The sequence below is a fragment of the Amblyomma americanum genome, chromosome 3, assembly GCF_052857255.1.
Source record: "Amblyomma americanum isolate KBUSLIRL-KWMA chromosome 3, ASM5285725v1, whole genome shotgun sequence".
NCBI classification, from domain to species: Eukaryota; Metazoa; Arthropoda; class Arachnida; order Ixodida; family Ixodidae; genus Amblyomma; species Amblyomma americanum.
In genome coordinates, this window is record NC_135499.1 from 8472008 (window position 1) to 9625440 (window position 1153433).

The 1153433-nt window shown below is 47.9% G+C and overlaps 13 protein-coding genes, 4 long non-coding RNA genes, 2 other non-coding genes and 1 pseudogene across 37 annotated transcripts in view; 13 read left to right on the forward strand and 7 right to left on the reverse strand.

Annotated features, from left to right (window-relative positions):
* Positions 1-142901: 142901 nt before the first annotated feature.
* LOC144124442 (glycoprotein-N-acetylgalactosamine 3-beta-galactosyltransferase 1-like) lies at positions 142902-753941 on the reverse strand. 11 transcript variants are annotated; one of them, XM_077657091.1, is made up of 7 exons: positions 753621-753941; positions 538187-538289; positions 486573-486734; positions 414178-414303; positions 181319-181590; positions 163485-164152; positions 142902-145646 (listed from the first exon to the last, which is right to left on the reverse strand). In XM_077657091.1, exons 2-7 carry the CDS (start codon positions 538192-538194, stop codon positions 145476-145478), a joined length of 1407 nt encoding a protein of 468 aa, XP_077513217.1. In that variant the 5' UTR covers positions 538195-538289; positions 753621-753941; the 3' UTR covers positions 142902-145475. The 11 variants fall into 11 exon arrangements, with proteins under 11 accessions (XP_077513217.1, XP_077513216.1, XP_077513220.1 ...); XM_077657090.1 differs by having other exon boundaries at positions 486573-486740; XM_077657094.1 differs by lacking the exon at positions 538187-538289 and having other exon boundaries at positions 486573-486740.
* TRNAL-CAA (transfer RNA leucine (anticodon CAA)) lies at positions 187829-187902 on the reverse strand. Its single transcript has one exon. It is a non-coding gene; the product is annotated as a tRNA-Leu (tRNA).
* On the reverse strand, positions 189304-189377 carry TRNAL-CAA (transfer RNA leucine (anticodon CAA)). Its single transcript has one exon. It is a non-coding gene; the product is annotated as a tRNA-Leu (tRNA).
* On the reverse strand, positions 331750-332703 carry LOC144126310 (uncharacterized). Its single transcript, XM_077660397.1, has one exon. It carries the CDS (start codon positions 332674-332676, stop codon positions 331750-331752), a length of 927 nt encoding a protein of 308 aa, XP_077516523.1. The 5' UTR covers positions 332677-332703.
* LOC144124439 (uncharacterized) lies at positions 349114-351455 on the forward strand. The gene is made up of 4 exons (XM_077657086.1): positions 349114-349310; positions 350090-350151; positions 350503-350719; positions 350992-351455. The coding sequence occupies exons 1-4, from the start codon at positions 349120-349122 to the stop codon at positions 351005-351007; spliced, it is 486 nt and encodes a 161-aa protein (XP_077513212.1). The 5' UTR covers positions 349114-349119; the 3' UTR covers positions 351008-351455.
* On the forward strand, positions 424200-455009 carry LOC144126312 (uncharacterized). Its single transcript, XM_077660398.1, has 3 exons — positions 424200-424870; positions 426656-426878; positions 454864-455009. The coding sequence occupies exons 1-3, from the start codon at positions 424247-424249 to the stop codon at positions 455007-455009; spliced, it is 993 nt and encodes a 330-aa protein (XP_077516524.1). The 5' UTR covers positions 424200-424246.
* On the forward strand, positions 648250-654960 carry LOC144124440 (uncharacterized). Its single transcript, XM_077657087.1, has 6 exons — positions 648250-648325; positions 648515-648707; positions 654203-654441; positions 654522-654632; positions 654689-654760; positions 654822-654960. Exons 3-6 carry the CDS (start codon positions 654343-654345, stop codon positions 654951-654953), a joined length of 414 nt encoding a protein of 137 aa, XP_077513213.1. The 5' UTR covers positions 648250-648325; positions 648515-648707; positions 654203-654342; the 3' UTR covers positions 654954-654960.
* LOC144124441 (uncharacterized) lies at positions 656209-664692 on the forward strand. Its single transcript, XM_077657088.1, has 3 exons — positions 656209-656307; positions 656373-656618; positions 657636-664692. The coding sequence occupies exons 2-3, from the start codon at positions 656410-656412 to the stop codon at positions 658438-658440; spliced, it is 1014 nt and encodes a 337-aa protein (XP_077513214.1). The 5' UTR covers positions 656209-656307; positions 656373-656409; the 3' UTR covers positions 658441-664692.
* LOC144123253 (uncharacterized) lies at positions 667877-671863 on the forward strand. Its single transcript, XM_077656114.1, has 4 exons — positions 667877-667974; positions 668748-668945; positions 670323-670695; positions 671851-671863. The coding sequence occupies exons 1-4, from the start codon at positions 667905-667907 to the stop codon at positions 671861-671863; spliced, it is 654 nt and encodes a 217-aa protein (XP_077512240.1). The 5' UTR covers positions 667877-667904.
* Positions 753942-768687: 14746 nt separating the features above from the next.
* LOC144122852 (uncharacterized) lies at positions 768688-770703 on the reverse strand. The gene has a single exon (XM_077655837.1). The coding sequence runs from the start codon at positions 770684-770686 to the stop codon at positions 768869-768871; it is 1818 nt and encodes a 605-aa protein (XP_077511963.1). The 5' UTR covers positions 770687-770703; the 3' UTR covers positions 768688-768868.
* Positions 770704-878371: 107668 nt separating this feature from the next.
* Positions 878372-927022, reverse strand: LOC144124443 (uncharacterized). Of its 5 annotated transcripts, XM_077657100.1 has the most exons (6): positions 926885-927022; positions 916693-916804; positions 914413-914517; positions 906654-906739; positions 892633-892696; positions 878372-878436 (listed from the first exon to the last, which is right to left on the reverse strand). In XM_077657100.1, exons 1-6 carry the CDS (start codon positions 926939-926941, stop codon positions 878396-878398), a joined length of 465 nt encoding a protein of 154 aa, XP_077513226.1. In that variant the 5' UTR covers positions 926942-927022; the 3' UTR covers positions 878372-878395. The 5 variants fall into 5 exon arrangements, 2 of the variants coding, with proteins under 2 accessions (XP_077513226.1, XP_077513227.1); XR_013313170.1 differs by lacking the exon at positions 906654-906739 and having other exon boundaries at positions 878391-878436; positions 914187-914517; XM_077657101.1 differs by lacking the exons at positions 878372-878436; positions 892633-892696 and adding an exon at positions 903474-904076 and having other exon boundaries at positions 914371-914517.
* LOC144124444 (uncharacterized) lies at positions 878384-892834 on the forward strand. Its single transcript, XR_013313173.1, has 2 exons — positions 878384-878671; positions 892646-892834. It is a non-coding gene; the product is annotated as an uncharacterized LOC144124444 (long non-coding RNA).
* Positions 910201-914399, forward strand: LOC144124445 (uncharacterized). Its single transcript, XR_013313174.1, has 3 exons — positions 910201-910923; positions 911698-911838; positions 914263-914399. It is a non-coding gene; the product is annotated as an uncharacterized LOC144124445 (long non-coding RNA).
* A 15863-nt stretch (positions 927023-942885) lies between the features above and the next one.
* Positions 942886-1027978, forward strand: LOC144124448 (PAT complex subunit CCDC47). Of its 4 annotated transcripts, none has more exons than XM_077657105.1 (12): positions 942886-943096; positions 958448-958655; positions 964069-964179; positions 985206-985380; positions 993634-993851; positions 996790-996891; positions 997055-997180; positions 1009651-1009733; positions 1011375-1011433; positions 1015547-1015656; positions 1016179-1016346; positions 1027091-1027978. In XM_077657105.1, the coding sequence occupies exons 2-12, from the start codon at positions 958470-958472 to the stop codon at positions 1027160-1027162; spliced, it is 1410 nt and encodes a 469-aa protein (XP_077513231.1). In that variant the 5' UTR covers positions 942886-943096; positions 958448-958469; the 3' UTR covers positions 1027163-1027978. The 4 variants fall into 4 exon arrangements, with proteins under 4 accessions (XP_077513231.1, XP_077513232.1, XP_077513229.1 ...); XM_077657106.1 differs by having other exon boundaries at positions 997073-997180; XM_077657103.1 differs by lacking the exon at positions 942886-943096 and adding an exon at positions 949966-950198.
* On the forward strand, positions 952587-958393 carry LOC144124446 (uncharacterized). The gene has a single exon (XM_077657102.1). It carries the CDS (start codon positions 953416-953418, stop codon positions 955723-955725), a length of 2310 nt encoding a protein of 769 aa, XP_077513228.1. The 5' UTR covers positions 952587-953415; the 3' UTR covers positions 955726-958393.
* Positions 1027979-1084633: 56655 nt separating the features above from the next.
* On the reverse strand, positions 1084634-1085767 carry LOC144122854 (uncharacterized; annotated as a pseudogene).
* A 50-nt stretch (positions 1085768-1085817) lies between these two features.
* On the forward strand, positions 1085818-1086447 carry LOC144122855 (uncharacterized). Its single transcript, XM_077655838.1, has one exon. The coding sequence runs from the start codon at positions 1085825-1085827 to the stop codon at positions 1086368-1086370; it is 546 nt and encodes a 181-aa protein (XP_077511964.1). The 5' UTR covers positions 1085818-1085824; the 3' UTR covers positions 1086371-1086447.
* A 3772-nt stretch (positions 1086448-1090219) lies between these two features.
* Positions 1090220-1091608, forward strand: LOC144122856 (uncharacterized). Its single transcript, XR_013312916.1, has 3 exons — positions 1090220-1090586; positions 1090658-1090828; positions 1090912-1091608. It is a non-coding gene; the product is annotated as an uncharacterized LOC144122856 (long non-coding RNA).
* A 10654-nt stretch (positions 1091609-1102262) lies between these two features.
* Positions 1102263-1104006, forward strand: LOC144122858 (uncharacterized). 2 transcript variants are annotated; one of them, XR_013312918.1, is made up of 4 exons: positions 1102263-1102525; positions 1102597-1102767; positions 1102851-1103041; positions 1103668-1104002. It is a non-coding gene; the product is annotated as an uncharacterized LOC144122858 (long non-coding RNA). The 2 variants fall into 2 exon arrangements; XR_013312917.1 differs by having other exon boundaries at positions 1102263-1102767; positions 1103668-1104006.
* Positions 1104007-1117891: 13885 nt separating this feature from the next.
* mEFG1 (mitochondrial translation elongation factor G 1) overlaps positions 1117892-1153433 on the forward strand; it is a gene marked incomplete in the record, with an annotated part of 231007 nt that continues 195465 nt past the window's right edge. The window contains 3 exon segments of the mRNA XM_077657109.1: positions 1117892-1118116; positions 1131907-1131939; positions 1138681-1138803. Coding sequence (XP_077513235.1) covers positions 1118036-1118116; positions 1131907-1131939; positions 1138681-1138803 — 237 coding nt within the window.

The window sequence follows — 1153433 nt, forward strand, 5'->3', positions numbered from 1 at the left end:
TGTTCGATGGGGCGTGTCCGCTGCCGTTCGTGACGAGGTAGCGATGCTGTCTTCCGTAGCAAGCAGCGCACAAAAACGTCGATGTTCGATAGTGAAATGCCATATCGGGTCACAGCTTCATATCTGCAATAGGAGAAAACATTCCCTCGAACGGTCCTCTGCCGGTGCCGGTGCCGCTGACTGTGTGACAGCCGACGGAAGCTGGCCTTCATTTATAGCACTGTTCGATGGGACGTGTCCACTGCCGTTCGTGACGCGGTAGAGATGCTATCTTGCGCAGCAAGCAGCGCACAAAAACGTCGATGTTCTATAATGAAATGCCAGATCGGGTCACAGCTTCATATCTGCTATAGCAAAAAACATTTCTTAGAACGGTGCTCTGCCGGTGCCGGTGCCGCTGACAGTGTGGCAGCCGATGGAAGCCGGCCTTCATTTATAGCACTGTTCGACTGGGAGTGTCCGCTGCCGTTCGTGACGGTGTAGCAATGCTATCTTCCGCCGCAAGCAGGGCACAAAAACGTCGATGTTCTTTATGGAAATGCCAGATGTGGTCACAGCTTCATATCTGCAATAGCAGGCAACATTTCTTAGAACGGTGCTCTGCCGGTGCCGCTGACAGTGTGACAGCCGATGGAAGCTGGCCTTCATTTATAGCACTGTCCGAAGGGGCGTGTCCGCTGCCGTTAGTGACGAGGTAGAGATTCTATCTTCCACAGCAAGCAGCGCACAAAAACGTCGACATTCGATAGTGAAATGCCATATCGGGTCACAGCTTCATATCTGCAATAGCAGAAAACACTTCCACGAACGGTGGGTGCTCTTCCGGTGCCGGTGCCGCTGACTGTGTGACAGCCGACGGAAGCTGGCCTTCATTTATAGCACTGTTCGATGGGACGTGTCCACTGCCGTTCGTGATGCGGTAGAGATGCTATCTTGCGCAGCAAGCAGCGCACAAAAACGTCGATGTTCTATAATGAAATGCCAGATCGGGTCACAGCTTCATATCTGCTATAGCAAAAAACATTTCTTAGAACGGTGCTCTGCCGGTGCCGGTGCCGCTGACAGTGTGGCAGCCGATGGAAGCCGGCCTTCATTTATAGCACTGTTCGACTGGGAGTGTCCGCTGCCGTTCGTGACGGTGTAGCAATGCTATCTTCCGCCGCAAGCAGGGCACAAAAACGTCGATGTTCTTTATGGAAATGCCAGATCTGGTCACAGCTTCATATCTGCAATAGCAGGAAACATTTCTTAGAACGGTGCTCTGCCGGTGCCGCTGACAGTGTGACAGCCGATGGAAGCTGGCCTTCATTTATAGCACTGTCCGAAGGGGCGTGTCCGCTGCCGTTAGTGACGAGGTAGAGATTCTATCTTCCACAGCAAGCAGCGCACAAAAACGTCGACATTCGATAGTGAAATGCCATATCGGGTCACAGCTTCATATCTGCAATAGCAGAAAACACTTCCTCGAACGGTGGGTGCTCTTCCGGTGCCGGTGCCGCTGACAGTGTGACAGCCGACGGAAGCTGGCCTTCATTTATAGCACTGTTCGATGGGACGTGTCCACTGCCATTCGTGACGCGGTAGCGATGCTATCCTCCGCAGCAAGCAGCGCACAAAATCGTCGATGTTCGATACTGAAATGCCAGATCTGGTCACAGCTTCACATCTGCAATAGCAGAAAACACTTTTTAGAACGGTGCTCTGCCGGTGCCGCTGACAGGGTGACAGCCGATGGAAGCTGGCCTTCATTTATAGCACTGTCCGAAGGGGCGCGTCCGCTGCCGTTAGTGATGAGGTATCGATGCCATCTGCCGCAGCAAACAGCGCACAGAAACGTCGATATTCGATAGTGAAATGCCAGATCGGGTCACAGCTTCTTATCAGCTATAGCGGAAAACACTTCTTAGAACGGTGCTATGCCGGTGCCGGGGCCGCTGACAGTGTGACAGCCGATGGAAGCCGGCCTTCATTTATAGCACTGTTCGATGGGGCGTGTCCGCTGCCGTTCGTGACGATGTAGCAATGCTATCTTCCGCAGCAAGCAGCGCACAAAAACGCACATGTTCGGTATGGAAATGCCAAATCTGGTCACAGCTTCATATCTGCAATAGCAGGCAACATTTCTTAGAACGGTGCTCTTCCGGTGCCGCTGAAAGTGTGACAACCGATGGAATTTGGCCTTCATATATAGCGCTGTCCGAAGGGGCGTGTCCGCTTCCGTTAGTGACGACGTATCGACGCTATCTGCCGCAGCAAGCAGCGCACAAAAGCCTCGATATTCGATAGTGAAACGCCAGATCGGGTCACAGGTTCATATCTGCAATAGCAGAAAACATTTCTTAGAACGGTGCTCTGCCGGTGCCGGTTCCGCTGACAGTGTGACAGCCGATGGCAGCTGGCCTTCCTATATAGCACTCTCCGATGGGGCGTGTACGCTGCCGTTCGTGACAAGGTAGCGATGCTATCTTCCACAGCAAGCAGCGCACAAAAACGTCGATGTTCGGTAGGAAAATGCCAGATCTGGTCACAGCTTCATATCTGCAATGGCAGAAAACATTACTTAGAACGGTGCTCTGCCGGTGCCGCTGACAGATTGACAGCTGATGGAAGCTAGCCTTCATTTATAGCACTTTCCGAAGGGGCGTGTCCGCTGCCGTTAGTGACGAGGTAGCGATACTATCTTCCGCAACAAGCAGCGCACAAAAACGTCGATATTCGATAGTGAAATGCTAGATCGGGTCACAGCTTCATATCTGCAATAGCAGAAAGCACTTAGAACGGTGCTCGGCCGGTGCCGGTGCCGCTGACAGTGTGGCAGCCGATGGAAGCTGACCTTCATTTATAGCACTCTTCGATGGGGCGTGTCCGCTGCCGTTCGTGATGATGTAGCAATGCTAATCTTCCGTAGCAAGCAGCGCACAAAAACGTCGATGTTCGGTAGGGAAATGCCAGATCTGGTCACAGCTTCATATCTGCAATAGCAGAAAACAATTCTTAGAACGGTGCTCTGCCGGTGGCGGTGCCGCTGACAGTGTGGCAGCCAATGGAAGCTGGCCTTCATTTATAGCACTGTTCGATTGGGCGTGTCCGCTGCCGTTCGTGACGATGTAGCAATGCTATCTTCCGCAGCAAGCAGCGCACAAAAACGTCGATGTTCGGTAGAGAAATGCCAGATCTGGTCACAGCTTCATATCTGCAAGCAGAAAACACTTCTTAGAACGGTGCTCTGCCGGTGCCGGTGCCGTTGACAGATTGACAGCCGATGGAAGCTGGCCTTCATTTATAGCACTGTCCGAAGGGGCGTGTCCGCTGCCGTTAGTGACGAGGTAGCGATGCTATCTTCCGCACTAAGCAGAGCACAAAAACGTCGATATTCGATAGTGAAATGCCAGATCGGGTCACAGCTTCATATCTTCAATAGCAGAAAACACTTAGAACGGTGCTCGGCCGGTGCCGGTGCCGCTGACGGTTTGACAGCCGATGGAAGCTGGACTTCATTTATAGCACTGTTCGATGGGACGTGTCCGCTGCCGTTCGTGACGAGGTAGGGGTGCTATCTTCCGCAGCAAGCACGCACAAAAACGTCGATGTTCGATACTGAAATGCCATATCGGGTCACAGCTTCATATCTGCAATAGCAGAAAACACTTCCTCGAACGGTGCTCTGCCGGTGCCGGTGCCGCTGACATTGTGACAGCCGATAGAAGCTGGCCTTCATTTATAGCACTGTTCGACTGGGCGTGTCCGCTGCCGTTCGTGACGGTGTAGCAATGCTATCTTCCGCAGCAAGCAGCGCACAAAAACGTCGATGTTCGACTGTGAAATGCCAGATCGGGTCACAGCTTCATATCTGCAAAAGAAGAAAACACTTCTTAGAACGGTGCCCTGCCGGTGCCGGTGCCGCTGACAGTGTGACAGCCGATGGAAGCTGGCCTTCCTATATAACACAGTCCGATAGGGCGTGTCCTCTGCCGTTCGTGCTGAGGTAGCGATGCTATCTTCTGCAGCAAGCAGCGCACAAAAACGTTGATGTTCGGTAGGAAAATGCCAGATCTGGTCACAGCTTCATATCTGCAATAGCAGAAAACACTACTTAGAACGGTGCTCTGCCGGTGCCGCTGACAGATTGACAGCCGATGGAAGCTAGCCTTCATTTATAGCACTTTCCGAAGGGGCGTGTCCGCTGCCGTTCGTGACGGTGTAGCAATGCTATCTTCCGCAGCAAGCAGGGCACAAAAACGTCGTTGTTCGGTAGAGAAATGCCAGATCTGATCACAGCTTCATATCTACAATAGCAGAAAAGAATTCTTAGAACGGTGCTCTGCCGGTGCCGGTGCCGCTGACAGTGTTGCAGCCGATGGAAGCTGGCCTTCATTTATTGCACTGTTCGATGGGGCGTGTCTGCTGCCGTTCGTGACGATGTAGCAATGCTATCTTCCGCAGCAAGCAGCGCACAGAAACGTCAATGTTCTTTATGGAAATGCCAGATCTGGTCACAGCTTCATATCTGCAATAGCAGGCAACATTTCTTAGAACGGTGCTCTGCCGGTGCCGCTGACAGTGTGACAGTCGATGGAAGCTGGCCTTTATTTATAGCACTGTCCGAAGGGGCGTGTCCGCTGCCGTTAGTGACGAGGTAGCGATGCTATCTGCCGCAGCAAACCGCGCACAAAAACGTCGATGTTCGATAGTGAAATGCCAGATCGTGTCACAGCTTCATGTATGCAATAGCAGAAAACATTTCTTTGAACGGTGCTCTGCCGGTGCCGCTGACAGTGTGACAGCCGATGGAAGCTGGCCTTCATTTATAGCACTGTCAGAAGGGGCGTGTCCGCTTCCGTTAGTGACGACGTATCGAAGCTATCTGCCGCAGCAAGCAGCGCACAAAAGCCTCGATATTCGATAGTGAAACGCCAGATCGGGTCACAGCTTCATATCTGCAATAGGAGAAAACATTTCTTAGAACAGTGCTCTGCTGGTGCCGGTGCCGCTGACAGTGTGACAGCCGATGGGAGCTGGCCTTACTATATAGCACTCTCCGATGGGGCGTGTCCGCTGCCGTTCGTGACGAGGTAGCGATGCTATCTTCCGCAGCAAGCAGCGCACAAAAACGTGCGCAGAAGAACGGTGCTCTGCCGGTGCCGCTGACAGTGTGACAGCCGATGGAAGCTGGCCTTCATTTATAGCACTGTTCGACTGGGCGTGTCCGCTGCCGTTCATGACGGTGTAGCAATGCTATCTTCCGCAGCAAGCAGAGCACAAAAACATCGATGTTCGGGAGAGAAATGCCAGATCTGATCACAGCTTCATATCTGCAATAGCAGAAAACAATTCTTAGAACGGTGCTCTGCCGGTGCCGCTGACAGTGTTGCAGCCGATGGAAGCTGGCCTTCATTTATTGCACTGTTCGATGGGGCGTGTCTGCTGCCGTTCGTGACGATGTAGCAATGCTATCTTCCGCAGCAAGCAGCGCACAAAAACGTCGATGTTCTTTATGGAAATGCAAGATCGGGTCACAGCTTCATATCTGCAAAAGCAGAAAACACTTCTTAGAACGGTGCTCTGCCGGTGCCGCTGACAGTGTGACAGCCGATGGAAGCTGGCCTTCATTTATAGCGCTCTCCGAAGGGGCGTGTCCGCTTCCGTTAGTGACGACGTATCGAAGCTATTAGCCGCAGCAAGCAGCGCACAAAAGCCTCGATATTCGATAGTGAAACACCAGATCGGGTCACAGCTTCATATCTGCAATAGCAGAAAACATTTCTTAGAACGGTGCTCTGCTGGTGCCGGTGCCGCTGACAGTGTGACAGCCGATGGGAGCTGGCCTTACTATATAGCACTATCCGATGGGGCGTGTCCGTTGCCGTTCGTGACGAGTTAGCGATGCTATCTTCCGCAGCAAGCAGCGCACAAAAACGTCGATGTTCGGTAGTGAAATATCAGATCGGGTCACAGCTTCATATCTGGAATAGTAGAAGACCTTTCTTAGAACGGTGCTCTGCCGGTGCCGCTGCCGCGGACAGTGTGGCAGGCGATGGAAGCTGACCTTCATTTATAGCACTCTTCGATGGGACGAGTCCGCTGCCGTTCGTGATGATGTAGCAATGCTAATCTTCCGTAGCAAGCAGCGCACAAAAACGTCGATGTTCGGTAGGGAAATGCCAGATCTGGTCACAGCTTCATATCTGCAATAGCAGAAAACACTACTTAGAACGGTGCTCTGCCGGTGCCGCTGACAGTTTGACAGCGGATGGCAGCTGGCCTTCCTATATAGCACTCTCCGAAGGGGCGTGTCCGCTGCCGTTAGTGACGAGGTAGCGATGCTACCTTCCGCAGCAAGCAGCGCACAAAAACGTCGATATTCGATAGTGAAATGCCAGATCGGGTCACAGCTTCTTATCAGCTATAGCGGAAAACACTTCTTAGAATGGTGCTCTGCCGGTGCCGGGGCCGCTGACAGTGTGACAGCCGATGGAAGCTGGCCTTCATTTATAGAACTGTTCGATGGGGTGTGTCCGCTGCCATTCGTGACGAGGTAGCGATGCTATCTTCCGCAGCAAGCAGCGCACAAAAACGTCGATGTTCGATAGTGAAATGCCATATCGGGTCACAGCTTTATATCTGCAATAGCAGAAAACACTTCCTCGAACGGTTCTTTGCCGGTGCCGGTGCCGCTGACAGTGTGACAGCCGACGGAAGCTGGCCTTCATTTATAGCACTGTCCGAAGGGGAGTGTCCCCTGCCGTTAGTGACGAGGTAGCGATGCTATCTTCAGCAACATGCAGTGCACAAAAACGTCGATATTCGATAGTGAAATGCCAGATCGGGTCACAGCTTCATATCTGCAATAGCAGAAAACATTTCTTTGAACGGTGCTCTGCAGGTGCCGGAGCCGTTGACAGTGTGACAGCCGCTGGAAGCTGGCCTTCCTTTATAACACTGTCCGATAGGGCGTGTCCTCTGCCGTTCGTGACGAGGTAGAGATGCTATCTTCCGCAGCAAGCAGCGCACAAAAACGTCGATGTTCGGTAGTGAAATATCACATCGGGTCACAGCTTCATATCTGCAATAGTAGAAAACCCTTCTTAGAACGGTGCCCTGCCGGTGCCGGTGCCGCTGACAGTGTGACAGCCGATGGAAGCTGGCCTTCCTAAATAACACTGTCCGATAGGGCGTTTCCTCTGCCGTTCGTAACGAGGTAGCGATGCTATCTTCCGCAGCAAGCAGCGCACAAAAACGTCCATGTTCGGTCGTGAAATGCCAGATCGGGTCACAGCTTCGTATCTGCAATAGCAGAAAACCCTTTTTAGAACGGTGCTCTGCCGGTGCCGCTGCCGCTGACAGTGTGGCAGCCGATAGAAGCTGACCCTCATTTATAGCACTCTTCGATGGGGCGTGTCCGCTGCCGTTCGTGATGATGAAGCAATGATAATCTTCCGTAGCAAGCAGCGCACAAAAACGTCGATGTTCAGTAGGGAAATGCCAGATCTGGTCACAGCCTCATATCTGCAATAGCTGTAAACAATTCTTAGAACGGTGCTCTGCCGGTGGCGGTGCCGCTGACAGTTTGGCAGCCGATGGAAGCTGGCCTTCATTTATAGCACTGTTCGATTGGGCGTGTCCGCTGCCGTTCGTGACGATGTAGCAATGCTATCTTCCGCAGCAAGCAGCGCACAAAAACGTCGATGTTCGGTAGAGAAATGCCAGATCTGGTCACAGCTTCGTATCTGCAATAGCAGAAAACCATTTTTAGAACGGTGCTCTGCCGGTGCCGCTGCCGCTGACAGTGTGGCAGCCGATAGAAGCTGACCCTCATTTATAGCACTCTTCGATGGGGCGTGTCCGCTGCCGTTCGTGATGATGAAGCAATGATAATCTTCCGTAGCAAGCAGCGCACAAAAACGTCGATGTTCGGTAGGGAAATGCCAGATCTGGTCACAGCTTCATATCTGCAATAGCAGAAAACAATTCTTAGAACGGTGCTCTGCCGGTGGCGGTGCCGCTGACAGTTTGGCAGCCGATGGAAGCTGGCCTTCATTTATAGCACTGTTCGATTGGGCGTGTCCGCTGCCGTTCGTGACGATGTAGCAATGCTATCTTCCGCAGCAAGCAGCGCACAAAAACGTCGATGTTCGGTAGAGAAATGCCAGATCTGGTCACAGCTTCATATCTGCAAGCAGAAAACGCTTCTTAGAACGGTGCTCTGCCGGTGCCGGTGCCGTTGACAGTGTGGCAGCCGATGGAAGCTGGCCTTCCTATATAACACTGTCCGATGGGGCGTGTCCTCTGCCGTTCGTGACGAGGTAGCGATGCTATCTTCCGCAGCAAGCAGCGCACAAAAACGTCGATGTTCGGTAGTAAAATACCAGATCGGGTCACAGCTTCATATCTGAAATAGCAGAAAACCCCTCTTAGAACGGTGCTCTGCCGGTGCCGCTGACAGATTGACAGCCGATAGAAGCTGGATTTCATTTATAGCACTGTCCGAAGGGGCGTGTCCGCTGCCGTTAGTGACGAGGTAGCAATGCTATCTTCCGCACCAAGCAGCGCACAAAAACGTCGATATTCGATAGTGAAATGCCAGATCGGGTCACAGCTTCATATCTTCAATAGCAGAAAACACTTAGAACGGTGCTCGGCCGGTGCCGGTGCCGCTGACAGTTTGACAGCCGATGGAAGCTGGACTTCATTTATAGCACTGTTCGATGGGACGTGTCCGATGCCGTTCGTGACGAGGTAGGGGTGCTATCTTCCGCAGCAAGCACGAACAAAAACGTCGATGTTCGATAGTGAATTGCCATATCGGGTCACAGCTTCATATCTGAAATAGCAGAAAACACTTCCTCGAACAGTGCTCTGCCGGTGCCGGTGCCGCTGACAGTGTGACAGCCGACGGAAGCTGGCCTTCATTTATAGCACTGTTCAATGGGGCGTGTCCACTGCCGTTCGTGACGCGGTAGAGATGCTATCTTCCGCAGCAAGCAGCGCAAAAAAACGTGCGCACAAGAACGGTGCTCTTCCGGTGCCGCTGACAGTGTGACAGCAGATGTAAGCTGGCCTTCATTTATAGCACTGTTCGACTGGGCGTGTCCGTTGCCGTTCGTGACGGTGTAGCAATGCTATCTTCCGCAGCAAGCAGAGCACAAAAACGTCGATGTTCGGTAGAGAAATGCCAGATCTGATCACAGCTTCATATCTGCAATAGCAGAAAACAATTCTTAGAACGGTGCTCTTCTGGTGCCGGTGCCGCTGACAGTGTTGCAGCCGATGGAAGCTTACCTTCATTTATTGCACTGTTCGATGGGGCGTGTCTGCTGCCGTTCGTGACGATGTAGCAATGCTATCTTCGCAGCAAGCAGCGCACAAAAACGTCGATATTCGATAGTGAAATGCCAGATCGGGTCACAGCTTCATATCTGCAATAGCAGAAAACACTACTTAGAACGGTGCTCTGCCGGGGCCGCTGACAGATTGACAGCCGATGGAAGCTGGCCTTCATTTATAGCACTGTCCGAAGGGGCGTGTCCTCTGCCGTTCGTGACGAGGTAGCGATGCTATCTTCCGCAGCAAGCAGCGCACAAAAACGTCGATGTTCGGTAGTGAAATATCACATCGGGTCACAGCTTCATATCTGCAATAGTAGAAAACCCTTCTTAGAACGGTGCTCTGCTGGTGCCGCTGCCGCTGACAGTGTGGCAGCCGATGGAATCTGACCTTCATTTATAGCACTCTTCGATGGGGCGTGTCCGGTGCCGTTCGCGATGATGTAGCAATGCTAAACTTCCGTAGCAAGCAGCGCACAAAAACGTCGATGTTCGGTAGGGAAATGCCAGATCTGGTCACAGCTTCATATCTGCAATAGCAGGAAACACTACTTAGAACGGTGCTCTGCCGGTGCCGCTGACAGTTAGACAGCCGATGGAAGCTGGACTCATTTATAGCACTGTTCGCTGGGACGTGTCGGCTGCCGTTCGTGACGAGGTAGGGGTGCTATCTTCCGCAGGAATCACGCACAAAAACGTCGATGTTCGATAGTGAAATGCCTGATCGGGTCATAGCTTCATATCTGCAATAGCAGAAAACACTCCTTAGAACGGTGCGCTGCCGGTGCCGGTGCCGCTGACAGTGTGACAGCCGATGGAAGCTGGCCTTCATTTATAGCACTGTCCGAAGGGGCGTGTCCGCTGCCGTTCGTGACGAGGTAGGGGTGCTATCTTCGCAGCAAGCAGCGCACAAAAACGTCGATATTCTATAGTGAAATGCCAGATCGGGTCACAGCTTCATATCTGCAATAGCAGAAAACACTTCTTAGAACGGTGCTCTGCAGGTGCCGGAGCCGTTGACAGTGTGACAGCCGCTGGAAGCTGGCCTTCCTTTATAACACTGTCCGATAGGGCGTGTCCTCTGCCGTTCGTGACGAGGTAGAGATGCTATCTTCCGCAGCAAGCAGCGCACAAAAACGTCGATGTTCGGTAGTGAAATATCACATCGGGTCACAGCTTCATATCTGCAATAGTAGAAAACCCTTCTTAGAACGGTGCTCTGCTGGTGCCGCTGCCGCTGACAGTGTGGCAGCCGATGGAAGCTGACCTTCATTTATAGCACTCTTCGATGGGGCGTGTCCACTGCCGTTCGTGATGATGTAGCAATGCTAAACTTCCGTAGCAAGCAGCGCACAAAAACGTCGATGTTCGGTAGGGAAATGCCAGATCTGGTCACAGCTTCATATCTGCAATAGCAGGAAACACTACTTAGAACGGTGCTCTGCCGGTGCCGCTGACAGACAGCCGATGGAAGCTGGCATTCATTTATAGCACTGTCCGAAGGGGCGTGTCTTCTGCCGTTCGTGACGAGGTAGCGATGCTATCTTCCGCAGCAAGCAGCGCACAAAAACGTCGATGTTCGGTAGTGAAATATCACATCGGGTCACAGCTTCATATCTGCAATAGTAGAAAACCCTTCTTAGAACGGTGCTCTGCTGGTGCCGCTTCCGCTGACAGTGTGGCAGCCGATGGAATCTGACCTTCATTTATAGCACTCTTCGATGGGGCGTGTCCGGTGCCGTTCGCGATGATGTAGCAATGCTAAACTTCCGTAGCAAGCAGCGCACAAAAACGTCGATGTTCGGTAGGGAAATGCCAGATCTGGTCACAGCTTCATATCTGCAATAGCAGGAAACACTACTTAGAACGGTGCTCTGCCGGTGCCGCTGACAGTTAGACAGCCGATGGAAGCTGGACTCATTTATAGCACTGTTCGCTGGGACGTGTCGGCTGCCGTTCGTGACGAGGTAGGGGTGCTATCTTCCGCAGGAATCACGCACAAAAACGTCGATGTTCGATAGTGAAATGCCTGATCGGGTCATAGCTTCATATCTGCAATAGCAGAAAACACTCCTTAGAACGGTGCGCTGCCGGTGCCGGTGCCGCTGACAGTGTGACAGCCGATGGAAGCTGGCCTTCATTTATAGCACTGTCCGAAGGGGCGTGTCCGCTGCCGTTCGTGACGAGGTAGGGGTGCTATTTTCGCAGCAAGCAGCGCACAAAAACGTCGATATTCTATAGTGAAATGCCAGATCGGGTCACAGCTTCATATCTGCAATAGCAGAAAACACTTCTTAGAACGGTGCTCTGCCGGTGCCGCTGACAGATTGACAGCCGATGGAAGCTTGCCTTCATTTATAGCACTGTCCGAAGGGGCGTGTCCGCTGCCGTTAGTGACGAGGTAGCGATGCTATCTTCCGCAACAAGCAGTGCACAAAAACGTCGATATTCGATAGTGAAATGCCAGATCGGGTCACAGCTCCATATCTGCAATAGCAGAAAACATTTCTTTGAACGGTGCTCTGCAGGTGACGGAGCCGTTGACAGTGTGACAGCCGCTGGAAGCTGGCCTTCCTTTATAACACTGTCCGATAGGGCGTGTCCTCTGCCGTTCGTGACGAGGTAGAGATGCTATCTTCCGCAGCAAGCAGCGCACAAAAACGTCGATGTTCGGTAGTGAAATATCACATCGGGTCACAGCTTCATATCTGCAATAGTAGAAAACCCTTCTTAGAACGGTGCTCTGCTGGTGCCGCTGCCGCTGACAGTGTGGCAGCCGATGGAAGCTGACCTTAATTTATAGCACTCTTCGATGGGGCGTGTCCGCTGCCGTTCGTGATGATGTAGCAATGCTAAACTTCCGTAGCAAGCAGCGCACAAAAACGTCGATGTTCGGTAGGGAAATGCCAGATCTGGTCACAGCTGCATATCTGCAATAGCAGGAAACACTACTTAGAACGGTGCTCTGCCGGTGCCGCTGACAGACAGCCGATGGAAGCTGGCATTCATTTATAGCACTGTCCGAAGGGGCGTGTCCGCTGCCGTTAGTGAAGAGGTAGCGATGCTGCCTTCCGCAGCAAGCAGCGCACAAAAACGTCGATATTCGATAGTGAAATGCCAGATCGGGTCACAGCTTCATATCTGCAATAGCAGAAAACACTTCTTAGAGCGGTGCTCGGCCGGTGCCGGTGCCGCTGACAGTGTGACAGCCGATGGAAGCTGGACTCATTTATAGCACTGTTCGCTGGGACGTGTCCGCTGCCGTTCGTGACGAGGTAGGGGTGCTATCTTCCGCAGGAATCACGCACAAAAACGTCGATGTTCGATAGTGAAATGCCAGATCGGGTCATAGCTTCATATCTGCAATAGCAGAAAACACTCCTTAGAACGGTGCGCTGCCGGTGCCGGTGCCGCTGACTGTGTGACAGCCGATGGAAGCTGGCCTTCATTTATAGCACTGTTCGATGGGGCGTGTCCGCTGCCTTTCGTGACGAGGTAGCGATGCTAACTACCGCAGCAAGCAGCGCACAAAAACGTCGATGTTCGATAGTGAAATGCCATATCGGGCCACAGCTTCATATCTGCAATAGCAGAAAACATTCCCTCGAACGGTGCTCTCCCGGTGCCGGTGCCGCTGACTGTGTGACAGCCGACGAAAGCTGGCCTTTATTTTTGCACTGTTCGATGGGACGTGTCCACTGCCATTCGTGACGTGGTAGAGATGCTATCTTCGCAGCAAGCAGCGCACAAAAACGACGATGTTCGATAGTGAAATGCCAGATCTGGTCACAGCTTCATATCTGCAATAGCAGAATACACTTCTTAGAACGGTGCTCTGCCGGTGCCGCTGACAGTGTGACAGCCGATGCAAGCTGGCCTTCATTTATAGCACTGTCCGAAGGGGCGCATCCGCTGCCGTTAGTGACGAGGTATCGATGCCATCTGCCGCAGCAAGCAGCGCACAAAAACGTCGATATTCGATAGTGAAATGCCAGATCGGGTCACAGGTTCATATCAGAAATAGCAGGAAACACTTCTTAGAACGGTGCTCGGCCGGTGCCGGTGCCACTGACAGTGTGGCAGCCGATGGAAGCTGGCCTTCATTTATAGCACTCTTCGACTGGGCGTGTCCGCTGCCGTTCGTGACGGTGTAGCAATGCTATCTTCCTCAGCAAGCAGAGCACAAAAACGTCGATGTTCGGTAGAGAAAAACCAGATCTGATCACAGCTTCATATCTGCAACAGCAGAAAATAATTCTTGGAACGGTGCTCTGCCGGTGCCGGTGCCGCTGACAATGTTGCAGCCGATGGAAGCTGGCCTTCATTTATTCCACTGTTCGATGGGGCGTGTCCCCTGCCGTTCGTGACGATGTAGCAATGCTATCTTCCGTAGCAAGCATCGCACAAAAACGTCGATGTTCTTTATGGAAATGCCAGATCTGGTCACAGCTTCATATCTGCAATAGCAGGCAACATTTCTTAGAACGGTGCTCTGCCGGTGCCGCTGACAGTGTGACAGCCGATGGAAGCTGGCCTTTATTTATAGCACTGTCCGAAGGGGCGTGTCCGCTGCCGTTAGTGACGAGGTAGCGATGCTATCTGCCGCAGCAAAACGCGCACAAAAACGTCGATGTTCGATAGTGAAATGCCAGATTGGGTCACAGCTTCATATATGCAATAGCAGAAAACATTTCTTTGAACGGTGCTCTGCAGGTGCCGGTGCGACCGACAGTGTGACAGCCGCTGGAAGCTGGCCTTCATTTATAGAACTGTTCGATGAGGCCTGTGCGCTGCCGTTAGTGACGAGGTAGCGATGCTATCTTCCGCAGCAAGCAACGCACAAAAACGTCGATGTTCGATATTGAAATGCCAGATCGGGTCACAGCTTCATATCTGCAAAAGCAGAAAACACTTCTTAGAACGGTGCTCTGCCGGTGCCGCTGACAGTGTGACAGCCGATGGAAGCTGGCCTTCATTTATAGCACTATCCGAAGGGGCGTGTCCGCTTCCGTTAGTGACGACGTATCGAAGCTATCTGCCGCAGCAAGCAGTGCACAAAAAGTCTCGATATTCGATAGTGAAACGCCAGATCGGTTCACAGCTTCATATCCGCAATAGCAGAAAACATTTCTTAGAACGGTGCTCTGCCGGTGCCGGTGCCGCTGACAGTGTGACAGCCGATGGGAGCTGGCCTTCCTATATAACGCTCTCCGATGGGGCGTGTCCGCTGCCGTTCGTGGCGAGGTAGCGATGCTATCTTCTACAGCAAGCAACGCACAAAAACGTCGATGTTCGGTAGTGAAATGCCAGATCGGGTCACAGCTTCATATTTGCAAAAGAAGAAAACACTTCTTAGAACGGTGCGCTCCCGGTGCCGGTGCCGCTGACAGTGCGACAGCCGATGGAAGCTGGCCTTCATTTATAGCACTGTTCGATGGGGCGTGTCCGCTGCCATTCGTGACGAAGTAGCGATGCTATCTTCCGCAGCAAGCAGCTCACAAAAACGTCGATGTTCGATAGTGAAATGCCAGATCTAGTCACAGCTTCATATCTGCAATAGCAGAAAACATTTCTTAGAACGGTGCTCTGCCGGTGCCGCTGACAGTGTGACAACCGACGAAAGCTGGCCTTCATTTAGAGAACTGTTCGATGGGGCATGTCCGCTGCCGTTCGTGACGAGGTCGCGATGCTATCTTCCGCAGCAAGCAGCGAACAAAAACGTCGATGTTTTGGTAGGGAAATGCCAGGCCGGGTCACAGCTTCATATCTGCAATAGCAGAAAACACTCCTTAGAACGGTGCTCTGCCGGTGCCGCTGACAGTGTGACAGCCGGTGGAAGATGGCCTTTATTTATAGCACTGTCCGAAGGGGCGTGTCCGCTGCCGTTAGTGACGAGGTAGCGATGCTATCTTTCATAGCAAGCAGCGCATAAAAACGTCGACGTTCGATAGTGAAATGCCAGATCGGGTCACAGCTTCATATATGCAACAGCAGAAAACACCTCTTAGAACGGAGCTCTGCTGGTGCCGGTGCCACCGCCAGTGTGACAGCCGATGGAAGCTGGCCTTCATTTATAGCACTGTCCGAAGGGGCGTGTCCGCTGCCGTTACTGACGAGGTAGCGATGCTATCTTCCACAGCAAGCAGCGCACAAAAACGTCGATGTTCGAAAGTGAAATGCCAGATATGGTCACAGCTTCATATCTGCAATAGCAGAAAGCACGTCTTAGAGCGGTGCCCTGCTGGCGCCGGTGCCGCAGACAGTGTGACAACCGACGAAAGCTGGCCTTCATTTAGAGAACTGTTCGATGGGGCATGTCCGCTGCCGTTCGTGACGAGGTCGCGATGCTATCTTCCGCAGCAAGCAGCGAACAAAAACGTCGATGTTTGGTAGGGAAATGCCAGGCCGGGTCACAGCTTCATATCTGCAATAGCAGAAAACACTCCTTGGAACGGTGCTCTGCCGCTGCCGGTGCCGCTGTCAGTGTGAGAGCCGATGGAAGCTGGCCTTCCTTTACAGCACTGTCCGCAGGGGGTCTCCGCTGCCGTTAATGACGCGGTAGCGATGCAATCTTCTGCACCGAGCAGCTCACAAAAACGTCGATGTTCGGTAGTGAAATGCCTGGTCGGGTCACAGCTTCATATCTGCAATAGCAGAAAACAATTCATAGAACGGTGCTCTGTCGGTGCCGCTGCCGGTGCCAGTGTGAAAGCCGATGGGAGCTGGATTTCTTTTATAGCGCTGTCCGATGGGGCGTGCCCGCTGCAATTTGTGACGAGGTAGCGATGCTATCTTCCGTAGCAAGCAGCACTCAAATACGTCGATGTTCGGTAGTGAAATGCCAGATCTGGTCACAGCTCTATATCTGCAATAGCAGAAAACACTTCTTAGAACGGTGCTCTGCCGGTGCCGCTGGTAGTGTGGCAGCCGATGGAAGCTGGACTTCATTTATAGCACTGTCCGAAGTGGCGGGTCCGCTGCCGTTAGTGACGAGGCAGCGATGCTATATGAAGCAACAAGCAGCGCACAAAAACGTCGATGTTCGATAGTGAAATGCCAGATCGGGTATCAGCTTCATATCTGCAATAGCAGAAAACACTTCTTAGAACGGTGCTCTGCCGGTGCCGGTGCCGCTGACAGTGTGGCAGCCGATGGAAGCTGGCCTTCATTTATAGCACTGTCCGATGGGTCGTGTCCTCTGCCGTTCGTGACGAGGTAGCGATGCTATCTTCCACAGCAAGCAGCGCACAAAAACGTCGATGTTCGATAGTGAAATGCCAGATCGGGTCACAGCTTCATATCTGCAACAGCAGAAAACACCTTTTAGAACGGTGCTCTGCTGGTGCCGGTGCCACCGCCAGTGTGACAGCCGATGGAAGCTGGCCTTCATTGATGGCACTGTCCGAAGGGGCGCGTCCGCTGCCGTTAGTGTCGAAGTAGCGATGCTATCTTCCGCAGCAAGCAACGCACAAAAACGTCGATGTTCGATATTGAAATGCCAGATCGGGTCACAGCTTCATATCTGCAAAAGCAGAAAACACTTCTTAGAACGGTGCTCTGCCGGTGCCGCTGACAGTGTGACAGCCGATGGAAGCTGGCCTTCATTTATAGCACTATCCGAAGGGGCGTGTCCGCTTCCGTTAGTGACGACGTATCGAAGCTATCTGCCGCAGCAAGCAGTGCACAAAAAGTCTCGATATTCGATAGTGAAACGCCAGATCGGTTCACAGCTTCATATCCGCAATAGCAGAAATCATTTCTTAGAACGGTGCTCTGCCGGTGCCGGTGCCGCTGACAGTGTGACAGCCGATGGGAGCTGGCCTTCCTATATAACGCTCTCCGATGGGGCGTGTCCGCTGCCGTTCGTGGCGAGGTAGCGATGCTATCTTCTACAGCAAGCAACGCACAAAAACGTCGATGTTCGGTAGTGAAATGCCAGATCTGGTCACAGCTTCATATCTCAGGCAAAATTTCTTATAACGGTGCTCTGCCGGTGCCGCTGACAGTGCGACAGCCGATGGAAGCTGGCCTTCATTTATAGCACTGTTCGATGGGGCGTGTCCGCTGCCATTCGTGACGAAGTAGCGATGCTATCTTCCGCAGCAAGCAGCTCACAAAAACGTCGATGTTCGATGGTGAAATGCCAGATCTAGTCACAGCTTCATATCTGCAATAGCAGAAAACATTTCTTAGAACGGTGCTCTACCGGTGCCGCTGACAGTGTGACAACCGACGAAAGCTGGCCTTCATTTAGAGAACTGTTCGATGGGGCATGTCCGCTGCCGTTCGTGACGAGGTCGCGATGCTATCTTCCGCAGCAAGCAGCGAACAAAAACGTCGATGTTTTGGTAGGGAAATGCCAGGCCGGGTCACAGCTTCATATCTGCAATAGCAGAAAACACTCCTTAGAACGGTGCTCTGCCGGTGCCGCTGACAGTGTGACAGCCGGTGGAAGATGGCCTTTATTTATAGCACTGTCCGAAGGGGCGTGTCCGCTGCCGTTAGTGACGAGGTAGCGATGCTATCTTTCATAGCAAGCAGCGCATAAAAACGTCGACGTTCGATAGTGAAATGCCAGATCGGGTCACAGATTCATATATGCAACAGCAGAAAACACCTCTTAGAACGGAGCTCTGCTGGTGCCGGTGCCACCGCCAGTGTGACAGCCGATGGAAGCTGGCCTTCATTTATAGCACTGTCCGAAGGGGCGTGTCCGCTGCCGTTACTGACGAGGTAGCGATGCTATCTTCCACAGCAAGCAGCGCACAAAAACGTCGATGTTCGAAAGTGAAATGCCAGATATGGTCACAGCTTCATATCTGCAATAGCAGAAAGCACGTCTTAGAGCGGTGCCCTGCTGGCGCCGGTGCCGCAGACAGTGTGACAACCGACGAAAGCTGGCCTTCATTTAGAGAACTGTTCGATGGGGCATGTCCGCTGCCGTTCGTGACGAGGTCGCGATGCTATCTTCCGCAGCAAGCAGCGAACAAAAACGTCGATGTTTGGTAGGGAAATGCCAGGCCGGGTCACAGCTTCATATCTGCAATAGCAGAAAACACTCCTTGGAACGGTGCTCTGCCGCTGCCGGTGCCGCTGTCAGTGTGACAGCCGATGGAAGCTGGCCTTCCTTTACAGCACTGTCCGCAGGGGCGTCTCCGCTGCCGTTAATGACGCGGTAGCGATGCAATCTTCTGCACCGAGCAGCACACAAAAACGTCGATGTTCGGTAGTGAAATGCCTGGTCGGGTCACAGCTTCATATCTGCAATAGCAGAAAACAATTCATAGAACGGTGCTCTGTCGGTGCCGCTGCCGGTGCCAGTGTGAAAGCCGATGGGAGCTGGATTTCTTTTATAGCGCTGTCCGATGGGGCGTGCCCGCTGCAATTTGTGACGAGGTAGCGATGCTATCTTCCGTAGCAAGCAGCACTCAAATACGTCGATGTTCGGTAGTGAAATGCCAGATCTGGTCACAGCTCTATATCTGCAATAGCAGAAAACACTTCTTAGAACGGTGCTCTGCCGGTGCCGCTGGTAGTGTGGCAGCCGATGGAAGCTGGACTTCATTTATAGCACTGTCCGAAGTGGCGGGTCCACTGCCGTTAGTGACGAGGCAGCGATGCTATATGAAGCAACAAGCAGCGCACAAAAACGTCGATGTTCGATAGTGAAATGCCAGATCGGGTATCAGCTTCATATCTGCAATAGCAGAAAACACTTCTTAGAACGGTGCTCTGCCGGTGCCGGTGCCGCTGACAGTGTGGCAGCCGATGGAAGCTGGCCTTCATTTATAGCACTGTCCGATGGGTCGTGTCCTCTGCCGTTCGTGACGAGGTAGCGATGCTATCTTCCACAGCAAGCAGCGCACAAAAACGTCGATGTTCGATAGTGAAATGCCAGATCGGGTCACAGCTTCATATCTGCAACAGCAGAAAACACCTTTTAGAACGGTGCTCTGCTGGTGCCGGTGCCACCGCCAGTGTGACAGCCGATGGAAGCTTTCCTTCATTGATGGCACTGTCCGAAGGGGCGCGTCCGCTGCCGTTAGTGTCGAAGTAGCGATGCTATCTTCCGCAGCAAGCAGCACACAAAAACGTCGATGTTCGGTATGGAAATGCCAGATCTGGTCACAGCTTCATATCTGCAATAGCAGGCAACATTTCTTAGAACGGTGCTCTGCCGGTGCCGCTGACTGTGTGACAGCCGATGGAAGCTGGCCTTCATTTAAAGCACTGTCCGAAGGGGCGTGTCCGCTCCCGTTAGTGACGACGTATCGATGCTATCTTCCGCAGCAAGCAGCGCACAAAATCCTCGATATTCGATAGTGAAACGCCAGATCGGGTCACAGCTTCATATCTCCAATAGCAGAAAAGATTTCTTAGAACGGTGCTCTTCCGGTGCCGTTGCGCTTACAGTGTGACAGCCGATAGGAGCTGGCCTTCCTATATAGCACTGTTCGATGGGGCGTGTCCGCTGCCGTTCGTGACGAGGTAGCGATGCTATCTTGCAGAGCAAGCAGCGCAAAAAACGTCGATGTTCGATAGTGAAATGCCAGATCGGGTCAAAGCTTCATATCTGCTAAAGAAGAAAACACTTCTTAGAACGGAGCCCTGCTGGTGCCGGTGCCGCTGACAGTGTGACAGCCGATGGAAGCTGGCCTTCCTTTATAACACTGTCCGATAGGGCGTGTCCTCTGCCGTTCGTGACGAGGTAGCGATGCTATCTTCCGCAGTAAGCAGCGCACAAAAACGTCGATGTTCGGTAGTGAAATACCTGATCGGGTCAAAGCTTCATATCTGCAATAGCAGAAAACCCTTCTTAGAACGGTGCTCTGCCGGTGCCGCTGCTGCTGACAGTGTGGCAGCCGATGGAAGCTGACCTTCATTTATAGCACTCTTCGATGGGGCGTGTCAGCTGCCGTTCGTGATGATGTAGTAATGCTAATCTTCCGTAGCAGGCAGCGCACAAAAACGTCTATGTTCGGTAGGGAAATGCCAGATCTGGTCACAGCTTCATATCTGCAATAGCAGAAAACACTACTTAGAACGGTGCTCTGCCGGTGCCGCTGACAGTTAGACAGCCGATGGAAGCTGGTCTTCATTTATAGGACTGTCCGAAGGGGCGTGTCCGCTGCCGTTAGTGACGAGGTAGCGATGCTATCTTCCGCAGCAAGCAGCGCACAAAAACGTCGATATTCGATAGTGAAATGCCAGATTGGGTCACAGCTTCATATCTGCAATAGCAGAAAACACTTCTTAGAACGGGGCTAGGCCGGTGCCGGTGCCGCTGACAGTGTGACAGCCGATGGAAGCTGGACTTCATTTATAGCACTGTTCGCTGGGACTTCTCCGCTGCCGTTTGTGACGAGGCAGGGGTGCTATCTTCCGCAGCAAGCACGCACAAAAACGTCGATGTTCGATAGTGAAATGCCATATCGGGTCACAGCGTCATATCTGCAATAGCAGAAAACACTTCCTCGAACGGTGGGTGCTCTGCCGGTGCCGCTGACAGTGTCACAGCCGACGGAAGCTGGCTTTCATTTACAGCACTGTTCGATGGGGCTTGTCCACTGCCGTTCGTGACGCGGTAGCGATGCTATCTTCCGCAGCAAGCAGCGCACAAAAACGTCGATGTTCCATAGTGAAATGCCAGATCGGGTCACAGCTTCAGATCTGCAATAGCAGAAAACGCTTCTTAGAACGGTGCTCTACCGGTGCCGCTGACAGTGTGACAGCCGATAGAAGCTGGCCTTCATTTATAGCACTGTCCGAAGGGGCGCGTCCGCTGCCGTTAGTGACGAGGTATCGATGCCATCTGCCGCAGCAAGCTGCGCACAAAAACGTCGATACTCGATAGTGAAATGCCAGATCGGGTCACAGCTTCATATCATTAATAGCAGAAAACACTTCTTAGGACGGTGCTCTGCCGGTGCCGTTGCCGCTGACAGTGTGACAGCCGATGGAAGCTGGACATCATTTATAGCACTGTTCGATGGGGCGTGTCCGCTGCCATTCGTGACGAGGTAGCGATGCTATCTTACACAGCCAGCAGCGCACAAAAACGTCGATGTTCGATAGTGAAATGCCATATCGGGTCACAGCTTCATATCTGCAATAGCAGAAAACACTGGAGCGGTGCTTTGCCGGTGCCGGTGCCGCTGACAGTGTGACAGCCGACAGAAACTGGCCTTCATTTATAGCACTGTCGGAAGGGGCGTGTCCGCTTCCGTTAATGACGACGTATCGATGCTATCTGCTGCAGCAAGCAGCGCACAAAAGCCTCGATATTCGATAGCGAAACGCCAGATCGGGTCACAGCTTCATATCTGCAATAGCAGAAAAGATTTCTTAGAACGGTGCTCTGCCGGTGCCGGTGCCGCTTACAGTGTGACAGCCGGTGGGAGATGGCCTTCCTATATAGCACTCTTCGATGGGGTGTGTCCGCTGCCGTTCGTGATGAGGTAGCGATGCTATCTTCCACAGCAAGCAGCGCAAAAAACGTCGATGTTCGATAGTGAAATGCCAGATAGGGTCACAGCTTCATATCTGCTAAAGAAGGAAACACTTCTTAAAACGGTGCCCTGCCGGTGCCGGTGCCGCTGACAGTGTGACAGCCGATGGAAGCTGCCCTTCCTTTATAACACTGTCCGATAGGGCGTGTCCTCTGCCGTTCGTGACGATGCAGCAATGCTTATCTTCCGCAGCAAGCAGCGCACAAAAACGTCGATGTTCGGCAGGGAAATGCCAGATCTGCTCTAAACTTCATATCTGCAATAGCAGAAAACACTTCTTAGAACGGTGCTCTGCCGGTGCCGCTGACAGTTTGACAGCCGATGGAAGCTGGCCTTCATTTATAGCACTGTCCGAAAGGGCTTGTCCGCTGCCGTTAGTGATGAGGTAGCTATGCTATCTTCCGCAGCAAGCAGCGCACAAAAACGTCGATATTCGATGGTGAAATTCCAGATTGGGTCACAGCTTCATATCAGCAATAGCAGAAAAAACTTCTTAGAACGGTGCTCTGCCGGTGCCGGTGCAGCTGACAGTGTGACATCCGATTGAAGCTGGACCTCATTTATAGCACTGTTCGATGGGACGTGTCCGCTGCCGTTCGTGACGAGGTACGGGTGCTATCTTCCGCAGCAAGCACGCACAAAAACATCGATGTTCGATTGTGAAATGCCAGATCGGGTCATAGCTTCATATCTGCAATAGCAGAAAACACTTCTTAGAACGGTGCGCTGCCGGTGCCGGTGCCGCTGAGAGTGCGACAGCCGATGGAAGCTGGCCTTCATTTATAGCACTGTTCGATGGGGCGTGTCCGCTACCATTCGTGACGAGGTAGCGATGCTATCTTCCGCAGCAAGCAGCGCACAAAAACGTCGATGTTCGATAGTGAAATGTCATATCAAGTCACAGCTTCATATCTGCAATAGCAGAAAACACTTCCTCGAACGGTGCTCTGCCGGTGCCGGTGCCGCTGACAGTGTGACAGCCGTCGGAAGCTGGCCTTCATTTATAGCACTGTTCGATGGGGCGTGTCCACTGCCGTTCGTGACGCGGTAGCGATGCTATCTTCCGCAGCAAGCAGCGCACAAAAACGTCGATGTTCGATAGTGAAATTCCAGATCGGGACACTGCTTCATATCTGCAATAGCAGAGAACAATTTTTAGAACGGTGCTCTGCCGGTGCCGGTGCCGCTGACAGTGTGGCAGCCAATGGAAGCTGGCCTTCATTTATTGCACTGTTCGATGGGGCGTGTCCCCTGCCGTTCGTGACGATGTAGCAATGCTATCTTCTGCAGCAAGCAGCGCACAAAAACGTCGATGTTCGGTATGGAAATGCTAGATATGGTCACAGCTTCATGTCAGTAATAGCAGGCAACATTTCCTAGACCGGTGCTATGCCGGTGCCGCTGACAGTGTGACAGCCGATAGAAGCTGTCGTTCATTTATAGCACGGTCCGAAAGGGCGTGGACGCTGCCGTTAGTGACGAGGTAGCGATGCTATCTTCCGCAGCCAGCAGCGCACAAAAACGTCGATATTCGATAGTGAAATCCCAGATCGGGTCACAGCTTCATATCTGCAAAAGCAGAAAAAACTTCTTAGAACGGTGCTCTGCCGGTGCCGGTGCCGCTGACAGTGTGACAACCGACGAAAGCTGGCCTTCATTTAGAGAACTGTCCGATGGGGCGTGTCCGCTGCCGTTCGTGACGAGGTAGCGATGCTGTCTTCCGCAGCAAGCAACGCACAAAAACGTCGACGTTCGGTAGGGAAATGCCAGGTCGGGTCACAGCTTCATATATGCAACAGCAGAAAACACCTCTTAGAAGAGAGCTGTGCTGGTGGCGGTGCCACCGCCAGTGTGACAGCCGATGGAAGCTGGCCTTCATTTATAGCAGTTCGATGGGGCGTGTCCACTGCCGTTCGTGACGCGGTAGCGATGCTATCTTCCGCAGCAAGCAGCGCACAAAAACGTCGATGTTCGATAGTGAAATGCCAGATCTGGTCACAGCTTCATATCTGCAATAGCAGAAAACACTACTTAGAACGGTGCTCTGCCGGTGCCGCTGACAGTGTGAGAGCCGATGGAAGCTGGCCTTCATTTATAGCACTGTCCGAAGCGGCGCGTCCGCTGCCGTTCATGACGAGGTATCGATGCCATCTGCCGCAGCAAGCAGCGCACAAAAGCCTCGATGTTCGACAGTGAAATGCCAGATCGGGTCACAGCTTCATATCTGCAATAGCAGAAAACAACTCATAGAACGGTGCTCTGCCGGTGCCTGTGCCGCTGACAGTGTGACAACCGACGAAAGCTGGCCTTCATTTAGAGAACTGTTCGATGGGGCGTGTCCGCTGCCGTTCGTGACGAGGTTGCGAAGCTATCTTCCGCAGCAAGCAGCGAACAAAAACGTCGATGTTTGGTAGGGAAATGCCAGGCCGGGTCACAGCTTCATATCTGCAATAGCAGAAAACACTCCTTAGAACGGTGCTCTGCCGGTGCCGCAGACAGTGTGACAGCCGATGGAAGCTTGCCATGCTTTATAACTGTCCGATGGGGCGTGTCCGCTGCCGTTTGTGACGAGGTAGCGATGCTATCTTCCGCCGCCAGCAACGCACAAAAACGTCGATGTTCGGTAGTGAAATACCAGATCGTGTCACAGCTTCATATCTGCAATAGTAGAAAACACTTCTTAGAACGGTGCTCTGCCGGTGCCGGTGCCGCTGTCAGTGTGACAGCCGATGGAAGCTGGCCTTCCTTTATAACACTGTCCGCAGGGGCGACTCCGCTGCCGTTAATGTCGCGGTAGTGATGCTATCTTCTGCACCGAGCAGCACACAAAAACGTCGATGTTCGGTAGTGAAATGCCTGGTCGGGACACAGCTTCATATCTGCAATAGCAGGAAACAATTCTTAGAACTTTGCTCTGTCGGTGCCGCTGCCAGTGTGACAGCCGATGGGAGCTGGATTTCTTTTATAGCGCTGTCCGATGGGGCGTGTCCGCTGCCATTCGTGACGAGGTAGCGATGCTATCTTCCGTAGCAAGCAGCACTCAAAAACGTCGATGTTCGGTAGTGAAATGCCAGATCGGGTATCAGCTTCATATCTGCAATAGCAGAAAACACTTCTTAGAACGGTGCTCTGCCGGTGCCGGTGCCGCTGACAGTGTGGCAGCCGATGGAAGCTGGCCTTCATTGATGGCACTGTCCGAAGGGGCGTGTCCGCTGCCGTTAGTGACGAGGTAGCGATGCTATCTTCCGCAGCAAGCAGCACACAAAAACGTCGATGTTCGGTATGGAAATGCCAGATCTGGTCGCAGCTTCACATCTGCAATAGCAGGAAACATTTATTAGAACGGTGCTCTGCCGGTGCCGCTGACAGTGTGACAGCCGATGGAAGCTGGCCTTCCTTTATAGCACTGTCCGAAGGGGCGTGTCCGCTGCCGTTCGTGACGAGGTAGCGATGCTATCTTCCACAGCAAGCAGCGCAAAAAACGTCAGTGAAATGCCAGATCGGGTCAAAGCTTCATATCTGCTAAAGAAGAAAACACTTCTTAGAACGGTGCCCTGCCGGTGCCGGTGCGGTGCCGCTGACAGTGTGACAGCCGATGGAAGCTGGCCATCCTTTATAACACTGTCCGATAGGGCGTGTCCTCTGCCGTTCGTGACGAGGTAGCGATGCTATCTTCCGCTGCAAGCAGCGCACAAAAACTTCGATGTTCTGTAGAGAAATACCTGATCGGGTCACAGCTTCATATCTGCAATAGCAGAAAACCCTTTTTGAGAACGCTGCTCTGCCTGGTGCCGCTGCTGCTGACAGTGTGGCAGCCGATGGAAACTGACCTTCATTTATAGCACTCTTCGATGGGGCGTGTCCGTTGCCGTTCGTGATGATGTAGCAATGCTAATCTTCCGTAGCAGGCAGCGCACAAAAACGTCGATGTTCGGTTGGGAAATGCCAGATCTGGTAACAGCTTCATATCTTCAATAGCAGAAAACACTTAGAACGGTGCTCGGCCGGTGCCGGTGCCGCTGACAGTTTGACAGCCGATGGACGCTGGTCTTCATTTATAGCACTGTCCGAAGGGGCGCGTCCGCTGCCGTTAGTGACGAGGTAGCGATGCTATCTTCCGCAGCAAGCAGCGCACAAAAACGTCGATATTCGATAGTGAAATGCCAGATCGGGTCACAGCTTCATATCTGCAATAGCAGAAAACACTTCTTAGAACGGGGCTCGGCCGGTGCCGGTTCCGCTGACAGTGTGACAGGCGATGGAAGCTGGACTTCATTTATAGCACTGTTCGCTGGGACTTGTCCGCTGCCGTTCGTGACGGTGTAGCAATGCTATCTTCCGCAGCAAGCAGCGCACAAAAACGTCGATGTTCTTTATGGAAATGCCAGATCTGGTCACAGCTTGATATCTGCAATAGCAGGCAACATTTCTTAGAACGGTGCTGTGCCGGTGCCGCTGACAGTATGACAGCCGATGGAAGCTGGCCTTCATTTATAGCACTGTCCGAAGGGGCGTGTCCGCTGCCGTTAGTCACGAGGTAGAGATTCTATCTTCCACAGCAAGCAGCGCACAAAAACGTCGATATTCGATAGTGAAATGCCATATCGGGTCACAGCTTCATATATGCAATAGCAGAAAACATTCCCTAGAACAATGCTCTGCCGGTGCTGGTGCCGCTGAGTGTGACAGCCGACGGAAGCTGGCCTTCATTTATAGCACTGTTCGAGGAGGCGTGTCCACTGCCGTTCGTGACGCGGTAGCGATGCTATCTTCCGCAATAAGCAGCGCACAAAAACGTCGATGTTCGATAGTGAAATGCCAGATCTGGTCACAGCTTCATATCTGCAATAGCAGAAAACACTTCTTAGAACGGTGCTCTGCCGGTGCCGCTGACAGTGTGACAGCCGATGGAAGCTGGCCTTCATTTATAGCACTGTCCGAAGGGGCGCGTCCGCTGCCGTTCGTGACGAGGTATCGATGCCATCTGCCGCAGCAAGCAGCGCACAAAAGCCTGGATGTTCGATAGTGCAATGCCAGATCGGGTCACAGCTTCATATCTGCAATAGCAGAAAACACTTCTTAGAACGGTGCTCTGCCGGTGCCGGTGCCGCTTACAGTGTGACAGCCAGTGGGAGCTGGCCCTTCTATATAGCACTGTTTGATTGGGCGTGTCTGCTGCCGTTCGGGACGATGTAGCAATGCTATCTTCCGCAGCAAGCAGCGCACAAAAACATCAATGTTCGGTAGAGAAATGCCAGATCTGGTCACAGCTTCATATCTGCAATAACAATAAACACTTCTTAGAACGGTGCTCTGCCGGTGCCGGTGCCGCTGACAGTGTGACAACCGATGGAAGCTGGCCTTCATTTATAGCACTGTCCGAAGGGGCGTGTCCGCTTCCGTTAGTGACGACATATCAATGCTATCTGCCGCTGCAAGCAGCGCACAAAAGCCTCGATATTCGTTAGTGAAACGCCAGATCGGGTCATACCTTCATATCTGCAATAGCAGAAAAGATTTCTTGGAACGGTGCTCTGCCGGTGCCGGTGCCGCTTACAGTGTGACAGCCAGTGGGAGCTGGCCTTCCTATATAGCACTGTTCGATGCGGCGTGTCCGCTGCCGTTCGTGACGAGGTAGCGATGCTATCTTCCACAGCAAGCCGCGCAAAGAACGTCGATGTTCGATAGTGAAATGCCAGATCGGGTAACAGCTTCATATCTGCTAAAGAAGAAAACACTTCTTAGAACGGTGCCCAGCCGGTGCCGGTGCCGCTGACAGTGTGACAGCCGATGGAAGCTGGCCTTCCTTTATAACACTGTCCGATAGGGCGTGTCCTCTGCCGTTCGTGACGATGCAGCAATGCTAATCTTCCGAAGCAAGCAGCGCACAAGAACGTCGATGTTCGGTAGGGAAATGCCAGATCTGGTCACAACTTTATATCTGCAATAGCAGGCAACATTTCTTAGAACGGTGCTCTGCCAGTGCCGCTGACAGTGTGACGGCCGATAGAAGCTGGCCTTCATTTATAGCACTGTCCGAAGGGGCGTGTGCGCTGCCGTTAGTGACGAGGTAGCGATGCTATCTGCCGCAGCAAACAGCGCACAAAAACGTCGATGTTCGATAGTGAAATGCCAGGTCGGGTCACAGCTTCATATCTGCAATAGCAGAAAACAGTTCTTAGAACGGCGCTCTGCCGGCGCCGGTGCAGCTGCCAGTGTGGCAGCCGAAGGAAGCTGGCCTTCATGTATAGCACTGTCCGAAGGGGCGTGTCCGCTGCCGTTAGTGACGAGGTAGCGGTGCTATCTTCCACAGCAAGAAACGCACAAAAACGTCGATGTTCGATAGTGAAATGCCAGATCGGGTAACAGCTTCACATCTGCTAAAGAAGAAAACACTTCTTAGAACGGTGCCCTGCCGGTGCCGGTGCCGCTGACAGTGTGACAGCCGATGGATGCTGGCCTTCCTTTATAACACTGTCCGATAGGGCGTGTCCTCTGCCGTTCGTGACGATGCAGCAATGCTAATCTTCCGCAGCAAGCAGCGCACAAGAACGTCGATGTTCGGTAGGGAAATGACAGATCTGGTCACAACTGCAATAGCAGAAAACACTTCTTAGAACGGTGCTCTGCCGGTGCCGCTGACAGTTTGACAGCCGATGGAAGCTGGCCTTCATTTATAGCACTGTCCGAAAAGGCGTGTCCGCTGCCGTTAGGGACGAGGTAGCGATGGTATCTTCCGGAGCAAGCAGCGCACAAAAACGTCGATATTCGATAGTGAAATGCCAGATCGGGTCACAGCTTCATGTCAGCAATAGCATAAAACAATTTTTAGAACGGTGCTCTGCCGGTGCCGGTGCCGCTGACAGTGTGACAGCCGATGGAAGCTGGCCTTCATTATAACTTCATCACAGATTTACCAATATGCAGATGACACCCTCCTCATCTCATCTAATACAGATTTTTCTTGCGCACTCCGTCAACTTCAACAGGACGCTACTAATCTATATGATTGATTTCTATGTAACCTGATTGATATAAACCCCCAAAAAACTCATCTAGTGTGCTTTAGAAATGCACACAAGCCAGTCCCGAAAAACGCTGCGGTTTTTTTGCACAGCTCCAGTTGCACTGCATGTTCTTGCTACCCCATTACATGTGATCCGTCCGTGAAATACCTTGGAATTTACTTTGACAGTGATTTATCCTGGAACACGCACATGGCACACCTCAGTAAGAAGCTTAGAGGCGTCGCATGCTTGCTCTATGCTCTAAGGGCCTACCTGCCATTTGCCATAAGACGTTTAATTGCACAGTCTTTGGGGTATTCTCTGCTGAGATATGGCATGTCTGTTTCTTCAACTGTTCTGCAACATGGAAAAATAGGATAAACCGTATTCTCAAGAATATGGCTAAGAGTGTCATCTATTCAATACCCCATAAACAGCAAAGTGTATTCCTTTCTTCAGGTCTGCCTTCCTTTGACATTGTGTTCAAACAAATCACTGTACTCAGATATTTCTGGCACTCTGACTTTCGGTTCCACAACGTTAAACCAATCCCATTATAAAAAGTTTCTCGATATATTGTCCCTGCAGTGCGAACTCATTTTGGTATGTCTTTGAGGTCATATTATATTCCATGTATATTCAATGAGATGCCTGATAATGTTTTCAACTTGAACACTCGCAGACAGTTACGAGATGCTATTGCCGAGCTTGAACAGCTCTAGTGCATATGCTTTAATGTACACAAAACAAAGAATTGATTTGGTAACAGAGGTTGTTGCTACTGCCGGACGGCGCCCTACAAGCCCAATTGAGGCTTTGGCGCGTCCGCGTCTTGTATTGTTTCTTTGGAGTGAATAAAGTATTTATTATTAATATTATTATAGCACTGTCCGCAGGGGCGTCTCCGCTGCCGTTAATGACGCGGTAGCGATGCTATCCTCTGCACCGAGCAGTGCACAAAAACGTCGATATTCGATAGTGAAATGCCAGATCGGGTCAAAGCTTCATATCTGCTAAAGAAGAAAACACTTCTTAGAACGGTGCCCTGCCGGTGCCGGTGCCGCTTACAGTGTGACAGCCGATGGGAGCTGGCCTTCCTATATAGCACTGTTCGATGGGGCGTGTCCGCTGCCGTTCGTGACGAGGTAGCGATGCTATCTTCCACAGCAAGCAGCGCAAAAAACGTCGATGTTCGATAGTGAAATTCCAGATCGGGTCACAGCTTCATATCTGCAATAGCAGAAAACACTTCCTCGAACGGTGCTTTGCCGGTGCCGGTGCCGCTTACAGTGTGACCGCCGACGGAAGCTGGCCTTCATTTATAGCACTGTTCGTGGGGGCGTGTCCACTGCCGTTCGTGACGCGGTAGCGATGCTATCTTCCGCAATAAGCAGCGCACAAAAACGTCGATGTTCGATAGTGAAATGCCAGATCTGGTCACAGCTTCATATCTGCAATAGCAGAAAACACTTCTTAGAACGGTGCTCTGCCGGTGCCGCTGACAGTGTGACAGCCGATGGAAGCTGGCCTTCATTTATAGCACTGTCCGAAGGGGCGCGTCCGCTGCCGTTCATGACGAGGTATCGATGCCATCTGCCGCAGCAAGCAGCGCACAAAAGCCTCAATGTTCGATAGTGCAATGCCAGATCGGGTCACAGCTTCATATCTGCAATAGCAGAAAACAACTCTTAGAACGGTGCTCTGCCGGTGGCGGTGCCGCTGACAGTGTGGCAGCCGATGGAAGCTGGCCTTCATTTATGGCACTGTTCGATTGGGCGTGTCCGCTGCCGTTCGTGACGATGTAGCAATGCTATCTCCCGCAGCAAGCAGCGCACAAAAACGTCAATGTTCGGTAGAGAAATGCCAGATCTGGTCACAGCTTCATATCTGCAATAGCAGAAAACACTTCTTAGAACGGTGCTCTGCCGGTGCCGGTGCCGCTGACAGTGTGACAACCGAGGGAAGCTGGCCTTCATTTATAGCACTGTCCGAAGGGGCGTGTCCGCTTCCGTTAGTGACGACATATCGATGCTATCTGCCGCTGCAAGCAGCGTACAAAAGCCTCGATATTCGATAGTGAAACGCCAGATCGGGTCAGAGCTTCATATCTGCAATAGGAGAAAAGATTTCTTAGAACGGTGCTCTGCCGGTGCCGGTGCCGCTTACAGTGTGACAGCCAGTGGGAGCTGGCCTTCCTTTATAACACTGTCCCATAGGGCGTGTCCTCTGCCGTTCGTGACGATGCAGCAATGCTAATCTTCCGCAGCAAGCAGCGCACAAAAACGTCGATGTTCGGTAGGGAAATGCCAGATCTGGTCACAACTTCATATCTGCAATAGCAGAAAACACTTCTTAGAACGGTGCTCTGCCGGTGCCGCTGACAGTTTGACAGCCGATGGAAGCTGGCCTTCATTTATAGCACTGTCCGAAAGGGCGTGTCCGCTGCCATTAGTGACGAGGTAGCGATGCTATCTTCCGCAGCAAGCAGCGCACAAAAACGTCGATGTTCGATAGTGAAATGCCAGATCTGGTCACAGCTTCATATCTGCAATAGCAGAAAACACTTCTTAGAACGGTGCTCTGCCGGTGCCGCTGACAGTATGACAGCCGATGGAAGCTGGCCTTCATTTATAGCACTGTCCGAAGGGGCGCGTCCGCTGCCGTTCGTGACGAGGTATCGATGCCATCTGCCGCAGCAAGCAGCGCACAAAAGCCTGGATGTTCGATAGTGCAATGCCAGATCGGGTCACAGCTTCATATCTGCAATAGCAGAAAACACTTCTTAGAACGGTGCTCTGCCGGTGCCGGTGCCGCTTACAGTGTGACAGCCAGTGGGAGCTGGCCCTTCTATATAGCACTGTTTGATTGGGCGTGTCTGCTGCCGTTCGTGACGATGTAGCAATGCTATCTTCCGCAGCAAGCAGCGCACAAAAACATCAATGTTCGGTAGAGAAATGCCAGATCTGGTCACAGCTTCATATCTGCAATAACAATAAACACTTCTTAGAACGGTGCTCTGCCGGTGCCGGTGCCGCTGACAGTGTGACAACCGATGGAAGCTGGCCTTCATTTATAGCACTGTCCGAAGGGGCGTGTCCGCTTCCGTTAGTGACGACATATCAATGCTATCTGCCGCTGCAAGCAGCGCACAAAAGCCTCGATATTCGTTAGTGAAACGCCAGATCGGGTCATACCTTCATATCTGCAATAGCAGAAAAGATTTCTTGGAACGGTGCTCTGCCGGTGCCGGTGCCGCTTACAGTGTGACAGCCAGTGGGAGCTGGCCTTCCTATATAGCACTGTTCGATGGGGCGTGTCCGCTGCCGTTCGTGACGAGGTAGCGATGCTATCTTCCACAGCAAACCGCGCAAAGAACGTCGATGTTCGATAGTGAAATGCCAGATCGGGTAACAGCTTCATATCTGCTAAAGAAGAAAACACTTCTTAGAACGGTGCCCTGCCGGTGCCGGTGCCGCTGACAGTGTGACAGCCGATGGAAGCTGGCCTTCCTTTATAACACTGTCCGATAGGGCGTGTCCTCTGCCGTTCGTGACGATGCAGCAATGCTAATCTTCCGCAGCAAGCAGCGCACAAGAACGTCGATGTTCGGTAGGGAAATGCCAGATCTGGTCACAACTTCATATCTGCAATAGCAGAAAACACTTCTAAGTACGGTGCTCTGCCGGTGCCGCTGACAGTTTGACAGCAGATGGAAGCTGGCCTTCATTTATAGCACTGTCCGAAAGGGCGTGTCCGCTGCCGTTAGTGACGAGGTAGCGATGCTATCTTCCGCAGCAAGCAGCGCACAAAAACGTCGATATTCGATAGTGAAATGCCAGATCGGGTCACAGCTTCATATCAGCAATAGCAGAAAACACTTCTTAGAACGGTGCTCGGCCGGTGCCGGTGCAGCTGACAGTGTGACAGCCGATGGAAGCTGGCCTTCATTTATAGCACTGTTCGATGGGGCGTGTCCACTGCCGTTCGTGACGCCGTAGAGATGCTATCTTCCGCAGCAAGCAGCGCACAAAAACGTCGATGTTCGATAGTGAAATGCCAGATCTGGTCACAGCTTCATATCTGCAATAGAAACAAACACTTCTTAGAACGGTGCTCTGCCGGTGCCGGTGCCGCTGACAGTGTGGCAGCCGCTGGAAGCTGGCTTCATTTATTGCACTGTTCGATGGGGCGTGTCCGCTGCTTTTCGTGACGATGTAGCAATGCTATCTTCTGCAGCAAGCAGCGCACAAAAACGTCGATGTTCGGTATGGAAATGCCAGATCTGGTCACAACTTTATATCTGCAATAGCAGGCAACATTTCTTAGAACGGTGCTCTGCCAGTGCCGCTGACAGTGTGACGGCCGATAGAAGCTGGCCTTCACTTATAGCACTGTCCGATAGGGCGTGTCCTCTGCCGTTCGTGACGAGGTAGCGATGCTATCTTCCGCTGCAAGCAGCGCACAAAAACTTCGATGTTCTGTAGAGAAATACCTGATCGGGTCACAGCTTCATATCTGCAATAGCAGAAAACCCTTTTTGAGAACGCTGCTCTGCCTGGTGCCGCTGCTGCTGACAGTGTGGCAGCCGATGGAAACTGACCTTCATTTATAGCACTCTTCGATGGGGCGTGTCCGTTGCCGTTCGTGATGATGTAGCAATGCTAATCTTCCGTAGCAGGCAGCGCACAAAAACGTCGATGTTCGGTTGGGAAATGCCAGATCTGGTAACAGCTTCATATCTTCAATAGCAGAAAACACTTAGAACGGTGCTCGGCCGGTGCCGGTGCCGCTGACAGTTTGACAGCCGATGGACGCTGGTCTTCATTTATAGCACTGTCCGAAGGGGCGCGTCCGCTGCCGTTAGTGACGAGGTAGCGATGCTATCTTCCGCAGCAAGCAGCGCACAAAAACGTCGATATTCGATAGTGAAATGCCAGATCGGGTCACAGCTTCATATCTGCAATAGCAGAAAACACTTCTTAGAACGGGGCTCGGCCGGTGCCGGTTCCGCTGACAGTGTGACAGGCGATGGAAGCTGGACTTCATTTATAGCACTGTTCGCTGGGACTTGTCCGCTGCCGTTCGTGACGGTGTAGCAATGCTATCTTCCGCAGCAAGCAGCGCACAAAAACGTCGATGTTCTTTATGGAAATGCCAGATCTGGTCACAGCTTGATATCTGCAATAGCAGGCAACATTTCTTAGAACGGTGCTGTGCCGGTGCCGCTGACAGTATGACAGCCGATGGAAGCTGGCCTTCATTTATAGCACTGTCCGAAGGGGCGTGTCCGCTGCCGTTAGTCACGAGGTAGAGATTCTATCTTCCACAGCAAGCAGCGCACAAAAACGTCGATATTCGATAGTGAAATGCCATATCGGGTCACAGCTTCATATATGCAATAGCAGAAAACATTCCCTAGAACAATGCTCTGCCGGTGCTGGTGCCGCTGAGTGTGACAGCCGACGGAAGCTGGCCTTCATTTATAGCACTGTTCGAGGAGGCGTGTCCACTGCCGTTCGTGACGCGGTAGCGATGCTATCTTCCGCAATAAGCAGCGCACAAAAACGTCGATGTTCGATAGTGAAATGCCAGATCTGGTCACAGCTTCATATCTGCAATAGCAGAAAACACTTCTTAGAACGGTGCTCTGCCGGTGCCGCTGACAGTGTGACAGCCGATGGAAGCTGGCCTTCATTTATAGCACTGTCCGAAGGGGCGCGTCCGCTGCCGTTCGTGACGAGGTATCGATGCCATCTGCCGCAGCAAGCAGCGCACAAAAGCCTGGATGTTCGATAGTGCAATGCCAGATCGGGTCACAGCTTCATATCTGCAATAGCAGAAAACACTTCTTAGAACGGTGCTCTGCCGGTGCCGGTGCCGCTTACAGTGTGACAGCCAGTGGGAGCTGGCCCTTCTATATAGCACTGTTTGATTGGGCGTGTCTGCTGCCGTTCGGGACGATGTAGCAATGCTATCTTCCGCAGCAAGCAGCGCACAAAAACATCAATGTTCGGTAGAGAAATGCCAGATCTGGTCACAGCTTCATATCTGCAATAACAATAAACACTTCTTAGAACGGTGCTCTGCCGGTGCCGGTGCCGCTGACAGTGTGACAACCGATGGAAGCTGGCCTTCATTTATAGCACTGTCCGAAGGGGCGTGTCCGCTTCCGTTAGTGACGACATATCAATGCTATCTGCCGCTGCAAGCAGCGCACAAAAGCCTCGATATTCGTTAGTGAAACGCCAGATCGGGTCATACCTTCATATCTGCAATAGCAGAAAAGATTTCTTGGAACGGTGCTCTGCCGGTGCCGGTGCCGCTTACAGTGTGACAGCCAGTGGGAGCTGGCCTTCCTATATAGCACTGTTCGATGCGGCGTGTCCGCTGCCGTTCGTGACGAGGTAGCGATGCTATCTTCCACAGCAAGCCGCGCAAAGAACGTCGATGTTCGATAGTGAAATGCCAGATCGGGTAACAGCTTCATATCTGCTAAAGAAGAAAACACTTCTTAGAACGGTGCCCAGCCGGTGCCGGTGCCGCTGACAGTGTGACAGCCGATGGAAGCTGGCCTTCCTTTATAACACTGTCCGATAGGGCGTGTCCTCTGCCGTTCGTGACGATGCAGCAATGCTAATCTTCCGAAGCAAGCAGCGCACAAGAACGTCGATGTTCGGTAGGGAAATGCCAGATCTGGTCACAACTTTATATCTGCAATAGCAGGCAACATTTCTTAGAACGGTGCTCTGCCAGTGCCGCTGACAGTGTGACGGCCGATAGAAGCTGGCCTTCATTTATAGCACTGTCCGAAGGGGCGTGTGCGCTGCCGTTAGTGACGAGGTAGCGATGCTATCTGCCGCAGCAAACAGCGCACAAAAACGTCGATGTTCGATAGTGAAATGCCAGGTCGGGTCACAGCTTCATATCTGCAATAGCAGAAAACAGTTCTTAGAACGGCGCTCTGCCGGCGCCGGTGCAGCTGCCAGTGTGGCAGCCGAAGGAAGCTGGCCTTCATGTATAGCACTGTCCGAAGGGGCGTGTCCGCTGCCGTTAGTGACGAGGTAGCGGTGCTATCTTCCACAGCAAGAAACGCACAAAAACGTCGATGTTCGATAGTGAAATGCCAGATCGGGTAACAGCTTCACATCTGCTAAAGAAGAAAACACTTCTTAGAACGGTGCCCTGCCGGTGCCGGTGCCGCTGACAGTGTGACAGCCGATGGATGCTGGCCTTCCTTTATAACACTGTCCGATAGGGCGTGTCCTCTGCCGTTCGTGACGATGCAGCAATGCTAATCTTCCGCAGCAAGCAGCGCACAAGAACGTCGATGTTCGGTAGGGAAATGACAGATCTGGTCACAACTGCAATAGCAGAAAACACTTCTTAGAACGGTGCTCTGCCGGTGCCGCTGACAGTTTGACAGCCGATGGAAGCTGGCCTTCATTTATAGCACTGTCCGAAAAGGCGTGTCCGCTGCCGTTAGGGACGAGGTAGCGATGGTATCTTCCGGAGCAAGCAGCGCACAAAAACGTCGATATTCGATAGTGAAATGCCAGATCGGGTCACAGCTTCATGTCAGCAATAGCATAAAACAATTTTTAGAACGGTGCTCTGCCGGTGCCGGTGCCGCTGACAGTGTGACAGCCGATGGAAGCTGGCCTTCATTATAACTTCATCACAGATTTACCAATATGCAGATGACACCCTCCTCATCTCATCTAATACAGATTTTTCTTGCGCACTCCGTCAACTTCAACAGGACGCTACTAATCTATATGATTGATTTCTATGTAACCTGATTGATATAAACCCCCAAAAAACTCATCTAGTGTGCTTTAGAAATGCACACAAGCCAGTCCCGAAAAACGCTGCGGTTTTTTTGCACAGCTCCAGTTGCACTGCATGTTCTTGCTACCCCATTACATGTGATCCGTCCGTGAAATACCTTGGAATTTACTTTGACAGTGATTTATCCTGGAACACGCACATGGCACACCTCAGTAAGAAGCTTAGAGGCGTCGCATGCTTGCTCTATGCTCTAAGGGCCTACCTGCCATTTGCCATAAGACGTTTAATTGCACAGTCTTTGGGGTATTCTCTGCTGAGATATGGCATGTCTGTTTCTTCAACTGTTCTGCAACATGGAAAAATAGGATAAACCGTATTCTCAAGAATATGGCTAAGAGTGTCATCTATTCAATACCCCATAAACAGCAAAGTGTATTCCTTTCTTCAGGTCTGCCTTCCTTTGACATTGTGTTCAAACAAATCACTGTACTCAGATATTTCTGGCACTCTGACTTTCGGTTCCACAACGTTAAACCAATCCCATTAAGAAAAGTTTCTCGATATATTGTCCCTGCAGTGCGAACTCATTTTGGTATGTCTTTGAGGTCATATTATATTCCATGTATATTCAATGAGATGCCTGATAATGTTTTCAACTTGAACACTCGCAGACAGTTACGAGATGCTATTGCCGAGCTTGAACAGCTCTAGTGCATATGCTTTAATGTACACAAAACAAAGAATTGATTTGGTAACAGAGGTTGTTGCTACTGCCGGACGGCGCCCTACAAGCCCAATTGAGGCTTTGGCGCGTCCGCGTCTTGTATTGTTTCTTTGGAGTGAATAAAGTATTTATTATTAATATTATTATAGCACTGTCCGCAGGGGCGTCTCCGCTGCCGTTAATGACGCGGTAGCGATGCTATCCTCTGCACCGAGCAGTGCACAAAAACGTCGATATTCGATAGTGAAATGCCAGATCGGGTCAAAGCTTCATATCTGCTAAAGAAGAAAACACTTCTTAGAACGGTGCCCTGCCGGTGCCGGTGCCGCTTACAGTGTGACAGCCGATGGGAGCTGGCCTTCCTATATAGCACTGTTCGATGGGGCGTGTCCGCTGCCGTTCGTGACGAGGTAGCGATGCTATCTTCCACAGCAAGCAGCGCAAAAAACGTCGATGTTCGATAGTGAAATTCCAGATCGGGTCACAGCTTCATATCTGCAATAGCAGAAAACACTTCCTCGAACGGTGCTTTGCCGGTGCCGGTGCCGCTTACAGTGTGACCGCCGACGGAAGCTGGCCTTCATTTATAGCACTGTTCGTGGGGGCGTGTCCACTGCCGTTCGTGACGCGGTAGCGATGCTATCTTCCGCAATAAGCAGCGCACAAAAACGTCGATGTTCGATAGTGAAATGCCAGATCTGGTCACAGCTTCATATCTGCAATAGCAGAAAACACTTCTTAGAACGGTGCTCTGCCGGTGCCGCTGACAGTGTGACAGCCGATGGAAGCTGGCCTTCATTTATAGCACTGTCCGAAGGGGCGCGTCCGCTGCCGTTCATGACGAGGTATCGATGCCATCTGCCGCAGCAAGCAGCGCACAAAAGCCTCAATGTTCGATAGTGCAATGCCAGATCGGGTCACAGCTTCATATCTGCAATAGCAGAAAACAACTCTTAGAACGGTGCTCTGCCGGTGGCGGTGCCGCTGACAGTGTGGCAGCCGATGGAAGCTGGCCTTCATTTATGGCACTGTTCGATTGGGCGTGTCCGCTGCCGTTCGTGACGATGTAGCAATGCTATCTCCCGCAGCAAGCAGCGCACAAAAACGTCAATGTTCGGTAGAGAAATGCCAGATCTGGTCACAGCTTCATATCTGCAATAGCAGAAAACACTTCTTAGAACGGTGCTCTGCCGGTGCCGGTGCCGCTGACAGTGTGACAACCGAGGGAAGCTGGCCTTCATTTATAGCACTGTCCGAAGGGGCGTGTCCGCTTCCGTTAGTGACGACATATCGATGCTATCTGCCGCTGCAAGCAGCGTACAAAAGCCTCGATATTCGATAGTGAAACGCCAGATCGGGTCAGAGCTTCATATCTGCAATAGGAGAAAAGATTTCTTAGAACGGTGCTCTGCCGGTGCCGGTGCCGCTTACAGTGTGACAGCCAGTGGGAGCTGGCCTTCCTTTATAACACTGTCCCATAGGGCGTGTCCTCTGCCGTTCGTGACGATGCAGCAATGCTAATCTTCCGCAGCAAGCAGCGCACAAAAACGTCGATGTTCGGTAGGGAAATGCCAGATCTGGTCACAACTTCATATCTGCAATAGCAGAAAACACTTCTTAGAACGGTGCTCTGCCGGTGCCGCTGACAGTTTGACAGCCGATGGAAGCTGGCCTTCATTTATAGCACTGTCCGAAAGGGCGTGTCCGCTGCCATTAGTGACGAGGTAGCGATGCTATCTTCCGCAGCAAGCAGCGCACAAAAACGTCGATGTTCGATAGTGAAATGCCAGATCTGGTCACAGCTTCATATCTGCAATAGCAGAAAACACTTCTTAGAACGGTGCTCTGCCGGTGCCGCTGACAGTATGACAGCCGATGGAAGCTGGCCTTCATTTATAGCACTGTCCGAAGGGGCGCGTCCGCTGCCGTTCGTGACGAGGTATCGATGCCATCTGCCGCAGCAAGCAGCGCACAAAAGCCTGGATGTTCGATAGTGCAATGCCAGATCGGGTCACAGCTTCATATCTGCAATAGCAGAAAACACTTCTTAGAACGGTGCTCTGCCGGTGCCGGTGCCGCTTACAGTGTGACAGCCAGTGGGAGCTGGCCCTTCTATATAGCACTGTTTGATTGGGCGTGTCTGCTGCCGTTCGTGACGATGTAGCAATGCTATCTTCCGCAGCAAGCAGCGCACAAAAACATCAATGTTCGGTAGAGAAATGCCAGATCTGGTCACAGCTTCATATCTGCAATAACAATAAACACTTCTTAGAACGGTGCTCTGCCGGTGCCGGTGCCGCTGACAGTGTGACAACCGATGGAAGCTGGCCTTCATTTATAGCACTGTCCGAAGGGGCGTGTCCGCTTCCGTTAGTGACGACATATCAATGCTATCTGCCGCTGCAAGCAGCGCACAAAAGCCTCGATATTCGTTAGTGAAACGCCAGATCGGGTCATACCTTCATATCTGCAATAGCAGAAAAGATTTCTTGGAACGGTGCTCTGCCGGTGCCGGTGCCGCTTACAGTGTGACAGCCAGTGGGAGCTGGCCTTCCTATATAGCACTGTTCGATGGGGCGTGTCCGCTGCCGTTCGTGACGAGGTAGCGATGCTATCTTCCACAGCAAACCGCGCAAAGAACGTCGATGTTCGATAGTGAAATGCCAGATCGGGTAACAGCTTCATATCTGCTAAAGAAGAAAACACTTCTTAGAACGGTGCCCTGCCGGTGCCGGTGCCGCTGACAGTGTGACAGCCGATGGAAGCTGGCCTTCCTTTATAACACTGTCCGATAGGGCGTGTCCTCTGCCGTTCGTGACGATGCAGCAATGCTAATCTTCCGCAGCAAGCAGCGCACAAGAACGTCGATGTTCGGTAGGGAAATGCCAGATCTGGTCACAACTTCATATCTGCAATAGCAGAAAACACTTCTAAGTACGGTGCTCTGCCGGTGCCGCTGACAGTTTGACAGCAGATGGAAGCTGGCCTTCATTTATAGCACTGTCCGAAAGGGCGTGTCCGCTGCCGTTAGTGACGAGGTAGCGATGCTATCTTCCGCAGCAAGCAGCGCACAAAAACGTCGATATTCGATAGTGAAATGCCAGATCGGGTCACAGCTTCATATCAGCAATAGCAGAAAACACTTCTTAGAACGGTGCTCGGCCGGTGCCGGTGCAGCTGACAGTGTGACAGCCGATGGAAGCTGGCCTTCATTTATAGCACTGTTCGATGGGGCGTGTCCACTGCCGTTCGTGACGCCGTAGAGATGCTATCTTCCGCAGCAAGCAGCGCACAAAAACGTCGATGTTCGATAGTGAAATGCCAGATCTGGTCACAGCTTCATATCTGCAATAGAAACAAACACTTCTTAGAACGGTGCTCTGCCGGTGCCGGTGCCGCTGACAGTGTGGCAGCCGCTGGAAGCTGGCTTCATTTATTGCACTGTTCGATGGGGCGTGTCCGCTGCTTTTCGTGACGATGTAGCAATGCTATCTTCTGCAGCAAGCAGCGCACAAAAACGTCGATGTTCGGTATGGAAATGCCAGATCTGGTCACAACTTTATATCTGCAATAGCAGGCAACATTTCTTAGAACGGTGCTCTGCCAGTGCCGCTGACAGTGTGACGGCCGATAGAAGCTGGCCTTCACTTATAGCACTGTCCGAAGGGGCGTGTGCGCTGCCGTTAGTGACGAGGTAGCGATGCTATCTGCCGCAGCAAACAGCGCACAAAAACGTCGATGTTCGATAGTGAAATGCCAGGTCGGGTCACAGCTTCATATCTGCAATAGCAGAAAACAGTTCTTAGAACGGCGCTCTGCCGGCGCCGGTGCAGCTGCCAGTGTGGCAGCCGAAGGAAGCTGGCCTTCATGTATAGCACTGTCCGAAGGGGCGTGTCCGCTGCCGTTAGTGACGAGGTAGCGGTGCTATCTTCCACAGCAAGAAACGCACAAAAACGTCGATGTTCGATAGTGAAATGCCAGATCGGGTAACAGCTTCATATCTGCTAAAGAAGAAAACACTTCTTAGAACGGTGCCCTGCCGGTGCCGGTGCCGCTGACAGTGTGACAGCCGATGGATGCTGGCCTTCCTTTATAACACTGTCCGATAGGGCGTGTCCTCTGCCGTTCGTGACGATGCAGCAATGCTAATCTTCCGCAGCAAGCAGCGCACAAGAACGTCGATGTTCGGTAGGGAAATGCCAGATCTGGTCACAACTGCAATAGCAGAAAACACTTCTTAGAACGGTGCTCTGCCGGTGCCGCTGACAGTTTGACAGCCGATGGAAGCTGACCTTCATTTATAGCACTGTCCGAAAAGGCGTGTCCGCTGCCGTTAGGGACGAGGTAGCGATGGTATCTTCCGGAGCAAGCAGCGCACAAAAACGTCGATATTCGATAGTGAAATGCCAGATCGGGTCACAGCTTCATGTCAGCAATAGCAGAAAACAATTTTTAGAACGGTGCTCTGCCGGTGCCGGTGCCGCTGACAGTGTGACAGCCGATGGAAGCTGGCCTTCATTATAACTTCATCACAGATTTACCAATATGCAGATGACACCCTCCTCATCTCATCTAATACAGATTTTTCTTGCGCACTCCGTCAACTTCAACAGGACGCTACTAATCTATATGATTGATTTCTATGTAACCTGATTGATATAAACCCCCAAAAAACTCATCTAGTGTGCTTTAGAAATGCACACAAGCCAGTCCCGAAAAACGCTGCGGTTTTTTTGCACAGCTCTAGTTGCACTGCATGTTCTTGCTACCCCATTACATGTGATCCGTCCGTGAAATACCTTGGCATTTACTTTGACAGTGATTTATCCTGGAACACGCACATGGCACACCTCAGTAAGAAGCTTAGAGGCGTCGCATGCTTGCTCTATGCTCTAAGGGCCTACCTGCCATTTGCCATAAGGCGTTTAATTGCACAGTCTTTGGGGTATTCTCTGCTGAGATATTGCATGTGCTGTTTCTTCAACTGTTCTGCAACATGGAAAAATAGGATAAACCGTATTCTCAAGAATATGGCTAAGAGTGTCATCTATTTAATACCCCATAAACAGCAAAGTGTATTCCTTTCTTCAGGTCTGCCTTCCTTTGACATTGTGTTCAAACAAATCACTGTACTCAGATATTTCTGGCACTCTGACTTTCGGTTCCACAACGTTAAACCAATCCCATTAAGAAAAGTTTCTCGATATATTGTCCCTGCAGTGCGAACTCATTTTGGTATGTCTTTGAGGTCATAATATATCCCATGTATATTCAATGAGATGCCTGATAATGTTTTCAACTTGAACACTCGCAGACAGTTACGAGATGCTATTGCCGAGCTTGAACAGCTCTAGTGCATATGTTTTAATGTACACAAAACAAAGAATTGATTTGGTAACAGAGGTTGTTGCTGCTGCCGGACGGCGCCCTACAAGCCCAATTGAGGCTTTGGCGCGTCAGCGTCTTGTATTGTTTCTTTGGAGTGAATAAAGTATTTATTATTATTATTATTATAGCACTGTCCGCAGGGGCGTCTCCGCTGCCGTTAATGACGCGGTAGCGATGCTATCCTCTGCACCGAGCAGCGCACAAAAACGTCGATATTCGATAGCGAAATGCCAGATCGGGTCAAAGCTTCATATCTGCTAAAGAAGAAAACACTTCTTAGAACGGTGCCCTGCCGGTGCCGGTGCCGCCTACAGTGTGACAGCCGATGGGAGCTGCCTTCCTATATAGCACTGTTCGATGGGGCGTGTCCGCTGCCGTTCGTGACGAGGTAGCGATGCTATCTTCCACAGCAAGACGCGCAAAAAACGTCGATGTTCGATAGTGAAATTCCAGATCGGGTCACAGCTTCATATCTGCAATAGCAGAAAACACTTCCTCGAACGGTGCTTTGCCGGTGCCGGTGCCGCTTACAGTGTGACCGCCGACGGAAGCTGGCCTTCATTTATAGCACTGTTCGTGGGGGCGTGTCCACTGCCGTTCGTGACGCGGTAGCGATGCTATCTTCCGCAATAAGCAGCGCACAAAAACGTCGATGTTCGATAGTGAAATGCCAGATCTGGTCACAGCTTCATATCTGCAATAGCAGAAAACACTTCTTAGAACGGTGCTCTGCCGGTGCCGCTGACAGTTTGACAACCGATGGAAGCTGGCCTTCATTTATAGCACTGTCCGAAAGGGCGTGTCCACTGCCGTTCGTGACGCGGTAGCGATGCTACCTTCCGCAGCAAGCAGCGCACAAAAACGTCGATGTTCGATAGTGAAATGCCAGATCTGGTCACAGCTTCATATCTGCAATAGCAGAAAACACTTCTTAGAACGGTGGCCTGCCAGTGCCGGTGCCGCTGAAAGTGTGACAGGCGATGGGAGCTGGCCTTCCTTTATAGCACTGTCCGCAGGGTCGTCTCCGCTGCCGTTAATGACGCGGTAGCGATGCTATCTTCTGCACCGAGCAGCACACAAAAACGTCGATGTTCGGTAGTGAAATGCCTGAACGGGTCAGAGCTTCATATCTGCAATAGCAGAAAACACTTCTTAGAACGGTGCCCTGCCAGTGCCGGTGCCGCTGAAAGTGTGACAGCCGATGGGAGCTGGCCTTCCTTTGTAGCACTGTCCGATGGAGCGTGACCGCTGCCTCTTGTGACGAGGTAGAGATGCCATCTTCCCCAGCAAGCAGCGCATAAAAGCGTCGACGTTCGATAGTGAAATGCCAGATCGAGTCACAGCTTCATATATGCAACAGCAGAAAACACCTCTTAGAACAGTGCTCTGCTGGTGCCGGTGCCACCGCTAGTGTGACAGCCGATGGAAGCTGGCCTTCATTTATAGCACTGTCCGAAGGGGCGTGTCCGCTGCCGTTTGTGACGAGGTAGCGATGGTATCTTCCGCAGCAAGCCGCACACAAAACAGTCGATGTCCGGTAGTGAAATGCCAGATCGGGTCACAGCTTCATATTTGCAATAGCTGAAACCCCTTCTTAGAACGGTGCCCTGCCGGTGCCGGTGCTGCTGACAGTGTGACAGCCGATGGAAGCTGGCCTTCATTTTTAGCACTGTCCGAAGGGGCGTGTCCGCTGCCGTTAGTGACGAGGTTGCGATGCCATCTTCCGCATCAAGCAGCGCACAAAAAAGTCGATGTCCGGTAGGGAAATGAAACATCGGGTCACAGCTTCATATCTGCAATAGCAGAAAACACTTCTTAAAACGGTGCCCTGCCGGTGCCGCTGACAGTGTGACAGCCGATGGAAGCTGGCCTTCATTTATAGCCCTGTCCGAAGGGGAGTGTCCGCTGATGTTAGTGACCAGGTAGATATGCTATCTTCCACAGCAAGCAGCACAAAAAAACGTCGATGTTCAATAATGAAGTGCCAGATCCGGTCACAGCTTCATATCTGCAATAGAAGACAACACTTCTTAGAACGGTGCTCTGCCGGTGCCGCTGACAGTGTGACAGCCGATGGAAGCTGGCCTTCATTTAAAGCACTGTCCGAAGGGGAGTGTCCGCTGCTGTTAGTGACCAGGTAGCTATGTTATCTTCTACAGCAAGCAGCGCACAAAAACGTCCATGTCCGGTAGTGAAATGCCCGATTGGGTCACAGCTTCATATCTGCAATAGCAGAAAACACTTCTTAGAACGGTGCCCTGCCAGTGCCGGTGCCGCTGAAAGTGCGACAGCCGATGGGAGCTGGCCTTCCTTTGTAGCACTGTCCGATGGAGCGTGACCGCTGCCGCTCGTGACGAGGTGGCGATGCTATCTTCCCCAGCAAGCAGAGCATAAAAACGTCGACGTTCGATAGTGAAATGCCAGATCGGGTCACAGCTTTATATCTGCAATAGTAGAAAACACTTCTTAGAACGGTGCTCTGCCGGTGCCGCGGTCAGTGAGACAGCCGATGGAAGCGGTCCTTCCTTTATAGCACTGTCCGCAGGGGCGTCTCCGCTGCCGTTAATGACGCGGTAGCGATGCTATCTTCCGCCGCCAGCAACGCACAAAAACGTCGATGTTCGGTAGTGAAATACCAGATCGTGTCACAGCTTCATATCTGCAATAGTAGAAAACACTTCTTAGAACGGTGCTCTGCCGGTTCCGGTGCCGCTGTCAGTGTGACAGCCGATGGAAGCTGGCCTTACTTTATAGCACTGTCCGCAGGGGCGTCTCCGCTGCCGTTAATGACGCGGTAGCGATGCTATCTTCTGCACCAAGCAGCACACAAAAACGTCGATGTTCGGTAGTGAAATGCCTGATCGGTTCAGAGCTTCATATCTGCTAAAGAAGAAAACACTTCTTAGAACGGTGCCCTGCAGGTGCCGGTGCCGCTGACAGTGTGACAGCCGATGGAAGCTGGTCTTCCGTTATAACACTGTCCGATAGGGCGTGTCCTCTGCCGTTCGTGACGATGCAGCAATGCTAATCTTCCGCAGCAAGCAGCGCACAAAAACGTCGATGTTCGGTAGGGAAATGCCAGATCTGGTCACAACTTCATATCTGCAATAGCAGAAAACACTTCTTAGAACGGTGCTCTGCCGGTGCCGCTGAAAGTTTGACAGCCGATGGAAGCTGGCCTTCATTTATAGCACTGTCCGAAAGGGCGTGTCCGCTGCCATTAGTGACGAGGTAGCGATGCTATCTTCCGCAGCAAGCAGCGCACAAAAACGTCGATATTCGATAATGAAATGCCAGATCGGGTCACAGCTTCATGTCAGCAATACCAGAAAACACTTCTTAGAACGGTGCTCGGCCGGTGCCGGTGCAGCTGACAGTGTGACAGCCGATGGAAGCTGGCCTTCATTTATTGCACTGTTCGATGGGGCGTGTCCGCTGCCATTCGTGACGAGGTAGCGATGCTATCTTCCGCAGCAAGCAGCGCACAAAAACGTCGATATTCGATACTGAAATGCCATTTCGGGTCACAGCTTCATATCTGCAACAGCAGAAAACACTTCCTCGAACGGTGCTCTGCCGGTGCCGGTGCCGCTGACAGTGTGACAGCCGACGGAAGCTGGCCTTCATTTATAGCACTGTTCGATGGGGCGTGTGCACTGCCGTTCATGACGCGGTAGCGATGCTATCTTCCGCAGCAAGCAGCGCACAAAAACGTAGATGTTCGATAGTGAAATGCCAGATCGGGTGACAACTTCATATCTACAATAGCAGAAAACAATTCCTGAACGGTGCTATGCCGGTGGCGGTGCCGCTGACATTGTGGCAGCCGATAAAAGCTGGCCTTCATTTATAGCACTGTTCGATTGGGCGTGTCCGCTGCCGTTCGTGACGATGTAGCCATGCTATCTTCCACAGCAAGCAGCGCACAAAAACTTCAATGTTCGGTAGAAAATGCCAGATCTGGTCACAGCTTCATATCTGCAATAGCAGAAAACACTTCTTAGAACGGTGCTCTGCCGGTGCCGGTGCCGCTGACAGTGTGGCAGCCGATGGAAGCTGGCCTTCATATATTGCACTGTTTGATGGTTCGTGTCCGCTGCCGTTCGTGACGATGTAGCAATGCTATCTTCTGCAGCAAGCAGCGCAAAAAAACGTCGATGTTCGGTATGGAAATGCCAGATCTGGTCACAGCTTTATATCTGCAATAGCAGAAAACATTTCTTAGAACGGCGCTCTGCCGTTGCCCTGTTCCGCTGCCAGTGTGGCAGCCGACGGAAGCTGGCCTTCATTTATAGCACTGTCCGAAGGGGCGTGTCCGCTGCCGTTACTGACGAGGTAGCGATGCTATCTGCCGCAGCAAGCAGCGCACTAAAACGTCGATGTTCGATAGTTAAATGCCAGATCGGGACACAGGTTCATATCTGCAAAAGCAGAAAACACTTCTTAGAACGGTGCTCTGCCGGTGCCGGTGCCGCTGACAGTGTGACAGCCGATGGAAGCTCGCCTTCCTTTATAACACTGTCCGATAGGGCGTGTCCTCTGCCGTTCGTGACGATGCAGCAATGCTAATCTTCCGCAGCAAGCAGCGCACAAAAACGTCGATGTTCGGTAGGGAAATGCCAGATCTGGTCACAGCTTCATATCTGCAATAGCAGAAAACACTTCTTAGAACGGTGCTCTGCCGGTGCCGCTGACAGTTTGACAGCCGATGGAAGCTGGCCTTCATTTATAGCACTGTCCGAAAGGGCGTGTCCGCTGCCATTAGTGACGAGGTAGCGATGCTATCTTCCGCAGCAAGCAGCGCACAAAAACGTCGATATTTGATAGTGAAATGCCAGATCGGGTCACAGCTTCATATCTGCAATAGCAGAAAACAATCCTTAGAACGGTGCTCTGCCGGTGCCGCTGAGAGTGTGACAGCCGATGGAAGCTGGCCTTCATTTATAGCACTGTCCGAAAGGGCGTGTCCGCTGCCATTAGTGACGAGGTAGCGATGCTATCTTCCGCAGCAAGCAGCGCACAAAAACGTCGATGTTCGATAGTGAAATGCCAGATCGGGTGACAGCTTCATATCTGCAATAGCAGAAAACAATTCTTAGAACGGTGCTCTGCCGGTGGCGGTGCCGCTGACATTGTGGCAGCGGATGAAAGCTGGCCTTCATTTATAGCACTGTTCGACTGGGCGTGACCGCTGCCGTTCGTGACGATGTAGCAGTGCTATCTTCCGCAGCAAGCAGCGTACAAAAACGTCGATAATCGGTATCGAAATGCCAGATCTGGTCACAGCTTCATATCTGCAATAGCAGAAAACACTTCTTAGAACGGTGCTCTGCCGGTGCCGCTGACAGTTTGACAGCCGATGGAAGCTGGCCTTCATTTATAGCACTGTCCGAAAGGGCGTGTCCGGTGCCATTAGTGACGAGGTAGCGATGCTATCTTCCGCAGCAAGCAGCGCACAAAAACGTCGATATTCGATAGTGAAATGCCAGATCGGGTCACAGCTTCATATCTGCAATAGCAGAAAACACTCCTTAGAACGGTGCTCTGCCGGTGCCGCTGACAGTGTGACAGCCGGTGGAAGATGGCCTTTATTTATAGCACTGTCCGAAGGGGCGTGTCCGCTGCCGTTAGTGACGAGGTTGCGATGCTATCTTCCCCACCAAGCAGCGCATAGAAACGTCGACGTTCGATAGTGAAATGCCAGATCGGGTCACAGCTTCATATGTGCAATAGCAGCAAGCACTTCTTAGAACGGTGCCCTGCTGGTGCCGGTGGCGCAGACAGTGTGACAGCCGATGGAAGATGGCCTTCCTTTATAACTCTCCGATGGGGCGTGTCCGCTGCCGTTTGTGACGAGGTAGCGATGCTATCTTCCGCCGCCAGCAACGCACAAAAACGTCGATGTTCACTAGTGAAATACTAGATCGTGTCACAGCTTCATATCTGCAATAGTAGAAAACACTTCTTAGAACGGTGCTCTGCCGGTGCCGGTGCCGCTGACAGTGTGACAGCCGATTGAAGCTGGCCTTCCTTTATAGCACTGTCCGCAGGGGCGTCTCCGCTGCCGTTAATGACGCGGTAGCGATGCTATCTTCTGCACCGAGCAGCACACAAAAACGTCGATGTTCGGTAGTGAAATGCCTGATCGGGTCACAGCTTCATATCTGCAATAGCAGAAAACACTTCTTAGAACGGTGCTCTGCCGGTGCCGCTGACAGTATGACAGCCGATGGAAGCTGGCCTTCATTTATAGCACTGTCCGAAGGGGCGCGTCCGCTGCCGTTCGTGACGAGGTATCGATGCCATCTGCCGCAGCAAGCAGCGCACAAAAGCCTGGATGTTCGATAGTGCAATGCCAGATCGGGTCACAGCTTCATATCTGCAATAGCAGAAAACACTTCTTAGAACGGTGCTCTGCCGGTGCCGGTGCCGCTTACAGTGTGACAGCCAGTGGGAGCTGGCCCTTCTATATAGCACTGTTTGATTGGGCGTGTCTGCTGCCGTTCGTGACGATGTAGCAATGCTATCTTCCGCAGCAAGCAGCGCACAAAAACATCAATGTTCGGTAGAGAAATGCCAGATCTGGTCACAGCTTCATATCTGCAATAACAATAAACACTTCTTAGAACGGTGCTCTGCCGGTGCCGGTGCCGCTGACAGTGTGACAACCGATGGAAGCTGGCCTTCATTTATAGCACTGTCCGAAGGGGCGTGTCCGCTTCCGTTAGTGACGACATATCAATGCTATCTGCCGCTGCAAGCAGCGCACAAAAGCCTCGATATTCGTTAGTGAAACGCCAGATCGGGTCATACCTTCATATCTGCAATAGCAGAAAAGATTTCTTGGAACGGTGCTCTGCCGGTGCCGGTGCCGCTTACAGTGTGACAGCCAGTGGGAGCTGGCCTTCCTATATAGCACTGTTCGATGGGGCGTGTCCGCTGCCGTTCGTGACGAGGTAGCGATGCTATCTTCCACAGCAAGCCGCGCAAAGAACGTCGATGTTCGATAGTGAAATGCCAGATCGGGTAACAGCTTCATATCTGCTAAAGAAGAAAACACTTCTTAGAACGGTGCCCTGCCGGTGCCGGTGCCGCTGACAGTGTGACAGCCGATGGAAGCTGGCCTTCCTTTATAACACTGTCCGATAGGGCGTGTCCTCTGCCGTTCGTGACGATGCAGCAATGCTAATCTTCCGCAGCAAGCAGCGCACAAGAACGTCGATGTTCGGTAGGGAAATGCCAGATCTGGTCACAACTTCATATCTGCAAAAGCAGAAAACACTTATAAGTACGGTGCTCTGCCGGTGCCGCTGACAGTTTGACAGCAGATGGAAGCTGGCCTTCATTTATAGCACTGTCCGAAAGGGCGTGTCCGCTGCCGTTAGTGACGAGGTAGCGATGCTATCTTCCGCAGCAAGCAGCGCACAAAAACGTCGATATTCGATAGTGAAATGCCAGATCGGGTCACAGCTTCATATCAGCAATAGCAGAAAACACTTCTTAGAACGGTGCTCGGCCGGTGCCGGTGCAGCTGACAGTGTGACAGCCGATGGAAGCTGGCCTTCATTTATAGCACTGTTCGATGGGGCGTGTCCACTGCCGTTCGTGACGCCGTAGAGATGCTATCTTCCGCAGCAAGCAGCGCACAAAAACGTCGATGTTCGATAGTGAAATGCCAGATCTGGTCACAGCTTCATATCTGCAATAGAAACAAACACTTCTTAGAACGGTGCTCTGCCGGTGCCGGTGCCGCTGACAGTGTGGCAGCCGCTGGAAGCTGGCTTCATTTATTGCACGGTTCGATGGGGCGTGTCCGCTGCTTTTCGTGACGATGTAGCAATGCTATCTTCTGCAGCAAGCAGCGCACAAAAACGTCGATGTTCGGTATGGAAATGCCAGATCTGGTCACAACTTTATATCTGCAATAGCAGGCAACATTTCTTAGAACGGTGCTCTGCCAGTGCCGCTGACAGTGTGAAGGCCGATAGAAGCTGGCCTTCACTTATAGCACTGTCCGAAGGGGCGTGTGCGCTGCCGTTAGTGACGAGGTAGCGATGCTATCTGCCGCAGCAAACAGCGCACAAAAACGTCGATGTTCGATAGTGAAATGCCAGGTCGGGTCACAGCTTCATATCTGCAATAGCAGAAAACAGTTCTTAGAACGGCGCTCTGCCGGCGCCGGTGCAGCTGCCAGTGTGGCAGCCGAAGGAAGCTGGCCTTCATGTATAGCACTGTCCGAAGGGGCGTGTCCGCTGCCGTTAGTGACGAGGTAGCGGTGCTATCTTCCACAGCAAGAAACGCACAAAAACGTCGATGTTCGATAGTGAAATGCCAGATCGGGTAACAGCTTCATATCTGCTAAAGAAGAAAACACTTCTTAGAACGGTGCCCTGCCGGTGCCGGTGCCGCTGACAGTGTGACAGCCGATGGATGCTGGCCTTCCTTTATAACACTGTCCGATAGGGCGTGTCCTCTGCCGTTCGTGACGATGCAGCAATGCTAATCTTCCGCAGCAAGCAGCGCACAAGAACGTCGATGTTCGGTAGGGAAATGCCAGATCTGGTCACAACTGCAATAGCAGAAAACACTTCTTAGAACGGTGCTCTGCCGGTGCCGCTGACAGTTTGACAGCCGATGGAAGCTGACCTTCATTTATAGCACTGTCCGAAAAGGCGTGTCCGCTGCCGTTAGGGACGAGGTAGCGATGGTATCTTCCGGAGCAAGCAGCGCACAAAAACGTCGATATTCGATAGTGAAATGCCAGATCGGGTCACAGCTTCATGTCAGCAATAGCAGAAAACAATTTTTAGAACGGTGCTCTGCCGGTGCCGGTGCCGCTGACAGTGTGACAGCCGATGGAAGCTGGCCTTCATTATAACTTCATCACAGATTTACCAATATGCAGATGACACCCTCCTCATCTCATCTAATACAGATTTTTTTTGCGCACTCCGTCAACTTCAACAGGACGCTACTAATCTATATGATTGATTTCTATGTAACCTGATTGATATAAACCCCCAAAAAACTCATCTAGTGTGCTTTAGAAATGCACACAAGCCAGTCCCGAAAAACGCTGCGGTTTTTTTGCACAGCTCTAGTTGCACTGCATGTTCTTGCTACCCCATTACATGTGATCCGTCCGTGAAATACCTTGGCATTTACTTTGACAGTGATTTATCCTGGAACACGCACATGGCACACCTCAGTAAGAAGCTTAGAGGCGTCGCATGCTTGCTCTATGCTCTAAGGGCCTACCTGCCATTTGCCATAAGGCGTTTAATTGCACAGTCTTTGGGGTATTCTCTGCTGAGATATTGCATGTGCTGTTTCTTCAACTGTTCTGCAACATGGAAAAATAGGATAAACCGTATTCTCAAGAATATGGCTAAGAGTGTCATCTATTTAATACCCCATAAACAGCAAAGTGTATTCCTTTCTTCAGGTCTGCCTTCCTTTGACATTGTGTTCAAACAAATCACTGTACTCAGATATTTCTGGCACTCTGACTTTCGGTTCCACAACGTTAAACCAATCCCATTAAGAAAAGTTTCTCGATATATTGTCCCTGCAGTGCGAACTCATTTTGGTATGTCTTTGAGGTCATAATATATCCCATGTATATTCAATGAGATGCCTGATAATGTTTTCAACTTGAACACTCGCAGACAGTTACGAGATGCTATTGCCGAGCTTGAACAGCTCTAGTGCATATGTTTTAATGTACACAAAACAAAGAATTGATTTGGTAACAGAGGTTGTTGCTGCTGCCGGACGGCGCCCTACAAGCCCAATTGAGGCTTTGGCGCGTCAGCGTCTTGTATTGTTTCTTTGGAGTGAATAAAGTATTTATTATTATTATTATTATAGCACTGTCCGCAGGGGCGTCTCCGCTGCCGTTAATGACGCGGTAGCGATGCTATCCTCTGCACCGAGCAGCGCACAAAAACGTCGATATTCGATAGCGAAATGCCAGATCGGGTCAAAGCTTCATATCTGCTAAAGAAGAAAACACTTCTTAGAACGGTGCCCTGCCGGTGCCGGTGCCGCCTACAGTGTGACAGCCGATGGGAGCTGCCTTCCTATATAGCACTGTTCGATGGGGCGTGTCCGCTGCCGTTCGTGACGAGGTAGCGATGCTATCTTCCACAGCAAGACGCGCAAAAAACGTCGATGTTCGATAGTGAAATTCCAGATCAGGTCACAGCTTCATATCTGCAATAGCAGAAAACACTTCCTCGAACGGTGCTTTGCCGGTGCCGGTGCCGCTTACAGTGTGACCGCCGACGGAAGCTGGCCTTCATTTATAGCACTGTTCGTGGGGGCGTGTCCACTGCCGTTCGTGACGCGGTAGCGATGCTATCTTCCGCAATAAGCAGCGCACAAAAACGTCGATGTTCGATAGTGAAATGCCAGATCTGGTCACAGCTTCATATCTGCAATAGCAGAAAACACTTCTTAGAACGGTGCTCTGCCGGTGCCGCTGACAGTTTGACAACCGATGGAAGCTGGCCTTCATTTATAGCACTGTCCGAAAGGGCGTGTCCACTGCCGTTCGTGACGCGGTAGCGATGCTACCTTCCGCAGCAAGCAGCGCACAAAAACGTCGATGTTCGATAGTGAAATGCCAGATCTGGTCACAGCTTCATATCTGCAATAGCAGAAAACACTTCTTAGAACGGTGGCCTGCCAGTGCCGGTGCCGCTGAAAGTGTGACAGGCGATGGGAGCTGGCCTTCCTTTATAGCACTGTCCGCAGGGTCGTCTCCGCTGCCGTTAATGACGCGGTAGCGATGCTATCTTCTGCACCGAGCAGCACACAAAAACGTCGATGTTCGGTAGTGAAATGCCTGAACGGGTCAGAGCTTCATATCTGCAATAGCAGAAAACACTTCTTAGAACGGTGCCCTGCCAGTGCCGGTGCCGCTGAAAGTGTGACAGCCGATGGGAGCTGGCCTTCCTTTGTAGCACTGTCCGATGGAGCGTGACCGCTGCCTCTTGTGACGAGGTAGAGATGCCATCTTCCCCAGCAAGCAGCGCATAAAAGCGTCGACGTTCGATAGTGAAATGCCAGATCGAGTCACAGCTTCATATATGCAACAGCAGAAAACACCTCTTAGAACAGTGCTCTGCTGGTGCCGGTGCCACCGCTAGTGTGACAGCCGATGGAAGCTGGCCTTCATTTATAGCACTGTCCGAAGGGGCGTGTCCGCTGCCGTTTGTGACGAGGTAGCGATGGTATCTTCCGCAGCAAGCCGCACACAAAACAGTCGATGTCCGGTAGTGAAATGCCAGATCGGGTCACAGCTTCATATTTGCAATAGCTGAAACCCCTTCTTAGAACGGTGCCCTGCCGGTGCCGGTGCTGCTGACAGTGTGACAGCCGATGGAAGCTGGCCTTCATTTTTAGCACTGTCCGAAGGGGCGTGTCCGCTGCCGTTAGTGACGAGGTTGCGATGCCATCTTCCGCATCAAGCAGCGCACAAAAAAGTCGATGTCCGGTAGGGAAATGAAACATCGGGTCACAGCTTCATATCTGCAATAGCAGAAAACACTTCTTAAAACGGTGCCCTGCCGGTGCCGCTGACAGTGTGACAGCCGATGGAAGCTGGCCTTCATTTATAGCCCTGTCCGAAGGGGAGTGTCCGCTGATGTTAGTGACCAGGTAGATATGCTATCTTCCACAGCAAGCAGCACAAAAAAACGTCGATGTTCAATAATGAAGTGCCAGATCCGGTCACAGCTTCATATCTGCAATAGAAGACAACACTTCTTAGAACGGTGCTCTGCCGGTGCCGCTGACAGTGTGACAGCCGATGGAAGCTGGCCTTCATTTAAAGCACTGTCCGAAGGGGAGTGTCCGCTGCTGTTAGTGACCAGGTAGCTATGTTATCTTCTACAGCAAGCAGCGCACAAAAACGTCCATGTCCGGTAGTGAAATGCCCGATTGGGTCACAGCTTCATATCTGCAATAGCAGAAAACACTTCTTAGAACGGTGCCCTGCCAGTGCCGGTGCCGCTGAAAGTGTGACAGCCGATGGGAGCTGGCCTTCCTTTGTAGCACTGTCCGATGGAGCGTGACCGCTGCCGCTCGTGACGAGGTGGCGATGCTATCTTCCCCAGCAAGCAGAGCATAAAAACGTCGACGTTCGATAGTGAAATGCCAGATCGGGTCACAGCTTTATATCTGCAATAGTAGAAAACACTTCTTAGAACGGTGCTCTGCCGGTGCCGCGGTCAGTGAGACAGCCGATGGAAGCGGTCCTTCCTTTATAGCACTGTCCGCAGGGGCGTCTCCGCTGCCGTTAATGACGCGGTAGCGATGCTATCTTCCGCCGCCAGCAACGCACAAAAACGTCGATGTTCGGTAGTGAAATACCAGATCGTGTCACAGCTTCATATCTGCAATAGTAGAAAACACTTCTTAGAACGGTGCTCTGCCGGTTCCGGTGCCGCTGTCAGTGTGACAGCCGATGGAAGCTGGCCTTACTTTATAGCACTGTCCGCAGGGGCGTCTCCGCTGCCGTTAATGACGCGGTAGCGATGCTATCTTCTGCACCAAGCAGCACACAAAAACGTCGATGTTCGGTAGTGAAATGCCTGATCGGTTCAGAGCTTCATATCTGCTAAAGAAGAAAACACTTCTTAGAACGGTGCCCTGCAGGTGCCGGTGCCGCTGACAGTGTGACAGCCGATGGAAGCTGGTCTTCCGTTATAACACTGTCCGATAGGGCGTGTCCTCTGCCGTTCGTGACGATGCAGCAATGCTAATCTTCCGCAGCAAGCAGCGCACAAAAACGTCGATGTTCGGTAGGGAAATGCCAGATCTGGTCACAACTTCATATCTGCAATAGCAGAAAACACTTCTTAGAACGGTGCTCTGCCGGTGCCGCTGAAAGTTTGACAGCCGATGGAAGCTGGCCTTCATTTATAGCACTGTCCGAAAGGGCGTGTCCGCTGCCATTAGTGACGAGGTAGCGATGCTATCTTCCGCAGCAAGCAGCGCACAAAAACGTCGATATTCGATAGTGAAATGCCAGATCGGGTCACAGCTTCATGTCAGCAATACCAGAAAACACTTCTTAGAACGGTGCTCGGCCGGTGCCGGTGCAGCTGACAGTGTGACAGCCGATGGAAGCTGGCCTTCATTTATTGCACTGTTCGATGGGGCGTGTCCGCTGCCATTCGTGACGAGGTAGCGATGCTATCTTCCGCAGCAAGCAGCGCACAAAAACGTCGATATTCGATACTGAAATGCCATTTCGGGTCACAGCTTCATATCTGCAACAGCAGAAAACACTTCCTCGAACGGTGCTCTGCCGGTGCCGGTGCCGCTGACAGTGTGACAGCCGACGGAAGCTGGCCTTCATTTATAGCACTGTTCGATGGGGCGTGTGCACTGCCGTTCATGACGCGGTAGCGATGCTATCTTCCGCAGCAAGCAGCGCACAAAAACGTAGATGTTCGATAGTGAAATGCCAGATCGGGTGACAACTTCATATCTACAATAGCAGAAAACAATTCCTGAACGGTGCTATGCCGGTGGCGGTGCCGCTGACATTGTGGCAGCCGATAAAAGCTGGCCTTCATTTATAGCACTGTTCGATTGGGCGTGTCCGCTGCCGTTCGTGACGATGTAGCCATGCTATCTTCCACAGCAAGCAGCGCACAAAAACTTCAATGTTCGGTAGAAAATGCCAGATCTGGTCACAGCTTCATATCTGCAATAGCAGAAAACACTTCTTAGAACGGTGCTCTGCCGGTGCCGGTGCCGCTGACAGTGTGGCAGCCGATGGAAGCTGGCCTTCATATATTGCACTGTTTGATGGTTCGTGTCCGCTGCCGTTCGTGACGATGTAGCAATGCTATCTTCTGCAGCAAGCAGCGCAAAAAAACGTCGATGTTCGGTATGGAAATGCCAGATCTGGTCACAGCTTTATATCTGCAATAGCAGAAAACATTTCTTAGAACGGCGCTCTGCCGTTGCCCTGTTCCGCTGCCAGTGTGGCAGCCGACGGAAGCTGGCCTTCATTTATAGCACTGTCCGAAGGGGCGTGTCCGCTGCCGTTACTGACGAGGTAGCGATGCTATCTGCCGCAGCAAGCAGCGCACTAAAACGTCGATGTTCGATAGTTAAATGCCAGATCGGGACACAGGTTCATATCTGCAAAAGCAGAAAACACTTCTTAGAACGGTGCTCTGCCGGTGCCGGTGCCGCTGACAGTGTGACAGCCGATGGAAGCTGGCCTTCCTTTATAACACTGTCCGATAGGGCGTGTCCTCTGCCGTTCGTGACGATGCAGCAATGCTAATCTTCCGCAGCAAGCAGCGCACAAAAACGTCGATGTTCGGTAGGGAAATGCCAGATCTGGTCACAGCTTCATATCTGCAATAGCAGAAAACACTTCTTAGAACGGTGCTCTGCCGGTGCCGCTGACAGTTTGACAGCCGATGGAAGCTGGCCTTCATTTATAGCACTGTCCGAAAGGGCGTGTCCGCTGCCATTAGTGACGAGGTAGCGATGCTATCTTCCGCAGCAAGCAGCGCACAAAAACGTCGATATTTGATAGTGAAATGCCAGATCGGGTCACAGCTTCATATCTGCAATAGCAGAAAACAATCCTTAGAACGGTGCTCTGCCGGTGCCGCTGAGAGTGTGACAGCCGATGGAAGCTGGCCTTCATTTATAGCACTGTCCGAAAGGGCGTGTCCGCTGCCATTAGTGACGAGGTAGCGATGCTATCTTCCGCAGCAAGCAGCGCACAAAAACGTCGATGTTCGATAGTGAAATGCCAGATCGGGTGACAGCTTCATATCTGCAATAGCAGAAAACAATTCTTAGAACGGTGCTCTGCCGGTGGCGGTGCCGCTGACATTGTGGCAGCGGATGAAAGCTGGCCTTCATTTATAGCACTGTTCGACTGGGCGTGACCGCTGCCGTTCGTGACGATGTAGCAGTGCTATCTTCCGCAGCAAGCAGCGTACAAAAACGTCGATAATCGGTATCGAAATGCCAGATCTGGTCACAGCTTCATATCTGCAATAGCAGAAAACACTTCTTAGAACGGTGCTCTGCCGGTGCCGCTGACAGTTTGACAGCCGATGGAAGCTGGCCTTCATTTATAGCACTGTCCGAAAGGGCGTGTCCGGTGCCATTAGTGACGAGGTAGCGATGCTATCTTCCGCAGCAAGCAGCGCACAAAAACGTCGATATTCGATAGTGAAATGCCAGATCGGGTCACAGCTTCATATCTGCAATAGCAGAAAACACTCCTTAGAACGGTGCTCTGCCGGTGCCGCTGACAGTGTGACAGCCGGTGGAAGATGGCCTTTATTTATAGCACTGTCCGAAGGGGCGTGTCCGCTGCCGTTAGTGACGAGGTTGCGATGCTATCTTCCCCACCAAGCAGCGCATAGAAACGTCGACGTTCGATAGTGAAATGCCAGATCGGGTCACAGCTTCATATGTGCAATAGCAGCAAGCACTTCTTAGAACGGTGCCCTGCTGGTGCCGGTGGCGCAGACAGTGTGACAGCCGATGGAAGATGGCCTTCCTTTATAACTCTCCGATGGGGCGTGTCCGCTGCCGTTTGTGACGAGGTAGCGATGCTATCTTCCGCCGCCAGCAACGCACAAAAACGTCGATGTTCACTAGTGAAATACTAGATCGTGTCACAGCTTCATATCTGCAATAGTAGAAAACACTTCATAGAACGGTGCTCTGCCGGTGCCGGTGCCGCTGACAGTGTGACAGCCGATTGAAGCTGGCCTTCCTTTATAGCACTGTCCGCAGGGGCGTCTCCGCTGCCGTTAATGACGCGGTAGCGATGCTATCTTCTGCACCGAGCAGCACACAAAAACGTCGATGTTCGGTAGTGAAATTCCTGATCGGGTCACAGCTTCATATCTGCAACAGCAGAAAACACCTCTTAGAACGGTGTTCTGCTGGTGCCGGTGTCACCGCCAGTGTGACAGCCGATGGAAGCTGGCCTTCATTTATGGCACTGTCCTAAGGGGCGTGTCCGCTGGCGTTAGTGACGAGGTAGCGATGCTATCTTCCGCAGCAAGCAGCACACAAAAACGTCAATGTTCGATAGTGAAATGCCAGATCTGGTCACAACTTCATATCTGCAATAGCAGAAAACACCTCAAAAGAACGGTGCTCTGCCGGTGCCGGTGCCGCTGTCAGTGTGACAGCCGATGGAAGCTGGCCTTCCTTTAAAGCACTGTCCGCAGGGGCGTCTCCGCTGCCGGTAATGATGCGGTAGCGATGCTATCTTCTGCACCGAGCAGCACAAAAAAACGTCGATGTTCGGTAGTGAAATGCCTGATCGGGTCAGAGCTTCATATCTGCAATAGCAGAAAAGATTTCTTAGAACGGTGCTTAGCCGGTGCCGGTGCCGCTTACAGTGTGACAGCCGGTGGGAGCTGGCCTTCCTATATAGCACTGTTCGATGGGGCGTGTCCGCTGCCGTTCGTGACGATGCAGCAATGCTAATCTTCCGCAGCAGCCAGCGCACAAAAACGTCGATGTTTGGTATGGAAATGCTAGATCTGGTCACAACTTCATATCTGCAATAGCAGAAAACACTTCTTAGAGCGGTGCTCTGCCGGTGCCGGTGCCGCTGACAGTGTGGCAGCCGATGGAAGCTGGCCTTCATTTATTGCACTGTCCGATGGGGCGTGTCCGCTGCCGTTCGTGACGAGGTAGCGATGCTATCATCCTCAGCAAGCAGCTCACAAATTCGTCGATGTTCGGTAGTGAAATGCCAGATCGTGACACAGCTACATATCTGCAATAGCAAGAAAGATTTCTTTGAACGGTGCTCTGCCGGTGCCGCTGACTGTGTGACAGCCGCTTGAAGCTGGCCGTCATTTATAGCACTGTTCGATGGGGCGTGTCCGCTGCCCTTCGTGATCAGGTAGCGATGCTATCTTCCGCAGCAAGCAGCGCATAAAAACGTCGACGTTCGATAGTGAAATGCCAGATCGGGTCACAGCTTCATATCTGCAATAGCAGAAAGCACTTCTTAGAACGGTGCCCTGCTGGTGCCGGTGCCGCAGACAGTGTGACAGCCGATGGAAGCTGGCCTTCCTTTATAACTCTCCGATGGGGCGTATCCGCTGCCGTTTGTGACGAGGTAGCGATGCTATCTTCCGCCGCCAGCAACGCACAAAAACGTCGATGTTCGGTAGTGAAATACCAGATCGTGTCACAGCTTCATATCTGCAATAGTAGAAAACACTTCTTAGAACGGTGCTCTGCCGGTGCCGCTGTCAGTGTGACAGCCGATGGAAGCTGTCCTTCCTTTATAGCACTGTCCGCAGGGGCGTATCCGCTGCCGTTAATGACGCTGTAGCGATGCTATCTTCTGCACCGAGCAGCACACAAAAACGTCGATGTTCGGTAGTGAAATGCCTGATCGGGTCAGAGCTTCATATCTGCAATAGCTGAAAACAATTCTTAGAACGGTGCTCTGCCGGTGCCGCTGCCACTGCCAGTGTGACAGCCGATGGGAGCTGGATTTCTTTTATAGCGCTGTCCGATGGGGCGCATCCGCTGCCATTCGTGACGAGGTAGCGATGCTATCTTCCGTAGCAAGCGGCACTCAAAAAAATCGATGTTCGGTAGTGAAATGCCAGATCTGGTCACAGCTCTATATCTGCAAGAGCAGAAAACACTTCTTAGAACGGTGCTCTGCCGGTGCCGCTGGCAGTGTGGCAGCTGATGGAAGCTGGACCTCATTTATAGCACTGTCCGAAGGGGCGTGTCCGCTGCCGTTAGTGACGAGGTAGCGATGCTATCTTCCGCAGCAAGCAGCGCACAAAAACGTCGATGTTCGATAGTGAAATGCCAGATCGGGTCACAGCTTCATATCTGCAACAGCAGAAAACACCTCTTAGAACGGTGTTCTGCTGGTGCCGGTGTCACCGCCAGTGTGACAGCCGATGGAAGCTGGCCTTCATTTATGGCACTGTCCAAAGGGGCGTGTCCGCTGGCGTTAGTGACGAGGTAGCGATGCTATCTTCCGCAGCAAGCAGCACACAAAAACGTCAATGTTCGATAGTGAAACGCCAGATCTGCTCACAACTTCATATCTGCAATAGCAGAAAACACCTCAAAAGAACGGTGCTCTGCCGGTGCCGGTGCCGCTTTCAGTGTGACAGCCGATGGAAGCTGGCCTTCCTTTAAAGCACTGTCCGCAGGGGCGTCTCCGCTGCCGGTAATGATGCGGTAGCGATGCTATCTTCTGCACCGAGCAGCACAAAAAAACGTCGATGTTCGGTAGTGAAATGCCTGATCGGGTCAGAGCTTCATATCTGCAATAGCAGAAAAGATTTCTTAGAACGGTGCTTAGCCGGTGCCGGTGCCGCTTACAGTGTGACAGCCGGTGGGAGCTGGCCTTCCTATATAGCACTGTTCGATGGGGCGTGTCCGCTGCCGTTCGTGACGATGCAGCAATGCTAATCTTCCGCAGCAACCAGCGCACAAAAACGTCGATGTTCGGTATGGAAATTCTAGATCTGGTCACAACTTCATATCTGCAATAGCAGAAAACACTTCTTAGAACGGTTCTCTGCCGGTGCCGCTGACAGTTTGACAGCCAATGGAAGCTGGCCTTCATTTATAGCACTGTCCGAAAGGGCGTGTCCGCTGCCGTTAGTGACGAGTTAGCGATGCTATCTTCCGCAGCAAGCAGCGCACAAAAACGTCGATATTCGATAGTGAAATGCCATATCGGGTCACAGCTTCATATCTGCAACAGCAGAAAACACTTCCTCGAACGGTGCTCTGCCGGTACCGGTGCCGCTGACAGTGTGACAGCCGACGGAAGCTGGCCTTCATTTATAGCACTGTTCGATGGGGCGTGTCCACTACCATTCGTGACGCGGTAGCGATGCTATCTTCCGCAGCAAGCCGCGCACAAAAACGTCGATGTTCGGTAGAGAAATGCCAGATCTGGTAACAGCTTCATATCTGCAATAGCAGAAAACACTTCTTAGAGCGGTGCTCTGCCGGTGCCGGTGCCGCTGACAGTGTGGCAGCCGATGGAAGCTGGCCTTCATTTATTGCACTGTCCGATGGGGCGTGTCCGCTGCCGTTCGTGACGAGGTAGCGATGCTATCATCCTCAGCAAGCAGCTCACAAATTCGTCGATGTTCGGTAGTGAAATGCCAGATCGTGACACAGCTACATATCTCCAATAGCAAGAAACACTTCTTTGAACGGTGCTCTGCCGGTGCCGCTGACTGTGTGACAGCCGCTTGAAGCTGGCCGTCATTTATTGCACTGTTCGATGGGGCGTGTCCGCTGCCATTCGTGACGAGGTAGCGATGCTATCTTCCGCAGCAAGCAGCGCACAAAAACGTCGATATTCGATAGTGAAATGCATTTCGGGTCACAGCTTCATATCTGCAACAGCAGAAAACACTTCCTCGAACGGTGCTCTGCCGGTGCCGGTGCCGCTGACAGTGTGACAGCCGACGGAAGCTGGCCTTCATTTATAGCACTGTTCGATGGGGCGTGTGCACTGCCGTTCATGACGCGGTAGCGATGCTATCTTCCGCAGCAAGCAGCGCACAAAAACGTAGATGTTCGATAGTGAAATGCCAGATCGGGTGACAACTTCATATCTACAATAGCAGAAAACAATTCCTGAACGGTGCTCTGCCGGTGGCGGTGCCGCTGACATTGTGGCAGCCGATAAAAGCTGGCCTTCATTTATAGCACTGTTCGATTGGGCGTGTCCGCTGCCGTTCGTGACGATGTAGCCATGCTATCTTCCGCAGCAAGCAGCGCACAAAAACTTCAATGTTCGGTAGAAAATGCCAGATCTGGTCACAGCTTCATATCTGCAATAGCAGAAAACACTTCTTAGAACGGTGCTCTGCCGGTGCCGGTGCCGCTGACAGTGTGGCAGCCGATGGAAGCTGGCCTTCATATATTGCACTGTTCGATGGTTCGTGTCCGCTGCCGTTCGTGACGATGTAGCAATGCTATCTTCTGCAGCAAGCAGCGCAAAAAAACGTCGATGTTCGGTATGGAAATGCCAGATCTGGTCACAGCTTCATATCTGCAATAGCAGAAAACATTTCTTAGAACGGCGCTCTGCCGTTGCCCTGTTCCGCTGCCAGTGTGGCAGGCGACGGAAGCTGGCCTTCATTTATAGCACTGTCCGAAGGGGCGTGTCCGCTGCCGTTACTGACGAGGTAGCGATGCTATCTGCCGCAGCAAGCAGCGCACTAAAACGTTGATGTTCGATAGTTAAATGCCAGATCGGGACACAGGTTCATATCTGCAAAAGCAGAAAACACTTCTTAGAACGGTGCTCTGCCGGTGCCGGTGCCGCTGACAGTGTGACAGCCGATGGAAGCTGGCCTTCCTTTATAACACTGTCCGATAGGGCGTGTCCTCTGCCGTTCGTGACGATGCAGCAATGCTAATCTTCCGCAGCAAGCAGCGCACAAAAACGTCGATGTTCGGTAGGGAAATGCCAGATCTGGTCACAGCTTCATATCTGCAATAGCAGAAAACACTTCTTAGAACGGTGCTCTGCCGGTGCCGCTGACAGTTTGACAGCCGATGGAAGCTGGCCTTCATTTATAGCACTGTCCGAAAGGGCGTGTTCGCTGCCATTAGTGACGAGGTAGCGATGCTATCTTCCGCAGCAAGCAGCGCACAAAAACGTCGATATTTGATAGTGAAATGCCAGATCGGGTCACAGCTTCATATCTGCAATAGCAGAAAACACTCCTTAGAACGGTGCTCTGCCGGTGCCGCTGAGAGTGTGACAGCCGATGGAAGCTGGCCTTCATTTATAGCACTGTCCGAAAGGGCGTGTCCGCTGCCATTAGTGACGAGGTAGCGATGCTATCTTCTGCAGCAAGCAGCGCACAAAAACGTTGATGTTCGGTAGGAAAATGCCAGATCTGGTCACAGCTTCATATCTGCAATAGCAGAAAACACCTCTTAGAACGGTGCTCTGCCGGTGCCGGTGCCGCTGTCAGTGTGACAGCCGATGGAAGCTGGCCTTCCTTTAAAGCACTGTCCGATAGGGCGTGTCTTCTGCCGTTCGTTATGATGCAGCAATGCTAATCTTCCGCAGCAAGCAGCGCACAAAAACGTCGATGTTCGGTAGGTAAATTCTAGATCTGGTCACAACTTCATATCTGCAAAAGCAGAAAACACTTCTTAGAACGGTTCTCTGCCGGTGCCGCTGACAGTTTGACAGCCAATGGAAGCTGGCCTTCCTTTATAACTCTCCGATGGGGCGTGTCCGCTGCCGTTAGTGACGAGGTAGCGATGCTATCTTCCGCAGCAAGCAGCGCACAAGAACGTCGATGTTCGATAGTGAAATGCCATTTCGGGTCACAGCTTCATATCTGCAACAGCAGAAAACACTTCCTCGAACGGTGCTCTGCCGGTGCCGGTGCCGCTGACAGTGTGACCGCCGACGGAAGCTGGCCTTCATTTATAGCACTGTTCGATGGGGCGTGTCCACTGCCGTTCGTGACGCGGTAGCGATGCTATCTTCCGCAGCAAGCAGCGCACAAAAACGTCGATGTTCGATAGTGAAATGCCAGATCGGGTGACAGCTTCATATCTGCAATAGCAGAAAACAATTCTTAGAACGGTGCTCTGCCGGTGGCGGTGCCGCTGACATTGTGGCAGCGGATGAAAGCTGGCCTTCATGTATAGCACTGTTCGAGTGGGCGTGTCCGCTGCCGTTCGTGACGATGTAGCAATGCTATCTTCCGCAGCAAGCAGCGTACAAAAACGTCGATGTTCGGTATCGAAATGCCAGATCTGGTCACAGCTTCATATCTGCAATAGCAGAAAACACTTCTTAGAACGGTGCTCTGCCGGTGCCGCTGACAGTTTGACAGCCGATGGAAGCTGGCCTTCATTTATAGCACTGTCCGAAAGGGCGTGTCCGGTGCCATTAGTGACGAGGTAGCGATGCTATCTTCCGCAGCAAGCAGCGCAAAAAACGTCGATGTTCGATAGTGAAATGCCAGATCGGGTCAAAGCTTCATATCTGCTAAAGAAGAAAACACTTCTTAGAACGTAGCCCTGCCGGTGCCGGTGCCGCTGACAGTGTGACAGCCGATGGAAGCTGGCCTTCCTTTATAACACTGTCCGATAGGGCGTGTCCTCTGCCGTTCGTGACGAGGTAGCGATGCTACCTTCCGCAGCAAGCAGCGCACAAAAACGTCGATATTCGATGGTGAAATTCCAGATCGGGTCACAGCTTCATATCAGCAATAGCAGAAAACACTTCTTAGAACGGTGCTCTGCCGGTGCCGGTGCAGCTGACAGTGTGACATCCGATTGAAGCTGGACCTCATTTATACACTGTTCGATGGGACGTGTCCCCTGCCGTTCGTGACGAGGTACGGTGCTATCTTCCGCAGCAAGCACGCACAAAAACATCCATGTTTGATTGTGAAATGCCAGATCGGGTCATAGCTTCATATCTGCAATAGCAGAAAACACTTCTTAGAACGGTGCGCTGCCGGTGCCGGTGCCGCTGAGAGTGCGACAGCCGATGGAAGCTGGCCTTCATTTATAGCACTGTTCGATGGGGCGTGTCCGCTACCATTCGTGACGAGGTAGCGATGCTATCTTCCGCAGCAAGCAGCGCACAAAAACGTCGATGTTCGGTAGTGAAATGCCTGATCGGGTCACAGCTTCATATCTGCAACAGCAGAAAACACCTCTTAGAACGGTGTTCTGCTGGTGCCGGTGTCACCGCCAGTGTGACAGCCGATGGAAGCTGGCCTTCATTTATGGCACTGTCCTAAGGGGCGTGTCCGCTGGCGTTAGTGACGAGGTAGCGATGCTATCTTCCGCCGCCAGCAACGCACAAAAACGTCGATGTTCGGTAGTGAAATACCAGATCGTGTCACAGCTTCATATCTGCAATAGTAGAAAACACTTCTTAGAACGGTGCTCTGCCGGTGCCGCTGTCAGTGTGACAGCCGATGGAAGCTGTCCTTTATAGCACTGTCCGCAGGGGCGTATCCGCTGCCGTTAATGACGCTGTAGCGATGCTATCTTCTGCACCGAGCAGCACACAAAAACGTCGATGTTCGGTAGTGAAATGCCTGATCGGGTCAGAGCTTCATATCTGCAATAGCAGAAAACAATTCTTAGAACGGTGCTCTGCCGGTGCCGCTGCCACTGCCAGTGTGACAGCCGATGGGAGCTGGATTTCTTTTATAGCGCTGTCCGATGGGGCGCATCCGCTGCCATTCGTGACGAGGTAGCGATGCTATCTTCCGTAGCAAGCGGCACTCAAAAAAATCGATGTTCGGTAGTGAAATGCCAGATCTGGTCACAGCTCCATATCTGCAAGAGCAGAAAACACTTCTTAGAACGGTGCTCTGCCGGTGCCGCTGGCAGTGTGGCAGCTGATGGAAGCTGGACCTCATTTATAGCACTGTCCGAAGGGGCGTGTCCGCTGCCGTTAGTGACGAGGTAGCGATGCTATCTTCCACAGCAAGCAGCGCAAAAAACGTCGATGTTCGATAGTGAAATGCCAGATCGGGTCACAGCTTCATATCTGCTAAAGAAGAAAACACTTCTTAGAACGGTGCCCTGCCGGTGCCGGTGCCGCTGACAGTGTGACAGCCGATGGAAGCTGGCCTTCCTTTATAACAAAGTCCGATAGGGCGTGTCCTCTGCCGTTCGTGACGATGCAGCAATGCTAATCTTCCGCAGCAAGCAGCGCACAAAAACGTCGATGTTCGGCAGGGAAATGCCAGATCTGGTCCAAACTTCATATCTGCAATAGCAGAAAACACTTCTTAGAACGGTGCTCTGCCGGTGCCGCTGACAGTTTGACAGCCGATGGAAGCTGGCCTTCATTTATAGCACTGTCCGAAAGGGCTTGTCCGCAGCCGTTAGTGATGAGGTAGCTATGCTATCTTCCGCAGCAAGCAGCGCACAAAAACGTCGATATTCGATGGTGAAATTCCAGATCGGGTCACAGCTTCATATCAGCAATAGCAGAAAACACTTCTTAGAACGGTGCTCTGCCGGTACAGCTGACAGTGTGACATCAGATTGAAGCTGGACCTCATTTATAGCACTGTTCGATGGGGCGTGTCCGCTGCCGTTCGTGACGAGGTACGGGTGCTATCTTCCGCAGCAAGCACGCACAAAAACATCCATGTTTGATTGTGAAATGCCAGATCGGGTCACAGCTTCATATCTGCAATAGCAGAAAACACTTCCTCGAACGGTGCTCTGCCGGTGCCGGTGCCGCTGACAGTGTGACAGCCGACGGAAGCTGGCCTTCATTTATAGCACTGTTCGATGGGGCGTGTCCACTGCCGTTCGTGACGCGGTAGCGATGCTATCTTCCGCAGCAAGCAGCGCACAAATACGTCGATGCTCGATAGTGAAATGCCAGATATATTCACAGCTTCATATCTGCAATAGCAGAAAACATTTCTTAGAACGGTGCTCTGCCGGTGCCGCTGACAGTGTGACAGCCGATGGAAGCTGGCCTTCATTTATAGCACTGTCCTAAAGGGCGCGTCCGCTGCCGTTAGTGACGAGGTATCGATGCCATCTGGCGCATTAAGCAGCGCACAAAAGCCTCGATGTTCGATAGTGAAATTCCAGATCGGGACACAGCTTCATATCTGCAATAGCAGAGAACAATTTTTAGAACGGTGCTCTGCCGGTGCCGTGCCGTTGACAGTGTGGCAGCCGCTTGAAGCTGGCCGTCATTTATAGCACTGTTCGATGGGGCGTGTCCGCTGCCCTTCGTGATCAGGTAGCGATGCTATCTTCCGCAGCAAGCAGCGCACAAAAACGTCGATGTTCGGTACGGAAATCCAGGTCGGGTCACAGCTTCATATCTGCAATAGCAGAAAAGATTTCTTAGAACGGTGCTCTGCCGGTGCCGGTGCCGCTTACAATGTGACAGCCGGTGGGAGATGGCCTTCCTATATAGCACTGTTCGATGGGGCGTGTCCGCTGCCCTTCGTGATCAGGTAGCGATGCTATCTTCTGCAGCAAGCAGCGCACAAAAACGTCGATGTTCGGTATGGAAATGCCAGATCTGGTCACAGGTTCATGCCTGCAATAGCAGGCAACATTTCTTAGAACGGTGCTCTGCCGGTGCCGCTGACAGTGTGACAACCGACGAAAGCTGGCCTTCATTTAGAGAACTGTTCGATGAGGCGTGTCCGCTGCCGTTCGTGATGATGTAGCAATGCTAATCTTCCGTAGCAGGCAGCGCACAAAAACGTCGATGTTCGGTAGGGAAATGCCAGATCTGGTCACAGCTTCATATCTGCAATAGCAGAAAACACTACTTAGAACGGTGCTCTGCCGGTGCCGCTGACAGTTAGACAGCCGATGGACGCTGGTCTTCATTTATAGCACTGTTCGCTGGGACTTGTCCGCTGCCGTTCGTGACGGTGTAGCAATGCTATCTTCCGCAGCAAGCAGCGCACAAAAACGTCGATGTTCTTTATGGAAATGCCAGATCTGGTCACAGCTTGATATCTGCAATAGCAGGCAACATTTCTTAGAACGGTGCTGTGCCGGTGCCGCTGACAGTATGACAGCCGATGGAACCTGGCCTTCATTTATAGCACTGTCCGAAGGGGCGTGTACGCTGCCGTTAGTCACGAGGTAGAGATTCTATCTTCGACAGCAAGCAGCGCACAAAAACGTCGATATTCGATAGTGAAATGCCATATCGGGTCACACCCTCATATATGCAATAGCAGAAAACACTTTCTCGAACGGTGCTCTGCCGGTGCCGATGCCTCTGACTGTGTGACAGCCGACGGAGCTGGCTTTCATTTATAGCACTGTTCGATGGGACGTGTCCACTGCCGTTCGTGACGCGGTAGATATGCTATCTTCCGCAGCAAGCAGCGCACAAAAACGTCGATGTTCTTTATGGAAATGCCAGATCTGGTCACAGCTTCATATCTGCAATAGCAGGCAACATTTCTTAGAACGGTGCCGTGCCGGTGCCGCTGACAGTATGACAGCCGATGGAAGTTCGCCTTCATTATAGCAATGTTTGATGGTGCGTGTCCGCTGCCGTTCGTGACGACGTAGTAATGCTATCTTCCACAGCAAGCAGCGCACAAAAACGTCGATGTTCGGTAGGAAAATGCCAGATATGGCCACAGTTTCATATCTGCAATAGCAGAAAACACTTCTTAGAACGGTGCTCTGCCGGTGCCGGTTCCGCTGACAGTGTGGCAGCCGATGGAAGTTGGCTTTCATTTATAGCACTGTTCGATGGAGCGTGTCCGCTGCCGTTCGTGACGATGTAGCAATGCTATCTTCCGCAGCAAGCAGCGCACAAAAACGTCGTTGTTGGGTAGGGAAATGCCAGATCGGGTCATAGCTTCATATCTGCAATTGCAGAAAACATTTCTTAGAACGGTTCTCTGCCGGTGCCGTTGCCGCTGACAGTGTGACCGCCGACGGAAGCTGGCCTTTATTTATAGCACTGTCCGATTGAGCGTGTCCACTGCCGTTAGTGACGAGGTAGCTATGCTATCTTGCGCAGCAAGCAGCGCACAAAAACGTCGATATTCGATAGTGAAATGCCAGATCGGGTCACAGCTTCATATCAGCAATAGCAGAAAACACTTCTTAGAACGGTGCTCTGCCGGTGGCGGTGCAGCTGACAGTGTGACATAAGATGGAAGCTGGCCTTCATTTATAGCACTGTTCGATGGGGCTTGTCCACTGCCGTTCGTGACGCGGTAGCGATGCTATCTTCCGCAGCAAGCAGAGCACAAAAACGTCGATGTTCGATAGTGAAATGCCAGATCTGGTCACAGCTTTACATCTGCAATAGCAGAAAACGCTTCTTAGAATGGTACTCTACCGGTGCCGCTGACAGTGTGACAGCCGATGGAAGCTGGCCTTCATTTATAGCACTGTCCGAAGGGGCGTGTGCCCTTCCATTAATGACGACGTATCGATGCTATCTGCTGCAGCAAGCAGCGCACAAAAGCCTCGATATTCGATAGCGAAACGCATGATCGGGTCACAGCTTCATATCTGCAATAGCAGAAAAGATTTCTTAGAACGGTGCTCTGCTGGTGCCGGTGCCGCTTACAGTATGACAGCATATGGAAGCTCGCCTTCCTTTATAACACTGTCCGATAGGGCGTGTCCTCTGCCGTTCGTGACGATGCAGCAATGCTAATCTTCCGCAGCAAGCAGCGCATAAAAACGTCGATGTTCGGTAGGGAAATGCCAGATCTGGTCACAACTTCATATCTGCAATAGCAGAAAACACTTCTTAGAACGGTGTTCTCCCGGTGCTGCTGACAGTTTGACAGCAGATGGAAGCTGGCCTTCATTTATAGCACAGTCCGAAAGGGCTTGTCCGCTGCCGTTAGTGACGAGGTAGCTATGCTATCTTGCGCAGCAAGCAGCGCACAAAAACGTCGATATTCGATAGTGAAATGCCAGATCGGGTCACAGCTTCATATCAGCAATAGCAGAAAACACTTCTTAGAACGGTGCTCTGCCGGTGGCGGTGCAGCTGACAGTGTGACATAAGATGGAAGCTGGACCTCATTTATAGCACTGTTCGATGGGACATGTCCGCTGCCGTTCGTGACGAGGTACGGGTGCTATCTTCCGCAGCAAGCACGCACAAAAACATCGATGTTCGATTGTGAAATGCCAGATCTAGTCACAGCTTCATATCTGCAATAGCAGAAAACATTTCTTAGAACGGTGCTCTGCCGGTGCCGCTGACAGTGTGACAGCCGATGGAAGCTGGCCTTCATATATATCACTGTCCGCAGGGGCGTCTCCGCTGCCGTTAATGACGCGGTAGCGATGCTATCTTCTGCACCGAGCAGCGCACAAAAACGTCGATATTCGATAGTGAAATGCCAAATCGGGTCACAGCTTCATATCAGCAATAGCAGAAAAGATTTCTTAGAACGGTGCTCTGCCGGTGCCGGTGCCGCTTAGAGTGTGACAGCCGGTGGGAGCTGGCCTTCCTATATAGCACTGTTCGATGGGGCGTGTCCGCTGCCGTTCGTGACGAGGTAGCGATGCTATCTTCCACAGCAAGCCGCGCAAAAAACGTCGATGTTCGATAGTGAAATGCCAGATCGGGTAACAGCTTCATATCTGCTAAAGAAGAAAACACTTCTTAGAACGGTGCCCTGCAGGTGCCGGTGCCGCTGACAGTGTGAGAGCCGATGGAAGCTGGCCGTCATTTATAGCACTGTTCGATGGGGCGTGTCCGCTGCCCTTCGTGATCAGGTAGCGATGCTATCTTCCGCAGCAAGCAGCGCACAAAAACGTCGATGTTCGGTAGGGAAATCCAGGTCGGGTCACAGCTTCATATCTGCAATAGCTGAAAACACTCCTTAGAACGGTGCTCTGCCGGTGCCGCTGACAGTGTGACAGCCGGTGGAAGATGGCCTTTATTTATAGCACTGTCCGAAGGGGCGTGTCCGCTGCCGTTAGTGACGAGGTTGCGATGCTATCTTCCCCAGCAAGCAGCACATAAAAACGTCGACGTTCGATAGTGAAATGAAACATCGGGTCACAGCTTCATATCTGCAATAGCAGAAAACACTTCTTAAAACGGTGCCCTGCCGGTGCCGCTGCCACTGCCAGTGTGACAGCCGATGGGAGCTGGATTTCTTTTATAGCGCTGTCCGATGGGGCGTCTCCGCTGCCGTTAATGACGCTAAAGCGATGCTATCTTCTGCACCGAGCAGCACACAAAAACGTCGATGTTCGGTAGTGAAATGCCTGATCGGGTCACAGCTTCATATCTGCAATAGCAGAAAACAATTCTTAGAACGGTGCTCTGCCGGTGCCGCTGCCACTGCCAGTGTGACAGCCGATGGGAGCTGGATTTCTTTTATAGCGCTGTCCGATGGGGCGTATCCGCTGCCATTCGTGACGAGGTAGCGATGCTATCTTCCGTAGCAAGCGGCACTCAAAAAAATCGATGTTCGGTAGTGAAATGCCAGATCTGGTCACAGCTCTATATCTGCAAGAGCAGAAAACACTTCTTAGAACGGTGCTCTGCCGGTGCCGCTGGCAGTGTGGCAGCTGATGGAAGCTGGACTTCATTTATAGCACTGTCCGAAGGGGCGTGTCCACTGCCGTTAGTGACGAGGTAGCGATGCTATCTTCCGCAGCAAGCAGCGCACAAAAACGTCGATGTTCGATAGTGAAATGCCATATCGGGTCACAGCTTCATATCTGCGACAGCAGAAAACACTTCCTCGAACGGTGCTCTGCCGGTGCCGGTGCCGCTGACAGTGTGACCGCCGACGGAAGCTGGCCTTCATTTATAGCACTGTTCGATGGGGCGTGTCCACTGCCGTTCCTGACGCGGTAGCGATGCTATCTTCCGCAGCAAGCAGCGCACAAAAACGTCGATGTTCGATAGTGAAATGCAAGATCGGGTGACAGCTTCATATCTGCAATAGCAGAAAACAATTCTTAGAACGGTGCTCTGCGGTGGCGGTGCCGCTGACATTGTGGCAGCCGATGAAAGCTGCCCTTCATTTATAGCACTGTTCGACTGGGCGTGTCCGCTGCCGTTCGTGACGATGTAGCAATGCTATCTTCCGCAGCAAGCAGCGCACAAAAACGTCGATGTTCGGTAGAGAAATGCCAGATCTGGTAAGAGCTTCATATCTGCATTAGCAGAAAACACTTCTTAGAACTGTGCTCTGCCGGTGCCGGTGCCCCTGACAGTGTGGCAGCCGATGGAAACTGGCCTTCATTTATTGCACTGTTCGATGGGGCGTGTCCGCTGCCGTTCGTGACGATGTAGCAATGCTATCTTCTGCAGCAAGCAGCGCACAAAAACGTCGATGTTCGGTATGGAAATGCCAGATCTGGTCACAGCTTCATATCTGCAATAGCAGGCAACATTTCTTAGAAAGGTGCTCTGCCGGTGCCGCTGACAGTGTGACGGCCGATAGAAGCTGGCCTTCATTTATAGCACTGTCCGAAAGGGCGTGTCCGCTGCCGTTAGTGACGAGGTAGCGATGCTATCTGCCGCAGCAAACAGCGCACAAAAACGTCGATGTTCGGTAGTGGCATGCCAGAACAGGTCACAGCTTCATATCTGCACTAGGAGAAAGCAATTCTTAGAACTGTGCTCTGCCGGTAGTGCTGCCAGTGTGAGAGACCATGGGAGCTGGCCTTCTTTTATAGCAGTGTCGGATGGGGCGTGTCCGCTGCCGTTCGTGACGAGGTAGCGACGCTATCGTCCACAGCAAGCAGCACACAAAAACGTCGATGTTCGGTATTGAAATGCCAGATAGGGTCACAGCTTCATGTCTGCAATAGCAGAAAACACTTTAACTTAGAAGGGTGCTCTGCCGGTGCCGGTTCCGCTGAAAGTGTGGCAGCCGATGAAAGTTGGCCTTCATTATAGCACTGTTCGATGGAGCGTGTCCGCTGCCGTTCGTGACGATGTAGCAATGCTATCTTCCGTAGCAAGCAGCGCACAAAAACGTCGATGTTCGGTAGGGAAACGCCAGATCTGGCCACAGTTTCATATCTGCAATGGCAGACAACACTTCTTAGAACGGTGTTCTGCCGGTGCCGCTGAGAGTGTGACAGCCGACGGAATGCAAAAAAGACGAACTGCGCAACAAGAACACGGACGAAAGGGAGGCAGACACACACTAACGCAGACTTACAACTTTACGAAAGGAAGAAATACAAGGCAAATATATATAGCGATCCCAACGCACTTCAAATCTGATCAATATGGCACGTGACAATCTGCCCAGGCGATAAACAGACCACACAAGAACCAACGCTTACAAGATAATCTTATACCGGGCCGGCCCTTTCTATGAAAACAAAAAGCAAAGGAACGCTTAGCGACAGTGCACTCTTGAGAATTACGCGTTCTCCAAAGTAAGAAAATTCAAAACAAAACCACACCACTGTAGCCTTCTGATACCACTGAAGCTCGAACCGCTTACAAGCGCAGGTGCTGACACCAAAACCAAGAGACGAAGCACACCCCCTTTTGAAAGCAAACAAAACGGGAAACAAGAACAACCACATCGGTTATCGTCAAAATAAAAAAAACAGTGAAAAAAGGCACCAGGTCAAAAGGGTAAAAACACCATGAATCAGCTCAAGAAGCTACGTCACAAAAACAGTGAAAATAGGCACCGAGTCATTTAAAAAACAAAAAGATGAAAGACGGGACAACAGTTTAAGACAACAACGGTTTTAAAAAAGGGGGAGGGGTGAATGAAATCCGAAGCGTAGGAAAACATCTCAAACCATGACAGAACCGAAACAAAACTGAGATCGCTAATCAAATGAACAACGAAAGCATTAAACGCAATCAGGAGGCACTGCTCAATCACCAGGGCACAAACAGGCCACTAGGCTACACATGCCCCCGCAAAAACGAATATTCTTTGGATGATAAGGAAATGGAAGCCTTGCTAACACAGTTGTCCGTGGTGCCGATGTAAAAAGTTTCGACGACGAGACGCTCCCATTTGTCATTCAATCTGGCCAGAAATTCCGTCTTTTCGAACCATGGTACACAGTCCCGTTGCTTCATTTTTGTGCAGTCCGCACAATGCTTAGCCAAAAACCCTCCATCGTTGTTTGCCACGCTCAACCGGTGCTCCCTTGCTCTTTCATTAAAGCATCTGCCGGTTTGGCCTATGTAGACTTTTCCGCAACTAAGGGGAATGCGGTAAACAACGCCGGAAACGCAATCTTTGAACTTCCTTAGATGTTTGATTTTGCAAGGGGTCTTCTTAGTGTTCTTCATCATCACGCACACCTTGGACAGTCTGCATGGAGCCGAGAAGACAACGTTGACGCCTCCTTTTTTCGCCACTTTCTTGATGTTGTGCGAGAATTTGTGGATGTATGGAATGACATGGGCCTTCTTTTGCTCGGCGTCTACTTTGTCTTTGCGTTCTCTCTTAATTTTTTGAAGCACATTTTCACACACACTCGAAATGACGTGCGGAGGGTATCCAGCTGCTTGCAAACGCTGAAGCTGGTACTGGAAGCTCTCTTGGACTTTGTGGTCACAGGACTTTTTTAGGGCCGACTCAACACATAGGGAAATGATGCCTCGCTTGACCAACTTCGAATGGGCACTAGTGTAGGGAAGCAAAGCCTTTTTTGACCTGGGTTTGAAGGACCAGCACACACGCTGTTTGTCAAAGTGCAGATCTAAATCCAGGAACTGAAGATGACCATCAAGCGGTAGCTCACTGGTAAACCGGAGCCCGAAAGATTCAGATGAAAATGCCGAGAGGATCTTTGAGGCCAAATCCTGAAGATTGCCGTCCCCCGGTGGGGTCAGGAAGATTAGGTGAAGACGTCGGTCAAAGGACGACAGAAAAATGTCGCTTAAGGCTGGAGCTATGCTCGAACCTATACAAATGCCTGCTTTTTGAATATGATAACTCTCATTGAAGTGGATGACGGAAGACTTTAGATAGAAATCTATAAGTTCCAAGAAGTTGCCAGTGTTGAGGCCAACTGAGTTCCGGAACTTCGTCTCTCCGTGAAGCTCCACGCATTCTCTGATGGCAGCGAACAGTCCTTCGTGCGGAATGGAATAATACATGTCCTCGATGTCGACGGAAAAAGCCGTCGTGGAAGTTGGTAGCCCTTTTCCCATCAGCTCAACGACTTCTTTGGAGCTTCTAACGAGGAACGGGTCATTGCCTAATAACACATTCAAATGTATCTGCAGGAAGTTCCCAAGCTTCCTCTGCCAGCAGTTCCTGTCCGACACGATTAGTCGAAAGGGGCAATCAATTTTATGCGTTTTTCCAGTGAAAAACACTTCAAGGGTTCCGGCATCCTCGTTTTTCACGGCCTTCATCAAATGCTCTAACTTCAAATCCTTTAAAAGTCTCACGGCTTCTCGCTTTCTTTTCTTCGGATCGTGCTTGACTGGCGTGAAGTTCTTTGTAACGGCATCCATCGCCTTGCTCTGGAACAAGCCTTGCGGTAAGACTACAAAACCCCCTTCCTTGTCCGACTGGATGACCGTTAAGCCATTTTCTTTAAGAAAATTGACGACCTTCTTGACAGGTGGCTTAGATGTCCTGTTACTCGCATGGCGGTAGGCGCACTCCACACCCTCTCCGATGATTCTCTCCTTTTCTTGTTCGGTCACTCTCTCGCCGATACCGTGGACTAACCCGAGAAGGCTTGGCCTGGAGCATGGTGGTTCGAAGCAGTACTTGGGGCCTTTGTCCAGGATGGTCTCGATATCCTTTGGGATGCTGGCTCCTCCTAAAACTGTGACCGAGCTTGACGTATCTGCCGGACGATGAGTGGCGGTCAGCTTCAACATAACCTGCCTCCACAGGAATTCTGTGGACCGTGCTGCCATTTTGAGGTGTTCAAAGTACCGCACGGACAGCGTCGGGGGATCGCTTTCTTCTTCAAGAAGAAACTTGGTATCAGTGGTATCACTGATCAGTGGTAACTTGGTATCAGTGGTATCAGATGGCTACAGTGGTGTGGTTTTGTTTTGAATTTTCTTACTTTGGAGAACGCGTAATTCTCAAGAGTGCACTGTCGCTAAGCGTTCCTTTGCTTTTTGTTTTCATAGAAAGGGCCGGCCCGGTATAAGATTATCTTGTAAGCGTTGGTTCTTGTGTGGTCTGTTTATCGCCTGGGCAGATTGTCACGTGCCATATTGATCAGATTTGAAGTGCGTTGGGATCGCTATATATATTTGCCTTGTATTCCTTCCTTTCGTAAAGTTGTAAGTCTGCGTTAGTGTGTGTCTGCCTCCCTTTCGTCCGTGTTCTTGTTGCGCAGTTCGTCTTTTTTGCATTATGATCAACCAACTAGCCCGACAAGTCCTGTTGAAACATCTTTCTAGTACCACGGGCTCTTTTCTATGTACCCAAACAAGGCAAAATGCAGCGATCTCATGCACTTGTCTCATCGCCGTGGCCACATGTCAGTCCAGGTTTTTGTCTTTTTGCCTGAAGAAGAAACTCGTTCCTCTGCAAGTCCTTCATCTTTTTGGTTACATCCGTCCGTCGTGGGCACATGCCAGGAGGATTTGCAAGCTCATGAAGTCTGAAGCTTGGCGACAAGTGCGGCTCTTGCGAGACTGGATGAAGTTTCTTCTTGAAGAAGAAAGCGATCCCCCGACGCTGTCCGTGCGGTACTTTGAACACCTCAAAATGGCAGCACGGTCCACAGAATTCCTGTGGAGGCAGGTTATGTTGAAGCTGACCGCCACTCATCGTCCGGCAGATACGTCAAGCTCGGTCACAGTTTTAGGAGGAGCCAGCATCCCAAAGGATATCGAGACCATCCTGGACAAAGGCCCCAAGTACTGCTTCGAACCACCATGCTCCAGGCCAAGCCTTCTCGGGTTAGTCCACGGTATCGGCGAGAGAGTGACCGAACAAGAAAAGGAGAGAATCATCGGAGAGGGTGTGGAGTGCGCCTACCGCCATGCGAGTAACAGGACATCTAAGCCACCTGTCAAGAAGGTCGTCAATTTTCTTAAAGAAAATGGCTTAACGGTCATCCAGTCGGACAAGGAAGGGGGTTTTGTAGTCTTACCGCAAGGCTTGTTCCAGAGCAAGGCGATGGATGCCGTTACAAAGAACTTCACGCCAGTCAAGCACGATCCGAAGAAAAGAAATCGAGAAGCCGTGAGACTTTTAAAGGATTTGAAGTTAGAGCATTTGATGAAGGCCGTGAAAAACGAGGATGCCGGAACCCTTGAAGTGTTTTTCACTGGAAAAACGCATAAAATTGATTGCCCCTTTCGACTAATCGTGTCGGACAGGAACTGCTGGCAGAGGAAGCTTGGGAACTTCCTGCAGATACATTTGAATGTGTTATTAGGCAATGACCCGTTCCTCGTTAGAAGCTCCAAAGAAGTCGTTGAGCTGATGGGAAAAGGGCTACCAACTTCCACGACGGCTTTTTCCGTCGACATCGAGGACATGTATTATTCCATTCCGCACGAAGGACTGTTCGCTGCCATCAGAGAATGCGTGGAGCTTCACGGAGAGACGAAGTTCCGGAACTCAGTTGGCCTCAACACTGGCAACTTCTTGGAACTTATAGATTTCTGTCTAAAGTCTTCCGTCATCCACTTCAATGAGAGTTATCATATTCAAAAAGCAGGCATTTGTATAGGTTCGAGCATAGCTCCAGCCTTAAGCGACATTTTTCTGTCGTCCTTTGACCGACGTCTTCAAGAAAAGCTGCGAGGGATGGCTGTCACCCGCGTGTGCAGGTACGTCGATGACTACCTAATCTTCCTGACCCCACCGGGGGACGGCAATCTTCAGGATTTGGCCTCAAAGATCCTCTCGGCATTTTCATCTGAATCTTTCGGGCTCCGGTTTACCAGTGAGCTACCGCTTGATGGTCATCTTCAGTTCCTGGATTTAGATCTGCACTTTGACAAACAGCGTGTGTGCTGGTCCTTCAAACCCAGGTCAAAAAAGGCTTTGCTTCCCTACACTAGTGCCCATTCGAAGTTGGTCAAGCGAGGCATCATTTCCCTATGTGTTGAGTCGGCCCTAAAAAAGTCCTGTGACCACAAAGTCCAAGAGAGCTTCCAGTACCAGCTTCAGCGTTTGCAAGCAGCTGGATACCCTCCGCACGTCATTTCGAGTGTGTGTGAAAATGTGCTTCAAAAAATTAAGAGAGAACGCAAAGACAAAGTAGACGCCGAGCAAAAGAAGGCCCATGTCATTCCATACATCCACAAATTCTCGCACAACATCAAGAAAGTGGCGAAAAAAGGAGGCGTCAACGTTGTCTTCTCGGCTCCATGCAGACTGTCCAAGGTGTGCGTGATGATGAAGAACACTAAGAAGACCCCTTGCAAAATCAAACATCTAAGGAAGTTCAAAGATTGCGTTTCCGGCGTTGTTTACCGCATTCCCCTTAGTTGCGGAAAAGTCTACATAGGCCAAACCGGCAGATGCTTTAATGAAAGAGCAAGGGAGCACCGGTTGAGCGTGGCAAACAACGATGGAGGGTTTTTGGCTAAGCATTGTGCGGACTGCACAAAAATGAAGCAACGGGACTGTGTACCATGGTTCGAAAAGACGGAATTTCTGGCCAGATTGAATGACAAATGGGAGCGTCTCGTCGTCGAAACTTTTTACATCGGCACCACGGACAACTGTGTTAGCAAGGCTTCCATTTCCTTATCATCCAAAGAATATTCGTTTTTGCGGGGGCATGTGTAGCCTAGTGGCCTGTTTGTGCCCTGGTGATTGAGCAGTGCCTCCTGATTGCGTTTGATGCTTTCGTTGTTCATTTGATTAGCGATCTCAGTTTTGTTTCGGTTCTGTCATGGTTTGAGATGTTTTCCTACGCTTCGGATTTCATTCACCCCTCCCCCTTTTTTAAAACCGTTGTTGTCTTAAACTGTTGTCCCGTCTTTCATCTTTTTGTTTTTTAAATGACTCGGTGCCTATTTTCACTGTTTTTGTGACGTAGCTTCTTGAGCTGATTCATGGTGTTTTTACCCTTTTGACCTGGTGCCTTTTTTCACTGTTTTTTTTATTTTGACAATAACCGATGTGGTTGTTCTTGTTTCCCGTTTTGTTTGCTTTCAAAAGGGGGTGTGCTTCGTCTCTTGGTTTTGGTGTCAGCACCTGCGCTTGTAAGCGGTTCGAGCTTCAGTGGTATCAGATGGCTACAGTGGTGTGGTTTTGTTTTGAATTTTCTTACTTTGGAGAACGCGTAATTCTCAAGAGTGCACTGTCGCTAAGCGTTCCTTTGCTTTTTGTTTTCATAGAAAGGGCCGGCCCGGTATAAGATTATCTTGTAAGCGTTGGTTCTTGTGTGGTCTGTTTATCGCCTGGGCAGATTGTCACGTGCCATATTGATCAGATTTGAAGTGCGTTGGGATCGCTATATATATTTGCCTTGTATTCCTTCCTTTCGTAAAGTTGGTAAGTCTGCGTTAGTGTGTGTCTGCCTCCCTTTCGTCCGTGTTCTTGTTGCGCAGTTCGTCTTTTTTGCATTATGATCAACCAACTAGCCCGACAAGTCCTGTTGAGCCGACGGAAGCTGGCCTTCATTTATAGCCCTGTCCGAAGGAAGTGTCCGCTGCCGTTAGTGACGAGGTAGCGATGTTATCTTCCCCAGCAAGCAGCGCACAAAAACGTCGATGTTCGATAGTGAAATGCCAGGTCGGGTCACAGCTTCATATCATCAACAGCAGAAAACACCTCTTACAACAGTGCTCATCTGGTGCCGGTGCCACCGCCAGGGTGACAGCCGCTGGAAGCTGGCATTCATTTACAGCACTGTCCGAAGGGGCGTGTCCGCTGCAGTTAGTGACGAGGTAGCGATGCTATCTTCCGCAGCAAGCAGCAAACAATAACGTCGATGTTCGATACTGAAATGCCAGATCTGTTCACAGCTTCATATCTGCAATAGCAGAAAACACTTCTTAGAACTGTGCCCTGCTGGTGCCGGTGCCAGACACAGTGTGACAGCCGATGGAAGCAGCCCTTCCTTTATAGCACTGTCCGAAGGGGTGTCTCCGCTGCCGTTCATGACGCGGTAGCGATGCTATCTTCTGCACCGAGCAGCACACAAAAACGTCGATGTTCACTAGTAAAATGCCTGATCGGGTCACAGCTTCATATCTTCAACAGCAGAAAACAATTATTAGAACTGTGCTCTGCCGGTGCCGCTGCCAGTGTGACAGACCATGGGAGCTGGCCTTCTTTTATAGCAGTGTCCGATGGGGCGCGTCCGCTGCCGTTCGTGACGAGGTAGCGACGCTATCTTCCAGCAAGCAGCACACAAAAATGTCGATGTTCGGTATTGAAATGCCAGATCGGGGCACAGCTTCAGATCTGCAATAGCAGAAAACTCTACTTAGAACGTTCTCTGCCGGTACCGCTGCCGCTGCCAGTTTTACAGTCGATGGGAGCTGGCCTTCCTCCATAGAACTTTTGAATGTGGCGTGTCCGCTGCCGCTCGTGACGAGGTAGCGATGCCAGCTTCCTTAGCAAGCAGCCCTCATAAACATCAATGTTCGGTAGTGAAATGCCAGATCGGGTCACAGCTTCATATCTGCAATAGCAGAAAACACTTCTTAGAACGGTGCCCTGCCGGTGCCACTGCCAGTGTGACAGGCGATGGGAGCTGGCCTTCCTTTATAGCACTGTCCGATGGGGCGTGTCCGCTGCAGTTCGTGACGCGGTAGCGATGCTATCTTCTGCACCGAGCAGCACATAAAAACGTCGATGTTCGGTAGTGGCATGCCAGAACAGGTCACAGCTTCATATCTGCACTAGGAGAAAACAATTCTTAGAACTGTGCTCTGCCGGTTGTGCTGCCAGTGTGAGGGACCATGGGAGCTGGCCTTCTTTTATAGCAGTGTCCGATGGGGCGTGTCCTCTGCCGTTCGTGGCGAGGTAGCGACGCTATCTTCCAAAGCAAGCAGCGCACAAAAACGTCGATGTTTGATAGTGAAATGCCAGATCGGGTCACAGCTTCATATCTGCAATAGCAGAAATCACTTCTTAGAATGGTGCTCTGCCAGTGCCGCTGGCAGTGTGGCAGCCGACGGAAGTTGGCCTTCATTTATAGCACTGTCCGAAGGGGCGTGTCCGCTGCCGTTATTGACGAGGTAGCGATGCTATCTGCCGCAACAAGCAGCGCACAAAAACCTCGATGTTCGATAGTGAAATGACAGATCGGGTCAAAGCTTCATATCTGCAATAGCAGAAAACACTTCTTAGAACGGTGCTTTGCCGGTGCCGGTTCCGCTGACAGTGTGGCAGCCGATGGAAGTTGGCCTTCATTATAGCACTTTTCGATGGGGCGTGTCCGCTGCCGTTCGTGACGATGTAGCAATGCTAACTTCCGCAGCAAGCAGCGCACAAAAACGTCGATGTTCGGTAGGGAAATGCCAGATCTGGCCACAGTTTCATATCTGCAATAGCAGACAACACTTCTTAGAACGGTGCTCTGCTGGTGCCGCTGAGAGTGTGACACCCGATGGAAGCTGGCCTTCATTTATAGCACTGTCCGAAGGGGCGTGTCCGCTGCCGTTAGTGACGAGGAAGCGATGCTATCTTCCGCAGCAAGCAGCGCACAAAAATGTCGATGTTTGGTAGGGAAATGCGAGATCGGGTCGTAGCTTCATATCTGCAATAGCAGAAAACACTTCTTAGAACGGTTCTCTGCCGGTGCCGTTGCCGCTGACAGTGTGACAGCCGACGGAAGCTGGCCTTCATTTATAGCACTGTTCGATAGAGCGTGTCCGCTGCCGTTCGTGACGATGTAGCGATGCTATCTTCCGCAGCAAGCAGCGCACAAAAACGTCAATGTTCGATAGTGAAATGCCATATCGGGTCACAGCTTCATATCTGCAATAGCAGAAAACACTTCTTAGAACGGTGCTCTGCCGGTGCCGGTTCCGCTGACAGTGTGGCAGCCGGTGGAAGTTCGCCTTCATTATAGCAATGTTTGATGGAGCGTGTCCGCTGCCGTTCGTGACGACGTAGTAATGCTATCTTCCGCAGCAAGCAGCGCACAAAAACGCCGATGTTCGGTAGGAAAATGCCAGATATGGCCACAGTTTCATATCTGCAATAGCAGACAACACTTCTTAGAACGGTGCTCTGCTGGTGCCGCTGAGAGTGTGACAGCCGATGGAAGCTGGCTTCATTTATAGCACTGTCCGAAGGGGCGTGTCCGCTGCCGTTAGTGACGAGGTAGCGATGCTATCTGCCGCAGCAAGCAGCGCACCAAAAAGTCGATGTTCGATAGTGAAATGCCAGATCGGGTCACAGCTTCTTATCTGCAATAGCAGAAAACACTTCTTAGAACGGTGCTCTGCCGGTGCCGGTTCCGCTGACAGTGTGGCAGCCGATGGAAGTTGGCTTTCATTTATAGCACTGTTCGATGGAGCGTGTCCGCTGCCGTTCGTGACGATGTAGCAATGCTACCTTCCGCAGCAAGCAGCGCACAAAAACGTCGATGTTCGGTAGGGAAATGCCAGATCGGGTCATAGCTTCATATCTGCAATTGCAGAAAACATTTCTTAGAACGGTTCTCTGCCGGTGCCGTTGCCGCTGACAGTGTGACAGCCGACGGAAGCTGGCCTTCATTTATAGCACTGTCCGATGGGGCGTGTCCGCTGCCGTTCGTGACGATGTAGCGATGCTATCTTCCGCAGCAAGCAGCGCACAAAAACGTCGATGTTCGATAGTGAAATGCCATATCGGGTCACAGCTCCATATCTGCAATAGCAGAAAACACTTCTTAGAACGGTGCTCTGCCGGTGCCGGTGCCGCTGACAGTGTGACAGCCGGTTGAAACTGGCCTTCCTTTATAGCACTGTCCGATGGGGCGTGTCCGCTGCCGCTCGTGACGAGGTAGCGATGATATCCGCCGCAGCAAGCAGAGCACAAAAACGTCGATGTTCGATAGTGAAATGCCATATCGGGTCACAGCTTCATATCTGCAATAGCAGAAAACACTTCTTAGAACTGTGCTCTGGCGGTGCCGCTTTCAGTCTGACAGCCGATAGAAGCTGGCCTTCATTTAGAGCACTGTCCGATTGAGCGTGTCCGCTGCCGTTCGTGACGTTGTAGCGATGCTCACTTCCCCAGCAAGCATCGCACAAAAACGTCGATGTTCGATAGTGAAATGCCATATCGGTTCACAGCTTCATATCTGCAACAGCAGAAAACACTTCTTAGAACGGTGCTCTGGCGGTGCCGGTGCCGCTGACAGTGTGACAGCCGATGGAAGGTGGCCTTCATTTAGAGAACTGTCCGAAGGGGCGTTCCGCTGCCATTCGTGACGAGGTAGCGATGCTATCTTCCGCAGCAAGCAGCGCACAAGAACGTCGATGTTCGGAAGAGAAATGCCAGATCGGGTCACAGCTTCATATCTGCAATAGCAGAAAACACTTCTTAGAACTGTACTCTGCCATAGCCGCTGACAGTCTGTCAGCTGATGGAAGCTGGCCTTCATTTATAGCACTGTCCGATTGAGCGTGTCCGCTGCCGTTCGTGACGAGGTAGCGATGCTATCTTCCCCAGCTAGCAGCGCACAAAAACGTCGATGTTCGACAGTGAAATGCCAGATCGGGTCACAGGTTCTTATCTGCAACAGCAGAAAACACCTCTTAGAACAGTGCTCTGCTGGTGCCGGCGCCACAGACAGTGTGACAGCCGATGGAAGCTGGCCTTCCTTTATAACACTGTCCGATGGGGCGTGTCCGCTGCCGTTCGTGACGAGGTAGCGATGCTATCTTCCGCCGCCAGCAACGCACAAAAATGTCGATGTTCCGTAGTGAATTACCAGATCGTGTCACAGCTTCATATCTGCAATAGTAGAAAACACTTCTTAGAACGGTGCTCTGCCGGTGCCGGTGCCGCTGACAGTGTGACAGCCGATTGAAGCTGGCCTTCCTTTATAGCACTGTCCGATGGGGTGTCTCCGCACCCGTTCATGACGCGGTAGCGATGCTATCTTCTTCACCGAGCAGCACACAAAATCGTCGATGTTCAGTAGTGAAATGCCTGATCGGGTCACAGCTTCATATCTTCAACAGCAGAAAGCACTTCTTAGAACGGTTCTCTGCCGGTGCCGTTACGCTGACAGTGTGACAGCCGACGGAAGCTGGCCTTCATTTATAGCACTGTCTGATGGGGCGTGTCCGCTGCCGTTTGTGACGATGAAGCGATGCTATCTTCCGCAGCAAGCATCGCACAAAAACGTCGATGTTCGATAGTGAAATGCCATATCGGGTCACAGCTTCATATTTGCAATAGCAGAAAACACTCTTAGAACTGTGCTCTGGCGGTGCCGCTTTCAGTCTGACAGCCGATGGAAGCTGGCCTTCATTTATAGCACTGTCCGATTGAGCGTGTCCGCTACCGTTCGTGACGAGGTTGCGATGCTCACTTCCCCAGCAAGCATCGCACAAAAACGTCGATGTCCGATAGTGAAATGCCAGAACGGGTCACAGCTTCATATCTGCAACAGCAGAAAACACCTCTTAGAACAGTGCTCTGCTGGTGCCGGTGCCACCGCCAGGGTGACAGCCGATGGAAGCTGGGCTTCATTTATAGCACTGTCCGAAGGGGCGTGTCCGCTGCCGTTAGTGACGAGGTACCGATGATATCTTCCGCAGCAAGCAGCACAAAAACGTCGATGTTCGATACTGAAATGCCAGATCTGCTCACAGCTTCATATCTGCAATAGCAGAAAACACTCCTTAGAACTGTGCCCTGCCGGTGCCGGTGCCGCTGACAGTGTGACAGCCGACGGAAGCTGGCCTTCATTTATAGCACTGTTCGATGGAGCGTGTCCGCTGCCGTTCGTGACGATGTAGCGATGCTATCTTCCGCAGCAAGCAGCGCACAAAAACGTCGATGTTCGGTAGGAAAATGCCAGATATGGCCAGAGTTTCATATCTGCAATAGCAGACAACACTTCTTAGAACGGTGCTCTGCTGTTGCCGCTGAGAGTGTGACAGCCGATGGAAGCTGGCCTTCATTTATAGCACTGTCCGAAGGTGCGTGTCCGCTGCCGTTAGTGACGAGGTAGCGATGCTATCCGCCGCAGCAAGCAGCGCACAAAAACGTCGATGTTCGATAGTGAAATGCCAGATCGGGTCACAGCTTCTTATCTGTAATAGCAGAAAACACTTAGAACGGTGCTCTGCCGGTGCCGGTTCCGCTGACAGTGTGGCAGCCGATGGAAGTTGGCTTTCATTTATAGCACAGTTCGATGGAGCGTGTCCGCTGCCGTTCGTGACGATGTAGCAATGCTATCTTCCGCAGCAAGCAGCGCACAAAAACGTCGATGTTCGGTAGGGAAATGCCAGATCGGGTCATAGCTTCATATCTGCAATTGCAGAAAACATTTCTTAGAACGGTTCTCTGGCGGTGCCGTTGCCGCTGACAGTGTGACAGCCGACGGAAGCTGGCCTTCATTTATAGCACTGTCCGATGGGGCGTGTCCGCTGCCGCTCGTGACGAGGTAGCGATGATATCCGCCGCAGCAAGCAGCGCACAAAAACGTCGATGTTCGATAGTGAAATGCCAGATCTGGTCACAGCTTCATATCTGCAATAGCAGAAAACACTTCTTAGAACTGTGCCCTCCTGGTGGCGGTGCCGCAGACAGTGTGACAGCCGATGGAAGCTGGCCTTCCTTTATGACACTGTCCGATGGGGCGTGCCCGCTGCCGTTCGTGACGAGGTAGCGATGCTATCTTCCGCCGCCAGCAACGCACAAAAACGTCGATGTTTGGTAGTGAAATACCAGATCGTGTCACAGCTTCATATCTGCAATAGTAGAAAACACTTCTTAGAACGGTGCTCTGCCGGTGCCGGTGCCGCTGCCAGTGTGACAGCCGATGGGAGCTGGCCTTCCTTTATAGCAGTGTCCGATGGGGCGTGTCCGCTGCACTTCGTGACGAGGTAGCGATGCTATCTTCCACAGCAAGCAGCACACAAAAACGTCGATGTTCGGTATTGAAATGCCAGATCGGGTCACAGCTTCGGATCTGCAACAGCAGAAAACTCTTCTTAGAACGGTTCTCTGCCACTGCCAGTTTGACAGCCGATAGGAGCTGGCCTTCCTTCATAGCACTCTTGGATGGGGCGTGTCCGCTGCCGCTCGTGACGAGGTAGCGATGCTATCTCCGCAGCAAGCAGCGCACAAGAACGTCGATGTTCGGAAGAGAAATGCCAGATCGGGTCACAGCTTCATATCTGCAATACCAGAAAACACTTCTTAGAACTGCGCTCTGCCGGCGCCGCTGACAGTCTGACAGCCGATGGAAGCTGGCCTTCATTTATAGCACTGTCCGATTGAGCGTGTCCGCTGCCGTTCGTGGCGAGGTAGCGACGCTATCTTCCAAAGCAAGCAGCGCACAAAAACGTCGATGTTTGATAGTGAAATGCCAGATCGGGTCACAGCTTCATATCTGCAATAGCAGAAATCACTTCTTAGAATGGTGCTCTGCCAGTGCCGCTGGCAGTGTGGCAGCCGACGGAAGTTGGCCTTCATTTATAGCACTGTCCGAAGGGGCGTGTCCGCTGCCGTTATTGACGAGGTAGCGATGCTATCTGCCGCAACAAGCAGCGCACAAAAACCTCGGTGTTCGATAGTGAAATGACAGATCGGGTCAAAGCTTCATATCTGCAATAGCAGAAAACACTTCTTAGAACGGTGCTTTGCCGGTGCCGGTTCCGCTGACAGTGTGGCAGCCGATGGAAGTTGGCCTTCATTATAGCACTTTTCGATGGGGCGTGTCCGCTGCCGTTCGTGACGATGTAGCAATGCTAACTTCCGCAGCAAGCAGCGCACAAAAACGTCGATGTTCGGTAGGGAAATGCCAGATCTGGCCACAGTTTCATATCTGCAATAGCAGACAACACTTCTTAGAACGGTGCTCTGCTGGTGCCGCTGAGAGTGTGACACCCGATGGAAGCTGGCCTTCATTTATAGCACTGTTCGATAGAGCGTGGCCGCTGCCGTTCGTGACGATGTAGCGATGCTATCTTCCGCAGCAAGCAGCGCACAAAAACGTCGATGTTCGATAGTGAAATGCCATATCGGGTCACAGCTTCATATCTGCAATAGCAGAAAACACTTCTTAGAACGGTGCTCTGCCGGTGCCGGTTCCGCTGACAGTGTGGCAGCCGGTGGAAGTTCGCCTTCATTATAGCAATGTTTGATGGAGCGTGTCCGCTGCCGTTCGTGACGACGTAGTAATGCTATCTTCCGCAGCAAGCAGCGCACAAAAACGCCGATGTTCGGTAGGAAAATGCCAGATATGGCCACAGTTTCATATCTGCAATAGCAGACAACACTTCTTAGAACGGTGCTCTGCTGGTGCCGCTGAGAGTGTGACAGCCGATGGAAGCTGGCTTCATTTATAGCACTGTCCGAAGGGGCGTGTCCGCTGCCGTTAGTGACGAGGTAGCGATGCTATCTGCCGCAGCAAGCAGCGCACCAAAAAGTCGATGTTCGATAGTGAAATGCCAGATCGGGTCACAGCTTCTTATCTGCAATAGCAGAAAACACTTCTTAGAACGGTGCTCTGCCGGTGCCGGTTCCGCTGACAGTGTGGCAGCCGATGGAAGTTGGCTTTCATTTATAGCACTGTTCGATGGAGCGTGTCCGCTGCCGTTCGTGACGATGTAGCAATGCTACCTTCCGCAGCAAGCAGCGCACAAAAACGTCGATGTTCGGTAGGGAAATGCCAGATCGGGTCATAGCTTCATATCTGCAATTGCAGAAAACATTTCTTAGAACGGTTCTCTGCCGGTGCCGTTGCCGCTTTCAGTCTGACAGCCGATAGAAGCTGGCCTTCATTTAGAGCACTGTCCGATTGAGCGTGTCCGCTGCCGTTCGTGACGTTGTAGCGATGCTCACTTCCCCAGCAAGCATCGCACAAAAACGTCGATGTTCGATAGTGAAATGCCATATCGGGTCACAGCTTCATATCTGCAACAGCAGAAAACACTTCTTAGAACGGTGCTCTGGCGGTGCCGGTGCCGCTGACAGTGTGACAGCCGATGGAAGGTGGCCTTCATTTAGAGAACTGTCCGAAGGGGCGTGTCCGCTGCCATTCGTGACGAGGTAGCGATGCTATCTTCCGCAGCAAGCAGCGCACAAGAACGTCGATGTTCGGAAGAGAAATGCCAGATCGGGTCACAGCTTCATATCTGCAGTAGCAGAAAACACTTCTTAGAACTGTACTCTGCCGTAGCCGCTGACAGTCTGACAGCTGATGGAAGCTGGCCTTCATTTATAGCACTGTCCGATTGAGCGTGTCCGTTGCCGTTCGTGACGAGGTAGCGATGCTATCTTCCCCAGCTAGCAGCGCACAAAAACGTCGATGTTCGACAGTGAAATGCCAGATCGGGTCACAGGTTCTTATCTGCAACAGCAGAAAACACCTCTTAGAACAGTGCTCTGCTGGTGCCGGCGCCACAGACAGTGTGACAGCCGATGGAAGCTGGCCTTCCTTTATAACACTGTCCGATGGGGCGTGTCCGCTGCCGTTCGTGACGAGGTAGCGATGCTATCTTCCGCCGCCAGCAACGCACAAAAATGTCGATGTTCCGTAGTGAATTACCAGATCGTGTCACAGCTTCATATCTGCAATAGTAGAAAACACTTCTTAGAACGGTGCTCTGCCGGTGCCGGTGCCGCTGACAGTGTGACAGCCGATTGAAGCTGGCCTTCCTTTATAGGACTGTCCAATGGGGTGTCTCCGCACCCGTTCATGACGCGGTAGCGATGCTATTTTCTTCACCGAGCAGCACACAAAATCGTCGATGTTCAGTAGTGAAATGCCTGATCGGGTCACAGCTTCATATCTTCAACAGCAGAAAACAATTATTAGAACTGTGCTCTGCCGGTGAGCTGCCAGTGTGACAGACCATGGGAGCTGGCCTTCTTTTATAGCAGTGTCCGATGGGGCGTGTCCGCTGCCGTTCGTGACGAGGTAGCGACGCTATCATCCAGCAAGCAGCACATAAAAATGTCGATGTTCGGTATTGAAATGCCAGATCGGGTCACAGCTTCAGATCTGCAATAGCAGAAAACTCTACTTTGAACGGTCCTCCGCCGGTACCGCTGCCACTGCCAGTTTGACAGCCGATGGGAGCTGGCCTTCCTTCATAGCACTTTTGAATGGGGCGTGTACGCTGCCGCTCGTGACGAGGTAGCGATGCCATCTTCCTTAGCAAGCAGCCCTCATACACGTCAATGTTCGGTGGTGAAATACCAGATCGGGTCACAGCTAACAGAACAATAACAATAACAGAAAACACTTCTTAGAACGGTGCTCTGCCGGTGTCGGTGCCGCTGACAGTGTGACAGCCGATGGAAGCTGGCCTTCCTTTATAGCACTGTCCGATGGGGTGTCTCCGCTGCCGTTTATGACGCGGTAGCGATGCTATCTTCTGCACCGAGCAGCACACAAAAACGTTGACGTTCAGTAGTGAAATGCCTGATCGGGTCACAGCTTCATATCTTCAACAGCAGAAAACAATTATTAGAGCTGTGCTCTGCCGGTGCCGCTGCCAGTGTGACAGACCATGGGAGCTGGCCTTCTTTTATAGCAGTGTCCGATGGCGCGTGTCCGCTGCCGCTCGTGACGAGGTAGCGATGCCATCTTCCTTAGCAAGCAGATCTCATAAACGTCAATGTTGGGTAGTGAAATGCCAGATCGGGTCACAGCTTCATATCTGCAATAACAGAAAACACTTCATAGAACGGTGCTCTGCCGGTGCCGCTGACAGTGTCACAGCCGACGGAAGCTGGCCTTCATTTATAGCACTGTTCGATGGGGCGTGTCCGCTGCCGTTCGTGTTGATGTAGCAATGCTATCTTCCGCAGCAAGCAGCGCACAAGAACGACGTTGTTCGGTAGGGAAATGCCAGATCGGGTCACAGCTTCATATCTGCAATAGCAGAAAACACTTCTGAGAACGGTTCTCTGCCGGTGCCGTTACGCTGACAGTGTGACAGCCGACGGAAGCTGGCCTTCATTTATAGCACTGTCTGATGGGGCGTGTCCGCTGCCGTTCGTGACGATGAAGCGATGCTATCTTCCGCAGCAAGCAGCGCACAAAAATGTCGATGTTTGGTAGGGAAATGCGAGATCGGGTCGTAGCTTCATATCTGCAATAGCAGAAAACACTTCTTAGAACGGTTCTCTGCCGGTGCCGTTGCCGCTGACAGTGTGACAGCCGACGGAAGCTGGCCTTCATTTATAGCACTGTTCGATAGAGCGTGTCCGCTGCCGTTCGTGACGATGTAGCGATGCTATCTTCCGCAGCAAGCAGCGCACAAAAACGTCGATGTTCGATAGTGAAATGCCATATCGGGTCACAGCTTCATATCTGCAATAGCAGAAAACACTTCTTAGAACGGTGCTCTGCCGGTGCCGGTTCCGCTGACAGTGTGGCAGCCGGTGGAAGTTCGCCTTCATTATAGCAATGTTTGATGGAGCGTGTCCGCTGCCGTTCGTGACGACGTAGTAATGCTATCTTCCGCAGCAAGCAGCGCACAAAAACGCCGATGTTCGGTAGGAAAATGCCAGATATGGCCACAGTTTCATATCTGCAATAGCAGACAACACTTCTTAGAACGGTGCTCTGCTGGTGCCGCTGAGAGTGTGACAGCCGATGGAAGCTGGCTTCATTTATAGCACTGTCCGAAGGGGCGTGTCCGCTGCCGTTAGTGACGAGGTAGCGATGCTATCTGCCGCAGCAAGCAGCGCACCAAAAAGTCGATGTTCGATAGTGAAATGCCAGATCGGGTCACAGCTTCTTATCTGCAATAGCAGAAAACACTTCTTAGAACGGTGCTCTGCCGGTGCCGGTTCCGCTGACAGTGTGGCAGCCGATGGAAGTTGGCTTTCATTTATAGCACTGTTCGATGGAGCGTGTCCGCTGCCGTTCGTGACGATGTAGCAATGCTACCTTCCGCAGCAAGCAGCGCACAAAAACGTCGATGTTCGGTAGGGAAATGCCAGATCGGGTCATAGCTTCATATCTGCAATTGCAGAAAACATTTCTTAGAACGGTTCTCTGCCGGTGCCGTTGCCGCTGACAGTGTGACAGCCGACGGAAGCTGGCCTTCATTTATAGCACTGTCCGATGGGGCGTGTCCGCTGCCGTTCGTGACGATGTAGCGATGCTATCTTCCGCAGCAAGCAGCGCACAAAAACGTCGATGTTCGATAGTGAAATGCCATATCGGGTCACAGCTCCATATCTGCAATAGCAGAAAACACTTCTTAGAACGGTGCTCTGCCGGTGCCGGTGCCGCTGACAGTGTGACAGCCGGTTGAAGCTGGCCTTCCCTTATAGCACTGTCCGATGGGGCGTGTCCGTTGCCGCTCGTGACGAGGTAGCGATGATATCCGCCGCAGCAAGCAGAGCACAAAAACGTCGATGTTCGATAGTGAAATGCCATATCGGGTCACAGCTTCAAATCTGCAATAGCAGAAAACACTTCTTAGAACTGTGCTCTGGCGGTGCCGCTTTCAGTCTGACAGCCGATAGAAGCTGGCCTTCATTTAGAGCACTGTCCGATTGAGCGTGTCCGCTGCCGTTCGTGACGTTGTAGCGATGCTCACTTCCCCAGCAAGCATCGCACAAAAACGTCGATGTTCGATAGTGAAATTCCATATCGGGTCACAGCTTCATATCTGCAACAGCAGAAAACACTTCTTAGAACGGTGCTCTGGCGGTGCCGGTGCCGCTGACAGTGTGACAGCCGATGGAAGGTGGCCTTCATTTAGAGAACTGTCCGAAGGGGCGTGTCCGCTGCCATTCGTGACGAGGTAGCGATGCTATCTTCCGCAGCAAGCAGCGCACAAGAACGTCGATGTTCGGAAGAGAAATGCCAGATCGGGTCACAGCTTCATATCTGCAATAGCAGAAAACACTTCTTAGAACTGTACTCTGCCATAGCCGCTGACAGTCTGACAGCTGATGGAAGCTGGCCTTCATTTATAGCACTGTCCGATTGAGCGTGTCCGTTGCCGTTCGTGACGAGGTAGCTATGCTATCTTCCCCAGCTAGCAGCGCACAAAAACGTCGATGTTCGACAGTGAAATGCCAGATCGGGTCACAGGTTCTTATCTGCAACAGCAGAAAACACCTCTTAGAACAGTGCTCTGCTGGTGCCGGCGCCACAGACAGTGTGACAGCCGATGGAAGCTGGCCTTCCTTTATAACACTGTCCGATGGGGCGTGTCCGCTGCCGTTCGTGACGAGGTAGCGATGCTATCTTCCGCCGCCAGCAACGCACAAAAATGTCGATGTTCCGTAGTGAATTACCAGATCGTGTCACAGCTTCATATCTGCAATAGTAGAAAACACTTCTTAGAACGGTGCTCTGCCGGTGCCGGTGCCGCTGACAGTGTGACAGCCGATTGAAGCTGGCCTTCCTTTATAGGACTGTCCGATGGGGTGTCTCCGCACCCGTTCATGACGCGGTAGCGATGCTATCTTCTTCACCGAGCAGCACACAAAATCGTCGATGTTCAGTAGTGAAATGCCTGATCGGGTCACAGCTTCATATCTTCAACAGCAGAAAACAATTATTAGAACTGTGCTCTGCCGGTGAGCTGCCAGTGTGACAGACCATGGGAGCTGGCCTTCTTTTATAGCAGTGTCCGATGGGGCGTGTCCGCTGCCGTTCGTGACGAGGTAGCGACGCTATCATCCAGCAAGCAGCACATAAAAATGTCGATGTTCGGTATTGAAATGCCAGATCGGGTCACAGCTTCAGATCTGCAATAGCAGAAAACTCTACTTTGAACGGTCCTCCGCCGGTACCGCTGCCACTGCCAGTTTGACAGCCGATGGGAGCTGGCCTTCCTTCATAGCACTTTTGAATGGGGCGTGTTCGCTGCCGCTCGTGACGAGGTAGCGATGCCATCTTCCTTAGCAAGCAGATCTCATAAACGTCAATGTTGGGTAGTGAAATGCCAGATCGGGTCACAGCTTCATATCTGCAATAACAGAAAACACTTCATAGAACGGTGCTCTGCCGGTGCCGCTGACAGTGTCACAGCCGACGGAAGCTGGCCTTCATTTATAGCACTGTTCGATGGGGCGTGTCCGCTGCCGTTCGTGTTGATGTAGCAATGCTATCTTCCGCAGCAAGCAGCGCACAAGAACGACGTTGTTCGGTAGGGAAATGCCAGATCGGGTCACAGCTTCATATCTGCAATAGCAGAAAACACTTCTGAGAACGGTTCTCTGCCGGTGCCGTTACGCTGACAGTGTGACAGCCGACGGAAGCTGGCCTTCATTTATAGCACTGTCTGATGGGGCGTGTCCGCTGCCGTTCGTGACGATGAAGCGATGCTATCTTCCGCAGCAAGCATCGCACAAAAACGTCGATGTTCGATAGTGAAATGCCATATCGGGTCACAGCTTCATATTTGCAATAGCAGAAAACACTCTTAGAACTGTGCTCTGGCGGTGCCGCTTTCAGTCTGACAGCCGATGGAAGCTGGCCTTCATTTATAGCACTGTCCGATTGAGCGTGTCCGCTACCGTTCGTACGAGGTTGCGATGCTCACTTCCCCAGCAAGCATCGCACAAAAACGTCGATGTCCGATAGTGAAATGCCAGAACGGGTCACAGCTTCATATCTGCAACAGCAGAAAACACCTCTTAGAACAGTGCTCTGCTGGTGCCGGTGCCACCGCCAGGGTGACAGCCGATGGAAGCTGGCCTTCATTTATAGCACTGTCCGAAGGGGCGTGTCCGCTGCCGTTAGTGACGAGGTACCGATGATATCTTCCGCAGCAAGCAGCACAAAAACGTCGATGTTCGATACTGAAATGCCAGATCTGGTCACAGCTTCATATCTGCAATAGCAGAAAACACTCCTTAGAACTGTGCCCTGCCGGTGCCGGTGCCGCTGACAGTGTGACAGCCGACGGAAGCTGGCCTTCATTTATAGCACTGTCCGATGGGGCGTGTCCGCTGCCGTTCGTGACGATGATGCGATGCTATCTTCCGCAGCAAGCAGCGCACAAAAACGTCGATGTTCGATAGTGAAATGCCATATCGGGTCACAGCTCCATATCTGCAATAGCAGAAAACACTTCTTAGAACGGTGCTCTGCCGGTGCCGGTGCCGCTGACAGTGTGACAGCCGGTTGAAGCTGGCCTTCCTTTATAGCACTGTCCGATGGGGCGTGTCCGTTGCCGCTCGTGACGAGGTAGCGATGATATCCGCCGCTGCAAGCAGAGCACAAAAACGTCGATGTTCGATAGTGAAATGCCATATCGGGTCACAGCTTCAAATCTGCAATAGCAGAAAACACTTCTTAGAACTGTGCTCTGGCGGTGCCGCTTTCAGTCTGACAGCCGATAGAAGCTGGCCTTCATTTAGAGCACTGTCCGATTGAGCGTGTCCGCTGCCGTTCGTGACGTTGTAGCGATGCTCACTTCCCCAGCAAGCATCGCACAAAAACGTCGATGTTCGATAGTGAAATGCCATATCGGGTCACAGCTTCATATCTGCAACAGCAGAAAACACTTCTTAGAACGGTGCTCTGGCGGTGCCGGTGCCGCTGACAGTGTGACAGCCGATGGAAGGTGGCCTTCATTTAGAGAACTGTCCGAAGGGGCGTGTCCGCTGCCATTCGTGACGAGGTAGCGATGCTATCTTCCGCAGCAAGCAGCGCACAAGAACGTCGATGTTCGGAAGAGAAATGCCAGATCGGGTCACAGCTTCATATCTGCAATAGCAGAAAACACTTCTTAGAACTGTACTCTGCCATAGCCGCTGACAGTCTGACAGCTGATGGAAGCTGGCCTTCATTTATAGCACTGTCCGATTGAGCGTGTCCGTTGCCGTTCGTGACGAGGTAGCGATGCTATCTTCCCCAGCTAGCAGCGCACAAAAACGTCGATGTTCGACAGTGAAATGCCAGATCGGGTCACAGGTTCTTATCTGCAACAGCAGAAAACACCTCTTAGAACAGTGCTCTGCTGGTGCCGGCGCCACAGACAGTGTGACAGCCGATGGAAGCTGGCCTTCCTTTATAACACTGTCCGATGGGGCGTGTCCGCTGCCGTTCGTGACGAGGTAGCGATGCTATCTTCCGCCGCCAGCAACGCACAAAAATGTCGATGTTCCGTAGTGAATTACCAGATCGTGTCACAGCTTCATATCTGCAATAGTAGAAAACACTTCTTAGAACGGTGCTCTGCCGGTGCCGGTGCCGCTGACAGTGTGACAGCCGATTGAAGCTGGCCTTCCTTTATAGGACTGTCCGATGGGGTGTCTCCGCACCCGTTCATGACGCGGTAGCGATGCTATCTTCTTCACCGAGCAGCACACAAAATCGTCGATGTTCAGTAGTGAAATGCCTGATCGGGTCACAGCTTCATATCTTCAACAGCAGAAAACAATTATTAGAACTGTGCTCTGCCGGTGAGCTGCCAGTGTGACAGACCATGGGAGCTGGCCTTCTTTTATAGCAGTGTCCGATGGGGCGTGTCCGCTGCCGTTCGTGACGAGGTAGCGACGCTATCATCCAGCAAGCAGCACATAAAAATGTCGATGTTCGGTATTGAAATGCCAGATCGGGTCACAGCTTCAGATCTGCAATAGCAGAAAACTCTACTTTGAACGGTCCTCCGCCGGTACCGCTGCCACTGCCAGTTTGACAGCCGATGGGAGCTGGCCTTCCTTCATAGCACTTTTGAATGGGGCGTGTTCGCTGCCGCTCGTGACGAGGTAGCGATGCCATCTTCCTTAGCAAGCAGATCTCATAAACGTCAATGTTGGGTAGTGAAATGCCAGATCGGGTCACAGCTTCATATCTGCAATAACAGAAAACACTTCATAGAACGGTGCTCTGCCGGTGCCGCTGACAGTGTCACAGCCGACGGAAGCTGGCCTTCATTTATAGCACTGTTCGATGGGGCGTGTCCGCTGCCGTTCGTGTTGATGTAGCAATGCTATCTTCCGCAGCAAGCAGCGCACAAGAACGACGTTGTTCGGTAGGGAAATGCCAGATCGGGTCACAGCTTCATATCTGCAATAGCAGAAAACACTTCTGAGAACGGTTCTCTGCCGGTGCCGTTACGCTGACAGTGTGACAGCCGACGGAAGCTGGCCTTCATTTATAGCACTGTCTGATGGGGCGTGTCCGCTGCCGTTCGTGACGATGAAGCGATGCTATCTTCCGCAGCAAGCATCGCACAAAAACGTCGATGTTCGATAGTGAAATGCCATATCGGGTCACAGCTTCATATTTGCAATAGCAGAAAACACTCTTAGAACTGTGCTCTGGCGGTGCCGCTTTCAGTCTGACAGCCGATGGAAGCTGGCCTTCATTTATAGCACTGTCCGATTGAGCGTGTCCGCTACCGTTCGTACGAGGTTGCGATGCTCACTTCCCCAGCAAGCATCGCACAAAAACGTCGATGTCCGATAGTGAAATGCCAGAACGGGTCACAGCTTCATATCTGCAACAGCAGAAAACACCTCTTAGAACAGTGCTCTGCTGGTGCCGGTGCCACCGCCAGGGTGACAGCCGATGGAAGCTGGCCTTCATTTATAGCACTGTCCGAAGGGGCGTGTCCGCTGCCGTTAGTGACGAGGTACCGATGATATCTTCCGCAGCAAGCAGCACAAAAACGTCGATGTTCGATACTGAAATGCCAGATCTGGTCACAGCTTCATATCTGCAATAGCAGAAAACACTCCTTAGAACTGTGCCCTGCCGGTGCCGGTGCCGCTGACAGTGTGACAGCCGACGGAAGCTGGCCTTCATTTATAGCACTGTCCGATGGGGCGTGTCCGCTGCCGTTCGTGACGATGATGCGATGCTATCTTCCGCAGCAAGCAGCGCACAAAAACGTCGATGTTCGATAGTGAAATGCCATATCGGGTCACAGCTCCATATCTGCAATAGCAGAAAACACTTCTTAGAACGGTGCTCTGCCGGTGCCGGTGCCGCTGACAGTGTGACAGCCGGTTGAAGCTGGCCTTCCTTTATAGCACTGTCCGATGGGGCGTGTCCGTTGCCGCTCGTGACGAGGTAGCGATGATATCCGCCGCTGCAAGCAGAGCACAAAAACGTCGATGTTCGATAGTGAAATGCCATATCGGGTCACAGCTTCAAATCTGCAATAGCAGAAAACACTTCTTAGAACTGTGCTCTGGCGGTGCCGCTTTCAGTCTGACAGCCGATAGAAGCTGGCCTTCATTTAGAGCACTGTCCGATTGAGCGTGTCCGCTGCCGTTCGTGACGTTGTAGCGATGCTCACTTCCCCAGCAAGCATCGCACAAAAACGTCGATGTTCGATAGTGAAATGCCATATCGGGTCACAGCTTCATATCTGCAACAGCAGAAAACACTTCTTAGAACGGTGCTCTGGCGGTGCCGGTGCCGCTGACAGTGTGACAGCCGATGGAAGGTGGCCTTCATTTAGAGAACTGTCCGAAGGGGCGTGTCCGCTGCCATTCGTGACGAGGTAGCGATGCTATCTTCCGCAGCAAGCAGCGCACAAGAACGTCGATGTTCGGAAGAGAAATGCCAGATCGGGTCACAGCTTCATATCTGCAATAGCAGAAAACACTTCTTAGAACTGTACTCTGCCATAGCCGCTGACAGTCTGACAGCTGATGGAAGCTGGCCTTCATTTATAGCACTGTCCGATTGAGCGTGTCCGTTGCCGTTCGTGACGAGGTAGCGATGCTATCTTCCCCAGCTAGCAGCGCACAAAAACGTCGATGTTCGACAGTGAAATGCCAGATCGGGTCACAGGTTCTTATCTGCAACAGCAGAAAACACCTCTTAGAACAGTGCTCTGCTGGTGCCGGCGCCACAGACAGTGTGACAGCCGATGGAAGCTGGCCTTCCTTTATAACACTGTCCGATGGGGCGTGTCCGCTGCCGTTCGTGACGAGGTAGCGATGCTATCTTCCGCCGCCAGCAACGCACAAAAATGTCGATGTTCCGTAGTGAATTACCAGATCGTGTCACAGCTTCATATCTGCAATAGTAGAAAACACTTCTTAGAACGGTGCTCTGCCGGTGCCGGTGCCGCTGACAGTGTGACAGCCGATTGAAGCTGGCCTTCCTTTATAGGACTGTCCGATGGGGTGTCTCCGCACCCGTTCATGACGCGGTAGCGATGCTATCTTCTTCACCGAGCAGCACACAAAATCGTCGATGTTCAGTAGTGAAATGCCTGATCGGGTCACAGCTTCATATCTTCAACAGCAGAAAACAATTATTAGAACTGTGCTCTGCCGGTGAGCTGCCAGTGTGACAGACCATGGGAGCTGGCCTTCTTTTATAGCAGTGTCCGATGGGGCGTGTCCGCTGCCGTTCGTGACGAGGTAGCGACGCTATCATCCAGCAAGCAGCACATAAAAATGTCGATGTTCGGTATTGAAATGCCAGATCGGGTCACAGCTTCAGATCTGCAATAGCAGAAAACTCTACTTTGAACGGTCCTCCGCCGGTACCGCTGCCACTGCCAGTTTGACAGCCGATGGGAGCTGGCCTTCCTTCATAGCACTTTTGAATGGGGCGTGTACGCTGCCGCTCGTGACGAGGTAGCGATGCCATCTTCCTTAGCAAGCAGCCCTCATACACGTCAATGTTCGGTGGTGAAATACCAGATCGGGTCACAGCTAACAGAACAATAACAATAACAGAAAACACTTCTTAGAACGGTGCTCTGCCGGTGTCGGTGCCGCTGACAGTGTGACAGCCGATGGAAGCTGGCCTTCCTTTATAGCACTGTCCGATGGGGTGTCTCCGCTGCCGTTTATGACGCGGTAGCGATGCTATCTTCTGCACCGAGCAGCACACAAAAACGTTGACGTTCAGTAGTGTAATGCCTGATCGGGTCACAGCTTCATATCTTCAACAGCAGAAAACAATTATTAGAGCTGTGCTCTGCCGGTGCCGCTGCCAGTGTGACAGACCATGGGAGCTGGCCTTCTTTTATAGCAGTGTCCGATGGCGCGTGTCCGCTGCCGCTCGTGACGAGGTAGCGATGCCATCTTCCTTAGCAAGCAGATCTCATAAACGTCAATGTTGGGTAGTGAAATGCAAGATCGGGTCACAGCTTCATATCTGCAATAACAGAAAACACTTCATAGAACGGTGCTCTGCCGGTGCCGCTGACAGTGTCACAGCCGACGGAAGCTGGCCTTCATTTATAGCACTGTTCGATGGGGCGTGTCCGCTGCCGTTCGTGTTGATGTAGCAATGCTATCTTCCGCAGCAAGCAGCGCACAAGAACGACGTTGTTCGGTAGGGAAATGCCAGATCGGGTCACAGCTTCATATCTGCAATAGCAGAAAACACTTCTGAGAACGGTTCTCTGCCGGTGCCGTTACGCTGACAGTGTGACAGCCGACGGAAGCTGGCCTTCATTTATAGCACTGTCTGATGGGGCGTGTCCGCTGCCGTTCGTGACGATGAAGCGATGCTATCTTCCGCAGCAAGCAGCGCACAAAAATGTCGATGTTTGGTAGGGAAATGCGAGATCGGGTCGTAGCTTCATATCTGCAATAGCAGAAAACACTTCTTAGAACGGTTCTCTGCCGGTGCCGTTGCCGCTGACAGTGTGACAGCCGACGGAAGCTGGCCTTCATTTATAGCACTGTTCGATAGAGCGTGTCCGCTGCCGTTCGTGACGATGTAGCGATGCTATCTTCCGCAGCAAGCAGCGCACAAAAACGTCGATGTTCGATAGTGAAATGCCATATCGGGTCACAGCTTCATATCTGCAATAGCAGAAAACACTTCTCAGAACGGTGCTCTGCCGGTGCCGGTTCCGCTGACAGTGTGGCAGCCGGTGGAAGTTCGCCTTCATTATAGCAATGTTTGATGGAGCGTGTCCGCTGCCGTTCGTGACGACGTAGTAATGCTATCTTCCGCAGCAAGCAGCGCACAAAAACGCCGATGTTCGGTAGGAAAATGCCAGATATGGCCACAGTTTCATATCTGCAATAGCAGACAACACTTCTTAGAACGGTGCTCTGCTGGTGCCGCTGAGAGTGTGACAGCCGATGGAAGCTGGCTTCATTTATAGCACTGTCCGAAGGGGCGTGTCCGCTGCCGTTAGTGACGAGGTAGCGATGCTATCTGCCGCAGCAAGCAGCGCACCAAAAAGTCGATGTTCGATAGTGAAATGCCAGATCGGGTCACAGCTTCTTATCTGCAATAGCAGAAAACACTTCTTAGAACGGTGCTCTGCCGGTGCCGGTTCCGCTGACAGTGTGGCAGCCGATGGAAGTTGGCTTTCATTTATAGCACTGTTCGATGGAGCGTGTCCGCTGCCGTTCGTGACGATGTAGCAATGCTACCTTCCGCAGCAAGCAGCGCACAAAAACGTCGATGTTCGGTAGGGAAATGCCAGATCGGGTCATAGCTTCATATCTGCAATTGCAGAAAACATTTCTTAGAACGGTTCTCTGCCGGTGCCGTTGCCGCTGACAGTGTGACAGCCGACGGAAGCTGGCCTTCATTTATAGCACTGTCCGATGGGGCGTGTCCGCTGCCGTTCGTGACGATGTAGCGATGCTATCTTCCGCAGCAAGCAGCGCACAAAAACGTCGATGTTCGATAGTGAAATGCCATATCGGGTCACAGCTCCATATCTGCAATAGCAGAAAACACTTCTTAGAACGGTGCTCTGCCGGTGCCGGTGCCGCTGACAGTGTGACAGCCGGTTGAAGCTGGCCTTCCTTTATAGCACTGTCCGATGGGGCGTGCCCGTTGCCGCTCGTGACGAGGTAGCGATGATATCCGCCGCAGCAAGCAGAGCACAAAAACGTCGATGTTCGATAGTGAAATGCCATATCGGGTCACAGCTTCAAATCTGCAATAGCAGAAAACACTTCTTAGAACTGTGCTCTGGCGGTGCCGCTTTCAGTCTGACAGCCGATAGAAGCTGGCCTTCATTTAGAGCACTGTCCGATTGAGCGTGTCCGCTGCCGTTCGTGACGTTGTAGCGATGCTCACTTCCCCAGCAAGCATCGCACAAAAACGTCGATGTTCGATAGTGAAATGCCATATCGGGTCACAGCTTCATATCTGCAACAGCAGAAAACACTTCTTAGAACGGTGCTCTGGCGGTGCCGGTGCCGCTGACAGTGTGACAGCCGATGGAAGGTGGCCTTCATTTAGAGAACTGTCCGAAGGGGCGTGTCCGCTGCCATTCGTGACGAGGTAGCGATGCTATCTTCCGCAGCAAGCAGCGCACAAGAACGTCGATGTTCGGAAGAGAAATGCCAGATCGGGTCACAGCTTCATATCTGCAATAGCAGAAAACACTTCTTAGAACTGTACTCTGCCATAGCCGCTGACAGTCTGACAGCTGATGGAAGCTGGCCTTCATTTATAGCACTGTCCGATTGAGCGTGTCCGTTGCCGTTCGTGACGAGGTAGCGATGCTATCTTCCCCAGCTAGCAGCGCACAAAAACGTCGATGTTCGACAGTGAAATGCCAGATCGGGTCACAGGTTCTTATCTGCAACAGCAGAAAACACCTCTTAGAACAGTGCTCTGCTGGTGCCGGCGCCACAGACAGTGTGACAGCCGATGGAAGCTGGCCTTCCTTTATAACACTGTCCGATGGGGCGTGTCCGCTGCCGTTCGTGACGAGGTAGCGATGCTATCTTCCGCCGCCAGCAACGCACAAAAATGTCGATGTTCCGTAGTGAATTACCAGATCGTGTCACAGCTTCATATCTGCAATAGTAGAAAACACTTCTTAGAACGGTGCTCTGCCGGTGCCGGTGCCGCTGACAGTGTGACAGCCGATTGAAGCTGGCCTTCCTTTATAGGACTGTCCGATGGGGTGTCTCCGCACCCGTTCATGACGCGGTAGCGATGCTATCTTCTTCACCGAGCAGCACACAAAATCGTCGATGTTCAGTAGTGAAATGCCTGATCGGGTCACAGCTTCATATCTTCAACAGCAGAAAACAATTATTAGAACTGTGCTCTGCCGGTGAGCTGCCAGTGTGACAGACCATGGGAGCTGGCCTTCTTTTATAGCAGTGTCCGATGGGGCGTGTCCGCTGCCGTTCGTGACGAGGTAGCGACGCTATCATCCAGCAAGCAGCACATAAAAATGTCGATGTTCGGTATTGAAATGCCAGATCGGGTCACAGCTTCAGATCTGCAATAGCAGAAAACTCTACTTTGAACGGTCCTCCGCCGGTACCGCTGCCACTGCCAGTTTGACAGCCGATGGGAGCTGGCCTTCCTTCATAGCACTTTTGAATGGGGCGTGTTCGCTGCCGCTCGTGACGAGGTAGCGATGCCATCTTCCTTAGCAAGCAGCCCTCATACACGTCAATGTTCGGTGGTGAAATACCAGATCGGGTCACAGCTAACAGAACAATAACAATAACAGAAAACACTTCTTAGAACGGTGCTCTGCCGGTGTCGGTGCCGCTGACAGTGTGACAGCCGATGGAAGCTGGCCTTCCTTTATAGCACTGTCCGATGGGGTGTCTCCGCTGCCGTTTATGACGCGGTAGCGATGCTATCTTCTGCACCGAGCAGCACACAAAAACGTTGACGTTCAGTAGTGAAATGCCTGATCGGGTCACAGCTTCATATCTTCAACAGCAGAAAACAATTATTAGAGCTGTGCTCTGCCGGTGCCGCTGCCAGTGTGACAGACCATGGGAGCTGGCCTTCTTTTATAGCAGTGTCCGATGGCGCGTGTCCGCTGCCGCTCGTGACGAGGTAGCGATGCCATCTTCCTTAGCAAGCAGATCTCATAAACGTCAATGTTGGGTAGTGAAATGCCAGATCGGGTCACAGCTTCATATCTGCAATAACAGAAAACACTTCATAGAACGGTGCTCTGCCGGTGCCGCTGACAGTGTCACAGCCGACGGAAGCTGGCCTTCATTTATAGCACTGTTCGATGGGGCGTGTCCTCTGCCGTTCGTGTTGATGTAGCAATGCTATCTTCCGCAGCAAGCAGCGCACAAGAACGACGTTGTTCGGTAGGGAAATGCCAGATCGGGTCACAGCTTCATATCTGCAATAGCAGAAAACACTTCTGAGAACGGTTCTCTGCCGGTGCCGTTACGCTGACAGTGTGACAGCCGACGGAAGCTGGCCTTCATTTATAGCACTGTCTGATGGGGCGTGTCCGCTGCCGTTCGTGACGATGAAGCGATGCTATCTTCCGCAGCAAGCATCGCACAAAAACGTCGATGTTCGATAGTGAAATGCCATATCGGGTCACAGCTTCATATTTGCAATAGCAGAAAACACTCTTAGAACTGTGCTCTGGCGGTGCCGCTTTCAGTCTGACAGCCGATGGAAGCTGGCCTTCATTTATAGCACTGTCCGATTGAGCGTGTCCGCTACCGTTCGTGACGAGGTTGCGATGCTCACTTCCCCAGCAAGCATCGCACAAAAACGTCGATGTCCGATAGTGAAATGCCAGAACGGGTCACAGCTTCATATCTGCAACAGCAGAAAACACCTCTTAGAACAGTGCTCTGCTGGTGCCGGTGCCACCGCCAGGGTGACAGCCGATGGAAGCTGGCCTTCATTTATAGCACTGTCCGAAGGGGCGTGTCCGCTGCCGTTAGTGACGAGGTACCGATGATATCTTCCGCAGCAAGCAGCACAAAAACGTCGATGTTCGATACTGAAATGCCAGATCTGGTCACAGCTTCATATCTGCAATAGCAGAAAACACTCCTTAGAACTGTGCCCTGCCGGTGCCGGTGCCGCTGACAGTGTGACAGCCGACGGAAGCTGGCCTTCATTTATAGCACTGTTCGATGGAGCGTGTCCGCTGCCGTTCGTGACGATGTAGCGATGCTATCTTCCGCAGCAAGCAGCGCAGAAAAACGTCGATATTCGATAGTGAAATGCCATATCGGGTCACAGCTTCATATCTGCAATAGCAGAAAACACTTCTTAGAACGGTGCTCTGCCGGTGCCGGTTCCGCTGACAGTGTGGCAGCCGATAGAAGTTCGCCTTCATTATAGCAATGTTTGATGGAGCGTGTCCGCTGCCGTTCGTGACGACGTAGTAATGCTATCTTCCGCAGCAAGCAGCGCACAAAAACGTCGATGTTCGGTAGGAAAATGCCAGATATGGCCAGAGTTTCATATCTGCAATAGCAGACAACACTTCTTAGAACGGTGCTCTGCTGTTGCCGCTGAGAGTGTGACAGCCGATGGAAGCTGGCCTTCATTTATAGCACTGTCCGAAGGTGCGTGTCCGCTGCCGTTAGTGACGAGGTAGCGATGCTATCCGCCGCAGCAAGCAGCGCACAAAAACGTCGATGTTCGATAGTGAAATGCCAGATCGGGTCACAGCTTCTTATCTGCAATAGCAGAAAACACTTAGAACGGTGCTCTGCCGGTGCCGGTTCCGCTGACAGTGTGGCAGCCGATGGAAGTTGGCTTTCATTTATAGCACAGTTCGATGGAGCGTGTCCGGTGCCGTTCGTGACGATGTAGCAATGCTATCTTCCGCAGCAAGCAGCGCACAAAAACGTCGATGTTCGGTAGGGAAATGCCAGATCGGGTCATAGCTTCATATCTGCAATTGCAGAAAACATTTCTTAGAACGGTTCTCTGGCGGTGCCGTTGCCGCTGACAGTGTGACAGCCGACGGAAGCTGGCCTTCATTTATAGCACTGTCCGATGGGGCGTGTCCGTGCCGCTCGTGACGAGGTAGCGATGATATCCGCCGCAGCAAGCAGCGCACAAAAACGTCGATGTTCGATAGTGAAATGCCATATCGGGTCACAGCTTCATATCTGCAACAGCAGAAAACACTTCTTAGAACGGTGCTCTGCTGGTGCCGCTGACAGTCTGACAGCCGATGGAAGCTGGGCTTCATTTATAGCAATGTCCGATGGAGCGTGTCCGCAGCCGTTCGTGACGACGTATCGATGCTATTTTTCCCAGCAAGCAGCGCACAAAAACACTTCTTAGAACGGTGCTCTGCCGGTGCCGGTGCCACCGCCAGGGGGACAGCCGATGGAAGCTGGCCTTCATTTATAGCACTGTCCGAAGGATCGTGTCCGCTGCCGCTAGTGACGAGGTAGCGATGCTATCTTCCGCAGCAAGCAGCACACAAAAATGTCGATGTTCGATAGTGAAATGCCAGATCTGGTCACAGCTTCATATCTGCAATAGCAGAAAACACTTCTTAGAACTGTGCCCTCCTGGTGGCGGTGCCGCAGACAGTGTGACAGCCGATGGAAGCTGGCCTTCCTTTATGACACTGTCCGATGGGGCGTGTCCGCTGCCGTTCGTGACAAGGTAGCGATGCTATCTTCCGCCGCCAGCAACGCACAAAAACGTCGATGTTTGGTAGTGAAATACCAGATCGTGTCACAGCTTCATATCTGCAATAGTAGAAAACACTTCTTAGAACGGTGCTCTGCCGGTGCCGGTGCCGCTGCCAGTGTGACAGCCGATGGGAGCTGGCCTTCCTTTATAGCAGTGTCCGATGGGGCGTGTCCGCTGCACTTCGTGACGAGGTAGCGATGCTATCTTCCACAGCAAGCAGCACACAAAAACGTCGATGATCGGTATTGAAATGCCAGATTGGGTCACAGCTTCGGATCTGCAATAGCAGAAAACTCTTCTTAGAACGGTTCTCTGCCGGTACCGCTGCCACTGCCAGTTTGACAGCCGATAGGAGCTGGCCTTCCTTCATAGCACTCTTGGATGGGGCGTGTCCGCTGCCGCTCGTGACGAGGTAGCGATGCTATCTCCGCAGCAAGCAGCGCACAAGAACGTCGATGTTCGGAAGAGAAATGCCAGATCGGGTCACAGCTTCATATCTGCAATAGCAGAAAACACTTCTTAGAACTGTGCTCTGCCGGCGCCGCTGACAGTCTGACAGCCGATGGAAGCTGGCCTTCATTTATAGCACTGTCCGATTGAGCGTGTCCGCTGCCGTTCGTGACGAGGTAGCGATGCTATCTTCCCCAGGAAGCAGCGCACAAAAACCTCGATGTTCGATAGTGAAATGCCAGATCGGGTCACAGGTTCTTATCTGCAACAGCAGAAAACACCTCTTAGAACAGTGCTCTGCTGGTGCCGGCGCCACAGACAGTGTGACAGCCGATGGAAGCTGGCCTTCCTTTATAACACTGTCCGATGGGGCGTGTCCGCTGCCGTTCGTGACGAGGTAGCGATGCTATCTTCCGCCGCCAGCAACGCACAAAAGTGTCGATGTTCCGTAGTGAATTACCAGATCGTGTCACAGCTTCATATCTGCAATAGTAGAAAACACTTCTTAGAACGGTGTCTGCCGGTGCCGGTGCCGCTGACAGTGTGACAGCCGATTGAAGCTGGCCTTCCTTTATAACACTTTCCGATGGGGTGTCTCCGCTGCCGTTCATGACGCGGTAGCGATGCTATCTTCTGCACCGAGCAGCACACAAAAACGTCGATGTTCAATAGTTAAATGCCTGATCGGGTCACAGCTTCATATCTTCAACAGCAGAAAACAATTATTAGAACTGTGCTCTGCCGGTGCCGCTGCCAGTGTGACAGACCATGGGAGCTGGCCTTCATTTATAGCAGTGTCCGATGGGGCGTGTCCGCTGCCGTTCGTGACGAGGTAGCGAGCAAGCAGCAAACAAAAATGTCGATGTTCGGTATTGAAATGCCAGATCTGGTCACAGCTTCAGATCTGCAATAGCAGATAACCCTACTTAGGACGGTTCTCTGCCGGTACCGCTGCCACTGTCAGTTTGACAGCCGATGGGAGCTGGCCTTCCTTCATAGCACTTTTGGATGGGGCGTGTCAGCTGCCGCTCGTGACGAGGTAGCGATGCCATCTTCCTTAGCAAGCAGCCCTCATAAACGTCAATGTTCGGTAGTGAAATGCCAGATCGGGTCACAGCTACATATCTGCAATAACAGAAAACACTTCTTAGAACGGTGCTCTGCCGGTGCCGCTGACAGTGTGACAGCCGACGGAAGCTGGCCTTCATTTATAGCACTGTTCGATGGGGCGTGTCCGCTGCCGTTCGTGACGATGTAGCAATGCTATCTTCCGCAGCAAGCAGCGCACAAAAACGTCGATGTTCGGTAGGGAAATGCCAGATCGCGTCACAGCTTCATATCTGCAATAGCAGAAAACACTTCTTAGAACGGTGCTCTCCCGGTGCCGGTGCCGCTGACAGTGTGACAGCCGATGGTAGCTGGCCATCGTTTAGAGAACTGTCCGAAGGGGCGTATGCGCTGCCATTCGTGACGAGGTAGCGATGCTATCTTCCGCAGCAAGCAGCGCACAAAAACGTCGATGTTCGGTAGGGAAATGCCAGATCTAGTCACAGCATTATATCTGCAATACCAGAAAACACTTCTTAGAACGGTGCTCTGCTGGTGCCGCTGTCAGTCTGACAGCCGATGGAAGCTGGGCTTCATTTATAGCACTGTCCGATGGAGCGTGTCCGCAGCCGTTCGTGACGAGGTATCGATGCTATTTTTCCCAGCAAGCAGCGCACAAAAACACTTCTTAGAACGGTGCTCTGCCGGTGCCGGTGCCACCGCCAGGGTGCCAGCCGATGGAAGCTGGCCTTCATTTATAGCACTGTCCGAAGGGGCGTGTCCGCTGCCGCTAGTGACGAGGTAGCGATGCTATCTTCCGCAGCAAGCAGCACACAAAAATGTCGATGTTCGATAGTGAAATGCCAGATCTGGTCACAGCTTCATATCTGCAATAGCAGAAAACACTTCTTAGAACTGTGCCCTGCTGGTGGCGGTGCCGCAGACAGTGTGACAGCCGATGGAAGCTGGCCTTCCTTTATGACACTGTCCGATGGGGCGTGTCCGCTGCCGTTCGTGACGAGGTAGCGATGCTATCTTCCGCCGCCAGCAACGCACAAAAACGTCGATGTTTGGTAGTGAAATACCAGATCGTGTCACAGCTTCATATCTGCAATAGTAGAAAACACTTCTTAGAACGGTGCTCTGCCGGTGCCGGTGCCGCTGCCAGTGTGACAGCCGATGGGAGCTGGCCTTCCTTTATAGCAGTGTCCGATGGGGCCTGTCCGCTGCACTTCGTGACGAGGTAGCGATGCTATCTTCCACAGCAAGCAGGACACAAAAACGTCGATGTTCGGTATTGAAACGCCAGATCGGGTCACAGCTTCGGATCTGCAATAGCAGAAAACTCTTCTTAGAACGGTTCTATGCCGGTACCGCTGCCACTGCCAGTTTGACAGCCGATGGGAGCTGGCCTTCCTTCATAGCACTTTTGGATGGGGCGTGTCCGCTGCCGCTCGTGACGAGGTAGCGATGCTATCTTCCGCAGCAAGCAGCACTCAAAAACGTCGATGTTCGGTAGTGAAATGCCAGATCTGGTCACAGCTCTATATCTGCAATAGCAGAAAACACTTAGAACGGTGCCCTGCCGGTGCCACTGCCAGTCTCACAGCCGATGGGAGCTGGCCTTCTTTTATAGCAGTGTCCGATGGGGCGTGTCCGCTGCCGTTCGTGACGAGGTAGCGACGCTATCTTCCACGGCAAGCAGCACACAAAAACGTCGATGTTCGATAGTGAAATGCCAGATCGGGTCACAGCTTCATATCTGCAATAGCAGAAAACACTTCTTAGAACGGTGCTCTGCCGGTGCCGGTGCCGCTGCCAGTGTGACAGCCGATGGAAGCTGGCCTTCATTTAAAGAACTGTCCGAAGGGGCGTATCCGCTGCCGTTCGTGACGAGGTATCGATGCTATCTTCCCTAGCAAGCAGCGCACAAAAACGTCGATGTTCGATTGTGAAATGCCAGATCGGGTCACAGCTTCATATCTGCAATAGCAGAAAACACTTCTTAGAACTGTGCCCAGCTGGTGCCGGTGCTGCTGACAGCGTGGCAGCCGACGGAAGCTGGCCTTCATTTATAGCACTGTTCGATGGAGCGTGTCAGCTGCCGTTAGTGACGAGGTAGCGATGCTATCTGCCGCAGCAAGCAGCGCACAAAAACGTCGATGTTTGACAGTGAAATGCCAGATCGGGTCACAGCTTCATATCTGCAATAGCAGATATCACTTCTTAGAACGGTGCTCTGCCAGTGCCGCTGGCGGTTTGGCAGCCGATGGAAGCTGGCCATCATTAATAGCACTGTCCGAAGGGGCGCGTCCGTGCCGTTATTGACGAGGTAGCGATGCTATCTGCCGCAGCAAGCAGCGCACAAAAACGTCGATGTTCGATAGTGAAATGCCATATTGTGTCACAGCTTCATATCTGCAATAGCAGAAAACACTTCTTAGAACGGTGCTCTGCCGGTGCCGGTGCCGCTGACAGTGTGACAGCCGATGGAAGCTGGCCATCATTTAGAGCACTGTCCGAAGGGGCGTATCCGCTGCCATTCGTGACGAGGTAGCGATGCTATCTTCCGCAGCAAGCAGCGCACAAAAACGTCGATGTTCGGTAGGGAAATGCCAGATCGGGTCACAGCTTCATATCAGCAACAGCAGAAAACACCTCTTAGAAAAGTGCTCTGCTGGTCCCGGTGCCACCGGCAGTGTTACAGCCGATGGAAGCTGGCCTTCCTTTATGACACTGTCCGATGGGGCGTGTCCGCTGCCGTTCGTGACGAGGTAGCGATGATATCTTCCTCCGCCAGCAACGCACGAAAACGTCGATGTTCGGTAGTGAAATGCCAGATCTGGTCACAGATCTATATCTGCAATAGCAGAAAACACTTAGAACGGTGCCCTGCCGGTGCCACTGCCAGTCTGACAGCCGATGGGAGCTGGCCTTCTTTTATAGCAGTGTCCGATGGGGCGTGTCCGCTGCCGTTCGTGACGAGGTAGCGACGCTATCTTTTACGGCAAGCAGCACACAAAAACGTCGATGTTCGATAGTGAAATGCCAGATCGGGTCACAGCTTCATATCTGCAATAGCAGAAAACACTTCTTAGAACGGTGCTCTGCCGGTGCCGGTGCCGCTGCCAGTGTGACAGCCGATGGAAGCTGGCCTTCATTTAGAGAACTGTCCGAAGGGGCGTATGCGCTGCCATTCGTGACGAGGTAGCGATGCTATCTTCCGCAGCAAGCAGCGCACAAAAACGTCGATGTTCGGTAGGGAAATGCCAGATCTAGTCACAGCATTATATCTGCAATACCAGAAAACACTTCTTAGAACGGTGCTCTGCTGGTGCCGCTGACAGTCTGACAGCCGATGGAAGCTGGGCTTCATTTAGAGCACTGTCCGATGGAGCGTGTCCGCAGCCGTTCGTGACGAGGTATCGATGCTATTTTTCCCAGCAAGCAGCGCACAAAAACACTTCTTAGAACGGTGCTCTGCCGGTTCCGGTGCCACCGCCAGGGTGACAGCCGATGGAAGCTGGCCTTCATTTATAGCACTGTCCGAAGGGGCGTGTCCGCTGCCGCTAGTGACGAGGTAGCGATGCTATCTTCCGCAGCAAGCAGCACACAAAAATGTTGATGTTCGATAGTGAAATGCCAGATCTGGTCACAGCTTCATATCTGCAATAGCAGAAAACACTTCTTAGAACTGTGCCCTGCTGGTGGCGGTGCCGCAGACAGTGTGACAGCCGATGGAAGCTGGCCTTCCTTTATGACCCTGTCCGATGGGGCGTGTCCGCTGCCGTTCGTGACGAGGTAGCGATGCTATCTTCCGCCGCCAGCAACGCACAAAAACGTCGATGTTTGGTAGTGAAATACCAGATCGTGTCACAGCTTCATATCTGCAATAGTAGAAAACACTTCTTAGAACGGTGCTCTGCCGGTGCCGGTGCCGCTGCCAGTGTGACAGCCGATGGGAGCTGGCCTTCCTTTATAGCAGTGTCCGATGGGGCGTGTCCGCTGCACTTCGTGACGAGGTAGCGATGCTATCTTCCACAGCAAGCAGCACACAAAAACGTCGATGTTCGGTATTGAAATGCCAGATCGGGTCACAGCTTCGGATCTGCAATAGCAGAAAACTCATCTTAGAACGGTTCTCTGCCGGTACCGCTGCCACTGCCAGTTTGACAGCCGATGGGAGCTGGCCTTCCTTCATAGCACTTTTGGATGGGGCGTGTCCGCTGCCGCTCGTGACGAGGTAGCGATGCTATCTTCCGCAGCAAGCAGCGCACAAAAACGTCGATGTTCGATAGTGAAATGCCAGATCGGGTCACAGCTTCATATCTGCAATAGCAGAAAACACTTCTTAGAACGGTTTCTCTGCCGCTGCCGCTGACAGTGTGAAAGCAGACGGAAGCTGGCATTCATTTATAGCACCGTCCGAAGGAGCGTATCCGCTGCCATTCGTGACGAGGTAGCGATGCTATCTTCCGCAGCAAGCAGCACTCAAAAACGTCGATGTTCGGTAGTGAAATGCCAGATCTGGTCACAGCTCTATATCTGCAATAGCAGAAAACACTTAGAACGGTGCCCTGCCGGTGCCACTGCCAGTCTGACAGCCGATGGGAGCTGGCCTTCTTTTATAGCAGTGTCCGATGGGGCGTGTCCGCTGCCGTTCGTGACGAGGTAGCGACGCTATCTTCCACGGCAAGCAGCACAGAAAAACGTCGATGTTCGATAGTGAAATGCCAGATCGGGTCACAGCTTCATATCTGCAGTAGCAGAAAACACTTCTTAGAACGGTGCTCTGCCGGTGCCGGTGCCGCTGCCAGTGTGACAGCCGATGGAAGCTGGCCTTCATTTAAAGAACTGTCCGAAGGGGCGTATCCGCTGCCGTTCGTGACGAGGTATCGATGCTATCTTCCCTAGCAAGCAGCGCACAAAAACGTCGATGTTCGATTGTGAAATGCCAGATCGGGTCACAGCTTCATATCTGCAATAGCAGAAAACACTTCTTAGAACTGTGCCCAGCTGGTGCCGGTGCTGCTGACAGCGTGGCAGCCGACGGAAGCTGGCCTTCATTTATAGCACTGTTCGATGGAGCGTGTCAGCTGCCGTTAGTGACGAGGTAGCGATGCTATCTGCCGCAGCAAGCAGCGCACAAAAACGTCGATGTTTGACAGTGAAATGCCAGATCGGGTCACAGCTTCATATCTGCAATAGCAGATATCACTTCTTAGAACGGTGCTCTGCCAGTGCCGCTGGCGGTTTGGCAGCCGATGGAAGCTGGCCATCATTAATAGCACTGTCCGAAGGGGCGCGTCCGCTGCCGTTATTGACGAGGTAGCGATGCTATCTGCCGCAGCAAGCAGCGCACAAAAACGTCGATGTTCGATAGTGAAATGCCATATTGTGTCACAGCTTCATATCTGCAATAGCAGAAAACACTTCTTAGAACGGTGCTCTGCCGGTGCCGGTGCCGCTGACAGTGTGACAGCCGATGGAAGCTGGCCATCATTTAGAGCACTGTCCGAAGGGGCGTATCCGCTGCCATTCGTGACGAGGTAGCGATGCTATCTTCCGCAGCAAGCAGCGCACAAAAACGTCGATGTTCCGTAGGGAAATGCCAGATCGGGTCACAGCTTCATATCAGCAACAGCAGAAAACACCTCTTAGAAAAGTGCTCTGCTGGTCCCGGTGCCACCGGCAGTGTTACAGCCGATGGAAGCTGGCCTTCCTTTATGACACTGTCCGATGGGGCGTGTCCGCTGCCGTTCGTGACGAGGTAGCGATGATATCTTCCGCCGCCAGCAACGCACGAAAACGTCGATGTTCGGTAGTGAAATGCCAGATCGGGTCACAGCTTCATATCTGCAATAGCAGAAAACACTTCTTAGAACGGTGCTCTGCCGGTGCCGGTGCCGCTGCCAGTGTGACAGCCGATGGAAGCTGGCCTTCATTTAGAGAACTGTCCGAAGGGGCGTATCCGCTGCCGTTCGTGACGAGGTATCGATGCTATCTTCCGCAGCAAGCAGCGCACAAAAACGTCGATGTTCGGTAGGGAAATGCCAGATCGGGTCATAGCTTCATATCTGCAATAGCAGAAAACACTTCTTCGAACGGTGCTCTGCCGGTGCCGGTGCCGCTGACAGTGTGACAGCCGAAGGAAGCTGGCCTTCATTTAGAGAACTGTCCGAAGGGGCGTATCCGCTGCCGTTCGTGACGAGGTATCGGTGCTATCTTCCGTAGCAAGCAGCGCACAAAAACGTCGATGTTCGGTAGGGAAATGCCAGTTCTGGCCACAGTTTCATATCTGCAATGGCAGACAACACTTCTTAGAACGGTGCTCTGCCGGTGCCGCTGGCAGTGTGGCAGCCGATGGAAGCTGGCCTTCATTAATAGCACTGTCCGAAGGGGCGCGTCCGCTGCCGTTATTGACGAGGTAGCGATGATATCTTCCGCCGCCAGCAACGCACAAAAACGTCGATGTTCGGTAGTGAAATGCCTGATCGGGTCACAGCTCCATAACATCAATAGCAGAAAACAATTCTTAGAACGGTTCTCTGCCGGTGTCGGTGCCGCTGCCAGTGTGACTGCCGATGGGAGCTGGCCTTCCTTTATAGCACTGTCCGATGGGGCGTGTCCGCTGCAGTTCGTGACGCGGTAGCGATGCTATATTCTGCACCGAGCAGCACACAAAAACGTCGATGTTCGGTAGTGGCATGCCAGAACAGGTCACAGCTTCATATCTGCACTAGGAGAAAACAATTCTTGGAACTGTGCTCTATCGGTGCAGATGCCAGTGTGACAGACCATGAGAGCTCTCCTTCTTTTATAGCAGGTCCGATGGGGCGTGTCCGCTGCCGCTCGTGACGAGGTAGCGATGCTATCTTCCGCAGCAAGCAGCGCACAAAAACGTCGATGTTTGATAGTGAAATGCCAGATCGGGTCACAGCTTCATATCTGCAATAGCAGAAAACACTTCTTAGAACGGCTCTCTGCCGGTGCCGCTGGCATTGTGGCAGCCGATGGAAGCTGGCCTTCATTTATAGCACTGTTCGATAGATCGTGTCCGCTGCCGTTCGTGTTGACGTAGCAATGCTATCTTCCGCAGCAAGCAGCGCACAAAAAAGACGATGTTCGGTATTAAAATGCCATATCGGGTCAGAGCTTCATAACTGCAATAGCAGAAAAAACTTCTTAGGAAGGTTCTCTGCCGGTGCCGTTGCCACTGACAGTGTGACAGCCGACAAAAGCTGGCATTCATTTATAGCACTGTCCGAAGGAGCGTATCCGCTGCCATTCGTGACGAGGTAGCGATGCTATCTTCCGCAGGAAGCAGCACTCAAAAACGTCGATGTTCGGTAGTGAAATGCCAGATCTGGTCACAGCTCTATATCTGCAACAGCAGAAAACACTTAGAACGGTGCCCTGCCGGTGCCACTACCAGTGTGAGAGACCATGGGAGCTGGCCTTCTTTTATAGCAGTGTCCGATGGGGCGTGTCCTCTGCCGTTCGTGACGAGGTAGCGACGCTATCATCCACAGCAAGCAGCACACAAAAACGTCGATGTTCGGTATTTAAATGCCAGATCGGGTCACAGCTTCATATCTGCAATAGTAGAAAACACTTCTTAGACCGGTGCTCTGCCGGTGCCGGTGCCGCTGACAGTGTGACAGCCGATTGAAGCTGGCCTTCCTTTATAGCACTGTTCGATGGAGCGTGGCCGCTGCCGTTAGTGACGAGGTAGCGATGCTATCTTCTGCACCGAGCAGCACACAAAAACGTCGATGTTCAGTAGTGAAATGCCTGATCGGGTCACAGCTTCATATCTTCAACAGCAGAAAACAATTATTAGAACTGTGCTCTGCCGGTGCCGCTGCCAGTGTGACAGACCATGGGAGCTGGCCTTCTTTTATAGCAGTGTCCGATGGGGCGTGTCCGCTGCCGTTCGTGACGAGGTAGCGACGCTATCTTCCAGCAAGCAGCACACAAAAACGTCGATGTTCGGTATTGAAATGCCAGATCGGGTTACAGTATCAGATCTGCAATAGCTGAAAACGCTTCTTAGAACGGTGCTCTGCCGGAGCCGCTGACAGTGTGACAGCCGACGGAAGCTGGCCTTCATTTATAGCACTGTTCGATGGGGCGTGTCCGCTGCCGTTCGTGACGATGTGCGATGCTATCTTCCGCAGCAAGCAGCGCACAAAAACGGCGATGTTCGGTAGTGAAAAGCCAGATCTGGTCACAGCTCTATATCTGCAACAGCAGAAAACACTTCTTAGAACGGTGCCCTGCCGGCGCCACTGCCAGTGTGACAGCCGATGGGAGCTGGCCTTCCTTTATAGCACTGTCCGATGGGGCGTGTCCGCTGCAGTTCGTGACGCAGTAGCGATGCTATCTTCTGAACCGAGCAGCACACAAAAACGTCTATGGTCGGTAGTGGCATGCCAGAACAGGTCACAGCTTCATATCTGCACTAGGAGAAAGCAATTCTTAGAACTGTGCTCTGCCGGTAGTGCTGCCAATGTGAGAGACCATGGGAGCTGGCCTTATTTTATAGCAGTGTCCGATGGGGCGTGTCCCCTGCCGTTCGTGACGAGGTAGCGACGCTATCGTCCACAGCAAGCAGCGCACAAAAACGTCGATGTTTGATAGTGAAATGCCAGATCGGGTCACAGCTTCATATCTGCAATAGCAGAAATCACTTCTTAGAATGGTGCTCTGCCAGTGCCGCCGGCAGTGTGGCAGCCGACGGAAGCTGGCCTTCATTTATAGCACTGTCCGAAGGGGCGTGTCCGCTGCCGTTATTGACGAGGTAGCGATGCTATCTGCCGCAACAAGCAGCGCACAAAAACGTCGATGTTCGATAGTGAAATGCCAGATCGGCTCAAAGCTTCATATCTGCAATAGCAGAAAACACTTCTTAGAACGGTGCTTTGCCGGTGCCGGTTCCGCTGACAGTGTGGCAGCCGATGGAAGTTGGCCTTCAGTGTAGCCCTTTTCGATGGGGCGTGTCCGCTGCCGTTCGTGACGATGTAGCAATGCTAACTTCCGCAGCAAGCAGCGCACAAAAACGTCGATGTTCGGTAGGGAAATGCCAGATCTGGCCACAGTTTCATATCTGCAATGGCAGACAACACTTAGAACGGTGCTCTGCCGGTGCCGCTGAGAGTGTGACAGCCGACGGAAGCTGGCCTTCATTTATAGCCCTGTCCGAAGGAAGTGTCCGCTGCCGTTAGTGACGAGGTAGCGATGTTATCTTCCCCAGCAAGCAGCGCACAAAAACGTCGATGTTCGATAGTGAAATGCCAGATCGGGACACAGCTTCATATCTCCAACAGCAGAAAACACCTGTTACAACAGCGCTCTGCTGGTGCCGGTGCCACCGCCAGGGTGACAGCCGCTGGAAGCTGGCCTTCATTTACAGCACTGTCCGAAGGGGCGTGTCCGCTGCAATTAGTGACGAGGTAGCGATGCTATCTTCCGCAGCAAGCAGCAAACAATAACGTCGATGTTCGATACTGAAATGCCAGATCTGTTCACAGCTTCATATCTGCAATAGCAGAAAACACTTCTTAGAACTGTGCCCTGCTGGTGCCGGTGCCAGACACAGTGTGACAGCCGAAGGAAGCAGCCCTTCCTTTATTGCACTGTCCGATGGGGTGTCTCCGCTGCCGTTCATGACGCGGTAGCGATGCTATCTTCTGCACCGAGCAGCACACAAAAACGTCGATGTTCACTAGTAAAATGCCTGATCGGGTCACAGCTTCATATCTTCAACAGCAGAAAACCATTATTAGAACTGTGCTCTGCCGGTGCCGCTGCCAGTGTGACAGACCATGGGAGCTGGCCTTCTTTCATAGAACTTTTGGATGGGGCGTGTCCGCTGCCGCTCGTGACGACGTAGCGATGCCAGCTTCCTTAGCAAGCAGCCCTCATAAACATCAATGTTCGGTAGTGAAATGCCAGATCGGGTCACAGCTTCATATCTGCAATAGCAGAAAACACTACTTAGAACGGTGCTCTGCCGGTGCCGCTGACAGTTAGACAGCCGATGGAAGCTGGCCTTCCTTTATAACACTGTCCGAAGGGGCGTGTCCGCTGCAGTTCGTGACGCGGTAGCGATGCTATCTTCTGCACCGAGCAGCACATAAAAACGTCGATGTTCGGTAGTGGCATGTCAGAACAGGTCACAGCTTCATATCTGCACTAGGAGAAAACAATTCTTAGAACTGTGCTCTGCCGTTTGTGCTGCCAGTGTGAGGGACCATGGGAGCTGGCCTTCTTTTATAGCAGTGTCCGATGGTGCGTGTCCGCTGCCGTTCGTGGCGAGGTAGCGACGCTATCTTCCACAGCAAGCTTCGCACAAAAACGTCGATGTTCGGTAGGGAAATGCCAGACCTGGCCACAATTTCATATCTGCAATAGCAGACAACACTTCTTAGAACGGTGCTCTGCTGGTGCCGCTGAGAGTGTGACAGCCGACGGAAGCTGGCCTTCATTTATAGCACTGTCCGATGGGGCGTGTCCGCTGCCGTTCGTGACGATGTAGCGATGCTATCTTCCGCAGCAAGCAGCGCACAAAAACGTCGATGTTCGATAGTGAAATGCCATATCGGGTCACAGCTCCATATCTGCAATAGCAGAAAACACTTCTTAGAACGGTGCTCTGCCGGTGCCAGTGCCGCTGACAGTGTGACAGCCGGTTGAAGCTGGCCTTCCTTTATAGCACTGTCCGATGGGGCGTGTCCGCTGCCGCTCGTGACGAGGTAGCGATGATATCCGCCGCAGGAAGTAGCGCACAAAAACGTCGATGTTCGATAGTGAAATGCCATATCGGGTCACAGCTTCATATCTGCAATAGCAGAAAACACTTCTTAGAACTGTGCTCTGGCGGTTCCGCTTTCAGTCTGACAGCCGATGGAAGCTGGCCTTCATTTATAGCACTGTCCGATTGAGCGTGTCCGCTGCCGTTCGTGACGAGGTAGCGATGCTCACTTCCCCAGCAAGCATCGCACAAAAACGTCGATGTTCGATAGTGAAATGTCATATCGGGTCACAGCTTCATATCTACAACAGCAGAAAACACTTCATAGAACGGTGCTCTGCCGGTGCCGGTGCCGCTGACAGTGTGACAGCCGATGGAAGCTGGCCTTCATTTAGAGAACTGTCCGAAGGGGCGTGTCCGCTGCCATTCGTGACGAGGTAGCGATGCTATCTTCCGCAGCAAGCAGCGCACAAGAACGTCGATGTTCGGAAGAGAAATGCCAGATCGGGTCACAGCTTCATATCTGCAATAGCAGAAAACACTTCTTAGAACTGTGCTCTGCCGGCGCCGCTGACAGTCTGACAGCCGATGGAAGCTGGCCTTCATTTATAGCACTGTCCGATTAAGCGTGTCCGCTGCCGTTCGTGACGAGGTAGCGATGCTATCTTCCCCAGCAAGCAGCGCACAAAAACGTCAATGTTCGATAGTGAAATGCCAGATCGGGTCACAGGTTCTTATCTGCAACAGCAGAAAACACCTCTTAGAACAGTGCTCTGCTGGTGCCGGCGCCACAGACAGTGTGACAGCCGATGGAAGCTGGCCTTCCTTTGTAACACTGTCCGATGGGGCGTGTCCGCTGCCGTTCGTGACGAGGTAGCGATGCTGTCTTCCGCCGCCAGCAACGCACAAAAATGTCGATGTTCCGTAGTGAATTACCAGATCGTGTCACAGCTTCATATCTGCAATAGTAGAAAACACTTCTTAGATCGGTGTCGGCCGGTGCCGGTGCCGCTGACAGTGTGACAGCCGATTGAACCTGGCCTTCCTTTATAGCACTGTCCGATGGGGTGTCTCCGCTGCCGTTCATGACGCGGTAGCGATGCTATCTTCTGCACCGAGCAGCACACAAAAACGTCGATGTTCAATAGTGAAATGCCTGATCGGGTCACAGCTTCATATCTTCAACAGCAGAAAACAATTATTAGAACTGTGCTCTGCCGGTGCCGCTGCCAGTGTGACAGACCATGGGAGCTGGCCTTTTTTTATAGCACTGTCCGAAGGGGCGTGTCCGCTGCCGTTCGTGACGAGGTAGCGACGCTATCTTCCAGCAAGCAGCACACAAAAATGTCGATGTTCGGTATTGAAATGCCAGATCTGGTCACAGCTTCAGATCTGCAATAGCAGATAACCCTACTTAGGACGGTTCTCTGCCGGTACCGCTGCCACTGTCAGTTTGACAGCCGATGGGAGCTGGCCTTCTTTCATAGCACTTTTGGATGGGGCGTGTCCTCTGCCGCTCGTGACGAGGTAGCGATGCCATCTTCCTTAGCAAGCAGACCTCATAAACGTCAATGTTCGGTAGTGAAATGCCAGATCGGGTCACAGCTACATATCTGCAATAACAGAAAACACTTCTTAGAACGGTGCTCTGCCGGTGCCGCTGACAGTGTGACAGCCGACGGAAGCTGGCCTTCATTTATAGCACTGTTCGATGGGGCGTGTCCGCTGCCGTTCGTGTTGATGTAGCAATGCTATCTTCCGCAGCAAGCAGCGCACAAGAACGACGATGTTCGGTAGGGAAATGCCAGATCGGGTCACAGCTTTATATCTGCAATAGCAGAAAACACTTCTTATAACGGTTCTCTGCCGGTGCCGTTACGCTGACAGTGTGACAGCCGACGGAAGCTGGCCTTCATTTATAGCACTGTCCGATGGGCCGTGTCCGCTGCCGTTCGTGACGATGTAGCGATGCTATCTTCCGCAGCAAGCAGCGGACAAAAACGTCGATGTTCGATAGTGAAATACCATATCAGGTCACAGCTTCATATCTGCAATAGCAGAAAACACTTCTTAGAACGGTGCTCTGCCGGTGTCGGTGCCGCTGACAGTGTGACAGCCGATGGAAGCTGGCCTTCATTTATAACACTGTCCGATGGGGCGTGTCCGCTGCCGTTCATGACGAGGTAGCGATGCTAACTTCCCCAGCAAGCATCGCACAAAAACGTCGATGTTCGATAGTGAAATGCCAGATCGGGTCACAGCTTCATATCTGCAACAGCAGAAAACACCTCTTAGAACAGTGCTCTGCTGGTGCCGGTGCCACCGCCAGGGTGACAGCCGATTGAAGCTGGCCTTCATTTATAGCACTGTCCGAAGGAGCGTGTCCGCTGCCGTTCGTGACGACGTAGCGATGCTATCTTCCGCCGCCAGCAACGCACAAAAATGTCGATGTTCGGTAGTGAAATACCAGATCGTGTCACAGCTTCATATCTGCAATAGTAGAAAACACTTCTTAGAACGGTGCTCTGCCGGTGCCGGTGCCGCTGACAGTGTAACAGCCGATTGAAGCTGGCCTTCCTTTATAGCACTGTCCGATGGGGTGTCTCCGCACCCGTTCATGACGCGGTAGCGATGCTATCTTCTTCACCGACCAGCACACAAAAACGTCGATGTTCAGTAGTGAAATGCCTTATCGGGTCACAGCTTCATATCTTCAACAGCAGAAAACAATTATTAGAACTGTGCTCTGCCGGTGAGCGGCCAGTGTGACAGACCATGGGAGCTGGCCTTCTTTTATAGCAGTGTCCGATGGGGCGTGTCCGCTGCCGTTCGTGACGAGGTAGCGACGCTATCTGCCAGCAAGCAGCACACAAAAATGTCGATGTTCGGTATTGAAATCCCATATCGGTTCACAGCTCCATATCTGCAATAGCAGAAAACACTTCTTAGAACGGTGCTCTGCCGGTGCCAGTGCCGCTGACAGTGTGACAGCCGGTTGAAGCTGGCCTTCCTTTATAGCACTGTCCGAAGGGGCGTGTCCGCTGCCGTTCATGACGCGGTAGCGATGCTATCTTCTTCACCGAGCTGCACACAAAAACGTCGATGTTTAGTAGTGAAATGCCTGATCGGGTCACAGCTTCATATCTTCAACAGCAGAAAACAATTATTAGAACTGTGCTCTGCCGGTGCCGGCGCCGCTGACAGTGTGACAGGCGATTGAAGCTGGCCTTCCTTTATAGCACTGTTCGATGGAGCATGGCCGCTGCCGTTAGTGACGAGGTAGCGATGCTATCTTCTGCGCCGAGCAGCCCTCATAAACGTCAATGTTCGGTAGCGAAATGCAAGATCGGGTCACAGCTTCATATCTGCAATAACAGAAAACGCTTCTTAGAACGGTGCTCTGCCGGAGCCGCTGACAATGTGACAGCCGACGGAAGCTGGCCTTCATTTATAGCACTGTTCGATGGGGCGTGTCCGCTGCCGTTCGTGACGATGTAGCGATGCTATCTTCCGCAGCAAGCAGCGCACAAAAACGGCGATGTTCGGTAGTGAAAAGCCAGATCTGGTCACAGCTCTATATCTGCAACAGCAGAAAACACTTCTTAGAACGGTGCCCTGCCGGTGCCACTGCCAGCGTGACAGCCGATGTGAGCTGGCCTTCCTTTATAGCACTGTCCGATGGGGCGTGTCCCCTGCAGTTCATGACGCGGTAGCGATGCTATCTTCTGCTCCGAGCAGCACACAAAAACGTCTATGTTCGGTAGTGGCATGCCAGAACAGGTCACAGCTTCATATCTGCACTAGGAGAAAGCAATTCTTAGAACTGTGCTCTGCCGGTAGTGCTGCCAGTGTGAGAGACCATGGGAGCTGGCCTTCTTTTATAGCAGTGTCTGATGGGGCGTGTCCGCTGCCGTTCGTGACGAGGTAGCGACGCTATCGTCCACAGCAAGCAGCACACCAAAACGTCGATGTTCGGTATTGAAATGCCAGATCGGGTCACTGCTTCACGTCTGCAATAGCAGAAAACACTTCTTAGAACGGTGCTCTGCCGGTGCCGGTTCCGCTGACAGTGTGGCAGCCGATGGAAGTTGGCCTTCATTATAGCACTGTTCGATGGAGCGTGTCCGCTGCCGTTCGTGACGAGGTAGCGACGCTATCTTCCAGCAACCAGCACACAAAAATGTCGATGTTCGGTATTGAAATGCCAGATCGGGGCACAGCTTCAGATCTGCAATAGCAGAAAACACTTCTTAGAACGGTGCTCTGCCAGTGCCGGTTCCGCTGACAGCGTGGCAGCCGATGGAAGTTGGCCTTCATTTATAGCACCGTTCGATGGAGCGTGTCCGCTGCCGTTCGTGACGATGTAGCAATCCTATCTTCCGCAGCAAGCAGCGCACAAAAACGTCGATGTTTGGTAGGGAAATGCCAGATCGGGTCGTAGCTTCATATCTGCAATAGCAGAAAACACTTCTTAGAACGGTGCTCTGCCGGTGCCTTTTCCGCTGACAGTGTGGCAGCCGATGGAAGTTCGCCTTCATTATAGCAATGTTTGATGGTGCGTGTCCGCTGCCGTTCGTGACGACGTAGTAATGCTATCTTCCACAGCAAGCAGCGCACAAAAACGTCGATGTTCGGTAGGAAAATGCCAGATATGGCCACAGTTTCATATCTGCAATAGCAGAAAACACTTCTTAGAACGGTGCTCTGCCGGTGCCGGTTCCGCTGACAGTGTGGCAGCCGATGGAAGTTGGCTTTCATTTATAGCACTGTTCGATGGAGCGTGTCCGCTGCCGTTCGTGACGATGTAGCAATGCTATCTTCCGCAGCAAGCAGCGCACAAAAACGTCGATGTTGGGTAGGGAAATGCCAGATCGGGTCATAGCTTCATATCTGCAATTGCAGAAAACATTTCTTAGAACGGTTCTCTGCCGGTGCCGTTGCCGCTGACAGTGTGACAGCCGACGGAAGCTGGCCTTTATTTTTAGCACTGTCCGATTGAGCGTGTCCGCTGCCGTTCGTGACGAGGTAGCGATGCTATCTTCCGCAGCAAGCAGCGCACAAAAACGTCGATGTTCGATAGTGAAATGCCATATCGGGTCACAGCTCCATATCTGCAATAGCAGAAAACACTTCTTAGAACGGTGCTCTGCCGGTGCCGGTGCCGCTGACAGTGTGACAGCCGGTTGAAGCTGGCCTTCCTTTATAGCACTGTACGATGGGGCGTGTCCGCTGCCGCTCGTGACGAGGTAGCGATGATATCCGCCGCAGCAAGCAGCGCACAAAAACGTCGATGTTTGATAGTGAAATGCCATATCGGGTCACCGCTTAATATCTGCAATAGCAGAAAACACTTCTTAGAACTGTGCTCTGGCGGTGCCGCTTTCAGTCTGACAGCCGATGGAAGCTGGCCTTCATTTATAGCACTGTCCGATTGAGCGTGTCCGCTGCCGTTCGTGACGAGGTAGCGATGCTCACTTCCCCAGCAAGCATCGCACAAAAACGTCGATGTTCGATAGTGAAATGCCATATCGGGTCACAGCTTCATATCTGCAACAGCAGAAAACACTTCTTAGAACCGTGCTCTGCCGGCGCCGCTGACAGTCTGACAGCCGATGGAAGCTGGCCTTCATTTATAGCACTGTCCGATTGAGCGTGTCCGCTGCCGTTCGTGACGAGGTAGCGATGCTATCTTCCCCAGCAAGCAGCGCACAAAAACGTCGATGTTCGATAGTGAAATGCCAGATCGGGTCACAGGTTCTTATCTGCAACAGCAGAGAACACCTCTTAGAACAGTGCTCTGCTGGTGCCGGCGCCAGAGACTGTGACAGCCGATGGAAGCTGGCCTTCCTTTATAACACTGTCCGATGGGGCGTGTCCGCTTCCGTTCGTGACGAGGTAGCGATGCTATCTTCCGCCGCCAGCAACGCACAAAAATGTCGATGTTCCGTAGTGAATTACCAGATAGTGTCAACGCTTCATATCTGCAATAGTAGAAAACACTTCTTAGAACGGCGTCTGCCGGTGCCGGTGCCGCTGACAGTGTGACAGCCGATTGAAGCTGGCCTTCCTTTATAGCACTGTCCGATGGGGTGTCTCCGCTGGCGTTCATGACGCGGTAGCGATGCTATCTGCTGCACCGAGCAGCACACAAAAACGTCGATTTTCAATAGTGAAATGCCTGATCGGGTCACAGCTTCATATCTTCAACAGCAGAAAACAATTATTAGAACTGTGCTCTGCCGGTGCCGCTGCCAGTGTGACAGACCATGGGAGCTGGCCTTCTTTTATAGCAGTGTCCGATAGGGCGTGTCCGCTGCCGCTCGTGACGAGGTAGCGATGCCATCTTCCTTAGCAAGCAGCCCTCATACACGTCAATGTTCGGTGGTGAAATACCAGATCGGGTCACAGCTAACAGAACAATAACAGTAACAGAAGACACTTCTTAGAACGGTGCTCTGCCGGTGCCGCTGGCAGTGTGGCAGCCGATGGAAGCTGGCCTTCATTTATAGCACTGTCCGAAGGGGCGTGTCCGCTGCCGTTAGTGACGAGGTAGTTATGCTATCTTCCGCAGCAAGCAGCGCACATAAACGTCAATGTTCGATTGTGAAATGTCATATCCTGTTACAGCTTCATATCTGCAATAGCAGAATACACTTCTTAGAGCGGTTCTCTGCCGCAGCCGCTGGCAGTGTGACAGCCGATGGATGCTGGCCTACATTTATAGCACTGTTCGATGGAGCGTGTCCGCTGCCGTTCGTGACGAAGTAGCAATGCTATCTTCCGCAGCAAGCAGCGCACATAAACGTCAATGTTCGATTGTGAAATGTCATATCGTGTCACAGCTTCATATCTGCAATAGCAAAAAACACTTCTTAGAACGGTGCTCTGCCGGTGCCGGTGCCACAGACAGTGTGACAGCCGATGGAAGCTGGCCTTCCTTTATAACACTGTCCGATGGGGCGTGTCCGCTGCCGTTCGTGACGAGGTAGCGATGCTATCTTCCGCCGCCAGCAACGCACAAAAATGTCGATGTTCGGTAGTGAAATACCAGATCCTGTCACAGCTTCATATCTGCAATAGTAGAAAACACTTCTTAGAATGGTGCTCTGCCGGTGACGGTGCCGTTGACAGTGTGACAGCCGATTGAAGCTGGCCGTCCTATATATCACTGTCCGATGGGGTGTCTACGCTGCCGTTTATGACGCGGTAGCGATGCTATCTTCTGCACCGAGCAGCACACAAAAACGTTGATGTTCAGTAGTGAAATGCCTGATCGGGTCACAGCTTCATATCTTCAACAGCAGAAAACAATTATTAGAGCTGTGCTCTGCCGGTGCCGCTGCCAGTGTGACAGACCATGGGAGCTGGCCTTCTTTTATAGCAGTGTCCGATGGGGCGTGTCCCCTGCCGTTCGTGACGAGGTAGCGACGCTATCTGCCAGCAAGCAGCACACAAAAATGTCGATGTTCGGTATTGAAATCCCATATCGGTTCACAGCTCCATATCTGCAATTCAGAAAACACTTCTTAGAACGGTGCTCTGCCGGTGCCAGTGCCGCTGACAGTGTGACAGCCGGTTGAAGCTGGCCTTCCTTTATAGCACTGTCCGAAGGGGCGTGTCCGCTGCCGTTCATGACGCGGTAGCGATGCTATCTTCTTCACCGAGCTGCACACAAAAACGTCGATGTTTAGTAGTGAAATGCCTGATCGGGTCACAGCTTCATATCTTCAACAGCAGAAAACAATTATTAGAACTGTGCTCTGCCGGTGCCGGCGCCGCTGACAGTGTGACAGGCGATTGAAGCTGGCCTTCCTTTATAGCACTGTTCGATGGAGCATGGCCGCTGCCGTTAGTGACGAGGTAGCGATGCTATCTTCTGCGCCGAGCAGCCCTCATAAACGTCAATGTTCGGTAGCGAAATGCAAGATCGGGTCACAGCTTCATATCTGCAATAACAGAAAACGCTTCTTAGAACGGTGCTCTGCCGGAGCCGCTGACAATGTGACAGCCGACGGAAGCTGGCCTTCATTTATAGCACTGTTCGATGGGGCGTGTCCGCTGCCGTTCGTGACGATGTAGCGATGCTATCTTCCGCAGCAAGCAGCGCACAAAAACGGCGATGTTCGGTAGTGAAAAGCCAGATCTGGTCACAGCTCTATATCTGCAACAGCAGAAAACACTTCTTAGAACGGTGCCCTGCCGGTGCCACTGCCAGCGTGACAGCCGATGTGAGCGGGCCTTCCTTTATAGCACTGTCCGATGGGGCGTGTCCGCTGCAGTTCATGACGCGGTAGCGATGCTATCTTCTGCTCCGAGCAGCACACAAAAACGTCTATGTTCGGTAGTGGCATGCCAGAACAGGTCACAGCTTCATATCTGCACTAGGAGAAAGCAATTCTTAGAACTGTGCTCTGCCGGTAGTGCTGCCAGTGTGAGAGACCATGGGAGCTGGCCTTCATTTATAGCACCGTTCGATGGAGCGTGTCCGCTGCCGTTCGTGACGATGTAGCAATGCTATCTTCCGCAGCAAGCAGCGCACAAAAACGTCGATGTTTGGTAGGGAAATGCCAGATCGGGTCGTAGCTTCATATCTGCAATAGCAGAAAACAATTCTTAGAACGGTGCTCTGCCGGTGCCGGTTCCGCTGACAGTGTGGCAGCCGATGGAAGTTCGCCTTCATTATAGCAATGTTTGATGGTGCGTGTCCGCTGCCGTTCGTGACGACGTAGTAATGCTATCTTCCACAGCAAGCAGCGCACAAAAACGTCGATGTTCGGTAGGAAAATGCCAGATATGGCCACAGTTTCATATCTGCAATAGCAGAAAACACTTCTTAGAACGGTGCTCTGCCGGTGCCGGTTCCGCTGACAGTGTGGCAGCCGATGGAAGTTGGCTTTCATTTATAGCACTGTTCGATGGAGCGTGTCCGCTGCCGTTCGTGACGATGTAGCAATGCTATCTTCCGCAGCAAGCAGCGCACAAAAACGTCGATGTTGGGTAGGGAAATGCCAGATCGGGTCATAGCTTCATATCTGCAATTGCAGAAAACATTTCTTAGAACGGTTCTCTGCCGGTGCCGTTGCCGCTGACAGTGTGACAGCCGACGGAAGCTGGCCTTTATTTATAGCACTGTCCGATTGAGCGTGTCCGCTGCCGTTCGTGACGAGGTAGCGATGCTATCTTCCGCAGCAAGCACCGCACAAAAACGTCGATGTTCGATAGTGAAATGCCATATCGGGTCACAGCTCCATATCTGCAATAGCAGAAAACACTTCTTAGAACGGTGCTCTGCCGGTGCCGGTGCCGCTGACAGTGTGACAGCCGGTTGAAGCTGGCCTTCCTTTATAGCACTGTACGATGGGGCGTGTCCGCTGCCGCTCGTGACGAGGTAGCGATGATATCCGCCGCAGCAAGCAGCGCACAAAAACGTCGATGTTTGATAGTGAAATGCCATATCGGGTCACCGCTTAATATCTGCAATAGCAGAAAACACTTCATAGAACTGTGCTCTGGCGGTGCCGCTTTCAGTCTGACAGCCGATGGAAGCTGGCCTTCATTTATAGCACTGTCCGATTGAGCGTGTCCGCTGCCGTTCGTGACGAGGTAGCGATGCTCACTTCCCCAGCAAGCATCGCACAAAAACGTCGATGTTCGATAGTGAAATGCCATATCGGGTCACAGCTTCATATCTGCAACAGCAGAAAACACTTCTTAGAACTGTGCTCTGCCGGCGCCGCTGACAGTCTGACAGCCGATGGAAGCTGGCCTTTATTTATAGCACTGTCCGATTGAGCGTGTCCGCTGCCGTTCGTGACGAGGTAGCGATGCTATCTTCCCCAGCAAGCAGCGCACAAAAACGTCGATGTTCGATAGTGAAATGCCAGATCGGGTCACAGGTTCTTATCTGCAACAGCAGAAAACACCTCTTAGAACAGTGCTCTGCTGGTGCCGGCGCCAGAGACAGTGTGACAGCCGATGGAAGCTGGCCTTCCTTTATAACACTGTCCGATGGGGCGTGTCCGCTTCCGTTCGTGACGAGGTAGCGATGCTATCTTCTGCACCGAGCAGCACACAAAAACGTCGATTTTCAATAGTGAAATGCCTGATCGGGTCACAGCTTCATATCTTCAACAGCAGAAAACAATTATTAGAACTGTGCTCTGCCGGTGCCGCTGCCAGTGTGACAGACCATGGGAGCTGGCCTTCTTTTATAGCAGTGTCCGATAGGGCGTGTCCGCTGCCGTTCGTGACGAGGTAGCGACGCTATCTTCCAGCAAGCAGCACACAAAAATGTCGATGTTCGGTTTTGAAATGCCAGATCTGGTCACAGCTTCAGATCTGCAACAGCATATAACCCTACTTAGGACGGTTCTCTGTCGGTACCGCTGCCACTGTCAGTTTGACAGCCGATGGGAGCTGGCCTTCCTTCATAGCACTTTTGGATGGGGCGTGTCCGCTGCCGCTTGTGACGAGGTAGCGATGCCATCTTCCTTAGCAAGCAGCCCTCATAAACGTCAATGTTCGGTAGTGAAATGCCAGATCGGGTCACAGCTACATATCTGCAATAACAGAAAACACTTCTTAGAACGGTGCTCTGCCGGTGCCGCTGACAGTGTGACAGCCGACGGAAGCTGGCCTTCATTTATAGCACTGTTCGATGGAGCGTGTCCGCTGCCGTTCGTGACGATGTAGCAATGCTATCTTCCGCAGCAAGCAGCGCACAATAACGTCGATGTTCGGTAGGGAAATGCCAGATCGGGTCATAGCTTCATATCTGCAATAGCAGAAAACACTTCTTAGAACGGTTCTCTGCCGGTGACGCTGACAGTGTGGCAGCCGACAAAAGGTGGCCTTCATTTACAGCACTGTCCGATGGGGCGTGTCCGCTGCCGTTCGTGACGATGTAGCGATGCTATCTTCGGCAGCAAGCAGCACACAAAAACGTCGATGTTTGATACTGAAATGCCAGATCTGGTTACAGCTTCATATCTGCAATAGCAGAAAACACTTCTTAGAACTGTGCCCTGCTGGTGCCGGTGCCGCAGACAGTGTGACAGCCGATGGAAGCTGGCCTTCCTTTAAAACACTGTCCGATGGGGCGTGTCCGCTGCCGTTCGTGACGATGTAGCGATACTATCTTCCGCCGCCAGCAACGCACAAAAATGTCGATGTTCGGTAGTGAAATACCAGATCGTGTCACAGCTTCATATCTGGAATAGTAGAAAACAATTATTAGAATTGTGCTCTGCCGGTGCCGCTGCCAGTGTGACAGACCATGGAAGCTGGCCTTCTTTTATAGCAGTGTCCGATGGGGCGTGTCCGCTGCCGTTCGTGACAAGGTAGCGACGCTATCTTCCAGCAACCAGCACACAAAAACGTCGATGTTCGGTATTGAAATGCCAGATCGGGTCACAGCTTCAGTTCTGCAATAGCAGAAACCTCTACTTAGAACGGTTCTCTGCCGGTACCGCTGCCACTGCGAGCTTGGCAGCCGATGGGAGCTGGCCTTCCTTCATAGCACTTTTGGATGGGGCGTGTTCGTTGCCGCTCGTGACGAGGTAGCGATCCCATCTTCCTTAGCAAGCAGCCCTCATAAACGTCAATGTTCGGTAGGGAAATGCCAGATCTGGTCACAGTTTCATAACTGCAATAGCAGAAAACACTTCTTAGAACGGTGCTCTGCCGTTGCCGGTGACGCTGACAGTGTGACCACCGACGGAAGCTGGCCTTCATTTATAGCACTGTTCGATGGGGCGTGTCCGCTGCCGTTCGTGACGAGGTAGCGAAGCTATCTTCCGCAGCAAGCAGCGCACAAAAACGTTGATGTTCGGTAGGGAAATGCCAGATCGGGTCACAGATTCATATCTGCATTAGCAGAAAACACTTCTTCGAACGGTGCTCTGCCGGTGCCGGTGCCGCTTACAGTGTGACAGCCAACGGAAGCTGGCCTTGACTTATAGCACTGCTCGATGGGGCGTGTCCGCTGCCGTTCGTGACGCGGTAGCGATGCTATCTTCCGCAGCAAGCAGCACACGAAAACGTCGATGTTCGATAGTGAAATGCCAGAACTAGTCACAGCTTCATATCTGCAATGTCACAAAAGACTTCTTAGAACGGTGCTCTGCCGGCGCCGCTGAGAGTGTGACAGCCGATGGAAGCTGGCCTTCACTTATAGCACTGTCCGAAGGGGCGTGTCCGCTGCCGTTAGTGACGAGGTATCGATGCTATCTGCCGCACCAAGCAGCGCACAAAAGCCTCGATGTTCGATAGTGAAATGCCAGATCGGGTCACAGCTTCATATCTGCAATAGCAGACAACACTTCTCAGAACGGTGCTCTGCCGGTGCCGGTGCCGCGGACAGTCTGACAGCCGATAGAAGCTGGCCTTCATTTATAGCACTGTCCGAAGGGGCGTGTCCGCTGCCGTTAGTGACGAGGTATCGATGCTATCTGCCGCAGCAAGCAGCGCACAAAAGCCTCGATGTTCGATAGTGATATGCCAGATCGGGTCACAGCTTCATATCTGCAATAGTAGACAACACTTCTCAGAACGGTGCTCTGCCGGTGCCTGTGCCGCGGACAGTCTGACAGCCGATGGAAGCTGGCCTTCATTTATAGCACTGTCTGAAGGGGCGTGTCCGCTGCAGTAAGTGACGAGGTAGCAATGCTATCTTCCGCAGCAAGCAGCGCACAAAAACGTCGATGTTTGATAGTGAAATGCCATATCGTGTCACAGCTTCATATCTGCAATAGCAGAAAACACTTATTAGAGCGGTGCACTGCCGGTGCCGGTGCCGCACAGTTTGACAGCCGATGGAAGCTGACCTTCATTTAGAGCACTGTCCGATGGGGCGTCTCCGCTGCCGTTCATGACACGGTCGCGATGCTATCTTCTGCACTGAACAGCACACAAAAACGTCGATGTTCAGTAGTGAAATGCCTGATCGGGTAACTGCTTCATATCTGCAATAGCAGAAAACAATTCTTAGAACGGTGCTCTGCCGGTGCCGCTGGCAGTGTAGCAGCCGATGGATGCTGGCCTATTTATAGCACTGTTCGATGGAGCGTGTCCTCTGCCGTTCGTGATGAAGTAGCAATGCTATCTTCCGCAGCAAGCAGCGCACATAAACGTCAATGTTCGATTGTGAAACACCAGATCGTGTCACAGCTTCATATCTTCAACAGCAGAAAACAATTATTAGAACTGTGCTCTGCCGGTGCCGCTGCCAGTGTGACAGACCATGGAAGCAGGCCTTCTTTTATAGCAGTGTCCGATGGGGCGTGCCCGCTGCCGTTCGTGACGAGGTAGCGATGCTAGCAAGCAGCGCACAAAAACGTCGATGTACGATAGTAAAATGCCTGATCGGGTCACAGCTTCATGCCTGCAATAGCAGAAAACACTTCGTCGAACGGTGCTCTGACGGTGTCGGTGCCGCTGACAGTGTGACAGCCGACGGAAGCTGGCCTTCATTTATAGCACTGTTCGATGGGGCGTGTCCGCTGCCGTTCGCGACGAGGTAGCGATGCTATCTTCCGCAGCAGGCAGCGCAAAAAAACGTCGATGTTCGATAGTGAAATGACAGATCTGGTCACAGCTTCATATCTGCAATAGCAAAAAACACTTCTTAGAACGGTGCTCTGCCGGTGCCGGTGCCACAGACAGTGTGACAGCCGATGGAAGCTGGCCTTCCTTTATAACACTGTCCGATGGGGCATGTCCGCTGCCGTTCGTGACGAGGTAGCGATGCTATCTTCCGCCGCCAGCAACGCACAAAAATGTCGATGTTCGGTAGTGAAATACCAGATCGTGTCACAGCTTCATATCTTCAACAGCAGAAAACAATTATTAGAACTGTGCTCTGCCGGTGCCGCTGCCAGTGTGACAGACCATGGGAGCTGGCCTTCTTTCATAGCAGTGTCCGATGGGGCGTGTTCGCTGCCGTTCGTGACGAGGTAGCGATGCTAGCAAGCAGCGCACAAAAACGTCGATGTACGATAGTGAAATGCCTGATCGGGTCACAGCTTCATGCCTGCAATAGCAGAAAACACTTCGTCGAACGGTGCTCTGACGGTGCCGGTGCCGCTGACAGTGTGACCGCCGACGGAAGCTGGCCTTCATTTATAGCACTGTTCGATGGGGCGTGTCCGCTGCCGTTCGCGACGAGGTAGCGATGCTATCTTCCGCAGCAGGCAGCGCAAAAAAACGTCGATGTTCGATAGTGAAATGACAGATCTGGTCACAGCTTCATATCTGCAATAGCAAAAAACACTTCTTAGAACGGTGCTCTGCCGGTGCCGGTGCCACAGAAAGTGTGACAGCCGATGGAAGCTGGCCTTCCTTTATAACACTGTCCGATGGGGCGTGTCCGCTGCCGTTCGTGACGAGGTAGCGATGCTATCTTCCGCCGCCAGCAACGCACAAAAATGTCGATGTTCGGTAGTGAAATACCAGATCGTGTCACAGCTTCATATCTTCAACAGCAGAAAACAATTATTAGAACTGTGCTCTGCCGGTGCCGCTGCCAGTGTGACAGACCATGGGAGCTGGCCTTCTTTCATAGCAGTGTCCGATGGGGCGTGTCCGCTGCCGTTCGTGACGAGGTAGCGATGCTAGCAAGCAGCGCACAAAAACGTCGATGTACGATAGTGAAATGCCTGATCGGGTCACAGCTTCATGCCTGCAATAGCAGAAAACACTTCGTCGAACGGTGCTCTGACGGTGCCGGTGCCGCTGACAGTGTGACAGCCGACGGAAGCTGGCCTTCATTTATAGCACTGTTCGATGGGGCGTGTCCGCTGCCGTTCGCGACGAGGTAGCGATGCTATCTTCCGCAGCAGGCAGAGCAAAAAAACGTCGATGTTCGATAGTGAAATGACAGATCTGGTCACAGCTTCATATCTGCAATAGCAGAAAACAATTCTTAGAACGGTGCTCTGCCGGTTCCGCTGGCAGTGTGGCAAACGATGGAAGCTGGCCATCATTTATAGCACTGTCCGAAGGGGCGTGTCTGCTGCCGTTCGTGACGAGGTAGCGATGCTATCTGCCGCAGCAAGCAGCGCACAAAAATGTCGATGTTCGATAGTGAAATGCCAGATCGGGTCACAGCTTCATATCTGGAATAGCAGAATACACTTCTTAGAACGGTTCTCTGCCGTTGCCGCTGGTAGTGTGGCACCCGATGGATGCTGGCCTTCATTTATAGCACTGTTCGATGGAGCGTGTCCGCTGCCGTTCGTGACGATGTAGCAATGCTATCTTCGGCAGCAAGCAGCGCACAAAAACGTAGATGTTCGGTAGTGAAATGCCAGATCGAGTCACAGCTTCATATCTGCAATAGCAGAAAACACTTCTTAGAACTGTGCTCTGGCGGTGCCGCTTACAGTCTGACAGCCGATGGAAGCTGGCCTTCATTTATAGCACTGTCCGATTGAGCGTGTCCGCTGCCGTTCGTGACGAGGTAGCGATGCTATCTTCCGCAGCAAGCAGCGCAAAAAAACGTCAATGTTCGATAGTGAAATGCCAGATCTGGTCACAGCTTCATATGTGCAATTGCACAAAACACTTCTTAGAACGGTTCTCTGCCGGTGCCGCTGACAGTGTGACAGCCGATGGAAGATGACCATTATTTATAGCACTGTCCGAAGGGGCGTGTCCGCTGCCGTTAGTGACGAGGTAGCGATGCTATCTTCCGCAGCAAGCAGCGCAAAAAAACTTCGATGTTCGGAAGGGAAATGCCAGATCGGGTCACAGCTTCATATCTGCAATAGCAGAAAACACTTCTTCGAACAGTGCTCTGCTGGTGCCGGTGCCACCGCCAGTGTGACAGCCGATGGAAGCTGGCCTTCATTTATAGCACTTTCCCAAGGGGCGTGTCCGCTGCCGTTAGTGACGAGGTAGCGATGCTATCTTCCGCCGGAAGCAGCACACAAAAACGTCGATTTTCGATAGTGAAATGCCAGATCTGGTCACAGCTTCATATCTGCAATAGCAGAAAACACTTCTTAGAACGGTGCTTTGCCCGTGCTGGTGCCGCAGACAGTTTCACAGCCGATGGAAGCTGGCCTTCTTTTATAACACTGTTAGATGGGGCGTGTCCGCTGCCGTTCGTGACGATTTAGCGATGCTATCTTCCGCCGCCAGCAACGCACAAAAACGTCGATGTTCGGTAGTGAAATACCAGATCGGGTCACAGCTTCATATTTGCAATAGCAGAAAACAATTCTTAGAACGGTGCTCTGCCGGTACCACTGCCAGTGTGACAGCTGATGGAAGCTCGCCTTGCTTTATAGCACTGTCCGATGGGGCGTGTCAGCTGCAGTTCGTGACGCGGTAGTGATGCTATCTTCTGCACCGAGCAGCACACAAAAACGTCGATGTTCGGTAGTGGCATGCCAGATCAGGTCACAGCTTCATATCTGCACTAGGATAAAACAATTCTTAGAACGGTGCTCTGCCGGTGCCGCTGCCAGTGTGACAGACCATGGGAGCTGGCCTTCCTTTATAGCAGTGTCCGATGGGGCGTGTCCGCTGCCGTTCGTGATGAGGTAGCGATGCTATCTTCCGCAGCAAGCAGCACACAAAAACGTCGATGTTCGGTAGTGAAATGCCAGATCGGGACACAGCTTCAGATCTGCAATAACAGAAAACACTTCTTAGAACGGTGCTCTGCCGGTGCCGCTGCCAGTGTGGCAGCCTATGGGAGCTGGCCTTCCTTTATAGCAGTGTCCGATGGGGTGTGACCGCTGCCATTCGTGATGAGGTAGCGATGCTATCTTCTGCACCGAGCAGCACACAAAAACGTCGATGTTCGGTTGTGGCATGCCAGATCAGGCCACAGCTTCATATCTGCACTAGGAGAAAACAATTCTTAGAACGGTGCTCTGCCGGTGCCGCTGCCAGTGTGACAGCCTATGGGAGCTGGCCTTCCTTTATAGCAGTGTCTGATGGGGTGTGACCGCTGCCATTCGTGATGAGGTAGCGATGCTATCTTCCGCAGCAAGCAGCACACAAAAACGTCGATGTTCGGTAGTGAAATCCCAGATCGGGTCACAGCTTCAGATCTGCAATACAGAAAACACTCTTAGAACGGTGCTCTGCCGGTGCCGCTGCCACTGGCATTGTGTCTCTTAGTGGTCTTTACGCGTCGCGTGCTTCTCTGTCTCATGTTTTGTCGATTTTAGGTGGTTGTTTCTACAATGGTATTGCACATGGCGCTACAAGTCTCAACGCGAGATGTGCTGCTTTCTAGTTTCTGCCACAGATCGCGCTGTGTTCTCAGGGTGGTAGCAGACCCCACAAAATCTCGAAACGTTATGAGTAAGAGCTAACGCTCTTAAAAGAATAACTCTTCCAGGGAACCTTACTGCTCCAGGAGTCCACGGGCATGAGCTTCACATAAAGCCCGATCCACCAGCCATTTCTGCCTGGCGGGCTGAGCGGTCCGTAAAGCAGCCTCCCAGGAAAAATGAGTGGGATTGGGGATGGGCGGTACTGTCTTTGGGGAAGGACATTCCTAAAGGCAGTGAAAAGATGCGGATTTTGGCACGCCACAAGTGTTACAATGAGGGGAGAACCTGGGGAGAAAGCACGAGAGATGTAAGGGCGAAATAAAGCAGCCCGTATTTAATTGTCGCCACAACTGCAAATACGTTGAATAATCCAGAGACTAAAATTTCTATTTCTGCTGAAAAACAGCAAACTCGCCATGATATCCGACCTTAACCTTGCACCCCTTGACACTCGTCCCCCAAGACATCATTATGTACATTCTTTAACTCCGTATCACACTAAAATTAATGCCTTTATATATTCTTTTTATCCACGCGCTACAGGGGAATGGAACAAGCTGCCTTTTGACGTCATCATGTCCATTGATATTATTGACAAATCGTTGTCTACCTCACAGTCGTGTTTCGTATTTATGCATGTTTTATTGTAAGATTTGAACATGTCTCAGTGTATTTTACTTATGTTTCGCGCGAAGAATTGATATTCACAATGCTGTATTCTTTTTTTCGCCACTCCTTCTAGGGCCCACATAGGGCCTGCAGTATTTGTTAAATAAATAAATAAAGTAAGGGCGACAAGGTACTGTGGGGTGCTGGCAATGTCATGCGGCTGAGTTTGTAGAATGTGGTGATTTGATTACATGTAGAAAATACCTATGTGACATCCTCTTGCGCGGGGTTGGGTGCCTCATCGTCCGTAGTCCGGGAGGAGAGTTCTCGGGCCAGCGCATGAACGCGCTCATTACCGGGGATCGAGGCATGCTCAAGGATCCACGACCGAGTAACTGCTCGGTCGAGAGAGGTGGCTGTGGCAACGGTATGATGTCTGGCCGGCGTCACCACGCCCTTTGCGTAGTGGTGGCATGCGGCCTGGGAATCTGTGGCTCAGGAAGTACCAGGGTGCGAACCCGACCGCGGTGGCCGCGCTTCGATGGAGGCGAAACGCAAAACGCGCCCGTGTGCTGTGCGATGTCAGTGCATGTTAAAGATGCCCAGATGGTCGAAATTAATTCCGGAGACCTCCACTACGGCACCTCTTTCTTCCTTTATTCTTTCACTCCCTCGTCTATCTTTTCCCTTACAGCACGGTTCGATTGTCCACGGAGATATGTCAGACAGTTGTGGCGTCATTTCCTTTCCTCAAAAGCAATTTTCAATTTCTTTTTTGCTAAGGTTCGACGGCGTCATGTGGTTATGGGAGAGAGAGCGAAACAACTTTATTGCCAATGATTTGTATATTGTGTGCGACTGTACCTTAGTGTGACTCCCATACAGAGGTGACCTCCAAGCCCCATTTGGCAAGCGCTTCCTATATTGTCTACAGCTGTTTCAGCAGCAGTTGATTCCAGCTCTCTTCAGACGGACCTAGCTGGCAGGAGCATACCAGGTGGAGGCTTCACCTCCCATCCCTATAATATATGATCTTGGGTAGCCAATTCCTCTCAATTAACTAGTGCGGGGTATACTCCCCGTTCGTAATAAATGATAACCTGCGGTGGCTTAGAATGGATCCGAGTCTGCATCCTTCTTAGCATTGTGGCCTGTGCTTTGTTCAGGTCCGCATGCAGAGGCGGATAAATCCGCCTTCTATTCTTATGATAGCTATGTCGCGGTACGTTGTCAGTGCTGCACCCCGGGGGTCCGAGTTTGAGGGGTGATCTCCCGGTTCGCAAGACGTCGCGCTACACGATCTACCTCCTCGTCCTCCGGATTTCCTGAATGAGCTGAAACACGTACCATTTGTATGAAATGTTGTGGAGTGCAACCCTGCAAGATGCTAGCTGCCGATTTGTCTACCGCGCCTTCACAGAAATGCGTAATGACCGGCTTGGAGTCACTTAACACAGTGTGCGTCGAAGGACCGTGGTGGCTAGCGCCCCGGCAGCCTCTTCGGCTTCTACAACTGAGGCTGCATTAACCACAGCAGTGTAATTATTCTTCCTTCCCCGGTCAGCGCACACACTGTGAATTTGTGGTAGGTTTGCTGACTGCATCTAGGCGTATTGCATGGCGCTTGCAGTAATACTCGACTTTCAACGCATCAGCTGTCACTGCTCGTCTCCCGTCGTGTCTGCCTAGAAGCATATTTTAGGTATTGTTTTAACGATTAATTAATGTCCGAAAATCGTCCGGAAGTGGCGTTCGGCCTTCCGATTCTATTGCAGGATTAATGTTGAGTTTGCTTAGTATGTGTCTCCCAGCCTAAGTACGAGAGAGCCTTTCAATCCGTGATGTATTGTTGGTCTCAATCAGTTCATCTAAGGTGTCGTATACTCCCAGCCTGAGAAGCTTTTCAGTACTAGCGAATTTGAGCAGTCCGAGAGGAGCTTTGTACGGACACTGTTTACTGATTCCTGATTGTTAATACGAATGTGATAGTATGAGAAGAAGTAAATGATTCGTCTAACAAGAAAAGCCTGAGCTAACATCCGTAAATTCGTCTCCTCCATCCCACAATGCATTGTGGCCCCTCTCTTAAGGAGTTCGGCAATTTCGTGCATGGTCATCTGTAATCTTTTGATGGATTCGCCATTGTACGTGTTACGCTGGATTAACATACCTAACACCCTGGTAACCTCGACTTTCTGCCCCGGATTCTTATCTACACTGATGTTTATGCTCTCTGTGCTATTCTTTTGTTCAGTTTTCTTTGTTGCGCCTTCAATAATCGGGAGCTCAGATTTCTTAGGCGAGCAGGTGAGGCCGTTTTGTTGCACAAAAGTCTGAACGACATCTGCTGCACTCTGCCGGGCCCCACATATTTCTCCGCCTGATTCGCTCGTTGTTCAAACCATGATACCTTCCGCATAGATATGCGGGATATACAAGAGCAGAAGCAGATTGCGCATAGTCAAATTGAAAAGAAAGGGAGATAGAACTGCTCCTTGTGGAGTGCCTCTGGTACCAAGACATACTCCCACTCTTGACTGCTCTCAGGTGGATCTCTGCAATACTATCTTTTAGGAAATTAGGAATGTGGTTATTGGGACGAGGCCCTACATTTAAGTCTGCCAGGTTAATGAGCACAGTTACATGCAAAAAAATTATCAAAAGCTTTACTCGCGTCCAGCCAAACAATAGTTAGAGCAGCCTTAACTGACTCCTGGTGCAAGACGTTATTTTGTATCTGCCACGTGATATCTTATGTTGACAGACCCGCGGTTTATAGCACATCATAGTATCAGGCATAAGGCCCACAGCTTCCACATATGTGTTTAGCCTACTTAGGTGGACGTGCTCCATTTCTTTACCAAGGCAAGAGGTGAGGGTGATGGAGCGGAGGCTTCGCAGTTCCAATTTCTTGTCGGGTTTTGGAATAAAGTTGGCCCGCGCATTCTTCCAGCTAGGAGGAAGAACATCCTCCTTCCAATATCCATAGAAAAAATCTGTGATCTCCGTTATGGACTGGTCGTTTGGCAGCAATTTGTTATTAACCCGGTCCTCGCTTGCCGCAGCGGTAGTTTAATGTTGTTGAAAACAGCCCTGACTTCGGATTCTGTGATATCCTTTTCAAGATCTAGGTCATCTTTCCCCTCATACAATTGTGGCAACGGAATGTCAGCCTCAGTATTCAAATATGTATCTAAGAGTAGGCATTAAGGAGTCCCCCTCGTACGGATGTATGATCGTTTGCACGTTCTTTTGAGATGCCGATATATATTGTCACGACTCGGTAGAACCCCGAGAAGGGCTTAAAGATAAAAACGAGTTACTGGTTAACCAGAAAACGTCCTGCACGTTTCAGCTTCTTTCTTTTTCTGCCTCGCGCTCGTAGACCCAGTCGTCATCTTCGGCGTCTTCATCTATGCGGCATTTGCGCCCCCCCCCCCCCCCCCTCAGGAAGCATCGTCCTGATGGCAACAAAAGGAAGTAGGAGGTCAAGATCGGTCCGAGTAGTACGGCTTCATACGTACATGGACGACGTCGACTCGTTGCTGGCGTCGCTTGGATGTCGACAACCTGTCGTGTGGCACCACATCATGCGTTACGTCGGTTTAACGTCTCAGCACAACACAGGGCCCGAAGAATCGTCACAATAGTTCGCGAGCTTCCTCTGCGCGCTGTGCGAATTCCTCGGCGTCCTGATCGACGTCGTCGCCGCTGGCGGCGTTATGTTGTCGCCGGCATCATGCGCCTCAGTGGAAAAGTTTTTTGTTTAATATTATATAAAAGTAAAAAAAATCATCCCTGCTGTAGAAGCTCTCAAAGGTTAATACTACCTAGTGAACACATACACAAATTTTAGAAATGGCTACCAGTAACAGCTTTCATGAGGGCTGGGTAAACTAACTAGCTATCCTTGGCTGGGCAACGATATCGATGCTCCCAAACAATCAAAATAAAAACCTCAGCCTTATTTTGAGGCGTTGGAAAGTGGCTGAGGTGCATTAGAATTCAAGCCGAGCAGTGGGTAAAAAATTTAGTCTCTTGAGAAATCTCGTTTTTTTAAGAAAGCTAGAAACACATAATATATCAGCAATTGCATCATCTCCTAAAGCAGTGTGGGATGAAAAGATATGTATTCGTTATAAAACTGAATAAAGTACTTTTCCCTTCGTGTTTCCAGTTGAGCACAAGAGAATAAAATGTGGTTAATCGTAACTTCAACTCCGCATTCTTCGCAAACATGTTGATCATGTTTTGTCAGTAGGAAATTGTGTGTGAGGTGCGTGTGTCCGATACGAAGACGGCAGATAATAACTTCCTTGAAACGTTCTTAGTGGGTGCAAGATTTCCATTCTCCTAAAACTGGTTTTATAAAGTGTAGTTTGTTGTTTGCTTCATTGTCCCAAGCGGACTGCCATTTTTTCCTTATTTCACAATGTACCAATTTTATGCAATCTTTAAAGGGAATATCTGCTTTATTTATTTGCTTGACACGATCCTGCGCAGCGCACAGGTCTGCTCTCTCGTTGCCTTCAATTTCGACATGACTCGCGCCCAACAAAATTTTGTTTTTTCCTTGGCTTTTGTTCCCTATCTGGCCCCTAGAGTCTCGATCTTTTGTTCCCGATCTGGCCCCTAAAGTCACAACACTCGCTTCCCCAAAAAGGGGAGTGAGCGTTAAAATCCCCAACTACTATATATGATTCTGGAAGTTCATTGACGAGTTCTTGTAGATCATGAACTGTTATTGTAAAATGCGGAGGAACATACACTGAACAGATATAAATTGTTTTGAAGTTGACGACGCTGACCGCAACGGCTTCAAGTTTTGTTTTGAGCTTGATTTCTCGAGCAGGGACGCCGCTTTGAACGACAATCTCGACGCCTCTCGACAGTCTATTTGCCTGCTCGCGATCGTGTTTATAAGTTTTATAGTGTTTCAGGATATTCATATCTTGTGTACCTAGGTTGGTTTCCTGAAGACATAAGGTTACAGGCAACGTTGACACTAAAGTCGTCTATGCCATGTAATTCCTCAAAAGTCCATTACAGTTCCATTGAAATAGGAAAGCCATGTTTATGTTTGGTGTGGAATACCTCGCCCGCGGATGTCTGATTTTCACACCTCCCCCGGCAGGGGGAAGACCTGCGGGGTGCCGATCCACGGACCGGCTCTCCCTGCTTTGGCAATGGCAGGGCAGCTTTCGCTGTCCCTGCCTGGGGCGTGGATGGCCCTGCCATATATGTTCGGTGGAAGTGGCCTCGGCAGGTGCCGGAGTGCTGTGTAGTGCATAGAAAAGGAACCAGCGAAAATAGACGCAAGACAAGAACAAAGGAGGCACACACCACAACGCTGGACAACTAGCCCAGCAGTTTGCACTCCTGCTGTGTAGTGCTACGCCCCTGCGCACCACATCAGCGAAGTTTGGTTTTGCTGTTGGCAGGCGCAAAACGCCTCCTCGCTTCATTAAATGAAATGTTTTCTTTGGTCTTTATGGTGATGATTTATTTCTCCTTTTTCCAGGACGGACACGCGCTGGAGTACGCAGCGTGGTCTCCTTCGGAGTTTGCGCAGCGTAGTGCTGCGTCACATTGCTCAGAATGGTGGTCCTTCGAAGCGCATTTCGCGCAGGTTTTGCGGCCTCGGCAAGTTTATGAGCCGTGGCCAAACTTCTGACAATTGAAACGTCGGCGGGGATTTGGTATGTAGTGTCTGACGTTGACTTTCCAGTATCCAACTTCGATCGCTTGGGTGAAGCTGCTGGCGTTAAATGTGAGGACCATGTGTTTAGTATCTAATTCTTTGTTACCCTTGCGAATTTTGATTCAGTGAAAATCAATTACATTTTGGTTACGAAATCCTTGAAGCATTTCGAATTCTGTTAGATCGATACAGTCAATTTCAGAGATAACGCCTCTGACTGTGTTCAGAGATCGGTGGGAAGTCAGAGAGTAGATAACCGCTGGCCATTTTTGATACCTTGAAGCCAGAGACTAAGGTGTCTGTTAAGCATTTGGAGACAAGAAATGGGGATATTATTCGGGCTTGCTTTTCTTCACAGTCACTGTGTAATAAATGAAACTTTGTGAATGTCGGTTTCTTTTCGCAAAAAAATCTGCTGCCTCGTACCACCCTCTTATGGAGACCCATCTGGTTTGGAAGAGGGGAGCCATACAAAATTTAGTTTTGCGTTCGTGGTACCAGCCACCCACCACGGAGTCCAACAAGGGGACGGGACAGGACGGGGCAGCCCTGCCCACGCCAGCTGTACACCTCAACTTTAACCAAATATGACGCAACTCGGGGTAGTTGGTCACACAAGATTAACCCTCGCCGCCAGGAAAAAAGAGAAATGTAAGAAGTGAAAAAGAGACAGGAGAGTTGTGAGAAAGAAGATAGGAAAGTGAAAGATGAAGGGGAGAATAGGAAAAGGCTACTGCCGATTTCTTCCGGTCGGGTCAGGCCGTATGTGCCGTCTACAGGAAACTGCGGCCAAAGTGGTGTGTTGCCTCCGCCGAGAGGCCTTAAAGGTCCTAACACTCTGCATCGACTCAACCACCAGGATCCCCTTTTCCCCGGACAAGACGATGCCACGCACGGCTAGGCGCAGGTGCTCAGTTCTGTGGTGATGCACTATTCACCGTCATCCCCCTGCGGGGATGTCCCTGCGGATGCTCGGGAACACAGCGGTGTCGCCACGCATCGTCTGCAAGCTGCAAGCTGCGGGGGCTCAAATTAATGCAAAACACTGTAGCGTTGACATGCCGGACAATGTGCCGGACAATGTACTAACAACATTCTTTTGCGGTAGTGGCTCACAAAGTCTCAACCGTTGAGCATCTCTTTGACTGCAACCTTCGCCACAGGTCTTCTACAGCCCATGTGACCATGTTTGGGTGTGTACCACAGTGGGCCACAAAAGCTTGCGTGAAAAGCTACTCAACCGTTATTTTGAAGCTTATAAAATCTTGCGGCTCAAAAGAGACGCCAATTATGGGGTGGGCTCGGGTGGTCTAGTGCAGCCACGCGACCGCCCTGCTCCGTCCACGTTTTAAGCATCAAGCCGTAGTTCAATGCGTGTCCACAGACAACTATGTCTTCGCGCCGTTTGCTCCTTATTGACACTGCTCCGTCCGTTATCCTCGTACTAAACCAACGCGTATCTTTTATGTATGCTTTATTCTTTAGGAGGGGAGGAATGTCACGTGCCGCCAGTTAAGAATAAGACGCTGACAATTCTCTGCCACAACACAACATATGCACTGCCACCGGCAACGTGACGATGTAATGCTCTCTGCGTTTAAGATTTACGGAGAATTTACAAACACATCAAAATAGAAACCATGCACGTTCGACGTTCAACATAAGTACTACGAACAACAAACAGTACAAGGACCTCAAAGACACCACACAAGTATTACAACACTCCTGTCAGAAGAAATCCACATACATGAAGAGCTCTGGAATGTACACACCATCCAAGCTACCCAAATGCTGATCACAAGTAATTGCCCTTCATGCTTTGAAACCATTTTTTCCATGGCACTCAAGGATAGCCTGAGCAGGCACACATTTCACTGCAAGGCAAATAACATCGCTTGCTCTGCCTGCACGTTGTAGATAATTATCAAGGAAATAAGACTACAGAATGCCTTTCTGAGCCTTAGAGAGAACTGGAAGCCCGAAGTCATGCATTTTCACATTGCTCACACACAGGATTCGAGCTCATGAATAGGTTTCATCAGATATGGCAACTGGCACATCTGGCATGACTAGAGCAGTTTCAGCCTTGCAAAACACTTAGTGACCTTGCTGTAATAATTCGTCACTGCTTGTAGGCTATGTGCACACAAGAACTCAGGTGATGCCTTAATCCCGCGAATCAGCGATTGTGCTCGGAGAATGCACGTGACGTATGTAACAGCCGCAAGCAAGCACAGACACTTGTGCAAAACTCCTGATTGGGAGCAGTAGGCATACTACATGCTACTTTGTGGAAGAAGGTTGCCCTGGGTCTATTCTGTCTTAAAAAGAGTCGAAAAAAATCTGCCCTTACTTGGCGCTCAGGGTGCATAAGATCCAGCTGAGAGCGGCAAACATAGAGTTCTGGTCTTTGCACCTTTTCGTTGATATGAGCAACATAAAGGAGTTCTACAGTTTTAACAATAGGGTGGCAGCTATCGTAAATAGACTCAATAAGAGGTACAAGAAGAAGTTGATGCAGGCTTACGCGCTTACATCCAGCCATGATGATGAGCAATAAGAAACAGCCTTGGCTATCACAATCAGCGCGGGTAACCTCATAACAGCTGCACACGAATCTTTGTGTACTAATACGATGTGAAGTGTGTAGTTTTCTTAGTCTTACAGTAATGGGCCAAAGTGGGTGAATTTGTCACTTAGATGCAGAAATTCACACAAAGACGTTTTTCATAGCAATATTTAACATGAGCTCTGAACATAAAATGATCCTGCATAGTCAGGTCTTCTGCGTGCCATCTAAAACACACTTCAATATACCATGCGGAGCAAAACCGCAAAACAGGACGGTACTGAGGCAGGCGACAACAAAGAGTGGTCTGTGTTATCGCCTACCTCAATGCTGTCCTGTTTTGCGGTTTTTCTCCTGACGATGTTCTACCAACTGGCCTACAGCCAAGTCCTTCTAAGTTACACTTCAATATAGCTATGCTCTTCCTCCTAGGTCAGGTCCCTAAATGTCACTCTTAAGAGTTAATAGTGAAGTTTGAAGAAAAGTTATCATAATGGAATTATTTCCAGCGTTCATGCTTACTATCCCTGAAAAAGTTTATGCATTGCAGAGTTCTTTCATGCCATGTGCCATACCATGCCATACCAGACGAATAAAACAAAGTATCAGGAGCAGGAGAAGTTGCTTGTAGTGATTGTATTAGTGTGAACATAGTTTTGAATGTAGCCATGACGGCTACAACGCTGCCCTATAAGCAAGTCTTCACATGCATTCATTCGTCACTCTAAAATAGTTACAATTATTTCCTTATCAAGGCTTCAATTTTAGACTAAGTCTGGTGCAGGGTAGCACACCGGTTATTCTTCCGATTGACCTCCCTGCCTTTCCTCCTCCTTCCTCCTGACCTTCCTGATTATTAATTCCTCCGTCCCAGAAATCTTTTATCGACAATCAAAACATAAACAGATAACCATTAAAAAGGCACGTGCATTCATAGTTATCACCAATAAAAGCACGCGAATATCTGGTAGCCCAAGCCCACCAGCCACCCGTGCATATGCACGGTGGTAGACAATTCCAAACTTGCTTGCACTTACAGCACAACTTACCATTGCAGTATAATGAAAAACATCTGGAAGAGGTGTGAGACAGAACTAACGCTATGAGTCTAGATCGCATAACACTATTTGGGGCTTGTCAGAATGCCCTGATTCCCCAAAACTTTTCTTCACTCACTCTATGTCATACCACACTCAAGATGCACCTGCCATGACTGAGGGCTTAACTAGACAATCAGCAGCACTAGAGAAGGCCACAGCTAAAATCCAGCAACCTGATAGCCATCTCAATGCAGCAAAATCATGGAGCAGCGTGTGAGTTAGCGCACATAACATATACAGCAACCACTGTATCACAGTGGCAGCAAAAGCCAATTTAGATACAGAGGACCACTTGCTGTATTCAGTACGCGAGGTTCGTTAGTGACTTTGGGCAGAAAATGCACAGCGCTCCGAAGGTCCTACACTTCACGGCACACTAGTCCTGTTGGTAGGGCTCTGGCTGGTTGATGTCTTCGGACGTAGACTGGTGTCTATTCCATATGGCCGCAGGTGGTAAACAAGATACTCCATGACATACATCATGTTGGGGCTGACATAGTGGAATGAGATGGCTGTGTCGCTGCAGCAATCCATGCCCTGCACATGAGAAAGCCAGGTGAGAACAAGTAGAGCTCTAGCATAGTGTTGTTTAACAAGGGTTCTGCAATTCAGTAAGCCCTTTGTCTTTCTTGCACCTTAATTGAAACACAATGCCACAGAGTGATCAATTGGAGTTTCTGGAAAAGGCATGAATCATTTTGCTCTATCAGGCCCCTTTTGAAACTTCATATGGTGCACATGGCCAAACTGAGAGAAAACCAAATCATGAGATGGAACGTGTAAACGAGCTAGAAAGATGAAGAGAGATGATTCTCACGCACAGAGTACAGTCGGCAGCAGGCAAGTTGTACTCTACCTAAACTAATTAACTACTTTGATCAACTAGGTATCGATGTACTGACACTAAATAATCGGCGCCTAACAGAATTGTTCGTGTAGGTAATATGCATCACATTTCACTAGAAAAATGAATGAAATACTCAATTACAAGTGCAATCGTGTTTTTCTGTGTCTCTTGTGTACTGCATGCATCTGCCTTCCAAGATTTACATATTTAATAACCATGTGCTATTTCGACACAGTTTTCTGTTCCAAAATATGTTATCATAAATGACAGATCTGAGTAGTATTTCTGTCTTTGTAACTCTTGATAAGCATCAATTACATGTTTTTTTTTCTTTTGTTATCAGTGCTTGTGCATGCGCGTTTTTTTTTACATGTACTATAGCCTGTCACTGCTCGAGGGGCGGAGGGGGCTTTTGTCAAGCTGCGAAAATTGCAGCTTTTTCTCCGCAGCCTTTTTTCACCACCTGTACACTTTGTTGGTGAAATAAATGTTCATTGATTGGTTTTATTGATTTGAACACAGGACTGAAACTAGACAGACTTTTGCTATGTCGTTTAGTGATTTATCATTTCATAGTGTTCACTCAAATTACTCCGTTAATGTGAATAGCACAGTCACTTCACACACATGTAAAAAATGAAAGATGTTTTCACCTATGCTGTCGACAAATGCGGGTGCCAACGTGTACATCATGAAACGACGATTCCTTGGTACCGCCCGGCCCGCCGCGGTGGCTCAGTAGTTATAGGCGCTCGACTACTGATCCGGAGTTCCCGGGTTCGAACCCGACCGCGGCGGCTGCGTTTTTAAGAAGGAAAAACGCTAAGGCTGCCGTGTGCTGTGCGATGTCAGTGCACGTTAAAGATCCCCAGGTGGTCGAAATTATTCCGGAGCCCTCCACTACGACACATCTCTCTTTTTCACTCCCTCCTTTACAACTTCCCTTACGCCGCGGTTCAGGTGTCCAACGATATATGAGACAGATACTGCGCCGTTTCCTTTTCCCCACCCCCCCCCCAGAAAAAAAAGAGATTATTATCATTATTATTACCACCTGCATCTCTCTGCGACCACTGCTTCGCCCACCACGGCCCTCCGAAGGTCGCCCTCTAACACACTTGGGTCCTCGGCACGAATCCCTCACATCACCAGGCTTCAACTCGATTACAACTTTGTGCGCCGAATAGTGCCCAATCGCTTGCCGCCACTTCGCTTGCCGCCAAATGGGTTGGCCACAATTTGGTGGCCAATTGCGCCGCCAGGTGGCACCAGTTTTGGCACCCGCTCAGATGATAGATATGTATACCGGAACGCCAGTGCAGGGGGTGAACCGGCCTCTGTGCCGGTCCAACGATTGCGCGAGCGCGGTCACGTGACAGGGGTCATATTTTGCTGACCTGAGAGTTGGTCATATGACCGGCTGCCACCTTGAAATCACGGATGGACAAGAAACATTCGAATGCGAGTGGTAAGAGCTAACGCTCTTGAAAGGTGGCAGTACCACTATCATCGCATGAACTGACCTGATCTGACCAGGTCTCCACGTTATAGATAAGCGGGGCACGCAGACTAGGTGATTACAATCATCTCTGCAGAAGAATCACGACCGCGAGAACCCCCAAGACTGTTAAATTGTACCAAAAGCCCTATCCAACTTTCCTTCGCAATCTTCATTGCGCTAATTACCTAACAGGCACTACCCAATTAAGTAAACGAAGCAGGGAGTTGCAGAGGTCGATAACCCTAGGTGACGGGTGCTGAGCTCTGTAGCAGCTGTGGACATGTGTGTGTGTGTGTGTGTGTGTGTGTGTGTGTGTGTGTGTGTGTGTGTGTGTGTGTGTGTGTGTGTGTGTGTGTGTGTGTGTGTGTGTGTGTGTGTGTGTGTGTGTGTGTGTGTGTGTGTGTGTGTGTGTGTGTGTGTGTGTGTGTGTGTGTGTGTGTGTGTTTCGTGAAAGTCACGTTAGGCAGTGTAAACGTCATTTTCAAAAAAAAATATTGCCCCTTTTCAGCGAGGACTCGATCCCTCGAAGAGTTTGCACTAATGTCGGATTTTTAATTGAAGTGCTCTGACTCTCATCATCAGCAGCCTGAAAACGCCCACAAGGACTGGCCTTTGCCAGCTGCGGCCACCGCATCCCCGCAAACTTCTTAATCTCGAAAGCGTGAACTGATGGACGAGTTGGTTATGCATAATATACGTGAAGCAGCGCAATGTCCAAGGCCTTGCGAAGAGAGCAGAGGAAAGGAGTAAACGGACACAACACAGTGATGATCGCTGTGCCATCTCATCCGCCCACCTAACTTTCTGCCGCCCCTGCTACGCTTGCCGTTTCTTCGAAAACACTCCGTCGCCCTTAACGACCAACGGCTGTCTTGCCTTCGCATTATGTGCCCTACGCAAGCCGATTTCTTTCTCTTGATTTCGTTCGGGAAGTCATTAAGCCACGTTTGTTTCCTCACCCTGTCTGCCCTCTTCCGGTCACTAAACGTTGCACCTATCATTTTTTTTTCCTAGCTCGTTCCGTTGTCCTGCACATATGTTGAAACCATTTTCTTAGCCTCCACGTTTCTTCTCAATGGGTGAGTACCGGTAAGATACAGGTGCTGTATACTTTTCTTTCGAGGGAGATTCATAAACTGCCATTCATGATGAGAACCTGCTATATGCGCTCCATTTCATTCTTATCCTGCTAGTTACTTCCCTCTCATGATCCTGATAAGCGATCACTACCAGCCCTAAGTAGACGTATTCCCTTACCACCTCCAGCAATTTGCAAATTGTGAACTGCTGTTTCCTTGAGAGACAGATGAACATTACACAGGTTTTCTGCATTGTCATTTTATACCCACCGTTCCACTCATTGATCATGCTTTGAAGTTTACTTCCTGAGTGACTTAGCAAGGCAATGTCATCAGCGAATCGCAGAGAGCTTAGGTATTGTCTATTAACCCTTATTCAGGCGTCGGAACACCTCCTGTAAACTGGCCTTGAATAGCATTGGCGATATCTTGTCTCCCTGCCTGACACCCTTCCTTATTGGAATTTTATTGCTGAACTTATGCAGGACTAAGGTAGCTGGGCACTTGGTAGAGATATCTTCCAGTATTTTCTCTTAAGGCTCTTCTACACCCTCACTCTCCAATGCCTGCATGACTGCTGAAGTTTCCACGGCGTCAAATGCTTTCTCGTATTTATTGAAGGCTATATATAGGAGTTGCTTATATTCTGCGCATTTCTCTATCAGATCGTTGATAGAGAACATGGTCTGTTCTCGAGTATCTTTTATGAACGCCTGTCTAATCGTTTGACTGTTTAACGTCTAAGGTTGTCCTGACTCTAATAGCGGTTTCTTTGTCGGCAATAAACAGTAAGCTGATCGGTCTGCAATTTGTAAAGTAATTCACGTCTCCTTTCTTTGAATTAATCATCTAAGCGCTCTTTCAAGCTACTGGTACACCCGATGTCATATAGAGTAGGGTATACAGGATGGCCAGTTGTTCAAGCACAATCTCCCCTCCGTCCTTCAATATATCTTTTTTTTAATGGCGGGATGTCTAATTGCTGTGCTCTACTGCCTCTCTCATTAACGCTCTGATTGCATTGGCTACTTCATAGATTTGTGCAGAACTCTTCGGCTACATTAACTATCTTATCCATATTGCTAATGACATTGCCCTCCTTGTCTTCTAGCGCATGCATCTGGTTTTTACCTATGCCTAGTTTCCTCTATACCGCTTTTAGGTTACCTCCGTTCTTTAGAGAATGCTCGATTCTCTTCATATTAAGCTTCCTTATGTCGGCTACCTTGCGCTTACTTACTAACATTGTTAGCTCTACCAGCTCTATTCTGTCTGTAGGGTTAGACGCTTTCATGCTTTGGCGCTTCCTGATCAAATTTTTCGCCTCATGAGATAGCATGCAGGTATCCTGTCGAACCATCCTTCCACAATTCCTACTGTGCACTCTGTAGTGATAGCTAAGAGATTAGCGTTCTTTGAACATTAAGATCTCGCCTCAGTTAAAGCTGAATATCTGTTTTGCGGCGATATCCTAAATTCTTCTACATTCCTCTTACAGCTAACTCGTTAATGGACATCCTCTTAACTAGCTTCTTCCGTTCCCTCTTCAAGTCAAAGGTGATTCGAGATCTCACAATTCTGGGATCGCTACAAAGCAAATATTCGAGGACGTCCACATGCTGCACGATTGCAGGTTGAGCGCATAGTACGAAGTCCATTACATTATTAATCTCACCATTCAACTCTTCCGCGTCCACTTGTTCTCTCTTTTCCGGAAGAAGATATTCATGATCCGTAAATTCTTTCTCTCTGAGAATTCTACTAATAACTCCCCTCTGCTTTCCCTGTCATAGTCGCCTACCGCCTAGTCTCCGCCCTGCTTCTTGCCTCATTTCATATGAAGACGCTCATCAGTGTAGTGTACTGTGATTTTACATTGTTCATTGCCTACTCCACGTGGTCATAGAAGCTTTCAACGATCTGGTCAGCATGGCTTGATGTAGGCGCGTAGGCCTGCACCACCTTCAGCTTGTAGCTCTTATTAGGCCTAATTATGGTAGCTGCCCCCCTTCAATTAATACTACAGAACTCCTCTATATTCCGGGCTGTATCCTGATTGACGAGGAATCCCACAGGTAGTTCTCGCCTGTCCGCTAATCCACCGCAACGCACGTGTCTACTCCTTATGATTGTATACACCTCGTCTGTCCTCCTATACTTCACTAAGCCTTAAGCCATCGCATTTAATACCTAATAGTTCCCGGAACAGCACTGCCAGGTTAGCCTCAGTGGATAAGGTTGCAGTGTTAAACATTGCCAAGTTCCGTTTAAAATAGCGGCCTGCCCGGTGCCAGATATTCTTAGCACCCTCCACAGCGTCGCAGGTATGACCGCCGCCTTGGTCAGTTGCTCCGCAGCCGCTGGCGTCTGAAGGCCGGGGGTTTGTTCATAGAAGGTTGTGGCGAAGTACTACACCAGGGTGGCCAGATCCTACTCTGGTGGGGGAGTCCGTTGTCGGTTCTGGTCACCGAGATCAGGCCGCACCCAAGGTCTGGTAATGCAATTCCATCGACACGTGGAGTTTTCTTTTTAATCCCGGTAGAGAATTGCGCGGCACCGGAATTCGAACTTCACTCTTCTTCCACTAGAGCCAGATGCTCTGCCTCTAAGCCTTCACTGCCTATAAAGCGTTTGATGGCTATGATGGTCCTACACGGCAAACTCTATTGACAACACCTATCCTGCAGTAAATCATTCCAATTTTAATGCCTTAGACGCAGCGCAAACTTCTGCAAATAAAAATATTTTACGGCGCACGACTCAGTGTCCGTAAACAGCATTACCAAATAAATGGGAACCGTTCATGTGGCTGTCCCCACAAAGAATGGACCAGCAGAAGACGTTAATTTAGTACAGAGATATTTCATTCCAAAATAGTAGTGCACGCCACCTAAGGATTGCCTCAGCTAGGTTCAACAATTCTACATCCGATGCATGTCGTGATCACGTTACATGGTTTACGCAAAAAGCGTACAGGCGCTAAGAGACGGAGAAAACACACACACAAGACAGGACTGGCGCCGAAAGATGTTGTGTGTGTGTTGTCTCCGTCTTTTAGCGCTTGTGCACTTTTTGCGTAAACCATGTCATACTACAAACAACTAGCTTAACATGAAAGTCTTGCTGCAACGTAATCACATACTTTCAAAGCTCTCTTCCATCCTGTCAAAGAAGTCAGTAACCTGACTACGCCGAAGGTCCTGAACACTAATGTCGTTCAGCTTTCCCTTGAGTACGCCTACGAAGCCACTGGCTCCTTCTAAGCTTTTGTTTCCAATCGAAATTTATTTATATATCTGTTTATTTATTTGTTTGTTTGTTTGTTTGTTTATTTATTTATACAAAATACCCCTCAAGCTCCTCACGGCTGAAAGTTTTACACGGGGTGAAGGGCGATTTACACGCAAATCATCAAAAATAAACAAAAACCACGTAAAGGAAAAACACCATATAACTTTGGAAAGAAAATATTAATTAGTTATAATTAACATCTGTGCATAAGGGGAAAACAAATCAAAATAAACAACATTTGAACACAGAGGGACTGAAAAAGTTAATACGAACTATACAGCCTCATGGAAACAAGAGCAAAAATAAAAGAACATGAATCCAAAGCAGTACAACGGAAAAACCAATCAACTGACAACAATGACAGCAAGGAAATTAAGAAGTAGTGGTGGCAGATTTATAAAATTTATGAGGGTCAAGGGCACTAGAAATATGTAATGGCAGAGCGTTCCAGTCGCTTATAGGACGTGGTATGAACGAATGTGGGTAGTAAAATGCGCGACATGACAAGAGCACAAATTTGACAGGATCGTCGCGTTGGTCAAAAATGGAATAAGGCAAAAGAGGAAAGTTGTTATGGAGTGCTGACTGATGATACACCTTGTGAAGAAGTGATAAGCGTGAAAATTTACGGCGGAGTTAAAATCACCGTTGCTTGTACTTAGTGTACGAAGTGTATATATATATATATATATATATATATATATATATATATATATATATATATATATATATATATATATATATATATATATATATATATATATATATATATATATATATATATATATATGTCGTGGGTTCCGATCCCGGCGGCATCGTTATTTTTTTCTGCTGCTTTATATATAGTTACTTCCCATTAAGTAACAGATTAATCGAAGCATTATTCTCTCTAAAAAACTTTCAACATTCCCCTGTGCACCTAAGTTTCGGTGACTGTTGGCTTCCTTCACAAGTATATATATATATATATATATACACTTATGAAGGGAGCCAACAGTCACCGAAACAAACAAAAGTGCATAGGGGAATGTTTAATTTTTCTTTAATGTGTAGTCTGATCAGTGGGGTAATAATACTTACAATAATTTATCGCTTAAAGAAAATTACTTATAAAGCAGCATAAATAACAACCATGCCGCCGGTGGGATTCGAACCCACGATCTCCGAATATCGCGTCTGGTGCTCTACCAACTGAGCTACGGCGACGGCTGTCCAATCTGCTGCTCTCTTGGGTATTTATGTTTATTGGGTGTAAGCGAACCTTGAGAGTGTTCACCAGCGCCGCCCTCGTCCATAGCGGCGGACGTAGCACATCCTGTAATAGCGCAAGTGTGACGTGGAACGTCGGAACGTCATCTAACGGAGAGGGCGCAAACTGTGCGGGAGCCCTCTTATGCTACCTATGACATCAAACGAGCCCCTCATTTTCCTTTACCTTGTCTGCTAATAGCTTAACGATGAGCTCGGTTCTGGCAATATATATATATATATATATATATATATATATATATATATATATATATATATATATATATATATATATATATATAGAAACCTGGTGTCCCAGCTAGCTTAAGCCAAGGGTTAAAAATAAATTATTATAGACAAGAGAGTGAAACCAGTTGCATATTTGTGGCAGCCGTCTTTCCCACCACAGTCAATTTTTTTTTGGCAGTTAAATAATTGCTTAATCAAGTTTGAGTATCTAAATTTTAAAAAATCTTGACTTGAGACAACAAATAACATTCGAAGAGTTGTCGAGCACCTTCAGAAACCCCATTCCATCATGTACGATACGAAAACCCTCACGCGTGTCTCTCTTTCCCAGCTCCAAAGAAAGCCCGCGAAACACAAAAATAACCCACGTGACTGACTCATTCGAGCGTCACGATCGCACCGTCATGTGTGCCAACTGGCTGACGCAGACGAGAAACCACCGCCAACCTATCGGCCTGCCGCTAGTGTGGGGCCGTCGAGCCAAGGCTGCAGGCAATTTCGTTTGCTGAAAATATGCTTGAGAGCAGCACGATCGTGCCACGCGAATGCGTTAGTCACGCGGTTTATTTTTGCATTTCGCGGGCTTTCTTTGGAGCTGCGAAAAAAACATACTTGAGTGTTTCCTTATCGTAAGTGATGGAATGAGGGTTTCTGAAGGTGCTCGGCAACTTTTCGAATGCAATTTGTTGTTTCAAGTCAATATTATTTTTATTTATATAATCAAAGTTAATTAAACAATTAATTAACTGCGAAACAAAAAATTCCCTGTGCTGTGCAAGATGCCTGTCGCCAATGTGCAACTGGTTTCCCTCGCCTCTCACTAATAATTTTTTTTAATCCTTGGCTCAAGTTAGCTGGGACACCCGGTATATATTCCAGAAATCCTCAAGCGAGGATTTGGAGCCGCCGCGGTGGCTGAGTGGTTATGGCGCTCGGCTGCCGGCCCGAGAGACGCGGGTTCGATCCCGGCCGCGGCGGTCGAATTTCGATGGAGGCGAAATTCTAGAGGCCCGTGTACTGTGCGATGTCAGTGCACGTTAAAGAACCCCAGGTGGTCGAAATTTCCGGAGCCCTTCACTATGGCGTCTCTCATAGCCTGAGTTGCTTTGGGACGTTAAACCCCTACAAACCAAAACATCAAGCGAGGATTTCTCGACGTGCCAAGTACCAACCGAATACGGACTTCTTTTTACTTCAAGTGTGCAGCATTGTGTACCTGGCGGTGACTTACGGCTACAAATTCATCGTAGCGGCACTTCGTCGACGCGGCGTGGAACCGGCGGCATGGCGGGAGCACTTACCAGTTTTCTGGTTACGCAGGTTGGTCTTGTCACTAATTGTTTAAAGTGGCAGTATCTAGTTTTTGCAGGTTCCACCTCAAACTTTGTTTACCGTACTACGTTCTCGTCAATCCGGAACTGCCCGGACAAAAGCACAAATCAAACGAAAATTTGTTCTTCTTCGGAGCCCCGCCTTCTACCTGCTGCTTTTATTAGAGTGTGGAGGGGACATAGAATTAAATCCAGGGCCTACTGAAGAACTGTTCGCGCAAAACTAACATCCAAGGAAGAAAAACAGAATAAGCTCAATCTTAACGTAACAGATTTGAAAGCTCGTTTCCTTTCTCTGGAGCATAAAGTTGCGAAAATTGATGGCATGAGTACTGCTTAAACAGCTATTGAAGTTCTGCAGCGCCAGAATCACGGAGCACTGGCGACAATTAGCAAAAAGATTGATGACTTTGAAAATAGGGAACAACGCCACAATTTGATATTTTATGGTTTTACGGATGCAGTTGCAGCCGAGACAGCTTTAAAATCTGAGGAACTTGTCGCAAATTTGTGTACCTCAAAGCTTGAACTTGCTGATGTCAGCATTGAACGCGCGCATCGAATAGGGCGGTATCGTGAAGACATGCAGCGTCCAATAATTGCTATATTTTCTTCTTTTAAGGCTCGTCAATCGGTGCTGTCCAAAGCACATCAGTTAAAGGGAACGGATTATAGCATATCCGAAGATTTTTCACGTTTCGTTCGTGATAAGAGAAAGAAATTGTGGGAGTTTGCATGGGAGCATAAGCAGCAAGGAAAGAAGGTTACTTTGAAATTCGATACGCTGCACTTCGAAGGCAAACGGTATCAAGTAGATAGCGCCACAGGGGGCGTGGTACAACAATGACCGCTAAAAGTAATATTGCATAAGCCATGGCGAGGAGATTTGAGCTACCGCCCGATTTAAAGTGTTCAGCCTTATCCATCCATCCATCCATGCTTTGTACGCCTAAAGTTGCGCAGCCGCTTATCAATCAATCAATCAATCAATTTTATTTCTGCCTCAAAAAAGTGACAGAGGAGCTGCAGAAAAAGCTGTCATAGACAGCTTGACTGAGCCGCAGCCCCCATTATACCGGGCAGCAGTGACAGGCAACGAGAAAAAATAACAAAACAAACAAAAGAAAACAATTCAGAGAAAAACACATTAACACCAAAAAAAAAAAATCTACCACTAGATTGTACATGTGGGCAATTTACATGTTCATCCAAACATCATTGCATAAGTATCTTTCAGCAGTACAACAAAAGCACAATGAATCAATCAATACAAATTAAACAAAACAAAAACACCTCTTAGTGCAGTTTAAAGAAAAAAAAATCATTTTGTAACACAGTCTATGTATAAGCAACGCAGCTCACGATTAGTACAGGTAGACAAGTTGAAATTGGCAGATTTGTATGTGTTTAGAAGAGAAGGAAGTCTATATTGCAGGCGCTGTTTACCAGTATTTATGCGTGGTGTAGGCACCAACCAGGTTTCAGGCTCTCTAAAAGGGTAACTCGCTTCTTTTTCTTTCAAATTTGCCAGACGTCGAATATAATTTATGTTATTTTTGGTTTCAAGTTTAAAACGCACACTCAGTCGATATTGATATAAATCAAAGATTTTGATTATGCCCGTTTCACGAAAGAACGCTTTGCTGGGTGCTCCATAGTCCGCATTAAAGACGTAGCGAAGAAACTTTTTTTGCAGAACATAAATTTTTTGTAATGAAGAATACGTTGCAGTGCCCCATACAAGCTGGCAGTAGTTAATGTGGGCACAGAACAGTGTGTTATAGAGAAGTAGTTTAATTGATTTAGGAAGAATGTATCTAATGCAGCCAATCGTGCCTGTTACCCTGGCTAACTGCCGGACAACATGATTTGTGTGATCTTCCCAAGACATGTGCGAAGAAAATACTGCACCTAGGCATTTGAAGTGATCAACTATTTCTATTTCTCTCGAGTTAAAGGTAATACTATCGTGTGGGGTGATCGGTTTGTTTCTTGGTCGAAATATTACAGCTTTAGTCTTTTTTTCATTCACGCGCATATAGTTTGATTGTGACCATCTTTCCAGTGTGATCATTGTTGTGTTGCACATTTGTATCAGGTCATGAATGTTGCTTCCGGAGAAAAAAATGCTAGTATCATCGGCATATATGATAAACCTGACATTTGGGTTAATGTTCACAATATCATTAAGGTAAATGTTGAAAAGTAGGGGCCCAAGTATGCTTCCCTGTGGGACACCAGAATAAATTTCTTTTATTTCTGAATATGTATTATCTATGTTGACAGTTTGTTTCCTTTTTGACAGGTAAGATTTTATTAGTTCTGCAGCCTGGCCCCGAATTCCGTAGTGCCATAGCTTCTCTAGAAGTAACTTATGATTAACCAAGTCAAATGCCTTTGAGAAGTCTATGACTATTCCTATTACGAGCTCTTTGTGTTCAAACTGTGTCAGAATATATTCTTTTTGCTCTAAGAGTGCTAGTTCAGTAGACTTGTTTTTCCGGAATCCGAACTGATATGGTGTGAGCAAGTTGTATTTATCTAAAAATTTATTCAGTCTAGAGTGTAGAATTTTCTCCAATGCTTTAGAGAAAACAGGCAATACAGAGATGGGTCTATAATTACCCAAGTCATTTCGGTCTCCTTTTTTAAATAAAACAGTTATTTTAGCAATCTGCATTTTTTCTGGGAATACTGATGTAGCTAAACAAACATTAAAAATATGTGCCACAGCTGGAGCTATAATATCGGCTACATATTTTATGGGCTTTATCTGGATGTCGTCAATATCTCGACTGCTGCTATTTTTTAGGCTGAGTATGACCGATGCTACTTCATCCGTCGTGACAGGTTCAAGAAATATTGTATTATCGTTATGAAAGTCTAAGTAATCGCATGCATTCCGTGCAGACCCATCCGTTTTCTTTTTCGTGAAAAAGTCGTTGAAAGCATTTGCCAGCTCTGTCCCTGAAAGTTCTTTATCATCGATCTTAAGATTCCGCACTTGGCCATGTGACTGGTTACGGTGCAGCAATGAGTTTAAACGGGTCCAAACCACATCATGACGACCCTTCTTGACGTCTAGAAATGCAGAGTAATATTCTGTTCGTGCTGATCGCAATTTCTTTGTTAATTTATTTCTAAATTCTTTAAATAACCTCAAATCTTCAACTGAACGTGTGGTTAGAAATGTTCTATACAGCTTGTTTTTCATTTTTATTTCTTTTCGTAACTCATGGTTGATCCATGGTTTCCGAGTTTTTCGTGAGGCTTTATATGTTGTAGAGGGAAAATACAATTGGTATAGTTGTTTGAAAATACCAAGGAACTTATTATAAACTTCATTAGCATCATTGAGGTGAGCTATGTGGGCCAGGTCAACTTGTTTAAGAGCATCGCGAAAAGCTTTCAGTGTAACACTGGTTATACGCTGGTATCTAATACCTTCTGGCTCTTTCAGTGTAGGGGTTGGCTCATTCATGCACAAGAACACTGGGAGGTGGTCACTGATAGAACATGATAAGGCACCGGTCTCAATTTTTGGATGGGCAAGATTGGTAATGAACAAGTCTAAAGTGGATTGACTTCCTGTTGTAACTCTGGTAGGGACTTCTATTACACTAATGAAACCATTTGAAGCCAAAACAGTCCTAAATTCTCTCGTAAAAAAATTGTTACTGCTCATGTCGATGTTGAAATCGCCTCCAGCAATAAGCGTATAACCTCCATCAGCTACAAAAGACAAAAAGTGTTCATAGAATTTAAGAAAAACGGATAAATCTCCACTGGGTGGGCGGTAACAGACAGAGTAAATACATTTCTTTGCGCATAATGATATTATCTCGTAGTCCGGCGTAACCACACTGTATGGGTTTAACATTTCGCCAGTTACATTTTCATTCAGAAGTAAAGCCACTCCCCCGCCACGCCCAACGGGTCTGTTGAGATAGTAGGTTTTGTAATTGGTCATTCTGAAAACATTGTGCGCGCTGGTGCTCCATGTTTCACTCAGCATTATCACTGAAAACATAAACCGAAATTCGCTAAAAAATTCATCTAGCAAGACCATTTTATTTTTTACTGAGCGTGCGTTAACATGTATAGCTTTAACGGATGCGGATGAGAAAGAGGAAGCGATGTGGTTCAAGTCATGCGGAAGGTGATACGGGCACTGTGCCATTTTTCTTTTCCATTTTCCTTTGGTACTGAGCTTGCGCAGTGCTACGTAAGCTGGTCCAGATCGCTTGCTCCTTTGATATGTATTGCAGTCATTCCTTGATCTTTACGAACGAGAATTTTCCCATTCGTATACCAGACAAAACGATAACCTGTATCTTTTGCCTTCTGCTTCGCATTTCGAAGCAAGTCTCTGTGATACCGTGTCAGGTTTTCCTGAATGACAATGCTCGGTTCATTATCTTTTACTTTGCTCCTAGCGTTCAGCCACGAATCTCTTGTCGTCTGTCTGGTGAAACGAGCGAGTATTCCTTGCGTCTTATCCCGTCGGGCAGGCAGTCTGTGTATTGTTTGAATGTCTGCTGTCGTCAGGGGTGGTACTTCAAGCTTCGGGGCGATGTCATTTAACAAAGTAAGCAGATTTTCATCGGGCAGAGCAGCAATACCGTGTATCTCTAGATTAAGTTTCCTGCTTCGGTATTCAAGATCATTAACATCTTGTTGAAGTTGCGTTTGCACAACTTGCGTCATGTCATCTTTTTCTTCTAGTTCTGCTACTCTTTTCTTCAGTACCTTGATCTCATTGTCCTGGCGGGAAACATGTCTTTCAAATTCATCAAATTTCTTAGACATATGTTGGACAGATTCTTCCATTTCTGCCACCTTTTTTGTTAGCTCTGGCAAGCTCTCAAGTTTCTCTAGTATAGAGGCAAGAGCTAGCTTAACATCTAGTTCTGATTCACTGTCTGCTCTACTACTCGTGTGCGACCCATTTTCCCGGCATGTGAGGCAGCGCCACGCTTTCTTTGAAGCATTGTTTTTTGCTTTAAAAGATTTCTCCGTCACCCCCGCACATTTACCGAAATGGTAAGCGCTTTGGCACTCCGTGCATGTCACACTCGGCACATTGACATGAATAGTTCCCTCGCAGGACGAACACACACTAGACATTTCTTTTCGTAGGCGGACACTTCACCAAACGACATAAAAGCACGCTTCACCAAAATACAATGGCAGCAGTGGCAGCAGCAGCGACAGACACAATGGCATGAACCACAAAAACTATGACAATTCAACGTAGTGCTGCACTAACCTGCAACAAGGGCGAAGCGCGTTACCGATGTAGCCGCGTCGCTGCCGCTGCTGCCAAGTGACCGCTGGTCCGATTGCTTGCGTTTATCTTGCAGGGCCTTCCGGTCGGCGTCTGCGCAGATTGTCCCCGAAGCGTGCCAAACGTCCGATGGTTGAGCTTGATGATGGAAAGGCGTAGCTTTGGCGTAGGCATAAGAAGGCGTACAGCAGAAGCGGTTGCCGGTTCCTAGCAGCAGGATCACTTGAGAACGGGGAGCTCGATCTGCAACAAGGGCGAAGCGCGTTACCGATGTAGCCGCGTCGCTGCCGCTGCTGCCAAGTGACCGCTGGTCCGATTGCTTGCGTTTATCTTGCAGGGCCTTCCGGTCGGCGTCTGCGCAGATTGTCCCCGAAGCGTGCCAAACGTCCGATGGTTGAGCTTGATGATGGAAAGGCGTAGCTTTGGCGTAGGCATAAGAAGGCGTACAGCAGAAGCGGTTGCCGGTTCCTAGCAGCAGGATCACTTGAGAACGGGGAGCTCGATCTGCAACAAGGGCGAAGCGCGTTACCGATGTAGCCGCGTCGCTGCCGCTGCTGCCATCGTTATGGTTATCAACTGTGAGAGCATAAAGAACAAAATCGACAATTTTTTCATGGTGGTTCGATCGATACGACCCTCAATCATTTTGGGCACAGAGTCTTGGCTTGATTCTGGAATTGTGGATTCTGAAGTTTTTTCTGCTGGATATCAATGCTTCCGTCGCGACCGAAGTGCAAGAGGAGAAGGGGTGTTTATACTTGTAAGTTCCGATATACCTAGTATATTGCTGGATTGTTCTGCTACTGACATTGAATGTGTTTTGTAGAATTCGGCTGCAGAATGGGAAAAGTGTCATAGTGGATTCATATTATAGGCCTCCTAGCACATCGTTCGAGCAGTTTTGCAAGTTGGCTGTGTATCTTGAAACGATCAAAGGGGATCATATTTTGATTGGGGGTGACTTTAACCTTCCTCATATTAACTGGTCATGCAGTGAACCAAGGTGTACTTCCGGAGGCCGACTATATGCGACTTTTTTTGATATTCTGGACGACTACACATTTACACTGTACGTCCATGAGGCATCTCGAAATTACGGTACAGGTCATGTTTTTGACTTCAATCTTTGTAATATGCCGAATATTGTGTCCAATGTCCATGTTTTACCCGGTGTTAGCGACAACAATATAGGTGTGGCTGATGTAAATGTTGAGAATGAATCTGTTCCCAAAAAAGTTGCCAGAAAGGTGTATGTATATATTAGAGCAAATTATGACGCAATAAATTCGGCATTTGAAACTTATTTCCCCACTTTTGGTACACTAGCAGACGAAGTGAATACTGAACAGTTATGAAACGCGTTTAAAGAAAAACTCTGCGTGAAACTTTCGTTCCCATTCGGGTCTTGTCATCTAAGAACACTAGGGATAAACCATGGTTTAACACTCAGCTGCGTACTCTACTGCGACGTATAACGCGAATGTACAGGAAATGTAAAAAATAATACTTTGAAAAAACAAGAATGAGCTAAAAATTAAACTTAATTTTCAAAGTATAGCTAAAGTAGCTAAAAATTCTTATTTCTCGAGCCTTGGTAAGAAGTTGGTAGAGGACTCGAAACAGTTTTGGAGATACGTCCGTCTTAATGGTAAGGAAAATACATCTATTCCTCCTCTAAAATATTCTCACACAATCGTTGACGATGATACGTCTAAGGCAACCATCTTTAGTAACTATTTTTCGTCCGTGTTTAGTCAAAGTTGTTCGCGCGTTGTTAGCACGGTTTCTTACACTGAGGCCGAAGTGATGCCTAGGGTCACTTTTAGTGTTCTTGGTTTTCGAAAATTATTAGAAAGCGTCAAACCAGCTAAAGCGTGTGGCCCAGATCATATTCCAGCAGCGATTTTAAGGAACTGTTCGGCAACGTTATCTTTGTATTTTCACTGTTTATTTCAGAAGTGCTTAGTTGAGAAAGCACTACCTCGTGATTGGAAATTGGCACCTGTTACACCTGTTCATAAGAACGGAACAAGAAATGACGTTGAGAACCACAGGTCGGTGTCTTTAACTAGTATAACATGTAAAATATTTGAACATGTCCTTTATAGCTGTACAATGACACATTTGGTTAAACATAATCTTGTGCATCCTAGTCAGCACGGAGTTCGGCAAGGTTTTTCTTGCTCAACGCAGCTTGTTGAGTTCAAGCATGATTTGGCTCTAGCAATAGATAAGCGTAAAGTAGTGGACTATTTTCTTGGACTTCTAAAAAGCATTCGATGTTTTTCCTCATGACCTTCTTGTTAGTAAATTACGGGGCTATAAACTGAATGGATCTGTTATTGCATGGATAGCCGAGTATCTCTCTCTAAGACAGCAGTCGGCCGTTCTCAACGGCTGTTCTTCCGGATGCGTTCCTGTGACCTCAGGAGTTCCTCAGTTCTGGGCTCTCTTTTGTTTCTGTTGTATATTAATTATGTTACTATTGGCCTCAAATATTCGTTCAGAATGTTCGCGGATGACTGTGTAGTGTACAGGACTATAGAAAATGAACCTGATTCCGAATACCTGCAGCACGATTTGAATGCAATAGCATCCTGGTGTGCCCATTCAGAAATGTCGTTGAATGTTAAGAAGTGCGTTCACGTCACCTTTACAAGGAAACACTCACACCAGTTGACTACGTCAACCGTAAATAACGCTGCTTTATGCAGGCCTAGGGAATATAAATATTTAGGAGTTTATTTAACGAGTTATTTGAAGTGGACCAGGCACGTTCATCACATAAAAGTTAAGGCTGCACGTGTTTTGGGCTTTCCAAGACAAAATTTAAGCGAACTTCCATCTAACTTAGAAGAACAACTGTATTTCACTCATGTGCTCTCATTGTTAGAATACGCATGTGTTTGCTGGGACCCGTATACCAAAGAGCTGGCCGATACGCTTGAAAAAATACAGAATAGGACAGTGCGATTCGTTTTAGGCAATTGGGATCGTCAACTTAGTATGAAAGAAAGCAAAAGTAAACTTAAATGGGATGACTTGAAAGATCGTAGACGAAACCTCAGGCTGAAATTTTTTCATAATATCTTCCATTCCAAAACTGGCATACAAAAAGAAAAGTACATCCAAGCGCCGTCCTACATATCCCAAAGAAGGGACCAGTCTCAAAGTAAATGAATTTTCCTTTAAAGGTGACGTCTTGCGATACTCAGTTTTTGTTAGATCTATACGTGAGTGGAATCATCTTCCGTCTATGATGGTATCCATTGCTTCTAATGATGATTTTTACCGCGCTTTGTGTAATTAGTTTCGTTATTTGTCCAAAATGTGATGCTTATTTTCATGTATCCCCCTGCTGTAATGCCTACAAAGGGGACGCAGGTATCAAATAAATAAATAAACTATATAAAACACGCACCTGGGCAAGTGAGCACCTGCCACAAATCAGGCTTGCGACAAACAGACACAAAACGGCTAAATGCGCGGAAAAGGCCCATAAGTGTCAGCGAATCCCTCAGCACAACGAGGACAGAGCGTACCTCCTTGATAGGGTAGTAGGCGTACGACCAGAGCCAGAAGTCCACAGGCATCTGTCCCGGTATGAGGTGGCTCTCGGGCACCAGGGGAAAGAAGCGGCCCCTGCCGGCCGCGTCGCGCGTGTCCCCGGCGGCCACTCCCAGCTTCTGGAGGCAGCGGCCCATCTCGACGTCTTCCGCGCCGCCGCCGTCGGCACGGCAGCCGTCTTGTGGGCGCCTCCGCGCCAGCCGGCCGAGGGCCTCGCGGCTCAGCACGTAGCCCGCGCCGCCGCTCATGTAGCCCTGCTTGACGTACGGCTTGAAGCGGCAGCCATAGTACACGGCCTCCGAGGCGTTCTTGTCACGCAGGAAGTAGCGCAGATTCTCGACCACCACGTACGTGTCGTCGTCCGCCTTGAGGAACCAGTCGTGGTCATGCAGGTGGCGCCGCGCTACGTAGTCGAAGGCCGCCTTGGTCTTGGCCCACAGGTGGTTCCGAGACTCGGTCACGTTGAGAGCCACAGCGGGCAGCTGGGCGTCCGACTGCGAGCTCATGAAGAGCAGCGTGTTGCAGCGGCGGCCCCACGTGGCCTTCACGTGACGCGCCTTCTTGGCGTGGTTCCGTGGCTGCGTCATCACCCAGCACAGCACGCGCACCTGCCGCTGCAGCTCCCGGGCCACACGGTCTTCCTCTGAAAGTGGAGACCACATGTGCTGCACACGTGCTACTTTCAACTAAAGTGGGTCAGCCGAAGAAGATGATTGTCTCATCGACATTAGCCGTGCCGCACATATGCCTCAATACATTACATCGCTTCAGTCATGTCCTTCTATTCCTAGCAGTGCACGTGTAAAGCTGCTTCATTTGTCTTGTATTAGCGAGTTACAAAAAACAGTTCCGTGCCACCAGGCATGCTCAGAAGCACCTGCAATTGAAGACTTACGATAAAGGCGCTGCAGAAGCCTACAACTCCACTATTTCATGTGAAGGAAATTTTCAGTTTCATTTCATCAGCATATAACCGACGATTCTGGCTAAATTACAAATGAGGAAAACTGCCCGAGACCTGAATAAGAAAATCGACTCAGTGCTGTATGCTTAACTCCGAGCACGCACTCGTTGTGCATCTCCGAGTAATAATAATCTTTGCTTACAGGTGCGAAGCACACACACGAGGAAAGTAGACGGTACTGGGCGCCAGTCAAAACTGCTTTATTCGGAGGCATAACGCACAAATATAGAGCCGTCGTACACGCAATGAACGCCGTCATGATTCAAGTTTGATATGACAGCGATCGGGTGAAATAGTTGTCCTCGGCGTTCTACACTGGTATGTATGTATAGCTGATGCACATGCTTCCTTTCTTTCTGACAAAAAAAGCTTGAATTAATTCTCTTCTCTTTGTATCTTTACTTTCTGACAGCATCCGCGCATCGATAAAGTATGGCTCACAAGAGCGTGACGGGCAGAGCCTTATGTGCTTTGAACAAAAACATCTTCGACGGAAGTCCGTCTGGTTGGGCTCTTGAGATAGTTGAGAGAAAACTGACGCCAACCAATATTTTTAACTTTACCCAACGTTTAGGGACCAACTCGGTCTCTTCTTCAGGGGTGACTAAAGTGTGTCAGCAGCAGCAGCGGGTTGCTGCCTTCGCTCTCCTTTTGTTAGCACGTGGCGCAGTCCACAAATGTACGCGGAGGGGAGCGTTCCTTTGCGAGCCGGATGTGCCATGACTCCACATGTCGCCTCTTGAACAGGTTTGGTTCCAGGGCCAAGACGCTCACCTCCTCGAAGCCAATCCGGTGGTCGCCGCGCTCGCAGTGTTCGGGGGGGGGGGGGGGGGGTGGGTGGATTCTGAAAGCCGGATGTCATTTTTGTGTTGCCTTATTCTTCGCTGGAGGTTTTTTTGTTTTGCCGATGTATGAAGCCAATGCAATTGTACGGTACGATGCGAGGTCAAGCGACGATTTTTCGGGTTTAAAGACTGGAGCCAGTCGACTGGACCTCCACGCGCCCGGAACTGCTCCCGCACACCATGATGAGTTAAAGTGGTCCAAAGGAGCACGTCGAGCCTCCTGACCAAGGAGTAGGAGGACTTTAATGGAACAGGAGAGGTCTGCCTGGTTGTCGGCCTGGCATACTACCAAGCTTTTCAAGTGCAGAATATGTTACTCCTTCGGACCCCGGCGATGATGAGCGTCTGCAACCAGCCATGGCGGCGTCTAGTTCTTGCATAGAGAAAAAAAAGGTCCATTCGCGAATCGCTAGATCTAGGCACTTCGTAGCAATTCAGAATTGTGGATGGCTTCTTGGGGCCTGCTATTCTTGCGCAAAATTCTTCACCAATATCCGCTTCGCTACGTCCTTGGTGAACTGCGAGAGGCTTGAATGGTTGCAGCTGTTCGTAGATCACGCACCACACTCCAAATGCGTGAGAGAGCTGTTCGAGAATCCAGCGATTCAAAGAATGCCTTCGAATTGTCAGCCGCAAGATATGAATTTTGCGCTAGATTTTCCTCTGCGTGCGCCTTGCATCCCTTAGGTCTGGTAGCGACTCTGCGCCTGTATCTTCGTTCTCTTTTTTGTCGACGTGATCGGAGGCGCTGCAGCTCCACATCGAAGCCCGTGAACTTTGGCATTGGAGTGAAGAAGCATCTCGCGTTTTCCATAATCTCCTTGATGCCCTCTTCAATACCTGTTGTAATGTCTTCTCTGCAGGCATCTTCCTTAAGTGTTTTAAATATATACCAGTCTAAGCGTTGCGAACGATTGGCGGATGTGCATCCCGTGGGACCAGGGACGATAATATATGCGGGGATATGGTCACTTCCATGCGTTTCTACATCGGCAGACCACCAGAGGCATCTCGCAAGGCACTGAGACACAAAACCAAAGTCCAGACAGCTGCTGTAAGGCAGCCCGCGAATGTACGTTGGAGGACCTACATTAAGGCATCGCAGGTCGCAGTCAGAGGCGAAACAAACAAGGCTTCTTCCCTTCGAATTCATCCGGATGCCTCTCCACATGGCGTGATGCGCATTAAAGTCTCCATTGGCGATCCAAGGACCGCGTTTTACAGCAAGCAAGTCTGTCAGTCTGTCGGCGTCAAACCGTGTTGTTGGAGATAAGTACGTGCCCACGAGCGTAAACGGCAGGGTGCGCCTTTTCGCCGCTAGACAGACGTACTAGTTCTCATTGTGAGAGAGAGCCGAATGGTGCATATAAGTAAGCTCCCTTCGAGAGTACACGATGGCCTTGCTGTTTCCCCTCTGCGTGGAAGATGCAAACGCTTCATAGACAGAAATTCGGATGGACTTTTGTAGATTGGGCTCACAAATCACAACGATTGGAAATCTGTATTTATAGACGTATTCTCGAATGTCGGAAATGCGGGAAATGAGTCCAAGGGCATTCCACTGAAAAATGAATGTCTCTCTGACTTGGCTTTGTAATGGTAATGCAAGCAGAGCCATTGTGCCAGCTACTATAGAGCTGCAAAGACTAGATTTAGCGCGTCCAGTAGCTGCAAGGCATTGCGTGCTGCTGGCGAGTGGCGAACATCACACACATGGCGTTCAGAAGGGACCGCAAGAGGGCGATCACATGCACCTAGCGCTGGATCTGAGGTTGTCGGTGGACATTTCAGGCGCAAACAGGACCGCATACGCCGATGCACTATGCGTCGTGATGACGGTAGACGTAGTTAATGAGGACGAGTCCTCACTACTGCGCACTCTCCACTTGGGTTTCTTGATAATCACTGGGACGAAGCCGTCGTCCGCTGAAGAGTCTTCGCTTGTAGATGAAGTAACACGGACAATTGAGCGAGTTGGTACATCATTTTAAAACTTTCGAAAGCGCTGCTACAGGGGACACAGATGAGTACAGCACGGTGGTTTGGCTGCTTGCCTCGCTCGATTGCTACAAGCGCTTCCTCTGGGCGGCTGCGGCCGACCCCAGGAGAGGCCTAACGTCCTCCACTTCTATCGCCGTCACGAAGAGGGAGCAGCGCCTCAATGATTGTGCGAAAAAGCGGAAAAACTTCAGAAGCAGAGAGGTGTCCGACACTCTCGTGTGAGCCATATTTTGCCGATTCACAGATTCTGTCAGCAAGTAAAGATGCCAAGGATAGGGAATTAATTGAATTTTTTTTATTGGAAAGGAAGCATGGGCGTCAGCGACATATTGCCACGCGTGAATGAGGGAGATTACAGATCAGAAGAAACAGCGGCGGGCTTTGACGAACGTTCTTGTTGTTGCTGATTGCCTCACACAATGGCACATGCCCACATAGGGGATTGGCCAAAAACTGGGGGGCACAAAGAGTTTTTCAGATAAATCTTTTCATGGGATAATCACCATCACCTAGGGCTCCCACACTGCCGCTGTCCTATGCCTACAGCTGAGCGAGCCCAAATCCGAGATCCGGCCCTAGGTGGTCACCATCACCTCGAGAAGGGACCATTACAGTTGTGAACCAAATTATTCAAATCTTCAGTGAGTGTGCCTTTGGGTTGAGCTTCACCTATGAGTTGCCGTCGCAGGGATGCTTGCAGTTTTGGACATCTGTATTGTTACGAGTACTAGTGGAACCCAGGTGTGCCGGAGGTACCAGCCTCGCTCAAAAACAGGTACCAAACCAGTCAGCTCATTCAAAGCTTATAAAAAGGGGAATAGCAAAAAACTGCCTGCGCGCCGCTCTTGATAAGTCTTGCCCACATGAAATGCAGAACAGCGTGTGATTTCAGTTACATAGACTGACTAGTGCGGGTTTCTCTTGTGAGCTGGTCACTTCGGTGATAGAAGCCCTTGCCAAGGAAGCTCGATGCCCACCGAAGCACTGCCTAAGTGAAGAACCGCACCGCCGGAGACCCGTGGCTATGCCGTACTTCCACCAGATTTCACATCGCCTCAAAAAAGTGGCCATGAAATGTGAGGTCCCTATGGTCTTCACGGCGCCCACGAAGCTTTCAGGCATGTGCAATATGGTGCAGGAAAATGGAAAAAAGAACGGGTGCCGCCCTAAGCACGTGGACAGGTTCGTTCCCTGCAAAACAGGGGTGATGTACCGAATACCCCTCACATGTGGCAATTGTTACATAAGGCAAACTGGACGTTGCCTGAATGTTAGACTTCTGGAGCACCGCGCAGCCATTGAATCATTGGCGGAGGGCGGTGAACTGGCGAAACATTGTCGCCATTGCCGCAACTGTACGCCCAGGTTCCGAGACACAATTTTCCTGAAAAAATTACCGACCCAGCTTAGCAGGGAAATTTTTGAAGCCTGCAGCATTAGAAAAGAAAATGACCGTTGCATAAGCACCACTTCCGTATCCTTATCCCAGAAGGAATTCAACTATCTTGATGCTAACCTGTGCGACGCGCGCCCGCATGCCAGTGCCCCGTGATGATGTCTGCTGTTTATCAGGTGTGATTACGAATCTTGTATATGTGTGCTTTTCCTTGTAGTAAACCTCAGTTGATGTTCCGCGTTGTGTCATGTGCATTCGTCTCTTCATCCTTCGTCGTTTTGCGAGGTTGCAATATGCACTCCCCCGATCACCATCATCATGGCACGTCTTGACCACCGCTCCAGATCGCTGTCACTTCCACTTCCTCTTTTTGAGGCGGCGCGTGTTTCAGATCAGCGCTAGATGAACATGCGGAATGTACTGTGTCACTAGCTCCCCGGGAAGAAAGAGCATCTTCCCGGTGCGTAGCCTGCCTGCGCGCCGCCTCTGAAAGAGGATGTGCAATGGAAGTGACAGCGATCTGGAGCTGTAGTCAATATACAGAGCTTTGTACTTCAATAACGCATGTTGCCGGGCTAGTGGGTTCTGCAGTTTCGAAAAAGACAGGGTGCTACAAGTAAGTGCACAAAAAGACTAGGACACGACGAAAGACAGGCGCCAACTTCCAACTGTTTATTCCGAAAGTGAAGTGCATGAATTATAGCATCCAGCTAAGTCCACTTTCACACATTCAGTGCCTTATCGTTTCTGACACTTATCGCACTGCATTCTCGTGTGAAAAACATAGTTTTGTATAAGGCCGAGAACAACCATTTCACCCATTCCTTATAATCAAACTTGAAGCATGGTGGTGTTCCTAGCGTGTTTCGCCTCTGAATAAACCAGTTGTGAGTGGCGCTCAGTCCCGTCCGCCCTCCTTGCGTCTGTGTGTGTTTCACACCTGTAACCAAAGGTGAACAAGTTACCAGCTGGCACAAGAGGACTTTCTTTTGAGTAATATTAAACTGGTATCAGAGTCCTAACACATATATAAGTATTAGAAAAGGAAGACTCCTCACACAAAACACAGCGAGCCGTGCCCAGTACCTAACTTCAAAAAATTCTGCCTTAAGGGTATGATGCGATAGCGTCAACTATTCCCATAAGCAGGATGGGGTACTCTTCGCAAGCTACTTCGCAGGCACGGACATTGTGCTTTATTTTATTTAGTTATTCATTTTTATTATATTCAACGCTAGACACACTCCCTCTAAACAAGTCGAACAAACATTCCTTAGTGGTCGACGGGTAGCGCGCCCGGCTGACGACCCAGCGGCTCGAGTCTCGGATTGATCATTCTTCGTTTCAGCGCAATAATTTTCTCAAAGGCACTATGTAATGTTGGTGGAATAACGACACAAACCTCTAGAGAAATGAAAAATTGCGCATTGATGTACTCATTGTTGTACTGTGTGATCGCTGTGATGTGTTTGAATTAAATACGTGCGGCCATGTGGTTTGACGTTAAGATCTACTCGACAACTACTAATTTTCTCGGCTGTCACAAAATTCGGCGCATTTTTGAAAAAAACCGACGCTGCGCGTAAGCAATCGCGCCCGCGCGCGGTAAAATAAAACAAAAACAGCGGGGAAGGACCCCCGGAGAGTGCGTAGCTTTGAGCGTGCGGCTGCCCTTTCCACTCAGCTCGCCGGTGCGGCGCCAAAGTAAACATACACGCGCACGGCGTCGATTTTTCTAGAATGTCGGAGAAGTTTCTGTTCATTGTCGACGGAAAAAAGGTAACCTTGTTGCGCTAAAGTGGTACCCACTCCCCTTCACTCTCGCGCCGGCGTCTTCGCATGCGAGATGGAACCAGAAATTTCTGGAAGGCGGATTCCGCCCTCGACCAATGAGGTCGTGCGCCCGGCGCGAGAAGGAGTTTGTGCTGTTGAAGCTGCGTGTATGTGCGCGCCTGCCTTGGCGCGAACAAAGAGACGCGGTCCGCGCCTATAAATGAGGGGTTTCAACCGCTCTCGGTTAGCCCGAGCCGCCGTTTAAGCTTCCGAGAAGCGCGCCCGCTCGACTCCTGGGAGAACACCACTCGCGCAACCCGGAACAGCGAGGCCACGTGTGCCAGCCTGCGGATCGGCCCCGTCGTGCTCCTCAGGTCGTCGGACTGTCGCAGTGCCCGGTGAACAAATCGTGTTTTCATTATTAGTCTCTTTCTATGTTAGTGCACTTTAGGTGCAAAGATTTTGTTGAATTGTATCTCTCTCTATTGTTACTTTGAACGAGTTGCATTATATTTGTAAATCACTATGTATCTGCTCGTACGAGTGATTGTGAAATACGCTGTATTGTCTCTTTGCTGTATAAACTTTGTTTTGTTTTGTGAACCTTTGGCTCAGACCCATTCTCTGGCTTGCGACCCGCGAAAGCTGGGCAGCAAACGACCAACCCCCTGGTCACTTGGTAGCTGGTATCCGGCTGAGCTTGCCACGCTGAGTCGAGGGCATCTCCGCTGTGACCGAGACAGCTACCTCACATGCTCTAAGGGTGTCTGGGAGCGCACGCAAAAGTGCGCGAAGTGATGACATATTCTGGCGTCCGCGACAGGACGTTTGGTTGTTTGTGAGATCAGAGAACGGAGAAAGAGTCGGAAGGAGTTTACGAAGAGGTCGTAAACGAGTATGCAGCAGCAGAGCGATATTGTGAGGTGCCGCGCTGAAGCGGTTATTGAGGTTCACCGTGTAGAGGTAGTCTTTGCCTTGAAAAGTTCAGTATCCGAAAATGAACTTGAAGGATGTCCGGTGCTGAACTATGGAAATGGGTGAACCAGGAGAGAGAGAAGATGAAAAATAAAGGCGGAAGGCTCGAGAAGGAGCCGAAAAGGAGAAACAGAAGGTTCTAGAAGAAGCTGAGAAAGAGAGATTTCGAACGCGAAAAACAACTGCTTGCCATGAAGCTTGAGCTCCAACGTGCTGCGAACCACTCAGCGGAAGTTCATAGCACTAGAGAAGAAGTCAGCGGCCTGCGGATAGATGCCGGCAGATTACTGCCCAGATTTGATGAAAAAAGGGACGATCTCGACGCGTTCCTCAGGCGATTCGAAAGGATCGCGGGAAGTCACAATTGGTCAGACGGTGAATGTGCTACCGTTCTTAGCACATGTCTCAGCGGCGAAGCTCTAAGCGTATTTGGGCGACTTTCTCCGGACCGTGCTGCAAGCTGCAGCAAGGTAAAGGCCGCCTTGCTTGAGCGATTCCGTCTCACCACCGAGGGATTTCGAGAAAAATTCAGAACAGGGAAATTCACAGATGGCGAAACGGCAACCCTGTATGCTGCAAGATTGTCACTACTTTGATCGGTGGATAGAACTTCAAAAATTGCACAGGAATACAGTACACTTCGTGAGCTACTCATCAAGGAACAACTCCTTAGTAGCTGTCACCCGAGCTTGTCGCTGTACCTCAAGAAAAGAAGAGCCAAGACTCTCTCCGAAATGCTAGATCTTGCCGACCAATTTCTTGAAGCTCAAGTAGGAACGAATCTGACCAAGATTAAGAATACGAATTCAGAGAGCGCGGGGAAAACCGACAGCCGTGATGCCCGATTTAACCCAAAGGCTCCACCATAGTGCTACCTGTGCAACAAGTCAGGCCACTAGGCGTCTAATTGCCGCAACAGCGCTACGAACAGTAGCCCAACAGCTTGTTTTAAGTGCGGCCAGAGGGGGCACAGAGACGCGGTTTGTCCGAACCCAAGCAAGCCCATCCCCCAGGTATCGTGCGTACGGGCCTCCTCAGATCACCACCTGGAGGAAGAATATGAAAATGGCTTTGTAGAACAAAAGAACGGCAAGAAGGTGCCAGTCGTGAGCGCCGTAGTGAACGCGCTACCGGGAGCCGAAATGAAGAGAATGCGTGTCCTGAAACGGAAAGGAGGAGAGAAAATAGTTACAGTGTTGCGAGACACGGGAAACAGCGCTGTAATCATAAAACGAAGATTAGTGAGAGATAAGGATCTCACTGAAACGAAGAGCCTTGTGCGGCTAGTGGACGGCTCGTTTCAGCGATTGCCGGAAGCTGAAGTACATGTGGGGACTCCCTACTACAACCAACGGGAAACTAAGTGCACTGTGCATGGAGCGCCCCATATACGACCTCATATTGGGCCACATAAAGGGGGAAAAATTTCCAAAGGGCCCAGAAAGTAGCCGCGAGATAGAGAAATCCGAATCCTGCTCTTCTGAACGGCGCAGTGATCGAAACGAAAAGGAAGTACCGAAGGAAGCGCGAGCGTGCTAGCTCAAGCAAAGGAGCAGTGAAGCAGACAGTCAAGCATGAAGAACGGAAGAGTGCCGCGGATGAACATTGCGAGGAATAAAAAACATCTTTGCTGGAAAGGACGGGAACTGCAGTAGGAAGCTGCGCGGAACTGTAAGAAAGGCCACGAAATGGTCACAAGGAAGCAGCGAAACGAGAAAGAAAGACAGCTCAAGAGGACAAGGTGTCTGAAACTCCGGCTAAGTTCAGCTTAGGGCAGGTTGTAGACATGTTCATCATGCTCTTGTGCACATTACTTTAGCTACATTTCGATTGCACAGGAAAATTCTGGAATGTGACCAAGCGTGCATTCACACCGGTCAATATTCTCAGCCTTGTGTTTTGACGTCGGTGCCCTGGAATCCATCGAGTGCCTTGTTTGTGTGTGCATACCTAAGCGCACAATTCTTTTCCGAGTCGGCAAATTTACCTGGAGGGTTCAGGTGGGGTGAAATAGAAGTCCATGTTGACCGAGAAAAAGGCCCGCGAGTCGAAGAGACTCCTGTTGCGACAAAAGGCAACTGTGAAGGACCTCACGCGCGCATTACGAAAGCGCAAGTAGGAAATGTATGTGGAAAGCATGCCTCGAGCTTGAATGCTCCCTACTTGTGTTCTATTAATGCATTCCCGAGTGCCGGCTTGTATTGAATTTTGCCAATTGTCAAGTCTCATGTGCGTGCAGACATCATTGTATTGATGTGTGTATTTTGGTATTTGCCATTGACTTTGTGAGCGCAAGCATGTGCGCGCGAATGTTGTGTTTTGTGAATATTGTTGCACAATATTCTTAAAGGAAAGGACAGTGCCACAAAATTCGGCGCATTTTCTAAAAAACCGGCACTGCACGTAAGCAGTCGCGCCCGCGCGCGGTAAAATAAAACAAAAGCAGCGGGGAAGGACCCCCGGAGAGTGCGTAGCTTTGCGCGTGCGGCTGCCCTTTCCACTCAGCTCGCCGGTGCGGCGCCAAAGTAAACATAGACACGCGCGGCATCAATTCTATAGAATGTCTGTTCGTTGTCGACTGAAAGGGGGTAACCTTGTACGCGCCAAAGTGGTACCCACTCCACTTCGCTCTCACGCCGGCGTCTTCGCATGCGAGATGGAACCAGAATTTTCTGGAATGCGGATTCCGCGCTCGACCATTGGGGTCGCGCGCCCGGCGCGAGAAGGAGAATGAGTTTGTGCAGTTGAAGCTGCCTGTATGTGCGCGCCTTGGCGCGAAGAACAAATAGCCGCGGTATGAGCCTATAAATGAGGGGCGCTTCAACCGCTCTCGGTTAGCCCGAGCCACCGTTCAAGCTTCCGAGAAGCGCGCCCGCTCGACTCCCGGGAGAAAACAACTCGCCCAGCCCGGACCAGCGAGGCAACGTGCGCCAGCCTGCGGATCTGCCCCGTCATGCTCCTCAGGTCATCGGAGTGTCGCAGTGCCAGGTGAACAAATTGTGTTTTCATCATTAGCCTCTCTGTTTTTTAGTGCACTTTAGGTGCAAAGATTTTGTTGAATTGTATCTCTCTAATGTTACTTTACACGAGTTGCATTGTATTTGTAAATCACTTCGTATCTGCTCGTAAGAGTGATTGTGAAGTACTCTATATCGTCTCTGCTGCATAATCTGTTTTCTTTTGTGAACCTTTGGCTCCGACCCATTCTCTGGCTTGCGACCGGCGAAAGCTGGGCACCAAACGACCAACCGCTTGTCACTTGGTAGCGGGTAACCGGCTGAGCTGCCACGCTGAGTCGAAGGCATCTCCACTGTGACCGAGACCGCTACCCCCACACGCTCTAAGGGTGTCTGGGAGCGCACGAAAAAGTGGGCGAAGTGGTGACACCGGCGCACCAACGCCAACTACGATGGTTTCTGCGCTGAACGCGACCTAATCGCTATCGCATTTACCTTTCCAGCTCGATAAAAACGCACTGCAGCAGCCTGCGCCTTTCATTGGGCGTGGGGACAGCATCGTCATGCGGCTTCATCACGGCATGCGTTTCTTCATGGGCAATCCTTCACCTCAGCTCGGTACCAATGGCACCGGCTGATGCCATTCCGGCTACGCCTGTGACTGTCGGCGTTCAAGTTGGCAGCGTGACAATTGGAGAACTCTGGCAACCCTGCTACACTATGGCTCCATCGTACAAGTCCTGCTCATCGTCCACGACATCACCTTTCCACCTGGATAAAAACGGACTGCAGCGGCCTGCGTCTTTCAGTGGGCGTGGGGACAGCTTCGTCATGGGGCTGCTTCACGGCATGCGTTGCAGATAAATCTTGCAGATAACGGCAATCCTTCAACTGAACTCGGTACCTGTGGCACCGGCTGATGCCATTCCTGCTACACCTGTGACTGTCGGCGTTCATGTTGGCAGCGTGGCAATTGGTGAACTCTGGCAACCCTGCTACACTATGGCTCCATCTTACAAGTCCTGCGCATCGTCCACGACGTCACCTTTCCACCTGGATAAAAATTGACTGCAGCGGCCTGCGCCTTTCAGTGCGCGTGGGGACAGCGTCGTCATGCGGCTGGTTCACGGCATGCGTTTCTTCATGCAGGTTGGTAGTAAGAATTCCATGTTTGCTAAGAAATCGATCATTATGTGCCTGCTCCTGTTCCCACACCCAGGAGTGCTGTTGATTTTGCTCGTCCAGTGCTTCGATGTTTATGTCAACTGCCTTTGGTGTCGGGGGATGTTGAGCTTAACCCTGGCCCTGGGGCTGGCTCTGGCGCTGACAGGCGGTTTAACGACAGCGCTGTTGATCATTCTCAGCAGAAACAGCTTAATGGCATGTTGACTCTGTTAGAAGGCGTTAATTCAAGGACCGCTTAAATGGAGTTAGAGCAATCACACTTCTTCATCTTCTGTTCCTTGGTGTGCCCGAAAGTTTGTCCGAAACGTGGGATGAAACGGAGGAAACATTATTGAACCTTGTTTCAGGCTGCTTTGATCCTGTTCTCACGAATGACATGTTTGAACGAGCACGCAGGATTCGGGTGTTCTCGGATGAAAAGTGTCGTCCGATTGTTGTGATGTTCCGGTATTTAAAAACAAAACAACAAATCCTAGTGCAGTCTGCCAAACTTATAGATTGAAAGGTCACTGAAAGTGAAGATTATTCTTTGCAGACACGTGTCGCTAGAAAGAAGCATGTGCAGGTCATAAAAGATGCTGATTTTAAGTATAAGCTGGGGTATAACAAACTGTATTGTAACAACACATGCTACGGCTACGAACCAATTCACAAATGCGTTTTCGAACTAGCTGGCCGACCATGGTCTTTAGTGGCCCCTTATCGCACTGCTTCTGGCTCGCCACACGCTTCGCCATAGAGATGTGCGAGGGGCAGTGGACGGGCGACTGGGGATAAGACAGCGCTTTCAATTCTTTTCACAAACATAAGCAGCATAATACCAAAGCGGGAAGATGTAAACTCTCATCGACTCATGTGATGCCGATGTTGTATTGCTGACTGAGACGTGGCTCTCCGCAAAGATATAGAGCAAGGAACTGTTTGATTGCAAGAAGCGCTACAATAATGTTTATCGTTCTGATAGAGGTCACAGAAGTGGAGGAGGTGTTTTAATAGCCATCGCCGATAATATTGTGCCTTCACCCATTAGTCTTTCTAACACCTTAGAGTTGGTTTAGGTTGAAATTCGTGTTCATTTCAGGAAACTGATTCTGGGCATATGCTACCGTTCCCCGTCTTTGTGTGCTACTTTCGTTGAAGATTTGCATGATGCTCTTCACTTGATCTCAGTACGTTATCCGGGTGCGGCAATCCTTCTTGCTGGTGACTTCAATTATCCCAGCATCGTGTGGACTAATGCATCGCCGTATCCTCGCCCCTTTTCTACCGAATGCAATAACTTATTGCGAACCTGTTTGGACTTCAACCTTTCGCAGCTAGTTACTAAGCCAACTCGAGTCACGCCATCATCTTCCAATGTATTAGACCTTGTGCTAACCAACGCGCCGGATCTTATCCCTTCAATCCCGTACTTACCTGGTCTTAGTGATCCCTCCTTGCTTTATTTCGATGTAAAAAATAATATTCCTAATCGCCGGGGCATCTTCAAGTCTATTAGAGATTACAAACGGGCGGACTATGATGCCATTAATCGTGAGTTCGCTCTTCTCTTAAACAATTATTTACCAGAATTTTCACAGCGTTCTGTCCACACTAACTTGGAAATATTTAGGGACACTGTGGAAATTCTCACTAATACACTTGTTCCACTAAGACTTTTGCGGTGTAATTGCCAATCACCGTGGTTTAATGACATTTTAAAAAGGCTGTCCATATAAGAAAAACCGTGTTTCGCTCGGCCAAATCATCGAATTTGCAACAACGATGGGACGGTTACCTTTCTGCGGCAGCTGAGTACAAATTAGCTCTGAAAAATGCTAAGGACTTCTTCTTTAACCGTACTTTGCCTGCTTTAATGATTAATAACTCTAGACAGTTTTAGAACACTGTGAACAAGAAAGATAGTTCGTCAGTCCTACTTACATCTGCTGACGGCGTTGCATTTTCATCTATTGAATGTGCTAGTGCTCTTAATAGTGTTTTTGTTGCTGCTTTTTCTGACAATGTTTGCCTTACCAATCAGGAGTGTTCCATCGTGGGTGATTTTTCCATGGATGCAAATCTTTTTAACACAACTGGTATCCTGAGAATTATTAAAAACCTTCAGATTTCTTCCTCCTGTGGCGTCGATAACATTAATTCGAAATTTCTCGTTAATACAAAGGTGTACTGTTCAATTATCCTTACAGAACTGTTTGACCAGTCACTGGAAACAGGCTGTATTCCCAATGACTGAAAGGTTGGGAGGGTGATTCCGCAGCACAAGTCTGGAGATAAACATTGCCCTCTTAACTTTCGCCCTGTGTCGCTGACCAGCATTCCATGTAAAATCATAGAACATGTCACCTACTCTCATCTTGCTACCTTTTTAGAATCCAAATGCTTTTTCAGTAATACCCAACACGGCTTCCGTAAATCGTTTTCATGCGAAACGCAACTCATATGCTTCACAAATCTAGAATTCAATGCAAGTGCATTGAATTCTAGATCGCGGGTCCCATGCTGATTGTATATTTATAGATTTTTATAAAGCATTTGACAAGGTTTCACATGAGCTTCTTTTTCTTAAACATCCTTAACATCGATTCCACATTACTTACATGGTTGCATTGTTTTCTTTCAAACCGAAGTCAGTTCCTAACAGCCAATAACGTCAATTCAGATTCCTCGCCTGTTTCCTCTGGCGTGCCTCAGGGGTTCGTTCTCGGGCCCCTCCTCATTCTCATTTATATAAACGACTTACCAACTACTATATCGTCTTCCATTTGTCTTTTTGCCGATGACTGTTTTATTTAACCGCGAAATTAATGATGATAATGATGTATCTGTTCTTCAGTCAGATGTTAACAAGGTACTGGATTGGTGCAACCTGTGGAATATGAAGCTAAACATTACTAAACGAAAGCATTTGCCCATTTCTCGTCTATCTACTACATACTCTACTTGCTGCATTAATGGCATCTCTCTTAAAACTGTGTCGTCTTATAAATATCTGGGTGTTCATGTCTCTTCTAACCTGTCTTGGAAACCTCAACGTTGACTATATTATAAGTAACGCTAACCGCATCCTTGGATACCTTCGCAGGAATTTTTCATGTGCACCGAGTTCAATAAAACTATTACTTTACAAAACATTGGTTCGCTCTAAATTGAGATATGCTTCATCGGTGTGGAACCCTGTGGTCGAATCTTTTATTTTTGACTTAGGATCAGTTCAAAACCACCGTTGTCGTTTCATACCTTCCAACTATCACCGTACTAGTAGTGTAACTGTCATTTATGCTAACCGTTCGCTACCGCTTCTTTCCCATCGCAGGTCAATAGCTTTATTATGTACTTTTCACAAAATTTATCACCGCCACAAAGTTCGGATGCCTTCAACACGATGGCAAGACGGGCGAGTTTGTGATACATACTTAAGGGAAAATAGCCCAAAAGACGGGGACAAGTGAAGAAAACAACAGGACCAGCGCTAACTCACAACTGAAGGTTTATTCACAGGGAACCAGGAATATAAACAGCGCAATTACACAAGATAACAAAGAAAAGAAACATGCAGCAATGTGGGATCGAGGAACGGAACTTCACTATCATGCAGGCGAACAGGTATAAAATAGGGGTTTTCCTTTCAGGTCCTAAAAGACTTCAAAGGTTATGTGCTAAGGTGGAAAGACAGGCTGAAAAACAAAACGAATCCCAAAGTGCCTGTGGAATTAAACATAAAACTAAGTATGTTCCATGCTCTGAAGGGGTTTTATATAAAATTCCTTTTTCTTGCGAACAAATATATATTGGCCACACGGGTCGTTGTATTAACACGCGCCTAACTGAGCATGCTAATAGATTCGAGGCTAACAAACCTACGAATCTAGTTGATCATGTCAGAGACTGCAAATCTTGCATCCCTTCTTTTCATCACTGTAATATTTTGTACAATCACCCAACGCAGTTTACCAGGGAGATTATGGAGGCATTCTATATGAAGAAAAAAACTAGATTGTGCGTTAGCAGCCCGTCGGTTTACCTGCATGACAGTGAAGTTCGGTTCCTCGACCACACATAGCTACACGTTTGTTTGCTTTGTTATCTTGTGTAACTGCGCTGTTTATATTCCTGGTTTCCTGTGAATAAACCTTCAGTTGCGAGTTAGCGCTGGTCCTGTTGTTTTCTTCACTTGTCCCAGTCTTTTGCGCTATTTTCCCTTAAGTTTGGATGCCTCTTTGGCGCACATGATGTTTTCACGATACATTCATACCCAGAACGTGTGTCAGCTGGAATCACCTTCCCCACAATATTGCTGAAAATACTGATACTGAAGGGTTTAAATGCGAGCCAGTTGGTTCATAGTTACTTTCTGCCCCTTGCAAGCTTTCGGGTCTGTACTCGCGCATTTCTCGAGGCAGGGAAAGGAACTACGTTTGCACAATGCAGCACGAGAACCGCTTCACGGCGTGTGTCGCTCAGGTCGTGTACAAGTTCCCCCTCACATGCGAAAGAGTATATATACATAGGCCAAACAGGTCGATGTACTAATGACCGGCTGCGTGAGACCCACTCCTCCCTGGGGTCTGATGACTGTGCCAACTTGCCTCGCCATTGCAATGAATGTGGGTGTTATCCCCTGTTCAGCAACGTAATGATTCTTGGCAGAGGCAAGGGAAAGCAAGAGCGAGAAATCTTGGAAGCATACCATACCAGTTTGTCAGGCCAGGATTGCATTAGCACAACCTCGGTGCTAAAGGAATTCGCTCTTTTAGGCCGGTCACTGTAGATGTGTATCTTGTGTGCCCCTATGCGCTGTGAGATGTGATGTGGCTGTTGTGCATGCTCTGCTGGCCTTGCTAGGACTATGTTTTGTCGAATAAACCTCAGTTGACAGTCCAGTTGTTGTGGTGTAAACACTCCTTTTCTTATCCCTTGTGTTTTGTGACTGGTTTTTTTAAGTTACTGATACTGCTGCCTTTCGTAACGCTGTTATTATTTTATATAAGTATCTGTCTATAAATATCTTTTAATTTATTAATGCTATTTTCTTTCGTGGTTTCTTTTGTGTAATGCTGCCATTTGTTAATGATGTTACTGATTTTATACCATTGTGTCCTGTAACGATATTCAAATTTTTTAACTGCTGTTTTGTTTTTTGAACTTGTATGTTATTCCCACTCCCCTCTGTATCGCCTAACGACCCTGAGGGGAAATAAAAAAATAAATAATGCTGGTTCGGGAGTCCACCGAGGTAAGTGAGACAATTACTGCGCCATTTCCTTTCCTGAAAAATCAATTTTCAATTTCCGCCCCATCTTGCTCTTTAAAGCACCCAATTAATGAGGGAAAGCCCCCATGTCACACGCAGGATCCAATCTTGGCGTAGTGGTTGCAGCTATTGCTAGCCTAATGGAATCATGTCTAGCTTTCGAATTCGCTTCATTTATGATAAAACTATTGTTGTGGTGCGAGTAACAGTTTTACAGCGGCACGCTGGCCGCAACATGAGCTACCTCAACACGTTATCACAGGAACGCTCGCCATGCGTATGTGTGGCGCCATCTGTAGCACAAGGCAGGAGTCACTAAGTCTGCCCCGAAGCTGAGATACGGAAACGCTTACAATGGAAATTTGTACTCGAGCAAAAGTGAAGCTGCCAAAGCACAAGAACATGTGCGGGCTTCTGTTGGGAGTGTGTTCGGCGGCGGCGGATGGGAGGAAGCCTTACCGCTGTGGTGGAACTCGTCGTCAGGCGCGTGTGCGCCCAGCGGCCTGTCGGGCGCCGGCGGGTCCTCGTCCTCCCAGTGGTCGGCGTGCGGGCTCGCCGGGAGCGACGGCCTCCGGGAGGCCAGCCAGGGAGCGAGGCCCTGGTCCATAGAGAGCACGCTCAGCAGCAGGTAGGCGCAGCCAAAGCCGAACGTGATGCCCGTGCCCAGCGGCAGCAGGAAGCCTCGCGCGGGCGGCAGCCACGAGCGGCTGGCGCTGTCCATCGGCCGCTGCCTGCGCACAATGACAGATATGCTTGATAGCAGCTTCACCGTGCTTTGGTAACAATCCACTCCATCCTTGCTTTTCTGACTGCACTGAGCGCGGAAGCCTGAGAGTGTACCTAACAAGTAATTGATTACTTGCAATAAATTAATTTTCCAACAGTTCTGTAATTAATCGATTAGCTTTTTAAACTAACGTTCCAGGCAATTGAATCACTTTTTTTCTGAAAATGTAGACTGGAAACAAGTTTGAGAACAACTTGACGGCAAGCAGTGGTTGTAGCGGGGATTTCTGCTGCGTCACCGAGCGAGAACAGACCTGTTGCGGAGAAGCTCGCGCGTGGTGATCATGTCCGAACCACAGCCGGGTCTTCAAGGTAGTTCTCGTCCTGAGGAGTATCACGCGACCGCTCTCTAGGCACTCAGCCGTCGTGTGGCAAGGAGCTTACCTCCCACTGCGCCCAACTTGGCGGCTTCGACGGAGCAGCAACAAAGTGCGGCGCTTCATCGGGCACTAGCATCGAATCATTGCGCAATTACGAACTGGCACTCAATATGTTCACACGTTCAAATATAGCCCTTACCTCCAGCGCATCCGTTCAGAGAGTATTCAGTGTAGCTGCTAATCTCTTCACGAGGAAACGTAGGAAAAGTAGCAAAGAAATTCATAGCGGGAAATTCAACCGCTACAAGAACAACGTCACAGAGGGGTACACAGCGCTACAAGCAACTGCAATGTTGTTATTTAGAGGCAACAATATTTATTTATTTATTCATTCATTCATTTATACACAAAACCTACAGCGCCTCACCTGGGGCATTGCTGTAGGGGGAAACATCATAAAACCAACAGATGAAATGCAGTAACTGAGTCAAATGATACAATATACTGAGAAAACCCATGGACAATGGGAGGAAAGGCAAAAATGAAAAGAACGTTGCAGAAAGACAAACACACCCGCGACAGACGCGGAGAAAATGACATTCTAAAGACAGCACTGTTTTAGCAACGCAAAACTAGAACGCAATGCACTAGGATAAGAAATATTGCTACACTGATATTAACCGCGATATAATAAGTCATTTTAACTTAATATAATCATATTAACAGGTCGTTTCGCAAAGTGTTGTAAAAATATGTGGGAGGGGAAGCAGCAATTTGTGCAGGCGGACTGTTCCAATCATGTATTGTTCGTGGGAAAACACTGTATTTGAATGTGTTAACTCGGGAACTGTACTCGGGCACTTCTAGTGCGGGCGGAAAGGCAACTTGGCTCATGTATTTCTCTTTTGGAATACCAGTTTTGTCATTAAGCACATTATAGAAGAAAGAGAGTCTCAAATATTTTCTTCTTTTTCCAATGTAACCGTCCAACCGACTTGTCGCGCAAACGAGAAGAGCTTTCTTCGAAATTAAAATCTCCAGAGACAAACCTAGCCGACCGTTTTCGAACATGCTCCAGTTCCCCAATAGTCTGTTCTGTATGCGGGTCCCAAGCGGTGCCAGTGCGCATTCAAGTGCAGGGCGTACGTTGGACATGAATAACGTCTCCTTGAGTGCAACTAGCGCATCCCTAATGTTCCGTCGGAGGAAATTTAATATGTGGCTGGCTTTAGCCGATACATAATTGACATGTGTATTCCATGGCAGGTCAGCCGAGAAAAAGACTCCCAAGTATTCTTTATAAGTTGGAACAGCAGATCTGTCTGCGCTGTCAAGAAAATAGACTGGAGAAATTTTCGTAAACCGGGCGAGATTACATTTGGAGAGCTTTAACGCCATATTCCATTTTTCGCACTAAGGGAACATGGAGTTGAGGTCATGTTGCAAAGTAGCTGCGTCTGCTTCCGAAGAAATGTTTCGGTAGATACAGCAGTCGTTAACAAAACAAGTTGTGTGTGCGTGCGTGTGCGTGCAGCGTGCGTGCGCGCGTGTATGTGTGGCGTATGTGTGTGTGTGCGCGTGTGTGCGTGTGCAGCGTGCGTGCGTGTGTATGTGATGTGTGTGTGTGTGCGCGCGTGTGCGTGTGTGCAGCGTGTGCGTGCGTGCGTGTGTGTGTGTGTGTGTGTGTGTGTGTGTGTGTGTGTGTGTGTGTGTGTGTGTGTGTGTGTGTGTGTGTGTGTGTGTGTGTGTGTGTGTGTGTGTGTGTGTGTGTGTGTGTGTGTGTGTGTGTGTGTGTGTGTGTGTGTGTGTGTGAAGGAAGCCAACAGTCACCGAAACCAGGGTGCAGAGGGCAATGTCCCTGGGGGCTTCCTTCATGTTTGTCATACGAGCCCCTCATTTGTTTTGCCTTGTTTGCTATATATATATATATATATATATATATATATATATATATATATATATATATATATATATATATATATATATAGTCATGAAGTGTTGACTGCAGTCCGGAGAGCAGAAAGGCTGCGAAAATGGTGTCTAAACAAAACTCTTTATTTGGGCTGACTTGCGCCCACAATGGATTGAATCACTCGGCGGTCGTCGAAGAGAATGCCCGCCGCTGTCGGCCGTGCTCAATTTGAAGCTGATAGCGAACATTCGAGATAAAGCGTGCAAAGTTACTACAACATTTGAAGAAATAGGAGACGCCGACCAGTCAGAAAAGGTCCGTTCTTGACGTTTCGGCTTCCCTGTGGAAGCCGAAACGTCAAGAACGAACCTTTTTTCACTAGTCGGCGTCTCTTATTTTTTCAAGCTATTTTTTCATCGCGTCCCTTATTTTTTCGGCTTCCACACGGAAGCCTTGTTCACAATTGTGAACAAGGCTTCCGTGTGGAAGCCGAAACGTCAAGAACGAAACTTTTTTCACTAATCGGCGTCTCTTATTTTTTCAAATGTACGCTCCCGGCAAGACGGGATTCCGTCACACGCTCAACTTCTTACTACAACATTCTGGAACAACGTAGAATCAGCTTCGCCTGGATGCGATTAATCGAGATAGATCTGGTCGTGTCTTTCATCGCAAACAAAGCGATAAAGCGGCGTGCCGGTAGCTTTGCAGAATGAACAAACACAGCAAAGATTCGCAGCAATATATATATATATATATATATATATATATATATATATATATATATATATATATATATATATATATAGTTCAGTTAAGTATAGTTAATTTAAGGGAAATGAGGGGCTCGTTTGACAAATACATGAAGGAAGCCAACCGTCACCGAAACCAAGGTGCATTGGGGAATGTCTTTTTTTAGTTTATATTGCGGATTAGTGGGAGAAAAATACTTCAATTAAGCTTTGATTTAAAGAAAACTACTTATAAAGCAGCAGAAAAAACAACCATGCCGCCGGTGGGATCCGAACCCACGACCTCCGAATATCGCGTCCGGTGCTCTTACCAACTGAACTATGGCGACGGCTGTCCAATCTGCTGCTCTCGTGGGTATTTATGTTTATTGCGTGTAAGCGAACCTTGAGAGTGTTCACCAGCGCCACCCTTGTCCATAGCGGCGGACGTAGCACGTCCTGTATTACCGCGAGTGTGACGTGGAACATCTAACGGCGAGCGCGGACACTGTGCTAGAGCCCTCTTATGCTACCTATGGCATCAAGACTGCCAGAACCGAGACCCTCGTTAAGCTATTAGCAGACAAGTTAAGGGAAATGAGGGGCTCGTTTGACAAATACATGAAGGAAGCCAAGAGTCACCGAAACCAAGGTGCATTGGGGAATGTCTTTTTTTAATTTATAGTGCGGATTAGTGGGAGAAAAATACTTCAATTAAGCTTTGATTTAAAGAAAACTACTTATAAAGCAGTAGAAAAAACAACCATGCCGCCGGTGGGATCCGAACCCACGACCTCCGAATATCGCGTCCGGAGCTCTTACCAACTGAGCTATGGCGACGGCTGTCCAATCTGCTGCTCTCGTGGGTATTAATGTTTATTGCGTGTAAGCGAACCTTGAGAGTGTTCACCAGCGCCACCGTCGTCCATAGCGGCGGACGTAGCACGTCCTGTATTACCGCGAGTTTGACGTGGAACGACATCTAACAGCGAGGGCGGACACTGTGCTAGAGCCCTCTTATGCTACCTATGGCATCAAGACTGCCAGAACCGAGACCCTTGTTAAGCTATTAGCAGACAGGTTAAGGGAAATGAGGGGCTCGTTTGACAAATACATGAAGGAAGCCAACAGTCACCGAAACCAAGGTGCATTGGGAATGTCTTTTTTTAATTTATAGTGCGGATTAGTGGGAGAAAAATACTTCAATTAAGCTTTGATTTAAAGAAAACTACTTATTAAGCAGCAGAAAAACAACCATGCCGCCGGTGGGATCCGAACCCACGACCTCCGAATATCGCGTCCGGTGCTCTTACCAACTGAACTATGGCGACGGCTGTCCAATCTGCTGCTCTCGTGGGTATTTATGTTTATTGCGTGTAAGCGAACCTTGAGAGTGTTCACCAGCGCCACCCTTGTCCATAGCGGCGGACGTAGCACGTCCTGTATTACCGCGAGTGTGACGTGGAACATCTAACGGCGAGCGCGGACACTGTGCTAGAGCCCTCTTATGCTACCTATGGCATCAAGACTGCCAGAACCGAGACCCTCGTTAAGCTATTAGCAGACAAGTTAAGGGAAATGAGGGGCTCGTTTGACAAATACATGAAGGAAGCCAAGAGTCACCGAAACCAAGGTGCATTGGGGAATGTCTTTTTTTAATTTATAGTGCGGATTAGTGGGAGAAAAATACTTCAATTAAGCTTTGATTTAAAGAAAACTACTTATAAAGCAGTAGAAAAAACAACCATGCCGCCGGTGGGATCCGAACCCACGACCTCCGAATATCGCGTCCGGAGCTCTTACCAACTGAGCTATGGCGACGGCTGTCCAATCTGCTGCTCTCGTGGGTATTAATGTTTATTGCGTGTAAGCGAACCTTGAGAGTGTTCACCAGCGCCACCGTCGTCCATAGCGGCGGACGTAGCACGTCCTGTATTACCGCGAGTTTGACGTGGAACGACATCTAACAGCGAGGGCGGACACTGTGCTAGAGCCCTCTTATGCTACCTATGGCATCAAGACTGCCAGAACCGAGACCCTTGTTAAGCTATTAGCAGACAAGTTAAGGGAAATGAGGGGCTCGTTTGACAAATACATGAAGGAAGCCAACAGTCACCGAAACCAAGGTGCATTGGGAATGTCTTTTTTTAATTTATAGTGCGGATTAGTGGGAGAAAAATACTTCAATTAAGCTTTGATTTAAAGAAAACTACTTATAAAGCAGCAGAAAAAACAACCATGCCGCGGGTGGGATCCGAACCCACGACCTCCGAATATCGCGTCCGGTGCTCTTACCAACTGAACTACGGCGACCGCTGTCCAATCTGCTGCTCTCGTGGGTATTTATGTTTATTGCGTGTAAGCGAACCTTGAGAGTGTTCACCAGCGCCACCCTTGTCCATAGCGGCGGACGTAGCACGTCCTGTATTACCGCGAGTGTGACGTGGAACATCTAACGGCGAGCGCGGACACTGTGCTAGAGCCCTCTTATGCTACCTATGGCATCAAGACTGCCAGAACCGAGACCCTCGTTAAGCTATTAGCAGACAAGTTAAGGGAAATGAGGGGCTCGTTTGACAAATACATGAAGGAAGCCAACAGTCACCGAAACCAAGGTGCATTGGGAATGTCTTTTTTTAATTTATAGTGCGGATTAGTGGGAGAAAAATACTTCAATTAAGCTTTGATTTAAAGAAAACTACTTATAAAGCAGCAGAAAAAACAACCATGCCGCCGGTGGGATCCGAACCCACGACCTCCGAATATCGCGTCCGGAGCTCTTACCAACTGAGCTATGGCGACGGCTGTCCAATCTGCTGCTCTCGTGGGTATTAATGTTTATTGCGTGTAAGCGAACCTTGAGAGTGTTCACCAGCGCCACCGTCGTCCATAGCGGCGGACGTAGCACGTCCTGTATTGCCGCGAGTTTGACGTGGAACGACATCTAACGGCGAGGGCGGACACTGTGCTAGAGCCCTCTTATGCTACCTATGGCATCAAGACTGCCAGAACCGAGACCCTTGTTAAGCTATTAGCAGACAAGTTAAGGGAAATGGGGGGCTCGTTTGACAAATACATGAAGGAAGCCAACAGTCACCGAAACCAAGGTGCATTGGGAATGTCTTTTTTTAATTTATAGTGCGGATTAGTGGGAGAAAAATACTTCAATTAAGCTTTGATTTAAAGAAAACTACTTATAAAGCAGCAGAAAAAACAACCATGCCGCCGGTGGGATCCGAACCCACGACCTCCGAATATTGCGTCCGGAGCTCTTACCAACTGAGCTATGGCGACGGATGTCCAATCTGCTGCTCTCGTGGGTATTAATGTTTATTGCGTGTAAGCGAACCTTGAGAGTGTTCACCAGCGCCACCGTCGTCCATAGCGGCGGACGTAGCACGTCCTGTATTACCGCGAGTTTGACGTGGAACGACATCTAACGGCGAGGGCGGACACTGTGCTAGAGCCCTCTTATGCTACCTATGGCATCAAGACTGCCAGAACCGAGACCCTCGTTAAGCTATTAGCAGACAAGTTAAGGGAAATGAGGGGCTCGTTTGACAAATACATGAAGGAAGCCAAGAGTCACCGAAACCAAGGTGCATTGGGGAATGTCTTTTTTTAATTTATAGTGCGGATTAGTGGGAGAAAAATACTTCAATTAAGCTTTGATTTAAATAAAACTACTTATAAAGCAGTAAAAAAAACAACCATGCCGCCGGTGGGATCCGAACCCACGACCTCCGAATATCGCGTCCGGAGCTCTTACCAACTGAGCTACGGCGACGGCTGTCCAATCTGCTGCTCTCGTCGGTATTTATGTTGATTGCGTGTAAGCGAACCTTGAGAGTGTTCACCAGCGCAACATCCCATAGCGGCGGACGTAGCACGTCCTGTATTACCGCGAGTGTGACGTGGAACGCCATCTAAAGGCGAGGGCGGACACTGTGCTAGAGCCCTCTTATGCTACCTATGGCATCAAGACTGCCAGAACCGAAACCCTCGTTAAGCTATTAGCAGACAAGTTAAGGGAAATGAGGGGCTCGTTTGACAAATACATGAAGGAAGCCAACAGCAACCGAAGCCAAGGTGCATTAGGGAATGTCTTTTTTTAATTTATAGTGCGGATTAGTGGGAGAAAAATACTTCAATTAAGCTTTGATTTAAAGAAAACTACTTATAAAGCAGCAGAAAAAACAACCATGCCGCCGGTGGGATCCCAACCCACGACCTCCGAATATCGCGTCCGGTGCTCTTACCAACTGAGCTACGGCGACATCTGTCCAATCTGCTGCTCTCGTGGGTATTTATGTTTATTGCGTGTAAGCGAACCTTGAGAGTGTTCACCAGCGCCACCCTCGTCCATAGCGGCGGACGTAGCACGTCCTGTATTACCGCGAGTGTGACGTGGAACGACATCTAACGGCGAGGGCGGACACTGTGCTAGAGCCCGCTTAAGCTACCTATGGCATCAAGACTGCCAGAACCGAGACCCTCGTTAAGCTATTAGCAGACAAGTTAAGGGAAATGAGGGGCTCGTTTGACAAATACATGAAGGAAGCCAACAGTCACCGAAACCAAGGTGCATTGGGGAATGTATTTTTTTAATTTATAGTGCGGATTAGTGGGAGAAAAATACTTCAATTAAGCTTTGATTTAAAGAAAACTACTTATAAAGCAGCAGAAAAACAACGATGCCGCCGGTGGGATCCGAACCCACGCCCTCCGAATATTGCGTCCGGTGCTCTTAGCAACTGAGCTACGGCGACCGCTGTCCAATCTGCTGCTCTCGTGGGTATTTATGTTTATTGCGTGTAAGCGAACCTTGAGAGTGTCACCAGCGCCACCCTCGTCCATCGCGGCGGACGTAGCACGTCCTGTATTACCGCGAGTGTGACGTGGAACGACATCTAACGGCGAGGGCGGACACTGTGCTAGAGCCCTCTTATGCTAACTGTGGCATCAAGACTGCCAGTACCGAGACCCTCGTTAAGCTAAAAGCAGACAAGTTAAGGGAAATGAGGGGCTCGTTTGACAAATACATGAAGGAAGCCAACAGTCACCGAAACCAAGATGCATTGGGAATGTCTTTTTTTTTTAATTTATAGTGCGGATTAGTGGGAGAAAAATACTTCAATTAAGCTTTGATTTAAAGAAAACTACTTATAAAGCAGCAGAAAAACAACCATGCCGCTGGTGGGATCCGAACCCATGACCTCCGAATATCGCGTCCGGTGCTCTTACCAACTGAGCTACGGCGACGGCTGCCCAATCTGCTGCTCTCGTGGGTATTTATGTTTATTGCGTGTAAGCGAACCTTGAGAGTGTTCACCAGCGCCACCCTCGTCCAGAGCGGCGGACGTACCACGTCCTGTATTGCCGCAATTGTGACGTGGAACGACTTCTAACGGCGAGGGCGGACAGTGTGCTAGACCCTCTTATGCTGCCTATGGCATCAAGGCTGCAAGAACCGAGACCCTCGTTAAGCTTTTAGCAGACAAGTTAAGGGAAATGAGGTGCTCGTTTGACAAATACATGAAGGAAGCCAACAGTCACCGAAACCAAGATGCATTGGGGAATGTCTTTTTTTAATTTATAGTGCGGATTAGTGGGAGAAAAATACTTCAATTAAGCTTTGATTTAAAGAAAACTACTTAAAAAGCAGCAGAAAAACAACCATGCCGCCCATGGGATCCGAACCCACGACCTCCGAATATCGCGTCCGGTGCTCTTACCAACTGAGCTACGGCGACGGCTGTCCAATCTGCTGCTCTCGTCGATATTTATGTTTATTGCGTGTAAGCGAACCTTGAGAGTGTTCACCAGCGCAACCCTCCATAGCGACGGACGTAGCACGTCCTGTATTACCGCGAGTGTGACGTGGAACGACATCTAACGGCGAGGGCGGACACTGTGGTAGAGCCCTCTTATGCTACATATGGCATCAATACTGCCAGAACCGAAACCCTCGTTAAGCTATTAGCAGACAAGTTAAGTGAAATGAGGGGCTCGTTTGACAAATACATGAAGGAAGCCAACAGTCACCGAAACCAAGGTGCATTGGGAATGTCTTTTTTTTAATTTATAGTGCGGATTAGTGGGAGAAAAATACTTCAATTAAGCTTTGATTTAAAGAAAACTACTTATAAAGCAGCAGAAAAAACAACCATGCCGCCGGTGGATTCCGAACCAACGACCTCCGAATATCGCGTCCGGTGCTCTTACCAACTGAGCTATGGTGACGGCTGTCCAATCTGCTGCTCTCGTGGGTATTAATGTTTATTGCGTGTAAGCGAACCTTGAGAGTGTTCACCAGCGCCGCCGTCGTCCATAGCGGCGGACGTAGCACGTCCTGTATTACCGCGAGGGTGACGTGGAACATCTAACGGCGAGCGCGGACACTGTGCTAGAGCCCTCTTATGCTACCTATGGCATAAAGACTGCCAGAACCGAGACCCTTGTTAAGCTATTAGCAGACAAGTTAAGGGAAATGAGGGGCTCGTTTGACAAATACATGAAGGAAGCCAACAGTCACCGAAACCAAGGTGCATTGGGAATGTCTTTTTTTAATTTATAGTGCGGATTAGTGGGAGAAAAATACTTCAATTAAGCTTTGATATAAAGAAAACTACTTATAAAGCAGCAGAAAAAACAACCATGCCGCCGGTGGGATCCGAACCCACGACCTCCGAATATCGCGTCCGGTGCTCTTACCAACTGAACTACGGCGACGGCTGTCCAATCTGCTGCTCTCGTGGGTATTTATGTTTATTGCGTGTAAGCGAACCTTGAGAGTGTTCACCAGCGCCACCCTTGTCCATAGCGGCGGACGTAGCACGTCCTGTATTACCGCGAGTGTGACGTGGAACATCTAACGGCGAGCGCGGACACTGTGCTAGACCCTCTTCTGCTACCTATGGCAACAAGACTGCAAGAACCGAGACCCCCGTTAAGCTATTAGCAGACAAGTTAAGGGAAATGAAGGGCTCGTTTGACAAATACATGAAGGAAGCCAACAGTCACCGAAAGCAAGGTGCATTGGGGAATGTCTTTTTTTAATTTAAAGTGCGGATTAGTGGGAGAAAAATACTTCAATTAAGCTTTGATTTAAAGAAAACTACTTATAAAGTAGCAGAAAAACAACCATGCCGCCAGTGGGATCCGAACCCACGACCTCCGATTATCGCGTCCGGTGCTCTTATCAACTGAACTACGGCGACAGCGGTCCAATCTGCTGCTATCGTGGGTATTTATGTTTATTGCGTGCAAGCGAACCTTGAGAGTGTTCACCAGCGCCACCGTCGTCCATAGCGGCGGACGTAGCACGTCCTGTATTACCGCGAGTGTGACGTGGAACGACATCTAACGGCGAGGGCGGACACTGTGCTAGAGCCCTCTTATGCTACCTATGGCATCAAGACTGCCAGAACCGAGACCCTCGTTAAGCTATTAGCAGACAAGTTAAGTGAAATGAGGGGCTCGTTTGACAAATACATGAAGGAAGCCAACAGTCACCGAAACCAAGGTGCATTGGGAATGTCTTTTTTTTAATTTATAGTGCGGATTAGTGGGAGAAAAATGCTTCAATTAAGCTTAGATTTAAAGAAAACTACTTAAAAAGCAGCAGAAAAACAACCATGCCGCCCATGGGATCCGAACCCACGACCTCCGAATATCGCGTCCGGTGCTCTTACCAATTGAGCTACGGCGACGGCTGTCCAATCTGCTGCTTTCGTCGGTATTTATGTTTATTGCGTGTAAGCGAACCTTGAGAGTGTTCACCAGCGCAACCTCCCATAGCGGCGGACGTAGCACGTCCTGTATTACCGCGAGTGTGACGTGGAACGACATCTAACGGCGAGGGCGGACACTGTGCTAGAGCCCTCTTATGCTACCTATGGCATCAAGACTGCCAGAACCGAAACCCTCGTTAAGCTATTAGCAGACAAGTTAAGGGAAATGAGGGGCTCGTTTGACAAATACATGAAGGAAGCCAACAGCAACCGAAGCCAAGGTGCATTGGGGAATGTCTTTTTTTAATTTATAGTGCGGATTAGTGGGAGAAAAATACTTCAATTAAGCTTTGATTTAAAGAAAACTACTTATAAAGCAGCAGAAAAAACAACCATGCCGCCGGTGGGATCCCAACCCACGACCTCCGAATATCGCGTCCGGTGCTCTTACCAACTGAGCTACGGCGACATCTGTCCAATCTGCTGCTCTCGTGGGTATTTATGTTTATTGCGTGTAAGCGAACCTTGAGAGTGTTCACCAGCGCCACCCTCGTCCATAGCGGCGGACGTAGCACGTCCTGTATTACCGCGAGTGTGACGTGGAACGACATCTAACGGCGAGGGCGGACACTGTGCTAGAGCCCGCTTAAGCTACCTATGGCATCAAGACTGCCAGAACCGAGATCCTCGTTAAGCTATTAGCAGACAAGTTAAGGGAAATGAGGGGCTCGTTTGACAAATACATGAAGGAAGCCAACAGTCACCGAAACCAGGGTGCATTGGGGAATGTATTTTTTTAATTTATAGTGCGGATTAGTAGGAGAAAAATACTTCAATTAAGCTTTGATTTAAAGAAAACTACTTATAAAGCAGCAGAAAAACAACCATGCCGCCGGTGGGATCCGAACCCACGCCCTCCGAATATCGCGTCCGGTGCTCTTAGCAACTGAGCTACGGCGACCGCTGTCCAATCTGCTGCTCTCGTGGGTATTTATGTTTATTGCGTGTAAGCGAACCTTGAGAGTGTCACCAGCGCCACCCTCGTCCATAGCGGCGGACGTAGCACGTCCTGTATTACCGCGAGTGGGACGTGGAACGACATCTAACGGCGAGGGCGGACACTGTGCTAGAGCCCTCTTATGCTAACTGTGGCATCAAGACTGCCAGTACCGGGACCCTCGTTAAGCTAATAGCAGACAAGTTAAGGGAAATGAGGGGCTCGTTTGACAAATACATGAAGGAAGCAAACAGTCACCGAAACCAAGATGCATTGGGAATGTCTTTTTTAATTTATAGTGCGGATTAGTGGGAGAAAAATACTTCAATTAAGCTTTGATTTAAAGAAAACTACTTATAAAGCAGCAGAAAAAACAACCATGCCGCGGGTGGGATCCGAACCCATGACCTCCGAATATCGCGTCCGGTGCTCTTACCAACTGAGCTACGGCGACGGCTGCCCAATCTGCTGCTCTCGTGGGTATTTATGTTTATTGCGTGTAAGCGAACCTTGAGAGTGTTCACCAGCGCCACCCTCGTCCAGAGCGGCGGACGTACCACGTCCTGTATTGCCGCGATTGTGACGTGGAACGACTTCTAACGGCGAGGGCGGACAGTGTGCTAGACCCTCTTATGCTGCCTATGGCATCAAGGCTGCAAGAACCGAGACCCTCGTTAAGCTAATAGCAGAAAAGTTAAGGGAAATGAGGGGCTCGTTTGACAAATACATGAAGGAAGCCAACAGTCACCGAAACCAAGATGCATTGGGAATGTCTTTTTTTTTAATTTATAGTGCGGATTAGTGGGAGAAAAATACTTCAATTAAGCTTTGATTTAAAGAAAACTACTTATAAAGCAGCAGAAAAAACAACCATGCCGCTGGTGGGATCCGAACCCATGACCTCCGAATATCGCGTCCGGTGCTCTTACCAACTGAGCTACGGCGACGGCTGCCCAATCTGCTGCTCTCGTGGGTATTTATGTTTATTGCGTGTAAGCGAACCTTGAGAGTGTTCACCAGCGCCACCCTCGTCCAGAGCGGCGGACGTACCACGTCCTGTATTGCCGCAATTGTGACGTGGAACGACTTCTAACGGCGAGGGCGGACAGTGTGCTAGACCCTCTTATGCTGCCTATGGCATCAAGGCTGCAAGAACCGAGACCCTCGTTAAGCTTTTAGCAGAGAAGTTAAGGGAAATGAGGTGCTCGTTTGACAAATACATGAAGGAAGCCAACAGTCACCGAAACCAAGATGCATTGGGGAATGTCTTTTTTTAATTTATAGTGCGGATTAGTGGGAGAAAAATACTTCAATTAAGCTTTGATTTAAAGAAAACTACTTAAAAAGCAGCAGAAAAACAACCATGCCGCCCATGGGATCCGAACCCACGACCTCCGAATATCGCGTCCGGTGCTCTTACCAACTGAGCTACGGCGACGGCTGTCCAATCTGCTGCTCTCGTCGGTATTTATGTTTATTGCGTGTAAGCGAACCTTGAGAGTGTTCACCAGCGCAACCCTCCATAGCGACGGACGTAGCACGTCCGGTATTACCGCGAGTGTGACGTGGAACGACATCTAACGGCGAGGGCGGACACTGTGGTAGAGCCCTCTTATGCTACATATGGCATCAATACTGCCAGAACCGAAACCCTCGTTAAGCTATTAGCAGACAAGTTAAGTGAAATGAGGGGCTCGTTTGACAAATACATGAAGGAAGCCAACAGTCACCGAAACCAAGGTGCATTGGGAATGTCTTTTTTTTAATTTATAGTGCGGATTAGTGGGAGAAAAATACTTCAATTAAGCTTTGATTTAAAGAAAACTACTTATAAAGCAGCAGAAAAAACAACCATGCCGCCGGTGGGATCCGAACCCACGACCTCCGAATATCGCGTCCGGTGCTCTTACCAACTGAGCTATGGTGACGGCTGTCCAATCTGCTGCTCTCGTGGGTATTAATATTTATTGCGTGTAAGCGAACCTTGAGAGTGTTCACCAGCGCCGCCGTCGTCCATAGCGGCGGACGTAGCACGTCCTGTATTACCGCGAGTGTGACGTGGAACATCTAACGGCGAGCGCGGACACTGTGCTAGAGCCCTCTTATGCTACCTATGGCATAAAGACTGCCAGAACCGAGACCCTTGTTAAGCTATTAGCAGACAAGTTAAGGGAAATGAGGGGCTCGTTTGACAAATACATGAAGGAAGCCAACAGTCACCGAAACCAAGGTGCATTGTGAATGTCTTTTTTTAATTTATAGTGCGGATTAGTGGGAGAAAAATACTTCAATTAAGCTTTGATATAAAGAAAACTACTTATAAAGCAGCAGAAAAAACAACCATGCCGCCGGTGGGATCCGAACCCACGACCTCCGAATATCGCGTCCGGTGCTCTTACCAACTGAACTACGGCGACGGCTGTCCAATCTGCTGCTCTCGTGGGTATTTATGTTTATTGCGTGTAAGCGAACCTTGAGAGTGTTCACCAGCGCCACCCTTGTCCATAGCGGCGGACGTAGCACGTCCTGTATTACCGCGAGTGTGACGTGGAACATCTAACGGCGAGCGCGGACACTGTGCTAGACCCTCTTCTGCTACCTATGGCAACAAGACTGCAAGAACCGAGACCCGCGTTAAGCTATTAGCAGTCAAGTTAAGGGAAATGAAGGGCTCGTTTGACAAATACATGAAGGAAGCCAACAGTCACCGAAAGCAAGGTGCATTGGGGAATGTCTTTTTTTAATTTAAAGTGCGGATTAGTGGGAGAAAAATACTTCAATTAAGCTTTGATTTAAAGAAAACTACTTATAAAGTAGCAGAAAAACAACCATGCCGCCAGTGGGATCCGAACCCACGACCTCCGATTATCGCGTCCGGTGCTCTTATCAACTGAACTACGGCGACAGCGGTCCAATCTGCTGCTATCGTGGGTATTTATGTTTATTGCGTGCAAGCGAACCTTGAGAGTGTTCACCAGCGCCACCGTCGTCCATAGCGGCGGATGTAGCACGTCCTGTATTACCGCGAGTGTGACGTGGAACGACATCTAACGGCGAGGTCGGACACTGTGCTAGAGCCCTCTTATGCTACCTATGGCATCAAGACTGCCAGAACCGAGACCCTCGTTAAGCTATTAGCAGACAAGTTAAGTGAAATGAGGGGCTCGTTTGACAAATACATGAAGGAAGCCAACAGTCACCGAAACCAAGGTGCATTGGGAATGTCTTTTTTTTAATTTATAGTGCGGATTAGTGGGAGAAAAATACTTCAATTAAGCTTAGATTTAAAGAAAACTACTTAAAAAGCAGTAGAAAAACAACCATGCCGCCCATGGGATCCGAACCCACGACCTCCGAATATCGCGTCCGGTGCTCTTACCAATTGAGCTACGGCGACGGCTGTCCAATCTGCTGCTCTCGTGGGTATTTATGTTTATTGCGTGTAAGCGAACCTTGAGAGTGTTCACCAGCGCCACCCTCGTCCATAGCGGCGGACGTAGCACGTCCTGTATTACGGCGAGTGTGACGTGGAACGACATCTAACGGCGAGGGCGGACACTGTGCTAGAGCCCGCTTAAGCTACCTATGGCATCAAGACTGCCAGAACCGAGATCCTCGTTAAGCTATTAGCAGACAAGTTAAGGGAAATGAGGGGCTCGTTTGACAAATACATGAAGGAAGCCAACAGTCACCGAAACCAAGGTGCATTGGGGAATGTATTTTTTTAATTTATAGTGCGGATTAGTGGGAGAAAAATACTTCAATTAAGCTTAGATTTAAAGAAAACTACTTAAAAAGCAGCAGAAAAACAACCATGCCGCCCATGGGATCCGAACCCACGACCTCCGAATATCGCGTCCGGTGCTCTTACCAATTGAGCTACGGCGACGGCTGTCCAATCTGCTGCTTTCGTCGGTATTTATGTTTATTGCGTGTAAGCGAACCTTGAGAGTGTTCACCAGCGCAACCTCCCATAGCGGCGGACGTAGCACGTCCTGTATTACCGCGAGTGTGACGTGGAACGACATCTAACGGCGAGGGCGGACACTGTGCTAGAGCCCTCTTATGCTACCTATGGCATCAAGACTGCCAGAACCGAAACCCTCGTTAAGCTATTAGCAGACAAGTTAAGGGAAATGAGGGGCTCGTTTGACAAATACATGAAGGAAGCCAACAGCAACCGAAGCCAAGGTGCATTGGGGAATGTCTTTTTTTAATTTATAGTGCGGATTAGTGGGAGAAAAATACTTCAATTAAGCTTTGATTTAAAGAAAACTACTTATAAAGCAGCAGAAAAAACAACCATGCCGCCGGTGGGATCCCAACCCACGACCTCCGAATATCGCGTCCGGTGCTCTTACCAACTGAGCTACGGCGACATCTGTCCAATCTGCTGCTCTCGTGGGTATTTATGTTTATTGCGTGTAAGCGAACCTTGAGAGTGTTCACCAGCGCCACCCTCGTCCATAGCGGCGGACGTAGCACGTCCTGTATTACCGCGAGTGTGACGTGGAACGACATCTAACGGCGAGGGCGGACACTGTGCTAGAGCCCGCTTAAGCTACCTATGGCATCAAGACTGCCAGAACCGAGATCCTCGTTAAGCTATTAGCAGACAAGTTAAGGGAAATGAGGGGCTCGTTTGACAAATACATGAAGGAAGCCAACAGTCACCGAAACCAGGGTGCATTGGGGAATGTATTTTTTTAATTTATAGTGCGGATTAGTAGGAGAAAAATACTTCAATTAAGCTTTGATTTAAAGAAAACTACTTATAAAGCAGCAGAAAAACAACCATGCCGCCGGTGGGATCCGAACCCACGCCCTCCGAATATCGCGTCCGGTGCTCTTAGCAACTGAGCTACGGCGACCGCTGTCCAATCTGCTGCTCTCGTGGGTATTTATGTTTATTGCGTGTAAGCGAACCTTGAGAGTGTCACCAGCGCCACCCTCGTCCATAGCGGCGGACGTAGCACGTCCTGTATTACCGCGAGTGGGACGTGGAACGACATCTAACGGCGAGGGCGGACACTGTGCTAGAGCCCTCTTATGCTAACTGTGGCATCAAGACTGCCAGTACCGGGACCCTCGTTAAGCTAATAGCAGACAAGTTAAGGGAAATGAGGGGCTCGTTTGACAAATACATGAAGGAAGCAAACAGTCACCGAAACCAAGATGCATTGGGAATGTCTTTTTTAATTTATAGTGCGGATTAGTGGGAGAAAAATACTTCAATTAAGCTTTGATTTAAAGAAAACTACTTATAAAGCAGCAGAAAAAACAACCATGCCGCGGGTGGGATCCGAACCCATGACCTCCGAATATCGCGTCCGGTGCTCTTACCAACTGAGCTACGGCGACGGCTGCCCAATCTGCTGCTCTCGTGGGTATTTATGTTTATTGCGTGTAAGCGAACCTTGAGAGTGTTCACCAGCGCCACCCTCGTCCAGAGCGGCGGACGTACCACGTCCTGTATTGCCGCGATTGTGACGTGGAACGACTTCTAACGGCGAGGGCGGACAGTGTGCTAGACCCTCTTATGCTGCCTATGGCATCAAGGCTGCAAGAACCGAGACCCTCGTTAAGCTAATAGCAGAAAAGTTAAGGGAAATGAGGGGCTCGTTTGACAAATACATGAAGGAAGCCAACAGTCACCGAAACCAAGATGCATTGGGAATGTCTTTTTTTTTAATTTATAGTGCGGATTAGTGGGAGAAAAATACTTCAATTAAGCTTTGATTTAAAGAAAACTACTTATAAAGCAGCAGAAAAAACAACCATGCCGCTGGTGGGATCCGAACCCATGACCTCCGAATATCGCGTCCGGTGCTCTTACCAACTGAGCTACGGCGACGGCTGCCCAATCTGCTGCTCTCGTGGGTATTTATGTTTATTGCGTGTAAGCGAACCTTGAGAGTGTTCACCAGCGCCACCCTCGTCCAGAGCGGCGGACGTACCACGTCCTGTATTGCCGCAATTGTGACGTGGAACGACTTCTAACGGCGAGGGCGGACAGTGTGCTAGACCCTCTTATGCTGCCTATGGCATCAAGGCTGCAAGAACCGAGACCCTCGTTAAGCTTTTAGCAGAGAAGTTAAGGGAAATGAGGTGCTCGTTTGACAAATACATGAAGGAAGCCAACAGTCACCGAAACCAAGATGCATTGGGGAATGTCTTTTTTTAATTTATAGTGCGGATTAGTGGGAGAAAAATACTTCAATTAAGCTTTGATTTAAAGAAAACTACTTAAAAAGCAGCAGAAAAACAACCATGCCGCCCATGGGATCCGAACCCACGACCTCCGAATATCGCGTCCGGTGCTCTTACCAACTGAGCTACGGCGACGGCTGTCCAATCTGCTGCTCTCGTCGGTATTTATGTTTATTGCGTGTAAGCGAACCTTGAGAGTGTTCACCAGCGCAACCCTCCATAGCGACGGACGTAGCACGTCCGGTATTACCGCGAGTGTGACGTGGAACGACATCTAACGGCGAGGGCGGACACTGTGGTAGAGCCCTCTTATGCTACATATGGCATCAATACTGCCAGAACCGAAACCCTCGTTAAGCTATTAGCAGACAAGTTAAGTGAAATGAGGGGCTCGTTTGACAAATACATGAAGGAAGCCAACAGTCACCGAAACCAAGGTGCATTGGGAATGTCTTTTTTTTAATTTATAGTGCGGATTAGTGGGAGAAAAATACTTCAATTAAGCTTTGATTTAAAGAAAACTACTTATAAAGCAGCAGAAAAAACAACCATGCCGCCGGTGGGATCCGAACCCACGACCTCCGAATATCGCGTCCGGTGCTCTTACCAACTGAGCTATGGTGACGGCTGTCCAATCTGCTGCTCTCGTGGGTATTAATATTTATTGCGTGTAAGCGAACCTTGAGAGTGTTCACCAGCGCCGCCGTCGTCCATAGCGGCGGACGTAGCACGTCCTGTATTACCGCGAGTGTGACGTGGAACATCTAACGGCGAGCGCGGACACTGTGCTAGAGCCCTCTTATGCTACCTATGGCATAAAGACTGCCAGAACCGAGACCCTTGTTAAGCTATTAGCAGACAAGTTAAGGGAAATGAGGGGCTCGTTTGACAAATACATGAAGGAAGCCAACAGTCACCGAAACCAAGGTGCATTGTGAATGTCTTTTTTTAATTTATAGTGCGGATTAGTGGGAGAAAAATACTTCAATTAAGCTTTGATATAAAGAAAACTACTTATAAAGCAGCAGAAAAAACAACCATGCCGCCGGTGGGATCCGAACCCACGACCTCCGAATATCGCGTCCGGTGCTCTTACCAACTGAACTACGGCGACGGCTGTCCAATCTGCTGCTCTCGTGGGTATTTATGTTTATTGCGTGTAAGCGAACCTTGAGAGTGTTCACCAGCGCCACCCTTGTCCATAGCGGCGGACGTAGCACGTCCTGTATTACCGCGAGTGTGACGTGGAACATCTAACGGCGAGCGCGGACACTGTGCTAGACCCTCTTCTGCTACCTATGGCAACAAGACTGCAAGAACCGAGACCCGCGTTAAGCTATTAGCAGTCAAGTTAAGGGAAATGAAGGGCTCGTTTGACAAATACATGAAGGAAGCCAACAGTCACCGAAAGCAAGGTGCATTGGGGAATGTCTTTTTTTAATTTAAAGTGCGGATTAGTGGGAGAAAAATACTTCAATTAAGCTTTGATTTAAAGAAAACTACTTATAAAGTAGCAGAAAAACAACCATGCCGCCAGTGGGATCCGAACCCACGACCTCCGATTATCGCGTCCGGTGCTCTTATCAACTGAACTACGGCGACAGCGGTCCAATCTGCTGCTATCGTGGGTATTTATGTTTATTGCGTGCAAGCGAACCTTGAGAGTGTTCACCAGCGCCACCGTCGTCCATAGCGGCGGATGTAGCACGTCCTGTATTACCGCGAGTGTGACGTGGAACGACATCTAACGGCGAGGGCGGACACTGTGCTAGAGCCCTCTTATGCTACCTATGGCATCAAGACTGCCAGAACCGAGACCCTCGTTAAGCTATTAGCAGACAAGTTAAGTGAAATGAGGGGCTCGTTTGACAAATACATGAAGGAAGCCAACAGTCACCGAAACCAAGGTGCATTGGGAATGTCTTTTTTTTAATTTATAGTGCGGATTAGTGGGAGAAAAATACTTCAATTAAGCTTAGATTTAAAGAAAACTACTTAAAAAGCAGTAGAAAAACAACCATGCCGCCCATGGGATCCGAACCCACGACCTCCGAATATCGCGTCCGGTGCTCTTACCAATTGAGCTACGGCGACGGCTGTCCAATCTGCTGCTCTCGTGGGTATTTATGTTTATTGCGTGTAAGCGAACCTTGAGAGTGTTCACCAGCGCCACCCTCGTCCATAGCGGCGGACGTAGCACGTCCTGTATTACGGCGAGTGTGACGTGGAACGACATCTAACGGCGAGGGCGGACACTGTGCTAGAGCCCGCTTAAGCTACCTATGGCATCAAGACTGCCAGAACCGAGATCCTCGTTAAGCTATTAGCAGACAAGTTAAGGGAAATGAGGGGCTCGTTTGACAAATACATGAAGGAAGCCAACAGTCACCGAAACCAAGGTGCATTGGGGAATGTATTTTTTTAATTTATAGTGCGGATTAGTGGGAGAAAAATACTTCAATTAAGCTTTGATTTAAAGAAAACTACTTATAAAGCAGCAGAAAAACAACCATGCCGCCGGTGGGATCCGAACCCACGCCCTCCGAATATCGCGTCCGGTGCTCTTAGCAACTGAGCTACGGCGACCGCTGTCCAATCTGCTGCTCTCGTGGGTATTTATGTTTATTGCGTGTAAGCGAACCTTGAGAGTGTCACCAGCGCCACCCTCGTCCATAGCGGCGGACGTAGCACGTCCTGTATTACCGCGAGTGTGACGTGGAACGACATCTAACGGCGAGGGCGGACACTGTGCTAGAGCCCTCTTATGCTAACTGTGGCATCAAGACTGCCAGTACCGAGACCCTCGTTAAGCTAATAGCAGACAAGTTAAGGGAAATGAGGGGCTCGTTTGACAAATACATGAAGGAAGCAAACAGTCACCGAAACCAAGATGCATTGGGAATGTCTTTTTTTAATTTATAGTGCGGATTAGTGGGAGAAAAATACTTCAATTAAGCTTTGATTTAAAGAAAACTACTTATAAAGCAGCAGAAAAAACAACCATGCCGCCGGTGGGATCCGAACCCACGACCTCCGAATATCGCGTCCGGTGCTCTTACCAACTGAACTACGGCGACGGCTGTCCAATCTGCTGCTCTCGTGGGTATTTATGTTTATTGCGTGTAAGCGAACCTTGAGAGTGTTCACCAGCGCCACCCTTGTCCATAGCGGCGGACGTAGCACGTCCTGTATTACCGCGAGTGTGACGTGGAACATTTAACGGCGAGCGCGGACACTGTGCTAGACCCTCTTCTGCTACCTATGGCAACAAGACTGCAAGAACCGAGACCCCCGTTAAGCTATTAGCAGACAAGTTAAGGGAATTGAAGGGCTCGTTTGACAAATACATGAAGGAAGCCAACAGTCACCGAAAGCAAGGTGCATTGGGGAATGTCTTTTTTTAATTTAAAGTGCGGATTAGTGGGAGAAAAATACTTCAATTAAGTTTTGATTTAAAGAAAACTACTTATAAAGTAGCAGAAAAACAACCATGCCGCCAGTGGGATCCGAACCCACGACCTCCGATTATCGCGTCCGGTGCTCTTATCAACTGAACTACGGCGACAGCGGTCCAATCTGCTGCTATCGTGGGTATTTATGTTTATTGCGTGCAAGCGAACCTTGAGAGTGTTCACCAGCGCCACCGTCGTCCATAGCGGCGGACGTAGCACGTCCTGTATTACCGCGAGTGTGACGTGGAACGACATCTAACGGCGAGGGCGGACACTGTGCTAGAGCCCTCTTATGCTACCTATGGCATCAAGACTGCCAGAACCGAGACCCTCGTTAAGCTATTAGCAGACAAGTTAAGTGAAATGAGGGGCTCGTTTGACAAATACATGAAGGAAGCCAACAGTCACCGAAACCAAGGTGCATTGGGAATGTCTTTTTTTTTATTTATAGTGCGGATTAGTGGGAGAAAAATACTTCAATTAAGCTTAGATTTAAAGAAAACTACTTAAAAAGCAGCAGAAAAACAACCATGCCGCCCATGGGATCCGAACCCACGACCTCCGAATATCGCGTCCGGTGCTCTTACCAATTGAGCTACGGCGACGGCTGTCCAATCTGCTGCTCTCGTGGGTATTTATGTTTATTGCGTGTAAGCGAACCTTGAGAGTGTTCACCAGCGCCACCCTCGTCCATAGCGGCGGACGTAGCACGTCCTGTATTACCGCGAGTGTGACGTGGAACGACATCTAACGGCGAGGGCGGACACTGTGCTAGAGCCCGCTTAAGCTACCTATGGCATCAAGACTGCCAGAACCGAGATCCTCGTTAAGCTATTAGCAGACAAGTTAAGGGAAATGAGGGGCTCGTTTGACAAATACATGAAGGAAGCCAACAGTCACCGAAACCAAGGTGCATTGGGGAATGTATTTTTTTAATTTATAGTGCGGATTAGTGGGAGAAAAATACTTCAATTAAGCTTTGATTTAAAGAAAACTACTTATAAAGCAGCAGAAAAACAACCATGCCGCCGGTGGGATCCGAACCCACGCCCTCCGAATATCGCGTCCGGTGCTCTTAGCAACTGAGCTACGGCGACCGCTGTCCAATCTGCTGCTCTCGTGGGTATTTATGTTTATTGCGTGTAAGCGAACCTTGAGAGTGTCACCAGCGCCACCCTCGTCCATAGCGGCGGACGTAGCACGTCCTGTATTACCGCGAGTGTGACGTGGAACGACATCTAACGGCGAGGGCGGACACTGTGCTAGAGCCCTCTTATGCTAACTGTGGCATCAAGACTGCCAGTACCGAGACCCTCGTTAAGCTAATAGCAGACAAGTTAAGGGAAATGAGGGGCTCGTTTGACAAATACATGAAGGAAGCAAACAGTCACCGAAACCAAGATGCATTGGGAATGTCTTTTTTTAATTTATAGTGCGGATTAGTGGGAGAAAAATACTTCAATTAAGCTTTGATTTAAAGAAAACTACTTATAAAGCAGCAGAAAAAACAACCATGCCGCGGGTGGGATCCGAACCCATGACCTCCGAATATCGCGTCCGGTGCTCTTACCAACTGAGCTACGGCGACGGCTGCCCAATCTGCTGCTCTCGTGGGTATTTATGTTTATTGCGTGTAAGCGAACCTTGAGAGTGTTCACCAGCGCCACCCTCGTCCAGAGCGGCGGACGTACCACGTCCTGTATTGCCGCGATTGTGACATGGAACGACTTCTAACGGCGAGGGCGGACAGTGTGCTAGACCCTCTTATGCTGCCTATGGCATCAAGGCTGCAAGAACCGAGACCCTCGTTAAGCTTTTAGCAGACAAGTTAAGGGAAATGAAGTGCTCGTTTGACAAATACATGAAGGAAGCCAACAGTCACCGAAACCAAGATGCATTGGGAATGTCTTTTTTTTAATTTATAGTGCGGATTAGTGGGAGAAAAATACTTCAATTAAGCTTTGATTTAAAGACAACTACTTATAAAGCAGCAGAAAAAACAACCATGCCGCGGGTGGGATCCGAACCCATGACCTCCGAATATCGCGTCCGGTGCTCTTACCAACTGAGCTACGGCGACGCCTGCCAAATCTGCTGCTCTCGTGGGTATTAATGTTTATTGCGTGTAAGCGAACCTTGAGAGTGTCACCAGCGCCACCCTCGTCCATAGCGGCGGACGTAGCACGTCCTGTATTACCGCGAGTGTGACGTGGAACGACATCTAACGGCGAGGGCGGACACTGTGCTAGAGCCCGCTTAAGCTACCTATGGCATCAAGACTGCCAGAACCGAGATCCTCGTTAAGCTATTAGCAGACAAGTTAAGGGAAATGAGGGGCTCGTTTGACAAATACATGAAGGAAGCCAACAGTCACCGAAACCAAGGTGCATTGGGGAATGTATTTTTTTAATTTATAGTGCGGATTAGTGGGAGAAAAATACTTCAATTAAGCTTTGATTTAAAGAAAACTACTTATAAAGCAGCAGAAAAACAACCATGCCGCCGGTGGGATCCGAACCCACGCCCTCCGAATATCGCGTCCGGTGCTCTTAGCAACTGAGCTACGGCGACCGCTGTCCAATCTGCTGCTCTCGTGGGTATTTATGTTTATTGCGTGTAAGCGAACCTTGAGAGTGTCACCAGCGCCACCCTCGTCCATAGCGGCGGACGTAGCACGTCCTGTATTACCGCGAGTGTGACGTGGAACGACATCTAACGGCGAGGGCGGACACTGTGCTAGAGCCCTCTTATGCTAACTGTGGCATCAAGACTGCCAGTACCGAGACCCTCGTTAAGCTAATAGCAGACAAGTTAAGGGAAATGAGGGGCTCGTTTGACAAATACATGAAGGAAGCAAACAGTCACCGAAACCAAGATGCATTGGGAATGTCTTTTTTTAATTTATAGTGCGGATTAGTGGGAGAAAAATACTTCAATTAAGCTTTGATTTAAAGAAAACTACTTATAAAGCAGCAGAAAAAACAACCATGCCGCCGGTGGGATCCGAACCCACGACCTCCGAATATCGCGTCCGGTGCTCTTACCAACTGAACTACGGCGACGGCTGTCCAATCTGCTGCTCTCGTGGGTATTTATGTTTATTGCGTGTAAGCGAACCTTGAGAGTGTTCACCAGCGCCACCCTTGTCCATAGCGGCGGACGTAGCACGTCCTGTATTACCGCGAGTGTGACGTGGAACATTTAACGGCGAGCGCGGACACTGTGCTAGACCCTCTTCTGCTACCTATGGCAACAAGACTGCAAGAACCGAGACCCCCGTTAAGCTATTAGCAGACAAGTTAAGGGAATTGAAGGGCTCGTTTGACAAATACATGAAGGAAGCCAACAGTCACCGAAAGCAAGGTGCATTGGGGAATGTCTTTTTTTAATTTAAAGTGCGGATTAGTGGGAGAAAAATACTTCAATTAAGTTTTGATTTAAAGAAAACTACTTATAAAGTAGCAGAAAAACAACCATGCCGCCAGTGGGATCCGAACCCACGACCTCCGATTATCGCGTCCGGTGCTCTTATCAACTGAACTACGGCGACAGCGGTCCAATCTGCTGCTATCGTGGGTATTTATGTTTATTGCGTGCAAGCGAACCTTGAGAGTGTTCACCAGCGCCACCGTCGTCCATAGCGGCGGACGTAGCACGTCCTGTATTACCGCGAGTGTGACGTGGAACGACATCTAACGGCGAGGGCGGACACTGTGCTAGAGCCCTCTTATGCTACCTATGGCATCAAGACTGCCAGAACCGAGACCCTCGTTAAGCTATTAGCAGACAAGTTAAGTGAAATGAGGGGCTCGTTTGACAAATACATGAAGGAAGCCAACAGTCACCGAAACCAAGGTGCATTGGGAATGTCTTTTTTTTTATTTATAGTGCGGATTAGTGGGAGAAAAATACTTCAATTAAGCTTAGATTTAAAGAAAACTACTTAAAAAGCAGCAGAAAAACAACCATGCCGCCCATGGGATCCGAACCCACGACCTCCGAATATCGCGTCCGGTGCTCTTACCAATTGAGCTACGGCGACGGCTGTCCAATCTGCTGCTCTCGTGGGTATTTATGTTTATTGCGTGTAAGCGAACCTTGAGAGTGTTCACCAGCGCCACCCTCGTCCATAGCGGCGGACGTAGCACGTCCTGTATTACCGCGAGTGTGACGTGGAACGACATCTAACGGCGAGGGCGGACACTGTGCTAGAGCCCGCTTAAGCTACCTATGGCATCAAGACTGCCAGAACCGAGATCCTCGTTAAGCTATTAGCAGACAAGTTAAGGGAAATGAGGGGCTCGTTTGACAAATACATGAAGGAAGCCAACAGTCACCGAAACCAAGGTGCATTGGGGAATGTATTTTTTTAATTTATAGTGCGGATTAGTGGGAGAAAAATACTTCAATTAAGCTTTGATTTAAAGAAAACTACTTATAAAGCAGCAGAAAAACAACCATGCCGCCGGTGGGATCCGAACCCACGCCCTCCGAATATCGCGTCCGGTGCTCTTAGCAACTGAGCTACGGCGACCGCTGTCCAATCTGCTGCTCTCGTGGGTATTTATGTTTATTGCGTGTAAGCGAACCTTGAGAGTGTCACCAGCGCCACCCTCGTCCATAGCGGCGGACGTAGCACGTCCTGTATTACCGCGAGTGTGACGTGGAACGACATCTAACGGCGAGGGCGGACACTGTGCTAGAGCCCTCTTATGCTAACTGTGGCATCAAGACTGCCAGTACCGAGACCCTCGTTAAGCTAATAGCAGACAAGTTAAGGGAAATGAGGGGCTCGTTTGACAAATACATGAAGGAAGCAAACAGTCACCGAAACCAAGATGCATTGGGAATGTCTTTTTTTAATTTATAGTGCGGATTAGTGGGAGAAAAATACTTCAATTAAGCTTTGATTTAAAGAAAACTACTTATAAAGCAGCAGAAAAAACAACCATGCCGCGGGTGGGATCCGAACCCATGACCTCCGAATATCGCGTCCGGTGCTCTTACCAACTGAGCTACGGCGACGGCTGCCCAATCTGCTGCTCTCGTGGGTATTTATGTTTATTGCGTGTAAGCGAACCTTGAGAGTGTTCACCAGCGCCACCCTCGTCCAGAGCGGCGGACGTACCACGTCCTGTATTGCCGCGATTGTGACATGGAACGACTTCTAACGGCGAGGGCGGACAGTGTGCTAGACCCTCTTATGCTGCCTATGGCATCAAGGCTGCAAGAACCGAGACCCTCGTTAAGCTTTTAGCAGACAAGTTAAGGGAAATGAAGTGCTCGTTTGACAAATACATGAAGGAAGCCAACAGTCACCGAAACCAAGATGCATTGGGAATGTCTTTTTTTTAATTTATAGTGCGGATTAGTGGGAGAAAAATACTTCAATTAAGCTTTGATTTAAAGACAACTACTTATAAAGCAGCAGAAAAAACAACCATGCCGCGGGTGGGATCCGAACCCATGACCTCCGAATATCGCGTCCGGTGCTCTTACCAACTGAGCTACGGCGACGCCTGCCAAATCTGCTGCTCTCGTGGGTATTAATGTTTATTGCGTGTAAGCGAACCTTGAGAGTGTCACCAGCGCCACCCTCGTCCATAGCGGCGAACGTAGCACGTCCTGTATTACCGCGAGTGTGACGTGGAACGACATCTAACGGCGAGGGCGGACACTGTGCTTGAGCCCTCTTATGCTAACTGTGGCATCAAGACTGCCAGTACCGAGAACCTCGTTAAGCTAATAGCAGACAAGTTAAGGGAAATGAGGGGCTCGTTTGACAAATACATGAAGGAAGCCAACAGTCACCAAAACCAAGATGCATTGGGAATGTCTTTTTTTTAATTTATAGTGCGGATTAGTGGGAGAAAAATACTTCAATTAAGCTTTGATTTTAAGAAAACTACTTATAAAGCAGCAGAAAAAACAACCATGCCGCGGGTGGTATACGAACCCATGACCTCCGAATATCGCGTCCGGTGCTCTTACCAACTGAGCTACGGCGACGGCAGCCCAATCTGCTGCTCTCGTGGGTATTTATGTTTATTGCGTGTAAGCGAACCTTGAGAGTGTTCACCAGCGCCACCCTCGTCCAGAGCGGCGGACGTACCACGTCCTGTATTGCCGCAATTGTGACGTGGAACGACTTCTAACGGCGAGGGCGGACAGTGTGCTAGACCCTCTTATGCTGCCTATGGCATCAAGGCTGCAAGAACCGAGACCCTCGTTAAGCTTTTAGCAGAGAAGTTAAGGGAAATGAGGTGCTCGTTTGACAAATACATGAAGGAAGCCAACAGTCACCGAAACCAAGATGCATTGGGGAATGTCTTTTTTTAATTTATAGTGCGGATTAGTGGGAGAAAAATACTTCAATTAAGCTTTGATTTGAAGAAAACTACTTAAAAAGCAGCAGAAAAACAACCATGCTGCCCATGGGATCCGAACCCACGACCTCCGAATATCGCGTCCGGTGCTCTTACCAACTGAGCTACGGCGACGGCTGTCCAATCTGCTGCTCTCGTCGGTATTTATGTTTATTGCGTGTAAGCGAACCTTGAGAGTGTTCACCAGCGCAACCCTCCATAGCGACGGACGTAGCACGTCCGGTATTACCGCGAGTGTGACGTGGAACGACATCTAACGGCGAGGGCGGACACTGTGCTAGAGCCCGCTTAAGCTACCTATGGCATCAAGACTGCCAGAACCGAGATCCTCGTTAAGCTATTAGCAGACAAGTTAAGGGAAATGAGGGGCTCGTTTGACAAATACATGAAGGAAGCCAACAGTCACCGAAACCAAGGTGCATTGGGGAATGTATTTTTTTAATTTATAGTGCGGATTAGTGGGAGAAAAATACTTCAATTAAGCTTTGATTTAAAGAAAACTACTTATAAAGCAGCAGAAAAACAACCATGCCGCCGGTGGGATCCGAACCCACGCCCTCCGAATATCGCGTCCGGTGCTCTTAGCAACTGAGCTACGGCGACCGCTGTCCAATCTGCTGCTCTCGTGGGTATTTATGTTTATTGCGTGTAAGCGAACCTTGAGAGTGTCACCAGCGCCACCCTCGTCCATAGCGGCGGACGTAGCACGTCCTGTATTACCGCGAGTGTGACGTGGAACGACATCTAACGGCGAGGGCGGACACTGTGCTAGAGCCCTCTTATGCTAACTGTGGCATCAAGACTGCCAGTACCGAGACCCTCGTTAAGCTAATAGCAGACAAGTTAAGGGAAATGAGGGGCTCGTTTGACAAATACATGAAGGAAGCAAACAGTCACCGAAACCAAGATGCATTGGGAATGTCTTTTTTTAATTTATAGTGCGGATTAGTGGGAGAAAAATACTTCAATTAAGCTTTGATTTAAAGAAAACTACTTATAAAGCAGCAGAAAAAACAACCATGCCGCGGGTGGGATCCGAACCCATGACCTCCGAATATCGCGTCCGGTGCTCTTACCAACTGAGCTACGGCGACGGCTGCCCAATCTGCTGCTCTCGTGGGTATTTATGTTTATTGCGTGTAAGCGAACCTTGAGAGTGTTCACCAGCGCCACCCTCGTCCAGAGCGGCGGACGTACCACGTCCTGTATTGCCGCGATTGTGACATGGAACGACTTCTAACGGCGAGGGCGGACAGTGTGCTAGACCCTCTTATGCTGCCTATGGCATCAAGGCTGCAAGAACCGAGACCCTCGTTAAGCTTTTAGCAGACAAGTTAAGGGAAATGAAGTGCTCGTTTGACAAATACATGAAGGAAGCCAACAGTCACCGAAACCAAGATGCATTGGGAATGTCTTTTTTTTAATTTATAGTGCGGATTAGTGGGAGAAAAATACTTCAATTAAGCTTTGATTTAAAGACAACTACTTATAAAGCAGCAGAAAAAACAACCATGCCGCGGGTGGGATCCGAACCCATGACCTCCGAATATCGCGTCCGGTGCTCTTACCAACTGAGCTACGGCGACGCCTGCCAAATCTGCTGCTCTCGTGGGTATTAATGTTTATTGCGTGTAAGCGAACCTTGAGAGTGTCACCAGCGCCACCCTCGTCCATAGCGGCGAACGTAGCACGTCCTGTATTACCGCGAGTGTGACGTGGAACGACATCTAACGGCGAGGGCGGACACTGTGCTTGAGCCCTCTTATGCTAACTGTGGCATCAAGACTGCCAGTACCGAGAACCTCGTTAAGCTAATAGCAGACAAGTTAAGGGAAATGAGGGGCTCGTTTGACAAATACATGAAGGAAGCCAACAGTCACCAAAACCAAGATGCATTGGGAATGTCTTTTTTTTAATTTATAGTGCGGATTAGTGGGAGAAAAATACTTCAATTAAGCTTTGATTTTAAGAAAACTACTTATAAAGCAGCAGAAAAAACAACCATGCCGCGGGTGGTATACGAACCCATGACCTCCGAATATCGCGTCCGGTGCTCTTACCAACTGAGCTACGGCGACGGCAGCCCAATCTGCTGCTCTCGTGGGTATTTATGTTTATTGCGTGTAAGCGAACCTTGAGAGTGTTCACCAGCGCCACCCTCGTCCAGAGCGGCGGACGTACCACGTCCTGTATTGCCGCAATTGTGACGTGGAACGACTTCTAACGGCGAGGGCGGACAGTGTGCTAGACCCTCTTATGCTGCCTATGGCATCAAGGCTGCAAGAACCGAGACCCTCGTTAAGCTTTTAGCAGAGAAGTTAAGGGAAATGAGGTGCTCGTTTGACAAATACATGAAGGAAGCCAACAGTCACCGAAACCAAGATGCATTGGGGAATGTCTTTTTTTAATTTATAGTGCGGATTAGTGGGAGAAAAATACTTCAATTAAGCTTTGATTTGAAGAAAACTACTTAAAAAGCAGCAGAAAAACAACCATGCTGCCCATGGGATCCGAACCCACGACCTCCGAATATCGCGTCCGGTGCTCTTACCAACTGAGCTACGGCGACGGCTGTCCAATCTGCTGCTCTCGTCGGTATTTATGTTTATTGCGTGTAAGCGAACCTTGAGAGTGTTCACCAGCGCAACCCTCCATAGCGACGGACGTAGCACGTCCGGTATTACCGCGAGTGTGACGTGGAACGACATCTAACGGCGAGGGCGGACACTGTGGTAGAGCCCTCTTATGCTACATATGGCATCAATACTGCCAGAACCGAAACCCTCGTTAAGCTATTAGCAGACAAGTTAAGTGAAATGAGGGGCTCGTTTGACAAATACATGAAGGAAGCCAACAGTCACCGAAACCAAGGTGCATTGGGAATGTCTTTTTTTTAATTTATAGTGCGGATTAGTGGGAGAAAAATACTTCAATTAAGCTTTGATTTAAAGAAAACTACTTATAAAGCAGCAGAAAAAACAACCATGCCGCCGGTGGGATCCGAACCCACGACCTCCGAATATCGCGTCCGGTGCTCTTACCAACTGAGCTATGGTGACGGCTGTACAATCTGCTGCTCTCGTGGGTATTAATGTTTATTGCGTGTAAGCGAACCTTGAGAGTGTTCACCAGCGCCGCCGTCGTCCATAGCGGCGGACGTAGCACGTCCTGTATTACCGCGAGTGTGACGTGGAACATCTAACGGCGAGCGCGGACACTGTGCTAGAGCCCTCTTATGCTACCTATGGCATAAAGACTGCCAGAACCGAGACCCTTGTTAAGCTATTAGCAGACAAGTTAAGGGAAATGAGGGGCTCGTTTGACAAATACATGAAGGAAGCCAACAGTCACCGAAACCAAGGTGCATTGGGAATGTCTTTTTTTAATTTATAGTGCGGATTAGTGGGAGAAAAATACTTCAATTAAGCTTTGATATAAAGAAAACTACTTATAAAGCAGCAGAAAAAACAACCATGCCGCCGGTGGGATCCGAACCCACGACCTCCGAATATCGCGTCCGGTGCTCTTACCAACTGAACTACGGCGACGGCTGTCCAATCTGCTGCTCTCGTGGGTATTTATGTTTATTGCGTGTAAGCGAACCTTGAGAGTGTTCACCAGCGCCACCCTTGTCCATAGCGGCGGACGTAGCACGTCCTGTATTACCGCGAGTGTGACGTGGAACATTTAACGGCGAGCGCGGACACTGTGCTAGACCCTCTTCTGCTACCTATGGCAACAAGACTGCAAGAACCGAGACCCCCGTTAAGCTATTAGCAGACAAGTTAAGGGAAATGAAGGGCTCGTTTGACAAATACATGAAGGAAGCCAACAGTCACCGAAAGCAAGGTGCATTGGGGAATGTCTTTTTTTAATTTAAAGTGCGGATTAGTGGGAGAAAAATACTTCAATTAAGTTTTGATTTAAAGAAAACTACTTATAAAGTAGCAGAAAAACAACCATGCCGCCAGTGGGATCCGAACCCACGACCTCCGATTATCGCGTCCGGTGCTCTTATCAACTGAACTACGGCGACAGCGGTCCAATCTGCTGCTATCGTGGGTATTTATGTTTATTGCGTGCAAGCGAACCTTGAGAGTGTTCACCAGCGCCACCGTCGTCCATAGCGGCGGAAGTAGCACGTCCTGTATTACCGCGAGTGTGACGTGGAACGACATCTAACGGCGAGGGCGGACACTGTGCTAGAGCCCTCTTATGCTACCTATGGCATCAAGACTGCCAGAACCGAGACCCTCGTTAAGCTATTAGCAGACAAGTTAAGTGAAATGAGGGGCTCGTTTCACAAATACATGAAGGAAGCCAACAGTCACCGAAACCAAGGTGCATTGGGAATGTCTTTTTTTTAATTTATAGTGCGGATTAGTGGGAGAAAAATACTTCAATTAAGCTTAGATTTAAAGAAAACTACTTAAAAAGCAGCAGAAAAACAACCATGCCGCCCATGGGATCCGAACCCACGACCTCCGAATATCGCGTCCGGTGCTCTTACCAATTGAGCTACGGCGACGGCTGTCCAATCTGCTGCTCTCGTGGGTATTTATGTTTATTGCGTGTAAGCGAACCTTGAGAGTGTTCACCAGCGCCACCCTCGTCCATAGCGGCGGAAGTAGCACGTCCTGTATTACCGCGAGTGTGACGTGGAACGACATCTAACGGCGAGGGCGGACACTGTGCTAGAGCCCGCTTAAGCTACCTATGGCATCAAGACTGCCAGAACCGAGATCCTCGTTAAGCTATTAGCAGACAAGTTAAGGGAAATGAGGGGCTCGTTTGACAAATACATGAAGGAAGCCAACAGTCACCGAAACCAAGGTGCATTGGGGAATGTATTTTTTTAATTTATAGTGCGGATTAGTGGGAGAAAAATACTTCAATTAAGCTTTGATTTAAAGAAAACTACTTATAAAGCAGCAGAAAAACAACCATGCCGCCGGTGGGATCCGAACCCACGCCCTCCGAATATCGCGCCCGGTGCTCTTAGCAACTGAGCTACGGCGACCGCTGTCCAATCTGCTGCTCTCGTGGGTATTTATGTTTATTGCGTGTAAGCGAACCTTGAGAGTGTCACCAGCGCCACCCTCGTCCATAGCGGCGGACGTAGCACGTCCTGTATTACCGCGAGTGTGACGTGGAACGACATCTAACGGCGAGGGCGGACACTGTGCTAGAGCCCTCTTATGCTAACTGTGGCATCAAGACTGCCAGTACCGAGACCCTCGTTAAGCTAATAGCAGACAAGTTAAGGGAAATGAGGGGCTCGTTTGACAAATACATGAAGGAAGCAAACAGTCACCGAAACCAAGATGCATTGGGTATGTCTTTTTTTAATTTATAGTGCGGATTAGTGGGAGAAAAATACTTCAATTAAGCTTTGATTTAAAGAAAACTACTTATAAAGCAGCAGAAAAAACAACCATGCCGCGGGTGGGATCCGAACCCATGACCTCCGAATATCGCGTCCGGTGCTCTTACCAACTGAGCTACGGCGACGGCTGCCCAATCTGCTGCTCTCGTGGGTATTTATGTTTATTGCGTGTAAGCGAACCTTGAGAGTGTTCACCAGCGCCACCCTCGTCCAGAGCGGCGGACGTACCACGTCCTGTATTGCCGCGATTGTGACATGGAACGACTTCTAACGGCGAGGGCGGACAGTGTGCTAGACCCTCTTATGCTGCCTATGGCATCAAGGCTGCAAGAACCGAGACCCTCGTTAAGCTTTTAGCAGACAAGTTAAGGGAAATGAAGTGCTCGTTTGACAAATACATGAAGGAAGCCAACAGTCACCGAAACCAAGATGCATTGGGAATGTCTTTTTTTTAATTTATAGTGCGGATTAGTGGGAGAAAAATACTTCAATTAAGCTTTGATTTAAAGACAACTACTTATAAAGCAGCAGAAAAAACAACCATGCCGCGGGTGGGATCCGAACCCATGACCTCCGAATATCGCGTCCGGTGCTCTTACCAACTGAGCTACGGCGACGCCTGCCAAATCTGCTGCTCTCGTGGGTATTAATGTTTATTGCGTGTAAGCGAACCTTGAGAGTGTCACCAGCGCCACCCTCGTCCATAGCGGCGAACGTAGCACGTCCTGTATTACCGCGAGTGTGACGTGGAACGACATCTAACGGCGAGGGCGGACACTGTGCTTGAGCCCTCTTATGCTAACTGTGGCATCAAGACTGCCAGTACCGAGAACCTCGTTAAGCTAATAGCAGACAAGTTAAGGGAAATGAGGGGCTCGTTTGACAAATACATGAAGGAAGCCAACAGTCACCAAAACCAAGATGCATTGGGAATGTCTTTTTTTTAATTTATAGTGCGGATTAGTGGGAGAAAAATACTTCAATTAAGCTTTGATTTTAAGAAAACTACTTATAAAGCAGCAGAAAAAACAACCATGCCGCGGGTGGTATACGAACCCATGACCTCCGAATATCGCGTCCGGTGCTCTTACCAACTGAGCTACGGCGACGGCTGCCCAATCTGCTGCTCTCGTGGGTATTTATGTTTATTGCGTGTAAGCGAACCTTGAGAGTGTTCACCAGCGCCACCCTCGTCCAGAGCGGCGGACGTACCACGTCCTGTATTGCCGCGATTGTGACGTAAAACGACTTCTAACGGCGAGGGCGGACACTGTGCTAGACCCTCTTATGCTGCCTATGGCATCAAGGCTGCAAAAACCGAGACCCTCGTTAAGCTATTAGCAGACAAGTTAAGGGAAATGAGGTGCTCGTTTGACAAATACATGAAGGAAGCCAACAGTCACCGAAACCAAGGTGCATTGGGGAATGTCTTTTTTTAATTTATAGTGCGGATTAGTGGGAGAAAAATACTTCAATTAAGCTTTGATTTAAAGAAAACTACTTATAAAGCAGTAGAAAAAACAACCATGCCGCCGGTGGGATCCGAACCCACGACCTCCGAATATCGCGTCCGGAGCTCTTACCAACTGAGCTATGGCGACGGCTGTCCAATCTGCTGCTCTCGTGGGTATTAATGTTTATTGCGTGTAAGCGAACCTTGAGAGTGTTCACCAGCGCCACCCTCGTCCAGAGCGGCGGACGTACCACGTCCTGTATTGCCGCAATTGTGACGTGGAACGACTTCTAACGGCGAGGGCGGACAGTGTGCTAGACCCTCTTATGCTGCCTATGGCATCAAGGCTGCAAGAACCGAGACCCTCGTTAAGCTTTTAGCAGACAAGTTAAGGGAAATGAGGTGCTCGTTTGACAAATACATGAAGGAAGCCAACAGTCACCGAAACCAAGATGCATTGGGGAATGTCTTTTTTTAATTTATAGTGCGGATTAGTGGGAGAAAAATACTTCAATTAAGCTTTGATTTAAAGAAAACTACTTAAAAAGCAGCAGAAAAACAACCATGCCGCCCATGGGATCCGAACCCACGACCTCCGAATATCGCGTCCGGTGCTCTTACCAACTGAGCTACGGCGACGGCTGTCCAATCTGCTGCTCTCGTCGGTATTTATGTTTATTGCGTGTAAGCGAACCTTGAGAGTGTTCACCAGCGCAACCCTCCATAGCGACGGACGTAGCACGTCCTGTATTACCGCGAGTGTGACGTGGAACGACATCTAACGGCGAGGGCGGACACTGTGGTAGAGCCCTCTTATGCTACATATGGCATCAATACTGCCAGAACCGAAACCCTCGTTAAGCTATTAGCGGACAAGTTGAGTGAAATGAGGGGCTCGTTTGACAAATACATGAAGGAAGCCAACAGTCACCGAAACCAAGGTGCATTGGGAATGTCTTCTTTTTAATTTATAGTGCGGATTAGTGGGAGAAAAATACTTCAATTAAGCTTTGATTTAAAGAAAACTACTTATAAAGCAGCAGAAAAAACAACCATGCCGCCGGTGGGATCCGAACCCACGACCTCCGAATATCGCGTCCGGTGCTCTTACCAACTGAGCTATGGTGACGGCTGTCCAATCTGCTGCTCTCGTGGGTATTAATGTTTATTGCGTGTAAGCGAACCTTGAGAGTGTTCACCAGCGCCACCGTCGTCCATAGCGGCGGACGTAGCACGTCCTGTATTACCGCGAGTGTGACGTGGAACATCTAACGGCGAGCGCGGACACTGTGCTAGAGCCCTCTTATGCTACCTATGGCAACAAGACTGCAAGAACCGAGACCCTCGTTAAGCTATTAGCAGACAAGTTAAGGGAAATCAAGGGCTCGTTTGAGAAATACATGAAGGAAGCCAACAGTCACCGAAAGCAAGGTGCATTGGGGAATGTCTTTTTTTAATTTAAAGTGCGGATTAGTGGGAGAAAAATACTTCAATTAAGCTTTGATTTAAAGAAAACTACTTATAAACTAGCAGAAAAAACAACCATGCCGCCAGTGGGATCCGAAACCACGACCTCCGAATATCGCGTCCGGTGCTCTTATCAACTGAACTACGGCGACAGCGGTCCAATCTGCTGCTATCGTGGGTATTTATGTTTATTGCGTGCAAGCGAACCTTGAGAGTGTTCACCAGCGCCACCGTCGTCCATAGCGGCGGACGTAGCACGTCCTGTATTACCGCGAGTGTGACGTGGAACGACATATAACGGCGAGGGCGGACACTGTGCTAGACCCTCTTATGCTACCTATGGCATCAAGACTGCCAGAACCGAGACCCTCGTTAAGCTATTAGCAGACAAGTTAAGTGAAATGAGGGGCTCGTTTGACAAATACATGAAGGAAGCCAACAGTCACCGAAACCAAGGTGCATTGGGGAATGTCTTTTTTTAATTTATAGTGCGGATTAGTGGGAGAAAAATACTTCAATTAAGCTTAGATTTAAAGAAAACTACTTAAAAAGCAGCAGAAAAACAACCATGCCGCCCATGGGATCCGAACCCACGACCTCCGAATATCGCGTCCGGTGCTCTTACCAATTGAGCTACGGCGACGGCTGTCCAATCTGCTGCTCTCGTCGGTATTTATGTTTATTGCGTGTAAGCGAACCTTGAGAGTGTTCACCAGCGCAACCTCCCATAGCGGCGGACGTAGCACGTCCTGTATTACCGCGAGTGTGACGTGGAACGACATCTAACGGCGAGGGCGGACACTGTGCTAGAGCCCTCTTATGCTACCTATGGCATCAAGACTGCCAGAACCGAAACCCTCGTTAAGCTATTAGCAGACAAGTTAAGGGAAATGAGGGGCTCGTTTGACAAATACATGAAGGAAGCCAACAGCAACCGAAGCCAAGGTGCATTGGGGAATGTCTTTTTTTAATTTATGGTGCGGATTAGTGGGAGAAAAATACTTCAATTAAGCTTTGATTTAAAGAAAACTACTTATAAAGCAGCAGAAAAAACAACCATGCCGCCGGTGGGATCCCAACCCACGACCTCCGAATATCGCGTCCGGTGCTCTTACCAACTGAGCTACGGCGACATCTGTCCAATCTGCTGCTCTCGTGGGTATTTATGTTTATTGCGTGTAAGCGAACCTTGAGAGTGTTCACCAGCGCCACCCTCGTCCATAGCGGCGGACGTAGCACGTCCTGTATTACCGCGAGTGTGACGTGGAACGACATCTAACGGCGAGGGCGGACTCTGTGCTAGAGCCCTCTTATGCTAACTGTGGCTTCAAGACTGCCAGTACCGAGACCCTCGTTAAGCTAATAGCAGACAAGTTAAGGGAAATGAGGGGCTCGTTTGACAAATACATGAAGGAAGCAAACAGTCACCGAAACCAAGATGCATTGGGAATGTCTTTTTTTTAATTTATAGTGCGGATTAGTGGGAGAAAAATACTTCAATTAAGCTTTGATTTAAAGAAAACTACTTATAAAGCAGCAGAAAAACAACCATGCCGCGGGTGGGATCCGAACCCATGACCTCCGAATATCGCGTCCGGTGCTCTTACCAACTGAGCTACGGCGACGGCTGCCCAATCTGCTGCTCTCGTGGGTATTTATGTTTATTGCGTGTAAGCGAACCTTGAGAGTGTTCACCAGCGCCACCCTCGTCCAGAGCGGCGGACGTACCACGTCCTGTATTGCCGCGATTGTGACGTGGAACGACTTCTAACGGCGAGGGCGGACAGTGTGCTAGACCCCTCTTATGCTACCTATGGCATCAAGAATGCAAGAACCGAGACCCTCGTTGAGCTATTAGCAGACAAGTTAAATGAAATGAGGGGCTCGTTTGACAAATACATGAAGGAAGCCAACAGTCACCGAAACCAAGGTGCCTTGGGGAATGTCTTTTTTTAATTTATAGTGCGGATTAGTGGGAGAAAAATACTTCCATTAAGCTTTGATTTAAAGAAAACTACTTATAAAGCAGTAGAAAAAACAACCATGCCGCCGGTGGGATCCGAACCCACGACCTCCGAATATCGCGTCCGGAGCTCTTACCAACTGAGCTATGGCGACGGCTGTCCAATCTGCTGCTCTCGTGGGTATTAATGTTTATTGCGTGTAAGCGAACCTTGAGAGTGTTCACCAGCGCCACCGTCGTCCATAGCGGCGGACGTAGCACGTCCTGTATTACCGCGAGTGTGACGTGGAACGACATCTAACGGCGAGGGCGGACACTGTGCTAGACCCTCTTCTGCTACCTATGGCATCAAGACTGCAAGAACCGAGACCCTCGTTAAGCTATTAGCAGACAAGTTGAGGGAAATGAAGGGCTCGTTTGACAAATACATGAAGGAAGCCAACAGTCACCGAAAGCAAGGTGCATTGGGGAATGTCTTTTTTAAATTTACAGTGCGGATTAGTGGGAGAAAAATACTTCAATTAAGCTTTGATTTAAAGAAAACTACTTATAAAGTAGCAGAAAAAACAACCATGCCGCCAGTGGGATCCGAACCCACGACCTCCGAATATCGCGTCCGGTGCTCTTATCACCTGAACTACGGCGACAGTGGTCCAATCTGCTGCTATCGTGGGTATTTATGTTTATTGCGTGTAAGCGAACCTTGAGAGTGTTCACCAGCGCCACCCTCGTCCAGAGCGGCGGACGTAGCACGTCCTGTATTACCGCGAGTGTGACGTGGAACGACATCTAACGGCGAGGGCGGACACTGTGCTAGACCCCTCTTATGCTACCTATGGCATCAAGACTGCAAGAACCGAGACCCTCGTTAAGCTATTAGCAGACAAGTTAAGGGAAATGAGGGGCTCGTTTGACCAATACATGAAGAAAGCCAACAGTCACCGAAACCAAGGTGCATTGGGGAATGTCTTTTCTTAATTTATAGTGCGGATTAGTGGGAGAAAAATACTTCAATTAAGCTTTGATTTAAAGAAAACTACTTAAAAAGCAGCAGAAAAACAACCATGCCGCCCATGGGATCCGAACCCACGACCTCCGAATATCGCGTCCGGTGCTCTTACCAACTGAGCTACGGCGACGGCTGTCCAATCTGCTGCTCTCGTCGGTATTTATGTTTATTGCGTGTAAGCGAACCTTGAGAGTGTTCACCAGCGCAACCCTCCATAGCGGCGGACGTAGCACGTCCTGTATTACCGCGAGTGTGACGTGGAACGACATCTAACGGCGAGGGCGGACACTGTGCTAGAGCCCTCTTATGCTACCTATGGCATCAAGACTGCCAGAACCGAAACCCTCGTTAAGCTATTAGCAGACAAGTTAAGGGAAATGAGGGGCTCGTTTGACAAATACATGAAGGCAGCCAACAGCCACCGCAGCCAAGGTGCATTGGGGAATGTCTTTTTTTAATTTATAGTGCGGATTAGTGGGAGAAAAATACTTCAATTAAGCTTTGATTTAAAGAAAACTACTTATAAAGCAGCAGAAAAAACAACCATGCCGCCGGTGGGATCCCAACCCACGACCTCCGAATATCGCGTCCGGTGCTCTTACCAACTGAGCTACGGCGACATCTGTCCAATCTGCTGCTCTCGTGGGTATTTATGTTTATTGCGTGTGAGCGAACCTTGAGAGTGTTCACCAGCGCCACCCTCGTCCATAGCGGCGGACGTAGCACGTCCTGTATTACCGCGAGTGTGACGTGGAACGACATCTAACGGCAAGGGCGGACACTGTGCTAGAGCCCGCTTAAGCTACCTATGGCATCAAGACTGCCAGAACCGAGACCCTCGTTAAGCTATTAGCAGAGAAGTTAAGAGAAATGAGGGGCTCGTTTGACAAATACATGAAGTAAGCCAACAGTCACCGAAACCAAGGTGCATTGGGGAATGTCTTTTTTTAATTTATAGTGCGGATTAGTGGGAGAAAAATACTTCAATTAAGCTTTGATTTAAAGAAAACTACTTATAAAGCAGCAGAAAAAACAACCATGCCACCGGTCTGATCCGAACCCACGACCTCCGAATATCGCGTCCGGTGCTCTTACCAACTGAGCTACGGCGACGGCTGTCCAATTTGCTGCTCTCGTGGGTATTTATGTTTATTGCGTGTAAGCGAACCTTGAGAGTGTTCACCAGCGCCACCCTCGTTCATAGCGGCGGACGTAGCACGTCCTGTATTACCGCGAGTGTGACGTGGAACGACATCTAACGGCGAGGGCGGACACTGTGCTAGAGCCCTCTTATGCTACCTATGGCATCAAGACTGCCAGAACCGAGACCCTCGTTAAGCTATTAGCAGACAAGGTAAGGGAAATGAGGGGCTCGTTTGACAAATACATAAAGGAAGCCAACAGTCACCGAAACCAAGGTGTATTGGGGAATGTCTTTTTTTTAATTTATAGTGCGGATTAGTGGGAGAAAAATACTTCAATTAAGCTTTGATTTAAAGAAAACTACTTATAAAGTAGCAGAAAAACGACCATGCCGCCGGTGGGATCCGAACCCACGCCCTCCGAATATCGCGTCCGGTGCTCCTACCAACTGAGCTACGGCGACCGCTGTCCAATCTGCTGCTCTCGTGGGTATTTATGTTTATTGCGTGTAAGCGAACCTTGAGAGTGTTCACCAGCGCCACCCTCGTCCAGAGCGGCGGACGTAGCACGTCCTGTATTACCGCGAGTGTGACGTGGAACGACATCTAACGGCGAGGGCGGACACTGTGCTAGACCCCTCTTATGCTACCTATGGCATCAAGACTGCAAGAACCGAGACCCTCGTTAAGCTATTAGCAGACAAGTTAAGGGAAATGAGGGGCTCGTTTGACCAATACATGAAGAAAGCCAACAGTCACCGAAACCAAGGTGCATTGGGGAATGTCTTTTCTTAATTTATAGTGCGGATTAGTGGGAGAAAAATACTTCAATTAAGCTTTGATTTAAAGAAAACTACTTAAAAAGCAGCAGAAAAACAACCATGCCGCCCATGGGATCCGAACCCACGACCTCCGAATATCGCGTCCGGTGCTCTTACCAACTGAGCTACGGCGACGGCTGTCCAATCTGCTGCTCTCGTCGGTATTTATGTTTATTGCGTGTAAGCGAACCTTGAGAGTGTTCACCAGCGCAACCCTCCATAGCGGCGGACCTAGCACGTCCTGTATTACCGCGAGTGTGACGTGGAACGACATCTAACGGCGAGGGCGGACACTGTGGTAGAGCCCTCTTATGCTACATATGGCATCAATACTGCCAGAACCGAAACCCTCGTTAAGCTATTAGCAGACAAGTTAAGTGAAATGAGGGGCTCGTTAGACAAATACATGAAGGAAGCCAACAGTCACCGAAACCAAGGTGCATTGGGAATGTCTTTTTTTAATTTATAGTGCGGAATAGTGGGAGAAAAATACTTCAATTAGGCTTTAATTTAAAGAAAACTACTTATAAAGCAGCAGAAAAAACAACCATGCCGCCGGTGGGATCCCAACCCACGACCTCCGAATATCGCGTCCGGTGCTCTTACCAACTGAACTACGGCGACGGCTGTCCAATCTGCTGCTCTCGTGGGTATTTATGTTTATTGCGTGTAAGCGAACCTTGAGAGTGTTCACCAGCGCCACCCTCGTCCATAGCGGCGGACGTAGCACGTCCTGTATTACCGCGAGTGTGACGTGGAACGACATCTAACGGCGAGGGCGGACACTGTGCTAGAGCCCGCTTAAGCTACCTATGGCATCAAGACTGCCAGAACCGAGATCCTCGTTAAGCTATTAGCAGAGAAGTTAAGGGAAATGAGGGGCTCGTTTGACAAATACATGAAGGAAGCCAACAGTCACCGAAAGCAAGGTGCATTGGGGAATGTCTTTTTTTAATTTAAAGTGCGGATTAGTGGGAGAAAAATACTTCAATTAAGTTTTGATTTAAAGAAAACTACTTAAAAAGCAGTAGAAAAACAACCATGCCGCCCATGGGATCCGAACCCACGACCTCCGAATATCGCGTCCGGTGCTCTTACCAATTGAGCTACGGCGACGGCTGTCCAATCTGCTGCTCTCGTGGGTATTTATGTTTATTGCGTGTAAGCGAACCTTGAGAGTGTTCACCAGCGCCACCCTCGTCCATAGCGGCGGACGTAGCACGTCCTGTATTACGGCGAGTGTGACGTGGAACGACATCTAACGGCGAGGGCGGACACTGTGCTAGAGCCTTCTTACGCTGCCTATGGCATCAAGACTGCCAGAAGCGAGACCCTCGTTAAGCTATTAGCAGACAAGTCAAGGGAAATGAGGGGCTCGTTTGACAAATACATGAAGGAAGCCAACAGTCACCGAAACAAAGGTGCATTGGGGAATGTCTTTTTTTAATTTATAGTGCGGATTATTGGGAGAAAGATACTTGAATTAAGCTTTGAGTTAAAGAAAACTACTTATAAAGCAGCAGAAAAAACAACCATGCCGCCGGTGGGATCCGAACCCAAGACCTCCGAATAACCCGTCCGGTGCTCTTGCCAAATGAGCTACGGCGATGGCTGTCCAATGTGCTGCTCTCGTGGGTATTTATGTTTATTGCGTGTAAGCGAACCTTGAGAGTGTTCACCAGCGCCACCTTCGTTCATAGCGGCGGACGTAGCACGTCCTGTATTACCGCGAGTGTGACGTGGAACGACATCTAACGGCGAGGGCGGACACTGTGCTAGAGCCCTCTTATGCTACCTGTGGCATCACGACTTCCAGTACCGAGACCCTCGTTAAGCTATTAGCAGACAAGTTAAGGGAAATGAGGCGCTCGTTTGACAAATACATGAAGGAAGCCAACAGTCACCGAAACCAAGATGCATTGGGAATCTCTTTTTTTTAATTTATAGTGCGTATTAGTGGGAGAAAAATACTTCAGTTAAGCTTTGATTTAAAGAAAACTACTTATAATGCAGCAGAAAAAACAACCATGCCACTGGTGGGATCCGAACCCACGACCTCCGAATATCGCGTCCGGTGCTCTTACCAACTGAGCTACGGCGACGGCTGTCCAATCTGCTGCTCTCGTGGGTATTTATGTTTATTGCGTGTAAGCGAACCTTGAGAGTGTTCACCAGCGCCACCCTCGTCCAGAGCGGCGGACGTAGCACGTCCTGTATTGCCGCGATTGTGACGTGGAACGACTTCTAACGGCGAGGGCGGACACTGTGCTAGACCCTCTTATGCTACCTATGGCATCAAGACTGCAAGAACCGAGACCCTCGTTAGGCTATTAGCAGACAAGTTAAGGGAAATGAGGTGCTCCTTTGACAAATACATGAAGGAAGCCAAAAGTCACCGAAACCAAGGTGCATTGGGGAATGTCTTTTTTTAATTTATAGTGCGGATTAGTGGGAGAAAAATACTTCAATTAAGCTTTGATTTAAAGAAAACTCCTTATAAAGCAGCAGAAAAAACAACCATGCCGCCGGTGGGATCCGAACCCACGACCTCCGAATATCGCGTCCGGTGCTCTTACCATCTGAGCCATGGCGACGGCTGTCCAATCTGCTGCTCTCGTGGGTATTTATGTTTATTGTGTGCAAGCGAACCTTGAGAGTGTTCACCAGCGCCACCGTCGTCCATAGCGGCGGACGTAGCACGTCCTGTATTACCGCGAGTGTGACGTGGAACGACATCTAACGGCGAGGGCGGACACTGTGCTAGACCCTCTTATGCTACCTATGGCATCAAGACTGCCAGAACCGAGACCCTCGTTAAGCTATTAGCAGACAAGTTAAGTGAAATGAGGGGCTCGTTAGACAAATACATTAAGGAAGCCAACAGTCACCGAAACCAAGGTGCATTGGGAATGTCTTTTTTTAATTTATAGTTCGGTTTAGTGCGAGAAAAATACTTCAATTAAGCTTTGATTTAAAGAAAACTACTTATAAAGCAGCAGAAAAAACAACCATGCCGCCGGTGGGATCCGAACCAACGACCTCCGAATATCGCGTCCGGTGCTCTTACCATCTGAGCTACGGCGACGGCTGTCCAATCTGCTGCTCTCGTGGGTATTTATGTTTATTGCGTGCAAGCGAACCTTGAGAGTGTTCACCAGCGCCACCCTCGTCCAGAGCGGCGGACGTAGCACGTCCTGTATTACCGCGAGTGTCACGTGGAACGACATCTAACGGCGAGAGCGGACACTGTGCTAGACCCCTCTTATGCTACCTATGGCATCAAGACTGCCAGAACCGAGACCCTCGTTAAGCTATTAGCAGACAAGTTAAGGGAAATGAGGGGCTCGTTTGACAAATACATGAAGGAAGCCAACAGTCACCGAAACCAAGGTGCATTGGGGAATGTCTTTTTTCAATTTATAGTGCGGATTAGTGGGAGAAAAATACTTCAATTAGGCTTTGATTTAAAGAAAACTACTTATAAAGTAGCAGAAAAACGACCATGCCGCCGGTGGGATCCGAACCCACGCCCTCCCAATATCGCGTCCGGTGCTCTTACCAACTGAGCTACGGCGACATCTGTCCAAACTGCTCCTCTCGTGGGTATTTATGTTTATTGCGTGTAAGCGAACCTTGAGAGTGTTCACCAGCGCCACCCTCGTCCATAGCGGCGGACGTAGCACGTCCTGTATTACCGCGAGTGTGACGTGGAACGACATCTAGCGGCGAGGGCGGACACTGTGCTAGAGCCCGCTTAAGCTACCTATGGCGTCAAGACTGCCAGAACCGAGACCGTCGTTAAGCTATTAGGAAAGAAGTTAAGGGAAATGAGGGGCTCGTTTGACAAATACATGAAGGAAGCCAACAGTCACCGAAACCAAGGTGCATTGGGGAATGTCTTTTTTTAATTTATAGTGCGGATTAGTGGGAGAAAAATACTTCAATTAAGCTTTGATTTAAAGAAAACTACTTATAAAGCAGCAGAAAAAACAACCATGCCGCCGGTGGGATCCGAACCCACGACCTCCGAATATCGCGTCCGGTGCTCTTACCATCTGAGCCATGGCGACGGCTGTCCAATCTGCTGCTCTCGTGGGTATTTATGTTTATTGCGTGCAAGCGAACCTTGAGAGTGTTCACCAGCGCCACCGTCGTCCATAGCGGCGGACGTAGCACGTCCTGTATTACCGCGAGTGTGACGTGGAACGACATCTAACGGCGAGGGCGGACACTGTGCTAGACCCTCTTATGCTACCTATGGCGTCAAGACTGCCAGAACCGAGACCCTCGTTAAGCTATTAGCAGAGAAGTTAAGGGAAATGAGGGGCTCGTTTGACAAATACATGAAGGAAGCCAACAGTCACCGAAACCAAGGTGCATTGGGGAAGGTCTTTTTTTAATTTATAGTGCGGATTAGTGGGAGAAAAATACTTCAATTAAGCTTTGATTTAAAGAAAACTACTTATAAAGCAGAAAAAAAAACAACCATGCCGCCGGTCTGATCCGAACCCACGACCTCCGAATATCGCGTCCGGTGCTCTTACCAACTGAGCTACGGCGACGGCTGTCCAATTTGCTGCTCTCGTGGGTATTTATGTTTATTGCGTGTAAGCGAACCTTGAGAGTGTTCACCAGTGCCACCCTCGTCCATAGCGGCGGACGTAGCACGTCCTGTATCACCGCGAGTGTGACGTGGAACGACATCTAACGGCCAGGGCGGACACTGTGCTAGAGCCTTCTTATGCTACCTATGGCATCAAGACTGCCAGAAGCGAGACCCTCGTTAAGCTATTAGCAGACAAGTTAAGGGAAATGAGTGGCTCGTTTCACAAATACATGAAGGAAGCCAACAGTCACCGAAACCAAGGTGCATTGGGGATTGTCTTTTATTAATTTATAGTGCGGATTAGTGGGAGAAAAATACTTCAATTAAGCTTTGATTTAAAGAAAACTACTTATAAAGCAGAAGAAAAAACAACCATGCCGCCGGTCTGATCCGAACCCACGACCTCCGAATATCGCGTCCGGTGCTCTTACCAACTGAGCTACGGCGACGGCTGTCCAATCTGCTGCTCTCGTGGGTATTTATGTTTATTGCGTGTAAGCGAACCTTGAGAGTGTTCACCAGTGCCACCCTCGTCCATAGCGGCGGACGTAGCACGTCCTGTATTACCGCGAGTGTGACGTGGAACGACATCTAACGGCCAGGGCGGACACTGTGCTAGAGCCTTCTTACGCTGCCTATGGCATCAAGACTGCCAGAAGCGAGACCCTCGTTAAGCTATTAGCAGACAAGTCAAGGGAAATGAGGGGCTCGTTTGACAAATACATGAAGGAAGCCAACAGTCACCGAAACCAAGGTGCATTGGGGAATGTCTTTTTTTAATTTATAGTGCGGATTATTGGGAGAAAGATACTTGAATTAAGCTTTGATTTAAAGAAAACTACTTATAAAGCAGCAGAAAAAACAACCATGCCGCCGGTGGGATCCGAACCCAAGACCTCCGAATAACCCGTCCGGTGCTCTTGCCAAATGAGCTACGGCGATGCCTGTCCAATGTGCTGCTCTCGTGGGTATTTATGTTTATTGCGTGTAAGCGAACCTTGAGAGTGTTCACCAGCGCCACCTTCGTTCATAGCGGCGGACGTAGCACGTCCTGTATTACCGCGAGTGTGACGTGGAACGACATCTAACGGCGAGTGCGGACACTGTGCTAGCGCCCTCTTATGCTACCTGTGGCATCACGACTTCCAGTACCGAGACCCTCGTTAAGCTATTAGCAGACAAGTTAAGGGAAATGAGGCGCTCGTTTGACAAATACATGAAGGAAGCCAACAGTCACCGAAACCAAGATGCATTGGGAATCTCTTTTTTTTAATTTATAGTGCGTATTAGTGGGAGAAAAATACTTCAGTTAAGCTTTGATTTAAAAAAAACTACTTATAATGCAGCAGAAAAAACAACCATGCCACTGGTGGGATCCGAACCCACGACCTCCGAATATCGCGTCCGGTGCTCTTACCAACTGAGCTACGGCGACGGCTGTCCAATCTGCTGCTCTCGTGGGTATTTATGTTTATTGCGTGTAAGCGAACCTTGAGAGTGTTCACCAGCACCACCCTCGTCCAGAGCGGCGGACGTAGCACGTCCTGTATTGCCGCGATTGTGACGTGGAACGACTTCTAACGGCGAGGGCGGACACTGTGCTAGACCCTCTTATGCTACCTATGGCATCAAGACTGCATGAACCGAGACCCTCGTTAGGCTATTAGCAGACAAGTTAAGGGAAATGAGGTACTCCTTTGACAAATACATGAAGGAAGCCAACAGTCACCGAAACCAAGGTGCATTGGGGAATGTCTTTTTTTAATTTATAGTGCGGATTAGTGGGAGAAAAATACTTCAATTAAGCTTTGATTTAAAGAAAACTCCTTATAAAGCAGCAGAAAAAACAACCATGCCGCCGGTGGGATCCGAACCCACGACCTCCGAATATCGCGTCCGGTGCTCTTACCATCTGAGCCATGGCGACGGCTGTCCAATCTGCTGCTCTCGTGGGTATTTATGTTTATTGCGTGCAAGCGAACCTTGAGAGTGTTCACCAGCGCCACCGTCGTCCATAGCGGCGGACGTAGCACGTCCTGTATTACCGCGAGTGTGACGTGGAACGACATCTAACGGCGAGGGCGGACACTGTGCTAGACCCTCTTATGCTACCTATGGCATCAAGACTGCCAGAACCGAGACCCTCGTTAAGCTATTAGCAGACAAGTTAAGTGAAATGAGGGGCTCGTTAGACAAATACATTAAGGAAGCCAACAGTCACCGAAACCAAGGTGCATTGGGAATGTCTTTTTTTAATTTATAGTTCGGTTTAGTGCGAGAAAAATACTTCAATTAAGCTTTGATTTAAAGAAAACTACTTATAAAGCAGCAGAAAAAACAACCATGCCGCCGGTGGGATCCGAACCAACGACCTCCGAATATCGCGTCCGGTGCTCTTACCATCTGAGCTACGGTGACGGCTGTCCAATCTGCTGCTCTCGTGGGTATTTATGTTTATTGCGTGCAAGCGAACCTTGAGAGTGTTCACCAGCGCCACCCTCGTCCAGAGCGGCGGACGTAGCACGTCCTGTATTACCGCGAGTGTCACGTGGAACGACATCTAACGGCGAGAGCGGACACTGTGCTAGACCCCTCTTATGCTACCTATGGCATCAAGACTGCCAGAACCGAGACCCTCGTTAAGCTATTAGGAGACGAGTTAAGGGAAATGAGGGGCTCGTTTGACAAATACATGAAGGAAGCCAACAGTCACCGAAATCAAGGTGCATTGGGGAATGTCTTTTTTTAATTTATAGTGCGGATTATTGGGAGAAAGATACTTGAATTAAGCTTTGATTTAAAGAAAACTACTTATAAAGCAGCAGAAAAAACAACCATGCCGCCGGTGGGATCCGAACCCAACACCTCCGAATAACCCGTCCGGTGCTCTTGCCAAATGAGCTACGGCGATGGCTGTCCAATGTGCTGTTCTCTAGGGTATTTATGTTTATTGCGTGTAAGCGAACCTTGAGAGTGTTCACCAGCGCCACCCTCGTTCATAGCGGCGGACGTAGCACGTCCTGTATTACCGCGAGTGTGACGTGGAACGACATCTAACGGCGAGGGCGGACACTGCTAGAGCCCTCTTATGCTACCTGTGGCATCACGACTTCCAGTACCGAGACCCTCGTTAAGCTATTAGGAGACGAGTTAAGGGAAATGAGGGGCTCGTTTGACAAATACATGAAGGAAGCCAACAGTCACCGAAATCAAGGTGCATTGGGGAATGTCTTTTTTTAATTTATAGTGCGGATTATTGGGAGAAAGATACTTGAATTAAGCTTTGATTTAAAGAAAACTACTTATAAAGCAGCAGAAAAAACAACCATGCCGCCGGTGGGATCCGAACCAACGACCTCCGAATATCGCGTCCGGTGCTCTTACCATCTGAGCTACGGCGACGGCTGTCCAATCTGCTGCTCTCGTGGGTATTTATGTTTATTGCGTGCAAGCGAACCTTGAGAGTGTTCACCAGCGCCACCCTCGTCCAGAGCGGCGGACGTAGCACGTCCTGTATTACCGCGAGTGTCACGTGGAACGACATCTAACGGCGAGAGCGGACACTGTGCTAGACCCCTCTTATGCTACCTATGGCATCAAGACTGCCAGAACCGAGACCCTCGTTAAGCTATTAGCAGACAAGTTAAGGGAAATGAGGGGCTCGTTTGACAAATACATGAAGGAAGCCAACAGTCACCGAAACCAAGGTGCATTGGGGAATGTCTTTTTTTAATTTATAGTGCGGATTAGTGGGAGAAAAATACTTCAATTAGGCTTTGATTTAAAGAAAACTACTTATAAAGTAGCAGAAAAACGACCATGCCGCCGGTGGGATCCGAACCCACGCCCTCCGAATATCGCGTCCGGTGCTCTTACCAACTGAGCTACGGCGACGGCTGTCCAATTTGCTGCTCTCGTGGGTATTTATGTTTATTGCGTGTAAGCGAACCTTGAGAGTGTTCACCAGTGCCACCCTCGTCCATAGCGGCGGACGTAGCACGTCCTGTATTACCGCGAGTGTGACGTGGAACGACATCTAGCGGCGAGGGCGGACACTGTGCTAGAGCCCGCTTAAGCTACCTATGGCGTCAAGACTGCCAGAACCGAGACCCTCGTTAAGCTATTAGCAAAGAAGTTAAGGGAAATGAGGGGCTCGTTTGACAAATACATGAAGGAAGCCAACAGTCACCGAAACCAAGGTGCATTGGTGAATGTCTTTTTTTAATTTATAGTGCGGATTAGTGGGAGAAAAATACTTCAATTAAGCTTTGATTTAAAGAAAACTACTTATAAAGCAGCAGAAAAAACAACCATGCCGCCGGTGGGATCCGAACCCACGACCTCCGAATATCGCGTCTGGTGCTCTTACCATCTGAGCCATGGCGACGGCTGTCCAATCTGCTGCTCTCGTGGGTATTTATGTTTATTGCGTGCAAGCGAACCTTGAGAGTGTTCACCAGCGCCACCGTCGTCCATAGCGGCGGACGTAGCACGTCCTGTATTACCGCGAGTGTGACGTGGAACGACATCTAACGGCGAGGGCGGACACTGTGCTAGACCCTCTTATGCTACCTATGGCGTCAAGACTGCCAGAACCGAGACCCTCGTTAAGCTATTAGCAGAGAAGTTAAGGGAAATGAGGGGCTCGTTTGACAAATACATGAAGGAAGCCAACAGTCACCGAAACCAAGGTGCATTGGGGAAGGTCTTTTTTAATTTGTAGTGCGGATTAGTGGGAGAAAAATACTTCAATTAAGCTTTGATTTAAAGAAAACTACTTATAAAGCAGAAGAAAAAACAACCATGCCGCCGGTCTGATCCGAACCCACGACCTCCGAATATCGCATCCGGTGCTCTTACCAACTGAGCTACGGCGACGGCTGTCCAATTTGCTGCTCTCGTGGGTATTTATGTTTATTGCGTGTAAGCGAACCTTGAGAGTGTTCACCAGTGCCACCCTCGTCCATAGCGGCGGACGTAGCACGTCCTGTATCACCGCGAGTGTGACGTGGAACGACATCTAACGGCCAGGGCGGACACTGTGCTAGAGCCTTCTTATGCTACCTATGGCATCAAGACTGCCAGAAGCGAGACCCTCGTTAAGCTATTAGCAGACAAGTTAAGGGAAATGAGTGGCTCGTTTGACAAATACATGAAGGAAGCCAACAGTCACCGAAACCAAGGTGCATTGGGGATTGTCTTTTATTAATTTATAGTGCGGATTAGTGGGAGAAAAATACTTCAATTAAGCTTTGATTTAAAGAAAACTACTTATAAAGCAGAAGAAAAAACAACCATGCCGCCGTTCTGATCCGAACCCACGACCTCCGAATATCGCGTCCGGTGCTCTTACCAACTGAGCTACGGCGACGGCTGTCCAATCTGCTGCTCTCGTGGGTATTTATGTTTATTGCGTATAAGCGAACCTTGAGAGTGTTCACCAGTGCCACCCTCGTCCATAGCGGCGGACGTAGCACGTCCTGTATTACCGCGAGTGTGACGTGGAACGACATCTAACGGCCAGGGCGGACACTGTGCTAGAGCCTTCTTACGCTGCCTATGGCATCAAGACTGCCAGAAGCGAGACCCTCGTTAAGCTATTAGCAGACAAGTCAAGGGAAATGAGGGGCTCGTTTGACAAATACATGAAGGAAGCCAACAGTCACCGAAACCAAGGTGCATTGGGGAATGTCTTTTTTTAATTTATAGTGCGGATTATTGGGAGAAAGATACTTGAATTAAGCTTTGAGTTAAAGAAAACTACTTATAAAGCAGCAGAAAAAACAACCATGCCGCCGGTGGGATCCGAACCCAAGACCTCCGAATAACCCGTCCGGTGCTCTTGCCAAATGAGCTACGGCGATGGCTGTCCAATGTGCTGCTCTCGTGGGTATTTATGTTTATTGCGTGTAAGCGAACCTTGAGAGTGTTCACCAGCGCCACCTTCGTTCATAGCGGCGGACGTAGCACGTCCTGTATTACCGCGAGTGTGACGTGGAACGACATCTAACGGCGAGGGCGGACACTGTGCTAGAGCCCTCTTATGCTACCTGTGGCGTCACGACTTCCAGTACCGAGACCCTCGTTAAGCTATTAGCAGACAAGTTAAGGGAAATGAGGCGCTCGTTTGACAAATACATGAAGGAAGCCAACAGTCACCGAAACCAAGATGCATTGGGAATCTCTTTTTTTTAATTTATAGTGCGTATTAGTGGGAGAAAAATACTTCAGTTAAGCTTTGATTTAAAGAAAACTACTTATAATGCAGCAGAAAAAACAACCATGCCACTGGTGGGATCCGAACCCACGACCTCCGAATATCGCGTCCGGTGCTCTTACCAACTGAGCTACGGCGACGGCTGTCCAATCTGCTGCTCTCGTGGGTATTTATGTTTATTGCGTGTAAGCGAACCTTGAGAGTGTTCACCAGCGCCACCCTCGTCCAGAGCGGCGGACGTAGCACGTCCTGTATTGCCGCGATTGTGACGTGGAACGACTTCTAACGGCGAGGGCGGACACTGTGCTAGACCCTCTTATGCTACCTATGGCATCAAGACTGCAAGAACCGAGACCCTCGTTAGGCTATTAGCAGACAAGTTAAGGGAAATGAGGTGCTCCTTTGACAAATACATGAAGGAAGCCAACAGTCACCGAAACCAAGGTGCATTGGGGAATGTCTTTTTTTAATTTATAGTGCGGATTAGTGGGAGAAAAATACTTCAATTAAGCTTTGATTTAAAGAAAACTCCTTATAAAGCAGCAGAAAAAACAACCATGCCGCCGGTGGGATCCGAACCCACGACCACCGAATATCGCGTCCGGTGCTCTTACCATCTGAGCCATGGCGACGGCTGTCCAATCTGCTGCTCTCGTGGGTATTTATGTTTATTGTGTGCAAGCGAACCTTGAGAGTGTTCACCAGCGCCACCGTCGTCCATAGCGGCGGACGTAGCACGTCCTGTATTACCGCGAGTGTGACGTGGAACGACATCTAACGGCGAGGGCGGACACTGTGCTAGACCCTCTTATGCTACCTATGGCATCAAGACTGCCAGAACCGAGACCCTCGTTAAGCTATTAGCAGACAAGTTAAGTGAAATGAGGGGCTCGTTAGACAAATACATTAAGGAAGCCAACAGTCACCGAAACCAAGGTGCATTGGGAATGTCTTTTTTTTAATTTATAGTTCGGTTTAGTGCGAGAAAAATACTTCAATTAAGCTTTGATTTAAAGAAAACTACTTATAAAGCAGCAGAAAAAACAACCATGCCGCCGGTGGGATCCGAACCAACGACCTCCGAATATCGCGTCCGGTGCTCTTACCATCTGAGCTACGGCGACGGCTGTCCAATCTGCTGCTCTCGCGGGTATTTATGTTTATTGCGTGCAAGCGAACCTTGAGAGTGTTCACCAGCGCCACCCTCGTCCAGAGCGGCGGACGTAGCACGTCCTGTATTACCGCGAGTGTCACGTGGAACGACATCTAACGGCGAGAGCGGACACTGTGCTAGACCCCTCTTATGCTACCTATGGCATCAAGACTGCCAGAACCGAGACCCTCGTTAAGCTATTAGCAGACAAGTTAAGGGAAATGAGGGGCTCGTTTGACAAATACATGAAGGAAGCCAACAGTCACCGAAACCAAGGTGCATTGGGGAATGTCTTTTTTTAATTTATAGTGCGGATTAGTGGGAGAAAAATACTTCAATTAGGCTTTGATTTAAAGAAAACTACTTATAAAGTAGCAGAAAAACGACCATGCCGCCGGTGGGATCCGAACCCACGCCCTCCCAATATCGCGTCCGGTGCTCTTACCAACTGAGCTACGGCGACATCTGTCCAAACTGCTCCTCTCGTGGGTATTTATGTTTATTGCGTGTAAGCGAACCTTGAGAGTGTTCACCAGCGCCACCCTCGTCCATAGCGGCGGACGTAGCACGTCCTGTATTACCGCGAGTGTGACGTGGAACGACATCTAGCGGCGAGGGCGGACACTGTGCTAGAGCCCGCTTAAGCTACCTATGGCGTCAAGACTGCCAGAACCGAGACCGTCGTTAAGCTATTAGGAAAGAAGTTAAGGGAAATGAGGGGCTCGTTTGACAAATACATGAAGGAAGCCAACAGTCACCGAAACCAAGGTGCATTGGGGAATGTCTTTTTTTAATTTATAGTGCGGATTAGTGGGAGAAAAATACTTCAATTAAGCTTTGATTTAAAGAAAACTACTTATAAAGCAGCAGAAAAAAACAACCATGCCGCCGGTGGGATCCGAACCCACGACCTCCGAATATCGCGTCCGGTGCTCTTACCATCTGAGCCATGGCGACGGCTGTCCAATCTGCTGCTCTCGTGGGTATTTATGTTTATTGCGTGCAAGCGAACCTTGAGAGTGTTCACCAGCGCCACCGTCGTCCATAGCGGCGGACGTAGCACGTCCTGTATTACCGCGAGTGTGACGTGGAACGACATCTAACGGCGAGGGCGGACACTGTGCTAGACCCTCTTATGCTACCTATGGCGTCAAGACTGCCAGAACCGAGACCCTCGTTAAGCTATTAGCAGAGAAGTTAAGGGAAATGAGGGGCTCGTTTGACAAATACATGAAGGAAGCCAACAGTCACCGAAACCAAGGTGCATTGGGGAAGGTCTTTTTTTAATTTATAGTGCGGATTAGTGGGAGAAAAATACTTCAATTAAGCTTTGATTTAAAGAAAACTACTTATAAAGCAGAAAAAAAAACAACCATGCCGCCGGTCTGATCCGAACCCACGACCTCCGAATATCGCGTCCGGTGCTCTTACCAACTGAGCTACGGCGACGGCTGTCCAATTTGCTGCTCTCGTGGGTATTTATGTTTATTGCGTGTAAGCGAACCTTGAGAGTGTTCACCAGTGCCACCCTCGTCCATAGCGGCGGACGTAGCACGTCCTGTATCACCGCGAGTGTGACGTGGAACGACATCTAACGGCCAGGGCGGACACTGTGCTAGAGCCTTCTTATGCTACCTATGGCATCAAGACTGCCAGAAGCGAGACCCTCGTTAAGCTATTAGCAGACAAGTTAAGGGAAATGAGTGGCTCGTTTCACAAATACATGAAGGAAGCCAACAATCACCGAAACCAAGGTGCATTGGGGATTGTCTTTTATTAATTTATAGTGCGGATTAGTGGGAGAAAAATACTTCAATTAAGCTTTGATTTAAAGAATACTTATAAAGCAGAAGAAAAAACAACCATGCCGCCGGTCTGATCCGAACCCACGACCTCCGAATATCGCGTCTGGTGCTCTTACCAACTGAGCTACGGCGACGGCTGTCCAATCTGCTGGTCTCGTGGGTATTTATGTTTATTGCGTGTAAGCGAACCTTGAGAGTGTTCACCAGTGCCACCCTCGTCCATAGCGGCGGACGTAGCACGTCCTGTATTACCGCGAGTGTGACGTGGAACGACATCTAACGGCCAGGGCGGACACTGTGCTAGAGCCTTCTTACGCTGCCTATGGCATCAAGACTGCCAGAAGCGAGACCCTCGTTAAGCTATTAGCAGACAAGTCAAGGGAAATGAGGGGCTCGTTTGACAAATACATGAAGGAAGCCAACAGTCACCGAAACCAAGGTGCATTGGGGAATGTCTTTTTTTAATTTATAGTGCGGATTATTGGGAGAAAGATACTTGAATTAAGCTTTGATTTAAAGAAAACTACTTATAAAGCAGCAGAAAAAACAACCATGCCGCCGGTGGGATCCGAACCCAAGACCTCCGAATAACCCGTCCGGTGCTCTTGCCAAATGAGCTACGGCGATGGCTGTCCAATGTGCTGCTCTCGTGGGTATTTATGTTTATTGCGTGTAAGCGAACCTTGAGAGTGTTCACCAGCGCCACCTTCGTTCATAGCGGCGGACGTAGCACGTCCTGTATTACCGCGAGTGTGACGTGGAACGACATCTAACGGCGAGGGCGGACACTGTGCTAGAGCCCTCTTATGCTACCTGTGGCATCACGACTTCCAGTACCGAGACCCTCGTTAAGCTATTAGCAGACAAGTTAAGGGAAATGAGGCGCTCGTTTGACAAATACATGAAGGAAGCCAACAGTCACCGAAACCAAGATGCATTGGGAATCTCTTTTTTTTAATTTATAGTGCGTATTAGTGGGAGAAAAATACTTCAGTTAAGCTTTGATTTAAAGAAAACTACTTATAATGCAGCAGAAAAAACAACCATGCCACTGGTGGGATCCGAACCCACGACCTCCGAATATCGCGTCCGGTGCTCTTACCAACTGAGCTACGGCGACGGCTGTCCAATCTGCTGCTCTCGTGGGTATTTATGTTTATTGCGTGTAAGCGAACCTTGAGAGTGTTCACCAGCGCCACCCTCGTCCAGAGCGGCGGACGTAGCACGTCCTGTATTGCCGCGATTGTGACGTGGAACGACTTCTAACGGCGAGGGCGGACACTGTGCTAGACCCTCTTATGCTACCTATGGCATCAAGACTGCAAGAACCGAGACCCTCGTTAGGCTATTAGCAGACAAGTTAAGGGAAATGAGGTGCTCCTTTGACAAATACATGAAGGAAGCCAACAGTCACCGAAACCAAGGTGCATTGGGGAATGTCTTTTTTTAATTTATAGTGCGGATTAGTGGGAGAAAAATACTTCAATTAAGCTTTGATTTAAAGAAAACTCCTTATAAAGCAGCAGGAAAAACAACCATGCCGCCGGTGGGATCCGAACCCACGACCTCCGAATATCGCGTCCGGTGCTCTTACCATCTGAGCCATGGCGACGGCTGTCCAATCTGCTGCTCTCGTGGGTATTTATGTTTATTGCGTGCAAGCGAACCTTGAGAGTGTTCACCAGCGCCACCCTCGTCCATAGCGGCGGACGTAGCACGTCCTGTATTACCGCGAGTGTGACGTGGAACGACATCTAACGGCGAGGGCGGACACTGTGCTAGACCCTCTTATGCTACCTATGGCGTCAAGACTGCCAGAACCGAGACCCTCGTTAAGCTATTAGCAGAGAAGTTAAGGGAAATGAGGGGCTCGTTTGACAAATACATGAAGGAAGCCAACAGTCACCGAAACCAAGGTGCATTGGGGAAGGTCTTTTTTTAATTTATAGTGCGGATTAGTGGGAGAAAAATACTTCAATTAAGCTTTGATTTAAAGAAAACTGCTTATAAAGCAGAAGAAAAAACAACCATGCCGCCGGTCTGATCCGAACCCACGACCTCCGAATATCGCGTCCGGTGCTCTTACCAACTGAGCTACGGCGACGGCTGTCCAATTTGCTGCTCTCGTGGGTATTTATGTTTATTGCGTGTAAGCGAACCTTGAGAGTGTTCACCAGTGCCACCCTCGTCCATAGCGGCGGACGTAGCACGTCCTGTATCACCGCGAGTGTGACGTGGAACGACATCTAACGGCCAGGGCGGACACTGTGCTAGAGCCTTCTTATGCTACCTATGGCATCAAGACTGCCAGAAGCGAGACCCTCGTTAAGCTATTAGCAGACAAGTTAAGGGAAATGAGTGGCTCGTTTGACAAATACATGAAGGAAGCCAACAGTCACCGAAACCAAGGTGCATTGGGGATTGTCTTTTATTAATTTATAGTGCGGATTAGTGGGAGAAAAATACTTCAATTAAGCTTTGATTTAAAGAAAACTACTTATAAAGCAGAAGAAAAAACAACCATGCCGCCGGTCTGATCCGAACCCACGACCTCCGAATATCGCGTCCGGTGCTCTTACCAACTGAGCTACGGCGACGGCTGTCCAATCTGCTGCTCTCGTGGGTATTTATGTTTATTGCGTGTAAGCGAACCTTGAGAGTGTTCACCAGTGCCACCCTCGTCCATAGCGGCGGACGTAGCACGTCCTGTATTACCGCGAGTGTGACGTGGAACGACATCTAACGGCCAGGGCGGACACTGTGCTAGAGCCTTCTTACGCTGCCTATGGCATCAAGACTGCCAGAAGCGAGACCCTCGTTAAGCTATTAGCAGACAAGTCAAGGGAAATGAGGGGCTCGTTTGACAAATACATGAAGGAAGCCAACAGTCACCGAAACCAAGGTGCATTGGGGAATGTCTTTTTTTAATTTATAGTGCGGATTATTGGGAGAAAGATACTTGAATTAAGCTTTGATTTAAAGAAAACTACTTATAAAGCAGCAGAAAAAACAACCATGCCGCCGGTGGGATCCGAACCCAAGACCTCCGAATAACCCGTCCGGTGCTCTTGCCAAATGAGCTACGGCGATGCCTGTCCAATGTGCTGCTCTCGTGGGTATTTATGTTTATTGCGTGTAAGCGAACCTTGAGAGTGTTCACCAGCGCCACCTTCGTTCATAGCGGCGGACGTAGCACGTCCTGTATTACCGCGAGTGTGACGTGGAACGACATCTAACGGCGAGGGCGGACACTGTGCTAGAGCCCTCTTATGCTACCTGTGGCATCACGACTTCCAGTACCGAGACCCTCGTTAAGCTATCAGCAGACAAGTTAAGGGAAATGAGGCGCTCGTTTGACAAATACATGAAGGAAGCCAACAGTCACCGAAACCAAGATGCATTGGGAATCTCTTTTTTTTATTTATAGTGCGTATTAGTGGGAGAAAAATACTTCAGTTAAGCTTTGATTTAAAGAAAACTACTTATAATGCAGCAGAAAAAACAACCATGCCACTGGTGGGATCCGAACCCACGACCTCCGAATATCGCGTCCGGTGCTCTTACCAACTGAGCTACGGCGACGGCTGTCCAATCTGCTGCTCTCGTTGGTATTTATGTTTATTGCGTGTAAGCGAACCTTGAGAGTGTTCACCAGCGCCACCCTCGTCCAGAGCGGCGGACGTAGCACGTCCTGTATTGCCGCGATTGTGACGTGGAACGACTTCTAACGGCGAGGGCGGACACTGTGCTAGACCCTCTTATGCTACCTATGGCATCAAGACTGCAAGAACCGAGACCCTCGTTAGGCTATTAGCAGACAAGTTAAGGGAAATGAGGTGCTCCTTTGACAAATACATGAAGGAAGCCAACAGTCACCGAAACCAAGGTGCATTGGGGAATGTCTTTTTTTAATTTATAGTGCGGATTAGTGGGAGAAAAATACTTCAATTAAGCTTTGATTTAAAGAAAACTCCTTATAAAGCAGCAGAAAAAACAACCATGCCGCCGGTGGGATCCGAACCCACGACCTCCGAATATCGCGTCCGGTGCTCTTACCATCTGAGCCATGGCGACGGCTGTCCAATCTGCTGCTCTCGTGGGTATTTATGTTTATTGCGTGCAAGCGAACCTTGAGAGTGTTCACCAGCGCCACCGTCGTCCATAGCGGCGGACGTAGCACGTCCTGTATTACCGCGAGTGTGACGTGGAACGACATCTAACGGCGAGGGCGGACACTGTGCTAGACCCTCTTATGCTACCTATGGCATCAAGACTGCCAGAACCGAGACCCTCGTTAAGCTATTAGCAGACAAGTTAAGTGAAATGAGGGGCTCGTTAGACAAATACATTAAGGAAGCCAACAGTCACCGAAACCAAGGTGCATTGGGAATGTCTTTTTTTAATTTATAGTTCGGTTTAGTGCGAGAAAAATACTTCAATTAAGCTTTGATTTAAAGAAAACTACTTATAAAGCAGCAGAAAAAACAACCATGCCGCCGGTGGGATCCGAACCAACGACCTCCGAATATCGCGTCCGGTGCTCTTACCATCTGAGCTACGGCGACGGCTGTCCAATCTGCTGCTCTCGTGGGTATTTATGTTTATTGCGTGCAAGCGAACCTTGAGAGTGTTCACCAGCGCCACCCTCGTCCAGAGCGGCGGACGTAGCACGTCCTGTATTACCGCGAGTGTCACGTGGAACGACATCTAACGGCGAGAGCGGACACTGTGCTAGACCCCTCTTATGCTACCTATGGCATCAAGACTGCCAGAACCGAGACCCTCGTTAAGCTATTAGCAGACAAGTTAAGGGAAATGAGGGGCTCGTTTGACAAATACATGAAGGAAGCCAACAGTCACCGAAACCAAGGTGCATTGGGGAATGTCTTTTTTTAATTTATAGTGCGGATTAGTGGGAGAAAAATACTTCAATTAGGCTTTGATTTAAAGAAAACTACTTATAAAGTAGCAGAAAAACGACCATGCCGCCGGTGGGATCCGAACCCACGCCCTCCGAATATCGCGTCCGGTGCTCTTACCAACTGAGCTACGGCGACATCTGTCCAAACTGCTCCTCTCGTGGGTATTTATGTTTATTGCGTGTAAGCGAACCTTGAGAGTGTTCACCAGCGCCACCCTCGTCCATAGCGGCGGACGTAGCACGTCCTGTATTACCGCGAGTGTGACGTGGAACGACATCTAGCGGCGAGGGCGGACACTGTGCTAGAGCCCGCTTAAGCTACCTATGGCGTCAAGACTGCCAGAACCGAGACCCTCGTTAAGCTATTAGGAAAGAAGTTAAGGGAAATGAGGGGCTCGTTTGACAAATACATGAAGGAAGCCAACAGTCACCGAAACCAAGGTGCATTGGGGAATGTCTTTTTTTAATTTATAGTGCGGATTAGTGGGAGAAAAATACTTCAATTAAGCTTTGATTTAAAGAAAACTACTTATAAAGCAGCAGAAAAAACAACCATGCCGCCGGTGGGATCCGAACCCACGACCTCCGAATATCGCGTCCGGTGCTCTTACCATCTGAGCCATGGCGACGGCTGTCCAATCTGCTGCTCTCGTGGGTATTTATGTTTATTGCGTGCAAGCGAACCTTGAGAGTGTTCACCAGCGCCACCGTCGTCCATAGCGGCGGACGTAGCACGTCCTGTATTACCGCGAGTGTGACGTGGAACGACATCTAACGGCGAGGGCGGACACTGTGCTAGACCCTCTTATGCTACCTATGGCGTCAAGACTGCCAGAACCGAGACCCTCGTTAAGCTATTAGCAGAGAAGTTAAGGGAAATGAGGGGCTCGTTTGACAAATACATGAAGGAATCTAACAGTCACCGAAACCAAGGTGCATTGGGGAAGGTCTTTTTTTAATTTATAGTGCGGATTAGTGGGAGAAAAATACTTCAATTAAGCTTTGATTTAAAGAAAACTACTTATAAAGCAGAAGAAAAAACAACCATGCCGCCGGTCTGATCCGAACCCACGACCTCCGAATATCGCGTCCGGTGCTCTTACCAACTGAGCTACGGCGACGGCTGTCCAATCTGCTGCTCTCGTGGGTATTTATGTTTATTGCGTGTAAGCGAACCTTGAGAGTGTTCACCAGCGCCACCCTCGTCCAGAGCGGCGGACGTAGCACGTCCTGTATTGCCGCGATTGTGACGTGGAACGACTTCTAACGGCGAGGGCGGACACTGTGCTAGACCCTCTTATGCTACCTATGGCATCAAGACTGCAAGAACCGAGACCCTCGTTAGGCTATTAGCAGACAAGTTAAGGGAAATGAGGTGCTCCTTTGACAAATACATGAAGGAAGCCAACAGTCACCGAAACCAAGGTGCATTGGGGAATGTCTTTTTTTAATTTATAGTGCGGATTAGTGGGAGAAAAATACTTCAATTAAGCTTTGATTTAAAGAAAACTCCTTATAAAGCAGCAGAAAAAACAACCATGCCGCCGGTGGGATCCGAACCCACGACCTCCGAATATCGCGTCCGGTGCTCTTACCATCTGAGCCATGGCGACGGCTGTCCAATCTGCTGCTCTCGTGGGTATTTATGTTTATTGCGTGCAAGCGAACCTTGAGAGTGTTCACCAGCGCCACCCTCGTCCATAGCGGCGGACGTAGCACGTCCTGTATTACCGCGAGTGTGACGTGGAACGACATCTAACGGCGAGGGCGGACACTGTGCTAGACCCTCTTATGCTACCTATGGCGTCAAGACTGCCAGAACCGAGACCCTCGTTAAGCTATTAGCAGAGAAGTTAAGGGAAATGAGGGGCTCGTTTGACAAATACATGAAGGAAGCCAACAGTCACCGAAACCAAGGTGCATTGGGGAAGGTCTTTTTTTAATTTATAGTGCGGATTAGTGGGAGAAAAATACTTCAATTAAGCTTTGATTTAAAGAAAACTACTTATAAAGCAGAAGAAAAAACAACCATGCCGCCGGTCTGATCCGAACCCACGACCTCCGAATATCGCGTCCGGTGCTCTTACCAACTGAGCTACGGCGACGGCTGTCCAATTTGCTGCTCTCGTGGGTATTTATGTTTATTGCGTGTAAGCGAACCTTGAGAGTGTTCACCAGTGCCACCCTCGTCCATAGCGGCGGACGTAGCACGTCCTGTATCACCGCGAGTGTGACGTGGAACGACATCTAACGGCCAGGGCGGACACTGTGCTAGAGCCTTCTTATGCTACCTATGGCATCAAGACTGCCAGAAGCGAGACCCTCGTTAAGCTATTAGCAGACAAGTTAAGGGAAATGAGTGGCTCGTTTGACAAATACATGAAGGAAGCCAACAGTCACCGAAACCAAGGTGCATTGGGGATTGTCTTTTATTAATTTATAGTGCGGATTAGTGGGAGAAAAATACTTCAATTAAGCTTTGATTTAAAGAAAACTACTTATAAAGCAGAAGAAAAAACAACCATGCCGCCGGTCTGATCCGAACCCACGACCTCCGAATATCGCGTCCGGTGCTCTTACCAACTGAGCTAAGGCGACATCTGTCCAAACTGCTCCTCTCGTGGGTATTTATGTTTATTGCGTGCAAGCGAACCTTGAGAGTGTTCACCAGCGCCACCGTCGTCCATAGCGGCGGACGTAGCACGTCCTGTATTACCGCGAGTGTGACGTGGAACGACATCTAACGGCGAGGGCGGACACTGTGCTAGACCCTCTTATGCTACCTATGGCATCAAGACTGCCAGAACCGAGACCCTCGTTAAGCTATTAGCAGACAAGTTAAGTGAAATGAGGGGCTCGTTAGACAAATACATTAAGGAAGCCAACAGTCACCGAAACCAAGGTGCATTGGGAATGTCTTTTTTTAATTTATAGTTCGGTTTAGTGCGAGAAAAATACTTCAATTAAGCTTTGATTTAAAGAAAACTACTTATAAAGCAGCAGAAAAAACAACCATGCCGCCGGTGGGATCCGAACCAACGACCTCCGAATATCGCGTCCGGTGCTCTTACCATCTGAGCTACGGCGACGGCTGTCCAATCTGCTGCTCTCGTGGGTATTTATGTTTATTGCGTGCAAGCGAACCTTGAGAGTGTTCACCAGCGCCACCCTCGTCCAGAGCGGCGGACGTAGCACGTCCTGTATTACCGCGAGTGTCACGTGGAACGACATCTAACGGCGAGAGCGGACACTGTGCTAGACCCCTCTTATGCTACCTATGGCATCAAGACTGCCAGAACCGAGACCCTCGTTAAGCTATTAGCAGACAAGTTAAGGGAAATGAGGGGCTCGTTTGACAAATACATGAAGGAAGCCAACAGTCACCGAAACCAAGGTGCATTGGGGAACGTCTTTTTTTAATTTATAGTGCGGATTAGTGGGAGAAAAATACTTCAATTAGGCTTTGATTTAAAGAAAACTACTTATAAAGTAGCAGAAAAACGACCATGCCGCCGGTGGGATCCGAACCCACGCCCTCCGAATATCGCGTCCGGTGCTCTTACCAACTGAGCTACGGCGACATCTCTCCAAACTGCTCCTCTCGTGGGTATTTATGTTTATTGCGTGTCAGCGAACCTTGAGAGTGTTCACCAGCGCCACCCTCGTCCATAGCGGCGGACGTAGCACGTCCTGTATTACCGCGAGTGTGACGTGGAACGACATCTAGCGGCGAGGGCGGACACTGTGCTAGAGCCCGCTTAAGCTACCTATGGCGTCAAGACTGCCAGAACCGAGACCCTCGTTAAGCTATTAGGAAAGAAGTTAAGGGAAATGAGGGGCTCGTTTGACAAATACATGAAGGAAGCCAACAGTCACCGAAACCAAGGTGCATTGGGGAATGTCTTTTTTTAATTTATAGTGCGGATTAGTGGGAGAAAAATACTTCAATTAAGCTTTGATTTAAAGAAAACTACTTATAAAGCAGCAGAAAAACAACCATGCCGCCGGTGGGATCCGAACCCACGACCTCCGAATATCGCGTCCGGTGCTCTTACCATCTGAGCCATGGCGACGGCTGTCCAATCTGCTGCTCTCGTGGGTATTTATGTTTATTGCGTGCAAGCGAACCTTGAGAGTGTTCACCAGCGCCACCGTCGTCCATAGCGGCGGACGTAGCACGTCCTGTATTACCGCGAGTGTGACGTGGAACGACATCTAACGGCGAGGGCGGACACTGTGCTAGACCCTCTTATGCTACCTTTGGCGTCAAGACTGCCAGAACCGAGACCCTCGTTAAGCTATTAGCAGAGAAGTTAAGGGAAATGAGGGGCTCGTTTGACAAATACATGAAGGAAGCCAACAGTCACCGAAACCAAGGTGCATTGGGGAAGGTCTTTTTTTAATTTATAGTGCGGATTAGTGGGAGAAAAATACTTCAATTAAGCTTTAATTTAAAGAAAACTACTTATAAAGCAGAAAAAAAAACAACCATGCCGCCGGTCTGATCCGAACCCACGACCTCCGAATATCGCGTCCGGTGCTCTTACCAACTGAGCTACGGCGACGGCTGTCCAATCTGCTGCTCTCGTGGGTATTTATGTTTATTGCGTGTAAGCGAACCTTGAGAGTGTTCACCAGCGCCACCCTCGTCCAGAGCGGCGGACGTAGCACGTCCTGTATTGCCGCGATTGTGACGTGGAACGACTTCTAACGGCGAGGGCGGACACTGTGCTAGACCCTCTTATGCTACCTATGGCATCAAGACTGCAAGAACCGAGACCCTCGTTAGGCTATTAGCAGACAAGTTAAGGGAAATGAGGTGCTCCTTTGACAAATACATGAAGGAAGCCAACAGTCACCGAAACCAAGGTGCATTGGGGAATGTCTTTTTTTAATTTATAGTGCGGATTAGTGGGAGAAAAATACTTCAATTAAGCTTTGATTTAAAGAAAACTCCTTATAAAGCAGCAGAAAAAACAACCATGCCGCCGGTGGGATCCGAACCCACGACCTCCGAATATCGCGTCCGGTGCTCTTACCATCTGAGCCATGGCGACGGCTGTCCAATCTGCTGCTCTCGTGGGTATTTATGTTTATTGCGTGCAAGCGAACCTTGAGAGTGTTCACCAGCGCCACCCTCGTCCATAGCGGCGGACGTAGCACGTCCTGTATTACCGCGAGTGTGACGTGGAACGACATCTAACGGCGAGGGCGGACACTGTGCTAGACCCTCTTATGCTACCTATGGCGTCAAGACTGCCAGAACCGAGACCCTCGTTAAGCTATTAGCAGAGAAGTTAAGGGAAATGAGGGGCTCGTTTGACAAATACATGAAGGAAGCCAACAGTCACCGAAACCAAGGTGCATTGGGGAAGGTCTTTTTTTAATTTATAGTGCGGATTAGTGGGAGAAAAATACTTCAATTAAGCTTTGATTTAAAGAAAACTACTTATAAAGCAGAAGAAAGAACAACCATGCCGCCGGTCTGATCCGAACCCACGACCTCCGAATATCGCGTCCGGTGCTCTTACCAACTGAGCTACGGCGACGGCTGTCCAATTTGCTGCTCTCGTGGGTATTTATGTTTATTGCGTGTAAGCGAACCTTGAGAGTGTTCACCAGTGCCACCCTCGTCCATAGCGGCGGACGTAGCACGTCCTGTATCACCGCGAGTGTGACGTGGAACGACATCTAACGGCCAGGGCGGACACTGTGCTAGAGCCTTCTTATGCTACCTATGGCATCAAGACTGCCAGAAGCGAGACCCTCGTTAAGCTATTAGCAGACAAGTTAAGGGAAATGAGTGGCTCGTTTGACAAATACATGAAGGAAGCCAACAGTCACCGAAACCAAGGTGCATTGGGGATTGTCTTTTATTAATTTATAGTGCGGATTAGTGGGAGAAAAATACTTCAATTAAGCTTTGATTTAAAGAAAACTACTTATAAAGCAGAAGAAAAAACAACCATGCCGCCGGTCTGATCCGAACCCACGACCTCCGAATATCGCGTCCGGTGCTCTTACCAACTGAGCTACGGCGACATCTGTCCAAACTGCTCCTCTCGTGGGTATTTATGTTTATTGCGTGCAAGCGAACCTTGAGAGTGTTCACCAGCGCCACCGTCGTCCATAGCGGCGGACGTAGCACGTCCTGTATTACCGCGAGTGTGACGTGGAACGACATCTAACGGCGAGGGCGGACACTGTGCTAGACCCTCTTATGCTACCTATGGCATCAAGACTGCCAGAACCGAGACCCTCGTTAAGCTATTAGCAGACAAGTTAAGTGAAATGAGGGGCTCGTTAGACAAATACATTAAGGAAGCCAACAGTCACCGAAACCAAGGTGCATTGGGAATGTCTTTTTTTAATTTATAGTTCGGTTTAGTGCGAGAAAAATACTTCAATTAAGCTTTGATTTAAAGAAAACTACTTATAAAGCAGCAGAAAAAACAACCATGCCGCCGGTGGGATCCGAACCAACGACCTCCGAATATCGCGTCCGGTGCTCTTACCATCTGAGCTACGGCGACGGCTGTCCAATCTGCTGCTCTCGTGGGTATTTATGTTTATTGCGTGCAAGCGAACCTTGAGAGTGTTCACCAGCGCCACCCTCGTCCAGAGCGGCGGACGTAGCACGTCCTGTATTACCGCGAGTGTCACGTGGAACGACATCTAACGGCGAGAGCGGACACTGTGCTAGACCCCTCTTATGCTACCTATGGCATCAAGACTGCCAGAACCGAGACCCTCGTTAAGCTATTAGCAGACAAGTTAAGGGAAATGAGGGGCTCGTTTGACAAATACATGAAGGAAGCCAACAGTCACCGAAACCAAGGTGCATTGGGGAATGTCTTTTTTTAATTTATAGTGCGGATTAGTGGGAGAAAAATACTTCAATTAGGCTTTGATTTAAAGAAAACTACTTATAAAGTAGCAGAAAAACGACCATGCCGCCGGTGGGATCCGAACCCACGCCCTCCGAATATCGCGTCCGGTGCTCTTACCAACTGAGCTACGGCGACATCTGTCCAAACTGCTCCTCTCGTGGGTATTTATGTTTATTGCGTGTAAGCGAACCTTGAGAGTGTTCACCAGCGCCACCCTCGTCCATAGCGGCGGACGTAGCACGTCCTGTATTACCGCGAGTGTGACGTGGAACGACATCTAGCGGCGAGGGCGGACACTGTGCTAGAGCCCGCTTAAGCTACCTATGGCGTCAAGACTGCCAGAACCGAGACCCTCGTTAAGCTATTAGGAAAGAAGTTAAGGGAAATGAGGGGCTCGTTTGACAAATACATGAAGGAAGCCAACAGTCACCGAAACCAAGGTGCATTGGGGAATGTCTTTTTTTAATTTATAGTGCGGATTAGTGGGAGAAAAATACTTCAATTAAGCTTTGATTTAAAGAAAACTACTTATAAAGCAGCAGAAAAAACAACCATGCCGCCGGTGGGATCCGAACCCACGACCTCCGAATATCGCGTCCGGTGCTCTTACCATCTGAGCCATGGCGACGGCTGTCCAATCTGCTGCTCTCGTGGGTATTTATGTTTATTGCGTGCAAGCGAACCTTGAGAGTGTTCACCAGCGCCACCGTCGTCCATAGCGGCGGACGTAGCACGTCCTGTATTACCGCGAGTGTGACGTGGAACGACATCTAACGGCGAGGGCGGACACTGTGCTAGACCCTCTTATGCTACCTTTGGCGTCAAGACTGCCAGAACCGAGACCCTCGTTAAGCTATTAGCAGAGAAGTTAAGGGAAATGAGGGGCTCGTTTGACAAATACATGAAGGAAGCCAACAGTCACCGAAACCAAGGTGCATTGGGGAAGGTCTTTTTTTAATTTATAGTGCGGATTAGTGGGAGAAAAATACTTCAATTAAGCTTTGATTTAAAGAAAACTACTTATAAAGCAGAAGAAAAAACAACCATGCCGCCGGTCTGATCCGAACCCACGACCTCCGAATATCGCGTCCGGTGCTCTTACCAACTGAGCTACGGCGACGGCTGTCCAATTTGCTGCTCTCGTGGGTATTTATGTTTATTGCGTGTAAGCGAACCTTGAGAGTGTTCACCAGTGCCACCCTCGTCCATAGCGGCGGACGTAGCACGTCCTGTATCACCGCGAGTGTGACGTGGAACGACATCTAACGGCCAGGGCGGACACTGTGCTAGAGCCTTCTTATGCTACCTATGGCATCAAGACTGCCAGAAGCGAGACCCTCGTTAAGCTATTAGCAGACAAGTTAAGGGAAATGAGTGGCTCGTTTGACAAATACATGAAGGAAGCCAACAGTCACCGAAACCAAGGTGCATTGGGGATTGTCTTTTATTAATTTATAGTGCGGATTATTGGGAGAAAAATACTTGAATTAAGCTTTGATTTAAAGAAAACTACTTATAAAGCAGCAGAAAAAACAACCATGCCGCCGGTGGTATCCGAACCCAAGACCTCCAAATAACCCGTCCGGTGCTCTTACCAACTGAGCTACGGCGATGGCTGTCCAATCTGCTGCTCTCGTGGGTATTTATGTTTATTGCGTGTAAGCGAACCTTGAGAGTGTTCACCAGCGCCACCCTCGTTCATAGCGGCGGACGTAGCACGTCCTGTATTACCGCGAGTGTGACGTGGAACGACATCTAACGGCGAGGGCGGACACTGTGCTAGAGCCCTCTTATGCTACCTATGGCATCAAGACTGCAAGAACCGAGACCCTCGTTAAGCTATTAGCAGACAAGTTAAGGGAAATGAGGTGCTCGTTTGACAAATACATGAAGGAAGCCAACAGTCACCGAAACCAAGGTGCATTGGGGAATGTCTTTTTTTAATTTATAGTGCGGATTAGTTGGAGAAAAATACTTCAATTAAGCTTTGATTTAAAGAAAACTCCTTATGAAGCAGCAGAAAAAACAACCATGCCGCCGGTGGGATCCGAACCCACGACCTCCGAATATCGCGTCTGGTGCTCTTACCATCTGAGCCATGGCGACGGCTGTCCAATCTGCTGCTCTCGTGGGTATTTATGTTTATTGCGTGCAAGCAAATCTTGAGAGTGTTCACCAGCGCCACCGTCGTCCATAGCGGCGGACGTAGCACGTCCTGTATAACCGCGAGTGTGACGTGGAACGACATCTAACGGCGAGGGCGGACAATGTGCTAGACCCTCTTACGCTACCTATGGCATCAAGACTGCCAGAACCGAGACCCTCGTTAAGCTATTAGCAGACAAGTTAAGTGAAATGAGGGGCTCGTTTGACAAATACATGAAGGAAGCCAACAGTCACCGAAACCAAGGTGCATTGGGAATGTCTTTTTTTAATTTATAGTTCGGTTTAGTGCGAGAAAAATACTTCAATTATGCTTTGATTTAAAGAAAACTACTTATAAAGCAGCAGAAAAAACAACCATGCCGCCGGTGGGATCCAAACCAACGACCTCCGAATATCGCGTCCGGTGCTCTTACCATCTGAGCTACGGCGACGGCTGTCCAATCTGCTGCTCTCGTGGGTATTTATGTTTATTGCGTGCAAGCGAACCTTGAGAGTGTTCACCAGCGCCACCCTCGTCCATAGCGGCGGACGTAGCACGTCCTGTATTACCGCGAGTGTGACGTGGAACGACATCTAACGGCGAGGGCGGACACTGTGCTAGACCCCTCTTATGCTACCTATGGCATCAAGACTGCCAGAACCGAGACCCTCGTTAAGCTATTAGCAGACAAGTTAAGTGAAATGAGGGGCTCGTTTGACAAATACATGAAGGAAGCCAACAGTCACCGAAACCAAGGTGCATTGGGAATGTCTTTTTTTAATTTATAGTGCGGATTAGTGGGAGAAAATACTTCAATTAAGCTTTGATTTAAAGAAAACTAGTTATAAAGCAGCAGAAAAAACAACCATGCCGCAGGTGGGATCCGAGCCAACGACCTCCGAATATCGCGTCCGGTGCTCTTACCATCTGAGCTACGGCGACGGCTGTCCAATCTGCTGCTCTCGTGGGTATTTATGTTTATTGCGTGTAAACGAACCTTGAGAGTGTTCACCAGCGCCACCCTCGTCTAGAGCGGCGGACGTATCACGTCCTGTATTACCGCGAGTGTGACGTGGAACGACATCTAACGGCGAGGGCGGACACTGTGGTAGAGCCCTCTTATGCGACGTATGGCATCAAGACTGCCAGAACCGAAACCCTCGTTAAGCTATTAGCAGACAAGTTAAGGGAAATGAGTGGCTCGTTTGACAAATACATGAAGGAAGCCAACAGTCACCGAAACCAAGGTGCATTGGGGATTGTCTTTTATTAATTTATAGTGCGGATTATTGGGAGAAAAATACTTGAATTAAGCTTTGATTTAAAGAAAACTACTTATAAAGCAGCAGAAAAAACAACCATGCCGCCGGTGGTATCCGAACCCAAGACCTCCAAATAACCCGTCCGGTGCTCTTACCAACTGAGCTACGGCGATGGCTGTCCAATCTGCTGCTCTCGTGGGTATTTATGTTTATTGCGTGTAAGCGAACCTTGAGAGTGTTCACCAGCGCCACCCTCGTTCATAGCGGCGGACGTAGCACGTCCTGTATTACCGCGAGTGTGACGTGGAACGACATCTAACGGCGAGGGCGGACACTGTGCTAGAGCCCTCTTATGCTACCTATGGCATCAAGACTGCAAGAACCGAGACCCTCGTTAAGCTATTAGCAGACAAGTTAAGGGAAATGAGGTGCTCGTTTGACAAATACATGAAGGAAGCCAACAGTCACCGAAACCAAGGTGCATTGGGGAATGTCTTTTTTTAATTTATAGTGCGGATTAGTTGGAGAAAAATACTTCAATTAAGCTTTGATTTAAAGAAAACTCCTTATGAAGCAGCAGAAAAAACAACCATGCCGCCGGTGGGATCCGAACCCACGACCTCCGAATATCGCGTCTGGTGCTCTTACCATCTGAGCCATGGCGACGGCTGTCCAATCTGCTGCTCTCGTGGGTATTTATGTTTATTGCGTGCAAGCGAACCTTGAGAGTGTTCACCAGCGCCACCGTCGTCCATAGCGGCGGACGTAGCACGTCCTGTATAACCGCGAGTGTGACGTGGAACGACATCTAACGGCGAGGGCGGACAATGTGCTAGACCCTCTTACGCTACCTATGGCATCAAGACTGCCAGAACCGAGACCCTCGTTAAGCTATTAGCAGACAAGTTAAGTGAAATGAGGGGCTCGTTTGACAAATACATGAAGGAAGCCAACAGTCACCGAAACCAAGGTGCATTGGGAATGTCTTTTTTTAATTTATAGTGCGGATTAGTGGGAGAAAAATACTTCAATTAAGCTTTGATTTAAAGAAAACTAGTTATAAAGCAGCAGAAAAAACAACCATGCCGCAGGTGGGATCCGAGCCAACGACCTCCGAATATCGCGTCCGGTGCTCTTACCATCTGAGCTACGGCGACGGCTGTCCAATCTGCTGCTCTCGTGGGTATTTATGTTTATTGCGTGTAAACGAACCTTGAGAGTGTTCACCAGCCCCACCCTCGTCCAGAGCGGCGGACGTATCACGTCCTGTATTACCGCGAGTGTGACGTGGAACGACATCTAACGGCGAGGGCGGACACTGTGGTAGAGCCCTCTTATGCGACGTATGGCATCAAGACTGCCAGAACCGAAACCCTCGTTAAGCTATTAGCAGACAAGTTAAGGGAAATGAGGGGCTCGTTTGACAAATACATGAAGGAAGCCAACAGCCACCGAAGCCAAGGAGCATTGGGGAATGTCTTTTTTTATTTATAGCGCGGATTAGTGGGAGAAAAATACTTCAATTAAGCTTTGATTTAAAGAAAACTACTTATAAAGCAGAAGAAAAAACAACCATGCCGCCGGTCTGATCCGAACCCACGACCTCCGAATATCGCGTCCGGTGCTCTTACCAACTGAGCTACGGCGACGGCTGTCCAATCTGCTGCTCTCGTGGGTATTTATGTTTATTGCGTGTAAGCGAACCTTGAGAGTGTTCACCAGTGCCACCCTCGTCCATAGCGGCGGACGTAGCACGTCCTGTATTACCGCGAGTGTGACGTGGAACGACATCTAACGGCCAGGGCGGACACTGTGCTAGAGCCTTCTTACGCTGCCTATGGCATCAAGACTGCCAGAAGCGAGACCCTCGTTAAGCTATTAGCACACAAGTTAAGGGAAATGAGGGGCTCGTTTGACAAATACACGAAGGAAGCCAACAGTCACCGAAACCAAGGTGCATTGGGGAATGTCTTTTTCTAATTTATAGTGCGGATTATTGGGAGAAAGATACTTGAATTAAGCTTTGATTTAAAGAAAACTACTTATAAAGCAGCAGAAAAAACAACCATGCCGCCGGTGGGATCCGAACCCAAGACCTCCGAATAACCCGTCCGGTGCTCTTGCCAAATGAGCTACGGCGATGGCTGTCCAATGTGCTGCTCTCGTGGGTATTTATGTTTATTGCGTGTAAGCGAACCTTGAGAGTGTTCACCAGCGCCACCTTCGTTCATAGCGGCGGACGTAGCACGTCCTGTATTACCGCGAGTGTGACGTGGAACGACATCTAACGGCGAGGGCGGACACTGTGCTAGAGCCCTCTTATGCTACCTGTGGCATCACGACTTCCAGTACCGAGACCCTCGTTAAGCTATTAGCAGACAAGTTAAGGGAAATGAGGGGCTCGTTTGACAAATACATGAAGGAAGCAAACAGTCACCGAAACCAAGATGCATTGGGAATGTCTTTTTTTTAATTTATAGTGCGTATTAGTGGGAGAAAAATACTTCAGTTAAGCTTTGATTTAAAGAAAACTACTTATAATGCAGCAGAAAAAACAACCATGCCACCGGTGGGATCCGAACCCACGACCTCCGAATATCGCGTCCGGTGCTCTTACCAACTGAGCTACGGCGACGGCTGTCCAATCTGCTGCTCTCGTGGGTATTTATGTTTATTGCGTGTAAGCGAACCTTGAGAGTGTTCACCAGCGCCACCCTCGTCCAGAGCGGCGGACGTAGCACGTCCTGTATTGCCGCGATTGTGACGTGGAACGACTTCTAACGGCGAGGGCGGACACTGTGCTAGACCCTCTTATGCTACCTATGGCATCAAGACTGCAAGAACCGAGACCCTCGTTAGGCTATTAGCAGACAAGTTAAGGGAAATGAGGTGCTCGTTTGACAAATACATGAAGGAAGCCAACAGTCACCGAAACCAAGGTGCATTGGGGAATGTCTTTTTTTAATTTATAGTGCGGATTAGTGGGAGAAAAATACTTCAATTAAGCTTTGATTTAAAGAAAACTCCTTATAAAGCAGCAGAAAAAACAACCATGCCGCCGGCGGGATCCGAACCCACGCCCTCCGAATATCGCGTCCGGTGCTCTTACCAACTGAGCTACGGCGACCGCTGTCCAATCTGCTGCTCTCGTGCGTATTTATGTTTATTGCGTGTAAGCGAACCTTGAGAGTGTTCACCAGCGCCACCCTCGTCCAGAGCGGCGGACGTAGCACGTCCTGTATTACCGCGAGTGTGACGTGGAACGACATCTAACGGCGAGGGCGGACACTGCGCTAGACCCTTCTTATGCTACCTATGGCATCAAGACTGCAAGAACCGAGACCCTCGTTAAGCTATTAGCAGACAAGTAAGGGAAATGAGGGGCTCGTTTGACAAATACATGAAGGAAGCCAACAGTCACCGAAACCAAGGTGCATTGGGAATGTCTTTTTTTTAATTTATAGTGCGGATTAGTGAGAGAAAAATACTTCAATTAAGTTTTGATTTAAAGAAAACTCCTTATAAAGCAGCAGAAAAAACAACCATGCCGCCGGTGGGATCCCAACCCACGACCTCCGAATATCGCGTCCGGTGCTCTTACCAACTGAGCTACGGCGACATCTGTCCAAACTGCTCCTCTCGTGGGTATTTATGTTTATTGCGTGTAAACGAACCTTGAGAGTGTTCACCAGCCCCACCCTCGTCCAGAGCGGCGGACGTATCACGTCCTGTATTACCGCGAGTGTGACGTGGAACGACATCTAACGGCGAGGGCGGACACTGTGGTAGAGCCCTCTTATGCGACGTATGGCATCAAGACTGCCAGAACCGAGACCCTCGTTAAGCTATTAGCAAAGAAGTTAAGGGAAATGAGGGGCTCGTTTGACAAATACATGAAGGAAGCCAACAGTCACCGAAACCAAGGTGCATTGGGGAATGTCTTTTTTTAATTTATAGTGCGGATTAGTGGGAGAAAAATACTTCAATTAAGCTTTGATTTAAAGAAAACTACTTATAAAGCAGAAGAAAAAACAACCATGCCGCCGGTCTGATCCGAACCCACGACCTCCGAATATCGCGTCCGGTGCTCTTACCAACTGAGCTACGGCGACGGCTGTCCAATCTGCTGCTCTCGTGGGTATTTATGTTTATTGCGTGTAAGCGAACCTTGAGAGTGTTCACCAGTGCCACCCTCGTCCATAGCGGCGGACGTAGCACGTCCTGTATTACCGCGAGTGTGACGTGGAACGACATCTAACGGCCAGGGCGGACACTGTGCTAGAGCCTTCTTACGCTGCCTATGGCATCAAGACTGCCAGAAGCGAGACCCTCGTTAAGCTATTAGCACACAAGTTAAGGGAAATGAGGGGCTCGTTTGACAAATACACGAAGGAAGCCAACAGTCACCGAAACCAAGGTGCATTGGGGAATGTCTTTTTCTAATTTATAGTGCGGATTATTGGGAGAAAGATACTTGAATTAAGCTTTGATTTAAAGAAAACTACTTATAAAGCAGCAGAAAAAACAACCATGCCGCCGGTGGGATCCGAACCCAAGACCTCCGAATAACCCGTCCGGTGCTCTTGCCAAATGAGCTACGGCGATGGCTGTCCAATGTGCTGCTCTCGTGGGTATTTATGTTTATTGCGTGTAAGCGAACCTTGAGAGTGTTCACCAGCGCCACCTTCGTTCATAGCGGCGGACGTAGCACGTCCTGTATTACCGCGAGTGTGACGTGGAACGACATCTAACGGCGAGGGCGGACACTGTGCTAGAGCCCTCTTATGCTACCTGTGGCATCACGACTTCCAGTACCGAGACCCTCGTTAAGCTATTAGCAGACAAGTTAAGGGAAATGAGGGGCTCGTTTGACAAATACATGAAGGAAGCAAACAGTCACCGAAACCAAGATGCATTGGGAATGTCTTTTTTTTAATTTATAGTGCGTATTAGTGGGAGAAAAATACTTCAGTTAAGCTTTGATTTAAAGAAAACTACTTATAATGCAGCAGAAAAAACAACCATGCCACCGGTGGGATCCGAACCCACGACCTCCGAATATCGCGTCCGGTGCTCTTACCAACTGAGCTACGGCGACGGCTGTCCAATCTGCTGCTCTCGTGGGTATTTATGTTTATTGCGTGTAAGCGAACCTTGAGAGTGTTCACCAGCGCCACCCTCGTCCAGAGCGGCGGACGTAGCACGTCCTGTATTGCCGCGATTGTGACGTGGAACGACTTCTAACGGCGAGGGCGGACACTGTGCTAGACCCTCTTATGCTACCTATGGCATCAAGACTGCAAGAACCGAGACCCTCGTTAGGCTATTAGCAGACAAGTTAAGGGAAATGAGGTGCTCGTTTGACAAATACATGAAGGAAGCCAACAGTCACCGAAACCAAGGTGCATTGGGGAATGTCTTTTTTTAATTTATAGTGCGGATTAGTGGGAGAAAAATACTTCAATTAAGCTTTGATTTAAAGAAAACTCCTTATAAAGCAGCAGAAAAAACAACCATGCCGCCGGCGGGATCCGAACCCACGCCCTCCGAATATCGCGTCCGGTGCTCTTACCAACTGAGCTACGGCGACCGCTGTCCAATCTGCTGCTCTCGTGCGTATTTATGTTTATTGCGTGTAAGCGAACCTTGAGAGTGTTCACCAGCGCCACCCTCGTCCAGAGCGGCGGACGTAGCACGTCCTGTATTACCGCGAGTGTGACGTGGAACGACATCTAACGGCGAGGGCGGACACTGCGCTAGACCCTTCTTATGCTACCTATGGCATCAAGACTGCAAGAACCGAGACCCTCGTTAAGCTATTAGCAGACAAGTAAGGGAAATGAGGGGCTCGTTTGACAAATACATGAAGGAAGCCAACAGTCACCGAAACCAAGGTGCATTGGGAATGTCTTTTTTTTAATTTATAGTGCGGATTAGTGAGAGAAAAATACTTCAATTAAGTTTTGATTTAAAGAAAACTCCTTATAAAGCAGCAGAAAAAACAACCATGCCGCCGGTGGGATCCCAACCCACGACCTCCGAATATCGCGTCCGGTGCTCTTACCAACTGAGCTACGGCGACATCTGTCCAAACTGCTCCTCTCGTGGGTATTTATGTTTATTGCGTGTAAGCGAACCTTGAGAGTGTTCACCAGCGCCACCCTCGTCCATAGCGGCGGACTTAGCACGTCCTGTATTACCGCGAGTGTGACGTGGAACGACATCTAGCGGCGAGGGCGGACACTGTGCTAGAGCCCGCTTAAGCAACCTATGGCGTCAAGACTGCCAGAACCGAGACCCTCGTTAAGCTATTAGCAAAGAAGTTAAGGGAAATGAGGGGCTCGTTTGACAAATACATGAAGGAAGCCAACAGTCACCGAAACCAAGGTGCATTGGGGAATGTCTTTTTTTAATTTATAGTGCGGATTAGTGGGAGAAAAATACTCCAATTAAGCTTTGATTTAAAGAAAACTACTTATAAAGCAGCAGAAAAACAACCATGCCGCCGGTGGGATCCGAACCAACGACCTCCGAATATCGCTTCCGGTGCTCTTACCATCTGAGCTACGGCGACGGCTGTCCAATCTGCTGCTCTCGTGGGTATTGATGTTTATTGCGTGTAAGCGAACCTTGAGAGTGTTCACCAGCGCCACCCTCGTCCAGAGCGGCGGACGTAGCATGTCCTGTATTACCGCGAGTGTGACGTGGAACGACATCTAACGGCGAGGGCGGACACTGTGCTAGAGCCCTCTTATGCTACCTATGGCATCAAGACTGCCAGAACCGAGACCCTCGTTAAGCTATTAGCAGAGAAGTTAAGGGAAATGAGGGGCTCGTTTGACAAATACGTGAAGGAAGCCAACAGTCACCGAAACCAAGGTGCATTGGGGAGTGTCTTTTTTTAATTTATAGTGCGCATTAGTGGGAGAAAAATACTTCAATTAAGCTTTGATTTAAAGAAAACTACTTATAAAGCAGAAGAAAAAACAACCATGCCGCCGGTCTGATCCGAACCCACGACCTCCGAATATCGCGTCCGGTGCTCTTACCAACTGAGCTACGGCGACGGCTGTCCAATTTGCTGCTCTCGTGGGTATTTATGTTTATTGCGTGTAAGCGAACCTTGAGAGTGTTCACCAGTGCCACCCTCGTCCATAGCGGCGGACGTATCACGTCCTGTATTACCGCGAGTGTGACGTGGAACGACATCTAACGGCGAGGGCGGACACTGTGGTAGAGCCCTCTTATGCTACCTATGGCATCAAGACTGCCAGAACCGAAACCCTCGTTAAGCTATTAGCAGACAAGTTAAGGGAAATGAGGGGCTCGTTTGACAAATACATGAAGGAAGCCAACAGCCACCGAAGCCAAGGTTCATTGGGGAATGTCTTTTTTATATTTATAGTGCGGATTAGTGGGAGAAAAATACTTCAATTAAGCTTTGATTTAAAGAAAACTACTTATAAAACAGCAGAAAAACAACCATGCCGCTGGTGGGATCCCAACCCACGACCTCCGAATATCGCGTCCGGTGCTCTTACCAACTGAGCTACGGCGACATCTGTCCAAACTGCTCCTATCGTGGGTATTTATGTTTATTGCGTGTAAGCGAACCTTGAGAGTGTTCACCAGCGCCACCCTCGTCCATAGCGGCGGACGTAGCACGTCCTGTATTACCGCGAGTGTGACGTGGAACAACATCTAGCGGCGAGGGCGGACACTGTGCTAGAGCCCGCTTAAGCTACCTATGGCGTCAAGACTGCCAGAACCGAGACCCTCGTTGAGCTATTAGCAGAGAAGTTAAGGGAAATGAGGGGCTCGTTTGACAAATACATGAAGGAAGCCAACAGTCACCGAAACCAAGGTGCATTGGGGAATGTCTTTTTTTAATTTATAGTGCGGATTAGTGGGAGAAAAATACTTCAATTAAGCTTTGATTTAAAGAAAAACTACTTATAAAGCAGAAGAAAAAACAACCATGCCGCCGGTCTGATCCGAACCCACGACCTCCGAATATCGCGTCCGGTGCTCTTACCAACTGAGCTACGGCGACGGCTGTCCAATTTGCTGCTCTCGTGGGTATTTATGTTTATTGCGTGTAAGCGAACCTTGAGAGTGTTCACCAGTGCCACCCTCGTCCATAGCGGCGGACGTAGCACGTCCTGTATTACCGCGAGTGTGACGTGGAACGACATCTAACGGCCAGTGCGGACACACTGCTAGATCCTTCTTTATGCTACCTATGGCATCAAGACTGCCAGAAGCGAGACCCTCGTTAAGCTATTAGCAGACAAGTTAAGGGAAATGAGGGGCTCGTTTGACAAATACATGAAGGAAGCCAACAGTCACCGAAACCAAGGAGCATTGGGGAATGTCTTTTTTTAATTTATAGTGCGGATTATTGGGAGAAAAATACTTGAATTAAGCTTTGATTTAAAGAAAAGTACTTATAAAGCAGCAGAAAAAAAAACCATGCCGCCGGTGGTATCCGAACCCAAGACCTCCAAATAACCCGTCCGGTGCTCTTACCAACTGAGCTACGGCGACCGCTGTCCAATCTGCTGCTCTCGTGGATATTTATGTTTATTGCGTGTAAGCGAACCTTGAGAGTGTCACCAGCGCCACCCTCGTCCATAGCGGCGGACGTAGCACGTCCTGTATTACCGCGAGTGTGACGTGGAACGACATCTAACGGCGAGGGCGGACACTGTGCTAGAGCCCTCTTATGCTACCTGTGGCATCAAGACTGCCAGTACCGAGACCCTCGTTAAGCTATTAGCAGACAAGTTAAGGGAAATGAGGGGCTCGTTTGACAAATACATGAAGGAAGCCAACAGTCACCGAAACCAAGATGCATTGGGAATGTCTTTTTTTTTAATTTATAGTGCGGATTAGTGGGAGAAAAATACTTCAGTTAAGCTTTGATTTAAAGAAAACTACTTATAAAGCAGCAGAAAAAACCACCATGCCACCGGTGGGATCCGAACCCATGACCTCCGAATATCGTGTCCGGTGCTCTTACCAACTGAGCTACGGCGACGGCTGCCCAATCTGCTGCTCTCGTGGGTATTTATGTTTATTGCGTGTAAGCGAACCTTGAGAGTGTTCACCAGCGCCACCCTCGTCCAGAGCGGCGGACGTAGCACGTCCTGTATTGCCGCGATTGTGACGTGGAACGACTTCTAACGGCGAGGGCGGACACTGTGCTAGACCCTCTTATGCTACCTATGGCATCAAGACTGCAAGAACCGAGACCCTCGTTAAGCTATTAGCAGACAAGTTAAGGGAAATGAGGTGCTCGTTTGACAAATACATGAAGGAAGCCAACAGTCACCGAAACCAAGGTGCATTGGGGAATGTCTTTTTTTAATTTATAGTGCGGATTAGTGGGAGAAAAATACTTCAATTAAGCTTTGATTTAAAGAAAACTCCTTATAAAGCAGCAGAAAAAACAACCATGCCGCCGGTGGAATCCGAACCCATGACCTCCGAATATCGCGTCCGGTGCTCTTACCATCTGAGCCATGGCGACGGCTGTCCAATCTGCTGCTCTCGTGGGTATTTATGTTTATTGCGTGCAAGCGAACCTTGAGAGTGTTCACCAGCGCCACCCTCGTCCAGAGCGGCGGACGTAGCACGTCCTGTATTACCGCGAGTGTGACGTGGAACGACATCTAACGGCGAGGGCGGACACTGTGCTAGACCCCTCTTATGCTACCTATGGCATCAAGACTGCCAGAACCGAGACCCTCGTTAAGCTATTAGCAGACAAGTTAAGGGAAATGAGGGGCTCGTTTGACAAATACATAAAGGAAGCCAACGGTCACCGCAACCAAGGTGCATTAGGGAATGTCTTTTTTTAATTTATAGTGCGGATTAGTGGGAGAAAAATACTTCAATTAAGCTTTGATTTAAAGAAAACTACTTAAAAAGCAGCAGAAAAACAACCATGCCGCCCATGGGATCCGAACCCACGACCTCCGAATATCGCGTCCGGTGCTCTTACCATCTGAGCTACGGCGACGGCTGTCCAATCTGCTGCTCTCGTGGGTATTTATGTTTATTGCGTGTAAGCGAACCTTGAGAGTGTTCACCAGTGCCACCCTCGTCCAGAGCGCCGGACGTAGCACGTCCTGTATTACCGCGAGTGCGACGTGGAACGACATCTAACGGCGAGGGCGGACACTGTGCTAGACACCTCTTATGCTACCTATGGCATCAAGACTGCAAGAACCGAGACCCTCGTTAAGCTATTAGCAGACAAGTTAAGGGAAATGAGGGGCTCGTTTGACAAATACATGAAGGAAGCCAACAGTCACCGAAACCAAGGTGCATTGGGGAATGTCTTTTTTTAATTTATAGTTCGGTTTAGTGCGAGAAAAATACTTCAGTTAAGCTATGATTTAAAGAAAACTACTAATAAAGCAGCAGAAAAACAATCATGCCGCCGGTGGGATCCGAACCAACGACCTCCGAATATCGCTTCCGGTGCTCTTACCATCTGAGCTACGGCGACGGCTGTCCAATCTGCTGCTCTCGTGGGTATTTATGTTTATTGCGTGCAAGCGAACCTTGAGAGTGTTCACCAGCACCACCCTCGTCCAGAGCGGCGGACGTAGCACGTCCTGTATTACCGCGAGTGTGACGTGGAACGACATCTAACGGCGAGGGCGGACACTGTGGTAGAGCCTTCTTATGCTACCTATGGCATCAAGACTGCCAGAACCGAAACCCTCGTTGAGCTATTAGCAGACAAGTTAAGTTAAATGAGGGGCTCGTTTGACAAATACATGAATGAAGCCAACAGCCACCGAAGCCAAGGTGCATTGGGGAAAAACTTTTTTGATTTATAGTGCGGATTAGTGGGAGAAAAATACTTCAATTAAGCTTTGATTTAAAGAAAACTACTTATAAAGCAGAAGAAAAAACAACCATGCCGCCGGTGGGATCCCAACCCACGACCTCCGAATATCGCGTCCGGTGCTCTTAGCAACTGAGCTACGGCGACCGCTGTCCAATCTGCTGCTCTCGTGGGTATTTATGTTTATTGCGTGTAAGCGAACCTTGAGAGTGTCACCAGCGCCACCCTCGTCCATAGCGGCGGACGTAGCACGTCCTGTATTACCGCGAGTGTGACGTGGAACGACATCTAACGGCGAGGGCGGACACTGTGCTAGAGCCCTCTTATGCTACCTGTGGCATCAAGACTGCCAGTACCGAGACCCTCGTTAAGCTATTAGCAGACAAGTTAAGGGAAATGAGGGGCTCGTTTGACAAATACATGAAGGAAGCCAACAGTCACCGAAACCAAGATGCATTGGGAATGTCTTTTTTTTTAATTTATAGTGCGTATTAGTGGGAGAAAAATACTTCAGTTAAGCTTTGAGTTAAAGAAAACTACTTATAAAGCAGCAGAAAAAACAACCATGCCGCCGGTGGGATCCGAACCCATGACCTCCGAATATCGCGTCCGGTGCTCTTACCAACTGAGCTACGGCGACGGCTGTCCAATCTGCTGCTCTCGTGGGTATTTATGTTTATTGCGTGTAAGCGAACCTTGAGAGTGTTCACCAGCGCCACCCTCGTCCAGAGCGGCGGACGTAGCACGTCCTGTATTGCCGCGATTGTGACGTGGAACGACTTCTAACGGCGAGGGCGGACACTGTGCTAGACCCTCCTATGCTACCTATGGCATCAAGACTGCAAGAACCGAGACCCTCGTTAAGCTATTAGCAGACAAGTTAAGGGAAATGAGGTGCTCGTTTGACAAATACATGAAGGAAGCCAACAGTCACCGAAACCAAGGTGCATTGGGGAATGTCTTTTTTTAATTTCTAGTGCGGAATAGTGGGAGAAAAATACTTCAATTAAGCTTTGATTTAAAGAAAACTCCTTATAAAGCAGCAGAAAAAACAACCATGCCGCCGGTGGGATCCGAACCCACGACCTCCGAATATCGCGTCCGGTGCTCTTACCATCTGAGCCATGGCGACGGCTGTCCAATCTGCTGCTCTCGTGGGTATTTATGTTTATTGCGTGCAAGCGAATCTTGAGAGTGTTCACCAGCGCCACCGTCGTCCATAGCGGCGGACGCAGCACGTCCTGTATTACCGCGAGTGTGACGTGGAACGACATCTAACGGCGAGGGCGGACACTGTGCTAGACCCTCTTATGCTACCTATGGCATCAAGACTGCCAGAACCGAGACCCTCGTTAAGCTATTAGCAGACAAGTTAAGTGAAATGAGGGGCTCGTTTGACAAATACATGAAGGAAGCCAACAGTCACCGAAACCAAGGTGCATTGGGAATGTCTTTTTTTAATTTATAGTTCGGTTTAGTGCGAGAAAAATACTTCAATTAAGCTTTGATTTAAAGAAAACTACTTATAAAGCAGAAGAAAAAACAACCATGCCGCCGGTGGGATCCGAACCAACGACCTCCGAATATCGCGTCCGGTGCTCTTACCATCTGAGCTACGGCGACGGCTGTCCAATCTGCTGCTCTCGTGGGTATTTATGTTTATTGCGTGCAAGCGAACCTTGAGAGTGTTCACCAGCGCCACCCTCGTCCAGAGCGGCGGACGTAGCACATCCTGTATTACCGCGAGTGTGACGTGGAACGACATCTAACGGCGAGGGCGGACACTGTGCTAGACCCCTCTTATGCTACCTATGGCATCAAGACTGCCAGAACCGAGACCCTCGTTAAGCTATTAGCAGACAAGTTAAGGGAAATGAGGGGCTCGTTTGACAAATACATAAAGGAAGCCAACAGTCACCGCAACCAAGGTGCATTGGGGAATGTCTTTTTTGAATTTATAGTGCGGATTAGTGGGAGAAAAATACTTCAATTAAGCTTTGATTTAAAGAAAACTACTTAAAAAGCAGCAGAAAAACAACCATGCCGCCCATGGGATCCGAACCCACGACCTCCGAATATCGCGTCCGGTGCTCTTACCATCTGACCTACGGCGACGGCTGTTCAATCTGCTGTTCTCGTGGGTATTTATGTTTATTGCGTGTAAGCAAACCTTGAGAGTGTTCACCAGCGCCACCCTCGTCCAGAGCGGCGGACGTAGCACGTCCTGTATTACCGCGAGTGTGACGTGGAACGACATCTAACGGCGAGGGCGGACACTGTGCTAGACACCTCTTATGCTACCTATGGCATCAAGACTGCAAGAACCGAGACCCTCGTTAAGCTATTAGCAGACAAGTTAAGGGAAATGATGGGCTCGTTTGACAAATACATGAAGGAAGCCAACAGTCACCAAAACCAAGGTGCATTGGGGAATGTCTTTTTTTAATTTATAGTGCGGTTTAGTGGGAGAAAAATACTTCAATTAAGCTTTGATTTAAAGAAAACTACTTAAAAAGCAGCAGAAAAAACACCATGCCGCCCATGGGATCCGAACCCACGACCTCCGAATATCGCGTCCGCTGCTCTTACCAACTGAGCTACGGCGACGGCTGTCCAATCTGCTGCTCTCGTCGGTATTTATGTTTATTGCGTGTAAGCGAACCTTGAGAGTGTTCACCAGCGCAACCCTCCATAGCGGCGGACGTAGCACGTCCTGTATTACCGCGAGTGTGACGTGGAACGACATCTAACGGCGAGGGCGGACACTGTGCTAGAGCCCTCTTATGCTACCTGTGGCATCAAGACTGCCAGTACCGAGACCCTCGTTAAGCTATTAGCAGACAAGTTAAGGGAAATGAGGGGCTCGTTTGACAAATACATGAAGGAAGCCAACAGTCACCGAGACCAAGATGCATTGGGAATGTCTTTTTTTTAAATTTATAGTGCGTATTAGTGGGAGAAAAATACTTCAGTTAAGCTTTGAGTTAAAGAAAACTACTTATAAAGCAGCAGAAAAAACAACCATGCCGCCGGTGGGATCCGAACCCATGACCTCCGAATATCGCGTCCGGTGCTCTTACCAACTGAGCTACGGCGACGGCTGTCCAATCTGCTGCTCTCGTGGCTATTTATGTTTATTGCGTGTAAGCGAACCTTGAGAGTGTTCACCAGCACCACCCTCGTCCAGAGCGGCGGACGTAGCACGTCCTGTATTGCCGCGATTGTGACGTGGAACGACTTCTAACGGCGAGGGCGGACACTGTGCTAGACCCTCTTATGCTACCTATGGCATCAAGACTGCAAGAACCGAGACCCTCGTTAAGCTATTAGCAGACAAGTTAAGGGAAATGAGGTGCTCGTTTGACAAATACATGAAGGAAGCCAACAGTCACCGAAACCAAGGTGCATTGGGGAATGTCTTTTTTTAATTTATAGTGCGGATTAGTGGGAGAAAAATACTTCAATTAAGCTTTGATTTAAAGAAAACTCCTTATTTTAGCAGCAGAAAAAACAACCATGCCGCCGGTGGGATCCGAACCCACGACCTCCGAATATCGCGTCCGGTGCTCTTACCGACTGAGCCATGGCGACGGCTGTCCAATCTGCTGCTCTCGTGGGTATTTATGTTTATTGCGTGTAAGCGAACCTTGAGAGTGTTCACCAGCGCCACCCTCGTCCAGAGCGGCGGACGTAGCACGTCCTGTATTACCGCGAGTGTGACGTGGAACGACATCTAACGGCGAGGGCGGACACTGTGCTAGACCCCTCTTATGCTAGCTATGGCATCAAGACTGCCAGAACCGAGACCCTCGTTGAGCTATTAGCAGAGAAGTTAAGGGAAATGAGGGGCTCGTTTGACAAATACATGAAGGAAGCCAACAGTCACCGAAACCAAGGTGCATTGGGGAATGTCTTTTTTTAATTTATAGTGCGGATTAGTGGGAGAAAAATACTTCAATTAAGCTTTGATTTAAAGAAAAACTACTTATAAAGCAGAAGAAAAAACAACCATGCCGCCGGTCTGATCCGAACCCACGACCTCCGAATATCGCGTCCGGTGCTCTTACCAACTGAGCTACGGCGACGGCTGTCCAATTTGCTGCTCTCGTGGGTATTTATGTTTATTGCGTGTAAGCGAACCTTGAGAGTGTTCACCAGTGCCACCCTCGTCCATAGCGGCGGACGTAGCACGTCCTGTATTACCGCGAGTGTGACGTGGAACGACATCTAACGGCCAGTGCGGACACACTGCTAGAGCCTTCTTTATGCTACCTATGGCATCAAGACTGCCAGAAGCGAGACCCTCGTTAAGCTATTAGCAGACAAGTTAAGGGAAATGAGGGGCTCGTTTGACAAATACATGAAGGAAGCCAACAGTCACCGAAACCAAGGAGCATTGGGGAATGTCTTTTTTTAATTTATAGTGCGGATTATTGGGAGAAAAATACTTGAATTAAGCTTTGATTTAAAGAAAAGTACTTATAAAGCAGCAGAAAAAAAAACCATGCCGCCGGTGGTATCCGAACCCAAGACCTCCAAATAACCCGTCCGGTGCTCTTACCAACTGAGCTACGGCGACCGCTGTCCAATCTGCTGCTCTCGTGGATATTTATGTTTATTGCGTGTAAGCGAACCTTGAGAGTGTCACCAGCGCCACCCTCGTCCATAGCGGCGGACGTAGCACGTCCTGTATTACCGCGAGTGTGACGTGGAACGACATCTAACGGCGAGGGCGGACACTGTGCTAGAGCCCTCTTATGCTACCTGTGGCATCAAGACTGCCAGTACCGAGACCCTCGTTAAGCTATTAGCAGACAAGTTAAGGGAAATGAGGGGCTCGTTTGACAAATACATGAAGGAAGCCAACAGTCACCGAAACCAAGATGCATTGGGAATGTCTTTTTTTTTAATTTATAGTGCGGATTAGTGGGAGAAAAATACTTCAGTTAAGCTTTGATTTAAAGAAAACTACTTATAAAGCAGCAGAAAAAACCACCATGCCACCGGTGGGATCCGAACCCATGACCTCCGAATATCGTGTCCGGTGCTCTTACCAACTGAGCTACGGCGACGGCTGCCCAATCTGCTGCTCTCGTGGGTATTTATGTTTATTGCGTGTAAGCGAACCTTGAGAGTGTTCACCAGCGCCACCCTCGTCCAGAGCGGCGGACGTAGCACGTCCTGTATTGCCGCGATTGTGACGTGGAACGACTTCTAACGGCGAGGGCGGACACTGTGCTAGACCCTCTTATGCTACCTATGGCATCAAGACTGCAAGAACCGAGACCCTCGTTAAGCTATTAGCAGACAAGTTAAGGGAAATGAGGTGCTCGTTTGACAAATACATGAAGGAAGCCAACAGTCACCGAAACCAAGGTGCATTGGGGAATGTCTTTTTTTAATTTATAGTGCGGATTAGTGGGAGAAAAATACTTCAATTAAGCTTTGATTTAAAGAAAACTCCTTATAAAGCAGCAGAAAAAACAACCATGCCGCCGGTGGAATCCGAACCCATGACCTCCGAATATCGCGTCCGGTGCTCTTACCATCTGAGCCATGGCGACGGCTGTCCAATCTGCTGCTCTCGTGGGTATTTATGTTTATTGCGTGCAAGCGAACCTTGAGAGTGTTCACCAGCGCCACCCTCGTCCAGAGCGGCGGACGTAGCACGTCCTGTATTACCGCGAGTGTGACGTGGAACGACATCTAACGGCGAGGGCGGACACTGTGCTAGACCCCTCTTATGCTACCTATGGCATCAAGACTGCCAGAACCGAGACCCTCGTTAAGCTATTAGCAGACAAGTTAAGGGAAATGAGGGGCTCGTTTGACAAATACATAAAGGAAGCCAACGGTCACCGCAACCAAGGTGCATTAGGGAATGTCTTTTTTTAATTTATAGTGCGGATTAGTGGGAGAAAAATACTTCAATTAAGCTTTGATTTAAAGAAAACTACTTAAAAAGCAGCAGAAAAACAACCATGCCGCCCATGGGATCCGAACCCACGACCTCCGAATATCGCGTCCGGTGCTCTTACCATCTGAGCTACGGCGACGGCTGTCCAATCTGCTGCTCTCGTGGGTATTTATGTTTATTGCGTGTAAGCGAACCTTGAGAGTGTTCACCAGTGCCACCCTCGTCCAGAGCGCCGGACGTAGCACGTCCTGTATTACCGCGAGTGCGACGTGGAACGACATCTAACGGCGAGGGCGGACACTGTGCTAGACACCTCTTATGCTACCTATGGCATCAAGACTGCAAGAACCGAGACCCTCGTTAAGCTATTAGCAGACAAGTTAAGGGAAATGAGGGGCTCGTTTGACAAATACATGAAGGAAGCCAACAGTCACCGAAACCAAGGTGCATTGGGGAATGTCTTTTTTTAATTTATAGTTCGGTTTAGTGCGAGAAAAATACTTCAGTTAAGCTATGATTTAAAGAAAACTACTAATAAAGCAGCAGAAAAACAATCATGCCGCCGGTGGGATCCGAACCAACGACCTCCGAATATCGCTTCCGGTGCTCTTACCATCTGAGCTACGGCGACGGCTGTCCAATCTGCTGCTCTCGTGGGTATTTATGTTTATTGCGTGCAAGCGAACCTTGAGAGTGTTCACCAGCACCACCCTCGTCCAGAGCGGCGGACGTAGCACGTCCTGTATTACCGCGAGTGTGACGTGGAACGACATCTAACGGCGAGGGCGGACACTGTGGTAGAGCCTTCTTATGCTACCTATGGCATCAAGACTGCCAGAACCGAAACCCTCGTTGAGCTATTAGCAGACAAGTTAAGTTAAATGAGGGGCTCGTTTGACAAATACATGAATGAAGCCAACAGCCACCGAAGCCAAGGTGCATTGGGGAAAAACTTTTTTGATTTATAGTGCGGATTAGTGGGAGAAAAATACTTCAATTAAGCTTTGATTTAAAGAAAACTACTTATAAAGCAGAAGAAAAAACAACCATGCCGCCGGTGGGATCCCAACCCACGACCTCCGAATATCGCGTCCGGTGCTCTTAGCAACTGAGCTACGGCGACCGCTGTCCAATCTGCTGCTCTCGTGGGTATTTATGTTTATTGCGTGTAAGCGAACCTTGAGAGTGTCACCAGCGCCACCCTCGTCCATAGCGGCGGACGTAGCACGTCCTGTATTACCGCGAGTGTGACGTGGAACGACATCTAACGGCGAGGGCGGACACTGTGCTAGAGCCCTCTTATGCTACCTGTGGCATCAAGACTGCCAGTACCGAGACCCTCGTTAAGCTATTAGCAGACAAGTTAAGGGAAATGAGGGGCTCGTTTGACAAATACATGAAGGAAGCCAACAGTCACCGAAACCAAGATGCATTGGGAATGTCTTTTTTTTTAATTTATAGTGCGTATTAGTGGGAGAAAAATACTTCAGTTAAGCTTTGAGTTAAAGAAAACTACTTATAAAGCAGCAGAAAAAACAACCATGCCGCCGGTGGGATCCGAACCCATGACCTCCGAATATCGCGTCCGGTGCTCTTACCAACTGAGCTACGGCGACGGCTGTCCAATCTGCTGCTCTCGTGGGTATTTATGTTTATTGCGTGTAAGCGAACCTTGAGAGTGTTCACCAGCGCCACCCTCGTCCAGAGCGGCGGACGTAGCACGTCCTGTATTGCCGCGATTGTGACGTGGAACGACTTCTAACGGCGAGGGCGGACACTGTGCTAGACCCTCCTATGCTACCTATGGCATCAAGACTGCAAGAACCGAGACCCTCGTTAAGCTATTAGCAGACAAGTTAAGGGAAATGAGGTGCTCGTTTGACAAATACATGAAGGAAGCCAACAGTCACCGAAACCAAGGTGCATTGGGGAATGTCTTTTTTTAATTTCTAGTGCGGAATAGTGGGAGAAAAATACTTCAATTAAGCTTTGATTTAAAGAAAACTCCTTATAAAGCAGCAGAAAAAACAACCATGCCGCCGGTGGGATCCGAACCCACGACCTCCGAATATCGCGTCCGGTGCTCTTACCATCTGAGCCATGGCGACGGCTGTCCAATCTGCTGCTCTCGTGGGTATTTATGTTTATTGCGTGCAAGCGAATCTTGAGAGTGTTCACCAGCGCCACCGTCGTCCATAGCGGCGGACGCAGCACGTCCTGTATTACCGCGAGTGTGACGTGGAACGACATCTAACGGCGAGGGCGGACACTGTGCTAGACCCTCTTATGCTACCTATGGCATCAAGACTGCCAGAACCGAGACCCTCGTTAAGCTATTAGCAGACAAGTTAAGTGAAATGAGGGGCTCGTTTGACAAATACATGAAGGAAGCCAACAGTCACCGAAACCAAGGTGCATTGGGAATGTCTTTTTTTAATTTATAGTTCGGTTTAGTGCGAGAAAAATACTTCAATTAAGCTTTGATTTAAAGAAAACTACTTATAAAGCAGAAGAAAAAACAACCATGCCGCCGGTGGGATCCGAACCAACGACCTCCGAATATCGCGTCCGGTGCTCTTACCATCTGAGCTACGGCGACGGCTGTCCAATCTGCTGCTCTCGTGGGTATTTATGTTTATTGCGTGCAAGCGAACCTTGAGAGTGTTCACCAGCGCCACCCTCGTCCAGAGCGGCGGACGTAGCACATCCTGTATTACCGCGAGTGTGACGTGGAACGACATCTAACGGCGAGGGCGGACACTGTGCTAGACCCCTCTTATGCTACCTATGGCATCAAGACTGCCAGAACCGAGACCCTCGTTAAGCTATTAGCAGACAAGTTAAGGGAAATGAGGGGCTCGTTTGACAAATACATAAAGGAAGCCAACAGTCACCGCAACCAAGGTGCATTGGGGAATGTCTTTTTTGAATTTATAGTGCGGATTAGTGGGAGAAAAATACTTCAATTAAGCTTTGATTTAAAGAAAACTACTTAAAAAGCAGCAGAAAAACAACCATGCCGCCCATGGGATCCGAACCCACGACCTCCGAATATCGCGTCCGGTGCTCTTACCATCTGACCTACGGCGACGGCTGTTCAATCTGCTGTTCTCGTGGGTATTTATGTTTATTGCGTGTAAGCAAACCTTGAGAGTGTTCACCAGCGCCACCCTCGTCCAGAGCGGCGGACGTAGCACGTCCTGTATTACCGCGAGTGTGACGTGGAACGACATCTAACGGCGAGGGCGGACACTGTGCTAGACACCTCTTATGCTACCTATGGCATCAAGACTGCAAGAACCGAGACCCTCGTTAAGCTATTAGCAGACAAGTTAAGGGAAATGAGGGGCTCGTTTGACAAATACATGAAGGAAGCCAACAGTCACCAAAACCAAGGTGCATTGGGGAATGTCTTTTTTTAATTTATAGTGCGGTTTAGTGGGAGAAAAATACTTCAATTAAGCTTTGATTTAAAGAAAACTACTTAAAAAGCAGCAGAAAAAACACCATGCCGCCCATGGGATCCGAACCCACGACCTCCGAATATCGCGTCCGCTGCTCTTACCAACTGAGCTACGGCGACGGCTGTCCAATCTGCTGCTCTCGTCGGTATTTATGTTTATTGCGTGTAAGCGAACCTTGAGAGTGTTCACCAGCGCAACCCTCCATAGCGGCGGACGTAGCACGTCCTGTATTACCGCGAGTGTGACGTGGAACGACATCTAACGGCGAGGGCGGACACTGTGCTAGAGCCCTCTTATGCTACCTGTGGCATCAAGACTGCCAGTACCGAGACCCTCGTTAAGCTATTAGCAGACAAGTTAAGGGAAATGAGGGGCTCGTTTGACAAATACATGAAGGAAGCCAACAGTCACCGAGACCAAGATGCATTGGGAATGTCTTTTTTTTAAATTTATAGTGCGTATTAGTGGGAGAAAAATACTTCAGTTAAGCTTTGAGTTAAAGAAAACTACTTATAAAGCAGCAGAAAAAACAACCATGCCGCCGGTGGGATCCGAACCCATGACCTCCGAATATCGCGTCCGGTGCTCTTACCAACTGAGCTACGGCGACGGCTGTCCAATCTGCTGCTCTCGTGGCTATTTATGTTTATTGCGTGTAAGCGAACCTTGAGAGTGTTCACCAGCACCACCCTCGTCCAGAGCGGCGGACGTAGCACGTCCTGTATTGCCGCGATTGTGACGTGGAACGACTTCTAACGGCGAGGGCGGACACTGTGCTAGACCCTCTTATGCTACCTATGGCATCAAGACTGCAAGAACCGAGACCCTCGTTAAGCTATTAGCAGACAAGTTAAGGGAAATGAGGTGCTCGTTTGACAAATACATGAAGGAAGCCAACAGTCACCGAAACCAAGGTGCATTGGGGAATGTCTTTTTTTAATTTATAGTGCGGATTAGTGGGAGAAAAATACTTCAATTAAGCTTTGATTTAAAGAAAACTCCTTATAAAGCAGCAGAAAAAACAACCATGCCGCCGGTGGGATCCGAACCCACGACCTCCGAATATCGCGTCCGGTGCTCTTACCGACTGAGCCATGGCGACGGCTGTCCAATCTGCTGCTCTCGTGGGTATTTATGTTTATTGCGTGTAAGCGAACCTTGAGAGTGTTCACCAGCGCCACCCTCGTCCAGAGCGGCGGACGTAGCACGTCCTGTATTACCGCGAGTGTGACGTGGAACGACATCTAACGGCGAGGGCGGACACTGTGCTAGACCCCTCTTATGCTAGCTATGGCATCAAGACTGCAAGAACCGAGACCCTCGTTAAGCTATTAGCAGACAAGTTAAGGGAAATGAGGGGCTCGTTTGACAAATACATGAAGGAAGCCAACAGTCACCGAAACCAAGGTGCATTGGGAATGTCTTTTTTTAATTTATAGTGCGGATTAGTGGGAGAAAAATACTTCAATTAAGCTTTGATTTAAAGAAAACTACTTAAAAAGCAGCAGAAAAACAACCATGCCGCCCATGGGATCCGAACCCACGACCTCCGAATATCGCGTCCGGTGCTCTTACCATCTGAGCTACGGCGACGGCTGTCCAATCTGCTGCTCTCGTGGGTATTTATGTTTATTGCGTGTAAGCGAACCTTGAGAGTGTTCACCAGCGCCACCCTCGTCCAGAGGGGCGGACGTAGCACGTCCTGTATTACCGCGAGTGTGACGTGGAACGACATCTAACGGCGAGGGCGGACACTGTGCTAGACACCTCTTATGCTACCTATGGCATCAAGACTGCAAGAACCGAGACCCTCGTTAAGCTATTAGCAGACAAGTTAAGGGAAATGAGGGGCTCGTTTGACAAATACATGAAGGAAGCCAACAGTCACCGAAACCAAGGTGCATTGGGGAATGTCTTTTTTTAATTTATAGTGCGGTTTAGTGGGAGAAAAATACTTCAATTAAGCTTTGATTTAAAGAAAACTACTTAAAAAGCAGCAGAAAAACAACCATGCCGCCCATGGGATCCGAACTCACGACCTCCGAATATCGCGTCCGCTGCTCTTACCAACTGAGCTACGGCGACGGCTGTCCAATCTGCTGGTCTCGTCGGTATTTATGTTTATTCCGTGTAAGCGAACCTTGAGAGTGTTCACCAGCGCAACCCTCCATAGCGGCGGACGTAGCACGTCCTGTATTACCGCGAGTGTGACGTGGAACGACATCTAACGGCGAGGGCGGACACTGTGGTAGAGCTCTCTTATGCTACCTATGGCATCAAGACTGCCAGAACCGAAACCCTCGTTAAGCTATTAGCAGACAAGTTAAGTTAAATGAGGGGCTCGTTTGACAAATACATGAAGGAAGCCAACAGCCACCGAAGCCAAGGTGCATTGGGGAATGACTTTTTTTTATTTATAGTGCGGATTAGTGGGAGAAAAATACTTCAATTAAGCTTTGATTTAAGGAAAACTACTTATAAAGCAGTAGAAAAAACAACCATGCCGCCGGTGGGATCCCAACCCACGACCTCCGAATATCGCGTCCGGTGCTCTTACCAACTGAGCTACGGCGACATCTGTCCAATCTGCTGCTCTCGTGGGTATTTATGTTTATTGCGTGTAAGCGAACCTTGAGAGTGTTCACCAGCGCCACCGTCGTCCATAGCGGCGGACGTAGCACGTCCTGTATTACCGCGAGTGTGACGTGGAACGACATCTAACGGCGAGGGCGGACACTGTGCTAGACACCTCTTATGCTACCTATGGCATCAAGACTGCAAGAACCGAGACCCTCGTTAAGCTATTAGCAGACAAGTTAAGGGAAATGAGGGGCTCGTTTGACAAATACATGAAGGAAGCCAACAGTCACCAAAACCAAGGTGCATTGGGGAATGTCTTTTTTTAATTTATAGTGCGGTTTAGTGGGAGAAAAATACTTCAATTAAGCTTTGATTTAAAGAAAACTACTTAAAAAGCAGCAGAAAAAACACCATGCCGCCCATGGGATCCGAACCCACGACCTCCGAATATCGCGTCCGCTGCTCTTACCAACTGAGCTACGGCGACGGCTGTCCAATCTGCTGCTCTCGTCGGTATTTATGTTTATTGCGTGTAAGCGAACCTTGAGAGTGTTCACCAGCGCAACCCTCCATAGCGGCGGACGTAGCACGTCCTGTATTACCGCGAGTGTGACGTGGAACGACATCTAACGGCGAGGGCGGACACTGTGCTAGAGCCCTCTTATGCTACCTGTGGCATCAAGACTGCCAGATCCGAAACCCTCGTTAAGCTATTAGCAGACAAGTTAAGTTAAATGAGGGGCTCATTTGACGAATACATGAAGGAAGCCAACAACCACCGAAGCCAAGGTGCATTGGGGAATGACTTTTTTTGATTTATAGTGCGGATTAGTGGGAGAAAAATACTTCAATTAAGCTTTGATTTAAAGAAAACTACTTATAAAGCAGTAGAAAAAACAACCATGCCGTGGTGGGATCCCAACCCACGACCTCCGAATATCGCGTCCGGTGCTCTTACCAACTGAGCTACGGCGACATCTGTCCAATCTGCTGCTCTCGTGGGTATTTATGTTTATTGCGTGTAAGCGAACCTTGAGAGTGTTCACCAGCGCCGCCCTCGTCCATAGCGGCGGACGTAGCACGTCCTGTATTACCGCGAGTGTGACGTGGAACGACATCTAACGGCGAGGGCGGACACTATGCTAGAGCCCGCTTAAGCTACCTATGGCATCAAGACTGCCAGAACCGAGACCCTCGTTAAGCTATTAGCAGAGAAGTTAAGGGAAATGAGGGGCTCGTTTGACAAATACATGAAGGAAGCCAACAGTCACCGAAACCAAGGTGCATTGGGGAATGTCTTTTTTAATTTATAGTGCGGATTAGTGGGAGAAAAATACTTCAATTAAACTTTGATTTACAGAAAACTACTTATAAAGCAGCAGAAAAACAACCATGCCGCCGGTGGGATCCGAACCCACGACCTCCACGACCCACGACCACGGCTGCTTTATAAGTAGTTTTCTTTAAATCAAAGCTTAATTGAAGAATTTTTCTCCCACTAATCCGCCCTATAAATTGAAAAAGGACATTCCCCAATGCACCTTGGTTTCGGTGACTGTTGGCTTCCTTCATGTATATATATATATACGGTGAACACTCCCAAGGTTCGCTTGCACGCAAAACATAAATACCCACGAAAGCAGCAGGTTGGACAGCCGTCGCCGTAGCTCAGTTCGTAGAGCACCGGACGCAATATTCGGAGGTCATGGGTTCGGATCCCACCGCCGGCAGGGTTGTTTTTCTGCTGCTTTATAAGTAATTTTCTTTAAAACCAACTCATTGGCGTTATAAAGTATATATATATATATATATATATATATATATATATATATATATATATATATATATATATATATATATATTGTTATGAAGACGAAGAAGAGTGCAGTGGCGCGGGACGGAGTGCTCGCGCTAGGCCCTTGAGCCATTAAATCATATCTTCATTCTGTCATCATGTCGTGCTTTCCTTGGCTTGCCACCACGTAACATTTGGTGGAGGTGCTGGGTCCTCATCGTCATCCTAGTCCCCGGAGCATCGCCGCCTTCCTCTCGCCTTCGTCGTCGGCCGAGGGGACCTGGACTCCGCCGCCCGGCCCAACACCAGCTCGAACTGTCCAGAGCCGACCAGCCGCTTTCCCCCGCCCCGTTCCCAGCCCCGAACACAAGACACGACGACCAGGACCTTACGTACGATGACCCGACTACGTCACGAACCAAGACGGCACCCCCACCCAGGCTGTGCGGCGATCCCTCAACCCTTGACCTTCGGCAGTGGGTGACCGACCGCTGGACCTGAAGCTCCGGGGGCAACCGTCCACCAGATCATCTCCTTCATCTTTGTGGCAAGCCTTTCATCTTTTTCTATCCTTCCTGATCATCCTCATCGTCACCTCACCATTCGTAATTCAAGCAGCGGGGTCATGTTATGAAGACGAAGAAGAGTGCAGTGGCGCGGGACCGAGTGCTCGCGCTAGTCCCTTGAGCCATTAAATCATACCTTCATTCTGTCATCATGTCGTGCTTTCCTTGCCACCACGTAACAATATATATATATATATATATATATATATATATATATATATATATATATATATATTCCCCTATGCACCTTGGTTTCGGTGACTGTTGGCTTCCTTAAAATACTTGTCAAACGAGCCCCTCATTTAATTTGCCTTGTCTCCTAATAGCTTGACGGGGGTCTCGGTTCTGGCAGTCTTGATGCCATAGATAGCACAAGAGGTTTCTCGCACAGTTTCCGCCCTCGTCGTTAGATGGCGTTCTACAGTACGTGCTACGTCCACCGCTATGGACGAGGGTGGCGCTGGTGAACACTCTCAAGGTTCGCTTGCACGCGAAACATAAATACCAACGAAAGAAGCAGATTGGACAGCCGTAGCCGTAGCTCAGTTGGTAGAGCACCGGACGCGATATTCGGAGGTCGTGGGTTCGGAACCCACCGGCGGCATGGTTGTTTTTCTGCTGCTTCTGCTGCTTTATAAGTAATTTTCTTTAAAGCCAACTGATTGGCGTTATAAACTGTATATATATATATATATATATATATATATATATATATATATATATATATATATATATATATATATATATATTGTTACGTGCTTTGCACGCACGGGGGTTTATTCAAAGAAGGGACCGGTCGAAGCAGGATGGAAGCAGGAAGCCTAGCAGCGTCCTTCAGCTCTCTCTTTTTCTTCCTCTTTCTCCGCGGGTCAGTCCTTCATCTTCTGCTTCTTCCGTCGAGGTTCTGTGGAAGCACGTTACATTTCCCTCCTCGCAGACGATGCCCGTCGGGCGAGTTAAACAGACCGTCTGGGATGGAATCGCTTGAGGCGGGCTACATGCACCACCTGAGATTGACGTGACCGTCGACCACTAGCAGTTAGTCGTGCTATAACGTAATTAACGTCACTTATGCACTCCAACACAACAAATGGTCCAGTGTAGTGGGATAGCAGTTTCTGACACAGACCACGCTTGCGTAGAGGGGTCCACAACCACACAATGTCACCAGGAACATAAGAAACTTCTTGGTGTTGGACGTCGTAGCGGTTCTTGGAACGCTCTTGCGAAGATAAAATTCGAACGCGGGCAAGCTGGCGAGCTTCTTCAGCTCTGCAGAGTGTGGTCGCAAGAGAAGGTTCATCGTGGATGAAAAATGGTAGCATGGTGTCAAGGCCGCAGCGAGGCGAGCGAGCATAGAGCAGGTAAAAGGGGCTGTAGCCAGTTGTCTCATGTTGCGCGGTGTTGTACGCATGAGTGATGAACGGGAGTACGCCATCCCAGTCCTTATGATCTGCAGCGACGTACATGGCAAGCATGGTGGTGAGCGTACGATTAGTGCGTTCTACCACACCGTTCGTTTGGGGATGATATGGCGTGGAGTGGCGAAAACTGCAGCTGCTGAGGCGGAGAAGTTCTTCAACAACGTCCGCTGTAAATTGACGTCCACGGTCGCTAATGAGAACTGCAGGAGGGCCGTGCCGAAGAATGACGAATCGAAGTAAGAAGTTAGATACTTCAGACGCAGTAGCAACTGGTATCGCGGCTGTCTCACAATAACGGGTTAAGTGGTCTACGCACACAAGAATCCATCGATTTCCTTTAGAGGATCGTGGGAAAGGTCCAAGGAGGTCAATGCCAACTTGCTCAAACGGGGCTGTTGGAGGTGTGATTGGCCGCAATTTGCCCGGTGGACTTGAAGTCGGCAGCTTAAAGCGCTGGCATTGCACACAGCTGGCTACATAGTGCTGGATGGTTGAACGCATGTTAGGCCAGTAAAATCGTTGTTGTGTGCGGTGGAGTGTGCGTGTCACTCCCAAGTGCCCAGACGTGGCGTCGTCGTGCATCATTTCAAGAACTGTGATGCGTAGGCTTTCGGGTACGACAAGAAGCATGCGTGCTCCTCCAGAAGCGAAATTCTTCTTATAAAGCAAACCGTCGCGAATGCAAAAAGTATTGTTTACAGAATCATGAGCGGCATCAAACAAAGAGGTTAATGTTTGGTCCTTGCGTTGATCAGTTCGAAAAACTTGAAGATCGGGGAAGGCTTGTGAAAGTGACGACAAGTATTCATCAAAGTTGTCTGCGTCGTCCTCAGTCGTTAGAAGCGGCAAACGGGAAAGACAATCGGCATCTGAGTGTTTACGGCCGCTTTTATGCAAACAGTGAAATTAAATTCTTGTAGGCGCAAAGCCCATCGAGCAAGCCGGCCACAGGGGTCACGAAGACTCACTAGCCAGCAAAGCGAGTGGTGGTCGGTCACGACGGTGAAAGCATTCCCGTACAGATAGGAGCGGAAGCGCTGTACAGCGAAAACAACGGCGAGACATTCTTGCTCAGTAACCGTGTAATTTCTTTCGCTCTTACTCAACGAACGGCTGGCATATGCTACCACGTGCTGATCGTGACCATGGCGTTGTATAAGTACAGCGCCGATACCGATACCACTTGCATCAGTGTGCACTTCAATTGGTGCAGATGGGCAGAAGTGGCGTAGGATGGGGCCCGAGGTCAAAAGAAATTTCAGATGCCGGAAAGCTGCGTCACATTCGCTGGTCCAATTGAACGGTGCATCTTTATGCAGCAAACACGTGAGTGGGTAAGCGATGTCCGCAAACCTAGCTATAAAGCGTCGAAAGTACGAGCAGAGCCCTAAAAAACTCTGCAGCTCTTTCACTGATTGAGGCACCGTAAAACTTTTGACAGCTTCAATTTTCTTTGGATCTGGTCGAACACCTTCTTTATCAACTAAATGACCAAGAACAATTGTTTCACGGTTCCCAAAATGACATTTCTTGGAATTGAGGATAAGGCCAGCTCGTTCCATGCAATCAAGCACAATATCCAGACGGCGGTTGTGCTCACTAAACGTTTTGCCAAAAATTACAACGTCGTCCAGATAACATAAACAAATTTGCCACTTGAGGCCACGCAGGATTGTATCCATGAACCGCTCGAATGTTGCAGGTGCATTACATAATCCGAAAGGCATAACGTTGAACTCGTAAAGTCCGTCTGGTGTAATGAATGCCGTTTTTTCCCTATCTGCAGCGTGCACGGGGATTTGCCAGTAGCCGGATCTCAAATCAATAGAAGAAAAGTATGAAGCGGAGTGCAGACAATCAATTGCGTCATCTATACGTGGAAGCGGGTAGACGTCCTTCTTCGTGGCCGTATTTAAGCGACGGTAGTCAACACAGAACCTCCATGTGCCATCTTTTTTCTTAACAAGGATAACTGGAGCCGCCCAAGGACTGGAGGATTCTCGAATTATGCCTCGCTTTAGCATCTCTTGAACTTGGTCATCTATTAACTTACGTTCAGTGGCTGAGACTCGATAGGGCTTCTGGCGTATAGGAGGTGCGGAGCCGGTGTTGATCGTGTGATGAATACGACTGGTAGGCGGTGGCGTTGAATCGTCTTTGGCAAAGTCGAACACGAACACGTGTTTCAGAAGGAGTTCCACTAGAGTGCGACGCTCGGTTGGGGAAAGAGCCTGATTAATCATAGCCTTAACTTGGGTCTCCATATCTCTTTTCACGTGCTGCTCACTGACAGAGTTGGTTAACGCCGCGACGAAACCTGACACACCTTCCTCGAAACGGGCGAGTTTGAGGCCCCGGGGCAACACAGCTGGCTCTTCAGAGCGGTTCACTGTCCACAGCTCGGTACGGCCTCTCACCACGGGAACGACGCAACGAGGCACGACGATACTCTTCTTAGAGCAGGCGAGTGTCGTAGGCTCTACCACAGCTTCAAAAGATTCGCACTGATTGTGAAAAGAGGAAACCCGCACGAATGCTGCAGAGAAAGCTGGTACAATAGTATCTTCTTCCACCGCAAATGCTCCAAAATCCGGTGTCGAGTTATCCACAAGAGCTGAAAGTAACGAAGAATTCAAAGCAACTTCTCCCGTACGACAGTCTAAAGTTGCACCACACTCTTGCAGAAAATCAATCCCAAGAATCACATCATGCGTTGACCGTGGTAGCACTGCGAATTCTGTTCTAAACGTTAGACCACCAATAACAACATCCGAAGCACACACACCAAGTGGAACCAAAGGTTCACCACCGACACCACGGAATAACGCTGCACGGTCACCACTAAACATCACTTTCCTACCTAAACGATTCTTAAACCTCAAACTCATAACGGATACGGTAGCACCAGTGTCCACAAGAGCCATTGTTTTCACACCATCAATAAACACTTCCAGTTTGTTCTTCAACATAAACACGGGCAGAGGTAGATTGGACGTCATCGACTCGCCGGCGGCCTCACCTCCATCGGCCGCGCCTCCTAGTTTCCCGGAGGCGAAGGGGATGCACGACGTCGAGGAGAAGGTGACCGCCGTTGGCGCTGAGGTGGCGGCGTCACACTGCGGTCAGATGCGGGTGATGAACTCCGCAAATTGCTCGGACGGTACGGGTCCCAAGCGGACGTTGGGGGTCTCTGCTGCGCGGTGTGCAGTTGCCCCTAAGTATTCGCCGGGGGTTGGCAGTCTTGAGAAGTTGGGAAACGACGGCGGCAATATCTAGCGATATGCCCTGCAATGCCACACCGGTAGCACAAAGGTTGAGAGCGCCAGCGACCGCCATAAGAGTCCTGGCGAACAAAGTCGCGACGTTGGCTGAAGCCAGGATCTCGCTGCTGACGAACCACGTCTTCTGGGTAGGTGGGCCTCCTTTCTGTCGGCTGGTGGCGATAACGTTGGGCAATGTTCCGATCGTCCGTGGGCAAAGTGCCGTTGGGTGGAGCCCACGGAGTCGACAGGGCGGCAACATCTTCCTCCGGTGCAGAACTGTGCCGCAGATATTGTGTGTGGCAGAAGGTATCCCGGGATCTGGACAATTCCTCGCGCACAATCTCTCGAATCATATCAGCCATAGAATTTGGAGGACTGGCTTCAACACTGGCTATAGAGGTGACATTGGCCAATCTTCCGAATTTAGGGGTGATTCGGCGCAGCTTAAGAGCTTCAAATGTTCTGCAATGTTCTATAACGTCAGCGGTGGTGCTCAGGCTCTCTTTGCTAATCAGGAAATTGTAAACATCTTCCGCAATTCCTTTTAGAAGGTGGCCGACTTTGTCTTCTTCAAGCATTCTGGAGTTAACTAGCTTGCATAACTTTAAGATGGCTTCGATGTATGCCGTGCAAGTTTCTCCGGGTACTTGCGCGCGGTGAAGCAATGTCTGTTCCGCACGCTTCTTCTTTGCCGATTCATCCCCAAAATTTTTCTTTATCTCGGTCGTAAAGGTAGCCCATGAACTCAGTGTATCCTCATGATTGTCGAACCAGTCAAGAGCAGTGGCGGCAAGGAAAAACACAACGTTAGCCAGTTTAGTAGCAGCGTTCCATCGATTGTATTTGCTCACCCGCTCGTAGTGTTTCAGCCACTCGTCAACGTCCTCTTCAGGTTTTCCAAAAAATGTGCGGGGCTCTCGATAATGTGGCCAGTTGTTCGCTGTGGATAGCCCGGGTTGCTCAGCATTGTCGTCTCCAGGCATGTCCGATGGCAGTGGTGGGAAGCCTGCGAGTCTACGGCTCCTTCGGTAGATGGAATGCTCCGTGGTCGATACCCGGCACCTCTCACCAACCTGTTACGTGCTTTGCACGCACGGGGGTTTATTCAAAGAAGGGACCGGTCGAAGCAGGATGGAAGCAGGAAGCCTAGCTGCGTCCTTCAGCTCTCTCTTTTTCTTCCTCTTTCTCCGCGGGTCAGTCCTTCATATTCTGCTTCTTCCGTCGAGGTTCTGTGGAAGCACGTTACAATATATATATATATATATATATATATATATATATATATATTCCCCTATGCACCTTGGTTTCGGTGACTGTTGGCTTCATTAATACATTTGTCAAACGAGCCCCTCATTGCATTTGCCTTGTCTCCTAATAGCTTGATGGGGGTCTCGGTTCTGGCAGTCTTGATGCCATAGATAGCATAAGAGGGCTCTCGCACAGTTTCCGCCCTCGTCGTTAAATGACGCTCTACGTCACACTCACGGTATTACAGCACGTGCTACGTTCACCGCTATGGACGAGGGTAGCGCTGGTGAACGCTCTCAAGGGTCGCTTGCACGCAAAACATAAATACCAACGCAAGAAGCAGATTGGACAGCCGTCGCCGTAGCTCAGTTGGTGGAGCACCGGACGCGATATTCGGAGGTCGTGGGTTCGGATCCCAGCGGCGGCATTGTTGTTTTTTCTGCTGCTTACAAGTAATTTTCTTTAAACCGATTGATTGACACTACAAATAAAAAAATACAAAAAATGAAAACATTCCCCTATGCCCATTGGCTTCCGTGACTGTTGGCTTCCTTAATATGTTTGTCAAACGAGCCACTCATTTCCTTTACCTTTTCTGCTAATATATATATATATATATATATATATATATATATATATATATATATATATATATATGTGTGTGTGTGTATATGTATGTGTATATGTGTATGTGTATGTGTATGTATGTATATATATATATATATATATATATATATATATATATATATATATATAGCTAATATATATATATATATATATATATATATATATATATATATATATATATATATATATATATATGTATGTGTGTGTGTGTGTGTGTGTGTGTGTGTGTGTGTGTGTGTGTGTGTGTGTGTGTGTGTGTGTGTGTGTGTGTGTGTGTGTGTGTGTGTGTGTGTGTGTGTGTGTGTGTGTGTGTGTGTGTGTGTGTGTGTGTGTGTGTGTGTGTGTGTGTGTGTGTGTGTGTGTGACAGGAGCCAACAGCCACAGAAAGCGGGAAACATAAGGGGATTATTATTGTTTTTATTTATTTATTTATTTTCTTTCCAAATACTGTTAGCCCTTGTGGGCTGTTACTGGATGGGAATGGTATAACCAGTCAATAGCAAACAGCTCCAGCTATTTTACAAAGGTTTCAAGTCAACATGTTTTGTCGAATACGCTTCCGTCGAGGTTATTCCATTCTATAATAGTTTTAGGCAGAAAAGAACGTCTTGCTGTGCAAGTTGGTACATCTTTGGATTACAGGCGCGAAAACAGACCGACCACAAGGTAGATAAACGGGACCTTGTGGTCTGTCTGTTTTCGCGCCTGTAATCCAAAGTTTTAGGCAGAAACGAAAACTTATAAACACCAACTCTCGGTATGTATGACAATACTGAAAAAGGATGGTTAGGACGCGATGACAGTCTTTTGGGTGGCCGCAAGTACAAGCTGGAATGCGGACTGAAAATACTGTGATAAAGCTGATAAAAAACTTTACCTAGCAATTTTTCTCCGAATAGCGAATAATGTTGGTAACTGTGCTCGTAAGAGAAGTTCTGATACGAAGTGTGTTCTTTGTAAGACGAAAATATAAACGTTACTGCCAATCTTTGAGCACGTTCAACTTTGCCTACAAGATATTGCCGATCCGGATCCCATATTATGCTTGCGTATTGCAGAGTTGATCTTACTATTGATTTACACGCTTGTAGTTTTACATCCGATGGTGCATCTACTAGCTTCCGCATTAGGAATCCAAGTTTTTGTTGAGCTGCTCCACAAATGTTTTGTACATTTATATATATATATATATATATATATATTAAGGAAGCCAACAGTCACCGAAACCAATGTGCATAGGGGAATGTTTCTATTTTTTTAATATCTAGTGCCAATCAATTAGTTTTTTTAAAGAAAATGACTTATCAAGCAGCAGAAAAAACAACCATGCCACCGTTGGGATCCGAACCCACGACCTCCGTTAGACGACGTTCTACGCCACACTTGCGGTAATACAGGACGTGCTACGTCCACCGCTATGGACGAGGGTGGCGTTGGTGAAAACTCTCAAGGTTCGCTTACACGCTAAACATAAATACCCACGAAAGCAGCATATTAAACAGCCGTCACCGTAGCTCAGTTGGTAAGCACCGGACGCGATATTCGGAGGTCGTGGGTTCGGATCCCACCGGCGGCATGGTTGTTTTTTCTGCTGCTTGATAAGTCATTTTCTTTAAAAGTTAATTGATTGGCACTAGATATTAAAAAAATAGAAACATTCCCCTATGCACATTGGTTTCGGTGACTGTTGGCTTCCTTAATATGTTTGTCGAACAAGCCCCTCACTTCATTTACCTATATATATATGCGGAAGGTAGTATTATTCCAAAGCGGAAGCTAGTATATTAGCAGATAAGGCAAACGAAATGAGGGGCTTCGTTTGACAAACATATGAAGGACCTGTTGGCTTCATATATATATATATATATATATATATATATATATATATATATATATATATATATATATATATATATATATATATATATATATATATATATATATATATATATATATATATATATATATATATTCTGCGCGGGCTGCCACGGTGGCTGAGTGGTTATGGCGCTCGGCTGGTGGCCCGAAATACGCGGGTTCGATCCCGGCCGGGGCGGTCGAATTTCGATGGAGGCTAAATTCTAGAGGCCCGTGTGCTGTGCGATGTCTGCACGTTAAAGAACCCCAGGTGGTCGAAATTTCCGGAGCCCTCCACTACGGCGTCCCTCATAGCCTCAGTCGCTTTGGTACATTATACTCCCATAAACTAAACCAAACCATATATTCTGCGCATACCTGTATCACTTTATCACTTGATCGACAGTGTGAATATGGTCTATGGTAGAGTATTCTTTACAAAAGCCTGCCTGATCATTTGGCTGATTGAAGTCTAAGTTCGTCCAGATTTTATTAGCGATTATTTGTAAATACCTTCTAAAAAACAGACTGGAATCTAATCGGTCTCTAATTTTTCACACGTTTCAGAAAATAGAGCACTTTCTTGAAAAAATAGCACTGCCAGCAACTGAAGGATATTATGGGGAACCGTTAAATTTGCCAACCTTTCCTCTGTCCAGAAAACATCATTTGCTAAAGCCTAAGCGGGTTTATAACTTTCGCTGCCTGCAGCATATTGATAAAAATCGAATATATGAAACACGGCCAAGGAAATACTGGTTCTGCAAAATGAAAGAAACCAATCCATAACAACAGTGGCGCCTGCGGTAAAGAGATCTTCAAGTATCAGGTGGCCGTCACTTGACAATCTGAACTTTGAATATGTTAGTTTTCATGCTGAATTTAGCCTCTGGCTGAGTCATTCTAAGAAAAAAATCAAGTGGTATTTTACAGGTACTGACTCTCATTTCTCATGAGCATTTTTAAGGTTTTCTTCTCCTTTTGCGTATTTTTTTATTCTTCGGTGTTTTGTTACCGCTTAAGTTACTACTCCGAACTCTAGTTGATTAATGTTTGTATGCTTTGTGCCTCAAATCCAATGCTTGTTCATTTTCTCTTGTACAGATGTCATCACATGGTGACATTCTTGCGCGTGTTTTGTAGCGCTGCCACTGCCATAGGTGCCCGGACTTCGTCAGGCCAACGCCATGGCTCCCTTTTCCTGTTTGGAGAATAAAAATCAACGCTGGGATTCACAACAGTTGCGTCGTAAAGCCACGCGGGCAAAAGTTTGCGGGGGAAAATTATTCATTTCTGCGCTGCTTTGTTGGAAAGTGAGGCCGTAACCGCGTTTGTCTTATGACTTTCATTTGTCTCCTTTGCAACGCATAAATAATTTGTTTGCCGTGAATCCCCATCCCGCTAAATTTTTGTCCACGACTGTACCTTCTTGAGGATGTTGTTGCGGGCTAGTTGGTTTAACAACGGTTAAAAAGGGGACAGCGCAAACACAGTACGAAGAGAGGGACAGGGCAACACAGGCGCCTGTGTTGCACTTTCATCTCCTCGCCCTGTGTTTGCGCTGTCCCCTTGTCAGCAGTGTACCCTCTTCACAATAACTTTTTTAAATACGCCTCCCAAATACGCTTCCCGAAGATCCCATAATCGTAAAATATCGAAAATATGGTCGAACATGTTTGAAGGGACAATGAGGACAAATTGAAGTTGGCTTGTATCGATAGAATACCAGCTCCGATAGAAGCCAGCAAATATATGCTGGCTTTGCAGTAAATAAAATCAGATGAAGTTAGCGCATGTCCTGTGTCAGTCTTTCTTGTGTACGTCTAATTGCAGCGCTATTACCATTTCTGTCTCAAATAATGCACCATCTAGCCCAAACTGACGTTCTTCTAAATCATTCAGCCGTCTTTCAAAGTTTCCGCTTTCACCTATGTAGGAGTGATCGCAGTCTGAGCAGGGGATTTTATAAATTACTCCGGGAAACTTTTCCTTTTTTAGCTTGTCCTTTACGGACACCAACTCGTGACGAAGCTTGCACGCAGGCACGTGAGCTATATGCACATCGTAGGTGCGAAAAATGCGGGCCAATGACTCGCTCACGCCTGGCACATAGGGTATTCAGCTCGGGCACGGCAAGGTAGGCGAACGGGCTGAGCTGGTCTCGTTGTCTGCTGTATTACAGCGTTCACGAAGTGCTGTGGGTAGCCACAATTGTTGAGCTCGCGTCGCACTTGGCGTATGTCAGAGGCGTATGTACCTTCATATCTGAAGGTACATGCAAGTGGGCGAGAGAGCCCGATCCAGTGGCCCCGTTGGATCTAGCGGAAGCCGTTGAAGCGTCGTGCGCCGGCTTTAGTTTCAAGTCGCCAACTTTAAACCCGACCGCCCTTGAGCACCCATCCGTTTTTTTTTTTTGGCAAAACATAAATAAATAACCTGGCCATTGCAACCGTGGGAGACCTCGACGCCGCCTGCTGCTCCGTGCAACCGCACCGTTCAAGGAATCACAATCCATTGGCCCCAAACCCCCGGCCAGCCTCCGATGGGCGCAAGGCGCCAACCTTGTCCTGGCCCCTCGCGACTCCCCGCACTAGGGTTATGATATTTATCAGCACCTTCAATCATAGCTGAGAAGACATAGTCTTCTCAGCTAAGACACACAAGCCTGGATCCCCCTGCGTGCGATTGTCACCGAAATATAATATTTAGTTTGCAACGGCTGCTCACTGAGGAAGGGGGAAACGACCCGCCGGCGCCTAACCTAACCGTGCTCCCTCAAAAGCATCGCACGCTCTGTGGGGCGGAGGTCGCTGAAATGTCTTTGCGAAACTACGTCGTCAGGTTCGGGAACGGGATCCATCGTAACGCTGGCAAGACGCCAGTGCAAACGTAAACGAAGCGACGGTAGCGACCCCCGATAGATGCATTCAACGTGCGGTGGCGGTAGCTTTCATTTCGGCAGCTGCTAGACCGCACCGCTAGCCGCCAGAAATCACGAAGTCTCTGTTTACGTCACGTTTCACGTCACTCCGTCCTGTCGCGTCATAAGAGTTCTCCGTGTCGTCATAAGAGTTCTCGAGTTTGAATCGGAGCGGCGGGAAAAACTTTTTCAACTTCGAATCCAAATTTCTTTGAAATAAATGCATCTTTCGCTCCCGGACAAGCGGCAACAAAGCCATGAAATGCCGAACTCTCAGATTTTGCTAAAAAAAATATTTGATAGGGTTCTCCTCAGTGTCCCTTTAAGTCGAAACAGTCTCCCATGTAAAAATATTCTGAGGACAGTTGTGACGATTCGTGCACATGCACCGGTGCCACGGCGAGCCGGTCAGTGACTTTCCTGGAGACGGTTGGCCGCGCCGTCCTGGCGTCGGGTCGCAGCGGAGAGACATGACCATATTTGGTTGTGGCGGAGAAACATGACCATATATGGTAGCCGTCGACGGCCCTGTCGAACGACGCTTGAGTGTCCCCGTCATTATGCACCCCTCGAGAGCCACGGGGGAGTGGACAAAGGCGCGGCCACGGCTGAAGAAAGAAGCAAAGGCTTTAAAAGCGGAAGCCGACGGGAGGAAGGGGGAGAGCGATCGGGGCGAGTGGACGAGAGGGCCGGAGACGGAGCGAGGCAGAAGACTGGGGCTGCGCATTGACCTGAGCCCGGGGTCTAGCCGTCGCTAACGTTCGACCTTCGCCAACGCGCCTCCACGCCTGGCAGCTCATCCAACGACCAGCCGAGAACGAGGGCAGCACAGCCACGAGGAACTCCCAGCCCGGCCGCTGCAGACAACCAGCCATTCATCGAGCCCGTGCCACACCACGCTGACTCAGCCTCGGCGACGACGAGCCCAGATTCTGTCCCGTAAGCGGCATCGAGCCAAATGCTTTAATTAAATCACTTCAAAATCATTTTGGAGTCTGTGCATCAATCTCCTCATGCCCAGTGTGGACCCAGGGCCATTTTAAGAAACTGGTGCATCACATTGGTGTCAGAAGTGGGGTCCACACTTAAATCATTGGGCAAAAGCTGGACTGCACCCCCGGCGAGAGGAGCTTGAGGCACTGACTATATTTGGTCTAATATGGAAGAAGCCCACTCGAGTGCACAGCCCTTTGGGGCAAGCGTACTTGCATTAGCAAACATGGTGGAGAGATTCACTGGCGACGGTCAGAGGCCGTCTATTGTTGAATTTTTTGACATGTTGGAGCAGGTGTGCAAAATGGGCGGGTTAACGGATGCACAACAGCTGGGAATGGCGAAATGTCGCATGTCAGGGGCAGCACATGATTTTGCCTGGAGAGATGAGGGAGTCAGGAAGGCGGGCACGTTGGCTGAATTTAAAAAGCTAGCGTTTAAATATTTTGACAGGGAACCTTCTAGCGTAAAGCTCAGGCGGTTCCTCGACGCTCGGCAGAAGCCGGGAAAAGACGCACGCGCGTTTGCCTCCCGCCTTCGCTTCCTTGGGAACGAAACCCTAGCACGAGAACCGGGGCCTGATAGTTCGAAGCAAAAGCACGCCAGAGAGCTGCTTCTGGAGCAGATGACGTCCCAGTTCATCACTGGCTTGAGGAATCCGGTGCGCAGGTTTGTTCTGTCTAAGGCGCCGTCTACTTTTGAAGGAGCGGTAGAGGCAGCTGTAGACGAGGAGCGTAATGAGTTGTCTCCAGTGAGGAGAAGGTGCGGCTTGTAACAGAGCCAAAAAGTGCAAGCGCCGACGCGAATGTTACTCAGTTGACCGATAGGCTAGACCGGCTGGAGGCGCTCCTCGCGGAAGGCCTACAGTTAAATAACAGGGGCAATTTCCGGAACCGTGAAAGGAGGCAGGTTCGCTGTTATGCTTGCAGAAGGTACGGACACGTTGCCAGATACTGTCCCGAGCTAAACCGTGAATCTGGTACGCCAAATGAGCAGCAGCGCGCGCCGACCAACACGGGGATGGAACAAAGATATATTGTGCCAAAAAACACGTAGAGTCCCCCGCAGCCGAGCCGGTTGGGGGGGAGAGCAGTAATAGCTGTGCTATTGTAAGCGTTTTTGGAGAATCCTGCCCGATTGCCAAATTCGTGGTAAACGGGGTCACTTGCAATCTGTTGGTTGACACTGGCTCCCGGATAACGCTCCTTAAGCAAAAGTTTTTTGATCTGCTGACAAGGAAGGGAGACAGGCAGGTGCATGAGGCCCGAGAATCTCCGAAAGTAAGATTCGTGGGCATCACAGGAGCTGACCTCGGCACGGGAGGACTGTACCTTTTGCGCTTCACAATCGGGAACGAAAGTTTTGACCATCCCAGCTACATTTGTTCCGATGCTGTGTCGTTGCCGGATGGTATATCGGGCCTCGTAGGTCAGGACCTGTTACGGCAGCATGGCATCGATCTCATATTAAGCCAGAACTGCCTTTCCTGTCGCGGGGCTTTGGTCCCATTAGCAAATCGAGAGGCCGAGTACGTTGCACGAGTGGACTATGGGGAACAGAGCGCGAAACAGGGCTCGCTAACACACGCGGGCGTTAGTGTTAGGACAACGAGGGAAACAGTGGTGCCGCCTCGGTCAGAGATAATCTGTGTGGGAGCGATGTCAGCTCAGATTGATGAGGGACACATAGGAGTCGTTGAACCTATAGAGGGGCTCGCAATAGGACTGAGTGTGGCGGGCTGTTTGGTCACGGTTGACTCAAAGAAAAGGGTTCCCGTCCGCTTATGTAACTACTCGCAACAAGAGCTTCACCTGCCGAAAAACAAAAACATAGCTACATTCTCCACGGCTGAGGTAGATGAGCAGGGTACCCCGATTTGCACTACGGGCCTCGTCAATGAAAGGAAAGGAAAAGAAGGGAACCTGCAGTTTGACCTCTCTCACATCGACTGCAAAGAGCGAGGAAGAGTTGAGGGTCTCCTACAGCGCTACTCGGATGTGTTCGCTGCATCGAAGCTAGACCTGGGAAAGTGCGGAGTGATTAAACACCGCATTACGACTGGCGACTCGCCACCCGTGTACCAACGGGCCTATAGAATTCCCTACTCACAAAGAGAGGAAATGGATAGGCAGGTCCAAGAGCTAATCGACAAAGGCATTGTTGAGCACTCCAAGTCGCCGTGGGGGGCACCGGCACTTCTAGTTGAGAAACCCGATGGTTCATTTCGACTGGTAATAGACTACCGGCGATTGAATTCCATTACAAGGATAGATCCCTACCCGCTGCCACAGGTGCAGGAAACCCTCGCGCAGCTTGGGTCAGCCAAGTATTTTACAGTTGTCGACCTCGCATCGGGGTTCTGGCAGATCGAAATGGATCCAAACGATGTCGACAAAACCGCATTTAACACCCCGTCTGGCCACTTTCAGTGGAGACGCATGCCGATGGGACTTGTTAACAGCCCTGCAGTCTGGCAGAGAACTGCGGACGTAATCTTGGCCGGTTTGCTGGGAAAGAGGGGCTTCGTCTACATGGACGATATAATAATTTACAGCAGCACCTTTGCCGAACACTTGGAGGTCATTGAGGAAGTGCTGGTCAGATTGCGAGCTGCTGGCTTAAAATTGAAACCTTCAAAGTGCCAACTTCTACAGCGGCAGGTCAAATACCTTGGACATATCGTTTCCGCAGACGGCGTAGAACCTGAAGCGGGAAAGTTAAGTAGCGTCCGCGACTTCCCTAGACCAACTGGAGTTCGAGGCGTTCGCGAGTTTCTTGGCTTAGTCGGATACTACCGAAGGCATGTGCGAGATTTCGCCCGAATCGCAAAGCCACTGACTGCACTAACAGCAAAAAACATAGAGTTCGTATGGTCGGAGGAGGCAGAGGTGGCGTTCGAAGAACTAAAGGAAAAATTAATAACCGCTCCCTTGCTACGATATCCAAACTTCAGCCAGCCTTTCATTGTAGCGACTGACGCCTCGAAGTTTGCAGCGGGTGCAGTGCTGTCTCAGAATTTTGACGGCAAGGAGCACCCTATCGCGTTCGCGAGCCTGCAATTCAGTCCAGTCGAGCAGCGGTACAGTGCCACTGAGCGGGAGTGTCTTGCAGTGGTTTGGGCCGTGCGGCACTTTCGGTGCTACCTCTATGGCCACAGATTCAGGCTAGTGACCGACTGCCAACCCCTTAAGTGGCTTCTAAACGTGAAGGATCCGAGCTCGCGCCTCGCGCGCTGGAATCTGCAACTTCAGGAATACGATTTCGAGATAGAACACAAGCCAGGCAAGGTGCACACTAACGCGGACGCATTAAGTAGAGCTAACCTGGTACGCACCGTGAATGAGTTTTGTCCGGCCATAGATACAAACGATCTCCGCACCGAGCAGCGAAAGGACAAAGGGCTAGAGAAAACATTTCATGCCATTTCTGGGGGGATCGCCCGGGATCCCGACAATTCTTACTTTGTTGACAACGAAGGAACCCTACGAAAGCGCACCCGGCCTACGCGGTCAGGAAGGAAGGCTAGCCAGGTGTGGGAAAGAGTGGTGGTACCAAAGTCAATGGTGCCGCACGTCTTGAGGGTTTTTCACGATGCCCCATACGCGGGCCATTTTGGAGTAATGAAGACGCAAAGGAGGTTGGAGCGCTACTACTATTGGCAGGGCATGCGTTCAGATGTTAAAGAGTACTGCGCTAACTGCCGTTCTTGCCTGGAAAGAAAAACTCCGAAAATCCGCAGGCCGGCCCCCCTTCAGGTATTCGAGGAAGTCTCGACGCCTTTTGAGAGGGTTGGCATGGATATCCTAGGCCCACTTCCGACTACAACAGGAAACAAATATGTACTGGTGTGCGTTGACCACCTAACGAAGTATGCTGAGATAACAGCACTGCCCGACCAAAAAGCAGAAACTGTGGCACGTGCCTTTGTAGAAACAGTGGTTCTGCGGCACGGCGTTCCGCGGCAGTTGTTAACGGATCAAGGGTCAAACTTTGTGTCGAGGTTGATGAAAGATGTGTATAACCTCCTGGGAATTGACAAAAGACAGACCACCCCTTACCACCCGGCTTGTAACGGTGCTGTGGAGAGGCTTAATCAAACAGCAAGCAAACTGTTAAACCATTATGTTTCGCGAGACCAACAGGATTGGGACCTCTGGATACCGTTTGCTGTTTTTTCTTACAACACGGCGGTGCACGAGAGCTCCGGTGACTCCCCTTTCTACCTCTTGTACGGTCGCGACCCAGACACACCGAATGCGGTGGTTGATGGACAGAGACGGGTGCCATACGGGTCACTAGATGATTATCGAGCCGAACTGACGTCTCGATTGCAAGTGGCCCATGACGTAACAGCCGAAGCATTACGGGAAGCAGCCGACAAAAGAAAAAGGCGGTTCGACACTAGGGCTAGGGCGGTTCCTTTCAGGGTGGGAGGCCGTGTATACCTTGAGTGTGTGCAGGTCAAGGCAGGGCTTGCCCGTAAGTTAACGCCCAAATGGAAAGGACCTTACCGCATAGTAGAGCAGCTATCGTCGGTTAATTTTCGGATTCGGGAGATCGCAGGGGCCTCAACCGCTGTGGCCCATGCTCACCGGTTAAAGCAAGCACCAACATGCTCGCCTCTTTCTGAAACGGCTGCCTCAAGGGAACAGGAGGGGGAGGATAACCTTCGCACGGAGCCCGCCATTGTAAATAACCCTGCATTGCAGAAAAGCGGTCAGAGCGGCCGGCACAAAAATTTCAGTCCATGTGATGAACTGGAACACTTCATGCAGTCGCAGCTCGGAGGCGCCCTTCTCGAGGAGGAGGCATTCCAATCTGGCAGACGTATTCCAGCCGCTAGGTACTACCTCCGTAACCGAGTAGTGGACAGGGAGGTACCTCGCTAAGACTACATTTCCTTGTTTTGTACATTACAAGTGCGCTTCGTTTAGTTTCATTTTTTGTTCGTTCTCTTGTTTGAGATGTTGTACATACTGTTAATTATGGTCTTATATTGTGCACTCGAGTGGTATCTACGGTGAAGAATTGTTCTGAAACTCCGCTCTGGCTCGGTGCTCGTGGGGAAGAAAGGATCGACTTGTGCGGGATACTGGCCCGAACAGCGCGGCGTGTGTGTGTGCGCGTGTGTGTGTATGACGAATTCCTAATGTTCAATGAACATTCCTTTTAAGGAGGAGCGGATGTGACGATTCGTGCACATGCACCGGTGCCACGGCGAGCCGGTCAGTGACTTTCCTGGAGACGGTTGGCCGCGCCGTCCAGGCGTCGGGTCGCAGCGGAGAGACATGACCATATTTGGTTGTGGCGGAGAAACATGACCATATATGGTAGCCGTCGACGGCCCTGTCGAACGACGCTTGAGTGTCCCCGTCATTATGCACCCCTCGAGAGCCACGGGGTAGTGGACAAAGGCGCGGCCACGGCTGAAGAAAGAAGCAAAGGCTTTAAAAGCGGAAGCCGACGGGAGGAAGGGGGAGAGCGATCGGGGCGAGTGGACGAGAGGGCCGGAGACGGAGCGAGGCAGAAGACTGGGGCTGCGCATTGACCTGAGCCCGGGGTCTAGCCGTCGCTAACGTTCGACCTTCGCCAACGCGCCTCCACGCCTGGCAGCTCATCCAACGACCAGCCGAGAACGAGGGCAGCACAGCCACGAGGAACTCCCAGCCCGGCCGCTGCAGACAACCAGCCATTCATCGAGCCCGTGCCACACCACGCTGACTCAGCCTCGGCGACGACGAGCCCAGCTTCTGTCCCGTAAGCGGCATCGAGCCAGATGCTTTAATTAAATCACTTCAAAATCATTTTGGAGTCTGTGCATCAATCTCCTCATGCCCAGTGTGGACCCAGGGCCATTTTAAGAAACTGGTTCATCACACAGTTAGGTCCGCTTACGTGGAGGAATGCGAAAGCATGTGTTTTGAGCAAATGAAAGGGCGCAATAGCTCTCAGATGTCGACATCTTGCAGGACAGCTCAAGCCAGTCTTTGTGACCCATTGCGTGACCCATGAATCGACCTTTTTGTGACCCTTTTGTTACTTATGTCTCCGCACATTTTTGTGACTCACTCTGTGACCATTGACTCAGCACTTTTTGTGACCATGACTCGGCACTTTCCGTGACCCATTTTGTGTCCATGACTTATGATCATGACTGATCACTTCGATGACTACGAATCAATTCCTTCCTCAGAAAATGACTCCGGTGGTCACCACACTGATTATGATTCCGGTCATGACTCATGACGCAATCACAATTGCTCACATGACCATGACAATGATCTGACACTCTATTTATATACCAATTTTCATACATGCATTCAATCATGACTGCTATACACATTTTTCGTTCACTTTTTGCGAACACACCACCTGCCGACATAGCCTTGTAATGCTTTCGCATTTAAAAAAACGAAGTGAATGAAACAGCCTGCTAAACGCGATAGTTACAGTAAAAGACGGTAGACATTCGGCCGGCCTTAAAATTTACTTATAAGGAAATAATGAACTATGGCCCGACTTCTTTCTTCAAGTTAAGCATTTTTACAAATAGTTTCTAATGTCACTAGTTCACATTAGACACGAAAAACTTTCGTGCATTGTGCATCCCTTCCGCAGAGTTTGCGGGTGTTTGTAGTTCTGCTGCCGATTGGTTTGTTGGACTGCGTTTAGATGTGGCCATAGTGCGGTTTCCATTCTTTTTGCTTACACCCCGTACACTAATGCACACCAGGGCAATTTGTACGCACTGTATTAAATAAGCACCCGTACAGATATTCAACCTCATCTCGGAAGAAATCAATCTGCCACTAATTTACAGCAGGGAGACGTGTAACTTCCGGAGATCTTGAATAAATTTAACGCTCCGTTAAGGTGCACATGGTCCGCCATATTTCTTCTCTTGGCTCCCTTTCCCAAAAGGTGACCGCTCCTCCTGGCGGTGTCTTCTCTCTCATGGATCCCCACCAACGCCCTGTTGGACGCCGTCCGATAAGAGTTGTCCAGAAAGCGCGTCATTGCGGGTGCGTGCTCCAGGACAGAGCCTCGCATGGGAATACGTACGTCCTCAGCGCTGCCGCCGTCTGCTGCCACGAGGCGCCTCGGCTGGGCCCATCCATCGCAGACGAGTGCGCCAGCGACAGTCGGCCGGACTCGGCGCAGCGCACGCCTTTAATCAGAGAGAGTGAAACACGGCGAAGACAGCGCCTGCCGGCCGACTGGACACAAGTGCCGTGCGCTGATTTACGCGGGCCCCTCGCCGCCGCATCATAATTGCGCTGCCCGGGAGGACGAGGGAGAGCTCACAATCGCCACCGGAAATTCGGGGCTCTTGCGCTGCCCTCTGCAAAATAGCCACATAATCGCGCGCCCAAAAAGCATTTTTCCGCATAGGAACTTGCTCTGACTGGCACGCTCCTCGATGCGATCTTGTCACGTGGACCCTGACAACTTATGGCTGCCAATGCGATCAGCTCGTCAGCAGAAGAATGCCGCTCTCTATTACAACAGGTATGTATTCACTTCAATGTACGCTCTCTTTCCAAGCGCTACGCCGAAATGATATTTCCTTTTCCAGATCATCGTTCTACTGCCACATGCCAGTAGGAAACCTGACAAACAGCTAATGATCTGAGCGTATGCCACATTCCACCCTATAACCGCCAATTTCAATTCCGTTGTCATAGCCGTTACTGTGGATCATGTTACATATTGTCTGTAAGGAAAAAATACCGAATTGCACTTACAATTGATACAGCGGAAATTCAAAAACCTTTCCCTTTCCTTTGTTTCTACCCTTCTTTTTCATTTTTATGATATGGGGAGTAAGCTTAAAGGGAAGCTGAAGCACTTTTCGGAAAAAAATGAGTTCTCTACGTCATTTTGTACCTTATAGTCCGCAGAAACAGAATATTTCATTCAAAAAGAGCGGAAATAAACGCAAAAAGCTGTTTTTAGAAGAAAAAGCGCCACATCGCCTCAGGGCGCCGAGCGAACGCCGCTCTTGCCCGCGATTGGTCGGGACCGTCGTGACGTCATCCACGGGGATCTCCGGCCGGCACCGATGGTGTTGCTGCGTAGCGCGTTGCTTCAGCGGGCTTTTAAGAACTACGTTTTAGAAATTATGGATAATTCAAGCATTGTTGAACAGTTCGGACTTTCACCATGCATGTTCGAGCCGTCAGCAGCTTCAGAAAACGGCGGAACCAACGATCGACGCCGCGGAGTGCGCCGGCAGCGAAATTCAATTCGCGACATTTTCACGTGTTGGAAATCTCGACTGGATGGATGGGTGGATGACTGCTTTTATTTCCGCCGGAAATGGAGACCCCTTACTGCTCACCGCACCCGGCACGCAGGCCTGAAGGGCGGGGGCCGGAGCCTCCGTGACTAAAGGCTAACAAATTGATTTTGTCTCTTCGCGGCATCAGCCACCAGGCGGATTGGCTTGTTTCTGCCGAGCGGGTTCTTCGCTGCGCAACAGGGGTTCCCTGCTTTCTCTGCTATCAATATCTTCGTCAACTCCGGGGTAGACAGCGCATTCCCATAATCTTTGTTTCCGGGTAACTGTGGAACCGCCGGACTGTCGGAATTTGGACGAGCGCGCGCAAACCTATTCCGAAATTGTTGAGAGGCTACAGACTAAGCAGAAAACTGGTGCCACCGCTTGATAAGAAGCTAAGCAAGCCGGAAATTTTGGAGCTCGCAGTGCTGCTCATCAAAACTAGTATGCTGCGAGATATAGTTGCTGCTGCTGTGTATCGAGATAACGAGCAGAATTACTTGTGGCAGATATATGCGTACCGCGGCTCGACCACTTTGCCGTTCTGACTCAAGGACAAATTTGTATGAATTCTGACGGCATTGTCGATCGTCAGTCATGACCAAGCGCTCATGAATGAAAATCTTTGCTTTGCTAAGGTATACTAAGCTTATATAATCGGTTTTTTGTTCAGTTAGGTGCAGCTGCATGTGCTGCGCGCTGATGAAAGATTGAGAGAATTGCTTGTGCTGCCATGAGGTGCAAGCAATAAGAAAAAAGCAAAAAGGGACACAGTGCGTAACGACCTCAAAAGAGTTCAAGACTGTGTGCCTTAAAGACAGTGCTGGAAGTGGCCTTAGCTCAGCATGGATGTGAACGAGCTGGAAAAGGCAAAGAGTTTACAAACAGGTACGAAAGTAATATAACGAAAATGGAAATTTTGATGCACATATTTTGTGCAGGCACTTTCGGCATGCTGCGTACCACCAGAATGTCTGGTTAACGTGGAAGAGGCTGGGGGAGAACAACCGACGGATTCTACCAAGCTGTGTGCTGAGCGCTGTTCGAAAGGAGTACCTTACCAAAACTGGTTTATATGCAGGCTTCTTACACGGAACGCTGGAACGAGAGAAAGCAAATGGCACTGGCAGGAGGTTGCGTTGATCTGTCGTTCCCCAAAGCGCGGGCCGCAGCGGAGCAACCGCAGCCGGACGGCCGGCCGACTCTCCGTGAATGGCGTCACTTCCGCCAGTTCACCCTCTCTGCCGTCCCCCCACCCGGCGCTTCCGGAAGCGACGAGGGCGTGCCGGCGGCGAGTTTTTAAGAAGCGATTGCAGCTCTGTTTGCGGATGGAATCGGGAAAAAAATTACACACATGATTTTCAAGGTCCTTTCTTCCCAACCACAGCGTTTCATGCGATTTTAAAACCGTTTCAGCTTCCCTTTAACTTTGTCGGTGTCCATGGTTATTGTTACTTCCGTTTCCGAGACGGGCAAACTATGTCCACGTTCATGGCTATCGTGGCGTCCGAACTACCTTCGCGGGACTCGAAACCACTACCTTCATCATCATCAACCTGGCTACGCCCACTGCAAGGGAAAGGCCTCTCCCATGTCTCTTCAATTAACCCCTTCTTTTGCCAGCGGCGGCCAACGTATCCCCGCAAACCAAATGCCACGACATTGACGTGACTACAATCCACTACTATTGCAGGACACGAACTCAGGACCTTCACGGGACTCGAACCCAAGACCTTTTTGCTATGGCTATTATCATAATTACTATCATTACCGCTAACATCATCATCACTGTCACCGACTTTCACTATCGTTATCACCATCATCATCGCTATCACAAACTATCACTATCCCTGTCATTATCACTATTTTTACTATTTACTATCACTACTACCATTACATCATCATCATCAACCAGGCTACACCCACTGCAAGGCAAAGTCCTCTCCCATGTATCTCCAATTAACTCTGTCCTTTGCCAGCTGCGCCCACCCTATGCCTGCAAACTTCTCAATCTCATGCGCCCACCTAACCTCCTGCCGCCCCCTGCTACGCTTGCCTTCTCTTGGAATCCACTCCGTTACCCTCAAGGACCAGCGGTTATCTTGCCTTCGCATTACATGCCCTGCCCAAGCCCATTTCTTCCACTTGATTTCGACTAGGGTGTCATTCACACGCGGTTGTTCCCTCGCCCACTCTGCCCGCTTCCGGTCTCTTAACGTTACAGCTATCATTTTTCTTTCCATGGCTCGCTGCGTTGTCCGTAACTTAAGCTGTGCCCTTTTCGTCAGCCTTCACGTTTCAGCCCAGCAGGTGAGTACCGGTAAGATACAGCCGTTGTACACTTTTCTCTTGAGGGATATTGGTTAACTGCCAATCATGATCTGAGGGAACCTGCCATATGCGCTTCACCCCATTCTTATCCTTCTAGTTATATATCATCTCATGATCCGGATCAGCTGTCACTACCTGTACTAAGTAGACGTATTCCCTTACTTTTGAAGAAACCATGTTGCGCATAAAAAGACAACCACAGGAAAGGCCAAATGTACAGAAAGAGCGCAAACTATCAACTGGGTTTATTTGTGCGAAAGTGCCTTATATATGCAAAGTCACATAAAAAAAGGAGGTTGAGAGAGGGGGTATATCCAAGCAACTCCTGATCAACAACAGGTGCGCAGAAAATACTTTTCCTTATTGTAAAGTTTGACGGAGGTGTCGCTAATACATTTATCACCTTTATCTTTTATGTGATAGGCCTCCAAAAGCTCACGCGCTGTTTTGTTGTTACTTTTGCCTAGTATTTTAATCTGCTTAAGCAAAGGCTCGCATCCACTGCAATCAAAGCAATGAGCAGGCAAGTTAGCTCCTTCCTTATTCCGAATGGATCGGCATGTTCCCCTGCGCGTTCATTCACGCAACGGCCTGTTTGGCCCACCTAGGCACATCCACACTTGAGTGGGATTTCATACACCACACCAGTGGCACATTTAACGAACGTCTCAGCATGTTTGATGCCGCATCCACTGCCTCTAGTTCCTTGGGTGCCGGTTCTCGGGCACAAGGCTGCGAGTTTCCGTGGGGCAGAAAAAACGACAGAGACGCCATGCCTCTTGGCCACTTTTTTTACATGCGCCACTTTGTGTATGTATGGCATCACCACGATCTTCTTTTTTGGCGGCGGCACATCCACACTACCTCGATTTCTTCTTTTTATCTTCCTAAGAAGATTCTCGGCCACAGCTGATATGACATCGCAGGGGAAGCCGGCTGAAAGCAACCTTTCAATTTGATTATTGAAACTAATATGCATTGCATGCGGGCATGACTTGGTGATGGCAGATTCCAAGCACGAGCTTGCAATTGCTCTTTTGACTACCTTAGAATGCGCTGAATCAAACGGCAGTAGCTCTTTCTTTGCTCGTGGGGCATAGTGCCAGCAGGCGTGTTGTGAGCCGAAGTTCAGGTTGATATCTAAAAACTGCAACGAACCACTAGAAGGAAGTTCATGCGTGAAGGTCAGACCTCGCCCATACTGTCTAAAGACAGTTAAAATTCTACTCACTGAATCAGTGTGGGTCAAGGTTATTTGTTTGGATAAAACAATCAAAAAATCGTCCACGTATCTAAAACACTTACATACCCCCAGATTAGTAAGCTCGTCCATTAGGGAGCGGTCAATGGCGGCTAAAAATATGTTACAAAGAACAGGGGCGACGCAAGAACCGATACAAATTCCTTGTTTTTGAATGTAGAAGTTGTCTTTAAAAGAAATGAAGGTGGCTTGCAGATAAAATTCGAGCAAAGACATGAAGCTATCTGCTGAAACACCAGCAGAGTTTTGGAAGCCTATTAAACCGTTTCTTTCAATACAATCTCGGACAGCAACAAACAAACCTTGATGCGGCACTGAATAAAACAAATCCTCAACATCTACTGAAAAGGCGTAGCCGATATGGTCATTGGAGTTAAAGAAGGTAGCAACATCAGTCGAGTTTTGTAAAAAAGGGGTCTTCAATTTGTAAAGTATTAAGGTGCTTCAGTAAATACTGGCTAATTAGAAACTGCCATGATCCCTTCTCACTGACGATTGTTCTAAACGGCATTGAGTCCTTGTGCGTTTTTGCAGTAAAGAACACAAACAGCGCTTGTGTCTTACATGCAGTTATTGAGTTTGCCAGCCTGGACAATTCAAGGTCTCTGCACAAAGTAGCAGCTCTGGTCTTGATCCTTGTGGCGCTGGGTTTCACCCGGACGAAGTTCTTTGCGATGGCTTGGAGCGCCTTCTCGTTGAAAACTTTATCACGTAATTTGACGAACCCTCCGTTCTTGTCTGCCTGAAGCAATCGCAACTCATTTTGCCTAAAAAACGAGACCACCCTTTTGGTTGGGTCTTTGGCACACCTGGTAGACGCCGTGTTGACTTTTTTGGTCAAGGCTTCTACACCTTCCAGCAGGCACCTTTCTTGATCTTCTTGGTCAGCCTGGCTTGAAATCCGTCGGTTGATTGCTAGCAGGTCGTGGGCTGGGACTAAAGGCTGAAGACTGTACTTGGGGCCTTTGCTAAGAACGCTTGCAACATCTTCAGGCAAAACCACGTCATTCGGGACCACAAGGCTGCTGGTGCCAGCAGTTTTGCTCATTGTTCTGCTGTGAACCAGAACCTGCTGAAGACACTGGGCCCACCAAAATTCAAACATCTGGGCGGCAACTTTTCTGGCAGAACGCAGCTTAATTTCTGCTATCCAGGTGGGGTCAATCGCAAAGCAAATCGAGCGCAAAAGGTCTTGGAACCTGCGCACTTGGTTCCAAAGCTCCGATCTTAAGTATCTGCAAATGCGTTTCAGAATGGCCGTTCGCGGTTTGATGATGCCGAACAGTGAACTTACTTCTTCGGGAATAAATCCCTTCCGGAGGCAGAAGGCGATGTACCTGGCTCGACATGTAGCACTGGCGATGAAGTTGACACAGGCGTTGACTTGTAAAGATGAAGGAGGAACATTTATAAAAGGGCCCACGGTGCTCATAAGGTAGTTTAGAAGAACTTCTTGTTGGGCAAGTTGGTACATTGCTTTTGAAGAAACCATGTTGCGCATAAAAAGACAACCACAGGAAAGGCCAAAGGTATAGAAAGAGCGCAAACTATCAACTGGGTTTATTTGTGCGAAAGTGCCTTATATATGCAAAGTCACATCAAAAAAAAAAAAAAACAAGGAGGTTGAGAGAGGGGGTATATCTAAGCAACTCCTGATCAACAACAGGTGCGCAGAAAATACTTTTCCTTTTTGTAAAGTTTGACAGAAGTGTCGCTAATACATTTATCACCTTTATCTTTTATGTGATAGGCCTCCAAAAGCTCACGCGCTGTTTTGTTGTTACTTTTCCCTAGTATTTTAATCTGCTTAAGCAAAGGCTCGCATCCACTGCAATCAAAGCAATGAGCAGGCAAGTTAGCTCCTTCCTTATTCCGAATGGATCGGGCATTGCCTTACCATTTACAGCACCTCGCTGCCAATTGTGAACCTTCCCTTCTAGACTTCCCTTGCTAGACTGCTGAAGATTACTTTTGTTTTCTACTTTGGTTATCATTACATATAGGTTGCTTATCAACTGTTCCTTAATCAACTTTTACTTTTATTTTAATTACCATACAACTTCTGACTGACATTTCGTGCGGACATTTTCGCGCACGCCTTCTGTCTAAACCGTCCACGCGATTCATGGGCCAAGAGGCCTTACAGCTTGATGAATCACAGCTCCCATGGACTCTCATTCTCGTGATCTAACACTGAATCTGCGTGGTTGGAATTCGACAGTTCTGGTCTGTATCCAGTTAGTAACCGGAATACAATAATCGGATCGTTCGCCATCATCCCCTTACAGTGGTTTCTGACCACCGCTTGGAGGCATTTTAAATCAACTCACTGCCGACAAGAACCTTCCCATATTCGATGACATATGAGAAAGCATCACGCGGCCCACCGGCCACGCAGTTCGGCGGCGTTGACCGCCTCCTGTGGACCCCCCCCCGTGAAGTCATCACTGGATCATAAAATAATGACGTCTACAGCAAAGAAAAAAAATTTCTGCCCAAGGTGCGGGGAACTAAACCAAGAACGCTCGGACTGCGAGGCTAGCACGCGACCCGGTTTCTCGCCAAGCATCACCGGCGAGCGCTTGGCCCGCTGCTTGGGCAGAGAACGAGGCAGAAAAGAGTGGTCTCGCTTGAACATGTGCTGCTTTAAATGTGAATATAATCTTCTAATCGTGCGCCTTTCCCTCTTTGTCACTGCAATGTTATTCCATCCACTCACATGACTGGCTGATTCCAGCCGCCCCTGGCGAGGGTACGGGGCCAAGTACAAACAAAGATCAAAAACTCGCAGGACGAGTTTGAGCGCTGTCTGCGGTGTGAGGAAGCGCAAACCAGTTTTGTATTATTCTGGACTTAACTACCAGCAACACGCGTCATCTTGTCGCTGTCTTATCACATCCGCCTCAGCAGCGCTGCCATGTTCACCCATCCTGCTAACCGAGGCAGGTGGCGCTCTGTATTCCGGCGACGGCACGAAGCTCAATAACGAGCAATAAAAACTAACGCTGGAAAAATTTCCGGACGCCTAATTATCATACTGCGATGACCACGCATGATGACAATAAGGCGCACTGGCCCTCCACCGCCTGCCGGCCTCGCCTCTTTATGCGCAGTGGCGCCTCGCGAAAGCAGATCACGGCAGAGGAGGATCGCATAAACTGTCCATTATTAAACGTACGCCTCTTTACGAAGTTGCCCTTTGTTCGATCAGTTTGTTACTCATTCTCTCAGCCCACTCCTTTCGTTGTTCTTTTTCTATGAAATGTATGGTATCGCTCAGAATTACTAGTAAAAGGTCCCGAAAAACGCCGTCGTGCTCCTTGGACCCCATTCAGTATAATAACTGATTTACCAATTTTTTACGACATAAATCAGCGTCTTCTTACAGCTTGACCTCCACCGGTTTAATAAGATTCCTTGCTCCGCCCAGCTGAGCATAACCTCCCTTACTAACTGCAGCCGAACAGTTTCCGCACGTAATTGTTACTCTTCTGTAGAACCGTGCACTGAGCGCTATCTCCTTGGGACAGTTCTTGAGCCATTATCCCTCTTCTTGCCTTTAGTCAATCCAGTGAGGTACAGATAGCTCGGGAGCAGAACCTTGAGAAAATGCACTCAACTGTTGTGGTTGGCCTCTTTCAGAACTACCATCACTTCTTTGCAGCACAGAATAGTTCCTTCCCATGCCGTGCAGTCCAGTCTGTATTGCAGCTTAACGTGCGTTCTGCTGTAAACAAACCCGAAAATCTGGACTGTTTTTAGTAGCTTTCTTTTATAGCCAGCCTAGTGATGATGATGATGATGAATTTTTATGGCGCAAGGGCATCTGCGGCCAAAGAGCGCCATAACACAAGGTTATTTTCTTCTACTCAAGGTGGGGCCAAAGACCCATTTCCCAAGCATTTCACCCTGTGTAAGCCGAGCACCAGACCAGGGGAAAGCTTGTACCCATTGTATCACCGATGGGTACCACTGGGGATCGAACCCCACACATCCCGCATGCGAGACGGATGCTCAAACGACTAGGCCACCGCTGCGCTGTTCTCAGCATACTATTCAACACATTTTTTAAACAGCATTCTATAGCTCACTGAGACTGCGATCTTCTCTGCCCACAAAGGTATTTTTTTTGTTAATTACGTGGTCCTCCGAGGTGGTGGCGTCGCTCGTTATGTCGAAACTGGCCAGGATTGCAAGCTGCTTCCCGAATTTGTATAACAATTCATGATTGTGAAATTTCGAGACTGAAATTTAGGCATAAGTTGTGTCTGTTGTGTACAGACCTCCGCAAATGTCGACTTCCCCTATTTTTCATGCGACTGCGGCTGATCGGCGACGAAACCAGCAGCAGTGGCGCCAAGATGACGTAACCGCGGTGAACTGAACCCCACAAAACCGCGCTGCTCTTTGGCGAACAAAGGCGAAGCTATTACATATACGCGTTGCCTCACGACTGTATGCGTAGGCGTGTCGTTAGAAAGGAAGATTTAAAAATAAACAGGAGAAAACAATGTTAACAATGCTTTCGCATTCGAAGCACGTACAGCGCATAAGTAATCGTAAGTGCCCTCCGTAATTTTTTTACCTGCCTGTAGAATGTGTTCCCACAAACTTTTGACTAATTTGCGGAGGTGATTTCAACATTAACAGTTACCAACAGTAGGGAAGGAAGAGAATTTCTATTGCCAGAACATATAAATTTTGCCCAGGTGGTGATATAACTGACTCGTGTAACAAGAAATTGCACAAACATCTTCGACGCCTAACAAATGAACAAGCTTATGTTCAGCCTATTTCATACCTTCTTGAGATTAGCGAGTACAAAGTCATTCATGCTAACAGCTCGCACCTATCCGTCTCCAAAAATATCCATAACTATCCGTTTTTGCGATAAAGGCCATTATGCAGTGATAAATATTGAACTTAATGCATTTTACAACGTTTTCATCCCAATTTTTCCTCTCAAATATTCACGAAAATTGGTCATTGTTCAAAGATCAAGAGAAAGGCTGATCAACAAATTCATTCCCCAATTCAATATTCGCGTAAATTCACAGATGCCATGTTGCAGTAAAGCACTCATACGTTTTTAAAAGAGAAAAAAAAACGCCTTTATGGCTCATCCAAGATTCAGTGAACAAGTGGCGCATGGGAAATACCGCGAGCCTGAAAAATCATATCTGGCTGCAATTCATGACGCCAAGCGCACTTTTTTCATTCTGGCCCACCTAATATGCTTATCAATAACCCGAAAAAAGTTTGGCAAATCATTAATCCGCACCATGCTCCCGAGATAACTCTCACAAATGAATCTGGTGCAGTTGTCACTGACGCTGAGCGCGCTACAATGTTCAATGCGGCTTTTTCATCCGTCTTTACTAACAAAACAGAAACATTTCCTACGCCACTTTCAAGCATCGATCATACAATGGTGCCGCCCTCATTCGCGTCATCGGATGTTTTGTCCTTAATTGATAACCTGAAACTTTCATCTGCATCTGGCGTTGACAATATTAACTCGAGAGTTCTAAAGAATACAGCGATATTTGTGCCGAATTTCTGTGCTTAATTTTCTCTAACACTTTCACCAGTTGAACTGCCAGACGATCGTAAAAGGGGAAAGGTTGTTCCAGTCTACGAATCAGGTGACAAAGATTCACAACTTAACTACCGTCCCATTTCTCTTACTAGTGTACCCTGCAAACTTGTGCAACACGTACAAGCATACCTTGAGCTTCCTCGATTCGCACAACTCTCACAACACGCACAACTCGATTCGCACAAACTCAGCTGGCCATCTTTGCTCATAATTTGCGACTAATCTCGACCCAAACCGACAGACCGACGCAATTTTCTTAGATTCTGCGAAAGCATTGACGAGGTTCCACACAAACGTTTGCTACTAAAACTTTCCTATTTGAATATGCCATCCGATATCTTAAAACAGATCGAAGAACTTCTGTCCAATCTTTCGCAGTTTGTAGTGGTTAATTATTGTAATTCCGTTATCCTATCACTATATTCAGGCGCCCAAGTGTCGGCAGTGTGTCCACGTCTATTTTTAATTCACGTTAACGACGTATGCCCACCAATGAGTCTTCTAATATTCGCATGTTCGCCGACGACAGCATTATTTAACGCATCTCACACCAAGTAACGCTTCAGGACAACCCTAACCGCATTCAGGAATAGTGTGACGACTAATGGAGCCTAATTCCCTCATAAATGTAAACACTTGTCCTTTCACCGTCGCCGTAATCCGCTTGATTTTCCCTAAATGATAGCTAATGCCCCGTTGCACTCCGTTCTCTCGTATATGTATTTAGGTGTTACCCTGCGTAGCGACTTGTCTGGACCTCGCACATTACTAACATTATTGCGTCTGCTAATAAAACGCTTTGATTTTTACGCCATATCCGCCATGCCCTTCAACACGTGAACTTATTAGCTCATACATCTCTTGTAAGGTGAAAGAATACGTATCGGCCCATTTGGAACCCGCATCACGCCTGCCTCATAAATGCACTGGAATCACTGCAAAACAGAGCAGCCAAATTTATTCACCCTTCATGCTCGCCCCACGTCAGCGTGTCATGACTAAAAGTGTAATCCGGTTTATAACAGCTTTCATTCCGTCGCCGTATTGCAAGCCTTTCCTTCTTTCACAGGTTTTTTCACAGTTCACTTGGCAGCGCCCCCTACATTGCAAGAGTGGCAGATCGGGCTAGTTGGTAATTTTCCATAATGCGATACAGCGCGAATAAAGACGGGGACGAAGCGAGACAAGACACCACAGCGCTGACTTCAACTGAATTTTTATTGCGGAAAGGGGATATTTATACAGGAAATGGAAGGGAACGCATGATGCCGCTACTGCTGGAATTGATACGCGGGATAAGATATTTAAAGGCGAAAAGAAGAGGCTGCAACAGCGCACAAGGATGACTGCTAATAACAAACAACAACGCAGTGCAAGTCAATGATGAACGATAAGACAAGGCACCGGCATTTTGCAACAAAAACACAAAAACAAGAGCCAAAGGGCCTTAAACCGCAGTACAAGGCGAGGAATGAAACTAGGGAGCAAAAAGCAGGGCACTAACAATTTGCTAGGGGAAAATAAAGCCAAAAAAAGGGTAAAAAGATCTAAAACCGTGCGAGAGAGAGTAAAATTGCAGGGCCAAAAGGGGCAAATAAGAGGCTGCTCATGACATGGCGGCAAACGCACCTGAAAACTACTAAGAGCCAAAAGGTTCTAAAATCGCTGAAAATCAAAACCGAATGAAGAAATCACCGAGATGACATCTGGCTCAAATAATCTACTTCTCGTTTCGTCAGGGCGATCGAGGGAGAGCTGACACAGTCCTCTCCTAGTTTCAAGATGTGCAATGCCTCCATGATTTCGCGAGTGCTTTGATGGGCATTTTTATCTAGAACAGTGCAATCTTGAAACAACGGCTTGCAAGGGCGAGACGGACACTTCAAGCAATGCACTCCCAGGTTCCTCTTTGCTGTGTTGCTGACGTCATTAGAGTGCTCCATCAGTCGCTCATTAAGGCACCGACCAGTTTGGCCTATGTAAGCCCTGCCACAACTCAAAGGAATTTTATACACGACACCGACTTTGCAGGATAATTTGCAATATCCCCTTTCCGCAATAAAAATTCAGTTGAAGTCAGCGCTGTGGTGTCTTGTCTTGCTTCGTCCCCGTCTTTATTCGCGCTGTATCGCCCCCTACATTGTTCCACCAGCCAGCATATCTCACTGCACACGTCATCCACTTGAAGCTTCCTGTCCACGTGCTTGCATTGTCACCTCTGCCGCTTCATTTTTTCCCTGCGCTGCTGAAGACTGGAACGACATCGCTGCCATCACGTCCTCATCCGCGTTCGCCGGAAATGTCGCAAACCACCTTTCGTTGTATTAACACTGGCGGTCATCCCAATGTCTGTTCCCACCCCTTATGTAAAATGAAATGAAATGACCTTAACGTGCTACATGACACGTCAACCGCATGCGACTTCCCCACCAGGTTTCATGACCGTAATCACTCCTCCCATTCGTGTCACATTATCAAGATCATCAGTTCTTATTACATACAGTGATCTCCGATGCCCAAGCGCTTTCTGTGCACTTTTAAAACCACACATTTGTTTAGGAGCAGCGTGCAATGAGAGACACGGAAGTGGACTTTTCAAACCTTTCCTTTACGTCACGTCTATGCTCCCGAAGCATGCTTTAAAAGTGCATAAAGACATCATTGATGCTGAACGGATTTCCTAGTTGGAAGACGACTGTTTCAGTAGCCTTTCCGTCACGCTGTTGCCAAGGGAGCTTGCATATCTGGCTAATACACTTTGCTAGCGCGCAGTTTGATGGTGCATGTGTGATACGTCCGAATATAAATCACCCTTCCTTTGGAAAATACATCCTTGTTGGAGGTTAGCGCTGTGTGTATCCGTCTTTCTGAGACCTTGTGTTTTTTTGCGCTACGCTTTTAAACTTGTAATATGAACCAACAAAACACCCAAATTCTACCTTTGTGTATTTCTTGCTCCGATAAACAAGCTAGAAGTATTTAGAACTTTCAAGGCGCTTAAACACAGCACATTTTTAGATATACGCAAACTCCATATCAAGCCAATAAAAGAGGACATTCAATTTATTGCTCCAGTACGTACGTAAATATTTAGCCTTGTCATGGACATCGGCGAATTTCCAAGTGCAATGAAGAGAGCTACACCGTAGTTTTTTTTTTAATGTGGTGACGTCAGTGCCCCAACAAATTATCGGCCAATATTTTGCCCGTTTACTCGAGAAGTTTCAAAAAGAACACTCGAGATTGAATAGTTCTTTTCTATTGGACATATCTTATTTCTGATGGATAGTATGGCTTCAAAAAAAAAAAAAGATGATCAACCGAATCAGCCCTTATAACACTCAAAGAAAAGAATATAGAATCTGTTGAAAACCCACTCATACCCCTTGAATTATTCATATATTTTATCAACGCTTTTGAAGCTGTTAACCATGGTGTTTCAGCTGAAAACTCTGATTAAATGGTGCTCGTGGTGAACCTCTTCAGATATTGAAATCATATCCAGAAAATAGCTTAAACAGCGTATAAATTAATAATGGAATGTCTTTCGCACTGCCAATACTGAAAGGTATGCCACAAGCAAGCGAGCTGGGGCCTCTTTCGTTTAATTTCACTTCATTTCTTAGCTTAAAGACCCGGTGAAGGGTATTACATAAGGGGTGAGTACAAATAGCATAGGGAGTAAGTATTTTACACAGCGAAAGATGACTCCAGTCTACTGTGCGATGCCAGTGCATGTTAAAGAACCCCAGGCGGTAGAAATTGCCAGAGCCCTTCAATACAGCGTCACTCATAGCCTGAGTCGCTTAAGGACGCTAAATCCCCATAATCTAAACAAAACCGAAACATGACTGGTGACATTTTCGGCGAAGCTTGATGACCACGTGATTGCTGCGATGTTGTCGGGTATGCCGTTCCAGTCTGCAGCAGCCCGGAAACAAAATGAAGCGGCAAAATTAAGAGTACAGGCACGTGGTAAGGAAATATGGAAAGCATGACGAGTGCGGTGAGATATGCGGGCTGACGCGCAAAGTAAGCTAAGTGAACTATGGAAAAACAAATGAAATCAGCAAAGGCTTGCAATACGGCGACGAATTTAGAGGGGCAACAAGCCGGATTCTGCTTTCAATGCTGACACCCTCATATCGTAAGAATATGAAGAATGGATGAATCTGGCCGCGCTGCTTTGAACCGATTCAAGTGTATTGATAAGGTAAGCAAGATGCCGGTTCCAAATCGGCGATGCATTTGACCTTACACGGAATTTATAAGCTAATAATTTTTCATTTTGATGGGCGTGACACCGATGACGTGATGAAAACCAAAGCGTTTTGTTAGGAGTAGAAATAATGTTAGTTACGTGTGTACTCCAGGACAAGTCGTTACAGAGGGTGATGCCTATCACTCAAGTATTTATACGATGAAACAAACTGCACAGGAACGTTGGCGATTACGTAAGGGTCATTAATGACCTTTCCACCGTTGACAGAAGAGAAAAATGCATAATATATGCAGATGACTGCCCCATACCTCCTTCAGGTCCTGATGCAAATAACTTATTGATTAGATGGAATGAAATGCTCAATAAAATTGGGCATTTGTCCCTATCAAATTAGCGTAGAATTAATTCCCCCACAAGAAAGGTCATGCTTTTCTGGGCTCGTAATGAAGTATTCACCATACAGCACCCACTCAAATGTGGCAGACAAGAAATCAAACATGTTGAGCACCACATTATTCTTGGCGTTTCATTGGCTTTATGTTTAGCGTGGGATAAACATGTTGATAAACTATTTAAGAAACTTCCATCTGCAACTGGAGCAATATCACGAACCAACCAGATTCTCCAATTGAAAACAAAACTTCAATTATATCATGCTTCTTTAGCCTCAAAAATGAATTATTACAGTTTGGCGCGGCTGACAACTAAACAGAATTTAAACAAAATTCTTGTTTTACAGAAACAAAAACGCTATTCGTCACATTTTCTGTCCTGACTACTTATCTCTCCGCCCTACATTTAATTTAGCTCTACAAAACTCTACACGTAAACCACACACACTGCATAAATACAGACTTACGCCGATATTACTTCTCCCTTGTCAGCTTTCATTCACTTATTGCAATCACTTGTCTAATACAGCACCACACTACCAACCTAACAATTCGAAAAAAGATGCATGGTTCATACCCAATCTCCGCGCCGATTTAAGGGTGGGATCTTTCCACCGCTGTCTTCTATTTAAACAAGTGCCAACATATCAATAAATAATGGCTGGCTAGTTGCTTGCGCATACTTAAGACAACAGCGCACTAGCAACGCGGGCAAGACAAAAAAAACGAGGCACAGAGGAGCTGAATAATAACTGCGCTATACCTGGCTTATATAGCCACCAGGTTTGTGATAACACAAGGGAAGAGAAAGCAGCTCTTGCATCCACGGCACGATTATTTCATCCTTTCCCCTATCCCTCCAATCAGTCGAGTTGTCATTGTGGTTCAGCTCTTTTTAGCCGAGACGTAGGGAAGCTCTTCTGACACATCTATCAGGGAATTTTGAAGCATGCAGACGTTGTGGCTGGTGGGCAAGCTGCTCCAACAGCTCCCAAACTGTGAAGTGTCTGAATACAAGAACGCAAAAGAAATCTTAAGAATGCAAACAACGCCGAACTAAGCAAACACTGTAACCAGTGCAAAGACTGCAAACCTGACTTCGGAAGAACAACTGTTCTGCGCAAGTGCCGGCACACTAACACAAGGGTGACAACCGAAACTAGCGCCCTTTAAAAATGCTCTGACAGATGTTTCAGCAAAGCTTCCGTACGTCTAAGCAAGAAACAGCTGCTGGTTCTGAAAGACATTGCGAACATGTCAACTGTCCAACACGTGGTCAGCTACTGCAGCTTTTTTTCCAATTCGTATTGCAAGCCTTGCTCCTGATTTTATTTGTTCTTTGTGTTTGCGTTTGCTCATGGAGATGTCTTTTCACTGCTGCAAGCAGTTTTTGTCGCTCCTAGAATTTTGCTGGGGTTATGTACGCAGAGTGGACATTAGCTCTAGTTGTAGAGCTAAAAAACACAGGGACGAAGGATAGAAGTAGACAACACATGTGCTACACATCGTCCCTGTGCTTTTTAGCGCTACTACTATTTCCTCTCAATCTAAACAGCAACTAGCCCAGCCTTCTGCCTTAAATGTAATGTAGACAATTTTGTTCGTTATATTGTGCTTTCGTATTTTTTATTCCTTTAAAGATACGCATTTTCACGTTTACTTTTTATTCATTGGTCACGTCTGCACTGCTTTGCAAGGATTGCCTGGGCCTTGTCAAGCTATTTGACTAGAGCTTCAAGCCTAGATGTCCCACGAGAATTTCTGGGAATAAAGTTCAATACTCACTAAACACTTTTTCGCAGACGATTGTGTGAATTACTGACAACTAGCTAATGATAACGACGCCGATTGGTTCTAACGTGACCTCTCAAGCATTTTAAACTGGTTCCTGTTGCGGTTGGTTACGAATCTAAATGCAAATTCATCCACGTGTCCACACTGCTTTCTTGACAGCACCAATCCGAAATCTCTTTCGTCGTTCCTTGTCGTGGCTCTACTTAGAGCCCTCATATTATGATCATAATATCTAAGTGAGCTGGGTACAGGCAAAGAAAGTTTTTTCGCAGCATTTTCACTGAAAAAAATGTTGTACACCACTCACGTTCGTCCTGAGCTGCAGTACACGTCATCGGTATGGGACCCTGGTAACATCCTTTTTCTTAACGAAACAGAAGCTTGACACAATCGTTCCTTTTGCTTCACCTCATCTGTCATCAATTATAGCTGCAATCTGGTACCGGGCCTACACAGCGCAGAGAGACAGTGCAAGACAATAAGGGTCCTGACCCGCAACTGGCCTCTTATTATTGCAAGAAAAGTGGCATTTAAAATGGTTAAAGCGCGAAGCAAAATGGAACTCATCGTGCACCTGAACCACGATAAAAAAACGAAGAAAAAGGGCAATAAAACCGTGCCACTCCGTCATGGACGCGAAAGAGAGTGGTTATACGGCTTCGCAAAAGCTCAATCACTTAATATGCGAAGCAACTTCTAACAATAAACGCGTTAGTTGATCTTTGCTTGCCAAAGTTAGCCGTGTTGGAAAACTAAGCAGCACAGCCACCCTTTTTGTGGTGAATAGGAACAGCTCAATTATCGCGCCCCGTTTTCCTTGGTCGGGATGCCTTGTTGTGTCATGTTTTATGGCGCATAAGCAAATGAGGCCATCATGCGTCAAACGCAGGCTTGTGTCGTTTGTTCTCGTGTTACGAACTAGTGCATTTTTATGAAGTCAGAGTTTGTTTAGTTGGTTTACTTGGAAAAACGAAAAACATGTGAAAGCCCAACAAGGGCATTTTCTCCTAGCAGTACGCTAGGATGGAACGGGATGTGTTCATTATGACTGTGTTATTATTATTGTGTGTTCGTGTAGACTGTTTTTTTTTCTGACCTTCTCAAATCTCTTGAATGACAGGGGTATGCGGTTGACTGTGGGCGCATCTGCAAATGCTTCGCATGCAGGCTGTTCTTATGGTATAAAATTAAATGTGGCATGCGCATGTACAGTACGAAGGTGACGTAAAATTACGTCAATAAAGAGCTCTTGATACATGACTTATACTCCTTGATGATAAGATTATGAACTTGTTATTTGTTGTTCATTTGATTATCTGATAAAGCTTTATATCCAGCTCTGAGAGAACTTCAAGCAATCCGGTATATTTCAATTAAGCATGACAAGTGCCAGCCCCATATGCATCCCGCCGATTGCCACGTAGCCGAACAGGACTCCATTATTTGCACTTCTGCTTCAGCTATTACATTATGGCTCCAATCCAGAGTTATGCTGTATTTCTAGTGCGCAGTGGCATAATTGCACTCGGGGAGCCAGTGCGCGCAGATAAAACCGTTTTCAATTTTCTCTTTACTATTTTTCTACACCTACACCAATTGCGTAACACTGTGCAGTAAAAACTGATGCACACTGAGGTAGCCTGACTAATCTTCCCACTTCCGTTTTATCATCACTATTCCAGCGTAAAGTGGTCTTTTACAACCATCTCTGTAAAAATGTCTGCAATTCATGCATTTTTCACAAGTGACACTTGTTAGGTGATTTGGGTGACTTACGATGGTAAAACAGCGCGTAACAAGACGGGACAAAGAAGGAACACAGGACGAGAATGTGTTGTATCAGCATGTATCAGATAATCTGATTGCTTCTCTCCATTTCTTTCTGGCGGTTTCTGTGTGTAAGTTGTACGCGGCAACGGCAAGAAATAATAGTTGACAGTCAACGCTCGTGTCGTCGCGTGCTCCTTCTTCGTGCTGCTGTTTTCGCCATCTCGTACCTTAAAATCACTGGGAAAAACACTGAGGGGATTGCTTTTACTGTGAAAGCAGTAATCTGAAGGCCTACCACAATCGTACCTTGCATGTGCACCTCGGTAGCATAGAAAAAAATCACATCAATCACTGGGAGCCGAACGCGCGGCGACACGAAGAGATCAGCTTTGAAGGCCGCTGCGTCGACCGCTAGGCTGTCACCGCAGCTTTTTTTTTTCGTTAGTGCATGTAAATAGTGCCGAAAAGGAATATATCAGTATGATTATGCCAGAAAAACACCAGGCAGTGTTATACGAGCCCACCATATCCCCCCCCCCCCCCCACGCACGTCTTAAAATTCCCAAGCATCTAAACTCTAGGAGGTACACGCATGCATTATGCAGATGAGCCAGCTAGGCGGCTCTTCCATGTTTAGTAGAGCAGGCGATTAGATTCATCATAAAAAAAGCAGCGCACACTTTGACATAACACAAAGAACAAGAAGGGAGACAACGCCAACACTGTCTTCCTTCTTGTCTTCATGTTCTTTGTGTTGTGTCAAAGTGTCATCATGAATCTTCCAAGGCAGCATATATTCCCCTCACCAAAGCACACTGCTCACGGAACAAAGTTTTCGATGAACGCGATGATTAGGCATGGCGGTCCTTCATACGGCTCTTCCAGACACTACATAGTCCCATCAACATAAATGGATCACTTGGCACAACAGAGTTTCTCTCGACAAGCAAAAACGGATACTGTGGGGGTGACTTCAGTGTCCTTAGGTTTTCACTATAATATGTCCCAGAAGCACATAGCATCATTGCACAGACTAAAACAATGGTCAGTGCTTTCTGGCGCATTGCACAGACGGCAACTCACCGTCCATGACACAAGCATATTAGCATAAAGCCATGCCTTGACAGGCAGCATCGATGTGTGCAGTTTAAAGAAGAGCATTTCTGCAGCAGATGAAATGCACATTAGCTTAACACGTTTGAAAGCACTGCTGTCAATAAACTCCAGGAAAAGTTGCCGATACAATGGTATAGGAAACAAGTACTCTGTAAGTACCTGAGGAATCTACCTTCTGGAGAGGCTATACAGGTAAGCTCAAGAAAAGCGCAGAGTGAGGAAAGTGAAGGAATGAGCAGTTTAAGGAATCCCCATAAAAGCCCTCACGAGTATGTCCAGTCGGTGAGAATAAGAAAAGCAAACGAGCACTAAAGTACACTATAAATTACAGCCACTAAAAAAGGGTAGTTTGCCGATTTGCAAAAAAAGACATGAAACAAGCTGATGCACCTATGAATGAATAGAGCCTAATCTACCAGAGTCTAGGCAAAGAAAAAGGTTGTCAAGACGAACGACCTCCCATTCGGAGTGCCATACGAACGTAGCGAATATTCTGTGTATCACCAGCACTTTCTTGCTCGCACAATGGGGAACCTGCTGTGGGAAAGGCAGTGAAAATATGGCATGACGAAGGGAGGTGTCCGGTCTACACACTGCACTTTCCTTACTGCATTCATAAGCCTCTGAAGAAGGCCTTCACATGAGCTGCGAATTAATTGCTGAGGGTAGCCCGTGGATTCGAGACGCATAACTTGATCCTGGAAACTCGATGAAAGATAGTGAACACATGACTTCTGAAGAGCAGACAAACAGGACATGATGATGCTACGCTTCACTAACTTAGAATGAGCACTTTGATGAAGTAAGAGACTTTTGTTAGACCTAGGACTGTAAGACCAGCAGACATGAACATCAGAAAAATGCAGTTTTAGATCTAAAAACTGGATGCAGTCGTCTTTTGTCACTTCATGAGTAAAACGAAGTCCTTGCCCCTCAGAGGAGAAGGTGGCGAGAATGCTAGAAACCGCGTTGTCAAGATTAAGTTTAGAACAGTTATCTAATATCACAAGATAGTCGTCAACATAACGAAACACATGTAACACCGGTTCCTTCGAAAGCTCTTGTTTCAGGCGCCTGTCAAAAGAAACCATAAAATTGTGGCACAAAAGAGGAGCAAAAGAAGTTCCGATACAAATGCCGGATTTCTGAACACAAAAATGCCCGTCATGAAGGCTGACGGTAAAAAATTCTAGAACTGATCAGTGCTAATGCCTGCGGTGTTCAGGAAGTCAACTTCACCATGTTCGTTAATTTTATCTCTGATTGCTTTGAACAAACCATCATGTGGCACGGAGTAAAACAAGTCCTCTACCTCAATAGAAAAGGCCGCAGATGCTGGCGGGATTCCTTCTACCAGAACTTTTACCAGGTCCTTCGAGCTGCGGATGAGGTAAGGATCACCGCCTGCGAGCTTGTCGAGGTGTCGTTATAGGAAGGATCCCACAAAATTTTCCCAGCTCCCTCTCTCCGAAATAATAGCGCGAAGTGCTCTTGCTGGCATTTAGATTACCGCGCTGCTCGATACCGGTGCTGATTATTCTGTTAAGAGCCGTGCCTTTGCTGGAGACCTTATAATGGCTCTGACACACGCGCACCGCTGGTGGCCACCCGTGCTCGCCTTGTCTGTATCTCGTCCCGTCCTTTGCGCTAAAAATATGCCTGTAAAATCCGTACACCAACTAGCCCAACAAGCGCCCGTGCTCGTCTTGTCTGTATCTCGTCCCGTCCTTTGCGCTAAAAATATGCCTGTCTAAATTCCCCTGTTGGCAAGTGCAAGGCTAGAGTTGGAATTCATGGTTTTACGTACGTTGTTGAATTTGTCGTGCTCTCTGAGTGTTCCAGAGACAGGATTCTGGCGATCGACTTCTTACAGGCGAACTGCGCTGTGATCGAGTTTAAGGACGCACGTGTCACGTTCTCGACCAAACAGGCCGTGGCCCGCTCTGGCTCCCGAGGTCCTTGCAGCAACGCTCTGCGCATTGTCCAGAATGACGTCACGGTACCGCCGCCGTGCAGTGTCCTGGTGCTCGTGCGCAACGACCTATTTCACGACTACGAGGGCCTGGCGGACGGCCATACTCCACTGCTGCTTGAGCGGGGCCTTGTCGTTGCCCGAGCTCTCGTCTGACTACGTGACGGCCGTGCCCACGCCCTCCTGACCAACTTTTCCAACGAATATCAGCACCCCGCCAAAGGCACGGCTATTGCGTTCCTCCACAACGTTGCTGAGGTCCCAGGTTTGTGCACCGTGGGAGGAGGACCCACACCAGACAATGCTGACCCACACCAGGTTCTTCAGTCAGTCAAAATAAATCCGGCCCTGATATCGGTTCAGTAAGATCTTCTGTTGGACCTCTTGGCAGACTTTGCGGACTGTTTCTCTACGTGTTCCAAAGTCGGCCGCACTCCACTCGCCAAGCACCGTATCGTCACTGATGAGACTACGCGACCCGTCTGCCAGCGCCCCTACCGTGTTTCCCCGATGGAGCGAGAAGGCATTCAGAATCAGGTTGCCGAAATGCTTGCGGACGATGTCATTCAGCCGTCCACCAGCCCATGGGCATTGCCAGTGGTTCTTGTCAAAAAAAGACAACACTGCGTTTCTGTGTTGACTATAGAAAACTTAATAACGTGACCAAAAAGGACCTCTACCCGTTGCCTAGGATAGACGACGTGCTCGACCGAGTGCGGGACGCCCGATATATACTTCTCGTCATTAGACCTTAAAATCGGTTGCTGCAAATCGAAGTGGACGAGAGAAACCGGGAGAAGGCGGCTTTCGTGACGCCTGACGGCCTCAATGAGTTTAAGGTGCTCCCATTTGGTCTTCTCATCACCGGCAGACCTGCCTGGTGTCGTTATATTTTTGACCACGTTTGACCAACACTTGGAGCGGTTCCGCATTGTGCTACAAGCACTCAAATCCGCACAACTCACCATCAAAGCCAAGAAATGCAATTTTGGCTGTGAGGAACTCCGCTTTCTTGGTCACGTTGTCAGCGCACAAGGTGTTCGCCCGGACCCTGACAAGACCGCTGCCGTCTCATGTTTTTCACGCCCAACTTACAAGAAGGCCGATCGCCGCTTTTTGGGTCTGTGTTCGTATTATCAGCGCTTCGTTGAAAATTTCTCGCGAATCGCCGAACTGTTAAACTCACTGACTCGGGACGACACGCCCTTCGTGTGGGGAAGAGTCCAAGAGGCTGCATTTGTCGAGCTTCGCAGCCGTCTACAACGCACTCCGACACTCGCCCATTTCGATGAACACGCTGCCACAAACTGATGCCAGCAATGTTGGCCTCGGTGCGGTACTGATCCAGTGGCATAAGCCGACATAAGAAAGCCTAATATGGATAGAATAGAGCATGCTCTAAAGAGCAGAGGTAGCCCAAAAACAGTGAAGGAGAAACTAGGCATAGGCAAAAATCAGATCTATTAAGAGAAAAAATAGGAGTGGGCACTTCAGCTACGCCTTAAGGGTACAATGAACAAGCGCAATGGGTCAATTGCCATATATGCAGAGTGTCACTCTATTTACATTCACAGATCCCGGGGAGCCCTCATACTCCTCCTGGCGCAGTGGTACGGCTGTTAAGCCATTCGCCGCCGCCCTGTGGTGGCGTGCTCCCAGCGGCGGCCCTTTTGCGGCCCAAGTTCATCTTCCCAAACAACCAATCATTCACTTAACTGTCACCAGCTGCCACGGTTGGCAGTTTTCTCTCTATCCGGTGGGCAGGTAGTGATGGCACCGCAAGGACATGTGACCTAGATTGCCAATCCTGCCTCGTAAGTTCCCCTTTGGGCACTGTCTGCCAGAGTCATGCTCGTCATTTTTCGCTCAGAACGCAGACGCCGGATTTTCTCTGTATAAGGACATATAACGATATCCCGTTTAAAGAGAGCAAAGCCATTCGAAATATGAATAAGATGGATAAACTACCAGAAGACTTCTACACAGGTCTATACAGTAGCCAGTGTAATCAGAACGTTATTGAGAGAGACAGCAGCGCAGAGCAATGGGACATCCCGCCAGTAACGAAAGAGGAAAAAACTAGCTACCCTGTGCACGCAGTGCCATTTGACCTCGAGCGCTCCATCGTCTGTTTTTAGGCCCTCTTCAGGTGCCTAGATTCGGAATAGTCGGGGATAAGATTTCATGCAGAATGCCTTAGTAACCTGCGATTAACTGATGACAATGCCTTGCTTAGTCACATAGGAGATGAACTGCAAAGTATGATCAATGAGTTTGACAGGCTGAGCAGAACGGCAGGTCTAAGACCACAAATCCAGGGTAATGTTCAGCAGTCTCGAAGGGAACAGCGGTTTACAAATGGTAGCAAGGTGCTGGAAGCGGTAAGGGAATACATCTACTTAGGGCAGGTAGTGACCACTGATCCGAATCATGAGAGGGAAATCATCAGCCTGAATACGCCCACTGCAGGGCAAGTGGCTCTCCCATGTCTCTCCAATTAACCATGTCCTTTGCAACTGCGCCCACCGTATGCCCGCAAACTATTTAATCTCATCCGCCCACCTAACTTTCTGCCGCCCCCTGCTACGTTTGCCTTCTCTTGAAATACACTCCGTTACCCATAAGCACCAGCGGTTATTTTGCCTTCGCATTACATACCCTGCCCAGGCCAATTTTTTCCTCTTCATTTCGACTATGATCTCAATAACTCACCCTCACCCACTCTGCCCGCTTCCGGTCTCTTAACGTTACACCTATCATTTTTCTTTCCATGGCTCGCTGCGTAGTTCTTAACTTGAACTGAACCCTTTTCATTAGCCTCCACGGTTCTGCCTCGTAGTTGGGTATTGGTAAGATACAGCTGTTGTACACTTTTCTCTTGAAGGATATTGGTAAACTGCTATTCATGATCTGAGAGATCCTGCCTTATGCGCTCCATCCCATTCTAATCTAGAGGCCCGTGTGCTGTGCGATGTCAGTGCACGTTAAAGAACCCCAGGTGGTAGATATTTCCGGAGCCCTTCACTACGGCGTCTCTCATAGCCTGAGTCGCTTTGGGACGTTAAACCCCCATAAACTAAACTAAACTAAACCATTCTTATCGTTCTAGTTATTTCCCTTTCAAGATCCGGATCAACTGTCACTACGTGCTCTAAGAAGACGTATTCCTTTACCACTTCCAGCATCTCGCTACCAATTGTCAACTGCTGCTCTCTTGCTAGACTGTTGAACATTATTCTGCATGTTAGGTTTTAGACCCAGCATTCCTCTCTGCCTGTCTAACTCATTGATCATGCTTTCCAATTCATCTAATGAGTGACTCATCAAGACAATGTCATCAGCGAATCGCAGATTATTTAGGTATTCTCAATAACCTCTTATCCCCAATTGTTCCCATCTCAGGCCTCGGAATACCTCCTGTAAACAGGCGGTGAATAGCATTGGCGAGATCGAGTCTCCTTGCCTGACGCACTTCCTTATTGGAATTTTATTGCTGACTTTACGGAAGACTATGGTAGCTGTGCAGTTTCTACAGAAATCTTCCAGTATTTTCACAACAGGCTCTTCTACACCCTGGTTCCGCAATGCCTGCATGACTGCCGAGGCTTCCACTGAGTCGAATGCTTTCTCGTAATCAATAAAGGCCATATGCACGGGTTGGTTCTATTCTGCTGTACCACCTGATTGATAGTTATGAATATGATCTGTAGTGGAATATCCTTTACGATACCTGCCTGATAATTTGGTTGATTGAAGTCTAAGGTTGCCCTGACTGAGAGCGAAATGACTAAATGTATACCAATGAGGTGAAACGCATTTGGCAGATTCTCTCAGATCATGAATGGCGGTTTACGAATATCCCTCAAGAGAAAAATATAGGGGTCATAGAGGTCGGTGTTTTAACTATCAACAACAATTAACTAATCAACTTTTTTACTTTTGCAAAAAAACAGCGCGAACAAACGGGGACTAGACGAAGAATACACAGGACCAAGCGCTGACTCTCAACTAAAGTTTAATCACAGGAAGCACACTTATAAAAGGAAACAGAAAACGAAAAAAACACAAAATCAGAACGCATGTGTTACTATGTGATGTCCAGATATGCAACTTCACAGTCACGCAGGAGCAGGGATGGTTGGCTGACACATAATCTTGGTTTCTTTGTCATGTTATACGCCTCGATAATTTCCCTGGTCAACTGGTCGGGGTGTTTGTACAAAATGTCAGTAAAATGCAAGGACGGAAAACATGATTGACACTCACGGCAATGATCAGCTAGATTAGTGGAGCGATTAGATTCTAATGAATTGAGATGTTCTCCGAGTCGTGTGTTGATACAACGTCCCGTTTGCCCAATGTATATCTGACCACAGGATAGGGGGATTTTATAAACTACCCCTTTGGAGCACGGCACAAAACTTTTAGCGTGCTTAACACCACAGGACGTTACAGATTTCTTGGGGTTGCGGGACTTATTTTCTACTGCTGAACAAATTTTACTGAGCTTATTCGGGGCCGAAAAAACCACATCAACTTTATACCTATGGGCCACATTTTTAGGACCATGAGACAGGCGATGCACATAGGGAAGGACTGCGAACTTTTTCCGTTTCTGTTCTTTCTGTGAAGACGGCAGCAATGTCGGCGCTTTAAGCTTTTTAATTATTTTATTGCAACCCAAAGTGATAAGCTCAGCTGGATATCCTGCTTCCTTTAGTCTCTTAGCCTGATTATCAAAGCTTTCTTGCATAGCATGGTGACAAGATTTTGACAACGCAGATGACAAGGATGAAACAACAATTCCACATTTCACTACCTTAGAATGATGTGACTTATAGTTCAGCAGCGGTTTGTTGGCACGTGGCGCGTAATTCCAACACATGTGTCCCTTCCCCTCAGTCAAACATAAATCTAAAAATTGTATCTGGTTATCGACCGGTACCTCAGTGGTGAGCTGTAAACCCCGTGCATTAGCTTTAAATGCTTCTAACACTGTAGACATGTGCTTGGCATAGTCCGTTTTTTCAATGAGGATTAAAAAATCATCGACGTATCTGAAAATTCGGTACGGCATTCCACACAAATCTTTCTGGATAGCTCTATCCACGAATGACAGAAAAATATCACTAAGCGCAGGCGCTACTTTAGACCCAATACAAACACCCGCTTTCTGGGTATAGAGTGTGCCTTCCCATTCAACAAAGGTAGATTTAACATAAAAAGACAACAGCTCAAGGAACCCAGACACAGCAATGCCACAAACACTTATAAACTGTTCTTCATCATTGTCCGAAGTGATGCAATCAGAAACAGCAGTCATCATTTCCTTGTGCGGCAGGGAGTAGTATAAATCTACCACATCAATGCTGAAAGCCGAGCATGAACCTGGGTTATGCGCCTGTAAAAAGTTGACGACACACTCAGAGTTTGGTACCTTAAAAGGATCATTAATAGATAAAGCTGCCAAATGTTTCTGCAAATATCCAGAAATTTCGTGTTGCCAGGTGCTCTTTTCCGTCACAATGGCCCTAAATGGTAATCCCGTTTTATGTGTCTTAGCAGAGAAGAAAATCTTTAAACAGCTGCTTTTTGCCTTAACTACACTCCCTTTAAGTCGCTCCAGATTCAATTGTTCAAGCAGTTGCACCGCTCTGCTTTTTACCTTCTGTAACTTCGCCGAGACCGGCTGAAAGTTCTTCTCGATGGCTACTAATGCTTTATCCGAAAATAATGATTCAGGTATGACTACAAAACACCCTTCTTTATCCGCAGTTACCAGTCGCAAGTTATTCGAGACAAGGAAGTTAATCAGTGATCCGAATCCCTTTAAGCTTAAAGCGCCGACATTGCTGCCGTCTTCACAGAAAGAACAGAAACGGAAAAAGTTCGCAGTCCTTCCCTATGTGCATCGCCTGTCTCATGGTCTTAAAAATGTGGCCCATAGGTATAAAGTTGATGTGGTTTTTTCGGCCCCGAATAAGCTCAGTAAAATTTGTTCAGCAGTAGAAAATAAGTCCCGCAACCCCAAGAAATCTGTAACGTCCTGTGGTGTTAAGCACGCTAAAAGTTTTGTGCCGTGCTCCAAAGGGGTAGTTTATAAAATCCCCCTATCCTGTGGTCAGATATACATTGGGCAAACGGGACGTTGTATCAACACACGACTCGGAGAACATCTCAATTCATTAGAATCTAATCGCTCCACTAATCTAGCTGATCATTGCCGTGAGTGTCAATCATGTTTTCCGTCCTTGCATTTTACTGACATTTTGTACAAACACCCCGACCAGTTGACCAGGGAAATTATCGAGGCGTATAACATGACAAAGAAACCAAGATTATGTGTCAGCCAACCATCCCTGCTCCTGCGTGACTGTGAAGTTGCATATCTGGACATCACATAGTAACACATGCGTTCTGATTTTGTGTTTTTTTCGTTTTCTGTTTCCTTTTATAAGTGTGCTTCCTGTGATTAAACTTTAGTTGAGAGTCAGCGCTTGGTCCTGTGTATTCTTCGTCTAGTCCCCGTTTGTTCGCGCTGTTTTTTTGCATTATGTATCACCAACTCGCCCGCTTATCTATCCTGTTGAATTTTTACTTTTGCTTCAGGGGCCTACATTATATGAGGAAATTGAAGGCCGTCAACACGAAATCTCAGCTCAACTTTTAAATATTCTTAATCGCAATGCAGTTCGACAGACTTGACGTAAAATATACGCATTTTTTAGCTCGTAAAGTTGGCTATTCGCAATCCACATTTAAAAAATTGCGTCGCTGGCATTTTTAATACTACCAATACTCAAGCCGTTTGGCTAACTTGGGCTATAGAAGCAGTTAACGAGATTCCCTCGAGAATACTAGGTCCAGCGATGCCATTTTCATAATGAGCATTGCGGGAAGCCAACTTTAAAAAATGAAAAGTGCTTATTTTAGATGTTAAATGTTCCAAAATGCATTGACGATAAAGAAAATTCAAAACATGGACTCAGCTTGTATTTTGGCAGCCTTCAATTTCTTAATATATTCTTGGCCCTTGAAATCAAAAGCAAAAAAAAATGTAGGGGCGATTACACTCTCGTGCAGAACTGATGACACAGCGATGCTGTTTGAGTTTGGTTCGACTCACCTAACCGTGATTATACTCGTCATTTCTGCCTGTTGTCATCTATAGTACACCCCCCCCCCCCTTCCCCCCCAAGATCAACGAACACTCAGTCATCAGTACGTACAGGTGTTTATTGCAGTACCACCATTCGAATCCTCTGTTGGAACGAGCTGACATCCTGAGGCATGCTCAGCAGCACGATATTTAGGATTGGACCGAAGTCGTCGCATCCGTTCTCGAGCACCGCACGTCGGCTTTCGCCCCGCGCTACCTCTTCTTCGGGAGAGAGATTCTTTCTCCGCGGCCCCATCTATCTCCGTTGGAGACACGGTTGCTCTGTCGTCGGGCGCCGGTAAGTGGATGAAAGGGGAAGAGGAAAGGAAAAATGCACGGGCCTGTGACTGGTGTTAAAGCACCACCACCACTGCCGGCGTGCAGAGCGCAGCGCCTTTTATTATACGACGTGGTTACGCAATGCCCACAAGGGCGTCTGTTTTTTTTTGTATTAGTTGTCGTCCGCTCTGACAGGGGGCGTCAGGCGTCCGTGGGTGACCTCATTACTGCGAACACAGCCACCGCTGCGCACGACTAACGGAACAACCTCCGGCTTAAACTGCATATCTGTTAAAAAAGTAGATTCGTTAATTTTAGTCGATTAATCGTTTCATAACTGAACGTTGTCACGTATGTGATGCCCGCCTTGCTATAACATCCACCTGCACAGACCGCACCGACGTATCTTTCTCACGGTTTAAAATAACTATCTGTAAAAGGTTAAAAAAACAACCTAAGCTCAATGGAACTATAACACGAAGTGCTATTTTCATCCGCACTGACAAGAGCAGTATCTTACCGGTTCTCACCTACGTGGCACAAACTTCGAGGCTAACGAAAAGGTTGAACTGAAATTAAGGGCAACGCATCGAGCAATGGAAAGAAAATTAATAGGTCTACTATTAAGATACAGGAAGCGGGCATAGTTGGTGAGGGAACAAACGCGGGTAATTATATTCTAGTCGAAATCTACAGGAAGAAGTGGGCTAGGGTAGGACATGTATAATGCGAAGGCAAAGATAACCGATGGTCCTAAATGGTGACAGACTGGATTCCATAGAAGAAAGCTTGGCAGGGGGCGGCAGAAAGTTAGATGGGCGGATTATATTAAGAAGGGATAGGGTGCCCGCAGCTAGCACAGGGCAGGGTTTATTGGAGAGATAATGGAGAGGCCTTTGTCCTGCAGTGGGCCAAGCCGGGCTGATAGCACAGATGTTATGGTAGTCAACGGTTTTTTAAGGCCTAAGTGCGCGTGAGCATGGTCTTCTATCTGCAAGAAATGGTTAGTTGTATTCTACAGCATTATGTGTTTTTATCGTCAAGAATTTCAAAAATTCCCCAGCCTCAACCGCTAGCTCGTTTGCGGTGAAACTGCACAGGGAGCTTGCCTATTATGGTAACTTTTGTATCGTAAGAAGTTTAGCAACGGTACTCACTTAGTTGAGGCGTGCATGATGCGAAAACGTAATGCCCTGCGTCAAGATCAGTGAACCAAAACCCGCAAACGCCGTTTTTTCGCTGAAGGGCGGTAGCGGCGCCATCTGTTCTTCGCCAGTGGAATGCATCACGATAATGCTCCGAGTCGAGCGTTGCAAGAAGCGCGGGCCCTTGAAATATGTCGTTCTGGTCGTTTAGTCTGCTTCAACTGAAGCGATTCCAACATTTTCGACTAACTGAATGCTGTTAGCAACGCTCGCCTGGGAGTCGTGACGCTTTTCACTTGCGAAAACAGATGGCGCCACTGCCCGCTTCAGCGAAAAAACGGCGTTGCAAAACTTGCTACGACACAAAAGTTACCATAATACGCAAGCTCTATGTGCCGTTTCACCGCGAACGAGCTAGCGGTTGAGGCGGGAAAATTTTGGCAACTCTTCACGATAAAAACGCACAATACTGTACATTGACACTGTACAGGGGTGATGTCCTGTATGCCCCACTTGAAAGGCGCAGTCCTCAGTTGTGCAAAAAGGCATGTCGGATCCCGTCGTTTTTCTTTGAAGAACCTTTAGGGGATTTAAGCGCTTGCTTCTTCAGACTGTTTCTGTATGTTTACGCTGCAGCTGTCGCTTGCAGAAAGTCATGCTTGGTACTGGTCTCGTCCGTGCTTGATCCTAGCCGCGGCACTTGGCGGGCGGCGAAAGGCCAAAACCCACGCACACTGAGATTTCGCTGGTTCAAAGGGACCCCTGGTGGCAGAAATTAATCCCTAGGCACCCATAGCGTAGTTAAAGCTGCATGTCGTTCACGGTCCCCGGCCAGCAAGGGAGCCTCCGGAGAATGAGAACGACAGGAGGCCAGGCGCAGAGCGCAGCGCAACAAGACATGGCGCTCGAAAAGCGCAGCTGCAGTGGTGAGGTCATTGTGCGGCGCCGACAATGCGGCCATCCATCAAGAGAGCGCCGAAGAAGCGATCGGCACAGCCCTTTCCTCCTTCCATGCCGCAAAGGTTAAAACGTCTCGAATAACCGGGAACGTACACCGCTGCCAGGCACCCGTCCTGCTTCGAGAAGCAATCCTGGCGCCGAGAAGGCCACGCCTGCAGAGGCACAGCTGCTTGAGTGCAGCTGCTTTCTGATTTCGTTCTCTGCAGTGCTCCGCAATCTGCCATCGCGTCGTCTTTTCCCTTGTGTCCGCGCATCCATTGCCTGTTCCCTGACCTGTTTCTGCCTCTTAACGTTGCACCATCATTTTTCAGTGCGAAAGCACGGCTGCTGCGCCCCCCACGGAAATCTTCTGTACAGCGCGCATACCTGGGCGATGAAGAGATTAAGGCGGAGTACCAAGATGGCCGGGGACTACACACGACCGGCAGCAGTCGTGCCTGCAGCGACATCGCTCGAGAGCCCGACGCAGCACTGATAGCGGGGGCGATAAGCGGGAAAGCAGTTGACGTTTGGCGACGCTCGTGCAAGCGGTAACGCTATGTGGGCTATGATGGTCAGCCTAGGATGATCACACCAGATGGAGGAAATTATAAAAAAGCAAAAAGAAACGCAGATGTCATGAAGACTCGCGCGCTCTGGGTATATAACAAATATGAAGTTATTCGGGGAATGCGGAAAGGCGCAATGGGCTTGACGTTTGCAAACACTGTGGTGTGCTTGGGATCTGCCACAAATTGGGCACTTTGTATAGAGAGGAGGATAATCAGTGGGCTTCCCTGGTAGACACATTTACTTATTTATTTCAGTACCCTCAGGGCCCGAGGGCATTACAGAGGGGAGTGGGGTACAATAGACAATAACAAAGGAACAGCAGTCACAAGTAACGCAAAAATGTGAACAAGAATATGGCTCGCGCAAATCAGTAGGTTACAGCAAATACAATCAAACGAATGAACAGTCATTTAACACGAAAGTATGAGCAAAGAACAAAAGTAAGCATAAAAGTAAGCATACCACGCAAACAAGCATACCACGCAGACCAGGTCTGTTTTAACAACCACATAAGCTGAAAAGAATAAACGGCAGGGCGCAAGAATTACATGTACTATGTTACCATCAAGTTAGTTACAGCCGATTTAAACACAGAATGGTCACTTATTTCGACGACCGATCGGGGAAGGTGATTCCATTGTGCCGATGTGCTGGGGATGAATGAGTAGTAAAAGTGGTTTGTTTGGCATGAAAGAATACCAACTTTATGACGATGATCGATCCGAGCTGAAACGTAGCAAGGTGGCGTTATAAATTTTCTCTTAAGGATGGAATTACCGCAGTAAATCTTATGGAATAAACAAAGGCGGGAAATATTTCTACGTTGCGACAGTAGTGGGAGTGATAAGCTTGATTTTATGGCACTGACACAAGAGTTACGGTGATAATTCGAGAGAATGAAACGGGCCGCACGGTTCTGTATAGATTCGAGTTGGTATATTAGTGTCTCTTGATAGGTGTCCCAGATAGATGCAGCATATTCTAGTTTACTACGAACCAACGACTTGTAGAGAAGCAGTTTTACGGAGCTAGAAGAAAGATTAAAGTTACGGCGTATGTAGTCCAGCATGCGGTTAGCGTTATTGCTTACATAGTCTATGTGTAGTTTCCAAGAAAGATTATGGGAAATGAAGACACCTAAATATTTGTAAAAAGGCACAGACTCAAGGCTGCAATTATTAAGACGATATGAAGGCAATGTGGTGTTACGACGAGAAACCCGCATGTACTTGCACTTTTTTATGTTTAGTTCCATGTTCCATTTGTTAGTCCATTCAAGAGCATGATCAATATCCGATTGAAGAAGAGCTATATCAGAGTCACTGTTAATTTCGCGGTATATGACGCAGTCATCAGCAAAAAGATTTATTGTTGAACACAGATTGTCAGGTAAGTCATTGATATATATAAGGAAAAGCAGAGGCCCTAGAACAGAGCCTTGTGGTACTCCAGATCCAACTGAAGAAGTGAAGGAAGAAACATTATTAGCGGTGACAAATTGTGAACGATTAGTGAGAAACGAATGCAGCCACCTAAGAACGTTAGGGTCGAGGTTAAGTTTACTAAGTTTAAAAAAAAGCAGTTGATGAGAGACCTTGTCAAACGCCTTTGAGAAATCGAGGAATATGCAGTCGACAACGGAACCCCTGTCGAGGAATGAGTTTAGATCATGTGTGAAGGTTAAAAGCTGTGTTTCGCAAGAAAACCGCTTCCGAAATCCATGTCGACTCTCCGTAAAAAAGGCATTAGAATCAAGGAACGATGCAAGGTGAGAGCAAATAACATGCTCCATGATTTTACACGGAATGCTGGTAAGTGAGATGGGTCGATAATTATGCGGGGAATGTTGATCACCAGATTTATGCAAGGGAATCACCTTCACAACCTTCCAGTCATCATGTATACATGCTGTTTCAAGAGATTGCTGAAATAGGTTAGAGAGTATTATTGTTCTGTATACTTTGGTTTTAATCAAGAACTTAGAACTAATGTTATCAACACCACATGATGAAGAAACCTTTTGTTTTTCGACTATTTTTTCCACTCCAGCAGGATCAAAGACAATAGAATCCATCGGTAAAAAGTCAGCACTGTTATATGCAGGGGTTACCGAACACTGATTTTTGGAAAAAGCTGAAACGAATACACTGTTTAGGACATTTTCACATTCATTAGGAGGACATTTTCACATTCATTAGGATGAATTGGAGCCGCCGCGGTGGCTGAGTGGTTATGGCGCTTGACTGCCGGCCCGAAAGACGCGGGTTCGATCCCGGCCGCGGCGGTCGAATTTCGATGGAGGCGAAATTCTACAGGCCCGTGTACTGTGCGATGTCAGTGCACGTTAAAGAACCCCAGGTGGTCGAAATTTCCGGAGCCCTTCACTACGGCGTCTCTCATAGCCTGAGTTGCTTTGGGACGTTAAACCCCTACAAACCAAACCATCATTAGGATGAATTAGTTGGTCACTGGAGTCTTTAAGGCTGATGGATGAATTGTCTTTTTTGTTAACTACGCTCCAAAATTGCCTAGGGTTATTAATCAAAAGGGAAGGTAATGTGTCATTGAAAAACAAATCTTTGGCATCCTTCAGTGCACTTTTATATTCAAGGGCCACGGCCTGATAAGCAGTCCAACGTTCTTGGGAACCGGTTAGTTTTGCAGAGCGGAACATGCGTTTTTTTCTTATTACAGAGCCGTTTTAACGATTTAGTGAACCATGGTGATTGACGGTTAGAGGTGATGACTAAGCGTGGAACATATTTTTCAGTGAGCGCAGCAACTTTTTTTTTAAACAGGCTCCAGTTAGCATTCACGCAGCGATCATGAAAGCTTAGCAAGTAATGGTCTAGAAAAACAGACAGTTCAAGGTTAATAGCATCAAAATCAGCATTTTTGTAATCATGGATATATTTACTGTGGTTACGTTGATGGGGAACTGCGCAGGTCAAAGCAAAATGAAGGAGTAGGTGATCACTTAACCCTGGCAAGTATGATATGGGCTGGAAAAAATCAGGCGATGTGGTGAGTACCAGATCGAGGATATTAGACGCAGTAGGTGAAATACGACTTGCCTGCGTTACAAGCTGGGATAAGTTAAAATCACTGCACAAATTCAAGAACATGTCACATTCACTTGAAAAAGGTTCACAATAAGAACTCACATTAGACCACACTATGTTGGGGAAATTAAAATCACCCAGTAAGATAAAGGGACTGCTCGGATAACGGACTGTAATCATATGAATGACATCATGAAGATCGTTTACAAAGGTGGGGGAGGCAGACGGCGGACGACAGCAAACGCCCACTATCAATTTCCTAGAGCATGTGCGAATTTCAACCAGTACAAGTTCCAACGCGCTTACAAAATGGATCGGAAAAGACATAACAGTATCAGCAACAGCTACAAGCACGCCTCCGCCACATATAGAACCCCTGTTGCACCGACAAATGTTATATCTCTTTTTACAGGTCAGAAGTTCACAGCTATCTATCTTCGCCGATAGCCAGGTTTCAGTAAGACATATAATGTCAGCATCGCAAGCATCAATTACAGAACAAAGATCATCTCGTTTAGGTATTATGCTGCGAATATTTGTGAACAAAAAAGAAAGTGGGGTAATGGCCGGGGACTTAGTTCCACTGTCCCTCGCGCAGTGCTAATTGGTAACAAGTTCGGTCGGTGGCGCGGAGGCGCTGTGGGTATCATTCGTAGGGTCCTCAGAACGGTTGGTTGGCAACAGGAAGGCGCTTGGGATTTCATGAACGGAGTCAGAGTGATTGTAGGTAGGAGTAGCATTTATTTTTTATGTAAAGCTTATTGAAGCGAAGCTTGAAAGTGAGCGGCTGGGATTTGCCAAATTCGACCAGTTTTTTTCTAGCGTGACGGGTGGCGAAAGAAAAATCCTCGCTAAGCGTAATTTTTTCATCCTTGAGCTTAGAAAAGTTAAGCAGTATTCTCTGCTTTATCTTGAAGGATGAAAATTTGGCAATAATTGGTCGACATTTTTCCGATGCGAAACTACCGAGCCTGTGCGCTCTATCGATCAAAATTTCAGAGGACGGAATTTCCAAGCAGCATGAAAGAAACTTGACTAGCTTTTCTTCTGACTGAGCCCAGGACTCTGATTGCGCGTCAGGTATGCCATAGAACAGAAGGTTATTGCGTCGCTGCCTGTCTTCAAGTTCAGACAGGCGCGCGCGCAGCTGAGAGTTTTCACTAGAAAGTTGGTCAACTAACTGCTGAAAAGGATGTACTTCCTTCTCGATTTCGTCAATGGTAACAGTTTTGCGCTCAACGTTAGTTAATCTTCTGTTCATTTCGCTCAAATCTTCTAACTTCAGCTGGGACTTCTTAAGATCATCAATAGACTTTATGAAAGCCTTTTGGTCCAGTTGCATTTTCGCAGTTCGCGTGTTCAAAGCCTCCAGTATTGCAAACATATCTTCCAACTGCTTAGACTGGACGTCAGGAAGAGAGTCCTGTACCTGATGCCTCGTGTTAGGCCCAGGGTTGAGCTCGACGTCCCCGGACAATTCAAGCAGTTGGTTTACAATATCAAAGCATTCACTGAACACACAAAGCAAAACTCCCGGTTGTGGGAACAGCAACAGGCACACGTCATTAGATTTCTTAGCGTACAGGGAAGTAACAGAACTAACCTGGATGAAGAAGCAGAGCGGATTAGGTGGCCGCATCCTGGTGCTGTTCTCACGCCCACTAAGGGCGCCGGGGGCCCGTCAGCTGTTCATATAGGCAGCAAATGATGTCGCTGTTGATCTGGATCTTTCATGCGATGGAGGGACGGCGATGAAAATGTGCCTGTCTTGCGGGCAAGCGGCATCACAAGTGTCGTTGAAGTGGCAGGGCAGCGTGCTGATCTCATGGGTAGGTGACGATAGCGGCGCATTGCTGAACAGAGCCCATGCCGTAACCTGGACGAAGAAGCAGAGCGGATTAGGTGGCCGCATCCTGGTGCTGTTCTCACGCCCACTAAGGGCGCCGGGGGCCCGTCAGCTGTTCATATAGGCAGCAAATGATGTCGCTGTTGATCTGGATCTTTCATGCGATGGAGGGACGGCGATGAAAATGTGCCTGTCTTGCGGGCAAGCGGCATCACAAGTGTCGTTGAAGTGGCAGGGCAGCGTGCTGATCTCATGGGTAGGTGACGATAGCGGCGCATTGCTGAACAGAGCCCATGCCGTAACCTGGACGAAGAAGCAGAGCGGATTAGGTGGCCGCATCCTGGTGCTGTTCTCACGCCCACTGAGGGCCCTTCTGAGGGCCCTTGTCTGAGGGCCCTTGTCTGCTTTCGTTCAGGAATGCGAAAACATGGAACTTTCTAGAACGCGAGCTTTTTTCCCACGGCGCCTGTAGGGACCGCATTTTTATTTTCATTTAAATTTTTGTTGACTTCATGTATTTTTGTGTTTTGTTTTTTTGGAGCTTTTTCGTTTTATTTATTTTCTTTTTATACTTTTCCTTTTATTTGTTTTCTTTGTTTTGTTTTTATTCTTTACTATTCAGTTCTTCGAAATTTTTGTTTTTATTTTATTTTTACTAATTAATAATAGCCGATTACTTACTAATTGCCAAGAGTATATGGGTTATCACAATTTTGCCATTGGTGACGTCATAGTGAGACAGATTTCGCGGACGGACAACGATGAGCCATTAAAGGCCTTAAAACACAACTACTGGAGCAGTCCACGGTGATATGGGATGGTCAACATTCGAAGTGCGTTAGGCAAAAATTAAGGTGCAGAATGAAGAACGGCTGACGCACACGAATGAGAAGCGATGGAAGGCAGAAATTTTCAGGTGCTTATACCCATGCAGTATTGAATCTACATGGAGGACAAGAACTAGATGGCTTGCTAATGATTACAAATGTCACAGGAAAGAACCGACAGTAATTAGAGAACCTTGAAACAGAAAGTACGATCCTCAGAAAATAATGACTTGCAAAACAAAATGATGGACAAGCCGACGTTGGAGCTCTATAGGACGGCTAAATTAAGATTAAAAGGAAAAACTTCTTTGACAGTTCTAAAGGCAGCGGCTCACTTTTCAAGGCCGGGGCTGGGCGCCTGAGGACGAAATGGTACCGCCAAAGATTTGACACCACGGATGACGTTTGCTGTTGTTGCATGCAAGACATGCATACGATAGAGCACATTTTTATCCACTATCCACTACAAGACCCGCGAAACACTAGGGTTTCGGAATAGTCAGGATTTACAAAACGTAGAAACAAGAGACGATTGGTGGAGGAGGTCAAGTGACCAGTTAAGTGGGCACAACACTAGACTGCAAATAAGCCACATAGCGATCTCCGCCTTTCTACGCGTATTTTCTGCCTTGCATTCCAACCGAGGACAAGTCAAACAGTTCTGTAAAAGCGGATCACTGCCCTGCAGTAACACGCCCGCTACAAGCATTGAGGCGGCGGAGAACGCCTCTCAGTAAGCTTTAGTCGCAAACCAAGCAACTAAGTTCATATCGCAAGAAACAGCGCACAAAAGACAAAGGAACAGAAGATAGGCAGAGGACGAGCGCTCGTTTTGTGTCTTGCTTCTGGTCCTCTGTCTTTTGCGTGCTGTTCTCTCCAGTATGAACTTATACCAACTCGCCCAACTGAACGCTCTCGCTCTTAGTGAACTAACCACACCTGTCAACTCACGAGGTCAACGCATAGCGCGAACATGGCGCAACTGTTGGTAATTTCTCCTGCGAACGCCCCTTGGACAAGCCAGGTGCTACGCCGCAAGGCAACAGCGCCCTAACGCTATCTTGGCAGGCGAAGATGCTGCGCCGCCAGACAGCGGCGTCCTATGAAGAAGCATCGGCGAGCGACATGGCCAAACGTGCTGCCAGTTGCTAGACAGCGAGGCGCCGGTTTCCCTTTTCCCTCGGAAGTCACCGCACGCGGCAAACTTGAAGCGGGTGGCCAGCGCCGTCACTGGTTGGACCTCTCGGACGACCGTGAAGTGCTGGCTTTGTATTGGGCCGTTTGAGTGACAACCGTTTCTCGGGGCTGTATAAGCCCCAACGCTGCCGCCTGGAGAGTCACCGATCTACCGACCCCCCGAGCTACAGAGAGACCGACTCACCACGAGCCGAGTGCCGCTCACGAGTGGAGTGAGATGTGTGACGCGTTGGAGTTCCGCCGGACGTCCCCGTGCGAGAACAGTCACGTTTGCTGTTAGCTCTCAGCCCCCATGCCGATATTGTCCTGTATAATGACTTGTACATAGTGTATAAAATCCCTTTTGTTATTCTCACCGACGCCTGACTCGGAGTCTTCGCTACTGACTAGTGTGCTGGCAGCGCTCAGTCAAGAAACGGGTGGGGAGCGCTACGGGATCACCTCAAAGTCACAACAAGCCATCGGCCTGCCGTCACTGAGACCACGTTTAATTTGAAGCAACATACTGCTCGGATTGTTTTTACAGGTTCCCCGCTTTGCACTGTGCTATGTTCTTTTTTCTTCTTGCCGCGTGCTCTTTTTAAAAACATTAACTTAGTAAGTAGGCATCGCTAAGGTTATAACGAAAAGGGCTTAATTCAATTTGTGCAGCGGACAATTAGCAGCAGGATATGAGTCGCCGAGCCTTTCAGTAATAATGATTTTCACACCAGAAAGGGAACTGCTTTATCAAGCAGAAACTGCGAGCGGAGAGAGTCGGCGTGCCTGGCAGTTCATGGTTTAAGAAACAAACTGCAATCTATGCTATAAGGGGTGCGTGATGGCAATTCCATGGTGCAGCAGCCATGTGATTCAGTCTGTGTTTGATTTCTCTACTCAAATTCAAACATTTCTAACAGTCCTTGCGCTGTGTAAAAATATGCAGGTCCCAAAGGGCTTTGTGCATTTTTACCCTGTACACTGCCCAAACAGCAAGTTTCCATGTTAACAAAATCCGCAGTCCCCGTCAAAAGTATACAGTCCAAGGGGATTTTTTCTAAGCTGTTTAGCGGAGCTCCAGAGCACATCTAGCGGTCCAAAGCTTGGACGGATTGAGGACGCAAAGCCATTCCTCTTTCGTGAGATCACGGTCGCTAAATATGTATAACTCCATAAGGAGGCATGCTGCAGGCCTTGCAAGCAAATCCCTTGGGCTGTATACCTTTGACGGGGGTGTACATACATCATGAATGGCAGTTTACCAGTACCCCTTATGAGAAAAGTATAAAACAGCTGTATCTTACTAGTACTCACCTACGGTGCAGAAACATGGAGGCTAACGAAAAGGGTTCAGCTTAAGTTAAGGACAACACAGCGAGCCATGGAAAGAAAAATGATAGGTGTAAAGTTTAGAGACCAGAAGCGGGCAGAGTGAGTGAAGGATTAAACGCGGATTAATGACATCCTAGTCGAAATCAAGAGGAAGAAATAGGCTTGGGCACGGCATGTGATGCAAAGGCAAGATAACCGCTTGTCCTTAAGGGTAACGGAGTGGATTCCAAGAGAAAGTAAGCGTAGCAGTGGGCGCAGCAGGTTAGGTGGGCGGATGAGATTAAGAAGTTTGCAGGCATAGGGTGGATGCAGCTGGCAAAGTACAGGGTTAATTGGAGAGACAGGGGAGAGGACATTGCCCTGCAGTGGGTGTAGTCAGGCTGATGATGATGATGATGACAATGATGTACGTGCTTTGAGTAAGTTTCGTCTCCAGAAAAACTGCCCATAATTGGAGTCGTCATATTACAGGGCGCACATTCACGAGGCATGGCTGTATACTGTAAAATGGGGTAATTTTCAAAATTCTGATGTCAGAACCACCAAATCGTTGTTGCTTAACTATCGGACACAAGTAGTAAATTTGTTCTGTGCAAAGTACGTAAGCTGATCAGAATAATGTGGTGTATGGGAGAGAAGTGTCGTGGTTGAAAAATAATAGTCGGCTTTACATAACATCACCACTTTAAAAGAGCAGATTGAAAAATGAGCTGGCAAAACAACGACAGCAAAGAACAAACACCGCCACTGCTTCGGGCAGCAAGTCTAGTAGCGTTGTCCTTGACCCTGAGTGCCCTTTCACCCTGTTGCTTTGGCACCAGTTAGCCCTACCGTACATACTATTCAAGTCCTGTGGAACTAAGCGGAGGCAACAGCTGGGCAAAGTGCACGAAGCAGCGTATATACAACCGGCGGCAAAATAAGTCGGGGCATGCGACAGGCTGTCAGAATCAGATAAAACCGCATCGCCGCGCCGTCTGACGTTGCACTTCTGGGGTACAGACATCGCAGTGCGCGTCCTCTCATGCTCGCAGCCGTATCTTTTTTGCCGCCTGCATTGTACTAGCAGATTACATGCAGCGTTGGGCGGTAGGGGTCACTTACTTTCCTTATTCACACCGTAACGCTCGCAGTTCGATGGGAGCTACGCTGTGAATAAGGAAAGTGACCCCTACTGCCGAGCGCTGCATGCAATCGGCTAGTCCATTGCAGGCGACAAAAAAAAAGATACGGCTGCGAGCATGAGAGGACGCGCACTGCGATGTCTCTACCCCAGAAGTGCAACGTCAGACGGCTCGGCGATGCGGTTTTGTCTGATTCTGACAGCCTGTCGCATGCCCCGACTTATTTCGCCGCCGGTCAAGCCACCGGAGTCCTGAACTGAGGAGTCCGCCTACCTGACTCGTAGAACACTTCAATGAAATAATAAATATTTTATCTCTCTCTCTCTCTCGCCGCCGGTTGCACATATGTATATATATTGTCAGGGAGACAGGTCGCTAACCAGCAGAATACAGCAAGCAGCCAGCCAGCCAGCGAGAGACACTTCAACGTCCTCGAAGACACTTCAGCGCCACCTGAGAACACCAGGTGGCATTACTCCCCCTCCAAAAAAAAAAGAAAAACAAAAGCGGGGTTGCAGTATGGGCAGTGGAAAGAGAAAAAAAAAACAGCACAAGCACACAAAAATGCACAAGGGAGGTGGGCGAAGGTGTCCCACGCGAAAACTAGCAGAACACTGAGCGTACTATCCATTACCGCGTGAAGTAGGGTTTCATGCGGACAACGTGCACAACCTCAGAGCGGGGTGGACGACGCTGAGGCTGCACAGTCCCGTCAGGAAGAACTTCGTAGGTCACTTCGGTGACGCGGCGCAAAACTCGGTACGGTCCAAAGTAACGGCACATCAGTTTCTCAGACAAGCCTGGGCGGCGTACCGGGGTCCACACCCAAACTTGGTCTCCCGGATGGTATTCGACGTGCCGATGACGGAGGTTGTAGCGGCGTGCATCCGTGCCCTGCTGCCGCTGAATGTGAAGACGGGCAAGTTGACGTGCTTCCTCGGCGCGCTGAGCGAACTGCTCGGCGTCTGGCGTGAGTGGGTGGTCATCAGTGCTGCATGGAAGCATTGCATCCAGCATCGTCTGAACGTCACGTCCGTAGACCAGACGAAATGGTGTAAATCGGGTCGTCTCCTGGGTGGCCGTGTTGTAAGCGTATGTGACGTACGGGAGAATCTCGTCCCAGGTTTTGTGCTGCGAGTCTATGTACATTGCGATCATGTCGGCGATCGTTCTGTTGAGTCTCTCTGTGAGCCCGTTCGTCTGTGGGTGATAGGCAGTAGTTTTGCGATGGTTCGTGTGACTGAGCTCGAACACGTCGCGCATGAGCTGTGCCGTAAACGCCGTACCTCGATCAGTGATTACGTGGGACGGTGCGCCATGACGCAGCACGATTTGTTGCATAAAAAACTGGGCGATCTCAGATGACGTACCGCGCTGCACCGCTTTAGTTTCCGCATACCTTGTTAAATAGTCGGTCGCGACTATGATCCATTTATGACCGGCCGATGACACAGGGAATGGGCCCAGAAGATCGATGCCGACTTGATCAAAAGGCGTCCGAGGGGGTTCAATAGGTTGGAGCAAGCCCGCTGGCTTGAGAGGAGGCGCCTTACGACGTTGGCAATCGCGGCAGCCTCTGACGTAACGCTGGACGGCGTGAGAAAGTTTGGGCCAATAATACGCCTGGCGCACGCGTGCAAGTGTGCGGGCAAAGCCCAAGTGGCCGGAGGTCGGCTCATCGTGACAAGCAAGAAGGATATCGGCGCGGAGATCTGCCGGAACGACGAGGAGGTGCGCTCGGTCAACAGTGCTGGAGTTTTTCTTAAACAAAATGCCGTTCCGGAGACAGAAGGCCGGCAGGTTTCTAGAAAATTGTCGGGGTACGACAGAAGCTCGGCCCTCCAGATAATCAAGGATAGGTCGCAGGTCTGGGTCAGCTCGCTGGCGGGTCATTAGGTCTAAGGCGCTGACAACTCCAATAAAACCACTCTCGTCCTCTATGCTATCATCCGCTAACCCGACGGGCGCGCGAGAGAGTGCGTCAGCGTCTTCGTGCGTCTGGCCAGATTTGTGCACAATGGTGTAATCGAATTCTTGGAGGCGGAGGCTCCATCGGGCTAGGCGCCCCGATGGGTCGCGAAGATTTGCAAGCCAGCACAACGAATGGTGGTCGGTAACTACTTTGAACGGGCGGCCGTAGAGGTACGGACGAAATTTCATGGTTGCCCAGATAACCGCAAGGCATTCTTTTTCTGTGGTCGAATAGTTTGTTTCAGTGCGAGAAAGCGTGCGGCTTGCATACGCGATGACCCTTTCCACGCCACCTTGGTGTTGGACGAGTACGGCGCCGAGGCCGACGTTGCTCGCGTCGGTGTGGACTTCGGTTTCAGCCTCTTCATCAAAGTGCGCAAGAACAGGGGATGTTAGCAGTCGTCTGCGCAGCTCGGCAAAAGCCTCCTGCTGCTCGGCAGCCCACACGAACTGTGTATCATTGCGCGTGAGGTGGTACAGGGGTGCGGCAATCTTTGAAAAGTCGGCGATGAAGCGGCGGTAATATGCGCACAGACCCAAAAAACGTTGCACACTTTTCTTTGTTGCAGGAACAGGAAAGTTGGCGACGGCAGCAGTTTTCTCGGGGTCGGGCTTAACGCCATCGGCACTCACGAGGTGACCGAGAAACTTCAACTCTTTGTACCCAAAGTGGCACTTCTCGGGCTTTAGCGTTAAGTCGGCCGATCGGAGGGCATCTAATACTGTCCTCAGGCGTTCAAGGTGTTCGGCAAAGGTTTCGGAAAATACGACGACATCATCGAGATAAACCAAACAAGTTTGCCATTTTAGTCCAGCGAGAACGGTATCCATCATCCGCTGGAAAGTTGCCGGCGCTGAACATAGCCCAAAAGGTAGCACTTTAAATTCGTACAGTCCGTCGGGTGTCACGAACGCCGTTTTTTCGCGGTCCCGCTCGTCGACCTCTATCTGCCAGTACCCACTCTTTAAATCAATGGAGGAGAAGTACTGGGCGCGACGAAGTCTGTCGAGCGAGTCGTCGATACGAGGCAGCGGGTAGACGTCTTTTTTGGTGATGTTGTTCAGTTTCCGATAATCCACGCAGAAGCGGAGTGTCCCATCCTTTTTCTTCACCAGCACGACAGGTGAAGACCAGGGGCTGCTGGAAGGTTGAATGATTCCATCTGAAAGCATCTCCTTCACCTGCGTTTGGATCGCCTCACGCTCCTTCGGTGAGATACGGTACGGCTGCTGATGGATGGGGCGGGCATCGTCGGGCGTAATGATGCGGTGCTTGAGAAGAGCCGTTTGCCGGACTTTCGACGAAGAAGCGAAACAGGAGGAGTATTCAAGTAGGAGGGCACGTAGTTCTCGCTGTTGAGTCACCGAAAGGTCCGGGCTGATGTCAAGGGATGGGCGCACAGGTCTAACAGCTTCGAACGCGAAACATTCAGAAACCTCCGCTAAGGGGTCGGCGAATGCGATGGCAGTAGCACGAAAAAGGTGCCGGGGCTCGTTAGAGAAGTTAGTCACCAGGAGCTCAGAGCAGCCGTCGCGGAGATGGATGAGACCTCGCGCTGAGCAGATGCCGTGGGTGAGCAAAAGGGACAGGTTGCCCTCTGCGACCGCTGTCCCTTCACGTAGTCCGTCGCAGTGAACACTCACAAAAACGCTGGCGCATGGCGGATTCCAAACGCTCTCGGCGGATATTCTAAAGGCGGCGCGGCGTGGACAGTCCTCGGAGTAAACATCAGCTTTCTCGGTAGAAAATGTGACAGTGCGCTTTCGGAGGTCAATAATAGCTCCATACTCTCGGAGAAAATCAACGCCAAGGATACAGTCACGGGAGCAGTTCGGTAGAACTAGGCAGCTGACAACAAATGTGGAGCTGCGAATTTGGACTCTTGCTGTGCATAGGCCAAGCGGAGTTACGACATGTCCGCCAGCCGTGCGAATCTGCGTGCCGGACCATGGTGTCATTACTTTTTTAAGAAGCGCCGCTAGCTTTCCGCTTAAAATCGAGAAATCAGCGCCAGTGTCCACCAAAGCACTAACCTTATAGCCATCGAGAAGCACGGGTATATCCAACGAGAATCGATCTCCGAGTTCAGGTACTGCAGTCGTTGCCTTTAAATCGCGGTCGGTCGCTGTTCGCGTTGTCGGGGGGTCTTGTTCGTATCGATTGCCAGCGGCCTCGCCCCCTGAGGTCGCTCTCTTTAGTTTTCCCGGCGGGGACTTGGCGACCGTCTCTGCGCCATCCAGGAGGAGCTTTGGGGCTGTGGCGAAGGTCGGCGTGGTGATGGAGACCGAGACTGCCGCTGGGGAATTGTCGCCATGCGCTGCTGGGCTACGTAGTCCTCGATCTCCCGGGGTCGTTGACCTCTTGGTGGACGGGGCATGTCGATAGGGAACCCCTGCAGCCCAAGCTGTCGATACGGGCACTGGCGATACAGATGACCGGGTTCCCCGCAGTGAAAGCAGAGACGCCGCCGATCCGGAGCACGCCACAGGTCCGTCTTCCGCTGGGGTGATCGTCGATTGTCGATGTAGTACGTGTCGGGGTGTGCGGAAAACAGCGAGCCTTGATTGGACGGAGGAAACTGCGCCGAAGAGGGCGCAGGACGTTGCAAGGCTTCAGCGTACGTTGGACGACGGCACTTCGTTGGTAAAGGCGGCGGGTCAACGGACGGGAACGAAGGTCTCAAGGCTTGAACCTCTTCGCGGACCAGGCTAGCGAGAGAGCCGGCCGTCGGCAGGGGAGCACCGAAAAGCGCCTGGAGCTCTTCGCGCACAACGGAGCGGATCAGGTCGCGGAGAAGACCAGGGTTAGCCCCGAAGGCAGGAAGCGGCTCTGTAAGTGAAGCGGCGAGTACCGGCCGGTCGTAGGTGGTAGACCGCCGCAAGAGCATCTTCTCCATCGTGACCGCCTCCGAGAGAAACTCAGCAACAGTCCCAGGTGGACTGCGCACGAGGCCAGCGAAAAGTTGCTCTTTAACGCCGCGCATGAGATGGCGCACCTTTTTATCTTCGGGCATGGCCGGGTCAGCTCGCCGGAAGAGCCGAGTCATATCCTCCACGTACATGCTTACAGTCTCATTCGGCATCTGAATGCGAGACTGCAAAGCCCGTTCAGCCCGTTCTCGACGATCCGTGCTGGTGTAGGTCTCCAGCAGGCGTCGGCGGAACTCGTGCCATGATGTTAGGGCGTCTTCTCGGTTTTCGTACCAGGTACGTGCACCATCCTCGAGACTAAAGAAGACGTTTCGAAGTTTAGCGGCGTCGTCCCACTGGTTGAATGAGGCCACGCGTTCAAACTCGAGAAGCCAGTCCTCTACGTCTTCGAGCTGACTGCCGTGGAATGGTTTGGGCAGTCGCGGATTCTGCAAGGTGTAGTAGGCAGCAGCTGGCATGACAGGTCGATGGGTGGGTGCTCTGGCAGACTCCAAAAGCCCGTGTTCGGGAGGTAGGCCTTGATTTCTCCGGCTAGCACGGTTCACGGGGGTGTCCACTAGCGAAGGACTGGAGCCCAGGGTATCCGGAGGAGTATGAGACATATACAGGGATCTTTACCCAGCGCCTACACCAAAATATGTAACGGAAAACAGGGAGACAGGTCGCTAACCAGCAGAATACAGCAAGCAGCCAGCCAGCCAGCGAGAGACACTTCAACGTCTTCGAAGACACTTCAGCGCCACCTGAGAACACCAGGTGGCAATATGTACTGTGTAGTTTCCCACCTGTCTCAAATGCGTCTTGGCAGTCATCATGCAGCAACTATTGCGCAATTTCTATACATATGGATCTTATGGATACATATGGATACATATGGATCGCAACCAACTAGCCCGGCAGATGGTGTTACTCTATGGTTAGCATGGGTTCCTAATCTTGAAAAACATGTACTCTAACACTAATAGATTTTTGCAGCCCAATAAATTGTTCCAAATCAGCACGCTTCGATAACCATACCTATGATAGCCAACTTGTCATTCTTCGAGTAATGCACTTGCACCTTGCCCTCTTCGAAAAATTGCGCGATGAAATCCATTATAGCATACCGCCGCAGTGCTCACGTTTCAACTTGCGTCCTATCTTTCTGAAGTGGATCCAAGCGATCCTAGCCCAGAAGAGCAAGGTTCCGGGCTAGTTGGTAATGCATTGTACTTAGAAACAGCGCGATGAGACGCGGACAACACGAAGAAACGACACACACGAGCGCTCAACAGCTCTCGTGTGTGTCGTTTCTTCGTGTTGTCCGCGTCTCATAGCGCTGTTTCTAAGAGCGAGCCCATTACAGGAGCCCATTGGCGACCGCCGCGACTCGAGCTCGGTGGACCAGGGCCTTCTGGCTTGCTAGGTCCGAGCAGCCGAGCAGGGCTGCCTCCCAGTCCTCCCGGGTGGGGTTAGGTTTGGGGGTGAGGTTCGAGGTTGACTGGAATGCCCACACCATGTGAAAGATGTCCGAAGACTTCTCCGCACAGTGTGGGCATTCTCCTGTACAGGCAGGATCAAAGTGTTTTAAAACTGCCGGGCACAGCAGCGTTTTGGTGTAAAGGCGGAGGAGTGTGCGTTCCTCCACCTTTGTGAGGCCCTTACAAGGCTTGTGATAAATTGCATGGCCGAATTGGAATAATTCAGTAATTTCTCGAAAAGCGAGGGCCGGATTGGGTTCGGGATCCGTATCCAAAGGGTCTGAAGGCGTTGCCCGGAGAGTGAGCGCGCGGGCGGCGGCGTCTGCCGTTTCATTGCCTTCGAGGCCCATATGAGCTGGAGCCCATACAATCGTTCGAGACGCGGGGGCCCCGAGGTAGTTACTGTTTTGAAGGATGCGATGCGCAAAGAGAGGAATGTACCCCTGTTTAATATTTCTGCAGGCCCCTCTCGAGTCGGTGACGATCACTCGCGACTCCTGGTCTGCGGCGGCTAACGCGATGGCAACTTCTTCCGCATGTGTTATGTCTTGAGCTCGGAACGTTAGACCATTCACCACGATTTTTCGGTGGACGACTGCGGCCGTGTACCACCCCCCATGGTGAGGGCCTGAGGCGTCCACGTAGAAGATGCCATGTTTGTTCCCATAGTGACGGGCCAGTGCCTCCGCCCGCGCAAGGCGCCTGCCACTGTGGTCGTCACGCGTCATGTTGGCCGGAAGAGGGCGTACGTGCAGGGCGTATCTCCAGATTTCAGGAATGCGTACGCGCTCTTCCGTAAGTGTTGGGTGGTGGATGTGTAGTCGGGCTAATAGGCGGCGACCCGACGGCGTTTTTGAAAGCCTTGTGTATTGATTTGTCAAGTGCGCCTCCCGGAGCTCCGCGAATGTGTAACCATCCCCAGGCCCATGAGACGCTGGTTGGATGTGGTGATCGGGAGGTCGAGGGCACGCTTGTACATCTTTCTGAGAATCACTTCGAGGGCGTTCTCATTGATGTTACCATCTAACATGGTCTGAGCATTCAATACAAGTGAAAGGAAAAGTGGTGCTCGTTATGGCATACACGACGGAAGCCAACAGCCACCGAAAACCTAAAACCGAGGATCAGAGGGGGAAATTGAAAATTGGTTTCTATAGGTAAAGGAAATGGCGCAGTATCTGCCTCCCATCTCGGTGGACACCTGAAGCGTGCCATACGCGAAGGAACTTCATTAATTAAAAAACTAGCGCGTATAACTAGGACACAAACAATGAAGAAGACAGGACGAGCGCACGTCCTGTCAACCGCCGAGCGCCATAACGACTGAGACACCGCCACAAGAGGAAGCCACAAGAGGAAACGTAAATTTAAATAATATATGCGATGTCCAGATGAACACCAATATAAATTGCAAAAGGACTTGGCTGATGAAATTACAATTCAAATCAATGCATGTAAGAGAAATTACTTTTGCAAACTTGGCTCTAAGGTGAAAAAAAAAAACCTAAAGAACTTTCGAAGTGGGTTAAGTGAAACCGTAAGGACGACGTCGGCATTCCGACAATTACCCTGAATCGTACCAAATAAATAGAGATACCAATAAGGCAAAGTGCTTTAATGAATATTTCGAATCAGTTTTTGCAAGAACCGTACCCAGCCAACTGCCGGTTTACTCAAGCTGTATTTGTGAACCTAAGCCTGACATCTTCATTGAAAAGTTTGGAATATACAAATTGCTTGAAAAAATACAGCCGAATTCAGCTTCAGGACCTGATGGTACTCCAAACTTCGTTCTCAAATCATGCGCAACAATTATTTCCGAATATATAGCCATAATTTTTAGCATGTCACTTAATAATTATGATTTACCAGCAGACTGGAAAATGGGTAACGTTGTGCCTGTTCACAAGGGTAGACTTTGGAACCAAGTGGTAAACTATAGGCCGATATCTTTAACTAGCGTTTGCTGCAAGACTTTGGAACGCGTTATCTACTCAAATTGAGTCAAACACCTTAATAATAATAACTTTCTTCTTGACTACCAGCATGGGTTTCGTTCTGGCCTGCCTTGTGTTATACGCAGTTAATCGAATTTTCGCATGACAGCTATACTTCCTCTGATCTCGGCCTACAGACGGATTGCTTATTACTTGATTTCCAAAAGGCGTTCGATACCGTCTCCCACATTCTTCTTCTGCACAAGTTATCCTTTCTCAGTTTGCCGCACAATATACTTTGCTGCATACAAAATTATTTGACGAGACGCCGTCAAAAAGTCTTGATTAATGGCTCCCAATCGACCGACGTTTCCATACTTTCAGGTGTGCCCCAGGAGTCAGTGCTCGGCCCACTACTGTTTCTGATATACGTCAATGACATGGGCTACGGTATAACCTCCAAAATTAGATCGTAGGCTGATGATTGCGTCTTGTACAGAGAAATAAAACATGATTCCGACAGGTTAGAACTTCAAAATGACCTCAAAGGTATTTCATCCTGGTGTCGCTCCAGGCTTATGAACCTAAGTGTGTCTAAATGGAAACATGTTCGTTTTACCCGAAAGCATAAACCGATCAATACACAATACTATATAAACACTGAAATGATCTCTCAAGTAAGCGATGCAAAATACCTAGGACTAACATTTAGCTCCGACTTGACATGGAACCGCCATCTAGACACTTTAACTCTGAGTTATGCCGCTCGGCTGCCGGCCCGAAAGACGCGGGTTCGATCCCGGCCTCGGCGGTCGTATTTCGATGGAGGCTAAATTCTAGAGGCCCGTGTGCTATGCGATGTCAGTGCACGTAATGGAACCCCTGGTGGTCGAAATTTCCGGAGCCCTCCACTACGGCGGCTCTCATAGCCTGAGCTGCTTTGGGACGTTAAACCCCCATAAACAAACAAACAAACTTTAACTCTGAAGGCTGTCCGCTCTTTAAATTTTATGAAACGAAACTTTAATATGCTCCACAAGATTAGAAAAAACTGCTCTACGTAACAAATGTCCGCCCAATCGTAGAATATGCTTGTGTCATATGGGACCCGTACACGAAGTTCTTAACAACAGAAGTAAACACCGCGCTAATTTTTACACAAACCACACAGAAAGACCAGACAGGACGGGCGCTGCCCTGTCTGGTCTTTCTCTGTGGTTTGAGTAAAAATTAGCGCCGTTTTTACTTTTGTTACACAATGTTACACCAACTAGTCCAGCAAGAGGTTCTTAACATATTGGAAAAAATTCAGAACCGATTCGCCCGTTTTGTATCCCATAACTATTCGCATCGTAGCAGTATCACTGACATCAAAAGTAGCTTAGAATGGCCTCTTCTATCCTCACGTCGAGAATTTTTTCGACTCGTGCTTATACGAGACATATTTCATTGTTGCACCGTACAGAACCAAGATGCTTATTTTTTACCACCTACGTACATTTCGCAGCGTCGAGATCACCCGTATAAGATTAAAGAAATATCAGCGCGTACCTCAGTTTTTGCACATTCATTTTTTCCACGCACAATCAGAGCATGGAATAATCTTCCTCGCGACATGGCTGTGACTACATCCGATTCAGCATTTTCTGTTGCGCTAAAGGCTGCTCTGGCTTAACACTGATTTCCGTGGTCTGGTTTGGTTTGGTTTAAAGGGGTTTAACGTCCCAAAGCGACTCAGGCTATAAGAGACGCCGTTGTGAAGGGCTCCGGAAATTTCGACCACCTGGGTTTCATGAACGTGCACTGACATCGCACAGTACGCGGGCCTCTAGAATTTCGCCTCCATCGAAATTCTACCGCCGCGGCCGGGATCGAACCCGCGTCGTCCGGGCCAGCAGCCGAGCGCCATAACCACTCAGCCACAGCGACGGCGAATCCCGTGGTCTGTATGTCGACGTTCTGTCTGTATGTATGTCGGGGTCTGTATGTCGACATGGTAGGGGGAACATTCGTTCTCTTTACCACGTTTTAAAGGGACACCGAGGAGAAATTGAAGTTGGCTTGTATCGATAGAAAACCAGCTCATGATCACAAAAACGCCGCTCTTACTGAAAACAAAGCTCTTAAATTGTAAGGTAGAAAATAGCAAGAACCAAAATACAGGTATCGCCGCCACAGGCCAATCTCCCAAGTACAAGTGAGGTGACGCCATAGGACAAGAGACGCCACCTTGGATCAATTTTCCTTCCTACATGGTTCGCGAATCTCTGAGACTGACAAAGGTAGGTTGCGCGGTTCAATATTGAAGTAAGTTTTGTTTTAAAACCAAAAGTGCACTTTTATCACACAAGGAAGGTAGGCAAAAGACAACCTGAATGTTGGAAGCAAAGAAAACCGATGCTTGGCGGCTCCTCAGGCGGCCAGGAGAGTTTCGATTTTTTCTGGCGCTTCGCGTCTATGAGCTTTGCGTGCCCCGTGGTTTTGTTTTTGACGCGCCTTTATTGACAAGCGCCGAACAGCAGAGGAACTCCAAGTGCCGCTTAAGTGCTAGTTAACCTTTGAAGGAGCCTGTTAAGGCTCAATGAAAAGCTATGATGGCACGATGGTCAGTGATCGTACAAGGCAGCACTTGTGTATTCGCACGCTGGCCCGGCGAAACATTCCCGGCTGTGCCAGTCAATTTCAAACTACTTAACGGAAATCGTTTATCAGGGACGGGAGACAAGGTACAAGGCAGTTCAGAAAAGTTCCTGATGGCCTAGCTCTGTTAGGCCAGAATATGCCTAGCGAAAGCGCGGAGATTTCTGCAGCAGAAGAGTGCATTCACTAGATGCGCCTTTATTGACGGCTGCAACCTGAGGCGTCGTGACGGAGTGGTAGCGTCTCCGCCTCGAACGCCGAAGGCCCTGGCTCGATTCCGAACCTCGGTACAGGAGTTCTTTTTTTATTCAGTGAGTGGGCGGGGGGTTTCAGTGGCTCCCATAGATGCCGCCGCCGAATACGTTGGTTAGCGTTTAACGCAGGCTCTTTAAGGCGCGTTTATGCTGCGGCGAGGCGCGCGCGCGCTGCACGGCGAAGTCACGTCGGTTAAAGCGAGACCCTCTATACTCCAAGGCCCGAATTACGGAACTCGCTCTAAAGTTGTAGAGCGTTACGTCAAAATGACGACATCATGACGACAAGGCAAGACGTCAACGCGTGACGGAACGCGGAATCAACCAATGGCTAGTAGGGTGCCGCCCCGGAAGCGCTTATTTGAACGACAAGAAGCCTATTTTCACGGCAAGGGGCCGTATGCTAACTTTTTTATAAAAACACGCAGCAAATAAAATAAATATTGTTTTATTCTTTCATAAAAGTGTATTTCACACTCACTACCATGAAGTAAAACAAGAAGGACATTCACTTTTGCAAATAACTGCTTTCGTGGGTAAGTTTTGTTGCCATGAGGGCGCGCTGGCAGATGTAAACACTGAACATGGCGGCCTTCAAGAAAACAGCTGATCCCACGGCTAGTTCCTGCTTTTTTACGCGTCGTCTGGAATCAAGGTTCTATTTGGTTGTCCAAAGTGAGCGGATAACAATTGTCGAAGCCAGTGAAGGTCACGGGCCTCCAGAAAGGAACCCGCACGAAACGTCGGGCCCGAAAATCGACCAAGACAACTTGAGGTAAGCCTGTTTATTGGTTTAAAGATGCCACATGCCAAGCATATGATTTGGGTTCTGTTTCTTTCACTTTAGCAAATACAAGGCGTCCACGAAGCACGGCTTGTTGGATAAAATCATTTTTTTTGGCTTCATAAACGTCTGGCACAAATGGTTCAGTTGGGAAGGAGCAAGAACCAAGCAAGGCGGTTGGGCGCACGCTAACAACCTTGCTCGTTTTCGGTCGTTCTTGGCTGTGCTATAAGTTGCTGCAGCGCAGCACACGCATATGTTTCTGTAAAAACATATTAGCCCTAACTCAGAGCAAAGGTTTTTCCCTGTTATTCCCTGCTTTCGAAAAGCGGAGCAGAAACTATTCCGTTTGTTTTCCCCGCTGTGTACGCTGCTGCAATTCTCTAAGCGGGAATTATAGTCTCGAAATGGCGCTAACACGAAGAATGCCAAGCGAGCAAGAGCTTATCATAATAGAGTTCATGGAGAGCCATCCGCTCTTGGCTCGGGCTTCTGCCGACCTAACAAACTCATACACAGCTGTTGAAAAGCGCGAGCTGTGGATCCAGCTTGCGTCAACAACAAGGGGTCGGCCGTTTAAAAACATGATGTCTGTGCCTTGCGCCTTGCTAGCACTGTTTATTCCATCTGTGGTGTATTTTAGTCTCGGAGGAGGTGCAGGAATGCATAGACAAGTGGTTGAGCATTATTGATTGCTTCTCTTTTGCTAGTGCTCTTTTAGTTTCATGGTTTGCCAGTACCAATCAGCCGCACCTTTTACCCTGTTACAGCAGAGGAGATGAACGGGGAGCCTCAGCAAGTTGTCGACAAGACACACGGAGCCCCACAGACCGTGAGTTGGCTTTCCATTATTCAAGCTCCATACTACCCTTTCTGGCAGCTGATTGAAAGTAATAGCACTATACTCTCTGGCAGCATTTGCAGCAGTAGCCAAAATACTGCAGTGATTCTACAGTACACACAAAACTATCTCTCTCTGGCTTTGCCACGCAGTGCAGAATGTTTATTTCTCTTGCAGTGAGGCTGTGACATCTCCTAGCAGTCTAGCAAATGTGCACATGAAATATGCTACTACAATGCTGCCCAAGATTGCTGTCCTGTATATTTATGTCAAGTCCTCTAACACATTGTACCAAATGTTTTGCGTATTCCACCACGTGATGAGCATTTTCTTTCCCGACAGCTACACCGGTGCCCTCGCCGCAGCCCTCACAGCAGCACACACCAGAGCCCCCACTGCAGCCCTCAACGCGTGCCACGCCTAGCCTTCTTGGGAAGCGACGGCGAGACGATGGGGCAATAAGGTGCTGCGCCAGACGCTGTATGAATCACATCGTTTGGATTCCCTTACTGACGCCCGGAGCAGCCAGGACGCTGCTTTTCAGCAAAGCATGCTGGAGGTGTGTACTCGCTGCGCACACTGCACTTTGAAGAGTCGAAGCCGTCACCTGAAGCATAAATATCAGTGCTCTCTTTTGAGCACCTCTACTTCTGTTTTGATGCCTCTTGGGGAGGTGGTTGGGACAGCTGAGTTTATGAAACTGACACGAGTCTTCTACAGCCATACTTTGTCCAAAATATCTCAGCACCTGAAATTTTACATAAAGCTTAAGCGAGGTCTCAAAATTGGTTGTCAGTAATAATTTGTAATTGGAAGTATTTTTACATGCAGGCCATATGGGAGGTGACAGATGCTGTGCAGGCGTCAAATGGTCAGCAAGAGCTGCTCATCCAGAATGTGAACCTACTGACGCTAATCTTACAAAAGCAGCTTGAGCCACCTGCACCACATTGAATTGTTCATATTTATGTGCATTATTTGCTTGTTTTTATTTTTATGAAAGAACATCTTCATATGTTTATATTTATTCAAGAACATTATTTACTTCTCTGCTAGGTGCAGACTCATTGAACTATTTTTAGTTTGCTTGTTAAAATTTCTGTTTTATGTGTTTGTTTATTTACATTGTCTGCTTCTCTGTCAGGTTTCTGTTTTTGTATTTATTCAACATCATCTCTGCCATGTGCCATAGCATCATTTTTTTATTTCTTGTAAGCTCTGCAGGCCCGGATGCTTCACACTGTTTATTTTCTTCCAGTTATGTAATTTAAGCTCTGCCAGGTGTGAAAGCCTCCTATACTTTTTTATTTTCCATTCAAATGTTTACCTGCAGCTGTGGCAGGTGCACAAGGTGCAATTTCTAGTGCTTGTTTTCTTACATTGCAATATGTGGGCAAGTGCAATATGTGGGGCAAAGTTGTTCTGAAGTGACTGTAGTTATGAAGGGCATCATAATATGGGGATTCTGGATAAATTTTGAACACTTCGATTTTGTGTCTGTTAAGGTTGTTTGCATGTTCCTGAGTCGTTTTTTTTCGCATTACTTTTCCTGCTTTTCCGTAAAGTGTCCATTGTGTGCATTGTAACATGTTCTATCCTCAGTAGACACGAGGAAAAATGAGGCTTGCCAGCATTCGTCCAAAGTCGCTTCTGAACTAGTGTTGAATGCAGGCAAAAAAAATATTTGGCGGATGCTTGAGCTCCGCCTTTAAAGGTATGATGCAACAATGTTAATGTCTCTCGTTTGTGGGTCCCTTTACAACTTCAAATGCAGCCATGTTGGCATCATCGTCTGTGATACTCGTGTGTCTTTTACACGTGACATGATTTTTTAGTCCAGTAAAATCTACGAAGAGCAATGTCTTGTGTAGCACTTGCTGTGCATTCCACCAGTTATGTAATGTGTTTCAGCAAAGTGCAAACCAGGGCTACATCGGGCCTACAAGTCTGCACAACATGCCAAACCTGTGATTACTAGCATTCAAGCTGGCAGTCAAGATGAAGCTTTTTTTTTTTAAGGGGCAAACAGCGTGTAAGAATTAGACGGAAAGCAAAGAAAACATAGGACGCGTGCTCATCCTGTGTTTCCTGTGCTTTCCGGCTATATCTTTCGCACTGTTCGCCTTAAAAATGTACAGCCAACTCGCCCGTTTGGCCACAGTGTAAGATACAACTGTTCTTGTGCAATCTCTGAGCAGCACTCGACAAGGCATATGCAAATCACTGTTGATGCTGCATGCTTTTGTTTCCCTGCTGTGTGTTACAGTTGGGAAACTAGTATGAACAGCTGTGGCGAAAAAAATTATTGTGACCAATGAATAAACGTGGTGCAAAAACAAACGCTTTACTGGTTCCTAGCAGTCTCCACACCACACTTTTCCCTCGTGCACATTCATCAAACACATAGTTACAGCAAGCAACTGTTTGCCTAAGTGGGCAGGTCGACGTAAGCAACGGCGAAAGACGGTGTACAAGGATGCATTTCACTTGTTGGACGAGCTGTTTCGGCGTGTATTTCGACTTGAGAAGGAGAAAGTGCAGTAGCTGTGCGGCAAGCTTGCTGATGCACTGAAAGGCGTACTGGTGACCACTGCCAGTGGAGCAGCAGTTGGTGTGTGCACTTCATATCTTGACACTGGAGGCTTTCAAGCACACGTAAGAAAAAGTAATTTACAAATGCTGGAATGTGGCTACCAGTGGCCAAGGGCATCATATCACACAGGGGCTCGCGCACTAACAGAGGGCAATGGCACTGCCCGTAGCAAGAGTGGCCACGACACCTCGCCACGCCAGCACGGCGAGTCATTGCAGCCACAGCTGCCAGATGGTCTAGGGCTTACTGCCGGTGGTGCTGCTGTTGCCGCTGCTGCTGCCGCTGCTGCTGTCGCCGCACCATCTGCAGGTGTGCTTGCCTCTGCGGACAGGTTGTGCCAAAGAGGCCAATTATACGGTCTCGCATGGCTCTACCACGCAGGTAGGTCATGCGGGATCCTGTCCCCGCCAAGTACCCGGCAAGCAGAGGTGGTCCATTGTTGTCAGGGTCATCAGTAGTGTCGTCTTCGTCTGCAGCCAGGGCTTCTTCAAGACAGATGTTGTGCAACGCAGCACACGCTGCAATGATGACCACCGCCCGCTCCGGCTCGTAGTGGAGTGTCCGGTACCTTTGAAGGCACCGGAAGCGGCTTTTGAGAACACCAATGCAGCGTTCCACAACACATCGCATTGAGGCGTGTGCTGCGTTGTACTGCCCTTCTGCAGTGTTTGCACCAGGATGCCCTGACACTGGTGTGAGCAGCCACGGCTCCAGTGGAAATCCACTGTCTCCTGCACGACCAAAATTTGAAGTGAAGTGTGTTGTTGCCTATGTAATAAATGATTCATATCAAGCAGCTCGAAGCCAGTATGCTGGACCAGAATTCATAGGCATGCAGAATATTCATGACTAAGGGGTACCTCTGTAAGCACAGCCTTCTAGGTTAATGATGTACTGTGATGTCTTACACGACAATAACGATGTGCACACCTCTTCTGCCTTGGTGTTTTACGCTTGAAATACGATTCACTTTATAACAATGTTTCTTGTGCCTCTGCACCAGCAGTAACAGTAAATACACAAAAATAAATACGATACATCATATTGTTGCATGTCATCCATGTTATATCCCGCCTCTTTTAGGTATGAGCCACTGCTGTAGCTTAATACGTGCTGTCGAAGTGCTGCTTACCCTCAGAAGAAACTCCATCCTCCAGCAGCCCGTGCTCCACCTTCCGACGCAGCCGTGAGTAGCGCCAAGAAAAGGCATCGTGACAAGACCCCGGGCAGCGAGGGTCGACCGCAAGGATCTTCATGTCTGCGTCGCAGATCTGCGAGAAACACAGGCAGACAATCTTGGACGTGAACTTCCACTGTCGAGGTCGCGGCTTTCGAACCCATGCGGTCAGAAAGCCAGTCTACTCACGATCATGGTGTTCATCGCGTAGTATCCTTTGCGGCTCCAGAATGCTGCCCGGTTTGCTGGGTCTCCCCGCGGCGCTTTTATGGCAATCAGCGTGCCGTCGACGCAGCCGACGACGCCGGGGATGGTGCCGCGGGAAAGGAAGGTCGCCTTCGCTGCCGCTTTTTCCTCGGGGTGCGCCGGGAAACGCACCCATCCCTTCTGTGCGCCGACTTTGCAGATGGCCTCAGCCACACGCCGCACGCACTTGCTCACCGTCGGTTGTGCGAGGCCGACGGTCTGCTCGTTGCCGACGCACACTTGAAAGCCCCCGGAGGCAAAAAAAACGGAGAGCGCACAGCACCTGCCGCCGCACCGACAAAACGCTCGTCCGTACGCCTCGCAGTTCGTCTGCAAGTTCGCCGCACAACCACTCCACTTTCTCCTTATCGAGTCGAAATAACCGACGGAACAGCTCGTCCGGCAAGTCATACGCGTCCTCGTACACCGTCCTTCGTCGTTGCTGGCGCCGACGTTGCCGCCTCCGCCACCAATAAACAGCAGACGACGCCGCCGCCATTTTCCCTCTAAAACTCTGTAGACCGACTCTTCGCGGTCGCAAAAAACAGTCTAAAACCGCGGGCATAATTAGGTGTTCAACGTCATGCGTTTTTTCTTGTCCGTGACGCCATTGCAGCTTCCCGTGACGCAACTTTTCAAAATGGCGCCGGCGACCAATAGGAGCGGGCATTTTAGAGCGCTCTCAATTGTAGAGCGGTCGGAGCGAGTTCCGTAATCCGGGCCCAACTGCGCTTGACCGCTGACGCGTTCGGCGGCTTCGGCGCACTCTGACCGCACTGGCGGGGAGACTTGGAGCATGTCTCTATTTCGCGCCGAGTGCGCCAGCCGCCGGCGGCCCGGCCAGACTGATTCGGCTCCGCGGCGAGGTGCACGTTTTGACGTAATTAAATAGCTTCGGCAGTTGGCCGGAGCTGTTCTGTTCGAGCTCGTCTAATTTAATCCATTCACAGTACATATCTGAAGGTACATGCAAGTGGGCGAGAGAGCCCGATCCAGTGGAACCGTTGGATCTAGTGGAAGCCGTTGAAGCGTCGTGCGCCGGCTTTAGTTTCAAGCCGCCAACTTTAAATCCGACCGCCCTTGAGCACCCGTCCATTTTTTTGTGGCAAATAAATAAATAAATAACTTGGCCCTTGCAACCGTGGGAGACCTCGACGCCGCCTGCTGCGCCGTGCAACCGCACCGTTCAAGGAATCACAATCCGTTGGCACCAAAGCCCCGGCCAGCCTCCGATGGGCGCAAGGCGCCAACCTCGACCTGGCCCCTCGCGACTCCCCGCACTAGGGTTATGATATTTAGTTTGCAACGGCTGCTCACTGAGGAAGGGGGAAACGACCCGCCGGCGCCTAACCTAACCGTGCTCCCTCAAAAGCATCGCACGCTCTGTGGGGCGGAGGTCGCTGAAATGCAGGCAGTAGTCTTTGCGAAACTACGTCGTAAGGTTCGGGAACGGGATCCATCGTAACGCTGGCAAGACGCCGGTGCAAACGTAAACGAAGCGACGGTAGCGACCCCCGATAGATGCATTCAACGTGCGGCGGCGGTAGCTTTCATTTCGGCAGCTGCTAGACCGCACCGCTAGCCGCCAGAAATCACGGAGTCTCTGTTTACGTCACGTTTCACGTCACTCCGTCCTGTGGCGTCATAAGAGTTCTCCGTGTCGTCATAAAAGTTCTCGAGTTTGAATCGGAGCGGCGGGAAAAACTTTTTCAACTTCGAATCCAAATTTCTTTGAAATAAATGCATCTTTCGCTCCCGGACAAGCGGCAACAAAGCCATGAAATGCCGAACTATCAGATTTTGCTAACAAAAAAAATTTGACAGGGTCCTCCTCAGTGTCCCTTTAAACTTAGCAAATATTTAGAATGCACGGCGACATTACTATGTATCTCCATTCAATTCACAGTGTTCCTTTACATTGATATTTTGTCGCGTGCTCTTGGTATGTCCTATCGGAGTGCTTGCATTATCCTCCATTATTGTTTTACTTGTTAATATATTTGTTTCCTCTGCACAATGTATGAAGAATACTGTGGTAGACCCACCCTACTGCAATGCGCCTGCGGGCGAATGTAGGTACATGTATAAATAAAAAAAATGTTTTTTTTTCTAATCTATTCGAGAAGACTGGAATAATGCTTATTGGCCTGTAGTTATTCCAGGTATTTCTTCCACATCATTCGTAGCGGCAGAAACTCGTAAAACTCCCCATATCGTCGGAAAAGACACCTTTTTCAAAAATTAAGTTCCAAATGTGCACAGGTACCGGAATAAGGAAATCTAAAACATGCATTATGGGCACGATTTGTAGGTTAATTGTCGCAGTCTAGTGCAGCACTGTTATTTAATTGATGTCATTTACACTTCCATTTCGTCAGATGGCTCCAGAAAAAAGCTGCCAACGCTGCTGAAGTCTATATCTTGTTCTTGTGAACAATGATGCCACCTTTTTTCTGGTCATAAGAAACTCTAAAAACATCACTGTAGAGCAGTACGAGAGGACTTATGCATGTACGCCCCCCCCATACGCACTTAAATGCTTATTTTTTACTTCTCCCTATTTTGGGACCATCCTAGCGTTAATCCTTCAAAAGATGGGGCACACGCGAAGACGACGCTCTCCGAATCGTCAAGGCCATTACTATCAGCCGCATTACGGAGAGCCTTCCCTGCCGCACCAAGACCAACCAATACAAAGCTCAAGTCCTCATCCGCACTCTATTCTAAATCGCTCTCAGACTCCCCGTCAACATCTCGACAGGTCACTCTGTACAACCACAACACCTTCGATGGAATCCGCGATGCGCTGTTCACATGCCCACGCACGCTCTTAATCACTACCTCCGCGGGACAGGCCATCCTCCAATGGGGTTCCGCAACCAACCCAACCACTCGCCCTCACAGGAATACTACCCCCCTCCCTCCCACCATCTGCATCCACCTCCAGACACATGCACCATGAACTGCAAAAGGCTAGGAGACAAGTCCGATTCCGGCGTCGGCGAGGATAGTGTTGCCGTAGACGCACCAACACTTCACTTCTGGCAGCCTTCGTCCGCGCCCCAGATCCATCCGCCGCTGAAGCGATCGTCATCGCCCTCGCCATAAAAATGAGCGATCACACCCACCTCACATAGTCACAGACCCTCAAGCCGCCTGTGAAGCGTATAGAAGCGGTCGTGTCCTTGGACGCGCTCTCCACCAAGACCCCGGCCACGAGGGCCTCGATGGCAACGTCATGGCTGACACCACAGCTCGAGGATACACCCACCGAGCGGGGCCATCCCCTCCTGCCCGATTTTCACGGTATCGACGCCACGGAAGCATTTCTTTGCTCCTTTGCGAGTGCTTCGTCGTCATAAAAAAACTGGCCTTGCGGCGATTCCGTTTGCGGGAAAAAGCTATTACTTATTAACCACGGCTAGCAGCCTGGAGGAAACTTTGGGGTCGATGGTCGTTGGTTTTCCGGGAAACTTGTTTCGGGTTAGGACTGGATTCCATTATGGCTATGGCTTTAATTAACGACTAGGGTGATAATTGCATCTGGTATGTTCAAAACTATGCGAACCGAATCGAACGTCTCCTAAACTTGTAGAATGCTTTATGAATAACTGTCATGATGTTCGATTAAGGTCCACCGTATTTCGGCTGTTCTAACAATGGGGCGCACGCCAACGCCGCGTGCTGCGATCAGTATGAGAGGGATGGTGGAATGAAGGGTTCAGCGCCGCGACGCGATCCATTCGTGTGGCGTCCTTTAACTGGTCACACATGATCTCCAGCACTGGACGACGCGGCTGGCTCAGGCAAGTTTAGCTAATCCTGCATTGATGCCCGATCGCGGAGGCCACATCCGTACGTAGCTGTTGTCCGCTCTAATTTCCCTTTTCTCAACAATATCAAAATGTGATTACCCCATATGTGTTAATTTGCGCCCATAGAGTTAATATACTTCCTCCGAGTTAAGACCCCTTAGTGCGCCTTTTAATTATAGCAACCTAGCGCATAACTTTCGCCTGAGCTTGAGTTTCCCACCATTCCTCGCTTTACACGACTATTCGCCATAGAGAATATCACTACAAATATTCGGTACGATTCTAGATTCTACCACTGTTCGATTCAGTTTCAATCCAACCATTCGTATTCGATTCGACAGCAAAGGTATTCTGCTCGTATTCGATTCGGTTTGAAAAAAGTATTATTCCCGCACCCCAGATTACAGCGCCTGCATTTCATTTTTTTTATTTTCCGAGTTCTACATTTTGCGTTTGCGTGTATTCCGTTAGCGGCAGCTAATATACTTCGGAATATTTATGAAGTATCATAAACATATTTTGTACACAGGAACGCACTAAAAATATGCCGGAAATAGGTTCCTGTATTCGAAATATATCCTTAAAATTTTCCATAAATACGTCCCTCAAAGCATGCTTCGAGGACGTTTCAAATACGTGAAAAAATATGAATGCGGTTTTAGCATCTTGTCAATGTATTAAAAGTGTACTTTCGTAAAAAAATTGGAGGGCGCTTAAGCTTCGTCTTTAAGAGTGAGACGCGACAGCGTGTCGCAGCGTTGCCGAGGGGTACACGGAACGCCATTGACTGTTCGGCGCGACACGTGGCCCTTGGCCAATTTAAGGAAAGGACGCCTGTCTAATATATCTCGGCGGATGCCCGAACCAGGCCGTAAGGGAAGGAAAATGAAATGAATAATAATTGGTTTTTGGGAAACGAAATGGCGCAGTATCTGTCTCATATATCGTTGGAGACCTGAACCGCGCAGTAAGGGAAGGTATAAAGGAGAGAGTGAAAGAAGAAAGGAAGGAAGAGGTGCCGTAGTGGAAGGCTCCGGAATAATTTTGACCACCTGGGGATCTTTAACGGGCATTGACATCGCAGAGTACACGGGCGCCTTAGCGTTTTGCCTCCATAAAGACGCAGCCGCCGCGGTCGGGTTCGAACCCGGGAACTCCGGATCAGTAGCCAAGCGCCCTAACCACTGAGCCACCGCGGGGGGAACAATTGCTTTTTTTGAAACAAAATGAACCCTGTCTCAGATTTCTCGCTTGACACCTGGATCGCGCCGTCGATCAATCAATCAATCAATCAATGATCAATCAAATGGTCGATCGATCGATCGATCAGTCATTCAATCCATCAATCAATTAATCCATCCATCAATCAATCCTTAACGCTTTCGCGTTAAAATCCCTTCCCTTACGGCGCGATTCAGGTGCCTAGGGAGATGCGCCATTTTTCGCTCACGGCTAAAGACGCCGACGCCGACGACACCGGCTTTTCTGCGACACGACCTCCTTAACGCTGTTGCGTTAATATGACATTATTTCGTCTGAAGTATACCTCACTTAAAGCATGTTTCGAGCACAATTCTCACATGTGAAAAAATATGAATGCTGTTTTAGCATCTTGTCAATATATTAAACGTGTACTTTCGTAAATATGAAATTCATTCGAAGTATACGTCACTTAAAGCATGCTTCGAGCACATTTCAAACACGTTAAAAATGTGTATACGGTTTTAGCATGTTGTCGTTGTATTAAAAGTGCACTTTTGTAAATATGAAATTAATTAGTCTGAAGTATACTTCAATTTTACAAACGGACAGTTCTTTTAAACATACTTGAAGCACACTTTTAGCTGCCGTAGAACCAAGTGCTCGAAATCGCGTTCCGGGAAATGGCCTTTGCAAGTTCGGCAATGTATTGAAAGTGAACTTTCGCAAATACGACAATAATTCGCCCAAAGGATATTTCAATTCTAACGAATAAGCTGTCCGCGTACACGTATTTGCAGCACACTTCAAGCTACGGTTGAACAGTTAGTGCTCGCAATCGCGTTTCGGGAAATGACATATGTTGAAAATGCATTTAAAGTGCACTTTAGTAGATACGAAATTAATTAGTGCATAGAATACTTCAATTCTAACAAATGGGTAGCCCGCGTCAGCATATTTGCAGCACACTTCAAGCTGCCATGGAACAACCTAGTGCTCGAAATCACGTTTCCAGGAACAGCGAAAACTCTCCCTTTTCTGTCGTCCATTCGTTTATGGTAACTTCTAGCAGACAGGCAACCACTGCTTATTTAAATTACGTGTGGACAGCGTGATAAAATTATACCGGCAATGGCGCCATGTGCGCCTCCGGGACCGAACATGCCAGCGAAAAGGACCCCCACTGGCAAGGCCGACCGGCTCCCATAGACGTCCATATATTTGTTGGTTGATTGACAGTTCGACTCCTGACCGATGCTGACGCAACTTACGACTAACAATTCGGTTCTAAATAGACCGCAGATTCGGACGCGACCACTCCGACGCTTGTGCGACAATTTCGGGGCCCACAATCATTACGCAAAAAGCGGCTCACCGGGAAAGATAATGCGTCTCCTCTCGGAGGGTATATATATATATATATATATATATATATATATATATATATATATATATATATATATATATATATATATATATATATATATATATATATATATATATATATATATATTGTAATAAGAACACAGCACACTACTATTACAGCACACACAGCACACCACAGCACATCACAGTAATAAGAGCACAGCACAGTAATAAGCACAGCGTCACGAACAACCAGCCGAACCGTCCAGGCACAAACAGAGACCGCGTTCAGTCCAAAGCACGCACGAGCGACCGAGCGTTCGGCGCTCGAGCTTCGCAATGTTCGGCGCTTCTCGTCGTCTTCTTCGTTGAGCGCCAGCCTCTGAAGATTCTAAAGTTCGTGTCCAGTCTTATGGTGTCTTCGGCTGGTCGCTCCCGCGATCAGGTTAGGATCTGGCAGAGTGGGAGCCGCTCTCGCTCCGAGCGCATACCGAGACTAGTCAAGCCGAATGGTCAGCGAGTTCTTAGAGCGGAAGCGCAGGAGGCAGAAGGGGGACGTAACTTCCGGAACCGCTACGCGGCACCGCTGCTGACGTCAACAGTAGCCGCACGTAAGGTCTCTTGATTAGTTTAGCCGCATACAGTTTGCATCGCGGTCGCCGCTTAGCCTGTATCGATCACTAGCCCGGCTTTCCGTCCCACGAACGCTCATTTTTCGAACATCGCCTTGTGGATAGCACTGTCGTCCTCGTCTGAGCTGCTGCTGGAATCGCTGTTGTCATGCGACAGAAACACAGACCGCGTTCCTAGCGTATACTTATCCGGCGTCTCTTGGACATTTTGCCTCACACAGCGCGGCACTCAAAAACACAACACAGCAAGGACGCTACTACTGCGTCAAAAGCGTACACTTGCTTCTGCCTACGCGCAGGGGACGCCGAGGCCTCGCACCGCTTTCGCGAAATAGCGGAAGTGGCCCTGTCACGTGAACTCATCTCGGAGCCGCTCCGACTTTTTTCTCGGAGCGCCTCAGAGCGCTCTGAGCTGGAGGCGAGCGCTCAGAAAGAACCAGCCGAATGTAGTCAGAGCGGCCGGTTTCGACCAGCCGAATGTGCGGTCGCCTCTCAGAGCGCTCTAGAGCGATCTAAAGCGACCAGTCGAAGACACCATTACAATATATATATATATATATATATATATATATATATATATATATATATATATATATATATATATATATATATATATATATATATATATATTTATATATATATATATATATATATATTTATATATATATATATAAGCCAAGCCAAGTATCTTGCTTGTGGGTGGTAGTTCATTTTTGCTCAGGTCACCTTCAGTCGCCATTTCCTGCGTGGCGACATATTTTCCATTCAGAACCCGTCACGCGACCTTGCATTGGCATAGACTTCTTGATGACAACGCGCTTTCTCGGGGCTTGTCTGTCACCTGATGCTTATAGCCAGTTCAGTCATTACTTCTGCTGTTGACAACATTGATCAGTACCATCCGGTGAATGCGACTGGTACACCTTTCTTAAGCCGAAGTGAATATATTTTAAAGTATTAATTGTATATTTTAACGCATTTTTAATGTAACGTATTTAATGTATTCATTATATAATTTAGCATAGTTTTTATGTATTAAGTGTATATTTCTTCTGTATATTTAATGTAATGTAATGCATTTAATGCAGATTTCTAGTATATTTTTTTAATGTGTAATAAATATACTAAGCAGACAAAAAGTGTATTTTTGACGCATTTGTAACGACGTTCAAAATATTACTCTTAGCATACTTAGAACGCTTTCGCATTGAGTTTAGGCATAGTGACAAAAAGAGGCAAAATTAATATCAAATTAATACATAGTGCTCGAAATGCAATTTTAGCCCAGGCTTTTACCGCTAAGCAGTCGTGTTTCACGGTCCTCAAAATAAGACCTCGAATCGAAGGAAAGTACGCCGTCGCACCTCCGAGGGCGCGCTCTATGGCATGCTCGATGGTAGCGAATTCACGCTGCAATGCACAGACGTCCTCTGCAGAGCAGCCAGAAGCGATAGCAGGTGCTGCTTTCCACGGCCAGTACTGGCGCTGAAGCGAAGCTGCGTAGAATACAAGAGCAGGGAGTGCCCTCGACACTGCTATGATTCGCTCCGCTCTGTGCACAAGAGATTGCGTGCTTGACGGAAGTGGCCACACATAAATGCTAGTGGGATGAAATCCAAGCACACGACAGTCGAAAGCGAAACCATCGCGAACCAGTCTAGCTGTCAGCGACAATTACGCAAAGGCCGGCTTGCCTTAACAGTGAAACCGTAAATCCCAGACTTTCTTAGACTTTCACTCCCTGTAGAGACACCCGCCGCTGGCAATCTTGGCATTGCTAAAAATGGTCTTTTGCGGTTCCGCTAGCATGGCGGATGTTTGCAGACACAAGTCGACGACCTCCAGTTTGCCATTGGGTCTGTATTTTACACCGACTTATACAAAGTGCTTAGCTAAATCTAGCCGCTCACCTTCAGTGAAAAACGTGATGGGTCAGGTTTTTCCACTGAGGGTGAGCACAACCAACGTAAATCTAATGCACCCAGGCCGACCACAGACGGAGTCCTCTTTGCGGCTGCCATCTGGGCTCGACTGCGGCGCCACCTGTGGTTTGTCAATCGCCAATACCTCCAATCCTCCAACCTCGTCAATGGGCTCGAAACCCGACGACGATTAATAGACGCCTCTACCCTCATCCCTGCCTCTCCTCTGAAGATTCTGCCTCCTACGGCGTCTTCAAACAGACACCTATCTTGGCCTACATCGCCTGCAGCCAACACTTTACGAAGAGAAACGTCCATGGTGCGGCGACACCCTAACACATCACATAGATATGTCCCCAAAATTCCCGCCATCCAAAGCTGCTTAATGCGACCCCGGAGCTACGAGAAGTGAAGCTGCCAGGCACCGCTCCTCCTTACGGCCAGAAGGTTATTCAACAGACTCCGGAGCCCGCCGAGGGCCCACCCACCGTCCTCGTCAGCAAATGGCCAATCAATCAGTAAATTTCAAGAATCTCGTCGAATTCGATACAACCATCTTTTGTTGGGTATTATGACACATAGGCTATCATGCGCCAAGCTCAAAGTAAGAAAAAGCTTTCTGCAAAATTTTATAGAAATGAGGATTGCATACAACCGGCATCAAAGGTCTAATAAAGAATTAAAAACGTAAAGCATCATTGAACTAAACAAAATCACTACTATGGATTCTTTAAAAGTCCTACGGAATACTGTTCGCCCATAATACAACACATTTTTCGCAATCATCTAGCTCTTGCGCCATGCCGTGCTGTTGGAAAACTAGCACAGTAATAAACTGGTTGAAAAACTGGTTTTTAAGCAAAGGAAATGGTGCAGTCACTGTCTCATGTATCTCAGTGCACACCCGAACGGCACCGTAAGGAAGGGATAAAGGAGGCAGTGAAAGAAGAAAGTTGAGCCGTAGCTCCGAAATAATTTAGTCCACCTACACTTTAATCCCCATTCACAAAACAGGACCAACACACATGCCTCTTTTCCTCACATCATCACCGTAGAAAATTATGGAACATGTAATGTACACGCATCTAGTCAATTTCAGTTAATAACAGGACGAGCCGTGTGGTGGTGTTAGAGAATCCAAATGTCCCTGACAGGTTCTTAGGTGTGCTTGAGAGAGGACCAAAGTACGGCATTCAGCCAGTTGTGCTCGCCACAAGCAGGAACATTGCTGCGAAAGTAAAACGAGAAAACCAAGAACGGTGTTTGTTGGAAGGAGAGGAGTGCCTCAAAAGCTGCGTTACGACTGATGAGACCAGTAGACTGGAACGTGATTTCAGTCATGTTACGTCCTTTTTTAACAGGAATGAGCTGTGTCTCCTTCAGTCAGACTAAGATGACAGGTTTGTGGTTACGAAAAAGGGCCTTTACAATGAAAAAGCATTTCAAGCGGCAGACAAGAATTTTATTGCCATTAAAAAGGCGGCTGTGATAGTTAAAACTACAGTGATTAACTTTTGTAGGGACCTGCAACTGCCGAAGCTGGCCAATGACATAGCGAAAAGTAAACGGAATTCTCTTTCAGTTTTCTTTGCTGCTAAAACCTACAAGCCTGACATACCGTTCCGGACTATAGTAAGTGGAAATGGATCCTGGCAGCATAATGTTAGCCCTTTCTTGCAAAGAAAGCTTAACTTTCTTAAAATGGACGACTCATTTCGGGCAAAGAACTCGCTGCAGGTCGTTCATTGTTTTAAAACACATGCAGAAATTAGATGCGCTGTTTCGGTAGACATAGAGGATTTGTTTTATTCCGTCCCGCAGGCTGAGCTACTGGCTGATGTGTCGTGTGTTGAAGGTACAGGTGAAATGGCCTTCCGGGATGCTGCCGGCATGTCTGCGGAAAATTTTATAAATTTATTGGAGCAATATCTTAAGGTCCCTTTTTATTGGATTTAATCAGCAACCCCACTTACAGAGGAAAGGTATATGTATTGGTTCCTGTGTCGCCCCTATAGTATGTAAAACTTTTTTAGCTGCTTCGGACAGGGAACTTGCACAGATGTTTTTAGCAGGACCTGTCTTTAAAATTTCTAGATATGTTGACGATTTTCTTATCCTTTTATCCACTGGTTTTGACAATTCTTTTGAAGCTAATGTGTTCAGGATTTTAAGTGTTTTTAACCCCAAAGGCCGTGGCCTAGTTTTTACACATGTTTTACACAGTTGGCGCCTGACCGTTGTCTCCTTGTTTCTTTTGTTTTGTCTATGTGAATTTACTTGCGCCAAGGTGGATTTTTTTCCAAGCTTCAAAAAATGCTAAACCAACTAGCCCAGCAACATGCCTTACTGTGTTTTATCCAGTTCTTCAAAAGTGTACCAACAAGCCCGTATATGCCCGCTTCTGGAACTCCTTATGCATTGTTTTTTTCTATTTCCGTTTTTGCCACCATGTGAAAGAGGAAAGTTATGTTTGAAAGTCCTATTTTCTATGTTCACTTTTGATCTTCCCTTAGAATTTTCTCGTTATTTCTGTTCTACATTATTATTTTTATTTGATTTTTTTACTAAGCCTTTCTTTTCACCCACTCCTTCTCTATGAAGCATCGATGTTTGGGCCAATTGGTGTTCATACATAACAGGAGAATTTCGCACCACAAACAATACTGGGACTAAGCTAGTCTTGTCGTGCCTGTTCAATGTCTTAATCCCCGTCTTGTTCATGCTGCGAAATTCTTCTTTTATGCTTCTCTAATGTTATAGACGTTGCGAATATATAAAAAAATTAGTGAAAATAAAATAACTTTTAATGGGTTCGGCTCCTGGAGCAGAAAGTTAGGTGGGCGAATGAAATTGAGAAGTTTGCTGGGTTAAGGGGAGCCGCAACTGGCATAGGACATGGTATTCTGTAATTAACTATGTTTAATTTCGGATATACAACCTTTGTGCGTAAAGTGCCGAGACTGAGTCCATTACAAAATGCGTTTAACATTGAAATCATTTGTGCAAGACCCCTTCGAAATAGTCTCCCTTGAAGTCTATACACAGCTTCCACCGCTTCTTGAGGTCTTGGAAACAGTTGGAATACGCTTCTTTTGGCAGGGCTGTCAGCTCCTTTGTCGTGGCGTCTTGAATGACCTCCACGCTCCCCATCCAACGATATTTTAGGGCACCCTTCACATAAAGAAACTGGAAAAAATGGCATGGGGAGAGGTCAGGCGAGTTTGGCGCAAGGAGAAGTACAGTAGTGCTGTGCTTGGTAAGAAATTTTGTCACGCTAAGAGCAGTGTGCGGCCTTACGTTATGGTGGAGAAAGCTCCATTGTCCAGATGCCCATAAGTCAGGGCGACGGCGTCGCAGTGCATCAAACATGTGTTGGAGCATGCGGATATATAAAACTCCTGATTCACCGTCTGCCCTTGTGGAACGAGCTCGTGGCGTATGACACCTCTGGCATCGAAAAAAACTATCAGCATCGTCTTTGTTTTGGTCTTCTGTCGCCGCACCTTTCTCGCCGAAGGAGAGCTTGTGGACCGCCATTCGGGGGTCTGCCTCTTCGTTTGAAGATCGTATTAAAAACATCATGTTTAGTCTTCAGGAATGACCCTGTCGTCAAATCCAGCATCCTTCTCTGCCTCGGAGAGCAAATCAGCGCTCACTGATTCCCGCGCGTCCTTCTGGTCTTGTGTGAGGGAGTGCGGCACAAGTCTGGCATTCAGCTTTCGTTTCCCCAAGTTCTCACGCAAAATTTGGAGGCATGTTGTCTTACTAATCAAGAGCATCTGAGAGTCGAGAGCATCTGAAAGCATGCGGACTGTAATGGTGCGGTCTTGCTGTACGATTTCCATGATCCGAGCCACGTTATTTTCATTCCGTGAGGTTGAAGAGCGTCCCTGCCTTGTGTCGTCTTCCACCGACGTTCTTCCCGCAACGAGCCTCTTGTACCACTCGAGAACTCGCGCCCGCGATGATGTCTCGTTGCCGTAAGCGTCACGAAGGAGCTCATACGTCTGTGTGGCTGTCTTACCAAGCTTCACACAGAATTTTCTGTTTATACGCTGTTCGAGGTGAACGTCCATCTCCACCCATTCACTCACGGTAGAATGCGCAGGCGACTAGTGAAAACGTATATTTCTACACGTAGTGCCATCTACCGGCTGCCACAGAAATTAACATAAATAGCTCAGGTTAGTCCGAAAAGATGGCGCTACACATACGCACCAACAATTGTTTTGGGGAATCCTTTCTAGAGAAGAAAATAAATCAGTCTCCAAACTTTACGGACAAAGATTGTATTTTGTCCCCTGGCATTGATTACTGTTGTTTGGTGACCTCGATGCGGCTTTCAAGTATCAGTAAGAAGCTACCAAATGATTGGCTATCTGGCAAACAAAATTCGCTACGATGTGGTGCGCCCCGCTCGCCAATGAGCCAGTACTCAGGTCGGTTCCCATGAAGTTTTTATAGATGTGACAACGTCACCTAATAGAAGTGACCAATGCAAGACGACCAAATATATTCGAAATGGAAGATGGATGCTTATAGAATCTGGCCTCAGGCTACCTGGAACGTTGTTCCAAACATTTATCATTAGAAGATAGCTGGAAAAGTGCTTCAGGTACGCGTAAGTGAAACTATTTCACATGCAAAAAGTTCCCAATTTAATTGAAACTTTGTTCCACATCCTTCGTTAATTATTGCGTCTCTGGAACGCGGCCAACGAAAAAATTCAACTTAAGGACTACGCAGCGAGTTATGGAAATGAAAATTATAGATGTAACGTTAAGTCACAGGAAGGGGGGGGGGGGGCGATTGGCTCAGAAAACAAACACGGTTATTGACTTCCTCGTCAAAATCAACAACAATAAATAGGCTTGGGCAGGGCATGTATTGCGAAAGCAAGATAACCGTTGGTCCTTTAAAGTAACGGGCACGATTCCAAGAGAAGGCAAACGTAGCAGAGGACGGCACAAAGTTAGGTGCGCGAATAAGAGCAGTTTCCGGGGTTAGGGGAGCCGCAGCTGGAACAGGACAGGATTAATTGGAAAGATATGGGAGAGGCCCTTGCCCTACGGTGGGCGTATTCAAGCTGTAAAGATGATGAATAGCCCTAGTCTAAAGCAGTGGAGCCTCCCGGACCGACTACGACTCAAGCACACAGCTCATGGTGGTGCCGAGGGCCAAGGTGGCGGCGGACTCCAACGGGATCATGGAATAATTGGAAGACCCCACCACTCAAGTTGTATATCCATCACCCACCCCCTGTGCCCTAATAGTTGCTTACTAAATTAAACGTCTTTGCTACTAAAACTACTGCTTGCATTCCGCCTCTATCCAAACGCGGCCGCTGGGTTTTAAACCAGGTATTAAGCCTTAATAACCTTAATTTTTTGGAGTAATATAAGGCGTCTCCCAGCAGGTGGGCGCCCCGAACAAGCGCCGTGGGATGAAGGAGAGAGTGAAGGAAGAAAAATACCAGCGGACCATTACAGATTAGGAAGACAGACATTACCTGGAGCATGCAAGGGCCTCAGCAAAAAGGAAGAGGTCATATGGAGAAAGTTACAGGCGGGAGTTTTTCCGAACCCACTCGCACTAAGCAGATGGCATCCGGCGATCCAATACCCCAGGTGTAAACAGTGTAATGAAATAGCAGACATGATCCACATGGTGTGGACATGCCCTAGCCACAACGAACCAGACAGGAATATAGAGTCCTGGGAGGCTTTAATGGCCAGCCAGAAAGAAGAAGAACAAAAAGAAGTCATCCGTCTGGCCCTGGACACCGCTGAATCCGAAGGGATCCCAGCCTGCTGAAAGGGGAGGAAGATGACGGCGGTCAAGACTCGTCTTTTTCGCCCTCTGATTCCTTGACGGGTGCAAATAAAGTTATTTCATCATCAGCGGACGGCGCAGCGAAACACCTGATGTTCTTCTAAGTGCCCTGATTTCGAACACGCGTGTCTGCATGAAAACTGGAGAGAGAGAGAGAGAGAGAGCGAGTAATCATTATTTTGTCCAACAGAATAGGCTGCGCCCAAGCCGGGCGGCAGGGCCTCAGGGTCCGGGCGGTCAGCTTAGACGCAGGCCGAGATCTCTTGGTTCCTGATAACCTCGAGAACTACTCGAGGATACGCTTTGATCCCAAGAAATGACTTTCTTGGCATTATGCGGGACTTTAAAGCCCAAGCCAAAACGTGGGATCGCTAAGCCTCGCAAGCACTTCGGTACAGGGCCCGGCGTCCGTTGCCGCGTCCGGCCTGACCAGCGAGCAGCTACTCCGCTACGGCTTCGACGATGGATGTGGACCACACCCACATGGCTACGACCCCGAGTCTGGAGGATTCGGAAGTGTTCCGAGCAGCAGCAAACAAGGCGAGGCGAACTTTGATAATTCACAGCCAGAACCTGGATGGAAGACGATATACCTCAGGGCAGGACAGCGTGCACAAGGGCACTCGGCTCCGAAGGCATACGAAGATAACCCGAAGTCACTAGCAGCGGATCCCACGAGCCGCAAAAGGCCCCCGAGACTGCCTGACCTCGACAAGTATGAATTTAAAGTGATTATCAAGCCGAAAGACCGTTTGGACCTCAAAAAATCTGGGGTGGGAGTGTACACGCACTTAACGCCGCGTTCGAAAACGCGTTACGTGGCAAGACGCTACGCGCCAAATCTTACATGAGAGTTACTGAAGAGCAAAACATCATCATCGCGGCAACTTCCCATGTCGAAGACGCCACAGTACTTGCGAAGATCGATCACATCAACCTAGACGGGAAAAAGTACCACCTCGATGCCTACGTGACAACACCGCAAGACTCATGCAAAGGGGTGGTGCACGAGATTGACCCCAACGCATCAGACAGAGACCTAGAGAAAGACTTTTCCTCGGAAACCCACCGAAGGCTCGGCAGATCCAACTCGGCGGTGATACTGTTCAGTGGATACAAAGTCCCTTTCTTTGTTACGTACGGGTGGATCGAGTGCAAATGTTTTCTTTATAGGAAAGCTAGACCGTTTTGCGTTTTGTGCGGCAGGGAAGGACATAGACCGGACGTCTACCCCAGCCCAGCTGAATCGAATTGTGACTCGTGCGGCAAGCTGAATCCCGGGGAAGCTCACGATTGCACCCTAACTTGTGCAGCATGCCAGGGGAATCACCACACCTACTCAAGGGAATGCAAAGCAAAGTTTCTGGATCCCATCAATAAGCCTAGGAAACATCAACATTTCGGTGATCAGGAAGAGAAACCGACAACCAGTGGCACCAGCAAGAGCTACGCGGTAGCTGTACGCAGCAGCCGAAAAGAGCAGTTCGAGAAGAAGGAATCCAGAAGAGCGGCGTCCAATTCTACGTCCAAGTCCAGGTCAAGATCTAAGTCTAGTCAACGTCGCAACTCGTCAGGCCGATCCGGAACGGAAGAGTCAAGACATCATAAAGAGCAGGGGACCACCAGGTCGGTCTCCTTTGCACCTAAGGCGGATCCACCGGCACAGGAGACGTCACGCACCCGAGAACGCGGACCGTCTTCTGAGAAGCAAGAAGACTCAAGACACATCGTAAAGGTGGGCTATGCTGGGTTGCCTCCATCCCTCCCCGGAAACACGATATCTAAGGAGTTTAATGACCTGAAAGCAGAAATTATTCAGCTAAAAAAACAGAACGAGGCGTTGCGAGCTGAACTTAAATTGGTCAGGCTGCAGTCACAAATAACTCCCAAAAAAACACCCGAAGCCCGGCCAAACTCACAGTTTATGAGCGCGTCATTGCAGAGCTGAGGGCTGACAGAAAGGAGCAGGATAAAAAGTTCCTACAAGTTATTCAGATGGTCAAAAACGAGTTCACAAACGAGTCCGCCAACACTAGGAAATACATAAACTCCGCCATTGCCACAGTCCGAGACGAATTCAAATCTAAAATCAACGAGTGCAACTTCCGAAATAGGAAATCCAAATATGCCGACAGGCACCCACTTCCAGAAGAGGATGAATAAGGACCATGGCACATAGGGGACAGGAAACAATAATTTGGCAATGGAATTGTCGGGCATTTAAAAAGAAAAAAGCAAGCCTTCAATTTTTCATCGACACGTCGGAGAAGCCACCTGCTGTAATAGTACTTCAAGAAGCAAATACGGTCATCAGCATGAAGGGGTACAAAACTTTCCAAGACGAGCATAACCTAGGAAAACTTGTTCACAAGGAGTTTACCGCAACGCTGCAAGAACCGCTAGCCGAAAATATCGAACATGCTTACATTGAAATTCTTCCCAAACACAGGGCAAAACGCAGTTTGCACATACTGAACGTGTACAGTCGCCCCAGGGACTCATGTCGTCAGATAGCCACGCTATTTTTTTTTTATTCGAGAAGTGTGCCATGAGGCATAAGTTGAAAAAGGAAAGGGGGGAAGGAATGCACGGGATTGAAAGTTAAAAGAAGGAGTGAAGAACCGTTGCGCTGAGGTAGTCGCAGAGGTTGTTAATGAAACGGTTGTCCATTGTCCACTTCACGAAGTCACTTTCGCGGTTCCACCGCAGGCCCACCTCCCTGAGGAGCCGTTTTCTGATAGCAGCCGTCGCTGGGCACGTCCACAACAAGTGCCGCACATCACATATGTCCGGTGCAGCGCCACAGTGAGGGCACCTTTCAGGTAGTGGCAGATCTTTGGCACGCCACCGATGACGGACAGATGGTGTCAGAGCCGCCCCTGCCCGAATCCGGCGCACGGATACCTCCTCCTGCCGAGTAAGACTACGGGGGAGAGGGTGCGAACACGGAGGAATTAGAGCGCGTGTTCGCTGGCGCAGAACTTCGGAATCGGAAACGTGGGACAGGAACGGATCTGGGGGAAGAGGGGAAGGTGGCGGATCGTCTAATGTATGAAGATGAGTCATAGCATCCGCTTGAATGTTATGTGGATCCTGGGCATGGCCGCGAATCCAGTGTATGCGCACAGGACATGGATACTTTGCGCAGAGCACATGAATAGATTGTGAAATCTGGAAGGTTCGTCGAACAGCCTTCAGCTGTTTAAGGGCGGCGCGGGAGTCGGTGTAAATGTGAACTGCATTGAATGTTATGCAAAAAAACAGCGCGAACAAACGGGGACTAGACGAAGAATACACAGGAACAAGCGCTGACTCTCAACTAAAGTTTAATCACAGGAAGCACACTTATAAAAGGAAACAGAAAACGAAAAAAACACAAAATCAGAACGCATGTGTTACTATGTGATGTCCAGATATGCAACCTCACAGTCACGCAGGAGCAGGGATGGTTGGCTGACACATAATCTTGGTTTCTTTGTCATGTTATACGCCTCGATAATTTCCCTGGTCAACTGGTCGGGGTGTTTGTACAAAATGTCAGTAAAATGCAAGGACGGAAAACATGATTGACACTCTCGGCAATGATCAACTAGATTAGTGGAGCGATTAGATTCTAATGAATTGAGATGTTCTCCGAGTCGTGTGTTAATACAACGTCCCGTTTGCCCAATGTATATCTGACCACAGGATAGGGGGATTTTATAAACTACCCCTTTGGAGCACGGCACAAAACTTTTAGCGTGCTTAACACCACAGGACGCTACAGATTTCTTGGGGTTGCGGGACTTATTTTCTACTGCTGAACAAATTTTACTGAGCTTATTCGGGGCCGAAAAAACCACATCTACTTTATACCTATGGGCCACATTTTTAAGACCATGAGACAGGCGATGTACATAGGGAAGGACTGCGAACCTTTTCCGTTTCTGTTCTTTCTGTGAAGACGGCAGCAATGTCGGCGCTTTAAGCTTTTTAATTATTTTATTGCAACCCAAAGTGATAAGCTCAGCTGGATATCCTGCTTCCTTTAGTCTCTTAGCCTGATTATCAAAGCTTTCTTGCATAGCATGGTGACAAGATTTTGACAACGCAGATGACAAGGATGAAACAACAATTCCACATTTCACTACCTTAGAATGATGTGACTTATAGTTCAGCAGCGGTTTGTTGGCACGTGGCGCGTAATTCCAACACATGTGTCCCTTCCCCTCAGTCAAACATAAATCTAAAAATTGTATCTGGTTATCGACCGGTACCTCAGTGGTGAACTGTAAACCCCGTGCATTAGCTTTAAATGCTTCTAACACTGTAGACATGTGATTAGCATAGTCCGTTTTTTCAATGAGGATTAAAAAATCATCGACGTATCTGAAAATTCGGTACGGCATTCCACACAAATCTTTCTGGATAGCTCTATCCACGAATCACAGAAAAATATCACTAAGCGCAGGCGCTACTTTAGACCCAATACAAACACCCGCTTTCTGGGTATAGAGTGTGCCTTCCCATTCAACAAAGGTAGATTTAACATAAAAAGACAACAGCTCAAGGAACCCAGATACAGCAATACCACAAACACTTATAAACTGTTCTTCATCATTGTCCGAAGTGATGCAATCAGAAACAGCAGTCGTCATTTCCTTGTGCGGCAGGGAGTAGTATAAATCTACCACATCAATGCTGAAAGCCGAGCATGAACCTGGGTTATGCGCCTGTAAAAACTTGACGACACACTCAGAGTTTGGTACCTTAAAAGGATCATTAATAGATAAAGCTGCCAAATGTTTCTGCAAATATCCAGAAATTTCGTGTTGCCAGGTGCTCTTTTCCGTCACTATGGCCCTAAATGGTAATCCCGTTTTATATGTCTTAGCAGAGAAGAAAATCTTTAAACAGCTGCTTTTTGCCTTAACTACACTCCCTTTAAGTCGCTCCAGATTCAATTGTTCAAGCAGTTGCACCGCTCTGCTTTTTACCTTCTGTAACTTCGCCGAGACCGGCTGAAAGTTCTTCTCGATGGCTACTAATGCTTTATCCGAAAATAATGATTCAGGTATGACTACAAAACACCCTTCTTTATCCGCAGTTACCAGTCGCAAGTTATTCGAGACAAGGAAGTTAATCAGTGATCCGAATCCCTTTCCATGCTTGACCGCCGTGGAGGTCCTGGCTAAAACCGCTGTACATTCCTCTACGCACCTGGGTCGAGACTCATCCGGTGCCAGGCGAGAAATCGATCGCGCCATGGTCACCTTTTCTTCCCCTCGCAGGTGTGGCTCAACACAGAATTTTGGGCCCATCTGAAGAAGGGCTTCATGCGGTTTTGGTAGTGGCGTATCACCAAGTACAATCACTTTTCCTGGTTTCTACGACGTCCCTTTTCTTGACGGGAGATTCGGTCGAACCCTGCTCCACAAGAACTCAGTGCACTCGTCAACGGTTTTGCACCATTCACGGTACATACGAGGATGGTGATGTAGACTTCCGCTGTGCTCACAGGCAACTCTCAGGCGGTCCTTGAAAAACCGGCCTTGGTGCCTCCATTCCGAAGACAGGATTTTACATACGCGGCGAGCATGTCCTTTGGACGGTTGCAGGAACCCGCAAATCACTTGAAGTTCTGGTGGACACCAACCTTTCCTTGCATGCCAGGAGGATACACGAGCTTTGCACACACACACAGCAACCAACGAGGCCAAGACAGCCGGGTCAACAGGGAGAGGGTTAGGGTACGTAACAGAGCCCGTAGTACTAGAAATGAAATTCAACAGGATAGATAAGCGGGCGAGTTGGTGATACATAATGCAAAAAAACAGCGCGAACAAACGGGGACTAGACGAAGAATACACAGGAACAAGCGCTGTTGGAACGAGCGGAAGGGAAGCAATGGCATTGTAAATGGCTTGAAGTTCCAATGCCAGGGGAGTGCACGTATCCGCAGTATACGTCGCGCGAGAGTTGAGATGCGGATGAGATGGACTATACACAGCAGTAACTCCCCTCTCTGCAGAATGAGATGCATCCGTGTATAATATGCACCCTTCAGGCAGATACGCTGCTGATACCGACGGGGAAACAGTGGGGCGATTGTCAGTGAGCTGGCAATAGGACCACGGTGGAAGTGTCTTTAAACGATGAAGTTTGAGAGACTGTTTTCGAGCTCTATTTGCCACCCGTTGGTCGATGATCTCACTGAGTGTATTAAGTTGGGCGAACTCCTGTAGCACAGGTATGGGTGTTAAACGAGGCAGATATGTTATGACGCGCATAGCCTCACGATTGATAGCTTCAAGGGAGTCCCACTGTCTGCGGGTGAGACGTTGAAATTGAGCCTGATATACTATCCGTGGCTGAAAGATAGAGCGCACAAGCTGGCGGGCCGTATGAGCACGTGCGCCACCAGAGCGCATAGCTATGCGACGAATCAGACCTAGAGTAGCGTGAGCCGATTTACGGGTGGCTGTCAGCCACGGGGTGCCAGTCCCAGATGTATGGAGGAGAAGACCAAGAATACGAACAGTTTCTACCTGAGGAATCAGAGAATTATGTACCGTAAAATTTAAAGGGGGAGCTTTCCGTAAGGCGGCTTTATTTCCAATTCGAATGAAACATGATTTAGTAGGAGAGAGTGTTAGACCCAAAGGTGGGAGGCGAGATGTCAATACATCCAGCGCGTGTTGAAGGACCGACTGATGAATAGACACATCTGGATGACAGCACCACAAGGTGATATCATCGGCATATGCAAGCACGCGGATAGAAGGGATGGTCTCTAGGGCTCGAACCAGAGGAATTAAAGCCACATTAAATAATGTGGGGGCGAGAACGGAGCCCTGCGGCACTCCTATATTGGAAGTGAAATTACCAAAGGGCTTTCCGTGGACACGCACGCTGAAGGTTCGATTTGCTAAAAAGGCGTGAATGGAGAGGAGGAACCGGTGAGGGAGACCAAGAGTTTGAAGGGAGGCAAGAATGGCAGAGTGAAGGATGTTATCATATGCCTTTGTTATGTCTGTAGCGATTACGGTTCGTACAAGGTGACTCTGTGGAGAGTGGTCAAGCACGTCAGCAGCCAAAGTAGCAAGGCCGTCCTCTGTTCCAATATGTGGGCGGAAACCAATTTGGGAATCTGGGTAACAATCATGGGATTCCAGCCACCATGATAAGCGTGCGGCTAGAATGTTTTCATAAAGCTTGCAGATGGTAGGGGTAAGGGAAATTGGACGAAGGGCCGAGAGAGATACTGGAGGCTGACCTGACTTGGGGATTGGAACCACAATAGAATGCTTCCAGTCTCCCGGCATGACGCCAGAAAGCCACACTTCGTTAAAAGTATCAAGTAGGGTTTCCAAAGCCCTCCCTTCCAAGTTACGGAATAAGGAGTTAGGTATGCCGTCGTGCCCGGGAGTAGTAGTAGTTTTTAAACGGTCAATGGAGGCCAGCAGCTCTGCCATGGTGAGGTCAGAAGTAATCCCATCGGGGGGCTCTGTTACCGATAAGTCAGGTGGAGACGTAGCGGTGCAGTCATGGTTTGGAAAAAATTGACGGGCCGCTTGTTGTGCAAATGTGTCCTCATCCACATTTAGCGCGAGGCGAATGCTCTCTGTGTAATCTGCAACCTGAGAAGGGCGCTCCATGGCGTGAAACACTCTCCAAAAATGTCGATTGCCCTGCGTAGAGGACAGGCGGGCACACCATGCAGCCCAGCGTTGCCTGCCTAGCCGCTTTGCATAGCGCCGCACCCGTGCGGTAGCGCGGTGAAGAGTAGGAAGAGCCGAAGGGTCATCGGGGTGACGAGTAGCGTAAAGATCCGCCTGGCGACGAAGAGCCCACAGATTCAAGAGATGTATGTCCGGGTTTGGGTCATCTTCATTTACAGTAGTGGTAATAGTGTGAGTAGCGAGAACATCAGATAGAGTAGACAATGCTGAAGAGGGGTTGAATGTAGATAAATGATTGTCTGCGCGTACAGAATCCCATGATGTTATTCGTACAGTGCGGCGTATTTTCCGTAGACGCGTAGGCGTGAGGGAGATAAAAATAGGGTTGTGATCGCTACCCCAAGTATCAGAATCAACAGCCCAACGAGGGTTACCGGGGCCTAACCACCAAGTCAAATCAGGTGAATACGGGCCACCTCGTGGGCGGGTAGAAGTATTCGGGTGGTTTAAAAGTTGAAAGGAATGATCTGAAAAGCTCCCTTGGATGTGTGAACCCCTTGAGGAATCCGATGGGTAACCCCACGCAGTGTGTGCGCCGTTGAAGTCACCGCCAACTAGAATAGGGATACCCGAGTTGGTAGAACGTAGAAAACGAACCCATCCCAGATTGGGAGATGCGGAGCCAGGACGACTATAAAAAGAAACTAGAATAAGGGGTGTGCGTGCAGGTTTTACGAGAAGGGCGACAACCTCTTGACGTGTGTTGCACCACCGTGAAAGGTCGAGCGGTGTGTGCGGAACTGAACTGTGAATATAAATTGCAGATTTACCTGGTCTGAGGGAGGAGGCGGTGCAACGGCGATCAGGGATAGATGGTGAATGGTATGCGCAGAAACCTGAAAGGCGTGGGAGTGCATTATGCTCTTGCAGTAGGAACGCCCATGCCCTCAGCTTTCCGTCGCGAAGGCGGATGTTCACTTCAGAGGCCTTATTAGCGAAACCGCGACAGTTCCACTGCACCACCACCGATGATGATGCGCTATCCATGACGAGGCCGAAGAGCTTCCACGATGAGGGATGTCACCTGCTTCATCAGCGCTAATATCTTGTCCACTGTCGGGGTAGTCACGGCTAACAGGTGGTCGGCACCTGATTGTGGGCCAGTGCTTACCCTAGGTGATTCCTCTGATGATTGCTCCCGAGTTATGAGAATTCTTCGAGAGGATTGAGAACGACGCTGTTCCCGGCGCTGGGTGAGTTCGTCTAGTCGGCGGCGAGCCTCCGCGATTGCATTGTCTAAAGCTGTGTCTTCATCTGTAGTATCCACATGTGATGGATGCACTGGACGTTTGGGCGTACCATTTGATCCGGGAAGGTGAGCCGCTTGTGCATATGCACGCTGGCGAGGAGACATATGGAGAGCAGCAGGCTCAGATAAAGGAAGTTCAGGGAAGTCGTTGTCATCACATGCGAGAGCTGCAAAGCGATTACTTGTAGGAACATCCAGTTTTGCAGGCGACTTGTGAAACTTCTTCGCTTGCTTCTTCTTTGGACAAGCGGGGGAGCGAATGTCATGGTCCGGCGATTTGCACAGGGCACAATGAGCTGTTGGTTCATTCATGTCGGCCACAGCTGCTGGATTAGGGCAGGTATTTTGCATATGTCCTTCTTTGTGGCAGTGATAGCAAAAAATACGACGAGGTCGGAAGGGCTGTGGTTTGACGATCGCACCGTAGTAGGTAAGGTACTTCGGGAGAGTCAACGGGCCTTGCAGGATGAGCAGGTATGAGCCCCGGCGACCCATAGGCCGTGCTTGCAGTACAACATGAGTTGAGCAGCGAATATTTGCGCGCACCTCCTCGGGAGGGCTCGTGCTGTCGACATGATAAACCATGCAGCGGAGTGTGTCAGGACCAGATGCAAAATATATTTGCACCGGGACATGCTTGCTGTAATCCAGGGGGATCCGCGTAACTGCGCAAAGTTTCTGGGCGTCCATCAAGGATGACAAGTTTACCGTGATGGTGTTCGATGGGCGATGGACGACAAACCCGCAGTAGTTCGAAGAGCCAAGGGCATGGTCAATTGTGGCTTGAACATTCCGGGCAGGGATGGCAGTCATATCAAAGCGCAATGTAGGCTTGATGGTAACGCGGAACGAGTTCGCAGCAGGCGGAAGAGAGCCTTGACTCACGGGAGGCAACTGTGGAGGAGGCTCAGACGCTGGTGACGGCCCTTGGTGGGAATACTGAACTGGCGCGACGGGCACAGTTTCTTGAGGGAGAGCCACGGGCACGGAGGCGGTAGAGCAGTCCATGTCACAGGCCAAAGTCGTAGCATCGGAAGACGGCGCAGGCTGGAGGCCTAGAGGCGCTGACGATTGCGTGGACGTGGAGGCTGCGTCAGGTGGCAACACAGCGGGCATCCGCGTAGCCGTCGTCGACAACGCAGAATCCATGCAGACGCGTAGCGCGGCCTCGCTCGGCAGCGCCGAGCTAAGCCTAGCTTGCCCCTGAGGGTTCCGGTTGGGTTTTCTCACTTGAGAATGCGCCCGCCGTGCCGGGAATTTCTCCGTAGGGGCGTCGTCAGCATTCGGTCGCACGGAGGGCACTGTCCGACCCACGCCACACACGAGAAGACAGCGAAAAGCGAAAACACAGACCTAGAAGCAGACACGTATCCACCCACTAGGTCTTCGTCTTCTTCTTTCTTCCACGCTATTTAATAATTTTATCAAGAGGGCAGGTAAGGACACCCTCGTCATAACCGGTGATTTCAATGCGCCCCATCAAGCATGGGGATATCACTTTAACAGCCCGAAAGGTAGGAGGATCCTTGAGATCGCTAACAGAGAAGGGCTCACAATCTTAATGGACCCCTGCAACCCACCAGAGCGGGTAATAGCGTCAGCAGGGACACCTGTCCAGATCTCACGCTTATGAAAAACTGCCTGCAGGCCACCTGGTCTAACACTGGCGAGTCCCTGGGCAGTGATCACTTCATCGTATCCTGCACTGTTCAGGGAGTTAAAAGTCGGAAAACATTTGGCAAGGCTAAGATTGTGAACTGGGACAAGCGGAGAGGGGAAATCGCACGTCTCCCGGACGGATATCACAGATATTGAGGCATGGACAGCGCTGCAGATGAAAACCGTCGCCAGGCACTCTACGACAACGAACACCACGGAGGAAACTCCGGCTGTTGACCCGCACCTGTTACATCTGTGGGAAGCCAGGAGATCTCTCACAAGGAGGTGGAAAAGGCAAAAGTTAAATCGCAAGCTGAAGACCAGGATTGCAGAACTCACCAAAGAAGCGGATGACTACGCACATAACCTCGCTAACCAAAACTGGCTCAAGCTGTGTGATGAGCTCAACGGTAGAATGGGCACGGTTAAAGCATGGGGACTCCTCAGATCACTTATCGAGCCGAACTCAAACCGGAAAGAGGAAACAGACACGCTCTGTAACGCCTTGCAAAGCTATGAAGGGGACAACGAAGCCCTCATTGCAGAACTTGCACGGAAATTCCTCGATCTGGATCCTCGTACCCTCTCCCTGCGTACACCGGTGCACCCAATGAAGAGATGGACCAAGACGTAACGGTTGAGGAACTGAGGGCGGAGCTTGACGTCATGCGTAAGAACACCGCTCCTGGACCGAACCAGATAAACACCAAGATGCTCTTTAATATGGATGACATCTCCTTAAGAAAATTAGTGAAATACTTCAACACGCAGTGCTGGAACAAGGGCCAGATCCCCGACTCCTGGAAATTAGCTTTAGTGCGATTTATTCGCAAGCCCAAAAAGCCATGCGATATTGATCATTTACGACCGATCTCCCTGACGTCGTGTCTAGGTAAACTGTTCGAGAGGATCGTGAACGCCCGACTGAAACAACTCCAGAGGAAGACTGATATCCTCCCTGACACGCTGTACGGGTTTAAAGAAAAGCTGTCTACACAGGAAATTCTCCTCCGTATCAGAGAGGATATTCTGGACAACCCCGGCAGATGTCAGGTCAAGGCCATCCTTGCGCTCGATTTAAAAGGGGCATTTGACAATGTCAACCACCAGGGAATACTGGATGAGCTTAACAGCATCAACTGTGGTTTGACATGGTTTACGCAAAAAGCTACAGGCGCTAAAAGATGAAGACAAGCACACTCAAGATAGGACAGGCGCCAACAGGCGCCAGGACAGGCGTACGCTTTTTGCGTAAACCATGTCAAGCTACAACCAACTAGCTCAAATGAAAGTCTTGCTCAACTGTGGTGACAGCACATATAATTACATGAGCAACTTTCTCTCCAATAGAAAAGCGTCAATAAGTATTGGTGATCGGACCTCCTCTCCGTTCAGTCTAGGTTCTAAGGGCACCCCGCAGGGAGCGGTCTTGTCTCCGCTTCTCTTCAACCTGGCCATGCGTGGGCTACCAGAGAAGCTAGACCGCATCAAAGGCATTGAGCACGCTATATACGCCGACGACATTACAATCTGGTGTTGCAGCGGTAATGAAGGGGAAATTCAAAACCGGCTTCAGGAAGCAGCGAATGTCGTGTGCCAGCATGCGGCGAGGCATGGGTTAACGTGCTCTCCGAGAAATCAGTTACTCCTGATCGACCGTGGCAAGAAGCAGAACACGGGCCTTTTGCCGTCCACTCCCTCTGTCGCGATTACGGTCCACGGTATGAGCATTCCGATCAAGAAAGAGATCAAGATCCTGGGAGCCATCATGCCCAGCGGCAACACTAACACTACTACAATCACACAGCTCCAAGCCTATTCCGAACAAGTCTAGAATGCTACGCCGGGTAATCAAGAAAAGAAATGGGCTAAGAGATAAGGAGGCCCTAAGATTAGTTCAGGCTTTCATTCTCTCTAAACTAACATACGCCACCCCGTACTTACGGCTTAGCAAAAAGGAGAAAGACCAACTAGATGTTATTATTCGAAAGGCAGTTAAGACGGCGCTGGGAATCCCTTTATGCACATCCACTAAGCGCTTATTAGAGCGGGGGATCCATAACACCATCGACGAACTAATAGAGGCCCACCGTGTAAATCAAACTGCCAGGCTCTCAACATCTAAGCCTGGCAGGAAAATATTACAGAAGCAGAGAATCAGCCCACCCCGGGAAGTCGCTGACAAGATCGACATGCCCATGCAGATGAGATCACACATCACGACTCATCCCATACCAAAACGCATGGATGAGGAATACAACAAAGGACGGAGACTAGCCAGAGCTGGACACCTCTCTAAGCGCTGGGATGAAAACAAGGACACGATCTACGTCGATGCGGCTGGACCCGTTAACAGAGTGGCGGCAATTGACGCAGTTTCACCCCGGGGCGATATCTATGCAAGCAGCCTTATCCAAGCGGTGGATACCACATCGGCTGAAGAAGCAGCTATCGCACTAGCGATATCAAAGAACAGCGAGGCAACGGTTAAGTCCGACTCACAAGCAGCGGTACGCAATTACCTCAGAGGCCGCGTTGGCGCTCCGTGTTGGAAAATTTTGGAAAGGTCTAATCCTTCCAAGATCCAGATCTTCTGGACGCCAGGGCACCTCTCAACAACGGGCAATGAGGCGGCCAACACAGCTGCTCGAGCTCTCCTCCTCCGAGCATCTGGCACGCAGCCTCTCTCTGACACAGTTGACAACCCCTCACTCTTACTAAGCTACGCAGAAATTACGGAGTGCTATAAGATCACAAGAAGGAAATATCCTCTTCCTCACAAAACCCTAAGTACATATGAAGACCACATAATCAGGCGACTACAAACTAATACTCTGCCCAATCCTTACCTAATGAGTAAATGGTACCCAGACACCTACGATTCGTCCTGCCTCTTCTGTGGAGCAGTTGGCACACTCTTTCAAACGGTTTGGGAATGTCAAGAAAACGCAGACTTGGACAGCAATCCCGATCCGACTTATGAGCGCTCGGAGACAACCCTTCATAGCCGCAGCCCCCTCGACCAGAAATCGCTGGTTGAGAGGGGCCGGATTGTGATGGCGACCAATGGGTTCTCGTACTGAACCCACCCATTGCAAGGAAAGGAACCAGCGAAAATAGACGCAAGACAAGAACAAAGGAGGCACACACCACAACGCTGGTGTGTGCACACACCACAACGCCAGCGTTGTGGTGTGTGCCTCCTTTGTTCTTGTCTTGCGTCTATTTTCGCTGGTTCCTTTTCTATGCAATATGAACCAACTAGCCCAGCAGTTTGCACTCCTGAACCCACCCAGTTTTTATGCTCTGAATAAATGTTTTTCCTCCTCCTTTTGGTTCCTGGCAAATTGGTTTTTTAGGAAAGAAAAGGGCGAAGTAATTGTCTCGCATATCTCGGTGGGAGCCACCACCGCGCCGTAAGGAAGGGACAAAGGAGGGACTGAGAGAAGAAAGGAAGAAAGAGGTGCCGTATTGGAGGTCTCCGGCATAATTTCGACCACCTGGGGATCTTCAACGCTCATGAGATCGCACATCACACGGGCGCCTTTGTTTCGCCTCCATCGAAACGCGGGGTTCGAACCCGGGAACTCCAGCTCAGTAGCAGAGGGCCAGGCACTGAGCTATCGCGGCGGGTCGTGTCCGCATGCCTGCGTCTAAACGCCGGGACCGGGGTTTCATCCCGCGTCTTCGGGCTGAGCTGCCTTAAGCACGACGTAAGCCTATTTGAGGACGTGGCCCCGCAAGCGCAAGGCGAGTTCAGAGGCAGGAGAAGCCAGGGTTACTTACGTCCGACGACAGCATGCTGTGCTGCGGCCTATGCCGCTACTAAAGCCCCAGCTGTGGGCTGACCGACGGCAGCTGCTTTGAGGTCGGCGACGACAAAGGTCGCCGGACTGCCGTTGTTCGTTGCAAATGTCGACACTTCTGGCGTCACAAACGACGAACGGTCGTGTTTTTTGCTCTCTTCGTCGAAAGGAAAGCGCGCAAAGAAAAGCATAGACGAAAGTGCGGCCGTACGCACCGTTCTCGAGGCGGGCGCACAGAGGAGCAGAAAAGGTCAACAACGTGGAATGTTGGGCCAGCTGGTACTGATTCATCGTGAAACCGTGCGCACAAAAGGATAGAAGAGGAGCGCACTAGCAAATGGCGCCAAATGGGAAAAAGACGCGCGCCTCCTTTATGCATGTGTCAGCCACCAAGACTATACACGACGAGGCTCCATTCTCGAGATAATGAAAAATAATAAGAAGAGCAGCGAAGGGGTTCTTTGTCCAACAGCAAAACCGATGCGTGAGACAATGCCCGTCGCGATTCTGTTGGAGGCCTCCCCGTAGACTTTTTTCTTCCCGCGGCCGATGATTCACTCAAGTCCGACCCACATCCTCCCTCGACGTCCTTGCATTGTGCAACAGAACCTTAGAGTAAATCTTGGTCCTGGCGCCCATTTACGCTCCTCCCCGTCTGGCTGACAGAAACGGCCGCACCCATGGTTGGATGGATGGATAAGGCTGAACCCTCTAAATCGGGCGGTGGTTCAAGCCACCTAGCCATGAATTGTGAAATTTTACAAGGGGAATCCTGTAGCGACACCTCCCGCACACTGAACCGACTTGTTCTGGTGGTTAATCTCACAGGAAGATTTTTTCAAGCGCGCTGGATCACCATTCCAGCCCTCGATCCTCTGTGAACGTGAGGCGAAGCCCTTTTCGGAGGGTGTTTGGTGCTCTTTCCGCTCTTCGGGTTCTTCTTGCGGTACATCTTCAGCAGCGACTCTGGTGTTCTGCCCACTCTTCGGGTTGTCCTTGCGGTACATCTTTAGCAGCGACTCTGGTGCTCTGCCCACTCTTCGGGTTATTCTTGCGGTAGATCTTCAGCAGCGATCTGGTGTTCTGCCCACCCTTCGGGTTGTCCTTGCGGTACATCTTCAGCAGCGACTCTGGTGCTCTGCCCACTCTTCGGGTCCTTCTTGCGGTACATCTTCAGCAGCGGCTCTGGTGCTCAGCCCACTCTTCGGGTTCTTCTTGTGGTACATCTTCAGCAGCGACTCTGGTGTTCTGCCCACTCTTCGGGTTCTTCTAGCGGTACATCTTCAGCAGCGACTCCGGTGCTCTGCCCACTCTTCGGGTTCTTCTTGCGGTACATCTTCAGCAGCGGCTCTGCTGGTCTGCCCACTCTTCGGGTTCTTCTTGCGGTACATCTTCAGCAGCGACTCTGGTGCTCTGCCCACTCTTCGGGTTCTTGCGGTACATCCTCAGCAGCGGCTCTGGTGGTCTGCCCACTCTTCGGGTTCTTCTTGCGGTACATCTTCAGCAGCGACTCTGGTGCTCTGCCCACTCTTCGGGTTCTTCTTGCGGTACATCTTCAGCAGCGACTCTGGTGTTCTGCCCACTCTTCGGGTTCTTCTTGCGGTACATCTTCAGCAGCGACTCTGGTGCTCTGCCCACTCTTCGGGTTCTTGCGGTACATCTCCAGCAGCGGCTCTGGTGGTCTGCCCACTCTTCGGGTTGTCCTTGCGGTACATCTTCAGCAGCGACTCTGGTGCTCTGCCCACTCTTCGGGTCCTTCTCGCGGTACATCTTCAGCAGCGGCTCTGGTGCTCTGCCCACTCTTCGGGTTCTTCTTGCGGTACATCTTCAGCAGCGACTCTGGTGCTCTGCCCACTCTTCGGGTTCTTCTTGCGGTACATCTTCAGCAGCGACTCTGGTGCTCTGCCCACTCTTCGGGTTCTTCTTGCGGTACATCTTCAGCAGCGACTCTGGTGCTCTGCCCACTCTTCGGGTTCTTCTTGCGGTACATCTTCAGCAGCGACTCTGGTGTTCTGCCCACTCTTCGGGTTCTTCTAGCGGTACATCTTCAGCAGCGACTCCGGTGCTCTGCCCACTCTTCGGGTTCTTCTTGCGGTACATCTTCAGCAGCGGCTCTGCTGGTCTGCCCACTCTTCGGGTTCTTCTTGCGGTACATCTTCAGCAGCGACTGTGGTGCTCTGCCCACTCTTCGGGTTCTTCTTGCGGTACATCTTCGGTGGTCTGCCCACTCTTCGGGTTCTTCTTGCGGTACATCTTCAGCAGCGACTCTGGTGCTCTGCCCACTCTTCGGGTTCTTCTTGCGGTACATCTTCAGCAGCGACTCTGGTGTTCTGCCCACTCTTCGGGTTCTTCTTGCGGTACATCTTCAGCAGCGACTCTGGTGCTCTGCCCACTCTTTGGGTTCTTCTTGCGGTACATCTTCAGCAGCGGCTCTGGTGGTCTGCCCACTCTTCGGGTTCTTCTTGCGGTACATCTTCAGCAGCGACTCTGGTGCTCTGCCCACTCTTCGGGTTCTTCTTGCGGTACATCTTCAGCAGCGGCTCTGGTGGTCTGCCCACTCTTCGGGTTCTTCTTGCGGTACATCTTCAGCAGCGACTCTGATGCTCTGCTCACTCTTCGGGTTCTTCTTGCGGTACATCCTCAGCAGCGGCTCTGGTGCTCTGCCCACTCTTCGGGTTCTTCTTGCGGCACATCTTCAGCAGCGACTCGGATGCGGCAGTGATGAGGTTAACTGAGAAACCTCCAATCTACCAACTTGTAGGGAAAACATTCTTGGACAAAGCTATCTTGAAAAGCAACATCAAACAGGGTATCGAACCGGAACCGAATCTGAACCCGAAACCGGAACAAAGCCCGGATGTTTGTCCGGAACCGAACCGAACCCATATTTTACCGGCATCTTGAAACTGAACCTGAACTGGAAAGATACCCTCCCTGGAGGGCTTTCCGGGTATTTGAATAAATAAAATAAATAAATTCAAAAGAAACCATTCTTAGCAGACACGGAACTCGGTTCAGCCCCCCCCCCCCTTTTTAACACGGAATACTTTTTTTTCAGACAAAACGAGATGTGCTGTTACGTAGAGAGAGAAAGGAATTTTAATGAGAGGAAAGGATGAGACGTAGATTCAGCCACCTAAAGCTGTCTGCGCTAGGCCGGGAGCGACAACAAAACTGTGGTCTAGTAAAGTGACCTAACTGGCAGTTCTCTTATGTGCTTTCGGCAAGAGCATTTTACCCCAGATTGATGCGTAATTTTATGTTTATTAAATCAACATGTTTGCAGATAGTTTCAAATTGTTAGCATTGCTCTAAACTCATGTACCACAAATATGTCAAAGATATAGACTGTTCCACCGCTAAACGCGCACTGTAAAATGCGTCTCGGTTAAACCGCTCGCTTATTCGCGCTAGAATTTGACGCAGAGGTAACATACGACAGTCTTAATTTCACAATAATAAGTTTGGATGATATACTTTTCTGATTTGACCCGCATTAATACAAATCCGAGTCGTCTGCAGCATTGGCTGCCCCGTAAAACAAGCAGCTTTGGCATAGAGCGCATTTAGCGTTGCAACAGTGCGTAGGTGCAACGACCCAACCATGTAGTCCGACATTCACTTTTGGAGGCCCTCGTTCTCTCATACAGCGGGCTACAAAATATGACCCGCATGATGGCTCAGTGACTGAAGCGCTCGGCTGCTGATCAGGAGGTCGCGGGTTCGACCCCTCCCCGTTTCTATTGAGGCGAAATCCAAAAACGCGCGTGTACTCTGCGAGGTCAGCGCACACTGAAGAACCCGAGCTGGCCTATGTTAATCTGGAGACCGTTCCTCATAACCTCCCTGTCTCTTCGACACGTTGAACCCATGACAATGTTGCTATTATTACAAAATAAGCGCAGCATAAATTGCTGCAGTTTCTTTTTTCTGTGTTACCATGCAGGCCTGAGTGATCACAGCATAGTTTTGGACGACGTATTGTGCATCACACGTGTAGTGAAAAAGCCTGAAAGGAAAGTGTACGTTTATAACAAGGGCGATTATGGTGCGATGAGTTTTGGCACTTGATTCGTATTTTACAACATTCGACACTTTGGCTGAGGAAGTCAAAGCTAGTCAATTATAGTACGAACTCAAGATAAAGCAGCCGCTGCGGTGGCAGAGTGGTTACGGCGCACGGCTTCTGGCCCAAAAGACGCGGGCTCGATCCCGGCCGCGGAGGTCGAATTTCGATGGAGGCGAAATTCTAGAGGCCCATGTACTGTGCGATGTCAGTGCACGTTAAAGAACCACAGGTGGTCGAAATTTCAGGAGCCCTTCACTACGGCGTCTCTCATAGCCCGAGTCGCTTTGGGACGTTAAACCCCCATAAACCAAACCATAAACCATTAAGATAAAGCTGCTGCAACGGCGTGATGTTTTCGTGCCGTCCCACGTATTATCGTAAAAACGCATGCGCGATAAGCCGTAATTCACTGCGGAGATACGGTCCCTGGTCCACCAGCAATGTCGCCTGTACAGAAAGATAACAGCTAACAATTCACCAACACACTGCACTCGACTGAATATTTTCATTCCTTCATTCATTTTTATTCGACATCTTTACAGAGGTCTGGAGCACAGACAAAAAGCTGACGAAGACAGCTTCACAGGGTCTGTGCCCCTTAACAATTCATGTTCGTACAGACATGTATAAATGATAGTTGGCAACGTCAGTTGAAAATTTATAATTCAGAACATAAAGAGTCACGACTGAAAACTAAATGAACAAGTCTGTTATTAATATCTGTGCACCAACAATTCACAATATACTAGTAAAACATTCTGGGTAATGATACAAGGTAGATACAAGGATAATGGCTGAGTAAAACAAAGGACGACAGCAAGGAAGCACAGGTGGATACAGGATAACAAAGCCAACAGTAGAACATTAGAAAAAACAGTAGAAAGTGTCACGTTAATGAAAGTTGTAAAAACTGTAGGTAAAGACGTAGTCTTTCTTTTACGTTTTCTTTTAGCTTACAGATTTTTTCATAGATTACGAATATTTATTAGGGACGGCGTAATGACTGAGTGCCGTAGTTGGTGCGCACTGATCGAATGTGCCATATTTCATGGTGACGTGTTCCATAAACATTATCATTTCTCATCAGGTTCGATAATGTTGCAATGATATTGTTTCCTTGGTTTCTTGTTTTAAAGTATCGCTTTAGTACTGTGTCCTTATACAGAAAACGGACTGGACGGATTTTCAGATCATAAAAGAGGGGTTCTGTATGAGCGTCATATGAGGAGCCGGAAATGATGCGCACTGCCTTTTTCTCAGTAGCAACAGCTTGTTCATGTTACAAGCAGTGGTAGTCCCCCAAATCAGATGACAATAGCTAATGTGCGAAAGAATGAGTGAGTTATAAATAACTATTTTTATTCTGGTCGGTAAAAACGAACGTAATTTGGTTATTACTACAACTACATTGGCAATTTTGTTAGCCACCATGTCGACATGTGAATTCTAAGACAAATGTTCCTCGAATATGACCCCAAGACTTTTGTAGGAATGGACGATGTCAATAACTGATGTTCCGATCATTAGATTGTCAGTAACGGACACGTCCTGATCTTTTGCCCTGAAGAGAATGGCTTTAGTTTTAGTAGTGTTGATTGTTAATGAGTTTACAGAGCTCCATTTGTACAATTTTGACACTGTAAGGTTTGTCCGGTCGAATAAGCCCACCGGTGTAGGTGAAGTAAAAAATATGGTAGTATCATCGGCGTAAATAACAAATGTAGCTGAATCATCAATATATGTTATATCATTAATATAAATATTAAACAGCAATGGGCCGAGGATACTCCCTTGAGGCACCCCGCTGTTAATTTGCCTAGTTTCAGATATGTGAGAATTAATGTGCACTCTCTGTTGGCGATACTGCAGATAAGTTTTCACTAAACTTAGGAATACCCCTCGAAATCCGTAGATTGCAAGTTTCTCTAGTAATGTAGTATGATTTATGCGGTCGAAGGCCATCGAAAAATAAATAAATACGCCTAGAGTTAGTAATTTGCTTTCTATTGCATACAAAATGAGTTCTTTTTGCGTTAGAAGTGCTCATTCAGTTGAAAGTCCCTCTCTAAATACGAACTGAGATTTAGCTAGTATGTTAAGCTTTTCACAAAATTCAGTCGTCCTGTTGTTAATTAACTTTTCTAATCCCTTTGAAAAAACTGGAATAGAAATCGGTCTGTAATTGGTATGTTTATCGCCGCCTTTGAAAAGAACACTCACTTTTGCTGTCTGCATAACTTTAGGAAATATGCCATGTGCAAAGGAGAGGTTAAACACATGCTCAAGGATGGGACCAATAATGTCTATGACGTGTTTTACGGGGCGCATCTGTAAGTCATCCGAGTCGTATGATTTGCTGTTGTTGAAGGTGAGAAACGTGTCGAAAATTTCTTCAGAGTTAATTGGTTTTAAAACTGCGCTGTCACGGGAGGAATACTAAATGTTTTTTAAGCTCCGTGAATTATGGGAATCCGTCACCAGGGTGGCGAAGAATTGGTTGAATGCGTTAACCAGTGATGATCCTGATTTTGGAGTCCCATTTAACGCCAAGCCTTCTAGGTTCTTTGAATTTCGGCCGTCGCGACCAAGAACCATATTAAGTCTTCGCCAAGCAACGTCACTACGTTTCATAACTTCAATGTTAAAAAGACTGTGAAGATAATTTCTTTTGCTTTGTCTTAAAAAGTTTGTCGCTTTGTTGAAACAAGATATTAAACTTCAGGTCAACCTGGCCAAAAAGCAATACTTTGATAATCTCAGTCATAAACTTCTATTATATTTGAAAGAATATTGGAAATGCGTTCGTCGTAATGGTGAGGAAAATAGCTCTAATGCAGCACTAAATAATACTGCCGAGATAGTGCACGAAGGCCATGAAAAAGCAGAACTATTTAGCAACTAGCTTTTCTGCATACTCACTTCACCCCATTCTTGTTGTTTTGATATCCCTCAGGCGAAATTGATGCTATGTCTGCAGACACATTTTCAGTGTCAGGTGTCAGAAATTGATAAGCAACGTTGATATATCTAAAGCCCGTGGAATAGGTTACATTTCTGCAGCAATAATTAAGAACTGTTCAGGCACTCTGGCAGCGTATTATTCACGGCTATTTCAAAAATCTCTGAATGAGACATCGCTTCAGAAGGATTGGAAGTTAGCACGTGTAGTGCCCATGCGCAAAAATGCTCCAATAAGTTCTGTTGCTAACCATAGACCTGTTTCACTGACCAGCATTACATGTAAAGTTATGGAGGACGTTCATTATAGTTGCATAATGACACATTTAAAGAAACATAGCCTACTTAATCCCTGTCCGCACGGTTTCCATAGCGGCTTTTCTTGCGTAACCCAGCTGGTTGAGTTCGATCATGATATAGCCTTGGCAATTGAGAAACAACTCATAACTGATTGTACATTTCTGGATTTTAACAAGGAATTCGGTACAGTTCCGCACGCTCTTCTTGTTTCAGAACTGTGCAGCTATAACCTGGACGAAATGGTTTGAAATAGATAGGCGAATACTTGCTACTGCGAAGGCAATGCGTAGTTGTGAATCGCGTTTCTTCTAGGTACGTCTCAGTAACTTCTGACGAACCGCAAGGTTGTTTTAGGTCCACTTTTGTTTTCATTACATATTAATGTTACAACGTCTGGCATATGTTCATCATTTTGCTTGTTTGCTGATGACTGTCTTTTGTATGAGTTATAAGAAATATCAATGACGTTGATGCAATACAGAGTGACTTGGACAATATAGCAGCATGATGTACGAAGTGGAAAATGTCCCTTAATACAAAAAAGTACCTACATGTCCGGTTTACTACAAAAAGAAATATTCAGCCACATGAATACACAGTAAACAAGACCCCACTGACCACCGCCTCGGAAATAAAATATTTAGGCGTATTTCTTAGCTCAGATTTGCAATGGAAAAGACAAGATAATCATGTAAATAAAGCCGCGTCCATTCTGGAATTTCTGCGCCGCAATTTCAGTCACCTGCCTAATAATCCCCGGCAGCAGTTATACTTCACACATGTCCGCTAAGTCCTCGAAAATGGTTGTGCAAGCTGGGATCCTTACAGTGCAACGCATATAGACAGACTTGAGAAAATGCAACATAAAGCAGTTCGATTTGTTACTGAGAATTGCGATAAAAATTGACCAAGACCAACAGCAAACGTAATCTTCCATAGAGTGAATTGAAAGACCGCCGGGAAAATCTTCGCCTTGGACTATTCCATAGCATCTATTACTCATACACAGGTATAGACCGTGAAAAATGTATGCAACCTCCTTCCATTGTATCTCGAAGAAGGGACCACGAACAAAAAATCGAAGAGTATTAATTTTACAGTAACCCATTTCGTTATTTCTTTTTGGTACGGTCGGCCTCCAGATAGAACACACTTCCGACCGAGACTATTGCTATCAACAACAGTGATATTTTTTCTACGCTTTGATCGCATTACAATCTTTTTGAAACTCGATGCCTTTGTTTATGTGTATTGTTTGGAATTTTTCATCATGCTTTGTAACACCCCCACCTTGCTGAAATGCCGTAAGCCGATTCAGGTATCTAATAATTGAATGAATCCTCACATTGCTGAACGCGATGGAAATAAGCAAGTAAAGACGAGCTTTTGGGTCCGGTAGAGATATTTAAGAGAAATCAATTAAATAGCGAACACACAAAAGAGCAATGTGGAAATGCATGCGCTCTATGGCGCCTGCCATTATGACCAAGAGCAGAAAGGAGCTTTTGCAATTAAAAGTAACTCGGATGAAATGAATTTCTGTTATCCGGAAGCACAGGCGAGGGCACGGCACTCGCCTGTGGGACAGCATGGCTAAACGCCTTCTGCTGGTTTTGCAGGTCGTGTCGTGGTTTTCGGATGCGACAACGAACACTTCACATGGGCTACCATTGAACCTGCCGGATCATCTAGAAAGCAGCGTGACACAAGATGCAACTGCCTGCGTACTACCAGTGCACGCATTCCCGCTTGCTCATCTGGAAAACGTGACGGTGGAACTACGTTTTGCCGAGAAGAAACACCACCGGACAATTACGTCATCTACAGCGGATCTACAAAAGCGGCAGTCCTGCGCGGGCCTCTTCAGAGGGCACGGCACTCGCCTGTGGGACAGCATGGCTAAACGCCTTCTGCTGGTTTTGCAGGTCGTGTCGTGGTTTTCGGATGCGACAACGAACACTTCACATGGGCTACCATTGAACCTGCCGGATCATCTAGAAAGCAGCGTGACACAAGATGCAACTGCCTGCGTACTACCCATGCACGCATTCCCGCTTGCTCATCTGGAAAACGTGACGGTGGAACTACGTTTTGCCGAGAAGAAACACCACCGGACAATTACGTCATCTACAGCGGATCTACAAAAGCGGCAGTCCTGCGCGGGCCTCTTCAGAGGGCACGGCACTCGCCTGTGGGACAGCATGGCTAAACGCCTTCTGCTGGTTTTGCAGGTTAGTTCCTGGCATAATGTTCATTCTAACAGAAATGACAATAGATTTGTAGTAGTCCTGCCGTGCCCTCGCAGGTGTCGCGCAATTTTGAGTGATTTCTGGACAGTGTTGCTGTTGACGTCGGGCGATATTGAGGAGAATCCGGGGCCTACAACAGAGGAATACTTGCAGATGATTGTAAAGAATCAGGCAGACACGGATCGCAAATTGAAAGCTATTCAAGACAAAATCGGTGAGCTGAATGCAAGGACGGAAGGGTTATCGGACTCTCTAGCGGCATTCAAGGAAATGAGCACAAGAATTGATAACCTTGAGTCTATCATCAAAGAGCAAGCTAAAAAGTTAGTGGAATTTGAAAGCCGCGGCCGGCGTAACAATCTTTTAGTTTTTGGGCTCCCTGAACAAGCCACTGAGTCAGAGTTAGACCTGAGAAAAGCGGTTGTAGACAATATTTTCCACAAGGATCTTGGTGTTCAGGTTACTTCAGTCGAAAGAATTCATCGTCTAGGAAGAAAGAAAACAGGAGCTACTAGACCAGTAATTATGAAATTCTATGATTCCAGGGAAAAAGACAGCGTTCTTAAAAACTGCCACAAACTTAAAGGCACCTCTGTTAGCGTCAGCAATGACTACCCAAAAGATATTGTACAAGTTCGGAAAAATTTGTGGCAGTCTGTTGCTGTCGAACGATCTAACGGACAAAAGGTATCGCTGGTTCACGATAAACTGAAGATAGATGACCGTCTGTACTCTTGGGACGACACTCGAAACGAGCGTTTGCTCTGCCGGACCCAACGTAAGGGTGCTCGAAACACCCACAACGAATCGGAGACAACAGATAACAGCCATAATGGATCACCTTCCAGAAGTGAAAGTAATTCATAGCTCAGGATAGTTCTGCTGAATGCTCGCAGCATTCTTAACAAGGTCACAGAATTGGAATTTTTATTGCTCTCAGAGGACCCGCATGTCGTTTGCATAACGGAAACATGGCTCAACAGTGATGTTTCTTCTGATTGCATTGTTCCTCCTGGCTACACAATGCTCAGATGGGATCGAGATTCCCGTGGGGGTGGTGTGGCCATTATTGTGAAGTCATCGCTCTCAGTTTCCACGATTACGAGCGAAATGCCGGAGTCAGTGTGGTGTAAAATTATGTTTTCTGGTGCTGCGTACGTCATAGGAGCAATTTACAGGCCACCGAATACTTCATCCGATTTTCTAGATAAGTTAAATGAGTTTCTTTTCAGTCATGTAACTAGGAGCACCCGCCTGGTAATGACTGGAGATTTCAACTTGCCACATATTGATTGGGGATTGACTACGCCTGGGCATACAGAAATTTCTAGCGCTGAAAAATTGCTGGATATTGCTTTCTTTTACAATTTGAGACAAGTAGTTGGACAACCTACACGGATATCGCCTCAGTCACAGTCATTACTAGACTTGGTGTTCCTCTCAAATAATGTAGGAGATATTGAAACAAATGTCACCGATGGAATATCTGATCACAAAATTATTTTCGTGACAGTGCTTACTTCTGCAAACGTTCCCGCGGAACCTGTGGTTCGAGTAGAAATCAAAGAGTACGGGAAGGCCGATGATACATCTATCCTGGATTACCTGGAAACTTGTTTTGATTAATTTGAAAGTGCCTCTGAAAATGCATAAGTTGAATGTTTATGGCAGCGTCTTAAAGTTATCATCAGTACTTGTGTCGACCGGTACGTTCCAACTAGAGTTAAGAAAACAAAGCAGCGCAACCCATGGGTCACCAGGGATATCATTCACGCGAAACGGAAGTTGAAAAGATTGCGTAGAAAGAAGGCCGACTTCAACGACATACAGGTTTTACGTCAAAAAATAAAAATGTTGCTATCGGCTGCAAAAGAAAGATTTTTCAATCACACTCTTAGTGGTTTTCTGCGAAATTCTCCAGAGAAATTTTGGCGCTATCTTGATAAAAGAAAGGAAAGAGTAAAGCAGGTGACAGTGGGAGCCGAACTTATTGCAGATAAAACGAATATGGCCGACCACTTCAATAAACATTTCCAATCTGTATTCGCAAGAAACACGAGCCAAAGCGACGCACACGACGAAGCACATTCTCGTGAAACGTCTATCGATGCTATCAGCTTTACTCAGAGCGGCGTGTTTCAGCAGCTGATACAATTGGACGAAAAAAAAAGCTATCGGCCCGGATGGAATACCTACATGCTTCTTGAGACGGTATGCTGAATGGATGTCCTTCTACTTGGTAATTATATTCCGAAAATCACTCGTAACTCATTATCTGCCACAAGACTGGCGCACTGCCATTGTTATACCCGTATTTAAAAGTGGCAATCGCACACTTATGAACAACTATCGGCCTGTGTCACTTACTTCAATCTGCTGTAAGGTAATGGAACATGTTATTGCGAAACATATCATTTTTTTGGAAACAAACGGACTACTTTCTGAATGTCAGCATGGCTTCCGTCGAGGGTTTTCAACGGTGACACAGTTAATTGAGACAATACATGACCTTTCTAAAGCTATAGATGACTGGGGACAGATTTATGTTATTTGTGTAGATTTTGAAAAAGCCTTTGATAAGGTTCCTCATGACAAATTACTCCTGAAAGTGCGAAGGGCTGGCATTAATGGAGACATCCTTAGATGGATAGAAGCGTACTTGGCGAAACGCAAACAGGCGGTACGTGTTGACAATTGTGAGTCTCGCTTTTTGGATGTGTATTCTGGTGTACCACAGGGTTCTGTGCTGGGGCCATTGCTATTTCTAGTTTATATCAATGACGTAGTATGTGCTGTTGGAAATTCTGTTAAACTGAAACTATTTGCGGATGATTGCCTCATTTATGCACCTGTCACATGTGAAGGAGATCAGATTAACATTAACCAAAACCTGCAGGCTTTTGCACTTTGGTGTGAGAAATGGGAAATGAAAATCAAATTCAATAAGACCACATTTACCCATATAACTAACAAACGAAATATAATTTCTTTTCAGTACAGTATTGCAGGTCCCGATTTGGTTAATGTTAGTACATTCAAGTATCTGGGGGTGTCAATTTCTCACAACCTAAGTTGGCACAATCATGTCGAAAATGTTTGTGCGGTGGCACACAGAAAACTGTGTTTTCTAAGAGGAAAGTTGGGGAGAGCAACGAAAGATTTCAAACTTTTAGCATACAAATCTCTCATACGGCCTTCCCTTGAATATGCATCTGTAGTATGGTCTCCTCGGCAGAAGATTCTTTCAATGGAAATAGAAAAGATTCAAAGACGTCCAGCGAGATTCATTTGTTCAAAATACAGGACAACAGATTCGGTAACGGAGATGTTAAACTCATGTAGTCTAGAAACATTAGAAAAAAGACGTAAAAAGCAGAGATTAAAAATACTTTACCAAATAATTCACGGAGAAATTAACATCAATAAAGAAAAATATCTGCAGCCTCCAGGTAGACTAAGCTCCCGCCTTAACCACCACAAAGCGATTCGGCCATACTTGACACGAACTAACGTCTTTCGCTGCTCATTCTTTCCGGATGCTATTGAGCACTGGAATAAACTGCCCGCTCACGTTGCTGAGTCTACAGGTGTAGCGGCATTCTTGAATGCACTTGGGGATTCCGTCTAGGCATGGGATTCTTGTAGATGGGCGCGTAACTGACTGTCCAATATTACTTTTTGTATAGCAAGTGGTTCTACAGTGGTGTGAACTGTGTTGCGTTTCAATGCTCTCTTGTATTGTATGCTCAAAGAAGCTTGTTCATTCATGGTTATATATGCTTTTTTTTTCTGTTCACTTTCCCTCCCTGTAATGACCCTCAAATGAGGGTTGACAGTATTCATAAATAAAATAAATAAATAAAAAATAAATAAAAATGGCTCTGCTTATAAGCAACATACACGCCATTCACGCGTGGGCGATTTCGTCACGCTGTTGTCGAACTGCTGAGCACTCAATTCTCAGTCGCGCGATTTATATCTCAAGAAGGCAAGAGCGGGGACTAGTTGGCGTTTCATACTGAGGAAATCACGCTAAAAATCGCACGTCGTTGTACACCACTTAGCGCGATTTCCTCAGCATCGGCTAATATCTGCATCTCGCATTTGCACTTCTGGTTCTCTGTGTCTGAGACGAACGGCTTATGCTTATTGGCGTTCTTTCCAACAAAGCTTGGGCGACGGTACACGCGCAGCATTCACAGTCCGCATCGGCTGGATTGGATCAAATCGCTTTAGCACCCATTCCAGAGGTTGGACGGTTATGGTCTGCGGTTGGTGGCTTGCTGCTTTAGAGGAGGTGGCTAGTTGGTAGTGCTTGAAGCTTCTGGAGGGTTCAGGTCGCTGAATGTGAGTGGATGGCGGTTGATGGCTCGTACTTGAGAGATGCATTCTTTACAGCCGGTGGACGTAGGGCACCAATCGGAGGCTGCTTCCGGAGCTTGGACGGTATCTTCAGCGGTTAATCGCTTGAGGCTTTAGAGGAGGCGACTAGCTGGTAGTGCTTGAAGCTTCTGGAGGGTTCAGGTTGGTGAATGTGAATGGATAGCGGTTGATGGCTCGAACTTGACAGATGCATTCTTCACAGCGAGTGGACGTAGGGCACCAATCGGAGGCTGCTTACGGAGCTTGGACGGTATCTTCAGCGGTTAATGCCTTGAGGCTTTAGAGGAGGCGGCTAGTTCGTAGTGCTTGAAGCATCTGGAGGGTTCAGACTGGTGAATGTGAATTAATAGCGGTTGATGGCTCGTACTTGACAGATGCATTCTTTACAGCGAAAGGACGTAGGGCACCAATCGGAGGCTGCTTCCGGCGCTTGGACGGTATTTTCAGCGGTTAATGGCTTGCGGCTTTAGATGAGGCGGCAGGTTGGTAGTCCTTGAAGCTTCTGGAGGATTCAGGTTGGTGAATGTGAGTGGTTGCCAGTTGATGGCTCGTACTTGACAGATGCATTCTTTAAAGCGGGTAAACGTAGGGCACCAATCGGAGGCCGCTTCCAGAGCTTGGACGGTTATGTTCAGTGGTTGGTGACTTGAGGCTTTAGAGGTGGTGGCGGGTTGATAGTACTTGAAACTTCAGAGGGTTGAGGTGGGTCAACGTGAGTGGATGGCGGTTGAAGGCTCACACTTGAAACATGCATTCTTTAGAGTGGGCGCCCGAAGGGGAGCAATCGGGGGCTGCTTCCGGAGCTTGGACGGTATCTTAAGCAGTTAATGGCTTGCGGCTTTTGAGAGGAGGCGGCTAATTGGCAGTGCTTGACGCTTCTGGGGGTTGAGGTTGGTGAATGCGAGTGGATGGCGGTTTATGGCTCGTACTTGACAGATGCATTCTTTACAGCGGATAGACGTAGGGAACCAATCGGAGGCTGCTTCCGAAGCTTGGACGGTATCTTCAGCGGTTAATGGCTTGCGGAGAAGAAAATGGAGTGGGAAAACCGAAGTTATCAACACAAAACTGTCTCTTGACCATGTCATAAAAGAGACCGGCACTTATCGCCTAATAAACGAAGTTTCCAGGAAGGGGTAGTTCGCAGTTTTTAAAAATAAAAACCCTGAAACAAGTTGCTGGATAAAAAGTGTACGACAAATTCACCACACTCTATAAGTGAGGAAAAAATTGTGTATACGTACCGATTTCCTTTGCGAGCACCCAAGAAAAGTCACAAAAATTTTATGTAGTGCAAGTACCATCTTCCTCGCGCAGTGCCGCCCTTGCAACAGCCCCGCAAGGCAACGTTGCAACGCAGGTGTTTCTAACTTGCGCCCGTGCAGATACTAAATAATCCCAATCCATTTAAGCAGGGTTTTTATCTACTCTTTTAATCAGAACAAAAGAGGGCGACGTCATCAGCATAGGCCTAAATCTTAGCTTTTATATGCACTAGCGTGAAGCCGTGGTTTAATGTGTTTTTCAACATACTAAGTTAAGGAAGGTCGAGATCTTTTTGGGTAGGGCTGTTCAGGGTGTTTTCGCACATTACCATACATGTGGTAAAAGGTCGCGGGGTCGGTTACTGCCGAGTTCGTTTTGCGGCGGCGGAAAGGTGCTTGTCTGCAATCGTCGATTCAGAACATCTACCTCTCTCAACAATCTTCCGACGGCGCCCGCGTAGGTACTTTTCGTAGTAGAATTACACGACTGACACAATCCCGGTGGCGACCTGTTACTCGCGCGACGTGCTCTTCGAAACTAATGAAGCTAGAAAGTTTTGTAGATAAAAAATCCACAAGCGTTAATATTTATCTACTTATTTATTGATACCTCAAACGTCCCAATACGACACATTTCATGAGGATTGGGCATGTGTACAGCCATAAAAAGTGACAGGCTTGTGGTACCCATGGCTATGCGGTAAACATGACTCCTTTGATGTTTTCGGCTTATGTACCTCATTACGTGGTGTGGTTCATGGGGGTTGAACGTCCCGAGGCGACTCAGGCTATATAGGGAAGCCGTAGTGAAGGACTCCGCCAATTTCGACCACCTGGGGTTCTTTAACGTGCACTGACGTCGCACAGCACATGGGCCTCTTGCCGACCCCGGAACTAAACCCGAAACTCGCAAAACCTAACCGATCACGAAACATTTTCTGTTCGACACCCTTAGATCGAAGCACGAGGGCGGAGAAAGCAACTAGCACAAGAGGCCGACGAGCAAACGTTTCACGGCGACGCTTCGGTAGTCCAAGATATTCTGTGTTGCCATTTCGCTCTGGTTAGCGATAGTGTTCGAGAAAACATCAGGCCTGTGACGTGATGCATCTTTACCGAGGGGTGCGGGAAAACACTTCTCAAGCCGGTGACTCGCTATTGCGCGTGCTGTCTGGTAGAAGGCCATTTGACTGCACATGTGGACTGCCCGCAGTACAGCATGGGCCGCAGCTGCGTGCCGAACTGTCGCGGAAATTACGACGGTGGCCCGAAGGTCCGTGTGTTCCAGCCATGACCGGAGGATGAAATGGCGTTCCGTCGTGATCGTGTTGATATTGCCGCCAATATTTGCAGTGTTTGTTCGTTTTTCAAATCTGCCGCGACACCACCTTATCGCTTTGTTTGCGACGCAAGACGCGACTAGATTTATCTCGATTGATCGCAGCCAGGCAAAGCCGATTCTACGTTGTTCCGGAATGTTCTAGTAACTTTGCGCCCTTTATCTCGAATGTTCGCTATCAGCTTTAAATTGAGCACGGCCGACAGCGGCGGGCATTCCGTTCGACGACCGCCGAGCACGCTTGTCACTTCGCCGCCGCCGAGTGATTCAGTCCATTTTGGGTGCAAGTCAGCCCAATAAACAGTTCTTTTAGAAGACCCTTTCGTCCGTCTTCATCGCTGCTTCGACTGCCGTCACCACTACGTGACATCTGGTGGAGGTGTGGGGTAACTTCCATGTTCCGGACGCCCCCTTCAAGTCGTGAACCCAGCCCTAAGCGCTTCACACCCGAGGACGAACAAGCAGCTCAGCGAGCCAGCCGACGTCTCCAGGGAGAGGAGCCTGAGTTCGGGAAACTGCCGGACCGCACCAGACAGCGAAAAGACGCTGCTACCAGCACTGCAACCTCGCCAAAGATGTCGACACCGATCATACTGCAGCAGCCGCGGGTGCCGCCAACTTTCAATGGATCCCTAGGCGAAGACCCTGAAGAATGGTTGGACCAATTTGAGCGCGTGGCGTCATTCAACAAGTGGGATGATGCGGCAAAGATTGGACACGTTTTTTTCTCATTGGATGGCTCCGCACGCACGTGGTACGAAAACTACGAGTCGTCCCTTACGACATGGGAGCTATTCAAGAGAGAACTATTGAAGGTATTCACCAGTGTCGTGAGCAAAGAAAGAGCCGAACGACTCCTCGAGTCCAGGATCCAGCTTCCGAATGAGCCCGTCCGCAGTTACGTCGAGGAGATGAAGCGCCTATTTCGCCGCGCCGATCCCGGGATGACCGAGGAAAAGAAAGTTCAGTTTTTACTGCGCGGCGTGAAAGAACAACTTTTTGCAAGCCTCGTCCGCCAGCCGCCAAAAACAGTCGAGGAGTTTATGCAAGAAGCCTGCACGATTGAGAAGACCCTCGACGTTCGAGCTCGGCAGTACAATCGACCTTCCTCTGCCTGTGCAATCCGTTCGGACACGCCGGCCACCACCAGCGACAGCTTGCGGGAAGTTATCCGCGAAATCGTCCGAGAGGAGCTACGCCGATTACTGCCATCTTCCCCACAGCCACAAGAAGCGACTCTGATGGATGTGGTACGGGAAGAAGTGCAACAGGCACTTGGCACCCCGACGGCCACAGAACCACAGGTCATGACCTACGCCCCTGCAGTAAGTACTGCTCAGCCCCAGCGACAACCCCCACGTCCTCCCCGAGATGAGCCAATCGTTCCACAACGCCGCCTCCCAGCCCCCGCCCGCCCAGCCTATGACCGACGCTCAAGCCCCAGGAAATGCGACGCCTGGAGGACTTCCGACAACCGGCCGTTGTGCTTCCATTGCGGTGAGGCCGGCCATATTCTTCGTCACTGCCCGTACCGACGTATCGGTCTTCGAGGATTTGCCGTTAACGCCCCACGACCACGCTTCGGACAACGCCCGCACGAAATCGACGAGTACCTGCGTCGCGAAGAGTACACGCCGAACCGCTTTTCGCGCTCACCATCGCCGTCAACCTCGCGATTTGCGTCGCCACGCCGCAGCTACGCAGCCGCGGTACGAGGAAGGTCTCCCAGCCCCCGTAGAAGAAACTAAAGGCAGCAACCTCTGGAGGTGAGATTGCTCACGAGCTAAACGCCGAAGATCCTCCAGCGACCACGCCCCATGAAGACGCTGCACTCGCGACGCCGCATGAAGAACCGACACTCGCTGCACCGACGCCGCACACAATGAGAACCTCGACCACGACGCAAGCTACCTTGAAATCGACGCCGCCACCAAGAGGAGCTTCGACCACACGCCCAACCCGTGACTCGCATACGCGACGAAGCCGTGACCCGACGCCGAGAGCGACATGCAATGCAAGAGCCAGGACCTCCGACCTAGAAGTGACTATCGACGGCCGGAAAGTTACCGCTCTAGTCGACACAGGAGCTGATTACTCGGTGATGAATGGAACATTCGCTGCGCAGCTCAGAAAAGTCACAACGGTTTGGGACGGCCCACAAATTCGCACCGCTGGGGGCCACCTCATTACGCCATCAGGACGATGCACAGCGCGAGTGACTGTCAAAGGACATACCTATCCTGCGACCTTTGTTGTGCTACCGCAATGCTCCCGCGAAGTGATCTTGGGTATGGATTTCCTTAATGAGCACCAGGCGATCATCGACCTGCGATCCAAGCTGATCACGCTTTCGACAGACGAAGCCATCGCTTCGATGAAAACTCGGGAAAATCACGTTGCCCTAAGTGTCCTGGAGGAAGAAGTGAGCGTCCCACCCAGTTCAAGCGTTATCGTGACCGTAGGCGCCACGAAAGCCATAAACACTGAAGCCATCATCGAGGGGAACATGCAGTTGCTACTAGACCGAGGAATTAGCATCGCAAGAGGCATCGCACATTTCCGCAATGGCCAGGCCGAAGTACTGCTGACTAACTTCAGCGAAGAATACCGGCATATTAACAGAGGAACGACGATTGCTTTCTACGACGAAATATCTGACGTACGAGATTCCTTCGCCCTCTCCGACCCCTCCGCAGAAGATCCGCCTGACCAAGAGAACTCGCCCACTTTCGACATCAACCCAGCCCTGCACCGGAACAGACAAGACCAGATCCGCAATCTGCTTCAAAACTACAGTGAGTGCTTTTCGACATCGCCGAAGGTGCGACAGACGCCAACTGCCAAGCATCGCATTATAACGGATCAACACGTCCGACCTCTCCGTCAAAGCCCCTACCGTGTGTCTCCGCGAGAACGACAAGCCATCCGGGACCAAGTCGAAGAAATGCTTCGCGACGACGTCATCCAGCCTTCAAACAGCCCATGGGCGGCACCGGTTGTTCTAGTGAGAAAGAAAGACGGCGCACTTCGATTCTGCGTGGATTACCGCCGCTTGAACAACATAACAAAGAAGGACGTCTACCCCCTCCCCCGCATCGACGACACACTGGACCGCCTCTGCAACGCCAAATATTTCTCATCGATGGACCTCAAGAGCGGCTACTGGCAAATTGAGGTCGACGAAAGAGATCGCGAGAAGACAGCATTCATAACTCCGGATGGGCTGTTTGAGTTCAAAGTGATGCCATTTGGTCTCTGTTCCGCACCAGCGACGTTTCAGCGAGTAATGGATACAGTGCTGGCAGGCCTGAAGTGGAAAATTTGTCTGGTATATTTAGATGACGTCGTTGTCTTCGCCTCGAACTTTGAAGAGCACCTCAAAAGACTTCGAACAGTACTAGACGCAATCAAGTCGTCTGGCCTAACCTTGAAAGCAGAGAAATGCCACTTTGCCTACGAAGAGCTGCTGTTTCTAGGCCACATCGTTAGCAAGGAAGGAGTACGCCCAGAACCGCAGAAAACAGCTGCTATTGAACAGTTTCAACCGCCGGCCGATAAGAAAGCAGTGCGCAGATTTCTCGGACTATGCGCATATTACCGACGATTTGTGAAAAACTTTTCGCGCATCGCCGAGCCCCTGACCCAACTGACGAAGGCAGACGTGCCGTTTAAATGGGAAGCGCCGCAAGCAGAAGCCTTCAAGGAACTTCAGCGTCGTTTACAGTCCCCACCGATCCTTGCGCATTTTGATGAAAACGCCGATACTGAAGTTCATACCGACGCAAGCAGCGTGGGACTAGGCGCCGTTCTCGTTCAAAAAAGTGACGGGCTGGAGAAGGTCATCGCATACGCTAGCCGTTCCCTTTCCAAGGCCGAGGCTAACTATTCGACCACTGAGAAGGAGTGCCTTGCCATCATCTGGGCTACGTCGAAATTCCGCCCCTACCTCTACGGACGGCCGTTCAAGGTGGTCAGCGACCACCACGCGCTCTGCTGGCTTGCCAATTTGAAGGATCCCTCTGGCCGACTCGCTCGATGGAGTCTGCGTGTCCAGGAGTTTGACGTCACCGTCGTTTACAAGTCCGGACGCAAGCACACTGACGCCGATTGCCTCTCACGAGCCCCTGTAGATGCACCGCCGCTGGACGACGATGAGGACGCCTTCCTGGGACCCATCAGCGCAAGCTCTTTTGCTCAGCAGCAACGCTCGGACCCCAACCTAAAAGGCCTCATCGAGTACCTGGAAGGCAAGGTTTCTTCACCCCCCGCTTCATTCAAGCGAGGACTGTCTTCTTTCTGTGTTCAGAATGAGGTCCTTGTGAAGAAGAACTTTACAGCGAACAAAACAGCCTACCTCCTTGTTGTACCTACTTGTCTCCGCGAAGAAGTTCTACAGGCTTCACACGACGAGCCGACAGCTGGACATCTCGGGTTTACTCGCACCCTCCGCCGCATTCAAGACAAGTATTACTGGCCCCGACTGTCTGCCGATGTCGCACACTATGTGAAAACATGCCGAGATTGTCAGCGACGAAAGACTCCTCCCACACGACCAGCAGGATTTCTGAACCCCATTGAACCTCCCTCAAGACCCTTTCAGCAGATTGACATGGACTTGCTTGGCCCTTTCCAACGTCAACATCTGGAAATAAGTGGATCATCATAGCGATCGACTACCTGACCCGCTACGCCGAGGCGAAAGCCCTACCGAACGGAACAGCAGCAGAAGTGGCCAGATTTTTCGTGGAGTGCATTCTTCTTCGACACGGCGCCCCCGATGTGCTCATCACGGACAGAGGAACAGCATTTACGGCGGAACTCACGCAAGCCATCCTGCGCTACAGCCAAACCAGCCACCGGAGGACAACTGCATACCATCCGCAGACCAACGGACTGACCGAGCGCCTGAACAAAACCATCGCCGATATGCTCGCTATGTATGTCGATGCCGAACATAAAACCTGGGATGTCATCCTGCCTTACGTCGTCTTCGCCTACAACACCGCAGTGCAGGAGACCACCCAGATGACGCCTTTTAGGCTCGTCCATGGCAGGGATGCCACGACCACGCTAGACGCCATGCTGCCCAACGTTACAGAAGAAGAGAACGTCGACGTTGCCGCCTACCTTCAACGCGCAGAAGCTCGAAGGCTTGCCCGATTACGGATCAAAGATCAGCAGCGGTCCGACGCCAGACGCTACAACCTACGAAGACGCAACGCGGAATACAAGCCAGGAGACCAAGTCTGGGTGTGGACACCCATTCGGCGCCGTGGATTGAGTGAAAAGCTTTTGCGCCGCTATTTCGGCCCGTACAAGGTTCTTCGTCGGCTGGGTGAACTGGATTATGAAGTCATCCCTGACGCAATGACTGCATCCCAGCGACGCCGCGTACGACCAGAAGTTGTCCATGTAGTCCGTCTGAAGCCGTATTATGCGCGCTAAAGGCCGCTGCATTTCCATGCTCTATTTTCGCAAGATCTGTTTTTTTCCCTTACTAGTCGCATTATTTGTTTTAATGCATCGGGTCGATGCTTCTTTGAGAGGGGAGTAATGCCGCCAATATTTGCAGTGTTTGTTCGTTTTTCAAATCTGCCGCGACACCACCTTATCGCTTTGTTTGCGACGCAAGACGCGACTAGATTTATCTCGATTGATCGCAGCCAGGCAAAGCTGATTCTACGTTGTTCCGGAATGTTCTAGTAACTTTGCGCCCTTTATCTCGAATGTTCGCTATCAGCTTTAAATTGAGCACGGCCGACAGCGGCGGGCATTCTGTTCGACGACCGCCGAGCACGCTTGTCGCCTCGCCGCCGCCGAGTGATTCAGTCCATTTTGGGTGCAAGTCAGCCCAATAAACAGTTCTTTTAGAAGACCCTTTCGTCCGTCTTCATCGCTGCTTCGACTGCCGTCACCACTACGTGACAATATCGACACTCTGCATGATCGGAAGTCGTATCTGTAATCACTCTGGCTGTCAAAGCAAGGAGACGTAGTTTTACTGAGTCATTTGATTGAATTGGGCCAATGCAACGTTAAATGACTTCACGTCGCATGTGGAATCTTGACAGTGTGAAATATGCCATTTTTCAGCTGTGTTGAGCAGCAGTGACAGCATATGTACACTTCTTGGTGCAGCGAGTGATGGAATTGCCAGAACACATTTCCTTCTATGAAGGTGTGCGACCTCTATTGAAATCCCAAGTATCTCTAAATGGAAAGGCAAGAGAATTTCCGATAAGTCTTACTCCTCACGTGGTGCCGACACTGTCTGCGAACTGTTCATGTTACTTGACAAACTGTGCACTGATTCACGAGGAGCCTGACGCGTCTATGAGAGGCTATCACACGTGAAGAAAGCGAGGGTGTTTTGTCACTCCATGAAGATTTTCAAGCGTGCAATTTGTGGACGATGAGAACCGACGCCGATGAGAACACAACGCGTCCAGAGGCTCCCGTTTTTTGGAGAAAAGTGGAGCTACGCGTAGGTGACGTGGCCGATTCAGAGACTCTGCGCAGCCTGCAATCTGCTCTAGAAAGAGCCCCAGAACCGTGCGAGAAAGACTCCAGTGGAACACTGCACAAATGGCGTTTCATGTGATTTGTTGCATGCACGTTCATTGGCAATACAAATGCACGGGCACAACTTTCCGAGTTGTTTGGGAGCAGAGAAAAGGAAGAGAAGAGTTCCATGACTGGAGTGGTATTCCGATGTCATGTGCAATGTTTTGTGTCACTGAACTGGCCGTTGCATCAGTGACCGTTTAGGAGAATTCTCTAAAATTAACGATCCCGCATGATACGTATATACGCACATTTAGTTGTGCCCGTAAGAACTTCCAAGGATGTGTGGCATGGTTGCAAGGGACAAAGATTCTTGGAAAAGTACAGGCAAGGCGGCACGGACAGAAGCCTATCGCATACGAAACCTTGGCAGTGAGTGCTTCTGCACTGTCTCCTATCTCTCTTTGCCGCTGAGTTTGACTTTCTAGAAGCGCCTAACTGCTGACTGATTGAAAAGAGAAAACTAAACAAACTTGATTTGGTGCACTGTGCTTCTGCTTGCCGGCGCATGCGTTCTATGTTCGCTGTGTCACCAACGCTCGTCATGTATCTTTCCCATCCTTTTTATGCATCTTTCCGCCACATATAAGGCGCAACCTTCCGGCAATAACATTAGTCGTCAGTTAGCCCTTCTGTATGTGTGCCCTCTCCATGTGGCTGTCTGTATTTGCGCTATAACATTTTACTAAATGCACAATAAGGCATTAATATCCGTATGTCTCATGCGCCACGTCAGTCGTCTAATGTATTCGTTTTTCCTGCGGTAAAGAATACGTTGTACTGACAGGTCGCTTTGTGAATAAAAGACTGCGGGAGCATAATTTGAACGTGAGACAAAAAATCTCTAAACTTCGCCATCCGCTGTCGTGGCTGCTCACCCTGCAAGCGCCGCCCTCCAAATCTCGCGGACACCAGTATCTTGGCAAAAAACATTAACCAGCTCACACGGGAAAATATTGAAGCATCGATCGTTGACAACTTAAAAGCAGGCTGCGTTAGCGTGCCATCAATATCCTTCCTGGAAAAAGAGATCGCATTCCTCTCTGTGTCAATATGATTGCATTGCATTCCAAGTCACCTTCAAGCCCTTCCTTACCCCTTTCAGCTCTCATCTTATCACTTTGTGCCCAGTTAACTGTTGCGCCACTTACGTCATCATTTAACCTGCTTTTATCGCCACTTTGATTTTTGGCTGTTTTTATTTTTTCCTACATTCCGGTTTCCTGTGTTCTCACCACCGTGAATTTTTGGCGTGGAAATTGTTGCCTCATCTATGCTACCCTGTCACCTGTATTTTTTCTTTACATTTAGCGTTGTTACCGCGTTTGCTGTGTTAGTCGTTGGCATTTATTGACCCAGCCTTGTCCAATTTTGTTGCGAGAGCTACACTACGCTAGCTCTTCGAGCTTTCAGCGTGGCACCCCTTGGCAGGCTACGGCGCCGTGGCCTTGAGAGGGTTGGTCACGTGGTGCGGAGCAGCTGCTGCTGCCAGCGGCGCGGCGCGCCGGCGCAACCGAGCTGCAACAGCTGTGTGGGGGTCACTGCAAACAGCCGTCTCGAACTGACGCACGTTCGCATCGCTCCGACTTTTCGAAGCTTTTTGGCCCAGACGTTTTTGGGCTAGGCTCCCAAAAATGGATGGGCCAGTGCCATCGTGTTCCTTGTCACCTGCGGACCGCAGTTTCAACGCTTCCATGTCGAAGACTACCACAGGAAACCATCCGGATACATCCGATATGCCCACCGCCGATGCCGCCAACATGGCTCCCGGGGAGCCGCAGCAAGCCGCCGAGGCAACATCGTTTCGTAGCGGCACAGATAACGCGGCGCAATCTGTCGCTGTGCTTGACGCCGACGCAAGCATGACGGACGACGAATCCAGCCAAGTGGTTGCGGCGATACCTGTCTCCAATCCCTTCTCTGTTCTTTCCACGGAAAACATGCCTGGAAATAACCATTCTCAGGTAGGATCTTGCACTTTTCCATTTTCGAAATTTGCCAAGCAGCCTAGGATGGGGTTAGGCACTTCTCAGATAACTCAAGAAAACGCTCGCTTGGTGAACAAACGACACGGCGTAAAATTTGGCCGCTCGCAGACAGCAATAAATGGTTGCTACGCGGATACGCATTTTCAATCGCGGGGCCCTTCCTCGGCCCCCATGGTCACCACATTCGGCAGAACCGATCACTCGGCTGATAATGACCACTCTGAAGAGGATGACTGGCAGCCTGTTAGGCGAAAGAACAAAGCTACAGCTGCCGATCCAACCTGTGTTAAACATACTGTGATAATGAAGCTAACTTCACCTGGACAACTAGGCTCACTCCCCGCACACTGGCTGCACAGAGCCATTGCCGATGAGCTTCAAAAAATCCATTTTCACTCAGGCTTTCAAGTACGGCCCCTTGAAAGAAGCAATCAGTTTGCGGTCGACGTATCGCATACGCATGCCAGGGACCATCTTCTCGGACTGCAGTCTGTCTTTAACTTCTGGAAAGCCTACATCTATACAAGCCTGTGAAACCATTCGCTCCGGCCAGATCCGCGGGGTCATATAGCGGGCCAACGGGCTAACAAGCGAACAGCTCATGGCCAACCTCACGTGCTACTCGTGCAAGGTAATCAGTGCCAGACCATTGGGCAAGAACGGAGCAGCTCTCATAACATTTGAGGGCTCCAGCCTTCCCCGCAAAACTCATCTATACAGCATACTCCTGCCGGTCATACCTTATCACCCGAAATCTGTCATATGTGAGACCTGTCATAAAATTGGACATAGGACAAATTCGTGTCCACTAGTCGACCAACGTCGATGCTCGTTCTGCGGTCGCCCCGCACATGGCAACCTCGAGGTATGCCCGACAGAACCACTATGCCGTAATTGCGGAGGTCAACACGTAGCTACAGACCCGAAGTGCCCTGTTCGGCGACAGGCTACCAAAACCCTGAGGAACGGCATTGTCCGCCGAATCCGAGTATCGCGACGAAAGGAGCGCAAGCAACAAGCCGAGCTTCTACATGGCAACGAAACGTTTTCGACGGCTGCGCACAAGAGCCCTGCCAGCGCACAGCGATCACCCTCGGAGCAAATTGTGCTTGTTAAGGAGGACTTCCCTCCAATACAAAGTCAGCCGTTACCAAAGGAACGAGGCAGTGAGCATAAATCTAGAGGGAAAAATGCGCACGGCCGCTCTACACAAACTGAGAGCACTAGTCTAAGGAATGCCACACCTCCATCCCTAACGAGATCTCTTGAGCATTCCGCGACGGAGCCAAAGCAAGCACACATACACCGTGCTTATGCTGAAACTCTCCGTGCTACACAGCGCGGTGCAGAAACGCATCTGGCGCAAGATCGCTCACGCACGCTGCACTTAGATGAAGACCAACTCAAGCACATTATCGAAATGGTCACTGCTGAGGTGATCAAGCGCATGCTTCTACTCTTAGGACTGTCGCAGGCTTCTCCGAATCAAGAGCCCGGAATTGGGCACACATCATCTTCTCTTCCGCGCACCTTCCAGTTTCAAAATGGCGGGCACTAGCGCGAAACCTCATGACATTTTTGCTTCGGACTCTCCTGTATCGTTCTTACAATGGAACTGCCGGGGAATCCGTCGCAAACAAGCAGAACTTCAAAGGAGACTGTCCATCACGCCGACGCTTCCTCTAGCTATCCTGCTTCAGGAGACTGGTACTAATAGGCCCAATCTAACAGGGTACAAACCTTACTGCACCCCTTCCATAGAGCACCGACGTCATGGGCCAGGATCGCGATCCGCGAATCCAGTAGCCTATGGGCAGGCATGCGTACTTGTTCTCTCTCGCACTGCCCACACCGAGCTTGATACGTCCGCGTGGTGCACGCAGACGCAAGAGGTAGCGGGAGTGCGCCTTATATTAGAAGGGGACCAACAAGCATTGGTTTTTTCGGTTTATGCCAGATCCTTCGGTACTACGACATATCGAGTAGATATATCTTTTATAGAACACTTCTTAAGGATATATCCTCAGGATCGCGTTATAGTTGGGGGTGATTTTAATGCCATGCACACCAGCTGAGGATATCATCGCTCAGATGCTAGGGGAAGGCATCTATGGCAGCACATTGTCAAAGACAAACTGACCATCGTTAACGACCTTACGCTGCCCAGTCGCTGTGGTCAGCACAAAGGTCAACAAGACACTTCTCCAGACCTGACACTTGTTTCCCATCCTAATGAGATCATATGGTCACGGGCTGATGATGTCATGGGCAGTGATCACTATCCCTTGGTGGTGTCATGGGCCCCTCGAGGGCGAAAGTCACTAAAGCGGCAACAACGCCATCGAATAGAGGAGCATGTCTCATGGGACGATTTTCGCAGAATGCTCGGTGAGGTGAACGTTCCCACAGAATTAGACGAACTCATTACTCAGATCAACGGTGCCAAGAAGAAAGCCACAACGAAGCTTTCAGTTAAATACGATTCCCCGAAGCCTGACTCCCACCTTTTCAGTCTGTGGAATCGTAGGCTTCGTGCTCTCAAGGCGTACCGCCGCTCTGGTCGGACATCCCACCGTAGGCGCGCCCTCACCCGCATTACTCAAGAGGTCGAGCAGTATACTATGCAGCTCGCTCTCCAAGATTGGCAGCTGCTGTGCCACTCGCTCAATGGAACAGTTAACTTGTCGAAGGCCTCGCACATATTTCGAGCTGTCCTTGGACGCAAAAGGCCGATTCCCCCTTCCCAAGGCATGGCCCTGAAATTGAACGTCTCCCCGGCTGATCTAGCTATACAAGCAGGGAAGGTCTTTTTTCCCCAACCTGAAAAGGTGGATGCCTTGCCTGCGGACCCCGTCTCAGGTACATCGAATGATTACGACGTTCCCTTCGCATTAGACGAACTGGAGGCAGCCTTGTATGACTCAAACCATAAAAGTGCCCCGGGACCGGATGGTGTACGCTATTCAACACTTCTTAACCTTCCCAAATCACATAAACTTGCCCTGTTGAAAGTATTCAACGAATGCTGGACCAACGGTGCTCTTCCCCCTGCCTGGAAGGAGTCAGTTGTCATACCAATTCCAAAACCCGGTAAGCCAAGTCGGACATTACAAGACCTCAGGCCGATATCGCAGACGTCCAACCTTTGTAAAGTCATGGAACGTATGGCTCTGAGAAGACTGGAATGGTACTTAGACAAGTTCAGCGTCCTGTCTCCTATGCAAGTAGGTTTTCGACGAGGACTCTGCGTGCAAGATATTCTCAGAAGACTTCATAACGACGTTCTCGCATACCCTAGCAGCGCACAGCTCCGGGTGGTTGTTGGGGTTGACGTCAAAAAGGCTTTTGATTCCGTGCCCCACTCTACCATACTTCAACGGCTCCAGGAAGTGGGGATACGCGGGAACCTCTACCGCTTCGTGAAAGCGTTTCTTGCGGACAGAGCTTTCTCGGTAATGGTTGGGGATACTCAAGGTGCACGGCAACCTAACCAAACCGGCGTACACCAAGGCGCCGTCATATCTCCGGCTCTTTTTAATATCGCGATGTCAGGTCTTCCGCCAATTCTAACGTCGATACCCGGTCTTAATTTTGCCGTGTATGCGGACGATATAACGCTCTGGACCAATTCTCTCCGGAAAAAAACCGAGTACGTGGCTGTCATAAACGGTCCGCGGCAGCGAGCCGAGGCCGAACGAAATCTTATCTCTCTTCATTTAGGGGACTCGGTTATTTGCCGGAAACAAACAATCCGTATACTCGGAATGCTTATTGACGAGGATGGAGGAGCCAAAAGCTGGATTCATAGCACGGTGCTTAGTTGCCATCAGGCTTTACATCTTATGCGCCGCGTCTCTGCTCGTGGGTGGGGAATCAAAGAGGTGGGACTCCGTCAGATAGCCCTGGCACTCATAACATCAAAAATACTGTACGCATATTCCTACATGCGGCTTAACGCGACCCAACGCCTTCAGCTTGAGCGAATCAATCGGAAGGCGATGCGCCTTGTTACTGGCTTACCACAGTTCTGCCCAGTAGAGGACCTACACGCATGCAGCAAAATCAATGCCCTACAGGATGTGGCAGAGCAGCACTTGCAAGCCCAGCATATCCGTCTCTCCACAACGGCGGCTGGCCGTCAGATCCTGCGGGCATTAGGCTACAACACTGACAAATTAGAGCTGCTGTCGTCTCCTGCCCCACCATGGGAACTAATCGATTTAGTAGAGGGTACGCCACTACCAAAGAACATGAGTTCAGCTAATCCCCAAAGGCGCAAAGCTGCCGCTAAACATCACGAAAAGATATCATACAAGCTAGCCCAGGAAGGGGGCTATCCAACTATATACAGACGCCGCTCAGTTTCAACTTGGCGCCGCAATAGCTTGTCACGACTCTGAGTCAGTTACCACAATAGTTGAACGGCTCTCCGAAGAACACACTGTCACTAATCTCGAACTCATTGCCATACGCCTTGCCATTACTCGAATAGTAGATCGACAGGATCCGGCTCCATGCACCTACCATGTTTACACTGATTCGCAAGCAGCGTACACCGCATGCCGCGCGGGGGGAGCAGACTATGCCGTTCTTAGCGCAATTCGAACGGAAGCCCACGCCTGCGAGAGGAGGGCTACACTATTGTTATTAGATGGATTCCTGCACACGAAGGAATCACTGGAAACGAAAAGGCACACCAGGCAGCGCGCGCTGCAGCTCTTTCCGCACCTTTGCCTGGATGCACACTCGTTTCCGCTTCTTGGGCCCGTGATGACGTTGCACATCCGTCGTCACCTCCTATGGACAGGGCCGAGACATGGCATCGCGCACAATGCTATCGCCGCCGCATCCTCCAGCACGTGGCGAACCCTGAGCAATTATACCGCCTCCCACATAGAACTTTCCGAAGGGTAGAGGCGGTACTCCTCCGCCGCGCCCAGACTGGCCAGCTTCTGTCGCCAGCAAAGCTCAACCTCATCAACCCGCACTCATACCCGACCCCTCAATGCCCGGCATGCCCGGCCAGAGGCACGGCCGAACACCTTTTGTGGCGCTGCCCTGCTTTTGACGTGGTGCGGGAGCGAGCACTTCAGTCCCTGGGCGGGCACCGACCTGGCACCTTGCAGGAATGGGTCGATCCACCATTACACATCGGATCATCGGACCCACTCCGGCTCTGGCGGGCTTTTCTCCTATACTTCAAGGAAGAAGGGCCTGGCCGTTTCTTCGCAGAGCCGACCACAGGACCACCCCACTTCGAAGAAGAAGTGGAGACCGGCCCTCCTCCCCCTCCCCCACCTCCACCCCCATGAAGCCCCTCATTTCTGCCGCAAGGCTAGGCCTATTTTATGCAGACATAAAGACGTATAAAAAAAAACAGCTGTGTGCATGCGCCGTGGCGATTGGGGGCGGGGAGTGGGAGGGGGAGAGTGTGAATCCCTGTCCAGGGAGGAAGATAAAGAAGGAACGCCCAGCGAAACGGAGCGGCGAAAGATTGACTTTGCAATTCGACTGAGCGATCGAGTTCCACTCGGCCAGATGTAGCTCTCGCGTCACTCCAGGTTTAACCAGAGCTAAACCACAGCCAATTTTTTTTTTGTTGGGGTTATTTCCGTGCTGGTTTTATTCTTTTTGCTAGGGTTGAGTACTCCGCAAATGCCTTTTCAAAAAGTTGCTGCTACAGACCGTCCTGTACATGTCTGTGTTGTAGATGCACTTGCACGTCCATGTCCTTCCGACCAACCAGCCCGACAGCTTGTCTTATACTCTGCCGAGGCAAACGGTGACATACAGACGACTTCACTGGGCCTTCTGCAACACAGCAGATAAGTGCAATATAAGTCAGCAGGCGGGGAGCAGCAAAAAATAGTCGGTTAAAGATCACGGAAGCGGCTCGCATCCCTTAGCGAAAACTAATACATTTTAAACTAATGTATTTTAAACATCTATCGTACTCATGCATGCACTAAAAATATGCCGGAAATAGGTTCTTGAAATTTTATGCTTAGCATTCGAAATATATTCTTCAAATCTGCCAAAAAGACGTCACTTAAAGCATTCTTCGAGCAGATTTCAAATATGAGAAAAAATATGAATACGGTTTTAGCATCTTGTCAATATATTAAAAGTGAACTTTCGTAAATATTAAATTATTGCATTCGAAGTATACCTCACTTAAAGCATGTTTCGGGCCCGTTTCAAATACGTGAAAAAATATGAATGCGGTTTTAGCATCTTGTCAATATATTAAATGTGTATTTGCGTAAATATGAAATTAATGCATTCGAAGTACACGTCGCTTAGAGCATGTTTAGAGCACGTTTCAAACACGTGAAAAAATATGTATGCGGTTTGAGCATCTTGTCACTGTATTAAAAGTGTACTTTCGTAAATATGAAATTAATTCGTCTCAAGTATACTCCAATTTTAACAAACGGGCAGTCCTTTTAAACATATTTGAAGCACACTTTTAGCTGCCGTAGAACAATCTAGTACTCCTAATCGTGTTGCGGGAAATGGCCTTTGCTTGTTGGCAATGTACTGAAAGTGTACTTTTGCAAATACAGCGTTAATTCCTCCAAAGTACACTTCAATTCTAAACAATGAGCTGTCCGCGTAAACACATTTGCAGCACACTTCAAGCTGCCGTTGAACAGTTAGCGCTCGAAATCGAATTTCGGGAAATGACATATTGGCAGTGCATTTGAAGTGTACTTTCGTAAATACGAAATTAATTCGTGCGTAGTATAATTCAACTCTAACAAATGGTAGTCCGCGTCAGCCTATCTGTAGCACACTTCAAGCAGCCATGGAATAACCTAGTGCTCGAAATCACGTTTCCAGGAACAGTGAAACTCTCCCTTTTATGTCGTCCATTCGTTTATGTTAACTTCTAGCAGACAGGCAATCACCACTTATTTAAATTACGTGTGGACAGCGTGATAACATTATACCGGCAATGGTGCCATGCGCGCCTCCGGGCCCGAACATGCCAGCAAAAAGGACCCCGACTGGCAAGGTCGACCGGCTCCCATAAAGAAGGCTGACCAGTGCTGGTTTTTCTGGGGAGTTAATCTCCTCTGTGCTAGAGGCCCTTGGCAGTGCGTACCTGAGCACCGCCGCACCAGATCTCGCATCGCTTGTAAAATGTGGCTCAGAAAGGCGACGTGCCGGTGGTCTTCACCGCACCCCAAAAACTGGCCGGCCTATGCAACAAGGTGCAGGGAAAGCACAAGGAAGAATGCGGTATCAAGCACGCAGAAGGATTTGTCCCGTGCAAAGTGGAGGTTGTTTACCGTATACCCCTGTCCTATGGAAAAAGCTACATCGGACAAACTGGACGTTGTATAAACGCGAGACTTCAGGAGCACCACGCAGGAGTAGGCGCATTGGCTGGGGGAGGGCATGTGGCCGACCATTGTCGCCACTGCCATGGTTGCACGCCTCGGTTCCGCGATACCACTATCCTGAGCAAGTTCGGGTCCAAACTAAGCAGAGAAGTGTACGAGGCCTACTGCATCAAGAAAGAATTCGGCTCGTGTCTCAGCCAAACCTCGGTAAACCTGTCTGATAAAGAGTATTCATATCTAGATTGCACGATGTCCCGTACACGCCTTCGCACAAGTGTTACGTAATGATACTTTGACATGCTACAATGTGATTACGATGACTGTATAAATGTAACGCACTGTTGTAATAAACCAGATGAAGTTCCGCGCTCTCTCTTGTTGGTTTCTTCCTCGTGCCTTGTCTTTTTTGCGCGGTTTCAAGATGCATTCTACTAATAGTCACCAACTGGCCCATCTCTCTCTATTATACGTGGAACAACCTAGTACTCTTAATCACGCTTCCGGGGACAGTGAAAACTCTTCCTTTTCGTCCATTCATTTGTGTTAACTTCCAGCAGACAGGCAATCACCGCTTATTTAAATTACGTGTGGACAGCATGATAACATTATGCCGGCAATGGCGCCATGCGCGCCTCCGGGCCCGAACATGCCAGCGAAAAGGACCCCGACTGGCAGGACCGACCAGCTCCCATAGACGCCCATGTATTTGTTGTTTGACAGTTCGACTCCTGACCAATGCCTGACGCAAGTTACGACAAACAATTCGGTTCTAAATAGACCGCAGATTCGAAAGCGACCACTCCGACGCTTGTGCGGCAATTTGGGGGCCCACAGTCTTTGTGCGAAAAGTGCCTCACCGGGCAAGATAATGTGTCCCCTCGTGATATAAGACAAGCCAAATATTGGGCAAGTCGGAGGAGTTCGTGTTTGCTGACGTCACTTTCCGCCGGCATTTCCTGCGTGGCGACGTCTTTCACGTTCAGGTCCCGTCACGTGACCTTGCATTGCCATAAATTTCTTGATGACAACGCGTTTTATCTGCGATTGTCTGTATCCTGATGCTTATAATGGAGCTTCCGGGAAAGGCAAGTCGCACGCTTGCATGCAATAGTGCCGTAATCTTACTGAAAGAAGCCACCTGTAGGGAAGAAACGTAAGCTATGCAACGGAAGGCCCAGCTACCAGCCTTCGTCGTCTTGTCACGAGCCGGCTATACGTGTGGCTCACCAAGAAAGTGCGCGAAACAAAGACCGGAGTCGACTGTTTACTTCGAAACGTAAGTGCGCCCCCCCCCCTTCCGGTCAGCCGAAGCCACCTCTCAAGAAAGTAATAAGATACAGCTGTATTACATTGATGCGGATAAAGAAGGAGGATATGCAAACATTCCTTAGGGAAGCTTCCGTGCCAAGGCCTGTGTCGCGCTAGAAAAGATTTCAAGCCCATGCCATTGGTGCCGAAGAGGAAAAAACAAGCAGCACTAAAAATGTTTGTCTGGAAAGCGGTGAACAAGGCTGAAGGGGATGGACCGAAAATATTTTTCACTTGTATGGCAAATACGCGTTATAGTGCCCTCTCAGAAACACTGTAAATGCGAAGCGGATGTAGCAGCGACATGTGGATGATTATTTTCAATATCACGAGCTGCCTGACACGAGACGATTAGTTTATGCTCCGATGAGATCCACAGTCGGTTTCATAATGGAATACTCAAGACAAGTACGGCCATCTCAATCGACGTGGAGGATTAATTTCATTCTGTACCACATAATGGTCTACTGAATTACATGAACGACAGGATAAACGAATGCATAAAAGCCACGTTTCAAAATTCTATCGGTGCCAGTTGCAATCAGTTTATTATACTGGAGTTGTGCCGCCGCTGTGGCTCAGTGGTTATGGCGCTGGGCTGTTCACCCGAAAGACGTGAGTTCGATCCCGGCCGCGGCGGTCGAATTTCGATACAGGCGAAATTACAGAGCCCCGCCTGCTGTACGATGTCAGTGCAGGTTAAAGAATCCCGGGTGGTCGAAATTTCTGCAGCTTTTCACTACGGCGTCCCTCATAGCCTGAGTCGCTTTGGGACGTTAAACCCCCATAAACAAATAAACGTGAGTTCTATCTCTAATTCAGAATGGTCAGCTTCAGTAATCACTTTTATGTACAAAAGTCCGGACGATGAATAGGTTCCCCAGTTGCTCCAGTGCTGAGCGAGATGTAGCTGTCAGCGATGAAGCGAAGAATTGAAGAGAAACCTTATTGGCCTACCAGTGGGGAATATGTATCGCTACGTATCGATTGTGCTGCCTTCTTACAGAAGGCGCAATCCGACAGCGTGACGACTAACACTAATGAAATCCGACACATCTACAGCACGCTCTCACGCATAGGTCGGCGGACTCACTCATGAGTCGACTGACTTGGGCTCACTCAGGCTCATTTCAGATCATGCTCTGAGTCATGAATGAGTCCGAACTGACATTTAAATCATGCTTCTTAAAACAGCGCAGGAGACACGGACGCAGGCAGAAGCGACACTCCTACACAGCGGTGACTTTCAACTACATATATTCTTGAAATTTGCATATATATATCCACATCACTTGATGCACAAGAGGTGCCAAGCAGATAAAATGCGCAAGAAAAAAGAAATGCTAATCGCTATTCCCGTGCGCTTTCCGAAGAACGCCCGTTCTTTTCCTGACAAGGCAGCAGAAAGGGTGCTGATACAGAGGTCACCCATAGATAAGGTCCTGTGCGCTTCAATTATTTCCCTCTTGGTTCGGTTCTTGCTTCTTCTGAAGGTTCGGCACTTATCAAACGGGTTTGCAGACTTTCTTACATTCATTTGTAGATTCAGAGCAGTGAATAAGCAGGTTGCGGTCCTTGGAGTTGGTCAACCTCTTTTTGTGTTTCCTTAATCTGTCAATCAGGCAGCGAGCTGTTTGGCCCACGAACATTTCGCCACAAGGCAGTACAAGATCGCAAACCAGCCCTTCAGTACAATCTAAAAACCCGCTTTGATGTTTTATCTTGCATGCATCCCTTGGCTTGGTCACGGGACTACTGATACGACTACGCATAGACAGCTTGCACGGAGCTGTAAAGGCTACGCAAACATCTAAACGTTGCGGTAACTTGTCTAGGTTGTGGGAGAATGTACGCATGTAGGGAAATACTGCCGTCTTTTTCCGCTTCCTCGATGGCTCTATCTCGGCCATGTTCGCGTTTTTGTTCGAGCTTGAGCAAACACTTAGCAACAGATACCTGTGTGTGCTTCAGGTAGCCTGCTGCCGATTGTCTGGACGGTTCCTGAGCGAAACAGTAGTGTAGTAGGTGCCCACGGGATTTCTTGAGGGCGTTCTTGAAACATGAAATGGCAATGGTTATCTTAACTATTCTGAAATACACCGAGTGAAATTGAAGTACTGGCTTGATATCAAAGGTAGAGTTGATGTGTTGAATGCTACAGGTGGGGTTGGCCTTGCTTATTCTGCCGGCAATAGCTCCACCGTAGCGTCCCTTCTATGTTAATAATGTCCGAAAACCTGTCGCATCTACCCCGCTATGCGCACAGTTTCTTATAATAGCACACATTCCTCTCCCGCAGTCACCATCTATGCACACAATCACTCTGCACAGTCCACATCACAGTCCACTCCAGAAGACACCATCTACGCACACTTTCAATCACAGCAGGCCATACTCCGTTCCTGCTGTCACCATTTAGAAAACAAGATCAGTGTCCTGCAGAAAGGTTAAAAGAAGGCGTGCAGCCTCCCTTCTGCATGGCTGGTTTCCACTCGGGTAGACAATGTCCTGAAATGTGCTGTGAAGGGTTCCTGTCTTCTTGAAGGAAGCGAACATCGCATGCCTTTCCGGGTTGTGCTCTGGGCAGTACATAATATAATGTTCGATATCCCCGCACACATCACATAAATAATATAGCGGAGACGATGCCAAGCCCGTCTTATGCATCCAGGTAGGAGTGCGAGCAGAGGCCGTGCGAATTCGATGTAGTAGAGTCGCCTGGGATCTTCTCAGTCCCTTGGTCACAAATGGATTGTGGGGCGCACACCACAGGGTACTGAAATGATCGAGCACCGTTTTCGTGTAGAGACTTTTTCCATCTTGAGGCACTTTTTGATGGATTCCTTGAAAGAGCTTTATGGACGAGATTGTCTGCAACCTCACTGCCGTTGACTCCTATGTGAGAGGGCACCCATTGGAAATATAGAGTAAACCCTCAGCTCTGCAGATTCGGCACCAAGCGCCGAGAGCTGACAGACAAGGCATCAGTAGAAAATCCGCGCTCTAGCCTCTGAAGGGCAGATTTTGAATCAGTTCGGATGACAACAGGTTGAGGCGGACAAGACCCTAACTTCCGTAAAGCCGCCTCAATAGCAACACTTTCGACCGTTGTGGAGGATACGACAGCGGTAAAGCGTACAGGCCACTTACAGTCCAAAGAAAGAATGCAAAAAGCCGCTGCGCTAGCTTGTTTGACCTTGTCCACACAACCATCCGTCAAAATTTGAAGATGACGGGCGTACTCTGTTTCCAAATGTTCAAGTACGAGTGTTCAAGGATAGTTGCGCTTTGCGCTCGTATGGGGAATTGTGACCTTACAGTCGAGGGTGGGAAAAGACCATGGGGGGTTTCAACCATTTCCTTTGCCTTCGGACATTAAAGCCTAAAGAACTAAGAGTATTAAGTGTCAAGTAGGCCTTCAACGCATATCTCTTGCAGAGCCGCTGGAGAAGGGACCGCCCAGCTACCGTCTCTCCTAGGCGGCCAAGATGCATTGGTAGTCTCTGAGAAGCGACAAAGCTAAGAGGTTTCCATAGACACTCATGAAGTACTGCCTTATTCGCAGCCGCCTGAGGAACTCCAATTGCTCTTCTTAGGCCCTTTCTGTGGACAACTTCGAGACGTTCAAGCTGTGGTGCCGAGGGAGAAATTAAAGCTAATTGATACATTATGCGACTGACCACCAGCGCTTCGTGAAGTTTGACCATTGAAAAAGGACGGTTTCCCCATTGCTCACGTGCAATTCTACGGATCACATTGAGACGCGAAGATATAGGTGAAACAATCGCGTCTACAGCTTTTCGCCACTGTAGATGGGAATCAACAATGACGCCGAGGAAACGCGTGTGGTTGAATTGACGGATGCAAGAGTGACCGCGGTCTATCTTCAACCGCGCTTGACGTCTTCCTTCACCTGGAAACAGAACAAAGCCGGATTTTTTCACCGATAGAGGCAATCCCACACCTTGAGGGTAAGCTTGTACCGAAAGTAGAGCCTGTCGAGCTATCAGGGCTAATCGCTTGTGTTGGTAGCCAGTAATCCAAATACAGATGTCGTCAGCATATAATTGAGATACGCACTTGCCTGCAATTTTTTTTGCAACGAATTGGGAAGGCCAGCCGTTACGACGTTAAAGAGCGTGGGGGAAAGAACACTTCCCTGAGACACACACCGTGATAGAACCCTTTCGGTGCTTAAGGTACTCCCTAACCGTACACGAACCACACGATCACTTATAAACCTGTAAATGAATCTTAACATATGGCCCTGTATGCCCATGCCTTGCAAACTGTTTAGAATTCAGCTCTGAAGCACGTTGTCGTAAACTTTCGCAACGTCATGAAAAATGGCTAAGGTGGAAGGGCCGAAAGCTCTCTGGTGTTCATTGTGGCTCACCAAGTCTAAGTCGCTATCTCGGGCACTAAGACCTTGGCGAAATCCTGTCATACATGTTGGCAGTGCCTTGCTGCCCTCAAGCCACCAAGATAAGCGTTCATTTGCCAGCTTTTCCATCAACTTAGCTACAGAGAAGGTCAATGGCACAGGGTGATACGAGGCAAGGTCCGTCATGTCTTTGCCAGGCTTCAGTACTGGAACTGCATGTGCCACCTTCCACGACGGAGGAACATCGCCAGTCTCCCAAATTCGATTGATGAAGTTGAGGAGCTCCTTCCTGAGTTCCCAAGGGCAGATTATTCAGCATTAGATAGGTGATGCCGTCGGGACCTGGTGCACGCCGGCGCCGCAGGCATGTGAGCGTAGTCAAGCTCACGAAGCGTGAAAGGGACGTCCATGATAGACCTGGAGGAAGCAGGTGGTGTATATATATCCATTCCAGAATTAGCACGTACGAGTGTGTCTGCAAATTCCTCTGCCAAGCACGCAATAGGTTTGTCCTTGCGTATTGCAAGACCTTCAAAAGGCTTCGAAGGACGAGATTCTCCAGCAAGGCTGCCAATAACTTGTCATATTCCCGTCATCGGTGAGAACACTAACGCAGATTGAGGCCCATTGCGACCTGTAGAGCTTGTTCGTGTGCCGTCTAATGGCAGAATACAGCCTATTGAAGGTCGTCTTCAGTTCTCGGTCGTCCTTCTTCCGCATGAGTTGGCACTCCGCCCTTCTTCTCGCTGCGCAAAGGTTCCGAAGTTTTAAATCTGGGGCCGCAAATTGATAAGGTAACTTGACCGCCGTAGTTGCTGCCAGGTTACTAGAAATCATTTTGTCAATAACATCACCAGAAACACGTTCTAGGTGCTCTCTGTGCTTGTCCCAGCTGACCACATTGCTAATTTTAGGACCACGCATAGGAAAGTAGGCAGCGAACACAAAAATCAGATAGTGATCTCTTCCCATGCGGTCAGACGCCGCTGAGCACCTCACGCGGACGTCAGATGAATGCAGTGTCAGGTCTATAGCTGTCGCTGAGGCTGGAGGCTGGATGAAAGTGGGGCTTCCGTCATTGACAACACACAGGTCCAAACTCTCAATAACGTCTACGAGTTTGCGTCCACGGGAATCCGTGTTCCTGTCACCTCAGACGGCATGATGGGCGTTGAAATCACCGAAGATGATTCGAGGCGCTGGGCAGCGCCGCAGAGCTGCTGTAGAAACAAATCCACTGCTACCTTCTTCCGCGGGGCACTTACACGGATGCAATAGAAAGGGTTCGAGAGCCGAGCTGTATTCTCAGAGCCGCTACCTGAACGTCATCCGTGCAAAGATCGGCAACGCTTAGAGAAACATGTGGAATTTCTCTTCTTATGTAAAGCGCGGCACTGCCTGCAGGAAATGACTTTACGCTGCAGTTTTTATGGGCGACATATCCAGTCAAACATCTCCCGCTTGGCAGGCTAGCTTCTGACAGGGCCAATACTGGAACACGTCTCTTTCAAGAATAGTTTTAGTTCAGCTATCCGACTTAAAATCCCAGCGCAGTTCCATTGCAATACAAACGGCACTTTTGCTGAGTATTAGATCCACGAGGTTTAACCCCGTCCATGTTGTAACTGAGGAACGGTTGGTGTAAGCAGGGCTGGTTTACTTGCTTTAATTAGAAGCGCAAGACGTTGGAACGCGCAAGGCAGCAGCCAGCACGAGAGATGAAGAAGACGAAGCGTCTAGCCCCGAGATGGCTCAAGGCTTGCCAACTGCCAGGAAATGCATTTTAGCCGCTGTATGGCGCCACTAGAGTAGTTAGGAGCGTAGCATTGCTCCCCCTCTCTTGAAGACACCGACTCGGTGTGGTAGCAATTGCAGGCAGGACCACAAGGGTAGTCGCACGTGACCGGCGTGTGGTGTAGACACGCGCGAGGGTCTAGCGGGCGTGGTACGGCTTCATCCGAGCGACGTGGACAACTTCGGAGGTCGGCCGTCTAGAAGAGCGAACTGTTCCTTAGGGGAGAACTTTGTAGGTAACTTGACTGAGCTGGCGAAGCACCTCGTAGGGGCCAAAGTATCTGCGTAGAAGCTTCTCAGACCGTCCCCTCATGCGGATTGGTCTCCACACCCAGACTTGTTCGCCGGGCAGGTAACGCACATTTCGGTGGCGGAGGTTGTATCACTGAGCGTCGTGAACTTGCTGGTGCCGGATGCGCTGTCGAGCGAGTTGGCGGGCGGCCTCAGCGTAACGAACAAATTGGGCAGCACCCATAACAGAGGGGGTAGCGCTAGCTGGAAGCAGCACTGCATCCAGCATGGTTGTGGCTTCGCGACCATGTACTAAACGAAATGGAGTGAAGCGTGTCGTTTCCTGGACCGCAGTATTATAAGCAATGGTGACGTAAGGGAGTATGACGTCTAGGTTCCGGTGGTCCGCGTCGACATACATAGAAATCATGTCGGCGATCGTCTTGTTGAGCCGTTCGGTGAGGCCGTTCGTTTGAGGGTGGTGTATCGGGCTTGCGTGATAACACGATAACAATGTGCCTGACATGCGCAGTGCGTAAACCGCGCTATCACGAAGGCTATATATATCAATGCCCTGCAATAAACTGCATTCTTCTTGTTCTGGCCTTCATGCTATCGAGTGCCGTCATTGCAGACTGATACATGGTGTCAGAAGTGGCCAGTTGGGCAGGGCGTAGCTCGGAGCGCCATGGACCTGCTGAAGCCCCCGGAACCTTTGCAGCTCTCCGGTAACCTGTCGCAGAATTGGAAGCGGTTTAAGCAAGAACTGGAACTCTTCATCAAGGCGACCACGCCAAAGGACGACCCAAGAAGCGGAGCAGCGAAAGCTGCACTCCTGTTGAGCGTTGCCGGAGACGAAGCACTTGACGTCTTCAACACGTTTACGTTTGGTGAGCAGGAAGACAAGGAAGATTACGACACCCTGGTCCGGAAGTTTGAAGCATACTGTGCCGAGGTAAGCAATGAAGTGCATGAGCGGTATGTTTTTCGCTCGAGAAAACAAGAAGACGGAGAGCCGTTCGAAAGATTTATTAGAGACCTCAAGAAGCAAGCAGCGCAATGCAACTTCGAAGGACTGCACGATTCAATGATCAGGGATCAGATCGTCTTTGGGACGAATAATTCCAAACTGCGCGAAAAAATGCTCCGGGAAAGGGGTTTAACGTTGTTAAAGGCTCAAGAAATGTGCAGGGTAGCGGAATCAGTGGCACAAAGAAATCAGGTCTGGGCCAGGCCCGGTGACAGCATTGACGCCGTCTCTCGCAGTAGGGCATCGTGCCACCGCTGCGTAGACCGGCAAGAGACCAGTGCAGTAAACGGTAGTTCGAACCGGTGCAAGAAATGCAACCGACGGCACAAGCCGAGGCAGTGTCCTGCTTACGGAAAAAGATGCAACACTTGTCGAAAGCTGCATCACTTTGCGATTTGTTGTCCGGCCAGAGCGGTCGTCAACGAAGTCGGCGCACAGTTCAATGATGAGTTTGATGTTCCTGACGTCTGCATCGCGAGCTGCATTACTGGTGATTGGACTGTCGAAGCCAAAGTTGGGGGTCGTAAAGCATTATTCAAGGTGGATACCGGAGCACAAGCAAGCCTCTTACCATTTTCGATATACCGCAAGTTGAAAACTGCCGAACTGAATCCTACGAGCTCTGTGCTGCGAGCATAGAATGGAGATGCTGCAACTACAGTGAAATTCTACGTGGTGAAAAATGGACGTCGTGCAATACTGGGGCTTCACGCATGCGAAGCTCTAGGCCTAGTGCAGCGCACAGTGGACACTGTCAGCACTTCTGCTGAGTACGAAGCGATCAAGCACTTCAGGCACGTCTTTGAGGGTTTAGGATGCCTAAAGCAACCATACAGCATGGTACTACAGCCAGATGCTACCCCAGTCGTCCAGCCAGCGCGGCGGGTGCCTCTGTCTTTGCGCCAACCGCTTCGCGACGAGCTTCAAAGAATGGAGAGAGCTGGTATCATCACAAAAGAAGATGGACCTACCGACTGGGTAAGCCCTTTGGTTTTGGTCAAAAAGAAAGACGGCAGTCTTAGGGTGTGCATGGACCCGAGAAGGATCAATGAGCATATAAAGAGGCAACACTACCAGCTTCCCAGGCGAGAAGATATTGAAGCAGAATTGCCCGGCGCTTGCTACTTTAGTTGCCTAGATGCAAACTCTGGATTTCACCAGATACCCCTCGACGACGCAACATCAAAAATTTGCACTTTTGCCACTCCTTTCGGTCGATACCGTTACTTGCGCCTGCCGTTTGGCATTTCATCGGCACCGGAAGTTTTTCACAAAATGCTGAGTCAGATGTTGGACGGGCTGCCAAAAGTTCACGTGTATATCGACGACATTTTGGTGAGGGGCACTACACGTCAAGAGCATGATGAACGGCTAGTAGGCAGTTCTGAAAGCTGCCGAAACAGCGGGATTGACCCTAAACGCCGAAAAATGCAAGTTCGGTTTAACAGAGGTGCATTTTCTGGGTGACGTTATCGGACAAAAAGGAATTTCCCCGAACCCGAAGCTGGTGCGCAATCTGTTGGAAATGCCAACACCAAAAAGCAAAACCGATCTACAGCGCATGTTAGGAGTGATCAACTACTTCGGAAAATACGTGCCAGTGTTGTCAGAACGAACAGCGATGCTGCGAGCGCTTATCAAACCGGAAGTCGAGTTCGAGTGGACCGAAAACCACGCGAAGGAATGGAAATGCATCACGCAGGCACTTGCGACATCACCCTTGCTAGCAATATTTGACCCCAAAAAGAAAACAAAAATAACTTGCGATGCGTCCAAAGACGGCGTCGGAGCGGCGCTTTTACAGTGTCACGGTGGTCACTGTCGACCGGTGGCATATGCTTCACGAGTCTTAACACCACCGGAGCAGCGTTACGCGCAAATTGAAAAGGAGACGCTGGGCATTCTGCTCGGTTGCGAGAAGTTTCATCAGTTTGTGTATGAACAGACGGTCTTTATCGAGACCGACCACAAGCCACTTCTGTCATTTGCTGCTAAAGGAATTTGTGACATGCCCCCACGATTGCAGAGATTTTTTTAAGACTTCTCAGATATGACTATGTTCTACAGTACGTTCCAGGGAAGCACCTGGTCTTGGCAGACATGCTCTCACGATCGACTACACCCGGGGGTGTCGACAATGCTAGTGCCACAGAAGACGTCGAAGTTCACGCACTACAGCTCCTGAACGGCATGGTCACGGTAACAACGCAGCAAAAACTGGCAAAGGAAACTGCTCGTGACTGCTACTTGCAGACTGTCGTCAGCAACTTAGCAGAAAAACCAATCCAAGGTGAGCTGAAGCCGTTTTCATCTGAACTGTCCGTAATCAACGGAATTCTGTTCAAAGGAACAAAAGCTGTCATACCGAGAAGCATGAGACAAGAAATGCTAACAAGAATTCATGCCGGCCACCTTGGCTTAAACAAATGCAAAGAAAGAGCAAGACTTCTCGTTTTTTTTGGCCAGGCTTGAACAACGACATCGCAGTGCTTCTCAAACTGTTCTACATGCAGAAAGTTCGCGTACCAGCAAGCCAAAGAACCGCTGATAATGCGCCCGGTGCCGCAGTGTGCGTGGTACAGGGTCGGAGCGGACATCTTTTGTTTTGGGGGAAATTCTGACGTTGTCGTATATGATGCTCTTTCCAACTTCCCAGATGTCGAGAGGCTTCCAGACACAAGTGCAAGAAGTGTTGTTGCGGCTCTCAGTGCTATGTTTGCTCGATACGGCATTCCTATCGAACTGTGCACTGATAATGGACCACAGTTTTCAAGCCAAGAGTTCGCAGCCTTCGCTAAAGAGTATGATTTTGCGCACGTCACGTCTAGCCCACACTAACCGCAGTCTAACTGCCTTGCCGAAAAATGTGTGCAAATTGTCAAGCGGATAATGAAGAAAACTCAAGACGCACGACACGACTTCTGGCTAGGCCTTCTGGCCTACCGATCAACGCCACTGATTGATGGTCAATCCCCTGGCGAGCTTCTTCAAGGCAGGCGCCTTCGATCTAATCTCCCCGATTTTTGCGGTATCAAGACTATCGAAGTCAAGAAGCACCGCCAGACGCCCAAAGGACAGCCGTTGCCTCAACTAGGTAAAGGTGACGTCGTCAGGCTGCGAGACACAACTTGGTCACAGAAAGGAAAGGTGGTTGGGGAAGCTGCCCCGAGGTCCTACCACGTTGTAACTGAAAGTCGTCGTGGTCTTCGGCGCAACAGGCGACACCTGCTTCATTCCAGCGAGCAGTATGCTGAAACAAGTGACGATGACACCGACGACGACTGCGCAGACGAAGCTGACCCAAATACAAGGAACAGTCCAGGGAGTGTGACACCGCAGCCTTCTGGCACTACAAGTGCAGCACCCCAGCAGCCTCCGGGGCTCTGTGACCAACATCTAGCCCACGGTGCCACGCCTTCGGCTTCGATTACCCATCCAGAGCAACCCACAAGTGTCATCAGTCTGAGGAGGTTGACTCGTACCGTGAAGTCTCCCCAACGTCTTCGTTATGACGCTGCTTTCAATCAGTTACCATGAACTTGAACCACTGTCTTATGCTAACCTTGGAAGGATGTATCGGGCTTGCGTGATAACACGATAACAATGTGCCTGACATGCGCAGTGCGTAAACCGCGCTATCATGAAGGCTATATATATCAATGCCCTGCAATAAACTGCATTCTTCTTGTTCTGGCCTTCATGCTGTCGAGTGCCGTCATTGCGAACTGATACAGGTGGTAAGCGGTTGTTTTGCGGTGACTGGTGCCGCTTAGGCGCATAATCTCCTGCGTAAGGGCCGAGGTGAACGCTGTTCCCCTGTCAGTTAAAACAGCGGTGGGTGCACCGTGACGAAACACAATGTTTTGAATGAAAAAGTTCGCAATTTCGTCAGCAGTACCACGGGTAAGAGCTTTAGTCTCACAGTATCGGCTGAGGTAGTCGGTGGCGACCACAATGTAGCGGTTACCCAGAGAGGACTCCGGAAATGGGCCGAGTATGTCCATGCCAACTTGGTGGAAGGGAACATGAGGCGGATCAATAGGCTGGAGTAGGCCGGCTGGTTTAGTCGGCGGCGTCTCGCGACGCTGGCACTCGCGGCAAGTTCTTACGTAACGTTTCACAACTGCAGCAACCCTTGGCCAGTAGTATTTTCGCCGTATTCGTGCCAAAGTTCGACAAAAACCCAGGTGACCAGAAGATGGGTCATCATGGCTCGCCTGCAGGACTTCATCGCGAAGGGCCGTAGGCACGACGAGTAGATAGACAGCTTCTGTTGGACTGTAGTTTTCTTATACAGGACGCCGTCACGTAAACAGAACGACGACAGCCCGCGCGAAAAGATTCGCGGGGGAGACTGAGCGCTTCCTGCTAGATACTCAATGAGGGGCCGTAGTTCGCTGTCGTCCCTTTGGTGTTGAATGAGGATGGACGTGGAGATGGCACCAAGAAGAACAGAATCGTCGTCGGGGTCAGCTCGGTTGTTCTCGATAGGAGCACGAGACAAACAGTCGGCATCACTGTGCTTCCTACCAGACTTATAGACGATGGTGACATCGAATTCCTGAAGTCGAAGGCTCCAGCGTGCAAGCCGTCCCGAGGGATCGTTGAGGTTCGCCAGCCAACACAACGAGTGGTGGTCGCTGACGACCCTGAAAGGGCGGCCGTATAGGTACGGGCGAAATTTTGTTACTGCCCACACAATGGCCAGGCATTCTTTTTTGGTGGTGGAATAGTTCACCTCAGATCGCGACAAGGTGCGGCTCGCGTATGCGATTACGCGTTCGAGACCATCCTGCCTCTGCACAAGGACCGCACCGAGGCCGATGTTGCTGGCGTCTGTGTGTAGCTCAGTGTCGGCTGACTCGTCGAAGTGTCCAAGGATGGGCGTACTTTGGAGACGAGTGCGGAGGTATTCATAGGCTTGCTGTTGCTCCAGGCCCCAGAAAAATGGTTCGGAATCGTTCGTGAGTCGCGTGAGGGGCTCAGCGATCTGGGAGAAGTTCTGCACAAAACGCCGATAATAGGCGCAGAGACCCAGAAAGCGGCGCACACTGCGCTTATCGGTGGGCACAGGAAAAGCAGCCGCGGCAGCAGTCTTATCGGGGTCTGGGCTAACCTCTTTAGCGCTCACGATGTGGCCCAGAAACTTCAACTCTTCGAAAGCGAAGTGACACTTTTTGGGCTTCAGGGAAAGACCGGCCGACCTAATTGCTTCGAACACAGCGCGCAGGCGTCTCAGGTGCTCTTCGAACGTGTCAGAAAAGATGACAACGTCATCCAAGTACACGAGACAGGACTGCCATTTGAGATCGGCAAGAACGGTGTCCATCATCCTCTGGAAGGTTGCAGGAGCCGAGCACAGGCCGAAAGGGAGCACCCGGAATTCGTACAGACCGTACGGTGTAATAAAGGCGGTCTTTTCCCTGTCGCGTTCGTCCACCTCATTTGCCAATAGCCGCTTCGTAAATCTAGCGATGAGAAGTACTTGGCGTGGCGCAGCCGGTCCAGGGAGTCATCAATACGCGGGAGAGGATAAACATCCTTTTTAGTGACTTTGTTTAAACGTCTGTAATCAACGCAGCATGCTCGATTCTCTCCATATCGAGCATGCTATAAAGAACGGAGGTAGCCTAAAAACAGTGAAGAGGAAACTAGGCATAGGTAAAAACCAGATGTATGCATTAAGAGACAAGCAGGGCAATGTCATTAGCAATATGGATAAGATAGTTAACGTAGCCGAAGAGTTCTATACAGACCTGTACAGTAGCCAATGTAATCAGAGCGCTAAAGAGAAAGACAGCAGTGCACAGCAATGCGTCATCCCGCCAGTAACGAAAGATGAAGTAAAGAAAGCCTTAGAAGCAATGAAAAGGGGTAAAGCAGCTGGGGAGGATCAGGTAACAGCAGATCTGTTGAAGGATGGAGGGGACATCGTGCTAGAAAAACTAGCCACCCTGTATACGCAATGCCTTATGACCTCGACTGTACCAGAAGCTTGGAAGAATGCAAACATTATCTTAATTCATAAGAAGGGAGACGCCAAGGACTTGAAAAATTACAGGCCGATCAGCTTACTATCCGTTGCCTACAAAGTACTTACTAAGGTAATCGCTAATAGAGTCAGGGCAACGTTAGACTTTAATCAACCAAATGATCAGGCAGGCTTTCGTAAAGGATATTCCACAATAGATCATATTCACGCTATCAATCAGGTGATAGAGAAATGCGCAGAATATAACCAACCTCTATATATAGCTTTCATTGATTACGAGAAAGCATTCGACTAAGTGGAAACCTCAGCAGTCATACAGGCATTGCGTAATCAGGGGGTAGAAGAGCCTTATGTCAAAATACTGGAAGATATATATAGCAACTGCACAGCTACTATAGTCCTCCATAAAGTCAGCAATAAAATTCCAATAAGGAAGGGCGTCAGGCAAGGAGACACGATATCGCCAATGCTGTTCACCGCATGTTTGCAGGAGGTATTTCGAGGCCTGAATTGGGAACAGTTGGGAATAAGAATAAATGGAGAATACCTAAATAATCTGAGATTTGCGGATGACATTGCCTTGCTGAGTCACTCAGGAGGTGAACTGCAAATCATGATCAACGAGTTAGACAGGCAGAGCAGATCGATGGGTCTAAAAATTAACATGCAGAAAACCAAGGTAATGTTCAACAGTCTAGCAAGGGAACAACAGTTCACAATTGGCAGCGAGAGCCTAGAAATTGTGCCGGAATACGTCTACTTAGGGCAGGTAGTGACAGCTGATCCGGATCATGAGAGGGAGATAACTAGAAGGATAAGAATGGGGTGGAGCGCATATGGCAAATTCTCGCAGATCATGAGTGGCAGTTTACCAATTTCCCTCAAGAGGAAAGTGTACAACAGCATAATCTTACCGGTACTCACCTACGGGGCAGAAACGTGGAGGCTAACGAAAAGAGTTCAGCTTAAGTTAAGGACAACGCAGCGAGCCATGGAAAGAAAAATGATAGGTGTAACGTTAAGAGATCGGAAGCGGGCAGAGTGGGTGAGGGAACAAACACGGGTTAATGACATCCTAGTCGAAATCAAGAGAAAGAAATGGGCTTGGGCAGGGCATGTAATGCGAAGGCAGGATAACCGCTGGTCTTTAAGGGTAACGGAGTGGGTTCCAAGAGAAAGTAAGCGTAGCAGGGGGCGGCAGAACGTTAGGTGGGCGGATGAGATTAAGAAGTTTGCAGGCAAAGGGTGGATGCAGCTGGCAAAGGATAGGGTTAATTGGAGAGACATGGGAGAGGCCTTTGCCCTGCAGTGGGTGTAGTAAGGCTGATGATGATGATGATGATGAATCAACGCAGAACCGTAGGGTTCCATCTTTCTTTGCCAACTTTCTTTGTCGACGCCCACGGGCTCGTCGACGGCTGTATCACGTCGTCCTTGAGCATTTCTTGAACTTGGCGGCGAATGGCATCGCGCTCCTTCGAAGAGATGCGGTAGGGCGGTTACATAACGGCCGTTGGTTAGCGTCAACTATAATTCGGTGCTTTGTGAGCGGTGTCTGCCTAACCTTGGAGGTCGAGGCAAAGCAGTCGCAGAAAGACTGGATAACTCTTTCCAAGCAGCGTTTCTGGTTAGTTGGGAGGTTTGGGTTCACGTCAGTGTTTATGGGAGTGGTCGGTTCCTCCACTGATGCCGAGGCTCCGGACAAAGCGTGCTGTCCCGCGAAATCGCTGAGTTCCTCGAAATACGCAATAGCTGTTCTGGCAGGCAAACACTGAGGTTCACAACCAAAATTGGTCACCAAGAGTTCGGTTCGGCCCTTGTCCAGTTCAACAATTCCTCGAGCAACACACACTTGCCAACCAAGGAGCAGCGACATGTTGGTTTCAGCAATGCCATGAATTTTGGTGCTGTTATCGCACTCTACAGTAACAAACATGCTGTATCTTGATGGGATCAAAACGTGGTCGTCACACACGCGCAACTTAGCCCTGCGTGGCTCGGTATCGTCGTCGACAGGACTTTGGGTGGAAAACGACACGATTAGCTCCTGGAGGTTGATAACGGCACCGTACTCGTGAAGGAAATCCAAACCGAGTATGAGGTCTTTGGAGCACTCGGGTAACACAGCAAAGCAGCCAGGGAAAGTAACACCGCGGATCTGGATTCGCGAAGTGCAGACACCGATCGGAGTTACCACGTGGCCACCAGCTGTCCGGATCTGCGGCCCAGACCAAGGGGTCAGAACCTTCCTCAAGACCGTGGCTAACCGTCTGCTCATTACCGAAAAATCGGCGCCGGTATCCACGAGTGCGGTAACGTCGTGGTTGCCGGCGGATACCGGAATTTCGGCGGAGGCCAGTCGGTCGCAGCGCGTCGTCGAGGTCGTCGGGTCAGGTCGTCGTCGGTCGGATCGTCGCGGCGAATCGTCGGGCGGAGGCTCTTGACTCGGTCCAGTAGCGGCAGCCCTACCCCCGGAGGACGCCGTCTTCAGTTTTCCCGACGTGGGGACGTACCTCTGAACTGGCCACAGCATGACGGGCGGCCGGGCGAAGCGAACCGCCTTGGGGATGGCGATCGAGACTGGCGTCGCTGCGAGGTCGAAGATTGCACGTTTTAAGCCATGTACTGTTTGATATCCCGTGGTCTTTCACCGTAGCGTGGTCGAGGTGCGTCAGGTGAAAACCCCCTTAAACCCATCCTGCGGTAGGGGCAGTGGCGGAGGATGTGGCCAGGCTCTCCGCAGTGGTAACAGAGCGGCCGATTGTTTGGCGTATGCCAAACGTGCGCTTTGCTCACAGGGGGCCTGAACTCCTGCGGCACGGAGGGTGCTGTTGCAATTGGCTCCTGCAGGTATTGCACAGGAGCGATGGGGGAAAAGGCTCGCATCGCTGGCCCGGGACTTCGTAGCGCCTCGCTGTACGTCATAACGGAGGGCGCCGGGTGTGGAGCTGGGGGTGGCTGCACAACTCGTCGGATTTCTTCGCGGACCACGTCCGTAACGGCAGCGACGCTGCACTGTGGAGCTTCAAAACGAAGTTTCTCCAGTTTCTCGCGCACCAGGCTTCTTACAAGCTCCCGAAGGTCCTCGGCGTGCAGCGACGTAGGCGTGTACTGGGACTGGGAAGCGGCTGCTACAGTAGCCTGACGTCCATAGTGGGCGCCCCGTTCCTGTAAAGAGCACTCGATACCCATTGCCTCCTTGGTGAAGTCGGACACTGTTCGTGGCGGGTCACGGACCAGTCCGGCAAACAGCTGCTCTTTTACGCCACGCATTAAGTGGCGTACCTTCTGGGCTTTGGGCATAGCAGGGTCGGCCCGATTGAACAGTCGGGTCATGTCTTCGATGAACATAGCGACGCCCTCGTTCGGCTGCTGTGATCTCGAGCGCAGGGCGATTTCAGCTTTCTCTTTTCTTTCGCTGCTGGTAAATGTCGCTAGCAGCTCTCGACGAAAAGCCTCCCAGGTGGTAAAGGAAGCTTCGTGGTTCTGAAACCACGTTTTGGCCGAGTCCTGCAGCGCAAAGTAGACGTTGCGCAGCTTGCGCTCGCTGGCCAACCAGTCTTCGACGTCCTCGAACCTGTCCCCGTGGAACGGTGGCGGCGATCGAGGTGCGTGAAGGACAAATGGCGGGGCATTCCCGAAGTGCTTACTTGTCTGGCTAGCCGCGGTGGATGTCATGGCCCTTACCGGCGCTGTCAGCTGGCCGAACTCGGGTTGTAGGCCTCACAGGCGGCGGCTCGCCTTGTGGACTGGTGTTGTATCCACGCGTTGAGAGCTGACGTCAAAGGTGTCCTCGAGGTCAGCGTACATGGGCCGTTACCCCGCACCTCCACCAAATATGTCACTGAGAAACGGTTGGCGTAAGCAGGGCTGGTTTACTTGCTTTAATTAGATGCGCAAGACGTTGGAACGCGCAAGGCAGCAGCCAGCACGAGAGATGAAGAAAGCGAAGCGTCTAGCCCCGAGATGGCTCAAGGCTTGCCAACTGCCAGGAAATGCAGTTTAGCCGCTGCATGGCGCCACTGTTCTTCAGGTTACCAGGCGCCATAGCTGAAAAATGTGAACGCAGGGCCCCAAACAAAACATGAAGAAGGTCAAACATACCGTGATTTTTGAGCTCCTCATTTTGCGCAACGCACTCACAACATCGAGGAAAGATGCCGACGGGGACACACGATTGGCCGCAGTAGCTGGTTTTTTGTCACTTGTGATTATGAAAATCCCCCTTGCCGTCAAGTCTTGCTGTGATCCGGTCGCTCAGGAACATGGACACTTTTGCTGGAGGTCGAACAACCGACTCGCATGCAATAGACCTTGGCGTCTTGCTGAACTGAGGTCTCTTAGGGACATTGTTGGGTAACGCTACAACATCAGATTCCAAAACTGGGAACTCGTCTAATCGTGGGACAAGCGTCTCAGTCGGTTGGGTTTTGGGACCAGGAATAAAAGATATTCGACGGTGCAGAGCGATCACACGGAAGGGGCATCCTCCGAAACTAGCTGAATGATCGCCACCGCAATTGGCACAAGCAAAATCGGCCTTGCACGTTTTAAAGTCGTGGTCGCCTTCGCACCGCTTGCAGCGTCGATCCTTTGTGAAAACTTTGGCCACGTACCCAAACCGTCGGCATCTAAAACACCGTGGAGGAGCTTCAGTGAAATCTGCAACTGCGTGTTTTGTGAACCCCAGATCAATTTTTTGGGTGCGCTCTGAGTTGGGAGCGAATGTCAACACGATAGAGTTGGTAGGTTTCGCAGCCCATTCTTTTCCTGGAGACTCCACACGACGCACGAGTCCTTTCACGTGCAGAACACCTTGTCGTTTCAAATAATCAAGTAGATCGCGTTCTGAATACCCCTTTGGTACACCATTAATAACATAGGTGTTCTTCATGTAGGACTGGGGCAGCCGCACGTTAACTCTGATGTCACCAATCTGAGAGCACTGCAGGAGCTTGTCAACCTGCTCTTCCGTCGAGATATCCTGCTGAAGAGCCCCGTGCATGGTTAACCGACTACGCATCGGAGCTGATCCCAGCCATGATTGAATGGCCGCGAAAAGTAAGATGACATTCCTCTATCTTAAATCAACCCTTTTCTCTGTGGTCTCAACCACTACCGGGATCCCTACCGTTCGTTGCTTGCGATGACTCACCAACTTGAAGCCCTCGTTGTCCACGTCAGCCATCTCGGCCACTGACACGTCACCGTCCACGATCGTTGACTGATCCCTACTAAGCGATGAGGTATCGCTGGGCGGGTGGTCGTCTCCATGTTCTGGTCGCTCCACGGCCTGGGAAGCCATGGCCGCCTCTTTCGAGCCAGCCTCCTTAGATTGGGGTGGTCTCTTCAGGCTTGCCGGCGCCGGAGCAGCTGAAGCAGCCGTACTCTTCCCATAGGGACAGTACTGCCTTGAAGATGCTGCCGTCTTCAAATATTCAAATAAAACTAGATAAATTAGGCAAAGCAGGGTAAAAAAAAACAGAGCTGAGGCGACAGTAGGTCGAACAACGTCTTCGTCTTCCTCTTCGATATCAAATGTTATGCCCATAAAAGAGCACACGATGACAGAAGAGAAAACAGGACGAGCGGAAACCTGTCGCTCATCCTGTCGTGTCTTCTGTCCTTGTGTGCTCTATTATAGGCATAAACTTTGATGGCTTTACATGTATCACGCCAACTAGCCCGACAACTCTTGAAGTGGCTTGTTGCGGCAGGGTTCATAGGCCCAACAAACATGCTTGTGACTAAACACTACCTTTAGATCTAAAAACCGAATTGCTCCATCTTCCGGAAGATCGTGCGTGAGAGTTAGTGGGTTAAGACCCTCACAAAAAATTGTGTGTGTTTTAAAAACGTCCTGCTCGTATAAATAAGAGATGTCCGGCTCTGGATTTTAGAGTTCAGAGAGCTATTGTTAATTCATGTTTCAAGAACGTCCTGAAGAAATCATGTGAGCATCTCCTATACTACAGTTCCGCTCAGCAAACGTCCAGACTATCGGCAGCAGGCTACCCGATACATACAGCGGTATCCGTTGCTAACGGTTTTCTCAAGCACGAACAAAAACGCGAACATAGCCGCGATAGAGAGTCATCAAGGAAGCAGGAAAATGCAGCTGTAATCCCCTATATGCATGCATTGTCCCAGAACTTAAAGAAGTTAGCCCAAAGTTCATATGTTTTCCAGCAGCGCAGTATCAGCGCTCATATGTTTGCGTAGAATTTTCCGCTCCGTGCAAGCTGTCTATGCTTAGCCGTAACAGTTGTCCTGTGATGAAGCCAAGGGATGCAAGTAAAAAAAAGCATCAATCCAGGTTGCAGGTTATATTGAAGGGCTGATTTACGAAGTTCCACTATCTTGTGGCAAAATGTACCATCGGGGACAAAAGCAACAGACCCCCTTTCAAGTTCTGGCCCATTCCACTCTACGTGGCGGGGCCATCTGACAAAACACTTCTGGTGTCGAGACTGGCGCAGTGGGCCCGTTTCGGCACCATAAATGTTTTGTCAGGTGGCACGGGCCAGAACTTGGAGGGGGGGGGGGTAATGCAGGGTCTGTTCTGGCCGCAGTGGAACGTGGGACAAACAGGGCGTTGCCTGGATGACAGATTACAGGAACACAAAAAGGATTTGACTAACTCCAAAGTCCGCAACCTACCGCTTCACTGCTCAGAATATACAAACAATTGTCAGAAAGTATGTTAACTCATGTTCGATAAGCGCCGAACTTTCAGAAGAGGCAAGGACCGAACCACGAGGGGAATAATTAAAGCTCAGAGGATCTTCGCTGTGGGTGACCTTAGCATCAGCACCACTTCTGTTGCCTAACCACTTCTGTTGCTGATTAGCATTTTCTTTTATTTTCTCAATTTTGTAAGATTGACAACATGATCTGAGTCGTGAGTGCGTCCGGACCAGTCCGGACTCACATTCAGATCTTTATCTGTGTCGTGAGTCCGGATTCAAGTCGCATCATGATCTGAGTAGTGGGTGAGTCCGGACTCACGTTCTGAGTCCTGACTTCGGACTCGCATTCATCTGTCTGCAGCGAAGGTCAACTTGACCGAAACGGTTACCACTGAGCACACTATATCATAAGCGACAGTGGGCGCGCAGCGCGTGAATTGGTACCTATACTTCCGATTCGTTATACAGGGCATCCCAGCTAACTTGGACCAAGATTTTTAAAAACCTATGCGATCTTCAGAGCTTAAATCGCGTGGATGTTTTTAAGGCTTATCCAAAGTTACAGTACCATTTTTTATCGTCCTACTTAAATAATTAGTCGAGATAAATTAACTTTTTAAGTATAGCTTGAAACGTTCAGGCGCCAAAAGGAAATTTCTGGAGCTCCAGAAATTTCCAACTACATATACTTAAAGTGGCTGTTTAATTCGGGAAAAACGAAAGCCCGCGGAGTTTTAAAAAATACCACTTGACAGCGCACTCCGCGCGCCGGAACGCGCCGCGATTACAGCGCTCTCATTCGTGCTTTCTAAAAACCATCGCTCGCTTCGATCATTTCGTGCTGCACACGACAGAGCTTCGCGTTGTGGTTGGTTCCAAGATAAGAACCAGTGGGTTCGGGCGGCAGATGAAAGAAAGCCGGCTCCCATTTCTGCGGCGATAATTGCGCTCCCCAGATAGAAGATTGTAGAATGCGACGCCAGCCGCCGCCGGCAACGTCAGAGCCGAGCAAAGATAGAAGCCCTTTCTCGAAAGCGAAGAAAAAGCGCGGCGCTGGCGATGTTTTTCACAAATCAGGGATGAGAGCGCTGTAATCGCGGCGCATTCTGACGCACGGAGCGCGCTGTCACGTGGTATTTTTTGAACACCGCGGGCTTTCGTTTTTCCCGAATAAAAATGCTCACGCTAAGGCTATCTCGTTGGAAGTGCCAGGGTTTGGCGTTATTTATGGAGCTCCACAACTTTCCTCTTGACGCCTGAACGTTTCAAGTTATATTTAAAAAATAATTAATTTATCTCGAATAATTCTTCAACTAAAACGAGCAAAAAAAATTGTACTGGAACAGTACGTAAACCCTAACAGCTTCCACAAGATTTCAGCTCCGGAGAACACTTATGTTTGCTTTTTAATATCTCGGTCCAAGCTAGCTGGGACACCCTGTATATGTGCCAGTATAGCGGCAATAGAAGTGTGACCCCCCGAGACCACCATCTGCATAAAAGTTGGGGGCCACCCGTTTGACGCAGAATGTTCGAATCTTGTTGACAGCGCGTTAAAGCACAGGGACAGAAGAAACACAGAGGACGACGTCACAGGCGCTGAACTTCAACTTTATTCAAGAATCATCGAAACACTGCATATATACCCATGACAGAGACGCCACCAAGCGGCGAAAGTTTTATGCGCTCGTGGAAACAGAGATGATAAGGCAAGTGGGGCAAAATGACAAAGGCTAAAAAAACCGAAAAATTTTGAACAGAGCAGGAAAAAGCAGAGCAAGAAGATGCAAAAAAGTTTACCAAGTAATTTGAAAGAAACACTCCGACACGTGAAAATAGTGGCGAAGATGACAGACAGAATTTTGAAGACGGTTCCCGAAAACATTGAACCAAAATATACGCGTATGGGTATATATGCAGTGTTTCGATGATTCTTGAATAAAGTTGAAGTTCAGCGCCTGTGACGTCGTCCTCTGTGTTTCTTCTGTCCCTGTGCTTTAACGCGCTGTCAACAAGAATGGATCATTACCAACTAGCCCGGCAATTTGTCCTATTCAAGAATGTTCGAAGTGGCGTCAAATGAAGTGGCATGGTCCTCAGGATAAAACTGCTAATTGAAATAAAGCCCAAAATATGAGTGGGACGCGCGCCGACGATTCCTCCACCTCCTAACAGTGCATTCCGAGGACCTTCCGACGGCCATTACGGCCGAGCCGTTTGTGGCAGAGGGTTCCGTTCCGAATGGTGTCAAACGATTCGTCGTGTTGTGATGCACACGTTTACAAAGTTTTTTAACTGATATTGTCACGCAGTGGTGACTGCAGTCATGCGGGCGCGGGAGCGTGCGGGTGCTGGGGGCGTCGTTCTTGCAGAGCTGGTTCCCGTCGAAGAGTGCTTGGGGTGTCTCGTCTTGGCGTAACACCTGTTGAAGGTGGGTAATGGAGTCGCTTCTCGACACAACCTCGGTCAACACGAACACGAACACGAGCACGAACAGCGCCTGTTTGTGCTAGTCCTTCGTCTTGTGTCCCGTTCGTGTTGCGCTGAGAGCGAAAATGAACACTTCCATTTGTCTCCCGGTTTCCCGACTCGTTGGCATGCGTCACACGACTTCACGTACCACTCCACGTCTTTGAAGCACCCTGGCCAATAGTACTGCATTAAGAGTCGCTCTTTCGTTTTGTTGATCCCCAAGTGTCCCGACCAGCTGTTCCCATGACACAAGCTCAGAAGGTCCGCCCGGTATTTTTCCGGAATTACTAGCTGATCAAACGTCTTGCCTCTGCTATCTCTGTAGTGCCTGTACAGCAGTCCACCTTTTTCGAGTATTGTGATGTTACGCGTCGCTATGCCCTCTTCCGCGGTAGCATGCCGGCGCCTCAAACTACGGTCGTTCTTTTGCTCTGCTTTCAGCATCTCTCTCTCAATTTCCAAAAGCCGCTCAAAAATGCGCGAAGTGGGAGCCTATACTAACGCTCCGGCGGGCTCTATTTGCTGTGGTTCGCTTGGCGCCGCAGCTGCGCTGATGTCGCCTGATCTAGGGACAACCTCGACCCCTTGTTCAACCACTAGGTTCGGCTCCATGATTTCAGGTTCTGCTCCGATTTTCGCCTGTCCCTGTCCCAGGTCCTGTGTTAACTGAGCGGTGAGATGGCGGATTTTAGAGCGCGTTAGTGCCTGCACTTTTCCTTCTCCAAAGAGCTGTCGTCGCTCACGCAACAGCCGGTCAGACCGGTTCGAGAACAGATAAGGATATTCCAGCGGAACTGTTTTCGAGACGGCTGCCTCCGTCACCTGTTTTCCAAACGGACCTGAAATCTCAACCCTTGCCATAGGTAAGCAAACACTGTGCTCCTCCAACGCCTGTTTAATCCACGGTACTTCTCCTGTGAAATCCTCAGGCGTAACATAGGATGGGTGCACTACATCCATCGTAGCCGCACTGTCCCTGAGCACCTTACAAGGCTTTCCATTTACCTCCAACTCATGAAGGTAGGGGCGAAGCAGTTCTAGGTTTTCATCACTACCGTTTACGTACGAGAACACCATTCGCTGGTTTCTACATCTTGCAGCGATGTGCCCTGTTTTTTGGCAATTATAACACCGCAACGGTTGCCTGGCCTCGAACTCCTTTCTCCGCGCCTTTCCTACCCCTTCGTCCTTCGTTTGACTGCCGCTCTTCTCTGGAGCCTTTTCGGTGACCTTTTTTTGTGTTGCACTCTGCCCCACGTTTCCATTTAGAGCCGGCCGTCTCGAAGAAAAATACTTTCTTGAGGTAGTTCCTCTTTCTGACTGGCATTCCTCAGCATTCGCCTTTCTCCGCGTCGAGAATTGTCTGCGAGTTGAGCTGCTCGCTCGATTGTCTCTACTTTTTTCTTTGTCCTGCACCCAGAGTATTACTGACGGTGGAATGCTACGGAAAAACTGCTCCAGGCAGACGCACTCAACTACCTTGTCCTTGCTTTCGTACACGCCTGCGCCCTTAAGCCACTCGACAAGGTTGCTTTTCAATGTGTACGCAAACTCCGCATAATCCTCATTGCTTCTTTTTGTTGCCTCCCTAAAACGTTGCCGAGATGTCTCATCTGAAAAGCGGTATTTCTTCAGTAGAGCCGATTTCACCTTTTCATAATTTTCCGCATCCTGTTCGCTAAGCCTGGCGATCACATTAGCCGCCTCGCAGGGTAAAAGACCTAGCAATCGTTCTGACCACAAATTTTCTGCAATTTTGCTCTTTTGGCACGCCCTTTCATAGTTGATTAGATACAGACCGATGTCTTCGCCCATCTTGTAGGGATACATTCAGTTGTCTGTACGGTAAGACTGTACCGTGTTTAATCTATCACTAATGCTTGCTCCCCCGTTTTCGGCTGCCAGACGCTGGCTTTCGAGTTGGAGCTCCATCATTTTCAGTTGTATGTGTTCTGCGGCTTGCTTTTATTTTCTTTCATCATCTGCTTTCTTTTTTCGCCGTTCTAGCTCTTTCTTTGCCATTTCCCACGCATTTTGCATCCCTTCTTCGTCCGCATCGCTATTATTGATTGCTTTTATGATTTCCCCTTTCCTCATTCCTTCCTCCATTTCCACATCCAACTCCTCACACATCAGCAACAGCTCTTCCTTATCAACCTTCCTGAAGTCCATGATCGCTGCACCAAATGGTGGCTTTGCCCACTCGCTAATGTTCTATGGTTCTGTGCAAACTACACTGTGCTAGACACCCGATTACCAGCAGTTCAAACTTTTTACCCAGAGTTTAAAGCCTGGTGAATCATAGAACAAAGACAAAGCGCTCACCCGTACACGCAGAACGATGTCACCTGGTCGATCCCACCGCTGCCACCAGTTGTTGAAGGTGGGTATCGGAGTGGCTTCTCGACACAACCTCGGTCAAGATGACGCCCGCTCCGTCCCGGACCGGGGCGCCGCTTAGTGAAGGGTTCGTTAGTGCAGAAAGAAGACTTGGTTATTTTACATATTTACAAGCTTTTGAGTTCAGAAGGGAGCTGCCTCAACTGCATCTGCAGTCCAGTTTTATACACTGCGTCTTCCCTAGATTCCCCAGGTAGGGGACGCCCTCGCCGTGGTGGGTGTGGGCAAAACTTTCACTATCACACACAAACAGACACCTCCGCACACATGGACACGCCCCTGGCATAAGTTGAGCCCGAGAGAGAGAGGTATGAGGCCAGGACCCCGCCGGGCTGGCAGGAGACGTCAGGTGTTCGGCCCGCTCTCCGTCGGTAAGTGACCTTCGAAGAAGCCGAGGCGCAAAGCCGGAGCGTACCGTCGGGAGAAATTCCCCAGTGGTTCTGCCATTAGCGATGGCCGGCGAAGCCCGCAGACGAACCACTGTGGCGATCTGTTCCCACGCTGGTGCTGTGCTCGTGAAGCCAGGAGTAGTCGGGTCGGTGGAGACCGAGCCGACTACTCCGGGTCGGAAGACAGCCGGAACCACTTCGCGGCCGGCGACAGCGACTCCTTAAAGGGATTTTCGCAGAACCCTGCTCCACGCAGCAAAGACCGGGCGAACGCGGTAAATGCACCCCGCAGACACCTGGCGAGAGATTCTGTCTTGGTGGCGATCCTCAAGACATGCTGGCGCCAATACTAATACCAGCTGGCGGCAATTCCTAATACACTGCATAGTGCGGCGGCGTAGGTCCTGGCTTTAGCTTCCGTTGGTGACGGTGCTCTCGGGGAGCTAAGCGCATGCTGTACATGGAAGATTTGATTTTGATTTATGGGGGGCTTAACGTCCCAGAACGACTCTGGCTATGAGGGACGCCGTAGTGAAGGGCACCGGAAATTTCGACCACCTGGGGTTCTTTAACCTGCACTGACATCGCACAGTACACGGGCCTCTGGAATTTCGCCTCCATCGAAATTCAACCGCCACGACCGAGATCGAACCCGCGTCTTTCGGGCCAGCAGCCAAGCGCCATACCCACTCAGCCACCACGGCGGCTCATGGATGATACCCGTGAACTATGCCACCCGAGTCTGCTGTGATGGCGATGGCAGCAGTCGGCGAAGTTTACCCAGAACAAACTCGCGTATTACATCTCGCAGGTTCTCCCCGCTTGCAGAAGTATCATCTGAGGGTTTTGCCGTCAGCGCTTGAAGTGGTCGGTTGCATTGAGGGGTTCGGGTGTCAAGTGTATTTTCGACGGTAGAAGCTTCGACCACCAACTCGGCAACGGTTTTGGGGGGACTCAGGAACAGGTCGGCGAACAGTTGGTTCTTTACGCCCCGCTTAAGAAAGTCGAGCTTCTTTTCTTCAGTCACGTTAGGGTTGGCGCGCGTGAAAAGGCGTTTCATTTCTTCCGCATATGCAGTCACAGTCTCGTTTTGGTGTTGTATTCGTGACTGCAGCAGAAACTCCGCTCTTTCTTTCCGTACTGCGCTAGTGAATGTCACCAATAGCTGCTTCATGAAAGTTGCCGAGGTCGTGAGGGAAGGTTCGTACATTTAAAACCACGTTCTGGCAGGGCCATCAAATGCAAAATAAATGTTGCGAAGCTTGGCACTGTCGTCCCAGGCGTTGAGCGCTGCCACACGGTCGTACACGTCCAGCCAGTCTTCTATATCTTCGTGCGGTTCTCCATGGAAAGTCGGGGGCTGACGGGGCTGGCGAAGCACGACGGGCGTTCACTGTGCACCAGGCTCCATCGTCGGGGGCACAGCAGGAAAGCAGGTCAGCACCTCCACCAGATGTCACGTAGTGGCTACTGCAGTCCGGAGAGCAGGAAGACATCGAAAATGGCTTCTATACAAGACTCTATTGGGCTGACTTGCCCCCACAATGGGCTGAATCACTCGGCGGCGGCGTAGCAAAAAACGTGCTCAGCGGTCGTCGAACAGAATGTCCGCCGCTCTCCTCCATGCTCGATTTAAAGTTGATAGAGAACTTGCGAGATACGGCGCGCAAAGTTACTACTACATTCTGGAACAACGTAGAATGAGCATCGCCTGGGTGCGAACAATCGAGATAAATCTGGTCACGTCTTGCATCACAAGCAATGCGACAAAGCCGCGTGTCGGCAGCTTTGAATAATGAACAAATACTACAAAGATTCGCGGCAATATAACGAGGAAATATACCGGATACAGCGAAGCTGGCAGTAAATCATAATGGCAGTGCAAAATCCATAAGGTAGATGGCGCTACCTGTATCTAAGAAGGGAAAGGAAACATCCGCAATGTTTTCATTTCGTCTTCTCCACGTTTGCTTAGCACCGCTGAGGCGTATTTCAAATTTTCTGCCTTCCACAAATGATGTAACAGAACTGGCACTCCCAGAGGGAGATGAAGCATGTCAATGGAGTTCAGGAAGGCGGCATGACTCGTGTTGTCATGTGCGTTTTCAAACTCCATTACTGAAACGGTGCACACATTGCACCTGCGGGTAGATGAAAAAACTGCAGATGCCAGGCAGTACACCCTCTTCTCTGTAGCAATATATGGACGAAAGCCAATTTTAGTGGGGTGATAAAAACCGTGCTGCTCTAGCCACTACAATCCTGTGGAGTAAAGCAGATAGGTCGCCAGGTTGCAAGGTTCGTTGGAGCTAAAGAGATAGGTCGTTGGAGTTAAGGAGATACGTCACAAGTTTGCAAGTTCCGTTGGAGATAAAGATATAGGTCGTTGGAGTTAAGGAGATAGGTCGCAAGTTTGCAAAGTTTGTTGGATTTAAACAGATAGGTCGCAAGATTCCAAAGTCCGCTGGAGTTAAAGAGATAGGTTATTGGAGTTAAGAAGATAGGTTGCAAGTTTGCGAGGCCGGTTAGAGTTATAGACAGGTCATTGGAGTTAAGGAGATAGGTCGGAAGTTTGCAAGGTCACAGTTTTGCCAAGTTTCCTGTTGACCACGCGATACAGTATTTAGATATCCCCGTTACGTTCTCCGAGTCACATGTGTGCTAGATGTATCACTGCAGGTCAAAAAAGTACTGCCTTTCGGTAGCGCTCTTTCTAAGCTGGTAAAAAGGCCAGTAGTCAGCACTATTTTTCAGGCAGTTCTTAGTAAATCTTGCTCACAGCTTTTGAGGCAAAGCTCTGGCAACCAAGTGGCTCGCCTAATTAGCGCTGGTTACCCAAGTGCATTTATTTGCAGCGTTTCTGAAAACCTCCTCCAGACGACAAAAAAGAGACAGAAAAGCGAAGCATCAAGGGAGCAGCCATTAGACATCTATACACGCTATTCCGTGTTTACACAGGCTCTCGCATAATGTTAAAAAGATGGCAACGAGATATCGCGTCAACCAGACTTTACACTTTGTAAGCGCGGCGTTTGTGCAATAATTGGGGACCGAAAGCATAAATCACGTTCTAAGAAGCACCTCACCAAGTACACTGAATGCAGAAGCAAACTTATCTATGATATCCCCTCCTCTGTAACAGTGTTTACACTGGACAAACCCGAAAATGCTGTAACAATAGATCCAGAGAATATAACTTGAACGTACAAAACAATTGCGACGTTTTCTTAGCAGACTCGTGTAACAGCGCCCACTGCGTGCCATTTTAGAGCAAAACTAAGTTTCTTGCATTGACAAAACTCTAGGGAGAGGTTATCGAGGCTGCTCTCGTTTGCAAAGCCGGAGGAAGGCGTGTCAGCCCACCTTCGGTTTTACTCCTTGATAAAGAGCTCCGGTAATTGGACGGACACGTGTAGGCTGTTTCGTTTTTGTGGGAGGTGAATCCTGCCGTCTTTTCTGCGACTTTCGTTTGTCTTAGTTGCAGTGATGGCGTAAAGGTAGAGCGTCCGGCTCCCGTGCAAGAGGGCCGGGGTTCAAATTCTGGTGCCGCGAAATTCTCCACCGGGTTTGAAAAAAATAAAAATCCGCGTGTGGATGGAATTGCATAACCAGGCCTGGGGTGCGGCCTGATCTCGGAGGTCAGAACCGACAACGCGCTCCCTCACCCGAACAGGATTTGGCCACCCTGGTGTAGTACTTGGCCACAACCTTCCATGAACAAACCAATTAACCCTCGGCCCGCAGTGCCCAGCGGCTGCGCAGCAACTGACCACGGCGGCGGTCAGACCTGTAACGCAGCGGAGGGTGTCTTAGTTGCAGTGATGGCGTAAAGGTAGAGCGTCCGGCTCCCGTGCAAGAGGGCCGGGGTTCAAATTCTGGTGCCGCGAAATTCTCCACCGGGTTTGAAAAAAATAAAAATCCGCGTGTGGATGGAATTGCATAACCAGGCCTGGGGTGCGGCCTGATCTCGGAGGTCAGAACCGACAACGCGCTCCCTCACCCGAACAGGATTTGGCCACCCTGGTGTAGTACTTGGCCACAACCTTCCATGAACAAACCAATTAACCCTCGGCCCGCAGTGCCCAGCGGCTGCGCAGCAACTGACCACGGCGGCGGTCAGACCTGTAACGCAGCGGAGGGTGCTAAAAATCTCTGGCTCCGGACAGGCCGCCATTGGAATCTGAACCTGACAACATTTAACGCTGGAACTTTAGCTAGTGAGGCTAGCCTATCAGTGCTGTTCGAGGAACTAGCGGGCATTAAATGGGATGTGATAGTGCTTAGCGAAGTTAGGAGGATAGGTGAGGCGTATACAGTACTAAAGGACGGGCACATACTGTGCTATCGCGGATTAGCGGATAGACGAGAACTGGTCTGGGATTCGACATCAATCAGGATATAGCTGGCAACGTAGATGAGTTCTATAGTATTAACGAGATGGTGGCAGCTATCGCAATTAGGCTCAATAGGAGGTACAAGGTGAAGATGGTGAGGGCCTACTTCGCCCACATCCACCATGATGACCAGATCGTTGAAGGCTTCTATGAAGGCGTGCAATCGACAATGAATAAAGTAAAATCACTGTACACTGTACTGTTGGGCGACTTCAATGTGAAGGTGGGCAAGAAGCAGGCTGGTGAAGACGCGGTAGGCGACTATGGGATAGGCTACAGGAATAGCAGGGAAGAGTTATTAGTCGAATTCGCAGATAGAAATAATTTACGGATCATGAATACCTTCTTCCGCAAACGAGAGAACAGGAAGTGGACCTGGAAGAGCCCCAATGGTGAGACTAAAAATGAAACAGACTTCATACAGTGCGCTCAACCTGGCATCGTTCTGGATGTGGACGTCCTCGGAAAAGTGCGTTGTAGCGACCAAAGAATGGTAAGGTCTAAAATTAGCTTAGACTTGAAGAGGGAACGGAAGAAGTTAGTGAAGAGGAAGACCAATAACCAGTTAGCCGTAAGAGGGAAAGCACAGGAGTTTAGGATAGCGCTGCAAAACAGATATTCGGCTTTAACTGAGGAAGACGATCTTAATGCTCATACAAATAACGATAATCTGACATCAATCATCACGGAGTGCGCAGCAGACGTAGGCGGTAGGACAGTTCGACAGGATACCGGAAACCTATCTCAGGTGACGAAATATCTGATTAAGAAACGCCAAAGCATGAGGGCATCTAACCCCACAGACCGAATAGAACTAGCAGAGCTATCGAAGTTACTAAATAAGCGCTAGGATGGTAGCCGACATAACGAAGTTTAATATGGAGAGAATCGAGCATGCTCTAAAGAACGGAGGTAGCCTAAAAGCGGTGAAGAGGAAACTAGGCATTGGTAAAAATCAGATGTATGTGTTAGGAGAAAAGAAGGGCAATGTCAATAGTAATATGGATAAGATAGTTAAAGCAGCCGATGTAAATCTGTACAGTAAAGTAAATCTGTACAGTAGCCGATGTAATCAATACGTTAGCGACATAGACAGGAGCGCACAGCAATGCATCATCCCGCCAGTAACAAAAGAGGAAGTAAAGACAGCCGTAGGAGCAACGGAAAAGGGAAAAGCAGCTGGGGAGGATCACGTAACAGCAGATCTGTTGAAGGATGGGTGGGGGGGGGGGGGAATCGCGCTAGAAAAACTAGCCACCCTGTATACGCAATGCCTGATGACCCTGACCGTACCAGAATCTTGGAAGAATGCAAACATTGTCTTGACTCATTAGAAGGGAGACGCGAAGGACTTGAAAAATTACAGACCGATCAGCTTACTATCCGTTGCTTACAAGGTATTTACTAAGGTAATCGCTAATATAGTCAGGGCAACCTTAGACTTTAAACAACCAAATAATCAGGCTGGCTTTCGTAAAGGATATTCCACAATAGATCATATTCACACTATCAATCAGGTGATAGAGAAATGTGCAGAATATAACTAACCTCTCTATAAAGCCTTCATAGATTACGAGCAAGGATTCGACTAAGTGGGAAACTCAGCAGCCATACAGGCATTGCGTAATCAGGGTGTAGAAGAGCCTTATGTCAAAATACTGGAAGATATATATAGCAACTGCACAGCTACTATTGTCCTCCATAAAGTAAGCAATAAAATTCTAATAAGGAAGGGCGTCAGGCAAGGAGATACGATCCCGCCAATGCTATTCACCGCCTGTTATAGGAGGTATTCCGAGGCCTAAATTAGGAACAGCTAGGGAGAAGAGTAAATGAAAAATATCTAAATAATCTGCGATTCGCTGATGACATTACCTTGATGAGTCACTCAAGAGGTGAACTGCCAATCATGATCAATGAGTTAGACAGGCAGAGCAGAACACTGGGTCTAAAAATTAACAATCAAGAAAACCAGGGTAATGTCCAACAGTCTAGCAAGGGAACAGCAGTTCACAATTGGCAGCAAGGGCCTGGAAGTGCTAAAGGAATATGTCTACTTAGGGCAGGTAGTGACCGCTGATCCGGATCATGAGAGGGAAATAACGAGAAGGGATAAGAATGGGGTGGAGCGCATATTGCAGGTTCTCTCAGATCATGAATGACAGTTTACCAATTTCCCTCAAGAGAAAAGTGTACAACAGCTGTATCTTACCGGTACTCACCTACGGGGCAGAAACGTGGAGGCTAACGAAAAGAGTTCAGCTTAAGTTAAGGACAACGCAGCGAGCCATGGAAAGAAAAATGATAGGTGTAACGTTAAGGGACCGGAAGCGGGCAGGGTGGGTGAGGGAACAAACACGGGTTAATGACATCCTAGTCAAAATCAAGAGGAAGAAATGGGCTTGGGCAGGGCATGTAATGCGAAGGCAATATGACCGCTAGTCCTTAAGGGTAACGGAGTGGATTCCAAGAGAAAGTAAGCATAGCAGGGGGCGGAAGAATGTTAGGTGGGCGGGTGAGGTTAAGAAGTTTGCAGGAAAAGGGCGGACGCAGCTGGCAAAGGACAGTGTTAATTGGAGAGACATGGGAGAGGCCTTTGCCCTGCAGTGGGCTTAGTAAGAATGATGATGATGATGATGATGATGATGATGATGATGATGATGATGATTACCCTTTGACTGGGATCGTTTTTTTTTACTTTTTACACTGCTTTCCTACTAATGGAGTTCTGTACACCGGTTCCTTGTCTACGCCATTTACTGCGTGAGTATTATTCCGATGGTTACCAACCCTCCGCAACATCACCTGTTGCCACTTCGTACCTGGCCTAGGGCGAGCGCTCCGTTCCGCGGCGCTGTCCCTCATCGTCGTCTTCTACGTGGCACCGATCCGCTGATAACGGCTGTCCTTGCCGCCTTCACCCTCCGGGGTAGACAACTAGCCCGAGCATCCTTCCGGTTTATGGTCTCTGCACGGTTCGCTGGCAGCACAGGCTGAATTCACTTCCGCGTTCCCTTCTGAAGAATGTTGCCTACGACTTGTCTATTGGTAATGACATTGATATTTTTAGAAGACAAACGCTTCAAAGTTTTAAGGCATTTTAACAGAAACTTTTGCGCTAAAACATTTCTGGTATAGTAAGTTCACCATACTTATGTTCCTGCACTTGATTTAAAGGTGCACTAAAGAGGAATATGAACTCGTCTTTTTACCCCGGGAACTCTGTCTACACATTCCGGGCATTCTTAGAAACTTGAAATTATTGTCCTGTGCGGCCGATTGCTCTGATTAAATCGGATTAAGCGTGCCGGCTCGCGCCCTTTTTCTTTTTAACTGAACGCGGTAGGTATAGGAGGAGTCAACCAACGCGTCCGCCAGTCCCGCGGCGGCTTGCCGCTCTGCCATCGGCGGAGCGATATGTAAATCAAAGAGTACACGTGTATTTTTATCTCTGTCGGCCTAATTTGCTACCATGTTGTCTGTGAATGAAACTGTTTATTCGTAGAAACCTAAACACAAAATAAAAGCGAAAGCGAAGCCGCCCCTGTACAAGCTGAAAGGCACTCCACGCGTTTGTTGACTCCGCCTACCTACCGCATTCAGTTCCAAAAAAAAGCGGGAGCCGGGACGTTTAATTCTATTTAATTAGGGCAATCGGCTGCACTGGATAATATTTCGAAGTTTCTAGGAATGCCCGGAACGTGTAGATTGAGTTCCCGCGGTAAAAAGACGAGTTCAGATTCCTCTTTAGTGCACCTTTAAGACCAAAATACCGTTACTGCATTCCATGCTCCTCAACCCAGTACGGAAAGCGCACCCGTGAATACTATGTACCTGCCTGTTTCAATAGTTTGCCACCTAGTGTATTCCGCATGAAAACTAAATATAACCTGAAAAAAATTTTGCTGCATGTCTCTGCGTTGCTTCTAGCCCCATAATTATTTCATCTAATGTTACTGTCTAATTTTCAAATTACTGTCATCCCTCTTGATGGTGTAATAATTCATGTCTCTATATTTGTCTCTCTGTGTTGTTTTCTTTTTTAGTTGTTGCCATGTTCGTTGCATTGTCTCAATTTTTTTGCCAATGTTCGCTGCCTGCCAGGCGCTGCCACTCAAGCCCTTTGATTCATGCTGCATGAAAATCGACATGAATAAAAGTGCCTTCCATCCAAAACCCACTCACCCAACCACCCACCCACCCGCCCGCCCGCCCGTTCGCCCGTCCGTCCGTCCGTCCATCCATCCATCCTCGAACCAGCAGATTACGAGCAAGAAGCAGAACTCCCAACGAAAGACAAAGTGCTAAGCAGCCGCCGCCTCCAGAAGCGTTCACTTGAATACGGACTACTACCGCCCCAAACGCGAACAAAGAAGGACTCGTCAGCGCCGAAGGGCACAGCATTGTGACACCTTGTGGTTACCGACCCTGAATTTCCGACAGCACAGCTGTCAGAACGTGGCTGTACCGAAACAAATATACTTTCTACAGTAAAATGTTGCTTGTCCGGTGCCGCGGAATCTATCCAACATTGATTTATTGAATGCCGAGATGAAAATGAAAATTCGTTTTGGAGGAAAGGAAATGGCGCAGTATCTGTCTCGCATCCCGGCGGACACCTGAACAGCGCTGCAAGAGAAGGGATAAAGGAGGGAAATGAAAAGGTGCCGTAGTGGTGGGCTCCGGAATAATTTCGACCACCTGGGGATCTTCAATGTGCACTGACATCGCACAGCACACGGGAGCCTTTGCGTTTCGCCGCCATTGAAACACGGTCGCCGTGGTCGGGTTCGAACGCGGGTACTTCGAATCAGTAGCCTTGCCAACAACAGGATTAAACGATGATTGAGCTGGACAGTATGAAGGGCATGTCCTCAGTGCAAGAGCACACCCTAGGAGGAAACCCATTCTGCAGGTCGTACAACGACAAGACGGAGAACATGACATAATGGCACTCGAACGGCACAGTGTTTTCCAGCCGAACCGGTATGAAACGAGGACCGTCGTGGTCATTTTCACCAGCAGCTATACTTTGTGGTATCCGGCATGCGGTTCACGCTTCCTTTAACTCTATCTCATTTATGCATGCTTCACGCAGTAACACGAGACTGCAGTAAGGCACACCACATACCGATCGAGCTTTTATTGAGCCCGAATTTATGGTCTCCCTGTCTGACTGGCAACAGTTGTGGCTTTTGTAAACTGTAGTCGACAGGCCTTTGTATCGATTGGTGGGACAGCTTGTAGCGAAAAGAACCCGATCTACTTATTATTTTTCCCTTGAAAAATCATTCCTCTCAAGTTATTATGAGATTAGGATCGCATGAGGCTTTACAAGGTCTATGACACGGCAGTGTGGAATGTTCTACGAATGGCAGGCAATATGAGGCTTCTGGCAAGCTGCTATTCAGAACAGCATTGTTTCATCCCTCAGCATACAAGCCAGCTTAATTGAACATGTTGCACTTGTAATGTACTTGGGTGCATGGCTCACACAGTTGTACTACGCACATTGCTGTCAGTTCTACTTAGTTCTAGATTTTGCTGCATCATTAGTTGTGCTTTGTTGTAATGTCTATTTTTTGAGCTCTTTAGGCAGAAAATCGCTCTGTTAGTTTTGATTTTGCCTTAATGATTTGTCCTTTCCTGAAATTCCTGTGAGAGGTGACATCTGCCAACATCTCTTGGTGTGTGGGTGTGAGAGCAAAGAGTGGGTCAGAGTCACAGCGCTGACTATGCTTCCTGTGAGAGGTGACATCTGCCAACATCTCTTGGTGTGTGGGTGTGAGAGCAAAGAGTGGGTCAGAGTCACAGCGCTGACTATGCTTCCGTTCAAGATATGATGATGCTTCCGTTCATGATATGATATGAAATGCTGCCAACAGAATCTTTCCGAAGCTGAGTGTAAGGCGCTCAAGTCAGTGCGGAAAAACAAAGACGTCGCCATTCTGCCCGCGGACAAAGGAAATGTAACGGTGGTCCTTGACCGCTCCGCCTACCTCTCAAAAATGACCGAGTTTCTCGAGGACGAAATGACCTACTGTAAGCTGACCAAGGACCCGACTTCAAAAGTGCAGTCAAGTCTCCAAAAAATCCTTTTAGACATATTCAGTGGTCTCCCCCTTCTCAAAAGAAGCTTTACTACAGGCTTCCTTGCACAAATGGATCAACTCCCGCAATATATGGTTTTCCCAAGATCCACAAAATTGGAACTCCGCTCAGGCCAACCGTGGATTACACAAGATCCCCGCTTTTCAAGTTGTCTGGATACCTGCACAAAGTTTTCGTTCCACTGGTGGGAAAGTCAGCGACGCACATCAAGAACTCGCAAGATTTCATTGAGAAGGTCAAGGACTGTATGAAAACAATATACTTGTGTCTTTCGATGTTTGCTCATTGTTCACGAGTGTTCCGGTCGAACTTGCCGTACACGCCTGCAAAGAGGCCCTGAAGAACGATCCATTCTTCCCCGATCGTACGCCGTTGGAAGTTAGCGAGATCACTGAACTCCTTCGCTTCTGTCTGGCTAACACGTATTTCGTTTACAACGGTACGCTGCACAAGCAGATTTTTGGTACTGCTATGGGAGCGTCAATTTCAGTGACGGCTGCCAACCTATACAATGGAAGCCATTGAAAGCAAAGCCCTGAACTCATTCATGCCACGTGCAAAGGTATTCCTGAGGTACGTGGATGACCGTTTTTGCATTCTGAACAAGCAGAATCTACAGAGCTTCCTTGATCATCTCAATGCCACGGAGCCATCTATAAATTTTACCGTGGAAGAGGAAATGAATGGCAGCATCCCGTTTTTGGACTTCAACGTCAAGCGTGACGCGTGCCGCTTAAGTTTTAGCGTGTTCCGAAAGCCGACGCACTCCGGACGGTATCTCGACTTTGAATCGCCCCACCCCTTGGTTCACAAGCGATCAGTTATCTCGTCACTACTGAACCGTGCAAGAAATGTCTGCGCAGACCCGGCAAGCTTCAGCAACGAACTTAAGGTGATAAAAAGGGATCTCGAGCGAAACGGTTACCCCAGGAACCTTGTGAACAATATGTAAAAAAACTTGCAACGCACGAAGGGACAACGAGATGGAACCGCAAAAACCATGAAGCGTGCGGCAGTTCCTTATGTACCTGGAATCAGTGAAACCCTTTCCCGAATCTTCAGGAAGCACGGAGTGCACATTGTTCACGTGCCGACAAGCAAGCTACGTGCCGAAATTGTGAACGTAAAGGACCCCCTGCCACGCGCCAAATTTTCTGGTGTGGTTTACAATGTTCCTTAGAATGACTGCACATTCGTCTATATCGGCGAAACCGGGAACTTCCGGCGACGAATGAAAGATCATCAAGGCGACGTAAGGAACCATCGCGCATCAAAGAACGCTATCGCCGAGCACGTGCAGACCACTGGCCACGAGATAGCCTGGGACGAGGCGTAGATTGTAGCCACAGAAAGGAATAATTTGAAAAGACTGCATCTAGAATCATTAGTCATCCAGACGACGAAAGACACCTTGAACAGGAATCAAGGCTCTCTTCATCATATCTACGCTAAAAGATTAGGAACAATCCTGAAGGGCACGGCAGCTCGTCAACCATGCAGGCTAACCCGTTTGTCTGCTTGCTGCAGCTCATCGGCGTCCTGCTTCTGCTTCCACCTCGGAGCGACTCACCTGCCTCGCCAGCCTCGACCATCGGCTCAAAGTTACTGAAGCATCGCGCATGCCACGTGCCAGCTGCAGTTCATGACAAAGGATTCTAGCGTGGCCTTCCGGTGAAATCCACAATGATAGCCGTGTCGAATCAGCGACACACTGGCGGCGCTGCGAGCTTCCCCGGAGTATATAAGGCCAGGACATCACGCCTCGCGAGCCCAAAGGCACGGCAGCTCGTTAACCATGCACGTCAACCCGTTTGTCTGCTTGGTGCAGCTCATCGGCGTCCTCCTCCTGCTTCCACCTCAGAGCGACTCACCTTCCTCGTCAGCCTCGACCATCGGCTCAGTTACTGGAGCATCGCGCATGCCACGTGCCAGCTGCAGTTCATGACAAAGGATTCCAGCGTGGCCTTCCGGTGAAATCCACAATGATAGCCGTGTCGAATATCAGCGACACACTGGCGGCGCTGCGAGCTTCCCCGGAGTATATAAGGCCAGGACATCACGCCCCGCGAGCCCAAGGGCACGGCAGCTCGTCAAGCATGCACGCTAACCCGTTTGTCTGCTTGGTGCAGGTGAGCAAACGTTATGGAAGATGCATTCGGTCTAATAACCCTTGTTTGATTGTACTGCCGTGCCCTCGGCTTGCGTTTCCGTTGCTTTATGATTTATGCTTGTATCTTTCACAACTGTTATTGCTTGCTGGGGACGTAGACACTAACCCGGGTCCCGACATGTCAGCTTTCTAGGCAGCTGTAGAAAATCGCAGACGACCTGAAGGTTATTAAAAAAGATAGGCTCACTTCCATTGACACCAAATTAGAAAGGCTTTCATTTCTAGACGACAAAGTTTCCACTTGCGTGAAGCAAGTTTCTGCCTTAAAGGAAACAGTAGCGTCCCTTGAATAGAAAATAGATGAACTAGAAAACTAATCGAGAGGAAATAACTTAATCGTGTATGGCATTCCTGAGGACCCGGAGGAAAATATCATTTCACTTGAAAATCTAGATAACGAATAGATATTCAGGGACACACTAAAAATTTAACGGGTTGCAATTGAAAGAATTAATCGGCTAGACAAACCAGAAGCTAGCAAATGCAGACCCGTAATACTGAAGCTTCTGGATTTTCGAGACAAACCTATAATTCTAAGAAACTGTACCAAACTAAAAACGACTGATTACTAGATTGGTGAAGATTTTTCAGCTCGAGTACGTGATATCAGAAGGAAGCTCTGGAAAGTTGGTAAGGAAAAAAAGAATTCAGGACAGAAAGTGTCTGTTGTTTTTGATAAGCTACGCGTCAACAATGATCTGTACCGATGGGGCGACGAGACAGACAGTATTTCTTTGATACGATCATACCCTCAGGCTGCTAACCAAAGAAATGAGATAGACAGCAATGCTTCGTCTGAGCCAGGTGCTCAGACTAGAAACGAAAAAAACGACCCAGCCGAAACTCGCTTACTACGTCCTCGCCACCCAAATCAGCGTCCGAAATAACATTTGCCAACATGAACGTTCGTAGCTTAGTCAACAAAACAACCGAGCTTGAATCATTCCTCCTTTCCGTCAGCCCAGACTTCATTGCAATCACGGAAACATGGTTATCAAGCAATATTAAAGAATGCGAGGTAACTCTCCCCAACTACGCTATAGTCCGAAAAGATAGGTTAACACGTTGCGGGGGAGTTGCTATCCTGATAAAAAAGGAAATTCCATTCTTGGTTCTTCCTGAAGTCAAGGAGGTTGAAGCAATATTTTGCAAACTCTCGTATTCATCGCGATCAGTCTTTATCGGCTGCGTTTATCGCAGCCCATCTTCAAGTATCGACGCACTGCAGTCATTGCATGCCTACATGCTTCGGCACTTCCTTGGAGTCAGATTAATCATGATGGGGGATTTCAATCTGCCTGATATTGACTGGAATACTATGCAGCATCATTCTAAACATGCAGATGTACTCTTTGACATTATGCTAACGTTTAATTTGAGTCAGACAACAAATCAGCCAACGCGTGTACAAGGTAGCAGTTCAAACATACTTGATCTAGTTTTTCTTAGTGGTCACTTTCCTACAGACAAAGCAAAGGTACAGCTTCTAGATGGTATTTCAGATCACAAAATAACACTCTGCAATATCGCCATTCATGACCTGCCAACGCCCTCAAAATCATTCTTATAATTTCCGAATTTTTGCAGAGCAGACGACACCAGCATACTCGACCACCTATCTTACGAATTCTCTTCTTTTGAACAGCTTGCTCTAGACAGTAGCACTGACACTGAAACACTGTGGCAAAGATCCAAACGAATTATAGCTTTTTGCATAACTAACAACGTACCAGTTAAAACTAAGAAAACGAATAAACACAACCCGTGGATAAATCGCGACATCATTCATGCCAAGCGAAAAGTCAAAAGGCTGAGAAAGACAAAATCCAGTCTCAAAGGAAAATCTATTCTCTCAGGTGCAATCAGTACTATGAAACCAAGAATAGAAGTCGCCAAAGCGAACTTTTTTTTCTTGCAAACTAAGTAGCTTCCTGAAAAATTCTCCGCGTAAATTTTGGCAATATTTAAACCCTAAAAAACAAGATACTAAGGTGATGAGTCCTGAAGAAAGCAAATCCAGAGCAAACTTACTGAATAACTACTTTCAGTCGATCATCACTACTGATGATGGAAACCTATCACACTTAACAGCTCCCAACACGTGCCTTCAGCCCCTTACAGTTGATGAGGCTGGTGTACTCAACCTCTTGCTAAAATTAGATTCCAAAAAGAGATCTGGACCCGACAATATACCCAATGCATTTCTAACAAGATATGCGGAATGGATGGCGAAATACTAATCCCTTATTTTCAACAAATCGTTATCGTCATCTTCCCTTCCAGCCGACTGGAAATTGGCCAAAATAATTCCTATCCACAAATCTGGAGATGAAGATCGTCTGTAACTTTAGGCCGATTTCACTTACTAGTACCGCTTGCAAACTACTGGAACACATAATATTGAATCATATAACATCCTTCCTTGAATGTAATAAAATTATATCGCCGTTTCAGCACGGATTTCGCAAAAAACTATCTACCGTCACGCAGCTCGTCGAACTTATACAAGACGTTTCACTAAGCATCGGCCATAAAAACAAACTGACCTAATTTTACCAGACTTTCCTAAAGCATTTGATCGTTTATCCAAAAAATACTAATTCTAAAGTTGGAATCTACAGTTTTCGAAGGACCAATCATTAACTGGATTAAATACTACTTAGCTAATAGATCACAATTCGTAGAATTCAACCATGAAAAGTCTAACATAACTGAAGTTACGTCCGGTGTGCCCCAGGGGAGTGTTCTCTCGCCTGTTTTATTCATTACCTTCATCAATGATTTACCTGCTATCATTCCTATCCGAATGAGACTTTTTGCTAACGATTGCATACTGTACCATGAAATTAACTCTCCATATGACCACACAACGCTTAACAATGGACTACAGACTGTATCTGATTGGTGCGCTAAATGGCAAATGAGTATTAATATCGAAAAATCAGCCATCTAGCGAATTACCAGGAAACATAACGTATCGGACTTTTCATACACACTGAACAATATCCCGCTTCCCGCAGTTACACAGCATAAATACCTTGGTTTAATTTTATCATCTTATCTGAAATGGAACCTGCACGTGAACTTCATTACGTCATCTGCACTGAAACGACTTTTCTTTCTCAAGAGGCGCCTCCGAGACGCGCCGTCAGACATTAAATTACTTTCCTACAATACTTTCGTGAGACCTGTACTTGAATATGCGAATATAGCCTGGTTTCCGTTTGCAGATAAACTGTTAAAGAAACTAGAGGGAGTTCAAAGGAAAGCTGTAAGATTTATCTACAACAAATACAGACAAACTGAATCGCAAACAGAACTCATAAACCACGCTGGAATACTTACGTTACAAAACCGCGCCAGGCTTGCATGACATAGACTACTTTATCAACTTATTCACAACATGGTGAACATAGATTGTACAAGGTATATTTCAAAATCAGAAACAAGAACAACGAGACATAAGCACTCAAAAACATTGGAAGAATATCGATTCAACACAGACTGTTTTAGACATTATTTTTTTTCGTCAGCCATTCGAGAATGGAATAACCTACCATAAAGTGTAACCATCTCATCTTTAGAAAAATTTTTAGAGACATATGAGGCGCACCTACTAGCTTTACAATGTGCATTATGAACACCATTTCGTCAGCTCCGGTGCTCTGTTTGAATTAATGAAAATTGTTCTTTCTAATGTGTAAGGCATTTATGTTCTTGTTTCTATTCCCATGTATTGTTGCTACCATGTTGTTTCTCACCGATTATTATTATTGCTATTAAACCTAACAGCCTCTGTTCACATATAGTTGCAACACTGTGTTTTATGTACCTGCTTTGTTGAATACTGTTTTTGCCCATCCTGCGATGATCCCGATTGGGATTGGCAGTATTTCTAAATAAATAAATAAAAATAAAATAATGCCGCCTTTTTTTTTGACAGTCATATTGTGAACAAGGGTCCCATACGGGACCCGAAACGTCATTTTCGTTTGTTTTTGACTTGGTCAGTGACCCAAACTTCACCCTGTTATTTTGATATTAAACTGAGCATTGTGTCTTACGTGCAGTCGCATAGCGATGGAGACACTCCAGGATTCAGGTTTCAAAAAGAGATTCAGCCTAATGTAGAGCTGGAACCTCAACTGGTCATTCCGACAAATAAGAATGTTAGGTGGCATTGTTGTACCCTTGAACATTGGTGATGACAAGGATGCCATTCAAATGGGCTTTTTCGTAGAAAGTGAGGGGGCAACTTCAACGGCTGTTGGGGAGGGGGTGTAATGTTAGCTGCCGAGCAGTGAGGGGCGGGGCATGGGGTTCCAATAGCTGTCAAGGCCCGACTCGGAGCCGAGCACAAAGCACATATTTCGTGGGGTGCCGATTGTTTTGTCGACCATCTGAACTTGGCTGAGTAAACGATAAAGGGACAGGTGCGAAACTTGCAAGGCTGCCTTTGCATGGTTCTAAGCTAGCCAGCCAAACGACACGGAGCCGCCACCTCTTTCAGGTGCCCACAATACCTCGCCGTGGAACACGGCCCACGTTTAGTTCCCTTTTCTTCCGCCCATCCGTTTTCACTGCTTGTGACTGGGCTCAATGAGAAGACCCACGCTGACGAAGCCCAAAATATGGCCTGACTGAAACAGGATAACCTTTCAACAGCAAAACCTGGCTTGTGCTGTGCAGCCGAATCTATAAAACAATGCTGTAACGAATGCCAAGACGCAATTTTGTTTCGGACGTGCTACAAATGACACTGAAGCAAGAGTATTAGACTCCCACAGCGTGTGACACCTTGTGGCCACGGACCCTGAATTTCCCACTCCACCGCTGTCAAAATGTGGCTGTACAGACCAAAGTATTCATTCTACAGTAAAATTTTGCGTTCGGTGGACCGGAATCTATCACACACTGCTTGGTTGAATGCCGAGATCCAATTTTGTTTTCGGACGTGCAAAAAAGACACAGAAGAACAAGTATGAAACTCTTGCAGCCTGTTTGGGACCAAGGTCCCCGAGTTTAACACTGCACGGCTGTCGAAACCGGGCTGTACAGAACAAAGTATTCATACTACAGTAAAATATTGCGTGTGCGGTGGACCAGAATCTATCCCACACTGCTTGATTGAATGCCCAGACGCAATTTTGTTTTCGGACGTGCTAAAAAAGACACAGAGGAACAAGTATTAAACTCTTGCAGCCTGTTTGGGACCACGGTCCCTTAATTTCCCACTGCACCGCTGTCGAAATGTGGCTGTACAGAACAAAGTATTCATTCTACACTAAAATATTGCGTGTGCGGTGGACCAGAATCTATCCCACACTGCTTGATTGAATACCCAGATGCAATTTTGTTTTCGGACGTGCCGAAAAAGACACAGAAGAACGACTATTAAACTCTTGCAGTCTGTTTGGGACCAAGGTGCCTGAATTTCCCACTGCACCGCTGTCGAAATGTGGCTGTACAGAACAAAGTATTCATTCTACAGTAAAATATTGCGTGTGCGATGGACCAGAATCTATCCCAAATTGCTTGATTGAATGCCCAGGTGCAATTTTGTTTTGGGACGTGCTAAAAAAGACACAGAAGGACGAGTTTTAAACTACCGCTGCCTGTCAACCTTTGTGACCACATGCCCTGATTTTTCCACTGCACAGCTGTCAGAACATCGCTGTACGGAGAGAGATATTGTTTCTACAATGAAATGTTACTTTTGCGATGCAGCGGAACCTATCCAACCCTGCTCCGCCGCGGTGGCTGAGTGGTTATGGCGCTCGGCTGCTGGCCCGAAAGATGCGGGTTCGATCCCGCCGCTGTGGCCGAATTTCGATGGAGACGAAATTCTAGAGGCCCGTGTGCTGTGCGATGTCAGTGCACGTTAAAGAACACCAGGTGGTCGAAATTTCCGGAGCCCTTCGCTACGTCCCTTTGGGACGTTAAACCCCCATATACCATTAACCTATCAAACCCTGCTTTATATTCGATGCCCAGATGCAATATCCTTTCGGACGTGCTACAAATGACACTGAAGAGTTTAAAACTCCGGCAGCGTGTGACACCTTGTGGCCACGAAGCCTGAATTTCCTACTGCACAGTTGTGAAAATGTGGCTGTACAGAAACGAAATATTCTTTCTACAATGAAATTTTGCTTGCGCGATGCAGCGGAATCTATCCAACCCTGCTTTATGGGATGCCCAGATGCAATTTGTTTCGGGGCGTGTTAAAAAAGACACAGAAGGAGGAGTTTTAAACTTTCGCAGCCTGTCACACCTTGTGACCACGTCCTCTGAATTTCCCACTGCACAGCTGTCAAAATGTGGCTGTACAGAACAAATAATTCTTTCACGACCCCGCACGCTGCACCATGCTCAACCCGCTGCTGACGTTACAGGTTCTGCTGTTCTGGCTGCCTGCTGCTGAATGCCCCTTCCCTCAAGTCCCGTCAACCGTTTGCGGTGCGGAGTGCGCAGCCAACGACCGTCTGCTCGGCACTGTACTCAACGACTCTGCGATCCTAGCCCGGATACCTCTGCTCGCCTGGCAATCCATTCCTTCATCGACGTCATTAATCACCGGACCCGCCCACGCAGCATATATACCGCGACCCGCCGCGGATCACCTGGGGCACGACACCGCACGCTGCACCATTACAGGTTGGTTACCAGAACAATTCCAATGAATGTAAAAGTAGCAACCGCGGCCTTGTAGCGGTGTTTTGCCCCTATGTGATCAAGTGGCGTAGCGCTGAGCCAATGTGTTGTGACTGTATATTATCCCACCTGTTATCCCAACTGATGTTAAGCCTATCAGGAGACGTGGAGCTCAACCCAGGGCCACCGACATTATTTGACAATTCATCCGTTCTAGAAGCCCTCAAAAGCCTTGAGGACGCACAGGTCAGCTTATCTACTGAGCTAAAAGGACTTAATTCTACGCAAGACAACCACGGAAAACTAATATCCGAGCTAAACAACAGAATTTCTTTCTTGGAATTTGCTCATAAGAAGGACCCAGCTGATTCGAAAATAGAAGCAACTAACGAAATAAAACGTGAACTTGCAGTCCTTCAGGCCGCCAATATTGACGCAAGCAATCGTATGCGAAGAAACAACTTACTTTTCTTTGGCCTGAAGAACTGCGAAAAAGAAAGTTGGGAAGAGTCTGAAAAACAGGTGCTCTACTGAGCTTGGTGTGCAACAAGACGCAGGTAGTACATAACGTGCACATCGACTCGGAAAATACTGTACGGATAAACAGCGCCCAATAATTATTAAATTAGCTCATTTAAAACAAAAGAAAACATTCTGTCGTGTGGGCCCAACGGTCTACGCAATCAGAGAAGATTTTGCCCCTGAAACTCATTTTGCTCGTTCCAAACTGCTGCAGTCCATCCGCCCCAAAAATTTGCCTTCAAACTAAGTCCAGATAAACTGCACGTTGGAAAAAAGTGCTTTACATACAACCCCACAACTGACACGGTGACAGAATGTACGGCACCTGTTCCCAACGCCGATGGTAGTGAATGACGCGCTACGAATCATGTTCACAAGTGACGTCCTGCATCTTACCTCGACATCCATATCGAATTCACCAACAGAAGGAGCGTAATTCCAAAGCGTGACCAGCTTCTTAGCTTCAATCGACGACATTGACGCGCTCATTATCATTCTAACTAAAACCTGGTAAACTGAAGATGCCCTCGACAACGAAGTGCTTCCCGCTAACCTTAACTTCACCATGCACCGTCGTGATGGCAGCAGCCGTAGAGGGGGTGGCGTTCTAATGGCTGTAAGAAATACATTGTCATCATCCTTAGTGTACCACGACGACGTACTCCAATTATCATGGGTTTGTGTTCATACCTCAACTGTGAAATCTATAATTGGCAATTGTTACGGGCCGCCCGATTATGGGCCATCTTTCAGCAACTCTCTCTACACTAGTTTAGCATATATTAGGGTTAACTACCCCAAATCATCTATTTTTCTATTTGGCGATTTCAATATTCCCCAGATTAACTGGCCTCTACTTAGCGTACCTGGTAAATCGCACTCCAGTGAGTCCAAGCGATTCCTCGATCTAACCCTTGATTTAAGTCTCCATCAAGCCATAACACTTCTGACGAGAGAGCATAACACCCTTGACCTCTTGCTGACGTGCGGTCCTGAAGACATTAAAGGCGTAGCTGCTGCTCTTCCTGGACTCAGTGATCATGCCATTCTACACATTTCCATATCACTACTGCTGAAAGTTAGATCAACCGCTGAAAAGATAATCTTCAATTACAATAAAGCGAACTTCGATGCTATCAACGCGGAACTTACACGGTATTATGAACATTTCAGCGAGTCTTATCTATCAACAGTTATTAATAACTGGGAATTATACAAAACAACAATGATAAACCTCAGGAACAAATACATTCCAAAAATAAATATTAGGTCCGATCATCACAACCAGTGGTTTACCGCAAGCCTGAAACGTCTCCTAAACAGGAAAAAGCGCCTTTATCGATCAGCAAAATTCTAACTCCCCTACTACATGGGACCGATATTATCAATGTGCAAACAAGTATATTGAAAGCATAACTGCTGCAAAAAATAAAGTCTTTTCCACCGATCTACGTAGAATTCTACACTCGAACCCCAGCAAATTCTGGCGCATTCTATCCCTTAGGTCTCGCCCGAACCAAATAGCGCTTATGGGAACTGATGGAGAACCAGTCGAAGCAGATCAGTGTGCAAGCGTTTTGAACCGTTATTTCGTCTCGGTGTTTTCTCTTGTAAGCAACTCTACCGCCATAACTCCACCATAGTACTCATCAGTTGCGATGCCTATGATCCAGGTTGATGTCAATGGCATCAGTAACCTTATTTATTCTCTAAAACTGTCTTCGTCAGCAGGATGTGACCATATCAATAGTAAACTACTAAAAACACATCAGCGACCTCGGCCCAGATACTACACTTGAACTTTACCCAGTCTTTGCAATCCGAGGAACTTCCGGATGATTGGAAAATTGCCCAAATCATCCCAGTCTTTAAATCCGGTGACTGCAAATTAGCCTCTAACTACCGTCCTATTTCTTTAACCAGTGTGCCATCAAAATTACTCGAACACATTATATCCACGAACCTAATGGCACATCTTGAATCTAACCACTTTCTTTAGTCGCACCAGCATGGTTTTAGGAAACATCGTTCATGTGAAACCCAGCTTGCCGAGTTCATACACGATTTGTTCGAATCCATGGATGACAACCTCCAAATAGATGCTATATTCCTTGATCACTCCAAAGCATTTGATCGGGTCCCCCATAATCATTTACTTCACAAACTTCCATCAGTACGGATTCCCGTCAACCTAATCCGTTGGATCGAAAATTTTATTTCAGGGCGCAAGCAGTTCACTGCTACAAATGGTAGCCACTCTCCTCTTTCCAATTTAACATCGGGAGTCCCTCAGTGCGCCGGTCTGTCACAACTACTATTTCTAATTTACATTAATGACCTCCGTTGCAATATCAATTCCGAATTACGGTTTTTTGCCGACGATTGCGTCATATACAGAGAGATTAGGGCGTATAACGATTCATCTTTGCTTCAGTCCGACCTTGACACACTCTCCTCTTGGTGCGATAAATCCCTTCTCTCCTGAAGCATTAACAAATGCAAATACATGTCGTTCACCAAAAAACGCACAGTGAATCAGCATAAATAGTTTATTGGCTCATTTTTAATTGACGCCGCATTCTGCTACAGATATCTTGACCTCCATCTAACAATAACGCTATTATGGGTAACAGAAGTTCAGAATATTTGCACTGAAGCCTCTCGCACACTCGGATACCTGCGCCGTAACTTGAAGGCCGCATCCCCTGACATAAAAAAACTAGCATATATAACATTCATTCGCCCAAAACTAGAAAAATGCGTCATCTATTTGGCACCCACCACAACCATGCCTCGCCGCTGACCTTGAAGCCATACAGAATCGCGCCATCCGATTTATAACATCTTGCTACTCAAGGAAAACCAGTGTCACCGCGCTGAAACACTCCCTTGCCATTCCATGACTGGAGTCACGCAGCATCATATCTCGCCTCAGCCTTCTTCATCATTTCTATTATCACCCACGCGCGAGACACGAAAAGCTACAGCCCCCGCACAGGACGTCTAGCCGCCTAAGCCATGGCCACGATTTGTTCGAATCCATGGATGACAACCTCCAAATAGAAGCTATATTCCTTGATTACTCCAAAGCATTTGATCGGGTACCCCATAATCATTTACTTCACAAACATTCACCATTAGGAATTCCCGTCAACCTAATCCGTTGGATCGAAAATTTTATTTCAGGGCGCAAGCAGTTTATAGCCCGAGATAAACTAAGTGCCATTTGCAAAAGAACCCTGCCCGCCGAATAGCGTCGCCATTATCCGCAGTGTAACATTCGTCACCGGAAAAATTTGTTAAATGCACTGAGGGCATCGTGTACAGCATCCGGCTATCCTGTGGAAAGCAGTACGTGGGACAGTCCGGTAGGTGCCTCAACGAAAGGCTTCGTGAGCACAACAACATGAAGTCATTAACGGGCAGCAACATGGCCGTGCACAGAAGGAGTGCGGGTGCGTGCCATTTCTGAATAAATGATCTGTCGTTCCCAGAAGCAGAGATAAATTCATCAGAGAAATCTTTAAAGCTACACAGATAGCTACTTTGCGTGATCTGTGTGTCAGCGAGCCTTCTATATTCTTATCGAAACCTGAAATGAGATTCCAAAGTTTCCAATACCTTTATCTTCTTATACTTTTTTCCTTTGAATTTCTTCATTACAATTTTTTCCGCTTCCGAGCCTTGGCGCATGCGCTCGGTCATTAGGCTCAGGACACGGTCCACACGGTTTTGGTGTTTTTCCTTTAGTCGGAAGTTAGCGCTCGTGCTGTGTATTCTGTCTTCGTCCGTCGTCTTGTTTTGGCGCTCCTTTTCTCACAGAAAGTATTCTTTCTAAAGTAAATTGTTACCTGTGAGGTGGAGCGGAATCTATCCCACACTGCTTGATTGAATGCAGAGATGCAATTTTGTTTCGGGACGTGCAACAGAGCACACAGAAGAAGGAGTTGTAAACTCCCGCAGCCTGTCACACGTTGTGACTACGGTCCCTGTATTTCCCACTCCACAGCTGTCAAAATGTAGCTGTACAGAACAAAGTATTCTTTCTGCAGTAAAATGTTGCGTGTGCGGTGGAGCGGAATCCATCCCACACTGCTTGATTGAATGCCCAGATACAATTTTGTTTCGGGACTTGCAACAAAGCACACAGAAGAAGGAGTTTTAAACTCCCGCATCATGTCACACCTTGTGATCACGCTCCCTGTATTTCCCACTGCACCGATGTCAATATGTGGCTGTACAGAACAAAGTATTCTTTCTACAGTAAAATGTTGCGTGTGCGGTGGAGCGGAATATATCCCACACAGATCGACTGAATGCCCAGATGCAATTTTGTTTCGGGACTTCCAACAAAGCACACAGAAGAAGGAGTTTTAAGCTCCCGCATCATGTCACACCTTGTGATCATGCTCCCTGTATTTCCCACTGCACCGCTGTCAAAATGTGGCTGTACAGAACAAAGTATTCTTTCTACAGTAAAATGTTGTGTGTGCGTTCGAGCGGAATCTATTCCACACTGCTTGATTGATAGCCCACATGCATTTTGTTTCCGGGCGTCCAACAAAGCACACAGAAGCAGGAGTTTTCAAGTCCCGCAGCCTGTCACACCTTGTGACCACGGTCCCAGTATTTCCCACTACACAGCTGTCAAAATGTGGCGGTACAGAACAAAGTATTCTTTCTACAGTAAAATGTTGCCTGTGTGTGGAGCGGAATCTACCCCACACTGCTTGACTGAATGCAGAGATGCAATTTCGTTTTGGACATGCTGCAAGTGACACTGAAGAAAGAGTTTTAAACTCCCACAGCGTGTGACACCTTGTGACCACGGTCCCTTAATTTCCCACTGCACCGCTGTCAAAATCTGCCTGTACAGAACAAAGTATTCTTTCACATTAAAATGTTGCCTGTGTGGTGGAGCGGAATCTACCCCACACTGCTTGACTGAATGCCGAGATGCAATTTCGTTTTGGACATGCTACAAGTGACACTGAAGAGAGAGTTTTAAACTCCCACAGGGTGTGACACCTCGTGACCACGGTCCCTTAATTTCCCACTGCACCGCTGCCAAAATCTGACTGTACAGAACAAAGTATTCTTTCTACAGCAATATGTTGCCTGTGTGGTGGAGCGGAATCGACCCCACAATGCTTGACTGAATGCCTAGATGCAATTTCGTTTTGGACCTGCTACAAGTGACACTGAAGAAAGAGTTTTAAACTCCCACAGCGTGTGACACCTTGTGACCACGGTCCCTTAATTTCCCACTCCACCGCTGTCAAAATCTGGCTGTACAGAACAAAGTATTCTTTCTACAGTAAAATATTGCCCGTGCGGTGGAGCGGAATCTACCCCACACTGCTTTACTGAATGCAGAGATGCAATTTCGTTTTGGACATGCTACAAGTGACACTAAAGAAAGAGTTTTAAACTCCCACAGCGTGTGACACCTTGTGAACACGGACAGTGAATTTCCCACTGCACCGCTGTCAAAATCTGACTCTACAGAACAAAGTGTTCTTTCTACAGTAAAATGTTGCCCGTGCGGAGGAGCGGAATCTACCCCACACTGCTTGACTGAATGCTGAGATGCAATTTCGTTTTGGACATGCTACAAGTGACACGAAAGAAAGAGTTTTTAACTCCAACAGCGCGTGACACCTTGTGACCACGGACACTGAATTTCCCACTGCACCGCTGTCAACATCTGACTGTACAGAACAAAGTATTCTTTCACAATAAAATGTTGCCCGTGCGGGGGAGCGGAATCTACCCCACACTGCTTGACTGAATGCCGAGATGCAATTTCGATTTGGACATGCTACAAGTGACCCTGAAGACAGAGTTTTAAACTCCCACAACGTGTGACACCTTGTGATTAGGACACTGAATTTCCCACTGCACCGCTGTCAAAATCTGACTGTACAGAACAAAGTATTCTTTCTGCAGTAAAATGTTGCCTGTGTTGTGGAGCGGAATCTACGCCACACTGCTTCCCTGAATGCCGAGATGAAATTTCGTTTTGGACATGCTACAAGTGACACTGAAAAAGAGTTTGAAACTCCCACAGCGTGTGACACCTTGTGACCACGGACACTGAATTTCCCACTGCACCGCTGTCAAAATCTGCCTGTACAGAACAAAGTATTCTTTCACAATAAAATGTTGCCCGTGCGGTGGAGCGGAATCTACCCCACACTGCTTGACTGAATGCCGAGATGCAATTTCGTTTTGGACATGCTACAAGTGACACTGAAGAAAGAGTTTTAATCTCCCACAGCGTGTGACACCTTGTGACCACGGACACTGAATTTTCCACTGCACCGCTGTCACAATCTGGCTGTACAGAACAAAGTATTCTTTCTACAGTAAAATGTTGCCTGTGTGGTGGGGCGGAATCTACCCCACACTGCTTGACTGAATGCCGAGATGCAATTTTGTTTTTGACATGCTACAAGAGACACTGAAGAAAGAGTTTTAAGCTCTCACAGCGTGTGACACCTTGTGACCACGGTCCCTTAATTTCCCACTGCACCGCTGTCAAAATCTGGCTGTACACAATGTATTCTTTCACATTAAAATGTTGCCTGTGTGGTGGAGCGGAATCTACCCCACACTGCTTGACTGAATGCCGAGATGCAATTTCGTTTTGGACATGCTACAAGTGACACTGAAGAGAGAGTTTTAAACTCCCACAGGGTGTGACACCTCGTGACCACGGTCCCTTAATTTCCCACTGCACCGCTGCCAAAATCTGACTGTACAGAACAAAGTATTCTTTCTACAGCAATATGTTGCCTGTGTGGTGGAGCGGAATCGACCCCACAATGCTTGACTGAATGCCTAGATGCAATTTCGTTTTGGACCTGCTACAAGTGACACTGAAGAAAGAGTTTTAAACTCCCACAGCGTGTGACACCTTGTGACCACGGTCCCTTAATTTCCCACTCCACCGCTGTCAAAATCTGGCTGTACAGAACAAAGTATTCTTTCTACAGTAAAATATTGCCCGTGCGGTGGAGCGGAATCTACCCCACACTGCTTTACTGAATGCAGAGATGCAATTTCGTTTTGGACATGCTACAAGTGACACTAAAGAAAGAGTTTTAAACTCCCACAGCGTGTGACACCTTGTGAACACGGACAGTGAATTTCCCACTGCACCGCTGTCAAAATCTGACTCTACAGAACAAAGTGTTCTTTCTACAGTAAAATGTTGCCCGTGCGGAGGAGCGGAATCTACCCCACACTGCTTGACTGAATGCTGAGATGCAATTTCGTTTTGGACATGCTACAAGTGACACGAAAGAAAGAGTTTTTAACTCCAACAGCGCGTGACACCTTGTGACCACGGACACTGAATTTCCCACTGCACCGCTGTCAACATCTGACTGTACAGAACAAAGTATTCTTTCACAATAAAATGTTGCCCGTGCGGGGGAGCGGAATCTACCCCACACTGCTTGACTGAATGCCGAGATGCAATTTCGATTTGGACATGCTACAAGTGACCCTGAAGACAGAGTTTTAAACTCCCACAACGTGTGACACCTTGTGATTAGGACACTGAATTTCCCACTGCACCGCTGTCAAAATCTGACTGTACAGAACAAAGTATTCTTTCTGCAGTAAAATGTTGCCTGTGTTGTGGAGCGGAATCTACGCCACACTGCTTCCCTGAATGCCGAGATGAAATTTCGTTTTGGACATGCTACAAGTGACACTGAAAAAGAGTTTGAAACTCCCACAGCGTGTGACACCTTGTGACCACGGACACTGAATTTCCCACTGCACCGCTGTCAAAATCTGCCTGTACAGAACAAAGTATTCTTTCACAATAAAATGTTGCCCGTGCGGTGGAGCGGAATCTACCCCACACTGCTTGACTGAATGCCGAGATGCAATTTCGTTTTGGACATGCTACAAGTGACACTGAAGAAAGAGTTTTAATCTCCCACAGCGTGTGACACCTTGTGACCACGGACACTGAATTTTCCACTGCACCGCTGTCACAATCTGGCTGTACAGAACAAAGTATTCTTTCTACAGTAAAATGTTGCCTGTGTGGTGGGGCGGAATCTACCCCACACTGCTTGACTGAATGCCGAGATGCAATTTTGTTTTTGACATGCTACAAGAGACACTGAAGAAAGAGTTTTAAGCTCTCACAGCGTGTGACACCTTGTGACCACGGTCCCTTAATTTCCCACTGCACCGCTGTCAAAATCTGGCTGTACACAATGTATTCTTTCACATTAAAATGTTGCCCGTGCGGTGGAGCGGAATCTACCCCACACTGCTTGACTGAATGCCGAGATGCAATTTCGTTTTGGACATGCTACAAGTGACACTGAAGAAAGAGTTTTAAACTCCCACAGCGTGTGACACCTTGTGACCACGGTCCCTTAATTTCCCACTGCACCGCTGCAAAAATCTCACTTTACAGAACAAAGTATTCTTTCACATTAAAATGTCGCCTGTGTGGTGGAACGGAATCTACCCCACATTGCTTGACTGAATGCCGAGATGCAATTTCGTTTTGGACATGCTACAAGTGCCACTGAAGAAAGAGTTTTCAACTCCCACAGCGTGTGACACCTTGTGACCACGGTCCCTTAATTTCCCACTGCACCGCTGTCAAAATCTGGCTGTACAGAACAAAGTTTTCTTTCACATTAAAATGTTGCCTGTGTGGTGGAGCGGAGTCTGCCCCACAGTGCTTGACTGAATGCAGAGATGCAATTTCGTTTTGGACGTGCTACAAGTGACACTGAAGAAAGAGCTTTAAATTACCACAGCTTGTGACACCTTGTGACCACGGTCCCTTATTTCCCACTGCACCGCTGTCAAAATCTGGCTGTACAGAACAAAGTATTCTTTCTACAGTATAATGTTGCCCGTGCAGGGGAGCGGAATCTACAACACACTGCTTGACTGAATGCCGAGATGCAATTTCGTTTTGGACATGCTACAAGTGACACTGAAGAAAGAGTTTTAATCTCCCACAGCGTGTGACACCTTGTGATTAGGACACTGAATTTCCCACTGCACCGCTGTCAAAATCTGACTGTACAGAACAAAGTATTCTTTCTACAGTAAAATGTTGCCTGTGTGGTGGAGCGGAATCTACCCCACACTGCTTCATTGAATGCCGAGATGAAATTTCGTTTTGGACATGCTACAAGTGACACTGAAAAAGAGTGAAACTCCCACAGCGTGTGACACCTTGTGACCACGGACACTGAATTTCCCACTGCACCACTGTCAAAATCTGCCTGTACAGAACAAAGTATTCTTTCACAATAAAATGTTGCCCGTGCGGTGGAGCGGTATCTACCCCACACTGCTTGACTGAATGCCGAGATGCAGTTTCGTTTTGGACATGCTACAAGTGACACTGAAGAAAGAGTTTTAAACTCCCACAGCGTGTGACACCTTGTGACCACGGTCCCTTAATTTCCCACTGCACCGCTGTCAAAATCTGGCTGTACAGAACAAAGTATTCTTTCACATTAAAATGTTGCCCGTGCGGTGGAGCGGAATCTACCCCACACTGCTTGACTGAATGCCGAGATGCAATTTCGTTTTGGACATGCTACAAGTGACACTGAAGAAAGAGTTTTAATCTCCCACAGCGTGTGACACCTTGTGACCACGGACACTGAATTTTCCACTGCACCGCTGTCACAATCTGGCTGTACAGAACAAAGTATTCTTTCTACAGTAAAATTTTGCCTGTGTGGTGGAGCGGAATCTACCCCACACTGCTTGACTGAATGCCGAGATGCAATTTCGTTTTTGACATGCTACAAGTGACACTGAAGAAAGAGTTTTAAGCTCCCACAGCGTGTGACACCTTGTGACCACGGTCCCTTAATTTCCCACAGCACCGCTGTCAAAATCTGGCTGTACACAAAGTATTCTTTATCATTAAAATGTTGCCCGTGCGGTGGAGCGGAATCTACCTTACACTGCTTGACTGAATGCCGAGATGCTATTTCGTTTTGGACATGCTACAAGTGACACTGAAGAAAGAGTTTTAAACTGCCACAGCGTGTGACACCTTGTGACCACGGTCCCTTAATTTCCCTCTGCACCGCTGCAAAAATCTCACTTTACAGAACAAAGTATTCTTTCACATTAAAATGTCGCCTGTGTGGTGGAACGGAATCTACCCCACATTGCTTGACTGAATGCCGAGATGCAATTTCGTTTTGGACATGCTACAAGTGCCACTGAAGAAAGAGTTTTCAACTCCCACAGCGTGTGACACCTTGTGACCACGGTCCCTTAATTTCCCACTGCACCGCTGTCAAAATCTGGCTGTACAGAACAAAGTTTTCTTTCACATTAAAATGTTGCCTGTGTGGTGGAGCGGAGTCTACCCCACAGTGCTTGACTGAATGCAGAGATGCAATTTCGTTTTGGACGTGCTACAAGTGACACTGAAGAAAGAGCTTTAAATTACCACAGCTTGTGACACCTTGTGACCACGGTCCCTTATTTCCCACTGCACCGCTGTCAAAATCTGGCTGTACAGAACAAAGTATTCTTTCTACAGTATAATGTTGCCCGTGCAGGGGAGCGGAATCTACAACACACTGCTTGACTGAATGCCGAGATGCAATTTCGTTTTGGACATGCTACAAGTGACACTGAAGAAAGAGTTTTAATCTCCCACAGCGTGTGACACCTTGTGATTAGGACACTGAATTTCCCACTGCACCGCTGTCAAAATCTGACTGTACAGAACAAAGTATTCTTTCTACAGTAAAACGTTGCCTGTGTGGTGGAGCGGAATCTACCCCACACTGCTTCATTGAATGCCGAGATGAAATTTCGTTTTGGACATGCTACAAGTGACACTGAAAAAGAGTGAAACTCCCACAGCGTGTGACACCTTGTGACCACGGACACTGAATTTCCCACTGCACCACTGTCAAAATCTGCCTGTACAGAACAAAGTATTCTTTCACAATAAAATGTTGCCCGTGCGGTGGAGCGGTATCTACCCCACACTGCTTGACTGAATGCCGAGATGCAGTTTCGTTTTGGACATGCTACAAGTGACACTGAAGAAAGAGTTTTAAACTCCCACAGCGTGTGACACCTTGTGACCACGGTCCCTTAATTTCCCACTGCACCGCTGTCAAAATCTGGCTGTACAGAACAAAGTATTCTTTCACATTAAAATGTTGCCCGTGCGGTGGAGCGGAATCTACCCCACACTGCTTGACTGAATGCCGAGATGCAATTTCGTTTTGGACATGCTACAAGTGACACTGAAGAAAGAGTTTTAATCTCCCACAGCGTGTGACACCTTGTGACCACGGACACTGAATTTTCCACTGCACCGCTGTCACAATCTGGCTGTACAGAACAAAGTATTCTTTCTACAGTAAAATTTTGCCTGTGTGGTGGAGCGGAATCTACCCCACACTGCTTGACTGAATGCCGAGATGCAATTTCGTTTTTGACATGCTACAAGTGACACTGAAGAAAGAGTTTTAAGCTCCCACAGCGTGTGACACCTTGTGACCACGGTCCCTTAATTTCCCACAGCACCGCTGTCAAAATCTGGCTGTACACAAAGTATTCTTTATCATTAAAATGTTGCCCGTGCGGTGGAGCGGAATCTACCTTACACTGCTTGACTGAATGCCGAGATGCTATTTCGTTTTGGACATGCTACAAGTGACACTGAAGAAAGAGTTTTAAACTGCCACAGCGTGTGACACCTTGTGACCACGGTCCCTTAATTTCCCTCTGCACCGCTGCCAAAATCTGACTGTACAGAACAAAGAATTCTTCCTACAGTAAAATGTTGCCTGTGTGGTGGAGCGGAATCTACCCCACACTGCTTGACTGAATGCCGAGATGCAATTTCGTTTTGGACATGCTACAAGGAACACTGAAGAAAAAGTTTTAAACTCCCACAGCGTGTGACACCTTGTGACCACAGTCCCTTCATTTCCCACTGCACCGCTGTCAAAATCTGACTTTACAGAACAAAGTATTCTTTCACATTAAAATGTCGCCTGTGTGGTGGAGCGGAATCTACCCCATATTGCTTGACTGAATGCCGAGATGCAATTTCGTTTTGGACATGCTACAAGTGACACTGAAGAGTTTTAAACTCCCACAGCGTGTGACACCTCGTGACCACGGTCCCTTAATTTCCCACTGCACCGCTGTCAAAATCTGACTGTACAGAACAAAGTATTCTTTCTACAGTAAAATGTTGTCCGTGCGGAGGAGCGGAATCTACCCCACACTGCTTCACTGAATGCTGAGATGCAATTTCGTTTTGGACATGCTACAAGTGACACGAAAGAAAGAGTTTTTAACTCCAACAGCGTGTGACACCTTGTGACCACGGACACTGAATTTCCCACCGCGCCGCTGTCAACATCTGACTGTACAGAACAAAGTATTCTTTCTACAGTAAAATGTTGCCCGTGCGGAGGAGCGGAATCTACACCACACTGCTTGACTGAATGCCGAGATGCAATTTCGTTTTGGACATGCTGCAAGTGACACTGCAGAAAGAGTTTTAAACTCCCAAAGCGTGTGACACCTTGTGATTAGGACACTGAATTTATCACTGCACCGCTGTCAAAATCTGACTGTACAAAACAAAGTATTCTTTCTACAGTAAAATGTTGCCTGTGGGGTGGAGCGGAATCTACCCCACACTGCTTCACTGAATGCCGAGATGAAATTTCGTTTTGGACATGCTACAAGTGACACTGAAAAAGAGTTTGAAACTCCCACAGCGTGTGAAACCTTGTGACCACGGACACTGAGTTTCCCACTGCACCGCTGTCAAAATCTGCTTGTACAGAAACAAGTATTCTTTCACAAAAAAATGTTGCCCGTGCGGTGGAGCGGAATCTACCCCACACTGCTTGAATGAATGCCGATATGCAATTTCGTTTTGGACATGCTACAAGTGACACTGAAGAGTTTTAAACTCTCACAGCGTGTGACACCTTGTGACCACGGTCCCTTAATTTCCCACTGCACCGCTGTCAAAATCTGGCTGTACAGAACAAAGTATTCTTTCACATTAAAATGTTGCCCGTGCGGTGGAGCGGAATCTACCCCACACTGCTTGACTGAATGCCGAGATGCAATTTCGTTTTTGGCATGCTACAAGTGACACTGAAGAAAGAGTTTTAAGCTCCCACAGCGTGTGACACCTTGTGACCACGGTCCCTTAATTTCCCACTGCACCGCTGTCAAAATCTGGCTGTACACAAAGTATTCTTTATCATTAAAATGTTGCCCGTGCGGTGGAGCGGAATCTACCCCACAGTGCTTGACTGAATGCCGAGATGCTATTTCGTTTTGGACATGCTACAAGTGACACTGAAGAAAGAGTTTTAAACTCCCACAGCGTGTGACACCTTGTGACCACGGTCCCTTAATTTCCCACTGCACCGTTGCCAAAATCTGACTGTACAGAACAAAGAATTCTTCCTACAGTAAAATGTTGCCTGTGTGGTGGAGCGGAATCTACCCCACACTGCTTGACTGAATGCCGAGATGCAATTTCGTTTTGGACATGCTACAAGGAACACTGAAGAAAAAGTTTTAAACTCCCACAGCGTGTGACACCTTGTGACCACAGTCCCTTCATTTCCCACTGCACCGCTGTCAAAATCTGACTTTACAGAACAAAGTATTCTTTCACATTAAAATGTCGCCTGTGTGGTGGAGCGGGATCTACCCCACATTGCTTGACTGAATGCCGAGATGCAATTTCGTTTTGGACATGCTACAAGTGACACTGAAGAGTTTTAAACTCCCACAGTGTGTGACACCTTGTGACCACGGACACTGAATTTCCCACTGCGCCGCTGTCAACATCTGACTGTACAGAACAAAGTATTCTTTCTACAGTAAAATGTTGCCCGTGCGGAGGAGCGGAATCTACACCACACTGCTTGACTGCATGCCGAGATGCAATTTCGTTTTGGACATGCTGCAAGTGACACTGAAGAAAGAGTTTGAAACTCCCACAGCGTGTGAAACCTTGTGACCACGGTCCCTTAATTTCCCACTGCACCGCTGTCAAAATCTGGCTGTACACAAAGTATTCTTTCACATTAAAATGTTGCCCGTGCGGTGGAGCGGAATCTACCCCACACTGCTTGACTGAATGCCGAGATGCAATTTCGTTTTGGACAAGCTACAAGTGACACTGAAGAAAGAGTTTTAAACTTCCACAGCGTGTGACACATTGTGACCACAGTCCCTTCATTTCCCACTGCACCGCTGTCAAAATCTGACTTTACAGAACAAAGTATTCTTTCACATTAAAATGTCGCCTGTGTGGTGGAGCGGAATCTACCCCACTTTGCTTGACTGAATGCCGAGATGCAATTTCGTTATGGACATGCTACAAGGAAAACTGAAGAAAGAGTTTTAAACTCCCACAGCGTGTGACACCTTGTGATCACAGTCCCTTCATTTCCCACTGCACCGCTGTCAAAATCTGACTTTACAGAACAAAGTATTCTTTCACATTAAAATGTCGCCTGTGTGGTGGAGCGGAATCTGCCCCACATTGCTTGACTGAATGCCGAGATGCAATTTCGTTTTGGACATGCTACAAGTGACACTGAAGAAAGAGTTTTAAACTCCCACAGCGTGTGACACCTTGTGACCACGGTCCCTTAATTTCCCACTGCACCGCTGTCAAAATCTGGCTGTAGAGAACAAAGTATTCTTTCGCATTAAAATGTTGCCTGTGTGGTGGAGCGGAGTCTACCCCACACTGCTTGACTGAATGCAGAGATGCGATTTCGTTTTGGACTTGCTACAAGTGACACTGAAGAAAGACTTTTAAACTCCCACAGCGTGTGACACCTTGTGACCACGGACAGTGAATTTCCCACTGCACCGCTGTCAAAATCTGACTGTGCAGAACAAAGTATTCTTTCTACAGTAAAATGTAGCCCGTGCGGAGGAGCGGAATCTACCTCACACTGCTTGACTGAATGCTGAGATGCAATTTCGTTTTGGACATGCTACAAGTGACACGAAAGAAAGAGTTTTTAACTCCAACAGCGTGTGACACCTTGTGACCACGGACACTGAATTTCCCACTGCACCGCTGTCAACATCTGACTGTGCAGAACAAAGTATTCTTTCTACAGTAAAATGTTGCCCGTGCGGGGGAGCGGAATCTACACCACACTGCTGGGCTGAATGCCGAGATGCAATGTCGTTTTGGACATGCTACAAGTGACACTGAAGAAAGAGTTTTAAACTCCCCACAGCGTGTGACACCTTGTGATTAGGACACTGAATTTCCCACTGCACCGCTGTCAAAATCTGACTGTACAGAACAAAGTATTCTTTCTATAGTAAAATGTTGCCTGTGTGGTGAAACGGAATCTACCCCACACTGCTTCACTGAATGCCGAGATGAAGTTTATTTTTGGACATGCTACAAGTGACACTGAAAAATAGTGAAACTCCCACAGCGTGTGACATCTTGTGACCACGGACACTGAATTTCCCACTGCACCGCTGTCAAAATCTGCCTGTACAGAACAAAGTATTCTTTCACAATAAAATGTTGCCCGTGCGGTGGAGCGGAATCTACCCCACACTGCTTGACTGAATGCCGAGATGCAATTTCGTTGTGGACATGCTACAAGTGACACTGAAGAGTTTTAATCTCCCACAGCGTGTGACACCTTGTGACCACGGACACTGAATTTTCCACTGCACCGCTCTCACAATCTGGCTGTACAGAACAAAGTATTCTTACTACAGTAAAATGTTGCCTGTGTGGTGGAGCGGAATCTACCCCACACTGCTTGACTGAATGCCGAGATGCAATTTCGTTTTTAACATGCTACAAGTGACACTGAAGAAAGAGTTTTAAGCTCCCACAGCGTGTGACACCTTGTGACCACGGTCCCTTAATTTCCCACTGCACCGCTGTCAAAATCTGGCTGTACACAAAGTATTCTTTCACAATAAAATGTTGCCCGTGCGGTGGAGCGGAATCTACCCCACACTGCTTGACTGAATGCCGAGATGCAATTTCGTTTTGGACATGCTACAAGTGACACTGAAGAAAAAGTTTTAAACTCCCACAACGTGTGACACCTTGTGACCACGGTCTCTTAATTTCCCACTGCCCCGCTGTCAAAATCTGGCTGTACAGAACAAAGTATTCTTTCTACAGTAAAATGTTGACTGTGTGGTGGAGCGGAATTTACCCTGCACTGCATGACTGAATGCCGAGATGCAATTTCGTTTTGGACATACTACAAGTGACACTGAAGAGTTTTAAACTCCCAAAGCGTGTGACACCTTGTGACCACGGTCCCTTAATTTCCCACTGCACCGCTGTCAAAATCTGGCTGTACAGAACAAAGTATTCTTTCTACATAAAATGTTGCCTGTGTGGTGGAGCGGCATCTACCCCACACTGCTTGACTGAATGCCGAGATGCAATTTCGTTTTGGACAGGCTACAAGTGACACTGAAGAAAGAGTTTTAAACTCCCACAGCGTGTGACACCTTGTGACCACGGTCCCTTAATTTCCCACTGCACCGCTGTCAAAATCTGGCTGTACAGAACAAAGTATTCTTTCTACATAAAATGTTGCCTGTGTGGTGGAGCGGAATCTACCCCACACTGCTTGACTGAATGCCGAGATGCAATTTCGTTTTGGACATGCTACAAGTGACACTGAAGAAAGAGTTTTAAACTCCCACAGCGTGTGACACCTTATGAGCACGGTCGCTTAATTTCCCACTGCACCGCTGTAAAAATCTGACTGTACAGAACAAAGTATTCTTTCTACAGTAAAATGTTGCCTGTGTGGTGGAGCGGAATCTACCCCACACTGCTTGACTGAATGCCGAGATGCAATTTCGTTTTGGACATGCTACAAGTGACACTGAAGAAAGAGTTTTAAACTCCCACAGCGTGTGACACCTTATGAGCACGGTCGCTTAATTTCCCACTGCACCGCTGTAAAAATCTGACTGTGCAGAACAAAGTATTCTTTCTACAGTAAAATGTTGCCTGTGGGGTGGAGCGGAATCTACCCCACACTGCTTCACTGAATGCCGAGATGAAATTTCGTTTTGGACATGCTACAAGTGACACTGAAAAAGAGTTTGAAACTCCCACAGCGTGTGAAACCTTGTGACCACGGACACTGAGTTTCCCACTGCACCGCTGTCAAAATCTGCTTGTACAGAAACAAGTATTCTTTCACAAAAAAATGTTGCCCGTGCGGTGGAGCGGAATCTACCCCACACTGCTTGAATGAATGCCGATATGCAATTTCGTTTTGGACATGCTACAAGTGACACTGAAGAGTTTTAAACTCTCACAGCGTGTGACACCTTGTGACCACGGTCCCTTAATTTCCCACTGCACCGCTGTCAAAATCTGGCTGTACAGAACAAAGTATTCTTTCACATTAAAATGTTGCCCGTGCGGTGGAGCGGAATCTACCCCACACTGCTTGACTGAATGCCGAGATGCAATTTCGTTTTTGGCATGCTACAAGTGACACTGAAGAAAGAGTTTTAAGCTCCCACAGCGTGTGACACCTTGTGACCACGGTCCCTTAATTTCCCACTGCACCGCTGTCAAAATCTGGCTGTACACAAAGTATTCTTTATCATTAAAATGTTGCCCGTGCGGTGGAGCGGAATCTACCCCACAGTGCTTGACTGAATGCCGAGATGCTATTTCGTTTTGGACATGCTACAAGTGACACTGAAGAAAGAGTTTTAAACTCCCACAGCGTGTGACACCTTGTGACCACGGTCCCTTAATTTCCCACTGCACCGTTGCCAAAATCTGACTGTACAGAACAAAGAATTCTTCCTACAGTAAAATGTTGCCTGTGTGGTGGAGCGGAATCTACCCCACACTGCTTGACTGAATGCCGAGATGCAATTTCGTTTTGGACATGCTACAAGGAACACTGAAGAAAAAGTTTTAAACTCCCACAGCGTGTGACACCTTGTGACCACAGTCCCTTCATTTCCCACTGCACCGCTGTCAAAATCTGACTTTACAGAACAAAGTATTCTTTCACATTAAAATGTCGCCTGTGTGGTGGAGCGGGATCTACCCCACATTGCTTGACTGAATGCCGAGATGCAATTTCGTTTTGGACATGCTACAAGTGACACTGAAGAGTTTTAAACTCCCACAGTGTGTGACACCTTGTGACCACGGACACTGAATTTCCCACTGCGCCGCTGTCAACATCTGACTGTACAGAACAAAGTATTCTTTCTACAGTAAAATGTTGCCCGTGCGGAGGAGCGGAATCTACACCACACTGCTTGACTGCATGCCGAGATGCAATTTCGTTTTGGACATGCTGCAAGTGACACTGAAGAAAGAGTTTGAAACTCCCACAGCGTGTGAAACCTTGTGACCACGGTCCCTTAATTTCCCACTGCACCGCTGTCAAAATCTGGCTGTACACAAAGTATTCTTTCACATTAAAATGTTGCCCGTGCGGTGGAGCGGAATCTACCCCACACTGCTTGACTGAATGCCGAGATGCAATTTCGTTTTGGACAAGCTACAAGTGACACTGAAGAAAGAGTTTTAAACTTCCACAGCGTGTGACACATTGTGACCACAGTCCCTTCATTTCCCACTGCACCGCTGTCAAAATCTGACTTTACAGAACAAAGTATTCTTTCACATTAAAATGTCGCCTGTGTGGTGGAGCGGAATCTACCCCACTTTGCTTGACTGAATGCCGAGATGCAATTTCGTTATGGACATGCTACAAGGAAAACTGAAGAAAGAGTTTTAAACTCCCACAGCGTGTGACACCTTGTGATCACAGTCCCTTCATTTCCCACTGCACCGCTGTCAAAATCTGACTTTACAGAACAAAGTATTCTTTCACATTAAAATGTCGCCTGTGTGGTGGAGCGGAATCTGCCCCACATTGCTTGACTGAATGCCGAGATGCAATTTCGTTTTGGACATGCTACAAGTGACACTGAAGAAAGAGTTTTAAACTCCCACAGCGTGTGACACCTTGTGACCACGGTCCCTTAATTTCCCACTGCACCGCTGTCAAAATCTGGCTGTAGAGAACAAAGTATTCTTTCGCATTAAAATGTTGCCTGTGTGGTGGAGCGGAGTCTACCCCACACTGCTTGACTGAATGCAGAGATGCGATTTCGTTTTGGACTTGCTACAAGTGACACTGAAGAAAGACTTTTAAACTCCCACAGCGTGTGACACCTTGTGACCACGGACAGTGAATTTCCCACTGCACCGCTGTCAAAATCTGACTGTGCAGAACAAAGTATTCTTTCTACAGTAAAATGTAGCCCGTGCGGAGGAGCGGAATCTACCTCACACTGCTTGACTGAATGCTGAGATGCAATTTCGTTTTGGACATGCTACAAGTGACACGAAAGAAAGAGTTTTTAACTCCAACAGCGTGTGACACCTTGTGACCACGGACACTGAATTTCCCACTGCACCGCTGTCAACATCTGACTGTGCAGAACAAAGTATTCTTTCTACAGTAAAATGTTGCCCGTGCGGGGGAGCGGAATCTACACCACACTGCTGGGCTGAATGCCGAGATGCAATGTCGTTTTGGACATGCTACAAGTGACACTGAAGAAAGAGTTTTAAACTCCCCACAGCGTGTGACACCTTGTGATTAGGACACTGAATTTCCCACTGCACCGCTGTCAAAATCTGACTGTACAGAACAAAGTATTCTTTCTATAGTAAAATGTTGCCTGTGTGGTGAAACGGAATCTACCCCACACTGCTTCACTGAATGCCGAGATGAAGTTTATTTTTGGACATGCTACAAGTGACACTGAAAAATAGTGAAACTCCCACAGCGTGTGACATCTTGTGACCACGGACACTGAATTTCCCACTGCACCGCTGTCAAAATCTGCCTGTACAGAACAAAGTATTCTTTCACAATAAAATGTTGCCCGTGCGGTGGAGCGGAATCTACCCCACACTGCTTGACTGAATGCCGAGATGCAATTTCGTTGTGGACATGCTACAAGTGACACTGAAGAGTTTTAATCTCCCACAGCGTGTGACACCTTGTGACCACGGACACTGAATTTTCCACTGCACCGCTCTCACAATCTGGCTGTACAGAACAAAGTATTCTTACTACAGTAAAATGTTGCCTGTGTGGTGGAGCGGAATCTACCCCACACTGCTTGACTGAATGCCGAGATGCAATTTCGTTTTTAACATGCTACAAGTGACACTGAAGAAAGAGTTTTAAGCTCCCACAGCGTGTGACACCTTGTGACCACGGTCCCTTAATTTCCCACTGCACCGCTGTCAAAATCTGGCTGTACACAAAGTATTCTTTCACAATAAAATGTTGCCCGTGCGGTGGAGCGGAATCTACCCCACACTGCTTGACTGAATGCCGAGATGCAATTTCGTTTTGGACATGCTACAAGTGACACTGAAGAAAAAGTTTTAAACTCCCACAACGTGTGACACCTTGTGACCACGGTCTCTTAATTTCCCACTGCCCCGCTGTCAAAATCTGGCTGTACAGAACAAAGTATTCTTTCTACAGTAAAATGTTGACTGTGTGGTGGAGCGGAATTTACCCTGCACTGCATGACTGAATGCCGAGATGCAATTTCGTTTTGGACATACTACAAGTGACACTGAAGAGTTTTAAACTCCCAAAGCGTGTGACACCTTGTGACCACGGTCCCTTAATTTCCCACTGCACCGCTGTCAAAATCTGGCTGTACAGAACAAAGTATTCTTTCTACATAAAATGTTGCCTGTGTGGTGGAGCGGCATCTACCCCACACTGCTTGACTGAATGCCGAGATGCAATTTCGTTTTGGACAGGCTACAAGTGACACTGAAGAAAGAGTTTTAAACTCCCACAGCGTGTGACACCTTGTGACCACGGTCCCTTAATTTCCCACTGCACCGCTGTCAAAATCTGGCTGTACAGAACAAAGTATTCTTTCTACATAAAATGTTGCCTGTGTGGTGGAGCGGAATCTACCCCACACTGCTTGACTGAATGCCGAGATGCAATTTCGTTTTGGACATGCTACAAGTGACACTGAAGAAAGAGTTTTAAACTCCCACAGCGTGTGACACCTTATGAGCACGGTCGCTTAATTTCCCACTGCACCGCTGTAAAAATCTGACTGTACAGAACAAAGTATTCTTTCTACAGTAAAATGTTGCCTGTGTGGTGGAGCGGAATCTACCCCACACTGCTTGACTGAATGCCGAGATGCAATTTCGTTTTGGACATGCTACAAGTGACACTGAAGAAAGAGTTTTAAACTCCCACAGCGTGTGACACCTTATGAGCACGGTCGCTTAATTTCCCACTGCACCGCTGTAAAAATCTGACTGTGCAGAACAAAGTATTCTTTCTACAGTAAAATGTTGCCTGTGTGGTGGAGCGGAATCTACCCCACACTGCTTGACTGAATGCCGAGATGCAATTTCGTTTTGGACATGCTACAAGTGACACTGAAGAAAGAGTTTTAAACTCCCACAGCGTGTGACACCTTGTGACCACGGTCCCATAATTTCCCACTGCACCGCTGTCAAAATCTGAATGTACCGAACAAAATATTCTTTCTACAGTAAAATGTTGCCTGTGTTGAGGAGCGGAATCTACCCCACACTGCTTGACTGAATGCAGAGATGCAATTTCGTTTTGGACATGCTACAAGTGACACTGAAGAAAGAGTTTTAAACTCCACAGCGCGTGACACTTTGTGACCACGGTCCCTTAATTTCCCACTGCACCGCTGTCAAAATCTGACTGTACAGAACAAAGTATTCTTTCTACAGTAAAATGTCTGTGTGGTGGAGCGGAATCTACCCCACACTGCTTGACTGAATGCAGAGATGCAATTTCGTTTTGGACATGCTACAAGTGACACTGAAGAAAGAGTTTTAAACTCCCACAGCGTGTGCCACCTTGTGACCACGGTCTCTTAATTTCCCACTGCACCGCTGTCAAAATCTGGCTTTACAGATTAAACTATTCTTTCTACATAAAATGTTGCCTGTGTGGTGGAGCGGAATCTACCCCACACTGCTTGACTGAATGCAGAGATGCAATTTCGTTTTGGACATGCTACAAGTGACACTGAAGACAGAGTTTTAAAATCCCACAGCGTGTGCCACCTTGTGACCACGGTCTCTTAATTTCCCACTGCACCGCTGTCAAAATCTGGCTGTACAGAACAAAGTATTCTTTCTACATAAAATGTTGCCTGTGTGGTGGAGCGGAATCTACCCCACACTGCTTGACTGAATGCCGAGATGCAATTTCGTTTTGGACATGCTACAAGTGAGACTGAAGAAAGAGATTTAAACTCCCACAGCGTGTGACACCTTGTGACCACGGTCCCTTAATTTCCCACTGCACCGCTGTCAAAATCTGACTGTACAGAACAAAGTATTCTTTCTACAGTAAAATGTCTGTGTGGTGGAGCGGAATCTACCCCACGCTGCTTGACTGAATGCAGAGATGCAATTTCGTTTTGGACATGCTACAATTGACCCTGAAGAAAGAGTTTTAAACTCCCACAGCGTGTGCCACCTTGTGACCACGGTCTCTTATTTTCCCACTGCACCTCTGTCAAAATCTGGCTGTACAGAACAAAGTATTCTTTCTACATAAAATGTTGCCTGTGTGGTGGAGCGGAATCTACCCCACACTGCTTGACTGAATGCAGAGATGCAATTTCGTTTTGGACATGCTACAAGTGACACTGAAGAAAGAGTTTTAAACTCCCACAGCGTGTGCCACCTTGTGACCACGGTGTCTTAATTTCCCACTGCACCGCTGTCAAAATCTGGCTGTACAGAACAAAGTATTCTTTCTATATAAAATGTTGCCTGTGTGGTGGAGCGGAATCTACCCCACACTGCTTGACTGAATGCCGAGATGCAATTTCGTTTTGGACATGCTACAAGTGAGACTGAAGAAAGAGTTTTAAACTCCCACAGCGTGTGACACCTTGTGACCACGGTCCCTTAATTTCCCACTGCACCGCTGTCAAAATCTGACTGTACAGAACAAAGTATTCTTTCTACAGTAAAATGTTGCCTGTGTGGTGGAGCGGAATCTACCGCACACTGCTTGACTGAATGCCGAGATGCAATTTCTTTTTTGGAAATGTTACAAATGACACTGAAGAAAGAGTTTTAAACTCCCACAGCGTGTGACACCTTGCGGCACGACGTTCCTGCTGCACAGCTGTCAGAAACGCGCATGTTAATTCGGAATGCTCAGCGCTCAGCATACATTTTGGCCAAATGATGCTCCAGCTTAAGGGCACTTATGAGGATAGTGACTTGCGGGTAGACTGGCTTCTATTGCTGATGTGCTGTCTTTCCTTGCCACCCTTTCAGCTGATTTGTTTTTGTGTTTATTTGTTTTCTGTTAAGCTGCTGCAGCGCAGCCACTTGCTTGCTGTTCTGCAAATACTCTCTATGTAAAGTTCATCGCTGTACAAAAACGCGTGTGATGAATTATATGCAAGAAAAATTTGGGTGATGGCTCAGTAGTCTGTGGCGGCGGGAAGCGCACCTAATCGGTTTGCGCCGCCGGTGGTTAGAATCTTGTTCTGTGTATGGTAGGCATATTTTCTGCTCCCTCCTACTGCGATGGGAAACGAGGCAATGTTTCCGCTTCATGTTCTCCAGGTGTGGCTTCTCATTCTGCTTTAGCCTCGAACGATGTTCCCCCGAGTGTGCCGATCTTGGGACCCAAGAGGACTTCAGAGGGGCTGCACTCAGTGCCCGCTTTTCTGAGAGCTCACTTGATTCACGACCGTCGTCGCGTGAATGTTGGGACACGGTCAGCGCTCGAGCACCTTGACCAAGTGCATCATTTCGGTCTAATAAGGCTGGGAATAACCGGTGGCTACTTCGAAGAGACAGAGACTGCAGAGCTCACAGTCTCTGTCCCCCTGGGCAGTTCTCAGCGGCAGCTAGTGGTCGCCGCCCAATACTGGAACCGATCGTGGTGTCGGTCTACTATGCAAGGTCCCTGTGGGGTGTTCCAATACGATCGGAGAGCTGGGAACGAGACGTGGAAGGGCCGGGAGCAGCGACCGCCGTGCTCTGCAGAACTCACCCCTCCCACCCAGTGCGAGGAAAAGAATGTTCTCACGTGTTGGGCTGGGGCAGTTCCTGGGCCAAGTTGCGCCAGCGTCGATTCTGGAGAAAGAGGGAAGTTCGCAGGCGCAGCGTCGTAATGGGCGCCGCCTGCGCCGCCCTTTGTCTCCGCTCGCTTATTTTCGCCGCGGCATTCTTCTCGGCAGATGCCCGCCACCTGCATCTGACGCGCGGGGAATGAAAGCGCCTCCGCGATCAGCGTGGTTCACAGGTGGCTCCATTGTCGCCCGGGGGTGACACAGGCACGCGGCCTGACTGGGTATACAGTTACACCTGTAGCGCCGCGCAACCAGACCCCCACAACAAGTCCACCCAACAATTGTACCGACCAGGCTGGACCGGCTAGCGGCCACGCGGACACTGCAGCCGCGAGAGGTTGCGTACAACGCTTCCCGCGGGACGCGATTTCATTTGCTCCGAGCTGCAGCAGCGGAATCGCAGGTTACGCGACTTGAAAGCAAATCACAAGAACAAAACAAAGTACATTTTGTGAAATTCTGTTCACGTCACATCAAAATGACCATCACTTGTGAATCAGCCTTGAAGAACAAGTGCGTTAAACACATTTGCTGCAATTTTTTTCAGATATAATGCACTTCAATAAAAGTAATAATTTATTTATGCGCATGAATTGGGTTACCCAAATTGCATATACCCGGCGGTCAGCGCCACTGTTGTGCCGGCGATCACTTATGTGAAGAAACATGCACAAAACGTAAGACCGACGGGAATTGTCACTTAGGTCAGTGTGCAGAGAAAAATCTAATTCGGGTGCTGCGTCCACATTTACAAATTCCACTTCAACACCCTCAGATTCTCGTATGCTGAACGCAGTGCCCACAAAACTGCGCTCAATAATGTGTGCTCAGATATGAAAAGTGTTGCAGAAGCAGATCAAACGAAACATGCAAAATGAACGCAGGTAATCGCTTTTAAAACTAACGCCTACGTGTTGTACAGCAGCTCTGGTAAGGCTTCAGTAAGTCCGTCTTTGTTGAATGTTGTGCTAGCGTGAGCACTTCAAAGTGTCTTAAATGTGCCGATTTCGTTGCGCACAGATTTCATATGAAAGAGGTATGATTGAGACTTTGAAGCCAGTGCTGACTCACAATGTGGACATAAAATAATAATAATAATAATAATAATAATAATAATAATAATAATAATAATTGTTTTTTAGAGAAGGAAATGGCGCAGAATCTGTCTCATATATCATTAGACACCTGAACCGCGCCGTAAGGGAAGGGATAAAGGAGGGAGTGAAAGAAAAAAGGAAGAAAAGTGCCGTAGTGGAAGGCTCCGGAATAATTTCGACAACCTGGGGATCTTTAACGTGCTCTGACATCGCACAGCACATGGGCGCCTTAGCGCTTTGCCTCGACAAAAACGCAGCCGCCGCGGTCGGGTTCGAACCCAGGAACAATGTGGACAGAAACTGCATATTTGGTCATGGAAGAAGACGGAATTTTTTTCTGTGGAATCAGAATATTCTCCTTACGAAAATGTCAAAAATATTCCGCCATCTCAAAAATAGTTAGTGCCTGAAAGGGATATATGATTTTGAAAGTCCATACGTCCCAGCAACAATTTCTAACGAAACTAGCTATACATCTAAAGATCTCAGAAGTCATCAAGAAGGACAGGCAGGTAAACGAAAAGAATAAGCAGCTACTACTACGTGCTCTGCTCAAAGCAATTGGTCATAACTTTTGCTTGTAGTAAATATTTTCTAGTGGACGAACACGATGCAAGATACTGGATACGTTCTGCACGTTTTGTCACCGCATAGCACACGGTCATTTTTGCATCTCCATAAAAATGCAGCCTCGATTCGAATGCCACGAAACTTTGTTCAAATCTATCCCAGACATCTACATATATATATATATATATATATATATATATATATATATATATATATATATATATATATATATATATATATATATATATATATATATATTGCTGGAAAAATCTCCATGTGGCCGCCGCGGTGGCTGAGTGGTTACGGCGCTCGGCTGCCGGCCCGAAAGACGCGGGCTCGATCCCGGCCGCGGCGGTTCAATTTCGATGGAGGAGAAATTCTAAAGGCCCGTGCGCTGTGCGATGCCAGTGCACATAAAAGAACCCCAGGTGGTCAAAATTTCCGCAGCCCTTCACTACGGCGTCCCTCATAGCCTGAGTCGCTTTGAGACGTTAAACCCCCATAAAATAAACCAAACCAAAAATCTCCATTTCGGACCAGCAGGCCCACCACTAAGCCTTTCTTCAACAATGTTCAGGTCACAACTGCATGCAAGGAATGTTATCTAACCGCGGCGGCTGCGTTTTTATGGTGGAAAAACGCTAAGGCGTCCGTGTGCTGTGCGATGTCAGCGCACGTTAAATGATGAATCAACGCTTATTAAGCCCGAAATAAATCGGTGGTGCACGCAGGCACCAGAAGGGGTGGTTCCCTATTTACGGGACCCATATGTTTCCAGCAGCTCCTGGCCCCTGTCCGTCAGTGCTAGCTGAATAGGTAGGGCGGGGCTGGATAACAAGGTCTCCCATCGCTCAAGGGGTTGGGGTTTGAGGGTGTTGGCGGGAAGGGGAGAAGGGGGGTCGAGTTTTGTGCACTCTGCCAAGACATGCGGCAGGGTGCCCTTCTCTCGTTTGCAAAAAGGACAGAGCATATCGTGTTCCGCAGGGTACATGCGGTTCATCAGTACGGGATGCGCAAGCGATCCCGCCTTCTCTCGACGCAGGATCGTCTGTTGTTGCCTGGTGAGTTTGGGGTGCGGTTCTGGCAGTCTGCACCTTTCCTCGCGGTACATCCAGGTAATGCCCCGAAAGCTGGTGAACGGGTGCGGTAGCTCATCCGGCTCGTGCTCGGCCCGGATTGACATTTCTCGGGCAGGGTAGTCGGCGATGATGTTGGCTGCTACCTGCGAGTGAGCAGGGACCCACACGAGCTCTATGGCTTTTCCCGGAAGCTTGCACTTGGATAGAATGGCTCGGGCCGCGGAGGAGATTACAGCTCTGCGGAAGCTTCCGTAGGCTGTCTTTGAGTCGGTGACCACGGTGTCCACGATCGGCTGTGCGAGTGCGAGGGCCACGGCTGCTTCTTCTGCAATACCATTTGTTGGGCGAGTTGGTGCTCACGATAATCCATAACAGCGCGACAGACGGAACAGAGAAGAGAGGACACAACACAGAGCGCTCACTCACAACTAAAACGTTTATTGGCCGCCAGCCAGTATAAATACTGCCCTGGTGGCCGGGAAGGAAACAAGCACGCTTGGCATGCGTGACAATCAAAAACGCCAGTACATCAGGCACGTGTCAACAGGTAAGAGATACGTGGGAGATATCACCGCTACAGCAGGCACAAAATTTGCATTCACAAGTTAGCATTCACAGTCAAGGTAACGGCGTTCCTTATCTGACAGTGCTACAGAGGGAGTACTGATACATTGGTCTGAGGTCCTAGCTATCAGGTGGGCTTCTATTATTTCTCTAGCCAGCGAGTCGCGGTTCTTTGCTATCACAGAGCATTGCTATCACAGAGTACAGGCTTTTGAGTCGTCATCGCCTTCCTCATCTTCGTCATCTTTGCAGTGTCTGCAATGTTTTGCTACGTGGTCTGTGGTGGCGACACGAGAGACATTGTATTCGTGCTCCTTCAATCTTTCGTTAGCACATCGGCCAAACTGGCCTATGTAACACTTGCCACATGACAAAGGCAGAGAATAAACAACTCCTTCCTGGCAAGGCACGAATCGTTTCGCATGCCTTATCAAGCAGCTGTCTGGTATTCTTTCGACTGCATTTACATTTCTGGCCAGACTAAGCAGCCGCTTAGGCGCCGAGAAGACCACTTCAACGCCACCATGTTTCCCAATTCTTTTCAAGTTTGCGAGGACTGTGAGGGGCACTAAAGTCGCAGAGAATGAGGAGCGGCCTGGTCCCCGCCAACCCTTTCGCCTGCCTCACGACGCGGTCAAATTCGTACTGTCGTTGGGACGGCCGGTAGTACGCGCTCATTACAAATAAATTGCAAGAACTGCCAATTTCTCTCGCATGAATTTCGACCAGCGTGTGCTCGCATTCGCCCTGCGCCGTGACATGTTGAGTTGCCGCCATGTTGCTGCGGACGAGCACCGCCGTTCCGTTCTCCGTGGGGTCCGTGTAAGTGACGAACCCCGGGAGTCGATTTCCCGTTTGTTTCCTGTAGAGCAATTACGTCGGGCTTGCTTTCTTGCCCGTCAATATGTAAGGTGTAGTTCCGCTTCTTTGTTGCGAATCCCGCGGCAGTTCCATTGGTAAATTGTGGTGGTGTGCCCCCCCCCCCCCCCCCCCCCCCCCCGGTCTTCTTGTGCTTCTTACTTGGCTTCTGCATCATCCTTTCCGAACGTCTTGAGTCGACTGCGCCTTTTCGCGATCGCGTCTGATTTTTTTGGCCCGCTCCTTTTTCAGGGACGCGAAGCGGTTCCTCACCGATGTTGAGGGTACTTTAGACCCTAGGCGCTTGTGCCTCACTGACGGCGTGTGAGGCTGACTCTCGACAGCTTCGAGGCCGGCGTCCATTTTGCCTAGCCTTTCATTAATTTGGGAAATTGCGGCCAAAATGGCCATCGGCCTCTCCTTCTCGTGGGATCTGTGCCGTTGCCGTGGTCGCGGTCTGTGCGGTCGCCGCTGCCTCTCCGCTCGCAGGGCTCTCTTCGGCGTCCATCGCCTCTTGATTGCTTGATGCACGTTGCGTGGCCCCAGCCTCTCCTTCCGCCCGCCCTATGTTGGGGGGGGGGGGGGGGGGGGGGGGGGGGGTTCCTCCGTGGCACCCTGCGCAAGCCTGCGGCGTTGTTTGCCGCCGTGCTCTTGTTTTGATTTCTTTCATTTGCCGAGCTGCCGTTATTCGCCAGCGTTTCGATCTTGTTCATAAACCCCTGTATTTGGGCGGTTTGCTCCTGGATCTGAGCGTTTTGGCGCTCTATGGTCCTCTTAAGCTCTATCACTTCGCTACTGTCCTTTTGCGGATTCGCTTGTGAGTTAAGAGGTTGGGAGGGGTGAGGGGTGGGAATTCAGTGTCGATGGTTGGGGCAACGGGAGCCCTGTCGCCATCGTTTCCACCCCCGGATGGTGTCTTCGATCGGGAGCGACTCTGGCGGTTGTTTCCTCCGCCTCTGTTGTTGCTGCTCCGGCCTGGCGTGTGTGACTGGCCCCGTTGTTTGGAGTCGCTACGGCGGGGTCCGCCTGCAGGACCTCTCTTGTCTCGGTTCGTTCTCCTGGCGTCTTCTTCCTCCGCTCGGCGCGATTCCTAGCGCCGCCTGCGGACGACGTAGGGCGTCTTGAAGCTGGCTTTGCAGGCCTTGCCCGCGGTCAGGTGTTTGCATCCGCACAGGCCACACTTCGGGACACATCCGTGGTCTTCGGCGGGTTTGGAGATTCCGCACCCTCGGCAGATCGTGTTCGAAGGATCCGGGCTCACGTCCATTCTGTGGCGCACTCTTACGCATGCATAGCATACGTCGATTTGTTTTCTGTGCAACGTGCACCCCGTGAGCAGGTTACCGTATCTCACATAATGGGGTACTTTGTGCCCTTCGAAGGCAGTGACGACTGGTCGGGTCTTACCGATTCGGTTTGCCTGTAGGGCCGTTGGGTTATGCTTGTGCACAACATCGTCCTGAATCTCGTGGGCCGTATTTTCGAACGGGATGCCCCTTGCGACGCCCTTCACCGTGCCGTGGGGGGAGGGGTGGGCGCTTCGTAGGTACTTCGTGCGCCATGCCGCGTATGTCGATCCTTCCTACTGCAGCGTATAGGTCGGCGTGCTCTCTTTTGGAGGTGCTTACCACGACGATATTCTGTTGGAGGTTGGGCACACGACGTCTTCAGTTGCTTCATTGGCGGCGATTTGTGCCGCCGCCGCAATTGCACGGCTTAGTTCAACGCGGGTCACGTCAATCAGGTGGAGCCCGCCTCCTGGGCGTAACACGAACTTTATGTCGCCGCGTGGCAAGTCTGGCATGCGCGCGCCCTTCAACAATTTGCCCTTGTTTACACGTTTCGCCCTTGAGTGACATGTATCGCTGCCAGTGGCGCCACCGCCGAGGTTGTTGCTCCGGCTGTTGACATCAGCCGTGGCCTTGGCGCCATCTTGGCTCGTTTGAAGTACGGGATTTAGGCCTAGCTTGCCCATGCCTTTGTGCCTCACTCTCTCACCGGCAGTTTTCCAGCCTGGCGATCTTGTGCACTGGTCCGGCGAAATTTCGATGCCGTCCACCTCTACACGCATAGCGGTAGTAATCTTAGGTCAATGCTCACTTGCGTAATCACCGATGGTTCGATGTTCCGCTGGCGGCTTCACCGAGGCTCGGGCTAGGCCTACCGCTCCCCCGGCCAAGGCCGAGGTCGACGTTAGGCCCAGCGGTGGACGCTCCCCTCGGCACACAAAAGTCCTCTAAATTTGGAAAAACGGTCCCCTAACTCGGAAGTTGGGTTCCCGGTGGTCCACATAACTTCATGCATCCGGTCGATGCACTTTCATTAAGGTACGACAAAAAAAAAAGCTGCAGTTCAAAGAAAAAACAGCGAGCCCAGGTGAGATGCGTCCGCTCGCTCCGCCGGACGCTGGCGTTCCTCCCCTCAGTGCACGTTAAAGATCCCAAGGTGGTCAAAATTATTCCGGAGCCCTCCACTGCGGCACCTCTTCCTTTCTTCTTTCACTCCCTCCTTTATCCCTTCCCTTACTGCGCGGTTCAGGTGCCCAACCATATATGCGACAGATACTGCGCCATTTCCTTTCCCCAAAAACCAATTATTACTAGCTGTCGCTGCTGCCAGTCTGAGAATGAAACCGCTGGGAGATGCAGCACTCGCTTAGTTTGTCCCACCACCCGAGGCTTTTGCGCTCTGCACCAGTGAAAGCGAAACGCCTGCTTTCAGAACACATCTGAATAGCGTCCAAGAAGGAAGTGAACAGCTCTTTATCTTTACCACATTCTTGTCACACCGCGCTCTGATTTAGTATACCCGGCGATTTTGTTCAACCTCTACATATTTGTATTTTAACTGTTGTGAGAGATAACTGCGCGCGACCTGTGCAGGTAGACTGTGCGTCAAGGCGGACATCATGTACGTAATAAAACATAGTAGCTAACTATTAATTAGCTTCAATTCACTAATCAACTTCATGATTTTTATTTTAAGAGTAATATCGAATTGCGAAATTGCCCTTTTTTTAATTTCCTTGAGCAGCAATGTGATTCGAAACACTGAAAATAAAAATTGGCATCTGAAAGCCCGCTGAGCTGGCTTTCTGGCTCGGCATATTTTTAAAATGACGCATTGCTTATGCATCAAATACGGACGCCGTTTGTTTTGACGTAGCAGAAGATAGCATGCGCTGCGGCGCCATTTTAGAAATATGCAATGCGGGAAAGCGCACTCGACGAGCTTTCAAATACGTATTTTTAACGTTCGATACATCGAACCCTATCATTGATTTTCAATTTCGCAGTATTGCCCCTCAGTATAAAGAACAATAAAGTTCATTAGTTAATTCTACTTAATCACTTGACCACTGTGCTAGTGGATTATGTATGTACGCAATAATTCTGCATTGCCGAAGGCACTGTCGCGCGAGCACTTGGCCTCCCACTAAGCCGATGATTTCATTACCGCCATTTAGGAAGCTTTAGTGAATATGAGCAAACTAGTTCAACTCTAAGGTGATATAGAATAAATTGGAACAAGGAACAGGGCAATCTCGAAGGGACACCAGTCACACCGAGACTGCTGCAGATATATGAAGAGTGGGACGGTAGAGAAACTAACTGCCACCGTGTACATAAAGTGCATCATGACCTGACGCGTACCGGAAGAACGGAAATATTGTTACGCGACGGCAAGCCGAAGATCTAGGCGTGATGACAGATACTGGCTGCGGGCTGACCAGCAGCGCCACTGGCCGCCTCATCGTCTCCTACTCCGTCACAAATGCATAGTTTTTATTTAGAAAGGGTATGTCACAAAACTGTTCACCTTTCCTGGCAAGGTTTTCTTCTCGGATTTCTGCGTTGAAGCGCGGTAAAAAGGGAGGACAGTGAGGATACAACTCTTGTTTGCATTGCACAAGTACGCAAAGCTCATGTGCAAAGAACGCAAGTTGACGTGAGGCCGTCAGAGAGCGTCAAGATCCCCAAACCAGGGCCCGTATTCCGAGTTTGTGACATAATCCAAACCCTCCATTTCGGCCTCACATCATTGGTCGAAATGTCAGCATCGGATTCCAGTTCGGCTGCGACTGTGGGCGGCGGCAGGATGTCACTGCGTTGCCATTGCCGCTGCGAAAGGTCCAATGGAACCCGACAGATGAAAAATTCCGCCACATTTTTGGTTTCGCATGAGAACCCACAGTAAATAGGCAATCAATAGCTGCTTCATTCACCCAGTGGGCTTTGATAAATAAAGAAAGCTCAGGGGTCCACTTAAGTCTGCTCAGGTGCAGTAATGCGAAAGCACCTCTTAGTGATGCCGATTTTTTTGCTCGTCTTGGTTCCTTTATGCATTTGCCGTTCAAAGCCTTGTTCTCGCTCCAACTTCGGTTCTATACCACATCTGAAAACGTGGGTCCCGTTGCTAGCGCGTCTAGTAAGAACACCTAAGTACTTATTAACTCAGTTACTTAGCTGCTTAAGTAATTAAATAACTCATCAATTAAAATTAAAGACCCATTAATGTTTTACCTACTTCGCTAATTGAAGTGATTAAATAATTCAGCCAATTAATTACCATATTCTTCCCTTTCGCGACTGAACTGATTATAATCGACTTTAACAGTTTGTTTATTTAATTCATTAATTAACTAATTTATCGATTCGTATATATTTTCGATTCAGCTTCGAATTAACCAATGCATCTAATTAATTATCCGGCCAAATTATTTAATCACCTATTTCGTTACTAATTTTATGCATTAATTTTCCTCAAATTAAATTTGTTCTATCAACTGATGAATTGACTAATTTAATAACTCGATTGAAGAAGGAAACCAGCGCAAAAGACGAAGACACAGGAACAAGGAACACAGGACGACGCTGGACTATCGACTGTATTTATTTGAGAAACGATCACATTTATACATGATTTTGAACAGCGCGAACTACAAGGGACAAGAAAAGAAGGGAAACAGGACAAGCGCTGACTCGCAACTAAAAGGTTTATTCAATGAAACCTTCTTATATGAAGAAACAATCAAAGGGAAAAAACAACACAAAAAAAAACATGAAACGCAACATTCGTCAGGTGCTCCCGAGATAATTCATCTCCCTATCGCAAAGGAACACAGAAGGTTTGCTGACGCACTTCAGTTGATCCCCTGCGATGTGAAAAGCCTCGACAACTTCTCGTGTCGTCTGATCACTGTGGGTGTATAGCACACGGGTTTGATTGAATAATGCAGTGCATTTTTTCTTTTTCTTTTTCATGACTTTACATTCTAGACAATGTTTGACCAAATGCGAAAGGTCATCACCATTGTTTAAGTTGTTCCTGTGCTCTTGTAGGCGCTTGTTAAGGCAACGCCCTGTCTGACCAATGTAACGCGCTCCACAGGAAAGGGGTACACTGTATACGACACATGTTTTACAGGCCACAAACTTATCCCTGTGCGCAACGCCACATCCTTCTTTTTTTTTTTCTCCTTGGCCTCTTTCTTTCTTTCAATGGCAGGGCATATCTGTTTGAGCTTGACGGGGGCTGTAAGGAACACGCCAACTTTGTACTTACCTGCTACGTTCTTTAGTCCGTGGGAGACGCGGTGAACATATGGCAAAACGGCAAATTTCTTCTTTTCAGGCTGGACGTCTGTCGTAAGCGGAGTGGCCAGACGCTTTAATGACTGAATTAAACGAGAACACGCCCCTGCTATCATCTGGTCTTGATATCCAGCAAACTTAACCCTAGACAACTGGGTCTGGAAGCTATCTTGAATGGTGTGATGCCATATGTTCACCGCGTCTCCCACGGACTAAAGAACGTAGCAAGTAGGTACAAAGTTGGCGTGTTCCTTACAGCCTCCGTCAAGCTCAAACAGATATGCCCTGCCATTGAAAGAAAGAAAGAGGCCAAGGAGAAAAAAGAAAGATGTGGCGTTGCGCACAGGGATAAGTTTGTGGCCTATAAAACATGTGTCGTATACAGTGTACCCCTTTCCTGTGGAGCGCGTTACATTGGTCAGACAGGGCGTTGCCTTAACAAGCGCCTACAAGAGCACAGGAACAACTTAAACAATGGTGATGACCTTTCGCATTTGGTCAAACATTGTCTAGAATGTAAAGTCATGAAAAAGAAAAAGAAAAAATGCACTGCATTATTCAATCAAACCCGTGTGCTATACACCCACAGTGATCAGACGACACGAGAAGTTGTCGAGGCTTTTCACATCGCAGGGGATCAACTGAAGTGCGTCAGCAAACCTTCTGTGTTCCTTTGCGATAGGGAGATGAATTATCTCGGGAGCACCTGACGAATGTTGCGTTTCATGTTTTTTTTGTGTTGTTTTTTCCCTTTGATTGTTTCTTCATATAAGAAGGTTTCATTGAATAAACCTTTTAGTTGCGAGTCAGCGCTTGTCCTGTTTCCCTTCTTTTCTTGTCCCTTGTAGTTCGCGCTGTTCAAAATCATGAATATCTACCAACTCGCCCAAATGAACGTTTTGCTAAACCACATTTATACCCTTCAGTTATCAACCAAGCTTGCGCACACATGACAGATTAACAAGACAAGGTAAATAGCAGCATCACATACAACCGCGTGTGTTCATAAACCTAATTTCTTTATCAAATAGACTAACCGTCGTGTCACTTACACATAGATGTCTTTGATTAACGATATGGTATGCCTCTAGGATTTCACGTTGGCTCGTAGTTTTACCGCGTCCAAGAATCGTAGTCTTCTTGAAGAGCGGAATGCATTTGTGCTTTCTGCAATGTTTTGGTAAATTCGCCCCGTCATCTGTGGAAAGCAATCTTTAATGTTCTCTGAGCCGGGTGTTAAGACAGCGGCCAGTCTGCCCGATGTACACATTCCCGCAGGATAAAGGTAAGCAGTACACTACCTGGGTGGCACAGGTGACATATTTGAATTCGTGCTTAATCGTGCACTGTGAAGTTGTACTTTTCCTATCGTCAATCCTTCTGCACAAACTGGCCAGTTTTCGCGGGGCTGAAAAGACAACATCGACACCGTGCCTACTTGCGACCTTCTTTATATTGTGTGAAAGTGCGTGCAAGTAAGGCATCACTTCACACTTGCTTTTGTCCTTCCTTCCTTCCGTCAACTTAGGTTTGGCTTTCATTTTTTTTAGAAGCTTTTCAGAGACACCTTTCATAACATGTGTAGGAAAGCCTGCTTCTATTAGTCTCTTCTGTTGGTGCAGAAAGCTTTCTTGAACAGTATGGAAGCAGCTTTTCTCCAGCGCGTTACTGAGGAATAAGGTGTCAATAGCCCTCTTGGTAAGTTTGGAGTGGCAGGAGCTGTAAGGGAGTAAGATTTTCTTAGTTCGTGGGGCATAGGTGGCCCCTTACTCCCTTACAGCTCCTGCCACTCCAAAATTACCAAGAGGGCTATTGCAACCTTATGCCTGAGTAACGCGCTGAAGAAAAGCTGCTTCCATACTGTTCAAGAAAGCTTTCTGCAACAACAGAAGAGACTAATAGAAGCAGGCTTTCCCACACAGGATATGAAAGGTGTCTCTGAAAAGCTTCTCAAAAAAATGAAAGCCAAACCTAAGTTGACGGAAGGAAGGAAGGACAAAAGCAAGTGTGACGTGATGCCTTACTTGCACGCACTTTCACACAATATAAAGAAGGTCGCAAGTAGGCACGGTGTCGATGTTGTCTTTTCAGCCCCGCGAAAACTGGCCAGTTTGTGCAGAAGGATTGACGATAGGAAAAGTACAACTTCACAGTGCACGATCGAGCACGAATTCAAATATGTCACCTGTGCCACCCAGGTAGTGTACTGCTTACCTTTGTCCTGCGGGAATGTGTACATCGGGCAGACTGGCCGCTGTCTTAACACCCGGCTCAGAGAACATGAAAGATTGCTTTCCACAGATGACGGGGCGAATTTGCCAAAACATTGCAGAAAGCACAAATGCATTCCGCTCTTCAAGAAGACTACGATTCTTGGACGCGGTAAAACTAAGAGCCAACGTGAAATCCTAGAGGCATACCATATCGTTAATCAAAGACATCTATATGTGTAAGTGACACGAAGGTTCGTCTATTTGATAAAGAAATTAGATTTATGAACTCACGCGGTTGTATGTGATGCTGCTATTTACCTTGTCTTGTTAATCTGTCATGTGTGTGCAAGCTTGGTTGATAAATGAAGGGTATAAATGTGATCGTTTCTCAAATAAATACAGTCGATAGTCCAGCGTCGTCCTGTGTTCCTTGTTCCTGTGTCTTCGTCTTTTGCGCTGGTTTCCTTTTTCAACCATGTACCGACTCGCCCAGCTCTCCACTCTATTAATAACTCGAATAACGCACCGATGCATGGGTGGAGCAATTCACCAATTGAACACATATATTAATTAGGTCATTTCAATATTTTCACGATTAATTAATCATTCTGGTGACTCGATTTAATGTCACTGAATTTAATTCAGTAATTAATCACGTTAGTGGTTAGCTAATTCATAAATTTGGCCGTAACTAATTCATAGAAATAATTACTTCACTCGATTATTTATCTAATTAATCATTTGGTGACTTAGTTGTTCCATAGTTATTTCAACTATTCTATTAATCACCCATACAATGGATGATGCACAGTTGGTGCAGACACGCTCTGCCGACAGGTCCGGGACACGCCACTCATGCATTCGTATTAAAATTACAAGGGGGGGGGGGGGGGACATTCAAGCTCCACCGCAAGGGTGGGCTAATGAGGAATCGATCATTCTTTCCCTGGTATTCGCAGGTCCCTAGAAGTCCTCGTAGCGCAGTGGTGTCAGCGGTGCGCCACTTCCCTGCGTCTCCCGACCAGTCATTAGTTTAACTGTGGGCTGGTTGTGATGACGCCACAGTCACAGGCATAGGTTGCTTTTCTCGAGATTTTTCGTCGATTTTCTGTCCACGCTCAACGACGGCAGACGGCTTGTCTGCAACACGAGCTCCTTTCAGCACTGTCACGATAAGAACTATACTCCTCCAGACACCCTTTCCTGCACCGTAAAGGCCGGGGGTGTAGCAGAAGAAGAAAACGCTTGGCTTTGCAATGACGGTAAATAAAAGACCCTGTTCGCGCCATAGGGCGTTTCACTTGGCTGCAGAAAGGAGCGGAGCGGGATATTTGCGCAGTGCACTCGCTGCCGCGCTGAACCATGAAGACGTGGTGACGACCCGCTGTCTGCAACGTCGCTGCACCTGCTACGATCGGACCCTTGGGCAGACGGCGATTCCTTTTGTGCCGGCACCGCAAGAACCGCGAGATGCTGCCGTTTTGCTTTGCATTTTGCTGCAGTAAATAAATAAAAGGGAAGAGCGACAACAACACCAACAAAAAAATCTCTCTTCATGCATGCGTATCAAGTTTTCCGGTTGGAAGCGCACGCGATCAATTCGGAGCCCCGGCTGTCGACAACCGTAAAGGACCTCTGGCAAGTCAAACGCGTCGGAGTAAAGGCGCTTCGCTGGTGACCGACCATCCGTGCACGCATCGCGCTGCCAGACATCGTAAACGATCATGATGTGCAGGACGCTTCAACAGCTCACAGAGGGTTTCAGAATAGCAACGCATAGTGTACATAAGCATTATGCTTAATGTTGGTTCATTCAAGGTACGCAGACGCTAGAATTCCGGTCTTAGTGGCGCCATCTGATTCGCATTAAATGAACAATTTATGCAACAAACCGGTGCTCGTTATGCCTAGGGGCTACCAATCGTCCAGCGGAATAAAAAAGAGGCCAAATTTATCGCCCATCTAATTTCCTAGAGGCAAGGCAAACCCAAGCGAAAGCCGCGTACCCAATTTACAGCCAGTTGTCGTGCCGAAAAACACCGGCGAGTTGACTCCGAAGCGAGACGCCATTTTGGCTGTTATCTCGAGCATTTGCTTTGTAGCGTACGCAATATGTGGACGTCACCGTCCGGTTTATTTTCGCTGCATATCCTCTTCCGGCGCTTCGATTATGACAGCAGCGTCCCTCGAAACAAGGGAGAGACGGTCCCTGCTTCGCGCTGACTGCCCAGCTGATGGCGTACTACGTCGGCTGACCTCTGGGTTGACAGCAGCTGCTGAACTCGGAGATCCGTTCGTCGGTCACTCGCTGCACACCCACAGACCCCGGGCGACCTGGCAGTCTCGAGGGTTCACGGACACCATAACGAGAAGTCGATGTTGGCCGAACCTGATAGTACGCGCGGAGCTAATCGCTAAAATATTCAGACCAGCCTTAGACTTCAATAAGCCAGCACACCCATGTTTTAGGAAAAGACACTCGACAACAGATAATATTCACACCATAAACCACGTGACCGAGAAATGTACTAAAGTTGTGGCTTAGGCTTGTTTGTCTAGTAAGGCTAGAGGAAGCATCGCAATAAGACGAGAACGAACACAGAAGCTAACGGGAGGGGCGCCGAACCACGAACGGTTTATCAGCAGTTCCTCTATGATCACCCTTTCGATTTCAGTCCGAGCACGCGCTACGATTCGCTACGTGCGTACAGTGGCTCACACTTTTTGCATGCCTTAGAGTGGTCATCCAAATCGCCGCCGGCTTTGTTTCTTACAAGGCGGCGGTGTTCGAGTTACCTGTCGCTTAGATACTTGCCGGTGTACATCGGCTGTCTCTCTGACAGTATTCGTCAAGCCGCTGGTCTCTGTCAGGTGATTTGTAGCTGGTTTTAGAGCGAAAGCTCCTGTCCTCCCGATATTCTGGCTGATGTCGGTGTGGAAAAAGACCTTAGGAGGCAGCAGTGCGCAAAAGAAAAAAATAAAATAAAAATTCAAACTATGAAATTAAACAGTATACAAAAACAAAAAGAATAGCATGAACAAAGATAGAAAAAGAAAACAGAACAATATAACGATAAATAAAAGCAGCAAAAATTAAAACACCACAAAAAAAGTAGTAATTATAGAACGAAATGTGTAAAGAATTTCAAAAAGAATTCGAGAAAGAAATGTGTAAATAATTGCAGAAAGCATTATAGAAAGAAATGTCTAAGTAATTGCGGAAATAAAATCAGAAGAACAGCTTCCGTTCTGCCTTAAGGTTTCGCAGAGTTGCGATGAACCTGCATATATTTTTGTTACAGCAGCCGCTAAACCGATCCAACTCAGGAAAGCTGCTTCATCCAATGTTTCTGGTCGTCAAATCAACTTCACCTACACAAATGATGCTTTTATACACCTGCTTATGAGCACTTTCTCCTTCTTGTTTTTCGCGCTTCCATAACAGCACAGTATTTATGCCTCATAGAAGCCATGGACGGCGACAATGTTCGGGCTATTGATCAATGCGCCCTCGCTATACCACATGCGGTCCGTCCCGCTTAGCACGGTTGGCAGAGTGACTACACCGGTGGAGCGGTTAGACGGCGGTGTCGATATCCCACCTAATCCGCAGAGTTTCTGGACACCACCGGGGCATGAAGGAGCATGACCTATGTCGTCTCATTCATGCCTTCGTCCTCAGCCGCTTTCTCTTCACGCTCCCCTACCTGAAACTCCAGGCCACAGAAATCTCCACCCTGGATGCCATGATCCGAACAGCATTTAAGACGGCACTACACCTACCCCTAAATACCTCAACCGAAAAACTCCAACTAGGCCTACACAACACGATAAGTGAGCTTATCGAGGCCCGCCGTCCGACACAATACATACGTCTCGCGAGAACCGCCACCGGCAGACACATCCTACACACCCTCGGCATCAGGATACCAGCCACGGATCCCACACAGCTCCCGGTCCCCCACAACATTCACCGCGAACTACTTATTAAACCTCTCCCTAAAAACATGCACCCCACCTACCACGAACCCCGCCGCAGAGCTCGCGCACGGGCGCTCCACAAAAACTATGGCATGGAACCGGATGGCGTTTGGGTGGATGCCGCGTGCACAGGCGAGGACGCGGTTGAAGCCATTACGAACCCCTCCCTACAACCGATTGCTACCCTTCACATATCCCCCACTGCCACTTCGGAGGAGGCTGAAGAGGCCGCTATTGCCCTAGCCATCACGCGCACGGAGGCCCGGTATATACTATCGGACTCTAAAACTGCCATACTAAATTTCGCCCGCGGGAGAGTTCACGTCCCTGCATTTCGCATATTGAACTCCCTCGCCGCACACCCGCCCCGCTACATGGAGCTCATATGGTGCCTGCCCACTCCGGGAATCCCGGAAACGAGGCTACCAACGCTTTAGCCCGAGGTTCTCTCAACCGGGCACCGGCGGCCTACGATCTGGGGTACCCACGGGAGCGCATGCATTCCTTCAGTGAACTGACGCAGGCCTGCAAAGCCGAGCGTCGGCTGTACCCCCCACCCCATTCTCCCCTCGACAATTATCATCAGACACTTTAGAGGCGGTTCCAAACACGCACGTTACTCTCCCCTTATATACGCTCGCGCTATCACCAAGTCCACAAAAATCCCTCCTGTACCCTCTGCAACCACCCCAAAGCCACTCTCGATCATATCCTTTTCCTCTGCCCGGCGGATCCTCCCCCGCGGGGCCTTGAGCGCCTTACCACTTGAGAGGCTTGGGAGACCCTACTGCGCTTCGAGGACCCGGCCAAGCAAGCCATCGCCACAGGCCGGGCTGCCAGCGTTATGAGCCTCCGGGACATGAACGTTTCAGTGCAGTGGGGCCGTGCGGGGCCCAAGGACCTGCGCGTCCTAAACTCCCCTGTATGTAATAAAGTTTCCACCACCACCGTCCCGGGCTCGAACTTTGGACCAGGACAGACTGTTCTTTCTGTGCAAGCTGTGTAGCTTTCCTTTGTAGCCTTGTGGCTGCGCTCGGGTGGACTCCCTTATTACAAATCTACTCCACCTCGGGAGTCCCTCTAATAATATGACCAACGTGCACTCGTTCAGCGGTGGATTCAATGTGGCACAGATTCGACACCTGTGTCCAGCAGAATTCTCCACATCACACGAATTTTTCAACAAAAATATGGAGGCGGAAGGGTTGTTTCACAGCTGGTAACGACTGTAACAGCCCACGTGGAAGACTTCGTGACGAAATGTGAAATGCGCGACAAAAGCCAATCCCTTGGCCCTGCCAGCTGCGGCCACCTTGCAAACTCGCCTATCAACCTCGACTGCATGCCGCGCCCACGCCCATTTCTCGTACTGATCTATACTGCCATTTACTATCTTTTCTAACGCCATAAAAATAGCGTAGCATTCGGCTGTACACACTGAGGAAGTTCTATAGTTTTTTTCCCCGTTCCACAACTGCCCTTCTAACGCAAACTGCACTTTTTGAACAGCCCGTGTAAAACTCGGCCTAGCTACACATCTTTCAGCGCGAGATATTCTAGTACGATATGTCTTCGTGGAGCTTCCCTCTTGTGCAGTTGTGCGAGATGGCGCGCAGTGGGCAAACTGTGCCAAGCGCAGTGGCTTTGTGCCGCGTCACGAGTTCGCTGCACATCTCAGCAAAGCGCTCGGGGTCTACATATTCTGGGGAAACAAGAAAAATCTAAGGATGATTACTATACTCCTTAATGCGGAATTGCAGCAATGCACGGCGAGCTAGAATGCGTATATTAGTCCGATAACAGTGTTAGTACAACAAGACAATGTGCAGTGCACAGCAGCGATAGTATGTTGTTGCCTTTTAGCACAAGGCGTGATCGGCTGCGGCGATCGCCTGACGCTCTCAGTCTATATATATATATATATATATATATATTATATATATATATATATATATATATATATATATATATATATATATATATATATATATATATATATATATATGCTCATTGGACCAAATCACAAATGTCATGCTCAGAAATCTAGATTACCGTTCAATTTCCCTTCTCACCGACTACTTCAATGAGTGCTGGGAAATGGGGGCGCTACCCACAGAATGGAAGCACGAGAAAATAATTTTCACTCCTAAACCAAATAAGCCCATTAACGCCCAAAACCTCCGTCCCATTTCGCTGACTTCGTGCTTGGGCAAACTGTTTGAGCATGTCATCCTTACCCGTCTCACGCAACACATGGAATCCCATGGACTATATCCCTATACTATGGTAGGATTTCGAGCCCACCTCTCGGCACAGGACGCCCTACTGCAGATTTCACACGCTATCCTCAATGACATGTTACATCACACCAGAGCAATCCTGGCAGTCGATCTCACCAAAGCATTCGACAAAGTTACGCACAGCGCCATCCTGCAGGGCATCCAAGAGCTGCAGTTGGGGCCTAAGACCTACAACTATATTCGGGCCTTCTTAAACGGTCGCACAGCCTCACTGCATATAGATGATATACAGACCCCCCCCCCCCCCCCTTCACACTTGGTACTGTTGGTACCCCGCAAGGAGCGGTGTTATCTCCCTTCCTCTTCAACCTCCCCCTCATCCCCCTGGCCAAGGCTCTCAGCCGCATTCCGCACTTAGGACACACACTTTACGCGGATAATATAACGGTTTGGACCACATACGGCTCGGATGGCGACATAGAATCGACCCTTCAGGAAGCCGCCACAACTATAGCTACTCACGCGGCAAACATTGGGCTTGAATGCTCCCCCACAAAGTCAGCACTCCTCATAATCCGCCCGCGGCGCGTCCCTACCTCCCCATCACGATCTACCTGCATGACACTCCCATACCGCAAACACCTACCCTCCGCATTCTTGGCCTGCATTTACAGGACACGGGGGAAAGCAACCTTACCCTGAAAGCACTAAAACAGTTTACTTACTCCGTCATCCATCTTCTTAGAAGGGTTTCACATTCACGAGTCGGTCTAGACGAAGCAGACAATCTCAAGGTGCTGCATGCCTTTGTGCTTAGCCGCATTCTTTACGCCACTCCTTACCTGAACCTCTCCTGTGCGGATAAAGACAAGATCAATGCTCTAATCCGCATGGCTACCAAAGCAGCGCTAAACCTACCAAAGAGCACTAGCACGGACAGGCTCTTCAAATTAGGAATGCACAACACTATACAAGAACTTATAGATGCGCATCGCTACACACAGTACCTTCGTCTGGCTGGCACGGAAACCGGACGATATATACTGGATTCTCTGGGAATTCGCATACCGGCACACACGACAGACTTCATCTCTCTCCCTCGCGCCATACACACCGCGCTTATCCTGAAACCCCTTCCTAAGAATGTCCACCCTGAATACCATCAATCCCGCCGCGTCGCGCGAGCCAAAGCTCTCCATAAAGAATATGGCACTTCAGAGGATGTGCGCTGGGTGGACGCCGCGTGTGGTCCAGACCGTTCAGTAGCTGTGGCTTACCATCCAGCAGCCCCCCCATTTACCCATTTCATAGACCCCCCCTTGTACCCCGGAAGAAGCAGAGGAAGCAGCTATAGCAATAGCCATTGCCCAAACCAATGCGGCCATCTTTTGATAGGCTAACAACAACAACAACAACCAATGCGGCTTATATACTTAGCGATTCCAAAACAGCCGTTCTTAACTTCGCCCGCGGACGTGTCCATCCCCCCGCGTGGCAGATATTGAGAATGTGCACCCTAAATCCCGATAGGCGTATTGAGCTCGTGTGGGTGCCGGCTCACTCTGGCAATCCCGGAAATGAGGCCGCCGATAACATAGCCCGAGGACTTATTTGCCGGGCAAATGGCGACCCCAGCCGGGATTTCTCGAGGGAGCGGGCACACACGTTTTCAGAACTAACTCAACAAGCACGCCTTGCCCGTCGACTCTATCCCCCTCCCCACCCCCCCACCCCCCCTATCCCACTCCCAACAAATCCTCTGGAGGTGACTCCAGACCCGAACTCTTCCTACCCCTCAGCGTCTCTCCTACTTCCGCCATGTTTCCCCAGAGTGCACTCTCTGCGGAGCTCCGCACGCCACCCTGGACCACATCCTCTTCGGCTGCCCTGCCGATCCTCCCCCCAGGGACAGCCCGCCGTCGGTACATGGGAGGAATGGGAGGCCCTCCTTGCGTCGCAGGACCCGGACACGCAACTTCGCTGCGTGAACCGGGGTGCCAGTGCCATGGCCCTACGTGGCCTGGACACATGCGCGTAATGTGAGGGCTGTGCGGTGGCCCTGAGACCTTGCACGGTCCAAACTCGCTTGCTTAATAAAGTTTTCCATCCATCCATCCATTGTTTTGCTTTCCTCGGCCGATAGTAAAACGCCGACGCAGGTTTGTTGCAATTGTGGCGAACGTTAATCAAGATCGAAAGGTGCTTTTCTGTAGTTCTTTCTGCGATATTTTACACATTTCTTTCCGCAATTCTTTCTGAGGTGGGCTCGGTGGCTGTGCCACAACACTGCCCGCTAACCCTATGGTTTTCGCCATGCAGGTGCTCATCGCCGCGTTCACCTGCGTGTTGCCTGCTCTGCTGACTTCGCACTGGAGTGTGCCGTCGAGGCATGCGCCGGAGTGGAAAAAAAGCAGATTGGACACCGACTTCGTGACTGTCATCGCCGCTGCAACACGTGCTCAAGCAACAATGCAAAAAAAAAGACGAACTGCGCAACAAGAACACGGACGAAAGGGAGGCAGACACACACTAACGCAGAGTTAGTGTGTGTTAGTGTGTGTCTGCCTCCCTTTCGTCCGTGTTCTTGTTGCGCAGTTCGTCTTTTTTGCATTATGATCAACCAACTAGCCCGACAAGTCCTGTTCAAGCAACATCCGTGGATGCCTGGGAACTCGACCGACGTTGGGCGGCCCAAGCGACAGGAACAGCAATCCACCAGCAGCATATAAAAGAACAGCGACCTTCAGCAACACTCTGTGGGCTCGGTGGCTGTGCCACAACACTGCCAGCTAACCCTATGGTTTTCGCCATGCAGGTGCTCGTCGCCGCATTCACCTGCGTGTTGCCTGCTCTGCTGACTTCGCACTGGAGTGTGCCGTCGAGGCATGCGCCGGAGTGGAAAAAAAGCAGATTGGACACCGACTTCGTGACTGTCATCGCCGCTGCAACACGTGCTCAAGCAACATCCGTGGATGCCTGGGAACTCGACCGACGTTGGGCGGCCCAAGCGACAGGAACAGCAATCCACCAGCAGCATATAAAAGAACAGCGACCTTCAGCAACACTCTGTGGGCTCGGTGGCTGTGCCACAACACTGCCAGCTAACCCTATGGTTTTCGCCATGCAGGTTAGTAAAACTGAATCCTTTTCTAAAAAATCTAGCAATTACGCTTTGATACAGCTACCGAGCCCTCAGATCTGTCTTGCCATTATAACTGAATGCGTATCCGTGATCCGTTCATTGCTGTTATTGTCGGGGGATATTGAAACCAACCCCGGCCCTAATGATAATGCCGCCGTACTAATCGAACTACAGAAATTAAATGCCGGTCAGGACACTCTAATCGCGGAAATGCAAGATTTGAAGCACCAACTCATAGCTACAGATAAGAAACTACTTGATCTGAGCCAAAGGATGGCTCAAGTAGAAAGTCAGCACGAAAACCTAATGGCTCTGCAAACAGAAATTCACAGCGTCAAAGGTGATACAGCTCAAACTACCCAGCTCATATGCAGTTTAGAAAACCGTATTGATGATTTAGAAAACAGATCCCGACGAAACAACCTAATATTTTACGGCATACGCGATCCAACCCCATCTGAAACCTCGGCGCAATCGGAACAACTAATCATTGATCAATGCAGTAGCCTTTTAAACATAAATTTAGACACAAAAGAAATCGAACGCGCTCATCGAATCGGCCGCCACTCTGACAGCACAGACCGTCCAATCATCGTAAAGCTCACATACCACAAAACCAAAAAGCTTATCCTGGCTAATGGACGCAAGTTGAAGGGTACCAATGTTAGTATCGGTGAAGATTTTTCACGGCCTGTTAGAACTGCTCGCAAACACCTTGTTGCGTTTGCAAAAGCCAAAAAAGTAGCTTTCACCCTTCCCTTCAAAACTCTCTTCATTGGCCCCAAGCGCTATTACTACGATGCATCATCAGAAACAGTCAAAGAAATCTCGTAGCCATCATCTCGTGATACCAAAGTAAGAAACTGTTCTCATCCTCCGCCTCAGCATAAGCTTTCATTTTCCGTTATCTTTACTAACATTCGTAGCTTTCTTCCGAAACGCGATACCGTATTCAACCTCATGTCATCATCCGATAGCAACCTGCTTATCCTAACAGAAACTTGGTTGACCAACGATGTTAGCGACCATGAAATTCAGACAGACTTTCCCGGTTTTGATATTTATCGCAAAGATCGTAAGGAAACACGAGGTGGGGGGGTTTTAATAGCAGCAAGCCAACAGTTGTCATGTACGCCAATTAGCCTTGCCTCAGATCTGGAATTTCTTTGGCTTCTCATTCGAGCCTCGCCCCAAACAGTATTGCTTGGCGTCTGCTACCGCCCTCCAAACAGCAATCCTGATTTCTGCACAAAATTAAATAAAATACTGTGTGACGTTGCTACATCACACCCTAACGCACATATTCTATTATTCGGTGACTTTAACTTTCCAAACGTTGATTGGTGTACCCAAACGGCTGCTAACACTGAATCAAATTATTTTCTTGACGTATGTCTTAATTTTAACCTTACGCAACTCATTACGGAACCGACACGTGTAGAAAAAAACTCGGCCAGTATTTTAGATCTGATACTAACAAACCATTCGGAAAGCCTAACGTCTATTTGCTTCCTACCAGAGATCAGTGATCACAAGGTTATCCATGCCACATTTTCCTTTGTTCCAACACCACGTGTCACTCACAAAAAAACGATTGTTCTGTACGACAAAGGGAACTATGAGGCCATAGATAATGAACTAACTGCCTTTCTTCCATCCTTTGCAGCATCATTTCATAACAGATCTCCTGAAGACAACTGGCTTATCTTTAAAATTAAGGTACACGAACTAACAAACAAATTCATTCCGAAAACCACTTTTCGTGAAAATCGCCACAAACCATGGTTCACAAGGTCCATAAAACGAATAGAAAATAAGAAAAAAAGACTTTTCCGCGCAGCCAAGCATAGGCCGAGCACTTCAGCATGGAATAAATACTACGCAGCCGAAAAAGCTTATCTAGCAGCCACCCGCGACGCAAAACACTCCTTTTTCCGAAATGATTTGCCTAACATCCTACGTCACAGCCCAGAAAAATTTTGGAAAATAATACACCCGCAACAGCCCCGTGAAGTTATTCTCACTAACGAATGTGATGAAATAATCGCAGATGCTGACAGTGCTGCCGTATTCAATCGCGCATTTGCATCTGTATTCACTAAGGATACCGGCATACTTTCTGCGTCTACCCTTCCCAGAAACATAACGAATAACATGCCGGCCATAACCTTCTCTGTTGGTGGTATTGTTTCCCAAATTGAAAATATTAAACTCTCATCATCGGCCGGCATCGACGAAATCAACTCGAAAGTGTTAAAGAATATCAAACATACCGCTGCAAAATTTTTGTGCCTCATATTTTTGCAGTCATTGTCTACAGGTATTTTGCCTCACGACTGGAAGGTGGGAAAGGTCGTTCCCGTCTACAAATCAGGTAATAAAAATTCCCCTTTGAATTATCGTCCCATCTCGCTAACCAGCGTGCCGTGCAAGATCATGGAACATGTCATATACTCACAAATCATGAACTTCTTAGATACTAGCAACTTCTTTCATCATTCACAACATGGATTTAGGAAAGGATTTTCATGTGAAACACAGTTGGCACTTTTTCTACATGACCTGCATGCAAACCTTGACTGTAACATCCAGACTGACGCTGTATTTTTAGATTATGCTAAAGCATTCGATAAAGTATCCCACCGACTCTTGCTGCTAAAACTTTCCCTCCTAAATTTACACCCTCATGTCTTAAGATGGTTAGAACAGTTTCTTACTAATCGTACTCAATCTGTGCTCATAAACAGCCAGTCGTCTAGCCCCCTACCCGTAACCTCAGGCGTTCCACAAGGATCCGTCCTGGGTCCCCTTCTTTTCTTAATATACATTAACGATTTACCCTTGCATGTATCTTCCTCAATCCGCTTGTTTGCTGACGACTGTGTCATTTATCGTACAGTAACTAACATCCCAGACCAACACGCTCTTCAGACTGACCTTAACAGTGTACAAGAATGGTGCGATCAGTGGTTAATGACTCTTAACCCTAACAAATGCAAGCTCATGTCATTCACCCGAAGTCCTAGACCTTTTCGTTCTACTTACACAATAGACAACCTACCAATAGAATCTGTGCTAACATTTAAGTACCTAGGCATCACACTATCAACTAACCTATCCTGGAATGCGCACATTGTCAACATCATTTCATCGGCCAACAAAAAACTAGGTTTCCTCAAACGCCACATCCGTGATGCACCAAAAGATTTGAAATCACTAGCATATACGTCACTGATAAGGCCTAAACTTGAATATGCATCAGCCATCTGGGATCCCCATTAAAACTATCTGAAGGCTAACCTCGAAAGAGTTCAAAATCGCGCTGTTAGATTCATTCATTCCGCATACTCATACGACATCAGTGTATCGTCTTTGAAAGCTGAAATTAACTTGTCGCTTCTTTCCCATCGCCGGCGCATTGCTAGCCTCTGCCTTTTTCACAAATTCTTCAACGGTTCATTGCACGAAGCACCCTACATCGTACGCCGCATGCACATATCTCAGCGCACTGGTCATCCGCTCCAAGTTGTCCGTCCACGCTCCCGTACTACTACATTCTCGGCCTCGTTTTCTGCCCGAGCAGCATCTGACTGGAACGGCCTTCCCCACCAAGTCGCCGCCATTACCTGTCCATCAAGATTCCACCAGGAGATAACGCAGATGATGTTAGACTAGAACCTCATGTTATATCCGTAGCCCCACCCCTTATGTAATACCCCTGAATTGGGGTCTTTAAGGAAATAAACTGAACTGAACTGAACTGAATTGTTTACTTTTATTTTGTTTTTATTTTTCTGATTTTGTTGTTATTTATTCTATCTTTCTATTTTCATTTTTGTTTTATTTTATTTTATTTTTTGCTCGCATTGTTATTTATTTTTTATATATTTCACTTCAATTGCATTGATTTTTATTTCTTTATTTTTCATTTGCGCTCCGCTGCCTCCCAAGGTCGTCTTTCATACCGACATAACCTTGAAGAACGGGAAGAGCAGAGCTTCCGCCCTAAAAGGTAGGTGAGCATTACTTTGGAAGCGACTTTAGTACGGCTTCGGAGCGCTTCGTAGTTGATTTGGTTTTCGTCGACTTCGCGTTTCAGTGTGAATGCGAGGATGCTACGACGGCACCGCAGCAGGGCCCTTTTCTTGACAAGCCTGCATCTCTGGTAAGAATCACGGCGTCCAAAGCAACGATTTCGAGAAGTGCATTCGGGATGGTGCTGATGTTCTCCCTATGTCAACTACAAAACGCGCTGATGTTCGACAAGGTGATGGTTCGGGCTAGTGGGTATCCGTTATGATCCATAGCGCAGGAACGAAACAGGGGACAAACACAAATGCTAAACTTCCACTAAGGCTTTATTTGGTGCACACAGAATGTATACATGAAGAAAAGAACGATACCTGTCACATTAGACAAGATAATTTGTGAACAAAAGCTTAAAAAGCACATGCAACACATTTCGCCGGTTGGCATACTGCTCCGAGTCCAAAAATGCCATATCTTTGTCACCGACAATGACGGACTGCTGACGCAGCTTTCAGGTCCAGCTCTTTCGATTGCGGCAGCCTCGATAATTTCTCTTGTCAATCTATCCGCATTTCTGCCAATCACCTCGCATTCTTTAAAACCAGGCTTGCATTTATGAGCAAGACAGTGTCTTGCCAAATGCTGGAACCGCCATCCCTAACTTCCCTATGGTGCTCACTTAACCGCTCATTAAGGCATCTGCCTGGCTGCCCAATGTACGCCTTGCTGCATGAAAGCGGGATACTGTAGGTTATTTCCTCAGTGCACTGCACGAAAGGGTTCCTATGCCGAATCGTGCAACTATTCTGAAGCGTGCTGTCGGGCCAGGGGGCCTTGCAAATGCGGGACAATTTTTCTGGTGCAGACATATACACCTTCACTCCCACTTTTCGTGCTACCTTGTTGACGGAGTGTGACAGCTTGGCACCACCACTACCTTGCTGTCCCTTTCGCCATCAGTTTATAGTCTTCTTGGCCTTTTCCTGCTGATGCAAGCTCTCAGCGATCGAAACTAATAAGTGTCTCGGGAATTCTGCTGGTCTGAGGCGGTCCACCTGCTTATAAAAACTACTTTTCCTCAGGCATGCGCAGGACTTGCTTACTGCATCTGAAAAGCACGTCTTCACAACTCCTCGATTGACCAGCTTCGTATGCGCAGACGAAAAAGGTAATAGGGGCTTCTCAGTTCTATAGCCGAGGATATAGGGATCGCTACCCCAGCTGTTTTGGAGTTGAGAGTCTCCCTGAATACGTGAGCTAGGAAAACCCGGAATTGGACAGTCCCATCACTGTCGGAGAAGTGAGGACTGAACTCAACAGCCTAAGAGCCAATACGGCTACCGGGCCGGACAAAATCAACCACAGGATGTTCAGGAATCTTGGCGACGGTTCCATTCGGAATCTTACAACCTATATGCAAGAATGCTGGGACAAGCGAGAGATACCGCAAGCGTGGAAAGCTGCGAACCTGGTCTTCACTCCGAAGCCAGAGAAGCTCAGCTTTGAGCATCTTACACTCATTTGCATCACATCTTGTTGGAATATTGATGGAGCACGTAATTCACACTAGACTGAATAGATTCATGAAAGTTCAAAATTTTAGTCCTGATACCATGATAGCCTTCAGATCAAACCTATCGGCATGCGATGTCATGCTACAGCTGATGGAGCAGGGAATCGATTAAAAGACTGTTGATACTAGGGTCATTATTGGACTGAACGTCTCCAAAGCTTTTGATAGTGTCAAACACCTAGCCATACTTGAGAACTTTAGCGCGCTAAATGTTGGAGTAAAGACATATAACTACGTAAAGGACTTGCTCTCAAATTGGACTACCACCATCAGCCTGGGCGGACAATCACTCGAAAGCATTAGATTGGGGAATAGAGGGACGCCGCAAGGGTCCGTTCTCTCTCCAAACCTGTTTAATGTAGCGATGATTGGGCTTCCAGGGCAGCTGGGCGGAATCACAAATCTGCAGCGCACGTTAAAGATCCCCAGGAGGTCGAAATTATTCCGGAGCCCTCCACTACGGCGCCACTCTCTTCCTTTCTTTCACTCCCTCCTTTATCCCTTCCCTTACGGCGCGGTTCAGGTGTCCAACGATATATGAGACAGATACTGCGCCATTTCCTTTCCCCAAAAACCAATTATTAATTATTAATTAATCACACCATATAAGCGGACGATTTCACGCTGTCGGTGAGCAGGGGTAGCGATGTACAGATTGAAAGCACACTTCAGAGACCCATAGATGTAATAGAAAAATCGAGCCGATTGGGTTAAAATGCTCGGCAGAAAAATCAGAGGCTCTTTTTCTGTTATCTCTAAAAATGAAAAGGAACAGTCCCCCTTGCAAGGGTTGTGATAATGCTTTACGAGTGAATGGCAATGCCATCCCGACGGTAGACAGTATTCGAGTCCTAAGGCTGCGCATACAAGCAAATAATAATAATAATAATTGGTTTTGGGGGAAAGGAAATGGCGCAGTATATGTCTCATATATCGTTGGACACCTGAACAGCGCCGTAAGGGAAGGTGGAAAGGAGGGAGTGAAAGAAGAAAGGAAGTAAGAGGTGACGTAGTGGAGGGCTCCGGGATAATTTCGACCACCTGGAAATCTTTACCGTGCACTGACATCGCACACCACACGGGCGCCTTAGCGTTTTTCCTCCATAAAAACGTAGCCGCCGCGGTCGGGTTCGAGCCCGGGAACTCCGGATCAGTAGTCGAGCGCCCTAACCACTGAGCCACCGCGGCCGGTTACAAGCAAATGGCAAAAACACAGAAAATATCATGATACTTGAAGCGAGTACCAGCCAGACGTGTCGGCTACTCAAGCGCATTTCTAACAAGCATGCGGGGATGAAGGAGGCGAATCTTTTGAGATTGGTTCAGGCATTACGTCATAAGCCGAGTGCTATACGTTGCCCCCTATCTCAAACTGGCCAAGGCTGAAAAGGACAAAATTAAAATCATAATGAGAAAATGGATCAAAACAGCACTAGGTCTTCTTCCGAACACTTAGACGCTAAAACTTCTAAGGCTAGGTGTCTCCGACTCTCTGAATGAGCTCATAGAAGCCGCCACGGTGTCGCAGCGTCAAACGCTTCTAAAAACCACAACTGGAAGGAACCGAAGGGAAAACCGAACCGCTAGCGCGCCTACTTCGCAATGGGTCTAACTACGCAAACTGAACATCATTTTTTAAGGCGGAAGCCTTTAATGGCTCATCGTTGTCCGTCCACGAAATCTGTCACACTAAAGGTGTCAATAACGCAGTTCGGGTGTCCACCGAGATTTGTGAGACAGGGGTCATTCCCTTTCCTTAAAACCAATTTTCATTCCATTTTCCCTCCTTACATGCAACGAGCTTACCGAGCACTATAAATTACATAGAAGGATATTTGCACCCCCGATCGGTCTCTCTCCAATAATGAGGCGCGAATTTGGAGGCAGTTACAAGCTGGAAATCACACCTGCCAAGTCTGGGTCTAACTGACGCAGACCGGGGATGAAAAAGATGCAAAACGTAAAAATTGCTGTGAAAAGGGCACTTTTCATCACATAATTTGAGAATGCGCCGATTCCCCGGATGCCGGCTTAAACATCAACAGTAAAGAAGTCAGGGAAGTTACGCTGCGGAGCGAGAACCCCGCCTTGCAGTGAGGCCGTGAAGAAACAATGCAAAATGCAACTTCACTCAGCGAGCGCACTTTCAGCTGACTAACCACGATTCTAGAGAAATGCCACAATCAGCTAACTCGCGAGATAATAGAAGGAGCCATGATTTTAAATCTCAAGAGTGAATGCGTTAGTACGCCCTCTGTATTACTTTCACAGAACGAGATTGCATTCCTGTCTGGCTTTAATTTATTTTACCTTCCTTCACCCACCGTTCACAGTAGACATTCCATGCCTTGTCTTCCCCTTATAGTATAGAAATTTTAGCTTCTCAGTTGTCACTCCTTGTCATTTGCCTTGATATTCTATTGTATAGCTGTGTTCATTGTTGGCTGTCACTGCTTCCATGCTATGTTTTTTTGCAGTTTTTTTTGCCTTTACGGCAAGGTTGCGTCTCATCTTCTTTTCGCTTTTAATGACATGCTTGCTTGCAGGTGAATTTTGTGCATTTTTGATCTTTAACGCATTTTGCCATCTTCCTCGACTTTCGTATAGCCGTGTTTCCTTGTTGGTACATCGTGTTTGTTATGGGCTCCATGTTCTTGTGCTTATATATATTGCGTTTTGGCTCGTTCTGGTTTTCCTTTTAAGGGCGCGTTTTTCGTGTCGCGTTTTAGTTAGTACCTTAATTTCCGTTTTTTACGTGGAAAAGGAGAGGAGAAAAACTTCCTTCGCTTGTTTTTCACGCATCTGGGGTTGGCTTATCTGTTCGTCTGTGAAGTTCGGCTCCTTTGATCCCCCCGCCGCGGTGGCTCAGTGGTTAGTTAGGGCGCTCGACTACTGATCCGGACTTCCCGCGGGTTCTAACCCGACCGCGGCGGCTGCGTTTTTATGGGGGAAAAACGCTAAGGCGCCCGTGTGCTGTGCGATGTCAGTGCACGTTAAAGATCCCCAGGTGGTGGAAATTATTCCGGAGCCCTCCACTACGGCACCTAATTCTTCCTTTCTTCTTTCACTCCCTCCTTTATCCCTTCCCTTACGGCGCGGTTCAGGTGTCCAACGATATATAAGACAGATAGTGCGCCATTTCCTTTCCCCAAAAACCAATTATTATTATTATCCTTTGATCCTGCTGATTGGCACGTGCTTTAATTTCCCGGGTTTTTTCCTGGTGGGCGGTGGCTCCGAGGGTATGGACCTCCTGCATGTTTGTAAACAAACGAGGTGGCGCTGCAGTCGCTAGCGAGCTCGTGGTAGGCAAAAGGTCGGGGAGTGACGTCGCGGATAGTTGTTGAGCGTGGGTTTTCAAGGCTTGTTGGCGCGTTTACAGTTTCTGCGAATCAGAGCAATGGTCGATGCTTCCAACTTAGTAATTTGTTGAAGTACACAAGCTCGCGTTGGCCACGTGCGGCCTATAAAGAGAAATAGTTTGCCACTGTATTGTATATATGGTTAGTAGTAAACATGTAGACAGCGTTCCTGCCGTTTATGCGCTAGGCATTGAATAAAACAAGTTTTGACACTCTGCACCAGCCGGAATGATTTTACTTCGGGACAGTAGTGAGGGGAAGAGCTGGCGTTGTTTTATTATTTATTTATTTATTTATTTACAGAATACTGCAGGCCCTTCTGGGCCCTAGCAGGAGGGGCAATACAGTGCAACATGAATATACAAAAAACACTGAAAGAGAATTTAAAACACAAAGCAAAATAAGTTTGATGGCGTCAATCTTCTATTTTTTCAATGGAATCTATGTCACATAGTGCTGTTAAAGGTAAAGTATTCCATTCAGTTACGGTGCGAGGGAAGAAGGAGTATTTAAATAGGTTAGTTCTGGCGGTGAATGGAGTTAGTGAATCAGAGTGGCGATGTCTTGTTGGTCGTGGAGCGGAAAATGGCTTGACGTAGGGATCCGGGCACATTGACAACTTGTTATGTTTGAGAAGGAAAAGAAATTTTAATCTGAGAATTTTACGTCGTACCTGCAATGTTTGAATTCGGTGTGCTCGCATTATGGCAGTAGGTGAATCGGTTGAACGGTATTTTGAAAAGATGAATCGAATGGCCTTGCGCTGGATCATTTCAAGCGCTTGAATGTTAGTTTTAGTAAATGGGTCCCAGACAATGCAAGCGTATTCTAACTTGGGTCTGATTAATGACGAATAGGCTAAAAATCTCAAGTCTGCAGGAGCATGCTTCAATTTGTTCTTGAGGACACAAAGTTTACGAAAACCTGATGCACATACGTTACCTATATGTTTGTTCCAGCTTAGATTATTAGTTATCGTCACGCCAAGATATTTATATTCAGTTACCTCCGAAAGTGGAAATGATGGAAGAGCGTAAGGGTATAAAAGGCTGTTTTTTTTTGTTAATCTCATAAATACGGTTTTCTGAGCGTTAAGTTTCATGTCCCACTGGTTGCACCAATCCAGAATATTCTTTAGGTTTAAATTGAGTAATAGTTGGTCTTCGCGACAAGTAATTACATTAAACAAAACACAGTCATCTGCAAATAGCCGGATTTGAACGGGATGAGTAACTACTTTTACAATGTCATTCACATATATTAAAAATAACAGGGGACCGAGGACACTTCCTTGGGGAACACCAGAAGAGACAGGCAGGCTGTTTGAATAATGGTCGTCAATACTAACAAACTGCTGTCGGTTAGATAAGTAAGCTGAAACCCAGTTAACTATAAAGTTAGGAAGACCAACTTGTTTAAGCTTGTCAATTAATTTAGAATGGGAGACGAGGTCAAATGCTTTACTAAAATCCATAAAAATAATATCAGCCTGACCGGATTTATCAAGTACAGATGCAAAACTATGAACAACCGATGTTAGTTGAGTGACAGTAGAAAAGCCCTTCCTAAACCCGTGTTGAACGTTAGAAAGGATATTGTTATCGTCAAGAAAACCGATGATGTACTTGGCGATTATGTGTTCTAGTAATTTGCAACAGGTTGAAGTGAGAGAGATGGGACGATAATTTGATATCAGTGATGCGTCCCCTTTCTTTAGAACAGGAACAACACGTGCAGTTTTCCACTCTGAAGGAATCACAGCTGATGAAAGAGATGCGCAAAAAATAACAACCAGAAACTCGGAAAGCTTTTCGGCATACCGGCGCAAGAAAGCGTTTGGAATTTTATCAGGGCCTGGCGATGCTTTAGTTTTCAGGTTTAGCAGCAATTCAACAATGCCAGGTCTTGATATCGTAATAGAAGGCATAGTGGAGGGCGTTTCAAAAGAATAATGTTCACCACTTGCATTAGCAAAGACACTGTGGAAGCAGCGGTTAAATTGCGTAGCAATATCATTTTTATCTGTGAGAGGCTTGCCGTCGTGCATTATTCGGTCAATAGGTTTTTTCTTTTGACATAAGTGGTTCCAAAATTTTTCAGGTGAAGTTCGAATGAAATTAGGCAGTCTGTATTCAAAGTAATGTCGTTTAGCGGACCTCACAGCTGCATTAAGGGATATTTGAAAAGACTGAATAATGAAACGACTGGCGCCTCCACGCTTCAAACGTTTCACTTTTCTTTTCAATTGCAGGACTTCACGTGTGATCCAGGGAGAAGCTTTGCGAGACTTTATTATTTTATTAGGGACGAAGTTCTCAAGGCAGTGAGTGCACAGTGTTTTAAATTTATTCCATAGCTCATCAGCATTGCTGCCTCGGAAACTGCTGAGGCAAAAATCTAAATAATCCAACACGCTCTCATCTTTCGCACGCGAGAAGTCCTTTACAGAGCACACTTTGGCCACAGGCTTTTTGCAAACAATATGGACAGGGAAGGAACAATATACCAAATCATGATAGGAAATTCCTTGCTCAATTGAAACATGGTAGTCACTAATAGATCGGCTTACAAAGATAAGGTCAAGTAGAGAAGAAGTACAACCGTGTACACGTGTTGGCTGCCTCACTACTTGCTGCAAGTCATGTCTCAACATAATATTAAATATGTGCTCTTCATGAGCAGCATGATCGGGATTGAGAAAGGGCTTGTCCCAGTTAATTGATGGAAGGTTTAAATCACCAATTAATAAGATTCTGTCATGATGAAAATCATTCATGAAATCAGACAGTTCACGTAGAAACTGCGGAGGGGAATTGGGAGCTCTGTAAACTACAATTACTAGAAAGGACCGCCCAAAACAAGAAAGTTTTAACGCGAGGCTTTCATGCCTTTCAATTTGAGTTAGGAAAGAAGTGTCGATGCCATGTTTTACGAGTACGGCAACACCGCCTCCTCTGGTAGATCTGTCCCGACGGAACACCCGGTAAAGGGGAGGGAAAACATCTTCATCATCAATTCCTTCGTGCAGCCAAGTCTCTGTGATTACAACAATGTGTGGCTGATACCCTAGAATTATGGATTCAAGATGATCGCTTTTATTTACCACGCTGCGCGCATTTATGTTTAGAAGCCTGAGTTCCTTGATAAGCGGTGATGCGAGTCACTCTTTACTCTGCTCATTTCGTATCTTGATTCTGCAATTGTTGGCCTCATCCCACGCAAAAATCTGCCCGTCCATTTTTAGTTTATCATGCACCAGAATAGGCTTCTTGCCTTGATCCCTATCGATTTTTGTACTGTCCCATAAGAGTTTCCTTATTCTGAGCGTGTCACGCGAATAGTCATTTTGTACCGAATATTTGGTTCCTTTGAGCTTGCGTACATTCCGCATTACTTCTTGTTTTTCATTAAAGTCCTGGAAGAACAATATGACGGGTCGCTTTTTTCCAGCTTTGCCAATACGGTGGATTCTGGCGACTGAGTTGCATGTCACACCAAGCTTCTCTTGAAAAACCTCAGAAATAACTTTCTCCCTAAGGACAGATTCTGTTTCATCGCTGGCTTCATCTACCCCAAACACAACTAAGTTGGAACGCCTACTTCTGTCCTCCAAGTCAATAATTTTTTCGCGTAGGAAGGTGACTGTTCTTTCCAGGTTTTCTACACGGGTTGATTGGTCTTTTAATAGATCGAGCTGTTGGGTGAATTCGCAGAACATTTTTTCCATCTTCGCGTTATGCGTCCTTAATGCTGCCATTTCGTCTGTCAATTTTTGCTGTCCCAGAATCAGTTGCTTCAACATCTCTTGCGCGCTCATACTGTCAGAGTTTGTCTCGGGGCCAGGATTCAGTTCGACGTCACCACACAACATCAACTCGCACATTAGATATACATCACATGCGATACGGATGCACTGCTGGGGGCAAGGCAGAACCAGGATACCACGACAATCACTTTTAAATGTACAATAATAGGCACCAACCTGGGTTAGACACAGGAAGGGTGCGTAAGGCCACATGCCGCTGCCTGGTCTGCCGAGCCCAGTGATGTGAAATTCTTGCGGTCGGCTATTTAAAGGGATGTCCGGTGAGGCCACATGCTGATGCGGCGGCGCTGTAGGCGTGACGCACGTTGCCAGATTCATGACGTCATCAGGCTCTTGATGAAAGTTGTGCTGATAGTCCGCTCCGGCATGACCAAGCAGGAATACCTGGGTTAGACAGAGGAAGGGTGCGTAAGGCCACATGCCGCTGCCTGGTCTGCCGAGCCCAGTGATGTGAAATTCTTGCGGTCGGCTATTTAAAGGGATGTCCGGTGAGGTCACATGCTGATGCGGCGGCGCTGTAGGCGTGACGCACGTTGCCAGATTCATGACGTCATCAGGCTCTTGATGAAAGTTGTGCTGATAGTCCGCTCCGGCATGACCAAGCAGGAATACCTGGGTTAGACAGAGGAAGGGTGCGTAAGGCCACATGCCGCTGCCTGGTCTGCCGGAGCTCTCATCGTCTGCTGACATACGTACGTGTCGCGCTGTGCGAAAAGTGGGGACAGCGTCGTGTCCCTCATCTCCTGTCTCGCTTAGCGCTGTTTTTAGCCGCATGACCACGCACCAGCCAGGCCGACTTGTCCTCTTATTAAGCTGGTCGATTTGGTGAAATTTTTTTATTTCTAGAATTATTTTCTTTCCTAGCCCTGAAGTCTAGTTTCGTGACGAAAAATTATAGCAAATTATTGAGTACAAATTTATAAATTACGCTTTTTAGAAGTGTGGTCGTCAAAAATTGTGAGGTAATTTCTTTGATTTCAGTGCCGCATTTCTTTGACCAAAGCGAAAGCGAAGATGCCATAAACGAGGGAATAAACTTTAAGGTTCGTTTTGTGACCTCTCACATTTTCTGCGACTGGATCACTCACCTTCGTAATTCGCATGAAAATCAAATGATTCCATTTGTCGCAAACTATTCCTGAGACGTTGAGGAGCGTAATAAATCTCTCGATTTTTTCCCTACACGTGCAGTACTGTGTTAGTTATTTCTTGTAAGAAACGTTTTCATGTAACTATGCATGCATAAGTACTGATCATATAGAAAAAGAACTAATCGCGTCATCGTATTGAACAGGGCTTTATGTACATGCTGGCATAAAAAAACCGCACTATCTACTAAATTATTTGAGACCTTGGGGGGACTTGACGACGGTGTTAATTATAATTACCCAGAACTGCACCAGGTATAGCTATAAACAAAGGGAATTAGTGAAACTAGCGTAGGAATTTCATATTTGCACCAAGTTTAGTTACATATCGCATGCATGAATAACGAAAACACTTTTCATTGCCGCGTCCCCTCTCAATCTCGCCACGTGTCTGTTAGTAGCACGCCTTCGGCTGCTTCTTTCCAAACAAGCTTCGCGATCATGTACTACCTCATTAAACATGACACATGCATGATGCAATGTAAAAGCATATGGCGTTTAGCACACTTAAGGTACGCTATTCTTAGCACACCAACGCGACCACGCAAGATTGACACAACTTACCAGACTTCTTTCTACTCGAATGAAATAATTACGTCGTCATATCAAGAAACAGTTTCAAGTAAATATTGAATGTCATAAAACCCGCCATTAAAACATGGTGTGCTATTAACAAAAAAACGCATTACTTGGGGGCGAGTGAACCTGTCGGCGCCCCGTGCACTCCGGCTCAAAGTGATAAGTACGTGTGCAGCTGCATATGTCTTTTTTTTTTTCCTTGAGCAATTATCAGCCTACTATCCTGAAGTTCAGGTGAATGAACGCAGTAACTTGCAAGTTATTAAGTGCATTGAGTGGCAGTGCCTATCGACTCCCAGACTTCGCGCTTTACTACCGTGGCCCAATGCCTGTTAGCCAGTTTCCGAATGCGGCATTTATGCGCGAGAAACCTATCGAGGCTAATTTAATATTTTTTATGCTACTACGCGGCTCCAGCAGTGACGCAGCTGGTAAATACATTTTGCTTCTGCAGTGCACAGGCTTGAAGCAGCCGCCGGTATCTGCGGCAGCTGCAGTAGACACGGGCAAGCGGAACCTGTTTTGCCTACCATGCGAAAGTCGCTGCTAACATCAGCGCCACCGCATCTTCGTGACGTCGCGGGGTGAAGGAGGTCCATATATGTAAGGGTTCGGCGTTTTTCCAAAATAAAGTTGCAGTTCAGCGCCCGTTCGTCTTTGTCCTGTGTTCCTTCGTCCGCGTCTTCCTGCGCTGGTAAACATGAACAACCAACTAGCCCGCCAGTTGGCACCGCGCTTTCGCCTCACCGCACTCTACAAAGTGCCCCCCTGAATTTTTTCTTCACGCAGCTGATTTCCATTGCAGCGCTTGTACTGACCGTCGGCTGCACGCTGAAAATGCGTTGCAGTTTAGTTGACCACATAAACTGATGCATTGCTCATTTTACACAATAAATTCTTGCCGTTATTGAATTCTACCACTTTTCGCTATAATTTGCGCAATGATGCCCATTTTCAGTTGACGCATACAAAAATTACACTCTTCTCCATGTATGTGCTCGTTGTAGTGAAACTTTAGCTAGTGCTTCTGCCAGGGACAGCACAGTAACGTGTCGAAAGGGAAATGACTGCGCAAAGGTAAAGCACAACAGAACAACACACCCCATTCCGGGCCAGAGCCCCAGAGCAGCTTGGGTTACATACCAAGGAAAGGCAGGGGCAGCAAAGAGTCAGGGGCGAAAAGACATTGGGAAGTTCGCGGACCGCATGAAGCCAAAGCTAGCGCAGGTCAAGGCATTTCAGACAGAAATGAATGGCACAGGGCAGTCCTTTTCCTGCTGTAAGATGAAAATCAAGTAGCCTTGGTGTCACTTTTGCAGCAGTGCCCAGTCAGCATTATTTTTAAAGCATATTTTTCTTTTGCACGTTCATACTTTAAACTTTGAAATTACACAAAAGGACGAGGACAGGAGATGAATAACCGTATACCGGGCGACAATACGGGCGCAGTTTCCTGGGTCCTGTCCTGGTCCTTTTGGGCAGCAGTTGCTAACCTTGCTCGGAGATGAACCTGCGAGAGCGTTCTGCTTGACGCATACGCATTGTCCATGCTTCACTGGTGTGAAGGGCTGAATACGTGACATCATCTGGGCTGCGCGAACTCATTAGTCATATCTTTGTAACTTGAAAAGTGTGCGAATGCGACGGGCGTCACCGAATGGACACATGTGCAGGCATGCCTGTCATAAAACAAGTTGAAATCAAGAAAGAGAAATGCAAGGGTATCTGCAGTTGTAAGCGAATTATGCAAATGCACAAATATCAAGCGCTTCGCACTCACGAGCTCCTTCCTCCGATGGCAGCGTGGAATAAGCGACAGTTTGAAAAACAACCGTAGAAGAGAGCTGTTGTCGCAACAGGCGACACGCACTTGGCGGAAGAAGCGGGCTTCGTGAATGCGTCGTTAGGGGTTGCTCTGCTTTTACGGGCGTCGATGGCGGTTTTCCAGCACCAAACCAGCTGCGCGGCGGGGAGCCATTATTGTGTGTCCCGTATAAGTCGACATTTTAGCGGAGAAGCAAACGCGCGCAGCCTGATGGACGACAATTTGCGGAGCGCGATGAATTGCGTGCAGCTACGCTCGGGGACCCGAAATCGGACGCGCCTCCAATAAGCCGCAGGCTTCGCTCCGAAGCGCGCATCTTCCCAGCACTCGGCTACTTTTACCGCTGCAATCTACGGAGTGTCGTTTCCCTGAAAGGTGGTGCTTTTTAAGGTGGCGGTCAGAAAACGCTGGCAGATTTTTTCATCCGGCGGAAGAGAGTTTTAACACCGGCATATGGTAAACGTGGCTAGACAAGCGTGGCAACGCGTTCCGTATCTGCCGCACCACTCTGATAAAATCCGACTTCTTCAATACTTTTGACCATAAAGCTTTCCGCTAATAAAGGAGCAGCCGCTACGCGAGCCCTTAGGCTTCATCGAAGCGGCACCTCCGCAGAGTTCGCGTATGCGATTTTGGCCATTATGGCGAGCAAATTTACAGGCTTTAGAGAAATAGCCATCGAGTGTACTTTTAGAAAAAAAAGCAGTAAAAACGCACTAAGTGCAGCAAGGTTACTAACTCTTACTGCATTTTACTACTTTTTTATTAAATATTTAGTACCCTTTTCATGGTAGTTAATATAAGTCGGCCCTTCCGACATTTTAAATACTACCTAAGCTCACTGTAACAGTTAGTACCTGGTTAGTAGCAATTCCTTTAACCACAAATAAAAGTCATACAAGATAGTTGACTCAAACTGTTGAGTAAAAATCAAATGGTTTATAATTAAACATTTGTGCAGCATCGTGCGCTTCGGTACACCGCCCTTTTTCTACAATCATACATTCACAATTAAGGCTAGTATCTTATCTCAACTGGTAAGCGTCACTAGTGTTGTCACTGAGGTAGCCTGGTCGCTCCGGACAAGGGACGAGGAAGATCGGAGACGTGGCTACAAGAAAAACAAGGAAAACTTTATACGAGTATTTAGATTATGTACACGTTCACAGCAACTGATAGTGTGTCTCAGTAAAAGAGTGTCGGTGAGGAGGCGACCTGAGGAAGGGAAACTTTCGGGAGAAAAACCCAGCCGAGAAAGAAGATGGAGAGAGGAGTGCTGTCAATGAATGGCAGGATTGGGCAAGCTGGAAAAGCCAGCAAATGAGCGTCGTTAATTGACACCACCCCAAGGCGGCGCCCAAGACGAAGTCCCTGTGATTCGACAAAAAAAAGGGGGCGGGGAGGCGACGGGAGACGTTATTAAAAGCGCCTCGACACAATCGTCCATTCCCTGAGCCTCTTCTGAGCGTTTGGTTTGTATGTGGCCCATGTTGTAAATATGTACATACAGTTTCTCTCCCCGTTCTGCGGCCCCCGTTCCTTCCTGTGCCGGCACAGCGGCGATGTTCCTCTGCCCGATGTCTGCATGGTGAGGCACGCTACTAGCACGGCGGGTCGTATCAACTCGTGGCCAGCGGTGGGACGGAAGATGAGATGTAACAATGGCCCCGTAACTGCGAGAGAGATTTGATGCAAGACCGAAAAAGATTTACCCGTGCAACGCGTACAATTTCCGTACAATACCCACCTGCCCGTGAATGTCACGTCTACGTGTTTTACGATGTTTTACGCGCTCTGACGCGCTCCGAGAAAAAAGTTGGAGTGGCTCCGAGATCAGTTCACGTGACAGAGCCACTTCCGCCATTTCGCGAAAGCGGTACAAGACGTCGGCGTCCCCTGCGCGTAGGCAGAAGCAAGTGTAGGCTTTTGACACAGTTGAAGCGTCCTTGCTGCCTCGTTTTTTGCGGGTGCGCGCTGTGTGAGGCGAAATGCCCAAGAGGCGCCGGATAACTACGCTCGGAACGCGGTCTGTGTTGCTGTCGCATGACAACTGCCATTCCAGCAGCAGCTCAGACGAGGACGACAGTGCTATCTACAAAGCGATGTTCGAAAAATGAGCATCCCGTGGGATGGAGAGCCAGCCGGGGTAGCGATCGATACAGGCTAAGCGGCGACCGCGACCACGTGCGCCTACGCTGTTTTCTATTGTGCTATTGTTTTCTATTGTACTGTGCTGTTTTCTATTGGGGCGATTACCCTATCGTCTTTCTTAAATGACTCAGCTATAACTGATGAAATGTAGTTTACAGCGTCATCTCCCTCTACACATTTTCCCTCCGCATCGTGAATCTATCCCTGCTTTCTGTGATTCGCTTTACTCAGCCAGCTTACATGGTTCCAGAATTTTCTTGGCACCCCTTTAGTTGCATCGCGGACTTCAGCCAGCCAGCGATCAGAGGACTGCTTTATTTTTAGCCTCGACGAAGACCTGCACTTGGTGTTTCTTTTGTCGGTAAGATGCCCATTTTCGGCCTATTTCCTCTTCAGATCTTGAAGCCAACCGTCGTTGTTCGGTGGCTTCCATAATTTCCTTATTCCACCTATTTCGTGGTTTCCACTTTCCTCTCCAGCGGCTTACTCCTTTTACTTGTTTTATTTTTGTACCAATGAGGAGTTCTGACTTATTATAATCCCACTTTTCGATCGGGCGTTCCTCTATTGCTTCCTCTATGCCGGCCGCTATTAGCACTGTTTGTTCATCCTTTAATTTTGCGTTCTCTTTTTGACTTCTCTGAATTCCTCTTTTGATCAGGGCTCCCTGCTGTACACTAATAGGCTTATGATCACTTCCGAGGCTGTACTTCCCCTCTTCGTCTATTTCCATTATTGCGAGCTTGCTATACATCCCCCGCGAGATTAAGCAGTAATCAATGGTCGTTTGCCTGTTACGGGATTCCCACGTGATTTGTCCTTCACACTTAGTTTCTCTATTTAGATTAACCGGTTGTGTCGCTCACAAAAGCCTAGCATCAACTTCCCTTTACAATCTGTGTATCCATAAAGATCCTCGATGTGGCTATCCATGTCACCCAGTAGAACAATATCGGCACCGTCTACAAACTGCTTTACATCGTCATTAATAAAACACTTAACTAGATCCTTGTTTCCTTGTCTGCATTTTGTCCCCTGTTCTTAAATAAACTACTCCTAGCCGTGTCCTTTTACCGGCAATTGTACCCGATACCCAGACATGTTGTTTGCAAGTTGATTTTATTCTTTTCCAGTTGGTTCCTTGATTTTTCCGCATACCTACCCCTTCTCTCTTCTCCTCCGTTGTTGTTTTCTTGTTTTGTTCCCAGACGTAGGTCATCAATGAACGGTGGATCTTCTAGATCCCTGAGATCTGTCCCGCATTTCACGTACACACCTACTTCTTCGTCCTTTAAATGATGTTCTATTTCTAGCCACATCGCTCTCTTTCTTCGGCCCTGCATGTTTATGTGCTTGATCCTGGTGTTAAATTTCTTTTTAGTAATTCGTACTCCGAGCTGGACAACAGCGCCTCCCAGCGCTCCCGATTTTCACTGCGTATATCTCATACGCAGCGCAAATCGGTAGGACTGATGCTTGGGCGAGTTGGTATGCCATGTTCAAGAAGAACAGCGCGAAAAGACAAGGACCACAGGAAGATACACAAAGACAAGCGCTGAGTTGAAAGTCAGCGCTTGTCTTTGTGTATCTTCCTGTGGTCCTTGTCTTTTCGCGCTGTTCTTCTTGAACATGGCAAATCGGTAATAGCCCTTATTCTCACATGACATGATATGCAGTGGGTGTTTGGTTTCACCGGGGACACGAAAAATTTTAAAATAAATGAATAAGTTCGGGAAGGTGTTCGTTTGCAATCGTCTCCAGACCTCCTCTTTAGTTAGTGCTCTGAGTGGTGGGGATATATCCCCCTACTTTATCGTAGAAATTCCAGTCTGTCCTTGAAGAGCCAGTTTCGGAATAAGCCCACTCCAGACCGCAGCGTAATTTTATACTACCGAGGCTGCCTCTCCCACCATTCCGCCCCGCGCTGCCCTGGGACGACCAGATGGTAACGTGGTCCGCGTAGATGGAGTGGCGTACGTCATTCACGGAACCGAGCCTCAGGGAAGGGGGGGGGGGGGGGGGGCATGATGGCGACGATAGAGAGCAGTGAGAGAGAACCACTCTATAAGACATGCTTTGGGTTCCCAACTTGATGAGTCTGAAGTTCAGTTAGGTTAAGTTTAGTCTATGGGAGTTTAACGTCGCATAGCGACTAAGGTTGGCCAGATAAAAATCTAGGTCATTTCAATTTATGCACGCGGTCACCGATCATACTTCAGGATAAAGCGATTTAAAATCCACTATCGGTCATATCGGAGAAAGCAGGGACAATTAGCGAAAAACGCCTGCCCCATACGCGATGTTAACGTCACAGCTGGTTATTTATTTATTTATTTAGTTATTTATTTATTTATTTATTTATTTATTTATTTATTTACGATACTGCTAGCCCAAGAAGGGGCCGTGTCAAGGTGGGAAATACATCAGTAAACATCGAGATAGTACTCAGCTGACAAAAAACTGCAACGCTTGACAAAGATACTGCACATGAAATACTATACATGAACGGAAGTGCAAAGCATTCAAATAGATTAAACGACAAGGAACAGACTTCACATACCAAGTTCAATCAACGCCTGAAATTCATGCACGTCGTCCACTTGAACCCACACACTGTCAAGGCCGTTCCACTCAACTACCGAGCGGAGCAGCCGCGGTGGCTGGGTGGTTATCGCACTCGGCTGCTGACCCGAAAAACACGGGTTCGATCCCGGCCGCGACGGTCGAATTTCCATGGAGGCGAAATTCTAGAGGACCGTGTACTGTGCGTTGTCAGTGCACGTTAAAGAACCCCAGGTGGTCGGAATTTCCGGAGCCCTTCCCTACGGCGTCCCTCATAGCCTGAGTCGCTTTGGGACGTTAAACCTCAATAAACCATCAACTACCGAGCCTGGAGAAAATGTTTATTTGGAACCATTTTCTTGTTTCTTTCAAGAGCGTGGAGAGAATGTGCATTTGAAACCATTTTCTTGTTTGTTTCAAAAGGCAGCAAAGTAAAAGGATTTCTCCGCCTCCTACTTAGTATAGCCAGAAGAAAATGTGGCATATTCATGTGCGTTGCCTTCTAGTTTACCTTTCACAACTTTGAAGAGGAAACGCAAGCGCGCAATCTTATTTCTGTCAGATGATGCCCTCAAGCCTGCTCTCTTCCCGAGTTCAGTAGCAGGCGCAAGACCGTACTGGTTAAAGGTAAACCTGATGACTTTGTTTCGCACTTCCTCATTTTAATGACATTGACAGAAGCAAATGGATCCCATATTATATAGAAGAGGCAAAACGAGAGACTTGTATGCTAGAAGCTTAACATCCTTTGGCGACTTACGAAGACATCGCTTCAAATAATGTAGTTTTGTCATGGCGCTATTAGCAATGCGAGTAATGTGACTGTCCGAATGCAGACCATTAGCCATGCGAAGACCTCGATACTTGTATTGAGAGACACGGACAAGCTTCCTTCTTCGGAAATGACAAAAATCAATGGACGTTTCTTATTAGTTCTGGTCAAAACAACGCATTCAAAACAATTCACACACATCTGCCACGTACTGCACCATTTCAATAGGCGATTAAGATCGACATTCAGCTCCACTTAATATTCATGTTGATTTATAACGGAGGACAGTACATACTCGTGAGCATACAACCGGAGTTTTGCTCTACAACCATCAACAATTTCATCTATATAAAGCCATATAGTAAATGTCCCAGTACGGAACCCTGAGGTACACACCTGAAACAAAGAGTAAGTATTTAGAAGGAAGTTCTTTATAAACAACATATTCTTGTCGAGACGTCAGGTATGGTTAAAGCCAAATAGAAAGCAAATTATTTTTAGTATTCCGCTAAGCTTAATGAGTAGTTTGGAGGGCGAAATCTTGTCAAATGCCTTGGCTAAGTGCGAGAACAATGTGTCTATTTGACTTTGGTCATTTAGAGCAGAGGAAAATAGTGAACTGCATCAACAATTTGGGTCACGGACGAGAAGCCGCGCCTAAGCTATGCTGACCTGATGAAAGAATAGAATGATCATCAATAAATAAAGTTATATGTTCAGTAATTTACAGCAAAAACAGGTTAGAACTATTGGCCGATCATTTGAAATAAGTTGTATGTTTCTACTTCTAGATAATGACTTTACTTGAGACAGTTTCCAGTCATGTGGCAACGTACCAGACGACAGGCATGCATTGAAAATGACCTACAGAAATCTAGACGACCATTCTGCATGCCTCTTAAAAAAGGCATTGGACATTTTATGTGGGCCAGGGAATTTACTCTGATATGAATTCAATAGAACATTAACTACGCCCCGGTCAGTTATTTCCACAACGTCAATGGTAGGGAGGCTTTCAAATGCGGCAAAATGAGGTGTCCACGGGTTATCGCGTGTGAAGACCCGTTTGAAATTATCGTTCAATGCGTCTGAGAATGCTATACCCTCAGAAGTTAAGCGATTGTTTATCGCGAACGTACCAGTAGGAGGTGTTTTGGGCGACATGGATCTCCAGACCTAGATAAGTGAACATTGTAAAATTCGTTCCTCACTTTGTGAATTTTGTTCTTTAGCTTCGTGGAAAAGAGCCCGACCTCATCACGTAGGCTTCGAGCGTTGCGCTGCCCAAGCCCATTTCTTCCCCCTAATTTCGACTAGGATGTCATTAACCCGCGTTTATTCCCTCACCCACTCTTCCCGCTTTCGGTCTCTTAACGCTACACCTATCATTTCCTTTCCCATGGCTCGCTGCGTTGTCCTTAACTTAAGCTTAACTCTTTTCGTTAGACTCCACGTTTCTGCCCCATAGGTGAGTACCGGCAAGGCGCAGCTGTTGTACACTTTTCTCTTGAGGGATATTGGTAAACTGACATTCATGATCTTAGAGAACCTGTCATATGCACTCCATCCCATTCCTATCCTTCTAGTTGTTTTCCCTCTCATGATCCGGATCAGCTGTCACTACCTGCCCTAAGTAGACGTATTCCTTCACCCCTTCCAGCACCTCGCAGCCAATGGTGAACTGCTTTTCCCTTGCTAAACTCTTGAACATCACAGTGATTTCCTGCATGTTAATATTTAGACCCACCTTTCTGCGCTGCCTTTCTGACTCATATATCATACTTTGCAGTTCATCTTCTGTGTGACTTGGCAAGGAAATGTCATGAGCGAATTGCAGATTATTTAGGTATTCTCCATTAACTCTTCCCAAATGTTCCAAATTCAGGCCTCGGAGTACGTCCTGTAAACAGGTGGCGAATAACATTGGCGTGTTCGCGTGTCCCTGCCTGACACATTTCCTTATTTCAATTTTACTGCTGACTTTACGCAGGACTATGGTAGCTGTGCAGTCGTTATAGACATCCTCCAGTATTTTTACATAAGGCCCTTCTACACCCTGGTTCCACAAAGCCTGCAGGACTGCTGCAGTTTCCACTGAGTAGAAGGCTTTCTCGCAATCGAAGAAGGCTATCAACAAGTAGGTTGACGAAAGAGGATAGACAACCTAAAAATACAGTTTTCAACCTGTCTGGCGAAGACAGGCGTCGTTACTTCGATGACAGTTAGTATTGGTGTAATAACTAACCTGGACGAGAAGCCTGCCTGCAGGACAGCTGCTCACTGAAGGGCCAGTCCGTCATCGCTGGGAATAACTAGACCGAGCAGTGTGACGTCACTCTGAACGTGGCGTGGCAACTGTCGCTGACGGCATACACGTCGGTGTCTGGAAATCGGTGACGTCGCCGGTCTGGAAGAATTTTCCAGTCGGCATCGAGTGGATCAGCATACGATGTGGAAGTGTGTCGGGCGAGAAACAACTGCACGAGAAAAGTCTTTCCAGGCCGGGCGATGTCATCGGTGCTTCCTACAGAGTTACCCCACTGCATAAACAACCAGTTGAAGAGAGAAGATAGTACTTGCCATACGTTTATTTTATGGAAACGGCCAGTAGCTGTTTGTACAGGGCTGTGTGAATAACACTATATACTGGATCAAAGACGTCGGCAACGACGCATTCCGGCGGACACTTGGCGCTCCCGCGAATGCTGCACTATTATCGTGAGGCATGCGTCAGCGAGTACACTGGACATTTGTTAAAGAAGGAAGAAAAGAAAGCGAGCAGTGGATTCAATACCCACAGGGTGAGTGTGGCGGGAAGAAGCGACGGCTGCTGGTCGGTGCGGCATTTGAGAATCTCGCAGTGCCCCGTCGACTCGAATGACATGTGAACCGAATATCGTTCAAAAATTTAAGCTGTTGGACGAGCTGGTTTGTTTCAATGTTTGCAGGACACAAGAATGAACAAGAAGGCCTCGGTTGCTGAATCTATGCTGACCTGGAACTGAAGGACAAATGTGCAGGAATTTCTTGTTCCGACTTAAAAGCATCAAATTTCGCACATACCGAGCAAAACTATAAGAAAGGTAGGTGTTGAGGTGGTTTTCAGTGCCCCAAAGCGCTTATTAAGTATTGGCAAGCGTGTGAACAAGCCTGAAAAAGAGCAGTATTTGAACCACACGCAACCAGCAGCCCTGTGTTCAGCGCTCAGAGCCAGATGTGTATTCTGTTCCTCTGTCTTGTGGTAAAAAGTACATTTATCAGACCGGTCGCTGCTTAAATGAGGGACTGAAAGAACACAACTACAATGCAGGTGTTCAAAAGGCGTGCGCCATCTCGGTATTCGCTGTAGGGATTGCAAAGTTCTCGAATCAGGCTGCGTACCAGACTTCGAAAAACCGTTGCTATAGGAAGACACGTTGATAAGCTTACACGTGAGATTATGGAAGCTGCCAGGATGCAAAGGACGAACGATCAGTTCGCAATCATGCCTTCCATTTTATTGTCACAAAAAGAAGCAGCCTTTCTCTCAACACACTCTAGATTTTAGCAACATCCATTAGCACGCTAGTTGTTTCTCAATTGTAGTTTTTGCGCCTGTTAGTCGATCATCGCCGTTTTAACCTGTGCTGTTGGCGCGTTACTTGTTGGGCTTTCATCCTTTGACCGCCATGGCTGCCTGTCATGTTTTTTACCCGATCATGGCCGTTTTTAATTTTTTTGGCATGCTCTTTGTTGGGATTTTATCATTTTTAGTGTTCTTATTGTTACCCGTCATTTCATTGCGGTTTTTAGCATTTGTAATTTTTAGGCGTATCCATTGTTTCATCTTTCTCGAAATAAAAAAATTGAATGTGCCGTTGTGCGATCCCCAAATTGATCATTTGATGCTCTTTGGGTGTTTTTTCCCTTGGCACTGATTCATTCTTGATTGTTCGTTGAAGAAAAAGTTTTCCAAGTTCGTTGCTCTTTGTGAGAGTGGTGGTTGATCTGGAGCTATCACCTGAGCTGCAGTTTTATCCCTTTTCAGAGCTTCACCTTGTTAAGACCACTGTGGTCGTCACTTGGTTGTTTGTTCCCAGCAATCATTTTGCCTTGGTCACGTGGACTGACATGTCTCTCTTGGATGCGGGTTCGCATTTTTTCGAAATAAAAGTTGTTAGTTCAGCGCTCCGTCCTGTCTACCTCCTGTGTTCCGTTCATTCTTGCGCTGTTACCCAGCAATTCTGGACAACAGCATTTTTGAGCGGGCAACCGTTTATGAACGCAATCTTTTCATATAATGTAACATTTCACTATAACAATAAATATATCCGCAGATCACACGACTGCAGCCTTGTATTTTTTTTTCTATTCACGTTTTTGCTATCGTTAAAAGCATTCCTTATTTGTTTTTGTACGGCAGTCTTAAAGTCCGATGCGATCGATGGAAACACTTTAAAAGAAAGCTTTTGCTACGTATCATAATAATGTATCATTCATTACCTTCAGTACTAATTTCCATGAAAGTGTATTCATATTTTTCAAATTTCAAAATTTTAGCCTGGGAATTCTGGACATGAGTTCAAAAACTTGGTCTAGCAACACAGTCGAATACAGAATATACCGAGAGGTTAGACGGAGGCATCTCTTCCGCTGAGGCATTTGAAGCGCCCATGTATTACGGGAATGTTGTCCAACTCGAAGCGGTCTCTTTTTCTCAGACTGGGGCGGAAAAGCAAGCAGCGGACGGACGGACGGAGTGAGGGACGGGCGGGACTTACGTCACCCTCCTTCTTTTGAGCAACCCATCTTCCTTCTCGATGATAATTGCTCGGATACTGCGGTCCTTACCGAGTCATGGCTTATCGCAGGTATTCAGGACAGCGAACTTCTCGAGGCTAGTAAAGCGTTTCGCGTCTGCAGACTTGACAGAGCTGGCCGAGGAGGAGGTGGTGTGCTGATCCTCGTTAAATCAACGGTAGTCTCACACTTCGTGCCCGTCCGTTGTAGCCTTGAACTAGTATGTATTAACCTGTCCCTTACGTTTAGCAACACCTTGCTTATCGCCTGCTACCGTCCGCCAGATTTAAATTGTTCTTTTGTTGATGAGCTGTATTCCGTCCTTCTGCACCTCCAATCCCGCTTTCCACGAGCGAACTTGGTCCTATGCGGAGAATTTAATTATCCGTATATTGACTTTATCTTCTCGTCAGTCGAAAAAATTTATTGACTTAATTCTTACTTTCAGTCTGTTTCAGTCTGTTAGAACTCCAACCCGTGGCACCAACATCCTTGATCTAGTGTTTGTCTCAACGCCTGAGTTATGTCAGTCTCTCTCGTATAATAGTCGCCTTAGTGATCACAATCTATTATTTTTCAATTTGGCTATTTCCATTCCCATCCGTAAGCCATCTTTAAAATATGTTCACGACTATACCTAAGCCGACTATGCGCAAATTAACCTTGAACTGGAAGCGTTTCTTTATCAATTTAGTGAAACTGCTCACACCCGAACAATTAAAAGTAATTGGTTATTTTACAAGCAAAAAATACTTTCACTCATGAAAACTTATGTCCCGCTTATCTGCATTCGCGGGAGATGCTGATAAGCACTGGTTTTCTAACGGCCTTCGACGGTTGTTAAGGAAAAAAAAGCGACTTTTCCGAGCTGTCAAAAATTCTGCCTGTTTCCAAATGGGACAAGTACTTTGAATGCCTCCGGGCTTACACAAATCTTTTGAAGCACTGCAAAAAAAAATTTTTCCATAAAGACGTGCATAACATCATTCGGAATAACCCTAAGAAGTTTTGGAATATCGTGTTGCCAAACCGTAACTCGCCTCTATATATCATCTTGCACGACCAAGATGGTTCGCACGTCTCCACGCAGACCGCTGCCCAGACGTCATGAAGACCTCAATGTACCTAGCTATCCCAGCCGTAATTTCAGCCAGATGCTTCCAATTTCCATTTCAGTCGAAGGCATAGCTAAACTGATTGATAACTTGAAGCCGTCAAGCGCTCCCGGGCCGGACGACATAACTACCAAGATTCTAAAAGGTACAAGAGATATTTCACGCCAGATATTACAAATCATTTTAGTCAATCATTTTCAAGTTCTGCAATCCCAAATGACTGGGCATTAGGTAAAGTTGTCCCGATTTTCAAGGCTGGTGACCGTTCTGAACCATCGAACCATCGACCAATTTCATTAGGATGTATTGCTTGTAAAATGCTGGAACACATCATATACTCACAAGTCTGCTCTCACCTGGGAAGGAATTCCTTCTTTTTTTACCAATCAACATGGTTTCCGCTCTGGATCGTCGTGTGATACTCAGCTTTTCAAGTTTACTACCGACCTTCACCTGAACTTAGATTCATCATTTCAAACTGATATCATCTACCTGGATTTCTCTAAAGCCTTTGGCCGGGTTCCACACCAATGTCTTATCGCTGAACTCTCCTCTCTCTCCCTAGATCCCTTAATACTGTCATGGATTTCTTCTTTCTTCTATGACCACACCCCGTTTACTGTTGTCGGCAATCACCGCTCCAAAACCTCCAAAGTTATTTCAGGCGTACCCCAAGGCTCTGTCCTTGGACCACTCTTATCTTTAGTGTTTATCAACGACCTTCCTGCAAATATGTCCTCCACAATTCGCCTTTTCGCTGACTATTGCGTTCTTTATCGTCGCATAACTGCCGCCTCTGACCAGACTCCTTAAGAAAGACCTCGATATGATAGAAACCTGGTGCACCACCTGGCTGATGAATCTAAACATATCCAAATGCAAGAGCGTGCAAATATCCCGAAAGCATTCCACCTTTAACTATTCATACTCGTTAAACTCCACTGCCATTTCACGTGTTGAATCGTACCGATACTTGGGTGTTGTTATCACCGACAAACTCAACTGGTGTAAACACACCATGAAATTAGTGGCAGAGACATCCAAAACACTTGGTTTCATTAAGCGTTCCCTTTCTTTATCCCCCAGTTTCATAAGAAAACTCGCCTACGAGGTGTACGTTAGACCTAAACTTGAATATGCAAGCGGAATAAGGAGTCCTCACCAGCAATATCTTACTGAATCACTTGAAAGCATCTAGAATCGGGCGGCTCGCTCCATCTGTTCCAAATATGGTAGATGGGTTAGCGTTAGTGCCATTAAATCGTCCATTAACCTTGAGTCATTAGCTCATCGAAGAAAGATTTCACGGCTGTGCCTATTTTAAAATCTATATTATAATTGCCATGACCTGAGAACCTTCCTTTTAGTGCCACCTGTACGAACATCACGGCGTCTTTTCAATTCTATGAGCATGCAACGCATAACCGGTTCGACAAACGCATTTAATAAGTCTTTCTTACCCTTGGCCATTGAAGAAATCAAACTCGATTCCTCAACCAATAGTGCATGAACGTGACAACTCTAAATTCAGGCAGCTAATATCAGCTCCTTTTGCCAAATAATCTTCTTATCAGTAAACATTTCCAGGTTTACTCCTATATCAAACGTTAATTTTGCTTTGTAGCTGTTCCCTAAGCCCATGTATATGTCATATTTTCTGCTTTGTCTTGTATGTCTTTTTCTATGTTTGTAATAATTGTGCATGTAAACCTTTGTATTGATTTGTAAACATATGCTGAAATCAATCGCATGGGTGTTATTTTCGTCTTTTTTTTTTGTTTGCCCTTTCAATAACCATGGTTTCACAAGAATGTATAACGTTATTTGCCTCTCCTTTTTTATTTAGCTTTATATGACCACGTGAATACCTTACTTGTTACCCCCCCCCCTTATGTAATGCCCAACCCAGGGCCCTTAGGGGATAATAAATGATGATGATGATGATTAGCTTTCTGCCCACTTCTACCGCAGACTGACTCGCATGGTCATTATTTTCTCTAAACCCTACGACCTCAAGGAGATTGACTGTGCCTGCATCGATACCCAGGTGGATACTGCCACATTCTAGTATGAGACTTTCGACTGTTCCTTACACATGTGTCCTCTCCTTGGTTTGTGCGGTTTGAGGAAAGAAAATGGCGCAGGAAATCACTTCCCGGTGGACACCTGAACCCCGCCGCAAGGAAAGGGACGAAGGTGGGAGTGAAAAAAGAAAGAGAGAAGGGGATGCCATAGTGGCAGGCTCCAGAATAATTTCGACCACCTGGGGTTTTTTAACGTGCACTGACTTCGCACAGCACACGAGCACCTTCTGCCTCCATCGAAAGGCAGCCGCCGCGCCGGGTTCAAACCCGGGTACTCCGGCCCAGCAGCCAAGTGTTCTAACCACTGAGCCAGCGCGGCGGGAGGTGATGGTCACAGAAGTTTGTGTGGGATACGCCGGCCACGTGCATTTCTCAGGCCCTGGAAAGCGCGGCTCAGAACGGCGAAGAAAAGTGAAAGCGCAGCTCACCTGACCATGAGGCGTCGCAGCCTGCGCCTACAGCCGCCCGTGGTGCGGGACTGCCGCTGCCTGGTCGCCCTGCGGCGATGGCGCACCGGTGACGCCTGCACACCTGTAATTACCAAGCTTCCTCAAAGACCTGCATGGCAATGTCTGCGGTATTTTCACGACCATTTCAGGAGCATGAAAGTGCAGTGTGTCGTGAAAGGGCCGAGGGAGCGCCACTTGGTGCAGTAGAGGTCAACAGAGACGAATGCGATAGTAAATTACATTAGTAGGTTATTGTGGGAAAAGAAAACCGTTCGTCCTTCCGGTAATGCGAATTTCGGCGATAGCTGGACTGTGGGGTACCTCACAGACTGGGCCTCTTCGATTTACCACGCTCGGGCAGCCCGCTGGCTGCCAGAAAGTTCGCCCCTGACAGGAATGCGCATCATGGTCACATGCGCTTGCAGCCACCGGAACCAGCTCGTCGGCAATCACGGCGGGTAGCTACCATTAATCACGGAGGGCAGATGCTCTCCGTAGCTTCACCTTCTGCTGCGTCTCGTTGCTACGCGCACGTACGGCAGAAATAGGCTGCTTGAGATGAAGAACAACGACCTGAAGTTGTTGAGGGCTGCCGCAGACTGCAGAACAAACAGCTGATCGCGCTCGCAGCCGCACACATCGGCGACGACAACGCGAGCGTGTGCCTTCGGTGCACAGTGTGCTGTGTAAGCTTCGAGAAATCCTCAAAAGCATGCGATGAGTCGAAACTACATCGGAGGGAAAAACTGCCCATGCGGTGCTCATCAGACGACACGCCGTACTCTCGAATTATCGCGTGCTTGTTTACTACGCAGTATGTATATGACTGGTATGACCACATACGACCTGCATGGTGATTGAATATCACTGCTGTTGTCGTTGCGATTTCTACGTTCATGAAATGGATCCTGTGGGCTGTAATCAGAAAACAATGTGGATGTGTTCTATTCATCTATAGTCTGCCGGCCGCCGGCTTTTGCTGCCGGCAAGGAAAGCACGCATAATTTGGAAAAAGCTAATATCAGCTGGTTGAACGTTCATCTAGAACAAGCGGGTGCACTGTACAAATTTAGCTGCATGCGTATCGTATCTGTAATGCTACAGCTTTGCCTTAGAGGGCTGGCACTCGAATCAAATGTGCTACAATCCAGCGTTGCGTGTCAGCGCCTCACACGTATACCGCGTGTGCTTGCATGGTGATCCAAGCTGGGAAATTTATTTTCTCTCTTTAATGAGCTAACGAGAGGAGGTGCATGCGTACGGCACTTCTCAGATATTTTAAGTGTTTGAAGCAAAAGGCCCGAGCATAAAGCTGTATGGCAGTCGGCGACGACTTAATCAACACTCGCCTGGCCACATCTATGCCCGCCGAGAAACCTCGAGCAATGTGCCCGTGAAGGCTTTTAATAAAGGAGACGTTCCAATCAATCAAGCGTTTCCCAAAACATATCCGCCTTTGAGAAACACTAGTAGTTGGGCGTATTCAGGAAAGAGGCAATAGCGCAAACGGTGAACACGGACGTATACAGTGAGGGAAGAGGATGAGCGATCTTTGTCAAATAAAGCCTGCTGCAAGTAAAGCGCTCGTCCTGTTCCCTCACTCGCCCAAGTTCGCCTTTTGCGCCACTGTGTCTTTCCTGGATATCCGCCTTTCCAATGCCCAGAACGCAATGAAGACCAACGCTCTTGTATCACGCTCAACTAACACCTCGCCAAACACGTTGACCCGATGCATGTATGCGCGCGTCTGAGCGCGTATTTGGAGCTGGAATCTGCGGCTGCTCTCGTGAAAGGCCTCGAACACCATCGCGATATAAGCCGGGCACAAGAAATTAACAGCCGAACTATTTTGCGAACCATAACTGCGAGATCGTAATATGAAACGCGCATTCGTGCTTGCGAGGTGGTGAGCCGATCGAACTGCGATCACACACACGTACGCAAAACAAATAAACTAACTAACAGCGAGGAGTGCCGCAAAAGGCGCCACTCCAGGCGACACAGACGAAATGCACCGACGTCTGGTCGAAACAGGCGCCTACATCGCATGAAGAACCTTCTAGTCCCTATAAAAATGGCCTCGCTCGCTTGCCGCTGCCGTAACACCTCTCCGTCGCCTGCTCGTTGCCAGAGCGCTGCCAGCAGAAAATAGACTTGGCGAGTCTGGCTGCCCAGCCAGAGAAGAACGAAGGACAGCCACCGGAAGTGCGCGGAGCAGCCCGAGAAAATCGAGCGCTTGGCTCCGCGCTCTGGCAGCCCGCAGGCTTTTCGCCGGCAGCCAGAGGCAGATGATCGAATAGGCCCACTGTCGCAGCCAGCCTGGTGCGTTGCATGACGTCATGAATGACGCCAAGGACCTGTGAGCGTGCGCATGCTTTCCCTCTCGCATTTGCTCCTCGTAATCCTTCGTTTTACGCGTAACTGTATAACGTGGGGCCGCAGGCGGAACCCACTGCGTCTGCACGCAGTATCTCCACCGAGCCCCGCAAGAGTCCGAAGCCAAAGCGTGGCTACATAGTGGGTTGTTGGCACGCCAGCACGGAATGGGGCGGCCGCGCACACCATCAGAGCTACAACTTTTCCTGGCAATGCATCCAAAGCTGCGGCCCTACGCCCGCCAATCTGTTCCCAATTAATCGCGTTCTCTTAAGCCAGACGATACTTATGAAAAGAACATCGTGAAAAGGAACTGCGAGCAATAATGGCACGCGAGGTCTCTCCACGTCATGAGCAGAAACGCTCTGTCTTGCGCCCTCCTCTCCTGTATCTACAAAAGAAACTCTTGGTGACAACGCAACAACGTCCGGGTCCTGTCACGAAGCTCAGTGCGGTTCCTTCGCGCTCTCGTTTTCTGCGTGCGCTTCCGCGAGCTGAGAACAGGCAACACCGCTGGTGTGCAGAGCTGTTCGCACGTGGGAAAATTTCATAGAGTAGCCAATGTACGACAGCCCTTGAAACCAGTAAAATAATCCATTCCATCAGAGCCCGTGTGCGCTATCTCTGGGCGCCTAAAACCGAACTCGACGTGGAATTCACAGCGAATCGGTGCCTACTGCGCCGGGACGCGCAGAAAAGGGCAGTATGCAAAAAGAGGCAGTGACTCACGATGCCCTCAAAAAACGGAGATGCTTGTCTGAAATCACCTCTGGCGCAACACCGGCGAGCGGCTTTTCTGCCAGCACCCCGGCTGCCGATCAAGTGCGTGAGGTTCTTTTTTCCTGGCATACGTCAACCACCGTCGCCCAGACAGGGGGCGGCACCGGCCCCCTCAACTCGCACAGCTGTGGCGCCCTTCTGTGCACGCAAGGGTTTCGGCGCCTCTGTCGCACTGGGCTGACGCCGGATGTTTGAGCGCAGTAGCGCCGTCCTGCCTCGCGTTGCTCCGAACATTGCGTCTTCTAGTCTGCCTCGTTAACCGGTGCAGTGTGATTTGCAGACACAGCGTCCCGTCTGCATGGCACATTCCGAACAGAGTCGCTGTTTGCGTTCGGTTAATTCACTCGTGAAGCAGCTCGTACAGTGTAGAGACGATCCTTCCTCTTTCAAAGCTCGGCCGCTTCTTGTGACGACGTGTCCAAAGCCACGGGACGGAAGCCAAGGAAAACCCAATTCCTAGCATTGGCTCGCTCTCAAGGACGAGTGTTCGGCTGCGACCTGTGACGTCATAATTGCCGGTCTCGCTGGAGCAGAAAACTCCTCGCCACACCTGCTCATTCATTTCACCGTCGTGGCCGGGCAAACATATTTCTCACGGGACAGGAAAGAAAACAGACCACCAAAAAAACTGTTGATATCCATAGAATGCTAAACCAGGTACAGTGAAAAATGTGTGCAAGCTCATTCACGCGTTGTTAGCGGAAACGATCTGGATCTGAGCTAGTTGGTTCATATTGCAATTAAAACAGCACCCAACGGGAGACAGCACAATTTGGTCTGAATTTTTTTTCACTTCACTCGTAATATTCCATCTGGGTCTGTTAGACGTATTTCTCATTGTTACCTCGCTTTTCTCCGGTGACGTCGACCACTTCCCTTTCTTCCGCAGTTTTTTTCCCGCTGCGTCCCGTTTAGCTGCCCCTTTTCTGTGCGCCCAAATAAATATCAGCGCCGTGTCTTGTCTCTGGGCTGTCCCTCGTTCGCTGCTCTTTCATTGCAACTAGTAGAAATGTTGCGAAAAAAATCTCAAACGACGGTAACAACCAAAAAGGGGAAATGCAGTGCGCGTAGTACTGAATGTGCTTCGGCTAAACGGCTAAACCGGCACTTCCGTTTAGAGCACTGCAAGGACCGCGATCACTGGCCCATGGGGCACGGGCACGGGCCCGATGCCCTCTGCCGTTATGCCCATCTGAGCCCGGCCCGGTTTCTCAAATACATGCCTAGGCCAGGGCCGGCCCGACAAGGGGGCGGGCCCGGCTCAGGCCCGAAACAACACAAAAACTATAAGTGTGCTACAGAGGCGCAGATGTTGTTACTATGAGTTTAAGTGAAAACGTGTGCGTCTTTGTTAGAACAGAGGTCTAAAACTACTTTCTGCTTGAGTTTCAGTATGTGGGGTTTTTATTTATTTATTTTTTGCCACGAAGAAAGTGCAGTGCATTGAATGCGGCACCTACCAATTTTATGAAAATAATCAACAGAGGCCAGTTTTCTGCCTCTAGTTTTGGCTTTAATTTCCGCAAGCATACCTCAAACAGCCCGCCTAACATTTCAATCGGTTCGCCACCGTCACGCAAGAACTGACGCGATACCACAAGGCAGCGAGGTGTCTGTTCAAACAGCTGCTTTGTCGCTTGTCTCCTGCCATCCAGCAATAGCAGAACATTCGTCGGACATGAAACGCGATGAACTCCTACGCTGAAACTAAGAGTTAACGCTGCCATATCTTAGACAATTAGTTTTGCAGAATAAAAGGGGCCACAAAAATTGAACAAAATGCGGGAATTTACAGACAGAAAAAAGACAAGTCTAATAAATATTGCGCCATGCATTATGAAAAGTGCCAAGCGCGAACACACAGACCAAACGGAGAGAAACCATACTGCACGGGTGCTATGAGATACTGGATGCACCCTCCCAGGCAGGCGTTCCTAATTCCTGCGAGGATCACCACGGCGAGTAACAGCTGCTCACGGTGAATTTCTTGTGCGTGCATGAGCTGCATAGCACAGTGGCAAGTGCCCTCGTAGTGAACGTGATTGAGATTTGGAGCGAGTGCTTTTGCGTGAAAACAGCGAAATGTGCAGCTGCGAAAGCTTACTACGCACGGTATGCTTTCCGAATGCTAGAATGAACGTGGCGTTGTGCAGCTAGTCGCATTCGTTGCGATGGTTGCAGTGATCGCGACCGAGGCGATCACACGACGTCGCTTCTGCTACGTAAGTACTGTGCTTGAGAACTGCCGTGTGTACGATGCGACGCGATCTCGGCCGCAGGACTGTTCTCTGCGGCGGTAACGTCGCCATCCTTCTGTGACTCTAATCAGTACATTTTGTGATGATGGGTGCTCGGGTCACCACTGGCCAGCGGCACTGTGGGAAAACATCGGTGTGCAGTGCAAATGTATCTTCGGAAATGTCATTTCTTTTCGCGGATTGGTGTGCGAAGTATGAGTGTTATATTGACCACATCTTTACGCCAAGGATCTCTGCCGGACGACTGGAGGACGGCCGAAATCAAACCTTCGCATAAAACCGGAAAGAAAGCACACACCTAGAATTACCGGCCTCTATCACTGACATCGACATCATGCAAAATTTTAGAGCACATAATTCACAAACATCTATAAGGTTTCTTAGAGGTTCCTTTGCCTTTCTTAACTCAGTCAATATTTCACAAGTACTAACGTATCGTTACCTCGGTATACTAATCTCAAGCAATCTAAATTGGTCCGAGCATATCATTAAACTGGTCGCTGAGTGCTCCAAAACACTGGGCTTTATTCGAAGAACATTATCGTTGTCGCCCCCGGGCGTCCGTAAACTGGCATATGAAACCTTCGTACGATCCAAACTCGAATACGCATGCGCAATCTGGTGTCCACATCAGACTTATCCCATCAACTCTTTAGAATCTGTGCAGAACCGCGCCGCTCGCTTTATATCTTCAAAATACGACTACAAAATCAGTATCAGCAGTATAAAATCATAACTGGATCTCCCCTCATTGGTCTTTCGCCGCAAGATATCACGACTATGCCTCCTTCACAAGATATTCTATCATTTCACGCATCTGCGCCAATCTCTTCTTCATCCACCAGCACATTCCTCTTGACGCTTATTCAATAGCTTAAGTATACAGCGCCTGCATGGATCAACATCTGCTTTTAATAAGTCATTTCTACCAATAGCAATACAGGAATGGAATGAATTGCCAGATTCTACTGTCTTGGAAAGTTAACCTGTGAAATTCAAAGACCGGTTACTGTCTTTGAACATTAAATTTGCCTATATTTCTTTTCTCGCCCATAGTTTGATGTGCTTGAGCCATTCGTTTGTAAATCCATTTCTCTACTCGATTGATTTTTTTGTAACTGTTTTAATTGTGTTCTCATTTGATGTTACTGATTGTATTCGTTGCCCTAATTGCCCTCATTTTATGTTTATATATATATATATATATATATATATATATATATATATATATATATATATATATATATATATATATATATATATATATATATATATATATATATATATATATGTTTTACTAGATTTGTTCTTTTTTTTTTCAACCTCTCACTTTGTTCTCGTTTTGTCCTACGTACGTCGCCCCCCGCCCCTTATGTAATACCCTGTGAAGTGTCCTTAAGGGATCAATAAATGATGATGATGATGATGATGATGAGCACAATGTCCTTAGAAAATGTCCAGCATCATTTCAGGCGCGGATTTTCTACAATTACCCAATTAGTTGAGACTGTGCCCGACTTCGCACAGTCAATTAATAAAGGCAAGCAAGCAGACGCGATTTTCGGAAAACATTCGATAAGGTGTCACATAACAAATTATTACATAAATTAAGATATCATATCAAAAATGACCATATACTTAGGTGGATCACAGGCTACCTTTCGAACAGAAGTGATCCATCTTGAGAAAGCCAACTGGGCCAAACTTCGGTGCTTTTGAACAGAAGTGAGTTCGTCACCTTAAATAATACTTCTAGACGTGCTCAGGTTGAGTCTGGCGTCCCCCGAGGATCCTTTTTGGGACCACTTTTATTTTTATTATTTAATAATGACATTTCTACTTCCTGGGCGATGTACGTGTGACAGCAGCTTCAGAGTACAAATATTTGGGAATTATGTTCGCAAGCGACCCCCTTTTTTTCTCGAGAGCCCCTCTTGAACTAGAAGAATTATTATACTTGCATCCGATATTGCAGTATGGTTGCTCTGCATGGGATCCTTACACGACGCAAAGCATAAATGAACTTGAGCGAGTGCAGAAACGTGAAGCCCGTTTCGTTTCAGGCGATTATGATTTTATAAAAACCACTGCCTCAATATGGAATGATTTGCGCTGGCCGCTACTTGAAAACAGGAGGAAATATCTCAGATTGTGTCTCTTTTATAACATACTTCAGGGCAGAGCAGGCATTGACAGGGGGCATGTACATTAAACCACCAATATATTTGCCTCATGGAATCCATCACTCAATGAAAGTCCGGGAATACAGATGTAGGATCAATATTTTTCATTATACTTTTTTCCTAAAACAATCCACGACTAGAATGATTTACCAGAACATATTGTTACTGCTCCTGCCTCATCTTTCAGGACTGACTTGCATTGCAGCGTTTCATGTCTAACCTTTGATGCATTTTTTGTGATGAAGCCGTCTGGTGCAGATTGGTGTTTTCCTTCGTTTCAGTTTTCATGTACATTACTATGTCGTGCACAGCATGCGTGATAAATATACGTAACGGGATCCTATTCTTTTCTTAGATGTTCAAAGTGAAGTTTTGCTGAACTGTCAGTGACCGTGGTGTCTGCATCTATGTCTATATATGGATTACTCTTGACTCCTGTACTCCCCCTTACAATAATGCCCATTAGGGCGCTGTAGGTATTGTGAATAAATAAATGATGAAAGATTGCCGCACCTGAAAACAGGTGCAACCTCAGCCAACCGCCAGTCACGTGGAATCAAACCAGTTTATAGAGACTGTGAAAAAATAGCGAACCAGATGCGATGAATACCTTCGAATGAAATAATGAGCATTTTGTTGTTAAAACCAAGGTGATCAGACGCTGATGTGGTTTAAGCTTTCGTAGCAAGGATAAGGTAGCGGTCTCAGTAACATATATTTCAGACATTGACCCATTACAATTATTGCCAGTAATAGGGGCTAAAGAAGCCTCATTTGAATGCGTTATTAAAAAGATGGCCGCATTCGGCCACACGAACACCGCCTCTCTCAGGATTGGCAAGAGATACGTGAAGAAGATTGTCCACCAGAACATCCGCAGGTTATCTGCTTACATTAATGGCGAGTGAAGAAGTGGCGACGAGCATTGCTTATCGCATGCTTTGCAATGCTTCCAGGAACCGGAGTGCCTGTTCCTGTCGGACAGTCTTGTTGATGCGAAAGCATCGCTAGGCTATGTCGGCAGCTGACGTGTCCGCAAAAGTGGACGCTAAATATGGAAGCAAAATGTCTCGCACAATATAACGACGCCAGCTAGAGAATAGTAGTCATGACTGAATGTGTATGACAACTGGTATATAAATAGTGTTCGATCACTGTCATGGTCATGTGAGTCATTGCACTTGCACGAGTCCGTAGCCATGAGTCATGACCGGAATCATAATCAATGCAGTCATGACCGGAGTCATTGTCTGAGGAAAGAACTGAGTCGTGATCATAAAAGTCATGAGTCATATCCATAAATCATAAGACGCAAAATGAGTCACAAGTGCTGAGTCGTGGTCACAGAAGTTGAGTCGTTGGGTGACAACTGGTATATAAATACAGTGTAAGATCGTTGTCATGGTTGTGTGAGTCATTGTAAGCGTCATGAGTCCGAAGTCATGAGTCATGACCGGAATCATAGTGTCTGTTGTCATGACCAGAGTCATTGTATGAGGAAGAAATTGAGTCGTCGTCATCAGTCTTGAGTCCTAATCACAAGTCATGGACGCAAAATGGTCACAAAAAGTGCTGAGTCATGTTCACAAAAGTAATAAGTCATTGGGTGAAAATTGGTAGACAAATAGTGTCCGATGATTTTCATGGTTATGTGAGTCATCGTAACTGAGTCACGAGTCTGAAGTCGTGAGTCATGAACGGAATCATCAATGTGGTCATGACCGGAGTCATTTTCTGAGGCAAGAATTGAGACGTGTTCATCAAAGTCATGAGTCATCATCATAAGTGACGGACACAAAATGGGTCACAAATAGTTCTGCCTTTGGTGACAACTGGTACATTAATAGTGTCAAATTGTTGTCATGCTCATGTTAGTCATTGAAATTGAGTCATGTGTCCGAAGTCATTAGTCATGACCGGAGTCTTATTCAATGTGGTCATCACCGGAGTCAATGCCTGCGGAAGGAATTGATTCGTGGTCACGAAATCGGTCACGAAAATCGGTCACGAAAAGTGCTGAGTCGTGGTCACAAAGTGACAAAAATGTGATAAGTCATGGTTCGCAAAAAGTGCTGAGTCATGAGTCACAAAGTGGGTCAAGAAAGTGCGAAGTCATGGGTCACACATTGGGTCACAAGCAAGTTTAAAGCGAGATTGAGGTGTCCACTGAGATGTGGAGATCTGAGAGCTACTGCGCCCTTTCCTTTCTTCAAAACATGCTTTCGCATTCCTACACATAAGCAGACTTAACAGCCCTCAGCATTGTTTGTTAAGGCGATGTAAGTGGCGATTACACCAAGGCGCGGTGTTAGTGCATGGCATACTAATGACGGTTATAACTCCGTGAAAAAAGAGCAGCAAGTATGACACTGAACACGTTCCAGTTAACCTCCATTGAACGTGATGAAAGATCACGAAGGAAATGCTCAGCAAACACTGTCAACTCATCTTTTATACCATCGAAGTTCGCACGGTTGTAGGACCTTATTTGTTTATTACGAGTTGCTTCTTTATGTGGCATGAAATCCGCCGTTATTATAGAACGGTCGAAAGCCCTAAGGGGGCGCGACAACACTGCAACACGAGCTTACTTCGCCTTTTCGCACAGGTTAGTTATGCAACTAATGCGTCCTGTCACACATGCTCTAAACGATGCATGATAGTGGTTTCGCGCTCCGACAGTTTGTTGGAGTGTATTCAGAAAAACTAGACCAGCCAAAATTCGCACGCAGAAAAACTGAGAAGATAAGAAAGACGCTGTACAGCCAACTGTTTACTCGAAAGTCCGGGGCTCGAATATACAGTATTGTGCGTTTTTATCGCTGACACTTTCAAAAATTTCCCCGCCTCAACCGCTGGCTCGTTTACGGTGAAACTGCACACAGAGCTTGCGTATTATGGTAACTTTTGTATCGTAGCAAGTTTGACAATGGTACTTACTTAGTTCAGGCGCACATGATGCGAAAACGTAAGCGTCTACGAGAGATCGGCGAGCCAAAACCCGCAGACGACAATTTTTCTCTGAAGGGCGGCAGTGGCGCCATCTGTTTGCTATAGCACAAAGCGTCCCGACAAGGCCGTCGAGGAGAGCGTTGCAAGGAGCGCGGGCCGTTTGAATATGCCGTTCCTGTCGTTTCGTCTGCTTCTACTGAAGCGCTTACAACATTTTCGACTAATTAAGCGGGAAAATATCAGAACAAATGATTTAACGAGGCTTTACCTTTTAAAGAATATTATTTGCAATGCTCGCCTCGCGGCCTAGTCGGGACGCTTTCCGCTGCCGAAAACAGATGGCACTACTGCCGGTTCTCAGCGAAAAAGCGTCGTCTGCGAGTTTTGGCTCGCCGATCTCTCGCAGACGCTTACGTTTTCGCATCATGTGCGCCTGAACTAAGTAAGTACCATTGTCAAACTTGCTACGATACAAAAGTTACCATAATACGCAAGCTCTGTGTGCAGTTTCACCGCAAATGAGCCAGCGGTTGAGGCGGAGAAATTTTTGAAAGTGTCAGCGATAAAAACGCACAATACTGTATACAGGGCACACAGTCACATGACCCTCTCACAATCGCTATCACATCAACCTTCCATCGTGGAAAAAAGATTTGCGGTGACCGCAGCACCTTCTATCTTCACAAATGATCTCACAGTTACTGTTGCCTACTTCTAGTGCAAAAACATCTTTGCAAGAGCAGCGTGAGAATAATTATTGCAAAAAACAGTCATACACAATTAAAACAACCAGAGGGAAATATGCAACGCTTTCAGCACATAGGTATCAAACAACAAAAAAAACATGCAGAACAGAATTTGTCATTCTTAGAACACACACACTCCCTATAAGGTCCAGGGGATTATGAAACAGATTCTATGAAGGCAATTTCCATACTTCGAAGGGCAAGAGAGCAATGACTACAGCATGCCTTAAACATGAAGCTTGCAATCGAAGCTGGTGAAGATGGTGAGAGGTGTCTTTTGGACGGGGTGGAGAGCATCCTGAGGACTTCATGGAGGAAGGGACTTTGCCCAAATGACTGCAGGCAGCGAGTAGTGACTACTTCGATGACAACGGCCTACGGCTTTTACAAGCGGATAAAGAAGGCGGATTCGTGGTGATGAGAGCTACAACCTACAATGAAAAGGCCTCTTTAGCTTTAGCAGAGAACTTTGTGCAGGTGAGCAAACAAGCCTGTAGAGTGAAAACGAAAGCGATAGGCCTGTGTAATATGCAGCTCAGCAGATTACCCTACGGTATTAGCAAGTGCAAGAAGGGCTGTATGGAAGTGTTTTCTTTTTTTTTTTGCTAAAACGCATAAACCCGATATGCCTTTCAGTTGTACTGTCAGCGAACGCGAATCATGGCAACAGTAAATTAGCCGCTTTCTCCTTGAACACTTAAATAAGCTTAATAAAAATGATCCCTTCGCCACGAAGAATGCGACAGATGTGACAGCTTTTATAAAGAGCAGACGGACGTTGCGTTTTTATTGTCAACTGATGTGGAAGGAGGTGGAGGAGGAGGGGAAAGAGGAAAGGCAGGGAGGTTAACCTGAAGAATGATCGGTTTGCTACCCTGCACGGGAGGAAAGGGGAGAGGGGATAGAAATGAAGGAGAAAAGAGAGGTAACAGAAAATTGAAGTTACTATGAAAGGTCAGCAAGTGTTCGGTAAGTCACAGTCTATCGTGCAGGCCAGTTCTTCTGAAGCAGATGCAATTTCACTACAGCATGACCTCAACTCTGTATTCTCTTGGTGCAACAACTGGAATATGGCGCTAAACATCTCCAAATGTAATCTGGTCCGGTTTACAAAAAAGAAACAATTCCTCCAAACAGACTATTTCCTTGGTAGCACTGAATTATCCGCAGTTTCAACTTATGAGTACTTGGGAGTCTTTTTTTCTACTGACCTATCATGGAATACACACGTAAATTACATATCTGCTAAAGCCAGTCGCACATTAAACTTTCTCAGACGTAACTTTAAGGACGCTAACCTTACACTGAAGGAGACATTATACATGTCTACTGTACGTCCGATACTTGAGTATGCTTGCGCGGTTTGGGACCCGCATACAAAACTGAATATTGAGGAGTTGGAGCGCGTCCAGAAACGGGCTGCTAGGTTTGTGTCCGCCGATTACAATTTCCAAAAAAGTTCTGGTTTGCGCGAAAAGTTGGGATGGCCATTACTTGAAAACAGGCGCAAATATTTGAGACTCTCTTTTATAATGTGCTTAATAATAAAACTGGAATTTCAAAAGAGAAATACATTAGTGAACCCAGCTACATTTCCGCCCGCACTGAAGACCCAATTAAGGTGCGCGAGTACAATTGCCGTATAAACGTATTCAAATATAGTTTTTTCCCACGAACAGTGCATGATTGGAACTGTCTCCCTTCGCGGGTCGCTACCGCCCCTCCTACATCGTTTCTGACCGATTTGCAAAGCCACCTGTCAATATAAGTGCAATAATTCTTGTCCGAGTGTATTATGTTTTAAGCAGTGCTGTATTTTAAAATGTATCTTTTTTTGTGTGTGTATGTGTGTGTTTAGGGTATGTTTGCCTTTCTACAATGGTTTTTATTTTGTTTGTTTGTTTGTTTTTGCTTCCGTGTGCATGGGTTTATTGTATTTTCTGTGTAGACCGCATCATTTGCCTAATTTATTATGTACTAGATGTTTGTTCTTATTTATGATGTTTCCCCCCTACAATAATGCCCCAATGAGGGCGCTGTAGGTACTGTGTATAAATAAAATAAATAAAATAAAAAGCGGCAGCAGTGCCTTGGAGGCCTTCACCGCCGACGATCGCCGCGGCTAGTGCCCGAGAATCTTTATTTCCGTCAGTGGGTGTGGATCTAGACGCTCCAGTGCACGGAAGCGCGACTGCCATTCGGCGCTGTAGGCAGGGCATTCACAAAGAATATTGGCTATAGTCTCGTCACACCCGCAGATGGCAGATGCAGAGCTATCAGCTATACCGATTAAGAAAGAGTAATGCTTGGTGAAAGCTACACCAAGCCACAGGTGACACAGCAAAGCTTCTTCACGTCGTGGTAGGCCGGATGGAAGCCGCAGCTTCTGATCTGGGTCCAAGGATTTTAAACGTGAATTTGAAAATTGGCCTGAGCTCCACGCGGCAAGCGTGATGTCCCGCGCAAGTGCCCGAAGCCTGCCCGCCGCGTCTGATCTCGAAATGCGGATCGACACAAAATCGCCGTCGTGGTGAGCACTTCGCGCGACCTCGTCAGCGCGGTGATTGCCAGCGATGCCGCGGTGTCCCGGCAGCCACTGGTAAATAATGTCGTGCCCTTTATGGATGGCAGGGTGATGTAGTTGTCGAATTTCCACCACCAGTTCCTCATGGGCTCCAAGGCGAAGAGCAGCTTGTAAGCCTGGGGGGGGGGGGGGGGGGCAGCTTTGGAATCGCTGAAAATAGACCACTGCTGGGGGCGCTGCTGATTGATGTGTTCAACGGCGACACGAAGAGTGGCGAGTTCTGCACCCGTCGAATAAGTCTGGTCAGCTATCCTGACTGTGATTTATGTAGCCCTTGTGGGGATGACCACGGAGCCCGAAGAACTGATGGGGTTCACTGAGCCGTCGGCGTAGACGTACGTGCACCCGGTTCTCGTGGTGCTCATGGAAATATTCAATACCGACTTGTTTTAGTTCTATCGGTGATAAAAAGATCTTCCTGATACCAGGTATTGAAAGAAGCACACGGGGATTGTGCAGGCCCCAAAGTGGAGAGGACGGTCTAGAGGCGGGTGTATACTGCGACGACAGAATGGCGCGATGTGCATGAATGGTGTTTGCAAACGATGTGCGCGGCCTGGTAATAGGGAGACTGGCAAGGTCATGAGACAGAACCCGGGCTCAGATGTGTCGAAATTGTGCTGCATGCAGAACTGTTTGAGGCAGTACGCGAGTTTAGTGATTTCAATGGGGCTACATGCTTTCAGAATTCAGCAGGTGTTAGTGGGAGGATTCTTGTCGATATTAGAGTTTTACCTTCACTCCACTGTTGTTGCTTTTGGAACAGGCATGCTTGTTCAAAAAAAAAACATTTGCATAGGATCTTGTGTTGCCCCCCGTGCTATGCAATATATCATTTTCTAGCTTCCATTGGCCGTGTTTTCGCATCTTCTGTTGACAACGGCTCCGTCCTGCGAGTTTTTAGACATGATGACGATTTTTTGGTGGTTTCAAGAACTAATCGCAACTTGACGCATGGCGTTACTATAGAAAGGATCTTATGCCTGTTTAGACAATTAGGGAAATGCCTTCCTTTTACTTATGAACTACCGGAGAAGAATTGTTTGTAGTTTTCAGATACTAACACAAAATACTCAGGAGGCCATGCCTGTTGGATGTATTTCCGCAGAGCAAAGAAAGAACTGCTGCCTCATGTTTCGGCACATTCTAACACAGTCAAAAGGGCCATCGCTTCTCTTTGTATGGAATCTGCGCTGGTCAAGTCCTAAGCTCACATGGTTGAGGATAGTTTTCACAATTGGACCAACAGACTTAAAAAGGCGGGCTTCCCATGTTCTGTTGTGTCTACAGTAGCAGCGACCGTATTAAAAAGATGAAAGGGAAGAAAAGTACCAGAGCCAAGCCACGACAAAGTAGACCACAAGTGGTCCCATATACGCACAGTGTGGCCCAAAGCCTAAAAAAGACTGCTATCAAGTATGGCGCGCCTGTTGAGTTCTCAGCCCAGAGAAAGCTGAGCGGCTTGTGCGCGCATATCGGGCGAAGGAAAACGCCCCAGTGCGAAAATAAGAATGGCAATGTGCAGTTGGTGTGATATATGAAATACCACTGCCTCACGGCGAGGTCTGTATAGGCCAAAAGGGTCGTTGTATTAACGACAGAGCATGGGAGAATATCGCTAGAAAAGAGAGATGGGTCCAATTTTCCCCTAAATTGCAAAGAGTGCAAATGTGAGCCGGTCCTGTACGGTATCAAGATTCTTGGCAGAAGTCGCGATAAGACAGCGCAGGAAGTGCTATAGCGGCTTTTTGATAGGAAAGAAGAGAGACGCATGCTGTGGTCATTGCTCCCTTTCCCTTCGAATTAAGGAAATTGCCTTCATAGAATCTGTTTCTTAATCACGTGGACCTTATAGGGAGTATGTGTGTTCTAAGAATGAAAAATTCCGTTCTGCATGTTTTTTTTTTTTTGATACCTATGTGCTGAAAGCGTTGCATATTTCCCTCTTGTTGATTTAATTGTGTATGACCTTGTTTTTTGCAATAATTATTCTGATGCTGCTTTTTCAAAGATATTTTTGAACTAGAAGTAGGCAACGGTAACTGTGAGATCCTTTGTAAGATAGAAGGTGCTGCGGTCACCGTAAATCTTGTTTCCACGATGGAAGGTTGACGTGATAGCAATTGTGAGACGATCATGTGATGAGTGCCCTATATACATTCCCCAGATTTTCGAATAAACGGTTGGTAGTCCAGGTTCTTCCCTATCTTCTACTAAGTTATCGTGAGTGCTTCTTTTGGCTGGTTTCATTTTTCTGAATATAATGCACCATCAAGCCCAACAACGTGCGTTATTGGATTATTGGAGTGTGTGAGAAAATTAATGGGCTTACGTGTTTTGCCCTACCGTGCCTTTCCTGGATTGCTTCTCCTCTCGAGGGATGATGACTGAAACCTTGGCGCTGCATCGGGTACTGGTAGTAATGATGAAACTGCTAGTATTAAAGCCATTTATGCAATTGTTCGTAGATTAGAGCAAGGTTTCTTTTTCGCCGAGCTTGAAGAAGTAAAGAAAAAGCAGTGTGCTCTTGCTCTTTCGCACAGGAACTACAGAGCACAGTCACCGTACTCCAAAATGATTTCATCATCATCGTCAGCCTGACTGCGCCCACTGCAGGGCGAAGGCCTCTCCCATGTCTGTCCAATTAACCCTGCCCTTTGCAGCTGCGCCCACCGTATACCCACAAACTTCTTAATATCATCCGCCCACCTAACCTTCTGCCGCCCCCTGCTAGAGAGGTGGGCGGATGAGTAAAAGAAGGCGGCTTCTCAGATAATCGGCGCAGACTGCTCGGTGTTAAAACATCCCTCGGAGATGCACCCTATAGGACACTGTGGGGAATCAGCCCCGCTGTTCCCCTTGTGGTTTGCTTTCCCGCGATGAGCCGTCAGCAGAAGCCTCTCCTCGAGAAGGGGCACATTCCCCGGTTAGTTACCTTAACTAACAAGAAAGGGCGCCAGCGCCGCCGCGCGAGAGACGGCTTGCAGCTCGCACGCAGGAGAGAGGATGAGGCTGTTCGGCTGGGATCGTCGGCGCAAGCGGAAGTTCGCACGCGGCTCCGCTCTTCGCCAGCGGGGCGAGGAAGTGGCGGGGATACTTGCTCCCGTATCTCGTCCCGTCCGGCCTCCGGAGTATCCCTTGCCCTGGCGTGGGCGAACATTCGCTCGTAACCTTACTGGTGAGTCGAACGACCTTGATTCATTAGCGTATTTTGTTGCTAGCTGGCGTTATCGTTGCTTTAGCAATAAATGCCTGTTTGTGTCATCCAATGTGTCGTTCCTTTGTTCCGTCAGAGCAAGACCCGCCGTGGTCGACGTGCGCTCGGTAGCATACGCGATCGCAGGGTGGGGTCTGGCGGCTTTGAACTGTGTCAGCTGCAGTTAAATGGGGAAAACGTATTTATATCTCCCCAATTCAACCCCACAACACGCAGAAATAACTTCACAGTTTCCGGCCTAGTTTATTGTGGAAACGAAAGTTGGAAAGACTCTGAGAAAGAATGCCATCGCAGTCTTCAAAGCTGCGCTTGACCAGACTGTAAGTACAGAAGATATTGCCGCGATTGCAGTCACCACTATGTGACAATATTGAGCGTGCGCAAAGGCTAAGAACGTTTCGTGAAGGAAAGAAGCGGCCGATGATCGTCAAGTTATGCAGGTTTAAAGTTAAATAACAAGTTTTGTCGCACGGTGCAACGCTAAAAGATAACGATTATGCGATTCGTGAATATTTCAGCTCTGCTATCAGGCGTGCCCGCTCAAAAGTGATTGAGTATGCTCAAACCATAATCCTTCCATTTAAACTGCGTTTTGGTAAACTGCATATGGGAAACAAGAAAGCTGTCTATGATAGTGCAGAAAACAAGGTGAAAAATAACTAAATGGGAAACGTTCTGCAAAAACCAGGAACCGATTGCAAAATGTCACTCTTCTCATGACCCTCTCCCTGTCTTGCAAATTAACTGCCGAAGCTTGCAAAATAGAGTAGACGAGTTTGCTGCCTTCCTCTCCTCTATCCAACCGCATGTAGTAATCGCAACTGAATCTTGACTGCATGAATCCATTGCAAACAGTGAGGTTTTTCCGTGTCGTTACGACGTTTACCAGTGTGACAGAAACACACATGGTGGCGGTATTTTCCTTGCATTCAGAGTAGTGAACTGCCTACTTCTCTACGCTTTTCTGAATCTGTACGATGCAGGGATAGACAACAATGGCAGTTACTTCGCCATTGGGTCCTTTTACCGTCCTCCTAGTTCTACTAACCAGGAACCATTTACTGACTTATCAAGTTTTTTAACTAGCATATGTTGTGACTATATACTTGGCAGAGACTTGCCTGCCCTTCATTGTGAAAACGGGAAACATGTGGTGTTCGCAGACTCGGCTGCCCTGTCTCTAGCGTATAATACCACAGACCACCTCATCCAATTCGCGTCCCAAAACTATAGACGAGACCGTTCTTCTGCTTGCACTCCGGGTTTGTTTTTCGCAGCTCTGAGTTGACGCAGAATGTAGTTGTCATTCCCGGTATCAGTGATCATGATTGTGTTGTGGCCACCTGCACTAACAGATCACACAGATCAGCCCGAAAACATCCTAGAAAGGTGTTTCATTACGAGCGCGGTGACTACACGCCTTTATCCCGAGAACTCTCCTTTCAGCTTAACGTTTTATGAAGTCAGCCAATCAATGGGCATAGATGAAGCTTGGATTCTTTTTAGAGATAAACTACTGGCTTTAACTGAGGATTACATCCCATCAGAATTATTAACAAGAAGATGTCTGAACGACAAACAAAGGATGAATAAGGACATTCGAGCACTAATTAACAAGGAACGCCGCCTGTATGCTAAATATTTAAGAAATCAGAAACAATGTATTTTTTTTCAGGAAATGCGCTACGGAAGCTACAAAATTGAGGAAAGAATCAAGGTAAATAAACAACTTTGCATTTCATCGCCTGACACGCACTTAAAGAAAAATACTATAATTTGTGGAAATTGGTTAAAATGAATTGTAAAGAGCCGGCCACAGTCCCTAGTTTAAGAGTTGATGAGAAAACACTGTTTGATGATTATGAGAAAGAAGGCCTATTCCTATATTAAGTCCGTTTTTTTTTTCTACTGCATACTCTACTGAACTGCCTGAAATACAAGAAATAGCCTACGAGAACATGCCCATGGTAACTGTCAGGCATAACGATGTTCTCAAAGTGCTTTCTAGTCTAAAAAATAAATCTGCTGGGGTCTTGATGGCATCACATGCCACGTAATAAAAACTTGCTCTCAATAAATAGCCCACTTCTTAGACGTTTTGTTTAGCAAATCATTATGCAGCAATTCATTACCTGCACAGTGGAAAGTAGCAGACGTCGTTCCTATTCCTAAAAGCCGTCCGAAAAATACAGTACAAAACAACAGGTTCATCTCTCTTACGTGCGTATGCTGTAAATACATTATACACAGTGTTGTGACAAAATACCTTCAAAACAATATTTTTTTAATGCACAACATAGATTTATACCAGACTTGTCATGCACCAGTGAACTGATGGAATTCTGCCACGATCTGTTTTGTTATTTCCACATTGGATTTCAGGTAGACTGCATATTTTTAGGTTTTCGAAAAGCCTTCGATACCGTTCCTCATGCTTTGCTTTAGCATAAATTATATTGTCTCTGTATACACCCTGCCATAGTCGTTCAAACTAGAATTCACTTTTCCGGGCGAACACAGCATTTTTTTATTAACGTCTCTAAATCAACGCGAGTCAATCAACTGGCCCGGCTGATTCCCCTCTTGTGTCACCGTTACTTCTGGAGTGCCTCAGGGGTCTGGTTTGCTGACTTTGTTATATTTCATCTATTTCAATGATACTTTAAAAGGTCTTGAGTGGAAAGCGCGATTAGAAGCAGACAACTGTGCCATTTACAAAAACATACAAAATCACTGTGATGTCACCAGTTAACAGAATGATTTAAACACAATTCAGGGTTGGTGCACAAAATAGGGCATGTCACTGAACAGTGCTCAATGTCAATTCGTATAATTTACCCGAAAACGCTTTCCGGTGAAATCAGACAATAATTTGAACGGACTACCTCTTGAAACGGTTGATTAATACAAATAATTTAAGTCTACTTTTCAGAAAACTTAACATGGAACAAATATTTTACCTTCAAATCATCTAGAACGTTAAATCTCATTAGATGCAATTTTTATAATGCCCCTACAAGAGTAAAAGGACAGCTTTACATAACTAATGTCCGCCCAATATTCAAGTACGCTTACACGGCATGGGACCATGAAATATCCTATCTTATAGAAAAATTTGAGCGCATTCAAAACCGCTCGCGCAGATTTCTTTCTGGAAACTAGCTTCCGAGACGGGACTCTGTCGGGCGCGCGGCCTTATCGCATCCGAACATAGCCGCAAGAAACGGCAGCCGCGGTTATGTGCGTGTACGCGCGGGCGATTCGGCGCGCCCAAGAAACAGCCGGCACTTTGTGTTTCTGTGTGTGTGCTTGCCGCTCAGCGGCGACGGACGAGACCCCCCCGAACAGCAGTTACGGGGGCATCATCCGATAAGTCCAAGGTCGGCGCGCCGCCTCCGTAACGACGGGAACCAGCTCAAGATGCCTTCCCAGGGAGCCGACCGGAGGGAGCAGCGGGGAAAGCAAGGACGAGAGAGAGCAAGATGGAAAGAAGGACCGGGAAGAGAGGAGAGACGGCCGAGGAGAACGGGACAGACGGGTCGCGGATGCGGAGACGAGAGGCCGCATCCCGACGACAAAGTCGTGTCACCGCAGTTGTGAATAGATGTGAATAAATTAGGCACTGTGTAATCGGAATGTTTGGTGTGGTCTGGCTGAATCGGGAGGAGAAGAGAAAGGAGTGAAGGGAGGAGAGGAACCTGCCTGACTGACTCTTGGCCACCCCGCCAGAAAACGCGATGGCTCGTCCCAACGCGATTCCCCTACCTAAATCTCATGTGTAAGACATCAATATCATTCAATGAAACTGGCGCAATCTCACTACCAACCGCACTCCATGGCACCAATATCTTCTTACCCTCCCTCTCCCGCCCCACTTTCTCCTCCTACAGGAAACTCGCTCCTGTAGCAATGTTCTTGGCTACTGGGCATTTCTCTCCAAAACTACTACGCCTTTCTCTTCTATCTGTGTTGGCTGGAACTTCTCAGTTGCACTCCTACACATTCCCTCCTTCCTTCAGTCCTATCTGGCGGGCATCCTGCTCTGTTCCTCAAGCTCACCTCAGCCTAGTTCTCTTGTCCTTGTATAACCCTCCCACCCATTCCATACATTTGCCACCCTTGGGTGCATTTCTAGACACCTTTCCCTCTCATACGACTCTAATTCTATCCGGTGACTTTAATGCCCCCATATTCCGTGGGGTTACCAGCAGACCCTTCGTGGCAGCCGCCTATTAAGTGGTCGCAAGTGGTTGGCCACTCATCATCATCATCATCAGCCTGACTGCACCCACTGCAGGGCAAAAGGCCTCTCCCATGTATCTCCAATTGACTCTGTCCTTTTCCAGCTGCACCCACCCAATGCCTGCAAGCTTCCTAATCTCATCCCCCCACCTAACGTTCTGCCGCCCCTGCTGCGCTTGCCTTCTCTTGGAATCCCAAGCCCATTTCTTCCTCTTCATTTCGACTAGGATGTCAATAACCCGCGTTTGTTCACTCACCCACTCTGCCTGCTTCCGGTCGCTTAACGTTACACGTGTCATTTTTCTTTCCATGGCTGGTTGCGTTGTCCTTAAGTTAAGCTGAACCCTTTTCGTTAGCCTACATGTTTGTGCCCCGTAGGTGAGTACCGGTAAGATAAAGCTGTTGCGCACTTTTCTCTTGAGGGATCTTGGTAAACTGCCATTCATTATTTATTTATTATTTATTTATTTCAAATATCCTCATGGCCCAGCGGGCATTATTGAGGGGACTGGAACAAGAAACACAGATAACAGGAAATTAAAGTACGTTCATGGGTTACAGCATACAGACTGCACTGCACTGCACTGAGTTGTACATATTTCAGGAAGTGTGCACATCCATGGAAAGCTGCAGAAAAAAAACGAAGAAAGAAAACAAGAACTAACAAATCACAAAACTACAAATCAACAAAACAGTTCATGTGGGATTGCGAACCGAAAGGCACACATATCATGAACAAAGAAATGCAGGCGCTTAACTTTTTCTTGAAATTCTCGAGAACGTCGGTGAGTGCAACATCTGCTGGCAAGTGATTCCACTCGGATAATGTAGTTGGGATGAAAGAATTTAAGCGAGCGGTAGTGTGACAAGGTGGAACGCCCACTTTGCGTGAATGGTCAATGCGCGATGAAACATAGGTGGGCGGAAGGAGCATAGCGTTTTTTTCAAAACAGGATTCAGATTGTAGATCTTAAAGAGAGTCGTGAAATTTTTGTGCGCAATGAAAGTAATGGCAGTGACAAAGTGTTTTTCATTAGTGCGACACTTGATGTGCGGTCATAGTTGTGGAAGATAAAACGAGCGGCACGGTTCTGAACAGCTTCCAAAACAGATATAAGGGACTTAGCTTGAGGGTCCCATATCGGTGCGGCGTATTCAAACTTCGAACGGACCAGTGTTTTATAAAGAGAGAGTTTGACTGAAATGGGTGCATTCGAAAAGCTTCTTTTTATGTAACCAAGCATACGGTTAGCGTTTCCAGTAATGTATGTAATATGCTGGTTCCAGGATAAATTTGACGTCAGATGTACACCGAGGTATTTATACGAGGTAACCGGGGCTAACGAAGCATTGTTGATGCTGTAAGAGGCTGGTGGCGAGACGCCTTGACGTGAGAAACGCATGTATTTGCATTTTGATGCGTTTAAAACCATTTTCCATTTAGTACACCAGTCAGTAACACAGTTAAGATCTGCTTGCAATAAGTGGACATCATTAGGGTTTTTAATTTCACGGTATAGTATGCAATCATCTGCAAATAGTTTCATAGAAGATTTTATGTTGTTAGGCAGATCATTAATGTACACAAGGAATAATAAGGGTCCTAGTACCGATCCTTGTGGTACCCCAGACGTAACCAGCATTGAAGATGATTGAAGACCGTTCACGTGGACAAACTGCGAGCGATTAGATAAAAAACAACGAAACCATGCTAGAACATTCGGGTCGATATGAAGATGAGCAAGCTTATACAACAGCAGGCTATGGGACACTTTATCGAAAGCCCTGCAAAAATCTAAGATGACGTCGACCTCTGAACCTTCATCAAGAATGGAATAAATTTCGTTGCTGAAAGATAATAGCTGCGTTTCACAGGAAAACTGTTTCCTGAAACCATGTTGTGTAGGCGTGAAAAACGAAAATGATTCAAGAAAACCAGATAATTGAGAAAATATTAAATGCTCCATGATTTTACAGGAAATGGAAGTTAATGATATGGATATTATCTGATATGTGGATATCATCTGATTTGATATTATCTGAGAGAGCCTGCCGTAAGCACTCCACCCTATTCTTATCCTTCTGGTTATTTCCCTCTCATGATCCGGATCAGCTGCCACTATACCCGCCCTATTCCTTTACCACTTCCAGCATCTCGCTGCCAATTTTACACTGCTGTTCCCTTGCTAGAGTGTTGAACATTACTTTGGATTTCTGATGTTAATCTTAGGACCTACCGTTCTGCTCGGCCTGTCTAACTATATTATCGTGTTTTGATGATCATCTACTGAGTGAGTTAGGAAAGCAACAGGGCAGAAAACCGAGCTTGTTGGTATACGTCCATTATGAAAAATCCAGGCGCTGACAAACAACGACAGAGAGGGGACACAACGCTTACTCGCAACTACAAGAATTTTGATTCAGAGGCTTCTATATATTGCCAGGTAGCGCTGAGGCAAAAAGACGTTGACGCTGGTGACGCGCTCATTGAAGGACGTTGAAGTTCGCCGTCTCTCCCACCAAAGGACGTGCTGTCGAGCCCTCTCTTGCTGGGTCCCTGTCTTTTCACCAACACAGTGACAAATCTGGTTTTAGGTGCGATCGATCTCATGTCCCGTACCCCAACGGTTAGCCGGCGCTTCAGTCCTATACCCGTCAAGACGCCCGTCCAGCGTGCTCGCCGCCGGATTCGAGGCTTACCACCGGAGCCTGACCCATCGGGTAAGTCCTCGAAGCAACTTGGCACCGCCTCAATGCCTAGTGCGACCACACCAATGCCTGCCGCGACCACACCCTACTTCACGCTCCAGAAACCCCGCATCCCGTAGTCCTTCCACGGCGACATCTTTGAAGACGTGGAAGACTGGTTGCAGCACTACGAGCGAGTTGCCGCGTTCAACCAGTGGGATGACGCCGCCCAGCTCAGGAACGTCTACTCAAGCTTAGACGACGGCGCTCGGACCTGGTTTGAAACCCGTGAAGACCAGCTGTCCCCTTGGAGTGAGTTCCGGCGTCGTCTCCTAGAAGCATACGGCAGCTAGGATCGTCGCGAACGGGCAGAACGCGCTCTGCAGTCTCGCGTTCGGCTTCCAAATGAAAACGTTGCAGCGTATGTAGAGGAAATGACGCGCCTCTTCAGGAGCGCGGACCCTGCAATGTCCGAGGACAAAAAGCTACGCCATCTCATGCGTGGCGTCAAGCAGCAACTTTGTGCTGGCTTTGTCCGCAGCCCTCCGAAGACTGTCGCCGAGTTTCTCACTGAGTCTTGCACGATTGAGAGGGTTCTTCAGCAAAGAGTGTCCGCGTACGATCGACCCGTGTCCGCCGCCTCCGTTTCCGGCGAGTTACCATTCCGCGGCACCGACGCCTCCCTGCCACGCGACCTCATACGTTCGAATGTGCGCGACGAGCTTCGCCAGCTGTACCGGGCCCCTCCCAAAGCTCCAAGCTCCATAGCGACCTTTGTCCGCGAGGAGGTGCAGCAAGCGCTCCGGCCGTCCTTTCCTGCCGATGAGGCTCGTCCATCCCGTCCTCCTGCCTCGCCTGACCGTCGTCTCACCTACGCCGAAGCCCTGCGGAGCCCTGCTCCGGCTTCGGCGTCTTTCGTACCGGCTCCTGCTGAAGTGCCGGGGCCGCCTGCACCCGTGCTGCAGTACGTGGAAGCTCCCAGACCATCCGCGCGCAAAGCCGACGTGTGGCACACGTCCGCCCGACGCCCCCTATGCTTTCGCTACGGCGAACCAGGTCACCTGTGTCGGCACTGCCCCTACCGCCGTCTGGGCCTCGAAGGGTTTCCCGCCGATTCTCCTCGACCCCGCCATGGCGAACGACCCCAGGCCATCGCGGATTTCCTTGAAGACCAACGTTGGCTTCAGTCTCGTCGCCAGCAGGCTCGATTCTCATCGCCCAGGGGTCGTCCTTCACCATCTACCGCGAGTTTTTCCCGGGCAGCACAAGGCCGGTCATCCAGCCCACGGCGGGAGAACTGCAGCCAGCTACCTCAGGGGGTGGACTCGCTGGACATCGTTGTGCGGGGGACCCCCCCATCGACGCGGACACGACATGCCGACGCCTCGACGGTTCCGAAGTCCGCGGTCACCGTTCACTCCGAGACAGCGACGCTCCCTCGACATAACGACGCTTCGACGGTTCTGAGGTCCTCAGTACCCTCTCACTTCGACACATCGACGGTGACACATGACGGCGCCTCGACGATTACTACGCCCGCGCTCTCCGATCCCACCGATACACTGGCTCCATTAGAAAGCACACGCCACGCCGATGAATTCCCGGTGGCAAAGCCTGCAGATAACGACGCCTGTGCCCGATCATCCCCCCCGGAGCCTCCAACTCGCGAGCGGCTTTCCTTAGACATACCTGTGATACTGGATAGTCGCCACGTTCGAGCGTTATTAGATACTAGTGCTGATTATTCGATTCTAAGCAGCCAGCACGCCACCATTCTCAAAAACGTTGTAAGACGAAAAGAGCGAGAAAAAAAACACACGGACGCAAAGAAAGACGAAGGACTTTGCGTTCGTGTTTTTTTTTCGCGCTTTTCGTCTTACTAGCCCGCCCCCACACCTTAATAAGCTTCAAAAAGGTTGTCACGCCATGGGCTGGCACACACGTTCCCACTGGGGGCGGTCATCTGATTGCACCTCTCGGCATGTGCACCGCCCGAGTTCAAATCCGGGAATACACATTTGTCGTCTACTGTTTTGTTCTGAATAACTGTTCACGCGACCTCATCTTAGGTGTCTATTTTCTGCGTGAATTTGGGGCGATTATTGACCTACGCGATAACAAGGTCACGTTTTCACTGAAAATGCTGTCGCCCTCTGCAATGCACCACGACAGAGCAAGACGCTTCCAGTTTCTACGGACACTGTCACTCTGCCGCCTCGAACCAGCGCCTTCATTACGGTTGAGTGCGAATCATTTCAGGACGGCGACGCCATCGCCGAAACCAACCTTTCATTGCTGCTGACGTAAGGCATGTGCGTGGCCCGCCGTCTGATCCATCTTAATAGTGGCCAGTCACAGGTACTTGCTAACAATTTTACGCACGAGCATCGGCATCTTTTTCGCGGCACTTCCGTAGCCTTTGTCGAACGCATCTCCGATGTTTCCGAGTGCTTCTCCTCAGAACCAGTGCAGACTCCTTTCTCCCTCGAGAGCCTCGATGTCCACTCCGCGCTGTCAACCAGTCAACGGGAACAGTTGTGTGCACCATTGCTAGAATACAGATAGTGTTTTGCCTCCTCGTCGAAAGTGCGTCAAACTACCATAGCCAAGCACCACATCGTGACGTACGATGACGCACACCTAATCCGTCAACACCCTTATCGCGTATCTTCTACAGAGCGGGAAGTTCAGGTGATGCTCGAAGATGACGTTATCCAGCCTTCCAACAGCCCGTGGACCTCGCCGGTCGGCCTCGTTAAAAAGAAAGACGGCACTCTGCGTTTTTGCGTCGATTACCGGAAGCTGAACGCAGTCACGAAGAAGGACATTTACCCATTGCCACGTATTGACGACTCTCTCGACTGCCTTCGGCGCACTCGGTATTTTTCGTCAATCGACCTAAAAAGTGGCTACTGGCAAATTGAGGTCGATGAAAGGGATCGTGAGAAGACGGCCTTTGTCAGTCCCGGCGGCTTTATGAATTTAAAGTTCTACCTTTCGGTGTTCTGCGCCTGGCACCTTTCAGCGGATGATGGACATTGTCCTTGTCGGTCTGAAATGGCAGTTTGCCTAGTCTATCTCGACAACGTGGCGGTTTTCGCCATGTCGGTAGTAAACTTCGATATAAGCGAGCTGACGGAGTTCGCGTGACACGTACTTCGATGAGTAGGTGCAGAACACACATGCCAGTGGCTTATGATCGGTGAGCACGTGAAACTGGCATGCTTCTACAAAACGCCGAAAGTGCTGCATCGCGGAGTAGATGGCTAGGAGCTCTCGGCCGAAGACGCTGTAGCGGGTCTCAGCAGAAAGTAGCTTCCTAGAGTAAAAAGACAATGGTCTCCACTCGGAGTTAATGTACTGCTCTAAGACGGCTCCGACGGAGACGCTGGAGACATCCACCATCAATCCCATAGGGGCGTTGTTGCGCGGATGGACAAGAAGCACGGCGTTCGCGACTTCTTGCTTTGCGGCCGTAAAGGCGGCCTGCGCTTCTGATGACCAAGAAACGGTGGAGGACGGGCCAGCGGTTGACCGGAGGAGGTCAGTGAGAAGCGAAGCCGCTCTGCACAGTACGGGATAAAGCGCCTGGGAAAAATCACCAGCCCCAGGAATTGTCGTAAGTGGCGCAGTGTTGTAGGCTGGGGATAATTCTCGATGGTCTGGACGTGGGACGCGAGAGGCCGGATATCCTCAGAGGAAATGTGATCACCTAAAAACTCAAGCTCAGGTGCACCAAAAACACACTTGGAGGCGTTCACAACCAGGCCGTACTGCTGTAGACGCTTGAACAAAGCACGCCGGTGTTGCTCATGATCATCAGGCGTAGGGCTGGCGATGAGGACATCATCAAGCTACGCGAATACAGTCGGTAGGCCCCGCGTGACCTCAGCCATGAACCGCTGGAAGGTTTGAACCGAATTGCGTAGCCCAAAGGCGTCCACACGTACTCAAATAAACCAAAGGGCGTCGTGATGGCGGTCTTAGGTATGTCGGCGGGTTCAATGGGAATTTCGTGATACGCCTTAACCAGGTCAACTTCGCTAAAAATGGTGCAGCTGGCGAGGCGCGACGTACAGTCCTGGATGTGGGGCAGCGCATAGCTGTCGTGGATAGTCTTGGCATTCAACGCCCGATAGTCGCCACAGGGACGCCAGTCACCGGGATCACGCTTGTGAACTAGATGCAGCGGATACGTCCCCGCGCTGGACGACGGGCGGATAATGCCGAGCTGCAGCATGTGGTCGAACTCACATTTGGCGATAGCTAGACGGTCTCCAAGCGGCGCGGTCGAGCAGCTGAGGGTGGACCCCGGGTGACGATGTGGTGTGTCACCGTATTTTAGGCGTCTGAGTGGGGTTGCGTGGCTTGGTGAGTTCCGGGAAATCCACCAATACTTTTTCGAACTTAGAGCGGATGTCCAGCGTGCGGATGCCCATGGGAGCAAGGTCGAACAAGACTCGCGAGATGGAGAGATGAGTCAGACCGTAGGTAAGGAGACGATGACGCACACTGACGTCCAAGTCGAAGTATGAGAGCAAGTCTGAGCCGATGATCGGGTGAACCACGTCTGCGATGACGAAGACCCATCGAAAAGCGCGGCGAAGCCCGAAGTCGAGGGTGAGAGATCGTAGTCCGTACGTGGGTATAGAGAGCGACTGCCCTCATTACTTGGAACGATCAGCCTTAGTCGGTGGAACCACGCTGATTTCCGCGCCCGTGTCTATAAGGCACCGGGTGCCGGAGAACTTGTCAGTTACCATAAACAGGCGGTTCGGACGACTGGCAGGACCACACGCCGCCGTTAGTGATCCCGGCGGGCGTTTCCCGGCCACGAGCAGGGCGGCGTACATTTCGTGGCCCGGTGTCGAAAACACCGGTGGTACCAGCAGAGAGACGGAGGGCTGGGACTCCGAGCTTGACGTGTGCGCGAAAGAGCGCGATGATCGAGACGAGGCGGCCGGGTCTCCTGGGGTGGGCTGAGGAGTGCGGCGACTGAGCCGGCTAGATCATCGAGACGGGCCTCAAGGCGCGAAATCACCTGGTCTGTAGGCGGCAAAACAGCAGTGACGGACGGGCAGGTCGCCTCATGAAGGTTATTGGCGAGCTCACTCAGGCGGTCGAGGGTGACGTCACCGGCCGCCGCAATTACGAGGCGGATGGGCTCGGGATGGCGTTGGAGGAAAAGCTCTCGAAGCAACGCCGAGTGGTTGGGGATATCGCGCTACCCGAGGAGCTGTCGCATCCGGCGCAGAAGCTAGGAAGGGCGCCGGTCGCCAAGGTCTTCCTCGGTAAGGAGCTGCTGGAGGCCGGTGCGTTCCGACGGCATAAATCTCTCCAGCAGCTTGGTATTCAGGTGTTGATATGGTGCAGTACCCATGGGGGCGGAGAGAACGTCGGAGAACTCACCGGCAACATCAGGAGCAAGGCTCGAGGCGACATGGTAGTAGCCCATCGTCTCCGACCTGATGCGTGAAAGGCAAAATTGCGCCTCGATCTGGTGGAACCAAACTAGCGGGTTCTGGGGCCAGAAAAGTGGGAGGCGAACCTGCAGTGACGAGACGTCCTGCGGACGTGAGTCCTGTTCCGTGGATGCTGCGGGATCGGTCATTGCTCGTCCTAGGTCACCAATGTAGGCTTAACGCCTCAGGAGCGAAGGAACAAGACCACTGCTGCGAACCGACACCAGAACAGAACTGCGAGCCATGGCTCGCGAGCCGTGGCTGCACGGCTCGTGCAGCCACGACGTGCAGCCACGGCTCGTGCAGCCAATCGTGCAGCCAGGGCTCGCGAGCCATGGCTCGTGCCGTCATTATTGTCTTCGCCGGGCGGCGCGCGCTATCCTGGTTCCCGGCGCTAATAATAATAATAATTGGTTTTTGGGGAAAGGAAATGGCGCAGTATCTGTCTCATATATCGTTGGACACCTGAACCGCGCCGTAAGGGAAGGGATAAGGGAGGGAGTGAAAGAAGAAAGGAAGTGAGAGGTGCCGTAGTGGAGGGCTCCGGAATAAATTCGACCACCTGGGGATCTTTAACGTGCACTGACATCGCACAGCACACGGGCGCCTTAGCGTTTTTCCTCCATAAAAACGCAGCCGCCACGGTCGGGTTCGAACCCGGGAACTCCGGATCAGTAGTCGAGCGTCCTAACCACTGAGCCACCGCGGCGGGTGACTCTACAAAGCCGTATTCTGCACGGTGACCTCCCAGATTTTTCGAGCCTTTCTTGTGTGCTTGTGTGTGCATGTGTTCGCGCGCTCTACTGCGCGCGTTTTTTTAAGAGGGGAGGAATGCCAGGTGGCGCTGAAGCAAAATGACGTTGACGCTGGTGGCGCGCTCATTGAAGGACGTTGAAGTTCGCCGTCTCTCCCACCGAAGGACGTGATGCCGAGCCCTCTCTTGCCGGGTCCCTCTCTTGTCAACAACCAAAAACCAAAACAAACCCACAGTAATCGCGCGCCACATGCCGACCGATGTGCAGGAAAAGATTAACACGCGGTTTTCAATCGCTCTTCAGTTCCGTTCAGAGTAACCTTTAATATTTGAACCGACCCCCCACCTACCTTCTCCGGTACGGCACGCAGTCCTCGGAGAGAGCAGTAGGGCCTTTCTTTATTCACTACAAGACTAGCACTTAAATTTAAGTGATGCTGCAGCTGCCAGTTGTGCCAGTTCTTTTTGCACCCTAGAGTCTGGGCTTCTTGATACTTCATCCCAAATTTCATCGTCTTCGTATTTGCTTTTTCCAGGAGCTTCTCCGCCTTTCCAGATGATGTGGTCCATGTCGGCCACTCCTCGGCAAAATAGGCATTTCTCTTCTTGACTTAGGGCGTTCTCTTCTTTCTTTTTAGGTTTGATCCATGCCCTCGATCTTGGGGAAGGATAGTTTCCCGCTTGAAGTCTTCTCAATGTCTTGCACTCTCTGTAGCTTAGCTCTTTCCTGTCTGGAATGGGCAGCCTTCTTCTGTCCTCCCTTTGCATGGCCATCTTCTCCTTTGGAGTATAGTGTTCCGCTTCCACTACCTTGATTGCTTCAGCGCAGTATAGCCCTCCTCCTGATAATACTCTTTCAAAAAATCCCTCTTTCAATCAATCGCTCTTTCAAAAACCTTATCTCTCTACCAGACAAGCCAACTCAAGGGTCACTAACACATGTATGCCCCGTTTCGGCTATATGATAGGCTTCAACTATCTCCCACGTTACACGATCTCGGTGACGAAAAAGAACACACGTTTTGGAAAAGAGGGGAGAAAATTTCTCCTTGCGCTTGCTGCAGTTAAGGAAGTGAAGAACCATATTGTTTGAAGTGTCACCTGTTCCATATCTCCGGCACGCCCCATCAGCCGCACATTCAAACATCGGCCACTTTTGCCTATGTACACTTTTCCGCATGACAGGGGGATTTTGTGTAAAAAATCCTCACTTAAAGCTGAATATCTGTTTTGAAGCGATATCCTCAAGTCCTCTATTTTCCCTGTAACGGCTAACACGTTAATGGATTTCCTCTTCACTAGCTTCTTCCGTCCCCTCTTGAAGTCAAAGCTGACTCGAGACCTTACCATTCTGTGGTCGCTACAGCGCACCTTTCCGAGGACATCCACATCCTGAACAATGCCAGGTTGAGCGCATAGTATGAAGTCGATTTCATGTTTAGTCTCAACATTGGGGCTCTTTCAGGTCCATTTCCTGTTATCTCGTTTGCGGAAGAAGGTATTCATGATCCGTAAATTACTTCTACCTGCGAACTCTATTAACAACTCTCCCCTGCTATTCCCAGAATCTATCCCAAAGTCGCCTACTGCCTGGTCTCCAGTCCGCTTCTTGCCCACCTTCGCGTTGAAGTCGCCGATTGCTCTGCAATCGGGTTTCTTTACCACCCCTTCTTATACTGTCCGGTTCTGCCTGGACTGGCTTGGAGCAGAAGGTGAAGAACAGAGCCCGTTCGTGCAGCAGGCCATCGTCTTCTGCTCCTACTACTACAACAACAACTACTACTACTACTACTACTACTACAACTACTATTACTACTACTACTACTACTACAGTATTACATTAATCAAAAAACCTCGCCTGGAAAACGCTAGCTCATCGCCGATTAGCCGCAAGATGAGAATTTTTTTTCCCCAGTTTACTCTGGTCTGACAGGAATAAACAAGCACTTGTACATTTCGCCTCCCCACTTCATCTCTAAGCGATGTGATCACGAGCTGAAAGTTATTGAAAAGCGCTGTCGCACTGATGTACTCCGCAGTTCATTTTTTCTGCGTACTTCCGCTCACTGGAATCGGCTTCTCAAAGATACTACCCAAAGTAATACGTGTGCCGAGTTTCAGACCCTGTTATCGTCCATTTGTCTCAAAAACATTCCGTCTCTTTCATCATTTTCCTTTTATGCCGCATCCAATTTCATGCGATAGAGTAAAAATTTCCTATTGTATTTTGAATATATTTACCATGGCGCCTGCAAGCCTGCTGTTTCACGCTGTCATTTCGGTGTTGCGTTTTTTCACTTCCTTTTTTATTCTTCTCTTTGTGATTTGCTGTACTCTGTCGTTACAAGCTCGCTCATTTTCAGGAAAATGTTTTTGTTCAATGTCCCCCCTGCAATAATACCCCTGTAAAGCTGCAGATACCTGGGTAAAAAAAAGATATTGGAACAAAGGTAAGAATTATTGGTTAGGATAAGATTGAAATGTATCAGCATAACTTATCTGTTCTCTGAACTAAGCAACGGTCGTAGCCTGGACGTAGACAGCCTGCCGATAAAGCTAATTATTTCCTAGGTATTATTGCTCCAGTGTTAGTATATGTCTACAACAAATGCCTCAACGCCGGAGTCTTTCCTTACAAAATGGAAGTCGCTAAAGTAATTACGTTATTAAAGCGCAGTGACAGGACTCTCATAACAAATTACAGGCCCATAACAATTCTGCTAGTTTTCCAAAATGTCTCGAAAAGGTATATTTAAACGTCTCTCTGCATTTCTTGCAAAAAAACTGCCTCTTATCTCACTGCCAGTTTGTTTGTTTGTTTGTTTGTTTGTTTGTTTGTTTGTTTGTTTGTTTGTTTGTTTGTTTGTTTGTTTGTTTGGTCGGTCGGTCGGTCGGTCGGTCGGTCGGTCAGTTGGTTGGTTGGTTTAATGGCACATAGGCAGATAAGGCCATTATGCGTCAAGCACAAGGTACAGGAAAGTTTTCAGCAGAATTTTATGAAAAAATTGAAAAGTTATCGGTGGTATAGAGGGCTTGAATGTAAGCTTTACTATGTAGTGGCGCCAAAGGAAAGACATTTTAAAAATGACCACAACTGAAGGCTTTAAAGAAAGTCGGGTAACCTTTGCAACCATTCTTGGCTGGTCAAGGATTTCGAGGCTCCCAACCAATCCAATACAGACTTCAGCCTTCTCAGGCGTGAGATAATGACTGAGATGTGGTTCAAAAAGTCTGCTTGTAGTAATAAACTAAGCATATTTTATTACATCTACAATTTGTTTAAAACACCTAGCTGCAATCCTTTAAACATAAAAACCTGTGAAATGTTAACAAGTGCATGCTCACCCAACAACAAAGATGGATGGAATGGTATGTGTTCAATATAAAAAACTGTAAAATGCTTTTTCCTCAGTCGAGTTTTCTGAATGAAAATAAAAGATGGTTTATGGTTAGCTCGTCTTCACAGAAATTACATTCGGGCTTGTTTTGCTGCTCGGAAATTATGTGTGAGGTGTGTCCGGCAGATAATCACTTCTTTGCAGGGACTCCGGAACAGGGGGGGGGGGGGGGGCAGGGGGGGGGGCGGTCGCCTTCCCAACATTTATCCAGGGGGGGCGCCGCCCCCACCTCACTTTCCGACCGCTTACGCTGAAATCGAATTTTCGATAAGTGCTGAAGTTCTAGTGCTTTATAATTTTAAAGAATATTGACGTAGTACAGAGATGGCCAACAAACAAACAAATATCATTCAGCACACACAAATGCCAAATTCCCATCATAGGAAACAAATGTAACCTTCCCCCCCCCCCCCCGAAAAAAAACAATATATCCTCGATATATTGAAAAAGTTAAATATACTAAACTCTCCTTTCCTATCTCACAACGAATCCAAGAAAAAATCTCAACACACAATTAACCTCAGCCGATTCACAGGACACACTTGAGGTATGGCACCAAAACACCTAAAGGACGTTTACACCAGGGCGACAGAACGCTTCATTCTGTACTCCAAGTCTGGTACAAACAAACATCACAAGTGCGCAGGAAACTACAAACTATCCAACGCTTCCCTCAGAATCACCAAAGCCTTCAGAATAACACCTAACATAGCCCTCCCAATACTTGCAAACGTACCCACCATTCACAATATTCGAAAGATAAAACGCACTTTTCAACGCCCTTAATAACAACCCTTCCTTTACAAACGACACCCTCACTATCGCCCTGTGGAGTTCACTGACCTTTCCGCGAACTCGTTGATATTGTGTCCGCAGGGAAGGCCGCTCCAGTGGGGTCGGAAGTCCCCAACAAAGGGGCCCGTCCCGTCCCTGCCTCCCCTTCGTGCGGCGGACGTTCTCGTTTACGCCGCGCCGTCACGGGGATGACCCACCGGGAAAAACGCTAACCATGTACAGCTGTCGACATGTGGTTGTTAAGGGGTTGACGAGGTTTCGGGGGCGCACGAGATACGGCTGAGTATTAGCCGAGTGACCGGAAACCCACTATTCCCGTAACGACTGTGTTCGTCTCGCGCGGTGTATTCTGTAAACACTTTAGGGATCGTTTTGTCGCGTGTGCGAAAGAGATAGGAAAGTGGTAACGGCTGGGCCGTGGGTGCCGTGGGAAAGGGTGGTCGCGTTTGTGCTGTTTGTCTATTTGATTGCAACCTCTCCTTTCCCAAATGTTTAATCAGCACTCTTTCCCCAATCTGTGATTGGTTGGCGGAAATCCTTATTTTCCTTTCCCTAACCACTGATTGGCGAGATGGGTCGTTGGTTATCTTATTGGTTGCTGTCCCAGCTAAGGGCGGAGACAGAGGGTTTAAAACCAAGCGCTCTGGGTTGAGCGGGGGCTGAATTCGTCTGATTCACGATTTAGTCATGTAAATAGTTTTATCCTTGCTTTGTTTCTTCTCGTTTTTTTACCTATGTTGTAAATAAATAGTTAACCTTCTCCTTTCCTTGAGTAATGTGAATGATTGCGAGTAGAACCACCGGGTCATCAAGAAACCCCGATTTCATCATCAAGTAGTTTCCTCTCATCGCCACCGGAAGGGGAAACTGAACTGGCGCAGTCGACACATGATCGCAAATTCTTTCTACTCAAGGCATTGGACGGAAGGTGAGAAGAACAAGTCGGTGGACAAGCTGTTTGTCCTAAAGGAGAAAACGTGAAGCTGCGTCGCAAGACTGACGTCGAAAGCTTCGGGATCACGGGTCGAGTTCGAGAGGACGTCGGAGTCTCAAGTCAGCTAGGAGCTGAAGGAGCCGGGCAACAACAAGCCATCGAGGGTTCGAGTCAGCGAGCTGCTGAAAAGAACCAGGCGTCCACATCGAACGGGTTCGAGTCAGCGAGCTGCTGAAAAGTAACCAGGCGACCAAATCAAGCCAGTCAAACGAGGCAGAAGTCAGCGAGCTGCTGAGAGATCCAGAAGTCAAGTCGTCCGCATCGAGGAGCCTGTCGTCATCACTGAGGACGACGAGATCACCGGGGCAGAGAGCAACCAGTAAGGTAGGAGACCTTTCTGCTTTCTCCGAATTCACCATGTCGGTGTAGTGTTTGTGCTAGAAACGATAGCACGGAAAACGGAGATGGCTGCCGTACGGTATGATCAGGAGGGCAGGATGCGACGTGTTGAGCAGGAGGAGGCTGAACAGCTGAGTGAAATTGAAAATTTGAAACTCCAAATTGAACTAGAAAAGAAAAAACTTGCACAGATGCAAATGAAGTTAAGGCAGGGGCGAAAGTTGATAGCGAGGTCTTATTCGCAGCAGTTCAATGTTATATCTGCATGAAATTTGGACACTCGATTATTGACTGCCCGAATTCAAAGCAAAACCAAGATGTTCCCGCGGTGAGGACAGATGTGTGCAAACTAGTAGCTCAGGTAGAGATACTGGCGCCTGATAAGCTACATTCCCAGTCGGAGATGACTGTTAATAAGGTCAGTCAACCAGATGGGACAGAGGATCTGGCATGCGGAGACTTGCATACCGAAGGTCAGCGTTCTGAAACCTGTGTGGATTCAGGGACTGAAATAACATTACCAGGAGAACAAATTCAGTCACTTTCTAGGGGTGAGTGCTCTGAAGAAACAAAACAGGAAGGTGCGGTTCTCCAGGTAGCGGACACTAATCTGACGTGTGTGCCGATAACTACAGCTTTGACAGCTGCAGCGGTTAGACAGCAGGGCCTAACCTTGTGTGTCGTGCCAGAAGAGAGGCATAGGAGTGTTAGTCACTCCTGTGACGAACATGCTGTCAGATCAACCCAATATAGACCAGAACCAGGAGACACTTCAGTGTATTGCTCGCGAACAAGAGTTCAGCATCGCGCTCCAGCCAGTGTGCGTTAACTCTGACGCAGCATCAAGGGTCGAGGACGGGGAGAAGGCGGACCTGATTGTGAGAACGCTCTTTGCAGTCGATAGTAATCTAGCCGCCAAAGATGAGTTGTTTTGCCAGCCGGTGCTGACACTGTGCGCGCTGACAGATCTAGCTGAAGGTGTAGGGCAGCTAGTAACATCGGAAACACACTCGCTACTAGAGCAGCCAGAAAGGGACCAGCCAGATGAAGAACATCAGAGCCCTAATGACGAAGAGCATTTCAAAATTTCGCACGAATCTCTTAGCAAAAAACCTGAGGCTTCAGTAGAGCTTCAGGCTGATCCGGAAGCTGCAGTTGTTTATGCAGCAGATTGGGAGTTAACAGCGACAGCTGCAGAGAGTTTCACAGCAGGTAGGGAACTCCGAGATTCGGATACTGCATTCATACCTGCAAGTCTAAGCATGAAGCATAATACCTTATTGCAAGAAGTGCGGAACCAAGCTGGTCCACGTAATTGTGGGACAAGAATGCTCGAGAAAGTTGTCAATGCAGATCCGAAAGCGGCGGCAGCCTTTGCAACCGGCGATATGCCGGATAATTTGAAATGTAGAGCCAATCTGGTTCACAAAGCTAAAGAGAAACATGAGTTTCTGTTTCGAGATGTAGGCGGCTAGAAGTAATTTCTGCCAATTTGGTGCACCGATCTGACATGGTGGATTATGGATGTGCAGATTGGTGTCCTAACCTTGTGTGCACGGAACGAATTGAGGCTGTGTATGTGTGTGCGCAGTGCTGCTTGTGGCCGTACTTTAATGTCACACTGACAGCAAGTGTCCGCGTGACATTCTTGGTTGGGAGGTGTGGAGTTCACTGACCTTTCCGCGAACTCGTTGATATTGTGTCCGCAGGGAAGGCCGCTCCAGTGGTGTCGGAAGTCCCCAACAAAGGGTCCCGTCCCGTCCCTGCCTCCCCTTCGTGCGGCGGACGTTCTCGTTTACGCCGCGCCGTCACGGGGATGACCCGCCGGGAAAAACGCTAACCATGTACAGCTGTCGACATGTGGTTGTTAAGGGGTTGACGAGGTTTCGGGGGCGCACGAGATACGGCTGAGTATTAGCCGAGTGACCGGAAACCCACTATTCCCGTAACGACTGTGTTCGTCTCGCGCGGTGTATTCTGTAAACACTTTAGGGATCGTTTTGTCGCGTGTGCGAAAGAGATAGGAAAGTGGTAACGGCTGGGCCGTGGGTGCCGTGGGAGAGGGTGGTCGCGTTTGTGCTGTTTGTCTATTTGATTGCAACCTCTCCTTTCCCAAATGTTTAATCAGCACTCTTTCCCCAATCTGTGATTGACTGGCGGAAATCCTTATTTTCCTTTCCCTAACCACTGATTGGCAAGATGGGTCATTGGTTATCTTATTGGTTGCTGTCCCCGCTAAGGGCGGAGACAGAGGGTTTAAAACCAAGCGCTCTGGGTTGAGCGGGGGCTGAATTCGTCTGATCCACGATTTAGTCATGTAAATAGTTTTCTCCTTGCTTTGTTTCTTCTCGTTTTTTTACCTATGTTGTAAATAAATAGTTAACCTTCTCCTTTCCTTGAGTAATGTGAATGTTTGCGAGTAGAACCACCGGGTCATCAAGAAACCCCGATTTCATCATCAAGTAGTTTCCTCTCATCGCCACCGGAAGGGGAAACTCAACTCCCCCTTCAGTCATCACCACGAAAACGGACCTCCACCTCACCCACCAACGCAACGCATCAAAATCAACTACTCTTCCGGGCCCCTTACACCATCAGACCTGCATATTTACACCGACGGATCGAAAACAGAGGCATGCTGTGGCCTAGCATATAACGTTCTCACAAAAAAAGAATCGAATCACACAGTATAAACTATTTAAACTTTCTGAATACAGCTCTAACTTTGAGGCCGAGGCTGTGGCCATCATCAAAGCCATTGAATACACAAAAGCCACCACTTCCCAATCAAAACACCATCCTCGCCGACAGCCTCTCAACACTAAAAGGGGCATTTGAAAAGGGGCAATCGTGCTAGGGGCTTCTGAACTCGGGGTTTTTGAAAACGGGGCAAATGCAGCGGGGCATTCGGCGCGGGGCATTTGACACGGGGCTTCTGACATCGGGTGCTTTCGTGCACCACCCGGTGGAAATATCAAGTGCAGAGATACGTTTACTGCAGCAGCAGCAGCACTGCGGGCAATGTTTAAAAGAAAGATACATGTATCAATTTAAAATAGAAACCAAGGCATTTATTAAAAGGGAAATTTTTATTGAATAATGCAAAAAATAACAAAGAACCATAGTGCCAGGTATATCAAACATAATGCATCGAGCAAATAGGAATTATTAAAACAAATGTCAAGTACAAACAGTTGAAAGAAGGTGAAGTCTAATTATACTTTTAAAGGAACGAATAGTTTTAAAATCCTGAGATAAGGTGTAATGAACGGGAGTTTGATTAAAAACTGAGGGAGTATGAGTCTGAGTATGAGTATCAGGGCGTGTGAGTCTGAGGGAGTATGCGTCATGTTTAATGAATTTCGTATTGAAATAATTCAAGTTTGACTTAATTTCTTTGGAAACAAACACAGCAGTTCGAAGTAAAATTATGTCTTCTAAACGAAGTATTTTGGAATCTAAGTAATGCAACGTGTGATCTTCAGTTCTTAAACACTAAATGGCACGAATCGCCCTTTTTTTTTTTTACAAAGAGGAATGAAGTAGTATTCTGTTTTGTCGTGGTGCACCAAACTAACAAACAATACTGGAGTCGAGATTCTATAAGCAAATAGTACAGGAATGTTTTAAGCCAGACAGGTAAAAGATTTCTATATTTGTTGATGATACCGAAGGACCTTGAGAGGCTATTTTAAGTTCGCTACGTGGGCATTGGAATGCACGTGGCGCCAGTTTTTGCGGGCGCCAGGCGACGCGCTTTAGACGGAGCGGCGAGCGCCGCTGTTCCGTCGGCTAGCCAGAGAGACCCATTCTTGGGGACAAAACAGGTTGTTGACCCTACGGTGGTGGCGGAACGTGCTCTTCTGGGAACAGGGGGACGGAAAGGACGCAAGGGAGAAGATGAGGTTGTAGAGACAAGGTCCGATGTCATTCATCACACCCGACCGCAATGTCTCCACCAGACGAGCGAATAACAACGAAGAGTGTACGAAGAGATCAGCAAGCGAGGGTCAGGGGCGCCGCACCGCCATGCCAATACGCGGCCGTCGACAGATGCTCTACGAGGAGCGTACAACCTCAGACAGCCGCCATATCTGCACTTTGACCAAGTGGGGATGCAATTACCGTGGAGCGTGGTTGACAGGGGTGGGGTCTGCTGGCTTTGCACCTCCCCCCCCCCCCCCCCCCCCCCCACTCCTCTTTCCGTTGACTCGAACGTGGGAAGCGCACGTGCGTGTAGGCGCAGAGACGCGCCCCGGGCGTAGAAAAGAAATTTTGTTCTTCTATTTTTCTTTTACCTTGAGAAAGGGTTGAAAACACGTAGTAACCAACAATTTTGGTTGTTCATTCTGATTGAATGCTGGTTGGAATGTCGCCTGGACACAGAGGCCAGCAGTGCCAGCACGCTACGCTTCCACGCGGTTGCGCTTTCTGTTTGTGGTTGTTTGTTCCTTTACGCTCACGTGTGCGCGCGCACAGTGTAGAACGCCCGCACTGGAGAGGAGGCGCGGGACTAAAGAGAAAAAAAAATTACGCTAGCCTAGGGGGCTTAACAGTGGCGCGTTTCATTTTTATTGCACCTTTTTTTTTCTACAGCGGCGCGCGGGCAGCGCAGAGCAGCGCTTCTTTTTCGTTTGTTTGTGTACAGCGTGCGCCCAAGTGGAAGCATTTTTTTTTTTTATCGAGCGCCTGCCTGCTGATTTAACTACAGATTTACAATGCCGTTGCCTCGGAAGATGCCGGGGTATCAAAAGAAGATCGACAACTTCTTCGTGCAGGCACAGAAGCGTTTATGCCTTGGAATTGAGGGTTCACAAGGTTTATTGCGCCACATTTTTGTCGCCATTTTGTTCATTGATATGTTTTTAATGCCCCTTTGTATTTGTCTTCGGGCTGGCAGCGGGAAACGATTCTCACGAAAGTCAGCATGCTGACCGTGCGATAGGAGCAACAAGTATTAACGGTACGTCTTTGCAATATTTTGTTTATGCCATGCTCTTCATGAGCAGTTCATGAACATTTAGCGCTTGATGCATTTTTTTTAACTTCTCTTACTATTTCTTTGAAGGGATAAAAAAAATAAAAGATCCATACAGTGGTCGGCTAAGAATTCCTTTTATCTCACTTATTGCAGAGAACCCAGCAGAGGTTGTACTAGATGGAGAGCCCTCCTTCACAACAGACTTGGACCGGACTACATCGAATTCCGGCGCCTGCGCTTCGGTGGAAACCGGCAGACGCGACGACTCGCCCCAGGATGTCCCATCACTGCCTCCCAAGGGCTACAAATTTCCAAGCAACCAAACCGGAAGGTCCTGTAAATATGCATGGTTCCAGAAATTCACATGGTTGTCGTACGACTATGAGCGCGACGTCGTCTTTTGCACTGTGTGCCTCATAGCCTTCAAAGAAAGAGGAGGAAACGTTGCAGGAGTGGAACCATGTTTTATTCGCGCTGGTTTCAATAACTGGAAAAAGGCTATCGAAAAGTTTCAGTGCCACGAGAAGAGCCAATTTCACTGCGTCTCCGCAAGTCGCCAACTGCCGAGAGAAAAAGGAATGCACGTAGTGCAGCTATTATCTCAACACAGCAGCAGACAGCAAGAGGAAGCCAGGCAGGCACTGCGCGCTATAGTAAGCTCAGTCCGCTACTTATGCCGCACAGGCCAAGCTTTGCAAGGGCAAACAAAGGATGACGGAAACCTTCTTGATCTGCTAGATGAACGATCACAAGACGTGCCTGCTTTGAAGAGATGGATGGAGCAGCGAGATAGATGGCTGAGCAGCGACATACAGAACGAGCTCATAGAAATTATGGCTCACAGCGTTCAGCGGGGCATCATAAGGGACGTCAGATGTATTCCCTTCTATGGGATAATCGCTGACGGCACTACCGATGTAACAGGGAATGAGCAATTCACATTTTGTGTGCGGTGGGTACATGGGATTACACTGGAAGTTCGTGAGGAATTTCTTGGCATGTACAATGCTCCAGACAGTAGAGCTGAGACCTTGTATAGAGCCGTGAAGGACATGATTTTGCGTTTAGGTCTGGACTTCCATAACCTAAGGGGGCACTGTTTTGATGGGGCCGCGAATATGGCAGGCAGATTTACCGGCGTGTAGAAAAGGATCACGGACTCTGAACCGCGGTCAATATTTGTACACTGCAGTAACCACTGTCTAGACTTGGCACTCCAGGAGGTCGCAAGGAACTACGAGGTTGTCGGCGATGCTCTGAACATTGTAAAGGATGTTTCCCATGCAATGCTCGAATCTAAAAACAGGAAGACTGTTTATTCGAACGTTGTCCTTTTTCCGGGTAATGATGCCAATGAGCAGGATTGTTCCACGCCGAACACTGTGCTACCATTGTGTCCAGCGAGGTGGACAGTAAGAGTGAAATCAATGGAAAGGTTTATCGAGAACTATGAAAGGGTGCAGGCGACATTGCAGGAACTGGTACAAGTTCAAAGCTCTCTCATTGGCACCAGCAAGACAGCACTGAAAGGATATGAGAAAGTATTGGGCAAGTTCGAAACTTTATTGGGTATCAACCTTTCTATAGCCCTATTTGGCCCATGCGAGGAGCTAGCGAGGATGCTTCAACGCCCAGTTTATCGCGCTGCAGGAGCAAAAGAGGCAGCAGAGGCTCTTTGTGACAGCTTGTACAGGCTACGGTCTGACGCCGCATTTGGCGTCCTATGGCAGCGGACGCACTCAAGAGCAACACAGTTAGGGCTAAAGGAGCCTCGAGTGCCCCGAGTCTCGCAGCCGCCGAGAAGGATTCAATTCACAGATAAGCCTCAGGAGCCTGCAGCGCTTGACTGCAAGTCATTACATAGAAAAGAGTTTATGCCGCTATCGATCGGATTACCAGCGAGATCCGAAGGCGATTCGAACAGCCTGGCATGGAGCAGCTGATTAGTCTGGAGCGCATTCTGACTGACGCTGCTGGAGGTCGAAACTTCGCGGCACACGACTTAAATGAGCTTTTAGGAGCACACGCTGCAGATTTTGACACCAGTAGACTTTCAGCGCAACTCGTGCTTCTCCCAACGCTCCTGCGTGACCAGTGCCCGGCCGCAAGCGAACGCATTTTGCAAATTCTACAGGGGAAGTCTGCAGACATGCGTGAAATGATGGATCAAGTTGTACGGTACCTGCAATTCGTGTTCTCTGTACCTGCGTCAGCTGCTTCAGGAGAGCGCTCTTTCAGTGCCCTGAGGCAAGTAAAAACATTTTTGCGCAATCGAATGACGCAGAGGAGGCTGACGCACCTTCTCCTGCTGCACGTGCACAAGAGGAGAGCTGCGGACCTGCAACTGGATGTCATTATGAAAGAGTTCGTGTCCAGAACGGCAGAACGAACAGCAACTTTTGGCCTCCTTTGATATCCTCTCCTGCCCGACACCCCCTTGTCATACCAGCCACGAAGCTCATCAATGCGTGGGAATATTCTTGTACTTAGTGCCTAAGCTTTACCTTACTGTGGGAGCGAATGCAGAAACAAATAAAAGACTCTTTTCAGCTTTCGCACCCGTTCGTTTTTTTGTTTCGAACGCGTCATTTGCTTAGTCTGCGCATGGTTTGGGAACTTCAGAAATTTCAAACCATTTTTAAAGTGCATGATAATGCAGAATAAGCAAGAATGCAAATATCTAAAATTTAATACTGTTGAAATTACTCATTAAATTATTAATAATATTAATTAATGATAATATTAACATTGTCATTAATGAAATGTAACAAACAAATAACAATAGAATATTATAATTATAAAATATTGACACAAAAATAAATACATAAGTAAATACGACATAGAAACACGACCAGGCTTGCCCCCCCACTCCCAAAAAAGTTCCGGAGTCCCTGCTTCTTTGAAACGTTCTTGGTAAGTGCAGGGTTTCCATTCACGTAGAACTGTCTCTACTAAGTGTAGTTTGTTATTTCCCTTATTGTTTTATAAGGGCAGTCATTTTAGCCTTATGTTACGATGAACTAAGTTAATGCAATCTTTAAAAGCTGTATTTAGTATTGATTTGCTTGTCACGAGCTTGAGCAGCGCAGAAGTCTGCTCTTTCGTTGCATTTTATGCCGACATGACTTGATACCCAGCAGACTTTTTTGTTTTATCCTTGAGCTATAGCTGTTGTTATTCAGTTACATTTAGTACATGCATAAAATAAGGAGTTGAAATCCAATAATTTTACAGCGATAGCTGTTAGGCGCCCGTCCCTGGGTTTCGCGTCGTAGTCGTCCGCCGTCGTCGCGTAACTGGTGGGTGCGCTAGCACCCACAGGTCGCGCAGGTCAAACTGGAAGGCATAAACCTACAGGTGCCTCTGTTTGGAACAGCCGCCTGACGGTGCAGGAGTGCATCACTTAACCGCTATATATATATATATATATATATATATATATATATATATATATATATATATATATATATATATATATATATATATATATATATATATATATATATATATATATATATATATATATATATATATATATATAGTAAATGAGGGGCCCGTTTGACAAACTTATGAAGGGAGCCAACAGTCACCGAAACCAAGTTGCATAGGGGAACGTTATTTTTTTTAATGTATTGTGCTTATCAGTGGGATAATATTACTTAGATTAATAAATCGCTTAAAGAAAATTACTTATAAAGCAGCAGAAAAAACAACCATGCCGCCGGTGGGATCCGAACCCACGCCCTCCGAATATCGCGTCCGGTGCTCAGTTGGTATGTATGTATGTATATATATATATATATATATATATATACACATATATATATATATACCTAGCGCTTCATTTAAGGCATGATATTAGGTGGACATGCCACGTAACAGAAATCTCAAAAGAAGCAAATCGCGTTCTCGGGTATTTTCAGCGACCGCTACGTCTAGCACCACAATTGTTGAAATCATTAGCCTATGTATTAATCATATGGCCCAAACTAGAGTATGCATGCGCTATTTGGGACGCTAACCTAAATAAAATTTCTAATACACTAAAGGCGATAAAAAACCGCGCCGCTGGTTTCATCTTCCCTGCTTATTCTTATGAAAGTGTCACCACCAAACTAAAATGAAATGCTCGTCTCAAAAATTTGACTAACCGATGTCACATCGCAAGACTCGGTCTATCTCACATTCCATTATCATATTCCACACGGGTCTCTTATTATCCCTACTTACCACACCTCCAGCCGCACAAACCATGCAAACACCACCTACTCCGCCTGCCTGCACATCTGCCTTAATTACGTATGCGCTGCAAAAGACTGGAATGACTTGCTCGGCCACGCCGTTCTCCAGACTGACCCGTCTCTACTCAAATCATCAGTTGAATCAATGCTATGGCCTGTAACCCGCTCCCTCATGTTCTACCCCCTTAATGGGGCCTTTGAGATAGTAATACATAAACAAGTCGGCCTACGCGGTGAGTCCGGGTTTAGGAAGAAAGAGTGGGACCAACTTTGCCAGAACAAAGTTCGTTCACAAGACGCTCGGACTCATCCCGTTTCAGGATTATCAGTATCTACAATGCCATAAAAAAGAACATTGGAAAGGCGGGAACGGTTTTCTGGATCATCAGTTTTTACCTGAATGTTAGACACATCGTGAGTACAACTCGTGGAAGCGACTGAAGTAGGCTTTGAGTGGCATTTTAACTTCCTGCACACGTTTAGTTAAAGACTGTATTTCATTTTTAAAGTCTGGATTTGGATCGGTTTTAAGCTCAAGTTCTTGGACACATTTAGTTAAACACTAGATTTCAGTCTGCAAGTGCATATAAATGGCAAGAATCTTATTAACGCTTTCGAGAATGTTCGTTTTGTTCGTCTGAAGCTTTATACAGTGTCACAAATCGGTTCAAGCTTTCCCTCCTGAGCCGCCACCCAGGAAGAAATGCACACTGCCACAGCCCGACACGTTTAGGATGCGGGGCTGCAGCTGCTCCCGTTCACCCCGCCAGAAACCTCCGCTGCTTGAGCAGGATTCATGTCGTTATAGTTACACTTATTCCACGAAAGTATACTGGTTCACCAGAGAACCCAAAGAAATCGCCTGTTAGCTACTACAACGCCGCTTCTCGGTGCTGAATGATAATTCAGGTAGCAAAATAATGCCTCTAAAACAATCCCTTATAGCCTGTTGACGAGAAAACGCGACATTCCCTTCCCAACGTAATTTAGCCCCGAATGTTGCAGCAACAGCGTTCTTTTACAAAACAGAACTGCTATAAAGAATCGATTCAACATTGCATTCTTTGTTTTTTTTTGCAATTCATCAGCTTGCCACGTATCTACGATGACGATGAAGGTGAAATAAACGGGCGGAGCTCCTGCAGCGTTTCTCCGGTGCGAACAACGGCCTTTAGAACTTGGTTTATGAGACGTGAGATGACACATCTGTTACGCAGTTTCCGAAGACCTTCAAATATTGTCTGAAACCAGGGCATTGATCTTCGCGCGTTGCAGGAGCCTATAAACGGTTTGTCGCGAATTACGCGGCACACGGCCACGAGAGGAAGGTGGCGCGGAGGCCCCTCTTTAATGGATCGCGAAGTTAAGCACAGAATGTCCCAATGGAAAGTGAGCAAGTGCAATTTTTGCTTATACCCTGCCCGCTGCATTCACCCGCAGACCGAAGCTGAGCACGTCACAACTAGGACATCATCAAGTGTTTCTACGCAACGCTGGCCTGGCCGCTTTAAATACGCAGCTGCGGAAACGGCTGCGCCGCACGTTGACTGGCACAAGCGGAAACAATGCAAAACGAAGGTTATCTTCCAGTGCGCTGTTCGGTCAGCAAAGTGCATCTTGAAGCGGCGCTAGCATAAAGGACGGAATAAAATTTCCTTTTGCACTCATTTTTAACGAGAGTCGCTTTCCCCACGGCCGCGTGTTTAGCTTCTTCCATTCGGCATGCATCGCTCAGGGCGCAGTATGCCTCAGCCCACGTCATCGTTTGTCTCGTGATGGACGCACTAGGCCAGCATCGCAGTGCAAGAGCAGACGGGTTCTCTCTGAACGTACCGCTTGCAGCTGGGGTCCAGCGGCGTGGCTGCAGAGGAGCAGATCCGGGCTGCAGTGAGTCGCACCCGGACGCGCGATGTCGCAGGCAGCGCAATTTGGAAGACCCTCCCCCGGACAGCCCCGAGGCCGCACGTAATAGCCCCGCGGAAAGGGGCGGAATCAGCGAGTCGATAAAGGGTCCCGCCAGTGAGTGCGGCGAGTCGTCCCTCCACTACGAATGCGACAACACATATGCGTCCCCAACGACGCAGCTCCGACGACTGAAGCGGGCAGTGAACAGAGCGAACGTTTCATGTTACGCCACCGCCAGGCGCAGCAAAAATCCAAACCCCTTTTGAAAAGTAAGATCTGGCAATACATTGAATATGCTACACAACAATCAGCTGCTGGGCGCAGATTTGTGCCGATTGGCATTACTTGGCTGGCGTATTGCAATTAAACATTTACAAAGCAATGTATGCACTGATAAAAACGTAAACGACCGCAAGCAGACCCAACCACCAATGCCACTAGTAAAACGCCGACACAAGCCGAAAACAAGAATGAGAATTTAACAAAGAAGTGCTAAATATAGTGGTAGGACTTAATGAAGAAAGCGCGAAGAAGGTGCCGTAGTGGAGGACTCCGGAATAATTTCGACCACCTGGGGATCTTAAGCCTGCACTGACATCACGCGCCATGGAAATGGCTTATGTAATACCCCCAGTGGGTCTTTAAGGTATTAAAATGAAACTTTAATGAAAATGACAGGTGTAACGTTAAGATACCGGAAGCGGGCAGAGTGGGTGCGAGAACAAACTCGGGTTAATGACATCCTAGTCGAAATCAAGAAGAAATGGGATTGGGAAGGACATGTAATGCGAAGGCACGATAACCGCTGGTCTTTAAGGATAACGGAGTGTATTCCAGGAGAAGGAAAGCGTAGCAGCGGGCAGCAGAAAGTTAGGTGGGCGGATGAGATTAAGTAGTTTGTAGGCATTGTGTGGGCGCAGATGGCAAAGGACAGGGTTAAGACATGGGAGCGGCTTTTGCCCTGTAGTGGGCGTAGTCAGGCTGATGATGATGATGACGATAGAATCATTTGCCGTCTACACCTCTCCGAATCTGAGGGCCCGGAGACCTCACTGCGGTCGGCAGAACTGGCCAGACAGAAAGAAGATCGCCGTCAGCCGGGCCGCGTACGTCATGGACCAACACCGCATGAACGTTTAGAGCGTAAGTGCATGGGTTCGTGCGGAGAGCCAGGGGGCCTGCGCGCCTCGAATTCTCTTGCAGAGTAAAGTTTTACCACCACCAGCTAATCACTCTCTTGGTCTGAGGAAAGGAAAGCGCATTCCTGGCTTACTTAGTAGGTGGACACGAACCGCGCAGTGAGAAAATGTATACAATGGCTTATAACAAATCCATCTTACAGCTTTCGCTCTAAAAATAGAAAAATGCAGGACAGGGCATAAATATGGATGTGGATCAAGTACATGTGGACACAGGTAAATAGATCTCATTCGAAAGAAAATAGGTCTCATAAATTTTGGACAAGCATTAGCCCCATATCAAAACAATGTGAGGTGTGAATGGCACGTTCACTAATGGCAGCAAAGAAATAGCGAAGAATAGCACACTTCAAATCTGCATTTATCCAAGATAATGGCACTTTACCTTGCTACGATGTTACATACCTGCCTCCAATACCTGATTTTCAGGTAGCTGAAGGTTCTCAACCTTCACATCCGAAAATCTTCCGGCTCAGATGATATCGCGAATGGATTTCTTAAACGCTATGCGGAATGGGTGTCAAAATATTTAGATGTCCTGAATGTACAACCCTTGCGCCTTGGTAAAACTACCGAGCGACAGGAAAAGGGCTAGATTCAAGCCACTCCATAAAGTAGGTAATAAGCAGCACATTCAGAAATAACAAAAGAAATGCAGCGCAACCAAGACGAACACAAGAGAGGGGCACACAGGACTCGCGCTAAACTTCAGCTAACTTTGCTCACTGGCAGCGCAGAAAATATAACGGAAAACCAGATCACGTGCAGATACCAGGTCACACACACCACTATCAACAGAACCGTTCAAGATATGCCATCTCCGATTTGTATAGATTCACAGACGTATCGCTAACGCAATATACGCCTTCCTGGAAAAGCAGCGCTGAACAGACGAGGACAGAGACGAGGCGACAAGGACGGGCGCCTCTCTTCCTTATATCAAATGCCTCCAGTAGTTCCCTTGCCCTAGCATCTTTGCTATTGCCCAAAATCTTTATTTCATGAAACCGTGGTTGACACTTTTTGCAGGACTGGCATCTAGCCTGCGGCAAATGTTCTACCGCCAGAGGGCAGTCAAAACACTCAGAGCAGTGCTGAGGAAGATGCGCACCACTTACGTCTTTCAGTGAGCGCACGTGCTCACCTGCCCTTCCATTTATGCACCGCCCTGTTTGGCCCACATAGACCTTCCCGCATGACAGTGGAATCTGATATACCGCCCCGATGCAGCAATCCGTGAACTTCTTTGCATGTCTGACGCGGCAACCACCCTTGTCTTTGCTCGCAATTCGCGCGCAGAGCTGTGCCATCTTGCGTGGGGCCGAGAAGGCAACCGGCACGCCATGTTTGTTAGCCACTTTTTTCGTGTGGTGGGCTACCTTGTGCACATACGGCACAACCTCCGGTTTGACAGCCGTTTCTCTGCAGACACATGGCTGCTGCAACTTGACGGTCTTTATCTTCTGTAAGAGGGCTTCAGCCTCCGCTGTGATGACAGTGCCTGGGTACCCTGCCGAAAGTAATCTGTCAACCTGCTTGTCATAGCTCCCTTGCATAGTATGACAGCACGACTTCATGAGAGCCGATTCAAGGCAAAGCTTGGCAATGGCGCGTTTCACAGTTTTCGACTGAGCCGAAGCATGCGGTAGTAGCTGCTTCTGTTCTCGCGGTGCGTATTGCCAACATGCATGATATTCACCCACAGTGATATTTATGTCTAAAACTGTAAGGAACCCCGCACAGGCAGCTCATGCGTGAACCTCAGTCCCCCTCCATATCGTTAAAGGTATTTAACACAGTGCTCACAGCATCTGTGTACGTCAACTCATTCTGTTTTTTACCTCAACTTCAGTTCCGTACACCCGACCTGTCACAAGAAGTCCGTTGTTGCCTCGCTTGTCCGCCGATCGGAGAACCTCTGCTCTACGCTGGAAGAGAAAAAGACAGATCTGGACACCGTTCGCCGCGACCTGATGGCTTCGGGCTATTCCAGTTCTTTTATACGAAAATCCGAGAATCGCCTAGCTCACCCGCCGCCACAGCAACCCCAGCGAGAGAAGAAGAAAAGGATTCCGATACCCTACGCCCCCGGAGTAAGTGAAAGTTTATACCGCATATTCCAGTCGTACGAAGTCGACGTCGCATATGTACCCACGCAGAAGCTGCGACACGCGTTGGTTACAGTGAAAGACAAGATAAAGAAGGAGAAGTTCCCGGGCATCGTGTATAGGGTTCCCTGCGCTGATTGCGAGCATGTCTATATCGGTGAAACAGGTGATTTTCGGAAAAGATTGCAGCAGCACCAAAGTGATGTCAAGAACAAGCGCGTGGCAACAAACGCACTGGCTGATCATGCTATCTCCGAGGGCCATGACATCGACTGGGACGGCTCGAAGATAATCGGAAAAGAGCAAGACGACAAGGCTTTACCAAGAATCTTTTTATATTCAGACGACGGCAAACACGCTTAATCGCAACGAAGGCAATCTACCCCCGATATACTCCAGCTGCTTGCGTCATACCATGAAACCTATATAATTTACCTTCACTCCTGTCTTTCTTTCATTGTGAACAAGGCCCCCGTAAGCCGGGGCCGAAACGTCATCTTTTTAACGATTGGTCGGCGCTTGAAGATTTTCCGCCATGTTTTTTAAAAGCTACCAGGAAGTCGTCAACATGCCTAAAAACTTTCAGAACCCGTTCCCCGTTAAACATAGTTCAAGGGCATGGTGAATAGAGGTTAGAAAAATGTTAGTAAGTACAGGCGCTACGCAGGATCCAATGCAGATCCCTTGTCTTTGTCGATAAAATATGTTGCCGAAGAGACAACGTCATACTGAGGTAATATTCAAGTATCCTCATAAAATTATCTATTGAAACACCTGAGGAGTTCTGAAATTGAACAGCACCGCAGTTAAACTTTCCTGCCCTCCTACTGATGGGAACGGCGGTTAGCGGTACGAAGGGCACTTCGGGTCTTCGTCCGTTCGTCCGGCGACACGTTGCCGGTTGGAGCAGCAATTCCAACTTCTCAGAACAATACTTATTTATTAAAGACGGGATTGAAAAAAAAAGGCATAAGAGCAAAAGCCAGTCTAAAAAGGACACTTTAAAAAGGCTGTTAAAACGGCCGAGCTTGAGACTCGGCGCGCCCGTCCTAAGTCATTCTTTGGAGCGGGTTTTAACCCCTTCGATATTGGGCGGAGCTTTAGTAAGCCAGCTCTCGCCCAATTTGAACCAATAGCAAAGCAATTGCATCGTATGTACTAGTGGGCGGAGCCCAGGGCTCGCCGGTCCGAGCCCAGTGGACCCCGCTCCTCCTGGAACGTGCAGGGCGCGTGACTCCGCGTACGCAGCTCGCTGCACGCGCATTCGACTGATTGCCACGCATCGGAATTGCCGTCTCCGTTGACAGCAAAGGAATGTCTTCAGCGGGACAAGGTTGACTGGGCGCCAGAGCCGAAAGGATTAGTGCCGTAGCTCACCCTAAGCGCGGGCGTCACGCCTCGACGTACATTCCTCGATTTCTTCCTGGCATGACTGCTCCTGGTAACAGGTGCGGGTGGGGGGGGGGGGGGGGGGGGGGGGGGCGGGTCCCATCGGCCCTGTGGGCTTCCACTTAACAACCGCTCTCTTCTATAGCAACTCTGACAGCCACAAACAACTCACCGTGGCGCACAGAATAAAATAAACCTTCCACATCGACAGAAAACACATAACCAATGGAAGCATTTCCTTCTAGAAAACTAATAACATCTTTTGAACTCTTAGTATGAAAAGGATCAGATACAGATAGATGACTTAGGTGCTTTTGCGGGTATCTGCTTAGATTAAGCTGCCAAGTGTCCGTCTCGCTAACCACAGATCTAAAAGGCACTGTAAGCGCATTCTTTCCAGTGTTCGTGATGCTACTCGCTAGTCTGTCCAATTTTAAAGGGGGACTTATACTCCGACGTTATCGGCGCGCGGGCGAGCGCCGGCTGAAGTCGAATACGTCAGGTCGGCGACGCTGCGCCATGCGGAAAATCGGTCCCCCCACACTCGGACGGCGCAAGGACGCGTGGCTTGAGCAGCGCATGCGCAGAATGTGCAGAGCGTCCAACACACCCGGCTAGCTCCCCTTCTTCTCCGCCCGCGCCTCACTTGCACGGACGTTTCGCGCCTTTTCATTGAAAGTGTCTGCAGCGTCTCCAGCAGCACTTCGTAGTCGGAGTCGGATCCCTTCTTGAGATGGCGTGGACATATCCAGCGCGAAGAAATATTATAATCGCGTTGCTGCTGCATCGCCTCCGCCGCAAGAGGAGGCGATCACTCTACATCAGAAAAGTATTCGACCGACGTCCGTGGTATGGGGAGTACCATCACCTCGTGCAGGAGCTACGACAGGGTGATCCGGAATACCATTTCAAGTATTTCAGGTAAATGAAACGCAGATACATATAACGCGTGCTCCTTCTCGGTTTTGTAAGTAGCTTTTTGTGAGTTGCCAAAGTGTGTTGTCATGCAGAATTTCCGTTCATTTATTGAGCGCAGGATGACGAAGGCTTCATTTGACAAGCTATTGGGCCTCATCTACGAAAGAATCCTGCACCCACCAACGCATAGAAGACCCATCTCTCCATGAGAAAGGCTTGCAGTCACACTGAGGTAAAGTATTGCACGCATTTGTCCTGAAATCAGGAAGTGAGCCTTCGTGCATGCGTACCGTGTTTGCGCGAATATAGCAGTGTTTTCCTAACATCATCTGCGTGAAAACGTAACTCGCGTGATTTTCAGAAGCAACGTAGCGCGCGCGTTTGTGTTCTTCCTTTTCTTCTGGACTTAAAGGTGTCCACATCAACCGCAATGCTCATGAGCTGTAAGGAGAAGCCGGTCTTTCGCCAGTCATGGGCAATCGCAGGAAAGCGCGCAGGCCATAAAAGGAAAGGTTGCGAAAACTGCAGGTGATAAGAAGCGGAGGAAATTGTGGATTGGCGCGGGGACGGATGATACACGAAGCAGCAACGGTGTGGGAGGCCGCCACTGCGAGGAAAAATGGTTATGCCACACTGCATTGTCTTGCGCGCGAAGTGCCGCGCTTCAGCCAACGTGCTTTCCACATTCCCTAATGCAGACTCCTAGTTTCTTGGCTCTTAGCTATAGGTGATCTGAACAATATGTGGCCACGTCACGATCGCACTATTCCTTTCGTTTTCTTGAGCCTCAAACTCCCCCTCTCTTTATATCAGAGTAAATTAAACTTTTACATTGGTGTGTACGGTCTAGACAGTTGGCTTATTTTCACAAAAAATTTTTGCCGCCTAAAGAGATGAATATGTTGGTCTCCATCAGTACTGTTATTCCTTGCTACTCCCTATGGCATTGTAACTGTTGTTTTTAGACCTGATTGTGAAACACGACGCATGTATTTTTCACCCTGTAACTGATGTTTGCAGCAACAAAGTTCATTGCGATAAGTATTTGAACACTAATATGAAGTGCTTGTTCTGTCAACATACTTTTCTAGATTCCTGGCCACTGGAGGATCAATACAAGACATTGCAATGAGCTACACGATTCATGCATCCACAGTGGCAAATATCATAAAGGAGACACTTCCAGCAATCTATGATTGCCTGAAGCCTGTCGTACTTAGCTGTCCAAGTGAGAGAGAGTGGAAAAGAATAAGAGAGCAATATGAAAATAGATGGAATTTCCCAAATGCGATAGGAAGTATCGACGGCAATCACTTTGCTATCAAATGCCCAGACAACAGTGGGTCAGACTTTTTCAATTACAAGGGGTACTACTCATTGCTAATGCTCGCTGTTGCAGATGCCAATTATCGCTTTATTGCGGTTGACATTGGAGCTCAAGGCCGGCTTTCAAATGGCGCGTTTTTCAAAGAGAGCAATCTCAAGAAAGCCATCGAAGATGGAACCCTGGGACTCCCTTCAGGAGTTTCTAGCTGGCCAGTTTGTTTGGTTGGGGATGCAGCATTCCCTCTGCAAACTTGTATGATGCGCCCCTATCCTGGCAGGAAGTTAGAAGAAAGAAAAAAGTATTTAACTATCGCCTCTCAAGAGCCCGCAGGTGTGTTGAAAATGCTTTTGGCATTTTAGTTTCTAGATGGCGAGTGTTTTTGGGTACCGTGGAGGGCAAGCCAGAGCTCCTCACCTCTATGATAGAAGCAGCCGTGGTCCTTCATAATTTCCTCATGGCTGACAATGCATACTGCCCTGACAATTACGGGGACAGGCCAAGTGAGGAAACTGTGCAGGATGGAGAATGGAGGCGCACGGTTGCCCAAATTGATGCCACTGCACCACCATCAAGCCACCGACCTAGCTCAGCTGCTATGGCAATGAGGGATGAAATTGCAGACTACTTCATGTCTGCTGAAGGCTCATTGCCATGGCAGTTGAGTGTTGTCAGGCGGAGCTAGTACCGCTTTAATGCAGACATGAAATTGCTTTTCTGTCTTGATCCTGCTGTCTTTTCACAGTCTTTTTTTTTTGTCTGACTGTAAGGAACCTCCGTCCATTGAATAATCAATGTTTTGAGTAGAGAGCCATGAGGCATAAGGTTTAAGGCAATGTTCAGTGCTGTAAATACCACATGTCAAAAACAAAATAACAATGCACTGAACTGCAATGCAGGAAAATTTGAAACAAAATTAAGGGCAAACACCCACGGTTTCTTCTTTGTGTATCATTAAATTTCTTTTTCATCCTTTCTAGGTCTCCATTGTTGTCTTAGATGTACTACTGGGGACAGAAATTTCTGGGACGAGAGTTCTAGGAAAAACATTTATTGCAGCTCCACCTCGCTACCCAATCGCCTATTGCGAAGAGACCAAGGAGCATTTACGCCTTTAATGCCTTCATACAATATCAGATGACCTTTTTCCTAGAATTTGCGTCCCGGAAACTTTTGTCCCCAGTAGTACTTGAAATGTATGGAATTGTGTTTTCATTCAATAATATGCAGGTTTGTCAACCATTACAATGTAGCCACATTTTCAACATTTTAAAGTTTCCTTGAATTCAAGCATATCTTGCTTTTTATTTCTTGCTATCCACTGTATAACATTTTCCATCGCAAAACTTTCTTTTTCTCATATGTTCGATAATTTCATGCACGTTCTGTTTACACAATACTCCCATGTATAGTCGGTTAGTTGTTTGAATGAATGAATAAATAAATGAGCCAAACTTTTCTTCGTGACCTCATTAGGCTGTATACTCTTTGTAGTAAGCCTGAGCTTCTCTCAATGTTTTGTTTGGTCAGGATGCCAAACTGACTGCATTAAAAAAATTCAGCCATGCATTTGCCTTCTTTCATTTTTTGCCAAGCTTTAGGTTCTTTCATGACTTTGCATCCAATTTGATCTCTTAATCCTTCACTAAGACACTTTTTTTCACCACGCCACATGCATTCCTCTACAAGAAACTGGTACATTATATGAAACTCCTTTTACACAAGGAACCAACTGCGACCTTTCTCAGACATGTGAGCCAAAAGTATGCTGTAGTGCAAGTTTCAATGAGGAGAAAGCAATACAATTAGTCTTTAAAATTTCACCATAATTTTCATATAAACTGCACAGTACAGGTGGTTCAGTAACACGGCTGCTAAACACTAATTGCAAGTTGCGTATCATATGCTGTATCGTCTTATTCCTGTTGATACAGGTGATATAAACTGTCTTCCTTTGATTAAAATTATTCCGGTCTCAATGGAGGTCGGTTTACATGCTCTGGCATCTCTACATACAATTAAAATACATAAGTCGAGAACAGAACCTGCAGTCAGTCACCCATTAGTAAAGCTGTAGCTTTCTCTGAGATAACAAAACCTTTTTTTCAATGGAGAACTCTTTTGTAATGTTGGTGTGGAATTCACTGACTTTTCCGCGAACTCGTTGATATTGTGTCCGCAGGGAAGGCCGCTCCAGTGGGGTCGGAAGTCCCCAACAAAGGGGCCCGTCCCGTCCCTGCCTCCCCTTCGTGCGGCGGACGTTCTCGTTTACGCCGCGCCGTCACGGGGATGACCCGCCGGGAAAAACGCTAACCATGTACAGCTGTCGACATGTGGTTGTTAAGGGGTTGACGAGGTTTCGGGGGCGCACGAGATACGGCTGAGTATTAGCCGAGTGACCGGAAACCCACTATTCCCGTAACGACTGTGTTCCTTCGCGCGGTGTATTCTGTAAACACTTTAGGGATCGTTTTGTCGCGTGTGCGAAAGAGATAGGAAAGTGGTAACGGCTGGGCCGTGGGTGCCGTGGGAGAGGGTGGTCGCGTTTGTGCTGTTTGTCTATTTGATTGCAACCTCTTCTTTCCCAAATGTTTAATCAGCACTCTTTCCCCAATCTGTGATTAGTTGGCGGAAATCCTTATTTTCCTTTCCCTGACCACTGATTGGCGAGATGGGTCGTTTCTTATCTTATTGGTTGCTGTCCCCGCTAAGGGCGGAGACAGAGGGTTTAAAACCAAGCGCTCTGGGTTGAGCGGGGGCTGAATTCGTCTGATCCACGATTTAGTCATGTAAATAGTTTTCTCCTTGCTTTGTTTCTGCTCACCTTCCGTCCAATGCCTTGAGTAGAAAGAAGCTGCGATCCTGTCGACTGCGCCAGTTGAGTTTCCCCTTCCTGTGGCGATGAGAGGAAACTACTTGATGATGAAATCGGGGTTTCTTGATGACCCGGTGGTTCTACTCGCAAACATTCACATTACTCAAGGAAAGGAGGTTAACTATTTATTTACAACATAGGTAAAACAACGAGAAGAAACAAAGCAAGGAGAAAACTATTTACATGACTAAATCGTGGATCAGACGAATTCAGCCCCTGCTCAACCCAGAGCGCTTGGTCTTAAACCCTCTGTCTCCGCCCTTAGCGGGGACAGCAACCAATAAGATAAGAAACGACCCATCTCGCCAATCAGTGGTCAGGGAAAGGAAAATAAGGATCTCCGCCAACTAATCACAGATTGGGGAAAGAGTGCTGATTAAACATTTGGGAAAGGAGAGGTTGCAATCAAATAGACAAACAGCACAAACGCGACCACCCTCTCCCACGGCACCCACGGCCCAGCCGTTACCACTTTCCTATCTCTTTCGCACACGCGACAAAACGATCCCTAAAGTGTTTACAGAATACACCGCGCGAGACGAACACAGTCGTTACGGGAATAGTGGGTTTCCGGTCACTCGGCTAATACTCAGCCGTATCTCGTGCGCCCCCGAAACCTCGTCAACCCCTTAACAACCACATGTCGACAGCTGTACATGGTTAGCGTTTTTCCCGGCGGGTCATCCCCGTGACGGCGCGGCGTAAACGAGAACGTCCGCCGCACGAAGGGGAGGCAGGGACGGGACGGGCCCCTTTGTTGGGGACTTCCGACCCCACTGGAGCGGCCTTCCCTGCGGACACAATATCAACGAGTTCGCGGAAAAGTCAGTGAACTCCACACCTCCCAACCAAGAATGTCACGCGGACACTTGTTGTCAGTGTGACATTAAAGTCCGGCCACAAGGTTCCAAGCAGCACTGCGCACACACATACACAGCCTCAATTCGTTCCGTGCACACAAGGTTAGGACACCAATCTGCACATTCCATAATCCACCATGTCAGATCGGTGCACCAAATTGGCAGAAATTACTTCTAGCCGCCTACATCTCGAAACAGAAACTCATGTTTCTCTTTAGCTTTGTGAACCAGATTGGCTCTACATTTCAAATTATCCGGCATATCGCCGGTTGCAAAGGCTGCCGCCGCTTTCGGATCTGCATTGACAACTTTCTCGAGCATTCTTGTCCCACAATTACCTGGACCAGCTTGGTTCCGCACTTCTGGCAATGAGGTATTATGCTTCATGCTTAGACTTGCAGGTATGAATGCAGTATCCGAATCTCGGAGTTCCCTACCTGCTGTGAAACTCTCTGCAGCTGTCGCTGTTAACTCCCAATCTGCTGCATAAACAACTGCAGCTTCCGGATCAGACTGAAGCTCTACTGAAGCCTCAGGTTTTTCGCTAACAGATTCGTGCGAAATTTTGAAATGCTCTTCGACATTAGGGCTCTGATGTTCTTCATCTGACTGGTCCCTTTCTGGCTGCTCTAGTAGCGAGTGTGTTTCCGATGTTACTAGCTGCCCTACACCTTCAGCTAGATCTGTCAGCGCGCACAGTGTCAGCACCGGCTGGCAAAACAACTCATATTTGACGGCTAGATTACTTCGACTGCAAAGAGCGTTCTCACAATCAGGTCCGCCTTCTCGCCGTCCTCGACCCTTGATGCTGCGTCAGAGTTAACGCACACTGGCTGGGGCGCGATGCTGAGCTCTTGTTCGCGAGCAATACACTGAAGTGTCTCCTGGGTCTGGTCTATATTGGGTTGATCTGACAGCATGTTCTTCACAGGAGTGACTAACACTCCTATGCCTCTCTCTTCTGGCACGACACACAAGGTTAGGCCCTGCTGTCTAACCGCTGCAGCTGTCAAAGCTGTAGTCATCGGCACACACGTCAGATTAGTGTCCGCTACCTGGAGAACCGCACCTTCCTGTTTTGTTTCTTCAGAGCACTCACCCCTAGAAAGTGACTGAATTTGTTCTCCTGGTAACGTTATTTCAGTCCCTGAATCCACACAGGTTTCAGAACTCTGACCTTCGGTATGCAAGTCTCCGCATGCCAGATCCTCTGTCCCATCTGGTTGACTGACCTTATTAACAGTCATCTCCAACTGGGAATGTAGCTTATCAGGCGCCAGTATCTCTACCTGAGCTACTAGTTTGCACACATCTGTCCTCACCGCGGGAACATCTTGTTTTGCTTTGAATTCGGGCAGTCAATCATCGAGTGTCCAAATTTCATGCAGGTATAACATTGAACTGCTGCGAATAAGACCTCGCTATCAACTTTCGCCCCCTGCCTTAACTTCAATTGCATCTGTGCAAGTTTTTTTCTTTTCTAGTTCAAATTGGAGTTTCAAATTTTTGAATTTCACTCAGCTGTTCAGCCTCCCCCTGCTCAACACGTCGCATCCTGCCCTCCTGATCATACCGTACGGCAGCCATCTCCGTTTGAGAATAAGCCACTACTCAATCACAATGAAACTTAGCAACATTGTGCTGTATAACAGTGTGCAAATAAGTAAAATGATAGCATTGCACTGAACCATGCCCTGCTTTTCATCACAGTGATGCTCTCAAAAAATAACACAAAATTAAAATTCATTTTATGTACCGATTCTCAAAATTCTGTGTACAGGATTACAAATTGAGCTCATAACTTAGTATAAAAACGAGAGCAAAAATAGCAATACATATCACATGGAAACAAAAAATCACTTATAAAATGAGATCACAAATAGCAATACATATCACATGGAAAGAAAAAATCACTTATAAAATGAGATCACAAATAGCGATACATATCACATGGAAAGAAAAAATCACTTATAAAATGACATCAAAAACAGCAATACATATCACATCCAAAGAGAAAAACAATAGGTTACGAACAATCATTTGCTCAATATCGTGTTCCTGCAGGTGACTCAAAAATAAGGTGAAATAAAATTGCCATGCTGGATGGACATGGGGAGAAGATTTTGCCCTGCAGTAAGCATAGTCAGGCTGATGATCATGATATCACAGGATATTTATAAAATGCGTACATTAAAACTGCTAAAAGAGCACTGTTAGGTACCAACGACCACAAACTTAACATGAATCCTTCACAGTGTCGCTTGGACTGACATTTGCACCAGGGAGCACTGGTCGCTGGGCCTGAGCACACGCTGCAGAGCTTTATTCGAAATGCTCCGCAGTTTTGGAAACATTTGTCCAAGAAAAACAAACCTGTCGACCAAGTTCTGCACAATGGCGTTCTTGTCACTGATAAAGCAACCTTTGCCGAACATTTTAATACATATTTCTACAGTGTATCTTCGAAATCAAACTCCCCACTACGTCACCCTGCTGTATCATGTTCTCCAGAAATAAGCATTGTATCCTCTGCTGCAGTGTTTTTAATGTTGTTAAATCTGAAAACAACGTGTCTCCTGGTCCTGACGGGATTCCAGATATGTTCTTGCACCATTATAGTGAAATGGTATCTAAATTCCTGGCTATAATTTTTCGTGGAAGCCTATCAACTAGCAGTGTTCCTTCAGATTGGAGAGTTGGGCGGATTCTGCCAATGATTAAAAAAGGCACCGCATTACCTGTTACAAATTTTCATCCCATATTATTGACATCTTGTTCTTGTACACTTATTGAGCATATTGTAGCCATTTATATAAATACCTTTCTAAACGACAGATATCCTCTCTCCCCTTCAACACGAATTTAGAAAAGGACTTTCAACCATCATTCAACTAACATCTGTAATTCAGTTTTGCTGATACTTTGAACAGGTCAGGGCAAATTGACATTATTTTCCTGGATTTTAAGAAAGCGTTTAACCCTGTTCCACATGAAAAACTAATATGTAAGCTTGCGTTTACTGGGCTTCCTTCCTTCATAATTAACTGGGTGTCTGCTTACCTTTCTAACCGCGTACAGTTTGTCATCACTGATAATCATTGTTCCAGCTACCTCCCAGTCACCTCTGGCATACCACAGGGAAGTGTGCTGGGTCCATTGCTCTTGTCGATATATATAAATGACATTGCTGACTTAATTAGTGAACCAGTACAAATTAGGCTCTTTGCCTATGATAGTGTTTTGTTTAATGAAATCACGTGCAAAGATCAGGTCATTCTTAATTCTAACCTTCAGAACACTGATTCCTGGTGCAGTCGATAGGACATGAAGCTTAACAATGAGAAAACAGTTTTCACGAAAGTAACCAATAAAAGGAATAACCAATCATTTGCGTATCACCTTCCACCTCACCAGCTTGAGGAAGTTTACGAATACAAATACCTGGGTGTTACTCTAACCAGCAATCTTAGCTGGAATAAAAACATATCTAACAAATGTATATCATCTTTCAAGAAACTTAGCATCCTCAGGCATAAATTAAAATCTGCCCCTGCTAGTGCAAAACTCCTAGCCTACACGTCCACCATCAGACCTGAACTAGACTACGCATGCACAGTCTGGGACCCTTACACAAAACGTAACATCGACATGTTGGAAATGATCCAGCAAAAATCTGTTGGATTCATTTTTAACAAATACCGTTCCACTGACTCACCAACCGCTCTGTTGGTGCAACACAATGTACAGACGCTGCCAACAAGTAGAAAAATTCAAAGGTTGAAGCTACTTTTCTTACTCAAAAATAAGCTTTCCATCAGCACTGATCCATTTATTAAACCCAGCACAACGCGACTAACGAGAAATCATCACCTGGACTCACTAACACCGTACAACGCTAGGGTCGATGTTTTTAAATACTCATTCTTTCCGCGCACAATAACACAATGGAATGAACTCCCAGCTGATCTACTAAACAACATCAATGCCTTTGACACAATTACTTGTTGAGAGTTGCTGAGTGCTTGTTTGTTGTTCAATGCCATTATACATATTTTTTCTGCGATGTTATTCGCTGTATTTCTTTTTTATGCCTTTTTGCCCCTCCTGCCAGGACCCATTTAGGGTCTGCAGTATAGTGTAAATAAATAATAAAATACTGTGTGGGTGTCTGCAGCGGGTGATGATGGAGGGTGCTCTGAAGCCACCATGGCATGGTCACAGATCACAAAACCAAGCGGCCAACACTTTCAGAGTCTGATGTGAGTTCAAGCCACGCTCTTAAGCATTTCTATCACGTTTGCGTGCGGCAGTACTCAGACTTTGGCACTTGTAAAGCAAATATAGTTGCGCATAATGATCACACCATGATGACATAACTACTAGCATGATATAGGATGGATTTAAAACAAAAATAACAGGACAAACATTTTTTCCTTTTCTAGTTCATGCACTGTCATGCTCGCAACCATTTCTTGCTATTCTAAATAGGAACGTGTCTAGTTCTATGCTTTAAAAAAAATTGCACTAGTCGCACAATGGAAGTGAGCTAGAGCCAAGTCATTTTTGGCATCTAGTATTGCAGCACCCGTATATAATTGTAGTCTTTTAACCTGGGTTCCTTTGGGACATTAAACCCCATAAACCAAACCATCTTTTTATAACAAGTAAGCATGAGCATGACAAAGGGAACAAATATGAAAAATTTTAACCCTGTAATGCCCAGGCATTACAAAAATATTTTATGAACTTCAAGGACCCTGTCTCTCATCACAGAAAAAATAATAAAAAGCCCGAGGCAGTTATGAAGAAAAACATCATTAAAGCACAACTAACTCAAGGTATTCAATGAAATTTCTGAATGGATAAGGATAATAAAATGTAAAATGCACACTCATGCAATTATTGAATAGCATACAGCAAGTTTGTGCGACATGCTCTGGGAGGAATAGCATGGCAAGGAAAGACATGGACTAAAGAAATAAAACACACAAGTGCCAACCGGACGTAAAATCTTAGAGCGTAAGCGAAATCCAAGGGCACGTGCTTGACTTTCGTCATTGGCAGCCAAGGAAAAGAGGACACACGGATCTAAACATTGAAGAGAAAAAGAGCCCGATGTACTGCTCAACCACTTACTAGTTACTTCGGGCTCTTTTTCTCTTCTATGTTTAGATCCGTCTGTGCTCGTTTTAGGAGCTCGTGACACCGTCGGAGGCGGACGCTTTTTTTTCGGAGCTCCAGCGACTACGTCTGAAGCTAAGTGCCTTTTGGTGTTTGCGCTTGTACATGCTTTCGGGCAGTAGTTTTAAACCGAGTTAAGGGTAGAAAGGCTAGCGGAAGTGTGTGTGCCGAAGGTTTTTGCGTAGAAATTTTGGAAGGCTTTTACCTTGCGTATTGCTGAAAGTTTTTTGGTGTAGGATTTTTGGCGGGCGTTTACGTTGCGTAGTGCCGAAGGTTTTTGTGTAGGAATTTTGGTGGGCTTTTACGTTGTGTAGTGCCGAAGGTTTTTTGTGTAGGAATTTTGGCGGGCTTTTACGTTGCGCAGTGCCGAAGGTTTTTGTGCAGGAGTTTTAGCGGGCTCTTACGTTGACTAGTGCGAAGGTTTCTTCTCTAGGAATTTTGGCGGGCTTTTATGTTGCGTAGTGCCGAAGTTTTGTGTAATATTCATGGCGGGCTTTCACAAGGCGTAGTCGGCCGGACGATGGGTCGGCAAGCTAGGAAAGTTAAAGAGGACAAGGACGGGGAGTTAGTACAGTGCCAGGAGTGCGACCGTTGGTGTTACTTAGATGAGACAGGGTTCGGGAGCTTAGCCGAGGCGGGTGAGGCTAGCTTCGTGTGTAAGATGTGCAAGCGGTTTGGGACGCCGTTCATGCGTTAAAAGGAGAATGGGAAGCTGGGTTTAATGCACTTAATGCGGACCGGCAGGTCGAACGAGAGGCACGGATTAAGCTGGAAGCTCAGGTCGCCGATTTGATTAAAAAGGAGGAGAATAATGCCGCCCTGTTGAAGCGCATGGTGGGCGAGATTAAAGCAAAAAGGACGAACTGCGCAACAAGAACACGGACGAAAGGGAGGCAGTTCGTCCTTTTTGCATTATGATCAACCAACTAGCCCGACAAGTCCTGTTGAGATTAAAGAAGAGCGGGAAAAGCGGACCCAGCTAGAAAAACAGGTTGAAGCGCTCAGGTCGCGGCCGGCTGGGCACCCCAGTTCGGAGAAGTGTCAGGTGGGGGACGAGGCTCGTCGATCGTACTGTGCTGTAGTGCAGCGAGCATTGAGTGAGAAAAATGAGAACGAAATGAAAAAGGTTAAAGCGGGCATGGAAACTCGCGAAAATAGCGTACAGCGGCAGGAGAGTCAGCTAGAGCGATCCGGAGGCCAACAGATGGAATTAGGAAGCGAGCGTTTGGGGCGCAGGAGAGTTCTGGTGGTCGGGGACTCGAATGTAGCGAGGGTTGAGGGAGGCGTTCTGACGGCAGTGAAGGCAGACAGGCGGGTGCATGTGGAGGCTCAGTCGGGAAAGTGCATGGTGGATGCAAAGGCCAGAGCCCGGGAGGTGGTGGTGGGCAGCATGGATGGCGAACACCTTGTGGTCATCCATGCTGGTCTCAATGATATACTGCAGGGGAGGAGCCAGAATCTTGAGACGCAGTTGGAGGTGGGGATGCGTAGGCTTAGAGAGGCCTCTGAGAGTGTGCATGTGACCATATGCACAATCCCAGAGGTCCAGAGGCAGGCTCGCGAAACGGAAAGGAGGGTCGTGGAGACTAATCGGGTAATTAGGCTATTGAGTCGACGACTAAGATACGAGGTGATGGAGGTCAACAGGGAAGTGTACGAGGTTAGGCCCCACCCTTTTGCACAGGATGGCATCCACTACGGTGGTGCCACTGGCAAGAAGGTGGGTAGTAGGATAGGTCGCCAGGCAACAGCTTTTTTGGGGGGACCCAGAGCTCTGAAGGAACCAGTGTAGAGAAGGAAGAATTAAGATCAAACGGAGAATGGAACCATAGGGGAAGAAAGAGACGCAAGCGCCAGGGCCAAGTTAATTCAGATATAGGTTTCATTAACATGCAAGGTGGCAGGAATAGACTGAAATGGGAGGAAATAGAAGAACAGTTAAGACAGGAGGAATTAATGGTATATGGTTTAGCGGAAACACATCCTAGAGACATGGAGCAACCACCCTGTAACCCAGACTACGCGTGGGAATATTGCAATAGAACAGAGGGCAGCAGAAAGGGAGGTGGAATTGGGGCATTCATTCATAAAAGTATGAATTTTCAAAGGGTTAGACTGGGATGCAGGGAACATTTATGGCTAAAAGGAACACTGGCAGGCAAGCAAACACTCCTTGGCTTTGTATACCTGTGGACAGGGGTTAATGCCAAAGAGGAAAACAGGAAAATGATAGAATGTATTGCAAGCGACATTGATGAGCTAGGAGGACAGGGCGAGATAATTATATTAGGCGACATGAATGCACACATAGAAGACCTGGATGGGTACACGGATTCGACAGGAAGCATGCTGCAGGACATGTGCGACAGTCATGATTTAGTTGTATGCAACAGCACCGAGAAGTGTGAAGGGCTCATAACATGGGAGGCGGGGAGTCTGCACTCGACGATAGATTATGCACTAATGTCACAGAGGATGTATAACAGATTAGGGGTAATGAGCATAGATGAAGATGGTTCCAGAAGTCTAGGTAGTGACCACAAGCGTATCAAGTTGAGCTTCAGAAGAAAAAGCAATGTAGGACTGAAGCAAGATAAACAATCAGGGGGAAATTTTTACTCAGAAAAGCAATTGGAAGTAGCAGCCAAACAAATCGAGAAAGTAATTTTTGAGGATAGTGAAACAGAATGGACTTATACCAAATTAACTCGATTACTGGAGCTAGAGCTAGCTAAGGTGCGAGTAAAGCTAAAAGGGAAAAGATGCAAACCCAAGAGTTGGTGGGATGAGGAGGTCAAGAGGTTAATAGAAAAGCGCAAGGAAGCATCCAGGGAACACAGATATTCCAAGAAGAGGGGGGAACCAAAACCCGAAGTAGACAGAAAATGGGATACCTTCATAAAGTGTCGAAGGGACGCATCCTATTTGATTAATGAGAAAATTAGAAGAAAGGGTGCCCAGTGGATGTCAAAAGTAAATAAAAAGGATAGAAAAGCAGCCCAAAAATTCTGGAAACATCTAAATGCAATGAGTAATAAAACTAGGCTAGAACAAAGGTTTATTGTTACAGATGAGGGTATTCGACTAGAAGGGGATGAAGCAATAAAACACATAGGAACAAGGATGACGGAAATATTTTCAGCAAAGCACGTGGTACATAATTTATCGAAGGAGGATAGACCGGTTACAGCAATAGCTTCACTTGAGCAAGGAGAGTGGGAAAGGGCAGAGAAGAAGGTTCCTAGTGGCACATCAACAGGACCAGATGGTATCCCGATTATGTTGATAAAGAAGTTAGGACCAAAATCCAAGCAAACATTAATACAGGTAGTGAACAAAATGATAGTGGATGAGAAAGTCCCCGATGAATGGCGATTAAGTAGAATGAACATGATATATAAGGGAAAGGGGGACAAAGCAGACGTAAGTAACTATCGCCCCATAACAGTGACGTCTGTGGTTTACAGGGTGGTGATGCAAATTATAAAGGATAGACTGCAGGCTTGGGTGGAGAACGAGGGAGTGCTAGGGGAACTACAGAATGGGTTCCGGAAACAAAGGAGGTTGGAGGACAATCTATTTTCATTGACACAGTGTATAGAAATTGCGGAAAAGGAACATAGGCCCTTATTGCTAGCATTTCTGGATATTATGGGAGCCTATGACAACGTTACTCAGGAGCATTTGTGGGACATATTGGGCACATTGGATGTGGAAAATGGAGTAATTAATATTTTAAAAGATATATATAGAGGTAACAGAGCGCTCATAAAATGGGAAAAAAATGTATCAGGGCCTGTAGAGATACAGCGGGGGCTTAGACAAGGATGTCCTCTGTCCCCTTTGTTGTTCATGTTGTACTTTCAAGGTTTGGAGGCCAAGCTAGAGGGGAGCGGACTAGGTTTCAACCTATCTTTTTTCAAGCAAGGGGAATTGATTAAACAGACATTACCGGGACTAATATATGCGGACGATATAGTGATAATGGCTGACAACAAGGAAGACCTGCAGAAGTTGTTAGACATATGCAGTACAGAGGGAGATAGGTTAGGCTTCAAGTATAGTAAGGAAAATTCTGCAGTCATGATATGTAATGAAGAGGGCGGCGAGCATAGAATACAGGAGTTCGTGCTAAAAGTAGTGAATGAGTACAAGTATCTTGGGGTGTGGATAAATAACAGTGTTGAGTATCTGACAGAGCATGAAAAATATGTAATGAATAAAGCTAGTAGGAATGCAGCTGTCATGAAAAATAGGGCACTGTGGAATTACAATAGGTATGAGGTGGTAAGAGGGATCTGGAAAGGGGTGATGGTCCCTAGCCTGACCTTCGGGAATGCGGTCCTGTGTATGAGGCCAGATGTTCAAGCAAGGCTGGAAATTAGGCAACGGGGAGTAGGCAGGTTAGCTTTGGGAGCACATGGCAATACACCAAATCCGGGGGTACAGGGTGATATGGGATGGGCGTCTTTCGAGAGCAGAGAGGCTAGCAGTAAGATCGCATTTGAGGAACGATTGAGAAGGATGGAGGAAAAGCGGTGGGCTAGGAAAGTTTTCAGATACCTGTATATAAAGAATGTTGACACGAAATGGAGAAAGCGAACTAGAAAATTAACAAGCAAAAATCTGGACAGCAGTAAGGGGGCAAATCAGTAATTATCGGTTAAGAAAAAGGTTAAAGGAACAGAGAGAGCTTTGTGGAAAACAGGGATGCTGACGAAATCGGCACTAGAAACATACCGGATCTTTAAACAGGAAATTGTCAAAGAAAATATCTATGATAATTGTAGGGGAAGTTCTTTGTTGTTTGAGGCCAGGACTGGAGTTTTGCGGACTAAGACGTATAGAGTCAGGTACCAGGAGATAGACACTTTGTGCATTGCTTGCGGAGAGGAGGAGGAAACAGCTGAACACTTTATACTTTTCTGTAAAGGGCTTCACCCTACAGTGGAAGGCAGCGGGGCTGACTTACCCAAGGCATTGGGGTTTAGGGATAGTGAAGGGAAAGTGGATTTTAAGAGGTTAGAAGTAACCAAGCGGAGATTATCTGATTGGTGGCTAAAAGCAAGAAAGGAGTAAAATTTCACAAGACATGGCTAGGTGGCTTGAGCCACCGCCCGATGTAAAGGGTTCAGCCGTATCCATCCAACCATCCATCCTTCGGCGCGGCCCGCGCGAAACGCATCCGGCTGCATTTCGCGCCGGGCGCCGTCAGACCGCGCCGGCAGCCGCCGAACACGCTGGCGGTCGGGCGCCGCTGGAGTATAGAGGGTCGCGTATCGCCGACGTGACGTCGCCGTGCCGCGCGCGCTACGTCGGAGTATAACTGCCCCTTAAGTCCTTGCACATCTGGGCTGCCTTGCCTTTCACTCTCACGGCACTGGCTTTCACCGGAACAAAGTTCGTGGCAATAGCTTCAGCGGCTCTGACACCAAACTCTTCCTCGGTGAACACCACGAATCCGCCCTCCTTGTCGGCTTGGAGAAGCTGGAGGTTGTTTTCCCTGAAGTAGGACACTATTTTCGTCATGGTATGCTTGTTAGCCCTTCTGCCACTGTTGCGTGTCGATTTTGTTAACAAATCCACTCCATCCAAAAGGCATCTTGCCTTGTTTTCTTCAGAAGTCCTTCCTGCTATACGCCTATTCAAGGCAAGGAACTCATGCGCTTCAACATGCGTCTCATGGCTAAACTTCGGTCCTTTGCTCAAAATTTGGTTTACTTCGCTAGGAAGCTCAACATCCCCAACAATAGTCACCGGTCTCTTTGCCTGCGTCTTGCTCTTCATCACAGCAGTCCGCATCACTTGGTTCAGTGTGTGGGCCCACCAAACCTCCATCATTCTTCCAATCAGGCGGCGAATAGCTTGGTGCTTGCTCTCTGCTAGCCATCTCGGATCCATGCTGTAGCATATTGTGCGCACAGTCTTCGCACCTTCTAATCTGCCGCCACAGCTGATCTTTCAAAAATCTGCACAACCGCTTCAGAACACCTAACGGAGGCTGCAAGTAACCAAAAAGTGCACTCACATCCATAGGTATGGTGTCCTTTCGAAGGCAAAAGGAAATGTATCTTGCCCGAAGTCACATACAAAAGGGCCCTGAGCTTTTGAAAGATGGTTTAGAAGAACTTTTTGTTGCACTAGATGGTGCATTTTGTAACAAAAGAACTGTAGCGCAACCAAGACGAACACAAGAGAGAGGCACACAGGACTATCGCTAAACTTCATCTAACTTTGTTCACTGGCAGCGCAGTAAATATAAGAAAAACCAGATCGTCACACACACCACTATCAACAGAACCGTTCAAGATATGCCATCTCCGATTTGTATAGATTCACAGACGTATCGCTAACACATTATAAGCCTCTCTTCCTTATATGAAATGCCTCCAGTAGTTCCCTTGCCCTAGCGTCTTTGCTTTTGCCCAAAATCTTTATCTCATGAAACCGTGGTTGACACTTTTTGCAGGACTGGCATCTGGCCTGCGGCAAATGTTCTACCGCCAGAGGGCAGTCAAAACACTCAGGGCAGTGCTGAGGAAGAAGCGCACCACTTAGGTCTTTCAGTGAGCGCGCGTGCTCACATACCCTTCCATTTATGCACCGCCCTGTTTGGCCCACAGAACTTCCCGCATGACAGCGGTATCTGATATACCACCCCGATGCAGCAAAAAGTGTCAATCACGGTTTCATGAGATAAAGATTTTGGGCAAAAGCAAAGATGCTAGGGCAAGGGAACTACTGGAGGCATTTCATGTAAGGAAGAGAGGCGTATATTGTGTTAGCGATACGTCTGTAAATCTATACAAATCGGAGATGGCATATCTTGAACGGTTCTGTTGAGAGTGGTGTGTGTGACCTGGTATCTGCACGTGATCTGGTTTTGCCTTATATTTGCTGCGCTTCTAATGAATAAAGTTAGATGAAGTTTAGCGCTAGCCCTGTGTGCCACTATTGTGTTCGTCTGGGTTGCGCTACAGTTCTTTTGTTACAAAATGCACCGTCTAGTCCAACAAAAAATTCTTCTAAATCATCTTTCCGCTTTTGTATGTGACTTCGGGCAAGATACATTTCCTTTTGCCTTCGAAAGTACATCATACCTATGGAAGTGTGGTTACTTGCAGCCTCCGTTAGGTGTTCTGAAGCGGTTGTGCAGATTTTTGAAAGATCAGCTGTGGCGGCAGATTAGAAGGTGCGAAGACTGTGCGCACAATATGCTACAGCATGGATCCGAGATGGCTAGCAGAGAGCAAGCACCAAGCTATTCGCCGCCTGATTGGAAGAATGACGGAGTTTTGGTGGGCCCACACACTCAACCAAGTGATGCGGACTGCTGTGACGAAGAGCAAGACGCAGACAGAGGCCGATTACTATTGTGGGGGATGTTGAACTTCCTAGCGAAGTAAACCAAATTTTGAGCGAAGGACCGAAGTTTAGCCATGAGCCGCATATTGAAGCGCATGAGTTCCTGGCCTTGAATAGGCGTATAGCAGGAAGGACTTCTGAAGAAAACAAGGCAAGATGCCTCCTGTATGGAGTGTATGCGTTAACAAAATCGACGCGAAACAGTGGCAGAAGGGCTAACAAGCATGCCATGACGAAAATAGTGTCCTACTTCAGGGAAAACAACCTCCAGCTTCTCCAAGCCGACAAGGAGGGCGGATTCGTGGTGTTCACCGAGGAAGGGTTTGGTGTCAGAGCCGGTGAAGCTATTGACAAGAACTTTGTTCCGGTGAAAGCCAGCGCCGTGAGAGTGAAAGGCAAGGCAGCCCAGACGTGCAAGGACTTAAAATTAGACAGACTAGCGAGTAGCATCACGAGCATTAAAAAGAATGCGCTTACCGTGTTTTTTACAGCGAAAACGCATAAACCGTCAGTGCCTTTTAGATCTGCGGTTAAGCGAGACGGACTCTCGGCAGCTTAATCTAAGCATATACCTGCAAAAGCACCTAAGTCATCTATATGAAAAAATAAGAGACGCCGACCAGTGAAAAAAGATTCGTTCTTGACGTTTCGGCTTCCACACGGAAGCCTTGTTCACAATGAATTCATCACCAAACAAGGGTCGTTTAAATATGATTGAATAATCGGCGCAAGGAGCGTGCGTATATCGGGTGTAGATTACCGTCGTTCCGGTTTAACGTGCGTGACGTACTTTGTATGATTAGCGATTCCAGATGAAGTCGTGATGCTGCTACTTTTTCGGTTGCGATGATCCTTGCCTTGTCACACTCAATTTTGTGGCCATTCACGACGGCGTGCTCCGCTAAGGCGTTGTTGCGAGTGTTTTCATTTTTTACGTCCCGAACGTGCTGCTGCAATCGCTTCCGGTAGTTCCCAGTTTCCCCGATATATACACCGTTGCAGTCTGCGCAGGGGATTTCGTAGACAACTCCGGGGAATCTTTATTGTATTTTATGTATTGGGTCTAAAGTAGCGCCTGCGCTTAGTGATATTTTTCTGTCATTCGTGGATAGAGCTATCCAGAAAGATTTGTGTGGAATGCCGTACCGAATTTTCAGATACGTCGATGATTTTTTAATCCTCATTGAAAAAACGGACTATGCTAAGCACATGTCTACAGTGTTAGAAGCATTTAAAGCTAATGCACAGGGTTTACAGTTCACCACTGAGGTACCGGTCGATAACCAGATACAATTTTTAGATTTATGTTTGACTGAGGGGAAGGGACACATGTGTTGGAATTACGCGCCACGTGCCAACAAACCGCTGCTGAACTATAAGTCACATCATTCTAAGGTAGTGAAATGTGGAATTGTTGTTTCATCCTTGTCATCTGCGTTGTCAAAATCTTGTCACCATACTATGCAAGAAAGCTTTGATAATCAGGCTAAGAGACTAAAGGAAGCAGGATATCCAGATGAGCTTATCACTTTGGGTTGCAATAAAATAATTAAAAAGCTTAAAGCGCCGACATTGCTGCCGTCTTCACAGAAAGAACAGAAACGGAAAAAGTTCGCAGTCCTTCCCTATGTGCATCGCCTGTCTCATGGTCTTAAAAATGTGGCCCATAGGTATAAAGTTGATGTGGTTTTTTCGGCCCCGAATAAGCTCAGTAAAATTTGTTCAGCAGTAGAAAATAAGTCCCGCAACCCCAAGAAATCTGTAGCGTCCTGTGGTGTTAAGCACGCTAAAAGTTTTGTGCCATGCTCCAAAGGGGTAGTTTATAAAATCCCCCTATCCTGTGGTCAGATATACATTGGGCAAACGGGACGTTGTATTAACACACGACTCGGAGAACATCTCAATTCATTAGAATCTAATCGCTCCACTAATCTAGTTGATCATTGCCGAGAGTGTCAATCATGTTTTCCGTCCTTGCATTTTACTGACATTTTGTACAAACACCCCGACCAGTTGACCAGGGAAATTATCGAGGCGTATAACATGACAAAGAAACCAAGATTATGTGTCAGCCAACCATCCCTGCTCCTGCGTGACTGTGAGGTTGCATATCTGGACATCACATAGTAACACATGCGTTCTGATTTTGTGTTTTTTTCGTTTTCTGTTTCCTTTTATAAGTGTGCTTCCTGTGATTAAACTTTAGTTGAGAGTCAGCGCTTGTTCCTGTGTATTCTTCGTCTAGTCCCCGTTTGTTCGCGCTGTTTTTTTGCATTATGTATCACCAACTCGCCCGCTTATCTATCCTGTTGAATCTTTCCTTTGGCAGTGTGTCCTTCACCTTTACAAGCTGATGGCGCATCTTTCTGGCCGGGACATGTGCCACCTGCACGTCATATTCCCGTAGAACACGTGCCAGGCAATCACTTGTACCCGGGACATACGGCACAGAAGCCCGTTTCTTGAGCGGAGGGCGGGCGTCCGGTTGTCCTTGTTTTGCCAACTGACGTTCTACGGCGTCGATGAAGCGCCTAGGGTATCCACAGCTTCTGAGGTCATCCCGTACATTTTTTTTATAACATCCAATAACATAACCATAACCAATGCTTCCATTGGTTATGTGTTTTCTGTCGATGTTGAAGATTTATTTTATTCTGTGCCACACACTGAGCTGTTTGTGGCTGTAAGAGTTGCTCTAGAAGATAGCGGTGCTGTTCAATTTGAGAACTCCTCAGGGGCTTCAATAGATAATTTTATGAGGATACTTGAATTTTACCTCAGTCTGACGTTTGCATCTTACGGCAACATATTTTATCGACAAAGACAAGGGATCTGCATTGGATCTTGCGTAGCGCCTGTACATACTAACATTTTTCTAACCTCTATTGACCATGCCCTTGAACTATGTTTAACTGGGAACGGGTTCTGAAAGTTTTTAGGCATGTTGACGACTTCCTGGTAGTTTTTAAAAAACAGAATGACTTGACGTACACAGATGCTGTGAGCACTGTGTTAAATACCTTTAACGATATGGGAGGGGGACTGAGGTTCACGCATGAGCTGCCTGTGCGTGGTTCCTTAGTTTTTAGACATAAATATCACTGTGGGTGAATATCATGCATGTTGGCAATACGCACCGCGAGAACAGAAGCAGCTACTACCGCATGCTTCGGCTCAGTCGAAAACTGAAACGCGCCATTGCCAAGCTTTGCCTTGAATCGGCTCTCATGAAGTCGTGCTGTCATACTATGCAAGGGAGCTATGACAAGCAGGTTGACAGATTACTTTCGGCACGGTACCCAGGCACTGTCATCACAGCGGTGGCTGAAGCCCTCTTACAGAATATTTATTTATTTATTTATTTATTTATTTATTTATTTATTTATTTATTTACCCTAAAGACCCAGAAGAGGGCATTACATAGGGGGGGAATGATGAAAAGAAAGCACACATAACAAATCAACTCATAACAAATGATGGTAAATATACAGAGGGCAGAGTTTGGGTAACATTTGGTTAAGTGCAGTATAACATATTGAAACCACCAAATTCAACACGTTCAAACAAGTGAGTAATAATTAGGGCAAAATAAGTAACTAAAAATACAATGGCACATAAAAGAGGCTCCGGAGCTGTTCAGCACACAAGAAATGGCAAAGCAAAAAAGGACCGCCAAAAAGTCACGGACACGGTAAATCATTCAGCACTCTATGACGCATTTTCCGTGTTCAGAAATGTTAGTAAAGCTGTTTGAAAAGATGATAATTCAGTATGGCCGACAATGCTGGGTGGCAATGAGTTCCATTCATTTATTGACAAAACCAGCGGTGACTTCTGATACTTTAGTGTGCGAGCGAAAATCGGACGTACCTTATGCGCATGATCCAGGCGAGCTGAACAATGAGGTGCAGGAAAGATATGATTTCGGGAGAATGGCGTTTCGCTATAGTATAAGGTGTGAAATAATGACAACCGGGCGAACTTTCTACGTGTAGCAAAAGGTTGAAGATTCATGGCTTGCTTCATTGCTGATACGCTTTGATGACGTGAGTAGGATGACAGTATGAATCTGACGGCTTTATTTTGTACTGCTTCTAGAGCATTTGTAAGAATCGCGTGGGAGGGGTTCCATATAACAGAAGCGTATTCAACAGATGATCTGATAAGCGTTGTATAAGCGCTGTGCCGTGTTTCAGCGTTCGCAAGGGGTAAACGGCGTTTCAAGAGACCAATTTTTTTAAAGGCTTTATTAGTTATGTATTCAATGTGAGCATCTCAGGTTAAGTTCTGACTGAAAAACACTCCCAGCAGCCATGTGTCTGCAGAGAAACGGCTGTCAAACCGGAGGTTGTGCCGTATGTGCACAAGGTAGCCCACCACACGAAAAAAGTGGCTAACAAACATGGCGTGCCGGTTGCCTTCTCGGCCCCACGCAAGATGGCACAGCTCTGCGCGCGAATTGCGAGCAAAGACAAGGGTGGTTGCCGCGTCAGACATGCAAAGAAGTTCACGGATTGCTGCATCGGGGCGGTATATCAAATACCGCTGTCATGCGGGAAGGTCTACTTGGGCCAAACAGGGCGGTGCTTGAATGAAAGGGCAGGTGAGCACACGCGCTCACTGAAAGACCTAAAGTGGTGCGCATGGATGGAGGGATGGATGGATGGATGGATGGATGGATGGATGGATGGATGGATGGATGGATGGATGGATGGATGGATGGATGGATGGATGGATGGATGGACGGACGGACGGACGGACGGACGGACGGACGGACGGACGCATGGATGGATGGATGGATGGATGGATGGATGGATGGATGGATGGATGGATGGATGGATGGATGGATGGATGGATGGATGGACGGACGGACGGACGGACGGACGGACGGACGGACGGACGGACGGATAGATGGATGGATGGACGGACGGACGGTCGGACGGACGGGTGGACGGACGGGTGGATGGGTGGATGGACGGACGAGTGGACGGATGGGTGGATGGACGGGTGGATGGACGGGTGGACGGATGGATGGATGGATGGATGGATGGATGGATGGATGGATGGATGGATGGATGGATGGATGGATACGGCTGAACCCTTTAAATCGGGCGGTGGCTCAAGCCACCTAGCCATGACTTATGAAATTTTACTCTTCTTTGTGTTTTTACTGCTCTCTGGCGATAGAACATTTGCCGCATGCTAGATACCAGTCCTGCAAAAAGTGTTAACCACGGTTTCATGAGATAAAGATTTTGGGCAAAAGCAAAGATGCTAGGGCAAGGGAACTACTGGAGGCATTTGATATAAGGAAGAGAGGCGTATATTGTGTTAGCGATACGTCTGTGAATCTATACAAATTGGAGATGGCATATCTTGAACGGTTCTGTTGAGAGTGGTGTGTGTGACCTGGTATCTGCACGTGATCCGGTTTTTCCTTATATTTGCTGCGCTGCCAGTGAATAAAGTTAGGTGAAGTTTAGCGCTAGTCCTGTGTGCCTCTCTCTCGTGTTCGTCTTGGTTGCGCTACAGTTCTTTTGTTACAAAATGCACCATCTAGCCCAACAAAAAGTTCTTCTAAACATTCAGAAATACCGCCCAATATCATTAACGGTATCTACTTGTAAAATCTTGGAACACATATTTCACAAACATATTTTGGCATTCCTTGAGGAACGTCACTTTCTGCCAACTCATCAGCATGGTTTTCGAAAACGCTACTTAACAATGACTCACTTGGTTCAAACAATACCTGACTTCTGAAATGCTATAAACAACGGTAAACAAACATACGCTATTTTCATGCATTTTTTTAAAGCTTTCGACAAAGTCTCTCATTGTAAACTACAGCATAAATTAGACAAAAATCTTAAAAATCCGCTGCTCATTAACCACATACCTGATTACCTTATTGCACGTGAGCAATTCGTTAGTTTCAAAACTCAAGGCTAACAAAACCTTTCCATTGACTCTGATGTTCCCCCAGGCCTCGGTTCTTGGACCAATTCTTTACGTCCTCAATGATGTTGTAAGAGATGTTCCTGTAAAAATAAGAGTATATGCAGACGGCTGTGCCCTACGCTCAGAAATAGAAAGTCCCTCTGACCAAGTATTGTTACATAATGAACTTCAGAAGGTTGTTGCCTGGTGCGAGGATTGGGAATGTCGGTAAATTTGGGAAAACGGTTTATATGTGTATTACTCGCAAAAAGAAGTTTGATTTCAATTACTCACCTAACAATATTTTTCTTTATGAGGTAACAGAATACAAATACATTTGCTTGTGGGTAACCAGTAACCTCAAATGGAATCTGCATATTGAGAAAGTAACCGCTAACGTCTGCCGTAAGTTGTTTTTTCTCAGAACAGCCTGAAAATTTTCCACAATCAATGTCCATTCACTAGCATATAACACAATTATACTTCCGGTACTCGATTACGCAGCAAATAGCTGGGACCCTTTTACACAAACTAACATAAAAACCTTGAACGGGTGCAGAGAACGGCGGTTGGCTTTATCTACAATAATTTCTCCGGCACGCACTTTGGCGTGCACTCCCAGACACCCTTAGAGCGTGTAGGGGCAGCAGTCTAGGTCACAAAGGAGATACCCTCGACTCAGCGTGACAAGCTCATCCAGAGACCAGCTACCAAGTGACAAATGGGGTGGTCGTTTGCTGCGCAGCTTTCGCCGGTCGCAAGCCAGAGAATGGGTCGGAGCCAACGGTTCACAAAGAAAACAAAGTTTAAACAGCGAAAAGGCGATAGAGAGGATTCTACAATCACTCGTACGAGCATATACAAAGTGATTTACAATACAATGCAACTCGTGCAAGGTAACACTCGGGAGAGATTGCGGTACAACAAAAAGCTTTGCACCTAAAGTGCTCTAACACAGCAGAGGCACAGGCAGACAAAACAAAATTTGTTCACAGGGCACCGCGACAGTCCGACGGCCAGAGGATCACGACGCCTTCCCGCAAGCTGGCGCACGTTGTCTCGCTGGTCCGTGGCTGGGCGAGTGGTGTTCTCCCGGGAGTCAATCGGGCGCGCTTCTGTGAAACTTGAACGGCGGCTCGGGCTGACTGACAGCGGTCAACGCCCTTCGCATATACACTATATTACGAGGAACGCGCAGGGAGAGAGAAATACTCTCGAACACGTGCGCTGCGTGACACCTCACTGTTACCATCTTCCCCTGGGCTGTTAATCCGGCTGCTTCCACCAGTCAAGTGCATGTTTGCGCCTGCATAACAAAAGCTGCGATGTTGTACGGAACGCCAACGTCCTCTAGACATCGATGTTCGACTGTGTTGCCGATGTTGGTGGCTTTTACCGGCCGCTTCATTTGATTTTTCATTGGCCAGATTGCCACAGTATGGTGGTATTCACTGAAATGTTATGCACTGGCCTGCGACAATAGCCAAATGATGGAGATACCCGATGTCAAGCGAAATGGGCTGATAATTGGTGTTCAGCAGCTTGGACAGGATCTGCAGGGATGCTTTAAGATAACCCATCGACTGGGGGATTGGCGCAGGATACAGCAAAGAGCTTCTTTAATGCCCTGAAGCTCAGCTATCGTCTTCCGCTGTAGTCGGTAACAAAGGACATGACTTTTTGAGGGTACATAAAGGCCATAGGAAGAGGTTTCTTGAGTAGCTGAACCGTCGGTGAAGATATGGGTGTGCTGCGTGTATTTCCCGGCTAAGTAGGCTAGAGCAGCTTGCAGTAGCGCTGCCTGTGCCATGCGGCTCTTTGCATCCACACCTGGAGCAAACTGCTTCACCTTTAGAAGCAATAGAGTCCAGGAGGAAAAAAACGGAGGTAGTATTTTCTGTGGCTGACTAATAGTGTGGAGGGGCAGGAGATGCTCAGCTTGGCCAAAGCCACAGTTGCAGTGAGTTAGGTGTACACGGTGTAGGAGGTGTTTCTTCCCTTCGATGACATGGCGGAGGTGGCTGCGCATATTTTCCTGGGCGGCAATCACATCTACCGGGAGACAGCCTGCTTCCGCCACTGTTCCTCATGCAGAGAAACCCTTTGGGAGGCCAAGGCATATCCGAAAGCAGTTGTTCCGCGCGGCCACGAGAACCTTCTAGCTTGTTGGGAATAATTTTTTAAGCTCCGGTAGACATTAGCGCAAAGTTCTTTCAACGTAGTTTTTTCAAGCAGAACCCTTGGACGGCAGTTGCTGCCGCAGTTGCTGTCCCACCGTGCTCCCGCCATAAACATGAAAATCTGCAATGCTGCACTGATCCTGTCGCAAAGTATTTTTTTTTATCTGAGGTGACCACGAGATACCTGTCTGTCACAACACCTAGGAACCGCTCTGATCGCACATATAACAAAGTGACCGTCCACCTAGGAGGAGCGGATATCGAGTCATCTTTTTTGTTGTAAAAGCCATGGCAACTCTTTTCCGGCGAGAGACGAAGATTTCAGGGGGCCAGTGACATCGAGATGTGCACTAGCGCTCTCTGAAGACGTTGCTGGGTAATGCAGCGTGAAGGTGACGAATTAAAGGTGCAAATGTCATCTGCATAAATCGCGCGCTTCTCGCGGAAGGTGTCTTGTTATGTACGCGTAAAGGATAATATTAAACTGGAGAGGGCTGAGCACCACTCCCTGAGGTACGCCCCTCTCCACTGCATGAAAGAGTGTAGAGCCATCAGGAGTGCTCTAAAAATTTGTCGTTCAAATAGTCTAGCTCCAATCCATTTGTACACCTTTCCTCCGAGGCCAAGACTCGTCAAGGCCGCGAGAATTTCATGGTGAAAAGCGGAGTCACAATGGGCCTTTATGTCAAAGAAAACAGCTATCGGGGTGCACCCAGCATGAAGGTACTCTTCGAGTGATGAGACGAGAATGATGACATTCTCATTTGCACACCTATTTTGACGAAACCCGTTCATTTCTTGGGGATACTCATTTCGTCTTACGAGGAACCAAGTGATGCGTTAGCAGACCATTCGCTCCATTAGCTTACCTACGCAGCTCAGTAGGGCGATGGGCGTAGCTTGTTGGCAGCTTACAAGATTTCAAAACAGACACAATTTTCGCCAGCTTCCATTCTGCAGGGACCTCACCAGTCATCCAGGAGTCGAAGACGGGAGTTGTGGGGTAGCTTTGCGATGGTGTCATAGGCCACTTAATCATGACCCGGAGTGGTGCGTCTGTTTGCTTCCGCGATAGCTGTAGAAGGCAGGTCCAACGCTGGCACTGCCGCCTGTGGGATGCCTGACTGACCATCTGCGGAGAGTTTCGAGGGCCCTGATCCCACTGACAGTAGCCTGCAGTATGAGATTTCTTTTAGGGATTTTTCATGTAAATATTGTGCAGTGAAGGAGTGAAGCTGTTGGAGTGGCGTACGCATACCTCTAATGATCCGCCAAATTTTGGTTACTGTTTGGCGCACATCCGGCATAGAAGAAAAGCACGCTATCTTTGATGACTGAGTTTGTTCAGGTAGCGCCGTATGTGACGTTGTGCATGTCGGCAGGCACGAAGGTCTTCAATGTTTTTAGTGCGCAAACCTTTCCTTTCAGCTCGCGAGCGAATAGCGCACAGCCTTTGAAACACCTCATCATTTGAAGGATGCCTATCATTTTTGGCTGTAATTATTGTACTTTCTCTCAGGCGATGCGCCATTGTCGATACCAATTCCGCATTCCGGGTTGCGGCAGTAATTCTTCAGCTTGCAGCGGCCTTGTAGGCATCCCAGTCTGTAGGCTTTATAAGAATTCTATAAGGGCGCCAACCGATTTTATTGAAATGTACGAATGGGGATCAGTAAGCCTCAATAAAATAAGTCGGCAGTAGGCGCCCGTCCCTGTTGTTTCGTGCCTTTAGTCTTTGTCTGTTTCGCGGTGTTAAATCAACATGAGCAGCAATTGTCACCTCTCGGCAGAAACCCCAACCGCGCCGTAAGGGAAAGGAGGGAGTGAACGAAGAAAGGAAGAAAGAGATGCCGTAGTGGAGGTCTCCGCAGTCATTTCGACCACGTGGGGGTCTTTAACGTGCACTGACATCGCACAGCACACGGGTGCATTTACGTTTCGCCTCCATCGAAACGTGGCCATCGCGGTAGGGTTAGAACCCGGGAACTCAGGCTCAGTAGCACGGCACCCTAACCAGTGAGCCACCGCGGCGGATGCACGATTTCATGCCTTGTTGATATTTCGGAATAATTAGCCGACGCTAGCTCGCGAGATGGACGCACCTTGTTGGCCAATCGTAGGGTGACAGCTAGGATGAATCGTTGTTTCACCGTCCACCCTCTGTCCAGGTGGCACTTGCGACGGAGGAACAAGCACAGATCACCGGCTGCACAACCACGCGGAGTTAACGTATCGCACGAGGTTCTTTTGATCGGGGAATTTGGGACGAGCACTTCCTTGAAGGAACGGTCAGTCAGGAGAAAATCAGGCTAGTTCTTTATCTACGACATTCTGCGGCGTAAAACCAAAGGGATGAAGAAACAAGTGACAGTGGCGATTCTGGTGTGTTCACTAAATTTTATGAGATGGGTCGGAAGGACTCAGACCCTTCCAAACGTCGATAGTTTGGTGGTGATGACGGAGGAGACGAACGTTGAATGCAGAAGAGGAAGCAAAGAAATATATTTACAGAAATTACAACAGCCAAAACTTGATGTTACATAAGCAACGTCACACAGACGAATTGAGGAAAGTTAAACTTCAGGAACTTATCTGACCGAAAGAAACAGCACTCAAGGTGTATTGTAGGGCACGTTGGTGAGACATTCTGTAGGGAAACAGCACTTGAACACCTTACTTATCGACCGGGGGTCTCGGCTAAAGCTTAGCTATTCTGAGCCACTAGTCAGACTGCTGCCCAGAGCTTTTTCTTTCATTTTTAGACGTTTCACAAATAAAGAAGTTAAAGGGGTCAAGTTTCAAGGCCCGCCCTAGACTTCGATAACCATTGAAGTTTTAATACAAGGTAGCTACAGTCCCCGAACGTTGTGCACTAGCTCGAACCCAGGGCTTAGCTAAGAAAAAAGAAACCAAACACGAAGACATTCGCCACACCCTCTCCACACGGGAGTTCTTGGCCTTATCGCGTGATGCTCTCTCGCTTGCTGCTTTCACCGCCTCACCTGCGTGATGAGTTCTTCTCGTAAATGACAGGGCGAGTACCTTGCTGGCTCGTCGAGGAAGTGTCGAATGGGGTAGGCAGGAATCGGTGCTGGCATGAATGCCTGCGAACGAAAGGGACCCTCGCGAAGTGGTGCGCAGATCCGCTGGCGTGGGATCGAGCGGCCCCGCCTGCCGCCCTCTGCACGCGCTTTCTTGGCGCCACGGCGGATGCCAACAATGCTAGGAGTCCTCGGCCGTCGTGCGACGCGGTTAAATCGAGAATGACTTCCGCGCATTTGTGTGTAGCTGCGGGGGACGCGCGGGCGGCGAGCTCCGGGAACTCTCCGCGTGTACCGGAGGCGTACTGCAGACGCAAGATAATTTAATTACAAAGGCAACGAGGCCTTAACGAATCACGGCCTTACAAGTTGTTCGTCCCTCTAGTTGTGGGCTGTACCGGCATGGCTAATAGAGCTGCAATATGTCATGCATGGCTCGAGCAAGCGGATAAAGGAAATTTTTGAAACGTTCTCGCTTTCTCCGTGACGCGACGCTCTGTATCTCTCATGATCGTCGGGCTGCATGTCAGGTGTGGACACGTCATAGCGCGCCGTTTGCGGCGCTGCTCATCGTGGAGCCGCTGGTTTTAAAAGGACAGTGCGGTGCGTTGGCATTGACACGAAAGGCTGTGGCGGCGTGTTTGAATCCTGTCTGTATTTTACATAAATCGCTGAAACATTCCAGGAGAGGCACTGAAGCTGCTTGGCAGTAATGTGGTGGGTGGGTGGGTGGGTGGGTGGGTGGGTGGGTGGGTGGGTGGGTGGGTGGGTGGGTGGGTGGGTGGGTGGACGGACGGACGGACGGACGGATGGATGGATGGATGGATGGATGGATGGATGGATGGATGGATGGATGGACGGACGGACGGACGGACGGATGGACGGACGGACGGACGGGTTAGGCTGAACCCTTTACATCGGGCGGTGGTTCAAGCCTTCTAGCCATGACTTCTGAAATTTTACTCTTGTCTTGATTTTAGCCACCAATCAGATAACCTTCGCCTGGTTACTTCGACCCGCTTAAAATATACTTTCCCTTCACTGTCCTTAAACCCAATGTCTTGGATAAATCAGCCCCGCTGCTTTCCAATGTAGGGTGAACCCCTTTACAGAAAAATATCAACTGTTCAGCCGTTTCCTCCTCCTCTCCGCACGCAACGCACAACGTGTCTATTTCGGGGTACCTGACTCCATATGTCTTATTCCGCAAAACTTCCGTCCTGGCCTCAAATAACAAGAGCTTCCCCCACAATTATCATACATACTTTCTTTGGCAATTTCCTGCTTAAAGATCGCGTGTGTTCCCAGTGCCGATTTTGTCAGCATCCCTGTTTTCTACAGAGCTCTCGCTGCTTCTTTAACCCTTTTCTTAGCCGATAATTGCTCATTTGGCCCTCCCCCACCCCCCTACTGCTGTCCAGACGCTTGCTTGTAAATTTTCTAGTTCGCTTTCTCCATTTCGTATCAGCATTCCTTGTGTACAGGTATCTGAAAACTATCCTAGCCCACTGCTTTTCCCCTATTTTTCTCAATCGCTCCTCAAATGCTATATTACTGCTAGCTTCTCTGCTCTCGAACGACGCCCATCCCATATCACCCTGTACCCCCTGATTTGGTGTATTGCCATGTGCTCCCAAAGCTAGCCTCCCTATGCCGTTGTTTGATTTCTAACCTTGCTGTAACATCTGCTTGAAACCTAATCTATCTCCCTCTGAACCACATATGTCTATCAACTTCTGTAAATCTTCCTTGTTGTCAGCCATTAGTACTATATCATCAGCCTATATTAGTCCCGGCAATACTGTTTAACTCATTCTCCTTGCTTGAAAGAAGAAAGGTTGAAGCCTAGTCCACTCCTCTCTAACTTGGCCTCCAACCCTTGAAGGTACAACATGAACAACAAAGGAGACAGAGGACATCCTTGCCTAAGCCCCCGCTGTATCTCTATATGCCCTGGTATATTTTCCCCCCATTTCAAAAGCACTCTGCTACCTCTATATACATGTTTTAAAAGATTAATTACTCCATCTTCTACATTCAATGTGCCCAGTATGTCCCACACATACTCTTGAATAACGTTGTCGTAGGCTCCCTTAATATCCAGAAATGCTAGCCATAGGGGCCTGTGTTCGTTTTCAGCAATCTCTAACGCACTGCGTCAATGAAAACAGATTGTCCTCCAACTTTCCTTTAATAATTACAAACCATCGAATATGTACTGCTAACCTAGCTTGTTCTAGTCCCGTGTCCATGGCTCCGAGAATTCGCGATACGAATCGCGTCGCCGTTCTGAAATCGTTATCGCACGTTTGGGTATAGCGTAACTTTCAATGGGGGCATTCTTCAAATACTAGGGGGGGGGGGGGGGGGGGAATTTAAATCATATAGTAAAAGGTGTCATATATGGGCGGCCTTCAGCGGAGTTTAACCGACTAGCGATGGAACGAGTTGTGTCGCGATCGCGGTGTCACGCCTTCTTTTCACTTTCTGAAGTAGAAATAGCGCAAACGTTAATCGCTTCCGGCGACGCTGTTTCAGAACCTCGCCTGCGGTGTTGCAAAGTTTCTTGCGCCTTCGTTCGCGGAGGTCAGAACCGGCCGCGCCGAGATCAATGGCTATCACGGCCGATCGCGGTTTTACCTGATACGAAAAATCTCACAGCTAAACAAGTCTCGGGTGAGCCACCATATCAATAATGTGTGTATTCGTACGGCAAGATATCTTCGTGTTTTGCAACTGCACATGCCTGTGCTGCCGCACGGGCGGCACTGACGAGCGCGCCAATCAGAACGCTGGAGTCGTCCGCTCGGTCGCATGCAGCAAACATGATCTTATACAGCACCTCATCCCCCTCGCGCCCTCACGCGGCCATGCGCATGGTCGCAAGGACGCATCCACATGCGGCTCAGAAACAATCGTACAGCGGCATTAAGTGGCCGTAGCGCGCGGCCGCTCCATTTTGTAGGAAAAACAAACCATTCAAGGACTATGTTTGTAGCGTGCGTACGCCCCAAGACGCTGCGAGATACATAGCATTATGTACATGCGCATTCGTTTCCCGCAGAGTCGCTGCGTACGCTAGCTCACTGTGTACACACAAATAAAAATGTCTATTACAGAAGCTCTCCATTAAGGCGTCCCTCATTGCCTGAGTCGCTTTGGAGCGAACTACTCCATAAAACAAAACCCCAACCAAACATGGTCATAACACCACCTATCGTACATAATTGCAAGCTGCTCGCATTTACTTTCATCTCTACAACATAAATGGCGTTGCGCCACAGCTCATTGTGACGCAACTGGCGCAATTAATGGTATATGGTTTAGTGGAAACGCACCTTAGAGACATGGAGCAGCCAACCCAGACTACGCATGGGAATATTGCAATAGAACAGAGGGCAGCAGAAAGGGGGGGGGGGGGGTGGAATTGGAGTATTCGTTTATAAAAGTATAAATTTTCAAAGGGTTAAACCGGGATGCAAGGAACATTTATGGCTAAAAAGAAAAGTAGCAGGGGAGAAAACACTCTCTGGCTTTGTATGCCTGTGGACAGGAGCTAATGCCAAAGAGGAAAACAGGAAAATGTTAGAATGTATTGCAAGCGACATTGATGAGCTAGGAGGACAGGGCGAGATAATTATATTAGGCGACATGAACGCACATATAGAAGACCTGGATGGGTACACAGATTCGACAGGAAGCATGCTGCAGGATACGTGTGACAGGCATGACTTAGTTGTATGCAACAGTACCGAGAGTTGTGAAGGGCTCATAACATAGGAAGCAGGGAGTATGCACTCGACGACAGAATATGCACTAATGTCACAGAGGATGTATAATAGAAGAACATGGTTCCAGAAGTCTAGGTAGTGACCACAAGCGTATCAGGTTGAGTTTCAGAAGAGAAATCAATGTAGGACTGAAGCGCAATGAACAATCAGAGGGAATTATTACTCTAGTTGAGTAAAGGTACTGCGCAAAATAATACACGCATGGACGAGAAGGGCACAAGGACGGGCGCAGACTCGCGACTGGGTTTCTTCAGACCAACACATACAACTTCCACACCACCATGTCAGTCACTGAGCGCAAGCCAGAAATCTGCATTCTGTCTGATAAAGTCTTATCGAGGTATCACTCACGCGGTCAGCTCTTTTGTTCCTAATGAAAAAAACCTCAGCAAATTCACGCGCCACCTGGTCACGGCTACGCCTCAAAATCCTCGTTTTCGGTAGCAAAGGCAGGCATGGGTTATCACGCGTAGCCGAAGGGCATGCGCTACAGTGTAAGGGCAGGTTAGATCCTTTTCCGGTCTTAATTGAAAGCTGGTGTTCCCTCAGCCGGTCGTTTACACATCGGCCCGTTTGACCGATGTAAGCTTTTCCACATGTCAGGGAGATCTCGTACACAACCCCCTCCGAGCACTCCAACTCAGTGGCGTGACGCTTCTTGCAACCTCGCACGCTCCTTTCTCGGGCAGCAATCCGAGGGCAGAGTGAGGTCAATTTGCGCGGGGCAGAAAATACCACCGGCACCGGGAAAATACCACCGGGAAAATGACCCGGTGGTTCTACTCGCAAACATTCACATTACTCACGGAAAGGAGAAGGTTAACTATTTATTTACAACATAGGTAAAAAAACGAGAAGACACAAAGCAAGGAGAAAACTATTTACATGACTAAATCGTGGATCAGACGAATTCAGCCTCCGCTCAACCCAGAGCGCTTGGTTTTAAACCCTCTGTCTCCGCCCTTAGCGGGGACAGCAACCAATAAGATAACAAACGACCCATCTCGCCAATCAGTGGTCAGGGAAAGGAAAATAAGGATTTCCGCCAACTAATCACAGATTGGGGAAAGAGTGCTGATTAAACATTTGGGAAAGGAGAGGTTGCAATCAAATAGACAAACAGCACAAACGCGACCACCCTCTCCCACGGCACCCACGGCCCAGCCGTTACCACTTTCTTTCGCACACGCGACAAAACGATCCCTAAAGTGTTTACTGAATACACCGCACCACGAGACGAACACAGTCGTTACGGGAATAGTGGGTTTCCGGTCACTCGGCTAAAGTGTCTTATCACCTGTGTCTTACGTGATGTATTCGGCTTCATCAAATAATCTGATCCTGTGTTACTATCTCCTTTAATGTTTTTAATTTTAATGTTTTAATTTTATTGTTTTGCTTTGTTTCGTTTCATTGCTTTTTGTTTTTGTTGAGCTGGTACCATATGTTGTACACACTGTTCTTGCCCCTGCCTTATGTAATGCCCACGGGCCCTTAAGGCTTCAATAAATTAAATGAAATGAAATGAAATGAAAGTGTTTACTGAATACACCGCACGAGACGAACACAGTCGTTACGGGAATAGTGGGTTTCCGGTCTCTCGGCTAATACTCAGCCGTATCTCGTGCGCCCCCGAAACCTCGTCAGCCCCTTATCAACCACATGTCGACAGCTGTACATGGTTAGCGTTTTTCCCGGCGGGTCATCCCCGTGACGGCGCAGCGTAAACGAGGACGTCCGCCGCACGAAGGGGAGGCAGGGACGGGACGGGCCCCTTTGTTGGGGACTTCCGAGCCCGCTGGAGCGGCCTTCCTTGCGAACACAAGACCAACGAGTTCGCGGAATGGTCAGCGAACTCCACAATGGGGCACAGGGTAATATGGGATGGGCGTCGTTCGAGAGCAGAGAAGCTAGCAGTAAGATAGCATTTGAGGAGCGGTTGAGAAAAATGGGGGAAAAGCAGTGGGCTAGGAAAGTTTTCCGATACCTGTATATAAGGAATGTCGATACGAGATGGAGAAAGCGAACTAGAAAATTTACAAGCAAGCGTCTGGACAGCAGTAGGGGTGCATATCAGCAATTATCTGTTAAGAAAAAGGATAAATAAAGAGAGCTCTGTGGAATACAGGGATGCTGATGAAATCGGCATTGAGAACATACAGGACCTTTAAGCAGGAAATTGCGAAAGAAAATATCTATGATAATTACAGGGGAAGCTCTTTGTTGTTTGAGGCCAGGACGGGAGTTTTGCGGACTAAGACATATAGGGTCAGGTACCACGAGATAGACACGTTTTGCGTTGCGTGCGGAGAGGAGGAGGAAACGTCTGAACACTTGATACTTTTCTGTAAAAGGCTTCACCCTACAGTGGAAAGCAGCAGGGCTGATTTATCCAAGGCATTGGGCGTTTAGGAACAGTGAAGGGACAGTATATTTTAAGCGGGTAGAAGTAACCCAGCTAAGGTTATCTGATTGGTGGCTAAAATCAAGACAAGAATAAAATTTCATAAGTCATGGCTCGGTGGCTTGAGCCCCCGTCCGATTTGAAGGGTTCAGCCTTATCCATTCATCCATCCATCCATTGTTTGATCGCTTCCTGGCTGAAGTAAGCGACGCTAAAGGGGGCCAATAAAGTTCTGGAACCATATATGCTGGCTCGATAAAACAAACCAAAGAAAGCAGGAACAAATTCAAGCTGCCGAGGGAAAATGTTTCGAGGGAGACGGCGCTGTGAAGCACATTGCATCAGTTATAGCTGAGTCATTGACGAATGACGATAGGATAAAAAAATGAAAATTAGCTTTCGGGGAACGGAAATGGCGCAGTATTGTTCTCACATATCGGGGGACATCTGAACCGCGCGGTAAGGAAAGGGATAGAGGAGCGAGTGAAAGAAGAAAGGAAGAGCCGCCGTAGTGGAGGGCTCCGGAATAATTTCAACCACCTGGGGATCTTTCGCTCCAAATGAGGGAGCAACACAGGACAGCACAATATAAAAGAGCTTAGAACTGACCACCAGTCTTAACTGCAAAAAGGTGGAAGCAAATATTCCGAAATGAACGTCCGCAGGGATAGCCGAAATTCCAATCAAGCCGAATAATGAACTTGGCCCAAGATGCAAAAATACGCTGATAAAAGCATTGGAGGCAGTCACAACAAATGAGCAGATTCCGCACAGCTGGAAACAGAGTAAAATGAATTTGATTTATAAAGAGAAAAGAGATAACATGAACATAAAATCCTTCCGACCGATTGCGATAACATCAGTTATTTATTTATTTATTTATTTATTTATTTATTACATACTGCAGACCCTTGGGTACAAGCAGAGAGGCATTAGAATATATACAGATAATAATGAACAAAACAGGAACAAACAAGTACACATTTATGCAATTTTTAGTCACACTGCAGTCAGCAAACCATCGTTCCAGTCCGTTACTGTCCGAGGAAAAAAGGAAAATTTAAACGTATCAGTTCCAGCATAATAGAGTGTGAGTGAGTCAGGATGATGATGTCATGTGAGGCGCATTAATGCAGGCGTTATAGAAGGTGGTTTATTCATTTGAAGTTTGTTTTTAAGAAGGAGGGAAAGGAATTCAAATCTTAACTGCTTTCGACGTGATTCAAGAGTGGGTATACAATTGTCTGCAATAATTTTAGAGGGAGAGTGAAGCCGTGCGAATTTATTAAATATAAACCTATAGTTATACAGTCTGGCGATAAAGGCGGTGAAATTAAAAATGCAGACATGGGTAGAAAGTAATAGAAAACTGGGAGAACTTCAGAACGGGTTCAGAAGTGGTAGGCGCTTAGATAACATTCTGTTCGTAATTACCGAATGCATAGATATAGCTAAGGCGGTAAACAGACCTCTGTATTCAGCCTTCCTGGATATAAGCGGTGCATACGACAACGTGAACGGGGAACTCCTGTGGAACATATTAAAAGATGAAGGTGTCAGTCATGAGGTAGTTAATTTTCTATGGGAAATATATCGAGAAAATGAAGTTGAAATAACATGGGAAGGAATTAAGGGTACAACAACTGTCCAGATACACAAAGGATTAAGGCAAGGTTGTCCTCTATCACCGCTGCTGTTCATGCGTTATATGATAAGTATGGAAAGAAGACTGCATGGAAGCAATCTAGGTTATAATCTGTCGTACACGTCAGGCGGAAAGGTTGTTGAGCAACGACTACCGGGTTTAATGTATTCGGACGATATTGTACTGTTAGCAGATAGCCAGGAAGATTTGCAAACTCTGGTTAATTGCTGTGGAGACGAAGGAGACACTTTAAGTTTCAGTTTTAGCGCAAGTCGGTCAAGTGTGATGATTTTAAACGATACAACTGATCATGTGCTTACAATGCAAGGCCATGAAATACCCCGAGTGGCCGAATACAAATATCTCGGTGTTTGGGTAAACAAAAGGCAGATGTACACGGAAAAGCACGAACAGTCTCTCGTAGGAAAAGGGCGAAGAGATTCCGGGATAATGAAACATAAGACATTATGAGGGTACAACAAATACGAAGGACTGAGAGGTATTTGGAAAGGAATAACGGTGCTGGGGCTTACTTTTGGGAATGCGGTTCTGTGCTTAAGGGCAGAAGTTCAGTCGAGAGAAGTAAATCAGAGAGCTGTTGGAAGATTAGCGATAGGTGCCCATGGGAAAACCACAAACGAGGCAGATATGGGCTGGGCTGGGCATGTGGATATGGGCAGGGGCATAACCCAGCAATCTTTTTTGGGGGACGAAAAAAACACCGGAACACCATGCCTGTTTGCAACATTTTTTTTTAAATTGTGGGAGACTTTGTGCATGTATGGAACCACAGTCGGCTTTGTACTTTGCAAGCGTACAAGGTCACAGCTGCGCTTGCCTTTCTTTATCTTCTGGAGAAGGTTCTCGGCTTCCGCTGTGATGAGCGAGCAGGGGAATCCGCCTGAAAGCAGCCTGGTGATCTCATTATGAAAGATGGAATGCATTTCATGCTGGCATGATTTGGTTAAGGCTGATTCTAGGCAGAGTTTCCAATTGCTCTTTCAGTTGATAGTTCGCGCTCTGTCTGTCATCTTCTGCTCTTTGCAGTTTGTCTTTTCGTGTGCGCAACGCCATCCCGAGAAAGAACTAGGAATCTAACCAGTAAGTATGCCAGACACGATGACGGAGAAAGAGAGAGCATTAAACGACAAATTAAAAACGCGGAAGGCAAAACTTGGATAAACTGAATGGAAAAGAAGCACTGTAGAACAATATCGATACTGGAAAATGCAGATCAGGAAGGAAGCGTTTTACAATAACTCAAGAGGCCGTGCCCTCCTCTTTGAAGCTAGCTCAGGGTGTCTTAGAACGCGCAGCTACAGAAAAAAATTTAACGAAGAAGATGACACATGTGCTGTGTGTGGTAAATCTGCTGAAACAATAGAACACCTCACCCTAAAATATGACGGTATCTATCCCTATGTCGACGCAGGCACAGTCACTCTTCCTGAGGCCTTAGGGTTTAGAGATAACAATAGTCATGTAAATAAATCTGCGGTGGAAATTAGCAAAAATCGATTGGAAAATTGGTTGCTCAAAAGCAGAGAGGTGACATAACGTCAGAAGTGTAGGAAGACGTATTTAAAGAAAATTGCGTATCTTAATAAGAATTGACAACAAAGTTAAACAAAAATAAAGGAAGAAAATGTTAGCATGGTGGCAACTGGCATCACTCTGTTTCAAAGGGGGCGCTCCTTCCATCCATCCATCCATTCCCGCTGTTTGCGTCGTTGTCGTCTGCTTGCAGTGAACGCGCCGTTGAACGGAACTTTTTTTCGGCACGGTCCTTCAGTTTGCTCTGCATCGTTGTTATTTGTTTGAAGCACCTTGCATTTTGATTGTGGTGGTGTATGGTGCTGTAGCCGGTGCCTACGCGATGGGACGAAAGTCCTGTGCTGCACGACAGGTTAGAAGTCGTGCAAAGAAAACTCGCTGTTTTCTACACCAAAGGACGAAAACGTTTGCAGCATTGAAGAAATGCCATCCCACGTAAGGACCGTTTGCTGCAACCTTCAGACGATTTTTTGCGAGAAACATTCCAAGACTAACCTCGTGTCGAAAACGTGGAAAGCCATGTACAAGGGCCATGTACTGGCACGTAAACCGCTGCTACCGTGTCTTGCAAAAGTAGCGGTGCCAACAAGGTTCCCAGGCAGCCTTGCACACCTGTCGAAAGTCATGAAGGAACGCAAAAAGGCCTGCTGAGAGGCACGACATTCTGGTGCCATAAAACCGCCGTGCTTTTCACGAGCCGCTCGACGGTCCTCAAGAGGATGCGACGATCGATCAAAACCCGTCTACGGAGGAGGGCCCACAGGAATCATCCTCCTCGGACACCACATCGCGCGGCTCCAGCTACTTCTTTGAAGTGTCGCCGAACATTTTGCTTTCCAGCTCTTGGGGCTGCCATCGACTCGAACTAGATGGTGTCAGAAGCGTGTACTTTTCGAAAGCTGAGCGCACCGAAGTAGACCACTTGGCCGCACCGTATCCTCCAGTCGTGTCGTCGAAGGACATGACAATGACAGTTGTTATACTGCGAAGGCAAAACTCACTAGATGACTGTCATCTGCCAAGTGATGCACGAACCACCGACAATGTGGCCGATTTGCTCAAACAAGTGGATGACGGTGTTGTCTGTCGTGGTGGACAAAATCCAAAGGCTTATCCTCGAGTTCAGCCGGAAAGTGGCGGCACTAGCAATGCATGTTAATTCTGCAGCCAGGTCTAAGCACTTGTCCAAGATATGTCTCAGTTTGTCGGACACCTTGAGACTCCGTGCAAAGCGGTTAGCGAAGAGACGTAAGACAGCTGGAACACGTAGATTTCATTTCAAGTCTCCACCAAATTCTGAACAAATGGCGACGTGAAAAGGGTGAACTACGCACTCTATTCGTCAACGAACCGCTTTGGGATGCGAAGAAAAACTTGGCACATGTCCTACCGGAACCGCAGCTCACAGCATATCTGCCGCGAAATGCACGAACAAAAGAAACAGGCGATACACCGGGAACTGGCTGCTGATGCGTCTTCTACTGCACATACGTAGTCCCAGTGGCTACTCGTTTCTGATAAATAATTACATTGTGAGATGCACACCGAATCGTCGGGGGATTTTTGAGTGCGGTGCGTCGACAGTGGCGCGTCGACAGCGGAGCGCTGCGCGTGCGAAGGGTGTGTGCAAGGCGATGGCGACAAAGAGCGCGGCGAGCACGAGAAGAGGGGAGCTGACGTACCTGCGCAAGTGCAACACGCCCACCAGGAGAAGCTGCTATAAAGGCGGCTGGAATACGGCGCCCCGACCACTTGGCAGCAGCGCAGGCGGCATAGACGCATCGTGTGACGCTTTTCTCTGCATTGTTGCAGGTTGGAAATCACTTTTTATATTACTGAATCTCTCTGTGTATTGCCGCCCTGTCTGCTGCCAGAATCCTGTGTTGTGTGTTGTGCATTGAGCCACTAAGGTAGCAGCTCGAGATGGCTGAGCTGGCCAAATTTCGTGACGAGTTAAGAAGGGATATGCGAGAATTCAAAGCTAAGATGGAACGACATTTAAGGACTGAAAAACGGGAACTGAAGACAAGCCTCTCGTTTCTAAGTGATCAAAACGACACTTTGCTGTCAGAGAACAAGGCACTCAAAGAGCAAAATGCAAAACTAGAAATTGAATGCCAAGAACTGAAAATGTTACAAACTTGCATGAGCAGAGGATTACGGCGTCCGAGCAGTATTCTAGGGTCTGTAACCTTGAACTAAAAGGCAACAGGACGAGCATCTTCCCAAGATTCTTCACAACATTGGGGAACTTCTGCACGTGCCCATTGCTGATGATGCCATTGAAATTTGTCACCGCGTGCCAACAAAGAACTCAGACGCTGTGCCGAATATTGTTGTCAAATTCCAGCACCACTCCAAGCGTGATGCAGTGCTACAGAAGGCAAAAAAGATGCGCATTTCGACAGACGATCTTGGCCACTCCCCCGGCGCCCCTGTTTTTATCAATGAACACAGGGTAGCATTTTAGGTCCGCTATTGTTTCATTTGTACATAAATGACATCACGAACATCGACAACACACCAGAGTACATAATATACGCAGACGACGCAACTATGCTTTTTAAAGGCGACACTCCTGATTCAATAATTCCATTTGTAAACAGTACACTAGGAAAACTGAGGGCTTCGAGTGAATAAAATTCTCTAATCATAAATACACAAAAACAAAAGCAGTCATATTCCACCCCAGGCAACGTATAATTTTTAAAAACTTTGATTTATGCATGGGGGACTCCATTATAAACGTTTCACATTCTGTTAAAACACTAGGAATTATTTTTCACGAAAATTTGAGTTGGAACGCTCAGATTGACAATGTTGCATCTAAACTTTCAAAATGCACGGGTGTTCTTGCAAAATATCCCTCCTGTTTACCAGTTTCAATCAAACTCATAGTGTACAATGCACTGTTTTGCCCTATCTCAGTTATTTTTTTTTTTGGTCAGGAGCAGTACCACGGAGACAAATATCCAAAAACTTTTTCTACTGCAAACGAAAGCAATTCGTTTTATTGCAAATGCTGAATACCGAGCTCACACGGACGAGTTATTTACCCGCCTCAATATCATCAAAATTCCAAAGCTCTACGATATGGGGTCACTCTGCGTCCAGCCGGCCGGGAAGGCGAGCTTCCGTGCAAGCTACACACAGGCGTTATTCGAGTACGCAACACGTTTCCCCAACCCGTGGCGCAGAGTCGCAGCCACGGCAGGTTCGGACGAAATAAGCAACAGCAGGGCACGCTAGGAAATAGTTTATTATCCTAACGCAAGGTACAGCACACTGCGGAAGAATGTTCTATCCGTAAAATAGATGTTCAGCAGCTCACCAAGTCGTTGACGTCGACCGGCGTTGGTGTTCGGGGGCCGGCGGGCAGCGGAAGGGGTCCGTGGGGCAGTTAGGTAAGGTCCGGCAGCGAGACTCCCTCCCCGCCGCGCGTTCCCCCCTTTTTATCCCTTCGGGCATTGCCTCCCTGGCAGCAAATCGTTACCGTCAAGCTTAGGCGTGCTACCCTCTCCGCAGAAGGCAGCGCGCTGCCGTGACGTCACGTCAGTGCTGGGGTGGAAATGAGCAGAGTCGCGGGGGTGCCTTCTCTCCACATTCCTGGTGGCCAGCGCGCCCGTGTAAGTCACGGTTGCCGCTGGCGCGGGGGACGAGGAGGGGATACCAGTGTATCCCACACCCTCCCCTCCTTAAGAAGCCTCCCGAACACAGAAACAGGGGCAACATTACTTGATCTCCGCCATCCTGGGATCGAAGTTCTTCAGCTCCCGCAGGTGCATCGGTTGACGGCCGCGCCACGCCCCCGCGGATTAGCTGCTTCGCTCCGAGGGCTTGGCCTCCCGCACGATGACGCTTGGCATCTTGCTCCCTGTCACGGTCTTCCGAGTGCGCGCGGCTGCGCCGTTCCGGTTAATTCGGTCGACCGCCTCCTTGGCGCCGGCTGCGATGGCTTGGAGGCCAGGTCCATGGCTGCGCCCCTGAGGTACTGGGTCAGGTGGCTTCAGGGGCCAGGGCTGTGGCGCTTTATGGTTGAGGCCGCGGTTGGGCTGCCCTGGCATACCTGGTCAGCAGGCGAGGGCCCAGGGTTGCGGTGGTAATGGGGCCCCGCAGGCGGTGGCGCACAGTAGGCGGGTGGGCAGCTCCGATGCGATGTGGCAGATAGCCGGGGTGGCCAGGGTGGCGACTGCAGGTCGCGGGCGGGGCGTAGCGTCGGGCCTTGGCGCGGCGCGTTGCCGAAGCTGGATGGTGGCTGGTAGTTTCCATCTGCGCTGGAAAAGGTCAACACAGATGTAGCCAGCTCCCGCAGCGCGTGCTGCGTGGCTGTTCGACCCTCACAAGAGTCATGAGGGTTAACGCAAGTCAGTCTTGTGTGCCATTGATCGGCATGAGCGGCCCGTACGTTCATGCTTCTAACGAGACTGCCTGCCGGCTCGCGCCCTCGCTCTAGGCTGCGCAGGCAGATTCTGTTTCTGCTTAGGGCGCAAGTTACAGCGGGACGCGGGGTTCGCCGGGTGATCGCAGCGCTCGTTATCCGACTGCGGCGCGGGTCGGGCTGTGTCCTCTACCCACTCATCTCGCTGCACGTGGCGTTTCAGGTCGCATACGTGCACCGGTCCGCCTGTCGGTTTCGACCGCAAGTCCTCGAGCCTGTAAACGAGCGAGGAAAGTTTATCTCGCACGCGGAACGGCCCAATCCATTTCGGCGCCAACGAAGCCGCAAACTGTTTGCTAGCGTCGCTGAGAACGTGCTGGCGTCGAAGCACCAGATCGCCCACTTCGTAGTGAACATCCCGGTGCAAGCGGTCGTACTGTGCTTTCTGCTGCGCCCTAGCGGCGCTCAGGTTGCGGCGAGCCTTGCGTAAGGCCTCCGTCATCTTAGCGCGCAGCTGCGTCGCGTACTCAGCTCGTGCTGACGAAGCGACTGGCGTCTTCCTGCTGTCCGAAAGAATCCGGTCCATCGGATTTAGCAGCTCTCTACCCAGATTGAGAGAAGACGGTGCATACCCAGTCGAGCGCTTAACGGTCGAACGCAAAGCAAACGCGATCTCCGGCAGATAGGAGTCCCAATCTTTGTGCTTCTCAGAGTACGCGACAAGCAAGTGCTTAACGTTGCGATTGACTCGTTCCGTGGGGTTCGACTGAGCATGATAGGTGGTCGTTTTCTTGTGCTTAATGCCGAGTGCAGCGCAAGAATCAACGAACACCTTCGCAGTGAAGTAGGACGCGTTGTCTGTTATCAGCTGCTCTGGGAAACCGAACCTGGTGAATACGTCCATCAGCTTCTCCATGATCACTCGTGCCGTCAGCTTTCTAAGGGGGAAGAGTTCAACCCACTTGCTGAAGTGATCCGTGACCACCAGCAGGAACTTGTTCCTACTCGGTGTCATAGGATACGGTCCCATGATGTCACACGCCGCGATTTGCCAGGGAGTCTGGCTGTTAATCGGGTGCATGAGACCGGGTGGTCGTCCGCCTCGGGGCTTCACACTTTGGCACACATGGCACGAGCGGGCGTAGCGTATTACGTCCCTTTTCATGCCAAGCCAGGTAGCAAAGCGACACAACTTAGTGTAAGTCTTGGGGCCGCTTGCATGCCCAGCGATGCACGAGTCGTGAAAGTAGCGTAACAGTGCTGCTCTCAATACTCGCGGTATCACCACCTTGAACGCCTCGTTTGTGTCGTTCTCGGAGGGGGTATACCTCAGCAGGGCGCCGTCGGAATCCAGCAGATACGAATCCATCGCGCTCACAGCACTACCAGCTGTTTCCGAGCGCTCCGCACCGACAGCAAAACCAGCTGTCTCCGTGTGCGCGGCGGCCCTGCCGCCCGGCTCCCGGAGCCCGTCGAACACCTTTCGACAAAACGGATCCTTCTGCTGAGCTTCGAGCAGCTCATTTCTGCTGAACACGATCCCCATGGAACTCGCGTAGTCCACGTGGTTCACGCTCTCGCCCTGGATCAACGGTTGGTCCGCGTTCCTTACATGGGCTACGGCTCGGGTCAGTCCCTCGCTCTCTCCGGCTGTCGGGCGGTCGGTCGCGTGACCTTCCTCGCACTGGACAGGCGCTCGCGAGAGTGCGTCAGCCACCGCAATGTTTTTCCCTTTGCGGTAGCGCACGGTGAAGTCGTAACGCTGCAGCAACAGGGACCAACGCGCTAGGCGGCCGCTAGGCTCGCTGAGTCGTCTCACCCAGGTGAGCGCCAAGTGATCCGTCTCGATCACAAATGCCACCCCATCGACGTAGTAGTCGAACTTACGCAGAGCAAAAACTACTGCGAGACATTCCTTCTCTGTCACCGAGTAGTTTCTCTCTGCCGGCGTCAACGAACGGCTCGCGAAAGCTACCGGACGGAGAACGCCTTCATGCTCCTGAAGCAACACTGCTCCTAAGCCCAGGTCGCTTGCGTCGGTTTGAATCACAAACTCCCTGTTTAGGTCGGGTAGCTGCAACTCAGCCGTGTCAGCGAGCACTTTGGTGAGGTTGCGCAGTGCATCCTCTTGCTCGTGACCCCAACTCCAGCGCTCGCCTTTCTTCAAAAGCTTTGTCAAAGGCGCCTGCAGCGCTGCGCAATCTGGGATGAACTGGCGATAAAAGTTCGCCATTCCCAGGAAGCGCCTGAGACCGGCTATATCTGTGGGCGACGGAAACTTAAGCAAAGCCTCAAGCTTATCATCGCACGGCAGAATGCGGCCTCTGTCGATCGTGAACCCCAACAGTGTTATTCGGGTCGCGGCGATCTGTGCCTTCTTCGGGTTCAAAGTGATTCCCGAGGACCTCAGCCTCTCTAGGACGTCCCTCAAGTGGCGCAGGTGTTCCTCGAACGTTTTCGAGTACACCACGATGTCGTCTAGGTACGCGAGCGCATGTTGCCACTTCGCATCTCCCAGAACACGGTTCATTAGGCGCTGATAAGTAGCGGGTGCTCCTACCAAGCCAAAAGACATTCTCTTGAACTGGAAAAGGCCTCTGTGACAAGTGAAAGCAGTTTTCTCCTTGTCCCGCTCATTCATTTCAACCCGAAAGTATCCGCGGCTAGCATCGAGCGTTGTGAAGTACTTCGCCCCACCTAGGTTGGACACTAGGGAAGAAATGGTTGGTAGAGGGTAGGCGTCTTTCCTCGTAACCTCATTCAGCTTGCGGTAGTCCACGCAAAGTCGATATGTATCGTCTTTCTTTGGAACCAAGACTACCGGGAAGCCCCAAGGGCTGTTAGACCTCTCAACAACGCCAGTCTCGATAAGTTCGTCTAAGGCGCTGTCCAGTGCTTTTCTCTTGGCCAAGCTAATTGGTCTAGGATTGCACTTCCAAGGCAGTGCGTCACCCGTGTCTATTCGGTGCCTGACTAGGGTAGTGAGGCCGGGCGGTCAGTGAATGTCGCGTTGTACTCGTAGAGGAGCGATGACAAACGTGTCTTCTCCCTCTCCGTCACGCTGTTCACTTCCGACAACAAGGGGTGCGCTGACCTTCCCTGCGCGGCAGAGCAGTTTTCTACCGCGGCAATCTTCTCCCTGCCCTCTCCCTCAGTGGCGTTGGTCCGCTCGCCTCCTGGATCTCGGGCTGGCGGGGTGGATTTGTCACGGTCTGCCCCCGCTCGCGCCGCGTTCGGAGTCTGAATGGTCTGCGACGCCGCGGGCGCTTTCGCGAAAGGCTTCAAGGCGCCTGACGTGCGCTCCCTGTAGCCTCCGCTGCTGATGTCTATCACAATACCTGTCTTGGCTAGGAAGTCTCGTCCAAGAATTACAGGAACGGATAAACAGGGAGGATGAACGAGGCGTTGTCGCCGCACGCGTCTTTCCCAGCGAACCACTATCCTAGCTGCACCGCTTGATTGCGCTGTGCCGCTCCCGAGGCGAAAAGTGGTATCGCACTCTCTCAGCCGGATTTTGTTCTCGCGGAGATGGTTTAACACCTCGTCACCGAACAAGGAAGCGCTTGCTCCTGTATCTAGTAACGCGGTGAATTTCTTTCGAGCTATCGTTAGCTCAATGAACGGCGCTGACAGGTCAACAGAATTTCCTACGCGACATGCCAAAGGCGCTAGCAAACCAGGGTTTTCTGTGTACGCCGCGCGGGATCGAAGGTCGATCGCCGGCGGCTTTGGCCGTTTCCCGACCGTGTTTAGTCACGGGCGGGAGGGCGGCCACACTCGCGGGCGAAGTGCCCTGGCTGGTCGCACCGGTAGCAACGGTTACCCGGGCCCCGACGGGCTAGGCGCTGGTCGCCCCGTTCCGATCGGTCATCTCGAACTCGCGGCGCGGATGGTGGGGCCGCGTGTCGGCCTCGCCATCTCGCCTCGGTTCGTTCCGCTCTGCGGCAGCGTGTGCTGTTCGCGACGCGTAGCTGAACGGGTCCAAAGCGCGGTCGGACAACTCCCAACCCCTTGGGACACGCTCGTCAGCAAATCGTGCTGACGCTTCAGCTCTGGAGGGGCTGCGGGCTGAGTTGCCATTCCACGCGCAGCGCGGCTCAAGTGACAGCGATGCGGGTGGGGGCGGCCGATACGCTCGCGCAGAGAGGATGTCTCCCTGTATGCGCTTCGCCTCAGCTGCCAGCTCATCCAAATCTCTGAACCTGACCCCTCTCAGGTAAGCCGTGAAAGTCGGGTGCGCTTGTCTCGTGACACGCCCAACTTTCTCCGTGTTCGTGGCGCGAGGGTCAGCGAGGTGATAAAGTTCGTCCATCGCTCGGACGTACTCTAACAGAGACTCGTCGGAATGCTTGGTTCGGAGCTCCAGCTCTCTCCTCAAACGCCCCTCACAGTTTGCGGGAAGGAATTCGTCGCGGAAGCTTGCGCAAAACTCCTCCATTGTCCTCGTTCGGTTGCCGGCTAGTCGGTACCAGCGGGCCGCTTGCTCCGTCAAAGAAACAGGCACAACACGCGCGAGCATTTCGGCGTCTGCGATTCCTGTCACTTGCTGATAATGCAGGAGACGGTCGAGGTACTCATTTGCTCCCGTAGTGTCGTGCTACCCCGTGTAGGTAGGCAAGTCTATCCTAACACCTGGTGACTGGGCCGGGGCTTGCAAATTGTTTTGCAAAATACCCGCTAGACTCTGCATAACGTGCATTGCGTTCTGCAAGAGCACCTCGGATGATTGCGGACTAACGCTCCCGGAGTTGGGCGCAGCCGCTGATGGCGTCGAATGATGAGGCCTAGGTGCCTCTTTGTTCGCGGAGCGGCGAGGCGCCCGATGTGGAGCCCCCCATGCCAGGCCTAAGTCCTACCAACGCGTCAGGGGATGTTACTCGGCTATTCCGCGTGGAACGCCCAAGATTCACAAATTCAAACCCTTCCAACGGCGCGTCAAATAGGGAGCCCTGGTTATGTGCCGCTGGCTCTGACAGCATAAACAAAGACTGCAAGTCACTCCTGTCGGCTGCCATCCTTTGTTAGGGCGACGGTAGTCGTTCACTCCAACAAAGGTCACTGCTCGATTGCCTAGTTCGCCCCACGTTGGGCGCCAAGATATGGGGTCACTCTGCGTCCAGCCGGCCGGGAAGGCGAGCTTCCGTGCAAGCTACACGCAGGCGTTATTCGAGTACGCAACACGTTTCCCCAACACTGCGGAAGAATGTTCTATCCGTAAAATAGATGTTCAGCAGCTCACCAAGTCGTTGACGTCGACCGGCGTTGGTGTTCGGGGGCCGGCGGGCAGCGGAAGGGGTCCGTGGGGCAGTTAGGTAAGGTCCGGCAGCGAGACTCCCTCCCCGCCGCGCGTTCACCCCTTTTTATCCCTTCGGGCATTGCCTCCCTGGCAGCAAATCGTTACCGTCAAGCTTAGGCGTGCTACCCTCTCCGCAGAAGGCAGCGCGCTGCCGTGACGTCACGTCAGTGCTGGGGCGGAAATGAGCAGAGTCGCGGGGGTGCCTTCTCTCCACATTCCTGGTGGCCAGCGCGCCCGTGTAATGCCTGTTTCACATGCAAGCGAACCGCTCGCGAACTCCGCCGCGGCGGCGAGTACACCCTCTCTCAAGCGGCGGAGAAAGCCCCAGCGGCTGGAGCGGCGAGGTTCGGGTACGTTCGGGCAAGTTGGAAATTTTCGCGGCGGCGACGCGGCAGCACCGCCTCTCAACCAATGACGACCCGGCGTTGCCACGCGATTTGTACGCCGCACGTACGAACTTTTGTTTAAAAAATAAATTGTATAAAGTGACGTTTAATGCTTAAAACGCAAGAATTATATTTATTTAAAGAAACTGTGAAAAGAATTGACAAAATAATGCTTTTATATTACGCTTTTTTTTTGTGTTTGCAGGCCAACAAAACTGGTTGCAGGCCACCAAAACCGGTTGCAGGCGCATATCTTTTGCCAGCAACGTTGGTTTTCGTAGCGGTGGGAAACGCGCAGCGGCGATGCATGTGAAACGAAAGCTCGCGAACCGCTTCGCAGCGCCGCGCCGCTGTTCGCTCTGTTCGCCAATTCGCTTGCATGTGAACCGCCCTTAAGTCACGGTTGCCGCTGGCGCGGGGGACGAGGAGGGGATACCAGTGTATCCCACAACGAGTATTACTTAGCCACAAGGTATAAAAACTCCCTTCACCATATCCACGATAGCTTTCTAGACATGTGTGCGCTAAAACCAAATGATCTAACATATACTCTTCGAAATCCTGAATGTTGGTGAATCCCTTTTTCACGCACTACATATGGTGATCAAATGCTGCGCCATAACGTTCCAGTACTGCTAAATAAGCTTATCTTGAACAACGTCTGTATTGACACCTGCAATCAGAAAGACATCCGGGACATATGTTTACGATTGTAGTGTTATTTATGTTGTTTGTGCCTGAGACAGCAGATTAATCACTTGACGCACTTCTGTTTGTGGTATATTTTGAGATCTAGTGACCGCTTTGCTTGACATGTTTCTTGAGTTACCAGAATGTATATCTTAAGTGCCAATTGTTTTGCGCTTTATTTCGCACGCAAATATTATTCGTGTTCTTTTTTTTTTGTCTTGTTTTGTACACGTGTCCCCCTCGCTGCAAGCCATGTATACGGAGGGTTCAGGCTGTTTCAAGTGGAAGTTGTTTCCACTTTTTGCCTGAACCAACCCTCATCATTTTGTGATGAAAATAAAACGATTGATCGATTGATTGATTGATCGATTGATTGATTTATTGAAACCCGAGCTGTGAAGGGAGACAGCGCAGCGCAGATCGGGGTCATTCAAGCGTGGAGGTGGCAGCCATCGGACGCAGGGTCCGTGCCGCCGTGGCTCCCTTGGATCACCGACTGCATTCCTTTCAAGCGTGGAGGCGGCAGCCGATGGACTTAGGACCCGTGCTGCCGAGAGGCCCCCTTGGATAGCCTGTATTAAGCATACGGCGTTTCGGGACGCCGATTACGTGTCATGGCTAGGCTTCTGATGCTGGTGCCAAGTTCTTGGGGCTGCTGACGGGAGACAGACAGGAAAACTTAATTGGTGCAAGTGATTTTTAGAACCTGCTCGGTGCCTGGGCCACTGCGCGGTCCCGCACTGCATCATGTTGATCATGTCTGGACATGACGTCAGCAGCCCGAGTCACCGCAGCAAGCTGCGATGTCGGGTCTGCAGACCTGAGCAGGACCCCCCCGGTCCTCTTAGCTCGAGATGGCATGCTGTCCCTCCGGGGGAGGGCCAGCAGGGCAGCCGAAAAAGGATGTGGGAGAGTGTGGCGTGAGGAGTCCACCGGCGTCCTCCTGCGGTCGTCTCCGCTCCTGCCACCTGCTCTCTTCCGCCGCTTCCTTCGACGCAACGCCAGTGCCGCGTGGCACTGGCGTTCCGCCCATTCACCTGCGTCCGCCCTGTCTTCAAGGCATCCCCGTTTTCATCTGGGACGCTCAATATATGGTGGACTCTTTCCTTTAATCTGCAGTGTTGTACGTGTGTTGAGAGTGTGTTTTTCTTGGTGTTTTTGTTTCTTATCGGCTCTTTTCCTTTAAATAACAAGTACGGCTTCGTTTTGTTTTTTCTGATCTGTTTGTTGTCTCGCTCAAACCTGCACGCGATAGCGTTCCCCTTCGGCAGTAGGAGACACGTTACAAATTCGCGACACAAATATTGCCGCTACCAAGCATTACTACCGTAAAAAAAGTGCCTCTCCGTGGTGAGAGTGGAATGTGGATTCGACAAACGTTTTTTCGCCGCTTTCAACTTTCAACACCATGGAATATTGATGTTCGACGAAATTTAAGTACGCAAAGAGCTCAGAGTGAACTCCAAGAAAATGACATACTGCGCTCTCGCGGATTTTAGCGACGAAGTGCCAGCACCTGATGATGTTGTTGTTGTCCACATACTATGGCGCATGCCCGCATGCACCTGATAAACTAGGCCTCGCGCTGAATTTCCGCTCCTCATCATCGTCATCATTGTCATATATTTTACCCTTAAAGGCCTCTATTCAGCATTACAAGGGGAATACAATGCAAACACGAAATGAGGACACAAAGTTAATACAAGAAAACTAAAGCAATACAATAAAATGAAAAAACTTGGCTGTGGTTTAGCTCTGGTTAACCCTAGTTGAATTGCGAAAGCTACGTTTCCTCGGCCCGTCGTCTACGCAGCGTCTCATTCCGACGCTCTCGGGAACTCAAACCGGTCTCTTCCGCAGTTGAAGAGTCACTCCGGGACGTGGCACGACTTCTTTTAGCCGCATCTTCGTTACGACGGTTCTCGAGTCGTGCGGCGCGTTCTTCTGGCGTCTCTTGATCGCGTTGCCTCTTCCTCGCTTCGTTCTGTCGTTGTTGGGTCTCTTTCGTGCGCTCCATAACGACTAGAATGCACCGAGGAGAAGCGTATATTGATACGGGAATAAAAGAAGAGGCGGCTCTAGCACGAGGGAGATAGAACGAGAAAGCTTGGCCGCCGCCGGTCGTGCTTCGCCGGCTCTCCTCCGTACTGCTGCTATATTTCTCTGGGCGGGCCCGTGGCCACCCCGTGGCATCCCACACCGTAACATTTTGGTGGCAGCGGTGGGATCATGCCGCTCACCCGCTCCCAGAATCAAGCACCCGACGTGCCAGACGACAGGAGTCCACCACCAGCCGATAGCGCCGACGACGCGGCGGCCGGCGCCGCTAGACCTAGGCGCTCGGAGAGGCTCGGCTCTTCGCAGCAGCCGGACGCCGGTGTTGAGCGCCTCCTGGACAGTCACCCAACGGATGGACGCATGGGAGGACCGTCTGACTGCCCAGGCTGGGGAGATGGAAGCTCTCCGGCGCGAACTCCGTCGCCTGGTGCCAGCCGAGCCGAGCACAGGTCAGGTGCCTTTGGGCGTCCCCGCCGCCGCTGTTTACGGCTCTGCCGTCGCTGGGCCTGCGGTCGTGGCCGCCAATGGCGTGCTCGGCGCGGGTGCGTCCTCGCCGCAGTGTTCGTTGGACGTTGTGGAATTGCCCACATTTGACGGCACCATCTCGTGGGATGCTTACCGCATTCAGCTGGACGGTATTGCGGCGGCGAGAGGCTGGGACGAGCAAGTGAAGGCATGGATGCTCGTTGCAAAACTGAGGGGCCGCGCCACCGAGCTGCTGCAGAACGTGCCGCCCGACCAGCTGGGCTCTTACACTGTTCTGGCGGGCCTCCTCGCCGACCACTATGGTGCCTCAGGTCAACCCCGTGTGCAGTACCACCGCCTGCGAGCCCGCCGTCAAGAGCCCGGGGAGACGTACCAGGACCTCGCCGCCGCCATTGAGCGCCTGGCTCTGCAGTCGCTGCCGGGAGCGCCTCAGAACGCCGTGGCCCTGGTCGGCACCGAGGCGTTTGTCGACGCCATCCGACTCCCCGAGGTGCAGCGCTTGGTCCGCTCTGGCCGTCCTGATTCCGTCCGCGCCGCCATGGCGCTCGCCATCGAGGCGGAATTGACTTTGCTGGCCACGCGGGGGTCGCCACCGTCTGCCGAGCGCAGCGTCCGGGTGCAGGCTCCTCGGTCCGCAGCCCCAACTGCGGCCTCTATCCGACGCCTGCGTAACGACGTCCGCATGACCTGCTTCCGCTGCGGCCTGCGGGGACACTACGCGAGGGACTGTGCCGGCCCTCCAACATCGGGAAACGATTTGGCGGAAACGATTTGTGCCGTCCCCACACTCCTTCGTTTTCCGCGTCCCCTCCTTTCGTCGGCTCCGATTACCACTGATGCTCCTTACGTGCTCGTCGACGTCGCCCTGCTTGACCGGCACGTAAAGGCCTTCGTTGACACTGGAGCGGCTGTCAATGTACTGCACAAATCGTTTGTTGCTAACGCGCCCCACCTGCTTCTGCCAGCCGCCAAAACCCGGCTCTTAGCTTTTAACGGCACCCCTGTGGAGCAAGTCGGACGTGTCGTCGTCAACCTGACAGCACTCGGAAATAACATCTCCACCGAGTTTGTTGTCGCAGACAGCCCTATTTGGCCAGTGGTCCTCGGGTGCGGGTGGTGCCAGCAAGCCGGAGTCGTCCTTAATTTTACTAGAACCAAACCACGGGCGAGCCGAACTCTCTGTGGGCCGGGCTGGCTTAGCCGGGTTTCCTGCCTCGGTGTCGCCCTGTGGCAGTCCCTGGTGTCGGCGACCAAGCGTGCCTCAGCATCTCTGCGTGACCTCGCGACGAAGTGGCCGTGTCGAGTCAAGCCGTTCGACGTCACTACCGTGACTGTGGCGTCCGCCGTGACACCGGGTGCGGCAACGTGGGTGTGCCAAGCTTGACAGTCCGGTCACAGCAGACGTGCTGTTCGAACCCACCCGGTGTTCAGCTACAGCCCGTCAGATGACCTCCCCTCGAAGCCTTCTGCCTGTACTCAAAGGAGAGGCCCACGTATTTATACTCAACATCAGCAGCGTACCTCTCGCGCTGACTCCCGGCACGCAATTGGGTGCAGCCTCAGTTTTGGACCCCGGGTCACCAGTGGCGTCTCTGCAACCTGAAGCCCCACCTCGCCACCCTCCAGCGCCGGCGATCCTATCATGGGAAGAATTTAACTTTGGACCCAGCCTGACCTGCGCGGAGCTCGCCTCTCTGAAGACCTTGCTGCTCGAGCATCGCAGTTGCCTTGCTCTCAGCGCCGGTGAACTCGGGTGCACTTCCTGGGCTCAACACCGGATCAACACCGAAAACCGCGGGCCCGTTCATCACCAACCTCGCCGTGTAGCGCCAGCCGAACGGAGAGTCATCCAGCAGCACGTGTGCGACATGCTTGACCAGGGAATCATTGCCCCTTCTTGTAGCCCTTGGTCCTCCCCTGTCGTCCTTGTGCGCAAGAAGGATGGAACACTCCGCTTCTGCGTTGACTATCGGAAGCTAAATGCTATTACTAATTGCGACGTGTACCCGCTGCCTCGCCTCGATGATGCGCTTGACCGCCTGAAGGGGGCCCGTTATTTTTCCACGCTAGATCTGCTCTCGGGCTACTGGCAGGTGCCTGTTCACCCCGATGATGCAGAAAAGACGGCTTTCGTGACTCCCGACGGCCTTTACCAGTTCAACCGTATGCCCTTCGGTCTCTCGAACGCTCCAGCCACCTTCCAGCGTCTCATGGACCGAGTCTTAGGCCATTTGAAGTGGTCTATGGCGTTGGTCTACCTGGATGACGTAATTGTCTACGCGGCTACATTTGAAGAACACCAGAGACGCCTCAAACTCGTCCTCGAAGCCCTTACCTCTGCTGGGCTTCGCTTAAAACCAAAAAAATGTTTCTTCGGTTTCGCGGAGGTGACGTACTTGGGTCACGTTGTGAGCCGGCATGGCATCCGTCCCGACCCTGAAAAGCTAAAAGCGCTTACAGCTTACGAAGCTCCCACCACCGCCAAGGAGCTCAAAAGTTTCCTTGGATTTGCTTCGTATTTCCGTCGTTTCATTCCGGACTTTGCCAAGCGCAGCGCTCCATTGACCGCCCTGCTGAAGAAGAATGCACCGTGGAGTTGGACGCAGGCCCAACAGCTCGCGTTTCTTGACGTCAAGCACGCCCTCCTCGAGCCTCCTACATTGGCCCATTACGACGAATCGGCCCCCATCGTCCTCCACACGGATGCCAGCCAAGATGGGCTCGGCGCTGTCCTCCTGCAAGAAGACGAGTCTGGTGACCACAAAGTCCTAGCTTATGCCAGCCGCCAGCTTTCCGACGTTGAGCGCCGCCGCCACTCTTCAGAACTCGAGTGCCTCGCCATTGTCTGGGCCGTCGAGAAGTTCCGTCCCTACCTGTACGGCCGTCACTTCACCATAGTCACGGACAATAGCGCTCTCACTTGGCTGCAGTCCGCCAAACATTTGAATGCCAAGATTGCACGCTGGTCCCTGCAACTTCAAGAGTACAATTTCACAATAGTGCATCGGCGCGGCTCTGCCCATCAAGATGCCGATTTCCTTTCTCGCCACCCTTGTTCCGTGACGGCTTTGACGGACCTGAGGACTGCACAAACGCAAGATCCCGCCATTGCTGCCATAATCCACTCCCTTGGCACCGCCGCCGGCGCAGGCCTCCGCCAACTACGCCGGGTCTATCGAATGAAGGACGACCTCTTGTGTCATGTGAAGCGGCTCCGTGGTCGACCACCCGTCTGGTTGCCAGTTGTGCCGGCAACACTGCGGTCGCAAATCTTGCGCGGCTTACACGACGCTCCCACGACTGGTCACCTTGGTCGCGGCAAGACCTACGCACGAGTGTCGGAGCGGTTTTGGTGGCCTAATATGTCCAGAGATGTCAAGGAACACGTGGCGTCCTGCCAGACATGCCAGTACAGAAAACCGTCCACAGGTGTAACCAAGCCACCCCCGCAGGCTTTTTCGCCACCAAGTTCACCTTTCGAGCTGGTTGGACTGGATCATTTGGGCCCGTTTCCGAAGACGCGTGCCGGCAACCGGTATGTTCTGGTTGCGATCGACTACTTCTCCAAGTGGGTCGAAGCACTGCCCGTTCCAGACACGTCGTCCGCTCATGCCGTCGCGTTTGTGGAACAGCATCTCGTTCTTCGGCACGGTGTTCCCCGGCGCCTCATCACGGACCGTGGGAGCTGCTTTATGTCCCATGAATTCGAGCGAGCCCTCCGCTCCTTCGGCATTGCGCATTCCACTACATCCGTCAATCATCCGCAGTGCAATGGCCTCGTGGAGCGTGTTAACCGTACCCTCACGGATATACTCGCATCCTACGTCGCTCCGTCCCACACAAACTGGGATCGTTTTGTTTCTGCTGCAGCTTTTGCAGTCAACACTGCAGCGCAAGAAACAACGCATGTGACGCCGTTCTCAGTCGTCTATGGCAGAACGCCCTCCATCCCTCTCGACGCGCAGTTGGGCCTTCCCCATCCTACTGCGTCACCAACTGAATCTGCTCAACGACTTCATTCCGCCCGCCTCGACGCCCAGCGCAACCTCCTCACGGCTCACGCGCGTGTGCAAGCGGCCAACGCGGCAGCACCACCACATCCCCCCTTCCGGCCCGGTGACTTGGTCCTCGTTCGCCACACCATCCGTGCGACTGGCCGTGCCGCAAAGCTCTTGCCCCGATACCGCGGCCCTTACCGTGTCGTTGCCCGACTCGGCCCCGTGACATACCGCCTCGAAGACCTGCCAGAGCATCGACCATGCGTGTGCACCACATTTTCCCAGAGCATGTTTCAAACATGAAGCGATATGTCTACGGCGCCTGCGGTGACTCCGACTTAGCTACCGGGTCCTCATCAGTGCCGTCGTCGCCTGCTGGCTCCATGCCTTCCCCACGCAATGCAGTCCCATAAACGGATCGCCGCTCGATATGCATAAAACTCCCTGAAGTTAGCCTAACCGGTGTGGGACCTTCTTCGGCGACTGCAGACACCTTCGCCCAGCTCACACACTTCGAATTCAACGAAGAGTGTGACCGTTTCCTATCTGCGAGCCCACATTGCATCGCCCCAGGAAACCCTGCATCAAAGCACGGCCTGACTTCTCCGCCCCCCCCCCCCCCCCCCCCCCCCCCCCCACGGTGGAAAGGTGATACGGGAATAAAAGAAGAGGCGGAGAGCGAGCGCGAGCGGCGAGCGCGCGGCTCTAGCACGAGGGAGATAGAACGAGAAAGCTTGGCCGCCGCCGGTCGTGCTTCGCCGGCTCTCCTCCGTACTGCTGCTATATTTCTCTGGGCGGGCCCGTGGCCACCCCGTGGCATCCCACACCGTAACAATATAGAGTGTTTTGCGTTTTTATCGTGCACAGTTTAAAAAGTTTCCCCGCCTCAACCGCTGGCTCATTTGCTGTGAAACTGCACACAGAGCTTGCGTATTATGGTAACTTTTGTATCGTAGCAAGTTTGACAACGGTACTTACTTAGTTGAACCTTGCAAGATGCGAAAACGTAATCGTCTAGAAGAGATCGGCGAACCAAACCCCGCAGACGACGTTTTTTCGCTGAGCAGCGGCAGTGGCGCCATCTGTTTTGGCAGTCGAAAGCGTCATGACAAGGCCGCCGAGGCGGGCGTTTCGAGAAGCGCGGCCCTTTGAATACGCCGTTCCGGCCGTTTCAGGGGGGTAAAGCGCGGTGAGGAGGTTGTCATACACTCGAGCAGCGCCATCTTGCTACTCCCATAGTTGCCTGTACTTATTAGTTGTTTGCGCTACTGCGATTATTTTCAATACAGCTACACAGAACACAATAAAAATAGACCTCTAAAACTTTAAACATCCAAAAAATGTTAGAGCATTACGCCAAACTCTTTGTTGTTTCAAAATTTGAAATATGCAGACCTGTACAAGAAAACTTGGGAAAGTTTCGTTTTCGTTTCGTCTGCTGCAGCAGCTGTAGGTTACCGACGTATACTAGTTCATTACTACTTACAGCGTAGACTGCAGGACAGAATTAAGATACGGCCGTTTGATACGCCAAATACGCTCTGCATTACACACCTCTCCGCCCCATGTGTCTGCTCAAAGCACACCCGAGCATACTCCACTGAGAGCGGTCTCCCTCTTTTTCGACCGTGCGTTCTAGCTACTATTCGCACTTTGGACTCATTCACTTCCACCGCTCGGTTCGCTGTCTTTCGCACGAACGTTGCCTTCTCTGCTTGTTTTGGTTTTGGATGTCTGATTCGGTGCCGGGAAAGCGCTGCAGACGAAAGTCGTTTTCCGTGCGCACGTTGGTCGATCGTATCTCTTGCGCGCACGGCGGTCGATCGCACACAAGAATCTGGACTCTGGACCCGTCGGCAGCGTTCAGGGCGACACCCGAAACTGCCATAGCAGTCGGCCGGGCGAGTAAGCCCGCCTTCGCTCGAAAGCACAAGAACACAGATAAAAACAAGAGAATACCGAGAACAGAACCGTCCGCTTATACACGCTCGCCTGTCAGTTGCTCAGTAGATGCAGTAAGCACGCAGCGCGCTGTGGCTCCGCGCATCGCGATCTACCGCTTTGTCTTGCTCGTGCACAGAGTTTCAGCAGAATGCCGCCATCGTGCATCATATGCAAAACAAGATGCCAAAAGGGATCGGGAATTTCTCTTCATGTGTGAGTACTGTTCTCTGAAAAATTCGTAACGCCACTGTCGCGTGTTTTTTTTTTCTTTAAGATTGTCTTGTATGCATGCAACATGCATGAAGAGAATTCGTGGAGCCTTACGTTTAGTGGTATATAGTACAGGCTTGTCATTGAAACAGTATATGAAAAGTAAGCGAAGTTGTCATTTTTTTGTTTCAGCTTTCCTCACAACAACATAGACTTGCTGCAAAAGTGGCTCAGCGCTATTAGGACACCATTGCCTAATTTACATATAGGGCGCAGGATCTGCTCAAGACATTTCGAGCAGTCATGCTTTTACAGCGGCCACACCAGGCACTTTTTAAAACCAGACGCAGTGCCAACGATATTCCAAAAGGTACAGAGTGAGCAGGTAGGTGCAAATTGTGGTTGTGCTCTGTTTATGTCCAGTAGAACCTGCACTCAGTGTGAAACTTTTAATGCTCATTACGGGTAAGTTATAAAAACTACGCTGAGCCTAGCTGATGTCTAGAGCATTTACAGCCAAATATAAGTAAAAAGAGAAAACTACCTTTTGTTGCAATTGGGTTGCAAGCCCCAAGGGTAGCGTTGGCCTGGCGGCCTGGGGCAAAGCTGGAAACATCCGAAGGTCCCGGCAAAGGATGAGTCGACTGGCAACAGAACAACTTGTTTATTCTGGCATCTCAAAAGAGCAGCCGGTCAGGGCGACCACGTTACTCGAAGGAAGAAATCGGAGTCTCTCTCGGCGTCCGGGGCAGCGGCGTTTTATACCCACGGAGTCGAGGGCAAGAAGGAACGGCTTGGGAAGAGGCGTCCGATACGGCGACGCTTGAACATGTCCAGACGTGACGGGCGCGTCCGCCAGGCCGGCGCCGGTCAGACCTCCTCGCCTCCCAGTTGGGGAGCTTCTCTCCCCGGCTGCCGCGCTTTGACAAGCGTGGGCACCAACATGCACACACACACACACGCACGCACGACGACACGTGGCACTGAAACCTGCCTGGACGCGCTTGGCGGGAGGCGTTGCGGCCGCGATGAACGAAGCCGCGGCGTCCGTTGCATCCGCGCCGGCTATACCGCGCGTCGTAGGCGAGACGTAACAGACCGCCCCGCCGGGAGAAGGAGATCCCGATGGTCAGGGGACTGCATCCGCTGTCCAGAGGGATGTCGCTCGATGATGCTCATAATCGAAACCGGTCGTCCCTCGACGTTGCTTGAGTGCAGCGCACATAGAAGGCCTCGTTCTCGGGTTCAGGATCACATAGGACACTGCAAAGTCACTTCGGGAGAGTTGCCATTTTTGTGCTCGTTCCCAGCAAGCGTTAGAACTACGCCGAAACGCAACCGCTCAGTCAGCAAGCACGAGACAACCCTCACTAAGCTCTGCCAGGCTCTTTCCCCTTTTATACTACTGCCTAGTTCCTTACAGTAGTCAAGCAGCACTCAGAACGCGTCCACAAATTGGAAAATTGCACTAGAAAGCACATAATCACTTTGAAACACTAAACAAAAGCAATATGTTAAAAATCCTGCCTCAGGAAGAAAACATCAGTAACAAACAACTTTGAGGCGGATTCCTACGTTAGGGGCTTCGACTTAAGCCATCGGCGTTACCGTTGAGAATCCCCTTTTTGTAACGCACCTCAAAGGAATATTGTTGCAAAGCGAGGCTCCAGCGCAGGAGGCGGCCATTTTTGGGAGAGATGGTCTGCAGCCATTGGAGAGGGCAGTGATCCGTCTCAATGATAAACCTCGAGCCGGCTAGGTAGCATGACAATTTCTGAACGGCCCACACGAGACACGCACACTCTTTCTCGGTGGCGCTGTACGCCTGCTCACGACAGGTCAGCTTACGACTAGCATACAGGACGGGGTGTTCCACTTCTCCATTGTCCCTTTGGCACAGTACAACGCCCATGCCTCGCTCACTAGCATCGCACTGAACAACGAACCCTTTGGTATAGTCTGGCGATCGTAGCACAGGCTGGCTTGTTAGGGCGCTCTTTAGGGCGCTAAAAGCTCTTTCCTTTGTCTCGCTCCAGACGACTGTTTGGGGCTCTGCTTTTCTTAGAGCATCCGTCAGCGGAGCCGCGATATCGGAGTACCTGGGGATGTACCTCTGATAGTAGCCGGCGACACCTAAGAACGACCGAATATCGGTCTTCGTGCGCGGTTGCGGGAAGTCTCGCACAGCGGCCACCTTTATTTCAGAGGGGCGGCGACGACCCTGTCCAATCACGTGACCGAGGTAGACAACCTCGGCCTGTGCTAATTGGCACTTGGGAGCCTTGACTGTCAAGCCCGCTTCGCGCAGGCGGGTTAGCACTGCCCGCAAGTGTGCCATATGCTCAGACCAGGAGGCGGAGAATATCGCTACGTCGTCTAAATACGGTAAAGCGAATTCTTCCTGTCCCCGCCACACTTTGTCCATGAGGCTTGAAAAGCAGTATGGCGCGTTCTTCAAACCAAAACTCAAAACTTTAGGACGGAATGTTCCCATTGGTGAAATGAACGCCGCATACCTACTAGCCTCTTCTGTAAGTGGAACCTGCCAATAACCCCTGACAAGATCTAGGGTGGAAATAAACTGAGCGCTACTAACTTTCTCAAGGCGCTCCTCGATGTTAGGGATCGGATAAATTTGATCCTTAGTAATGGAATTAAGCCTGCGGTAGTCGACGCAAGGACGAGGTTCCTTGCCCGGTACCTCAACTAAAATCAAAGGGGAGGTATAATCACTCTCACCCGCCTCAATAACACCGAGCTGTAGCATTTTCTTTACCTCAGCCTCCATAATATCGCGCTGGCGGGGTGACACCCGGTACGCCTTGGATCGTACTGGCTCTGGGGAGGTAAGTTCTATATCATGAGTAAAGACAGAAGTCCTACCAGGCCTCTCAGAGAACTGACCTTGAAACTCTTGTAAGAGTTGGTGTAGTTCGGTTTTCTGCTCAGGAGACAGCGGTGCTTTAATGATTAAGTCACTAATGACCTGATCAGTGTCTTCCCTGTTCGTCACTGAGCCTAGTCCCGGAAGCTCGACCGGAAGCTCTTCTAACTTTCCCGTGTCAGGCATTTCCTCTCCAGTACCTGGTGCCTTCAACGCTACAGGCTCAATTTTATCCAGTTCTGACGTGCTAGGAATATCAGCTTGCTGCGCCTCCGACCCTTTTTCATTGTTCGACAACGTCGGCCCCGCAACTACCGCCTTTTTAGCGAGCTCCCGAACTCTCGATCTGGTTAAGGCCTGAACGCTAGCCTCACCAAACAAAAGCCCCTTCTCGCGCAGGAGGTGATCGGACCTGTTCGAAAATAGGTACGGGTACTGGGGGGGGCAGCATAGATGACACTACGGCCTCCGTCTCAAGTGCTCCGAAAGGTCCTTCAATAAGCACTTTTGCTACGGGCAGACACACGCTATGAGCTTCCAAGGCTTGCTTGATCCATGCGCACTCGCCCGTGAACATATCGGGTTCTACGTAAGAGGTGTGAACTACATCCATTGTAGCTGCGGAATCACGAAGCACTCGGCACTCTTTCCCGTTCACGAGGAAGTCTCGCATGTAAGGCTCGAGAAGCTTCATGTTCTCGTCAGTGCTGCATAATGACAAAAACACGACTTTTGTTTTTGTTTCTGGACACTGCGCCGAAAAGTGACCCGGCTTCTGGCACGTATAACACACGCGCGCTTGCCTCGCCTCGAACCGCTTTCTGCGTTCGGCTTCGGCTGCCGCCGTCTCCTTACGTTCGGTCGGACTGCTTTCACTCGCATCCGCACTACGTGTGTCCCCCCTTGCTCTCATGGGTGTGAACTTCGGCCTCTCAGACTTGGAGCCAAATTCACCCTTTTGACCGTCCTTAGCTCCGCGAGCCCGACGCGTCACAAACTCCTCGGCTAGCTCGGCGGCTTTAGCCACTGTACTAACGTCTGGCCTATCCAAGACCCAGTACCGCACGTTCTCAGGTAACCGACTATAAAACTGTTCCAGCCCGAAACACTGCAGAATTTTCTCGTGGTCACCAAACGCTTTCTCTTCTTTGAGCCACTCCTGCATGTTTGACATAAGCCTGTAGGCAAACTCTGTATATGACTCATTTCTGCCTTTTTCATTTTCCCGAAACTTCCGACGGAACGCCTCCGCTGACAGCCTGTACTTTTTTAGCAGACTTGATTTCACTTGGTCGAAATCCTCTGCCTCCTCTCTCTTCAAGCGAGCGACTACGTCGGCCGCCTCGGCGGGTAACAAAGTGAGCAAGCGCTGTGGCCACGTTTCCCGAGAGAACCCCTGCTTCTCGCACGTTCGCTCAAAGTTAACCAGGAACAAACCAATGTCCTCTCCAAGCTTAAACGGCCGCATCAGGTCAGTCATTTTGAACGATACCCGTTCTCCTGCACCGTGTGCCTGACTTCCATTACGAGCGCTTTCCATCTCTACCTCGAGACGCTTCATTTCCAAAGCGCGCTCTTCTTTCTCTTTTTGCTCTTTACGTTCGCGCTCGTCTTTCTGCTCTTTACGTTCGCGCTCCTCTTTTTGCTCCCTCTCCTCAATGGTCTCAAGGCATTCCGACAGCTCGTCATCCTCAGCCTCCAACTCAAGAATAGCCATTAGCAGTTCTGGTTTTCTGAGTTTGTCTGAGACATCCAGACCCAACTCTCTTGCAAGCTCCAGCAATTTCGGTTTGCGCAACGACTTCAAATCCATGGCTGCTCCGAATGCTGCTTTCTCTACTGCCTACTATTGTCTTGCCGCAAACTAACCCGGCAGCAACGACAACCACAATTACCAGCTCTGTTTCTAACACTAACAAAAGCCTGGCAAAACTCAGAAGAAGAAAGTCCCGCACTCACCAAACCTCGCAGCCAAGAATTCAGCGCAGTCGTTCCGCTGCAGGCAACCAGTCATCACACAGGGCTCGTTGCACTGCTCCCGGATGGTCGTTGAGCTGCTCAGCATACAGTTGACCGCATATCTTCGCTGCTGGCCTCCGTTGTCGGGATCTCACCGCTGGCAACCAGTTGTTGCATTTGGGTTGCAAGCCCCAAGGGTAGCGTTGGCCTGGCGGCCTGGGGCAAAGCTGGAAACATCCGAAGGTCCCGGCAAAGGATGAGTCGACTGGCAACAGAACAACTTGTTTATTCTGGCATCTCAAAAGAGCAGCCGGTCAGGGCGACCACGTTACTCGAAGGAAGAAATCGGAGTCTCTCTCGGCGTCCGGGGCAGCGGCGTTTTATACCCACGGAGTCGAGGGCAAGAAGGAACGGCTTGGGAAGAGGCGTCCGATACGGCGACGCTTGAACATGTCCAGACGTGACGGGCGCGTCCGCCAGGCCGGCGCCGGTCAGACCTCCTCGCCTCCCAGTTGGGGAGCTCCTCTCCCCGGCTGCCGCGCTTTGACAAGCGTGGGCACCAACATGCACACACACACACACGCACGCACGACGACACGTGGCACTGAAACCTGCCTGGACGCGCTTGGCGGGAGGCGTTGCGGCCGCGATGAACGAAGCCGCGGCGTCCGTTGCATCCGCGCCGGCTATACCGCGCGTCGTAGGCGAGACGTAACACTTTTCAACAAAACGCTAGGTATTTAAGTTACAATTAAAAATTTAGCAACTGATATGTCAGTACAAAAGTAAAGGCAGCAATTCAACATAAAAAGAATCAAGTTTATGATAATTAAATAAAATCCGCTGTGTATCAGCAGTTCAGAGTGGTGCACTAGACGGGAGGGCTTATGCAGGAGAGACTGCGTGCCGGGCATGTCTACATTATTAAACAGAATTCTGACAGCGGTCAGTCGTGGTGTCACACCAAGTCTGTGTGCATAGGGTGATAAGTTATAATAGAGCGAGTGCCTCAGCTCATGCAATATTTTTTACTTTAGGTTGCAAGCACATCTTGCGGTGCTATTTCAGGACTTCAGTCTCTGCCACGTACGTCATTACAGAAACGCAAACGGGTAAGTTTAAGTGAGCAGAAAGGCCAGTGCTTCAGACAACAAAATTTTTATCTTAGGGCATATCTATGCAGGAGCACGCAAGCCCAGAAGCAACCAGTTCACAGACTATGTCCTCACCCTCCTCGCGAGCTCAGTTACCACTGAGAAAGTCTCCACGCTTGCAGGTAAAAGAATGAATCCGAATATTGGTGTCTCATGCATCCAATTGCTGGTGTCTCCAGTAGTGAAAATGTTCCTACTTCAGGCCATTAGTGTGAGGCCGCATCTCAGCCAACCGGTCACCTCACCTATACCCAAATCCCCCTGCAAGCACTTGCACACTCCCACAAGAAAGTCCCTACGCAAGCGAAAGCAGGTGAGATGCTGTACATAAATAGCAAGAATCTCGCGTCAAAACTGTTTCAGCTTCAGGACATGTCTGCACCACAAACCCCCAGCTCAGTAGCAGCATCACCATGGAAATCTCCACGCAAGTGCTTGCAGGTAACGTGTAAAAGGCAGATGATGCACTGTCTCCTCTGACACACCCTTTCTGCCTGAGCAGACAGCTACACCAGTTTGTGCAAGTTCAAGGATGCACAGTGAGGACCAAGGTGCAACGAGCCCAGCCAAAGCAGCAGTGAAAGTGCAACATAAGGTATGCATATACAGATTATTATGGAAGCTTAGTTGCTGACACAGTATTCTATTGCCCACAGACAACACAGTCTCTGAAAAGCTCCAGCAAAAAGAAAGGACTAAGCCACGATCACCCATACATTGCTTCACAATCTCCAAGAACTCGACTGTGGACAGTCAAGAAAAAGCTGTCTGTTGCGCGAAGAAAGCTTTATTCAGCCTCACAACAGTTAAAAGAAAAAAAGAAGCGAATGATTGACCTCAAAAGCCTTCTAAATGAAATGAAAGAAAAACAACTGATTTCTCCGAATGGACAAGAAACACTGGAGGCATTTGGAGAACTGCCACGAGAGATTGCAAAAAGTTGGCGCTCTAACAAGCCCAAATCACCATCACAAAGACGATACAGTGAGAAGATGAGGAAGTTTGCCACTACACTGTATTATCAGTCTCCAAGGGCATATGAATATGTGGCCAGCATTTTCCCAATGCCCAGCAGGCAGATCATTCGCACCTGGCTCAAAGTGATTGATGCATGGCCAGGGTTTACAAGTGAAGCTCTCGATCACATCAAAACGTCATTTGAAACAAAAAATGAACGAGAGCGGCTTTGCTGCCTGATGCTAGACGGAATGAGTGTTAGGAAAAGGTGCGAGATGGACACTAAGACAGGGAAACTGATTGGCTACGTTGACTTGGGGAACAGTCAGAGTCCACTGGACACAGATGACTCCTCACTAGCTGGAGATGCTCTCGTGCTCATGGCATTTGGCGTGGCAGCTCCATGCAAAATTCCCTTTGGATATTTCCTCAACAATGGACTTAGTGGGGAGCAACTGAGAAATAAAGTTAATGAGGCCATCGAGCAGCTGACACAATGTTCGCTGTACGTCGTTGCTGTTGTATGCGATGCTCTAGCTGCTAATGTATCCATGGGCAAGCTTCTTGGCTGTCGGATCCATGAAGCCACAAGTGAGCAGTTTGTGACGGCCTTCCCCCATCCCTGCAACCAATCAAGGACCGTGTCCCTGGTATTCGATGCTGCCCATGAATTAAAATTGCTCAGAAACCTCCTGGGCGATAAGAAAACACTGCACAGCAATGAATATGGAGTAAGATATTCAACTCTGATAAAGTGTGATTCACCTCTAATATATTTAATGTCTTTTGCAGTCAATCGAATGGGGCTTTATTGAAAGGCTGCAAGACCTACAAGAAGCTGAAGGTCTTCGAGCAGCAAATAAACTCCGGAGGGCACATATTGAGTACTACAGACAAATTATGAAAGCGCGACTGGCTGCACAAATATTCAGTGCATCAGTGAGCAAAAGCCTAAAGTTTGCCAAGGAGCTTGGAATACAAAACTTCAATGGGTCCGGTGGAACCGCAGAATTTATTGCTGATGTTGATCGGTGAGTTCTGAAGTAAAATTCTCGTTTCCATAAGTAATGCAATCATCTTTTGATGTTTCTTTCAGGGCCTTTGATATATTAAATTCGCACAGTCCAACTGCAATGGATTTCAAAGCACCGCTGCAAGCAGCAACATTCAATTTTCAGAAGCAGACGATGCTCCAACTATCTACAAAGCTCATGTCTCTGCGTCTTCCGTCTCTTGAGCTCGTATGCATCTCGGGGCGGAGAATGTCTGTCATAAGTTTGGCATTCTCGTTGAAGAGCATTGCAGAACTCGCCCAGAAGCTCTTCGATTCCACTGTTTGCAGGTAGGACTGCATATTGTGTTTCATACACTATTACTGCATGTCAATACACAAGTGCACAATCCAAATGAATGAAAACTTTCAGTGCTGCTTTATTAATAAAAAGGGTGCAAGATCGTAGGGCATTGTGCATGGTGCTGAGCCATGCAGCTGAAGGCACCTCATGCAGTTTCAAGGCAATGCGTTTTGTCCTAACTATATAGCGTATTGAAAGCACCAACAGTGAAAGCATGACAAGGTGACAATGACGGGAAAGCACCTCTAAAACATGTGCTAAAACCAATTTATAGAAATAATGCTATCCTATTAGACATGCTTACAGCATGCAGTTTTAGTCTATCGCTGAATAATTAAGGCAATAACAGAAAATACCTGCCAGTCCAAACTCTAGCCCAGTGTATTGTTGCTCATAACAAACACAGTCAAAAGTCAAGTACAGAGCCACAGTAGGACAGCACAGAGTTACAGAATAAGCATGCTGCAATTCTTGAAAGGAAATGGAGAAGAAAAGTATTTTTCATGTTGTTGCAGTTACAAATGAGGGCAGTGGAGAGTTGAGAAAGTTAGCAAAAATGCAATAAAAATGCAAAACAATCCAATCATTTTACCACTGTGGTGGAAGCATAAGTAGTAAATACCACTGTAGCAAAATATCTTAGCGTTCAATGAAAATAGAATTCAAAATGACGCTATTAAAGTCAACAACAAAAACTGATTAAAATATAATTATCAGAAATGAAAGCAGGAGGCTCTCCAATTACCATGGCTGCAAGAAACATGATGCAAATAAGCTTAGCTGACTAAGAGTGGAATCTTATTGGCTATCAAACAAACAATTAAGCAATAACTGTGCCGTTTTGAGCACTACTAGAAACTGAACTCACTGGAATATGCTTTTCACTGTTATTTCGCTTCGTTGCATTAACAAGGAACTACGAATGGAGATATGTTTTCTTCATTCTGTTTGCCAAGGCAGGAAAACAATTGCAAATTGTCATGGTGTTTTCATTTTCATTACAGCTACATTTGCACATACCGGTTCAGTCAAGATCACCTTGAAATGTTCTTTAGCTGCATCCGCCAGAGAGGGGGATGGAACAATAACCCCTCGGCTCTGCAGTTCCGGTACGCATACAGAAGCCTACTGGTGCATGCAGATGTGCTGCCTGTGACGACCGGCAATGTTACCCCAGATTTTGAGGGAATTGCAACAGTGGCCCATGGTCGTCTGCACAGAAGCAACGATGATGAAGCTGGCGAGTCACCAGATATGTACATTGCTATTGCCATAACTGACCATGACTACAGCAGTCTTGGCTATGGACTCACCAATTTTAGTCTTGGCTATGGACTCACCAATTTTAGCACTGAGGTTGTGACCTACATAGGTGGTTTTATTGTGAGGGTTGTTTCAAAGAGCGTAAACTGCACCTCGTGTTTAGAGATGCTTGTACAGGATGACATCGCAAGTGTCCTTATTTTCATCAGAAATAATGGAGGCCTAATCATGCCTTCAGCGCTCGTAATTCACACCCTGTGCACTGCGGAGCACATTTTCCGCTGCAGTGATGAGCAAGGGCACAAAAACGTTGACCGCTTGGTTATACAGTCCTTCCAGAAGTTCTGCCAACGACATGAGCAGAGCTTGAAGGAAGTAGAACATTATAAAGAGAACCCAGCACATGTAATTGGAGTGATCAAGTTCGTTTTGAAGAAATATGTCACTCTCAGACTGACAGAGGAGGCTAGAAGGATAATAGAGAGGGCCAGAGGGGCATATGTTAGAGCACTGCTTACAAAGCAAATCTTGTTTCAGCATCAATAACAACCATTTCCAATTGCACTAATCAACGTAACGACACATACATGAAGGGATCCAAAGTTAATGAACAGTCAGTGTATATGTCATAATGAGCCCCTCGATTCTATCCCTTTGTCTGTTCGGCAACTTAATGACAATTATTTAGTGCAAAGCAAGGAATGAAGGAAGCAGGAATAAACTAATATTAATAAACTTTTACAAGCCAAAGTCGCACTTGGGTTATGCAGCACGCTGCAGAAGAGGATTCCTCAATAATTTTGATACCTGGGGGTCTTACACATGCCGAAAATTTATTACAAAATACAGAGTACCAGCTGTTCCAACTAGCCGTATTGCATATTCTCTTAAATACTCCTGATTTTAAATTATTAAAATTTGGCATTCAACAACTGTTGATACAGTGATAGTAGTGGGGTTGCTTCACCAGTGCATTGTAGGAATGAACCTGGCCAACGTGCATGTTTATAAAGCAGTATCGAAGTGTAAAAGTCAGGACTGCGTTCCATTACCGTGCAAAGATCTCGTGTCATGCCTTATGTCAGATAAATGGCAATTATGCATGACACGCAAGGTAAATATGTCTGTCGATTGTAGTAGAAGAAATAAGAATCTCTTTGTTGAAGTTCCTTAAAACACACCTTACATGTGTAATGCAACAACTCTTCACCAGTGCAATGTTCAGTGCAGAAAATGTTTCTGAAGCTAAGGTCACTGAAGTGTTCAGCAAGTACTCCAACATTTATTCGCGTTAAAGAAATGCAAAGCAGGTGCACATTTCAGCTTTTACACAGACGCCCATGTGCATTTCTGAAGGTTCTATTTTTTGGTTTTGTGGGGTTTAACGTGCTATGAGGGATGCTATTTCTGAAGGGATCTGCACCAGATGCACAGTCGTGCTATAGATAACAAGTATGATGAAGAGTGACATCGAACATTTATTCCAACATTGTTCATGCAAAATCACTGTATTGATACTACGTTGAACATGTTTTTTTTTTCAAGTTCCCCCTAGTACTGCATCAAGGCTGCCCTGTTAGGTGTTCAGCAAATAAGAGCAGAGATCTTGGTACTGTTTATTTATTTTTTTTTCTTCTGCATTCTTTGAGTGTGTGAAAAGATGTAAAGGTATTGAATGCTGCATTGTGTATGACTGAGACATTATTTACAAGCTATGATACTTTTATTTGTCTAGTGGGTACAACAGTAACGTCAGTGAATTTATGGCAGAAATAAAAAGCAGGCATTCACAAACATAACTGCTCAAGTTAAATGACTGTCAACTATGAAACCAGCTGTAACTTTGCAGTGGCAGGTTGTATTATAATCGACATGCTTGTGATTGTGCAGATGCACTGGTTGTCACTTTTTTGTTTTACAGAATATGGCCCGAATTTTTGATATTTCCAAAGCTGTACGCGAGCAAACCGCATTCCAACGTTTCTCTTTACCATCATCACCTTGCACAATACTCTGTTTGTGCTCTCCGAGTGCGACTTATCCCACATGTCTCTTGCATAAAATTCTTCCATGTATGTACGCTTTGGTGCTTCGTTGCAAGCATATTAAACCTTTCGGAACGGAGTCTGTTACAGATTTTGCGTTGTATTCAAACAGAATTCCGATCTTAACAGGCAGCGGTACAGAAGGCATGCGCTGCACTCTGTGCGAGTGTCGTCTCCCTTCTGCCTCGTCTCCTGTATGGAACACAAACGAGATCTGACCGCCGGAGAAGACAGGAGGTGACGATGGTGCAAACTTTACTAAAGGGACTCCAGGTAACGCAAAAAGGCATGGGGAATGCATGTTTTATAATACCCTGCACATCAAAACAAACCTTGCTGAACCTCGCCAACAAACCTCGTTGATCTCGGCTCACACAAACACAAATCATACGTAATGAGAGGCACAAGATTCACCACCACCTGGAAGTATCTTCGTGCGCGCACCATCGCGAACATTTTGCGCATGAACTAGAAAGGAATTCAACACAGCACGTAAGCAAGCCGCAGCACCATTCCTCGTACAGCTTTTTGACGCGCACTACGAAGCGCGCGGCCATGCTGGGGGAGTTGCGAGGTTGCCAGGTTAGTACGCTGCAATTGCTGTTAACTCGTTAAACTTGGTCTAGGTCGCCTGAACCATGCAGGGAACCATGAGCGGAGTAACAATATGGCTTCGCCCACGGTTATAAAAAAAGTGGAGAGGGTTTACATGGGAGTGCTGCCGCCGCTTTCCCTCTAGCGTTGGTAGTAGTAGCTCTATGGGCCGTTTCGTCTGCTTCAACTGAAGCGCTTGCAACATTTTCGGCTAATTGAGCGGAAAAAAAATATCAGAAGAACAGATGTAAAGAGGCTTTACCTTTCAAAGAATATTGTTTGCAACGCCACGGCCGGTCTCGAGGAGGGCGCGCGCGCTCTTTCATACGGTCTTCGCATTCGCCGCGGAAGCAATGCGGGATTTTCTCCGAGAGTTACGCCGCCCGCCGCCGCTAGAGGCGCGACGGCCCTACCGCTGGCTCCACTCCCGCATCTGCGGCGGCGAATGGTTTTTGCCTGGTTTCGCGCTGTAGCCCGTTGGTTCATGGTGAGCGCAGCACCGAAATAAAAGAAAGCAAAATGCAAATGCTTAAGCTGCGTATCTTCAACACAGTCCACTTGTGCACAGATTCTTCGTCACAAACTTTGCTCGATGAAAACATTTAAAATGAGGAATCACTCTCACATTTCTCAGAACTATGTCGAGCATTTGTGGTTTTAAATCCAGAAATACTCTGATCACCTCCTCGCGTATGTCTCATGGTCCGTGATTAAATTACAACTTAGTGCTAAGAGGAAAAGAATGAAATATTGGAGAACGAAAGTGTTGCGCTCGTCCCATAAAAACGTACTATATCGAGGAAAATATTCTCTACGACGCGTGAGCCGTAAATCCGAGAGCGCCGTAGTTGGTGGCCTGAGACGATACATGTAAAGTTGAAAGTCAGACTCATGTATACCAACGTTGAACTGTCAAATAAACTGATTGCTGGGAGATCTATATAGTACTTAATTTTGCCGATATCGCTTTTCGCACGTCCTGAATGTACTTATTTTCACCCTCATATACATCACAACTTCCTTGAACGAGAGGCCTGTATCGATAGCTCAAAAGAATGCTAACTACTAATGTGCGAGCAATTAAGTGTCAAGAATAACTGTAATGCATTGTTCCATGCTCGAAGCCAATGGCACGCGGCCTTTCGGCTTTTGTTGTAAAACGAGAAGCCACCAGATTACTCTGGAATGACTGTAGCCGCGCACAAGTCTCTCTTCATGTTCAAAATTGTCGTAAGCGCATTAGGCGTCTAATATTTCAAGTTCCTTGCCACCTTTAAAATTTGTTTTATCACTGCGCCGCCTGTTTGAGGACACGAGTTCACCCAATAAACAATTTTCGACTTGGACGCAAGCTTCCTTGTCGTCATTCTGGTATGACTAACGCTACCAGAACGTAACAGAAGCAGTCAGTACAAGCTGCGTATGCTGCCACAGATATTGACGCGTACAGAGTATTGCAATTTCAGCGAGTATGTATGTCCAGTGATTGACTTCAGCTACCATAAAGAGCGCCATTTTTTGTTGTCCACGTATATTCAACCTGCGGCCTGTCCTGAAGCTGCCTAGAAAAATTTGGTTCAAATATATTTGCGAAAGATATCAGATTATGCAGTTGAATGCCCAGTGCCCTTTATTCTCTTAAATTCGGGGGCATTTATTAAGATGTAAGCATCGCAAATGTTAATTTTTATTCCCTTACATTGTAAGCTAAGCCAGCTGGCGTAACGCGCATTGCTGCGAGTTTTAGTGGAGCTCCGTTAGGTTGCTGAAAACTTCTTTTTGGGGTGCTACTTTGTTTCCTGAATGACGTGAGGAAAGTTCGTGCCCTCGAAAGTTTTATCGAAAGCGATGACGAGGCTACAGAAATGCAAGAGAATATGCAAAGTTTTTATAGTCATCGCCTCTCAGATAAGTCTGTTCGCTCGTAAAGGTCGATTTTATTGACAGAACGCAGTTCCGAAATAATTTTGCATTGCTGGCAGTTAGTTCATGCCTGCAGTTACTGTCAACTACTGACTTCAGAATGCTGTTAATGCTGTTCCAAGAGGAGATCTTGGACGTCGCGTGCGTGCAACGTGCTCTGCTCCTGCGGCCAGGGTTGGGTTCCGTCTATATATACCCGTTCGTTTCGTGAATGACATGATGCGTTTTCCTGGGGAGCACCATGAATTCTTGCTAACGCCGCTGTTGTTCAAAATTAAAGCAGCTGCGCTTGAAATTTCAGGAGCTATATGTACGCTGCAGAATCATTTACTCTTTGAAACTTGCCATCCAAGTATTACATGCCGCATATCATTCTACACACACTCATAAAGAACCTGGCGGAAGACGAACTATGTAAGCTGATAGCCTTGCTTTTTAGCCAAATATAAGGGTAAAACGTGTTGACTTCCGTGCTCGAAGCAATACGTTCGACCACACACAGTCGGGCTAAAAGATAGAGCGCACAATCGTTAACCCGTTGTTTGAAATTTCTCCCATGGCAAAGGGGCTGACTACGCGGCCTTTGTGTAAAGAAGTGAAATATAAAGGCTTGATGGTTACCACTGACGCAAGCCGAACTGGGAACGAGCGCGCGTTATTCTCCTGTCGCGTGAACGGCAGTCGCAGCGGCGGAGCGGTGGGGCAGTGGCGACCCCACTGAGGTGCGGCGGGAGGCGGAAACAGACCCCATTTCGAAGGCCGTAAAGGCCCTGTCACACTATCCCGACACGCCGCCGACGCCGACCCGACAAAGACACCAAAGATTGGCCAACCCGGTCGGCCGACCTTGTCTGTAGCCTTGTTTACATGAGCCCGACAGCGGCGGGTCGAGTAGGGCCGCGCCAGATGTCGGGCTGACCACCCGAAGCGACTGCGTTTATATGAACCCATTTTCTGTCGGGCAGAGGTCGCCGCTACCCCTAGCGTCGAGCAAGCAAACCACGCGCGGATGCTAGAAGAAGAGGAGGAGCGCCCAGGCTTGCGCAGCGCCGCCATACCAGAGAGGAGGCAGGAGAGGAGGCGCTAAGCCGATGCGGCAGCGTATACATGGTCCTTTCAACCGGTTCTGGCCAACGCCGGGACGAGCAACCCACCCCCTGCAGCCGGGCTGGCCCAGTCGACTCGACGACCACTTATCTCGACCCCCTAGCGTATACATGAGCCCGACAACCAGTTTTCTACCCGACAGCCGACTTAACCCGACTTTTGTCGGGCTCATGTAAACCCCCAGTGTGGCAGACCGAGCTGTCACACTAGGCAGACTACGACACCAACGCGGCCGACGACCGGATGTCTTCGTAGTGTGACAAGCTTTGACGACCACGACGCCGACAAAACCAGTCTGCCGACCGTGTCGTCGCGAGATCGGTCGCCGAGCAAAAACATTACCGAAACAAGGCCCTGCTTCCATATCCAGCCTGCGGAGAATAAATTTCGGATACATTTCGGCGCTCACAAAACGTTCAAATTATTATAAAGCCGAATTGACATCGTGTCCACATTGCTTTAACCCTCCTTTGGTCAGGTTTTTAAGCGTGCGCTGGTCGTTTCAATCGCCACCTCGCACGAGAATGACTGCAGCAACATTTTCTTTGGAAGTGGAGACGGAGCTGATCTCCCTAATAGAAGGGCGTCGCCTGATATGGGACGTTAAACATCCCCATTACCACCGCCGCAACTTTAAAGAAGTAGCATACGCGGAGGTATGCGAGGCACTGGGAGGCCAATTCACCGGTACGTACGGAAACATACCACGTTGCGCGGAGTATCGGAGACTATATCTGATGCTGTGGTGTCTGCTGTTTTTAGCACTGCTTATGGTTAGTGTGGCGTCCTGACTTCCCGACCGTCGATTGCATTAACTATGTGGCTTGGCGTCGTCCGCACGAGAAGTCAAACAGCAGCCACCAACTTTATTTGACTGCCACGCTGTACCGATGCTCCCTTTTCTGACGTTACTTTTCAGTTGCCCAAGTGCGCGCGCGGTTCGCTAACTTGCGAACACAATTTATGCGCGAGAGGCGCAAGATCAAGGCCCGCTCCGGCGCAAGCCCGGACGAGATCTACAAGCCAAAGTGGGCTCATTACAAAAGCCTGATGTTCCTGGATAGCTCCTGCTCCTCGCAGCCAAGTTTTTCAACACTCCACACGCAGGAAGAAGAGGAGGTATGTTGTGTTTATTCCTTGATAGCTGGCGAGTATGCAGGGGCATTTCTAAATGTGTTGTATTGAAGCTGCATTTTGAGTACAACATCTGTTTTTTGAGCATCCAGGATAAAATGCTATGTCACCGAATCTTGAAATAATGTTCAAAACTCATTCTGATAAAGCATGTTACAGGATGAAAGCTGGCATGCTTTTTGAAATCAACAGTGCATCACATCTTCAATCAAGCTGGCCTGAAGCAAATCGTTGTGGCCTACACAGACAACAGAAATTTGCTGCAGGCCATATTACATTATGTCTACACTGGTGTACAGTTGTGCCCCATCAATACAATATTCTTTAACATGCGCGGCTCAAGTTATGAGCATTTTCTTAAAAACCCAAATTTTTGCATTCATTTTAACCTTGTTAATGGAAACTCATTGCCCAGACGGTAAACAGGGTGAAAGTGCGCACAGCCTCTTGGAAATCTTGTCACATTAAAATTAATAGCACTGAGAACACAATATCGACTTCCCCTGCCAAGTATTTCCATTCTTGTGTTTTATTAATGAACACCACCGCAAAGGAGTAAAAAAGCTAGCATGATGGCTGTTCTGTGGTTTAGTGCTTTCCAGTGTCATGGTGCCTGGCCGGAAGGCCCCATCATTTGCCATGTTGCATGAGTTACTGTCCGTTCAGATATGCAATCTTGACAAACCAGACCCATGTATGTTGCATAAATAGAAAAAGAAGCTGGGAAAATGTTGCGTGACATCTATTCTAAGTCATAAAATTATTTTAGGCACAGCATTCCTGCTATTTGTCCTGATCACTTGTAAAAGAAGGAGAACACTGTATGCAACCATGATTACAGATATGCACAGGTTTCAACAGAGGTGAACAGGACAGGCTATTGGCCTCCTTGCCTTTTTCACACATGGTCTAAAACTGGCAGGTATCAGATGCATAGCCTGGTAGAGCCTGCTGGTGCTGCTTGAAGAGGCGAGCTACGATCACACTTGCAAAAGGGTACAGTGCTCCATTTACTGATGTCTGCCCCTGTGCATACTCTCATGATCAGTATTCCAAATACTTGGAAGCGCATTAATAAACTGCTGCTTATAAGAATGTGTTCTGTCAAGTCATCAACGGCATACACAGTTATACAGACTAGGCAGGCCTTCTGCGTTCCTAGCAGTGCAACAGCTTCAAGACACAAGCCAAGATTGCCACGAATTTCGTAAAGTAGGAGAAAGTGGTGTCTTGCCTGTTAGCACATCTTCCACATCAAGGCTCTCGGGTGGAGTATACAGTTGTCTTGATGCCCCCCTAGACCGAAGATAATTGTGCAATGCAACTGTGGCAAGCACAAGTTGCACTGCCTTGAGGGGCTTGTGTCGCATCGGCGCCCTATATATCTGCCAGCGGCTGGCTAAAATGCCGAAAGCGTTTTCTGCAGTGCGCCTGGCACGAGAGAGCCTGAAATGAATGGGTTCAAGAATGAGGACAAAAGTACAAAAAAAGAACCCTTTCATAGCTGCTTCATCCGTTCATGACACTGTGACTGGGCAGTAAATGCTCCTATTAAGTACATAATATTCCAAAGGAACAGCGGAAGCATGGCTTACTGCATTACAAGATAGTCTGGATGCAAGAAAGTTGGTTAAAATGCAAATTAAGTAGGTTGTAGGTTGCAAGGCCACCACTCCCGAACTGCACCCGGAAAAATGGAGAATCAGCTGGATGAAAGCAAATTCCGTCATTGTGCAACCCGCACCCTGACCCTCATCATCCTCTGCCCGAGATCCAAACAATTCCCACACCAGGAAGGTACATTTGCCGCGAAACTACTTTTGAAAATAATTGTACGCCTTCAAAAAATAAACTTAAGTGACCAAAACAGATGCAGGAATGGATATTGTGTACGATTTTACGCAGGCCGCACCTGTAGTTAAAAATCCTCTTCCCGTGCTGCAGCTCGGCGACTGGATATGGCCGCATGAGATATGGCTTGAGGCCAAATCCCTCGTCTCTCACAATTGCATAGGGAGCACTGGTACAAGAGTTGCGCAGCTGCTCAGGAGGGGGAAGGCATGTTGGGTCTGACTCGATTCTTAAGCGCAGCTTTGCCTCGGTCCAGACCCCACTGTCATTTAGGCGTCCGTTTTCGCCAACATCAGCAAAGATGAAGTTGAGGTCAGCATCCACAAGTGCCATGAGAACTGTAAGGCCGCCCCTCTTTTCCAGCTGCATACCTTTGCAGAAAGCAGGACGCCGGCACACGCGGAAACCGCTCCCCAGTATAAGCGAGAGCCCCCGAGTACATACCGGGAACGAAAATTGTCGCTTGACGCACGGACCCCCCCACCCCCTTACGACTTGGGCTATCGCCGGGAGGCACCCACAGCTTCCCGCCGTGCCTCGTGAACAAAAGCGCATTCCCAGAAGGGCCGTGACGGACACCTGTCATGGCGGACAGGCAGTACTCGCCAAGAATGTGGAAAGACAGGCGCTAGTGAACAAAAGCGCATTCCCAGGATGGCCGTGACGGACACCTGTCATGGCGGACAGGCAAGACTCGCCAAGAATGTGGGAAGACAGTGGCGACCCTTACCCCCGAATGCAGAAATGTAACTTGGCTCGCGCTTTGACTCAACTTCGGCAAGTCGAGTCGAAGCACCAAGGCGGCTTCAGAACGGCCAAGTTGGGTTTCGTGTTTCATAGATGCTCAACCTGACTTGCTTCGTCAAGTTAAGCGCGTGCTTGAAAGCGAGGGCGCATTGCTCGTCTGGGGATGAGAGTATTGAACAATCTATTATAATAATGCCCATTTTGCTCCTATAAAACAACGCATCTCGTTCAGCAGTCATAAACAGGCACTAGGTTTGAGTGACCTGCATAAAATTGCTAACAATAAAAACTACATTTTAGTGCTACCCGCTGCTTCCACTTGATTGACGTTTTTGGCTGGCAACGTGCCCCACGTTGAGCCAATCCTAGTTGAGCCATAGCCAGTTTTTCCCATGCTTTTCCTGCTCCCAGCGGAGACCAGCGCCTCAGTTCACGTTTGAGGAAAAGGAATTGTTATTGTGTTTTGTTAACGCACGTCGGCATATATTAGAGTGCAAAAAAAAACGATGTGTCGTCGCTGGCAAAAAAAAAACGCCGCTTGGAAGGAAATTGCCGGGCTGTTTAACAGCAATCACGGGTGACCCGACGTGACCCCAATCAGCTCAAGAAATGCTGGGCCAACCTAAACAAAAGTCGAAGGAAGAGGACGCGAGGAAAAAGAGAGATCGCCACAAGACAGGTGAGCGCGGCTTGCAGGCCGTTTACAAATGTTTGTTCCTGCATGCTTTGTATGCCATGGATAAGGGCATGATTATTCTACTTCGGTCGGCGTAAGCCACGTGTACTGGAATGCATAGTTTTTTAGGAACAGTGTGATAACACGTAAATGGGCATGTAATAACGTTTTGGTGCAGTGTACTCTGCTTTATTTACAAACGCAGATGAATGCAGCCTGCGTTAATCGTGTAAATAATGCCCAAGCAGTATCCTGTACAGCCTCCGTAATTTTTAAAAACTACAGAGAATGTTTGCTACATTCAAGTCAGTACGAAGGCATGCGATTTCTGCTGCATAGAAGACTATGATGAGCGGGCAGTGCAGTGGGACGGAGGGCTCGCGCCTGGCCAGCAGCGAACTGACAACGGACGATTTTGCTCGGAGTTGGTACCATTCGCATACTATCGCGCCGCGAAGCCAAATTGGGTGCACCGTAGACCAGACGGTGTCTACACTGGCGACCTTTATGTTCATGAGGAAACTTGCCGCGCTATTGACAGTTGCTTGGTACTATTGAAAATCCGGAAGGCTGTACATACAGCTACCTACCTTTACTCATTCCTGGCACTGCTGGGACGGGTGGCACAAAAACGTAGCGAAAACAACACACAGTTGCATGCATTGGTGTGCCTTTGGTTGCTTTTGCGTGGCACTTCATGAACAAAATATTTTAATGGCTCATTGTCTATAAATTAAGAGTAGCTTCACTGTGTGCGGTGTCTTTTTTCTTTTCAGGAGGAGGGTCAGCTCAATGCACTGTGAGCGCTCAAAGTGAGCAAGTCATTGCTGTTGCCAGCCACATAATGACCAGGGTAGGCAACCAGACTGACTCTGATGGAGGCTTCGACCTGCCACCAGTGGCAAGTTTGCCTGTTATAAGATTGTTGCAGCCAATGGTGGATGGAGCAGGCAATGAAGAATTCCATTATGCAGGTAAAGAAAGCACTTTGCATGTTGTAGAAAAACAGCACTCCCTCTCTTTATATTCCTTTGATGAAAACGGCAGCGTGTACTGTCAATTGACGCTGTTTCAATGTTTTTTATTGCCTTGAACCTGCTATGAGGACTGTGCAGTTCATCTACAACAAATTATAAAAATCTCATTTAATACAACACTGTGGAAAGCTGCTCTACATGTGGTTGGCTGAATGTTTGTGCAGATAAAGGCTGCATTGGTTGACAGTGCGAAAGGATGACCTGCTCCAAGCTGCATGTTGTTGGACAGCACTCTGAAGGCATTTTGACTTGACGGCTTATATTCATGTGAGTGGTATGCTGTGTTCCTGTAGCGGAAGGCGAGGAGTTGGTTAACCGTCGGACACCGAGGGAGCAAGCATTCAGTATGACATTCTCTCCTGATGATGTTTTTGAGTCTTGTTTGCCATTCCTGCCTCACTTCAAACGAATGCCAACTTTAATGCAGTTTCATTATGCATGCACTCCTTCACATAAATTTTCATATTTCTGTGTACTTGTACATGATGGTGCTCCAGGGATAAGGTAACAACATTCTTGTTGTGAATAATGGTGCAGCTTGCCTATGTGTAATGCTCAAAGCCTTTTAGAATTTGGCTGCTAGTTTCAAGGAAATTGTTAGTTTTGCAATGCAGAGGTTTCACTCGAAGCGCATGTTTTCTGTAGCCCTCAGGCTCAGGCTGCAGTATTTGTCACCTTTCTTGTATGCCTCACCTTGGCATTTGTGTCGCATATATGCGGCGAAGCAAGCAGGCAGGCATTACAAGGAAACCTTTGCAAAAAAATGAAAGTGGATTAGCTCAGCTACTCCAGGATAAACAAAGTGAAAGCTGTCGGCGTTCATTGGCATTGACAAAGTTCTAGACGCTGATGATTTTGAAGAAAGGAAGGGCGTATAACTGGCTCCCTGGGCCAGAGGACACGCATGAGTACAAACTAGCAAATATACTAAAATTGAAAAGAAACCCATTGAATGAGCAAAAAAGCTGCAGGTGCAGAGTTAGAGGATAACCACATGTGTAAAACTCGGGGCCTGCGTGACTATCACTACTGTATCAGCAGAAAAAAATAAAGTGAGGTCATCAGGCATAATTCAGAGTGAAAGGTGAGGAATATGGCAGAACAAAACAGAATGACTAAACTGGGGCCCCCAGAAACAACGGCAGCTATTTGGGGCCGAGAAGGGCAAGTGGTGCCTTATATAAGAACATTATAAAGCTTTCGTTATAATGTCTCTTCACCAATTGACCCAACAATCTGTGCTGTTGAGGCAGACAGCTAATGTGTTGTAAGCTTAGATTTGTCCAACTAATTTTTACCTTTTCTTTATTACAGAAGACGACTGGGAACCTCCGCTCGTGGATGAGCCGCAGTCACCAGCGGCTGCTGTTGGTAAGAGTGGGGCAACTCCAGAAGCAATTGAGCAGGAGAGCAATCTCTTTTTTCCTGCTGTGCAACCTGCTGATGCTTCCAGCACAGCTGCAGCAGGCTGCACCAGTGCTACAGTTGCTTCTGGAGCTGCCGCTAGTCCCACTACTGCTGAAGCAGTGGCCACCGGTGACGCTGGCAGGGCTCCAAGAGGGCGGATGGCCCTTTTAGAAAGGTCTCTGGCAGATGAGAACGACTATAGAGCGGCCTTACTGCGCGAAGAGCATGGACTGCGTCTGCAGCTGATGCGAGAGGACCACGACAGTATTCTGCAAGAGCGGCAGGAGAAAAAACTCCTTGATATCCAGAAAAAAAAATTGGAATTGGAAATCTTAGAAATTGAAAAACAAATCAAACTTGAACAGCTTTGTAGGCTGCGAGAGGCACCAGAATAAACGGTGCCTATGACTGAATGAAACTGAAATGCTGTGTGAATGCTTGCACAAATATTATGTGGCAAATCCACATAACTACACTTCATTTGCACATGTACCGTTTTAAGCACATGACTCGGTGGGAACAGACATACAGCCCCGTCACCACCTTGCATGCAAGTCTGACAAGCTATCGCATAGCAGGAGGCAGGTAGGATGGTTGCGTGGTACTTAAGCTGCTATGGCTATATGGATCTTTGGATGCAAACAGCAATTTATTCATAGAAATACGCATTGCTGTATGCTACAAATATGGCTGCTCTAGGAAGGAAAAACCTCCCCTGGCATTGCTTGCAAAACCAACCAGTAGAGAAAATTGCAGGCCACATTGTTAAAGTTTCCATGTATAAAAAGTCAACAATATTGGCTCACGCAAGTCAACACCACATAAATGCTCAAAGGCCAACACCGCTCTCTACTCCTTCCATTATCTTTGCTGTCTCATCTAACCTAAACCCTCGCAGCTAGTGCCTCCTACTCAAGAACCGAAACCCTTAAAGAATGCGATTCCTCCTATGCTGTCTACAAGGTGGGCCCATAGCTTGAGTCAATACAATGCCACAGCCTCCCGCTTTGCTGAAATAATCTATTGCTTCAAAAATATGCCCACCACATTCCTGTGACAAGCCGCACTAGGCATGACAAAAAAAGACTATAAAGAAGCATGCATCAAAAAAACACTTGCTGATGGCACCCACGTTCTGCTATTTCGAACCCCGCCGAACCATGTAACAATTTCAAAACATGCCAGTTCTCGATGAGTGGAATCAGCACAGTTCCAAGAAGGCCGGCTCAAATGCAAAGCCAGATTTAAGCTGTGACAGCCAACCAGTAACTGCATGTACAAATCAAAAGAACCGCTAGTCCAAGTGTTTGCATGTAAAAGATTTCACTACAACACTTGCGAGCTAGAAGTAGCTACCTAGTCATATCACAAACCATTCATTGAACCCACAAAACAAAAAGTTGCAACACTACTGCGGTCATGAATTATCTTTCAGTGGTCCACCATGACTGCGGCAGCAAGGCGTTCCCAAACATCAGTAGTGCCCGCACACAATGATCTCGACTAACTGTTGGTGTTGGCTCATGACGACTCACTTTATGATCTCGGGTTTGTATTCAGCCATGCAAAGCAAGGCACCTAACAAACACCAGGTGCATTTGGCTCGAGGACAATGAATATTGAGTGCAACTGCTCGCAGACAGATTGTGTAGCCTTAGCAACAGTTACAGGAGTTCTATGTACGACCATGACCTTTACACTTGGAAATTAAAAATGCTCACAGGTCACACACTGTAGGTTGGTATGTTTCACCATGACACAACAATGCCTGGAATCCTCTCCGCACATATGCTGCTTCTTTCGCTTCTTTCTCTGTGCCAGTTACTGCCCGTTATGCAACTTTGTTGTAAGAGATTGAGCTGGACGAGGCATGTGGATCATGTCAGGAAGCCCATTTCAGACCTAAAGAATCGACCTTTTGCACGATACTATGACAACAACCAACTCCCACTTTGAACAGAGACGAGAGAGAGCGACAATGCACAACAAACCACTCGAGCATCGTTCCTTGAAAAGAAGGCTCCAGTGTGACAGCTGAAGGTTCGACCGTTGTACACCATCTTTAAAGCAAACCAAATGAAAAGAATACACTCATGTTTTTTTTTACCTCAATACAGCCAAAAAAAAGTGAGAAATTTAATAACTGATTCATAACACACCTCTGTTGGCAAGCCAGAAAACAAAACTTCGCAGTGATCTGGAATTTCATCATTGTAGGCAATTGGGAACGTCTCGTTTTGTTGTAAAAGGGATATTTGAAATTAATGATTGTGCAATGGGTTTTCCGGGCAGAAAGTACAAAGCGCAGAACAGCGTTCACAGACAGTCAACGGTTCCAGCAGCACCAACCCGAAGCACGCGCTTGCCGAGAGCAGTCCCGCTGCCACATGGGCACTTCTTTGTCATTACAATTGTGACATAAAAACAAATTTATACTCAACACATGGAAGACATGCAAGAGCCCAAGCTTGAAGTGCAAGCCAGGTGAAAGTAGGAAAGACGAAGTAGCAGAACTACTTGCTGTGAGGAACCTGAATTCCATGCCGCTACCAAAGCAGCCACACAAATGTTTGCTCTGTGGAAAGGTGCACAAGCCCTGCGACTGCTCCACCTAAGGCCTAACTGTTGTACTTTACCAAATCTGGTAATTTTTCACATGCGTGTAAGCAAAGCCGCCAAGGCAGCAGCTCTTAAACAAATGAACTGAGCGCCATTAAGACCCTCAGCAGCAGGGTCAACAAGAGCTTTTCTGGTATTCGCCTCCTGCAAGATCAATACAGCGTTCTTGAAAAATAGTATTTGAAATAGAACACTATAGCAAGAAATGCAGAACCTAGAAGTGGAAGAGTAGCAGTTTGTTAATGCAACAAGCTCGCAACTTAAAAGCTTCCGAAGCTGAGAAAAAATTCTAGTGTAAAGGGGTGTATTAGCAGTGAAGGTCTGCGGTCGTAGATCAGAGAGCGTCATGATGAGCACACTCTCAGGAGTCACTCAGGATCCCCAGCTGCACTTCGTCGACCTCTTCGTCCCGCCGCTTGAACTGCTGCTAGTCGTTCCCATTGCTCTAACATTTCTTTAGTTCCTGCACAAAAGTTGGGATACGGGTAGCATGAGCAAGTGCGCATTATAAACATGCTTTATTCAAAATGCATGGGACAGTGTTGAGGACTGTGCATTTCTTACCTATGTGAAGCTCTTCTGGATGAGCACCCGTCGTGCCTGCATTCCCGACAAGCTGTCGCTGACAGCATCAACAGGTGGCAGGTGCTCTGGCCGCCTCGCTGCTGTCGTGCTGGTGCGAGCCGGTGGAGCGTCCTGGATGGGAGCGCTTTCAATAGGAGGCTGTGGCTCCTTCATCAAACATACAAAGTTCTGCAGGGCTGCACACGCTGTGATGATCACTACAGCTTGTTTCGGCTTGTGCTGGAGCCCCATATCCAGACAAGGGAAGAGGCGCTTCCAGACACCGAATGTCCTTTCGACCACATTCCGTGTCTTTATTTGGGCTTTTTGGTACCTGCACGTATAAAGGAATACTGCGTTGATTTAATGCCACAGCTCGAAAGTGTGGTCAAGCTTTGTCAACTTTGTCATGCACTACTGTCTTTGGAAACATTAACTAACCTTCCTTGCGGTGAATTTGCACAGTGATTGCGTGGTAATATAGCGCCTAGAATGTAGTGCTACTCTTCATGGAGCATGGAGAACGAAGCTACACTCTTCATGGAGTACAAAGCTACATTAAAAAGCAGTACTAAAACAAAATGCTGGGCCTCGATCGCATATTCCGAAGAGACACATTTCGCTATGTGGGACTCCGTAGTGAAAGGCTCCGGAAATTTCTACCACCTGGCGTTCTTCAGCGTGCAACGACGTCGCACAGTACACAGGCCTCCAGCATTTCGCCTCCATCGAAATGTGAACGCCGCGGCCGGGATCGAACCCGCGTCTTTCGGGCAAGTAATCTTGTGACTGTACGTTCGTAGCACCGCGGGGAAATAAATAAAATGACAGCACGTACACGACGCGAACGAATACGAATGAGCTGAACAGTGGTAACTGTTCAGAGAATTTCAATTTTCATTGCTCACCTGCACATTGATGGAGAAATAGCCTTTGCGGTTTCGGTAGACTTCCGCATCTGCACCACCCGGGCTGTTGATGCGGACATGCGTGAAATCTATGCAGCCGGTCACACCAGGGAATTCACCGATCTCATAAAAGTCCCGCATCAGCTTTTCAAACTGCGAGACGGCTGGAAACTGCACCAGCATCGGGCGCAGGTGCTTGGCAATCAGCAAGGTGACCTTGCCAACTGCGCGGCACACCGTGGGCTGCGAAATCCGCACCAGATCCCCGGTGACGGTTTGGAAAGTACCGGCCCCATAAAACCTCAAAGCCAGGAGTAGCTGCAGCATCGGAGGAACAGGCTATCCCCTGTTGTCGGGACTTTCACACAGGGGCAACACGGTGAGCAGCTCCTGCACGGCGTTCTTGGAGAACCGATAGCGGGCGAGGAACTGCTCGTCGTCGTAGGGCTCCATGGGGTTCCCCCGATCTCGTAACGCTGGCCGTGGAATCTTCGGCAACGAATGGGCCTCAGAAAATACTACGTCCATGGCGTGGCAAGCGAACTTGAACGCAGCTACCCTCCGCGCGACGTCCGATCGGTAGGTGGCCATGTTGGAAAACACAACGAAGTCAGCTTCAAGCAAGCTCCTCAGCCGACTTGAAGTTGGACCGAACTAGGATCGAGCCAAGCCGGTTGCAAGTCGCACTTCAAGCCGAGTTTGGTTTATGAAACACGATAGAGCTCACTTGAGACCGATGGAAGTTAAGTTCGAGCCAAGTTACATATCTGCATTCGGGGGTTAGTCTGGTTTCCCGGAGCGACAGACGAACCCCTTCATGCTTATTAGCTGTGTCCCGCCGTCGGTAGCGCGGCAGCATCGTGGGCCCTTTCGCCTCCTCCTCTGTTGCTGACGAGCGACGCGGACCGATGGTGGGTGGCGGTATGCATGCCTGAGGCAAGGATTAGCTCCGAAGAGAGAGCCTGTGTATACTCTCACTTGAGAGAGAGTGGTGGCGTTTTTGTTGTTTATTTAGTTTGTATTGTTAACAGACTCTGGGTTCGAGGCTAAGCCCAACCCAAGGCGTTGTCCCCATCTCGCATGTTATTTTTGATTGGAGAATTGATACTTTGGGCGGGCCACTGGAAATGACCGCCCTTAGTCCTTTGTTAATCAAGTGCATAAAAGCACATGTAAACGGATGCAGTCCAGTCCAGTCTGAGCTGAGGCTCCATGCTTAGCATGTAACTTGATGCTACTTAGGCTCTAACCTGCCCGGTCGATGAGTAAAGTAGCGCAAAGTTTGTTCTTTTGTAAATTCAGTTCTGCGTTTTCCAGTTTAACTCTCTGTATATGTATGCTGTTAATATATGCTCTGCTGTCATCATCTACAAGCTCGCCTCCTGTTCATCTTCCAAGCCGAACGACACTAGAGGAAGGGTTTGCGAACCATCCTTGAAGAAACTGACGACCTTTTGAAATTCTACTGGCGCAGTCGACAGGATTCGGCACGTTTCATCTCAAGGCCAGGCATCGCAGTGACAACCACAGGCCATCCGACACGGAGCAGCGAGGAGCTGTCAAGGGACGACTCCACCTCGGCTGCTACCGAAGCTGGTAGAGCGGACGCATCATCCGGGCTCTGGGCGGCAGACACCAGAAGATCTGCGCCGGGTGAGTGGGATTTCTTGCGTTTTGTCGAGGTTGGCATGGTTGCTACTCTGAAGGCTTAGGGTGCAGGTATGGAGCACGTGACCAGCATGGAGAAAATTTTCAGTTTTAAGAACTCCTTCAGTTCTAAATTAGACCTAGAATTTAAAACGCTTCAAGGTGTTCTCTCAGAGGCAGGCCAAACGACTATCCGCCGCCTTGAGTTGAAATTTCAGGAGCGGATGAGACAGATTGAAAGGCAGGAGCAGAAACAGCTAAAAATGCTCGAGCTGATTTATGCGGGCGGCGGGCAGCACGGCAATGCGTCCGATGGAAATCGCAGAGACGATGCAGACCTATAGGCCCTGTAGCTCAGAGTGTTGGTGCGGTTAATAATGAGCTGATTTATGCCGGCGGCGGGCAGCACGGCAATGCGTCCGATGGAAAGCGCAGAGACGATGCAGACCTAGGCCTTGAAGCTCAGAGTGTGTGTGCAGTTAATAGCGAACTACCTAAATCTTTGGCGGAAGCAGAGAGCCGTAACGAAGGAAAGGGAACGGATTCAAAGGTGCAGGAAATGTCGACTGTCGTGAACGGGCATTTCAGTCATGAAAGCGCCTTCAGTAATGAGTTTGTTCCCGAATGGAAAACTCTCCGAGATGCTACCCTATCAGAAGCAGGGCAGGATACTATTCGTCGCCTTGAATTGAATTTCCGAGAGCGAATGCGACAGATCGAGTCGAATGAAAAAGAAGAGCTAAGAGACCTGACATTTTCAGAAGCGCTAAAACACCGAGGACGCAGAGGGAACAGACAGGGACGAGCGCTACTTCCAACTGTTTATTTCGTAAAACCGCAAGTGCTTTAAACAGTTCTCGAACGCTTTTATGACACGGCAGTAAACTACACGTGCGAGAATACACAGTATAGCTACCGAGACTAAAAGAACCAAGGAGATAAGTGCACGATTACGTTGATACCCTGAGGAAGGCAAGTTCTTTTTTTGACAATGAAATGGACGGTGAGCTTACACAAGTGCTACCCAGTGATGCTATGTTCTGTGCTTCTATAATCTCTCGGGTTAGTTGATCACGACTACGTCCGATGATGTGGCACTGATTTAACAATGGAGCACAATTGCGGCACTTACTGCAGTGAATGGCTAGGTTGCTTCCGTAGGAATTTTTAACATTGTTGTTGTGCTGGCGTAGCCGGTCATTGAGACAACAGCCCGTTTGCCCGACATACTTTTTGCCACAAGATAGAGGGATGCAGTACACAACACAGTCTACACAGTCCACGTACGCTGTTTGGTGTTTGATACCACATAATTGTTTGCCAGAAGAGTAGGGTTTCGTCAGCTTGCAAAGCTTGTTTAGCTTGTTAGGGGCCGTGAAAACAACTCTAACATCTGCTTTCTGCGCTACCTTTTTTAGGTTGTGTGAAACAGTGTGCACGTAAGGGAGCACAGCAACCTTTTTTCTCTCACTAGACTTATTTGCGATTTCGTCGCGACCGTTCAGGTTCCTAAGGACGCGTTCTGCTACCGAGATCTGAAGTGGAACCGGGTAACCAGCGGCGGATAACCGGTTCACTTGTTTATGAAAACTACGGGGCATGCAGTGGTGGCAAGATTTTGTCACCACTGCATGCCCCGTAGTTTTCATAAACAAGTGAACCGGTTATCCGCCGCTGGTTACCCGGTTCCACTTCAGATCTCGGTAGCAGAACGCGTCCTTAGGAACCTGAACGGTCGCGACGAAATCGCAAATAAGTCTAGTGAGAGAAAAAAGGTTGCTGTGCTCCCTTACGTGCACACTGTTTCACACAACCTAAAAAAGGTAGCGCAGAAAGCAGATGTTAGAGTTGTTTTCACGGCCCCTAACAAGCTAAACAAGCTTTGCAAGCTGACGAAACCCTACTCTTCTGGCAAACAATTATGTGGTATCAAACACCAAACAGCGTACGTGGACTGTGTAGACTGTGTTGTGTACTGCATCCCTCTATCTTGTGGCAAAAAGTATGTCGGGCAAACGGGCTGTTGTCTCAATGACCGGCTACGCCAGCACAACAACAATGTTAAAAATTCCTACGGAAGCAACCTAGCCATTCACTGCAGTAAGTGCCGCAATTGTGCTCCATTGTTAAATCAGTGCCACATCATCGGACGTAGTCGTGATCAACTAACCCGAGAGATTATAGAAGCACAGAACATAGCATCACTGGGTAGCACTTGTGTAAGCTCACCGTCCATTTCATTGTCAAAAAAAGAACTTGCCTTCCTCAGGGTATCAACGTAATCGTGCACTTATCTCCTTGGTTCTTTTAGTCTCGGTAGCTATACTGTGTATTCTCGCACGTGTAGTTTACTGCCGTGTCATAAAAGCGTTCGAGAACTGTTTAAAGCACTTGCGGTTTTACGAAATAAACAGTTGGAAGTAGCGCTCGTCCCTGTCTGTTCCCTCTGCGTCCTCGGTGTTTTAGCGCTTCTGAAAATGTCAAATCTGCACCAACTAGCCCGATCCGCTACCCTTCTAAGAGACCTTGTGCTGAGGTATATGGGCGGCGGGCAGGATGGCGCGACGTCCGAGTTAAAGGACAGAGACCATGCAGACCTAGGCCCTGAAGCTCAGAGCACTGGAGAGGTTGACAACGACTTCCCTGAAAATGTGACAGAGGTAGTAGGCCAGAATAACGAGGTTACTGAGATGCAGGTAGCAAAATCCCCAGTGGCTCTATCAAGTCAGATTGAAAAACAACTGTCAGGGAACGCAGCGCTCGTGATTTAAGGGTACTGAGAGTGAAATAAGGAGAGTGAAAAGCTGCGAAAACATGAACGGTACATCCAGCGCACTTTCAGAGCGGCCAAAAACACATTCGCAGCAGTTGTTTCCGGAAAGAGCTAATTTTGAGCTAGTACTGGTGACTGAAAATGTTCACCAATCGAGTGAGACCAGGTGTGCTCAAGATGAGGTCCTCATGGAGAGCTTGGGTCACTTATTGCCCGCCAATGGGGCGTTTGTTCCGAATCACAGCGGTAGCAATTCCACTGTCAGACGCAATGACCTGGAGGAGTGGCCCGATTCGGCGACAGAGTTTGTAACGCATAGTGTCTCAGCACGAATGCTGAAATGCGCCATACAGAAATCCTGCAGTCGCAGTGCGTTTTTCGGTGGTAATCAGGATCACTTGAGGATCAATGATAGCAGTCTTCCAATCCCCGCCAAACTGGATCGAATGGGCTTTGTGCCTTTTCCACCTCCTAAGCCGCCATGGAAGTTCCATGGCCCGATATTGTGGCAGCGAGAGCCCAATGGTCAGCTTTTGTGGCAGGTCGAGTGGCGCAACCATGCCGGCCTGGACAAGGCGTGAATGTTCCCACTCAACCGACGCTGGGTGAGCGGGATGCCATGTGTTGAAGACGGGCACTTACGAGGAGACTATTATATGAGTACACTCAGCCTGTGCCTGTGAGTGTTGTCTGCAGACCTGTGAGCAGTGATGGAACAATGTGGCTTTGTGCGTGCTTCAAATGTGGACTCTGCGCAGTGCATGATGTGGCTGCCCGTTCAGCGAACTGTACAGCAGCATGCACCAATGTTATGCCTTGTAGTTTTTTTCTGGTTATTGATTGTTTCTTTGCTTTGGTTCTCGAAGATTTGAGTACCCAGGAGAAACTCTGCCCCGGGAGGGCTGACATTTGTAATATGAAAGTGTTGAGGCCTCTTTGTTAGGAAGCATAAACGAGCTGATAGCAAGCTCGGTTTATACTCTTAAAGGGGGCGTGTAAGGCCGCCCCTCTTTTCCAGCTGCATACCTTTGCAGAAAGCAGGAAGCCGGCACACGCGGAAACCGCTCCCCAGTATAAGCGAGAGCCCCCGAGTACATACCGGGAACGAAAATTGTGGCTTGACGCACGGACCGCCCCCCCCCCCCCTTACGACGTGGGCTATCGCCGGGAAGGCACCCACAGCTTCCCGCCGTGCCTCGTGAACAAAAGCGCATTCCAAGAAGGGCCGTGACGGACACCTGTCATGGCGGACAGGCAGTACTCGCCAAGAATGTGGAAAGACAGGCGCTAGTGAACAAAAGCGCATTCCCAGGATGGCCGTGACGGACACCTGTCATGGCGGACAGGAGAGACTCGCCAAGAATGTGGGAAGACAGGGGGCGACCCTTAGTCTGGTTTCCCGGAGCAACAGACGAACCCATTCATGCTTATTAGCTGTGTCCCGCCGTCGGTAGCGCGGCAGCATCGTGGGCCCTTTCGCCCCCTCCTCTGTTGCTGACGAGCGACGCGGACCGATGGTGGGAGGCGGTATGCATGCCTGAGGCAAGGATTAGCTCCGAAGAGAGAGCCTGTGTATACTCTCACTTGAGAGAGAGTGGTGGCGTTTTTGTTGTTTATTTAGTTTGTATTGTTAACAGACTCTGGGTTCGAGGCTAAGCCCAACCCAAGGGGTTGTCCCCATCTCGCATGTTATTTTTGATTGGAGAATTGATGCTTTGGGCAGGCCACTGGAAATGACCGCCCTTAGTCCTTTGTTAATCAAGTGCTTAAAAGCACATGTAAACGGATGCAGTCCAGTCCAGTCTGAGCTGAGGCTCCATGCTTAGCATGTAATGTGATGCTACTTATGCTCTAACCTGCCCGGTCGATGAGTAAAGTAGTGCAAAGTTTGTTCTTTTGTAAATTCAGTTCGGCTTTTTCCAGTTTAACTCTCTGTATATGTATGTTGTAAATATATGCTCTGCTGTCATCATCTACAAGCTCGCCTCCTGTTCATCTTCCAAGCCGAACGACACTAGAGGAAGGGTTTGTGAACCATCCTCGAAGAAACGAACGACCTTTTGAAATTCTACTACAACTATACTAAATGTTCCCTTATAGTTCCTGTACGCAGCTCCACTCCCTGGTGGTGGCGTGATGACAACATGCTTGCCATCCAGTGCCCCTATGCAATGTGGGAACTGGCACAGTTCTTGAAAGCCTTGCGCAATTTGTAGCCATTCGTCGTGGCATGTGGGTGCCTGTAGAAGGGAAACAACCAAATGTGCAACGTTGAGACATGCTTTGCTCAACTGTATATTAATGGACGCACACAATTTCACTATAAAATTTGGTGTACTCTTTATGACAACTTCTTTTAGTGTAGTCCATAATTTATACACAAGCACTTTTTTATTGCTTGTCAAGGAAGCTTTGCAAAGCACTGTTTGCGGAAATGAACTTTTCTAGCGCCATACATTTATGTCGAGCAGTATTTTGAGTGAATGTGTACATCTGCAGATTGCCTGCAGCATTACATAAACGACAACACTTCAGCATTGGTTTCCATCCTTGATAATGTGTAAAGTGTTGAAAATTACAGTAAAGTGCACATACCTTCAGCACTTTTGGCTTCAGAACTCTGTATATTGCTTGAGACACCTCAGATATAATTCCGGATATAGTATTATGTGCCACATAAAATGCAAACTGCAGCGACATTTCGCTGTTTCCTGAAAGAATGTGGGCATTAGTGTAATGTGGACTACATTTTTTCCAGAAGGGGATTTGAATCTGTGGCATACACACACGGCAAAATTATCTGTTAACCCAGCTTGCAAAACACACCAGAAAATGGTTTAAAAAAAACAAACTTCCCAGCTGTCCTTGCAAAGAAGTAGCATTCAATCACTGCACACCAGAGACAACTTTAGGTGCGAGTGCTGGCAGGTGCAGGTGCTGAGATGCCATTTAAAATGTAACCTGCGGAAAACGGCAAAAAAATGCAGGCAGCAGATGCTTTTAACGCCAAAATTATGTTGCAGTGGTGAGTCCCACTTGAGCTGTCCAATTCGTCTGCCTGGCTTGTTTCCCTAAACACAATTCAGCCCTGTTATTTTCTATCTCCCGCCATGATATTCTGCAGTAGGCCCTATAAATGCAGTCTATCGCACTTTTTGATTTTTTTTATTTGCCACAATCGCTTTAATTCGACTTCAATTAACTCACTCAGAAAACGTAATTAAAATGCTAGGCTGGTTCACACTAATTAGCATTAACAGCAATAATTAAGATGCTTAAATGCACGTGATGATCACTGTGCGCACTTTTTACAGGGAACCGATTGCTGCTGATGCGCAAGTGGAAGCCCTTGAGGAATTTAGACATGACAGCGCTTGAACGGCAGCGATCGAGCAGTATGCTGCAAATCATGTCATTCAACTAAATTTCTTACGCGATTTTACACATAAAGCGCAAATGGTAATAAACGTCGCCTCCAGCTCCGGCACCTGAATCTCTGCTGAGTTTAAAATGTGCCGGATATCATAGCGTGCTACGCGCTCGATCGCTCACCTGTTGCAAGGTACCGTAGAGTAATGGCCAGCCGTTCTCCTGCCTGAATAGCTTCCCTGAAAGGCGTATCTTTCTTGGTGATGTGCGGCCTTACTTCACCAAGGAGCTCTTCAAAGGTGGCCGTGTCCATCCGTATCCAGCGGCGATAATTTTCGCTGTCTTCAAGGGCCAGCTCCCGCATCAGATTTTCATAGGCGCCCTGCTGTTTCCTGCGCTGCAGCCACGGCGACACCCAGGAAGTCCGCGGCTTCTTTGCAAGCGGCTCCTCCAACAGCTCCAGCATTACTAGAGCTGCTGTAGCAACAGCAGCCGCCGATTCAGCTTCCATTTCAGACGCGCGGAGATTACCGGAGTGTGGATGCTTTGGTCGGCGCCGAGTAGCGCAGAAAGGCGGCAGCGAGAGCAGAATTCCCCCGGGAAGGTCACGTGACAAACTACCACTGCGGCGCGCCTTTTTCGTGACAACGCGAGAAGAGAGGGCACGGAGTCGGCCGATGGTTTCCGAGCGTTGTCTTGCTAGTGTGACATGGGTTTGCAGACCATCGGCCAACACCTGTTTGGCGAGCGAGAGGGAGCCGACGCCGACTGTCGGCCGGCCATTCACGTCGGCGCAGTGTGACATAGACGCAGACATCCCGAAGACACGGTGTTGGCAGACCGAATCGGTGTCGTGTCGGGCTAGTGTGACAGGGCCATAAGAAGAGAAGCGCGCGCTCCCCTCGAGACCAGCCGTGGCAACGCTCGACTCGGCGGCCTTGTCGTGACGCTTTCCACTGTTGAAAACAGATGGCGCCACTGCCGCCCTTCAGCGAAAAAGCGTTGTCTGCGGGTTTTGGTTTCCGATCTCTACGTAGACGATTGTGTTTTCGCATCATGCACGGCTCAACTAAGTAAGTACCGTTGTCAAACTTGCTACGATAGAAAAGTTACTATCATACGCAGCTCTGTGTGCACAAGTAACACTTGTTGCGGGGCTAGTTGGTGCATAGTTCTATGTACAAATGTTAGCGCAAAAATAAGAGACAATCACAAGAAAGGTGGACAAGACAACGCGCAACTGACAACTGATTTTTTATTGAAAGAAAACACATAATATATAGGTTCACCGTCACACCACCTATCAGCTGCAGCAAACGTCAGAAAGATTAGTAGGGTCATAAAAGCGATAAAAGAAAAAAACTCCAAAAAACATGACAGTAAAAAACGATAAGTTCGGAGAAAGAACAATAACAGGCATGACACGTGGTGTAAAGGGCCAAAGAAACATGACTGATTTGGATCTGAAAGAATGACAACCAACCAAAAGGCATTAAAACCGTAAATATCCAGAAAAAGCGCGTGAGACAAGGAAACCATCTAGAAAGGTTTGTGCACTCAACCTTTCAAATTACATTGGAAAAGCCGCAGCACCTGTACACGTATTCCTATCAAGAAAACTTTCCTAAAAAGGCTTCTTCGCTTTTATACAAGAATATAGAAGCATCGCTAACGGCACTCAGGCCCGTTTTCCTAATTAAAAAGGCTTCTTTTAATTCGCGGGACACTCGATCCCGGCCTCTACCTAAAACTAGTTTTTTCAGGAATGGGCCCGCAGGTGCTTTGTTGACAGTCCTTACAGTGACGAGGCACATTAGAACCTGTTCCCGTCCCCATCGAACGCTCATGCTCCCTCAACCTTTCATTTAGGCAACGCCCCGTCTGTCCAATATACACTTTCCCACACGCGAATGGGGAAAGTGTATATTGAAAATATACACAATGGAAATGAGCCAGCGGTTGACGCGGGGAAATTTTTTTAAGTGTTCACGATAAAAACGCACAACACTGTATATATAACCCCCGCAAGGCGACACCTCCTCGCCGTCTACCCTAAAGTCACTGGAACGGGAAAAGTACCGCAACCATCACCGGAGCCGCCATATTTGGTCCAGCGCCGCTGAAGCGATGGCCGCGCGCAGTCTCTACGCAGGCATGAACTGCACCACAAGCGTCACTACGTGACTGGAAATGCTGTGCACGCTTATCTCGGCCCATTAGAGCAAGTGATACGTAATGCTCCGGACGATCTGTGTGCCGGCGGGCGCGAAAAAGAAGCGAGCGGACCATTTATTGCCGGGAATGACCACGTCTTGGAAGCGCGCGCGCACTCCCGGTGCACTCCCGGTTCGTTCTCGGCAGTGACGTGGTCATTCCCCGCCATAAATGGTCCGCGCGCGCTGGCCCGCCGGCGCGGCAGCGAGAGAAAACGAATGCGGTACATTTCCCGTTCCAGTGACTTTATTTTACCCCAGCGGAGCTCATCTGGTGGAGCGAGCGGCGAAGGCAGCGGCGTCGACGGCGGCGTCGACGGCGGCGCCATCTGTAGCAGCGCGGCTGCGGTGTTGCTAGGCAACGGCGGCTCAAGGTCGTTCGTCGGCCACGGCATACGGCACACGGCATGCGGCTGAAGTGCGCGACGAGCTGAAATGCTCGCTGGCTGAAGTAGTAAAGCTTTCGCTTTAAAACGAACGCTCATTTAGAAAAGGCTACGCTAAGCCTGTGGGCGTGTTTGCGAGCAAAGGGCCCCCTAAGAGAAGAATGCTGGCACAGATTGTTCTGGGGGCAATCCTACTTCTGGAAGAAGCCGGGTTTTCGCAGACTCATTAGTCTGCGACGGGGCTGCAACAAACAGGACAACGTGGAAGCCGTTTTCCGTTAGCGGGTGTCTTGACAACACGAAAAACTTTTTGTCCATGCTCTGAATGATCAGCGCAATGTTTACGTCTTTTCAGATGCGTCACACCCTATCAAATGCGTCAGGAATCATCTACACGCATAGAAGGTTCTGAAAGTCAACGGCGAGCGAGTATGTAAAATGGTCCCGCTGCGAAAATTTGTTTCAGACACGAAGCATCCCGGACAGTTGGGAGTCTGTCCAAAGAGTTTTCCTGTGAACGTTTTTTTAGCGCACAGCCTTCAGAAATGAATATGTACCGACTAGCCCGTCAGAAAGTCTTTCCAAAGATAACCTCCGCGCATATTAACCCTTCCAGCACAGAGAAGATGCTACATAAGTACTCAGACGAAGTGTTGCAAAAGGCCTTGAATTTACTCAAAGAAGGGCGTCCAAGGCCCCGAGAACGTAAAGGCAACAATTGACTTCACTTTGCGAATGAACAACGTGTTCGATGCGTTGAATCGCAGCCATGCCAAGGAAGGCATCAGAACTGGGTCAAAAGACCTTCGCGTGCTCGCATCATTCCTTCATCGGCGGAACACTTGGGAAAAGGATCTTCAGTGAGGTAAAATTACGCCGACTAGCTTTTTAACTCCCTCAACAGCCGAAGCCCTGAGGGTGACTCTCCTTTCTACACTACAGCTCTCAAGATACTTACTGAAGTAAAGGCGTCTAAAAGATCACAAAAACGACGTTGAAAACAGGAAAGTGGATTCCAGTGCCATCACCCAACACTGCATATCGAAACAACACGTTATCGACTGGGGCAAGGCGCAAGTGCTTGCGGCCGAAAAGAGGAAATTCCCTCGTCTTCACCTGGAACCTTTTATTATACAAACGACCTGTCACAACTTGAACCGAAACTGCGGAAATCTGACAACTGCTTACGCACGCTCCCTGCGCCCCCTTTTCCAGCACACATAAGCCCGCGCACCCGCTTCTCGTTTTTTACTGTGAACACGGCTCCCGTATGGCAGCCGAAACGTCTTTTGTGTGTTCTTTCCTTTGTTGTGGTCGGCGTCTTCAAGGTCACGTTTTACTGAAGTACTGCGGTTTTAAGTACGTTTTGACCGCCAATCTCAACCAGGACGTCTTGCAAAAGCTCTTCGGAGTCATCCGCCACGTAAGCAGTCAAAATTCCAAATTATCAACCTTCGATGCCGACATTTCACCAACCTTACAACATTCTGTGCATATTAAGTTTAGTGAAGTCTCCTAAATTCGACAACTGCCGAAATTACACGGCTCAGGATTCACCACGGCTGACTTTGAGCGACTTCACATCTCTGAAGACAGGAAGCCAGAGCAAAGCAAATTGCCGCAATGAATAAAGCAAAGCACAGTGGCCTCATATCATGTGACATCGAATGTGAACACGCTTTCGACCATGTTTATGCCAGCTCTGAGGTCGCTGACTACACAGTGCACCATGTGACGGGCTTCATGTGCCGGAAGTTGGCAAAGCTTACGCAGTGCATACCATGCAGGAGCGGTCTCAGCGAAACAAATAAGACCATGCATTGACAAGCCAGAGGCCATGCTTTGTGCATCCAAAGAAGCGACGCTGCACGCGGCACAGCAAACAGAAGGTGTCTTAGTTGCGCTTTTTACAGCGTTCGCAGCGCGATGAGCGCTGCAAGGTCGCCTTTGAAAAGCTTGCTCATGATACCCAGAGAAATATAACATTAAAGTGCACGTAGCATCTCACTGGTAGCTGTGCATCAGCGCAGGCTACTGATCCGCTACTTTTCACAATGCAGGTGTTCGCCTTCGCTGTGAAACTGCTTTTCGCCGCTCTGCCGTCTGCCTCCTGCACATCAGTTTCGACCGCCGCCCCGAAGTTCCTTGAAAAAGGCCTTTTTCATCCGCCTGCCCCATCTCCGTTGCTGCCCCATCGTCTACCCTCATGGTCGCCAGCTTGGTCATCTTGCTTCATCCTACAGTGGAAAGCAGCGTGGCTGATTTATCCAAGGCATTGGGCGTTTAGGAACAGTGAAGGGAAAGTAGATTTTAAGCGGGTAGAAGTAACGAAGCGAAGGTTATCTGATTGGTGGCTATAATCAAGACAAGAGTGAAATTTCATAAGTCATGGCTAGGTGGCTTCAGCCACCGCCCGATTTAAAGGGTTCAGCCGTATCCATCCACCCAGTGGCCAGTCCCACCACCAAGAATATAATCTGATAATTCTATCAGCCATATAAAGCCCCTGCTGTCATCGCCGCCGCTCTGCGGGCTCGGTAGCTGTGCATCCGCGCAGACCACTAATCCGCTACTTTTCACAATGCAGGTTAGTAATAAGTTTTTCCTATCTGCTAAAAAAAACAGTAACTATTTTTAATGCAGCTGCCCAGCCCTCAGTGCTACTGTAGTATTGTTGCCGAGTGTTTACGTGTTCTCTGTTTTCTTTTACTATTGCCAGGCGATGTTGAAACTGACCCAGGCCCCGCCCGTTACTACAGCATAGTTTCCGAGCTCCATAAACTAACTACCAGGCAAGCTAGATTAATGTCCCATCTGCAGGACGTTAAAGGCCAACTGAAAACTACCGAAACAACTTTGACCGACTTAGACAAGCTCAGGGACACTCTGCAATGGCACTACGCCACACTTTCTACTCTCCTTTCTGAAATAGATGCCCTAGAAAATTTAAACACTAAGCTTACCTGCAAGATCGGCAAACTGAAAGCATGTATGGACGATCCAGACAATCACTCTCGCCGTAATAATCTCATATTTTACCATATTCCTGACACTAATCCCACTGAAACGCCTGCAGACTCGGTAGAAAGAGTCATTCGCCATTGCTCCACTCAACTAGGTTTTCCCTTCGAACCCAATCTAATCGAGCGTGCTCACCACCTCAGGCCCTACTCAACTGATCGCACCAGGCCAATCATCGTTAAATTCACCTCATCGAAAACCAAATAAAGCATTCTTTCCTTAGGCACTAAGCCGAAAGTCACCAACTACAGTATTGGCGAAGACTTCTCCCTTCCCGTTCGTAACGCCCGCAAACATCTTGTAGCCTTTGCCAAGTCGGTATCCGATAAGTTCTCTTTGCGCTTCAAAACATTACATAGTGGTCCTAAACGCTAGATATTCGGTGAATCATCACAAACAGTAAAAGAAGTAAAATAGCAACCATCTCAGCACCTATCGACAGATTTCTATAAGCATGTACACCAAGAAGCCCTTTCATTGTCAGCAATCTTTACTACCATGCGCATTTTCATTCCAAAGCGCGACATTGTTTCCCACATCGTCATTTCATCTGCCAGCTGCATACTGGTCTTGACGCAAACGTGGCTACAGCGATATGTCTGATAGTGAAGTGCTTGCCAACTTGCCTAATTTCTGTGTTTTTCACAAAGATCGCCCAGATCGAAAGGGATCTATCATGCTAAGCCATTCACCTTTCATCAGATATAGAAATATTAGTGGTTTTATGCCACGCTTAACCTAAATCAGTTGTGATCGGCGTTTGCTACAGGCCTCCTAACAGCCCAGACTTCCCTCGAAAACCGAATAGCCCATTAAATGAAATTAAATCTAACCACCCTAACACCTGCACTCTCCTAATCGGAGATTTAAACTTTCCGAGTATCGACTGGCATAATCTAACCGCTACAGGTAATAAGGATGCTAATGAATTTCTTGACGTTTGCCTTAATTTTATCCTCATTCAAACTATATCCCGGCCGCGGCGGTCGAATTTCGATGGAGGCGAAATTCTAGAGGCCCGTGTACTGTGCGATGTCAGTGCACGTTAAAGAACCCCAGTGGTCGAAATTTCCGGAGCCCTTCACTACGGCGTCTCTCATAGCCTGAGTCGCTTTGGGACGTTAAACCCCCTTAAAACCAAACCAAACTATTCAAACTATATCCGAGCCAACTCGTGTAACCGAAGACTGCGCAAATATTCTAGATCTTTTATTAACGGATAACCCTGAATGCGTTCATTCCATCACGTATCTACCAGGCGTCAGTGATCACCACGTCATACATGCCGGCTTCACGATTAAACTATTTTTACGCGAACAACTAAACGAACTATCCGACTATACGATAAAGGAAACTATACAGCAATAAATAATGAGCTTCGCACATTTTTACTACGATTTAAATCTACCTTTCATCAAAGATCCATCCATGAAAACTGGTCCTTGTTTAAGAGGAAAATCGAAGATTTGTTCGACACCTTCATTCCGAAAATAAACATACGAACTAACCCTCAAAACCCATGGTTCAGAAATACACTCAAACGTCTTGAAAATAAAAAGAAGCGCCTTTTCCGATCGGCCAAGTTCCTTCCTAGTCAGCAGCACGCTTGGAACAAATATTATGCAGCCGAAAAAAAAACGTATTTATCAAGTATTCGAGAAGAAAAACGCACTTTTTAAACTCCGATCTGCCTGAAATGTTGTCAACTAACCCCCGTAGGTTCTGGCAAGTCATTAACCTCCGCCTCCAGCACACACACACTATTTCCTTCACCGATGCTTCGGGTGCAACTGTATGCGACACTGAATGCGCCAACATGTTCAACGCAGCCTTTTCTTCCGTGTTTACTAATGAAACAGATCCGAAATTTCCTCCAAACGCCCCAGTTATTAAAGATACTATGCCTCCTCCTACATTTTATTCAGCAGGAATTTTGTCACTAATTGAAAACATTCATCCTCTGCTGGAATTGACAATATCAACGCTAAAATATCGATTAATACCAACGATATATATTCATCTCTGTTGTGCTTGTTATTCGCTCAGTGACTAATTCGCTCAGTGACTATTCACAGGTCAACTGCCAATAGACTGGAAAAATGGGAAGGTCGTTCCAGTCTACAAATCAGGTAACAAGAACTCACCGCTTAATTACCGCCCATCTCTCTAACTAGTATTCCGTGAAAAATCATGAAACATATCATCTATACCGACATAATGGCATTCCATGATTCGAACAACTTTTTCCATACTGCTGATCACGGGTTTCACCGGGGTTATTCCTGCGAGACCCAACTTGCTACATTAGTTCGTGACCTGCATGCTAATCTTGATTCTAATCTACAGACTGACATCGTATTTCGAGATTTTGCCAAAGCCTTTGATAAAGTTCCCCATGAACGCCTGCTGATGAAACTTTCTCGATTAAATTTACACCTCCATATTTTGACGTGGATAGAAGAATTCTTGACTAATCGTTCGCAGTTTGTCTCCGTTAACAATAAGAACTCTAACTCACTCTTAGTAACGTCAGGCGTCCCACAGGCATCTGTGCTTGGCCCGCTACTGTTTCTCATATGCATTAATGATCTGCCTTCAAACGTAACATCAAACATACCCATGTTCGCTGACGACTGTGTACTTTATCGTGCTATTCTCACCACCGGTCACCAATCTTCTCTTCAAAATGATCTTAATGCTGTTCAGGAGTGGTGCAATAAGTGGCTAATGGAACTCCACCCACGTAAATGTAATATTTTGTCCATTAGCCGTCGGCGTAATCCTCTAATCTTCTCTTACGTAATATCTGAAGCTCCCGTACAACTAATTCAGTCATACAAGTACCATCATCAGCCTGACTGCACCCACAGCAGGGCAAAGGCCTCTCCCATGTCTCTCCATTTAACCTTGTCCTTTGCCAGCTCCGCCCACTCTATGCCTGCAAACTTCTCAATCTCATCCGCCCACCTAACCTTCTGCCGCCCCCTGCTACGCTTACTTTCTCTTAGAATCCATTCCGTTACCATTAAAGACAAGCGGTTATCTTGCCTTCGCAGTACATGCCCTGCCCAAGCCCATTTCTTGCTCTTGATTTCGACTAGGATGGCATTAACCCGCGTTCGTTCCCTCACCAACTCTGCCCGCTTCCGGTCTCTTAATGTTACACCTATCATTTTTTTCTTTCCATGGCTCGCTGCGTTGTCCTTAACTTAATCTGAACCCTTTTGATTAGCCTCCACGTTTCTACCCGAAGGTGAGTACCGGTAAGATACAGCTGTTGTACGCTTTTCTCTTAAAGGGATATTGGTAACCTGCTATTCATGATCTGAGAGAACCTGCCATATGCGCTCCACGTCGTTCTTATCCTTCTAGTTATTTCCCTCTCATGATCTGTATAAGCTGTCACTACCTGCCCTAAGTAGACGTATTCCCTTACCGCTTCCAGCACCTCGCTTCCGATTGTGAACTGCTTTTCCTTTCCTAAGCTGTCGAACATTACTTTGGTTTTCTGCATGTTAATTTTTAGACCAACCCTTCTGCTCTGCCTGTCTAAATCTTTGATCATGCTTTGCAGTTCATCTCCTGAGCGACACAGCAAGGCAATGTCACCAGCGAATCACAGATTATTTAGGTATTCTCCATATACTCGCATCCCCAAATGTTCCCAATTCAGGCCTCAGAATACCTCCTGTAAACCTGCGGTGAATAGCATTGGCGAGATCGTGTCTCCTTTCTTGACGCCCACCATTATTGGAATTTTATTGCTGGCTTTATGGAGGACTATGGTAGCTGCGCAGTTGATATATATATATATATATATATATATATATATATATATATATATATATATATATATATATATATATATATATATATATATATATATATATATATCCCAGTATTTTGACATAGGGCTCTTCTACAGCCTGATCCTGCAATGCCTGTATGACTGCTGAGGTTTCCACTGAGTCGAATGCTTTCTCGTAATCAATGAAGGCTACATATAGGGATCGGTTATAATCCGAGCATTTCTCTATCACCTGATTGATAGTGTGAATATGACCTATTGTGTAATATCCTTTACGAAAGCCTGCCTGATCATTGGGTTGATTAAATCCTAAGATTGCCATGACTCTATAGCGATTACCTTAGTAAATACCTTGTAGGCAACGGACAGTAAGCTGTTCGGTCTAATTTTTCAAGTGCTTGGCGTCTCCTTTCTTATGAATTAAGATAGTGTTTGCGTTCTCCCAAGCTTCTGGTAAGGACGAGGTCATAAGCATTGCGTATACAGGGTGGCTAGTTTTTATAGCACGATGTCACTTCCGTCCTTCAACAGATCTGCTGTTACCTGATCCTTACCAGCTGCTTTTCCCCTTTCCATTGCTCCTAAAGCTTTCTTTACTTCCTCGTTCGTTACTGGCGGGATGACGCACTGCTGTGCGCTACTGTCTCTCTCATGAACGTTCTTATTACATTGGCTACTGTACAGATTTGTGTAGAACTGTTCGGCTACTATAACTATTTTATCCATTTTGCTAATGACATTGCCCTGCTTGTCTCTTAACGCACATATCTGGTTGTTACCTATGCCTAGTTTCCTCTTCACCGCTTTTAAGGTACCTCCGTTCTTTAGAGCCTGGTCGATTCTGTCCATATTGAGCTTCCTTATGTCGGCTGCCTTGCGCTTACTTATTAACTTCGATAGCTCTGCTAGTACTGTCCTGTCTGTAAGGTTAGACGGCATCATGCTTTGGAGTTTCTTAATCAGATCTTTCATCTCCTGAGATAGCTTGCCGGAATCCTGTCGAATCGTCCTACCTCCTACTTCTACTGCGCACTCCGTAATGATAAATGTCAGATTATCGTTCATTGTATGAAAATTAAGATAAGGCATAACAATTTCTACTAGGCATAACACTTACACACTACTAGGGGCAAGACTCCGTATAACAATTTCTAGCGATCTTTCTTCGAGCTTGCATGTTACATGATATCATCAGCGAACAAAACGCTAGGTTTCCTCAAGCGCCATCTTCACCATGCTCCCCAACATGTAATGTTATTAGCTTACAAATCTTTAGTCAGGTGCAAACTAAAATTTGCATCGCCCATTTGGAATCCTCATCAAGCATACCTCATCAAAGCCCTCGAGTCTGTTCTAAATCACACTACTCGTTTCGTTCATTCGTCCTACTCTTATGACATCAGCGCTTCCTCCTTGAAATATTGCTGGAGGTTTAGCTGTGGTTAACCCTCGTCGAAAGCGAAAAGCTCCATCTCTCGATGCGGTTGTTGTCGAGCGACTGGCGGTTTCCATAGATAGCCATAGTTACACACATACAATAGTAGGCATTTTTTGTTTGTTTAACACCTTGCTTTCTTCGAAACGGCATTAAAGCCGCTCACACAAAACAGTATATACTTAATATAGCTTCGGTGATATTTACAACTTTTTGCTGCTCGTTGTATGCGGAGATATGAAACCAAATCCGGTACCAAACGACGCACAAACCCTGCAGATAACTTTAGAAAGCCAAATTGAAAATATTGGTTTTTTTGGGGGGGAAAGGAAATGGCGCAGTATCTGTCTCATATATCGTTGGACACCTGAACCGCGCCGTAAGGGAAGGGATAAAGGAGGGAGTGAAAGAATAAAGGAAGAAGGAGGTGCCGTAGTGGAGGGCTCCGGGATAATTTCGACCACCTGGGGATCTTTAACGTGCACTGACATCGCACAGCACACGGGCGCCTTAGCGTTTTTCCTCCATAAAAACGCAGCCGCCGCGGTCGGGTTCGATCCCGGGAACTCCGGATCAGTAGTCGAGCGCCCTAACCACTGAGCCACCGCGGCGGGGTATCCACCAAATTGAAAAAGAAATTCTTTTGGGGGGAAAGGAAATGGCCCAATGTGAGACAGGCGTCATTTCCTTTTCTTAAAAAACCAACTTTCATTTTCCTTCGCTTATGGCGCGGTTCGGGTGTCCACCGAGATATGTGAGAAAGGCGTAATTTCCTCTCCTTAAAATAAACTTTTATTCCACTTTCCTGTCGAAATTATTCCGGAGCCCGCCACTACGGCACCTCTTTCAAGTTCAAGTTCGTCCTTATTTACATTAGGACGATGTAGGTAGGCCCGGACAGAAAAGTGAAGAAAATTCACTTGAAGGAGCCCGGGCCCCCTTTTACAAGGCAAAATACAACGAAGACAACAGAGCGTGGTTAACAATGGCAAGGCAGAAAAAAATGAGGCACTGCGAGGATATATTGTTAAAAGAAAAAGAAAAGAACATATACGCCCAAAACATGAACACTAAAGCTTTTGTACGCTTTTTATAATATGACAAACTGATTCATAAAATCAAGTACACATAACTGGAAAAAAAATGCTTGCGTATGTTAGCACATTTACCAACAGGACTGAAAGTGGCCCCTTCAAAGCGACAAGAATGTCACGTGGGCTACTATTTTCCACAGATATGCCTCTACTCAGCAGCTTATTGAATACATGTGGAACTGCAAAGCGTAACATAGAACGTCCGTATTCTGTACGACAGAGGGGAACGCACCAGAATGACTGATTTCGAAATGCATATGTTGGACTAGTGGCTTTCAGGCAGGATAGTTCTAGGAACGTGTTCTGGTGGTAGCGTATACACTTTTCATATCTCCGTGCTAAATGATATTCATATAGGTCATGAGCTGGTGTAATGTTAAAGCACGTGAAAAGTTCGTCTGTGTGCGCACGGTAATCCATATTTGCGATGTGCCGGACTGCTTTCTTTTGGATCATGAATATTTTATTTATGTTGGCCTGCGTTGTATTGCCCCATACTAAGAAACGGTAATTTAAGTGAGGGAGGAACAGCGCGTTGTAAATTAGTATTTTTTAGACGTCGGAAGAAAATACCGCAATTTTGCTAGCATTCCTACACATTTCGCGAGGCGACATAGAACTACACTAACGTGAGCGTCCCAGACCATGCTCTTGCTGAAAAATACTCCGTTTTGGCCGTATCTACAATTTCTATAATACAATTTCCAATGGTAAACTGAGGCTCTGCCATGATCGCCCCATTTCTCGCTTGGAAAACCACTGATTTTGTCTTTTTCGCGTTTAGCACCAGCGAGTTTGCTTCGCTCCAGTGCTTGAGGGCATCCAGCGCGCTGTTAATGGTTGGGACTAGAAATTCGAGACTATTACCTTTAAAAAACATGCTAGTGTCATCTGCGTAAGTTACGTATTGAGGCTTATTACTTATATTAACAATGTCATTAATGTAAATAATAAAAAGTAATAATAATAATAATAATAATAATTGGTTTTTTGGTGGAAAGGAAATGGCGCAGTATCTGTCTCATATATCGTTGGACACCTGAACCACGCCGTAAGGGAAGGGATAAAGGAGGGAGTGAAAGAAGAGAGGAACAAATAGGTCCGTAGTGGAGGGCTCCGGAATAATTTCGACCACCTGGGGATCTTTAACGTGCACTGACATCGCACAGCACACGGGCGCCTCAGCGTTTTTCCTCCATAAAAACGCAGCCGCCGCGGTCAGGTTCGAACCTGACCGCGGCGGCTGCGTTCAAAGGTCCCAAAATACTACCCTGTGGGACGCCGGTAAAAATTTTCCGAAAAGAGAACTCATTTCCTATTTCCACACACTGAAAACGATGTTGATGATTCGATGAGCAGTGGTGTGCCACGTATTCCGTAGAGTTCAAGTTTCTGTAGTAACTTGTGGTGATTAAGGCGGTCAAAAGCCTTTGAAAAGTAAAAAAAAAAATCTTATGCATATCTCTTTATTTTCAAATGCTTCAAGAATTCTTTCTTTTTGTGTTAATAAAGCTCTTTCAGTGGATCTGCCTTGAACAAATCCGTATTGAGACGTAGACAGTATGTTGAATTTGCTGCAGAATTTGTATAGTCTCTTACAAATTATTTTCCCAAACCTTCGGGAAAAACAGGCAATATAGAGATTGGTCTATAATTCGACATGTCATTTTTATGTCCGGTTTTAAAGATTACAATAACTTTTGATACCTGCATCTGTTTGGAGAAGCATCCTGTTGATAAAGCGAGGTTATAGATGTAAGTACTGGAGCTACAATATCTAAAACATATTTAACAGGTGCAACTTGAATGCCATCTATATCAAGCGCTTTACTATTACTAAGTAAGGAGAAAATGCTGCTAACTTCCAGTTCACTAGTTGGTTCAAGAAATATACTGTTGTAATGTTTTCCAATCACTTGCGTCTGCATCTGAGTACATGGCGCACTGCTCACAACATCCCTGAGAAATTTGTTGAACCTTTCAGCTAGTTCTGATCCCTGCACTGGCTGTCCATGAATGATAAGTTCACTAACACATGGAGCAGATGGTATGCGGTTAAGCAGTTTATTAGGTTTTTGCCATATTTCAGCGCTATCTTGACGGTAGTCTGTTTGAAATTATTCGTGCAAGTATTTTCTTTTATCGGTCCTTAAAAAGACAGTTACTTTGTTACGGTATTGTTTGAACTCTGTTAGATCGACGAGTGACTCAGTCTTGAGGAATTTCTTGAATAATTTGGATTTCTTTTTATCATTTTAAGCACTTTTTAGTGATACATGGCTTACGACTTTTGCTCTTCTTTTTATGACTTTTCCTTGAAATGATCCTGGTAAAGCTGCTTGAAAATAACAATGAAGGATTCATACGCAGCATCAGCTGTGTCTGAAAGAAATATGGTATTCCATGTTTCTTTTATGAGGCTCGAACGGAAACCATCTAATGTCAGAGGCCTGATAGTCTGTGTAGTAAACCTTTCAGGGCGGTCACGGATTGTGTGGTCTGCGCATTTAACCAGCATATAGATGGAAAGTGGTCGCTTATATCACTGCAGACGACTCCTGATAGCAAAGACCGAGTGTTGATATTGCAGATAAAGATATCAATGATTGTCGCGCTGTGTGGCGTGACGCGCGTCACTTTGCTGGATAAAGCTGTGTTGTCACTTGATTCTATGACTGATAAAAGCAACGCCTGAGTGTAAGAGGGCTTTGACAGATCAATATTATAATCTTTCACTCCCTCCTTTACCCTTCCCTTACGGCGCGGTTCAGGTGTCCAACGATATAGGAGACGGATACTGCGCCATCTCCTTTCCCCAAAAACCAAAAAATTCCACTTTCCTTCCATTACAGCGCGACTCGGGTGTCTACCGAGATATGTGAGACAGGCGTAATTTCCTTTCCTTCAAACCGATTTTCATTTCATTTTCCTTCTCTTATGCAGCGATGGCGTAGAGGTAGAACATCCGCATCGCGTGCAAGAGGACCGGGGTTCAAATCCTGGTGCCGCGCAATTCTCCACCGGGTTTAAAAAAAAAAGAAAAATCCGCGTGTCGATGGAATTGCATAACCAGGCCTGGAGTGCGGCCTTATCTCGGTGACCAGAACCGACAACGCACTCTCTCACCAGAGCAGGATTTGGCCACCCTGGTGTAGTACTTGGCCACAACCTTCTATGATCAAACCAATTAACCCTCGGCCCTCAGTCCCCAGCGGCTGCAGAGCAACTGACCACGGCGGCGGTCAGACCTGTGACGCAGCGGAGGGTGCTAAGAATCTCTGGCTCCGGACAGGCCGCCATTGGAATCTGAACCTGGCAACGTTTAACGCTAGAACTTTAGCTAGTGAGGCTAGCCTAGCAGTGCTGTTCGAGGAACTAGCGGGAATTAAATGGGATGTGATAGGGCTTAGCGAAGTTAGGAGGACAGGTGAGGCGTATACAGTACTAAAGGACGGACACATACTGTGCTATCGCGGGTTAAAGGATAGACGAGAACTAGGTGTGGGTTTCCTCATTAATAAGGATATAGCTGGCAACGTAGAGGAGCTCTACAGTATTAACGAGAGGGTAGCAGCAATAGTAATTAGGCTGAATAGGAGGTACAAGCTGAAAGTGGTGCAGGCCTACGCACCCACATCCAGCCATGATGACCAGACCGTTGAAAGCTTTTATGAGGACGTAGAATCAGCAATGAATAGAGTACAATCGCAGTACACTGTACTGATGGGCGACCTCAATGCGAAGGTGGGCAAGAAGCAGGCTGACGACCACGCGGTAGGTGACTATGGGATAGGCTCTAGAAATAGCAGGGGAGAGTTATTAGTCGAATTCGCGGATAGAAATAATTTACGGATCATGAATACCTTCTTCCGCAAACGAGAAAACAGGAAGTGGACCTGGAAGAGCCCCAATGGTGAGATTAAAAATGAAATCGACTTCATACTATGCGCTAAACCTGGCATCATTCAGGATGTGGCCGTCCTCGGAAGGGTGCGTTGCAGCGACCATAGAATGGTAAGGTCTAGAATTAGCTTAGACTTGAAGAGGGAACGGAAGAAGCTAGCGAAGAAGACCGTTAACGAGTTAGCCGTAAGAGGGAAAGCACAGGAGTTTAGGATAGCGCTGCAAAACAGATACTCGGCTTTAACTGAGGAAGATGATCTTGATGTTCACTCAATGCACGATAACCTGACATCAATAATTACGGAGTGCGCAGTAGAAGTACGCGGTAGGACAGTTCGAAAAGATACCGGGAAGCTATCTCAGGTGACGAAAGATCTGATTAAGAAGCGCCAAAACATGAAGGCATCTAACACTACCGACAGAATAGAACTAACGGAGCTATCAAAGTTAATAAATAAGCGCAAGGTAGCCGACATAAGGAAGTTTAATATGGAGAAAATCGAGCATGCTATAAAGAACGGAGGTAGCCTAAAAACAGTGAAGAGGAAACTAGGCATAGGTAAAAAACCAGATGTATGCATTAAGAGACAAGCAGGGCAATGTCATTAGCAATATGGATAAGATAGTTAACGTAGCCGAAGAGTTCTACACAGAGCTGTACAGTAGCCAATGTAATCAGAGCGCCAATGAGAAAGACAGCAGTGCACAGCAATGCGTCATCCCGCCAGTAACGAAAGATGAAGTAAAGAAAGCCTTAGAAGCAATGAAAAGGGGAAAAGCAGCTGGGGAGGATCAGGTAACAGCAGATCTGTTGAAGGATGGAGGGGACATCGTGCTAGAAAAACTAGCCACCCTGTATACGCAATGCCTTATGACCTCGACTGTACCAGAAGCTTGGAAGAATGCAAACATTATCTTAATTCATAAGAAGGGAGACGCCAAGGACTTGAAAAATTACAGGCCGATCAGCTTACTATCCGTTGCCTACAAAGTATTTACTACGGTAATCGCTAATAGAGTCAGGGCAACGTTAGACTTTAATCAACCAAATGATCAGGCAGGCTTTCGTAAACGATATTCCACAATAGATCATATTCACACTATCAATCAGGTGATAGAGAAATGCGCAGAATATAACCAACCTCTATATATAGCTTTCATTGATTACGAGAAAGCATTCGAATCAGTGGAAACCTCAGCAGTCATACAGGCATTGCGTAATCAGGGGGTAGAAGAGCCTTATGTCAAAATACTGGAAGATATATATAGCAACTGCACAGCTACTATAGTCCTCCATAAAGTCAGCAATAAAATTCCAATAAGGAAGGGCGTCAGGCAAGGAGACACGATATCGCCAATGCTGTTCACCGCATGTTTGCAGGAGGTATTTCGAGGCCTGAATTGGGAACAGTTGGGAATAAGAATAAATGGAGAATACCTAAATAATCTGAGATTTGCGGATGACATTGCCTTGCTGAGTCACTCAGGAGGTGAACTGCAAATCATGATCAACGAGTTAGACAGGCAGAGCAGATCGATGGGTCTAAAAATTAACATGCAGAAAACCAAGGTAATGTTCAACAGTCTAGCAAGGGAACAACAGTTCACAATTGGCAGCGAGAGCCTAGAAATTGTGCCGGAATACGTCTACTTAGGGCAGGTAGTGACAGCTGATCCGGATCATGAGAGGGAGATAACTAGAAGGATAAGAATGGGGTGGAGCGCATATGGCAAATTCTCGCAGATCATGAGTGGCAGTTTACCAATTTCCCTCAAGAGGAAAGTGTACAACAGCATAATCTTACCGGTACTCACCTACGGGGCAGAAACGTGGAGGCTAACGAAAAGAGTTCAGCTTAAGTTAAGGACAACGCAGCGAGCCATGGAAAGAAAAATGATAGGTGTAACGTTAAGAGATCGGAAGCGGGCAGAGTGGGTGAGGGAACAAACACGGGTTAATGACATCCTAGTCGAAATCAAGAGAAAGAAATGGGCTTGGGCAGGGCATGTGATGAGAAGGCAAGATAACCGCTGGTCTTTAAGGGTAACGGAGTGGGTTCCAAGAGAAAGTAAGCGTAGCAGGGGGCGGCAGAAGGTTAGATGGGCGGATGAGATTAAGAAGTTTGCAGGCAAAGGGTGGATGCAGCTGGCAAAGGATAGGGTTAATTGGAGAGACATGGGAGAGGCCTTTGCCCTGCAGTGGGTGTAGTAAGGCTGATGATGATGATGATGATGATGATTCCTTCTCTTACGGCCGCCCCACCTGGGGGCCACACAGGCCCCACTTGCCCTAATTCCCGACACCTGTGGCAACAAAGTTCACTATCTCTCTCTCCCTTACGGGCGCGGTTCGGGTGTCCTTTGAGATATGTGAGACAGGCGTAATTTCCTTTCCTTCAAACCTATTTTCATTTCATTTTCCTTCTCTCATGGGCGCCCCACCTGGGGGCCACACAGGCCCCACTTGCCCTAATTCCCGACACCTGTGGCAACAAAGTTCTCTCTCTCTCTCCCTTACGGGCGCGGTTCGGGTTTCCATTGGGATATGCGAGACAGGCGTAATTTCCTTCCCCTCAAACCGATTTTCATTTCATTTTCCTTCTCTTACGGCCGCCCCACATGGGGGCCACACAGGCCCCACTTGCCCTAATTCCCGACACCTGTGGCAACAAAGTTCTCTATCTCTCTCTCCCTTACGGGCGCGGTTCGGGTTTCCATTGAGACATGTGAGACAGGCGTAATTTCCTTTCCTTCAAACCAATTTTCATTTCATTTTCCTTCTCTTACGGCCGCCCCACCTGGGGGCCACACAGGCCCCACTTGCCCTAATTCCCGACACCTGTGGCAACAAAGTTCTCTATCTCTCTCTCCCTTACGGGCGCGCTTCGGGCGTCCATTGAGATATGTGAGACAGGCGTAATTTCCTTTCCTTCAAACCGATTTTCATTTCATTTTCCTTCTCTTACGGCCGCCCCACCTGGGGGCCACACAGGCCCCACTTGCCCTAATTCCCGACACCTGTGGCAACAAAGTTCTCTATCTCTCTCTCCCTTACGGGCGCGTTTCGGGCGTCCATTGAGATATGTGAGACAGGCGTAATTTCCTTTCCTTCAAACCGATTTTCATTTCATTTTCCTTCTCTTACGGCCGCCCCACCTGGGGGCCACACAGGCCCCACTTGCCCTAATTCCCGACACCTGTGGCAACCAAGTTCTCTATCTCTCTCTCTCCCTTACGGGCGCGGTTCGGGTTTAAATTGAGATATGCGAGACGCGTAATTTCCTTTCCTTCAAACCGATTTTCATTTCATTTTCCTTCTCTTACGGCCGCCCCACCTGGGGGCCACACAGGTCCCACTTGCCCTAATTCCCGACACCTGTGGCAACAAAGTTCTCTATCTCTCTCTCCCTTACGGGCGCGGTTCGGGTTTCCATTGAGACATGTGAGACAGGCGTAATTTCCTTTCCTTCAAACCGATTTTCATTTCATTTTCCTTCTCTTACGGCCGCCCCACCTGGGGGCCACACAGGCCCCACTTGCCCTAATTCCCGACACCTGTGGCAACAAAGTTCTCTATCTCTCTCTCCCTTACGGGCGCGTTTCGGGCGTCCATTGAGATATGTGAGACAGGCGTAATTTCCTTTCCTTCAAACCGATTTTCATTTCATTTTCCTTCTCTCACGGGCGCCCCACCTGGGGGCCACACAGGCCCCACTTGCCCTAATTCCCGACACCTGTGGCAACAAAGTTCTTTATCTCTATAATTATAATTGGTTTTTTGGGGAAAGGAAATAGCGAGGTATCTGTCTCATATATCGTTGGACACCTGAACCGCGCCGTAAGAGAAGGGATAAAGGAGGGAGTGAAAGAAGAAAGGAAGAAGACGTGCGGTAGTGGAGGTCTCCGGCATAATTTCGACCACCTGGGGATCTTTAACGTGCACTGACATCGCACAGCACACGGGCGCCTTAGCGTTTTTCCTCCATAAAAACGCAGCCGCCGCGGTCCATTTCGAACCCGGAACTCCGGATCGGTAGTCGAGCGCCCTAACCACTGAGCCACCGCGGCGGGTAGTTCTTCATCTCTCTCTGGGGGAAGAATATAAGGTGCGATGTTCATACGGCTGTGGAAGAATTTACGAAATAAAGACAGGCTGGCAATTCGACGGCGGAGCGATAAGGGTGATATCCGGATGCTGTTTTGAAACGAAAAGCTTCACTACGATTGCTTATCGAGCCGTCAACGGGGCCGCAAGTTTGACCTTTGAATGTAGCTAGAGGTCAAGGAAATGACGTCTGTCTCACATATCTCAATGGACATCCGAACCGCGCCCGTAAGTTCTTTATCTCTCTCTCCCTTACGGGTTCTCCCTTAATGGCTCTATGGCAAGCCTTTTTTTGGTATGTACGGCCATGTGTTTAGAACGTCCTTTCCCGTGAAGTGCAGCGCTACACAACGATGCCATTAATGTTGCCATAGGTGCATTGTAGCAAAGGTTATAATTATCTCAATCATCAGTTGAGTTGGACGCTTTTGGACACTGCACCCAGCCTTCCGGGCCTTTGTTTTTCTTGTGGGTGACAGTAACACATTTGGTACCGCTGTATTTGCATTAAAAAATTATTGCACGGTGATGGTATGTTGCTCAAGCAGCATATTTGCATTTTAAAATTAAAATAGTAATAAGAGAAAGTTAAACGAAAAGTCCCTGTAAATGTGAGCCCCATTTCTTACCTATAAATTGCTTTCAGACGAATAAAAGTAGCATCACAGCATGGAGCAGGTCTTTGGCATTCATGTCACACACTTTTTGTGTTTGGCAAGGTGGAATTTTCAAAAGGCTCCACAAGAGGCTCATATACTTTATTATTTAAATATTAATATTTCTTGAACCAGGGTAGCTATGAAAAGCCTGTTTATAGTTTTGAGGCTAGCGTAAAAACTCACCAAGACTGGTGACTGGAATTAAATTTGGACCAAAATTAAAAAGAAAATTTCAAGTACTGCATTCGCCTTGAACCATTTATTTGTCGCAGTATGTGATATACCATTCAGTGTCAGCCGTTAAGATGCGCTTCGTTGGAAATTACAACAGAGCCGCTTGAGGAAAAGGTCTTCTCTGCACTGTTCACTAAACGCAATGCGTCGTTTTATAAGTAAATCAAATATCGATTGGTCTCAGAAATCGCTTCTCTATAACGCCTTTAATAAATGTTAAAACACTGGCAACCTAATTCCGTGGTTTAGCTTCAATTCACTGTGTAGTTCGAGTCCTGGCCCCACTTTGTTCATTGAGAAACCCTTCTATTTTCTAGGCTGATATTTTTGCAGCTCTCATGGACATTCTGCGACGGCGCAACTAATATAAGAAGAACAACGTTACTCCCGATGCTCTCTTCACCCTAGAAAACCTGAATGGTTTTGTTGCCTTGCTGAAGCCAATGGCCGACGCTACGAACACTGTGCGGGCCCAAGGAGTAACATCGTCTTTGGTCATTGTTACGATCGTCAATGGCATGTCTATTGCGCATTGTGACTGCTTTCAGAACCTTGTTGAGACTGGTGAAACAGCAAAGGGTCGAGCATCAGAAGTTTCTTTGCGCGTTATATCCGTAATGTGTTCTTGCCGTATGTAAAAAAATGGAAGCCATTGAAGCCAAAGTGTAGCTACAACCGGAGTTTCACTTATGTTGCTACATTGTGTGACCAGCTAGCGACAAGAATCAAGCTTTGTTACCCTCCGATCGCTCGCTGGCATCAGTAGTTTTTTTCGTGGCCATTCGCAACTCCATCTAACAGTGTCAATGCATGTCTCGCCTTTCTTTCCTTGGCGTTTGCGTCTGTAGTTCTTTCAGGCTGGCTTATCAAATATATTTTGTAGACATTTAACGGCCCCAATCCCAAAAAATCGCTTTCAGATAACATTCAACAAGTGGCGCCTATGGTATACAAAAAAGCGAGTTATTGTTTTTCGATGATCAGCGATAGAGGAAATAATGTGTCATTGCTAGTTTCACCATGCCGCCAATCGTACTTCCCTCTCTGTAACACCGATCGGCCCTGAGATTAAATAAGTGAAACGAAATACAGCGGGTTTTTCGCAGTCTGTTGTCCTAACGAAGTAGCACAGAGACATTTACATGCCGGTTATACAGATAGATGAGAGGGAAGAAAGTTTGAGCATTCGTTTATTGATTACTCCCTAATTTTAAGTGACAAGCGCAGTTTTTTCTGCTTTGTAAATAGTTGTCCTCTTGGAGTATATCCAAAAATCATTCTCAAAATTTAGTAGCGAAATAACGAAAATATATTTTTTTAATTTTGTGTAAGAAGTTCCATCTCACACTGCCTACGACAGTGCATTTTGTGATTTTAGCCTACCGCACAATTGAAGCAAACGAGGAGAGAAGATTTCCAGTCCTTCGCCGGGAGCTGCTCGTTCAACTGAGGGCGCGTTTCTCTTCCATTGTGCACGAAAGGCCATTCATGCTCACTGCTGTCCTCCACCCGACGATCAAAACACGCATATTCAATGAAAATTTCTTCCCAGAAGGATTGCTGTGCTGTACGCCTTCACTGCCGGAAAGCCTCGTAATCCAAGAAGCGACAAGGGCCACACTGTCAATGCCTGCGGAGACGCAAGGTACGAATCGCCTTAATGAAAATTGCATTTTGATGTTCAGCACATGCAAAGTCCTGCATATCACATTGCACGGAAGCAATCATATCTAAATGCTTCTTTCAGGGCTCCCCATATTTTGGCTTTGATTATCTAACGCATACAGACAGCAGCAAAGAACTCGCCACTTTCCATGATCCGATTATTACTTCCTCAATTTGGTGTTTATGCCGAATATAGAACTGCTCGCTTCACCAGAGTTTCGTAACGTGGTTCCAAGTTTCTGGAAATGGACTGGGAAAATTCGCAACTTACAGCTCCTTATTACCTATTCGTCGCGTAGATCTAACGCTGTAAATCTGTATTTATAGATTGAATATTGACGACTTAGAAGCTAGACGGAGCAGGAAAAGTCCCGAAGAAATGAGCACTGCCTTGTCCTTGAAACTGCACCTTTTGAACAGTTGTTTTGCTCATTCTACTAGAATGATGCATTATTATTCAGCCAACCGTTGGACGCTACTAATCATAACTCCGTGGATCTAAACAGCGACATCCGTGATCCTGCGGCTCCTTCTGTGACAAAAATTTGATGTCGACTTTTTTATGCCTCATATGTGCGAGTTAGTTTGAACGGAATCCAAAATAAAGTAGATGGAAACGCCGCACAACGCCTCAAGGCCGCTCTGGGAGTCAATATTTGAGAAAAAAAGAAAGCGCGGCACCTCGTGCTCTTTCGTGCTTTTGAAAACTTAGCATGCGCCTGTCCCCATTCTGCACAGTTGCTTTGAATGCATATTTCCATTCTGCATCATGAATAAGGCCCTGAATCGTTTTTCTTCCTTAAATTTAAAAATAGTATGCAATTATTTATTGCGGTTTGTGCAGCACACACTTAATTAGTGCTGTGAAATCTTACCAGCTCCAGTTGGTGGTGGTGGTGGTGCTGGTGAAAAGCATTTATTCGATATAGGTAAGGCTCCAATTGAAGTCGCCATTAAACTTGTGGTCAAATTTTTCTGTTCTATACAGGAAGCGAAGAGTCTGCATTAATGCCAAAACGTCGGCACAGCAGCTCGGTGTTCGAGTTCCTCGAAGACGAGCTCAGCGGAGACAATTCTTCGCATTGAGAAAGCCAAGAGAGCGAGGTGGATATTTACCTCCACGAGCCGGTCTGTGAAGAAGAAGACGCCCTGAAGTACTGGAGAGCAAACCAAGAAAAATATCCAATTCTAAGCCATCTGGCAAAGAAGTTCTTGGCAGTACCAGCATCTTCCGGCGATACTGAATGACTCCTTTCCACAGCAGGCGCTATTCAAAGGGAGCGGAGGTCGAGACTGAAAACTGACAGGTTGGCTCAGATGCTTTTGTACAGAGGGTACCGCCTCGAGAACAGCACCAAAGAGTGAACTATGCGGCTTACTTGCGCTCATTGTGCATATGACCAATAAAAATTTTCAGAAATATACCAAGAAACCGATGTATGTCTTTACACTGCATAAATCAAAGCGGTGGCTGTTACGTTCCACAAGAGTTCTGCCAAGACATTTTTAGTACTTGTCGTACAGTTCATTAAAGCCAATCTCACTCAGCTGACTGGTTAGCCAAACTTGTCTGTGCTACGTTGTGACCCACTCACTATAGAAATTCGTTTTCCATTACTGGTTATGAAGGGAATCTTTCCAGTCTTGCATCGGAGCTGTAGAGTACTTACGGCGCACTTCCTAGAACAGGCCGCTAAGTCCTTGGAATAGGAAACATTGGTTGCGCTTTCTAGACAATCACAAGTAAGAAGACAGGACAGGCGCAAACTAACAACTGAGGTTTATTCCAGAAAAAACACATATATCATAACATACCAGCGCAAGCGCATCAGGGTATCAGCAGCGTAACAAAAGAACAACCCAAAATCAGGAAAAAACCAAAGGCGTGGCTCACCTAAACATACTATCAAGAAAACGTGCCTCCCTATTGTAAAGTATGACTGATGTGTCACTGATGCATGTTTGTCCCTTCTTTTTGATATAATATGACTCAAGAAGTTCACGTGCTTTTTCATTACTGCACTTGCGCAGGATCTTAACTTGGTGGAGCAGGGGCCTGCATTTATGTTCTAAGCAGTGCATGGGTAAATGACGCTGCTCCTGGTTTTTAATTGATCTTTCGTGTTCTCGGATTCGCACGTTCAAACATCGGCCCGTCTGGCCTAGGTAGGTTTTGCCGCATGTCAGGGGAATCTGATAAACAACGCCAACTTGGCAATCTAAATAGCGGTTCTTGTGTATCACGCCGCAGCCACCTTGCTTCGTTCTGGCGTGAAGTCTTCCAATGCGGGCGCAGAGGCGACTCAGCTTGCAGGGAGCCGAGAAAACGAGTGGGACACCATGCTTGGTTGCTATCTTCTTCAGATTATGTGCAGTTCTGTGAACATATGGAATTACAACTGGCTTTGAAGCTTTGTTGGCAACATCAGAGTTTACTTTTTGGGGCGCTTTTAGCCTCTTTTCGAGCGTTTCAACCACTGCCAGCAAAACCACATCGGGGAAGCCAGCCTCTTTCAGCCTGGAAATTTGCATGTCGAAGCTAGCCTGCATGGCATGCGTACATGACTTCTTCAAAGATTGCTCAATAATCTGTTTAGCAATGGCCCTTTTGGTGATTTTAGAGTGGGCTGAATCATATGGTAATAGTTGTTTTTGTGTGCGAGGGCAGAAACAGCTACAAACGTGCTCTTTTCCAAAGGTAAGTTTGAGGTCAAGGAACTGCAGAGTGTTATTAACAGGGAGCTCATGTGCAAAGGTTAAACCTAAGGCATTATTCTCAAAGAGATTTAAAATGTCTGCAATGGCATCGTCATACATACAATCATTTCGTACTTTCAGCAGCACAAGAAAATCGTCAACATACCTGAAAACGTGTGCTACTTTGTCTTTGTCAAGTACACCATACACGGTGCGGTCAATACTCGATAAAAAGATATTGCATAAAACTGGTGCCACGCACGACTTAATGCACACTCCCTGTTGCTGCAAAAAGGTTTGGCTGTCAAAGGTGATAAAAGTGGCACTGAGATAGAATTCTAAAAGAGCCAGGAAACTGTCTACCGAAATGCCTGCTGAGTTTTGGAAATCAATGACATCATTAGCTTCAATGCAGCTACGCACTGATTCAAAAAGTGGCTGGTGAGGTATGGAGTAGAATAAATCTTCTACATCAACTGAGAGCCCAAATCCGATTGAGTCAACTGTCTGCAGAAGCGAAAAAACATCTTCTGAATTCTTCGTGGCAAAAGGATCATCAATATGCAACATGTTCGCCATGCGTCTTTTCTTTGTGGCGCAGGCTTTGCTGCTTTCGGGCAATGCATCAGCGTGGCTTCACATCACACCTACCACACCCGGGTCAGGCTTCACCGGGACGCAAGCTGGGAATCATTCCCTTATCAGCGACGACACAGTGACAGTTCATAATCAAAGCTGGAACACGTCATCAGGATGGCAGACGTCATCAGGATCGACGCCTATAAAGACTGCAACGACAGCTAACATCGTCAGTGGGCGCGGAGAGGACGCACGGCGGCGGACGTTCACCATGCGTCTTTTCTTTGTGGCGCAGGCTTTGCTGCTTTCGGGCAATGCATCAGCGTGGCTTCACATCAAACCTACCACACCCTGGTCAGGCTTCAGCGGGACGCAAGCTGGGAATCATTCCCTTATCAGCGACGACACAGTGACAGTTCATAATCAAAGCTGGAACACGTCATCAGGATGGCAGACGTCATCAGGATCGACGCCTATAAAGACTGCAACGACAGCTAACATCGTCAGTGGGCGCGGAGAGGACGCACGGCGGCGGACGTTCACCATGCGTCTTTTCTTTGTGGCGCAGGCTTTGCTGCTTTCGGGCAATGCATCAGCGTGGCTTCACATCAAACCTACCACACCCTGGTCAGGCTTCAGCGGGACGCAAGCTGGGAATCATTCCCTTATCAGCGACGACACAGTGACAGTTCATAATCAAAGCTGGAACACGTCATCAGGATGGCAGACGTCATCAGGATCGACGCCTATAAAGACTGCAACGACAGCTAACATCGTCAGTGGGCGCGGAGAGGACGCACGGCGGCGGACGTTCACCATGCGTCTTTTCTTTGTGGCGCAGGCTTTGCTGCTTTCGGGCAATGCATCAGCCTGGCTTCACATCACACCTACCACACCCGGGTCAGGCTTCACCGGGACGCAAGCTGGGAATCATTCCCTTATCAGCGACGACACAGTGACAGTTCATAATCAAAGCTGGAACACGTCATCAGGATGGCAGACGTCATCAGGATCGACGCCTATAAAGACTGCAACGACAGCCAACATCGTCAGTGGGCGCGGAGAGGACGCACGGCGGCGGACGTTCACCATGCGTCTTTTCTTTGTGGCGCAGGCTTTGCTGCTTTCGGGCAATGCATCAGCGTGGCTTCACATCACACCTACCACACCCTGGTCAGGCTTCAGCGGGACGCAAGCTGGGAATCATTCCCTTATCAGCGACGACACAGTGACAGTTCATAATCAAAGCTGGAACACGTCATCAGGATGGCAGACGTCATCAGGATCGACGCCTATAAAGACTGCAACGACAGCTAACATCGTCAGTGGGCGCAGAGAGGACGCACGGCGGCGGACGTTCACCATGCGTCTTTTCTTTGTGGCGCAGGCTTTGCTGCTTTCGGGCAATGCATCAGCGTGGCTTCACATCACACCTACCACACACTGGTCAGGCTTCAGCGGGACGCAAGCTGGGAATCATTCCCTTATCAGCGACGACACAGTGACAGTTCATAATCAAAGCTGGAACACGTCATCAGGATGGCAGACGTCATCAGGATCGACGCCTATAAAGACTGCAACGACAGCTAACATCGTCAGTGGGCGCGGAGAGGACGCACGGCGGCGGACGTTCACCATGCGTCTTTTCTTTGTGGCGCAGGCTTTGCTGCTTTCGGGCAATGCATCAGCGTGGCTTCACATCACACCTACCACACCCTGGTCAGGCTTCAGCGGGACGCAAGCTGGGAATCATTCCCTTATCAGCGACGACACAGTGACAGTTCATAATCAAAGCTGGAACACGTCATCAGGATGGCAGACGTCATCAGGATCGACGCCTATAAAGACTGCAACGACAGCTAACATCGTCAGTGGGCGCGGAGAGGACGCACGGCGGCGGACGTTCACCATGCGTCTTTTCTTTGTGGCACAGGTTAGTTATTGCTCTTCCTTTCGTAGCGACGATAGATTTCTTGTAGTCCTCCCGTGCCCACGCATGTGTTTGAATATTGCCTACAGCTGTTTCTGCTCCTGTATGCTGGTGTTGTGCAGGGATATCGAGGTTAACCCTGGTCCCCCACTGGAGGAAACTTATCTCAGAATTATTGATGGACAACAGGCCATTAGGGCTGACATTGCAGACATCAAAGCATGCCTTGAACTCACTGAAGAAATCGTGTCTGGTTTTGGTAGGCGTCTGATTAACCTTGAAGTAAGCATCAATGAGTTGAAATCAAATGGGGCGGGGACGGAGCAACTAAACGCTTTCACAGCTAATGTTAAGGATATCCTGAGGAACCAGCATGAAATATTTCCCAAATTTGAAGACCGTGATCGGAAATCTAACCTTGTGGTTTTTGGGATTTCAGAGCTCGAAAATGAATCTGAACTTGAATTGCGTAATGCAATAGTCAACGATGTTATCAAGCATAGATTGGGAGTGGCCTGTTCTTCTATTGCAAAAATTCAAAGACTAGGAAAGGGTTCGTTGGTAAGGCCGGTTATTTTAAGTTTTCACAACTATGCAGAGAAACAAGAAGTTTTGCGAAATGCCAGGAAGCTGAAAGGAACTGGAATAAGTTTGCAGAATGATTACACCGCTGACACGCAGCGCATACGCAAGCAGCTGTGGGAAAGTGCTAGAGCAGATAAGGCAGCCGGGAAAAAGGTGTCACTGAAACACGATAAGCTTCGAATTGATGGCAAAGTTTACACGTGGGATGAAAAGACAGGCTCTCGCCGTTTGGTTCCTGATTTGTGCAGTGCGCTTTCCCAAAGCTAGCAACGAAAGTCACACCAGCTCCGTATGATTTCTCTGAATGCTAGAAGTATAGTTAATAAGGTGAACGAACTTGAACACATGTTATTGCAGTATGATCCGCACATCTGCGTGCTAACTGAAACCTGGTTGCACGATATGATTAGAGATGATGAGATTATACCACCAGGATATAAAATGCAAAGAAGAGATAGGGCTTCCCGTGGTGGGGGAGTAGCGATCATTCTAAAAAACAGTATCGATGTCTTTGAAATCGACCAGTTAGAAGACCATGAAAGTTTGTGTTTGAAGGTTTCTATTTGGGGGAACACGTTTGTTCTTTGTGCAGTTTATCGTGCGCCGGACTCGGATGATTTGTTTTTGAGCAGGCTATACGATTATTTGCTGAAATTTCGTGGTAAGAATATAATTATTACCGGCGACTTTAATTTGCCGTCTGTTAACTGGAATGACTTGAACTATGGCCTCTCTTCGTCTAATGATTTCATTTTAGATATGATGTTCTCGCTCAATCTTGAACAGATTGTGAATGACTGTACACGGGGATCAGCGATCTTGGACCTGTTGTTTGTGAGCGAGTCGTTCAGTAATGGCACTGTTCACGTAGAGCGTGGCATCTCCGACCACAAATTAATATGCTTTTGCGGGAAAATCACTGGTGATAAGACCGATAAAACCGTTAAAGTGATCAGCTTCAGAGATTTTAGCAGAGCTGATGATGTCGCGATTCTTGATTATTTGGAATGTCACCTTAGCTCTGTTACCAGTGATGTTGAGGGTTGTTGGACACAATTCTGCAATGCAGTTAAGTTTTGTATTGACAAATTTGTTCCGCTCAAGAAAGTCGTTAAACGCAGTGAAAATCCTTGGATTAATAGAGAGATAATTCATGTTAAACGGAAACTTAAAAGACTTAGGAAACAGCACAGGACAGGAACTCCACTGTTTGGGTCATTAAAAAGCAAGATGGCAGACAAAGTAAGAGAAGCCAGAAATAGCTTTTTCAAAAACAGGCTTGAAGAGTTCATGAGGTCGGACCCATTAAAGTTCTGGCGCCATTTGAATCCTTCCAGGAACGAAATTACGAAGATAAAAATTGACGAGGTGACTATAACAGACGCTAATGAGATTGCAACGCATTTTAACAATTACTTCCAGAGTGTTTTCACGAAGCTAGATGATTTTAAACCTCAGTGTGTTTGTAGTAATGATTATTCTTCTGTTTGTAGTAACGAACTGATAATTAGTCGCGAAGGAGTTTTAGCAATGTTACTTAAACTTAACACAAAAAAATCTTCCGGACCCGATGGTGTTCCGAATTCATTTCTTAAACGCTACGCGGAACAAATATCTCAATACTCAACTGATATGTTTAACTTGTCTTTGACAACAGGTGTTATACCGTCTGATTGGCGTAAGGCTCGAGTTGTCCCTATTCTTAAGAAAGGTGACTGCCAACTAGTTACCAATTATCGCCCTGTTTCTTTGACGAATAATTGCTGTAAGTTGTTAGAGCATGCTATTTTTTGTTATATTGTAAAATTTTTAGAGGACCGTAATATTTTAACAGCTTACCAACATGGTTTTAGGAGAGGTATGTCTACTGTTACCCAACTTTTATCTGTAGTGCATGAATTTTTAAGAGTGCTGGATGCTTTCGGACAAACAGACGTCTTATTTTTTGACTTTAGTAAAGCATTTGACAAGGTGCCTCACGGAAAATTGTTTAAACTTGAATCGATTGGACTTCCCTCTTTTATAATTCAGTGGGTGCATGCCTATCTTACAGATAGGCAGCAATTTGTAGCAATCCTGGACTCTTGTTCTAACATGCTGCATGTGACTTCAGGGGTTCCTCAACGCAGTGTCTTGGGACCCCTGTTATTTTTAATCTATGTAAATGACCTAGTGGATATTGTTGAAAAGGATGTAGAGGTGAGGCTGTTTGCCGATGATTGTATAGTTTTTAAAGAGGTAGTAGGTGATTCTGACCACTTGTCACTTCAAAAAAACTGTATTAGCAATTGCGGACTGGTGTGAGCGCTGGGGCATGGATATTAACCCAAACAAAACCGTACTATTAAGAATCACAAGGAAAAAAGTGCCCAGATTTCACAGTTATATACTTCACAATTATCCCATTTTAGAAGTTGAAAGCTATAAGTACCTCGGAGTAACCCTCACGAACAAACTTACTTGGTCCACTCATATCGCTGACATCTGCTCATCAGCAGTAAAGAAATTATGGTTTATTAAAAGAAAACTCAGAAACTCTCCCGTGAGCACCAGAATCACTGCATACAAGGCTTGTGTTAGGTCCCGACTTGAATATGCGGCAGCAGTGTGGGACCCGCATAACAAGAAAGACATTGCTCAACTGGAACGTGTTCAGCGAAAAGCAGTTCGTTTTATTTATGGGAAATATAGAAGGACAGACTCTCCAACTGCATTAATTCGAAAGAGTAATTTACAGTTCTTGGCAATAAGAAGAAAAGTTACCCGTCTAGTACTGCTTCATAATTACATGTCTGGAAATCTGAAGGCAGATCTTCCTGATTGTGTGAAGCTGGCGAGCACTAGGAGAACACGTCATGTACATGAGCAGTCATTAGCACCAATTTTCGCGCGAACTAGTGGGTTTAAGAACAGTTTTTTTCCGAACACTGTCGCGGAGTGGAATGGCCTCCCTTCGGGTCTATGTAAGTCTAGGAATTTTGAGAAGGAGCTCAAGAACTTATTGTATGGCTCCCAGTATCTTGTTTGATGACTCTGGTTTTGTGTCCTGTTTACTGACTCGCGGTTTTGTAGCTGGTGCTCTTTTAGAAATTTATTTAGTTGTATGCCCCTCCTGCTTGGGCCAACTCTGGCTTGCAGTATACTGAAATAAATAAATAAATGTTCAAAAGCCTCTGCAGAAAGACACTAATTTCGTGTTGCCATGTGCCTTTCTCGCTAACAATGGCTCTGAAGGGTACATCAGCCTTGTGCGTTTTAGCGGAAAAAAACACAGACAGGCTGTCGTTCTTGCTGTTGTTAACAACATGAGACAGTTTGGCTAGCTCTAGCTTATCGCATAAAGAGATTGAGGCTTGCTTTACGCGAGAACACTTCACGGGTACCTTTTTAAAGTTCTTGAGCACAGCTGCAGTTGCTTTTTCGTTGAAAAGTCCGGAGGGCAGAACGACGAATCCACCTTCTTTGCCAGATTCAATGAGCTGGAGGCCATTCCTTACGAAGAAGTCGTAAACAAAGCTTGTTGGGTCTTTCTTGTAAACAGTCTTGTTCACTGATTTTTCCAAGCTGTCGACGCCGTCCAATAGGCACCTTTCCTAATCTTCCGGACCTGCTTTCCTTGATAATTGGCGATTCATGGCTAGCCATTCATGGGGTGCCAATGTTGGTTCGAAGCAAAATTTCGGCCCTTTCCGAAGTAGTGACGACACTTTGTCTGGGACCGCAGCTCCACCCAGACACACCAGGTTACCTCGCTGGTTTTTGCTTTTTTCCAAACGGGGAAGTATCAGGTTGAGCGTTTACCTCCAGTAGAATTCCGTAGTCTGAGCCGTCTGTCGCCTTATACCTTGCCATTTGATTGTGGCTAACCAATGAGGATCCCTGGAAAAGCACAGAGCTCGAAGCATGTCCTGGTACAAGCGGACTTGACGCCATAGTTCCGATCGCATGATCTTGCAGACGCGTTTCGCATGTCCTACTGAAGGTTTTAGGTGTCCAAACAGGGCATTGACTTCATCCGGGATGTGGCCTTTCTTGAGGTATAGGCCCACTCGTTTTCTCGGCTCCCTGCAAGCTGAGTCGCCTCTGCGCCCGCATTGGGAGACTTCACGCCAGAACGAAGCAAGGTGGCTTCGGCGTGAAACACAAGAACCGGTATTTAGATTGCCAAGTTGGCGTTGTTTATCAGATTCCCCTGACATGCGGCAAAACCTACCTAGGCCAGACGGGCCGATGTTTGAACGTGCGAATCCGAGAACACGAAAGATCAATTAAAAACCAGGAGCAGCGTCATTTACCCATGCACTGCTTAGAACATAAATGCAGGCCCCTGCTCCACCAAGTTAAGATCCTGCGCAAGTGCAGTAATGAAAAAGCACGTGAACTTCTTGAGTCATATTATATAAAAAAGAAGGGACAAGCATGCATCAGTGACACATCAGTCATACTTTACAATAGGGAGGCACGTTTTCTTGATAGTATGTTTAGGTGATCCACGCCTTGGGTTTTTTTTCTGATTTTGGGTTGTTCTTTTGTTACGCTGCTGATACCCTGATGCGCCTGCGCTGGTATGGTATGATATATAAGTGTTTTTTTTCTGGAATAAACCTCAGTTGTTAGTTTGCGCCTGTCCTGTCTTCTTACATGTGATTGTCTAGAAAGCGCAACCAATGTTTCCTATTGCAATGACACGTTTTGGCGGGCTAGTTGGTTAAGCATCTTGAACAAACAGCGCGAACAAAGACGAGCACAAAAGACAAGAAAGCGAACGACACGGCGCTGACTAACAACTGAGGGTTTATTGCTTATCACACAAATATAAATACATGGATGTCGGCAATGAGGGAAAGGTTTACAAAGTGCAAAAAACCAAAAACAAAACGTAAATGTGACAACAGCAACATAAGCACGCTAGAAATCAGCAGAGATTATCAACCCCCAGGAGTGACAGCTCTTTTTGCAGAAGTGTTAGCGAAGGGGTACTTATACATGCATTTCCCTGCTTGAATATGTTGTATGCCTCGATAATTTCCCTCGCAGTTTTTTCCCGATTTTTGGCAATGACCTTGGTTTCATGATATAGCGGTACGCACTGTTTTTTCTCTTTCTTTGCCCATTCACAATCCCGGCAATGAATGCCGAGATGACCTGAAACTACTTTTGACACTTTATAGCTGTGTTCGCTCAGCCTTTTATTTATGCAACGTCCCGTCTGTCCAACGTACTGCCCTCCACAAGGCAGAGGGATGTTATAAACAACCCCCTTATCACAAGGAACGAAGCGTGACTGGTGCTTAGTTGTGCACTTCGCCACTTTTCCTTTGAACTCATTAACAGATCGGCACAAACCGGCCAGACGATCAGGCGCGGAAAACACAACATCAACACCTGCTTTTTTCCCCACTTTTTTCAGGGAGTGTGAAATTCCATGTAGATATGGAATCACAGCGACACGTTTGCGGTTTTTGTCCGATCCCTGGCCGTCTCGTGTAGCTGGTTCTGACTTGCTCTTCTTTAGGGCCGACTCAGCTACTGACGTGATAAGTTCTAGTGGGTACCCTACCGAAAGCAATCTTTTTACCTGGTGTGATACGCTGGAATGCATTCTGTGGTGGCAGGATTTTGTTAATGAGCTGTTCAAACAGGATCCTATGATACCCCTCTTAATGAGCTTGGAATGGCAAGAACCATAGGGAAGAAGGGGCTTGTTACCTCGGGGTTCGAAAGCCCAGCAAACGTGGCTAGGAGTGAAGTACAGGCCAAGGTCTAGAAACTTGATGTGGTTGTGAACAGGGGTTTCATAAGTGATCTCAAGGGGGGAGAGAGTGTCAGAAAAAATGGACAGACTACGAGACACCTCCGTTTCAAACTCCAGTCCAGAGCACTTGACAATAACAAGGTAGTCATCGACAAATCTAAATGTTTTTACGACCTTGGTTTTCCCAAGGCGTCCGTTGAGAGCACGGTCGCATCTGGCGAGATAAATGTCACTGAGTATGGGAGCGATACAGGAGCCTATGCATATGCCGTTTTTTTGAATGAAGATGGAAGAGTTCCATCTTCATTCAAAAAAACATTCCAACATGGCGTGGTTGCCTTTCAAAACGCGTCCGGTATCTCCGTAGCAAGATTTCTGCATCTGCTTTCCTTGTACCTGCTATCAACTTTCACTGAGTGGAACTCTTCCATCTTCATTCAAAAAAACGGCATATGCATAGGCTCCTGTATCGCTCCCATACTCAGTGACATTTATCTCGCCAGATGCGACCGTGCTCTCAACGGACGCCTTGGGAAAACCAAGGTCGTAAAAACATTTAGATTTGTCGACGACTACCTTGTTATTGTCAAGTGCTCTGGACTGGAGTTTGAAACGGAGGTGTCTCGTAGTCTGTCCATTTTTTCTGACACTCTCTCCCCCCTTGAGATCACTTATGAGACCCCTGTTCACAACCACATCAAGTTTCTAGACCTTGGCCTGTACTTCACTCCTAGCCACGTTTGCTGGGCTTTCGAACCCCGAGGTAACAAGCCCCTTCTTCCCTATGGTTCTTGCCATTCCAAGCTCATTAAGAGGGGTATCATAGGATCCTGTTTGAACAGCTCATTAACAAAATCCTGCCACCACAGAATGCATTCCAGCGTATCACACCAGGTAAAAAGATTGCTTTCGGTAGGGTACCCACTAGAACTTATCACGTCAGTAGCTGAGTCGGCCCTAAAGAAGAGCAAGTCAGAACCAGCTACACGAGACGGCCAGGGATCGGACAAAAACCGCAAACGTGTCACTGTGATTCCATATCTACATGGAATTTCACACTCCCTGAAAAAAAGTGGGGAAAAAAGCAGGTGTTGATGTTGTGTTTTCCGCGCCTGATCGTCTGGCCGGTTTGTGCCGATCTGTTAATGAGTTCAAAGGAAAAGTGGCGAAGTGCACAACTAAGCACCAGTCACGCTTCGTTCCTTGTGATAAGGGGGTTGTTTATAACATCCCTCTGCCTTGTGGAGGGCAGTACGTTGGACAGACGGGACGTTGCATAAATAAAAGGCTGAGCGAACACAGCTATAAAGTGTCAAAAGTAGTTTCAGGTCATCTCGGCATTCATTGCCGGGATTGTGAATGGGCAAAGAAAGAGAAAAAACAGTGCGTACCGCTATATCATGAAACCAAGGTCATTGCCAAAAATCGGGAAAAAACTGCGAGGGAAATTATCGAGGCATACAAGATATTCAAGCAGGGAAATGCATGTATAAGTACCCCTTCGCTAACACTTCTGCAAAAAGAGCTGTCACTCCTGGGGGTTGATAATCTCTGCTGATTTCTAGCGTGCTTATGTTGCTGTTGTCACATTTACGTTTTGTTTTTGGTTTTTTGCAATTTGTAAACCTTTCCCTCATTGCCGACATCCATGTATTTATATTTGTGTGATAAGCAATAAACCCTCAGTTGTTAGTCAGCGCCGTGTCGTTCGCTTTCTTGTCTTTTGTGCTCGTCTTTGTTCGCGCTGTTTGTTCAAGATATTGCAATGAACCAACTTGCCCAACAACGCATCCTGCTAAAGTTCTTGGAGCTGCGAAATGTTGCCATGCACTGCCACCAAGGCCTCGCACTCGAAGCGCACACTTTCGTAGGCGAGAATAAAATCATAAAGGGAGAGCAACTTACCATGAGCTCTGTGGCGTGTTCACGCTCAGCCGCGATGAATTGCGCGCAATCATACGCAGCCAAGGCGGCTGAATCAGATAAAGTGTGAAACCTTTCGGAGGTAAATGTGGCACATTCGAGTGCCGCGAGAAGGTATCGTAGATTAATTCCTGCACGTACAAGCCGAGGTTTTCGGCGCACCCGCACTGGCGGGTGCTGGGCTGGACGTGGCGTGCACCTGCTTCTGTGAGTGCACAGTCGGTAATCCACTATACGTCTGCGCTAGTTGCGTCTGCAATATGCTAAATCTTTCTACTTTCGCTGGAACTGCCTTATAGCAAGCCGGTGCCGCAAAGTGTGGTGGGTAGCCGCTGCGGTGGCTCAGTAGTTATGGCACTCGACTGCTGACCCGAAAGACACGGGTTGGATCCCGGCCATGGCGTCGAATTTCAGTGGAGGCAAAATTCTAGAGGCCCGTGTACTGTGCGATGTCAGTGCACCTTAAAGAGCACTAGGTGGTCCAAATAGTCTTTCACTGTTTTTTTTTCTTTGTGCTCTTGAGGAGCAGTTGTGCATGCCATTTTTAAGCGCCTGCTTCTCTTGAACCAAGGTCACGTTGCAGGTATGCTTCTGAAAGCACTGCTATGTTAAAATTTGTATTTGTATGCTCCCACCTGCTTGCTCTTGCGAGACTGCAGCAACTCCCAAATAAAATAAATAAAATAGAATAAACCAAACGAAAGTATGCTGGGGAAAACCAACAACTGTAGTCTTACCATGAAAATAAAGCAGCAGCCTAAATACCTCGGCCTGAATCATCGCTCGCTCCGCCTTCCATTCTACAAGGAGCTAAAAAAACAAGCACCTATAGTGATCTCCAAATAACAGGAACGTCCCTGGGTTTATTTCTGTCTTGGTGAGACGTATGACCACGTAATTGCGTGCGTGATTTTATGAGTCAGACTGCTTGCAGGCATGATCGGGAATTGATACTCAGCTTTTGGATAATGCGTAGACTTGCAAGAAAAAAAAATCACGGGCAGCTTAGCTTGGAGTTGACCACGAATTATCCTGCTCTACCACCATTTTATCCTGACTTTATATGCTTTTGTGTGACATGAACTGGTTTACCTTGGTTGATATATCATATGAAGTAAGTTTGCGTGATATTGCATCATTTTAGATTTGTACTGCGGTAGAATTGGGCATTCTCTGCATTCACGAGTCCCTAGGAGTCCTGATTTCTCTCCTGGCGCAGTGGTGCAGCGGTTAAGCTACACGACACTGCCCTGGGATGGCAGCTGCTGTTATCGGTGGGGCTTCCGAGACGCAGGTTGTTGCTCCCGAGGAATCTCTCGCGACTAACCAATAAATTGAACTGCCACGCTGAGCAGTTTGTTCACAATCCGATGGGCAGCTTGTGATGACGTCACAACGTCATGTGACCTAGGTGGCCCACGTGCCAGAGGCAGGCTTGCGAAAGACAGACAACCGCTTTCGGCGGAGTGGAAGCCCTAGCGCTAGGGCACTAAAATGGCAACCACAGGAATCTCACTCGAGACTCGGAGAGTTAGTGATTACCGTAATTCAGCCCAAATGATGCATTTTAGACGACCCGTTATATTTTCAAGTCGTTTGAATAATGTTTTACTTTAAGCTACAGCATACGATCCCCACTGCAGCAGAAAGCAGGCATCGCACCTGGGGAATTAAGACAACATCCTGTCTGTACGAACTGACAAGCTCTCGAGCTGTTCTTGCAATGTCGTCTTCTCGTCACGTACCCGCATTTAAACTGCCAGTCTCTCTGGCTGTGTTTTGAAGATGTGGTCTTGATCATCTTCCATCCGTGCGCGTGGAAGCGCCATCAGAGATCATGCAGCAAACCGCAAAAAATGGCGGGAGATTAGAAGCAGCGAAATACAGAAGGCCGAATGCTATCGCAGCGTCATCGAATAGTGATAATTAGGCGACCTACAAATTTTCCCTATTCTGCGTCTATTCTGTGCTTAGCTCTTATTGTAATTGTCGTAGTAAATGCTACTGCCTTGTTTCCTGAATATTCCTGGCGCATTTTAATTTTTGCACACAGACAAAACCACACGCTGATTTCATTTTAGTAGCGCATATAGATAACAATGAAATGTTATAAGTGCACGACACATCTATGCATGCAGTTCGTGCCAGGAATAAAGTCGGACTGATAGTTTGGCGCTGAACTCGTTACTGCTCAAACAACACACACACACACACGTACGCACATAGCAATATAAGCATATAGCATGTCGTCTAACAGTACCTTGCGGGCTTGTCTTGTATGTGTATTACTCAGTAATATCGCCAGAAGTAGCCGGCTACAAAAAATAACCAGACTTTTAAAACAACTGTTATGAGGGTGAGGGAGGGCCGACGACGTGAGGATGAGGGCGAGGAAGGGCCAACAAGTTTTTTAAAGTGAGGGTGAGGGAGAGCCAGATAATCTTTCAGATTGAGGGTGAGTGAGGACCATGGATTCAAAAGTGAGGGTGAGGGAGGAAAAGCAAAAATGAGGGCATTTGCCCACCTCTGGCTAGCACAGATTGGAGTAATATTTTGAGAGGAGCATGCATGCAAACCATACACAATTTTTGTATCAGCTATTCAAGAGCGCTGCAATACTGCATGTCCGCAATCTACACACAGAACTTACAAGAAATCAAGAAAACCGTGGATTTCAAAACTATATGACCGAATACAGGAAAATAATCGACTTTTTCTCGTTTTGTGAGAACAAAAGATACTGGCGTTTTTCGTCAGTTCAAAAAATTCCGCAATAAATTAGGCGATGACCTAAAAAAAGCAAGAACTGATCATAACGTGAGAAAGTTCTCGATGTATGATGGCTCGAAAGGAACATGGAACACGCTTAACGATCTTCTAGGTAAAAAGCAAACCAACATACCCGTCTCACTCCACATTCATGGTTCGAACTATGACGGCGCTGACTTAGCAAATGAATTTAATGGGCATTTCTTATCTGTCTTTCCAGCAAAATCAAATGATGGCCTTTATGAAGATGCCTCAGTGTATTTAACCAGTAAACGTAGTAATTCGATGGTTTTGTTACCATACACTGACTCTGAAATAATTAGCATTATTCACTCTCTACGGAGTAATAGTGTCCCGGGTATCGATGGCATAGCTTCAGTCCCAATAAAGTAGCAGCTCCCATTGCGATACCGCTAGCACATTTAATAAATCTAATCACATCACATCACTTTATTTTCCTTAAAGACCCCTTTCGGGGTGTTACATAAGGGGTGGGGTTTACAAGATGCAGGCCATCACAGAAGTCGAAAATGTGGATGGACAGGTTATGGCAGCGACATGGTGGGGAAGGCCGTTCCAGTCAGTTGCTGTTCGTGAAAAAAATGAGTTCATGAAGCTATAGAACGGGCTCGTGGACGCAAAACTTGAGGAGGGTGACCGATGCGATGGGATCTTCGTGGTGGGGGTGCGCAGATGTATGGTTCTTGTCTTAGGGGCAAATAAAAAACTTGTGATACAAAACAAGACTGGCAATGCGACGGCGAGCAGAAAGATCACACAAACCTGATTGTAATTTTAGAGATGATATGCTAACGTCGTATGAGTATGAAGAGTGAATAAATCTGGTAGCTCGGTTTTGTACAGCTTCGATGGCATTTGTTAAATATGCTTGATGAGGGTTCCAGATGGGCGATGCGTATTCCAGTTTAGTTCTGATAAGTGAGATGTATGCTTGTAGTCTGACGTGTTGAGGGGCTTCCCTCAGGTGACGTTTTAAGAAACCTAATGTTTTATTAGCTGATGATATCAGATTAGTTACGTGCAGTCGCCAAGATAAATCATCAAATGGTGATACCTAAGTATTTGTAAGACTGGACGAGGTCAACAGGGCAGTTAGAAACGGAATATTCAAAAACAAAAGGGTTGCGACGGCGATGAAAAGACATGTACTTACATTTGTTAGGGTTGTGTCATCATCCACTGCGAACACCACTTTAGTACGAGGTTTAGGTTTGCTTGAAGGGATTCTTAGTCAGAAGGGTTAGTTACCGAACGATAAATAACGCAATCGTCAGCGAACAAGCGGATATGGCAAGATACGCGCTGGGGTAAGTCGTTAATGTAAATGAGGAATAACAAGGGACCAAGGACGGAACCCTGCGGGACGCCAGAGGTGACTGGGAGCGGGTTGGAGGATTGGTTATTAATGTAGACAGACTGAGAGCGATGCGTGAGGAATTCGTTAATCCACGCGACGATGTTTGGATGTAGGTTTAACTGGGAAAGTTTAAGAAGCAAGCGTTGATGAGGTACTTTATCGAATGCCTTAGCGAAGTCTAAGAAGATGGCGTCAGTTTGCAGATTAATATCAAGGTTGGCGTGAATGTCATGAAGAAAAATGGCTAGTTGAGTCTCGCACGAAAAACCCTTACGAAAACCATGCTGTGACGGATGAAAGAAGTTATTGGAATCTAAGAATTGCATGATTTGGGAGTGAATGACGTGTTCCATGATTTTGCAGGGAATACTTGTTAATGAAATGGGCCGATAATTAAGAGGCGAATCAGTATTACCTGTTTTGTGCACGGGAACGACCTTCCCCACTTTCCAGTCGTCTGGAATGGTTCCTTCGGAGAGTGATTGCGAAAACAATAAACAGAATCCATAACAGCGCGACAGACGGGACAAGGAAGAGGAGACACAACACACAGCGCTGTGTGTTGTGTCTCCTCTTCCTTGTCCCGTCTGTCGCGCTGTTATGGATCATCGTCAGCACCAACTCGCCCAACAACTGGTATTGTCAATAAACAGAAAATACTGGAACCGGCTGGGTTAGCGTTTTTCAAAATTTTTGGATTGATGTCATCTATGCCGGCGGCAGATGAATGTTTTATTTTATCTATTATGCACGAAATTCCACTACTGCTGAAAGTTATGGCGTCCATGGCTGTAGTAATAATAAGTGGTAATGTAAAACATGGTGCTTGGGACTCGTCGGTGAAAACAGATGAAAATGCAGAGTTAAAGATGTCTGCACAGTCGGAATCAGCCACGATTTCACCAGCATTGTTAGTGAGGGTGATAGCGCGCGATTCCTTCGGGTTTATCACCTTCCAGAATTTCTTGGGGTTATCAACTATCATTTTTGGTAGTACTACTTCGAAAAATGAACGCTTAGCACTTCCAATCTCGGCCAAGTATGCGTTCTCAGCTTCATAATATTTTCCCCATGCGTGGGGGCTTGCGTGGCGTTTCGCTGTACGAAATGCGCGTTTTTTCTTGTTTTCGAGCCTTTTCAGTGTCTTTGTAAACCAGGGTTTCTGATTACTCTTTCGTAAACTGCATGACGGAATATATTTATTTGTTAGTTCGATAACTTTGTTTGAAAAGGGTCCAGTTCTCATTTACGGTTCTGGAAAGATAGGACGTTTCAAAGACCGACAGAAAGTTCGTTATTTCAGAGTTTATTGCTTCATAGTTTCCCTTATCGTATAGCCTAATAGTTTTCTGGGAAGTTTGTCTTAATTCAGGTGAGAAGTTAAATGTGGCATGGATTACTTTATGGTCGCCGATTTCTCGGAGGCCTGTAATGAAATTAAGACTGTCTGGATGAGTGGTCAGTATGAGATCCAGAGTGTTCGCTGCTTCCCCTGCGACGCGTGTCGGTTCCGATACAACTTGGGTCAAGTTAAAATTAAGACAAACGTCAATGAAGTCATTCGGCTCTTCTTGACTAACTATGGGCTGAGGTTGGTTACTCCAGTCGATATTGGGGTAATTGAAGTCCCCAAATAGTAGGATGTGTGCTTTAGGGTGCTTTGATACTAGTTTGTTCAGAACATTGTGAAGCTTGCGGGGAAAGTCGGGACTTTCGCGAGGCGGCCTATAACACACACCAATTAATAACGTCAGAGGTGAGGCGCGGCACATAATCCACAGCATTTCTAAGTCTGACGCGATATCAATGGCAGAACAAGACAATTGTTCGCTGACTGCAATTAGGACTCCTCCACCACGAGAATACTTGCGATCAGCGCGAAAAAGATTAAAGTTGGGCAGGTCAAACAGAATTTCTGAGTCATTGATATCGCTGTTCTGCCACGTTTCGGTCAATATAAGTAGATTGCTGCCTGACGAAGTTACAAGGTTCGATACGATATCGCGTTTCGGCAGGAAGCTGCGAACGTTAGTAAAGATTACTGATAGTGAAACGTTGGCGCATGGCGTAGGTGGGGGATGAGCTGAGGGCGATGATCGGCAAGGATGAGCTGATTGCTAGGGTATTTCTCTTACAGATTCTGAAAGTTCATCGAAAACGTAACGTTTGGGGCCAATATGCAAAGTTTTAAATCTCAGGGTAAAAAGCACGGAATTCGCCCTGGCAAAAGCGACAAGATGTTTCCGGCAGTTTTGAACGCGGCGCGAAAAGTCTTCACCTACGCTGTAGTCTGTACCTTTGAATTTAGAACCTTAAGAAAGAATTGATTCTTTAGTTTTAAAGGATGTAAACTTAACGATAATTGGGCGTTTCCTGTCCTTAGAGTGTCGTCCGAGGCGATGGGCGCGTTCAATGTCGTTAGGGCTCAACTGGGTGTCCAGGTGGTCAGAGCAGTGGCGAATTAGTAGAGTGGAGAGCTGGGCGAGTCGGTACATGATTGAAGAAGGAAACCAGCGCAAAAGACGAAGACAGCGTCGTCCTGTGTTCCTTGTTCCTGTGTCTTCGTCTTTTGCGCTGGTTTCCTTCTTCAATTAGTGGCGAATGATCAAGTCTTCTGTAAGCGAATACGTTTCGGTGGGGTTGGTATCGGGTAAACCATAGAAAAGTAGGTTATTGCGCAGAGAGCGATTCTCTGCGTCATCTAGACGAGCTTCCAGCACACAAACTAAACGAGACGTTGAAGCCGAAGTGGCCTGAATCCCCTCCAGATCATTGCGGAGTGTAGACAGACTTTCGTAGTGAGTTTCTAAGGCGCTGAGACGCGTAGTTAGATTAGTCATTTTCAGGTCTATTGAGAGCAGTTGGCCCTTAAGCTCTTGCACTTCCTTAACCAATTCTGTCTGGCCAGTAGACATCTTTTTTAGATCGCCAAGGATTACGTCTAGCTTGTCGGGGCCAGGGTTGCTCTAAATGTCACCGCACATCAGTAATAGGGACCGAACAACATGAAAGCACTCAATACAGGTAGCAAGGCAACACTGGGGGCTCGGAAGCTGTACCAAAAAGTAGTTACTGTTTTTTTTTTGTGAATAGAGTTCGATGGTTACCAACCTGCATGGCGAAGACAAGTGGGTTATGCAAACGTGTTGTGGCACAGCCACCTAGCCCACAGGGTGCGGTGGATGGTCGCTGCTCCTTTATAGATGGCACGGTGAGTGTTGTTGCTGACGATGGGGCCTCCCAGTCTGCGCTGAGTGTCAAGTTGACTTGAATCGGCGGGTTGGTAGTTGCTGCGCACAATGTCCTTCCGTCAGCCGCGCCGCGCAACGGCGCACGCTCAATCGCGGTCGCCCAGGTAGCGCAAAAGACAGCATTGAGCATGAGCCAGATGACAGAGGGCGAGTGCACCTGCATGGCGAAGACAAGTGGGTTATGCAAACGTGTTGTGGCACAGCCACCTAGCCCACAGGGTGCGGTGGATGGTCGCTGCTCCTTTATAGATGGCACGGTGAGTGTTGTTGCTGACGATGGGGCCTCCCAGTCTGCGCTGAGTGTCAAGTTGCCTTGAATCGGCGGGTTGGTAGTTGCTGCGCACAATGTCCTTCCGTCAGCCGCGCCGCGCAACGGCGCACGCTCAATCGCGGTCGCCCAGGTAGCGCAAAAGACAGCATTGAGCATGAGCCAGATGACAGAGGGCGAGTGCACCTGCATGGCGAAGACAAGTGGGTTATGCAAACGTGTTGTGGCACAGCCACCTAGCCCACAGGGTGCGGTGGATGGTCGCTGCTCCTTTATAGATGGCACGGTGAGTGTTGTTGCTGACGATGGGGCCTCCCAGTCTGCGCTGAGTGTCAAGTTGCCTTGAATCGGCGGGTTGGTAGTTGCTGCGCACAATGTCCTTCCGTCAGCCGCGCCGCGCAACGGCGCACGCTCAATCGCGGTCGCCCAGGTAGCGCAAAAGACAGCATTGAGCATGAGCCAGATGATCGAGGGCGAGTGCACCTGCATAGCGAACACAAGTGGGTTATGCAAACGTGTTGTGGCGCAGCCACCGAATGTTCAAAACAGCATTGCTCAAAACAGGTACATTTCCACATCAGTTTAAAATAGCTGGTGTCACTACCATTCATGAAGGGGGTGGCATTAATGAATAATTATCGACCGAGCTCCATTCTTTCAGTTTGTGCTAATATTGCAGACCTTGCAATTAACATACGTCTTTCACAGTATCTAGACAAAAACCATGTTATCTCCAAGCAACAGTACGGATTTCAAGAAAAAACAAAAAACTGAGGCCGTTTTAATGGAAATTAAAGAAAAGCTAATTGAAAACATAGAAAATAAACTGATAACAGTTGGCATATTTCTTGATATGAGGAAAGCGTTTGATTCGGTCAATCATAATATATATTGCTGAAAAAGACGCAGTGTTATGGTATACGCGGCGCTCCTTTAACTTTATTTTCTAGTTACCTTGACAGCCGACTTCAAACCACTATCATAAACGGTATTTCATCTGTGATCGGACAGATTGTGCCTGGTGTGGCACAGGGCTCAGTTCTGGGACCGACGTTGTTCTTATTTTATATTAATGATACCGTTAACCTTCGTCCAGCAGATGCCATTGTAATCGATGCAGACGATACCAACGTTTTTTTTTTTTTGCAGGGCCAGATATTAATATTTTAGAAGCAGTCTCCAACAGTTGGTTATCCCAATTATCAGTTTGGCTGCAATCAAATAGATAAGAACTAAACGTCACTAAAGCGAAGTACATATTGTTCAAAGCCAAAAATAAGTAAATTCTGAATAGCTTCCGAATTCACTTTGAACAAGCCCCGATCACTCGTGTCAGCTCTAGAATGTTCCTTGGAGTTATTTTTGAAGAGCATTTACTGTGGACAGAACACATAGATTACGTCTGCCCTAAAATGGCTCGCTCTGTTGATGTCCTAAACAAATTTCGCACAATTTTACCTCGGAAATGCACATAACAAATTTATTTCTCGTGTTTTCGCATGTACAATATTGTTTGCTGATCTTGGGAACGACTACCTCAACCAATCTTGTGAAAGTACTAACTCTACAAAAAAGAGCTATACGTGCGATTGATAATTTACATTTCAGTGAGGCCAAGGGACCTTGATGAAATGAACGGCGGCGCAACAAGGATACAAGGGATTTAACGCCCCAAAGCGACGCAGGCTATGAGAGACGCCGTAGTGAAGAGCTCCGGAAATTTGGGTCACCTGGGGTTCTTTAACGTGCACTGACATCGCACAGTACACGGGCCTCTAGAATTTCGCCTCCACCGAAATTCGACCGCCGCGGCCGGGATCGAACCCGCGTCTTCCGAGCCAGCAGCCGAGCGCCATAACCACTCAGCCACCGCGGCGGCTAACCAGAAAGGGACACCACATGCGCACCACATGTTAGCGTCCTTGTTGCGCCGCCGTTCATTTCATCATGCGCCAACTCGTCCCACAGGCCGTTATTGCACGGGACCTTCCTTTCTCAATCATAGGTTGCTGACCATCAAGGTCGCTTACTATAAGAAACTGGATATTTATGTTAGAAACTTTATGAAAGAAAACAGGCCGGCTTTTGAGACCATATATGTAATTGCCCAAACAGCATAGTTTTAGGTGCCTTCAATACCTTGCATCCAAATCTCGTACAAGCTACGGGTTCCAAAAACTAACGCTCGCAATTCCTCATACATTAAACGCCTACCCTTACATAACTGAATTTTCGCAGCAAAACATGTACGAGGCCAGATATAGGAAAACTGTTGAATATTTCTCTCATAGATAATTCTGGTGTCTTCTCGACCTGACCAGGTTAGCTGCGTTGTGCTTAGCATTACTATGCATGACTGCGCTCATCGTTTCGCAGTCACTATGTCCGCTGCATTGTACTTTGTGTTACTTATGAAAATTTTGTACCATTGCCAAGTGCCACTTTGTGTTATTTTACATGGGGAGGGCAAGCCTCTTGTCAGGCGTTTCTAGACGCCTTTCGCTTGCTCTCCCTCGATGTGCAGTCTGTGTACTGTCAAAACGAAAACAGTGAATCAAATAAAATCACACTGACGACGGCAAGGTGAGAAATGTTCCTATTTATACTGCTCTGCATTTCCAGCAGTTTACGCTGACCACGCCGGCCGGTGTCCTGAATTACGCAGTTGGTGCAGATGCGCTTCGTGGCACGCCTGCATTTGGCGACAGCGCCAAGGTGAGAAACGTATAGTTTTTGCCAAACTACGCTGCATTTCAAGCAGAATTAAAATGCATCTTCAAACAGTGCAAAAAAACAAGGGACGAGGAAGAAACCAACAGGACAGAGCGCGGGACTTGCGTCTTATTTATTACAACGGTGCGTCACATTTATACAATCATCGCAATCCCACTGTAACCTGACAAACGGTCATCACGTAACACTAGTGCGCAGGCGTGTACGGGACATATCATGCTATCCAGATATGAAAACTCTTTACCAGACAAGTTAACCGAGGTGTGTGTCGGGTAAAATATGATATGTGGTCAAATTGAAAAAAAAAATGGGCAAATGGGCAGCGTTATCGCGTTGTTGGTACGGGCGCGTAATATTTAATACTGCCGGGAAAAAAAGTAACGCATGAAAAGCTCAAAAAGTAGAAACTTGTGCGTTGAAGACTCCGTCGTCTGTTCCAGAGAAAACGCGCACTGCACCAGCGTAGTGACAACACGGGAGTGCGTTTTTCAAAACAACCAGGAGAAAAAATTTTAAACTCATAGGGAAAAAAATTTTAAACTCATATGAAAGCAGGGACCTGGTGCGTTGAAAATTGCCTTCTGCGCTTCTGAAGGCATGCAAATTCCACCCGCGCATTTGTTCTCAGTACTCCAACACACCGGGAGCGATTGGTTGGGAGCCCGAGTTGTAGCCGTCACGACGCCAAACGTTTGTCGAACAAAGCACACAGTTCGCCGTGGAATGAGACTTAAAGCTTTTTCTTTGAGGTGGGGGGGGGGGGAGAGGGGAGGGGGGCAGAGAATAATGCCGGGGAACGGAGGAATGCTCGTAAATAATTGGGAGATATCTTGTAGTATTGTGTGTGGTGCATAAATGTCTCGCATGCGAGGCTCGTAAAAGCACGTTTTTCATGTTCGTAATTTCGCCGCTTTCACGTGTTCGCACAGTTTTTGTGTCAGGATTATAGGAATGAAACGTGCTCGTAATTGACATTTTTCAGCTGACGGTGCACGGAGGTAGCGACAGCCACTGCTGAGAGCCGTGCTGCAGTAACACTGGACGCACAAGAACCGTGCAACGAGCTTAGCCATGTGCAGTCGCGACGGCTACTGTAACGGTTTTGGGTTTATATGGAGCGAAATAAATATTAATTTCACATATCACCTGGTGTCGTTTCGTGATTGGCACTGTTCGACGAAGGCCGTGGCGCAGCTGCAATGATGGCAGGTCAAAAGTGCTCGGAATGTAATTTTTCAGCTTTTTGTACTGAAATTAAGTAGATAATAGTGGGAGACCATGGTGAACAGAAATAATTCGCCACGAGGGCGCGGCAGGCCGCAGCACATGCTGACATTCAAACTGCGCGCGCCTGAAACCGGAAGTACCCTCAACGAGCCGCTTGGTGCGCTACAGTCAATTTGGCCGCTGGGCCCTATGGATTGGATTGGATTGGAAAACATTTAATTCGTCGGAAAAGGCAGAATGCAGACGATCCGTGCTAGGTGGCTATCAGTCCACGGCTGACAGCGACCTGGGTAGCCCATTCAATGACCCGGGTTTGAACTCCCAAGTCTGAGCTGACCAACACGGCCTCCCACTGCTCGAGAGTAGGAACCTGTATTAGATTTCGGGGGCAGCTCCTCTTTACAATTCCACACTAGGTGATCATAAGTGGCTAAATCACCACATAATGTACATGCAGGGTCGTATTCACCGGGGTAGAATTTTGAAAACAGGTAAGGTGTCATGAAGGATCGCGTCTGGATGGGAGTGTCCGCTCTTTAGGAATTCCTTTCTCTATGGCAACTCGGTGGAGATGGGAGCAGCCCAGCAAGGGCGATGCATGTCGTTGCATATTTTTGATTTGTTCAGGTGTGTAAACAGCGCTCGTTACACGCTCTGTATTGCCCTTCCCATGTCCACACGTACGATGAGCGTTTTTATGTGTACTGCTAGTGGTTTTATTGTGTTGTGGACACTTCGAGAGCAACCCTGGTCCCAACAGGTCTAATCGCGATAATCCTGTCCCCCACAGAGAAGGCAAGTGGCAGAAAGAGATGCTTCAACAGAGCTGAACGAGCAGACAGGCACTTTAGCCCAGGGGCAAGCTGAACTAATAAAGTCCGTCAACGAAATTAGAACAGCGCAACAATCCCTTGAAGCGAAAATCGCAGCTATGAATGACAGGATATCTTAAGCTGAAACCAGGTGTGATGCTCTCGACGATATAAAGCAGGATTTCTACGCTGCCAATTAGACAATTCAAAACGTTCTTCAGAAAAACTGTGATATGCGATTAGGGCTTCATGAACTTGAAAACAGAAGTCGTCGCGACAACCTGTTGTTTTTCAGCACCACTGATAGCGACGAAACGAGGCATGAAAGTGAAGAGAAAGTCACTGACCTAATAAAAGAACATATTGACACCAATATTACCCATGATACGGTTGAGCGTGCGCATCGTCTCGGTGGTCGTTATGAAGAAGGTCGATGCGGCCTGTGATTGTCAAATTCCCTCGCCTTTAAGTTCAAACAAATGGTGTTGACACAGCGTCCAAAACTGAAAAGCAGCGATGTGTCTGTTTCGGAGGATTTTTCGCTTTCTACTCGCCACGCTCGAAAGAAATCGGTTGACTTTGCCAATGCTTCACCGGGGACGCCTAAGTTCAGCTTTGGTACGATAAACTAGTCGTGAATGACACCACGTGACAGTGCACATGTAGCATCCAAGTGACAGACAGTGAAACTCAGCCTGGCACTGGAGACGTGCACGGCGACCCGACTCTAGCCATACAAAATGTGAACCGGCTTCTCACACTCGTGCGCGTACTAAACAACTGAAACGCAGGGCACAGGAACTTACGGCACGACGAGACAGCGCTGACGGACGGGACGGAATAAGAGACGGACACACGCGCTTCCGTCGTACCGTTCAACATGAAGCAGCCAGCCCGACTCAGCACTCTCACAGCCACTTAGTAGTGAGCGAGGGAATGTGGCACTTGTCAGGCATCTAAGGCGGTTTCGGTGATATTTTCCAATACAAGTAGCGTAACAAACAAACGCAATCAACTTGGCTCAGTTGTTTCGTCTACAGACGCCGATATAATCATTTTAACCCATACATTTGGCTGAATGCAAGAATTCACAGTAGTGGAATTTTCGACATTGAAAGGAAACTCGATATCTACCGTCGTGATAGAGAAAGCCGGCACGGTGGTGGGACCCTAATTGCTGTATCAAGATCAATCCCGTCGTTTTCCATTGACGTGGGCTTGGAAACTGTACGGGCTGGCATCACTCTCAGAAACAGCAGATTAATGCTAGGCGTCTGTTATCGCCCTCCAAATACCGGAGCAACGTTCATCGACCGAGTTGGTGACGGTTCACTCGCCACACAGCGCTGAACAGACGCAGGGAGCGCCCGTTGTGATGACCCCCATAATGCGCAGGTCCACACGGGACGGAGAGGCAAAGAGACACCGTATGGCTCAGTTTAAACAAACAGGTATATTCAATAATTACACATGATTAAGGTTATACATCAGAGGCTGGGGCGTCCGAGCTTACGTGCCGACGACTTCATGGGGGCGATGGAGTGGCTCCGGAGTTGGGCTCGAGCGGTTGCTGGCAGAAGCTGCACGCCGTCGGGCTTCGGCTCTGAAGGCCCTCTTCGCTAACGATGTCGTCCTGAGCGTGTATACAGTAGAATTTCAATAGTCGTCCGTTTCTTCGAGGATGGTTCACAAACCCTTCCTCTAGTGTCGTTCGGCTTGGAAGATGAACAGGAGGCGAGCTTGTAGATGATGACAGCAGAGCATAATTTTACAACATACATATACAGAGAGTTAAACTGGAAAAAGCAGAACTGAATTTACAAAAGAACAAACTTTGCACTACTTTACTCATCAACCGGGCAGGTTAGTGCCTAAGTACCATCACATTTCATGCTAAGCATGGAGCCCCAACTCAGACTGGACTGCATCCGTTTACATGTGCTTTTAAGCACTTGATTAACAAAGGACTAAGGGCGGTCATTTCCAGTGGCCCGCCCAAAGCATCAATTCTCCAATCCAAAATAACATGCGAGATGGGGACCACCCCTTTGGGTTGGGCTTAGCCTCGAACCCAGAGTCTGTTAACAATACAAACTAAATAAACAACAAAAACGCCACCACTCTCTCTCAAGTGAGAGTATACACAGGCTCTCTCTTCGGAGCTAATTCACTAGCGCCTGTCTTTCCACATTCTTGGCGAGTACTGCCTGTCCGCCATGACAGGTGTCCGTCGCGGCCCTTCTGGGAAGCTGTGGGTGCCTTCCCGGCGATAGCCCACGACAAAGGGGGGGGGGGGGGGGAAGAATGTCGTCTTCGCGGTATCGCATAGCGTCGGCTGTGGTACGGCGCGCTCTGGCCCGCTGACGGCTCCCTTGTCCTGGAATGTAACCGGAAATTGGGGAGGATAAAGCCTGTTTCCCCGGGGCGGCGGCGGGTCCGGTTTTTCTGGTCGTCACTCAAAGAGCATGGCTGGGTAATTGATGATGCCGCTGTCACGGGTCTCCGTCTACGCCGCGCCGTCGAACGTGGATCCTCATAGCACACACGGAATGTCACACTCGCTCACCCTCCAGAAGAATGTTCTCCGAACATTTGAGTCCACGCAGCTCCCCTTGTCTTTCTGAATCGCCTCGCACAGCGCGTCCGACAAAACACTTTTCGCTGCACTCAACACCACTGCACAACACCATATGCCTCCGCTGTCAATACTGGCGTCTCCAGGGGCAGCACTGATCTTCTTTTACAGATAAACATGAAACTCAGCACCCAAGCCTCTCCTTTCTAGTCCAAACTGGACGAAATAAATTTACCAGTTACAAAGGAGCTCCCACTTCTAGCACGATCACGGCACAGACAAAAATATAGATAACGAAAGGAAGTAGGGCAGGTTCTGCATGCGCTCCGCATGCTCTCCTGTGCAGGTGTTACTTAATGACAGAAAGGTTTAACTACCAACTCCGATAACTTAACACATAAGCACATAGCAATGTTATGAGCTGCGGCATTACACAATTCTAACCAGTTCACAACTCCGCTCTGTTTACGCCATTAGTCCGACTTAGCTTTCCGATTTCGCAGCGGATATCGGCCTTCATGAGTCATACTAAGTAAGTCTGTGCCCCTTTGTCTGCTTTGGGACTCGCGAGGGCTCGTGGCAGGAGCCTCTCCTGGCGTTATCTGCGCGGCAACCTCGCGCGCTTCTTCTTCTAGCAATGCATGAAGTAAATCCGGTGGCATTCCGGCCGTCACCTCGGGCGCCTGCCGAACAAATGCAGGAGAGGGCGTTTCTTGCGAACTATCTGCGCGCTCCGCTTCACTTCTGTCCCCATCAAAATCCGCGCTTTCCCTTTCCTCATTTCGTGAACACTAAACCGGTGCCGACTTGAGGCGATTTGCGTGTATCCTTATCAAACGCCGGTTCACGTCTCGGACTCTGAAGTTTACCGGAGAAAGCTTCTCGACAACCTCGCACGGTCCTCTCCACTTCGTCTGGAACTTACGAGCTAGCCCAATCTGCCTTTGGCAGTTTTCAATGTACACGCTGTCCCCCACATCAAACGGCGCGTCTCTAGCACTGCGATCGTGCACCTCCTTCCTGCGCTTCGCCGCTTTCTTTAAGGACTCCTTTGCGATGTCCCTCGCCACTTGCAAGCGCGATTCTAGCTCAACCTTATAGTCGTCCAGTGAAGCGTATGGGACACGACGGGGGCCCTCTGGCACTTCACTAGGCTGGTCCGGGTCTCGGCCGTAGAGAAGAAAGAATGGCGATTCGCCCGTGCTCTCGTGTGCTGCGGAATTGTAGGCAAACATTGCATACGGGAGCCACAAGTCCCAGTCCCGCTGGTCGCGCGAAACAAAATGCGACAGGAACCCGGCCACGGTTTGGTTCAGTCGCTCCACCGCGCCGTTGCAAGCCGGATGGTACGGTGTTGTCTGCTTCTTAGCGATCTTAAGCAGCTCGCAAACTCTCCTCATTAGCTGCGACACGAAGTTCGTTCCCCGATCTGTCAAGAGTTGCCTCGGGGGTCCATGTCGGAGCACGATCTGTTCGACAAATGCTCTTGCAACCGTGTCTGCCTTCTGATCTGGGAGTGCTACCGCTTCCGCGTATTTTGAAAGGTGGTCGACAAATACTAAAATGTACTTGTTTCCGGAAGTGGTCGTGGGCAATGGGCCCATTATGTCCATACCTGTCCGCTCGAAGGGAGCCGAAACCTCAGGGAACGGCTGAATTGGAGCTGGTCTTCGTCCCTTGGGTGTTTTTCTTTCGAGACAGGAATGACACTTCGCACAGTAGTCTCTAACATCCTGTCGCATGCCACTCCAAAAGTACAAACGCTCCACACGCCTGCGTGTCTTCGCTACGCCAAAATGACCGGCGCATGGCGCATCGTGAAACGCGCGAAGAACCCTTTCTGTCCACGACCGAGGTATGACGACTCTCTCCCAAGCGGTTTTCTCTGGTCTCCCTTGCCTGGTTGGCCTCGTGCGCCGACACAGGGTGCCGTCTTTGTCAATGAAATAACCTAGCTGTTCGGGATGAGACGGTGCGCCCTCTAAGCTTTCGATTATTCGCTTCAGGTCAGGATCTTTGCACTGCTCTGTGCGTAATTCGGCGGGGTCGATTACGGGGACAAACTCTTCTATAGCTGCCACGGCAGCTGTGCGGCTGAGTGCATCAGCATTCAGATGTGTCTTTCCTGACTTGTGCTCAACTTCAAAGCAGTATTCCTGCAGGTGTAGATTCCATCTAGCGAGTCGCGAGCTAGGGTCCCTGACACTCATCACCCATTTCAAAGGATGGCAGTCTGTGACTAGCTTGAAATTGCGGCCGTAAAGGTAGCATCTGAAGTGCTTTACTGCCCAGACAACGGCGAGGCACTCCCTTTCCGTAGCTCCGTACTTTTGCTCTGTGGGGCTCAACTGTCGGCTAGCAAAAGCAACGGGATGTTCTTTGCCCTCGATAACCTGAGATAGCACGGCACCAACTGCGAACTTTGACGCATCTGTGGCCATAACGAAGGGCAAACTAAAATCCGGGTGGCGTAACAGCGGTGCACTCATTAGCTTCCTTTTCAGGGCCCCAAAAGCATTCTCCGCGTTTTCGTCCCAACGAAAGGCGACATTTTTGGCTGTTAAGGCGGTGAGCGGCTTAGCGAGCTTGGCGAACTCCTCTATGTGCCTTCGGTAGTAACCGATCAGGCCGAGAAACTGCCGGACCTGGCGGACGCTAGTCGGGGATGGAAAATCCGAGACACACCTTAGTTTCTCAGGGTCCGGTCGCACGCCGTCAGCTGAAACAACGTGCCCGAGGTATTTCACCTCGTTTTTGAGGAATTGGCACTTAGAGGGCTTCAGTTTGAGACCCGCTGCTCTTAGGCGCACCAAAACCTGCTCAATATCGCGCAAATGGTTATCAAAACTGCCACTGTATATGATAATGTCATCCATCTACACGAAGCACAGCCTCCCCAGAAGACCTGCCAGGATAACATCAGCGGTTCTCTGCCAGACAGCAGGGCTGTTGGCCAGACCCATCGGCATTCTTTTCCATTCATAGTGCCCTGAGGGCGTGTTGAATGCCGTTTTCTCGGCATCTGCCGGATCCATTGCTATCTGCCAGAATCCCGCCGCCATGTCCACTACCGTGAAGTACCTGGCAGAGCCCAGCTGAGAAAGCGTCTCCTGTATATTGGGGATGGGGTATGGATCGATGCGAGTTACGGCATTTAGTTTGCGGTAGTCCACTACCAATCGATACGAGCCATCTGGCTTTTCCACCAATAGTGCTGATGCTCCCCAGGGTGACTTTGAGTGTTCGACAATGCCGCGATCAATCAGGTCCTGCACCTGCCGCTCCATCTCCTCACGTTGGGAGTAAGGAATCCTGTACGCACGCTGGTAAACGGGCGATGAAGTGCCGGTTTCTATCCTGTGCTTTATAACGCCACAGCAGCCCAAATCCAGGTTGGACGCGGCGAATACCTCCGAGTAGTCGTTCAGCAAACCAGCCAGAGCCTCCCTCTCCCTGGATTTTACGTGAGAAAGATCGAACGACACCTTTGGAGCAGCCGAAGGACTAGCATGCTCTACAGTTGCGAGTACCGTATCGGTGGGCTCACGTTGCTCTATCGCAGAGGTGAAGAAAGCCAATGTTTTGTTCTTGGGAAGGCTCAGTGGCTGCTGGCTACAGTTAACCGCCCGTAGGGGCACTCTGTGGGCGTCATTAACTGTCACGAGGCACGCGGCTGCCTTCAGGCCATTGCTGAGAGAGTCGACCGGCTCAAGCACTCCCACGGCGCCGCTCTCTACATCTGAAGGCAAAAACGCGTACAAAATGTGCTCCGACCAAGGAAGCACGACCGCCTCCTCGACCAGCCGGACGGCAACCCGCGAATATACCTTCTCCAATGATCCCACTGTTTGACGGGTGTCAATATCGGTAATGCGAATCTCAGCCCCTCTCCTGTTCAAAAACGGAACTTTTGAGCCGCCCGCATTAACCTCTTCCTCAGAGAATGAGACTACTACCTTCCCTTTTCTCAAAAAATCCTGCCCTAATATACCTGACACTCCGTTTGGCAGAGACACCGTGTCCGGGCATACGTAGCAGGGGTGCTCCAATGCAATTCCGCCGAGAGAGAAGTGTAACCGGTAGAGTCCACTTATGCCAAGAGGATCCCCCGTTATGCCTACAAATTTGGTTGCCATACCACCAGACGCTTCCAACACCTCGCGGTCCCCCTTCCTTCGAAGCGTGTTAAAACTGCTCTCCTTAAGCAATGTCACCTTTGACCCCGTATCTATCAACAATTCCAAACAACAACCATTTAACTTGCAACGCACAACAGGGCATGCCTCGTCGGCCACACAAACTACCACCACCTCATCATCTACTGCTCCCTCCCCACGCTCCTCAGGCTGGGGAGGACTAACTAGTTTTTTGACTCGGTATCTGGAGCCCCGCTGTAGGCTTGCTTAGGGCGTGTCTCGCCTGCTTCTCTTTGTGGCTCCCCACGGCGCACGTTTTGGCAGAACCTGGCGATGTGTCCGCGACCCTGGCAAGCGAAGCATACGATTTCTTCAAAATCTCGCATACCGCGCCTGTAGCTTTGTGGCGGTCTCCGGTTTCCAGCGAATGGGCGCTGTTGAGCGCGCGCTTCAACCTGGCATTCTACCTGCTGAGATAGCAGCTGTTCTAAGCGATCTAACCGCTCTGTCAAGAGAGCAACCTCAGGGTTGAGCACCGCTCTCTCTATGACGCGTACTCTCGCTGCGGCTGTCGTTAACGCCTCATTTTGTTCCTCATCCAATGCGGCCTCCACGGCTTGGTCGAAATTGCTCGGCTTGCGCGAGAGCACGAACCGGCGCACGGGGTCTTGCAGACCAGCCACGAACAAAGCGGTCATTTCCTCTTTAAGTATATCCTCCGCGTATTTCTTCTTAAGCTGGTCTCCTTCCTCCTCCCTGCTTAACGTATCGCGCGCTAAGCGCTGAAGCCGCGACGCAAACGTTCGCACGTCCTCCCCTACCATCTGTCCGGCGTCACGGAACCTCTGTACTCGCACGTGACGTGGTTCAGTGTCAAAATGCTCAAACGCGAGCTTCTTAAATTCCGCAAATGATTTTGTGGATTTTACTTTTTCGTCTCGCCATGCAAAATCATGAGCAGCTCCTGCCATCTTACACCTCGCCATTCCCAGCATTTGAGCATCGGACCATCCCCCCATTTTCCCAATCTCTTCTAGCATGGAAAAGAAATCGCAGATTGGAACCCCTGTCTTATCTCCCGTAAACGTCGGAATGACGCTTCCTAATGCCAGCATGCTTGCTCCGAGCGACGGCTGTGGAGTGGGAGCTCCCTCAGATACAGTCATTATTTTTTTCAAGCCCTCCAGTGCCTCAAGCCTCTCAAATGGGGGTAAAAGTCCCACAATCAGTCCCGTGATTCCCTTTTGATTACAATTTTGAAGTCATGAATGTCACAGCATTCAGAGGACATTTGCTTTTGAGACCCCACTTCTGACACCAGTGTGATGACCCCCATAATGCGCAGGTCCACACGGGACGGAGAGGCAAAGAGACACCGTATGGCTCAGTTTAAACAAACAGGTATATTCAATAATTACACATGGTTAAGGTTATACATCAGAGGCTGGGGCGTCCGAGCTTACGTGCCGACGACTTCATGGGGGCGATGGAGTGGCTCCGGAGTTGGGCTCGAGCGGTTGCTGGCAGAAGCTGCACGCCGTCGGGCTTCGGCACTGAAGGCTCTCTTGGCGAACGATGTCGTCCTCAGCGTGTATGCAGTAGAATTTCAATAGTCGTCCGTTTCTTCGAGGATGGTTCACAAACCCTTCCTCTAGTGTCGTTCGGCTTGGAAGATGAACAGGAGGCGAGCTTGTAGATGATGACAGCAGAGCATAATTTTACAACATACATATACAGAGAGTTAAACTGGAAAAAGCAGAACTGAATTTACAAAAGAACAAACTTTGCACTACTTTACTCATCGACCGGGCAGGTTAGTGCCTAAGTAGCATCACATTTCATGCTAAGCATGGAGCCCCAGCTCAGACTGGACTGCATCCGTTTACATGTGCTTTTAAGCACTTGATTAACAAAGGACTAAGGGCGGTCATTTCCAGTGGCCCGCCCAAAGCATCAATTCTCCAATCCAAAATAACATGCGAGATGGGGACCACCCCTTTGGGTTGGGCTTAGCCGATTGTGCAGAAAATGGAGTAAAATTGCGGCTATTCGCCGATGACTTGGTAATTTATACAAGTGTACAAGGAATCGAGGACCAGCTTAGACTAAATACTACTCTAAGCAATATAGCCCGCTGGTGTGACATGTGGGGAATGGAAATTAATCTTAAGAAAACACAGTATATGACCATAACTCATAGAAAGTCGATCTTTAGGTTCAATTATACATTAATGGGCAACGATTTAATACAAACTGACACAGTATAATATTTAGGCATAACCTTTACAAGCGCGTTAAAATGGAATACCCATATCGATAATACATGCACGAAGGCCTTCCGAACACTAGGTTTCTTGCGAAGAAAATTAACTGCAGCACCATCCTATGTGAAACTAACAGCATATAAAACCTTAGTAAGGCCAATTCTTGAGTATGGTAGCATAGTGTGGAACCCGCACCAGAAAGGACTCTCACAGAAATTAGAAAGCATCCAAAATAAAGCGTTGCGATTTATATACCATAAGTATTCTCGACACGAAAGCGTAAGTGCTCTTAGAAGCCAGGCAGCACTGCCTACCCTTGTTTGTCGGCGTCGTGTGGCTGTCATGAAATTCCTTTTTATGCTATGTAATAACAACATTAATATAGATAAGCGAGATTACGTGCAACCACCACACCGACACTCCAATAGAACCGGTCATAATAGACACATCAGGCAGTATCCGACACAATGCGACACGTTTAGGTATTCATATTTCCCATGGGCAATTGAAATCTGGAATACATTGCCAAAGGAAATTGTAGAAACAGATTCTGTGGATAGCTTTGTTGCAAAATTGGAGTCATATTTTGGCTGTTCATGAAAGTATTTGAATGCGTAGTTCCAAGATATTGCGTTGGTTGAGTGATTGGACACTAGTGCACGTGTGATTTCATTTTAAATGTAAATATTGCAATGTGCTGAATAGTGGTGTTTTATAGATCCGCTATAACTACAAGAATATTATATGACAAATATTACAATTGTTTTGAGTACTTTGTTCCCTGATTCATGTGAAACAAAAGAAACTGTCTTGTATTGAATTCCAGTGCTGTTGTATGGCAGTTTTGTTTTTTGCTCTATCTATTTTTTGTTTTGTTTTTCTTTTTTCCTGCTTTTCCCATGCTCGTGTGTATATCTTACAATCCACTTCCTGTTTGGGCCTGTGTAAAGGCCTACAGTATTGTTAAATAAATAAATAAATAAATAAATAAACCCAGAGTCTGTTAACAATACAAACTAAATAAACAACAAAAACGCCACCACTCTCTCTCAAGTGAGAGTATACACAGGCTCTCTCTTCGGAGCTAATTCACTAGCGCCTGTCTTTCCACATTCTTGGCGAGTACTGCCTGTCCGCCATGACAGGTGTCCGTCGCGGCCCTTCTGGGAAGCTGTGGGTGCCTTCCCGGCGATAGCCCACGACAAAGGGGGGGGGGGGGGGAAAGAATGTCGTCTTCGCGGTATCGCATAGCGTCGGCTGTGGTACGGCGCGCTCTGGCCCGCTGACAGCTCCCTTGTCCTGGAATGTAACCGGAAATTGGGGAGGATAAAGCCTGTTTCCCCGGGGCGGCGGCGGGTCCGGTTTTTCTGGTCGTCACTCAAAGAGCATGGCTGGGTAATTGATGATGCCGCTGTCACGGGTCTCCGTCTACGCCGCGCCGTCGAACGTGGATCCTCGTAGCACACACGGAATGTCACACCGTCCTGTTTGTCTCCCTGCGTCCGTGTCTGTTCAGCGCTGTGTGAAGTTCATCGACGAACTGCGTGATGCTATCAGTATCATCGTGTTTCCCTATCCTGCCTTAGCTATATTCTTTTTAGGGGACTTTAACTTTGCTAATATTTCCTGGGAAAGTCCGTATCCAATCGCTTCTCCATTCTATGCCCAAAGTCAAGAGTTTTCTTGACCTCTGCTCATATCTTAAATTCACCATTGTCAAACAACCAATTAGCTGTACGTCACAGTCCGCTAGACCCAATACTGACGCCTCACCCAGAATTACTTTATTTTATTACCCATTTTGCAGGCATTAGTGACCACGATTTGCTTCACTTCGATCTAAAGATTTCTTTTCCACGCTCAACAGTAAAAGCTAAGCAGATTCGGGACTGCAGTAGAGCTAATTTTCACGCTATTGAAGAGAACCTTTGTCGATACTGGAACACGTAGGTATAAAATTTTGAACTGCGTTATGTACAGCAAAACTGGGATTTGTTTGCGGCGAAGGTTACTGAGCTCTGCAACACGTTCAGCGCTCGAGCCCCGTGGTTTAGTAAGATACTCGCCCGCATTTCTAACAAGAAAAATCGGCTCTTTCGTCTGGCTAAAGCTCGAAATACGCATGGTCGATGGAACGCCTACACTCCTCGGTTTCAAAAGAGTGGGCTGATGCAATCCTGGACGCCAAAGATCACTTCTTTAACAGCAGTTTGCCAAATGTGCTAGTATACACTCCCAAGAAGTTCTGGTCCACTGTAAGCATGGAGCAATTTGTCTTCACAATTATTCCGGAAAGCCTATTCCGCCATCCACTCGTGCTCTCAATACTGCATTATCGAATGCATTTTCGTCCGTGTCTGTGGAATATGTTCCGGATGAATTTCCAGATTTCAAGTGTTCTTCGATGTTCCCAGTGATCACTGAGCCTGGCGACATCGCAAAAGTAATTGATTCCTTGAAAATCTCACCTTCAGGGCCTGATAACATAAATTCAAAATTTCTAAAGCAAACAAACGTGTAGTCATCTATTTTTTGGAAAACATTTTTCAGCAGTCTCTTGAACGCGCTGAACTACCACTACAATGGAAGACCGGGAAGGTGGCTCCGTTTTACAAATCAGGTAACAGACACTCGCCTCTAAGCTACAGAACCATTTCATTAACAAGCATTCGTAGCAAAAAGTTAGAGCACGCGATGCATTCGCGTATTTACAACGTCTTGGCAGAGAACTCATTTTTCACACATGCGCTACATGGCTTCAGACGTTCATTTTCCTGTGAAACGCAGCTGCTGGTCTTTAGACATCGTTTGCATGCTGTTCTTGAAAAACTCTCCGATATCATTTTCTTTGACTTCTGCAAAGCATTTTATAAGGTTAACCATAAGCTACTAACGTTTAAGCTGCCTCTTTGCAATATAGACCATAAACTTATTTTTTGGATTGAGTGCTTTCTAGTAACCGCTACCAATACGTAACACTTCACAGCTACGATTCAAACCTAACTAAAGTAACATCTGGTGTCCCTCAAGGTTCTGTTTTAGGTCCGTTGCTTTTCCTCATATTTGTCAATGAGGTTCCTAAATATGTGACTTCCTCGATGTATCTTTACTGTGACGACTGCGTTGTTTATCGGGGAAGCTTGCAACGAAAATTACATGGAAACTTTACAATCGTACATGGACAACATTGCTAATTGGTGCAAAATATGGCAAATGGAGCTTAACACTAAAAAATGCAAGTTAATGCGTGTATCACGTCGCGGCATGCATCCCCCAAACTATCACCTGAATAACACTGCACTGGAAGCCATGTCATCGTATCGGTACTTAGGTCTACTGATAACCTTAACGTTATCGTGGCAACCGCACATTGATTCAATAATTTGCAACGCTAACCGCATGCTCGGGTATCTAAGTCAAAATTTCAGCAAGGCCTCAGTTTCATTAAAAATGCTCCTTTGTAAGACTATTGTACTATTCAAACTAGAATATGCCGCTTCCATATGGGACCCTAGCCAAGCTAACTTACGTCAGTCCCTTGAACTTGTCCAGAACAATACGGTTCGTTTCATTCTATCTGTCATCGCACATCAAGCGCAACAAGCGTGAAGAACAGCCTTTCATTACCCTGTTTGTCTAATTTCTTTCGTTTATGCCTTTCTTACAAAGCTCCTATTGTGATGGGTTTTATGGCCATAGGCAGCTAAGGCCACATTACGCTCTCTTACAACGCATGCCATCATTCAGCTTTAAGAAAGCAGCTCAATCTGGAACCCGCTTATCGCTCATCACGAGTTGACTACAGACACAAGGTTGGATAAATTTTTTGCAACACATAAGCATTCTTTTACTCATCTTTACCACGTGCATGCGGCGACTGGAACCACCTCGCGGCTGATATGGCATGCGTCAATTGTAATGTCATTCTCAGAAAAGCTTTATATGCTGTTATCTTTGTTGATGACGTGGCTTAAGTGTTGTAATGAATTTTTGTTTATGTTGCTCAAACGAAGTCATGGCGTTTTGATCGTGTTTGCAATTGTGCTATGTCATAAAAATGGTATGCTTAAGTAGTTGGTTTTGTATTTTGTTTCTCTTTTCCGTGCCTGTGTCCCCTTATGTTTTCGTACTTGAGAAAGAACCAATTGGAGCAGTCCGTTTTGTAATCTACATTTTTTCATTCTTAGGTCTTTGTTGCTAATATTGTCGTGGTATTAACGGTTTGTTATTGTTTACTCTAATGTTGTTGCAGTTTGGTTATTAACACTGTTTTTCGTAATGTCTTCTACACACCACTTGTTACTGTTCGACCAAGATGCCTCACAAATGTTCACAGCTGCAGCGGATATCTCCGAATATTAAATTTCTTTGCGGGTAAGTCATTTCGATCCCACTCCACTCTACAATGCTTCGGCGATTAAGGGTACTGTAAATAAATAAATAAATAATTGCTCGCCACTGATTGACCACCATATATGTGGCCAGTTTTCTCGACAACATTCCCACCAAAATTCATGCCGAACATCCGTACCAAAAAACATACCCTATGCTCCTTGGTTTCAGTGACTTTTTGCTTCCTTCCTGTATGCCATAACGAGCCACTCTTTTCCCTTCCCTGGCCTCCACAATAGCTATCGAGGGCCTCGAGTCCGGCAGTCTTCATGCCGAAGGTAGCATAAGTGGGCTCTTGCAAAGCTTCCACCCTCACCGTTGGACCGCGTTCCTACGCGGCAGTCGCGGTAATACATGACGTACTACGTCCGCCGTTATGGACGAGGGTGGCGCGGGTGAACACTCTCAAGGTTCGGTTACACTTCAGAGAAATACTCCCGATAGCAGAACATTAGACAGCCGTCACCGTCACTTAGAGCACCGTAGTGGCATCGAGAGGGGGGGGGGGGGGGCGCAGCACAGGAGAATATAGCACAGTGAGGTTAATGGTGACAGTGCGCTTGTTGAAGAGCACTAGAAATAGCTGAATGTGGCAGTTGTGAAATTCACAGCCTGCAATGAATAATTGTCTGAGAGCGCATTTGCTGTCGAAATAACTTCCCTATGGAGGCACCTCAAAGCGACAAGGTTGGTCTCAAAAACGGCAAGCACAGATCCGCATTAAACTTCGTGACACTCATCATCATCAACCAGGCTACACCCACTGCAGGGCAAAGCTCTCTTCCATATGTCTCCAATTAACCCTGTTTTTTGCCATCTGCGGCCACCGTATCCTAGCAGGCTTCCTAATCTCGTCCGCCCACCTAACCATCTGCCGCCCCCTGCTACGCTTGCCTTCTCTTGGAATCCACACTGCTACACTAGCGCTATATTGCCTTCGCATTATTGTTGTTGTTGTCCTCAAAAAGATAATGGCCTTCTTCTTACATGCCCGGCTCAAGCCTCTATATGCATCTTGATTTTGACTAGGATGTCATTAACCCATGTTTGGTCCCTTACCCAATCTCCTCTCTTCCTGTCTCTATTGTTTACGCCTATCGTTTTCCGTTGCACAGCTCGTTGCGGAACGGAAGCGGCAGAATGGATGAGGGAACAAACGCGGTTTAATGACATCCTAGTCGAAATCAAGAGGAAGAAATGGGCTTGGGCCGGGCATGCAATGCAAAGGCAACATAACCGCTGGTCCCTAAGGGTAATGGAGTGGATTCCAAGAGAAGGTAAGCGTAGCAGGTGGTGGCAGAAGGTTAGGTGGGCAGATGAGACTAAGACGTTTGCAGGCATAGGGTAAGCGCAGCTGCCAAAGGACAGGGTTAATGAAGATACATGAGAGAGGTCTTTGTCCTGCAATTGGTGTAGTCAGGCTGATGATGATGATGAGGTATTCTGAGGCCTGAATTTGGGAACAGTGGGGGATAAGAGTTAATGGATAATACCTAAATAATCTGCGATTCGCTGATGGCATTTCCTTGCTAAGTCACTTAGGAGATGAACTGCAAAGCACGATCAATGAGTTAGGCAGGCAGAGCAGGACGCTGGGTCTAAAAATTAGCATGCAGAAAACCAAAGTAATGTTCAACAGTCTAGCCAGGGAACAGCAGTTCGCAATTGGCAGCGAGGTGTTGGAAGTGGTAAAGGAATACCTCTACTTAGGGCAGGTAGTGACAGCTGATCCGGATCATGAGAGGGAAATACCTGGAAGGCTAAGAATGGGGTGGAGCGCATATGGCACGTTCACGCAAATCATGAATGGCAGTTTACCAATATCCCTCAAAAGAAAAGTGTACAACAGCTGTATCTTACCGTACTCACCTGTGGAACAGAGACGTGGAGGCTAATGAAAAGGGTTCAGCTTAAGTTAAGGACAACGAAGCGAGGCATGGAAAGAAAATAATAGTCGTGACGTTAAGAGACCGGAAGCGGACAGAGTGGAAATGTAGAAGCGTGGCTTGTTGGGCCAGTTGGTGCATAGTACCAGGTAGAGAAACCAGCGGAACAGGACGCGTACACAAGGAAAGCAAATCACTTTTCCGGTGATTCCTGTACCTGGTGCCGGGCAGAGTGGGTGATGGAACAAACGCGAGTTAATGACATCCTAGTCGAAATCAACTGGAAGAAATGGATTAATATTTTGGTGTTGGCTGTTTGGTGAATCATCATGGAAAGAGGCGGCGCAAACCAACACGGACGAAAGAGAGACACGAGATCAGCGCTGGTCCCGTGTTCTCACTTTCGTCCTTGTTGCACCTTCACTCTGGCGCTTTCCATGAGAAAGAAGTGGGCTTGGGCAGGACATGTAATGCGAAGGGAAGGTAACCACTGGTCCTTAAGGGTGACGGAGTGGATTCCGAGAGAAGGCAAGCGTAGCAGAGGGCAGCAGAAAGTTACGTGGGCGGATGAGATTAAGAAGTTTGCGGGCATACGGTGGCCGCAGCTAGCAAAGTACGGGGTTAATCGGAGAGACATGGGAGAGGCCTTTGCTTGCAGTGGGCGTAGTCAGGCTGATTATGATTAAAAAGGTAATATTAGTGCAATGTTCCAGAAGCAATCTGTCCTACAACTTTCCGGCCGTCGAAAGCCGATTCCAAGTCGGATGCCCTGGCTCTTGCATAGCACCTCGCCCTCGGCGTCGGGTGTGTGGATTGTGTGTAGTTCGTGTCGTCGGGACTTTTCTGGTTGGCGGGGTTCTGAAGCCCGATCGCGTCGTGGTCGACCTCGTGTTTGTGTGCGGCGTCGGCGTACCGGGTGCAGCGTCTTCGTGCGGCGTGGTCGGTGGAGGATCTTCGTCGTTTCGCTGGTGAGCAACCTCACCTCCAAAGGTTGCTTTCTTTAGTTTCCCCCGAGGGGGCTGGGGGACCTTCCGCGAATAGCCGCTGCGCAGCTGCGGCCCGGCCACGCAAAGCGTGGTGTGGGCGGTGATGGTGAGCGGGACAGACGGCTCGATGACACGTGATCCTCTCGGCGCAGATGGTCGTCGACCTCCCGGGGTCGTTGGCCGAGGTGGGGTCGTGGAGCACCAATTGAGTAGCCACGCAGGCCCATTCTTCTGTACGAGCAGTGCCGAAGAATATGGCTGGCCTCACCGCAATGGAAGCACAGCGGCCGGTTGTCGGAAGTCCTTCAGGCGTCGCATTTCCTGGGTCTTGAGCGTCGCTCGTAGGCTGGGAAGCGGGTTCAAGAAGGCGGCGTTCCGGAACAAGTGGTTCATGTCGGAGAGGACGTGGGTGGTGTCGTTGGAGCTAAGGAGTGCAAACTGCAGCGGCGAAGGTCATGACCTGGGGTTCCGTGGCCGTCGAAGGTGCTAAGTGCTTGTTGCACTTCTTCCCGCACCACATCCATGACAGTCGCTGCTTGCGTCTGTGGCAGCAGTCGTCGTAGCTATAATAATAATAATAATTGGTTTTTGGGGGGAAGGAAATGGCGCAGTATGTCTCGTATATCGTTGGACACCTGAACCGCGCCGTAAGGGAAGGGATAAAGGAGGGAGTGAAAGAGAAAAGGAGGAAATAGTTGCCGTAGTGGAGGGCTCCGGAATAATTTCGACCACCTGGGGATCTTTAACGTGCACTGACATCGCACAGCACACGGGCGCCTTAGCGTTCTGCCTCCATAAAAACGCAGCCGCCGTGGTCGGGTTCGAACCGGGAACCCGACCGCGGCGGCTGCGTTTTTATGGAGCCAAAATGCTAAGGCGGCGTGTGCTGTGCGATGTCAGTGCACGTTAAAGATCCCCAGGTAATCGAAATTATTCCGGAGCCCTCCACTACGGCACCTCGCGGACGATTTCGCGGACAACTTTCCGCAAGTCGTCGCTGGTACGGACGTCGAGGGTCTTTTCGATTGTGGCGGCTTCTTGCGTGAATTCCTCGACGGTCTTAGGCGGCTCTAGGACGAGGCCGGCTTTTTCTTGACGCCGCACATTAGAAACTGAACTTTCTTTTCCTCGGTCACCTCAGTATCGGTGCAACGAAAGAGGCGCTTCAGTTCTTTGACTTAACCGAGGACGGTCTCGTTCGGAAGCTGGGTTCTGAGTCGCTCGGCTCTTTCCTTCCTCATGACGCTCTTGAATGCCTTCAACAGTTCCCTCTTGAATAGGCCGCATGCCACCAGGTAAAACTCGTGGTTCTCATACCATTACGTGCTGAGCCCTCCTGTGAAAGAAATGATGTCCCATTGTTGTCACCTGATACTAACTGCTGAACAATGCCAAGAGCTAGAATCAGCACAGCCATTCTTCGGAGTTTGCGGATGGGGAGCCATGGAATGTTGGCGGCATCCGCGGCTCCTGCAGGATAATCGCGGTCGACGTTTGTGGCGAGGTCATGATGGACGTTGCGGTGTCTTTTTTCTGTCGGGTGTGGTTCGGCAGGGTCCCGAACTCAGGTTGCACTCCGTGGAGATATCGGCTGGCTCGGTGAACTGGTGATTCGCCCTCCGGTTCGAAGCGCACAGGACTGGCATCACGACTTACATATATACATATACATACAAGTTTTATTCTCCACAAAGAAGTGGAAGGAGGCGGAGGGAAAAGCCGTACATTTGCGGCTTGAAAAATCCTCCGCCCCCTTACAGTGCATACAGCAGCAGAGCGGGACAATAGACAGTCACATTTTTTTTGTTGCAAAGAGGCAAAAAAAAATAAAATAAACAGCACTATATCGCATCACAAAATAAAGTAAGCCTAAATAAGAGTTTCAATAGAACACTGGGTTTGGACTCCTGGAAAAACATTTTTTGTTTTTGAAAAGTAAACAATGCAATGTAATTGACCATAAAGATAGACCTGTGCGTTCATTCACAAAAAAGAGTATGAGTAGCAAAATATTTGTACATATTGGGAAGAGACATATTGGATACATCAGCGCCTTCTTTTTCTGTAGCATTCAGTAATCGCGGAAGGTTATACCGGAGTGTTTGTTGTCCATAGGCAGTACGACATTTTGGAACTTTCCATCGTTCTGGAGTTCTGGTGCTGTAGATGGGATAATTGGGTTTTAGTTCTGCCATTTCAGTAAAAACTGTACTCTCTCGTTGGGCACTTAAACGGTACTGCCTGCATAATTTGTATTCGTAAATATTTCTTACTTTCAATAAATTAAGCGAAGCAAAGATATCTGAAGAAGGCGCTGTGTATTCAACGTTTTCAATTATTCGTACTATTTTTTTCTGTAGCCTTTCAAACTTCAACAGATTAGTTTTTGTTGATGTTCCCCAGACTAAATGAGAGTAGTTTAGGTGGGAAACAAAGAGAGCGTTATAGACCATTAGTTTAACTTTTTTTGGAAGAGTATAGCGGTTGCGATTTAAAATTCCAGTTATGCAGCTCAGTTTGCTGATTAGACTGTTTACATGATCATTCCATTGTAAAGTTGAAGTAAAATATACCCCTAACACCTTGACAGTATCTACCACATCAATGGCTGCGGATCTAAACATTACGGTTCCTTGTAACGAAATTTGTTTACTTTTTGGTCGAAAAATTACCACCTTTGTTTTGTTTGCGTTAAGTTTTAATTGATTGCTGGAAATCCACGAGTCCAATTTGCGCAGAAAAATATTTGCTTTAGTAATTCCTTCAGCTTCAGAACGTGATGGCACCAAAGCACTCGTGTCGTCGGCATATATAACGAACTTGGTATCTGAGCAGATGTGTACAATATCGTTAATGTACAAATTAAATAGGACAGGGCCTAAAATGCTACCCTGTGGGACTCCTGAAATTATTTTTTTTCTGTGAGAAATGAAACCATTTATGTCGACATATTGAAATCTATTTGATAGATAACTTTGGAGCAGGGCCAAAACATGTCCCCGGATACCATAATGATGCAGTTTTTCAAAAAGGATAGTATGACTAATATAATCGAAAGCTTGGCTAAAATCAACAAAAATACCGATAACAATACATTTCTCTTCAAAATGTTTTAGAATATATTCCTTATGGTCCAACAGCGCCAGCTCTGTAGACCTGTTCCTTCTAAAGCCATATTGCGAAGTAGTTATTATATTATGCTTGTTGCAGAAGCGCGATATTCGATCTAGGATGAAGGGGGTGTCCGGCACATGGGCGGCATCCAGCAGCTCCACCAGATGTCACGTAGTGGTGATGGCAGTTCGGCGTACAGGAAGACAGTGAAAAGGGGCTTCCAAACGAAACACTTTGTTAGGCTGACTTACACGCCAACCGGACTGAATGACTCGGCGCAGCAGCAAGCGTGTGCGGCGCTCGTCGGACAGACTGCCCGCCATTCACAGCCAAGCACAAGCTGATAGCGATCTTTCGAGATACAGCGTGCAAAGTTACCGCAACAGTCCGGAACAACTTCAAATCGGCTCCGCCTGGATGCGATCAATCGAGATAAATCTGGTCGCGTGTTGCTTCACAAGCAAAGCAATAAAGCGGAGTGTCGGCACGCTTGAAGAATGAAATAATAGTACAAAGATTCGCGGCAATATAACCAACCCCTATATATGAACTTCATTGATAACGAGAAAGCATTTGACTCAATGGAAACCTCAGCAGTCACACAGGCATTGCGAAATCAGGGTGTAGAAGAGCTTTATGTCAAAATACTGGAAGATATACATAGCTGCCACCGTCCTGCATAAAGTTAGCAATAAGATTCGAATAAGGAAGGGTGTCAGGCAGCGAGACATAATCTCGCCAATGCTATTTACCGCCTTTTTATAGCAGGTGTTCCGAGGCCTGGATTGAGAACTGTCGGAGAATACCCAAGTAATTTGCAATTCGTGAAAGACATAAGAGCGCAAACTGGCAACACGGACGAGGAAGGGAACTGGACGAGCGCTACACTTTCAACACGGTTTATTCAGGGAAGAGCGTATATATAGCCTCTGACCTTATCCATGCTCTTAATCTCAATTTGACAAACATCTATCTTTCACAGATATGCCTCAAGAAACATCATTTCACTGTGCCGGATAATAACCGAGGTATCACTGATGCAATTGTCACCTCGTTTCTTGATATAAAAGGCTTCCACGAGATATGTAGACGATTACATGGTCTTGTTGGCAGATAGCGATTTTAGCTTTGACGAAGCAGTAGCTGATGTTTTAGGTACGTTTGGTCCAACCGCATGGGCCTCACCTTCACTCACGAACTGCCTAGCAGTAATAACCAATTACAGTTTTTAGACCTCACCCTAACCTTTCACCCTTCACATGTTTGCTGGCGATACTGTCCACGCGCCAAGAAAGATTTGTTGCCATTTCATTCAAACCATAATAAGACCGTTAAGAGGGCTATAGCTTCCCAGTGCCTAGCGTCCGCACTAAAGAAGTCCTGCCACCATGCCATGCACGCCAGCTTTGCATCTCAGGTGTCCAGGCTGCAGAAAGCAGGCTTCCCGGCTTCCCTGGTTCTCTCTGTGACGCAGACCTTGCTGAAAAAGCTGAAGGGCAGCAATGAAAACAACCGACCTCAAGACAAAAATCTGGCAAGGCCACAATTTGTACCTTAAGTACACCACCCCTCTCATAACCTCAAGAAGGTGACCAATAAGTACGGCGTCAACGTGGTATTTTCAGCGCCGCGAAAACTAGCCGGAATGTGCTCACGTATTGGGAGAAAGGAAATGCAAGAGTGCGCCATCAGACACCGAACGCCACTTGTTGGCTGCAAGAAAGGAGTGGTGTACGAGTTCCCGCTTACATGCGGGAAGGTGTACGTTGGACAGACCGGCCGGTGTCTTAATGAGCGCCTGCTTGAACACAAGAATTCATTGAATAAGAAAGGAGCCCATAATCCAGACCACTGCCAAGCATGCTCGAAAGAGAAACGTATAGTCTGCAAGCCCCGACTGCCTGAATGCAAAGTGCTACTGAAAAGCCGAGATAAGACCGAACGTGAGCTCGTGGAAGCCTTTTATATCAAGAAACGAGGTGACAATTCCATCAGTGATACCTCGGTTATTATCCGGCACAGTGAAATGATGTTTCTTGCGGCATATCTGTGAAAGGTAGATGTTTGTCAAATTGAGATTAAGAGCATGGATAAGGTCAGAGGCTATATATACGCTCTTCCCTGAATAAACCCTGTTGAAAGTGTAGCGCTCGTCCTGTTCCCTTCCTCGTCCGTGTTGCCAGTTTGCGCTTTTACGTCTTTCACGAATATGCAACAACAAGCCCAGTTGCAAGTACTTCTTAATTTGCAATTACCTGATGACATTGCCTTCTTAAGTCACCCAAGAGCATGATCAACGCATGATCAAAGCATGACCAACGAGCTATAGACAGGCGGAGCAGAACGGTGGGTCTAAAAACCAACATGCAGAAAACCAAAGTAATGCTCAAGAGTCTCGCACGGGAACAGCAGTTCACAATTGGTAGCGGGGCAAGGGAATACGTCTACCTAGGGACAGGTAGTGCTCGCAGATGGCTGAAACAGTGCAAGCCATCGGTGCTGTGCATTTTATTAAGTGAATGCACTCGTGCAAATGAGCCGTGCGTCTGGAGTTACATGAACACTGCTGTTGCGCAGCCCGCTGCTGGATTTTCTTTTTAAGTCCTTTTGTATTATTCAACGCGGCCAGGCGTGCTCGTCTGAAGTCACTTATAGCACTGTCGGTGACGGTGATTAAACTCGGTCCACAAATGACCTGTTTCTCCTTCCGCGTCAACAAAAAAGTAGTGTAGCATAATGCACTGGAAAGATTTTAGCGCCGGGATTTCTTTACTTCCGAGGCATTCCGGCCAACAGAAGAAGAAAAAAATCTTCATTGCTTTTCTCGCGTGAAGAAAATACAGCTAATGAAGACACCAAAAATTATAGTAAATAAGCATTGAGTACTTTTTCCTTAGCCAACATCATGGCCCTCCTCTGCTAGAACGCCAAACGTGTACTTTTTTTTTTATTCGAGAAGTTTGCCTCACCCTGCAGTAATGGATAAAAAGCCCTTTACAGCCATGTACGGGCCCGAGTCCGGCCCGGGCCCCCAACTTCAATGTCGGGCTCGGCCCAGGCCGGGCTAAAAAGAGCACATTTTCCGTTCCGAGCAGCGCTATATCTCATAGTACAAAACGGACACGGTTTCGTATGGCTTCTGCCCGCACAGCATCCATCTGGTGGCTCGGGCAATTCAAAGCACGCGCGCGGTAGCTTCGTCTCCTGTAAAAGTGCACTCGCCGAGGGGCATGCATGCCACTCGTGTTTCGCCCCGTGACGAGCGCTTCCCGTTGCGCGTGCCTCGACTGCCAACGGCGAGAATCCTAGCTCGTCGTGGCTCCCGCTTCGAGCGCAGCGGTCCCGACCCGGGATTTCACCCCTGGCGAGCGGCAGGTTTCACAGCAAAGCACTGCAGCTCCCGCTGTCTGCGCGAAAACAGCTGTCCGGATCTCGGGCATCCGTTCACAGCGAGTCCGCTCCTCATGCCGCCTACAGTAGGCGACGCCCCACACGCTTCGAAGGCGGCCAGGGGCGTCGGCGGAATGGCTGGGCACGCTTACCCGAACGTCCAGGGCGCCGATCGCAGTCTCCGCAGCAATCTCGGACGGCAGCCGCGCTTGCGGCTCTCCTAATCCATGCGCGCAGACCGTGGAGCGGGCCTCCCGGTGGAGGAAGGCACTGCACTAACCGGCATCGCGGCGAGTCTCATACGGCCGGCCAATCGCTTGTTCACATGGCATGTACGGCGATGTTACCACCTGATATAAGTACCTCGCTTGATACTCGTGATGGTTACATACGCCAACTCCGCAGCTTTCGAAAACGCTTCCATGCACACAACGGTTGGCAACACCAACGGCACCAAAGGCGCACTCCTCGCTTCCTACACAAGCGGAGATGCGCGCACGTGCTGCCACCTAGGATGCGAAAGCAAAACTAGGCCGGACGGGTACCGCTGATCTCTACTAGGGGGCACGATGGCCTGCGATAAACTGGTCTGGTCTAGAGGCTGGTCTAGAGGCTGGGAGCAACGTGGCTGGGAGCTGCAGCGACTACGTCCGAAGCTAAGTGTTTTTGGTATTTACACTTTATACATGCTGTCGGGCGGTAGTTTTAAACCGAGTTAAGGGTAGGGAGGCCAGCGGAGGTGTGTGAGAATAATTTTTAGCGGGTTTTTACGTTGCGCAGGGTCGAGGGCTATCGGCATAGGAATTTTGGCGGGCTTTCACAAGGCGTAGCCGGCCGGACGATGGGTCGGCAAGCTAGGAAAGTTAAGGAGGACGAGGACGGGGAGTTAGTACAGTGCCAGGAGTGCGACCGTTGGTGTTACTTAGATGAGACTGGGTTCGGGAGCTTAGCCGAGGCGGATGAGGCTAGCTTCGTGTGTAAGATGTGCAAGCGGTTTGGGGACGCCGTTCATGCGTTAAAAGGGGAATGGGAAGCTGGGTTTAATGCACTTAATGCGGACTGGCAGGTCGAACGAGAGGCACGGATTAAGCTGGAAGCCCAGGTCGCCGATTTGATTAAAATGGAGGAGAATAATGCCGCCCTGTTGAAGCGAATGGTGGGCGAGATTAAAGAAGAGAGGGAAAAGCGGATCCAACTAGAAAAACAGGTTGAAGCGCTCAGGTCGCGGCCGGCTGGGCACCCCAGTTCGGAGAAGTGTCAGGCGGGGGACGAGGCTCGTCAATCGTACAGTGCTGTAGTGCAGCGAGCATCGAGTGCGAAAAATGAGAACGCAATGAAAAAGGTTAAAGCGGGCATGGAAACTCGCGACAATAGCGTACAGCGGCAGGAGAGGCAGCTAGAGCGATCCGGAGGCCAACAGATGGAATTAGGAAGCGAACGTTTGGGGCGCAGGAGAGTTCTTGTGGTCGGGGACTCGAATGTAGCGAGGGTTGAGGGAGGCGTTCTGACGGCAGTGAAGGCAGACAGGCGGGTGCAGGTGGAGGCTCAGTCGGGAAAGTGCATGGTGGATGCAATGGCCAGAGCCCGGGAGGTGGTGGTGGGCAGCATGGATGGCGAACACCTTGTGGTCATCCATGCTGGTCTCAATGATGTACTGCAGGGGAGGAGCCAGAATCTTGAGACGCAGTTGGAGGTGGGGATGCGTAGGCTTAGAGAGGCCTCTGAGAGTGTGCATGTGACCATATGCACAATCCCAGAGGTCCAGAGACAGGCTCGCGAAACGGAAAGGAGGGTCGTGGAGACTAATCGGGTAATTAGGCTATTGAGTCGACGACTAAGATACGAGGTGATGGAGGTGAACAGGGAAGTGTATGAGGTTAGGCCCCACCCTTTTGCACAGGATGGCATCCACTACGGTGGTGCCACTGGCAAGAAGGTGGGTAGTAGGATAGGTCGCCAGGCAACAGCTTTTTTGGGGGGACCCAGAGCTCTGATGGAACCAGTGTAGAGAAGGAAGAATTAAGATCAAACGGACAATGGAACCATAGGGGAAGAAAGAGACGCAAGCGCCAGGGCCAAGTTAATTCAGATATAGGTTTCATTAACATGCAAGGTGGCAGGAATAGACTGAAATGGGAGGAAATAGAAGAACAGTTAAGACAGGAGGAATTAATGGTATATGGTTTAGCGGAAACACATCTTAGAGACATGGAGCAACCACCCTGTAACCCAGACTACGCATGGGAATATTGCAATAGAACAGAGGGCAGCAGAAAGGGAGGTGGAATTGGGGCATTCATTCATAAAAGTATGAATTTTCAAAGGGTTAGACTGGGATGCAGGGAACATTTATGGCTAAAAGGAACAGTGGCAGGCAAGCTAACACTCCTTGGCTTTGTATACCTGTGGACAGGGGTCAATGCCAGAGAGGAAAACAGGAAAATGTTAGAATGTATTGCAAGCGACATTGATGAGCTAGGAGGACAGGGCGAGATAATTATATTAGGTGACATGAATGCACACATAGAAGACCTGGATGGGTACACGGATTCGACAGGAAGCATGCTGCAGGACATGTGTGACAGGCATGATTTAGTTGTATGCAACAGCACCGAGAAGTGTGAAGGGCTCATAACATGGGAGGCGGGGAGTCTGCACTCGACGATAGATTATGCACTAATGTCACAGAGGATGTATAACAGATTAGGGGTAATGAGCATAGATGAAGATGGTTCCAGAAGTCTAGGTAGTGACCACAAGCGTATCAAGTTGAGCTTCAGAGGAAAAAGCAATGTAGGACTGAAGCAAGATGAACAATCAGGGGGAAATTTTTACTCAGAAAAGCAATTGGAAGTAGCAGCCAAAAGAATCGAGAAAGTAATTTTTGAGGATAGTGAAACAGAATGGACTTATACCAAATTAACTCGATTACTGGAGCTAGAGCTAGCTAAGGTGCGAGTAAAGTTAAAAGGGAAAAGACGCAAACCCAAGAGTTGGTGGGATGAGGAGGTCAAGAGGGCAATAGAAAAGCGCAAGGAAGCATCCAGAGAACACAGATATTCCAAGAAGAGGGGGGAACCAAAACCCGAAGTAGACAGAAAATGGGATACCTTCATAAAGTGTAGAAGGGACGCATCCTATTTGATTAATGAGAAAATTAGAAGAAAGGGTGCCCAATGGATGTCAAAAGTAAATAAAAAGGATAGAAAAGCAGCCCAAAAATTCTGGAAACATCTAAATGCAATGAGTAATAAAACTAGGCTAGAACAAAGGTTTATTGTTACAGATGAGGGTATTCGACTAGAAGGGGATGAAGCAATAAAACACATAGGAACAAGGATGACGGAAAAATTTTCAGCAAAGCACGTGGTACATAGTTTATCGAAGGAGGATAGACCGGTTACAGCAATAGCTTCACTTGAGCAAGGAGAGTGGGAAAGGGCAGAGAAGAAGGTTCCTAGTGGCACATCAACAGGACCAGATGGGATCCCGATTATGTTGATAAAGAAGTTAGGACCAAAATCCAAGCAAACATTAATACAGGTAGTGAACAAAATGATAGTGGATGAGAAAGTCCCCGATGAATGGCGATTAAGTAGAATGAACATGATATATAAGGGAAAGGGGGACAAAGCAGACGTAAGTAACTATCGCCCCATAACAGTGACATCTGTGGTTTACAGGGTGGTGATGCAAATTATAAAGGATAGACTGCAGGCTTGGGTGGAGAACGAGGGGGTGTTAGGGGAACTACAGAATGGGTTCCGGAAACAAAGGAGGTTGGAGGACAATCTATTTTCATTGACACAGTGTATAGAAATTGCGGAAAAGGAACATAGGCCCTTATGGCTAGCATTTCTGGATATTAGGGGAGCCTATGACAACGTTACTCAGGAGCATTTGTGGGACATACTCGGCACATTGGATGTGAAAAATGGAGTAATTAATCTTTTAAAAGATATATATAGAGGTAACAGAGTGCTCATAAAATGGGAAAAAAATGTATCAGGGCCTGTAGAGATACAGCGGGGGCTTAGACAAGGATGTCCTCTGTCCCCTTTGTTGTTCATGTTGTACCTGCAAGGTTTGGAAGCCAAGCTAGAGGGGAGTGGACTAGGCTTCAACCTATCTTGTTGCAAGCAAGGGGAATTGATTAAACAGACATTACCGGGACTAATATACGCGGACGATATAGTGATAATGGCTGACAACAAGGAAGACCTGCAGAAGTTGTTAGACATATGCAGTACAGAGGGAGATAGATTAGGCTTCAAGTATAGTAAGGAAAAATCTGCAGTCATGATATTTAATGAAGAGGGCGGCGAGCATAGAATACAGGAGTTCGTGCTAAAAGTAGTGAATGAGTACAAGTATCTTGGGGTGTGGATAAATAACAGTGCTGAGTATCTGACAGAGCATGAAAAATATGTAATGAATAAAGCTAGTAGGAATGCAGCTGTCATGAAAAATAGGGCACTGTGGAATTACAATAGGTATGAGGTGGTAAGAGGGATCTGGAAAGGGGTGATGGTCCCTAGCCTGACCTTCGGGAATGCGGTCCTGTGTATGAGGCCAGATGTTCAAGCAAGGCTGGAAATTAGGCAACGGGGAGTAGGGAGGTTAGCTTTGGGAGCACATGGCAATACACCAAATCAGGGGGTACAGGGGGATATGGGATGGGCGTCTTTCGAGAGCAGAGAGGCTAGCAGTAAGATAGCATTTGAGGAACGATTGAGAAGGATGGAGGAAAAGCGGTGGGCTAGGAAAGTTTTCAGATACCTGTATATAAAGAATGTTGACACGAAATGGAGAAAGCGAACTAGAAAATTGACAAGCAAATATCTGGACAGCAGTAAGGGGGCAAATCAGCAATTATCGGTTAAGAAAAAGGTTAAAGGAACAGAGAGAGCGTTGTGGAAAACAGGGATGCTGACGAAATCGGCACTGGAAACATACCGGACCTTTAAACAGGAAATTGTCAAGGAAAATATCTATGATAATTGTAGGGGAAGTTCTTTGCTGTTTGAGGCCAGGACTGGAGTTTTGCGTACTAAGACGTATAGAGTCAGGTACCAGGAGATAGACACTTTGTGCATTGCGTGCGGAGAGGAGGAGGAAACGGCTGAACACTTGATACTTTTCTGTAAAGGGCTTCACCCTACAGTGGAAGGCAGCGGGGCTGACTTACCCAAGGCATTGGGGTTTAGGGATAGTGAGGGGAAAGTGGATTTTAAGAGGTTAGAAGTAACCAAGCGAAGGTTATCTGATTGGTGGCTAAAAGCAAGACAGGAGTAAAATTTCACAAGACATGGCTAGGTGGCTTGAGCCACCGCCCGATGTAAAGGGTTCAGCCGTATCCATCCATCCATCCATCCATCCAACTGCAGGCTTGGGTGGAGAACGAGGGGGTGTTAGGGGAACTACAGAATGGGTTCCGGAAACAAAGGAGGTTGGAGGACAATCTATTTTCATTGACACAGTGTATAGAAATTGCGGAAAAGGAACATAGGCCCTTATTGCTAGCATTTCTGGATATTAGGGGAGCCTATGACAACGTTACTCAGGAGCATTTGTGGGACATATTGGGCACATTGGATGTGGAAGATGGAGTAATTAATCTTTTAAAAGATATATATATAGAGGTAACAGAGTGCTCATAAAATGGGAAAAAAAATGTATCATGGCCTGTAGAGATACAGCGGGAACTTAGACAATGATGTCCTCTGTCCCCTTTGTTGTTCATGTTTTACCTGCAAGGTTTGGAGGCCAAGCTAGAGGGGAGCGGACTAGGTTTCAACCTATCTTTTTCAAGCAAGGGGAATTGATTAAACAGACATTACCGGGACTAATATATGCGGACGATATAGTGATAATGGCTGACAACAAGGAAGACCTGCAGAAGTTGTTAGACATATGCAGTACAGAGGGAGATAGATTAGGCTTCAAGTATAGTAAGGAAAAATCTGCAGTCATGACATTTAATGAAGAGGGCGGCGAGCATAGAATACAGGAGTTCGTGCTAAAAGTAGTGAGTGAGTACAAGTACCTTGGGGTGTGGATAAATAACAGTGTTGAGTATCTGACAGAGCATGAAAAATATGTAATGATTAAAGCTAGTAGGAATGCAGCTGTCATGAAAAATAGGGCACTGTGGAATTACAATAGGTATGAGGTGGTAAGAGGAATCTGGAAAGGGGTGATGGTCCCTAGCCTGACCTTCGGGAATGCGGTCCTGTGTATGAGGCCAGATGTTCAAGCAAGGCTGGAAATTAGGCAACGGGGAGTAGGGAGGTTAGCTTTGGGAGCACATGGCAATACACCAAATCAGGGGGTACAGGGTGATATGGGATGGGCGTCTTTCGAGAGCAGAGAGGCTAGCAGTAAGATAGCATTTGAGGAACGATTGAGAAGGATGGAGGAAAAGCGGTGGGCTAGGAAAGTTTTCAGATACCTGTATATAAAGAACGTTGACACGAAATGGAGAAAGCGAACTAGAAAATTGACAACAAATATCTGGACAGAAGTAAGGGGGCAAATCAGCAATTATCGGTTAAGAAAAAGGTTAAAGGAACAGAGAGAGCTTTGTGGAAAACAGGGATGCTGACGAAATCGGCACTAGAAACATACCGGACCTTTAAACAGGAAATTGTCAAAGAAAATATCTATGATAATTGTAGGGGAAGTTCTTTGTTGTTTGAGGCCAGGACTGGAGTTTTGCGGACTAAGACGTATAGAGTCAGGTACTAGGAGATAGACACTTTGTGCATTGCGTGCGGAGAGGAGGAGGAAACAGCTGAACACTTGATACTTTTCTGTAAAGGGCTTCACCCTACAGTGGAAGGCAGCGGGGCTGACTTACCCAAGGCATTGGGGTTTAGGGATAGTGAAGGGAAAGTGGATTTTAAGAGGTTAGAAGTAACCAAGCGAAGGTTATCTGATTGGTGGCTAAAGCAAGACAGGAGTAAAATTTCACAAGACATGGCTAGGTGGCTTGAGCCACCGCCCGATGTAAAGGGTTCAGCCGTATCCATCCATCCATCCATCCAGCCATTATGTTTGGCAGAGACGAGGAAGGAGAAAGAAAGAGCATTAAACGACAGGTTAAAAACGTCAAAGGTAAAAATTGGATAGATTCAATGGAAAAGAAGCATAGTGTAGAACTATATCGATGCTGGAAATGGCAGATCAAGAAGGAAATGTTTCATGATAACTCAAGAGGCGGTGCCCTCCTATTTGAACTTAGGTCGGGTGTCTTAGAACGCGCAGCTACAGAAAAAAATTTAACGAAGAAGATGACACATGTGCTGTGTGTGGTAAATCTGTAGAAACAATAGAACACCTCATCTTAAAATGCGATGGTATCCATCCCGATGTCGATGCAGGCACACTCACTCTTCCTGAGGCCTTGGGGTTTAGATATAACAATAGTCATGTAAATAAATCTGCGGTGGAAATTAGCAAAAAGCGATTGGAGGATTGGTGGTACAAAAGCAGAGAGGTGACATAAGTTTTAAAGTGTAGGAAGACGTTTTTTTTAAAGGAAATAGCGAATTCTATTAACAACTTATACAGCAGAGTAAACAAAAATAAAGGAAAAAAAACTGAGCATAGTGGCAACAACCACTGCCCCGTTTCAAAGGGGATGCTCCTACCTTCCATCCATCCATCCAGCGATCCAGCTCGTGACGCCGTCGGAGGAGGATGCTTTTTTCGTAGCTCCAGCCAGTTCGTCCGAAGCTAAGTCCTTTTAATAATAACAATAATAATAATTTAAGCCTTTTTAATAATAATAATAATAATAATAATAATAATTGTTTTTTGGGGAGACGAAATGGCGCAGTATCTCTCATATTGTTGGACACCTGAACCGCGCCGTAAGAGAAGGGATAAAGGAGGGGATGAAAAGAACAAAGAGGTGCCGTAGTGGAGGGCTCCGGAATAATTTCGATCACCTGGGGATCTTCAACGTGCACTGACATCGCACAGCACACCTGCGCCTTAGCGTTTTCCCTCCATAAAAACGCAGCCGCCGCGGTCGGGTTCGAACCCGGGAACTTTTTGGTATTTGCTTTTGTACATGCTGTAGGAGCGGTAGATTTAAACCGTGTTAAGGGTAGGAAGGCTAGCGGAGGTGTGTGTGTCGTAGGTCTTTTGTGTAGGAATTTTGGCGTGCTTTTACGTTACATAGTCGGCCGGACGATGGGTCGTCAAGCTAGGAAAGTCAAGGTGGACGGGGAGCTGGTGCAGTGCCAGGAGTGCGAGTGTTGGTGTTATTTAAACGAGGCCGAGTTCGGGAGCTTAGCCGAGGCAGATGGGGCTAGCTTCGCGTGCAAGATATGTAAGCGTTTTGAGGAGCCCGTTCGGATGTTGAAATGGGTATGGGCAGCTAGGCCTGGATTAAGGATCTCGAAGGGGACCTGAAGATGGAACGAGGGGAACGGATTGAGCTAGAAACTCAGGCCGCCGAGTCGCTTAAGAGGGAGGGGGCTAAGGCCGACCTGTTGGAGCGAATTTTGGCCGAGCTGAAAGAAGTGCGGGGAAAGCGGGCCCAGCTAGAAGATCAGGCCTGAAGAAGCACTCAAGTCGCGGCTGGCAGGTCACGCCGGTTCGGAGCTGTGTCAGATGGTGGACGAGGACAACGTGGTAAACCTAAAAGAGGCTCGTCGATCCTACAGCGCTGTAGCGCAGCAGGCTTCGAGGAAGGCGTTTTCACGACAGTGAAGGCAGACAGGCAGGTGGAGGCCGAGTCAGGGAAGTGCATGGTAGATGCAATGGCCAAAGCCCAAGAGGTGATAGGGGATAAGATGGATAGCGAACACCTTGTCGTTATCTATGCTGGTCTCAACGATGTACTGAAAGGGAGGAGCCAGAACCTCGAGAAGCAGTTACAAGTGGGGATGCGTAGGCTTAGAGACGCCTCTGAGATTGTGCATGTGACCATGTGCACAATCCCAGAGGTCGAGAGGCAGGCTATAGCGAAACGGAAAGGAGGATCGTTGAGGCTAACCGTGTAATTAGGTTAATGAACCGACGACTAGGATACGGGGTAATGGAAGTTAACAGGGAAGTGTACGAGGTCAGCTCTCACTCTTTTGCACAGGATGGCATAAACTACGGTGGTGCCACTGGCAAGAGGGTGGGCAGTAGGATAGGTCGCCAGGCAACAGCTTTGTTGGGGGACCCAGAGCTCTGAGGGAACGAGTGTAGGCAAGGAAGAACCAAGGCGAAAGAAGCCAAGGAACCATAGGAGAGGAAATAGACACAAGCGCCAAGGGCCATAATTCAGATATAGGTTACATTAACATGCAAAGTGGCAGGAATAGGCTGAAATGCGAGGAAATAAAAGGACAGTTAAGGCAGGAGGAATTAATGGTATATGGTTTAGAGGAAACACATCTTACAGACATGGAGCAACCACCTTGTAACCCAGACTACGCCTGGGAGAATTGCAATAGAACAGAGGGCAGCAGAAAGGGGGGTGTAATTGGGGCATTCATTCATAAAAGTATGAATTTTCAAAGCGTTAAACTTGGATGCAAGGAACATTTATGGCTAAAAGGAAAAGTGGCAGGGGAGCAAACACTCTTTGGCTTTGTATGCCTGTGGACAGGAGTTAATGCCAAAGAGGAAAACAGGAAAATGGTAGAATGTATTGCAAGCGACATTGATGAGCTAGGAGGACAATGGCGAGATAATTATATTAGGCGATATGAACACACATATAGAAGACCTGGATGGGTACACAGATTGCACAGGAAGCATGCTGCAGGATATGTGTGACAGGCATGACTTAGTTGTATGCAACAGTACCGAGAGTTGTGAAGGGCCCATAACATAGGAAGCAGGGAGTATGCACTCGACGACAGAATATGCACTAATGTCACAGAGGATGTATAATAGAAGAACATGGTTCCAGAAGTCTAGGTAGTGACCACAAGCGTATCAGGTTGAGTTTCAGAAGAAAAACCAATGTAGGACTGAAGCGCGATGAACAATCAGCGCGGAATGTTTACTCAGAAAAGCAATTGGAAGCAGCAGCCAAGCAAACTGAGAAAGTAATTTTTGAGAATAATGAAAGAGAATGGACATACCAAATTAACTCGATTACTTGAGCTAGAGCTAGCTAAGGTGCGAGTAAAGCCAAGAGGGAAAAGACGCAAACCCAAGAGTTTGGGATGAGGAGGTCAAGAGGGCGATAGAGAAACGTCAGGAAGCGTCCAGGGAACACAGATATTCTAAGAAGAGGGGGGAACCAGAAGTTGAAGTAGACAGAAAATGGGATACCTTCATAAAGTGTAAAAGGGAAGCATCCTATTTGATTAATTAGAAAATTAGAGGAAAGGGTACCCAATGGATGTCAAAAGTAAATAAAAAGGATAGAAAAGCAGCTCAAAAATACTGGAAACATCTAAATGCAATGAGTAATAAGACTAGGCTAGAGAGAGAGAGAGAGAGAAACAACTTTATTTTAACACCAGTCAATGAACGCCAGGAGAGATGTCCATCTCCCCTGTCGGCCCTAGCCGTCGGCCGGGATCCCTTGGGATACAGCAGCAGCAAGGGCTTGACCGATGATGTCTTGCTGGACGTTGGGGTCTGGGCTGCGGAGCAAAGCCTCCCAGGATTCTATAGTGCGTGAGCTATCATATTTAGCCGGGCACGTCCACACCATGTGGACCAGATTTGCTGGCTGATCGCAAAATTTGCACTTTTACCTGAATACTGTAGGATGCCACTTGCTGTAGAGTACTGGGTTGGGAAAAACCCCTGTCTGTAATTTCCTCCAAAGAACCTCCTCTTTTTTATTGAGCGTTTTGTCCGCTCCCGGATAAATCTGACGATTTAGTCTGTAATATTGTGTGATTTCCTGGTATGCGCGCATATCCTCTGTGCTGTTTGTACTTCCAGAGATTTGGGAGGTCCCAGGGGTCGACCGGTAAGTGAGACCTCGGGCGACCGAATGAGCCTCCTCGTTCCCTTTAAGTCCTTGGTGAGCTGGTGCCCAAACGAGCAGAACCAGTTCTCTGGGTCCTCCTTCCCTGCTTAATATACGGATGGCAGTCTCCGTCACCCTCCCCGATTCGTAATTTCTCACAGCGTTTTTTGAATCGCTAATGACCACCTTGACCCCTCCTTGGCTGGCGGCTAAGGCTATCGCCACTTCCTCAGCTTCTACTGTCTTGACACCACTGACTGTGCAGCACGCCACCGGGGTTCCGTCTTCCTTAACCGCCACAGCCGCGTGTGCGGCTTTGCTCTCATATATTGCAGCGTACTGTACCTCGACTGTACCAGAAGCTTGGAAGAATGCAAACATTATCTTAATTCATAAGAAGGGAGACGCCAAGGACTTGAAAAATTACAGGCCGATCAGCTTACTATCCGTTGCCTACAAAGTATTTACTAAGGTGATCGCTAATAGAGTCAGGGCAACGTTAGACTTTAATCAACCAAATGATCAGGCAGGCTTTCGTAAAGGATATTCTACAATAGATCATATTCACACTATCAATCAGGTGATAGAGAAATGCGCAGAATATAACCAACCTCTATATATAGCTTTCATTGATTACGAGAAAGCATTCGACTCAGTGGAAACCTCAGCAGTCATACAGGCATTGCGTAATCAGGGGGTAGAAGAGCCTTATGTCAAAATACTGGAAGATATATATAGCAACTTCACAGCTACTATAGTCCTCCATAAAGTCAGCAATAAAATTCCAATAAGGAAGGGCGTCAGGCAAGGAGACACGATCTCGCCAATGCTGTTCACCGCATGTTTGCAGGAGGTATTTCGAGGCCTGAATTGGGAAGAGTTGGGAATAAGAATAAATGGAAAATACCTAAATAATCTGAGATTTGCTGATGACATTGCCTTGCTGAGTGACTCAGGAGGTGAACTGCAAATCATGATCAACGAGTTAGACAGGCAGAGCAGATCGATGGGTCTAAAAATTAACATGCAGAAAACCAAGGTAATGCTCAACAGCCTAGCAAGGGAACAACAGTTCACAATTGGCAGCGAGAGCCTAGAAATGGTGCCGGAATACGTCTACTTAGGGCAGGTAGTGACAGCTGATCCGGATCACGAGAGGGAGATAACTAGAAGGATAAGAATGGGGTGGAGCGCATATGGCAAATTCTCGCAGATCATGAGTGGCAGTTTACCAATTTCCCTCAAGAGGAAAGTGTACAACAGCATAATCTTACCGGTACTCACCTACGGGGCAGAAACGTGGAGGCTAACGAAAAGAGTTCAGCTTAAGTTAAGGACAACGCAGCGAGCCATGGAAAGAAAAATGATAGGTGTAACGTTAAGAGATCGGAAGCGGGCAGAGTGGGTGAGGGAACAAACACGGGTTAATGACATCCTAGTCGAAATCAAGAGAAAGAAATGGGCTTGGGCAGGGCATGTAATGCGAAGGCAAGATAACCGCTGGTCTTTAAGGGTAACGGAGTGGGTTCCAAGAGAAAGTAAGCGTAGCAGGGGGCGGCAGAAGGTTAGATGGGCGGATGAGATTAAGAAGTTTGCAGGCAAAGGGTGGATGCAGCTGGCAAAGGATAGGGTTAATTGGAGAGACATGGGAGAGGCCTTTGCCCTGCAGTGGGTGTAGTAGGGCTGATGATGATGATGATGATTGCAGCGTCCGTATACAGGACGTCCTGTCGACCTGTATACCTAGCATGTAATGCTTCTGACCTGTCTTTGCGCCTGCCTTCGTGAAAGGCGGGGTACATGTTTCTGGGCAGCGGAGGGATTTTAATCTTGTCCCTGATTTGTCGTGGTATGTCTCGTGAGCGGGCATGTTCATGCTTGGGCTCGTAGCCCAATCTCTCTAAAATTTTCCTCCCCGTTTCAGAACCGAGTAGCCTTTGATGCTGAGCGGTAAGGGCAGCCTCAATGAGCTCCGCGAGAGTGTTGGAGACCCCTAGCTTCATAAGTCTCTCGGTGGATGTGTTCGGGGGTAGGCCGAGTGCGACCTTGACACTTTTCCTGATAATGATTTCGAGCTTGTTCCGGTCCGCTCCGTTGAGTTTCAGGTAGGGTGCCACGTACACTATCCTACTGATTACGAAGGCTTGCACGAGTCTCAAGAGATTCGCCTCCTTCATCCCAGCGTGCCTGTTCGCTATTCTTCTGATAAGGTGACACGTCTGATTTGCACTAGCTTCTAACCTAGCAAGCGTTTCATGATTCTTCCGATTCGCCTGAATCCTTAGCCCGAGGACGCGGATACTGTCAACCACGGGGATCTCTCCGCCATTGACATACAGGTGGATGTCTGCCTCGTGCTTTTGGGGAAGCCGCCGTTTTCCAGGGGGCATCAGGAACAGTGCTTCCGACTTTTCGGCCGAGCATTTAAGTCCCTTGGGTTTCAGGTACTCTTCAATGATGTCCATTGCTTTTTGCAGAGAGCTTTCAATTTGTCCGTCACTCCCCTTATTTATCCATAATGTTATGTCATCCGCGTATATTGTGTGGTTTAAATTCTCAATGTCCGCCAACAGTTCGGGGAGTCTCAACATCGCAATGTTGAAGAGGGTCGGTGATAACACCGAGCCTTGCGGCGTTCCTGTGTTACCAAGTATAATGTCCTCGATGGAGTCTTCCCCTATCTTGAGAGTGGCTTTCCTGTTCGTAAGAAAGTCCTTGATGTAACTATACACTCTCTTACCTACATTTAGTGAGTTCAGATTCTCTAAGATCGACACGTGCCTCACGTTGTCAAATGCCTTTGCCACATCCAACCCCACAATCACTTTCGTGTCTCGGGTTTGCTTTTCTATAATTTGGTCCTTGAGTTGCAGCATCACGTCGCATGCCGACAGCTTTGGTCGGAAGCCGATCATGGTGTCTGGGTATAGCCCATTGTCCTCTATGTACCTACTGAGCCGCGTCTGAACGACATGTTCCATAAGCTTACCCACGCAGGAGGTGAGCGATATCGGCCTGAGGTTCTCGAGGCCCAGTTTCTTCCCCGGCTTGGGAATGAAAATGAGATTTGCGAGTTTCCACTCCTGTGGTATCGTCCCTTTCTCCCAGCACTCCTGCATGTACGTTGCGATGTTGGCGATGGACCTGTCGTCGAAATTACGAAGCATTCTGTTGCTCACTCTATCCGGCCCCGCTGCTGACTTAGTCCGCAGGCGATTAATCTCCGCTCTGACTTCTGCCAGGGAGAGCGGGGCGTCTAATTCCGAATTCTCTCCCCCTTCATAGTCCGGGAGGGGTTCGGGTCCGGCGGGATTTATGTACCTGTTGCGAACTTCTTCTAATAGTTCCTTCTTAGTGCCTTCAAACTGATGCGCCAGTCTTTCCAGCTGTTGTTTGGACGCTGACTTTGTGCTATCCGGATCTAAGAGGTGGCGAAGAAGTCGCCACGTTCGTGCGGTACTCATATTCGTCTCCATCTGATCGCAGACGTTCCCCCAATTCTGCTTCGTGAGTGCGATTGCGTGCTCTTCAATTTCTCTGTTTAAAGCCGCTATCTGTTTCCTGATATTCCGATCCCATCTCCTTTGTCGAAGTCGATCCTCCAACCCTTTCTTTTTCCTCCAGAGATTTATTAATCTCCTGTCTACGGCTTCATTGTCCCCCTCGATTTCCACCGCTTCGGTGGCCTCTTTAGCAGACCGTACCACCCCATCGCTCCATTCCGCAATGTCAGAGACGGGAGCCGGGTTGTCCCTGAGTGCCCTGAAAGCATCCCAATTTACGGCCTCTACCTTCCGTTTCCCGGGAATTGTCGGGCCTCCTTCTACCACCACTTCTATGATCTTGTGATCGCTTCCCAGATCCTCGTTTGTATTGCACCACGTGGCTCTAGTGCCGCTCCCCGTCAAGGTGAGGTCAGGTGTTGTGTCACTCGCGACACTATTTCCCTTCCTTGTGGGTTGCAGCGGGTCGGTTATCAAATCCAGATTATGAGTCTGTATGTCGTCCCACAATTTCCTGCCCTTGATTGAAGCCTGTTTATATCCCCATGCCGAATGGTGAGCATTGAAGTCCCCCACGATCAACAGCGGGTTGTTCTTTATCTTACGTCGCGTCGTTGCGAAGAGATCCCCGAATTCACATTTCCTTTGTTTGGGAGAACTGTAGACATTTAATACGAACAAACTACTTTCTCTCTTTCTTCGCGGTATCAGTTCTACGAGAGCATGGTCTATTTCTGTACTCCCGATGTTATGCTGCACCGCCGTGGTGTTTCGTTTGACTAGGGTGGCCACCTGCGTGTTTTCACCCTCGCCTACGTATGATTTGTACCCCGACAATTTTGCTTTTCTGCCGCATTCTTGTAGTGCTATTAGCTCCGGTCGGTCCCCGTTCCTCAGGAATTCCTGCAAGACAGCACGCTTGCGCGTGAAACCTCTACAATTCCATTGCCAAACGGTGGTTTTACTGGATCTGTGAGCCATGATTGCCAATCAGCTGATTCATCTGGTTTCCTAGTACTTGTTGGGTGAGGTGTTCGTACGCCCGGTCCCTTTTCGCAAATTCTTCCTTAAGTTGTTCAGTGAGGTTATTATCCCTCTGATGTATTTGCTCTGCGACGCTGTTATCTCGTTGATGCAGCTGCTCTGAGAGGGTTTGGAACATCCCTAACATGCGTTCTTCAAAAGCCTTGCGCCATTCATTGTCCTGTCTAGATTTGGCCTCAAATTTTGCCTCCAATTGTTCTATTTTCATGTCTATCACTTTCTCTGTGTCCATATCTATTATGGGCTTCTCTACTTCCTTCGCCCTCTTCTTAGCCGGCGGCTGAGCCGCACCCTGCTCCTCTGATGCTCTTACAACTGGATTTTGTGGCATCTGCGATTGTTTCGCAGGTGCTGCATTAGGCTTAAGCGCTATTCTAAGCTCCTCAATTTGCTTGCTCATCGCTGCGAGCTGTGCCTTAAGCAATCGATTTTCTTCCTTAATCTGGAAGATTTCTTCATCGCGTGTATCCTGGGAGGCTTCGCTCACCCAACCCACCTTTCGGCTCGGAGACTTGGGCATCGCTGGGTTGTTGACGACAGCGCCTCCGGAGGAGCCCGCAGTCCCGGGTTGGGCCTTCTTTTGCTTCTCCGCTTCCCGCAGATTCGGTAGACGCGGGAAGGACTCTGATCTCCCTCTCGACTCGCTCTGGTTTCCTGACTGACTCCTGGATCTCCCTTGATGCTTTTCGAACCGGCTCCTTCCTACTTCGGTCGCCTTCGCCTTCCGCGCTTCGTCTTCCATGACTTCCATAGCCAGCTTGGCCTCCCATTGCCTCTTCTTTATCGTATAAGGGGTCCTGAAAGCTTCCTTGCATTTCCGGTCTGCTGTCAAGTGACCTTTGCCGCACAATTTACACTTGGGCTCGCATACGTGATCCTCGGGTGGGGCTATGATTCCGCATCCCAGACACTTAACTTGGGCGCTGACACATACGTTCGATCTGTGTCCTAGCTCGCCACAGCGGTAGCACACCTCGTACCGCTTCTTGTAGAGCACGCACTTTAGGGGTACGTCGTAACAGTACACCCACCTCGGCACTGTCTCGTGTTTGAAGATGACGATCGCCGAACTGGAGTTGCCCATCTTCCTAACGCCAAGTATCGGGGGGTTCCTCGGGTTACCGAAGGCCTCTGTCAGTTCCTCTATGGTCAGTTTCGGGTCGATGCCGTGCACCACACCCCGCCCGCAGTCCTCGTGCGGTGCCAGGTACGCTGTGACTTCGTACTCGTCGTCGTCGATATGGATAGACTTAATCTTGGTCACCTTCCAGACAGTGTCCATGCCTGGGGTGCTGAAAATCAGGGTGCCTTGTTTGTCGTTATGAATCAGCACGTCCTTGTCCTGCCCTTTGACCCATGGAATTTGCGCTGCCATACGCACCGCCGCACTCAACCTCGTAGTCGGAACTTTCGCGAGCGCCAGCCCATTCTTCGGCCGAATAATTATCTTGTAGTCATTAGCTGGCAAACGCGGAAGGTACGACGCAATTGAGCGCTCCGCGTTCTTCTGCCCCAGCTTTTTATATGCGGCGTTCGCCTCCGCCGCTATCTTTCTGCCCTCTCCGGATTCGGCTCCGCGTTCCAATCTGGCGTCTCCATCTTTGCCTCCTCGCCGTTCGCCTCTCGTGAGGTCCTGCAGTTCTTTAACATGTTTTCCCACTTTAGTGATCCAATCCGAGGTTCTCAATTCTTCGGGTGTAATCTCCGTACCCTCTACGGTCACCTCCATGGTCATGCAACGGCGTTTCGAAGCGAGCGCCGGGGGCTTCGGCTGTCGCCGAGCGGCCGCGTTCGTTTACCGCTAGCGGTAGGCTTAGCTAGGCGGGAAACATGGTCGACACAAAAAGGCCATAAAATGTTCAAACGTCCACTCACGCTCATGAAAATGTCACCCAGATGACCCTTGTGACTTTCCACAGGTGATGGCAAACAATTATTCCATGAATCGGCACAATTTCCACCAGACAAACCAACTTTCCACGGAACCGACGTGAGTCACGTCCGCACTCCCTGGCCCCCTGGTGGCCTCTCACTAGGCTAGAGAAAAGGTTTATTGTTAACGATCAGGGTATTCGACTAGAAGGCGAGGAAGAAATGAAACACATAGGAACGAGAATGACAGAAAATTTTAAGCAGAGAAATGTTGGACATAATTTATCGAAGGAGGATAAACCGGTTACTGCAATTTCTTCACTTGATCAAGGAGAGTGGGAAAGGGCAAAGAAGGTTCCTAGTGGCACGTCGACAGGACCAGATGGTATTCCGATTATATTAATAAATAAGCTAGGACCAAAATCCAAGCAAACATTAATAGAGCCAGTGAACAAAATGATAGTTGATGGCAAAGCCCCTGATGAATGTCGATTAAGTAGAATGAACACGATATATAAGGGAAAGGGGACAAAGCTGACGTAAGCAACTACCGTCCCTCCCATAAAAGTGACATCTGGGGTTTGCAGGGTGCCCCGCCGCGGTGGCTCAGTGGTTAGGGCGCTCGACTACTGATCCGGAGTTCCCGGGTTCGAACCCGACCGCGGCGGCTGCGTTCTTAGGGAGTAAAAACGCTGAGGCGCCCGTGTGCTTTGCGATGTCAGTGCACGTTAAAGATCCCCAGGTGGTCGAAATTATTCCGGAGCTCTCCACTACGGCACCTCTTCTTCCTTTCTTCTTTCACTCCCTCCTTTATCCCTTCCCTTACGGCGCGGTTCAGGTGTCCAACGATATATGAGACAGGTACTGCGCCATTTCCTTTCCCTCAAAAAACCAATTATTATTATTATTATTAGTAGTAGTAGTAGTAGTAGTATTAGTATTATTATTATTATTATTTGCAGGGTGGTGATGCACATTATAAAGGACAGACTGAAGGATTGGGTGGAGAACGAGGAGGTGCTAGGAAAGCTACAAAATGCGTTTTGGAAACATAGGAGGTTGGAGGACAATCTGTTCTCATTCACGCAGTGTATAGAGATTGCTGAAAAGGAACACAGGCCCATATGGCTAGCACTTCTGGATATTAAGGGTGCCTACGACAACGTTATTCAAGAGTATTTCTGGGACATACTGAGGACATTGGATGTGGAAGATGGAGTAATTAATCTTTTAAAAGGTATATATAGGGGTAACAGAGTGCTTATAAAATGGTAAAAAAAATGCATCAGAGCCTGTAGAGATAAAGCGGGGGCTTAGGCAAGGATGTCCTCTGTCTCCTTTGTTGTTCATGTACCTGCAAGCGTTGGAGGCCAAGCTAGAGAGGAGCGGACTAGGTTTCAGCCTTTCTTTTTTCAAGCAAGGAGAACTGATTAAACAGTCATTACCGGGACTAATATACGCCGATGATATAGTGCTAATGGCTGACAGCAAGGAAGATTTGCAGTTGATAGACATATGTGTTACAGAGGGAGATTGATTAGGTTTCAAGTTTAATACGGAAAAACCTGCAGTCTTGATATTTAATGATGGGGGCGGCGAGCATAGAATACAAGAGTTCACGCTCCAAGTAGTGGAAGAGTACAAGTATCTTGGGGTGTGGATAAATAACGTGCTGAGTATCTGACACAGCATGAAAAATATGCAATGAATGAAGCTAGTAGGAATGCAGCTGTCATGAACAAAGGGCACTGTGGAATTACAATAGGTATGAAGTGGTAAGAGGGATCTGAAAAGGTGTGGTGGTTCCTAGCCTGACTTTCGGTAATGCGGTCCTGTGCATGAGACCAGATGTTCAAGCAAGGTTACAAATCAAACAACGCGGCGTAGGGAGGCTAGCTTTGGGAGCACATGGCAATACACCAAATCAGGGGGTACAGGGTGATATGGGATGGGCGTCTTTCGAGAGCAGAGAGGCTAGCAGTAAGATAGCATTTGAGGAACGATTGAGAAGGATGGAGGAAAAGCGGTGGGCTAGGAAAGTTTTCAGATACGTATACATAAGGAACGTGTTGACACGAAATGGAGAAAGTGTACTAGAAAATTGGCAAGCAAATATCTGGACAGCAGTAGGGGGGCCAATCAGCAATTATCGGTTAAGAAAAGGGTTAAAGAATCAGATAGAGCTCTGTGGAAAACAGGGATGCTGACGAAATCTGCACTGGGAACATACAGGATCTTTAAGCAGGAAATTGCCAGAGAAAATATCTATGACGATTGCAGGGGAAGCTCTGTTTTTTGAGGCCAGAACGGGAGTTTTGCGGACTAAGACATATAGAGTCAAGTACCACGAGATAGACACGTTGTGCGTTGCGTGCGGACAGGAGGAGGAAACGGCTGAACAATTGGTAATTTTTTTTAAAGGGCTTCACTCTGCAGTGAAAGCAGCGGGGCTGATTTACTCAAAGCGTTGGAGTTTAAGGACAGTGAACGAAAAATATAGATTTTAAGCAAGCAGATGTAACCAAGAGAAGCTTATCTGGTCGGTGGCTAAAATCAAGACAGGAATAACATTTTTACGAGTCATGGTTACGTGGCTTGAGCCACCGCCCGATTTAACGGGGGCCGGCGTTAGGCAGTGGCTGCTGCAACCAGGGGCCGTATTACGGAACTGTCAAATAGAAATGTTGTCAAAAACCTGTCAAAAACGCGTCAATTAGCTTCGCTCCTCTTGGTCGGTCGTGGCCGGCGGGCATTTTGCTTTTATGCGTTGCATATTGCAATCACTCAGTTCAGCCCTTGGGCGCGGCCGGGCAGCCACCAAACCACGTGACGTGACGTCACGACAGCCGGAGGAAAAGCTGGGCCCCAACTCCCGCGGTCGCGCGCGGCCGCAGCCACCACCTGACTCCCGCTCCTCCCGCTAGGGGCGCTGCGCTATGATTGACGTCTGGACAGCAGTAAGGGGGCAAATCAGCAATTATCGGTTAAGAAAAAGGTTAAAGGAACAGAGAGAGCTTTGTGGAAAACAGGGATGCTGACGAAATCGGCACTAGAAACATACCGGACCTTTAAACAGGAAATTGTCAAAGAAAACATCTATGATAATTGTAGGGGAAGTTCTTTGTTGTTTGAGGCCAGGACTGGAGTTTTGCGGACTAAGACGTATAGAGTCAGGTACCAGGAGGTAGACACTTTGTGCATTGCGTGCGGAGAGGAGGAGGAAACGGCTGAACACTTGATACTTTTCTGTAAAGGGCTTCACCCTACAGTGGAAGGCAGCGGGGCTGACTTACCCAAGGCATTGGGGTTTAGGGATAGTGAAGGGAAAGTGGATTTTAAGAGGTTAGAAGTAACCAAGCGAAGGTTATCTGATTGGTGGCTAAAAGCAAAACAGGAGTAAAATTTCACAAGATATGGCTAGGTGGCTTGAGCCACCGCCCGATGTAAAGGGTTCAGCCGTATCCATCCATCCATCCATCGTCACGGCATAGGTATAAAAGAGCTGCGCTCCTTCGCCGGGACAGTCTTATACCCCTGTCACACGGGCATTTCGAGGGCCCTCGAACCGATAGTCCATCGACTCAAAGGCGATCGAGCGCTCCTACACGGGCAGTTTCAATGGCGATCGAGTCAATAGCCTATCGAGTCAACGGAGCAGCACGGAACTCCATCGAGATATGCAACGCATTCTTGGCTTAACCAAGCTAAGCCTGGCCATTTTTTATTTCGTCATGGGTGGCTGCAGACTACGTCACGGATGTGGCAGAAGTGGTGACGTTGCACATCTAATTATACAGGCGCTAATTGACACTTTTTTGTGACATCTTCGAGCCGTTAAATTTGATCGTTTTGCTTTTGACAGAAAATGGCGCGGTGTACGCAGAGATACGAGTGAGGCCTCTGCGCCGGCGCGAGCAACGGCGAAGGAGAGCGCACGAAGACACATTTGATTATGTTCGACTTGCCGGACAGGCTGTTTCGATGCCTATAGTTCAACTGGAGAAGCAGACGATGGAGTGGCTGTGCGACGAACTCGCCGATGAACGTGGAGGTTTGCGTGCGAGCGCGCTGTCGGTGCGGTGGCAGGTGCTGTGTGCACTGCGGTTATTTGCCGTGGGCGGCTTTCACCCTGGCGCGGTTTACGCAGAGATACGAGTGAGGCCTCTGCGCCGGCGCGAGCAACGGCGAAGGAGAGCGCACGAAGACACATTTGATTATGCTCGACTTGCCGGACAGGCTGTTTCGATGCCTATAGTTCAACTGGAGAAGCAGACGATGGAGTGGTTGTGCGACGAACTCGCCGATGAACGTGGAGGTTTGCGTGCGAGCGCGCTGTCGGTGCGGTGGCAGGTGCTGTGTGCACTGCGGTTATTTGCCGTGGGCGGCTTTCACCCTGCCGTTGGTAACGAGGCGCATTCGGCTGCGCACAACCAATGGTAAGGAAATGCGTGCGGCAGGTGTTGGAGGGAGCCAATCTGATAACTTAGCTCGCAGAAGGGGTGGGTTCCCGTGGTCGCCCCTGTGCCACAAAAATAAAGCACGCTTATGCTGGCAAAGCACTTTATTTTTCCCAGAAAATCGCACTTCGTGGTCGCCTTCTGTTTCCCAAGGGAAAAGAGAAACACAACCACACATCCCTTACTACAACACCTCATCTTTTGGCATTTTTCTCATCGATTGAAAGAGCTGAACAACACAGACTTCAACAAGTTCTCTTCGTCGAATTCGTACCAAGCGCTTATTACGAGTTTTGCTCGGTAGGCACGTAGCCTTCAGTGCATTCGTTCAAATTTTTCCGCGCACTTAGGTCAACCGCACAGTTGCTTGACTTCAGACGCTGCGTAGCAAACAATAACACGGCGTGGAATCGGCTGCTTTCGCGCAAAGCGGCTTGACGTTTTACCGCCGTCAGCGCATCCCCGCGGAAGAGAAAGTTACCCACCAGCAAATTTAATAGCACAACTTCAAACGCTTTTTGTTTGGCTTAAAATTTTCGAACTTTAAACACAAGGTTTTGGCAAAATAAAATATTCGTTATTTTTATCGCTGCGCATTTCTTTTTACAAAAGTTTAGCAGACCGCCCCTCACCCTGAAAAAAGAATGTTCTCAGGACCAACGTTGCTCAGTCTTGCTGTAAACGGCTGATTCCCGTTGCGCGAAGCGGTAACGTCTCTTCGTTTCGTCATTTGAACGTCATCATCAATAACTTTGACAGAATTTGTGACATTTCCGTAACATGGTTCCGTAATACGGCCCCTGGGGCCTATTCTCGATATTCGCCGATCCGCCCGGAGCGGGGCGTGCCCTTGACGCGTCCATCGGGGCGGTGCCAAGAATGGGATGACGAAATTTGAAAAGGAAAAAGCATCACAACAATAGATACTGTCGTCTGCTACTTGGCGCCAAGTTCAAACACTCCTATGCTTTAAAGCGTGCCTGAAGCCGAGCATCTGCGGCGCGTACGCGTCGTGCATTACAGCCGCTGATCGAAACAGTTAAATGCGTTGTGGTCTCAGCGTATCAGTCCATACGCATGCGTTGGCCAGCAAAGGAATATATGGCTCTAGCGTTCGTTCTTAACGCGACGCGAATGATCGCAAGAATAGTGAAGATAGTTTAGCGGCGACTGCGTGAAGCGATGTTCTTCTCGACGCTGCCGCTGCTATACCCGCAGGAAGCGACGAAACTTTGGGGCAGAGCGTGGAAAACGCTATGACTGAGAATTAAGCCGCGTTCAGACTACGTACGCTACGCACGGATCGTTGGTAAGGATCGTAAGCGTAAACGCAAAAAACGCAGTGAGTGTGTTCAGACGAGTGTTGCATTGAGCGTAAACTAAGCAAAGTCTACTGCCAGCGCGGACGTAAATGTCGGTAGACCCGCGACTTCTACGACAAGCACAGATACAACTGTTACTGCTCGGCCAATGCGCGCATCAGTTTCGGTTTTCATTTTCCGGTCACGGAGCTTCCGGTCTTTTCAAATTTTGCGCTCAAAGCGACGCTCGGCTCCTTCCGACACATGCCGATACTGCCACATTGTCTCGGCTCGCTCGTGTTGTCACCGTGTGGTCTGCCCGCTGCTTCATCATGAACAGTGCGGAAGGTGTTTCTATATTATCAGATGAGCTGCTGATAGAAGTGCGGCAGAGGCCGCTTCTGTACGACCAGCAACTAAAAACATACAGGGATAAGCAGCTACAAAACGACGCCTGGCTCGAAATAGCAAGCGCACTGAACCGAAGCGGTAAGTGCTTTTCGTTTTTTTTTTCCATCTGCGGACAAACTCGCAACAGTCAAATGCTTTCCCTCGTCTAGAAAAGTGCGATTACGGCGCTGGGCGAGCGTTGACAATATTGTCGGCGGTGCGGTTCCCGTCGAGGCGTTTTCCCGGCGTTGTTTCGCTGTCACACGTGGTGAAGCGGTGATTTCTAGGGCAAAAATTACGGGCCCCGGAATTAGCGCACAAGTGGTGATTGATTGCGTTGAAATCTACGTGAGTTGTAGCGCATAATTCTAGTCGCAACTTGCTCCAGCCGTCGCGACTGGGAGCCGCACTGTAAACCAACACGTGCAAGGTTGGCTATGGGAGTGGGTCACACTATGTGTCTCAATGGCACGAGTGTATATAGCGACAGGCTATGCTATCGATTTGTCTTTAATCAGCGATGAAGTGACCCCCTTTGTTTTTGATCTTAGCTTGCCGAACTCGAGCTGGTAGGCTGAAATGAACGTTCATAGCTCACTTTTACCGCACAAATTTTCATATACCTCATGTTGGGCTGTAAAAATGAGATCAGCATAATATGGCAGCAGTGAGCTTTCTTTAGACGAACGCATTTTTCAGAAAAATATGTGCAATGTGTAATATGTAAACACGTTCTTTTCCTATGTTCAATGCAGTGCCAGTGCTACAGCATCGGTGGAGCTACCTGAGGCAGAAGTTCCTCCGCCTCAGGAAAGTATACACGAAGTCCGGCAGTGGCGCAGCGGATGTCGAGAAAGGATGGACATTGATGCCAAATCTAATGTTCCTAGCCGACGCAATACAACGCGAAGGTAAAAGCCAATTGCTAGCTCCTTTGGTACTCGGTGGCTGTGGTGTTTTACTGCAAAGCATGGGTTGATATATTTGGCTGCAGCCGTCATATTTCGATGAAGAAAGAAATAAAACCACGCTTCGTGTACCTACATTTTTGCGTAGACTAACTGGCCCCCTGGTGAAAAAAAAAAATCTGTAGCCCACAGTACATCCTTTGTACTCTGAATTTCGGCATTGGCACTTTACAGGTGATCTGATTTAATAGCATGCTTGACATGTACGTAGTAGTTGACTTCCTCACTTCCTGAAGTAAGAACAATCAGTGGGACACAACTGATTTATTTTTTCACCACAACCTACTTCATTCCAGAGCACATGGCTAGCGTTTCTGCTCCATTCTACTGTCACAAAAAGGCCACTGGGAGCAGAAAATATTTAGAAGCTAAAACCAGCCCATACAATGGGGCATCATTGACTTGTCGCGTGTTAACAGGAAGCTTATAAACAGCCATGTGTGACACAACCTTGCATGCGCTATTCACTTTGTGTTGTTAATTATGCTTTAGTTTATGTGTGCATATAAGCATCTTATGTTTTTTCCATACCATCCACAGCCTGGCGAAAAGAGATGAGACTGCAGTTCATGCGCAGTCGCTTGATCCAGCCGCTGACTCGGCTGCTTCTGTTGAAGGCTTATCCCGCTCATTTTATATAGACAGCACTGAGGAGGAGCTTGCACTGTCTGATGAGACGGAAGGGTTGTCAACTTCAGTGTCTGCTTCAGCACCGATGGAGCCCAGTAATGAAACACACTTTCAGCCTGCCCCTAGCGGCCAGCCTGCCCCAAGTGCCCAGCCTGCCTCAAGTGAAACGTCTGCGCCAGACAAAAACTTCGGCAAGCGCGCGAAAAGGAAGAGGACAGGCCTTGACGAAATAATGATGTCAACTCTGCAAGCGAACCGGCAGAGGCTGAATGACTTGACGACGGCTACCATGTCCGTGGACGACGACGAGCATTTTCTTTTGAGCTTAAAAAGCCTTCTCGCCTTCTCGCAGAAAAGAGCAGCTTAAGCTGCAAATTCACAGTTTTTTAATTGAGGCAGCATACCCTGAGAGTGGCGAATAATTGGTGAAATCGGTTCTCATATCACTTGCCACATAGCGCTAAACAGACATGGTTGCAGGGAGGCGAACAGGACGGGCGCTCGTCCTGTTTGCCTCCCTGCGTCCGTGTCTGTTTAGCGCTATGTGGCAAGTGAACCATCACCAACTCGTCCAAGCTTCCACTCTGGTTTCTCATATCATTTTGATTTCGGCTTCAACAGCTGAATCATCCGCTGTAAAGCCAGATACGTGTTCAGGTCATGTGAAACATGCAAAAACTGCAATAAGGGAGTAATTACTCATTGGCATCCATACGGCTACAGAGCAGAAATATACAGCTTCCACAGGAACTTCGCAGTTAAAGATAACTGCCTCCTGGTTCGGCGTTTGAACCCAGGACCACCGCTTCACCGGAGCAGTCGCTCTACCAACGGCGCTAACTGGGGCGGCAAGCTTATGGTAGGGCAAGAGTGATTTGATCAATAACTCGAAGTGGGAACAGTGTTGGTGAAATGTTTAAGGGGAGATGCTACTGGAAACAAATTTTTTTTTTAATTGACCCAGAACAACGAAACTTTGTGTGTTATACTATTTTTTCTGCTTACTTCAGAAAACTAATTAGTTCTTTTCTGTAGCATGCATACTTTTTGCTCAGCTGCTACCAAACATAAAACAAAGGCCTTCTTGCGCACATGCTTTTGCATAGAAATTTTTTACTGAGAATGAGGAGCATTAGCTCATTTTGCAGCTTGGTAACTGTAGAATCCAAATAACTAACCAAAATTTGCTCATAAAGTTTTGTAGTATGAAAAAAAAATTATGATCATTTGTATCGTTATTTTCCTGGGGCTCATTACTGTTGTATCAACCCTTTGTAAACTTGCATCAAAGATATTGAAATTCTGAATAGATACCTGCAGGTTACACATTCTCTTTTGTATTGGATCCTTTAGCTTTTCTCCACGTGGAAGTGGAGTCTTCAGTTGCCGAAGGGCTGTTCCTAGGCGTTTCGCAATGTGATTTGAGCAGTGCCCTTTCTCTATAGTTGTAGAACCATACACGTGAGCCTCTGATATAATTGCTGCTTGTTCATTTTTTTTAAATTCCAACTCTTGAGGAGGCTTGCATATGAGTCGGTGTTACTTAAAATGAAGAAAGCAGTGGCACTATCACAGTTCTTCCATGTCTCACGTGACATGAATGCGTCCTTGATGTCACAGCCGTCGTTCAGCTGTTGAAACCATAACCGAAACAGCCCGAGAAAACATTTAGTTATTAAATATTTTCTGCCTGTTTCCCATTCTTTCAATTTATTTATTTTCGCTTCTTGCTCTAGTTTGTTTTGTTTGCTCTTGCTTCTTTGTATTGTATTGTTTTTCTAATATATTAATCATCTTCTTTCTTTGTATTGTATTTCTAATATATTAAACAAGTGTTCACACTGCCTCTCCTTGTGCAATGTCTTTGGACTCGTAAGAAACATTACTGAAATAAAATTATAATTTTTTATTATTGCATCAAGTTACTGAACAACGTCATGAAAATTGCATGCAGTGCAAATGTCATTTGCCAACAAAATAAAGTACTATGAAAACAACACTTGTGTTTGCAAAACATTACTGATATCTCTGCACTTATACAATCCAGTCAGCAAAAGTAAAGCAGACAGTCAAAGCAAATCATTATGTCAAGGCGTCTGTCACTTGAACAGAATGCCAAAGAGAAATATTAGTTCCAACGTAAATTCTGCGTTTACACCCGTTGCCAACTCACAAAACCCGGACCATGAAAATAGGTAGCAAAGCTGTCTCTTACTTCAGATGCTCTCCTAGAGTAAGCATTAGAGCCTTGCCTAATCATCTGTGGCAAGGACTCTGTGCTATTCCTCCATTCACCTGGAATAAGTCCACCTGCACTGTTTGTACTGTCTCCACACTGTGGTGGACAATAGCCACCTGGCAGCCTCCCCTCCTGCATCAAGTAATTGTGCAGAAAAACACAAGCACCTGAGACTGCAACCGCATTCTTTGGCAGCAGACTCATGCGGTTCCGCAGGACCCTCCATCGGGCACACAAAATTCCAAATGCATTCTCGATGCAGCGTCGTGCTCGGGAGAGCCTGTAGTTGTACACTCTTCTTGGCGTGTTTGGTGGTTGGATACCAGGGTACGGCTTCATCAGGTTCACTTTTAAGGGAAATGCATCGTCTCCTACCATCACAAAGGGGAGCACAGGGCCACCATTGGGCAGGGCCGCAGGGGATGGGAATGTATCGTGTGCATTTTCAACGACTTCTCCAAGCCCGCACGACGAAAAAACACCAACATCACTTTCACTACCAGCAGCCCCTATGTAAATTGTTGTAAACCTGTAGCCCGCATCGCAGGATGCCATGAGGTTCATACTGAAGCTGCGCTTATAGTTAAAATACACGGAACCAGAGTTTGCCGGTGCATCCAAATGAATGTGTTTGCCGTCGATAGCACCGACACAATTTGGAAAGTTCCATCTCCACATGAACTCATCAGCAATGGAATTCAGTTTCCTATGGTCTAGCCGCCTCAGGACCCTTGGATTTAGGACCTTGCATATGGCAATGCAGACTTGAGGAACCAGTTGCGAGATAGTTGATTTCCCAACCCTGAAGCTGTATGCCAGGGACTGGTAACTGTTTCCGCTTGCCAAGAACCTGGAATATAAAAGACAACATAGGTTTTTGCTGGCTCTGTCTAAAACATTGCATGCAGACAACAGTTGACAGCTGCTCTGCAAAATGTGCTTTTGTCAAGCGGCACCAGTTCATTTTCATAGACTACGCTGTGAGGAAGAGGCATGATAAAGGACAATGTTACTTCTGACCAAAAAAAATGAGGGCCCACCTGTGCAAAAGCCTTTACTTTACGCACTAATTCGCGTAGCGAAATCTAAATGCTATACATAAAGCCTTAAGAAAGTAGAAAAGCCGCGTGAATTCGCTACATCAAGAGTGCATTGCACGCCCCCCCCCCCCCCCCCCCCCCCCGGATATCTAAATATGCACTTGATACCGGCTTCGGAGCCTTTGAAACTGTCTTTAAAATATGCCCATCGCTGTGACTAGAAGATAAATCCTCTTATTATACATGACACAACAACTTTCTCTCTGCAAAAAACAAAAAAAAACAGATTTCGCCAACAGCCCTCCGCGCAGCTCGCTTGCATCCGCGTCTATCATCTGAAGCAGAGAAAAGGACGCAGAAACGCCCAGATAATGCTTACCTTAGCGTTATAGCCAAACGCTCAGCAGATGATAAAGATTCTCGCAGTGGCGTTTGTTGCACTTCAATAAGTGGTCTCACAAGGCTTTCGGGGATGTCTAACTGCTGCGGTGACATCCGCACGAAGTTTTAGAACAGCGCAGTGTCGCCAGTCCTCAGCTTCGCAAAAAGATTGTGGAAGTCTCCGTCTACGGCTCTATCAAGGAAGATTTGCCGCACCCACATTCTTCTACGACGCCGCCGTCTGCGTTGGTCAAGGGCATACGCGATGATGAGCTCATTTTGAGCTTGAAGTGCCTCGACCTCCGCTAACACCCGCCTGCTAACCGGCGCCATGTTGAAAAATGCGGAGAGTAGTTTTCCGAGAGCGCTGATTGGCCGGTCGTAACAAACGTATCTTACCGAAGGGCTCGTGTGAACATCGGCGGTTTTTAGTTGCGTAAAAGGAAGTTACAGCAGTTGCGCAGAATGCGATATGTACGACGTTTACGGCGGTTGCGACTGTAGTCTGAACGCGGCATTATTTGGCGGTCCCTGACTGTCGCTTCGCTGGCACATGCGGCCGATGAGGGGGAGAATCTTCGCGCGCCCATACAATGAAGGCAAAACAAAATGATATCGTAAAAATTTACGGCTTTATAAATTATTTTCGTCACATAAAAAAACAGTAATGAAGAAAACAACTTAAATGAAAATTTTGTACCTTTGTCCATTCAAGGACGTTCGCTAGGAAGATATATGGGGAACACCTCTACAAAGCACACAATCGCGCTAGAATTACAATGAACTCTGCACAGGGAAGCAGTGAAGGCGATAGCGGCACCGGGCTGCGGCGCTATTCAACTGGAAGCCCTGCTCAACTTTATGCAGAATCACCGCGCTTGGCCCATGCGTCCGATAGTATATCGGCCGAGGAGAGGCGGGCGGTGTGGGTGCAGCTGGCAAAGGACGGGTTTAATTGGAGACGCATGGGGGAGACCTTTGCCCTGCAATGGGCGTAGTCAGGCTGATGTTGATGATGATGACTGGTCGTCTGATGGAAGTTAACACCGCAATGCTCAAGGTGAAACAAAACTTGCCACGCAGAGCGCAGTGATTCATTTGCTGCATGCAAGGCACTTGCAGGCACTTGCACCTGCAGCAGCAACAGGCAGCTCCTTTTAATTCAGAACCATTCCTAGTAAGACAGAAAGGAAAGGTGAACAGGTCACCTAGAAAAAAAGTCTTCACATATGCTACTCAACCTTGGCGAGCAGGACTAATACAGAGGTGGAGAGTGAGGTTGGAGGGTGATGCCACATTACAAAAAGCTTCATGCAGTGTGCAAGACACTTGCTTTATCCGCTTCAAGCGAGTTGTCAAGGCTACAAAAGAAATCCTCTCATGTTGCTGCAAGACGATTATTTTGTGTCGGCTTTATGTGAAACTGGGTTCTTGTGCTGCAGTTGCATCTGAAGTATTTTAGAACCCTTTCTTAGACATCATGGCATTGTTTTAATGCATATAAGGCATTATTATTATTCTTACTTTTATTATTCATTCAAAAAATCCTGCAAAGATGTCACAGATTAGCCCCTTCACGGAAGAGATAGGGTCTCGCCTTGCACCGCATGATCCTGCATAAAAAGCTGATAATTTTAATGTTTCAGGCTTGCAGCAGGAATGAGATTAACTCAACACAACAACATCTGCACACTAAAAAAAAACCTTTACCTGCTTTAACATATCTTCTGAGGCTCTATAAATGGAATCTGGCCAGGTTAGTGCAGTTTCTGGTGAAATAAGCCCTCTTCATTGTTACCATGGTATCATCGTGCTCTTGCAAAGATTCTGATATTTTTTATTTATGGGTTTCAGGAAAATGATGTAATATGATCTGAAAAACTTCTATATAGGCCACTATTGAAGGAAATTCAGGCATAAAGATTCATTGAGAACTAGTGACAAATTTACCTGTTATTGATACCATCACAAATAATAGAAAAAATTCCTATTTCAATGCATGACAAAATATTAACGTTCTCTTGTTTCGAATCGTCAATATGGCTATATTACAGGAAGGGACATTGCATTAATTCTTGGAAAATTTGCAGATGTGCTGTATTCGTCATTTGAGAAATTGTTTAACTGCGCTTTCTTTCTGAATGCTCAGGAAATAATTGATCCGATGAGCTATGAGATTTTACCAAGCAAACGGCACCCACTTGGTTTTGAGGTTCCTTTTTTGCTATCCTTAATAATTTTTTGCGTGATTGTTTATTATTAGTTTAAATAACCAAACCGAACATGGTGATAAACTGCCAATATTAGAGGCTGACAAACCGCTGGATTGTATTTCACCATCCGTATTCTTTAAAAGAAATTATGAACTAATGATTTCAGCTCGATAACTTAAGGTGCTTGGTCTTCCAGTGCATGGACAGCACAGTCTTGCTCATAGATCAAGTACGCTTTGAGAGAGCAATGCATTAGTCGCAAGAGAACGTAAATTATGTGATTAAATGGTTTTCTGACAATGGAGTTGCTGTTAACACGCAAGAAAATGATCTGTTTCAGGAATATTTTAAAGTTTAAAGGCTTATAGATAGAGTGGTATCTTTACTTAGCCATGGTTCTCTCTCCTGCAGCTGCATGCCAATAGAACATGTGAACTGAACCAAATATCCTGGCGTATTCTTTGATACTATAGCAGTAGTTTATTATGACGTGACTAGTTCATTTATGTTTGCGTCACATTATAAAAGATTTTATGGTTGCTCTTGAATGTGAAGTCTTTGGCTAGCATACATGAAAGAAACCAATGCAAAATTCATACATAGCACTCTTAGGGCCCTGTCACACTAGCCCGACACGCCGCCGACGCCGACCCGACAAAGACACCAAAGATCGGCCAACCCTGTCGGCCGACCTTGTCTGTGGCAGACCAAGCTGTCACACTAGGCCGACAACGACACCAACTCGTCCGACGACCAGATGTCTTCGTAGTGTGACATGCTTTGACGCCCGCGACACCGACAAAACCGGTCTGCCGACCGTGTCGTCGCGAGATCGGTCGCTGAGCAAAAACATTCACGAGACACGAACACGATTTCGCTATGGTACTGTTTGTTTATGTTCATAACAAGCTCTGGGATAGATGAATGTACAAAAAGGTATCATTACTGAGGATCGTTGGCCAATGCCAAGGTGCTGGTTGAAGTGATAACTACGATACAAGCAAATTTCATCCTATAGCCGCCTGCTGCTGCTGCTGCCTCGTGCGGCTCGCCTGACGTCTGCTAGATCCGCTGCTGAAGTCGTCGCGGAAATCGAGCATAACTTTATTTTATTATCGGACAGGTTGATGTGACTAGTGGAGTTCCTTTATTACTGCGCTGGCTAGTTACAAAGCTCCCTGAGCTGCGGCATCGATGCGAAACCAGCTAGGCTTAGCGACGAGTACGGCAGCCGGGAAGCAGCGCAGTTCGTCGCCCTGGCGCTCCCGCAGGCGTCGTCGTTGCCGAAAGCGCGGCTGTTGCGCAGGCATGGTGTCGTTGCTCGAATATAGCATGCGGCCTTTCTGATAGCATGGCTGTTTCGTTTTTTTTTTTTTCTTGTGCGAACGTGAAGTAAACCGAGCCTGCTCGCCGGCAGGCCAGCATGGATCCCGTCCGCCGCCGTTATAAAAATCAGCTTAAGATTGTTTTTGACGAAAGAAATAAACGCTGAGACTGAAAAATGTGACAAATGTATCATTTCTGAGGATCGTTGATCAACACCGAGTTGCTGGTAAAAGCAACAACTTTGATACGAGCAAAATTTCTCGCCAGAATCGCCCAGCAAGCTGCCGCTGGCCCGCCGTTGTGGTCCGGCTCGCCTGTCGCCCGCAGCGGTCCGCTAGCTCCGCAGCCGAAGGTGTCGCGGAAATTGACCGTAATTTTAGTTCATGGTGCGATTATACTGTTAACAGCCAAGCGATATTAAGAGATATAGACGCTTTACAGCGCCGTATCATGGGGGCTGCCATCTTTGGTCACGTGAGCACGCCGCCATTGCACGCCTCTTGACTGCTCCGAGCGCGCCTCGTCGCGACGGCTGCCGCGTCTGATGGTTCGGTTCCAACAGGCTGTGTTTCGGCTGATACGGTTGTAAAATAGTGGGAAGGAGACAGTATGGTTTGCCCAAAGATTCGAGGGGCACGTGAGAACTCTAATTTGATCACTTGTGGCCTTGAAAACGGTGTCCGGTTTCATAGCCAGCCAATGGATCGATTTCCTGATACTTGTCTTTGCGTCCGCAGAAGGCTTTGCTGAATGTTTTTTTTTTATTGTTATTATCTTAAACGGCAAGGTTTAATGCTTCTGCGGCAGCGCAGGTCGTTGTAGTATTCTGTACATGCACGCAGACACCGCTCTAAAACGCTCGCATGCACATCGTACGCATTTGTTTACAACCTGTTAACGGTGCTTAGGAAACCGAAAATATTTTCTATTGGTTTGTTAAGCACACAAAGGTGACAAAAATAAATAGACACACAAATGTTAACTACCATGTATAGCAGTACCATTCATCAAGCAGCCTTCACAATCTGGCGCGCAATCGTTTCGAAGGATTCCGCGATATAATTGTTATAACGCGCACAGCAACGCATTCACACTACACGAAGTTCATAATTATGTCAGTCTCACATATGAAATTGCGGTACGCTCCACTCTCGATATGCGGACATGAAAATGCTCGAGGTCTCGTTGGTGGTAAGTAATCAGCTTCTCTCTGAGCGCTGGCCTGCGGGGTAACTTTTAGTGGCTGTCTCGCATGGACCGCGAGGAAGTGGCAATCATCCAGCCCAGCAGCCGTAACGCAAATGCTGTATTCCGAATCTGGTCCACGAAAAGCGCTCTACTTGGAGCGAAGTTCAAGAGTAGCACCAAGACGGCATACAATACACGGACGGTAAGCGTTGTCCGTTCGTACGGCTGTGCAGCGCACGATCTACAGTAGCGGCATGTAGGAGCATAAGTCGTCCTTCTTTTCCGTACCTGATCTGGCCTCCGGCGCTGCTGTTACTACAATTGCCGAACACCTTAACTTACGAGCAATGGGGCCTCACTACACACGTAGGCGCAACTGCACAGCAACTGAAAGCACGAAGTGACGGTTTCGGTGGCGGAACACTTTGATCATGAAGCAATGTTGCGCACTTACCCTCGCAGATTTTTCAAGATCGTAACCTTTCTTTCTATATTGGCCATCTAGCACTGGCGGACGTGTTTGTCGCGTTCGCCCGTTCGGAAATGATGCATGGCAAACGGGCGCGAACAGGGGCAGTACTTCCTTGTGCAGTTCGGTTCCGTGAGGCTCGCAAACGATCGCATCCTGCACCTTTAACTCTCTGTCGCAATTCTTGCAATCCACAATAAAGCACGTATTTCCTCTGCCTTTCCCCATCTTCGCAGAAAGAACACTTCGGCAGCCACCCGCGATATTTCCATTACTGCATCGAGGCGTACACTCCGGCGACTTACGAGGTGCGTAATGGCGCCGTGTTCCGAGCGCGTCTGTGGCGCCATCTGGTCTCAAACGGAAGAACTGCGCGCTCCGCTGCGCCGGGCAGCAGCACAGTTCGTCGCCTGGCGGGACCGCGGGCGGTGCCGTTGCCGAAAGCTCGCTACTAGCGCAAGCATGCTTTGTCGCTGCTCGTGTATAGCAGGCGGTCTTTCTGATAATATGGCTATTTCGTCTTTTCTGGTGCGAACTTCAACACGCAGTAATCAGACCGCTGCGGGTGGCAAAGCGTACACTTTGAGCTCGAGTGCTTGAGTCGAGCGGCGCAACGATGCTTGCTGCTCCGTGTGTCCCTGCTTGCAGTGGGGCTGCAATGCGCAAGCAGCGACCGGTGCATCGCGCCGGTCGAGTTTTCGCACATGGGTCGCCGGCTTTACTTCTGTCGCGAGTGCAACACTGCGGAGTGCTTCTTATCAGCACCTCTGAAAGACGAAAACTGCTCAGTTCTCCATGGCGTCGTGGGTATGCCAGTAGCTTCACATTCCAGAGGTTCCTAGTTCGAATCCGCGTCAACGAGAATTTCTTTTTTTTTTCTTTTTATTATTTTAGCCTTCAATAATCTCTCCCGTCCTGTTTACCCGCGAGCGACTGGATTTTTTTTTTTTTTTCGAGCCATGCCTTTCTGACCCAGAAATAAGTGCCGCTCAGTACTGGGCTGCCCTCAGCCTAGGTTCATAATCACGATTGTTAAAGAGTGTTTTACTATGGTGGGATTTATTTAAAAGAGTTAAAAATGAAGCGTCCCGGCCCATGAATTTCGCATAGCAGGAAATGACAAAAGAGTGAGGACGAGAAAGGGCCAAGTCGGCGGGAGGTCTCGCTAGTGTGACATGGGAGTTGGCGGACCATCGGCCAACTGCCGTCTTGTGGGAGACATGGCGCCGACGCCGACAGTCGGCCGACTGTTTTAGTCGGCGCAGTGTGACATAGAGCCAGACATCACGACGACATGGTTTTGGCAGACCAAGTCGGCCGACTGTTGGCCTAGTGTGACAGGCCTCTTAGAAAGGTATTACAATATTTGTTTAATGCCCTTCATGTTGATATTGCCATGTGGACAATATAGCTTGAAGAATGTTTGAAATGTGTTTTTAATAGCTATCTTATGTCATCAATTGCTCGCATTTTCCTGTTCTAGGTCTTACATCTTTCTATTGTCTTTTTTACAAAGTTACTGATCAGCGCTTTTAGAAATCAAACTTTTTTAAAAAATCTACTTCTCATTGAGAGTTGCGCAACTGCAAAGTTAAGCTCGGTACAGGAAGCCAACGCACTCGCTTATATGTATCTGACAACTTTGCTGTCTCACCCAATAAGCTCTTTACTGTGACGTCTTTGCACAGTCTGAAGGTGCAACTGAAATAGCTGTATTAATCGTCAACGTTTTACTGCATTACCACGCGCGCAGTCACCTGGCAGTGAAAAAGCTGTTGTCTATGTGCATGTGTGCGTGGAAGATAAATGAAAGTGCCTTTCCCAGACGGTATCTTGGGAAAGGGCATAAATAAGGTGAGACTGAAAATGTCTAACCATGGCACAATACAAACCATGTCATGTAAAAGCAATTCTACTTGATAGCACACTTCTTGCGAAATCACATTCCCACTGCGAGTGCACTATGATCAGTATGACTGCAATGTTTCAAAAAGAAAAAAAACTGCATTTGTTGCGCCTGGGATAACTGTTTCTGGTAGCTTTTGCTTCTTTTGATTCTTCTCTTGCTTCCTGTTGCAGTAATTGTATAGTCTGTCTTATCTGATATATCTAGAATTGTCAGAATGGGAGACGAATCGGAAAGAGGTCTGGTACATTGTCAGGCACCCATGCCTTTTCATCAATGTATAGACAGGACGAGTGAAGTACATTTTATTTAGTTCTGCTCAATAAATGACCTGATCTTAAACTTTGCATGCAAGCATTGTTCCGAACATATTGATTTATATTGATTTATACTGCAATCTGGGCAATTAAATTCTTCTACAGGGCTACCGGTACTTTTCTGCTGTCTGCATCATTTTTGCACTGAGCACAGGTTCATCTGATGTATGTTCTTCCATGCTGCACAATTAATGGGCTACAATATATGCTTTAGATAGTTTTCTTGCCTCAGCAGCTTTGATAACAACAAATGTCAAGAGCTTTCAACCTGACATCTTAATAATTAGCAAATTATTTATACTTCTATTTCAGCTTTGTGATGCCCAAGGAATCATATGACCTATCTCCTGCATTACAGGTTAATCCTACTGTATCTTTCTGCTTAATAAAAATTCCATACTTTTCATTGAAAATGAAATGGGTCTTATATTGCTACAGCACTTAATCGACGGAGCTTTAAACCTATTTTTTTCTGCGGTAGAGAAGATATGAGATCAGCTAGTTAAGGTGAAATATAATTTGCCTTCACTGAGTTTGCCATCTGGATTTACATACACGCAAAGGAAACATCCTAAGCTGAGAATTTGACACAGTTGTAGCTCATATGAACCAAGATTACCCAGTCTCAACCAGAAACCTGTTGGCCACAGTTTGAAACAGAGAATCATAGTTGTTTGCTAATACGTGATGCCACACCTTCTCTTCAAAAGCATTGTTCTAGCTGGAACTCAGTGAAACTATTGTCACTAACAAACGTAGCAAGAAGCGGGAAACACAGCCGTTTACTGGGGCGAGGCTTGCCGAACCACCGCGCTCATTCAAGACAGACGAATACGTTCGGCCACGCGCTGGGAGACAGGTTCGGCCACCAGGTGCGCCGGCAGAACGTCAGCAGTGTGGCACTATAATCAAAACTGAGGTGCACCTGAAAAGTAACGGTAAATAGTTCCAGTTAGCGACTTAATAGAAACTAAATGCTTGCGTCTTGGACCAACAGTATGTCAACTTCATAAGCATGGCAGATTTCCAATGGTCACCAGCTATGGAAACCACAGGGTTCTATGTGGTCTCAGCTCGGATATGTCCATTAAACTGTCTACATTTTCAGTTAGTACCAGTCGAAAGCCTGCAGGCATGCATTGCAGCTGTGTTAAGGCTTCTGTTCTGATCTTTCTGTGCGAGATGTGTCCTAGCTGGGATTAGTTCTTTTATAAGGAATAGCTTTTAAAGAGATCTCCTTTGACACCGGCTGAACTTGGAAAAACAGGAACATGTGATAAAGTGTATACTTTAGTGCCCGCGGCGGGAACTGCTAGAGGAGATAGCTGGGTAAGCACTTGTAGGCGTGGCTACAAGCCCTTCTGGCCCGTGCGGTTTCGCCCATTTGGGCACCGTAAACTCATTGTGCTACAGTTGCAACAAGAATCATATTTTGAAAAATCTACAAACGCGGATTTTACGGTCAGCTATAATTAACCTTTCAATAAATAGGGCGCATTACTGAAATTGGTAAAAAATTAAATCTTATATATTAGATTACCAGCCTGCTGGTTAAATAACACATGATAGCTTTCGTTTGACGCACTCTTCTAACACAAAATTATCCCGTCTTCGCAGAAACACACTGTATAGACCATCAATTCTGGAGTGATTATAGCATGAAGATAAATTAGGCTCAGCATATATATATATATATATATATATATATATATATATATATATATATATATATATATATATATATATATATATATATATATATATATATATATATATATATATATATATATATATATATATATATATATATATATAACGCGACGGACACAGACGCCAGAATAGCAACTAAAAGACCGCATCCTACAAAAGAAGGCGAGGAATCCAAAAGAAAGGCCGAGGCTTCGGAAGCCGACACCCCGCAGCCGTCGAAAGCGCCTACCAAACTCAGGGCAGACATCAATACTCTGTCAGAGAGAACTAGCGCTATATCAACAGAACAAGCTACCTTCCAAGGCCTCGTTACTACCAAATTTGCAGAGATAGATATTCGCTTTGCAACACTAGAGGGACAGGTATCCCAAATAGCCACCTGCATGCAGCAAATAATGGATAGGCTTACAACTATTGAGGCCCGCCTACCCCCCACCGTGGATCTGTCCACGACGCCACAACCATCTATAACCCAACATGGCACCACGCCAAAAATTTGAAATTTGGCAATGGAACTGCAGAGGCTTCCGCCGCAAGCGGGCCCACTTGCAGCTCCACATCCAACAAGCACCGTCTGTTCCAACCCCAGACGTGATTGCATTGCAAGAAGCTAGCGGCAGGGCTACACTGCCAGGCTATAAAGCATATCTGCCACCTCATTATGATACTAGTAACGCAGCCGGCTCCTTCACAGCCACTCTGGTGCATAGAAATATCACCGCAATTCAACATTTTATAAATGATTCGGAAGAAGATTACACCCTACTTGAAATAGTACCAAGGCAAAAAGGAGGCTCAAATCTCTTCATCCTTAATGTATACAACCCTCCCAGAAACAAAGGCAATGGACTCCCACACTTGTTGATAAACACAGTAAAGCTGGCTGCTAGGGCTCAACTATTAATTGTGGGAGACTTCAACGCTCAACACCCAGCATGGGGATATACCAAAGCAACTCCGAAAGGGAACCTGCTCTGGCAAATCATACAGTCACTAGGGCTCACAACGCTAAACAACCCGAGCGACCACACACGCATGGGTAACAGTGTATGTGTAGACACATCTCCAGACTTATCCCTCTCTAAAAACGTCAAGGACGCAAAGTGGGTCAACACCGGGCAAAACCTTGGCAGTGATCACTTCATCCTTAGCATCACGTTCCCCACGACAAAACTTAAAAACAAAGCAAAAGAAATACGAACCACGGATTGGGACAAGTTCAGGCAACTTCGCGACAAAACAGCTCCAAAGGAGATCTCTAACCTTAGCGACTGGGTTATCTCCCTGAATGAGGATGTCAGCTCCACTAGCGTTGTGGTGCCAGTTGAGAAGGAGGAGCAGATTGCAGACTCAAAACTGTTACACCTGTGGCAGGCACAAAAAGGCCTCCAAAAACGCTGGAAGCAGCAAAAACACAACAAGCGACTACGCAAAAAGATCGCTGAAATCGAGAGGCGAATCGAGGAACATACACTTACTCTCCAAACACAACAATGGAACCAAATATGTGAAAGCGTCAATGGACAGCTCGGAAATAAGAAGACATGGCATCTTCTAAGACACCTGCTCGATCCAGAACAAACACGTCCCGTGCAACAAAGTCAACTGTACAGACTCATACATAAATATGAGGGTACAACTGAAGACCTAATCAAACAGCTAGCAGAACGTTATCTAAACACGGATGATAGTACCACACAACCAGACTACCGGGGGACTCCTAATCCAAATTTAGACGCAGACATCACAGACGCAGAGGTCTGGTACGCAATTGGAAAACTGCGGACAACATCTGCGGCAGGACCAGACAAAGTTACAAATAAGACTCTCAGGAACTTAGACGCAACGTCGATCGCGGCGGTTACAGACCTTATGAACAAATACTGGCATGCAGGCAACATACCACCAGAGTGGAAACACGCGAAAATCACTTTTATTCCTAAAGCGGGTAAGAAACTCAGCACTGAGAATCTACGGCCAATTTCATTAACATCATGCCTAGGCAAACTCATGGAGCATGTCATCCACAATAGGCTCCAAAACTATGCGGAGGACATGAACCTCCTACCTGAAACAATGTTAGGATTCAGGGCCCAACTATCTACCCAGGACATTCTCTTGCAGCTTAACAAGGACATAATTGAAGCTGACGAGGGAACAGGAACGAAAGCAATATTGGGTTTAGACCTTGTTAAAGCTTTCGACAACGTCACCCACAAAGCCATCTTGACAAACTTGTCAGAAATCAACCCCGGAGAAAGGACGTACAACTACATCCGATCCTTCCTCACTAACAGAACAGCAGTGATAACGGTCGGAACAATAGAGTCTGCCCCAATCAAACTAGGAAGTAAAGGAACGCCACAGGGCTCCGTCCTGTCCCCTTTCCTTTTTAACCTCTCCCTCATCAAAATTCCCCCCAAACTGGCACAAATGCCAGACCTACATCACACGTTCTATGCAGATGACATCACACTTTGGGTAACCAAAGGATGCGAAGGCTACATAGAAGACACACTCCAAGCAGCAGTGGACATCATCGAGACATGCGCATGGGATTCCGGCCTCACTTGTTCTGAGCAAAAATCTGAACTCTTCGTGATCCGTCGTAAACAAAGAGGTAGGCGTACCACGACATCCCCCCCCGCAAATAAACGTCTATGTTAATGGACGATCTGTCAAAGAGGTACAGACCATGAGAATACTGGGGTTGTATTTACAAACAAATGGAAAAATACTGACACACTCACTAAGCTAAAACGCACGGTAGAAGCGACGGCGCGATTACTCCGCCGCATAGCTAACCGCAGACAAGGGCTGAGGGAAAGCGATTTATGCCGCCTAGTGCAGGCCTTTGCGCTGAGCAGGATACTCTATGCCACCCCTTATCTGAAATTTTCGAAAGCAGAAAAGGACAAATTGGATAGCATGATACGGCAGGCCTATAAGGCTGCGTTAGGACTCCCACTAAATGCCTCAACCGAAAGGCTTATGAGGTTAGGAATACATAACACCTACAATGAACTGAAAGAAGCCCATTTAATGGCTCAAACAGCGCGATTAGCCAATTCCAGAGCTGGCAGGAGTATTCTTACCAGGCTCGGAATTAACTTTCAACCTACGAATAACGATGCTAAAGTAGACTTACCCCGCGCCTATAGGACGGCCCTACTAATCAAACCACTCCCCAAAAACATGCACCCCTTACACCATGAGGGTAGAAGACAAGCACGAGCCAAAGCCTTATATAAGAAATACAGACAGTGTGCTGCAACACTTTATGTAGATGCGGCAGAATACAAAAATACCAATGCCTTTGCAGTTGTGGTTGTGAACGAGAATGGTGACCACATCGTCTCGGCGACAATCAAAACGAAATCCTCTGAAACGGCAGAAGAGGCGGCTATAGCCCTCGCCCTAGCACATACCCAAGGGAGCATCATCCTCAGCGATTCCAAAATGGGTATCAATAATTTAGCTAAAGGGCGAATTACAAACACCTCCCTTAGAATCCTTAACGCAACCAAATTCTCACCAAATTATTCCGAATTGATATGGGTCCCAGCCCATTCGGGGAATCCGGGGAACGAGGCAGCCCACAATAAAGCCCGAGGTTTCGTCGACCGGGCAGTGGATGAGTCTGGCTCCCTGAATTTCACGAAGGACTCAATGATCACATATCATGATCTCACCAATCATTTTAAACTAGAGAGGAGAATTTTCCCCCCTCCAGACAAAAGACTTACTAAAGAACAAGAGGTTACGTGGCGTCGTCTACAGACGAGATCGATACGCACCCCATCACTCCTCGCGCACATTTATCCAGATCTTTACAACCCAAACTGCAAACACTGTGGCCAACGTGCTACCTACGATCACATCCTGTGGGACTGCAAAATAGAGCCACCTCCGGGTGATCTAGTTACAGCTCCTTCTCTCGAGCGGTGGGAGACCGTGCTGGCTAGCTCTGACCCCAGAACGCAAGTTTTGGCGGTGGAGTGGGCTGACAAAGTCGTCGAGGGCTATGTACTCTCGACCACTTAACGCGACTTCTTGCCAAGCTCTTCCCGGCGAATAAAATGTTTTACAATCAAACGGTAAATAGTTCCAGTTAGCGACTTAATAGAAACTAAATGCTTGCGTCTTGGACCAACAGTATGTCAACTTCATAAGCATGGCAGATTTCCAATGGTCACCAGCTATGGAAACCACAGGGTTCTATGTGGTCTCAGCTCGGATATGTCAATTAAACTGTCTACATTTTCAGTTAGTACCAGTCGAAAGCCTGCAGGCATGCATTGCAGCTGTGTTAAGGCTTCTGTTCTGATCTTTCTGTGCGAGATGTGTCCTAGCTGGGATTAGTTCTTTTATAAGGAATAGCTTTTAAAGAGATCTGCTTTGACACCGGCTGAACTTGGAAAAACAGGAACATGTGATAAAGTGTATACTTTAGTGCCCGCGGCGGGAACTGCTAGAGGAGATAGCTGGGTAAGCACTTGTAGGCGTGGCTACAAGCCCTTCTGGCCCGTGCGGTTTCGCCCATTTGGGCACCGTAAACTCATTGTGCTACAGTTGCAACAAGAATCATATTTTGAAAAATCTACAAACGCGGATATTACGGTCAGCTATAATTAACCTTTCAATAAATAGGGCGCATTACTGAAATTGGTAAAAAATTAAATCTTATATATTAGATTACCAGCCTGCTGGTTAAATAACACATGATAGCTTTCGTTTGACGCACTCTTCTAACACAAAATTATCCCGTCTTCGCAGAAACACACTGTATAGACCATCAATTCTGGAGTGATTATAGCATGAAGATAAATTAGGCTCGGCATATATATATATATATATATATATATATATATATATATATATATATATATATATATATATATATATATATATATATATATATATCTTGCAACTGAAAACTCTCACATGCACCTGCCCTGCTGAATGGCATTTATTTTTTTTTGTGCAATACATGCCTCACTCCCTTCTTCCGTAGCTACTACATATTTCACATCGCAATAAAAACTAAGTTCAGCTGCAACTGTGAGTGCAGATAATGGGATGCATTTCTCTAGTGATTATTTCTCTGTTGCAAGCGATAAACCTGCATCAGTTCGTCTCGTTACCCATTCTTCTGGCCGAAAACCTTAGCTGGAGCTATAGAATCAGCATTGTTGGGCATGCGTAACATATGTGGTCATGTCGTCCAGGCGGTGATATACGGGATATGTGTGCATCTGGGAGAGGATGGCCCTATGGGCCATCCTCTCCCAGATATTTAAATATAAGATTTTTTGGTATGCTATTGTGATGAATCATATAGATGAAATTTGGTATTCCAAAGATTATTTGATCTCAGATATACAGCAAAACATTATTTATTTTATTTAAAGTTCCAGAGACAATATGATGTTCCATTTTTCGGCTGCATGTGCAACAAAAGGTGAGAGTTGAGTGTGCACTCGTGCTCATATATTAAATGCACCAAGGCGTTGAATGCAACAGAACAATGCCGTCGCGTTTTTCATCGCACCTCGAAAACAAAAAAAAAACAGAACAGCCAGGAAATGTAGCAACCGAATCTTTAGCGAGAAAAAATTCTGCAGCGTTGCCTTCAGTTCTTTTTATTAATGCGACATATGCACCATATGCTTCTCTGGAATTAGCAAGTCTGTGGTTCTCAAGATCATTCTGCATATGTGCAAAGCTTCAGAAACGCACTGCGATGAGCGTCGGTTAGCCTGAGCAGCTGTTCTAGGAATGGATTTAGCCGCGAAGAGGGGGCATGCCTAGAGCGTGCGAAGATGAGGTACGCGTGCTCTTCTTCGCTGTTATCGTGGTGGCCGCATTAATCCCATAGAATCATCGCCTTTTGGAATCTAGAAATTGTGTATTTTAAGGTGCAGGTGACAGGAATAAAGCGGATGGCAGAAAAAGAAAACCGTCGGAGCCAACCCATGCAACTGCATTTCGTACAGCGCTGTTTGTGCCGCCTGCCGTGGCATAGTTTCGTTTTTGTGCTTTGGGTCGTTCGCGCTACCGCCGTAGCTGCGATGTAAATGTGCCAACAGACGCACAAAAAATCACATAGTCTCCCAGACAACACAAATACATCCTCAGGACGTCCTGAGGATTAATTTTTGAGGACATTGTGTTGTCCTGAGGACGTCTTCTACTGATTCTCAATAAGGCCTCACATAGTCCTGTTGTCCAGCCTCAGTATGTCCTCAGGGCATCCTCAAAATTCCTCACAAGGACCTTCTTAGTATGTTTTCAAACGTCCGATGACGATTTAGCCCAGAGAATGTGGGTCATTATATTGCTTAATTACTGTGGCGAGTGTGCACAGAAGGTGTGAAACAGCTTTCTTTTTGCTTTATTGTCTTCGGCTCTAGCAAACGAATAATGCAAAAGTTTCGCCATGCTCAAGAATAGTTTGTTTCCCGCATTTCTTGGTACATACAGGTTGTTCTTCGTGTAATATTTTTATACAGCGACGACGGCATTATGTGAACAATGAATAACTGCGCAAAAATGACGGGACATGGGAGAAGAACCACCCCTCACCGCACTCTTCTAGACAACTACAACTCTTTTAGGAGTTGAACTCTGCCACCTCAGTGCAAAAGCTACTTGGACTAATGGCCCTAAAATCTAAACATTCCAGCCCCATCAGTAGCTTGCTGCACATAAGAACAGGTTTAAAAGCCAAAATACCTTAAAATATTTCCTCAGGCCATATAGTTTCTTCAGTCTGAGTAGTTTCCTTCATTATATTGCTATTGTACACAAGTATATTTTAGTAAACCGGCAGATTTTAATTAATGAAAGCTGAGTGCGAGGAATAAAGCTTGTTTTATCTCAGTTCAATGCCACAATATTGTCCTCCGATAGGACGTTTGTAGGAAATTTGAGAAAGTTTCATCCTCGAGTCGTCCAGCGAAGTACAAACTGAGGACATCTTCATGAGGACGTTTCGTCGGAACGCACTCAAAAAGTACTCAGAATGTCCGGTTAGGAATGAGGACGTTCTCACCATATTAGGAAGTCCTGAGGAAGTTTGTTGTTGTCTGGGCTGTAAGTGTGTTGGCTCTGGCCTGGGCGCTTCCTTCCAGAAATCGCCGAACGCAGCGGCGAACAAGCGCCGATATAGAGTGTATCTTTTTCTGGCCGGCGTCACCATTACGCGCGCATTGAACGAATTCCGGGACGATGTAAACTACCATCGTGAGATGACTTTCGCAGCGTACGATGAGGGAATTATGCAACAATTGCATTATGCAACAGATAAGCGGGGTTCTACTAGATGTTTGTTTTGAAAAAAGAAAAACAATCCTGCCTCTTTTCATTGCGGGGACTAGAAGCGCGAGCTGCGGAATTCCATTTCGTATCGATATCACTGTTTCGCTGTGCCGCATTGCAAGCATCATTATCAGTGCGTTTAGTGGTAAAAATTTTTATGCGCGATCCTTCCTCAAACACACGCTCACACAATGAACTCTCGTTGTTTCGTGCTCGCTTTTAAGCTCAAACTTTCGGTCAATCTATTGGAACTGAATTAAGAGCGCAAAGAGTGGACGCGTATGTGCGGCGGTGGTTTTGTAGCCGTGCTCTCTTTGAGCAGTCTTATATATAAATTTGTCGCTATAAAGAAGTTCAGAGATTTTTGACAAGTCTTTTGAAGATAAAGACAATATATCCAAGGGCCATTACGTTTAGGGACAAATTGTGCGCGCGCCATGGATGGGAAATATAATATGGCCACGTGCACGCCAATGGTCCGACATTCGACGTCTCGATACTTCAAACTATTAACCGACCGAAAATTTGTTCAAATTATGCTGATTTGAAACAAATGGTAAGGGGACCAAAAAATAGTTCTTTACACAGAGTTAGGAATAAAGAGAGCCTGACCAGAGGGGTTGTAGTCAAGAGTTCGACGGAAATCCGTCTGGTCAGGCATGGTGATGCAATGAAGTGAAGTAGCAGTCACTGACCATAGTCGAAAAAAGAAAGACGTTTCGAAACCCGTACGGGTTTCTTGTTCACAGTGAGCAGGACAAGAGCGGTGGCGAATTTATATCCGGAGAATGTGACGTAAAGATCGGGCGTAGATGCCTGGCATGGGGCCAGCGTTCTTGTTTAATGTTGCTTGTGATGTTTGGATGAATAGCGATTCCAGCAGAAGGCGCGTCGTCAGGTTTCTTTCCTTAGATAAGATGGAGGCATTGCCCCAGTCAATCTGGTGGCCAGTGTCGTGTGCATGACCCGCCAGCGCATTTGTGGCATGCTTTTTGTTTTTTACATCACGTTGGTGGTCCTTTATGCGTCTTGAGAACTTCCCTGTCTCTCCGATGTAGGCATGATTGCAGTTCAGGCATGGTATTTTGTAGACGACTACTGGAAACTGCTCATTTGGTAGTCGGTCTTTCACATTCATTAGCTGATTCCGCAGCTTGCTGACAGGCATGTGGGCCACGCGTAAGTCGTATTTTGAGAACACACGAGACAACGCTTCGCTGATACCAGGCATGTATGGAATGCCTGCTCGTGTTCGATACGTCCTACAATCAGTGGTAGCTGGATGTGCAGCTCGTTCTTGTAGCTTTGATATGAAGCGGCTCGGATAACCATTGGCTGACAGTTCTTCGTGCACTCTTTTTAACTCCTTTTCTTGATCTTCTCGGCTTTTGCAGACACGTGTCGCACGTTTGGTCAGTGATGTGACGACGGAGGCTTTGTGCGCAACTGGATGATTGGAATGAAAATTTAAGTACTGGGCTGTGTGCGTAGGCTTTCTGTACACAGAGAACGAAAGGCGATTGTCCCTCCGCTCGACCAGGACATCCAAGAAGGGAAGGCGGTTTTCTTGCTCAAACTCGGCCGTGAACTTCAAGCTTGGTTCAACACTGTTTAGTTCATGTAGAAACCGCGACGCGTCCTCTTTCCTTAATATGCAAAAACAGTCGTCGACATACCGGTAGAAGACCTTGGGTGCTGGAGTGAAAGCATTCAATACCTTGTCCTCTAGTGCTTCCATGACGAGGTTTGCTGTGGTGACCGATATGGAAGCGCCCATCGCAGTGCCTTGGGTCTGTCTGTAGAATTTTGAATTAAAGGAAAAATACGTATTGCTTAGGCAGAACCGTAGCAGTGTGCTCAGCTCTGGAACGTCGAAGGGCGTACGACTTGCCAGATTGCGGTCCTTCTCCAACGCTTCCTCGCACGTGGAAACGGCTAGGTCAACCGGGACACTGGTGAAGAGTGCCGTGACGTCGAAGGAGACCATTACGTCCTCTGCGTCCAATTCCAAGTCATGCAGTTTCTGAACAAAATTTGAAGAGTTCCCGATGTACGTCCTAGTCTTTCCGGATAAAGGTCTGAACACTTCGTGGAGGTACCCCGAAAGTCGATACAGTGGCGACCTTGTGAAGTCCACTATCGGGCGTAGGGGGACTCCAGGCTTGTGGATCTTTGGTAGACCGTATATAGCAGGAGCCGAACCATTTGTGCATAGGAGGCGGTAGTAAAGTTTCTTGTTATCCGGGGGCACGAGCTTAAATAGGCCCGCCAGCAGTTCTTGCAATTTTGTTTGCAATCTGGCCGTAGGATCGCGTGGTACAGACAAGTAGGTGCCGTCGTTCAGTAAACCGATCATCTTGTCATTGTATTCACTGCGGTTGAGCAGGACGGTAGCATTCCCTTTGTCTGCCGGTAAGATGGCAATCTCCGGGTTCCTTCTGAGGTCGCGTATGGCTCGTTTCTCAGCCACAGAGAAGAGGGGCTTATGCCGCCACTTCGAGAGAACGCCAATGGCGCGAGTGCGGGCTTCATCTCGGACGTTCATAGGTAGAAGGCTTACCGCACGCTCAACCGCACAGATTACCTTTTTTCTTTTCTGGTGGGCGATCTGTATTAAAGCTCAAACCGCGGCAGAGGACAGAGGTTTCAGCTGCGCTTGGCTTGTAGGAGGAGAGGTTCACCACAACCTGCCTTTTGTTCTCTTTCCTTGGAATCCGAAGAGCATCAATCTTCTTCTCATGCGATGCCTTGCAATGCCGTTCTCTTACTGCTGCCGTGTAGTTGGCGTGCAGTTGTACGTCCGGAAAGCGCTCTTGGACAATGTATTCGAGCTGTCTCCGCGCGAAAAACGAGTCGGTCTCGAGGCGCTTTATCTTCTGCCGGCATTCCTGAACACGTGCAAGTACCAGTTTTCTTTCGGCGTGTTGAATGATCTGGTGGCCCCAGACGGAGTGGACGGGAGTTTTGAGACGGAGAGACTTGGGTACCAGGTTCTCCCACCTGCATGTCAGGTTGAAGTCTAGATGGGTCTTGAAGGCTGCGACTCTTGAAGTTAGTGAAACAAAGCGACGAATCTTGGTGACCACGTCTTGTCCGTAAATGCTCCGAAAGTTCATGTAGTCAAGAGTTCGACGGAAATCCGTCTGGTCAGGCATGGTGATGCAATGAAGTGAAGTAGCAGTCACTGACCATAGTCGAAAAAAGAAAGACGTTTCGAAACCCGTACGGGTTTCTTGTTCACAGTGAGCAGGACAAGAGCGGTGGCGAATTTATATCCGGAGAATGTGACGTAAAGATCGGGCGTAGATGCCTGGCATGGGGCCAGCGTTCTTGTTTAATGTTGCTTGTGATGTTTGGATGAATAGCGATTCCAGCAGAAGGCGCGTCGTCAGGTTTCTTTCCTTAGATAAGATGGAGGCATTGCCCCAGTCAATCTGGTGGCCAGTGTCGTGTGCATGACCCGCCAGCGCATTTGTGGCATGCTTTTTGTTTTTCACATCACGTTGGTGGTCCTTTATGCGTCTTGAGAACTTCCCTGTCTCTCCGATGTAGGCATGATTGCAGTTCAGGCATGGTATTTTGTAGACGACTCCTGGAAACTGCTCATTTGGTAGTCGGTCTTTCACATTCATTAGCTGATTCCGCAGCTTGCTGACAGGCATGTGGGCCACGCGTAAGTCGTATTTTGAGAACACACGAGACAACGCTTCGCTGATACCAGGCATGTATGGAATGCCTGCTCGTGTTCGATACGTCCTACAATCAGTGGTAGCTGGATGTGCAGCTCGTTCTTGTAGCTTTGATATGAAGCGGCTCGGATAACCGTTGGCTGACAGTTCTTCGTGCACTCTTTTTAACTCCTTTTCTTGATCTTCTCGGCTTTTGCAGACACGTGTCGCACGTTTGGTCAGTGATGTGACGACGGAGGCTTTGTGCGCAACTGGATGATTGGAATGAAAATTTAAGTACTGGGCTGTGTGCGTAGGCTTTCTGTACACAGAGAACGAAAGGCGATTGTCCCTCCGCTCGACCAGGACATCCAAGAAGGGAAGGCGGTTTTCTTGCTCAAACTCGGCCGTGAACTTCAAGCTTGGTTCAACACTGTTTAGTTCATGTAGAAACCGCGACGCGTCCTCTTTCCTTAATATGCAAAAACAGTCGTCGACATACCGGTAGAAGACCTTGGGTGCTGGAGTGAAAGCATTCAATACCTTGTCCTCTAGTGCTTCCATGACGAGGTTTGCTGTGGTGACCGATATGGAAGCGCCCATCGCAGTGCCTTGGGTCTGTCTGTAGAATTTTGAATTAAAGGAAAAATACGTATTGCTTAGGCAGAACCGTAGCAGTGTGCTCAGCTCTGGAACGTCGAAGGGCGTACGACTTGCCAGATTGCGGTCCTTCTCCAACGCTTCCTCGCACGTGGAAACGGCTAGGTCAACCGGGACACTGGTGAAGAGTGCCGTGACGTCGAAGGAGACCATTACGTCCGCTGATACATGCCTGGTATCAGCGAAGCGTTGTCTCGTGTGTTCTCAAAATACGACTTACGCGTGGCCCACATGCCTGTCAGCAAGCTGCGGAATCAGCTAATGAATGTGAAAGACCGACTACCAAATGAGCAGTTTCCAGGAGTCGTCTACAAAATACCATGCCTGAACTGCAATCATGCCTACATCGGAGAGACAGGGAAGTTCTCAAGACGCATAAAGGACCACCAACGTGATGTAAAAAACAAAAAGCATGCCACAAATGCGCTGGCGGGTCATGCACACGACACTGGCCACCAGATTGACTGGGGCAATGCCTCCATCTTATCTAAGGAAAGAAACCTGACGACGCGCCTTCTGCTGGAATCGCTATTCATCCAAACATCACAAGCAACATTAAACAAGAACGCTGGCCCCATGCCAGGCATCTACGCCCGATCTTTACGTCACATTCTCCGGATATAAATTCGCCACCGCTCTTGTCCTGCTCACTGTGAACAAGAAACCCGTACGAGTTTCGAAACGTCTTTCTTTTTTCGACTATGGTCAGTGACTGCTACTTCACTTCATTGCACCAGAGGGGTTGGTGCGGGTCTTTTCATTCTTATGCGACCGCTCATGAGCACTCACAGCATTAATAGCGGCGCCCCATAGATTCAACTCGATGGGCCCCGCATGTGCTAAAATAAACTGGTCCCACATCATGACAGGAACAGGAGCGCAGCTGGGGAGAGAAACTGGACTTCGAAAGCACCGTGTGACAGGGGTAGTGAACGAGTGGTTCTCCACGATGGCCGCATGCAGCACGCTGCATTGTCATGCTTCATCGGTCAGGACAGGTAAGCTGTACGGCCGTTGCGTACGGTTATATTACCGACAGCTTTGTCGCACTGAAATAAGCGATTTTGACGGGAGCGAAAAGCCAGTTTGTAAATACCGCAGGTTTGAATTAAGCGATTTCTCTGTCTGCGTACAGTACACACCTTACACGCCTCTCTGGCAATAATGGCCTTCAGCAGCTGAGAAAAGTTAGAACAAGAAAAAAATTAATCTTACATTTACAGGCGATACGAACTCAGCCACCTAGCTCAGGCCAGTGTTCTGCTTGAGGAAAGATAGCTCACACAGTAACGGAAGACTATAAATCAAATTTAGCAACCATTTAGGGCCTTTTGTTAGTAGTTAAAGCATGATATTACCCATTTTGTGCACCCGAAGCATAAATCATGAAAACCAGATCATGAGCCCAATTCCTGCTCAAAAAGTGGCTTCAAGAGAAATGCAGTTTTCCAGTGCAACAGTCTGAAGCTACCGTATAGAAACTAGCAGATGTCTTGAACCTGAAAGCAATGGATAAACTGACCATGTGATGGTTTCCATGTCATGTTGCATGGCATGAATTACTGTGGAAGACATCGTTTTCTTTATGCTCTTGTACAGTGCAGTTTCGGGCAATACCAATTTCACAATCTGCCAGGAAGAGCACAGTGCTGCAGAATGCGCCTCGTTTGCAGCGAGTTGGAATCCTAGTAGCACTGCTAGGACAGTTACCTAGCCTTTGTAAAATACCAACAAAAAAACAATCAATTCAAAGGGCCCCGAATACAATATTCAGCAAAAGCTTCCCTAGCACAGTCAATGCTCAAGTGCTGAATGATGTGGTGGTATGGGTACAAAAATCCCACACTCAGTGATGATGCAATAAGAAAAAGCGCTACCTACCTGTAAAAATTTGAAACTGTACCTCCTATGCATTAAATGTAGAAACGTGCAGTGCCCACAAACATCCTGTTCATTACCCGATTTGCATTTTCATTGGGCTTCACCACCCTTTTAGCAGTTGTCTCAGAGTAGCACGTTGGTGAAATTTCTTTCCCTCATTAGCTTTGTGGAGCATTTTCTGCTGCAATGGCATAAACAGGAAGGCAATATGCGGTTCTGCAGCAACACTTCAGACTGTAATGCGACACACGGCAAACACTTACCTCAAAGATAAGTAGGTTACTCAGAGGAAACAATGTGGTGGCTGGGCATGGTCTTAAAAAAACTGCTTTGTAACACAGTTTCTCTATAGGGCCAAAGAAGTCGTTACTCATTTATTCATACGCTTCATTAATTACTGACAAGGCGTGTCGGCAGGAATACTTTATTTGGGACGGAAGTCCTGACCGACGTGGGCCTAATGCGACTCTGCTTATAGGCCAAGGTGCAGACTTGTGGCACAACCTTGAGACAGTAGCCTGGAACGGGGAATAGGTGCCTCAGACCAGAGAATGCCGCGCCATGCAAGGCCGGCTGCTGCAGTCCCTCCACTAGTGACAGTCATACACAGGGTTGGATGCTATGAAAGGAGAAAAAAGTATACAAGCTCAGAACAGTAAAATGCAACTAATAAACCACTAATAAACCACAAACAATAACACAAAAATGGAATGCACGCAAGACCGAAAGAAGATAAGGACATCTCCCAACAGACTATGCCAACAGCCCACGCACTCCTTAGTGGCTTTCTGTATGGACATTAGAAAGACCCACAAAAAAAGAATAAAAGAAACATTTAATTATTTACTTATTTATTTATTTATTTATTTATTCCAGATACCCTCATGGCCTGCAGGACATTATTGAGGGGAGTGGTACACACATTTAAATAAATTTGTTACAAAAAGAGACAACGCATACAGTAAAAAGAATTCTTGAAATACCAGAACAAATACATAATTCAAAAGCCGGAACATAAAGTGAGTTGAAAATAATACAAATACCAAGAAACGCTAAATCACACAAAGAAAAGTGAAGCGAACTGCAAAACACCACCATTAGTACAGATATTAACAAAGCAAAACGGGGGAAAAATGCGCATGATTACGAGGAAAAAGGAAATGGATCCAAAGCTATGGTAAGCAATAATGTGTTAATTTCTTCTTAAATTCATCAAAGTCATTGGAAAGTGCAATATCCGGAGGTAGGGGGTTCCAGTCCAACTATGTTTTGGGAATGAATGAATTCATGCAGGATGTTTTACGGCACTGTGGAACACCAACTTTGCATGGATGATCTAAGCGGGATGAAACATATGTTGGCGGCGTGAAAAATGTAACTTTAAGGGTGGAATTCATGTGGTAAATTTTAAGAAACAGACACAGGCGCAATGTTTTCCTGCGCAGTCAGAGAGGGATTACTGACAATGTGTTTTTAATTTCTGTGACGCCAGACAAACGATCATAGTTACGGAAGACGAAACGTGCTGCTCTGTTCTGTAAGGCTTCGAGGACGTCGATAAGAGAGTTAGTGAAAGGGTCCCGAACTGAGTTAGCATATTGTAATTTGGAGCGGACAAGCGATTTCTACGGAAGAAGTTTAACAGGTGTCGGGGCGAAGAAAAACAATTCGTTTCAGATATCCAAGCATGCGGATAGCGGACGCAATGATAGAAGTGATATGTGCCTTCCAAGTTAGGTTTGTCGTTGTAATGACGCCACGGTATTTGTAAGATGTTACCGGTGTTAGCATAAGCCGTCTGGTACCCCAATTATTCCGGACAATCCTTGTGTACAAAATGTGCCTCCATCGTCCTCGCCAAAAGCTGGTCCGTCAACTTCATCGCAGTTTTTCCCGCCCGCTATGCCTTCTGAATGACTTGCTTGTGACTCTGTGGCAAGTCTGACCTTCTTCAATATTAATGTACGAAGCGTCATCAATAAATCTGCCAGGCTACTCTCGCTCCTTTCTGTCTATCCACCTCATATTGTTGCCATGACTGAAACTTGGCTGCATGATGGCGTCTACGACTGTGAGTTCACTCCGTCATATTGTTGCCATGACTGAAACTTGGCTGCATGATGGCGTCTACGACTGTGAGTTCACTCCGTCAGGTTATACTGCATTTCGTGCAGATAAGCAAACGGGCAGAGGAGGGGGCGTTGCTCTGCTTGTTCGATCAGACCTTAAGGTTAGTCTTTTGCCAAGTCCCCCGGATACGGAATACGTTTGGGGCAGAATCATTTTCCCAAAGTGCTCAATCGTGATCTGTACCTTCCATCGCCCACCTGTCTCTCCTATTGACAACTTGCTTAATCTGTATCAGTTCATGTTTGAAAGCTATTTCGCTGCATGCAGCCTCGTGTGCATGGGTGATTTTAATGCCCCTGTCATTCATTGGCCATCCCTAGGTGCTACTGTGTCACGGATCTCCCCGGAAAACACTCGGACCGAAAGAATGGACTAGGCGACAGGTGTATCCACACAAACGCACATTTAATACACCCTACGTGACACGCCCACTAGAACACAAAACTAACAAAACTAACCAACACAAAACCAAAAACTATAAATACACACGACCCGGGCACACTGCTACCAGCGTCTACTACTAGCGTTCTACTATTAGCGGTCGGCGTTCGTGCTCACGGTTGGTTCGGTGTGGCTGCGGCGTTGTAGGGATCCAGTAGGCGGCGTCGAGGCGGCGTTCGACGCGCTTGGGCTGGCGTCGCTGGCGGCGTTCGACGCGCTTGGGCTGGCGTCGCTGGCTGCGTAGTACAAGCTCCCCGTCCAAGCGCCCGTGGAGGTGATGCCGGTGTTGTTGGTGTCCGGGGCACCACCCGGATGGGTGGCAACAGTGCTGGAGACAACCCTGGCCGTAGCAGGTGGTAGCGTCCTCGGTTGACTCCCCGGAACGGGATCAGGCACGGCAGGAAGTCCACGACGCCATGCCGTAGAACGCGAGCTCACCGGAGCAGTAGCCGGCGTCGCTCTCTTCCAGCCGATGTGTCCCTGACCCGCCGGAGCCTCCGCTTCTCTGCTGTTCCCCCCCGTGCCTCGCTCTCACTCGCCCTTTTATAGCCTCGGTGTTAGTCCACGTAAGCCTTGTCGTCGTCGTCTTCTCTTCTCCACCAATCATCTCTCTCCACCTTACCGAATGCTTCTTCTTCCTCTTCTTTATTCTTCGGTTAATCCACGTCGTCTTCTTCCCACTTCTTTCCTTTAGAATTTAATTTATGCTCCTTAATATATGTGACAAGGGCCCCCTCTCCCAAGAGTATTTGCATGACAAACTGCTCACGTCATCCTCATCTCCAAGCCATCCGGCCAATTAACCGACTATCTTCTGTGGCGATTCTGGAACCAGCACACAACACACCGCAGATGTCCAGCACACGCCAAGAGCACACCTCTAACTTAGCACACCAAACTGCGTTTTCAGAACATTAACGCACCACTGCCGTTGTCTGTACAGAGCCCTTAGTAGACATGTCGATATTCACAACACACTCCCTAGTATAACCACATACTAATACCAATAACAGCAACAACAACAAGATAAATCCCCCAGATAAATTAACACAGCAACAAGATACATCCCAAATATACCTAGAGCTGTTCAGTTAGCTGTATCTATATACAAGTCTAATTTTTAACATATGACCTCGGTTTTACCTGGCCCATCCGAAAACGTCTCCCCCGTGATTTTGAGTGGAGCTGTGATCGTCTGTCTTCGTTCACATTGGGCTCCATTAGTACCTCATCACCTCCTGCATTTTTCTTCCCACTGCAGCTGGGCCACTCGGCAGCATCACCTGTCTCCTCGGCCACTACCGAACAAGCTGCCCTGGGGGCGTACCGCCGTTCGGGACCTCTTCGTACTTTTTCAACATGCTTGCATGGAAAACCTTCTTGGTGTTATTTATCAATAACTCATAATCCATGTCGTTTTTCTTCTGCGTCACAAGGTAAGGGCCCTTCCACTGCATCAGTAACTTATTATAATCCGTGGGTAGCAGGATGAGAACCTTGTCCCCCGGATTCAAATTCCTGTGAGTGGTTCTCTTGTCATAGTAGCCCTTATAGCCTTCGCGCGCCCGTTCCAGACCTTGATGTGCAAGCCTGCATGTTTCTTCCAACTTGTCCCGCAATTCAAGAAAATATGTGTATGTTGTCTTGAGATCTCATGCAATCTCCTTATTAGCCTAACGCTCCATGAGTATTGTAAGTGGACCTCTATTGGTTCTCCCATACAACATCTCGAAAGGCGAGAAACCAATACTCGTTTGTGGTACTTCGCGGTAAGCGAACAAAAGAGCTGGGAGATATCTATCCCAATCAGTAGGTCTCTCCTGGCACATTTTCTTGGTCATATTTTTGAGGGTGCCGCTGAACCGTTCTACAAGCCCATTACACATCGGATGGTAAGGCGTCGTCAGTAACTGTCTTACTGACAAAAGGCGGTTAACCTCCTTCATAAGTTCCGATGTGAAGTTCGAGCCCCGGTCACTCAAAATTTCCCTCGGGAACCCATAACGCGAAAACATTTCCACAAGACCCTCCGCCACTTATATACTGTCAATAGTTCTCAGTAGAATAGCGTCAAAATAACGAGTGGCCACGTCAACCAGAGTAAGCACATATCTATTGCCTTTGGCGGATACTGGAGAGATTGGCCCCACAATGTCAATCGCCACTCGCTGAAACGGTAGGTCGATGGCTGGCATCTTGCCCAGAGGTACGGGACCAACTCTTCCCCTCGGAACTGTGCGCTGGCACACGTCACATGAGCGAACCAAGCGCTTAACGCCACTCTGAACACCCGGCCAAAAGAACTCCTTGGTGATCCTAGCCACCGTTTTTCGAAAACCCTGGTGTCCGGCCATAATGGCGTCATGTCCTAATCGTAGCACGGTCTCTCGCATCTCTCTCGGTAACACCAGCTGTTGAACCCGCCTTCCTGAACTAAATATGGACCATTTACCTATTGATATTCGAAGGACGTACGACTCTTCTTTCTTTTCACTTTTTCCCCGACTCATTCGAAGCAGGCTTTCAAGCTCGGGTGTTCTTTTTGCCTAATTGCAATTTCGCCCGGTGTTACGCTCAAGCACATCACGACAGGAGTAGATAGGATAGGATAGGAAAACTTTTAATATCCAACAGAAAGAGGGTAGCCAGAGGGCTACCCGCCTAGACGACGGCCGAAAGGTCTTGACTCTCGGCGGCGGCTTCGGCCAGTCGGACGAGTTGTAACTGAGTCGCCGGGTCGGAGCTCAGTAGTAAGGTCTCCCATTGATCGTTTGTGTTAATACCTCGTCCCTCCCGGGGAGCATGAGGACATTCCCATAGTATGTGGTCCAAGGTGGCCCTAAGTTTGCAGTTCGCGCATTTTTCTGAAAATTGCCCTGGGTACATAAGACTCCAGAGGGCCGGGTTTGGAAATGTGTAAGTTTGTAACCGGCGCCAGTTGATGGCTTGGTATCTGGACAAGGATCTATCCGCTGGAGGAAGTCTAGCTCGTTGCAAACGATAGTGTTGTGTAATTTCTCTGTAGGTCACCATGCGATCCCTGTCTGTAAAGACCACCTCGCTCGGGTCCGCCCGGAAAGAAAAGCCTCGGGCGAACTCGTGGGCCGTCTCATTACCAGGCAGGGATGCATGTGCTGGTGTCCAGACTAGCGTAATTTTCCGGTCTATTACATGACGGCTTAGAATTGTATTCGTTAGAGGGGAGACCCGGCCCCTGCTGAAATTTAGTATGGCAACTTTGGAGTCACTGATGATGTATCTCGCTTTTGTGCCTACACAAGCCAGTGCTATGGCAGCTTCCTCTGCAGTCTCTGGGTTACCCGAGAGGACAGGAGTAGAGAGCGGACGCTGCGTTGCTCGGGCTCTCGCTTGAGCTCTTGTTTCCACTGCCGACGAGAAACTGACTGCACCCGTCTGAGCTGTCGCGGGCCTTTCCTCCTTTGGATGTTCCTCAACGTCGTGCATCCTCCACTCGGGATCGGGGCCTTCGACACTTCTTGCCCCCGTAATGTTTCGCCAGATGAGATCGTAAATGGGTTGGTCTACGCATTTTGCCACTACCTGCCCAGTATAATATGGCGTGGACACTAGAAACCTGCTTCAGGAAGGTACCTCACTGTGCTATCTACAAGAGTGATGGCCGACGCTTCCCCTGTAAGATCCTCGTCCTTCACCAGGGTTCTCCGAACCAAAACTGTGTTGGCTCCGCTGTCTCTAAGCACCAATATAGGACGGTCCCCTATTTGCCCAACCACCACTGGCATTGCTGCTTTCGACTGGGGTGTTCCACTCACTGCCTCATTTTCCAGCGGCGTTTGCTTTCCTTTCAGCTGTGGAACTTCGGGTGGCGTGACAAGTTCTACCCTAGAGTCGGCAATGCATGCAGCTCGATCCTGCGTTCTGTACCGGCACTCATCCAGAGTATGACCCCTCCTCTTACAACCTTGACACACAACCTGTGTTTTCTGGGCAGCGCTACTAGTTCGACAGTCAGCTGCACGGTGTCCCACATTGCCGCAGAGAAAACACCTTACTGGCGCCTTGTATGCACCGCCATATGCTATTGGTTTTGCCGCATCTGTCTCTAGGATCTTTTGGGTTTCCTCCATTGCCTTGCTCAAATTTCTTAGCCCTTGAGTCTCGAGGAATTGGCCTGCAGTGTCGGCGAACTCTTCCAATGAACACAACTTTCTTTCTTTCAGGAATAGCGCTAGCTTTGAGCTGCAACACGTTAAATATTGCTCTGTGACCAGCTTGTCACGCACCCCTTCAAAACTCTTTTCTGTGTTTGACATATTGTTGGTCAGCCTCCAGGAAAACTGCTTAGCGGTATCCGAATCCTCAGGTTTCGCGGTGCGAAATCTCTCACGAAAGCCCTCTGTCGTAAGCCTGAATCTTTGGAGGAGCGCCTTTTTGACTTCCTCGTAGTCCATTGAATCAGCAACAGGCATCCTTCCAAACACATTCAGCGCATCTCCGACTAAACACACGCTCAATGCCATGGCCCATACACTGCGCTCCCAGCCTTACCCCAAAGCTATCCGCTCGAATCGTTGCAGATATGCATCCAAATCATCTCTCTTGTCATCAAATGGAGCCATCAGCTTTCTTGGACAAACTTAGCTGGTCTAGGAGATTCTGCACCCGCTAAGGAACGCTGATCATTGTCCATTATCTCCTCATATCCTCCCACGACATGCGCCTGTTTCCACAAAATAAACTCCTCCCGTTCTTTCCTTCTTTTCTCCTGTTATTCTGCCTCGCGAGCTCTTCTAGCCTCTCGTTCTTCTGCCTCGCGAGCTCTTTTATCTGCTTCGCGGGCTCTTCTATCCTCGCGCTCTTCTGCTTCGCGAGCGTCTGCGCGAGCTTGCGCCCTTTCCTCTCTTTGCCTATCTGCCTCCTCTTTCTGCTGGTCGCAGAGACGCATCGCCTCTTCCTTGCTTAACCCAAGTTTGAGCTCCAGTTCTAACGTTTTTGCCAAATCCATACTTTCTGCCGGCGAGAGATAGGGAAGATCCGAGACAAAGCAAAAAGAAAAAAGGAAATGAATCCTGGCACAGGCTCGCCACTTATCTTTGTCACGGATCTCCCCGGAGAACACTCGGACCGAAAGAATGGACTAGGCGACAGGTGTACCCACACAAACGCACATTTAATACACCCTACGTGACACTCCCACTAGAACACAAAACTAACAAAACTAACCAACACAAAACCAAAAACTATAAATACACACGACCCGGGCACACTGCTACCAGCGTCTACTACTAGCGTTCTACTATTAGCGGTCGGCGTTCGTGCTCACGGTTGGTTCGGTGTGGCTGCGGCGTTGTAGGGATCCAGTAGGCGGCGTCGAGGCGGCGTTCGACGCGCTTGGGCTGGCGTCGCTGGCTGCGTAGTACAAGCTCCCCGTCCAAGCGCCCGTGGAGGTGATGCCGTGTTGTTGGTGTCCGGGGCACCACTCGGATGGGTGGCAACAGTGCTGGAGACACCCCTGGCCGTAGCAGGTGGTAGCGTCCTCGGTTGACTCCCCGGAACGGGGTCAGGCACGGCAGGAAGTCCACGATGTCATGCCGTAGAACGCGAGCTCACCGGAGCAGTAGCCGGCGTCGCTCTCTTCCAGCCGATCTGTCACTGACCCGCCGGAGCCTCCGCTTCTCTGCTGTTCCCCCCCCCCCCCCCCGTGCCTCGCTCTCACTAATCCTTTTATAGCCTCGGTGTTAGTAAACGTAAGCCTTGTCGTCGTCTTCTTCTCTTCTCCACCAATCATCTCTCTCCACCTCCCCGAATTCTTTTCCACCAATCATCTCTCTCCACCTCACCGAATGCTTCTTCTTCATCTTCTTTATTCTTCGGTTAATCCACGTCGTCTTCTTCACACCTCTTTCCTTCAAAATTTAATTTAGGCTCCTTAATATATGTGACATACTGGTGAGGGCATTTCCATTTGTACTGAGCTTTTGAATATTTCTACAATGACGCAATATCAGACCTAGTTTTTCTATGTTCCGATCTCGCAGCGAAAGGTTACAAATGTGAAATAATAGACGTATATCGGATCATAAAGCAGTCCTGGTTTCGATTACTTGTCCCATTTATAAGCCGCGATATGCCTTCACGTCATTTCCAGATTTCAATAGGGCCGATCATGTTTCGATCACTGACTGTCTTGATGATCGTTTCGATGAATTTTCAGTACTTAGTAAAACAAGTGACGTTGACACTTTATTTTTTAGAGTACTGTTAAAACCTGTATTAATCGTTTTGTCCCTGTTAAAACTAAAAAGAGAAAACATAAATGCTCCCCGGATTAATCGAAATATTTTGCATCTGTCACGTCGGATAAAAAGGTTAAGATCACCGAGATCATGTTCTAAACCTGAAAGCATTGCCCAGCTTAACGAAGTGAAAGAAGAGCTCTGTGTTTTGACAAATTCTGCTAAAGATTTTTGTTTTCGTGTTCAACTGCAAAACTTACTCATCAGCAACCCAAAAAGATTTTGGTCCTCGATCATTCCTAAGGGCACTCCATCGAATTCATTTATTGTTAATGACCACTTAATTCAAAATCCTGAGACCATTTCAAACGCTTTTAACTCATTCTTTCAGTCTGTTTTTGAACATGACAATCCAGTCACTCAGTCATTCCTCTCTGCCGAATCATCTTCAATTGTTGATGTAACAGTTTCCTTGGAGGATGTTCTCAATATGATACTGAATTTGAATGAGAAGAAATCGAGCGGGCCTGATGGAATCCCCAGTGCATTTCTCGTTAGATACTCATTATAGAAATCTCGTTATCTACATGTTTTTTCTACTAAATCTCTTAGTTCTGGTATTGTCCCTAAGTGTTGGAAATTGGCAAAAGTTCTGCAGTTATTTAATTCAGGCAATAAGCAACATCTTTAAAACTACAGGCCTATCTCGCTAACGTCGTCATCTTGTAAAATGCTTGAACGTATCATCCATACACACATCATACAATTTCTTGAATCGAATAACATTCTATCTAATGTTGAGCGTGGCTTCAGGCGAGGTATTTAGCGCATCTACCGAATTAACGGAATTGGTGCACGACATTGATCACAGTCCCGACTGCGGTTGCCAAATTGGCGTTCTTTCCATTGATTTTTCAAGAGCATTTGACACAGTTATTAATTCTAAGTTAATGTTCAAATTAAATCTTATATTGAAGAATTCAACCCTAGAGACCTGGATATCTAATTTCCTCCCTGAGCGCTTACGATTTGTTAAGTACAGTTCAGCCCAATCTTTCATCGCCCCCGTAACATCTGGTGTGCCACAAGGCTTTGTCTTAGGACCTTTATTGTTTCTATTGTATATACAAATATATAAATGACCTCCCTTGTAACATAACCACGAACATTCGCATGTACGCTGATAACTGCGTTTTATATGACATCAGTCACTCTTCAGATGATCATTCTCGCATTAATGAATCATTTTCTAGCTTCTGTAGGTGGTGTGAAAGTTGGCAGATGAATATTAGCTTTCGGAAAATTGTTGTCATGGCATTCAGCAATCCTTCTTCATCCGTTTTTGATTACTCTTTCATAACATAACCCTTCAAAGGGTGTCCGATTACAAGTATTTAGAAATTATTTTTACTTCCAACTTATCATGGTCCGAACATATTGACTTCACCTGTAATAGAGCCCTAAAAAAATTAGGGTATCTTAGACGAACATTAGCTCAGGCTCCGAAAGAAACCAGGTTACTAATGTATAAACCCCTAATCCGTCCAATTCTTGACTATATCTGTTTCGTGTGGATTCCTTACAAGGTAACAGGGATTAACAAAATTGAGGCCATCAAAAGGAAATCAGTTTGCTTCATATGTAAAAAATATCGGAATGATTTTTCACCCTCTTCTGCCCTGAAATCATTACAAATCACTACCCTCGCTACTCGCCGGCAACTAGAATCGTTAAAATTTCTGCACTAACACGGACAATTGAGTGAGTACATCGTTTTAAAACTTTCGAAAGCGCTGCTACAGGGGACACCAAGAGAACACCAAGCGCTTGTCCTTCGTTTTTAAAATTTCTGCACTTTGTCGCTAATTCGCACTACCGACTCTCAAACGACAAATACATCACGAGTGCCATACCATCAACAAGAAGTTATCATTATCTTAATTTTTCATTTTACTTTGCTCGCACTAATGTGCTTAAATATACTTTCTTTCCGCGCACCATCGAACACTGGAGTACGTTGCCCGGTACAGTGCGTTCCCTCCCTATTGAAAAATTTATACAGGCCATAACTTATTCGTAATTTCTTAATTTACTGTACCCATGCTCCCATTTTGTGCAATTTTCTCTATGTATTCAACTTGATGTTAATATTTTGATACCATGTCTTTAGTTTTCGAACGTATATGTCCACTCCTACGTTAGCCCCTGTAAGGGGTGCAGTATGGACAAATAAATAACCACCTTTTCCTATTCCCAAGGCGTTTTAAGGAACGAGTGAACCATGGGGACCTACGATTAGTCGTGATGATTTTACGAGGGACGTGCAATTCAATTAATTCATGCAGTCCTTTTTAAACATGCACCAATTGTCGTTAACAGATCGTTCGGCACATGTCAGGACGAAATCGTCGAGAAAAAGCTGGAGGCCATCATTAATTGAAGAAAATTTTGCTTTAGCATAATTGTAAATGATTTTCGTTTTATTTGGTGTTTTATTCGACGGTAAATTCAACGTGATGTGCAGTAAACAATGATCACTTAAACCTGGCAAGTATTTACCTCGGAAACAAAATCTGGGGCACTGGTTAGCAAAAGGTCTACTAGATTAGAACTGGTAGCTGTCGTCCTTGTAGGCTGGGTGACCATTTGTGTTAACGAGAAGAAGGAGCAGAGGGCTGAAATACTTGCCGACTCAGAAGATCTGTCACCGTCTACAGCAGGGCTAGACCAGTTAATGTTCGGGAAGTTGAAGCCACCAAAAATAAAAATAGGACAATCGCATTATTTATACTGAGCGATTTCGGTTTCTGAGTGCCGGAGTGCGCTATGACGTCACTTCCGAGGAAGAGCAGCAACTCGGGCTCCAAAAGTAGTGACACAGGGACCGCTGCGTCGTCTGCTCTAGTACACGTGCATGCTCTGCATGCCAGGGCCTTTCGAAATGCCGGCCGGGACTGCGATATGCTCTACTTTCGAGTAGTTCAAATATCGAAACAGACATTTGAAATTACAATACAAACATGTTTCCACAAAATGCCGTGATGAAAAGAAACATTTCACACATACATTTTATTTCTCCTCATCATTAATCACATCCTAGAGCTTATTGAGCATCTCAATGAATGAGGGGAAATAATGTAGAATGGTACAATTTGTCTGAACCGTAACTGTGTTCAAGAAAAAACATGACAGCTTGACTTCGTAACCTGCCCAACAACCTTGCGGCTTTTCACTTCTCGGCCTTTTGGGGAAACTCATAGCACCGCAGCGTGGCCTTGTGGTAAAGCATCCGCCTCGCATTTGGGAGGTGCTGGGTTCGATTCCCAGTGCCTCCGGGAACCCACCGGTTTAAAGGGTACAAGATTTCTCAGACCTAGTGCTCGGCTCATCTTGGGTGAGATGTTTGGGAAAAAGGTCTTCGACCAAACTGTTGCCTTCACGGATCAGAGATAAGTTCCGCCGTCAAGCAACCCTAAATCAGAATAACGGCCTGAGGGGCGAGTTGGTGCATGATGAAATGAACGGCTGCGCAAATCAGGACACAGACAAGAAAGAGACACCACATGCGCACACTACCAACTGTTTATTCTACGGAAAGGTGGCATATTTAAACAGTTCTGCTCAAGCATGATACTCATCCCATTATCACTTCGAACCCAGCACGTGGTATGAAAAGCCGCTACATCAGGTTAACAGACTATATACTGCAGATTAGACTAACAGATAGCTCTGATGAAAGGAATTAAAAAAAACGAAACAAAGAGGCTATCTCTTAGCAAAAGCAGTGTCAAACAATCGTAGCAAAAGCAGAGTCATACAGGAGAAGCAAAAGCAGTCAGAAACCAAAAAACAAAATATAAAAAGTAAAAAACCAATAACAATCGTAGCAATAGCAGAGTCAAACATATGAAGCAAATGCAGTCAGAAAAAGAAAGATAAAACAAATAACAAAAAAATTTAACAACCCACCTAAACAAACAACCGACGGCCGCTAGAAATGCTAGGCTGAAAAGTATCACAGAACATGACGTCACAAAAAAAATGTCTAAGAAGGAAATTTCATTTCTACGGAGGAATACCGAGGCATCGCTGACACATGTGCTTCCTTTCTTTTTTATCATAAAGGCCTCAAGTATTTCACCCGCCACCTGATCGCGACTCCTGCCCAGAATCCTTATTCCGTTAAGCACCGGCTCACACTTGCAGTCTCTACAATGGGGAGGCAAATTTGACCCGCCTACGCTTGCTAACGTTTTCTCATGCTCCCGTGCCCTGTCGTTAATGCAGCGACCCGTCTGGCCTATATACAGACCCTTCCACACGTCAATGGGATTTCATAAACCACTCCGACATAATAATAATAATTGGTTTTTGGGGAAAGGAAATGGCGCAGTATCTGTCTCATATATCTTTGGACACCTGAACCGCGCCGTAAGGGAAGGGATAAAGGAGGGAGTGAAAGGAGAAAGGAAGGACAGGAAACGAATTCAAGAGACCCTCCTTCAAAAAATGAAAGGCAAGAAGAAAAAATCCCTTGCTAAGCCGGGACCAAGAAGACCACAAGTGGTCCCCTATATACACCGAGTGGCGCACAGTTTTAAGAAGGTTGCTGACCGGTTCGACGTTCCTGTCGTTCTTTAACCTTTATTTTCAAGATTTCGCAATATTGACGGTCTTCGAGGAAAAAAGCTGTGGGGACAGCTTGACGAGGCCTGAAAACCGGCGGCAGGTAACAGTGACAGCAGTAAAAAAAAAAGTTATACATGTACTGTTATTTCGAAAAAGACACATTTTATCATAAATTCACAAATATAAGAGCAGAAGTAAGAGTAAAATGCATCAAGGCGTTATACAAGGACTAGCGTATACATACACACGAGATTACAACAAAGACAATCATTGCACTCAAGTTAGACATAAAGCTAACATTACTGTGTTTATAGGATGCAAGCACAGGTCACTCTAGAAACATTGAACGCAAAACTTTGCGAGTTATTACAGGGTTTATAAAACTGGGCACATTGAGCTTATTTAGTAACATTGTCATTGTATAGCTTAATGACTGTAGAAGGTAATTTGTTCGGCGGTGTGGAATCACCCATTTTTCAGGCGCGCGTGTTTTAGAAATACTGCAGCGTAGCGTTGCACCTGAAAGTGTCAATAAGAATTGTCTATACTTTTCATTAGCAAAGTGAAACTGGTGGAGGAGACGGTAATTATAAAGGGAGTGAATATTGATTATACGATGCCGACGAAATAGCTCGGCTGAGGGATGTAAATATGATACATTGTTTAAGCAACGTATGGCTTTTTTTTCTAGACGAAGAAGTGTATTGACGTTCTTTTTAGTAGTCGTCCCCCATACTAGTGTACAGTAGTTAAGCTGTGAACGGAAGAGGGCGTGGTATACTTGTAATCTAACGGAAATCTGAAAAATGTCACGCGTGCGAAATAAGGCACCTACGGCAGATGAGAGTTTTTTGGCTAGCTGTTCGACATGACTGTTCCCTGTCATCTGACTGGAGAATATGACACCTAGTATTTTATGCTGTTTCACGACATCTACTTTATAAGGTCCTAGTTTTAGTTCATGACTAGAGGCCACACGTTTGTTTTTAAGAGCAAATAAAATTACTTTCGTCTTTTTTTCATTCATTTTTAAGCTGTTTGTTTCGGACCATTTCAGTAGTCTTAACAAAGCACTATTCGCCATACTGAACAAATCGACTTCATTAGTGGAACTAAAGAACAAGCTTGAATCATCGGCATATAATATTGTGACGAAGAAGACGAACTGTGCAGTGGCGCGGGCAGGAGCGCTCGCGCTAGGCTACCGGCCATTAAATCATCTCATTGCCATCGATCATAGCGTCTCTTTTTTCGGCTGGCCGCCACGTAACATTTGGTGGAGCTTGCGGGGTACCATCGACATCCTGGTCCGGGGAGCTTCGGCGTCCTGCGTCAGCCGTGGTCGTCAGCCGTGAGTTCTTGGCGTGCGTCGCTCGGCCGTGCCCCAGCCTTTCAGACCCGAACCGACCTCGCCGTTGTTCCCCCCGCCCCGTCCCCCGCCCCGACCACTCAACACGACGAACTGAACCCGACGCAAGGACCTGACCTATCGACCCCACCGACCCGAGATGGCGCTTACACCTGAAGACTCCGATCCCCTGCCCAGGCCGTTCGGCGCGTCCTGGGAACTCGACCGTCAGCTCTTGGCGACCTGCGGCCCGGAAGCTTCAAGGCCAGGAATCATTCAGCCATCTTATTCATCGTGGCGGCCAGCACCTCACCCCTTTCTCGTTCCTGTCCAACCATCCTCTTAAGCCAGTAACCACTTCACGCGTCTCTTTGTCACCGATCGAGACGATCACTCGGTGGCCCCGGGTAGTGTGACGAAGACGAACTGTGCAGTGGCGCGGGCAGGAGCGCTCGCGCTAGGCTACCGGCCATTAAATCATCTCATTGCCATCGATCATAGCGTCTCTTTTCGGCTGGCCGCCACGTAACAATATGAACACATCATTATCAGTATAGATAAGATCATTTACGTAAACATTAAATAAAAACGGCCCAAGAATACTGCCCTGTGGGACACCGGATTAAAAAGCTGAGCGGGTTATGCTCGCGGATCGGCCAGAAGAAGAAAGCCCTGTGCGAAAAGAGGCACGGCAAGCAATTCGTATCCTGTGCTGTCGGAGTGGTTTATGAAATCCCACTGACGTGTGGAAGGGTCTATATAGGCCAGACGGGTCGCTGCATTAAAGACAGGGCACGGGAACATGAGAAAACGTTAGAAAGCGGGGGCGGGTCAAATTTGCCTCCCATTGCAGAGACTGCAAGTGTGAGCCGGTGCTTAACGGAATAAGGATTCTGGGCAGGAGTCGCGATCAGGTGGCGCGTGAAATACTTGAGGCCTGTGGAGTTCGCTGACCTTTCTGCGAACTCGTTGGTCTTGTGTTCTCAAGGAAGGCCGCGCCAGCGGGGTCGGAAGTCCCCAACAAAGGGGCCCGTCCCGTCCCTGCCTCCCCTTTGTGCAGCGGACGTCCTCGTTTACGCCGCGCCGTCACGGGGATGACCCGCCGGGAAAAACGCGAACCAAGTACAGCTGACGACATGTGGTTGTTAAGGGGTGGACGAGGTTTCGGGGGCGCACGAGATACGGCTGAGTATTAGCCGAGTGACCGGAAACCCACTATTCCTGTAACGACTGTCTACTTCCCTTAACGACTGTGTTCTCTTTGTTGCTGTCAACAACCTGAGTCATCGCCTCGTCGGCACATGTTTCTAGCGTCTGTGGTGCCGTGGGTGGCGTGGGGAACGGAAGTCGCATTTGTGTTGTTTGTCTATTTGATTGCAACCTCTCCTTTCCCAAATGTTTAATCAGTACTTTTTCCCCAATCTCTGATCAGTGGGCGGACCTTGTTTTCCTTTCCCTAACCACTGATTGGCGAGATGGGTCGTTTTTTATCTTATTGGTTGCTGTCCCCGCTAAGGGCGGAGACAGAGGGTTTAAAACCAAGCGCTCTGGGTTGAGCGGGGGCTGAATTCGTCTGATCCACGATTTAGTCATGTAAATAGTTTTCTCCTTGCTTTGTTTCTTCTCGTTTTTTTACCTATGTTGTAAATAAATAGTTAACCTTCTCCTTTCCTTGAGTAATGTGAATGTTTGCGAGTAGAACCACCGGGTCATCAAGAAACTCCGATTTCATCATCAAGTAGTTTCCTCTCATCGCCACCGGAAGGGGAAACTCAACTGGCACAGTCGACACAGGATCGCAACTGGCGCATTCGACACGATCGCAACTAGGCCTTTATGATAAAAAAGAAAGGAAGCACATGTGTCAGCGACGCCTCGCTATTCCTCCGTAGAGGTGAAGTTTCCTTCCTAGACAGTTTTTTGTGACATCATGTTCTGTGCTACTTTTCAGCCTAGCATTTCTAGCGGCCGTCTGCTGTTTGTTTAGGTGGGTTGTAAATTTTTGTTATTTGTTTTATCTTTCTTTTTCCGACTGCTTTTGCTTCATATGTTTTACTCTGCTATTGCTACGATTGTTATTGGTTTTTTACTTTTTATATTTTGTTTTTTGGTTTCTGACTGCTTTTGCTTCTCCTGTATGACTCTGCTTTTGCTACGATAGTTTGACACTGCTTTTGCTAAGAGATGGACCTTTTTTTCGTTTTTAATTCCTTTGATCAGAGATGTCTGTTAGTCTAATCTGCAGTATATAGTCTGTAAACCTGATGTAGCGGCTTTTCATACCACGTGGTGGGTTCGAAGTGATAATGGGATGAGTATCAATGCTTGAGCGGAACTGTTTAAATATGCCACCTTTCCATAGAGTAAACAGTTGGTAGTGTGCGCATGTGGTGTCTCTTTCTTGTCTGTGTCCTGATTTGCGCAGCCGTTCATTTCAACCCTAAATCCCTCGTGCGGTAGAAGCCCATCTTTTTTTTAACCCGTGATGCACACCTGCCGATGCGTGTGAGCCAGCCACAACGGTAGCGAGCAAATACCGCTGCACTTTGCTCGAAGGGGATTTGTGAGCAGAGAGTGCTACGGCACATCTCTCGTGAGGCTTCAGAAGTGAACGTTTCATGAACGTCGTAAGTTTTGTAACTGGCACAAGACGCGAGTTCTGGACTGCGGGTTTTAACCACGTGGAGTCGTCTTTGTGCCTGAATTTGACGGGAGCTTTGCGGCGCAGGTTATCCTTCCCACGCGGTGCACCCCCGGAGAGCCGAGCACTAGGCCGGGGGACCGCCTGTTCCCATTGGATTAACCGGCTGAGTGGACCGGACGCCGCGGGAATCGAACCCACGACGTCGCGTAGCCGAGGCGAGCACTCAAGCTCGAGGCCACGGCTGCGGTGGAGATGCTCTTGTCACAGTTCAGACACTGAAAAGGCGTATGGCGTGATGTGGCATTGTCAGAAACATTAAAGGACACAAAAGAGTGGGTGCGGCGAAAGCGCTGCAAGCAAGGTGCTCAATATGCAACGTCTTTTCCTGGTACAGGTCCTGCTGCTGTCAAGTACGCATGCACCTTCGCAGACTATCGCCAAGCTTCATCAAGTCTCAACAGAAGAATTGGTCATCAAAGATAACACATCGGGCAGCACCGTCGCCGTGGGGACGCCACAGGTGCATGGATATCGGACGTTGTCGACCGTGACGTCATCTACCCTTGGCCCTATAAATTCGGCGCCACACCCGTCCGTCTTCAGTGGGTGCGGTGAAAGCGCTGCGAGCAAGGTGCTCAATATGCAACGTCTTTTCCTGGTACAGGTCCTGCTGCTGTCAAGTACGCATGCACCTTCGCAGACTATCGCCAAGCTTCATCAAGTCACAACAGAAGAATTGGTCATCAAAGATAACACATCGGGCAGCACCGTCGCCGTGGGGACGCCACAGGTGCATGGATATCGGACGTTGTCGACCGTGACGTCATCGACCCTTGGCCCTATAAATTCGGCGCAACACCCGTCCGTCTTCAGTGGGTGCGGCGAAAGCGCTGCAAGCAAGGTGCTCAATATGCAACGTCTTTTCCTGGTACAGGTCCTGCTGCTGTCAAGTACGCATGCACCTTCGCAGACTATCGCCAAGCTTCATCAAGTCACAACCGAAGAATTGGTCATCAAAGATAACACATCGGGCAGCACCGTCGCCGTGGGGACGCCACAGGTGCATGGATATCAGACGTTGTCGACCGTGACGTCATCGACCCTTGGCCCTATAAATTCGGCGCCACACCCGTCCGTCTTCAGTGGGTGCGGCGAAAGCGCTGCAAGCAAGGTGCTCAATATGCAACGTCTTTTCCTGGTACAGGTCCTGCTGCTGTCAAGTACGCATGCACCTTCGCAGACTATCGCCAAGCTTCATCAAGTCACAACAGAAGAATTGGTCATCAAAGATAGCACATCGGGCAGCACCGTCGCCGTGGGGACGCCACAGGTGCATGGATATCGGACGTTGTCGACCGTGACGTCATCGACCCTTGGCCCTATAAATTCGGCGCCACACCCGTCCGTCTTCAGTGGGTGCGGTGAAAGCGCTGCGAGCAAGGTGCTCAATATGCAACGTCTTTTCCTGGTACAGGTTAGTTATGTTTGCACCATACGATCTGACGATCGGTTTCTTGTTCTCTTGCCGTACCCACGCACATGTCTGAACTGTGCCTATAGCTGCTATTGTTCATGTATGCTGCTAATTTGTGGAGATATAGAGATGAATCCAGGTCCAACAGTTGATGAAATGTTTCAGACACTCATTGAGGGGCAGAAAGACATTAGGCTTTGTTTAGAGGCTACAGAAAGAGCACTGGGCAACTTTGGTGATCGCTTAAGTAACATAGAGGCAAACGTAAAAGAGCTGCGGATGAAAACAGATGAAATTGAAAACATAAGCACAGCTTTGAATGGTGTGCAGGATGCACTTGCACGGCATCAAGCCAGGCTTGAAGATCTAAAAGATAGAAGTCGGAGGTCAAATTTGATTGTTTTTGGCGTACAGGAAGATCCTATTGAATCAGAGTCGGATTTGCGCAGGAAAGTTATAGATGATGTTTTCTCCGTTAAATTGGGAGTGCAGTGTTCATCTTTAGCTCGAATTCATAGAATGGGGAAAAGTTCTTCTAATCGCCCTGTCATAATGTACTTTCAGGACTATAGGGAAAAGCAAGCAGTCTGCAGCAATGTGTCTAAACTAAAAGGAGAAAACATTAGAATCGATAATGACTACTGCGCGGAAACGTTGTGCAAACGCAAGCATCTTTGGCAAAGTGCAAAACTTGAAAAAAAGGCTGGAAGTAAGGTTTCCTTGATTTATGACAAGTTGAAGGTTGATGGGCGGTTCTATAAATGGGATGCTGTTCTAAACTCTAGGAGATTGATAGAACGCAACACCACATCTTTATCTGAAAGTTAATGGCCAGATACGTCCGATGTGCGGTTAGTTTCTCTCAATGCTAGAAGCGTTGTAAAAAAAACAGAAAAACTGGAAGAATGTTTGCTCTCTTTGGATCCGCACGTGTGCATCATAGCTGAAACCTGCCTACATGAGCAAATCAGTGACGATGACATCGTCCCACCAGGTTATCGGCTATATCGGCGGGACCGAGGATCTAGAGGGGGTGGTGTTGCTATTGTTGTTAAATCCTGTGTCGATGTTGACGTCGAAAGCCAGATTGCTGAGCATGAAAGCCTTTTTTTAAAAATCAAAGTGAAGGAAACAGCGTTTCATTTGTGTGCGGTTTATCGTGCCCCAGATGCTGATGAAATCTTCTTGAGTAAATTGTATGATCGATTGTTGTTGTTACGAAACAAGAATGTGATTGTAACGGGTGACTTTAATTTGCCTTTACTAAATTGGAACAATCTGTCTTTTGGATTATCGCAAACGAGCGATATTATCCTTGATGTTATGCTTGCTCTTGGTCTTGATCAAATAATTACTGAATGTACTCGCGAAACATCAATTCTTGACCTCCTGTTCATTAGCGAAAGATTTAAAGAAGGAACGGTTACAATTGAACCCGGTATATCTGACCATAAGTTAGTTTTTTTTTTCCTGGAAAGTTGAAAAATCAAAAACACACGCGCTCGATATTGCTACAGTTTAGTCGAGCTGACGATGTGGCGATTATTGACTATATTGAAGAAAATCTTGTGATTACATGTGATGTGGAAAGCTCTTGGCAACGGTTCGCTAATGTGCTTAGGCATTGTATTAAAGATTACGTTCCAGACAGAAAAACATTTAAAAAGCGGAAACATCCATGGATTACTCGTGAAATTATACACATTAAGCGTAGACTTAAGAGATATCGTAAAAAGCATGGGATTAAATACACATTAAGCGTAGACTTAAGAGATATCGTAAAAAGCATGGGACGTCAACGCCGCTGTTTAAAGACATCAAACATGACCTGTTATCAAAAGTGAGCAGCGCCAGGACTAAATATTTTTCGCACACTTTAGCAGAGTTTCTAAAGTCTGATCCGCAGAAATTTTGGCGGCACTTGAGAAGACCCAAAGATGCACTTACCAAAATAAAAGTTAGAGACAAGATTATCACGGACGCTGCCGAAATGGCTGAGAATTTTAACCAGTATTTCTACGAGGTGTTTTCAGAATTAGATGAATATGAAATAAAAGCAGCGGCTGCACCAGAGGAGGGCATTGAAGTGACTCGTGAGGGTGTCCTGGCGATGCTCTTGAAACTGGACACTAAAAAATCCGCTGGACCCGATGGTCTTCCGAATGTATTTTTGAGGCGATACGCAGAACAAATATCAGGTTGCCTAACAGACGTTTTTAAACTATCATTAGCATACGGAAAACTTCCTTCAGATTGGAATATAGCACGTGTGGTTCCTGTGTATAAAAAAGGTGATCGACTGTCAGTTTCAAATTATCGGCCTGTTTCCATAACATGCAGTTGCTGTAAGATGTTGGAGCACATTGTAGCCGGCTATTTGCGAAAGTTCCTGAGCGATCATAATCTTCTGTCTGATTGTCAACACGGGTTTAGGCAGGGTTTATCTACAGTTACTCAGACTGCTCTGGCTGTGCACGACTTTGCGCGGGTGCTTGAAATGTCCGGGCAAACGGACGTGGTTTTCTTTGATTTTAGCAAGGCCATTGATAAGGTGCCACATGGTAAACTTCTCTATAAGATGGAATGTATGGGTGTGCCTTTTTTATCATTCGGTGGGTTCAAGCATACCTTGCAGACAGACGGCAATATGTAGAAATTAATAAGGCCGCTTCAAGTGTTGTTAATGTTCAATCAGGAGTCCCCCAAGGAAGTGTGCTTTGGCCATTGTTGTTTTTAATATATGTTAATGATTTAGTTGCGGTCGTACCTGAAGATGTTTCTGTTAAGTTATTCACAGACGACTGTGTTGTGTTTAAACAAATTTCATCCGAATATGACCACAGCTCTGTACAAAAAGCAGTTTTTGCCATTGAAGAATGGTGTCTTAAATGGGCTATGGAACTTAATAGTGAAAAAACTGTTGTCTTACGTATAACTAGAAAAAAGTCTCCAAGTTTGCTGCCTTACCTTATTCGCGGTAATAGGATTTTGGAAGTTGAGCCATATAAATATTTAGGTGTAACACTTGACAGTAAGTTAAAATGGTCGTCATACATTACTAATATTTCTACAGCCGCATTGAGAAAGCTATGGGTTTTACGAAGAAAGCTAAAAACTGCCCCAGCACACATGAAAAAATTGGCTTACAAAACTTGTGTGCGGTCTTTACTTGAATATGCTTCAATCGTTTGGGACCCGTACACGAAAAGGGACATAATGGTCCTTGAAAAAGTAAATAGGAAAGCGGTTAGGTTTATATACGGAAAATACAAAAGGGAAGACTCTCCATCACAGTTAATGATGTCAAATAACATTCCTACACTAGAAGACCGCCGAAAGATTAATAGATTGGTATTCTTGTTTAATAGTTTAACAGGTAAAAATAAACTGAAGCTTACGGGGTGCATTAAGCGTCCTCTAGTGAGAAGGACTCGGAACGTTCTTGAACATTCACTTACTCCCCTTTCGCCAAAACTAAGTTTTAAATACAGTTTTTTCCCTAGAACAGTGCAAGATTGGAATTTTTCTGATGCGTTAAATCGTCTATTTACCTGCTAATATTGATTATATGTATGTTTTGTATACGTGTGCTGCTGATATTGTATAAGTTTATTCGTTTGGTTTATTCTTTTGATATCCGTGCGCTGCTAACATTGTATAAGTTTATTCTTTTGGTTTTATTCTTTTGGTTTCCGTGTGCTGCTAATATTGAATAACTTTATTCTTTTGGTTATGTAACATAATATGTTCACTCCTGCTTGGGCCAAGCAGTGGCCTGCAGTATTATGAAATAAAAATAAATAAATAAATAAATAAATAAATAAATCAACAGCAGCTTAGGCTACAAGAGTGAGAGCATGAACAAGTCGACCTCTTCCACATTCCCTTGTGACACCTCCAGACGTGGAATGCTGCCCCAGATGAAGCATTCTTGACGGGACATGGCCCGCTTAACTCTTGTGTGTGGGTTTCACCATACTTGAATCCCTTGTAAGACTGGCCACGGGCTATAGAATCTTCAGAGGCTGGCGCTCAACGAAGAAGACGACGAGAAGCGCCGAACACTCCGAAGCTCGAGCGCCGAACGCTCGGTCGCTCGTGCGTGCTCTGGACGGAACGCGGTCTCCGATCTGTGCCTAGACGGTTCCGCTGGTTGTTCGTGACGCTGTGCTTATTACTGTGCTGTGCTCTTATTACTGTGCTCTGCTGTATGTGCTGTATTAGTAGTGTGCTGTGTTCTTATTACACCCTGGCCGTAACGGGTCCACAGATGCTGGCACATTCCAACTATCGGAATCTGTGCAGGAATTTTAGCAGCTGTTTTCCTCCTCACCAGACGAAAAGTGCCTGACTGATCCGGTCTCTTAGATTTTGAAGTTTGTTAAAATCATGCTCACAAGTTTTTGCTTTCTTTTAATGGTTCATAAGAGTGGTGGCCTTCTGTGCTGACATTACATGTGCTTTCAGAGAAGAAATAAACAATTCTACTTTGAGAAAATTCTGGAAAATTTCTAAACAGACCACTCCGCATGCTTTCAGAGGCTTCATACACTGCTCATTGTACTGCAAAAGAATATTTCAGGCTTTCAAGAAGGAACCCTTGAACAAGAGGGCTGACAAAGGTTGGTTTTGTTCATCAGTGAGAAGCATTGCCTTTTACTCCCTTTCCAATGAAGGCACACTCTGGCATCCAATTCGACAGCAGCTATGCGACGACACAAGCACCAAGCGATTTCCACAAAATGTAAGTTTTTTATGACCTCATCATCACAGCTCTAACCGCAGATAAACTAGCCTCTATTTGTTTGTTTCTGCAATAGCCTACAAGATTGACGAGGCCTGAGAGCAAGATTTCCAAATCGATTTTGATGCCACTCTAGGGTGGCGTGGCACATCGCGTCAATACACTGAAAGTGCATGAATTTTGCACATTACTGTGACTACGGCTTATTCCACAGAAAATACTTTTGAACGCAGCTGCGTCTATTCATATGCAGCAGCCCAAATTTAATGAGGAGTGTGGCAACCTGTACAGAACAAACCAGTTCTTCTACAGTATATACAATGCTCACTTAATCGAAGACAAGAAAAAGACAGCTAAAACAGACATGCTGCCATGCCTTATCCTCGTTAGAAGCAAAAATGTGTCATGCCAATGTGAACGAACCGTGCGCTGGACACTAACAGTACCGTTAAAACTCGCGGCAGACCACTGCGTTAATTTCAGTCCGTCTTTTTCCCAGACTTGACCACTTTCTTGATGGTATCCCTCACAATTCCCCGATTTTTCTAAGTAAACGAAATTCCTCTGACAATTCCAGGTTGCTAGACACCCTTTAAAACCGTCACAACCCTTCAAAGAAATACAGTACAGTCTTGATGTTCTGTTCTTGGATCGTGTAATCTGCAGTTTCACAAAACCAAAAATTATCTGTGTTGCGCTATTTTTATTCACAATACAAATCCTGGATAACTTTTTGAAACGATTTCCTGGTATACATGTCCAAAATTTGGCCAAATTCGGACCATATGATGCATTCACAGACCAAGAGAAAATGCCAGCCAAGCTAGTCATCGTTTTTTGATGCTTTGCCCAAATGCGCCTGGGCACTGCGAAGAAGACACCGCTGCTGCTCTGCACAAAAGCAAGAAGACAAAGCATTTTAAGAGCAGCTGCGGCTACTCCACAGTGCACAAGTGTAACAGGACAAAGTATCTGAACACTCCAAGAAATAGTTGACGGACTGGGCGTGCCATGAAACTTCAGCCCCATGGAAAACGAAAATATGGAAAGAACCTGCAAGCGCTAGAAAGGAACTGTTCGAAATTTGTGCCAGCACATTCACAAAAGTTTTAATGAAGTGAGAGTGCCACTAAATGCCAGGGACAAGGAAATGGCGCGAAACCTGGACATAGAGACAATCACGTGCAGACCAGCAAACAAATTTTTCGAAGGTGCTAATTCAAGCTTGTTGCATAAAACACTGCATTCATAACATCCAAAAAAGGGGGGAGGGGGGAGACAAAAAATAAAAGGCAAGGTGGCACAAACCTTTTCCTTAAAAACGCAAAAGGCCTTGTCTCGTACCATTTGCAGGCGCTATCATGTCAGGATTTCACATTCATTGAAAACCAGTGTGTAATCACCTTGAAATCAGTGTGTGGCAGACATGGCAGTAATTAAATTACTGTAATAAAGTAATTAAATTATTTTTCTAAGTAATTTTTAATGTATTTCATTACTTTTGTGGCCTGGTAATTTAGTAATGTAATGACCTACATTCAAGCAGTAATTTTAGGCGAAAATAATTAATTACTAGCGATATTACTTTTGCTGCGTACCGAGTCCATTCTTATAATCGTATCCGCCATGCTGTGGCCTTGCGTTTGTGGACCTGAGCATCTACAAAGCTAAGATGCAATTTTGGGGGGTTTAACGTCGCAAAGCAACCGACTTAGGCTATGAGGGACGCTATAGTGAAGGGCTCCGGAAATTTTGACCACCTGGGGTTCTTTAACGTGCTCTGACATCGCACAGTGCACGGGCCTCTAGCATTTCGCCTCCACCGAAATGCGACTGCCGCGGCCGGGATCAAACCAGATTCTTTCGGGTCAGCAGCCGAAACTAATGAGCCACCGCGACGTCTCAAAAGGCAAAAACAAAGTTCGGAGGGCACTTGAGACTACCTCCATGCTTTTGAAGGCGAAAAACATTCATTTTAATTTATATTGTTTCCTTCCTAATGACACACCCACTCATTAGCATACAGTCAAAAGGCAACACATACATTAAATGAATCATTACTCGTCAAGAACCAACGCGGTTTTGTGGCCTATGGGCTGCGCGATCGCTTCGCAATCTGGAGGCACCTGACATGCACCTCCTATGCACATTCGGAATAAATTGTTCTCTTTCCTGATGACGTTCATTTGGGTTGTGGACCACTTTTCCTGGAGATCGACAACGACGCCGGGTATCGATGTTAATGTGTCATAAAATGTTTTCGCCTTATAAGCACACAGCCACTCATAGCCAGCACTCCAGGCAAGCGGCGCGCGCAAACGAGAGGTGACGTACGTGCTGTCGTCGGCACTGCCTTGGTGAAGACTCTGGATATTAGTCACAGGACTGCTACGCATCTTCCTACACTGCATACGATCTCACACACAAACGCACTGCATGGCCACCAGGAGAACTCCATGACCAAGGCATGCCATATGGCACTTTCACACAGACGCACTGCGGGAGCTTGAGAAAGTACTTTGACGTCGCTACACTGACAAGAAGTCTCAACTGACACGTCTAAGAAAGTTGGTTCTGAGTTTCCAGGTTTTTGTGGCTTCATTTGAGATCCCATTTCTAACTCAAGGGCAACACAGCCAACAGCGTCATGGCGACATGTAATTTATTTCCACCAATTTGCCTACAGAACAAATCAGTTGAACAGCAGAATTGGCAGCTTCTCTGCGCCCCTGTGCACTTCTGGGATGGTGAGCGCGAATAAGCAGTCAATGCACTCTCGCTGTTTATGCGGATGACAAATTCTTTAAAATCAGGATTGTGGGACCATAGTACACATCGAACGATGTACTTCTGATTAAATAGTGATATGAGAAATACCTCATTTGCATCAGCAAAACGGCTGTTAAACTGACTAAAGAGGGGCAAAATTTCCGACGCCCATTTTCAAGCTCACTGGCGGTGCAAACAACAAACTCTGGCATGTCAGCTGGCGCGCTGACACGGGATGTTCACGGGAACGCCCCTTCCTTCTGTTCACGCAGATCCTATTCGGCTGGACTCAGGCGGCCAACGCACATCAAGATCAACTTGTCCCGTCAGCACCCCGTGTCCCTTCTACAGAGACTGCGCGCACGAATCACCATGATATTTATTCTACTTGACACTACCTGGAGCGACATCATCCAAGTATAAAAGGAGCCTACCCTTCCTGAGCATCTTCAGTGGCCATGTCAGCTGGCGCGCCGTGAACGCCATGTCAAACCCCTTCCTTCTGTTCACGCAGATCCTTCTATTCGGCTGGACTCAGGCGGCCAACGCACATCAAGATGCAACTTGCCCCGTCAGCACCCCGTGTCCCTTCTACAGAGACTGCACGCACGAATCACCACGCCATTTATTCTACTTGACACCACCTGGAGCGACATCATCCAAGTATAAAAGGAGCCTACCCTTCCTGAGCACCTTCAGTGCGCATGTCAGCTGGCGCGCCATGAACGCCATGTCAAACCCCTTCCTTCTGTTCACGCAGATCCTTCTATTCGGCTGGACTCAGGCGGCCAACGCACATCAAGATGCAACTTGCCCCGTCAGCACCCCGTGTCTCTTCTACAGAGACTGCGCGCACGAATCACCACGCCATCTATTCTACTTGACACCACCTGGAGCGACATCATCCGAGTATAAAAGGAGCCTACCCTTCCTGAGCACCTTCAGTGCGCATGTCAGCTGGCGCGCCGTGAACGCCATGTCAAACCCCTTCCTTCTGTTCACGCAGATCCTACTATTCGGCTGGACTCAGGCGGCCAACGCACATTAAGATGCAACTTGCCCCGTCAGCACCCCCTGTCCCTTCTACAGAGACTGCGCGCACGAATCACCACGCCATCTATTCTACTTGACACCACCTGGAGCGACATCATCCGAGTATAAAAGGAGCCTACCCTTCCTGAGCACCTTCAGTGCGCATGTCAGCTGGCGCGCCATGAACGCCATGTCAAACCCCTTCCTTCTGTTCACGCAGATCCTTCTATTCGGCTGGACTCAGGCGGCCAACGCACATCAAGATCAACTTGTCCCGTCAGCACCCCGTGTCCCTTCTACAGAGACTGCGCGCACGAATCACCACGCCATCTATTCTACTTGACACCACCTGGAGCGACATCATCCGAGTATAAAAGGAGCCTACCCTTCCTGAGCACCTTCAGTGCGCATGTCAGCTGGCGCGCCGTGAACGCCATGTCAAACCCCTTCCTTCTGTTCACGCAGATCCTTCTATTCGGCTGGACTCAGGCGGCCAACGCACATTAAGATGCAACTTGCCCCGTCAGCACCCCCTGTCCCTTCTACAGAGACTGCGCGCACGAATCACCACGCCATCTATTCTACTTGACACCACCTGGAGCGACATCATCCGAGTATAAAAGGAGCCTACCCTTCCTGAGCACCTTCAGTGGGCATGTCAGCTGGCGCGCCGTGAACGCCATGTTAAACCCCTTCCTTCTGTTCACGAAGATCCTACTATTCGGCGGGACTCAGGCGGCCAACGCACATTAAGATGCAACTTGCCCCGTCAGCATCCCGTGTCCCTTCTAAAGAGACTGCACGCACGAATCACCATGCCATTTATTCTATTTGACACCACCTGGAGCGACATCATCCAAGTATAAAAGGAGCCTACCCTTCCTGAGCACCTTCAGTGGGCATGTCAGCTGGCGCGCCGTGAACGCCATGTTAAACCCCTTCCTTCTGTTCACGAAGATCCTACTATTCGGCGGGACTCAGGCGGCCAACGCACATTAAGATGCAACTTGCCCCGTCAGCACCCCCTGTCCCTTCTACAGAGACTGCGCGCAGGAATCACCACGCCATCTATTCTACTTGACACCACCTGGAGCGACATCATCCGAGTATAAAAGGAGCCTACCCTTCCTGAGCACCTTCAGTGCGCATGTCAGCTGGCGCGCCGTGAACGCCATGTCAAACCCCTTCCTTCTGTTCACGCAGATCCTACTATTCGGCTGGACTCAGGCGGCCAACGCACATTAAGATGCAACTTGCCCCGTCAGCACCCCCTGTCCCTTCTACAGAGACTGCGCGCACGAATCACCATGCCATTTATTCTATTTGACACCACCTGGAGCCACATCATCCGAGTATAAAAGGAGCTTACCCTTCCTGAGCACCTTCAGTAGGCATGTCAGCTGGCGCGCCGTGAACGCCATGTCAAACCCCTTCCTTCTGTTCACGCAGATCCAACTATTCGGCTGGACTCAGGCGGCCAACGCACATTAAGATGCAACTTGCCCCGTCAGCACCCCCTGTCCCTTCTACAGAGACTGCGCGCAGGAATCACCACGCCATCTATTCTACTTGACACCACCTGGAGCGACATCATCCGAGTATAAAAGGAGCCTACCCTTCCTGAGCACCTTCAGTAGGCATGTCAGCTGGCGCGCCATGAACGCCATGTCAAACCCCTTCCTTCTGTTCACGCAGATCCTACTATTCGGCTGGTCTCAGGCGACCAACGCACATCAAGATGCAACTTGCCCCGTCAGCACCCCGTGTCTCTTCTACAGAGACTGCGCGCACGAATCACCACGCCATCTATTCTACTTGACACCACCTGGAGCGACATCATCCGAGTATAAAAGGAGCCTACCCTTCCTGAGCACCTTCAGTGCGCATGTCAGCTGGCGCGCCGTGAACGCCATGTCAAACCCCTTCCTTCTGTTCACGCAGATCCAACTATTCGGCTGGACTCAGGCGGCCAACGCACATTAAGATGCAACTTGCCCCGTCAGCACCCCCTGTCCCTTCTACAGAGACTGCGCGCAGGAATCACCATGCCATTTATTCTATTTGACACCACCTGGAGCCACATCATCCGAGTATAAAAGGAGCCTACCCTTCCTGAGCACCTTCAGTGCGCATGTCAGCTGGCGCGCCATGAACGCCATGTCAAACCCCTTCCTTCTGTTCACGCAGATCCTACTATTCGGCTGGACTCAGGCGGCCAACGCACATCAAGATGCAACTTGCCCCGTCAGCACCCCCTGTCCCTTCTACAGAGACTGCGCGCACGAATCACCACGCCATCTATTCTACTTGACACCACCTGGAGCGACATCATCCGAGTATAAAAGGAGCCTACCCTTCCTGAGCACCTTCAGTGCGCATGTCAGCTGGCGCGCCGTGAACGCCATGTCAAACCCCTTCCTTCTGTTCACGCAGATCCAACTATTCGGCTGGACTCAGGCGGCCAACGCACATTAAGATGCAACTTGCCCCGTCAGCACCCCCTGTCCCTTCTACAGAGACTGCGCGCAGGAATCACCACGCCATCTATTCTACTTGACACCACCTGGAGCGACATCATCCGAGTATAAAAGGAGCCTACCCTTCCTGAGCACCTTCAGTGCGCATGTCAGCTGGCGCGCCGTGAACGCCATGTCAAACCCCTTCCTTCTGTTCACGCAGATCCTACTATTCGGCTGGACTCAGGCGGCCAACGCACATCAAGATGCAACTTGCCCCGTCAGCACCCCCTGTCCCTTCTACAGAGACTGCGCGCAGGAATCACCACGCCATCTATTCTACTTGACACCACCTGGAGCGACATCATCCGAGTATAAAAGGAGCCTACCCTTCCTGAGCACCTTCAGTAGGCATGTCAGCTGGCGCGCCGTGAACGCCATGTCAAACCCCTTCCTTCTGTTCACGCAGATCCTACTATTCGGCTGGACTCAGGCGGCCAACGCACATTAAGATGCAACTTGCCCCGTCAGCACCCCCTGTCCCTTCTACAGAGACTGCGCGCAGGAATCACCACGCCATCTATTCTACTTGACACCACCTGGAGCGACATCATCCGAGTATAAAAGGAGCCTACCCTTCCTGAGCACCTTCAGTGCGCATGTCAGCTGGCGCGCCGTGAACGCCATGTCAAACCCCTTTCTTCTGTTCACGCAGATCCTACTATTCGGCTGGACTCAGGCGGCCAACGCACATCAAGATGCAACTTGCCCCGTCAGCACCCCCTGTCCCTTCTACAGAGACTGCGCGCAGGAATCACCACGCCATCTATTCTACTTGACACCACCTGGAGCGACATCATCCGAGTATAAAAGGAGCCTACCCTTCCTGAGCACCTTCAGTAGGCATGTCAGCTGGCGCGCCGTGAACGCCATGTCAAACCCCTTCCTTCTGTTCACGCAGATCCTACTATTCGGCTGGACTCAGGCGGCCAACGCACATTAAGATGCAACTTGCCCCGTCAGCACCCCCTGTCCCTTCTACAGAGACTGCGCGCACGAATCACCACGCCATCTATTGTACTTGACACCACCTGGAGCGACATCATCCGAGTATAGAAGGAGCCTACCCTTCCTGAGCACCTTCAGTGGGCATGTCAGCTGACGCGCCGTGAACGCCATGTCAAACCCCTTCCTTCTGTTCACGCAGATCCTTCTATTCGGCTGGACTCAGGCGGCCAACGCACATTAAGATGCAACTTGCCCCGTCAGCACCCCCTGTCCCTTCTACAGAGACTGCGCGCAGGAATCACCATGCCATTTATTCTATTTGACACCACCTAAAGCGACATCATCCGAGTATAAAAGGAGCCTACCCTTCCTGAGCACCTTCAGTGCGCATGTCAGCTGGCGCGCCATGAACGCCATGTCAAACCCCTTCCTTCTGTTCACGCAAATCCTTCTATTCGGCTGGACTCAGGCGGCCAACGCACATTAAGATGCAACTTGCCCCGTCAGCACCCCCTGTCCCTTCTACAGAGACTGCGCGCAGGAATCACCACGCTATCTATTCTACTTGACACCACCTGGAGCGACATCATCCGAGTATAAAAGGAGCCTACCCTTCCTGAGCACCTTCAGTGCGCATGTCAGCTGGCGCGCCATGAACGCCATGTCAAACCCCTTCCTTCTGTTCACGCAGATCCTTCTATTCGGCTGGACTCAGGCGGCCAACGCACATCAAGATGCAACTTGCCCCGTCAGCACCCCCTGTCCCTTCTACAGAGACTGCGCGCACGAATCACCACGCCATCTATTCTACTTGACACCACCTGGAGCGACATCATCCGAGTATAAAAGGAGCCTACCCTTCCTGAGCACCTTCAGTGCGCATGTCAGCTGGCGCGCCATGAACGCCATGTCAAACCCCTTCCTTCTGTTCACGCAAATCCTTCTATTCGGCTGGACTCAGGCGGCCAACGCACATTAAGATGCAACTTGCCCCGTCAGCACCCCCTGTCCCTTCTACAGAGACTGCGCGCAGGAATCACCACGCCATCTATTCTACTTGACACCACCTGGAGCGACATCATCCGAGTATAAAAGGAGCCTACCCTTCCTGAGCACCTTCAGTGCGCATGTCAGCTGGCGCGCCATGAACGCCATGTCAAACCCCTTCCTTCTGTTCACGCAGATCCTTCTATTCGGCTGGACTCAGGCGGCCAACGCACATCAAGATGCAACTTGCCCCGTCAGCACCCCGTGTCCCTTCTACAGAGACTGCGCGCAGGAATCACCACGCTATCTATTCTACTTGACACCACCTGGAGCGACATCATCCGAGTATAAAAGGAGCCTACCCTTCCTGAGCACCTTCAGTGCGCATGTCCGCTGGCGCGCCATGAACGCCATGTCAAACCCCTTCCTTCTGTTCACGCAGATCCTTCTATTCGGCTGGACTCAGGCGGCCAACGCACATCAAGATGCAACTTGCCCCGTCAGCACCCCGTGTCCCTTCTACAGAGACTGCGCGCAGGAATCACCACGCTATCTATTCTACTTGACACCACCTGGAGCGACATCATCCGAGTATAAAAGGAGCCTACCCTTCCTGAGCACCTTCAGTGCGCATGTCAGCTGGCGCGCCATGAACGCCATGTTAAATCCCTTCCTTCTGTTCACGCAGATCCTTCTATTCGGCTGGACTCAGGCGGCCAACGCACATCAAGATGCAACTTGCCCCGTCAGCACCCCGTGTCCCTTCTACAGAGACTGCACGCACGAATCACCACGCTATCTATTCTACTTGACACCACCTGGAGCGACATCATCCGAGTATAAAAGGAGCCTACCCTTCCTGAGCACCTTCAGTGCGCATGTCCGCTGGCGCGCCATGAACGCCATGTCAAACCCCTTCCTTCTGTTCACGCAGATCCTTCTATTCGGCTGGACTCAGGCGGCCAACGCACATCAAGATGCAACTTGCCCCGTCAGCACCCCGTGTCCCTTCTACAGAGACTGCACGCACGAATCACCACGCTATCTATTCTACTTGACACCACCTGGAGCGACATCATCCGAGTATAAAAGGAGCCTACCCTTCCTGAGCACCTTCAGTGCGCATGTCCGCTGGCGCGCCATGAACGCCATGTCAAACCCCTTCCTTCTGTTCACGCAGATCCTTCTATTCGGCTGGACTCAGGCGGCCAACGCACATCAAGATGCAACTTGCCCCGTCAGCACCCCGTGTCCCTTCTACAGAGACTGCACGCACGAATCACCACGCTATCTATTCTACTTGACACCACCTGGAGCGACATCATCCGAGTATAAAAGGAGCCTACCCTTCCTGAGCACCTTCAGTGCGCATGTCAGCTGGCGCGCCATGAACGCCATGTTAAATCCCTTCCTTCTGTTCACGCAGATCCTTCTATTCGGCTGGACTCAGGCGGCCAACGCACATCAAGATGCAACTTGCCCCGTCAGCACCCCGTGTCCCTTCTACAGAGACTGCACGCACGAATCACCACGCTATCTATTCTACTTGACACCACCTGGAGCGACATCATCCGAGTATAAAAGGAGCCTACCCTTCCTGAGCACCTTCAGTGCGCATGTCCGCTGGCGCGCCATGAACGCCATGTCAAACCCCTTCCTTCTGTTCACGCAGATCCTTCTATTCGGCTGGACTCAGGCGGCCAACGCACATCAAGATGCAACTTGCCCCGTCAGCACCCCGTGTCCCTTCTACAGAGACTGCACGCACGAATCACCACGCTATCTATTCTACTTGACACCACCTGGAGCGACATCATCCGAGTATAAAAGGAGCCTACCCTTCCTGAGCACCTTCAGTGCGCATGTCAGCTGGCGCGCCATGAACGCCATGTCAAACCCCTTCCTTCTGTTCACGCAGATCCTTCTATTCGGCTGGACTCAGGCGGCCAACGCACATCAAGATGCAACTTGCCCCGTCAGCACCCCGTGTCCCTTCTACAGAGACTGCACGCACGAATCACCACGCTATCTATTCTACTTGACACCACCTGGAGCGACATCATCCGAGTATAAAAGGAGCCTACCCTTCCTGAGCACCTTCAGTGCGCATGTCCGCTGGCGCGCCATGAACGCCATGTCAAACCCCTTCCTTCTGTTCACGCAGATCCTTCTATTCGGCTGGACTCAGGCGGCCAACGCACATCAAGATGCAACTTGCCCCGTCAGCACCCCGTGTCCCTTCTACAGAGACTGCGCGCAGGAATCACCACGCTATCTATTCTACTTGACACCACCTGGAGCGACATCATCCGAGTATAAAAGGAGCCTACCCTTCCTGAGCACCTTCAGTGCGCATGTCAGCTGGCGCGCCATGAACGCCATGTTAAATCCCTTCCTTCTGTTCACGCAGATCCTTCTATTCGGCTGGACTCAGGCGGCCAACGCACATCAAGATGCAACTTGCCCCGTCAGCACCCCGTGTCCCTTCTACAGAGACTGCACGCACGAATCACCACGCCATCTATTGTACTTGACACCACCTGGAGCGACATCATCCGAGTATAGAAGGAGCCTACCCTTCCTGAGCACCTTCAGTGCGCATGTCAGCTGGCGCGCCATGAACGCCATGTTAAATCCCTTCCTTCTGTTCACGCAGATCCTTCTATTCGGCTGGACTCAGGCGGCCAACGCACATCAAGATGCAACTTGCCCCGTCAGCACCCCGTGTCCCTTCTACAGAGACTGCGCGCAGGAATCACCACGCTATCTATTCTACTTGACACCACCTGGAGCGACATCATCCGAGTATAGAAGGAGCCTACCCTTCCTGAGCACCTTCAGTGCGCATGTCAGCTGGCGCGCCATGAACGCCATGTTAAATCCCTTCCTTCTGTTCACGCAGATCCTTCTATTCGGCTGGACTCAGGCGGCCAACGCACATCAAGATGCAACTTGCCCCGTCAGCACCCCGTGTCCCTTCTACAGAGACTGCGCGCAGGAATCACCACGCTATCTATTCTACTTGACACCACCTGGAGCGACATCATCCGAGTATAAAAGGAGCCTACCCTTCCTGAGCACCTTCAGTGCGCATGTCAGCTGGCGCGCCATGAACGCCATGTCAAACCCCTTCCTTCTGTTCACGCAGATCCTTCTATTCGGCTGGACTCAGGCGGCCAACGCACATCAAGATGCAACTTGCCCCGTCAGCACCCCGTGTCCCTTCTACAGGGACTGCGCGCAGGAATCACCACGCTATCTATTCTACTTGACACCACCTGGAGCGACATCATCCGAGTATAAAAGGAGCCTACCCTTCCTGAGCACCTTCAGTGCGCATGTCAGCTGGCGCGCCATGAACGCCATGTCAAACCCCTTCCTTCTGTTCACGCAGATCCTTCTATTCGGCTGGACTCAGGCGGCCAACGCACATCAAGATGCAACTTGCCCCGTCAGCACCCCGTGTCCCTTCTACAGGGACTGCACGCACGAATCACCACGCCATCTATTGTACTTGACGCCACCTGGAGCGACATCATCCGAGTATAGAAGGAGCCTACCCTTCCTGAGCACCTTCAGTGCGCATGTCAGCTGGCGCGCCATGAACGCCATGTCAAACCCCTTCCTTCTGTTCACGCAAATCCTTCTATTCGGCTGGACTCAGGCGGCCAACGCACATCAAGATGCAACTTGCCCCGTCAGCACCCCGTGTCCCTTCTACAGGGACTGCACGCACGAATCACCACGCCATCTATTGTACTTGACACCACCTGGAGCGACATCATCCGAGTATAGAAGGAGCCTACCCTTCCTGAGCACCTTCAGTAGGCATGTCAGCTGACGCGCCGTGAACGCCATGTCAAACCCCTTCCTTCTGTTCACGCAAATCCTTCTATTCGGCTGGACTCAGGCGGCCAACGCACATCAAGATGCAACTTGCCCCGTCAGCACCCCGTGTCCCTTCTACAGGGACTGCACGCACGAATCACCACGCCATCTATTGTACTTGACACCACCTGGAGCGACATCATCCGAGTATAGAAGGAGCCTACCCTTCCTGAGCACCTTCAGTAGGCATGTCTGCTGACGCGCCGTGAACGCCATGTCAAACCCCTTCCTTCTGTTCACGCAGATCCTACTATTCGGCTGGACTCAGGCGGCCAACGCACATTAAGATGCAACTTGCCCCGTCAGCACCCCGTGTCCCTTCTACAGGGACTGCACGCACGAATCACCACGCCATCTATTGTACTTGACACCACCTGGAGCGACATCATCCGAGTATAAAAGGAGCCTACCCTTCCTGAGCACCTTCAGTAGGCATGTCTGCTGACGCGCCGTGAACGCCATGTCAAACCCCTTCCTTCTGTTCACGCAAATCCTTCTATTCGGCTGGACTCAGGCGGCCAACGCACATCAAGATGCAACTTGCCCCGTCAGCACCCCGTGTCCCTTCTACAGGGACTGCACGCACGAATCACCACGCCATCTATTGTACTTGACACCACCTGGAGCGACATCATCCGAGTATAAAAGGAGCCTACCCTTCCTGAGCACCTTCAGTAGGCATGTCAGCTGACGCGCCGTGAACGCCATGTCAAACCCCTTCCTTCTGTTCACGCAGATCCTACTATTCGGCTGGACTCAGGCGGCCAACGCACATTAAGATGCAACTTGCCCCGTCAGCACCCCGTGTCCCTTCTACAGGGACTGCACGCACGAATCACCACGCCATCTATTGTACTTGACACCACCTGGAGCGACATCATCCGAGTATAGAAGGAGCCTACCCTTCCTGAGCACCTTCAGTGCGCATGTCAGCTGGCGCGCCATGAACGCCATGTCAAACCCCTTCCTTCTGTTCACGCAAATCCTTCTATTCGGCTGGACTCAGGCGGCCAACGCACATCAAGATGCAACTTGCCCCGTCAGCACCCCGTGTCCCTTCTACAGGGACTGCACGCACGAATCACCACGCCATCTATTGTACTTGACACCACCTGGAGCGACATCATCCGAGTATAGAAGGAGCCTACCCTTCCTGAGCACCTTCAGTAGGCATGTCTGCTGACGCGCCGTGAACGCCATGTCAAACCCCTTCCTTCTGTTCACGCAGATCCTACTATTCGGCTGGACTCAGGCGGCCAACGCACATTAAGATGCAACTTGCCCCGTCAGCACCCCCTGTCCCTTCTACAGAGACTGCGCGCAGGAATCACCATGCCATTTATTCTATTTGACACCACCTAAAGCGACATCATCCGAGTATAAAAGGAGCCTACCCTTCCTGAGCACCTTCAGTGCGCATGTCAGCTGGCGCGCCATGAACGCCATGTCAAACCCCTTCCTTCTGTTCACGCAAATCCTTCTATTCGGCTGGACTCAGGCGGCCAACGCACATTAAGATGCAACTTGCCCCGTCAGCACCCCCTGTCCCTTCTACAGAGACTGCGCGCAGGAATCACCACGCTATCTATTCTACTTGACACCACCTGGAGCGACATCATCCGAGTATAAAAGGAGCCTACCCTTCCTGAGCACCTTCAGTGCGCATGTCAGCTGGCGCGCCATGAACGCCATGTCAAACCCCTTCCTTCTGTTCACGCAGATCCTTCTATTCGGCTGGACTCAGGCGGCCAACGCACATCAAGATGCAACTTGCCCCGTCAGCACCCCGTGTCCCTTCTACAGGGACTGCACGCACGAATCACCACGCCATCTATTGTACTTGACACCACCTGGAGCGACATCATCCGAGTATAGAAGGAGCCTACCCTTCCTGAGCACCTTCAGTGCGCATGTCAGCTGGCGCGCCATGAACGCCATGTCAAACCCCTTCCTTCTGTTCACGCAAATCCTTCTATTCGGCTGGACTCAGGCGGCCAACGCACATCAAGATGCAACTTGCCCCGTCAGCACCCCGTGTCCCTTCTACAGGGACTGCACGCACGAATCACCACGCCATCTATTGTACTTGACACCACCTGGAGCGACATCATCCGAGTATAGAAGGAGCCTACCCTTCCTGAGCACCTTCAGTAGGCATGTCAGCTGACGCGCCGTGAACGCCATGTCAAACCCCTTCCTTCTGTTCACGCAGATCCTACTATTCGGCTGGACTCAGGCGGCCAACGCACATTAAGATGCAACTTGCCCCGTCAGCACCCCCTGTCCCTTCTACAGAGACTGCGCGCAGGAATCACCATGCCATTTATTCTATTTGACACCACCTAAAGTGACATCATCCGAGTATAAAAGGAGCCTACCCTTCCTGAGCACCTTCAGTGCGCATGTCAGCTGGCGCGCCATGAACGCCATGTCAAACCCCTTCCTTCTGTTCACGCAAATCCTTCTATTCGGCTGGACTCAGGCGGCCAACGCACATTAAGATGCAACTTGCCCCGTCAGCACCCCCTGTCCCTTCTACAGAGACTGCGCGCAGGAATCACCACGCTATCTATTCTACTTGACACCACCTGGAGCGACATCATCCGAGTATAAAAGGAGCCTACCCTTCCTGAGCACCTTCAGTGCGCATGTCAGCTGGCGCGCCATGAACGCCATGTCAAACCCCTTCCTTCTGTTCACGCAGATCCTTCTATTCGGCTGGACTCAGGCGGCCAACGCACATTAAGATGCAACTTGCCCCGTCAGCACCCCCTGTCCCTTCTACAGAGACTGCGCGCAGGAATCACCACGCTATCTATTCTATTTGACACCACCTGGAGCGACATCATCCGAGTATAAAAGGAGCCTACCCTTCCTGAGCACCTTCAGTGCGCATGTCAGCTGGCGCGCCATGAACGCCATGTCAAACCCCTTCCTTCTGTTCACGCAGATCCTTCTATTCGGCTGGACTCAGGCGGCCAACGCACATTAAGATGCAACTTGCCCCGTCAGCACCCCCTGTCCCTTCTACAGAGACTGCGCGCAGGAATCACCACGCTATCTATTCTATTTGACACCACCTGGAGCGACATCATCCGAGTATAAAAGGAGCCTACCCTTCCTGAGCACCTTCAGTGCGCATGTCAGCTGGCGCGCCATGAACGCCATGTCAAACCCCTTCCTTCTGTTCACGCAGATCCTTCTATTCGGCTGGACTCAGGCGGCCAACGCACATTAAGATGCAACTTGCCCCGTCAGCACCCCCTGTCCCTTCTACAGAGACTGCGCGCACGAATCACCACGCCATCTATTCTACTTGACACCACCTGGAGCGACATCATCCGAGTATAAAAGGAGCCTACCCTTCCTGAGCACCTTCAGTGCGCATGTCAGCTGGCGCGCCATGAACGCCATGTCAAACCCCTTCCTTCTGTTCACGCAGATCCTTCTATTCGGCTGGACTCAGGCGGCCAACGCACATTAAGATGCAACTTGCCCCGTCAGCACCCCCTGTCCCTTCTACAGAGACTGCGCGCACGAATCACCACGCCATCTATTCTACTTGACACCACCTGGAGCGACATCATCCGAGTATAAAAGGAGCCTACCCTTCCTGAGCACCTTCAGTGCGCATGTCAGCTGGCGCGCCATGAACGCCATGTCAAACCCCTTCCTTCTGTTCACGCAGATCCTTCTATTCGGCTGGACTCAGGCGGCCAACGCACATTAAGATGCAACTTGCCCCGTCAGCACCCCCTGTCCCTTCTACAGAGACTGCGCGCAGGAATCACCACGCCATCTATTCTACTTGACACCACCTGGAGCGACATCATCCGAGTATAAAAGGAGCCTACCCTTCCTGAGCACCTTCAGTGCGCATGTCAGCTGGCGCGCCATGAACGCCATGTCAAACCCCTTCCTTCTGTTCACGCAGATCCTTCTATTCGGCTGGACTCAGGCGGCCAACGCACATTAAGATGCAACTTGCCCCGTCAGCACCCCCTGTCCCTTCTACAGAGACTGCGCGCACGAATCACCACGCCATCTATTCTACTTGACACCACCTGGAGCGACATCATCCGAGTATAAAAGGAGCCTACCCTTCCTGAGCACCTTCAGTGCGCATGTCAGCTGGCGCGCCATGAACGCCATGTCAAACCCCTTCCTTCTGTTCACGCAGATCCTTCTATTCGGCTGGACTCAGGCGGCCAACGCACATCAAGATGCAACTTGCCCCGTCAGCACCCCGTGTCCCTTCTACAGAGACTGCGCGCAGGAATCACCACGCTATCTATTCTACTTGACACCACCTGGAGCGACATCATCCGAGTATAGAAGGAGCCTACCCTTCCTGAGCACCTTCAGTGCGCATGTCAGCTGGCGCGCCATGAACGCCATGTTAAATCCCTTCCTTCTGTTCACGCAGATCCTTCTATTCGGCTGGACTCAGGCGGCCAACGCACATCAAGATGCAACTTGCCCCGTCAGCACTCCGTGTCCCTTCTACAGAGACTGCGCGCAGGAATCACCACGCTATCTATTCTACTTGACACCACCTGGAGCGACATCATCCGAGTATAAAAGGAGCCTACCCTTCCTGAGCACCTTCAGTGCGCATGTCAGCTGGCGCGCCATGAACGCCATGTCAAACCCCTTCCTTCTGTTCACGCAGATCCTTCTATTCGGCTGGACTCAGGCGGCCAACGCACATCAAGATGCAACTTGCCCCGTCAGCACCCCGTGTCCCTTCTACAGGGACTGCGCGCAGGAATCACCACGCTATCTATTCTACTTGACACCACCTGGAGCGACATCATCCGAGTATAGAAGGAGCCTACCCTTCCTGAGCACCTTCAGTGCGCATGTCAGCTGGCGCGCCATGAACGCCATGTCAAACCCCTTCCTTCTGTTCACGCAGATCCTTCTATTCGGCTGGACTCAGGCGGCCAACGCACATCAAGATGCAACTTGCCCCGTCAGCACCCCGTGTCCCTTCTACAGGGACTGCGCGCAGGAATCACCACGCTATCTATTCTACTTGACACCACCTGGAGCGACATCATCCGAGTATAGAAGGAGCCTACCCTTCCTGAGCACCTTCAGTGCGCATGTCAGCTGGCGCGCCATGAACGCCATGTCAAACCCCTTCCTTCTGTTCACGCAGATCCTTCTATTCGGCTGGACTCAGGCGGCCAACGCACATCAAGATGCAACTTGCCCCGTCAGCACCCCGTGTCCCTTCTACAGGGACTGCGCGCAGGAATCACCACGCTATCTATTCTACTTGACACCACCTGGAGCGACATCATCCGAGTATAGAAGGAGCCTACCCTTCCTGAGCACCTTCAGTGCGCATGTCAGCTGGCGCGCCATGAACGCCATGTCAAACCCCTTCCTTCTGTTCACGCAGATCCTTCTATTCGGCTGGACTCAGGCGGCCAACGCACATCAAGATGCAACTTGCCCCGTCAGCACCCCGTGTCCCTTCTACAGGGACTGCGCGCAGGAATCACCACGCTATCTATTCTACTTGACACCACCTGGAGCGACATCATCCGAGTATAGAAGGAGCCTACCCTTCCTGAGCACCTTCAGTGCGCATGTCAGCTGGCGCGCCATGAACGCCATGTCAAACCCCTTCCTTCTGTTCACGCAGATCCTTCTATTCGGCTGGACTCAGGCGGCCAACGCACATCAAGATGCAACTTGCCCCGTCAGCACCCCGTGTCCCTTCTACAGGGACTGCACGCACGAATCACCACGCCATCTATTGTACTTGACACCACCTGGAGCGACATCATCCGAGTATAGAAGGAGCCTACCCTTCCTGAGCACCTTCAGTGGGCATGTCAGCTGACGCGCCGTGAACGCCATGTTAAATCCCTTCCTTCTGTTCACGCAGGTGAGTAACAAAAATTCCGCTGTCAAAAGTAGCAACCGCAGTTTTATCCAGCGGACGTGCCCACGTAGCCTATGCGCTTTTTGGTCATTGCTGTTACTATGCGGAGATATTGAACAGAATCCAGGGCCCACCCATGAAGAAATGCTAAACGAAATTCTAAGCGGCCAAAAGGCCATACAGAAAAGACTATAAATGCAATCGAAACAAAACTCCAAAAAATTGAAGAAAGCGCATTGATATGTAGGGAACTTGGATCTAAGGTTACTAACTTGGAAAGAGCTGTCCTGCAACTCGGAAAAAAGCTAGTCGACCTTAAAGACAGAAGTCGGCGGAACAATCTTATCCTCTTCGGTGTGCGAGAAAATGAAGAAGAAACACCGGAATCACTTGCCAGAGATGTTACTGGAAGTGTTTCCCAAAACACGTTGGGCGTCACAGTGTCTTCTGCTTAGAGAATACATAGGATGGGTCGCAAGCAGACAGACAAACCTCGTCCTGTCATACTGAAACTTACTGATCATCATGAAAAAATTAGTGGGCTAAAATACTGCCATAAGTTGAATGGGGGAAATATTTCAGTATCCGAGGATTTTAAATACTCACAAGACAGATCAGAAAACACTTTTGGGAAAGCACGAGTGATGCCAGAACAGGCAGCAAAGTCAGGCTTGTCCATGATAAGATTAAAATTGACAATGACCTATTCGAATAGGACAGTACGAAAATACAAAGAGTGCCCGTCACGTGCGTAAGGCACGATTCTGGACGCACTGAATGAACCGAAAGAGCAGGAAAGCAACTTCGATGCCGAACATAAACGCTCGCAGCGTCGTAAACAAAACGCCTGACATGGAAAGTATTGTGATAGCGCACAACCCTCATTTATTGATAATAACTGAAACCTGGCTTCATCCCGACATCAGCGACTCAGAAATAACGCCCCCTGGATATAAAATTCTGCGCAAAGATAGTTTTGCGTGGTGGCGGAGTGGCAATAATGTTTCAAGAATTTCTACGTGTGTCGCGATTACCTGATATTGCTGGAGTTGAATGTGTAATAGCCAAGCTGTTTCTTGAAGATTTGAACATAGTGATTGGGGGATTCTACCGTCCCCCGAACTGTGACAGTGCATTTTGTGACAAAGTCAATGAGTTCTTGTGCGCATACAGGAACCACTCCTGCAGTTTGCTTTTGGCTGGTGATTTTAATGTCCCATCTGTAGATTGGAGCGGCGATTTTCCAATCGCTCCTTCTAGTTCCTCTGAACCCTTCGTTGATCTTATTCTACTGCACGGCATGAGCCAGCTAGTAAAAGAACCCACCCGCATTCAAAAAGGCTACGGATCCATCCTGGACCTCTTTCCCGTTAATAATACAGTCATTCTCCGAAACCCGCGCATCGAAGTAGTTGAAGGGATTTCATACCATAAAAGTGTGTGCTTATCACTGTACATCAAATCCATTCACAAATCCCCTGAAAAAGAGCAACTAGTTCCAGTGTTCACGCGTGCTAGCGATGTTGACATCTTAGACACACTTGAGAGCTCATATTCTGTCTTTGCCTCCCTTTGCGCTTCAAACAGGCACACAATTGACAATGTATGGTGTTTCTTTAAGCATCTGGTTCTGACATGCATTAAGAACTACGTTCCTTGCAAACTCAAAAGACAGGGAACCAACACTCCGTGGATAACAAAAGAGATCATACGCTTGAAGAGGAAACTAAAGAAAACTAGAAAACAGCACAAGCAGCCCCCGTCACCGTCTACCGCAGTGAAACTTTGTAATACGAGGGAAATACTGAGCGGCAAAATTAAGGTAGCGAAAAACTATTACAAGAGCGTCGCGCTAAAAAACTTTCTTGTATTGTCCCCAGCTAAATTCTGGCGTCACATTGCGCCAGTAAAGAAAACTGCCCCTAGTATTTGCTTAAATGAGGTCGCTGTAACAGACAAAGCGGAAATCGCTGAAGCACGAAACAACTATTTCTGTTCTGTATTCACCCAAGATGATGGTGCAGCGCCCAGCGTTCCTTGTTTCGAAGAAATCCCGGCTATCTCAGACTTGAGTGTCCGCGAGGAAGGCCTTCTGTCTTTACTACTTAACTTAAACATTAAGAAATCGCCAGGAATCAACATTATACCGAGCGCCTTTCTTGTACGTTACGAAGAGTGGTGTGCAAAATACCTTACCCCAATTTTTAACAGGTCTCTACTGTATGCACAACTGCCACAGGACTGGAAATAAAGTAAAATCATTCCCGTACCGAAGACCGGGAGTAGCTCACTTCCTGCGTCATACAGGCCTATTTCACTAATTTGTACATGTGCTAAAATGCTTGAACACATCATATTCAAACCCGTTTCAGTTTTCATCGAAGAAAATCAGATTATTACTGGCGTGCAACACGGTTTCCGCAAAGGATTATCAACTGTAACACAACTGCTATAAACAGTCCACGACCTTGCATCTGCCCTAGATAAGCAAGGTCAAATTGACATCATTTTCCTTTACTTTGGAAAAGTCTTTGATCGCGTATCCCACAAAAAGCTACTTCTTAAGTTAAAGCCGATCCTTAAAAATGACAAGTTGCTCGCGTGGATTGAAGCAAGTCTTTCTTATAGGTAGCAGGCCGTCAGCATCGATGCTGTGCTATCCAATTTTTCATCAGTCGAGTCGGGCGTCCCGCAGGGCTCAGTTTTGGGGCCGCTTCTGTTTTTGGTCTTCATTAAAGATATCACTGCTGACATACCAGTAAAAAATAAAGCTTTTCCAGATGACTGCATAATCTACCATGCAATATCTACTTCTCACGACCAACTCATCCCTCGCTAAATTACAGACCTGGTGTTCCACATGGCAAATGACTATCAACAATAAAAAAACTGTTGCAATGACTGTAACTCGAAATAAAGAACCGCTAACATTTAAATACCAAACCGGAAACCATTTTCTGGCAACAGTGTCAAGTTTTAAGTACCTGGGAATCACAATCACACCTGGCCTTAGTTGGAACCAGCACATAGACTATATTAGAAATCAAACAATGCAGCGACTGGGGTATCTAAGGAGAACCCCCGGAACGTCCCCATTTGAAATAAAACTACTAGCATACCAAACATACATTACACCGATTTTGGAATACGCAGCCACCGTAAGGGACCCCTTCATAAAAACAAACACAGCGAAACTAGAAAACCCCGCCGCGGTGGCTCAGTGCTTAGGGCGCTCGACTACTGATCCGGAGTTCCCGGGTTCGAACCCGACCGCGGCGGCTGCGTTTTTATGGGGGAAAAACGCTAAGGCGCCCGTGTGCTGTGCGATGTCAGTGCACGTTAAAGATCCCCAGGTGGTCGAAATTATTCCGGAGCCCTCCACTACGGCACCTATTCTTCCTTTCTTCTATCACTCCCTCATTTATTCCTTCCCTTAAGGCGCGGTTCAGGTGTCCAAAGATATATGAGACAGATACTGCGCCATTTCATTTCCCCAAAAACCAATTATTATTAAACTAGAAAACGTTCAGCGCAAATCCGCGAGGTTTATTTACAACTGCTATAGACGGCGCATGCCCCCCCCCCCCCCCCCCTGTCTATTACAGACTGCTAACTTAGAAACACTGGAATCGCCCCGGTACCGTGAAAGATTAAAGATTTATTACTTACTGTACAGCGACAAAACACGGATCAACAAAAACACATACATTCAACCCGCAAATGCGCGTACGACCCGTTCATTGCAAAGCAAAAAGGTTAAGGACTTCACATGTAAAACCAACGTGCTCAAGAACTCCTTTTTTTCTCAGGACGACACGTAACTGGAATGCACTGGATGCCCAAACTGTTGAACGCTCCCCTCTTGATGCGTTCACAGACGCACTCCTGAGTAAAAAACAAAATGCATTGTAATCTGCTCTGAGCCTGTTCTTGTGCCCCATATGCACATTTTACACCCATGACATTTTTTTTCCCCGCTTACAATCGAACTCTGTATAAGGAGAGCGAGGAGAGCGAGTTGACGGGCTAGTTGGTGTTGCATGGTGTAGGAACAGCGCTAAGAACAGGACAGAGGTCAAACATGGAAGCACAGGGACGGGCGCTGACTATCAACTGAATCTTTATTTCGGACCACAAACATATATAAGGTGCCACCAGGGGGTACAATCAGGTCTGCGCGGTCACATGGAAACAGTGAATAGTCACGTCAAATAATGAATTTAGACATCTGAGGCTGAGAAGGACGGAAGGGAAGAGGCGATATAACAGACTAAAACCGATAAAAAACTGCACAGTGTGGACGGCCGTCACGCGAACTAAGAAAAAATAGATGAAGGATTAAACAGGATGCGAAAGTATGGCGAAAAAAAAGGGGTTTATAAATGTGTAAAACTCGTGGAAACGATAGTGAAAGAATAAAAACATTAAAACAATAAAAATTGCTGTGTGCGGCTAAAAACATGTAAAGAGGGCGTTCACCATTTCTCAAGTTTAACAGGGGCCAAAAGTTAAAAAGACTAAAAAGTTTTTTGAAGGCAGTCAACGAAAAACGCCAAAAACCAAGGCACCATGAACCCGAAAGAACAAGAGAGAGGGGGAAAAATGTCTGCTAGAACACAAATACCCTGAGTTAAGTCACCTCTCAAAAGGTATGCCCAGCTGCCTTTAAGAACATCAATTCTTTCTCAGGAAGGCAGATGGAAGGAATGCTCACACAGCAGTCCTTGGCACGCCGGATTTCGATGGCTTCGATTATTTCTCTAGATAAGCGATCCCGTCCTTTGCCAATGATCGCGCACCCGTCGTAAACAGGGGTGCAGGTGTCGTGATTATACTTTTTGCAATGTTTTGCAAGGTTCCCGGTGATAGCTACCCTGCTCATATTATTGTGGTGTTCTTGTAGCCTGGTGTTTATACATCTCTCCGTTTGGCCTATGCATGTATTTCCGCAGGACAGGGGAACTGAATATACAACACCTGTGGCGCATGAAACGTGGGGATTGCCATGCGTCTGCCCACAGCCACGAGGAACTCTACTACTGTTAACTCTCTTGCAGAGTGAGGAGAGCCTATGGGGTGCCGAAAACACCACGTCCGCGCCCGCACGTTTGCCAACTTTTTTCAGGCTATGGCTGACGTTGTGCAGGTAGTGTATAACGCCAACTTTCTTGCGGTCGTTTCCATTGGGTGCTGGCGGACGTTGTTACCGTCGTTTCTTATTGAGGCATTCTGCTACTGCTATAATGAGCTGCAAGGGGTAGCACGCACCATGAAGGCGCCCTATCTGTTTATGAAGACTTTCTTGAAGCAGATGATCACAGGATTTCTGAAGAGCGTTACTGAGGCACAGGCTGATGATGCCTCGCTTTACTAACTTGGTATGGGCAGACGCAAATGGAAGAAGTGGCTTTTTACCTCGCGGCTCGTAGGCCCAGCAGGTATGTGTGGCGGAAAAATGTAGCCGTAGGTCAAGAAATCTCATTGAGTTACTTTCCGGAAGTTCGGATGTCAGTGAAAGGGGATGCAAACACTGGTCAAACAGGGGGTGCTAGGGAAGCTACACATTGGGTTCCGAAAACAAAGGAGGTTGGCGGACAATCTGTTTTCATTGACGCAGTGTATAGAGATTGCTGAAAAGGAACACAGGCCCCTATGGCTAGCATTTCTGGATATTAAGGGTGCCTACGACAACGTTATTCAGGAGTATCTGTGGGACATACTGGGCACATTGGATGTGGAAGATGGAGTAAATAATCTTTTAAAAGATGTATATAAAGGTACCAGAGTGCTTATAAAATTGGGAAAAAATGTATCAGAACCTGTAGAGATACAGCCGGGTCTTAGGCAAGGATGTCCTCTGTCTCCTTTGTTGTTCATGTTGTACCTACAAGGGTTGGAGATCAAGCTAGAGAGGAGCGGACTAGGCTTCAGCCTTTCTTTTTTCAAGCAAGGAGAATGGATTAAACAGTCATTACCGGGACTAATATAGGCCGATGATATAGTGCTAATGGCTGACAAGGAAGATTTACAGAAGTTGATAGACAGATGTGGTACAGAGGGAGATAGATTAGGTTTCAATTTTATTAAGGAAAAATCTGCAGTCATGATATTTAATGATGAGGTCGACAAGCATAGAATACAGGAGTTCACGCTAGAAGTAGTGGATGAGTACAAGTATCTTGGGGTGTGGATAAATAACGGTGCTGAGTATCTGACAGAGCATTAGAAATATGTAATGAATAAAGCTAGCTGTCATGAAAAATAGGGCACTGTGGAATTACAATAGGTATGAAGTGGTAAGAGGGATCTGGAAAGGGGTGATGGTGCCTAGCCTGACTTTCGGTAATGCGGTCCTGTGCATGAGACCAAGTGTTCAAGCAAGGTTAGAAATTAAACGGCATAGGGAGGCTAGCTTTGGGAGCACATGGCAATACACCAAATCAGGGGGTACAGGGTGATATGGGATGGGCGTCTTTCGAGAGCAGAGAGGCTAGCAGTAAGATAGCATTTGAGGAACGATTGAGAAAGATGGAGGAAAAGCGGTGGGCTAGGAAAGTATTCAGATGCCTGTATATAAAGAATGTTGACACGAAATGGAGAAAGCGAACTATAAAATTGACAAGCAAATATCTGGACAGCAGTAGGGTGGCAAATCAGCAATTATCGGTTAAGAAAAGGGTTAAAGAATCAGATAGAGCTCTGTGGAAAACAGGGATGCTGACGAAATCTGCAATGGGAACATACAGGATCTTTAAGCAGGAAATTGCCAGAGAAAATATCTATGATAATTGCAGGAGAATCTCTTTGTTTTTTGAGGCCAGACATATAGAGTCAGGTACCACGAGATAGACACGTTGTGCGTTGCGTGCGGACAGGAGGAGGAAACGGCTGAACACTTGGTACTTTTCTGTAAAGGGCTTCACCTTGCAGTGAGAGCAGCGGGGCTGATTTACTCAAAACGTTGGAGTATAAGGACAGTGAAGGGAAAGTAGATTTTAAGCGGGTAGAAGTAACCAAGCGAAGGTTATCTGATTGGTGGCTAAAATCAAGACAAGAGTGAAAGTTCATAAGTCATGGCTAGGTGGCTTGAGCCACCCCCCGATTTAAAGGGTTCAGCCGTATCCTTTCTTGGTGGCAAACAGCGCAACGACGCGGACAGAGTGGAAGAAAATACAGGACAAGCGCTGACTCACAACTGAAATTTATTTAAGGAAAGCAGTACATTTTATAGACAAAGTGGCCAACTTATCAGCTAGTACCTAGACAAAACCCAAGTTACTACGTGGCATCGAGGTATGCAACCTCACTGTCATATAATGAAATAGATGGCTTACTGACACATAACCTTGTTTTTTCTTCATGTGATATGCTTCCATAATCTCACGTGTTAATCGGGACGGGTGTTTGTAGAGGATATCACACTAAGGCAATAAAGGAAAACAAAATTGGCAGTCTCGAACATGGTCAACTAGATGATTAGATTTGTTAGCTTCAAGATTATTTGCATGCTCTTTCAAACGTGTATTGATGCAACGCCCTGTCTGCCCGATATATATTTGTCCGCATGACATTGGGATTTTGTACACAACCTCTTCTGCGCATGGCACATACATTGTTTCGTGCTTAACCCCACAAGTTGTTTCAGATTCTTTTCGTTGTTCAGCCTTTCTTTCCAAAACAGCACAAACCCTTTTAAGTTTCTTGGGTGTTGAAAAAACCACCCCTACGCCATACCTTTTTGCCACATTTTTAAGATTATGTGACATAGGTGTACGTATGGGAGAATGGCAAACTTTTTTCTTTCCTTCTCTTTTCCCGGACTAGGGACCAAAGATGGATTCCTAAGCTTTTTGGCTACCTTGTTACAGCCCAATAACATAACACCATCCGGGTATCCAGCTTCCTTCAACCTTTTAATTTGTTCGTTGAAGCTGTTGGTTACCCTATGATGATGATGAAATAACTTTATTTGCACCCGTCAAGGAATCAGAGGGCGAAAAAGACGATTCTTGACCGCCGTCATCTTCCTCCCCTTTCAGCAGGCTGGGATCCCTTGGGATTCAGCGGTGTCCAGGGCCAGACGGATGACTTCTTTTTGTTCTTCTTCTTTCTGGCTGGCCATTAAAGCCTCCCAGGACTCTATATTCCTGTCTGGTTCGTTGTGGCTAGGGCATGTCCACACCATGTGGATCATGTCTGCTATTTCATTACACTGTTTACACCTGGGGTCTTGGATCGCCGGATGCCATCTGCTTAGTGCGAGTGGGTTCGGAAAAACTCCCGCCTGTAACTTTCTCCATATGACCTCTTCCTTTTTGCTGAGGCCCTTATATGCTCCAGGTAATGTCTGTCTTCCTAATCTGTAATGGTTAAGAATATCTTGGTACGTGTTCAGCTCCTCGCTCGTCTGAAGGGACTCTCTACTCGACGAGACCGCATTGGGGTCCCGGTGTGTGAGTCCTCGGGCCAATGCGTGCGCTGTCTCGTTTCCCCGGAGGCCCTCGTGGGCCGGAGTCCAAACAAGGTTAATTAGTTCTGCCGGTGTCGGGCCGGCTGTGAGAATTTTGACTGCTTCGACAGATACCCTGCCTGCGTTGTAGTTGCGGATAGCCGATTTGGAATCTGTTATAATCACCCTAACATTCCGTTGAGTTAAAGCCAGCGCAATGGCTACCTCCTCAGCCGCTGTTGCATCACTCTGTTGGGTGCTGCAGCACGAGACTCGGTCTCCGCCCTCCCTGGTCGCCAGGGCTACGAAACCCGTTCTGCCGTCATATTCCGCCGCGTCCGTGTAAACCACGTCCTGTCTATTGGCTAATTTTTTCTGCAGAGCTTTCGCTCTGTCCTTTCGCCTACCATCATGGTGTACCGGATGCATATTCCTTGGGAGTGGTGGGATTCTGATTTTGTTCCTTATGTCTGTTGGGATATTCTCCGTGTGTTTGAGCCGCGCTCGAGGTTCGAAGCCTAGCTTTTCTAGTATTTTTAGCCCCGAATGGCTGCGTAGAAGTCGTTGTTGTTGCGCTACTCTGGTAGCCTCAATGAGCTCGTCTAGGCACTAGCGATCAACTAATCTCTGAAGTGAGGGACAGGTACTTGAGGTGCACACCACCCACACCCCTCCCTATGGATACAAGATTTTGATAATGAGGACAAAAGAGATGAGACCACAATTCCTGTTTTAACTGTTTCGGAATGATGCGATTTATAATTTAACAGCGGTTTTCCCATCCTTGGACGATATTCTCAACAGACGTGCCCCGTCGCAACCTTCAAACTCAGATCTAAAAATTGTAGCTTACTACCGACCGTGACCTCAGTGGTGAACTCTAGACCTAAAGCATTTTCTTTAAATACTTTTAGTACATCAGTCATGCGCCTTGAAAAGTAAGTTTTTTCTACAAAACTCAAGAAGTCATCGACGTAACGAAAGATGCGTGACGCCATTCCCGACAGATTTTCCTGGATACCACGATCAACAATGGCGTCACGCATCTTTCGTTACGTCGCAGCCTCCTCATCCACTGGTTTTCGCCACGCAGGTGCTCGCGCCTGCCTTTGCCTACATTTTCCCAGCCATCTTCGACACTTCGTGGCTTGTTCTACCGGACCCAGAGCAGCCGGTCTGCGTCGGGTACAACGGACCATTCGGTTTGAGCAGCGCAGATGCATCGGTGAAAAGAGCGCCCCCTTCCTGGACCCTTGACATCGGATGGCAAGCGCAACCGCCAGCGACAACATCGACCCTGTCAACATATAAAGAGCACCGCCTTCCGCCCGCGCTCTGTGAGGAGGGGAGAGAGCGCGCGCGCCCCTGCGCGCGCGTTCTTCCTTCTTCTTCTGAAACCCTACCTATCCTTCTCTCTATCTGCACGCCGGCAGTGGTGGTGGTGTTTTAACACCAGTCACAGGCCCGTGCATTTTCCTTTCCTCTTCCCCTTTCATCCACTTACTACTACTACTACGCTCTGTGGGCTCGGTAGCTGTGCCATGTCGCAGCCTCCTCATCCACTGGTTTTCGCCACGCAGATGCTCGCGCTTGCCTTTGCCTACATCTTCCCAGCCATCTTCTACACTTCGTGGCTTGTTCTACCGGACCCAGAGCAGCCGGTCTGCGTCGGGTGCAACGGACCATTCGGTTTGAGCAGCGCAGATGCATCGGTGAAAAGAGCGCCCCCTTCCTGGACCCTCGACATCGGATGGCAAGCGCAACCGCCAGCGACAACATCGACCCTGTCAACATATAAAGAGCACCGCCTTCCGCCCGCGCTCTGTGGGCTCGGTGGCTGTGCCATGTCGCAGCCTCCTCATCCACTGGTTTTCGCCACGCAGGTTAGTCCATCATACTGCCTCTTTTCTAAAAAATGTAGTGACCGTTGCCTGGTACAGCTTCCGAGCCTGCAGTGTTGCATTTCTATTGCTGGTGAATGCTTTTCTGTTGTAAAATATCTTCTTCTTTTGTCCGGAGATGTTGAGATGAACCCTGGTCCGGACAAACTTGATAGTGTTCTTGCTGAACTCAAGAAGCTGTCAGCCGGTCAAGGCCAAATAATCGCGGATGTACAGGACCTTAAAGGTCAGATGCGTTCTGTCGACCAAACCATTTCCGACCTGAGCAAACGCCTAGCAGACCTGGAAAGCCTCTTTCAGGACATTGCTACCCTAAAATTTGATCTAGAATCCGTCAATTCCATTGCCGCCGGGACGGCAGCTCTTGTTACTAACCTTGAGGCCCGAATAGACGACACAGAAAACAGATCACGCCGCAACAACCTGATATTCTATGGCCTTCCAGACTCCAATCCCCGCGAATCATTCATCGAATCTGAAGAAATAATAATTAAGCACTGTCAGAATAAGTTAAGGTTAACCTTAGAGCCCAGTCAGATAGAGCGTGCCCATCGCTTGGGACGCCATAACGAGGACCGCCAACGGCCAATTATAGCAAAATTCGTCTCCTTCAAAACCAAAGAAACTATCCTTTCCAAAGGTCCTATGCTGAAGGACACGAACTATAGCATTGGAGAAGATTTTACCCGCTCTGTTCAAAAAGCCCGCAAACATTTTGTCGCATTTGCAAGAGCAGAAACCGGACCGTTTTCTTTGCGGTACAAGACCCTATTTCTCGGCAAAAAAACGCTACACTTTTGATGCTGCCACCGAAATGGTGAAAGAAATAGCATAGCGCTCACCGCACAATCGTCACTTATCTAATCCACGCCATACCTCCCCTCGACAGAATATTTCTTTTTCGGTTATCTATACTAATATACGCAGTCTGCTTTCAAAGTGCGATAGTGTATCCAGCCTTGTATCTTCAACAGGCTCTAACCTGCTTGTGCTGACAGAGACTTGGCTGACCGATAATGTGGGCGACACTGAAGTTCTGTGCAACTTACCTAATTTTAACCTTTTCCGTGCCGATCGCAAAGTCCCCCGAGGAGGAGGCGTCCTTATCGCTACCAGCAATCAACTACAGTGTTCCCACATTAACATCCAATCTGACCTCGAAATATTATGGCTGCTTTGTCGCGCCACGCCAGTGTCTATACTAATTGGTGTTTGCTATAGGCCCCCCCACAATAACCCCGAATTCCCTCGAAAGCTGCACAACATTCTGAACCAACTTACAACAAAACACCCTAATGCACACGTGCTCCTTTTTGGAGATTTTAACTATCCTGACATAGATTGGAATAACCCTCATCAGCCTATTTTTAGACAGCATGAATCACAGGAGTTTGTGGCTGTGTGCTTAAATTTTAATCTTACTCAATTAGTAACCCAGCCTACACGCATCGCCGGAGACACCGCAAACATTCTTGACCTTATACTATCTAGCCACCCCGAATGCCTCAACTCCATTACTTATCTCCGGGAAATTAGTGATCACAAAGTCATCCATGCGTCTTTTACCTTCACTCCAACAATAAAAGAAACTTCCAAAAAAACAATCACCCTTTATAACAAAGGTAACTATGAGGCTATAAACAGGGCGTTGGAAGCTTATTTCCCATCTTTTCAGCACTCTTTCCCGGAACAAACCATCCACGAAAATTGGTCGATGTTTATTCATAAAATCAACGAACTTATTAACAAATATGTTCCCAAATGCAGCTTCCGCGCAACCAAACAGAAACCATGGTTTACCAAGGCTCTAGGAAGACTAGAAAACAAAAAGAAACGCTTGTTCCGCAGTGCTAAACAGACTGGAAATGACTACGCATGGGAAAAATATTACGCTGCCGAAAAGACATACCTGGTCGCAGTAAAAAACGCTAAACGCTCATTTTATCATACTGACCTTCCCAACATACTTAAAGATAACCCGACTAAATTCTGGCAGCTTTTAAATCCGCAATCTATACGCACTATTACCTTAACTGATGATTCCGGGCGTGCTGTTTCTGGTGTCGGGTGTGCTAACATATTTAATTCTGCCTTCGCATCTGTATTCACTCATGACCAGGAACCGCCCCCCCTCATGACAGCAAATGACCAAAGAAGTTTAATGCCAGCCGTTACTTTCTCTGAGGCCGGCATATCATGTCTCATAGATAAACTAAAACTGTCATCAGCTGCCGGCTTTGACGAAATCAACACCAAGGTACTAAAAAACGTTAACCACACTTCTGCCAAATTTTTATGCCTGCTGTTCTCACAGTCTCTTTCTACAGGTGTCATACCCCATGACTGGAAAGTGGGGAAGGTCGTTCCGGTGCACAAGTCGGGTAACAAAGATTCACCACTTAATTACCGACCCATATCACTCACCAGCATACCATGTAAACTCATGGAACACGTCATTTGTTCTTTAACAATGCATTTTCTGGATTCAAATAACTTTTTTCACCCATCGCAGCACGGATTTCGCAAAGGATACTCATGTGAAAGTCAACTAGCACTTTACGTTCATGACTTGCATGCCAATCTTGATGCTAACCTCCAAACTGACGCAATTTTTCTCGACTTCGCTAAAGCATTTGACAAGGTACCTCATAACCACTTATTTCTGAAACTCTCTCGCCTAAACATGCATCCCGACATACTAGCATGGATAAAAGAATTCTTAACTCACCGCTTCCAATCAGTCGTTGTCAATAACCAAATGTCTGACCTCCTACCAGTCTCCTCAGGCGTGCCCCAAGGATCCGTCATTGGGCCACTCTTGTTTCTAATTTATATTAACGACCTACCTGAGAAATTAGATTGCCATATTCGAATGTTTGCTGATGATTGTGTTATTTACAGAACAGTCACTAACACCTTTGACCAACAATTCCTTCAAAATAATTTAACTCATGTACAAGACTGGTGCAGTGAATGGCTAATGACACTTAACACAAGTAAATGCAAATATATGTCGTTCCATCGTCGCCGTTACCCTCTTCTGTTCCAATACAGCATATCTAACGTTCCTCTCGATCTTGTCCAATCATACAAATACCTTGGTGTTCATATTTGTCATGATCTTACATGGAATACGCATATTTCAAACATCATATCATCCGCCAACAGAACACTAGGATTCTTAAAGCGTCACCTACGCTCTGCACCTCAGCATGTCAAGCTCCTCGCATACAAATCATTAGTCCGATCAAAACTAGAATACGCATCTCCCATCTGGTCTCCAAAGCAAGCATATCTCTGTAATTCAATTGAAGCAGTTCAAAACCGAGCAACTAGATTCATTCATTCATCGTATTCTTTTGATATCAGCATATCATCCCTCAAATCACAGTCCAGCCTACCTACCCTTGCTCATCGCCGCTACATTGCTAGCTTATGTTTGTTTCACAAGTTTTTTTACTCTGAGCTACGACAGGAACCCTACATCTGCGCACCACCACCACACATCTCCCTCCGCACCGGCCATCAGCAGCAAGTGTCAAGACCTCGCGCCCGCACCACTACATTTTCTTCATCATTCTTCCCCCGGACCGCGAACGACTGGAACGGCCTTCCCCGTGAACTTGCTGCTATCACATGCCAATCATTGTTCATCGAAGAAATCACGCGTGTACTTGCTTAGTGATAATCTTATATTTGTATAACTTTCAACTTATCTGTTAGTCTTTCTGTTTTTCATTTCTGTGTGCCCCACCCCTTATGTAATACCCTCTAACGAGGGTTTTTAAGGTATTAAAGTGAAGTGAAGTGAAGTGATTCTGCGAGGTCATTCAGCTACTGCAGAGCTCAGGCTCCCCAGTGTCTTCGTCGTGTATAGTATAGAGTACGGAAAGAATCTGTTGACCCGAAGCCTCCTCCAGGCCCTGCATTCCTTTGGAGTGAGTGACCTATCCGGAAGTGAGAGTGTTCTCCTATCCAGTCTAGATGTTTCGGTTATTTCTTTGTACGTTATCATAAGGTCTTTATTCCCACTCAGGGGCACTTCCAGGGCAGCTCGGGTGTTTAATTCTCGAGCAAGGCTGTGAGCAGCCTCATTACCCGGAATTCCCTCATGAGCAGGAACCCATATGAAGGAGACCTCTCTGCTTGAGGGGGTTTGTTCTTAGTAATTTGGCTGTTTGACTGGAGACCACCCCCTTACGAAAGTTGTGAACAGCTTTCTTACTGTCAGACAAGATGATCTTGGCTTTGGTACTGACGCACGCTAGGGCAATAGCCGCCTCCTCTGCCACTATAACGCATTCCTAGTGTTAATCAGTGCTAGTCATTTCTCCCCACTCCCATCAACGGCGGCAATGACGGAGGCGCCATCGGACCCATAGGCTGCGTCGCAGAAGGCTATGTTACCCGGCGGGTCCCAGGCAAGATTGTTCATTATTGTTCGAGCTCTATGTCTTCTCCTTTCTTTATCATGCTCCGGGTGCATGTTCTTAGGTATATTGGCAATTTTTTTAGATGCCTCCGTATGTCTAAGGGGATTAGCTCTGCAGTATACTAGGGTTTCCTCTCGCTCTCCCTTAGGAATTGAGGGTCTACCTGCCTGCTATTGAGGAGCTAAGCCTCCAAATTTGCGCTTTTCTTAATCCTGGTAATCTACGCACAGGTATTGTGGACTCCCATACTAAGTAGTTTCTCCGTTGAGGAGTAAGGTGGGATGCCGAGAGCTCTTTTGTATGCATTTCGTATTAACTTGTCTATTTTCTCCTCCTCTTGCTAAGATTCTGAAATGGAGTCGCGTATGCAATCCTACTCACTATGAATGCTTGTACTAATCTCAGGAGACAGTGCTCTCGCAGGCCTTTGTTTCTGAGGGAGATCCGCCTAAAGATACCTATAACTTGGGCGACATAGGTGATAAGCTTCTTGATAGTGGTTGTACGTGTTACATCCGTTCGTCTGGAGAAAGTATCCTAGGACTCTTATAGTGTCAACCCTGGGTACTAACCTACCCCTGGGTCTTGAGAGCCTGGGTCTTGACAAACATAGGTTTTGCGAATCTTATCTAGCAGGTCCTCATTACTCCCTTTTATGTTATGCTTGATTTTGGTTTGATTTTGGATAGCAAAGCATGCCGCTGATCTGTGCGAAAGGAACTGGATGGATATGTGTGATGAACTTGGATCTAACATATGAGTCTACCCAAAACCTGCCCAGTCAAAAAAAAAACATTGGATTCCAATTGGAAATTTCCAAATGTGTTTTCGACACCATTGGAAAATACCAATTGGACTATTCCAATTGGCCAAAACCAACTGGAATTTTCCAGTTGGCTGAAACCGATTGGACTATTCCAGTTGGGCAAAACCAATTGGACTATTCCAATTGGTAGACACCAACTGGTCCATTCTATGGACGATACTCACTGGGCTGCTCTGATTGTCAGGCACCAGATGGCTATTAAACAGTCAGGAGGCAAGCAGTCTATTAACTGTAGCAGTTTATTATTGGTATTTGCATGAAAATACTCTCCCTACAATAATGCCCCATGGGCATGTAGGTGTAAGAATGAATAAATAAATAAATAGTCCTGAAACAAATCTTTTGCAGCTCCTAGCTGGAAGGCTCCATTTCTTTTGCGAGCTCCCTGCAATCAAATAGAAGCACGACACAGATTGCATTACTGCAGAGAATCTACAGATCGAAAAGCAAATAACAAGGAATAAGATTTAATGTGTGAACAAACAAACGAAATCCATCAAGCTGCACACTAAGATGCTCTTTGTGGAATCAAGTTATGGATGAGCATTCAATGCAGTAACTGCGCGAGTTTTGATACAAGCATGCAGTCACAACAGAAACAATAATTTGTGCTTCATGAAAACTGCAACATGGGAATGCTTGTTTTTATTCAGTTGTTGGCGATTCATAAAGCACCACAGGAACTTGCTATGTTTTATTTCGTAATTACGAAATGCGATCAAATTAATAGCAAAATGCAATATACTGCATTCCAGGAGTAATGTCCTGCGCTGCAAATACAGCACTTTTATAAATGTATACTCCTGAAGATTTGTATTATCCACATCATCAATGCTGAAAAAGTGCCTAAGCTGCAGCCATCCTCCACGAGCAGAAAAAAGATTCAATCATTTTACCCATTCCCATTATCAAACTACGTTCGTTCATTAATTGTTTTGCACACAAAGATGTGACCACGTGCTCTCCAAGCATAGATCGCGGACGTAGGCTCTATAACAGCTTCACAATTAATGCTTAACATTTGCATCAGGCACACACATATCACACAAAGTTAACAGTGAAAAGTGCAGGTAATTACCTCCAAGCATGAGAATGCGGGCCGGATAAAGGTCTGCTTCTCCTTCGGCATCTGTCCACTTCACCTGATGATAGATTCGCGAATCAAAAGTCTTGGGCATTTTCAGGTGCAAAGTCCTTCACATCCGTGACGGGCACCACCGCACAGCTTATATTGTCTTTATACCTGACGTACGCAAAATCAGGCGCACTCGAAGACATCGCGCACACAGGTATCCTAGTACTACACCTAGAGCACTGTACTGCAGCGCAAGAACCACGCCACCACGAGTCCACACCTGAACTTCGGGAGAACAAACTCTGCTCAACTGCGCATGCGCGCCTGGAGCAGAGGTGGAAAGGAGGACAAGTTTTTTTTCCTCGGCGGATATGACGTAAAAGGTTGTGTTTTTTTTTCAAGAAATAAATCTCAAACCCAGTTGCTTTGTCTCTTGCATCGACCTATTCCAGTGACTCTACATCGACCGGTCGTCCAGCGCCATCTTGCCTGTAGCCTCCGTACTGCGGTGAGTGTTGCGAAAATGCTTTATTGCGCACGTTTCCGACTTTCCAATCAACTTGCCTGTAGCCTCCGTACTGCGGTGAGTGTTGCGAAAATGCTTTATTGTGCACGTTTCCGACTTTCCAATCAACTAGCATTCGGCTCTGCTAAAGTTAGGTTGGCATCCGAGGTTCCGGCATGCGTGGGGAGACCGTCGATAGCCGTCGATTACCTTTATCTTTCTGCGCTTGAAAGTAATCTGTCATTTTGTTCGCTACTTGAATGCCGGTTGGCTCACTCGTGGAACCTTATTTGGCAAGTCTCTTTTCGCCAATTGTTTTTTTCTCCTGCAGCAGGAGTTTTATTTATACGCGTTTTCTTTCTGTGGCAGTACGAACACTGCATTGCGACTGGTATCATGACTTTTTAGCATATTGTGCCTCACCATTGCGGTCATCTGGTATTTTTTATTTTATTCTGCATAGTATTGCAACACTCGCCCCCGCCTGCCTAGGACGCAACGTGAAAGGCGCCCCAGTACTGAGCGATTTCAGCGCTCGTGAAAAAACCCCAGGTGGTCGAAATTAATCCGGAGCCCGCCCCTTCTGCGCCGATTTTTTTCTATGCTCTTCATTCCGTAGTCCACTGTGCGGTTTAGGTGTCCACCGTTAGCTAGAGGAATTCAGTCACTGCAGTGTTGTAGTGGAGGAAATGGTCGGCTTCCTGCAGTACTGGTGCAGTTTAATTGGAAGTTGGCCCAGTGTGAAAGAAATATTCCTTACCTCGGTGTGTCATGGTTCTTGTAGAGCATGAAATGGCTCTAAATTGTGGGCGCAGAGCGCACATGCATCTTTTTGTGCTTATTTGCTCACGCCTCTTCGCACGCCGCATCTCAATAGCTTTCTGGCAAGCATAGATTTTTGCGACAATATTTATCATGTTAAAGCTGAATGGTATTAGTAGAGCTCCTTGTGCGTGTGTTTTGGAATGCATAATATATGTTATTGCTGGATTTAGCTAAGTAGAACGTTCATTTGGGCGAGTTGGTATAGATGCATCTTTAGTAAAACAGCGCGAATAACGTAGGACAAGATGAAGGAGGACACAGGACGGGCGCTGAGAGTCAGCGCCCGTCCTGTGTCCTCCTTCATCTTGTCCTACGTTGTTCGCGCTGTTTTACTAAAGATGCTGGATTTAGCTTTTTTTTTAAAGATAGCATAGCTTGGCGCACTGCTCTAACAGTCTTCATTTGCATATGATGAAGCAGTGGGAAAGATTGTGAGAAACCATTGGTGCACACGTATATGAAATGACGTATGCCTTCAAGCAGCTGCCAACAGTAGCTAGAAGATACAGAGACAGATAACTAGGACAGATATGCAACAGCGGTCGCCGTGGTGGCTCATAAATTATGGCACTCGGCTGCTGACTAAAAAAACGCGGTTTCGATACTGCTGCTTCGGCGGTCGCATTTTGATAGAGGCGAAATTCGAGAGGCCCTTTTACTGTGCGATGTGCATGTTGAAGAACCTCAGGTGTTTTAAATTTCTGCAGCCTTTCACTATGGCATCCCTCATAGCCCGAGTCGCTTTGGGACGTTTAACCCTATAAACCATAAATATGCACCAGCGTGTTGTGCAAAACAGCCTGTAGTAGTAAAGGAACAGTGCAGCTGCTGCCATGAGTGGTTTCCAGTGCAGTTTCGTGCAACCACTAAATACAATTCTTACTACATTTTTATTTGGCACAAACATCATTTGCGTGTGCTAAATGTCTGTGTCAGCCTCTAGGTTTCAGTGTCATTAGCTCCTGGTTTTGTGTTTGCAACAGGAATCGTTGCACACTTTATTTATCCTTTCTAGAACTGGAGTTGTCAAAATTGTCAGTACAAACTAGGTGGAATTGTAGCATTTCTCTAATTCACATCTTCCTTACTTACCTTGCTTATTTGCATGGGCACGGACGGCACTTTAGGTGGATGTGCAGGTCTCCTCCATCATGCAGATTCTGTCTTCGCCTTATTAATTATGGAAAGTTGTCACTGGTACTGCCAAGCATACAATTTTTGCTATTTGTAAATGTTCAAAATTTGCTGCTAGTTAATTGAAAATTTCAAAAATTTATTTTTGAGGAATGGAAATGGTGCAGTAACTGTCTGGCATATCTTGGTGGACACCCTGAGGGAAGGGATAAAGAAGGGAGTTAAAGAATAAGGTGTGAAGGAGATGCGGTAGTGTAGGACTCTGGAATAATCTCGACCACCTGGGGATCTTTTGACATCTCGTAGCACACGGGCGCCTTTGTGTTTCGCCTCCATCGAAACGCGGCCGCCGCGGTCAGGTTCGAACCCGGGTCCTCCGGATCAGTAGCCAAGCACTTTAACCACTGAGCCACCGTGGCGGGTAAGGTATTGTTTCCCGTAGTTAGATCTGACCTTAGGTAGTAGACAGTTATTACGCAGTGCGAACTGTGTTGTGCAGTTGTTTATGATCATGTCAGGAGGAAAGATGCCTAGCGTACTGCGGTGAGTGATGCGAAAGTGCTTTATTGTGCACGTTTCCGACTTGATCGGCTCTGCTAAAGTTAGGTTGGCATCCGAGGCTCCGGCATTTGACGAAGGATCTTAGAAATAGAATACCGATATTATAAGAATAAAGGGCGGAGAGGGGCAAAACCTTTAAATCCATGAACAAAATGCTGGAGGGTGTAATTCGAGGAGAAGAGGTTATGATCCGTATTGCTTTTGGAGTTTTATTAACAGCAAAAGATTAATATGATAAGCGTTACCTCAGGATGAGATGCCATAATTAAACTGCCTATGGACGAATGCTTACTAAAGGGATAATAATTTATGGATAGGGAAGAATTATCTTCGGGCCTTGATTAGTGCGAGTAATCCATGCAAAATTTTATTGCGAGTTTCTGCAACATGATAGAGCAATTTTAAATAAGGGTCAATAAAAAAATGAAACTCTGGCTTGCGATGAGATGGCAGTGGAATTGAAGTATAGCCGTTGTGTGATGGGGAGTGGTTTCTAAGAATGGGGAGGGGGGGGGGGGGCATTTTTGAGTATGATCAAAGCGATGAGCCTTTGTTAATTGCTGATAGCATTACTTTCGACAGCATTAGAGAGACCAAAGATGTACGAAAAATCTGTGTTATACGTGGTTTCAATGTATTTTTCACTATCAAAAATTGATTTCTTTGTTTACCTGTAGTTAGTGCAACTAGATGATATTGCATAAAGCAGTACCGGAAAGTGATCAGTGACATCACATTCTATCACGCCAGCCTGAGGAGCAGTGGAAAATTTGGGAGAACGTGATGAAATAATGAATGATGGATGAGATTATTAGACGAGATTAATGGAAGTAATGGATGACATTAAAAAGTTTGCAGAGATTGGGTGGCTGCACCTGACTCGACAGGTTAAATGGACAGGTATGGGAGAGGCCTTTGTCGTGGAGTGGGCATAGTAAAGCTGATGACGGTAATGATTTTTTAACATGGCTGGCAATGTTCTTGAGAGGAAGTAACGCTTAGTAGGTATTAAACCATTCATGTATACACCAGAAGCCTGTTTTTATGTCAGCTAATGTGAGTTGATAGGAGACGCCCTAGTCTTTCCAGACAGTGTGGCTGTAAACCTTGGCTGTGAGGTTGTCTTTAATGAAATCGAAAGGAAGTTTTCCTTTTTTTTTAATTGGCTTGAGCCAAAGCACCCTGAGTTGAGGTTTATTAACAAGCTATCACTTTTACCAGGTATAAAAGTGATATCTGAATAAAGGTTAGGTTCATTTGTTGTGATGAAATCAAGGGCGTGTGCATTGTTGCTTGTGTCTGTAGCACGATCTGTTAGCAACTGTCTTAAAGAATGAACAGAACCAGTATCTAGAAATTTTTACCTAGGGCGGTGAAGGATAATGAGCAAAGAAAATTATCTGTCCAAGTAATGTTCGCAAACATTAAAATCGCCCCGCAAAAGTGAGGATGATGAAGATGAAGGGTATAGTGTTTTAACGGTGTTTCTAGCATCAAAGGTAGAAGAATATGAAGATGGGCAATAAAATGTGCCGGGGATTACTGTCATTAATATGCTAGTCTGGGCTAGTTGTTTACATATCATTGACACGAGCAGAGTGAAAAAATAAGGACAGTGAAGATCCAGCAGCATGCATAGTGCTTGTCCAGTCTTTTCTATGTTGCTTCTTAATTGCAGTCTTTCATGCTGCGTAATTGATCATTGCAATGTCATGAAAAAACTTGTTCAGGACTAAGAAATCCCAGGAACAACTAAAAAAATATTGGTAGGGTTCAGCATACTTAAGCCGAGTAGACGTGCGGAAGAAAGTCTTCATTCTTCTATTCGAAGGGACACTTAAGCTCCGCCTTGAAGCGTATGACGCGATATCTTTAGTGGGTTAATGCCCATATATGCAGAATTGCTCATTCTCTACTTAACATTCATAGATGGCGGTGAGTCCTCATACCACTACCATCACAATGGCATGGCGGTTGTGTGCCACTGCGTTGGCAGGTGGCTGTTTCTGTCACAGCTACCGGTATGGATTGTGCGACCCATGTTGCTCTTCCTGAGCAACATCTTGCACAGCTGGCATGATTATCCTCCAAACTTACCCAAGTTACCAGGCAACGGCACGTATCGCGACAAGATTCTGAGCATTTGAGTGCTTTTGCGCTGAAAAGAAACCATGTCAGACAGAAATTTGGTGACTGACACCCGCCGCGGTGGCTCAGTGGTTAAGGTGCTCGACTACTGATCCGGAGTTCCCGGGTTCGAACCCGACCGCGGCGGCTGCATTTTAATGGAGGAAAAACACTGAGGCGCCTGTCTGCTGTGTGATGTCAGTGCACATTAAAGATCCCCAGGTGGTCGAAATTATTCCGGAGCCCTCCACTTCGGCACCTCTTTCTCCCCTTCTGCTTTCGGTCCCTTCTTTATCCCTTCCCTTACGGCGCGATTCAGGTTCAGGCGTCCAACGATATATGAGACAGATACTGCGCCATTTCCTTTCCCGGAAAAACCAACCAATCATCTTGTGCCTTTGCTGTGTACCACACAGGCTAAAGATTGGATTGGGGAGGTTGGCCTTCAGTAAGGTGGTGAATGCATCTGCTGTGATAGTGTGCGTACTGTCCACTTATTTGTTGCAATGCAAGAACCGGAAGACAGGATACTGCGTGGATATGTGCTTAACTCTTTTTAGATCATGGGAGAAATGCCCTTATTTTAACGATAGCATATAGGATCCCATGTCGGAAAAAAGCCGGCATTGTTGTTGGCCATGAAACAAAAATCCGCGAAAAACCAGAAGTTGCCACCATACGCTATATGCGGACGACATAGCAATATAGACGCACACAGGCAACAATGGGGAAATAGAACAAAATCTCCAACAGGGAATCGATATTGTCCAGGAATACGTAAAATGGGCAGGGTTAAAATGCTCGCCAAGCAAATCCGAACTTCTGGTGATCCGAGGGGCGAGGAAACGCGATAGCAACGCAGAAGACATCTCGTACAGGTAAATGAGACACTGGTAGCCACAGTTGACAAAATCAGGGTCCTAGGTCTGATAATACAGGACAATAGAAAGAACACAGAGACAATAAACAGTCTTAAGTCGACAAATAACATGACAGCCAGGCTCATAAGGCGAATAGCTAACAAAAGACTGGGAGTCGGAGAAAGATCTCTGCCGAATGGTTCAGGCATTTGTGATAAGCAGAATAGTGTACACAATCCCCTACCTCAAGCTAGGGCTGGCGGAAAAGCACACAATAGACGGGATCATAAGGCAGGCATATAAAGCAGCTTTCGGGCTGCCCCACTGCATCCCTACGGAAAGACTTCTTAAACTAGGGTTCTACAACACCAGCAAGGAACTATGTGAGGCACATATATTTGCGCAATTAAGGAGGCTTGCAACCGTACCCCTGGGAAGGAAGGTCGTGAGCAACCTAGGACTACATGATAAAAACCTGGAAAGAAACGCACAGGCAAAATTACCGACCGAAGTGAGAGAATTACTTACTATTAAACCAATTCCAAAACATGCACCCTGCTTTTCACGAAAGCAGGAGGAGAGCAAGAGCAAAGGCCCTTGAAGCCAAGCTAGAAGACTCGGAATACACGGCCTATATAGACACGGCGGAATACGGAGGAGGAGACTCCGTTGTTGTCGTGGGCGTGAATGACTCGGGGTGAAACATTAGCGGCCGGTTCAGTCAAAGCAAAGAACTCGGGGACAGCGGAGGAGGCGGCTATCGTCATGGCAATGGCCAGCACCAAAGCAGTCACTATAATTAGTGACCCCAAGGTGGCTATAAACAATTTTGTGCTGGGTATGATCTCCCAGGAGGCAGAATCAATCCTAAGACATCAAGACTGGGACCATAAAGAGGTGGAACTAATATGGGTGCCGACACACTTGGGGAACAGGGGAAATGAGTTGGCTTACAGTATAGCTCGAGGTTATGTCAGCTGAGCAGCGAGCCGGGCTGAGTCCCCAAATTTCACGAGATGCGTTCATATCCTTTCACGACTACACCAATCAGTTTAAACTGGAAAGGAGGATCTATTTGCCACCAGACAAAAAGCCCGACAAAAGCCAGGACGTAACATGGCGTCGGCTCCAGACGCAAGCCTTCTATAGCCCGGCGAGACTAGCACACACGTATCCAACGCATTACAATCCGACTTGCAAAGAATGTGGCGAGATAGCCGGATATGACCACATTCTATGGAGCTGCAAAAAGCCGCCGTCACCGTCGGACCTACTACCAGAACCTTCTCTGGAGCCGTGGGGGGCTATACTGGCCAGCTCAGACCCGTTGATGCAAGTCCGGGCCACTGAGTGGGCTCACAAGATCGCCGAGAACCACGGGCTAGAAGCCATCTAGTATAGCGCCCACATAGGGCTGAATACTGACAATAAACGTTTTCCAATCCAATGCCACCTGCCAAGGTGGGCAGGGTAAAGGTTGCGATGCAATCTTTACCCTGTGTGGTGCATAGCAAGGGCACAGGATTTCAGTTCTCATATCTCTATTTGACATGGGCTTTTTTCCGACATGGGACCCTTAACGCTATCATGTTAAAATATGGGCGTTTATACCACGGTAAAAAAAAATTTAAATAAATATCCATACAGTATCTTGTGTTCCCTAGTTCGCGCATTGCAGCAAATAAGTGGTCACTGCACGTGCTATCACAGCAATTTGGCGGCCGCGGCAGGTTGCCACCACTTATAATTGACCTGTAAGGAAGGCTCACGGCAGGCTAGGCAGAGCAACCTGGGTCGCACAGGCTGGATGGATGGATGGATGGATGGATGGATACGGCTGAACCCTTTACATCGGGCGGTGGCTCAAGCCACCTAGCCATGTCTTGTGAAATTTTACTCCTGTCTTGCTTTTAGCCACCAATCAGATAACCTTCGCTTGGTTACTTCTAACCTCTTAAAATCCACTTTCCCTTCACTATCCCTAAACCCCAATGCCTTGGGTAAGTCAGCCCCGCTGCCTTCCACTGTAGGGTGAAGCCCTTTACAGAAAAGTATCGAGTGTTCAGCCGTTTCCTCCTCCTCTCCGCACGCAATGCACAAAGTGTCTATCTCCTGGTACCTGACTCTATACTTCTTAGTCCGCAAAACTCCAGTCCTGGCCTCAAACAACAAAGAACTTCCCCTACAATTATCATAGATATTTTCTTTGACAATTTCCTGTTTAAAGGTCCGGTATGTTTCTAGTGCCGATTTCGTCAGCATCCCTGTTTTCCACAAAGCTCTCTCTGTTCCTTTAACCTTTTTCTTAACCGATAATTGCTGATTTGCCCCCTTACTGCTGTCCAGATAATTGCTTGTCAATTTTCTAGTTCGCTTTCTCCATTTCGTGTCAACATTCTTTATATACAGGTATCTGAAAACTTTCCTAGCCCACCGCTTTTCCTCCATCCTTCTCAAACGTTCCTCAAATGCTATCTTACTGCTAGCCTCTCTGCTCTCGAAAGACGCCCATCCCATATCACCCTGTACCCCCTGATTTGGTGTATTGCCATGTGCTCCCAAAGCTAACCTCCCTACTCCCCGTTGCCTAATTTCCAGCCTTGCTTGAACATCTGGCCTCATACACAGGACCGCATTCCCGAAGGTCAGGCTAGGGACCATGACTCCTTTCCAGATCCCTCTTACCACCTCATACCTATTGTAATTCCACAGTGCCCTATTTTTCATGACAGCTGCATTCCTACTAGCTTTATTCATTACATATTTTTCATGCTCTGTCAGATACTCAACACTGTTATTTATCCACACCCCAAGATACTTGTACTCATTCACTACCTTTAGCACGAACTCCTGTATTCTATGCTCGCCGCCCTCTTCATTAAATGTCATGACTGCAGATTTTTCCTTACTATACTTGAAGCCTAATCTATCTCCCTCTGTACTGCATATGTCTAACAACTTCTGCAGGTCTTTCTTGTTGTCAGCCATTATCACTATATCGTCCGCATATATTAGTCCCGGTAATGTCTGTTTAATCAATTCCCCTTGCTTGAAAAAAGATAGGTTGAAACCTAGTCCGCTCCCCTCTAGCTTGGCCTCCAAACCTTGCAGGTACAACATGAACAACAAAGGGGACAGAGGACATCCTTGTCTAAGCCCCCGCTGTATCTCTACAGGCCCTGATACATTTTTTTCCCATTTTATGAGCACTCTGTTACCTCTATATATATCTTTTAAAAGATTAATTACTCCATTTTCCACATCCAATGTGCCCAATATGTCCCACAAATGCTCCTGAGTAACGTTGTCATAGGCTCCCCTAATATCCAGAAATGCTAGCAATAAGGGCCTATGTTCCTTTTCCGCAATTTCTATACACTGTCAATGAAAATAGATTGTCCTCCAACCTCCTTTGTTTCCGGAACCCATTCTGTAGTTCCCCTAGCACCCCCTCGTTCTCCACCCAAGCCTGCAGTCTATCCTTTATAATTTGCATCACCACCCTGTAAACCACAGATGTCACTGTTATGGGGCGATAGTTACTTACGTCTGCTTTGTCCCCCTTTCCCTTATATATCATGTTCATTCTACTTAATCGCCATTCATCGGGGACTTTCTCATCCACAATCATTTTATTCACTACCTGTATTAATGTTTGCTTGGATTTTGGTCCTAACTTCTTTATCAACATAATCGGGATACCATCTGGTCCTGTTGATGTGCCACTAGGAACCTTCTTCTCAGCCCTTTCCCACTCTCCTTGCTCAAGTGAAGCTATTGCTGTAACCAGTCTATCCTCCTTCGATAAATTATGTACCACGTGCTTTGCTGAAAATTTTTCCGTCATCCTTGTTCCTATGTGTTTTATTGCTTCATCCCCTTCTAGTCGAATACCCTCATCTGTAACAATAAACCTTTGTTCTAGCCTAGTTTTATTACTCATTGCATTTAGATGTTTCCAGAATTTTTGGGCTGCTTTTCTATCCTTTTTATTTACTTTTGACATCCATTGGGCACCCTTTCTTCTAATTTTCTCATTAATCAAATAGGATGCGTCCCTTCTACACTTTATGAAGGTATCCCATTTTCTGTCTACTTCGGGTTTTGGTTCCCCCCTCTTCTTGGAATATCTGTGTTCCCTGGATGCTTCCTTGCGCTTTTCTATTGCCCTCTTGACCTCCTCATCCCACCAACTCTTGGGTTTGCATCTTTTCCCTTTTAGCTTTACTCCCACCTTAGCTAGCTCTAGCTCCAGTAATCAAGTTAATTTGGTATAAGTCCATTCTGTTTCACTATCCTCAAAAATTACTTTCTCTATTTGTTTGGCTGCTACTTCCAATTGCTTTTCTGAGTAAAAATTTCCCCCTGATTGTTTATCTTGATTCAGTCCTACATTGCTTTTTCTTCTGAAGCTCAACTTGATACGCATGTGGTCGCTACCTAGACTTCTGGAACCATCTTCATCTATGCTCATTACCCCTAATCTGTTATACATCCTCTGTGACATTAGTGCATAATCTATCGTCGAGTGCAGACTCCCCGCCTCCCATGTTATGAGCCCTTCACACTTCTCGGTGCTGTTGCATACAACTAAATCATGCCTGTCACACATGTCCTGCAGCATGCTTCCTGTCGAATCCGTGTACCCATCCAGGTCTTCTATGTGTGCATTCATGTCGCCTAATATAATTATCTCGCCCTGTCCTCCTAGCTCATCAATGTCGCTTGCAATACATTCTAACATTTTCCTGTTTTCCTCTTTGGCATTAACCCCTGTCCACAGGTATACAAAGCCAAGGAGTGTTTGCTGGCCTGCCACTGTTCCTTTTAGCCATAAATGTTCCCTGCATCCCAGTCTAACCCTTTGAAAATTCATACTTTTATGAATGAATGCCCCAATTCCACCTCCCTTTCTGCTGCCCTCTGTTCTATTGCAATATTCCCATGCGTAGTCTGGGTTACAGGGTGGTTGCTCCATGTCTCTAAGATGTGTTTCCGCTAAACCATATACCATTAATTCCTCCTGTCTTAACTGTTCTTCTATTTCCTCCCATTTCAGTCTATTCCTGCCACCTTGCATGTTAATGAAACCTATATCTGAATTAACTTGGCCCCATTGGCAGATACTGCCACCTGCCGGGGCAGTGGTGCATTGCCCGACTACTGCACGACTGCACCAGGACTGGTATGAGGCCTCCCTGCAATCTATGAATCTCTGACGTAGCACATTTGTAACACTCTCGCGTTCTACACTTAAAGATGAAGCTTAGGCGTCGCTCCAGTTTTTCTTGGTTTTCACTATAAACTTTTTAGTCCAAGAACAGTTGCAAAATTTTATGCAATACTTACAAAGAAGCCTGCTCATTTTTTAACATTTTGAACTTTTGTTAAAATGTTTAAATAGATCCTACTGCCAAACCCAGGCATTATGTAACAGTTGAACAAAACTTGCAAAGAAACACATGCATTCAAGAAGAAACAATTTTAAAGAAACTTTAGAATATGCAAAGTGTGTATCCAATAGCAAATATGTCCAAAAAAATTCTGGCTCGTGCAGTCCCCATGTAGAAAACAATCGCTTACGACCCTATAGTGGGAAAGGGTACTGAGAGAAACAGTCGGGCGAACCTTTCACAACACAGGCAGTATCAAATTCTGCCCAAATGATGTCCAAACCCTGAACAACCTGATGGCTTTCACCACCAAGCTCAAGAGCTACGAGAAGAAGGCCACTTTTTCAAGGCCTTGGGATCGCGAGGCGAAGTGCGGTGCACACTGCAAAACAAAAAAAGTTCTGACTTTCAACATAGTCAAACCAAGAAGACGTGCAAGACGTGCAAGAAGACGTGCATTTAGCCCGATTGGTTCATGGTTTTGCTTTGCTGGGTCGTCGGTACGTTTGGCGACGGTATTAGACTCAGGTTAAGCTCTGGTCCAGGTTATCTTATCTGTTTGCGCCACAGATTGAGGTTGATGAAGGCAACGATGTGCATTGCACAGCCCGACAGTGTCTTGTAGTTTAATACGAGGTGTGATCAGCTGAGGGAATAGCATAGTGTTGTCGTTCAGTGGCCGGCAATGGCGATCTGTTCACGCCATCACAAATTCGAAACCCAGTCTCGGCAATATTTATTTTATTTCTGTGGCCTCAAGGTTGGATGCCACAAGATTCTTGGTTGGGTTTGACCTTGTAAAGTAGTGCTTTCACACTAAAAAGTAAAGCTGACTATGAACATAGAGCATGTCGCGGCTCGCTCAGGAAGGAAACAGAATAAGCGTGCAGTGAGAATTAGTGACGGGAAGAAAAGGGCAAAGGTTACTAGGGCAGCGCGAAGCACGAGACAGCGGCTCCAAGAAGCAGAGGTGCGGCGACACTGTGCGGACAGTTTTGCTGCGCCTTACTGTGTCGCACACGCTTCCTAACTGTTCTCTTAAAGGGGCTCTGAAAGGGGCTGTGATAAGGTTGCGGTATGCCTGGGATGTTAAACGACGCCGCTTCACGAATATCGTCCAGCAAGAATATTTTTAATGCGCTTTGTAGAAACATTATTATCTGTAGTCGAAATCTGAATTTCAGCCTATTTGCTCCTTTCCCTCTCCTCTCGTCATTTTTTGCACGCTGGAAGGTCTGTGTTCCTCCGCTGGCCCTACCGCTTGGGGCAGAGCTTGCTGACCCGCCAGAGCTATGCGGCTTATTTGCTGTGGCCATGGTAGCTGCCTGACACCTGAAAGAACCTAATCAAGAGCCATCTCTCAGCATTTATATACAGGTGCATGTGAGGAGGAGGGTGTGAGCGTGAAAAAATCGCCGGAAAGGGCTCGCCAACTTCCGTGTGTGATTGTGGGTTCTCAGCTGCATGTAGAAGTGTATTATCGGGCTTAGGTATTCATGACGACCCAATGCAGTGATTGAACGAGTTGATAAGCTCTCCTCGAAAGATGTTTCAGAGCCCCTTTAAATGACACTTAGGGCGCGTGTTCACGCAAAGCTTTTCTTTTCAAATGGAATCAAACTTTCGTTATATTCGTAGCTATGTTGCAATTGTACAAATGCTGCACTTCTACAAGACGAAAATGAAATCGAAAACTTGATAACATGAAATGCAAAACTGAAAATAATTACGACATAAAGGGACGATGAGATTAACGTTGAAGGCATTTCTGAGTCCTTATTTTATAAACATACAGAGTGTGGTTAATAAGTAGGCAGTTAATTACCAAATAACGTCTTGAAGCCAAGGACATCTCCAACAACTGATATAGTAAAGCCACTGATATAGCAAAGATTTTTGCTTATATAGACAATCATTGTCAATTCTTGTACAAATATTCTTGCTTTACTCTCAGTAGCTTATAATTGTAAGGCATAAGTCTAAAGGCTGGCAGTAATTTTCAGGAACAGGCTTTTTTAGGTTGAAGGACATCATTTTTGTCATATTAAAACCACTGGCATCATAAAACCTGCTTTCCTGATAGTTTCATTTCCAGCTGTTACACCTTAGATACGTGGTTAAAATTGGAAATTTGAAGCTGGCTGTAGGTAATAGTTTTATCAGCTTCTAGACAGGAGTAGTGCAAATGCACATATTATTTTAGCAGTGAATCGAATATGTTCTAAAGATTATGCATAGTTTTCCTATAATTATTATGAGCAAGGCTTCTTCAACGACTCTTTCAAAGACGGGGTGCACTCCTAACACCACACAGCATGCTGCTGCAAGTGCTCTGTGCAGGTTGGCGTTTCAGCACCTAGATGGGGTCCAGTTCTGTGGCACTATTCATAATGCTCATTCACTGCATTTAGCATTGGGTGATACGGCAAGGTGTAGGCAGGTTAGCAAACCTTGTTTTGAAACTCTGGTTCCAGAGGCTGTGCCTCGTTCATAGCTCATGCCTTTCTCATATACTGAGGCACTAGTTTTTTCAGTGTCGTCACCAGTGCCCAAATGTACAATAATTCCAGAAGTATAGCACAGTTGTCATTCAGTTAATATTACGTGTTGCATACCCCCTAGTGGAGACCAATGTTGGCTTTTGGCACTGTAGCCATTACTTACACTAGGCATGGTTTCATGTTGTAACGCTGGTGCTAGCATATCACTGTTTCACACTATTTTAACAAAACCAGTTGTTGGGCGAGTTGGTGCTGACGATGATCTATAACAGCGCGACAGACAGGACAAAGAAGAGGAGACACAACACACAGCGCTGACTCACAACTAAAACGTTTATTGGCTGCCAGCCAGTATAAATGCTGGCCTGGTGGCCGGGAAAAAGATACAAGCACGCTTGACTTGCGTGATATCAAAACATCGCCAGTTCATCAGGCACGTGTCAACATACAACGAAGATGACGATGACGAGAAAGACAACGACGACTCAAAAACTTGTTTTCCCCTTTACAAGGAATGCTCTGTATTAGGTAAGAACCGCGACTCGCTAACTAGGGAAATAATGGAAGCCCACCTGATAGCTAGGACTTCAGATCAGTGTATCAGCACTCCCTCTGTAGCCTTGTCGGATAAGGAAACCCGCTACGTTGATTGTGAATGAAAACTCGTGCCTGCTGTAGGGGTGATATTTTGCACTGATGACTATTGTATGTTGACACGTGCCTGATGAACTGGCGATGTTTTGATATCACGCAAGTCAAGCGTGCTTGTATCTTTTTCCCGGCCACCAGGCCAGTATTTATACTGGCTGGCAGCCAATAAACGTTTTAGTTGTGAGTCAGCGCTGTGTGTTGTGTCTCCTCTTCTTTGTCTCGTCTGTCGCGCTGTTATGGATCATCATTCACACTATTATTCTTGTGTGATTATTTGCAAAATTCTGCAAAGTTTTAAATTTGTTGCAAAAGAGGCAAAGTTGGTTCATGATGCTGGAATGAAACAGCGCTGGAACACGAGACTACAGAAAGAAAGAACACAGACGCAGCATTCGATTCAGTTTTGAAAAAGTACTGTTCTCACACTACTGCTGTTGTATTTTTGTGTGCAGTCCATAGCTGTGCAATTTTTTAACGATGCACCGCATACTGCCCGGTGATGATCAGGCACTGCCCTGTGTGCTCGACAGCTGTACAGCCATGCCGCGCAGTCTGACACCATTCGCCTTTATTGCACAGGCCATCGTTGCTGCCGTTGTACTACAACCTGGTGGAGCAGTCCCCATAAGGGCCGGGATTGCCTGCGGTGGTCATATTGTCTAGTTTGAGCTGGGTGCATGCCCGCCGTCTTCAAGGAAAGCCAACGGATACAGCATCACTGCTGCCTCGTTCACCAGCAACAAGCAAGCCCCATGGTCAACGACATCAGCATTGCTGCTGGGTACAAAAGGCCATTCTCATCGGGCACCGCCATGTGGGCTCGGCAGCTGTGCAGCCATGCCACACAGTTTGACACTGTTCGCCTTTTTCATACAGGTGTGTATTTGTGAATCAGTTTTACTAAGAAGACTAGCGATCGTTTTCTAGTATAGCTGCTGAGCCCGCAGTGCCTTGTTGCTTTGTTCCGCCAGTGTATTTAAATGTCTTCTGATTCCCCCCCCCCCCTTCTTTCTTATCTTCATTAACAATCTTCCTCGGTGCATAAACAATAACATTTGCCTGTTTGCAAACTGCGTAGTTAATGCTGAAATAAGTAATTATGAAGACAGCCTTAGTATACAATGTGATTTATTAGCAGCAGGAAATTGGTCTAAAAAATGGTCTTTAAACATCACCAAGTCTAAGCTGATGCATTTGAATCATACATAGGTACTTTCTCTATGCCTCACGTTTTCGGGCTACTGAAACATACAAATATCTTGCATTATGCCTTTCTAACGATCTTACATGGCCAACACACATTAACCACGCTTCAGCATCAAGCCAATCCTGGGCTACCTTCAATGCTCAGTGAATGAAATGTGCCCCAGCACATGTAAAATTACTATCCTACACCACATCAATGCACTCTAAATTAGAATATGCAGCCACAAAACCCAAATCAAGAGTACCTTTTTGAGAGTATGGAAACCATCCAAAATTGTGCCACTAGATTTGTCTGTTCCAGTTGTTCATCCTACACTCGTGTAACCGAAATGAACCGATCCAGCTTACCCTTATTAAAGCACTGTGAAAATTAGCCATTTCAGCTGTGTTTAATCAATTCTACTGTTCACTCGTGATGAGCACCATCCCAAACACTCGCAGTTTTCAACTCGTCACAAAAACAGTCAAAAATGCCCAAAAACAAGCATTTGTGCAGTTTTCCTTCATGTGAACAGCAAAAGATTGGAACGGCCTTCCCTGTGCAGGTGTAATCGTAGATTTTTATTTATTTCTTTAATTAATCTAATAGAAATAAAATAAAGTAGATTTGTTTAAGTCCAAAGATACGCTGAAATCTTCCGACTTACCTTCTGTATATGTTTCTGCTCCAACCTTCATCTATTGTGCTTTGTTTTAGTATGGAGTTTTTATTATTTAGTAAATTTTTATTCAGGTCTTATCTGCACCTTTATCTTTTGTTGATTCTCTTTTTTAAGCATGGGAGCATTTGAGTGCTTTGCATTTCGATCTTGCAAGCTGTTTGCCCATGTTCAATTTGTATTTATTATCTTGATGTTGGCATCGTGCAGAATGTGGTCTTTTTTTGTTTAATTTCTGTACAAACCACCCCTAACGGCATTTCCTGGGGTTTTTTGCGGTACCAAAAGACATAAATAAATGGTGAGAACATTTGCACCACGCCGCCAAAAGTAATTGCTCTTAATATTCTGCTAACTCATATGGTTTTATGGTGTGTAACATCCCAAAGCGGCTCAGGCTATCAGTGACGCCACAGTGGAGGGCTCAAGTTAATTGTAACCACCTGGGGTTCATAAACGTGCTCTGACATTGCACAGTGCATAAGCCCCCTAGCATTTCGCAGGAGTGCTTGCCTCTAAATGGATGGCTATTACTAACAGCGAACTACAAATTTTTGTTTCAAACAGCCAACTACTAATTTTTACTTACAACCATGTGCCTAACATTGCTAGCTACAAAGTTATCTATCAGAAATTAAGTAACCAGCTTACAAGTTGAATTCATTAGCCTGCTTTCTGATCTCTGCCAACACTGGTATTACTATGCCACAAAAGGTATCTTACGTGATAGTGCCTGTCTTTTAAAATTGCCGGTGGGCCTAACTCAAACACCTGGTTGGCTATTGTGCAATTTTTCATAATGAACCATTTTGTTAATTTGGAAATCTTTCCACGCCGTGATCATTCTTTCAAAGTTAAACGCGTAAACTGTCATTCATCGTCTTATGCCAATTCATTTATTCCCCGTACTATCACTGAATGGAATAGTTTGCCATCAGTCATCGCCACAGAAACTGACAATAAAAAATTCCAAGAGCTTCTTCGCTGTGACGGAAATGTGTAAATGTTTGCTGTTTTTGTTAGTGTTCAATTTTTCTTTGTGTGATGCCTTATGTTTTAATTAGCGTTTTTTTTTGTTACACTTACTTGTTGAAATGTATCGCGATTACTTATGATTGTAACCCCCCCCCCCCCTATGTAATACCCTCTTCTGGAGGGTCTTTAGGGGTAACTTGAATAAATAAATAAATAAATAAAATATGGGAAAAATATCAACATAAATGGAGCTCTAAGATATGAAAAGCACCAATACACACACTCATTGTGTATTGTGCAGATTCAAGCCTTCCCTAGCTTTCTTCTGCACTGAAAACTGAGCTGGGCGCTTAAATCAGCCCTCAGCAATGGCACAGCAATGCAAGCGACAGAAAAAAAAATGTATGGTCATGTTTGTAATGCGACAGCAGCAATGGCTGGTGCCATTGTTGTGACTTGCGGGCAGTGTACATTCTTGGTTGACAGCTGTTCCTTTGGGTCTGCTGTGATGGCACACTGGCTTTGGCGTTCAGCTGCTGATCGCAAGGTTGCGGGTTTGATCTCTGCTGCAGTGGCCAATTTCAGTGGAGGCGAAACTGGAAAACTCCTATGTGCTGTGGAATCGGCCGGAGTTGTTTGTAATTGATTACTTGTAATTAATTAGATTTTGCGCAGTTGTGTAATCAACTGAATGCATTTTTCAAACGGTAATGTTTTGGGTAATTCAGTAACTGTTCTTGTGTAATCGATTACTGGTAGTAATCAGTTACTTAGCAAAAAAATGGCTACTGGGGTGAAACATCCGTGACGATGTGGTTGCATCAAATAGTTCGGCCGCCAATCGAGGTGCGCATGGCTGCCTGATGTTTTGTGCTTTCAGTATTTGCTCCTGGTGTGGCTGGCACCATCTATGGGTGCTTCTTGCAATACGTCGTGCAGCGAATTTGTTGTAATAAAAAAAAGAAGCTGCTTTATCCTTGACCTGTTAGAAATGGCACAAACATGGCGTGGAGGATGAGAAATTACAAGACAGGTGCTGACTACCAACTGATTCATTAAGCTTCAGGACACATTTCGTAGGCAAAACCATCGCTCATGCACAACTTCTATCACTCGATGTAGTGATAAACCTATATTTCTCAATACAGTCTTTGCTTTCTAACAGCACATGCCACAGTTCTACATAGCAGAAAAGAAAATTGATGTAAAACTGGCTTATAATTTAACAATATCCCTCAATTCGTAGATCTTACTGGCAATCACCTATGGGGCAGAAACGTGGAGGCCAACGAAAAGGGTTCAGCTTAAATTGCAGAAAACGCAGCAAACCATGGCAAGAAAAATGAAAGGTGTAACGTTAAGAGACCGGAAGCAGCCAGAATGGGCGAGGGAAAAACGCGGGTTAATGACATCCTCGGCGAAATCGAGAGGAAATGGGCTTGGACAGGGCATGCAGTGCGAAGGCAAGATAACCGCTGGTCCTTAAGGATAACGGAATGGATTCTAAGAGAAGGTAAACATAGCAGAGGGCGGCAGAAATTTGGGTAGGCAGATAAGATTAAGAAGTTTGCAGCTGGCAAAGGGCAGGGTTAATTGGAGAGACATTGCAAAGACCTTTCACCTGCAGTGGACTTAGGCTGTTGCTGCTGATGATTATTCTGAATCTTGATTTGCAATATAGTATCCCCTTCAGGTACCAATTAAATCTGCTGAAGGAACAATCTTTTCTTTTATGTGCATAAATCACGATCACTAGAACAAACAGAAGTTATGTGCAAAAAATTATGCAAAAATATTGCGATATGAGCATATTTTATTCGCATCCACATATGTGAACATAGTGCCTAAACAAACAATCCCCATCCTCCGCCAGTGAGTTGGTTGTCGTTTTGTAGCCTGGAGCTGAGCGGCCAACTCTGGACTGACACGTAGCGTGAGGGTTCAGGGTTTTCCTTTTCCTCCCCCCTTGTGTAGTGCTGCCACTTTGTATGTTTGCTGTCTCTGGTTCTATAAAAAATGTTAATAATTCTTTCTAAAAAGGACAACGAAATTTTGAAAATGATAGCGACGAAATGTTCAAACCCCCACCAGTCGTGGGGGCACAGCACCACGACTGCAATGGAGCGCTCACCGATGTTGCTCTTTCAGGTGGCCCTTTTTCTCGGCGCGTCTCTGGAGGCACAGTCCGCAAAATCCTGCGCGAGCTCTACCGGGCATGATGGACGCGAAAACTGGAAGCGGTCGCCACTTCTGGACAATTGCCACCGCCTCTGCTGGCAACCGGGATGGACCACACGTGTCGACGCTATCACCACAGGATGCACAGTATATCAACCGCCATTTCACCGCGCCCCGCTGGGGCACAGCACCACGACTGCAATGGAGCGCTCACCGATGTTGCTCTTTCAGGTGGCCCTTTTTCTCGGCGCGTCTCTGGAGGCACAGTCCGCAAAATCCTGCGCGAGCTCTACCGGGCATGATGGACGCGAAAACTGAAAGCGGTCGCCACTTCTGGACAGTTGCCACCGCCTCTGCTGGCAACCGGGATGGACCACACGTGTCGACGCTATCACCACAGGATGCACAGTATATCAACCGCCATTTCACCGCGCCCCGCTGGGGCACAGCACCACGACTGCAATGGAGCGCTCACCGATGTTGCTCTTTCAGGTGGCCCTTTTTCTCGGCGCGTCTCTGGAGGCACAGTCCGCAAAATCCTGCGCGAGCTCTACCGGGCATGATGGACGCGAAAACTGGAAGCGGTCGCCACTTCTGGACAGCTGCCACCGCCTCTGCTGGCAACCGGGATGGACCACACGTGTCGACGCTATCACCACAGGATGCACAGTATATCAACCGCCATTTCACCGCGCCCCGCTGGGGCACAGCACCACGACTGCAATGGAGCGCTCACCGATGTTGCTCTTTCAGGTGGCCCTTTTTCTCGGCGCGTCTCTGGAGGCACAGTCCGCAAAATCCTGCGCGAGCTCTACCGGGCATGATGGACGCGAAAACTGGAAGCGGTCGCCACTTCTGGACAGCTGCCACCGCCTCTGCTGGCAACCGGGATGGACCACACGTGTCGACGCTATCACCACAGGATGCACAGTATATCAACCGCCATTTCACCGCGCCCCGCTGGGGCACAGCACCACGACTGCAATGGAGCGCTCACCGATGTTGCTCTTTCAGGTGGCCCTTTTTCTCGGCGCGTCTCTGGAGGCACAGTCCGCAAAATCCTGCGCGAGCTCTACCGGGCATGATGGACGCGAAAACTGGAAGCGGTCGCCACTTCTGGACAGTTGCCACCGCCTCTGCTGGCAACCGGGATGGACCACACGTGTCGACGCTATCACCACAGGATGCACAGTATATCAACCGCCATTTCACCGCGCCCCGCTGGGGCACAGCACCACGACTGCAATGGAGCGCTCACCGATGTTGCTCTTTCAGGTGGCCCTTTTTCTCGGCGCGTCTCTGGAGGCACAGTCCGCAAAATCCTGCGCGAGCTCTACCGGGCATGATGGACGCGAAAACTGGAAGCGGTCGCCACTTCTGGACAGTTGCCACCGCCTCTGCTGGCAACCGGGATGGACCACACGTGTCGACGCTATCACCACAGGATGCACAGTATATCAACCGCCATTTCACCGCGCCCCGCTGGGGCACAGCACCACGACTGCAATGGAGCGCTCACCGATGTTGCTCTTTCAGGTCAGTTACCTTGACTGCTCCTACTGCCGCGTAAAGAGCGACAATCGTTTTCTTATTGTGGTGTTGTGCCCCAGTGAGTGGTCTGTTGCTTTCATGAACTGTGACAAGTTTGTAAAAGACCTGCTGTGTAGAATCCTATTGCTTCTGTCAGGGGATGTTGAATCGAATCCTGGCCCGGGAGCGGATGAAGTTCTAGCAACTGTCTTGCAAACTGTGCAAAGAATTGAATTAGGCCAGGATGATATCCGCAACGACCTTCGCGCTTTAAAGAATTGGCAGGCGTCCGTTGATGTCGAGTTGAGACAGCTGTCAGCTCGAATTCGGGTGCTAGAGGTGGACACTGCTGCTCTAAAAAACAGTAGTGCTTCACCAGTTCAGGCGCCCGAGGTTGCTCTCGAAATCTCGGACAAGTTAAAGTCTATCAAATCGCGCTGCGAAGACGCCGAAAACCGTCTACGCCGTTCCAATCTCCTTTTCTTCGGCCTACCTGACACCTCTGACGAAACCTGGTCATCCGCTGAGACAAAAGTAATAAACTTATGCTCGGAAACCCTCGGTGTAACAGTCGAGCCGTCTCAAATAGAGCGCGCACATCGCCTCGGGAAGTACCAGGAAGGCAAATGCAGACCTGTCATTGTTAAATTTGCACTTTTCAAAGACAAACAGCTCGTTCTGGAAAAGGGGCCCAAATTCAAGAATACAAATTATGCTGTACGAGAAGATTTTTCGTTAAAAACACGAATATCAAGGAAACACCTACTTGATTTTGCGAAGTCACAAAACGCCACGTATAAACTTAGCGTAGACAGACTGCACATCGGTGACGCCACCTTCGTATTTGATGTTGCATCTGGGAGCGTCATTCGATCTACAAGATAGCTCACAAGGGAAAAGATAGCTGGTACAATCGATCATTCAAACTCTACTTGTCGTAATCACACGCCATCACGATTACACTTATCATGCACTAATATGCGTAGTTTGCTACCCAAACGTGTTGAACTATGTTCATACCTGGATAACAGTGAGTGTGACATTTTAGCATTAACTGAAACGTGGCTTAATCCTGATATTTCTGACACTGAGGTACTGCCCGATACCAACGAGTACATAATCTTCCGCAAAGATAGAGAAAACAAAAGAGGAGGAGGTGTCCTAATAGCCGTCAAGAAGCGTATAGCATCTCATCTTGTTAATTTACCCAGTCCCCTTGAGATTATATGGATCTGCATTACGTCATCATTCGTTAATTCAATAATAGGTGCATGTTACAGACCACCAGATAGCTCCGCTGCTTTCATATCTCACTTGCGCGATAACCTCAGTGCCATAAGGACCAAGTTTCCTAAAGCTAATATATTTCTGATGGGGGACTTCAATTTCCCGGACATTGACTGGTCTAACCTCACCTCTGACTCTCGCTGTTCTAAAGACTTCATCGACTTAACTTTAGATTTTTCTTTAACTCAGTTAGTAAACCAACCTACACGCGGAACGAATATTCTTGACCTTGTTTTGACTTCATGCCCCGACAATTCAAGCATCGTCTCTACTAGTGAGGGATTCAGTGACCATCTGATTCTTAATTTTGCAGTTAGCATTCCATCACATACGCGGCATCTAACGTCTATGCTCATCTTCAACTATAAAAAAGCTGATTGCAAAGCTCTTAACGTTGGTCTGCAAGAATTTTGCTCCTCGTACCTTTCCACTTTCTCTTCCCGTACCGTCAATGAAAACTGGACCTTATTTAAAGAAAAGTTGCTGTCATTAATGGTTGCTCACGTACCACAAACCTCATTTCGGGTCAACATTTCTAAGCCATGGTATCATAGGTCACTTCGCACAATTAAGAATAAAAAGAAGCGCTTATTTAAAGCAATGAAAAAATCTGGATCTCCCTCTCTGAAACTGCAACAGAAAGACTGCGAAAAACAATACTGCCGTGCCGTTCGTAAAGCGAGACAAATTTTATTCTCATGATCTTCAATCCCTTATGCGCAACAACCCTAAAAAATTCTGGCGTACAATATCCCCAACTAACATTCATACCCAAATCGCTCTACAGGACAATACCGGAAATTTCATTACTGACGAAGAAAGTGCGACTATCTTTAACAATTATTTTACTTCAGTGTTCACCCATGAAGATCTTTCTAACATTCCTGCCACCGCCGAAGTCGACTACAGATATATGACCCCCATCGAATTAACTGTTGAAGGCATCGCGTCACTTATCAAAAACCTTAAAATGTCCACTAGCTCTGGTGTTGACGGAATCAACGCCAAAATTCTTAAACTCACTATAAACTCGAGCAGCTTAATCTTGTATCACATTTTTCAGCAGTCTTTTTCTACAGGTGAACTTCCGTTTGATTGGAAAATAGGCAAAGTCATCCCCCTGTTCAAATCCGGAGACAGAAGTAACATCAGTAACTACCGACCTATATCTTTAACCAGTATTGCATGTAAGCTCCTAGAACATATCATTGCTTCAAATGTTGCGCAGCACCTTGAACAAAACCGCTTTTTTTACCCTCATCAGCACGGTTTTAGAAAAGGACTGTCATGCGATACTCAACTCATGGAATTTACGCACGAAGTTCTGACTAACATGAATGATAACCAACAGACTGATTGCATTTTCATCGACTTTTCTAAGGCTTTTGATCGGGTAGCACATTGTCGTTTAATTGCCAAATTCTCTGCTTTAAATATCGACTCATTAACTCTATCATGGATTAGAAATTTCCTCTCATTTCGCAAACAATTTACCAGTATAAATAATTGTTCATGCTCTCTCTCTGAAGTATCGTCCGGTGTTCCCCAGGGCAGTGTCCTGGGCCCGTTACTATTTTTAATATATATTAACGATCTACCAACCGACATTACCTCTAACATCCGTTTGTTTGCTGACGACTGTATTATTTACCGCAGAATTTCTAATCAAACCGATCATATGGCTTTACAGAAAGATCTAGACCATATAACAAACTGGTGTTCCATGTGGCTAATGCCGGTCAACACTGATAAGTGTAAATTAATGACTTTCAGCCGTAAACTTTCAAACTCTTCTTTCACCTACTCGCTCAGCAGTAATCATATGACAACAGCGTCCTCATATAAATATCTCGGCATTCACCTAAATCGAAACCTTTCCTGGTCGACACACATTAATAAAATTACAGCTAAGGCTTCACGAACCCATGGATACCTAAAGCGTAATCTTCATGGTGCACCATCTGACACTCGAAAACTAGCCTACCAGACGTTTGTCCGCCCACAACTAGAATTTGCATCACCCATCTGGTCACCTCACCAAGCGTATCTAACACGTAATCTCGAATCTATACAGAACCGTGCTGCACGCTTCATCGCTCGTGATTATAACCGGCATTCCAGCGTCACTAAGATCAAGTTATCGCTATCACTTGAGTCTTTAGAATCACGTCGTACCGTAGCCCTTCTTTGCTTATTTCATAAAATGATTTTCAGTCTTCACAGTCACACATTACCTTTGTCACGGCCATGTCGCACATCTCATCGCCTCCATAATTATAGCAGCTTTACGCGTATTTTTGGTCATACAAAAGCATTCAACATGTCTGCTCTCCCACGTGCCATTAACTATTGGAACAGCCTTCCTGACGATGCTACTAATACCAGAAATCCTGCTACATTTCGTGATAAAATAACCGCAATCTTCGCCTAGTTGTCTCAGTTCTGTGTATTCTTGCGAAAAATGTTTTATTGCTGCTTAGTGTGAACTAACTTGTGCACTTTTTAGCCTCTCTGTCAAATCGTGTTCCATTTCCATGTTGCCACATTTTGAAACACGTAATTATTGTGTGTTGTATTACTTTATTTGTATTCTTCTGAGTGCCTCTTGCTAACTATTGTATAAAGTTTTTCTTCTGTCCTGTTATTTTGTGTTTTTTTTTGCGCTGTCCTCTAACTTCTATGTACTGCCCCACTCACACAATGCTCCAATGTAAAGGAGCCTGTGAGTAACTTGAATAAATAAATAAATAAATAAAATAAATAAATAAATAATGGTTTCTTGCTCCAGATTCATGCAGTCTACATTCTAACATGGACGCTTCAGAATTTTTCAATGTTGGTAGGGGGCCAAGACCCTCCAAGACTCCCCGTGGCTTTAAGCACTTATCATAGCGCACTGTGTTTATCGGCAGCGGCCCAGTGTAGTGGCGGTTCTTTGAGACCATCTGCAGTCCTCATTGCTTGGTCAGCCGCACTTCTTTGGAGATGCTTCTCCATCGACTATTTTTATGCTTGTTGTCCAATGTTCTCAACACCTGCAAGCAATAAACCTCATTTCGTACCAAGTGCTGTCAAGATTGGATAATATGGGTCTTCGCCTTCAGAAAGACAATTGTCGGTTTGGGGTCAACAGTGTGGAGTTCCTAGGACACCGGATTGATAAAAAAGGAGTGCATACAACTGGAGCAAAGGTTAAGGCCATCATGGACGCACCAGTGCCGAAAACCAAAGTGGAGCTCTAAGCATTCCTGCAGTTGCTTGCTTTCTATGACCGCTTCCTTAAGGACAGAGCGACAGTGGCCTCACCACTGTACACGCTTTTGCACAAGGAGACGCAATGGATATGGAGAAATGAGCACCAAATGGCATTCGAAGAGCTAATAAAGCTAATTCGAGACTGCACAGTGCTTGCTCACTACGAAGAACGCCTCTTCTCCTATCATGCGACGCTTCGCCATATGGCGTTGGCGCTGTGTTGTTACAGATTGACGAGCACGGAAGAGAAGCGCCCATTGCCTTTGCGTCACGAACGCTAGGCAAAGCTGAACGGATTTATGCACAACTGGATCGAGAAGGACTTGCAGTAATATTTGCTGTATCACCTCGCATGACGAGATGGTGCCTTAAGCTGTCCGCTTACGACTACGACCTTGTTTACAGACAAGGCAGTCGCAACAAGAACGCTGATGCGTTAAGTAGACTTCCGCTACAAGGAGATGACGAGCCATCCCCTCCTGGCGACGTGCTGATGCTAGAATGTGCGATTGATCCCCAACTCTCGTCCCAACGCATTGCAGAGCTAACACGCGAAGACAATATTCTGTCAGCACTTTTTCAAGCAACCCAGCAGGGAAATTTGCAAGCACTGAAAGGAGATGACTTCCGGGCTTATATTAAGCTAGCGCCTGAGCTGTCAACGCTCCAAGGGTGCTTGCTCAGGGGATCCCGAGTGATAATTCCGTTCGCAGCACGCCCCGAGGCTCTAAAGATCCTTCACTCAGGACACAGAGGCATCGTCGCGATGAAGGCCTATGCAAGAGCTTATCTTTGGTGGCCTAGTCTCAGCAAAGACATAGAAAAGGTCGTTCAGGAATGCAGACCATGTCAGGAAAACCGCAGGGCACCGGCGAAAGCACCGCTTCCAGAATGGCCAAGAACAACGCAGCCATGGGAGACAATTCACAAGGACTTCGCAGGTCCCATCGAGGGCTGCATGTTCTTGCGTGCCGTCGACTCATTCAGCAAATGGCTTGAAGTACGACAAATGGCGAGCATACAGTCGAAGCACCTAATTAGGGAATGCAGAATCCTTTTTACAACCTTTGGCGTACCAAAGAAAATAGTAACCGACAATGGACCGTCTTTCGTCTCAACGGAAACAGAAGACTTCGAAATGGAGTGAAACGTGTCACGAGCGCTCCGTATCATCCTGCCACGAACGGTCAAGTGGAGCGTGCTGAAGCAAGCGCTTATAAAAGAGAAAGACAGCCCTGTTGCCTGCAGACTGTCCCGATTTCTGCTAAAGCAGCACACAACAATGCACGCATTCATGTCCCCTAGCATGTCCCCTAATTAATATTGCTTGTTATACATTACTACCAAGAGAGGGTACTATACACATTGAAAAAGGGAGGATGACATGGGTACACAAGCACAGATTCTTAGTCTGCACTTGTATACCCTTCTCTTCCTTGCATGTGCACAATTGAGGATTGACACAATTTATAAGGTTGAGAAGGATTGACAGACTTGCATTTGCTGCTGTTCACAGGTATGAAAGGCCAAGGTGTCTGCTCACCTTTCCTTTTAACCATAAATGTACCTTGCATTCTGGTTTGACCCTTTAGCAGTTTATACTTTCATGAATATGCCCAAATTCCACTCCCCTTCTGCTGCCCATTATTCTCTTGCAGTATTCCATCCTTAGTCAGGTTGGTGTTTGCTCCGTGTCCCGGAGATGTCTCCACAAACCCAAGTGCCATCTGATCATCCTGCTGCTGCAGCCTCTGCAAAATAGCCCGAGATGGCTTCGCTCGACTAAGCATTTTTCATTCATGGTTTTCATTTCATAGAGCGTTTTGACGACGAAAACACGTTCCTACGCCATACACTCATGTTAGGTAGGCCGCACTGAATGTTATAAAGACATCAGGGTTAACGAACAACCTATTCCATTTTTTTTAGGCACAGTTGCCTCTACTTACCGGAAAAGCATTTTGCGTCAAGGTTTGAAGGCGCTGCAGTGACGTCCACTCCAGCGCAGTCATTTTATTGTCCGGTAACGGCAGTAAAGACCGAAAAACCATACTACTGGCGCAGCGGAGCACACAAAGCACAATTGAACAAATCCACTTGACTACACATGACAGCAGCTATGACGAAGCCATGACACATGAAGCCTAGCGAAGCGGAAACGAGTATGTAGTGCCACCACTGCAATATTTTTGCTGCAAACATAACTGCATATTTAAAAATGGGTTATTTTAATTACCAGCACGAAACTTTAGTATTATGAGGTAATAGTGCTTAAATAAAAAAAGCATTGAACTACGGATTGCACAGTGTCGCCACCTGCACTGCTATCACTGAAGCTTTTCGCTGAAGAAGCTCTCGCTGAAGGAGTTCGCTGCTCGTTTCTGTAATCGACTGAAAGTCCTGAAAGTACTCGCGGACAGTTTTTTGTGGCTATGCAGTGGAAGCCATGAGGCTACCCCGCTCTTATCATGCTCTCACGAGGTAGTTTAAGCTAGCGGTGTGCTTCCGCAGCATAGCCCCAAAAAGCTGTCCGCGAGTGTAGTCACTTTGTGGCGTGACCCCCCCCCCCCCCCTCCCTTTTTTTCTCCCGACTGACAGCGGAGAGTTTAACCCTCAACCATGTATTTATATTCACCGGTCAAGGGTCGCATACCGTTCTTTGCAGAGTATTAACGATTTCTGAAAATGGGCCGTCGTATTTAAGTACCTCGGGTATTTTTAAGGCGTACAAAATCTCTCTCAGCAGAACAGAAACTTTGCACTACCAAGTGGCAAACAGAAGTATCTCCAACTCAGTCATCACAGCTGTCGGCTTGTTAACTCTCATGACTCATGTAGTGTCTCCATCAAGGTGGAGAAACTGGCGAGGGATGAAGCGAACAGTTGGGCTGAAACTTGACACTGTAGTCCAGCTGGGAATCCAATAATACACATACTGGAAATATAGCTCTAAATCAGCTACAATGCCTCCACCAACAATCTTATGCACCAGCCAAGACGGTTGCAGCACATATTTGCTGATCTCTGCACTCAGCTTAGTTCCCACTCCTATTAATCTAATACATTCCCTTCAAAACCGTTCAGAATGAACCCTTATTCACTTTAGACAAGTTCTTCTAAACCCAACTTTGTTGCCAGTAAATTCCGTTCCAGTTAGACAATAGTCAGCATAAGCAGAAAGCATGCACGCTCCCCGGTAGTTTTCATTGCAAGAAACACTGCAAACAAGTGTATGCAAAAACTGGCAGAAAAGTAGTTTCTAAAAGCCATTCTCTACTGCATGTCGATAATTCTAGTTCGACATTCAAGAACAAATCGTGGGGGCGAACGTCCCCCAACGTGCCACATAGGTTGTGGGTACACATAGTGGCGGGCTCCAGATTCAGTTTTGACTATCCGGGGCGGTTTAACAGACATCGCACAGCACGGTCACCTTTATAGTTTTGTCTCCATCAAAACATGGCCGCTGCGGCTGGGATTGAGCACAGGTCTTCAGGATCAGTACCCTAGTGCCATAACCACAGAGCTACTGCGGCAGGTAGGTTACAAAGTGCCATTCAAAAGGAAAAAAAATTTTGAGGCTACCTATTTCTTACCTCCTTTTGGCACTGTCACTCCATCTTGCTGAAGTACTGAATGAATTGTGTACGTATTTTTCAGGCTCTGTGACAATTTGCGTTATGGGGACTTCAAATGAAATCTGATGGACAGATTGAAAATATTAAATTGCATGGAAATGTTTCCAACTCTTAATTTCCAGGAACAGGTGTGCGGAGACCTCAACTGGGATGCCAGGGCTTGTACGACATGCCTGCAAGGACACAAACCAGCACTTCTTGGTGGATGGGTGCCATGGTCAAGCCTTTGCTCAAAGATGCCAACTATTTACACAGCCAAACAAGTTCCATTTTGGAAAATGATCAGAAAATAAAACATTCATATGCTAGAATTCCTTTTCATTTGTACACAGCAGAAAATGCTGATGCCCACAACGATGGACTGCCTGAAGAGTTGTGAGCAGGTTTCTCAAAGCTTAACTTCCATGCGTATTTTCTACAGCTCTACATTTCAGGTACTTCTGATGACTTGCAAGGTAATGTTGGATTTTAAAGAGAGAAATATCTTGAGAATCAGCATGGCCGGGCACTGAGGCCAACGAACGAATTATGCAGCCTGCAATGGATGGATAGCACAGAGACTGAGACAAAGACAGGCTTGTTGATTTCATGGCCCCCTTTGGTAGTCTCTTTTGCATCATCCTTAAAAATCAATTCTGCTGCAATCCATCACCTGTACTCGCTGCTGTACTACTTTCAGTGCATGTTCGGAAACAAGAGTCTGGAAAGAACCCTAAAAGCTGTTCTATCGAGACTGTGCAAGGCCTCAAACATGCCTCTGCTTTGAACTGCGCATCAAAAGTTCCAAAATAACAGTGCAAGCTACTTCAGCAGGGAAAATTCAGATTCTACACCCAGTTTTGAGAACCTGCGAGAAGTGGAATCGCTAAGCATGTCCACTAGTAATTATGCTCGTTGCCCCCAACCTCAAAAATATGTTCTGTCATCAATGACAACTCGTAAGGGCTGAAAGAAGAATACTTTTACGGAATCCTGAACCAATATCCATACAAAACCCAGAGAACTATATTGGCAGAAGCAGTGATAGCATACAATTTTCGTCATTTTGAACAGCAAGCATTAAACCATGTTCACTAATGCGTTCTTTAAACTGAAATGCTATATTTGCCTTCTGCATAACTTGTAGAAATTTTAAAATTCACAGACGATTAATGTGAAAAGGAATGTGTTGGCAGGTGGGCTCCAATTTTGAGCACGCTGGCTCTTTGCAGTCTTTGTGCGGTCAGGCAAACGAGCACGTGCGCACCAGTTTTGGTCACCAAAATAGCCCCACAGTGCGAGAGGCTGGCAGGTAAACACGCAGGAAGGAAGGCTGCTTGTATTTTTTCCATTGCTTTTAGATTTGAGATGTTGTGCAATGTGCTGAAATGAGATGTGAAGTTGGATCAAGCTTAGGCTTCAAACAAGCCACGCATTCAAACATGAGAGCATGCAGCCACTTGCACATGCCAGTCCAAGTTCAAACTATCGCACAAGGATGAAAGTTGATATCCAAAGCAAAGTGTTAGAAGCTTGCAGTTTAACATGCAGGGAGAAAGGCTGCGGCAATGGCCAAGCTGTCTAAAGCAGCAGCAAGCAAAACTGTGTGCCACCGCAGGTTCGAATCCCGCTTGAGGCCGTAAGTATGGCATCTCTTTTCTGTTCCATGCTCTGCTGGACATACATCAGACGCTGGATTTTTGTTTGTACAATCATTCTAATGCCAACATATTAACATCAAGTGTGAACTTCTCTATTGCTGTTGTCAACACATTTTCAATGTCGCATTGTTGACAAAGTTACAATTTATAAGCCCATTTTCGAGGTGCTGAGAGCATTACACATACATTGCATTTATTATAAGAACTGTTTGTTGCCTAGATGACCAGCAGGCATGTGTCCCAATGAAGCTTAGAACATCATAAGCTCTGCACAGCATTCCTTGACCGTGACCCAAGTTTCGAATGATGCAGGCCAGGTCACGGGTAACATAACAGGTACATAAGATTTGTCTGCTATATTGGAGATTGTGAGCACTCTCGCATCGATAAAACTGATCCCTTTATATCGCATACTTCCTGTGCTATGAAGTGCAGCGCTCAAAAATAGGCATGGGCTTCCTACAGTGCTGTTGATGGCAGTGGTGTGACCAACAGCGCTAAGGAAACCTGCATGAAGGGAATACAAGTGAAGCATTGAAGTGCACAAAGAAAAAAAAAAGACCTGCCAGCCAAAGAAAAAAATTTGTTACTCCCCTTCGAGGGACAGCAAGGACAAAGTGAACTTGGCCTGTATTGATAGGGTACCAGACTAATCCAAAATTAATTACCAAAAAAAGCTGCGCTAGCATTTTGATTCCTTGGCTAAGTTAGCTGGTTATGGTCTATGGGGGCTTAACGTCCCAAAGCGACTCAGGAGGAGGAGGAGCCGTAGTGAATGGCTCCGGGAATTTCGACCACCTGGGGTTCTTTAATGTGCACTGACATCGCACAGCACACGAGCCTCTAGAATTTCGCCTCCATCGAAATTCGACTGCCGCGGCCGGCATCGAACCCGCGTGTCACGGGCCAGCAGCTGAGCGTCATAACCGCTCAGCCACCGCGGCGGCTCGGGGTACCAATACGTTTCGAGGGCCGACGAGTTTGCAGAAAGAGGAGCTCCCGTCAACACTCAGAATGTGCTTGAAGCCCTCGATATGCATCCCAGCGTTCAGATACTTTACCGATCCAAGAGACCACGCCGAGAGTAGTTCGCTAACGCCGAGGCCCGGGGGCTATATGCTAGCCACGAGTATTTTTGGCCGCTGTACCTGACGAGTGATTGCAAGGCATACAAAAAGCGCTTAATACCTAGCTGCAATTACAGTTACAGGTGCTGTCTTTTATCAGCAGCTGTGGCAAGTCATCGTACGCATTTACTGCCTTGATGCTTCCCCACGAGTAGTCAGATTAGCATAGTTTTCAGTCATTACCCGCTGATAGTGTAAATTCTTGCTGCCGGGAAGCCTGTCCAGCTTCCAAGGAATTACAAACGACGTACTCGGGATGTATTACACACACAGTCTTCAGGGCGTAAATGGAGAGAGCACCTCCGTACACGGCGACACCCTTCGTCTTCCAAGAGGGTCAGTACTAAAAAAACTGCTTCACTGCTGTTCAGCTGCGGCATTGATACACCACCTTGGCACCACTGCCCCGCTGTGAATCGGCACCGCTGTTCGCACAACTCGCTACGTCAATTGTTTTGAAGTTTTCCCTGCAGCAACCTCCATCTTGGTCGGTTACCAACAACGCAGTACGTCCGCACACCGTGGCTCCAAGTGGCATGGAAGTAGTGCGCAGTGCTGAAGTGCAGGATGAAGATTAAAAATTGGAGGCTTATCAAGGTTAAGCCCAGTGGATGCGAAGCATGTTAAGCAGCTGCCTCAGTGTGGATGGGGCTAAGTAACGGAGACGTGGTTTTAGGTTAATCGTCGTACTTTATTCTTTGCAGCCCGACAAACACACTCTTATGGTCCGTAAATGCATGACTCTTGGTTTGCACGTCACTTTGGAGGCATCTTAACCGCATACACGCCCGGCGCAAAGACGCTGGCGCGGTTGCGGGCGCAGAGACTGACGCGCCGGCGGGCGCGCGCCGCTTCATCCCTGGCGTGACGTCACATATCACGTGATGCAGCGATGGTGGCGCCGCCGCCGCGTCGCGCGCGACGGCGCGAACCGAAGCGTGGAGGCCTCCGCCAGGCGACGTCCGACGGCGCGATATGAGGCCCCATCTGCAGCCGGTGTGACGTCATCACGTGACGTCACATCATGTGATCTCACTTCAGGGTCAATGGTGGCCACCGCCGGGAGGCGACCGACGGCGCGATATGAGGCCCCATCTGCAGCCGGTGTGACGTCATCACGTGACGTCATGTCACGTGACCTACTTGAAGGTCACTTGAAGGTCAATGGTGGCCACCGCCGGGAGGCGACCGACGGCGCGATATGAGGCCCCATCTGCAGCCTGTGTGACGTCATCACGTTACGTCATGTCACGTGACCCCACTTCAGGGTCAATGGTGGCCACCGCCGGGCGTCGCGCGAAGGCCCGAAACCTACGTTAATATGCTTCGCATAAAACGAACAGACCCTTCGCAGGTGCGTGCCGAGCCATCAACTCCATACAAGATGCACTTGCGAGGGTAGTACGTGGCTCTCTTCGTCTGTGCTGCTGCAACCTCCGCCGGTCGAAATCCGAAACCACTCGAACCGAAGGGCGGAAACTGAAGCGGCCGCCTGTGGCGCCGCCAAGGTTCCGTTTCGTTTGAGAACATTTTAGGTTTCGTTTCGCCTTCTTGGCATGATACAGGCGCAATGAGTGTTGCAAAACTTATGCGATATTGAGACGCGTAACCTTCATGCATATTTGTCACAGATTCGTGCTGATGCGCCGTGCGCCTCACTGCAACTGACATTTTAGTGTTTGCTCTTTTCTGCCCAATAAAAGATGTGTTTACAGCAAAAGTGGTACCTCTGTGATACAGGCCAACTCCAATTTCTTCTCAGGGCCCACGAAATATAAGGGTTGCCCATGCAGACTTATGAGGCAAAAATGTGTAAAAATCTAAGCGCAAGCCTCACTCAGAATTTTGCCACATATGAAAAGATTTTCTTCTCCATGGTCTCTAAATTTACCCGCGGTATTAATTCTGTGCTGCTCCTGATTGGGGCGCCGGAATGGCACCTGCCGGCTCCCGCCTTCGTGAAATTAAAGCGCGCCAAAATGCGCGCGCACATTTCAGCTTATCGAGTTGTGGTTCGCGCGCTAGCTGCTCCGCAGTGGTAATCGCACCCTCAAAGGACTGTCACCGCCAGTCAGCGTGTTTTGGCACCACCTAGTGGGTCATAATCTGTGAAAGAGATCAAAAAATTTTTAGCAAGCGTAGTGTACACGCATCGGAAGCAGTAGGCGCGCTGAGAAGCGTGCTCCTGCTATCGCGCGCGCGAGCTCGCCGCTTGCGAAAAACGATGGAGGGTCCTTCGAAATTGTCGTGTCCGCGCTGCGGTATGCAGTGCGCGAACAAATGGAACTTGAAGCGGCATCTCTTGAACGTCCACAAGGAGGTCACCGCTAATTCGAGGCAGCCAAAACATGTATGTGACCTGTGCAAAGAAACCTTCTTCACGTTGAACGAACTGCAGTCACACCACATCAGCGGTCACGATTTCCGTCCAACATACGAGGAGCTTCGCTTCCCGTCAATGCCAGGTAAGAATGTTTATTTTTCCACAGAATCAACTGCACATATTTACTGCCCTGAGTTTGCTGCTCCTTCCTTGCTGGGAAAAAATGATTTTTTTTCAGGTAATTTTAAATGAGTATAAGCAACAAATTTTGCTTACTTCTTTTATTCTTTTTAATGGTGCATAATATTGACACCGCCAAATCATCGTCGTCGTTCTACTAGAACCACGAGAGCGCGGAATGCGCGCGCGAGCTGGCCTTAAAAAAAGAAGCCGAAGTGTCTGTCTGCGAAGGCTCCGCTTTTGGGACTGCTACTGACGTCCGCTGCAGTCACCTACTCCAACCGAGCTGTACCACCCGTGACATCTGGTGGAGGGCGCTGGGTAACGCATTCCATGCCTCGGACTCCCCCAGCAAGCAGGGATTCAAGTGCTCGAGGGTCATCTGCCATCGAGGTGTCGCCTGTACACCACGGCAGCCGCCGGCTCCAAGGCCTTCAACCCGAGTTTGGGCTTCTAGAGTCTCGCTCAACCCAAGCGGTTCGTTCAGCGCCATCGTCGACGACCGTCCAGCCCGACATAGGCATGCAGACGACGATTAGTTCACCTTCTGTTGTGCTGCAGCAGCCTCGGGAGCCACCGATCTTCCAAGGTTCTCCAGGCGAAGACCCGGAAGACTGGCTGGAGAAATTTGAACGCGTGGCCCGGTACAACAGATGGGCGGAAGACTCCAAGCTTCAACACGTGTTTTTTTCGCTGGAGGGCGCAGCTCGTACGTGGTTCGAGAACCGGGAGTCGTCCATAACGACGTGGAACGTATTTAAAGACCAGTTCCTGAAGGATTTCACCACGGTGATTCGAAGAGAACGGGCCGATCTGCTCCTTCAGTCCCGAACCCAGCTACCAAATGAAAACATACTGGTATACTTCGAAGAGATGGCAAAGTTATTTCGTCGAGCTGACCCGGACATGCCAGAGCAGAAGAAACTCCGGTACCTTATGCGAGGTGTCAAGGAGCAAATCTTTGCCGGACTGGTTCGCAATCCACCGAGCACGGTCGCAGAGTTTCTGTCGGAGGCAACCACCATGGAAAAGACACTCGATATGCGGTTGCGGCAATACGAGCGTCAACCTTTGGCCATGACTGCGGCAACCACGGACATCAGTAACACCCACATGCTTCGCGAAACCGTACGAGCTATCGTTCGCGAGGAGCTCCAGAAGCTGTTCCCGGCTACGCCGCCTGCGCCAACGGTTACTGCTCTATCCGAGGTTATTCGGGAAGAGGTGCAACAGGCGCTTACAACACCAGCTCCCTTTCAGCCGTCCACAGCCCCACCACAAATGACATACGCCGCTGTTGCTCGTCGCGCACAACCGCCGCCGACTCGTCTTCAGGAAACCCCGGCCTCTTTTCGGCCGCCACCACCTGCTCGTCCTGCTCCATCGTATCCCCGTAAAAGTGACATCTGGCGCACTCCCAACTACCGTCCTCTCTGCTATCACTGCGGTGCGCCGGGCCACCTGTACCGCAACTGCAGGTATCGTCAGATGGGCCTGCCGGGGTTCCCTGCAGATGCACCACGTCCGCAGCCTGGGCAGCGACCCAGAGAAATCAACGATTATCTGGCCGAATCTGCCGGTGGGACCCGCAGGTCGCCATCCCCACGTCGTCGGTCTTACGGTGACTTTCCTCGGGGAAGGTCGCCAAGCCCCCGCCAGGAAAACTAAAAGCAGCAACCTTTGAGGGGGAGGTTGCTCACCGACGAAATGTAACAGACCCTCCTACGCCGCAACTAGGTGGCCACCCGATGCCACTACCGAATGCCGTCCAACACCGTGAAACGCCGACTCGACGGGAATGCCACCTGACGTATCGAAATGAACCCGCGCCGCACCGCAGCCGTGACCGAACACCGCGCCGTACCGCTCACACGCCGTCTACGACAGCAAACCTGAGCATTTCCCTCGACGGAACAGACGTCACTGCACTCGTCGACACAGGGGCGGATTACTCTATCCTCAGTGGAAATTTCGCCGCCACTTTGAAAAAGGTCACCACTCCGTGGATGGGCCCCCAGATTCGTACAGCCGGGGGTCACTTAGTTACACCGACCGGGACTTGCACATCAAGAGTAGCAGTTCAAGGCGCAACCTACCTGGCAACGTTCGTTATACTCGAACATTGTTCACGTGACGTCATTCTCGGGATGGATTTCTTGACCGAGAATGGAGCGGTCATCGACCTCCAGTCAAAGGCCGTGTGTTTCTCCACAGAGAACGCAATACACAGAGATCCAGACCATCCGACCGCACTTTGCATCCTGGATGACCACGTCACCATCCCACCTCGTTCGAGTATTATGGTTTCTGTCGGCGCCAAGACTGTGCGGAATTTCGAAGGCGTCGCGGAAGGCAACCAGATCTTGCTTTTTGCCAGGAGCCTTGCTGTCGCCAGAGGAGTCGTTAATCTCGTCGACGGAGAAACAGAAGTGCTGATAACCAATTTCGGTGGTGCACACCAACATCTGAACGTGGGAACCGTTGTGGCTCACGTTGATGCCATCGCCCATGTCAGCAGCACACCCAGTATTTCCACAATGTCGTTGTCGCAAGAGCAGAGCCCAGTCACTGGTTTCACGTTCGACGTCAATCCAGCACTCTTCCCGACGCAGCAACAACAAGTTAAAGATCTTCTTCTGCGCTACGGCGACATCTTCTCGGTATCATCGCGTGTTGGACGAACTCACCTAGCGAAGCATCGCATTATTACGGACGATAACGTGCACCCTCTCCGACAGTCCCCCTACCGAGTGTCTCCCGCTGAACGCGACGCTATTGGCCGCCAAGTCAAGGAAATGCTCCGCGACGACGTAATTCGTCCTTCCCGGAGTCCCTGGGCAGCGCCAGTCGTCCTTGTGAAGAAGAAAGACGGAACATTGCGGTTCTGTGTAGACTACCGTCGCTTAAACAAAATCACCAAAAAGGATGTCTATCCTCTCCCCCGGATCGACGACACTCTGGATCGCCTTTGTAGCGCTAAATACTTTTCTTCGATGGACCTCAAGTCAGGTTACTGGCAAATTGAGGTCGATGAGCGGGACCGTGAAAAAACAGCTTTTATTACTCCAGATGGCCTGTATGAATTTACGGCCATGCCCTTTGGACTGTGCTCTGCACCGGCAACTTTCCAACGCCTCGTGGATACCGTCCTTGGCGATTTAAAATGGCAGACGTGTGTCGTCTATCTTGACGATGTTGTCGTCTTCGCCCCGACTTTCCAGGAGCATCTTCACCGCCTCGAATTGGTCCTACAAGCAATAAGGTCTTCTGGACTCACGCTCAAAAATGAGAAATGCCACTTTGCGTATACAGAGCTGAAGTTCTTAGGGCACGTTGTGAATCAAGCCGGTGTTCAGCCTGATCCTGAAAAAACAACAGCTATTGCACATTTTCCGCCGCCGCAAGACCTGAAAGCTGTCCGCCGTTTTCTTGGATTGTGCGCGTATTACCGTCGCTTCGTGAAAGATTTTGCTCGCATTGCCGAGCCGCTGACGCGCCTAACAAGGTCGGACACACCTTTCACATGGGAAGCAGCGCAAGAAAATGCATTCCGCAGCCTTCAAAGTTTCCTGCAGGCGCCTCCCGTTCTGGCTCACTTCGACGTAAACGCCGACACGGAGCTCCATACTGATGCCAGCAACATCGGCTTAGGTGCTGTCCTGGTCCAGATCCAAGCAGGTCAAGAACGGGTCATCGCTTACGCAAGTCGATGTTTGTCACCAGCCGAATCAAACTATTCCGCTACCGAGAAAGAATGCCTTGCCATTGTATGGGCCACTTCGAAATTCCGACCGTACCTTTACGGCAAAAATTTTAAGGTTGTGACCGATCATCATGCCTTATGCTGGCTCGCAAGCCTTAAAGACCCGTCCGCTCGCCTCGTCCGATGGAGTCTGCGGCTCCAGGAATACGACATGGCTGTCGTGTACAAATCCGGGCGCAAGCACTCTGACGCCGATTGTCTGTCCCGCGCCCCAGTAGATCCTTCTACCGACGCCTGTAATGATGACGACATCTTACTGACTGCTCTCAGCGCCTCCTGCCTCGCTGACCAACAATGCGCCGACCTCAAACTTCGAGACGTAATGGAATTTCTCAACGGCAGCAACACGACCGCCCCACGCGCTTTCAGGCGCGTGTTGCCATCTTTATGCATCCGCAATGGTCTTCTGGTCAAGAAAAATTTCGCTCCAAACAATACGCAATACCTAATCGTCGTACCGTCTAGCCTGCGCAATGAAATCCTCCAAGCCTCCCATGACGAACCCACTTCTGGACATTTGGGCGTAGCCCGTACGCTAGCCCGAATCCAAGAGAATTACTACTGGCCTCGTCTCCGTGCTGATGTCACTCACTACGTCAGAACGTGCCGAGCCTGTCAGCGTCGCAAGGTACCGTCAACCAAACAAGCTGGGTTCTTGATGCCCATTAGACCACCCACAAGGCCCTTCCAACGAATAGGAATGGACATGCTGGGTCCGTTCCCACGTTCGAACTCTGGCAACAAATGGATAATTGTCGCGACGGACTACCTTACCCGCTATGCAGAAACGTCAGCTCTACCCAGCGGCACCGCTTTAGAAGTCGCTAAGTTCTTCGTGCATCAGATCGTACTCCGCCATGGGGCACCTGAAGTGCTGATCACTGACAGAGGCCCTGCGTTCATGGCTGAGCTGCTGCAGGAGATCTTGGTTTACAGTCATACCGACCACCGCCGAACAACGTCGTACCACCCTCAAACGAACGGGTTGACTGAAAGACTGAACCGAACCCTTTCTGACATGATTTCCATGTACGTCGATATTGAACACAAAACGTGGGACGAAGTGCTTCCTTATGTCACCTTCGCCTACAATACGGCCATGCAAGAAACAACGCAGATGTCTCCATTCCAACTCGTCTACGGCCGTGCAGTGACGACGATGCTCGACGCAATGTTACCACATCTGGACGACTCTAACCTTCACACTGATACCTACACGTTCCTGGAACGCGCCGAAGCTGCTCGCCAACTGGCCAAAGTTCGAATTCAGGACCAACCACTTCGAGATGCAGATCGCTACAATCGGCGCCGTCACGACGTCCATTATGCGCCTGGCGACCGTGTGTGGGTGTGGTTCCCCATTCGGCGACGAGGACTGAGCGAAAAACTTCTCCATCGCTACTTCGGACCATACCGCGTGGTCAGGTCATTGGGCGACCTCAACTACGAGGTCATTCCCGATGGATTTCAGAAGTCCCGACGGTCCCCGTGCCCTGAAGTGGTTCACGTGGTCCGCCTGAAGCCTTATCACGATCGGTAGCCTCGCCCACTAACCCCGTTCAGTCCTTCCGACCTCTCCACTCACTCCCAGCATCGGGACGATGCTTCTTTTTGCCGGGGAGTAATGACACCGCCAAATCATCGTCGTCGTTCTACTAGAACCACGAGAGCGCGGAATGCGCGCGCGAGCTGGCCTTAAAAAAAGAAGCCGAAGTGTCTGTCTGCGAAGGCTCCGCTTTTGGGACTGCCACTGACGTCCGCTGCAGTCACCTACTCCAACCGAGCTGTACCACCCGTGACAATATGTAATTTACATCGCTCACAAATGGAATTCGCCAGCGAAAACTAAACTTAACAGTTGAAACTCCATTACATTGAACTTAGTTGCATCGACTTATTTTTTATGCCGAATAATTTTTAAGCACTGTAAATCTACAATGTGAATGTGTAGGAAAATGTAAGGCTATATCGTACAGAATGGGAACAGCTCTTCGCAACCTCGTTCAGAAGCATAAAACCGAAGATGGTCGTAGCTTAGGAGGTAAAGGCCGACTAACGGGTGATCTGAATTCCAAATTGAGGACATATTATGGCCGGGCTCTCAAGACGCATGAAGGAGACATAAACATGAAGAGGGCAGTCATGGCCACATACCGCCATGTGATATCTACAGATGATCACTCTGACCACTCGTTGTGCCCAACTGGCAGGGATTCATGGTGGCGGCACAATGCCGCTGTTGCAAAAGGAGATCGAGCACCCAAGCGCAGCTACAATTTGCCACAGGATGTAGCTCGTGCACTGCTGCCAGTCTATGAGCGGCTCTCTGAAGCAAAACTGCTGAAAAGGTGTTTCCGCGGGAAAACGCAGAACTCCAATGAGAGTTTTCATTCGGTCCTGTGGAATCTGGTGCCAAAAGAGCGTCGCTCCTCACTGTTTGCCGTCGAAGCAGCTGTCGCTGAGGTGGTGCTTCGCTTCAATACAGGGAGCCAGAATGCAGCTGCCGCAATACTAGGCGAGCTAAAAAGAAATATGCCAAGAACAGGCCTCAAGAGGGCTATGGAGAAAGATGTTCGTCGAAGTCTCAAATGTGACAAGAAACATGAAAGTTCAGTTGCGTTGAAGAACGGTGTGAAACGAAAGCACCGGGACTCGATGCACCCAGATTGTGCTCCTGGGGCATACTGATTGCATTTTCTAGCTCTTTTTAAAGTTTTGTGTGAATAAATAATCTGTAAAACGTTTTTCTTCGTTTTCTGAAAACTATTTTTGACCATGTTGCAGGTTTGGAGATGCGATATCTCTGGTTCTACTTATGCTATTGCTATAATTCTTATTACACCAAAGGCGTAAAATCATATAGAGTGCAAAATTACAAATAAATTTGTGGTACTTTATGAGAAAACTTTTTAAAAATTACATGTTTTCTTGAGTGCCTAGATCGCTTTCTGGTCTCTAAACTTTGACAAGCACTAACTTTGGTTAAAATGGGACCAGAAGATTCAAACTTGATTTTTGCATTCTTAGTGTGTTCTAAATTAATTTGGTAGGCCAATTTTTATTGTAACACCTGTAGTTTTACAGATAGCTCACCTCCAAACAAGGAAGATAAAGTGCTCAATATCTTCAAAACTAGATTACATATAGCAAATATATATGCACATTTGAAATCAGCACAAAAAACTACATTAACAGTGCAACTTTCATCAAAATCTTCCAGTAAATAAAAAAAATTGTCTTAAGACCAGGGTCCCCCCTTAAAAACATTCCGACATCTAACGTGCTCAAAAGAGCAGTTGATGGCTTCTTAACATTAATTCCAGTAGAAATTTCACGATGAGATTGCTAACTTATGGCGAACCTTTAGACACATTTAGTTGTATTGACTGAAACTGCATTGCCTCCACTGACAACAATAGCCCGAAAATACTTCTTGACCTCATAATGTGTTCAGCTTTGGTGCACTGCCCCATCATGGCGAGGCAGACCTTTCTCGGGAACAACGGCAGCCTCTGAAGAGATGGCGGCAGCAAATATTGGCCACATAATCACTTGGTCAAGATTTGTCCCGAGGGGGGATGCTGGTGTTGAGATCACAAAAAATTCCGAAAAAGTTAATTTTTAGAAAAATTTTCTCGTACTATATGTAGTTCAGGCTATACCCGGGCAAAATATCCGCATTCAAAATGATCCCAAAGTATGAAACAAATGAATACTTACAGAGTAGCAAAGCTGAAAAACTGAGAGCGAGCTTCAAAATTAATGTTCCACCTCAAGTAATAACAAATTCAGGCCTGCTCTCCGATCGCCATTTTGCTACCGTACAAAGCCTCGTTCTACGCCCTTCTGTTTGACACTTATCAAAAGGCCATCACATGCACAGCCAAAGCTAAAGGTGTTTTCCCACATATTAATTTCATGCGACTCAATAAGCTCAAGCCTCTTTATCTCCGTTCGTAATTTTAAAAATACAGTCTCTGCCTTATGGGAGTTTTCTCTGGTGTGCCTTGGGCAACTGAAATAAGCTTGGTATCAATTTATTCGGAAGGACACAGCAACCGATTTTGTGCGTTCTATTCATATTCTTTTACCAATGTATTTTCACTGAAGCAAGTCTAACAACAGCATCGCCGCACAAGTGTGTCTTGGGTGAAGCAATTCTGCAAATATTTCAAGATTTTTTAAAAAAAATTTCGCTAATGGCCTGCAATGAACAGCCAAATTAAAATCATAAAACTGCTTATAACTGAAACTGTGATTGTGCTATTGACACTAACTGCATATTTGGACTCTACATAAAAAAAAACTGATTTTAATAAGAATCATACCATATATGAAAGAATTTTTTAAGGCCTGCATTGCCCATTATAACTGCAATAATTACAACTGTAATAATTATAAGAAAACTTAATCACATTTTATTTGTTTTGCCCCTGAGCTACAACAGGATGCACCAGAAAGACATGAAAAGTAGTCAAACTCTAAAGCCTGCATACTCAACGGAAACGCCCAGTCGTCCGAGGTGTGTAAGCTAGAGAAGCAATACTTCAAATCGCATAACACCGCTCCTTATCCAACATCATTCTCGCATCATGCCCTTAGCTTCCTGCTTATTCAATTTCAGCTTTGACTGCGTGTAACTCGCATTCAACTGTCAGTTATCTATGCCTTGCATGCGAAGAATACTGACCTTTTTCGGTTAAAACCAAATTTCCGAAAACGAATTCAGCGTACTTTATCTCTTTTTTTTGTTTTTTTGAGGTTTCAACCGAAATGTCCAAGCCCTAGTTACAACATACATCTTGGTGCGTTTAATACCCGCACAATTTCTTTCATATATTATGCATGCAGTGATATGACTAGCCAAGCTCCTTTAAAGGAGCTGTTGGAGCAGCAAAAAGTGCCTTTTGACAAAGATATATGTAACGCATTTTTCAGTGTATGTCACATTTTTTGTCACTATTTTTCGTCGGTGCGACTCATATATGCCGAAAAATGTCACGCCAGTGCACACAATCTTTTGCCATTTTGAGTAACTATGTTTGAAATAGAAATCAATGTGTAAAAAAGAATCATCATGTTATTAGACAGTTTTACCATGACAGGTACCGCGATCTGCTTCTGTGGGAAGTCAGGGACCCAACTGCACTGCTCAATGGCCGGTGTGCGCTCCTCAAGGTTATCTGTGGATGCGCAAATAGCTCACTGCAGAAGCAGTTCACGACAGCGGAATGCGGATGGCGCTATGCTAAAACTAACGACCAGACTGAATGTGGCGGCGGCACAAAATACACACCACTGCCGCCGCATACAGTCCAGTCATATTCTCGAAAGTATCGATTTCAGCATTGCAGGCTTCGCATGCGTTGTGTGATCTTCATACTCAGCATGACGACGCCTGCAAGGTGAAGAAGCTACGATGCAAAATTGAAATTGCATGCCACTATCTGCCTCTTTTTTGATCGACCAATGAAGTTAACACTAAAATAGACGAAATAAGACATTTGCGGTAGCCCACTGTTTCCCTACTTTAGCCGATCAAGGACGAGGAAGGCCTGCACTGTTTGTGAATGTTTGCGCCATGCGCATTTTTAGCATGCCCTCCACACGACAGGATGACCAGAGTAAATCCGTGCGTGCTGCCGGCCTATTTCGCTTCTCTGTTTAGATTACGCAGGGTGACAACAGGCCCAGTCAGCATGATATGCAGCATGCATACATTCGCAAAGGATAAAACGCAGTGCCCGAGGATTCTGTCCTTAAGAAAACAGGAAGTTTTGGTGCAAGCCCAATTGGCACAGATCACTCGTATTTTGCCATAATGTAGAAGCATGTAGCAGGCTTTGTCTTTTTGCACAGTTTGGCGCAACTGGTGCAGCAATCACATCACTGTGCATGTCATGTGTACTTTGAATCTTAGTTTCTATTCTATTTTGCCATAATAGAAACATATATAATGATTTGCAAGACATCGGTAAACGAGGGGCGCCATAAGGAGTCTGCCTAAAGGGCAGTTCACATGCAAACGATTGAGCGAACTGAGCGACTCGCGGCGTGGCACAGCGATGCTTTTCGCAGGGCTCCGTTTCACATGAGTCACTACATAGCGTTTACTGCCGCTGCGTATCCCAGTGCTGCTGGCGAAGAATACGACCTCGCGGTTGGTTCCTGTGGTTTGCAAACATCAACACGGACAATGTTCATGCATTATTTTTCCAGGATTGCTCAAATTTTGTTAAGAAATAAACTTGTTTTTTAAATATCAACTACATCTTATTTGATGCCAATAATATCACTTTTTAGTTTGTACGTGCGTGTCGGAAGCACGTGTAGTAAACTAACATTTGTCTTTCCCGCACGAATCATCTTCTTGTCATGTGGCTTTTCCACCGTGCAGTCATTGGTCAGAGGGCAGAGATATTGCGCTGTCGCTATGAAGATTTCCATCTTGTTGGATGGAACCCCTTCGCTCTGGTCGGCCGCCGCGACCGGTTGAAACAGGTTTTTATGCCGCGGCAACAGGAATCGCTGCCATTTTCACTTGCATGTGAGGCTTAAGGCCAGGATATTAATTTTACTCATACGGTTTGGATTCAAAGCTGAATCATGGCTATGAGATATCAGATGAGACAACAGTAAAGGCATTTGAGGCATATGAAAACTAATTCAAGTTCTGCTCCTCCACTACTGCTCTGGCAGCTTTTGAGGCTGGCTGGTAAAAAAGTTTGAGTGAACTGAAATGGCAACACATTTATTAAAAAGGTTGGAGTGAACTGAAACTGCAAAGCATTTATTATAGAGTAATGAGGTTTTGTCCCAGGGGCCACGAAAATCTACACATAATTATAAGCGGTACCTACCACACTATAGCAAAAACGTTTTGTTCAGGTCAAGACAAATGCCACATTGGTAGTTTCCCATTCAAAAACGCTCTATCACTGAACAAAAAGCAACCCACTCAGTCCACTGGACGCTTAGATTAGCTTCAGCCATAGAGTTCCTTAGTGTACCCTAGAGGGAAAGCTGGCGGCTTTTCACTTCATCCACCATGGACGCCCGAAGCATGCTGGGAAGACAGCAAAATGGATTGACATCTAGTGGCTTGCTGACTGCTACGGATTGGATTTTTTTGGTTGTTCAGTTTTGCTTTCACTACTGTAATTTTCACTGATGTTTTGTGAGCCTTGTGGTTGTGCACTGCAGCTACGCATGCAGTTCACTTGAGATCCGAAGCATCGAAAGGCGCTTGACTGGAAGGGAGCTGAGCACAGTGCGTGGTGCCTGCTAGGCCTACATTCCGTTCACCCCCTCACTGGGAGCCGTTTGTGCAGCAAGCTGGGTTTTGCTCAGCGGGAACCTGTGCTACCTGTGTGTTGAAATGTGAGAGAAGGGGACAAGATTTTTTTCTGTGTGAAATAATAACGCAACAGTCCGCTTATGTGACCACTGTGCACATTTCTCATAGGAGTCTTGGAGGCAATTCAAAAGCACAAAATTAAGCACTTCGACAAGCGCAACTTATGATAACCGTACTCGCCGAGGATTGCGTTTAATTGGTTCATTTCGAAGACTGGCGATGTCCGCACATTGCATGCAAGAATGACTTCCACTTTAAGAATCACTTCACACAAATACCTGCATGTTGCACGTGTCAGCATGATCACGGCCGTAACTTACTTGCCGTAGGAGAGGTCTCGCTTCCTAATTACGTTTTTCTTGGAAAAATCTGTAAGCACACTGCCAGGACATGCCGAGAGCCGGCACGTAGTATGCGCAAACTAGTTTCTCATAGAAAAGCGGGGGCTCGGGCAAGTTTCTCATGGAGCGAACAAGTATTGTATGCACGGACATAAGGCACGTCCTGCAATAGCAGACTACACCAACGAAACATTTATATATTTCATAACACGAAAACAGAAGCTTCTAAACCGCAGTATTTTAAGTGCTAATACTTTTTTGAAAGAATATTGGATGTGAAAAGTGTGTCTCTTAACGCAAAAATTATTTTCCACAGTTAGCTACACTTGGCGGCCTTCTCTAGCCATGATCAAATTCGGTTATCGTTTGCTTTTGCAATGTACACTAAGCATATTTTATTACAGGACATACTGATTGCAAAACAATGCTTCCTTGCAACATACAATTTCTGAAAATTTCTGCAGTCGTAGTCATGTTTTAGGGCCCAGCCGAGTGCACCTTGCTGTCTTCCCGGCATTCCCACAGGGGATGAAGTGCTCTTTCGTGGCTCCTTCGCAAACTCACATAGACAGTGGCGCCAGCTTTCCCTCTAGGTAATATTTAGAAACTTTATTGCTACAGCAGACCGCACGCAGTGCAATCGTGGAGATTACTGCGAGCGCTGCCGTGGAACTCTGCATGGGCTTGTTATCAGCGCAGCCGGAAAAGAAAAAGAACAATTTTGGCCTGTCGCTGCCTCCTCACGGCACTGTGAATGACCTCATTTTCCACCGAACTGAAAAAATCCTCGAAAGCGAATTAAAAAATTGTAGCCTAAGCCGCAGAGCATGCGTTCATGGTAAAAATTCATGCACTCGCATTCCCGCCGGATCAAACTTTGACTGCTGCGTAACTGGTTGTTGTGTTTCTTTTAGGGAGTAAGCAGCAGCGCACCTTAGGAGCCCTAGTGGTACGCAGAGAAGCATACTTGCTGTTCCGCACGATCGCCAAGTCGATTCCAAAACCGCGTTATAACCAGTATTTCGCTTAAGTAGTACAGTTGCACACTGAACCCCACGAGGGGCAGACTGGCGCCCGGCAAAAACCGCATTATATCCAATACTGCTCTATAAGTGGTCATGTTTTAAGTGGTCTCCACTGTATCACAGTTCTTGCATGTATGACATAACCTCAATATTGTGAAATCTGAAATGTGACATCATATCCACATTTTGGCCATTGAAATAATTGGTCCGTTCGATTCGGCCTGCAGGACATGCACCAGTTCACGTCAGTTCAGATAAAGTGCCGTGCTCATGCAGCGCCAGTACAGCAGTGCAGACCTAGCGCGACACTAGCGCCGATTGGAAACGAACGTAAAAGTGCAGATGTCGTGCAGGCCTTCTGCTCTTCCTGCGCTCTTTGGACGTCGGTCGCCGCGCTGCTTCGTGTGTGTTTACTGTGCGGAAGAGAAAAAATGAACTGCGGCTTACTGCCTACTGCCATGCAGGCAGCTATGGACCTTGCGGACTCCGACAGCGACAAAGAGGAATTCAACGACTTGTTCATGATTGCAACGAAGTTAGTGAGGCTACAAAGGAACCGTGTACCGCGGTACTGCGAGGACGTTGTCAGCAAATATTATGGATTCGAGTTCAAGCGTCTTTCACGGAGCACGTTTGATTCTGTGGTGGGTAGCTTTAAAATATCGCCATTTTTCCCGCACCCAATGGGAGGCCGTCCGCAAATAAACCCAAGGGAAACGTGCCTCAAAGTTCTGAGTTACTTGGGCATGCAATGCGACATGTATACTCTCTAGCAGACCGTTTTGATGTTTCTGTATCATGTGTGCAAAAGTGCATCGAAATAGTATTGCACTTTTTGAACAACAGTAGGAGTGCCCGTTTTCTGCGCAAACAGGTTGGCCATCTTCACCAGTCACAGGAATAATGAACGTGTTAACGCGATTCACCATCGCGTACATGCCGCCGCCGTCTGCTGCCATGGTGCTGTCTGCAGCTGAACTACTGCACGAAGTCGGCACTGCCAGCCGAGGAAGTGTAGAGTTTAGCTGAACTAGACCTGCATGACGTCTGCACTTGCTTAAAACGAACGGTGACGTGCGGAGGGCGCTAGGGTGCACTCGTGAAACGAATGGAGAAGTGCAGCACGAAGAGAACTAGTTCAGGGAGTGCAGGCGAATCGAACGGACCTAATACCTAAAATACATGTCAGAAGAAACTGATGTACATAGTCTTTACATATGCAGAATTCTATGCAGTGATACCCCTCAGAAAAGGGCACCTAAAAATCTGGTGCTCCAACTCCTAATGCCACAGGTATAGCAAAAGGCCCCCAATAATTAAGTTCCACAATATTTCACTTTTTCAGTTTTTAGTCTATTTTTATATATGCAGGTGCAATAAAGCAATGGCTTCCACTTGTTTTGCATTTCCCCATTTAGCCTTCAACATCTGGAAGGAGAAACTAGAAAGTGACACCCGCAGCCGCTTCGTATCCAAAAGAAGTGCAAGGGTGTGTCAACCCTCTGGGAAAAAAGTGACCTACCTACAATGCCATCGCTCTGGCAATTTTGTTTCAAGAGGTAATATACAGCACTAAGTCACTTTGTTACGGTTCAAAAAAGCAACTGTTGTCATCAAAAGAAAATTAACTATAACCGCAGTGTCTGGGGCATTATTAACCAGTGCTTACGAAAAACCCGCTAGGAGGAGTAGATTTTAATTACAGAGCAATTATCGACCTGAGCGAAGCCACACAGCTATGCAAAGGAAACCTACACAGCTTTCCCAGAAGCTTCACGGTGGTACAAAAAATTTGTCATTGGCAAAATAATGAACAACTTAAAAGACAGAACAGTATTCGTGTAACGAAGTCAAAAACCCCACGCTAAAGTAGATTTCAATAAATGAGTAAACTGCAATTCGCATCCACCTGAGTGCAATGTACAGCTACCGAGGAAAGCCATTTACACTTGGAATTGATGAATTTGGCCTTGCACTTCCATCTGCCAGCCATCCTGGTACAGCAACTCCCCTGGACCAATGGTGATCAAAGTAATTCACAAGGGTAGAAACTTGGGCGAGTCGGTAACGGTGATCCTTAAAGAAACGCTGAATCGAATTCAGCGTTTCTTAAAGAAACGCTGAATCGTGCACATCCGTAGATCCTCTTTCACCTGTTTTTCATTATCTTTCTGGGCGCATGCGCCTGTTTCCCCTCACGGATTACGTTCGTCTTGGCCGTCCTGGTTTCTTTCAGTCGGAAGTTAGCGCCTGTGTTGTGTCTGTCTTTCTCTGTCCCTTTGTCCCGTTTTGCGCTACTCTCACTTTCCAGTGATCAAAGTACCAAGCCAGACATGCAAACTAATTTTTCCAGCCAAGAAGCTTCTAAAAAAACTGTATGGCTTTCCTTTGCAGCCATAAGGACACTAATAAGTAATTGCACCCCAGCTGAAACATTACTGCGAGCTATGGTGATGGCTGCAGCAATAGAAAATTTGAATTGTTTTAGCTATCATTCAACACACAGTTCAGATGAAGCATCTAGAAAGCTTAATTTTACACTCAGCTTTCCCACATAGTTATATAACAGAATTTAAGTACACATTTCCCACGTTCCAAAAGCATGAGCTGATAGTACTTAAACCATGCACAAATAGCTAGTAAGGAACCACTGCTCTCACTGGTACATAACTCGGAATTACCATTACCCGAGTTAGAATCACCATAAAACGCACAAGTCTTCTGTGCAATGCAGTCAATGTCGCCATAACATAAAGCTATAATTTTAAAGATCACATTCTTCCAGCAAGAGAAATTCACCAAGACAAACTGATATTAGCAGACCTTCCTTTCATGTTACCCACAAGGAGCTTGAAATAATTTACTCCCTTTAGGCAACAAACTATGCCTCCAGTTTGTCAAAAGCAAGTTAGCATGAATGGATGAGAGCCATTTGTTAGCAAAAAATATAACTGCCCGGTTGTTCTAGATAGAGCGGTACTGGCAGACAATGAACAAGACAAAGAAAAGGCACAACTCTGTTGGACTACTATTTCCAAAGGCACCAATGCACACCTTTTATACTGTGACAAAAAACTAACAAGCAAAAGAAGGCATACTTAAGCATGTGCAAGGTTATCAAACACAGAACAACCCAATAACAATGTGGATCACCGCCGTTTTTTCCCCCTTTCATTATTGTCATGCACACAAAAGACAAGGGCAGACAAATGGGGGGGGGGGGCATAATTTTCTGGGCATGTAACATCTTGTGTGAGTGGTGACGATAGGAAAAGAAAAACAATTAGTTCCAATTCGATCATTAAATAAACTTCGCATAGGAAGCATAGGAACGCTCGACAATTTTTTAGATAATTTAAGTGGCAGGTGGCGCCATGCATTTTCTGCCTTTACACTTAGCTGCAGCTGGCGTGCCCGGATTCAGCCTTTCCACGTGGCTGCAGCTGCCGTGAAACCGGTAGTTCTCATTCACCAAGGCACCACCAGGCTTCAGAACAAACACAACGGCTTTTTTGCTAGTGACCTACATAGTGCTACCGCATGAAAAGGACAAGGGATTACTTCTCTCCAATTTGTCACCTGCCAACCATGGCAGGTGGAGGCCTCATCCATAGACAGGACGGCTTTTTTTTTTTTTTGCGAACAAGCGTCTAGTGGTGAAGGACTAAAAAGTGTGGAATCACATGCTGTTCTTGCCTTGTTAAATCTTTGGATAACCTCGCACACACAGAGCTCTGCATTCTTTTGTTTGTCAACTTTCTATCCAAGTACAAAGGTGTAGGTCAGTGCCTCTGGAAATGAAGCAGTTAGTTTAGCACAGTTGTGCCTTTTCCTCGTCCTGTCCATCGTCTGCCAGTGTGCTCTTTCTAGAATGACTGTAACCAAACGAACTAGCCGAGCAACATACCTTGCTGCCTGATTAGGTGGACTTGTCTGTGGCACACACGTATAAGCAGCTGGTTAACTCTGCATATGTTTCTTAGGCACAGGACAGCGAATGATGAAGTCGCAAGGAAGTGCAAAATGTGGAAAAGTCTGCTTTGCTGGAATGACTGTGACAGAGGGGAAGACCGGCATAACAGTTGTCTTACAAAGCACGCATCGGTGCCATGACTTCCGCTTGTGCCACTCACTGCTGTCCAACACGGAGAGAGCTGCCATTGCTGGTAAGAGAATAATTATCCTTCTTTCTTCAAAGATGAACAATGCTATCATTGGGCATCTGGGGTAGCGCAAATCTAAAAAAAAGGGGGGGGGGGGGGGGCATCAGAAAGGTCTACAAGTGAAAGGCCCTTTTCGTGTGTATAATGCGAAATCGCAAATGGCAAAAATATACAACTTCCTGTAGCTCTGTAAAGGTATACAGTGAAACCTCGTTATAGCGAAGAAGTAATGAACTGTAAAATAGTTCACTATAGCTGAAATTCATCATATAAAATTTCGCCAGAAATGTGCAAAACAGTGGTGTAATTTAGTCATTGAAGGGCCAGCAATTTTGGCGAGCCTTACTAGAGAAACGGCGGGACGTTTTCTCTGGTTCTGGTGGTGTTACAAAGGTGCTCCTGGCTTTTTCAAAGGCGACAGAAAACCGCGCGCCAATTAGGTTGGCTTCCCCGCACAGCACCGCAAACGAAGGGTTAATTAAGCACTGGCTACGATGGCTTCCCCGCATCACAGCCCTGCTGCGTGGAAAGCGGTACGTCAGAACAAAAGCTCTTGCTGTTTTCACCACCTCTGCGACAGGCGACATAAGGGCAGGATTGTTACTGCAAGCTTACAGGCACGTGCGCTGCTGCTTCGATGGCACTGCCGGAGGATGCCAGAGGCGTAAACGCATGCTCACTGCAGGACTGCAACCTCACGCCCCGTTGCAGGCGAGTGTGAGATAAAAGTGCAAACCTTGGCACGAACGCTTGCCGCATCACCACCAGTCGCTTGTGCAGTGCGACGAAACTTGCTACCTGCCATCCGAACGGGCATAGTTTGGCGCTGGGGAGTTCACTATATCCGTTTAATGGCCAACTGCATTCGATTTATATAAAGTAGAAACCGCATGTATCTGTCAAAAATATGAGAGGAAGCAACGGGACGCACTGGTGCTGCTGTGGGTCAGTCACACAAGATGCCTTGCACATCCACGCCGCTCAGCGTGGGAACCATCAAAACGCCTAGTCACTCTGCTTCCCCTCTCTCTCTTGTTGCCTTTGCGTTCTCCTAATTTGTTTTGTGAAGAACAAGATCAGTCTGCTCAGAATCTCTACACTGTCAGCACATCTCTTTATCCTGCAGCAAGGGTGAAGCAGAGCTGTATGGGGCATCGAGGGGGTGCACTCCTGACCTGTTTTGTTGATGCATGAGTTGAGGGGGCAAGGAGGAGCATCATTATTAATCACCGATAACTTGGGTGTTAATGAAGCTAGCTTAATAATTTTTATGGTCCTCTGATGAGTGCTGGGATACCGATCGGTCGCACGCTTTTAACCTGAGTATATACCATTTCTTGGTCCCTTGAAATGCTGCCGAGAACAGCCACAGCCGTTCCAGAGGCATGACTCGCCATGGTCGAGACCGGGAGCAGTTTACGATGAGGCATCTGAAGTACATGGTCAATGCAGTGATGGCGTGTTGGGACTCTGTACTTCTCTCCAAGAGAAAGTAAGCGTAGCAGGGGGCGGCAGAAGGTTAGATGGGCGGATGAGATTAAGAAGTTTGCAGGCAAAGGGTGGATGCAGCTGGCAAAGGATAGGGTTAATTGGAGAGACATGGGAGAGGCCTTTGCCCTGCAGTGGGTGTAGTAGGGCTGATGATGATGATGATGACTTCTCTTCATATCAGCCTTCTCTGATAGTCTTTTGCATAGCTCTCTTGAAACAGAAAGGGCACGTGCAAGCCATTTGTTAATGTAATTCTGAAACTTCAACTTATGTTTCCATACACCGCAGCGTCATTCCTCAAATTGCGCTCCTGTTTGTTTTCTTTTCCTTTACGCACTAACTCAACCCTCATGTTACAATTGCATGTTTTTTTTCCCCCCATTTTGCAGCCACTAAGGTGACCCTCATGTTAGAATTCTGGTCTCATTACATTTCAGTAAATAGCTAAATGAAGCAGTTCTCCTAACTTTTTTAATATATTGTCATCATTTCCTTCATTCTTGCAAGCCAAACTCAGAAAAGGAGTCACACTGGACCGTGTTCTCGATGGTGTGAGAGACCAAATGGATGGATCGCTCAACAGGATTCATCTGTTAACAAGGCAGGATTTATATAATATAATGAGGGACAACAACATCGGCCACCCCGAGCGCCTTCATGCGGACGATTACACCAGTGTTTGTATGTGGGTGGACAAAATGAAAAAAGAAGAGGACAATCCCGTCATCTTTTTTAAACATCAAAATGTTGATGACCTACCCGATGCCTTGGACAGGCAAGAAAGTGACCTCCTTAACACGCCAGACTTTATGATGGTACTTATGACGGAACCACAACAGCAGCTCCTGAGAACCATTGGGCCGGACCGTGTCTGTATAGACGGGACACACGGGACAACAGGTAAGCACTAGAAATTCTTTGCAAGTATGAGTACAGAGCAAAAGACACTGTCTACATATGCAGTTGGAATATGGGCTAAAAAGAGAAGACTGCGCATAATATTGTAGACTGTTTAAAAATTAAAAATACATAAAAATGGACAAGTGACCACTGGGAAAAAAATAAAATTAAAAATTACAAAAAGATTTTGTCCAACAAACCAGAGTTCATTTTGTAACAATGGGATTCAATATGTATGTGAATTCAATGTATAATGATGAAATAATTTTATAAGTAAATTTATAAAAACATTGTGCTTCCACACAAGAAGTTTGCCCGAAAATGTGTATTTCAGCAGGACAAGTCGCCTGAGCACTCCTCTTGTTAAAATTTGTTCAAGAGAATGGCAGACTTTGTGGAGTAGCTGTGCAATCACACGACCTCATCCAATTGAACCTCTCCGGCAAGAGTTGGCGAGCCCTCTGAAAAACACAGCGGCCACTGCCAGAGTACAGAAACAGTCTACACACACACAATTTTCTGGACTCCATGCTTTTGCACTGTCAAGCAGTGGCTGAAGCAAAGGGCTCCCCTACGAAATGTAAACTGTATCAAGCTTTTGTGAAAAGCCATTCTTGTGATCACTGGCCCTGCAGGCCCACACATTTTCGACAAAAGCTGCAGACAACCGTCATCGGTGGTCCAGATTAATGAAGCTATATAATGGAGTTGAGTTCGCACATGCCACAAGATACAGCAACGCTTTGGAGCTGAGGACAGTGGGAAATTAAAATGTGCTGAGAGAAACGTTGCAACTTCTGTCTTTTACATGTATGAACGCGATACCGCTAAAACTCCCGTTCGGTGGAAAACTCGGCATAATCATGACTGAAAAATCCTGACTGGTCAAGAGGGCAGTGATGCAAAAAAGCAGTTTGGCTGAAAAGAAATAAGATGGTCAAGTGGATCGAACCGCTGTCCTCGAGGTCTGGAGCCGAGCAAACTACCTCTAGAAAAGTTTGTTCAGGTGATAAACGAAGGCCTTCTATGAGCATCTCACAACAGTAGGCGAACTGGTTTGGTTTGGTGTACTGTGTTTAACGTCCCAAAGCAACTCAGGCTATGAGGGATGCCGCAGTGAAGGGCTCCGGAAATTTCGACCACCTGGCGTTCTTCAACGTGCACTGACATCGCACAGCACACTAGCCTCTAGAATTTCGCCTCCATGAAAATTCAACCGCCGCAGCCGGGTTTGACCCCCACATCTTTCGGGTCAGCAGCCGAGCGCCCTACCCAATGAGCCACCACGGTGGCATACAGTAGGTGGATTACAGTGCACGAATACTTAATTAGGGTCACTAATTAGAGTAAACAATCAATATGGATGATCTGTAATAAAGCAGTGTTATGGTAACAAGGTGCCCCATGGGACCACAAGGGACCGTAGGGGTCGTTTTAACGTTATTGCATCATGCTCTTAAGGTGAACTTAAATATTTGTCTTCGAGATTTTCTGCTGCACAGCACAGTGGAAGAAATCACTAGGAACAGGAAACCAATAGGAAGTGCTTGTGTGAATGCAGCTATACTTGGTGATGAATGAAAAGTGGCAATTGTCTTTTGAGTGTAATTTAGATTGAGCGCAATTTGGAATGTGACTGCTACATGGCCTTCTGCAAGGATCCTACAGGTGGTGCACAGTGCATGTATGTTCTGTAAAAACCGTCAAAACAATAATGACACTGGTATGGTTACCCCTGCTCTGAAAGGAAAAAGTACAGTAAAAACTCGTTGATAAGTTTTTTTTAATTGCAAGAAGAAACTTATTATCCAGGAAACCATATGATCCAAACCGCCTGATTTTATTAACTGTTGAATGAGATAAGAAGACATTTTTGGACAATTTCACTTTTTAAAAATGTCGATGGGTATTTCTTGGCACAAGAGCTGAACAGATCCTATCCCAGTGCTCGCTGAATTCAGTCGGCATTCGCACTGTCTTTAGAGCAGAAGGAAATTTTTAACACATCCGGTTCGTCGATGGCAGTGACGAAAGTAACCAAAATCTCTTCCTTGCCATTTTCGGATTCTTCGCTCCTTTGCTCCCGAGTACTGTGGGAAAGACACAGCGGTAGCTGATTGTAGCAGTGTTTCTGCATTTTAAGCTTCGTTTCCCTGACACGGCCCATTCGTATATAAGTGCATCGCTGTTGTTCGTAGAAACTTCGCCTCCTTTTACTTTTGACCACATTTGACCACAATCTGTCGAAATTTTTAAATGTAGTAGCCAGAAAATTGTGTTTTCCGGCAACATATTAACCGGGAAAAATATAGTGCAAGATCCAAGGGGCCATTTTTAATGTTTATTTATTTATTTATTTATGCATATACCTATATTGCCCATGCGGCATTATTGTAGGGGGATTATAAACATAGCAATATACAGAAGTCAAGGACAAAAAGAAAGAATACCAACCACAACAAGAACAAATAATAAAAAATAGTGTAACTAATATAACGAAACTCATTGAAAACATGCCTCAAGCAGAGCTCAGGAAAACACTGTAGAAGGAACATTGACAATTCTTTCAGGCCGACGATTGCATTTGTTTATCGTGAAAGGGAAAAAATGAATGGGTAAAATTCACATGGGCAATGTTCGCGATTTCGAGCGTAACAACCGGGAAATCGTATGAACTGGGAACGTATCAACGTTTTACAGTATTTCATCGCTACTCTATTCCACAGGCTATGACTTCCAGCTGGTCACCCTGCTGTGCGTAGACGAATTCGGGGCAGGATTCCCAGTCGCTTTTTGCATTACACACCGCATCGACCAAAAGGCGATGAAGACCTTCTTCGCCGCCATCAAGCAGAAGATTGGAGGATTAAAAGCTCGTGTATTCATGAGCGACGATGCACCTGCATTCTACAACGCCTGGACAGCTGTCATGGGCGACGCAGAGCTACGCTTGCTATGTGCCTGGCACATTGACAAAAACTGGAGAGAGGCGATAAAAAAGCACGTCAAAGAAAGTGAACTGCAAGCGTTCACTTATAAGGTATGACTAACAAATCTGCAAGCTCAGACTAATAAAGAGCACTAGTGTCAAATGCAAACGTTTCACAACAGCATCAACTTAAATACAAAACGAGCACCTTGTGATTAGAGAAATAGCCTGCAGCTGGCGACATATGAGCCAGTTATGACATTACAAAAATGGGCAGCAACTAGTGATACGCACTCTGGCTAAGGAAACCCTGAAACAGGCAAGAGTAAGGTAAAGTTATGGTAGTTGCCCATCAGGGAATATTAAATTCATGAACAGCAGGAGTCAAACTGCCCACTAGAAGAGCTCATAGTGCTGCAGAATTCGTGGCAGCAATCATATTGTGTGTTCTGGTAACATATTTGATCTTCTTTACTTTTGAGAAGCCTGACTCTTCATGCCATGCCTAAACAATGCAGTGCTTCTTCGCTATTATGTGATCCATTGGTCATATGAAGTGACCCACCAATTCAAGTAACCAATCAGTCGTGTCATAAATCCTAGGGGTCCTACAGCAAGTACAAAGCATTGCACTGCAGTGTCACACTGCAGAGGGTGAGGAATGTGGTGGCTGCAAGGCTGAACAGCAGGAAGGAGCACGATCTGTGGTGCCAGGCAGTGATGGTGAGGAGAAATAGAGGAGCACCATGGAGGGTTTTCAATTATAATGGAGCAAAATGGGAGTGGATAAAGCACGGCAGCACAAAAAAGCAACAGGGTAGTGCATAGGCAGTGCAATGTGGAAAGGGGGAGTACTATAGACAATGCAGAGTGGAAAGGTACTAACAGCAAAGAAAAGGCCAGCAATATGGCATGGCTTGGTGGTTGGGCAGCTTGAATAAGAAATGCAGCAAGCAAAACAAATTGGATGCAGATGTAAATAAACTACAGTTGACACATAGACAACACATGATGTAAACAATATCAGTTCAATGAGCCAATGTATCCACTGCATAATGTAAAATCTTGGGTAGGTTTCTGTAATGTGCAGCATAATGCACCAGCTAGCGAATATTACGTAAATTTCAAGATGCAGAAACTTGCGTTACACATCAAGGAATGCAGACAAACCTGACTACAATGAAGAGGTAAAACATCGCAATATAGTTCAGTGCAGACAAAAATTGTAACTTAAAATGTGATCAAATCCTCATGCAGGAGAAGCACAATTTAGTCAGTGAAAGGATGGTAACAGGGAGGGACCTTTTCGAGATATTTCAGCGTTGTTTCAAAGCCACTCGTGGCGACTTTGGAGCATGCAGAAACCAGAGCACCACATGTCATTAGGTTTGCTTCCCTGCACAGCACTACCAGCACACGATGGCACCAAATGAAGCAGCAGTTAGGCTGGCAGTGTTGCGTGAAAAACGAGTTGCCAGAATCTATTGCCATTTGCACCATCGTCGTGACAGTCGATGAGAGAATAGAACGGCTACTGGAAGGCTGCAACGACCGTGCCACTGGTTGCAAAGAGCAACATCGACAGGTGCGAGAGGCATAAACGCACGCAGACAGCCTGGTTATCAGTTGTCCACACCACTACATCTTCAGTGGCACTGTCAGCAAACGTGAGATAAGGCACGAACCATGGCACAAATGCTTGCCGCACCACGAGCAGTCACTTGTGCAATAAGCCAAAGACTGCCATCTGCCATCTGAGTGGGCAGTTCGGATCTAGGCAGTTCGACATATCTGTTTTTGTGACCAAATACGGTGAATGTATAAAGTTTGAATTACATGTGTTTGTCCAAATATTTCAGAAGAGTTTGATACAGCCAATAATGCGCAATATCCATGTTCATTACATCAGGGTTTGACTGTATCGGGCTATCTGCCTACTCTTGTGAATTCTGAAATGCCAGTACAATTGGGTCCATTTGTAGAAAACTTCTCTTAGTATAAACAAAGGAGGAGGAGAACTACAATGTAACACGAGAGGTCTGCCTGGTTGTCGGCCTGGCATGCTACTCCAGGTGAGGGTGAAAGAAGAGAAGAGGATGGTGAAAAGGGAGAGAGAAAAAGAAAGGGTGAATGTACGAACAAAGGTGACATGACCATCACAATGAACGTTGGTACCATGGCGCCAAATCTCAGAGCATATATCGGCGAATGAAAAACCCAGTTACAGCAAACACAGAACCGGCAACAACCCACATGCCAGGGCACGCTTCCATGAAAGGCGTCAATACCGTTTTCACTTTTAAAGTGAACGCCATGAAAAGGGAAAAAAAGACCAGAGAAAAAATTCTGCCCCTGGCGTGCAACATCACCATGGTGTCTGCATGCTGAGAGGCCACGGTGAAGCTTGCCCACTCCAGGAACAAATCTTGTGGCAGAGATGAAGTATGGGACACTCATACCTTGCTAACCTTTCTCCCCTTCAAACAGGGTATAAAGAATCTTTCTGTGGAGGGTGACAAACCGCAATCTTATCACACCTGAACAAAACTACCAAAAAGATGCAATCTCACCCTAGGCATGTTCATCAGTAAAGCCAGTTGTCACCTGGGACACATATCTTTATCACAGATTCCATAGAAGCCAGATTAAACGCAACAAGATGGAAAAGCTCAATCATATAGCCTGTGAAATTTTCACGTTTCATGCTTGTATAGCTCTTGGCCAAAAGCAGATAGGCAGCTGCGCCTGAGCTGTTAGTGCTAGGAGGGTCCCAAAAAGACCCTTTCATGTCCACTGCTATCATGCTAAGCTCACCAAGTGCCGCTTCACTTCATTTCACCCAAAAATGAACTCTTACTAAGATTAAACCTCGGCCGACATTGAATGTTTTCTGTGTGCAAAAACCTGCTGCCACTGCACCTGCACACAGTGCAGCTGTGATCTCTTGTGAAAGGCTGTCACGGGTTAGTGTGACAGCATACCAACACAATCCAAGCGCAGTAGACGCAGTGATGACAGGATGATGTTTTCTAACCCAAGTCAAGATGGGCAATGTAGTGAAAATGTGTCAGTGTCAGGCCAGGACAGCCCACAGCCATGCATTTTAACGTGCCATCATTTAGGGTACATTTTGCAGACAGGGCAGGGGTAATAAGATAACAAAGGGTGCTTCCCCATGTTTTCTTTTAATCCGTTTTAGCTTTCATAGGATTGGAAAGTTCCCACTGGTGCCCCCAAGCTATCTCCTGTTCTGGTTTTCTTTTCATAATTCTGGCCATGGTGGGCCGACCATTTTTGTTTTCACTGTCTTCTGGGTATCGGCAATTTGAAAAGCACTGCTTGCCTGCACTATAGTTTAAATGGGAACAAAAACGGTTGCCCCTAAAGTTATTCTTATTAGTTTCCAATGGCTTTTACTGCTCCTTTTGCCAAAACGTTAAAGCACTCAGACATATCATATTTTGAATAGACTTGCTGAGCATAAAGATGAACTATGTTCACACTGGATACCTAACCAATCAGAAAGGCAGCACGCAATCTAGCTGTTGCATCATTTACCCTGCTAGAAGTCGCCGCTATGATTTGGCACCATTGGTCAGAAACAATACTTTCTTGAACAGATCAAAACATTAAATACAGTAATACTTCGTTGACACATTTTCTTAAAAAGTTGCGCAGGAAAACGTGTGATCCAAACTGCCTAATTTTGAGAAATGTAGCCGTTGAATGAGGCACAAAGGCATTCATTGATAAATCTACTTCATAAAAATATCGATTAACATTTTGTGGCACAACATCTGAACAGAACCATCTCCAGTGCTCGCAGAATTCAGTCCGCATTTGCGCTGTCTAAAGCGTAGAAGGAACTTCGTAACGGTTACAGTCTGACGACGGCAATGACGAAAGTAAGCAAAATCTCTTCCTCGTAATTCTCGGATGCTTTGCCCCTTTGCACTTAATTACTGCGGGGAAGCCATCATGGTGGCTGACTTTCGAAGGGTTTCTGCTTTTTAAGCTGCATTCTCCACACCTGGCCCGCTCATATGTCACTTTCGTTCAGAGATGCTTCGCCCCCTTACCCTTATGCACCGTGAAGAAACCTCGGCGTTTCTCCTATACACGTCACATCCCTGCAAAAAGGGCTCTCTCGAATGCTAGCGCGCAGTTTTCATTTTTGGCGTTAGTGGCAGTGCTTCACCTTCTCACATTTGTGCACTGTAGAGAAGCCACTATGGCAGATGACTGGCATTGCATTTCAGCAGCTGATGTCGTGTGCCCTCACATTCGGCCAACTTGTATGTTTGTAAATGTGCAGTTGTTCAATACGCATATTATACAACCATAATTTGTCGAAAATTTTAAATTTAGTAGCCGGGAAATTGTGTTATCCGGGAACGTATTAACGAGGAGAAATATAGTGCAACTCTACTCGACATTTCGTACAAACCAGGAAATTTTATGGACCGGGAACGCATCAACGAGGTTTTACTGCATTGCGACTTCCACAATTTCCTTGGGCCTTCAGGCATTATAGTGTCCTTACAATGCGTACGAACAATTAAACTCGCATGCTTGATATATGTTGAAGGGCCCTTTAATGAGGTGAGAAACCCAATGCAACTTACACTGCAGTGTCTTGCCACTCTAGTCAAACACATGCAAAGCAGCAGGAGCTTCTGTGCTGCTTCTTGCAAAAAAACATGAAGCACGTCATTACTTTGCTTTTCCTTTCTCTTGCACCCACATTTTCCAGGCATTACGGACAGTGATGCAAGCAGCAACGGAGGACGAATTCAGAATGCTCCTGGATGCTTTCATGGCATGGTGTGAAGAAGAAGGAGACACGAACAATGGCCTTGGAAGATTCAAAGAGTACTTCAAGGGGCACTATGGACAGCGTCGAGAAGTCTGGGCTTCATGCTTTCGGAAAGCGGCCGGGATCAACACCAACATGAGGCTTGAGGCACTCCATAGAGTCCGAAAATATGTGTACCTCGAGGGGAAACAGAATAGGAGGATCGATAATTTGGTTTCCATACTCATTAAGTTGACTCGGGACAAAATTTGACCGTCTCATAAAGCTTGTACGCAACAAGGACGGCAAATTTCAAAAAGAAACAAGAGACCGGCACAAAATTGGACAATTAATCCCTTCAGCACATGTGGCAAGTTCCGGCATCCAACAGTGGCTGGTACGGTCACAGGCCACCCCAACCACAAGCTATGTGGTTACTGCATTGTACAGCGGCACCTGCAATGAGCAGTGTGCATCCACATGCCCGACATGCCACATCTGTGTACACAATGTCACGTGCTCTTGCCCAGACAACACGATGCGAAGAAATTTGTGCAAACACATGCACGCAGTGTTCAAAGGAGGTGCAGAAGACGGCGCCAGGAACACACCATCGCCAAATGAGGTATGTCCAGACAGTGTACAAAAACTCTGCAGTAGACAAAAAGAAAGGCAAACCTTCCAAAAAATCATCCCTAACGTAATGCTACATGCAGAATGCATGCCGACCTTTATTCCTTGTAAGATGAACAAGGTTGTTGCTGTAGCATACGCAATATGAATGTTTGTCATTTAGGCTGGCCCCTAAAAGAAGTGACTTCCCAGGATAAGTTGTTGCCTAATTTCATGTTGGTACGAGACAAATCCATGTTCAGAGAAGACAAAGTGTACAAGAAAATAATTACCATAATACAAATGCTAGTGGAAAACAGTTATATTTTCTTCAGTTCGAAAAACATGATATTCTGCCGTAGCAACAAACTTTTCTTGCTCTACGTGTTCCGCAATTAAACGAGAGCCACAAAATGCACCTCAGAGCTAAACTGGTGAATTGTTAGAGTTCAAATTTTGCACAGAAATGGTATTTGGTCGGCAGAATTGTTTTATACTGCATTTTTTTGGGGTACTTGGCTGAATCAATAAGAAAACGTCAGCTATTCGCATCATCTGCGGCGACGATGAAACAAATCGGGCCATTTTCGCACAGACTGCGCCGGTGGCACCGTTTCCTTTGTCAGACGTGGAGATTCAGCAAAGGAGGCAGGGGAGTGTTTTACGGGAGGTCTGAGGATGCTGTACCGCGAAAGTCTTCAAGCTCAGTGCAGTTTTGGGCAAACTAAGTTTTTTTTGTGGTCATCGATAAAGCAGTTGCTGAAGAGTCTTCAAACTTCCCGCAAAGGACACCGTCCTTCACGTAATCTTCACGGCTGACCAACGAGATGGCGCCACGGGTGCAATTGCTGACAGAGCAGCCAGTTTCGTTTCGTCGTCACCACAGGCAATGAAAATATCAGACTTCATATTTCTTCAGGCGAGTACCCCAATAAGTGTGGCATAAAACAATTGTGCGGACCAAATGCCATTTCTGTGCAAAATTTGAGCTCAAACAATTCAGTGGTTTAGCTGCGAGGAGCATTCTGCGAATTGCACCAAGTCCGTATAAGTACTATCTGGCACATGGCAGGCGGCAATAGCAGTGAGATGCATTACATACCTTTCCCAACATGCTGGACTACAGGTGACAAAATTGCCCATGCCAAGGGGCAAGTGACAAGAAAGACTGAGCAGACAAAAGGCGGGATCAGACATTCCAAGGATACTGGTCGGTCAGCTGGTGGGATATTTGGGGCCGTATGAGTTACCTAATTTGAGTGAACTGCTACAGTTTTACTATAGTGTGATACAACTCATGAAAGTGCCAAATGCCCTCAAAGGAGGCACTGCAACCAATACCATCGAACCATTATCCCCTGATGTTGTTAACCTGACGAGGTGACAGACGAAAGTGGATTAATCATGCCTGAATTGGACTAACCTCAGCTTCATGAAAATAGGTCAATGCCATTGACTGGGGAGCCTCCTTTAAGGGGCATCTGCCACTTCGTTCTCGAGTTTTACCAGACCAACAAAAAGTATGGACACATGGACAGCACCTGGCAGACAGGAAAATCGAAGCAACCATTAAAGGCATACCTACCTTAAAAATGGCCAATAAGGAAAAGAAGTGTTTAACAGTGTGGGAAAAGTAAATTTGTTACTGTACCTATAACATGCTCCAGCTTGTGTTGACACAATGATCACATTGCAATGTCATCTTTTTGCCTTACCTTATCAGGACCCAACTGCACAAGAAGCAGAGGACAGCCTGACGGCGTCACTAACATCGTTAGGCTCACTGAAGGAGAAAGCTACAATGAAGAGCCCAACACGCTGCCTGCAGCTGCTGGACACCATACGTGGACACCTGCAAGATACAGAACCAGATGAAGAAGTCATCACATGGCTTGAGCCACTATTGGAGAAAACTGCAGAGAGGCTGAACATCGCCTCAGTGCACCTGCCGCAGTCAAGCGTACAAGCGAACAAAAAAATTGCCCCACAGCGACGGTTTATATCGACGAAACGCAAACGTGCAAGTGGGCAAGCAAAAATGGCCAAGCCATCACGAGCAGAACAAGAAGACATAGAACAAACACTTATGGCACCAAACAGCGTGTCGCATAAAGGCCCCGACCACACGTACTGCACTAAGCCACGCCCGTAATGATGTACAAAGCTACAGAGCTCTCTGGCAGTGTGTCAAAGGTTGAAATTTCGCCTCTGTTTCTCTTTGACTGTCGGTCCCAGTGTCTCTCTGTAGGCCAACAACTCAAGATAAGGGTCTTCAGTCTTCTTCAGCAGGTGTTTTGTTCCCACTGCTTGCTCTGCTTCCCCATTGGCTTATGGACGTAATGGGCTGCTTGTGATGTGGATAAAGCCAGATTTCTTTTCAAATTTTGCGCACTCTGAGTGCAAAAACTAAGGGCCTTTGTCCAAGACCAGTCACATGAATGCCATGATGAGTGGAAAGCTCTTGAAGTGGTTTAGGACATCTGTTGTTGTGGAAACTAAAAGCACTATCTTCGGTACCGAGAGTGGCAGTCCACACAGGTGAAGTACTGCTTGCCACGAAGTTGCAAGAGATCTATCCCCACCATGTTGCAAGCCAGCTTGGGAGCGGATGTTGGCAGGAGCGGCTCAGCATTTTGGTGCAGTGTTTTGGCACAGATTTCACACTTAGAGGCGACTTGACGGAGTTCAGTGGATAATACCAGCCAGCATGCAGACTGCCCAGCTCTGGTCCTGCAGTGCTGATTTTTTTGGTGCCCTTCATGAAGGCGAGCGAGAATTTCCCCTTTCAAGTGCATTCTGAATAGCAGGTAGCCGTTCTTTTCGTACAGACTTGCTCAGTGCTGCCAGAATGATGACAAAAGAGCAGGATCTTTGTGCTTTTCCGGACATTCATGCACACAGAGCCACAGAGGACCCTGGCAAATTTCTTCATTACGTGCTTGATCAAATCGAAGGCAGAATTTTGAAGCCCGATGGCAGCTCCCTGTACGTAGGCACCAACTTCGTCCTAGGTAAGCATTCCTGCTGCCAGGTCACTAGATATGGGCGCCCCGGACAAAAGGCCGGTTGTTCCAAGGCTTCTCCCTGGCATACACTGCATCGTGTAGGTGAAGCACATTAGACGCATGCAGAAGCATTGAATTCATGGTGCAGCAAATCCAAAGAGGCCTTTCCGAGAAGGGCGAGCAAAGGTCAGTTCGACATACTGCCATGGAGCCACGGATATATCCTTCCAAACCGTTCGGCTGCCAATGGTAGTGGCAGCGGTTCCTTTTCGACCTGTGCATAGTGCGTTTTGTGGCTTTGTTAGGGATCTCGAGGCATGGGCACCTGGGTACTCGTATCCATTTTATATTTCTGTTGCAGGACTGAACCCAAGCCACGGGCTGGTGCATCTGCTGACAGTGTTGTAGGGTAGTCTGGGTGATACCTGCCTAAGCACTTCTCGGAACAAAGGAGGTCTTTGACGTTCATGAACGCTACTTCTTGGCAGGCTCCCCAGGTCCACTGTGATGTCTTGTTGAGATCTCGAAGCACTGCTATTTTTTCCAAGAAATTATCGCAGAAACCTTGCCAGATGGTTCACCATTTTCAAAAGTCTGTAGGCCCCAGCTACGCCTTTTGGCAGAGAAAGCGACTTGCAACATTTCTACGGTGAGGATGGATGCACTGCCGGTAGATGACACATCCCAGGAAAGTCACCTCATTAACGTTGAAAACACTGTGTGGTTCAGGGTGAATCCCAAGGAAGCAAGATGCTTCAGCGTCGCGTCAAGATGTCAGTTCTGCTCATCTTGGTCATGGCCGAAAACTATAATATTGCTACAGACGCTGGGAGGACGACGAAGTGGTTGGTAACGAAGACGACGCTGAGGTGCACGCTTGTGTGCTGAGAGTCTACTCCAAGCCATCGGTTCCTTGCGTAGCAGGTTATCTCTGCTCCTCCTACTGCTGCTTCTAGCCGCCACGTATCATTTGGTGGAGGTGCTCTTCTTTGCGCCGCCGTCTGAAGAAAGTTTTAACGCCTGCCGCCATGTCCACGGTTCGCGTCGCCGATGGCAGCCCCGCTGCCGTGATTGGAATGTGCACTGCGAGAGTCAGCATTGCCGGGCGTCATATACCCGTTCTGTTCACCGTCCTGACCCGGTGCCCTCAGTACATAATCCTTGGCCTTGACTTTTTAACCGCCCATTCAGCTCTTATTGACTGTTCCTCAGGCCTTCTTCGATTGGATCTGCCCCTGTGCAATGACGACTCCACCAGCTCACCTCGCCTTCAATCCACCGAGTTTGCTCGTCTCCCGCCACAAACTGCTGTCTACATCCCTCTGTCGCCTTCTCCTCCCGTCCCTGATGGAGACTACGTCGCCTGCCCTATCACCGCTGTGATTCTGAATCGTAATGTCCTCTTTCCCCACACCATTGTCCACATCACCAACAACTGCACCTGCCTCCATGTCCTCAACTTCAGCCTGTCCCCTCAGGTACTTCCGACCGGCATTTCCCTTGCTGATCTGTCCCCACTGACCGATTGCACAGTTTCTGTCCTGGCTCCTGACCCAACGACTGCCGTATCCAATGTCCCTACATCGCAACCCTCCCGTGAGGACTCTATTTCCCGGATGATCGCGGCCGATCTGCCCTCTGCTGATTCTACAGCTCTTCACAGCCTTTTGTCCTCATACAGTGATATTTTTGACTTTGGGGATCGTCCCTTGGGTCAAACCTCTGTTGTCGCCCACCACATTGACACCGGCGAAGCCCGCCCTATTCACGGACGGCCCTATAGGGTCTCCCTCGCAGAGCGCCGTGTTATTCAAGCAGAGGTGGACAGGATGCTGGCCCGCAACATCATCGAGCCTTCGAGTAGTCCTTGAGCGTCCCCTGTCGTGCTTGTTAAAAAGAAAGATCAAACCTGGCGATTCTGCGTCGATTACCGCCATCTGAATGCCGTCACAATGAAAGACGTCTACCCTTTGCCCCGAATTGACGACGCTCTCGACTGCTTGCACGGCGCCAGTTACTTTTCCTCCATCGATCTTCGCTCAGGGTACTGGCAGATCGCTGTCGATGAACGGGATCGGGAGAAAACCGCCTTTGTCACCCCGGACGGCCTGTACCAATTTAAAGTTATGCCTTTCGGCCTGTGCAATGCCCCTGCGACCTTCGAGCGCATGATGGACTCCCTCCTGCGCGGTTTTAAGTGGACGACATGCCTCTGCTACTTAGATGACGTGATTGTTTTTTCGTCCACATTCCAAAGCCACCTGCATCGCCTTTCAGCCATCCTTGCCGTCTTCCGCCGCGCTGGTCTTCAGCTGAACTCGAAGAAATGTACCTTCGGCCGCCGTCAGCTCAAGGTCCTTGGCCACTTGGTCGATTCTGCTGGGATCCAACCCGACCCCGACAAAGTACGCGCCGTGCGTTCATTTCCTACTCCGCGCTCCTCCGGTGATGTGCGCAGCTTTCTCGGCCTATGTTCCTATTTCCGCCGGTTCATCCAGAACTTTGCGGAAATAGCCCGACCTCTTACCACGCTCCTCAAGAAGGACATCCCGTTCTCTTGGGGACCCCCCCAAGCTGACGCCTTCAGAGCCCTTATCAGTGCCCTCACTGCTCCACCTGTGTTGGCGCACTTTGATCCTTCAGCCCCTACGGAACTTCGGACCGATGCGAGCGGCCATGGCATTGGTGCCCTACTTGCTCAGCGGCAACGCACCAAGCTTCGCGTTATTGCGTACGCCAGCCGTCTCCTTTCTGTGTCAGAGCGCAACTATTCTATCACCGAGCGGGAATGCCTCGCTCTGGTTTGGGCTATTGCAAAATTCCGCCCTTACTTGTTTGGGCACCCTTTCTCTGTTATCACGGATCACCACGCCTTATGTTGGCTTTCTTCGCTCAAAGACCCTACTGGCCGGCTGGGGCGCTGGGCTCTTCGCCTTCAAGAGTACACATTTTGTGTCGTCCACAAGTCCGGCCGCTTGCACCAGGACGCGGATTGCTTGTCCCATTACCCTGTCGATCCGCCTTCCTCCAACGAATGCGAAGCTGACGCCTGCGTCTTATCCATCTCGGCCTTCCGCAACATTGCGCAAGAACAGCGCTTGGATTCGTCGCTACGTTCCCTCATCGACCGCCTCACTGCCAACCGCTGTGATGCGTCCCTCGCCCCGTTTGTGCTCCATGAGAACATCCTCTACCGGCGCAATATGCGGCCTGACGGCGCTGACCTCTTGCTCGTGGTCCCTCAACACCTGCGCAGCAGCGTCCTTGAACAGCTTCATAACGTTCCCACGGCCGGTCATCTCGGAGTCTCCCGCACCTACGACAGCGTGCGCCGGCGCTTCTTTTGGCCCGGTCTATACCGTTCTGTCCGCCGTGCCGCCGTTATGTGGCCGCTTGCGAACTGTGCCAACGGCGGAAGACGCCCTCGGTTCTCCCTCCCGGGCACCTTCAGCCGATTCCCAGCCCTGTAGACCAGTTTTCCCGTGTCGGCCTCGACCTGCTCGGCCCTTTTCCGGTGTCTGCTATGGGAAACAAATGGATCGCGGTCGCGACGGACTACTCCACGTGCTACGCTATTACTCGAGCGATCCCAACCAGCTGCGCAACTGATGTCGCTGACTTTCTCCTGCACGACGTCATACTCCACCACGGTGCTCCCCGTCACCTGCTCACCGATCGCGGTCGCTGCTTTCTTTCCAAAGTGGTCGCCGTCTCCTCCGCTCCTGCTCCGTCCGTCATCAATTCACCACGGCCTACCATCCGCAGACGAACGGCCTCACTGAACGTCTGAACCGTACCCTCACCTACATGATTTCCATGTACGTCTCCGACCATCACCGCGACTGGGATATTAGCCTCCCATTTGTTACATTCGCCTACAATTCTACGCGTCACGATACAGCCGGTTTCTCCCCTTTTTACCTTCTCTTTGGCCGCGATCCTTTGCTGCCCTTCGACAGTGTACTGCCCGCCACCGCCTCCACGAGTCCTTACGCTCGGGACGCCATCGCTCGCGCCGACGCTGCCCGTCTTGTCGCCCGCCAGAGGCTGTCGGCCTCCCAAGTCAATCAGAAACGACGTCATGCCTGTCGCCGTCGTGAAGTCACCTACTCTCCTGGCTCCCTTGTGTTACTCTGGATCCCTTCCCGCCGTGTGGGCCTTTGTGAAAAACTGCTCCCCCGATATACAGGCCCTTATCGGGTCGTACGTCCGGTGACCGCGGTGACGTACGAGATCACCCCGCTACATCCGCCATCTCCGGCCGCTGCACCCCGCACCGACATCGTCCATGTGTCCCGCCTCAAACCTTACAACTCACCGTCTAGCTGGCCTGTGTAGTGCGCACCGGTACGGTGCTTTTGTTGTTGTTGTTGTTGTTGTTGTTGACCTCACACAATGGCACATACCCACAAGGGGGATTGGCCATAACCAGGCGGTGGCTATTTAAATGACCAGTTGCATGTGGCAAGCATGGGATGACCTACCAAAATTTGGATCGCACAGTTTTGCCGCGAGGGGGGTCATGCTACGGACGCTGGGAGGACGACGAAGTGGTTGGTAACGAAGACGACGCTGAGGTGCGCGCTTGTGTGCTGAGAGTCTACTCCAAGCCATCGGTTCCTTGCGTAGCAGGTTACCTCTGCTCCTTCTACTGCTGCTTCTAGCCGCCACGTATCAATATCATCCTTGTGACTGACCACTCCAATTAATCCGCTGAGAGTTTCGGACAAGATTTTGAAAGTATTTCAGCGCTGACATGGTGCCAAAGAGAAGTCTTGTGAAACAGAACTGCCTTATCGGTGTGCTAAAAGCGGTCAGCGCTTGGTATGCCGGAGAAAGAGGAATTTGGCAGAATGGACACTTGAGCCCCTTGTATACCTTCGCAACCAATCGAAATCCGCTGATGCCAACTTCCACGAGCCCGATGTTCTGAGCAGCGGCTAGTTGATTGAGAGCACCAAGATGCGAGTGAGTGCACCAAGACAGCACCAAGGTTTCTTACTCAAGTGCTGAGATGTCCTTAGACAAACTTTCTGCGGATGCAAGCGTAGTGTTTCTTATTCTTGCACGTTGACCATTTCTCGAATTTAGCCACACATGAAGGCCAAGGATGAGGCGTTCCCCCGCAGTAGCTGCAAGATTAGCTGCTCGTTTTCACGAAGATGGCTGGTCATGTGCAACTTTTCTGTTTCTGGTGTTTTGTGCGAGTGACAGCATCCAGAGCAGCGCCGTCTGTCTTGATGAATGGGCTCCCCGCAACTTAAAGCAACTATTGTTGATGATGCACTTAGTCCTTCTGTCGAGTCTTGGAGAGTGCTTTGACGAGGGTAAGGCCAGTATCTAGCTGGAATGCTCCCAAAAGTCTTTTGTCACGGAGACCGAAAATGAAACGGCTAGGTTTAATCGATCCCGCAGTTCACCATAATCGCAACAGACTGGGATGTTGTAGAGCAGAATGATGAATTCGTCGACTGACTCTGTGGGCTCCTGTTCACACAAGTTGAAGCATGCTGATTCGTCAACTTCATTCTTTCAACGAAGTGTCAGTCAAACTTTCCCTTGACAAGGTGATAGTTCTTCGCGTCTTCAGTGGAGAGTGAACATGTTGAACATCTATCTGGCTTGGCGGCCCATCACGCAGAGTAATGTATGCGCCTGCGTCCCTGGTCTTGCCTGTTGAGACCAGATGCGTGGCGGTAATCGTCAAAGTCCAGCATCCAGGCTGATCATTCCGATGACCGGTCGAATGTGATCGCTGTGGGCGGCTTCAGTGCAAAGCTCGATGAACTGGCAGTTGCTGCCTTAGCCATCACGGTGGCTTAGGACCACTGAGGATGACAAGAATCTCTTCAGAGACAACAGCTTCCCGCTACTCACATGTCGTGAGTTGGGAGCAAGTGCGGAGAAAGATGACTCTCCAGATGACTGGCAGGGAACAGAAAAACATTCTTTAGAGGCACAGGAAAGTGTACGCTTGCCCTTTGACTTGCGCCGGGAGAGGAGGGCACGCTCTCCGTTCAAATTAGAAGGCACTTGGCTGTGGGGTTAGACGACACTATACCACACTACTAGCGCTCCAGATATTGCACCCCACATCAGACCTCAAGCACCAGCAGCAACATTGGACTCGCTTAGAAAGTGGGTGAAACCTCCAGCAGTGCAGCGCCACAAAATGGAACGAGTCCATTGAAAGGTGATGCTACACCTTGTGCCGTGTCTCTGAACATAGACCGTGCGAACTTTCATTTCATTCCTTTGATCCCTGTTTTTCTGCGCATATTGGTGGTTAGAGTTCATTCCATGTTTACTGTTCTCATGTCAACTTATGTGCTACTTTAGAAGTGTGTTGTGCTCATTCATCATGTAGGCACATTGCAAATTGTGCATTAAATTAAAGTCTGTAAACTGAATGCAATGTGACTCGGGTTATTTCTTCTACACTATGCAATTACATGCGAGCACGACGACTGTATGAAATGAACAGATCGATTCTGGTGGTGATCAACAATGTGCGAGGGGCAGCAAGCAAGGATGTCAGAACAAAGTTCACTGCTCAAAGGAAGTTCGGAAGCCTGCCACGAGATTAGCTGCGAGCCTCAGCTTACAGTCGGCCCTTGGTCTCAGCAGAAAAACAGCAATCCTAGTGACTTACGAGGGTTGACACGTCAAGTGAATTGGAGCAGTAGTTTGAGCATTTCACACCAAGAGTCAACTCTGTCATTCATTTTGAGAATGGCAGCCCTATTCTGATGAAGTGGTAGACTGAGAAGGACAGCTCAAGGGTACAGTACGCTATGCAGTAAGAAATTTCAAAGAGATAACTACAGGTCTGAGGGAAAACTACATCGAGAAGAAGCAATAATGACAGTTTTTCACCATGTCGCGTCTTGAGATGTTAACAAGCAGGTGATCCGAAGTTACTGCTCAGTAAGATTGCATGGTGCCAAAATGGTTGTGCTTTCTGATCCATCATAGAGCAAGGTGTGGTATCCACGACAGAACAACTGGTGGGGAGTGTTGCCACTGGGTGCAATTAAAAAAAGACCCAGAACTGAAGCTAAAAGCGGCCAAACATAGCCACGCTTAAAGCGTGACGCTGTTTCGAGTGGAAGCCGTAGACTGAACTTGATTCATGGAATCTCTATTAGCGAGTGCAGCTTCATTTTTGTTGCACGTCTGATTTTTGTCAAGTTCATATAGGAGGGCATGCACTATCAGCATTAGAAAATGTAACAAAATTTTCAGTGCGCCTTGCGCAAGGTGTGAAGAGGGGCTTTTGCCACAAGCGTCTCTGTGCGATGCCACTGCATGCCATAAACTCAAACACAATATGTGATCAAGTGCACGCTAATTCTTTACAGTTGCTTCATTTACGACTCCAGCCCGATGAAGGATCCCCCACAAGAAAGGCAAAAGCAGTTTCAGTATGCCTTCATGGCTCTTCGTGCTTTCTATGTGACCGGGATATATGGCAAGCAGCCACTGAGGTGCAGACGAGGCATTTGGAAGCCGCTGTATGAGTTTTATCACCATTTGCTTTAGGAACTGGAAGCAGCACTCTCTCAAGGCACTTTGGTGTAGTGAAATGTTGTCTCTGAAGATGTAACCTCCTTTGGAGTCTCGTTTCAGGCACGTGTAGGATCCCGAGCTACACTAGACACGCGTAGGGATGCCTTGATGCACACCATTCCCACTGGCAAGGAGTGTACGGTTAAAAAAAAGGGGGGGGGGGGGGGGGGGGGGTCAGTAAATGCGCCGAAATGAGGTTCAAAGTAGCCAGGGAGCCAGCCTGAAATTTTCATTGCCATACAGGGTCATAAAAAGTAGCCAATTTGGAGTAAAGTAGCAACCACCACCAACCCTGCTAATAGGTCAAACACAGTGGAAAGAAAGGAGGACGTGATACCTGTATGTTCTCTGCACAAAGGTGTTGCAGGTGCATGCAGCAAAAGGAGGCTGCAGTCTGAACAATCAAATGCTAGAAGTACAAACAGCATATCACCTAGAAAATGCTTGAAAAGCTCAGTCAACATGTCTGTGGGAGGTACACAGCAGTGGTATGGCTTGCAATGTTGCATTCAATGAGAGCAGACTTTGAATGATCTCCAGTACAAATGCTGGTTTCTAGGGGTTTAGCATCTATCCCAAAGCGACTGAGGCTATGAGGGACGCCATAGTGAAAGGCTCCAGAAGTTTCTTTAACGGGTTCCTTAAAGTGCACTGACATAGCACAGTACACGGGCCTCTAGAATTTCGCCGCCATTGAAATTTAACCACCACAGCCAGGATCGAACCCGTGTCTTTCAGGTCAGCAGCCAAGCGCCATAACCAATGAGTCACTGCGGCGGCTCCCAGTACAAATGCATATCCCCTATTAAACACAAGTCTGATGTGCACAGTGATGAAGAATGAAAGGCTAAATATCTTGAGTGAACAGAATAGGAGCACAGCCTCTTTAGTAATCCATGGTTAATCAGCGCAAATTAGACTACGACAGCGGAGAAGACAACAACATGGCAAAAGCACTGAAATTTGAGAACATCTCTGCTCTTTTCCAACACAACTAATTCACGCGCAAGTTAAAAGGTGCACTGAAAAGGAATCAAGGAAACAAGTCGTCTTTTTGCCGCTCGATCTACACACACTCCGAGCATTCTTAGAAACCTCGAATTATTGTCCTGTGCAGCCGATTTCCCTACTTTAAATCAGATTAAACGTCCCGCCTCCTGCCTTTTTTTTTAACTTGATGCTGAAGGTAGGAGGAGTCAACCAACGCATGGAGGGCCTTTCAGCCTGTCCCGTGGCAGCTTGCCGCTCTGCCATCGGCGGAGTGATACGTAAATCAAAGAGTTCTATTGAACATATACAGCTCGCCTAAACAAAGAAGGTGAGGATCAGAGCCCTGCTAAGCAAGGCTCTCACAACTAGCGGAAACCGGCCACTCGTGGTAGTGGGGAATTTCAATGCGCATCATCAGGCCTGGGGGTACTCTAATCAGTGCTCAAAAGGTAGACAATTATGAGAGGACATGCATGACCAGAAGTTTTCGTTACACACTGACTCCGAGAGCCCCACGTGAGTGGGCAACAGTGTTAGTGTGGATGCGTCCCCGGATCTCACCCTCTGAAAAAGCGTCCATGGCCTCAAATGGCACAATTCGTAGTTAAATTTTGGGAGCGACCACTATATACTGGTATCCATCCTCAACGAAGGCCTTAAAACACGCAGGGCATGCACGCCGGCCACCGTCGAATGGGACCAGTTTAGAGCAATCAGATATCCAACCAGGAAGGGAAGCACTTTTGCGACATCTGGAGATGGGAAATGGGAAAACAGCTAAAATCGAGCGTCATGGAAGCTACCAAAACCTTAGAAGGGGAGGACGACCCCGAGATTGCCGAAAGCCACCTCCTGCATATGTGGGAGGCTAAGCAAAGCATGGAAACACATCTGAAGCAGCAGAAATGGAACCGCACCCTCCGGAGAAGGTTGGCGCGACACAATAAGGAAATTGAGGATTACTCTTAAATTATGTGAACAAAATTGGGGCAGCAAATGTGACTAGATGGAGGGAGCGATGACCCTCTCTAAAACGTGGGGTATCCTCTGCCATTTGCTTGGCCCGGAAAAGTCGAAAACCCAATCGGAAGTCACACTCTCCAAAGCTCGACGCTCATTTGATGGCAGCGATGACGATTTAATGCAGAAACTAATAGAACCCTATGTGGGTGAGACCCAACAAACTCCTCTTCAGACTATGATGGTGCGCCCAATGAGGCGCTTGATGCCCCCTTCACGGAAGCGGAAGTTAGAGCGTAATTAGGTAGACTCCGCACAAAGTTTGCCCTGGGTCCCGATGGGATTACAAATACTCTGATGATACCTCGACAGGTTACCTCGATAGGTTACCTAATGGAATTCATGCAAGAATGCTGGGAAAAGGGCGAGCTGCCACAGCAATGGAAATCGGCAAATGTCATCTAAATACTTAAGCTGGGCAAGCATCCGCAGCTAGGGAATCTCAGGCCCATATCACTTAGCTCGTGCGTAGGAAAGCTAATAGAACAAGTCATCCAGACGAGATTAATCGGATACCTGGAAAAGCAAGACCTCCTGCCGCACATAATGATCGGGTTCCGCCCTCATCTGTGCATGCAGGATATCATGCTGCAAATTAAGCATGACATCGTCGACTCGCGGTCAAAGGATGCGAAGGTGATCCCAGGGCTAGACTTGATGAAAGCCTTTGACAACATAAGGCAAGAGTCTGTGCTCAAACGTCTCGGTAATCTAAATGTTTAATTGGCACTAAAACTTTCAACTATGTGTGAAATTTCCTTTCCAGTAAGATGCCCTGCGTAAAATTCCAGTCTACTGAATCTTCCACTATTGGGCTGGGCAACAAGGGCACCCCCCAGGGATCGGTGTTGCCCCCTACTCTTTAACGCAACCCGGTTGTGTGCGCGCTACCCGGGCAGTTGGAGCGAATAAAGGAACGAGCAAAAGGCGGGTATTAAAAGAAAAGAATTTAATGAGCTGGTACAAGCTTTGAAATCTAAGGTTCGACGAAATCTCGTCTGGTCGGGTGAATACATTGGCGAAAATAATGAAGCGCCGACCAAAAGGTGTCAAGATGGAAGGACGTTTCGACTTCCACACGGAAGTCTTGTTCACTGATGGAAAAATTTCGCACACAAAGCTTAAGTACGTTGTGCTAATCGTCGCAGGCATCTAGCGTACGAGGGCGGGAGATTGCCGATATGTTACGGTTGAGCGTCTGATCTGTTGTCTGGATAAACAGAGACTCCAGATATTGGCGTGACATCCAGTTTTTCTCACGGCCGATAATTGCCGCTTCTTTCCAAGCGATATCATGCTTCGTGTTTTCAACGTGTTCAGCCAGTGCGTTGGAACAAGCCTTCTTTTTCTTGACATCATTCTTGTGCTCATTCAGCCGTCTTTCAAAGTTTCCGCTTTCACCTATGTAGGAGTGATCGCAGTCTGAGCAGGGGATTTTATAAATTACTCCGGGAAACTTTTCCTTTTTTAGCTTGTCCTTTACGGACACCAACTCGTGACGAAGCTTGCACGCAGGCACGTGAGCTATATGCGCATCGTAGGTGCGAAAAATGCGGGCCAATGACTCGCTCACGCCTGGCACATAGGGTATTGCAGCTCAGGCACGGCAAGGTAGGCGAACGGGCTGAGCTGGTCTCGTTGTCTGCTGTATTACAGCGTTCACGAAGTGCTGTGGGTAGCCACAATTGTTGAGCTCGCGTCGCACTTGGCGTATGTCAGAGGCTTTTTCTTCGGGTTTCGAGCATATTCTTTCCGCACGACGGACGAGGGTAGAAACGACGGAGCGCTTATGGCACGTAGGATGGACTGAATTAAAGTGAAGGTATTGGCCTGTGTGCGTGTCCTTTCTGTACACCTTGAATGATAGGCGGTCATCACGTCGCTCCACCATGACGTCCAGAAAAGGAAGACGGCCAGAAATCTCCTCCTCGACGGTAAACTGGATGGAATCTTCCATGCTGTTCAAATGGTTCGTGAAAGCAGCCAAGGCATTCTTTTTGATTATGCAAAAGCAGTCATCAATGTACCGCAGGAAGACCTTCGGGCGCGGCTTCGTTTGTAAGAACAGGTGAAAATGCTTATGTCTCGCCAGTGCCGAGTTCATTCACAATTTAAACTCAATATTGCCGCAAATCTTTGTACTGAATGTTTGTTCTTTCATGAAAGCTGCTGGCACACAAATTTATCTCAGTTGATCGCACCGAGGCGGAGCCTTTTCTGCGTTGTTCCAGACTTATGGTAACTTTGCACGCCGTATCTCAGAAGTTCGCTATCAGCTTTAAATTGGGCACGGCCGAGAACAGTGGGCACTCTTTTCGGCGACCGCCGAGCATACTTGTTGCTTTCGTCGCCGCCAAGTAATTCGATCAGTTCATTGTGGGCACAAGTCAGCCGAAAGAGTTCCGTTCAGAAGCTATTTTCGCTATCTTTCCGACCCGCTGGACTGCCGTCATCACAACGTGACATCTGTTGGACCAGTCCATTTGGGAGCAGGGAACCAATTGGGTAGTCCAGTTGGAACAAGTAAAAACAATTGAGCTGACCAGTTGGAATATAAGTCCAATTGGAAAGTTCAGTTGGACCCAACTGGAAGTACACAATCAAGTGGATGGTCCAGTCGGAACTAAAGAAACCAATTGGGCTGTCCAGTTGGATTCGTCAGTCCAACTGGCTGACCATCATCATCATCATCATCAGCCTTACTACACCCACTGCAGGGCAAAGGCCTCTCCCAAGTCTCTCCAATTAACCCTATCCTTTGCCAGCTGCATCCACCCTTTGCCTGCAAACTTCTTAATCTCATCCGCCCACCTAACCTTCTGCCGCCCCCTGCTACGCTTACTTTCTCTTGGAATCCACTCCGTTACCCTTAAGGACCAGCGGTTAATTATCTTGCCTTCGCATTACATGCCCTGCCCAAGCCCATTTCTTTCTCTTGATTTCGACTAGGATGTCATTAACCCGTGTTTGTTCCCTCACCCACTCTGCCCGCTTCCGATCTCTTAACGTTACACCTATCATTTTTCTTTCCATGGCTCGCTGCGTTGTCCTTAACTTAAGCTGAACTCTTTTCGTTAGCCTCCACGTTTCTGCCCCGTAGGTGAGTACCGGTAAGATTATGCTGTTGTACACTTTCCTCTTGAGGGAAATTGGTAAACTGCCACTCATGATCTGCGAGAATTTGCCATCTGCGCTCCACCCCATTCTTATCCTTCTAGTTATCTCCCTCTCATGATCCGGATCAGCTGTCACTACCTGCCCTAAGTAGACGTATTCCGGCACAATTTCTAGGCTCTCGCTGCCAATTGTGAACTGTTGTTCCCTTGCTAGGCTGTTGAACATTGCCTTGGTTTTCTGCATGTTAATTTTTAGACCCATCGATCTGCTCTGCCTGTCTAACTCATTGATCATGATTTGCAGTTCACCTCCTGAGTGACTCAGCAAGGCAATGTCATCAGCAAATCGCAGATTATTTAGGTATTCTCCATTTATTCTTATTTCCAACTGTTCCCAATTCAGGCCTCAAATACCTCCTGTAAACATGCGGTAAACAGCATTGGCGAGATCGTGTCTCCTTGCCTGACGCCCTTCCTTATTGGAATTTTATTGCTGACTTTATGGAGGACTATAGTAGCTGTGCAGTTGCTATATATACCTTCCAGTATTTTGACATAAGGCTCTTCTACCCCCTGATTACGCAATGCCTGTATGACTGCTGAGGTTTCCACTGAGTCGAATATGCTTTCTCGTAATCAATGAAAGCTATATATAGAGGTTGGTTATATTCTGCGCATTTCTCTATCACCTGATTTATAGTGTGAATATGATCTGTTGTGGAATATCCTTTACGAAAGCCTGCCTGATCATTTGGTTGATTAAAGTCTAACGTTGCCCTGACTCTATTAGCGATTACCTTAGTAAATACTTTGTAGGCAACGGATAGTAAGCTGATCGGCCTGTAATTTTTCAAGTCCTTGGCGTCTCCCTTCTTATGAATTAAGATAATGTTTGCATTCTTCCATGCTTCTGGTACAGTCGAGGTCATAAGGCATTGCGTATACAGGGTGGCTAGTTTTTCTAGCACGATGTCCCCTCCATCCTTCAACAGATCTGTTGTTACCTGATCCTCCCCAGCTGCTTTTCCCCTTCATTGCTTCTAAGGCTTTCTTTACTTCATCTTTCGTTACTGGCGGGATGACGCATTGCTGTGCACTGCTGTCTTTCTCATTAACGCTCTGATTACATTGGCTACTGTACAGGTCTGTGTAGAACTCTTCGGCTACGTTAACTATCTTATCCATATTGCTAATGACATTGCCCTGCTTGTCTCTTAATGCATACATCTGGTTTTTACCTATGCCTAGTTTCCTCTTCACTCTTTTTAGGCTACGTCCGTTCTTTATAGCATGCTCGATTCTCTCCATATTAAACTTCCTTATGTCGGCTACCTTGCGCTTATTTATTACCTTTGATAGCTCCGTTAGTTCTATTCTATCGGTAGTGTTAGATGCCTTCATGTTTTGGCGCTTCTTAATCAGATCTTTCGTCACCTGAGATAGCTTCCCGGTATCTTTTCGAACTGTCCTACCGCCTACTTCTACTGCGCACTCCGTAATTATTGATGTCAGGTTATCGTGCATTGAATGAACATCAAGATCATCTTCCTCAGTTAAAGCCGAGTATCTGTTTTGCAGCGCTATCCTAAACTCCTAGACGAAATTCGAGGCATTATAATAGCTGTGCAACCCTCCCACCATGTCTCCTGCTTTTTTAGCACTTTCATCACATTTGACCACATCTTACAGTTGATCTACATGTATAGTTTTATCTTTTTGCCGTGTTACTTTTCGGCCTTTTAACTCGTTATACTTTTATACCTTTTATATCGTTTTCAGCTACATGACTATACGATTTTATCACTGCTTGTTTATGGCGTGTTCCTTGTTGGCCATTCATCTTCAAATTTCTTTTTATTGCTTTCTTTATTTCTTTCCTTGATATCTTATAGAAAAGAGCAGTTATCATTATGCTGCCTACTAGTACTACCTAGTCGTGATAGCCTTGTTTTAACATAAACAAAATCACACACAGCCCACGAATTAGTATTTCCTCTGGCAACATTGGCGGCAAGTGCGCTTTTAACGTATGAGTCTAGTATGAGGATGGCATTGGCATGAGTGGTAGCAGTGCGTGTGGGCCCCTGGTAATCGTGGTGCGATTGCAGTTTCTGTAGTGGCTTTTGTGTGTGCTCGTGAACCAGGTATTGAATGTGGTAACCAGTGCGCCGTGCTGTTACCGAACCACCTTGGTCGGGTCGGAGGAAGTAGGCGCCGTTCCTTAGAGGTGAGCGCACTTTCCTCTCGTCGGGGAAGCTTCGGGGCCGTTCTGAGCTGGCGGCCGAGGGACGTTGCCTTCAGAGGTGGCGTGTAGTGCTGCCGCACCTGGTCCTGTCTTCATCTGCCTTTACCTGCGCTTTCGAAAGTCGGTATTCTATATGAACTATGTCCATCCTAAACTCTCCTGCTAGCACTGCCGTTGTCAGTTCTTGCTATTGTCGGCGGGCCTGTTCAAGCAGGACCACACCGATCAAGAAGCGCCTGTCGCGTTCTCTGTGGCGAAAACAGAAGAAACGCTACCGTTCCTTGTGCATACTTCATCCATAAATATGAAAACTGGCGAGATCGAATTGAGCGAAGCGCACGGAAAGCAGTGAAAGAAGCAACCTGAAAAGGGCTATATTACCTGAGCTGCCTGAGCTAACTCAACGGCAGGACATCGGCTCTGCAAGCAGAATGAGTCCACAAAAGGCTTATCAGAACTGCAGGAGGGCTGAGCAAATTGTGAAATCTATGAGGTACAAACATTGTCGTCTAGAGCGCCCTTGTGGCCGGCGCTGTGCGGAGTGAAGAAAGCTAAATTTTAAAGGACCACTGCAACTTTTTTTTCTTGTTATGGTTCAAATGACTCCTCATGCATTTCAGAGACTAATGCAAAAAGATTTATAGAAATCGGAGCATGGATACGAAAGTTGTTCCACTTGAAAAAAGAAAAAAAAAATCGTCACTGCGTTTCAAGACCATCGGCCCAAGGCCAGTACTTTAGCGATCTTATTGGGCATGAGGCATCAACGTACTAAAGAATAAAAACCAAATGCTAGATATACATCACAGGGCCTAGGTCATTCTCAAGCGCTGCCGTGTGGGCTGTCAGCATAGCACTGAAATCTCCTCCTGCAGGATGCTACTGCAACTCTCTGCTCATGTCAGGGGCGTAACTTGTGAGGTAATGGACAATTAGATTTAACAATGAAAAAATCATCTCCGCTAGTCTAAAATCATGGCATTTCTAGTTCACTGGAACTGTCATGGACTTTTACTGAACTACACAGACGTAACAGATATTTTAAATTCATTCTCCCCAGTAACAGTGTGTCTCCAGGAGACTAACCTAGGACCACAGAAAAAAAACATTCTTAAAAAGTATCAAGTCTTTCGCTGTGACCGACAGAACTCAAGCAGGCTCTCTGGAGGCGCTGCTATTGTCGTCCAGGGTACTGTTGCTACTCGGAAAATTGACCTAAAAACCCCATTTGAGGCAGTTGCTCTGACCGTCCTCAATTTTAAAACCATAACAATATCCTCCCTATACAATGCACCTCACCTGACCGTCAAACTTCACGATTTAGAAACGCTTTTAATACAGCTACCGGAGCCGTATCTTTTAGTTGGGGATTTTAATGCTCACTCCAACTCTAGGGAAGTGAACATACGGACGTCAGAGGCAGAATCCTGGAAGATTTTATTCTCTGCAACAATGTATGCATGCTGAACACGGGAAAACAGACTTACTGTTCTTCAAGCAGTGTGAAAATGAGCTGCATAGGTTTATCTTTTTGCTCCCCTTGTGTTTTTAACAATTTTAAATGGGATGTGATTGACAACCCATATGGCAGTGATCATCTCCCTGTTTTAATCAGTTTAATATCCCCACCAGAAATCATCCCAACAAGGCCGCGTCGTTGGAAACTTCATTTGGCAGACTGGGAGCTTTTTAGGGAAGAAGCCACATTGGAAAAAATTGTTTTAGAAAATCTGAGCAATGATCCAATAAATGAAAAGTTCACGAATTGCATATTAACTGCCGCACATTTAGCTATTCCTCAGTCTTCAGTAGTGGTGCGAGAAAACCACAAAGTGTGGTGGACAAAAGACGCAAGGAACCCAAAAAACTACAAAACAGAGCTTGGGGTAAATTTCTTCGGTACCCAACACAAGAGAGCCTCGTACATTTTAAAAAAGCAAGAGCCAGAGCTAGGTACATCCGTCGCAGTGCAGAGAAAGCCTCATGGCAAAGTTATGTTACTTCTATAAACAGTCAAACGACATCAAAAAAAAATGTGGGAACAGGTTCGAAAATTAAACGGCACCTTTTCACCTTTCACAATTCCTTTCTTGACAACACCTGGCACACAAACAGGCATAAAAGAACAGGCAGATATTTTGGGGGAACACTTCGCTGCAGTTTCCAGTTCGTCTCACTATACGCAGTCGTTCCTGAAATAGCTGAAAAGCAGACTTCCAACAAGTGGAGGTGCAAACTAAGAATGCAAAAATTTAATTACTCTCCAAGAAATCAATAGAGCCGGCAAAAATCAATCTGCCGGCAAAAAAACTGCTCCAGGACCTGACAAGATACACTACCAAATTCTTGCCCATCTTTCCCAGCCTGCCGTAGGAGCCGCTGTGGCGGCTGAGTGGTTATGGCGCTCGGCTACTGGCCCGAAAGACGCGGGTTCGATCCCGGCCGCGGCGGCGGAATTTCTATGAAGGCAAAATTCTAGAGGCCCGTGTACTGTGCGATGTCAGTGCACGTCAAAGAACCCCAGGTGGTCGAAATTTCCGGAGCCCTTCACTACGGCGTCTCTCATAGCCTGAGTCGCTTTGGGACGTTAAACCCATAAACCATAAACCGGCCTGCCGTAGAGGCACTCCTGACTTTCTTTAACAAAATATTCATAGAAGGAAAAATACCTCAGGAGTGGAAAAGCGCCATCATAGTGCCATTCCTGAAACCTGGGAAACCAACAACTTCCCCTGATAGCTATAGACCAATGGCACTTACAAGCTGTCTCGCAAAATCTTTCAATAGTGTTCTAAATATTAAGACTAACATTTGTCCTTGAATCCCGCATACTTCTCAACATCCATCAATACGGTTTTAAAAAGGCATGCTCAACAACAGACCATCCTGTTCGTCTCGAAAACACAATTAGAGAAGCATTTATACACAAACAGGACTGTTTCGCCATCTTCTTCGACATGGAGAAAGCATATGACACAACTTGGAGGCTTGGGATCCTCCGCGACCTAGGCGGCCTAGGTATCCGCTGTAGAATGTTAAACTGCCTCAATGACTTCCTATCAAACCGTTCTTTCCACGTACGCCTAGGCGCAACGCTCTCAAGAACATTCATTCAGGAAAATGGAGTACGTCAAGTGCGTATATTAAGCACGACCCTCTTTATTATAAAAATGAATTTCATCGCTAAAATAATCCCAGAGTACATCATGTATTCACTCTACGTTGATGATCTCCAAATAGCCTGCACATCCTCAAACATAGCAACATGCGAGAGACAAATACAATTGACAGTAAACAAACTGACGACGTGGGCAGATAAAAATGGTTTCAAATTTTCACGCAGAAGTCAGTAGTTGTTCTGTTCTCCCTGAAAAGAGGACTGCACACTGATCCCACCCTTTATATAAATGAAGTAACGATACCAATAAAAGTCGAGCACAAATATTTGGGAATAAGTTTTGATAAAAAACTCACATTCCTGCCACACATTTACACCCTCAAAAAGAAAGCTTCTAAATCCTTGAATATACTAAAATACTCTCACGGAAACACTGGGGCTCCGATAGGACATATCTGATACAAATTTATCGCTCTGTAGTACGCTCTACCTTAGATTATGGTTGCATAGTTTATGGATCTGCGAGACCATCGTGCCTTAAGCGACTGGACCCGGTACATAATTTAGGCTTGCGTTTTTCCACTGGTGCATACAGAACGTCACCCATAAATAGTCTGTATGTAGAAACTAATGAACCATCGCTCAAAGACAGAAGACATGCTCACATGCTTGTACATGTTAAAAATCCGTTCACTATACAAACATATCTGTTATCCCATCGCTACAAAGTGCCCATCTAGAATACTCTGTTAAAATAAACCGCAAGCTACCGGGCCACTGCTCTTGCGATCCGAAGAGATGTGCCAGAACTTCGGCATATTAGACATGTTTCCAAGCATTGCTCGAAGGCGAGGTCCACTGCCACCATGGTATAATTTTCCTGAAATCTGTGATCTCACTCTCACACTGTTTTGCAAAAAACAAATTCCGGAGAAGCTATATTGCAAGATTTCTTACACTCGAGGAAAAATACAGTAGTTTCAAAGGATATTATACAGATGGGTCAAAAACAGAGGCGTATGTTGGAAGCACAGTGGTAGAAGGGAATTAGAATAAAATAGTAAGACTTCCACAGTGTGCATCCATCTTCACTGCCGAATGCTACGCCCTCCGTGTAGCCATAGAAAAAAATAGTAAAGGACAACCTCTCCAACTGTATATATTTAACTCAGACTCACTAAGTGTGCGTACAGCCATTCATTCCGGAAATGCAGTAACCCTGCTGCTTGGCGACCTTATACACAAGAGCCATAGCAAAAGGACAAAACATTAGACTGTGCTGGGTACCTAGTCATGTTGGCATAAAAGACAATGAAAGAGAAGATTTGTGCGCTGCTCAAGCTTGTGGAAAGCAAATAAAAATGTAAATATTCCCAATAAAGATTGCATAAAATTTTTATATTTAAATGCAACGAAACAATGGCAGTCCGCTTGGAACAACGAAATAAATAATAAACTACACTTAATAAAACCAGTTTTAGGCCAATGGAAGTCATCTGTGCACCAACAACGTTCCAAGGAAGTCCTTATGTGCCGTCTCCGTATAGGCTACACACACATTACACACAACTTTCTGCTTACGAAAAAAGACAAACTAGTTTGTACATGTGGAGATGAACTTACAGTTAATCACATTTTATTTTCATGCTCGCAACTGGAAAAGCAAAGGAAAGCGTGCTTTTCTCCATTCTATAACCAATGTATCCCTTTTCACCCAGCACTGCTCTTAGGTGAAAATGCAATTGTCGACATGTCCTGCGTTTTTTTATTTTTAACAGAAGTTGGTGTTCTTAAAAAGATGTAAAACATGATCCAGTGCTTCGCCGATTCACCTCAGCCACTTTCATTCCCGAGAAAATGACTGAGGTTTTGTATTGGTTGGTTAGGGGCCTCCAGTCCTTGCACAGCGAAGGACGGCTGATGAGGTTACCCGACCTCCTTTGAAACTTTTACTATTAGCTATTTACCAATATTTTTTTTCTCTCAATACTAGGTAGAACGAAACAACTTTTCCAGCTTTCCACACCGCCAAATTTTATATCTTTGTAAAAATCTCAAGAAAACAATTCTCTATACCTTGAGCTTGGCGCATGATAGCCTAAAGGCCGTTTCACATGATGCGATTGTTGCCGCAGCGCAGTGCGATTTCTGCCGCTGTGCGACAGAAATGCGCGTCGTTCTCGTCTCAGGGCCACTGCGACAGACTTTCAACAAGTTGGTCGCATTGTCGCAGCGTCGGTGCGGTCGCAGCGATGGCCACAGTAGTCAGCCAATAGGAGCTCAGCGACATGACAGGAAAATCTCGAAAACGTTTTATTGAACTTAATAATACATCACAGCTCAATATTATTACCCATGATTACGAAATCAACGCCTGCCTCGATGTTTGACATTTATTGCAGCCGAAGAATTTTCGGCCACTGAAGGGCCGCACCGACGCTAGGGCGCTGGTGCCGACGGCACCGACTGAATACATCGTTGTCATGTGAAACGGCGGCTGCGATTACCGTCGCAACGACAGTGCGACCGGGCCGTAATTTTTCGGTCCCGTCGCACCATGTGAAACAGGCTTTAGTTGCCTATGCGCCATTAAACCCAACACAACACAAGAAATCATCTCCGCCTCCTATTGTCATGCCTAAGGTGCTGGCAACTATGCATCTACAGTGCAAAAATGCTTGTGTGCACAAGCCTATGGCTGTCAGCTAAGGGGCATGACCTGTTTTCTGTCTGTCTCCTGCTGTGTGCCTGTTGCATCATTTTGGGAACAGCGCTAACACAGGACGGAGCGAGAGCACAACACAGGCGTAAACCAACAAGCCCAACTCTCCACTCTTCTGTCTGTTGCAACATGGCAGAAGGAGGGATTTCAAACAAGTGGCATGCAATTTTTGAAGCAAAATGCTTCCTCCATTTGAGAGATACTGTACACCGTTTTACAGGCGCCTGTTTGCGGGCTGTCCACATCTAAAAAGTAGTTTGCCATGCAACCAAACTGAAAACAGGCATATTTCACTGCGAACAGTTTTAAGCGCTGTGAGTGCAAGCACTTGGACATTGTTTTGCTTCTTGCCACATTTTCGTCCTGCAACTCATCGAGACTTGGAGAAGTAAGAATAACATGTGGTGGTGTGATATGCAGCTGGTAGGCCGAATCGTTTTAAGCACACTCAATGAAAATTGTAGCCACAGCGTCTCGCAGCTTCAACCATGAATTAGCACTTAGTGTTTTCATCCGAACACTCACCGAGGCTTCAAGAAGAACAAATGTTACATGGCGGAGCAGTCAGGTTTCATAGGCGCCCCATTTCCGAAGTCTCTTCAGCGTTGACTGCTATGTATAGAACTGAGTATATACAGGGGCTGCATTTTTGTTCGCTAAAAATTCGGTGGGTTTTTTTCTCGGTTCATTTCAGAGCACAATTTCCAGTTTTTCTCTGGCGCATATCATTTGTGGAAGAGTAGCCATTTCTTTTTGTTTCCATGGTATATGTGCACTGCTCAAAAGCGTCGTATGACTTATTTTCGCTTGTTTATGAACAAGAGCAGTTATTGCAAGTAATTGAGACATGAATGGCGGAACAGTATTTGCAATATCAAATACTACTGCTATAAAAAAACACAAATGTGTAAGTTAGTGGCTGCGCGTGCCACAAGGCAAAAGTATAAATGGAAGTTTATTTCTAAAAACTGCTGTCCTGAACAAACAAGTGAAAGCAACAGGAGAGAGAGAGAGAAAAAAACTTGAATGCACACCGATATAGGAGGCATCCCTACCTTCCCAACTCAGGTACGCACACCCGGGAGGGAGTTCGGAGCTCCGCGCCTAGAGGCCTGTGTTGCGAACCGCTTCGTTTTTCGAGGCCTCTGTCGCCAGGCGGACAGCTTCGAGTTGGTCTTTGAGTTTCGAGCTTCGAAGGAGAGACTCCCAAACTTCCTCATTATCACTGTTTACGGCAGCCCCAGGTGAGTAGGGGCACTGCCGATTATGTGGCTTAGTGTCCCTCTCTGGGTGCATTGATTACATGTCGTGTTCTTTGCCGTCTATGCTAAGGAGGCATAGCCAATGTGGGTTCGGATATTTGCCCGCCTGGAGTCTTCTCAGGCTCCTGGCTTGTTTGTTGTCCAGTCTGTGCGGTGTGGCGTAGGATTGTCTACTGAGCTTGTAGTAGTCGCAAATATCTCTGCAGGTGTTCAGCTGCTCCTCGGGTACCGGGTCGTCGAGCCGCTCTGCGTTCACCTGGTAGTAGACGTCTCGAGCGAGCACGTGTGCGGCTTCATTCCCTGGTGCCGATTTGTGGCCAGAGGTCCAAATAATTTTGATCTTGCGGGAAATCTCCCTGGATTCGAGAATTTTCTTCGTTTCTGCTGCCGCCCTTCTAGTGGCGAGGTTCCAGACGGCCGTCTTGCTGTCACTAATTATGGTGCTGGCTTGCGTCCCAACACACGCGAGTGCAATAGCAACTTCCTCTGCGATGTCAGCGTTTCTCGTTTTAACCAATGCTGTAATTAAGGGGATGCCTGCTCCATCTACCACCGCGGCGACCGTGGCCCCAGATTTTCTGGTGGCTGTGTCCATGTATGCCACGGATTCCGGTGGTTTTGAATCCATATCTTTAGCTATGGCCTCGGCTCTCAAAGACTCAAAGCCATGCCAAACATCAATTTCATCCTATACGCTGATGGCATCAACGTCTGGACCAGCCGAGGATCAGACGGATAAATTGAAGAGAATCTGAAACTAGCGGCGGATGCCGTGGTCAGTTACACGATGAAAATCGACCTCAGTTGCTCTCCTCAAAAATCTGAGCTGTTGATTTACGCCAAGAGCAGAGAGAAACGTGATATCAAAGTTACGGTCGAAGGGCTAAGGAAAGCAACAGGAGACATAGGCAAGTGGGATATAAATGCCGCGAAACAAGCTGCAAAAGCGGCGGCCGCTTGACGAGACGAAAGTTTTGAAAAGAAAAAGGTGACCTCTGAGTGAAATCTAATAGGGCCTCCTATCACGTAGTCTGCATGATGTCGGAAGTGGTGCTGAAAGTTTATGGAAACCAGACCTCAGCGCCTTTTTGCGATGCTGGTGCGTGGTTCCAAGTTGATGTTGGCTTGTTACAACAGAATAGAAAGCTGGGCAAGTTGGAAGCTGTTAGTTAGTTTTTGTTGGCCCACAAAACATCGTGGCTTGTTTCAGTTAACAGTTGTTGTCATTGCCCGTGCTCAAGTAACTGCTCTGATAAGGTGCTGACAGGTGGCGAGTAGTAGAAAAATCTTTAAGAGGGAGTGGAGCAGGGCCTCAAAATGTAGGACTTAACCCTATGATCCCATTGCACTCTATTAAACCTCTCTTGCGGCCAACTCACTTTTGCTGAATAGCCAGGAAACATCTGGAGTACACCGACGTTTTTTGTGTTAAAAGTGGCTGTGAGAAATGCATTTAGCAGAGCTCTCTCTTCTTCAACCCGAGCCCCTGAGGTATGCAAGAGGTTCAATCGCTACTGGGCCAGTGCTCCTGTCCAGGTGTGTAGTGAGATTGAGGAGGCAACTTCCTCGCCTTTTGCTGGTGGTACAGGCTCTAGACTAACAGGTGTTTCTTTGTGCAGGACATAGAAACACCTGTTAGTCTTCACAATATGGTTACAAAAGAAGTGTTTGAAGAAAAATTAGAAGTAGAAACTAATAGTGTCAAAAGGTGTCACAGACTGGGAAAGAAGATGAAAGGACAAAGCTGCCCTGTAATCATAAAATTTCAGGACTACACAGGCATGCTTAAAGCTGAAAGGTACCGATTTTTCTGTGGCAGAAGACTTTTCCAGCCAAATCCGTGACATTAGAAAAAACTTGTGACAAAGCTATTCAGAGGAGAAGGGTAACGGCGCTAAAGTAAAACAGGTATTTGATAAACTAGTTGTTGATGGGGCTATGTTTAGATGGGTTGACGAGAAGGATGAGCACTATACTATTGCTAAGAAGAATGAATGATCGAGTACAGTTGTGAAGCAAATGTTCACGCTAATAAATGTTAACTGTCGAAGCATTGCAAACAAAACTGCGCAACTTGAAGGTCTACTCCTTACTCATGACGTAGAAATGGCTGCACTTACTGAAACTTGGCTAAGTTGCAACATATTTGATAGTGAGTTTGTTCTAGAAAGCTACCAAGTATTTCGTAAAGACTGAGATGAAAGATGAAAGAGGCGGAGGAGTAGCAATATTATTTAAGTCTGCACTAAAGATCTTCAAAATGCCTGATATAGATGATTTAGAGGGCATATGTTGTAAATTTTACAAAAATAATGTTCGTTATATTCTCGGCCACCTAACTCCTCCATTGAACTCATAAGAAACTTGAAAGAATATTTACAGCGCCATGTGAAACAGAATGGTAGGCTTATACTCACTAATTTTAATCTACCCAGCATAGATTGGACTACCTTCTCGTATTCTACTAACATTATTGAACAAACAATGCTTGATATCTCCATTGCATTTGGCATGTTGCAAGTAGACTTTACTAGCAGGGTTCGTGCGGGTCCTTGAAACCCTTGAAAACCCTTGAATTTGAAAAGTTTGTTTTCAAGGCCTTGAAAGTCCTGGAATTTTCGCAGATCCTTGAAAATCCTTGAATTTCCTAAATTTTTATTCTTAATAAACTTCCAGTGATTGTATTTAATAAAATATCAACCCACCTGCAATCCCGCTGTGATATTGTTAAAAATAGAGTGTGAGTTTCGTACAAAGTCAAGTAAGCACGTGCCTAGCGGACGCTCGTGAACGTCTGGCCACAATGACGCTGGCTTGTCCACCGTTTCCGCTCAACCATTTCCTGTGTACTTTCCAGTTGAGTAGACAAATGGCCGCCGCTGTGTGTGTGTGATTGCGCGCTCGAAGCGTGATATTTTGTGCGCGTTTAGCGCTTGCGTGTGCGGTTGTACCGACACGTTTTGTGCACGTGTAACGCTTATGCGTGCGTGTGCGGTTGTATCGTCATGTTTTGTGCGTGTGTAACGCTTATGCGTGCGTGTGCGGTTCCGTCGTGACATTTCGTGTCTTTAGCGCTTGCGTGTGCGGTTGTATCGTCACGTTTTGTGCACCTGTAACGCTTATGCGTGCGTGTCTGGTTCCATCGTGACATTTTGTGCATCTGCAGCGTAGTGTGTGCCAGTCAACGTGCGTGCAAACAATGCCCGGAAAATGCAAATTTCAGAGGTCGTGGCTGAACAACGACAACTACCGAGAATGGCTTGCGCCGGACATGTCAAATCCGCACAAGGCAAAATGCAAATTTTGCTGTAAGTGTTTCGACATCACTGCCATGGGGGAGTCGGCACTAAAAAGCCATCTAAAAAGTGCAAAGCATAGAGAGCACATGCAAGCCGCTAGGAGCAGCTGCATAATAAGGAGCTTCCTGACCATATCTGAATGTCAAGTGAATGAACCACAGCCAGCGCCATCGCAGTCGTCAAACTTGATGGATGCATGCAAGAAGCATGAACTTGTAATAGACGCAGAAATTCTGTGGACATTGAAGGTTATAACATCGCACTATTCATATAATTCGTCATCACAGGTGAATGAATTGTTTAAGAGGATGTTTCCAGACAGTGAGGTGGCACAATCTTTCACATGCGGTGAGCAGAAGTGCTCGTATATCGCGTGCCATGGTTTGAGGCCATTCTTTCTTACCTCTTTGCGGCGGGAGATAGAGAACAGCGACTACTATGTTGTCTTGTTCGACGAGTCTCTGAATGAGAATTGCCAGCAAAAGCAACTGGACGTTCATCTAAGGTACTGGGATGCATCACAGTCGGTCACCGTACGCTACTTCACATCTGTGTTTATGGGCCATGCCAGGGCTGAAGACCTGCAAGAAAAACTGCTTGGCACCTTAGAACCACTTCCGTTACATAAAATAGTGCAAATATCAATGGACGGACCCAATGTGAATCTCAAGGCATTCAGAGGCCTGCAGGAGCACCTACAGAAGAACTATCAGGTGAGGTGCTTAGACTTGGGCAGCTGTAGCTTGCACACTGTGCATAATGCCTACAAGGCAGGTCTTACAGCAAGCAAATGGAGCTTGGACATTTTACTCTCAAGTGTGTGTAGGCTGTTTCTTGATGCACCTGCCCGGAGAGAAGACTTTGTAGCTGTCACTGGGCAAACTCTGTTTCCTCTGAAGTTCTGTGCACATCGGTGGATTGAGAACGTCGCAGTGATAGAGCGGGTTCTGCTTCTCTGGCCTGACGTCAAGAAGTATGTGGAAGTGGCAAGAAGCAAGGAAGTGAACCTTCCCAGGTGTGCTTCTTTTCAGAATGTTTGTGACTTTTGCTGTGACCCACTAGTGGTAGCAAAGCTCAAGTTTGCACTTGCTATTGCAATGACCCTCCAGCCATTTCTGACACACTTTCAGACAGATAAGCCAGTTATGTTCTTTTTGGCAAAGGACCTTGAGAATATTGTCAGAAAACTGCTAACAAAGTTTCTCAAGTCTTCTGTTCTCTGTTCATCAGTGGGAATCACTGGCCTCCTGAAGATTGACTTTGAAAATTTAAACAACCATGTGCCACTCGAGAAGATAGATGTTGGTCACACAGCCGAGCAGCTTCTTAAAAACCACAAAGTAAGTGTGAAAGCTGCATTTGCATTTCGCATGCAGTGCAAGCAGTTTCTTCTAAGTGTCACAAAAAAGATCCTGGAGAAGAGCCCCCTGCGATATCCCATTGTGAGAGGCCTCTCTTCACTAGACCCCAGGCAGATGTCATCGAAGCCGGATGAGTGCGCGGAAGGCTTAAAGAAAGTTCTGGATGCACTCATTTCAGCAGAGCGAATCCATGAGCATTCAAAGGATACTGTGCTTGCACAGTTCATTGAGCTGCTACAGGAGCGCAAACATGAGTTGCAGCTATTTGAAAGGAGCTCGCATACACTTGACAAGTTTTTCTATGAACTTTTAAAGGTTGGCTCAGCATATGCAGAGCTTTGGAGGGTTGTTAAACTGCTGCTTACACTTAGTCATGGCCAAGCAAGTGTAGAGAGAGGATTCAGTGTGAATCGCCAGGTTTCAGTAGAGAACATGAAAGAAGTATCTCACATTTCACAGCGGATTATCTGTGATGCTGTACACGTAGCAGGTGGAATTTTCAATGTGCCCATCACAAAGGAATTGAGAGCATCTGTGGCTTCTGCGAGGAGCCAATACCGTGCCTTTTTGGAAACACAGAAAAAGCAGGAGCGTGAAGATGCGAAACAGCTGAAGAAACGCTGCATTGATGAAGAGATTGAAACTCTCAGAAGGAAGAAAAAGAAACTAGTAGCCGCAGTTGCAGAATTGACAGCATCAGCAGACTCATATGCAGAAAAAGCAGAGGTAACCAGTGACCTGACTTGCATCATGAAGTCAAACAGCCTAAGGAAGACTGCCAAGAGCAAGCAGCAGGAGATCTTGGACATCGACGTAAAAATTCAGGAGAAGCAAAGTGAGGCCACCTAAGGACTGAGTGAGTGTTTGCTAGGCTGATCTTTAGCGAATAAATGTTTGCATCATCTAACACACTGAAAGTGGTCATCCGTGTAACACACAATAATGAGAAGTGGTCGAAAAAGGAAATATCGCTGGAGCCATCGTTTTATCTGAAGACAAGTTTCTTTGTTAAAACGTTGGCTCCAGCGACAATCCCCTTTTTCAGTGAATTCTCATCATTTCACGCCTCTTGTCTACCCCTGTACATCTGTCCTATTTGGATTTCTAACAGGGAATGTGGTCCTTGAAAATCCACGCACAGGGCCTTGAAAGTCCTTGAAAACCCTTGAATTTTTGTCATATACACCAGCATGAACCCTGACTAGAGTTCACAATGGGTGATGTTCGATTCTTGATTTATTGTTCTAAACGAGTGGAATGCACTGTAACGACTGGAATTTATGATCACCAAGCTGACCTTGATTAATGCAAATTTCGACCGCATAGACACTGTCCATTTCTTTCCTAACTTCTCTCGCGCTCATGATATATCAATTATTGATATGCTAGACTTTCATTATGACACCTTCAGAAATTCTAACTGCGATGTGAATGACCTATGGTTCTTTTTCAAAAATATCGTTTTTGAGTGCATTGAACGTTTTGTTCTAGAAATTTAAAAACAAAACTCCAAGGTGCAACCCGTAGATCACACGAGAGACGTTACGCTCACGAGAACTTACAGGAATGAAGAGAAGGTTAAGAGTGGGAAGTTGTTCTCGAACAAGTGTTAATCAACAATCAGAGAAACTAAAGGAGCAAAATTATTCTATGGAACTACCCTCCTACATTAAAACCTCCCCTAGGAAATTTTGGAGGCAAATAACACCAAGACCGCGATCACACGATACATTTGCAGTGAATGGTAGGTGTGAGCATGATGGTGCTTTGGTGTGCACGGCTTTTAACGATTACTTCAAGTTTTTATTTACGCAGGGCGACGGCTCCCTTCCTAACTATACCACGAATTAACCTTCAATTGCTGATTTTATGATTTCCGAAGCTGGTATTCTCAATTTATTATTGAAGATAGATGTCAAAACGTCTCCTGGGCCAGATGATATTCCTAACGCTTTCCTGAAGTGTTATTCAGAGTGGTGTTCTAAATATTTATGCATTTTGTTCTGCAGGTCATTAAGTGAAAGCTCATTACTGGATGGCAGGAGAACAGCCAGAATCAAGCTTATTCATAAAACTGGAGATAGAACATCTATTCTAAATTACCGTCTGATATCATTAACCTCCACAGCGTGCAATATTTTAAAAAATATTATTCATATAGCTGATTTTCTTAAGCGAAATAATTTCATAACTAATTCACAACATGCTTTTAGACGACGATATGATTTTGCAGAGGCAATAAACGAAGGAAAGCAGACTGATGCTATATTTATGGATTTTAAAAAAGCATTCGACAAAGTTTCGCATAATAAACATATTTATAAACATGGTAATGTAATAAAAGATGACACACTGCTCACCTCAAAGACCGTCGCCAGTTTGTGCCATTAAATAATCTTTCCCCTATCGTTTCTGTTGATTCTGGCGTTCCCCAGGGGTCCGTTCTTGGGCCGCCGCTTTTTCTGATCTTTATCAGTGACATTGTATGTAATATCTCGGTTTCAATCAGATTGTATGCTGACGATTGTGTTGCATGAAAGAATAAGTACTGCTGAGAATCAAGTCAAGGTTAAATGAAGGTTTTGCAAAGGCATTATCTTGGTGTGAACGACGGTAAATGTGTGTTGACTGCGATAAAACATAACACAGAAAAGGAAGGAAGCCTCTCCTATTTAACTATACCGCTAATAGTAATAACCTTTCTGAAGTAAATAGCTACAAAAATATTTAGGGCTTCGCATTTCCAGTAACCTCTCCTGGAGAGAGCACGTTGATAATGTCGCCGCTAACGCCTTTCGCAGGCTTTTTCCTTCGACGTACTTTGAAGCACATACCCCCAGTGTACGTTTGCTCGCCTAGTACATCATCATTCGCCCAATGTTAGAATCTGGGATCCCATCACTAAAACTAACACTGCTAAATTAGAGCTAGTTCAGAAGAAAGCAGCACGGCTTATTTACAACTCTTTTGTCATACATCCATCAGTCATCTACTTAATGAAAGGGGTTTGCTTCCAGTCTCTCATAGAAACCGTATCTGTCATTTGAAATTCTTTTTTCAGCTAATCAAAGGCAAGTACAATATTAACGCCTCCAACATTATATCGTACTCATATCGATATAACACAAGGCAACGGCATGATTTTACAGTGACACCATTAAACGCAAGAATAAACTCCTATAAGTACTCCTATTTCCCCAGAACGATTACAGACTGGAATAATCTCAGTAATGATGCAATATCACAAATGTCAGTAAAAATGTTCGAAGCACATCATTAGTTACCTTACATTTTTTTTTCACTACATATTTGTTGTTGCATTTGTATCGTGTGTTTTGCATGCCTGTTTCATCATTTATTCTTTTGTATAATTGATTTATAATTTTGTTTTTAATTTTTTTATTTTAACACCTCAAGAGTGTGTTTATTATTTCCAGCGTGTGTTTATTTGTATATTGTATGCCCACCCTGCTAAGGTCTTCTAAAAGATCGTAGTATCAATAAATAAAAAAAATTATGTGGAGTTTGTGTGAGGTCTTCAGAATGACCTCCGTAGTGGCTTCTTTTTCAGGAGCTGTCCTAGGGAGACAAGCATGAGAACAGCGGCTGGGTTGGTGCTGGTGCTTGCTCTGGTCGTGAGCACATCTGCGGGCCGTGCCATAGAGGAAGACAATGAGTTTGCAGAGTTTGAGGAGTTTGATGACGAGGAGTCGCCGCCAGCATCCCAGCGGCCAGAGGCACCCTTGCCCGCAGACGACGAAGAAGAGGCACGAGTGGAGGTGTGCAGTTCATTTCCAGTCTCAGAAGACAAAAGCCGCCTGGAACCAGCTGGGTGCTCTGTATTGCACAGGATAAGAATCTGTTTTTGAGCCATTTGGTGCAAAGCATTAAAGAGAGAGACACTAAGGCTGGATAACAACTCATCTTTGATTGTTCAAGGACATGTACCAGATGTCTAAAAAAAATTGGAGGCCGCTTAAGCTTCGCCTTTAACAGTGGAATGTGACAGCCTGTTGCAGCACTACCAGGGATTCCACGGAACGGCATCGCAAGTTCGGCGCGATGCCTTGCCCATTAGACAAATCGTTCTGCCACGTACGGTGAAACGGACGCACAGAGCAGCAAACCACTTAGAAGCGCTGGCGCCTAGAAGCGCTGCCAGGCGCCTTGCCGAAACGCGCGGGACTCAAGTTGCAGTTGTAGTTCGTCGGCACATCGTTCTTGACCAACCCGATGCCACGTACGCCAGTATAGCTTCCGTGCCGAACGAACGGGCAGCAAGCCGCCAGCTTCGTGGTGAACGCGCTTTGGATGTACGCTGCGTTGTTCACCGCTCACCGCGTGATTCCTGCGTGCCCGCGCGGCCCTACTGCGCCCGAACGAGGCGAGCGGGAGGCGCTGCCATCGCGCGCTATCTGTTAGGGAAGTGGCGTACATTGCGAGGAGGAGGAGGGAGAGGGGGGATTTATCGCTCGCGGCCAACGCCACCGCCGACATCCGCTTTTCTGCGACACGTGGCCCTTAACGCTGTTGCGGTAATACTGATTTATTTGACGAAATGTAATTCACAAGGGTAGAAACTTGGGTGAGTCGGTAATGGTGATACATAGTATGTGAGGGTAGCGCAAAATGGGACAAGGGACAAAGAAAGACGCATACAACACAGGCGCTAACTTGCGACTGACAGAAACCTAGGCGACCAAGATGAACGTGGTCCGTCAGGGGAAACAGGTGCATGCGCCGGAAAAAATAATGAAAGCCAGGTGAACGAGGAACAGGGACATGCACGATTCAGCGAGTCTTTAAGACTGCCAGCTCTCTTCTGGACAGGGAGATAGACGGCTTGCTTACACATTTATCTTCCAAGGCAGCGAATGTATAATGTGTACCAAAACACCACGAAAAAGAAACGCGATTATAAATTATTTAGCGGTCGTAGGAGAATACCAGGTGGTAATCCATGCATAATAAAGCCTTACGCATCATTTCAAACGAGAAAACGCGCACCCAAAATTTAGGTGTCTATACTCTTAATTGTAATGGAGTGGATTCCAAGAGAAGGCAAGCATAGCAGGGGGTGGCAGAAAGGTGGGCGGATGAGATTAAGAAGTTTGCGGGCATACGGTGAGCACAGCTGATAAAGGACGTTGTTAATTGGAGAGACATGGGAGAGGCCTTTGCCCTGCAGTGGTCGTAGTCGGGCTGATGATGATGATGATGCACCTGCGGAGAGTGCAGAAAAGTGTCCATCAAATTGCGTCACTCCATGGCGCATCTGCAACGTCACATCACGTTCTCTGCGCCACCTGTGTGATGCAGTGCTCACTGCTCCTTGCTTGTGCATGTCTTTCCCTGCTCTTTCGTTTTAGTTGCGCTGTTTTAAAAGCTTCTGTTTACATAAAAAACCTATTAGAGATTTGTGGCAGGCGTCTCTGAAATGCCTGGTATATGCTCTCTTGTTAGGTCATGCATTAATCAACCTTGTTTATCTTCCATTGGCTTTTATTATTAGGGTTGATATCACCGATTTTTAACATATAGCTCTTGCTTTTCAAAAGAGTCTTCGTGTCACAGAACATCTTTGATCATCCAAACTTCTCTCATGTAATATCGTCTACAGACACTCATCTAGTGTATAGTACTTTCTCTTCCATAATTACTAATTGTTTGGCTTCTTGTACCTCAACTGTTTGCTGTAAGAACTATTCATCTCTTAACAACCACTGGCTTGCCGAAGGCCTTCTTAAGAGCCTATGAAAGAAGGAAAATTGAAAGAAAACTAATACTCATCTCCATCACCGTTATAAAAATTATTTTCACATCTTTACAATAATTTTCAGAGAAAGTTATTACAAAAATAAAATCCTTAGCAGTGGCACCTCATTAAAACTCCAACTCATGTATGTCAACAACTGTCATTCTTGGAGATTGCCTTGTAGCGATTTCTTTTCCTCCTGCCTGAACCTACCCAGACTGCCAAAATGTCACAAATGTGAAACCATCTTTGGCTGGTTTTGTTGAAAAGGTTACAAGTATGGGGCTCCATTTAAGGTCCACTTCTGCTTCTAATATACATTGATGATATTCCAGACTGCCTCTCTCATCCTATTGATTCCATTCTTTATGCAGATGGTACGACACTTCTCTCTTCACATAACTCTTTGAATATGTTAATATCCCAGCTTAGTCACCTTGAAACCAGCCAAAAGATGCAACACAGGAGAAAAGAACACAATACAAGGCTGGACAATTGTAATGAAGGGAAGAGGAAAAGACAGCTCGTACAAAGATGCACGATCACATAACCCTAAGAGCCACCGCGGTGGCTCAGTGGTTATGGCGCTCGGCTGCTGACCCGAAAGACACGGGTTCGATCCTGGCCGTGGCGGTCGAATTTCGATGAAGGCGAAATTCTAGACGCTTGTGGACTGTGCGATGTCAGTGCACGTTAAAGAACCCCAGGTAGTCGAAATTTTCGGAGCCCTTCACTACAGCGTTTTTCATAGCCTGAGTCACTTTGGGATGTTAAAACTCCATAAAACATAACCCAAAGCATTGAAAGGGCGGATAACAAACGACAATCAACGCTGTGCAAGTACGCCATCTTAAAAACCAAATTCTTTCCAGTGAAGGTTGCGATACGACTTTGCCACACACATGTCCTTAGCCTTAGCGATATAGTACGCCTCAGCTATCTTCCTACATAGTTTGTCGCTTCAATACACCACTGAAGTGTCACAAAAATCGGGCGTGCAAACTATCAGATCGTCCTCCGATTTACATTTGTGAGGTTGGCAGTGCAGTGCCAGATTAGAGGTCGCCTTCTCCACCACTGAGTTAAAGTGCTCATTCAGACACCTGCCTGTCTACCAGTAGTAATTCCCTCCACAAGGCAGCGGAATGTGACAAACCACATTCTTCTTGCATGTGGTGAACCTGGATTTATGGGACGCTGTGCACTGCTAGCTAGTTCCCCCAGTTTTCTCCATCCCCCTTTTAACGGCAGCACGAAGGCCTCCAACCTTGTTCTTTGCTGCGAAAACAACAGCAACATTAAACTTTTCCGCAACTTTCTTTAGTCTGTGTGAAATACCATGAAGGTAAGGCACAGCAGCCACCTTTCGACGCCTTGCCACCACCTCAGCCTCTTCCGACCGTTTCTTCTCGTGCCTGAACCGAGTCAAAACGTGCTCCAATAGGTGGGCGATATAGGCACTTGGAAACCCAGCTACCCTATGCTTGGCAATCTGCTCCGAGAATGCCTCCTCAACACTGGGATGGCATGACTTCCGTAGAGCTGATATGATTCAAGTGATTGCCAACCCACTTTGATTGATTACAGGAACCACTGGGTTTGATCAGGATACCTCCATTACACCCATTGTACAGTCGACGAACGAAAGTTCACACCCCTGATTTTTCGGACATGCTTGATTGTTCGAATTTCTTTGTGGCACTGCAACATTTGGCCCATAGTGCCAATGCATAAGAGCGCCTGAAATTTCGAACGCACCGCAACTGACTGCTCAATTTTTTGGGCCTCGTTCGCATTTGCCGTCAATGCCGAAGCCGCCATATAATGTGTATAATGGAACCTTGTTAATTCAGACTGCATGGGAGATCGAAAACTTGATAAAACAAAACGAAAATCAAGTTAAAAGGGAGCCTCTTAAATGGCGGTGCTGATATTCTCTGCGAGTCGGCACATTGCGCCCGGGTGGTTTCGAATTCATACTGTTTAGAGGTTTTTCGCTGCACAAACTTGAACAGTAGTTACGGTTTGCAGAATCCATCTGTGCCAAGCGTTTCGTCTCAATTAGCGGAAAAGATAGCAGTGAAGCGCATACAGAGGCGGTGAGCGCGAAAGGATTTTTCAAAGTGAACTGAGCATACCTGCCGCAAAATGCACTGCAACCCTGATTTTTCTATCACAAAATTGTCAACAACTGGCATTTTGATGACAGGAAAGACACATCTCATTATGCGCAAGACATCGCAGAGTGCATGTCGCCGATTTTGGCTCTATTCGTTAAATCTCATTACGAAGGCAAATGCTGACTGAGCGCTTTCATCGGTCGTTTGTCGGTTCATATCGTTTCGCTATCATCGCCTTCTTGTCATTCCAGGCCCTTCCTACTGCTGGCGCAGCCCACACAGCGGGTTCGCTTTCACGTCTAGACTTTGCCTCCACCCATGCGTTAGTCGGCAACATGCGGAAGGCAGTGCGGCCATCATATGCAGAGCTTGTGAAAGCGCAGTCGACGACATGTGGAAGGCAGTGCTGCCATCGTATGCAGAGCTTGTGAAAGCGCAGTCGTTGCCCGTTGTCTGCGTACGTAATGCGCGGCAAGATTTATTTATGAGGAACTTCAGGATGTGTGCATAACTATTGGCACCTTTCTCGGGCATATTATAATTAAGTTAGTGATTTTTCTGGTGAAATTTGATTTTTCTGACAATTTCGCGGTGCCTAGAGAGTCCGAAAAATCGGTTGTCGACTGTACTCTAAACTTAATGTCCTCCGTGTTTCAGGCCTCGCAAATTTTATTCTTGGCATTTGTGCCTATCACGTGTTAAATAACCATAACCTGCTTAAGTACATGCACATCCAAGAACTGAGTAACCATAACCCTATGAGATTTGCATCGCGGATCAATTTTGCACAAGCAAAAGTTTGTACTAATTATGGAATTCTTTACATTGTAGTTGTGTGAAAACCATGTTCTCTGTGTCCTCTTTTAAGCATAAACTTGGCTTATTTGTTTTGAGCTTCGATTTATTTTGATACTGTTTTAATGATCATGACATCTGTTTGGTTTTTGCTCTGTGTTTGGAATCTTCAGTAGTTAGTGTATTTATTGCATGAATGTAACTATTGCACTTTTTTAATATATTGCTGACTAATACTTGTCTTTTGCATTTTATTACAAGAGGTGTGCAACTTTGGGACCCCTTTCTGCATCCTTTTGTGGATATTGTGTGTATTTGTGAATGAACTTCGAACCAGGTGCAGTAGTCTTGGGTAGTGCACGCATTGCACTGAAGTGCTTCTTATTGCAGATAGCGACATTGTAGTGACTTAAGATTGCTGGCAGTCAAATGGGGCCTGGAAAAAGGAGGGGACTGTGTGTGCCTTGGTGGACATTGGTGTAGATCCCGAATTGTGTGGTGTCGTTTGCATCCTGTGGACAGGAGGAAGAGGAGTTTGACCACTTCCAGGATGAGGAGGAGTTCGAGGGCCTGGACCAGGAGCGGCCGCCCAGTCGCCCTCAGGGAGATAAGCCACACCTGACCATTGCCAAGGTTGGCCACCTTGAGAGGCTGTCACTGCGTAGAGCAGAGGCAGACCGAGGGTAGCGCAGCATGGGGGTCTCGCTTTCTAGTGGCGCAGGCAACGCTGTGCGTCCATAACTCCTTCTTCTCAAAGCCTCGATCAGTGTTCGGACGAAAACAAAGAGCGATAGGAAAATCATGGCGCACTCAGTGTTGGGGCCCTCTGGCTATGATTTTCGCCCAGTGGGCACTTCTTTTTGGGTATGGATGGAGTAAGAGCTTTACCAGCCGCATATCATGTGATCCTTGCTTCTCCAAGTCTCCATGAGTCGCAGGATGAAAGAGGTGAAATGAAGTGCAGGAGGTCACAAGTTATGGTAGTTGACATCGGTTGCAACAAAATATGCTCTGTGGCAGACTACTTCTTGGCCACATATGTAGCCTGTGCAAACAGGTGCGCTAGCTTTTGGCAGCATTGACTGCTATGTATGAAATAGAGTTTAAATCATGCTGCCTTTGGTAAGGCATATATATTGACAGTGCAGCACAAAGTACGCAAGCTCCAGTGTTTTTTCGTCTAGCTCCATTTCATGCCAAGTTTCTACAAAGTCTGAAGCTGTGGAAAAAGAGTTGCAAATTTGATGGTTGGAAAAAAAGTGAAGTGCCTGTCATGCAAGCAGCTGTAGTATTTTTTCGAGGTGTGCACTCTTGACTGCACAGCGTAGGAGAATGCCATTCATGATTAAGTCAATCTCAGACAGTTTTAAGGGGACAGGGTAAGCAAAAAATCCAAAAAATATCAATTTTCACTTTTTTTATTTTTAATAGCACATTCTTTTCTGTATCTTTTTAGTATAGCACTCCTTCCTGCTTTGTATATTTCTCTGTAAAGAACATCTTTGAAAATGAGGAAGTGAGAGGCCGTGTGAAACACGATTTCATGTCCGGAATTGAGTATTTTGCATTTTTGATATTTGATTTGTGTTCGAGAAATTGATATTCGTGAATTTCCAAATATTCGAAAATTCCCGAATACTCGCTGGCGATCGTATAGTGCGTAGTGCGCAGACCTTCGTAATTTCAACTGTGGAAAAGCCACAATATCTTTGCAAATTAGCCGATGATCGCATTAAAAATTCCAGGAAAACAATACAGAGGTCCTGGTCCCTTCCGTCTCCGTCGTTTATCACGCAGACCGATCGCATTCCAATGCAGCTAGGCTTGACCTCGTGCAGAATTCCGCAATTTGGCTTTCCCACATATCACACGTGCTGCAAACAAGATGGCCAACGGCCCACTTCGAACAATCTCAATGTGCAATCGCACTTTTTTAATCCTTCCGTAATACGTTACATATTTAATGCCCAAATGCCCACATCTGACGAATGCGTACTGTCCCCTTCATAACTGTCCGAGCGGGACCCCCGCTATTCCGTTTTGTAAACTACGCTATGCGGGAAAGCCTACTCGCTGACTTTTGTGGGAGCTTTCTGAAGAGGTGCATAGAGTTGTCACAATAGGGCAAGCGATCATGTAAAAATCCCGCCTATTGCATGGTGCATCGTAACCCGCGCACCTCTTTAGTGGGCGTAATGGCAGGCGTGACAACAATTGGAAGGCCCCTGTCGCTAGGTCAAAAAATAGCCTGGCCACGTAGTTTCGGTTTCTGAGCTTCGCCGCTGCTACGGGCAACTGCAACTGTCGGCCCGTGCATTCGCCGGTAGTCCAATTCCAGCTCCGCGCAGCTTTCGAACGCCGACTGGCGCGTCGCAGGTGACTTCTTTTTAGAAGTCGTCTCACCGTTCCGATGCCAGTGTGCATTCCCCGGCCCCTTACTTGCATTTGTGTTGTTCTTCCAGCACTCCAAAACAGGCGGCAACAAGATTTGCTTGTTTATCTTTTTCTGAAAATTTTTTGTACTGAACAGATATGCAATATTCGAAGTCATTTTTTCTTCATATTCGTATTCAGTCCGTATTCGAAAATTTCGATATTCGCACACCCCTAGTAAAAACATATTTAGGAACAATCTTGGACCTGTAAGGCTCCATGCTAACATTTTAGTCCTTCATTTGCATCATCTGGGAGCTAGCTCCAACAAATGCCCTTTTAGTACCAGAGGCACTAAGGGTGTGCACAGCAGATGCCCTCTCAACATTCAATGGCAGAAAAATAGCGAAGGCAAAGGAGCCCTTTTGACTAACCTGAAGCTGAAAGAAATTGATTGGTGACAGGCTTCCTTCCCCTGCTCTGAGCTGCATAGCAAGGAAAAAAAAGAAGCCTAGGAAACTAGACGACTGGTAGGGAAGGCTAAGACAAGTTGAATGATGACTATGGAGGTATAACTATGGTATGACTATGGTATAACTTGGTCAGCCATTGTTGGCAAAGCGAAGAATTTGGTAATAAAGTTGCTTTTTACTCTAAACTTATTTATCTTTAGCTTTTTTTTGTTATGACGGTACCATTATATTCAAAACAATACGAGGCAGAAGGCCAATTCTTAGTTGTGCTTTATGTGAGCAAAATTATGCATGTGCAATGATCTGTTTTGATTTTGTAAACAGAAATAACGGCAAAAGTGGCCTTAAATCTAGTGCCCGAAAGAAAATAAATTAAAAAATTAATGTTATAATTGTGTTGTGTTGTTTTGGTTCAGACAACAGAGCGTAAGGCAACGATAAAAATGAAGTCGAGAGTGTGACGGAATCCCGTCTGGCCGGGGGGATACATTTCAAAACAAAGAGACGCCGACCAGTAAAACGAAAAAATTGTATTGACGTTTCGGCGCCCAGAACGGGGGCCTTGTTCACAATGGAAACACACCAAGAGGGTTCGTCTTTTTAAAAGCTATAGTAATCGCCGTAAAGATCGCGCGTAAATCGGGTTAAGATTGCCCTCGTTACGATTAAGCGTGTGAGCCGTTGTCTGTATCACCAGGGACTCGAGATGAAGCCGTGATGTTGTCAGTTTCTCTTTTTCGATGATTCTTGCTTTTTCCCAATCTATTCTGTGATTTGCCGTCACCGCGTGCTCTGCCAAGGCGTTATTGCGGGTATCTTCTTTCTGCACATCACGAGCATGTTGCTGTAGGCGCTTCTTGTAACTTCCGGTTTCGCCGATGTAAACACCGTTGCAATCTGCACAAGGGATGGCGTAGACAACTCCTGGGAACTTCTCTTTTGGCAACTGATCTTTGACGTTCATCAGTTGTTGTCGCATTTTCTTGACAGGGACATGGGCAACTTGCACGTCATACTCTCGTAATACACGGGCGAGGCACTCACTTGTTTTCGGCACATAAGGAATAGCCGCACGTTTTTTGGGCGGAAGAGGGGCGTCCGGATGACGAGGCCGTGACAGCCGTCGTTCTGTGGACCTGATGAAATGGCTTGGGTAACCACAACTAGTGAGATCTTTTCGTACCCTTGACGCGTCCGCAGCGGCGTCAGTGGTGTTTGTGCATATCTTCTTGGCCCGCTGCATTAAACTGCTCACAACGGCTCTTTTTTGGGCGGCAGGATGGACGGAACTGAAATGTAGGTAGCGGCCTGTATGTGTAGCCTTTCTATACACGCTAAACGACAACTTCTGGCCTTTCCTTGAGACGAGGACGTCCAGAAAAGGCAGACTGCCGTCCACCTCTTCTTCCAACGTAAACTGAATGGCGTCTTCCTGGCTGTTCAGGTGTGTCAGAAACTGGCTCACCGCGTCCTTGTGCAGAATGCAAAAGCAGTCGTCGATGTAACGGAAGAAGACCTTGGGGGCAGGGTGAAAGGAGGTTAACGCGCGTCGCTCCAATGACTCCATGGTGAGGTTAGCGGCCGTCACCGAAACAGAAGCACCCATGGGGGTCCCATGGACTTGCTTGTAGTAGTTTCCCCTAAAAACAAAGTAGGTATTGCTCAGGCAGAAAGCAAGCAGCCGGCGCAGGTCCCGTGCTTCTATTGGCGATCTTTCCGGTAGAGAGGCATCGCTATCGAGCGCAGCGGTGCATACGTCGACAGCAAGGTCAGTCGGTACACTCGTGAACAGGGACTTCACGTCGAAAGACACCATCAATTCACTGTCTTCGATCAGGGTGTTGCGGGTCTTCTCAACAAAGTCGTATGAGTTGCGAACGTGGCAAGTCCCATGGCCAACAAGCGGGGAAAGAACACGGTGCAAGAATTTGGAGAGGCTGTGCAGAGGGGAGCGGGTAAAATCCACGATAGGTCGCATTGAAACTCCTGGTTTATGTATCTTTGGCAAGCCATAAAACGCTGGCGCGGAACCATTGTGGCATAGTAACTTGTAGTAGAGCGGTTTTTGGCTCGGCGGGACGAACTGAAATACGTCGGCGAGAAGCTTCTGAAGTTCCCTCTCCAACTTGAGTGTAGGGTCCTTCTTGAGGCGGACGTACGTGTCACCGTCTTCCAGGAGAGACAGTATCTTGCGGTCATAGTCAGACTTGTCCAAAAGGACTGTCGCGTTGCCTTTGTCTGCTGGCAAAATTACAATATCTTTGTTGTCACGGAGGCTCTTCATAGCGGATTGTTCCTCGCGAGACAAAGCAGAACGGGAAGGCCCGCGATGAATGGCGTTGAGAACGCCCACCACCCGTGTGCGGGCCTCTTCGCGGCGAGTGTTCTCAACTTGGCTGATCGCATTTTCCACAGCGCATACCAACTTCTTCCTATTCGGTGCAGCTCCTAGGTTGAAATTCAACCCCAAATTCAGAACAGCCTCTTCAGCTCGGTTGGGCTTATACGATGAAAGGTTATGCACAGCGGGTTTTGAAATCATCGTCTGCCCTCTCTGGTGCTCGGATAGGAGCCTGCCTAACTTATTGTCATGAGCACGCTCACCTTTCTGGCGTTGACGTTCCATCTTCTGATTTGCGTGCAACTGAATGCTGGTGAACTCATTAGGAGATTGGTGTTCTAGACGACGACGAGCAAAAAACGCTTCGTTCTCCAGTGCGCGGATTTTTCCTTTGCAGTCCAAGATTCTTGCTTGCAGGAGCTGATGTTCCGCTTTGCCAACCACACTGAGCCCAAAAGGCGTCGACACCGGTCTGTTGAGACGCAAGGAGCGGGGAACCAAGGCGCGGGCTTTGCATGTTAGAGTAAAATTCAGGTGAGCCTTGAATGAGGCAATACGGCAGTTGAGGCCAACATACTGACGAATCTTGGTGATGATTCCTTGGCCATGGGCCTGGCGAAGGTTGATGAAGTCGAGAGTGTGACGGAATCCCGTCTGGCCGGGGGGATACATTTCAAAACAAAGAGACGCCGACCTTGGTGTGTTTCCATTGTGAACAAGGCCCCCGTTCTGGGCGCCGAAACGTCAATACAATTTTTTCGTTTTACTGGTCGGCGTCTCTTTGTTTTGAAACGATAAAAATGACAAACAGGTAGGTGCTATCTCAGTTTGTTGTTGAGAAAATTGCACCAAGACATGCCCTAAAATACAGGGAAGAGTATCCTGTCCCCTTAACAGCATGTGCAGATTGTCAGGTGAGGTTTTTCTTTATTGTTAAAGGGCTTTAATAAGCTCTTATATTTCTGAAAAAAAAAAAAAACTAGCTGGGGTTAACTACTGTTGAACCTGGTTAAAGAGCGAAAGCTGTGGTGTATCAGGCAAGTAGATGCGCTTGGTAACATTGAGTGCGTGCCCACCCTGCCACCCTGGCAGGGTGATCGCGAGAGGTTGGTCACCCAGTGAACGCTGCGGCCTATTGCAGTAATGCCACAATATCATAGCAGTGATAATGACAGTGCTAATGCATGCAGTTCACATCTCTCTCTCTCTCACCACCGCCACGTACCTCAAAGTGTGATTGAGATGTCCAGGGACCCAGGTATGCACCTTCCTTTCATCAAAATCATTGGAGTCTGGAACGTTGGCCAGTGAGCGCAATGAACGCCAAAGCCTATAGCTTCAGTGCTGCGTTTCTGCCACAATGTTGTCAGTGAAAACGCATGCAGAGCACATCTGTCACTACCGCCACATAGCTTAAAGGGCGACAGGTGTCCACTGCCCCAGGGGGCCAGTTATGCGCCTTTCCTTTGCTTTCGAAGCTCCTGCTCTTTATTGGTTTTGGCACAGCGCAGCTGGAGCGTAGTGACAGCTACACCTACAGAAATGAGTAGTAAAGCTTTCGCTTTAAAAAAAGCCATTTTCCACAACATTGCTGTCTTAAGGGGAGACGTGGGTCTTGAAATGATGAAAAAAATATGAAAATTTCGATTTTTAAAAAATGGTGTATTCTCAAGTACATGCATAAAAAGTTTAAAGGCCTAATTCAACCTCCAATTACTGAAAAATTATATATTTTGCGTCCACAAAGAATGAAATGGCGATTTCGGAGCGAAATGCGGCAGAACTTCACGCCCGTCGCTTCCCACGACCGCATACATGATGGCAGCCATCTTTATGTTGTTTGAAAACTGGGTCCCTTTCCCATATACTGGTATTACTGCTGTAAAATATTTTATGCAAACATGATTTGCCTAAAGGAAGTTTTTGTTATGTTTTTTCGGTGCAATTTAATTTAATTTAATTTTATACTGTTCAATTCAGAAATAACTGTGGAGCTATGCTATTTTTTTTTGGCTGAATCGAATATTGGAAATTTTATGAACCATAATGTCACCTAACTATAGTTCATAACCATGGTGCCTGGACATATTGATCATTTTTATATGATGATGTCTCTCAAAAACTATAATTAGCATAGCTCATGTGGGGTTTTTAATAGGGTGATAAAATAGGTTAGGCAGCTTACACAGCCATGAAGCACACCCTGCAAATCAATCAATCAATCAATCAATCAATCAATCATTATTTTATTTCTTCCCCAGAAAAAGATTAACGGAGGACGAGGAGGGAAAGTAGAGGAATAAATATCCTGTAAAATACCTCATTTTTGTGAGCACCTATTGTTTCTGTTTTTCGTAAATAGCAGGCAACTTAGAAAAAATTGTTCTCACTGTGAGAGGGCACAAGCTCAAGTTTAAGAGCACCTCGCTTCCCCCTAGCGACAAGCTGTAAAGTGTTTGGTCCAGTTGAAGCACCGCAGGAGCCACCGCTCAACTAGCTTCATGGGCTCACTCGGCAAGCGCACGACGTCGCAGCACTACTCGAGAAGGAAGGCAGAGTCCCTTTCCTGAGTGCAGTGCATGGATCTCATAAATAGTTTGTCTCTGGAGGAAAGAAGCTCCATCAGATGACCAATTCCGACGCGTCACACATGGTGTGTGAAGAGACTGTTCTGAAATAGTTGTAATTGTTTCCAGCGACTTGGGTCTTTGAGCGCAGTTCCAAAAAGTTGAACATTTTGGCATGGTGGATGTATGAACGCACTCCGTCGACAAAGCTGCCTTAGCATTCAAAACTGCTACAAGACTTAGGATGTAGCTAGTGGCACGTTGAATGTGACGAGGTTCAGCATCTTCATGGTCATGGGTTACAGCTACCGGCTCTATCTGGGGGAAAGAGGAAACATTCATTAAAAATATTTCTCGCAACATGCGCAAGTATTTCACACTTTTAAAAATAAATGATAATAGAAACTGTTTTGCACTGCTAGAAACCATATTAAATAACATTGGGCTCATTTCCTGATGTTTTCTGACCGTAATATGTATGTAAAATTACGTAAAATTATATAAGCGATATTACTTTTTTTTTTATTGCCTTTTTTTTATGCCTGCTGGCATAAAGTAATGTCTCATGGACATTGGACTCTCAAAGGCAGTCCAGTAACCTTCGGTGGTGCAGCTCAGAAATCCAGGCTTGGGAAGCAGTTCACACTGGAGCAGGTGATTCTGCCGGATGGCGCGCAAAGAAGGGCAAGTCCACCTCGCGGACAGGAGCGGGGCAGAAGGGGCATGATTCATTGCCGGCTACGACCAGGTCACCGCTGGGCTGAGGGTGACACGAAGACGTAAGCTTCGAAGCAATACCTTTTCGCTGTGCGCAAAGCCACTGGTGAGGTTGGTGCCACATGGTGCGGGAAGTGCTTGCATGCCACGCCAAGGTTTTCTTTTTCTTGGAGGAGTATTGTCTGCAGAGAGGTTGGGGCCAGTTGAAGGGCACATGGAGGAGCTGATTCGTGACTTGCTCCATCCACCGAGGCTTGCGTGGGGTGGGCATTTCTGCGGATCCATCGTACACAGGGAGAAATTTTCAAGTATGTTCTGAATTAGCTGTTCCTATAAGTCGGTGTTCAGAACACACCACAGACTACGGGTGGCAAGTCTGTGAGGATGTCAAAGGGGCTTCTAGAGGACAAGAATGTACAGAGGATGCTTAATGTGTCCCGAATGGGTCAGGCAAGGGAGCAAGCGTATGAACCCATTGCGATTTCTGTTAATAATTGAGAAGAAACGATAGCCATGCTCACGTGATCTACATTCACACTAGACTCGACCTACGCCATGTGTCGCCAGAGTGAGTTTTCAATCTCAGATGAGACACACTCTGCCCCCACACTAGACTCAACACAACACAGAACAGGACGCTTTGCCCGGGGCCAAACGTGTATTGGGTTCTCCCAAAGTCACTGGCTGCTTGAAGCTTGTTCTGCGACCCTTGCAGTCTGGCTTGGTCGTGCGGCTGACGGGGCAAGATGGCGACAACAAAGAGGGAAGAAGGGGGGTAATTACCTGACGTCCTCTCGCTGTCGCGGCTCGCTGAAGTCTCTCTCCGGCCACGGCCGGTACCCGCCGATCTCGGCGCACTTGCCCGTTGTCGCATTCGGCCAATCAGCGACCGCTCCGGCGGCGCCTGGCGGTGCGCGCTTGCGACCAGTTTCGAGGAAGGAGGCGGCGCAGCGCTCTCGAGCAGACCTTCTGGCTACTCGCCCGTGGGGAAGGAGGAAAGCGTCCGCTTTCCTGCATCTTCACGGTACGCCTCGCCGGCCAGGGAAGGGTACGGCACTCCGAAATTCCCACAGGTTGTGGTTGACTTTGTCAGTCATGGATGGGTTGACACGCTTGCGGAAGTCAACAATGTCCTCTATATAACTACTGAAGGTCTCTGCCAGTAGCCAAGCTCAAGCAGATAGACTTTGCTCGACACGGAGTTTCCACACGGCGAGCGGCCGAAAACATTGGCGAAGCTCGTCTTAAAGGAGGACCAGCTGGGAAGGTCGGTGCCATGGTTGCGAAACCATAGGTCGGCAACGTCCGTGAGGCAGAAGAGCACGTTGCTCAGTTTAACGGAATCGTCCCACCGATTGTAACTGCTGACACACTCGTAGGAGGCCAGCCAATCGTTGACAACTTGGTAGTCAGTGCTGCTGAATAGAGAAGAGTCATGCTGGCGCTGCACCCCGGAACAGAGGACGGGGGTAGGGATGAGTGGTGATGGTTGGCTCGTACCATCTGGCATGGTGGCCGGGGCATGTAATGTTGGGCTTCGAAGTTCAATGATGAGGACCGGGACAGGAACGAAGACACCGCCATCAAGTGTAAAGGTGTTTATTCGAAGCACAGGTCGATGGGAGTTGGTCGAAGAGCGTGACGACAGACACATTCACGGGCATCCTTCACGATCTTGACTTCACTTCATCTACCTCATCGCTGCGCTGCCTGAACTGCTGCCGGTCGGTCCCATTACACACCGTGCGTCAACCAAGTCAAACAGCTAATGACATGAAACTGTCCGTTCGAGCCAAGCAGCCATCATAAAAATAACCACAGAATTCATTCTGCATATTTTCAGGGTCTTAATGCCAACAAGCACATTTTGCAGCACACTCCCAAAGAAAACTGTGTAAGACGCATTTTAGTTTTGTTTCTTCCCATGGAGGCATTTCTTTTTATTTTCTTCCTCAACGAGTGTATAGCTGCCATCAGTAAGCACCTCTGTCTTGTCTGTGTGTGCTGCTAACAGCGAGAGTTTTGAAGAGCAAGAATTTGTCGTAGACGCCATGCAGATGCTGTGCGCTGCGCCAAGAGGAACATTGGAAATGGCAAATTGGTTTTTGGGGAAAGGAAATGGCGCAGTGTCTGTCTCACATCTTGGCAGACACCTGAACTGCCATAAGGGAAGGGATAAAGGAGGGACTGAAAGAAGAAAGGAAGAAAGAGGTGCCGTAGAGGGCTTGGGGATCTTTAATGTGCACTGACATTGTACAGCACACTGGCGCCTTTGCGTTTCACCTCCATCGAAACACTGCCACCGCGGTCCGGTTGGAACCCGGAAACTCCGGATCAGTAGCCAAGCACCCTAACCACTGAGTCACCGCGGCGGGTCTGCGCCGGGCGGCTTTGCCAGAATTCAACAGCGTGGGGGTGAGCATAGGCCGATTAGTCAGATTCAATGCTTCTAGCACAATTTTTTCGGCGTTAGTTATTGCTGTAACTGTTAAACTCGAGGCCCAGAGCCAAAAAGAAATCTTTACTGCTGCCAAATTGCGCCGAAGCAGGGCAAAAGCAAGCAATGCAGTTCAGGCCATTTGCGTAGCGTCTATAGCTAAATTTGTTCTAAAACAAAATGCTGGGAATATTTTTCTGTTGCCACAAGAATAATCATTCTAAGAATGGAGAAAGTCAGCATACTTGTTTTGTCATTCTTTTTTCAACACATATATTGCACAGGAGTGTAAAATGGGGCACAGTTGGCCACTACGTTTCTGAAGGTGTACTTTTTGTGTCGGAAATTGTTCTCACACAAGTGGGACATTAGCTCTTGTTCAGAAAAAAAGCGGCAGTTTCGTGACGCAAAAAAAAAAAAAAATTTAGCGTGCCCTGTTTCTTGATTCTAGGTTAGCGTATCGAGGATGAGAAGCCCACATTTAAATGTGGACGTCCCATCCTCGTGAGGATGAGAGCATCCCCACTTATGGTGAGGGGTATTAAAATCATTGGCGATGAGAATAAGCGAGCCAGGATGATGACGGCGAAGCCACCCCACACAAAGGCAGGGTGCCCACCCCGAGTATGAACGCAATAACATGACACAAGCACAATTGCGCACTGAGAAAGTTGTGCCTTTACAACCGTCACCTCTTGCCATGTGGTGCACCTTGTTCCCGTATGTAGAGCCGTTTGAATGAGAGAAGTTCGAACATAAATAGCAGCCTTGCCTGGTTTTTGACCTGACAAACACGTGCTGTGATATGGGATGGACAGTGTTACTTAGCTAGTAAACCCCGAGATTCGTGGCAGAGATTGGTGTTCATGGAGGAGTAACGCCCACGCTTGAAGTGAGCCCAGGCGAATGCGTTCTCACAGCTCACCAACCTTGTTAGCGAGTCTCCGGCAATTCCACTGAATTCCACATGGTGGCATTTTAGAGTGGCAGCCAAGGCCTGTTGCTCTTGCACGACTGAACGCAGAAACGATGCTGGGTCAGTGGCCAGTTTAGGGGTTGACTCATTTGTAGAGGCAATAGCAGACGTTCATGCAGGTACTTTAACAAGGTGAAAAGTTGGGCTGGTTGGTGCGTGATCTTGTGGCGAGAGCATCACAGCACGAGACAAAGAAGAGAGAGGCGGGACACAACGCTGACTAACAACCAGATTTTTAATGCACGTTCGTCGAATATATACATCTCGCTCGTACAAGAAGGAAAGGTCAGAAGCATGAAAAACACGTAAGATATACACGTGGTAAAAGATTAAAGGGACACTGAGGAGAACCCTATCAAAATTTTTTTGTTAGCAGTATCTGATAGTTTGGCATTTCATGACTTTGTCCGGGAGCGAAAGATGCATTTATTTCAAAGAAATTTGGATTCGAAGTTGAAAAATTTTTTCCCGCCGCTCCGATTCAAACTCGAGAACTCTTATGACGACACGGAGAACTCTTATAACGACTGGGAACAAATGCGCTACAAGCGACAAAAAGGACAAAAAGAAAGGAGTGACGTGAAACGTGACGTAAACGGAGACTCCGTGATTTCTGGCGGCTAGCGGTGCGGTCTAGCAGCTGCCGAAATGAAAGCTACCGCCGCCGCATGTTGAAGGCATCTATCGGGGGTGGCTACCGTCGCTTCGTTTACGTTTGCACCGGCGTCTTGCCAGCGTTACGATGGATCCCGTTCCCGAACCCGACGACGTAATTCTCGCAAAAACTCCGGCCTGCATTTCAGCAACCTCAGCCCCACAGAGCGTGCGATGCCTTTGAGGGAGCACGGTTAGGTTAGGCGCCGGTGGGTGGTTTCCCCCTTCCTCAGAGAGCAGCCGTTGCAAACTAAATATCATAACCCCAGTGTGGGGAGTCGCAAGGGGCCAGGACAAGGTCGGCACCTTGCGCCCATCGGAGGCTGGCCGGGGCTTTGGGGCCAGCGGATTGTGATTCCTTGAACGGCTCGGTTGCACGGCGCAGCAGGCGGCTTTGAGGCCTCCCATGGTTGCAAGGGTCAAGTTATTTATTTATTTATTGCCACAAAAAACAAATGGGTCCTCAAGGGCGGTCGTGTTTAAAGTCGGCGGCTTGAAACTAAAGCCGGCGCACGACGCTTCAACGGCTTCCGCTAGATCCAACGGGTCCACTGGATCTGGCTCTCTCGCCCACTTGCATGTACCTTCAGATATGTACTGTGAATGGATTAAATTAGCCGAGGTCGAAAGGAACAGCCTCCGCCCAACTGCCGCAGCTATTGAATACAACGCGCACCTCGCCGCGGAGCCAAATCAGTCTGGCCGGGCCGGCGGCGGCTGGCGCACTCGGCGCGAAATAGAGACATGCTCCAAGTCTCCCCGCCAGTGCGGTTAGAGTGCGCCAAAGCCGACGAACATGTCGGCGGTCGAGCGCAGTTGGAGTATAGAGGGTCTCGCTTTGACCGACGTGACTTCGCCGTGCAGCGTGCGCGCGCCTCGCCGCAGCATAAATGCGCTTCAACAGAGTCTGCGCTTAACCGCTAACCAACGTGTTCGGCGGCAGCATCCATGGGAGCCACTGAAACCCCCCGCCCACTCACTCAATAAAATAAAGGTCCTGTAACGAGGTTCGGAATCGAACTAGGGCCTTCGGCGTTTGAGGCGGAGACGCTGCCACTCCGCCACGACGGCTCAAGTAACAGCCGTCAATAAAGGCGCATCTAGTGAATGCACTCTTCGGATGCAGAAATCTCCGCGCTTTCGTTAGGTATATCCTGGCCTAACAGAGCTAGGCCATCAGCAATATTTTCTGAACTGCCTTGTACCTTGTCTCCCGTCCCTAATAAACGATTTCCGCTAAGTAGCTTGAAGTTGACTGGCACAGCCGGGAATGTTTCGCCGGGCAAGCGTGCGAATACACAAGTGCTGCCTTGTACGATCACCGACCATCGTGCCATCATAGCTTTTCATCGACCGTGGCGATCATCTGACAAGCCTAAACAGGCTCCTTCAAAGGTTAACTAGCACTTGAAGCGGCACTTGGAGTTCCTCTGCTGTTCGGCGCTTGTAAATCGAGGCGCGTCACAAACAAAAGCACGGGGCACGCAAAGCCCATAGACGCGAAGCGCTACAGCAAATCGAAACTCTCCTGGCCGCCTGTGGCGCCGCCAAGCATCGGTTTTCTTTGCTTCCAACATTCAGGTTGTCTCGTGCCTGCCTTCCTTGTGTGATAAAAGTGCACTATTGGTTTTAAAACAAAACTTACTTCAATATTGGTCTGCGCAACCTACCTTTGTCAGCCTCAGAGATTCGCGACCCATGTAGGATGGAAAATTTCTCCAAGGTGGCGTCTCTTGTCCTATGGCGTCACCACGCTTGTACTTGCGAGATTGGCCTGTGGTGGCGATACCTGTATTTGGTTCTTACTATTTTCTACCTTACAAGAGCTTTGTTTTCAGTAAGAGCGGCGTTTTTGTGATCAGGAGCTGGTATTCTATCGATACAAGCCAACTTCAATTTCTCCTCAGTATCCCTTTAAGACAGTGCACTCAGATAATCAATTTCACTCTCACGAAGCGCTATCGAAGGTATGCTAACGCATACGTCGCTCTTTTGTCGAATGGTGAGGGCTTCTTCAATCTCCCTGGTCCGTTGATCAAAATATGACGTGATGACCATTGTGTTGCTAAGCTGCGGAGCACATTTATGCTCTCTGCAATGTTTTGCTAATTCACTGCTGATGGCACCCTTTAGGGATCTTTTGTGCTCTTGAAGTTGTCCATTCAAACAGCACCCTGCCTGAACAATGTAGGTGCGCCCGCTTATTTCATTAACCACGGTTTTCACACATTTCACGTGTTTTGTCCGGTGCTTTTTTTTGGATTAATTTTTTCGTTGCTCGCTTTTGACTTTGGCGCACAGGCTTCTTAACTTGTTGGGTGCTGACATGAGCACTTTTACGCCAGCTCTTGCGCCTACCTTTTGAGGCTGTGGGAAATTCCATTAATGTAACGAATGACCGCGTACGGCTTCCTTTCTTCTGATGCGGTTGTAATCTATTTTCTGCCTCTTAAGTGCTTGCAGAATCCCTTCTGCAACACTGGATAGCAGTCTCGACGGGCAACCAGCTGCTTTCAGCCGACGGTTCTGGGCGTCAAAACTGCCTTGAACTTCATGATGACAGGATCTCGTCAATGCGGCTCTCATTGCTGCTTTTGCTATTCCCCGCTGGATGATCTTGGAATCCGCAGATGTGTAGGGGAGCAGTCCCTTCTTGCTTCGTGGTCCGTACCACCAGCATATGTGAGTGCCTAGAGGGGTTAGCGTCAAGTTAAGAAATCACAGAACGTTGTTTTCTGGGAGTTCGCTCGTTATTTCTAGTCCTTTTAGTGCTTCTTTGAAAATGTCAGTGATCTGGTCAAGGGGCTGTGGCTGTCGATCTGACCTGTCCAATTTGTAGAGTATCAGGTAATCGTAACGGAACACTTTTACGGTGCTTGTCACTCGAAGCGCAGTCATTAGATGTCTGTCAATATGCGCGAGAAACAAATCACTTAAAATGGGGCGTGCGAAGACCCTCTGTATATCCCCTCCTATTGAACGTACAGACTCCCCCATGTGGCTGATGATAGTAGAATGCAGGTAGCTGGTAAGTAATTCCATAAAATTTTCTTTCAGCAGCCTACTGGAGTTTTGGAATTTCACAACGCCGTGTTGGTCAATACATTCTTCGACTTCTTGGCGCACTAAGTTCTGCGGAAGCGAGTTGTATAAGTCCTTCACATCTATCGAAAAGCCACTCACGTTGGGCGGATAGGTTCCTTGAAGAAAGTAGTCCACACTTTGCGGTTTTCGTTTTAGGAACGGGTCATCTACCAAGAAGTCGGATAGGGCCCTTTGCAGAAAACCGCCCACAATCCACTGCCAGGTTCCTCTTTCTGACACAGTGGCTCTGAACGGACACTCTTTGTGGGTTGTGGGGTTTGACTTGAGGAGATATAAATACATTCTCCACACTCAATCGCGGCTGACACGGTTCAAAGCCGCCCGGACCCCACCCCGTGATCGCATACGCTACCGAGCGCACGCCAACTACAACGGGCCTTGCTCTGAGGCAACAAAGGAACGACACATTGGCTGACACAAACAGGCATTTATTGCTACAGCAACAATAACGCCAGTCGAGAGTTCGACGAAAACTCGTCTGGTCGGGGACAAACATGTTGACGAAGAAGAAGGAGTGCCGACCAAAGAAAACAAAAAACATAAACAGACGTTTCGGCTCCCGTACGGGAGCCTTGTTCACATTGAAATGAAGCAAGCAGCTCAGTGGCATTACATTTGCTTGAAAAGAGGGCGCAGGGAGCGTGCGTAGATTGGGTTAAGATTTCCATCGTTGTGGTTGAGGGTGTGACTAGTAGTTTGGATGATTAATGATTCCAAGTGCAGGCGAGGGTGATGCAAAAATTCTAGGAGGTGATGCAAACGTTTCAAGGGCACGGCGCTCGACGGATTCCATACAGAGGTTAGCGACGGTCACTGATATAGAGGCACCCATTGGTGTGCCCTGAAGTTGACGGTAAAAGCGTCCTTGAAAGACGAAATAAGTATTATCCAGGCAGAACTGCAGGAGTCTACGGAGATCCAGAACTTCAATGGGGGTTCGTTTAGGTAGAGACTTGTCAGCTTCGAGAGCAGCAGAGCAGACTTGTACGGCCAGGTCGACAGGAACGCATGTGAAAAGCGACTTGACGTCAAACGAGACCATGAGCTCGTCATCGTCCGGTGCTATGTCGCTTACCTTCTTGATGAAATCAGTCGAGTTGCGAACGTGCGTTGAGCCAAGGCCGACAAGAGGGGAGAGGATACGATGGAGGTAGCTGGATAGACTGTGAAGAGGGGACCGACTGTAGTCTACGATGGGGCGCATGGGCATACTAGGTTTGTGCACCTTCGGTAGACCGTAGAGAGCAGGGGCTGAGCCGTTGGTGCACAGCAGAGTGAAGTAGATTGGCTTGTAGGTCGGGGGAACGAAACGAAAGACGTCTGAAAGAAGTTTCTGCAAGTCGCGCTGAACTTTCGAGGTTGGGTCCTTGTCAAGACGGGAGTAGGTGCTTTCATCTTCCAGGAGGCTTTCCATTCTGCTTATGTAGTCAGTTCGGTTCAAGAGAACTGTGCTGTTTCCTTTATCAGCGGGGAGTATAACGAGATCTTTGTTGTCTCGTAGGCTCTTCACGGCTTTTTGCTGTTCTGTGGTAAGCGGGGACAGGTGTTGTCCTGGGCGATACTTGGAGAGGACGCTGACTGCGCGAGTCCTTGCTTCATCGCGGCGCGACACTTCCACCTGGTTCACCGCGTTTTCCACAGCACACACACGTTTTTTGGGGTCAAGAGTAGGTCCAGTGTTGAAATTGAGGCCAAGGTTTAAAACAGAAATTTCAGCGCTGCTAGGTTTGTATGAGGAGAAGTTTTTGACGACGGTTGTGGGCGTAGCTTTTTCAGTCTTTGGGCGTTGCGGAAGAAGGCGACGCAATTTGTTTTTGTTTGATCCGTCCAGTCTGCACACGCTTTGGTCTGAGCGTTGTCGCCAAAGCCGAACGATCACTCCTTCAGGCCAGGATACTGGAATGCAAAGATAAGCTAAGAGTTCTAGAAAACGAGGCATTCTTCACTCGACGTCGCTTGGAATCACTCTACCCTGAAGAATTTGCCAGCATTCAACTGCACGCCAACCACAAGGCAGCTGTACAGTCCCGGTGTGCTGAACTTGCACACAAAAACAAATTGCGTCGCCTTCTTCCGCAACGCCCAAAGACTGAAAAAGCTACGCCCACAACCGTCGTCAAAAACTTCTCCTCGTACAAACCTAGCAGCGCTGAAATTTCTGTTTTAAACCTTGGCCTCAATTTCAACACTGGACCTACTCTTGACCCCAAAAAACTTGTGTGTGCTGTGGAAAACGCGGTGAACCAGGTGGAAGTGTCGCGCCTCGATGAAGCAAGGACTCGCGCAGTCAGCGTCCTCTCCAAGTATCGCCCAGGACAACACCTGTCCCCGTTTACCACAGAACAGCAAAAAGCCGTGAAGAGCCTACGAGACAACAAAGATCTCGTTATACTCCCCGCTGATAAAGGAAACAGCACAGTTCTCTTGAACCGAACTGACTACATAAGCAGAATGGAAAGCCTCCTGGAAGATGAAAGCACCTACTCCCATCTTAACAAGGACCCAACCTCGAAAGTTCAGCGCGACTTGCAGAAACTTCTTTCAGACGTCTTTCGTTTCGTTCCCCCGACCTACAAGCCACTCTACTTCACTCTGCTGTGCACCAACGGCTCAGCCCCTGCTCTCTACGGTCTACCGAAGGTGCACAAACCTAGTATGCCCATGCGCCCCATCGTAGACTACAATCGGTCCCCTCTTCACAGTCTATCCAGCTACCTCCATCGTATCCTCTCCCCTCTTGTCGGCCTTGGCTCAACGCACGTTCGCAACTCGACTGATTTCATCAAGAAGGTAAGCGACATAGCACCGGACGATGACGAGCTCATGGTCTCGTTTGACGTCAAGTCGCTTTTCACATGCGTTCTTGTCGACCTGGCCATACAAGTCTGCTCTGCTGCTCTCGAAGCTGACAAGTCTCTACCTAAACGAACCCCCATTGAAGTTCTGGATCTCCGTAGACTCCTGCAGTTCTGCCTGGATAATACTTATTTCGTCTTTCAAGGACGCTTTTACCGTCAACTTCAGGGCACACCAATGGGTGCCTCTATATCAGTGACCGTCGCTAACCTCTGTATGGAATCCGTCGAGCGCCGTGCCCTTGAAACGTTTGCATCACCTCCTAGAATTTTCCTGAGATATGTTGACGACTGCTTTTGCCTGATTTGTAATTCTGACTTAGCCGCCTTCTCGCACCATTTGAATTCTATAGAACGAGCAATAGACTTCACTACCGAAGAAGAAGCGAATGGTGCGTTGCCCTTTCTGGATGTATTGATAAGGCGGGACAGCAGTAAGCTCAGTTTCAGCGTTTATAGAAAACCGACCCACACCGGAAGATACCTTAACTTTAATTCGGTTCGCCCTGCTACACAGAAGAAATCAGTCGCTATGTCCTTGTTCAAACGATCGCAACGCATCTGCAGCTCCCTTGAAGACCAGACCATTGATTTTCAAACTATACGACAAGAACTTTCAAGCAACAACTACCCGACCTCATTTGTGCAATCCGTGGAAAAACAGTTATGTCGCCCAGCAAGCGATACTCCTCTGTCACCCTTGAAACGTGCTGCCGTGCCCTATGCTCCCGGACTAAGCGAGGCTTTAGCACGCATCATGCGCACCTTTGGTGTTCATATCGCCCACGTTCCGACAAGAAAACTGCGCCATGCGTTGGTAAATGTCAAAGACCCCCTTCCCAAAGAAAAATATCCAGGCGTAGTGTACAAGGTTCCTTGTTCCGACTGTGACCACGCATACATTGGCGAAACCGGAAATTTCGAGAGGCGGCTAAAAGAACATAGTAACGATGTACGCAACAAAAAAGTGGACTCAAATGCTATCGCCGAGCACGCAGTATCTACAAGCCATGACATCGACTGGGGTCGGGCACACGTGCTTTCAACCGAAAAGAAGCTATACCCTCGCCTGCACTTGGAATCATTAATCATCCAAACTACTAGTCACACCCTCAACCGCAACGATGGAAATCTTAACCCAATCTACGCACGCTCCCTGCGCCCTCTTTTCAAGCATATGTAATGCCACTGAGCTGCTTGCTTCATTTCAATGTGAACAAGGCTCCCGTACGGGAGCCGAAACGTCTGTTTATGTTTTTTGTTTTCTTTGGTCGGCGCTCCTTCTTCTTCGTTAATAACGCCAGCTAGCAGCAAGTTACGCTAATGAATCAAGGTCGTCCGATTCACCAGCAAGGTTCCGAGCGAATGTTCGCCCGCGCTAGGGCAAGGGATACTCCGAAGGCCGAACGGGAGCGAGTCTCCCCGTCGCTTCCTCGCCCCGCTAGCGAAGAGCGGAGCCGCCAGCGACACGTCCTCTCGCACCGACGATCCCCGCCGAAGCGCACCATGCCCCCCTCTCCCGCGCGCGAGCTTCAGCAGTCTTCCGCGCAGCGACGCTGGCGCCCTCTCTTGCCAGTTAATGTAACTGACAAGGGAATGCGTTCCTCCTCGAGGTGAGACTGCTGCTACACGGTGCCTCGTGGGAAAGCAAACATAGGGGGCTGCAGGGCAGGTGCCCACAGGGTTTGGTTGTGAAGAACATCGACAGGCTTGTCTCTTTGCTCTTGTCTATGGCGGAGGCCATCTTTGTCAAGCCCATGTCTGCGCACATCGTCATTACTTCCTTCTTCAATCTTGTGGATCTTACACCTACCAGCTCTTTGAAGTTGTCAGCTTTTTCGTTGTAGTTGTAGACTGGAAGCGACGCTAGGACGAATCCTTCTTCCTTATCCGATTGCAGTAGCCGCAGGTCGGCTCCACGTAGGGTTGCCACTGTTGTCTTCCAAAGGTCGGGGCCTGCTCGAGGTGGTCGTCCGGGGAGGCATTCCACAGCGCTGTCAGTGCGCCTGTCTGCACCGTCCTTCTTGGCCTTTGATGCGATGCCCCTCACAAGGCCGAGAAGCTCAGTCTTGCCGGGACGTGGCGGCACACTGAACTTGGGTCCCATGTTCAACAGCTTGGTCGTTGTTTCAGAAACTGGGGCTTCGCCCAGGACCACCAGGTCTTGCCCTAGAGGTTTTGAAGGGCTCTGCTTCTTTTTAAGGGAGCTGCATTGGGATTTGGTGCCAAAGGATATCCGCCGCAGGGAGATTAAAGAAGCCTTCAACATCCGACAAAAGAGCAATGTATGCGTCAGCATACCTTTGATAATGCTTCCTGACAGCAAAATTGATTATCTGCATGCGTTGCCTTAATCTTTTACCACGTGTACATCTTATGTGTTTTTCATGCTTCTGTCCTGTCCTTTCCTTCCTGTACGAGTGAGATGTATATATTCGACGAATGTGCATTAAAAAAATCTATTTGTTAGTCAGCGTCGTGTCCCGCCTCTCTCTTCTTTGTCTCGAAATCTAAAGTCTGACGAAAACTCGTCTGGTTGGGTAGAAGATTCATGTATTAAGAAAGGAATGCCGACCAAAGGTTTTCGTTAAAACGAAGATGTTTCGGCTTCCATACGGAAGCCAGTGATCAAGGCTTACGTATGGAAGCCGAAACGTCTTCGTTTTATCTACAACCTTTGGTCGGCGTTCCTTTCTTTATACATGAATCTTCTTTGTCTCGTGCTGCACTGCTCTCGCCACAAGAACAAGGGCTGATGCAGGTGGAGGGCATTTTCTAGATAATTGCACCACTGATGACCGATGTGTTGTTGTCAGTGAAGTGCGTAAACTGACTAGGCGGTTGCAGCGAGAAGTGAGTTTTGATAGCTCCGTTTGTAGATTCACTATACGGCAATGAATGTCATCCATTTCATTTTGAAGAGCCTCTTGGTCCATTGTAGATGCACGATGGTGGCGTTGATTAGGACAACTAACATCGCAGTAGCTTAGCTCAGACATCACATTAGAGAGTGGAGGAAAGCTTACAGGATATGTTTTCTTCTGTGGCTGTGTTCTGTCCAGTTTGTTCTTCCAGAAATTCACCATTCATGAAAGCACTTGCAGCTTCGCAAAGAAAGTCACCTAGCAGCACGTGTACATGGTTGTTTTGGTGGTGTGTAGGTCCCGCTGCACCTGCGCAGCAACTGGGAGAGCTTCTACCTGGAGCTGCTGATGCTGGCAGGGCTGGCCGTCTACTTTGGGAACTTTGTGGCCGGCCGCAACAAGAACCACCGGCTGGCCACCGCCTGGTTTCACAGCCACCGCCAACTGCTGCTCGACAACTTTGCACTCGTCGGTCAGTCTTTACATGCCAGTGTCATCGCTGGCATTGCTGGTATGGGGGGGGGCAGCAGAGCAGATGTGCTACAGCTGGTGGAGCGTAAGTTGTAAACCCCATATGGGGCCACACATGTCACCCAAGCTGAGGAAATGTCAGAAACACAAGGTAGGAAGAAAGAGAGAAATTTTCTGTGAAGGCATGATTTGTTTTGGGGGAAGGGGAAGTGAGTGGCTGCACCGAGGATGCATTGTTTGCTTTCAGCATGGAGAAGAAACTCTGCTTGTTTCGGTGACAGGGTAGCCCCATGACTTGCTTGGAGGCATGGATAATCCGCAATACGGTTGGAAAGTGAGCGGGAATCGAGTGACATTGTCGCTGAACACAAAGCAATGCTGAACATAGTAGAATCTCGGTGCTACAAATCTCACGGGTTCGTGAAAAAATTCGTGTCATACAAAATTTTGTGTCGTCCAAACAAACAGAATTCGTATGCAGAAGCATGAAAAATGCATTTACACAGATTTCTTTACGGCTGACTTGATTTGTTCACTGCTGTGCGGTTACAGCTCGCTACTCATGGTGCATAGCGCGATAAGTGATCGTGACTGTGGCGAGCTGTGCGCCACCGCTCACTGCGTTTGTTGCTTGCCAAGCGATTAGCAACCGCGACGTCGGCAATCTAGAGGCAGCGCTTAGTGCTCGACGGTGTAGTCACGAATCGCGTATTCGTATCATATATAGAGGCGAGGGAGAGAGTTCGAACATCTGAAATTCCGCCCATCGTACGCAGGGCACTCTGGTTGAGGAATTTCGCGAATTCTTATCATCGCTAAATTAATATGCAAATGTGGTGCTTTCTCAATATTTTTACAGTAGAATCTCGGTGGTACGAACAAAATTCGTATCAACTTTGTTTGCACCACCGAGATTCTACTGTAAAAATATTGAGAAAGCACCACATTTGCATTCATAAGATATGATTACCCAAGTACATAGCAATCATTCCGGTTGTTTGAGCAGATGGCTGCATTTTTGATGTTGCCGCACACAGTGTGCTTCTGGCAATGAGCTGGCGGACATGACGTGAAGCCTACCCATTGCAGCCCCGTAGGCTAGCTGGCTGGCAGTGTGATTCCCCATCTCATGCCATGCGTGTGAGCGTTTGTGCTGAACCTTGCATGAACGTGCGGCAACTCCAAAAGATCAAACGGTGCTTTAGCTGCAGTGTCTTATGTGGAACCAGATATAAATGCAGTTTATGCGGATCGGGCGAAGCATTGCAAGCTCACTCCTGCCCAGAACGAGACAGTGCTTATTTCTCTGGCGGGCACGAGATGGCACTGCTGGGGCTTTTTTGTTGCTTTTTTGGGTCTCCGTCACTGCAGATGGTGGGGATTTCCAACGCATTTTGACCGAATTAGGCAACTAGGCACCCAAAGTATACAACCACAAGATGCAGGCAGAGAATCTCGAAGTGTGCACTTGTGGACACTAGGAAACCGAATGAAATGGACTACAAGAAAGGAAAGCACACCAAACGTGTCCACATCACACCAAAATGCATGCATTTTCGAGAAGCTTGCAGGTGAAGCAACCTCTCCAGTGCACATAACTCATCGAAATAGCCAAAATTTGTTGGACCACAGTGCTAAGGCAACCACATTCTTTTTTCCTAAAACTGCATCTTCTACTGTACTATTAGTAATGCCTCTCACCAAGCAGCTCTGCAGTCATATCTTAACAGTGTCTTAGAATGGTGCAGCAACTCAATAATGAGCCTAAATGCCACCAAATGTAAATGAATGTCCTTTTCTCGCCATCACAGCCCTTTTCTCTTCCCTTACACTATCGCTAACACGCCACTAGAGCTAGTCCAATCTTATAAGTACCTAGGTGTAACCCTCTCTCATGATCTGTCTTGGCACGAACACATCACCAATATCTTCGCCAAACTGTTGTTGCTGTCGGGTGACGTTGAACAAAACGCCGGTCCTGAAATGGCTATTATCCTTCAAAGTTTGCAAGAGGGTCAAGCAACAGTTCTTAATAAGCTAAGTGACATGATGGAAAGACAAAGCAAGCTTGAAAACATAATGGGTGATTTCAGGGTAAGGTTAGATTCACTAGAATCAAGGATAGCCGTTCTCGAAACCAAAGAACGCGAGACTGTTAGTATAAATAGTGGTACGCGAATATGTTCTGATTAAGTCGATATGACAGCCAAAAAAATAGATCACTTAGAAAATAACAGCAGAAGGATGAACGTAATTTTCTATGGCTTCGAAGACAAGGAACCACGCAAAAGCTGGCAAACTTCTGAAGACTTTGTTAGGAACCTTTGCCAGGACAAGTTAAAGGTGAATATAGGGGAGATTCAGTGGGCCCATAGGATAGGCAAACACACTCTTGACTGTAAACGACCAATAATAGCAAACTTTGCATCATACAAGGATATCGAACTGATTCTAAGCTGCGGCAATCAACTAAAAGGCTCTGATTATGCTATTTCACGGGACTACTCTCGGCGTGTCAGAGAAATTAGTCAGAAGCTCTGGACTGTTGGTAAGCCAAGAAGGCTTAGCGGTAAGGACAAGGTGTCCCTGGCATATGACAAACTAATTATAAATGGAGAGGCTTTTTGGGTGGGATGAGTATGTCCAGTCTGTAAATAAACTAAAAAAGGAATGACCAGTTTTAAGTAATAGGAAGCCCCAAAATTCTGAATGCTCTGTTCTCTTCATAAACTGCCAAAGCATTAAAAACAAAATCTACGGGTTTTATGGTTTGGTAAAGATGCTCATCCCAGACATTGTTTTTGCTACGGAATCATGGTTAGACGACTCAGTAAGAGACAGTGAATTGTTTTCTTCGGTTTATCAGATCTTTAGAAAAGACAGGAATTCTAGAGGCCGCAGAGTATTTATCTTAGTTAAGGAAATCTTGCAGTGTACTGCAATTGATGTGGAAAATAGGAATCACAAATCAGTTTGGTGCAGGCTCTGCACTCCTGATAAAGGAGCAATAGCGTTGGGTGTAGTTATAAGGATATAAAAAGGATATAAAAAATATAAAAAGAATCCTTCAAACAAACTTGAGCGCCGTCTTCAAGTGCTACATACAAAATATATAGAAGCTATCACTACAACAAAAGATAGGTACTTTTCCGGACTAGCTGAATCTATTAAGACAAATACAAAAGCATTTTGGAGCTATCTAAAAAAGAAGCGCAAGGAAAGGGCGGGTATTCCGAGTATTCTTCACAATGGAATCCAGATATCCGAATGTAACGCCAAAGCTGACTATTTTAACAATTACTTTCAATCAGTATTTCTAAAAAAGAAAAAAGGAATACTTTTCCAAGCACTACTTCCAGTGTGCCAAACATAATGCCTCCAGTTACGATTACACTGGACGGTATAAGAAAGTGTCTCAATTCTATCAATGAAGCCAAAGCAACTGGTCCAGACGGAATCGCTCCGAAGATACTCAAAGCCTGTTCTTTCAATATATCTCAATACTTACAAATCATGTTTAACTGCGCAAAGAAACGAAGACGGAGAACAAGAAGGCACGACACGAGTGACACGAGTTCTCTGTCTTCATTTCTTCGCGCAGTTAAACATTATTCCCTACCAACTCGCCCAGTTTTCCGTTCCTATTAATTACAAATCATATTCTGCAAAACCCTAAAAAGTGGCATACTCCCTAAAGGTTGGAAAAAAGCCTATGTAGTACCAGTGTTTAAAAGCGGTTCCAAATCCTCCGTAACTAACTATAGGCCAATTTCACTTTGTTCCATATGTTGTAAACTTTTTGAGCACATTCTTTTTTATATGGCCATTCCACGCCAAACGTCCCAGACGTTGCGCTCGACCTTATCCAGTTTGTTCAAAAATATTCATGAAAACTTATCCTAATGAGTGTAATCAAAGCCTGAAATATTTTTCCTGAAAAAAATTTATTCGTGAGGTGGCGGCAGTTTGAATATTTAGAAAAGGCGAGAAACCAGGCACTGGTCAATAATTAATAAAAAATTCAGATATTTAGAAAACACTTCACAATTTTTTCAATGACATTCGCACAGATTCGGGCTTTAGATATAATTCTGAGCATGCAGCTTTACGGGGCATAAATATTTTAAAGAAATAAAAAAAAGTATAAAAATTTGCATTTTTGTCATTTTTTGTTTTAAATATCAACTTGCTCTCGGAAATTCAGAAATAGCCATTTTGTTTCTCTAGATGTCTACTACCTATAGCGAATGTTACAGGTGATGAAACTGCGTACATCAAAGTAAAATAAAATACTAAAGTTGCAAAAAGTGCGTTTTGAGCCAAAAACACTCGTTAATATCACCTTGAGGTGGTCCAAGTAAAAATTCAAACAATAGCGGGTCACATAGTACAGTTTTTTTCCTTTCATCTCAAAAATCTTTTATCGAGGTAATTTTTGTTTAAAGCGAAAAAAGAATTTTTGAATTTGAGGTCTCGCGCCGCAAGTTGCGTCGTCTCTTCACCACAGAACACGGCCCCTGGCATGGCACGACATGCACTTATGGCCAGATAACTTTAATTTGCCATAGTTCGCTGTCGTGCATTTTTAGAGCTGGAACTAAAGAAGTTATCGCGTGACATTCGGCGGACGGCATGTAATAAATGAGATTGTTTTCGAAGTTTGAACAGACACACTTTGGTGCGGTGCATGCAAGGAAAGAAAAACGGGTATTCAGCATGCTGTTTCACACGGACCACGACGAGGGATGACCGGCTAGCATAGCAGGCGCATCACAACTGCGTTATTTACTTCCGAATAAGACCGCGGAGAGTGTGCGCCTCAGAGCGCACATGAAGATGCGAAGTGCACACCGCTGCGGTGCCTGCGGGTCAGTAACGCGAGGCGTGCTGGCGGTGAACGCGGCCCGCTCGCACGTAGGTGCGTCGCTCGCATAAAGGTGCTTCACCAGCATAGTTGTTTGTCTACATTGTCGCTGGAGTATTAATTCAGAAATAGCGCTGATTAAATCAAATACAACCAAGACATCACATCGGAAACAACCGGGCATGAGCCTCTGACGGCCACAAGGGCAAGATACTACGTGGTACTGCTGCGTCGCGGATTGTTTCAACGCCGGATCGTTCTGGTCATCTCCACATCGGCGTCTCAGAAGCTCTTATGCTGCTGCTTTTGTCTGTCATGGCGCTGAAAAGAATGAATGACTGCGACAGAACCACACCGAACAACTAGCCCACTTGGGCATGTGCCGCTCCGGCAGCATTAAGAAAACCTTTTCTCACGAACACCTCTTTGACTACCCAACGTTCCCATGCTTGCCTGCAGTGGAAACCTCACATAAGAACAAGAACTCTACATTTCGTCTGGCCACAGTGTCGGCAGTGTCATACTCTGTGGTGAAGAGGCATTAAGAGGCGACGCAACTTATGGCGCGAGATCTCAACTTCGAAAATTCTTTTCTCACTTCAAACAAAAATTACCTCAGTAAAAATTTCAGAGATGAACGGAAATAAACTGTGCTATGTAACCCGCTATTGTTTGCATTTTTACTTGGACCACCTCAGGGTGAAATTAACGAGTCTTTTTGGCTCAAGACGCACTTTTTGCAACTTTACACAGTTTCATCACCTGTAACATTTGTTATAGGTTCTAGACATCTAGAGAAACAAAATGACTATTTCTGAATTTTCGAGAGCAAGTTGATATATAAAACAAAAAATGACAAAAATGGCACATTTTCATACTTTTTTTCGATTTTTAAAAAATAATTATGCCCTATAAAGCTGCATGCTCCGATTTATATCAAAAGCCTGAATCTGTGCAAATGTCACTGAAAAAAATTGTGAAGTGTTTTCTGAATATTAAAACTCACGTCAACTCACGAATAAATTTTTTTCCTCTGAAATATTTCAGGCTTTGATTATGCACATTAGGATAAGTTCTCATGAATTTTTCTGAACAAATTGGATAAGGTCAAGTGCAACGTCTGGGACGTTTGGTGCGGAATGACCCTATAGTAATATAATGAGGCATTTAGAAGGAAGCAATTTTTCCTTTCCAAATCAGCATGGTTTCCACAAAGGCGTGAGCTGCACCACTCAGTTAATTGAACTATTTCATGAGCTTGCAGAGACTTCCGCAAAAAGAATGTGTACCGATGCAGTCTTTCTTGATTATCGCAAAGCCTTTGATTCCGTATCACATGATCTGTTAATACACAAAATGAGTACTCTTAACTTAGATACAAAAGTTATCAAGGGTATTGAAGACTACCTGAACGGCAGAACGCAAAGTGTAGTTATGCATGTGTAGTTATGCATGGGAACGCATGTGAAAAGCGACGACGTCAAACGAAACCATGTACTCGTCATCGTCCGGTGATACGTCACTTACCTTCTTGATGAAGTCAGTCGAGTTGCGTACGTGTGTTGAGACGAGACCGACAAGTGGCCTGAGGATTCAGTGAAGGTAGCTGGATAAACTTTGAAGAGGATAACGACTGTAGTCTACGATGGGCCACCGACGTATCACCGGACGATGACGAGTACATGGTTTCGTTTGACGTCAAGTCGCTTTTCACATGCGTTCCCGTTGACCTCGCCGTACAAGTGTGTTCTGCTGCCCTTGAAGCTGACAATTGTTTACCACAAAGGACCCCCATTGACATTCCAGATCTCCGCAGGCTCTTACAGTTCTGCCTGGACAACACTTATTTCGTCTTCCAAGGCTCTTTTTACCGACAACTTCAGGGCACACCAATGGGCGCCTCTATCTCGGTGACTGTCGCGAATCTGACTATGAAATTTGTTGAGCGCCGTGCCCTTGAAACATCCCCATCACCTCCAAGAATTTTTCTTAGATATGTAGATGACTGCTTCTGCCTCATTCGGAAAGATGATTTTCTGGCCTTTTCGTCCCATTTAAATTCCATTGAAGAAGCCATTGATTTCACCGTCGAAGAAGAAATGAATGGCGCGTTGCCCTTCCTGGACGTATTGGTAAAACGAAACAGTGGAAAGCTGTCTACAGGAAACCCACCCACACCGGAAGATACCTTAACTTCAAATCTGTGCACCCGGCTAATCAAAAGAAATCTGTTTCCACAACCTTGTTCAAACGCGCAGAATGCATATGCAGTTTTCCTGAAGATCGGGCAGTCGACTTTGGTACTGTACGGCAAGAACTCGCGCGCAACGAGTACCCAGCTGCTTTTGTGGCATCCGTTGAAAAGCAGTTATCTTGCCCACACGTGACACTCCCGTGTTGCTCCCTCTGAAACGTGCCGCTGTTCCCTACACACCTGGAATAAGCAAAGCCTTGGTGCGTATTCTGCGCACATTCCAAGTTCACGTTGCCCATGTCCCCACAAGGAAACTTCGGCATGCACTGGTTAACATCAAAGACGTTCTCCCTAAAGAAAAGTACCCTGGCGTTGTTTACAGCGTCCCGTGTTCCGACTGTGACAGCGTCTACATCGGCGAGACTGGTGATTTTAAAAGATGCCTAAAAGAAAATTGTAATGATGTTAAAAACAAAAAAGTGAGCTCTAATGCTATCGCCGAACACTCTGTATCAACTGGCCACGATATTGACTGGGGTAGGGCACACGTGCTGGCAACTGAAAAGAATCTGTACCATCGCCTTCACCTCGAATCGTTATTCATTCAAACGACTAATCGCACCATCAATCGCAACACTGGAAATCTAACTCCTGTATACGCACGCTCCCTGCGCCCTGTTTTCAAACGTATTTAATTGAGATGCACTTCCTAATCCTTCTCATTGTGAACAAGGCTCCCGTACGGGAGCCGAAACGTCATTTTGTTGTTTTTTGTTTTTTACTTTTGGTCGGCGGCCTCCTTTTAAGTTTTATTATAGTTAATCGATGCACCACTGCCCCGGCAGGTGGCTGTTTGAAACAGCCACAGGTGGGGCTTGTGAGAATCGGGTTGCTCATTCTTGCACTAATAGTTCTTCGGGAGGCTGTCTGTCTCTCGACCACTGAGCTGATGCACAGTAGCTCGGAGTGGCATTGAATTTATTTTAATCAATTTCGTTGCCATGGCAGGCACATTGCCCACAGCCCGGTTGGCAAATGGCCACCTGCTTTTTCGTAACACGAACGGATGAACAAGCACGTTTTTCCGGTTCGACACTCTGGCACTTGTTTGAGCAGGCGTTGCACTTTGTGAGGTGGAAGCTATCCGGCAGGAAAGGGCTCTTGCAACAAGAGCAGAGCTGTGTTTGGGTGTGCAGGAGACGATGGCCGCAAGGAGCTGCCGCCAGAGGAGGGGGAAGAGGCCTCTTCGCCAGTGGTGGGTGGTGGCCTGGTCAAGGACTCGGAGAGCGTGTACACTCTGTGGTGCAGTGGGCGGCTGTGCATGGAGGGCATGCTGGTGGAGCTGCGGTTGCTCAAGCGCCAGGACCTGCTGAGCCTGCTTGCACACATGGTGCGGCCGGTGCCCGACCAGCTGGTGAGCATCTCTTGTGCTGGAGGAGCTGATTTGGGGCCTCTTGCTGCCAGCAGTGATGGGAAGTGTGTGAGGAGCTCTCTGAGCCTGGTGGTACAGGTAGCAAAGGTCCCACCATGCCTCTTGCCCTTGCTGGCCATTCAATAGCTGTTGTGGCAGAGATCTGCCCCTTTGGCTGATGCAGAACAGCTTACATGGAACTTGTCACAAGGCAAGCGTGTGTTTCGCAGCTGAGCACAGTTAAAAAAGGGGAGTACGAAACAAGAAAAAAAAATGGTTTTCCTTTGCCTTGTCGTGGTTTCAACACAAAGCAACCTTGGAGCCGCTTCTTTAAAGGGTCCCTGAAAGGGTGTTTGAGGTTGGCTATAAAATGCTCGCATTATGTAGAGTACAGGCCAATGAGCGTTCATGCTGTGTACAAGACCTCAAGAGCCGATAATTAACAATACAGTTTTTAAAACTGCCGCTTCTGCACCTAGCGGTGACCTGTGGTGCTGCACTTTCGCCCGAATCCGCACTCGTTACCTCATGTAGCGCTCGTTATGTCATCAGTGAACTGCTAGCATTAGTTCGCGTGCGTTGGCAGCCGGTGGAGGGGGCGAGTGCAAGGGGCCGGCGGAGGAGCGCCAGCATTTCAGCATGCAAAAAGTGACAAGAGCAGAGGGAAAGGCACGAAGACGCGGAAATTCAAATTTTGACTACAGTTAACGCAGAAGAGGGAAAATACGGGCTGGTTGGTACATGTTTAACGAATTGGAAAAAACAGCGCAATCAAAGACGAGACACAAGAGAAGCACAAAACACCGGCGCTGTCTAACAACCAAATGGTTTATTGCTACAGGTGAGGCAGCATATAAATGAAATGGCACGAGTAACAACACAAAGTAAGCATGACAGAAAGATACCGCACAACCACACAACTTGACTAAAAAAAGGGGCACGTCACTGATTAAGATACGCAAGTTCCTTTGATAGTAGATTTATCGATGGGCTGCTGATACAGGTGTTACCGAGCTTTCTGATATGGCAAGCCTCCGAAATGAGCCTTGTGGTCTCATCTTTATAACGGGCGATGATAGTGGTCCTATTGAGGTGCGCTTCGCAATCATCACACTCAGCACAGTGCACAGCAAGATGGTTTCTGCGAGACTTGTTCTCTATATCTTTTGCATGTTCACGCAGTCTATCATTGATGCATCGTCCCGTCTCACCGATGTAGAAACTGCCACAAGAGGTCGGGATCTTGTAAACGACACCAACACGACACTGAACGAACTTCCGCTTATGCTTCTTCTGGCAGCCTTTTCTGCTTCTATCCTCATTAACACGCTTGCACAATCCGCTAAGTTTATTCTTGGCTGAAAAAACCAGCCTAATGCCTCCTTTGCTCACTATCTTCTTTAGATTGTGCGAAACTTTGTGCACATACGGGATGCACACTGTTCTTTTTCTTTCTGCCAGAGCCGCATCGGTGCCCTTGATCTTTCGCAGACTACATTCTGCAAGCAGGGACTCAGCAACATTTGACACCATCTTCGTGGGGTAGCCTGCTGCAGATAGCCTGTTCACCTGTGCGTGGAAACTGCCTTTTGTCTGATGCAGACATGATCTTTGCAGTGCTGCTCTTAGGCATGCCTTAGCGATACCGCGCTTAACAATCTTCGAGTGAGCTGACCGGAAAGGGAGAAGGCTCTTCCTGGACCGCGGCGAGTATGCCCAACAAATATGGTTGTTAGAAATTGTCAGTTCCATGTCTAAAAACCTGAGCCTATTATTAGAGGGGAGCTCTGAAGTCAATTGGAGGTCATTAAGTTCATAACAGAACACGTCAAAAATCTCTGCAATCATTTGCTGTGCGTCATTAGTACGATATAAAATTAGAAAGTCATCAACATATCGCATTATCTTAACAATGGGCGCGTCATCGAGCTTAGTTCGAAGACGCCTGTCATAACTTGCTAGAAGTAAATCGCTTAGTACAGGAGCGATGCTCGAGCCAATGCAGACTCCTTGTTTTTGGATAAAAAACTTGCTGTCTATAGTGACAAAGGTTGATCTCATGTAAAAATTTAGCAATTCTAAAAACCTGCTAACGTCCATTCCACATGTGTTTTGGAATTTTGTTACGCCAAAGCGGTCGATGCAAAGGCTGACTTCCGCGGTCACAGAGCGCTGAGGCAAGGAATAGTAGAGGTCCTTCACGTCAATCGAGAAAGCGCTTACATGTGGTGGGCACTCTTCCCGAAGGAAGTCTGAAACAGTCTCGGGCTTCCTGATGAGGAATGGGTCGTCCACCTCCAGGTGAGAAAGGCACTTCTGCAAGAAAACAGCGACTTCACGTTGCCACGTGCCTCTTTCAGACACGATTGCGCGGAATGGGCACTGATCCTTGTGTGTCTTCGCACTGAAGAACATAGCAAGGCAGGTTCTTTTCGATGCCCCTACAGACGAAGCCAGCCTCGAGAGGCCGGCTTGTTCACAAAGCTGGACCGCTTTTTCTTGCACCTTGGCAGGTTGTGTGGTTGTGCGGTATCTTTCTGTCATGCTTACTTTGTGTTGTTACTCGTGCCATTTCATTTATATGCTGCCTCACCTGTAGCAATAAACCATTTGGTTGTTAGACAGCGCCGGTGTTTTGTGCTTCTCTTGTGTCTCGTCTTTGATTGCGCTGTTTTTTCCAATTAGTTAACGCAGCTTCTACGAAGCGCATCTGAAAAATTCTTGCTCGAGGATTTTTGTGAAGCAGCGTCCTTTAGCATCCTAGGCACATTGCATCTTTGTTGAGACCCCCTTTCACAGCCCCTTTAAGTACAGCATCTGATGCCCCATTGTCGCTCTGAGGTTTTGTGAACCCCTTTTTTAAGAGTGCATCACGGAAGATTCTCAGATAAGACCAATATGAAGATGCTGATGTGCATCTGTTGGTTGTCTCTGTGCACAGGTGATTCGGGTGACCATGAGCCCCCAGTCCATGGACGGCTTTGTCATGTGCCTGGCCACCAAAAAGACGGCGGCCCGCCTCCACAAGACCATGGCCGACCTGGTGAGAGGGACTTTCACACACTGCCGATCTGCCTGCTTCCACATGTCTGATTATTGCTAATCTGCTGTCAGTGAAGTGTGGCAGATGGAGGGGCTTTTTTCAAAGGTCTGTGGCACGTCATACAGTGAGCAGACATACACGCCCCCTGTGTGTACATGCATAGTGGTTGGTGCCCTTGCAGAGCACGTACTGCCCAGAGAAGAAGCGGCCGGACAAGTACGGTCTGCCCGCAAACTTCACAGTCCTCTCCGAGATGGGCGAGGTGGCCAACGCCATGCTGGACGCCAAGGTACTGCTGCTGCAGGGATCAACTCCTGTCGTGGTGTTGCCATGCTCTGTACTGTTTGCTTCTGAGCTGGAAAGAGGGATGCACTGCAGAGGAATCCGTGGGTTCCAATGCCGCACGGCACAGTGTACGCCTAGTGAAACTCTTTGCTTCATTCCCTTGGGTAAAAAATTAGAGCGACATAAAAACACTCATAAATGAGACAGACAGGGCAGGACTCGTTTGTCAAGAGTTTTCCTTGCTGTCCCTGACTTTGCACCCACACTTGCATTTTGCAGCTTTTTTCCGACGACAGAGACTGTGCATAAGGCCGTTAGTTTTCTACGATTATTTTAGCTCTTTTTCACACGAGCTGCTTCATTCTGTTTTTTGTAATGACATTTTGTCTGTTGAGGAATGATTGAGTGATGGAAATTCGATTATTTTGCCATCTGTATTCTGGTGAATCGTATAATCTGGTATGCCTTGACTTGTTTGCCCCAACAGTCTGGTTCAGAGCCTTGCTGACAGTACATTTCGCATGCTCATGAGGCCACAGATTCTCTACTGTGAACACAAGCCATCAATGTTCCATTGCTGATTGCTGACAAAAAGCTAGAGACAACAAATGCAGCACATAAGAAAGCGTAGACACCTCCGGCAAGCAACACGCTGCATTCACGCTGAATAATGGCAAAGTCGCTAAGGTTCTTAACTGTAGTTATTATGCATGTGCAGGGAGTGAATTTTCAGTTCAAAGCGAACAGTTTTATTCCAAGCCGCCGTGGTGGCTCAGTGGTTGTGGCGCTCGGCTGCTGACCCGAAAGAAACAGGTTCAGTCCAGGCCGTAGCGGTCAAATTTCGATGGAGGCAAAATTCTAGAGGACTGTGTGTTCTGCGATGTCAGCGCACGTTAAAGAACCCCAGGTGGTCGAAATTTCCAAGGCCCTGCACTGCGGCATCCCTCATAGCCTGAGTTGCTTTGGGACAGTAAACCCCCATAAACCAGTTATTTTGTTCAAATAGTTTCGAAGGGAAGTGAATCTTTTCGAATCAAAGGGAATACTTTGCAACTGGAAATGTAGCAGGAAAAAAAAAAGGGCTGTTCATTACAGCTTAATGGCATAGGCCAAAATAGATGGTTTGTAGAATTCACTAAGGAACTGAAATAAAATTATAACAGAATAAAAGTACCGTGTGTGTGTATATATATACACACACACACTCGCAATAATTACCCCCCCCACACACACACGCGCTTTTGTTGTTCAGAATTTATCGTTTTTTTTAAGCGATAGCTTTTCGTAGTGTGTTCCTCACTTTTTGCGCCGTCCACAGTGCAGACGTTGGCAGCTTGCCATGAAGCTGGGCTTGGCAAGACGTCGCTTGAAAGAAGCGCTGGTGGTGGTGGCTTGCTTGGCGGCCAACTGCACGCCCGGCTAGCCCACTGTGTGCCTAGAAAGCCAGCAAGTGTTTGAGCATTGTTGACGGGCTTAGCAGTTTAAATCAGAATTCTGTAAAACATCCTGTACACTAGAGATGCAGGACCTTCGGACCTTTGGTGAGCTCGAGATCAGGCGCTAAAATGCCTAACCCCTCACCACAGCTAAGGCTTAAACATTCGCAGTACGCATTCGTAACCATTTCATGAGTTTTTTTAACCTCGCATAAAAAATGTGTGCGTGACCTGCAGGGCTGACGTTCAGCATGTTCGCTTTATCTTGCCGCGATTGGCCTGTGCCACCAGCTGTCACAAAATTGTCAGATCGTAGCGTAATACAGCAGACACCTTTCGAAGTGAACGATGCTAAACATCATCATCAGCCTGACTACACCCACTGCAGGGCAAAGGCCTCTCCAATTAACCCGGTCCTTTGCCAGCTGCGCCCACCTGCAAACTTCCTAATCTCATTCAGCCACCTAACCTTCTGCCACCCCCTGCTCTTGGAATCCACTCCGTTAAGGACCAGCGGTTATCTTGCCTTCGCAGTGCATGGCCTGCCCAAGCCCATTCCTTTCTCTTGATTTCGACTGGGATGCTAAACACCGGCAACACAAACTTGTCTGACCTTTGCTTGATAATGGATGGACAGATGGATGGGTGGGCAGGCAAACGTATGTATGATATGAAATTTCGACTCTCAAAAAAATTTGAACTTTTTTTCATGTAATGAACCCTACCCCCAAATTGATGTCAACTTTTCAAGAAAAAAGATGGGTTCATTACGCGAGAGTACAGTCAAGCCCACTTGTAACAGGCGCAGTTATAACATACGCTCCCTTATTATGAACGAGGACGGTACTACCGTCAAAATATGTACCGTATTTACACAATTGTAAGTCGACTCGAATGTAAGTCAACCTTCCCCCCACATCACATTTCAGAAAAAAAAAACTTGGAGGTTGTTTACACTTAGCCTTTTATATTAAAATGCGATAGCACTATCCTGCAGCCTCCGCTTATTGCCAACCGCTATCATCTGCCGTGCGTGGGAGCCCCCGTGGGCACATTCCAAAACGAAAATTTATTATTGACTGGACTACTCATCCACACGTGCGCCATCGTCCTCACTAGCGCTGCCATCGTCATAGCTGCTGCGGTCCCACAGCTCGTCATTCGAACATTGTCGTGCAGCGAAATCCCGCCCTTCGCAAACAGCCACATCACGACATCGTGAAGAACAGCTGAAAATTTTGCCTCGCTGCAGTTGCCACACCTGTATGACCTGTTGCGAACATTGAATTCGCGGCCCAGCGCGCAGTTCGTTTCTTCAGCGTAAAGAATGACAGCCATCTTGAATGTAGCCATTGCATACCCAAAGCAGCTTGTTAACAGCTAGTGTCTAGGCGAAGAGCACATGACTGTGCTGCCGAGTTTGGAAAGCTCTGTGGTAGGGTCTAGACTGAAGAAGCAGCAGACGTGCATATGGAGAAGTAAATGCCCCTTGTGTCTGACTGTGTATTTTTGGTTGTAATATGGGAAGTGCACTTACTACGAACCTCGGATACAGCAAACGCAGTCTGCATGACCGTCAGGTTCGTTGTAAGTGGGCTTGACTGTATATGGTAAATGCTGTAAAACTTACATTAGGCAGTGTTCAAGCAGCAGCAAGCCAAAGCGCACTAATCATCATAGTAAATACAAGGGGGGTGGTACTGCGCACAAAAAGACAAGGACAAGAAGATAACACAACAGGCGCAGACTCACGACTAACTTTATTGACAACACTACACTCCTTTAATAGTTTCAAACTGTCACATCACACACATGTGGAAACCAAAAACTTGTCTTCATTCTGATACAGTTTGATAGAAGGGTCACTTACGCAATCTTTATTCTTCTGTTTGATACAAAACGCCTCGGCTAACTCACGCGCCACCTGGTCACGGCTCCTCCTCAAAACTTTTGTATCTGTCAGCAAAGGCAGGCAAGGGTTATTGTGCGTAGCATCCGGGCATGCGCCACAATGCAGGGGTAAATTCGACCCTGTCCCTGATTTCATGGAACGCTGGTGTTCCCTTAAGCGCTCATTCAGACATCGGCCTGTCTGACCGATGTATACCCTGCCGCAGGTGAGGGGAATCTGGTATACGACACCCGTCTGGCACCTGACAAAACGAGTGGCATGACGCTTCTCGCAGTCCGCTTTCCTCTTCCCTCCGGACATGACCTGAGGGCATAATGAGGCCAACTTGCATGGGGCGGTAAAAACTACCGGCACGCCGTAGCGTTTCGCCACGTTCTTCAAGTTGTGGGAAATTCTGTGAATATACGGTAGAACCACTGGCTTCATTTCCTTAGAACGGCCACTATCCCGGCACGTCCTATCTTTCAGTTTGCGCAGAAGGTTCTCTGCCACTGCAACAATGATTGAAGCAGGAAAACCAGCCTTCGTCATCCTAATTACCTGATTATTGAGGCTCTCGTGCACCAGGTGAGCGCAAGACTTAGACAAGGCGCCCTGCAAGCAATACGTTCCGATAGCCCGTTTAACAGTCTTGGAATGTGCTGACCTGAAAGGCAACAGGTCTTTTCGTGCGCGCGGTAAGTACATCCAGCAAACGTGATCTGGTGTTAAAGTCAGGTTAATATCTAAAAACTGTAGCTTGTCATGTTCCGGTAACTCGTGAGTAAAGGTCAGACCCTTCCCATGTCGTCTGAAAATCGACAAAAATTCTTCCACAATCACAGTGTGCGTCGCGCCAGGTCGATTTTTAAGAAACAGTAAATAGTCATCAACGTACCTAAATATTTTCAGAGTTGTCTCATCGTCAAAATAGCGCACCAGATCACAGTCAATGCTGGACAAGAAGATGTCAGCCAGTACAGGTGCCACACAGGAACCAATGCAAATTCCTTTGCGCTGAACAAGGACCTGATCGTTAAAAGATACAAAGGTAGAACCAAGATAAAACTCAAGTAAAGACATAAAATTGTTCAGCGTTATACCGCAGGCATTCTGAAAAGCTATTACACCCCTATCTTCAATACAAGACCTGACGGAGCAAAACAGGGCATCGTGGGGTATTGAAAAGAACAGGTTTTCAACGTCAATTGAAAAGGCGTTTTCAATTGACGCCTTTTCAATTGACGTTGAAAACCTGTTTTTACCGCCCCATGCAAGTTGGCCTCATTTTGCCCTCAGGTCATGTCCGGAGGGAAGAGGAAAGCTGACTGCGAGAAGCATCATGCCACTCGTTTTGTCAGGTGCCAGACGGGTGTCGTATACCAGATTCCCCTCACCTGTGGCAGGGTATACATCGGTCAGACAGGCCGATGTCTGAATGAGCGCTTAAGGGAACACCAGCGTTCCATGAAATCAGGGACAGGGTCGAATTTACCCCTGCATTGTGGCGCATGCCCGGATGCTATGCGCAATAACCCTTGCCTGCCTTTGCTGACAGATACAAAAGTTTTGAGGAGGAGCCGTGACCAGGTGGCGCGTGAGTTAGCGGAGGCGTTTTGTATCAAACAGAAGGATAAAGATTGCGTAAGTGACCCTTCTATCAAACTGTATCAGAATGAAGACAAGTTTTTGGTTTCCACATGTGTGTGATGTGACAGTTTGAAACTATTAAAGGAGTGTCGTGTTGTCAATAAATTTAGTCGCGAGTCTGCGCCTGTTGTGTTATCTTCTTGTCCTTGTCTTTTTGTGCGCAGTACCACCCCCCTTGTATTTACCATGATTGACCGACTAGCCCAACAACGTACGCTCTTAAATCATCATAGTCTCAAGCCCTTACCATACTTACTTGAAATTATATAAAAGTCGCAGATGGATTTTGGACACGATTCATGACACCGAGTTACGCATCGTACCGCGGACGTGTCGCATGTGATGCTGCAATTTCTCTGACCTCGTTCACGTACTCGACTGAACTGTGCACACACATTCGTGCCACTGCCGGAGGAGGTCAGCAGAAGCGCAGCGCATGTATACCACTCAGCAGACCAGCCCACCTTGCATGTTGCGCTGCTCTGGAGAAGGAGATGCGTGTACACCTCCTTCCCCCATGGAGTTCACCCGTTCATGAAAGGCAGATGTAAATGGAACTCTTCTGAGGCAAGCCTTTTTGTACGAACACGCAGGAATAAGCACGGGAGCAGTACTCCTACATCAAGATCATGGGCACAAGAAAATGGCAGTGCTCTTTGAAGCAAAGACTGTGCACCCATGCAAAATGCTTCGCAGTCCTGGCTTTGTCGCGGTACCCACAATTACCGGTGTTTCAGCTCCCACGTAATTTGAGCAGTTGAAGGGTGTAAACAATAAGGTATGGCCTGCTTCGAAGCTGGTTTCATCGCAACTATATGAAAGTTTGTGCCGATGAAGCGCTCGCCTCAGTCACATAGGTAGTTCTGCATTCTTATCTGTTTTTGTCATATGTGGGTCCTTACACGTGGCAGGCCTCACATTCCTTATCAGCGATGTGCTGAACGTTGCAGCTGTCGAAGACTGAGTTCGTGGACGTGACATCCAGCACGGTGTGATGGCGCGAAAGTGTTGGAGCGTGTATAAGGCCATCGACTGCTTCTCCCAGCAGCTTCTTTTTCTAAATTCAAGAACTTTGACCAGTTTTTGAATACTGCTGTTTGCTTGAAGCCCAAATCAAATACAGTAATTCCTCGTTATGATGAAATCGCTTTACTCGAAATATCGCTTTATTCGAGTTTTCTTCCAGTCCCGAACCAAACGCATGCATTTTAAACCGCATTACTCGAACCGCACGAAGAGCTTGACCCGCTTAGAGCAAAGTGGCGAGTGGAGGCATCGCCGCCACCGAGCGCCGGCAACCCTTTTGCACATGCAATGTTAAATTAATACAACCGATGAATTAGTCTCATACAGGCACAGAACAGGCCACAAAAGTACCAAACCAGTGATCGAAGACCAAGCAGAGGGTACCAAGCAAGTGCCGAGTGCCCCCAGCTGTTTACAGCGGAGCGAATGGAAGCTGTCAACTTCCATGGTGCAGCGTGCCTGAACTGTTAATCTAAGTCGCAATCGCATCGCTGGTGCCCCTGTGATAGAATCTACAGGAAAGTAAAGTTTTCCTGATGCTTTGCGGTGCCAGGAAACCACAGTCTCTTGAATGCCTAAAGGTGGCCAAAAGACTGCGGGCAGGCTTGCTCCGTAACATTCCATGGGGTGCACTCAATGAGCAAAGTTTTACCGCTCTGAAGAGCACTTCTGGCTCTGAAACATGCCTAAAAGAACAAAAAAAGTGTCCCTCCAATTATGGTCCAATTCACTTGCAAGTCGCAGAGGTTGTGCGACTGTTTTGATCGAAAAGCGACAGTCACAGGCCAGTCACTCGCTGCTCGATTTTCCAGAATTACGGCTGCGAGTCGTAAACCGCTGAACCAATCAGCGAGCGAACCGAGCTTTCGGCAACAATGCCAACCGCGGATGCACCGGGCAACGAACTGAGCTGCTCCCTGGCTGCCGTAGTCGTCGCTAAGCCTAACCGTTTCACGTCGGCCAAAGCAGACAAAACTCTGTAAAGTGCTCGAACTTCATTCCCGAGAGTTTTCGCTTCAAACGAGAAGGCGACCCGCAGGTCGCACTTGCAAGTGTGAACGACGGTGTTGTCAAGCTGCTGGCTGGGCGCATGCCCTTTGCCATGTTCGATGCGAGGAGCTGCGTTAAAGGGACTATGCAATGAATTAAAAGTTGCTTGTAAATGTTTTCATTGCTTAGAAATGATGCTAAGGAGCATCCACACTAAGTATGAGTGTTTGGAAGTGAGCACGCAATTCATTATGAATTTTTAAAAATCGTGTTTTAAAAATTCGCGGGCCGATTCGTGTTTTCGTAGTGACTGGTTTTGAAAGTAAAATCTTGAACATATACGTTACTAGTTCTGTGACGTCGGCAGGCCACCACACGCTGTCATTTGCTGAAGCCACGGCAGCCACGACGTCACGGGCACACTTCCGGTAGCCGTGAAAGTCGTCTGCTCGTGCCGCCGCGCGAGTACCTCGGGCAGTCTTCGCAGTGCGACATGGTTGGAGACCGGCGACGCAGACAAAAACCAGCCTGCCGACCAGGTCTTTGCGAGATCGGATGCCGGGCAAAAACATTCCCCAAACACGAACTCGATTTGTGTTGATAAGAAGCTCTGGAATAGAAAAATGTATCATTTCTGAAATTTCATCCTACAGCCGCTTGCTGCTGCTGCTGCTGCTGCTTGGTGCGGCTCTCCTGGCGTCTGCTAGATCCGCTGCTGAAAGCGTCACAGAAATCGAGCACTACTTTGCTGTGAGATGGGCTCGCAGTAAAGGCAAAGGGGCTAGACTAGTTCCTTTATTACGGCACTGGCTAGTTCCGCAGCGCCGTCATCTACGGCATCGATGCGAAACCAGCTAGGTTTAGTGACGACCAGGGCAGCCGGGAAGTAGTGCAGTTTGTCGCTCAGCACTCCCGCAGGCGGCGTCGTTGCCAAAAGCTCAGCTCTTGCGCAGGCATGCTATCATTGCGCAAATATAGCAGGCAGCCTTTCTGTTAGCATGGCTCTTGTCCTTTCTGGTACGAACGTGAAGTAGCGAGCCAGCTTGGGGCCGACTAGCCTGCGTCCCGTCGGCCGCAGTCATAAAAATGAGCTTAAGATGGTTTTTGGCCTAAATCATAAATGTTGGTACAGAGAAATGTGAAAAATATATCCTTTTTGAGGGTCATTGATCAATACCGAGTAGCTGGTAGAAGTAACAACTCTGATACGAGCAAATTTCTTGCCAGAATCGCCTCGCAGCTGCCGCTGGCCCGCCGTTGCTGTCCGGCTCGCCTGACGCCCGCAGCTGTCCGCTAGCTCCGCTCCCGTAGGCGTCGCGGAAATTGACCATAGTTTATTGCGAGATTATGCTGTTGACAGCAAAGCGATATTAAGAGTGTACTGTACCTTTTAATATAGCGCAGGCGACTTCCGAAGCATCGTCCGCTGCACCTTCGATGCAAAAGAAGCTATAGGTCTAGCTACAACCAGGGCCGCCAGGCAGCAGCGCAATGCGCCGGCCGGTGCGACCACAGGTGGCGCCATTGCTGAAAGCTCGCTACTTGGGCAGACGTGCTTTGTCGCTACTCGAGTGTATATCAGGCGATCTTTCTGATAATATGGCTATTATTCTTTTCTGGTGCAAACTTCAGCACCAAGCCAAGAATCAGTCAGTCACTGCTGCGCGGTGGCAAACTGTACGCTTTGAGCTTGGGCCAAGCAGCGCATCGATGCTTGCCACTCCGAGTGTTCCTGCTTGCACTGGGGCTGCAGTTCGCAAGCGGCGATCGGTGCAGCGTGCCGGCCATGTTTTCGCACATGTGTCGCCTGCTTTACTCCCTCCGCAAGTGTCGCACTTCAGATATGCACTTCTGAAGAATGCAAATATATCTTTCCTCGGTAGCATCGTGGGTGTAGGTTCTCAGTCTGGAGGTGCCAAGTTCGAGTCCGCGTGTTTCAGCATTTTTTTTTTTAATTTTTAGCCTTAAATAAACTTCGTTGTTTGCCTGCGACTGACTGGATTTATTTTTCGTGCCATGCCTTTCTGGCCCAACAATCAGAGCTGCTCAGTACTGGGCGGCACTCAATCTATGTTCATAATCACGATTGTTAAGGAGCTTACTTTACTATATGGGGATTTGTTTAAAAGAGTTATGACAAAAGAAGAGTGAGAACGAGAAAGGGCCAAGTCGGCAGGAGGTCTCGCACGGCGTCTGGCTAGTGCGGCATGGGAGTTGGCGGACCATCGGTCAACTGCCGTCTTGTGTGAGACCTGGCGCCAACGCCGACGCTCGGCCGACTTTTTTGACCGGCGCAGTTTGACATAGAGCGAGACATCATAACGACACGGTTTTGGCAGACCGACTCGGCCTACTGTTGGCCTAGTATGACAGGCCCTTAAAACTACAACAGACGGCAAGCAAAGGAATCCAACGTGCACCGCAGTTCAGGACGACGAGAGCATGGCCGGTCTCGAGGGTATAAAGAAAACATCTCTGGGCCCTGTCCCAGAGATGTTTTCTTTATTTTTTTCTGGTGCCCCGCGTGTACGAGTTGAGGGGGGAGAGGAGGAGCGTAATTTTTAATTGTCTACATCTTCATTGTTATTGATGCTAGCTCAAAAATTCTTGTGCTGGGGTGACAAGTCATGGAATGTCTATCTCTTCTCTGCTTTACGTAGCCTCAAATAATTTATTGCATAGTCCCTTTAACAAGTCAGGAAGACGACTTTGGGGGAGCCGGTCTAGAAATTTGCTCGCCACCCACCATAGTTGGCCTGCATCGCAATAAAACACTGCCCCCTAGCTTCATTGCACTTTTGACAGTGCAAATCGACCGATAACTTGCCGAAAACACGAAAAATTCGAGCGTCGCCAGCGGCGAGTCACGCTGTCAACACGGCGGGTCAACGCAAAAGTGGTGTTTCCCCGGCGATTATCTCGAGTCAGTCATGCTCGATTCACACCATCCGACTCGACAAGCGGTCTAATGCGTGGTAGGGCCATTGAATTTTGTTCCTAGACATTTTTCAATGGCGCAGACGCGACGCTGTGCGAACACTGCCACTCGAACTGTAGAATTGGCACAGTGTCGTTGATAATGGTACGCCGAAAAACCCACGTTTTGCAAACGTCACAGCTGCACACCTCGGGAAAAAATTGCCCAGTAATCATGCGAAGCCCCTACTGCAAAACCGTTCTGTTTTCACGACTGTGCTGCATACCCACAATGAGCGGCTAATCGTTTTTTGAGCACAATCTCAGACTCGAGCCACGGCATTTGTGGTGCTTTCCAGCGCAATACGGCGATACTCTTGACCCCACCCCCCCACCCCAATAAAAAGCGGCCGCTGCCTTCGTGATTCGACATACCCCAAAAGTTGAATGAATGCATGGGCGGCGACCACCCACGGCGTCGTGCAATGCTTGGTCAGATTACAGCAGGGATTGCATACGCCCGGTAAGAGCTTGAAACAGACAAAGCTCATTGCCTTTTTTGCACCTGAATAAAGTTTTGCTTCACTAAATACATTGCATTTTGACTTCCTCGCAGTTGTGGCGAAGTTAGAGCTTGACTGCATTAGTTTTTTTTGGGTGGTCGCTTACATTGAATTACCGCTTACAGTAAACGAATTTTTTCGCCGTCCCGCTGACTTCGTTATGACGAGGGATTACTGTACAGCATTATTCGCTTCAAATGTTCAAATGTTTGCAAAACAGTGGAAGTAACCACTGTGCCAACATGCTTCCGTTTTTTAGAGACATTGGCGGCTCATCAACACTTAGTTTTCTTCACAGCAGATTCCGCGAGACATTTGTCAGTGCAGTTTTTTGAGGCTTGCGAGCCACGCCGGCACCACAAATTCAGTCTGGTATTCTCTGGTGCCTGCAGCAGCGCATGTCAAAATGTAGAAAGACGTAATTACCATTCCGTAAAACAGTGCAAATTTTGTCATAAGAAAGCAACGACAATACATTCGGAAGTGACGAGCTATGTATGAACCTCCACTGATTCGCCATCTTGCCCAGTGTGGCCAGACTTCGCAGCGCCTCCTGAAATTGGGTTTGCTCGCCAATGCTTCAGGCATTTGAATGAAGTATTCTGCTCACCGGGAAACGTTGGTAGATGACTGATACAAGGGAATAGAGACCCACTTTTTTAATTTATTTTTTACCCTATTTTTATCAACAAAGGGAGGCTGAAGAACCAGATTCTTGATGCTCAGAAAGCTTTTAAAGAATCTAGGTTAGGCCTTATTTTTACGTTTGAACTGTCAAGGATAACGAGCTACAGTTTTTGGACATTCGTCTGCGCTTTGAAATAACCCATAAGCAGCCTTGAATTTTTCTTCATGATGCTCGAAAGTAGTGAAGAATGTCTCCAGCATTGGTGCTGCCCTGCTGAAATCACTCAGTGGCAGAGAGCAAATGACTAGATTGGCTATCCGAGCTCTGTGATTACAGCAGCATATGAAAAATTGGTTGGGAAGGTAAAATGTGAACTGCCTTTTCCTGATCCAGCTGCCAGGAATGCAGGAGGTAGTTTGGGATACCTTAGCAGCGTAAGGTGAACGTTGAGCAGTGCTTTGGGTTGATGTCCTTGAAGATGGCCTGCTTGTTAGCATGTTTACTGAGAAAAATCGATATGACATCTGAATATAGCCCCTTTTTATGCCCCGCAAAACATAAGCCTGAGTATGTGCCCTGCACGTGCGCTGTGGGTTACGACTTCCCTCTCTCTTGTGTCACACAGATGGGCACTGCATTGCCATTTATTTGAAGGAAGAATTAGTCTTCTGCCTGGTATTCCCACGTGAGTGTACATTGCAAGGACTGCGAAAAAAAAGACTACGAAGCTGTGCCTCTTGATAAGCCTGAGATTTTATACTGGTGTAGAGACTGTTGTACACGTGAACCGTTCGAAGCACATGTCATTAACAAAAACCAAATATGTGTGTGTTAGTAATCCCTCATTATCACTTGCTGATTGTAAGGTGTGATTTTTGGATGCGGCATTCTGAGCAGGTTGTCGTTTCTTCCTTCACTTTCATCACGGCCTAGCTAGGGGGCTGCTCACCCACCACTTCCGCCCACCTTCACTCGGTAGATAAATTGTGTCGCGTGTGTGAATTGTAAAAGAATCAACGTAATCATTGCATCAGATGCCTGATTGCCCCATAGAATTTTTGGCAGTGCTCTTGCATTGGTGCAAGACCTTTGCTCATGCCGTATTGCTCTCAGCCACTATCTTGAGGTGTGTCATGCTGAGACTGTGCACGACCAATGGATTGCACCCGCGTGAATTGCTGCTCCTTGAGTCACTGTGGGGTATGGCCCTTACTGGGCACACTGACACTGAAGAGGATGTGTCACCAAGCTCAGTGGTGGAAAGCAGAGGGTTCCATGTGAAAGTAATGCAGTCTGTGCTGTGTGACTGCTCTGAAAATGTATTTTGAGTTGAAAGTACGTGTCAGCATGACTTATCTGGGATGATACGTGCAGGTGCTGTCGGTCATCAAGCGCTATGAGGAGTGCATCGACTACATCCACATGTCGGACCAGTACTCGGGCCCCCGGCTGCAGGAGTGAGTGCAGCCTGGCTTCATCTGATGAGAAGGAAACGGCACAAAGTGAACAGGGCTGAAGGGGGAAGCCGTTAACGTTTTGACTAGAAGAGGCAAAGCGTTCTTCATTGGCCTCCACTCTGAGGGGGAAGGGGGAGGGCATGGCAGCTGCTGAAGAGGGTCCAGGGGTTCACTTGCGAGGAACCCCGGGGGTGGAGAGATAGGCTGCTTGAAAGGCTGTGTCTTCACACAAGGCGAGCTGCGACAGGTGGCAGGGTATGGCTTGTTGGGCTGGCCTCCTGAAAAACTAGAACAGCACGATTGAGCAGTAAGGCCAAAGGAAAAAAACACTTTTCTCGGAATGGCACGAAATCTTCAATTCGAGACAATGTTTTTAAATAAAAGCCACAAATCATCAACAGAACACTACTTTGATTCAGAGAGGTCAGTGAATTTTGAAAACAGGACATCAAGCATGGCTAGTATACCCACATCATCAGCACATGTAAGGATAAGTACCATAGATTTAAAAAAATTAAAAATTGCCTTTTGAGAAAAGGAAATGGCTCAGTATCTGTGTCACATATTTGGGCACACCTGAACCCTGCCATAAGGAAAGGGATAAAGGAGGGAGTGAAAGAAGACAGGAAGAAAGAGGTGGAGATAGTGGAGGTCTCCCAAATAATTTCGATCTTTAATGTGCACTGGCATCCCACAGCACACAAGCACATTTTTGGGACACCTTTTTCCGCTTTGCCTCCATGGAAACGGGGCCGCCGTGGTCGGGTTCGAACCCGGATACTCCGGCTCAGTAGATGAGCGTCTTAACCACTGAGGCACCACAGCGGGTTTACCGTAGATTTCAGTATTTTGATTTTTTTGGTGCATTCCAGCTCTGCAGTTAAGCTTACCATCTTATGATTGGATATACCTTCAAGAGCACGTATTTAAGGGGTGCCGTGAAGGATGCTATTATTAACAAGGAAAAAACCTAGAATAGACATGTTTCCACTTTGTGTTTGTGTTGGTTCAGTGACTAATTGTGTTAGGTCATGAAAAAGTATAATATCAACAAAAGGCTCAGTAGAGCTGCATATGGGAACGGGGAATTCATTGCTCCAGTTTATAGACAGAACGTTAAAGTCACCACCAAGAATTAAGTTCCAGGAGTGTCTTCTGCTAATGGTTTATGGGGTGTAGTGTCCCAAAGCAACTCAGACTATGAGGGACGCCGTAGTGAAGGCTTACACCGTAGTGAAGGGTTCCGTAAATTTCTACCACCTGGGGTTCTTTAACGTGCACTAACATCGCACAGTAAACGGGCCTCTAGCATTTTGCAGTCTTCGAAATGCCACCGCCATGGCCGGGATCGAACCCGTGTCTGTCAGGTCAGCATCCGAGCACCAAAACCACTGAACCACTGTGGCGACGAATAAGAATGAGGTGGAGCGCATTTAATACAGGACAAGGTTAATTGGAGAGATATGTGAGAGGCTTCTGCCCGGCAGAGGACATAGTCAGGATGATGATGATGACGACAGTGCTAGGATTTCTATGGCATGGTTTCGTTTTCATGCCTTCAGTTGGTTACGGCGTGTAGGTAGTCTAGCAGAACCGATACACGGGGGGGCTAAGTGGGCTGTGTATTGTGATTTTGTGCAGGGACACCCAGCCAACCAAGTTGCCTGAAGTGAAGAAGGTGCTTCTCTTTGGATTCAATGGTCAGTGGCATTGAGAGTGGGTGCATTTAGGCATTCTCTGGATTGTGACGGGCTGCCCACCGGGTTGTGGGCAGGTGTAGAGTGGAGACCACTTATAACGTAACCGCCTATAATGCGGGGCTGGATATAACACGGTTTTTGCAGGCCATCGATCTGCCTCCTATAAGTCTCTAGGTAAAGTCATGCCTGTTATTACGCAGTTGTGTGGAGCGACACACCGGAAATTGTGCACTTTTGAATTCTACTCGCTGATTGTATGGAACAGCTAGCGCACTTCCCTGCACGGCACCGGGGGCTTCTGATGTGCATTACCGCTCACTCCAAGAAGCAAGCACAGTGAAAAATTATGTGGCGATCGATCGATGGAAATACAAGAGCATGAATCATTTCCTTGATCGGTGAAACGCTACTGCTTTGGCTACGCTTTGTTCGATTTCGCTTTGCAGTTTAGACACACTCTCCTTTCACCCGTCGAAGGCACTGCTTCGTAGTTGTTGTCTTCCATAATCACCCAGTTGATTGTGTTGCCATTTTTTGAAGGAGCGGTGGTCACAACGTTGTTCGCACCACAAGTCCGTCTACTCGTCACCCTACTCCGTGGTGAAATCGCCTCTGTCTCATTCTCCACGGCCGGTCTGCTGCCACTAATCTAAGCAAGCAGCAGTCACAATGGGTTGTTTTTGTTCAGTGATAAAGAAACCCTTTTTGGAAAGGAAGCTACCCGTCTGGCGTTTATTTTGACCTGAAAAAACAATGTTTTTGTTATAGTGCGGTGCCACCTATATACCTACCCTTGAATCATGCCAAAGACGGCTGTGGCTTGAATTTGTTTCCCTTTTTCAGCAAGCTTGCAATGAACCAGTTGCCTTATATAGCACCAGCAATAACATACCACGCACGACATCATCATGCTGATTCACTGACACCCTACTATGTGTGAACAGATACATTTAAATTTTCTTTCTTTTCTCGCACAGCATCGGATGGGAAGGATGCCTTACTGACAGCTACATCATCATCATCATCAGCCTTGCTACACCCACTGAGGGCAAAGGCCCCTCCCATGCCTCTCCAATCAACCCTGTGTTTTGCCAGCAGCGCCCCCCCCTATGCCTGCAAACTTCCTAATCTCATCCGCCCGCCTAACCTTCTGCCGCCCCCTGCTACGCTTGCCTTCTCTTGGAATCCACTCCGTTACCCTTAAGGGCAAGCGGTTATCTTGCCTTCACATTACATGCCCTGCCCGAGCACATTTCTTCCTCTTGATTTCGACTAGGTTGTCATTAACCTGCGTTTGTTCCCTCACTTACTCTGGCCACTTCCGCTTATACCTAACATTTTTCTTTCCATGGCTCGCTGTGCTGTCCATAACTTAAGCTGAACCCTTTTCGTTAGCCTCCACGTTTCTGCCCCGTAGATGAGTACCTGTAACATACAGCTGTTGTACACTTTCCTCTTGAGGGAAATTGGTAAACTGCCACTCATGATCTGCGAGAATTTGCCAAATGCGCTCCACCCCATTCTTATCCTTCTAGTTATTTCCCTCTCATGATCCAGATCAGCTGTCACTACCTGCCCTAAGTAGACTCATTCTTTTACCGCTTCCAGCACCTCGCTTCCGATTGTGAACTGCTGTTCCCTTGCTAGACTGTTGGACATTACTTAGGTTTTCTGCGTGTTAATTTTTAGACCCACCGCTCTGCTCTGCCTATCTAACTCATTGATCATCCTTTGCAGTTCACCTCCTGAGTGATTCAGCAAGGCAACGTTATCAGTGAATCGCAGACTATTTAGGTATTTTCCATTAACTCTTATCCCCAAATGTTCCCAATTCATGCCTCAGAGTACCTCCTGTAAACAGGCGGTGAATAGCATTGGCGAGATCGTATCTCCTTGCGTGACGCCCTTCCTTATTGGAATTTTATTGCTGTCTTTGTGGAGGACTATGGTAGCTATGCGGTTGCTATATATACAGTAATTCCTTGTTATAACGAAGTCAGCGGGACAACGAAAAAATTCGTTATAAGCGGTAATTCAATCTAAGCGATCACCCGAGAAAAGCTAAAGCAGTCGAGCTTTAATTGCGCCGCAACTGCGAGGATGTCAAAACACGATGTATTCAGCAAAGCAAATACTTTATTCAGGTGCAGAAAAGGTAGTGAGCTCTGGCTGTTTGATGTTCTAACCGGGTGCATGCAACCCCTGCTCTAATCTGACCAGGCATTGCACGAGGCAGTGGCTGCTTTTGTGGGCCTTAAAGCGCCCAAAGGGCCTTGGGGGCCTTAAAGTTACGTGCCTTAAAGCGCCAAGACAGTCTATAAATACACGGTGGTGCGGTGAGCTCTTAACTGCAGCTAGCCTGTAGTCAGGCCTAGCTTGGAGGCTTGTAGCTGCCGCGTGCGGAATGTAAAGATCTGAGGCCACTGAATGTGTTCAGCAGCCAATTAAAAAACAGCAAAGGAAGAACTAGAGCAGCCGCAATACAGCAATCCACAGCCCATATCCAACAAGACCAAGAGCAGTGACTAATCAACTTTTCTTGCCTTTTAGTAATGTTCTTGAGTGCAGCAGCCACAAAAATTACATACCACGAAATAATGAAATTGCTGTACATCATCATCATCTCGACCAAAAGCATATTGATTATTATGAGTGCACAGGAAACTCTCGTTTGTGAAAGTTACAAATTCGTGCTGAATCGGCATCATAGATTTAATTCGGATAGTGGGATTGTTCACTGCACATCATGGACTACCGTAAAATTCCGAACAAGTGCCCCCACTCATGCAAGAGCCCCCCCCCCCCCCCCCCCCGCCCACCCTCTCCGCGCCCTTATCATGCACCGCGCCCAGGCAACACTGGCCTGCCCCATCCAGTCCCAAGAATCCAATCCAATTCAATCCTGCTTTTCAAGCCATTCACACGCCCATTCGTCGCGCGCCATTTGTCTTGTTTTAGCGTTGTCCAGTCGGCAATGCATTCTTACACAGTGGCGAAGAAACTTGAGGTCATACAGTGGCATTGGGAAAATGGAAGGAACGTGCACCAAACGTCTCGAGACTGCAAGTTTGACCGGAAACAGGTTTGGGAATGGGACAAAAATTTCGAGAAGGTTGCTACAGCAAAACTTAGAAGGAAGTTGAGTAAAGGCGCGCCAGTGTTTAGTCAATACGCAAAAGATGCACGCTTCGTGTTCTTTGAGCCGGAAAGAACGGCAGGACGTTTTATTCCATGTGCACTGCGCTTTTTTTTTTTTTTCTAGCGGGAAAATGTTACCAACTTGAATTTCAGCACCGTTCCGGGATAGTGCCCCCTCCCCCTTCTCCTTACTTTGCCAGTAATTTCGACTTGCGGGGAGGGGGCTGCCTGCTCAGAATTTTACGATATTGGTATTTGTTTTTATATGCCCACACTGCCACACTGACCAGGAGGACTCAAATCACGATCTGAATGTGAGCCGACTCTTACCAAGACTCACTCATTATCTGACCATGAGCCAGTACTTACTACCCACATCATGATCAGAATGTGAGCCCAGACTCTTGTCTCGGACTGTGATCTGAATGTGAGTCTGGACTCACTTATGACTCTGATCATGATCTGAATGTGAGTCCAAGCTCACTCGTGACTCAGATCATGATCTCAATGTGAGTCCAGGCGCACTCACAACTCAGGTCTTGATCTCAGTGTGAGTCCAGGCTCACTCACGACTCGGGTCTTGACCTCAGGATGAGTCCAGACTCACTCACTACTCAGGTCATAATCTGAAATGAGCCTGAGTGAGTTAGCCGACCTATGCATGAATTGCCCATGTATCGCAGGGGACTTGAATACGGATATAAATTACCGTTAAAATGCAAAGAGGCACATGGCACTAAGTTTCACGGAGGTGTGCATTTGCCCAGCAGGGATTGGAATTCACAGAACAGTTCCCGGCCACAAAGGGAGGGTCTGCGGATTGCAGTGCCTCCAATCTGTGCATGGTTCAGCAGCCACTGGCTGTGCCTGCATAGAAATTGGGTGCCTTTGCGAGGCTCTTTTGTACTCCACTGCTCAGCTCGGGCCAAGTGGGCAACATAACAATGGTCTGGTGTGTGCCCTGGTTTCATGCAGTGCCTGGCATGGGCCGTGTGTCAGCCGAGACCATGGAAGAGATGCGGCCACTCCTGCAGCTGGTCTTCTACTGTGTTGACAAGGTGCGCCGCTTCAAGCTCAGCAAGGAGGTCAGTGCCCCCATTAGCCATCCTACAAGTGCGTTTGAGGCGTGGCATGGTGATTTTCGCATGCTTTTTGTGGATTCAGCTCGACATATTATTTTGCTGCGAGATGGCATCGCAGCACATGCACAGCTGAAAGCAACAGTTGCACAACGATGCATTTGCATTTAAGACCAGCAGTCGGAGGCATGTGGCCAACAAAGGCGATTAAACATCGCTGCATTCTTGCTTTCAACAGTGCGAGATTGTTGCTTATGTGTCTTATCATCATCCAAAAACTAAAGGAAAGGTTTGGGGTTCTGAAAAACACAGTTGAATGCTGCCATCCCATTCTGTGGTTTTGTGCAACTTCCTGCAGCAAGTCGTCTGTGTTAGCACATTAGGTGATGTGTCCTCAATGTGGAAGCCCTCCACTTTTCCAACAGAGTTCTGGCACTTTTTTCCTGTTCGGTGGCATTGACTGTTAGCTTTCTTTTTTTTCTGCCCCTGGCCAATGTGATGAGGTGTGAAGGGAATGTTGATTACCAGGCCAAGCAGAAGAGTGACCGCAACCGGCTCAAGGTGGAGGAGGAGTTCCTCAAGACTACACACGCCCAGCGCCAGGAAGCAGCCCAGCTCAAGCGTGAAGAGCGCCGCCGTGTCGAGAAGGAGCGCATCATGAACGAGGAGGACCCTGACAAACAGCGCAAGTGGGAGGTGAGTGTTGCAGACACTTGGGGCTAGCTTCTTTATACAGTAGAACCCTCCTTTTACGTCCCCAGGTGCTACATTTTCGTGAACTAGTCCCATCCAAGCTCCCTTAGAAACCCATGCACTACAAACTCGGCTGTTAAGTTGCATCTGTGACAGCTTTCCCGCGTGTTAACGTCGCAAATGTCCCAGTGCTTCACCCGGTGCTGGAATTTTGGCAGCCTACTTGTAGTGTGCGCGGAACGACAATGGGGGCCAAAATGGAACTCTAGATTCCATCGGTACTTGGCCCCCATTCTGTTTGGCGGCTTCTGGCGTGCGGCACCCATGCGGACATCGCAGCACACTTAGGGGCAGCGGGGGTCTTGCTGCTGGAGTTGGTGGTGTGGTACGGAGGCCTACTCCATACCACACCACCATCTCCATCTTACAGTCTATTGGTGCAGCTCCATAGCCTCTGTGGCACGAACAACTGAAGGCGCGAAAACGAAACTATGCCATGGCAAATGCCATCCAGGCAGCGCTTTACAAGATGTAGTTGCGCTGGTTGGCTCCCAGGCATACCTTAAAAACGCGTGTAAGGGCCGCACCCATGTATGGGCTGCACCCTGTTTTCCAGAAGGAAATATTAGAAAAAAATAATATCCCTGTAAGGGCCGCACCCAAACTTTCCACAAGACCTATGCGGGAATAGCCAACTAAATGCATGCGCCGTGGCCTCCATGATCAGCTCCGGTTGCGAGCAACGGTGAGCTTGATCGCGGAGGCGATGCATGCGCACAGGAGCTTCCAGGTGCCGCCCACAGATGGCACCAGAAGTGGCGGTTCATAATCATCATCGTCGACTTTTCTCTCCACCGCGAGCTCCTGCCAGCTCCCGCTATCCATACCGGCATGAGTATTACCAGCTCCAGCGTTTTGTGCATGGAGGAAAAAAAAACTGCGGAGGGAGCGCGACGCCAAACAGCCAGCCTTCGCAAGCCAAGCGCTCGTGAGCCACTCCCTCCCCCGTTTTTTCGCTCTCCCAGTCAGTATTTTGGTGCTGGTATGTTTTAGTGCACGCGTCTGTGCAGCCCGTGCATGCACGCACCAAGCGGGGCTAGATATCACCGCACGCTATCACGTGGCATGCTCAGGGGGGGGGACTCTCTTCTTGTTAACGAATTTTTACTTCTTATGACTAGGCTTCAACTCTCTCACCGGATGCTCCCTCCTCAGTTTTTTTTCCTCCTTGGTTTTGTGGCTGTCAAAGGCACGGGAGTTGTGGTTCACCGTAGTTGTGGCTGTCGCGTGCTGCCGCCGAGCGTTGTAGTTTTAGCAGTTTTAGCACAATGGGCAAGCACCTTTGTAGCTACACGGCATGGAGTTTACTGTCTAACATGGCAAGCGCGCGGTGGGCAGGAAATTTGACGTGGATGAGAAGTGCGTCCGACAGTGGTGCAGCCAAAAGGATGCATTGAAAAACACGAGCTGCAAAAAGCGCGTTTTCCGAGGCAAGCCGTGCAAGTTTCCCCAACTGGAAAACGAGCTGCTCTGCTAAGCGATGGAAGCGCGGAACAACGGCTACGCGTTAACAGTGGACGTGCTGCGCGACTTATGGGATGAGCGTGCACTGGAGCACAGCACTGGCTCGGAGTCTGAAAACACCGCGAGTGGTGATTGAACATAGATTAAATGCCGCTGATTTCCTGATTGATGTGTTTTTACGTAAAAAAAGTAGTATTTTTTTGCAAATCGCGTGTATCGGCCGCACCCCGAAAATTGGCCCTCAAATCTGGAAAAAAAGTGCGGCTCCGTGCGTTTATACGGTATTTCTATCATCCACGTTTTCCATGTCAGCTTAAAAATGAAATTTCTAGGTTCTAATAGATGAGGACTGTGTAGGATTAAAGCGACTGCCACAAAAACATAGCAAAAGTGTGCACACATGCCCAACTTTGCCCACTTTGTGCGCCCACCCCCTTCGCTCCCCCTTTCTACCAACAGCTGCTTAGGCAGATGGAGAGCCATTGCAGTGCATTTAGGACTTCTTGCACGTGCGAACGATTGAAATGGCCACACAGCCTTGCAAATTCCACAGGAGCACGCTCCGCTTAGTTGAACTAATACAAAAACAAAGAAAAGGCAGGCAGTGCGTACATTTTTTTTTTTGCGCGTTTCCTGGCTACTACATTTCCTGGCTGTTACGTTTTTTTTCCTCTGTCCCACAAAAAACATAACAGCAGCATCTACGATAAGTTCCATAAACGTGACACACAGAACAGTACATCTGTTCAGTGTGTCACGTTTGTGGTTCCATTTTGCCTGCATAGACGACTATAATATTTTTAGGTTCTAGTAAAAAAATCTTTCGAAGAAATAACTCTAGTAATGGAGCGTGAAGCCGTGGCGATGTACTACCCGCGGAATGATGACATCACGACATGCGCGAAGTCTAGGGGCGCGAGGCAAATACCGAATGCGCTCTTTGAGGGGGCTTCACTACCAAGCCCGGGAGCCGCGATGAGAAGCCAACTTTTTAAAGATCTTAAGGCTATAAAGCAAAGCGCGCGGCGCGCAAGGGAAAAGTAAGACTGGCTATGAACGTAGAAGGAGAAAGGAAAGCCAGTAAAACTGCAGTGCGTGCGTTCGTAGCGCTGCAGTCTTCATCGCTGCTGCGGTCCCGCAGCTCATCGTCCTGACATTGTCGTGCAGCGAAATCCCGCACTTCGCAAACAGCCACATCATGACATTGTGTGGAACAGCTGAAAATTTTGCTTTCCTGCAGCTTCCACACCTGTATGACCTGTTGGAAACTTCGAGCTTGCGGCCCGGCGCGCAGTTCTTTTCTTCGGCATAAAGAATGACGGCTGTCTTGAATGTATAGCCATGAACGACCGCCAGTTGCTTACTGGACCCGAAGCACAAATGATGAAGCACTACATACATTAAAAACTTGTGAAACATGGCCAGCAGTAGTGAAATGATTCAGAGCCAAAGAGAAACTTTGCGTGAGTGGCGTCGGCTCTTCCGTCGGCTACCGACACTCCCCGGCACCTCTGTGGTTCTGAGTGGCAGTGCCGCCGCGATTCGAACAGCGGCTCTTCCATCAACTATCGACGTTCCCTTGAGCGCCGAGTGCGCGGTTGAAAGTAAACAAAAAAAAACTTGGACGACGCATATTAAGAGTAGAACGCGAATCCGTTATCGGCCATTGCCGCTTATCAGCAGACGCAATCTGCGGCCACGTGTGGGGAGTGGGCTAATGCCGGTTTGCTGCTTATCAACAGCCACCATCGGCCGTCTTACGCAGGGTGGGGATGCTGGTTCTGCGCGTTGACATAGGAGCTGCTCAAGGCCAGCACCAAGAGCGATGCGATGGAGCCACGCAGCAAAAATGCAACCACGCTGGAGCATGCCTGATATTTCGTTTGTCTCACCCTTATTTATGGTGTGATGCTTTGGTTTTGATCTTAAGTCTACCCGCCCACTGCACATTTTCAAATTTTGAAAAATAGGTCGACTTGCAATTATGTAAATACGGTATGCGTCTCAGTTTCTGGGTCACTAATCACCTCATTTGGCCTAAATACATTTACAGTGTACTAGCTAACACTAATCAAAAGTTGTCTTGCTGGAAATGTCAGTGAGACTTTCTACACTTTCTGTCCGCCTGGTCGCATTCGAAACTGTGATCCTGCTGATACTCGATAACACTTGTGCTATTTTGGATTCACTAAAGCTAGCTTTCACAAGATAGAAATGTGGCTTAGAAGAGCAGCTGGCTTCCTATATAATAGCTTTGGATGAACTCTTATGTGTGAGGACATGTTTTATTGCACAGCCAGAAGTCACACCAACATCATGCGCTCCTCACCACTCCATTTCTTGCCACACTCCGCAGCCATGCTTCACGCAGGCCACATGCACTCTCACATTCCCGTCGCCACCTTGCATGTCCGTTACCCCTTGCACCACTCCATAGTGTTCCCACCTCTGCTATAGTGTCACCTGATGTTGCCACTTACACTGTCCCTCAGAAGTGACAGAATTAAAGCCTGCTTGCCACCATTAACGCAGAGAAACTGTTTCATGACTGATATTTGTCTTTCAGCCTATTAAAGACAGTTCTCACTAGAATAGTGTTTGTTTCATCTGGTTATACCACTAGGCAGGGACAACCCCATTCAGCGTGCGTACAGCAGAACCCCACTCTTGCGTTCTTTCCACGACCCACACGGGAATAGCCTTCGAAATGCACGCACTGGGGCCTCCGCGATCATCAGCTCCGACTGCAAGCAACGGTGCACTTGATCGTTGAGAAACTTCCAGATGTCCTCCACAGATGGCGCCCGAGGCCGTGGCTCATCATCAACTTCTTCCTCCGCCACAAGCTCCCGCTTTTCTTATCGGCATCAGTATCATCAGCTACGGCTTTTTGTGGCTATCAAAGTCACGGGAGTTGTGGTAGCATGTTAGTTCACCGTAGTTGTGGCTTTCATGTGCTGCCACCGAGCGTTGCAATTTTAGCTTAATGGTCAAGCACCTTAATAGTTACATGGCTAGGAGTTTAACACGGCAAGTGTGCGGCGATGAAATTCGACGTAGCTGAGAAGTGCATCTGCCGATGGTGCAACCAAAAGGATGCATTGAGGAACACGAGCTGCAAAAAGCGCGCTTTCTGAGGCAAGCCGTGCAAGTTTCCCCAACTGGAAGAAGAGCTGCTCTGTTATGTGGTGCAAGTGCGGAGCAAGGGATACGCGTTGATAGCAGACATGCTGCGCGACTTCTTGTGGGATGAGCGTGCACCAGAGCAGAGCACCAGCTCGGAGTCTGAAGACTCCACGAGTGACAATTGAACGTAGAATAAATGCTGCTCATTTTGCGATTGGTGTGTTTTTACTCTACGGTATTTTTTTCACGCCTGCTTCACGCGCTTAGTTTGTTTCCCATCCGGTACTTTTTTTTTTCCGCAGTCTCATGAAAAACATAACAGCAGGGTTCTACTGTAATAACCTTTAAAGTATTGTTTCTTTCCTTGAACAATAATTGAATGGAATGATCAAGTTTCAAGTCATCACTGTCAATGTTAGACCAACTCGCTTTAAGAAGAACTTGAAGGAGCCAGGCAATTTGTGTCTTATCAGAGGTTCATCTTAACACAAGTGCCCCTGAAAAAGACATTTAGAAAAGCTATTTACGTCTGCGTATTTTCTGATTTCTGCTTTGCTTCGAGCGATTTGAGGGTGCCCAGCAGGGTAGCCAGCACCTGTCTCTTACCTTGCTCTTTGTGCAGTATAAGCTGTTACCAACTTCACGAGCAGGCACACCATGCACTTTTTATTACGTTTCAAGCAAAGTGCGCAGTGCGTACATCTGGCTATCTGTGCGTCATGATAATGCCTGTTGCAACACTGCGTCACTTGAAAATGCGACCCCTGAGCTTGTTAGCCTCAAGTCCACAAGCAGGTGCACTTTTAGTGCAAAGGCCCTCATACGCTCAAACATCGGCCAAGAATCTTGTCACTGTACATACACACGTTCTTTTGATCTTGTGCTGTTGTGTAGCAACCCGATTTACAGCCCGGTTTACTTGGGCAAGCTCGGAGGAGCATCGTGCCAGCTGCGCGAGAGGTTCCTTGGGAAGAACAACAGGGGTCGCACAGTATACCTACGGGTGGCTCTGATGAGAACAGCCAGTGCTGTGGCGCATCGCGTAACCACTATGCTGGTAATGGTATGCGGACTTGCCGCCATCTATGACCAATTCTGCACATATGGGCTTTAACCCACTAAAGATATCACCTCATACCCTTAAGGCAGAGCTTACATGTCCCCTCAAGTTGAAGACTGAACACCTGCTTTCGCACGTCTGCTTTCACATGATAGGTGTAGTGTTAAGAGACAGGATAAAGGAAGAGTGGGTAAGGGACCAAGCATGGGTTAATGACATGCTAGTCAAAATCAAGAGGAAGAAATGGGCTTGGGCAGGGCACGTAATGTCAAGGCAAGATAACAGATGATCCTTAGGGGTAACTGATTGGATTCCAAGAGAAGGCAAGCGTAGCAGGGGGCGGTAGAAAGGTAGGTTGGTTAGCCTCAGCGTAGTCGCACAGCTTCTTACAAGCATATTGTACTCTGGGCAAGTAATCTTGCTCCAACCAAACCTTAAAAGATTTGACGTCATCATAATCATCAGCTTGACTATGCCCACTGCAGGGCAAAGGCCTCTCCCATGTCTCTTCAATTAACCCTGTCCTTTGCCAGCTGCAGCCACAAATTTCTTAATCTCATCTGATTACCTAACTTTCTGCCTTCCCCTGCTACACTTGCCTTCTCTTGGAATCCACTCTGTTACCCTTAAGGACCAGCAGTTATCTTAGCGACTTAGCAGGGCAATTCATGCTGGCTTTTCTTTTAGACCAACAAAGTGCGAAATGTACAAGAAAACGATACAGTTGTATGACAAAGGCGATTATGAAGCAATAAATGAGGGCCTTTGCACATTTTTTCCCACATTTCAGACAACTTTCCACCACCATAATGTTGACGCCAATTGGACACATTTTAAAAAAAAGCTGAAGGAATTAACCGATAAATTTGTACCTAAAGTAAGTTTCAGAGCCAGTCGTCACAAACCATGGGTTACGAAAACATTAAAAAGGCTTGAAAATAAAAAGAAACGTCTGTTCCGGGTTGCAAAGGTTAGAGATCAACCAAAAGCATGGGAGAAATATTATGAAGCAGATAAATGCTATCTTTCTACTCTACATCAAGCAAAGCACTCTTTTTACCACTTAGAATTGCCCAAGCTACTAAAAACTAATACCAAACAGTTTTGGAAAACACTGAAAGACGACGAACCGCGAGAAATCGTACTCACCAGTGACCTGAATGAAAGGATTACGGACGTAGACTGTGCGAACTTGTTCAACACCACGTTCGCTACTGTCTTTTCTGATGAAGGGACCGCACCCCCATGTTTACCTTTGCTTGACTTTCATTGTGACATGCCAGCGATAAATTTTTGTGAAAATGGAATTTCGTCCATAATAGAAAATATTAAATTATCATCTTCTGCTGGAATGGACGAAATTAATACCAAAATCTTGAAAAACACCAAACACAACGTCTCACTTTATCTCACCCTAATTTTTTCACAGTCACTTTCTTCAGGAGTCATTCCAGACGACTGGAGGACAGGGAAGGTTGTTCCTGTTTTCAAGTCAGGTAGCAGAAATTCCCCACTAAATTACCGCTCTATCTCTCTAACAAGCGTCCCCTGTAAAATCATGGAGCATGTGATCTACTCCCACTTAATAAATTTCCTTGACAGTAATCACTTTTTCCATCCTTCACAACATGGCTTCCGAAAGGGGTTTTCATGTGAAACACAGCTTGCAGTTTTTCTACATCACATCCACACTAACCTGGATAGTAACATACAGACTGACGCGATCTTTCTTGATTATGCTAAAGCGTTTGATAAAGTGCCTCACCAACGATTACTTGCGAAACTCTCCCTGTTAAATTTACATCCTACTGTCTTAACATGGATTGCAGAATTTCTTACTAATCGATCGCAGTACGTTGTTATAAATAATCGCCTATCCACACCGGTTCCAGTAACGTCAGGCATCCCCCAAGGATCTGTTCTTGGCCCGCTCCTATTCTTAATCTATATCAACGACTTACCCTTGCATGTATCCTGTAATATGCGCATGTTCGCGGATGACTGTGTTATCTACCGCACCGTACTTAACACTTCGGATCAGATAACCCTACAAAGTGACCTTACTAATATTTCAGAATGGTGTACCACTTGGTTAATGACACTAAACGTTAACAAATGCAAAAGCATGTCGTTCACCCGCAGCCATAACCCTCGGACGTTTGCGTACACAATTAATAATGTCACTCTTGAATCAACTGACACTTTTAAGTACCTCGGTGTCACTGTATCAGACGACCTCAACTGGCGTACGCATGTGCATACCATCATTTCAGCTTCTAACAAAACATTGTTTCCTAAAACGTCATTTGCGGAAAGCCCCAAATCACGTAAAATTACTTGCCTACACATCACTTGTACGACCGAAACTAGAATATGCCTCAGCAGTCTGGAATCCGCATCAAGCATATCTCATCGACGCTCTTGAAGCGGTACAAAACCGTGCCGCTCGATTCATCCATTCGTCGTACTCATATGACGTAAGCGTCACGTCACTGAAATCACTATCTGGGCTTCCGGACCTCGTTTTACGTCGGCGCATTGCTTCCCTCTGTCTTTACCACACATGCTTTTACAGTCCTATCCTTCATCAAGCACCATATATCACGCCCGCAGCACGCATATCATACCGGAGGAGCCACTCGCTGCAAGTTTCACGACCACGCTCACGAACATCAACATTTTTAGCCTCGTTTTTTCTTCTCATGGCGGCAGACTGGACGGCCTCCCCGCTGCCATTGTCGACATAATCTGCCCATCCGTATTTTTACATGTTACTGACCATCTCCAATTACATTGTACATGATTTTTCCTTATATGTGTTGTTTGTATTTACATACGTGTATGTTGGTCTACATATATAGGCTTTGATATGTCTAAATACATGTGTGAATATACTTGAATATGTATACTATGTGTGTGTATATATATATGCGTGCTTGAACTTGAACGTTACTTGAACTAGTGTTAATCCAAATCTTGTACCCACCCCTTATGTAATACCCCTGAAATCGGGGGTCTTTAAGGAAAATAAACTGAATCACAAGTTACTTAGGTATTCTCCATTAAGCCTTATCCCCAACTGTTCCCAGTTCAGGCCTCGGAACACCTCCTGTAGACGGGCGGGCGGTGAATAGCAATGGCGAGATCGTGTCTCCCTGCCTGACGCCTTTCCTTATTGGAATTTTATTGCTGGTTTTATAGAGGACTGTGGTAGCTGTCCAATGGTTGTAGATATCTTCCAGTATTTTCACATAAGGTTCTTCTACACCCCGATTCCGCAATGCCTGCATAACTGCTGAGGCTTCCACTGAATCAGATTCTTTCTCGTAATCTTTGAAGTCTATATATAGGGGTTGGTTATATATTTTGCGCATTTCTCTATTACCTGATTGATAGTGTGAATATGGTCTATATTGTCGAGTATCCTTTATGTAAGCCTGCCTGATCATTTGGTGCATTGAAGTCTGATGTTGTTCTGATTCTATTTGTGATTTTCTTAGCAAATGCCTTTTAGGCAATGGATAGTAAGCTAATCGGTCTATAATTTTTCAAGTCCTCGAAGATGGGGCAGCGTGGTCCCTCAAGCAGACAACAGTGGTGTTTCCTATGAGAGTGACGACAAAGTCTGTGTCACGGTCTTTGTCAGCTCACAGTAATTGCTAGATGAGGTCCAGGCCACGGAGTTCAGAGTGACCCACTCCTGGGGTGAACACGCGAGTTCGTGGCTGCGCTCTTTGAAGTATCCGTGCTTTCCGCTCAGCCACATATAGAAACTAAGTAGTTTGTGTACAGAAGGTCCTCAAGGGGGTGCTTTGCGTCGTCTGTCGCCCTGTTTTGGCATGCGGCTGGGAGAGAAGCGAAGGCACTCCAAAGAGCATAGCCACATACTTGCGTGTTCACCCTGTACCTCTCGCAATGAACAGCCGTCAGTGGCCGTTGCAGCAGGAAGCCAGTAGGCACGAGGCAGACTTCAAGCACTAGAACAGGAATGGTACAGATTAGCATTGGCAGTTCGTGGCTGCAAATCTTTGCCTTGGCTTTGCCTTCCTTGGGCACCAATCCAAGGAAGAACAACACTTGCAATGAGCTTCAATTACATGACCACAGCTAAAGCAGCTCATATTGAGTTTAACGGCTCTCACTCTATAAATAGGGCAAATTTATCGCCATTCTTTTTGTAATAGGCAAGGCAAGACGAAGCAAAAGCTGTGTGCACCATTTATATACTGAAGAAAGCAGTAACAGTGCCGAATTCACCATGAAGGGAGGGGCCACTTCAGAGTGCACTTCTGTGTTGGCTATGCTACCTCCTTGAGTACTCAAAAGCTGCATACGCTCAACTCTTTCTGCTGTAGACATGCAACTCCTAGTGTTTAGAAAATACAGGAGACTACCGTTCCTGCCCCACACCTCATTGCTAAGTTTGTACTACCGAGGACTTCTGCTATTGCACAGCTTCTGGTCTCCACTGTGTTGGCAAAGTGCCACTGCTGCACTAATGTTGATTGGATGTTTTCTCATGGCTCGAAGACATCCATTTACTCTCGTGGCACTTCTTGAAGCACCACGGTGTTTGTGCAGAGACGCGTGTGCTCACCGTGGGCAGGCGACGAGGGATGCAAAGACACCCTGAGATTTGTGCACTGTCCTGATTGGTTCAGGAGGCCTGTAACATGCATAGTGCTGAAAGTTAGGGTTGAGATGTGCAATTGTTAGTTTTGAGGAGGCCTAGCAACATCCAGCGAGTGGTGTACTGCCGCTGTCTGACAAAAGGCACATCACTGCAGAAAGCGCGCCATTAGTGTTGGCATTCTTGCTTCTAGGTTACAGATAACCCTATATACTACTACATGTTATATATCGAACTACTTTGCGACCGCCTTCGAGTTGTGTATATCCAGAATTCACTGTATATACATCACATAATGAATCTTTTGTGTCTCAGCTCCCTTACTGAAAGTTGTATCGGCAGCCATTGCTCAGACTCCTTCCTGCCTCCAGTTTTCCTCAGCCATGTTTTCCACTCTTCTCTTTCAGGAGCGGGAACACCGCCGAGAGCTCAAGCGCCGCACGCCCAAGATGAAGCAGCTGAAGGTGAAGACACTGTGATTGATCTTTGAAAGGGGCAGTCCCCTCACCATTTTGGGCTGGGGTCCTTGTGGCGGCCGTCCAGTGCAGTGGCAGCCGATTAAAGGACACACTGTGTGGGCAGGCGATGCTTTGAAAGGACTGTGGAGCTGTGGTGCAAGCCGGAAACTGGTGGCACACAGATGCCAGAAGAATGTCCCTCTCCTTGGATAGATATTCGTGGTGCCTGTGCATCAAAGTGAATGTGTGGATGTTACAAACATATTTGAATCAGTCAATTTTACTGTGGCCATTTTTGCTACCATACAGGAGTTCCTTCGGGTACTGTAGTTCGTGTAAAGGAAAAAACCCTCAGACGTACAATATGTACTGCACTGCTGGTCTTGATGATCTCATCTTGACAAATGACACGGAAGTGGTTGGAACACTGCAGTGATTCCCACTAGTGCGACACTTTGATCACAAGAGGGCACATTGCAGGGCCACATACATTGACAAGCATCCAGCTGGCCTTGGCCGCTGTGAGCCAATTCTGTCCACAGCATGTACTGTGAATTACAACTAGCCACTCTGGTGTTGCATGCTGTGAGTGGCGTAAAGAGTGGCTGTAACGTCATTGAACATTTTCCTCATGCCACGTTCCCTTTGGGCCAACCCTTCGAGTTCTACAGGTTTTTTAAACTCGATTTTCCGCAAACATTGACACCACCACATGTGGTATAAAGCTGACACATGGCGCCTAGACCCTTAGTGTCTGGTAGGTGGTTACGTCTTCCAGTTACCTTCTGCAGATCACCTTGTGGGATAAATAAACTGTGGTCATGGTTTTTTTTTTCACTTGCTGTCCTGTCTAGTTGAAATCGCAGCTTCATAGTTTTGGAGCTGTGTGTGCTTTTGACATGCATTTAACAAGCTGCAAAAGGTCTTGGCTGCTCTTGGGTAGAGTGTCAGAGTCCTTCAATAGCACTTAAGCGGTCATGAAACTTCTCTGTAACTGTACGGGAGAGTTTGGGCAATGTGGCTGCATGGTGGCGCTGGCATCAATAGACTCTGAGAACTTCAGAACGGGTTCAGAACTGGTAGGCACTTAGATGATAGAGCCTGTTCATGCTTACCCATATGCATAGAAATAGCTAGGGTGGAAAACAGACCTCTGTATTTAGCCCCCTGGACATAAGCAATGCAAACTGGGAATTACTGTGGAGCATTGTCAAAGATGAAAGTATGAGTCATGAGATTATTGAGATAATATAGTTGAAATTGCATGGGAAAGGATTAGAAGTACAACTGTCTAGGTACGCAAAAGATTAAGGCAAAGTTGTCCTCTGTCGCCACTGCTGTTCATGGCATATGACAAATATGGAAAAAAGGCTACAAGAAGTTAATCTAGGTCATAATTTATTATATAGATAAGGTGGAACGGTCTTAGTGCAGTGGCTCCCCAGTTTAACTTCTGTGGATAATATTGTACCATTAGATAGCCTGGAAGATTTGCAGACTCTGCTTAATTCTTGTGGAGACTAAAACTCTCTGGACTTCTTTTAGCTTGACTAAGTCAGGTCTGATGGTTTTCAACGGTTCCACCATTGAAGGACTATGGTTCCACTGTACAGGTGCTTTGTGGCAGACTAAAACTTGTTATGGACAGTAATGGTATACAGGTAGAGCATTTGCCTTGCATACAAGAGGACCGGGGTTCGAATCCCGGTGTCGCGCAATTCTCCACTGGGTTTTAAAAAAATATCCGTGCGTCGATGGAATTGCATACCCACGCGTGGGGTGCGGACTGACCTCGGTGATCAGTACAGACTATGCACTCCCTCACCAGAGCAGGATTTGGCTACCCTGGTGGAGTACTTGGCCATAACCTCCTGCCTCTCCATGGAGCTGCAGTGTTTTCCTGCCGGCTCTCCAAACGGGCCCATTCACTTCAAATGGATCACCACCAGCCCTCTTGGCCAGTTGAATACTTGTCGGCGTGCAAATAAACATGATGGCCATGCTGTCGGCGTTACAACCGCTTGGCAGCGGACGCAGCGGACCGAGCACACGCTCATTTTCTGCTTGTTTCGCAGGCGCACGTGAACACATACGCCTCATATCAAGTGCAAGCCAGCGGGAAACAAAACAGCTGATACTGACGAGCTGGTGCGACTGTGCTGGACGCCAGAGACGCCCCCTACGTCTGACCACGTGACCATCGTCTTCACCCGAGGCTGTGAAAAGGACGACGCAGCGGCTTCGAGAGACACTTGGCAGCAGACGCAGCGGACCGAGCACACGCTCATTTTCTGCTTGTTTCGCAGGCGCACGTGAACACATACGCCTCATATCAAGTGCAAGCCAGCGGGAAACAAAACAGCTGATACTGACGAGCTGGTGCGACTGTGCTGGACGCCGGAGACGCCCCCTACGTCTGACCACGTGACCATCGTCTTCACCCGAGGCTGTGAAAAGGACGACGCAGCGGCTTCGAGAGACACTTGGCAGCAGACGCAGCGGACCGAGCACACGCTCATTTTCTGCTTGTTTCGCAGGCGCACGTGAGCACATACGCCTCATATCAAGTGCAAGCCAGCGGGAAACAAAACAGCTGATACTGACGAGCTGGTGCGACTGAGCTGGACGCCGGAGACGCCCCCTACGTCTGACCACGTGACCATCGTCTTCACCCGAGGCTGTGAAAAGGACGACGCAGCGGCTTCGAGAGACACTTGGCAGCAGACGCAGCGGACCGAACACACGCTCATTTTCTGCTTGTTTCGCAGGCGCACGTGAACACATACGCCTCATATCAAGTGCAAGCCAGCGGGAAACAAAACAGCTGATACTGACGAGCTGGTGCGACTGTGCTGGACGCCGGAGACGCCCCCTACGTCTGACCACGTGACCATCGTCTTCACCCGAGGCTGTGAAAAGGACGACGCAGCGGCTTCGAGAGACACTTGGCAGCAGACGCAGCGGACCGAGCACACGCTCATTTTCTGCTTGTTTCGCAGGCGCACGTGAACACATACGCCTCATATCAAGTGCAAGCCAGCGGGAAACAAAACAGCTGATACTGACGAGCTGGTGCGACTGAGCTGGACGCCGGAGACGCCCCCTACGTCTGACCACGTGACCATCGTCTTCACCCGAGGCTGTGAAAAGGATGACGCAGCGGCTTCGAGAGACACTTGGCAGCAGACGCAGCGGACCGAGCACACGCTCATTTTCTGCTTGTTTCGCAGGCGCACGTGAACACATACGCCTCATATCAAGTGCAAGCCAGCGGGAAACAAAACAGCTGATACTGATGAGCTGGTGCGACTGTGCTGGACGCCGGAGACGCCCCCTACGTCTGACCACGTGACCATCGTCTTCACCCGAGGCTGTGAAAAGGACGACGCAGCGGCTTCGAGAGAACTTGGCAGCAGACGCAGCGGACCGAGCACACGCTCATTTTCTGCTTGTTTCGCAGGCGCACGTGAACACATACGCCTCATATCAAGTGCAAGCCAGCGGGAAACAAAACAGCTGATACTGACGAGCTGGTGCGACTGTGCTGGACGCCGGAGACGCCCCCTACGTCTGACCACGTGACCATCGTCTTCACCCGAGGCTGTGAAAAGGACGACGCAGCGGCTTCGAGAGACACTTGGCAGCAGACGCAGCGGACCGAGCACACGCTCATTTTCTGCTTGTTTCGCAGGCGCATGTGAACACATACGCCTCATATCAAGTGCAAGCCAGCGGGAAACAAAACAGCTGATACTGACGAGCTGGTGCGACTGTGCTGGACGCCGGAGACGCCCCCTACGTCTGACCACGTGACCATCGTCTTCACCCGAGGCTGTGAAAAGGACGACGCAGCGGCTTCGAGAGACACTTGGCAGCAGACGCAGCGGACCGAGCACACGCTCATTTTCTGCTTGTTTCGCAGGCGCACGTGAACACATACGCCTCATATCAAGTGCAAGCCAGCGGCAAACAAAACAGCTGATACTGACGAGCTGGTGCGACTGTGCTGGACGCCGGAGACGCCCCCTACGTCTGACCACGTGACCATCGTCTTCACCCGAGGCTGTGAAAAGGACAACGCAGCGGCTTCGATAGACACTTGGCAGCAGACGCAGCGGACCGAGCACACGCTCATTTTCTGCTTGTTTCGCAGGCGCACGTGAACACATACGCCTCGTATCAAGTGCAAGCCAGCGGGAAACAAAACAGCTGATACTGACGAACTGGTGCGACTGTGCTGGACGCCGGAGACGCCCCCTACGTCTGACCACGTGACCATCGTCTTCACCCGAGGCTGTGAAAAGGACGACGCAGCGGCTTCGAGAGACACTTGGCAGCAGACGCAGCGGACCGAGCACACGCTCATTTTCTGCTTGTTTCGCAGGCGCACGTGAACACATACGCCTCATATCAAGTGCAAGCCAGCGGGAAACAAAACAGCTGATACTGACGAGCTGGTGCGACTGTGCTGGACGCCGGAGACGCCCCCTACGTCTGACCACGTGACCATCGTCTTCACCCGAGGCTGTGAAAAGGACGACGCAGCGGCTTCGAGAGACACTTGGCAGCAGACGCAGCGGACCGAGCACACGCTCATTTTCTGCTTGTTTCGCAGGCGCACGTGAACACATACGCCTCATATCAAGTGCAAGCCAGCGGGAAACAAAACAGCTGATACTGACGAGCTGGTGCGACTGTGCTGGACGCCGGAGACGCCCCCTACGTCTGACCACGTGACCATCGTCTTCACCCGAGGCTGTGAAAAGGACGACGCAGTGGCTTCGAGAGACACTTGGCAGCGGACGCAGCGGACCGAGCACACGCTCATTTTCTGCTTGTTTCGCAGGTTGGAATTCTCGCAACTTTGTTGCATTACTATTTCTAAGTCTTTCCCGTTGCTTCTGCTGCCAGTTGCTATTGCCAGTTGCTATTACCTATGACCAGTGTAAACGTGTTTGTTATTCATCATGGGAACTGAGATTGCTGATTTCAAGCGTGAAATGCGCAAAGAAATAAGGGAACTGAAGGCTAGTCTAGAGCACATGAACAAAGATGTCGAGGACTTTCGTAGAGACTGTGCTGATCTGAAAAAAGAGAATGCCGCTCTGAAAGTGACAAATGAGGAGCTGATCAAAGAACTTGAACAACTAAAAAAGATGGCAAATGAAAACTCGGTGCGGATCACCGCACAGGATCAGTACTCGAGGAAAAAAAACCTTGAGATTGAAGGCATTCCTGAGAACAAAAACGAAAATTTGATTGATGTTCTTGGCAGGCTTGGTGACGCACTTGGCGAATCTATAACGCAAGAAGATGTTGAAATCTGCCACCGGGTGCCTGTGCGAAGCACTGCCGCTGACCAGAAAGACGGCGACGACGATACTGTCGAAGAAAGGCCGCAGCAAAACACGAATAGAAACAACAACATTGTAGTAGCATTCAACAACCGCGCTAAGCGCGATGCCATTCTTCAGAAAGCACGGAGAATTCGGTTCGGTGCAGATGAACTAGGTTTCTCAGAGAAACAGTCTGTCTTTGTTAATGAGCATCTGTGCCCAAAAATGAAAAAGTTGCTTGGGATGACAATTGGCAGGAAACGGGAGGTGGGCTGGCGTTACGCATGGGTAAAGAACGGCAGGGTTTACGCACGGAAAACGGAAACGTCCCGAGTTATCCGAATTGATTGTGAGTCCGACCTGGATAAGATGCGCAGCACAACCGCCTCTCCCAATGCAACCGCCTCTCCCTGAGTGCCTACGGCCTGCTCTTTTTGTACTTGTCTGATTATTTTTGACGGCTGCTCCTAACGATGTTACCTGTCCTTCTGGCAACAGTTATATCAGTGTTCTGCATTGCAACGCCCAAAGTGCGCGAAAGAAAAACGACGAACTGGTTATTTTTCTTGCCGAATTCCGTTTCAAGTTTCAAGTTATTATGGTTACCGAAACGTGGTATTCTTCTACAGCTGATGTTTTGAATCTCCCGGGATACGAGAGTTTTTTTCTGAATAGGTCCCACCGACGTGGTGGCGGTGTACTACAGCTGGTATCAAAACAGTTCGCATGTGCTGTACCATCGGGGACAAAATTTTGCGGGACGCCGGAGCGCCGTTCCGAAGCTGCCTCTGGGACACTAGACGGCGCGGTGCGTGCGTCGAGGCTGCGCTGTGCCATGACTAGGCGCATGCGCGTCCTATATGCGTCCGCTTGCCTTCCTTGGCAATTCGCTTTGCGTGGAGCGCTGCTTGTTCCGCGCTTGGGCGCCGGTAGTCGCTTTTCACCGGGCTTTCCAATGCTCGCGCTGCTCGAGCCATGCGGCTGCCGTGCTCCGCGCGCAGCCAGTCGACAGTGATAACAGATCGCGTCGGCGGGGCCCACCGCATCTAAATCGCGTTTTTTAGGAAAACAAGTGGAGCACGGACAGTTGTTTTCTTTGGCTAATCATTTCTAGTTTCTTGCATGCGAACAAGGCCGTGTTTCTGCAAACTGCCCGTTGCGATTTATACGTCTTCTCGACGAAGAAACTCGGCCCGTGTGCTTCAACTGCGAGCTTTAGCGTGCATCGCAACCCATTCATACTATCGTGCCGACAGACTCAAATCGAAAAAGAGAGAAAGAATCCTTAAGCAACGCATTTCTTGTCACGAAATATGAAACTGAGAGCAAGAAACAACCACGATCCAGGCATAACTGGCAAGGGACAATTCCTAGCACTAGGAGAAATCACCATTAGCAGCGATAACGCTTGCCAAACGACGTGACATGTATTGATACAGAGAACGGAGCACATCTGTGTCGGCGCGAAGCCCTTTGATGGTTTCCCCCTGTGTGTATGCCCTGGCGTTCCCAAAGTGGGAGCTCAATAGATTAGCTTCTATTAGGCCCCACACATTTTCAGTAAGGTTTCTGTCGGCTCGCTTTGGAGGCCATGGAAGCTGCCGCACCCCTGCGAGAGTCGGAAAAGGTGCTCACTCTTCGAGATGTGAGTACGGGACTCCTATTGTGTTGAATCAAGTAGAATCCGTCCGGGAATGGTCCAATAAGGACGTATGACATGAACACGTTCTCGATGATGCCGACGTAAAACTTCTCGATGAAAGGCCCGTGAATTCTCACCAGAGGCCCGGCCCTGTTCCTAGATATCGCGCCCCACACAGTGACTAAAAAGCAAGTGCCAGCTGTCGAACACGTTTTGCGCGTGGAAGCTCCTGGTCCCGCCACTGATTTCGGTCATTACTCAAGCACTACTACAAAAACAAAAAAAGCTGAAATAATACACTAGCAAGTATGACAGTGCTCTTTACGCCTTCGGTCGCCGACGTACTGACGCACACGCGCTTGCCTAGGTTGATCACAGATAAAGGAGATAGCGGGAGCACTGTTTCCGCAGAACGCCTCTATTTTCTGCTTAGTCATCGATGTTACTCGGTTTATGAATGACTAGTGGTATCGAGGAAAAGCTATATATAACTTCATCCCAAATTCTTCCTGATGCAAAATGCCTCCGAGGGTGCCGATCGACGACAGGAGACTAATTGCGCGCCTGTTCGTGGAAGGGGTTCCCCAGAGGGAAATAGCTCGTCGGACTGGCCGTTCCAAATCGGCTGTGGCCCGCACCATTCGCGTTTTCCGCAATGAAGGAAGCCTGGCTGATTCCAAGCGCTCAGGGCGACCGAAAGCCACATGTGAAGGTGATGACCTCCTCATCATAGCTGCATCGGTGGCCGACCCCTTCATGACTGCTCGACAAATCCACAAGGAACTCACGCTAAACATATCTACAAAGACTGTCAAGCGACGGCTAAAGGAAATTGGCCTCCGATCCTGCATGGCTGCACAGAAGCCCCACCTAACTGTCAAACAGCGCCAAGAACGGCTCGAGTTCGCCAACTCTCTGAAAGAGTGGACTGTGGACGAGTGGTCCGAGGTTATATTCTCGGACGAGTCCACATTTTCTACCCACTGGGACCAGAAGTGCCGAGTTTGGAGACCAGTGAATTGCAGGTATGGATATCTTTTTTTTGGGGGTGTATATGTAAATCCTTATCATTCTGTAGGAAGAATGCGAAGAAGGATGGGTTTTGTGGGAACTGGCGACCTCAGTGGTCCCAAACGACAAATACTGCAAAAGAAACTCATCATTCTGATAGAACCGCCCCTCCCCAATGGGCCCATAACCTCATCCTTCATCGAGCCGAAGCTGCAAGTCCTTGAAGATTATTGATCTTTAGAGACGACTGTTGTATCTTAGTGGCGTCATTAGTAATATTATGAAATATTTCACACCTGCGGCTAAACCTTGGTACACTGAAAGGATAGTTTTCATTCGCGCTACAGCTGATCCATAAGACCCAAATTATGATCTCTTACCGATTTTCTCTTCTTATACAGGTATATGCCATCATACGTGCAGAGCGTGTTCTCGAGCGGTCGCTGCTCCGTGGCTGTCTGGGGTGCCATGTCAAGGAATGGATTAGGTCCTTTGGTGAGAGTCGACGGATCGTTCACTTCGAACTCTTACGTCGACATCATCGAGAATGTCTTCCTTCCATACGTCCTTGACGGACCCTTCCCAGATGGATTCTACTTCTTTCAACAAGATAGGAGTCCTGTACACACATCTAGAAGAGGGAGCGCTCTTCTAGACGCTCGTGGCGTGCGGCAGCTGCCATGGCCTCCAAAGGGAGCTGACATGAACCCCATTGAAAATGTGTGGGGCCTAATGAAAGTCAATTTAATGAGGTCTCACATTGGAAATGCCAACGCAGACACGCTGTGGGAAGCCATAAAAGCAGAATGGGAAAGGCTCCGCGCCGACACAGACGTGATCCGTTCACTGTACGAATCCATGCCGCGCCGTTTGGCAAGCGTTATCGCTGCTGATGGCAATTTCTCCAAGTACTAGGAATTGCCCCTTTGACAGTGATGCATGGATTGTTGTTGTTCTCAGTTTTAAGTTTCGTGACAATAAATATGTTGCCTAAGGATTCTTTCCCTGTTTTTCGCTTTGAGCCGGTCGGCACGATAAATATGAATAAGTTGCGATGCACGCAGACTTTCGAGGTTGAAGCATACCTGCCTTCGTCGAGTTTTCATCTCAACGGGTAGTTTGGAGGAAAAAGGCCTCGGTTGCATGTCAGAAAATAGATGAGATTAACGAAAGGAAACTGTGCTCCACTTTTCTAAAAAATGCGTTATAAATACGGCTGCCTCGCTATCAATGCGTGCTGTTATCGCTGTCGACTGGCTGCGCGCGGAGCACGGCAGCCGCATGGCTCGAGCAGCGCGAGCATTGGAAAGCCCGGTGAAAAGCGACTACCGGCGCCCAAGCGCGGAACAAGCAGCACTCCACGCAAAGCGAATTGCCAAGGAAGGCAAGCGGACGCATATAGGACGCGCATGCGCCTAGTCATGGCACAGCGCAGCCTCGACGCACGCACCGCGCCGTCTAGTGTCCCAGAGGCAGCTTCGGAACGGCGCTCCGGCGTCCCGCAAAATTTTGTCCCCGATGGTACAGCCAGACTTTTCTGAAATTAATGCTGATTACGAGGTTATAACAACTCAAAGTGAAAATAAGTTGTTTGCTGTCATTTACCGACCACCTAATGGGAACATCAACCGCTTTTTTAAGTTTTTAGAAACGCTCTTGAATTTCACAATTATAAATAAGCTGCAAATCATTATAGGTGGTGACTGTAACATTAATCTGTTGGGTAATACTGCTGCCTCGCGTGAATTTCAAATTTTGCTTACTTCTTTATCTTGTGGCAATGTCATAACAGAGCCAACACGAATCACCGATCATTCAGAGAGCCTTTTAGATGTATTTGTGACTAATAATATGAGTGACTGTGTTAAGTCGGGCCGAATAATTACGGGACTAAGTGATCACTTTCCTATATACATGATCTACAAATGTAATACATTTCTTAAGAGAAAGATTAGCCACTCCGATTCGTACACCGTCAGAGATAAAAGTTCCAGGACCCTAGAGGTGTTTAGGAATGAAATAAGCAGTATAAAATGGAGTCCGGTTTTTGCGTGCCAAAATGCTCAGCAAGCATATGAAATATTTCTCTCATTATTTAAGTCATGCTATCACACATGTTTTAGGCTGAAAACTGTAAACAAATCTAAAAAGTTACGCAAGCCTTGGATGACAGATGAGTGCTTTAAAATGATTAAGAGAAAGGAACAACTATACGCAAAGTTCGTGAAGACAAGGAGCTTAGATGACCTCTCAGCTTTCAAAAAATACAGAAATTCTGTCACAACCACTTTGCGTAAAACGAAAAATGCGTATTTTGAAAACTTATTTAACAATTCAACTAGTCAGACTGATGTTCTATGGCGCGAACTTAACAAAATATTGAATACTGGCACACACAACAATCAAGTACTTCAACTAACAGTAAATGCTAAAACACTAGAAGGGAAGGACCTAGCGGACGAGTTTAACAAATACTTTACAAATCTTTCCTCGGGAACGCTTATACAAGACAGCGCTGAAATTAAAAAATATTTAGGTGCACCCAATCCTAAATCTGCCTTTTTTAAACCGACTACTGATGAAGAAATTTACTCTACCTTTATGTCCTTAAAGAATAGTAAAGCCCGGGACATTGATGATCTTGAAATTAAACCCGTTAAATACGTCTTAGACCTGCTGACTCCAGCTCTTTGTCACATTTACAATACAGAAGGGTAGCGGATCGGGCTAGTTGGTGCAGATTTGACATTTTCAGAAGCGCTAAAACACCGAGGACGCAGAGGGAACAGACAGGGACGAGCGCTTTACATACTGTTTACATACTTTACATACTGTTTACGTGTTTACATACTGGTACCTTTCCAGATATTATGCAGTGTGCAAGAGTAGGAGTGATATATAAATCAGGCGATCAAAATAACTTTTCAAATTAACGACCGATCTCAGTGTTACCCGTTTTTTCCAAAGGTCTAGAAAAAATAATATGCAAGCGAATCACCAGTTTCTGTGATAAGCACAAGCTTTTATCTCCACAGCAATTCGGGTTCCGTCGAGGTATGTCCACTGAATTAGCTTTGTTGATGCAGAAGGAATTAATACTTAGAGGGTTTGAAAATAACAAAATGACCCTAGGTATTCTGATCGATTTCTCGAAAGCATTTGACAGAATTGACCACAAAATTTTATCTACAAAGTTAGAGCATTATGGATTTCGAGGAGTTTCTGGTAACCTTCTCAAGTCATATTTAAACCACCGTAAACAATGCGTCGTGATTAACAAAGCTCACTCTTCCCTATTAAATGTCACTTCATGTGTGCCGCAAGGCAGTATACTCGGACCGGTTTTATTTAATATTTACATAAATGATATAGTAAACACCAGCACACTTGCATCTTACATCATTTATGCAGACGACACAAGCATTTTTTTCCAGTTAGCCAGTATTGAAGAACTCACTGATTTCGCAAATGTTACACTTGAAAAATTCTCTCAATGGACTCAAATAAATAGTTTACAAATTAACGTTGCTAAAACAAGAGCCATATTATTTACTCCTGTACAAAAGGTTATCAGTCGGGATATCGACATAAAACTCGGTTCCGAACAAATAAAAGTCGTTAAAGAAATAAAAACATTGGGTGTGACGTTCAATCAACATCTAAACTGGAATGCCCACGTGGAACGCGTGGCGGGAAACCTGGCAAGAGCTTGTGGCGTACTGTGTAAGTTTAGAACGATGCTTCCGACTAAAATTAAGTTAATCCTTTATAATTCAATTTTCGCTCCCCATATTAACTACTGCAGTCTTGTATGGACGGACACAACTCAATCCAACCTTACCAAATTGATGCTATTACAAAAGAAAGCAATTCGTCATGTAGCAAATGCCTCATATGACGCCCATACAAGAGAACTTTTTGCTTCGTTTAATGTACTCCCCATACACCACATACATAAACTTAACCTCATTATGAAGTACAAACACAGTGTTCAAACTAACAACGAAACTTTCCTCAACTTATGTAATTTACATCGACCTTTAGAAGTGCCCTACATATTCAGAAACAGAGAACACTGGTCTATACCTTCTTCCCGCACTAATCAGGGTCGGCACATGCTGCAGTACCACATGCCTACATATTTGAATTTCCTACAAAATAAAAATATAGATATACATAACCTTAGCAAATACAAGTGGCAGAAATACTTTATTCTTGAAGACATATGAGTTTAATTATGTTTCTCCGACACAAACTGCTTTTGTATTACGGATGTATTGTATCTTTTTATCATCGTCTATTTTCCTGCTTCTATTATGTGAACTTGTGTACACCCGATTATATTTGACCCTTTGGAGCTGTTGACGCGATTTTTTTGTTTTCCTGCTAGATATGTTTCTTTCATTTTCTGTGCGTTGAATTGTAATCTTCATATGTATAAATAGTCTGCGACGAGTTAACACAGATACATGTTCATTTCTCACATCAAAACTATTTCAGATATAGCACCTGTCTTACTGCACATTCCATTGCATACTTTTTTTTTTTTTCGCTGGTTCTAAGTCCTGCATGTATATATATATATATGTGTGTGTGTGTGTGTGTGTGTGTGTGTGTGTGTGTGTGTGTGTGTGTGTGTGTGTGTGTGTGTGTGTGTGTGTGTGTGTGTGTGTGTGTGTGTGTGTGTGTGTGTGTGTGTGTGTGTGTAATAACGTGACAGTCTGTGGGCCTTGTCAATTAGGGGTGGGAGCCTCGTCAAGCTACTGAGTTTGTGGCTTTTTGCTCCTACCCTAGCATTTTTTTTCTGTTCTTCAGGACAAAAAATGCTGAATAAAGTTGATTGAAATGAGCATTGTCACCCGACTGTTCCTCGTGCCATACAGTCCCTTGCTCAGGCGCCTCTGGCGTCCCAGAAAGGGAAGATGTCGCCGGAGATAGCGGCCCTCTGTAAATGGGCAGCACACTGTCATAATAAATAAATGACAGAGCATGGATAGCATAGCTAGTTTGAGTTGCTCTTGCTGCCCTTTCCTTTTTTTTTAGGAAACAAAAACTTTAACAAATGCAACTTAAAACCACAAATGCCGAAATTCTGTTCACACGCTCCAGCAAACGGTGCTCAAAACATTCTTGACCTCAGATAATTAAGCTTCCCACATAGCTAATATTCCTACTAAAGAAATGAAGTAATGTCATAATTAGTGTCCTCGCGTTTCAAAGGGCGCCATGTGTTTGGCGCCGAAGCACAGCTCTAGACGATTTTAGTTTTGATGAACGCCATCTTACTTTGCTCGTGGCGCCCCGCATGAGCCAAGTCTAAAACTTGGACTGTGCGTACGGAGGCAATGGAGTGCATAGCGCACGTTGTTTGTGAACTCTTCCCGGCACCTTGGTGTCTTGCGGCAACTGAGAATCCTGCTGGTTATGTTTGAGTGAGGCAGTAAACCACATAATCCGAGTAATAGATCGGCACGGCAGAAGCGGTTGTAAGCAGCGGTAGCGGCCAGGATGACACCGAAAGACCACACTCCGCTAACTGCCGAGATGCCTGTTTTATCTTTTGAGGAGCCAGTATTTCGAGTTATGAATTGTAACTGTAATTGCAACTGCACACACAAGCATTCAGTGAAGGAACTGTATGCATTGCGCACTGATGACCGCGCAGTGCAGCCCGTTTACTTAAAGGTGAGCTACCTTCATATCGCATGAAAAAATTTCAAGTTAAGCAGGTCAAGTCACATTCGTATTTTTTACTGTTTATGTGGTTTGCCACCCTGTCACATTCACATGGGCGACGGGGAGTCGCCGAGAGCGATGTCACCGTTTCCAGCCGTACGCTTCACGACAGGAACGACGAAGACACTGGAGCGAAAAAAAGCGCGCAGGTAAGTAAAATAAACAAACTTGTCCCGTCAGCCACTTTATATCAGTGCCAACGTATCGTTCGTCACTTGTTCATCACCGACAGAAAGTTCACGTGAGTCACACAAAACGCATTTTTAATTCGATCATGCCACGCATGTTAAATGAATAGAACGAGCTTCTCGTAGACGCTGTGTAAATAAGCGATTTAGTTGTGTTTTTTTTTGCCAGTCACTGTCTGTATCTTTGTTTCGTGATTTGATTTAGCTTTCTTCACAAGTAGGCCGTTTTATTATTTTTTTGCCACGATACGTTTTGCTCATGTTTGCATGGTGTCCCATTTCATTGGTCGAAAGTCTGTACGTACTACTTCCATTATGCTATGATCAGCTTTGCTAATGCTTGTATTGTGTACTATAGATTGCTAATGTTTGTATTGTGTGCTATATAGTTCACAGCTCCTAAATTTTGTATCGTATTGCGTTTGTTCGCTAAAATTCCCGGTAAAAGATACGTTCTAGTATAGTGAACTAGTTCTAGTAACGTTGGCCAAAACAGCAGAGCGCAGCTGCACCACTTAGCGCTGTTAATTTCGGGTGCTTAGAAAAAGATGGGGTAAAACCAGTTGTAGATCTCTTCTTTCCAGTCACAGGCGACACTATATAAAAAATTGAAATAAATTAACTGATCGAGCAGCCACGCTTTCTTCGATATCTTACATGAAATCACCCTATTTATTTCTTCAGCGTAACTATAGTGCCTAGAATATCGCTAGGCACTATAGCGTAACTAGCTAACTGGCCCAGTCTTTTATATGTTATGCAATATCAGCTATGCCAGATCGTCACGCGCTATCTAGCTTAAACACCATATTTAGGGAACCTAAAACTAGGAATCATTTTCGATTTTAATTCGTGTTATGATGCTGTACAGTTATAAAATCTGAAGAAAAAAAGCAAATTTTGGCAGGCCGGGACTCCGGAACTTTTTTTTTAGGGGGGGGGGGGGGGAGATGCAAGACGGAGTTTATTTTGTTATTTTTTTATTTAATGCTTATTCACATAATAAATATATTTTTATTATTTTTTAATGCTCAAAGGCTGATGCAAACTGTTACGGTGTGGTGACGAAACTCCAGCAGTCGGCAACGTTTTTACATAAGGGCAGTTGGAAAACTTCGGTGGCGTGCCAGGGAGCAGAGCAACATTTAGTTTATAGAGGTGTAACGTCCCAAAGCGACTCGGGCTATGAGAGACGCTGTAGTGAAGGGCTCCGGAAATTTCGACCACCTGTGCATTGACATCGCACAGTACACGGGCCTCTCGAATTACCCCTCCATCGAAATTCGATTCGACCGCCGGGGGCGGGATCGAACCCACGTCTTTCGGGTCAGCAGCTGAACACATAACCACTGAGCCACCGCGGCGGGTACAGAGCAACATTTATAGATATACTTAAAAGATAACTGGTTGCATGCTGCTATAAACTCCACCGGCCTGGCTCCTCCCCGTGGGCATGCCCAATGGTCTCGAGGGGAGCGCACGCTTTTTTTTTTTTTCTGAAAGAGCGCGCGCGCCCCACTCAAGACCGGCCGTGGGAGAGCAGTGCGGACCCAAACACGGCCGGTCCAACACCCTCTAGAGTAGGGTCCCTAGAAATACCTAGAGAATTTGAGTTCTGTAGAGGGTGTTGACTGGTCTCGGGGGGGGGAGCGCTCTGTCAAAGCGCGCGCCGCCGCCGCCACTCGAGCCCGACCGTGACCCAAAATGATTGCCGCCTAGGCAGTGGCGCTGCGGTCGCTTTGGGATGGGCGCGTCGTCTGCTACTTCCAGCTTGAGGAGCGTCAGCAGACGGTGACTCGCGTGCGTACAGAAATGCATTTATAATGAATACAAACCTAAGTTGCGCCTTCATCTCTTCTGTAATAATGAAACAATACAACTTAGTAGCATTTATAACCATAACCTTAGCCGGGCACGTCGAAGACGCGTTGGCAGACAGCTTATCGCTACTCCCAAAGGAATTAAAATTAAGCTAAAACCAAGAAACACCTGCAGTCCATGGATTGACAAAGAAATTCTTGAACTTTGCTACATTTAAAGCAAACGTCAGAAAAAAGCTCCGGGAAAAGCCAGTTGATAAGAGTACAAAAGAAGAATTTCGACAAATTAGAAATAACAGCGAAAATAAAAGTAGCTAAAGAACGTTATCACCTACAGAAATTTTCCGCTTTTCGTTACGATTCCGGAAAAACCTGGAGTATAGTAAACACGGTTCTAGGAAGATCACGTAGGCGTACAATAGATGATACAATAAAACAATTGCTTTCCCGGATGTTGAAAGCAAGAAACTAGCTGAAGATTTTAACCGACATTTCATTGACTTGGTGATGAAATTACCTGCGCATAATACTTTGTGTGGCGCTCACAACGCAGCAAATAACTCAAATGTTCATTCTGCTTACCTGCCTCCTATCTCAGAAACTGAACTTTGGAACATAGTAAAAACATTAAAAATCACGAAATCACCTGGGTACGACGGAATTAGAATAAGAGATATTGTTGTTCATTTTGATAAACTAAAAGCAGTGTTGCTTCACGACATCAACGAAACCTTAAAAACAGGCAATATTCATAATAAATTGAAAACCAGCGTAGTAAGGCTCCTTTTTAAAGAAAGGATCACGAAGTGTTTGCGATAACTACAGACCAATAGCTATCCTTTCAACTATTGCCTGAAAAAGTTGTGCATGTTAATATGGTGTCATTCTGTCATAATAATAAATTACTAAGCCGAGCTCAATACAGCTTTCTACCAGGATATAGCACGACTCACCTTTTAGAAGACTTTAATGATTTCATCTGCTCCGAAATTTACCAGAACCGTATTGCTCTAACACTTTTTCTTGACCTTCAAAAAGCATTTGATACAATTAATCATGAACTTCTGCTACGTAAAATAGATAAATTTGGTTTCACGGGGGCCTGCCAGCCTTTCTTTTGCAGCTATTTCAAAGATCGACAACTGTGTAAAAATAGGTGACTGCTACAGTGCATTGTTGGATATTAAATCAGGAGTACCTCAAAGGTTGGTCCTAGGACCCCTCTTATTCAATATTTTTACATTAATGAAATTGCCAGTTTACCGCTGCAGTCCTAGCTGTATTTGTACACAGACGACACGGCCCTTGTACTAAAAGGAACGTCTTATAACGAACTCGGAGGTATACTTCAAACAGATATAGAGCGCGTGCTCTCTTAGTTTTCAAGCAATGCAATAGTGGTTAACAAAGCCAAAACACACCTACATGTTCCCGCAATCCACATAAAGTCATAACAAATACCAAGCCAATCTACTTACATAACTTGTTTCGAGAATTGTTCATGTATCCCAGTACAACTAATAGACAGCGCAAAATACTTAGGAATGACATTCGACAGCACACTATATTGGAATAATCATATCGCGGAAGTTTCAAAGAAACTAAGAATGGCATGTGCACATCTCTCCTCCCTGAAGTCGTTATGTGATGCACCTATACGAAAAATGGTGTACGAGAGCTTAGGTGAATCAGTACTAAGGTATGGTCTTAATATTTATGGATCCGCATCTACATACAATTTAAATGTAATAAATAGTGTTTTATAAAAAATTGCATGCAGCCTGTCATGTGGTACACAGTTCCTTAGTGAACATGTATTACATAGCATGAATCGTTTTAATATGTTATTCATAGAAAAACAGTTTTTATTTGATATTTTATACAAACATTAGATAGATAGATCTTTATTTCAGACAACAAGGTCTCGGATAAAGGGGCAAAAGGCAGATGCACTCTGCCTGACTCTGCCTGAGGACAAGCGGCAAAAGAAAAAAAAACATAATTATACAAGGTAAAACTAGGAGGAAGGTGCATACTCTTGCAATGACATAATTATAAAGTAAATATTTACAAGGCACATCACAATAAGAAAAACATGAAAATTCACAGAGTTGACGGAAAACAGGGACATCAAGAATTTCTGCGTGAACAACCCTTTAATTATTCGGACGAGAAAGGAGGTAAGCTTTAGCATTTCTATTGAAAGACTTTTGGGAAACAGATTTCTGAATAATTTCTATGGCCTGTGTATGTTTATTTAGAAGACTGGGAATTAAATATGAAAGCATTTCGGTTCCATAGTTAGTCCTTACGAATGGTACTCTGTAACTGACGTGTCTTAGTTTATAAGGCACGTCACTACTAGAGTTTAATTGAACATATTTAGTGGGATGATGTTTGAAATCGTTAAACACATAAGAAAGCAGTTTCAACTCAAATAATTCATTGACTTTTAGAATAGAATGCTTAGAGAAGTACAAACCTGTATGATCATTGTATGCAAGGTTTTCTACATATCGTATTGCTTTCTTCTGTAATGTTATCAGCCTCGTGAGGTTAGTTTTCGTTGTAGATCCCCAAACAAGTAAACAATAATGAAGATGTGATTGAATTAGGGTATAATATAATTGCCACTTCAGCCATTTCGGAACAAGGTCTCGAAGTTTATGCAATACACATAATGACCTTGATATGCTGGCATGAATCTTATCAATATGCAGGGTCCAACTCAAGTGTTCTTCAAAGATTATGCCTAAAAATTTGTAGGAAGAAACACGCTCAATTACGCTATTTTTGAATGTAAGCTTAATTTCACTGTTATCAGGCTTGTTACGTGCCTTAAATACAATAAGCTTTGTTTTATTAACATTTAACTCTAGTTTATTTATTATATTCAACCATAAAGACAATTCTTGTAACCATGCATTTGCCTCAGCCTGAATATTACTAAGACGCATGCCAGAAAAAAATACACTGGTATCATCTGCATATAAAATTATTGTGGGAGTTCGAGGGATGGCTATTATATCATTGATATAAAGAATGAAAAATATTGGACTCAAAATAGACCCTTGTGGAACACCGTATATTAATTGGCCAGGTTGTGATTGGTGACCATTCAAACATGTATACTGCACGCGACCGGAAAGATAAGTACGGATCAGATTTAAGGCAACTCCTCGAATGCCATAAAACGGCAGCTTAAAAAATAAAATGTCATGTTTAACTGAATCAAATGCCTTCCTGAAATCTAAAAAAAGTCCAACTGTGAACTGTTTGTCATCCATATTAGAAAATATTTTTTCCTTTATACTAAGCAATGCCATTTCTGTTGACTTCTTCTCACGAAATCCAAACTGTTCGTTAACAAAAATTTGTCTGTCGTCAAAGAACTTACACAGTCTGATATTTCTCATGTTCCTTCAAAGTGGAAAATATAAAATCACGACTCTTACGCCACATAGAAAAATTTAGTATTCCACGTGTGTACACTAATTATGGAAAGAGAACCCGCGCATTTTATGTACCTTCATGTTTAAACAAATTTGAAACCGACAACACCTTCACCTTTGTCTGAAAAATTAAGGCATTTATACGGTCATTTGTGCAGTCAAATGAATTACACCATGTGGTTTTCGTATGCTGCCCTTATTAAAAATTTATTTGGAACAATGCTTTTGCTTTATATGTAGTGGTGAAATGATAGTTCAGTTGCAAAAACGCCTTGTCTTGTTGTTGTTTTTTGTGTGTATTAAGGAAAATACAATCTTGTTCATATACTATGCCAGTACTAATACCTTGTTTTGAGCCTCGCTACTTTGCGACACATATGTGTTTGTTTATTTCTTTTGAACATTTGCGCTTTCAATATTGTTTTCTTTTTTGTTTTTGTGCAAGGCTTTGTCCTCATGCAGTCATGCTGTACTGCCCAGCCACGCTCACAAGCATCAATGCTTAAGCGGGCTGGTTACTATCATGTACAATTGCCTGGAAATAAACTATTATTATTATCATCATCATCATCATCGCATGCGTATTAGATTAGATACGCATTCAAGAAGTAAAGCTACAGCATCGATCACTTATAGAAAATGCCTCAACCACCAGGACGATCATATTTTCATCTCTACTCATTAAAACAGGGAAAGTGGCTGAAGAAAAAATTAAAGTGCATATGCCTGAAGAAAAAGAAAGAAAAAGCATTCAGTGTCCTTGTAAGTTTTTGCCAGGTTTTATTTACAAACACTAAACATTTAGTGATCTAATCAATAGAAAAGTTTACAGTCTACTTTGCACAACCGCATATTACACACGCGAGGAATCCAAACTACGAGGGGGGTAAGCGGCACGTCGCGTTTCTCTGATTTTGCCGCGTGGAACCGCGGAAAGAAGGGCTTTAAGTTTCGGCCGACGTCCGCAGCCAAAAGCTCAACCCCGAGCATCCTCGCCTTTCGTACCGCAGGCATAGAGCGCACGCGAACTTTGCGCACGTGGACAAGCGCGGCTTGAAGCAGCCGCGCCCGGCGCAGACGATGCAAGGCGCGAGACAGCGTACACCAGTTATGTAGCAAACTCCACATGACCAAGCGCAGCCAATGGGCGTAGCGGTGGCGAAGATAAAACCAAGAAATCTAACGTGGTACTGTCAAAATCCTAGAGATGGCTTTCGCGTCTCTTTGAGATCAGATTTTGTTTTAGATTTTCTAATTAGATTAGGTTTTTGAGATTGACAGGTGACAGCCGTGTGGTGCGGACGCTTCTTTCGGTGCTCTTCGGATTGCGCGTGGTGACCGGGACCGGACGGACGACTGCGAGAAGGCCGTGACTACGGCAAATAGATGTTTTCTTTCAATATTTTGAGAGTTTAGATTTATGCTAGTTTTAGATTACGCTAGTTAGATGAAGTGCTCGCGAAAGAGCAAGTCAGTGACCTAACGGCCAGCTCTTTTCCGGTCGGCAGCTATAGATTTGCAAGGCTCATTTGTGACTTAACTAGTTTAGACAGGTAGCTATTCATTTTTTAGGTCACTGGCGTTTTCAGTAGTAATAATAATAATAATTGGTTTTTGGGGAAATTAAATGGCGCAGTATCTGTCTCATATATCGGCGGACTCCTGAACCGCGCCGTAAGGGAAGGGATAAATGAGGAAGTGGAATAAGAAAGGAAGAAAGAGGTGCCGTAGTCGAGGGCCCCGGAATAATTTCGACCACCTGGGGATCTTTAACGTGCATTGACATCGCACAGCACACGGGCGCCTTAGCGTTTTGCCTCCATAAAAACGCAGCCGCCGTGGATGGGTTCGAACCCGGGAACTCCGGATCAGTAGCCGACCGCTCTAGCCACTGAGCCACAGCGGCGGGTAAACAAGATCAAGTTTGCAGTAGGCAGAATTTTATTTGAGCACATGCTTGCGGGTATTTTCTTTTTTTTTTTTAGCCTGTAGGTATTCTAACAAGCAATAATCGAGTGCTGCTAAAGTGGTCAAGCAAATGAAAGTTAAATGCAAGGAGTGTGAGGCGTCGGTGAATTTGAAGGAAACGCAGTTCGAATCTGTAGAGGATGCCGAAGGCGCGAATTTTATGTGCAAATGCTGCGTATTAAGTGCACGCCTGTACAGGGCTGACCAAGCGAACACCAACCTAGCGTTACGTATGGTAGTTCTAGAAAGAGAGCTACAGGTAGAGAGGGCAGAGAAGCGCAAACTTCAAGAACAGCTTAGTCAATTGTTGGACGCAAAAATGGCTGACGACGCCAAACAAAGCCATATTGGCGGACATTCCAGTGTGCCAGCCACCTGGATGGGGCCTGCGCTGGAATAGACAGCGATAAGGAGTTAGGTCAGGCAGGTACAGACAGGAACAGCTACGCACACGTGGCAGCTAGGAAGTCTGATGGAGAGGAGGGGGACAAGCTAACCCCAAGGAATGAGGTCGCAGTCAATGATAAGAGGCAGCATAATCTGGAAGTTAGGAGGGAGGACCCTAGTGCTTATCGGTGGTGACTCAAAGATTAGAAGGTGCAAAAGAACTATAATGGAACATGTAAAGGCCGGGTGATAAGCGGGTAGCAGTTGGGGAATTCCCAGGCAGGAAAATGGACGCAGTAGTGAGAGCGACAAAAAGCGAACTTTCTTAGAATGTTGCAGAGCGCAATTTTGTAGTGTTAGCGGCGGGGCTAAATGATGTCCTGAATGGTGAAACCGCAAAAGTAGTGGAAAGATTAGAGGAGGGAGTTGATGATTTAAGGCCGATAGCAAAGCATGTCCAGATCGTGGAGTGCCGGAGGTGCAAGGACGGAACGGAGAAGTTGCCAAGGACGTTGTGGCTGTTAACAGAGAGATAAGGAAGTTAGGCCAGGAGAAAGGCTTTGAAATGGCAGACATAAACATGTAAGAGCATAGAGCAGGCTGTGGCAGAGGCTTTACACGAGGTGGCATCCATTTTAATGGATAGTTCAGAGCCGAGATCGGCCGGCGCCTAGCAGGCCGGGCAGTAGCTTTTTTAGGGGGTCCACTGCGGCCCAGGGCGTAGGGGTAGGTAGAAGCAAAGTAGAAAGTGTAGCAATGGCGGCTGACCCTAGCAAAATGGCTACTAGGAGGTCCAGGAAGAAAACTACTAAAAAGAAGTTTAGCACCAGGATCAGGTACAAAAACATGCAAGGCGGTAGAAAGAGAGCGATGTGGTTAGAAATAGAACAGCAGTCAAAGGACGAAGAAGGAGGTGTATAGGCTCTATGCGAGACACATCTCAGAGATGTAAACGACCCACCGTTTATTGATGGCTACGTCTCGGAAGGGAGCAACAGAACAACAACGGAGAGGAAGGGAGGAGGGGTAGGCATGCTGGTACATGAATGAACAAATTGGCAAAGAATAAAGTCAGCTTGCAAGGAACATGCCTGGGTATCAGGTACAATTGCCGATAAAATGACATGGCTAGGAGTAGTTTATCTAGGGACAGGGGACAAATGCAGGCAAGAGAACACGGATCTAGTTAAGTGTCTCAAAGACGATATAAAGCAGTTTGGAGAAGGTGTCGATATTATTCTCCTGGTTGACATGAATGGCCACATCGAGGATCTGGATGGATACACAGATTGTAACGGGAAGTTTATGCTAGACTTCTGTGAGCGACACAACCTAGTTATTGTAAATAGAGAAACTAAGTGTGAGGGAAAAATCACGTCGGAAAATCCCCTAACAGGCAAGCGACCATTGACTACTGCTTAATGTTGCAGGGGTTGTATAGCAAGCTCGCAATAATGGAAATAGACGAAGAGGGGAAGTACAGCCTCGGAAGGAACACATTCACGATGCCGAGGGAAAATGTTTAGAGGGAGATGACTCTGTGAACTACATTGCATCAGTTATGGTTGAATCATTTAGGAAAGACGATAGGGTAATCACCCCAAATGAAGGAGCAACCCAGGACAGCACTATAGAAAACAGTTTAGAACTGACCAACCTTAATTGGATAAAAGCGGAAGCAAATATTCCGAAATGCACGTCCGCAGGGATCGACGAAATTCCAATCAAGCCAATTAATGAACTTGGCCCAAGAGGCAAGGAAACGCTGATAAAAGCATTGGAGGTAGTCATAACAAATATGCAAATTCCGCACAGCTGGAAACAGAGTAAAATCAATTTGATTTATAAAGGAAAAGGCGATAAGACGAACATAAAATCCTTCCGACCGATTACGATAACATCAGTTATGTACAGGCTGGCGATGCAGGCAGTGAAAATAAAAATGCAGTCATGGGTAGAAAGTAATTGAATATTCAGAGAACTTCAGAACGGGTTCAGAAGTGGTAGGCGCTTAGATGATAGCCTGTTTGCGCTTACCCAGTGCATAGAAATAGCTAAGGCGGAAAACAGACCTCTGTATTTAGCCTTCCTGGACAACGACAACGTGAGCAGGGAACTCCTGCGGAGCATATTAAAAGATGAAGGTGTCGGCCATTAGGTGATTGATTTTCTACAGGTAATATATCGAGAAAATCAAGTTGAAATAACATGGGAAGGAATTAAGAGTAAAACAACTGTCAAGGTACACAAAGGATTAAGGCAAGGTTGTCCTCTATCAGCGCTGCTATTCATGCTTTATATGATAAGTATGGAAAGAAGGCTACAAGGAAGCAATCTATGTTATAATCTGTCGTACAGATTAGGCGGAAGGGCGGTTGAGCAAGGACTACTGGGTTTAATGTATGCGGACGATATTGTAGTGTTAGCAGATAGCCAGAAAGATTTGCAAACTTTGGTTAATTGCTGTGGAGACGAAGGAGACACTCTATGTTTCAGTTTTAGCGCAACAAAGTCAGGTGTGATGATTTTAAACGATACAACTGACCAGGAGCTTACAATACAAGGCCATGAAATACTCCGAGTGGCCAAATGCAAATATCTTGGGGTATGGGTAAACGAAGGGCAGATGTACACGGAGAAACACGAACAGTCTCTCATAGCAAAAGGGCGAAGAGATGCCGGGATAATGAAACATAGGGCATTGTGGGGGTACAACAGGTATGAAGTACTCAGAGTTATTTGGAAACGAATAATGGTAAAGGGGTTTGCTTTTGGGAATGCGGTTCTGTGCTTAAGAGCAGAAGTTCAGTCGAGATTAGAAGTACATGAGAGCTGTTGGAAGATTAGCACTAGGTGCCCACGGGAAAACCACAAACGAGGCAGTACAGGGGGATATGGGCTGGGCATCGTTCGAAGCACGGGAAGCTTAGGGTAAAATACTATACGAAAACGCCTGAGGAAATTGGACGATAACAGATGGGCAGCTAAGGTATTTAAATGCCTATACAGAAAGACCGTTGGCTCACAATGGCGGAAAAGAACTAGAAAGCTAGCCAGTAAGTATGCTAGAAATGAGGACGGAGAAAGACAGAGCATTAAACGACAGGTTAAAAACGCGGAAGGTAAAAATTGGATAGATTCAATGGAAAAGAATCAGGAAGGAAGCGTTTTATGATTGTAGAAATCCGTAGAAACAATAGAACACCTCATACTAAAATGTGATGGTATCCATCCCGATGTCGATGCAGGCACAGTAACTCTTCCTGTGGTCCTAGGGTTTAGAGATAATAGTCATGTAAATAAATCTGCGGTGGAAATAGAAAAAAGCGATTGGAAGATTGGTGGCTCAAAAGCAGAGAAGTGACATAAGGTTAAAAGTGTAGGAAGACGCATTTTAAAGAAAATGGCGAATTTTAATAACTTACAAGAGTTAAACAAAAATAAAGGAAAAAAAACAGCCTGGCATGGCAACTGGCATCACCTTATTTCAAAGGTGACGCTCCATCCATCCATCGATTAGTGTTCCTATATATTCTCCCGCTGAGTTGCGCGACTGTTTTCCCCGTGCTGCTCGTAACATTATTCGTGGAGCAGCGATCACGTGATCCCGCTGACGTATTTTGTTCCAAACCGTGTCTGCTCGTGTCCAACACATGAGCCGGAGGGGGACAGCCGCTGCCATCTTGAGCACAGTCTCCTTTGTTATCCGACTGAGGGGTGAGGAGGCGTGCTTCTAAACGGCCTTCTCGTGAGGCTCCTGCCACACGAGAAGCAGCTGTCCCGCAGAGCTTGGAACAACAACATGGCGGACCTTCGCGCATATACAGGAACACTATTTTAGATGAAAGCGGCAACAGAAGTGGGGCCGATTTCCGGAGGCAAGTTTTCCGACTGTATATTATACTTAGTGGCACAGGCAGGGGCATATTGGTTTACATTCTTTTTCTGGCTGCCCCACCATACTTTTTGTATTTTAAGCCTGGGGGGGAAATCCGACTGTGCGGCCTGCCCGTGGCCCCCCCTGCCACCGGATACGGGCCGGTGTAGTTTCGGCTACTAGGCTTTGTTCCGGTGCAACGCACAGCGGTGGGGATGGGTTGTCCGGGGCCCATCCTCTTGGGAGCTGCAGCGACTCCCACGGCTGTGAGGGCCAGCCGAATCGTGAGGTCCGTTGTCTGTGCGGAGGCAGGCCTGGAGGCATACCAGGTTGGACCCACGAAATCCGGTAGAAAGGAATGTCAAATGTCAAAAACCTCCGCTCACGGGAACGTGCACGGCTACTAATGCTCGGTTTCTGGCTACGAAGAGGTCAGGTCCGCGCGGTAGCGTGCCGACGCACGGTTTCTGGCTACATAGAGGCCAGGTCCGCGCGGGGGTTCCGACAGCCCGAGCTCCTCGGAATCGATGTCCTCGGGGAAGCAGTCTCATTGCGGATCGCTTATGAGGGTGGCATATTGCGGACGCCGAGGCTGACCCGGTCTTGGGGGCCACTGGGGACGCCGAGGTAGAGGGTGTGCAGTAGGACCAGTGCGAAAACCGTTGATGTGTGGAGTACCGGTGGAGTAGGCCCGGCTTATCTCACCCTATGCCCGATTCTTGGTTCGTGGCTCGGGCGCCCGGCCTTGAATACTCCCTCCTCAGTAGGCGTGGAGCAAGCAAGGGGAGGAAATAAGTGCATGGTGGTTGGAAGGTAGCACAGGTGGGTCCCCCAGGGTTACCGGGTTATGGTGCCGAGGGCCAAGCGCCGATAGGCTGACGACCTGGGCCTCTGTTGGCCGGACCACACCACACACACTTCCGGAGTCTGAAAAACCGCGAAACACAGTCGACGGCTAGTAACCGGCCGGTCCGATCCAACCCTTAAAATCGTGGAGGAGCAGGTGGCTGCGGACCCCAAGTTAGGAATTTTTTTTTCCTTTCCTGTCTCCGACGGTCGGAGCCAGTGGGTGGTCGTGCATCCCGTGGGGGAGCCGCACCATTGGAAAAGCTCGATGCCCTACCTGTCCTGGCCAGGCGGGCCAGAAATGGAGTCGATGTCAAACGAAGGATCAGAGCAAAATCTCGCTGTCCCCATTCCCACCCCATTTCCCATAACCCTTTCCCAACTGCAATTTCCGATACCCTATATCCCACCCCCTCCGCTACGTCCTAGGGGAGATCAGGGGAGTCTCCCCGGGCCTGTTCCCCCGGCGATGGGTCGCTTGTAGCATTTCCCCCCCTTTCTTTTATTTTTCCACCTACGGGTGGCAAAACGATGGATTGCCTTCGGGCCTTTTCATTTATTTTACGATTGGGTCAAGCCTGTTATACTTAGTGGCACAGGCAGGGGCATATTGGTTTACATTCTTTTTCTGGCTGCCCCACCATACTTTTTGTATTTTAAGCCTTGCCTGTTATACTTGTGGCGCAGGCAGAGGCTCTCTTTTTTTTTTTATGCCTCACCATAATTTATGTATTTTAAGCCTGGGGGGGGGGGGAATCCGACTTGGCGGCCTGCCCGTGGCCCCCCCTGCCACCGGATACGGGCCGGTGTAGTTTCGGCTACTAGGCTTTGTTCCGGTGCAACGCCAGCGGTGGGGATGGGCTGGCCGGAGCCCGTCCTCTGGGGATGCAAAACGCCATGGGAGTGGCAGCGACTCCCAAGCGACTGAGTGGGCCAGTCGCGCACGTGAGGTCCGATGCCTGTGCGGAGGCAGGCCTGGTTTCATAATCAGGTTGGACTCACGTAATTGGGCTCAAAAAGTGCTCGAAAATCAAAAGGCCTCTGCACGCGGGGGCCTGCGTGGCTACCGGCTGGCGCGTCGGTTTCTGGTCACGGAGAGGCCAGGTCCGCGCGCGGGTTTGCAGCAGAAGGGCTCCTTGGGAGCGATGTCCTCGGGGAAGCAGCCAGGGATGGCTGACCGCGGGGCCGTGAGGCTAGAGCGCGGGACGCCGAGGTACGGGGGACCTTTTTACGACCGATGCAAAAACCGTCGATGTTGTGGAGTAGCGGTGGAGTAGGCCCGGGTTATCTCACCCTCGGCCAGGTTCTTGGTTTGTGGCCCGGTCAGCCCGGCCCTGAACACTCCCTCCTCAGTAGGTGTGGAGCAAGCCAGGGGAGGAAATAAGTGCAAGGTTGGTTGGTTGGAAGCACAGGTGGGTCCCGGGGAGTCTAATTCCTCTGGCTGGATCCACCACACATACTTCCGGAGTCTGAAAAGCCGCGAAAAACACTTGACTGTTAGTAGCTGGACAGCGTTACGCAAGTCCGAACCGGACCCCTGAAAGTCGTGGAGGAGCCCGAGGCAGCTGCCCCGGGTTAGGATTCCCTGTCTCCGAGTCGGAGCTATTGCGTCGTTGGGTGGTCGGGCATCCCGTGAGTGGAGCCGCACCATTGGACAACATCGACGCCCTCCCTGTCCTGGCCAGACAGGAGTCGAGCGATGATAAAATGAGGGTCAATATCTCGCTGTCCCCATTCCCATCACATTACCCATAACCCTTCCCTCAGTCCCATTCCCACAACCTATGTCCCACCCCCTCCGCTACGTCCCAGGGGAGATCAGGGGAGTCTCCCCGGGCCCGCTCCCCCGGCTGTGGGTCGCTTAGTAGCATTACCCCATTTTTTTATTTTCCCACCTTCGGGTGGCAAAAGCACAACATTGCCTTCGGGCCATTTCATTTATATCACGATTGGGTTAAGCCTGTGATACTTTAGTGGTACAGGCAGGAGCTTATTGGTTTACGTTTCTTTATGGCAGCTCCACCATACTCTTTGTATTTTAAGCCTGTTGTACTTAGTGGCACAGGCAGGGGCATATTGGTTTACATTCTTTTTCTGGCTGCCCCACCATACTTTTTGTCCTTATCTAATTTAAGCCTGTTATACGTAGTGGCACAGGCAGGAGCTTATTGGTTTACGTTTTTTTTATGGCAGCTCCACCATACTTTTTGTCCTTATCTAATGGGGGGGGGGGGAAATCCGACTGTGCAGCCTGCTCGTGCCCCCCCCCCCCCTGCCACCGGATACGGGCCGGTGTAGTTTCGGCTACTAGGCTTTGTTCCGGTGCAGCGCCAGCGGTGGGGATGGGCTTGCCGGGGCCCGTCCTCTGGGGATGCAAAACCCCATGGGAATGGCAGCGACTCCCAAGCGACTGAGTGGGCCAGTCGCGCACGTGAGGTCCGATGCCTGTGCGGAGGCAGGCCTGGTTTCATAATCAGGTTGGACTCACGGAATTGGGCTCGAAAAGTGCTCGAACATCAAAAGACCTCTGCACGCGGGGGCGTGCGTGGCTATCGGCTGGCGCGTCGGTTTCTGGTCACGGAGAGGCCAGGTCCGCGCGCGGGTTTGCAGCAGAAGGGCTCCTTGGGAGCGATGTCCTCGGGGAAGCAGCCAGGGATGGCTGACCGCGGGGCCGTGAGGCTAGAGCGCGGGACGCCGAGGTACGGGGGACCTTTTTACGACCGATGCGAAAACCGTCGATGTTGTGGAGTAGCGGTGGAGTAGGCCCGGGTTATCTCACCCTCGGCCAGGTTCTTGGCTTGTGGCCCGGTCAGCCCGACCCTGAACACTCCCTCCTCAGTAGGTGTGGAGCAAGCTAGGGGAGGAAATAAGTGCAAGGCTGGTTGGTTGGAAGCACAGGTAGGTCCCCGGGAGTCTAATTCCATTGGCTGGATCCACCACTCATACTTCCGGAGTCTGAAAAACCGCGAAAAACACTTGACGGTTAGTAGCTGGGCAGCGATTCGCAAGTCCGAACCGGACCCCTAAATGTCGTGGAGGAGCCCGAGGCAGCTGCCCCGGGTTAGGATTTCCTGTCTCCGAGTCGGAGCTATTGCGTCGTTGGGTGGTCGGGCATCCCGTGAGTGGAGCCGCACCATTGGTCAACATCGACGCCCTCCCTGTCCTGGCCAGACAGGAGTCGAGCAATGATAAAATGAGGGTCAATGTCTCGCTGTCCCCAGTCCCATCCCATTACCCATAACCCTTCCCTCAGTCCCATTCCCAGAACCTACGTCCCAACCCCTCCGCTACGTCCCAGGGGAGATCAGGGGAGTCTCCCCGGGCCCGCTCCCCCGGCTGTGGGTCGCTTTGTAGCATTACCCCCTCATTTTCTTTTATTTTCCCACCTACGGGTGGCAAAAACACAACATTGCCTTCGGGCCTTTTCATTTATATCAAATTGGGTTAAGCCTGTTATACTTAGTGGCACAGGCAGGGGCTTATTGGTTTACATTCCTTTTCTGGTTGCCCCACCATACTTTTTGTCCTTATCTAATTCAGGGGCTTAATTGTTTACATTATTTTTAGGCTGCCCCACCATACTTTTTGTCCTTATCTAATGCACAGGCAGGGGCTTAATTGTTTACATTCTTTTAGGCTGCCCCACCATACTTTTTGTCCTTACCTAATAATAATAACGTTGGCAGTCAGCAACACAGCAAAAAGGCTGTGGCTGACTCACACCCACTAAGAACTGAATGACTCTGCGGCGGCGATAGCCACATATTTGCTCGGTAGCCATCGAACTGAATGCCTGCAGTTCTTGGCCGCGCTCAATTTAAAGCTTATAATAAACTGCACATCTCCAACCAAAAATTTTAACTTTAACCCAACGTTTCGAAGCCGACTCGGCTCCTTCATCTGGGGTGACTGAGGGTGAGCCCCCCTCCCCTCCGTACTTAAAAGACGCTAGCTACTGCCCTCAGTCACCCCTGATGAAAGAGCCGAGTCGGCTTCGAAACGTTGGGTTAAAGTTAAAATTTTTGGTTGGAGATGTGCAGTTTATTATAAGTCTTCAAACCCAACCAGACAGGCAGATCTGTCAAAATGTTTAGTTTTCAATCAATTAAAAGCTGGCAAGGAGCCTTCGAGATAAAGAACCAAAAGCAACTACAACAATCTGAAAAATGTGGAAGCATTTGCCCGTGACCACGATGAATTGAGATAAGTCTGGTCGCGTCTAGCATTACAAAACAATGTTAAAGCCGCGTGCGGGCGGTTTTGAATGCGAACGGTCAAACGGTGCAAAGATTCACGGCAATGAAAAACGAACTGAAATGTTCGGCATTGTTATTGCGCTACTACACATACAGGCCCTGTATGTGTCGTTCTTGTCTGTGTAAACCTTGAGTAGTGCAATAACAGTGCCAAAGATTAGAAACCAACTAGGCCCATATTTGAAGCTATTCTTAGAACTGAAATGGGCAGCTTTATATATGTATGCACAGGAGTGATGAAAGTTTGTGCATAGTCTGATTAAATTCAGCTAATCATGATCATGAACACAAGCCAGATAGTCGACTTTAGTTGGGATATGACTGGTTTAGGTTACTCATATAGAGGGGCGTAGCCGGGGGGGGGGGAGGGGGGGGGCTTATGGGGCTTCAGCCCCCCCCCCCCCCCCCCCAAAAAAAAATATTTTCGAACTGTCACACACCGCTGACCATAACAATCACCAGCGCCGGAAGTCATTTTGTATTTTGCCACCTACAGTGTTTTTGAGACTAGAAAATACATTTTGGCGCGAATGCATTGATAGCTCGGGTCAGATTTCGTGGCAACTCCCATGTGCAAGGTTTGTTGCTGGGCGAGTTGGTTGGGGTACATCTTGAGAACACAGCGCTTGCAGACAAAGGACCAGAACAAGAAGGACACACACCTGCGCTAACTAACAACTTTTATTTCGGAAGGGGGCCGATCCGCGCCTTTTATACAGAATTGGAGGGAATGATGCGCACGCGCACAACACAGCCAGGTGGGAGCATGGAAAGAGCCAACACATAGACCAACTATTCTTATCGCCACTGATAACCAACAACGCAGCCAAAACAAGCAAGAAAAGAAAAAAGAAAAAAGAAAAAAAGTAAAAAGAAAAAAGAAAAAAGAAAAGAAGAGAAAGAACCAACGGGGGGAGCAAAGGCAGGGAACGTAAGAAACAATTCCAAAAAGTACCAAAAGATCCCGAAGAAGCCAACAACCAACACGGCTAAACGACTGACGATGAAAGGTAACAAGATGAAGGCACTAAAAACTGAACAAACAGGCATAAAAGGTGCAGGAAAAACCTGCGGGAGAGTAAAAGATTCGGCACAGCTAAAAGATGACGGAAACTAAAGGCGTTAAAACAGATACAAGCAAAAACCCAAGAAGCCGACGCGAAAGAATACAAGCAGAAAAGGTGGTCACTAAAATATGACATTGAACAGACAACAGATCTCTAAAAACAAGCAAAGAATCGTGAAAAACGTGTGGGCGATAAAACATAACAGAGAAGAATGCAGAAGAGTTTAAAAAGGAAAACATCGCAAAAAAAGGAGGGCGCAAAAAAATCATCACGGAATGAAACGAAAAGAATACACTGAATCAAATCAAAGCAGAGAGGAATGAACACTCTTTGTCTAACAATGCAACTGATGGTGTGCTAACGCACTCATCTTTTAGCTTGGTAATAGTGGCTGCTTCAATGATTTCTCGAGTCAGTTGATTAAGTTTTTTGCCAAAATATCTGTTTCCTTGAAAGTGGGGGAGACGCGTCGGCAAGGACTGCAATCACGGCAGTGTATGGCCAAATTACCGGACCTTTTATCCTCAGCATTAGCTTTATGCTCCAGTAACCGCTTATTGATACATCGGCCTGTTTGGCCGACGTACTTCCTGCCGCAGGGTAAAGGAATCGAATAGACGACACCCGACGAGCATGCTACGAACGGATCCCGATGCTTAATTGTGCAGTCTGGAACTTTTTCCCCAGAGCCGTTGACCTTCCTGCAGAGTCTAGAAAGCCGGTGAGGAGCAGAGAAAATAACGTCTACTCCTGCCCTTTTTCCAATTCTTTTTAGGTTGTGCGACAGTTGGTGGATGTAGGGGATTACAGCTACCTTTTTATTGCGACTCTGCCCTTCCCTTGAGGTTAGGCTCTTTCCTTGCCTCGTTTTCAACATTTTTTGAGCAACTGAGGATAGGAGTATTCTTGCTTGTATTCTTTCGCGTCGGCTTCTTGGGTTTTTGCTTGTATCTGTTTTAACGCCTTTAGTTTCCGTCATCTTTTAGCTGTGCCGAATCTTTTACTCTCCCGCAGGTTTTTCCTGCACCTTTTATGCCTGTTTGTTCAGTTTTTAGTGCCTTCATCTTGTTACCTTTCATCGTCAGTCGTTTAGCCGTGTTGGTTGTTGGCTTCTTCGGGATCTTTTGGTACTTTTTGGAATTGTTTCTTACGTTCCCTGCCTTTGCTCCCCCCGTTGGTTCTTTCTCTTCTTTTCTTTTTTCTTTTTTCTTTTTTTCTTTTTTCTTTTTTCTTATTTCTTTTCTTGCTTGTTTTGGCTGCGTTGTTGGTTATCAGTGGCGATAAGAATAGTTGGTCTATGTGTTGGCTCTTTCCATGCTCCCACCTGGCTGTGTTGTGCGCGTGCGCATCATTCCCTCCAATTCTGTATAAAAGGCGCGGATCGGCCCCCTTCCGAAATAAAAGTTGTTAGTTAGCGCAGGTGTGTGTCCTTCTTGTTCTGGTCCTTTGTCTGCAAGCGCTGTGTTCTCAAAAAAAAAAAACTCCCATGTGCCTGGAGTCATGTAACGCAAGAAGCCCCATCCTAGCACAAACTTTCAAGGGCCTATCGATGGCTCGCTGTTGCGACTAAAATTTCGGTGCAATTAATCGGAGTATATGACCGGTGACAGTTGCTGCTGCGCAGTACACTGGAACGAAGGACAACGTCAATGAGATTTTTCCCTGGCCGTTGCATATGTACAAAAATGTAACGGTTCTTGAAAGACAAAGATTCATTAAAATATTTGTCCTCTACTTGCTAATTTCATGGCCTTTACGTTTTTCATATCAGCGGCACGCACTGCTTTGCTGGTTCCGGACCGATATAGCTCTATACTCTGTGTGACATTTTCTTTACTTAATACGCAAAAAACATTGAAGCATTGGTATCATTATGTCTGCCACGAGTGAACGATAAGGGTATGACATGATTACAAGACATAAAACTGAGCAGGAGATAAGACACAGAAGAGAAGCAAACAGGACGAGCTCGTCCTGTTTCTTTCTCTCCTGTGTCTTGTCCCCTGCTCAGTTTTATGTTTTCTTGCTCAGTTTTATGTTTTTTTGTAATCACGTCTGCAACGACTTTTCAGACATACGAATACATAATTAAAAAAAATAGATATTTCACTTGTCTAGACAGTGCGTAGTGTTATCTAATGCACAATGACATTGTCAATGGCAATGCAGTTATTATTGTTGCGTTTGATCCTTCCACGAACTCTATGAGGAGGCCGCGCTGCAACATGAACCCCCCCCCCCCCCCCCCCAAAAAAAAAAAAACATTTCTGGCTACGCCACTGCTCATATACGAAATTCTTTTCAACTGGATACGAAGCCAAGTAGGTCAGCTCCACTGTGCTTTGCATTAAAAGAGTTCTAGGACTGAGGTGTTACAATTGCCAGAAATCTGATCCAAGTGCAAGCAATTAGAGACTGGGTTGCAGGGGGGAGGGGGGTCTGGAGTCCCTGTTTGGGGCCCTCCCGTATAGCAGCATTGCATGCGAATGAAGCACCCATTGTTCGAGAATCTTGGGGAAGTCTGCCCTCTTAGAGTGCGTACACTTGGCTTCATCCTCTCCTCATTGCTCGGAGGCGGCGGGGAAGCCCATAGAAGGTTCCGCCGCACCTGGCCAATGACGACGCGCGTCTCGGCGGGAGAGAGAGAGAGAGAGGACATGCACTGGTGCTGTAAAACCTACGTGCATGTGCGCACCTGCTTGGCGCATTGCAGCAGACAGACGCGCCCTGTACATTGAGGTCACATCGGGAAGCTAGCTGATATGTTGCAGTGAGTCCCCAAGTGCTACCACTCGGCTCCAGGGGTCAGCCCGCTGTTCGGTAAGCCCACAGGTCTGCGAGGGAGCGGCGCACGTCTCCGGGACGGCCACAACGTGACTCTCCAGACGGTCTGCAACAGTGACCGGTGAACAATTAGGTGTTTATTTGCTCTGAGTCTCTCGTGCATTGTTAATTGTTGTTAAACCTGTTTGTAGTAGATCTCTTTAGTTGCATGCTTTGCATTGCTTTTTAGGAACTTGTGTTTTAGTGTCAATTCCTCTGTATAGCCTTTTGCTGTTTGCTCTGACTCTGACCCTTTCTCTGGCTTGAACTGGCGAAAGCAGGGCACCAAACGGCCATCCCCTCCTGTCACTGCAGGTAGCCGAGTTCCGGCTGAGCTTGCCACGCAAGTCGAGGGCATCTCCTTTGAGACCGAAACAGCTACACTCACTTTAATGGTGTCTGGGAGTGTGCGCACCAGCGAGTGACGCATCGTTAATAATTATTAACTGGTGACTTTGTGTAATAATAGCCCATTCTTCGACTAACAGTATATTGAAGCGAAAGCTTCACTATGCCATGTATCAGCCAAGGTCAGTCTGTCTGGCCGCTTGACCTTTAAAAATGTGGTGGGACCTTGACCTGATTAAGTGTAGGTCTCCATCATTCCATGGTGTTCACCCAAAAGTATACTGTGCCTCCCTTTCCCAAAAACCTTACTTAAAGAAAAAATATAAAAAAGTGACCTTGACCTGATTAAGTGTAGGTGTTTACAATTCCGTGGTGTCCACACAGAGGTATGCTGCGCCTTCCTTTTCATAAAACTCAAGTTAAAGAAAAGTATAAAAAATGGCGATTGAAACGGTGGTATTGCTGGGGCTATCGCGGCTACTGAGTATTCCCCCTAATTCAAACCGTCAAACCACGCATAACTATGCTTAACACTGTTAGGGTTCTTATTAGGCCGTTGAGCCTCCTTTGAGGTCTCGGCCGTGAACTCCGAGCTCCCGGTATTGCACACCACGCGCGGCCGTCCTCACGGCGGCGCAGCAGATATGCGAAATGAGACACAACACGGAACAGGACGCTTTGCCCGGGGCCAAACGTTTATATTGTAGCGGCGGGTGCCGCTCAAGTACATGAACTGCTAGCAACGAAAACCATCCCGGTTTATTTCCACATACAGTCATATATATACACATAGCGACACTGGTGCCTCTGGCGGCAGGTGATCCCCAAACCGAAACCACATATACAACATATTCCCTTCCTTATAAAAAAAAGACAGCTACATGGGTTAGTGATTTAGTAGTGGTAGTACGTTAGTACTCTTTCACAGAATTATATTTACAGAAACAACAATGTGCTTGTCTTATGCACTTAATACAAAAATATAAAACAAAAAGAGGAAAACAAGATACAACTCCATTTATGTCCATATTTCACAACGTCAGCAAACTCAACACTCGTGCAGATTGTGACACGTTCACGTTCACTGCAAAACGTGTCTTTCTGTACTTAGTGTCCATAGCGGTCTGGAGGTCGTCTATTCCTTGATGGCTGTACCCTACGCTGAGGTCCCGATGCTTCTGAGAAACCACTGGCGGCAGGCGAAGTTTCTTCCGGCTCACAGCCGGTCACTGGTGACATAGGCGGCTGCTTCGCAGCAGCCACAGCTGAAGTTCCGGTTGGCGCTTCTGAAACGGGTCTCTCCAAGGTAGGCGGTGAGCTGCTTCCCTAGCGGTGTCATTTGTATCACTCCTTTCCCCCCACCCACAGATAGATGCAGAAGCTCGTGGCATCCTTGACAACTTTGAAGCGTTCCACGTTTTTCCATCATCAAGTTGGAAGGACGATTGCCCCTGTTTTCTTATCACTTTTCTTGGACGGCTAAAAGCCAGGTCACCTTTAAAAGCAGTTTGTCTGCGTACTCGTACAAGGTCACCAACATTCACTTTGGTTTCCCTTGCGGCCCTGCGAGCGTCTGTGTATAGTTTACTGGATTGCTGCTTTTGCTTCACCCGCTCGCGAAGGCGGTGGAGCTCTGAAGTAGGGTCGGTTGCAAATATTGCTGACGGATACCCAACGACATCGAGCCGAGTCCTTGGTAGACGTCCATGCAGGAGAAGTGCTGGAGCAACTGCAGTTGTGGCATGCGGCGTACAACGGTAAATGCCCAAGTATTCTGTTACCGTTTGGCGTAAGGGACGCTGCTCGAGTGTAGCCACTTGAACAAAGCTTTTAAAAACTCTGTTGAACCGTTCTACCTGTCCGTTTGCTTGCGGGTAGCATACGGACGAATGCCGCAAGCGGATGCCGCGATCCTGCAGAAAAACTTGGAACTCTCGAGATGAAAACTGTGGCCCGTTATCGCAAACAATTTCCTCTGGGTAACCTTCACGTGCGAACACTGACACCAAGAAGCCTGTTACTGTGCGTGTTGTGACTTGGTTGCAAAAGTATACTTCGGGCCACTTAGAAAAGTAGTCGACCAGCGTGATCGCATATCGACAATCGTGTGGTGCTCTCTCAAATGGGCCAACAATGTCCATGCCAAGCTTTAGCCACGGTTCCTTTGGTAAGGGGACCGGGTTCAATGGTGCAGCCATAACCTTCGTGCTCTTGTCCGCTGCCTGGCATATACTACACGTTTGAATAGCTAGCTCGACTTGCCTGTCCATGGCTGGCCACCAAAATTTTTCTCGCAGACGTGCTTTCGTTCGTATAATTCCAGGGTGAGCCTCATGAGCAGCGGCAATTATCCGCGCTGTAAGTGAGGCGGGAACCACAAGGCGTTCGCCACGCAAAATCAAATTGTCCACCACTGACAGTTCATCGCGAAGTTTGAGGAAAGGTTGAAGCTCACCCGGCAGAGATTTTTGCGCAGGCCAGGACGATTCAATGTAGACCTTGATTCGTTGCAGTGTGCTGTCTTCCGACTGGGCCTGTTCAAACTCTTCCCTGGTAATGCAAGAAGATAAGGGCAACTGATACAGTTTCGTCTGGTAAAGTCTCTTCTTCCTGAGGAGGTGACGCAGGGAGGTGAGAGAGCGCATCTGCTACTCGATTTTGCGAACCCTTCCGGTACTTTACTGTATAGTTGTACTGCAGTAGGCGCTCCGCCCACCGTGCTATCCGCAAAGGACGCCTTCCTGGCCCTTGAGTAGACAGCAATGCGACCAAGGCTTGATGGTCAGTAAGCAACGTGAAATGGCGTCCCCACAAGTAAACATGCCACTTCTCGCACGCCCAAACACACGCAAGCGCTTCGCGTTCTCCTACTGAATATCTCCTCTCTGCAGATGAAAGCGCTCGAGAAGCAAAGGCGACAGTGTGTAGTTTCTCTCCCTCCACCTGTTGGAGAACCGCTCCAAGCCCACAGTCTGAAGCGTCAGTGGAAACAACAACTGGAAGAGATGCATCGAACATCCGCAGGGCTATGTTGGACGCAAGTGCCTCTTTGGTCTTTCGAAAACTGGAGTCCACCTCGCCAGACCAAACAAATGGTTGCCCCTTTCGAAGCAGAACGCGCATCGGTTCAACCATATCGGCAAAGTTGGGAACGAACCTAGAGTAGTATTCGGCCAGTCCCAGGAACGATCGAAGGCTGGCTGTATTGGTGGGTTCCGGTGTATCCTTGATGGAAGCAACCTTTTCTTCCAGCGGAACAATACCACTTGCTGTGATCCTGTGACCCAAAAATGAAAGTTCCTGCGTATCGAAGATACATTTGCTGTTCAGTTTGAGTCCTGCCTCTTTAATGCGTTGAAGTACTGCTGCAAGGTTATCTATGTGCTCCTGCCGGCCCCGCCCGAAGACTATAATGTCATCTATATAGAAGAGCACGCCCTTACATCCTTGCAGGACTTTGGACATCATACTCTGGAATGCAGAAGGCGCGGAAGCCAGTCCGAAGCACACTCGTTTAAAACGAAAGAGGCCTTCGTGAGTTATAAATGCGGTCAAATCGCGACTCGCAGGGTGAAGCATGACCTGGTGGTAAGCTGATGCGAGGTCTAGCTTAGAAAAATTTGTAGCCCCCACTAAACTATGCAATAGCTCTTCTGTATGAGGAAGGGGAAAGCTGTCTATTACGACAGCTTTGTTTGCTTGTCGAAGGTCTACACAGAGGCGAATACCTCCCTCTTTCTTCTTAACGACCACAATGGGTGACACCCATTCAGATGCCTCCACCCTCTCTATCACGTCCAGATTTTCCAACCGATGGAGCTCTTCCGAGACCAATGGTCGCAGCGAGAGCGGAAGGCGCCGAAGTTTAGATTGCACTGGCTGCACCGTGGATCGCGTTTTGACGTGATGCACAAAACCTTTCGCGAGGCCAAGGCCTGGATCGAAAAGAGATCCAAACTCGCCAACTAATTCCTTTGGGAGGTTAATATCCTGCACGGCTTTCGTCGGGCCAGGGCGCTGTTCCCTTCGAGAATTAGAAGTTAGCGTCGTTTCAAGGCATTGCAGAGATGACCCATCAATCTGTAGACCGAGGGCCTTGATGGCATCGATACCCAAGAGTGAGGTGCCTTGTTCTACGACGTAGAAAAGAAGGCTTGTTGTGCTAGCTTTGTACGTAACGTCAGCGAAGAAACAGCCACGAACCGGAATTGGCTGTTTTGAATAGTCCAGTAACCGAACAGTCGGGGCCAAAAGTACTTTGCCTTCAAAATACTGCTTAAAAAGATCGTGTGCAACAATGGAAACTGACGACCCAGAATCTACAAGAAAAGTTATGTCCGCACGGTCAATCGAAACTGTGACGTAAACAGCGGAGCGAGCGGCCGTCGTCACAGCTAGAATGCTCAAAACTTCCTCGCTAGGAGAGTCTTGGCTGTCTACCTCACGCACCGGAGCGGAGCCTCGTTTCTGGCAAACTGAGCGGAAGTGACCCATGACACCGCAATGGTGACAACGCTTGCTTTTGGCTGGACAGCGAACTGATGCTGCATTGTGCCGGGACGAACCGCAGCGATAACAACGATACTGGCGGTTGTGCGACCACTTCGAGCTCTCGTCGGATTCTGGTGTACGCGTAGGCGTATTTCCACGAGTATTTATGCGTCCAACATCTACAGAAGGAAATTCTTGCAGATCATTGTACGCCAGCTCAAACTGCCTTGCCAGTAGTACTGCTTTAGCGAACGAGAGAGACGATCCTTCAAGCAGAAGACGCTCGCGCAAGCTCCGAGACGAAATACCAGCAACGAACTGGTCACGCAGCGAATCTTCTTCGGCAGGAAAAGAGCATGTAGCAGAAAGCTCCCGCAATGCAGTGATGTACTCATTCACCGATTCACCAGCTTGCTGAACTCGCCTACTGAAACGATGCCGTTCGGCAACAACATTGCTTGTTGCCGAAAAATGAGCATGCAGAGCGGCGACTGCGATATCGTACGACGATACTTCAGGCCTTGTGTCGCCTGTGCCCTTGCTATCTTCCGACGTTTTCTCAGTAGCAGTTTGCTCACCGAGCTTGACGTTGTCCAACGATGGAAGTGGTAATGTGTAAAATATGCGCTGACCTTCTACGCCGAGACTGTGAAGAAGTAGTGCTTTGCGACGATCCGGCGTGCAGTCAGAGGCCCCCGAAGCAAGCACGTAGTTCTCGAAGATGCGGAACCATTGCGGCCACGCAACAGCAGGTCGACCAGGCACAGGCAGGAACGGGGGCGGCGGCGCGAGTCCAGAAATGCTCATGGCGCCTGAAAGCAAGCGGCGAAAGTCACGCCCCCCGAAATTATCCCGTCCTCGTCGCCAATATTGTAGCGGCGGGTGCCGCTCAAGTACATGAACTGCTAGCAACCAAAACCATCCCGGTTTATTTCCACATACAGTCATATATATATACACATAGCGACACTGGTGCCTCTGGCGGCAGGTGATCCCCAAACCGAAACCACATATACAACAGTTTATACATAGTTTTCACGGACGTCACATACGAGGGCTTCTGGGATACGTGCCGCCATCTTGAGGTACTGAGCGGAACCGCGGGCGCAGAGCGCCAAGCCACGCAAAGGGGACGCGGTCCGTCCTTGCGTTCATATTTCTGGTTCTGCGCGGTGTCATCATGCCGATATGTGCCATGTTCGGCTGCGCAAGCAAAAGCAAGTCTTCTGCGCAGAAAACAATCACCGAGCCGGGCGTTGGACTTCACTGTTTACCCAAGCTGATTAGCTGGCAGTGCGAGCGCACGAAGCTCCTTTCGGAGAAGCGCCGAAGCCTTTGGCTCGCACGGATCAACCGGAAATACTTGAAAAACCTGGACAACGTTCGCGTATGCGGTCGGCACTTTATCACAGTTAAGAAAGAGTAAACTTTACTGATTGACATAAGCCTACATAGGGTCGCTGTCGATGTTTACCGCGGCAGGTGCAGCTGGTAATGAAGTGTGGTACAAGATCCTCGCCGTCGCCTATGTGTTTGCTGACACGTGTTGTTTGTAGCAAGATGAGTCAATGAGTGCAACATTGTGCGCACGGCACCAACTTTAAATTTCCCAGGATGACCTTCAGGCCTTATGGACGACGCGAACCCGGACTGCGCGCCGACGCAGCACCTGGGTTACGGGCCCGGCGAAAGACCAGCTGTTGGCATGTCCACCCGTTTTGCACGGACGAAGGCGCAGCAGAAGAAAGCAGCCGCTAAAGTAATCGCCGGTGCAGCGGCGTGCCAGTCATCGGAGGACGAATGCACTGTATGTGTTGGTTTTGTGCCCTCGTCCTCCCTCGTCCTCCGTGTTGGTGTGCTGTGCCCTCACAAACATCTGCCCATCCATAGTACCTGCAAACCAGCAAGCATCCGCATGAATATTTGAAACTGCGGATAGTCTGCTTACTTGCTTTTATATCCTATGTCTGCATGTAATGTTGTGGTTACTGCTGTTTGAGTGCCTACGTTTAATCGTGTAGCCATTGGCAATGCCTTGCTCATGAAGCCATGCAGTAATCTGTAAGCTTATGTGAAAAACATTTTCATGAAGTGCTTAAGCTGGAGACAGATGTTTCTCTATGTGCTTAATATCAAATGCAAACGCGTTCACAGTGAACCAGCAAGTTTTCTTCGTTATTTAAATTAAGTGTGCCTTCATATAAAGCACAAAACCGGCTTAACGTTTCAGGTATTCTCTCTCCAACAATTGCAGAATGCACGTTTCCAGCACCACTTGGTTTTCACTGCATGTGAACTGAGCTGTTTTCACTTCTGGTGCGTTGCCATTGCAACTCATAAGCACAGCTATATGTTCATATTGCATTTTTGTCCATTGTAGACTGATAATGGTCACTATATAGTGCTCTAAATCAGACAAATGTCTTTTGTTACTATTGCATGCATTCCTTGAGCACGGGAAGCTTAGGGTAAAACACTATACGAAAACGCCTGAGGAAATTGGACGATAACAGATGGGCAGCTTAGGTATTTAAATACCTATACAGAAAGACCGTTGGCTCACAATGGCGGAAAAGAACTAGAAAGCTAGCCAGTAAGTATGCTAGAAACGAGGATGGACAAAGAAAGAGCATTAAACGACAGGTTAAAAACGCGGAAGGTTTTCCCAAAATCGCTGGCTGCTGGCTCTGCGACCCTTGCCGTCTGGCTTCGACGTGCGGCTGACGGGGCAAGATGCGACAACAAAGAGGGAAGATGGCAGGTATTTACAAGAAAGAGACACCACATGCGCACACTACCAACTGTTTACCTTTACCTTACGTTCTTTCGCTGTCGCGGCCGGTACTCGCCGATCTCGGCGCACTTGCCCGTGGTCCCTTTCGGCCAATCAGCGACCGCTCCGGCGGCGCCTGGCGGTGCGCGCTTGCGACCGATTTGAGGAAGGAGGCCGCGCAGCCTCTCAAGCAGACCTTATGTAGAGTGTACTAAAACTTTTGAGTGGAGCGACCGGAGCCGGCGCGCCTTAGTAGCGGTGGTGGTGGCGTCGTACACTCTTTAAGCAAGTTGTTGCAAATGGGTTGCAAGCCCCAAGGGTAGCGTTGGCCTGGCGGCCTGGGGCACAGCTGGAAACATCCGAAGGTCCCGGCAAAGGATGAGTCGACTGGCAACAGAACAACTTGTTTATTCTGGCATCGCAAAAGAGCAGCCGGTCAGGGCGACCACGTTACTCGAAGGAAGGAATCGAAGTCTCTCTGGCGTCCGGGGCAGCGGCTTTTTTATACCCTCGGAGTCGAGGGCAAGAAGGAACGGCTTGGGAAGAGGCGTCCGATACGGCGACGCTTGAACATGTCCAGACGTGACGGGCGCGTCCGCCAGGCCGGCGCCGGTCAGACCTCCTCGCCTCCCAGTTGGGGAGCTCCTCTCCCCGGCTGCCGCGCTTTGACAAGCGTGGGCACCAACATGCACACACACACACACGCACGCACGACGACACGTGGCACTGAAACCTGTCTGGACGCGCTTGGCGGGAGGCGTTGCGGCCGCGATGAACGAAGCCGCGGCGTCCGTTGCATCCGCGCCGGCTATACCGCGCGTCGTAGGCGAGACGTAACAGACCGCCCCGCCGGGAGAAGGAGATCCCGATGGTCAGGGGACTGCATCCGCTGTCCAGAGGGATGTCGCTCGATGATGCTCGTAATCGAAACCGATCGTCCCTCGACGTTGCTTGAGTGCAGCGCACAGAGAAGGCCTCGTTCTCGGGTTCAGGATCACATAGGACACTGCAAAGTCACTTCGGGAGAGTTGCCATTTTTGTGCTCGTTCCCAGCAAGCGTTAGAACTACGCCGAAACGCAACCGCTCAGTCAGCAAGCACGAGACAACCCTCACTAAGCTCTGCCAGGCTCTTTCCCCTTTTATACTACTGCCTAGTTCCATACAGTAGTCAAGCAGCACTCAGAACGCGTCCACAAATTGGAAAATTGCACTAGAAAGCACATAATCACTTTGAAACACTAAACAAAAGCAATATGTTAAAAATCCTGCCTCAGGAAGAAAACATCAGTAACCAACAACTTTGAGGCGGATTCCTACGTTAGGGGCTTCGACTTAAGCCATCGGCGTTACCGTTGAGACTCCCCTTTTTGTAACGCACCTCAAAGGAATATTGTTGCAAAGCGAGGCTCCAGCGCAGGAGGCGGCCATTTTTGGGAGATATGGTCTGCAGCCATTGGAGAGGGCAGTGATCCGTCTCAATGATAAACCTCGAGCCGGCTAGGTAGCATGACAATTTCTGAACGGCCCACACGAGACACGCACACTCTTTCTCAGTGGCGCTGTACGCCTGCTCACGACAGGTCAGCTTACGACTAGCATACAGGACGGGGTGTTCCACTTCTCCATTGTCCCTTTGGCACAGTACAACGCCCATGCCTCGCTCACTAGCATCGCACTGAACAACGAACCCTTTTGTGTAGTCTGGCGATCGTAGCACAGGCTGGCTTGTTAGGGCGCTCTTTAGGGCGCTGAAAGCTCTTTCCTTGGTCTCGCTCCAGACGACTGTTTGGGGCTCTGTTTTTCTTAGAGCATCCGTCAGGGGAGCCGCGATATCGGAGTACCTGGGGATGTACCTCTGATAGTAGCCGGCGACACCTAAGAACGACCGAATATCGGTCTTCGTGCGCGGTTGCGGGAAGTCTCGCACAGCGGCCACCTTTATTTCAGAGGGCCGGCGACGACCCTGTCCAATCACGTGACCGAGGTAGACAACCTCGGCCTGTGCTAATTGGCACTTGGGAGCCTTGACTGTCAAGCCCGCTTCGCGCAGCCGGGTTAGCACTGCCCGCAAGTGTGCCATATGCTCAGACCAGGATGCGGAGAATATCGCTACGTCGTCTAAATACGGTAAAGCGAATTCTTCCTGTCCCCGCAACACTTTGTCCATGAGGCTTGAAAAGCAGTATGGCGCGTTCTTCAAACCAAAACTCAAAACTTTAGGACGGAATGTTCCCATTGGTGAAATGAACGCCGCATACCTACTAGCCTCTTCTGTAAGTGGAACCTGCCAATAACCCCTGACAAGATCTAGGGTGGAAATAAACTGAGCGCTACTAACTTTCTCAAGGCGCTCCTCGATGTTAGGGATCGGATAAATTTGATCCTTAGTGATGGAATTAAGCCTGCGGTAGTCGACGCAAGGACGAGGTTCCTTGCCCGGTACCTCAACTAAAATCAAAGGGGAGGTATAATCACTCTCACCCGCCTCAATAACTCCGAGCTGTAGCATTTTCTTTACCTCAGCCTCCATAATATCTCGCTGGCGGGGTGACACCCGGTACGCCTTGGATCGTACTGGCTCTGGGGAGGTAAGTTCTATATCATGAGTAAGGACAGAAGTCCTACCAGGCCTCTCAGAGAACTGACCTTGAAACTCTTTTAAGAGTTGGTGTAGTTCGGTTTTCTGCTCAGGCGACAGCGGTGCTTTACTGAGTAAGTCACTAATGACTTGATCAGTGTCTTCCCTGTTCGTCACTGAGCCTAGTCCCGGAAGCTCGACCGGAAGCTCTTCGGGAACGTTTACCATCATACACACCACTGCTTCCCGTTGTCTATAGGGTTTGAGCAGATTACAGTGGTAAACTTGCTGTGCTTTCCGCTTTCCTGGCAGACTCACCACGTAGTTAACATCCGACAGTTTTTGAACAATCCGTGCTGGGCCCTCCCACTGCACGTCGAGTTTGTTTTTTAGCGATGTGCGCAATACCATTACCTCATCGCCCACCTCAAAACGACGGGCCCTGGCTGTCCGATCATAATAAACCTTGGCCCTCTGCTGGGCCTTTGCCATTGCTTCACCTGACAACTCCTGTGCCCTTCTTAAGCGTTCGAGGAGACTAAGCACGTACTCGACCACGACTGGGTCGTCGCCCCTGCCTTCCCACGAGTCTCGAAGCATGCGAAGCGGAGACCGCAGCGAGCGACCGTACACCAGCTCAGCTGGCGAAAACCCCGTAGCCGCATGCGGCGCGGTCCTTAATGCAAACATCACCCCAGGCAGACACAGCTCCCAATCACTTTGTTGCTCAAAACACAATGCTCTCAACACGCGCTTCATGACGGAGTGGAGCTTCTCAACGGAATTCGACTGTGGGTGGTACACTGAGCTGTGTAACAGCTTTACCCCACACCTTTCGAGAAAGGCTGTCGTCAAAGCGCTGGTAAACACTGTGCCCTGATCTGACTGGATTTCCGCAGGAAAACCAACTCGCGCAAATATGGACAGTAGTGCATTGACTATCTCAACTGAGCTGAGTTCTTTAAGCGGCACTGCTTCAGGGAACTTTGTCGCTGGGCAGATCACAGTCAAAATGTGTCTGTAGCCCGTGGCTGTTACCGGCAGAGGTCCCACTGTATCAATAACGAGCCGTCTAAAAGGCTCCGTAATGATAGGTACCAACTTCAACGGCGCCCTCGATTTGTCCCCTGGTTTGCCAACCCGCTGACAGGTGTCACATGTCCTCACAAAGTGTTCTACGTCACGAAAACACCCTGGCCAATAGTACTCTTGCAAGAGACGGTCCTTAGTCTTCTTAACTCCTAGGTGTCCGGACCACGAACCGCCATGCGACAAGCGCAACAGATCCTGACGGTAGCACTGAGGCACGATCAGCTGATCGAATTCGACTCCCCTGCGGTCTAGATACTTCCGGTACAAGACCCCACCTCTTTCCACAAAACGAACATTTTTCTTGGCGATACCTTCCTTGACATTGCAGCGCATGTTTTCTAGGCTGCCATCCTTTTTTTGCTCGGCTATCAAAGCCGACCGGCTGACTTTTAGCAACCTATTAAGTCCATCGGACGTAGGCGCGATGAGCAAATCTGCAGATAGCTCTTCTAACTTTCCCGTGTCGGGCGTTTCCTCTTCAGTACTTGGTGCCTTAAGCGCTACAGGCTCAATTTTATTCAGTTCGGACGTGCTCTGAATATCAGCTTGCTGCGCCTCCGACCCTTTCTCATTGTTCGACAACGTCGGCCCCGCAACTACCGCCTTTGCAGCGAGCTCCCGAACTCTCGATCTGGTTAAGGCCTGAACGCTAGCCTCACCAAACAAAAGACCCTTCTCGCGCAGGAGGTGATCGGACCGGTTCGAAAATAGGTATGGGTACTGGGGGGGGCAGCATAGATGACACTGCGGCCTCCGTCTCAATTGCTCCGAAAGGTCCTTCAATAACCACTTTTGCTACGGGCAGACACACGCTGTGAGCTTCCACGGCTTGCTTGATCCATGCGCACTCGCCCGTGAACATATCGGGTTCTACGTAAGAGGGGTGAACTACATCCATTGTAGCTGCGGAATCCCGAAGCACTCGGCACTCTTTCCCGTTCACGAGGAAGTCTCGCATGTAAGGCTCGAGAAGCTTCATGTTCTCGTCAGTGCTGCATAATGACAAAAACACGACTTTTGTTTTTGTTTCTGGACACTGCGCCGAAAAGTGACCCGGCTTCTAGCACGTATAACACACGCGCGCTTGCCTCGCCTCGAACCGCTTTCTGCGTTCGGCTTCGGCTGCCGCCGTCTCCTTACGTTCGGTCGGACTGCTTTCACTCGCATCTGCACTACGCGTGTCCCCCCTTGCTCTCATGGGTGTGAACTTCGGCCTCTCAGACTTGGAGCCAAATTCACCCTTTTGACCGTCCTTAGCTCCGCGAGCCCGACGCGTCACAAACTCCTCGGCTAGCTCGGCGGCTTTAGCCACTGTACTAACGTCTGGCCTATCCAAGACCCAGTACCGCACGTTCTCAGGTAACCGACTATAAAACTGTTCCAGCCCGAAACACTGCAGAATTTTCTCGTGGTCACCAAACGCTTTCTCTTCTTTGAGCCACTCCTGCATGTTTGACATAAGCCTGTAGGCAAACTCTGTATATGACTCATTTCTGCCTTTTTCATTTTCCCGAAACTTCCGACGGAACGCCTCCGCTGACAGCCTGTACTTTTTTAGCAGACTCGATTTCACTTTGTCGAAATCCTCTGCCTCCTCTCTCTTCAAGCGAGCGACTACGTCGGCCGCCTCGCCGGGTAACAAAGTGAGCAAGCGCTGTGGCCACGTTTCCCGAGAGAACCCCTGCTTCTCGCACGTTCGCTCAAAGTTAACCAGGAACAAACCAATGTCCTCTCCAAGCTTAAACGGCCGCATCAGGTCAGTCATTTTGAACGATACCCGTTCTCCTGCACCGTGTGCCGGACTTCCATTACGAGCGCGTTCCATCTCTACCTCGAGACGCTTCATTTCCAAAGCGTGTTGACGGTCGCGCTCTTCTTTCTCTTTTTGCTCTTTACGTTCGCGCTCCTCTTTCTCTTTTTGTTCTTTACGTTCGCGCTCCTCTTTCTCTTTTTGTTCTTTACGTTCGCGCTCGTCTTTCTCTTTTTGCTCTTTACGTTCGCGCTCGTTTTTCTCTTTTTCTTTTTGTTCCCTCTCCTCAATGGTCTCAAGGCATTCCGACAGCTCGTCATCCTCAGCCTCCAACTCAAGAATAGCCCTTAGCAGTTCTGGTTTTCTGAGTTTGTCTGAGACATCCAGACCCAACTCTCTTGCAAGCTCCAGCAATTTCGGTTTGCGCAACGACTTCAAATCCATGGCTGCTCCGAATGCTGCTTTCTCTACTGCCTACTATTGTCTTGCCGCAAACTAACCCGGCAGCAACGACAACACAATTACCAGCTCTGTTTCTGACACTAACAAAAGCCTGGCAAAACTCAGAAGAAGAAAGTCCCGCACTCACCAAACCTCGCAGCCAAGAATTCAGCGCAGTCGTTCCGCTGCAGGCAACCAGTCATCACACAGGGCTCGTTGCACTGCTCCCGGATGGTCGTTGTGCTGCTCAGCATACAGTTGAACGCATATCTTCGCTGCTGGCCTCCGTTGTCGGGATCCCACCGCTGGCAACCAGTTGTTGCAAATGGGTTGCAAGCCCCAAGGGTAGCGTTGGCCTGGCGGCCTGGGGCACAGCTGGAAACATCCGAAGGTCCCGGCAAAGGATGAGTCGACTGGCAACAGAACAACTTGTTTATTCTGGCATCGCAAAAGAGCAGCCGGTCAGGGCGACCACGTTACTCGAAGGAAGGAATCGAAGTCTCTCCGGCGTCCGGGGCAGCGGCTTTTTTATACCCTCGGAGTCGAGGGCAAGAAGGAACGGCTTGGGAAGAGGCGTCCGATACGGCGACGCTTGAACATGTCCAGACGTGACGGGCGCATCCGCCAGGCCGGCGCCGGTCAGACCTCCTCGCCTCCCAGTTGGGGAGCTCCTCTCCCCGGCTGGTGCGCACGACGACACGTGGCACTGAAACCTGTCTGGACGCGCTTGGCGGGAGGCGTTGCGGCCGCGATGAACGAAGCCGCGGCGTCCGTTGCATCCGCGCCGGCTATACCGCGCGTCGTAGGCGAGACGTAACCAAGTCTGTCGGCGTGTTCCGACCTGTAAGCGTGTGTGTGCGTGCGCGCATGCGAGCTCTATCGCAGATTTGCGACTCAAATGGAAAGAAAACAGCGTTTAAATCACTGTTATGCACCTGGGTGCAAGACTGGGTACGCTCGCACGGTCCAAGGCCGCAAGGTATCGCTTTTTAAAGCCCCAAGTATAGTAAGGAAAAATATGCAGTCATGACATTTAATGAAGAGGGCGGCGAGCATAGAATACAGGAGTTCGTGCTAAATGTAGTGAATGTGTACAAGTATCTTGGGGTGTGGATAAATAACAGTGTTGAGTATCTGACAGAGCATGAAAGATATGTAATGAATAAAGCTAGTAGGAATGCAGCTGTCATGAAAAATAGGGCACTGTGGAATTACAATAGGTATGAGGTGGTAAGAGGGATCTGGAAAGGGGTGATGGTCCCTAGCCTGACCTTCGGGAATGCGGTCCTGTGTATGAGGCCAGATGTTCAAGCAAGGCTGGAAATTAGGCAACGGGGAGTAGGGAGGTTAGCTTTGGGAGCACATGGCCAAATCAGGGGGTACAGGGTGATATGGGATGGGCGTCTTTCGAGAGCAGAGAGGCCTGCTAGCAGTAAGATAGCATTTGAGGAACGATTGAGAAGGATGGAGGAAAAGCGGTGGGCTAGGAAAGTTTTCAGATACCTGTATATAAAGAATGTTGACACGAAATGGAGAAAGCGAACTAGAAAATTGACAAGCAAATATCTGGACAACAGTAAGGGGGCAATTCAGCAATTATCGGTTAAGAAAAAGGTTAAAGGAACAGAGAGAGCTTTGTGGAAAACAGGGATGCTGACGAAATCGGCACTAGAAACATACCGGACCTTTAAACAGGAAATTGTCAAAGAAAATATCTATGATAATTGTAGGGGAAGTTCTTTGTTGTTTGAGGCCAGGACTGGAGTTTTGCGGACTAAGACGTATAGAGTCAGGCACCAGGAGATAGACACTTTGTGCATTGCGTGCGGAGAGGAGGAGGAAACAGCTGAACACTTGATACTTTTCTGTAAAGGGCTTCACCCTACAGTGGAAGGCAGCGGGGCTGACTTACCCAAGGCATTGGGGTTTAGGGATAGTGAAGGGAAAGTGGATTTTAAGAGGTTAGAAGTAACCAAGCGAAGGTTATCTGATTGGTGGCTAAAAGCAAGACAGGAGTAAAATTTCACAAGACATGGCTAGGTGGCTTGAGCCACCGCCCGATGTAAAGGGTTCAGCCGTATCCATCCATCCATCCATCCATCCATCCATCCAGAGATGAAGAGCGACGACTTGTCTGGGAGAGAAATCTGTGTAGGCTTGATAAGCCCCTCGACGCCGATTGCGCTGTGTGCGAGCTTCACTTTGAGCCTTATTTAATCGTGACAGATTATGTGCACATAATTAACGGAACAGAAGTTCGAGTGCCAAGAGGCAAACCAACTCTTCGGCCTGACGCGGTGCCGACGATTTTGCCGAATGTGCCTTCATACTTAACCAAGAAAACACCGGCACCGCGGCCACTGACAAAACGGCGTCAGTTCACGTCTGATAACGACGGTGAAAGAAAACGACGTCGCATTGACCGAGGTAAAGTGGCGTCATCAGACGAACGTGCAACAGCCGCTACTGAGAATAACGAAGCCGATGAAGCGGATCACGCAGTCGTCGACTGCTTCTGAGCCAGCCGCCTCCCTTGACGACCTTCGCAAGCTTGCCGTGCCATCGAGATCGTGGGCACTACATGAATTCCCCGAGTTCAGTGGTGTGACGTACGTTGCGTGCAAGTTGAACTTTCGCACAGGCGTACTCGCCATCGAGTGATCAGTGTTTTTCAAATGCACAGAGGAAGGCAGCGTGGATTGTGAAGTGTTCGTGCGGAACAAAACAATCGAGAAGTGCCGCCGTGACGGAAGCCACAGACGCTCTTCAAAGAGCTGCAAGCATTCCACTTTGTTGCGGGGCTGTGGAAGCTTCGTCTCTGTCTGAGTTGACGACAGGTCTCCAGGCACGGATTGAGAACAGGAAAGGAGTCTTCTTCAGTGTGAAGTGCATGGGCAAATCTGTTGTATCCCGTACCGTTGGGGAACTGCCCCTTTTATTCCAGTTCAATGATGAATATATATACAGATGTGCGAGTCAGCTGACCAGATAGGGCGCATGCCTAGCGCCACCTAGTTTATACAAACATAACTACAGAATACAATACCACATTATTCCCCCTCAAAAGAGTTAGCAACTAACACTGGAAAAACACAATAAACACTCAATGTCTTTCATAGTCTTTAAACCACACTGGTGGTCTTCTTTGTCTCGTCGAATGCCTCAGTCCTGGAACGTCCCTTTCAACTGGCGTCTGAACAGATGGCTGCTGGGGTGGGTCGTGGTTCTCCTGCTGTGGTTCGCCAAGTGGTTTTGCTGATTCAGGCGAACAACTTTTCGGAACTGTAGGTGGTGGAACTGGTTGGGGGCAAGGTACCAGCCGACTCCGATTCCATGTGCGGCCATCATTGAGCTTGTAGGTATCTTGACCACATTGGTCCACAATGGTGAATGGACTCGAGTAGCTCAGAGCGCCCTTAGGCACGTGACCAGGCAACTTGACTCTCACCGGTTGACCTGTTGTTAATGGAGAGTACTTTGCAGCTCGTCGACGGTCAGTGTAAGTCTTACTTGCTTGTTGCCTTTGTGCTACTCTGCTGTGGATGGACTTCATCGCTGCCTGCGGATCTTGAAAAAACTCTTTACCTGGCGCTCCTACAAGATCAAGTTTTGTTCTGGGATGACGGCCGTGAAGAAGGACGGAAGGCTTCACTCCTGTGGTCGCATGCGGTGTGAAACGGTAGACTCCCAGGTATTCGGTGATAGCTTCCTTCAAAGGCCGATGTTCTTGTGCGCAGACTTGAACGTACTCTTTGAGTACTCGATTAAACCTCTCTACCTGCCCGTTAGCTTGCGGATGATAGACTGCCGAATACGTATGAGCGATGCCACGTTCTTTGAGGAAACTGTCAAACTCCAAGGCTGTAAACTGAGCACCATGATCACTCACAATCTCGTCTGGATATCCTTCCCTGCTGAAGATGCTTCGCAGAAAGGAGATGACTGTTGCAGTTGTCACCCTTGCTGAGAAACAAACCTCAGGCCACTTGCTGTAGTAATCGATGGCTGTAATGGCAAAACGGCAATCTGCCGGCACTTCGGAAAAAGGGCCCACAATATCGATGCCTAGCTTCTGCCATGGTGCAGATGGGAATGCAACTGGCTGCAGAGGTGGTGTCACGGGTTTTGCAGACTTGTCAACAGATTGGCATACCGCGCAGGATGCAATGAATTGTTCTACTTGCTTGCACATAGCAGGCCACCAGTATTGCTCACGTAGTCGCTGCTTTGTCCTCGTTATTCCCGGATGAGACTCGTGGGCTGCGTCAAGAAGCCGTGCTACGAGGGACGAAGGTACTACAAATTTGTCACCACGAAGCAGGAGGTCTCCAACGACTGAGAGCTCAGTTTGCACCCGGTAGAACGGAACTGCTTCGGCAGGCAACATCTTCACTGCGGGCCATGCCGATGTCACCCACTTTATAACCTGCTGCAGCAACGGGTCCTGCATCGTTTCAATGACAAACTCTTCATGAGTAATGCATGTTGAGACAACACAAACAGTCTCTTCTTCCTCTTCCTCCACACGACCTGGAAAGGGCATCCTTGAAAGAGCATCAGCAACAGTATTCTTGTCACCCTTGTGAAATTCAATCGTGAAGTTGTATGCCAACAGCCTGGCGTGCCACCTCGCAATCCGGAACGGTCGGCGACCTACTCCCTTTGTACTAAGGAGTGTGACCAGAGCCTGGTGATCGGTGCGTAATATGAATGAACGACCCCAAAGGTACACTCTCCAATATTCGCATGCCCACAAGCAAGCAAGGGCTTCCAATTCCCCTACAGAATACTTCTGTTCCTGTGAAGTAAGCCTGCGAGAAGCAAAAGCAATCGTCACCAGTTCATCATTCCTTGTCTGTTGCAACACTGCTCCCAAGCCAATGGATGAGGCATCCGTAGTGACAATAATGTCACCCGCAGGATCAAATAGCTGTAAACATCTTGTGGCCAGGGAACATTTCAGTTGCTCGAAACAAGCTTGTCTTGCAGGGTTCCATGTGAATGTGGCATTCTTACGTAGCAACTCTCGAAGAGGCTCGACAACCACCGCATAGTCAGGTATAAATTTGGCGTAGTAGCCTACCATGCCCAAGAATGAGCGCAGAGTACCGACATTTGTTGGGGCTGGCACAGCCTTGATGGCGTCAATGTTACTTTGTAAAGGGCGTATTCCCTTGTGACTGATCCTGTGACCAAGGAAGTCGACTTCTTGCACATTAAAAATGCATTTGTCATTCAACTTCAATCCAGCCTTTGCAATCAAGTGCAAAACTTGTTTCAAATTCTTGAAGTGCTCTTCACGTGTGCTTCCGTACACAATGACATCATCTATGTAGCACAAAGTGTTTTTGCAGTTCTGCAAAATAGTGGCCATCATTTTCTGAAACGCAGACGGTGCTGATGCAAGACCGAAACAGACGCGCTTGAATCTGTACAGTCCACTATCGGTTATGAAGGTAGTCAGTTCCCTGCTTTCAGGGCTTAGCAGAACTTGGTGATATGCAGCTGCTAAATCAATCTTTGAAAAGTAATTTGCGCCATGAAGTTTGTGCAATATTTCTTCCGTGTGCGGCAGTGGAAATTTGTCAACGACAATCGCTTTGTTTGGTTCGCGCAGATCGACACAAATTCTTATCTTGCCGTTTTTCTTTGCTACTACTACGATTGGAGACACCCATTCAGACGTGTCAATCTTTTCTATGACATCTTCTTGCTCAAGGCGCTGCAGCTCTTCACGTACTCGGTCTCGCATTGAAAATGGCAAACGCCGCAACTTAGCAACAACAGGCGTGATTCCTTCTCTTATCTTGACCTTATGGACAAAATTTGTTGCAAGCCCTAACTTGCCATCAAACAAGTGCGGAAACTGGCAAAACAGTTCACGGTCAAGGCCTTCTGGCGCTTGCGTAATATGGGTGCATTGCAATGACGTACCGTTGATTTGCAGACGCAGCGTTTCGACAGCGTCGATGCCGAGAATGTCAGTACCGTCCTTGACGACGTAGAAGAGAATGTCGGCCTGCCGATCCTGGAAGATGACTGGCGCCGTGAAACACCCCTCGATGGTTATTCTGCGGCGAGAGAAATCGTAGAGTGACGCTGATGTTGGCTGCAAAGGGAAGCGTTTCAACCTTGAATACGTGGCGTTCGACAGAATGGAGACAGCAGAACCCGTGTCTACGAGGAAACGTATAGGAACATCTTGTACGAAGACTTCTGTGTGTATCCCTCCTTTGCACTGTCGGTCGAGAAGCAACACGTTGAGATCGCCGGATGCACTGCAGGTGTCGACTTCTCGGACAGCAAGGGCCCTTTCGTCAGGCATGCCGCTTCTACAGACACGCTGAAAATGTCCTCGTTTGCCACATTTGCTGCAAGTTTTACCCCGCGCCTTGCATGTCTTGGAATCTGCAAGATGCCCTGAAGACCCGCAACGGAAACAGGACTTCGGCTGCTGCGAACGCGGTAACTGCGTTTCTGAGCGGCATGGCATCCGATGTTTTTCGACCTTTTGAACGCTCGCAGCCGATGACTGCAGCTCAAGTGAGTATTTCGTGGCTTCTTCGATACTGTTTGCAATAGCCAGTGCGCGTTCAAGAGTGAGCGAAGTGCCTTCAAGCAGTAAGCGTTCCCGAAGAACAGGGTTGCACGTTTTCGCTACAAGTTGGTCACGAATAAAATCGTCAGCCTGCTTACCGAAGTCGCAACTTAATGCCAGCTCACGCAACGCCGTGACGAACGCTGTTGCAGTCTCCCCGGGCAGTTGGGTGCGTTGTCCGAACCGATGCCGCTCCACGACGACGTTCGTTTTAGAAGTGAAGTAAGCGTCCAACGTAGCCACCGCTGCATCGTACTCGTCGCTCGTACCGCTTCCTTCCTTTCCTTCTGTAGGCGGCGTCGACGATTTCTCCTCCGGCAACGCGTAGTACAAGCGTTGGCCTTCCACACCCAAACAGTGTAGCAGCAAAGCTTTACGGCGCGCAGGTGGGTGAGCGTCGCTCCCGGACGCCAGGAGATAGTTCTTGAAAAGGCGGTGCCACTGCGTCCAAGGAATGGCGGGCTTCCCGGGCGTCGGCAGGAACTCGGGCGGTTGATGCAGGCTCATTGCTTCCGCGTTCGGTTACTTCACCACTCGTCGCCAACTGTTGTATCCCGTACCGTTGGGGAACTGCCCCTTTTATTCCAGTTCAATGATGAATATATATACAGATGTGCGAGTCAGCTGACTAGATAGGGCGCATGCCTAGCGCCACCTAGTTTATACAAACATAACTACAGAATACAATACCACAAAATCAGCAAAAGAAGGTGAGACACGCCAAGAGTAAAATTACTATGAAGCATAGCTTGATCAGCTTGTGCATGTTCTGCTGTCATTTAGTATTTCTCTGCAGAATGATCACTGCCACTTTCGAGTGGTGCTTTTTAATTTCTTGTTTTGAGTTATTAGCAATACACTTGAAGAACACGGACACAGAAATGAGTGCTAGCTTCTTGTATGCCTTTTTTCCTATCACCGTGTTTGTCAAGCGCTCTGCTTATTAATAACTAAATCATGAGTTATCAACTAGTTCATCAGTACCTCCTAGGAACCCGTCATTTCCTGTTATTTTTATGAATTATTTTATCAAGCAAATAGAATTACAGTATGTGTTGCAGTCACTATGTCCTAGTGCATAATCTTTTGGTTGCACATGTAGTATAAGTTATATGCACTTGTAGGTTGCCACTTTGGATAGCGTCTGTTAGATATGGAAGCATCTCAATGTTATTTCAATAAACATTTCAAATAATTGCAGGGCAACCCTGTATGTCCTGCAAGTACCTGCGGAAAGCTCTGCAAACCAGAAAGTGTCGCCTTCAAAGGAAAACGACAAAGCCCTGCAATACATCCCGCAAGCTGCGAGCCATTAAGAAGAAAGCCAAGCGGCTACAGTCAGTTGTTGACACTCTTAGTAACAGCATTGCTAGAATGAAGGCAGCCACAGCAACGAGAACTGAGGACGTCTTGGAGCAGAAACTGCAAAACCTGTCTAGAAAACAGCAGCTTGCTATAAAGCATTGCTTTGAAGCGGCAAAAAGAAAAAGCACGCGAGGAATGTCTTATGACAAAGAGTGGATGCTAGAGTGCATCCTACTGAAGATGCGTAGCCCTAAGCTCTACGACTATATCCGCAGACAAGAGATATTGGTACTTCCGGGAAGAACCACCATAAGGAAGTACACATCGAACTACATGGCTGCATTTGGTTTTAATGAAAAATTACTTGAAACCCTAAAGAAGAAAACTTCAGTGATGGATAATGTGACCATATTCTATGGAACCCAAAGTGGGACGAGGGGGGAGTAGGCAGGCAGGCACGAAGAGACCATTCAATCGTACATTTTTATTTCAAACACGCAAAAGCCATTTTCGTTTTTCTAAATCAACCCATGCGAAAAGTTTCTCCTTCTTTAATACTTCTGGCTAGAATGTATTTTCTTTAGCAAATGTTCCTTTTTGCAAAGGTGCGCAAAGTATTGCTCACACGTCATGCGTACATTTACTTTCAGCACAAGCATGGCTTTTAGTGTCGCCACTTTAAGCTGTGTCTTCTCTGCCGTCCATATCTTGTTCATGAGAGAAAACACCCTCTCTACCGGTGCATTTGTACCGGGCAGGCACATGCAATATTCCAGCACGGTCTTCAAATTCTCACAAGGCACATCATTCTTCTCGAAGTGCCCGAGAATCTCCACCCAGCGTTCACCAACAGATATTTTCTGCGTCTTCCATTCCTTAATTTTTTCAGCGGTCACATAATGTGAAACATTATTGATTTCATCAAACATGGCATTCTCATCAACAGTGACATGATTGAACTCTGAAGAGTATGAGTTCTACAGTTTTCTGCACGTCATCCCAGCATGGAGATGACACAAGCGAGACCCATAGAAGGCTTCTGACCTCATCAAACTGCTGGCACCATCGGTCGAGGTATGACGCGCAAGTTGCATAAAACTTCACCACAGTATTTACAACCTGTTCTCTTCGAACTTGTCCCTGTTCTTCGAGCTCTGTTGCCCTTGAGCGCACACTTGATGGCAGATATGATTGCTCATATCTTTGTTGCACTTTGGTCTGCAGCTGGCTTAAGGCGCTGTAGACTTCCACAGCTGTCTTCGTGTCTCCTTCAATTTGAAGTACAGTAGATTCAAACATAGCAGCTTGACTATGCAGAAAATAGAGCCAGAGCTCTCCACATGGGTCTTCGAAAAACGACTTGATGAGAGACGGACACTTGTCTATCGACAAAAAATATGCCTTTAAAGCTGGATAGAGCTTTAGGACCCTCTCAACAGCTGGCATCAATGCCAACCACCTGGTCTTGCTATAGCCCAGAAGCCGCTGGTACTCCACTGATGCAAAATCACAAAACTCTTTGAACGATTCCACCCTCACCGTGTAAATGTAAAAATACGAGTATATTTTCACAATCACGGCCTCAATATCCAATGGCAGGCAATCGGCAGCAGTCTGAACGGTGTTGTGCACTATGTGCGCAGCGCAGCCAATTCCAAGGATCTTGTGATCCACAGAATCTTGCAATCTCGAGAACACATTGTTCTTCCCGTTTCGCGCAGCACCACCAAAGTTGCAATTTGCGTTGTCGGCACTGAAAGCAACCAGCTTTGATGTGACTTGATTGGCTTCGAGTGCGTCCATTATATATTGGCTCACCATTGCTGAAGTCTCACCTGGCAAGGTGTTAATCTCAAGGAGCTTCGTCTGCACTCCTGCAGCAGCGGTGAAGTAGCGCACCATTATCGGGAGCACCTTCAAATCCTTGTGGTTGGAAGCATCACAGAACACTGAGACAAATTTAGCCTCCTGCAGGTCAGTCTTCAACTCTTCCTCTGCAGACGGAGCAAGCACGTTCAAAGCAATCGCTTCTGCCTTTGTGCGAGCGCAGGAAAACTTTTCGCTGAACAATTTCTGCACAAGCTTTGAAGTGCAGTCCATTGATCGGAAGCTATGGTTGTGAGCGATCGTGTGGAAGGCGAATATACCCTCTGATGCAGCAAGTTGGAGCTCCTTTTCCCCGGCACGTTCCTGTCTGAAGAACCGGGTTACTGCACTGGAACTAGCAGCAGCCGACACACTCTGCTTGTGCTCGACAGAGCTGATGTGTTTTACTATATCGGAACGTCCACCGTGAGCGACTGAAAAGTCTGCCCCACATGCACCACAGCGCACATCCGCCTCTGACTTAGTTTTCTTGATGAACGGGTACTCTTTTCCCAGCTGTTCCGTGAATTTGCACTTACGTTTCGGCATTGTCGCCGGCAACACGACGAAATAAGTTGAAAAGCCAAAAACAAAGTGGACAAAGACACTACGAGGCGCCGTCAACAAATCGGGACATTTGACTTCGATTATGGCTGCGGCTCGCTGGAGAACGCAAGCCTCCGAGCCAGCACAGAAGCAAGCCTTGTCCGGCCTATCCAGTATCCAGCCAGTCATGCAAGCAGACGCGAGTTTGCGGGGGCCACGGTCAGGTAGTGCTGCCGTACTGTGACGGATAGAGCGGATAAAGCCGCTAGTGATGGAGACAACGTATTTTTCTAGGCCGTTCCGAAAACATACGATTTGGAAAGCAGAAAAAAGAAAAAAATAAACTTGCTCGCGTTGCATTCTTCGTTCGGGAAAGCCAAAGCGGGACAAAACGCCGTCCCACTAGTACCTCGGTGGGACACCGGGACCATGGCTGCAAAAGTGGGACTGTCCCGCCTAAATCGGGACGTCTGGTCACTTTAGTGATGGACCCATTTAAGTGCCATGGAGGTTTAGTACTCAATGAATTAAAGCTGTCGGAACATCTTTCTGTTAACACAGCTGGCAAAGTGAATGGCTTTGTTGACTTGGGCCCTTATACACCACCAGAACAGAAACACTTGCCATGCAACCACGGCCTGGTTGTCATGTTTGTACCCCTAGTAGGAAGCTGGAGCCAAATTCTTGGAGCATTTGCTACCCATACAAATATCAAAGGAGAGCTGCTGGCAAAGATCATTCTCGAGGCAACAATCTTCGCTGAGAATGCAGGACTTTTTGTTGATTATGTAACGTGCGATGCCGCAATGTGGAACCGGAAGATGTGGCGAATAATGGGTGTGCGAGCAAACTCAACAGACATACTTGCAAAGAGGAAACACCCATCGGATGCCAACAGACACCTACATTTCCTGTCTGACTTTCCTCACCTGGTCAAGAATGTTCGCAACAGACTTCTGACTACAAGCTTCCACACACCAGATGGGATGGTAACTCAGATTTTTTATAAACACATTGCAAATGATCTGTAGTGTCTTTTAAAGTATATGTCACTGAAAGTTATCAATTGGTAATGAATCTAAAGCAACTATGTGCACAAGATTTGTAGAGATACTGGTTAAGCACTGTCTTAATGTTAAACATTAAGCTCGTTGTTCTAAGAATAAATTTACCCAAATGCAACCATAACATGAGCACCCTCTAGAAAAAATTTTATAAAAAGAACAACTGTGTCCTTGTATGTTGTCCAAGAAAAGTTTCAGTAACACAGCATTGCTGCTAACTTCTGACTCATAAATATGTCATGCAGAAATGGCCAATATTCTTTTCTTTTAATATGACTTATGAGCGCATCCTCGTTAGAAATTAGAGTGAAACATTATCTTAATCTTTTAGTATGATATTTTTTTCCCTTCAGGCTCCCTGCATCACTTTGATCAAAATGGCTGTGGAAAATAATTGTGCTTAAAATTTCAGTTTTTGTGATCTGTATTATTTATGACAGAAAACTAATACATTGATTGCCGCGTTTTACTTAATTTCATGTCCCTCTGCAACCACTTCGAGAGGCTTTCACACTCGACTCAAACAACTTAACAATGAAGGCTATGCCCCGGCTTACTAAAGTGCATTTGGAACCAAACAGCTTTGAAAAAATGCGATGCTCCTATGCCTTCCAGATATTCAGCTCTCAATCTTTAAGGGGCATTCAGCTGTACAAAGGGCAGATTGAAGCACGCTGTGGAAATGTTGAACCAACCCAAAAGTTCTTTAGGTAAGAGTTCTCTGTATAATCAGGCTGCTTTCATTACATCATTATTACATTCTTGTTTTTAAGGGCACTTCTGTAAGAAATTTTAATTTGACAATGCCTGTTTCACTACACGTAGTTTCCATTCCTTAACTATTTGTGTAAACTGTCTGGCATAATCACTGCTGCTTCTTTGGGTTGCACTTACAGTAACTGTTGTTGTTCTACAGGAAAATGGAGTCCCTCATCTCCATTATGACATCACGCTTTCCAGCTGAAGCCTTGAAACCAAACTCAACTCAAGCGCAAGAGCTTGGGGAGTTCTTGCAATACCTTTCAGATTGGGAAAAAGGCACTGCAAAGAAGCATTTCCTGAGTAATTCAACGGCAGAAGGGCTGCGAGTCACAATCACAAGTACCTTAGAGCTGCTCAAATATCTTCACGCAGAGCTGGGCTATGCTTACTTGATGACCTCTCGCTTGAGTCAGGACAAGATAGAAAACCTTTTTGGTATTGTGAGATTGTCGTCTGGATGTAACGCCAACCCTACACCACAGCAGTTCTTGACGACCATTAACTGCCTCAGTTACTCCAACCTAGCAAGAAGTGTTTTGGGTTCGCATGTTGAGGAGGATGTATTGAGCTCACTTTTGACTACTAAGGACCAAGCGGCAGGTTCCTACAAGCAGCAGAAACTCATCGACTTGCTCATTAACGAGGGGGATTTTGAAGGAGCAGAGGCTGCACTTGGTAACAGCTGCATAGGCACTCCAGGGCATCCTTACAATGCTCAGAGGAGCGACTCCAGACTGACATATTATGTGGCCGGGTATGCTACCAGGAAGTTTGTACTAAAGATGAAATGTGATGAGTGCAAGGAACAACTCTTGTTGACTGCTTGTGAAGGGGAGCACTTGGGTGTTGCTGGCTTCACCAATTCGTGTAATCATGGGGGTCTGCTATATCCATCACTAAAGCTATTCAAATTCATCAGTGCCCTCGAAGACAGCTTTACGGGCTGTTTCAGTAACACTGAGCTCCACCATGACAGCATAATGGACGTGCTTGCCATCATACACGAGAAAGGCATGGGCAGTGTTGGCTGTGATGAGCACAGAAAGCTGTTCACGGCAAACTTGACTGGTTTCTATATTGTAACAAAGCTCTACTTTTATGTTAAGGGACTTCACAAGTCTCGTGACATTGCACGGAGGAGGGCACAGCAGCACTTAAAGCTGAGCCGTTTATGAATACTCGCTAGATTGCATCTACAAAGCAGCGACTAGTGCTCCATTGTCAGCCTCTGGTGCTGTGTGCCCCCGAAACATTGCCTTTGTTTAGTGAACACCATGTACATTTTTTGTCTGTGTGAACGTTTTCCAGCTCTCTGTAAATAAAGTGTGTTTTCAGTTACACATTTAAGCATTTTGTTTGTCTTGTTTCAAATTTAGACCAAACAAAAGGCATGCATATTTAAATATATTTGGGAAGCTGGCCACAATTTAAAAGATTATTTAGATGTCTTACCAAATTACGTTTAGGGCAAGGTTATAGGTGTAACTCACCGGGTTTAGTTACCCATTGCGGTAGTGTGATTATTCCATGGAAACAATTAAATGCAAATAGAGTCTCGTAGAGGTGGGAAAATGTTTAATGCATATCATGTTTTTAAGAGGCAGCATTACTTTGGGCGAACGCTGATTTCTTATTCAAATCGACATGAAGCACTTAAGTGTTCTATTGCTGGACTGATTAGAATGAAATTTGTTTCATTAAAGAAAGTATGTTAAATTAAAGCAACTGTGTGCTGCACAATTTCGATTTCAGGCGCTGTGCTCTCTACAGAAACCCACGAAATTGAGCGCATTAAAAAAAATTAAACAAAGCTTATAAAACCTGTAAATCTGCTTGTAAAATGCGTCTGTTGGAGCCTCTCGAGTGGACAAGTGAGAAATATAAGTGTACAGCTTGGAAGAAATATTTACGATGTTTACGAAGATTTTGCAAAATTCTCTGAAATTACGGGTATATTCTAGAGTAGTGTATAATACATCAATTTAGTGCACTGTGGATGTCCCAGTCAATTATTGCAGTATAAAAATTTGTGACATATTTGTTTAGTACTGAGTTAAATTTGATGCTTGTTTTTTTTAGTTTCTCGATATTTGTACGAAAAAGACTGACGGCGTTAATATAAACTATGCTTCCTACTGTTTGATAATTTGAAAGTTTTCTTCCAAAATGCAACAAACCCCATCAAGAACGGTGCAGTGGATGCCGAGCAAATTGGTCGTTCTTTTCGCCTGCATTTAGGTCTGCATCTTACAGTTCGAATAAAGATTCTGATAAAAGACCCTGTTTACATGTAGCGCGTTAACTATCGCGAGAACGTAGCGCCACATGCGTGAGTCGACTCGCTCCCGTAACTCAACCCTCATCTGGTGCATTAATGCGATGCGCCTTCCTAGCGCATTAACGCTGTTTACATGAATGCGATGCGCTAGAAATTTTATGCGCCACTGTCGCATCCATATAAACGCAGCAACTGACAATATCCACTAATTGCTTTCGGCAGAATTGCGACTGCAAAAATTATTATGCAGTCACCGCAATACTGCTCGAACGCTCCACTAAGCTCATTAGAATGCGTTTTGTACAAAAAACTTGATCGTAAACAGGCTATAAAATGAATGAAGGGCCCTGAGCGCTCAAATAGTGACGTTGATCCTGCTTACAAGCAGCAGGTTAATAATATGGTTTTCTAGAATAACCTTTTGTCGTGCTTCACCACAGCCAGTCATGTTACAACCATTTCGCGCATCATAAAAAAAATCTCTCCGAGCCTACCAGGTGCTCGCCCAGCGCAGGTTAGTTGTAGCCGGGACGGTAATGTAGTTCAGTTGCGATGAAACATCCATTTTTTACGTTCTTTTTGCGAAAACTCGCTGTTTCTGCAAACGCACCGGTGAGCAGCCGCCTGCGAGGCCGGGGTGGCCGGGCGACGCTTTCAAGAGTGGGCGACTACAGCGCCGCCGCTACTTTTCTACACGAAAAGGCCCGCTCCACGGCAGCAGGTCGAGCCACTCAAAATATTCTAGTACACTCTACCTTGGGTGCGTAGAAGCGTTTCGGTGCAGGTGGGCTGGAAACGCTGATTGGTCGATGGGATGCGCTTCTCCGTGACGTTTTTCTGCTTCTCCCTCGTTCTCAACCGGACGTGGGTTCGCCGCGCCTCTCTCGGCCTGTCCCTAGAGTGCCTAGGGAATCGCTAGGGCCGGCTGGCCGGCCGCCGGGCGTGCGTGGTCTGCGGGCATTCTCTTCGTGAGCGTAGGCGGCGGCGCGCGCGTTTCGGAAGCTGTCCAGGTATGGCTTTTTTTTTTTGCGTGGTGCGCTCGTCGGCGCAGCCAGCTGAAATTTCTGTACAGTTCTTGCTTCCACGACATTGCGACGACCCCCAAAAGGCGCTGACCCGCGAGAAATCGCCAGCGACATAAAGGTACGCATTTTATCTCAAATTTCGCTTTGTGAAGTGCTGTACCGCTTACCTACATGCCTTGCGCATTCCAGGACCTCGTTTTCCTGCTGCAGGAGCACGTCGTGCTGGTGTTCAAAATTTTGCAACTCCATTACGACGACCCACATAAGGTGCGGTTTGAGGACCGCCGGCGTCGCCATCTGAACCGCCGTCTGACAGCCACGATGAAGCGCTTGTCTGGCGTGCACGTTCTCAATCACGAGGTAAGGGTTGAACAACATTTTCGCAAGTTTTCTCGTGCAGAACTCGCCAAATTGCGGCGCTTGTAACGTAACTTTTTTTGCAGCATCGTTTCCTGGATGCTTCTGGCGAGCCGATGCTGTCCTTGTTTGCCGCAGACCGGGGCATCGACCAGATGTCAAAGATTATCGTCGCGGCCCTCGTCAAGATCTACGGACCAGGGATAGCGTCGGCTTCAAGGGCAAGACCAGGAGAGGTGTACGTCGTGCACCGGTGTCGTCGGTGCGGAGCCAAAGGGCACAAGACGGACCACTGCTGGGCCTACTGCTCACCGCGCCGCCACGCCGCTGCAGGTCGCGGTTGAAGTGCTCCTGCAAACGGCCCTTTTTAGGGCCACCTCATTGTTTCCTGGCAGATCGCGAGCGTCCCGTTTCGTGCCCGTATTCCCTCTCTGTCGAAATCGACGCCAGACATCAAAATCGCGCGGTGTGAGCTAGTAAATCGCTGGTAGAGACAAAAACTCGTGCTTGTATACAGACTTACCCATCTCCAGTGCGCCTTTGTTTATTTCCGTAGGCACTACTCGCGCTTTGTAGAAATCGACGCCAGCCGCGAAATTTTACATGTTAGACCTCGCTACAGCATTAGCGCAGCGTGCCTTCGTCTCTTTACGTTCTAACTTTTATGCAGCGCACCTTTGTTTGCTCGTTACTTTTGTTCTTTTCAGTCGTTTCCTGAATCCGTCCAAAGAGCCGGGCTAAATGGATGATTATGGAACCACATGGCGATTGCACTGCATACAGCACGACTTTGGTCCCTGTGTTTTTAAATAAAAACATCAGATGTCGAAGGTCATGGTCGTGTCCGAGGATGGCTTCCACAGCTGGGGCCTAACCATAGGGACCGCACACGCTTTGTCGTCGTTGCCAAGTGGAGAGGCCCAAGATGGCTGGCATCCTTAATAAAGATCCCTTCTCGGGGCCGCTTTAGTGTTTCCTGGCAGATCACGCGCTTTCCACCTTGTGCACATGCTCTCATTTCCAATTAAAAAGGTCCTTTAATAACAAGATGTTGCATGGTACTTGAACAATAGCGGCTACAATGACAAAGGTGAAGAAGTGCTGGAGTTACACGGAAATAAAAAAGGTTGGGGGTGCCCACATAACAACCTGAAATGGTTTTGGACAGGACTCCTAGTTAATTGCATTTGGAAGAGAAAGACAAGGTTTAATTTTGCAGTGTAAGCTTGCTTCTCTAGAATGAACAGAGAACGTTGCCTCGCACTGTTTGGGCCACCTTCCTTGACCCCATGAAAAAAAAAAGGATGCCTCTGGGAAACTATTTGCGGAATTTCCGCCCCCCCCCCCCCCGCCCCTCGATTCAGAAGGGGAAGGGGGGGGGGGGGGGTGACGGCCTTTTCTTTGTCGGGCTCGGCGCGACGCACGAAAGGAAGGGGGCTGTCAGTGACGCATGTTCCGCGCTCTTCGCTTAGCCAGCGTACAAGTCCCTTCGACAGCCTGAAATACCTTCGGTGGGCATCGTCACGCATGTCGAAAGGATTGTCATGCACGTGCGACCGCCGATAACATTCCTTGCAAGCTTGCCGTGAAAATCGGGCGGTGAGCATTTCTGGTGCGAAGTGAAGGAACTTAGTAAGGTCTGCAAGGAAAGACCTTACGCAACTTTACTGGGGCATAGCCGCCTTTCCGAAATTAACCGTGACAAGTGCCTAGCTGTCTTTGGATTCCAGCGAAGTTGCAGCTGTACCTCCGAATCCTCCTCGCCCGTTCCCACGCGGCTTCGCATGCCATGTGCATGGATTGCACATCAGTTGCTTGTTCATTTCGTTTACCGCCATCATTTGTAAGAAGGGGCCATTTCTCATATACATGTGTTTCTCTGCGAGTGTCGTTCTGCGCAGCGAGCGTTCTTTTGTGCCCGCATGTGTGCTTTCGGTGCGGGAGGGCGTCCTTGGCGGCACCCTCCGTTCTGCGAACGGACCGATGGGCGCCCGCTTCGTTAGCTTATTGGTGTGGTCGTTAGGGCCGCGGGAAATGCCGCCGCTGCCAGAAGTACGAACCGGAGAGCCGTGCGGCGTCTCCTTTCAAGTGGACCCATGCACGTGTGCGCGTGAGAGTGTGTGTGTTTGTGTGTGTGTGCGCTTCCGGTGCACTGCAGGTGCGCGGTAGCCTGCAGCGCTTGGAGGCGACTCAGTCAAGTGACAGACGACAAGGAACCCGTGAGAGTGTGTGTGCGATGCTATTTTAGCTTGTAAATAAGTTTTCGTAAATATACCCTTATGTATTTCCTTCACATGAGAGTTTAATCGTTTCATTTCTTCAGCGCGTATTTGTAACATTAATTTAATCTTAAGCCTCATTTCAAACACAATGAAACAGGACGTGTAACTTTTTGACATGTTCCTTTTTGGCAGCCTCTAAAAATATTTCCGCATGAATGGGCTAGCTTAATTGTTTTGCAGCAATATAACCACGGGACTGCTGTAACTTGCAACATTTTCAAATTGTGTGAGTATCACTGCATGTGAGGGGTCACAACCATATCCTAGCTGTTTCTTGAAGGTCCCGTTGCTTTGATGGCAATGCTTGGACAACCATGACCAGCTTCCGCATTCATGCGTACAGGGTATGCCCATTACGTGCATGCCTTTCTACCTATTAATGCCTTACAATGCAAACAGACAACAAATAAAAGGAAGAGCACAAGTACAGACAGTGTTTGTAGCCCATACTCTTCTTCACGTCAGTAAACGTATATGGCACATACCCACGCGGGGGGATTTGCCAAGGTACAGTGGAGATTGCCAATGAAATATTTGCACGGGGGAAAAAAAAGACGTGAGGCGGCGGCGTAGAAGACTGAATCAGGATAAAAATTGAAAAATTCAATAAAATTTAAGAAATATGAATTGCCGAGAACAGAATCAAGCATTTTAGACATGCAACAGAATTTTGTATGCAGCTAACAAGGTGACCGATCAGTCGCACTTATGCGATCATGAAGGTAGCCACAATCACTGCTTAACGGGAATTCCTTGGCGCTCGCACCGAACGAGAGAAGAACTGGAAGAGATAGAGGGGGGCCTAACCTCGAAAGAGGGACCTCCAAATACTGCTTTCCTTGAACTGCGAACCGCCGGCAAGAGACGAGAAAATGACCTATTGTTTCAACTTGCCCACATGAGACACAAAGGTTTGTCGCAGCGAACCCGCATCGGCGCAAGTATAAATTTAAGTGAGGGATTTTGCATCGCAGAAGCGTCACTGACACCTCGCAACGCCTTGATTTACACCACTGGACATTCCATGGGTAATTTAAGTGGTGAAAATCCACGGTATTGAGCAACGGATCACTCAAGCTGGCTGAAATATGTTGGAACCGCTGGAAACGTGAAGTTTCCAACATAATGAGGTGAAGGACAGGAAAGATTACAGGAGCGCCGAGAGCTGACCTTGCCAATAAATCAGCCACCTCGTTAAAATAAACACCCGAATAGGCAGGTACTCAGACCAAGTGGATCTCACGCACTGTGCACGGAACATAAAACCTAAGCGACCAATTCAATAACGATTTTCCGGAATTTTGGAGACTAGAACTGAAAGGCAGTCTGCAAGAATGAGAACTCAAGCTACATGCCTGGGAATTAAGAGAAGAGCCAAAATAACCAAAAAATCTACGAAGAAAATAGGAGTATAATCAGGGATACAAACAGAATAGCTCCAAGCCAGATCCTGCGAATATATCCCAATTGTAATGTTTAGTAGCTTCTTCTGAATTTAAAAGTAATGCTACTACTTTGAACTTTAAACTTTGGGGGTTCGAATAATAGCTGATAAATCACAGGGGGACAAAAACTGAATAACGGTAACAGAAACTTTGGCTATATTCAAGAAACATTACAAATGTCTTCCTTCGACGACTCTTCTTCCCGCACTGCCCCGTCCACCCGTTTTCTTCAGCAACTCGTTGCAAGGAGATCAGATCAACTTGAAGCGGAGCTAACAAATTCTGCGTGAACCTAACTTGCGGAAGCTGATAGCGTGGCCAATGCCTCCCATGCCTACTACGGATGGAATCAATACAAAGTCGAAGAAAAAGTATACCGCAGCACACATGATTGGAAGTGAAAGACGAATTTTGTTGATGTTGTTAGCCTATCAAAAGATGGCACATACCTACACTGGGCGATCAGCCAAGAATCCGGTGGCTATTCACCTGTACTCAGTTAAAAAAAAAGAAAGCCGCGCGGGAACGCAATACTGGTGGATGTGCTGAATTTCAGGAACAAACGTATCGTGCAACAAGTAACAAAAATATTCGTGAATCAGATTTTACATTGCATAATGAACCATGACTGCACCATCCTCGTCACTCTAAAACAAGCATCCCATACTCTCAGGCACATCGATCTAAAGGAATATGTTCCCAAGATGAAGACTTCGTAAAAAATTCCAAACGCATGCAAGAAGTCCTCATTAAGCAGCGATACCCGTCGCCATTGCCGACGATGCCATTCAAAGGAGATCTAAACCCAACCGAGAGCAAATACTGGAGTGACGTCGATACAGCGAGCAAACAGACCATCAGGCAAATCTCGTACTTCCCTTCACCAGTAACCCAGCCGCCTAACGTACGTAAACAAAATCTTCAAAAAAACATTTCAACATTCTCAAACAAAGCGAGCTAGCGCCTCGCCAAAATTTTCACTGCTCTCCCTCATGCAGTCTACAGACGACCGAAAAACATTCGAAACATTCTAATACACTCAGTCACATAAAGAGCCGGTTTTGGGGTGTCGACCTTGTGGAAAAAGTAGATTCCAGGTCTGCAAACACATTACAAACATCAAGCTGTGAAATAAGCACAGCTTCAGGATTCAAATGGAAAATTAATGACAACTCTGATTGGGATTTCTGCAACGTAATATACCTCCTAGGATGCAGTGTGTGCAGTACGCAGTACATTGGGCAGGCCGTTAACGTTATACGAATTCGCTTTAATAACCACCGCGCGCATATTTTATCCCTACCTCCCCTTGTTAAAACACATATATTAATGAAAAAAACGACCCATTTGATGCAATTAAGTTAACAGTCCTACAGGGTGGGTTCCACAACAAAGAGATCTCGAGCAACGCGAGTCGTACTTTATTTACAAACTTAATAACAATTCCTCACGGCATTAATGAAAGTCCGGGTGTATTGACCTCCATCGCCCCTTGCAGAGCCAATGCTGACCTTAGGAATTCCGGCGCGACAAACCTCGGTCGTTTGTCGCCAGCGGCATCTTTTTCAAACTTCGCTGCCCGCTTACACAAAGCTCTGAATTCATCCCCCACCCCTGTCTTGCCAGTTCGACGCACCCCCTTGCCGAGCGGGGTGCAATTGAAGAACCAAGAACCCTTGATGGGCACAAAAGAAAAATACTAGAAAAAGGAGAAAGAAATAAAGAGAAAAAGAAAAACGCTTTGTCCCCTGCCGCCCAGCGAGCTTGCGCGGGAGGCCATCCAACACCCTCTCAATGCAAGTATTTAGAGGGTGTTGGGCCATCCCGGGGGAAAAAGGAATAACGAGGGGAGGGAGGGCATCCGGGCCCTCAAAGCAACAATGACAGACTTTGGCGGAGTGCCGGAGCAGATAAGAATCATAGATGCATGTACTGCCCGTGCCGCCGGCCAAAACGAGCAAACAAATAAACAATAAATTCAGACAGGGCAGGAGACGTTCCAGGAGCGTCTTCGGTACGAATAGTGAAGGCGGAATCAGCGGCGCAGTTAGCTTAACTACACACACGTGCACTGTGCATGAAACACACACACAAAAGAAAAAGAAAAAGGCGGCAAAACATACGAGTTCGCGAAAGTGTCCTGTGGGGGGGGGGGGGGGGTAAAGGTGAATGGCAGGAGCATTTAATCAAGGGTTCTTGGTTCTTCAATTGCACCCCGCTCGGCAAGGTGGTACGTCGAACTGGGAAGACAGGGGTGGGGGATGAATTATGAGCTTTGTGTAAGCGGACGGGCAGCGAAGCTTGAAAAAGATGCCGCTGACGGCAAACGACCGAGGTTTGACGCGCCGGCACTCCTAAGGTCAGCACTGGCTCTGAAAGGGGCGATGGAGGTCAATAAACCCGGACTTTCATTAATGCCGTGAGCAATTGTTACAAATTTGTAAATAAAGTACGACTCCCGTTGCTCTCTTTGTTGTGGAACCCACCCTGTAGGACTGTGAACTTAATTGCATCAAATGGGTCGTTTTTCTCATTAATATATGTGTTCTGACAAAGGGATGATGGGTAGGAATAAGATATTTACTTATGCAAGAGTGACTAGCTATGCGCAAAAATTTCCGTGTTTCAATTTTCAAAACTGCGAACTTTGACCGCAGCGTCCCGGACAAATAATTCCAACTCCCAACCGCGTTTTTAAATTCATTCTAAACGGGGTACGTGTTTACTGGTACCTGCAGTGGTCGGCTGCGCAACTATATATATAAGCTATCGCGTGCAGCTGTCATATTATAAAAGAAAATCCGCACAAAACAAAAATTACGCAGCAACGGGCTGTGGCGAATGATTGCGCGCAATATTTTTTCGCGGGTTAGTGAAACAAACAGTTTTGTTTTAAATCACGAGAGTTGTATCAAAAGCCTTTATATGTCGTCATTAATTACGATAGGTACGACGACACAGTGAATAGGAGTTTATATAGACTGTCGTCCTTCAAAGACCCAATGCTTTTCTCCTCCAAAACGTCGTGTAGAACAAAACCGGACCGCCAAATTTTGACACGGTTGTACGAAATTTCTGCACTAACGAAAGCTATGAGTGTAGTCTCCTGCATGTAGAGAATGTAGAATACAAGGAAAAATTATAATATGTATGCTCTAGGTCAGGTTCATAGTCCTACAGCACTCGATTGTAAATGCAGGCTCTCGACGGAGCGCTGATAGACGGGCGTGGTCACCTGTAGGCGCATTTGCGTGGCTTTGCATGGATAGTACGTATTTAACCTCTCAGGTCTGCAAAAGCTGTATCGGGTCCGCCAGGCAGTGGCGATTATAATAAATGCACAACGAAGCGCGCCGTTCGAGCGCACTAAAATAATACACCAGCAGTTCAAGGATATCATATATAATAAAAATATAGAAACGCGCATGCAGTGTGTGAAAGCGCGGCGCATCAGGTGCGCTTTTTGAACCCGCGCGCGCTGTCAAAAACGTGGGGAATTCCGAGAAAAACAATAGGGAAAATATGTGTCTTCCCAACCGGACACGACGTCATTAAAAGTCACGTGGCCATGACGTCACGTGACGTTTTAAGCGTGACGTCACATTTTGTTTGACCAATCAGCGTTTCCAGCCCACCTGCACCGAAACGCTTGTGGGTGCGTTCCAAGACAGAAGCGTTTGCGGGTCGGTGGGCTGGAAACGCCGATTGGTCGGTGGGATGCGTGTCTGCGTGACGTTTTTTCGCTTCACCCTTGTTCTCAACCGATGGATGGATGGATGGATGGATGGATGGATGGATGGATGGATGGATGGATGGATGGATGGATGGATGGATGGATGGATGGATGGATGGATGGATGGATGGATGGATGGATGGATGGATGGATGGATGGATGGATGGATGGATGGATGGATGGATGGATGGATGGATGGATGGATGGATGGATGGATGGATGGATGGATGGATGGATGGATGGATGGATGGATGGATGGATGGATGGATGGATGGATGGATGGATGGATGGATGGATGGATGGATGGATGGATGGATGGATGGATGGATGGATGGATGGATGGATGGATGGATGGATGGATGGATGGATGGATGGATGGATGGATGGATGGATGGATGGATGGATGGATGGATGGATGGATGGATGGATGGATGGATGGATGGATGGATGGATGGATGGATGGATGGATGGATGGATGGATGGATGGATGGATGGATGGATGGATGGATGGATGGATGGATGGATGGATGGATGGATGGATGGATGGATGGATGGATGGATGGATGGATGGATGGATGGATGGATGGATGGATGGATGGATGGATGGATGGATGGATGGATGGATGGATGGATGGATGGATGGATGGATGGATGGATGGATGGATGGATGGATGGATGGATGGATGGATGGATGGATGGATGGATGGATGGATGGATGGATGGATGGATGGATGGATGGATGGATGGATGGATGGATGGATGGATGGATGGATGGATGGATGGATGGATGGATGGATGGATGGATGGATGGATGGATGGATGGATGGATGGATGGATGGATGGATGGATGGATGGATGGATGGATGGATGGATGGATGGATGGATGGATGGATGGATGGATGGATGGATGGATGGATGGATGGATGGATGGATGGATGGATGGATGGATGGATGGATGGATGGATGGATGGATGGATGGATGGATGGATGGATGGATGGATGGATGGATGGATGGATGGATGGATGGATGGATGGATGGATGGATGGATGGATGGATGGATGGATGGATGGATGGATGGATGGATGGATGGATGGATGGATGGATGGATGGATGGATGGATACGGCTGAACCCTTTACATCGGGCGGTGGCTCAAGCCACCTAGCCATGTCTTGTGAAATTTTACTCCTGTCTTGCTTTTAGCCACCAATCAGATAACCTTCGCTTGGTTACTTCTAACCTCTTAAAATCCACTTTCCCTTCACTATCCCTAAACCCCAATGCCTTGGGTAAGTCAGCCCCGCTGCCTTCCACTGTAGGGTGAAGCCCTTTACAGAAAAGTATCAAGTGTTCAGCCGTTTCCTCCTCCTCTCCGCACGCAATGCACAAAGTGTCTATCTCCTGGTACCTGACTCTATACTTCTTAGTCCGCAAAACTCCAGTCCTGGCCTCAAACAACAAAGAACTTCCCCTACAATTATCATAGATATTTTCTTTGACAATTTCTTGTTTAAAGGTCCGGTATGTTTCTAGTGCCGATTTCGTCAGCATCCCTGTTTTCCACAAAGCTCTCTCTGTTCCTTTAACCTTTTTCTTAACCGATAATTGCTGATTTGCCCCCTTACTGCTGTCCAGATATTTGCTTGTCAATTTTCTAGTTCGCTTTCTCCATTTCGTGTCAACATTCTTTATATACAGGTATCTGAAAACTTTCCTAGCCCACCGCTTTTCCTCCATCCTTCTCAATCGTTCCTCAAATGCTATCTTACTGCTAGCCTCTCTGCTCTCGAAAGACGCCCATCCCATATCACCCTGTACCCCCTGATTTGGTGTATTGCCATGTGCTCCCAAAGCTAACCTCCCTACTCCCCGTTGCCTAATTTCCAGCCTTGCTTGAACATCTGGCCTCATACACAGGACCGCATTCCCGAAGGTCAGGCTAGGGACCATCACCCCTTTCCAGATCCCTCTTACCACCTCATACCTATTGTAATTCCACAGTGCCCTATTTTTCATGACAGCTGCATTCCTACTAGCTTTATTCATTACATATTTTTCATGCTCTGTCAGATACTCAACACTGTTATTTATCCACACCCCAAAATACTTGTACTCATTCACTACCTTTAGCACGAACTCCTGTATTCTATGCTCGCCGCCCTCTTCATTAAATGTCATGACTGCAGATTTTTCCTTACTATACTTGAAGCCTAATCTATCTCCCTCTGTACTGCATATGTCTAACAACTTCTGCAGGTCTTCCTTGTTGTCAGCCATTATCACTATATCGTCCGCATATATTAGTCCCGGTAATGTCTGTTTAATCAATTCCCCTTGCTTGAAAAAAGATAGGTTGAAACCTAGTCCGCTCCCCTCTAGCTTGGCCTCCAAACCTTGCAGGTACAACATGAACAACAAAGGGGACAGAGGACATCCTTGTCTAAGCCCCCGCTGTATCTCTACAGGCCCTGATACATTTTTTTCCCATTTTATGAGCACTCTGTTACCTCTCTATATATCTTTTAAAAGATTAATTACTCCATTTTCCACATCCAATGTGCCCAATATGTCCCACAAATGCTCCTGAGTAACGTTGTCATAGGCTCCCCTAATATCCAGAAATGCTAGCAATAGGGGCCTATGTTCCTTTTCCGCAATTTCTATACACTGTGTCAATGAAAATAGATTGTCCTCCAACCTCCTTTGTTTCCGGAACCCATTCTGTAGTTCCCCTAGCACCCCCTCGTTCTCCACCCAAGCCTGCAGTCTATCCTTTATAATTTGCATCACCACCCTGTAAACCACAGACGTCACTGTTATGGGGCGATAGTTACTTACGTCTGCTTTGTCCCCCTTTCCCTTATATATCATGTTCATTCTACTTAATCGCCATTCATCGGGGACTTTCTCATCCACTATCATTTTGTTCACTACCTGTATTAATGTTTGCTTGGATTTTGGTCCTAACTTCTTTATCAACATAATCGGGATACCATCTGGTCCTGTTGATGTGCCACTAGGAACCTTCTTCTCTGCCCTTTCCCACTCTCCTTGCTCAAGTGAAGCTATTGCTGTAACCGGTCTATCCTCCTTCGATAAATTATGTACCACGTGCTTTGCTGAAAATTTTTCCGTCATCCTTGTTCCTATGTGTTTTATTGCTTCATCCCCTTCTAGTCGAATACCCTCATCTGTAACAATAAACCTTTGTTCTAGCCTAGTTTTATTACTCATTGCATTTAGATGTTTCCAGAATTTTTGGGCTGCTTTTCTATCCTTTTTATTTACTTTTGACATCCATTGGGCACCCTTTCTTCTAATTTTCTCATTAATCAAATAGGATGCGTCCCTTCTACACTTTATGAAGGTATCCCATTTTCTGTCTACTTCGGGTTTTGGTTCCCCCCTCTTCTTGGAATATCTGTGTTCCCTGGATGCTTCCTTGCGCTTTTCTATTGCCCTCTTGACCTCCTCATCCCACCAACTCTTGGGTTTGCATCTTTTCCCTTTTAGCTTTACTCCCACCTTAGCTAGCTCTAGCTCCAGTAATCGAGTTAATTTGGTATAAGTCCATTCTGTTTCACTATCCTCAAAAGTTACTTTCTCGATTTGTTTGGCTGCTACTTCCAATTGCTTTTCTGAGTAAAAATTTCCCCCTGATTGTTTATCTTGATTCAGTCCTACATTGCTTTTTCTTCTGAAGCTCAACTTGATACGCTTGTGGTCACTACCTAGACTTCTGGAACCATCTTCATCTATGCTCATTACCCCTAATCTGTTATACATCCTCTGTGACATTAGTGCATAATCTATCGTCGAGTGCAGACTCCCCGCCTCCCATGTTATGAGCCCTTCACACTTCTCGGTGCTGTTGCATACAACTAAATCATGCCTGTCACACATGTCCTGCAGCATGCTTCCTGTCGAATCCGTGTACCCATCCAGGTCTAATAGGGTCGGATGTGGGGTCGCCGCGCCTCTCTCGGCCTGTCCCTAGAGTGCCTAGGGAATCGCTAGGGCCGGCCGGCCGGCCGCCGGGCGTGCGTGGTCTGCGGGCATTCTCTTCGTGAGCGTAGGGGGCGGCGCGCGCGTTTCGGAAGCTGTCCAGGTATGGCTTTTTTTTTTTGCGTGGTGCGCTCGTCGGCGCAGCCAGCTGAAATTTCTGTACAGTTCTTGCTTCCACGACATTGCGACGACCCCCAAAAGGCGCTGACCCGCGAGAAATCGCCAGCGACATAAAGGTACGCATTTTATCTCAAATTTCGCTTCATGAAGTGCTGTACCGCTTACCTACATGCCTTGCGCATTCCAGGACCTCGTTTTCCTGCTGCAGGAGCACGTCGTGCTGGTGTTCAAAATTTTGCAACTCCATTACGACGACCCACATAAGGTGCGGTTTGAGGACCGCCGGCGTCGCCATCTGAACCGCCGTCTGACAGCCACGATGAAGCGCTTGTCGGGCGTGCACGTTCTCAATCACGAGGTAAGGGTTGAACAACGTTTTCGCAAGTTTTCTCGTGCAGAACTCGCCAAATTGCGGCGCTTGTAACGTAACTTTTTTTGCAGCATCGTTTCCTGGATGCTTCTGGCGAGCCGATGCTGTCCTTATTTGCCGCGGACCGATACCACGTGGCGAGACGCCGGGGCATCGACCCCAGTGCGCCTTTGTTCCTTTGCAGTGGCAAGTCCAGGGTAAAAGTGGCCACGATAATTCTGCCACTACAATCTGCCCTTTAGGATCGCTATCAGCTGTAACGGTAAGTCCAGAAGGTCCGACTCGCGCATTGTGGAAATCGCGCCTGGCCTAAGTGTCCAGCATTCACCCAGTGCAGTGCAGATTTGTTTAATTCCTTAGAGACTTCTCGCGCTTTGTCGAAATCGACGGCAACCGTGAAAATTTACATATTAGACCTCGCTACAGCATTATCCCAGCGCAGCGCGCCTTTGTTTCTTTGCGTCGGCAAGCGTTAGAAGCGCGCGCCGTCTCGCGCTTTGTCCAAGTCGGCTCTAAAACTCGCGCTAGGCCTCGTTGCCTGGTTGACAAAGTGCACGGCCTTGTTCCTTTCAATGGCAAGCCTCTGTCACTACAGTCGGCGGCCTTAATTTTTATGATCGCTGTCAGCTTCAACAGCAAGTCCAAGAAAAGTTATGACGATCGCGCGGTGTGGAAATCGGCGGTAGAGACAAAAAACTCGTGCTTGTAGCTGCAGACTTACCCAGCTCCAGTGCGCCTTTGTTTATTTCCGTAGCGACTACCCGCGCTTTGTAGAAATCGACGCCAGCCGTGAAATTTTACATATTAGACCTCGCTACAGCATTAGCGCAGAGCGCCTTCGTTTCTTTGCGTTCTAACTTGTTTGCTCGTTACTTTTGTTCTTTTCAGTCGTTTCCTGAATCTGTCCAAAGAGCCGGGGTAGGTGGATGATTGTTCGCCGTCACTGGAACCACATGGCGATCGCACTGCATACAGCACGACTTTGGTCCATGTGTTTTTTAAATAAAAACATCAGATGTCGAAGGTCGTGCCCGAGGATTGCTTCGACAGCTGGGGCAAAACCATGGGGACCGCACCCGCTGTGTCGTCGCTGCCAAGTGAAGAGGCACAAAACGGCTGTCAACCTTAATAAAGGCCCTTCTCGGGGCCGCCTAAGTGTTTCCTGGCAGATCACACGCTTTCCACCCTGTGCACGTGTTCTCATTTCCAATTAAATAGGTCCTTCAAACCCTGCAGAAGGCTTGAATTAGGAACTGCTAATATCAAGATGGTACTTGAGAAACAATAGCGGCTACAATAACAAAGATGAAGAGGTGCTGGAGTTACACGCAAATGAAAAAGGTTGGAGGTACCCAGATAAGCTGAAATGGTTTTGGGCGGGAGTCCTAGTTATTCTATATAAGACTCAAATAATGCATATTCAGCGTTTATCAAGGTTTTTGTAGGAATATATAAAGAACATTAAGCATTCTAAACGAATAAGAGAACCATGGATCACGCCAGAGCTCAGAAGAATGATAAAGAGCAAAAACAAGTACCATGCCTTTTTAAATAATCGCTCCCTTGAATCTCTTATTAAAAAAAAAGAAATAATCTAAATGCTGAGCTTAAGCGTGCTAAGACTGTGTATCATCAAAAACTGTTCTCTGATGTTAGAATGAAAAATTCAGACACTGTGTGGAAAGTTGTATTTAACTTGTTACGTCGCAATACGAAAAATGCGCCAGCTCAACGAATAATCTATAAGGGCTCTGAATTATCCGGTCAGGCTCTTGCTGGCCATTTAAACAGCAATTTTTTAACCACCCATTTACCTATGATGCATCTACCTGAAGTTCCTTCATCTTGTAGCCCTTTCGAAAGCCTTTTCCTTGAGCCCACCAATGAGACCTTTATGAATTTGAATAATAGCAAAGCCTTAGATGTTGACAATATTCAGCTAAAACCAGTCATATATGTACTATCATATAGTGCACCTGTGCTTGCATACATCTTCAAATTTTTAATTGAAACGGGAGTTTACCCGGAATAAATGAAGAAAGCAAGAGTGACAGTTGTGTTTAAAGGGGGAGATAAAGATGTAGTGTCCAATTATAGACCAATATCTGTGATTCCAGTCTTTTCAAAGGGCTTGGAAAAAGTAATCTTTTCCCGTGTAGTGAACTTTTTTAATGCAAAACAAATCCCGTCTGATGCTCGATTTGGCTTCCGAAGGGGAAAGTCGACGGAAACGGCTTTGTTATCACTTAAGGAGTGTATCCTGCAAAACACTGAAGCAGGTATTCTCACTGTCGGACTCTTCATTGATTTTAGTAAGGCTTTCCATTCCCTAAACCATCAAATTTTAACTCATAAACTTTCTCAAAACGGAGTTCGTGGAACACCTTTAGACCTCATGAAATCATACCTGAAAAATCGAAAACAATCTGTCTATATCCACAACCATCAGTCTTCTTTTCTCGCGGTACGAAATGGCGTGCCTCAAGGCAGCATTCTGGGCCCGATGCTTTTTAACATCTATATAAATGACATTGTGCATATTTATGACAAAGCGAAATTTATTATATACGCCGATGATAGCAGTTTACTAATCCCTGGTCACGACATAAACAAGTTAATTGAAGAGTGCAACGTAATCCTTACGAAACTAGAGAACTGGTCCTCTTCTAATTGCCTACAAATAAACCCTACAAAGACTAAGGTAATGATTTTCCGTGCAAGGAACAAACCAGTCGAACTACAACGCGCTCCTAAATACGCAGGTGAAGAAATTCAAATTGTAGACAGCCACAAAATCCTTGAAGTTACTTTCTCGTCGCATCTGAGGTGGGATCGACATGTGGAAAATATTTGCAAAAAGCTCTCTTCAGTTGCAGGTGTTCTAACACGATGTCGATGGCTCCTTCCCATTCACGTGAAAATTCAAATTTATCATGCTCTTTTCGGTTCCGTAACTCTGTTTGGGCAACACCACAAAAACAAATGTGATGAAAATACAGGTTCTGCAGAAGAAAATGATCCGCTACATTGCAAACCTTCCTTATCTGTCTCTCCAACGCAAACTGCTTTTAGAAATTATAACATCATTCGTTTTGAACATATATATGTTTTTCGCATTTTGAGGTTCTTTTACCATTCTTCTCCTGCTTATAGAGATTTCTTAATACGTACTACACATTTAAGGACCGCTTCGAATCGACTCTACACCTGAAATACCGATCTCTGGTATATTCCATATTTTCGAATTAATTATAAACTACAAACGCTTGAACACAATTTACCGACCACTCTTAATAAGCACAAAGTTTTGCATAGTGTGAAACCAAGCGAGTTAAAAATGTATTTTGTTAATACATAGCCAGGTTGCATTTAATGTTCCTTTGTTGTCTGCCGGTGCCGTGTATGCCTATTGAGTGTTTCTTTTCTCTTTATTTTTCTCGGGTCTTCTCTTTGTTTTCATGCGTCTGTAAACTATTGTTAGTGAACATACATGCTCATTGTTTTCATTGCAGTTCAAAAAATTGAACAAAAAAGTAAAAAAAAATAAAGATAGGGGTGTGGGGAGCAGACAGGGACAAGATTGGGGGAGGAAGCAAAAAATAGAAAGAAAAGAAAAAAAGGGGGGGGGAACTATTCTAGTAAGGAAGGACGGGGTAAAAAAAGGAGATGGCGAAACGAGAGAAAGGGAGAGGAAGACGGTGCCCGCGATATGGGCAGCGCGGCAACCACAGGCGTACGAAAGCAAAACGTGCAAACAAGACACAAACAAAATGCACAAACACAAAGATGGGCGCCGCTGCAGATGCGTGGCCAAAGAGGCGCCGCTGCGCAAATGACACTGGCAGCGACGAACAGGCCAAACCAGGCGCCTTTTGGGGGGTCTCACTAATTTCCGGTGAGCCGAGGGCTAGAACGTTAAGGAAGGAGTGGGCTACGTTAACGAGCACATGTGTAAGAACTTACTCAGGGGGTCTGGATTTCACTGAACGGTGCACCCCTCTCCCTGGGCGGGTCGTTGAACCGACTTCGTCGGGAATACTTGGTTGTAGTGGAGGAGGGCTGGGCTAGCTGTGTACAAAGATTTCAAATTGTCGGAAAAAAGTAAGGAAAGAACGTCAAAGCTTATTAATACTGCACGAGGCACGATAGTGTAAGTAAGGAGGGGTATGAATGCCTGGGATATACACTAGGAGTTATAAAGGGTATATCTGAGTTAGCCAATTAACGAGAGGTGCAGTATTATTTTGTTTGGAGGTCGTGATTAAAAGAAAGGACACCAGGCTTTTCGTTAAGACATTCTTGAATAGTATTAAACTTGTGGATAAAATAGAATTGACGTTGTTCACGTTCTCGCCTGTTTTTGAAGCCCCCTTGAATAATTGCTACTTTTAGTTGGTCAAATGGGTGTCCTTCTGAGTTCACATGCTTGGATAGGGGAAGATTGGGGAGAGACTTGGTGTGTGCTCGGTGGTTGTTGAATCGAATGCGGAATGCAGTGTTTGTCTCTCCTATGTATTGCTGGTTACACACAGTGCATTCAAGAAGGTAAATAATGTTTGATGAGTCGCAGTCAAACTTGCCGTTGATTGAATGCTGGAAAACTGACCTCGTACTAGTTGCGGAACACGTAGTCTTCATGTGCTTGCAAACTTTGCAGCGATCTTTACTACAGGGCTGGCATCCATATTTTGGGGTTTTGTGTTCCTTGGAGTGGACTAGATGGTTCTGAGTGTTTTTGGCACGCCTGTAAATCACGCGGGGTGCGCATGTAAATATTTTCGATAGTCGTTGACTTTGCTGGAGAATATTAAAGTGCTTTTTAAGAATTCTGTTTATGTTCGGTGCGTTACTGTTAAATGTGAGAATAAGGTTTGTAGTGTAATCATTTCGGTTATCTCTTCGGTGCCCCTGGAGTATTAGACTACGGTTCAGATTTGAAGCTCTGCTTATGGCGTCATCAATAAAAGAACGTGGATAGCGCTGCGTTAAGAGCACGTAAACATTTTTTAATGCTTTTTATACGTATATGTAAACATTTTTTTTGCTTGAAGTGCGTTTGTCGTGTACTGCCATTTCAGAGGCGCTTGGGCCCAGTCAAGCAGCTTTTTAGCAGCTTTTAGCCATTGCATCTCTGTAGTATTTAACTTGCATTTTGTAAAAACGAAATGAAATTGCATTTGGAAGAGAAAGACAAGGTTTCATTTTGCAGTGTAAGCTTGCGTCTCTAAAATGAACAGAGAACGTTGCCTCACACTGCTTGGGCGTGTCGTTTGACCCCTCGTTGACCGCACGAAAAAAGAAAGGACCTCTCTAGGAAACTATTTGCGGGATCTTTCCTCTGCTTCAGGAGGGGAGGGGGAGGGGAAGTGGGTTGATGGCCTCCCCTTTTGTCGGGTTCGCGGCGACACGCGACGCACGACGGACAAGACGACGAAAGGAAGCGGGCAAAGCTGCCTTTCCGAAATTAACCGTGACTTGCAGGTGCCTATACATGGTTTGCATGTGACGTCACGTCCGGCGGCGCGCGCTGCGGCGGACATGTTGGTGCAGTCTGTGCGGAGTCGGTGGAGTGCGGGTCGCACGCGTTTCCTCGCTAGTGGTAACACGTGCAATTTTGTTGCCTTTTGTGTGGCATTCCGCCGCTTCTCAGTAAGCAGCCTTTAGACGCTACCTACCGCTTATATCTTACGGGGTCGGAGCGCGTTCGGTATGCGGAAAAAGTGCGTCTCTGCGATAATATCGACCCGTTCATGCTGCGGCCGGGAACGGACACAAGCGATGTCGACATATTTCCAGAGATTTTTTACGGTGACATCGTCAATTACCTTGTTTTTTCTGCAAGCTTTCTGACCCTTGAAGAAATGAAGGCGTTTAAGTCCACCGAGGCGCATAATTATTTCACTAGCGGCTGGGTGAAGGGACTGTCGGCAAAACAGCTGCAAGGGGACAAGGTGCTTCTACTTGGAGAGGTAAGCCGCAGGGCATTGATCTTTGTAAGGATTAGAGTAAAGAAATAACGGTTATTAAATCCACAAGTGACTGAGTGTAAGCAATCACTCAGTAAAGTTTTAAAAAGAACTGTTTACAAACTGTCAGGCTAGTGATTCATTTCTTCATATGTACTGAACCTGGACGACTTCAGATTAAATCACGAGTTATTCTATTTTTATGGGCATATGAAAGGAACCGTTGCTGGTTTATCTTAGTTTGGAAACCCAACAAGTTATCGCGCAAAAAAGAAACGGTCACGAGTGAAGAGATTGTTATCGCTCGCTACAGATTTGCCGACCAACAATTTAGGTGTCGCCTATCGCGTCGCGCAGTTTTTATGGCCCGCCTTAACTGATCAAGCCATCGCTGTTGCCGTTTTCGACGGTCCGGTAGCGCGACAAGATCGACAGTGACGTGTGCCTTCGCAGAGATGTGTCCAATGTTAATTTGGATTCGTAGCCTCCACTGCTGCCGACTCCTCAGCCTGACACTCCGCTTGAGCCGCGCGTTTCTGGGTCCGTCGTCTTGCCGCGCGAGTGTGGCGACCGGGATCACCATGTTTTGCGCTGTAGCCGAGCAAAAGCGTAGGGGCCCAGTCCGGGTCCGTCTCCTCCCACAGTTTTGATGGTCTGCCTACAAAATGCAAGAAAAATTTGTTTAAAATGAGATTTTCCGCTATGCTTGTACGTCATGCGCCTAAATAAACATTGTGCATATGCAACGGACTTACCTTTTACGAAGTGGGCGCCGCAAACACGTATGGCCGTCCTTTCGGTGTTGAGATCGGCACGTTTTATACGAGCCAGCCACACCTCCCGTCGCTTCGCGCATAAAGCTTTCGTACGGTCACCTTGATGCTCGATGACCTTTGGAAGACGAAAAAAAGTCTGTGTTTGTTGATTTCGCCCAACAAGTGCGGTTGGAGCATCCAACAACAGCGCAGATAACCATCGCAACGCCGTCGAAGTACACCGTACGCGCGAATTGCATCAAGTGCACCACGGCCGCTGCGACTGCACCAACATGGCGGAACAGTATCCCAGGGTTCCCAGCTACGACGTCAGTGCAAGCCATGTATAGCTGTGTTTGGATTCCAGGGAAGTAGCAGCCGACCTCTGAATCCTCCTCGCCCATTCCCACGGGGCTCCGCGTGCCATGTCGCCATGTGCGGTGAAAAGAGCAGTGTGCAGAGTTTAAATTAAACAAGTATGAAGCTATACAATGAAGCCAATTACAGACAGCTAGAGGAATTTCAAGAGCATGTTGTGTGATGCTAGTTATCTCAGTGAAAACTAATGCAGCCAACTATTATTTCGTATTTTTTTTTACCCAACAGACATGAAAGGTCTGAAGATGAATTAGTACCAAACACATCGGTACATCAGTTGTAATGCCTGAAAAAAGTTGTACCAACATATAGATGCCCATGTCGTGATAATCAGGAATACTGAAGAATTAAGGAAAATTAAAACATTTTTTTTTGTTCGGGCTCACACACCTGCTACAAACATCTTTATACGTAGCAATTTAAATGACTCTGTAGGAAGCTTTTTGGGTAAAAAGTACAGTATGACAGATAGGAGTCTTTAGGAAATGCACTGTGTAGAAATAGCCATACCAATTCCATCTCATCGTTCGATAAATATAACAAATACCGTGCAAAGAAGCTTGCTGCATAGTATAGTTGCAAGTTACTGGTTGCAGACCGCTCTGCAGTCTCTGAACTGTGATTGTGTATGTACTGCATGACAGTGCGTGGATAGCAAAGCATGCAGTTAACCAACAAAGAGATACTTGTTCATATCGTTTACCACACATATAAACAACATCGATGAAACAGGATGCTATGTGTAACTTTTTGACATGTTCCTTTTTGGCAGCCTCTAAAAATGTTTCCGCCTAAATGAGCTGGCTTGTTTTGCAACAATATAACCACGGGACTGCTGTAAATTGCCACATTTTCAAATTGTATGAAAATCATTGCATGTGAGGGGTCACAACCCTATCCTGTTTCTTGAAGGTCCCGTTGCTTTGTTGGCAATGCTTGGACAACCATGGCCAGCTTTCCGCATTCATGTGCACAGGGTATGCCCATTACGTGCATGCCTTTCCACCTAGTAATGGCTTACATTGCAAACAGACAAAAAAAAAAACACATAGAGCACAAGTACAGATAGTGTTTGTAGTCCACACTCTTCTTCTTCACCTCAGTAAATATGGCACATACCCACGCGGGGGGATTGGCCAAGGTACAGTGGAGATTTGGCAATGAAGTATTTGCACGGGAAAAAAGACGTGAGGCGGCGGCGTAGAAGACTGAATCAAGATAGGGATAGGAAAACTCAATTAAATTTAAGAAATATGAATTACCAGGGATAGAACCAAGCATTTCGGACATGAGACAGAATTTTGTATACAGCTAACAAGGTAACCGATTAGTTTCACTTATGTAATCATGAAGGTAGCCACAAACACTGCTTAACGGGAACTCCTTGGCGCTCGCACCGAACGAGAGAAGAACCGGAAGAGACTGGAAGAGGGACCTCCAAATACTGATTTCCTTGAACAACCGCCGGCAAGAGAGGAGAAAATGATCTAATGTTTCAACTTGCCCACATGAGACACAAAGGTTTGTCGCAGGGAACCCGTATCTGCGTAAGTACAAATTTAAGTGAGGGATTCTGCATCGCAGAAGCGTCATTGACACCTCAAAACGCCTTGATTTACACCACCGGACATCCCATGGGTACTTTAAGTGGTGAAAATCCACGGTATTGAGCAACGGATCACTCAAGCTGGCTGAAATATGTTGGAACCACTGGAAACGTGAAGTTTCCAACAGAATGAGGTGAGGGACGGGATAGATTAAGATTACAGGAGCGCTGAGAGCTGACCTTGCCAATAAATCAGCCACCTCGTTAAAATAGACACCCGAATGCCTGCAGGTACCGGACAAAGCGGATCTCACGCACTGTGCGCGGAACAAAAAACCTAAGCGGCCGATTCAATAAAGATTTTCCGGAGTTTTGGCGAGAGCCTAAAACTGAAAGGCAGTCTGCAAGAATAAGAACCCGTGCTACATGTCTGGGAATTTTGAGAAGAAATAAACCAATAGCCAAAAACTCTACGAAGAATTTAGAAGTATAATCAGGGATACGAACGGAATAGCTCCAAGCCAGATCCTGCGAATATATCCCAATCGCCGCCTTCTGACAGCTGCCGGAGGCATCAGTGGAGAGAACAGTATGATGAGGAAAATTGTGTAGGTGTTCAGAAAAAAGACCATTTAGGATATTTGCGGGCATATGTTTCGCATGGAACGGGTAAATATGGTCGTAATAGAAGACGGGGTCAGCCTGCGTATCAGCAACTCTTTGCAAGGAGATCAGATCAACCTGAAGCGGAGCTTGCGTGAACCTAACTTGCGGAAGCTGATAGCCTGGCCAATGTTGCTGTTGTTGTTAGCCTATCAAAAGCTGGCACATACCCACACTGGGCGATCGGCGAAGAATCCGGTGGCTATTCATCTGTACTCAATTAACAAAAAAGAAAACCACGCGGGAACGCAACACTGGCGGATGTGCTGAATTTCAGGAACAAACCATGCAACAAGTAACAAAATATTCGTAAATCAGATTTTACATTGCATAATGAACCATGACTGTACCAAAGCAATGAGACATAAGTGAAGCATTTCATTCCTTTCGTGACATAAACGAGTTATGAGGTTTGTTGAACAATTAAAGAAGTGATTTTTCATGGCAGCCAGCATGGGTCATTTCAAGTTATAGCTCAAGATTACAATCACATCTGATATAGATGACACGCATGCTATGAAAGCAAGATAATTTTTTTTCCTTTTTTTATGAGAAATGCACAGGCAGTTTCAAGGCTTGCTTCACAATTTAATTTCTGGCGTATACACAAAGGCATGTCTATAAATTATTCGTGCGTTACACCAGAACCAACACTACTTAAGTTGGTAAATCATGTTCATTACCTGGGTGTCATTAATAGCAAACATGTGATATTGCTGCTAATGTTATAGACGAACAAACAGCGGTTTTATGAAGACGTTTAGTAATACGTGATACTGTTGTGTCCATCAGGTAGGCAGTTTCAAGGCTTGCTTCACAATTTAATTTCTGGCGTATACACAAAGGCATGTCTATAAATTATTCGTGCGTTACACCAGAACCAACACAACTTAAGTTGATAAATCATGTTCATTACCTGGGTGTAAACAGTGGTTTTATGAAGACGTTAAGCAATACGTGATACTGTTGTGTCCATCAGGTAATGAACTGTGCGGCAGTTTGTTTCTCTTCTCTTATTTTCAAATTCAATTCTCTTACTTTCAGTTTCTGTTCTTCAGAGTTTCAGTTTCAGTCACATGCATGTTGCTTGACACCGCGTATACGTGACGCAGGAAAAGTAGAGGGGGGGTCGGAGGAAACTTGGCGTCAGCATGACATCGCTCGCTCCGGTGTGTCGTTCTATCTTGCATCTACAATACAACAACGTGCCGACGAGGTAAATCTTTACTATGAGTTTCACGGGATCTTACGCCCCCTCGTACATTCCTGGAAACCCCAGGCCAGCCCCCAATACCATGGAACCAGCGGTGGGCACTGTTTTCTACTACTTGGAGGCCTCTGGCGCCTGAGTTTGCTGCATCCCGGCGCAAAGCTATAGATGCTTCTGCATTCGCGCGGCGTCGGAGGTCAGCGTCGTTCCGGAACGCCTCCCGCCACGAGCGCAATTTTAAAACGAAGGAGACCTCAATTAAGTGAAGTTACGAAACGCGAAGATGCGTCGAAGGTGCCTCCGCCCGCCTTCCGTCGCGGAGACAAAAAGAGGGCTCCCTCCTAAAAACTAAGAGAGAGGGGAGAGTAACAAAAAGAAAATGGGGAACGAAGGCGCGAAATCGCCCAAGTGTGCGTTATTGCAATGGGTTACTGCCCTATATGGAGCATCACGCTCTATTATCTCCAAAGCAGGAAAAAAGAAATAAATAAAATATATAACAAATATAAAAAGTTGAGGGGGGGGGGGAACAGGCAATATGCTTTGCTCTCAGAACTGTTTTCTCTGGTCATGAGCAAGAAAGACTGGCAGGGGGAGGAGAAGGGCGGCATGTGGAAGCAAGCACGCAAATTGGCATGACCTCAGGCGATGCAGTCCCGGTGCTGTGAATTTCAGTAGGGCTAGGACTATGATCTCTGAAGTGTGGAGAGAGTACCAGGGTTTTCATTTATACCGGCATGCACAGTGTTAAACTGATATATAAAGTTTGACTCTCGTTGCTCACGCTCACGGGCATTTTGGAAGCCGCTCTGTAGCAGCGTAACTTTTAGTTTGTGAAACTCGTGACCTTCCTGGGAAAGATGTTTCGATAGGGGGAGGAGAGAAAGAGATCTGGTGTGCGCGCGGTGGTTGTTGAATCTAATTCGGAAGGAATTCTCGGTTTGGCCAATGTATTGCATCTGATAATCGCCACACTCGAGCATGCATACTACGTTACTACTGTCACAGTTCAAGTTTTCACGGATGGAGTGTTTGAAGTTAGAGTGTGTGCTTTGAGCTAGTGTTGTTGTCCGCATGTGCTGGCAAACTTGACAGCGATTCTTCCTGCAAGGTAGGCAAACCACAGGGTTTTACTTATTGACAGTAGAGTGAACTACATAATTCTGCATGTTTTTTGGTAGTCTGTAGGTAACCTGTAGAACTGTTGGAAAAATTTTTGACAGTCGATCGTTTTGTTCGATTATGTTGAAATGTTTTTTTTAGAGTTTTGTTGACATTAGGAAGGTTGTTTGCCAAGGTTAAGACGAGATTAGAGCGGTGTTCATTTGCGGTTGCTAATGGGGGATCCCCAAACATTTCATTACGATCTGTTGCTTCCGCTTTCGTAACGGCATCATCAACAATGGAGGCCGGATAGCATTGGTCCCTCAGAACCTCCCGCATACGGCTATAATTTTTTTCGAAGTCTTCTGGTCGTGAGCAGATCCGTTTGAATCTGATGGCTTGGGAATATGGAATTGAAGTTTTGCAGTGGCGTGGGTGGCAGCTCTTCTAATGAAGGTACTGTTGCCTATCCGTGGGCTTTCTATAGACACTGGTGATTAAGGTACCCTTCTCCATTCGAATTGAGACGTCCAAGAAATTAATTTGACTGGTGGAGTAAGGGTGTGTGAAACAGATGTTTGGATGTACGTTGTTAAATGCTGAAATAAACTGGATGAATTGGCCCTCTGTTTTCGTCCATACCATGAATATGTTGTCTAGGAAGCGTTTGTAAAAAGCCGTTTTTGTTGGGTATGAGCGGATAAACTCCGAATCAATGCTATGCATATATATGTTGGCATAGTTTGGGGCCATTTTCGTTCCCATAGCGGTACCACTCGTTTGTAGGTAAAAGGAGTTGTTGAATTCAAGAAAGTGGAGCTTGAGGACCAGATCAGTAAGTGCAGCGATGGTACTTAATTTGGCTAGGAGCATCATCGTTTTTGTGTTTTCCATAGGACGCGACCAGAATCGGATGCCATCATCATGCGGTATGTTTGTGTACAGAGACACTACATCAAGGGTAACTAAATATATATACGCAAAGTTGAGAGACGCTTCATTTAGACAGATTTATTTGGAGTCGACGTTTCGGACAGAGCCTGTCCTTTCTCAAGACTGAAGTTACAGCGATCTTCCTCCCGTTACAGCGATCTTCCTCACACATGTCCGCCACATGAAAATAGCAACAAGCAATCGGGTGCAGGAAAGAAGATGGACAGAAGATGCTCAGTAGTCGAGCGCCCTAACCACTGAGCCACCGCGGAAACAGACGGTGGCGGATTCGCGGAGATGCGTGTACTCGCGTGCCCCTGGCCAAAACGAGTAAAAAAAAAAACAGAATAAAGCGCAGACATGGCAGGACACTTCCCTGGAGCCTCTTCGGCAGGAATAGTCAATGTGGAATCAGCGGCGCAGTTTGCTTAAGTAGAGACATGTGCACTGTGCATGCAAACACAAAAAATAAAAATAAAAAAGGCGACAAAACATCCGATTTCGGGAAAGTGTCGTGGGGGGGGGGGGGAGGCAAGGGGTAAACGTGAATGGCGGGAGCATTTAGGCAAGGGTTCTTCAACTGCACCCCGCTCGGCAAAGTGGTCGAACTGGGTGGGGTGGAGGTAAAGATGCACTTCTTTATCCCGCGCACGCTGTCACAAACGTGGGGAATTCTGAGAAAACTAAGGAAAATGTGTCTGTCCCCAACAGAACATGACGTCATTAAAAGTCACGTGACAATGACGTTAGAAGCGTGACGTCATTTTTTTTGGGCCAATCAGCGTTTCCAGCCTACCGACCCGCAATCGCTTGTTGTAGTACTCTGTTGCGTACGCGGCAAGGCGGATTTAAAGTGGTGGCGAAGGCTGGGCCGAAAAGTGGTTTAGCGCGACTGCAGCACAACCAGAGGATGGGGGGCAAAACGCTCATATAAAGAAATGATAAAGCTACAAAATTGGAATGTAATCTGCCAATAGAAAAGAAAAAATATATTAGCACCTTGTTTTATGAAAGAGGTAAGTAATTTTATTAAAACCTGGCAAATTTTGTATTTTTTCAACACTCTTGACCTGCCCACTATTCATGAGTGTGCGGTGCATTACAGCGCGTCTTTGCAGGCCTTGTTTCGATACCCAGCTGACCCAGCTAACCCGGCCACAGTGGCGATTTCTTATCGCCAGCTGTCTGCGATGGCGCGCCTGGTAAAGCGAATAAATTTAGCTCGCCGGTCTCAAAATGCTCCTTTTGCGAAGTTTTCGTCGTCCTTGCACGTCGCTTCTTTGTCACCGTTCGGTAAGATTTGCACCCCGCTGCACCGCTGCGGCAGTTTTCTCGGTTTTGTCGTTTCCTTCGGCGTGCGGCCAGTGCGAAGTCTTTTTCCGTCTTTGCACGCTTCGCGCTCTTCTTTTGAAGCGCTTAGCGCTTCATTTCAAGATGAGCTTGCGGCATGTGAAGAAACGATGCTCCGTGGTACACTGCGACAGCGTGGATAGTACCATTGGTGTCACGCTACACCGATTCCCGCTGGACTTTCACAGGTGAGCTCTTGACAGTGTCGTCTGCTCTAGGTATGCGCGATAGCTTCGATATGGTTTCGCCGGGCTGTTCGCTCGTGTTTCATAGCTGTAACCCGTTCGTGCGTACTTGGCTTCATGTCTTTTTCAATGTATGGTATTTGCTCCTACGTTGAGCACGTTTGAGGGTGCTAAAGCTGGCTTTAACATTGCCTTGCAGATGTAAACGCACCTGCTATATTCTTTCAGCTGAAGAAATTAAATGTGAAGAATAATCCCAGTGTGCTCTATGGTCTGTGTTGATGCGCCTACTTATGTCATGTTATGTTTGCTTCAATTGAAGCTGTCGTAGCATTGTTTTCTATATTTTTCAATTTCCTAACTGACAACGTTCGTGGCACTTCAGGGCTTTTTCCTATCTGCACTGTGACTATTGAGATGATTAGCCAACTTAAACAATACTGCTTGTGCTGCCTGTGACATGTATTTTTTGTTTGTGTGCCAAGGGTGTGCTTTGTGACTGTATTTGTTTGGTTGCTGCAATAAACAATGAATATGAAACTATGAAAACCATACTTGCCGTACACTCTATTGCGAACTGTGCACTTGAGCCAGTGCTTTGTGCATCATACCTTGCATCATAGCTTGCTGTACTCAAAAGCTCTCAAAAGTACTAGCACCAGTATTTGCACTACGAATCATGCATGCTTCGTCAGTGTCTGGAAGTGTTGCTGCCTTTCTATGCTGCCCCTCCTTTACCAGTCACTTTCATTGCGTTCCCAATTGCACATTAACAAGGCCATAACTAGCAGGAACTCGAGCACATTTGACTGGCAAAGGTTGGGGCGCGCTGAAAGGCAGCAACCTTCAAGAGGTACGGGCTCGAAAACGCGGATTCTACAGAAAGACCGCTTTATAATTCGCGCCAAAAGCATACGTATGCGTGACGTCATTCTACGTCACGTTTGCGTAGTTTGCCCCCCAAAATCCAGGGGGCGCTGGAGTGCCCACAAGCCGCCATTTTTTAGACCAATGGGCGTCTATGGAGCCTTCGCTACCAGTGTACATCTACCTTGTACGCGGCGTGTGCGCCGTGCCGTGCTCGTTGGTTGTGCCCCGTCGGCCCCGTGCTGAGGTGGTTGGCTGTGCCTTGAACTGCGGCAGCAGGCAGAGGTCGAGACCCCACCATGGGTATCTGGAGGATGCACCGTGCTCTTAAGGGAAGCTGGAGTATGCACAGCGAGATGCTCCGGCGCAGTAGGCCACTGGTAAGTCGCCGGTGTGTTGGTGCGCGCGCCGGTCGCTGTAGCCGGCTGTAGTGCCAAGTACGGCAGATTTTTGGAGTGGTTGTAGTACAGCCAGATAGATTGTGCAGCAGCCGTGGATATCCGGTTCTCAGTCGCCGCACGTGGGCTGCACGGCAGCTTCCTGCGGTTTCGAACCCCGAGATATGTGTGAAGTTCTCGTTTTAATTGTCGGCACGTATTAACGCATGAAATCAGCCCCGTTAGTACTTTTACAAGGGGCATTGTTTATCTTCAACACACTTCTAGCCTCGAAAGGGCGCCTCGACATAAGGTTGTAGCTGAGTAAGGATTTCTAAACACGAGTACACGTTGGAACGCTTAAGCCCAGACAGATACATTCAGTCACATGCCTTGTATACAGTGGCTGCGAAAAGCCTTACAGGCCTTTTAACGAGTTTTAGCTAGTTTCTGTGGGACTGGGAAGATATGCTCAAAAGATGTTGGAAAGATATGCTGAAAAGATGTTGGAAAGATATTCAGAAAATCGTTTCCGTTCATGAATTTCTCATGGGGCATGCTTATATTTCATCTGTCCATGTGCGATCAGTTCTTGCAGATGTTTACTCTGCCGATTCTCAGCGTTTCAAGACATTGTTTGTGACCATCAATTCTCGAGAGGGGCGTACAAAAATTTTAAACAAAAACTTACCTTGTTTGCTAACTGTGGGGACCCCGGCCAGAGCCACAATTTCTGAAGAGGAGGCATGGTGGCTCGGTTTGTTGTAAACACAAGTCTCGCTGCCTTTTGCTGTTTGCTTTCTCTCATTGCAGTGCAAATATTCGTTTATGAAAAATGAGATGTGGTTTCGTATGCTTTTTATGGTTTGCATCATGTGATGCCGTTGTGCAGTTTCTCATGCTCCTTTTTGCCCTTGTGTCCTATGTTGCCCTCGTTTATTGCCCGCCATTAAAAAAAAAAATTGAGTGGTGAACTTTTCTTTTCTGGTCTTAAGCCTGGGTCTGTCTTGTTCTTTTCTTGTCTGGTACGCTCTGTGAGGGCTGGTATGTTCGCATGCTCTGGTTTTAGTGTCATGCAAGACCACTCACTCTGGGATTTTCTGTGAACAGTTTGACCAATCCTATCTGTTCTTTGCAACAAAGCATTTCCCTACATATCGAGCAAGTCAATTTTAATATAGCAAACTGAATCCAAAACATGGCTTGGTGGTGAGGTCACAAACATTACTAGAAAAACTTAAGTATGAGCGTTTAATGGCTGAAAAGGCAGCCGCAAGCTTTTGGAAAAACTGGGTGCACCATCCGGACTCTTCAAATTGTTGGAGCGACTGGATACAACGCTTAAAATGGTTGTCCAGCAAGCCAGCAGCGTGTATCGATGTGCCGGTAATGTTTGTAAGGTCATAAATGCAGTGCTACTCAGTAATTGTCTGAATTAAGATCTTGAAATTGGTAGGCTTTGAAATTGAATTGTGGAGAAAGTGGATTGCTACATGGCTGCTGAAATGCTGGAAGCAGAGGAGGACCTGCAGTTTTATCAGGATACTTCCGACGTCTTAAACTCTGTGCAAACTCAGTGCGGTGTGGGCTGCATTGAGGAAATTTCCTCTCCCGTGGGTCAGAAGTGAGAAAATAACAAGAGGAGGGGGGGCCTATCACAACAGTCTTTCTTATTTCAGGAGTGTGTGAAGAGCATCAGTCTTGCAGTAGTGTGTTAAATGAAAGAAACTGCGGCATTGTCGAGGAGGGGTTTTGTTTTCTTATCACAGGGGTTACCCTTCAGTTCTTAAGCATGCTGTTGGCTTGAGGTCTGACAATGCTTAGCACCGGCAAGGGATGCAATATTCCACATTAGGTCTTGTGTGGAGACAATTCACTTGGTGGCTCTGAGGTGGTCGTCCGTCATCCACGAATGCAAAAAAGATTTGTTCACTTTCAATAAAAAGAAGTGGTGCTCGCATAAGTATGTGCTCCCAGACTTGGCAATGAGCCTTGTTGCCTGGTGCTGCAGAGTTAGAAAATTTACTTATTCAAAAAAGTATGTGACTTTGTGACACCTATGTCTTAAACTTTTGTTGTAGTGTGGTGCTTACTTGAATATCGATAAGCTTTATCTGCAACTTGAGTTCAACATTGTAGACTTGCACAGCTAAGGCGACAGAGAAAATTTCCAACTGTTTGGCGAGGTCGCGGATGTCTTGAAATGGAATTTTGAATTATTCATTGAGGTTATGAAGCAAATCTGTGAAAACATTGCTAGATTCTTTGGCAACGTATCCTTGAAACATACAGTTTGAAAGCAGTGCAGCTTATTCGCTTTTAACTGGCGCTGCCAGAGTTGTAATTTGGCCATAAATGCACGAACGTCCTTGCTCATTTCCGTTAGGATTTTTCGTTTTCCCTAAATTTTTACATTAAAGATGTTCAGGTGATCATATATGTCTGTGAAAAATGCAAGGTAATGAACCCGCTTCTCATTTGACAGCTTAATTGGCTTATGTTTGTCCTTCAAGAAACTGCCGATTTCTTCTCTGAGGTAAAAAAAATCTCTTCAGTACTTTTTGTCGGCTCAACCAGCGCACATCCATGTGGTATAGAACCTCCTTATGATTTCATTTTTTTTCCTGTAACAGAAAGGTGAAATGACGGTGGTTGAGAACTCGTGTGTGAATCACTGCGCTAACACAATGCCCATTTCATATTCATGTTCGTATTCATATTGTGGCGGTGCACTATGCACCGCCACAAAGTTTTCAGTGATTCAAAGCCGTTTACGCTTCGCGCACGAACGTCGTACATTACCACTCCTGCTTCCAACCATTGATGGAGCATTGTCAGTCGCCATGCAAACCATCTGCTCCCACTGCAAGCTGGTTGGTTATAACTCCTTCAAGCACCTAAATGTCCACCCCTGTAGTGGTGCTTTTCATTGGGACAATGTCCAGTAGTTCCCCTGTCATGTTGAGATTTTTGTCTTGGTTCTTAATGAAGATGGCACACTGGGTGTAATCTGTAATGTCAGTGCTTTCGTCAGTGGTGAGAGAAAAGGCTGCGAGTCCCGACATTGGTTCATTAATTCTTTTTGTGGTGTCGTGGTCTATTTCAGTAATTCTCCCTGCAACCCTGTTGGGTGAAAGTCCCATCTTTTCAAATTCTTTTTTTCTGCTGGAACCTATAGCGCCTAAGGCTTCAAGCAAGCAGTTTTTCACAAATTAGTCATCGATGGAAGGTTCTGCTGATTTTGCAATTAGATGTGAAATTATGAAGCTTGCTTGCTGTTTGTTTTAGCAGGCTTTTGGAAGAATCCTTGCAGTTTTCTGAGTGACGCGTTCAGCTGATCCACTTTGTTGTGATGGATCTTTCCAATCGATACACCATACTTGTCATGATGACAGGATATGAAGTGGTGTCGCATGTTGTGCTCCTTCAGCACAGACACAGTCTGGCAGCAGATTAACACATTACTTTCTCCCACGAATCAGTGAAGAAATACAGCTGTTCCCATTCAGGTTGAAACAACGCTTTTCATCTTGAATTTCTTGTTTCGTTGAAGCTTTCGGGAGCGACATTCAAATATTGGAACTTTCACTGCAAAAAGCCTTTCTTCTTATAGGTGGTATGCACTGGTGTGGCGCACAGCCGTGCCGTGGCGCTGCGGTGCGCCGCCGCCGGCCGCCATGTTTGAGGTGCAGGTAGCAGACGGGAACTCCTACTCCGCAAGCATGTTTTCTTTGCGTGTCGCATTCAGACTGCTGTTTGGAATCCGCGTGTATAGGAGATTCGGCTGGCAGTCGCTGGGCGCGATAGCCGCACATAACTACGCTGTAAATGAACGTCACTTCGACTGGGCAGCTGCACTTGTTAGCGCTGCTCGAGCCTGTCGAGGAAACAGGTGCAGTGACGAAAGGTGGTCGCGGGTTTGGCTCCCCTCGATTCTAGTATCAAACCACGCTTGCGTACACATGACAGATTTACAAGAAAAGGTAGATTGCAGTATCACTGAGAGAGAGAGAGAGAGACTCTTTTATGAAGAAACAGAGAATTTAGCCGGCGTTTCAATATCGCTGGCATGCTACTCTGCGTAGGACTGACAAACATCAGGACCTCAATCATTGTACGACACGTTACGCTAAGGAGTTAGTTCAAAAAATCTAATTTCTTTATCTAATAGACTAGCCATCATGTCACTTACACATCAATCTGCTTGTGTAACGATATGGTATGCCTCTAGAATTTCGCGTTGACTCTTAGTTTTACCGCGTCCAAAAATTGAAGCCTTCTTGAAGAGCGGAGTGCATTTGTGCTTCCTGCAATGTTTAGGCAAATTCGCCCCGTCATTTGTGGAAAGGGACCTTTCGTGTTCTCTGAGCAGGGTGTTAAGACAGCGGCCAGTGTGCCCGACGTACATATTCTCGCAGGATAAAGGAATGCAGTACACTATCTGGGTGGCACAGGTGACGTATTTGAATTCATGATTGACTGTGCACTGTGAAATTTTACTTCTCCTATCATCAATTCTTCTACACAAACTAGCCAGTTTTTGCGGGGCTGAGAAGACTACATCGACACCGTGCCTACTCGCGACCTCCTTTATGTTGTGTGAAAGTGCGTGCAAGTAGGGCATAACTTCACACTTTCTTTTGTCCTTTCTTTCTTCCATCACCTTAGGTTTGGCTTTCATTTTTTTTTTAGAAGCTTTTCAGACACACCTTTGATCACATGCTTAGGAAAGCCTGCTTCTGTTAGTCTTTGCTCTTGCTGCAGAAAGCTTTCTTGTACAGTATGGAAGCAGCTTTTTTCTAGCGCGTTACTGAGGCATAAGGTTGCAATAGCCCTTTTGGTAAGTTTGGAGTGGCAGGAGCTGTAAGGAAGTAAGACTTTCTTGGTTCGTGGGGCGTTGGTCCAGCAAAGGTGTTCAATGCAGTCAAACGTTAAAATGAGGTCTAAAAATCTAATACGATTGTCGTCCGGTAATTCATGGGTAAAAGCCAATGAGCTAGAGCACGAAATAAAGCATTCGAAAACACTAGCCACCACATTCTGCAGATTGTCATTAGGTAAAACTTTCAAAAGTACTAAAAAATCAACATAACAGAACACTTTTGCCACATGGTTCATGTCCAATTTTTCTTTCAGTAAGGTGTCAAACTTAGACAGGTAGATGTGGGTTAAGATTGGCGTCACACAACACCCAATACAAATTCCTTTTCTCTGGATATACACTGCACCATTAAAGTCAATCATTGTAGAAGACATGTAGGCCGTGAGAAGTTCCAAAAAACCTTCAACTGAGCAACCACAGCGGTTCTGGAACTGAACCGTGCCGGATTCTTCTATCAAGTCGCGCACTGCCTGCAGCATCTGGTCATGGGGCACTGAGTAGTACAGCTCCTGGATGTCTATGGACACACCTGTATTGGCTCTGTGTTCTCCTCTCTTGAGCGCCGCTGTCAAATCCTGGGAATTCCCAACAGAGAATGGGTCAAGGGGCTCCAGAGTGGAAAGCTTGGATTTAAGGAACTGTCCGATCACTTCCTGCAACAATCCTCGTTCTGGGGTTACAGTCCTCAGCGGGCAATCAATTTTGTGGGTTTTAGCAGTGAAAAAGACGGGCAGTCTATCACCTTTGCACGAATTCACGGCTTTCTCAAGCCTCTCAAAGTTGAGCTCGTGGAGAAGCTTCAGCACATCAGATTTGATTCTTGTCGGTCTTTTCTTGGACTTCATGAAATTTTTGTTGATAGCATCCAAAGCTTTGTCATTGAAGGCATCTTTTGACAATACGACAAAGCTTCCTTCCTTATCGGACTGAAGTAAAGTCAATCCTTCAGCACGAAAATGGTCCACTGTAGGCTGCAAAATGTTCCTTTTCTCTCCTTCTTTCTTGTTATTGTGCTTGGCCCACAGAAGGCAGTCAACTCCTTCAGAGATGCACAATCGCAGTGCACAATCAAACATGAATTCAAATACGTCACCTGTGCCACCCAGATAGTGTACTGCATTCCTTTATCCTGCGGGAATATGTACGTCGGGCACACTGGCCGCTGTCTTAACACCCGGCTCAGAGAACATGAAAGGACCCTTTCCACAGATGACGGGGCGAATTTGCCTAAACATTGCAGGAAGCACAAATGCACTCCGCTCTTCAAGAAGGCTTCAATTTTTGGACGCGGTAAAACTAAGAGTCAACGCGAAATTCTAGAGGCATACCATATCGTTACTCAAGCAGATCGATGTGTAAGTGACACGATGGTTAGTCTATTAGATAAAGAAGCTAGATTTTTGAACTCCTTAACGTAACGTGTCGTACAATGATTGCGGTCCTGATGTTTGTCAGTGATGCTGCAATCTACCTTTTCTTGTAAATTTGTCATGTGTGCGCAAGCGTGGCTTGATGCTGAAGGGTATAAATGTGATCGTTTCTGAAATAAATGCAGTCGATAGTCCAGCGTCGTCCTGTGTTCCTAATAAGGTGGATTGTTGAGCTAGTTGGTGCATGATCGAATAAATGGCAGCGGAAAGTAAACGAAGACATCGAAGAAACACACAGACGAGGACGATGCTGCACTGACAACTGAACGTTTATTGGAAAGGCCGCATATTTATACTTAGAGACCAGCCAGTGCTTCGAATGATATCTTATCAATTCCTGCTAGCATCCCGGCACAGATATCTCACTTCTTTTTTCGATAGGCCAACCGATTGGCATGCTGACGCATTGCTCTCCGGATTCACGGATGGCCCAGGCTTCCAGGATTTCTCTTGTCAGCTTGTCTTTGCTCTTTTTCACTACCTGCACGTGGTGAAGGTCAGCAGGGCTTGTTTGTTTTTTGCAAGTTTCGCAATCTCTGCAGTGTATCGCAAGGTTGGTGCCAGACTTGCCTGCTATGGCTGTTGCGTGCTCTCTTGCTCTGTCGTTGACGCATCTCCCGGTTTGGCCTATGTAATGCTTCCCGCAGAATAGAGGGATACGATAAACGATGCCCTGAAAGCACTGAGAATACCTCGTTCTGTGTCCGATTGGGCAATCGGATTTGTTTTTCTGCCCATTCACTCGCGCGCACATGCTTTTCGCCTTGTTTGGCGCCGTGGGAATGATCTTGATGTTGTGCTTCTTCCCGATCTTTTTGAGATTGTGGGTCAGCCCATGAACGTAGGGAATAACAGAAAACTTCTTTCCTTGAGTCGATGCTTCAGGGGCACTTTCCTTTTCCCTGCCAAGCTTCTTCGGCAGCACGAGGTCTTCTGCTATGCTGCAGAGCAACGCCAAAGGATATCCGGCTTCCTGAAGCCTAGCAACTTGCCTCTGAAGGCCCTGGCTCATCTGGTGTGGACACGACTTCTTTAGAGCAGATTGCAATGCTGCCCTCACAATTCCTCTTTTGACCGTCTTAGAGTGGTTAGAGCTGAAAGGAAGAAACTGCTTCTTTGCTCGAGGCTGGTATGTCCAACATAGGTGCCCCGGCGAGAACTCAAGGCGTATGTCTAAGAAGCCTAGGACGCCGTGCTCAGGAAGCTCCCATGTGAACTTGAGCCCTGGACAGCTATTCTGAAAGGTGGTCAGTGTGTTGTCTTTTAGAGTGTCCGTGTCCTCTTTTTTCTGCTCGCATAGCACCAAGTAGTCGTCGACGTACCGGATGATCCTCACGATGCGTCTGTCCTTGGTTGCTTCCTGAATTCTTTTGTCGCAGGCCGCGAGGTATAGATCACTCAGGGCTGGAGCGACTCTGGACCCGATGCACACTCCATTCTTCTGAATGTACAGGGTGTCTTCATGGGAAGCGATGGTAGACATAAGGTAGGCTCCCAACAGCTCCAGGAAGGAGTCCACTGAAACTCCAGCGGCGTTTTGAAACGACACAGCTCCCTGCTTTTCTATAGTGTCTCGTAGAACACTCATCAATTCATCATGTGGGATGGAATAGTACATATCTTCAATGTCGAGTGAAAATCCATAAGAGATGTTCCAGTTGTTACTCTTTATCTCAGAGATTAGCTCTTCAGAGTTCTTGATTCTAAAGGGGTCATCCACGTTTACGTTGCTTAGTTGCTTGGCAAGATAAGCCGAAAGAAGCATCTGCCAAGTGTGTGCTTCTGACAGAATCGCCCGGAAAGGGATCCCAACTTTGTGCGTTTTGGCACTGAAAAACACGGACAGGGTGCTTTGTCTTGTCGCTTTTACCTTGAGGTGGAGCGGCCCTAAGTTGGCGATTTCGAGCATCGATAAAACCTTCTTTTTTGCTGTTGTGAGATGCTTTTTGTGTACTTCACGAAAGTTCTTCTTCATGGCATCCAAGGCTCTCGTTTTGTAGCTGCAGGAATCCAACACCACAAAACCCCCTTCTTTATCCGCAAGGCACAGCTTCAAGTTTTTTCCTTTCAGTTCCTTTATGACTGGTTCGAAACTTTTCTTGCGTCGTTCACCTGCATTTGACCGACATAAAATGTCAACTCCTTCAGCCAGTCTTCGTTTACTTTCCGCTGCCATTTATTCGACCTGTGTTCCTGTTCTGTGCCTCTGTCTTTTGCCCTGGTTTTCTTTCTGCAAACGCTAAAGGAAACAAGGTGGTGGCCAGCTTAATTTTGTCTTCATTCTGCATGCCTTAAAACACTCCTGAAATTCCTTGATCTTCAATTGCTAAAATTGGTAGTTGATAATCTCGACCAGCTAAGTGTGCAGCCATTCATACTTGTAGCCTTTCTTACCTTGGTCAGCCTGGTATTTCGAGCCATAGTTTTGTTGCTAAGCTATTTAAAATGGGGAAGTGTATGTGAGGGTAAGTTGGCTAAGGTGGCAGTCTGGGCATGTTGGTGATTCATGATGGAAATGTACAGCTCAAATAAAGACGAGGACACAAGGAAGACACACGGAACACACGAGCGCTGACTTGCAAGAGGACTGTGTTCTCTGACAGTGGCTCTGCAGTGAAGACTATGCAGGAAAGAGAAAGACTCTGGCCTTTGTGGTTTCTTTGTCCTTTTTAGGGGGTGCGGAGGGGTGAAAGAGAGAGAGAGGGTTGTCCTCGCTCATTGTGTGCTCTTAAAGGCAGCTGATGTCCATCTGAGGGTAATGCAGATTAAGGGGCTTCTGCCTCTTTTCCTTACCGTGAAGAATGAGTGCTGTCTGTTTTACGTAACTTTTTGCCCAATTTCAGTTGGAAAACAAGCCTGGTGGTGAAGCTGACTTGTGAAGCTGGCGTGAGCTTTTGGAATAAAAGATGAAACTTCAAGAGCCGGCAGGCTGCATATTTGAGACCCCTGGAATACATGAACCTTCCTGAGTGGTTCTTGAAGGAAACAGTTGATAATTTTTAGGAAGGTATTGGGAGACGACCCTCTATGCTAAGTAATGAGCACTGATTGGTTTGCAATGCATTTCATATATCAGTCCTCATTATAACAGCACTTGGTGCAGTATGCTGCCTCCACGTTCTATGTGAATCTGTCAACCGCTGGCCCTTGGTGGCTAAGAACCACTCGATCTGGACAGGCTATTATTGGAAAGCGAATCGCAATGAGCCAGGCTAACCTAGCAGCACTGTTCCTGGTGCTATCAAAAGGCTTTGTGAGTTTGCTAGGGTTGATGGAGTTCAAAGCTTCATCCATTGATTAAGGAAGAACGCGAACATCATCTTAACCCATAAGAAAGGAGATTTCAAGGACTTGAAAAATTACATACCTATCACCTTACTGTCCGTTGCCTTCAAGGCATTTACTAAGGTAATCACTAATAGAATCAGGATAGCCTTTGACATCAATCAACCAAGTGATCAGGCAAGCTTTTGTAAAGGATACTCGGGGTGTTGGAATTACCCACGTGAGGTCACGTGGTCGTGGCATCACAACCCTTTGGACGAATAAGGATTTTCTTGTGGTGCCGACGCCGAGTTTTTCGTTGAACGGGACACTTTAATCACGCAATACGGGATAGAAGTGACGTGTAGTACTGGCAAGCTCTCCGAGGAGAAGGGATTAAAAAAATGGCAGAGCCCGAAAGAGTGTACTGCTTAGATGGTATAGAAATCTCTCAAATAATTGAAAATTGTTAGGCAATACAGGTTCTCAGACTTGGTTCCATGGAACCCTTGGGTATCTTGAGCACCTGCATCCATGCACACCTCAACCATAGCCACATTACTTTAGGACTAATGACACTGCAGTTGCGCAAAGCAGACTGATGAAGTGCATGCATGCATGTCAAGCTGGAAGCACATCTTTTACAGCAGCAGTTGATATTCCTCAAGATTGAGCTAAAGAAGGAAAGACATTGCAGCAGCAAAGAGAAAGGGGTTCTGAAAGAGGTTCTCGATAACGGGGCAGTATTCCTGGGATGTTAACGGATGCTCCTTCCAGCATGAATTTTTTTGATGTGCTGTGTAGAAACTGAGTTATCTGTTGTCTAAATTTGAATTTCAGCGTCTTCGCGCCTTTCCCTCTCCTCGTTGCATCGTCTACTGAAAGGATGGCACTCTTCCACTGGCTGCACTGCCTACGTGTGTGGAAATTCCTCCGGGGCTGTGGTTCTTCCCGACCCGCCGGAGTGACTCTGCTGACTGACCATGGCCATTGTAGCTACATGACACCTGAAAGAATCTAACCAATAGCCATCTCTGAACAGAAATATGCAGCAGCATGCGACAGAGGAGGGTGCAAGCATAAAAAAGTTGCTGAAAAGGAGTCGCCAACTTTCATGCGCTATTGTGGGTTCTCTGCTGTGTGTACAAGTGTATTTTTTGGCCCAGATGTTGATGATGAGAGAATGTAGGGATTGAGTGAGTTCTTGTACTTTCTTCAGAAGGTGTTTCAAAGCCCCTTTACTTCACAGGAAAAAATGATGGACTGTTTTGGGTAGCAGGGTGGATTCCATAAGAAAGCAAGCATAGCAGAGGTCAGGTGGGTGGATTAGATGAGGGGATAAGGGGCTGTTAGTGGCAGAAGGCATGGTTTACTGGGAAGCAGTTAGGTGGATGAAATGAAGGGGACAAGGGGGCCATTGGTGGCACAAGGCATGGTTTACTTGGAGGCAGTTGGGTGGATGAGATGGAGGGGACAAGGGAGCCATTGGTGGTACAGGGCATAGTTTACAGGGAAGCATTTGGGTGGATGAAATGAAGGGGACAAGGGGGCCATTGGTGGTACAGGGCATGGTTTACTGGGAGGCAGTTGGGTGGATGAGAGGAATGGGACAAGGGGGCCATTGGTGGCACAGGGCATGGTTTACTAGGAGGCAGTTGGGTGGATGAGATGGAGGGGACAAGGGGGCCATTGGTGGTACAGGGCATAGTTTACAGGGAAGCATTTGGGTGGATGAAATGAAGGGGACAAGGGGGCCATTGGTGGCACAGGGCATGGTTTACTAGGAGGCAGTTGGGTGGATGAGATGGAGGGGACAAGGGGGCCATTGGTGGTACAGGGAATAGTTTACAGGGAAGCATTTGGGTGGATGAAAGGGACAAGGGTGCCATTGGTGGTACAGGGCATGGTTTACTGGGAGGCAGTTGGGTGGATGAGAGGAACTGGACAAGGGGGCCATTGGTGGCACAGAGCATGGTTTTCTGGGAGGCAGTTGGGTGGACGAGATGAAGGGGACAAGGGGGCTATTGGTGGCACAGGGCATAGTTTACTGGGAGGCATTTGGGTGAATGAAGTGAAGGGGACAAGGGGGCCATTGGTGGCACAGGGCATGGTTTACTGGGAGGCAGTTGGGTGGATGAGATGAAGAGGACAAGGGGGCCATTGGTGGCACAGGGCATGGTTTACTGGGAGGCATTTGTGTGGATGAAATGAAGGGGACAAGGAGCCATTGGTGACACTGGGCATGGTTTACTGGGAGGCAGTTGGGTGGATGAGAGGAACTGGACAAGGGGGCCATTGGTGGCACAGAGCATGGTTTTCTGGGAGGCAGTTGGGTGGACGAGATGAAGGGGACAAGGGGGCTATTGGTGGCACAGGGCATAGTTTACTGGGAGGCATTTGGGTGAATGAAGTGAAGGGGACAAGGGGGCCATTGGTGGCACAGGGCATGGTTTACTGGGAGGCAGTTGGGTGGATGAGATGAAGAGGACAAGGGGGCCATTGGTGGCACAGGGCATGGTTTACTGGGAGGCATTTGTGTGGATGAAATGAAGGGGACAAGGGAGCCATTGGTGACACTGGGCATGGTTTACTGGGAGGCAGTTGGGTGGATGAGAGGAACTGGACAAGGGGGCCATTGGTGGCACAGAGCATGGTTTTCTGGGAGGCAGTTGGGTGGACGAGATGAAGGGGACAAGGGGGCTATTGGTGGCACAGGGCATAGTTTACTGGGAGGCATTTGGGTGAATGAAGTGAAGGGGACAAGGGGGCCATTGGTGGCACAGGGCATGGTTTACTGGGAGGCAGTTGGGTGGATGAGATGAAGAGGACAAGGGGGCCATTGGTGGCACAGGGCATTTGTGTGGATGAAATGAAGGGGACAAGGGAGCCATTGGTGACACTGGGCATGGTTTACTGGGAGGCATCTTTGGTTACAGGCGCAAAAACAGACAACACAAGGCAGTAAGACGGGACGGAGCAAGACTCACAACTGATATATTTAAAGGCAACACGGACAAATATATACCATCTTACACGCAAGGAATACTATCATCCTCAAAATTGATATGATAGCAAACAAATGAAAAAGTTGTTCTCAGTCTTATACAAAGATATGGACGTGTCGCTGACGCACATACTTCCTTTCTTTGCAATGTAAAAAGCTTCTATTAATTTCCTGGCTTTTGAATCTTTGCTTATTGATAGAATTCGTGCACCGGAAAAATATGGCTCACAAGTGCGTGACGGGCAGGACCTTATATGCTTAGGCATATTTGGGCCATCTTTATCTTGCTCAACGTTTCTTTCATGTTCCCTGATTCGCTCGGTAACGCAGCGCCCAGTTTGCCCTGTATAGGAGCGGCCGCACGAGAGGGGAATTTCATAGACAACACCTTTGGCGCACTTCATGAACGATCGCCCATGTTTGGTGCCACACCCTCTCTCTTCTTTTCATTCTCTTTCAATACGAGAGCAAAGGCTTTTGAGCTTTTCTGGGGCTGAATAAACTAGCGTCCCACCATGCCTGCTCGCGACCTTATACAAGTTGTGGGCACCACTACAGGTCGCAGCACTTCTTCTCGAGGGACATCTTCCCCGGCTCTCACAGCCTTTCTCTTCATCTTCTGTAGCAGGCTTTCAGCGACTGCCGTTATGAGCGAACCAGGGTACCCAGCTGAAGAGATCCTTTCCAATTGACTTTGAAAACTTAGTGGCATCTTGTGAGAGCATGATTTTCTGAGGGTGGATTCGAGACAAAGTGAAGCAATCCCCCTTTTAATCAGCTTGCAATGAGCAGTCATATGTCTGTTTTCGCGCCTGTAACCAAAGGTGTACTGTTACCAACCTGCCCAGCAAGACGTTTTTTTATACTGGGAGGCAGTTGGGTGGATGAGATGAAGGGGTCAAGGGGGCCATTGGTGGCACAGGGCATGGTCTACTGGAAGGCAGTGGATGTGGTTATGATACCAACATGTAAGTGGCTTGGCTATGATTGATCAGATGTAGTGCAACGCATAATCAGTGCTAGTCTTGGGTCCGCTAATGGCGGCTAGGCCTGTCTTTCCTGTTGTACTCTGACTGTGGCCACCAGAGGTGTGCTACTGAAAAAGGCATATTGTGTTGCATTTGCATATCGCAGTTGGTCCCTACCCTTGTCTGTTCTTTTCCTGTTCTTGGTGTGGTACTGATCGCTTACAAACTGTCTTTGTTTTGTGCAGGTTTCGGCAGCTAGCCATTACTCGAGCCAAGCGGTGAGTGAGTGGTTGTTTTCATAGGCAAAGAAGTGTTAGCACCTTGTTTTCAACAGCTTTGATGGCAGCTGAAATTTCATATTTTTTTTGTGAGGCTATGCCATGAATTAAAATAGTGGTATTTCTGTGCATTCTGTGCTTTTTCTGCATCTCTGTTTTGATTTGTGGTCAGGGACAGTCTTGTTTTCAATATTCTACAAGCCTATCTTCTTATACTGGCTGCTGGTTACAGGTCTGTAACGGCAACATTGCAACCAGGCGCCTAACTGTAATAATTAAAAAGTTAACATGATTCACCTGTTTCCTGATGTCTGCCAATACTGATATTACACTCGAACCTCATTACACCCAATATTTGTTTTAAAACTATGCACTTAGACTCCCTCAAACAAGTCAGGCAATGAATCCAAGCAAATGTTGCTTAAAGCCGGTCTACATAAAGTTGCAGAAACGTGCTATTTTTTAATTTTAAGCTGGGTATAAATGCTTTGTAGTGTCTGCAGTGGTGGTGTAGAGGTGTCCCCAGTCCTCCTGAACCTCTCGTGCAGGAGGACTGGGGGTTTGAATCTTGGTGCTCTGGAATTCTTTACCGGGTTAAAAAAAAAAAAAGCTGGTCAAATGTTTAGGGGAATTCCCAGAAGGGGAGTAGATTTGTAATAAGGGAGTAATTCTCCCAAGGAGGAGTAGATCTGTAATAAAAAAGCAAATTACTCCCTTATTACAAATCTACTCCACCTTGGAGGAATTATTCCTCTTCGGGGGATTCCCCTAAACATATGATCAACACTGTTACCACTTCAAGTTATTGATCAATTCGCTGTTGCCCTTCCATAAGCTTGCCGTTCCTGTTTGCTCAGTTGGTAGAGCGACTGCTCCGGTGAAGCGGTAGTCCAGGGTTTGAACCCGGACCAGGACGAATTTTTCTTTAACCATGAAGTTTAGCTTCCTTTTGTAGCTGTATGGCTGCGCTTGGGTGGACGCCAATGAGTAATTACTCCCTTATTAAAAAAAAACTGCGTGTCGATGGAATTGCATAGCTAGGCCTGGGGTGCAGCCTGATACAACGCACTCCCTCACCAGAGGAGGATTTGGTCACCCTGGTGTAGTACTTGGCACCAACCTTCTATGAACAAACCATTTAACTCTCAGTTCCCAGCAGCTGCGGAGCAATTGTCCAAAGCGGTGATCAGACCTGTGACTTAGCGAAGGGTGCTAAGAATCTCTGGCTCCGGACAGGTCGTCATTGGAAAGTTAACCTGGCAACATTTAACACTAGAACCTTATCCAGTGAGGCTAGCCTAGCAGTGCTCTTCAAGGAACTAGCAAGTATTAGATGGGATATCATAAGGCTTACTGAGGTTGGGAGGACAGATGAGGCGTATACAGTATTTAGGGGCAGGCACATAGTCTGCCATTGTCGATTAGAAGACAGACGAGAACTAGGTGTGGGATTCCTCATCAGTGAGGATACAGCTGGCAACATGGAAGAGTTCTATAATATTAAAGGGAAGGTGAAATGATTTTTTGAGAATTAGGGGTTCTTCAAGAAATTTAATCTATTAAGCTTCAAGGTCAAGCATGCCAAGTAGTTTTGCACCAATATTAAAAAAAGTGACGTCATCGCCGATTAAAACTGCAAAGACAGTCAGGCTTCTCCTCACTGTGTTGAAAAGTGCAAAGGAACTCGTGATGACGTCATTGTTGCTGAAATTTCAGACGTCCGCTACCTTCGCCCACGAGCTGCCGTGAGTCTTCCAACACCCGCAAACAATGCTTCATGGTCTTTGCCTTCGGCAGCCTTGGTTTACTTCCTTAAAACAATCGTTTATTAGCTTCAAACGCAGCTCCGCCCTATATGACGTCATCATTGTGGCCTCTGCCGTCGCTGCACACTGCAGAGATGCCTCACTACCAGTGCAGCACAAAAATATTTCGCATCCTTTGCCTGCAAGTTTCACACATTCGACCCCTTTAAACTCGTTGGATTCTAAAACCTCTTAACTTGCCCTTTAACTTGAGGCTGCTGTCGTAATTAGGCTTCATGAGAGATACAAGCTGAAGGTGGTGCTGGCCTATACACCTGCATCCAGCATAATGACCCGATTGTTGAAAGCTTCTGTGAAGACGTGGAATCAGCAATGAGCAAAGCCAAATTGCAGTGCACTGTACTGACGGCCGACTTCAGTGCGAAGGCAAGAAGCAAACTGGGGACCAGGCGGTAGGCGACTGTGGCGTAGGCTGTAGGATTAGTAGGGGGGAGTTAGTAGTAGAGTTCGCAGAAGGTTAGATGTACAAATGAGATTAAAAAGTTTGCAGGCATAGGGTGGGCGCAGCTGCCAAAGGACAGGGTTAATTGGAGAGACATGGGAGAGCCCTTTGCCCTGCAGTGGGCGCAGTCAGGTTGATGATGATAATGAATATTCGTCCACAAACGAGAAAACAGGAAGTGGATTTGGAAGAGCGCTAATGGTGAGACTAAAAATGAAATAGATTTCATACTGTGCACTCACCCTGGCATTGTGCAGGATGTCGAAATCCTCGGAAAGGTGCATTGTAGTGACCACAGACTGGTAAGGTCTTTAATTAATTTGGACTGGAAGAGGTAACGGAAGAAGCTAGTGCAGAGGAAGTCCGTTAATGAGTTAGCAGTAAGAGGGAAAATAGAGGAATTCAGGATATCACTGCAGAACAGATATTCGGTTTTATCTAAGGGAGACAACTCAATGTTCATACAGTGAACAATAATCTGACAGCTATCATTACGGAGTGCGCAGTAGAAGTAGGCAGTGGGATGGTTCAACAAGATACCAGCAAGCTATCTCAGGTGACGAAAGATCTGATCAAGAAACGTCAAAGCATGAGAGCATTTGCCCTACAGACAGAATAGACTAGCAGAGCTATTGAAGTTAATAAATAAGCGCAAGGGGGGGGGGGGGGGGTAGCCGACAGAGGGAAGTTTAATATGGAGAAAATTAGCATGCTCTAAAGAACGGAGGTAGCCTAAAAGTGGTGAGGAGGAAACTAAGCATTGGCAAAAACCAGATGTATTCAGTAAGAGACAAGGGGGGCCATGTCATTAGCAATATGGATAAGACAGTTAAAGTAGTCGAAGAGTTCTTCACAAATCTACACAGTAGCTGATGTAATCGGAGTGTTAGTGAAAGAGGCAGTCGGGCACAGCAATGACACTTCCCGCCACTAACAAAAGAGGAAGTAAAGAAACCCCTAGGAGTATTGCAAAGGGGGAAAGCCACTGGTGAAGATCAGGTAACAGCAGATCTGTTGAAGGAAGGAGGGGAGATTGTGCTAGAAAAACTAGCCACCCTGTGTATGCAATGCCTTATGACCTCGAGCGTACTAGAAGCTTGGAAGAACGCTATCATTATCTTAATTCATGAGAAAGGAGACTTCAAGGACTTGAAAAATTACAGACCTATCAGCTTACTGTCCATTGCCTACAAGGCATTTACTAAGGTAAACGCCAATAGCATCAGGACAGCCTTAGTTAGACATCAATCAACCAAATGACCAGGCAAGCTTTTGTAAAGGATATTCACACTATTAATTAGGTGATAGAGAAATACGCAGAATATAGCCAACCCATATATATATACAGCCTTCACTGATTATGAGAAAGCAGTTGACTCAGTGGAAACCTCAGCAGTCATGCAGGCATGGTGGAATCAGGGTGTGTAAGAGTCCTATGTGAAAATAGTGGAAGATATGTATAACAACTGCACAGTTGCCATGGTCCTTCATCAAGTCAGCATTAAAATTCTAATAATGAAGGGTGTAAGGCAGGCAGACACAATCTCGCCAATGCTATTCACCGCCTGTTTTCAGGAGGTATTCCAAGGCCTGGTTTGGGAACAGTAGGGGGCAAGAGGTAATGGAGTACACCTAAGTAATCTGCACTTCGCTCATGACATTGCCTTGCTAAGTCACTCAGGAGATGAATATTAAGAGTAGAATGGTGGGCCTAAAAATTAAAATGCAGAAAACCAAAGTGATGTGCAACAGTCTAGCAAAGGAACAGTAGTTCACAACTGGTTGCAAGATGCTGGAAGTGGTAAAGGCAGGTATTGATTGCTGATCCGGATCATGAGAGGGAAATAGCTAGATGAATAAGAATGGGGTGGAGCGAATGTGGCAGGTTCTCTCAGATCATGAAAGGCAGTTTACCAATATCCCTCAAGAGAAAAGCATACAACAGCTGTATCTTACCGGTACTCACCTATGGGGCAGAAACGTGGAGGCTAATGTAAAGGGTTCAGCTTAAATTGAGGACAATGTAGTGAGCTATTCTTTTGTTGACAGCCCTTAAAAAACACGGACAGAAGACGTAGAAGACGACGTCACAGGCGCTGAACTTCAACTTTATTCAAGAAGACCAAAACACTGCATATATACCCAAAAACACAGGCGCCGACAAGCGGCGAAAATTTTATGCACTCGTGGCAACAGAAATGATACGACAAGTAGTGGTAAAATGACAAGGCCTAAAAACCAAAGAATAGAACAGGGCAGGGTAAAACCAGAACGAGATGTGACACAAAAATTTTACCAAGTCATTTAAAAAAGAAAAACCTCCGACACGTGAAATATTGGTGCGGTTTGACTAAACGAATTTGCAACAAGGGGTCTGATAACATTGAACCCAAATATACACACTAACAAAGATCAAACGTGGTGAAAAATGGGAAAGGCATAGTGGGAAGAAAAAAAACGCAATGAAAACACATTAGTGATCGGGCACGCAAACGAAAATTTAACGAAACAGGTGAAGCCAACAATTAATGCAGCTAAACACAAAAGATGAAGTGCGCTAGATAACTAAAAGGATAAAAAAAACGGGGATGCCAACAAAAAGGTGAAGCCAACAAAAAACACGGCTAAGGGTATAAAATGAGATGCAGTAAAACCGAGAGAGAAAGATAAAATATAAAAAAATTAAGTTCAACAAAAAGTAAGTCTAAAAGCAAGAAAAAGATAATAAAATCGATAATAGGGAGATTGGCGAAAAAAGCAGAGAAAGTAACTCCTTTGTAAAACCAAGATTAAGTCAAACGGATCCAGAAAGAAAGGCTGTGATCCAAAAAAGCCACTGTGTTAAAAAAGCACCGAAACAAGCTGACATGTGAAATAGTGGAAGCCACTGAGATTTTCAGGCACGAGGGTGAATGTGTAAGCGCACCCTCAGTTTCATTGTTGGAAAAAGAGTTAGCCTTTCTTTCTGGATCTGTTTGACTTAATCTTGGTTTTACAAAGGAGTTACATTCTCTGCTTTTTTTTCCAATCTCGCTATTATCGATTTGATTATCTTTTTCTTGCTTTTAGACTTACTTTTTGTTGAATTTCATTTTTTCATATTTTACCTTTCTCTCTCGGTTTTACTGCATCTCATTTTATACCCTTAGCCGTGTTTTTTGTTGGCTTCACCTTTTTGTTGGTGTCCGCGTTTTTTTATCCTTTTAGTTTTCTAGTGCACTTCATCTTCTGTGTTTAGCTGAGTTAATTGTTGGCTTCACCTGTTTCGTTAAATTTTCGTTTGCGTGCCCGATCACTAATGTTTTCATTGCGTGTTTTTTTCTTCCAACTATGCCTTTCCCATTTTTTGCCACGTTTGATCTTTGTTGGTGTGTATGTTTTGGTTAAATTATATCGGACCCCTTCTTGCAAATTCCTTTAGTCAAACTGCACCACTATTTCATGTGTCGGAGGTTTTTCTTTTTTTAAATGACTTGGTAAAATTTTTTTTTCGCATCTCGTTCTGGTTTTATCCTTCCCTGTTCTATTCTTTGGTTTTTAGGCCTTGTCATTTTACCACTACTTGTATCATTTCTGTTGCCACGAGTGCATAAAATTTTCGCCGCTTGTTAGCGGCTGTGTTTTTGGGTATATATGCAGTGTTTCGGTGTTCTTGAATAAAGTTGAGTTCAGTGCCTGTGACGCTGTCTTCTATGTCTTCTGTCCGTGTTTTTTAAGCGCTGTCAACAAAAGAATGGATCACCACCAACTAGCCCGACAACTTGTGCTATTCAATGTAGCGAGGTATGCAAAGGAAAATGATAGGTGTAACGTTAAGGAGACAGGAAAAGGGCAAATTGGCTCAGGTAAGAAATGTGGGTTAATGGCATCCTAGTGAAAATCAGGAGGAAGAAATGGGCTTGGGCAGGGCATGTAATGCGAAGGCAAGATAACTGCTGGTCTTTAGCGGAGTGGATTCCAAAAGAAGGCAAGCATAGCAGGGGACAGCAGAAAGTTAGGTGGCCAGATGAGATTAGGAAACATGCAAGGATACAGTGGCCACAGCTGGCAAAAAAGAGGGTTAATTGGAGAGACGTGGGAGTCCTTTGCCCTACAGTGGGCGCAGCCATGCTGCTGGTGATGATGATGATGAAATCTTCACTTTTGAATGATACTGAGTGCATGGAAGTTGTAATGAATGGGTCTACGGTGGGTGGTCTCAGCCACAATTTTTGTTTGAATTATTTGACTTTTCATCTCTTCTTGTTGCGCTAATGTTACACTGGTGGGCCAGGCCGGTATGGTTCTGTTTATGTAAAGCAGTGTTTTGCAGTATGAAGTGTTGCGGTTCAGCTGCGTTAATTTGGTATGCTTCCTTCATCGAATGAAGTTGTGAAGAGGGAAATTCGTTGTTGCGCCTGTAGTTACTGAAAGTAAAATGACTGCAGTGCCTGTAGAAGGAGCACCCCATGAGGCACCAGTGTGCTTGTGCAGGAGAGGCACAAGGAAGTGGAGCACATCCGCAACATCGGCATCTCGGCACACATCGACTCGGGCAAGACCACACTGACCGAGCGGCTGCTCTTCTACACGGGCCGCATCGACCAGATGCACGAGGTGGGTGGGAACTGAACAGGCACAGCTCACAGCAGTGCCACGGAAGTTCTCAAACTTGCCCAGAGGGAAAAGAGTTCTATGTGAGTTTCCTAACTTTTGTGGCACAGCATCTGCAATTGTGCGTGTGACTTTTCACTTTTTGGAAATGTCTAGAGCTGTTTTCACCAACGAAGTAATGCCAGCTAGATTGTAACTCAGTGCTGGGCAGAGTCATAGTGTCATTTCCTGCTTAGAGAAAAGGATCACTTTTCAAAGACAAGCGTTAAAGATGCACGTAAAGTGCTGTCTGGCACTGCAGTTCTTTTCCTCTCTTGTTGGGAGTGCTGGGAAGATGAGGTTTCATATTTGGCTTGGCTAGTGTAGGGCTGCACAGATGTGCACAGCATTTCTTGGAAGGGAGGCCCTGGGGAGACTGTTTCTGTGCCCAACAGTAGCCAAGCCACCTGGCATTCCTGTCCCTCTCCACGGTAATTGCAGAGCTGCCTCTGGCCAATTCTCTGGGAAAATGCATCACTAGTGGCGAGTTTGTCATCTGGTTTGGTCTCTGCAGCTGCAGCGTGGGGTGGTTGGGGCCTCAGTTTTGCATTGTTCCAGACAGTCACTTGCGTGCTGTTGCGAAGGCTGAAACCCACTGCTTACCTCGAGAATGTGCCCTGTTCTATCTTAGAACTCGGTGCAAATGAGGGAGTGTGTTGAGTTAAATGCAACACCATGGGAGGTAACGTGTTATATTCTGTTTTGTGCTTCAGAAGGATAAGTTAGTACATGCCAGTGGACAAGAGATGAAGTGATCCAAGTTATTCGATTCCTTAACTCTGCAGATTCCCCGATTTTTGTTAGTTTCTGAGGCCATTTTTCTCGGTCAGATGCGCAGTTCTAATTTTGTAGGGCAGTAGAAAGTGCTAAGAATATCTGGCATTGGAGAGGGCACATTTGGAAACTGAACCTGGCAATGTTTAACGCTAGAAGCCTATCCAGTGAGGCTAGTCTAGCAGTTGTGTTCAAGGAACTAGCAGGTATTAGATGGGATGTCATAGGCCTTCATGAAGTAGGAGGACGGATGAGGCACATACATAGCAGTTTTGTTCAAGTAACTAGCAGGTATAAACTCTTTCCTTACCTTGGGGAAAATGACAGTTTTTTTGTAGGTTCCAGTAGGTTTTTTTTGTGTGTAAAAACTATTGCATTCGAAATTTAATGCAATCCGTGAAAACAAAGCTAAATAAACCTGCTTTTTAGGCTTATAAAATTGAATAACAAATCTCGTGCTGCAACTGAAAACTTTATTTGGCAAAAACCAAATTTTAGGCAAAAATTGAACAAAACTTGTAAACACACATGTGTGCCTAAAAAGAAAAAAAGTTACGAATTTTCTCGAATCGGCAAAGTGTGTCGTAGTCTATTGGCTACTATCTGTGAAAAAATCAAACATTTATTTTGGATAGCATCCCTGTCACAAAATAATTCGATACCCTACAGTTGGGCACCAGAGCATGGCAGCCGCTGTTCCAGGCTAGTTTCTATTGCCACGGATGTCAGAACTGAATCCCAACGAAAAGGCAGAATTTTCAGACTCGCTGCTGCTCGGGTCATCGATAAACTCAATCACAGATTAAGCGGAGTCCTAAGGTTTGTGAAATTTTGGAGCGTGCGTCGTGCATGCGTAAACTGCCAAGCGACTGTGGCGCTACCGAGTCTTTGGATTATGTTCAAAAAACAGCACCTTGTGGCGAAAAAAAGAACTACATCGGAAAAAAAAATTTGTCTGATTACAAGCCAGATGATGCAGCGTGCTCGTAAGCAGCACAGACTATCAGTGGAGTCATCGTTAGCAGGCAATGAGCGTGGTACCACGTCTTCGCAGGGTGTTAAAAAAATGCAGCCTCGCAGGAAAAAAAAAAACTACCGCGGAAACAAAACTTCAGTTCATTGATTACGAGTAAGATGCACAGTGGGGTTGTAAGCAATGTGGAAGGTTCCGAAATCGGAGCACGAAATCATTATTAGTGGGCTAATGACGCTGAATGGGCTTGAGTTAAGTGGGATATTATAGGCCTTAGTGAGGTTAGGAGGACAGATGAGGCGCATAGAGTGCTAAAGGCTGGGCATGTACTGTGCTGTCATGGATTAGTGGTCAGACCAGAACTAGGTGTGGGTTTCCTCATCAATCAGGATACAGCTGGCAGCATAGAAAAATTCTGCCGTATTAACAAGAGGGTGGCAGTTCGTAATTTCATTTCATTTCTTTTTATTTCCTTAAAGGCTCCTTTTAAGGGGTATTACATAAGTGGTGGGCACAATGTTTCTCATGTCATAATTAATGGTCACGTGCTATAATGATAATAGACAGCTGTTGGCTCTGTGCGTGAAGTCCACGGGACTGGATGCTGCTACAGTATTGTGGGGAAGGTCATTCTGGTCAATAGCGGTACGAGAGAAGGATGAAGATGCAAAGGGTGACTGTGCGGGCACTAGGACGGCAGATCTGGAGTTGGTGCAGACTGCAGCAAGATATGCATGCCGGTGGGACCATGTAGGGTTGAGCTCATAGATGGGTATAAAAATTCTTGTGCATTAACACAAGGCTGGCAGTGCAGCAGCACAGCTCTAGTGTCTGTAAGCCCAAAAGTGATTTCAGATATGATACGCTGATGCTGTAATGGTACGACGAATGAATAAATCTAGCGGCACGGTTCTGCAGAAGTTCTAGTGCATTAGTCAAATAAGCTTGATGTAGGTGCCAAATCGGTGATGTATATTCTAATTTTATTTCACAAGTGATTCATAAACGAAGGTGACGTCTTAGAAAACCAGGAGATTTTTTAGCTGAAGAAATGGTGTTAGTTACATTGTGAGACTGTGGACGGAGCGAGTGTTTATTGCCACTCGCAATTATGGCGGCCACTCCTCCGAAGACGAAGATGCGTGATGATGATGAATATTTACAGATGAAGGCGAGGGTCGTGCACTGTGCTTACACTTGCTCCCCCTATGGACGAAAGCGACTGGCACGGGCACACGTTAGAGCGAAGTAGGCCGACGGGCGAAGGGCTTTAAGCGCGACATGTGAACAATCTCTACACCGCGACGACGACGGTCATTGACAGGAGGGTCAGGGGCAACGCGATAGGTCATGGGGGATGTTTGTTCGAGTGCAGTGTATGAACCAATAAAGCGGCTGTGGAATTTTTTGCACAAGTCGGGGGTGTGCACTGGAGTCTACAGCAACACTTCATCACCAGGGAAGAAACACACTGCACGGTGTTTGAAGTCATAGTGCTTTTCCGGGAGGCTTGGCAGGCGTCGGTGTTCAGGCGGGCGATGGTGCGACAGGAGGCAAGACGGAAAGTAAATTCGTCATAGGAGGGTCCAGAAGAGGTTGTGGAGGCAGAGAAGAAAGATGCTTCGAGAGTGAAGGTAGGGGGGCGACCATACACAAGGAAAAACGGGAAGAAGCTCGTTCGTTGCACGGCAGCATTGTAGGCAAATGTGACAAATGGGAGCATGGCGTCCCAGTTGGTGTGTTCTGGGTGGATATACGTGGACAGCATATCTGACAGGGTGCGATGAAACCGTTCGGTGAGCTCATTGGCCTGGGGTTGATGGGCTGAAGTTGTTTTATGGATGGTTCTGGAAACGTGAAGAACTTGGCAAGGGTGCTAGAGAGGAATGACTTGCCGTGGTCACTGATAAGGACACGTGGGGCTCCATGGCGCAGAAGTATGGCGTTGAGGAAGAAATGGGCGATCTCGGAGGTAGAGCCGGAAGGAATGGGGGCCGTTACAGCCAGCGTACCTGAGTAAGTTGTCGATGGCCGTGACTATCGAACGGTTGCCCAACGGCGTTAGTGGTAAGGGACCGTTGAGGTCAATCCCAACGAAGGGTGAGAAAGGACAGGGAAGAGGTTATAGAAGGCCCGCAGGAGGAGACGTGGTGCATTTGAGGTGCTGGCAAGGGATGCAAGGTGCAATATATTTGGCAACTTTCGTAAGCAATCGCGCTCGGTCGAAGAGCGCTGGCACTGCAAAAGAACGGCACCAAGGCCGCGTCCACTGGCGTCAGTGTGTAAAATCATCGAGGCATTGTCATCAAAATGGGCCAGTATTGGATCAGATGTGAGAGCCTGCTTTAATATGCATTTTCCAGGAGAGATCAGCGCACAAGGTTACGCCCAGATATTTGTAAGAATGCACTGGCAGAACGGGAACTAAGGCATTGTGATAAAGGGACATGAGCGAGTTACGGCGACAATGAAAAGATAGCAGATTGCATTTTAGAGGGGGTAAGCTCCATTAGCCAAATTTTACACCATACTTGAATGGTGTTAAGATCGCTTTGGAGGGATAATTGATCAGATGTGCTATTAACGGTTTGATAAACGGCAAAACTGTCAGCAAACATACGAATTTTAGAGGACACATGCGAGGGCAAATCATCTTTGTATATTAAAAAAAAGATGGAGGCCTAAGACAGAACCTTCAGGGATGCCCTGATGTTGCAGGGAGGGAGTTAGAAGTGTAATCATTTATGAAGACAGAGTGTGGTTATTTAAGAATTCTTTGATCCATTTAACAACATCAGGATGAGTTAACTTGTGGAGCAAGCGTTTGGGGGAAACTTTGTCAAAAGATTTTTGAAAATTGAGGAATATAGCATCAGTTTGGAGGTTAAGGTCGAGGTTGGCATGCAAGTCATAGTTGAAAAAGGCTAGTTGGTTATCAGTGGAAAAGCCTTTCTGGTACCCGTGCTGTGCAGGATGGAAGAAATTGTTCGAATCTAGAAAGGCAATGATATGGGAGAATGTAACATGTTCATGATTTTACAAGGCACACTTTTTAAAGAAATGTGTGATAAGTTAATGGAGGATTGGCATTACTGAATTTGAAGACTGGAATGACCTTCCCATCTTTCCAATCGGGAGGAAGTAGTCTCGTGGAGAGTGGCTGTTGATATAACAAGCACAAACATGCAGCACTGATGGGTTTAGCATTCGCAAGGAATTTACTGTTTATATTATCTACACCGGTTGCAGATGACAGTTTCATTTTATCGATTATAGGGACAGAATTCCAGGGGCGTTAAATTAAACAGTATCAAGAACAGTGTTTAGCGCAGGGAGTGGCGTATCGGTTTCGTTAGTGAGCAGCACAGTCCGCATGACTAGCACTTCTCCAGCTTCATTCATAATGGTAACGTCACATTTTTATTTTGGGCTACCGACGTCCAGAATTTCCGGGGAGGAGTACTAAGTGCAAGTCCTTGTGAAAAAGAGCTCTTGGCATTCCGAACCGTTCAGTTGTATGCCTTTTCAGCCGTGTAAAACCTGTCCCAGGCAGACTTGTTAGTTTGTGCTTTGGCTGTGTAAAAAAGACCCTTATTTTGATTTTCCAAACGTTTTAGGGTTTTTGTGCATCATGGTTTTTGTGAATTTTCTTGGAAGGTGAATTTTGTGATGAACTGATTAATTAGTTTGGTAATTTTGCAGTTTAACAACCCAGTTTTCATGAATCAGCCGGCTCTGGATATTAGTTTGCAAAGCTGGAAAGAAGGCGTTTAGTTCATGGTTAATCTGTGCATAGTCACCCTTATCGTACAAACAGATTACTTATTGGAAATTTTTCTTTGAAGCGTACTTAAGGCTATACCGGCGTGAACTAATTCGTGATCACTTATTTTAGGAAGAAACTTAACTGTTTAACACTTCGGAATGGCTCATGATTAGTAGGTCTAAGATGTTAGTGCTTGTTTGTGTTATTATAGTTGGTGCCAAGATAACTTGTGTGAGGCCAGAGTTCACACAAACTTCTATGAAATTTTTTGCTTCCAATGTGCCCTATGCTGTAACGGTTTTAGTACTGCAATCAATATCTGGAAACGAGAAGTATATGTGCGTTTTGTTGTTTAGCAGTAAGTTCACAAACCAAATTATTAAGTTTCTCAGAAAAGTCCATGCTGTTGTGCGGGTGCCTGTAACAAACACTAAGAATAACAGATTGTGGAGCGCATTGGCAGAAAAGCAGCATTATTACAAGATCAAAGGAAATGGCAATGACTGAAAATGGCAAGTCCTCAGAAAAGGCAATGAGTACTTCACCATGGGACCCTTGACGGTCGTTACGAAATAGCTTAAAGTTGGGAAGTCGGTCAAGACCTCACTGTCGTTCATTTCACAAGTCAGCCATGTCTCGGTTAGTATGAGGATGTTGCTGTTTGCTGAGAGAAAACTAGAGATCTCTTCCCGTTTAGAAATAAAGCTGCGCTTGTTCATGAAAAGTACGAAAAAACAAAGAATAGAGTGAGGTGTATGTCGAGGTGCGGGCCTGGGGTGATGTGGGGTGTTTTTGCCAGGTTGTTTCCTTGACAGCTTCTGAGGACACGTCAAAAATGTACTGTTTCTGTACGATAAGCAATATTTTATAACGCAACTTAATGGCTGCAGATTTGCTATTGGGCCTTCCTAATGGCAGGAGAGAAACCTTCTCTGGCATTGTATTCAATATCTTTGAATTTGTTCCCGTTAGATGGGATATTTTGTTTTGTGAGGGTAAAATTTTACAATTATTTGTCTGGTTTTGTCAGGTGTGTGACAGCCGAGGCAATGCACGCATTCAGTACCTTCTGGGTTGATTGTTACATCTGAGGTGTAGGAACGAAGGCTAATGACGTGTTCTTCTGATTGTGCGTAAGGTTCTATTGCATCATTGCATCATTGCCAGGGATGCCATAAAATATTATGTTGTTGCAGCGTGACCTGTTCTCAGCGTCGTCCACATGGGTTTCTAGGTTTTTATCCGAGCAGAAATTTGCGCTGTCGCTGTCTCCATCGATTCGAGCTGTGACCTCATTTCCGTGATTATTTAGTTTTGTGCCTCTAGAATACACATGCGTGCAGTTAAATCTGCTGTTGCCATATCTGTAGGTGCAAATTGTTTTTCATATCTTGTATCACTGAGAGGAGCATAGATTGTCCAGCAGGCAGTTTTAGTTAAAGGGACACTGAGAAGAACCCTATCAACTTTTTTTGTTAGAAAAATCTGATAGTTCGGCATTTCATGGCTTGGTTGCCGCTTGTCCGGCAGCGAAAGATGCATTTATTTCAAAGAAATTTGGATTCGAAGTTGAAAAAGCTTTTCCCGCCGCTCCGATTCAAACTCGAGAACTCTTATGACGACACGGAGAACTCTTATGACGTCACAGGACGGAGTGACGTGAAACGTGACGTAAACGGAGACTCCGTGATTTCTGGCGGCTAGCGGTGCGGTCTAGCAGCTACCGAAATGAAAGCTACCGCCGCGGCACGTTGAAGGCATCTATCGGGGGTCGCCACTGTCGCTTCGTTTACGTTTGCACCGGCGTGTTGCCAGCGTTGCGATGGATCCCGTTCCCGAACCCACGATTTAGTTCTCGCAAAATCTCCGGCCTGCATTTCAGCGACCTCAGCCCCACAGAGCGTGCGATGCTTTTGAGGGAGCCCGGTTAGGTTAGGCGCCGGCGGGTCGTTTCCCCCTTCCTCAGTGAGCAGCCGTTGCAAACTAAATATCATAACCACAGTGCGGGGAGTCGCGAGGCGCCAGGACAAGGTCGGCGCGTTGCGCCCATCGGAGGCTGACCGGGGCTTCGGGGCCAACGGATTAGGATTCCTTGAACGGCGTGGTTGCACGGGGCAGTAGGCGGCGTCGAGGTCTCCCACGATTGCAAGGCCAAGTTATTTATTTATTTTATTGCCACAAAAAACGGATAGGTGCTCAAGGGCGGTCGCGTTTAAAGTGGGCGCCTTTAAACTAAAGCCGATGCACGACGCTTCAACGGCTTCCGCTAGATCCAACGGGTCCACTGGATCGGGCTCTCTCGCCCACTTGCATGTACCTTCAGATGTGTACCGTGAATGGATCAAATTAGCCGAGAGCTCGAAAAGAACAGGAACTGCCGAAGTTATTGAATTACGTCACAACGCGCACCTCGCCGCGGAGCCGAATCAGTCTGGCCAGGCCGGCGGCGGCTGGCGCACTCGGCGCGAAATAGAGACATGCTCCAAGTCTCCCCGCCAGTGCGGTCAGAGTGCGCCGAACGCATCGGCGTCGCCGACGTGAGGTTGCCGTGCAGCGCGCGCGCGCGCGTTACGCCGGAGCATAAACGCGCCTTAACTGAGCCTGCGCTTAACCGCTAACCAACGTATTCGGTGGCGGCATCTATGGGAGCCACTGAAACCCACCGCCCACTCACTGAACAAAAAAAAAAAAAAAAAAATCTTGTGCCAAGGTCCGCACCGCCACGACGGCACAAGCAGCAGTTAGCAATAAAGGCGCGTCTAGTGAATTACTCTTCCGATGCAGAAATCTCCGCGCTTTCGCTACGTATATCCTAGCCTAACAGAGCTAGGCCATCAGCAATTTTTCTGATCTGCCTTGTACCTTGTCTCCCGTCCCTAATAAATGATTTCCGTTAAGTAGTTTGAAGTTGACTGGCACAGCCGGGAATGTTTCGCCGGGCAAGCGTGTGAATACACAAGTGCTGCCTTGTACGATCACCGACCATCGTGCCATCATAGCTTTTCATCGACCGTGGTGATCATCTTACAAGCCTTAACAAGCTCCTTCAAAGTTTAACTAGCACTTGAAGCGGCACTTGGAGTTCCTCTGCTGTTCGGCGCTAACCACGGGGCACGCAAAGCTCATAGACGCGAAGCGCCTTAAAAAATAGAAACTCCTGGCCGCCTGTGGCGCCGCCAAGCATCGGTTTTCTTTGCTTCCAACATTCAGGTTGCCTTTTGTCTGCCTTCTTTGTGTGATAAAAGTGCACTATCGGTTTTAAAACAAAACTTACTTCAATATTGAACCGCGCAATCTTCCTTTGTCAGCCTCAGAGATTCGCGCCCAATGTAGGAAGGAAAATTCCTCCAAGGTGGCGTCTCTTGTCCTACGACGTCACCACGCTTGTACTTGCGAGTTTGGCCTGTGGCGGCGATACCTGTATTTTGGTTCTTACTATCTTCTACCTTACAAGAGCTTTGTTTTCAGTAAGAGCGGCGTTTTTGTGATCAGGAGCTGGTATTCTATCGATACAAGCCAACTTCAATTTCTCCTCAGTGTCTCTTTAAGCAAGCACAGTATCAGTATTAGGTCCCGGGTTCGTTTCAACGTCCCCAGCCAAAAGCAACAAGGCTCAAACAACCTGTTCACATTCAAGAACAATACAGATACAGCTCTGTGGCCCCGGTAGCTGTAGTAAAAAATAGTTGCTAGTTTTCTTAGTAAATAGGCTTTGGAAATTACCAGCCTGCATGACGAAAGCAAAGGGATTAGACTGTGTGGGTGCACAGTCATTGAGCCCACAGAGTGGCGCAAACAGATGCTGCTCCTTTATAGCCTCTGCTGCTGGTGATGTTGCTTGCAGTAGTGCTTGCCAGTGTTGAGGCAGTTTCCAGTTTTGCGAGAAGGGCGCTCCATAAAGTGGTGGAACGATGACTGCAAGATCGAAGCAGGTGCTGCTGTTGACTCTGGTGTTGGCAAGCATGGGGAGCACCGGGATGCCAAGGCATGCAGACAACAGGACAAGGCTCGCCACGTGAACGATGAGCGTGAACATCTGCATGACGAAAGCGAAGCGATTAGACTGCGGGTGCACAGCCACCGAGCCCACACCCTTGGCGACTTCAACCCCCCTTAATAACGCCCGTAAGTTTAATAAGAGGTAGAAAGTGAATGTGATACCAGCCTATGTGCCTGCATCCAGCCTTGATGACCAGATCGACGAAAGCTTCTATGAAGATGTGGAGTCGCCATTGAACAAAATAAAAACACAGTACACTGTACTGATGGGCAACTTCAATTCCAAAGTAGGCAAGATACAAGCTAGAGACTGGGCATTGGGCAATGATGAAGACGTGAGCAACGTAAAAACATGGTGCACTGTACTAATGGGCAACTTCAATCCCAGAGTACTCAAGACGCTGGCTGGAGACAGGGCATTGGGCGACGATGAAGACGTGGAATTGGCAGTGAGCGAAGTAAAGACACTGTACATAGTACTGATGGGCGACTTCAATCCCAAGGTAGGCTAGAAGCAGGCTGAAGGCAGGGCATTGGGCAACGAAGAAGACGTGTAATTGGCAGTGAGCAAAGTAAAGACACCGTACACTGTACTGATGGGCGACTTCAATTCCAAGGCGGGTGAAGATGAAGACGTGGAATTGGCAGTGAGCAAAGGAAAGACACTGTACACTGTACTGATTGGCGACCTCAATCCCAAGGTAGGCAAGACGCAAGCTGGAGAAAGGGCATTGGGCGACGATGAAGACATGGAATTGGCAGTAAGCAAAGTAAAGACATTGCACACTACACTGGTGGGCGACTTCAATTCCAAGGCATTCAAGATGCAGGCTGGAGACAGTGCATTGGGCGAATATGAAGACGTGGAATTGGCAGTGAGCAAAGTAAAGACACTGTACACTATACTGATGGGCGACTTAATCCCAAGGTATGCAAGAAGCAAATGTTTTTTCCGCTGATAATGTAACAGTTTTTGAAGCAAGTGTACGAAAAACCCTGTGCTGATTTTTTTCCTTTATATGTATATATATATATATATATATATTTTTAATGCTTTAATGGTTGCCGATTCATTTTCCCCTTTTCTACTTTATATCATGTGTTTGCACTGCACCCTGTTCGTTTTATATTTTGTGATTGCTTCCCAATGGTGGCATTGAATTGCATTTTTTGTGACCTGTATTGCCCTTCCTGCTTGGTCTTCAATGACTGCAGTATGTTTTAAATAAATAAATAAATAAATGAAATAGCTTTCATACCCTGGCACCGTGCAGGATGCGGAGGTCTTCAAAAAAGTGTGTTCTAACTACCATAGGATGGGAAGGTCTTGGATAGCCCAGACTTCAAGAGGGAATGAAAGCAACTAGTCGGGAAGAAGAAGCCCATCAGTGAGTTAGTGGTGAGAGAAAAATATAGGAATTCAGAATATCGCTGCAGCACAGATATTCGGCTTTAACTGGGAACAATGATCTTAATATTCAAGCAGTGAGCGATAATCTCATAGCTATCATTATGGAGTGCACAGTAGAAGTAGGCGATAAGATGGTTAGACAGGATACCAGCAAGCTCTCTCAGTACACGAAATATCCAATTAAGAAACGCCAAAGCAAGAAAGCCTCTAACCCTGCAGACAGAATTGAGCTGGCAGTGCTATTAAAGCTAATCAATAAGCACAAGGTAACCATCATAAGGAAGTTTAATATGGATAGAATTGAGCTTGCTTTAAGGAACAGAGGTAGCATAAATGCAGTCAAGAAGAAACTAGGCATAGGCAAAGATCAGATGTATGCTCTAAGAGACAAGGGGGGGGGGCAATGTCATCAGCAATATGGATAAAATAGTTAAAGTAGCCGAAGAGTTTTTTTATGAATCTGTATAGTAGCCAATGTAATCAGGGCATTAATGAGAGAGAGAGCAGTGCACAGCAATTGGACATGCTGCCAATAACTAAAAAGGAAGTAAATAAAGCCTTAAGAACAATGCAAAGTGGAAAAGTGGCTAGTGAGGATCACGTAACAGCAGATCTGTTGAAGGACGGAGGGGAGATTGTGCTAGAAAAACTAGCTGGCCTATATGTACAATGCCTTATGACCTCTAGCGTACCGGAATCTTGGAAGAACGCTAGCATGATCTTAATCTGTAAGAACAGGGGCACCAAGAACTTGAAAAATTCCAATCAGCTTACTGTCCGTATCCTACAAGGTATTTACATATGTGATCGCTAATAAATTAGGACAGCCTTAGACTTATTCAACTGAAGGACCAGGAAGGCTTTCGTAAATGGTACATGACAACAGACGATATTCACACTGTTAATCAGGTGACAGAGAAATGTGCACATATAACAAACCCCTGTATATATAGCCTTCATAGATTATGAGAAAGCATTTGACTCGGTCGAAACCTCAGCAGTCAGGCATGCATTACGTAATCAGGATGGAGAACACCCATGTTTAAAAATGCTGGAATATGTATAGACAACAATTGCACAACCACCGTACTCTTCCATAGAGACAGCAATATTGTTACAGAGTGGTGCTGGCAGTTCGGTGAGTGGGAAAACAGCGAAAAGGGCTTCCAAACGAAACTCTTTACTGGGCTGACTCGCGCCCACAAAGAACTGAATGACTCGGTGGCAATGTGGCAACAAGCATGTCGGCGGTCGTCGAACAGGATGTGTGCCACTCTAGGTCACGCAGTGGTGCTGTCAGTCCGGCGAGTGGGAAAACAGTGAAAAGGGCTTCCAAAGGAAATTCTTTACTGGGCTGACTCGCGCCCACAAAGAACTGAATGACTCGGTGGCAATATGGCAACAAGTATGTCGGCAGTCGTCGAACAGAATGTGTGCCGCTCTAGGTCACGTAGTGGTGCTGTCAGTCCGGCGAGTGGGAAAACAGCGAAAAGGGCTTCCAAAGGAAACTCTTTACGGGGCTGACTCGCGCCCACAAAGAACTGAATGACTCGGTGGCAATGTGGCAACAAGCATGTCGGCGGTCGTCGAACAGAATGTGTGCCGCTCTAGGTCACGCAGTGGTGCTGTCAGTCCGGCGAGTGGGAAAACAGCGAAAAGGGCTTCCAAAGGAAACTCTTTACTGGGCTGACTCGCGCCCACAAAGAACTGAATGACGCGGTGGCAATGTACAAGGCCCCCGTAAGCCGGGGCCGAAACGTCGTCTTTCTTAACGATTGGTCGGCGCTTGGAAGATTTTCCGCCACCGCCAATGTGGCAACAAGCATGTCGGCGGTCGTTGAACAGAATGTGTGCCGCTCTTGGTCACATAGTGGTGCTGTCAGTCCGGCGAGTGGGAAAACAGCAAAAAGGGCTTCCAAACAAAACTCTTTACTTGGCTGACTCGCGCCCACAAAGAACTGAATGACTCGGTGGCAACGTGGCAACAAGTATGTCCGAACAGAATGAGTGCCGCTCTAGGTCACGTAGTGGTGCTCTTAGTCCGGCGAGTGGGAAAACAGCGAAAAGGGCTTCCAAACAAAACTCTTTACTTGGCTGACTCGCGCCCACAATGAACTGAATGACTCGGTGGCAATGTGGCAACAAGCATGTCCGAACAGAATGTGTGCCGCTCTAGGTCACGTAGTGGTGCTCTTAGTCCGGCGAGTGGGAAAACAGCGAAAAGGGCTTCCAAACAAAACTCTTTACTTGGCTGACTCGCGCCCACAAAGAACTGAATGACTCGGTGGCAATGTGGCAACAAGTATGTCCGAACAGAATGTGTGCCGCTCTAGGTCACGTAGTGGTGCTCTTAGTCCGGCGAGTGGGAAAACAGCGAAAATGGCTTCCAAACAAAACTCTTTACTTGGCTGACTCGCGCCCACAAAGAACTGAATGACTCGGTGGCAATGTGGCACAAGCATGTCCGAACAGAATGTGTGCCGCTCTAGGTCACGTAGTGGTGCTGTTAGTCCAGCGAGTGGGAAAACAGCGAAAAGGGCTTCCAAACAAAACTCTTTACTTGGCTGACTCGCGCCCACAAAGAACTGAATGACTTGGTGGCAATGTGGCAACAAGCATGTCCGAACAGAATGTGTGCCGCTCTAGGTCACGTAGTGGTGCTCTTAGTCCGGCGAGTGGGAAAACAGCGAAAAGGGCTTCCAAACAAAACTCTTTACTTGGCTGACTCGCGCCCACAAAGAACTGAATGACTCGGTGGCAATGTGGCAACAAGCATGTCCGAACAGAATGTGTGCCGCTCTAGATCACGTAGTGGTGCTCTTAGTCCGGCGAGTGGGAAAACAGCGAAAAGGGCTTCCAAACAAAACTCTTTACTTGGCTGACTCGCGCCCACAAAGAACTGAATGACTTGGTGGCAATGTGGCAACAAGCATGTCCGAACAGACTGTGTGCCGCTCTAGGTCACGTAGGGGTGCTCTTAGTCCGGCGAGTGGGAAAACAGCGAAAAGGGCTTCCAAACAAAACTCTTTACTTGGCTGACTCGCGACCACAAAGAACTGAATGACTCGGTGGCAATGTGGCAACAAGCATGTCCGAACAGAATGTGTGCCGCTCTAGGTCACGTAGTGGTGCTCTTAGTCCGGCGAGTGGGAAAACAGCGAAAAAAGGGCTTCCAAACAAAACTCTTTACTTGGCTGACTCGCGCCCACAAAGAACTGAATGACTCGGTGGCAATGTGGCAACAAGCATGTCCGAACAGAATGTGTGCCGCTCTAGGTCACGTAGTGGTGCTCTTAGTCCGGCGAGTGGGAAAACAGCGAAAAGGGCTTCCAAACAAAACTCTTTACTTGGCTGACTCGCGCCCACAAAGAACTGAATGACTCGGTGGCAATGTGGCAACAAGCATGTCCGAACAGAATGTGTGCCGCTCTAGATCACGTAGTGGTGCTCTTAGTCCGGCGAGTGGGAAAACAGCGAAAAGGGCTTCCAAACAAAACTCTTTACTTGGCTGACTTGCGCCCACAAAGAACTGAATGACTCGGTGGCAATGTGGCAACAAGCATGTCCGAACAGAATGTGTGCCGCTCTAGGTCACGTAGTGGTGCTCTTAGTCCGGCGAGTGGGAAAACAGCGAAAAGGGCTTCCAAACAAAACTCTTTACTTGGCTGACT

What these genes read in the sequence shown, in the direction of transcription:
- LOC144126310 (XM_077660397.1), bottom strand. Translation starts at nt 332,676, where the DNA reads ATGCGGCCACCTAATCCGCTCTGCTTCTTCATCCAGGTTAGTTCTGTT.
- LOC144122855 (XM_077655838.1), top strand. Translation starts at nt 1,085,825, where the DNA reads ATGGACCCATTTAAGTGCCATGGAGGTTTAGTACTCAATGAATTAAAG.
- LOC144122852 (XM_077655837.1), bottom strand. Translation starts at nt 770,686, where the DNA reads ATGACCATGGAGGTGACCGTAGAGGGTACGGAGATTACACCCGAAGAA.
- LOC144124440 (XM_077657087.1), top strand. Translation starts at nt 654,343, where the DNA reads ATGCAGGAGCACGCAAGCCCAGAAGCAACCAGTTCACAGACTATGTCC. An exon ending in GAAAGTCTCCACGCTTGCAG is followed by an intron (nt 654,442 to 654,521) that starts GTAAAAGAATGA and finishes TTCCTACTTCAG; the next exon opens with GCCATTAGTGTGAGGCCGCA. An exon ending in CCCTACGCAAGCGAAAGCAG is followed by an intron (nt 654,633 to 654,688) that starts GTGAGATGCTGT and finishes TTTCAGCTTCAG; the next exon opens with GACATGTCTGCACCACAAAC.
- LOC144124448 (XM_077657103.1), top strand. Translation starts at nt 949,981, where the DNA reads ATGCACACCGATATAGGAGGCATCCCTACCTTCCCAACTCAGGTACGC. An exon ending in CGACAACTTTGCACTCGTCG is followed by an intron (nt 985,381 to 993,633) that starts GTCAGTCTTTAC and finishes TTGGGTGTGCAG; the next exon opens with GAGACGATGGCCGCAAGGAG. An exon ending in ACAAGACCATGGCCGACCTG is followed by an intron (nt 996,892 to 997,054) that starts GTGAGAGGGACT and finishes GTACATGCATAG; the next exon opens with TGGTTGGTGCCCTTGCAGAG.
- LOC144123253 (XM_077656114.1), top strand. Translation starts at nt 667,905, where the DNA reads ATGCTGGGCCAACCTAAACAAAAGTCGAAGGAAGAGGACGCGAGGAAA. An exon ending in GAGAGATCGCCACAAGACAG is followed by an intron (nt 667,975 to 668,747) that starts GTGAGCGCGGCT and finishes TTTTCTTTTCAG; the next exon opens with GAGGAGGGTCAGCTCAATGC. An exon ending in TGAAGAATTCCATTATGCAG is followed by an intron (nt 668,946 to 670,322) that starts GTAAAGAAAGCA and finishes TCTTTATTACAG; the next exon opens with AAGACGACTGGGAACCTCCG.
- LOC144124439 (XM_077657086.1), top strand. Translation starts at nt 349,120, where the DNA reads ATGGCGGCCTTCAAGAAAACAGCTGATCCCACGGCTAGTTCCTGCTTT. An exon ending in ATCGACCAAGACAACTTGAG is followed by an intron (nt 349,311 to 350,089) that starts GTAAGCCTGTTT and finishes ACCCTGTTACAG; the next exon opens with CAGAGGAGATGAACGGGGAG. An exon ending in CACACGGAGCCCCACAGACC is followed by an intron (nt 350,152 to 350,502) that starts GTGAGTTGGCTT and finishes CTTTCCCGACAG; the next exon opens with CTACACCGGTGCCCTCGCCG.
- LOC144126312 (XM_077660398.1), top strand. Translation starts at nt 424,247, where the DNA reads ATGGACCTGCTGAAGCCCCCGGAACCTTTGCAGCTCTCCGGTAACCTG. An exon ending in ACCGGCAAGAGACCAGTGCA is followed by an intron (nt 424,871 to 426,655) that starts GTAAACGGTAGT and finishes TATGTTCTACAG; the next exon opens with TACGTTCCAGGGAAGCACCT. An exon ending in AGCAGAAAAACCAATCCAAG is followed by an intron (nt 426,879 to 454,863) that starts GTGAGCTGAAGC and finishes TGCTTGGTGCAG; the next exon opens with CTCATCGGCGTCCTCCTCCT.
- LOC144124446 (XM_077657102.1), top strand. Translation starts at nt 953,416, where the DNA reads ATGCCCGGAAAATGCAAATTTCAGAGGTCGTGGCTGAACAACGACAAC.
- LOC144124441 (XM_077657088.1), top strand. Translation starts at nt 656,410, where the DNA reads ATGGATTTCAAAGCACCGCTGCAAGCAGCAACATTCAATTTTCAGAAG. An exon ending in TTCGATTCCACTGTTTGCAG is followed by an intron (nt 656,619 to 657,635) that starts GTAGGACTGCAT and finishes TTTTCATTACAG; the next exon opens with CTACATTTGCACATACCGGT.
- LOC144124443 (XM_077657100.1), bottom strand. Translation starts at nt 926,941, where the DNA reads ATGTTAGTGACGCCGTCAGGCTGTCCTCTGCTTCTTGTGCAGTTGGGT. An exon ending in TCTCTCCGTGTTGGACAGCA is followed by an intron (nt 906,740 to 914,412) that starts GTGAGTGGCACA and finishes GCGCATCCACAG; the next exon opens with ATAACCTTGAGGAGCGCACA. An exon ending in CCTGTTCCTGGAAATTAAGA is followed by an intron (nt 878,437 to 892,632) that starts GTTGGAAACATT and finishes TGACCACCGCAG; the next exon opens with GCAATCCCGGCCCTTATGGG.
- LOC144124442 (XM_077657089.1), bottom strand. Translation starts at nt 383,668, where the DNA reads ATGAATCAGTACCAGCTGGCCCAACATTCCACGTTGTTGACCTTTTCT. An exon ending in CGACGAGTTCCACCACAGCG is followed by an intron (nt 164,153 to 181,318) that starts GTAAGGCTTCCT and finishes CTCCACTTTCAG; the next exon opens with AGGAAGACCGTGTGGCCCGG. An exon ending in CCTACTACCCTATCAAGGAG is followed by an intron (nt 145,647 to 163,484) that starts GTACGCTCTGTC and finishes TCTCATGTGCAG; the next exon opens with GGCATGGATTGCTGCAGCGA.